Raw genomic sequence first — 971,675 nt, forward strand, 5'->3', positions numbered from 1 at the left:
TTAGTAGAGATTCGTGCTGCTGTAAAAAGAGCGATGCGCGAAGCATTCAACCACTACCACCGTCATACCGTAGCAAAAGATCTTGCTGAAAACCCAAGGAAATTCTGGTCTTACATAAAATCGATAAGCGGGTCGAAGGATTTCATCCAGTCACTCACTGATCAGTCTGGCCTGGCAACAGAAGACAGCAAAACAAAAGCTGAAATTTTAAATTTAGCATTTGAGAAATCTTCACACAGGAGGAGCGTACAAACATACCACTGTTTGAGTCTCGTACAGATTCCCGTATGGAGGACATAGTGATAGACATCCCTGGGGCCGTGAAGCAGCTGAATGGGTTGAAAATAAATAAATCGCCAGGTCCTGATGGGATTCCAATTCGGTTTTACAGAGAGTACTCTGCTGCATTGGCTCCTTACTTAGCTTGCATTTATCGCAAATCTCTTGCCCAACGTAAAGTCCTGAGCGACTGGAAAAAAGTGCAGGTGATGCCTGTATATAAGAAGGGTAGAAGGACGGATCCTCAAAATTACAGACAAATACCCTTAACATCAGTTTGATATTCTCAGTTCGAATATAATGAATTTCCTTGAGACAGAGAAGTTGCTGTCCATGCATCAGCATGGCTTTAGAAAGAATCGCTCCTGCGAAACACAACTCACCCTTTTTTCACATGATATCTTGCAAACCATTGATGAAGGGTATCAGACGGATGCCGTATTCCTTGACTTCCGGAAAGCGTTTGACTCGGTGCCCCACTGCAGACTCCTAACTAAGGTATGAGCATATGGGATTGGTTCCCAAGTATGTGAGTGGCTCAAAGACTTCTTAAGTAATAGAATCCAGTACGTTGTCCTCGATGGTGAGTGTTCATCGGAGGTGAGGGTATCATCTGGAGTGCCCCAGGGAAGTGTGGTAGGTCTGCTGTTGTTTTCTATCTACATAAATGATCTTTTGGATAGGGTGGATAGCGATGTGAGGCTGTTTGCTGATGATGCTGTGGTGTACGGGAAGGTGTCGTCGTTGAGTGACTGTAGGAGGATACAAGATGACTTAGACAGGATTTGTGATTGGTATAGAGAATGACAGCTAACTCTAAATATAAATAAATGTAAATTAATGCAGATGAATAGGACAAAGAATCCTGTAACGTTTGAATACTCAATTAGTATTGTAGCGCTTGACACAGTCACGTCGATTAAATATTTGGGCGTAACACTGCAGAGCGATATGAAGTGGGACAAGCATGTAATGGCAGTTGTGGGGAAGGCGGAGAGTCGTCTTCGGTTCATTGGTAGGATTTTGGGAAGATGTGGTTCATCTGTAAAGGAGACCGCTTATAAAATACTAATACGACCTATTCTTGAGTACTGCTCAAGCATTTGGGATCACTATCAGGTCGGATTGAAGGAGGACATAGAAGCAATTCAGAGGCGGGCTACTAGATTTGTTACTGGTAGGTTTTATCATCACGCGAGTGTTACAGAAATGCTTCAGGAACTAGGGTGGGAGTCTCTAGAGGAAAGGAGGCATCCTTTTCGTGAATCGCTACTGAGAAAATTTAGAGAACCAGCATTTGAGGCTCACTGCAGTACAATTTTACTGCCACCAACTTACATTTCGCGGAAAGACCACAAAGATAAGATAAGAGAGATTATGGCTTGTAAAGAGGCATATAGGCAGTCATTTTTCCCTCGTTCTGTTTGGAAGTGGAACAGGGAGAAAAGATGCTAGTTGTGGTACGAGGTACCCTCCGCCACGCACCGTATGGTGGATTGCGGAGTATGTATGTATGTAGATGTATATGTAGACATAAAAGCCACCATAGATTCTCCTACAAGAGTTACACCAACAACTAGCTCAACCATTGATCAGATATTAATAAACATACAAGTAAATCACAATTTCTGTGTCAGAAATCTTAATACTGGCTTTAGTAATCACTATGCACAGTTTATAGATTTACGCACCCCAAGTGAAACAAATGAGAAAGAGGAACTTGTAAAAGAAACAAGAAAATTCACTAACAAACAAATAAACATTTTTATACAGAGACTAAGTGAAGAAACCTGGTATGAAGTGTATACTTGTGAAAATACCAACAAAAAGTTTGAAAAATTCATGGAAATCTTCATGTCATACTTTGAAGTTGCATTTTCATTAAAAAAACAAAAATGTCAACCTAACTTCAAAAAGAACAAATGGATTACAACAGATGTTAGACTCTCTTGTGCAGAGAAAAGAAGATTACACAATATAGCAAAGACACAAAACAAGCCTCATGAATTTAATTTGTACCTGAAGAATTACAAGAGGGTCCTCAAAAATGTTGTAAGAAAAGCTAAAACAATGGAAAATGACAAATACATTGAAAATTCAAAAAACAAATCTAAAGCTATATGGGAAGTTATAAAAAATCAAACAACAAGTGAAACCAAACAATATAAAAATATAAACTTATGTTATGAAGGACAAATGATTTCTTGCCCAACAAAAATCGCAGGGACCTTCAACAAATATTTTGCAAACAAAAGTGAACAGTTGATGAGTGGACTGGAAGAATACAACAAAATATCACCTCCATCATCCAATAGCGTGAGAAATGTGTCTATGTCATTGTGCCTTTCACCCACAAACACTGAAGAAATTTTATCAGTTATAAAAACCTTGAAAACAGGGTACTTATGTGGAATTGATGGAATACCAGATGCAATTATTAAAAAATGCTATCTTGCCTTAGCTGAACCCTTGACACATTTGTGCAACAGCTCACTAGCATCAGGAACCTTCCCTTCATGCTTAAAAACAGCAAAAATGAAACCACTGCTCAAAAAAGGAAACCCCGAAGGTGTTTCAAGTTATAGAACAATAGCCCTACTGCCTGTATTTTCAAAAATTTTATAATTTGTTTTATAAGAGATTGTCTGATTTCCTAAATAAAAATAAAATTCTCTCTCCCTTACAGTATGGTTTCAGGAAAGGCTATCCAACTGAAAGTGCAATATTTGTATTTATTAATGAAATCTATACTAAACTGGATGCGAGTGAGTTTGTGACGGGCGTATGTCTTGATTTATCCAAAGCTTTTGACATCATTGACCATAATCCCCTACTGCAGAAGCGTGAACAATTAGGAATTAGAGGTATATCCAATGAGTGGCTCAGGACATACCTATTTGGTCGCAAACAGGTGGTTGAAGTGCAATATACTGACCATAACAAAATGAGCTACTACTATTCATAATGTGAAAATGTGAAATATGGTGTCCCTCAAAGATCACTATTATGACCCATTCTGCTTCTCCTCTATGTCAATGATCTTATGTACAACAAGTATTGCCAAAGTACCCTCCAATTTGCAGACGATACATGCTTTCTTATTAGTGATAAAACAGAAGAGAAACTAAAAGACTCCACTATCTAAACAATGAACAGAGTAGAACAGTGATTCAGGTATAAGAAGCTAATTATAAACAAAGAAAAGACAGTAGCACTGAATGTCTATAATCTAAAATGAAGACACCACCCAAACATACAAATAGAACTAAGGAAAAGAGTTCCTGAAAGTGTTGACAGCACAAAATTTCTGGGACTCTGGCTCCAGAATAACACAAAATGGGAGGTACACATTGAAAATTTGCAAAGAAAACTAAGCAAAACTTGCTACATGACAAGGATCTTAAAAACTTGTTGTAGCAAAGCCAGCCTGTTAAATGTATAGTACTCCTATGTGCATTATGTAATTAAATACGGCATAATCTTCTGGTGCAGTGCAACAACAAATATTAAACTTTTCAAGATGCAAAAGAGAATATTAAGAATTATAGAAGGGGTAAACAATACCAAATCATGCAGACCCATATTCAAAAAAACTGTCAGTTCTTCCTCTTCGTTGCATTTTTATCTACGAAACATCAGTTTTCATGAAACAATATATTGATAGACACCCAGATATCTTATTAAAAAATGAAGATATACATGCATAAAATACAAGACAAAAATCTGACCTTCATATGAAACAGGTGAGAACATCATTGGGCCAAAAAGGCACTCTACATACTGGGATAAAAATTTACAATAATCTGCCTAACCATATTAAATCAGTAAGTAAACTCAGTAGTTTTAAGGCTGAACTAAAGGCATATTTAATTGATCATTGCTTTCACAGTCTGACAGAGTACCTAGAAACCAAACAACAAAAATAAAGATGCATTATGAATATTCTACTTTGTATGTTGCCTCTAATGTTTGTTGTATATATGATTCTTTGCTAAATTACATCAATATCTAGTTCTTAGGAATGCAATACAAACTGTATTTTGTCTTGTAAAGACCTAACCATGTCAAATATCCTTGTATATATTCTATACATGTAGGATTTGAAGGACTAAATAAATAAATAAATGAATAAATCCACTACTGTATAGCTACACCATTGATGACAAACTACTGGAAACAGTATTTTCTGTAAAATAGCTAGGAGTAACTATCCAGAGTGACCTTAAGTGGAATAACCACATAAAACAATTAGAAGCAGATGCCAGACTCAGATTCATAGGAAGAATCTTCAGGAAATGTAACTCATGGGCTATAAGACACTTGTTTGAGGGATTCTTGAGTATTGTTCATCTGTCTGGGATCCCTCCCAGGTTCATTCCCTGGGATACCCACGACTTGGGACCCAAGGAAAGACAACTGAGCAGCCAGGGGCCAAGAGCATAGAAAAAGGCATGGATAGCAGACACCAAAGGGTGACGAGAGTACCATCGGTCAGTTGCCTGCAGGCTTCTCACCGAGTCGGTATATATAAAACACTGTGGAGGGAGGTCTAGTAACAAAATTGATGGTCCTGTTAATGGCTAGCAGCTCTGCTGTGAACATACTACATGATTCCGGCAATAAATTGAGTTCTTAGTCAGTGGGAGATGTGAAAATGTATACCCCTATAGCTATCAATGTTGAAATTAGTTATTTCGACCTTATTTATTATCAGGTCTTTTCTTTCGTATCTCTCCCTGCTTTTTCATGGTTTCTCTCACAACTGCTTCATGTTCTTGAGAATACATGACAGTACATGGTAGATAATATTTTCTGGTTTATTATGAAACATAATTTCAAAAGGTGAAAATACTGTGGAGCTGGTTGCAAGCTATTCATTACATCTTCAAAATCACTGATGAATTCATAGCACATAGGGTGTTTTTGGCTGCAGTATATGTGACATAGATGATTATTTCATGCATATTTCTCTCTGCTGGATTGGATGAAGGATTATAAACTGAAATTAAAATGTGTCTAATACCAGATTTTTCTATGAATGAATTCAACGATCCATTGACTGACAGTATTACTTTAGTTTTTCCTACATTTTTGAAGTAATCTTTTTCAATTTCAGCAATAATCATCTTACTTGTAGCTTTTCTGACAGGATATAATTTTATATATTTGGAGAAAACATCAACCATAACAAAAATATAACAATAACTATTTTTACCTTTTGGTAAACCTCCATAAAAATTCACAGCAACTAAATCACTAGGTTTCCCAGGTATTATATTTTACATCTCACCTTGACAAGTTCTGTTACTCACCTTGACACTCTGATACCTGTCACAAGTAGACAGTTCTTTTCTAACCTTTTTATCCATATCATAGAAATAAACATTTTCTTGTACCATTTGTATACATTTTTGAATATCACAGTGTCCATAACTCTCACGTATATACTTAATCAACTTTCTAGCTTCTTTCTCTGGCCAACATAACTTCCAGTCATCAGAATCCACTTCTGTTCTCCTAAAGAGTGTTTCTTTATATACTTTATAATACCTGTCCAATTTTTCATAAACTCTTTTGCCTAAACAACTCTTTACTAACTTCCAGTTTGAATCATGGTTTTGGTCCATCTAATTTTGTTGCACATTGCCCTGATAATTTTCTCGCATGGGCACCCTTCATTTATATGTTTTAAACTCTTTTCCCTCATTTTGATTAAAATTTTCATTGCTTCCACTCAATAGCATCCTTGACAAAGCATCTGCAACAATGTCGTCTGTACCTTTAATATATTTAATCCCATAATCAAAATGCTCCAAATACCTTCCTCATCTGTTAAGTCTATTATTATATAGTCTAGATTCCTGTAGGTAACTTAACGCTTTGTGGCCAGAATATACAATTACTTATGTCCCAACAAACAGGTTTTAAATTTTAGTAAATGGCCAGTAAACAGCTAATATTTCTTTTTCCATAACTTTCTAAGATTTCTCATGTTTTAACAGCATTCTACTTGCAAAGGCAATTGTGTCATGTATGATTTCCCCATTAACTTCCTTTTCCTAAAATAGCTCTGCTCCAAATGATAATCACTACTATCTGTGTGTACACAAAATGGCAGACTAAAATATGGTCTGTGTAACAAAATTTGATTATTCAATTTTTTCTTAAAATGTTCAAATGCTTCCTGACGTTCTTGGGTCCAAACTCAATTAGTGTTGTTTTTAAGCAAACTGCTTCAGCAGGATGCATTCAAACTTGCATCCACTCACAAACCTTTGATAAAATCCATGTAAATCATAGAATGACTTCAATTGTTATTTACTATGTGGTGCTGGAAAACCTGATACTGCTTTATTTTTATCAGGATCTGCCAAAATTCCTTCCATAAAAATTACACAACTTAAGAATTTTAGTTCAGGGACAGCAAATTTACATTTCTCGAGTTTCAGAGTCATAGCTCATCTAAATTTTTCACATGCCTGCTTCACCAATTCAGAATGCTCTTCCCAACTCTGTCCAGTTACCAAAATGTCATCCACATAAACAGCGAGTTTTCCTACCAAATCCTGGCCAAGTACATAATCTAATGCTCTTATAAATTCAGCTACAGATTAGTTCAAACTAAAAGGTACTACACAGTATTCGTAACATCTACCACTGTAAAGAACGGCCATAAATTTACGAGATTCGTGAGCTAAAGGTACCTGATGAAATTCAGAAGTTAAATCCAAACTAGACATAATCTGAATATTTTTAAATTTGTGTAAAAGTTGATCAATGTTTTCAGGATGATCTGTTTCTCTGTACATAACTTGTTCAATTGCCCAGAATCCAGAACCAATCTCACTCCTCCATCACTTTTTTAAACAATGACTAATGGGTTGTTATATAGGCTAACACTTCTCTCAATGATATCACACACTTCCATCTTGTGCAACCCTTTTTCAACTGCAGCTCTCTTAGTTACAGGTACACAATATGGCTCTGTGAAAAATTGCTTTTGAAATCTTAGTGTCTACTAGTTCTTTAAATTATGCTTCATCTGTATCTAATTCTGGTGTATCTTTGGCTACAAATCCACTAAAGATTGTATACTATTTATTTTATCCTCCTCATAAGATACAGTTGACTTATAAAATTAGTACAAATACAATCTCCATCAGGTGCACTGATAATAAACTTCTGCCCTCTCCAATCAAAACCTGCATTCAAGTAACTATTCATGTCATGCCGAGAATAAGATCTTCAAATGGTTCAAATGGCTCTGATCTCATCAGTCCCATAGAACTTAGAACTACTTAAACCTAACTAACCTAAGGACATCACACACATCCAAGCCCGAGGCAGGATTCGAACTTGCGACCATAGCTGTCGCGCGGTTCCAGACTGAAGTGCCTAGAACTGCTTGGCCACATGGACCAGCTAAGATCTTCACTGAGATCTTGAATTATTAAAGATCCATCTGAAAAAGTTACTCCCTCAATTGTAAAAGTTATTAAAGCCTAGCTTTTAATCACTGTACTATGTCTCCCAGTTGCACCTTTAATCCGTATCCCTATTCCAGATAATTCTACATAGTCCTTATTACGTTTTAAGTTTTTACTTAAGGAATCAGACACTCCTGAAACTTGGCTGTCTGTCAACAAGACATGTGCCTTTCCATGTCCTATTCTGACTTTAATGAACGGACAACAAATAGCAGTACATATATCTGTCTTAACATCCTCATATGACAGGTCATCTTCTATCTCGTCAACACTTAAGTCTCTAAAATCATTGTTGTTCTTACCATTTGCATTGCCGTGGTGCACTTTCATTATATTAACACAGACATGAAACTTCCTGACGGATTAAAACTGTGTGCCCGATCGAGACTTGAACTCGGGATCTTTGCCTTTCGCGGGCAAGTGCTCTACCATCTACCGAAGCATGACTCACGCCCGGTACTCACAGCTTTACTTCTGCCAGTATCTCGTCTCCTACCTTCCAAACTTTACAAAAGCTCTCCTGCGAACCTTTCAGAACTAGCTCTCCTGAAAGAAAGGATACTGCGGAGACGTGGCTTAGCCACAGCCTGGGAGATGTTTCCAGAATGAGATTTTCACTCTGCAGTGGAGTGTGCGCTGATATGAAACTTCTTGGCAGATTAAAACTGTGTGGCAGACCGAGACTCGAACTCGGGATCTTTGCCTTTCGCGGGCAAGTGCTCTACCATCTGAGCTACCAAAGCACGACTCACGCCCGGTACTCACAGCTTTACTTCTGCCAGTATCTCGTCTCCTACCTTCCAAACTTTACAGAAGCTCTCCTGCGAACCTTGCAGAATTAGGACTCCTGAAAGAAAGGATACTGCGGAGACATGGCTTAGCCACAGCCTGGGGGATGTTTCCAGAATGAGATGTTCACTCTGCAGCTTTCTTTCAGGAGTGCTAGTTCTGCAAGGTTCGCAGGAGAGCTTCTGTAAAATTTGGAAGGTAGGAGATGAGATACTGGCAGAAGTAAAGCTGTGAGTACCGGGCGTGAGTCGTGCTTCAGTAGCTCAGATGGTAGAGCACTTGCTGCAAAAGGCAAAGATCCCGAGTTAGAGTCTCGGTCGGGCACACAGTTTTAATCTGCCAGGAAGTTTCATATCGGCGCACACTCCGCTGCAGAGTGAAAATCTCATTCTAGTAACACAGACATCATTATCATTTCATGAATCCCTGTACACTTACTTGTTTCTACTGTACATGATCAGCAGAGTGGTACTTATCTTAAGCCGTTTTACAATAACATGTTTAATTTTATACCACCGGTCTGGATATAAAATTACACACAGATTTTTTATCATGACTCTCAATAGCATATACATATTATACAAAAAAAAGGAGTCATTCTCATTCATAACATTTAACAGCTTACTGTCACTGTCATAACTCATAACTGATTAATATGATCATAATATAATAGAGGAAAACATTCCACGTGGGAAAAATATATCTAAAAACAAAGATGATGAGACTTACCAAACAAAAGCACTGGCAGGTCGATAGACACACAAACAGACACAAACATACACACAAAATTCAAGCTTTCGCAACAAATGGTTGCTTCGTCAGGAAAGAGGGAAGGAGAGGGACAGACAAAAGGATGTGGGTTTTAAGGGAGAGGGTAAGGAGTCATTCCAATCCCGGGAGCGGAAAGACTTACCTTAGGGGGAAAAAAGGACAGGTATACACTCGCACAAACACACATATCCATCCGCATATACACAGACACAAGCAGACATATGCGGATGGATATGTGTGTGTGTGCGAGTGTATACCTGTCCTTTTTTCCCCCTAAGTAAGTCTTTCCGCTCCCGGGATTGGAATGACTCCTTACCCTCCCCCTTAAAACCCACATCCTTTCGTCTTTCCCTCTCCTTCCCTCTTTCCTGACGAAGCAACCGTTTGCTGCAAAAGCTTGAATTTTGTGTGTATGTTTGTGTTTGTTTGTGTGTCTATCGACCTGCCAGCATTTTTGTTTGGTAAGTCTCATCATCTTTGTTTTTTGATTAATATGATCATCTACACATGCCTCCTTAGTAGTAATTAAATCAAAAGTTTTGTTTGCTGTGATATCACCATTACATCCCTCAATCATTTAACACTGTCCTTGGGTACCTGTACAGCATCATAGAGCCACTACTAAACATTCATTACTCTTACCTCTTGCCTCCAATTCTTCTTTAAAACAAACAAAATACTTTTCTTCTTCATTACTATACTCACCATCGCTTTTGATTTATTAGATTCAATAACAGGTATAGAAATCTGAAAAATTAATTTCTTCTGTATCCTCTTTTCCAATTTCTGTTTGCTTACTTACCTTGTCTGCATATTTTGCATTGCCTGTGAACATACTTCTTTCTCAACAGGTATAAGATTAACAGGATAGTATATATCTTTAAGATAGCTACTGATCACTTCACTAGAGAGTTGTTCTTGTGTGTCAGTATTTGTGCAATTTCTGGTCCATTTGTTATTTGTTTCATGGGCCCCAAACTTGCGGACCGACAAGGGAGGCCAAGATATTTTTTTTGGTTCCTGAATTAATACCACATCCTGTTTCCTTGTGTTCCTATTACCATCACTGTTCCACTTACTGCCATGTTGCTTTCCAGAATGAAAACTATTACCATTTACTCTATTATCTTCCTTCTGGTGATAATTGTTACCATTGTGATTACTATGTTCCCTCCTGTTGTGATTATTACTGTGCCAATTTCGATTACTACCACTTTCAAAATGTCTGTGCCTATAGTGGTTGTATTTCCTTGTCTTTTTTTCCCAAAACTGTATCTAATTTATTTACATATTTCAAAAACTGGTCTATTGTGCCATCTGGCCCATAGACTAGGTCCCACCGTACCCCAGCTGGTAACCTCCTTTTTAAGGCCTCAATCTGTGCAAGTTCATCAAAAGGTTTGCTCAAATGAGCTAATTTTTTAAGTTGATTTTTGCAAAAATGTTTCATGCTAATATACCCTTCCCTATAATTTGGTCCCTTCAGAAATTCACTTTTTATTCTAGCTTGTTCAGCCTCTGACCAAAATATGTCTAAAAGCTTTCTCAAAATCTGCATAGTTGTGTCATCATTAGTGTGCTGATTAGCCCAAATTAATTCTTCATCTTCCATAAACTTCTTAACAAATTTCATTTTCATAATATCAGTCACATTAGACACAAAATTATCTCTGCAATGCTGCAGAAAATCCACAGGATGTAAACTACCTTCATCTGAAAAGTTTTTCACATAAATGATGCAAAACATTGCACCAACATTGTTAACAAGATTTCTATTAACTACATCATTGGACAGTTCTTCACCTATTTTGCTGGTGCTGGTTTTGTTATTAATTAATTTTCTATTTAGGTATTATCTACTGTATTCACCTGTTCAAAAAAATTGTTTTCAACAAGTGCCAGTTTGGTATTGACATTAGTTTGCAAAGTTGAAATTCTACCATTTACATTTTTGTCCACAGTACTTATTTCCTCGTGCACTTTTTTGATAGTCCCTTTTTTTTTTTTTTTTTTTTTTTTTTTTTCCCTAACTCCAGTGATCTCATCTTTGACATTTTTAATTTCAGTATTGAATTTAGGTTCAATTCCTTTCATTTTGGATTCAACAGATTCAACTCAGCCATCTAACCTCTTAATTTTTTGATTGATATCATTTAGTTGAGCTGTATTTTTACTGATACAGTCAAATAACACTCCTATTGAATGACCAATTTCTGTGAACTGGTTCTTACTTTCTTGTTTATGATTTTCAAGTTGGTCATTAATTTTTGGAAACTGGTCATTACTCACTTTTATTAACTGACCCTCATTATCATTGCTCATTTTTATTAACAATGCCAACTTGGTACTCATGTCATTATCATCATATTGTTCTACTAATTTACTTAAAAACAAAGATGATGTGACTTACCAAATGAAAGTGCTGGCAGGTCGACAGACACACAAACGAACACAAACATACACACAAAATTCAAGCTTTCGCAACAAACTGTTGCCTCATCAGGAAAGAGGGAAGGAGAGGAAAAGACGAAAGGATGTGGGTTTTAAGGGAGAGGGTAAGGAGTCATTCCAGTCCCGGGAGCGGAAAGACTTACCTTAGGGGGAAAAAAGGACGGATATATACTCGCACACACACACATATCCATCCACACATATACAGACACAAGCCGACATATTTAAAGACCTTTAAATATGTCGGCTTGTGTCTGTATATGTGTGGATGGATATGTGTGTGTGTGCGAGTGTATACCCGTCCTTTTTTCCCCCTAAGGTAAGTCTTTCCGCTCCCGGGACTGGAATGACTCCTTACCCTCTCCCTTAAAACCCACATCCTTTCGTCTTTTCCTCTCCTTCCCTCTTTCCTGATGAGGCAACAGTTTGTTGCGAAAGCTTGAATTTTGTGTGTATGTTTGTGTTCGTTTGTGTGTCTGTCGACCTGCCAGCACTTTCATTTGGTAAGTCACATCATCTTTGTTTTTAAGTATGTTCTACTAATTTACTTGATTTGTCGGTAACTTTTTTCTGATCAACTGCTTCATCAGTAGAGTTTTGCTGTTCTTGTTTCACAACACTACTTAAGTCTCCTATGTCTGTATTACCCCCATTACTTCAGATTCCTGTTCAGTGACTGTCATTATTAATGATTATTCAGCTAAACACGTCACCAAAAAAAGAAAAAAAATAAAGAAAATATTTCCAGTGCTTAACTTTATTGTTGGATGTCCGTGTCGTTAATTGTTAATCTCACTTTTTATTTTTCATCATTTTCTTCTTCTTGGTTGAGAACTACTCTTGCTGCTATTGTTGCTGTTTCATAGCTGTGGTTCTTACTTGGTTGATTATTCGTATAAAATTTTCACAGTATATCTACTTTTAATCTGCAACAAGAAAAATAGTGCAACACAGTATTCACCTTTCACATGCGTATATGCGTATTATTCTTATGGTGACGAGAATACTGCATGTGATTTACAATTTATAAAAGTTCCTCTTAGCAACCATCTCTTCTCACAGATAGGAAACAATTCAGGACGTAGAGTTGGCCATATTGACAAACATACCAAACATTCTTGCCAGTCGGATTTTCGTAGTACACTGAAATGCTGCTACATTCGAAGATGAACAATACGGAATTTATATTTACTTCGTTGGATAATGTATGAAAATGTAGTGGTCGAAACTCAGGAGTGGAGAAAATAGCCCGTCTTCCACCTTTTTTTTAAATTTATTTACTGACGCAGAGGTTTTGGCGCCAGTATTTATCTTTGTGCCAACAAAGCATGCCCGTGTAGCGCTACATATATTCGACGGCAGAAGTAAGTTGTGGCGGCACCCACCAACTTTTTTCAGAATTTCCACTTGCTTTACACTCGATTATAAGCCGCAGGTGGTTTAGAGGATTTCAAAAACCAGAAAAAAAGTGCGGCTTAGATTCGAGTAAATACGGTAAGCTCTAACATAAACAAGAGTACAACACAAAACAGGAAAGACAGACATCCACAGCACACTTGCTGCTCGAACAGACAATGAGAAAATGATCAGACCCAGACAAGACTACAGAACTTGGGGAACAGATGATATTTTAAATCTGGAAGGAAATATTTACCTTTTGAGGCTAGGAAACAGACACACCTTCCAAACAGCATTGCAACTTGTGACTAGAATTGTCAACTCAAAAGATGACACAATTTGCTCTCTGACAACCGAGCAGACACAAACAGACTTTTGCTGAAACCACTAATATATCGACAGACATTAAAGAATTGACTGTACTACTTCACAAAGCCTGCACTAGAAGGGGCAAAAGCTAATTGTAGAAAATGTATACAAAGAGTCTGCAAGGCCCAAGGACTAGTATAATTCGATTACAATGAAGAGGGATCTAAATGTTTTGTGTATACCTGACATCCATGAGACTCTTACAACTGAATACAAACAACCAAACACTAGTTAGTATGGGGCTAGTTAGTATGGGGCTATCTAAATTAACAGATGAAGTGCAAGCGGACGTGTTCTGCTTGCAGGAACCCTACACCAGAAACGGCAAACTAGTAGGTTTCGACCACGAACAAATCACTGTAACCGGTACATCCAATACGAAGGCTGTAATCGTTGTCACAAATCAAAACTTTACAGTTACACAGAGAGCTCATCTATGTACTGGACACTCTGCAACAATGGAAATAGTGCACAAAGGCAAGAAGTGTGTTATTGCATTGTTATACGTGCAGTATTCGTACGACATTTGACCGTATCTCAGTTACATCAGAGAAATTGTCGAATATGCCAATAACAGAAATTTACTAATAGATGCAGACATAAATGCTAGGCTGACTATTAGCACTCAGACAAAACGGATGACTGGGGGCACCAAATCCATGAGGTACTAACTGAACACAACCTCTACATCGTCAACAGTCCGAATCAGACATCCACCTACATGATGCCATCAGGGGCCAACAGCAGGATTGACATAACAATTGCAAACTCAAATGTACTGCCACTTATAATGGGATGGGAGGTCATGGATGCCACTACTCACAGCAACGAAACTGCTATCATCCTTAACATAGACACACAGATAAACACAACCACACATAACAGATATCAGTGATTGTTATTTCATAAGGCAGACTGGGGAAAAAAAAAAAAACTATGACAGATGACTGAGGCTTTCCCGTTACATACAGTTGAGGGTCAGTTGATTATAAAGCACACATTTTGACTGAATTACTACAAAAAGCACAGAGGGCTGCAATTCCAACTGCTGACACAGGGCAAAAGCTAAACATACAGTGGACTATAAGACTAACAGGGTTCCACAAAGAAGCAAGAATTAAACATAAATGGTATCAAAGAGTGAAAGCAGCAATGGACAAGGGTGTCAGACTCATACAGTTCAGGGAAGCAAAACAATGCTACAAATAAGAGTTACAAAACCAGTCTTCACAACACTGAGATGAGATGACAGTACCATTACAGAAGGATGGAGAAGTTCTGCAGAATTTGTCCTAAACAAACTCCTTCCCTATGACGAGCAACAATCGGATGAACAGAGTCATACTGGACAGTGAAAATTAATGAAAATTAACTCTTGCTATGAAAATGGTACTGTCATTATTCCCTTTGCATGTGGGTAGGTCATGCTTGTGACTGCCAAACTAAATAACAAAAAGCCCCCGGGCCAAATGGTACCCATTCCGAGACATTGAAAATTGTCGTTCCACGGATTGTTCCACACCTGACAGATCTACTTAGTGAAGCGCTACGGCTGGGATGGACACCTGCAGTCTGGAAAACAGCAAATGCCATCATAATTTAAAAATCAGAGGATAAGGATCCCTCAGATCCAAAAACGTATAGGCCTACTTGACTTAATTCCTTTGGCCCCTATGGGGGCATAGGGCATCCAGGACAACTCGCCATCCGTCTCTGTCTTTGGCCATTTGCCTCAATTCGGCCCAGGTTTTGCCAACTCTTTTTGCTTCCCCTTCCACTGTCCTCTTCCATGTGCCCCTTTGTCGTCCTCTCTTCCTTGTTCCCTGGGGATTCCATTCCAATGCATTTTTCTCGATGGCTCCATCTGGTTTTCTTAAGGTGTGCCCCAACCAGCCCCACTTTCTCTCTCTTATCTGGTCTTCTGTAGGTATCTGGTTTGTTATTCGCCAGAGCTCCTCATTACATACTTTTTCTGGCCACCAGATATTCATGATGCGTCGAAGACATCTATTTATGAAGCTTTGTAACTGGGATGTTATCTTTTTATCCATTTTCCAGCTTTCACTGGCCTATATGCTTAATTGACAACTTGGCCATGGTCCAGGAATAACTTCTGTGCAATCACTTGCAACTGTACAGGGAGCTCCTTGGCCTTGGTCCACACAATTTGGTTTCAGTGTGGGGAAATCTATAGAAGATGCACTAAATAAGGTACTAACCACTGTGAATAACACAGAAAGCAAATATGCATTTGCTACTCTTATAGACATTTCGGGTGCCTTTGATAATATCTGGTGGCTCACAATTTTTCCAAGCCTCAGACAGATGCAGGTACCTAAGGTTCTCTAAGATGGCCTCTCAGACTACTGTAGAAACAGGGTAGTTGAATGGCACGCGGGAAGTCAGAAGGTGATTAAAAGAGACACCAAAGGTTGTCCACAAGGTTGCGAACGGGACGATAGCATATGCAGATGACCTCCTGGTGGTGGTCTCCGCAGAATCAAGAGCGCATCTCGAACACCGGTCAACATAGCTACTCACAAGCATCAGTTAGTGGTGCAAACATAATGAACTTAAGATGGTTCTACAGAAAACAATTTATTTATTACTCAAAGGAACACTAAAAAGTAATCCAACCATAAAACAATAGACATCAGGATATGCAGTCAACAGAAAATATGATATCTTGGTGTGCAACTCGACGAATGACAGTCCTTTGACGAAAACATCAGAACGATGACTGATAGGGCTGCCGAGATCATGCACAATCTGGCCAGACTCAATGTAATACACTTCAAGATACCATTACACACACTGAGAACTCACCATTGTGCTCTCTTTGAGTCTGTGGTCTGTTTTGCAGCCAGTGCACGAGCCCACAAAGTATGTCAAGTGACGAATTGGAACATTGTATGGCGAGAGCAGAGGAGTGTCCTCGTAAGGCTGTCAGAAGCTCTCAACAGCACATCAGTGGAATTACTCTGTGTGGTGCTTGGAACCTTCCCTATCAACATAAACATTCAATTCTGAGTTGCAATGTACTGGCTGTGGAGGAGGAACAGAATAAGGTGATCAAGATTACTGGACATGACATCACCGGGAAGTGCTAGCTCATTAAATTGTGGGTGGATACCTGCCAAAGTGAATGGAAGTTACCGTAAGGACATCAGGGAATGTCTGAGGCTGAGCCATATCAATTCCAGCCAGGGTACGGTTCACTTTCTAACAGGTTATACCCATTACCCTGCAGACTTACATTGCGTATGCAGCAGCCAGAGTGCTTCTTGTAGGTGTGGGGAACATGGATCCTCAGAACACATACTTTTTCACTGTCACTGATACAGAGCAGCACACCAGACACCAATGCAGTACGACAATGACACGATATGGGCAATAAGAGACAAAGACGAGTGGGAGATAATAAATAAAATTGCTGATGATGTCTCAAGGACATCACACAACGAATTCAGATAGACACATCCATATAACAGAACACTGTAACACCCATGAAACACCTAAGACAGCAGTTCCAATTCGTACACCAACACAGGCAGCTGTACCGAAATACACACTCACTCAAACGGCAAAGACTTTCACCAACATGTACTGAAGACAACCTTACACAACATCTAGAATAATTAAACTTAATTAGAATAAACAGTGTAAGGCAATCAACCTTGTAAATCTGTTCTACCTTAAATGTAAACAGCAGGCCTATCCATCAAGCAACCATTATACCACTGTTGCGATGTAACACTGTAACTGAATACTTAGTGTGTAAGCAACATGGTAGCTAAAATTGAAGACACATAATATAGGAACTGAAGGTTAATTAATAAGCCCAAGAAATAACATACTTTACACTCACACACCACTGCACTTTCCACAATGTAGATAATAATTATTGCGTTTTTGTAAATAGTGTTTAGAAATATTAATCCATAAATGAAACTGTAGCAGACTGGGACTGCAAGGCTTGAAGTAGTTTCTAGGCTTTCAGATCATGCTGGCTCAGATAGGATAACATCTGTCTCTCTTTTTATCCAAGTCTTTCCTATCGTCTGTCATTATATCTTCTTAAAATTTGAATATTTTTGTGTGTGTGTTTTTTTCTTTATTTCAATTTCTACTGTATTTTTTATTTATTATTGCTGAAAACAATAATTGCTGTTTGTAATGTGGAATATGTTTTGTAACCTAAATGAAAAGCAGTAAAATGAACAACGTGTTATAAAACTTAACACAACAGGTCTCTAAATGAGCAATAAATCAAATCAAATGAAATCCCTGTATCCTCCCTCCCCTGTAGCCCCCTGACACTGTGTTTGGCAGTCCAGTCATGCCTCCATGTAGCCTCTGCACACACTACCAGACAGTGCCTTTTTCTCCCCCCTGTTGTATCCTGTTAGCCCTCCCCCATCCCTGCCTCACTCCGGATTGCTGCTTTCATTCAATGTGACAACTGCGATCGGGCCAGAGTGGTCAGAGATAGTGATCATGTGTGTGTTAGGTGTGCCTACTTGTCTGAATGTATACGTGTTTTCCTTTCTTTTCTGAAGAAGGCTCCAGCTGAAAACTCAATGTGTAACAGTCTTTCCATTGTGCCTGTCTGCTACTCAACAAGTCATTTTTACAGTGAGTAGCAATCTGTCCTTCTTATAATACTGTTGGAATTCCAATCTGGACTTTCCATTGTTTGACTTTACATAAATGATCTGATGGAGTGGGTGAGCAGCAATCTGTGACAGTTTGCTGATGTTGCTATGTACACAGGAAAGTATCAAAGTATCATGTAACTGTAGGAGGATACAAGATGACTTACACAAAATTTCTATTCAGCATGACGAATGGCAGCTTGTTGTAAATGTAGAAAAATGTAAGGTAACACATGTAAGTAGGAAAAACAATCCTGTAATGTTCGAATACAGCATTAGTAGTGTGTTGCTTGAGAACGTCAAGTGGATTAAATATCTACGTATAACGTTGCAAAGCAATATGAAATTGAAGAACATCATACGGTGCTAGGGAAGCCAAATGGTTGACAGCAATTTACTGGGATAGTTTCAGGAAAATGTAGTTCATCTACATAAAAGACTGCATGCACTAAACTTGAATGACCCATTCTCAAATACTGCTCGAGTGTTTATATCCCCACCAGATTGGATTAAAGGAAGACCTCAAAACAATTCAGAAGTGTGCAGCTAGATTTGTTACAGGTAGATTCAATCAACTCAAAAGTGTTACGGAGATGCTTTGTGAAACCAAATGGGAATTCCTGGTGGGAGGATGATGTTCTTTTCATGGAACACTGTTGAGAAAATTCACAGAACAGGTACTTGCAGCTGACTGCAGTACAATTCTGCTGTCACCAATGTACATTTTGTGTAAGAGTCGTGAAGATGAGATAAAATAAGTAGGGACTCGTGCAGAGGTATATAGACAATCGTTTCTCCCTTGCTCCATTTGTGAGTGGAGTAGGAATGGAAATAACTAGTGGTGGTACACGGCACCATCCATCATTCACCGCGACGCTCCACCATTCACCGTATGATGGTTGTGGACTATGTATGTAGACGTAGATGATTTGGCCAAAAGCACTGATATATGTATGATAATTTTTGGAACCATATCTTGCTACTTTTTTCTTGTGGAGTACCAAAGCTGTATATTTGTCAAAGGAAATTTTGAAGTTTTCTACCTTGGCTTTTTTGAGAAGTGTTCACTTATTACGTATTGCATGACTGGTCAAATATGTTATTATGGGCTATTTTCAAGTGCAATAGGCGTAAATATATAGATGAGTTATCCAATTATAAAATGGTGGAATAGCCGACCAGAAAGTGAGCACTTCATGTGCAAGCATCAGAATTAAAACAAGAAAGCTTACTGTGTGCTATAACAGTCATCTTCACCAACTGTTCAACAACAAAAGAGAGAACGTGTAGTATCCTATAACGTGGCACCAGTTATGAAGCTTACTATTACTGCGTGGAGCAAGCTTTCTTGTATTAATTCTGACACATGCATGTGCGTGTGATCCTCTATTCTGCCGTATTACAATCAGATAACTGTGGAATGTATTGACACATACTGCACTTGAGAAGTGGTTTTTAAAGGATTAAACTAGCCAATTGTGCAAGATGCAGTAAGTGAGTACTTGTCAAAAACAGCTGAGGTGGAAGACTTCAAAATGTTCTTTAACATACCTCGCTACTTTTGTCTAGACTGAATGGAGAGTCACTATGTCAAAGATGACAAGACTAAAATATCTCTGAATGCATTTCACACAAAGTAATCTATGTTAGTAGTCACTTATACAATGTTTTAAAGTGCTTCTGGAGCTCTTATGTCCATTTAAGAAGTCAAAAAAGTTAATCCAGAAATTCATCACTCTCTTCTTCATATCTTTAAATTAGCTAAAAGCCAATATGCTGTGGTCAGTTCTAAAGACAGTGCTACAGCACACAGGCTGTGGGCCTTCTCAAAAATCCAACAGGAAATCCAACTGACGGCATCCTATCAGTCATGCCAAAGGCAACTCGTACACCCCCCCCCCCCCCCCCCCACACACACACACACATTTTTAAAAATCCAATTCAATCTGCAAAAGAAATATGTACAAAGAGGAAAAGTTTGGAATAAATGGCATGATTCTTAAAATAAATAGTATATTCACTCAGGATTCTGGGCCAATGGGAATAAAAAAAAATATTTTTCTTTAATTCAGCATGTACTTGAAAAGTATTAGGTGATTATCCCAGTCACAGATAGCATAGAGTGAGTGAAAATAGTTAGGAGGTCACCATCCCTGAGTTCACAAGACGAGCTTGCAAGATACAGTAAAAAAATACAGGAAAATAAATTGGGTTTGTACATGTCACTGTTGTACTCAAAATTCTGAAAAGAATGAGCAGAGGCTGTTCCTACATGTCTGTTTTCTACTGTTCATGTGGCTGCAGTTTACAGAAAACTATTTAATATGATGACTGTACTCAAAATTCTGAAAATACAATGCCGGAAAAAAATAGTACACTTGAAAAGACAATGTTAATTTTGATCTGATCACAGCATATGCCACCTGGGTGATAGAACATGTACTCATAAGGGTTTCAACATCGTCTGTCAGCAGATAGCATAGTGTCATAGCTACCTGAGCGCCATCTGTGTCAACCCTTTAATAGGTAATTCTCACAGCCAGAAGGCTCAGTGTGGTGCAAATGTATCAAGCAAGCAGGCAACCGTGCCACGGAGACACACTAGTGCTTTCTACAACCAACTGAGAGAGCTTGAAAGAGGTCAAGTTGCGCAATGGTGCTAGTATCAGTAGTCACATGACCTTTCTTACACTTGTAGATGAGGTTCTGGTTGTCCACACTGCACAGATGTCCGCCATAATCATCGTATTGTAAGGGCAACAGTGGCAGATCATCCAGCTACCAAAGCACAGGTATGAGGGCCTGTCAGCTCAGACGTGTCAACATAAACTGTTGTGAATCAGTTATTGGCAGTAGGACTATAAGCACGCACACCTCTAGCCCGTATTTCAGTCATGCCACAGCATCAACACGCACAGCTTGACTGGTGCTGTCAGAGGATCACTCAGAAGATGGAATAACATGGCATGGTCTTCAGAAATGAAAGCAAATTATGCCTGCATGCAAGTGACAGTGGTTTGCACGTATAACATAGACCTGATGAGCAATGTCTTGTAGAGTGCATCTGTCTGAGACACACATGCCACACCCCAGGCCTTATGGTCTGGGCTGTGATAAGCTATAACTCTCGTTCACCTTTCGTGTTTCTGAGAGTACACTAACCAGCAATCGGTACAAGCAGAATGTTGTTAGATCCGTTCTTTTGCCATTCTTGCAGCAGGAAGATGTTTCTCTGTCCAACATAATCTCTGGACTGGTCTCCAATCAAACACATGTAGGAAATGATGGGACAAAAAGTGACTCGTGCAACATGACAACCACCAACTCTTACAGAACTAAGTGAACAGGTCGAGCAGGCATGGCATAGTGTATCCCAGGATAGTATTCACCCTTGTATGATCAACTGGATGCCAAAGTCAGTGCCTGCAGTGCTGCCTGGGAAGGCTACACTGCATACTAATATAGGTGTTTCAGTATGGGTCACTACCTGGTACCTCAGAACTGCTTGCGCTCTTGCTCTGCAAATATAATCATTTCATATACTCCATATGAATGTTGCAACAATGAATCTTGAGTGAATTGGAAACTTCTAAAAGGGTGTACCATTTTTTTTTCTGACAGTGTAATTATGCAGAGCTTTTAACTGCAATGAACACACCACCTCCAATAGCATCAGTCCTATCCTTCCTAAACATTGTACAATCAGAGTTCAAAATTTCACTGCTTTTTACGTCTGGTTTCAACCAGCTTTCAGTACCTAACACAATATTGGCATTGCTACTGTTTATTTTGGAGATTAACTCGGGGATCTTGCTACAGACACTTCGACAATTTACTAACATGAGATTACGCATACTTAAATCCTTTGGAATGACCTGTTTAGGCGAACTAACAATTTTTACAGTTGGCACACCCACATAATTGTCATGAACTTCTAATTTTTGGGCCAGCGGTTTATTTCCCATGGGGAGGAACCTAATCTAAAAAAAAAACCATGTGTATGCCACAAGTAATGTGCTACCCATGTAGCTGCTTCCTACGTGTAGTGCACGCCTGATCTATCGAGGGGTGTCCTACAACCTTCCACCCTTCTGCAACAGTTAAGATCCTTAGATGCCAGAATGGCATCTGGCCCAGACAGTATCCCTGTAAGATTTTATGTTGACTATGCTACAAATATAGCACCATTCTTATCCATCATCTATCAGAGATCAATGGAAAGGTGGAAAGTTCCACGGGACTGGAAGAAGGCCCAGGTCATAGCAATCTATAAAAAGGGTAGAAAATCAGATGCACATAATTACTGGCCAATTTCACTGATGTCAATTTGTTGTAGAATCATGGAATGTACTTTGTGTTCAGACATAATGACCTTTCTAGACTCTGAGAAGCTCATCTGCAGAAACCAGCACGGTTTTAGGAAACAGTGGTCATGCGAGACACAGCTGGCCCTCTTTGTGCATGATATACAGCAGGCTCTAGATACCGGCTCCCAGGTTGATTCCATATTTCTCGACTTTCGAAAGGCGTTCGACTCAGTTCCGCACTGTCACTTGCTACAAAAAGTGCGCGCTTACGGTCTATCCAATGACATATGCAGTTGGATAGAAAGTTTTCTAACAGACTGGGAGCAGTATGTCATCCTGAACGGGGTAACTTCAAAAAGAAACAAGAGAAACTTCAGGTGTGCCCCAGGGCAGCGTAAAAGGTCATCTGCTTTTTACAATTTACATAAACGATCTGGTTGATGGTATGGACAGCGACCTTAGACTGTTTCCCGATGATGCTGTAGTCTACAGGAAAGTAGTATCACACGAAAGTTGTGAACAAATCAATGAGGATTTACAGAAAATAAATATGTGGTGTAATGACTGGCAATTATCTCTCAATATTAGTAAGTGTAACCTACTGAGTATAACAAGGTGAAAATCCCCATTAATGTATGAGTACAAAACAAATGATCAGTCTTTGGAAGTGGTAACATCAGTCAAGTATCTGGGTGTGACTATTCAAAATGATCTCAAATGGAATGATCAGATTACACAAATAACAGGTAAGGCAAACTCTAGATTGTGGTTTATTGGTAGAATCCTGAAGCGATGCAGTCCTTCAACAAAAGAAATAGCATATAATACGTTAGTTTATCCAGTCTTAGAGTATTGTTCGTCTGTGTGGGATCCTTAGCAGTTGGGTCTGATTCAAGAGATTGTGAAGGTCCAAAGAAGAGCGGCAAGATTCGTGACTGGTACTTTTAGCCATCGTGAGAGCATTACAAATCTCACAGAAAGTTTGAAGTGGGGCATACTTGCAGATAGATGACGCGCTAAACAGAAGGGGTTGCTCACTAAATTCTGAAATCCAATCTTCACCGAGGATGTAGAGTATATATTATTACCACCAACTTTCAAATCACATAATGATCATCGTTCAAAGATAAGGAAAATATGAGCTCGTACTGAGACGTTCGGACAGTCGTTTTTCCCTCGCACGATCTGCGAGTGGAACAGAGGGGGGAAAATATGACTTTGATGCGAATTGTGCCCTCCGCCACACACCGCTTGGTGGCTAGTGGAATATATATGTAGATGTAGATGTAGACTATTCATAGGATCTAGGCTCTCACGTTTCATTGTTTATGTGATTGAAACTTGCTGAAAGATGATTCATTACTTATAATGGAACAGTTGTGAAGCTTAGGGAAAATGTGGTCACAACAGCACTTTTAAGCTGAGATTAATTACAAATGTTCACAAAAACATACAAGTAACAAATTTCAGAGTGTTTTGTGATCAAAAAACACACAGGTTAAAATTAATTTCATTATTTTATAAAAAGGGATAAAGATTTACTTCAAATTCACAGTTTTCAGAAGAAAAAAGATAGAATTAAGTCTGCATACAGATTGCTAGTAAAATCAGAGGATATGCAAATACATCTACATATAAAGAAGAATACGACTGATTTACAACATCCTACTTTTATTTTCTTATTCACTGTTGCCATGATTAGCTCTTAGAATGACAATGTTGCAGGGAACAGCTGCAAAAGATGATGACTAAAAATACATGAAGAACTAGACATGACTAACTGCATTCTGAACTATTCATAAATTTATGAATTGAATGCACTAATTTGTTTTTCTCATCTTCAGTAGTAAAAGTGTATGACACACTCCGGAGCATGGCTTCACACATCCACATTCTTGTCAGGGAGAAAGTTTCAGCTGCGATTCTACATTCTTCAGACAGAGTTGTTGCAAATACCCCTTTGTCATCAGTCTATAAAATAAAAGCAAAAGCATTGTACCAGTTATACAAAATACTTAAGGAACTGACTGTACATGCAGTGGTATTGTAGTATTGTAGACCACAATATTAATTTATTAATCATGCCCTTCTTCTTTACACAACTAAAGCATGCATGACTGTTCAATCATTTTACTTATGTACTTATTTACCTTTGGTCATAATTTTAAGGATATAATATGCATCTTATCAGTATCAAGGGAATTACAGAAAATAATAATGCCAACACCAATGAAAATTCAATTCAATTCAATTGTTGTTCTTTTTCATTGTTTATCAGGTAATAAAAAAATGTTGTTAATCCAGCTGGCAAGCCCTTTCTGACTCAGTCTCGCTCTCCTATCTCACAAGGAAAAGTTCTCAGCTGTGCAGTATGCAAGGTGAATTTAGTGTGCGTGCGTGGGTGGAGGGTGGGGGGGTGGGGGCGGATGTTCAGAGAGAGATCATGTTCTGCATTCTGCAGTGGAAGTCATTGAAAATCATCACTCATTTCATATAACAATGACATATGTCAGCAGTCTGTTTACAAGGGACAAGAGGGAGAATAGAGGGAAGGACATAGGGGTAAAAGGAGTACAATACCTGTGGGTAGAATTTAGACCAGATGAATTATGCTGGGGGAGGGTATTGAAATTGAAGCAATGGCAATGGTTATTAGAACAGCTGTTGAAGTAGGTCATTCATGTAGGATGTGGAAAGACAGTTGATTATTTGTTAAACCCACATACTGTAGAGTGATGTATCAATGAGGCTGCTTTCACACATAGCCCTGTCTTTGACAGAATAAGAAATACTTATGAATGGATTGCAGTAAGAGGTTGTCATTACATATACAAGACAAGTCTTGCACCTTCATCATACACATATGAGTAGGATTGGGAGCAGGGAAGGACTAAAATATTGCACGAGTTGGGTGGACAACAGTATACTAGAAACAAAGTACTACTTTGGATGATGAAGGAAGGATCTTGGGTGGCTAAACTAAGTGCATTTATGTGACAGAGGAGTGAGGGGGAGGGGGGGGGGCAGCAAAACATAGATAAGCTGAAAATGAAAGATACAGAAAACTAAATGCGAGTGAAGAAAGGAATAATTTCTGTGAAGAAACACTGAGACCGAAGAAATTAAATTAAGGCCAGGTGGGTGGCAAGGATCAAGGGCATGTTATAGCAGCAGTTCCCACCTGCGGAGATCTGAGCAACTGGTGTCTGGTGGAAGAATACAGAGGGCACATATTGTAAAACAGGCACCGAGGTCACAACTGTCATGTTGTAGAGCATGCTCTGCAACAGGATATTGAGTGTTGGCATTGCTATGTCCATTCACCTTAACTGATAACTCGGTGGCAGTCAAGACAATGTAAAAGGTCAAAAAGTGTTTACATAATAGGTAGTATACGACATGTGCCATTTCACAGGTGGTTCTCCCTTTGACAGTATATGTTTTGCCAGTTACAGGGCTGGTATTGATGGTGGTAAGAGGGTGCATAGAGCAAGTCTTACAGCAGGGACAATCACAAGGGTAGAAGCCATAGTGTAGGGAGATGGGTGCAGAAGGAGCTTACGGTCTGACAAGGATATTGTGAAGATTGGGAGGGCAATGAGTAGCTAATCTAGGTGCGGGGGGCAAAATCTGAGACAGAATGGATTTTAAGAAGTCATAGCCATTTTGAAAGTAGCTGATTAATACATTCAAGACCAGTGTAATACTGAGTGACAAGTGATGCACTTCTAAGTTGTGTTTTGGAGGGATCAGTACTAGGATTGGATGTGATGGCCCAGGAAATCTGCTTTATAACTAGGCTGGCGAAGTAATTACGTCCTGTGAATGGTGAGATGATAATGGTGGTGTACTGCTGTAAAGAGTCTGCATCTGAACAAATATGCTTGCCTCAAATGCCAAGGCTGTGTGCGAGGGATCCTCTGATGTGAAAAGAAGAGCAACTGTAACTATGTTGTTTGTTAGTAAATTTAATATCAATGGCAGTGTGTGGCTGACCTTCAGTGAGGATGAGACCAATGTCAAGGAAAGTGGCATGGAATTCAGAACAGGACCATATGAAATTTATTGGGAGAATGTATTTACAAATTCCAAGAATCTATTTGCAGATTCCGAGAATTTTAACTGGGCAGCCTCACCATGAGTCCACACAGGGCAAAGATGTCATCAATGTATCTAAATCAAAGCAGGGGCTGCAGGCTTGTGGATGCCAGAAAAGCCTACTCCAAGCAACCCATGAAAAGCTTGGCATAGGAAGGAGCCATCCTTGTTCCCATGACCTTGCACCTGAACTGTCTGTCTGTCTGTCTGTCCGTCCCTCATTAAGACAAGCAGGAAGAATGTCACAGGTTTGGAATCAGGTGGGTGCTAACTGATGAAATATTCAGCAGCAGACTGACCACGTGCATGGGAAAAGTTGGTACAGAGGGAGGTGGCATCAATGGTGACAAGCAAGGTACATGGTGGGAGTGGGATAGACACAGGTTTCATACAATTGAGGAAATGGTTGGCGTCTTTAATATAGGAAGGAAGTCTTTGTACTATGGCTTGCAGGTGTTGATCAACCAAGTAGATATACGTTCGGTGGGTGCCTTGAAGCCAGCAAATATTGGACAGCCAGGGTGATTGGATCTGTGGACCTTAGGAAGAAAGTAAAAGGTGGTGGTGCGTAGTTTGGCTGAGGTAAGAAGTTCCGTATATTGAAGCATTAGTCCTTTTGAGGAGCCTGATGTTTTAGAGAAGGACTGTAGGTCAGTTCAAATTACAGGGATGGACCTTATGGCAGATGCCAAACACAGAAGTGTCAGACAGCTGACATAGACCTTCACTTACATACTCTCGTTGGTCAAGTACGGCAGTGGTGGACCCCTTGTCCGCTGGGAGGATAATGATGAAGTAATCGGCTTTTAGGGAACAAAGAGCATGGAGTTTTGCAGAGGACAGCTAGAGTCATCTTGTAGGGATCTGAGGAAGGGTTCTAAAGCAATGCTGGATGTGAGGCATTATTGGAAGCCTTGTAAGGGATAATTATGGAGTAGTGGTGGTGAATCAAGTTAGGATCATGGTCAGATCCATTCAAGACAGGCACAATGTTTTGGCAGTAATCCCTGTCATGCATATTACACTATCTTCCATCTCTAAGCTCTCAGGTTTTCAAATCTCATTCGCTGCAGCCCTTTAACAATCAGTCTTTCATTCTCATCCCGTCCAGTAAGTTTTCCCTGATCTGAGGTTCTGGACAACTTTTCTGAATGCTAACCCTTTTCCTAAACCTCACCAGTCCTATTCCTTTGCCCCTCTTCCTTCCTCTTCATCCCTTCTGCCAGAAGAAGGAGCCACTGGCTCCGAAAGCTTGCAAACTCTAATACCTACATGGGTGTGTTGTCCTGCCTTCCGTAGAATTTTTATCTCTCCAATTATATTACCTTTTCAAAAACTTATTACTTTTGTTGAAAAAAAAGTAGTTTAAGAACTAGTGAAACTGTACTAAAAATGTGCCTATGTGAAAAGCTTTGATCAGCTGTACATGAGTGATTACCTTTCTCTTGCATTGACTTCAAAATCTTCTGAAATGATGGCATTATGACAATTACACTCTGAATCTACCTACAAGCATATTAGATGATGATGATGATGATAATGATAATAATACTTCAATCAGTGTAATTAATTTGTTATATGTAAAATAAGGGAAAATCAATTACTTGCCTACAGCAGATCAATGCATGGAGCACAGAAAAACATAACAGAAAACAGCATTAATGCTAGCTTCCTAGCACTAGCTCTTCTTGTAACAACAGCACACACATTCATGGGACCAAGTGCATGAAAGCTATCGTGAATGATGTTTTCTGTTGTGTGTTTCTATGCTCCACACATCAATCTGCTGTACATGAGTGGTAACCTTTCCCTCATTTTACATATTGCTAGAGCCAGGAATTTCCAAGATTGTAATAAATTTTGTTAAATTTCACAATACCTACCGACAGAACAACTGGAATATTCTGTTCCAACAAGGGTCCCAAATGACTTTTCTCGTAACCTTCAATGGTTTTAGTTTTCAGGTTTGAAGTAAGACAAACTTCTGTGAAATAAGTAAAAGAGCTCCTAAGATACAGATGATTGATAATGAATACTTTAAATTTATACATGCACAATACATTCACAGTAAGTAAATAAGCACATATGTCTCATTCATGTTTGTCTATAGGATTTTATTACTTTTATTAATCTGAACATTTTCTTTCATGATCTGAAAGATAACTAAAATTATAACCCGATTTCGTACAAATTTCTTTCTACATTATTTATAACCTTGTCTAGAGATGATAATTGTTCCATTGGCTTATTATTTACATACTTTGTCGATGCAAGCCTAATCATGGAGGAATAATAAGGGGAGTTGTCACGATGTCACAAACTCGAAGCCAACATCCGCCACGTTAATTTTGATAAAAAGTGCCAGCTTGCATCATTTACTGGTGTACTAGGAGTTCTGATTACAGACTAAAGCGTAACAGAATCAAATTTCATTCATAAGTGGACTCATTCAAGCAATATTTTCTTTTATACCTATGAATTTGAGTTGTGCTGGATACTTTAGCTATAGTGGTTTTATTTCTGTAATTTGACTTTAGATTTCCTATATGTTTGAATTGAATATTTAAATGTTTGAATGTAATTTAAGTGACATAATGACATTGTATTGTATATTCTGTAAATGTATAACAAGCTGCACAGGACATCAAAGAAATTAACAACATGCACTGTTACAGAAAAACCCTTAAACTATATTTTCAGGAACACTGTTTCTAAACAATAAGTGAATATTTAATTGTTTGAATGTAATTTAAGTGATAAATGTCATTGTATTTGTATACTCTGTAAATGCATATAAAAGTGTCAATGTATCTGCAAAAATCACTGTATCCAAACTGACAACATCCATAAATTGCAAAATGTCTACGGATGGCTAATCAAATAAATAAATAAATAAATAAATAAATAAATACAACTCAGAGAGCACTCCGACTGAACACTGTGAGGCAGAAATGTTGCAAACCTTCCAGCATTTTCCGGCTACCTCCATAAGCATAATAGTAATATTGGTATCTTGAAACATTCAAATCTTCTTGTAACTGTATAGCAGACATAAGCAACACTGAGTATGAAGCCTGGCACATTATAGGAACTACTTCAAATATGAATTTTCATAGCATAAATTATTAATGTCAAGGACAGTAGATTTTATTGTAAAATTATTACTGATTTACACGGAGGAACCTTTATAAGTGTTAGAACATGTACAAATGCTTGCTACTACAGAACATTCTAATGGCACATGGAGATGCTGTACCTCACTTAACCTCTGTTCATCAACACAAAGAACAGTGTTTTTTTTATTTCTACTAGCAGGAATATAATTATTTTTTATGGATATAATACATACAAATAAAAATTGCCAACCTTACATCCACACCTGCTAAAGATATTCTCATTAAAAAACTTTATTTCAGTTTAGACTATTTTTTTATTTGTAAATGGTTCTGATGAAGTTGAAATGAATTTTATATTCATCGTTAATCAAAGAAGCACATTCAAGCAAGGAGAAAAAATTCTTAAGTGTCAATTCACGTTTTTTCTTGCACTTGAATAATGAAATACTGCTGTACAACTGCTACTACTAACTGATAAAAGGAGAAAAATTAAGCTTTTCTCAACATGAATGGATGTGTACCTTAGGGGAATCTCTAATGGAAAATGCTGTTATGATGCCAAATCAAAATTCAACCAGTGTAAAGTGCACAAAACATAAGCGTTGGATGGTTTTATGTCAATCATCATCTGTAAGTATATTTAAGACTTTTCACTACTGGTATAGGACCATGGGTCACTGAGTCATACACCTGGAACCATTAACAAGAAAAACTAATTATTTACAACAATTTGATGCCAGAGATGAATTTTTATGGGAAAAAAAGCCAGCAAAATTTAGTGAATTTCTTTCCGTTTTTTACTTAAAAATGGTTCAAATGGCTCTGAGCACTATGGGACTTAACATCTGAGGTCATCAGTCTCCTAGAACTGAGAACTATTTAAACCTAACTAACCTAAGGACATCACACACATCCATACCCGAGGCAGGATTCGAACCTGCGATCGTAGCGGCCATGCAGTTCCAGACTGTAGTGCCTAGAACCGCTCGGCCACCCCGGCCCGCTTTTTTACTTAATAATGTATTTTTTATTTATTTGTTTTATTACTGTCACCTGTGTCAGCAAATTTTCCTTCTGTACAATGATAAGTCCCAGCCACTTTATGAGGAACTAATAATCTTATCTTTTTTTAGTATAATCAGGGCTTACATTTTCAAACATAGTATCAGAAACTGTGGATTCCTTCCACTAGAGAACAATTTTGGCAATACAGGTATAACATCAATAATTATCACTGTATGTAGTGGACTAGAGCAGCTGTTGGTGTAACTATTTGAGATTGTAGAAGCATTTTAAAACTTAATTGATTATAGTAGAGTAACATGTATGAATAATAATGATATATTATGATATTTATTATGAAGACTAAATGGTGATTATTTGTAAAATGATCATGAGTAAGTATCATACAAGTTGCTTAATACCCAAGTATAATTAAGTTCTGTATGGGCAAGACTGCCACCTTCAGTGTGTAATTGTTGACGAAAGGATGGGTATTCCACATTTAGCCATGAGAATGTGGGAATGCAATGAGGTTTTAACATGGAAAATAACTGCAATGGACAGTGATTTGATTATTTGTTGCTGCATGTCTGCAGATGGGAAATTATATTTAAGTACAATATTTATTTTTAGGACACAATGTCAGTCACAAAATTACAAACTGTGATCACTAGAAGAGAAAATTACGTTTGAAGCACGATATATTCAAACTATGTCAGTGCCAGCATCAAAGTACTGCAGATTGTGTGATGATCCAACTAGCCAGAACTAAATATTTCTATCCAATAATCTATTTTGTGTATTGTGTTTTTCTTGTGGTCTGCTCAAATACTGAAATATAAATAATTATTATAATATTTTAAGTGTCCCTAAATGAATGAACAATGATGTTTCTGCATGTTCTGCTCTTAACTGTCTGGAACTAGTTATGCAGATTTACTGTGTACTTTATTTATGTGTGTTTATTTACTGGATAAATTTTCTTAGGGACTGTAATAATTTATTTGAAAACCTCAATGTGATGGAGATCTATGAAGAAACAATATATCCAAAAGTTGATCGCCCTGTTGTGACACAGCTGGATGAAGGTAACTCATGATCTTTTATTATTACGAACATGAGAACTCTCATGTTGGTTCCGATTCCGATTACAGAAGAGAATTTGGATAAGTGAGGATTTCAAGACAGATCAGATCCCCTGGACACAAATGCTGAGGAAGTGAGTGCAGAAAAAAATGTTAAGTTGTTTGGGATTATTATTAAACACCAAGTGCTACATTAATATAAAAAATAATGGAGATGCTAAGTCGCAGACAGGCATAAATTTTTAACAAAAGCCTTGTTGGTTGAAAGCTTATTTGTGACAGTCTTTTTGTTGTGCCTATCTACGACTCAGCATATCCACTATATAGTGAGTAGCAACTAAATTTTATATGACATTTCTGAATTTAGAGTTGGTAATTCTAAGTGGCCTGTCACGTCAAAGTATCTTAGTGGATTGGGTTCAGACACAATTGTGATACCGAGTACACTAATCCACCAGTCCATGAAGTAGCAGAGTCACAGGGGAAGCGAGGGAAGAAGGAAGGAACATCCTGTTGATGATGAGGTTATTACAGACAAAACACAAACTCAGATTAAGGAAGGATGAGCAGGGAAATCAGCTTTGGCTAATTCAAAGAAAACATCTCCTGGTATTTGCCTGAAGAAATTTAGGAGAACCATGGAAAAACTAAATCTGGATGGTGGATGATATATGAACTGCAACCAATCTGAATGCAAGTCCAATGTCTTACGGCTGTGGTACCTCACTCAGCTGAATGTAAGTTCAATGTCTTATGGCTGTGGTACCTCACTCAGTGAAGTAGTGGAAGAGTCACTCATAGTGTTTACCTAGCTTAATCAGTTAGTGAAGTACACAATTGTTCTAATAGACACTGGTAAGTTTGGCATCATACCCTCTGCCTATATCTAACAGCTCCAAAGGCTTCAGTTAAGTAGTTCCTTTATTTTTTCAGGCATTTTCCCCTATTGTGAGATTCTACTGCTCATATCACAATCACATGATTATTACTAGAACCACTTTAATTCTTTTATTCCAACTCCCCTTTGTTCTTGATTTGTTATACTCCTAAAATTATGAACATTTTTAAATGGTGAAACAGCAGCATAACAGAAATATACTAGCCAAACTGCTTAAAGCACTCATACTTACCAACAGGGATACCAGATTTGCTTAACATATTCCATAACTTCTCAGATCCACCAAAATTTGGATGAATGCATGTTCCATGGCCAATGCGATTTGGTTTAAATTTTAGAATTTTTTCAACTTCATCCACATCAGGTACCTTGCATAATAAATAAATACATAAATGAAACGACTTCTAAATTCTTAGGAAATGCACACACACACACACACACACACACACACACACACACACACACACACACACACACACACTAGGGAGAACAAATTACGTAAAATCAGGGGGAAAATAATAAACAGCTAATTCAGCAACAGCAGTAAAACACTCATAGTTCACATGAAGAAACTATAAACAAAAACATGAGCAATTTTTATGTAAGTCATCATAGAGATTGAATAGCTATATATTACATTTTCATTGTGGTATCACTAACTCGGTTTTATAGGAAAGCATACACTGCCTATCTTCAAGTCAAATATTTATATCTGTAAATGAACATTTCTTTAGGATTTTCGTTGCCTCAACACCTTGACTTTCAAATCATTTCACTGTGGCAACCAAGACACCTTTGAAACTTCCTGGCAGATTAAAACTGTGTGCCGGATCATGACTAGAAACCTGCGACCTTTGTCTTTCATGGGCAAGTGCTCTGCTGGCTGTGATATCCAAGCACAACTCATGACCTGTCTTCACAGCCTCTTTTTCAACATACATCCCCTTCTACCTTTGGGACTTCACAGAAGTTCAGCTGGATACCTACTGGGACTAGCACTCCTGGAAGAATCGACATAGTGGAAACATGGCTTAACCACTGCCTGCAGATTGTTTCCAGAATGAATGTTCCCTTTGTAGCGGAGTGTGCACTGATTTGAAACTTCCCAGTAGATTAAAACTGTGTGCTGGACCAGGACTCGAAACTGGGATCTTTGCCTTTTGTGGGCAAGTGCAGCTAGACATGCCTCATAGAGTCACATTTCTGATACTAGGAAGTTGCAACAGTGTTTTCACAGTTCTTGTAGTGACTCTGAAGGTGTAAGTTTTCAAGAAATTTTGATTTCTTCTGCATACCAGTGTTGTGAAAAATATCTGTGGGGACTTCACCCATTGGAGATATGGAATACACCATAAATTACAACCTTTGACGCGACTAGCATCTCTGTTCTGCATGGTGTGAGGGCAAGTGTATTCCCTCTGGAGTTAGTTAGTCTGTTGATGACTTCCATGTTGCATGAATGTGTTTCCATTGTACTTGTGATATTAATGAAGTATGTATACCTGTATCCTGCAGCATTAGGGTTACATTCGGTACACTTCCTGCATGGAAGACCTACAATGGTGACGCCAAAAAGTGCAGCTAATTTTGTCTCCAATTTAGAAGTGTACTATGCAACACAGCACTAATACCAACAATGGAACATCTACAAGAACGTAATTTTTTCAGGCAAATTCTTCAGAACAGTGACTCCCACAGTGAACTGCACAACATATTTACATCCTCTAATCAACATACAATGGAAGTGAAATGTGAAGCTTGTGTTCCGACACATCATGCGGCCAACGCCAGTAATGGTGGACATGGACAATACTTACAACAACAGGACCTACTTGCTGATTTCACATTCAATGAACACAGAGCTACATATCATCAGGATCTCACTCAAACAACAAGTCTGTATAATGGCCACTTGTATGTGTTTGTGGTTCAACCATGCAGTCAAATACATTCGCTGTGCAATATACAGTCCAGCCTGCTCGGCTTTGCAAGGTGTGTTCTGGTTTTCCACCCACATTGTAATTGTACTTAGAGTGCTTGCCTGCCAAGCTCGGACTTATTACACCATCATAGTACGAACAAGACTTAAGTGGAGTTCTGTTAAGACCCGGCTCCATATCCAAGCTGTCGGCATTTTAACCAGAATATCCAGCCACCTGGTTTCAGGTTGCTGAGCTCATATTACAAAATCACAGCACTTTGGAAGATACACCTAATTTTCCGGCTTTACTGTGTAACACAGCTAACTGTGCTCACATAATGAGTGAAATCATCCATGTACCACAGACTACAGGAAAATTTGATACCACAAAGACAGCACTACTACAACACCCTGCCAAGACATCAGAACAGCAGTAGTGTCAGGTCATTTATGAAAAACAGACTGGTAGCAGAATGCCTTTGCATCTATGGCAGTATCTAAGATGCTGTTTGTTCTACCATTATGGCAGACAGTACACTTTGTTCCATCTGGTTGCTCAAACGCATCCTCTAATTCAATCTGCTTTGATTTTGTAGGAGCACAATTCGATGGAGACTCAATTATTTGTTTGGGTGACAAGCTGTATGTAGTTCCTCAGCTACAACGGGGATCAGAAGCATGGTACAACTATGCATCCCACTTCGAATCAACCGCCATATTCGGGCCACAGCAACTGTTCAAGGATGCCGAGTCCCGAGCGTTCACGGACACACCCAGCACCACATGACCAGGGTGTGCTGACCTGCAGCCTGCTGCAGTAACCGTGCCTGTGGTAAACGACAGTCCGTGCACCGGCAAGGAGGCATGACCACAAACATGCTGCTCACACACTTGCTTTGGCAAGAAAGCACACAACTGCTTGCAACCATACAACCACCTGAATTGCAGAAGAGGGGACGAACAGTCAAAACTAGTTTGGCCATGCCTACAGGAGTGGATGCGAGACTGTTTATATGCCTCTAACTGATGCTTTCTTGTAGTCACTGGCTCTGCAGTGGGCACTATACCAGGACAGTCATCTACGACAACAGGCAAGATGTCAGAGACACATCTGTTTGCCATCAATGACAGCCCCATCAGGCAACTGGTGACAGCTGAGTAGACAGCGGACCTCGGGCTAGAAGCATATGCACTTGGCACTTTGTCATCACTGACTTGTATGAACCAATTTTGGGGGCAGACTCCCACTGCAACTTCCACTTCTCAGTCCCTGTCAGACCTAGCAGCAGGGTTATCATGCCAGACTATTACAGGGGAGTCAGAACTCAGGCATCGACCCCTGCTCCATCTAGAACAAAAACCGGGTGTTCCCTTCAGGACAGTCACCCTCGAACACCCAGGGAACATGACCTCCACACAATGACCTAGATATAAGAAGAGACTAAACAGGAAAGGGTAGGAATGCTGAAAGAAAACTCTGACCTGAAACTTTAATTACATTTGTTACAAACGGAGCTGGACAACATGCAAGCTTACCTTGCACCCCTATGACAAGAGCAACAACACGGGACAACAAGCTCCAACTGACCAACACACACCACACCATATTCACAGGTCAGTATGGTGAACAACCTTCACAGTGTGTACACTACCCCCACATATGCTCCCATAGCCCCACCTCACTGCACACAAATTACACAGTGGAGGGTGAAACGCAACCAAATAAGAACCATGCCAGGACCATGGATCCAATTTAAAGTGCGGCACCTGGCACGCAACGGACTGCGTGCAACCAAAAATATCACAGAAGAATTGTTACGGGCAGATATACTCAGAGAGAAATACGATCAGAGAATTTTTGGCCACCAATCACTTGGTGCCCAAACAAGACTGATCATACAAACTGTGTGGCGATTACCATTCCTCAAATGCACATACAATAACTGATCGATACCCCAGTCCAAACATCCAGTATTTTATGCGTGGCTTAGCTGATTTTCTATGTTCAGTGTCATAGACTGCAAAAAAGTGTATCTCCAGATCCCTACAGTGAGTGACAATGTACCAAAAACTGTAGTAATAACACTGTTCCGGTCGTGTGATTTTTTATTTGTACCATACAGCTTAAAAATGCAGTTATTTTACTGACAAAATAATGTTAAAATTCTCTTTCTGTTTTTCACATTTAGATGACATTTTGGTTTTTTCACCTTCACAACAAAAACATGAGTAGCACCTCTGCATCATTTTTGAAACACTCAAACACTATGGTGTAGTGACAAATGATGAGGAATGTCAACTTGGCCAAGCATAATTAATTCCTCAGCCACTTCATCAGCCAATCCATGGTTCGACATATGTCAGAATGAACTGAACTAATACAATCACTTGCTTGACTGACCAACTATAAGAAATTACAGGGGTTTCTCAGAGCAATAAATTTCTATAGAAGTCCTCTGCCACAAGCTGTGGCAATGCAGGTCCCGCTCACAGACATGCTTGCAGGTAAAAACAAATGTGACAAGCAGCCTCTGACGTGGACAAAGGAAATGCAACAGGCGTTTGATAACATAAAACTCTCTCCGAACAGGCCTTCACACTGGCTCACCCCTTCACAAACACCCTCTTGTCTGCCACAGTTGATGCCAGTGAGATAGCAATTGGGGCACTCCCCAACAACTTGACAATGGGGAACAGCAACTACTGTGTATCCTTTTACGAATTACTCTTTCATAATGCAAATAGTCCACCTTCAACCGCAACCTGCTAGGCATGTAAAAGGCAGTTGTGGCATTTCAAAGCACATGTAGAAGGCAGGGCACAATTTATACTGACCGTCAACACCTCGCAAAAGCTATACATAACCTGGGTACAGACTGCCCTCTGAGACGTTTCCACCACCTCGGCTATGTCGGTCAGTTTACTGCCAATGTCCAACACACCGAGAGTACTGACAACATAGTGGTGGACTACCTGTAACACATCAATATGCAACCTATGAGCATTAACTACAAAGAGCTCGCCTTGGCAGATCCACAAATCTGCAAGTTTCTGAGGGATGAACTGGCTGGCCTGAAATTTGAAAGCCCCACTCTTCCCGGTTCTGACAAACAAATCTGGTGCAATGTGTTGTAAGGTAGAATTCACCCTTCAGTTCCACTTCTGGTGCAGAAATGTGCATTCAACAGCCTCCACCGCTTGTCACTCCTGGCGGTACAACCTCCTACCGAGCTAGTCACCGAATGTTTCGTCTGGGCAGATGTGAAACAAAATTGCAGACAGTGGACACAGGCTCACAAAGCATGCCAATGCTGCAAAAATAAGGACACAGTTGGTCTGCTGCCGGTGGCCATTGGTGACAGATACTAGTTTTATGTGACTGACCACATTATCAGGTAGGTCAAGGCCCCGTCCCCACTGGCTATTACTCCAAAGATCACAGCAAGGATATTCGTGCAATACGGATTTCGCACTACACATGTCAGGCTGCCATCACCTTGGACCAGTGTTGCTAGTCGGCCTCATCCGTGGAGCTTCACAACCTATGTGGTGTTAAACATTACCACACCACTGCCTACCTCCCACAGAGCAGCAAACTGGTAGAGTGATGGCACCACACTGAGTGACTGAAAAGGCACATCTTGCGCATTAGAATACAATCGCGACAGCCTCACGGACGTGCCGAGATCTTCGCATGTGAGGCCCTAGCGAATTTTGAGTTCATCGTGCCACACAATGACACTGCAAGGGCACCCCACCAGCCCCTCGAGGTCCTGCGGAGAGGAGAAACCACCTTTGACATACTTCCTCGCAAAAAACCCACAACACTGCACATACTCAAACCCGCCCGGGTCCTACACGATGCTACCTATGCTCAGGACGCTCACACTTCATCATCTATTGCTGACACATGGCAGCAAATTGACATCTGCACCAACCAAAGTTGCTGCAATGACACCTTTGGCCCATTCTTCTCACATCCCTCTGGACGCCACTTCGCAATCCCCTCGACCAGCACCTCACCTCGACGATTACATCCTTGACTATAAGAAAATGATATGCCTCCTCCCCCTGATGCTCGACACTATGAGTGGGGATGCTACATGGGGACTTAACCTGTAGGAGATGTGGAATATGTCATAAACTACGATCTCTGACACTACCAACATCTTTGTTCTTCTACAAGGTCCAAGGGCAAGTGTACTCCCCATGGAGTTAGTTGTGATACTAATAAAGCAAAGCACATATAACTGTATCCTACAGTATTAAGAATTCATTCAGTACACTTCCCACACGGAAGACCTACACATCTACATACTCACATTACCTAAAATAAGGGAAAGACAACCTCTCACCTATAGCAGATTAACGCATGAAACCCAGACATAAGACAGGAAACAGCACACACTGTAATAGGATGGCCGGAGTGGGTGACGTGGTCGGGGTTGTAGGGCATGGCTGGGTACAAGAAGGTGGCTGTTCTTAGCAATCTTCCTCTTTATTGTTGGTTCTCCCACGGCATTTTCTGGTAGCTCAGCCCCACTGCTCGTGTCATGGTGGAGACGTGCTGATGCATGCTGTCCGGGGAATGCAGTGCCGCACGCGGCAGCTCGTGATGACACCGGGAGTCGCCGATGCAGCAGCGGGCAACGCCCCCCACCGACCGGTCCTCGGAGACATGCGTCACGGGTGACGACGACGTGACAGCGACCGAACGCCCAGTCGGTCGAACTGAATGCCGATGCCCAACTCTCATGCCCTTAAATAGTGCAGATCGCTGCTGAATCCGCCGGTTATGCGGCGGCGTGTTTATTAGAAGGTTCTCGATGAGTTGGCTAGCACAACCGCACGACATGCGGCCCGCACCTGCGTAATTCTGCTAACGCTGCGTTCTGATGGCTGCCGCGCACGTACACACATACCGATGCTCGTTGAAAAACTGTGTCACCTGCATAACGTGCCGGCGAGCCTTCGTCCGCCGTTTGCCGTGAGGCTGGCGCATCATGCACTGGAAAACACTAAATCTCAATTTCGCATTGTATTTCCTAAAGATAACCCCTTGCTCTCTACAATTCCTCCCTCGTACGAAAAGAATTCATCCCCGAATTCAACCAAAAAGTCAAAACAACTACAGTTCACTTCACAAACACCACAAAATGTGATTGATTTACTATTTACACTGTGTTCATTCACTTCTATCCTCAGTCTAATCTTTGCCCATAAATATTACTCAGTGTTCTGCTGAAGTGCCTCACAACTGTTCAGTGATTTTGTCTGGACCCTTAGGTTAAAGGTTGGAAGGGGGTGGGATTTGGGCTACCTTCCTTTTGAGCTGATAGTACACTAATCCTACGACAAAGATAAAAATACAGGTGGCGGTGGTTGATGATCCAATAACCAGTAAGCGTTGCTTATGCTCATTATGGTACTCATGCACTCGTTGAAAAAGATGTTCCATAGTTATACGTCCATCCTGAGCTGCTAGCATCCAGTCCAAAGAGGCGAGCAAAGTCGGGTCTAATGTGCTATTCAAAACAGTGAGATTTTCTTTCGTGATGAACTGCACCGGTTGTTCGGGTACATAGATCAATGAGCGTGTTATGTTCACGATTGTAGCTCCAGTAATCACGGCTGGTAAACGGAAAGTTGGCCCTGAAATGTCACACTGTGCGCCGTTAATTAACATAATTAACAGTCCCTGCCCCTGCAGTTCTGTTCTTTGCATACTCCCTTGCTTACCCTCCTCGTAACAAACGCAAATAACAACTGTATTTTCCATTACTGAATATACCCAATGTGGACCCACTTGCTGAAAGAACTGCTCCGTGCCTTCTATAATTTCCTTAGGGCACTCCGCAACTGGTTCTTGAGAGCAGAATAGAAAATACTCACAAGATTTGGGAACAGTGTGTAACAATTTCACGGGGCAGATGGTAACTGGACCTGTTCGACAATGCAGCAAATCTTGTGCAGTGAGGAACGCATGAGCTTGTCTGTTACGTGCCACTAACAGTATTTCACATATGGTTAATTGTACGAATTTCTGCAAAATTTCCCACTTCACTGGATACGTATGCAAGGTGTAACATTCAAATTTGCAATCCTTACATGTTAATGGTATTATGATATGAATTCTCAGCAGGGTGCCCGTCCGCACACTGGTAACAGTGGCCATTTTGTAGTACAGAGATAAGTGTTCGTCTGTTAATGTCATCAGTAGCTCCAGGGATGCAGGCAATTCCGATTGAACTTTCCGTAATCCTTCCCGAAGTTGTTCCATAAGTAATAGTACCAGGGTTAGGTGCCCGCGCATTGTGTGCAAAAGCTGATTGTGGTAGCTGCTATTACCCCTGTGTGTCATTAAACCTTGAATGATTAGCCACCATGGAATGAAGTTCATTAAATGTATCCTCTAATTTACAGGTTTCATCTTCAACCGCCCAAATATTACAGTCCACCCTTAAGGTCCATTGATGTCCGGACATAATTACGTCCGCTTGTCGTGAGAACAAAACACCACTTGATATAGGATGTACCTTCAAGGCTTCAGCTAAGTTGCAACAGCAAAACAGAATAACTATACTGAGAGATAGCGTACACCTTCCCTCTTCAGCGCAACCCATGATGCTGGAACTGCTGGTCTTACCAGAACGTCACACCTTCTCAGAAACAAAAGAAAAACAACTCACATTAGCTCTTCCTTTTTACGCATGGCCTAAGAGCATAATATCATGTCTGATCACTTCCACAATTAACTTGGTTCTCTTGTTCATCTACTCCTTTCTTATTCTTTTTCTTAGATTCATTTTTCTCTCCACAAGAAGTTACTGCAGAAAGTGAAGGAAGTTCCTCAAAATTCCCCTTGAAAGGCCTAATTCAGCTCACATGCACAATAGTAGGGCAAGTTGGAAGCTGTAATTTTACATTCACCGGGGATGTCATCTCGATCACCTGAAAAGGACCTTGATAACGGGATACAAATTTTTTCATTTTGCCTTTTGGCACATACGGATTAGTCATCATCACCCATTGTCCTACATGATATTTGCATAAAGCCACTTTTCTATTGTGAACTTTGTCCTGTCTCTCTAACACTTTAGTGTTCATTTTTTTCACCTGCTGCCAGATTGTTTTCAACTTCGTGGATAAATCCTTAACAGCCGAAATATCGGTTCCTGGTGGGGTCTTGAGCAATTAAAATGGAGATGGCATCTTACGACCGAACAGTACTTCATACGGAGACAATCTTGTACTTTCATGCACTTTTGAGTAATACGCCGTGGTTACAAAAGCCAATAGGGTATCCCTATTGCTGTGTTGAGAATGTACATAATAACTTAACATCTTAGCTATTGTATGATGAACTCTCTCGTTGCGACCATTAGCCTGCGGGTGTAATGCACTTGTTCTCAATTTCTTTACATGCAACAAGTTGCATTACTGTTTCATCAAATTGGACATAAAGTTTGAACTTTGATCTGTAATTATGGTTTCAGGTGTTCCGAATTTCAATATCCATTGATGTACCATGGCGTGAGCCATTGTTTTGGCTCGCTGGTCTGGAATAGCTGTCATAGACACACAGTGCAAAAAATGATCTATTATTGTTAAAACACAGTGATTACCTGCTGGTGTTAGCACAAACGGTCCTAAGATGTCTACGCCAAGTAATTGGAGAGGTCTACCCGCTTCCGGTAGTTGTTGCAACACAATTTTCTGATGATTCAATTCCGCCCGTTGAGCACACTGAATGCAATTTAGGTGGCCCACCCAACGTCTGGGCATTTCCTTGCGACAGTAATGGTTTTCTGGCCACAGAACCTAGGTGAAATTGTATTCCGTCCAGTTCTACTGTATGCCATTCCAGGTTAACTTTTGCGTGATGCGCAACCAAGAAATCCAGTCTGAGTATGACATCATAGCTGCTGCCAACAACTGGAAGAACTTCTACCTTCACCTGGAAGTTCCTCATTTCCACTTGGAAGTTTAACACCGCTGAACCGAGTGACTTCACTTGTCCCCACCCACGCCACTTAACGCCCAGCGTGGTGGTTTTAATTCTACTTTACTGAATACATTTCTACTCGCCACGGATATCTGAGACCCAGTATCCAATAAAAATTTGCACAGTCTGCCCCTCACCAAGCTAGTCAGAAAATAGTCTGCCACTGATTCTGCACTAGCATTAATCCTTACCGGGGGTGTTGCACAGTGGACACACCACCCCCTGCCCCATTTAACTGAGGGGGGTAAGGCCCACCTTGCAGGTTCCTATCATGTTTCTGCCAGGATCCATTGCAATTAAGCTCCATATGACTCCAACGTCTGCATTTCCTGCACTGCACTTCCTTGCAATCGCGTCTAATGTGTCCCATCCAACCACATCTGAAACATTTTATTTCTGCATTAAATACTGCTTTCCTGTCCCGCGTCTTTGTTACTGCTTCAACTTCCTCTAACGCCACAGCGATTCCGACTGCCTCATTGAGAGTCTTATGGAATTCCATCCTAATCTAGTGGGAGGTTTCGGGTTGTATTCCCCACAAAAATGCATCTAGTGCCCTCTGCTCAGCTTCCTGCAGAATGGCTTCATTAACCCTATAGGAATCCGTTAGCTCATAGGTATTAACATTAATTTTTCGAATTCGATCTACAAAAGCTTCTACTGATTGCCCATTCCTTTGATACATTCTATTCAATTGTTCCCGATATCTAGATGTATTTTTCCTCCAATATCTTTCCAGCAACCCTCTTTTGAATACTTCAAATGTCCGAGCATCCCTTAATTCTTCATGGCATGTAACTTACGCTCTGGCATCATCAGTTACTTTCAACTTAGCCACATCCAAAAGTGTTTCTGCACCCCAATTTCCCAATTTAGCGGCCATGCTAAGGTTCTAAAAATAATAATAATAATAATAATAATAATAATAATAATAATAAAAAAATCATAACATCCTCCCCAGCTTTTCCCGAGAAAGAGGTGACCAAAGACACAGCATTAGTGTCAAGAATTACTGCATTAACAGGAAACCGTTCTTTGCTTGCTTCTTTAGACCGAGCAAGCTCTATCTCTAATTCCAACACTCGCTCAAGTAGCTGCTGAATAGCCACCTCGGCTGACACAGACGGCTCCATCACTACCAACTATCGAATCAAGACTACAGTAAGCCCAGAAAGAAGAACAGGAAGGGAGCCACATATCCTCGTCGATTACCAGGCACAATTTCCTCCAAATCCAGGGAGAAGACCACTATTGTCACCAATTGTAACAGGAGTGTGTGATGCGCAGGTTGCCCGACTGACACCACTTGTAATAGGATGGCCGGAGTGGGTGACGTGGTCGGGGTTGTAAGATGTGGCTGGGTAGAAGAAGGTGGCTGTTTTCAGCAATCTTCCTCTTTATTGTTGGTTCTCCCAAGTCATTTTCTGGTAGCTCAGCCCCACTGCTCGTGTCATGGTGGAGACGTGCTGATGCATGCTGTCCGGGGAATGCGGTGCCGCGCTCGGTCAGTGGCTGAGCAGGCGGTAGGAAGTTAGCAGCAAGAGGCGCGGCCCAGCTTGCAGATGCGGCAGCTCGTGACGACACCGGGAGTCACCGATGCAGCAGCGGGCAACGCCCCCCGCTGACCGGTCCTCGGAGACAGCGTCACGGGTGATGACGTGACAGTGACCGAACGCCCAGTCGGTTGAACCGAATGCCGATGCCCACCTCTCATGCCCTTAAATAGTGCAGATCGCTGCTGAATCCGCCGGTTCCGCGGCGACGTGTTTATTAGAAGGTTCTCGATGAGTTGGCTAACACAACCACACGACATGCGGCCCGCACCTGCGTAATTCTGCTAACGCTGCATTCTGATGGCTGCCGCGCATGTACAAACATACTGATGCTCGTTGCAAAACTGTGTCACCTGCATAATGCACCGGCCAGCCTTCGTCCGCCGTTTGCCGTGAGGCTGGCACATCGCGCACTGAAATACACCACACACACACACACACACACACACACACACACACACACACACACACACACACATGGCCACAGCAATACTAATTACTGATGCTTGACTACTGAAAGCATTTGCTTGAGCTGATGGAGGCGGGTAGGGAACAGGGAAGGACGAAAGGAGGGTGTAGCAGAAAAGAGGCAGGTCTTTGGACAGATGACACCATAGCTGCACAACAAGATGGAAAGAGTACAGAGGACAAAGCAAAAAGAGATGTAGGAAGTGGGAGGTAGACGGGGGGATAGGAAGGGAGAAAAAGGAAGCAGGGAAAAGGAAAGAAAGATGAAGATGGAGAAGGTTGAACGGGGAGGGGAAGGGAAAGGGAGGGGGGGGGAGGAGGAGGAGGAGGAGGAGGAGGAGGAGAGTCAGTAGGGGGATAGATGGAGAGAGGGGGGGGAAAGAGGGAGGGGGGGATTGCCACTTGGGTGGGGGGGGGGGGGGGGGGAGAGAAGTACAGCGTGTCCCAAAAAGAATGACCTGATTTTAACTTGTAATAACATTGAGACAAATGTCACTAGGTAACTGAAACAGCACTAGATGTAATGGGCATGGTCTAGAGTTTCAGAAAAAAATCAGCTATATGTCACTATGAGTGCTGACCTGGAGTGTGCAGCCAGTCTCGTGCAATATGGCATCTGCGCAACACAAGGTGTATTGTGTTATTGAATTTAGTCGTACTCAATCAGTGATTGCAGTGCAGCGTGCATTTCATATTCAATTTCGTGCTGAACCACCATCACCAAAGAACATTCAACGGTGGTATAAACAGTTTGAAGAAACAGCATGCCTCTATAAAGCTAAAACTCCTGGCCAGCCATGCATTCCTGAGCAAACAGTGGAACAAATCCAATGAGCATTGGAGTGGAGCCCCCGCAAGTCTACACGTCATGCTAGCCGAGAACTTGCGTTACCGCACATGACAGTGTGGCGTATGTTACGGCATCGTTTAGCCCTTAAAACCATACTGATTACAACTGATACAAGCTCTTCAAGATACTGACAAAGTGAAATGCGTGGAGTTTAGCAATGCTATTCTAGAAGACATGGAAGATGACACTTTTATGTCATGGTTGATATTCAGCAATGAGGCAACTTTCCATACTAGCGGTAAGTTTCACCGTTATAATGTGCATATATGGGGGCTCGAAAATCCTCAGGAAACAATTGAACAAAAACGTGATTCACCAAAAGTGAATGTTTTTTGTGCTGTTTCGCAAAGCAAGATTTATTGACCCTACTTTTTTTTAGGAAGAAACTGTAACTTGATTCATATCTTGCAATGCTACGGAACTGGTTATTCCCACAACTTGACTCTGACAATTTCATCTATCAGCAAGATGGAGTACCACCGTACTGGCACAACGTGTGCAGTTTCCTCAATGCCAATATGCCTCAACGTTGGATAGGGCGTACAGGAATGCATGACCAGGCTTTACACTCTTGGTCTCCTAGGTCCCCTGACTTAACACCATGTGATTTCTTCCTGTGGGGATATGTTAAACAATGTGTTTACATTCCTCCCTTATCTCATGACATTGATGAACTAAAAACCAGAATATCAGCTGCTGTAGCTTCAGTGACAGAAGACACCTTACACTCAGTTTGGGATGGATTCGGCTATCGGCTAGATGTCATCCGTGCAGCCAATGGAGGACATATTGAACATTTATGATGGATTTTTATAAACTTCTGTCTTTTCTGAGTAATTTAGCATGCAATTTGTTGGTGTTAAGCCCTTCTTCCTAATAAATAATTCTATTTAAAATTGGGTCATTCCTTTAGGGAAACCCTGTAATAGGACAAGGCAGTGCACAATGTGCATGGAGTGGAAGCGATGTGAACAAAAGAGAGAAGAGAAAAACTAAGGTGAGGTAACGGGAACAGCTTAACACAAGTTTAGGCCAGAGGGAATGCGAGAGCACAGGACATGTTGGAGACACAATGACCATCCGTGTAGTTTAAATAAGCATGTGCTGGAAGGGAGTATCTGAATGGCTCATGTGATGGAGCAGATGTTGAAGATGATGATGTTTGGTTTGTGGGGCACTCAACTGCGCAGTTATCAGGCCCATACAGATTCCCAACCTTTGCTCAGCCCAATCTTGCCACTTTTTATGAACGATGATGAAATGATGAGGACAACACGAACACCCAGTCATCTCGAAGCAGGTGAAAATCCCTGACCCCGCCGGGTATCAAACCCAGGACCCCGTGCTCGGGAAGCAAGAACGTGACCGCAAGACCATGAGTTGCAGACCAGATGTTGAAGTCATATATGTTCTGGTGTGCAGCATACTCGGCAACTGGATCGTCAAGTTTCTGGTTTGCCAGTCTGGTGGTGGCCATCTATGCAAGTATGTAATTGGTTTCTTGTCATGCACACACAGAACATTGCACAGTAATTGCAGCATAGCTGATGTATAACTTGGTTGCTTTCACATTTGTCCCTGCCTTTTATTGGGCGGGAAATCCCTGGGACTGGGCTGCAGCAGGAGGTGCTGGTGGGTGTGTGGAACACCACTGGAATGTAAAACCATGAACTCTTTAAGAGCTCACGGATGCCTTCCACAATCTATACAATAACACTGAGTTGTGTATGCTTGTGGGTCAGAGTGTGCCAGGCACATTTCAGTGGTGTATCAACAAGGAAGACAGTTTGAATATAAAAAGAGGAGATGTATACTGTAATTTGCTGGTAGGCTTGTACCACGTTCAGATCATTACAAATTAACGTAAGTTAAGTAAGTGTGTAGTGACTTTTGCACCACCCTTTGTAAGTGGGACTCAATATTTATAGGTAATTCATTTGAAAAACACTACTGAAATCAAGTGACTATTTATGCTAAACGATCATCCCAGAACCTGAAGCATAGCACCCAGACCAATTTGCAGGCTGCCATCTGACAGCTTCCATGGGGGCAACAAAAATATGATTTTCAATATTTTGCGTAATTATTGATGGAATTTAAAATACTTGAAATTCTGTCATAATCTACTCATTAAGAGATATAACTGGCACCTCCCACTAAACGGTGAAAGAAAAATAATTCATTGTTTACTACATGTTCACTGTTCATGGCAGCATCAGGTATGGCATTTTCATTTATTACTTATTTACTGTTAATTGTATATGCAACACAGTTTGCAGACAGTATCCACATATACCATTAATGTACTTGCACTATTATATCAGCGTATGACACATAGTTCACAGGGTATCAAGTGATAAACATTTTGCTGCGTGAAAAACTAACAATGGCATGCAGTAATGCTTCAACAACAGGCTTGGCATTTTAATTTATTACTTCTTTACTACTTATTCAATTTTCAACACACTTTGCAGAGAGTATATACACATATCACTGAATGTACCTGCAACATTATATCATTGTACGACACATAGGTCAGAAGATATGCGTGAAAAACTTGTGTTTGTTTGTGTGTCTATCGACCTGCCAGTGCTTTCGTTTGGTAAGTCACATCATCTTTGTTTTTAGATATAAAAACTAGGTTTTGTTTGAAATGGAGCACAAATTAACCAGTTTATATTCATTCAGTTTTCATAATGAGAGCACTTAGTGACTTGCAACAAACTTTAAGCATAAATTCAAACCTTTCCTAAACTTTTTCTCACTTACATGCTTAAAAGCAAACATTTAACACATTAACTCATTTGTAAAGTGCTCAGACATTTGAAACTGTTTCTACATGGGAGGCTGATTCTTTAAACAATCAGGGGGTTACCAGTTAACTATTAACAGCAGATAAGCAACAGCTCCACAGAAAAATTGAGGAGGCAGCATCTTTTCTCAGAACAGCAGTGTTCTTACTAAGCTACTCAAAATTAAATTTAGAAGGCATAAGAGTGAACAGCACTAAGAAGTATAGTGATAGTTTATTGTTATTACAGTATACAGATGAAGTTTCTTTGAGGTCTTTGTCTTATGTTAATGAACTCTGTAACTCATTCACCATCCATGAAATTTCTCCTTTTTTATGGGATCTACAGAATGTGATGAATGAATGAATCTTCCCAGGCTAGTGGTTATGGATGGAGGGGAAAGAACTGCAGGAACTGTGGGTGGGAAAGATATGGAGCAAGGGGCAGAATGATGAGGTAATGGGAGGTAGAAGAGCAGACAGTTGACAGTCAGTGGCAGCAGATGACAGGGACTTAATAACATAAGAACCACAAAGCTGAGGTGTGAAGCTAGAGAGACAGAGACAGGAAACTTTTCAAAATTTTTACATATGTACACATGCTATGCATCAATCAGCTGCAGGTGACTGGTTGCCTTTCCATCATGTAAACTACATCATCATAATATTCATACAATTTTATTTTTTCTGCTGTGTGTGTAATTCAAAATTGTTTGTAATCTGGAAAGGGGTTTGCAACAAGTAACAATCACAAAATAACAGAACATAACAAAAGATACATACTGTCTGACTGCTGCATCATTACCTCTGCACAATGAAGGGACAACTTCAACCCAGATGATCTAGCCTTCTCTAACAGAGGCAAAAAGTCTTCAATACGTCCTTTGCATGGATGGCCACTGAGGTCAATTCCCACCACAATGTCTGGATACTTAAAGTGCATATCCACTGCTAACAGAACATTTTCTTCTGCTTCTGTTAATCCTCTCTGGCGATCTACTGACACTATAAGCTTTGTTAATATGTTTCTTGATATATTTGCCTTTCTGAAAATAATACAGTGAGCAGCACTAATTTACCATTACTCACATAAAGGACCACAGCAATAAACAACAGAGGATAATATTTGTAGGTAAAGAAAAACCAGAATTAGCATGAAATGGAAAGAGAAGCAGAGAGGAAGAACAGATTCTTAATGATCACATCAAGTATTTATAAAAGGAAAAAATAGTCCAGAAATCGTGGTTGGCATAAAGACACACTTAAAAGATTAGACAATCACATTAGCATTTAAGCTTTTGCTCTTTTTCTAGTACTAATATGAAGTTGGTCTCTCTCTCTCTCTCTCTCTCTCTCTCTCTCTCTCTCTCACACACACACACACACACACACACACACACACACACACAAATGTACATAATCAAGACCATATACAAATAAAGTTAGGATATTATGAAATGATAGTTGCTATTCACCATATAGCAGAGATGCTGAGTCATTGATAGGCACAACAAGACTGCCACAAAATAAGCTTTTGGCCAACAAGGCCTTTGTCAAAAATAGACCACACCCACTCACTCACTCACCCCTCCCCCCCCCCCCCCCCACACACACACACACAGACACACACACCACACGCACATGACTACAGTCTGTGGCAACTGAAAAGTGGCTTCAGTTGCACAGACTTTGGTCATGTGTGTGAGTTGCACTTGTGTGTGTGTGTGTGTGTGTGTGTGTGTGTGTGTGTGTGTTTTTTGTCTACTTTTGACAAGATCCTTGTTTACAGAAAGCTTATTTTGTGACAGACTTTTTGTTGAGCCTATCTGTGACTCAGTATCGTCATAGGGTAAGTAATAACTATCCTTTTCATAATATTGTTACATTCCATCCTGGATTTTCCATTGTTTGAAAATAAAGTCACACAACTAATTTTGTTTGTTTGTTTGCAGGTACATGTCTGCAGTCACAGTACACATTGAAATCCCCATGAAGCAGTACCATAGCACATTGCTAGAGACGCCAAAACAAAAACAAAATGGCACAGCTCATGGGTAAAATGGAGTACTGTGCAGTAATTCATTTTCAGCTGCAGTGGAAATGTTGGACACCACGGCAGTTCAATCCAAATGAGTTCTGTCACTATGTGGTTTGGCCTGACGCAGCTGCAAACATTTCCACTGCAGCTGAAAATGTATTGCAGCACAGTACTCCACTTTACCCATAGGCTGTGCCATTTTGTTTTTGTTTTGGCTTCTCAAGCAACATGCTGCGGTACTGCTGCATAGGGTTTTCAAAGTGTACTATGACTGCAGACAAACAAAAAATTAGTTGTGTTAATTTTTTTATGTGATAATTAAAACTTTATGGCTGCCCCCCATGAGTAATGAGATTTCTTTTGAAACAATGTTCGATATAATTAACATAACTGTAACAGAAACGTGTTAGTGTATGATTTGCGAGATTTCTGAGCTGGTCAGCTTCACATAGCAGCAGCACATAATACGCTGTGTTGAGTTCTGCTTATGAAGAAGATGAGTACACGATGATGCAAGCAGAAAAAATCTGGTAATTTTTTTGGGATTCACAGGCTCCCATCATGACTGATTATTTTGGAGACATTCTTATTATTCATTGTTATCAAACCATTTACACAGTGAGCTGAGGTGGCCATGCAAAAAGTGATCTTGCACCACAACATTGTGCCCGCTCACATATTAGGCACTGCAACAGTACAGTTCTTTACCTGTGCTTCAAAATAGTTTTCTACCTAATCCTATTCTCTAGTTTTTATTTTCATAAAGCAGTAAACTTATCAATCCAAACTCCACTCAGTTCATCTGATGAAGTCTATAGAATAATCAGCGAATGAGTGAATGAATGAATCACTCTACTCAGTCTACATCTACATGGCAAATTTACAATTCTCACTTAAATTCCTGGCAGTGTGTTCACCATACCACTTTCACACTCTCTTTCCATCATTCCACTCACAAGCAATGCAAGGGAAAAATGAAAACTTAAATCTTCCTGTGCAAGCACTAATTTCTCTTATTTTATTGCAATTATAATTTATCTCACTATAGGTGGCTGTTAACAGAATATTTTTGCATTCCAAGGAGAAAGCTGGGGACTGAAATTTCACAAAAAGCTCCTTGCCACAAACAAAAAGCCTTTGTTTCAATGACTACCACCTGAAATCATTTATCATATGTGTGACACTCTCTCCCCATTTCGTGATAACACAAAATGGACGACCTTCTTCGAATCTTTTCATGTCCTCTTGTGATGAAGCAAGCTGGGATAATTTTTACTTCCTATCTTGTTTCATCTTCTGCCTCCTTTAGTTTGTTTCCACCTTTAATTACCATTAACATATATGAGTGTAATCTGCATTTTCATAAAAGAGAAAGGCTGGCCCTCAGTTTTAACACCAGATCTAATTTTGTGCTTGTTTTATGTATGTATTTAATTTTTGAATTTATTTCGACTATTTCTAGTTAGTATCTTTATACAGCAAAATGAGTAATTGTTTCGTCACTTAAATTCTATTGTTGACGTATAAACAAATATAAATTCTTTACTAATTATAATCATTTAGAAGACAAAATACTAGTAATCTTAAAGTGTTTATTTGGATCTATTCGAAAAAAATGTTAGCAAAACTAGCCCATAATTAATTCCAAAGTAAATGACAGTTTTGTCCAACGTATTGTTTGTAGAAACTGTTCAAAACAACCCATTTTTCGTGTATTCAGTTAATTTAATGAGTTAAGTTTTAATTGTAATTTCTGTAAATTAAGCATCGAACAACGTGTAGTTTCAGGGCCTATTATTGTGATGATATATAAGGGCCTTATTTTTGGTCACAAGACCGTCAGTCCACAGCTGAGTTTCAGACAAGGAACCAGTGTTGGTTAGAACAACAACAATGCATCAACTTAACAGAGAAATAAGTGTTAAACCAATAGGCTGTGTGTTAAATCAATGACAGCATCTGTTCAGTTTATTTGAAAGACTGTGAACTGTGTGGTTAGTCTTTTATTGCTCATAGATGTTTAACAGTAAACTACTGTAGCAGTATGTGGATGTTTGCCTGCTAATTATTAATGAGGCTTATGGGAAGTTAGAACAATAGTGCACTGGCCATATTAAATGTGTATATAGGGGGTTGTGAAAAGTGAAAGTAAACTGCTGTGAAACGCAACTGTGCCTCTGTCAGCTACATCATTTACAGTAGACTGTAATTGCACTTACACTCCCTAATTTTTCAGCCAGTACGTCGACACCGTGGACAATCAACGAACAAATAAAGCAGGCGAGCATCGTCACATTCTGTCAGTTCTATCTGGTAAGGATCCCATAGCACAGAGAAATATTCTGGCAAGGGACTGACAAGTGTACTACGGGCAGTCTCTTTAGTGGATTTATTGCATCTTATAAGTGATATACCAATGAAACACAGCCTTTGGTTCACCTTACTCACAACATTATCTACCTGGTTATTCCAATTTAAGCTGTCCATAATTGTAATACCTAGGTATTTAGCTGAATTGACAGCCTTTAAATTTGTGCAATTTATCACGTAACCAAACCTTAACAGATTCCTTTTAGTGCTCATGTGAATGACCTCACAGTTTACATTATTTAGGGTCAACTGGCACCTTTTGCACCATATAGACATCTTATCTAAATCAGTCTTTAATTGTTTTTGGTCTTGTGATGACTTTATAGATGGTAAATAACAACATCATCTGCAAACAATGTAATTGGGCTGCTCAGATTGTCTCCTGAATCACTTATACAGTTTAGGAACAGCAGAGGACCAGTAACACATCCTTGCCAAAAGCCAGATATCATTTCTGTTTTACTCAATGCCTTTCTATCAATTACTATAAACTGTAACCTTTCTGGTAGGTAATCAAGAATCCATTTGAACAACTGAGACAATACTCATAGGCATCTAACTTGATTAGAAGCCGCTTGTGAGGAACAGAATTAAAGCCCTTCTGGAAATCTAGAAACATGGGATCAATTTGAGATCAGCTGTGAATAGCACTCATTACTTCATGAGAAGAAAGAGCCAGTTTTGTTGCACAAAAGCAATATTTTCTGAACCTGTGCTGAATATGTGGCAACAGATTGTTTTGTTCGAGGTAACTCATAATGCTCGAAAACAGTATACATTATAAAATCTTATTGCAAATTGACATCATTGATATGGATCTGTAATTCATCAGATTACTTCTATTTCCTTTCTTGAATAATGGTGTGACCTGTGCCACTTTCCAGTCTTTAGGCATGGATCTTTCACTGAGTAAGCAGTTTTATATGATTGCTAAGTAAGAAGCTACAGATGGTTAGCTTGTGCACTTAACATCAATTAGTAATACTTTTGAGTGAAAGATTGATGATATTTATCAGCAAAAGTACAGCTTTAAGATAAAATTGAAGCTGCCAACAAAACAGTTATCAAAAGAGCTAATATTATACAGTCAGTTCTGGATGTGTGATTTAGGAGAAACAGAAACTACAATATATTTATGTATGAGGTTTTATGATGAAAATTAAAGTTTCCAGGAGCTTTGACAAATTAGTTTTAATGTTGGTGATGAGATCCAGATGGCAGACATTGTAAGTGAAGGTATTAATCCCTCCCTTTGCATTCATTGATCAATCAAGTACTGGTAGTAAACTAGTCTGCTCTAAGCATGATGGAACAACCAGCTCTGAGCAAATAAAAGACCTGTAGTCATCAGTGGTCATGTTGAAAATACAGTGGAATCAACTGAAATCAGGTGGAAAAGGCAATGTCTATGCAAAATTATTATGTGGAACTGATAATTCACCAAGGTGAGATTCTAGACACAAGTATTCCATACTAGGTTGAATGAGACGTTTAGTATGAGGATGGTACTGACAAGAGGAAAGTAAAATTTCTGTTTTAGACTATAAGAAAAAGAAGAAGAAGACCCTTAATATGAAAGTAATAAATTTATGTATAGTTTTAAGATATAGTTTTTGGTTAGTATGGATAATTAATTAGGAGAATGGACTGTGATGAGAATTTCCTGACACTGTAATGTTGGTGGCCTTCTGGTTCTGAATAGTTTAACATCTGAAGTGCATAGGTGTTGACAGAGGATGGTGAAGAAAATTAAAGAGGTCAGATTTGCATGAGAGCAGATGGGATAATTAGAGAATGTGTGTTTTAGAATTCGAGAGGGGAAACAAAGGACACAGAAAGAAAAAAAAATCAGATCAACATGATAAGTGAAGGAGGCAATAGGTTGAACAAGTTAGATGAATACAAAATACACAGCCGAGGAAGGACATTATCAAATGAAAACCAGGGGGAATCTTGAAACTAAAGACCAAAGATGGTGTGACTGCCTACAAAGATTTTGCCTCTGTTTAAACATCCATAAGACTAAGGATCTCAAAATGATTCCACCTCCTGGAACTATACAAATTAATGGAACTCCTCTTACCAGGGTGGACACATTATGATATGTTTTCGACTACAGTGAGATGGCTACATAAATGAGGGAGGTTTGAGTAAGAATCAAAGACACCTGGATCCAATTTAGAGATGTCACTAGTATTATTTGTGATAAGAAGCTGCCTATCCACCTAAAATTAAAGATATACTGCACAATGGTTACCGTATTTACTCGAATCTAAGCCGCACTCAAATCTAAGCCACATCTGAAAAATGAAACTCGAAATCAAGGGGAAAAAAAAAAAATTACCCGAATCTAAACCGCACCTGAAATTTGAGACTCTAAATTCAAGGGGATAGAAAAGTTTTAGGCCACACCTCCAAATCGAAACAAAGTTGTTCCATTATAATATGAGACAATTTAGGTAGAATGAATGACGATACAGCTACAGTAGTTTGGTTCGAGTCGTAAGCTTAGGAGTTAAGCTTTACCAGGTAGCCATTGCTATGTGTCAGGCGCTCCATCCGTATTTATACGGGTACCCTTCCTTTTTCACGTGCTTCGTCTGGTTTGAATTGATTGCTTATTTTTCTTTGATCTCACAAGTGCCGTTCTCTTTGTTATAGGTGTTTACGTCACTCTAAGCTGAAAATGCATTATTGTACTGTGTCATGCATTGTTTGTCGCTTGCTGACAATGAGTGTTTACGGCCTGTCGCTGCTCGCCGCATGGCTTGCTTTTGTGCACGGTACCGCCGCTTACAAAAAAAGAGTAATCGTCTCATTAGTGAAGCAATGGCAAGAGACTGCTATTTGTTGTTACTTAAACTGCTGCTTTCTTTGATAATGATAAACAAGAACCAAATAATAGACTGCGTATGATAGAACATGTTCTGAACGAGAGTTTAACGAAAATTTTTCTCCGTTTGAAAATCTTTGCAGACGCATCTTTAGTACATTACATTCTGCACAGAAATTAGAGTCATCTTAGATTTAAAAATCTAGTCAATTGCCGTGCTTCATTTCTGAACATCACTATTAGGCATAAGAATAATACGAATATAAACATGACACGTATTCTTCCGCGTTTGCTGCTGTCTCACTCTAGTTTCGTAGTTTATTAGGCAGACAGGATTTAAATGAGATAGCTGCAAACACGAAAGAATACATGACAAAATGTTTATATTCGTAATATTCTTATGGTGAAGAGAATACTGCATGTGATTCACAACTCATAAAAGTTTCTATTAGCAGCCAACTCTTCTCACAGGTAGGAAAAAATTCAGAATGTAGAGTTTCCCATGTTGACAAACATCCCTAACAGTCTTGCCAATCGGATTTTCGTAGTACACTGAAATGCTGCTACATTCGAAGATGAACAATACGAAATTTGTATTTACTTCGTTGGATAATGTATGAAAATGCAGTGGTCGAAACTCGGGGCGGAGAAAAAAGCTCGTCTTCGAACTTATTTTAAAATGTATTTACTGACGCAGAAGTTTTGGCGCCAGTATTTATCTTTGTGCCTGCAAAGCATGCCTGTGTAGCGTTACATATATTCGACGGCAGAAGTTAGTTGTGGCGGAATCTACGAACATTTTTCACAACTTCCGCTTACTTTGCACTCTTTTGATTCTAAGCCACAGGCGGTTTTTTGGATTACAAAAACCGGAAAAAAGTGCAGCTTAGATTCGGGTAAATACGGTAGATCAGTTGCATTACATGGAGCCAAGTGTTGGCACACACACAGAAGTGCTGAGCACTTCCTACAAGTCACGGAAATGCAGATACTGAGAAGATCATTAGGTATTTCCCTGCTTGAGGATATCAAAATACAATGACCTGACAACTAGCTGGTGTGGTTCCAATCAATGAGAAGATGCAAGAACAGAGTGTTCAGTAGTACGGACACATCATATGGCCATCACCTACTTCAGTCATCACTCAGCTTATTGTCTCACTTTCAAAGGCCAGAAGCAACATGGAAGACCTAAATTACGGTGGCTGGGCACTACAAACGCAGATCTAAGATCAAGGAGACTACATCCACAGGAAGGGTTAGACCATAAGAAATGGAGTTATTGATCCAAAAGGTGAACCCCACTCCAATGGCAAGGTGCTAAGAATATGTAGGAGGAGATGGAAATTAAAAATGAAGATACACAGAAATAAAAATAGAAAAAATGACTACTTAATAGAAAATTGAAGAGACACAATATATATGAAAGTTGACAGGCACAATAATTTTTAGAACCTGTGATTCTTCATGCAACAACAAAAAGAGAAAATAGTAGGAAGCAACAGGATTTTGTACAGGTTGGGCATAAAAGTAACAGGAAATAAGATCAAGTGCACTTGATGTGTATTAATTACAGAGATTCAAGAAAGTTTTCTCTCCAGTTTTTTGTTTGTTCTGAAAAAACACTGCTCCAGACACAATGCAGCCACACTGTGACTGTTGTCCTTGAGGGATCTTAAGCTACTGGGAATATTTATAACTGTTGCCAAGCAGTTTGAAGCTGCTGCAAATACGTGCAGGGCTTAGGAAGGCTAGCTTTGTACATGTACCAGAGATATCATAGGTAACTCAAGTTCTGTCCTTTCCTAAGGAAGCTGTCTTCTCTAAAGAAAGTACATGGTCTACCAACACTCCTCCTCTTCGCTGTGAGTGGCATGTTAGTGGTAGGTCTAAGAGGCCCTGCACAGGGGAGACACAGAACAGGGAGTGCTCTGGATCTGCCACTAACTGACAAGTTCGATGTGCCATCTTTCACTGAAACAGAGCCAGTTGGACTCACTTCACTCAGTGACAAACACGCTTTGTCCTGTGTCAAGAGGAGTCAAACATAAAATGATAGGGGTCTATTAATCACTGGCAGTTCAAACACACGAGAAATATTGGTATCCCTTCAGGAAACAGCAGCAAGCGATGGGAAGGATCACCTCATACGTTCTGCGTGTATGCCCAGCAGCCTCATTCAGTGTGTCAAAGAACTGTTTTGGAAACCATTAAGGTTACAGGATGTAGCCAATTGCAGATTGTGTTTATATTCAAACAAGTGATGGGTCATTCCAGTGACTGGCAGAGAAAGTTGAGAAAAACTGCCTTGCACATAGAATTTAAGTGAAGCTCACAACCACAGCATTCTTCCTAGAACTGATTGTGGCCTCCAGGTCTCAGTATAAGAGAACAACAGCTTTTATGTCTCACAGCAGAAGATATGATCGAAGATAACAAGAAACATTGAAGACATATGTTTCAATAAAAAATGTGTCTCCAATCACAAGATTATAACAAAATATCATTATTGGCATTTGCTAGAAAGGTATAAGGTTAGTCACATTATAATAATCATGTACACATAAAACACTACTATCCTTACACACTGTAAGTAATGTCTTATAAGAAATATATGTCTTTGGTAATGCAAGTACCACTGACGACGGGCAACACCCAAAGCTAGTCTGGTAAAATAAAACGTTAAAGAGCTGATTATTAATATCACAAATTTAAACAACAGACTGAAAAGCTATGCTGTGACTTCCTAGACTTGCACCATACAGTTGAGACTGTATCCAGTCCACATAGTGAAGGATGCAGGACACTCAGTGATGTAGCAGTGAAAGATCCACAGAAATGTCCCCCACATGTGAGAATATTCAAAACCTAGTGAGCAATAGCCAAATCATTTGCAATAAAGTGCCAGAGTTTGAAGCATTCTTAAAAAGTAGTGGAGATCACATAATCCTAGCACAGGAAGCTTTGCTAAAACTTGAAATTGACAGCAATGACACTTTGGGGGTAAGTCTCAGTGTATAGGCTAATTGAGAAATGGATATAGTGTACTTGTCATAGCAGACAAGAAACTTACACCCCTTGAGACAGAAATTAAAGCTACAAGCAAGATTTTTGTTTTGGCACGAATGTTTGGTATTGTATGGCAGATGTCTAAGATCTAACTACCCTCCTTACTGCTGCATGTTGCAAGTGGCTGCTCACTACACAGACCCAACATACAAATAAATGTGAGTGATTGTTTTCCCTCTGTCTCCAGCACTCACTGCATTTCCCGGAAGCACGAGGCTCACCACACGGAGTGCTACCAGCGCTGGCACTACACCATGCCTCCCCAGAGCTGATCCTCATATTCTTCTGTGGCTTGGCTACATAAGGTCGTCACTCGGTCGATCTACGCCAATTGCACACTGGTAGTCACTCTGTGGCCAAGCACCGATCATCTGGTACCCACATACGGGACTCCCAGTGCCGAGCACAGCAGAATCTCATTTGGAGTCGCTCTGTGGCTGAGTGCTGACCATCCTTAGACCCTGAAAATGGAGCTCCCTTTTGGAGCTTGCTTTCAGATTAATGTTCACCTGTATCCAAAGACCGAGGAGCACACCATCTGCTACACATCGGCCCAGTGGTCCATTAACAAGTGCTTCCTCTGCACCGAAGTGTGGAACATCACTTCTGACATCGTTTCTGAGCTACTGAAATGTTTCTACTCTTCCTATTTTGGTGAGAGTGTTGATAAGTAAAACAATTCATTAGTGGATCTGTAGTATTTTTGTAGGTTAATTATTCAAAGTACTTGCAATATATTTACCAGTCACAGTGTTCTCTCTGGTGTCAAACTCTGTTATGTTGTTTTTAGCATGTACAATTATGCATAGACACAAAGATTTATCACTGTCATTATTTTGGTCTTAGTGAATAAAGGATGACAGCATTCACTTGGACCGACTTTACGCATTGGCAGTCCCTAACAATCACTGTCATTATTTTGGTCTTAGTGAATAAAGGATGACAGTGTTCACTTGGACCGACTTTATGCATTGGCAGTCCCTAACAATCAGTCTTTCCTTCTCATCCTGTCCAGTAAGTCTCCCCTGACAGGGTGTTCTGGGTAACTTTTCTGGACTTTACCCCATTTTCTAACCTCTACAGTCCTTTTTTTTCATTCCTCTGTCTTCCCCTTCAGTCCTTCTGCCGGAAGAAGGATCCACTGGATCCAAAAGCTTGCATATGAAAAACCTTTTGTTTCGCATGTTCTCCTACTGCTGCTTGGTGAGTAGATTTTTTATCTATCCAATTACTTACATATTATTCATAGCATCTTTTCCTGAATCAGTAATACATCACTGACATGACATGAGTGACCCCATAACAACAACCCATAAGATTTGAGAGACTGAAAAAGTCCAAAGTAAGCTCTCTTAAGATACTGATTCCTCACTACATCAGATAATATCCATATAAAATAGGATGTGGTTGATTCTTCTGCAGACATGATTAATATGAGATTATCAGTTTAGTTTGGAATCAAATGTACTCCAAGCAGTTTTACAGATTTTCCATCTATGTCATTAGCTAGTCCCAGCAGCAGATGTCGAGTTTTCTCTGGATTGCATAGTGGTTTAAGAGATGAGAAACAGTTTAGCATTAAGGAGAGAGAGTCCTTTGATTTCTGGTGTAACCTTAACATATATCAATCTGTAGCAATTAAAAAAGTCATACAGAGTCCAACCTGCTAGGTCTGCAAAAAAAACCATGGCTCACTAAGGGCATCATAGCTTCCTGTCAGAGAAAAAGACAACTCTACATAGCATCAAAGACTTCTAACAACCCTGTTCAGCAAAAACATTATAAACTCTACTGTAAAATTCTTGCCAAAGTAATTAAAAACTCTAAAAGTATGTGTATAGCATCTGAAATTACTAATTCTGAAAATAAAATTAAAACAATCTGGAATGTGATAAAGAGAGAAACAGGGACTGTAAACTACACCAAAGACAAAAATATTGTTTTAACTGTTGACAACTCAGAGATAACTAATAGTGAGGAAATTGCTGAAATCTTTAACCAACATTCTTTAACTGTCCCAACACAGATAGGTTGCCATGGTTCTGTAGATACAGCTGCCTGTATAATGAAAAATAATTTTCCAGAACCTTTCAGTCAAATAAGTGTGCTTCCCATTACTGCCAATGAAATAAAAAAAAATCATACAGTCTTTGAAAACTAAACATTCTGCTGGTATCGACGATATTTCAAGCAAGCTGTTGAAGGCTTACTGTAGTGAAGTGACCGAAGTTTTGTCTCACATCTGCAACACATCCATGCAACAAGGAGTGTTTCCAGACAGAATGAAATACTCTGTTGTCAGGCCCCTGTACAAAGCAGGGGATGCTACAAATGTGTCAAACTATCGCCCTATCTCTCTATTAACAACATTTTCAAAAGTCCTAGAAAAAGCTCTGTACAACAGGATTGTGGCACACCTTGGTGACCTGAACATCATTAACAGTCAGCAGTTTGGTTTTCAAAAGGGAGTTTCAATATATAACACAATTTTCTCATTCACAAATGATGTTCTAGAGTCTATAAACAGCAAGAGGCTGCCAATTGGTGTCTTATGCGACCTATCAAAGGCGTTCGACTGTGTAGATCACCAGATACTCTTCAAGAAGGCCTGTCATTATGGAATTACACGACCTGTAGGGAGCTCGTTAAAATCGTACCTCGAAAATAGGAAGCAGAAGATTATTCTAGATGTTTCAGATAGTGTATCACAATATGTAGTGGACTCTGAGTGGGGAATTGTGCAGCATGGAGTGCCACAGGGATCAGAGCTTGGGCCCTTGCTGTTCCTCATATATGTTAATGACCTGCCTTTATCCATCAATAAGCAGTGTAAATTTACAATGTTCGCTGATGATACGAGCATTGTGGTGGATAATGATACTGACTTAGAATCCGAGGTCAATGATATCCTTAAAGAAGTTCTGGGTTGGTTTAGTATTAACTCCCTTTCAATAAACCTGAAAAAAACCAATTTTATCCAGTTCCAGACAACCCACAAAAACCCAAAAGAAATAGTTATCACACAGAATGATCAGATGATAAAGCAAGTGTACTTATCAAAATTCCTAGGCGTATACGTGGACAGTAGGCTGAACTGGGAACATCACATTCTACAAACACTAAAACGGCTGACGTCGGCAACATTTGCTTTACGAATTTTGTCACGTTTCAATGACATTACCATCTCAAAGTCAGCTTACTTTGGCTATTTTCATTCAGTCATGTGTTATGGCATCATCTTCTGGGGCAATACACCTGCCGCAAAGAAAATCCTCATAGCACAAAAAAGAGCAATAAGAATCATTTGTGGTGTACCCCCACGAACCTCATGTCAAAATCTTTTTAAACGACTTGAAATACTGACAGCAACATCTCAGTACATATATTCACTGATGTGCTTCATAACAAATAACCCCACTCTGTATGAAACGAATTGCCTACATCATGAACATAACACCAGAAGAAAAGAGGATTTCCACTGTGAGTTAAAGAACTTGACACTTATTCAGAAAGGGGTAAAGTACGCTGGAACGAAAATTTTCAATTCCCTACCCAACAGCATCAAAAGTATAAGGAGTAGTACATCAGTATTTACTTGAGACCTCACTTTATTCACTAGAGGAATTCTTTCAGAGAAATAAGTAAAACCCAGATTGGAAAGATGTTTTTAAATTTTTTGACACTGTTTACTGTTAAACTAACGTAATAATGCCCCAATCTAAAAATTCCTGTTTTTCTCATTTCCATTTTTGGGTCACTTTTAAACCCAAAGTGGGAAGTTTTGATTACTGTTCAAGGTTAAAATAGATGCAATAATGCCCTAAATATGAAACTGCTATCTTCACATTTATGTTGACTAGTTTTTAAGTTAATAAGTATGACTTTTGTGCACTGTTATTAATACTATAACAATGTCTTTATTCTATGTATTTTATTATGTACATTGACACGTTCCACATCTGAGTGACTTGCTCACATGTACAGATCTATGGAACAAGTATATAAATAAATAAATAAAATAAATAAATAAAGGTGTGTCAGCCACATAGCAAATAACTAACTTAGGGCCAATACAATGTGGCAAATCATTTATTGCAACAATGAAGAAGAAAGGTCCAAGGACAGAGCCCTGAGGCACAACAGAAGTGACTTTCTGCAGGGAAGAATGCCTATTCTGAACTGACACAAATACTGTCTGCTGTTATTTAGATATGAATTAATTATTTATAATGCCATATTATTTATTCCATACCATTGTAGTTTGGCTAGCAAGAAGTCACAGCAGATGCAGTCAAAAGCCTTAATGAAAATGCAGAACTCGAGAGAGAGAGAGAGAGAGAGAGAGAGAGAGAGAGAGAGAGAGAGAAGTGAGGGGGGGGGGGGGGGGGGGGGAGAGTGGGGGGGGCTGAAGATATAAAACTAAAACAGAGAAGACCAGAACAAGAAAGGCAAAAAAAGAAGAAAAGGGGGAAAAGGGATAATAGTGGGACAAATAAAGTACAAAATTGAGTAAGTAAGGAAATACTACCAATGGAAATACATATTTATATAAATTATAAATAAATAAATGACTGGAGTAGGAGGTTTGTTAACAAGTTCAGGAGAGTGGGTGGGATGCACGTGTGAATAGGTAATAAAGCAAGTTCCCAACTCTGGAGTTCAGGGTAACTGAGTGTGGGTGGAAGGATTCAAATGGCCCATGTGGTATAGCCAACCTTCAGGTCCCTTCAATTGTACTGTAGAGCATGCTCAGCCACTGGGTACTTAGTGTCCCATAGGCAGACTGTTCTGTGTCCACTCGTGCTCTCAGCTGCAGCAGGTAGTCCCTCTCAAGCTGTGGTCTGTGTGTCCTGCCCCTCTTCCCTAACTTATCAAATCTATACCTATTTCCTACCTGATACAAATCACAACCGTTACAAAAGCTAATTTTTAATGTGTCTATCAGCAGTACTGGGAACTCATTCTCTGAAGGTCTCCTTGTAATTTTAGTGTTTTCTCAAGTGAATTTTCCTTCTGATACTATTAGTGTGCTAATGTAGATTTGTTATTTCAGTCTCCCTGTTTTTATACACTATAACTTAAGTAGAACTGCTCATCCAGGCACTCGAGTGTAGGTAACTGCATTTTGGCAGACTGCCTGCAAAACTGACTCAGAATGAACTGGGGTTGCATGGTGACAGTTTTTGCCTCCACAATCTGACAGTCTTGGTATGTTGGAGTTTAAACACTTAAGCATGTCAAGCATTTTCTTATTGACTTGCTTCAGCAGTAGTTTTTCCTTGCTAAATGAACAGAGCTAATAAAAACAACCATGACAGTTAGTTTTAGTATCTTCACTAATGTTTATTACGTTTGTCAGATAACTGATCAAAAATCAAACTATATGGCAAATGTTGACACTTAAATTAGTAAAATAAAATGTTATTATACATAAACTTTTTATATTAAATGGAAATAAAATATGACAACAAATCACTGAATAGGGGCCCCATAGCTCATCAGAACTTTTACTACTGCTGCTATCAGAATAAATAATATTATTACTACATTCCTCAATCTGCTTCATAAAGATTACCTTATCGATTTTACAATTGCTTCCACATGCTCTTTAGTCATGATGCCATCAATACATCTGGGAGTACTCCTCAGCTCCAGATATATAACACCATCCTCTTCAAATTCTTCAATTACATCATCTGTTGCTTTACTCACAGCAGTCGGAGTTGAAGTGAGAGAATGCACAACAGAGAACAGCTGAAAACATCTCAAAACAGAAAAGTGGATATTAGAATAAAGTGCACATATTGCTGATAAGGATATATTTGAGGTTTTTATAGGTGAGTAACACTATTAAAATATGTACACAATTGTGCAGGTGGTGTTACCATTCTTTTTAATGCAGTACAGTTACAAAAATACCAGGCATAAAAAAGAGACTTCAGAAAATATCTGATGTAATCCATTAATCCATTCCAGAAGAATTTTGACATTTATTCCAGAACCATGGACCTTGCCATTGGTGGGGAGGCTTGCGTGCCTCAGCGATACAGATAGCTGTACCGTAGGTGCAACCACAACGGAGGGGTATCTGTTGAGAGGCCAGACAAATATGTGGAACCTGAAGAGGAGCAGCAGCCTTTTCAGTAGTTGCAGGGGCAACAGTCTGGATCATTGACTGATCTGGCCTTGTAACACTAACCAAAACGGCCTTGCTGTGCTGGTACTGCGAACGACTGAAAGAAAGGGGAAACTACAGCCGTAATTTTTCCCGAGGGCATGCAGCTTTACTGTATGGTTTAATGATGATGGCGTCCTCTCGGGTAAAATATTCTGGAGATAAAATAGTCCCCCATTCGGATCTCCGGGCAGGGACTACTCAAGAGGACATCGTTATCAGGAGAACGAAAACTGGCGTTCTACGGATCGGAGCGTGGAATGTCAGATCCCTTAATCGAGCAGGTATGTTAGAAAATTTAAAAAGGGAAATGGATAGGTTAAAGTTAGATATAGTAGGAATTTGCTGGCAGGAGGAACAAGACTTTTGGTCAAGTGAATACAGGGATATAAATACAAAATCAAATAGGGGTAATGCAGGAGTTGGTTTATTAATGAATAAAAAAAATACGAGTGTGGGTAAACTACTAAAAACAGCATAGTGAACGCGTTATTGTGGCCAAGATAGACACGAAGCCCATGTCTACTACAGTAGCACAAATTTATATGCCAACTAGCTCTGCAGATGACAAAGAAGTTGAAGAAATGTATGATGAAATAAAAGAAATTATTCAGATAGTGAAGGGAGACGAAAATTTAATAGTCATGGGTGACTGGAATTCGGTAGTAGGAAAAGGGAGAGAAGGAAACGTAGTAGGTGAATATGGATGCTAAGAAATGAAAGAGGAAGCCACCTGATAAAATTTTGCACAGAGCACAACTTACTCATAGCTAACACTTGGTTCAAGAATCATAAAAGAAGGTTGTATACATGGAAGAACCCTGGAGATACTGACAGGTTTCAGATAGATTACATAATGGTAAGACAGAGATTTAGGAACCAGGTTTTAAATTGTAAGACATTTCCAGGGGCAGATGTGGACTCTGATCACAATCTACTGGTTATGAACTGTAGATTAAAACTGAAGAAACTGAAAAAAGGTGGGAATTTAATGAGATGGGACCTGGATAAACTGAAAGAACCAGAGGTTGTACAGAGTTTCAGGGAGAGCATAAGGGAACAATTGAGAGGAATGGGGGAAAGAAATACAGTAGAAGAAGAATGGGTAGCTTTGAGAGATGAAGTAGTGAAGGCAGCAGAGGACCTAGTAGGTAAAAAGACGAGGGCTAGTAGAAATCCTTAGGTAACAGAAGAAATATTGAATTTAATTGACGGAAGGAGAAAATATAAAAATGCAGTAAATGAAGCAGGCAAAAAGGAATACAGACGTCTCAAAAATGAAATTGACAGGAAGTGCAAACTGGCTAAGCAGGGATGGCTAGAGGACAAATGTAAGGATGTAGAGGCTTATCTCACTAGGGGTAAGATAGATACTGCCTACAGGAAAATTAAAGAGACCTTTGGAGAAAAGAGAACCACTTGTATGAATATCAAGAGCTCAGATGGAAACCCAGTTCTAAGCAAAGAAGGGGAAGCAAAAAGGTGGAGGGAGTATATAGAGGGTCTATACAAGGGCAATGTACTTAAGGACAATATTATGGAAATGGAAGAGGATGTAGATGAAGATGAAATGGGAGATACGATACTACATGAAGAGTTTGACAGAACACTGAAAGACCTGAGTCGAAACAAGGCACCGGGAGTAGACAACAATCCATTAAAACTACTGACGGCCTTGGGAGAGCCAGTCCTGACAAAACTCTACCATCTGGTGAGCAAGATGTATGAGACAGGCGAAATACCCTCAGACTTCTAGAAGAATATAATAATTCCAATCCCAAAGAAAGCAGGTGCTGATAGATGTGAAAATTACCGAACAATCAGTTTAATAAGTCACGGATGCAAAATACTAATGCGAATTCTCTACAGACGAATGGAAAAACTGGTAGAAGCTGACCTTGGGGAAGATCAGTTTGGATTCCGTAGAAATATTGGAACACATGAGGCAATACTGACCCTACGACTTACCTTAGAAGCTAGATTAAGGAAAGGCAAACCTATGTTTCTAGTATTTGTAGACTTAGAGAAAGCTTTTGACAACGTTGACTGGAATACTCCCTTTCAAATTCTGAAGGTGGCGGGGGTAAAATACAGGGAGCGAAAGGCTATTTACCATTTGTATAGAAACCAGACGGCAGTTATAAGAGTCGAGGGGCATGAAAGAGAAGCAGTGGTTGGGAAGGGAGTGAGACAGGGTTGTAGCCTATCCCAGAAGTTATTCAATCTGTATATTGAGCAAGCAGTGAAGGAAACAAAAGAAAAATTCGGAGTAGGTATTAAAATCCATGGAGAAGAAATAAAAACTTTGAGGTTCGCTGATGACATTGTAATTCTCTCAGAGACACCAAAGGACTTGGAAGAGCAGTTGAACGGAATGGACAGTGTCATGAAAGGAGGGTGTAAGATGAACATCAACAAAATCAAAATGAGGATAATGGAATGTAGTCGAATTAAGTCGGGTGATGCTGAGGGAATTAGATTAGGAAATGAGACACTTGAAGTAGTAAAGGAGTTTTGCTATTTGGGGAGCAAAATAACTGATGATGGTCGAAGTAGAGAGGATATCAAATGTAGACTGGCAATAGCAAGGAAAGCGTTTCTGAAGAAGAGAAATTTGTTAACATTGAGTATAGATTTAAGTGGCAGGAAGTCGTTTCTGAAAGTATTTGTATGGAGTGTAGCCATGTATGGAATGAAACATGGATGATAACTAGTTTGGACAAGAAGAGAATAGAAGCTTTCGAAATGTGGTGCTACAGAAGAATGCTGAAGATTAGATGGGTAGATCACATAACTAATGAGGAGGTATTGAATAGGATTGTGGAGAAGAGAAGTTTGTGGCACAACTTGACAAGAAGAAGGGATTGGTTTGTAGGACATGTTCTGAGGCATCAAGGGATCACCAACGTAGTATTGGAGGGCAGCGTGGAGAGTAAAAATCGTAGAGGGAGACCAAGAGATGAATACACTTAACAGATTCAGAAGGATGTAGGTTGCAGTAGGTACTGGGAGATGATGAAGTTTGCACAGGATAGAGTAGCATGGAGAGCTGCATCAAACCAGTCTCAGGACTGAAGACCACAACAACAACAACATTCCAGATGGCAAGGACACCCATACGATTGTTCACTGGATGGGGGGGGGGGGGGACTAAACCTGTGGATATGAAGTATTTTTAATATTCTGGAAGACGGATAGCAACTTGTAACCATTAAAAAGTTCTGATCCTGTTAAAAACCTGTGTAATACCAACTTTTAAATCATTTTCTTGAAAGAAAAACACCCAACTATATTTTCCCTTTTCTAGGGGTTTGTGGGGGTGGGGTGGAGGGGGGGGGGCAGCTTGACACTGGGTATAGCTGCCATTTCTAGATGTGCACCACAGTCGTGATCAATTCAGTTAAATATATCATTTCCACTAGTCTGTCTGGTTAAATGAGTATTTTACTCAGCATAACTGGCCAGTTTCAATATTCAGCTCAGCTTCAAGTATGCCTACAACATAACAACACATCAAAATAGAACAAAAGCAAAAAATATAAAAGTCTCTGCCTTGAATCTGGATGTAGCATTTCAAGAATTATGGCCAACAGTCCTGAATAGAGAACTTACTTTAACCAGATAGGCAGGTGGAAACCATGGCATCTTCCTTTGAATTTATCAAGGCTGTAATGCTCACCAAGAAGAAATTAATCAGTTACAAATAGGCCCCCAACTTTTTATCTATTCATACTTTTATATGGTGATTCTTTCATAGACATTCTTGTTGAAGAGGAAAATAGAAGACTGTGTGTAACTTGTCTTGTATGTATAATAGCTTACCAAGTAAAACAAAAATTGCCATGAAAATATTATCACATTCAGTTACCATTGTTCATCATTTTAACCAGGTATTCCATCACTGCTGCTGCTCTTATACAGGACAATGCAAAGCTGTGAAAGGCACATCTTATATTTTGTTTATAGTATACCACATAGACATGTGTGAATGGAACAGGAAGAAACACTAATAACTGATACAATGGGACGTACCCTCTGCCATGATCTTCAGTGATCTGCAGAGCATAGATGTGGATGTGGATGTAGATGTATTAAAAGAAACTGTTCACGCAGTTATCTAAGAACACATAAGCATGTCTTAATGTGTAAGTCGTATGAGTATTTCTCGAACTCCATTATCAAGTGGAGAATGGTAGGACCCCACTTAACAGATCAGGCATGCACCATGTAGATGAAGTGGCTACTAGGGTAGCTGAGTATGTGTGCCTTGCACATTTGTGTTTTTTAGGATAGAGAAATCCCGCCACAGGCTAGATAAAATGGATTCTGATTCCAGAGAGGGAATCATTCATCAGAGCAGATCAGAGAAAGAAACTGTCAATACAGTATTAGTTAACCGCAGGAGCATCTGTAGAGACGTCCAGCATCCAGCCTCACTTTTAACGGTAACAATGCTCCCATAGTGCTAGGGACAAAATGCCAGTTGAAACCAGATGTTAACAGCAATGAAATTCTAAACTCTGACTAAAATGTATATCGCAAACATAGGTTGAATGCTGGTGGTGGAGGTGTCTTTATAGCTATAAAAAATACAACAATATCTACTGAAATTAGTACAGATTCCAAGTGCAAAATAATTTAGGTGCAGACAAGTGTTGAAGGTGGAACAAACATTGTCATTAGATGTTTTTATAGACTCCCTGCCTCAGGAACGATAGTGCTGGAACACTTGAGGGGAAATTTGGACAATATTTCAAGTAAATGTCCTGGTTGTATTATAGTATTACAAGGAGAATACAACTTAATAGCTATAGGCTGAAAGATTCAAATGACGGGGGCAGATAGCAGTGTTAGGGAATTGCTTTAAATGCCTTTTCTGAAAATTACTTTGAGCAGTGAATCGGAGAAACTAACAGTGAAGGTAACGTCTTAGATCTGCTCGTGACAAATAGACCTGAACTTTTTGACTCCGCACAAAATTCGTTTAGTTAGCAAGTCAGTCAGGTCCAGCTCTCGGGTGATACATATCTACAGAGTGATAAGTGTTTATCTTTTCCTGTATTTTCCTCCTAGTCTATTTCTAAAATTTCATGCATGTTTCCATTTAAGAGATGTAAGCACACATATTGTAAGTGTAAATTTGGGCAGTCTGTAGCACAGTTTTCATTGCTTCTGAACAGACAGCTACATAGCTCATTGAGGCAGCAGCATCCATTTGTGGCTCATCAGGAGGATAGCAAGTTGTGTATATAGGAGTTGTCTGCGTTTATAGTTTATTTTCAGTTAGTTCACTTTTTCAGTCTAGCTAGGATGAGTGGGATGTGTGCCTGCTGTACAGCAGGAGCTGGCCGCAGTTTACAAACAGTTGAATGCGGTTTTTGCTACGGTCAGACATCTTCAGGGTGCTGCCTCGGGGTGCAGTAGTGGCAGAGAATCTGGCATGTCACTTGGGACACCTCAGGTGTCGCTTGTTTCGCCATGTGCTTTGCTACTGAGGCACCTCCCAAGTGTACCCGAGGTGGTGGATCCACCTTCATATCAGAGTGAGTGGTGAGTGGTAGCGCATTTGCCTCACTTGAGGCAGAGGGCTAATGTGGAAACTGATTGTCTGGCCTTACATATTTACCCTGTGAGTGGACTGGTGGCCGCTCCTAGAGTAGGGTCTGAACAGGCACATGGAGGGAGAGGTTTACTAGTTACTGTTGTTGGGAGCTCCCACCTTAGGCAAGTTATTGAGCCCTTAGGCAGAAAGCATTCAGAGCAGGAAAGAAGGCCAGTGGTCACTCTGTATATCTGCTGGGGGCCTCATTCGAGATGTGGATGCAGCCTTGCCTGCAGCTGTCGAGTGTGCAGGGTGCAACTTGTGGCTCACGTCGGCACCAACGATGTCTGTTACACGAGTTCTGAGGCCATCCTCAGTTCATACAGGTGGCTGGCAGACGTGGTGAAGACTGCTGGCCTTCCACATGAGGTGCAAGCAGAGCTCATAATTTGCAGCATTGTTCCCAGAGTTAATCGGGGTCCTTTGGTTTGGAGTCGAGTGGAGGGTCTCAACCAAAGGATTCGTTGACTCTGTGATGGTGCTGGCTGCAGATTTCTAGACCTGTTTTACGAGTTGGGGATTTGTAGGACACCCCCTGATAGATCAGATGTGCATTACACAAAGAAGCAGCTACCCAGGTGGCACAGTACTTGTGGAGTGAAATGAAGGCTTTTTAGGCTAGGCAGAAGTTTGAGGTACCCTGATGAACACTCGCCAGTTGATACGCAGAAAGGGAAGTCAGACCATATCCAGAGTAAAGACACTTTGACTGTCAAAATTTTATCAGTAAATTGTTGAAGTATTCATAACGAAGTTTCCGAATTTACTTCTTCTTCTTCTTCTTCTTCTTCTTCTTCTTCTTCTTCGGCACTACAGCCCTTGGTGGACCTTGGCCTCCTCAACGATCTTCCTCCATATCTCTCTGTTCTCATCTTTTTTTTCCATCCACGGATCCCCATCTTGGCAAGGTCAGCCAGCACATTGTCGATCCATCTAGTTCTTGGTCGCCCTTCGTTCTGGTGGAATAAAGTCTGGCATTCATTATTCGTTTGGACATCCTGTCTTCTGTCATCCTCTCCACATGCCCTAACCAATGTATTCTTTGAGATTTGATAAATTTCACTATATCTTTTCCTTATATAAGATCCTGAATTTCATGGTTGTATCTCACTCTCTGACATTCCACCTTTCTCACAGGCCCATACATTTTTTGTAAGATTTTCCTTTCAAATGTCCTTATGCTGTTACTATCTGCTTCTGTCACTGTCCACATTTCTGACCCATATGTGGCAACAGGTCACACAAGGGAATAGTATACTTTCAATTTAGTTGTTCTTGTAATTAGAGAGTTCTTGAGTATCTTTAGGTTTGCATAACAGGCTTTGTTTCCTGCTTGTATCCTTTCTTTAATACATTTTCTCATACTATTATCATTGGTTAGGAGGACACTTAACCCTTTAATGCATACTGTAGCTGATAAGCTACAGACCTCATTTCTTCGATTTATTCCATATGGAGAAACATTTTCGATCAAATTCGTTATGTAGCTAAGTGTATACACTCCGCTGCAGTTTCTAGTAGTTCTTCATAGCGATCATAGATGGCAGGACGAGCTGAAGCAGTTCGACAGTGAGCTGTGTGGACATACTGCCAAGTGTGTGTTTTGGCGGAAGGTTGAGGTGTGTTTTTGGTGTTTTTGCACTGATTTCTGGGTTTGAAAAATACTTTTTCATTTTGAAAACGTAAGTAGATATGGTGTAAACAGTTAATTCGAGTGTCTTTGCGATAGATTTGAAATGAGGCCTGTTTTTGTGTATGTAGCTTATCAGCTACATTTTTCATTTACTGCATTTCAGGCGCTGACATAAAAATGTCTCGAAAGAGTCAAGAAGAAATGCTTATGGAATGGTTAGAGATTCCACTAAGCAGTGATGACGATCTTGAGTGTTTCTCTGACGATTCCATTCAAGATGAGACATATGTTGCTCCAGAATCTGTTGATTGTGATAGTGACAGTAGTGACGAAGAAAGTCAAGTACCAGTAATTAGGACTGAAGATGTTTCTGGAACAAGACAATCTGATGTTATAATGAAGGAATCGACGTCACAGTTGTCTGATAATGCTCTGAAACTGCCATGCAGCAGCAAAAATGTTACCAAAAACAGCAGGAGTGTGGTTTGGAAAGATAAACAGTTGATTATTCCCGAACTGCAGTCAAAATTTCATGGCAATACTTCGTTACCAGAAGAAGTAATAAACTTAAATACTCCATACCAATTCTTCAAACATATATTTCCATCTAAATTGTTTGATCTAATTGTCGAAGAGTCTCATAGATACAGTGTGCAGTGTAATCCTGATAGACCAATAGATTTATCCTGTGATGACATAAAAAAATTTATAGGCATCTGTCTCGTAATGTCAATAGTTCATGTACCTAATACGAGGGATTACTGGGGAGAAGTTACTGGTACTCATCTGATCAAGACAACAATGACAGTGAATCAGTATGAGCAAATACGTAAGTTTCTTCACTTCAATGACAACAGTGCAATGATACCCAGGGGTGAAAAAGGTCATGACAGACTCTTCAAGATAAGACCCATAATAGAATTGATGAGATCTCGGTTTCAAACAATACCTGTTGAGGAGTGTGTTTCTGTTGATGAACAGATATGTTCAACAAAGGCTAGAAGTTATTTGAAACAATACATGCCAAACAAGCCTCATAAATATGGATACAAATTATTTGTTATTAGTGGCATATCTGGTTATGCCTACGATTTTGAGATTTTCACTGGAGATGAAAATGAACCAGAAAAAAGAGTGACTGGGGAGGAAGACTTGGGAGCAAGTGCAAATGTTGTAGTTCGACTCAGTAGGATACTACCAAGAAATATGAACCACAAACTGTACTGTGACAATTATTACATAAGTCTGCCACTGCTTGTATGGTTACATAAACAAGGAATTTACTCACTTGGGACAGTCAGAAGAAACAAGAGTGCCAGACTGCAAGCTCCCTTCAGAAGCTGAGCTGAAGAAAATGGCACGAGGTGCATCAGTAGAGCGCGTCGCAACAGTGGATGGTGTCGACTTATCAAATGTAGTGTGGAAAGATAACAAGAGTGTGATGTTGCTTTCTACACTTGCTGGACAGCAGCCTATTCATGAAGCAGGGAGGTATGACAAAAAAACAAAGTCAAGAATAACAATACCTTGTCCACAAATAATTAAGCTCTACAATAAACATATGGGAGGTGTTGACCTTCTTGACAGCATAATGGGTCGACATAAAATTCTTGTGAAAAGTCGAAAATGGTATATAAGATTGTTTTACCATCTCCTGGACAAGGGAGTAGTCAATTCCTGGCTGTTGTATAGGAGAGTAGCAGAAACCAAAGGGATTAGGAGAACTATGAAACTCTCCAAATTTCGAATGGAAATTGCTCACTGTTTGTGTCGCTCAGGTCAAACTTCAGCAAAACATGGAAGGCCAAGTAATGAACTCGAAAACCAAATACAAGCTAAGAAGACAAAGGGGCCCACAGCACATGTACCTCCACAAGATGTAAGGCTGGATCAAGTAGGTCACCTGCCTTCGTACTTGCAAGTGAGACAGAGGTGCAAAATGCCAGGATGCAAGGGATTTTCCTAGGTTCAGTGTAATAAATGTGCAGTTGCATTGTGTTTGCACAAACAAAAGAACTGTTTTCAAACTTTTCATGTAAAGTGATTATCACATGCTTGGGTACAAACCTGTTGGAACTAGATACCTTATTGTTCATATATAAAAGTGTATAAAATATACAATAAATGCTCAATATTTACAACATTAATGTCCTATTTATTATTTTAGGATTTTTCCCTTCCTATACAAAGTATTTAATCATAATCAACAATTAAATTACGAGAGATTTGGTCAAAATTGAGGGAGCAAAATAAGCACATTTATTGTGGCTCGTAAGGTGTTAACTCAAAATGTAGCTGATCAGCTACAAAGCGATTTTCAACAATAGTGCTTTGTTAATTTAATTTAAAAAATTTTTCAATATTTTTTCGAAATGTAGGCACTATAAACTAAACATGGTAATTTTTACAGCTTGAAATAAAAAATCATGCATTTAAGGGTTAAATAATGGAAGCTTCTATCAGCTTTGAAGCATTTATCAGAGATCTTCAGGTCCTGTGGTGTTCATCTAGCTTCAGAATTGGACATAAGCATATATTTTGTCTTGCTTTCATTTACAGTAAGTCGAATTCTTGTTCCTTCTGTTTCCATTTGTCCACATATTTCTTTAAGCAATGTTACATCCTTTGTCATGATGGCAACATCATCTGCATATGCGCTTATCTGGCTGGACTTCATCATTATTGTTCCTCTTTTATCTACTTTTTGTATGATACTAACGACTGTTAAGTTAATCAGGACTGCAGAGAGGTCATCACCTTGTTTCACTCCATTCTCAAAGTCAAACTGCCTGCTCATTCTGTTATTCACTTTTACTTTTGCTTTTGTATCCTTCATTGTTAACTCAATTAACCTTCTCAGTTTATCACAGATGCCCAATTCTTTCAGCTCTTTATACAACGCTGGTCTAATAATACTATCAAAAGCTTGTTTGAAGTCAATGAACAGGAAGTGGAGATTTAGACCATATTCATAAAATTTTTCCATTATTTGTCTAACAACAAACAAATGGTCAGATGTACCTCTGTTTCGTCGGAATCTGCAGTGGTATTCTCCGAGTATCTTCTCGGCGCACTACTTAATTCTTTCATTCAGCACTCCAGAGAAGTTCTCGTGCTCAAATTAGTCTCGGGACCAACAGCTGGCTGAAACCCAATGTGGAAAGCTCTCAGATATTTAGTGAGTCAAGGAACATACATCGGGAAGACAGATTAGAGGCCACAGGAGGGAGAGTGTTCATTGAAGGTGACAAAAATATTGTCTCTACTGAGGTCGTAGTTGAGTGTGACAGTGAAGTTATCTTGTCACATATATCAGGTCCAGATGAAACCAAGTTAATTGTTGGATGTTTTTACCACCCACCCGATTCTGCTGTGACGGACCTAGAGTCATTCAAAGACTGTCTACGGTCAGTAGCATCTAAATACACAGATCAAGTATTGCTAGTTGTAGGTGACTTTAACCCAGTGAATATAGGCAGGGATGTCTATGGATTCATTGGAGGGTATGAAGTGCTTTTGAATACGTTTTCTGAAAACTGTCTTGAGCAGCAACTCCGGTACCCTACTTGCAATGGAAATATCTTGGACCTTGTAGCTACAAATAGGTTGGACCTTATCAACAATGTCAGTATAGAAATGGGGATTAGCAGTTATGATATCATTAAAGCAAGTATGATTACAAAAGGTAATAAATCTGTCACGAAGCCTAGGAGATTATTTCTGGCAGAAAGAGCAGATAAGTAGTTGTTAGCATCTCACTTAGGCAGTGAACTGACATCACTTAGTTCCGGTAAGATGAACATAGAGGAATTAGGGGTAAAGTTTAAGGAGACTGTAAATAATGGTTTTTTATTTATTTACACATCAAGTTCCATAGGACCAAATTGAGGAGCAAATCTCCTAGGTCATGTCAGTACATGAAATTACAACATAAAAGTAATAACAGATAAAAATAAAATGTTTATGAACCTGAAAAAAGTCAATCCATAAGTTTAAGTAAACACAGTCAACAATACAACAAGAATCAGCTTCATTTTTCAAGGAACTCCTCAACAGAATAGGAGTAGTGACCCATGAAGAAACTATTCAGTTCCGATTTGAAAGCACATGGACTACTGCTAAGATTTTTGAATTCGAGCAGTAGCTTATTGAAAATGGATGCAGCAGTACACTGCACACCTTTCTGCACAAGAGTTAAGGAAACCCGATCCAAATGCAGGTTTGATTTCTGCTGAGTATCAACCGAGTGAAAGCTGCTTATTCTTGGAAATAAGCTATATATTGAGAGGCCGATATCAAAATAACCAGATTCATGAACAGGAGTCGACTTATTGCCTGAACCGCCTGTTTCTGAGCCAAAAATATCCTTTTAGAATGGGATGAGTTACCCCAAAATATAATACCATATGACATAAGCAAATGAAAATAAGCAAAGTAGACTAATTTTCATGTCAAACAATCACTCACTTCAGGTACTGTTCAAATAGTCTTTGAACAAGATCCTAAAGGTAGACTTGGCATGACAGTTTACTATCTATCTGAACACCTAGAAATTTGAACTGCTCAGTTTCACTAATGAAATTAAAACGTCATGTTTTGTTGAATTGTGTGTTAGAAACTGTAAAAACTGAGTCTTACTGTGATTTAGCATTAGTTTATTTTCTACAAGCCATGAACTTAGGTCATGAAGTGCACTATTTGAAACTGGGCGAATGTTGTACACAACATCCTTTACTACCAAGCTCATGTCATCAGCAAACAGAAATATTTTAGAGTTACCCATAATATTAGAGGGCATATCATTTATATGAATAAGGAACAGGAGTGGCCCCAACACTGATCCCTGGGGCACCCCCCCCACTTGACTGTACCACACTCAGACCCCACATCACAGCCATTCTCAACATTGTGAATAATAACCTTTTTTTGTCTGTTGCTAAAGTAAGAGGTGAACCAGCTACTACAGGTCTAGAGAATTATGTGCCCAGAAATTGGGTCAAGGACAGAAAATACCCAACATGGTTTAGTAATGAGTTTCGAAACCGCTGATGAAGCAGAGGCGGTTGCACACTTGATTTAAAAGAGAATGGACAAATGACGAACAGAAAAGGTTAGTATAGATTCATGCATCTGTGAAAATTTCTATGCATGAATCATACAACTACTGCCACCATCATATCTTAGGAGATGATCTGACAGAGAACCCGAGAAAATTCTGGTCCTATATAAACTTGCTAAACAGGTCTAAGGCTTCCATCCAGTAACTTGTTGACGAGTCTAGTGTGGTATTTGAAGACAGCAAAGATGAAAGGCAAATTTTTAAATTTCACATTCAAGAAGTCATTCACACAGGAGACTAGAAAAAAATACTGTTTTTTGAGCATTGAACAGACTCCCATACAGATGACACAGTAATAAGCATCCCAGGCATAGAGAAACTGAGAAAGTTGAAAACAAGTAAGACCCCATCCCAGATGGCTTCCAAATTTTGTTTTTCAAAGGGTATTCTATGGCACTGCCCCCTTGCTTAGCTTGCATTTATCCTGAATATCTCCCAAGTGCCTGAAAAAAAATCACAAGTGACTCCTGTGCATAAGAAGGGCAAAACAACGGACCTACAAAATTACAGATCAATATCCCTTACATCAGTTTACTGCAGAATCCTTGAACAAATTTTCAGTTCCAATATGATAAATTTTCTGAGACTGAGAAGCTTATGTCCACAAATCAGCATGGTCTTAGAAAGCATTATTCGTGCAACACCCAGCTTGCCCTTTCCTCTCATTATGTACCGCGAACTATGGATGAAGGGCAACAGATAGATTCCATATTTCTATATTTCCAAAAGCATTTGGCATGGTGCCCCATTGCAAGCTGTTACAGAAGATACGAGAGTATGGAACAGTTTCACATATACGTACGTTGTTGGAAGACTTTGCATGTTGTCCTCAATGGCGAACGTTCATCAGAGACAAAGGTATCATCAGGAGTGCTCCAGGAAATTGTGAAAGCACCACTGTTATTCCCTATATACATGAACGATTTGGTGGACAGGGTGGGCAGCAATCTGCAGTTGTTTGCTGATGATCCTGTGGTCTACGGTAAGGTGTCATAGTTGAGTGACTAGGAGGATACAAGATGACTTTCTAGGTGGTGTGATGAATGGCAGCTAGCTCTAAATGTAGAAAAAGTCAGTTAATGTGAATGAGTAAGAAGAACAAACCCATAATGCTTGGATACAGCATTAGTAGTGCCCTGCAGTATGTTGGGCCGTGACATTGCAAAGCGATATGAAATGGAACAAGCATGTGAGGATTGTAGTAGGATAGATGGATGGTTGACTTTGCTTTACTGGGAGAACTCAAGGAAAGTGTAATTCATCTGTAAAGGACATTGCATACAAGATGGCAATGTGACCTATTCTTGAGTACTGCTTGGGTGTTTGGAATGCATATCAGATTGGATTAAAGGAAAGCATCGAAGCAATTCAGACGTGGATGATTAGATTTTTTACTGGTAGGTCTGAACAACAAGAAAGTGTTATGGATATGCTTTGGGAACTCAAATGGGAATCCCTTGGAGGCACGGTGACATTCTTTTTGAGGAACACTTTTGAGAAAATTTAGGGGACTGGCATTTGAAGCTGACTGCTGAATTATTTGTTGCCTCCACTGTACACTGTGTGTAAGGATCAGGAATGTAAGATACCAGAAATTAGGGCTCATACAGAGTCATAGAGGCAGCTGTTTTTCGCTCATTCTATTCGCAAGTGGAACGGGAAGGGAAATGAGCAGTAGTGGTATGTGGTTACCTAAGCCAAGCCGTAAGATGTAGATGTAGATGTAGATGTGACTCAGTGAGGGTAATGTCATTACAGCATTACTGAATATGGCTGTAAATAGTAATACAAAGAAAGCTAGTAAGATCTTTCTCCTTAGCAAGATTGACAAGAAACAGATTTTAGATTACCTCAGAAGTCAGCATGAAAATTTCATCTCCAGCATTAACAATGTTGAGTAGCAATAGACAAAATTCGAGAAAATTGTTCAATATGCTTGGTTAGGTATATGTTGAGAAAAGCTGCGAGGGATGGAAAAGACCCATCATGGTTCAATAGCAGCATTTGAAACCTGCTGGCCAAAGCCTTACAAACTACACTAAAATGAAGCCATTTCAGATGCAAAATTCTCTTCACTGATGTGACGGAAAATCCTAAGAAGTTTTAGTCTTACCCCAAATCAGTAAATGGACTGAGGCCCTCTGCCCACACAGTTTGTGACCATAATGGCACTGAAATGGAGGATTACACAGAAAAGGCTGAAATGCTAAATGTCTTTTTCCAAAACTGTTTCACAGGGAAGACTGCACTGTAGTACCTCCTTAAACTGTCAGACAAACAACACAGTGACATATCAAAGTAAGTGACCATGAGATAGAAAATCAACTGAAGTCACTCAGCAGAGGAACAGCTACTGGACCTGTACCAATATGATTATACATAAAGTATGTGAAAGAAAGTACCCCTTCTAGCAGCAGTGTACTGTGGGTCTCTGGAGGAGCGAAGAATTTCTAGTAATTGGAGAAAAGCACAGATAATTCTTGTTTTCAATAAGGATTGTCAAACAGACACAAAAAACTATAGGCCTGTATCTTTGACAATGGGCTATTGGAAGATGTTTTATGCACACTAGGTCTAATGTCCATACATACAAAACCAGGAACAGAGACCTGATAAACATCCCCTGAACTAGACTATCCAAGATTCAAAATAATTTTGAACACATTGGCATTGTTTTTCTGAACAAGATACCACAAAGTGTTAAGGAACTGCCACACAAGAAATTTAAAATGGTTATGGAATCTTGGCTAACAGAAAGGCCTTCCAAATTATGGAGAAATTCATAGACGGCAGTGTAAATGGTTCAGTGGTTCAAATGGCTCTGGGCACTATGGGACTTAACTTCTGAGGTCATCAGTCCCCTATAACTTAGAACTACTTAAACCTAACTAACCTAAGGACATCACACACATCCATGCCCGAGGCAGGATTCGAACCTAGGACCGTAGCGGTTGCGCAGTTCCAGACTGTAGCGCCTAGAACCGCTCGGCCACTCCGGCCGGTGCAGTGTAAATGTTTTAACAATTTAATTATAACATTAACTAAATGGTGTGTATTACAAGCTGTGTAATATACAAGTGTAAATTGGCAGTTATGTAAATTAAATACGTAATACTATATTCTGCAGACAGGGGCAAGCTTCCTTCAGCAAGCTTGCTTGCATGAATATATATGTGTGTGTGTGTTTTTTTTTTTCTTTGCTGAAGAAGACTTTGGCCAAAAGCTATTAACGTGTAACAGTCTTTTCATTGAGCCTGTCTGCAACTCAATGGGTCATCTTTTCAGTGAGTAGCAATCTACTGTTCTCCTAAAACTGTTGACATTTCAACCTGGAGTTCCCATTGACATTTCAACCTGGAGTTCCCATTGTTTAACCCCATATTCTGCAGTAAAATTATATTCTCTAAAGAAATAACTTGTACCACACAATGTCTCACGCAATAGCAATGTTGTCTTCAGACAAATAAAAGGATTTGATTTGATGTTTCTGGAGACTGCAAATTTTCTCTGGAGGAATTAAAGTGAGTTCCAATCCTGTGACATGCAGCTCACTCTGCCTTTTCAATAAGACAAAGAAATTAATAGATACAGTCAAACAGGAGATGTCATGGTTTCTTGATTTCTGGATGGCACTCGATACAGTTCCGTACTGCTGTCTAATGAGCAAAATGTGAGTGTACAGAATATCTGGTCAACTGTGTTACTAGATTGAAGAACTTCTAGCCTACAAAACACAGCATGTTATTCTCAATGGAGAAAAGTCTTCAGGCATAAAAGTAACTTGGGCGTTCTGCAAGGGAGTGTTATAGGACTCTCTCTCTCTCTCTCTCTCTCTCTCTCTCTCTCTCTCTCTCTCTCTCTCTTCACCCCCCTCCCCCTCTCTTTCCACAATATATATAAATAGCCTAACAGACAATTTTGGATGATCCACAACATTTTTCATGGATGATGCTACATACACAGAGGAGTCGCAATGCTAGAAAATCATAGTGAAATAAGGAAGACCTGCAGAGAATCAACTTTTGGTGCTGGATGTTGCCACGTTGACCCACAACATAAGCAAATGTAATGTACCGCATGTACATAGACAGAAAAACCCATTATTGTTTGATTACATGACTGCAGGACAATCACTGGAAGCAGTTGCTTTCTTGAAATATGCAGGTGTATGAGTACAGAGTGATTTTAAGTGGAACCACCATATAGAACTAATCACAGGTTAAGGCAGATGCCAGACTGACATTCTTTGGAAGAATCCTCAAGAAAAGTAGCCCATCATCAAAGGAGGTAGCTTACAAAACCCTCATTCGACCAATACCTGAATATTGCTTATCAGTATGGGTTCAGTACCAGATAGGACTGTTAGACTAAATAGAAAAGTTCCAAAGAAAATGAGCATGTTTCATTACAAGCTCATTTAGTTAACATGAAACATCATGGAAATGCTGCAACAGAAGCATTCTGCATAACAAGTGGTTCACTGTTAAAGTTCTTAGAATGTACGTTCCTATAAGAGTCAACTAATATATCGCTTCCTCCTATGTATACCTCATGACACTATGAAGATAGAATTAGAGATTTGGCTCACACGCAGGCTTTCCAGAAATTGTCCTTCCCGCAAACTATTTGCGACTGGAACAGGAAAAGAAGGAAGTGATAGTGGTACACAAAGTATACTCCACCACACACTGTAAGGTGGCTTGCAGAGAGTAGATGTAGAAAACAAAATTGTCACAAAAATGTTACCACATGTAAGGATGGGTCATGAGTCGTTCTTGGGAAGCTCACATGGTAGAACACTTGCCCACAAAAGGCAAAGATCCTGAGTTTGAGTCTCAGTACGGCACACAGTTTTAATCTGCCAGGAAGTTTCATAATTTTTTGCTTTAAAATTTTCGCATACTGGTGCTATATTTTCTGTATGTGTAAAGTAAAGTGTGCTCTACTGGAGTTTGAAGTTCTTTGCATTGTATGTGAGTAAGGTCTGTAAAATACTATGTAAATTGCTTATCACTTTAATTTTCTGATGACATTTTGTATTTAAAAATATTTGTGTGTATAAACTGTTCATAGTGATGTAAATTTGACAATTGTAAGAAATGGTCACACTTAGGAACAATGTAAGAAATAGGTGTTATGTAAAAGCCAGTGTGCTTTTGTTTGAAACAGAAGTGGCTCTGGGGAGTGGAAAAGGTGGCAAGGGCGAATTGGCATGTTAACTAGAACAAGCACGGGGAAGTAAGTCACACAGTCTGTAGGCAGCAGTGATTGAGGCAATACCCTTGTAGAGCAAGAGAAGCTTTGCCAGCAAATTTGCACAAAAATACCTCAGATGAGGACTGCAAATGGCTTACGGAATAGCTGCGAGTTGTTGGGCTACTGTATGTAAAATTGAACGATGCCAAGAAGAGAAACTGAGCCCACCCAGCAAGATACTTGCAGGCCATACTGTGAGTGGTGTAGACATCATAATTGTTCGCCACACTCAATCCTACAGCCAACATATACAGGGTGTTACAAAAAGGTACGGCCAAACTTTCAGGAAACATTCCTCACACACAAAGAAAGAAAATATGTTATGTGGACATGTGTCCGGAAACGCTTACTTTCCATGTTAGAGCTCATTTTATTACTTCTCCTCAAATCACATTAATCATGGAATGGAAATACACAGCAACAGAACGTACCAGCGTGACTTCAAACACTTTGTTACAGGAAATGTTCAAAATGTCCTCCGTTAGCGAGGATACATGCATCCACCCTCCGTCGCATGGAATCCCTGATGTGCTGATGTAGCCCTGGAGAATGGCGTATTGTATCACAGCCTTCCACAATACGAGCATGAAGAGTCTCTACATTTGGTACCGGGGGTGCGTAGACAAGAGCTTTCAAATGCCCCCATAAATGAAAGTCAAGAGGGTTGAGGTCAGGAGAGCACGGAGGCCATGAAATTGGTCCGCCTCTACCAATCCAACGGTCACCGAATCTGTTGTTGAGAAGCGTACAAACACTTTGACTGAAATGTGCAGGAGCTCCATCGTGCATGAACCACATGTTGTGTCGTACTTGTAAAAGCACATGTTCTAGCAGCACAGGTAGAGTATCCCGTATGAAATCATGATAACATGCTCCATTGAGCGTAGGTGCAAGAACATGGGGCCCAATCAAGACATCACCAACAATGCCTGCCCAAATGTTCACAGAAAATCTCTGTTGATGACGTGATTGCACAATTGCATGCGGATTCTCGTCAGCCCACACATGTTGATTGTGAAAATTTACAATTTGATCACCTTGGAATGAAGCCTCATCTGTAAAGATAACATTTGCACTGAAATAAGGATTGACACATTGTTGGGTGAACCACTCGCAGAAGTGTACCCGTGGAGGCCAATCAGCTGCTGATAGTGCCTGCACACACTGTACATGGTACGGAAACAACTGGTTCTCCCGTAGCACTCTCCATACAGTGACGTGGTCAACGTTACCTTGTACAGCAGCAACTTCTCTGACGCTGACATTAGGGTTATCGTAAACTGCACGAAGAATTGCCTCGTCCATTGCAAGTTCCTCATCGTTCTAGGTCTTCCCCAGTTGCGAGTCATAGGCTGGAATGTTCCGTGCTCCCTAAGACGCCGATCAATTGCTTCGAACGTCTTCCTGTCAGGACACATTCATTCTGGAAATCTGTCTCGATACAAACGTACTGCGCCCGTGCTAATCCATACATCAAATGGGCATCTGCCAACTCCGCATTTGTAAACACTGCACTGACTGCAAAACCACGTTCGTGATGAACACTAACCTGTTGATGCTACGTACTGATGTGCTTGATGCTAGTACTGTAGTGCAATGAGTCACATGTAAACACAAGCACTGAAGTCAACATACCTTCCTTCAATTGGGCCAACTGGCGGTGAATCGAGGAAGTACAGTACATACTGACGAAACAAAAATAAGCTCTAACATGGAAATTAAGCGTTTCCGGACACATGTCCACATAACATCTTTTCTTTATTTGTGTGTGAGGACTGTTTCCTGAAAGTTTGGCCGTACCTTTTTGTAACACCCTGTGTGTGTGTGTGTGTGTGTGTGTGTGTGTGTGTGTGTGTGTGTCAAACACACACGCAAAATTCAAGCTTTCGCAACCAACGGTTGCTTCATCAGGAAAGAGGGAAGGAGAGGGAAAGACGAAAGGATGTGGGTTTTAAGGGAGAGGGTAAGGAGTCATTCCAATCCCGGGAGCGGAAAGACTGACCTTAGGGGGAAAAAAGGACAGGTATACACTCGCGCCCCCCCCCCCCCCTCCCCCACAGACACACACACCCATCCGCACATATACAGACACAAGCAGACATTTGTAAAGGCAAAGAGTTTGGGCAGAGATATCAGTCGAGGCGGAAGTACAGAGGCAAAGATGTTGTTGAATGACAGGTGAGGTATGAGTGGCGGCAACTTGAAATTAGCGGAGATTGAGGCCTGGTGGGTAACGGGAAGAGAGGATATACTGAAGGGCAAGTTCCCATTTCCGGAGTTCTGACAGGTTGGTGTTAGTGGGAAGTATCCAGATAACCCGGACGGTGTAACACTGTGCCAAGATGTGCTGGCCATGCACCAAGGCATGTTTAGCCACAGGGTGATCCTCATTACCAACAAACACTGTCTGCCTGTGTCCATTCATGCGAATGGACAGTTTGTTGCTGGTCATTCCCACTTAGAAAGCTTCACAGTGTAGGCAGGTCAGTTGGTAAATCACGTGGGTACTTTCTTTCACACATGGCTCTGCCTTTGATCATGTACACCTTCCGGGTTACAGGACTGGAGTAGATGGTGGTGGGAGGGTGCATGGGACAGGTTTTACACTGTGGGCGGTTACAAGGGTAGGAGCCAGAGGGTAGGGAAGGTGGTTTGGGGATTTCATAGGGATGAACCAAGAGGTTACCAAGGTTAGGTGGACGGTGGAAAGACACTCTTGGTGGAGTGGGGAGGATTTCATGAAGAATGGATCTCATTTCAGGGCAGGATTTGAGGAAGTCGTATCCCTGCTGGAGAGCCACATTCAGAGTCTAATCCAGTCCCGGAAAGTATCCTGTCACAAGTGGGGCACTTTTGGGGTTCTTCTGTGGGAGGTTCTGGGTTTGAGGGGGTGAGGAAGTGGCTCTGGTAATTTGCTTCTGTACCAGGTCGGGAGGGTAGTTGCGGGATGCGAAAGCTGTTTTCAGGTTGTTGGTGTAATGGTTCAGGGATTCCGGACTGGAGCAGATTCGTTTGCCACGACAACCTAGGCTGTAGGGAAGGGACCGTTTGATGTGGAATGGGTGGCAGCTGTCATAGTGGAGGGACTGTTGCTTGTTGGTGGGTTTGATGTGGACGGATGTGTGAAGTGGCATGGGATTTGGAGTAGGACCAGGTGAATCTGATGGAACCAAAGGAGTTGAGGTTGAAGAGGAAATTCTGGAGTTCTTCTTCACTGTGAGTCCAGATCATGAAGATGTCATCAATAAATCTGTACCAAACTTTGGGTTGGCAGGCCTGGGTAACCAAGAAGGCTTCCTCTAAGTGACCCATAAATAGGCTGCTGTACAAGGGGGCCATCCTGGTACCCATGGCTGTTCCCTTTAATTGTTGGTATGTCTGGCCTTCGAAAGTGAATAAGTTGTGAGTCAGGATGAAGCTAGCTAAGGTAATGAGGAAAGAGGTTTTAGGTAGGGTGGCAGGTGATTGGCGTGAAAGGAAGTGCTCCATCGCAGCGAGGCCCTGGACGTGCAGAATATTTGTGTATAAGGAAGTGGCATCAATGGTTACAAGGATGGTTTCCGGGTATGCTTCACACATAGATCTTTCCACATACACATGAAGTTCTACTAACCATTGCCTGTCATCATTTGCTTGTCTTCTTTTGAACCAAGAGAACAACAGCCTTTGCTTTCTTTGCATTTTCCAAATTTATTTGTTAAACCGTGTTCGGTCTTTTCTGTCCTTAATCCACTCACTAGGCACTTAGTTCTCCAGACCATGATTTACAGCCTGTTTAAGCTGGTGCCCATAATTTCTCTATGTCCATCTACCTGGAAGTGATGTCAGTTCACTGTTTCTGTGAGATCTTAACAACAGCTTATCTGCTCTTTTTACAGAAACAATCTCCTGGCCTTCTCAACTAATTCATTAACTTTCATGACCATAGTCACCATTATGATACCGTTATCACTAATCACCATCTATGTACTTATACTGTTAATAAGGTCCAGACTGTTTGTAGCTACAAGATTTAAGATATTTCAATCATGTATGAGTTCCCAGACTAGATGCTTAAGACAGTTTTCAAAAACTTGTGTTCAAAAATACTTCGCAAGACTGTCTGTCTGTACCTCCACAATCAATCCATAAATGTCACAATCTATACTCAGTAGGTTAAAGTCTCCTTCAATGAGTATTACATGATCTTGGTATTTATGAGCTACTGACCTACACTTTCTTCAGATGGCTCTACACTGTCACAGTGGAATCTGTTGGCCAGTAAAAACATCCAGCAATTAACTTGGTTCCACCTAGACTTGTTATATACAATCAGATAACTTGACTGTCACCCCTCAACTTCAACCTCAACAGACAATACTTTTGTCGATTGCAATGAACACTCCTCCTCCTATGGTGTCTAATCTGTCTTTCCGATATATGTTCCATGACATGTTAAATATCTCAAAGCCTTCTGCTTCAGGTTTCAGCCAGCTCTTGGCCCCAAGAATAATATGAGAATGAGAACTTTCGGGGGACAGTAAATTCAGGAATTTCATTACGAATACTTTGACAGGTTACTAATAAAATTTTGACAGTCACAGTGCCTTTACTCTGAATGTGGTCTGCCTTCCCTTTCTGTGTGTCAACTGGCGAGTGTTCATCAGAGTACCTCAAACTATCACCTATCCTAAAAAGAGCCCATGTGCACTCTACAAGTACTCTGCTATCCGAGTAGCTGCAGCCCTGCCCCCCCTCCCCTTTCAAAGGGAGTCCTACAAATTCCTCTTCTCCTCCCCCCACCCCTACCCCCCGATAACACAGGTCTAGAAATCTGCAGCCAAGACTCACAGCGTAGATGAAGCCTTTGGTTGCAACACTCCACTCAGCTCCAAACCAAAGCACTCTGATCGGCTCTGAGAACAATGCTCCATATTTTGAGCTCTGCTTGCACCTTTTGCACAAGGCCGTTAGCCTTCACCACCTCCGCCAGTCAACTGTATGAACTGAGGAGGACCTCAGAACCCATGCAACAGGCGTCGTTGGTGCTGATGTGAACCACAATTTGCAGATGACTACACCCTACACACCTGAATGAGATTATCACTCTGCAGCGGAGTGTGCGCTGATATGAAACTTCCTGGCAGATTAAAACTGTGTGCCCGACCGAGACTCGAACTCGGGACCTTTGCCTTTCGCGGGCAAGTGCTCTACCATCTGAGCTACCGAGCTCTGCCAGGAAGTTTCATATCAGCGCACACTCTGCTGCAGAGTGATAATCTCATTCTGGGAACATCCCCCAGGCTGTGGCTAAGCCATGTCTCCGCTATATCCTTTCTTTCAGGAGTGCTAATTCTGCAAGGTTCGCAGCAGAGCTTCTGTAAAGTTTGGAAGGTAGGAGACGAGATACTGGCAGAAGTAAAGCTGTGAGTACCGGGCGTGAGTCGTGCTTCGGTAGCTCAGTTGGTAGAGCACTTGCCCGCGAAAGGCAAAGGTCCCGAGTTCAAGTCTCAGTCGGGCACACAGTTTTAGTCTGCCAGGAAGTTTCACCCTACACACCTGCCTGGCAGGCGTACCGAGTGTAAATTGGCTTTCTTTCAAGATGGGAATGCACTGAAGTCTGAGGCCGAAGCCAGAAAGATAGATGATAAGCAGCTGTACAAGATGAAAGGAAGTCTAAGAGGGCAGATCATATAAGATATGTAGAAAGAGGGAGAGGGGAGAAACGAAAGGAAGTTGGAGACAGAGGAAGAGAGAGTAATGAGAAGGGGAGAGGGGTGGAAAGAGGGGAGGGGACGAAAGAGAGAGAGAAGAGAGGGGGGAAGGGAGAGGAGGGAGAGGGAGGGGGAAAGAGAGAGAGAGAGAGAGAGAGAGAGAGAGAGAGAGAGAGAGAGAGAGAGATAATGTCCATAGGTAGTACATGATCTGGCTGGGGAAGGAGTGGTGTGGATATTGGCAGAAGAGAAAGGTAAGGTAAGGTAAGATAGTAGGAAACAGGATAGTAGAGGTTTAGGCCCAGGGGATTGAGAGAATGCAGGATATGTTGGAGAGACAATTCCTAACCGTTAATTCAGAGAAACTTGTGCTCGAAGGGAGCATCCAAGTGGAAAATGTGGTGTCACCGCCAGACACCACACTTGCTAGGTGGTAGCTTTAAATCGGCCGCGGTCCATTAGTACATGTCGGACCCGCGTGTCGCCACTGTCAGTAATTGCAGACCGAGCGCCACCACACGGCAGGTCTAGAGACGTACTAGGACTCGCCCCAGTTGTATGACGACTTTGCTAGCGACTACACTGATGAAGCCTTTCTCTCATTTGCCGAGAGACAGTTAGAATAGCCTTCAGCTAAGTCCATGGCTACGACCTAGCAAGGCGCCATTAGCCTTACAGTGCCTGTATTTAAAGAGTCTCATTTGTATCGTCAAGAGCGATGTACCACAATGATGGATTAAAGTTAAGTAGTACCGCAGCTCCGTACTTTTCTTTATAGCATTCATTAAGTATCCTGTTCCAGACTTCACGCCAGTCGGCGTGAGTTGACGCGTGCCCTTTCGGTTTCCTCGCCTTGTGTCTAGACTGTCTTGTCTAGACAAAACAGAAAACGTACTGCAGAAGCTGTTAAAGTCATTTGTGTTGTAGTGTACAGCATGTCCAGCAACTGGATGGTCAAGTATTCTGTTGGCTACAGTTTGGTGTTGGCCATTCGTGCAAGTACATAGTTGGTTACATATCATTCACACACAGAATACTGCACAGTAATTTTAGCACAGCTGGTATATTGGTTATGTGCCATCTGCACAGAGAATGCTGCACAGTAATTGCAACATAACTGATATATAACATGGCTGTTTTCATACACGGCCCTGCCTTTTATAGGACAGGAAATGCTTGAATGGACTGTAGTAAGAGGTAATGAGTGGGTTATGAAATCAGTCTGGCACCTGGGTTTACACAATGGAATGACCCATGGGTGCAGGATTGGAAAGGGATGGGCAAGGATATTCTGTAGCTTGGGTGGATGGCAGAACACTGCTTTGGGTGATGTGAGTAGGACGTTGGATAGGATGTTCCTCATCTCTAGGCATGGCGAGAGGTAGTCAGAGCCCTGTTGAAGAGTGTGGTTGAGCTTTTGAAGCCCACGGTGATACTGGATGCTTAGAAGCAGTGATATTCTGTGGCTGGTTAACAGGTTTACTTGTGTCAGAGGAGGAGATGGCACAGGAGATCTTGCCATGTATTAGCAGGATAAGGTATTGCCTGTTAATAAAGGCTCTGATAAAGTTATTGTTACAATTAAGTGCCTGGCAGAGGTTTATCAAACCACCTTCAAGCTGTTTCTCTACTGTTCCGCCCTCAAAACACTGTGTGGGAAAAATGAGCTTTGGTTTATCTTATTTTATGATGATTATCATTTCTCCCTATGTGGGTGGGTGCAAACAAAATATTTTCACACTCTCACAAAAAAGCTGGTGATTGAAATTTCACGAGAAGATCCTGATGCAACAAAAAATGCCTCTGTCTTAATTAATGCCACATCAATTCACGTATCAAGTTCAAGACGCTCTCTCTCCTATTTTGCAATAACACAAAATAAGCTGCCCTCCTTTAAACTTTTTTGATGTCTTCTGTCAGTCCCATCTGATGCAGATCCCACACCACACAGCAATACTTCAGAAGAGGGTAGGCAGGTATGGTGTAAGCTCTCTGTTTAGTGGATCTGTTGCACTTTCTAAATATTCTGTCAATAAATCACAGTTTTTGATTTGTTTTCATCACACCTTATCTATGTAATCATTCCAAGTTAAGATATTCATAATTGTAATCCCTATGTATTTATTTGAATTTACAGCCTTTATATTTACGTGACTCATTATGTACCGAAATTTAGCAGATTTCTTTCAGTACTCATGTGGATGACTTCACGCTCTTCATTATTTAAATTAAATTGCCATTTATCACATCATACAGACATCTTGTACAAATCATTTTACAATTGGTTTTGATCATCTGATGACTTTACAAGATGGTAAATGACAGCATCAGCTGCAGAAATTCTAAAAGAGCTGCTCAGATTGTCTCCTATGTTGTTCAAATAGATCAGGAATGGCAGAGGGCCTATAACACTTTCTTGGGGAATGCCATATATTACCTCTGTTTTACTGGATGACTTTCCATCAATTACTACAAACTGTGACTTTCCTGAGAGAAACTCACGAATCAAGTTGCACAACTGAGGCAATATTCCATTGGCATGCGATTTGATTAGAAGTTGCTTGTGAGGATCGGTGTCAAAAGCCTTCTGGAAATCTAAAAATATGGAATCAATTTGACATCCCCTATCAACATCACTCTTTACATTGAATGTCACCAGCATTGTTATTGCACATTGAAGTTATTGATTGCACCTTGCCACTGGTGTACTTTACATATGACCAGAACCTCTCTGAGCTTATTGCCAGATTTCAAGACAGTTTTGTTGTGGCAACTATTAAAAGCACCTCACACAGGAGTTCATGCTAGATTCTGAGCTTTAGTAAAACTTCACCAGTCTTGCATTTTGCGTCCTTTTAAATTTGGCGTGCTTTTTTCATTGCTTCTGCAACAGTTTTTTGACCCATTTTGTGTACTACGGGGGAATCAGTGCCATCTCTTATTAATTTATTTGGTAAGTATCTCTCAATTGTGGTCAATACTATTTCTTTGAGTTCAAACCACATCTGATCTATGCTTACGTAGTCAGATAAGAAGGAGTGGAGATGGTCTCTTAGAAAGGCATATAGTAATTTTTCTCTGCTTTTTTTTAAATAGATATACTTTGTGTTTATTTTTGGTGAGTTTGGATATTACAGTACTTTGTCTCGCTACAACAGTTTTGTGATCACTGGTCTCATTTCCACTTCAAGTGGACTTCTGAACTAACTGTTCAAAATAATTTTCTGAGAAACCATTTACTGCCAGCTTTAAACACGTATTTTTGCCAACACATTGAGGGAACATTGTGAAGTCACCAACAAGTTTATCTCTATGAGTGACTTACCTATTTGAAAAAAAGACTCAAGCTTTCTTTGAATTGTTCAGCAACTGAATCACCTGAGCATGGGGTCAGTAAAAGGAAACAATTATCAATTTATTCTGGTTGTCAAGTATAATCTCTACCCATACTAACTCACCGGAACTATCTACTACAATCTCACTACAAGGTAAAACATTTCTGACAGCAATAAACACTCACCACCAACTGTATTTAATCTATCCTTCCTGAAATTGGTTAGGTCCTTTGTACAAATTGTGACTGAACACGTTCCCACCTTTAGCTAGCTTTCCATATCTATAACGATTTGAGTTTTAGTGATTTCTATTAGTGCTTGGGGCTCTGATTCTTTCCCAACACAACTACAATTTATAATTGCAATACCAATTGTTGCTAGGTCTACCATCCTCTGTTTGCCCTGCACCCTTTTAGACTGACACCCTTACAGTAGTTTCCCAAGACCCATTCCATCAGCTCATGCTTTCCACTGCAAATGCAGCATTCATGGTGAGACTGTAAGGAGAAGACTTTTTGACGAGGAATGGGTGACAGCTGTCAAAGTGGAGGTACTATTGGTGGTTGGTTCACTTCTGCATCTATATCTACATCTACACTCTGTAAAGCACCGTGAGGTGAATGACACAAGATATGTCCCATTGTACCAGTTATTAGGGTTCCTTCTTGTTATATTTACATATGGAGCTCGAGAAGACTGATTGTTTTAATGCCTCTGTGCATGCAGTAATTATTCTAACCTTATCCCCATAATCCCTATGTGAGCAATACTTAAAGGGTTGTAGTATATTCTTAGAGTAATCATTTAAAGCCGGTTCTTGTAACTTTGTTAATAGACTTTCTCAGGATAGTTTATGTCTGTCTTCAAGAGTCTTCCAGTTCAGTTCCTTCAGTATCTCTGTGACACTCTCCCACAGATTAAACAAACCTGTGACCATTCGTACTGCACTTCTCTGTATAGGTTCAATATCTGCTGTTAGTCCCGTCTGGTATGTCTTCCACAAACTTGAGCAGTATTATAGAACTGGTTGCATGAGTGAATTGTAAGCAATCTCCTTTGTAGGTTGAATGTACTTCCCCAGTATTCCACCAATAAACCAAAACTTGCAATAAACAGATGTATTTATGGAGCCATCTGACAGGTGGAGATTAACATATACGTACAGGCCACAATGAGTTTAGTATTATTGGATTTTGACGTAGCTGTTGAGATTGACGAGGAAAGAGCAAATGATGTTCTTGTCATGATTCCAGATCATGAAAATGTCATTAATGAATGTGAAACAGACAAAGGGTTGTATGTTGGTATAGGTTAGTGCCATGGCAGTACCATGGATCTGTTTAGTACCATGGATCTGTTTATGGATTCCGCCTTCAAAAGTGAAATAATTGTGGATCAGGAGGTGATTGATAATTAGGATTAGGAAAGAGTGGTGGGTCTGTTATCAGGACGACGATGGGAAAGGTAGTGTTCCATGGGGATGTCACATCCACAGTTGCTAGTAATGGTTAACGGGGCAAGAAATGTGAAAAGCTGGTGAAGAAAGTGAGCAGTGTCTTGTATGTAGGATGGAAGGTTATGGACAATAGTTTGAAGTGTTGGTCAACAAAAGCAGAGGTTCATTCTGTGGGAGTATTATGAGCAGCCACAAAGGAGTCACCAGGAGAGAGGTCAGTGAGGTTGGGTTGGGTTTGTGAAGTTTAGGAAATAGGTAAAAGGTTAAGGGGGGGGGGGGGGGGGGGAAGGGGGAGTTGCTGGTGTGAGGAGGAAGGTGGATTCAAGTGTGAGGTTTTGGGATGGATCTAAGATCTTGAGGAGCTGCTGGAGGCCATGATGGACTTCTGTCTGTGTCAATGAGGCATACAAGCCACCACCCTACCATGGCACAGACCATGGTTGATGGAGAATACATTGGCGCATGTGAGTGTAAGAATTCCAAGGTCCAGTCCATGAAGAGGCTTCTGCAAGTAATTTAGTTGCCCCCTTACACAATCTCCTACTTGACACTTCTGTAGAATATACACATCTTTAATCTCAGCTGCATTGCTCCAAATCATAATGAAGAGAGGGCAGTATTGACTGGAAATGAGCAAAGAACACTAGCAATCCTGCTGCACATTAATACGGTGAGAGGCATTTCTAAGCACAAGTGTACAGATGTGTTTTAGTTAACTTATTCTTATGTCCATGCCAAATCAATTTGTTATTCATCTAGAGGCCAAGGAATTTCATACAATGAGTTTCATTGTTTATGAAACAGTGAAGAGTTTTCAGTACTGCTTGAAATGTACTTTGAAGTTTTCACTGGAGCTATTTCTCTCTATTATGTAACACCCTCTCTCTATGATATAAAATATTTTGATTCCAAATTTTAGCCAACATTCTCTCAGGTTCCCCTGTAACTGTCCCAAATCTGTTTGAATGAAAAGTGGAGCCACAGAAAAGAATTAAAATTATTATCTGGTAAATTTCTTGTCAATATTTGTCCTGTAAATTCTCTATGAATAGTGAGTCAGTGTCAGCATTTATCATTCTGTGAAATTGTATATTTTCCTTCTTAACTAAACCTAAATGATGTATATAAAATAACAATATACAATAATTTACAAATAGTACCACTTTACATAATACACTTCATATATTTGCCGGCCGGTATGGCCGTGCGGTTCTAGGCGCTTCAGTCTGGAACTGCGTGACCGCTACGGTCGCAGGTTCGAATCCTGCCTCGGGCATGGATATGTGTGATGTCCTTAGGTTAGTTAGGTTTAAGTAGTTCTAAGTTCTAGGGGACTGATGACCATAGATGTTAAGTCCCATAGTGCTCAGGGCCATTTGAACCATTTTTGAACTTCATATATTTAAATATTATTTAATCAAGTAAAAGCGTTGATGCTGTATATATGACTTTTAAAGATTTTCCAAGATTTTCCAAATGTTTTGACCTCACTATTTGCTTTTATGTGCTCAGGAAGCTTGTTACAAAGTTTCACTTCTATATGGATATTGCATTTCTGTGGGAGGAAACTGTAGATACAGGTCAGATGTACGTTACACTTGTGACTGGTTTAGTGATTATAAATAGCACAACTTTAAAAAAAAATTACTATCCTTACCCATTACATTTACTTTAAGAAATTTAAGTTTCCATAATGTAGACACATGTTAAAGGTCAGATACCACAGAGCTCAAACAGTGGTTTTTCGTGAGTCTATTTGTTTGCATCCAAACATAATTCTAATGCCCCTTTTTTGCACTCCAAACATGCTAATAATTCATTTTGAGTTTCTCCAATGGGCTCTTATTTACGGTGAGAAGGCAAGCATGCTTGATACACTCTCTCTGCTGTTTTCTAACTACAGGAGGATTTTAGTGAGCAAAGAAAATAGCAAGTTTTGCTTAATTCTGTTGCTGCTATTTTATTCTTATGATAGATAAACCACTTAAAAGGGTGCTCATGTCATAGACGAGAGTTGGATGTAGAAAAAAATTATCAATTGCTGTTGCATTATATCCATCTGTTCTTGGTGCTACTGTTATTGTAGAGAACACACCAAAGCTGGACCTCAGTATTTCTACAAGTCCTAGACCAATACTGCCCAAGTTTACATCATATCACATATAATGACCTGACAACCATTTTTATTACATTTTATTGGTACTCTCTCTCTCTCTCTCTCTCTCTCTCTCTCTCTCTCTCTCTCTCTCCCTCCCCTCCCTCTCTTTCTAACTGCCTGATGAAGTTTAAAATATTTCCCATTGGAGGCCGACAGCTGCTATTGTTAGTTTTCAGGTCTGTTATTGAAACTAAAGTACATGAAGAGCTGTTTGATACATCACTTGTTTAGATCTATGGCCAGATACTTTATTTAATTTCTTGTGTGTATAGCCACTACCTCTTTTCCTTCTTTCTGGCTAGAGTAATGTGACTCTAGCTTGTATCCGTTTTCCACTCAGAAATATTTCCCATTGTTCTGACTTCAAGGGCAGAATATTAGTTCACTGTGCATTCATCCTCTTCCTGTTGTCATAGAATTGTCTTCTGATAGCCATATGAGTAAAGTAAATTATTTATAGCTTTCAGCAAGAATGACCAACAAAAAGATTCCTTAATGCAAAAGAGACAGATGGACTGACCAATATTTACTCTAGGAGTTGCACCTGCCACACACACACACACACACAAAGAAAGCACAACTCATGCACACGTGACTGCAAACTCCAGCTTCTCGGACCGGAATGCAGCATCACATGGGATGCAAGCAACAATCTGGAGGGGGTGGGAAAGGGCAGGGATAGCAGTTTACGAGTAGGGAGGGAAACGAATGCTGTCTGGTGGTGTGTGCATGGACTAGACTGCCAACAGGTGCAGTGTCAGGAGGGTGTGGGCCAAGGATGTGGGGGGGAAAAAAAGAGCATGAAAGGAGAGGTGCAGGAAAATATAAACAGATGCATTGGCAGAGGGCTGCAAATAAACAGGGTATGTTACAAGAATGTGAAGGAGATGATAGGACAGAGGGGGTGGAAACTGTTGGGTGGAGGGTGTGGGGATAGTATGTTACCAAAGGCAGAAGCCGGTATAATTATGGGAGTGGAGAATGTGTTTTAAGGATAACTCCCATCTGTGCAATTTAGAAAAGCTAGTGGTGGAGGGAAGGATAAAAATGGCTCAGGTGGTGAAGCAGGCATTGAAATTAACGATGTAATGTTTAGCTGCATGTTGTGCCACAGTGCGGTCTACTTTGCTCTTTGCCACAGTTTGGCAGTGGCCGTTCATCCTGGTGGGCATCTGGTTGGTAGTCATACCAATATAAAAAGCTGTGCACTGATTGCAGCAGAGCTGGTAAATGACAGGGTCTCACCAAGGCCTTCACAGACAAGCACTACCCCCAGACCTAGTCTGCAAACAGGTCTCCCATGTCATTTCCCGTCACAACCCCAATCCTCCCACCAACCTCAGAAACGAGCCCCTTCGTCACCCAATACCCCCCCGGACTGAAACAACTGACCCACATCCTTCACTAGCTCTTTGATTACCTATCATCATGTCCTTGAAATGAGGGACATCCTACATGATATACTTTCCACCTGTCCTAAAGTAATGTTCCATCACCCACACAATATCCGCAACATCCTAGTCCATCCCTATGCCACTCCCAATCCTTACCCCTTGCCACAAGGATCATATCCCTGTGGAAGACCTAGGTTGCCCAATCCACCCACCCAGCGCTTCCTATTCCAGTCCTGTCACAGGTTTATCCTATCCCATCAGGGTCCAGGCCACCTGTGAAAGCAGCCATGTCATTTACCAGTTCTGCTGCAATCATTGCACAGCTTTTTATATTGGTATGACTACCAACCAGTTGTCTACCAGGATGAACGGCCACCACCAAGCTGTGAGCAAGAACAAAGTGACCTTCCTGTGGCACAACATGCAGCTGAACATCACACACTTGATTTCAATGGCTGGTTCACTATCTGAGCCACATGGATCCTCCCATTCACTACCAGCTTTTCTGAACTGTGCAGATGGGAATTATCCTTACAAAACATTCTCTGCTCCCGTAATTATCCTGGCCTCAACCTATGTAACATACTGTCCCCACACCCTCCACCCAAGAGTTTCCGCTTCCTCCAAGCAATAGTTTCCACCACCTCTCTCCTATTGTCTCCTCCCCATTATCGTAACCCACCCTGTTTTTTTTGCAGACCTATGCCAACGCATTTCCTTTTTTCCCCACCTCCCTGCGCAACAACAACCTGATGCTGTGCCTGTTGGCAGTCTAGTCCCTCAAGACTCCACCAGACAGCATTCGTCTCTCTCCCCATCTCCACACCCATACACTGCTATCCCTTCCTGTTCCCCACCCCCTCCAGATTGCTGCTTGCATCCCGGCCACTGACGTAGGCTGTGGCTGAAAGCTACATGTGAGGGTCTTTTAATCTGGCCTGCCTGCAACTTGACGTGTCTTCTTTGTGGTGAGTAACAAGTCATCTTTTCCTACATTCTTGATATTTCTAGCTGGATTTTCCATTGTTTAGCTGCAGACACCTAACTTACAATGCCACATTTCAACCCACATTTTATCAAATAGTATATGAAGGCTAACACTCCTGTAATTAGCGGGCAGGCAAGAACGATGGAACAACCCACCCCACTAAGTGATATACAGTCATAAAGTGTGCTATCTGCGCTGTGAATATGATCCAAGTGTACTGGAGTGTACAGAAAGGTCAGTGCTTCACTCACTAGGTTTGGTGCTGAGATGCATAACTTTGATTATCTATATTTACTGTTTAATTGTCTGTACAGTGATCTAATAGTACTGAAGATATTATCCACACTGATGGCTTTCTAACCAAAATGTCAGTCAGTCTAAACTGATATTCAAAGCTTAATTAAATATTTCAGTAAATGTTCTAAACCATTGGGGGACTGAACCAACAAATCATAAGCACACCCAGAATGGACAGGCATGAGACTGTTAGGCTAGCTCACTTGCCGGTCTTCGACAAGTATTCCAACAGGCAATACGAGTCTGCAATGCACAATTCCTAAAAGTGTAAAAGTGAATTAATGTTTGAATTTGACTCAGAAAATCTTTATGTACAATATCATAATGACATCAAAATCGTGTGAAGAAAGTGTCATGAACTTTCCTGTTGCTCGATAAGTGATAATTAGAATCCGTTACCTTTGATGCAAACATTGCTGAGAGACTGGCTTTCAAATAGTTTCTTTTTATGAAGGTTTATTCTCCTGATTTTGAGATTGAGAGCAATAAAACTCAGGTGACATCACTTTGTTTTGGTTTTCATTGTAGTGATGTAAAGATTTTCCCACTAGTCATTCCAATATTCACCATTAATTGAATACATTTTTGGAGATGTGACCAACAGAGAAGAAAGCCAATGGGGACAATGAGACAGCTTTAGAAGATATGAGGTAAGGAAACCTTCACCTGGTGAGCTAGGGAAGAAACAGGGGAAAACTGCTGGATCTCTTCATTACGATTTGGTCAATATAGCCCTGCACATGCAACAATTAGCAAAGAACAACTTCTGCTGTAAGCATGCCTGACACAGTAATGTGTCACGGAAGGAAGATTCCTTCTTTGGCCCTTATTTGCTAGTTAACTGGCTAGTTAGGAAGGAGTAGGAACCTCTACACCTTCTTTAAATAGTTGTACCTCCTGAAGATATATCCTTCCCGACCATCTGTCTCTTCGTGAATTTAATAAATTTATTAAACTTTTGTATATTTTTTTAACACACAATATTGTGTCAAATAGATAACTGCAAATCTAGTACAGGCCTTTCCTACGAGTATGGAATTCTGTTACTTGTTTTTCACTGTATTTGATCCTTTGGGGTGTTTTTTTCTAGCAAAAATGGAGAGTTTCATTTGAATTGTGATATACACAATCACAATAAAAGATGCAAAAATTATTTTCATGTAGATTTTGTGTCCTTGTCTAGGGTTTACAGTAGGGTTTTGTAATTTGCTGCAAAAGTCTTTAACATGTTGACGCCAGTGTATTGGAAATCGGGTACAATATTACTAAACAGAGTGGAGTGTGGGGCCACTGGTAGGCACAGTGGGTCAGACATAAACCTCTGTCGTGTCCACTGGTGGCCTCACAGCTGTCAACATGTTGACAAACTCATATCAGACCAAAAGGATGGAATACGGAAACTCAATAAACTTGACAGAAAATTCAAAAGATTCTAGATTAACTGTTCCTCTAAATCATCTACATTCAAGGTGTTGCATGACAAATAACAATACTAACTGCAAACTGCATACTACTGTTTAAAATGTAGCCTATATAACTTTGGTTCTATAACAAAGAATCAATGAGGCCATGCAGATGTTAACAGTACGAGACAAACAGTGGCTATTTAATAAACTGAGAAAAGCACTCAGCTGCTTCGAAGTAGTAACTCTCTTGCTAACTGTAATGTGTGAAACATAACCTGAGAAAGCACACACAGTTTACAGCAGACTGATTACACTCAATTTATGACATTCACTTCTCTCTGTTAATGTATAGCTTAACTTGCCTACATCCCTGAAGGCTCTCCTGCTAAATGTGATGAATGAATGAGTAAATGAATAGGACCATACAATTTTTTGTAATATCTTTATGACTGGAATATTTGACATCCCTGTCGATGTCATGTACTGTGACTTTTGCTCTAGGTCTAATGTATTTGCATTATACTGGCTGTTATTATTTGTTACTGGTTCCTTTCGTGGCTCAAAAGAGATCATAGAATGTTGTGGGTGAGTGAGAAGTGAAGATACAAAGGTTGCTCAGAATGTAATACGACCCTTTCTTTATCTTTAACAATTATTTATTCCACACTACGAAAATTACACACAATATTTACAATCCTATTTTCTAACATAATCTCTTTCCAGTTCTACAGTCTTCCTCCAGTCAGACAAGGATGTGAATGCCCTATCGATACCAGTCCTTATTCTGGTAATGAATCCATTTCTTCACTATACGAATCACCTCCTCATTGTTCTCAAAATGACGTCCACAAATGCTGTCCTTTAATGAGCCAAACAAGTAGAAGTCTGAGGGAACTAGGTTAGGGCTGTAAGGTCAATGGGGTACCAATCCTGTTTCATGATGTATTCATAAGTCCTTAAATTTGTGTGAGGCTGAGCGTTTGTGTGGTGAATTGCAACCTCACTTTCTTTGCCGACTGGTAGCTGCACCACTGACTGCCGAGTTGTAACGTGTGATCCTTGCGAACAAGAACATCGGCGCCCTGCTATGTGTGAAATATGACAGCTGCGGGTCTCATTACCGCTGAAAATCGTGGAGCTCCACTGAACTGCCTTCTAATGACCTCATCCCCTCTGTGTCATGACCAATTGTACTCCTGTTGACTGCACATGCTTCACACACATATTTGTGAATGTTTCTCTCCCTGCATTGACATATTTGATGACAACACACTGCCTGTAAAGTAAAATAAATTTTGAAACACAGCTGCAGCTGCACTATCTATCAGAGGAAATGGAAATTTTTGCCTGTGCACTTGGGAAACTTCAAAGAATTCATACCTAATGTTTCGCATTCACTACATTGTTGTCAGCCGAGGAAAAAAATGGGGCATTCCTTTCTTGGCAAACCTCATAGATTGCAGTATAAAAAGAGAAAGGGGGGGGGGGGTATGTTAATGGGAATTAAGTTCAAGAGTTTGTTTGAATGCAAGGATGTGTTTCAGGGCAAGTTCCCATCTCTGGAGTTGCGAGAAACTGTATAAAGTGGGAGACTCCTAACAGCCTGTGTGGTGTATCAAGCACTCAGGAACCATAGGTCAAGCTGTACGCGGCATGTTCAGTAAACGGGTGCTGTGTGTCCCCCAGGCGCACAACTCTTCTATGTGCAGTTGCACCCAGCCAGTTCAGTGATAAAATCCAGATCAAAGGTTCTTGAAAAATAGATTGGGAAAGGTAAACTTTCTAGCTTAGAATCTTCTAATGACCTGTGGGAAGGAAACGCCAATCACAAGTCTTTGTTTTGCTTTGGAAGAAAATCAAAAGTGATTGTGATAACTCAATTTTTTCCCAATCTGTTGGTCACATGTAACACACTGATGAAAATAAGTGATGAAGTGGAAGAAAGAACTGGCATTCCAAATGACAAACAAAGGAAATAAAGGAACTGAAAATAGAAAACTGGAAAATGTAATTTGAATGGCACACCAAAATTGAAATAAAGAAAGAGAAGGGAACAAACATAACATATCATTGTTTTACACTCAAGAATACAATGAAAAAATCTGATATTCCCCAGTATGCATCAGGTGGAAATACCACAAGCAAGTCAGATAATATACTAATCCTTACCATTTAAAAGTGCATTATTTTAGGCACAGAATACAGAAAAGCCAAGGGAAATAAAATCAATAGAAAAAATTCTAAGTGTTGTGATGTCCAATCAATGGCAGGAATATCATAAAGAGGATGACTAAAAATTGAGTGAGCACAAGCATGAAAATTAAAGAAAGAACAGTCTGAGACTGCTAATAAACTCAAACAGCAACCTAAATAGAGAATCACAGAAAGCTGAAGGTGCACAAGAAAAGAACAATTTCAGATCCCGAAGGTGAGGAAGAATGGATTGAGTCACACAGTAGTGTGGGTGACAATAGTATGGTCCCCAATAGTAATTCACAGACATCTAATGATGAAGAAGAAAAAGTCGATAAAACAATAATTGAAAACGATAAAAAAACAAATAACATGAAGAAATCATATAAGAATGGTAAATTTCTTCTAGTTTCTTTTCCTGCAAAGAATATTTCAAACATGTCTGTATTGCTCAATGTATGTTTGAGGATGGTGAAATAGACATAATGGTTCTAAAATCTTGTAATAGTAAAATTAAAAAAAATCTTTTTCAGGTTGATAAACACGATCTTAGTATTATTAGACCATCACAGATTATTGACACGCCTCCTTTACAACTATCAAATATCATTAATGAACTTTTGAAATATGAATTCCAAACCACTGTGATGCATAAAGTTCCACTTATTTTCCGAGTAACTCTGGTTTTGTTTAGTATCAACTAAGGAATATTTTGCATCTTTACTACTGAAAATTTTGAATTCCACTATTGTAAACGGCTGATGTCTGCACTAACAATTTTTTTTTTACCTTTCTATTTACTATTTAATGTTCCATAACATTGTTAAGTATACTATTATATACATCTCAAATGACTAAAGAACCTGAAGATTAAGTCTGCACCCAGTATTCATTTATATTGTATTCCTAAACATCAAATAAACGTAGTTTCATTCCTTAGGGTGTCCGCTATCAGTGCCTTTACCTTCTACGTTCCATTTAAGCTACCACATGACAATCTTTTCTGAATCTAAATACCTAGTGTCTGCATACGAAATGTATAATTTTGATGAGATTTTATAATGCAAGAACATGAATGGTACAACACTGGGGTTCGCAATTTTTGAGTTGACCGTAATACAATTCCTACTTAAATTTTACAACATGTAGGGTTAAGCGAAATAATACTCTGTTGTTACGGCCCTATAGTGCAATTTAAAAGTGAAGAACAAAATTGAATTTGAAATGTAAGAACTGATATCTTCAATTACTTCTATAGCACTGAAAGGACATTTGTTCGTCCTAGAAACTATCCAATATTTGATAAGGTTTCATTATGTTACTGCTTTGATATCAAACTTATCGATCATGTGACGGAAAACAAAAGTCCGCCGTCGTGAAATCTTACTCATCTAAAGTTCGTTCATTCCCATGGCTGATGATAGCTTCACATTTCTTCCATGAATCACCGCTAGCTTCTGAACTGTTCTGTAGTTGACGAAGGGCATTCAGGGTTCTACTACTTAACGATCCATTTAAGTGAGCATGAAGTTCCTGTGAAATACATATTTGAGTATAATTTCAAAACATATAACTGTCATTTAAAATTGGCTGCTACAAATGAAAGAAATACCAATTTGGGAAGTTCCCTGCAAAACGTTGCTACATCCATTGCTTCGAGTTGCAGCGATTCCCGCGCTCAGAAACACAAACGGCCACAAAAATGTAAACATTAGTACAGGATGGAAGTAGTTATGCCAAATTTACGCAAAAGACAGCATAGACGTATCATTAAAACAAGTTAAGGCGGATATAATGAAATACCGGTGCTCCTTGAGTTAGTGTAAACGAATGTTTCAAGACCGGAAAGAAAGGAACAGAACGCGATGGAGGTTACTATGAACTGCATTGTGAAGGTAGCCATACTGACTTTAAAATTTAATCTAGATTTTCCTGCTCAAAACCCAACATAGAATAGTAGTATTCCATCAGCATAATACACGCCCGAAGTTCTATTGGTGTTTTGTAAACGTCATGTAGTATTTTATGCTTGAATTTCTGAAAATTTTAGGTGTAAGACAGAACGTAACGAAGTAATGGTAACGATAAAAGTTTTGTACATCGCTAAACATCAACTGATGAGGCAGATTTTTAAATAGTTTACAGCCATTTCCATTTCATCGGTACTCCATGAGGGCAGGACACAACATAGCGCTTTGCTTTCATTGAATTCCTTATAACGAAAACAGCACGGCAGTACGGCACTATTCGTCCTCAACCTCAAATATGTTATGACTTATGATTGTTATCCTTTCAAGTTTCAACGTTTTTACCGTAGTAACACAGCCAGTGTTGCCAAATCTGAAGCACAATTTCCCCCTGCATTGCATTTGAAATTCCCCTAAATTGTGCCAAAATCCCCTAAACAATTTATCGAACAATGGCTATATTACTACATTTCTACTTTTTTTGGGGGGGGGGGGGGGAGGGTGGGAGGGAAGTTGGGTGGTTTGTACCCTTTAAACAACTTGTAACGCTTTAGACGGCACAAATGTGAATTGCAATTCTTTTAGTAAATGCCACGATCTGCCACAATGCTTAAATCTTTACAAAGATTTACAAAAGTAATTTTAGAAGCCATAGATAAAGGAGAAAAAGTAACATGCATTTTCCTAGATCTCAGTAAAGAATTTGATACAGTTGATCATGAAATGCTATAAGTTAAACTTGAGGCACTAGGGAAAAGAAGGTGTTTGCAATTAAATAGTTTAGATCTTATCTAGCAGACAGAGTGCAGAGGGCAGAGATATCCGAAATTTCAAGTGTCTCAAATTATAGGGTGAAACATCTTTCAGATCGTTACATTTGAATATTGGAGTCAATGAAGAGAATATGTTAGGCTCAATACTGTTTCTCAGTTACATTAATGACTTCCCATTGTGGGCCACACCAAGAGAAACTGTGTTATTTGCTGATGGTAGCAATATAATAATTAAGGACAGAACACCAGAAATGTTAGAAGTAAAAACCGAAAAAGCGCTTATGGCCGTCCACAAATAGTGAAATAGCAATAATGTAATGTATTAATGTGACCAAGATAGACACAAAGACCACACCCACCACAGAAGCACAAGTTTATGTCAACCGCCGCCAAAGATTATGAAGAGATTGAAGAAATGTATGTGTGATAAAAGAAATTATTGAAACAGTTAAGGGAGACGAAATTTAATAGACATTAGGGACAGGATTTTGATAGTAACGAAAAAAAAGTAGTAGATGAATATGGATTGGGGGAAAAATAATGAAAGAGGAAGCCGGCTGGTAGAATATTGCACAGAACATATTTTAATCATCGCTAACACTTGGTTTAAGGATCATGAAAGAAGGTTGTATATACGGAAGAGAGGTGGAGACACTGGAAGGTGTCAGATTGATTATATAATAGTAAGACAGAGATTTTGGAACAAGATTTTGAATTGTAAAACATTTTCAAGGGCAGATGTGGACTTTGACCATTATTTATTGGTTATGAACTATAGATTAAAGCTGAAGAAAGTGCAAAAGGGCAGGAATTTAAGGAGACGGGACATGGATAAACTGAAATAACCAGAGGTTGTTAAGAGTTTCAGAGAGTGCATTAGGGAACGATTGACAAGAACAGGGGAAAGGAATACAGTAAAAGAAGGAAGGGTAGCTTTGGGAGAGGAAATATTGAAGGCAGCAGAGTATCAAGTAGACAACTGTAGGTAAAGTAAGAAATATTGAATTTAACTGATGAAAGGAGAAAAAATAAAAATACAGTAAATAAGGCAGGAAAAAGGGAATTCAAACATCTAAAAAGTGAGAGTGACAGGAACTGCAAAATGACTAAGCAGGAATAGCTAGAGGACAAATGTAAGTATTTAGAAGCATATATCACTAGGTGATACCGCTGACAGGAAAGTTAAAGAGACCTTTGGAGAAAGTAGAACCATCTGCATGAATATCAAGATATCAGATGGAAAACCAGTCCTAAGCAAAGAAGGGGAAGCTGAAAGGTGGAAGGAGTATATATAGGTTCTGTACAAAGGAGATGTACTTGAGAGCAATATCATAGAAATGGAGATAAGATGGGAGATTTGATACTGCAAGAAGAATTTGACACACCACTGAAAGACCTAATTCAAATCAAGGTCCTGGGAGTAGACAACATTCTGTTAGAACTATTGCTAGTCTCGGGAGAGGCAGCTATGACTAAAGTCCTTCATCTGCCGATCAAGATGTATGAGACAGTCGAAAATCCCTCAAACTTCAAGAGTAATATAATAATCCCAATGCCAAAGAAAGCAGGTGCTGGCAGATGTGAAAATTACCAAACTATCAGTTTAATAAGTCATGAATGCAAAATACTGACACGAATTATTAACAGAAGAATGAAGAAACTGGTAGAAGCCAATGTCGCAGGAGATCGTGGAACATCCACAAAATAAATTTTAGCTACAGTGTGATGAGAGGAAATTATGCCTCTAACAGTTATAAACATTATTTATCTGACATATAGAAAAACAGTGAAATAAAACAAAACGATGATAAATATTAATTATTTATATAATATTTTATGATTTAATTGGACATATTGATGAGTATCATACAAAGACAATGATAATTGTAAATTCCTTTTATGATCTGCATTCGTCTTCTTTTGTTTTTATCTTTTGTTGGTTGGATTTTGTAGGTTGCGGACACAAGATGCATATCAAATTGAGGTCTGTTAAGAAATTGTAATTATTTGTTAATTATTACTTGAGAATAGAGTTCTTTATTATAATAAATATCTGTGAATAATTATTTGTAACTTTAATTCCTCTCCCAATAAGCATTGTCTGTATTAATTATTTCTTTCCACTGCAAGGACCACAGCCATTGATGATAGCGATTTGTATTGCATTTTTATCTGTGTTTCTTATGAAAGTAACAAAGGTTTGCTTGATGAAAATTAGTCTAAATAGTGCACAATATAAAAGTAAATTTTAATAAGCATTAATTGAAATACTTATCCTGTTAAAAGAAAATTAGCTCTAACAATAGAAAGTCTCTGGCAATTGTCTGCCGCCATCTTAACAAATATCTCAGTGGCAAATTCAAATTACACAACTCTGCAGACATAAATGCCAAAGGTAATAAAAATGTGTAAAAATAAATGTGCACTGGTGGTCCTGAACTGAAATAATTCGAATCAGATTGGTTCTTTAAAAACAGTGTTCATAGCACGATCCATATAACAAACTTTTTCTTGCTGACGTATGGAGCACGAGTTGCGAAGAATATTGTTTCAGATAACATACGTCAGTGTACGTCAGTGTTGTGGGCAGCTGATATTCGGTGGTTTTAATTATCATTTTGCTGAAGATAACTGTTTCCATCATAATCAATAGATGTATAGAATCTGTTGTATGAACTGTGGTTTAGTGACACTTACACAACTTACAGACAACACTTTAACAAGACGTTAACTTGGAGTTCTTTAGCAACTTGACCAAATCTTTAGCCAGGAGGAAAAATTATTTTGTAATTACTCACTGTAATGAAATAAGATTATCATTTTCATTTACAAATTAATTAAATACCAAACCACTGAATAACACAGCGAACATCACAATCGGTTTGGATTCTGGAGAAATGTGGGAACAAGTGAGGCAATCGTTGTTGTTGTTGTGGTCTTCAGTTCTGAGACTGGTTTGATGCAGCTCTCCAAGCTACTCTATCCTGTGCAAGCTCCAACATCTCCCAGTACCTACTGCAACCTACATCCTTCTGAATCTGCTTAGTGTATTCATTTCTTGGTCTCCCTCTACGATTTTTACCCTCCACGCTGCCCTCCAATGCAAAATTTGTGATCCCTTGAAGCCTCAGAACATGTCCTACCAACCGATCCCTTCTTCTAGTCAAGTTGTGCCACAAATTTCTCTTCTCCCCAATTCTCTTCAATACCTCTTCATTAGTTATGTGATCTACCCATCTAATCTTCAGCATTCTTCTGTAGCACCACATTTCAAAAGCTTCCATTCTCTTCTTGTCCTAACTATTTATCGTCCATGTTTCACTTCCATACATGGTTACACTCCATACAAATACTTTCAGAAACGACTTCCTGACATTTAAATCTATACTCGATGTTAACAAATTTCTCTTCTTCAGAAACGCTTTCCTTGCCATTGCCAGTCTACATTTTATATCCTCTCTACTTCGACCATCATCAGTTAATTTGCTCCCCAAATTGCAATACTCCTTTACTACTTTAAGTGTCTCATTTCCTATTCTAATTCCCTCAGCATCACCCGACTTAATTCGACTACATTCCATTATACTTGTTTGTCTTTTGTTGATGTTCATCTTATATCCTCCTTTCAAGACACTGTACATTCCGTTCAACTGCTCTTCCAAGTCCTTTGCTGTCTCTGACAGAATTACAATGTCATCGGCGAACCTCAAAGTTTTTATTTCTTCTCCATGGATTTTAATACCTATTCCGAATTTTTCTTTTGTTTCCTTCACTGCTTGCTCAATATACAGATTGAATAACATTGGGGAGAGGCTACAACCTTGCCTCACTCCCTTCCCAACCACGGCTTCTCTTTCATGCCCCTTGACTCTTATAACTGCCATCTGGTTTCTGTACAAATTGCAAATAGCCTTTTGCTCCCTGTATTTTACCCCTGCCACCTTTATAATTCGAAAAAGAGTAGTCCAGTCAACATTGTCAAAAGTTTTCTCTAAATCTACAAATTCTAGAAACGTAGGTTTGGCTTTCCTTAATCTTTCTTCTAAGATAAGTCGTAAGGTCAGTATTGCTCACGTGCTCTAACATTTCTACGGAATCCAAACTGATCTTCCCCGAGGTCAGCTTCTACCAGTTTTTCCATTCGTCTGTAAATAATTTGCGTTAGTATTTTGCATCCGTGACTTATTAAACTGATAGTTCGGTAATTTTCACATCTGTCAACACCTGCTTTCTTTGGGTTTGGAATTATTATATTCTTCTTGAAGTCTGAGGGAATTTCGCCTGTCTCATACATCTTGCTCACCAGATGGTAGAGTTTTGTCAGGACTGGCTCTCCCAAGACCGTCAGTAGTTCTAATGGAATGTTGTCTACTCCCGGGGCCTTGTATCGACTCAGGTCTTTCAGTGCTCTGTCAAACTCTTCACGCAGTATCATATCTCCCATTTCATCTTCATCTACATCCACTTCCATTTCCATAAGTAAGGCAATACGTACACTATTTCTTCACATTGAAGACAGATCAAGGAATGGCAGAACTATGTTTATAGCATTTGTAGACTTACAGAAAGCTTCTGAGAATGTTGACTGGAATACTCTCTTTAAAATTTTGAGTGTAGCAGGTGTACAATACAGGGAGCTAGAGGCTATTTACAACTTGTACAGTAACCAGATGGTAGTAATTAGAGTGGAAGGACGTGAAAGGGAAGCAGTGGTTGAAATGGGGGTGGGACAGGCTTGTAGTCTATCCATGATATTATTCAATCTGTGCATTACACAAGCAGTGAAGGAAACAAAAGAAATATTTGGAGTAGGAATTAAAGTCCAGGGAACAGAAATAAAAAATTTGAGGTTTACCAATGACTTTGTAATTCTGTCAGAGACAGAAAAGGGGCTGGAAGAGCAGTCGAATGGAATGGACAATGTCTTGAAAGAAAGATATAAAATGAACATCAACAAGAGCAAAACGACGATAATGGAATTTAGTCGAATTAAATTACGTGATTCTGAGGGAATTAGATTAGGAAATGAGACTTTAAAAGTAGTAGATGAGTTTTGTTATTTGGGAAGCAAAACAAATGATGATGGTCGAAGTAGAGGGGATATAAAATGTAGGCTTGCAAGGGCATGAAACGCTTTTCTGAAGGAGAGAAATTTGTTAACATTGAGCGCAGATTAAAGTGTCAGGAACTCTTTTCTGAAAATAATTGTAGGGAGTGTAGTGATGTATGGAAATAAAAAACGTGGTTGATAAACAGTTTATACAAGAAAGGTACAGAAGCTTTTGAAATGTGGTGCTACAGAAGACTGCTCAAGATTAGAGGAGTCGATCATGTAACTAATGAGGAAGTACTGAATAGAATTGCAGAGGAAAGAAATTTGTGACAGATCCTGACTATAAGAAGGAATCAGTTAGTAGGACACATTATGAGACGTCAAGGGGGCAGAGATTTAGTACCAGAGGGAAATATGGGTTATAAAAATCGTAGAGGGAGACCAAGAGATGAATACAGTAAGCAGAATCAGAGGGATGTAAGTTGCGGTAGTTACTTGGAGATGAAGAGGCTTGCACAGGATAGAATGGCATGGAGAGCTTCATCAAACCAGTCATTGAACTGAAGACTGCAACATGAACAACTCTTGATGAAAAAAACATAGCAAAACTTAAAGTACATAAAGAGGCCATAGAGTGTATAGCTGACAAAAAAATCTTATGTATGTATGTTGATCAACATTAAAATGGGGTGTGGTTTACAAACATTTGCCATGATGTTTGTCTTACATTTTACACAAACTCCATATCGTTAAAATAAGATTGCATTCACAAATTTTAAAGTTTCACTATTCAATCAAGATGGTTTTTCCGTGGGATGTATGGAGTTTAACACTTTTGAGTTGGATGTACACTCGCTCTCATAAGATGGAATAATTTATTTTTTATTTATTTATTTATTTTATCCATCTTTCAGCACTAACATGCAATCGATGTCGTCAGAAGAGTTACAGCTATTTGTACATTATGTTTTACATACCAAAATATTACATAGTAAAAATATAGCAATGTTGTAAACTATTAGCTTACAACAGCCTCTACACCTAGATCCATACATAACAGTAAGCCTTAATTTATCAGCATTAACATGCAATCAATGTTGTCAGAAGTGTTATAGCTATTTGTACATTATGTTTCATATAACAAAAATATTACATGGAAAAAAAGATAGTGTTGTACCCTATTAGCTTATAACTAGCTGCCTCTACATCCATAACTATACGTAACAGTAAGCCTTAGTTTATCAATAAATTAGATCATCTTTACAACTATTCTGAAATTCTTCTACACTGTAGAAAGTATTTTTCTTCATCCAAACTTTGGTTTTAGTTTTGAAAATATCCATTGAAACCAGTTGAGCTTGTACGGGTAAAGTGTTGAATAATTTTATGCCTATGTATTCATAGCTAGATTGGGGTTTCTTAAGCCTGGTTGTGGGTATATCAATCATATTTGTTTGTCGAGTATTGTGTTGATGAATTGATTTCCTTGTAGTGTAGTGGTTTAAGTTTTCTTTTATGTTTAATAGGCAACAATATATGTAAAGAGATGGGACTGTGAGAATTTTTAAGTCTCCAAAATAAGGTCTACATGAGGTCTTGTTGTCAGTGATTCCGTAAAAACGTCTAATTGCTTTCTTCTGCCAAGTGAAAATTTTTTTGACTCCTGGAGAGTTACCCCATAAAAGAATGCCATATTGTAGATGACAATGAAAGAAGGCATAGTATGACTGAAGCAATAAATCTTGTGTAACACATGTGTGTAGTTTGGCTAGTAGGTAGATAACTCGTGATAGCTTTCAACATACATAATCTGTATGTGTGTCCCAAGTTAATTTTGAGTCAATGTGTATTCCTAGTAGTTTAACAGATGGTAACTCCATGTTACTGTTTGATAAACTGAATATTATCTTGACAGTCTTTTCATGGTTCATAGATAAGTCATTAGCTTTAAACCAGATATTAGATATTTTGAGACACTCTTCACTTTCCTCCTTCAATATGTTTATATCCTTTCCAGAATTAGCTAATGTTGTGTCATCAGCATAGAGGATAGATTTACAGGGTAAGTTATTCGGAAAGTCATTTACAAACAATATAAATAGTAGAGGGCCAAGCACTGAGCCCTGAGGAACACCTCGTTTTATACTTAAAGTCTGTGACTGTTGGTCATTATGCTTTACTATTTGTTTTCTATTGCTGAGGTATGATTCAATTAGTGAGAGTTCCAAGTGTTTGATTCCATAGCAACACAGTTTATCTAGTAATAATTTGTGGTTAACTGAGTCAAAAGCCTTACTCAAGTCAATTAGAAGGCTTCAGCAGATAATTCTGACTCAAATGCGCTTAGTACAAAAGAGATAAGGTTTTCAACTGCTTTGACTGTTGATAAGTTTGACCTGAATCCATACTGAGAATCATTTAATATATTATTGTCTGATAGGTGTATGCATATTTGCTGCAGTATGCAATATTCTATTATTTTTGAGAGAATAGGCACAAGTGAAATTGGTCTATAATTATTGATACAGGACTTGTCACACTTTTTGTATAATGGTATGACAACTGTTTTTTTGAGACATTCTGGAAAGTGTCCACTCGAGAGCATCCAGTTTATCAGTATGCAAAGAGGATATGTTATGAGATCTACAACTTTTTTAATTACGTAGTTTGACAGGCCATACACATCTTCAGACCTAGAGTATCCTAATTTAGAGGTTGCTTTAATTATATCAGTTACTTGTACTTCTCTCCATTTACAAGCTGACACTATGTTTGTAATGTTTTGTTGAAAATTTCTGCCAGATATGGGGTGAGAAATATGTGTATGTGTTGAATTGGAATGCTGGTTGCTGTGGGTTGGAAGGCTAAGATTGGCAGAGTTGACAAAAAAGTGATTGAAATCATCAGCAGTGACGTTAGCAGCATTTGTGTTGTCTTTGTAGTTTATATCCATACCTAGCTCTGCTTTTATTACTTTCCATGCAGCCTTACATTTATTGTGTGATTTTTTAATGAAATCACCATTTTCCTTACACTTGGCTATTTTAATTTCAGATCTATATTTTCTTTTCAGGTTTTTGTAAGTTTCTTTATCTACTGCTCCCTTTCTGACCTTATCATGACAAGTAATTACCAATAGTCTCAGTTTTTGTAATTGGGGTGAAAACCACTTCTGTAAAGTTGAGTGGCTAGGTTTCCTAACTTTTTTGTTTTTTTTGTTTTTTAACCAGTGGACAGCATGTGTGGAAGATTTCAAAAATGATTTTGAGGAATGTACTGAAGGCTTCATCAACATTTCTGGAGGGATGTATAACAGTATTCCAATCTATAGACTTAAGTTCTTCTCTATACTTGCTAATATTTGTATCTGTAGATAGTCTGACACACTGAGTTTGTTCCTCGTCTTCTTTTGGTTTTTTAGTAATTAGTTTCACCCATATACCTCTGTGGTCTGACAGGTAATCGACATTAAATAAGCCTAGCTCAAAATCACATTTGTATACATTTGTTATTAGATTGTCAAGACAGGAGGAGTGCCTTGTAGGACTTTCATTAGCACAAAAGAGATTATAGGATCTTAACATGTTTACTAAATTAACATTTCTGGCTGTCATTTTCCTAATGTCTATGTTTAGATCCCCAAAGATTAAAATTTTGTATTTAGTATATTTTTGTATACTGATCACAAGTTTTTCTAAACGTTCTATAAATTGTTCTACATTACTTTCAGGAGTGTGATATAAAGACACAGTTATGAGCTGTATACTAGGTATAATAAAAGCAGCTGCTTCAAAAACACCTGTAATGCATAGGTCACTAACTTCAAGAACAGAAAACTTTAAGTCTAGATCATTGCTAATATACACTCCTGGAAATTGAAATAAGAACACCGTGAATTCATTGTCCCAGGAAGGGGAAACTTTATTGACACATTCCTGGGGTCAGATACATCACATGATCACACTGACAGAACCACAGGCACATAGACACAGGCAACAGAGCATGCACAACGTCGGCACTAGTACAATGTATATCCACCTTTCGCAGCAATGCAAGCTGCTATTCTCCCATGGAGACGATCGTAGAGATGCTGGATGTAGTCCTGTGGAACGGCTTGCCATACCATTTCCACCTGGCGCCTCAGTTGGACCAGCGTTCGTGCTGGACGTGCAGACCGCGTGAGACGACGCTTCATCCAGTCCCAAACATGCTCAATGGGGGACAGATCCGGAGATGTTGCTGGCCAGGGTAGTTGACTTACACCTTCTAGAGCACGTTGGGTGGCACGGGATACATGCGGACGTGCATTGTCCTGTTGGAACAGCAAGTTCCCTTGCCGGTCTAGGAATGGTAGAACGATGGGTTCGATGACGGTTTGGATGTACCGTGCACTATTCAGTGTCCCCTCGACGATCACCAGTGGTGTACGGCCAGTGTAGGAGATCGCTCCCCACACCATGATGCCGGGTGTTGGCCCTGTGTGCCTCGGTCGTATGAAGTCCTGATTGTGGCGCTCACCTGCACGGCGCCAAACATGCATACGACCATCATTGGCACCAAGGCAGAAGCGACTCTCATCGCTGAAGACGACACGTCTCCATTCGTCCCTCCATTCACGCCTGTCGCGACACCACTGGAGGCGGGCTGCACGATGTTGGGGCGTGAGCGGAAGACGGCCTAACGGTGTGTGGGACCGTAGACCAGCTTCATGGAGACGGTTGCGAATGGTCCTCGCCGATACCCCAGGAGTAACAGTGTCCCTAATTTGCTGGGTAGTGGCGGTGCGGTCCCCTACGGCACTGCGTAGGATCCTACGGTCTTGGCGTGCATCCGTGCGTCGCTGCGGTCCGGTCCCAGGTCGACGGGCACGTGCACCTTCCGCCGACCACTGGCGACAACATCGATGTCCTGTGGAGACCTCACGCCCCACGTGTTGAGCAATTCGGCGGTACGTCCACCCGGCCTCCCGCATGCCCACTATACGCCCTCGCTCAAAGTCCGTCAACTGCACATACGGTTCACGTCCACGCTGTCGCGGCATGCTACCAGTGTTAAAGACTGCGATGGAGCTCCGTATGCCACGGCAAACTGGCTGACACTGACGGCGGCGGTGCACAAATGCTGCGCAGCTAGCGCCATTCGACGGCCAACACCGCGGTTCCTGGTGTGTCCGCTGTGCCGTGCGTGTAATCATTGCTTGTACAGCCCTCTTGCAGTGTCCGGAGCAAGTATGGTGGGTCTGACACAGCGGTGTCAATGTGTTCTTTTTTCCATTTCCAGGAGTGTATATGGTTGAAACCCCAGAGGATTCACTGGGTCTGCAGAAGTATGTAGCTAATCTGAAACCTGATGGTACGTACAGTTTTATATCCTCTTCCTTTAATCAATGTTCGTTTATACATAAAATCATTCTTTTGTTACTTTTTAATAGTATACCAAGCTCATCAGCTTTATTTTTCAGAGACCTGACATTTAAGTGCAGAAATAAGATAGAGTTACTATCACAGGAGGGGAGGAGTACAGTATTTGGGGCAATGGAGAACATTTAATAGTTTTTTCAGCCCTGGAATCTATGTTAGGTGGCGGTTGGACTTCCTTGGGATAAACCATAAAAAATCTTCACTTCTCTTTGGTAATTTTTTGGGTCTGTTTGAAACACGGTTGGAAGTTTGTTTCACTTTACTGTCCACAAGTTTTATAGGAACATGTTTTCCCAAATCATTTGGTATCACTTCATCATGAGACAAAGATGATCCTTTACTTACTGTGACTGGTCTATTCTTTTCTGATACTCTTGAAGGTGATGGAGGAGGAGCTGGTACTGTTTCTGCTGTTGGTGAAGTTGGTTTAGTTGCTGCTGGTGGAGGAGTTGTTTCTGCTATTACTGGTAAAGGAGTTGGTTCTGCTACTGCTGGTGTGGGAGATGGTGCTGCTGCTATAGGAAGTGGTTCTACTGCTGGAGGAGTTGCTTCTGCTGTTGCTGATGGTGTTTCTTCTGCTATTGCTGGTGAAGTAGTTTGTGCTGCTACTGCTGGTGAGGGAGATGATGTTACAGCTGTAGGAGCTGGTTCTAATGCTGGAGGAGTTACTTCTGCTGTTACTGAATGTGGTTCTTCTGACGCTGCTGTTGATTCTACTTCTGTTAGTATTGCTTCTGTAGGTACTTCTGCTGCATTTTCTGTTACTGTATCTGATTCTGCATTAGTCACTCCTAGAGATACTTTCTGTGATGATGATACAGGTACCACTGATGATGTTGTTGGTAAGTATTGTAGTCTCTGAATAATTTCCATTAGCTTTAGTGTAACAAGTTGCTTCCCAAGGCCATTTAAGTGCAGCCCATGAGTAGTGTGGAATCTGCGTCCAATGGTATTAATATTAACAACAGAAACATTTCTATATTGTTTTTATATACTGGAAAAAAGTTCATTAGCGGCACTAATTTCCTTATTTTCACACGAACAGGACATCAAGTCGTACCTTTGCGGTATATTTACGAGGTTAACGTTTGTATGACTTAGTTCAGATAAACACTTGTTTAATTCGCAGCAGGCTTTAGATGTATCATTTTGATAAATGTCATTAGATCCACCAAAGAGGACAACAAAATCTTTCGAGGACAGCTTTTTTATTTCTTCAGAAAAAACTAGTTTTCTTATTTCTGAGAGGGGCGCCGCAGGCTTTACAAAGCTCATCGATTTCACATTTGAAGCTTTATTTATGCGTGAGACAATACCGCGGCTGTGGCTATCGCCTAAAATGTAAAGTTTTGGAACATGGTCGGGAGTTTTAGACTGATGTTTTCTTTCGCACTCGCAACAGGTTACACCACTGTTTGTGTTTTTCCCACACTTTCTACAAACATAAACAACAGAACTGTTATTAACAAAAGTTACAGTATCTTGAGGTAAAACACTAAGCCTCTTTGCTTCTTTTTCATACTGTTCGTGTTCGTGATGTTTTATAAATGAAAACTCTTCCAGTAGAGCACTGATAACTTCGTCTTTGGTGTTTCTCATATTAGGTTTTAGGCCTAAGTCGCCTTTGAAACAGCTATTGCAGGACAATAGTTTCCTTTTAGGACTGACATTAACACACAAATAATGAAAAACCGTTTTACAATTTAAGCACATTCTACCTTTTACAACACGTTTCTTGCAATGGCATGTTGTATCAGAGTTCACCATTTCCCACGAATGAGTCGAAGTATTTGCTGGATGAGATGCCTGATTATAACATTTGCCTGTTACCAGGTTTTTTTTTGGCGTCTACTTTTGCGATAATATAACATGGCATACATGTACTGTCATAATACACACAGATTGTTGCATATCGAACACTTTTCCTCGTTATTTTTAAACTTTTGTACGGAACTAACATACTCCCGATCTACACTAGGCGCCATCTTGGAACTGCGATAATACCCAAGGTATGCATGTATGAAATTATAACTCACTGGTACTCTAAGAGTATGATCATGTTAGAGTAGCAAGAAACTATACTATGGTAACTATGACACCAGTTGTTGTTGTTGTTGTCTTCAGTCCTGAGACTGGTTTGATGCAACTCTCCATGCTACTCTATCCTGTGCAAGGTTCTTCATCTCCCAGTACCTACTGCAACCTACATCCTTCTGAATCTGCTTAGTGTATTCATCTCTTGGTCTCCCTCTACGATTTTTACCCTCCACACTGCCCTCCAATACTAAATTGGTGATCCCTTGATGCCTCAGAACATGTCCTACCAACCGATCCCTTCTTCTAGTCAAGTTGTGCCACAAACTTCTCCCCAATTCTCTTCAATACCTCTTCATTAGTTATGTGATCTACGCATCTAAACTTCAGCATTCTTCTGTAGCACCACATTTCAAAAGCTTCTATTCTCTTCTTGTCCAAACTATTTATCGTCCATGTTTCACTTCCATACATGGTTACACTCCATACAAATGCTTTCAGAAACGATTTCCTGACACTTAAATCTATACTCGATGTTAACAAATTTCTCTTCTTCAGAAATGCTTTCCTTGCCATTGCCAGTCTACATTTTATATCCTCTTTACTTCGACCATCATCAGTCATTTTGCTCCCCAAGTAGCAAAACTCCTTTACTACTTTAAGTGTCTCATTCCCTAATCTAATTCCCTCAGCATCACCCGACTTAATTCAACTGCATTCCATTATCCTTGTTTTGCTCTTGTTGATGTTCATCCTATATCCTCCTTTCAAGACACTGTCCATTCCGTTCAACTGCTCTTCCAGGTCCTTTGCTGTCTCTGACAGAATTACAATGTCATCGGCAAACCTCAAAGTTTTTATTTCTTCTCCATGGATTTTAATACCTATTCCGAATTTTTCTTTTGTTTTCTTCACTGCTTGCTCAATATACAGATTGAATAACATTGGGGAGAGGCTACAACCTTGTCTCACTCCCTTCCCAACCACTGCTTCCCTTTGATGTCCCTCGACTCATAACTGCCATCTGGTTTCTGTACAAATTGTAAATAGTTTTTCGCTCCCTGTATTTTACCCCTGCCACCTTTATAATTCGAAAAAGAGTATTCCAGTCAACATTGTCAAAAGCTTTCTCTAAGTCTACAAATGCTAGAAACATAGGTTTGCCTTTCCTTAATCTAGCTTCTAAGATAAGTCGTAAGGTCAGTATTGTCTCACGTGTTCCAATATTTCTACAGAATCCAAACTGATCTTCCCCGAGGTCAGCTTCTACTAGTTTTTCCATTCGTCTCTAAAGAATTCACATTATTATTTTGCATCCGTGACTTATTAAACTGATAGTTCGGTAATTTTCACATCTGTCAACACCTGCTTTCTTTGGGATTGGAATTATTATATTCTTCTTGAAGTCTGAGGGTATTTCGCCTGTCTCATACATCTTGCTCACCAGATGGTAGAGTTTTGTCAGGACTGGCTCTCCCAAGGCTGTCAGTAGTTCTAATGGAATGTTGTCTACTCCCAGGGTCTTGTTTCGGATCCAGTAACACATAAATTTCCGTGAATCATTAAAATATAGTAGCGGAACTGACGTTGCTTTGTAATTGGCAAATATGTATTAGAAATTTATATCATCCTAATCTCTCTCTGTCCATCACCTCTTCCTCCTCTCTCAGTCCATGTCCTCCTCCTCACTCTCTATCTCCCCCTCTCCCCTCTCTGTCCATCACCTGTTCCCCCTCTCTATGTCCATTCCTTGCCCCCCTCTCTCCTCTTCCTCCCCCCTCTCTCTCTGACCTTGAGCCTTGTTTATCATTATTGAAAAGAAAATTTTCATTGGGAACTGAAGTCGTTTAAAAGGAGCTGGGGAAATTGGTGGGCTCATTGGTATATTGGGTATGAGCTTCATTCAGTGACAGTATTTTGCATAGTTTTAATTTGCGAATGGGCAGGGTTACAAAGTTTTGAACGATTCAGGTACAATAGTAGTATTCTAGACATAAACCGATAAACCGTAAGATAATTTACTGTTTTCTACTAACAAAGACTGTGAGAAAGAAAATAAAACAAATTCTTGGTGTGTATGAAAGTTTTGTTTCAAATAATTTATAAGGATGAAGAATATATATGGGAAGACAAATTTGTGTAATGGTTTAAATATCATACTATCACAATTAAAACTGTCTATGAGAAAGAACACTAAATCGCACATTTTCACAGTGTAACAAAGCATTCTCTTTGTCAAAGTTGGTTTTAACAGAATACCTGTATATTGTTGTTTAATAAATATGTTGCCTATGTCTATCTGAATGTTTATTGATGTGCTTTGTAGAAATCTGAAGTAAATCAGTGAAGCACTTTTCGAAATATTTGCAAACAATATGTCTATTTTATACTGGTATGTTATATATACCAGTATATTTATATGTCATAAATATTAAAAATATGTAGCCTATGTCTGTTCAAATGTTTATTAGCGTATTGTGTTTAAATCTGTAGTAAATCAGTCAAGAACCTTTCTAAATTTTTGGTAACAATATTTCACTTACTTATCCATTTCACTGTTTATTAGAATATTGTTAAAAATTTGAAGTAAATCAGTCAATAACTTGTGGGTTTTTATGGCTATAGTGACGGTCCACGCACCAAAAAATACCAACTTATTACGTTAAGGCACTTTTATTACGGTTCGTTTATTCCAGAAACACAAGAAAAACAATGCACAATTTCACTACATGTGTACACTCTCCAGACGCAGACAGGAATAATCCAAAGAACCTCGAGTCCCCAAAGACCTTTTACTCTGCGCTTTGCCGGTGAAGTTACTGGCGGTCGACTGTCGCCACAGAGCCCCCCCCCAGGAGTGCGGAGCACTGGTGGACGGACGTGGGTGTCTTCCTGTGTAGTGGCGTTGTGGGATGCTCGCTGGTTGATAGCAGCGTGCGCTAAGTGTCCATACTGTCTGTGCAGGGTGGACTAGCGCTCGTGTAGTCCGCCATCCAGTGGGGGGGTCGGACTGGTCGACCTGTGCGCGTGAACTGGACGGGCACAGGAGATGTTGTTGCAGTACCGGCGGAGAGAGGGATGCGAATCTTGAGCATCCCGTCGGTGCTGAACGTTGCGGTTATGGCAGCCGTATCCACTCCATTTGGGATAGGGACTGTGCGCAGGATGGTGATGTGTGACGTGGGTGTGGACCCACGTGAAGTGTCCCCTATGCGGAGAACGAAGATGGATCCCTCATGGAGCTGCAAGGAAAGCTCGTCGCGTTGGCACTCAGAGGCGTTGATTGCGATGCAAATTTCGTCGGCAGTGGATGTAGGGTGCACTAGGGGGGGTGGGGGCGAAAAGTAACGTAGTTCAGGAGAAACCTTGGAACACTCTGTGGAGGTATTGGGTATCAACACTTGGGACGGTGTAATGTCACACGCAACATGAGGTTGAGCCTGAGGTTGTGGATTGTCACACGCATTGCCTGTTTGGAACGAGGGTAGCATATCATCGTACGCAACCGCTGAGTTGCCCTCGGGTGTAGGCTCGGTGCCATTACGATCGTGGTGGGACGCAGGGGGGTGAGTGGTCTGTGTGGGGTCGGGGTCGTCACCATCTGATGAAAGAACACTAGACTCGGGGGGAGGTGTTACAGATTCTTCGATCGTCCAGGCTGGTTTCAAGCGTTGGAGGGAAACTGTCTGCTGGCGACCACTGACAAGAATGTCCATAGTATTGTCCCTGCGAGACACTACTCGATGTGGGCCAGAGTAGGGTGGTTGTAATGCCGGTTTGACCGTGTCATCCCGTAACATAACGAACTCACAAGAGTCCAGTGCCACATGCCTGAACACGCGAGGGCGGGTATGTGGCCGTGGAGGAGGCGTGCGGATTGCGGCTATGTGTGTCCGGACCCGTTCAACTAGCATGGGGAGGTCGGACAGGTCGGCGATTATTTCGTCGTTGACGAACTCTGCAGGGAGGACTAGGGTCTCGCCATACAGTAACTCTGCGAGCGAAGCCTGGAGGTCTGTCTTGTAAGCCGTGCGTATTCCTAGCATAACCCAGGGAAGGGCATCGCACCACTCACCACCGTGGCACATGAGTGCCGCTTTCAGCGTTATGTGCCACCGCTCGACCAGTCCATTGCTCTGTGGGTGGTAAGCCGTAGTGCGGAATCTATCCACCCCACAGAGGACGCAGAGTTTGTTAAACAGCAGGGATTCAAACTGTCTTCCCTGGTCGGTGGTGATGGATGTAGGACAGCCAAATCGAGCTATCCAGGAGGATACAAATGCGCGTGCTACGGAATCTGCTGTGATGTCCTGCAGGGGGATTGCCTCCACCCAACGTGTAACGCGATCAATGCCGGACAGGATGTACCTGAAACCATCCGACATGGGTAATGGTCCCACGAGGTCCACATGTACATGACGGAAGCGGCCTTTCGGGATGTCGAATTTACCTAGACTGGGTTGTGTGTGCCTGCCAACTTTGCTGCGCTGGCACTGTAAACAAGGACGGGCCCAAGTACGACAATCCCTCTTCACACCTGGCCACACAAAGCGTTCTGTAACCAGGCGAGTAGTAGCCTTAGCACCAGGGTGTGCCAGGTTATGTAAACTACTGAACACTTGGCGACGTAGCGCAGGGGGAACAATAGGCCGAGAGGTGCCCGTGGAAGTATCACACCACAGTGGCTTCGCCGAGCCCGGTAGGTTGCACGAAACGATCTGAAGGGAAGTATCTGGGTCCTGTCGGAGGTTGTGCAATTCGGTGTCACTGTCCTGTAAGTGGGCCAACTCGTCGAAATTAATGGGGGATGAAATTGCAGTGATACGCGATAGGTAATCAGCCACCACATTTTCTGACCCTCGAATGTAACGGATGTCTGTTGTGTATTGGCAAATTAAGTCCATTTGCCGGAACCTACGTGGGGGAAGGTCAGTAGCGGGGTTACGGATAGCCTCCGCGAGGGGGCGGTGGTCCGTGAAGATTGTTATATTCCTTCCTTCAATGTCTGTGCAGAAATATTTTACAGCTTCGTAAACTGCGAGCAATTCTCTGTCGAATGCTGACCATTTACGTTGGGCTGTAGATAATTTTTTGGAAAAAAAACGGAGCGGTTGAGTCTTGTCATTGACATGCTGTTGTAGGACTGCACCGATTGCAAAATCACTTGCATCCGCTGTAATTGAGATGCAGGCATCTGGCAAAGGATGGGCGAGAGTGACACCATGTGCTAACGCTGATTTAAGGTCTTCAAAAGCTCTCACCATGCTGTCAGACCACGGTACTCGGCGACTGCCTGAGGTTTGTTTTCCAGCCAATGCGTCAGTCAAAGGGGCTTGAATTGCTGCCGCCATCGGCAGGTTACGACGGTAGAAATTGACCGTTCCTAAAAACCGGCGTAATTCGCGAAACGACACTGGGAGAGGTAGCTTACGAATGCAGTCAACCCGCTCCTGCGGGGGGCATATACCATCCGCGGAGACTGTGTACCCCAGAAAAGTGACAGCGGTGCAGCGGAGTTGCGACTTGTCATTATTGATCTCGACTCCGTTACGTGTCAATAAGTCCTGTATCGTGGCCAGGTGGAGTTCATGTTCTCTGTCAGAGGGGGAGAAAATTAGTATGTCATCGAGGTATGCGTAGCAATACGTGCAGTTAAAAAGAAGTGAGTCTATAAAACGCTGCCAAGTTTGGGCCGCGTTTTTGAGACCATAAGGCATGTAACAAAATTCGTACAGGCCAAAAGGTGTGATTACTGCTGTCTTTGGAATGTCACTCTGTTCCATTGGTATCTGTAAATATGCCTTGCGGCAGTCCAAGACACTGAAGATGCATGCTCCGCTGAGTACTTGCGCAAAGTCTTGTATGTGAGGTATCGGGTAATTGTCTAATACCGTCCGTGCGTTGAGGCGACGATAGTCGCCGCACAGGCGCACAGTGCCGTCCTTTTTGGGAACTAAATGTATGGGGGAGGACCAGTTACTGTCCGATGGGCGGACAATGCCTGTCCTTAGAAGTTCCTCCACTGCGGCTTTAGCAAGGCGTAGTTTATGTGGTGGCAGTCGGCGCGCTTTATGGCGTACTGGAGGCCCATCTGTCGTGACAATTTTGTGAGTCGTGCCATTCGTAATAGCGTTCAGCTTGGCTGGCAGACTCATTTGGGGGCCGTCGTGAACGGGGATCGGTAGCACACGAGAGTCACTAACCTGATGTGCCAGGGAAGCAGTCTGCTTCGGTGTCGACGAGGTTCCACGAGGTGCATCTCCGGTGTCAGGTGATGGCGGCGTTGGCAGGCGTTGTATGAGGCGTCGTGCCTCGGTGAGGGCTTGCGTAGCCGATGAGCTGGCACGGTTCTGTTCGGCGTTGTGAGGACGAAGATCGTCGACTGCAGGTTGGGGATGGGCGGTAGAAATCGTGAGGCTGTCTGCCGATGAGGAGCACTTGATGGGATCTGTGCCAAGGTCGTCGGGCAGCCGAGGGGGAGGGGGGGCCGAAGAGGCGACTGAACATGCAATTTGCGTGGACGAGGCGTGGTGCAATAATGCGGCTGACTGAAGATCTGGAGACAGTCCGAAGTGAAAAAGAAAGTCGATGCCTAATACTGGATCTTCGACATCAGCCACGTAGAAGGACCAAGTGAACTGTTTACCAGGTATGAGTTCAATAGGTAGCTTTGCCAGGCCCTTGACTCGAAGTGTCGACTTATTTGCTGCTTGAAGGGACAGTTTGGTTGATGTCATGTCCTTTACGGAAAATGTGGGAGGTATGACACTAACGTCTGCTCCGGTATCGACGAGAAAATACCGGCGCGAACCTACATCCAAGGCGTACAGACGTCCTCGTGGGGTGGGGGATCTGACAGAATGCAATGTCTGTGGGCGCCCCTGCCTGTATCCGCGGGCCGTGGCGCCTACAGCGGCCCGCGTGCGGCGTTTGGGAACGCGCAGGGCGGACGACAGTTGCGAGCAGCGTCCCTGAAAGTGGTGTGAAACCAGCATATGCGTGAATCGGCTAAACTCGTCCCGCCAGCCGAAGCGTCAGGCGGGGGGAAGGCGGGGCGGGCAGGCGCTAGCCCTGTTGGGGTGGGGAGCGGCTGTTGCCGACCCGCTGGCGGTTCCCGGTCTTGGCCGCTAGGTGGCTGCTGTTCCGTGTGCTGTCCGCGATACGCACGCGCCCGGCCTCTACCGCCCGACGGTGGAAGTGTACACACAGGGTTACCAACCTCGGCGGTGTTAGACACTGTGCTGTGTCGAATAATAGCGTATGCCTGATCCGCCAGCCGTAGTTTATCCTCGAGTGACGCTGCGGTATGTGGGAGCAAATGTAACTGTAATTCTTGTGGTAGCTTCACCAACCACAATGCCCAGAGCGCTAAGTTCGGCAGAATCTCGGTACCGACCTGTGCACGCAAGCGTCGCCACAGCTGTGAGGGTGTTCTGTCGCCTAAGGTCTCGTCGTAAATTATATTGTGAATAGTATCGGCCGGCGGACGAGAGAGACGTTCGATAAGTAATGCGCGAGCAGAGGCATATTTGTTGCTCTTAGGAGGATTCAGCAATAAGTCACTGATGAGATCAGGGTGGTCGTGCAGATGGTTCACTAAACACACGAAACGGGTGCTGTCGTCCGCAATACCGTGTATGTCCAACATATTGTCCACCAAGGTAAACCACGTCACTGGGTTGTCCGGTTGTAACGGCGGCAGCTTCGGAAAACGGCCGGGGGTCAGTGTTTGCGGGGCTGTAGGAGGGGCACGAAACGCACAGGGATTCTGCAAGGTGTTCACTGGGTTGCGTTGAACGTCCGTTAACTGTGTAGGCGAGACGTGGTATCCAGTCCATGTAGGCACGGAATCTGTGCGCCCACACGACAAGCACGGCGCGGCAGGCGCGGGCGGAATCTCGAGCAGGGGCGCGAGATCGCGATTGAGCGCCGAGTGACGGGGCGGAACCACAGCAGGTGCATCGCCCGAGGTGTGCGCGGGGCGGCAGGACGGGTAGGCGTATAAATGGTCCGACGCGGTTGGCGCGAGTGTACCTTCGACCGGCGCGAAGCGGGGCACGTTAAACGGCAGCCGTGCATGTGGACCCAGAAACTGGCCGGCCGCGTGGTCCATGCTGTGCGGTAGAAACTCGGGGTTTCCGTGGTCCTGTGCTGGCGGGGCATTCTGTTGAGCGTAGAATGCCGCGGAAGGTGTCTGCGACGATGTGTACAGCGCCCGGTGTGGTATGCCGGCCGAGGTTAGAGTCGTCCGGCCAGGCGAGGCAAACACGGGAGATACGAACATTCCCGGTGTATTAGTGGCACACGGGGTGAAGCGTTGCGCTTCACAGTCGAATGTCCATTCTGTGGTCGCGGCGTCGTGCACTGCCGTAAAAACTGGAGGCTGCGACATTGTCTATTGGCGCGAAACCGGTGATACACAGCGAGCGACTGCAACGTATTTTCGCGACTCGGGGTCACCAATGTGGGTTTTTATGGCTATAGTGACGGTCCACGCACCAAAAAATACCAACTTATTACGTTAAGGCACTTTTATTACGGTTCGTTTATTCCAGAAACACAAGAAAAACAATGCACAATTTCACTACATGTGTACACTCTCCAGACGCAGACAGGAATAATCCAAAGAACCTCGAGTCCCCAAAGACCTTTTACTCTGCGCTTTGCCGGTGAAGTTACTGGCGGTCGACTGTCGCCACAAACTTTTGGAAATTTTTGTAAACAGCATTAAACGATGTCTTGTCTTTATATAGTAGTATGGATTATACTGTGGTGGACATCTCAAGAGATATATATGGTTGCAGTCCTTCTGAGAATCTGAGTTGTTTTTGAGAGTTGTTTCTCACTATTCCAAGTGTACACATCAAATTCCAGTCATGTAACAACGATTCTAATAATATTTTAAACTACTTACAAAGCATGTTCTCATTACATATGCCACAAAGGAAGTTGCTAGTCTCTAGAAGTCTCCAAGGTTTTCCAGAAGTTCTTCCTCTTTGCTTGATTCTGTTTGTTTGTGGTCTGCATGAGTATGTTGAACTACTTCAGCATTTTGGAAGATGGTTAGAAACGAGTGCATAATGTGTTTTCACTATCTAAATAGTATCTGACGCTTAACAAAGCATTTACAAACTCTAAAGAGAGTCTGTTCTTCAGTTTATTTTTTTATGCAAGAAAATACTCGAAATGCACATTCACCTGTAGCATTTTATAATGGCACCGTTTATAATTCAGTAGCAAAATTGCCAATGTTCTAAATATGGGCATTACCAGCTGCATCTGTAACTTCAAAACCTTTGTCCAGGAACCTACAGTGTTTGAAACGTTTTTTCATTCTTTATTTGACAGGGTGCTCCATTCTGAGATGATGCTATCTATTTTACCAGTTATCTTTGTACTTCCAAAGCTAGAGACAAGTGGAAGAATATCTGGTCTCTTCTGGGAAGTTGTAGTGGAAGGGTGAAGTATAGTCACCCAGTGTGAAGCTGCTATATTTTCCAGCAATCGCTTTTAAATTTCCTACAAAATCCTGCTATAAACATCTTGGACATCAGAACGTTTTTCTCCTTTATGAACTTGAACCATAGATTGAAAGTCATAATCCTAGGAACAAGGCTGAAGTATGCATTAGGTGACTGTCAAAGTGAAAATTTGCGAGATAGTCATATTTTCGTTTTCCTAAGTGAGTGAGAACAACAATCTTTCTGAGTAGAGGTCTGGAGAAGACAGAGACATCGTCCAAGACTTTCTCAATCTCAATGATCTAAAATCATTTCTGAGAAACATCAGTAGGACATAGTATACTGGTCAATCCAGTATGTTCTAAAGTTGTCCAGCCATGTAGCACTGATCGTCACTTTTAACAAGAGAAAAAACAACTTCAGTTCTTCACATTGCTTCAAAATTATATTAATAGCAGAATACCTAGCTAGCCAAAGTATGCCAGAGAGTCCTTGAATTTGTTATAACAGTGTTTGTGTTGATTCAACTTCTTAGGACTGCAATAAAACCAACTGCATATTTCTCTAATAAGGAATTCCAGTTGGTGTGGAAAGACTGCTGCAGCTCTTTCTGCACAAAGATGAAGAAAATGACAATCACACTTAACAACAAATAAGTCAGGGTCTATTTCTTTCAGAAGAGCAGTTACACATCTGTGGGCTCCTACCATTACACTTGCACAATCCACTCTAAAACCTACTAAATTTTCCACTTTGAAACCGCATCTTTCCAGTAAGGAATTTAGGAAAGTGTAAATGCTGTGAGCAGTTAATTGCAGAATGCAATAAAATGTAGTTACCATGTATTTCTTCAAAACAGAAAGATACATAAGCAAATGAATTTTTATGTCTGTGCTTTCAACAGTGATTAAAGAATACAGACAATTTCATATTTCTAGGATTAAATCCTCTTGCACACTAGCACTGATTACATTTTTATTGATCATGGTACATTTTGTGCAATGTATTTTTAGACCCTGCAAAGACGTTGAAGGTCCCAACATTGGCAACAGTTCTCATAGATGATTTACGCTGTTAATGGAGGAATGTTGGGCAATGTAAAAGACAACTTATAATTCTCCCCTTTTAATATGGGTGTTGATTTCTGGAGGCTTTATTTTTTGGAATGATTGTGCTGTTTTTTTCATTTTATGTTTACCTTCATGCTTTTAACTTTTTGCATTATGTAGCAGCTCCAGTATATGAGCTTTATTATTTAAATAACTGTCTAATGTCAACAGTGCCTCGCGCCATCTGTTGACCGAAGATCGTACTACGCTTTCCCGTCAACTCATCGGAGATCTGGCTAGGAACTAAGGAGAGGGTAGACCATTTGGAAGGCGTTCTATAGACCATGGGAATAACTGTGAGACTGCGCGCCATCTGTTGATAAGAACTGTGTACTATATCGTGCGCCTTCGTTACTTTTAGCACAAACAATTAAATAAGGTTAATGTCTGAGCGGTGGCTGATAGGAGCTGCAGTACAGGCATTAACAAGTACGGTCGTTCCCTTAAGCCACCGCCTCATATGTCAGTTTAGCTTGGACGGGTTGTATAAAGAGAGGTACCATAATGAATTCGAGCGACTATGGAAATAACTGTCAGAGATCGGTATTTTCCTCTGGCAGTTATCGTTATTGGCTCACAGTTCTCGCTCTCTGGCAGTTATTGGACTACCATTACAAGTAACCTGGAAGTTGGTAACGGAATAAATGTGTGTCTGTGTTCCTGATAAAGTGACTCCCGTCTTAGACCCCGGTGATATTACAGAGACGATAGTTACTGGAGCGAACAAATATTCACGTACTTCTTCGGAAATAGCCGCCGGCCATCGCGAATGACAAATAACATGTCAGAAAGTATAACATAATACAGTGGAATATAATAATTATTATCCTCATCATTTGTCAGGAGATTATCAAAATATGTGAATATATCACAGTAACTGCTAATATTTACAGAATTGATACACTGTCAGAATAAAACACAGTTACGCACTTTTAATAAATTTATCATACACAGAATACCCGATGTTGACTGTTGCAACCAAGTGCTGTCAAAACTGAAATATAGCAGAATTTTTACCTAAGCTGGTCTATCAGTCTCTGTTACGATATTCATCTACAGAGTAGAAGGAGGGGTCAATGGAAGCGTCTGATTCCACCCGTCTGCTTCGACGGAAAGGTGTTGTGGTGTGTGAATGTCATTACGGCGCGGTGTTTATGAGTTGGTTTTTGTGTGTGTGTGTGTGGGGGGGGGGGCTGTCAATCTAGGTTGCAGTGCCAGAATTTGCTGGTGGTAATTATTTTTTTTCTAGCTGTGATGTTTTGTGTATTTATGAAGTATTGAATGTGATTTAATTTATGTAGGGATGATTGATTTGTGGACTTTTGGGATTGAGGTTTTATTTTTCGCAGTTGTAGGTGTTGGTCTTTTGGCATCAGTAGCTGTGGTGGACCTATATAGGTCACCGGAAATGACCGATTCCCATTTTCTTAGTTGTATGTGCTGATGTTTTAGTATCGTGATCAGAGGTTGACCTATGTTGGTCAAGGGAAATGTCTGATTCCAATTTTCGTACTTTTAGTTGTGGGTATTGGTGTTTTGGTATGGTCACCTATGGTTGACCTACATTGTTCAAGGGAAGTGTCCGATTCCTGCAGATTTTTGTTGGTGCAGCAGAATGCTGTATTTTTTTTCTTTTTGTTCTTCATTTTTGTTTTGGGATGATGGTGTGTTTTTTTTACTAGCTTGTCGTCACCCTAAAACCCCCAACTTCCCGCAGTTGTCCCTTTGGTTTGATTGTATTTTTGGTGGGAAATGTTATTGTATTATTTATATGTATCTTCGTGTTTGTTGCCATGTGTATGTAGTAACATCATAGACAACTTAAAATAGCCATTTCCGGCATATTGATGACGGTTGGAATCAGACACTTCTGTATCAAATAGTCTTTCAAACACACTGTAAACCGTGCTTTATCTGAAACCAAGTTTTTAATGGTTTCTGACTTGCTGGCAGTTTATTGAAAATGCATGTTCCTGAATATTGGACCCCTTTTGGACCAAGGTATGTGATTTTAGGTCTTTATGTAGATTGCTGTTCCCATTTCTAGTACTGATATTATGTATTAAGCTATTGGTTGGAAATACTTGTAACAAATTTCATTAAGGAATAAATATACTAGGAAACAGTGGTTAGAATACAAAGTTCCTTGAACAGGTTCCTACATGATGTTCTTGAATTGATACCACAACCGACTTTTATCACACGCTTTTACATGCGAAAAACTTTTGCTATGTTTTATAAGTTACCACAGAACATGCTCCCTTATGAAATAATAGAATGAAAAAATGTGGTATGCCCTTCCCAATTGAATTTATTATCGAGTTGTAGTCCCAGAAATGTAACACTGTCAACCTTTTCGATCTGCATGTCTTCATGTTATAAACATGCTGTAGCTGGAGAAATCGAGCAGTTTCCAAATCTGACATAAAACTTGGATTAGCGTACTCACGCTTTCCCCAATAGGACTAGCTTTTACAGCACAAGAGTAAACGAATCTGTCACATTACGTAGATTTTTTGTTGTATTACAAGGCTGTACACTTTATTCTATTATGTGAGCAGCACAAGAAATTAAGCTTCGAATTTAACCTACAGTACTCAGTTTACATATTACTTCATACTTAAAAACGCACGTTGTTAACATTTTACTTAAACAGTGCTTTGGCGAAGTTCCGCGTACTTTCTGTCGCAGCTGCGAAGATATTTCTAATAGCGTCCGATAACCTACAAACATATAATATGAAACACTAATAATCGTTCTAACATCAACTAAAATGTACCCGGAGTTAATAACCTAAGGTTATGACACGATTCATACGCGACATTCCTGCTATTTCACACTACTCGCAGTTATACTGATAACTGTACTGAATACTAATGGATTCCAACTATGTCGTTATTTAACTGTCGGATATTCGGTATTCGCTAGCGAAAAATAACTTGGCAGTTATTAATAACCGTTAACGATAATGGTTATCAAAGGATAACTGGAACTGTGATAACGGTTACTCCAGAATAACCGTTTGGCCCACCTCTACTCTACTGCTCTCAGTCTCTGTCTCCCTTCCCTTACCTGGCTGTGTGCGCCTGCGCCCCCTCCACTTCCCCTCTTCCACGAAGGCCGGTGCGCTGCAATTGCTAGGAGGTATCGAGACTAGTCTCTGCCGCTTCTAAGCAGGATTTTAACACGGAAGAGAAAAGTCGCGCGGTTTGGGTTCATTGTCATTCTTGTGAGATTTTAGTGCATATTTTCGTTGTGTCGCCAACATGAGTGAGCGAGCACTGAACATCTTATAGAATTTTTATTAAAAACGTCTTTTTCTACATTAACATACCATACGAAAAAAAGTGCTAATTGAAGGACAAACGACCTACTCCTATAATCAGTGTAGTTTTAAGTGAAGCCAAACAAAAACTCACTTTTCAGACAGCCTGGTACGAAAACTATACTTGGCTGACTGCGAATGCAGTTGATAACAGATTATATTGTTATATATATCTTCTGTTTGGTGGTGAAAAGGAATGGTGCAATGAGGGCATTTGTACAATAAAGAACTTTGATAGGAAAGCACCAAAGCATCAGATATCAAAACGTCACCTGCAGAACAAAGAATCATTTCAGTTATTGGGCAAAAGTAAAATTGAGCACGCCCTTTCTGAAGCCGCTCGTCTGACAGCAATAAAATACAACGAACAAGTTGCATACAACAGGAGAGTATTGGCTTGTATTATTCAGGCAATTGTAGTTCTTTGTAAACAAGAACTAGCCTTTCGCGGCCATTGAGAGGATGAATCCTCCAGCTACAAAGATAACTATCTGGAATTGTTGGATTTACTAGCTCAAGGAGAGCAGTTAATCCAAGACCATCTGTTATCATCTTCAACCTTTAAAAGAACTTCTCCAGATATACAGAATGATGTAATAGAAATGATAACTCTGGCAGTTAATGAGAAAATAAGATCTGAAATTCAGAACTGCAATTTCATTTCGATTCAAGCTGATGAAATATTAGGCGTGTCATGCAAGAGTCAAATGAGTATAATATTCAGATACTGTATTGCAGACAAAATTGAGGAAAGATTCGTTGCATTTTACGATGTTTCTGGAGATAAAACTGCTGAAGGTTTGTCAAACATTATTCATGCAGTATTGAAAGAATGGAATGTGGAAAGAAAAGTAGTTAGTCAAACATATGATGGCGCTTCCGTAATGGCGGGCAGAGAAAAAGAGGATTACAACAATTGGTGAATCAGTTCTGTCCCTATGCGCTGTTTATTCATTGTTACGCACACCAACTGAATTTGGTACTGTTACATGCCTCCAAACTCATATGACAAGTACGCATGTTTGTAAGTGATTTTACTGCATTCCATTCGTTTTTCAGCAAATCATCAAAACGAACTGTATTGCTAAGAGAAAGGATTTAAACTGCCACATGCAAGAAACACTCACTGGAAATTTCATTCCAGGGCATTTTGAACAATATCCATCATTTCTCATAGCTATATAGTGTTTTTAATTGTACAATTGATGATACAGACTCACAGTGGGACCCAGAATCTTTGAGCTGTGCTGTGAGAATGAAACGACGGATGGATGATCCTACGTTTGTCTACTTGCTTTGTTTCTACCGAGGCTGCTTTGTTTATGTTGTTCAATTCTTTTATGTTCCTCAGTCAAAATCTGTCAGTATAACTGCTTGCCACGACGAAATAAGGTTTTCAGAAACTTACGGCAATTAAGAACGGAAACATTCATTGATGAATGCATTAAATGCAGTTTGTGTTTGAGTGGCAACTTATCATTCCGTGACAGTCAAAAGACATCTCGCAGGGCACTAACTTACGAGATACTGGATTTGCAAATTGTTCAGATGGAAAGAAGATTTCAGGAGTTTCCCCAAATTCAGTTTGTGAACTTTTGAACGAAAAGTGTTGAAGTTGAAACTGCTTCAGTTATTAGAACAGTACCCATTTTTCAAACAAGAACAACTTGAAAATGCACTGTGTAACATATACGCTGATGTGAAAAAACACTTATCTCCAAGAATACTCTTAAAGTACATTGTCAACAATGATTAAGACTCTGTTTATGAAGAAACAACGAAGTTCCTGCGTTTGGTTTTGACCTTACGTGCAACTACAGCAGGCAGTGAACGAAGCATGAGTACTCTTAAACGATTGAAGAATTATTTAAAGAATTCAATGTCCAACACCCGGCTGTCGTGTTTGAGCACTTTAGCAATAGAAAAGACACCACTTGGAGAGCTATCCAGTGATCAGATCTTTGTAGACCGAGTTATATACTCATTCGTGGAAAGAAAAGACAGGCGCATTGCACTTCTATACAAGAAAATATAAGTGCTTCTTCTCTACCAATTTGTCATCGTTTCTTGAACAAGTTAGTTATTATTATTATTATTAGTGGCGGTGGTAGTGGTGGTAGTAGTAGTAGTAGTAGTTGTTGTTGTTTTATTTGATGCATTTTGTTTCATTTGTTTAAATTATTGTTTATTGTACTATTTTGTCTACCTATAATAAATGTAGAGTCTCCCCAACCTTTACAACCACACTACGCCACTGATCTTTGGTAAACGTTCTTTGTTATTTGTTCTTATTATTTTTTGTTATCTGCTGCAGATTGAAAATAGTTGAGGACGTTCGTGCAATCTAAGATCACGTGACTTGAAATGACTTGTGACGTGACAGACACTCAGACCCTTTACACGGGGCTCCCACAACGGATTTCGTAACCCGGTCTCCCAAAACCGCTCCTGGGCTGTCAAGTGAACATTTCAAAATCGATTCTGGAAATCCGCTTCTGGTTACTGGTTTTCCAATTATGCAATCGATTTTCACTCCCATGTAAACGCAGCCGATTTTGGAACGTACTTAGCCTGTCAGGTTTCGTCTTGTTCTTAAAAATTTTCGGCTAATACGGTCGGAGCGGTGTTTGTACAGTGAAGGATAAGGAGAAATATTAGAGTGAAACTGATTACACCTCGTCTAACTAAAGAGAAACAGTGATTATCCTGACTAAATCATAAAGTATAAAGGCTGTTTTCCAGGCGCCATATTTAACTGGACTAGCAAATCCGCTTCAGACTTGCACATGTAAATACGACAGCGAAACACGGTTTCCGAAACTCGGTTTTTCGTCTTTGGGAAGATGTGTCACATGTAAACGTAGTGAACGTGACGGTGGCTGGGCCGTGCCGTGGCGGCCAGTGTGAATCGGACTTTACTTGCTGGCTGTTAAGCTAGCTGGCCTGACAGAAAAGGTAAAAGCGACGGATAACTGTATTTAGCAGCAGTGGCAGTTAACCTTCGTTTGTGTTGTCTACATTTTTATATCCGTATTTCGCAAATGCTTTCTAATGTCGTCAATTCCTCTTTCATTTTTTAATCTTTGAGTTTAACTTCAACTATTTACACAGTGGTCCTGAAATCTCGACATGCCTGTAGAAACGTTATCAAATGCTGCACTGCTTGTTTCTATGACTCTTGTTGTAGAGCGTGTGAGAGGAAGTTAGACTATGTGAAACGACATGGACTTAGATACAGCAGTAGAATAAGTATGCCGTAAACATTTAAATTAAAATGGCCTCTTAATATTATCTCATTCTGATTAGTACTTAAAACTTTAATAATGTATCTAATTTCATAAATAACCAGAAAGAGCCCTCTATATCACATCTATTATTATGAACTTCATAAATTCCTTCTTCTAGAGCACAAGGTTCAAAATGCTAATCACTTCAACTTTTCAGATTTATTTGTGCTTCCTGAGTAACTCTAAATTTTAATACGGAACTGTTACTCTATATGGCCATAGAGAAACGAAAAAAACTACATACTATCAAATGTCTCATATGATTCATCCGAATGTGTAGAAATTCGGTGTGATCAGCGATCAATCGCTATGATCTGCACACACACGTGCTATCTGAAGACAGAGTGCGCGACCTATCGATGGAATGCTGCAATCCATGGCTCGTGTGTAGGGCCTCAAATTTACAAAGTTCGCAATCATTGAAGAGCTTCAGCAACTGCCGTCAGGTGGCTCTGCTTTCGTTCGTTCGACAGCACTCGCCGTACCTTAATAGTTAGCGTCATGACAAGAAAACAGACACTGTCTTCAACTAAGTACATGTATAGGCTACTTTGTAAAGTGGCAACAATGCTGTTAAACCTTGTGTTACGAATCTCATTCTAGCTTTCAGCAATTCCTTATAATAGTGCATTTGTAATAAAGTTGTAGTGTAGACACAGGCAGAGATATTTCAGATGGAATGGAGGAGACTGTAAATACCAAATATCTACACTTTGTTAACTGATGGCGACACGTACAAAACACTTGTGTGCACAAGTCTAGAGGGGAGTAAGTCAGGGATTGCAACAGTGAAGGTGTAACACGTAACACTCGATTGCTGCTTGATCGCCATCCCCCCCCCCCCCCCCACACACACACACACGGGACTGCAGAACACAGAGAGAGAGGGTGGAGGATGCCTTCGCTCAGCTTCAAATAGGTGTGTGTACGACCACCCTTGCAATGGCTGGCTGCATATGCGGGGGCACGGGTAGACTGTTTCTTGCTTCAATAAGAAGGAGAAGCGGGCACGGCCGTTAGCAGTTAAAAGAGGTGGTACTGTATGAGACCAGGTGGTAGTCAATGAGGTCATCCATAACAAGAGCGAAGATTGGGGTTGCCGAGTGGTGTAGGCTGAAGTGAGGAGAGCGGTGTAGCCGATGCAGTGGATGTATCCTAGGATGTGTTTTACACTGATAACACAAGTTGGAGATGGAGGTATCTTTTAGTATCTGTGACTGAGAGAAAACCATCTGCTGAAAATGTGGAAGTGATGGAATCCAGATCGGCCTCCAATGAGAGTCAGTCTTGTTGGGAAAATGTTTCTGGTGGTGTGCCATCATGGACATGTTGCTTATCTTGTTACCCTTCCGTGACGAAAAGGTTATCGATTGGTTTGACTGAGATCTCCTCAGGTCGAAACCAGTAAATGTCCACTCCCGCTATAGTTACGTTGTCGTCTATGTTAACATACAGAATATCGTCTGTGTGATTGCTAACACTGTCAGGTGTGTCAGTATGTCATGCCGAGTCCAGGCTGGTTTAAGTCAGTTGACCTTACGAGTGATCAGTTTACCATGCAGCAAAATGTCAAAGGTATTGCCACACCATCTAATCACTCTGTAAGGTCCTGAGTAGGGTGGTTGTAATGTCAGTCGAACAGTATCATCGTGCTGCATAATGTGGTTGCAGTCCTCCAGAATTTTATTGAAGAGGATTTTCTGGGGTCCAGCTGTGCAATGTGCTGCTTGATTCTGAAGAGAAACTGCAGCAGTTCTTCGTCTGTAGGTAATTTAAACAGTTCCACGAAATCCGCCACAAGGGTGAAGGTTCTCCACAAAAGAGTACCACAAGACACACACCTAGAAGAAGCATGGAAAAGTGTTTGTCCATTCTCCTCCATGGTACATGAGAGGTGTTTTTAGGGTACAGTGCCAGCATTTTTTTTAATCACCAGTATTCTGACTGTTTTGATGTATCCCGCCATGAATTCCTCTCCTCTGCCAACTTTTTCATCTCATAGTAGCACTTGCACTCGATGTCATCAATTATTTGCTCGATATATTCCAATCTACACTCCTGGAAATTGAAATAAGAACACCGTGAATTCATTGTCCCAGGAAGGGGAAACTTTATTGACACATTCCTGGGGTCAGATACATCACATGATCACACTGACAGAACCACAGGCACATAGACACAGGCAACAGAGCATGCACAATGTCGGCACTAGTACAGTGTATATCCACCTTTCGCAGCAATGCAGGCTGCTATTCTCCCATGGAGACTATCGTAGAGATGCTGGATGTAGTCCTGTGGAACGGCTTGCCATGCCATTTCCACCTGGCGCCTCAGTTGGACCAGCGTTCGTGCTGGACGTGCAGACCGCGTGAGACGACGCTTCATCCAGTCCCAAACATGCTCAGTGGGGGACAGATCCGGAGATCTTGCTGGCCAGGGTAGTTGACTTACACCTTCTAGAGCACGTTGGGTGGCACGGGATACATGCGGACGTGCATTGTCCTGTTGGAACAGCAAGTTCCCTTGCCGGTCTAGGAATGGTAGAACGATGGGTTCGATGACGGTTTGGATGTACCGTGCACTATTCAGTGTCCCCTCGACGATCACCAGTGGTGTACAGCCAGTGTAGGAGATCGCTCCCCACACCATGATGCCGGGTGTTGGCCCTGTGTGCCTCGGTCGTATGCAGTCCTGATTGTGGCGCTCACCTGCACGGCGCCAAACACGCATACGACCATCATTGGCACCAAGGCAGAAGCGACTTTCATCGCTGAAGACGACACGTCTCCATTCGTCCCTCCATTCACGCCTGTCGCGACACCACTGGAGGCGGGCTGCACGATGTTGGGGCGTGAGCGGAAGATGGCCTAACGGTGTGCGGGACCGTAGCCCAGCTTCATGGAGACGGTTGCGAATGGTCCTCGCCGATACCCCAGGAGCAACAGTGTCCCAAATTTGCTGGGAAGTGGCGGTGCGGTCCCCTACGGCACTGCGTAGGATCCTACGGTCTTGGCGTGAATCCGTGCGTCGCTGCGGTCCGGTCCCAGGTCGACGGGCACGTGCACCTTCCGCCGACCACTGGCGACAACATCGATGTACTGTGGAGACCTCACGCCCCACGTGTTGAGCAATTCGGCGGTACGTCCACCCGGCCTCCTGCATGCCCACTCTACGCCCTCGCTCAAAGTCCGTCAACTGCACATACGGTTCACGTCCACGCTGTCGCGGCATGCTACCAGTGTTAAAGACTGCGATGGAGCTCCGTATGCCACGGCAAACTGGCTGACACTGACGGCGGCGGTGCACAAATGCTGCGCAGCTAGCGCCATTCGACGGCCAACACCGCGGTTCCTGGTGTGTCCGCTGTGCCGTGCGTGTGATCATTGCTTGTACAGCCCTCTCGCAGTGTCCGGAGCAAGTATGGTGGGTCTGACACACCGGTGTCAATGTGTTCTTTTTTCCATTTCCAGGAGTGTATGTCTGACTCTACAGGTCTTACTCTTCTCTACAGCTACCATGGAAGTTATTCTGTGATGTCTTAACAGATGTCCTACCATCCTCTCCATTCTTCTTATCTGTATTTTGCATACATTCCTTTCATCGCCGATTCTGCTGGGAACCTGTTCATTCGTTGCCTTATTAGGCTATTTAATTTTCAACATTCTTCTATAGCATCACATCTCAAATGCTTTGATTCTCTTCTGTTCTGGTTTTTGCTCAACCCATGTTTCACTACCATACAATGCTGTGCTCCAAACGTACATTTTCAGAAATTTCTTCCTCAAATTAAGGCCCACGTTACATAATAGTAGTCTTCTCTTGGCCAGGAACGTCCTTTTTGCCAGGGATTATCTCCTTTTTACGGCGTCCTTGCTCTGTCCGTCATGGATTGTTTTGGTGTTTAGGAAGCAGATTTCCTTAACTTCATCTGCTTCACGATCGCCAATTATCCTACTACTCATTACTTTCGTCTTTCATCGATTTATTCTCAATCCATATTCTTTACACATTAGAATGTTCACCCCATTCAGCAGATTCTGTAACTCTTCTTTCCTTTCACTGAAGATAGCAATGTCATCAGCGAATCTTATCTCTGACATCCTTTCACCTTGAATTTAAATTCCACTCTTGAACATTTCTTGTATTGGCGTCATTGCTTCTTCGGTGTATAGATTGAAAATTGGAGACGAAAGATTACATCACTGTCTTAACAGTTTTTTTAATCCTAGTATTTTGTTCTTGGTCCTCCACTCTTATAGTTCATTCTCGGTTCTTTCACATGTTGTATATTAACCATATTTCCCTGCAGCTTACCCCTATTTTTCTCAGAATTTCAAACATCTTACACCATTTAACATTGTCGAATCCTTTTTCCAGGTCAACAAATCCTATGATTTCTCTTTAGTCTTGCCTCCATTATCCGCCACAACATCAGAACTGTCTCTCTGGTTCCTTTACCTTCCCTAAAGCCGAACTGATGGTCATATAACACATCCTCAATTTTTCCCATTCTTATATATATTATTCTTGTCAGCATCTTGGATGCATGAGCTGTTAAGCTGATTGTACAATAATTGTCGCACTTCTACATCTACATCTACATGGATACTCTGCAAATCACATTTAATTTCCTGGCAGAGAGTTCATCGAACCACCTTCACAATTCTCTATTACTCCAATCTCGTATAGCGCGCGGAAAGAATTAACACCTATATCTTTCGGTGCGAGCTCTTGTCGGCTCTCGCAATCTTTGGAATTGTATGGATGGTGTTTTACCAAAACTCAGATGGTATTCGCCAGCCTCATACATTCTACACACCGACGTGAATAGTCATTTTGTTGCGATTTCCACCAAAGATTTTAGAAATTCTGATGGAATGTTATCTATCCCTTCTACCTTATAAAGCCCTTTTAAATTCTGATTCTAATACTGGATCCTACATCTATTTCCTATCAACTCCTGTGTCTTCTTCTATCATGTCATCAGATATGTCTTCCCCATCATAGAGGCCCTCAATATACTCTTTACACCTATCCACTCTCTCCTCTGCATTCTCGTAACAGTGGAATTACAACTGCGCTCTTGATATTACCGCTCTTGCTTTTAGTTTCACCGAAAGTTGTTTTCACTTTTCTAAGTGCTGAGAATGTCCTTCTGACTATCATTTCCTTTTCGATTTCTTCACATTTTTCATTCAGCCATTTAGCCTTAGCTTCCCTGCACTTCCTATTTATTTAATTACTAAGTGACTTATGTTTCTGTATATCTTATTTCCCTGAACATTTTTATACTTTCTTCTTTCATCGCTCAACTAAAATACTTCTTCTGTTACCCATGGTTTCTTCACAGTTACCTTCTTTGTACCTATGGTTTTCTTTCCAGCTTCTGTGATTGCCCTTTTCGGAGATTGCCATTCGTCTTCAACTGTACTGCCTACTGAGCTATTTCTTATCACAGTATCTATAGCCTCAATAACTTCAAGCGTACCTTTTCATTCCTTAATACTTCTGTATCCCACGTCTTTGTGCATTGTTTCTTCCTACCTAGTTTCTTAACCTTCAACCTACCCTTCATCACTACTAAATTCTGACCAGAATCTATATTTGCCCTGGGTACACATTACAATCTAGTATCTGATTTTGGTACCTCTGTCTGACCATGATGTAATCTAATTGAAGTTTCCCATAGCTCCCAGCTTTTTTCAATTATACCTCCTCCCCTTGTGATTCTTGAATAGAGTATTCCCTATTACTAGCTGATATTTACTGTACACCTCAATTAATCTTTCTCCTCTCTCATTCCTAGTAACAAACCCCTATTCTATCGTAACTTCTTCGCCTACAACCGCATTCCAGTCCCCCATGACTATTAGATTTTCATCTTCCTTCACAAACTGAATTATCTGTTCAGTATCTTCATATATTTTCTCTGTCTCTTGATCTTCGGTTTGCGACTTCGGCTTGTATACCTGAACTATGGTTGTCGGTGTTGGTTTGCTGTCGATTCTGTCACCTGAATTGTTCACAGTAACTCATTCTCGTACTTACCTTCCTATTGATAACCAATCCTACTCCCATTATACAATTTCCCCGGTTGTTGATATTACCCTGTACTCATCTGACAAGAAAGCCTTATCTTCTTTCCATTTCGCTTCACTGACCCTCGCTATTTCTAGACTGAGCCTTAGGATTTCCTTTCTAGCTCTCTTACTACGTTTGAACTTCTGAGATTCCATGCCCAACTCGCACAACGTTATGCTTTCGTTGATTATTCCATCTTTTTCTCATCGTCACCTCCCCCTTGGCAGTCCCCTCCCAGAGATCAGAATGGAAGACTTGTCTGGAATTTTTTGACAATGGAGAGATCATCATGACACTTTCTCAATTACAGGCCACATGTCCCGTGGATTCACGTTATGTGTCTTTAATGCAGTGGTTTCCATTGCCTTCTGCATTCTCATACCGGCGATCATTGCTGATTCTTCCGCATTTAAGGGCAGTTTCACTCCACAAGGACAAGAAAATGGCCTGAACCTCCGCTCTCTACTCTGCCCACTTTGACAAGGTCGTTGGCTGAATGAGGGGTGACTCCTTATGCTGAAAGTCTTCGATTGCCAGTGTTGATGATTTTTATTCAAAATTTAAGCGATGGCAGGACTCGAACTCAGGACCAAGGACATTTCCATAACCAATCAAAGACGCTACCCCTTCACCACGGTACCAACGTTCTATGACACAATTACTTTGTGGATGGTAAGGTGTTGTTCGAAAGTGCTGGACGCCGTGTACGTTATAAAGTTCACTAACATGCGCTGACTCAAATTTCCTGCCTTGGTCTGTTATTGTAGCAGGATAACAGAAATGAAAAAGTTATTGAAACTTGCTGGCAGATTAAAACTGTGTGCCGGACCGAGACTCGAACTCGGGACCTTTGCCTTTCGCGGGCAAGTGCTCTACCAACTGAGCTACCCAAGCACGACTTACGCCCCGTCCTCACAGCTTTACTTCTGCCAGTACCTCGTCTCCTACTTTCCAAACATTACAGAAGCTCTCCTGCGAACCTTGCAGAACTAGCACTCCTGAAAGAAAGGATATTGCGGAGACATGGCTTAACCGCAGCCTGGGGGATGTTTCCAGAATGAGATTTTCTGCAGTGCTGATATGAAACTTCCTGGCAGATTAAAACTGTGTGCCGGACCGAGACTCGAACTCAGGACCTTTGCCTTTCGCGGGCAAGTGCTCTACCAACTGAGCTATCCAAGCACGACTCACGCCCCGTCCTCACAGCTTTACTTCTGCCAGTAACTCGTTTGGATGGTAGGAGACGAGGTACTGGCAGAAGTAAAGCTATGAGGACGGAGCGTGAGTCGTGCTTGGGTAGTTCATTCGGTAGAGCACTTGCCCGCGAAAGGCAAAGGTCCCGAGTTCCAGCCTCGGTCCGGCACATAGTTTTAATCTGCCAGGAAGTTTCATATCAGCGCACACTCCGCTGCAGAGTGAAAATCTCATTCGAGAAAGTTATTGGCTGATAAATGCTTTTGCAAATGTTTCAGCAGTAATGTCAGCCACTGACCCAGTGTGTTACTCTGTCAGTCGCTGAAAGAATGTATTGATACTCACTTGGATCAGGAAGGAACCCAACTCGATCAAAGTGGATATGATGAAAACAGCCCTTAGGAATGGAGCAACAACTGAGTCAGGCAGCGCATGCTTGTGTTCAAGATTTAGAGTCTTCCTTGACATCTGATGAAATAAAGCGGTCAGTGACAAACTTCTTTGTTGGACGAATCCTAAGGTGTGAAAGTCGATGCAGTTTATCATGTTTTGAAGAACCACTAACTTCAGATTTTGATGTACAATCCCATTGTCATGTTGGGCAGAAGTACCCATAACTGTGGGTCTTCTACTTGCGCCACGGCAAGTTTATCAAAATCAGCATTTATTGACAGAGGAAATCAGCTACAACATTGTTTGCACCATGCAGATGTCAAATATCTGTTGTGAATTGTCCAATGAAGCCCAAATGGCGAGTGCTGAGGATAACAATCCTTTGCGGGATTTGGGATAGAACCGGCTAGGGGGCGATGAGCCACATAAACTGTGAAAGATCTGTCCTCAAAGTCATCGTTAAAGTAACCATATCGCTTCGTACATCGCCAACTCTGTGTGGCGGAGGGCAGTTTACGTGCCACTGTCATTACCTCCCTTTCCTGTTCCAGTCGCGTATGGTTCGCGGGAAGAATGACTGCCGGAAAGCCTCCGTGCGCGCTCGAATCTCTCTAATTTTACAGTTGTGATCTCCTCGGAAGGTATAATTAGGGGGAAGCAATATATTCGATACCTCATGCAGAAACGCACCCTCTCGAAACCTGGACAGCAAGCTACACCGCGATGCAGAGCGCCTCTCTTGCAGAGTCTGCCAGTTGAGTTTGCTAAACATCTCCGTAACGCCATCACGCTTACCAAATAACCCTGTGACGAAACGCGCCGCTCTTCTTTGGATCTTCTGTATCTACTCTGTCAACTCGACCTGGTACGGATCCCACACTGATGAGCAATACTCAAGTATAGGTCGAACGAGTGTCTTGTAAGCCACCTCCTTTGTTGATGGACTACATTTTCTAAGGACTCTCCCAATTAATCTCAACCTGGCACCCGCCTTACCAACAATTTTATATGATCATTTCACTTCAAATCGTTCCGTACGCATGCTCTCAGATATTTTACAGAAGTAACTGCTACCAGTATTTGTTCCGCTATCGTATAATCATACAATAAAGGATCCTACTTTCTATGTATTCGCAATACATTACATTTGTCTATGTTAAGGGTCAGTTGTCACTCCCTGAACCAAGTGCCTATCCGCTGCAGATGTTCCTGCATTTCGCTGCAAGTTTCTAATGCTGCAACTGCTCTGTATACTATAGCATCATCCGCGAAAAGCCGCATGGAACTTCCGACACTATCTACTAGGTCATTTATATATATTGTGAAAAGCAATGGTCCTATAACACGCCAGGGGTTACTTTAAAGTCTGTAGACGTCTCTCCATTGAGAAAAACTTGCTGTGTTCTGTTTGCTAAAAACTCTTCAATCCAGCCACACAGCTGGTCTGATATTCCGTAGGCTCTTACTTTGTTTATCAGGCGACACTGCGGAAATGTATCGAACGCCTTCCGGAAGTCAAGGAAAATGGCATCTACCTGGGAGCCTGTGTCTAATATTTTCTGGGTCTCATGAATAAATAAAGCGAGTTGGGTCTCACACGATTGCTTTTTCTGGAATCCATGTTGATTCCTACAGAGTAGATTCTGGGTTTCCTGAAGTGACATGATACGCGAGCAAAAAAACATGTTCTAAAATTGCCGGCCCGGGTGGCCGAGCGGTTCTAGGCGCCACAGTCTGGAACCACACGACCTCTGGGAGCCCATATCTAATATTTTCTGGGTCTCAAGAACAAATAAAGTAAGTTGGGTCTCACACGATTGCTGTTTCCTGAATCCATGTTGATTTCTACAGAGTAGATTCTGGGTTTCCAGAAATGACATGATACGCGAGCAAAAAAACATGTTCGAAAATTCTACAACAGATATATGTCAGAGATATAGGCCTATAGTTTTGCGCATCTGCTCGACGACCCTTCTTGAAAACTGGAACTATCTGTGCTCTTTTCCAATCATTTGGAATCTTCTGTTCCTCTAGAGACTTGTGGTACACGGCTGTTAGAAGGGGGGCAAGTTTAATGTGACATACTTCAATGTAAATGGATTGATAGAGGAAAAGTGTTTTGAGTTTTTTTAAGGATAAAAGGTGTAGAATAAGGTTCAAGGATATGCTCACATACTGGTTACACATACAGAAAAGAATGGATGACTGGAGTGAAGCAAATTAGAGATATGGTGGAGCTAATAGAAATCATCACTAATAAGGAGAAAGACGAGATTTGCAAGTTTCAGGGGCAGCTCAAGGATATCTTCTCCAACAAATGTTGCTGATTTTGAAAGCAGAACAAGCCAATACGTATAAAGCTGTACTGTCTCACAACTGCAGATAGGGAAGCAGTAAGGTGAGACTGAACCAGATGTTGAAATGGGATGTCATAGAACAATGTAGGAGTGACGAATGCAATCCAATAATCATAGAGAAGAAAAAGGACAGTTTGGTGAGGATAGTGCTGACACATATAAACTAAACAAAATAATGGATAGAGATCATAGTCAGCTGTATAACATGGCTGAATTGCTACAGAACTTCGAGAATGTTAAGCTGGTGTCAAGAATAGACTTAAACTAGGGATTGGCAAGTTGCACTGGTGGAAGAAAGTACGTGAAATACAGCATTTCTACTTGAAGGATAAATTACACATTTAAATAGGTACCTTTTGGACAATATCTGTGACAGCATTTGTGAGGGAGTTAAATCATGTTTTGGTCGCAGAATTGATGAGCAAACTGACAGTGTGTGTTGGTGACACATTGATTGCAACAAATTCTTGATACAAGCACTGTGAACTAATGGAAAGGGTACTGATAGCTTTAAGACGAGGTGGAATGACTTTTAAGACTAGGGAAAAATGAGTTTCTCAGGACTGAGACACAACTCTCGGGGCCCAAATTGGCACCGGAAGGAATCCTGCCAAGTAACGAGAATCTTAGGCAGTCGCTGAGTGCAATCTCGAAAAAGCAGCTTAAGGGATATCTAGGACTATGCGGATTCTATGGGAAGTATGAGTACATCAAACCTATGTAGGCTTTTGAAAAAAAAAAAAAAAACTCGGTGTGGAAGTGGAATGAGGAGTGTGAGTGAGAATTTATGAGAATAAAGGTAGTCTGAACATCAGTAGTTGGTTGTACTAGACCAACATAACGTTACAGTTTTGTCTAGCGATGGATAGCTTGGATTATAGAATCGAATGTAATGTGTTCCGGGATAAAATGGAGAATGGCGTATTAGAGAATCCAAATATGGGCTCTGCAAGTCATATAACAAACAAGCATGAGAGAGGTTATAATATTTTGGAAAAGGAGTATAGTGTGTGGCTTTCAGAAGTTTCACCTTTATCTGGAGGATCATGCAAGTCATATAACAAACAGGCATGAGAGAGGTTATAATACACTCCTGGAAATTGAAATAAGAACACCGTGAATTCATTGTCCCAGGAAGGGGAAACTTTATTGACACATTCCTGGGGTCAGATACATCACATGATCACACTGACAGAACCACAGGCACATAGACACAGGCAACAGAGCATGCACAATGTCGGCACTAGTACAGTGTATATCCACCTTTCGCAGCAATGCAGGCTGCTATTCTCCCATGGAGACGATCGTAGAGATGCTGGATGTAGTCCTGTGGAACGGCTTGCCATGCCATTTCCACCTGGCGCCTCAGTTGGACCAGCGTTCGTGCTGGACGTGCAGACCGCGTGAGACGACGCTTCATCCAGTCCCAAACATGCTCAATGGGGGACAGATCCGGAGATCTTGCTGGCCAGGGTAGTTGACTTACACCTTCTAGAGCACGTTGGGTGGCACGGGATACATGCGGACGTGCATTGTCCTGTTGGAACAGCAAGTTCCCTTGCCGGTCTAGGAATGGTAGAACGATGGGTTCGATGACGGTTTGGATGTACCGTGCACTATTCAGTGTCCCCTCGACGATCACCAGTGGTGTACGGCCAGTGTAGGAGATCGCTCCCCACACCATGATGCCGGGTGTTGGCCCTGTGTGCCTCGGTCGTATGCAGTCCTGATTGTGGCGCTCACCTGCACGGCGCCAAACACGCATACGACCATCATTGGCACCAAGGCAGAAGCGACTCTCATCGCTGAAGACGACACGTCTCCATTCGTCCCTCCATTCACGCCTGTCGCGACACCACTGGAGGCGGGCTGCACGATGTTGGGGCGTGAGCGGAAGACGGCCTAACGGTGTGCGGGACCGTAGCCCAGCTTCATGGAGACGGTTGCGAATGGTCCTCGCCGATACCCCTGGAGCAACAGTGTCCCTAATTTGCTGGGAAGTGGCGGTGCGGTCCCCTACGGCACTGCGTAGGATCCTACGGTCTTGGCGTGCATCCGTGCGTCGCTGCGGTCCGGTCCCAGGTCGACGGGCACGTGCACCTTCCGCCGACCACTGGCGACAACATCGATGTACTGTGCAGACCTCACGCCCCACGTGTTGAGCAATTCGGCGGTACGTCCACCCGGCCTCCCGCATGCCCACTATACGCCCTCGCTCAAAGTCCGTCAACTGCACATACGGTTCACGTCCACGCTGTCGCGGCATGCTACCAGTGTTAAAGACTGCGATGGAGCTCCGTATGCCACGGCAAACTGGCTGACACTGACGGCGGCGGTGCACAAATGCTGCGCAGCTAGCGCCATTCGACGGCCAACACCGCGGTTCCTGGTGTGTCCGCTGTGCCGTGCGTGTGATCATTGCTTGTACAGCCCTCTCGCAGTGTCCGGAGCAAGTATGGTGGGTCTGACACACCGGTGTCAATGTGTTCTTTTTTCCATTTCCAGGAGTGTATTTTGGAAAAGGAGTATAGTGTGTGGCTTCCAGAAGTTTCACCTTTATCTGGAGGATCATAAGGCTTTGAGCTATCTGCAGGATTGCTGACTGTTAAACGAGAGACTGGCGTGTTTGCTGATTTTTATTTGTTTATTTCTAACATGCTCCATTACTCACTATTTGTAACACTGCTTATGAGTGGGTGTGTGTGTGTGTGTGAGTGTGTGTGTGTGTGTGTGTGTGTGTTTGTGTATAGTGTAATGTTTGTGTTGTGTGATGGTGATGATGATGGTGATGACAGAAGGGAGATGGTGATATACAGAGCCAGTACATAGCCTATTCCTCACGAATGGCACCAAGGGGGCCTCCAAGCTTAACATCCCCATCCATCAGAGGGATCACCAACAACGGTGTCACGTGCTCTCACTTCATGAGACACTGCAGAGAGGTTTGGTATTTAAAGCAGGACGTTGGTGCACAGTCTGGTGACTAGGAACTTTACTCCACCACCTCGACTCCACCCTAATCTTTTAGGCTGGAGGTTTTAACGTGTTGCAGAGTAGCTGGCTCATCCTTTTATTTTCGTAATCAGCCAGCCACGGTCCTCTGCTGTACAGTTTTAATTCTTTCTTCCTTTCTTCTATATGTTGTTTTTGTGGCTGTGCTACATTTTTCATGTTGCCTTACCATTGACCTTGGGGCTTTTCTTCCCCCAGAATTTATTAGCCTGACTGGTGGATGGTTTCAATATGCTCTGTGTGTTTATGAAACAAGGGACCGATGACCTTTACAGTTTGGTCCCTTTAATCTTTAAACCAACCAACCACCACCTCTCCTCCTTTTGCAGGCGAGATACTAGAAGTGAAAATTTGTTCCACGACTAGGATTCAAACCAGCTTACCCCCAGGTCAAGTGCCACCACACAAGCGTGCATTAGAGACCTTGGCCAGAGAGGCGAGTATTTGTTTTGTGAAATTTCTTCAACAGTTTAATTATACAGTCAGCTTCATCAAGAGGAACGACAATTGCACCGCTGATGCAAAAGGATGTAAGGACTGTATGCAAACATATAGGGCACATGTATAAAGTGAGGTAAAGTGTCTCATGTGTTGAAATGGTAAATAGATGTAAGTGTATTTTGTGTTTGGGTAATACGATTTTGGTGGATAATTTGAAAATTCTTTTATGTTAAAATGTGCATTAAGGATAGAATTTAGGGATGAGGTATGGATGCACATTTATTGGTGCATGGAGGTTGAATTATGTGTACACAATTTAAATTGCAATGTATTAGGTTGGTGTGTAAGTTCCTAGCGTTCTTCCATAAGTTTAATAAACGCAACAGATACACATAACAGAGACTTCAGACATCAATAATATATTCTCCTTCACTATTTACAACAGTCTGCCAACGTTGGGTTGATTTTTCGATTTCATGACTGTAGAAATCATGTGTTTTTGAGGCGAGGAACTCATCGAGTCATGTTCAGAGTGCATTTTAAGATGGAAAGGAAGTTCCTTGAAGGTTGTTCGACAGAGACCGGAAATTGTGAAAATCTGAGGGCCCAAGATCAGGTGAATCTCCTGTATAATGTTTTTTGTCAGTCTAGCAGAATACTGGTGGGAATTATCATCGAGCAGCATCACTTTCCAAAATCTTCCTCATCGTTGTTCTTGGATTATGTCTGCAAGACATCTCAGTTGTTTACAATAAATGTTAACAATGAGGGTTACACATCAGGCAAGCGATTTGCCATGCACCACAGCCTCACTGTTTTGTTAGAGTATTCAGACCTTTTCAGAGAACGTTCAAATTAACCTGTTACTCACTTAGTTCAGCATCGCATACACGTTGTAAATGCAGCACCAATCACGCAGAAGCATTACCGAATTCCATTCAGTCAAAGAGAATTGGTCGAAGATATGGTCAGGGAACAACTAGAGGCCGGAATTATTAAACTAAGAGATCCGGCTTATCCACCATGGTCATCACCAGTAGTCCTAGTAAAGAAGAACTCTGTTTCGGGCGAACCACAGTTCCGATTTTGCGTTGTCAACAGAATGCAAAAATACAATGGAAAAACTGAAAACTGCTCTAACCACAGCTCCAGTTTTGGCCTATCTGGATTTCAGTAAGCCCTTCATCCCCTCCACAAATGCTTCAAATTTTGCAGTTGGTGCTATTTTATCCCAAAAATCTGATGGTCAAGAACGTCCAGTATCATTTGTTTCCCGGCAATTAAATAAGGCGGAATGTAACTACACTACCACTGAAAAGGAACTTTGTGCTCTGGTCTTTGGTATCAAACAAAACAGATGTTTCTTAACAGGAAGAGAGTTCACTGTAATCACAGACCATGCCGCACTTAAATGGCTGTTGAGCTTAAAGGATCCCAGTTCGAGACTAACAAGATGGGCATTAGAACTGAGCGCTTGAAAGGTCTCTGTTGGATTCCTTTCATGTTAATTTCTTAAATATGTTGTCATTTACGGCATAAATTCCTCTTCTAAATTTACTGTGATGTTTCTGACTATCTGGGATGGGAGGAGACTGAGCAGTGGAACGTGTTACTTTTACACATAAACAAGAACGATATGTCACACTACTACACTTTAAAACACAGTTTATGTGTAATTCATGTCACACAGTCTCATACGGAACCTACATCCGCTTTCTTTTATATACTGTATATGATAAGATACTGTCATCCCCCTTCCCTTCTGTGTGAGAGGATGAATGAGCAAATATATTTCTAGTTGCATGCTTGATGGTAGCAGACAAGCCTGTCTGCTAGAGAACAGTAGGACCAACGTCGGAACAGGTAGCTACGCTTTCTAAAAGCAGAGAGGTTTCTATTCTTAGTATGGTCCTGTCCGTCCCTTGTCATGTTGGTATAGGAAGCTGCCTCTCTGGTCACTTCCGTTTGTATCTGTTAAGCACGCTTGGTAGGGGCCCAGGGCAGTCTGTCCGCGGCGAGCGTCTAAAGTGGTAAGATCTCCGGCTAAGCGCGTGTCTGCTAAGTTCAGCCTAACTGAAAATTTAATCACCTTTATTTCAGGTTTAGCTCTAAAATATCTAATGTTGTCTTAAATTGCAACGCAGTGTAATTCGAGTGTGAAGTTCAGAATACCTTCCAGTAGTTGCTTTCTCACTACTTTGTGAATAAAGTGGAACCACGTGTTGATCAGTAACTCTAACTAAGATCATCAGTCTTAAATGTGAATGTGGTTGAGATTATAATGTCTCGTCTTGACAATATTTTTCAATATAGCAACTTTTCTTAATGTTAAACCCACGTGGGGTGTACTTTGTGAGACCAGTACCACATGCTTATACAATTGTTTGACCCATCAGGTTAATAGTAAGACGATAGTAACCAGTTCGAGGTTTTTCTTTTGTAAATTGCGTTTCGATGTAATTTAATTTAATTATCAAAATTATTGTGGAGTTGCACTCTTTGTGTAAACCAAGTTGACCACGTGAAGCATGTGGTGTAAGCATCAAAGTAGCCCTCAGCTATTCTTTTCGGGAAGATTTCACAGGGAGTTAGTATGAATTTAGTATACCAGTGTGTGGTAATTTCATGAGGGACAGGATTGCGCTACGAACGTAACTTCTTTGGGTAAAAAATTGAATCAGTTGGTTGTGGTTAATTTCCTCTTGCATATGTTTCAACGTTCTGCGTGTATTATTTTATGAATGCAGTGTTGTATGTAGTCTCCCAATCTTGGCTCCCTATTTGATGTGTTCCGTAAGATTACAAACTCACATTTACACAATCCTAAATAAGGCAACAGTTTAGTTATGAATCAAGTTTGATATGCTGAAATTTTAACGGAACAATGATCAATGTTAAAATAAATGTCCAAATATAAACTGATTTATTTCTTTTTATTTAAATTGTCTTTTTATATATATATCACCGGTTATCGTAAGATGAGTACTAAAAGATTATAATTAATGTTAGTCTGGTTGGGAATTTGGTAAGCTAGACTGGATAACTGGTGAAACAGTTGCGCAGTAATGCAAGGTTAACTTCCTCAGATAGCTCACAGCTTTTAACCCACTTTTATGGTCTTGAATATCAGCACCGCTTTCAGAACAAATTAATGTAATAACATTACACGCTTACCAATTCACAGTTATCCATCGTCCTGGGAAACAACATGTGAATGCTGATGCAATGAGTCGTAAGGTTCGTGTTTGTGTCACAATAAGCCATGAGGAGGAATTAAAAGCAGCCCAAGAAGAAGATCCACAATGCGAAATATGGAAAAATGATCAACAGTTCGTTGAAACAGATGGACTGCTGTACAAAGTTGCTAACAAAGGGCATCGCCTAGTTATTCCAGGAAGCATGAGAGAGCAAATCCTAACTGAACAATACGATTCCTTACTATCAGGACACTGCGGTAAAAAGGCAACGAATATCAAAGTAGCTGAAAAGTATTGGTGGCCAAGTCGTAAGGCTGACGTATTTGAGATTGTTTCACAATGTGATTCCTGCAACAGACGGAATAATTCGGGAAGAACTAAGGCACCATTACAAGAATTGCTGGAGACTAGTGAACCTTTTGAAAGAATTGGGTTAGATGTCGTCGGTCCCCTGCCGAAGACTAAGGATGGAAACAAGTACATATTGAAGATATTAGATCATTTCTCCAGATATCTTACGATGGTACCAATACCTGATCAAAGTGCTGAAACCATAGCTAAAGTTTTTGTGAAGGAATGATTCTAAAGTTTAGGTCTCCATTAAGCACTATCAGTGACCAAGGGACGAATTTTGTGAGTGATTTACTTAAACAAACATGTAAGCTGATGCAAATAACGCAGTTGAGAACGACACCAGCACACCCTGAAGGCAATGGTCGTGTCGAGAGGGTACACAGAACCATCATTAAAATGCTTAGCCACTATATAAACAGCAAACACGATAATTGGGACGTCTGTCTTCCATATGTTGTAAATGCCTACAACGCTAAAATGCACTCATCAACGGGCCTCAGTCCCTATGAAATTGTATATGGGCGGATTGGACTTTGCACGATCGACAGCTGGAATCAGCAATGAACACGTAAGGCAGTTAGCTCGCAAACTGAAGGACGCATGGAGGGGAGTGAAACAGCGGAATCATCAGTCCTTCCTTCAGTTATCCAAGCAACGTGATTGCCAAGCGGTCGCGCCGCAGTATCGAGTGGGAGACTTTGTCTACCTGAGCAATGTAGTGCTAAAGAAGACGCAGGTCAAAAAGTTTAAGAAGTTTTGGAAGGGACCATACCCGATATTGGAGGTGGTGTCCCTAAAGCTCCAATTGCCTTTTCGTTCGGTTGTCGTCCACGTCAACCGTGTAAAGCCCTACATGGGTAGATTCCCTGTAGCAACGCAGGACGACGACGAGGACCGACCGAGGGGCAGACCAGCTGCTCCAAAATCCAGGAGCCGAGCACCGCGAGTTCACAGTCCAGACTTCGAGCCCGAGGCGTCGCCGCCGCCAACCCAGCGATCCAGCCCGAGGCACACTTACAACCTCCGTAAGCGTGTGTAGTGTGAGTGAATGCAAGGTGTGTTGCGTTTAGCCGAGTGCATATGTGAATGTGCTGTACAACATAAAATCGCAGCTATTGCGCAAGGTGCTCGAGTGTAAATAATATCTGTTCCACAGGTCACCGAAGACGCATATTTCTTCATATTCATTGTTTAGTTCTAGTGTGTAGAACTTATTAACCATGTTTACTGTAATTCCATTCTTTGTTATGTTAGTGTGTTCCATTAATGCTGTAAACGTAGTATCACAGAATGCAGGTGTGTTGTTTGAACCACATTCAGACATGGCAGTCTCAACGCACAGTGCTACAATTGTGCTTAAATATAATTTGTCTGAGATTCACCAACAATTTCATTCTGTTAAAAAACAAATTGATTTGATCAGTTCAATTAAGAATAATGATACAGTCTTGGAAACTGGAACCTCTTGGTATAACAACTGGATTACTGCAAAAATGCAAGTAGAATCCACTTTCGCTAGCTATGAGCAAGAGATTAACTGTTTCTTAAAACTCTTGCCACGTAAAACCTAGATTAGGCTCAAACGTGCCTGGTTTGATTTTGGAGGTAAAGTTCTTCGTACTGTATTCGGTACCTTAACTAGCCAAGATCTATTGGACATAAAGGATAAAATACTAGCTCTATAGCAGCAGTCTAACACAAATTCAATTAACATTCCTAATGAAATAATTGTGTTAAGAAATTTTCAAAAGACCGTTACTAACCACACATTGTTTATTGAACAGGTTGTGAAAGAGTTCATTACACATTTTAACACAATTCGTGGTGAAATGAATGCAACCATCCTTGAAATATATGCAGTTCTTCAAGCTGTGAGTGCACATTTAGATTTAAACACCCTACTGTTAAGAATTACTGACAGTTTATCAAACGCTAAATTTGATGCTCACAATTTAAGAATAGCCTTAGAAAGTAGTTCAAATGATTGCTTGAATAGTGTTTTATTGCATCCAGACCAGTTTTTACAAATGTTGCTGTTGATTGAACGTAAGCTAGATGCATCATCTACCACGATTTACCCTGTCAATTCCTACAATTTATATGCTTATTACAGATTAACTATCACGTATTCTTTAATTATTGAAGATCAGTTAACTGTAATTGTTTCTATACCGATTGCCAGATCCAAGCATCATTTTGAATATATAAAATTCATACTTACCCTGTGAAATGGAATCAAGTAGGTATTCACGCAATCTGTCAGCTAAAGGATTATTTATTAATCAGTAAAGATAGAAGATATTTTGTATCTCTGAATGAACATGATGTTCATAAGTGTAAACGTAGTCATAAGCAAATTTGCACAGAGACGGCAGTATTCTTAGATGCTAGAGTGTACAGTTGTGAGAAAGATTTGTTTATGAACAATCCGCCTCGCGGTGATTGCCCTAGGATTTTAATGCATCTTTATCAACCATTCCTTAAAAGATATTCTGAAGGTATAATATATTCGTTTAACTCAACTCTCGAAATCAGATTTACCTGTAAAACGTTTGACACACCTGAACTACCGTTCACAATCAAATTAACTGGTAGTGGATTAATTGTGAATGTTACGCACTGTGATTTATCATGTGATTTGTTTGAAATTCCTTCTGTATTACCAACCACCTTTCATGCAGATGCAAAATTCCCTTTAACAAGGATGTTATCTGTTTATTACAATGAATCATACTTACTGACCAATGAAAATCAGCCGGCCGCAGTGGCCGAGCGGTTCTAGGCGCTACAGTCTGGAACCGCGCGACCGCAACGGTCGCAGGTTTGAATCCTGCCTCGGGCATGGGTGTGTGTGATGTCCTTAGTTTAATTAGGTTTAAGTAGTTCTAAGTCTAGGGGACTGATGACCACAGAAGTTAAGTCCCATAGTGCTCAGAGCCATTTGAACCATTTGTGCAAATCATTCTCTGTCCAGCTTACTTGAGAATGACAATTTAATTGCGGATATCCATGAAAGTGTAATAAATACTAATAATGAGTTAAATTTCTTAGAAGTAGCAACTAAAATTACTTACATTGACACAGTGATGACGAGTTACCAGAAGAGCGAATGCATTGTCGCACCGTCTTTATTAATAAATGCTAAAACTAAGTTTTCTGTGTTCCACATTCTGCACTACCCGGAACTACCACCCACGCATCCCATCCTAACAGTAAATGGATGCAATAACATTTTACTCGGCTGTCCAAAAGACCCCGTTAGAGTATTCTATATTTTTTTAATGGACGTAATCACTGAAATTCTCGAAAAAACACAATTTGTTTTTAGTGCTGTTGGACTGGTGTGGTTGCCTGTTTCATTTGCCACGATACCAAGACAGTGCTTCCACTAAAATAATCAGTGAAACCTTCTCTTACAGTAAATCCTCTAATGTTTCGAAAGTCACTCCTAGTCACTCTTGTATTAAAGTTAATATTAACAGTTTTCCTGAGTTTGAAACAACATAAAACGCATTTTATCTTTCAAGGAAGGCATCTTGGTGCATATTTGAAGGCAAGACCCGCCTATTATTAAAAAGTTGCAACTTCTGGATTAACAGCTTTTCGTGTAACGAATGTTAGAAAACGTTATTCAGGAGCATACGTGTTATTCTTCTGCCTCGTGAGTGTCTACAATTTAAAATAGGATTTTGTTGATCACATAAATGTTATCTCTTGAGGAAGGTTTCATCATGTCCGTCGACAGCCTGAATGCTTCATCTCCTTGCAAGTACTTACTGTAACTAAACATTGTCACCACATGTCTTGGGACAGTGTAAAACAGCTTATATTTAACCAGCTTTCCCCAATTAAATTATTGAATGACGTCACTCTCATTTTTGATTACATTATGCACTACAGATCTCAGACGTCACCTACAAACGCAAGTAAGATCATAGAGAAACGAAAACCTTTATAGCTGAAAAACAGAGGAAGACTTTTCCAAATTTTCTAAACACTGAACCACCCATCCGAAGACATCTCTCTATAAGAATGTATTGAAATCCTATAAGATTATCGCCAAGTACATCAGATAAGGACCAATTCGTGTTAATTGTGATGGCACAGTTGATAAATCTTCTTCCTTGTCTTTTTCATGAAGATTCGATACCAGCAGTTCAGTAACTGCAGTGAAATTATGTCGTCGACGTTGGGCTATGACTTAGAAACTGTGTTTATGGCATAAAGGAAAAATTCAAACTATCTGTGCCAGGCACTTTTATTTTCTTCAGTGGTGCGTTTTGAAGGCTCACACCCTGATCTTCAGGTGAATCAGTGGATTGCGTTTGAATTTCTTTTCCTGGATATAGCCTGTTGTCAGTCTTAACATTCAATACGAAGGTATTTCAATGGAAACACTGAGGACCATTATAAAAATACATTTGTATAATTGAACAGCACACAAAAGTGACACAAAAGCAATATCAGTCTCTGGGCTAGTTATTTATTTTTTCTGCTACCAGTTACATTTATTTATTTTATGCTAAATTTAACGTACTGCAACACGTTTCTAGCAAGTTTTGCTTATTGTCAGGCAGTACTAATTCCACGCACTCACGGTCCATAAACTCAGCCGGCATGGTCAAAATTAATTTTCTCTCTGGTCTCTTTTTGTTTCGTTATTCAGTAATAGAAGTGTGTATTTACGAGAGGATACACTAAAGAAGCCGAACTGATGATGGGTAGGCGGTACATTGTAAAGACTGTCGTACAACATGGGGTTCTGCAGCTTCGAGCTTATAATCTTTTGCCCTTGACCTTATCTGCTCAGTGGCAAATATTGCAACTCTGTCTGGATAACCAGCACCTAGAAAATGCACAACTAAATCAATCCGTTCTGGGTACCTGCTCTGAGTTGTGATTCACAATCTAACCTAACAAGAAAGATATCCTTTTGAAAGAATATAATAAAATCTGCAACAGTCAATAGCTGCCAGTTCATGAGGACATAACTGCTATCTGAATCAACAGACTCCATACCAGACATTCCCTACTCAGAACGACTAGAGACCTAGTGACCATAACTTCCATCTCCACAAAGTTTGGAAGCAAGAATGATAGAATAACACTCCACCACAACTTCACAGCTTTCTGTGAGCCAAGAATAGACCATTAGACCTTCGCCTGCCCTGTAGAACATGGAGCTCACTTAACAGAATATGGACTAACTACGGAAGGTACTGTGACTTATTACACAGAGAGGGGAAGATAACCACTTTGGGGTGCACCTGTGGCTTTCCAAGACAGACTGTCAGGCATATTGTTAAAGAGTGCTCTTGAAATTCGTGTCCTGGAAACTCTCGGACTTCAGTAGATTCGATTAAAAATTATGTAAATAATATGTTTGCAAATTTGTGACTTGTGTAATATTTTATTTGTATTTCTAAAGTGCTGTGTAAATTGCCATACAATTAATAATAATTCATCTAAACTAAAGAGAATTTGAAATGGTCAGTCTGTGCATTTCTGAGCATGAGGGACTATGGCTCAGACAAGGTCTTCACAGTAAAATAACTGACACTTCCACTGCACATAAAAGAATTATAATACTAATTAATGACTCAAAGCTGAACAATTTAATAAGTAAACTGAATTCAGTGAAGTGGGATAAAATAATAATCAATGCTGATGAACTGACTAATACATTTTTAGACCTATTAACTGAACGTTTTGTTCTGTAGGCTACATGAAAACATCTAGGCAGAGTCGCTGCACTAAACCAAAAAATCTATAAAATTGACACATCCCAAATATTAGTAGAATAAGAATCATGATGTTGCCATATCATGATAGGTCGAAGCATAATAATGCAGACTTGGAAAAGTATATGAAAGTGAAAAAGCTTTACATATCTGAAATAATGGCAGCACAGTGCAAAAGAAATAATACATGTACACCAAACTCAATTAATAAAGGCAAAGCTGCATTGGAAATTATTAGAACAGAAATAGATTTTGAAGATAAAGTACAGCAGACAGTGATTTCACCTAATAATCTAATTTCACATTTTTGTCAGTCCTAACTCGGATGTGAGGATGTGAGTGAGTCACAGGCACTACTGCCAGAAATAAGCAGTAAACCGAGTAACAGCTTTTGCTGGATCATGTAACAGAGAAGGTGGTCAACAGATCAGTAGCTAAGGTCAGTAATTCTAGAGCAGAGGATTACTATGGGCTCTCAAATTACATTTATAAATATATCAGAAATCAGGTTTCAATGTCATAGACTAGAATAACCAATAAAATGTTAAAAACAGGTAATAACCCAGAATGTTTGAAATTACTGGTAGTCAAACCAGTTCATAAGAAAGGAGATAAAGCAAATTCAGATAACTGTTGACCTATGTCACTTGTACCTATAATATAAAAAGTAGTAGACCACGGTATGCATAAACTGATGAGTCAATATTTTTATGGTAATGTTTAACTCCTCACGGGTTGTTTGAGGTGCAGCCTTTCTACAGCCAAAGCAGATCAAAGTATGGTTGGAAAAAATATGCAGTTGTTTTGAAAATAGAGAGATTATCTGTGCAACTCTGCTGGATCCCAGGAAAGCAATACTCTCATAAAAAACTCTGCCACTGCAGAGTGAGAGAGAATGCTCTATACTTAAAGCAGTCTTATTTGGACACTAGAAATCAGTTAGTTAAGATAAATAATGAAAAGTCCAGTTGTAAAAGATGGATATCAGGCACTTTTCTTAGACCTTCCCTTTTCATTCTTTATACTGTTTAACCATAGTTGGACCATATCCAGATGACACAAAACCTATCATATGTGATACCAACCTTGAAAATGTGCAACACAGCATAGCAGTAGCGATGGAGAGATGTACCGCTTGGTTAGAGACAAATGTACTGCAGAAATGATAGTAAAACTGAGGTCGTTGTATGTAGCCAGACTGCTAGCACTGCATACAGACCTAAAGCTCAGCTGGAATATCAACACAAGAAAATTATATAGCAGACTAACATGTGTCATCTGCCTGCTGTTCAAGCTGAGGAGCAGTGTTAGTGTAGAACTTCTATTATACTCATATTTTTCATTCTTCCGCAACCACCTAAGTTTGGGTTTCCATTATGGGGCAATTCTCTATGCTCTAAATTAGTGTTTAAATGGCGAAAGAAAGCTATGAGGTGCATTTTGGAAATTTGACCACGTGAATAATATAGAGACTATTGGAAACAATTAACTTTTTTTTTTTGACAGTATCTAGCCTTTATATCTAAAACTACGGTATTTTTGTTACAGAAAACCTATGTATGTTTTACTTCAGGACGACAATTCACGACCGTACAACAAAAAGTGGAATACAATTAATGTGCCATATGCAAGACTGGCGAAGACCTATAATTGCTACAAATATCTTGGTCTTGTCCACTTTAACAAATTACCTGAAAATGCCTATACAGTACCAATGAATAAATTTGAAACTGATTTTATATTACGGATGAAATATAAAAGATTTTACTCTGCTCAGGAGTTACTTGAGTGTGTAACAAATGACCTACATTTGTTATGAGAATAAGCAATAAATAAACACCAGAAGTTATTATATATCGATAAACGCCAGGTTGTGTAACTATGTTATTTCTGTTTCAAGCGCTTATTGTAATTTATCTGTGTAATTGGAAGGGTCATTCAGAAAGTACTGCACCACATTTTTTTTCTCAGTCAACAACAACTATACGAATGCAAAATGTTAGGTAATCATTATCTGAAGTTTCCGGAGAGCGCACGCCGATTTTCCGTTTCCTCCAACAGATAGTGCAGCTGCAACAGTGTTTCAAAATGGCACCAGTAAGCTATGTACGTTGCAAGCAGCATGCGTCATTGACTTTGTGACTGGGGAGAAAGTAACTGTTGGAAACAGTCACAAACGTTTGTGTGCAGTTTATGAAGAATCTGCAGTTGACACAAGTACTGGTTGTAGCGTAGCATAGACGGTGGGGGCCATCAGCAGGCGGTTCTGCGGAGCTCCCTGCAGGATGATGTGCTCATTCGGGTGGCCGGCGCATAACGATCTGGCAGTTGGCGCTGAAGCTGTAAATCGGCAAAGGAAATGTGGATGCAATCATCCGTGCTCCCGATCAGTCAAAAGTGTGTGCACTATGGGTTGGGTTGGGTTGTTTGGGGAAGGAGACCAGACAGCGAGGTCATCGGTCTCATCGGATTAGGGAAGGATGGGGAAGGAAGTCGGCCGTGCCCTTTCAGGGGAACCATCCCGGCATTTGCCTGGAGTGATTTAGGGAAATCACGGAAAACCTAAATCAGGATGTGCAATATGGTTCTGCCCTGCCTTCAGTGAAACACAAAACTCTCAGAAAAAAACATTTCTTCCGAGTTGCTGCTACGTGTTGGAGCTGAGAGGAAAGCCTTCTATTCCGGAATGTGATGGGTGATGAAACGTTGGTTCACTATTTTGAACCCGAAACAAAATGAGAATTGACGCAGTGATATCATCATCACTCTCCACAGAAAAAAATTCTAAGCAACTGCTTCTGCTGGTAAGATCACAGCCACTGTGTTTAGGGACTGTGAGGGTGTCACACTGTGTCATTGATGTGATGCAGTGAGGCAGCACCATTAATTCTGAAGCATATGTAAACACATTAACCGAACTCAAGAAGCACTTCCAGCGACAACCCGGGTGATTGATTCAACACGATAACGATCGGCCTCACTAAACAGGGTTGGACAGTGTTACCCCATCCACCCTACAGCCCTGATCTAGTTCCATCACACTTCCACTTTTTTGGGCCATTATGGCGAGGTTCCCATTCAAAATGGTTGAAAATACGATTTTTCATTGCATTTTTTGAAAGGTATATGTATCTAGCATGTTGGGAGGATAAGGTTTTTTTAAATTCGTGCGTTACAAAAGTCTCTACTGCCCATTGTTCAAGAATTCTCGCGGCCGCCGTGGGATACTCTCAGCCCATGACGCGCGTCCACAAAGTAATTTATACTGCAGTATGCGTGCAGACATATTCGCCGAAAAAGCTGACGAACAACGAGCGCAGGTTGCCGAACGCAGTATATCCAGCTGAACCACATCGGCTTTTCTCTCCAAGAAGAACGAGGGAATTGCTCTCCAGAAATAATTCGAGTTAAAGGAAAGGTTGATATACGGCAGGCAAAACGTAAGTAATGAAAACACATTTATTTTCGTCACAAATGGTCAAAACATAATTTCTGGTCCACCACATTGGATTAGCTATTCAGAATTTTAAAAATGTAACGTCAGATTTGTGTTCAGCGACATCAAAAATCTGTAACAACCTGTAGTTTTAATGCAGATTCAAAGAATAATACATATAAAAGTTTTTCCAAAACTTTAAGCAGGTTTTTGTCGAGAACCGATTGTTCGAAACTCCGCACAGCATAAAATAAAAACGGTCCAATCTATTAAAAAGGTCCCGAGTTCGAGTCTCGGTCGGGCACACAGTTTTAATCTGCCAGGAAGTTTCATATCAGCGCACACTCCGCTGCAGAGTGAAAATCTCATTCCGGGTCCAATCTATTAACTTCCACCTTTGACCACCAAGAAGTACACACTTTCTTGGAGCTTATACTTATAACGCATGAAATTTGTTAATATTAACTATTCTTTGTAGAGCCATAAAGAGTGGAAAAAAACAAAAAATCGAACTCAGAGTTCGAGTTAGCAACATATCGTTAAATTTAAGGTTATTTCATTATGGTTAGATATAAGCTCCCATACATTTAATGTAGTACTGATTGATGTTATCCATTTTGATTTCAGATAACTCCTGAGGGCTACGCTGCACACAGTCTGCGTCCTTCAAACTCGCAGGCCCTCGATCAAACCGTATTTATGAGCGACGTTTTGTTTTTTAATTGAAAATCTACAATAAAGTTCAAAGTTTGATCAGTCATAAGCCCCAAACAGATCTTTTGTATATATTTTCATTCTCTCAAAAATATTGCAAACTTTGCCTATTTTTTGGTCACTTGAATTAGAACCTGGTCTTAAAGTATGTCATTCGTGTAAGACATTTTGAGGATGACTAAGAGGTGTTGCGCACAGTGAACAAGCGGTTTCTTGGCCAGAACAAGTAGTAGTACCAACAGGGCATACACGCACTTTTGTCGCGCTGGAGGAGGGCCATAGAACAGGAAGGAAATTTCAAGGAAGTACAGGGCGTGTAAAAGAAACGTAATTCTTTCTTGTTTGTACGTTTCATTGTGTTCAATAAATAACTGCTGAAGAATATAAAATTTGGTGCATTACTTTCTGAGTGGCCCTTATATTTATTGTCTTTGTCATTCACTTAACTATGTGGTGCATTTATCTTGTAATTGCTCCATTATGTAATTATTTATTGTTACTGTAATTAACTTAATTAGTGTATCTATTTTGCATGAGTTTTCTGTTCTTGGTGACATTTGACCAGGTTTTTTTATTATTATTTCATTTAACTTTGGTGACACAGATTCCATGTAAAGATGCTCCAGGTGAGCAAAGCGTTTGTATTTGTATTTTTTTTCTATAGTACTGCTTTCTACCACTGAGAGTGTACAGAGTTATCCTTCCAGATAGAGCTTATGTACAACATGTAGGCTCTTCACCATTCCTGATTCCGTGAGGCAAGCACCGCCGCTGATTAGGTTCCATTCGGCTTGAATCACTTTTTTAGTGACATGTTATGTGCGCTTGTCATTTTTCTAGAGGCTGATCCTAGTGTCCAGCGTACGATTGTGGATCTGCCTGGATTGATTTTGAGCTCATTTAGTCGAACTTCGACGGAAGACGTAGGGATGAAAAGGGTGGCTGCCAGATTCGTGCTGAAGAAAAGCAACATTGCGTGGAATCGTGCTGCGCTTTAAAACGAGATTTCCGAAATGACAGAGACTTTTTTGCACAGCCATCTCAGGTGGAGAATCACAGTGCTGCGGTTACGACGCTGAAACGAAGCAAGAATCTAATCAGTGGAGGACAATTTCGTCTCGTCCCAATACAGCTCCTCGAGTGAAGGCGAACGTCAAAGAAGAGTTTGTTGCACTGAGTCAGGTAGTTAACCGGGCTTTCTAATTGAATGTTTTGAAAAGATTGCATAATAGTTTTCAGCGGAAGAGGCACCATTTACGGCAGTCGGGCGTCTGGTTTTACCGTGTCGATAACATAGTCCATCAGTTTTTGACCGAAAGTGCCACGACCCACGGGCCCCATATCCCCCGTGTCCAAATGAGCTCGGCGCTTGTGACCTTTTTTTCTTTCCACGAAAGCAACACGAAACGAGAGCGTTTTACTGACGGTGCTGAAGTGAAGAAAAAAACGACACAGATTGCCGTCGGGCACCACAGAAGACGAATTTAAAAAATGTTTCAGTGGAGAGTAGGTACTCCGAGGGGTGCTAAAGGCTTTTTCTAACTGAATAAATAAATCTTCAAAAATAAGTTCGGTTTGCTGTGGGTACCCCCATGCAAAACGACTGTAGTGATGTTCGCGAGAAAACTCGTGAAAGAAGACAGGAAGCGCAACTCCGATCGTGTGTCACGGATCACATTGGAATATCTGTTCCTCTCGTCGTATCGGAATGCGGAGATTATTGTGTGGAACGCTTGTAAACACTGACATTCGAATGCGTCGCTAGGTAGTTATATCCGACAGCGAGGGGTAGTGGCGTCGAGTTCATTGTGACGGTGCTTCGGAGTGTGGCGGGGGGCGGCGTGACGTCAGTGGGCGAGCAGCAGGCGCAGCAGAGCGGCGAGCAGCGCGCTGCAGACGCCGGCCGCCCCCAGCCGCTGCGCCAGGACGGAGGCGGCGCCCCACCACTCGGCGTCGGAGGCGGCGCCGGCGGCAGTGGCGGTGGCGACCAGCGCGTCGCTGCCTCCGTCGGTCGCGTCGCCTTCTCCGTCGCCGCCGCCAGTGCCGGCAGCCTCCACGTCGGCGTCGGGGGCGGGGGAGGCGGCGTCGACCTCCGGCGCCTCCGCCGGCTGGGGCACACCACACGATATGAGCTTCAGCTGCAGGTCGGGCTGAAACACGCGCGCTTCCGCAGGAAACTCGCCACGCTTGCTGATGGGGCCATTAGATGCATTAGATGAGCCACCTTGGTACAACAACCGAGTTAGAAAAGTGCTACGGAAGCAAAGGGAACTGCACAGCAAACATAAACATAGCCAAAGCCTTGCAGACAAACAAAAATTACAAGAAGTGAAATGTAGTGTGGGGAGGGCTATGCGAGAGGCGTTCAATGAATTCCAAAGTAAAGTTCTATGTACTGACTTGGCAGAAAATCTGAAGAAATTTTGGTCTTATGTCAAAGCGGTAGGTGGATCAAAACAAAATGTCCAGACACTCTATGACCAAAATGGTACTGAAACAGAGGATGACACACTTAAGGCCGAAATACTAAATGTCTTTTTCCAAAGCTGTTTCACAGAGGAAGACTGCACTGTAGTTCCTTCTCTAGATTGTCGCACAGATGACAAAATTGTGGATATCGAAATAGATGACAGAGGCATAGAAAAACAATTAAAATCGCTGAAAAGAGAAAAGGCCGCTGGACCTGATGGGATACCAGTTCGATTTCACACAGAGTACGCGAAGCAACTTGCCCCCCTTCTTGCAGCGGTGTACCGTAGGTCTCTAGAAGAGCGTAGCGTTCCAAAAGATTGGAAAAAGGCACAGGTCATCCCCGTTTTCAAGAACGGACGTCGAACAGATGTGCAGGACTATAGACCTATATCTCTAACGTCGATCAGTTGCAGAATTTTGGAACACGTATTATGTTCGAGTATAGTGACTTTTCTGGAGACTAGAAATCTACTCTGTAGGAATCAGCATGGGTTTCGAAAAAGACGATCGTGTGAAACCCAGCTCGCGCTATTCGTCCACGAGACTCAGAGGGCCATAGACACGGTTTCCCAAGTAGATGCCGTGTTTCTTGACTTCCGCAAGGCGTTTCATACAGTTCCCCACAGTCGTTAAATGAACAAAGTAAGAGCATATGGACTATCAGACCAATTGTGTGATTGGATCGAAGAGTTACTAGATAACAGAACGCAGCATGTCATTCTCAGTGGAGAGAAGTCTTCCGAAGTAAGAGTGATTTCAGGTGTGCCGCAGGTGAGTGTCGTAGGACCGTTGCTGTTCACAATATATATAAATGACCTTGTGGATAACATTGGAAGTTCACTTAGGCTTTTTGCAGATGATGCTGTAGTATATCGAGAGGTTGTAACAATGGAAAATTGTACTGAAATGCAGGAGGATCTGCAACGAATTGACGCATGGTGCAGGGAATGTAAATTGAATCTCAATGTAGACAAGTGTAATGTGTTGCGAATACATAGAAAGAAAGATCCTTTATCATTTAGCTACAATATAGCAGGTCAGCAACTGGAAGCAGTTAATTCCATGAATTATCTGGGAGTACGCATTAGGAGTGATTTAAAATGGATGCCAGACTGAGACTCATTAGAAGAATCCTAACGAAATGCAGTCCGAAAACAAAGGAAGTAGGTTACAGTACACTTGTTCGCCCTCTGCTTGAATACTGCTCACCCGTGTGGGATCCGTACGAGATACGGTTGATAGAAGAGATAGAGAAGCTCCAACGGAGAGCAGCGCGCTTTGTTACAGGATCATTTAGTAATCGCGAAAGCGTTACGGAGATGATAGATAAACTCCTGTGGAAGACTCTGTAGGAGAGCCGCTCAGTAGCTCGGTACGTGCTTTTGTTGAAGTTTCGAGAACATATCTTCACCGAGAGGAGTCAAGCAGTATATTCCTCCCTCCTACGTATATCTCGCGAAGAGACTGTGAGGATAAAATCAGAGAGATTGGAGCCCACAGAGAGGCGTACCGACAATCTTTCTTTCCACGAACAATACGAGACTGGAATAGAAGGGAGAACCGATAGAGGTACTCAAGGTACCCTCCGCCACACACTGTCAGGTGGCTTGCGGAGTATGGATATAGATGTAGAGTAGATCTCCAGCATAAAGTGTCCATTCTGAAACCGTCTGACTAATGAGAACAAACTTCATAAAGCACAGAGAGACGGCGTCGACAAAAAAAGACATTTTGTTTGTATGTGTCGGTACACATTACACGATAATGTAAGTTAAGCAAACGAAGTAATAACACGATCTGCAGAACAATTTTTATCCGTAATGGTTATTGTTGGAATTCTGATTTACATTAATACAATAAGAAAGAAAGAACACCAGCAAAAAGTCACGAACGTGGTTCTTATTTAAAGTACGGTGCAGTTCGAGCCCTGAAGGCCCATTTCAGACGTGTGATGTGGCAGTGCCCGCTGGTCCTACTTATCATTGTATTTATCGTCTATACTCTGTAAACAACTGTATAGTGCAAGGCAGAGGGTCCGTCCCATTGTAACAGTTATTAGAGTTTTTTCCTGTTCCATTCTCATACGGAACGTGGGGAGAATGATTGTGTAAATGCCTCTGTGTGTGTTGTAATTAATGTAATCCTGTCCTCACGATCCCTATGGGAGCGACAGGTAGCGGGTTGTAGTATATTCCTTCAGTCATCATGTAAAGCCGGTTCTCGAAAGCTTGTAAGTAGGCTTTCTCTGGATACGTTACATCTATATTCAAGAGCCTACCAGTTAGGGTCCTTCAGGATCTTTGTGAAAGTCTCCCACGGATCGAACAAAGGTGTGACCATTCGTGCAGCCCTTCTCTGTATACATTCAATATCTCCCATTAGTCCTATCTGGTACAGGTCCCATACATTTGAGCAATATTTTATGATGGATCGCGAGAGTGGTTAGTAAGCAATCTCCTTTCTAGATTAATTGTATTTGCCCAGCATTCTACCAATAAACCTAAGTCTACCACCTGATTTATCTGTTACAATGCCTAAGGACTAACTCCATTTATTTCACTAAAAAGTGTTACACCCAGCGATTTTTACGAGTCAACCTATTGTCCTGTGACTCACCGACATTGTACTCGTTGGATAATAGGTTTTTTTTTGTGACGTCCACAATTTTATTTTTTTGAAGATGTAAAGCATGTTCCGAATCTTGCGCCACTTTGAAATTATCGTGATACGGCTGGATATGCACCTTCTTTCAGAAAGTGCTTCATTACAGACAGCTGTACCATCTTATATCCTGCATAGTCTATCCCCTCCCCGTCCTCATTTACTATTCCTTCTCTTCCTCTAATTACCTTACGCACCACTGCCTCGTGGTTAGTCTCAGGGGGGAATGAAGGCAAAGAGAGAAAACCTCTGGAGTCGGGTCCCAAAGGCGGCTGGAAGGCGTACCACGTCGCCTCCCACGCTCCTGCAACCGAAGCGGCACCAGACGTACCTGCTTGCCTCTCCTCTGGACACTACCATTTAGGTCGAAAGGGAGACCCACATGTCTTTATCGCTCAGGTATGTGGCGTCCTGAAGAGGACACTTTAAGAGGCAGTTACCGGTTGTAAGCTCCACCTGATTGGCGTAAGACACTAGCACTACGGGCCACTTCCGACGGTGGGAGAGATGGTTGGTTGGTTGTTTGGGGAAGGAGACCAGACAGCGTGGTCATCGGTCTCATCGGATTAGGGAAGGATGGGGAAGGAAGGCGGCCGTGCCCTTTCAGAGGAACCATCCCGGCATTTGCCTGGAATGATTTAGGGAAATCACGGAAAACCTAAATCAGGATGGCCGGACGTGGGATTGAACCGTCGTCCTCCCGAATGTGAGTCCAGTGTCTAACCACTGCGCCACCTCGCTCGGTGGTGGGAGAGACTGTTGCCCATTACTGGACAGCTACTGCCCTCGTCGAGCTGAGCAGCCCCCAGCCAGTAAGTGGCTGTCCCGCCACTATCTGCCTGTTTCGTGAGGTGTGGAAGCTTAGGAGTAATCTTCGACAAGCGGGTTGACCCACAAAAAACAAAAAGGAAATAATGAAAGAATCACCATTTCGCACTGCCAGCTGGAATGTTAGGATCGTGTGTCCAAGATACAATGATACAATGACGATACCCGAAAGGTTGATTTCATTCGCGAGACTGCTGTAATTGACAGAGAGCTCCATCGCTCGAATTTGGACATTGCTGGACTGCGGGAGATGCGGCTTCCAGACAAGGGCTGCGTCACAGAAGCTAACTACAGATTGTTCTGGCAGGGGACGTCTCAAGACGAGCCAATGCTTCACGGCGTGGGATTCGCAGTTAAAAGCATCCTCCTGAACTGTCCTGTTCTGCCTTCTGGTGGAACAGAGCGGATTCTCACTGTACAGCAGTGTTCTTCAAGGGCACTGTCAACATCTTGAATCTGTATGCCCCCACTCCACCGTCGAGCACGGAAGACAAGTAGCTGTTTTATGATTTTCTCTGTGCGGCCGGTCCCGGCGGAGGTTCGAGTCCTCCCTCGGGCACGGGTGTATGTGTTTGTCCTTAGGATAATTTAGGTTAAGTAGTGTGTAAGCTTAGGGACTGATGACCTTAGCAGTTAAGTCCTAGGCGGTTCTCTCCAGTTAAAGCTGCTGACAGGAGACGCCCTGAGCCCTCTGCTTCAACTGCTAGCGAATTCACGCCATTGATTTTTTAGCCAATAGTGTGCGCGGGATACCGATCACGTGTGTGGACGCCGGAGCGTCCTGCGGAGCAGAACACACTTGCTTCTCTCTCTTGTAATCCAGACGTCGAGCGCAACCGACCTCTTTTTTGAAGGCAGAGCCCCCGGCTCTGCCTTTCGCGATCGGCCACCAACGTAAGTTAACATGAACCACTTCCCCTTCCGTTTTCCATTTTAATTAATTATTCGACCTCCTAGACTGGCCTAAACCTGCTAACTTCGACCCTAGGCGCGCTCTTTGCATTCCGTATATTGGAATGTATCTTCTTTATTGTACCTAATTTCCTGTTTTGTCATTTAACGGCAGCCCTGGATGCCCACTATCAAATCCTGACCGCTTGACCTACTGCACACTGCCGCCACGAGGCATATTTAACAGCCTTCTTTCCCCTTCCTTGCGAAGCTGTACATTAACATCGGTTGCAGAAGTCCCTCGTAAACTTACCCTAACTTTACAGGTACTAGCAACATTTGGAAGACATGCAGCCAGTGATTGAGGCTAAATGGAAGCCCTTGCTTGCTTACAAAAGGAACCCAAATGCAAGATCTCGGGATGACTTGTGAGAAGCGAACACCCAGAAGATCTGCAAATAACTACTCACTGAATTCATGAACAGGTATACAGAAAACGGGCGATTGAGGGGATACTAGGGCAATGTATGATGGAATTAGGGAAGCAATTTGTCCATTTGCCCGAAAAACAGCTCCTCTGAAGTCAAAGACAGGTGGAATCACTGATGGAAATGGAAATGAGCGTTTGGCGTCATTGGCCGGGAGGTCCCTTGCGGGGCAGGTCCGGCCGCCATGGTGCAGGTCTTATTACATTCGACGCCACATTGGGCGACCTGCGCGCCGGATGGGGATGAAATGATGATGAAGACAACACAACACCCAGTCCCTGAGCGAAGAAAATCCCCGACCCATCCGGGAATCGAACCCGGGCCCATAGGACGGCAATCTGTCACGCTGACCACTCAGCTATTGGGGCAGACAGGCATCACTGATGAAGCCAAGCAAGTGGAACACTGGGTTGAACACTACCTCGAGTTGTCTGCGGCTGAGAATGACGTTAGCAGGGATGCACTTGACGCCATCAAATAAATGCCAGTTATGGAAGAAGTAAATGCAATGCCTACTGTGGAAGAAAGTAGAGCAATAGATTCCTTTGCTAACGGAAAGGCTCCAGGAATCCCTCCAGAGGTTATTATGTATAACAATTCTGTACTTCTCAAACACCTACACTCACTTCTCGCGACCAACTGGGAAGAGTGTTATATCCCACTGAGTATGTGGAATTCTAAGATTGTTAGCTTGTATTAACAGAAAGGGAATAGAAGCGATTGCAACTATTATCAAGGCATTTCACTGCTCAATGTAGATGGGAAGGCATATGCAAGAGTCATCCCAATGGGATTACAAGTCACAGCTCCAAGAATCTACCCGGAATCTCAACGAGGGTTCAGACCCAGTCGATCAACCGTGGACGTCATCTTCTCTCCACGACACGAGCAGCAGAGGCCACTGTACATTGCATTTATTGACCTTCATAAGGCTCTCCAAGTTGCTGCAGGAGATGCAACTCTGGTAGCAAACACAGAAGATGAGCTGCAGTAGCTAATTAACAAATTTGGTATTACCATCAGCCCCCAAAAGACTAAGATCATGGCACAGGGCACCACCAAACCGCCATCCATCAGCACTAACAGCAGTTTTCTCCAGGTAGTTGATGACTTTACCTGCTTGGGATCTACAATATGTAGCAACCTGTCTTTAGACACTTAGATTACTAGCAGAATCGCAAAAGCATATTTGGCATGGCTAGATTGAAAAACAGAGTGTGGAACAACGGACTGCTTACGATAAAAACTAAATTGCAAGCATACAACGCTTGTGTTATCAGCACTCTTCTCTACATCTGTGAGTCATGGACAGCTCTTTCTAAGGATCCTTCAGATATCTTGAAGAGATAGAATAACCAACACCAAAGTCTTACAGCTCACAAGTGCAACCAGCGTTTGTGCACTCCTGAGCCACCGACGTCTAAGTTGGCTGGAATATGTCAGGCGCGTGCATGAATATCGAGAAAACTGCTGCACAGAGAACTTCAGGAGGATGTGAGGCCAGTGGAAAGACCGCTCTTTCGCTTCAAGGATGCCTGCAAGAGAGACCTGACCATGGCCAGTACCAATCCGAGTTACTGGGACTGTACCGTTGATGACCGTGTCAAGTGGCGACTAACAGTACAAAATGGGGTCAAGCTTGCAGTTAACGAAGACACACAATAATAAATCAGGAAGAGGACAAGGCGGAAAAGGGGAGTGGCTTCTGTTCCAAGTCCCTCACTTTTCACGAGCTCGAACTGCAGCAGGGACCTCTCAGCCACAGCAGATGTTGCTAGCACTGAACCAACTACGCTACATCATCGCCGTTCGAGGAAAGATAGATTCTAATAAAAAAAAGACTTGAAGCACAGGTAATTTATGTTCTAGAACGCACAGAAAATAACTTAGGCCCTAACTGTGCAGATGGAGTGGCGGGGTGACAGTGGGGGAGCGGACAGCACAGTACTGGTGGGGGCTCGTTTCTGAACGACGACGTGTAGTAGCGGAGGAGCAGATCAACAGCTGAAGCCGGTTAACGAGAGCACGGTGAGGCGTTCGGCGAGGCGTCTGTCAACAACGCAGTAAGGACATGCAAATCTGTCCAGTCTCCTTCATGCTGGCCAGGCAAACATAGCTATGACTCCTGCAATGTTGGAACGTGTGGACGCTCTCATTCGAGGTTATCGACAGATCACAATTCAAGACCTCCATGCCGATGCAAGGCCTCACACAAGCTCAGTAAACTTTATTAGACCATTCTTCCTTACCCACTAAAGCCCAGATCTCGCACATTCCGACTTCCATCTGTATGGCCCAATGAAGGATGCACTCTGTGCGAAGCAATACATGCATGTTGGGGAGGTTATCGATGCAGCAAGAAGTTGGCTCTGACTTTGACCTGTAGAGTGGCACCATGCGGGCGTAAAGCCCTCCCATTAAGGTTGCGTACAGCTGCTGTATTATGGTGTACATAACTACAATATAAGAATGAAAAGTGACATTCATTACTTCGCGTTAAGGTTGTCTTTAGCGCAAAAAGGGGTGCACAATGCTGCAACAAAAATTTTTGATAGCTTACCCAGGGATATAAATTGTCTGACAGAGAGCAAAGTAAAATTTGAAAACAAACTAAAAAAGTGTCTCCTTGACACATCCTTCTATTGTGTAAAAGAATTCTGTTGCTGCAATGTGTAAAGATGGTGGGTAGGATATACTAATTCACATCTGTATATCTTAGGACCACTATTGTTCCTCATATATGTGAACCATCTTCTGTCTTAATATACAACAAACAGAAATTGTTCTTTTTGCTGATAACACTAGTATTGTAATCAACCCAAACATACATACAGCAACAGAAGAAATAGTGAACAATGTTTTAGTATCATTCACTAGTTTTCTGTGAATAATCGCAATCTCAATTCTAAAAATTCACAACATATTGAGTTCTGAACATCTAGAGGTACTATGATTCGCGCAACACATAGTGGGGAAATAATAAAAAGGGGAGAAGCTTTAATATTCTTTGGTGTCCATATTGCCATGAACTTAAACTGGAAAAAGCCACAACTTAGTCCAGCCAGATTTGCACTTAGAATCATTGCAAATGTTGGGAAGAGACAAATCAGTAGTATTAAGACAAGGGCGGTGCTACCCCAAAGTAACATTATCCAAGATGGCACCGATGACGTCAATGCATGACGTAATCTAAGATGGCGGACGTGACATCATGTAAGATGGCGGCATTTGGCAGGAAGTTTGAATTTTGCAGGGAAGATAGGTCAATTGGGCTACCTCCACTAACTTACCCCCCTCCCCTCACTTCCCCCCAGAAAATGGCGGGAAGTTCAAATTCCATTAGGACAATGCTACCTCTACTAGCCTAAGAAAATGGAGGGAAGGAAAGGGCATTTGGACTACCTCCACTAACCTAAGTCATCCGACTGCCACCTCTTCCTAAGGATTGACGGAAAGTCTGAATTTTGGAGGAAAGATAGGCCAATCGGGCTATCTCTACTAACTTAAGAAAACAGTGGGAAAGAAAGGGCACTTGGGCTACATCCATTAACCTAAGTCACCTGACCACCACATCGTCCTAGGAAATGGTGGGGAGAGGACTCAACCTGTGATGGACATAAATCTTTATTATTTTGCTGCACTATTTATTTAAACAATTATAGGCACTACTACCATCCGGTGTAGTTACCACAAAGTCTGGAGTCCAATTGGTCTAGTACACAGTACCACCACCAGAACGCACACTCATCCATGATGTTATCCAAGATGGCTGCCATGTCGTCAGCTGATGAACGCAAGTACCGTTATCCAAGATGGCGGAAAACAGTGTGTTCACCACGAGGACTGGACCTAGTACACAGTACTGTCATCAGAGGGTGTTGTCATCCATTCTGTGACATAACCCAAGATGACTATCTGGAGGGGAAAATGACTCAGCCTGTGCTGGGCTGCTGGAGAGAGGAAGGAGGGTACTTAATTTATTTTGGAACAATTTATTTAGGGATGGATTTTGAAAGATAGTATATTTTTCACACTGATACAAGACAAATGCACTGACATTGCTAGGGGTCATGCCACACAGCCCACAGACCTGTAAACTACTCCTAAATAACACACTACAGACACGCAAACAACTCCTAAATTACCGAAATAATTTCAGTACAACCACGCAAACTCCTCCTAAATAATGCAGTACACTAATGTGCAGAAACGGAATCAACTCATAAACTGTCCAAAAAATGTATATCACAGCCTACAGACCTGCTAGCAAAATAATGCAACAGACCCGCAAACAATGTGCACAGCATAGGCACCATCTGCCGCCCCCTGTCCATTGGGTCCCACAGGAGCCTACCGCACTCACTCCCAGAAGTCGGGATGCACCGGCACACCTTGCAAAGTGATGCACAGATGCCCGTTCAGGTCCCCTACAAGCATGAGGTGGCGACATCCCCTTCATACTTGACACCTGAGAAATTCTTCTCGAAATACATGTTCACCCAGGCACAGTTGCTGACGCGACTGGACGGCAGCGAAGACCTATATGCAGAGGGCGTCAACATCGCGAGCCACCGCCGGACGCAAGCCAGTGCGAGCTAGCACTCTCACTGAACTGCTGACAACATGTGAAAATTCAAAAAAAAATGGCTCTGAGCACTATGGGACTTAACTTCTGAGGTCATCAGTCCCCTAGAACTTAGAACTAGTTAAACCTAACTAACCTAAGGACATCACACACATCCGTGCCCGAGGCAGGATTCGAACCTGCGACCATAGCGGTCGCGCGGTTCCAGACTGTAGCGCCTAGAACCGCTCGGCCACCCTGGCCAGCAGTGGAAATTCATCCATTGCTAAACGGACATCATATGTCTATCTAAATAAGTGCTAAGTCATCCTCTAGACTGTGCGTGCATGTGTTTACCATTGCTGATGCAATGACGCATAGCTGCAGTGCAGGGCCAATGGGAGCAGCGTTCGCCATTGTTTCCTGCGGACAGGACATTCAGCGGTAAAATTATTTTGCACACATCGCTAAATTGCACTGACAGTTAAAACTGTAAAAGTTGTCTACAAATCATCAAATACATACGAGACTCACAAGAATATTAGGAGCCAGGAACATATTTACTAATGCAACTACAATTAAATATTCTGATTGCTGCTACAGTCTGACTCCGATCAATGTACATCTACTCTTGACAGCTGTGGTTCTGGAACGAATCTCAGTATCTATAGCGCTCATAATTTCCACATAAATAATCTCTCTCATACCCTCGTGGTTATTAATATCTTGAATCTATACGTCCCTAACGATAGAACACACACTCATCTTCTCTCGACATGCCACAACATAAGCCACAGTAACTTTACACTACTATATATGTCCATTTTACACAAACAGTGCAGTTATCTTTTATATCTGTACAGCACCCAAAAAATTATGGACTACCTGCACTCAAACCAGCTATATGTCTCGATTCTCCTCAGTCCTAGGAAATTATCTGACAAAGTCTTACAATCAGCGCTTCTGGAAGGTGCTGCATCGTGCCACGACACAACTGACAAGGGTTGGTTTATTGTAGTCGTCATCACTATCGATAGGACAACAAGGAAAATGCGATTTCGTTCTTCCTCGCGATTCTAACGTGGCACACCGTCCATCACGTGTTACCCTTCTTGCTTTCAATATACACAAACCTTCTCACCGCTATGTAGACTCCTATATCTCAGCACAAAGGACGTCTTGTGATTGAATGGGGGATTATGATTAGTTCTTATCGAATTTACCCACCGAATTACTGATGCCGCCAGTGTGGAAGCACCGTCTGCCTTTTTCTTTCTTTCTGCAGATGTGACTTTCAGCGGCAAGAAAAAACTATTTTACACTGATCGCTATATTGCACCAACAACTAAACCTTCCAATGTGTGCTACATATTGTCAAACAATGAAAGACTTATTCAATTACACTGCTCTCCCACTGAGGACAAGAGCGTGAAACCGATCTCCAACCCAGGAGTATATCACTGCGTACATTGTCGATGTAGTTAACATGCAATTCGTATCCTGCGCCATCAAAACCAGCCCTCTCACATCATTTGTAGATATACTGCGAAGACAGACACCGCCGTATATACCCCTCGCAGCACTAGATATTTCCCTGAGAGGTGGGTGGTCATCCACTCCCGACAGGTGACCAGAGCACCCTCAGTGGACCGAAGTCACTCTCAGAACTGTCCTACAAATTTGGGCTCATTCCCCCTCGGCACAAATGTGTTACTGTTTCTGGTCCGAACCTGCTTCCTTGCTTGCTGTTCTACACCCATCTCCAGACTCTGAGATTAAAAGAACACATGTATTTTTGCATCGCTTGCCATAGTATTATACCATTTTCGCGGTACTTTTCGATATCAAGCACACAGCAGTATCCCAGTGATCACTCGTGCAACATAATTCCGAAGATGTAGACTGGAAATTATTTCTCTGCAAACTCAAACTTTAGCGAGGTGGAGTGTGCTCTAGACCACTGAGTAACTAGAAACTTATGTCATCTGCAAAGAGCTTTACGTGATAACTCGAAACAAATAGAGGAAAATGGTATTTCCACTCGCAAATACCGATGTCGGTGATGTAACAGATTCCAATTCATCCCTATAATTTACAAAGTCAACTAAGGTGTTTCTCATGTCTAGAGAACCAGCAAACGTGTCTTCCACCTGCTAGACACACACACCACAATCGATCTTCTCGTGAACCGAACAATTTACGTTGGAAGGAATAATGGCCAAGTGCAAACACATGTCCATATCTTGCCAAATTTCCACTTTATCACGAAAGCTGCCCAACACATACTAAGTATTAGTTAGCTTTTCAACTGTCTAGAGGACAACACAATTAATTCATCTAGATTCCTACACTCCAACAGGCCTCTCCCTTCTGACGGCTCCTAATGTTACAGAAAACGTGAATCATCCCCGCACAGGTCACCGACGCTGCATGCTGAGCACACACAGGTAGAATCATCCCCCTAAGAAATTTGTCACATATATACACTCCTGGAAATTGAAATAAGAACACCGTGAATTCATTGTCCCAGGAAGGGGAAACTTTAATGACAGATTCCTGGGGTCAGATACATCACATGATCACACTGACAGAACCACAGGCACATAGACACAGGCAACAGAGCACGCACAATGTCGGCACTAGTACAGTGTATATCTACCTTTCGCAGCAATGCAGGCTGCTATTCTCCCATGGAGACGATCGTAGAGATGCTGGATGTAGTCCTGTGGAACGGCTTGCCATGCCATTTCCACCAGCGTTCGTGCTGGACGTGCAGACCGCGTGAGATGACTCTTCATCCAGTCCCAAACATGCTCAATGGGGGACAGATCCGGAGATCTTGCTGGCCAGGGTAGTTGACTTACACCTTCTAGAGCACGTTGGGTGGCACGGGATACATGCGGACGTGCATTGTCCTGTTGGAACAGCAAGTTCCCTTGCCGGTCTAGGAATGGTAGAACGATGGGTTCGATGACGGTTTGGATGTACCGTGCACTATTCAGTGTCCCCTCGAAGATCACCAGTGGTGTACGGCCAGTGTAGGAGATCGCTCCCCACACCATGATGCCGGGTGTTGGCCCTGTGTGCCTCGGTCGTATGCAGTCCTGATTGTGGCGCTCACCTGCACGGCGCCAAACACGCATACGACCATCATTGGCACCAAGGCAGAAGCGACTCTCATCGCTGAAGACGACACGTCTCCATTCGTCCCTCCATTCACGCCTGTCGCGACACCACTGGAGGCGGGCTGCACGATGTTGGGGCGTGAGCGGAAGACGGCCTAACGGTGTGCGGGACCGTAGCCCAGCTTCATGGAGACGGTTGCGAATGGTCCTCGCCGATACCCCAGGAGCAACAGTGTCCCTAATTTGCTGGGAAGTGGCGGTGCGGTCCCCTACGGCACTGCGTAGGATCCTACGGTCTTGGCGTGCATCCGTGCGTCGCTGCGGTCCGGTCCCAGGTCGACGGGCACGTGCACCTTCCGCCGACCACTGGCGACAACATCGATGTACTGTGGAGACCTCACGCCCCACGTGTTGAGCAATTCGGCGGTACGTCCACCCGGCCTCCCGCATGCCCACTATACGCCCTCGCTCAAAGTCCGTCAACTGCACATACGGTTCACGTCCACGCTGTCGCGGCATGCTACCAGTGTTAAAGACTGCGATGGAGCTCCGTATGCCACGGCAAACTGGCTGACACTGACGGCGGCGGTGCACAAATGCTGCGCAGCTAGCGCCATTCGACGGCCAACACCGCGGTTCCTGGTGTGTCCGCTGTGCCGTGCGTGTGATCATTGCTTGTACAGCCCTCTCGCAGTGTCCGGAGCAAGTATGGTGGGTCTGACACACCAGTGTCAATGTGTTCTTTTTTCCATTTCCAGGAGTGTATTTTATCCCTGTACTTACAACTATGAGGGCAGTTCAATAAGTAATGCAACACAGTTTTTTCTGAAACAGGGGTTGTTTTATTCAGCATTGAAATACACCAGGTTATTCCCCAATCTTTTAGCTACACAACACTATTTTTCAACGTAATCTCCATTCAATGCTACGGCCTTACGCCACCTTGAAATGAGGGCCTGTATGCCTGTACGGTACCATTCCACTGGTCGATGTCGGAGCCAACGTCGTACTACATCAATAACTTCTTCATCATCCGCGTAGTGCCTCCCACAGATTGCGTCCTTCATTGGGCCAAACATATGGAAATCCGACGGTGCGAGATCGGGGCTGTAGGGTGCATGAGGAAGAACAGTCCACTGAAGTTTTGTGAGCTCCTCTCGGGTGCGAAGACTTGTGTGAGGTCTTGCGTTGTCATGAAGAAGGAGAAGTTCGTTCAGATTTTTGTGCCTACGAACACGCTGAAGTCGTTTCTTCAATTTCTGAAGAGTAGCACAATACACTTCAGAGTTGATCGTTTGACCATGGGGAAGGACATCGAACAGAATAACCCCTTCAGCGTCCCAGAAGACTGTAACCATGACTTTACCGGCTGAGGGTATGGCTTTAAACTTTATCTTGGTAGGGGAGTGGGTGTGGCGCCACTCCATTGATTGCCGTTTTGTTTCAGGTTCGAAGTGATGAACCCATGTTTCATCGCCTGTAACAATGTTTGACAAGAAATTGTCACCCTCAGCCACATGACGAGCAAGCAATTCCGCACAGATGGTTCTCCTTTGCTCTTCTTGGTGTTCGGTTAGACAACGAGGGACCCAGCGGGAACAAACCTTTGAATATCCCAACTGGTGAACAATTGTGACAGCACTACCAACAGAGATGTCAAGTTGAGCACTGAGTTGTTTGATGGTGATCCATCGATCATCTCGAACGAGTGTGTTCGCACGTTGCGCCATTGCAGGAGTCACAGCTGTGCATGGCCGGCCCGCATGCGGGAGATCAGACAGTCTTGCTTGACCTTGCGGTGATGATGACACACGCTTTGCCCAACGACTCACCGTGATTTGTCCATTGCCAGATCACCGTAGACATTCTGCAAGCGCCTATGAATATCTGAGATACCCTGGTTTTCCGCCAAAAGAAACTCGATCACTGCCCGTTGTTTGCAACGCACATCCGTTACAGACGCCATTTTAACAGCTCCGTACAGCGCTGCCACCTGTCGGAAGTCAATGAAACTATACGAGACGAAGCGGGAATGTTTGAAAATATTCCACAAGAAATTTCCGGTTTTTTCAACCAAAATTGGCCGAGAAAAAAAATGTGTTGCATTACTTATTGAACTGCCCTCGTAAATGGTACTATCGCGGTCTCAGTTGAACGACATTTGACAGTGAGCGAAGTAACGGAAATACACCCAGATGATGGCCACGGCTCTGGAAATAGAAATATCAGTACCATTCTTATGACTTGACATACTCTTCCCTTTGCTATCACAGTACTCAACGTCAAATCCATACCTTCCTTTGCACATGTCGGAACACAAACACATACTTTATAAGCCTGATGCTCAAGGCGAACCTATCACGCACCCCCTGCTACTAAGTATAATGCTTCGTCAATAACTAATCGCTGGCGATACGAAATAATACTGACCGAAAATCAACTATGGGTAGAAATGCCTCATAAGTTTTTCTTGTGAGTGATACCATTGTGTCTTAGAAAGAGAGGTGGAATCGTCGCATATGTTTAAAAAACCCGGCCGCAACGACTACTTAATGTTACTGTCACAAGCGCTCTTGGTTCTGTAGGTGCACACAAGTATCCATGTTAAAAGCTATACTTGCTTTATAAACCAATTTACGACATTACCTCTGAATGAGATGGTTTTTGTCCAGACAAGTACTGAGACGATGATCGCTGGAGTGTATAGTATCAGACCAGCAGTCTGATTACATGTAGCCCACAATGCAACCTCGTGATAAAATCGCTGAATTTTGAAAGTGATTCGGCTAAGGAACGTGGTATGTAAGCGCCCCAGCTAGATATTTATATAGTATTTGTAACGTATTCTGTCTCGATACCATGTCAGAGGTTCTGCGATTCAACCACTGAGCTATAGGCGATGACTGTTTGAGAAGGATCAAAAACAGTAGTAGTAGATGGTGTGCTGATTGAGCTCGCAAGAAATGTACACTAGATTTTCGGATCTCTAGTGTTTACGCTATCTGCTAGAAATGATGTCTATGATTTGGAATCAAGTCTTTCCATGGAGAAGTCCTCTAATGATTACAATTACTAGTGAATCATATTTCTGGCACTCTCATATCTCGAAACGAGCCACCTTTCTGGAACCTATCTTCTACAGTAAAATTCCAACATGGTTTTAGGTAGCCCCTATGCATCTTGCAACTACCCCTCAGACTCTGCACTACCGTCCCTGCAGCTTTGCGCATGTGATTGTTCCATTGTATGTCGGAACTGAGTAGAAGTCGGAGAAAGCTATATCTACCACCTTCTGCAACCCGTGTAGAAACAGGCGAAGCTGAGTTAATGCGACAGTATTGTATTTTGACCATTCGACGGAAATGAAGCCTGCTCCTACAACACGAGGTAGTATAAAAGACAGTACGGGAACTGGGGAAATGAAGTGGATTTTGCTACTGCATTGTGGTGCTTCTCCAAACTACAGGCAGGTACTGCAGATCCACATCCCTCAGGGCCCATTCCCATCTATCACCCCAACATCCTATCATCGTTGTTCTGGCCCATCCACCAGGAAAAAATTACGAACTATAAAAGATCCACTAACTTCATCTGATCTTTGGTGTGACGTCATAAGCGAGTGACTGCGTGTGAGATCGCTATCTAAGTTTTCATATATTTTTAGGTTTCAGATACATATTTTAACGGTTTTTGTGATAATATTTACTATATAAGTGACGTATTAGTGGTTTCTTCATTCACCTCTGCCTTTCTTGTGTTGTGACCTGATATTTGTGAGTGTTTCGTATCGAGCAACTTAACCTCTTGCCTGTGTTTACATTCCGCGCTGACCAGTTGCAGCTGTAGCGCCGCATCGAAAGCTAAGTACTAATTAATTGTTGGTGTATAGTGGTTTATTTAGGAACTTTAGTAGTTTTCAACCGGTGTTCTTGGTGTTTTCTGGTGAAATAATTTCAGAAGAACCTTTTGGGAACTGTTTTCAGCTTCGTTACTGTGTCATTAGACGTTTGATTCTCTTTCTGTATTAGTCTTTTGTTATATTCACATTTGTTGTTTATTAATACTGTTAATAATAGTAGTTACTTCCCTTATAGAGTAAGTTTGTGATTATTGTAGTCAGGTTTTTAACATCTTGTTATTGTAGCAGCGGAACTTAGAAAAAGTAAAATTTTACCATGAGTGAGAAGTGTGGGCTTTGCCGTAGGTTCGTGAGTAGTGGATTGCGGTGTGAGACTTGTTCGAAGTTTTTTCACTGGGGGGGGGGGGGGGGGGAATGCAGTGGGGAAGCCAGTGGGCATTCTGGTGAGATCCTCTCCTGGAACTGCAGGTTATGTAGCAAGAGTAAGTTGATAGAGGAGCAGGAGCGTAAGATCTGTGCCCTTCAGGTGCAGTTGAAAAACGCACAGGAGGAGCTAGATAGGATGAGGAGGGAGAAGGGGGTTGGGGAATGGGAGCTGGCTGTTGGCAAGAGATCTGCTAGGAGAAGAAGATTTTCAGATAGTTTTACCATTGGTGTTTACAATAGATATGACCAACTGTCAGAGTCTAGTGGAGAGGAATTTCTAGTAGCTGTAGATGTAGGAAGTATGCAGCAGACCTCAGTAGTTACTGTGCCTAGAACAGTTGCAAAGTTACTGTGCCTAGAACAGTTGCAAAGTCGAAGAGGAAGAAGAAGGTTCTGTTGTTAGCTAGTTCTCATGGCAGAGGTGTAGGCCAGCAGTTGCAGGAAGTGCTGGGGAGTGAGTACCAGGTCACCAGCATTGTGAAGCCTAATGCAGGGTTGGCTCAGGTGACTGTTAACATAAGCGGGTTATGTGGGGATTTTACTAAAGAGGATCAGGTAGTGATTGTGGGTGGGGCTGGTAATAGTATTGATAGGGATGGGGAGTATAACATAGATGGTGACCTGGAAAAGATAGCCACTCAGACTGGCAACACGAATGTGCATTTCGTGGAATTGTTTCAGCGTCACGATCGGCCTCATGTTAATACAGCCGTCAGGCGTAATAACATGAGACTTGGGGGTGCGCTGATGACAGAAGGCATGGGTCACATTTCAGTGGTGTCGGTGGAGTCTATCAGCAGGACGGGTTTCACTAGACATGGCCTGCAACTCAACAGATATGGGAAGGGGAGGTTGGCAAAGCTAATAGGTGACAGCATAGGTGGGGTTGGTGGGATCACTCATGGGAAAATTCCTGCAGTAGTGGGTGTTAGAGCTGCACCTTTTTTAGATTGAAGTCAGCTGATAGGTATTCCTGCTTAAGGGAAGTCTCTCTAACAAGGGAATCACTTTTGACAAAGCTTAGGTATCCGATAATGAGGGAATCAGTATATTTCATCAAAATATACAAGGTATTAGAGATAAAGTTAGTGAACTGCTTACAGATGTTGACTCTGAAATTATTGGCATATCTGAACACTTCTTAAATAGGGAGATAATTCAGAGGCTTCCTTTACCAGGATACAGGTTGGCTGGCAGCTTTTCGAGGAGCTCTTTGCGGTGTGGGGGAGTAGCCATGTATGTGAAAAACGGCATCCCATTTGAGTCAATTGATGTTTAAAAGTACTGCACTGAAAAGGTGTTTGAATGTTGTGCAGGTGTGGTTAAATTTAACGGAGCTAAACTTCTAACTGTTGTTATTTATAGATCCCCAGACTCCGATTTCACAACATTTTTGCTAAAGCTAGAGGAGGTTCTTGGTTCACTTTATAGGAAATACAAAAAGTTAGTTGTATGTGGTGACTTCAATATTAATTGTATAAGTGATTGTGCAAGGAAGCGGATACTGGTAGACCTCTTTAATTCATATAATCTTATGCAAACCGTATTCTTTCCAAGGAGAGTGCAAGGGAACAGTAGAACAACCATAGACAACATTTTTGTTCATTTCTCATTACTAGAAGGGCATTCTGTTAGCAAAAAGGTGAATGGCCTTTCAGATCATGATGCACAAATTTTAACTTTAAAAGATTTTTGTGCTGCAACACGTGTTAAATATAGTCATCAGCTGTTCAGGAAAGCTGATCCATTTGCTGTAGAGACCTTTGTAAACCTTATAAAGGAACAAGAGTGGCAAGATGTTTATAGCGCTGATACAATAGACGACAAAAAAAATGCTTTTCTCAAGACTTTTCTCATGCTCTTTGAAAGTTGCTTTCCGTTAGAACGTTTAAAACAGGGTACTAGCACAAACAGGCAGCCTGGGTGGCTGACTAGAGGGATAAGAATATCTTGTAGAACGAAGTGGCAATTATATCAAAACGTTAGAAACAGTCAGAATCTAAATGCAGCAGCCCATTACAAACAGTATTGTAAGGTACTTAAAAATGTTATCAGGAAGGCAAAAAGTATGTGGTATGCAGATAGAATAGCTAAGTCTCAGGATAAAATTAAAACCATATCAGTCATAAAGGAAGTTGCTGGTCTGCAGAGACAGGTCGAGTGCGTAGTGGGAATGTCCATGTTACTGATAAGTCGCATATATGTACAGTATTTAATAATCACTTTCTGAATATAGCAGGTGAACTAAATAGAAACCCAGTCCCAACAGGGAATCATATAGCGCTCTTAGAAAAAAGTTTTCCGAGACTGTTACCTGAAATGCTCCTCCATGATACTGACAAGAGGGAGATTGAGTTAATAATTAAATCACTAAAGACCAAGAACTCTCATGGATATGACGGGGTATCTAGCAGAATACTGAAGTATTGTTCTATGTATGTTAGCCCAGTTCTCAGCCATATCTGTAATTTTTCCTTTAGGAGTGGTCGGTTTCCTTACCGATTAAAGTACTCGGCAGTGAAGCCACTTTATAAAAAGGGAGACATTGATAATGTTGACAATTTTAGACCTATTTCTATGCCATCGGTGTTTGCTAAAGTTATCGAGAAGGTTGTATATACAAGGTTACTGGAGCATTTAAATTCACATAATTTGCTGTCAAATGTTCAGTTTGGTTTTAGAAATGGTTTAACAACTGAAAATGCTATATTCTCTTTTCTCTGTGAGGTTTTGGACGGATTAAATAGAAGGTTCCGAACGCTAGGTGTTTTCTTTGATTTAACGAAGGCTTTTACTGTGTTGACCACAAAATATTACTGCAGAAGTTGGACCATTATGGAGTAAGTGGAGCAGCTTTCAATTGGTTCGCCTCTTACTTTAAGAACAGAAAGCAGAGGGTAATTCTCCGCAATATTGAGAGTGGTAGTGATGTTCAGTCCCAATGGGGCACTGTTAAGTGGGGCGTTCCCCAAGGGTCGGTGCTGGGGCCACTGCTGTTTCTTATTTATATAAATGATATGTCTTTAGTATTACAGGTGATTCAAAAATATTTCTGTTTGCTGATGACACCAGCTTGATAGTGAAGGATCTTGTGTGTAATATTGAAACAGTAACAAATAATGTAATTCATGAAATAAGTTCGAGGCCTGTGGAAAATAATTTGATGCTAAATCACAGTAAGACTCAGTTTTTACAGTTTCTAACTCACAATTCAACAAGAACCGTTATTTTGATCAGACAGAATAGGCATATTATAAGCGAGACGGAACAGTTCAAGTTCCTAGGCGTTCGGATAGATAGTAAGCTGTTGTGGAAAGCCCATGTCCAGTATCTTGTTGAGAAGCTAAATGCTGCTTTATTTACCATTAGAACAGTATCTGAAATAAGTGACACTTCAACACGAAAAGTAGTCTACTTCCCATATTTTCATACGCTTATGTCGTATGGTATTATTTTTTGGGGTAATTCTTCTGATTCAAAAAGGGTATTTTTGGCTCAAAAACGGGCTGTTCTAGCTATATGTGGTGTAAGTTCGAGAACCTCTTGTCGACCCCTATTCAAAAATCTGGGAATTCTGACATTGCCCTCACAGTATATATTTTCTTTAATGTCGTTTGTTGTTAGCAATATTAGCCTATTCCCAAGAGTTAGCAGCTTTCACTCAGTTAATACTAGGCAGAAATCAAATCTGCATGTAGAATGCACTTCCTTGACTCTTGTGCAGAAAGGAGTGCAGTATTCTGCTGCATCCATTTTCAATAAGCTACCACAAGAACTCAAAAATCTTAGCAGTAGCCCAAACTCTTTTAAGTCTAAACTGAAGAGTTTCCTCATGGCTCACTCCTTCTATTCTGTCGAGGAGCTCCTGGAAGAGCTAAAAAATTAAGCAAATTGCAGTGTTACATTGTTGATTTTCTTCATTTAAACTTACGACTTGTCACCTGAATATGTTTTTTTATATTTCATTTTATTTGTTTCTAATATCGTGTTATAATTTCATGTATTGACTCGTTCCATGACCATGGAGACTTCTCCTTAATTTGGTCCCACGGAACAATAAATAAATAAATAAATAAATAGAGAACTCAATAACATTTTTACCGCATCATTCTCCTCCTATATATAGAAAACAAATACCACATGCGTGCCGGCCTCAAGCACATGTGACGATCCTATTAAGTATACAGGTATTGACCCACTGCACAGACCAGTTTAAAGTTTCATCACCTATACTGTAGGAGGATGACCGCTTTCCACAGACTGTATTGTAAGTCGCCAGAGACGCTCCCTGTGGCCCTGTGTCATTGTTTGAAACATTGTTTTCTTTTCTGCTGTAACACGCTTGGTACACTGCCATACATTATGTTTTACCGCCACGACTTCAAGGTCTGTGTCAGGTTCTAAACTGACTTAAACACGCTCTGATCCATTGCCTCTCACAGAAAACTAGACATCTCATGGTGTAAATCATGTTGTTGCTGCACCTACCATAACACGCCACACACGCTGGATGATTTTAAAATAAACGACCTTTACAGCATAAGGAAACTGGAAGAGTTTTACAGCGTTGGCGTGGGTTTCCATACTACATTTAAACTCATCTGTCACATTGACCAAATAGCTGATGGCTCTGCATTCCGTTTCGAGTGATTCCCCATATTGCAGTCGTGTATGCAATCCCTGTTTCGGTGCTATCTGTCCCCAGAAGGTGTTGTCCCTCCACCAAAACTCTTTCTCCAACTCAAACAGGCGACATCAGTCAATCATTATGTGGCAACCAACAGTGCACCAGTGGACGGATGGGATGGAAAAGACATACCTGATGTACTGGAATAATAAGCATTACAGTTGATTGTGTGAACAATTTTACAGTAAGTTCAACACCAACCATTGATGTGACACCATGTTTCTCAATTTCAGTATCATAGCTAAACCACCTCATCCCCCACTTTGCAATTATCATCACGAATGTGCATAGATGACTGCGCAGTACGTCCATGCGTTGCTAATTCTCGAACACATCCATCATCAAAGTATATCAGACAGTGCTCTAGGCGCCCCGGTCTGGAACCACGCGACCTCTACGGCTGCAGGTTCGAATCCTGCCTTGGGCATGGATGTGTGTGATGTCATTAGGTTAGTTAGGTTTAAGTAGTTCTAAGTTCTAGGGGACTGATGACCTCAGATGTTAAGTCCCTTAGTGCTCAGAGCCATTTGAACAATGCTCTACATATTTCTAACACTTCGAGCATAGCGCTTAATTTAAGATCTATCTCTATGCTGAAGGGAGTCACAGTGCATTCTCGCAGTCTTAGGGTAAAATTAGAGACTGAAAGACCCCCCTCACACTGTCATTGATCAATCTGCCCAGCAGCACCATTACCGATTTAATCTGCAATCGACCAGAAGCAGACCACTACATTCCACGGCTCATGAATGAATGGAGCTTGCCGAGTCATCGCCCATCCAAGTGCGCAAGATTTCTCGAGAACAGATTTGAAAGTGTTGTCATTTAATAGCAGACGGTGAAGAAGAACAAGAAACGGGCGATTTTTATGCGCGATGGAGCTCCAGATGGATGGAGCTCGAAGCATTTTTACGTAGTTCAGCCAAGGTATCAATTTTGAAGTATTATTCCAGAGTCAAGGATCAGTACCTGGAAGGTATTGGTAAAAGAGAACATAACCACATACACTCCTAAGGCTCCAACGTTCCACACTTAAAACGGGCTATTATGTTAGATCGCTTGCGTCCCCGACCTATCAGTCGTATGGAATGTGGAGCTGTTAGTATTCCAATGTAAGAAATATATTTCAAGCGCATGACATACACCCTTCTTCCAGGTTTCTCTACGATAATCTATGGTATCAAACAATAAAACATCGGCTCTGTGTGATACGAGCACAATATACACTCCTGGAAATGGAAAAAAGAACACATTGACACCGGTGTGTCAGACCCACCATACTTGCTCCGGACACTGCGAGAGGACTGTACAAGCAATGATCACACGCACGGCACAGCGGACACACCAGGAACCGCGGTGTTGGCCGTCGAATGGCGCTAGCTGCGCAGCATTTGTGCACCGCCGCCGTCAGTGTCAGCCAGTTTGCCGTGGCATACGGAGCTCCATCGCAGTCTTTAACACTGGTAGCATGCCGCGACAGCGTGGACGTGAACCGTATGTGCAGTTGACGGACTTTGAGCGAGGGCGTATAGTGGGCATGCGGGAGGCCGGGTGGACGTACCGCCGAATTGCTCAACACGTGGGGCGTGAGGTCTCCACAGTACATCGATGTTGTCGCCAGTGGTCGGCGGAAGGTGCACGTGCCCGTCGACCTGGGACCGGACCGCAGCGACGCACGGATGCACGCCAAGACCGTAGGATCCTACGCAGTGCCGTAGGGGACCGCACCGCCACTTCCCAGCAAATTAGGGACACTGTTGCTCCTGGAGTACCGGCGAGGACCATTCGCAACCGTCTCCATGAAGCTGGGCTACGGTCCCGCACGCCGTTAGGCCGTCTTCCGCTCACGCCCCAACATCGTGCAGCCCGCCTCCAGTGGTGTCGCGATAGGCGTGAATGGAGGGACGAATGGAGACGTGTCGTCTTCAGCGATGAGAGTCGCTTCTGCCTTGGTGCCAATGATGGTCGTATGCGTGTTTGGCGCCGTGCAGGTGAGCGCCACAATCAGGACTGCATACGACCGAGGCACACAGGGCCAACACCCGGCATCATGGTGTGGGGAGCGATCTCCTACACTGGCCGTACACCACTGGTGATCGTCGAGGGGACACTGAATAGTGCACGGTACATCCAAACCGTCATTGAACCCATCGTTCTACCATTCCTAGACCGGCAAGGGAACTTGCTGTTCCAACAGGACAATGCACGTCCGCATGTATCCCGTGCCACCCAACGTGCTCTAGAAGGTGTAAGTCAACTACCCTGGCCAGCAAGATCTCCGGATCTGTCTCCCATTGAGCATGTTTGGGACTGGATGAAGCGTCGTCTCACGCGGTCTGCACGTCCAGCACGAACGCTGGTCCAACTGAGGCGCCAGGTGGAAATGGCATGGCAAGCCGTTCCACAGGACTACATCCAGCATCTCTACGATCGTCTCCATGGGAGAATAGCAGCCTGCATTGCTGCGAAAGGTGGATATACACTGTACTAGTGCCGACATTGTGCATGCTCTGTTGCCTGTTTCTATGTGCCTGTGGTTCTGTCAGTGTGATCATGTGATGTATCTGACCCCAGGAATGTGTCAATAAAGTTTCCCCTTCCTGGGACAATGAATTCACGGTGTTCTTATTTCAATTTCCAGGGGTGTAGCTTTCTGGAGATATATAGCGTCCACTGTTCACATCCGATCATGGATCATTATACTATGCCTGCCTCAGCCCTATATAAAAAGATCGTTAGTAGAGGGGAATACATCTTACAAGGAAACAGATAAACGCATACCAGCAGCGTCCGACATGTGAAAATTACAAGTCGTTCCGCCACTAACTCTGTAAACAGCACATCTGTCAGGTAAATGTATACACGGGGATTCCAGTGCCTCACAAGCACCTATCGCTAACTTAGTTATGAAGCTGAAGTCTCGATTTTACATCCAAGATGCGACAGGGAGATGGAGTACATCACATAACTCATAGCTCGTTTAGAGGAATGTGTCACGTTTCATCACATGTGAGATGGAAGTCCTCTGATGACCGACATGTTTACCGTCAACGATCGCAAGTAGACAGTGTTTGAAACCACATACAGAACACATGGATATATACGAGTAGAACGCAGGCTATGTCACGCGACTGATGCATCCTGACAGAACAGTGTAAAAATTGACCTGCAGCAACTTCTCATTCTCTAGAACGCATCATCAGTCTACCATTAAATCGTACCTCGTTTCAGCTCCATCTCAATCGATCACCCCGTCCACTCTTTGTTATGATTTAACGCAGATGCATGTATGTTTAGAGGCGGATGGCTCTCTGTCTTCCTGAAAAGCGTCAAATACTGTAGTCAACTCGTGTGTATCACCGGTACCTCAATAGACATACAGTATAATGTTGCCTTGACGGAGAAAAATTGACTGCTTCGCTGATCCCCTTCGCTTCCATGTCGACGTTTTCCCGGATTCCTCTTGCTGCCGCATACTTGTTCCCATGTACAAATTGTTCTGCGCGAACCAGAAGACACGCAAGCACTTCCTCAATTTCCCCGCATTTCGGTGTATATTCGGTCATTGCCCCATCATTTTTCGCAATTCTATCTCTCGATTACGTCCCACAAATGTTGACTGGGATTAACGTTGATGATCTAGGTGGCCAAATCGGTCTGTCGAACTGTCCGATGTCTTCTTGAAACCAGTCGCAAAGAATTGTGGCCCGGTGAGACGGCGCATTGTAATCCATAAAATTTCCATCGTTGTTTGAGAGTATGAATCCCATGAATGCCTGCAAATGGCCTTAAAGTAGCCAAACATAACCATTCCCAGTCAATGATCGTTTCGGTTTGATCGAGGACCCAGTCCATTCCATGTTACGCAGCCCACACCAATATAGAGCCACCACCAGCTTGCACAGTGCCTTGTTGATGACTTTGGTCCATGGCTTCATGGGGTATGAGCCACATTCGAATCCTACCATCAGCTCTTAGCAACTGAAATCAGGACTCATCCGACCACGCCACGGTTTTTCAGTCATCTAGGGTCCAACCGATGTGATCACGAGCCTAGGAGAGGCACTGCAACCCATGACATGCTATTAGCAGAGGCACTCGCATCGGTCATCTGCTGCCATAGCCCATTAACGCCAAATTTCGCCCCACTGTCCCAAAGCATACGTTAGTCGTACGTCTCACATTGATTTTTGCGGTTATTGCATTCAGTGTTGCTTGTCTGTTAGCACTGATAACGCAAACTCCGCCGCTCTCTGTCGTTAGGTGTAGGCTGTTGACCACTGCGTTGTCTGTGATGAGATGTAATGCCTGACGTCTGGTATTCTCGGTACACTCCTCACGCTGTGGATGTCGGAATATTGAATGTCCTAACGACTTGCGAAATGGAATGTCCCACAAATCTAGCTCCAACTGCCATTCCACGTTCAAAGTCTGTTAATTCCTGTCATGTGAGCACAGTCATGTCGGAAACCTTTTCACACGAATCACCTTAGTACAAATGGCGGCTCCGCCAATGCACTGCCCATTTATACCTTGTGTACCCGGTACTACCGCCATCGGTATATGTTCGTATCGCTATCACATGACTTTTGTCACTTCAGGCTACATTGTTTAGGGTCTATTATATTTCATCATGACTCCTCTAAAGAGCAATATTTTACTTCACAATTTTAAAACTGTTGATATTATTCGTCTCTGGTGACTGAAGAAGTAGTATAACATTGAAATTGGTTTCGTGTGATAGAACAAGTGTGAATTATTGTTGTCTATTGCTCTGCACATTATGTGCTACGATTGGCAGTCATCGTCGCTGCAGTGTGGGACGTGAGTCTCGCAGCGACAATTACTTGCTAGCAGCACTCGCAACTCGAGCTGTTTGTTGGGCTCTGACAATCAGCAGGCAGAATCGTGTAACCCTAAAACCATCCTTTATGTTCATATTGTTAGGATGTATTAATATCTGAATGACCTCCCTGATATGCTTCACCATCCCTCGTTGCCTGGCAAGTACGCAAGTTTCGTTCAATATTATTTTCTTGCTGCAGTCTGTCTTGTGTTCGGCCATCACAGATTTGTCGTACTGCCCAAATCAAATATAGCTTTCGTGCTCTAAAACGCATACTGCTGATCAGTCCGCCTTACACAGCCCCACAATGAGCAGAGAATATGCCTTGTCCCTGGTGCAGTCTAACACATCCCGAATCTTTCGGATGCAGTAGAAGAGGTTAAAGGTTCATATGCCTTAGCATAAATAAATTCATTTGACAAATTCGGCCAACCTTTCTTAGCGTTACTCCGTCGTTTGGAGTCCACTGTTTTCGTGGTTAGTAAATTTATTTTAACTCAGTGACTGGGTGCTCTTCATCTCGCCTCAATTATCAGTTAACTTAAGTTGGAGGGGGAGGGGGGAGGGGAGTTGTGTACATATCTGTCTGTGAATCACATAAATTCTGTTCTGTGTTCTGTTGCATGTAACTGTTTGTGTATCGTAAATACCGTGGCTGACGTTGGAGGACAGCCCGGTATCTTTCTAAATGTGAATGGAAAACTGTCCAAAACTACAGTACATTCAAGCGGGCGGGTTTACTAGACCAAACATTAATCCGCCGCACGGATTCCACATTTTTAAGTTATACACATAAAAAAAAGTTTTGCATCACCTCAGTTCCCAGAACTCCTGAAGATAGACGTTAACTGTGGATATTGTATCACAGACACCGTCCCTTTGACTGTTCAGAGATGTCACTAAACCAGCCCAGAGATGTTAACAACCATGCATGAGCAGCGCCTATTACACGGAGGTGGTCCGACAGCCGATCCATTCCAGTCATTCCAACAGGAAGGAGGTACATGGCGCATGTTGTCTGTAGTTCAGCCATGCCCAGACGGTCAATACCGCGGTTCGATCGCGTCCACATTGTTACCTTGTGTCAGGAAGGGCTCTAAACAAGGGAACTGTCCAGGTGTCTCGAACTGAACCAAAGCGATGTTGTTCAGACATGGAGGAGATACAGAGAGACAGGAACTGTCGATGACATGCCTCGCTACTGCAATGGGTGACTGCTACCTACAAATTATGTCTCGGAGTAACCCTGACAGTAACGCCACCATGTTGAATAATGCTTTTCGTGTAGCCACAGGACGTCGTGTTACGACTCAAGCTGTGCGCAATAGGCTGCAAGACGCGCAACTTCACTCCTGACATCCATGCCGAGGTCCATCTTTGCAACCACGACACCATGCAGTGCGGTACATATGGGCGCCCAACAACATGCCGAATGGACTACTCAGGATTGGCATCACGCTCTCTTCACCGATGAATGGCGCATATACCTTCAACCAGACAATCGTCGGAGACGTGTTTAGAGGCAACCCGGTCAGGCTGAACACCTTAGACACACTGTCCAGTGAGTGCAGCAAGGTGGAGGTTATCTGCTATTTTGGGGTGGCTTTATGTGGGGCTGACGTAGGCCGCTGGTGGTCATGGAAGGCGCCGTAACGGCTGTACGATACTTGAATGCCATCCTGCGACCGATAGTGAAACCATATCGGCAGCATGTTGGCGAGGCATTCGTCTACACGGACGACAATTCGAGCCCCCATCGTGCACATCTTATGAATGACTTCCTTCATGATAATGACATCGCTCGACTAGAGTGGCCAGCATGTTCTCCAGACATGAACCCTATCGAATATGCCTGGGATAGATTGAAAAGGGCTTTTTATGGAGATGGGACCCACCAACCACTCTGAGGGATCTACGCCGAATCACCGTTGAGGAGTGGGACAATCTGGACCAACAGTGGCTTGATGAACTTGTGGATATTATGCCGTGACGAATACAGGCATGCATCAATGCAAGAGGACGTGCTACTGGGTATTAGAGGTACCGGTGTGTACAGCAATCTGGACCACCACCTCTGAACGTCTCGCTGCATGGTGGTACAACATGCAATGTGTGGTTTTCATAAGCAATAAAAATGATGTCTATATTGATCTCTCGGAACCGAGGTGATTCAAAACTTTTTTTGCTGTTTGTATTTGAGCAAATCGATAAACTCGCTCACATACATGAAGTAGTTGTAACTCCAATAATGCCACGACACTGTACAGCAGTACAAGTCCGAACTGCTTCAAAAATAGATCACAGTCTTTCGCTAACTCAGAATGTCGCCATGACATTGCCTAAGCCTCTCTGAAAAACAGAAACAGATCTGACGCCAGTATCTCTCTACTATCGGGAATTTCGTAACTATAACGCCTCATGCTCTTCCACATAGTTCCTTAAATAAACCAACACTCTCAGCAAAATTATAGAAATTGCCCATGACTCGAAATTAATCGACTAGAATTATAAATTATATCGGCCAGAAGATGTACATCTAAATGCCGGTCATTCTGGAACCTCACAACTGTGTGTGTATCTCTTGTAGAACTCATTAAGAGAAAAAAAAATGTGAATGGAAATTGCACAAGATATTATAAGGAGCAGTCAAATGAAAACGAGACAGATGGAAAAAGTAAGTAAACTGTTTACTGTTTCAAAAGTAACCATCATAACTACTAATTCATTTGAGCACTGTGAGACAAGTTGGTCATTGCCCCTATGCAAAAATGTTTGCGGTAGCCTACGGTAGTTTGATTGTACCCAGGCAGCACTTCTTCCTCTAAAGCAAATAGACGACGACGAAAGTCTTTCCTCAGGGCTCCAAAATGTGGAAAAAACATATGGGAAAGATTGGGAATGCACGGAAGATGCGTAAGAGCTCCTCAGCAAATCTTCTGCAGCGTAATCGAAACAAGCTTGGCATAATGTGGGCGGGCACTATTCTGCAACACGACGATGGCGTCCGTCAACATTCCTGAGCGCTTGGACTTGATGGTGGAAGAGCAGAAGTCGAACAGAAAACTGACGTCACTATAGCACCTGGAACGGTATCACGATGAAGAATATAATTTCACGTCTGGTACTGTAGAAGAGGTGAAATGTGTTTATTATTCTGAGGTGGAGAGCAACCGTCAGAGCCGACAATGGAAGCACACGGATTCATTCCCACTGGAAAAGTCCAAAGCTATAGAAGCCAAAGTCATGACGACCTTTTTCTTTGACTCCAAGGGCCCGCTTTTCATTGAGTTCCTGGAACACGTTGGCACAATTAATCCACAGCTGTACATGGACACACTGCAAAACTTGAAGCGAGCCATCAAGCCCAAACGCCCAGAATCTTTCCCCACACGATTTCCGCATTTTTGAAGCCCTCGAGAAAGACCTTTGAGACCGTCGATTTGCTTTGGACGAAGAGGTGCGCGCCTGGCTACAACCAGGGTTCCGTAGGCAGCCGAAAACGTTTTCCCATGAAAGAAATTGAAATTTGTGGTAAGGTCTTATGGGAACAAACTGCTGAGGTCAATGGTCCCTAAGCTTACACACTACTTAATCTAACTTAAACTAAATTACACTAAGGATGACACACACACACACACACACACACACACACACGCACGCACGCACACACACACACACACACACACACACATGCTCGAGGGAGGACTCGACCTCCCCAACGGGGGGAAGCCGCGTGGACTGTGACTAGACGCCTGAGACCGCGCGGCTACCCCTTGCGGCTGCCCATGAAGGCAGCGACCGCCTTATCTCACAGTGGGGTAAATGTATTTACAGTTATGGCGATTATTTTTGGAAGAATAAACATTTTACTTACTTTTTCGTCAGTATTAAGAGTGTGAAACTAGAGAGTTTCCAGTCACCTTCTATGATGGTGTCTTTAGCACATCAGGTATATCAATTTTCAGTGATACTTAATTTTTATTTTTCTCTTTTTAATGAACTTGTATTTATTTACTAAATACACGTTAACATTAATTATCTTACATATACAAGACAAGAAAATTGTTTGGTTTATTGCATACTGTCATTGTGTCTTGTGTAACGGTAATATAATCAGTGTTATAACCGTATTTGTGCAAATGCAGTCAACATACATTATTATTCTTGTAACGTTTGAAATGTTAGGTGACGTAATTTAAGTCAGTCATCGTTGTAAATATTATCATTAATTTACGCATTTTTTTATGTCTCTGTAGCTATCTGTGTTTGTGAGTATCTGAAATTTTTATAGTCCGTGAAAAAATCCCTGTTAAAGACAGTAGCACAGACTGTCTGAAAGAGTCGTCGAATTTGCCTCATCGAGATAAGTAAAATAGTGTTCTGGGACGTTTTATTCCATTGCGTGACAATGAAAGTTACACTGAATGCAGTGTGTTCCCCCAAGTCCCCCAGTCCAGAGCTTTTGGGTACGGCATACCTGCCTTTGGATTTTTCCTTCTTTCGCAGTAAACAGTAAGCAGTAAATCATGTAAACCGGTTCCATTTGTCGAAGCTCCGCTTCGTAGACTGATGATGATGTGTTCTGCCCATTAGGCAGGTCTTGTGGATGTCCATTTTAATTTGCACTGGTTTCCTCGAGCCGTGGAGACATGAAAAAGCGGCGATTTCGCGGTAAAATAAACTCACCAGGCAAATATTACTCACCCCCTTAAAAGACTGCGCCTGTACCTTTGGAGTGATCTGATGGTGGGGAACCGGAACCATATAACACTCCATCGCTGACAAAAGTCGTGGTAGTAACGTGGTGTGTACTAGGACGTGCGAGTCGGTTATGTGGAACAACTGCACTAAAGTGGGCTGATGCGGGGGGGGGGGGGGAGACAGTATGGTGGAAGGAAGCTATACCATTTCAATGGAAATCCAACGCAGTGGACGTTTGGAGTCGGCTACCTCGAAAAAGGACTTAACAGCTGCATATAAAGCTGCAGCGCCTTGAGTGGGCCAAATAACACACGAGTGTAATGATATTTGTTAGATATTTCCAAAGAAGTATAAGTAAGATAAAAAGGCGAAACGACGCGCTGCAGCAGATATACTGTTAAACGAGAGAGGTGTGACTGTCGCGTTTTTTCTTAAGTCGGCAGAAAGAGAGAAACCTATGGCGTGTCTCGATGAAGAGAGGACGCAGATACACTCTTGGAAATGGAAAAAAGAACACATTGACACCGGTGTGTCAGACCCACCATACTTGCTCCGGACACTGCGAGAGGGCTGTACAAGCAATGATCACACGCACGGCACAGCGGACACACCAGGAACCGCGGTGTTGGCCGTCGAATGGCGCTAGCTGCGCAGCATTTGTGCACCGCCGCCGTCAGTGTCAGCCAGTTTGCCGTGGCATACGGAGCTCCATCGCAGTCTTTAACACTGGTAGCATGCCGCGACAGCGTGGACGTGAACCGTATGTGCAGTTGACGGACTTTGAGCGAGGGCGTATAGTGGGCATGCGGGAGGCCGGGTGGACGTACCGCCGAATTGCTCAACACGTGGGGCGTGAGGTCTCCACAGTACATCGATCTTGTCGCCAGTGGTCGGCGGAAGGTGCACGTGCCCGTCGACCTGGGACCGGACCGCAGCGACGCACGGATGCACGCCAAGACCGTAGGATCCTACGCAGTGCCGTAGGGGACCGCACCGCCACTTCCCAGCAAATTAGGGACACTGTTGCTCCTGGGGTAACGGCGAGGACCACTCGCAACCGTCTCCATGAAGCTGGGCTACGGTCCCGCACACCGTTAGGCCGTCTTCCGCTCACGCCCCAACATCGTGCAGCCCGCCTCCAGTGGTGTCGCGACAGGCGTGAATGGAGGGACGAATGGAGACGTGTCGTCTTCAGCTATGAGAGTCGCTTCTGCCTTGGTGCCAATGATGGTCGTATGCGTGTTTGGCGCCGTGCAGGTGAGCGCCACAATCAGGACTGCATACGACCGAGGCACACAGGGCCAACACCCGGCATCATGGTGTGGGGAGCGATCTCCTACACTGGCCGTACACCACTGGTGATCGTCGAGGGGACACTGAATAGTGCACGGTACATCCAAACCGTCATCGAACCCATCGTTCTACTATTCCTAGACCGGCAAGGGAACTTGCTGTTCCAACAGGACAATGCACGTCCGCATGTATCCCGTGCCACCCAACGTGCTCTAGAAGGTGTAAGTCAACTACCCTGGCCAGCAAGATCTCCGGATCTGTCCCCCATTGAGCATGTTTGGGACTGGATGAAGCGTCGTCTCACGCGGTCTGCACGTCCAGCACGAACGCTGGTCCAACTGAGGCGCCAGGTGGAAATGGCATGGCAAGCCGTTCCACAGGACTACATCCAGCATCTCTACGATCGTCTCCATGGGAGAATAGCAGCCTGCATTGCTGCGAAAGGTGGATATACACTGTACTAGTGCCGACATTGTGCATGCTCTGTTGCCTGTGTCTATGTGCCTGTGGTTCTGTCAGTGTGATCATGTGATGTATCTGACCCCAGGAATGTGTCAATAAAGTTTCCCCTTCCTGGGACAATGAATTCACGGTGTTCTTATTTCAATTTCCAGGAGTGTATTTTACTGCTCCTCCTATTGTAACAGTTTTGTTAATAATATGTTGGGTTTTGAGTTAATATAAATAACGTCAAGTAAAATACGGTACCCGTATATTTATTTGACAAACAGTTCATCTCTCCAAATCGAAATATGAGTTTCTCACATCGGCGACACGGTCAACAATTAGCAACTTCTACGTCGGCTGCTTTCGGGACGACCATGGCAGCAGAAAGAAGAGGTAATGTTTCCCACTGAGAAGAGAATACAACTAGGAACGTTTACCATTAAATTTCCTAGAAAGTTTATTTCACATTTGTTTGCTGGTGCCTGTTCAGCAGCAGGCCATAAGAGCATTTCATTAACTTCCACTTGTGGCTTCACACTTAAATGTTACAAGACATTTCCAATTCAAAAACTCTAATTTATAATGGAGCCAGTAGTAAAAACAGAATATAATTCAGAAGCAGGACAGTAGTTGACAGGGGGTGTAAATTGTGGCCACACGAGTCGCATCTTTGTTGCTCAATGCGAGGCATCCATCCACCAGTGGAAAAGTGAGGCGAGATACCTACACCGAGTGGAGGGTGCAATTCAGTCCAGAAAAGATTAGTAAGTTTTTGGTATTGTTTTCTGTACCATAACTTGTGCACAGTTATTCAGGTCACTGTGGATCTGAATCAGGACGCTTATTTCAACATTGCCAGTGATCAAGTGTTGCCGTTTCTTCTATATGGACGCACTCACCTTGCAAGATGTGTAATTCCGACGCAGAGACATACAATACCTTAAAGTCTGCGCCAAAGATTAAATTGAGAGGAATTTAGAATATAATCTCTGTAATGTTCATATTGGATTCTCTTTTGTTTCATACTCCAAGAAGGAGTTAAGATATACTTTCGATTGTTACCTTGTAGGGGATGGACGTAATTTTTGGTGTGTGCGGAAAGGCAGTCATCTTGTTAGTATTTATGGTTTGTGCGATAAGCAAACCAAGTCTTATATTGTCTTGTGAATAAAAAATAGTGAGAAGTAGCTAAGTTTTACGAGAATTATTTAAAGCGACGTAGCATTGTATTCCTTGGTTTCCACCGTCTTCGTGAAGTATTCCGATGCCGACTTAGGAAGAGATACACGGTCAACAAAGAGAAGAACATCGATAGCGACTAATGAATTAATATTGTGGCAGAAGGACTAATTCTACGTCCAAGGTGAGAACTCTGATTAAATCAACAATGACGTAGAATTCAAAAATGTAATTAATCGGAATTGTAAACTATATTACAGGCAAATTTCACACAGCACTGAGTTTGTCCGCGGTCAATACAGTCCGTTAAAAATGCCTTTCAAAAGTTCTAAAGTTAACGTTCCATATCCATAATTTTTTCTCTTTTCAAAAAATCAATACATTTAATTAATTTATTTATTTCACCACAGATGACAACAACGGTATTCGCAGTGGTGCTCGCATACATTCCAGGTTTGACGAACACTACAACACCCTATCGACTGGCCCGCTTATCACCCTATCTTCTTCACACGAACGCTACCTCGAAGCCGGCCGAAGTGGCCGTGCGGTTAAAGGCGCTGCAGTCTGGAACCGCAAGACCGCTACGGTCGCAGGTTTGAATCCTGCCTCGGGCATGGATGTTTGTGATGTCCTTAGGTTAGTTAGGTTTAACTAGTTCTAAGTTCTAGGGGACTAATGACCTCAGCAGTTGAGTCCCATAGTGCTCAGAGCCATTTGAACCATTTTTGAGCTACCTCGAACTATTTGGGACGGTGGGTGAAACGTTGCCATCGACGTCCCTCCAGGCTGCTAGTTCTGCAGGATCTAGTCGGAAGTGAGTGACATACCCTGGATTTGAATTTCCTCGCCGAACTGAGGCATTGGGGGTAACTGACACTTCGTCTAGTGTACTCGTAAAGCAACTGCTGCAGAAAGCTTACAAGGGAACCTCCCCATCGCACACCCCTCAGATTTAGTTATAAGTATAACACAGATCAATCGAGAAAACAGGAAGAAGTTGTGTGAAACTATGAAAAAATAAGCAAAATATACAAACTGAGTAGTTGATGCGCAAGATAGGCAACATCAAGGACACTCTGAGGTCAGGAGCGCCGTGGTCCCGTGGTTGGCGTGAGCAACTGCTGAACGAGAGGTCCTGGGTTCAAGTCTTCCCTCGTGTAAAAAGTTTAATTTTTTATTTTCAGTTTATGTGTCAAACTCTTATGTTTTCATCACTTTTTTGGGAGTGATTATCACATCCACAAGAGAACCTAAATCGGGCAAGGTAGAAGAATCTTTTTACCCATTCGCCAAGTGTACAAGTTATGTGGGTCGACAACATATTCCTATCATGTAACGCACATGCCGTCACCAGTGTCGTATAGAATATATCAGACGTGTTTTCCTGGGGAGGAATCGGTTGACCTATGACCTTGCGATCAAATGTTTTCGGTTCCCATTGGAGAGGCGCGTCCTTTCGTCTATTAATCGCACGGTTTTGCGGTGCGGTCGCAAAACACAGACACTAAACTTATTACAGTGAACAGAGACGTCAATGAACGAACGTACAGATCATAACTTTGCGAAAATAAAGAAAGTAAAATTTTCACTCGAGGAAAGACTGGAACCAATGACCTCTCGTTCCACAGCTGCTCACGCTAACGACGGAACCGCGGCGTTCTTGATCTCAGACTATCCTTGATGTTGCATATCTTGCCCACGGACTACTCAGTTTGTATATTTTGCTTATTTTTTTCATAGTTCCACACAAGTTCTTCCTGTTTTCTCGACTGATCTGTGTTCAGTTTGTCAAGGCCTATCCACTGTGCCAGCTTATAACTAAATGTGAGGGGGGTGCGATGGGGAGGTTCCCTCGTTAGAAGAGAGTTGTGGGCGGTGCTTGTGGCTCACCTGGTGGGCGGCAGCGGGCAGCAGCAGCGGGCCGGCGGGCGACGCCCGGAGCCGCGCGAGGCCGGCCGACAGCCAGCTGGGGGCGGCGCGCCGGGACGCCTGCAGGCGGCGCGCCCCCACCAGCACCAGCAGCGCCGCCGCCGCCGCGCACAGCCCGTCCCGGTGGAACACCACTGCGGGCACACCACACTCCAGTCTCAGCTAAACTCCTCGTACACTATACATGATTATTGTACTAATGCCATTAACTATACTGCTAGATCAGTTATGCAATTTGGATAACAAAATAACTGACGATGACCAAAGCAGAGACGATATACACTCCTGGAAATGGAAAAAAGAACACATTGACACCGGTGTGTCAGACCCACCATACTTGCTCCGGACACTGCGAGAGGGCTGTACAAGTAATGATCACACGCACGGCACAGCGGACACACCAGGAACCGCGGTGTTGGCCGTCGAATGGCGCTAGCTGCGCAGCATTTGTGCACCGCCGCCGTCCGTGTCAGCCAGTTTGCCGTGGCATACGGAGCTCCATCGCAGTCTTTAACACTGGTAGCATGCCACGACAGCGTGGACGTGAACCGTATGTGTAGTTGACGGACTTTGAGCGAGGGCGTATTGCTCAACACGTGGGGCGTGAGGTCTCCACAGTACATCGATGTTGTCGCCAGTGGTCGGCGGAAGGTGCACGTGCCCGTCGACCTGGGACCGGACCGCAGCGACGCACGGATGCACGCCAAGACCGTAGGATCCTACGCAGTGCCGTAGGGGACCGCACCGCCACTTCCCAGCAAATTAGGGACACTGTTGCTCCTGGGGTATCGGCGAGGACCATTCGCAACCGTCTCCATGAAGCTGGGCTACGGTCCCGTACACCGTTAGGCCGTCTTCCGCTCACGCCCCAACATCGTGCAGCCCGCCTCCAGTGGTGTCGCGACAGGCGTGAATGGAGGGACGAATGGAGACATGTCGTCTTCAGCGATGAGAGTCGCTTCTGCCTTGGTGCCAATGATGGTCGTATGCGTGTTTGGCGCCGTGCAGGTGAGCGCCACAATCAGGACTGCATACGACCGAGGCACACAGGGCCAACACCCGGCATCATGGTGTGGGGAGCGATCTCCTACACTGGCCGTACACCACTGGTGATCGTCGAGGGGACACTGAATAGTGCACGGTACATCCAAACGGTCATCGAACCCATCGTTCTACCATTCCTAGACCGGCAAGGGAACTTGCTGTTCCAACAGGACAATGCACGTCCGCATGTATCCCGTGCCACCCAACGTGCTCTAGAAGGTGTAAGTCAACTACCCTGGCCAGCAAGATCTCCGGATCTGTCCCCCATTGAGCATGTTTGGGACTGGATGAAGCGTCGTCGCACGCGGTCTGCACGTCCAGCACGAACGCTGGTCCAACTGAGGCGCCAGGTGGAAATGGCATGGCAAGCCGTTCCACAGGACTACATCCAGCATCTCTACGATCGTCTCCATGGGAGAATAGCAGCCTGCATTGCTGCGAAAGGTGGATATACACTGTACTAGTGCCGACATTGTGCATGCTCTGTTGCCTGTGTCTATGTGCCTGTGGTTCTGTCAGTGTGATCATGTGATGTATCTGACCCCAGGAATGTGTCAATAAAGTTTCCCCTACCTGGGACAATGAATTCACGGTGTTCTTATTTCAATTTCCAGGAGTGTAAAATGAAGACTGGATACAGTGTGAAAAACATTTTTAAAAGAGGAATTCTTTAACATATAATGTAAATTTAAATGTTAAGAAGTCTTTTCTAAAGGTATTTGTCTGGCGTGTCAGAAGTGAAACCCAGACAATAAATAGTTCAGAAAAGAAGAGAATAGAATATTCTGAAAAGTGGTGCTACGGAAGAATACTAAAGACTGCATAGTAGTTCGTACTGGTGCACTTCTGATATCCAATTGATATGCTAATTAATCAAATTGATCAATTAAACCACCCATTCCCCTTCTCTTAACCTATTCTTCTTCTAAGTGGTTTCTGACGCCTTGGGGATACGTAACGTTATGCGAATTGATTTTGAGGTTCACCGATGACATTGTGATTCTGCGACAGCAAAGGACCTGGAAGAGCAGCTGAACAGAATGGACAATGTCTTGAAAGGAAGATAAAAGATGAACATCAACAAAAGCAAAACGAGAATAATGGAATGTAATCGAATTAAATCGGGCGATGCTGCGGGAATTAGATTAGGAAATGAGACGCTTAAAGTAGTAAATGAGTTTTGCTATCTGGGGAGCAAAATAACTGACGATGGTCGAAGTAGAGAGGATATAAAATGTAGACTGGCACTGGCAAGGAAAGCGTTTCTGAAGAAGAGAAATTTGTTAACATCGAGTATAGATTTAAGTGTCAGGAAGTCGTTTCTGAAACTATTTGTATGGAGTGTAGCTGTGGACGACAAATAGTTTATACAAGAAGAGAATAGAAGCTTTCGAAATGTGGTGCTACAGAAGATAAGATGGGTAGATCACATAACTAATGGGGAGGTATTGAACAAAACTGGAGAGAAGAGAAATTTGTGGCACAACTTGACTAGAAGAAGGGATCGGTTTGTAGGGCATATTCTGAGGCATCAAAGGATCACCAATATAGTATTGGAGGGCAACGTGGAGGGTAAAAATCTTAGAGGGAGACCAAGAGGTGAATACACTAAACAGATTCAGAAGGATGTAGGTTGCAGTAGGTACTGGGAAATGAAGAACCTTTCACAGGATAGAGTAGCAAGGAGAGGTGCATCAAACCAGTCTCTGGACAGAATTCCACAACAACAACAATTGATTTACGATCCCCCGGAGGTAATTCATACTTCTGAGAAACCCCCACCCCACTCCCCAACGCCTCCTGCTCCCACACCACTCTGGGAAAAGGGACATTTCTTCAATTCAGAGCCCTTCCGCCCTCCTGGGAAATCCCACAGCCACGAGACCTTTTTCCCTTCCATCAGTCGGATGATACATGCCAGGTAGTTGAAATGCCGGAGTGGAGTTGGTAGTATCCCATTGGGTACCCCCCCCCCCCTCCCCCAGGTTGTCGATAGAGGAATGTTCACCGTTTATGGTGGACAACAAGAAAATAAAATGCAAATGCACGAGGCGGACCAAAACTAGCAAACTACTGCCTTGGAGCTGGGAGTTGGGTCTTTAAGGGCTAAGGGAAGAAAACTCTGGAAAAAAAAATTGCCCATCCTCCAGTAGAGGTTAGTCGTTAGACGTACAGTTGATGCCCCACTCTGAAAGAAAAACCTGTTACGAAACTTCAGCAAAGAAAAGCCAGACGGATAAATGATGACAGACATGGAATGGACAAGGCTATGGAAGGCAGGCAATCAAACGACGGAGACAAGGAAAGTAAGAAAAGAAAGAAAAAATCGGATTTATTCATCAGTACTTAGAATGTGAGAACATTATACCGTCCAGGAGTTCTGAAAGTGAAGCTAGACCAAATAATGAACCTGATACAGAGCATCATAGTATAATACTAACGTGCCGTGAAACACGCTAATGCTACTCTCTGGGAGGGTTTTGAATATTGACGACGCGTGTGTCGAATGGACAAAGGTATCGGACTATAATTTTGAATTTGGTGAAGTTAACAGAAAAAACCAAGCAGACTTTAACCTTGGGAGTTAATGGAATTGATAACATCATAAGTGAAAAAAAAAGAAAACAACATACGGTCGCCAGCCCAATTAGGCACATTAATTTGGAAATATAGGCTTAAGAAAATTGAATATTGCTTATTGAAGTTACTTTCGTTGAGCTTTCCCTTTGAATAGCAAACAGGATACAATCTGACACAGTGCACTCTGAACTGTGTTTAGCAGCAGTTACCAATAACGCACACATCAGTAAATTATAAGAAGTAACTGCACCAAGCTCATACCAATGACAGCTACACTCAAGAGCATTACTTAATCAAAGACTGAAATGTTACTGCATGAAGTGCAGAATTAAATTTGGACATAAGGGGCTTTTATCTTCACTGACTCAAAAAATCAATAAGATGAATAATCTCATAAATACACTGTTTAAGCTCCTCTACATACATTAGTTTTCCCTAACAACTGTAGTAGTTGACATTTTTTTTTTCCTAATAAGTGGAGAATATGATGGAGACCCATCAACTAATATAGTTTCTCTGGTCAACTCTCTCTGATTATTACAGTAAAAAAGACTAATTCAAAAAGATAATCATTCACTTCACTTGGAGTAGTACATAATTTACTTTGTAAGAGAATAAAACCCAACACTTGGCTTAATTAACTTCAAAAAAGGAACCATTCATGATAGAAACCAAAACCACACTATTTTTGAAAATGAACTTAACTTATTTCCCTTTTTATCACCTGTGAAGAAGGTATTTTAGTCAATAATATTTACACAATCTTGCACTGTATTCCTACATAACTATACTTTATAATAAACTAAGCCTACTTTAGCAAAATCCTATCTAACTTCACTTTTGTGGTTTTAACTTTAACTTTTACTACTCCTTTTACATTAGGCAAAAATCGCTTTAAAACACTTGAATGCAAGAATTTTTCATTTAAATCAGGATACTCGGTTTTAGTATTACTTAGGTGCGGACCCTGCATAGGTTCATGATCAGGATAGAAAATATGGTTCTGGACACAAATTTGTTTTTGTGATTTTTATTCAAACCACACACAAATTAACTGGTCCATGCCCATATACATTACTGAATGTATGAAGTTAGTGAAGCAGTGGCGAAGATAGGTGGCAAGCGACATGGCGGCTAACTGTATTTACACCTCTTGATGTTCGAATTCCGAGTTAACGAACATTTCGCTCTCATTTAAGTATATGGTCGAAAGAGTCTGCCTTCAGGAATTGTGAAACGAACCCTGCCGTCCAGAACCGCGTGCCACAAAGAGCACAGATTCACCACGAGATGGGGAAATTCACAGGCGTCCATTGTCTATTGAGGGCTAAGTGTTGTAGTGTGTGAGTGAGACAGACGAGAACCTATGTCATACGGAAACCCAGTAGAAGCCGTTTGTGGCCAAGGAGATGTAGCAGTGTTAAATATGGCGGACCTAAGATCAGCCATAAAGGGAAATATTTATGAAAACTATTTAATACCGTAGTAATGCAGGGAATGAAGCCACAGTAATTTTAATCTACCATCCTTCATAAATTATCATGGTGATCCCAATAAAACTTGACTCTTGATCATATCTATAATAGTTTAGCATTTACTGTTAAAGTGAAATTCAGACGTTTTGTAACAAAGATCTCAATGCTAAAATCTGAACGCTTTAGTCAATCTTAACGATCGACATTTCATATAGAAGCACATCATTAAAATGACAAATTTTGTAAATATCAACACTGTAACTTCATTTGTTTAAAAGATTTCAGTTAAGCATGAGATCATCATTACCTCCACACAAAACACAATGAACGATGACAGCATGACACCTTATTGAATCATTAGGTAATAGAATATTTGCTGTAAAGTTTAGTGCATAATAGTTAACTTTTAAATGCGAACATTTTTAGGTTAGGCTTTACCGTGACTGTTACTGACATTAAATGAAACAACAAGTTTACTGTTACCAGTCACCGTTTTATTTTTCCCACGACGCGTTTCGAAGGTTTAAATCTCCATCATCGGGTGTATTTACATTAGTTAGTATTAGATATGTGTGTGTGTGTTCTGTTACGATTTTGGAGGAACTTGTGGCACTGCCTCCAGTGGTCACAGGTTCCTTTCGCTGCCGTAACACATCACATGTATATTGCCACATTTGTAAACAAATATGGCAAATTGTGTTACGACAGCAAAAGGAACCTGTGACCACTGGAGGTAGTGCCACAAGTTCCTCCAAAATCGTAACAGAACACACACACACATATGTAATACTAACTAACGTAAATACACCCGATGATGGAGGTTTAAACCTTCGAAACGCGTCGTGGGAAAAATAAAACGGTGACTGGTAACAGTAAACTTGTTTCACTTAAAGCATAATAGTTACTTTTGTTCTTTATTTATTTATCAGAAAGCACGTCGGTGCAAGGCTACTGGCCGTGACGTTCATTGTAAAGAAGGAAATTGTATTGGTTTTATGTAAAAGAATTTAACAATGGATATTACTGTTACTTTATCTAGCACGTGAAAGTGGTCAAGCTTAGATTATTTAAATACACTCCTGGAAATTGAAATAAGAACACCGTGAATTCATTGTCCCAGGAAGGGGAAACTTTATTGACACATTCTTGGGGTCAGATACATCACATGATCACACTGACAGAACCACAGGCACATAGACACAGGCAACAGAGCATGCACAATGTCGGCACTAGTACAGTGTATATCCACCTTTCGCAGCAATGCAGGCTGCTATTCTCCCATGGAGACGATCGTAGAGATGCTGGATGTAGTCCTGTGGAACGGCTTGCCATGCCATTTCCACCTGGCGCCTCAGTTGGACCAGCGTTCGTGCTGGACGTGCAGACCGCGTGAGACGACGCTTCATCCAGTCCCAAACATGCTCAATGGGGGACAGATCCGGAGATCTTGCTGGCCAGGGTAGTTGACTTACACCTTCTAGAGCACGTTGGGTGGCACGGGATACATGCGGACGTGCATTCTCCTGTTGGAACAGCAAGTTCCCTTGCCGGTCTAGGAATGGTAGAACGATGGGTTCGATGACGGTTTGGATGTACCGTGCACTATTCAGTGTCCCCTCGACGATCACCAGTGGTGTACGGCCAGTGTAGGAGATCGCTCCCCACACCATGATGCCGGGTGTTGGCCCTGTGTGCCTCGGTCGTATGCAGTCCTGATTGTGGCGCTCACCTGCACGGCGCCAAACACGCAGACGACCATCATTGGCACCAAGGCAGAAGCGACTCTCATCGCTGAAGACGACACGTCTCCATTCGTCCCTCCATTCACGCCTGTCGCGACACCACTGGAGGCGGGCTGCACGATGTTGGGGCGTGAGCGGAAGACGGCCTAACGGTGTACGGGACCGTAGCCCAGCTTCATGGAGACGGTTGCGAATGGTCCTCGCCGACACCCCAGGAGCAACAGTGTCCCTAATTTGCTGGGAAGTGGCGGTGCGGTCCCCTACGGCACTGCGTAGGATCCTACGGTCTTGGCGTGCATCCGTGCGTCGCTGCGGTCCGGTCCCAGGTCGACGGGCACGTGCACCTTCCGCCGACCACTGGCGACAACATCGATGTACTGTGGAGACCTCACGCCCCACGTGTTGAGCAATTCGGCGGTACGTCCACCCGGCCTCCCGCATGCCCACTATACGCCCTCGCTCAAAGTCCGTCAACTGCACATACGGTTCACGTCCACGCTGTCGTGGCATGCTGCCAGTGTTAAAGACTGCGATGGAGCTCCGTATGCCACGGCAAACTGGCTGACACTGACGGCGGCGGTGCACAAATGCTACGCAGCTAGTGCCATTCGACGGCCAACACCGCGGATCCTGGTGTGTCCGCTGTGCCGTGCGTGTGATCATTGCTTGTACAGCCCTCTCGCAGTGTCCGGAGCAAGTATGGTGGGTCTGACACACCGGTGTCAATGTGTTCTTTTTTCCATTTCCAGGAGTGTCTGTTAAAATGTAAAATAATGCAGAATAAGCTGTAGCCAATCAGATGGACGGCTTCAGGAGAGGGAAGTGCCCCAGTCAGTTGAGCGGGGATATTCGGGGCGTGGGAAACGCGACCGGGGACGGGCATAGGAACAGTGCTGGTGCAGACGCGAAAGCGAGCAGTTCGGCTGGAGACACCAAAGGGGACAGTTCGGACTGAGACGCGAAAGTGGACGGTCTGTCTTTAGGCAGCTGGGAAGTGAAACGACTTAGAAAATTTCGCGTTGTGTGGTCTCGCGGGACTTCGTCTCTGAGTGGTGAGCAGCCGCGCGCCTCGTGTGAACTCTTAACTTTTTGCGTAAATATCGACGTGGAGTACTGGACTTGTGTTTCGCGATGAGACTGTGAATGATCGAACTGTGTCAAATGGTTAAGTGCTCGAGTGTAGTAGCAATTCTAAATACGACCACTTCGCTCTTTGTTTGCTTTCTGAATAAACATTATTTTAACCAAATCGCAACTGTGTGGCCTACATCATTTATGGGTCGTTAGTTTAGTTCCCGATATAATTATTACTGTTATTATATGTTACATTAACTTTGTATTTCGCAAACTTGCCATAAGGCAGACAATTTAACCAAAGGGTCACAAGTGTCTAATTTAGGGCGTGTTATGCGACACGTGCCGATCAATCCCTAGACGAGTTTGAGCCAACACATTTCGACGAAGAGGAACCACATGTGAGCCCGAACACCTATGGGATCCTGCAACCCAGGGTGAATTCAAAGTTACAGCGACAGGCAACAAGCGGAAAGGTGACGAAGAGCGTAGCGGAAAAAGAAGTTCTAAGATCATCGCGTGGGCGAGTATCAGGCATCGGGAGTCGGAGTACGCAGGACCGATGACTCGTCCCCGGACTAGGACGACGTAACACCGCGACTCTGTTCTCTTAACGAGGGAGCACTGTCGGAGAAGAAGCTGAGTAGCACCGTTGTGTAGTCGTTGTGATACTAAAGTGTTGCATGGAGGGTCGTGAGTTCAAAACTCAACTAGACTAAACAATTTTAATTTCTATATTCGGTTCGAGTACATTCTAGCAGTATCCACAAATGCCGAGCATCATTGTACTGGAATGTTCTGTAGCTGTATGTATACTGTATTTGTTCTGGCGGGAGGCAGCTCGCTCCGCGCTCTTGTATGTGCAAGTGCTGAATAAACTTCCGTTAAGTGAAGTTAGTGTTCGTCATTCATCTAATTACACCTTCTTCTACGTGACAATATTCCGAGGTGTTAAGATTTTCCAGCGTTATTGCGAAGGCCCGTTTTTGCCACTGAAAAGCTCTTGTCTACGAGTAGCGTATTTCACATGTAGTGCAGTAAATTTTATATTGGCTCTACAGTTAGTATATTAGGTGCTTTTCAATATAGTAGTCACGCTGCCGATATTTAAGCCTCGCAAAACCGAGGGAGGGGAAGGGCGTTTTTTATGCGAATCTTTTGAAATATTATAATCCAGTCGCGTACTTTATATTTTAAAATGTTGAAAAATTATTTATTGGTTTTAATTATTTGTTACATCAGAAACCGTAGTTGTTTTGAATTAAAAAAAAAACGTAACCCAGAAACATAATTTTTAGTGATGTATGTGACTATACACAACTCATATTTTCATTTTCAGGACACTTCTTACACATCCATATAACATTAAGCAATATACTGTGTATAAAACTCAACGACAATGAACGAAATCTCTATTTTTTTTAATTTTTTGTGGTGTTCATAAACTATCCCTCCTCTCTGTTTATACCTTACAGAAAAGGCGTTGGTATTGATAAGATTGTGCTGTGATAAATTTTCAGACGCTACTTATACGTAAGTACTTGTTTCAAAAGATGTTATTAATGAAAGTTAACAAGTAACGAAATTTATGTTTTCTTTAATTTGTAAGTGGTGGTCACAAAGTACGCCCTTCTCCCCCACTCCCTCTCTTTCTTGGTAGTACACATTACAGAAAATGCGTTGTTACTGGAAGGGTCCAGTTCCATGTACACTTCGTTCTTAATCCCCATCGTGTTTACCTGTGCAACGTCCTTGTTGACGTAGGATCTACTATTACATATTTAGCATGGCTTACTTTTTTTACTTTGTGTTATTATTTTTTGTTAATAATAGACAATTAATTCGTTTACTTTGGGAAATTTAACCATCTTTCATTACCACGCAATGACTTCACGATATAGGCTTACTGTTCATATGTAACATCCTTCAACCTAACAGCCACACTTGCCTTATAATGCAAAAACGTGGCTTTATAAACGATTGTGGCGGCGCACTATTTCTCCCAACCCATAGTCGGCCCACCAATTAACCGGCACTTTACAGGCTTCCGACAATCTGACGAGTTGCTCTGAACATCGAGGGCACCTGTGGGCGGCCACACTCAGATTCCCCCCGTTCTTCTACCCAGTAGGCAGGAATGTTTCTGGACTTCACATTAAAAAAATCCAAGTTTTGTAGCAACAACGTCACTGTCCTTCCTCTTGTGGCTAGTAACAATAACGTTTTACATCACTTGGCGCCGGCCACAGACCCTTTGTGAGTGGGGACCGCTGTTGTAACATCCAACCTGTGGAAACCCACTGACGTTGCTGTTCTCATGGGCAAGTATCAAGCTCGCCTCGTTCTCTGAGATGTGCCTTTTTGTGACCATCTCGGCCGGCCGGTTCTAGGCGCTACAGACTGGAACCGCGCGACCGCTAAGGTCGCAGGTTCGAATCCTGCCTCGGGCATGGACGTGTGTAATGTCCTTAGGTTACTTAGGTTTAAGTAGTTCTAAGTTCTAGGGGACTGATGACCTCAGCAGTTAAGTCTAATAGTGCTCAGAGCCATTTGAACCATTTTTTGTGATGCCGTACAGTAGCATCGGGTCGGTTGGTGGAGTCACCAGTTAACTCAGTTAACTCTATGGAGTGAAACTTCCCTAGGACAGCTGCGCAGAGCCTCTGCATTTGGCGGGCATCTACCATTACTGTTTAAGTCCGGTGACCTAAACGCTGCCACTTTTGCCTGTTCTCTGCAGTGTGTCCCTCATTTACTATCTTTGAGTGCATTTACTGGCTTCTGTCAGCCTTAAGTCATTACATCATCAGTATGTGACAATGTTCAGGTTCACTACAGCTCATTGTTTACTAATTTTGAAGTGATAACTATAACAGATGACAAGCACATTTTCACTACACGAATCGGGCTTGTAAGGTAATTTTCATTATACATTTTGCCTTTGTTTAGCCAGCGAGTGTGCATCACATTCAATCTGTGCTAGTTAGAAATGCTGCATAGAAAACGAAAACATTGCGTTTGCGAAGGTTGTGCCATGTCAGTACCTAAGTTTTACAAGACAGATTGTTTTGTCCAGCGACTCATATTGGAAAATTTCGTATAAATTCAGAGTGAAATTTGTTCATAATTTGTTTGAAGTTGTACTTAAGGTTTTACAAGAGGTAGTAGGCTTCCAAGGTCACAGTAGAACTTCTCGTGTCGGTCACAACCCAAGTGTACGCACGGAGGGGCTCCATTACTCATGTACGTAAAAACACATGAAACACAATTCTTGAGGCCTCACAAGAATATGAAGGAAGTTCAGTATCTACCTGCTGCAGCACCTCACTCAGTAAAAATGTCTTCAGATCTGAGAACAATAAGCGAGATTTCAGAGATGAGAAGAAGGTCAGTGAGGAGTGGGGAAGGTGAACCACAATGGCTGGCTTGCTCGCTGCGACTCACCAATGTGGGCGCGCCAGCACCGAATTGGCCGACTTACCGATGCGAGGTGCGCGGGCGCCGCCCTCTAGCCACCAGCTGAGGTAGACCAGCACCGTGCAGTGCGCCAACACTGAGATGGCGACCAGTGCCAGCCGCTCGCCACAGGCCGAAGGCAGCCACAGTGACGACAGCGTCATCACCGTCAGTGCTGCAACAGCGGTGCCACCTCAATCTTTACCATTCTGGTGCTACAGCACCTAAATGAAACTGTCATACTGCTAGCACTCAGCCTCTTCTACACCTCCTGTAAACTCGAATCCCAACTGCCTACAGTCTCTCCCATCCTCGAGAACTTTGGCTCACTGCCACAGCCCTGTCAATGTGTCTTACCTTACCTTCATCTCCGAACACACCGTGACGATCTCCGGCAGCATTTAAACGGCCATCCTCTACACTACCAGACCACAAACACCCCCCCCCCCCCTGAACCAAAATGTAACCTACCCATCCAAAATGAAGGTTCCAATCCATCCTTTCCTTGCCCAAATGGCATTGCAACTCCTAACCCTTACATTACACTTATCAATTCCTGCTAACATAAATATCCCATACTAATCCTTACCCATAATTACCAAGAGCCCCAAGAACATCTTCCTCATAATGAAGGGAATGTACATCACATCACCACTGTCATGACTAAACATTTTTTAATTAGTGTCTCAATCTTTTTTAAATTAAAATTATAAAATGTACAATCCACTGGGTGAAGAAAAGCAATTTGCTGCTGTCATTCCATTCTTAGTACGGTGAATATAAATGAATGTGAAATTTAAAAAGTGCTATAGCTTTACCAACGGCCTTGCCGCAGTGGATACACCGGTTCCCATGAGATCACCGAAGTTAAGCGCTGTCGGGCGTGGTCGGCACTTGGATGGGTGACCATCCAGGCCGCCATGCGCTGTTGCCATTTTTCGGGGTGAACTCAGCCTCATGATGCCAATTGCGGAGCTACTCGACCGAATAGTAGCGGCTTCGGTCAAGAATATCATCACAACGACCAGGAGAGTAGTGTGCTGACCTCACACTACTCCTATCCGCATCCTCCACTAAGGATGACACGGCGGTCGGATGGTCCCGGTAGGCCACTCGTGGCCTGGAGACGGAGTGCTACAGTTTTACGAACCTCATTTCCATGCAGATTAAATAAAATGCTCAACCAATGACGTAACTTGTGGTTCACACTTGAATGTAATATTTGCGATTTACCCCATTTGAGATATTCCCGTAAAACAATCTGCCAAAGGACCTGAAATACCCATACATATCCCACTCCATCTGAACACCTCACTGCATCCTATCCCCACCACAGACGACATAATACGTTTCATAACAACTGTTCTCCATGGTTCGCATGGCACCTCCCATCGGAGGTTCGAGTCCTCCCTCTGGCATGGCTGCTTGTGTTATCCTTAGTGTAAGTTAATTTAAGTTAGATTAAGTAGTGTGTAAGTCTATGGATCGATGACCTCAGCCGTTTGATCCTGTAATACCTCACCACAAATTTCCAAAAAACTGTCCTCCAAAGTATCGATCCATTTGAGTGACCCTATATCCTTCATGATGTCACATTGGCGGCTCGGTCCATATTTCACTTAAATTTCTCCAGCACATGTACACAGACCCACTCCCACTTCTTTTCCTACCGTCTAGACACTCTTGTCTGATCCCTGTCTCACTTCCATATGCAACATATCTAATCCTGTTGTAGCAAATCCTATAACCTGTTCTTGTCCACTACCCTACCCCAGGGAATAAAAGCTGGAGATTTCCATCTCCAATCACCTGCGTTAGATCTCCATCCATTTTCTGTACTTTTGATCCTATTCCATAAGCCTGTCTACCAGGAATGGTTATCAAGTTTCCAAACACCATACACCAGCTGATATACAAAAGCACCAACTTCTATCATTCATCTAAAAATCAATGCAAAAGTGATCGCATAGGAATCCATCACCATCAGATCGGTTTTCAATAAAATCACTCTGTTTCATAATTATATATTTATTTTAACAATGTGTTTCAAGAAACTGCGCGAATGAAGAGCAATTTACGTGATTCTTCAATTACTCCAGGCGTATTTTATGACGAAATAAATATCGGGTGAACAGCCTGGTATGAGTGTGCATAGAACACAATATTTCGGCAATCGACCACGTTGCCATCATCAGGTGCGCTGATGTACTGACCGGCGCCATGTATATATTGTCCTATATACACTCCTGGAAATTGAAATAAGAACACCGTGAATTCATTGTCCCAGGAAGGGGAAACTTTATTGACACATTCCTGGGGTCAGATACATCACATGATCACACTGACAGAACCACAGGCACATAGACACAGGCAACAGAGCATGCACAATGTCGGCACTAGTACAGTGTATATCCACCTTTCGCAGCAATGCAGGCTGCTATTCTCCCATGGAGACGATCGTAGAGATGCTGGATGTAGTCCTGTGGAACGGCTTGCCATGCCATTTCCACCTGGCGCCTCAGTTGGACCAGCGTTCGTGCTGGACGTGCAGACCGCGTGAGACGACGCTTCATCCAGTCCCAAACATGCTCAATGGGGGACAGATCCGGAGATTTTGCTGGCCAGGGTAGTTGACTTACACCTTCTAGAGCACGTTGGGTGGCACGGGATATGTGCGGACGTGCATTGTCCTGTTGGAACAGCAAGTTCCCTTGCCGGTCTAGGAATGGTAGAACGATGGGTTCGATGACGGTTTGGATGTACCGTGCACTATTCAGTGTCCCCTCGACGATCACCAGTGGTGTACGGCCAGTGTAGGAGATCGCTCCCCACACCATGATGCCGGGTGTTGGCCCTGTGTGCCTCGGTCGTATGCAGTCCTGATTGTGGCGCTCACCTGCACGGCGCCAAACACGCATACGACCATCATTGGCACCAAGGCAGAAGCGACTCTCATCGCTGAAGACGACACGTCTCCATTCGTCCCTCCATTCACGCCTGTCGCGACACCACTGGAGGCGGCTGCACGATGTTGGGGCGTGAGCGGAAGACGGCCTAACGGTGTGCGGGACCGTAGCCCAGCTTCATGGAGACGGTTGCGAATGGTCCTCGCCGATACCCCTGGAGCAACAGTGTCCCTAATTTGCTGGGAAGTGGCGGTGCGGTCCCCTACGGCACTGCGTAGGATCCTACGGTCTTGGCGTGCATCCGTGCGTCGCTGCGGTCCGGTCCCAGGTCGACGGGCACGTGCACCTTCCGCCGACCACTGGCGACAACATCGATGTACTGTGGAGACCTCACGCCCCACGTGTTGAGCAATTCGGCGGTACGTCCACCCGGCCTCCCGCATGCCCACTATACGCCCTCGCTCAAAGTCCGTCAACTGCACATACGGTTCACGTCCACGCTGTCGCGGCATGCTACCAGTGTTAAAGACTGCGATGGAGCTCCGTATGCCACGGCAAACTGGCTGACACTGACGGCGGCGGTGCACAAATGCTGCGCAGCTAGCGCCATTCGACGGCCAACACCGCGGTTCCTGGTGTGTCCGCTGTGCCGTGCGTGTGATCATTGCTTGTACAGCCCTCTCGCAGTGTCCGGAGCAAGTATGGTGGGTCTGACACACCGGTGTCAATGTGTTCTTTTTTCCATTTCCAGTAGTGTATATATGGCGCCAGCCCACCGCCGGTCAGTACATCAGCGCACCTGATGATGGCAAACTGGGCGATTGCCGAAATATTGTGTCGTATGCACACTCATACCAGGCTGTTCACCCGAGATTTATTTCGTCAAGAGCAATTTACATTCTACTGAGAGCGCCCCTCCCCTTTTGCGCAAATGAAATGACATTTAAAAAAATCTGCAGTTCTACAATGTTTGTACATAAATAACCTATTCGATAATGTCATTTACACCACGCAGTTCTTTGCGGATGGTGATGAACCATGTAGAAAAGTAGCAATACTACAAATTTGTAGCAAAATTCTGGAAGACCTGCCAAGTTTGCCTGTTGACTCTCACCATAAACAGATGTCCGCCCCGATAGCTGAATGGTCAGTGTGACAGACTGCCGTCCTAAGGGGCCTGGATTCGATTCCCAGCTGGGTCGGGGATTTTCTCCGCTCAGGGACTGGGTGTTGTGTTGTCTTCATCATCACTTCATCCCCATCGGGCCCTCCGTTTCAGTCTCCATAGGAGGGTAAATTACCTTTCCTTGACGTCTTGGTGAAGAGAAGGGCTGACGGCACCCTAGGTCATGGGGTGTATCGGAAGACAACGCACACTGATCTGTATTTGCACGCAGATAGCTGCCACCACCCTTCACAGAGGAATGGGGTACTTAAAACTCTAGTACATAGGGCGCGCACTATATCTGACGCAGAGAGTCTACCCCGGGAATTGGAACATCTGAGAACTGTATTTCGAAAAAATGGGTACTCAGAGTGGCAGATTCAACGTGCTCTCCGCCCAACCACTACAGCACAACCTGTGGAGATGGATGAAATCACGAGGGAGGAGGTAGGCACTGAGTTTATTCCATATACATGCGCACTCTCGGGGAAAATCGCCCGCATTTTGAAGAAACACCGGGTCAGAATTGCGTTTTGTCCTCCGAATAAAACTCGTGCACTGGTGGGGAGCGCCAAAGACGACGTCGGTTGGAGGAAGGCCGGCGTGTACCAGATTCCGTGTCAATGTGGCAAGTCGTATATTGGTCAGACGATGCGTATCGTCGAGGATCGATGCCGTGAACACCAGAGGCACACTCGACTGATGTATCCGAGCAAGTCGGCGGTCGCTGTACATTGTTTGTCGGAAAATCACGCTATGTAGTATGAACGTACGAGGATTCTGGTACAGATGTCGAGATACTGGGACAGCGTTGTTAGAGAGGCCATCGAAATTCGCACCAATGACGACCTCATAAACCGTGACTGTGGCTATAATCTTAGCAAGGCTTGGGAACCAGCGATTGGGTTAATCAAGAATAAATCGAGCAAACGTATAGTTGTGACGACCATGGCGGACAGAGCCATCACACCGACGTCATCTCAGATGCCGTCGCAATCTGTTCCACCGCGCGACCGTGTCGCGGGGCGCGGACGGTGTAGGGAGCGTGCCGCGGGCGGAGGGTATTTAAATCGGCCGCCGCCGCGACCGAACCCAGTTCCCTCTGAGCAGCCATAGCGTACGGATCTCCGTGCCGGCACGTTCACAGGAGCTCAGTCCGTCAGTTCACCTGATGATGGCGACATGTATGATCGCCGAAATATTGTGCCCGTTGGACACTGTAGACCGGCAGTACACCCGTGGATATTTTGATTATCAAATACGCCGGGAGAAACTCAAGAATCACACTTGTTTGGATAATTCTTTACATGAAATAAAACTACTTGGACGATTTTTAGAAGAAGCATACCATGCTAAACCTCTACACCGAGTCTTCAGCTAATCGGAATTCTCAGCAGACCATACAGTTTCTCTTGTACTTAAGAGCAAACATGGTCATCCATCGAGAGCCTTCCTCTCTCGCGCCTCAGCTGCACTCAGGTCTGGGACATTAACACAATACCTCTCTCCAGAGATTTTCAGTCAGCTAAGCCACCGAAGACGGTATTACACCTACACGAGATAGATTCTTTAAATGTCTTTGTCATCAGCTCACCCTCCTTACTGTACAAATGTGCTCTCCAGGTGAACTTTATTGCGGTGGTTCTTGGTAGAGGGCAATGCTGTGAGACAACAGGTTCTTATAAGTGTTCATCTTCTATACAGCCTTCTCACTGTTTGCTACAAGCGAGCGTCGTGTTTGCTACTGTGGGTTGAACGAAGAAAGGAGGATGGACTTTGATGATAAATACCAAATTATTGAAATTTCTAAATGTTCACAGTTTGTTGTGACATTTCTGTTGTTGTTTTAATTGTTGAGCTCTTGAGTGCGGAAAGTGGTTTGACGGAGCCCTCCTCACTACTCTATCCCGTGCAGGTCCCCCTCATCTCCGAATAACTACTGCAGTTCACATCCATCTGAACCTGTTTACCGTATTCCTTTCTTGTTATTCCTCTGCAGTACCAGACTGGCGAATCCTTAGTCTAAGAATGAGTCTCATCAGAAAATAGCTTCTTTTTTAGGCGAGATGTACCACAAATTTCTTTTCTTTCTGTTTCCAATTCTACTCATTACCTCCACCTTAGTTATGTGAACTGCCATTCTAATCTTTACCACTCTTCTTTAGCACCACCTTGCAGTGTTTCTGTCGTCTTCTTGTCTGAACTGCTTATTGTCCACGCTTCACTTCCATAAAACGCTACACACCGGATTACATTCTACTCAAGATTATATTTGTGATATCTCACGATTTGTTCTTTTCTTTTGCCGGTTTTGATCTCACAATGGATGAAGTGAAGAATAAGATCATACGTTTTTATGAGAATAATGTCATCTCAAACATTTGTAGCAAGTTTATTTTTACGTAAACTAATGAGTCCACATAATGTTATAATTACATACGAATTAAGTTCGTAATTGGAAAATGCGTTTTCTATCTTTAATATTTATTGATTTTATGATGGCTAAGATGATGGAGGAGGAGGAGAATAATGCAATGTCGAATCATGTGTTATTGTTGTGGGAAGAATTAATTCGAATTAAGATCATTACTTGAAAATGCATTTCTTCATGATTTTGTACTTTCTTTAATCGTTATTGATCTTACAGAAGAAGTTAATGAAAGTAATGCTGATGGTTATAAGACAAGCAACTGACAGGTAGCTATATTGGCAGACATAACTGATTCGTTGCACGCCATTCATTAGATTGCTGATCACTGCAGTTCTCTATCTGCCTACACAACGCGCATTCTGTGAACAGACTGTGTGATCCATAGCTCGTGTGTAGAGCACTTTGTTGTATTGGTTCATGAAATAGCTCTACTCATGGCGTGGATCTAACATTTTCTTTGGAATGTAATCTTGTTTATAATAAAATTTATACTTAGAGCATTTTTATTTATTTTTTATTTCTTTACAGTCCACTCTGTCGTGTATTACATTTTTTGTGCCTCTTTCAAGTGACCATTACAGGGACAGGAACGAGATTTGACGGAAACATTTTTTAGCGAAGTATCAAACTGAGAGAGATGAAATTTACTAATGAGACAGTAAACCATTTGCCATAAACAGTTTTAGTTAGGCATAAGCCAGAGAGAGAGAAAGAGAAAGAGAGAGGTAAAATTTACTCACAAGACTGTACAATATTTCATGTAAAACATTTTTAGTGAAGTATAAAAACACTATATAATTCATTGCGATGGTTCTTGGTAGAGGGCAATGCTGTGATTTTTTTTTCTTTATTGTAATTTTAATCATCTCATACAGGCGGGCTGTCAGCAGCATAGTACGCTGATCTTCAGCCTTAAGTGGTACAATAATATGACATATAGGTGACACAGACAATACAATAAAAACGGCGGGCAAAAAAATGTAGATACGAAAAACGATAAACATGAAGCCGTTCACGCTGGACGAGAAAAAACACTAACACTTGTTGACACGGCGCACATAACACGATGACTGCGACGGCACACGTGAACAGTGGTGACGTGACGGCGAAAGAACACTAAACACAAAACGAAGGCACACACACGAGACACTGATGGCGATGATCTCCGGCGCGCCAATGTCCACTGAGCGTGTACGAGTCCGGGGACCTGCCAAGAGGGGAGGAGGGGGGTGGGAGAGGGAGAGGGGGAGCAGAGATGCCACAGGCAGGGGAGATAGGGGGAAGGGAGGAAGAGGGAGGGGAAATCTGGGGGAAGAGGGGTGGAGGAAGGGGGATGTGGGGAAAAGGAGAGAGAAGGGAGGGAGGGCGCCTAAAGGAAAAGACACAGGAAGTTGGGGGAGGGTCAAAGTTGATAGGAGGGGTAGATGGAGGGGAGGAGGACATCATCAGGGAGGGGGAGCTGGCGGAAGCCACCTTGGGAGAGGGTAAGGAGGGTGGAGAGATGGAGACCGGGTGGGACGTGGGAATACAGATGCGGCAGCGGGCGGGGGTGGGAGAGGATGTGCGAGACAAGCGGGTGAGGAGGGTCGAGTTTATGGGAGGTGTACAGGATCTGTATCCTTTCAAGGAAAAGGAGGAGGTGAGGGAATGGAATGAGATCGTACAGGATCCGCGTGGGGGAGGGGAGACGGATGCGATAGGCGAGGCAGAGAGCATGGCGTTCAAGGATTTGAAGGGATTTATAAAAACGTAGGGGGGGGGGGCGGAGATCCAGGCCGGATGGGCGTAACAAAGGAATGGGGCGGACGAGGGATTTATAGGTGTGGAGGATGGTGGAGGGGTCCTCTTGGCTTGGATTGTCCAGAGATGCGGGGTCCAGTAGAGGCAACGGTCGAGGGTGACGCCAAGGTACTTAAGGGTAGGGTGAGGGCGATAGGACGGCCATAGATGGTGAGATAGAAATCAAGGAGGCGGAAGGAAGTGGTGGTTTTGCCTACAATGATCGCCTGGGTTTTGGAGGGACTGACCTTGAGCAACCACTGGTTGCACCAAGCTGTGAACCGGTCAAGATGGGACTGGAGAAGGAGTTGGGAGCGCTGCAGGGTGGGGGCACGGGCAAGGAAGGCGGTGTCATCGGCAAACTGGAGAAGGTGGACGGGGGGGTGACGGCGGCAGCATGTCCGCCGTATACAAAAGGTACAGAAGGGGGGAGAGGACGGAGCCTTGGGGCACACCGGCGGAGGGAAAAAAGGCGTAGAAATCCGTGTTATGGATGGTGACGTAGGAAGGACGGTGGGAGAGAAAGGAGCCGAACAGACGGACATAGTTAATGGGAAGGGCGAAGGTTTGGAGCTTGAAGAGGAGACCGGAATGCCATACGCAGTCATAAGTACGTTCGAGGTCCAGGGGCGACGGGAATTAAGCTGTTCGGAAAGGAGGTGAAGGAGAAGGTCATCGGAAGAGAGCAATGCTGTGACAAAAACAGGTTCTTATAAGTGTTCGTCTTCTCTACAGCCTTCTGATTGTTATCTACAAGCGAGCATCGTGTTTGCTACTGTGGGCTGAACGAAGGAAGGAGGATAGACATTCCAAACTATAGGGTGGTCCATTGATCGTGACCGGGCCATCTCACGAAAGAAGCGTCAAACGAAAAAACTACAAAGAACGAAACTTGTCTAGCTTGAAGGGGGAAACCAGATGGCGCTGTGGTTGGCCTGCTAGATGGCTCTGTCATAGGTCAAACGGATATCAACTGCGTTTTTTTAAATAGGAACCCCCATTTTTTATTACATATTCGTGTAATACGTAAAGAAATATGAATGTTTTAGTTGGACCAGTTTTTCGCTTTATGATAGATGGCGCTGTAATAGTCATAAACATATGGCTCACAATTTTAGACGAACAGTTGGTAACAGGTAGGTTTTTTAAATTAAAATACAGAACGTAGGTACGTTTGAACATTTTATTTCGGTTGTTCCAATGTGATACATGTACCTTTGTGAACTTATCATTTCTGAGAACGCATGCTGTTACAGAGTGATTACCTGTAAATACCACGTTAATGCAATAAATGCTCAAAATGATGTCCGTCAACCTCAATGCATTTGGCAATTCGTGTAACGCCATTCCTCTCAACAGCGAGTAGTTCGCCTTCCGTAATGTTCGCACATGCATTGAAAATGCGCTGACGCATTTGTCAGCGTTGTCGGTGGATTACGATAGCAAATATCCTCCAACTTTCCCCACATAAAGAAATCCGGGGACGTCAGATCCGGTGAACGTGCGGGCCACGGTATGGTGCTTCGACGTCCAATCCATCTGTCATGAAATATGCTATTCAATACCGCTTCAACCGCACGTGAGCTATATGCCGGACATCCATCATGTTGGGAGTACATCGCCATTCTGTCATACAGTGAAACATCTTGTAGTAACATCGGTAGAACACTACGTAGGAAATCAGCATACATTGCACCATTTAGATTGCCATCGATAAAGTGGGGGCTAATTATCCTTCTTCCCATAACGCCGCACCATACATTAACCCGCCAAGGTCGCTGATGTTCCACTTGTCGCAGCCATCGTGGATTTTCCGTTGCCCAATAGTGCATATTATGCTGGTTTACGTTACCGCTGTTGGTGAATGACGCTTCGTCGCTAAATAGAACGCGTGCAAAAAATATGTCATCGTCCCGTAATTTCTCTTGTACCCAGTGGTAGAACTATACACGACGTTCAAAGTCGTCGCCATGCAATTCCTGGTGCATAGAAATATGGTACGGATGCAATCGATGTTGATGTAGCATTCTCAACACCGAAGTTTTTTAGCTTCCCGATTCTTGCGCAATTTGTCTGCTACTGACGCGCGCATTAGCCGCGACAGCAGCTAAAACACCTACTTGGGCATCATCAAAACAATAGCCATACATCAACACGATATCGACCTTTTCCGCAATTGGTAAATGGTCCATTTTAACACGGATAATGTATCACGAAGCAAATACGGTCCGCTTTGGCGGAATGTTAGGTGATACCACGTACTTATACGTCTGTGACTATTACAGCGCCATCTATCACAAAGCGAAAAAAGTGGTCCAATTATAACATTCATAATTTTTTACGTACTACACGAATATGTAATAAAAAATGGGGTTCCTATTAAAAAAAACGCAGTTGATATCCGTTTGACCTATGGCAGCGCCATCTAGCGGACCAACCATAGCGCCATCTGGTTTCCCTCTTCAAGCTAGACGAGTTTCGTTCTTTGTAGTTTTTTTTTTCCGAAGAACTGGGCATCACAGTCCATGGCCCACGAGAGCCCACACGGATTCCGTATGTCGATCGGCAAGAAGCAGACGTCCTAGATATTGCTATCATAAAAAAATATTGAGACGAACCTCCAGCTCCGCACCGTCGACGATCTTTCGTCTGACCACCGACCTGTTATCAGCATAGTGGAAAACGCAACGCCCAACCTTCCGCCCCCCACCTCACAAACTCTGAACTGGGGTCAATTTCGGACATATCTTGACAACAATATCTGCCCGACGCAGGACGTTTCAACACCGAAAGCCATCGACATCGCGGTACAAACTTTGACGCAGAAGATAAAGGTAGTCAAACGGAGGGCAACTACTCACACGGTCTACCCTGCATTAGCTTTCGACGAGTTTCCGCCTCTACTCCAAGAACTGAAGACACAGAGAAACAGGAGCAGGCGACTTTGGCTCCGCTATAGAAACCCGATCGATCGACGAGAAACACACGTCTTAACACGAGAACTGTACAGGAGAGTGGCCGAGTGGCGGCAGCAGGTCTGGGAAGATATGATGGATGAATTCTTACTTCGAACCAAGAACGAATGGCAGGTAGTTAAGAACATACGACACCAGCGGCCACCTAAACGAGCCATCAGCGGACCAGATGCCGTCCTCTACGACGAACTCGCCCAGGCGGAGCTGTATGCTACGACTTACCAGGAACAGATGTCTACACCAGCGACCCCCGTGAACGCCGTCCGCCTGCAGGAACAGGAAGCCGTCGTTACAGCAGAATGGACTGCTTTTCGTGCTGCGCCTCTGATGAGCCACCCACAACTCACCACACCACCAGAGATCCGTAAAATTATCCGGAAGACTCGGAATAACGCGCCGGGCAACGTCTCCATAAGCAACACCGATTTGAAACAGTTGCCCAGGAAGCCAACTGTGCTCCTTACCCGAATTCTCAACAGCTGTCTTCTGCAGGGATATTTTCCTACGGCATGGAAGACGGCTCGAGTAGTTCCAATACCCACGCCAGGTTAAAGACCCAGTAGAACCCAACAGTTACCGGTCAATTAGCCTCTTGCCAACCCTTGGCAAGGTACTCGAGAGAGTGCTGTTGAAGAGGCTCCATGACACGCTTACAGCGCATGATGTTATACGACCCGACCAATTCGGTTTCAAGGACAAGTTCTCTGCCGAACTTCAACTTCTACGGATCACCGCACGGATACAAGCAGCACTTCACGATTGCTGTCTTCCTTGACATCGAAAAAGCTTACGATAAGGTGTGGCGGCCCAACCTTATCGTCAAACTGCATCGCACTACTCCTATTGCAGATTGTTACATTGGACTCATAGACAGCTTTCTGCAGGACAGGAAACTGTATGTCCGAGTCGACGATAAAAACTCCGAAATGAAACTGATCTCCGCAGGAGTTCCGCAGGGCTTTGTCATTTCGCCTCTGCTTTTCAACTTATATATAAATGACATCCCAACAGTCCCCCTTGTTACGGCGAGGTTTTATGCGGACGATACGGCCTTTCTGACAACTGGACGACACTTGGACCAGCTAATCGCTAGGATGCAACGGCAACTTGCTGTAATGGAACGCTGGGCGCCACAAAATAAGATAACGATCAACCCGACGAAGACGGCAGCCGTTCTGTTCACACGGAGAAAACCAGTTCTGAACGACAGACTCCAAATAGCTGATCAATTTATCCCATGGTCGCCGGGAGTGAAGTATCTCGTTGTCTACCTTGACAAAAATTACTCTTTACGCAGCATATTGACGACAAGAAGACGGCAGCCCAGAAGATGGCCAGGTCATTGATTCCGTTCCTGAAGAGTAAGGATCTCAACACTAAGACTAAACTCCAATTGTATAAGGCAACGGTGGAACCCACAATATTATATGGCTCCACCTCGTGGGGAACTACGTGCGTCTCCAACTACAACAAACTCCAAGCGCTGCAAAACATTTGCTATCGATGGATCATAGGAGCTCCATGGTGGACAAGAAGCGTCGACATCCGCACCGCACTCCACGAGACCACTATACAAGAGAAGGTCCATGACAAGGCTCTCCGAGTTTTTGACAAAATCTATGTCCTTAGGGACGAAGTTCGACAATTAGAATCGGTAGGAGCGGTAAACCCTGCAATATGGCACAAGTATCGAGTACCGAAGTCAATAACGTTTCACCCCCCACAGGCAATCTGTCATAACACGACGAAGCAGTCACACGCAACAGCCTCGACACATTTCACCCTCCACAGGAGATAGACATGACCAATGACAGCAGGCTAAAGGACCCATTGCGTGCCCAACTGAATGTGTAATAAATAAAGTGTTTTGCTTTTATCCTTACATCCCATCCAGAAGAATAAGTAATCAAGGATGATCTCTTCAATCCACACTACATACTAAAAAAAAATAAAAGTAATTTTTTCGTTTGATGCTTATTTCGTGAGATATTTGGCCAGGTCACTATCAATGGACCACCCTGTATATACCTAGAGAGAGAGATGAAATTGCTGGAGGGTGTAAATTTACACAAGTCAGTTGAAGCCTTGATTTTGTTTTCGACGTGGAAATACCATAGAATTGGCAATACTTTTTTGAACATGGCGCCATTTTACGCAGTTCAGGTGAAGTTTATATATTTTATCGATGCCACATATGTGCGTGTGAGATAAGAGGTACAGTATTTGATAAACATTTTGAACATGCCGCATCTTGGATTGCAGCATCAGATTTGAGAGGATTACAAAGCACAAGTAGAGTAGTTCCGCCATAAAGGACTTTTTTCAGTTATGTCATCTTGCGTTTTTTTAAATTTCCCGCGACCGCCATCTTGGAGTTTTAAATTTTGGTGACCGTCATCTTGGATTATTTGGTGCCTGTATTGCCAACTAGTCGTGACCTGAGAACTGTGCACCAAAAAGCAGGTAGCTACACTACTAGAGGGTTCCCTCGAAAGTATCTCACATGCAAGAGAAGGGAGCAGGATGCTGGCTGTGGAGACTGCATTCCGAGTCAGGCAGCCACACACAGCGCATCACTGATGCTGAGCGCTCCACTGCTGCGAGAGAGAGGCCGTCGTGGCTTATCCAAGCTGCCCAGCGGAAGACACTGCTGTGTGCTTTTCTCACAGCACTAAGCAAAACTGTCGCGTGCACTGAGCAGTAGTACAAGGAGAAGAAGGTACCGAGGAAAATTTGGCAAGAAGTCCAGAAGTGCCTCAGGCAGAGACTGTGCTTCACCAACCAATATGGCGAATGATGATACAAATGACCTACTGACTTTCGACGTTTGACAAATATCAGAAAGTGAAGAGAACCTCACGTTCCAGAACTCTGGGGACGAACTGAGCCGCTTCCGAGAAGAGGACGACGATCAACCATTGTAGGTAAGGACAACGAATGGTCTGATGCGGATCGACGACCAACAGATGACTGCCCAGGATCACGAGGGCCTCGAAACTGAGACACTACCCCATGCATTAAGTACACAGGCGACTGCTAGGCAGACTTCCATGACAACCTATGCTGTGTTGTCACATTCGCTTTCGGCGTCAAGTCTGTGGACGATGGCAGCACACTAGAGATATGAGCCAGCTGCACATACAGCCAAGAGACCGTCAGAAATCGGGTGGAGCAGTCTAGTACATCCTACATCCTCTGATACCACTGGTAACCGATGTCCCAATGAGGAGCTTGCTGTGGATTTTGCACAAGAAGTCAGTCGAGATGGGTCCGGACGACATCGGACGAGGCAGTAGTACAGCTTCATAACAGCAACCGACAGGTAAACTCCGCCCCTTTTCGTCTAGGACGCCCACAGGAGGCTACAGCGAGATCTTCGAGGTCACGAAGTTTTCAGGCTTCCGAGTAACAGTGAACTCTCTCGCCTTTGACCTGGACACACGGCTACAGTGCTTCAGATGCCAGGAAACTGGCCACGTAGCAAAACGCGCCATAATATGCAGCAGTGAGCAGGAAACCGTGACTCGCGCACCTGCGACAAGAAAAACTCCCAGCCCGTGTGTATTTGTCGGCCACGGAGGACAGTGGATAGCGTAATGGTGAGGGTGTGAGGCGTTTAAAGACTGCACCCGCTTCTCAAAGGAATAAAAAGAAGCTGGAAAACCAGGGAAATACAGGGTGATTCAAAAAGAATACCACAACTTTAAAAATGTGTATTTAATGAAAGAAACATAATATAACCTTCTGTTATACATCATTACAAAGAGTATTTAAAAAGGTTTTTTTTTCACTCAAAAACAAGTTCAGAGATGTTCAATATGGCCCCCTCCAGACACTCGAGCAATATCAACCCGATACTCCAACTCGTTCCACACTCTCTGTAGCATATCAGGCGTACCAGTTTGGATAGCTGCTGTTATTTCTCGTTTCAAATCATCAATGGTGGCTGGGAGAGGTGGCCGAAACACCATATCCTTAACATACCCCCATAAGAAAAAATCGCAGGGGGTAAGATCAGGGCTTCTTGGAGGCCAGTGATGAAGTGCTCTGTCACGGGCTGCCTGGCGGCCGATCCATCGCCTCGGGTAGTTGACGTTCAGGTTTCATAACTAACCTTTTTCGTAGGACTCTCCATACAGTTGATTGTGGAATTTGCAGCTCTCTGCTAGCTCTGCGAGTCGGTTTTCCTGGGCTGCGAACAAATGCTTGCTGGATGCGTGCTACATTTTCATCACTCGTTCTCGGCCGTCCAGAACTTTTCCCTTTGCACAAACACCCATTCTCTGTAAACTGTTTATACCAACGTTTAATACACCACCTATCACGAGGTTTAACACCATACTTCGTTCGAAATGCACGCTGAACAACTGTCGTCGATTCACTTCTGCCGTACTCAATAACACAAAAAGCTTTCTGTTGAGCGGTCGCCATCTTAGCATCAACTGACGCTGACGCCTAGTCAACAGCGCCTCAAGCGAACAAATGTACAACTAAATGAAACTTTATAGCTCCCTTAATTCGCCAACAGATAGTGCTTAGCTCTGCCTTTTGTCGTTGCAGAGTTTTAAATTCCTAAAGTTGTGGTATTCTTTTTGAATCACCCTGTATAGTAAAAGGAGATGTGGCCAGTGAGCGGCGAGTGCAACAAACGAGCAACCACAGCCCAGCCGCCTGTGCCAAAGGAGCGCACGCCTCGACTGCGCAGCGCGAGCCTGTGGGGGAACCCGCCAAAAGGCTGGCCGCAAGATGAGACGCAGGTCTGTGAGGTGACGCAGGGTGACTTAGGATGAGTTTTTGCGAACCACACAACTGAATGGTCCTGCGCACGTTAGAGCGCAGAGTGGCGTGACGCGGTTCCTGCGCTTGGTGACCCTGCGGACCGCAGTCTCCTGTACGCACTTCACTGCGAGGCTCACGGTGGATCTGGCTGTTGGTAGTTCGAAATGGAGGAAAAGCTAATTGAAGCCGTACGTGTTCGCAAAGTTCTGTATGATGTAATATATGAATTTATTAAATTTTTTAACGGGGAAACATTGTTACGAAAAATCGTGAAAAATTACATGTACACTCCTGGAAATGGAAAAAAAAAAACACATTGACACCGGTGTGTCAGACCCACCATACTTGCTCCGGACACTGCGAGAGGGCTGTACAAGCAATGATCACACGCACGGCACAGCGGACACACCAGGAACCGCGGTGTTGGCCGTCGAATGGCGCTAGCTGCGCAGCATTTGTGCACCGCCGCCGTCAGTGTCAGCCAGTTTGCCGTGGCATACGGAGCTCCATCGCAGTCTTTAACACTGGTAGCGTGCAGCGACAGCGTGGACGTGAACCGTATGTGCAGTTGACGGACTTTGAGCGAGGGCGTATAGTGGGCATGCGGGAGGCCGGGTGGACGTACCGCCGAATTGCTCAACACGTGGGGCGTGAGGTCTCCACAGTACATCGATGTTGTCGCCAGTGGTCGGCGGAAGGTGCACGTGCCCGTCGACCTGGGACCGGACCGCAGCGACGCACGGATGCACGCCAAGACCGTAGGATCCTACGCAGTGCCGTAGGGGACCGCACCGCCACTTCCCAGCAAATTAGGGACACTGTTGCTCCTGGGGTATCGGCGAGGGCCATTCGCAACCGTCTCCATGAAGCTGGGCTACGGTCCCGCACACCGTTAGGCCGTCTTCCGCTCACGCCCCAACATCGTGCAGCCCGCCTCCAGTGGTATCGCGACAGGCGTGAATGGAGGGACGAATGGAGACGTGTCGTCTTCAGCGATGAGAGTCGCTTCTGCCTTGGTGCCAATGATGGTCGTATGCGTGTTTGGCGCCGTGCAGGTGAGCGCCACAATCAGGGCTGCATACGACTGAGGCACACAGGGCCAACACCCGGCATCATGGTGTGGGGAGCGATCTCCTACACTGGCCGTACACCACTGGTGATCGTCGAGGGGACACTGAATAGTGCACGGTACATCCAAACGGTCATCGAACCCATCGTTCTACCATTCCTAGACCGGCAAGGGAACTTGCTGTTCCAACAGGACAATGCACGTCCGCATGTATCCCGTGCCACCCAACGTGCTCTAGAAGGTGTAAGTCAACTACCCTGGCCAGCATAATCTCCGGATCTGTCCCCCATTGAGCATGTTTGGGACTGGATGAAGCGTCGTCTCACGCGGTCTGCACGTCCGGCACGAACGCTGGTCCAACTGAGGCGCCAGGTGGAAATGGCATGGCAAGCCGTTCCACAGGACTACATCCAGCATCTCTACGATCGTCTCCATGGGAGAATAGCAGCCTGCATTGCTGCGAAAGGTGGATATACACTGTACTAGTGCCGACATTGTGCATGCTCTGTTGCCTGTGTCTATGTGCCTGTGGTTCTGTCAGTGTGATCATGTGATGTATCTGACCCCAGGAATGTGTCAATAAAGTTCCCCCTTCCTGGGACAATGAATTCACGGTGTTCTTATTTCACTTTCCAGGAGTGTATGTAGGTTATACAGGGCTATTACAAATGGTTGAAGCGATTTCATAAATTCACTGTTGCTCCATTAATTGACATATGGTCACGACACACTACAGATACGTAGAAAAACTCATAAAGTTTTGTTCGGCTGAAGCCGCACTTCAGGTTTCTGCCGTCAGAGCGCTCGAGAGGGCAGTGAGACAAAATGGCGACAGGAGTCGAGAAAGCGTATGTCGTGCTTGAAATGCACTCACATCAGTCAGTCATAACAGACACTTTAGGACGAAGTTCAACAAAGATCCACCAACTGCTAACTCCATTCGGCGATGGTATGCGCAGTTTAAAGCTTCTGGATGCCTCTGTAAGGGGAAATCGACGGGTCGGCCTGCAGTGAGCGAAGAAACGGTTGAACGTGTGCGGTCAAGTTTCACGCGTAGCCCGTGGAAAATTGGCTCATGACACAACTGGAGACCGACAGTGCCGACTTCATCTTTCAACAGGATGGTGCTCCACCGCACTTCCATCATGATGTTCGGCATTTCTTAAACAGGAGATTGGAAGACCGATGGATCGGTCGTGGTGGAGATCATGATCAGAATTCATGTCATGGCCTCCACGCTCTCTCGACTTAACCCCATGCGATTTCTTTCTGTGGGGTTATGTGAAAGATTCAGTGTTTAAACCTCCTCTACCAAAGAAACGTGCCAGAACTGCGAGCTCGCATCAACGATGCTTTCGAACTCATTGATGGGGACATGCTGCGCCGAGTGTGGGAGGAACTTGATTATCGGCTTGATGTCTGCCGAATCACTAAAGGGGTACATATCGAACATTCGAGAATGCCTAAAAAAACTTTTTGAGTTTTTGTATGTGTGTGCAAAGCATTTTAAAAATATCTCAAATAATAAAGTTATTGTAGAGTTGTGAAATCGCTTCAATCATTTGTAATAACCCTGTATATAATATATTAATGAAATAGGTACCTAAAAACCATCCTGTATTAGAATGCAACGTTGTGTCAAAATATCAAAGCAATCGGTCAAGAGCTTTCGGAGGTTAGTGCCTATTCACAAACCAACAGAACATTTTTATATATAGAGATACATGTTAATCATAATAGCTTACCTCAAAAACACAGCTAGTTTCTCCCTGGTTCCAATCGGCCTCGTACCGTTGCATCCCTGTCTGTCAATTCCATTCTTGATGAGACCATGCACTTCTTGGAATTGATCACGGTTTAATCCAAAATAGTTCGTGAATTTTTCATCATCAAATTCCTTAGTTAAAGCGAATCAATCCCCCATGACTTAGTCTTCTTTTCATGTACGCACTTTTTTCTGCTTTTTGTTTCATCAAACCGATGTAACACACCGTTTCGAACTCAAACTCAGAATCGGAATCCGATTCTGAACTTATATCTATTAACATAGCACAAGTAGTCGCCATCTCTGCCAGAGCCAAAGTTCCTCAGCAAACTGCGATCCAACTTGTGATGATTGTCGCCGTGACTCACGCTGCCGTGAGGAATTTGGCGTGAGCCCCCCTGCGCCACCTCACGGGCCAGCGTCTCAGCTTGCGGCCCGCCCTCGAGAGGTGAGGGAAGCGACAGGCTGACGTGGCAGCAGTCGCCGATTCGCCGGCGAGACGACGACTCGGAGGCGTCCAGTCGAGCAGGTATACTACTCCACTCGGGACTCCGGAGGAGCGGCCGCGAGCAGAGAGTGCAGCATTCGCCTCCGGAACACAGACGAGCCGACACTCACTCGCCAAGCAATGAGGACGACCGCACGCACGGTCTCGAGCCACGAAACTCAGTCGCGACGCCGGTAGCTCACGGCGTGTCGAGGCCGACGGAACAGTTTGCGGCAGCAGAGTGCGACGCCACGGTAGCAGCACTGGCAGCTCCGACTGAGGTTCTTGCAGGTTTGCGTCTGTCTTAAGACGAACGCCGGAGCTGTCCCCATTATATCTCCCCCCCCCCCCCCCCCCCAATAGATCCCTAACGAGAAGATATAATCTACGAGATGCATTCATGTTCTAAGGCCTCTGATTTTTTTTCTCCGGACTGGAAAGAGATAGAAACATGCGCATTGTTTTAAAATGAGGCCGCGTTCATTGTCAATACGTCCCAGAGATGGCAGCACCGTACGGCAGATGGAATTTTACCGCCAGCGGCGAGAATGAGAACTATTTTAAATACTTAAAATGGCGACGTTTACCTTCCTTGAACAGCGTGCAATCATTCGTTTTCTGAATTTGCGTGGTGTGAAACCAATTGAAATTAATCGACAGTTGAAGGAGACATGTGGTGATGGAGTTATGGATGTGTCGAAAGTGCGTTCGTGGGTGCGACAGTTTAATGAAGGCAGAACATCGTGTGACAACAAACCGAAACAACCTCGGGCTCGCACAAGCCGGTCTGATGACATGATCGAGAAAGTGGAGAGAATTGTTTTGGGGGATCGCCGAATGACTGTTGAACAGATCGCCTCCAGAGTTGGCATTTCTGTGGGTTCTGTGCATACAATCCTGCATGACGACCTGAAAATGCGAAAAGTGTCATCCAGGTGGGTGCCACGAATGCTGACGGACGACCACGGCTGCCCGTGTGGCATGTTGCCAAGCAATGGTGACGCGCAACGACAGCACGAATGGGACTTTCTTTTCGTCGGTTGTGACAATGGATGAGACGTGGATGCCATTTTTCAATCCAGAAACAGAGCGCCAGTCAGCTCAATGGAAGCACACAGATTCACCGCCACCAAAAAAATTTCGGGTAACCGCCAGTGCTGAAAAAATGATGGTGTCCATGTTCTGGGACAGCGAGGGCGTAATCCTTACCCATTGCGTTCCAAAGGGCGCTACGGTAACAGGTGCATCCTACGAAAATGTTTTGAAGAACAAATTCCTTCCTGCACTGCAACAAAAACGTCCGGGAAGGGCTGCGCGAGTGCTGTTTCACCAAGACAGCGCACCCGCACATCGAGCTAACGTTACGCAACAGTTTCTTCGTGATAACAACTTTGAAGTGATTCCTCATGCTCCCTACTCCCCTGACTTGGCTCCTAGTGACTTTTGGCTTTTTCCAACAATGAAAGACACTCTCCGTGGCCGCACATTCACCAGCCGTGCTGCTATTGCCTCAGCGATTTTCCTGTGGTCAAAACAGACACCTAAAGAAGCCTTCGCCGTTGCCATGGAATCATGGCGTCAGCGTTGTGAAAAAATGTGTACCTCTGCAGGGCGATTACGTCGAGAAGTAACACCAGTTTCATCGATTTCGGGTGAGTAGTTAATTAGAAAAAAAATCGGAGGCCTTAGAACTTGAATGCACCTCGTATTATGTCTCACCCCAAGCCAGCAGGAAAAAAAAAAAAAAAAAAAAAAAAAAAAAAACGGAGTCACAACAGAATTAAAGAGACAGAGGCAAGAGAAGGCTGCAGGGAGTACTCACCGAGGGCGGGGGCGTAGGCGGCGACGGCCATGACGGCCTCGCGGTGGCGCAGCTGCAGCCAGATGTGTGTGCTGCTGCGGGCGCGCCCGTCCGGCCCCACGCTGGCGTTGGTCGTCGCGAAGCCGTGCTCCTGCACCTGCCACGAGGTGCCGGGCGCCGTCGCCAACCTGAGCTGCCGGCACACGAGACGGCGAAGGGCACAGTGACGGGACGACGTGGCAATAGCTCGGTGTAAATTTGTTAGCTTTACACTATGATGAAGCAGCTCCATTTTGGAAAGAGACACTGGACATGTGTGAAGATTAAAGTTTCAACAACTATCTCTTGATTATGGTAGAAACTTGCCAGCAGCCATAATAGCTTAGCTACTTACAAATTCCATTTTATGCAAAGCCTAGAGAAAGCATTTATTGGTCAACTCCTTCTACTTGTAACGGGGCATCCTTCTCTAGCATTACATTCCCCCGACAGTAGTTGTCGATACTTAGAAAGGTCAATGTTATCTCGTTGCTTTTCTGAAAACTTTTATATGGTTTTACACACAACACGTTATATTTCAAGCTGAAATTTATGAAAAGGAATTACTTTAAAAATATTTTAGTTCCGACGCTATAATCTATAACTACTAGTTCTGAATGAACAGTTAAAATTTTTTCCTTAGAAACATTTGAATTACGAAATATTTGCACACTTAAAATTCTTTTACTAATTACGCAGTCCTGTACTGTATACTATGTTTATTTTTGTATTCATTTATGAAATAATAATCGAACTTAATAATGTAACGAAGACTAGAAGGAATTCATTTATTAAGAAAAACTGTAAACCCTTTGGAATATTGTTTTTTCCGCAGAGTGTGGGGCTTGTAAGCTTCCCCTGATGTGATCAGACGTATTTCTCTATAATACATCTACATCTACATCTACATTTATACTCCGCAAGCCACTGTGTGGCGGAGGACACTTTACGTGCCACTGTCATTACCTCCCTTTCCTGTTCCAGTCGCGTATGGTTCGCGGGAAGAACGACTGCAGGAAAGCCTCCGTGCGCGCTCGAATCTCTCTAATTTTACATTCGTGATCTCCTCGGGGGATATAAGTAGGGGGGAAGCAATATATTCGATACCTCATCCACAAACGCACCCTCTCGAAACCTGGACGGCAAGCTACACCGCGATGCAGAGCGCCTCTCTTCCTCTCTTACAGAGTCTGCCACTTGAGTTTGCTAAACATCTCCGTAACGCTATCACGCTTACCAAATAACTCAGTGACGTTCTTTGGATCTTCTCTATCTCCTCCGTCAACCCGACCTGGTACGGATCCCACACTGATGAGCAATACTCAAGTATAGGTCGAACGAGTGTTTTGTAAGCCACCTCCTTTGTTGATGGATAGGTGTGAACAATGTAATTTCCGTTTTGTTAATGTGGAAAATCAAAAGACTGTATGATATACTAAAATGTGACAAAATATATTTACCTAAGAAAAACTGCAACAACGATCTTCAAATTCATTTATTTCAAACCAACCGTGAGGACCTGATGTGAGATTTTCAGCTTCAAGAATCAGACCCCTAGACAAGAAGAACTGGAGCCATCTCAACATGACAAGTTAAGTAAACTTGAAAGTTTATTGTAATCTTCGCTTCTCTCAAAATCTTCATAAAGACCTTGCTTACTAATTACTTGGACTGGCCATCGTTTAGTATGGACAATAGCTCGAAGAAGGAAGGACGGGGCAGATTATATATTCTACTGACCAATTTCCTAGCAGAACAAATTAATGTACACATCATTAACGGAAAAAAAATAGTTTGAGTGTTGTGGAAATCTAATTTTTGCAGATCTTCAATGCATTAGCGTTATCAATGGAAATACACACTGTAAACTGATTTGCTTCAATATCAAAAGAGTACTCTTATCACATGCACATCGGTGTATTGTACATTTAAGCTACATATTTTCTGCTAATTTGCTAATTTAAATAGAATTAATTATGGTGTCACTGTTGCCAACTTATTCTCCAGGAAATTTAACTGACATCTGAAGGTTGCACATAGTCCTGACACCCAAAGATTGTTTTTTTTTTTTTTTTTTTTTCTACTCTCGTGGCAAAACAAATATGCCATACACGGTGGGGGAAGTCAGCAGCACTGGTTGCACACAAATCTTTTTAGTTTTTGGTGGCTAAGTCGCTGTTATTATTATTATTTTAGTGTCCAGGGGAGTACAGTAAAGTCATTTAAAAATTCAAAATAATACAATACAATTCAGTATCTACAATATATACGTTAGAATTTGTACATGTCAAATTGATTTTGAGGCCCAAAATTCGGCAGGTCTGATCGCTGGTACATTTGCTCAAAGCAGATCCTCCGGCGTGCAGGCTTGAGGCATCTTCGGGCAGATCGAGAAGGCGTCCACTATAATGAAGTTCTCCACATTCGCAGGTTGCATCTGCAGTAATGTAGCCCCACTGCTTCAGGTTTTGTCTGAACCGCGTCGCTCCAGTTAACAGCCTGTTCAAAGTCTTCCACATCTCGCAGGGTTGATGCAAACCAGCGTTTGGTTCTTCCTTTGAGTTTCGTTTGTTACTTCCAGTTGCCTCGTTTCGCCACAGGTCTATTCGGCGAGCGGAAGCTGATGTAATAGCTTCAGTTGTTTGAAGAAAGCTCTTTCTCGACTTGATCTTAGGACATGGTGTTGTGCTTCCAAACAAGGGGTGTCTGGAATCATTTTCCTGTTTCTTCCTCTCAACTTCTGTCGCTGTTCTTCGTCTCATATCCGGGAATGCTAAGACTATAAGGTAACAGATTTTGTTATCTGGAGTCGGTCGTAGGCAACCGTTTATAATGCGGCCCGTCTCGTTAAGAGTGATGTCAACGTGCTTGGTGTGTCGCAATTCTGCCAGACAGCTGCAGCATATTCTGCCGCAGAGGAACATATAGATAGAGCAGAAATATGTAAGACGTTTGGTTGAGCCTCCCACACGCTGTTAGTGAGCTTGCGCATAGTATTATTTCTGTTAAAGACTTAAGCTTCACGTTCTCGTAATGGTATTTGAAAGTAAGTGTGCTGTCGAGCTTTACTCTGAGTTATATAGGGGCGTCACAGTGTTGTAACTGCTTTCCATTCCGAGTTACTTCCACTTTTCTCCTAGCTTGTCTCTTTCTCAAATGAAACGCACCGACCTGTGTTTGGGATTGATTGGGGATTGGTTGGTTATAGACGCAGTACTCTGCCAGATCTTCGAGTAAAGGGTGACGAAAATTTAATAGTCATGGGTGACTGGAATTCGGTAGAAGGAAAAGGAAGAGAAGGAAACGTAATAGGTGAATATGGAATGGGGGTAATAAATGAAAGAGGAAGCCACCGGGTAGAATTTTGCACAGAGCATAACTTAATCATAGCTAACACTTGGTTCAAGAGTCATAAAAGAAGGCTGTATACATGGAAGAGGCCTGGAGATACTCGAAGGTTTCAGATAGATTATATAATGGTAAGGCAGAGATTTAGGAACCAGATTTTAAACTGTAAGACATTTCCAAGGGCAGATGTGGACTCTGACCACAATTTATTGGTTATGAACTGTAGATTAAAATTGAAGAAACTGCAAAAAGGTGGAAATTTAATACGATGGGACCTGGGTAAACTGATTAAACCAGAGGTTGTACACAGTTTCAGGAAGAGCATAACGGAATAATTGAAAGGAATGGGGGAAATAAATACAGTAGAAGAGGAATGGGAAGCTCTCAGGGATGAAGTAGTGAAGGCAGCAGAGGATCAAGTAGGTAAAAAGACGAGAGCTAGTAGAAATCTTTGGGTAACAGAAGAAATATTGAATTTAATTGATGAAAGGAGAAAATATAAAAATGCAGTAAATGAAGCAGGCAAAAAGGAATACAAATGTCTCAAAAATGAGATCGACAGGAAGTGCAAAATGGCTAAGCAGGGATGGCTATAGGACAAATGTAAGGAAGTAGTGGCTTATCTCACTAAGGGTGAGATAGATACTGCCTACAGGAAAATTAAAGAGACCTTTGGATAAAAGAGAACCACTTGTATGAATATCAAGAGCTCAGATGGAAACCCAGTTCTAAGCAAAGAAGGGACAGTAGAAAGGTGGAAGGAGTATATAATAGAGGGCCTATACAAGGGTGATGTACTTGAGGACAATATTATGGAAATGGAAGAGGATGTAGATGAAGATGAAATGGGAGATATGATACTGCGTGAAGAGTTTAACAGAGCACTGAAAGACCTGAGTCGAAACAAGGCCCCGGGAGTAGACAACACTCCATTAGAACTACTGACGGCCTTAGGAGATCCAGTCCTGACAAAACTCTACCATCTGATGAGCAAGATATATGAGACAGGCGAAATACACTCAGACTTCAAGAAGAATATAATAATTCCAATCCCAAAGAAAGCAGGTGTTGACAGATGTGAAAATTACCTAACTATCACTTTAATAAGTCACGGCTGCAAAATACTAACACGAATTCTTTACAGACGAATGGAAAAACTGGTAGAAGCCGACCTCGGGGAAGATCAGTTTGGATTCCGTAGAAATATTGGAACACGTGAGGCAATACTGACCCTACGACATCTTAGAAGATAGATTAAGGAAAGGCAAACCTACGTTTCTAGCATTTGTAGACTTAGAGAAAGCTTTTGACAATGTGCACTGGAATACTCTCTTTCAAATTCTGAAGGTGGCAGGGGTAAAATACAGGGAGCGAAAGGCTATTTACAATTTTGTATAGAAACCAAATGGCAGTTATAAGAGTCGAGGGACATGAAAGGAAAGAAGTGGTTGGGAAGGGAGTGAGACAGGGTTGTAGCCTCTCCCTGATATTCAATCTGTATATTGAGCGAGCAGTGAAGGAAACAAAAGAAAAATTCGGAGTAGGTATTAAAATCCATGGAGAAGAAATAAAAACTTTGAGGTTTGCTGATAACATTGTAATTCCGTGAGAGACAGCAAAGGACTTGGAAGAGCAGTTGAATGGAATGGATAGTGTCTTGAAAGGAGGATATAAGATGAACATCAACAAAAGCAAAATGAAGATAGTGGAATGTAGTCAAATTAAGTTGGGTGATGCTGGGGGAATTAAATTAGGAAATGAGACACTTAAAGTAGTAAAGGAGTTTTGCTATTTTGGGAGCAAAGTAACTGACGATGGTCGAAGTGGAGAGGATATAAAATGTAGACTGACATTGGCAAGGAAAGCGTTTGTGAAGAAGAGAAATTTGTTAACATGGAGTATAGATTTAAGAGTCAGGACGTCGTTTCTGAAAGCATTTGTGTGGAATGTAGGTTTGTATGGAAGTGAAACATGGAGGATAAACAGTTTAAACAAGAAGAGAATAGAAGCTTTCGAAATGTGTTGCTACAGAAGAATGCTGAAGATTAGATGGGTAGATCACAGAACTAATGACAAGGTATTGAATAGAATTGGGTATAAGAGGAGTTTGTGTCATAACTTGACCAGAAGGAGGGATCAGATGGTAGGATATGTTCTTGGGCATCAAGGGATCAACAATTTAGTATTGGAGGGCAGCGTGGAGGGTAAAAATCGTAGAGGGAGACCAAGAGATGAATACACTAAGCAGATTGAGAAAGATGTAGGTTGCAGTAGGTACTGGAAGATGAAGAAGCTTGCACAGGATAGAGTAGCATGGAGAGCTGCATCAAATCAGTCTTAGGACTGAAGATCACAACAACAACATTCTACCAGATCTTCGAGGGCTGCAGTATAAGTTTCATTTCTACCATTTTAGACATTCTCGCTTGGGCTGCAATCGCTGTGCCGTCAGCACATATGAAAGATCTTGCTTGTGTTCAGACAGGTTGATCATTGGTGTAGATATTGTACCGCAGCGGTGTTAACACATTGCCTTGAAGAAGACCGCGCCGCTCTGCTGGATTCTCCATCGGCTTTTTTTGTTGTTCAGGCTGACAAGGAACCACCTGTTTTTAGTAGAGTTTGGATGAACTGAGTTAATCGGTAGTCCTTGTTGGCCGAATAAATCTCCCTTGCGAGATTGTTGTGATTTAATGGGATTTCCCTGGACGGAAACCTGCCTGTTGTTTAATAAGGGTCTGGTCTACATATCCGTATATGCTGTTCAGAATCATTCTTTCCAACAGTTTGTGTAGATGACAGAGAAGCGAGACTGGTCGAAAAACCTTTGCGTCTGTCGGATCTTTCCCATGTTTCGGTATGGCTACCACTTTAGCGTTATGCCATATTCTGGTTATCTGTCTCTCCGGAACACAGTTGTTAATTAGATTCAAAATCGAGCTTTCGGTACCTGGTCCGAATCTCTTTATTTGTTCAACTCTTAGGCCTGGAGCTTCCTTACTCTTCGTGCAGCGTATGGCATCCTCTAGTTCTGCTCAAGTGAAAGTCGTTTTCCGGAACTTGTCTTTGTAGCTTTGCCGTCTCAGATCGTCTTTTGGTTCTGACACTTAGCAGCAGATGATGATCTATCTGAGTAGGGGTTACACTGGACGATTCAGCAGAATCTCTTGTGTGGTGACCACTAAGGTTTTTCAAGAGTTTCAACGCTTTGCGACTGCTATGCTTCGTGTCTAACTGTGTTGCTACGTTACACCGCTTTTCTGTTCTAGAGGAAGATATGATAGACATCAGTTATTCGCCTGTTTCAATTGTTTCCCCAGAGAAAGGGTACTCATTGAATCGTTGTTAGTATTTCTCCAGTAGCGCTTTTGAAACTTTTTGAGTCCTGGGATGTAGGTAGTTCTAAGCCCCTAGGGACATGTTTCCGTGAGATAGTTTTCACTAGGTTGACAAACTGTGCATACTTTGCTAAATCAATGCATGAATTTCTTTCAAACGTGGGCATGTACACGTAGAGAATAGATCTATCGTCAAGTCAGAAACGAACCCCTAGCTTCTGAAACAAGAGACCATGTCTGGTTTGTTGATAGACATCGCTTCTTGATAAAACATCCTCTAACTTTTTATTCGACGCCGGCCGGGGTGCCGAGCGGTTCTAGGCGCTACAATCTGGAACCGCGCGACCGCTACGGTCGCAGGTTCGAATCCTGTCTCGGGCATGGATGTGTGTGATGTGCTTAGGTTAGTTAGGTTTAAGTAGTTCTAAGTTCTAGGGGACTGATGACCTTAGTAGTTAAGTCCCATAGTGCTCAGAGCCATTTTTTTATTCTACACTTATTCAAAATGAACTGTCTATGTCGCACTTTATTTACTCATATAGATTATGCGTTTCGGCAGACTGTCAGCATCGGATCTTTCTGTCTTCCACTACTAAAAAATAAATAAAAAAACATTTTATCTAGCAAAGGTTTAAAATTTTTATATGATTTTTTTCATTTTTTTCATGAAGTGTAGGCTGTAAGTAATTCAGTCCTTTCAGTACCTGAAATATTACGTTAGTTTCATGTATAGTAGTATAAATGTACCTTAAATCCGCACAAATTGTAAAAACGTACTTACATATATTTCTCATCGCCTCCTAAACCACTGGACCGATTTGAACTAAACTTGCTATGCACGTCATTTACTGCCTGGAAAGACTCACTGCGGGGGTAAGAACCAGAAAACTAGAAGAGGGGTGGAGGTGGGGGTGGAGGTGGAGAAGCCGTGTAGTCCACATCGCGAGAACACCCATAATTTAGTTATTCAGTACTTAAGACTGAGAGCGCTTTGAGTCTTGCAACAGACTTCGCCCATAATTTCAGAGCTTTACGAAAATTTCTCGCTGTCGACTCCCACAAAATAATAAAAGGAAAAGAGTTTGCCGCCTACTACATTTTCGCTGATCATGCAGTAAAACTGCCATATGAAGCGTGACGTTTTAATTCATTATTTATTTACTGGTATCTGTACTCTTGACACAGTTTGCAGACAGTATTCACATATGCCACTTAATGTACCAGAAATGTTAGATCATTGTATGATACTTAGTTGAGGACATACGACGTCTCACACACTGAATGCGTGAAAAACTGGCATGTCATGCATGACATTTTAATTTATTACATCTTTGTTACTAATTCTATTCGTAACACTTTTCAGACAGCATCCACGTGTGCCGCTTAATTTACATAGAAAAATATGTCTTTACGACGCATAGTTCAGGAGATATGACGTCATAAACACAGAGATGAAAAGGGAAACGTCGCATCACGCTTGACGTTTTAATTTATTACTTCTTTACTATTAATTCTAGTCGTAATAGATTTCGCAGACAGTAGGCACATATGCCACTGTATGTACCTGCAAAATTATGCCGTTGTACAGCACATAGTTCAGGATTACGACGTCATAAACATTAAGCTGCGTGAAAATGAAACTACAGGGCGAAACTCGCTAGACATGCGGGTGAATTAAGTGTACAAATACCCGTGAAATATGTTAAATATGTGTGAAATATGTTTGAGATGAGCGTATGCGAGAAAACCACATGGAAAAAGGTCACCCCAAAAACCTGGAACAATTAGAATCAAATTTGATACACATATTACTTACAATCTGGAAGGCTATACTGAAGGGGTAAGAACCACTAGTCTCTTGCTGGGGTGAGAGTGATAACAGGAGGAGGAGGATATTAGTGTTTAACGTCCCGTCGACAACGACGTCATTAGAGACGGAGCGCAAGCTCAGGGTAGGGAAGGATGGGGAAGGAAATCGGCCGTGCCCTTTCAAAGGAACCATCCCGGCATTTGCCTGAAGCGATTTAGGGAAATCACGGAAAACCTAAATCAGGATGGCCGGAGACGGGATTGAACCGTTGTCCTCCCGAATGCGAGTCCAGTGTGCTAACCACTGCGCCACCTCGCTCGGTGAGTGATAACATGAAGAGAGATGGGAGGGTGAGGAGATGGTCACACAGCGAGGGGGAAGAAGGGGATAGGCACAGACAGGATGGGGAGGAGAGAGATGGGGGGGGGAATGGATAGAGGGGAGAAGAGGAGATGGATAGAGAAAGGAAGAGGAGAAGATGGACGGAGATAGGGGGAAGAAGAGACAGGCAGAGAGATGGTGGAGGAGGAGTTGAACAGACAGAAGGGGAGGAGGAAATAGAGAAAGAGAAGAGTAGTAGATGGACAGAGAGAGAAGAGAGGAGGAAGACACAAAAAAGGAAGGGAAGGAGAAGAGGATGAGGAGATGAACAGGGACTGCAGAAGGAGGATACTGACAAATTGAGAGGGGAGGAGATGGTCAGAGAGAGGGGGGAGAGGAGATGGACAGAGAGAGAGGGGGGAGAGGAGATGGACAGAGAGAGAGAGGGGGGAGGAGATGGACAGAGAGAGGGGGGGGAGGAGATGGACAGAGAGAGAGGGGGGGAGGGGATATACAGAGACAGGGGGGAGGAGGAGATGAACTAGTACAAGCTTAGTGTAAACAAATACCTGGACTTATCAGCTGTGAGCTAGCAAAACCCCTCGTCTTCTGTGTTCCATCTGGTGAGAACATGGCCTTATAGCACAACAGAAGAAGGTGCTAGCAACTATGCATAGTCAATCGTTGACTAAGAACAACACTGATTCAATGGATTTGGTCGTATAATGGCCACTAGAAATTAGCGTTGCTTGATAGCAAAATTGCCAATCAAAAGGGATAAGCCGAGACAGAGTAGTCGCAAAATATTACCCCATACACTAAAAGCATGCAAAGTAAACCAAACTAATTGCAGACTCAGACGGTATGACATACCTTTCGTAAAGCCACACTGTTTGGACGAATATTCTACGGAGCCCCCTCACATCATTAGTAAAGCTTGTATCATGGTTTATCTGCAACACTCTGACACTGTCTTTTGTTTTCCCCTACCAAGCAACTGAAATATATAATGTGGCCAAATTTCTTCCAGATGCGAATCATTAAACCACTTGTGGAATTTAAGACCTTCCCTGCATACAGATTGTTCCATAAAATTTCGGGCGAGCTACCAGATGTCTACAACTTGCTGACACGATATTGCGCCGCACCCTCTGGCCATCTTCAGCTGAGTACTGACGAAAAAAGACTGAGGGCACGTATTTAAGACCCTACCGGCACATGCGTGGTGTATGCAGTTGGCGTTGCGCATACACGTCTCGAAGCGCATGCGCTTCTGCTTCACGTCTGTGCTCTGCGCCGCGCATCCTAGGTTATGGAAGCTCGCCTCATCGACATCAGACCTATTGTCTTCGTTCGGTAAAATAGTAGAACGACGCCGGCTGCGCAGAGCACGGATTTTTTCTGTGACAGGCTTCCATACAGAGTTTAACAGAAAGCCACCGTATCGATTAATAAGAGACTCAGACGGTCGTGATTCCACTGATTCATTGACGATGAAGCTCCAAAAATTTGACGTGTGTGCCACAATTTTTGTTTCATTGTATTTCACCAAATGACTGGTGGAAATACAGTGTTCGGCGACAGCGGACTTAATGGCTCGGAGGAGGCGAGCATGCCGCTGGTGTTCTACGTATAATACGTTTCTCCACAGTGCGCGTTGTTTGCCCTACATACGATTTGCTGCATTCGCACAGAATCCTGTAAACACCTGCGTTTCGCAACTCTAGCACAGCACAATAGAGCCGAGATTTCGAAGGAGGACGAAAGATTCAAAAATGGCTCTGAGCACTATGGGACTTAACATCTGTGGTCATCAGTCGCCTAGAACTTAGAACTACTTAAACCTAACTAACCTAAGGACATCACACACATCCATGCCCGAGGCAGGATTCGAACCTGCGACCGTAGCAGTCGCGCGGTTCCGGACTGCGCGCCTAGAACCGCTAGACCACCGCGGCCGGCTGGGACGAAAGATTACTTTTGCTTTACGTCATCTTTATATTCTGCTAATTCTCTATTAAATATTTCCATTATATGGTAGATAAGTTGGTGTTCTGAAGGCCTCATCCTCTTCCGCGTTCTGTCGTTTGGATGTCTGTACTTACTGACTCAAATATCCATTGTTCAGGAACACAGTCTGCGGGTGTCCCAGTTACGTTTGCAGATTATCCGCATCTGAGATGGTATGGTCTCGATGCCTCACGGTCTTTAGAACGCCCGTCATTTGTGCCGGATCGTGGCAAATAGCAGCTTGTAAACATAGGTCTGTGTGAGTGGGGTTTGAAAACACCGAACGCCCAAGTGTGCCACCGCTCTTACGTCACATCAAGACGTCTAAAAATGGCAAGCAACCATATTTCTCCATATCCATAGTATATTTTACGTTCTCGTATATGAAGGTCGGCAATGGCAAGGAAAGCGTTTCTCAAGAAGAGGAATTTGTTAACATCGAGTATAGATTTAAGTGTCAGGAAGTCGTTTCTGAAAGTATTTGTATGGAGTGTAGCCATGTATGGAAGTGAAACATGGACGATAACTAGTTTGGACAAGAAGAGAATAGAAGCTTTCGAAATGTGGTGCTACAGAAGAATGCTGAAGATAAGGTGGGTAGATCACGTAACTAATGAGGAGGTATTGAATAGGATTGGGGAGAAGAGAAGTTTGTGGCACAACTTGACTAGAAGAAGGGATCGGTTGGTAGGACATGTTTTGAGGCATCAAGGGATCACAAATTTAGCATTGGAGGGCAGTGTGGAGGGTAAAAATCGTAGAGGGAGACCAAGAGATGAATACACTAAGCAGATTCAGAAGGATGTAGGTTGCAGTAGATACTGGGAGATGAAGAAGCTTGCACAGGATAGAGTAGCATGGAGAGCTGCATCAAACCAGTCTCAGGACTGAAGATCACAACAACAACATATGAAGGTCAGATGCTGAAGAAACTCTGGGAGACTGTCGAAACCATGAGGCTTCACAAAAAAGTGTCATCGATGTATCACCAAAATACTGTTGGTTTTAAAATAGCTGAAGCGAATGCTCGCTCCTGAAAATAATCCATAAAAAGATTGGCCACCAGAAGAGACAAATGACTGCCAATGGCGACTCTTGTCATATTGTTCAAAAAACCGAGGAAAGCGTGTGCTATAACAACGCTGTAATGTGAGCTCCAAACCTACTGCCAATAAAATCTAGTGTGTGTACCACAGGCACATATGTAAAAAGCGAAACGGTGTCAAAGCTCAAGAAGTCATTGTTTTCCAGCTTAGGTGACTGAAGTCTGCTCATAAAATCACTAGAATTTGTTATATGATGCGGACACTTATCTACAATGGGTCTGAGCAAGGAGGTCAAGTACTTTGCCAAATCATAGGTGGCTGCACCAATGTTACCCACTACAGACATAGAGACGCACCCTCTCTGTGGACCTTGGGCAGGCCGTACAGCCCAGGTAGAACTGTACTGCCTTGTCTCGGTTTCTTGATGACCTCCTTCGGTAGAGAACTGGTAAGCAGAAGTTCTGCTGTTTCCAGGGCTCTCGGGTGTCCAGTCGGATGCAATCGTTGAAGTCCCACGACATTTCGGCGAATAACCTTTCCGCCATCATCAGGCGGTTCTGATGGAATGGTCTGTCTGCTCTCTCTCTCACCTTTTAGTTTCCCCTCCTTGAGGAAGTGTATGGAGGAGTTTATAGCCCGTTGGATTTTACTCCACAATGTGTGTTGTGTGTGTGTGTATGTGTGTGTGTGATTATGTTTGTTTTTGGCTGTCTGTGTATTGTGGTGGTGTTCTCGTGGTGCCTTGTACTTGCCTGAGGTTGGCGAAATGTTGGGGCATTCGTATTAGGACTTTGAGATTTTGGGATTTTTCTCTTCGGCTTAGTCGTCGAAGATCGTCATAGGGCGTTTATGCCCACCTGAAGGCGCGGTTCTGCAGCCTTTGGAGTTTGTCCTGATGCTGCTTCGCCACATATCCCCAGACCGAGCATGCATACTCCATTACTGGCCATATAATGGCCTGATAGACATTTACTCCTACAGAGCAGGTAAAGGAGCTGGTTGTGTTGAGGACTGGGTATAGGATGGACATTCTGGCACAGACCTTCTTGTGGACCTCACCTATGTGGGGCTTCAACATTAGTCTCGAGTCCAAGGTTATGCTGAGATACTTGGCGGATTTGTGCCAGGGGAGTCGGGATCCATGTAGGTGCAGGTGAATGGGGGAGGGGTGATGAGGGGGTCCAGATCTCCCGAGTCTCCATGTGATCAGCATAGCCTGTGACCTTTCAGGATTAATGGTGATGCGCCAGTGATGGGCCCAGGTTTCTGTGTTATCTAAAACCCTTTGTAGCCTACGAATGACCAGGTCCTTATTCGCATTACGAGTGGAAAAGGCTGTGTCATCAGCATACTGTGCAGTGTGCACCAGGGGGGCTGTGGGAGTGTCCGCAGTGTACAGACTGTACAAAACGGGCCCCAGGACCGATCCCTGTGGCAACCCTGCACGAATACGCCATTGGGTGGAGGTAGCAGTTTCTAGCTTGACAGAGAAAGTTCGGTTCGTGAGACAGCTTTGGATTAACCTGACTATGCTCCCGGGGAACCGCTGTGTGTATAACTTTTATAGTATTTCTTTATGCCATACTGAGTCGAAGGCTTTGGCTACATCAAGTAGCAGTATCCCACAGTAGCCTCAGTGGTTGAAGCCCTCTGGCTGCTTCCACCAATCTCAAGATCTGTTGTGGGGCGGAGTGCTTCTGTTGGAACCCGAATTGGAAATCCGGCAAAAGTCACTCGTAAGGGAATAAGCTGGAGGCGTTCATAGACCTTACTGAGAGTTGGCAAGAGGCTAACCGGCCTGTAGTACTGCGGGAATAAAGGGTCTTTCCCTGGTTTGTGTATCGCGACCACTTCAGCGTGTTTACAGTATGCTGGGAACTCGCAGGTACGAGTAATCTCGTTGAAGACGTTCGCGAGGTGTACGATAGCCGAGGGTGGGAGGTTTTTAACTAGCTGGTTGGTGACACTATCGTGCCCTGGCGTCTTTTTTGTAGGGAGGGGCCTAATTACTTTTGCCACGTCTTTGGGGGCAAAAGTGGGGGTTCGTCCTCTGGGTCCTCCTCAGCATTGAGGAAGACAGCCAGTTGACGACGGACTATCTCTTCGTGTTCTTCATCCTGAGGTTCTACCCCTTGAAAGTGCTTCTCAGAGGTGTCGGCGAGGTCGTTGGCCTTTTCAGAATGGCTGTAGGCCAGACCCCGCTGTCGGCTGCTGTGGCCGAGCGGTTCTTGGCGCTTCAGTCTGGAACCGCGCTACTGCTACAGTTGCAGGTTCGAATCCTGCCTTGGGCATGGAAGTGTGTGCTGTCCTTAGGTTAGTTAGGTTTAAGTAGTTCTAAGTCTAGGGGACTGATGACCTCAGATGTTAAGTCCCATAGTGCTGAGGGCCATTTGAACCATTTTTGAAGCAGAACCCGATCGCCGTGCAGTGGCGGCATCCTAACGCGTCTTTTGGTGAATTGCTTGGTTGCTTGCCATAGTGTGTGATCATCTACTTTGAGGGCTGTGAGGCGGTTTTGCCATTGCTGGTTTCTGTGCTCATTGAGCGCTGCCTTCAGCTCTCTCTGTAGACGATTGAGCCTGATTTCTAGTGATCTTCCACTCTTTTAACACTCTGTTCTTGTGTCGAATTTGAGCTAGTAAAGGTTCCAGAAGTTGCACTTGTGGGAGGCGGGCCGTTCCTTTGTGGGGAGTGGCATCTTCCGGTGCCTGCAATATGGTAGCTGTTCGGACTTGTAGCGCTTGTTCTACTGTTTCGGCAGTAGGTGACGGAGCGCGAGCGATATTAGAGGCTACACTTTCTCGGTATCGCTCCCAGTTTGTACGGTTGTAAGACGTCTGGTACCGTGGAACTGCTACCCATTCTCCCACATCGACCTCTAGAATCACTGGGTTGTGGTCAGAGGACATTCTGTTGATTGTCCTTGCGGCCACAAACACCGCGATCCCTCTAGTGAGGGCTACGTCTAACACGTCGGGCCTAGCTCTTTTTTTTTGGAAAATGTGTGGGCTCAACAGGACACCATGTTTCAAAGTGGTGGTTGCGCGCTAGTTGTCGCAGTTTGGTGCCTGCTCTGGAGGTTACTCTAGAGTTCCAATCGGGGTCTTTGGCACTGAAGTCGCCTCCTATATAAGTTCCCCTTCAATTTGCCCTAGAGCAGCTATGTCTCCCTCGTCTTATGGGGGTCGGTAGATTGCAACAATTGTTAGGGATCCAGTGCCAGTGGTTACTTCCACCGCCACTGCTTCGATTTTATTGGTAGCTGGTAAGAATATCTGGTGGTGGGGGATCCCTCTTTTGATGTACTGGCCACTCCCCGACTTTGGGTTGGCCTGTCTTTACGGTAGCTAACGTAGTTGGGAACTGTCGCTTTTATTCCCGGTTTTAGGTGGGTTTCCCCCATCATGCATATGTCGATGGAGAACAGTGCTGTCTGTGTTAAAAACGCACATTGTCAGGCCTTGGATATTTGGTCATTAATCCATGATGGGGTTTTGAAACTACTGAGGAAGTCGCAGAGGGGAGCGACTGCTGGACTGCTGCCTGAAGGGCAACAAGGATCTGAGTGTTCTGCTTCTGCCCTACCTGAATTCCTTCATTTCCATGATGAGGTTCATGGTCTGGACCATAATGCCTAACAATTTATCCGAGGGGTGGACTGAGTGTGGGGTTCCCTAAGGCTTCCTGTGTCTTGGTGGACCTGGTTGTTGTGTTTTTCCTGGTGTTGTTCTTGCACCTGTGTCTGGTGTTGGGCTTGCGTCGATTTCTTGACGTTTCCATCGGCGCTCTTTGGTGGAGAGACAACTTCTGCATATGTTGCCCTTGGTGTGTCAGGCCTTGGTTTTAGCCAAGTTTTGTCTGTGTGTGTTGTCCTGTTTTCTCTCTCTCTGTGGTTTGATGGGATGGTGGTGTCTTGTTTTCGTGTGTGGGGGTCAGCCTTCGCACCCTTTGCCTTCTGTGTGTGTTTTTTGTCGACCTCGCAGCCTTGTTACCCTGCCGTGTGGTTTTTCCCCACACAGTGCCCACCTTATCTGTGGTTTTTTTTGTTTTTTTTTTGTTATGGTTTTAGGGCGCAAAACTGCTACGGTCATTAGCGCCTGATCTGCGGGTCTATGTGTTTTATTGTGCATGTCCTGGTGTCGTGGAGTTCGGCGCATTTACTCCAGCGTACGGGCATCTGGCAATGGGCGGCTATGTGATCCAGTCCCTGACACCTGAGGCATTACACCACCTTGTTCTTGCAGCGGAATGGCTCCGTGGTGACAGGGACTGCCAGAACAGCTTTGATCTCACGCCTGTTCTGGGGTATGTCTGGCAGAGTGACTTAAAATAACGGCCACTTACTCAGTGCCCCATTTTTGCCCATCTGCTCGACAGACAAAAAATCCCTGGGCAGTCAGGTCTGCCTTAACTGCCTGGGCAGAGAGCCGTCTGGGAAGGTCCCTAATGATGATGTTTTTGTTTCTTGTCTTGGTGCTGGGGAACGTGTAGTGTGGTATACTTTTGTCTGTGAGGGCCTTTTTTATGGTGTTGTAGTCTTCTATGTTGTGCAGTGTGATCTTTATTTTGTCCCCCCCCCCCCCCCCCCCCCCTGTTGGTTTCGCTATGAAGTTATCACCCTTGAGTTGTGTTCTGATCATGTTGTAGAGTTCCTCTTAGTTTGCAGGGAAACTCCGTGACGATTGGTGGGAGGCGGTGTGATGTGTAATTCTGTGCTGTTTTGTGTGGTTCGTCTTCTGTATTGGCCACAGCCTGAAACCTGTTCGGGCTGGGTTCCACTCCCTGAGCAAGTGAAAGTCTTGGCTGGCGAAAGATTTTCCTCGCCAGCAGAAAGCCCTCCGAATCCCGCTCAGTTTCATGGTTCCTTTCCAGGGCAGCGGTTTCCTAGTTCCTTTCCAGGGCGACGACAGGTGCTGTCGATGGCTCAGGAACCGTTGGCTCCTCAGGGGTAGCGGGGGCGATTTGGGTTGGAGGAGTGGGTTTCCTGCTCTTCCTATGTCTGCCCTTTCTGTCCTCCGTTGCACGCCGCTGCTTCGTCTACGTGCACTTCAGTGAGGGGAGGGGGGAATATGGGGGAATATGAGGAATTGGGATAGAATGTGGGGTGTGGGGTTGGGTAGCACTTGTGGGTTTGGAGAGGATTTGGTTGACAGGACTTCCACTTGCCGTCATTTAGGTCGAGGAGGTGTTGGGCGTTGGCAATCAAGAGCAGACTCAGGAGAGGGAGGCAGGGAGGGGATCGTAAATACTGACAATGTAATTATTTGCCTGTGTTTTGTGTGTATTTGCATTTTGTGTAGACGTCATAATGTCCGGAGCGGAAAGGGGGCCTGCTGGCAGGGGATTGCCAGTTAAACTATGTTGGCACTGTTGTGTTCCGCGGGGTTCTGGACGGAGGAGGCGGAAAACCTGTCTTTGGTTACGCGGCCCGCTTCCAGGTCCTGGCCTACTTTTTCCCTATTCTTGGGAGGGCGGCAGCCGAGATGCTCGAAAAGGCAGGCGGCGCGGCCCGCGGCAACAAGAGAACGAGCCTTGTGTCGTCGGCGGAATGAGACCAACGCGACCCCGAGACACCATCCGAGCTCAACATCCCACCGATTTTGCGGAGAACCTCCTTATTCCTTACCTTATCCGTCCACCTAAGTCTCAACATGCTTCTGTAGCACCACCTCGGAAACGCTTCGATTCTTTTCAGTTCCGACCTTCCCTGTAGGCCAGGCTTCGCTGTCATAATGCGTCCTCCAAATGTACGTACTCAGAAATTTCTTCCTCAAAGTCTATGTTTAATATTAGTAGACTTCTTTTGACCAGGAATGCCCTTTTTGCCAGTTCTGGTCTACCTGTTATGTCCTTGCCTCATCTGCCATAGGTTATTTTGCTTCCAAGGTGGCAGAATTCCTTAACTTCGTCTACTTAGTAATCACCAATTTTGATGTTAAGTTGTTCTCATCTCTGCTACTTCTCATTACTTCCGACTTTTTTCGGTTTACTCTCAGTCTACATTCTGCAGCCATGAGACCGTTCATTCCATTCAATAGATCCTGTAATCCTTCATCTTCACTGATGATAGCAATATCATCAGCTAATCCTATCACTGCTGTCTTTTCAATCTGAATTTTAATCCCACCCTTTCTTTTACTTCCGTCATTGATTCTTCGATGTATAGGTTAAATAGCAGGGGCGAAAGGTGGCATCCCTGTCTTGGGCCTTTTCTGTTTATTTAATTAACCCGATCGCATGAAGGCCAAATGCCCCTCTACGACATTGGACCAGAGTTTCACGCAAACAGTAGCTTTTTTACATCATAGTTTAATCCGAGCACTTAGTTTCAGTCTTCCACTATTATTCTTCCTTGTTGGTTTTTGTATATACTGTATATCACCCATGTTCCCCTATAGTTTATTCCCATTTTTCTCAGAATGACGAACATCTAGCTCCATTTTACATCGTCGAACCATTTTTCCAGGGCGACAGATGCTATGAGCGTGTCTTGATTTTTCTTCAGTCGTGTTTCCATTATCAAGAGTCACGACAGGACTGAATCTTAGATGGCATGAACAAGTCCGAAAAAGGCAAGGCAAATCGCCGGGCCGTCCCCGTCGAACGCATCCGCCATAGTTAGTAATTTCGTTCTTGGCAAGATGGAGGATGACGGTTTTCTTCCACTCTTAGTGTTTAGTGACGAGGCAACATTCTATTTAAATGGAAAGGTGAACCGTTATAATGTGAGAACGTGGGACACGGAACGACCACATGAAGTTGAACAACATGAGAGGGACTCTCCGAAATGTAATGTGTTTTGTGCAGTTTCACGGGAAAAGATGTATGATCCATTTTTCTTTGTCGAGAACACTGTTACAGGGAGCACATATCTCGATATGCTTGAGAACTTTCTTTTCCCACAGTTGGAGACTGATTCGAAGGACTTCATTTACCAAAAGGATGGGGCACCGCCACACTGGCATCTGGAAGTGCAGGAGTTTTTAAATCAAAGCGTTACTAAACGTTTGATCGGTCGTAATGGACCAAATGCTTTAGCCTTACATTACTCGCCTGACTGTAAGTTATTATTTCTTTGGGGGGGGGGGGAGGTGTTATAAAAGACTATGTTTATGTGCCTACACTACCACCAACAATGAGTGATCCAGTAGCTGCATTTAACTTTGCTTTCAAAATTTAGTATTTCAAATTAACTAAGTACAAACTCAGTGCTTTCTGATTCATTTATTTTCTCGTGAACTGCTGTGTTGTTGAAAAGTGTAATAACGTTATATTGCCACGAAAGTGATTATTCGCTTAATTTCCTTTGTCATTACTTTTTTATGATCTCGGGATTCATTGCCCTACTGGGCTGGCGACCGTTTAATTATCCCTTTTTTGCTAATAAGTATTTTTTGTATTAAAAATATTACATGGTACCCTCCCTCCCCCCCCCCTCACCGATTGCACTATATTCCACCCATTTCAAAATTATTATCAGTATTTAGATTAGGTTTAGAATAGATTCTTCCTTCTGAAGGGTATGTTGTACACTTTCCTCCAACTAACCGGTACTATTTTCCTTTTGTAACGATAGCCTCTCTCGCTGTAACATTTCATTAGGCATACGCATCAACTATATCGAATCCAGTAAATCGATTAGGAAGGGATAGGTTACGCCGCGATGCAATCGATATGGAAACGTCCCATGTCTCTGGGGCTTTTCGATATATACCTCCTTCTCTTGTTATTCTTGAAGAGAGCATTCGCTGTTACTAGTTTATAACTGGATTCCAGTACCCATGACAATTAGAGTTTCATCTCCCTTAACGTAGTGAATTACTCAGTCAGTATCCTCATGTACTATCCATGTCTCTTTGTCTTATGCTTCTGATGTCGGCATGTATACCTGAACTATTGTTGGCGGCGTTTGTTTGCTGTAAATTACGTTGAGAAGAACCCTATCACTAAATTATTCACAGTAACCCACTCTCTGCCCCACCTTCCTATTCATAATGAATCCTACTCCAGTTTTACGATTTTATGCTGCTGTTGATACTACCCCTATATTCCTCGGCCCAGAAACACTTGTCATCTTTCCATTTCACCTCACTGTGTCTAGATGGAGCCTTTGTATTCCATTTTCACATTTCCTTGCTTTCCTACTACTTTCAAACTTCTGACATTCCATGCTGCAACCCGTAGAATAATATCCCGTCGTTGGTTATTACATTTTTTTCTCATCATCTACTCGCCCTCGGCAGTCCCCTCCCAGAGAGCCGAATGGGTAACTAATCCAGAATCTTTTGACAGTGGGGAGATCATCATGTTACTTTCTTCAATTACACGCCACATATCCTTTGGATATACATTACGTGTCTTTATTGCAGTGGTTTCCATTGTCTTCTGCATCCTCATACCGTTGATCATTGCTGCTTCTTCCGCCTTTTCGGGGCAGTTTCCCACCCCATGGACAAGAGAGTGCCCTGAAAGTCTGTCCACTCCTCTGCCCTCTACGCACTTCTTGTGCTGGAGCTCTTAGGCCGCTATTGCTGACGATTTTTGTTAATTTTTTTTAAAGTTATGCCAACATGCGAAAAGGGACCCAGGAACTTTTTCCAAAGACGCTACCCTCTTATTTGTGGCATTTGGTCTGGGCAAACATCACATGACAACCGTTCAAGTTCATCGTTGATTCCTTCACTCAGTTTTTTTATTGCAGAGGGCAGTCAATTCTGTGACCAAACAACCCCTAGACCCTGTACGTGTCCTGATCTACCTTATCTTTTTCTCGTGATCAATGATGAAATATACACTCATGTTCAGAACACCTTGAACGACTAGAGATAGGACGTTCATATTCACAAGGATAGTGACATCAGTATGCTCTGCAGAAATGATTAACATTTCAGTCGCCTCCGTTCAGCATGTGTCCTGTTGTCTAGTAGGCATAGGGTCCGCCATTGGCCCTCACAGCTTGTTCCATGCGTGATGGCATCGCCGCGTGTAAGGGGCAAATGGCGTCCTGTGGTATAGCCATTTATGCTGCACTCACCTCGTTCCAAAGTTCATTTGTGGTAGCTGGCAATGGGTCACAGCAGTGCACCGATTGCTTCACCATACCCCACATATTTTCGACTGGCGACAAGTCTCGTCATCTGGCGAGCCAGGACAGAAGGTTGACATCCTCCGACACCAAACAGGCAAGTGTTCATCCAGCAACAAGTGGTCAAGCATTGTCTTGCTGAAAAATGGCGTCTTGGACGTTGTGCAGAAAGAGGAATGGCTACAGGGCGCAGGTTGTCATTCACGAAGGTCACACTGGTCACAGTGCCTTGGACACGCACCAATTGTGATTTGTGGCTGTACACGGTAGCATCCCACACCACAAGGCCTTGAACTGGCACTGTGTGTCTTGTGCGAATGCAGTCACTGCGATGCAGCTCTCCCTGTTTGCGGCGAACCAAAATGCGGCCATCATCTTCAAACAAAGAGAACCTGGATTCGTCCGGAAACACTATCTGATGCTATTAATATCCTCAGTGACGTCGTTCCATACACCATTGCTGTCTAGTATGTTTCTGCACATTTGTCAAAGGTAGGCGGAGAAGTGGACGACGCGCACGTAATCTCTGCCGTAATAAAAGGGCGACGGACTGTCACCCCTGATAGGGTACGATGTGTTACACTGTTCCACTGTTGCGCGAGATCTGAGGAGGATGCAAATCTGTCCTGCAATGCCTTTCGGATGAGGTGTCGATCTTCTTGCGAGGTGGTCTGGGTGGTGCGAGGGACCCATTTCATCTTTCTACCGACCATCCTGCACACACCCGTTGCACTGCCGAAACACTTCGTCCAACACCAGCAGCGATTTCCTGGACGGATGCATCACATCCTCCCATGCCAATAATACGCCCTCTTTCAAACTCACTGATTTGATGGTAGGGTTCGCACATACATCTGTGAGGCATCCTGCACGTCTGCTCAAGTCACACTGATCCATTAACTTCTGTTTAATAGTGACAATGAGAGCCACAAGCACATTTTACCGGTAGATGATGTTGCGCCGCGATATTGATGTTGACCGTGTAACCGCGGGCCAACATGGTTCAAATGCTAATCATTTCTGTAGAACATACTAAGGTACATGTCCTGCAAATATGAACGTCCTCTCTCTAGTCATTAAAGGTGTTCTGTTATTCGTTAACAAGAGTGTGGATCGGTGGCAGCCTAATGGTAACACAGTCATCCTCAAATACAGGAGCTCTGAATTTAACTAACTGTATTCCACGAGACTGTATCGTCCTTGTTTCGAAGATTCGGATTTACACTACTGGCCATTAAAATTGCTACACCAAGAAGAAATGCAGATGATAAACGGGTGTTCATTGGACAAATATATTATACTAGACCTGACATGTGATTACATTTTCACGCAATTTGGGTGCATAGATCCGGAGAAATCAGTACCCAGAACAACCACCTCTGGCCGTAATAACGGCCTTGATATGCCTGGACATTGATTCAAACAGAGCTTGGATGGCGTGTACAGGTACAGTTGCCCATACAGCTTCAACACGATACCATAGCTCATCAAGAGGAGTGACTGGCGTATTGTGACGAGCCAGCTACCCGACCACCATTGACCAGACGTTTTCAATTGGTGAGAGATCTGGAGAATGTGCTGGCCAGGGCAGCAGTCGAACATTTTCTGTATCCAGAAAGGCCCGTACAGGACCTGCAACGTGCGGTCGTGCATTAGCCTGCTTAAATGTAGGGTTTCGCAGGGATCGAATGAAAGGTAGAGCCGCTGGTCGTAACACATCTAAAATGTAACGTCCACTGTTCAAAGTGCCGTCAATGCCAACAAGAGGTGACCGAGACGTGTAACCAATGGCACCCCATACCATCACGCCAGGTGATACGCCAGTATTGCGATGACGAATACACGCTTCCAATGTGCGTTCACTGCGATGTCGCCAAACACGGATGCAACCATCATGATGCTGTTAACAAAACCTAGATTCATCCGAAAAAATGACGTTTTGCCATTCGTGCACCCAGGATCGTCGTTGAGTACACCATCGAAGGCGCTCCTGTCTCTGATGCAGCGTCAAGGATAACCGCAGCCATGGTCTCCGAGCTGACAGCCCATGCTGCTGCAAACGACGTTGAACTGTTCGTGCAGATGGTTGTCGTCTTGCAAACGTCCCCGTCTGTTGACTCAGGGATCGAGACGTGGCTGCACGATCCGTTACAGCCATGCGCATAAGATGCCTGTTATCTCGACTGCTAGTCATACGAGGCCGTTGGAATCCAGCACCACGTTCCGTATTACCCTCCTGAATCCACCGATTCCATATTCTGCTAACAGTCATTGGATCTCGACCAACGCGAGCAGCAATGTCGCGATACGATAAACCGCAATCGCGATAGGCTACAATCTGACCTTTATCAAAGTCGGAAACGTGATGGTACGCATTTCTCCCCCTTACACGAGGCATCACAACAACGTTTCACCACGCAACGCCGGTCAACTGCTGTTTGTGTATGAGAAATCGGTTGTAAACTTTCTTCATGTCAGCACGTTGTAGGTGTCGCCACCGGCGCCAACCTTGTGTGAATGCTCTGAAAAGTTAATCATTTGCATATCACAGCATCTTCTTCCTGTCGGTTAAATTTCGCGGTCGTAGCACGTCATCTTCGTGGTGTAGCAATTTTAATGGCCAGTAGTGTTAGTGGGCCGATCATCTGTATTACACTTCCCTATGGGGCTGCGCCTTGCCACGGCTCGCGCGGCTCCTCCCATCAGAGGTTCGAGTTCTCCCTAGGGGATTGATGTCTGTGTTGTCCTCAGCATTGATTTAAGTTAGATTAAAAAGTTTATAAGCAAAGGGACCGATGCCCTCAATGTTTTGGTCCCATAGGAACTTACCACAAATTTCCAAAATATCCCATTAGGGTATACCGACTGGAGAAACTCTACAGCCGCTGATAAAGTTGCGTATTACTGTGATGCCGCTCTCCCTGTTTGCGGCGAACCATAATGCGGCCATCATCTTCAAACAGAGAGAACCTAGATTCGTTCGGAAACACTGTCTGATGCTATTAATATCCTCAGTGACGTCGTTCCATACACCATTGCTGTCTAGCATGTTTCTGCACATTTGCCAAAGGTAGGCGGAGAAGTGGACGACGCGCACGTAATCTGTGCCGTAGTAAAAGGGCGACGGACTGTCACCCCTGATAGGGTACGATGTGTTACACTGTTCCACTGTTGCGCCAGATCTGAGGAGGACGGAAATCTGTCCTGCAATGATAAAAAATTAATAGCCCATTGCTCTTCTCTAATCTGACAGGAGTGTAAAACCATGTCGACAATCATTTAGCGATAAGACAAACCGATACCCATTAGCCTGTTGTTAATTCTGAATGTTTGTGTGCCCTATCTTGGGTGGATGTCCATAGAATTGCGTTTGACACCTGTGGCTGCTTTCCCCTTTCCGCAGCCCACATATACTGTATGTGCAGCATTGTGAATGCACTTACAGCAGCTGTATACGTGTTGCCACAGAACATCTGGATTTGAGTGGTACTTACGTGGAGATCTTTGAGGAAGAGCCGCTCGCTGGTGAGCATCCAGGAGCCCACGTGGAAGGAGCAGTTGTGCTCGTCCTGGGGCCAGCCGCGGTAGTCGCTGAGGCAGTGCGCCGGCGCCGTCATGCCCAGCATGCACATCACCTCGCCAGGGCTCGTCACGGCGCACATGTGCTCCGTCAGGTCCACCCACTCGGGAACGTTGGTCGGGTGGCTGCGGACACGACCGCGGGTCACCGTCTCCAGCCGCTGACCACCCTAACACTTATTTCTCCACGTTATCTTAGTCATTCTCAGAGAAAATTTGATGCTGCATAGCTTATTTGTGTACCTTGGTTCTGCGATGGCATCTGATCCAAAGCTAGTGTATCGTCGAGTGTATCACTGAATATCGACAATAGTGTCCAAAAGTTAGACATAATCGGGAAAACAGGAACATAAAAGGTGAGCGATGACTGAATGAGAAAATTAGACTCTGCAATATGTAACTGAATGGAGCAGAAGATACCACGCTTTGAATAGGCATGCGATGCTCAGACACTGATAAACACTGTATTAGATATAATCTCTCAGTCGTGTTTGCGTGTTTTAAGAATAAACTAGAGGGGTGGTATGGGATGAGGTACATGTAGAAAGAGATACTAATCTTAAATCCAATTTATTTCCTACTAAATTTGTGTCATTTAAAATTTGCTTTCCTAAAAAAATTATATACTGTGTGAAGAGTTTGACAGAGCACTAAAAGACCTGAGTCGAAATAAGGCCCCAGGAGTAGACAACATTCCATTAGAACTACTGACGGCCCTGGGAGAGCAAGTCCTGACAAAACTCTACCATCTGGTGAGCAAGATGTATGAAACAGGCGAAATACCCTCAGACTTCAAGAAGAATATAATAATTCCAATCCCAAAGAAAGCAGGTGTTGACAGATGTCAAAATTACCGAACTATCAGTTTAATAAGCCACAGCTGCAAAATACTAACACGAATTCTTTACAGACGAATGGAAAAACTAGTAGAAGCCGACCTCGGGGAAGATCAGTTTGGATTCCGTAGAAACACTGGAACACGTGAGGCAATACTGACCTTACGACTTATCTTAGAAGAAAGATTAAGGAAAGGCAAACCTACGTTTCTAGGATTTGTAGTCTTAGAGAAAGCTTTTGACAATGTTGACTGGAATACTCTCTTTCAAATTCTAAAGGTGGCAGGGGTAAAATACAGGGAGCGAAAGGCTATTTACAATTTGTATAGAAACCAAATGGCAGTTATAAGAGTTGAGGGTCATGAAAGGGAAGCAGTGGATGGGAAGGGAGGTAGACAGGGTTGTAGCCTCTCCCCGATGTTATTCAATCTGTATATTGAGCAAGCAGTGAAGGAAACAAAAGAAAAATTCGGAGTAGGTATTAAAATCCATGGAGAAGAAATAAAAACTTTGAGGTTCACTGATGACATTGTAATTCTCTCAGAGACAGCAAAGGACTTGGAAGAGCAGTTGAATGGAATGGACAGTGTCGTGAAAGGAGGATATCAGATGAACATCAACAAAAGCAAAACGAGGATAATGGAATGTAGTCGAATTAAGTCAGGTGATGCTGAGGGAATTAGATTGGGAAATGAGACACTTAAAGTAGTAAAGGAGTTTTGCTATTTGGGGAGCAAAATAACTGATGATGGTCGAAGTAGAGAGGATATAAAATGTAGACTGACAATGGGAAGGAAAGCGTTTCTGAAGAAGAGCAATTTGTTAACATCGAGTATAGATTTAAGTGTCAGAAAGTCATTTCTGAAAGTATTTGTATGGAGTGTAGTCATGTATGGAAGTGAAACATGGACGATAAATAGTTTAGACAAGAAGAGAATAGAAGCTTTCGAAATGTGGTGCTACAGAAGAATGCTGAAGATTAGATGGGTAGATCACATAACTAATGAGGGGGTGTTGAATAGGATTGGGGATAAGAGAAGTTTGTGGCACAACTTGACTAGAAGAAGGGATCGGTTGGTAGGACATGTTCTGAGGCATCAAGGAATCACCAATTTAGTATTGGAGGGCAGTGTGGAGAGTAAAAATCGTAGAGGGAGACCAAGAGATGAATACACCAAGCAGATTCAGAAGGATGTAGGTTGCAGTAGGTACTGGGAGATGAAGAAGCTTGCGCAGGATAGAGTAGCATAGAGAGCTGCATCAAACCAGTCTCAGAACTGATGACCACAACAACAACAACAAAATTATCAAAAACATACATTTTAAAAAAGCAAAGAAGCTGCAGATAACTAAGGGAATTGGAATCTCAAGTAACAGAAAGAGGGAAATTTATGTAAAGGCCAAAGTAAGTCAAGAATTGATATTTCTTGCAGTCTACAAAGAATACTGTAGTAGTTTAAGGGAAGTCATTAGAATATCCAGAAGTACGCATGTGCTGACAAAAATAAATAATACAGATAATAAGATTAAAACTGTATGGGATATTGTCAAATTTGTGACACGACAGCCACTCAGCATACAAGATTCCATAACAATTAAACTAAATGACAATGTTATCTCATAATTAACAAGCTGCAAGTACTTTTAACAATTACTTTCTAAACGTAGCAGCAAATATAGGATTAAGTTGCTCAATTGAAGAAGCAAGAGAATATATTAAAAACGGTCATTCCACAAAACTTCAAGCAATTAGAACCAGCACTGGCATCCTTCACTGAAATTAATATAATTCTAAAAATTCTCAAAAGCAAAAGTTCTTGCAGTGTTGACGGAATTTCAAACAGAATCCTGTAAAGTTGTTCCAGTTTAGTAAGTGATGTCCTTAGTGATATATGCAATGCATTACTGGCACAGAGAATTTTTTCCAGACAGGTTAAAATATACAATTATAAAACCGCTCCATAAGAAAAGGAACAAGATAGGTTTAAGCAATTATTGTCCAATTTCCTTATTAATAGCTTTTCCAAAATATGCGAAAAAGTCATGTATTCAAGAGCAGTCACACACCTAAGTGGAAACAATTTACATAGAACATAACAGTTTGGATTCCAGGAAGGTTGCTCGACTGACAATGTTATTCATACATTCACTCATGAAATATTACAAACCTTCAATAAAATATTGGCAGTTGGTACTTTTTGGATTCTTTGACATCTTATTGTGCACATCGTGATAGTCTCTTAGAAAAAGTCAGGTTTTGTGGAACTGATGGCTTTGTACACAGCTGGTTTGAATCATACTTGACAAACAGAATGCAAAAGATAGTGCTGAATAAGTCAGTCAATGAAGAGTAGAAAATTTTGGTGACTGAGGGGGAAAAAAAAAATCCCAAATGGAGACCCACAGGTTTCAATTTCAGGTCCACTCCTGTTCCTTCTACATGTGGATTACTTTCCATATAACAGTCATGAAGGAAAATTGGTACATTTTGCGGACGATACTAGTGTTATAATAAATCCCATTCGAGAGAGAGCAACAGAAGAGTTAGGAAATAATATTTTCCAAGAAGCTATTAAGGAGAGTTAAGACAGAAATTTTTTTTCACTTTCAGATTTTTATCTCATTTTAAAATTTGCAATTTTGCGAATAATATATATATATATATATATATATATATATATATATATATATATATATATATATATATATATCACTCATAAACTTACATGGGAAGTATTTTTTTTATATATAATCTAAACCGGTTGAAAATGTTGAAGTTTCTACGTGCATTACTTCGAGATCTAATAAAATAGATAATTTTTATATAGAAGGTTGTGGATTGCTGTGTTATAAAGGTTAAATTACGTGTTTGTCTTGGTAGCACTGTCAAAAACCGTATCGTATCGTTTCATAGTACAAACACGCGTTGGATTGAAGAGTTGCTAGATAACAGAACGCAGCATGTCATTCTCAAGGGAGAGGTCTTCCGAAGTAAGAGTGATTTCAGGTGTGCCGCAGGGGAGTGTCGTAGGACCGTTGCTATTCACAATATATATAAATGACCTTGTGGATAACATCGGAAGCTCACTGAGGCTTTTTGCGGATGGTGCTGTAATATATCGAAAGGTTGTAACTGTGGAAAATTGTACTGAATGCAGGAGGATCTGCAACGAATTGACGCATGGTGCAGGGAATGGCAATTGAACTTCAATGTAGACAAGTGCAATGTGCTGCGAACACATAGCAAGAAAGATCCTTTACCATTTAGATACAGTATAGCAGGTCAGCAACTGGAAGCACTTAATCCCATAAATTATCTGGGAGTAGGCATTAGGAGTGATTTAAAATGGAATGACCATATAAAATTAATCGTCGGTAAAGCAGATGCCAGACAGACTCATTGGAAGAATCCTAACGAAACGCAGTCCGAAAACAAAGGAAGTAGGTTACAGTACACTTGTTCGCCCTCTGCTTGAATACTGTTCACTGGTGTGGGATCCGTACCAGATAGGGTTGAAAGGAGAGAGAGAGAAGATCCAACGGAGAGCAGTGCGCTTCGTTATAGGATCATTTGGTAATCGCGAAAGCGTTACTGAGATGAAAGATATAAACTCCACTGGAAGACTCTGCAGGAGAGACGCTCAGTAGCTCGGTACGGGCTTTTGTTGAAGCTTCGAGAACATACCTTCACTGAGGAGTCAAGCAGTATATTGCTCCCTCCTACGTATATCTCGTGAAGAGACCATGAGGATAAAATCAGAGAGATTAGAGCCAACGCGGAGGCATACCGACAATCCTTCTTTCCACGAGCAATGCGAGACTGGAATAGAAGGGAGAACCGATAGAGGTACTCATGGTACCCTCCACCACACGCGACAGTTGGCTTGCGGAATGTTGATGTAGATGTAGATGTTGTATGTCGAAGTGCTAACGTTTTTCTGAGGAAAAGTGACGAACAGATTGGTAAATCTCTCAAAAAAGTAAAGTATGACGCCAAAACGAAATGTTTTTAAGAAACGTGGGTTTCATGGTAATAGATTTCGAATAAAGGGAAATATTGTGTTCAATATGTGGCGTGTGAAGTTAAAGACAATGACATACAGGCAAACTCGTCAGTATCGAGAGAAACACCCATTAGTGCTTCGAAGATTAAAATAAAACGTTGTAATACACAGTTTTCCCAAAACGGAAGTTATGTAAATGGTAGGTTAGGTTATATTTTGATAGATTTACACATCCTAACAATGATGTTAGGTGAGTGTGTGTGTGTTGTAAAATATATGGAGGGCCAGTTATTTTACATGAAGACAGTGAGGTATCAAATGGACTAGCCAGGAAACTTATTAATTGTGCCAGATGTAAATATACTCATTCATTTTGGAATTCTGGTAAGTGTAAAGAGAGCTATTGGCAAAGGACACTACAGCAGAAACAATGTAAAATCGGCAAGTATGAGGATTTATTGGAGCTGCTGTGGAATCTGTTGCATGTGAGTCAATGAAGGGTGCTGCAAACGAAGCTGTTGAAATAAATGATGGTATGGCTGACATACCAGTAGCTTTTGATGGCACTTGATAGAAGCACGGCTACAGTTTTAAGAATTCTGTTCCTACGTTGGCAAGGGTGGATACTGGAAAGGTAATAGATTTCCAGATTTTAACCAAACATCGTTATAAGTTAGGGTGTCCATTCGTCCCGTTTTTCCGGACAGTCCCGTGTTTTACCTAAGTTTTTTTGGAGACGCTCAAATGTCCCGTTTTTTTTTATGATTCCGCTTGGCTAGAGTATTTTACGCTACTGGTTGTTTGACTTGCTATTAACTGTGCAATTATTTACGCTAGGGAGCGTGTGATGACTTTCAGCATACCCCAAACATGTACCGAACTGTCAAAAATCGCAAGTAATTTTAAACGCACTATAGATTACGAATAACAACGAACATTCTTCTCTTCTAAATCGATCCACTGAATCCGTCCTTTCGGTCCAGAGATACTCTACACCACTGATACTTGCTCGATTCATTTTTGTAATGACTGATACATCGAATCATCTGGATTTGAAGTTGGTTCCTCCCCTTATCAGGTACTTTCACCCTGAATGTGGCATCACGGTGAAAGTGCTCGAATTGGTTAATTTAGCTGGAGAAAATTTAGATTTATTTAATAATTATGTGCTGGAGGTCTTAAAGAAATATGATCTTGAGGGAAAGATGATTGCAGTTTCTGCAGACAACACTAACACCAATTTTGGTGGTAAGCAGAGGAACGGAAAAAACAATTTGTTCTATAAACTGCGACAGAACACAGTGAATAATGTACTAGGTGTTGGCTGTCCAGCAGCACATTTAGTGCACAATTCCATACAAACTGGCTCAGATTGCCTACCCATCGACTGCCAATTAATTGTAAACAAAATCTACCAGCATTTCCACATATATACAGTAAGGGTTGAATCTCTGAAGTCATTCTGTAAGTCTACTGAAACTTAATACAAAACTGTACTTGGGCACACCAATACAAGATGGCTATCTCTGCTACCAGCATTGGAAAGAATTGTAGAAATATTTCCTGCTTTGAAATCATATTTCATTTCCCTGGATAAGTGTCCTGTTATCCTTAAACAATTCTTTGATAACTCTGTGTCTACTGTTCTTCTACATTTTCTTGTTAGCCAACTAAAACCTTTCTCCACAACAATTAAATGTATTGAGAAACAAGAAATCACAGTAGTGCAAGTTTATCAAGAAATAAACAAATTATTGAGCAAATTACAATGTAGAAAATCTGAAAGATATCTCACATCCTTTGTACATGAGACTCTAAGGAAGCTGGAAGAACAGGGTGAAATTACTGTAGAACAATTTCATATTTATGCTGACATCTTCTATGACTCTTGCACTGAGTATATTAAAGATTGGTGTTTACCATTTCTCACACCTTTTAAAGCATTTGACTGGGTTATTACTGAAAAGGATCAGTGGAAAGATATTCAGGACTGTTGTGGTTTTGTTAAAAGTATTGTACCAACTTTTTCCTCTTGATGAAGACGAACTGTTAGATGAATTTTCATGTGCACAGAACTTCATAAAAAGTGAAGAAGACAAAGGAAGTGTTAGTGCAACGTGGTGTAAAATATTTGCTTATTTCAAAAGTAAAAACATTAACATGAAAAACACGATTCATTTGGTGGAGTTTTGTCCGGCAATTCCTGGGTCAAATGCTGTTGTCGAACGTGTGTTTTCATTAGTGAACTCTTTGTGGTCAGGTGAAAAAACGGAATGAATGTTGAAACATTGAGGGCCTTGCTCATTGGCGAAACACACTTTAATGGTGTATCGTGTACTGACTTTTATGATACAATTTCAAACGAAAATGCACTTCTTGATAAAGTACATAAAAGTGAAAAGTACAGTGGTAGTGTGGCAGAATAATTGTAAAAAGTGATTTGGGATCATCTGAGTGCACGTTGTAAAGGTAAACTTGTATGTGTATTAAATTTAGTCAATACAATATTTATGTCCCGTTTTTTTTTTCTTCATTGTCCCAGGTTTTTCTCTAATTTATTTTAAATGTCCCCTTTTCCAATGAAAATGAAGTGGACACCCTGTTATAAGTGTAAATCAGGGAAAGAAGAAGGGCATACCTGTGACAGAAATTATGCAGGAACAAGTGATGGTATGGAGGCCTCTTCTGAGGCCTCTGCAGCTATTGAAATTTTAGTCGATCTGTGAGCGAAAGGGGAGCATGTTACACTAAGTTCTTAGGTGATGGAGACTCAAAAGCATATAACAGTTGCCGCTCAGCCTTATGGTGAGAAGATTATCACAAAACTGGGATGTGTTGGGCATGTCCAGAATAGGATGGGGACCAGGTTGAGGAAGTTGAAACAAAGTTTGAGAGACAAGGAACTTTCTGATCGTAAAACAATAAGATGCAGGCTAACAGACAAAATGATTGATGAAGTACAGCAGTATTATGGGATGGCTGTTCGAAATAATACTGAGTATTTGTTGAAAATGAAGCAGGCAGTATTGGCTACCTTCTTCCACAGACTGTCAACTGATTAAAAACCAGTACACTACCTTTCCCCTCCTGGACCTGATTCATGGTGCAATTACCGCAATGCCCAGTTCTCAAACAGTTCATACAGCCATAAACATTCCATCTCAGCAGCAGTCATGGATATCATAAAACTTATTTACAGAGAACTGGCAAATCCTGAATTACTGAAGACGTTTCTGCGTGGTCAGACTCAAAATCACAATGAGTCTGTCAATCTTATATGGACTAGGTTACAAAAAACGTTTTGTTGGAATGAAGACACTAAATCGAGGGATCAGTGATGCTGTTATTGCTTTTAATGATGACAACATGGGTGAAAGTGCTACAGCATATGGGAATTAACCCTGGAGAAAACTGCATCAGACAACTTGAACGGATGGACAAGGTTCGCATTGATAAAGCAGAGTATGCAGCACACTTGGCCACTAAGGAGTCCAGAAAGAAGAAGAAAAAAACGTGGAAAAAGATAAAGAGGATGATATACAATATGGTGCAGGGTGCTATGAGTAACTAAAAATAAAAAAAATAAGCATATATAGAGTTACAGTCTTGAAACTTTAGAAGCCGTTCCTGAAAATTTACATTTTCTGATGCATTTTTCCCTAAATCTCAGAAACGTTCCGAGTAGAGTATTCAAATTTTCAGGGAGTAATAACATACATATCCTGATTCTACTGAACTAAAATGTTTATGTTATGTATAAAATGTTTATGTTATGTATAATTAAAATTATTTAGGATAACAGACAAAAGTACACATAATTTTAACCGTGTGATTAAAAAATTGTATTTCCGAAAGCAGTGGCTGAAATACAATTATTGTAGTTCAGTACTCAAAACAGAGTTTAATGTCCTGTAAGAGTTTAATGTCAATGGTTACAGTGCTACCTGAAGTAGAGGTAAGCCAAATCACTATATTTAACATTGTCGGGTTAGGGCGTTCCAAACCCCGTTAAGTGGTTCTCTTAAAATGAACGCTCCCTAAATTTTGAGAAAAACACACTACATTCAGATCTTTACAACAAATAGAATCATACTAAAAATTTATGTCGCACACGAGCCGGACCCAGCAAGTAGGGTAGAATGCTCCAAATTTTTGGGTGTACACACTGATTCAAACTTGAACTGGAAGAAGTATATTATGGACCTTCTCAAACAATGAAGTTCAGTTATTTTTACTCTTCGTATAATTGCTAATCTTGGAAACAAACGTATCAAACTCCTGACAAATTTTTAATATTTCCACTCAGTAATGTCATATGGAATTAATTTCTGGGCTAACTCAACACTCAGAAAGAAAGTATTGATCGCACAAAAGCGAGCAGTAAGAGTGTGGTGTTCACCCACGGACGTCATGAAGCTACCTCTTGAAGGAGTTAGACAATTTAACTTGACGTCACAACGCATATTTTCGCTAGTGAAATTCGTCATAATCCATCACAATTTGAGAAGAACAGTGATGTACATACCTGCAAAACTAGAGTGAAAAATGACCGTTATTACCCATTGTTAAAGGTGTCAGCGGCTGAGAAAGGAGTTCAATATGGAGCAATAAAAATGTTTGATCACTTGCCCAATACCATAAACTGTTTGACAGGTAGCGAAGCAATTTAAAATCTAATTTAAAATCATTTCTCCTGGATAGCTTCTCCTAGTCCACTGACGAATTTCTACTTAAAAACTGGTAGCCAGTAGCGAAAACATTGTTTTTACGTGGAGTTGCATGCGTGGTAATAAAATGACAGTGTGTAACGCTAACAGTAATCATGTATACATGTCCTGTAAACTGAGTCGATCCACAAAAGAATCGTTCAGATGACCTATGGAACGTGCAACAAACTAACTAGCTAACTCTTTCGCCGTGAGTGCTTTGGTTTATTCGGCTGGCGTGCACATCGGCTCAGACAGCCAGACAGAGGTAGGCGTATTGCCGCCCACTTAAGACAGCATAGTCCAACTTGTTTGGAGCGTTCTAAGCGAATGACTCGTGTATGGCCACAGACTTGCTGCTCAAGCGAAACGAGTGGCCAAAGGTCGCATTTGAAAACGTGTTGTGTACGATGCATGAATGTTGCAGTTCGCGGTGAACAGCGCAAGTGTAGCCAAAGTCCACAGTAATACGTTACAAGAAGGCTGTTGATCATGTGCTTAGCATCGATGAACGTTAAGAGAATGAAAAAGTAAATTCAACAATGTTATGTACTTTTATTTAACAACTGTGCATAACATTAAATAATCATAGGAGAACGTTGAAGATGAACCTCCAGGAGACTTCAGAAGCAGGTTGTTAATTTAAGAAATGGTGCCCCAGGTGGACGTTGCACAAGAAGTGTAAAAGTGACTCACGCGTCTTAAGTTAAAAGAGTGGTATCGAACTATATTCAACACTGTGTACAAAGTATTTGTAAATAGTGTCAACATATTAGACAAAAATACTTTAGTCATTTGTGATTTATTGATCAGTGAAGAACGAGAAAACACAGTATTTGGAAACGAAGTGGCCCACAAATAGGAAGGAATTGGAATCGATGCCTGGCAGACAAGTTGTACAAAACAACACTTTCAACTATTTTGCCAGAGAGGTTGCAGCCAGTAGAAAGCTGTGGGAGCGGCTGCCAGATTTGAAGAGCTATAGCCATTGGAAAGCCTGCCTGACGTAAACAAGTGTTTATATTATAGTTCAGGATAAAGAACAGGTGGGAATAGCTGTAATTAAGGTAAAATTGTTTACTCCAGTAAGTGTTTAATGAATATTTTCGAAATGGGTAACAAAGAAGTAGAAATTGGTGTATCTGGCAGTAGAGAGTAAGGACTAGACGTTAGCAACAAAAATGAAGTAGTAAAAAAGTGAGCTTTTTAATGCCAGTGACGTAAAACCTGGAGTAGACTCGCTTGTGTATGATGAAGTGAGAGATAATCAGGTGAGTGTAGAAACGGCGAGAATTTCACCGACAGGATTCTTTGCTTCTAGGAGTGAAGAAGATACGCAGATGACACTTTTTTATATGACCTCACGAAGAAAGATAACTCTCTAAAGTTTTAAAGCTTCTGACTAATATTAATTCTAATATAAAGTTCACTATTGAAAAAAGTAAAAGAGGACTTATTTTCATTTTTGTATATCCAGGTAATTAAGAAACCTGACGGAACTTTAGGGCACAAAATCTGCAAGAAGCATATTGACGCAGATAGATACCTTCAGAGATTCCAGTCATCATTCCAAGCAGGAAAAAGGAGTCATCAACACATTGGTGGGCCGGGCTAAAAGAGTCTTTGAACCTAAGAACGCCTTTAAAAGATATGTATACACTGACAAAGAGATAAATAGACCACTGCAGGCTAAAACGTCTAGAATTTCTAATGAAAATGAACCTAAAATGAAAGTTTCCTTTCCATTTGTGAGTTTCTCATGGATCGCATCTGCAAAGTACTCCGAATACGTGATACTGACACAGCGTATAAACTGACAAAAAAGTGAGCGAATATTTGAACACTGCGAAGGACTACGCCCGCTACTTTCCAGAACAGGAGTATAAAAACCCCTGCACTTGCGGCCAAGTGTACATGGTAACTACAAAAAGAAGCACTAACACCCACCTTAAAGAACACAGGAGCAATTGTCGCCTGGGCAAGACAGCAATAGCGGATCACACACTAGGAGTGGGAAGCCACCAGATTCGTTTGTCTGACACTGGGGTTTCAACAAGATCTAATAATTACTGCGCTAGGATGTACGGACAGCAATACAGAAGCCTCCAGAAAAGAAGGATAGAAGTTGGACAAGATGCGGGCCTCGGAGCTACGCAAAACAAACAGCGGCGACTCTTCCCCACAAGAAGCTCCATGATGTACGTCGACTTCACAGCGCCACGCCACCGACAGTGGTCGGCAGAGATCGCCCGATGACGTCGGTCGACAGCTTTGTTACACTGCCTCCGATCTCCTCCGCCTGTTTTTGGCGGGCTCTAGGAGGAAGGGTGAGGTTGGGTTAGGTTTGTTCCACCGAGAAGGTCAAAATCTATCTGAACCTCTGTGGGCTGGATGTAAGCCACGGCGCCTCTGTGCTTGGAGAAGAGTGCTGCGCTGCGGGTTTTGCTATTAAAAAGTCATCGAATAACTGTGAATTACTTATATCCGTCTCCTTTCCTTAGTTATTGGGATAACCAGACAAATTTAGGAATATATGAGATGAAGAGAGAAATGTTCTGTCACATACTAGAGATAATTCGTGGTGGTTGTTGTTGTTGTGGTCTTCAGTCCTGAGACTGGTTTGATGCAGCTCTCCATGCTACTCTATCCTGTGCAAGCTTCTTCATCTCCCAGTACTTACTGCAACCTACATCCTGAATCTGCTTAGTGTATTCATCTCTTGGACTCCCTCTACGATTTTTACCCTCCACGCTGTCCTCCAATTCTAAATTGATGATCCCTTAATGCCTCAGAGTATGCCGTACCAACCAATCCCTCCTAGTCAAGTTGTGCCACAAATTTCTCTGCTCTCCAATTCTATTCAATAACTCCTCTTTAGTTATTTGATCTACCCATCTAATCTTCAGTATTCTTCTGTAGCACCACATTTCGAAAGCTTCTACTCTCTTCCTGTCCAAACTATTTATCGTCCAAGTTTCACTTCCATACATGGCTACATTCCATACAAATACTTTCAGAAACGACTTCCTGACACTTAAATCTATACTCGATGTTAACAAATTTCTCTTCTTCAGAAACGCTTTCCTTGCCATAGCCAATCTACATTTTATATCCTCTCTACTTCGACCATCAGTTATTTTGCTCCCCAAATAGCAAAACTCCTTCACTACTTTAAGTGTCTCATTTCCTAATCTAATTCCTTCAACATCACCCGACTTAATTCGACTAGATTCCATTATCCTCGTTTTGCTTTTGTCTATGTTCATCTTATATCCTTCTTTCAAGATACTGTCCATTCCGTCCAAGTGGTCTTCCAAGTCCTTTGCTGTCTCTGACAGAATTACAATGTCATCGGCGAACCTCAAAGTTTTTATTTCTTCTCCGTGTATTTTAGCTCCTACTCCGAATTTTTCCTTTTGTTTGCTTTACTGCTTGCTCAATATACAGAGTCGTGGTAACATTCAAAATCAAGATTATAGCACTCTTCACACCTTCAAGTAAGTTCGACAAAACTGATTTAACTTTCCATGACTGTCATTCAGGGTATGCGTGGAAGGCAAACACAAATTTTGGAATAAGTTACTGTGAACACCAAAAGTACTGAAAAATGGAAACACGTAGAGAACATTTGCAAACCATCTCATGTAAGACAGTCACCAGCCTATTGTTATACAAGCATCATTAAGCAGCAATAATAATTTGTAGACTGCTAGTACCCACCTACCACAACTGAAAGAAGATCCCCTACACTAACTTCAAGCCTCAGATACATCACCCTTCTCAACCGAACAAATTATTTTTTAGTTGTAATTTACGGCAAAAATTTCCGATAATGATTATGCCGACTTTTGGTTTCCAATCAGACTGCGATTTCAGTCCGCAGATTCCGAGCTACGTCCTGATTACGACGCGCCTTTTCACCTGAGAATGCCTACTGTCCTTACTTCACAGGCCAGTATAAGCCACGCACGAGATGTATCCTCAAAACAACAACAGATTAGCTACGTTGTGAGGAATCGTTTACGCACGCCTACCCCGGAAATCCCGGCGGCCGGCTGGCTAGACTGGCTGTTCTCAGTCCGGCCTGCAGAGGATCGTCGTGACAGAGGGCGACGCCGTCGCACTGTACAAGCGACGCGTTTTCGGGTATTTCGTCCGACGCTCTGCTCAAGACGTAAACCCAGTGAAAGTTCTTGCCTAGTCCGCGAATGCGCAATGCCATTTCGCCGCCGCTGGATTTGAACAGCAGGGAGAAACACATTTCCAGGCTGAGAGCGAAGTTATGGCCCTTGTACTCGTGTGCGTCCGGAGAGTAGCGGAAAGATTAAAATCCAATTAAGATAGCAATAAAATAATTTTAAAAAAGAACCAGCAAACATATGCTAAGTGCAATACAAATGGCTGAGGGCCACAATTAAATTTCAAAATTTTAGAATATATTACCATAGACTTTTAAGGCGGAAGACCAGAATGTTTAACAACAAGAAATCTTAAAAATCAACAAGATTAAAATGCAATTAAAGAGGCAAATCAAATAAAATAAACACGTGGAAAGCCTTAAGGCTAAGCAGATAGAACATACATATGCAAGGTGCAATACCAATGGCTGAAGGCCACAATTAAGTTTCAAAATTTTGAAATATGTTATCATAATCTTTTAAAGGCAGAAGGCCGAAATGTTTAAGCTTGAAAGACAAGTTTAAAAATTTTGCAAAATTTTTAAGAAAATTAAAAAAATTATAAGACTTGAATTTAAAGTAGCTGCCAACAGATAACAAAACACCGGTGGCACTCAGAAGCCTCCAGGGAGGCCGGTTGGACCTCGCTCACTTAGGCGAGACAGGTGGTGAGCCCAACTACACTTGACCCGTCTGAATCCAACCAGGGGCAGCCATGGACCGACCGACACAACGACTTGCTTCCCATCAATCAGTACCTGAGAACTCAAACTGAAAATGTTACGGACGTAACTCTCCACAATCAAATAAGTACAAACACTCTGTGTTGGCCACAGGAAACCCCCCCCCCCCCCCAACAGCGAACCACCGAAACGAACCACATCATGAATGGACGAGGCTTGGGTACTTAAAACACAACTCAATTTTGACGTCCTGGGCCGGTGAGCCACCACGAAGCTCGTAGCGATCGGAGAGCTCCACACACGCTCCGACACTGCGCAGGGACCGGCAGCGGACCCAGCGACTGCACCACGCGGAGATATCTTCCCTGGTCCGCAGCAACCGACCGACTGCTCGCTGGTCCGACACGACTCCACTGCTGGTGCGACTCCCACTCACTTCCAGACACACGACGGCGGAAATGCTGGCTGGGACCCAACCATGCAGAGGAAACACGCCCACTGGCTAAACGACATCCCTGCACCAGGAAAGGACCGACCCAAGTTCCACAAGATGGTAATTGAAGGCGCCCAGAGGCGCTCTGGGAACCAGTTACACGTCGCCCTATGAGACGACCGACCTCTCAGAGGTAGTACGCCGACAACATTTAAGATAACTTGTCAAGGAAATAGCGCCAACTACACACACAACCTGACAAACGCTTGCACGAAGACTTCAACGACACCAAACAGTAACTAAGCACGCATGAAGACAAATCGGGAGTCGATGCGCGCACGCACACACACACACACACACACACACACACACACACACACACACAGCCGACTCATGAACGATTGGCGAGCCCAAACGCTTTTTCCGGTAGGACGACCGACCGACGATCCACCAAGACCGTGGCCCGACTCAAGTGATGCGTGGCAGCAACGGTCGTGCGAGCCATGTCGACGCAGACCTCCCTGCTGCTCCAACCGGGCTGCACTAGTGCCGCATTGCAACTCTCGACTGGCAGGCCCGGACTGCGTTCCAGACGCGTTCCAACTGACTGACCGACCGGCACTCGCGACCCGAACTCCTTACAACAGACAACGACCGGGAAGTGATAGCAGTCGAGCAAAGATACTGCGAGAGGGGATATATCGATACGGGCCGCTAGCGCCGCTCACGATCAAGCAAAGCAGCAACTCAGCGACAGTAGTAATTTAAATTAACGTAGTGTGTTGGAAGTACGTTAAAAACAGGGTGTAAAATACATGATGGCGGGCATATGAACCACGCATGGCTCAAGCTGACTACCTTCTCGCAAAATGTGTCGATTTGAACAACGGCAGCAGGGGTACGTCGCCACTTGAACACTAACGTCACGGACGCTACGCAGCGGTCCTATCGCATCGCGTGACGAGTCGACCCACAAGCCTAGGTATGTATGCACTGAGCGGCTGGATCATTACGACCACCTACCTGACAGCTGGTGTATCCACTTTTGGCACAGATAACAGCGACAGTGCGTGGTGGCATGGAACCAATGAGGCCTGGGTGCGTCGCTGGACGAAGTTGGTACCTCATCTGCACACACAAGTCAACTAAAACCTAGACTAAACCAAACCCCGTCCGAACAGGCCTCGGAAGGCCCAACGGCACTGACCAGCCGCCGCCTCATCCACAACCGAGAGGCGTCACTGGATGCGGATAAGCCGAGGTCAGTTTTCGTTACCAGAGCCACTACTCCTCAACTGAGGTGCTCCTCAAATGGCCTCATAAGGGCCGAGTGCACGCCACTTGCCGTCTGCCCGACAGAGCTTAACTTCGGTGATCCGACGGGAACGGTGTTACCACTGCGATAAGGCTGTTGGCTATACAAGTCACCGACTTCCCGGAAATTCCGGGGAAGGAGCGATGGACTTTGATGCCACGTTCAATCACATTCCAGATGTGTTCGATTGTGTTCAGATCTAGCGAGTCGGGGGACCAGCACATCAACTAGAATCCGCTGCTGTGTTCTTCTGAAAGGGTACAGTACTGCCCGACATAGAAAAGATGTATAACGACATACTTTGTTGTTCTTGTCAGAACAGCTTTTTTTTGTAGAATAACACCATTTTATTTAATACACCGAAGCCGGATACCAATGTAGGAAAGAAGGGCAATTTGTATGTTTAATTATTCAGATGTGCACTTCCTTAAAATAGATCCCTGAATCCAGTTTGGTAATGTTTGTGAATTGAATGAATGGCTGGTCGTCTGCTGATCACAGATAGTGAAGGTAGATTCTGTAATCATCTTTGAGACGGTTCTCTGGTCACCTTTGCCCGAAACAAAGAGAGGAAGTATACCAGAGCACCAGAGGGCCTCGAACGTGGCTGACCAATACGGTGGCAAGGTCCTCCCCCACTTCTGCGGAAGCGCGGGATGACCGGATGAACGGCCATGTTTCAGCACTTTATATCGCTGGTTCCTGATGTGCGAAGACGTGCTGTATGTGTGCTCCAGAAAAACAAATTTAAATGAAAATGGTATGCGCGTGGAATATTTAGAAGTATATGAACTAATAATTTCTCTTTTCAGAAACTTTTGGTGGGAGGCTCATATAAATTGTTCGGAAAAAGATAGACATGTAAAAAAATTCATGGGGAACAGAGGATTCTTCGGAAGTGACAAAGAAACCACGTGTTGTAATTATAAGACGAAAGACTAGCGTGTGGTAGTATTAAGATGAAATACTTGTGTATATAAATCTAAGTTGAAAATAATTAGGATTTCCGTGTGCAGAACTTGAATTAGAGACAAGCACTTCCACGTGGTGAGTACAAAGTGAGTCTCAACCTGACTATGAGACAATAAAAAGAATTAGAAGTGCTTATCCTAGCATTCAGTTGAGGATCCGTGCGTGAAATAAATAAGATACCAAAACTTCCATTATGAGATGCATTCGTGTGACAGCAGCTTGATATTCAGATACTCTGAGAGTGAATTAAGGTGAGACAGCCATCTACCTTCGCTCACAGCTGCAAGCAGCGCTGACTTCGGTCGCGCAGCTTGAGGCTGTTGCCAATGGGCACCACTGTGGGGAGCCGGACTTGGGTATCACGGGGATGTCAACCTCGTCCCGGCTGTCCCCAGATCGGTCTGCCGCTGTGGTTGCTCCGGTTGCTGCCCGCAGTGGGGCTGAGCCCTCGCCTGTGGTTGATTGGGAGGTATTTCCAAGGCGTGGCAGGCAGCGAAAGACGTCCCCGGAGGCTGATCAGAAAGCCTCCCCGGTGCGTCTGACAAACAGGTTTCAGGCACTGTCTCTGGCTGAGCCAGATGTAGCTGCCTGTCCTGTTTCAGAGGATGATTCTCAGTCTTCAAGGTCCGGGCAATCACAGAGGGTGGGCTTATTGGTAGTTGGGAGCTCCAATGTTAGGCGCGTAATGGGGCCCCTTAGGGATGTGGCGGCTAAGGAGGGGAAGAAATCCAGTGTGCACTCCGTGTGCATTCCGGGTGGAGTCATTCCTGATGTGGAAAGGGTCCTTCCGGATGCCATGAAGAGCACAGGGTGCAGCCAGCTGCAGGTGGTGGCACATGTCGGCACTAATGACGTGTGTCGCTTTGGATCTGTGGAAATTCTCTCTGGATTCCAGCGGCTATCTGATTTGGTGAAGGCTGCCGGTCTTGCTTACGAGATGAGGGCAAAGCTCACCATCTGCAGCATCGTTGACAGAAGCGACTGCGGACCTTTGGTGCACCGCCGGGTGGAGGGTCTGAATCAGAAGCTCAGACGGTTTTGCGACCGTGTTGGCTGCAGATTCCTTGACTTGCGCCATAGGGTGGTGGGGTTTCGGGTTCCGATGAATAGGTCAGGAGTTCACTACACTCAGCTGGCGGCTACACGGGTAGCGGAGGCTGTGTGGCGTGGACTGGGCGGTTTTTTAGGTTAGAAGGCCTCGAGAAAGTACGGGGTGGGCTGCAATCTCAAAGGGTGCATGGCAAATACAGGATGTGCTTGGATCAAGGAACAGTCTGAATTGTAGTTGTAAATTGTTGTAGTTGTGCTGGGAAAGTCCCTGAGCTACAAGTATTAATAGAAAGCACAGAAGCTGAAATCGTTATAGGTACAGAAAGCTGGCTAAAGCCTGAAATAAGTTCTGCAGAAATTTTTACAAAGTCTCAGACGGTGTTCAGGAAAGATAGAATAGGCAGAATTGGTGGTGGAGTGTTTGCGTCTGTCAGTAGTGGTTTATCTTGTAGTGAAGTCGAAGTAGATACTCCGTGCGAATTGGTATGGGTGGAGGTTATACTTAACAGCCGAACTAAGTTAATAATTGGCTCCTTCTACCGACCCCCAGACTCCGATGATATAGTTGCTGAACAGTTCAGAGAAAATTTGAGTCTCGTAACAAATAAATACCCCACTCATACGGTTATAGTTGGTGGGGACTTCAACCTTCCCTCGATATGTTGGCAAAAATACTTGTTCAAAACCGGTGGTAGGCAGAAAACATCTTCCAAGATTGTCCTAAATGCTTTCTCCGAAAATTATTTCGAGCAGTTAGTCCACGAACCCACGCGAATTGTAAATGGTTGCGAAAACACACTTGACCTCTTAGCCACAAACAATCCAGAGCTGATAGAGAGTATCATGACTGATACAGGGATTAGTGATCACAAGGTCGTTGTAGCTAGGCTCAATACCGTTTCTTCCAAATCCACCAGAAACAAACGCAAAATAATTTTATTTAAAAAAGCGGATAAAGTGTCACTAGAAGCCTTCCTAAGAGACAAGCTCCATTCCTTCCGAACTGGCTATACAAATGTAGACGAGATGTGGCTCAAATTCAAAGATATAGTAGCAACAGCAATTGAGAGATTCATACCTCATAAATTGGTAAGAGGTGGAACTGATCCCCCGTGGTACACAAAAAAGGTCCGAACTCTGTTGCAGAGGCAACGGAAAAAGCATGCGAAGTTCAGAAGAACGCGAAATCCCAAAGATTGGCTAAAATTTACAGACGCGCGAAATTTGGCACGGACTTCAAAGCGAGATGCCTTTAATAGGTTCCACAACGAAACATTGTCTCGAAATTTTGTAGAAAATCCGAAGAAATTCTGGTCGTATGTAAAGTACACAAGCGGCAAGACGCAGTCAATACCTTTGTTGCGCAGTGACGATGGTACTGTTACCGACGACTGTGCCGCTAAAGCTGAGTTATTGAACGCAGTTTTCCGAAATTCCTTCACCAAAGAAGACGAATGGAATATTCCAGAATTTGAAACACGAACAGCTGCTATCATGAGTTTCTTAGAAGTAGATACTTTAGGGGTTGCGAAGCAACTCAAATCGCTTGATACGGGCAAGTCTTCAGGTCCAGATTGTATACCGATTAGGTTCCTTTCAGATTACGCTGATACAATAGCTCCCTACGTAGCAATCATATACAACCGCTCGCTCACCGATGGATCTGTACCTGCAGATTGGAAAATTGCACAGGTCGCACCAGTGTTTAAGAAGGATAGTAGGAGCAATGCATCGAACTACAGACCTATATCATTGACATCGGTTTGCAGTAGGGTTTTGGAGCATATACTGTATTCAAACATTATGAATCACCTCGAAGGGAACGATCTATTGATACGTAATCAGTATGGTTTCAGAAAACATCGTTCTTGTGCAACGCAGCTAGCTCTTTATTCACACGAAGTAATGGCCGCTACCGACAGGGGATCTCAAGTTGAATGCGTATTTCTAGATTTCTGGAAAGCTTTTGACACCGTTCCTCACAAGGGACTTCTAATCAAGCTGCGGGCCTGTGGGGTATCGTCTCAGTTGTACGACTGGATTCGTGATTTCCTGTCAGGAAGGTCGCAGTTCGTAGTAATAGACGGCAAATCATCGAGTAAAACTGAAGTGATATCAGGTGTTCCCCAGGGAAACGTCCTGGGACCTCTGCTGTTCCTGATCTATATAAATGACCTGGGTGACAATCTGAGCAGCTCTCTTAGGTTGTTCGCAGATGATACTGTAATTTACCGTCTAGTAATGTCATCCGAAAACCAGTATCAGTTGCAAAGCGATTTAGAAAAGATTGCTGTGTGGTGTGGCAGGTGGCAGTTGACGCTAAATAACGAAAAGTGTGAGGTGATCCACATGAGTTCCAAAAGAAATCCGTTGGAATTCGATTACTCGATAAATAGTACAATTCTCAAGGCTGTCAATTCAACTAAGTACCTGGGTGTAAAAATTACGAACAACTTCAGTTGGAAAGAACACATAGATAATATTGTGGGGAAGGCGAGCCAAAGGTTGCGTTTCATTGGCAGGACACTTAGAAGATGCAACAAGTCCACTAAAGAGACAGCTTACACTACACTCGTTCGTCCTCTGTTAGAATATCGCTGTGCGGTGTGGGATCCTTACCAGGTGGGATTGACGGAGGACATCGAAAGGGTGCAAAAAAGGGCAGCTCGTTTTGTATTATCACGTAACAGGGGAGACATTGTGGCAGATATGATACGCGAGTTGGCATGGAAGTCATTAAAGCAAAGACGGTTTTCGTCACGACGAGATCTATTTACGAAATTTCAGTCACCAACTTTCTCTTTCGAATGCGAAAATATTTTGTTGAGCCCAACCTACATAGGTAGGAATGATCATCAAAATAAAATAAGAGAAATCAGAGCTCGAACAGAAAGGTTTGTGTGTTCGTTTTTCCCGCGCGCTGTTCGTGAGTGGAATGGTAGAGAGATAGTATGATTGTGGTTCGACGAACCCTCTGCCAAGCACTTAAATGTGAATTGCAGAGTAGTCATGTAGATGTAGATGTACCTGGCAACTCCATGAGGGTTGCATTGCACAGGGAGGTGTGCGTAAATCCTCCAGAGTTTGTGGCAAGAAAATTATTACGTGGGTCAGTGACGTGTGAATTGGGGTGACTATTGTTTGATGCGGGAAAGCAGAACGAGTATAAAACCAAACATTTTGTTTTTAGAGATGTGTTTTATACTGTAAGTGTCATTTATTATGTGTATTTAATCTGTGTGATTTGCATGAGACAGTTGCGAATTTAGTGGGTCAAGCATGATTTTTCCTAGTGCACCACGAAAGTCAGTAAATTTGTTATGTTGCTAATGAATGAGATTACGAGAGTGTGGGAGAGAATGAAGTAGCAAAAGATTCCTCACCAGTCCAGAATGCGCACAGTAGCAATAGACAGAAACATTACGAGACCATAGAACAGCAAAATGCTTATGTTATATCATGCTCATTGGGTGGAGAATCGCTTGTTTAACTATTGTGTTTAAGTGTAATGCTAGGAATTTTTCAACATTAGCGTGAAAGAATTTATTGTAATAAAAGAGGAGATATATGAGACAACTAGTGGTCTTGATTATTGAGTTGTGGGTAGCCATTTTGTTGAGGTATTTTAACATAACCTCCATTTTCTTGCTGGGTTGTCCATGCTGCATAAAATACATACGACAGGAAGGAAATGTGGCCTTCCCAGGGTGGAGTGAGTCCATCAGAAATGTGCACTAGCTATTAGTCACATGCGTTATCCATTCCGTTGCATTAAAAAGTAAGGACGAGAATAAATTATAGATTAACTGATAAGCACTAGGGCTCATTAGAATAGTTGCAATGGGTATGATAATCATGAAAATATTTCTGATGTACGAATAATAATTGCACTCGCTTGGCACGTCCCTCATCTAGTAGGCCCGACTACTAGATGAAACAGAATGGGGTAGGAACCTCCCACCTCAAACCGCTCCATGACACTCGTGGCCTTGCTGACATGGCGCATTATCTCGCTGAAAAATGCCACTGCCATCGGGAAAGACGATCGTCACGAAGAGGTGTACGTGGTCTGCAACCAGTTTACGATACTACCTCGCCGTCGTGGTGCTTTGCACGAGCTCGGCGGGTTCATGGATGCCCACGTGAAAGTTCCCCAGAGTATAATGGAGCCACAGCCAGCTTGTCTCCATCCCACAGTACAGGTGTCAAGGAGCTGTTCCCCTGGAAGACGACGGATTTGCGTTCTCCCACCGGCATGATGACGAAGGTAACAGGGCAACACTCTGCCACTGCGCCAACGTCCAGGGACGGTGGTCACGTGCCCATTTCAGTCGTACTTGCCGATGTCGTGATGTTAATATTGGCTCTTGCACGGATAGTCGGCTGTGGAGGCCCATCGTTAAGAATGTTCGGTGCTCTGTGTGTTTAGACACACTTATACTCTGCTCACCATTAAACTCTGATGTCAGCAGCGTCGCAGTTCGCCGCCTGTCCTGTTTTATCAGTATGCTCCGCCTACAACGTCCGACATCTGTAATGAGCGGTGGACGCCCAACCCCACGACATCCGGACGTGGTTTCATCTCGGTTTCGCCACGTGTCGAAGACACTCGTCACAGCACTCCTCGAACACCCGACAAGTCGTGCACTTTCAGAAATGCTAGCGCCGAGCCTCTGGGCCATCACAATCTGCTCTCGGTCAAACTCAGATAAATAGCGCGCCTTACCCACTCTACACAAATATACATGACACTGATTAGACCTCTGATGACGTACGCAGCTCCCGTCTGGGGGATATGCAGCTCCTACACGACTGCGCCGCCTGCAGATCATACAGAGCAAGGTGCTACGAATCATTAGCAACGCTCCACGCTACACACGCACCGTGGATCTTCACCATGAATACCGCCTTGATACCCTCAAGGAAGTATTCAAAAAACACGCCACACGACTATACAGGAACTCGAGACACTCGAACAATCCTTTCATCCTCACTCTGGGAAACTACGATCACAACCACAGGTGGAAGCACAAGCGGCCAAAGACACTGCTAGCTAGGGCATAGCCACCTATGGTAAACTAACATACGCAAACAGCGACAAACGTCGGTAAGCCCCTGCATGTCAGCAACACTGACTGGCAACTACCAGCTGCTATTAGAGCCGACCAACAGGCCACAGCAGGGACGCCGACGAGCTCGCCCACAGACGCACAAACAATCTGCCAACATTCCCTCACACTGTGCTTCCGGTATATGACCTATCGGACACAAGATCGATAACAAACCTAACTGTTGCAGGTTGCTGACGCTGAACGAGGACTCTGTACCAGCACCCAGCGCCAGCCGCCGAGCAGCACAAACGCACAACGTCAAGGTATCGACATGCATGATACCCACTACTATCAAAGCCTGCCCTTGCACAACCTATCGCAGGCAGCAAGACAACCGCTACTGCTCTTACCACCCGACCTAACTTTCGCAGATGTTTTTTTCCCTTGGCTCTTGCCTTGGCACTTTTTTTCCTCTGCCCTTCAAACCGCTACCCTTCGTCATATTTCGACCAATCTATCTCCAGATGAGCGCGTATTAATGGTTAATCCTAACCAGACGTACGCAAACATCGCAGTACCCACATCCTGCGACACCTCACTTTAGTGAATACTAACCCTTATGCAGAGATGGCAGTAGACATTTTGTGTTGGCCATCATGCCGGTATGGGCGTGGAGGTGCTCCACCTCTACCTAAAAAAAAACCTAAAAAGTCTACACAAGGACAGCACGCTCACTAATACTACATGCACCCCGCGTGTGTTTGACTAGGAGTTATTCCTCGCCAGGTAACGCTGCTATCGCCTGGACGGGACTACATATCGACAGTAGATCGGTGGTCATAATGTTCTGGCCGATCAGTGTATGTAAATCAGGCCCGCGGGTCACCAAAGGTTGCCCATCCCTGCTATAAATGTAAGAGAAAGAACAGTTGATGATGAAACAGACTACGTTATCAGCATGGAGGTAGCTATAGACACAGGTCCTGCTCTTGCTTACCTCTGAACGCCGATGAAAGGAACCCAGATACTCGTAGAATCTGCTAAGATAGTCCAGAGGAAATCGTACTGGGCGGGGTCCCATTCCAGTCTGGAGTCGTGCCAACTCTGCCATCACAGGCGACGACGAAGAGCAGCGAAAGAAATAAGAAAACATATGTTTTCAATGGACACTCAGCAAGGGCTTAGAAACGTTTCACGACTGAACATCTGAACGTCCGTGGTAAATAATTACTCATTTACTTGCAAATCAGAAAGAAACCAACAGTCACACTTACCAGAGCGACTGTAATCTGGACTTCGGCCAAGTTATTATAGATCCCCTGCAAAAGAACAACAGATATTTAGTTAAATGGTGGAGTGTGTCAGTTAATTACGGTGAACATGTTGACAAGATCTTAATATCCTCGACAGAAATTACGCTACCGAAATAATATATTCATTGTTCCAATAACTTATAGGAATGCAACAATTGGGGAACGTCGTCGACAACCGCCGACATTTCGACAGGTTCACACCCAGTCACTTTCAAGGCAAAACTGCAGGAAGGAAGCACTATGAAAGGGCATTTAAAACAACTTTTCGCTTGGGAAATCCAGAAAAATACCCCCCCTCCCCACACAAACACAGACACAGACACAGACACACACACACACACTGAACGTTGGACGCCTATAATTCCGCTGTATGCATACACCAACTCTAAGATATTATTATCGCAAGTAGTAGCGAGCGAGCCGTTGTCGAGGGGAGGCGGCAGTGATGGGACGCAGCGTACGGTGGAGAGATGCCGCGCGGCGCAAGGGGTCGCAGCCTGCCGTGATCATACTAGTGGCGCCAGAGGAGACTGCGGCATTAATAGACGAATTTTTGAAAATTTATCTTTTCGCTGCACGTGGTTGTTGGTTGCTTGCACACTGGAGGGATTTTGTCACATTTATGTACAGGGTGGTCCATTGATCGTGACCGGGCCAAATATCTCACGAAATAAACGTCAAACGAAAAAACTACAAAGAACGAAACTTGTCTATCATAAGGGGGGAACAAGATGGCGCTATGATTGGCCCGCTAGATGGCGCTGCTATCGGTCAAACGGATATCAACTGCGTTTTTTTTTAATAGGGACCCCATTTTCAATTACATATTCGTGTAGTACGTAAAGAAATATGAATGTTTTAGTTGGACCACTTTTTTCGCTTTGTGATAGATGGCGCTGTAATAGTCACAGACATATGGCTCACAATTTTAGACGAACAGTTGGTAACAGGTAGGTTTTTCAAATTAAAATACAGAACGTAGGTACGTTTGAACATCTTATTTCGGTTGTTCCAATGTGATACATGTACCTTTCTGAACTTATCATTTTTCAGAACGCATGCTGTTACAGCGTGATTACCTGTAAATACCACATTAATGCAATAAATGCTCAAAATGATGTCCGTCAACCTCAGTGCATTTGGCAATACGTGTAACGACATTCCTCTCAACAGCGAGTAGATCGCCTTCCGTAATGTTCGCACATGCATTGACAGTGCGCTGACGCATGTTGTCAGGCGTTGTCGGTGGATTACGATAGCAAATATCCTTCAACTTCCCCACAGAAAGAAATCCGGGGACGTCAAATCCGGTGAACGTGCGGGCCATGGTATGGTGCTTCGGCGACCAATCCACCTGTCATGAAATATGCCATGTGCCGGACATCCATGGTGTTGGAAGTACATTGCCATTCTGTCATGCAGTGAAACATCTTGTAGTAACATCGGTACAACATTACGTAGGAAATCAGCATACATTGCACCATTTAGATTGCCATCGATAAAATGGGGGCCAATTATCCTTCCTCCCATAAAACATTAACCTGCCAAGGTCGCTGATGTTCCACTTGTCGCAGCCATCGTGGATTTTCCGTTGCCCAATAGTGCATACTATGCCGGTTTACGTTACTGCTGTTGGTGCATGACGCTTCGTCGCAAAATAGAACGCGTGCAAAAAATCTGTCATCGTCCCGTAATTTCTCTTGTGCCCAGTGGCAGAACTGTACACGACGTTCAAAGTCGTCACCACGCAATTCCTGGTGCGTAGAAATATGGTACGGGTGTAGTCGATGTTGATGTAGCATTCTCAACACCGACGTTTTTGAGATTCCCAATTCTCGCGCAGTTTGTCTGCTACTGATGTGCGGATTAGCCGCGACAGCAACTAAAACACCTACTTCGGCATCACCATTTGTTGCAGGTCGTGGTTGACGTTTCACACGTGGCTGAACACTTTCTGTTTCCTTAAATAACGTAACTACCCGGCGAACGCTCCGGACACTTGGATGATGTCGTGCAGGATACCGATCAGCATTCGTAGCACACACCCGTTGGGCATTTTGATCACAATAGCCATACATCAACACGGTATCGACCTTTTCCGCAAATTGGTAAACGGTCCATTTTAACACGGGTAATGTATCACGAAGTAAATACGATCCGCACTGGCTAATTTTACGTGATAGCACGTACTTACACTTTTGTGACTATTACAGTGCCATCTATCACAAAGCGAAAAAGTGGTCCAACTAAAACATACATATTTCTTTACGTACTTTTTTTTCTTTTCTTTTTTTTCACTTGCTGCTCATTATTTTTTTTCTTTTTTTTTCACTTGCTGCTCATTATTTTCTTTACGTACTACACGAATATGTAATAAAAAATGGACGTTCCTATTTAAAAAAAGGCAGTTGATCCCGTTTGACCTATGGCAGCGCCATCTAGCGGGCCAACGATAGCGCCATCTGGTTTCCCCCTTCAAGCTACACAAGTTTCGTTCTTTGTAGTTTTTTCGTTTGACGCTTATTTCGTGAGATATTTGGCCCGGTCACGATCAATGGACCACCCTGTATACATTCATTCAGAGTAATATTTGTATCTTTGCTGTGGCCAGGAACGTGTTTATTGAGTATAGACTTTGTGGAATAATTAAAAGTCTGTGCAAAATTTGTCAGCAGTTAAGTCATCAATTTTCTGAATATAGTAAATTAAATTTTTTTTGTTTCTTTCATTATTCTTTACATCGTTTAAGGTTAGTTGACCAAACTCCTCCTGATCATTCAGTTTCTATGTATAAAAGTATGGCAGTAATTATTGCAATTAGTCCATGCATTCCACTCTGCATGGATCTCAGTAATGCTCTTTGAAATATTGTAGCATGTTGCTGATCACGAAATAGCAGCGGCATGACGAGGTAAGTTGTCTGTTCTGTACCGGAGCATTGCAGAACAGTTGTTAGGAGTCGTTAGAGGATATTTTAAAACTCGCAGTCAGATGGCTGAGAATTGATTTCTTTATAATTCGTGAGAGGGGTAGTTAATCTTTTGTTCATTTTCCTTTGTTTGTACTCAGTCAGAGATGAAACGTCACACACATATTTCCGTACATGCCTTTTAAAATAATTACGAACGCTTTACAAAACACACACACACACTTTAGCGCCAACGCGCTTCCAAAGACGACGGAAGTTATCGATAGACAAAGTTAAGAATCAACGTAGGGTGGGATAGCGGTAACTCTGTCCCTCTGCGCTCTTTTCTTTTCTCTCTCTCTTTTTTTTTTTTTTTCACAAGCGAAAGAGCAGCGCTCTACACAGAATTCAAGCAAAAACCTCCATCTCTGTTTATAAGGTTACTGGCTAATTTAATTTCAATTGCTGCCTAAATAACGCTATACCAATAGCTGGAAGTTCAAGCCAGAATCTGCGTGTTGTTATATTCCATAGGATGACCGGTTCCGTAGTATAGCAGGTTTGCTCGGCAGTTGTAGGCGTGTGTGCCGCTTATGCTCAGTACACCGGTCCACCACGGTTCTCATATCCTGATCAGTATGCGCCACGACACAGGTGCAAGCAATATACTAGATACCCATTTTACGAAAACCGAGACTATCCTTTACGGAACCTATAAGGACACTGATCTTAGATGGTGTTCCAAAAATACATTTCACATCATATTTCCGCAAAGTACGACTAATCCTATTGCAAATGCTCCTTGCGTAAGGCCGAAAGGACATTGACTTTTGTGCCACGTCGGTTTTATCATCACTCACCCGGTGCACGGTTGGTCGATGGAGCTGTGCATCTCTGGTCTGCCTTTGACTGTAACCACTCTGACGAAAGGTGACCTCAAGGCGGGCTAATTCGGTCTGAGAAGACGTGGGCCCTGTGATCCAAGGTACGAGTTACCTCTTCACGCAGAGCCACTTGGTGACAACTACCAGCCTGCAGACACAAGTCACTGTGTGTGAGCTTACTACAGACACACCGTACTGTCCCAACGTACCATCAGCTTTCCTCCTAACCAAGACATCAAGTAAGGGAAGGAAGCCATCCCTTTTCGCCTCCATCGTTGAACAAATTTTCGAGGAGAGTGAATTCCGATGTTCTAACAAGTCGCTCTAATTCTCGTCGTCACGAGATCAAACAATAAAATTATCGTCTACATATCTGAAAAAATACGCAGGTTTCAAAACCGCCGACTCCAAGGCACGTTCCTCGAAGTCTTCCATAAACAGATGGGGAGTAATAGATGACAATGGGCTTCCCATTGCAAATAACCTTATAAATAGGGATACATGTTTTTGGTTACATTCTGCGTGGAATCCTGCTCTCTCTCTCTCTCGTCAAAAAATAGACCCGCTGCAATACCTAACGCAGGCGAAGTCGGAGCGGACGAGGCTCTTGCAGTATTTAACCAGTTTACTCCAACCGGCCACTCTCGAAAGCCACCTAAAGGGAAGGATTTTTACAAAACAGCTTCCTGTTGACATACTGCAGGTCATTACGGAAAAGAACGGTTTAGTTCGAGAATGGCATCTCACACGGAATCCCGTGACGAAACGGTTAAAAACCCCCTTCGACGTGAAATCCAACTTGCCGTAGATAACCACAGGAATCGGGACAGGGAGCGGAGGATCGCGACCCTCAGAATCGATTACTGTATTGCCTGGCGCATAATAGAACAGTTTCTACGTAAAAAGCTGCGCAATCAGCCATAGTCGGGCGTGAGCTCATTCGCGAGGCCGACGCCGTGTAAGATTCCTTTGTAGAGAATTTCACGCCCATTGACAACGTAGTGGACGAAAATCACAGTCAACTTGTGGAGGCGCAGCTTCCCGTCTTCCTCGCAAATGCAGACGAAAACGATCTCACTGACGACGTCTCTGATGATGAGAACTAAAATCACCTGTCACACATCAACACTCGTAAGGCAGTAGGAGTGGACAATATCACAAACAAGATCGCCTAACAATTGCCGCCAGAAGAAGTCTGGACGTTAATCGCGGTATTTAACAACATCTTAAGGACTCCGTGTGGAAACATGCGAAGGTGGCAGCCATTACAAAACCGAGTAAGGACCCCAGACTTTCAAGCAGTTATAGGCCTATAATCCTTCTGCTGTCACTTTCGAAAGTATTCGAAAGCTTATATGCTAAATGGCTGCACAGACATGTTGCAGCGGAGCGCTTCTTACCGGACAAGCAGTTCAGTTTCCGGAGGGGCACTCCACACAATAACAATTACTGAGGTTAGTTGAGCAAGGCGTGGGGGCACTAGAACGTCGGGAATAGCTTGCAGCAGTACTACTAGGTGTGTCGAAGGCCTTCGACACCGTGTGGTATGACAGCCTCCTGTTCAAGCGTCTGGACGAGGGGGTACCGGTGTCTCACGTGGCCCTGCTCTAGTGGTTCTGAGCACTATGGGACTTAACATCTGAGGTCATCAGTCCCCTAGAACTTAGAACTACTTAAACCTAACTAACCTAAGGACATAACACACAACCATGCCCGAGGCAGGATTCGAACCTGCGACCGTAGTGGTCGCGCGGTTCCAGACTGAAGCGCCTAGAACCGCTCGGCCACACCGGCCGGCAGGCCCTGCTCAAATGATACCTCAGTAACAGAACATTTCATGTTAAAGTCGATGGAGGGATCTCGACAGCGTGACAAATGAGGGCGGGAGTGCCACAGGGCTCTGTACTTGGGCCCCTACTACACACCCTGCACCCTGCCGATACTCCGAAAACCACGAGAACTGAACTGGCGTTATATGCCGATGACACTGCACTGTCTGTGCGCAGTTTAGTACTACACGTAGTAAGACGTCGCCTTCAGCAAGCATGCGACACGGTCGGAGCTTGGGCCACCAAGAGGGGGCTCAAAATGAACGCAGAGAAGAGCCAGACCTTAATCATAACCAAGGAAAAGCTACCAGGAGACATAGAACCGATTCGCACCATAGGAGGCCCCATCTCTTGATCACAAACAGGGAAGTACCTAGGCGTGACCCATGACAGACATCTAATGTGAGCCTCACTTGTCAGAGAGGTCAGGGGAAAAGCACTAGGACGTATGAAAACGCTCTACCCCTTACTGAATTCCAGTTCGACTATACCCACACATAGTGGAGAAACATTGTATCTGACCCTTATCTACATCTACATCCATACTCCACAAGCCACCTGACGGTGTGTGGCGGAGGGTACCCTGAGTACCTCTATCGGTCTATTCTAGACCTCTACGGTCTATTCTAGAATGTACTACTGTCGTGTGAGGTAATGCAGACAATAAACAAATCGACCCAATACAGCGGGTTCAAACCAAAGCCTTACGCATTGCACTACATCTCCCAAGTCGAACATCGAGCACCAGAGAAGCACACGATATGGCAGGCTTACCATTCCTACGCTACAGATTTAAACAGACTGCTCGCCAACTTTACGCATTGGCACAGCAGTGGGAGAATAGGTACGCCGTCAACATGGGCAACAAGCCCACTGGCGACCGAGCCGGACATGCTACTTGAGCAGTAACCCTGTGGCAAGTAGTTAGAGAAGTTGCACAAAACTGGATGACAACGAGAGAAGAAAAACAAATAAACGCGAGGTCCAAATTTCCCAACTGTAAACTATATGTAGGCTAGGCCTTACCAATTCTCAAACTACGCCAAACAGGGTCCAGAGAGACCTTCAGTGTGTGTGTGCGACAGTGCGTCGCAGTGACAGTTGGCCAGGTAGTGGGTGTGCCAGTCAGTCAGTGCGAGGTCGCAGTATGTTCGCTGGTGACGGTAGGCGGAGCATTAAACTTTGCACTTTTAGGCGAGATAAATTATCTTTTTAGGACAGTCACCCGCCCCAACACAACCTGGCATTGCCAGAGTTGAAGGAGTCCGTTCGTGCATGCTGGAAATCATCGCATGTAACAGGAATCGTACGCAGGCTTTGGGCACAAGACAGCGTCGACCCACCGGATCACTGAAGCGCACTTTGGTTGCTCAAGACTTTGTTATAGCTAAGTTGCGCCACGCTGGATGAGAATTGTGACTCCCTGACTCGCTGGAAACGAATTCCAGCCAGTTACTACCTTTAATTTCGTGGCTGTGCTGTAATACTGTTAGATCTCATCGCCATCCATCAGCTGCCTTGTCTGCTTAATGCATACATTCAGCTTACTTTCATGAACTGGCAACAGTACAAGGAGCTGACGCTTCTACAGACAGTGTTGCCTTCTGCAATCAATTTGTTCCAAAACTTTTCTCTGTGCATTCGTTGAGTATCAGGAATTGCGAAAGGTGGTAATGAATGTTTTAATCATCAATTCCAAAAAAAGTAAACCTTTTCTTCTTTTTGCAACTACATGTCTGCAGTCCTGGTACACAATGAAATCCCCACGCAACACTAGCGTAACACGTCGCTATAGGATCCAAAACTAAATGATACAGCCCTTTCAAAAAGTGCAGTCTCGTTGGATAATTCATTTTCTGCCTTTGAAAGGAAACAGCTCAGCAAGAATTAATGATCAGTCGGCGGAAGTGAACGCCAAGAATGCACCGTATATGACTCTCCGAGTAGGAATCGTACAAAAAGCGGAGATCGGCAGCGGGTCATTTCCCAACATCTAAAACACGCCATTTTGAACATTATGGAGGTCGCTAACTCCTGGGTGCCGTGACTGCTCACAGACACTGAGAAAGCCCGAAGCGCCGGCCAGTGCGGTCACGCGGTTAAAGGCGCTTCAGTCTGGAACCGCGCGACCGCTACGGTCGCAGGTTCGAATCCTGCCTCGGGCATGGATGTGTGTGATGTCCTTAGGTTAGTTAGGTTTAAGTAGTTCTAAGTTCTAGGGGACTGATGACCTCAGATGTTAAGTCCCATAGTGCTCAGAGCCATTTGAACCAAAGCCCGAAGCGGCGGCGGAAACGTAGCAGATGTGTCAGACCAGTCTAGCCTACTTCTTCAGTCACCTGATCATCATGCACGAGTGACGGTTGTATCGCTATCACACCGAACGTAGGAACAAATCCAACAGTGGATTCCCCTCGGCCGAAAAAGGGGAAGACCGGACCATCATCGGACTAGCTGATGCTGTTGTTTCTTTTTTAGGACTGCCGTGGTGTGGCGCTATCAGATTATGCTCGAAAGCGCTACTCTCCTGGTGAGCTTACAAAGTGCTGTCAAGACGAAGCATTGCCGAAGGAGGAACTACATAGGATGAGGAGGGGGAGTGGCAGTTGGTAAGAAGGCAGCTAGGAGGACGAGATATTCGGACCATTGTCTTTTGTAGAATGAGATTTTCACTCTGCAGCGGAGTGTGCGCTGATATGAAACTTCCTGGCAGATTAAAACTGAGTGCCGGACCGAGACTCGAAGTCGGGACCTTTGCCTTTCGCGGGCAAGTGCTCTACCAACTGAGCACCAAGCACGACTCACGCCCTGTCCTCACAGCTGTACTTCTTCCAGTACTTCGTCTCCTCTCATTCTGGAAACATACCCCAGGCTGTGGCTAAGTCATGTCTCCGCAATATCCTTTCTTTCAGGAGTGCAAGTTCTGCAAGGTTCGCGGGAGAGCTTCTGTAAAGTTTGGAAGGTAGGAGACGAGGTACCGGCAGAAGTAAATCTGTGACGACGGGGCGTGAGTCTTGCTTGGGTAGCTCAGTTGGTAGAGCACATGCCCGCGAAAGGCAAAGGTCCGAGTTCGAGTCTCGGTTCGGCACACAGTTTTAATCTGCCAGGAAGTTTCATATCAGCACACACTCCGCTGCAGAGTGGAAATCTCATTCTGGAAACATTCCCAAGGCTGTGGCTAAGCCATGTCTCCGCAATATCCTTTCTTTCAGGAGTGCTGGTTCTGCAAGGTTCGCAGGAGAGCTTCTGTAAAGTTTGGAAAGCAGGAGACGAGGTACTGGCAGAAGCAAATCTGTGACGACGGTGCGTGAGTCGTGCTTGGGTAGCTCAGTTGGTAGAGCACTATCCCGCGAAAGGCAAAGGTCCCGAGTTCGAGTCTCGGTCCGGCACACAGTTTTAATCTGCCAGGAAGTTTCAGTTGTCTTTTGTGTATCACCTATAGATTTGACTAACTGTCAGAGTTCAGTGGAGAGGAGCCTCCTGTGGTGTAGGAAACATACAGCAGGTCTCAGTAGTTGCGAACACTAAGACAGTTGTAGTTTCAAACATAAAGAAAATATTCTGTTATGGTGTATTCTCATGGTAGATGAGTAGGCCAGCAGTTGCAGGAAGTGTTGGGAAGTGAGTACCAGGTCATGAGCATTGTGAATCCTAGTGCAGTGTCGGCTCAGGTGGTTGTTAAATTTTCAAATGTGTAGGAATTCCTTAAGGACCAAACTGCTGAGAACATCCGTCCCTAGACTTACACACTACTTAATTTAACTTATGCTACGAACTACACACACGGCCATGCCCGAGGGAGGACTCGAACCTCCGGTGGGAGGGACCGGGTAATCCGTGACACGGCGCCTCTAACCACGCGGCCACTCCGCACGCCAGGTGGCTGTTCATTTAGGGCAGCTACATAGGAATTTTACGAAAGAGGATCAGGTACTGATTGTGGGCGGGGCTGGGAATAGTCTCGATAAGGACGGAGCGTGTGATGTAGTTGTGACATGGGAAAGATAGCTACTCAGACTGGTGGGACAAATGTGTAATTCGTGCAACTGTTTCAGCGTCATGATCGGCCTCATCTTAACGCTGCTGTTAGAAGTGTTAACATGGGGCTTGAGAAGGCACTGATAACGGAGGACTTGGCTCACAATGCAGTGGTGGCAGTTGGGTCTATCAATAGATCAGGTTTCAATAGACATGGCCTGCACCTCAATAGGTATGGCAAGGGGACGCTGGCAAAGCTTATGGGTGACAGTGTAGTGGGCGGCGATGGGATCACTCATGGGAAAATTCCTGTAGTAGTTGGTTTTAGAGCCGCACCTTTTGTAGATTGAAGTCAGCTGATAGTGTCCTGCTCAAAGGAAGCCCCGCTGCCAAAGGAATCACCCTGAGAGGAGGTCAGGTATCCTAGTAGAGAAGGAAATAGTTACTTCATCAAAATATAAGAGATACTAGCGATAAAGTTAGTGACTGATGACAGAACTTGACTCAAATATTTTTGGTATGTGAGAGCACCATTTAAATAATGTGACAATTCAGAGGATTCCTTTATCAGGATACAGACTAGCTGGATGTTTTTCAAGGAGTTCTTTCCGGAGTGGAGGAGTGGTCATGTATGTGAAGAATACCTTTCCATTTCAGCCCATAGATGTATCAAAGCATTGCACAGGTATTCGAATGTTGCCCATGGGTAGGTGAATTCAGTGAAACCAAACTTCTAATCATCGTTGCATATAGGTCCTCTAAGTCTGACTTCGGAGCATTTCTGCTCAAGCTAGAGAGGGTTCTTGGTTCACTTTATAGGAAGCATCAATAATTTATTTTTATGTGGTGACTTCCATATTAATTTTGTATGTGATTGTGCAAGAAAAAAGATGTTGGAAGATGTCCTAAATTCATATGATCTGATTCATACTATTTTGTCCAATCAGGGTGCAGGGTAACAGTAGCACAAATACAGACAATATTTTTATTCATTCTCCATTACTAGATAGCCATTCTGTTAGTAAAAGGGTGTATTGGCCTTTGAGATCATGATGAATAAATTTTGATTCTAAAAGGCTTTTTACTCAATACTATTTCTCTGTCCTGTGTCTAATTCACTTTATAATCAGACTGTCAACAGATGTCCGTACGATTGCGTTCTGCACGGGAGATAACGTTCCGATCAACGGACAACCACAGCAACGATGATGTCAGGGCACCTACCAAATGGGGTAGAATTGGCTGGCTAGTCTCTCATCCACAATCGCTGTGTACACGGTCACAGACGGTGCAGCATGGCACAGAGAAGACATCTACCAGACACTCTACGGTGGATGGCCATAGGGAGAATGAAATCTGTTCCACGGATGTTGCGACAGTTTATACAGACTGAAACTGTATCCTAAAGACCAGGGAAGGGCCGACCATGTGTGATATCAGGAAGAGATGACCGTTATTTGGCTGTAAGAGCACGAGGGTACTGCCTCCATACTGCACCGAAACTGGCATCTGACCTCGCAGCATCCACTGGACGAGTTGTATCGAGACAAACGCTGTACAGAAGGCTTCGACAGAGTGGACTTTATTGTCAGTAGACCTGCTTTATGTGTATCTTTGGCACGTCGTCCCAGAAGGGGACGTCTAGAGTGGAGTTGTCAACATGCCACCTGGACGGTCGAACAGTGGACCAAGTCCTTTTCACAGATGAGTCCCGATTTAGTCTGGAGAGTGATTCTCGACGGATTCGCATCTGGAGGCAATGTGGAACACGGTTTCGGGACCCAAATATTTTGGGAAAGAGGCCGACATCAAGGTGTGGGCCGGGATTATGTTGACCACTCTTCATAAAACTATACGGGTGAATCGGCAAGGTTTAACTGCTGTCAGGTATCCTGACGAGACCTTGGGACCTCATGTGCTGCTGTTGCGAGTTGTTATGGGCCCAGACTTCATACTGATGGACGGTAATTCTCGATCTCATAGAGCACGGATGGTTGATGTTTTCTTGGAAACAGAAGACATTGCATGCATAACGTGGCCCGCTCGCTCTCCCAATTTGAATCCCATAGCGTACGTCTGGGATGGACTAAGGAGACGGGTTGCATCACGTCAGCATCCACCAATCACTCTCCAAGAGCTGCATGCACCTCTCCAGAAAGAATGGGATGGGCGTTATTGCCTCAGCGTGAGATTGAAGACATCATTCACAGCATGTCCCCTCGTTGTAAGATCTGTATTGCTGCCATAGGTGGTCATACCCCATACTGAGCACATTAAGCAATTGTTGGAATGTCTATGCAAATCCGCTGAGTTGAAAAAACGAAGTACACTTTTGTCTACAGTTATCCAAGTTGCAGTTTATTACGTTCTATATTCATTTCATTGTTTCTACTTTACTACCACTTGTTTACACTGTTTTGTAGCAAAATAACCGAACCTTGCAAAATTTCCGTGTATTGTCTTCATTTCGGACATCAGTGTATAATTGCAAACTATGTAGAAAAACTACTCCAACGGCCAAAGAGTTTTTTTAACCTCGTTTGGAACAAGAGGGACAGGATGTACATAGTACTGATAGCATAGATAACAAATATAATGCTTTCTTAAACACATTTATCATGCTGTTTGAAAATTTCCTTCCATTAGAACGTTCTAAACAGGATAGTGGCAGTAAAAGACAGCCTGGTGGCTGACTGGTGGGGTAAGGTTATCATGTAGAAGAAAGTGGGAATTATATTAAACTGTTAGAAGTAGTCAAATCGAGCTACAGCAGCCCGTTACAAAAAAGTACCGTAAGGTACTTAAAAATGTTATTAGGAAGGGAAAGAGTATGTAGTACGCAAATAGAATAGCTAATTAACAAGATAAAATTAAAACCATATGGTCAGTCGTGAGGGAAGCGTATGGTCAGCAGCACAAGGTCGACGATATAAAGTCAGTTCGTAGTAAAAATATTTCTGTTACTGATAAGTCAGATATACGTGCAGTATTTAACAGTTATTTTCTGAACATAGCTAGTGATGTTAATAAGAACCTATTTTCTACAGGGAATCAAATAACTCTCTTGTAAGATGCCTTTCCGAGACTGATATCTGAAATACTCTTCTGTGATACTGAAAAGGGGATGGGTGAGTCAATAATTAAATCACTGAAGACTAAGGACTCTCACGGGTATGATGGAATGCCTAGCAGAATATTAAAGTACTGTGCTGCACATGTTAGCCCTGTACTTAGCCATATTTGTAATTTTTTCTTTAGGAATGATCAGTTTCCTAAACGATTAAAGTACTCATTGGTAAAGTCGCATCATAAAAAGGGAGAAAGGGATAATATAGACAACTGTAGACATATCTCTATGCCATCAGTGTTTGCTAAAGTTATTGAAAGGGCTATATCTGTAAGAATAATTGATCATTTAATTCTACATAATTTGCTGTCAAATGCACTGTTTGTTTATAGAAGTCTTTTACCAACTGAAAACGCTGTATTGTCTTTTCTCTGTGAGGTACTGGATGGGTTAAAAGATTTCAAACGTAGGCATATTTTTTTGCTTTAACTATGGCGTTTGGTTGTGTTGATCACAAAATATTGCACCAGAAGTTGGACAAGTATGAAATACAGGGAGTATCTCGCAGTTGGCTCAGCTCTTACTTTAACAACAGACAGCAATAGGTCATTATTCACAATGTTGAGAGTGGCTATGATGCGGGGTCTAAGTGGGGCACAGTCCAATTGGTGTGTGTGTGTGGTGGGGGGGGGGGGGGTAGGGCGGGTGCACCAGGGGTCAGTGCTTATTTATATAAATGATATATCCTCTAGTATTACACGTGATTGTAAAATATTTCTGTTTGCTGACGGCGCTAGCTTCGTAGTAAAGGGTTTTGAGTGCAACGTTAGCACTGTTTCAAATAGTGTTGTTCAAGACATAGGTTGATGGCTTGTAGAAAATAAGGTAGCACTAAATTACAGTAAGATCAAGTTTTTACAGTTTCTAAGACACAGTTCAACAAAACCTTACGTCTTAATTACACAGGATGAGCATGTGATTCGTGAGACCGAACAGTTCAAATTTCAATGTTCAGATGGATAGGAAACTGTCGTGAAAAGCCAATGTCCTGGATCTTGCTCAAATACTTAATGCTGCCACTTTTTCTGTTGGAACAGCACCTGAAGTAAGTAATAGTTCGACACGAAAAGTAGGCTACTTTGCTTACTTTCATTCATTTATGACGTGCGGTATTATATTTTGGATGACTCTTTCCATTCTCAAAGGGTGTTTTTGGCTCAGAAACGGGCGGTTTGGGCAAAAAGTCGACCCCTGATCACTAGTCTGGCTATTCTGACATTGGCCTTTCTTGTTAACAACATTAGCGCATTCCCAAGAATTAACAGCTTTCACTCAGTTAATACTAGGCAGAAATCCAATCTACATTAGGATCGCACTTCCTTGACTCTAGTGCAGAAAGGTGTGTAGTATACTGCTGCACCCATTTTCAATAAGCTACCACAAGAATTCAAAAATCGTAGCAGCAATCCACGCGCTTTCAAATCAAAACTGAAGAGTTTCCTCATGGGCCACTCCTTCTATCCCGTTTAGGAGTTCTTTGAAAAATTAAGCTCATTCCTGTGTTATATTGTTGACTGCATTTAAATAAACTTATAGCTTGACGTCTTTTTAGGATTAATAAACATTTTGTTTTACCTGTTATTACTTTTCTGTTGTAATTTCACGTATTGAAACGTTCCATGGCCATGGAGATTTGCTCCTCAATTTGGCCCTATGGAACTGGACGTGTAAAATAGAAAATAAAAAAAAAACCTGTGTAAGGAGGTGGTTTTTCTCCGGGACAGCGTTACACCTCATTCGGCACCAGAAGACTTAGTCACATGTCCTGTTTCGTTGAACTGTCAGATTTTGCCTCGACACCGTGTACTCCTTACATGACTTCCTCGTCTTTTCTTTGAATGAAGAAACCATCTCAGAAAAGGCATTTCCAGAACGATGACAAACTGACTTTTGAGGTGGGAGGTGTCCTGAACAGCCAGCCTGTATACTTCTCCACAAAAAAATGGCTCAAATGGCTCTGAGCACTATGGGACTTAACAGCGGAGGTCATCAGTCCCCTAGAACTTAGAACTACTTAAACCTAACTAACCTAAGGACATCACACACGTCCATGCACGAGGCTGGATTCGAACCTGCGACCGTAGCAGTCCCGCGGTTCCGGACTGAAGCGCCTAGAACCGCTCGGCCACCGCGGTCGGCATACTTCTCCACAACCGAGGTCTCTGCCAAGACATCTATTGCAGAGGAAAATGTATTGCGTTGAAGGGTGAACATATTGTACAGAAGGACTAGCACCATCGTCACGTTTCATGGCTGCAGCACGATTGTTTTTATCGTGGTGATTAAAACTTGACTGCCCGTCATATGTATGATTGCAGCCCCCAGTCAGTCAGGACCTCACCTGAAATATCCACCCACCACCATTGGCTCCTTATCTTGAAATACTCAGTATAAGATCCACAGCCGTCTGTGTAATTTTGACTGCAAGGGTTATGCCTGCTTCATCAATGTAAACAATGTGACAGTTTGCTTGAGGTGGATACTGCAGTCCCAACCATCTACGAGGCGACCTCGACCACGTGACTCGACAGTGTAGTGTACTTGTCCGCTGAGTGAGAGGTACAGACCGGTATGTGCTTGATGAGGACCGCGTGCTCGACGGCCAGGGCCGCGCCGCCCTGTGTGGGCGGCATCTCCTCGGCGACGTAGTGGCTCAGCAGCTGGTCCTTGAGCCTCGCCACCGTCGACTGCGGCCCGGGGGTGCGCGGGCAGGGCTCCTCCCCTGCCGGCAAACAGGCACGCACACTCACACATACGTGAGCCCCGCACTGTAGACCTGCAGCCAACCTTCCAACAGTCCGACTCAGCAATCACTTTAACAATACAGGGTGATTCAAAAAGAATACCACAACTTTAGGAATTTAAAACTCTGCAACGACAAAAGGCAGAGCTAAGCACTATCTGTCGGCGAATTAAGGGAGCTATAAAGTTTCATTTAGTTGTACATTTGTTCGCTTGAGGCGCTGTTGACTAGGCGTCAGCGTCAGTTGATGCTAAGATGGCGACTGCTCAACAGAAAGCTTTTTGTGTTATTGAGTACGGCAGAAGTGAATCGACGACAGTTGTTCAGCGTGCGTTTCGAACGAAGTATGGTGTTAAACCTCCTGATAGGTGGTGTATTAAACGTTGGTATAAACAGTTTACAGAGAATGGGTGTTTGTGCAAAGGGAAAAGTTCTGGACGGCCGACAGTATCTGGAGGTGTTAGAGAATTGGCTGTTCCCTCAGCTCGAACAAGAAGCACAACAATTCATATTTCAGCAGGATGGAGCGCCACCACATTGGCACTTACCTGTCCGTAACTACCTGAACGTCAACTACCCGAGGCGATGGATCGGCCGCCAGGCAGCCCGTGACAGAGCACTTCATCACTGGCCTCCAAAAAGCCCTGATCTTACCCCCTGCGATTTTTTCTTATGGGGGTATGTTAAGGATATGGTGTTTCGGCCACCTCTCCCAGCCACCATTGATGATTTGAAACGAGAAATAACAGCAGCTATCCAAACTGTTACACCTGATATGCTACAGAGAGTGTGGAACGAGTTGGAGTATTGGGTTGATATTGCTTGAGTGTCTGGAGGGGGCCATATTGAACATCTCTGAACTTGTTTTTGAGTGAAAAAAAAAACCTTTTTAAATAGTCTTTGTAATGATGTATAACAGAAGGTTATATTATGTTTCTTTCATTAAATACACATTTTTAAAGTTGTGGTATTCTTTTTGAATCACCCTGTATTACGAAAAGGAAAGGACTTTGAAAATGAGTTAGAAAACCACATAGAGAGTGCTAATATAGTGATGGGAGATTTTAATGTACAGGTAGGCAAAGACAGAAAGGGATTTGAGCAAGTGTTGGGATGTTTTGGATATGGAGGCAAAAATGAAGGTGGGGAAAGACTCCTGGAATTGTGCCAGAGGAATGGAATGAAAATAGCAAACAGCTGGTTTATGAAGAGAGAAAGTCATTTTATCACCAGAAACAGTTGGGATGGAAGAACCAAGAGTGTAATTGGTTATATTCTAGTAGATAGGGAATGGGGAGAGAAAGTAACAAATGTGAAGGTAATTGCAAGTGTGTGTGCAGATGGAGACCATAGATTACTGGTGGGACAATGGAAAATGAATCAGTGTGTGAAAAATAGAAAACAGAAGAAAGTGATGAGGATACGGGATTGGAAACTGAAGGAGAGTGAAAGTACTGAGAAGTACAGAGAATTAATCACACAAAAATTTCCAAAAGAAGTTTTCTGTGATGTAGAAAAAGAATGGAGTTTATTCAAAGACAATTTAGTCGAAGCAGCACAAAAACTATCTGGAAAGGAAAAGTAAGACAGTCAAGTTGGTGGGATGATACCACAATCCAAGCAGTTAGAAGAAGAAATGGACCATGAAGAAAGTGGCGGAAAACTAAAAATGACGAAGACCATAAAAGATATATAGAGGAAAAGAAGAAGTGCAAAGAAATATTGGAAACAGCAAAGAAAAAGGCATAGGAACAGTTTACAAAAAACTTGAAGAAGATGTGAAGAACAATAAGAAAATGTTCTATAAAATGATGAAAAATAAAAGGAAGGCTTCTGAAGTATCAGTAAAGATGGAAACAGAGGACGGTACCGTGATTGAAGATCCAGGGAATATAAAAGATCTCTGGAAAGAACATTTTAAGAAACTGTTAAACGCTGAGAAGCAGGTACACGACGAAACAAATAATGGAGAAATTGAGAGAAGTTGGGAAGCAGAATTAGGACAAATTACATGGGAAGAAATGGAAAAAGCTGTGAAGAAGATGAATGGGGGGAAAGCCCCAGGACCTGATGAAGTATCAGTGGACATGATACGAGCAGCAGGTCCAGTGGGAATGCAGTGACGGTATAGAGTACTATCAAGTGTGTGGAGAAATAGTACAATACCTGACGACTGGAGAACAGGAGACATTGTTCCCATCTTCAAGAAAGGCAATAAAATACTTTGTAAAAACTACAGAGGAATAACCCTTATGAGTCATACAGCCAAGATTTTTGAAAGAATTTTACTAAATAGAATAAGTGAAAAGATAGAAAAGGAGCTGAGTGAAGAACAGCATGGGTTTAGGAAAGGAAGAAGCAAGATCGACCTGATATTTTCTATCCGTCAACTGATGGAAAAAAGTTGGGAGTATAACAAAAGGGTGATAATGGTTTTTATAGACATAGAAAATGCATATGACTCAGTTGACAGGGAAAGACTCTGGGAAGAAATGAAGAAGATGGCTACATTAATGCAATAAAGACAATGTACAGAGGACACAATTGTAGAATTAGAGCACCATTGGGGAACTCTGACTACTTAGAAATAAGACAAGGACTTAAGTAAGGAAGTATTCTATCTCCTGCACTTTTTAATGTTGTGATGGAGGAAATGAATAGGGCAGTTAAAGATATAGTAAAAGAAAAAGACAAAAAGATGATTTTTGCAGATGATATGGTAATATGGGGTGATAAAGAGGTAGATGTACAGTTACAGCTTGATGCGTGGAAGGAAATAATGAAAAGGTACGGATTAAAAATAAATAAAGATAAGAGTGAAGTAATGGTAATGGGAAGAGAGAAAGGGATCAACGGAAATATTACCTTGAATGGAGAACCTCTCAAAGTGGTAGAAAGTTTCACTTATCTATGGAGTGAAATATCTAGAGATGGAAGAATAACTAACGAAATTATTGGGAGGTTACAGAAGGGAGGCAATTTCTACCAAACAATAAAACACCTGATTTGGAATAAGGAAGTTTCAGAAAAAGCAAAACTCCTTATGTATAAGAATTATTACTTCCCTATTGTTACCTATGGTGGAGAAACATGGACAATGACAGAAAGGGACTGGAGCAGACTGCAAACAGGGGAAATGAAATTTCTCAGAGCAGTTAAGGGAAAAACAAGAATGGACAGAGTAAGGAATGTAAAGGTTAGAAAGGACCTTAAACAAGAAAGTATGAGAGAAGAAATTGAAAGAAAAGAGATTAAGATGGTATGGGCATGTTAAGAGGATGCATGGGCAGAGACTCCCCAAAATTATGGAAGAACTAAAGATGTATGGGTAAAGGCCTAGAGGGCGCCCCAGAACACGGTGGAAAATGGGAGTGAGAATATCTGTGGAAAGGAGAGGTGTGAACTGGCAGCAAGTGGAGGAAGAAAAGTGGTGGGAGGACCGAGCCAAATGGAGAGGACTCGTCAGTACTCAGACCTAGCAGTAGCTGGAGCGGGATCCGGATGTAGATAGATGAAATGGAAAGTTGCTACTCCCCATATAGCAGAGATGCTGAATCGCAGATAGGCGCAACAAAAAGACTGTTCCAAATAAACCTTTTGGCAACTGTAGCCACACTGTGAGCAGCAGCACCAGTGCATGATGGGAGTGGTGACTGGGTGGTGGTAAGGAGGAGGTTGGAGTGGGGAGGGGGAGGGATAGTAGCGTAGGTTCAATGGCTCTAAGCATTATAGGACTTAACATCTGAGGTCATCAGTCCACTAGACTTAGAATTACTTAAACCTAACTAACCTAAGGACATCACACACATCCATGTCCAAGGCAGGATTCGAACCTGCAGCCGTAGCAGCAGCGTGGTTCCGGACTGAAGCGTCTAAAACCGCTCGGCCACAGCGGCCGACAGTAGCATAGGGGTGGTAGACAGTGCAGTGCTGTTAGGGACCACGCAGGGATGAGGTGGGAGGGTAGGGCAGCTATGTGCAGTCAGGAATTTAGATGCAGGGCAAGGGAGGGGTGGGGGGAGGAGGTAGCGGAAAAGGAGAGAAGTAAAAAGACTGGGTGAGATAGTGCAATCAGGGCTGTACAGTGCTGAAATGGGAACAGGGAAGGAGCTGGATGGGTGAGGACAATGGCAAACAAAGGTTGAGGCCAGGAGGGTTGCGGGAAAAAATGGATGTACACTATGTGATCAAAAGTATGCGGACACCCCCCAAAACATACGTTTTTCACACCTACTGCCAGGTACTCCGTATCAGTGACCTCAGTAGTCGTTAGATATCGTGAGAGGGCAGAATGTGGTGCTCTGCTGAACTCATGGACTTCGAACGTGGTCAGGTGAGTGGGTGTCACTTGTGTCATACGTCTGTAGGCGAGATTTCCACACTCCTAAACATCCATAGGTCCACTGCTTCCGATGTGATAGTGAAGTGGAAACGAGAAGGGGCACGTGCAGCACAAAAGCGTACAGGCCGACCTCGTCTGTTGACTGACAGTGACAGCCAGCAGTTGAAGAGGGTCGTAATGTGTAATAGGCAGACATCTATCCAGCCCATCACACAGGAATTCCAAACTGCATCAGTATCCACTGCAAGTACTATGTGAGTTAGACGGGAGACGAGAAAACTTGGATTTCATGACTGAGCGGCTGCTCATAAGCCACACATCACGCCGGTAAATGGCAAACGACGCCTCGCTTGGTGTCAAGTGCGTAAACATTGGACGACTTAACAGTGGAAAACCGTTGTGTGAAGTGACGAATCACGGTACACAATGTGGCGATCCGATGGCAGGGTGTGGGTATAGCTAATGCCCGGTGAACGTCATCTGCCAACGTGTGTAGTGCCGATAGTAAAATTCGGAGGCGGTGGTGTTTTGGTGTGTTCGTGGTTTTCATGGAGGGGACTTGCACCCCTTGTTGTTTTGTGTGGCACTATCACAGCACAGACCTTCATTGATGTTTTAAGTGCCTTCTTGCTTCCCACTCTTGAAGAGCAATTCTAGGATGGCGACTGCATCTTGCAACACGATCGAGCACCTGGTCATTATGCACGACCTGTGGTAGAGTGCTTACACGGCAATAACATCTCTGTAATGGACTGGCCTGGACAGAGTCCTGACCTGAATCATACAGAACACCTTTGGGATTTTTTGGAACGCCGCCTCTGTGCCAGGCCTCACCGACCGACATCGATACCTCTCCTCAGTGCAGCACTCCGTGAAGAATGGGCTACCATTCCCCAAGAAGCCTTCCAGCACCTGATTGAACGTATGCCTGCGAGAATGGAAGCTGTCGTCAAGTCTAAGGGTGGGCCAACACCATACTGAATTCCAGAATTACCGATGGAGGACGCCACGAACTTGTAAGTAATTTTCAGCGAGGTGTCCAGATACTTTTGATCACATAGTGCGTTGCAGGAAAGTTCCCGCCTGCGCAATTCAGAACAGCTGGTGCTGGTGCGAAGGATCCATATCGCACAGGCTGCGAAGCAGTCATTGAAATGAAGGATGTCATGTCTGGCAGTGTGCTCACCAACCGGATGGTCAACTTGTTTCTTGGCCACAGTTTTTCAATGGCCTTTCATGCAGACAGACAGCTTGTTGTTTGTCATGCCATAGAATGCAGCACAGTGGTTGCGGCAGGTACTGTCGGACTCTGAAAAAACTCAAACGGGCAATTCAGAACCGGGGAAGGGGAATGTTGAGCAAGGACATACAGATTCTCCATGACAACGCTCCCACGTGTCGGCAAACCGTTACTCTCCTGCAACAGTTTCAGTGGAACGTAATCACCCACCCACCTTATAGTCCTGACTTGGCGCCCAGTGACTATCACCTGTTCCCTAGGTTAAAATAACATATGGCCGGAAAGCGTTTCAGTTCCGACGACGAGGTGAAAGAAGAGGTTCATAACTTTCTGAACAGCATGGCGGCGAGCTGGTATTACATGGGCATTCAAAAACTACCGCAGCATCTACAAAAACGCATCGACAGAAATGGTGATTATGTCAAAAAATAGCTAAATGTTCAAGTTGTAAACTGATGTAAACCATTATAGAAATAAACAGGTCTATGTACTTATTAAAAAATAGGAGACTTTACTTTTGGGATTACCCTCGTATTTTGCCAATAGAATAAATAACTCTTTTTGCTTTGCTATCCTGATTGTGAATGTGTCGATTGCACTAAGGAGGGCACCCAGTGCCTGATCTACGTGGGTTCGGGAAGTCATTTGGTTATCGGTAGTTAAACCACAATAGTATACCGATAGTCATCGTCCTCCAACACTAAGAGTGGCTACGGTGGCGGGGTATCTGGAAGACGCGTGGACGCTTAAGAGGATTGGCGGTTCACCAACATTGGCATAGTGCCAGGCAAGCTCAAAGATGGCATCTTACAGATCAACGAAATTCACAATAAATCACAGTTACATAAAGAAAGAGGAGTATTCAATGACACAAAGACACTTTCAGTATCGTTAAAACTAAAGAAGTTAATATTTTACAATGACTAAATATTTTCACAATGAACCTGTCACGTAACAGCTTTTAAATGCTTCATGCGATTTCAACAATCCATATCTCAGATGACAGAATTGCGCTAAAGCTATCATCGCTGAAAGCTACCTACCTGTACCTATTTCATTTCTCGATTACGACATTTTTCATATCTTTTTCTATTACACAAATGTCTGTCAGAATATCGTAGTCTCCACACTAACGCAGAAAGTAAATGCAGTATAAATATGTTGTCATACTTGGGAAGTTATTTAACGAACATTTTACTATTTTTGTCAGTAATTTTATTTGAATGTTGACTGCAAGTGCAGTTAAAAACTGTGGTAATTTAAAAGCTGATACCACCACTGAAAAGAGAACCAAAAGCCGTTTCTGTCAAGCAGACGTAAATAATTGTTTAAACAGTAATTAACGACAGTTGGTTGTCATTTAAATGGAGTGCACTTGCGCAACAATACTAGCTTACCTATTTACGAGCAGACCTTTACTGGTAATTATTATGAATAGTCTGAGTGTGACAATGTTTACAACATTTCTTTATTTAAATATTATTGTAATATATTAGTCAGTGCAGGAAATTGTCAAGTGCAATCAAATCAGTCTGTAAAACTTTTATAAGGTACACATGCTGGACTGTGCGGCGATATGTATGGCTGAAAATGAACACACTTCATACATCACGATTGCAGTGTAGACACTTTCTTATTGTTCCAAGGTGACCGGTTTCAACAGCCTTATGCAGTCACAATATGATCTAAGGCGAAACATAAAGAAAATAACGAGGGGGTGAAGAGAGAGTACAATTCATGTCACGGACTATGCAATATACAAAATTTCACGTACCTTTTGGAACTTGTTGTAAAATTGCAATGATACATTAAAAGAGGTCAAAGCATAAAAGGAACTCTCCACATATACAGGTCCTGATAAAAATTCAGTTGGTAAAATACACACAGTTGATAAAATCCTCGTATCGTCCATGCATGCTGGTGGCGAACACGATTCTTACGAGCTCATCGCACAGTATTGCGCTGTCAGGGGAGTATTAACATAGAGGGGGCGGCATACGTGCTACCATGTTACTCGTAGCCACGCGGGGTAGCCGCGCGGTCTCGGGCGTCTTGTCACGGATTCCCCCGTCGGAGGTTCGAGTCCTCCCTCGGGAATGTGTGTGTGTGTGTGTGTGTGTGTGTTGTCCATAGCGTAATTTAGTTTAAGTTAGATTAAGTAGTGTGTCAGCAAAGGGACCAATGACCTAAGCAGTTTGGTCCCATAAGTTCTTACCACAAATTTTTTTTAGAGTTACTCGTACTTACCTCGCCGCTGGGTGGCATGTTTAGTACGCGCTAAATGATCACATGCTGTGCTTGCAAGCAATGAATAGCGGAGCACCAGAGAGAAAGGTGGATTTTTCAGAGTGCCCAGTTTCGCGATTAGAGGTGTCACCTCGCCATACATATAAAAATACTATGGGCTAATGTTCCACATAAAATCTGTAATAACTGCATACTATGTGCTTATTGACAGTGAGAAAACAACTGTAATAATAAAAAATAAAAAAGCGACGTGACGTAAAAAGAAAAACACACTGGTGCGAGAGCGAGTGCTATTCGGCTACACCTGGAGGGGTCCCGCGAAGTATCACCCTGTGGAAAAAAGGGGGGGGGGGGAGTTGTGTACAGAGACTACGAGGCGATGAACTAACTCCAAAGGTCGTCTGACCCAGAGGTAGATGCAAGCCTTATTGGGTGCGTGCCGTCACACACAGAATTAATCGAAATGATGTTTACCACAAAAATAATGTAGATGACTTCAATAAAATTAAAAGTATGAATTGATTGTAAGAGTGCATATGTGAATACGTCGTACAGAGTGTAGAGGATGTCTGTACTCCACACTGCGTGTCAAAAACTACAGTAAATGGGGACATTGAATCACATAGCAATAAATAAAACCAAATGGATGGGACATTGAATAACATAGCAATAAAGAAAATCAAGTGGATGGCCGTAATTAGTCTCATGAAGCGGAATGAGACGGAACCTGTTACATCTGCAATCCCTGAGCGTATATGACAATCAGGTTTCAAATTAATGCAGTAAACGATGAAGTACTGACTGCCACATGAGATGCCCGCTAAGCGTTGGATGTAAACTGCAGATTCGTCATACAATGTGGGTTACGTTATCTATACGGTTTTGGTTGTAATGGAATGGTATCTACAGGCTGTTCTACTATAAGCGCCTAAGTGTCAGTACAAACACAGTTTATTTATAAACCAGCCAACTTAGTAACCTGCAGTCTCTTCTTCTGGCTTATCTAGACTTATAACACACCATCAAAAATGCTAAAAAAATATGGTCAGCTGACCCTAACTTGTCAGTCAGAAGGTGATATGGGTATATTTTTATTTCTGTAAAGTTGTATGTTTTCCAATACATTAAGCTTTTTACGTTTGGGAGCTTTATGAAGAGCTGTGGCATACTTTACTACTCTATTCTGTCTCGAAATCTGGCAGAAAATCCAAAGAGATTCTGGTCATACATAAAGCACACCAGTGGCAAGACGTAATAAGTACCTTCACTGCGCGATAACAACGGTGAAGTCACTGACGACAGTGCCACTAAAGCAGAGTTATTAAACACAGTTTTCCGAAACTCCTTCACCAAAGAAGACGAAGTAAATATTCCTGAATTCCAATCAAGAACAACTGCCAAGATAAGAAACATAGAAGTAGATATCCTCGGATTAACGAAGCAGCTTAAATCACTTAATAAAGGCAAGGCCTCCGGTCCAGATTGTATACTAGTCAGGTTCCTCTCAGAGTATGCTGACAAAATAGCTCCATATTTAGCAGTTATATACAACCACTCGCTCACAGAAAGATCCGTACCTAAAGACTGAAAAATCGCTCAAGTCACACCAATACCCAAAAAGGGAAGTAGGAGTAACCCGCTGAATTACAGGCCTATATCACTAACGTCGATTCGCAATAGGGTTTTGGAACATATACTGTATTCGAACATTATGAAGTACCTCGAAGAAAACGATTTATTGACACATAGTCAGCACGGTTTCAGAAAATATCGTTCTTGTGAAACACAACTAGCTCTTTGCACTCCTGAAGTAATAAGTGCTATCGATAGGGAATGTCAAATTGATTCCATATTTTTAGATTTCCTGAAGGCTTTCGACACCGTTCCTCTCAAGCGTCTTCTAACCAAACTGCGTGCCTACCGAGTATCGCCTCAGTTGTACGACTGGATTCGTGATTTCCCGTCAGAAAGGTTACAGTTCATAGTAATAGACGGAAAGTCATCGAGTAAAACAGAAGTAATATCTGGCGTTCCCCAAGGAAGTGTTATAGGCCCGCCCGCATCTCGTGGTCGTGCGGTAGCGTTCTCGCTTCCCACGCCCGGGATCCCAGGTTCGATTCACGGCGGGGTCAGGGATTTTCTCTGCCTCGTGATGGCTGGGTGTTGTGTGCTGTCCTTAGGTTAGTTAGGTTTAAGTAGTTCTAAGTTCTAGGGGACTGATGACCATAGATGTTAAGTCCCATAGTGCTCAGAGCCATTTGAACCATTTTTTTTGTTATAGGCCCTCTATTGTTCTTGATCTGTATTAACGGCGTAGGAGACAATCTGAGTAGTCGTCTTAGATTGTTTGCAGATGATGCTGTCATTTACCGTCTTGTAAAGTCATCAGATGATCAAAACGACTTGCAAAATGATTTAGATAAGATATCTGTACGGTGCGAAAAGTGGCAGTTGACCCTGAAGAAGGAAAAGTGTGAAGTTATTCACATGAGTATTAAAAGAAATCAGTTAAATTTCGATTACGCGATAAGTCACACAAATCTGAAGGTTGTAAACTCAACTAAATACTTAGGGATTACAATTACAAATAACCTAAATTGGAACGATCACATACAAAACGTTGTGGGTAGAGCAAACCAAAGACTGCGATTCTTTGGCAGAACACATAGAAGGTGCAACAGGTCTGCTAAAGACACTGCTTACACCACGCTTGTCCGCCCTATTCTGGAGTATTGCTGTGTGGTGTGGGATCCGCATCAGGTGGGACTGACGGATAACATCGAAAAAGTACAAAGAAGGGCAGCTCATTTTGTATTATCGCGAAATAGGGGAGATAGTGTCACAGACATGATACGTGAATTGGAGTGGCAATACGAGGTGCATTCAAGTTCTAAGGTGTCCGATTATTTTTCTCCGGACTGGAAAGAGATAGAAACATGCGCATTGTTTTAAAATGAGGCCGCGTTCATTATCAATACGTCCCAGAGATGGCAGCACCATACGGCAGATGGAATTTTACCGCCAGCGGCGAGAATAAGAACTGTTTTAAATACTTAAAATGGCGACGTTTTCCTTACTTGAACAGCGTGCAATCATTCGCTTTCTGAATTTGCGTAGTGTGAAACCAACTGAAATTCATCGACAGTTGAAGGAGACATGTGGCGATGGAGTTATGGATGTGTCGAAAGTGCGTTCGTGGGTGCGACAGTTTAATGAAGGTAGAAGATCGTGTGACAACAAACCGAAACAACCTCGGGCTCGCACAAGCCGGTCTGACGACATGATCGAGAAAGTGGAGAGAATTGTTTTGGGGGATCGCCGAATGACTGTTGAACAGATCGCCTCCAGAGTTGGCATTTCTGTGGGTTCTGTGCACACAATCCTGCATGACGACCTGAAAATGCGAAAAGTGTCATCCAGGTGGGTGCCATGAATTCTGACAGACGACCACATGGCTGCCCGTGTGGCATGTCGCCAAGCAATGTTGACGCGCAACGACAGCACGAATGGGACTTTCTTTTCGTCGGTTGTGACAATGGATGAAACGTGGATGCCATTTTTCAATCCAAAAACAAAGCGCCAGTCAGCTCAATGGAAGCACACAGATTCACCGCCACCAAAAAACTCTCGGGTAACCGCCAGTGCTGAAAAAATGACGGTGTCCATGTTCTGGGACAGCGAGGGCATAATCCTTACCCATTGCGTTCCAAAGGGCACTACGGTAACAGGTGCATCCTACGAAAATGTTTTGAAGAACAAATTCCTTCCTGCATTGCAACAAAAACGTCCGGGAAGTGCTGCGCGTGTGCTGTTTCACCAAGACAACGCACCCGCACATCGAGCTAACGTTACGCAACAGTTTCTTCGTGATAACAACTTTGAAGTGATTCCTCATGCTCCCTACTCACCTGGCCTGGCTCCTAGTGATTTTTGTCTTTTTCCAACAATGAAAGACACTCTCCGTGGCCGCACATTCACCAGCCGTGCTGCTATTTCCTCAGCGATTTTCCAGTGGTCAAAACAGACTCCTAAAGAAGCCTTCGCCGCTGCCATGGAATCATGGCGTCAGCGTTGTGAAAAAGTGTACGTCTGCAGGGCGATTACGTCGAGAAGTAACGCCAGTTTCATCGATTTCGGGTGAGTAGTTAATTAGAAAAAAAATCGGAGGCCTTAGAACTTGAATGCACTTCGTAATTAAAACAAAGGCGTTTTTCGTTGCGACTGGATCTTCTCATGAAATTTCAATCACCAATATTCTCCTCCGATTGCGAAAACATTCTGTTGGAACCCACCTACATAGGGAGAAATGATCATCACGATAAAATAAGGAAATCAGAGCTCGCACAGAAAAATTTAAGTGCTTGTTTTTCCCGTGTGCCGTTGGAGAGTGGAACGGTAGAGAGACAACTTGAAGGTGGTTCATTGAACCCTCTGCCAGGCACTTTATTGTGAATAGCAGAGTAATCACGTAGATGTAGATGTAGATGCTCAGATATGCGAAGGCGGTCCTCAAGGCAGTTCTGTTACATACACTTGCGTGTTCTCTGGAGTGGGTGAAAAAATATCTCCCCATTTGGCAAACAAGAAGGATACACAGGTCATCTTCTGAATGCCCAATTAGTTAGCTGACCAAACATTTTTTAGCATTTTTGATAGAGTTTTATAAGTCTAGATAAGCCAGAGGAGGAGACTGCAGCTTACTTACTTGGCTAATTTATAAGTAAAGTGTGTGTATACTGACATGTATACAGTCTGTAGGTACCATTCCTTTACCCCAAAACCTTATAGGTAACGTATGCCAGATTTACGACGAATCCACACTTTGCATCCAACGCTTAACGGGTATCTCATACGGCAGTCAGTATTTCATCGTTTACTGCATTAATTTGAAGCTCGTTATCATGTATGCTTGGGGATTGCAGATATAACAGGTTCTGTTTCATCCCTCAACCATATTACTAATTACGGCCATCTACTTGGAAATTGGAAATTTGTGGTAAGTTCTATGAGACCATACTGCTGAGGTCATCGGTCCCAAGGCTTACACGCTACTTAATCGAACTTCAACTAACTTACACTAAGGACAACACACACCCATGCCCCAAGGGAGGACTCGAAACTTCGACGGGGGGAGCCGCGCGAACCGTGGCAAGGCGTCAGAGACCACGCGGCTACTCAACGCGTCGCCATCTACTTGATTATCGTTATTGCCATGGGCTTCAACGTCCCCATTTACAGTAGTTCTTGACACACAGAGAGGAGTACAGACATCCTCTGCACGCTGTATGGCGTATTCACATACGCACTTTTACCAACAATTCATACCTTTAATTTTATTGAAGTCATCTGGCTGGTTCAAATGGCTCTGAGCACTATGCGACTTAGCTTCTGAGGTCATCAGTCGCCTAGAACTTAGAATTAATTAAACCTAACTAACCTAAGGACATCACACACATCCATGCCCGAGGCAGGTTTCGAACCTGCGACCGTAGCGGTCGCTCGGCTTCAGACTGTAGCGCCTAGAACCGCACCACCACTCCGGCGGCATTGAAGTCATCTACATTGTTTTTTACGGTATGTATCATTTCGATTGGTTCTGTGCGTGACACCTCGCGCCCAATAAAGCATGCATCTGCCTCTGGCTCAGACGACTTTTGAAGTACGTCCAGCGCAGCGTGTTTTCTGCGCACATCCCCCTCGCCCCTCTCCCGCAGTTGATACTTAGCGGGACGCCACCAGGTGTGGCCTAAAAGCATCGCCGCTTATCACCAGTCTGGTTTTCTTTTTACATCACGTCGCTCAGTTAGATAAAGATACAGGGTTTTTAAAAATTTTTGATTGTTACTGTTATTTTCTCACTGTCAACAAGCACATAGTAAGCAATTAGTACATATTTTATCTGGAACAGAAGCCCATGGTATTTTTATGTGTATGGCGAGGTGGCACTTCTAATCGTGAAACTGGGCACTCTGAAAATCCTCCTTTCTCTCTGGTGCTCCGCTATTCATTGCTTGCAACCGCAGCACGTGATCACCTAGCACACTGCTAGTGAGAATCATGCTCACCACCTAAATGCATGGCCGATACGACAAATTTATCAACTGTGTGCATTTTATCAACTGGTTTTCTATCAAGACATGTATATGTGGAGAGTGCCTTTTATGCTTTGACTTCATGTAACGTATCATTGCAATTTTATAACAAGTGCGAAAAGTTCATTGGAATTTTGTGTATTTTACATAATCTGTGACATGAATTGTAGTCTCTCTCTGCCCACCATTATCATCTTTACGTTTTCTCCTTAGATCAGATGATGGCAACAAGAGTGTTGAAACCGGTCATCTTAAAACAATAAAAAAGTGTCTACACTGCGATCGCGGCGTACGAAGTGAGTTCACTTTCTGTAAACTTTGTAAGGTGGCAAAATAAATAGTCAGATTCGCACCTTACAGGAGACCATTACAAATCGCAATGAGAAGGTGAAGATGACTCCTAATGTAAATCGAAAGTTATGAGAAGATTTGTCTATGAATATGTAATGAAGAAAGGGATGACAGTCAATCGACGGTAATTAACACACCATACGTATACAATTCATGTCTTTGAGTGGAAGGTAGAACAGGGAACGCGAGTCGAGTTACTTTTAGTTTTGAAAAGACAGCTCCACAACGGCATATCGAAACTGCGCTGCGGGAGTTATGCCGGCAACCACTTAAAGGAGTGTCAGGAAGGAGGACAGCGACCCTGGGCCAGGTGATTCAAGCTGGAGGGTGCCTGTAGCGAGGTCATCAGTACAAGAGCAGAAAAGAAGCTTTAGATAACTACGTTTCGAAATTCCAGCAGGAGACGAACAAACGCAAGTGACGCATTTTCGTCCAGCGAGTGCAACACACGGAAAGGTCGATGTACTTTAGGGGTCTAGAATGGGCACAAAACGTCCGATTGGCGGAAACTCACTAGAAAGGAGCTCCAACTGTGGAGGAACGAACCAGCCAAATTAGTTAATTGTTCTTGCAAGAACTGAGAGGGCACCATAATATGCATGCTGCTCCAACTGTGCGCATGTATATCGCCACATAATAACACTAGGGCTGAGTACATGTTTTCTCGCATAATGAGAAACATAGGGAAAGTTTCTGCTGGAAAGTTCAGCAAAGGCCAGATTAGCAGTGTGCTTCCTGCCGCCGTTGGATAAGCAGCTGCAGCAGCAAGTCGTATACTCCTAGCTCACTCATTTGTTACATAGTTTAATTCTTGCTTTATTTGCGTGTTTTTGGTATTTGCATTGTTTAATTCATAAATTTCGGGCGTATTATATTATTTGAGAGTTGTAGCATCGCGTTTTAGTACCTGAATAGTGTAATTTCGCGTAGTCGTCTGTCTTCTGTTTTTGTTTTGAACGGCCAGTGTCGGTTGGTCAGAGTCAGTGTGCTCCCTGCCGCTGTTGGATAAGCAGCTGCAGCAGCAAGTCGTATACTCCTAGCTCACTCATTTGTTACATAGTTTAATTCTTAATTTCTTTGCGTGTTTTTGGTATTTGCATTGTATAATTCATAAATTTCGGGCGTATTATAGTATTTGAGAGTTGTAGCATCGCGTTTTAATACCCGAATAGTGTAAAATCGCGTAGTCTCCTTCCGCTGCCGAGCAGTGTGTCAGCAGTGCGCAAGTAGCAGCATTAATGCATTTACTAGGCAAGCTTGTATTTTAATAACCGTTTAAATTTTGTGTCGATTTGTTTGCGCTCTCTGTAGATTAGTTCAGACGTTCTTTGCACAACAGTTTTTAGCATGGATAGGGACTGCAACTGCTGTGTTCGGATGCAGGCTGAGTTGGCATTCCTTCGCTCCCAGCTTCAGGCAGTGTTGGCTTCGGTCACACAGCTTGAGGCTGTTGCCAATGGGCATCACTGTGGGGGTCCGGATGGGGGTTTGTCAGGGACGGCCAGCTCGTCCCACGCATCCTCCGATCGGACTACGACTGTGGTTGCCCGGGATACTGCCCGCATTGAGGCTGATCCCTCACCTGTGGTAGAGTGGGAGGTCGTCTCAAGGTGTGGCAGGGGGCGAAAGACATTCCGGAGGGCTGAACGGAAGGCCTCTCCAGTTTGTCTGACGAACCAGTTTCAGGCTCTGTCTCAGGCTGATACTGATCTTCGGCCTGACATGGCTGCTTGTCCTGTTCCAGAGGTTGCCCCTCAGTCTGCAAGATCCGGAGTGTTCGTCGCTGTTAGTAGTAGTTTATCCTGTAGTGAAGTAGAAGTGGATAGTTCCTGTGAATTATTATGGGTGGAGGTTACACTCAACAACCGAGCTAGGTTAATAATTGGCTCCTTTTACCGACCTCCCGGCTCAGCAGCATTAGTGGCAGAACAACTGAGAGAAAATTTGGAATACATTTCACATAAATTTTCTCAGCATGTTATAGTCTTAGGTGGAGATTTCAATTTACCAGATATAGACTGGGACACTCAGATGTTTAGGACGGGTGGTAGGGACAGAGCATCGAGTAACATTATACTGAGTGCACTATCCGAAAATCACCTCGAGTAATTAAACAGAGAACCGACTCGTGGAGATAACATCTTGGACCTACTAATAACAAACAGACCCGAACTTTTCGACTCTGTAAGCGCAGAACAGGGAATCAGTGATCATAAGGCCGTTGCAGCATCCCTGAATATGGAAGTATATAGGAATATAAAAAAAAGGGAGGAAGGTTTATCTGTTTAGCAAGAGTAATAGAAGGCAGATTTCAGACTACCTAACAGATCAAAACGAAAATTTCTGTTCCGACACTGACAATGTTGAGTGTTTATGGAAAAAGTTCAAGGCAATCGTAAAATGCGTTTTAGACAGGTACGTGCCGAGTAAAACTGTGAGGGACGGGAAAAACCCACCATGGTACAACAACAAAGTTAGGAAACTACTGCGAAAGCAAAGAGAGCTTCACTCAAAGTTTAAACGCAGCCAAAACCTCTCAGACAAACAGGAGCTAAACGATGTCAAAGTTAGCGTAAGGGGGGCTATGCGTGAAGCGTTCAGTGAATTCGAAAGTAAAATTCTATGTACCGACTTGACAGAAAATCCTTGGAAGTTCTGGTCTTACGTTAAATCAGTAAGTGGATCGAAACAGCGTATCCAGACACTCCGGGATGATGAAGGCATTGAAACAGAGGATGACACGCGTAAAGCTGAAATACTAAACACCTTTTTCCAAAGCTGTTTCACAGAGGAAGACCGCACTGCAGTTCCTTCTCTAAATCCTCGCACAAACGAAAAAATGGCTGACATTGCAATAAGTGTTCAAGGAATAGAAAAGCAACTGGAATCACTCAACAGAGGAAAGTCCACTGGACCTGACGGGATGCCAATTCGATTCTACACAGAGTACGCGAAAGAACTTGCCCCCCTTCTAACAGCCGTGTACCACAAGTCTCTAGAGGAACGGAAGGTTCCAAATGATTGGAAAAGAGCACAGGTAGTCCGAGTCTTCAAGAAGGGTCGTCGAGCAGATGCGCAAAACTATAGACCTATATCTCTGACGTCGATCTGTTGTAGAATTTTAGGACATGTTTTTTGCTCGAGTATCATGTGGTTTTTGGAAACAGCGATCGTGTGAGACCCAACTCGCTTTATTTGTTCATGAGACCCAGAAAATATTAGATACAGGCTCCCAGGTAGATGCTATTTTCCTTGACTTCCGGAATGCGTTCGATACAGTTCCGCACTGTCGCCTGATAAACAAAGTAAGAGCCTACGGAATATCAGACCAGCTGTGTGGCTGGATTGAAGTGTTTTTAGCAAACAGAACACAGCATGTTGTTATCAATGGAGAGACGTCTACAGACGTTAAAGTAACGTCTGGCGTGCCACAGGGGAGTGTTATGGGACCATTGCTTTTCACAGTATATATAAATGACCTAGTAGATAGTGTCGGAAGTTCCATGCGGCTTTTCGCGGATGATGCTGTAATATACAGAGAAGTTGCAGCGTTACAAAATTGTAGCGAAATGCAGGAAGATCTGCAGCGGATAGGCACTTGGTGCAGGGAGTGGCAACTGACCCTTAACATAGACAAATGTAATGTATTGCGAATACATAGAAAGAATGATCCTTTATTGTATGATTATATGATAACGGAACAAACACTGGTAGCAGTTACTTCTGTAAAATATCTGGGAGTATGCGTGCGGAACGATTTGAAGTGGAATGATCATATAAAATTAATTGTTGGTAAGGCGGGTACCAGGTTGAGATTCATTGGGAGAGTCCTTAGAAAATGTAGTCCATCAACAAAGGAGGTGGCTTACAAAACACTCGTTCGACCTATACTTGAGTATTGCGCATCAGTGTGGGATCCGTACCAGATCGGGTTGACGGAGGAGATAGAGAAGATCCAAAGAAGAGCGGCGCGTTTCGTCACAGGGTTATTTGGTACCCGTGATAGCGTTACGGAGATGTTTAACAAACTCAAGTGGCCGACTCTGCAAGAGAGGCGCTCTGCATCGCGGTGTAGCTTGCTCGCCAGGTTTCGAGAGGGTGCGTTTCTGGATGAGGTATCGAATATATTGCTTCCCCCTACTTATACCTCCAGTGGAGATCACGAATGTAAAATTAGAGAGATTAGAGCGCGCACGGAGGCTTTCAGACAGTCGTTTTTCCCGCGAACCATACGCGACTGGAACAGGAAAGGGAGGTAATGACAGTGGCACGTAAAGTGCCCTCCGCCACACACCGTTGGGTGGCTTGCGGAGTATAAATGTAGATGTAGATGTAGTTTTGTAGGAATTTTAGTGGGAGAGTGCGGCCTGTTAGGCAGCAGCACGTCGCAGCTTAAGGTAAATACCGTGTACTGAGGCGTAACTTTGTTGGTTCACCAGCTTGCGTCCACTGTATACTCGAGCGGCCTTGGGTAATCTTCCACTCAAATTTGTCACTTGACTAACCATCCACCGTAGACTTGATTGTCATCCTAAATAGTACCGAATTTTGAACCGGAATCGGACGATTTTCGTAGTACTGACCAACATCATAATGTATGTGTAGGAGCAATATTGTAAAGAATCGTCCAATTAAACTTTCATATTATTGTTGTGAGGATTAATGTTCTTTCAGAGAGTTAATATTTAACATTGTTGTGTATAAACTTATTTCAATTTTTGATGTTGGCAAGATCCGTTATCCATTGCGCTTTTATTATGTTGGCGACTTTGAAAACTGTGTGAAAAGCTGTTATTTGCTGAGAAAGATTGCGACATTAAACTTGTAATTTCGCCTCACACAGTTGTTCTCAATTCAAGAATAAGCAAGCAACCATTACAGCTTGAGGATGACGTACTTTTGGTAGGGAAGACCTTCGGCCAATGGAGAAGCAGACAGTGGCGCCACACCACTGGGATAAAGTCGAGACCGGCACTTTTTTCGGGTGGTGTGCTGGAGGAACTTTTTGTTGAGTTTATGATGAAGGCAAATGCGCCTGTGCTATCGTGTGCTGTTCTATCGTGTAGGTGATAGATTCTGGGCGGTGAATGGCAGCTATAAGACTAACTTTTGAAGACGCTTTTAGTTTAAATCTACAAGGGATATTATTACGTTGCTGCCGGTAGAAGGCAGATCTGCTTGAGGTGACGTGAATTATTCGGACGTGTAGGTGGCTGATTCTGGGTATTGCACAGCCGCCACGGTACCCCAACATTTTATGATTGTATTACGGAATTGATTACAGTCAGAGTATAAGTTTCTAGTCGTTATATCGCGAGTTTTAATTCATAAATCATCATGTTGAAGTCTGAACTGTTTTGAGCTGGTGAATATTTAGTGTATTGTAATCTAGAAATGAAGTCAGTTTTCGCACGTCTTTAGCATGGGCCAATATGTAGACATTTTGACTGCGAGATCACAACCATAGATTATTAGTTGCAGCGAGTTAGCTGCTGGACATGAAAGCAGACGTGCACGGCTCGACCCTATGACTAAGTCGAGGTATTCCTTTTGACACACTCGTGTGTAGCCTAGTTACCTAAGGTGAGAGCAATATCAGGTAAAGTGGCAATTAGTTTGCTCTTATGGACGGACAGCTGGTCAGAGAGTCACTACTGAGTAGTAAACCGTTATGCACCGTCACAAGTGGGGCAGGACAGATCCTGGTGGTAGAGCGTTCTTCATTGTGTACGACTTCTTCGTTTTGTCATGAAGGCACACTCAGGAATACCGGTTTTCAACATGTTGGACAATAGTGCCGTTAGTCTTAAGCAAGGTAGAGTTTGCTTTAGCTTCAACATCAGTCCATCCAGCCAGACTGTTAGATCTACAAATGCTTGTGAAGTTTTTAATCCTGTCTAGAGATCAGCCACGATATAAAAAATTAATGCCGGCACTTGGTTCACGCAAGCTATAGTTTTGCCTGAAGCCTGGTTCGCTCTAAGGCACTTTACTCTGAACCGTTCGGTAAATCCTGTTGTAGGTAAGCCGTTCTAATAGTTTATTACAGACCTCGAGAAGGGCGATTGGACGATAGCGCGAGGCATCGTCTTTCGGTTTCCGCGGTTCGAGGACTGCAAGGGTTTTTTCTTTAAATGTGCTGGTACCTGACTCTTGCTCGAACAGCATGAGGAAAATCTCTTTAGCCATTTCGTTCCATGTTTGGCATGATACACGATACATTCTGGGAACACTCCGTCTAGGCCTGCAGCTTTCCTTCGTTTTAGACATCTTAGGCAGAAATGAAACTATTGGAAGCCTTTGAAAGACTTCGGGAGAGTGTCGAAGATCGGTCACTTCCAACAGGTATCACGCAAATACTGCGTAACACCACCTGTGTCCTTCATAATGGCCCGTAAGTTTCTTCAGGTGTGCCATATTCAGCTGAAGCAACTTGTTGCCGATCAGACACCGTAGAGCTACAAGATTTACGGGGATGCTATTTGTTGCTATTCCAAAGAGTGCCAGACGCTTCGTTTGGGATTACAGTCGGGAGAATTGGCAAGACATCTGGGACGCGGCAGGCTGCCCGGGTGTTGTGTCCGCCAATGCTGACTGGTGCGCCCCACGCCGCCATCTTGGCAGGTGATAGCGTCCACCACATGCTGGCCACCGAGATGAGAATGTCGAATAAAACATACCGGTTCGTGCAACGCGAAAGACTAGACCTGAGTCTCGGTACGAGAAGCACCCCCAGAAAGCTGCCCTCAGTCCCACGTCTGGCCGGAACTCTGTATAGTCTCCGCGGCCTCACGGAACTATCACTGCCCGGGCGCCTCGCCTCATCTGGTGAAGCGAAAAATCGCGACTCGTTGGGGCGTTCCGCCTCCTGTCGGCTGCTGCCATTTAGTGTCTCGTTTGGCCCACTGGAGACGTGGAGCTTTAGGGCGCAAGTGTCGCAGTGAGCGACGGTCGCTTCGTGATGCAGCTGGTTATACGAGGCGTACACTGCACGAGTTGCTGTCGCAGTACTCACTCAGAAACTGGTCGAGACAGGCTCGCACTGACAGATGGCAGCGGTTTCTGGCGGCTGTGAGACTAGTTCTCTCTGGCGAGGAGAACCACTCCTTGTAGACACGTGAGTCAGTGCACGCTGGTACAATGATAAACCTGACGACAGCATTCGCGGTGCAGTTGTGGGTACAAGGGCAAGACATGGTGGACAGTTCCTTCCCACCACTCTGTCACGTCTCTACGTCAAGCGCGCCTGACGGTGCTGACTGCAGGGAGCCGACTGGCACGTACGCACACACACACACACACACACACACACCAATTCTGTGCTGTGGCATACGTCGGAGGTGGAGGGTCACGTGATTCCCTGAAAATACTTCTACACCGTCTGCAGCACTACAAAGCGGCAAGCAGGTTCTTTTGAGGGGGTGCCTAACGTCTTGTACCGTAAGCTCTTAATTAACGATGTATCAAGGTCAATGAGATCTCCATCGACAGCATTCGCTATGCTGATGGTACAGTATTGACTGCTCATGTCAACAACTCGTAGACATAGTAGGAGGTTACTGAAGAAATCTACATCTAAATATGGATATCAAAAAGACACATTTTACGGCTGTCACACGACATCCCAACCCTCTTACAAATGCGGATCTGCAAGTCAGTCGCTCCTTGGTACAAAGAGTAGATAAGTTTAAGAACCTTGGATCCTGGCTCTTCAAGACATCAGACCAGGCGGGAGTAGTAGTGTAGTGGGGTTACAACTCCACTTTTGATATCAAATTGATATACAAATTAATTAAGTTGATCAATTAATCACCCCTGCCCCACCCACACCCGCTCCCGGCCACGCCCAGCTCCGCCCCAGATGACGTCACGTGTTTTCTCATCTGCACGTGTGCCCCAGCCCCCTGCTTTCCCTGCCCCCTCCCCATTTCTCCCGACCTACCCTATTGGTGGGAATTTCGAATTTTCGTGGGAATTTCTTTGTCCCATGGCTGTGCTGACAACTCACCCCACCCCCTCCCTCCACCCAGGAATTGACAGGAAATTAAAATTGGCGGTTCCCCTTCTGGGACTCGAACCCTGGTTCTCCTGGATGAAAAGCCCAAGAGCACCCTCCCTAACACAATTAAACCTCCAGAGGCGCTTGGAATTGACGAGAAATTAAAAATGACAGCGCCCTTTATGGGTATCGAACCCTGATTCTACTGGATGGAAAGCCCAAGTGCCCCCCCCCCCCTCCCCAAAACATGGAAACTGTCCAGATGCAGGAGAGGAAGGTTAGGTTAGTGTACTTTATTTATTTTTGTCGGGAAACTGATGTAAAGATCGATCCTAATTACGTAATTAATCACAAAGATCAGTCCTAATTACACAACTATATGCATAGCCCTACACACGGACGCCATAAAAGTGCAATACAGCTCAAAAACTGATGATACCATACAACTGGTGTTATCCTGCTGGGAAAAAAATTCGCAATACCAATCGAAACAAGCAACAGATACACTCAAACTCTACCCTATACCTACAAGCTGGTGGGAAATACGTTCAACTGACGAGATGCTGGTGATGGACAGAGAGGAGTTTAAAAAGTGTATTACCTGTAAGCATACAGTATCTATCGTTGTTTGACGTCAGAGTTCGCTACAGATGTCTGCTCATAAACCACCCTGCAGCCCAGCTAATCGATGCCAATACGTGCTACCACAACTGATGGAAAAAATGCGTCACACTTCTAATTACACTTCGAAATTCTCGTGAAAAAAACAGCACTCATAATGAACAGGTCATAATGGAGCACATGTACTGGAGAAAATCGTCATCCTAAAAGACTGCAGAGGAGACGTTAGTTGAATGGTCATTATTCTCGATAGGCGTCCACAAACTTCCGAAAATCGAAGCCCCCTCATACCCTCTTCCACCTCTCCCTCCCTCCCTCCCTCCATCCCCATATGGGGGGGGGGACACATGCTCCTTTAAATGGCCAGCTTGTAACGCCGGAAATGCATATCCTCCTATTTCCATCTATTGTACTATAAATTTTTCCTTATTTTGTTACCTGAATATATGACATTTCTGTGCCTTTATATATTGTAATTGTTTTACTATTTATATATATATATTTATGCATCTATGTCGATGTATAATTGGTTTGTTTTGTGAATATTATTTGTATTTTACGCTGGGTCCTGCCTAGGCAAAACTATGCTGTCGAACGAATACATCGATAGGTCGTGTGGAGAACCAAAGTGTGTAGGATCTTTGGTAGTGTTAACTCTGCCGTGTGGAGCGCGGGCAGAGCAGAGAGAGTCGGGCTGGAGGAGGCAGTGGAGCAGGTGTGTTGTGTGACGCTCCTGCGAGTTGCCGCGCTTTCGGGGTGTGGCAGCATGTAATTGCGCTCGACTTGCTATGATAGTTTCTGACACGACGTCGCGGACGGAAAGCGTTAGCTGGCACACATCAAGAGCCCGTTTCGGCTGGAGACCGTGTCGAGAAGAAGGCGCGCCAACATCCAGCTTCTGCAACAGCGACGGCCGACAATGAGTGACTGTCGCCACCTCCTCGATCGACGACTTCAAACCTTCAATCAACCAACAAGGAAGACTGGTAGCACGTAAAGTTTTAGAACTGTATGGCAGACTTCAGCTTTTCAAACTGTTAAATTTTTCTCACTAAATTACAGCAACGTAGCATGAACCTTTGTTGCTCATTGTCCCAATTGCATTACCAAGCAGGGTCCCTTCCTTTTCCGGAATAAACCCGAGTGTCGTTGAAATTCAAACACCAGCATTAAAGTAATATCATTCCATTTCGCTGCTTTAATTTCAAAATTCAGTTAAAGTATTCGTAGCTGGCTACAATATTTAGATTACACAAGTACAAATTAAGAGTGCGAGTTTTGTTACCATATTTTAGTTTACCTGTGACTGCAGCTCAGCTTGGTACGTACTAAATTTTAGTATTGTTAATTGTTCAGAATCATTTAATTCAAGTTCAAAGTTAAATCCCTTATTTCTAAATTGCGTAGATTCAAGTAGCTTTTGAAATGATTGTTGAGGTAGCCTAAGACTAACCTTATTTTATTGATTTCGTAGTGCTTCAGAAACAAAGTTCACTATTAATTTCAGTCACTAAATTAACTTTCAATTTTACGGTTTTATTAATTCTTTTGCTAAATTAAGTCAGAGTGTAGCGAAATTTATTACTTCTGACAAACATTCAGTTTTCACAACCTTCAGTTGCCACGCTTTTAGTGCTAATTATATGTGCATTAATCTTTCATTTTCAGTTATTATAGTAGTTGTCCATAGGACTGGCGTCCGTAATTTTCTCCAAATCTCAAATATCTAATTAACGCCAATTGGTTGTTAACGTAATGACCGCACATTTACATTCTTTATTAATTTTACCTTTTTCTCAAAATTAATTTTCACCAATTTCATCTGCACTTTTCCTTTCATTTAGATGTAACCCTTTCCTTCCTCTTTACCGACAGATTAACTTCGGTGACGATTGCTTTTCCCAGATTTCCATTAGGTACACGCGGTTTAATTTTTCACTGTCATTAAGGTCGATAAGTGAGGAGGAGGTTACAAGCTGCTCCGCCGACTGCCTCACGGCGTGGGCAGGTCGCGGTCCGCACTTTGCTGCCACCATCTGGCCACAGCCTTAAGGCGACGGTCCTAGACAACACAAAGGGGAAATTAAGTAACCTAACACCACCCATCTGGAGAATGGTCCAGATGATCCGCAAAACTCGGCTTTCCACCATCTTAGAGCGATGTTCCTACATCAACACAGTAGCGTGTTAGTCAACTAAACAATAGGAGATAAAAGGACGACCACCTCAAGTGCAACTTGTTCATCTAAAATTTAGCGACAGAGCCCGCACACGCCAACCCCCCCCCCCCCCCCTCCCAGACAGAGAGCGGCTGTGTCCAGCGACCACAATTGTAGACACGCCCCCCCCCCTCCCCCTCACCCACAGCAGCCTGCCGTTAGCGATGGAGAACAATTGTATCTGACCTCATCTATAATCAAGCATCTATTTAAAAAAGCAAAACACATTTGCGACCATAACAAATACCCTTTTTCCACGAAAATAGATAAAGTCCATTTTCTTTTAGTTTTATGAGCAAAATCGGTATAGTTTATACGTTCAACTGCAGTATTTTGTGGTGGCCAGAGAAGTGTACTGCCATCGATCACATATGATCAGCAGAGACCTGCGTAAAATCAGGAAAAAGAAAACTTCGACTATTTTGATGCGAGAATTACCAATCACCACAGAATGTACTCGTTATTTCGAAATCGTCATCAAAGTAAAGAAAAAACGAGTGTTTAAACTCCAAAGAAAAAAATTCTATATTAAGCAATTTCTTCCAGCTTTTTGAACATATTACACGACCTGAGAGCATCTCTCGCATTCATTGTCTGCAAATACACTCTCATTCACGTCTGTATTACAAACATTTCAGACAATCTTTTACGCCATTGGCTCACATGTCGGAAAAAAACACATTCATTTAACGTTTGACAACAAGAAGCTATATTTCAAGAGAATGTAGCTGATTTGTACACTATGACAGGTACCCTTTTACCAATGCGATGCTATATCATACTATCGTTTAGGAAACAAATCGTGGGAGCCTATCTCGCCCTGTATAAGTGGGAGATTGAAATTTCGCTAGAAGACACCGCCGCAACGAAAAGAAACTCTTGTCGAGAATCATGCCGTGATGCCCTAGCCATCGGTTTCACCTGCCAGGCGATACGTCATTGATATCAATTTGATAGGCTAATTAAATAAATTGATCATGAGAGTCACTTTGTATGGTGAGTAATTTTTTTCAGCAGTCGGATTACACCCGCCAAGTAGGACAACTGGGAGTCCATGGAGGGAACACGACGTTCTTTTCGAGGAACACTATTGAGAAAGGACATCTGAAGCTGCCCACAGAGGGATTCTACAACCCACAACATACATTTCGCGTAAGGACCGCGCTAATAGAAAAACACGATCATAGCGCCTATGTTACCATCATCCTGCATAAAAAGCGGTCTTGAGTCTACAGGCAGACACGGTCTTAGACGTAAGATGGTAGACTTGATCCGTACTTGCAGCCGGCCGGAGAGGCCGAGCGGTTCTAGGCGCTTCAGTCTGGAACCGCGCGACCGCTACGTCGCAGATTCGAATCCTGCCACGGGTTGGATGTGTGTGATGTCCTTAGGTTAGTTAGGTTTAAATAGTTCTAAGTTCTATGGGACTGATGACCTCAGCAGTTAAGCCCCATTGTGCTCAGAGCCATTTGAACCATTTGAACCGTACCTACATACCGTTCTGAATGACGGACGTTAAATAAGCCAACAGCGAGAAAGATCGAGGCCTTTGTAATGTGAATTTACCGCAGAACGCTTAAAATACCGTCGACAGCAACAATAAGTGACAGCAAAGTGTTGTGAAGTTTACATAATCGGCGAGAAATCTCAACAACGTTTAGAAAAAAGGCAAAAAAGTACGTACGAGCGACATATCTTACGGAGCATCAAATATATACCTCTAGAGTTGATCGTATAAAGCAAGATCGAGGGTAAAAGAAGAAAAGGGCGTAGAAGAATATCTCAGTTCGTTAACAAAAGGCAGTGGACACGGTACTACGGTCCATAAAATGAAGGCCCGTCCGGTCGCCAACATCCATTAATGTATAAGCAGAAGAAGAAGAACTGTCTGGCTGATGGTCGGCATGCTAATGCGGCCTGTGACTTACGTCTCGGCAGCAGACATGTTAGAATCAGTGCAGCGGGTGAATAGGAAGAGGTAGCTGCTCTGGGAATGGCAACGAGAATTGTACACTGTTAGGTAAACGCCAGCAGCGTGAAGAAGGGAAAAACGCCAACAGACGCGACGCAACAGCAGATTCGCTGGCGGACGCTGACGAGTGCTTACCATTTGTGACAGCAGCCGTTACGGCCAGCAGCAGCAGCAGCAGCAGCAGCGGCAGAGGCGGTGCGTGCGGCGCCATGTCGCAGAGTGTGAGGACCGCGACCGCCGCCCACGCCGCCCCCACCGCCTCTGGCCGCCGCCTGCCGTGGTGTCGCGTGTCCCTGATAGCCGCCGCCGCTACGCCCCCTGCCGCCGCCGCCGCCGCCGCCTTTCACAGGAACTCACAGGCGGCCTGCTGTGCCGCTCACTGGCGCGGGTCGCACGAAATACACTACTGGCCATTAATATTGCTACACCTAGAAGATGACGTGCCACAGACGCAAAATTTAACCGACAGGAAGAAGATGCTGTGATACGCAAATGAGTAGCTTTTCAGAGCATTCACACAAGATTGGCGCCGGTGGCGACACCTACAACATGCTGACCTGAGGAAAGTTTCCAACCGATTTCTCATACACACACAGCAGTTGACCGGCGTTGCCTGGTGAAACGTTGTTGTGATGCCTCGTGTAAGGAGCAGCAATGCGCACCATCACGTTTCCGACTTTGATGAAGGTCAGATTGTAGCCTATCGCGATTGCGGTTTATCGTATCGCGACATTGCTGCTCGCGTTGGTCGAGATCCAGTGACTGTTAACAGAATTTGGAATCGGTGGGTTCAGGAGGGTAATACGGAACGCCGTGCTGGATCCCAACGGCCTCGATTTACTAGCAGTTGAGATGATAGGCATCTTATCCGCATGGCTGTAACGGGTCGTCCAGCCACGTCTCGATCCTTGAGTCAACAGATGGGGACGTTTGCAAGACAACAACCATCTGCACGAACAGTTCGACGACGTTTACAGCAGCATAGACTATCAGCTCGGAGACCATGGCTGCGGTTACCCTTGACGCTGCATCACAGACAGGAACGCCTGCGATGGTGTACTCGACGATGAACCTTGGTGCATGAATGGCAAAACGTAATTTTTTTCGGATGAGTCCAGGTTCTGTTTACAGAATCATGATGGTCGCATCCGTGTTTGGCGACATCGCGGTGAACGCACACTGGAAGCGTCTATTCGTCATTGCCATTCTGGCGTATCATCCGGCGTGATGGTATGGGGTGCCATTGGTTACACGTCTCGGTCACTTCTTGTTCGCATTGACGGCTTGGACGTTACATTTCAGCTGTGTTACGACCCGTGGCTCTACCCTTCATTCGATCCCTGCGAAACCCTACATTTCAGCAAGATTATGCACGATCGCATGTTGTGAGTCCTGTACGGGCCTTTCTGGATACAGAAAATGTTCGACTGCTGTCCTGGCCAGCACATTCTCCAGACCTCTCAGCAATTGAAAACGTCTGGTCAATGGTGACCGGGCAACTGGCTCGTCACAATACGCCAGTCACTACTCTTGACGAGCTGTGGTATCGTGTTGAAACTGCATGGACAGCTGTACCTATACACTCCACCCAAGCTCTGTTTGACTCAATGCCCTGGCGTATCAAGGCCGTTATTATGGCCAGAGGTGGTTGTTCTGGGTATTGATTTCTCACGATCTATGCACCCAAATTGCGTAAAAATGTAATCACATGACAGCTCTAGTATAATATATTTGTCCAATGAATACCCGTTTATCATCTGCATTTCTTCTTGGTGTAGCAATTTTAATGGCCAGTAGTTTAAATTCACATTAGCTTCGACTGTACTCCCTTACGGCTGTTGCACATCGTAGACTATCCTTTACTGAGGAGCGAGTGTTCCACCAGACTCCGCGCACCGATTCGTTGCCGCCACAAACGGTTCGTTACTCGCGTGTCTCCTCCCCGAACGCAGTCCGGGCACGACTCGACAGTTTTCACACATCACCAGTTCGCTATCCTTCGCGGACCCGTTTCGTTATCCGCCTGTCGTCATCTCTGCACGTTTGTACCGATCCGTTGGTTTTCGTACTCTTTCAGTTCCTCATTTCTCAGCAAAACAAGTAGATAGTGACAAGGAGTACCGAATATACTGTGTCCTTCACCACGTTTTCCTTTCCTACGTACAGTGCGTGGTAGACTCGGCAGGAGTCAAATGGCTCTGAGCACTATGGGACCTAACTGCTGAGGTCATCAGTCGCCTAGAACTTGGAAGTAATTAAACCTAACTAACCTAAGGACATCACACACATCCATGCCCGAGGCAGGATTCGAACCTGCGACCGTAGCGGTCGCTCGGTTCCAGACTGTAGCGCCTAGAACCGCACGGCCACTTCGGCCGGCCTCGGCAGGAGCCGGCGGTAATTGTAATCCTCGAGAACCTTCGCTTCACAAGCTACTAGTTTCCACCGTACGGGAAATCACCGGTGTACTGACAGCCCACAGCGCTAGCATATTCTCAACGGGGCCCGAACAGGACTCGAGCAGCGGCAGCTGGTGAACCGGACGACGCCCGAGTCCTGCTCGTGCCGAGCGTAACAATTCGTAGCTGACATTCCGCCTTCCGCCCTGCGTCGGTAGCCACGCAGACGTCACAGGGAAGGCCCTGTATCATGAAAACGCACACTCTAAAGATGTCAGCAAAATTACGGTATATTAATAATTTTTACTTATGGACCGTCTGACAGCAACTGAATAAAACACAATTTTAGTGCCATACGCGTTTCGCCTTTATTTTCTGCAAGGCATCATCAGTGGCCTGGAATATGTATATATGTTAGCTATTTTATTTACATTTTTGTCATTGTGCCTATAGGTTATAAACAGTTCTGGTGGTTGGTATTTCCTATTAAGTAGTAATGTTTTGAACTGTACTTACAGGTTGCGTGGACAATTTCCTACATATTACGCTCCTGCAGCATTTTTGGTGTTGTTCTTCTTCTTACGAACGCCAATTTGCGGTTTTTTTCCCCACTCCACAACACTATGCACTGAACACTTGTTTTAAAGCAATGTTTTGGTTTCTGTTACCGACTGTCAAATGTTTTTGCCAAAGATCGAATGTTATTGCCAAACTTATGAGTGTAACTATTGAAGTATCTATGGTCTGTTCGTGTATGCATTTGGGTGTGCGTTTGTGTGTGTGTGTGTGAGTGTTTTTTGGTGTCATATACATTCTTTTGTGCTGTCTGTGTGTGTATGTGTATTTTGGTGTTTTTTTTTTGCTGTGTGTGTGTGTGTGTGTGTGTGTGTGTGTGTGTGTGTGTGTGTCTGCAGATGATATGGAGAAGAGTTTTTTTTTGTTATCATTTCCTTTACTAAGTGTAGTAGGGAGCCTGTGCTGATGTGTGTTTGTTCATTTATCACATGTTTGTTTTATGCTGTGGCTTTCTGGATGTGGAAGTTTTCTTGCATTTGTATAAGATGTTTGTCATGGTTGCTTATTCTCATTATTTTCATTTCTTGTTCCATGTTTGTAGGATGGTGGTTGTAGTGTTTTAAATGCTCTGCAAATGTGGAATGGTTTGTTTCATACTTCCAACATCTGATATATTCTTTGTATCTTGTTTGAAAATTCCTGCATGTCATGCCTATGTATACTGCATCACAACTTTGACATTCAAGTTTATACATTCCTGATTGTTGGAATTCGTCTCTCTTGGTAGCTGGCTGGCTTAGGTGTGATTGAAGGGTTTGCCCAGGCTTATATGCTGTTTTGAAGCCCTGACTCTTTAGGATGTTTGCAACTCTGTGTGTTAGTTTATGTGTGTAGGTCATGGTGTACCATCTGGATCTTTTCTGTGTGGTGTTGTCATTGTGTGTGTTTGTAAGTTTTCAGCTTGTGAGTTCTTTTGTATTGTGGAACTGTTGTGTTTGTTTTTTATTTGTGTTTTTATTTTTTGATTGAGCTTGTGTACCACATGTGTGTCATACCCGTTGTTCCTAGCTATTTGTATGATTGTACTCATTTCTTGTTCATTGTTTCTCTTGCTGAGTGGGATTCTGTTTAATCTATGTAACATGTGTCTTAGTGCTGCAAGTTTCTGGCTGTGGGGGTGGTTGGATGTGGAATGTATTATTGTGTCTGTGGCTGTTGGTTTTCTAAACCACACACACACACACACACACACACACACACACACACACACACACACACACACACACACATACACAAACACAAACGCACACACAAATGCATACACGAACAGACCACAGATACTTCAATAGTTACACTCATAAGTTTGGCAATAACATTCGATCTTTGGCAAAAACATTTGACAGTCGGTAACAGAAACCAAAACATTGCTTTAAAACAAGCGTTCAGTGCATAGTGTTGTGGAATGGGGAAAAAAACCGCAAATTGGCGTTCGTAAGAAGAAGAACAACACCAAAAATGCAACAGGAGCGTAATATGTAGGAAATTGTCCACGCAACCTGTAAGTACAGTTCAAAACATTACTACTTAATAGGAAATACCAACCACCAGAACTGTTTATAACCCATAGGCACAATGACAAAAATGTAAATAAAATAGCTAACATATGTACATATTCCAGGCCACTGAAGATGCCTTGCAGAAAATAAAGGCGAAACGCGTATGGCACTAAAATTGTGTTTTATTCAGTTGCTGTCAGACGGTCCATAAGTAAAAATTATTAATATACCGTAATATTACACGCAACTGAGGAAGACAGGACTATAAAAGTTGAAGATGTCAGCAAAAACTTGTCGAAAAAAAAAACTATCCTGGTGGGATACATTTTGTGATGTCACTCTTTCTAAGCCTGGATGTTTCAAACCACACCACACTTAGGCGAATTTAGTGTAAGACCTTGTGTACAAGTGTGTCTTCGGAATAAGAACCTGATTCAGTAAAACAGATTCAGTAAAACATTTCGCATGTCTGCTAGCTTAAATAACTCGTAATGAGATTTTTTGAAGATTAGATAAACCAACTGCCATCATTTCAAATGAAAATTCATATACATTTATTTTATTCGCAGTCACAAAATAATGATTTTCGAGAAAGGTGTTTAAGTTGCAGCCCACCTGTCCCATCCCCGATAACCGACCTCGAACGTGCTAAACAGCATTTCTAGCAGGGCTACGGGTAGCTGCCGGAGTCCCGCTGCTGTCTTCCGCACACCGCACACTGAGGTGACAAATGTGATGTCCTGTCACTGGTCCGTCTTCCTTTCGCCCAGCATCCTTCACCATCTCGACGTGGCACGGAGTCAGCTAGTCGTTGGAAGTCCCGTTTAGATATATTGAGCCATGCTGTCTCTGTACCCGACCACAACTGCGAAAGTGTCGTCGTTGCAGGATTTTGTGTTCGAATTGATGTCTCGATCCCGTCCCATAAATTATCGATGGGACTCATCGCGGGCGAACTGCGTGGCCATATCGTTCGCTCCGAGTGCTTTGAATGTTCTTCAAACCAATCACGAACAATACGCTATTTTCCTACGTTAAAAATATGATTCTGATTGTTGTTATTCGGAGTGATCATAACATTCTCGCGTCCGTTGGCCGTCTTTATTTAATTTATTATTTACTACAGAAATTGATTGGTAGTGCTGATTGTTGCCGACTTACGTGGTGGGCCTTAATCAAAATGATATTTCATTCAATTTTGATTTACAATATATTAATTTCCTCGGCTAGTCAGTTCACTTTAAAGCAAAAAATCTTTACGTATTAATTACAATTGCGGCCTACACACGCGCGAGAGTTAACCATTGCATTGTAGTCAGAGTCCTGGCTCTGGCTCTCGGCTGTTGGACTGAAAATAAGAATCTTAAAGCTACGTATTTTCTGCAACGTCGGGCGGCTGTGGAGAAAAATGTATATTATGTTAATAGCGGGCGGGTATTTCGCTTCCGCTAATTTTTATAAGTTAATATCGCCACGTAATGGCGTCGTTGGCTGCATCGGCCGCTGCGATTGTTGCACTGTAAATTACTCGAATGCAGGTTAATTCAAGGAAGGCGGACATGAAATGGGGGTCACCTCTTACAAATTAAAAGTGAACAATAATATTAAATCAATATATTATCTGCCTAAATAGTACAAATAAGCTAACATATGCCAGCACTCGCAAGATGTCTGTCTACACGCAACCAAGACAAGAGAAGGAGTGAAGACGACTAAAAAATTAACAAAAGAGCGTATCTTGTCGTCTTTTTAAATCATTTTGTTATTTTTGTTTGCCCTAGAAACCTACACAGAGAAATTATTATAATACGGATACACGAGAAAAATACACGTTCGCCTGAGCAGCTAGTGTCCGCTTATTATTCAGTTTTTAAACGTCTCTTCTTTATAAATAATGTTTTAAGTCTTTTTTTAGTATTTCACTGGGGACGGTATAGCATCCAGATCGCATTTACGGTTAATAGTCTCAACAAATATCTCTTTTTTATGTAATTAAAGTTGAAAAATTATTAAATGTCAAGATGTGGTCACGTGATCGAAAACGCTCTGTTATTTTGTGAATCTCTGGTGATGTCACAGACTAGGAGTAAGACGAAGCTATACGTGTGTTACAGGAGTGTTTACCGAAGTTACTAGGTTTTTACATACTTTTTCTGCAAGTAGTGATGGAAAATGATTTTACGACTGTTAAGTAACAATAGAAAGGAATTTTGTGAAAATCGATAGTGGAACCCTTACGAAAATAGATGCGTTTATGCTCCACCCGCTTAGAGCGGCGATATGTGCAAAGACTGACATTCTTTTTCCTGCTTCATGCGACATCGTTAAATTCGCTCAAAACTAAGGAACTGTGGAACTATTGCAAATGAGTCCGCATATTATAACTAGATTGTCGATTATCAGTCATGAAATACGACCAAAAGCACAATTAAATTATTCTTGGAAAATCTTAATCTTAATTTCCGTTTTACGAGGTACGCATCAGAGGTACCACACGCGGCAGCGCACTGTGCCGCAACGGATCGAGTATGTAACTACGGAAAAGAAGAAAACAGAGTCTAACACTGGAGGGTCAGTAATTTTTAAAAGTTTTACACGAAATATGAAAATAGCGTTAGGAAGAACTCATTGTAACAAAAGTTTCGATGGTGGGATGTATATACACTCCTGGAAATTGAAATAAGAACACCGTGAATTCATTGTCCCAGGAAGGGGAAACTTTATTGACACATTCCTGGGGTCAGATACATCACATGATCACACTGACAGAACCACAGGCACATAGACACAGGCAACAGAGCATGCACAATGTCGGCACTAGTACAGTGTATATCCACCTTTCGCAGCAATGCAGGCTGCTATTCTCCCATGGAGACGATCGTAGAGATGCTGGATGTAGTCCTGTGGAACGGCTTGCCATGCCATTTCCACCTGGCGCCTCAGTTGGACCAGCGTTCGCGCTGGACGTGCAGACCGCGTGAGACGACGCTTCATCCAGTCCCAAACATGCTCAATGGGGGACAGATCCGGAGATCTTGCTGGCCAGGGTAGTTGACTTACACCTTCTAGAGCACGTTGGGTGGCACGGGATACATGCGGACGTGCATTGTCCTGTTGGAACAGCAAGTTCCCTTGCCGGTCTAGGAATGGTAGAACGATGGGTTCGATGACGGTTTGGATGTACCGTGCACTATTCAGTGTCCCCTCGACGATCACCAGTGGTGTACGGCCAGTGTAGGAGATCGCTACCCACACCATGATGCCGGGTGTTGGCCCTGTGTGCCTCGGTCGTATGCAGTCCTGATTGTGGCGCTCACCTGCACGGCGCCAAACACGCATACGACCATCATTGGCACCAAGGCAGAAGCGACTCTCATCGCTGAAGACGACACGTCTCCATTCGTCCCTCCATTCACGCCTGTCGCGACACCACTGGAGGCGGGCTGCACGATGTTGGGGCGTGAGCGGAAGACGGCCTAACGGTGTGCGGGACCGTAGCCCAGCTTCATGGAGACGGTTGCGAATGGTCCTCGCCGATACCCCAGGAGCAACAGTGTCCCTAATTTGCTGGGAAGTGGCGGTGCGGTCCCCTACGGCACTGCGTAGGATCCTACGGTCTTGGCGTGCATCCGTGCGTCGCTGCGGTCCGGTCCCAGGTCGACGGGCACGTGCACCTTCCGCCGACCACTGGCGACAACATCGATGTACTGTGGAGACCTCACGCCCCACGTGTTGAGCAATTCGGCGGTACGTCCACCCGGCCTCCCGCATGCCCACTATATGCCCTCGCTCAAAGTCCGTCAACTGCACATACGGTTCACGTCCACGCTGTCGCGGCATGCTACCAGTGTTAAAGACTGCGATGGAGCTCCGTATGCCACGGCAAACTGGCTGACACTGACGGCGGCGGTGCACAAATGCTGCGCAGCTAGCGCCATTCGACGGCCAACACCGCGGTTCCTGGTGTGTCCGCTGTGCCGTGCGTGTGATCATTGCTTGTACAGCCCTCTCGCAGTGTCCGGAGCAAGTATGGTGGGTCTGACACACCGGTGTCAATGTGTTCTTTTTTCCATTTCCAGGAGTGTAGCTTCACATTAATCTAAGAAATGGACACCTGAGGATAAATGCATCTACTCTGCGTACAAACAATCACGCTTTTTGGAAAGAATTGCGACTAGTGAAGATACAATCGTAGTCCCACAGTACATCGAGGTGCAGGACGATGAGGTTCTGTATACGGAGAGATATGAAGCACGTACAACATGCCCGCAACACAAATGTAAGGGCTGTGCTGTCTGTGAGTGTAAACTAACAGTTCTAGGGAACTGATGACCTCAGCTGTTAAGTCCCATAGTGCTCAGAGCCATTTTTTTGTAAACTAACGTCATGCTGAAGCACACTTAACTTCATTTTATGTAAGATGATGAAGCTTCAGAAGCTGAAACAATAATGCTTCTGGCTCGATGGTACGAAGATTAAAAAGCACATGTAAAAAGTGTGTGGTCACATTAACTAGACAATATCTTTTAGAAACGCGACGTGTATGAACAGCTACTGCAAATATAAGCGCATGTAAACGCCAAGGAAAACACAATAATACTTTGTGTGTAATCGGCGTGGCGAAGTTATGTAATTGTGATTTAATTTTAATATGAAAGGACTGACGATTTGTATTATAAATAAGTTAAGATATTGTTGCAGGCTAGATTAGAACAAGCAACCAATAGATACGATCTTTTAACATCCCACAGCCCACCGCTCTAACAACCGGGCCACCAATGGTGTGCAAGCAAGCGCCTATAACGATCATCTTTAGGAAGCGCTGAATTTCGCCGACTGTCAGAGTGTAAGACATTTTTAATTAAGTAAGGGAACTTGGGCATCGAAGTGGTGGCATTTTGCCGGCACAGTGCAACCAATTTTTACGCACCTTCCCATTCTCTGAAACACTCAAAAACAATTTTTCAAGAGTTTATGGATGTATTCGCACAGTGTGGCACGGCACGCCGTTTTGAATTCATTTTCTGAAACGTAACTTCTAAAACAAGACAAGAATTAACCTTATGACAGTAAGAGCAGTGAGCTAGCCAATGACGTCACAGGCACCGCATGAATCCAACGGAGCGTTTTAGCAGGCTCTCAAATTATTTGAATTTCATTTCTGCTTTTATAAAAGACTACTGAAATTCAAGAAGGATAAAGCATGTTATGAGCATAAATAACATAATTAACCATTTAAAACGATTTCCAGATAACAGTGAAATACATTATTGTGGCCTGGTGACTTTGGGTCTCGTCATCCAATAAAAATTCTATCGTTGTTTGGAAACTTGAAGTCCATGAAAGACTTCAAAGGCGCTCCAAGTAGCCGAACATAACCATTTCCAATCGATGAGCGAATCAGTTGGACCAGAGGACTCAGTCCATTATGGACACATCATCAGCTTGCATAGTTCCTTGTTGACAATTTGGGTCCATGGCTTCGTGGGGTATGCACCACACTCGAAACCTACCATCAGTTCTTACCAACTGAAATTGGGACTCATCTGACCAGGCCACGGTTTCCCAGTCGTCTAGGGTCCAACCGATACGGTTACGAGCCTAGGAGAGGCACTGGAGGTACAGTAGTGCTGTTATCAAAGGCATTGCATCGATCTTCTACTGCCATAGCCCATTGACGCCAAATTGCGCCGCACTGCCATAACGGATATGTTCGTAGTACGTCCCACATTGATTTCTGCGGTTATTTCGCGCAGTGTCGCTTCTCTGTTAGTACTGACAAATCGACGCACGCACCGCTGCTCTCGGTCGTTAAGTGAAGGCCGTCGGCCACAGTGTTGTCCGTGGTGACGGGTAATGCCTGAAATCCGTTGCTCTCGGCATCATCTTGACACTGTGGATCTCGGAATAGTGAATTCCGAAATGGAATGTCCCATGCGTCTACTCTTACTACCGTTGAGCGTCCAAGGTCATAATTAGCGTGGTGTGACCATAATCACGTTGGAAACCTTTCCACACGAGCCGTCTGACTACAAATAACAGCTTCGTTTTTTTCCGTTATTGAATTTCGGTTCCCCCAGAAGGGGGCAGTCTGGCAGCAGCTTAGTATGCTGCTCTTCAGCCTACAGAGTTTTTAAAACATGAGAGGATAAGAAACAATAACAGCAGGCGACAAAACGGTGACTTAAATTGTGAAACGGCGGAAAATTGTGGAAAGTTAAAATATAAAACAAAGGGTTGGCGATGTTAATAAAATGAACAGGAAGCAGACAGGTAAAATACTAGAAAGACAATTAAAAAACACGGCGACAGTCTGGTTTCTTTCGCAAGAGATATAAAAATCACACCTAGCAACAGTATGGTGTCTGTTCGCAGCACTTCGTAAAAGACGCACAACACTTAACCCTCACTGGAAACACTGCACTAAAAAGTTGGCACAAAGATGACACACCACAGCCAAGGCAGATGGGGGACCACAGCCAAGGCAGGGCGGGGGGGGGGGGGGGACCTGGACAGATGAGGGGAAAAAAGGGGGGAGAGGAAAAACGAAGGGGGTTGAACCGACGGAGGGAGAGGAATCATAAGGGGGGGGGGCAGGGCAGATACGAGAGGGAATGGGGAAAGGCAGAGGAGGGAAATGCAAAAGGACTCAGGGGACAGAAGGAAGGCAGAGAGACAGTAGGCGGGGAAAAAACAGGATGGAAGGGTGGGGGGAGGGAGCCCAGGAAAAGGACAGAGGAAGGGAGGGGGAGGTGAGGATCAGAGTTGATAGGAGGGATAAATGGAGGGAGAGAGGCATCATCCTGGAGGAGGAGTCGACAGAAGCCACCTTGGGAGAGGAGATGAAGGGTGTAGAGATGGAGGGAGGGGGGACACAACGGTGAAGGCGTTGCAGAGGATGGGGGTTGGAGAGGAGAGGAGCACCCAGGGGATGAGAAGGATCAAGGCATGGGAGGTGTAGAATATGTGGATATGTTCGAGGAATAGGAGCAGATGGGGAAAAGGAATCAGGTCGTAGAGGATCCGCATGGGGGATGGGAGGCGTATACGGAAGGTGAGGGGGAGTGCATGGCGCATTAGGATCTGGAGGGACTTATAGAATTTGGGGGGCGGGGGGTGTATACCCAGGTGGGATTGGCATAACAGAGGATGGAACGGATTAAGGATTTGTAGGTGTGGAGGATGGTAGAGGGGTTCAACCCCCATGTCGAGCCATAAAGGAGTTTGAGGAGTCAGAGGCAGTTGTGGGCTTTGGACTGGATAAAGATGAGGGATCCAGGTGAGGTGACGATCAATAATGAGGCCAAGGTAGGTGAGGGTGGGAGAGAGGCGGACAGGACGGGCGCAGATAGAAAGGGAGAAATCAAGGAGTCGGAAAGAGCGAGTGGTACGACCTACGATGATTGCCTGGGTCTTGGAAGGATTGATTTTCAGGAGTCACTGGTTACACCATGTGGCAAAAAGATAAATGTGATTCTTGAAAAGACGTTGGGACCGTTGGAGGGTAGGAGCGAGGGCAAGACAGCTTCGTCTACCAGCTGCCCTTTTATACCTTGTGCACGCGACATTGCCGCCATCTGCATATGAGCACATCGGAACCGCAAGCCTTTTGTCACACCAGTGTATGTAGCCATGTCTTTACTTGTTGTTGCAGCGGCTCTATAAGACAGTAATGTTTCGGTTCACTGTAGGATTGAGTCCATCCCTTGTTATTTCAGCTGTTGTCAGTACCGCCGGTGCACGGCCATGCTGGCTGTTCATCAGAACATAGAAAATAAAAATCATATCAGGTAAGAGACCCCATTCAAACAGTGCGCTCAAGACTCCGTAATACCCACAAGTTGTTATGCTATGAAAAAAAGTATTTATGTGTAATAGTCACTAGTGATGTCAGATAAAGAACGCAAATAAAATGACCGTGGATTGTTTAGCTTCTGCAGACGGTAAAGTGTTAATTACTCACTCACTGGATAGCGCCAAAGAACAAATCAAAAACTGCAGAAACGAGCAGATAAAATAGGACTAAAAATATAATTTGAAAAAATACAGTGCATGACAGAATCAATGATGCTCCCCAAAATATAAAAATTTATAAACGTATAATACGTAAAACCGACTGTTTTAAATAGTTAGGAGAATCGATAACGAACAGTACAAAAGAAAAGATACAATAGAAAATAGAGTACATAGAATGGAAGGTAAAAACTTGTTATTCTAGTACTTTAGTACAAGTCTCGCAAAGAGCTTCAGATGTGTTCCTTTCTACGAGACTAGCCGAATGATAAGCGGTTCGACCGACTTTGTGCAGACAACACTGTAGGAGGGTCGATCCTTCAAGAAGAACTGTTAGTCGGAAAAGGCTCTGACTTCATTTCCTGTTTGAGAACACATTTTATACTTCATTTAGTGATTGCTTCTACACAATTTTTGTTTAGTTAACGATTTTTAAGATCAATAGTTAAGAACAAAAGTTTGAACATTTATCGTTATTGATTTTTCGTATTTCCTGTTAAAATGTAATATCGATGTTGCTATCGATTTGCAACATAAAGTATGATTTGTAATACAGGTTGTTACTGATACAATGAATTAAACTTAATAAAACTAATTTGATTAATTAAGTTAGCAGTGAATACTGCAGTTCGTATTGCATTAGATTTTTTAATGAATTTGTGAAAACTAATTATCGCAGTATTTCTCAGAGTGTTTGAAACAAACCTTGTTTCATCACAGTAGACAGAAAGTGAAGAGGATCTGTTACTGGAAACGACTTCACAGCACTTATCTGTCTCCATAAGACATCTCCAAGTCAAGTTCCGATATGAATGTCAAACAATTACGAAACCTTCTCTATGTTACGGGGTTCTTCAAAGAGTTCGCATTAGAACACGTCCTTTGCGCCATAGACAAGTGCTGTGTGTGGCGCCCTCGGAAAAAAAAAATTAAAAAAAGAACTTACTCTCCATAACATTATAATGTTGGTTAGATCTATCACGTAACAATTATAAAGAGTCACAAAATAGGTTATGAACAAAGAAACTTCTTAAAGAAACAGAAATTACCGCAGAATAAGTGTAAAACAAAGTTGAGGGCTGTAGAGGCAGAGATAATGAATGACACGCCTTTGGCTTTGAAGAAGCCTTCAGTGACTGCCACAGCAGATTCGTATGGGAAGACCTCTCATAATTGCTGGTCGTAAGTAAAGGCTGTAAGTGGCACCAAAGTTAGTGTTCCATCACTCGAGGATGACAGGAAACTGAGGGCAGCAAATCAAAACCAGAAATAATGAACTCGGTTTTCAAATGAGCTTTTATTTAGGGAAACACAGAAGGACTGCCCCAATTTACTCCTGACACCGCTGGTAACATGAGTGATATACAAGTATTAGCATCACTGGCGGTGAGAAATAGCTAACATCGGTAAAATTAAAAAATTATCCTTTTCAGATTGTACACAGAATTTTCAACTTTGTTAGCCCCCTTTTAACGAAAATATACTCTACATCTCTTGAACAAACAGCTGTCCCCAGTGGTTCGCATAAACCATAGGTCACGCCCAAGTACAAAACGGGTAGTAGATGAAATACACAAAACGACTCCCTACATCATCGACGTACAACGGTTGTACGATGTTAAAATATATTCTGAGCTGCAATTAAATGGAAAGGGCGATCAAAAAGTTTCCGTTTGAGGGCGTTGCTGAAGCGCATATGCAACGTATCGCGACTCCGGTGCGGGTATACAAGCACCAATGTGTATTCAGGGGGTTAGTGTGGCATTCGTGTCTTTCCGACGTGCGTGCGGTATATGCGGAAACGTGAATCACGGCGACATTATTACCAAAGGCTCCAAACTGGACCAACGTGCTGTTATTCTTTTCTTGGCTGCCGAAGGACCAACACCGGTAGACATCCATCGGAGAAAGAAGAATATGTATGGGACAGTATGTACGTCGAGAACCACCGCTGTGAAATGGTGCGCCAAGCCGTCCTGCCGCTTCATGATAAAGCGCGTTCCCACATCGCAAATGTAGTCAGGCAGAAGTTGCGGCAACTCGAGTAGGAAACACCCTAGCACCTGTCCTGTAGCCACGATCTCTCCTCATGCGATTATCGGGCCTCCGATACCTTACAAAGCGCCCTCGAAGAATCGCCGATTCCAGTCGGACGAGGATACGGGGAACGCCATCACGGACTTCTTCACACAGCAGGACAGGGTGTTTCACCAGACGGGCATTACCAACCCGGCGCGTCGGAAGGGTGATTGCCCCATGCTTACGGTCTTTTTGCCCAACTGACGTACCAGTTCTGGGCTGCACGGCACTCGAACATTTTTGGTCGCCCCTTAAAGGTATCTCGAAAGGAATGGCCCCCTGCAACATGGATTCGAAAGCGTCGCTCATAACGAGTCCCAGCTCGCACGTTTCTCACGCACATAAAGAAAGCCTTGGACTGAGTCAATTAGGTGGAAACATTATTTATTGACTTTCAAAAAGCATTCAAGTGACTACCAGACGAAAATTTACTAACGAAAGCACTCCCATATTTTGTGTCAAGTAGGGACGACGAGCATATTCTCTTGGACGGAGAGTCAGCGGGAGATGTGGAAGTAACTTAGGGGCACTTATTTGGATCCCTGATGTTCGTGTGGCGTACTCGTATTAAATACCTGGCAGACGCAGCGTCACGGAGTCTTCCGACGTTATCCACCACATCATTCATCTGTACTGTAAACACCAGCAATCCTCCTTGCAGTTCTGCTCAAATTACTTTCACACCTCTCGATTCTGTTTCATAAAGAGCGACGTGTTGAGCTGGAAGGAAGTTATGAATTCTAGGTGCACACCAGATGGTGCTTCTAGCGCGGACACATATTTCTGCCTTGGTGATGTCTCCAATCATGTTTGTTCTTTACTCTTTTCTGATAAGTGTCAGTTTCTGACATCCCATTGTTACTCTATTAATTCAGTCATGAAACATCGAAGCATACGTTAGTTACCTAACAGCTTCAGTTTTGTATTCACACACAATGGATCGATAAGTAATAATCAACTATGGTTCCATTTTAACTTATTATTTATGCACATAGCCCAGTGTGATTGCCAACCACACGTGTTAGAAGCACATGGCTTGGAATACAAAATGTTTCCTCGATCATTAGCGTATCAAGATACTTACCTGTTTCGTTTTCGCGCCAAGAGCGCACTAGGTGACGGACTTCGTAATTTGTACGCTAAAACCTATTTGTCCAGCTCTCGCCTGTTTTCCCATGGCCAAGTTCTCGATTGTACCCAACAGTGAACCTACGATTTCGTCGGCAACACAATCTAGCGTGCACATACCTGTAAATGCGGCCTGCGGCAGAACACCACTGGTCACAGTTCTGTTCTGCCTGTACACGATGTTCTACTTACAAGCAATCACACACGCGTGTTCACGTATACCTTTTATACTCTACATTTTTACACCCAGTACTGCACGCGGATGCTAAACCCTTGCAGTCCAGCTCTTGCACTTTTTCGTAATAACAACACTAGAAGTGTCACTCTTTGACTGAGTAAGAATCTTTGAACTAGGCGCGTATTTTTGGCCTGTTCATTATCATGTTAATTATACCACTATACTACCCCCTGAGGGAGCAGAGCCGGTGCACTTTCCTAACACAAACAAATAACACAACAACTAACCATTTCACATCTTCTATTAAACTTTTTCCTCTTACCGATTGTGTTGTTACTATCCCTTGAGCAAATGTAAGTGCACTATAGCAACTTCGTTCCGACACTACAGTGCATCTCCTTCTCACATAAAGAAACACAAACACATTTCAAAAAAATGTTCACATGAAACCACCTAGCATCAATACGTTCTGCGCGCCTTTATGTCCACACTTTACATTGAAACGTCCCCTTAGAACAATTTATACACGACTGTGCTTAACCTGACACACAATAACTTTTAGCGCAACGCAATCTGACTTTCAAAAATCCCTACAAAAGAATGGCCCTGACTAACATTAAACTATACCTTTCACAAATAACTTACCTCACAAAAATCTTCATTACTCGAACTACTGCAATACAGCGAGCGCCACTATTGCCAGCTAAATAAAAGATTCAAACTACAGAAGGCACTAACTACTGATAGGGATAGTTAGCAAATGAAAGATATTAATAGAGAACAAACAATGTATTTACCTTAATAGTCATAATATATATAGCAGTTCATGACAAATTACAAAACTCCGCCATCTCTCTCCCCACATCCACCACTGCTGGCGGCTCACCTCCAACTGCGCAACGCTACGCGCTGTTCACATCCAGCTGCCGCTGCCCAACACTACAATGGCAGACAACAATGCAAACTAGCCACAGACTGCACACAGCACAGCCAGTGATTTTCATATAGAGCGCTACGTAACTTTGCCAATAAAAAAACATAAACAGCCTACTTACATAGCCCCCATGCTCCCCACAAAAAAATTTTACAAAATTTGTTTTGGGCAGTGGCCAATAATGATTTGAAAAAATTTTTCATAATTACAATAACAAAGATATCAAATGCACACACTTATTAACACAATGTTGGTCAAAAGCTAAAATTTCCTCACAGTCCATAAAGATAGTCCTGATCATTCATCATAATAGTAATTACAGTTTTTTTTCACAAAGTCTCATTAGCAAAAGAAATTGCACACAGAAGTAGTGGATTTCCGTGCAGTCTTGAAGAAGTAGTGTTGTCCTTCCAATGGAAAGACAGTGCTGACACTTGACATGCTGACAGGTAATGGGCCACAACAGAGCAAACCCACAGCAGAGTCATTCGACATTTTAAAGAAGATTGGTAGGTAGGTCATCACAGAGTAGACCCACTGTAGTCCTGGTAGAGAGTATTGGTGGGCCACCAGAGGTGCAGACCCACTGCAGTCCTTGTAGAAATTGTGGACAGGCCCACTGTAGTCCTGGTAGAGATTGTGGTATTGGTGGGCCACCAGAGGTGCAGACCCACTGCAGTCCTTGTAGAAGTTGTGGACAGGCCCACTTTAGTCCTGGTAGAGAGTATGGTATTAGTGGGCCACCAGAGGTGCAGACTCACTGTAGTCCTTGTAGAGATGGCCAGCAGCCATCCGTTGTGACTGTGCGGGTGCACAATCATCATTGAAGAGTCTTGCAGTTAATATAGCAAGTCCATAACCACCACTTGTGCACTCACAAAGTTTTTGGAATTGTCCTTAGAACCAGCAATGCTGTTATCCAGTCCCTTGCTGAATTATCAACACACATGTAAACACTAAGAGCCCCAACTTCTCACATATTGTCCATACACTATGACCAACAGAAACGTGTGCAGTGAAATGTAACTTACAAGTTACTTAATTTGATGATCTGGTGTCAATTACAATTTTATAACATAAAAATACAATAACAAAGGTACAAAATACATCATTAAAGAACATAACAATACAGATAACGTTTGTAGTAATAGGGGCTTTACAAAAGAATAGAAATAAACATATACATGAGTGTTACAGGAATTATGACATAAGTACATACATAAAAGATCAGAAGAACGTTTGAAACATCACCTTCACATGTGAGCAACCAAACAGTATAAATAATGTCTAAACATCTTTACAAAGTAAATAACAGAGTATTAGAAAATGTCTACAACATAGCTCTCATCAGCTAAACACATAAAGACAGGAAAAACACAAATACACAAGGCTACACAACATATAGAGGGATGACACAAAAGGAAAGGACAGGGTTTGTTTTACTGCAGTATTTTGCATGGAGATCTCCCTTTGTTCATCATTATTCCCAAAAGTACTATCTAAGCCTTCTTTCTGTATTCTGTTCACATCCTCTTTCAAAATAGTTTTTCTCCACTGTACACTACTTTTTTTTTTGGCCAAACCATTTTCTTATAGCTTCTTAATGCATTTCGTCCAATTCATCATAGTTAGTTTCTTATATAGTCTACCCCCTCTTAAGCTAACTTAAATCTACTGAGCTCAGATGCTAAACTAAGGGACGAGGCAATGCAGCATCACATAAAACAATTAATACAAACATCAATTACAAAAAATAGAAATGGCAAAGCAAGCAGCATAAATTACAACTAATATAAGGCACTGTGCAGGAAACAAGAAAAACTAGCTTAGAAAAGTAACACAAAGTCAAATTCAGTAACACTATGCCTGGCAAACAGCAGCAGCACATATAAAAAATATAAAAAATATAAAACTTATATCTATACATGACAAAGCTCAAGCAGAAAAAATATTACACTAAAATGGCCATGTCTAATACCTATGTCACATCTTAACACTAGAGTGATGCATCACGAGAACTTACACTAGCAGATAAGTTAGCAAATCGTAAAGAAATTATTTATGCAATTCCTGTGAAGGGAAATGTCTATTTATGTGCCCTCGTTTTCTTGGAAGTAAATCATAAATTTCTTATTGACTGGATCTGTAGGCATAAAATAACTATATTAGTACATATATTAAATTTTATTTTAACCAATGCTGCAGTGCAGCTAGAAACTTGATATTAAACAAAATGTGTAAATAAATTCATAAAGCAAGCCATATGGCATTTTTCTCAACTAGCAAGACAATAGCCGTGAAATGTTTCTCATCGTTTAATTAGGCATTTCAGTAAATATCATAAATTACGAGCTCCACAGTATGCTTTCAACAAGGAAATGTCAGTAGCGCGGACAATGGCCTCCCCTTTCTTTTTTTTCTACCTGTGCTTCTGACGAGGCACTCACACTAATGGCTTGTTCTCCAGGCGTCTGACACACCTGGGTGCACACGACGCATTATGTGCAGGTGGTCACTTAACTTTCTTACGGAAATATTTACGACAGCAGTTACTGCTACAGTGACAGTCTCATATAAAAATATTTAACAGGTCAAGAATTTGCGTTGCAAATGTGTAGAAACAAAATCCTATAATATAACATTGTCCAAAAAATTTTCGCCTTAATTGTGATACATTCACGCATTTACACACATTTCATAACTCTTAAAGTATGACTCTCAGCTTATTGATCATAAACATACCTCAACAGCGTAATACGCATCATCATTGTAATAATAACATCATAACACCTCAGTCAGATCTTAAAATCGTCGTAGCTTCCTCCAATAATTTCAAAACCTAAACAAATTCTCTGCTCATGTCAAATGTGTCATCTGCCTCAAACATACTTTAAAATCATGCTCCCTTACCAAATACATCATTCAAAGCTCTCATAGTATCACAATGGTTCCGAAAAAATATGAACAGTTCACACAGTACAGACAAAATACAATTTCGTAAGTGTGAAGTTATCCAACGGTGTAATTACGTAAACATGTGTCACTGACGTAGTAAAAAAATGTTTATCTCTCAGTTAAAGGATCAGATAGCTGTGTAATTTGTGTTAGAGAAATATGGTACCGATGTGTAAAGTTGTATAAGCAAATACCATATTAGCTAGGGCTCCTTGTGCTTGCCAAACACATGGTACACAAAGTAAGCGTGTACCCCCCTGAGGATTAATGGTATTATACCCTCAGGTGTTACAGATTACAAGAATGGAATGAAATGTATTATGGAAAACCTTTGTATCATTGTACTTCAAATATCTTTAAAAATAAATGTTTTAAGTACAAAATTAATCACTCAAATACGTGTCCTGTAGCGCTAAATGTGCGTCTTGCTGTAAGATAATCTCTGTGGAAGTGTCGTAGTTATTGTCCTCCGAAAGCTAAGTTCTGCAGAAGCCAATGTACTTACCTCATGATAAATAAAAGTGAAATGCTTTTCGTATAGATATCTTAGTTATTACGCTTACTGTTGTGATGAAGAAATTACTGTGCTGTAACGTATTGTTGTGCTACGGAAAAGGCTGTCTCATTGTAGCTATACCACAAAAGTTACTATTAAAACATTTTTTACTTTCCAGAATAATACAGAAAAACTGTGCAGATATAAAACAGAAACACCGCAAAAGCAACATTGTAAATTGTCACTCATTAGTAGCGTCGTGATAAAATCGTGTAGCTGTCACATAAACTAACCACTGTGTCATCGTTAATCTCACCGAATGTACTACAAATAAAGAGTATCTTTTCAAGTAAACCAAAACGTTGCATTAAAATCTCATTAGCAGTATATGTTCTAAGTATGTAAGCCTTATAGTCGTTACGTAATCGTGCAACTAACAAGCAAGAATGTACACACACAATAACACTGTGTCGGCTGTTCGCAATAACAATGCATTCGTAATTTCTGTTTGAATAAGTTCTCTTGGTTCTTGACTGGATATTTAACTTTGAACATTGTTGCATGGTAACAGTTTCTAAAGCATACTAGTAACGTGAAGTGAAACGTTTTATGGCAAAGACAAAGTTAAAAAGCAGATTATCTTTCAATAAACGGTTTTACATGTGAAATGTGGTGTAAACCTTTTGCTCTTCTCAGTACGCAGAGTTTCACTTGAATGCAATTATCATGCGGTATTCGTCCGTAAAGAATACGTGAAGTTTGCTCAAGGTTAGCGTCAATGTTATTTTTCCCTGAGCCAGCCGGCGCACTCGGCAGCCTGCGGTGCGAGTCATTGTCTGTTCCTTTGTTGGCGCACGTCGTTATTGGGATTTGGAGACCTAACTTCCACAAATTCACCGTGACGAGAAGGCTCTGCCCTGTTTGAAGTTCGCCAGTTCTGATGGAATTCAGATCTGTCGTTTTGTCGGTAGTTTCCATAGTTTCTTTCTTGTCGGTCACGTGGTGGAGAATTTCTCCCTGAGTCGTAAACTGCATGCTGGACCGTTGCGTCTAAAGTTATTCTGTCTCCCTTGATAATAATTATTTTGGTTCCCATATTGTCTGTTTCTCTGATTGTCTCTGTGATAGTCATTACCGCGGAAAGGTGATCTTTCCCTGTAACTATTACTCTGCCAATGGTTGTCATATGGGTGGTGTCTGTTTTGGTCACGATTTACGTTAAGAATAGGTTTGTCGTAGCAATTTATTGTTTCTGTCGTCACGGAATTGTGACGGATGTGACCTGTAGTGATTGTTTTCTTGTTTTCGCATCCTGCGACTGTCTGTGTCAATTTCTAATTCTTGTAAGAGTCCCTGAAAAGCTTCAATGTCGTCTTTGCAACGTCCTGCCAAAATAATATGCCGCAAATGTTCAGGTAATTTGATTCAACAAATGCGGATGAGTTCTGAGGGGCTGTATGGGTTTGACAGGTACTGATTCCTGTGCAACATGTCTTCAAAATATTTGACAAGACTGGAAAATTCAGATTGTTCAAAGTGTTTCATCATCATGGTGCTATGTTTTACTCGGTCTTGTGTAGCTTGTAACCAATATGCTGAGAGGAATGCATGGTAAAATTCTCCTTCACTGTGACAATCGTGAATGACCGATCGCATTCTTACAGCTGGTTCATTCTCCAAGTAGCCACACGTAAATTCTAATCTGTGTTCTAATGACCAGTTGGGAGGAAAACAATGAGAATTGCTGGAGCCACGCTTGTGGATGAATGTCGTTGGCAGAATTCTTAAATGTTTTGAATTTACGTGTAGTAATGAACAGCTTATAGTCAAAGTCATCGTGTCGGCGAGTAGCATATCGGTCATTGTTACGTCGTGTCGGCGGTTCCATCTCAAAATTCGGTCCACCTTGCCAATTCCTTTCATAATTACCGAAATGCCCTGTGTTATTATTTTGTGGCTTTTCCATATTTCTAAGTTCCTCTTCCCGTGTTGGAGCGCGAGTGTCCTCTGAAATATGTAATTCTTGTATCACCTGCGTCAACTGATCTTGTACTTCCCGGATTTCTCTTTTGTACTGTGTATTGATTTGATTTTGATTTTGTTTGAATTTTCTTATTTGTTCATACTCTTCTGTGTCAGTGAAGGCTACGGGTCTTGTGTCATTCAGATCATCATCTACCTTTGTAGATAAGTTAGTGACCTGATCCGAAAGTTCGGCTACTTTCTCCGATAGTGAACACATTTCCTCAGTGTGTTTTTCTGAACCAAGTTTCAGAGTGTCCATTTGTGTTGAAATCGAATCTACTGTGTCCTTTAAGTTTTTTTGAGTTTTAGAAAGTTGCGTAACCAAATCGGTAGATGCAACTGAGTCAATTTTAGCTTGCAAGGTCTCATGATTTTCATGAACAATCGTTTGCAGCTCTTTTATGGCTGCTTCGTGATTCTGTAATGCATTTTCATGCCGAGAAAAAATAGGTTGAAAATGCTCACAAATTTGTGTTTTTACGTCGTTACAGACTTTTTGACATTTCGATTCAATGTTATGTAACTCAGTAGTTAAATCTTCATGTGTTTGTTCAAGTGTGGTGTCTAACTTTTTAAGATTTTGTTCCACTGTGTCTAACTTTTTAAGATTTTGTTCCCCTGTGTCTAACTTTTGAAGATTTTGTCCCATTGTGTCTAACTGTTGCTGTGTTTGTCTCTGATTTTGTTCCATTTGTTGCATTAGTTGTTTTAACTATGCATTAGTGTCTGGAATCTGTTCCTCTACGCTTTTCGGCAGTGCATTTGCACCGGCAACATTCACATTTTGACAAGCTGAAAATGTGTCTTGACTCATTTGAGAAAACGGTGAGGACCCAAAACCGAAGTCTACAGTATTTGCAGTATTGTGTTCTGTCATTTCGAATTCCTGAGGCGAGCTGTTGCCGACCGATCGATCGATAATGCTTCCCTGTTCACTAATTGTTTCACTGCCTACGCCATTGTTTGCCGCCCGCTCCATTTCCCTATGCACAGTTACCAAATTACTACTTCGAATGTCTGTTAATTCACTACACAGTGGTGCTGATAAGCTACGCTCGTCGTCACTATTATTTTTCAGTTTGCTTTGGAGCCTAGTGTTACGTTTTTCACCTGCCATTATTGTCACAATATTTCACACGATAACACAGAAAAGCACAATTTGAAGTGCAAAAATAAGAGAACACATTAACATAGCACTGAACATAATTTCTAGTTAATTGCAAGCGTAGCTGCGAAATACTTAGTGCAAATCTACACGCATGCCACAACTGTTTTACAGTAAAACAATGAAAGGCTGCAACTACAAAGGAGATTCTCTCTACAATAACGCGCTAGCAATAAACAAAATCTACACTAAATACACAAACTACAAGAAAAAATCAGAAGATTCCAGTGAGGTATCCTCGGCTCAGGGTCGCCATATGAAACGTCCCCTTAGAACAATTTATACACGACTGTGCTTAACCTGACACACAATAACTTTTAGCGCAACGCAATCTGACTTTCAAAAATCCCTACAAAAGAATGGCCCTGACTAACATTAAACTATACCTTTCACAAATAACTTACCTCACAAAAATCTTCATTACTCGAACTACTGCAATACAGCGAGCGCCACTATTGCCAGCTAAATAAAAGATTCAAACTACAGAAGGCACTAACTACTGATAGGGATAGTTAGCAAATGAAAGATATTAATAGAGAACAAACAATGTATTTACCTTAATAGTCATAATATATATAGCAGTTCATGACAAATTACAAAACTCCGCCATCTCTCTCCCCACATCCACCACTGCTGGCGGCTCACCTCCAACTACGCAACGCTACGCGCTGTTCACATCCAGCTGCCGCTGCCCAACACTACAATGGCAGACAACAATGCAAACTAGCCACAGACTGCACACAGCACAGCCAGTGATTTTCATAGAGCGCTACGTAACTTTGCCAATAAGAAAACACAAACAGCCTACTTACAACATGATTGCTACTGCTCGATGGATAACAAATCTTCAATCACCATGTTCAAGAAAATGCTGAGTGATGATTAATTTTAACAAAAACCCATCAAATCTACAACTACACACACTACACGGCACAACACTTTGCATTAACTTGTCTTTAGCCCCTTATTGGAACATAACATTCTTATAGCCGCAAGAGTCTGTCAAAGTATTAACTCGCTCTCTTCACTTCAGAGTCCCTTTCAGCCTTCCCTTACGGTATTCGTTCGTGTCAATCCTACAGTCACCTCCTACATGTTTTCTTAATGTCTCGTCGGATTTCCTTCATATGAGCATCCATAAGTCGTGGTAAATAAGGTAAACAACTCATCTCAAAATAATTAATTTACACTTGAATGTATGGGAATTATCTTCCCATCTAATACGTTACGAGTGATCTGGTCAACCCAGTTTACCAAATGAGTACGGTTCATTGTCTTCATTACTCTTCGGATATGCACTATCATGAAAACCTTTCCCCAGACGCTGACGAAGGCCCTGATGTTAAAATAACATTTGCTTAGCTTTCATCAGGCGCTTAATGATGCTAACAGAGGTAACTGGTTGCAACTGCCAATCATTTCCAATGGGCGAGTGGTAACTGCGCGAAAAACAAACGCTGTATAGAGTGAAAGCAAATGTTATAGAAATTATTATCCGTGACAAACTGTCTACTTTGCTTTGAGGAACAATACTAAGGGAAACACCGATACTTCGTTGCTCATAACAGAATGATGATGTACTTACACTTCAAATGATCCACTAATAAATTCTCATATCGTATCTTGACAACTTACACATGCACTTATTACACGTTGCTTTATTAACAAGGACACTATTATAACAACAGTGCTATGCATTTAACTATTATATGTGAGGAAGGGACACAATGTACCTTCTTCGTCACAAATTACCTACGCAATATGCAGCTTCATTTCCTGTCATCGTCGCCGCAGACCCGTAACGGCGCACACACAGCTGGTTTACAGGCGGAGCTATCCAGCCCCAGCAACCAATGTTCTGTCGTCAACTTACAATTCTGTTGTGTAGTTGTGGTCAGCATATCTTCGAAACCAAGGAATGCCTTTGTTCCCCCACTGCTGGAGCTGACTCGCTTATTTCCGCGGACGCTACGAATTCGGCTACTATCCTCTGATACTTTGCACCTTCTGAAACAATCGTCTTGCGACAAGAACTTCGTTTCACTGCTGTCCAGGACTTGAAACATTATTTTCGCCGGTGACGACAGGTCACATCGACGACATCAGTCATTATCTAGACTCTGCTCACTTTCCATCACCACAAGGTAACTACATACCAGCATCGTTCTCGGCTGCCATTTTACTTATGTGGAATATATATGTATAATATAACTACCATTTCAACTTTGTAGTAACTGGTATATTGAGGCGTTTTAGGTACCTGGTTGTCTAGCCAGTACTGCTGTTTTACAAAGCCTACCAGGATTACCGTGTTTGCCAAGAGACATTGTATTCGTACGTTTATTAATGCTGTGGGTGTCCCACCATTTCAGAATCATCCCTCATCGTCAGGCATATTCCGTATCAAGTGTCCATAGTGGCTGATCTGAATCTAATGGTTTTAAACGAGGAAGAAACAGCTTTGCAACAAATTGCTAAATGCTTAATCTCTTATGAATCTACGCTACGCAACCTAGGCCGTAACGAAACCATTCGTACTCTGTGGGACATTAAACGGATACTTTAATTAAGAAGCTTTGTAGATGCCATACCACTCCGTAGCGCAAAACGAGCCTGGTTTAATACAGGTGGCACCGTAACGAAAACAACATTCTGTATCCCTGACCAGACTGATGCTGATCGTTGGGACAACACTTTAAACCAAGCCACGTCTCTTTCCAAGGAAAATCACGATATTCTTGTTTGCCAACAGGTCCGTCTTAAACACACTGAAAATAATCGACCATTCAAAAAACCGTGTCATAGCCACTGTACTATTACAGCAATATGAAGAACTTGAGAATTCAGTATAGTACGGCTTAGTCAATGTACACCAAGATTTAATTAATATAACATCTTCTTTGGAATGTAGAATACTCACGCGCTTCAGCTGCAAATCAATACTCTATATACCATAGTCAGTGAGGCCTAAAACAAAAACTCAGTCCTAACTTACCATCCGCAAAGATATTATTGCACACACTTACTAATATCTCGTTCCACTTCATACCACCCGTGCACATGATTTGACTCATTTGGGAATCCACTTCATCTCACAATACCTCACAGCAGCTCACCAATAGGTGAGCTGCTGAAGTACACATGTTGCGTTCCACAAGCATATTGGATGCAGAGATATCATTACACAGTCACCTGTGCCAACTGCGACTTTGACTGGTCCAATTACATTCGCAGTTGCTTGGCCTACAGTTCAGAAACACGTATTCTGGCAAACTAGAGACATTCTGATACTCAGTAACGATCGTCAAACGCATGCCACCATGTATTTTAATGAATTCTAACCATATATACATACCATTTACTACATGTGTCCTATATTATCACTCAACAGGGGGGTGAGAAACTATGAACTTGCGTTATTCCTAGAGAAAACCCCTACTCCTCGTTGCCCACGTATTGTTCTGACAGTGTACGATCTCGGTTTTCCCTATCGGCAACAGCTTATTGTATTCCGTACAACAGCCGACTACTGTATTTTTGATTTGTTATCAATCCACTGCCATGTACCAGACCTTTCAAGTCGCTTTATTGGACAGCCGTCTTTTGTTCAATATTTCTTCGTGCGATATAATGACCCCTAGCGTTAACCTCTCAGCACATTTAGTTTATACCCCTAACGTTAGGCTTAGGCCTTTCCTGCTGTACCTATGTGACGTGCCAGTCCCGGCGCCAAGACCACAAAATTGACGTCATCCAGCACGTTTCGGAGTCATCTCTTAGAATCCACCAATAAACTCCTCGCCAAGGAGCACGGACAGATTTCTCTCGATCGTGCTACCGCACACCTTGCCGAATGGCACACTGAAAATTATTACAGTCGAGTGCTCATTGCGAGTGTTTCGTCTGTGCCTTTAGCTCTACTTTTCGTTGGCTTTATTGTACTGGTTTTACATAAATATGGCTAAGTTACAGGATCATATCATTAGCGACGTTATGCAGCAGGATTCTGGAACTCATATTGTGTTCGAACATTATGAATTATCTCACAGAAAACGGTCTATTGATACACAGTCAACACAGATTTAGAAAACATCGTTCTTGTGAAACACAACTAGCTCTTTACTCGTTATTGACAAGGGATCTCAAATTGATTCCGTATTTCTGGAGTTTCGGAAGGCTTTTGACACTGCACCACAGAAGCGGCTTGTAGTGTAATTGCATGCTTATGGAATATTGTCTGTTATGTGACTGGATTTTCCTGTCAGAGAGGTCACAATTCGTAGTAATTGGTGGAAAGTCATCTAGTAAAACACGAGTGATACCTTGTGTTCACCAAGGTAGTGTTATAGGCCCTTTGCTGTTCCTGATCCTGATAAACGATTTGGGAGACAATCCGAGCAGCCGTCTTAGGTTGTTTACAGATGACGCTCTCGTTTATCACCTAGTAAAGTCATCAGAAGATCAAAATAAATTGCACAATGATTTAGAAAAGATATCTGTATGGGTGAAAATTGGCAGTTCACCCTAAGTAACGAAAAGTATATGGTCATCCACATGAGTGCTAAAAGGAATCTGTTACACTTCGGTTACACAGTAAATCAGTCTTTCATTTATTATTTGGCTGTAGGTTTTGAAAGCAATATCCAGAATACGTATGCCTCTGTAGTTAGACATATTACTTCCCTCACCTTTCATATGTGCTAAAATGATCGTCGTTATTTTCCCTTCCTCTGATATGATGTTGTCTTTTTGCAGTAGATACTCTTACCTGTGGACTGACTTCAACCATGTGGATGACTGTTGATCGCCGTTTGGTCCAGTTTTGAAAAGAAGTTCCATCTCTGCTTCATACCTTGCAGCGGTCAACCGTTTTCACAGGTTGAGGTCTCATTCTTCTCCCAGGCAGGACTGATCTGTTAAAGATGTAGAGACTTGATGGAGTGCCAATAACGAGCGTCTTTTCTTGCGATTCTCATTGGTAGATATCTTGCTGGAAGCATGCTTATTTTCCGACTGAAGACATGTGGCATGCAAGGCTGGTTTAATGCAAAAGTGTCACCCAGAGAAGCCTAAGTGCAAGATTTGTACACAGTGTTTATCATAATCAGTCGCGAAAACAACCCATTTCCACGCTCTCTAGATGATTGATATTTAAAGGTCTTACCAAGAGCCCAAGAAATGGCAATTAAGGTATGATGGAGGGAGGGAAGGTGGCGAGTGGCAGTTCAAATGTCGCTAGTGTAGACGAGTCAGTGGGGGTGGTATGCCACGTACAAAATTGTTTGTGTGGAAAAATGTTCTCGAACTGGCCCTGGTGACGTGGCTTCACGATCCTGTACTACCGAAAAAATACTATATCTGTCCTCTCTGGCGCTAGTCGCATGGAACCATTGAGATGCTGCACTGCAGTCCCAACCGGCAAACATCCTGCCATTGTCGAATTCCAACCGGTTCTCGCAGGCGTTTCTTCTCCTTACACGAGGCATAACACGGTCTCCTAACAAACAAACGATACTGTGGCTGGGTGGGAGCTACGACTGAGGCGACGCAGTGCACCTGTAGGCACAGCAGTCCAGATCCCCACCCGGCCGCGCAGACTCATGTTTTTTGATGTTACCTTACGTGGAATTCTTAAAACAAATGACGGAATGGTTTGTTTGAAAGTAGCACACTGATTTCGTTGACCAGTCTGATCGTGTGCTCCCTTTCAAATGACCCCGTCTTCGACGAAACGTTGAACGATAGTTTTCCTTTTAATATGCCCTGCAATGTGTGAAGTGATATACTTACACAGATAGTTATTGAGGGATGTATAATAATCTGACGGAGTCCCTGACTACTCCAAGAGAATTCGTCCGTGTTTAATCAATTCGATTTTGATTCCATCTAGTCCTGGTGGTTTTCGGTTTTTCATTTTTTTTTACTGACTTCAATTCTGTCAGTTCAGTACATTCGTGATCTACTCCTTGCAGCTGTTCTTTCTTATCAGCTTCTTTGATTCCCGGTTTGTACCATAGTTCTTTAGAATATGTAATCCAGTCAGGCATTTAGATTTACGGTATGTCTTTCTTAATTGCTGAGATGTTTCATTAATAAAAATGCTATTTCTGGTTTCCCATGGATATCATGTTCAACTCTCCTTATACTCGCATTCCACGATGAACGATGTGCTGATTTTACCATCGTTTTTGCTTAATTTCTTTTTCGATGGTATTGCTCTTTAGCTTCTAATGAAGTTTTCTGAAAGTATTCATTATATGCTTTCTGTCTAACGTTTATGACTTTTTGCATATCTTCGTTCTATATTTTTTAACCTCTTTTCCGATTAGTCCTATGTTTTTCACCTAGCAGTTTACTTGCTACCTGTTTTATAGCGTTTTTAATATTAGACCAGTCTTCGTTAATGTCTTCGCTAGTTGGGAGTCTTTCTCTTCTACGACATTTAGACATGTCAACAAATATAGATTGGTAATGCAGAGAATCATCATATTTCGTTGTGTCAGAGATACATACATTACGCTTGATACAGATTTCATCTCTGTCTATAGAATTAATATCTTTTTCCGATTTTCAATTGCATCCCTTGCTACACTTGTTGTTCCGACCGCCGTGCTGTAAGGTCACCTATCTTTATGCTCTATATTACTGCTTGAATAATAATTGAAATGTGTTTAACTATGTTTTTATTCTCTAGTAATGTGATTTACCTTTTTACTATTAATGTATAAAACATGTGTTAATGTTTCAGCCTGTTAAAACGTCGAAGTGGTTGGTTTGTTGACGCAACGATCGCGCGCCACGAACAGCCCAATTTTCAAGCTTACAATGTAATGTTCTTTACAAAGTCCGATTGTTGTTGTTGTCTTCAGTCCTGAGACTGGTTTGATGCAGCTCTCCATGCTACTCTATCCTGTGCAAGCTTCTTCATCTCCCAGTACCTACTGCAACCTACATCTTTCTGAATCTGCTTAGTGCATTCATCTCTTGATCTCCCTCTACGATTTTTACCCTCCACGCTGCCCTCTAATGCTAAATTTGTGACCCCTTGATGCCTCAGAACATGTCCTACCAACCGGTCCCTTCTTCTTGCCAAGTTGTGCCACAAACTCCTCCCCAATTCTATTCAATACCTCCTCATTAGTTATGTGATCTACCCATCTAATCTTCAGCATTCTTCTGTAGCACCACATTTCGAAAGTTTCTTTTTCGTCTTGTCTAAACTATTCATCGTCCATGTTTCACTTCCATACATGCCTACACTCCGTACAAATACTTTCAGAAACGACTTCCTGACACTTAAATCTATACTCGATGTTAACAAATTTCTCTTCTTCAGAAACGCTTTCCTTGCCATTGCCAGTCTACATTTTATATCCTCCCTACTTCGACCATCATCAGTTATTTTGCTCCCCAAATAGCAAAACTCCTTTACTACTTTAAGTGTCTCATTTTCTAATCTAATTCCCTCAGCATCACCCGACTTAATTCGACTACATTCCATTATCCTCGTTTTGCTTTTGTTGATGTTCATCTTATACCCTCCTTTCAAGACACCGTCCATTCCGTTCAACTGTTCTTCCAAGTCCTTTGCTGCCTCTGACAGAATTACAATGTCATCGGCGAACCTCAAAGTTTTTTTCTCCATGGATTTTAATACCTACTCCGAATTTTTCTTTTGTTTCCTTCACTGCTTGCTCAATATACAGATTGAATAACATTGGGGAGAGACTACAATCCTGTCTCACTCCCTTCCCAACCACTGCTTCCCTTTCATGTCCCTCGACTCTTACAACTGCCATCTGGTTTCTGTACAAATTGTAAATAGCCTTTCGCTCCCTGTATTTTACTCCTGCCACCTACAGAATTTGAAAGAGAGTATTCCAGTCAACATTGTCAAAAGCTTTCTCTAAGTCTACAAATGCTAGAAATGTAGGTTTGCCTTTCCTTAATCTATTTTCTAAAATAAGTCGTAGGGTCAGTATTGCCTCACGTGTTCCAACATTTCTGTGGAATCCAAACTGATCTTCCCCGAGGTCGGCTTCTACCAGTTTTTCCATTCGTCTGTAAAGAATTCGCGTTAGTATTTTGCAGTTGTGACTTATTAAACTGATAGTTCGCTAATTTTCCCATCTGTCAACACCTGCTTTCTTTGGGTTTGGAATTATTATATTCTTCTTGAAGTCTGAAGGTATTTCACCTGCCTCATACATCTTCCTCACCAGATGGTAGAGTTTTGTCAGGACTGGCTCTCCCAAGGCCGTCAGTAGTTCCAATGGAATGTTGTCTACTCCCGGGGCCTTGTTTCGACTCAGGTCTTTCAGTGCTCTGTCAAACTCTTCACGCAGTATCATATCTCCCATTTCATCTTCATCTACATCCTCTTCCATTTCCATAATATTGTCCTCAAGTACATCGCCCTTGTCCACCTTTCTGCTTTCCCTTCTTTGCTTAGAACTGGGTTTCCATCTGAGCTCTTGATATTCATACAAGTGGCTCTCTTTTCTCCATAGGTCTCTTTAATTTTCCTGTAGGCAGTATCTATCTTACCGCTAGTGAGATAAGCCTCTACATCCTTACATTTGTTCTCTAGCCATCCCTGCTTAGCCATTTTGCACTTCCTGTCGATCTCATTTTTGAGACGTTTGTATTCCTTTTTGCCTGTTTCGTTTACTGCGTTTTTATATTTTCTCCTTTCATCAATTAAATTCAATATTTCTTCTGTTACCCAAGGATTTCTACTAGCCCTCGTCTTTTGTACCTTCTTGATCCTCTGCTGCCTTCAATACTTCATCTCTCAGAGCTACCCATTCTTCTTCTACTGTATTTCTTTCCCCCATTCCTGTCAATTGTTCCCTTACGCTCTCCCTGAAACTCTGTACAACCTCTGGTTTAGTCAGTTTATCCAGGTCCCATCTCCTTAAATTCCCACCTTTTTGCAATTTCTTCAGTTTTAATCTACAGTTCATAACCAATAGATTGTGGTCAGAGTCCACATCTGCCCCTGGAAATGTCTTACAATTTAAAACCTGGTTCCTAAATCTCTGTCTTACCATTATATAATTTATCTGATACCTTCTAGTATCTCCAGGATTCTTCCATGTATACAACCTTGTTTTATGATTCTTGAACCAAGTGTTAGCTATGATTAAGTTATGCTCTGTGCAAAATTCTACCAGAAGGCTTCCTCTTTCATTTCTCTCCCTCAATCCATATTCACCCACTATGTTTCCTTCTCTCCCTTTTCCTACTCTCGAGTTCCAGTCACCCATGACTATTAAATTTTCGTCTCCCTTCACTATCTGAATAATTTCTTTTATCTCATCATACATTTCATCAATTTCTTCATCATCTGCAGAGCTAGTTGGCATATAAACTTGTACTACTGTAGTAGGCATGGGCTTCGTGTCTATCTTGGCCACAATAATGCGTTCACTATGCTGGTTTTAGTAGCTTACCTGCACTCCTATTTTTTTATTCATTATTAAACCTACTGCTGCATTACCCCTATTTGATTTTGTGTTTATAACCCTGTATTCACCTGACCAAAAGTCTTGTTCCTCCTGCCAGCGCACTTCACTAATTTCCATTATATCTAACTTCAACCTATCCATTTCCCTTATTAAATTTTCTAACCTACCTGCCCGATTAAGGGATCTGAAATTCCACGCTCCGATCCGTAGAACGCCAGTTTTCTTTCTCCTGATAACGACGTCCTCTTGAGTAGTCCCCGCCCGGAGATCCGATTGGGGGACTATTTTACCTCCGGAATATTTTACCCAAGAGGACGCCATCATCATGTAACCATACAGTAGAGTAAAGTCCGATTATCACTGTTATTGTCGTGCGAATCATTTCGTTGTATTGAAACTAAATATTACGCTGGTGTCGCATCAACAAATTTTTCCGCTCTCCAACAACGATTTCAGTCTGATGTGTCATTTACATGAATATAACACGCATTTAACCAAGTAAAAACTTAGATTTTGATGACTAGTACTCTCTCGCTGGCGTCAATGTGATGCTGCCTTGCTTCTTAAACATTTAACTTCTAATTTTTAAAAACGTTTTTAAAAAAATGCCAAATCGAACGAAACAGTAATATAGAGTATAGTGAGTGTGGAAATAATGACAGTGTTCAAGTATTGAAAGATTTGTGTCTTATTTAGCGAATGTTTAAAGACGTTTTGATTTCTGCTTTGTATTGGTTCAGTATTTGGTTTCTGCTAAATAAGATAATTTTTTGTCCTGACATTAATCGTCTCTTTCCCAGCAAAGAATATGAAAAAATTGCCTGCCTGTGATTGAAGGTTAAGGACCATACTGCTGTAACCAAATGTGGAAGTGCTGAGACCTCGATCATATCAGCAAAGCTTGCACTGTGACCGACATAGTGTGTGAAAAGTGTCACAGAGACAGAAAGTGAGACTATAAAAATAAAGAAGTCAGAGAAGGCTGCATCACCTGCAAGAAAAGAAACAGGCAACGCTGCAATAAAGGTGGTGAACCAGACTGCACAACGCATCAGCAATTGTTGGACGGGCTGTTGGAATGGATTGCATTCGGCTAAATTAACAAATGGACAAATACAACAGTAACATGAGTGGTAGACGACCACTACACTGCCCCACATATGACATTGACGTGGGAAATAGGAGGACCCAGGAAACACCAGAGACTTACAGCATAAGTACACATCACCCTCAGCGAGGGCACGTATTGGCGCAGAGCCGTGTCATGGCGAAAGCAAATGGGTTTACACAATGCGAACCAACATAGCACAGATATTATTGCTCGGTTAGTGCATATTGAAGCAGTCCAGTTGAGCTTCATAGACGCTACTGAATGCATTGATGATATGGCTATGGCAAGCTCAGTTAATTATGAGGTGGTAATGCAGTTGAAACGCGTGCTCCTTCAGGGGGCCACCTATCGGACAAGTCTACTGCTACAGATTGAAGAACTGGAAGAAAGGATACTAAATACAAACTCAGAAGAAGTGCATCATAGCACACGCATAAGCAAATGTAGACTACAAATTCTGAGGACTGTAACAAATATCCCAGCACACTGTGCTGTACAACAAAGACAGATGAAAACACTCGTGCACGGAAACTGCAGGAATCAACAACGAAAAACCAAACAGCCAGTTGAAGCTACCATACGACTCGACTGTCACCGGTGGTGCTGCTAGCAGGCTGCTGCGGTTCTGCAGCTCCGCATTTCCCTTGCTGTGTTGAAATTGAGACTGGTTTGTAGGCCCTGGACTGGAGATCCGTCCACATGGGGAGAGCTTCTGTAAGAAGGAAGAAATATCTTCAAGGTGATCTTCAGATTTCACTCAGAATTAAGTTCCTTCATCTGAGACCTGAACGTCCACACAAAACATTCAGCAAACCCGTTGGACCCCAGGTGGGGTGTATTCCACCAGCTGTAGAGAATATCTAAAACTTCCTGAGCAGTAAATTAGGTGACATTAATTGTAAAAAGAGCAATTGGAAGTCCTTCCACTGCAAAGATCTGTTCGAGAGCGGTAACCGTTTGGGATGCCCCTGTACAATCCACCCCGAGAACCTAAGGAAATTTGGATCAAAATGGTTCAAATGGCTCTGAGCACTATGGGACTCAACTGCTGTGGTCATCAGTCCCGTAGAACTTAGAACTACTTAAACCTAACTAACCTAAGGACACCACACACATCCATGCCCGAGGCAGGATTCGAACCTGCGACCGTAGCAGTCGCGCAGTTCCGGACTGAGCGCCTAGAACCGCGAGACCACCGCGGCCGGCGGAAATTTGGAAATTTGTGGTAAGTTCCAGTGGGACCAAACTGCAGAGGTAATTGGTCCCTAGGCTTACACACTATTTAATCTAACTTATATTAACTTACGCTAAGGACAACACACACACATCCATGCCCGAGGGAGGACTCGAACCTCCGACGAGGGCGAGCCGCGCGAACCGTGGCAAGGTGCCTCGGACCACGCGGCTACCCCGCGCGGCGAGAAAGAAGCTAAGGAAAGACGGTGTGAGTGTCTGCCAGAATAAGCTAATGAACCTCCAGAAATTGTCTGGCTTAGTCTGTGTGGAGCCAACTCCAGTGTTCGAATGCCTTGAGCTGAGGAAAATACTAATATGGTGTCACGGTTTGATATTTTTTATAGAGCATGTAGCTATGCACAGCGAATTTATTCGCTTCCAATAGACCCCAATGGCATCTGTGTACAGCTTCAAATTAGCTGTATGAGGAGCATTTAGAATTACAACACACCCCTTTTCATCCACAGTATGGAGGACTATGACCCCCTGGCATAATGATAACGCATTTTTCAGATTCCAGAAATAGGCAAATTCAGGACGTAATTTTCGACACAGTGGCCCTCACTGTGTTTGCATAAAAAGTTTAACCTGAGCGAACATTCCATCTGCCGAGTCCGTGTCAACTACAACCTTAGCGTCGAACTGGAACCCGTCACCACCTGGGTGGATAGTATCGACCTAGAACACACCTACGGAGATGCATCAAATGTTGTATCACTGCCCCCTGGTGAATGGGAGGGCACCAGCGTTACTGTGTGCCGGGGATAAATGAAATACGGTGTCATACCTGTAAGATGACAAGAACAGCGATCACCTTTGCAAATGTTGTTGCATCTTGATGGGAACCTGAGCAGCCAGATGGAAGTAAGTCACCAAGGTTTTGTGGTCTGTCTGGACCAAAACCTTGTGCCCATACACATAGTGGTGATATGACTGATAATAGAAATAACAGCAAGGGCTTCCTTCTCGATCTGCGAGTAAGGCTGTTGCATCGCATTCAGCAGTTTGCAGTGGCACCCTACGGGACAACACCATCTCTATTCCAGCATCCAACATGTCGATTGCCACTATCAGAGATTTTCTAGGTTCAAATGGTTCAAATGGCTCTGAGCACTATGGGACTTAACATCTATGGCCATCAGTCCCCTAGAACTTAGAACTACTTAAACCTAACTAACCTAAGGACATCACACAACACCCAGTCATCACGAGGCAGAGAAAATCCCTGACCCCGCCGGGAATCGAACCCGGGCGTGGGAAGCGAGACCGCTACCGCACGACCACGAGCTGCGGACAGATTTTCTAGGAAGACGGGTGAATAAACACTTGGAATCCAACAGAGCGCCCTTTAATTTCTAAACATCTGCTGACACTCTAATGCCTAGCGGCAACGCTCTTCCTACTAGAGCAATTTATTGAGCAGTTCAGCTATTGTGGCTTCTGCTGCAATGAATTTTGTACAGTAGCCGATATGGCCCAGGACAGATTGCAATTGCTTGATGTTGGCAGGAACCATGAGCCCGGCAACAGCTTGTAGGTACTTGGCTGTGGGACATATTCCTTCTTCTGACAGAATATGTCCCAGTACTCTGCTTCGTGTTGAAAAACCGAACATTTGTCCATATTAACAGGAAGTCACACCTGGATTAAAGTGAAAACCAATTCTTAGAGTTGTGGGCATGTTCCTACATGGTGTGCCCAGAGACTATTATGCTGTCAAGGTAATTCGCTGTTCTTGAAATCTTCTGAAGCAGGTGTCCAGGTAACATTGGAACAATGCTGGGGACGAACCCCTTACAATCCCTTATACCAAATGTGTGTTCACCACTATCACTTGCTGAATCTCTTTGTCAAGAGGTAGTTGCAGGTAAACATCTGTCAAGTCAATGCAGGAATAATGTTGTCTGTGACCCAGTTCCCCACTGTCTCTTTGGCCATTGGAATGAGGTAGGTAGCCACGGCACACTGTGACCTGAAGTCCCTAAACAGCCATAGTTTCCCGTTTGGCTTTCTGAAAAAAAACAACAACCAAAGGCATTGCCCAGAGACTCTTGGAAACAGGTCTGATGAAGCTGCTTCAGTTTATCCTGTTCATACTTGACATTGTCCCACAAGGCATATGGAACAGGCTGAGGATCCCATTGGGTTTCAAGATGATGTCTACTTGGTAATCCTTAACGCTACCATGCGAGCCATGAAAAAGTTTATTGTACCATATTGCTTAGTTGCACATATTCCTCATTCTCATCCATTACCTGGGTTTGATTGGTACAAACCTGACCCATAGCCCCAGCTGCTGAAAGAGATCAAGTACCATGAGCCTGGCAGCCATTGGAGAATGCGTTACCAGGAGCAGCGTGTGCACAAGTTTAGTTTGGTATTGGAATGTACACTGACTTTTGGTCTGAATCGTCTGGTCGCTGTAACATGTCAGTGTGTCTTGAAGTCCGGTTAATCTTGGGAGCCAATAAAGTCATAAATAGCAATACTGATGATAAACCAGTCTGTGGACTGAAGACAACAACAACATGTTGGAGGCAGTACAATCATTCGGCAGTCAATTTCAAATGTTGGTTATTGAAATTTTCTCAATATTGTCTCTCGAAAAGAACATCACCTTCCCTCCACGTACCGTCCCTTGAGTTCCCGAGGCATCTTCATAACACTTACGTGTTGTTCGAACCTATCGGTAACAACTCTGAACTGCTTCAATGTCTTCCTTCTATCGACCTGATACGGATTCCAGACAGCGAGCAGTACTCAAGAAAGCTGGCACCAGCGCCCTATATCCGGTCTCCTTTACAGATGAACCACACTTTCCTAAAATTCTCCCAGCAAACTGAAGTTGACCATTCCCCTTCCCTACCACAGTCCTCACATTCTCGTTACATTTCATTTCGCTTTGCAATGTTACCCCCAGATTTTTAAATGACGAGTGTGTCAAGCAGTACACTAATAATGCTGTACCGAACATTGCAGGTTCTTCACACTCGTCCACATTAACTTACATTTTCACACATTTAGAGCTAGCGCCTTCCGTCACACCGACTGGAAATTTTGTCTAAGTCGTCTTGTATTTTCCTACAGTCACTCAACTTCGACACCTTACCGCAAGCCACAGCATCATCATCAAACAACCGCAGATTGCTGCCCACCCTGTCCAGCAAATCATTTATGTATATAGAGAATAGCAATACTGTCACACATCCCTGTGGCACTCCTGATGATACCCTCGTTCTAATGAATACTCGCTGTCGAGGACAACATACTGAGTTATGTTACTTAAGAAGTCTTAGAGCCACTCATATACCTGTGAACTTACCCCATATGCTCGTATCCTCGTTAATAGCCTGCAATGGGACACCGTGTCAAATGCTTTCTGGAAATATAGAAACATGGAATCTGCTTGTTGACCTTGAGAAAATGCCACTGACGTGTTCCTGCGTTCCCTCCCTCCATAACACCACAACAGAAATGACTAGCACAAAGTTCAACTAACATCCTTTAGTGCAAGGGATCTTAAACCATCAACTCCAGTTCTGGTGCAACACAAGTATAATACTGACCTGACCTGAGAACTAAGATCACTCTTCTGACGTGAACACTGTCTAGTGACATTGCGAAAGTAATTAGGACGTCAGGGCAGGGGCAGCTTCTATATGCATAGACCGTTGAATAACTATTCTCTGTAACTCCGACCGACGACTTCCGCTGAAGAACTGCCGTGCTGGCTTCACTTTGATGTTTAGACAACTGATCGCCACATGTGACTGAAGAACCGACTAGATGGCAATGGTTGTGGTGAGCGTCACAACAAACACTGGAAACGCAAGCCCCTCAGCATCAGAACCATCAATGAAGACTATCTGCAAGGAGAGAAACATCGTGTGGGCAATGGCACTGGATATCGGTTGGGTGGGCTAGGCTGGTGCGAGCCCATTATGTTAGTGCAGGTTGCCTACATCAGAGGCTGGTATGTGCTCAGGGCCATACCTATTGTTCTCCTTTGATTGACAGGTACTTAACCTATTGTTCTGTTAAGTGGTTTTCCATGTTACCCCACATCCTTTTGACTGACATGCACTTATCCTATTCACCCTCCAGCCCCCTCCCCCTCCCCAACCCCCAACCCCACTTCCTGCTACAGGTACACTTTCAGGTCTGAGTTATTGGAATAGCTCCTCTCACTCTTATCAATTTGATTGACTACTCAATTGAATTTATCAATTAATTAACCTCTCACCCACTGGTAAATCCCCTCCCCTCCCCCACTCCTCTCCTCCCTCAGAAAGTGGCAGGAAGTTCAAGTTCCATCAGGATAATCCAACATACCACAGCTAACTATACTAACCTAAGAAAATGGCGGGAAAAAAGGGCACTTGGGCTACCTCCACTAACCTAAGTCATCCGACCGCCACCTCTTCCTAGGAATTGGCTAGATAGGATGGACATAAGTCTTACTTAACCTATTGTTGTGTTAAGTGGTTTTCCATGTCACCTTCCTTAACCTATCGTTCACTGCCCCTCCCCCTCCCCCCCCCCAAACGCCCACCCCTCTTGCTGCTAAAAGTACACTTTCATGTCTGAGTTATTGGAATAGGCACTGTCACTACTATTAATTTGATTGACTACTTAATTAAGTTGATCAATTAATTAACCTCTGCTAATCTGGTAAACCCCCCTCCCCTCAAACCCTCTCCTCCCACCCAGACAATGGCGGGAAAAAGACTCAGTTGATCGGTCATTTGGGGGAAATCAATTCTCTGTATGGAATATTGTTTAAACAATTTAGGCATTGCATGGAATACATGGAATGGGTATAGTGTTTATTTATAAAAAATTCAGTTTGTGTGGGTTGGATTTCTCTTGCTTATCATTCTCTGCTGTTTGGAAACATGTATGTCTTGCAAGAAGCAATTACATGGGGCAAAGATGTTGCATAATCTAATGTTCAGCACTGTACTCTGGGTGTCTTAAGGTAATGTTTGGCCCTTTGTCGGCACTTAACCTATTGCTTGTTAAGTGGTTTTCATGTCACCGCACATAAACTATTGTACCACCTTTGATACGAAATTAAGTAATTAGTTATCTCCTCCTACCATTTACTGATACACTTTTCGAATTTCACATGCTTTTTGAACGCCATTTCTGAAGCAGTCTTCTCTCACCCACCCCCTTAAATTATTGTACTGCGTTTCACACAAAAATTATGCAAATTAACGTAGTGTTCTGCACATAACCTACTGTACTGCTAACACCACATTGATATAAAAAAATTATGCAAATTAATTAAATCGGTATTCTTCACATGCAGGGGGTAGTTTTTCTTAATTCCCAGCATCCTATTGGTTGGTGAAATCGATGGAATATAGTTTAAACAAAAGATTGCTAATAAAAAACACATCCCGTGGGTCAACGTCCGATGCCAACGCCGACGCCGCCCCCGCCGCAGCCCCCACCGCGAGTCACCGCAGGGCGCAAGCCACTACAAGCCGTCGCTATCACACCGCTGCAGGTGAAAGCTGGGTATGTTTTCGTGTGTACAGTTACAATTCTTCGAGTGTTATACTAACGTCACAGAACTCCAAGGCGCAGCACGCTGGCCCCATACGCGATGACGCATAGTTGCAATGCGGGTCCAGCGCCGAGAAATGTTGGAATGGTTTCCAGAATAGCACAGGTTCATTCTTCCTAGCGATTGTCACTGAGTTTACCAGTCAAACTGTGGCTGCTGCCGGTGTGGGAGCACTGTCTCAAATGACATTAGTGTTTGCTGAAGATGACTGCTATTAAGGAGGTGAAACTTAAGATGGATGATAACTAAATACGAGGGCAGTTCAATAAGTAATGCAACACATTTTTTTTCTCGGCCAATTTTGGTTGAAAAAACCGGAAATTTGTTGTGGAATATTTTCAAACATTCCCGCTTCGTCTCGTATAGTTTCATTGACTTCCGACAGGTGGCAGCGCTGTACGGAGCTGTTAAAATGGCGTCTGTAACGGATGTGCGCTGCAAACAACGGGCAGTGATCGAGTTTCTTTTGGCGGAAAACCAGGGCACCTCAGATATTCATAGGCGCTTGCAGAATGTCTACGGTGGTCTGGCAGTGGACAAAAGCACGGTGAGTCGTTGGGAAAAGCGTGTGTCATCATCGCCGCAAGGTCAAGCAAGACTGTCTGATCTCCCGCGTGCGGGCCAGCCGTGTACAGCTGTGACTCCTGCAATGGCGGAGCGTGCGAACACACTCGTTCGAGATGATCGACGGATCACCATCAAACAACTCAGTGCTCAGTTTGACATCTCTGTTGGTAGTGCTGTCACAATTGTTCACCAGTTGGGATATTCAAAGGTTTGTTCCCGCTGGGTCCCTCGTTGTCTAACCGAACACCATAAAGAGCAAAGGAGAACCATCTGTGCGGAATTGCTTGCTCGTCATGTGGCTGAGGGTGACAATTTCTTGTCAAAGATTGTTACAGGCGATGAAACATGGGTTCATCACTTCGAACCTGAAACAAAACGGCAATCAATGGAGTGGCGCCACACCCACTCCCCTACCAAGAAAAAGTTTAAAGCCATACCCTCAGCGGGTAAAGTCATGGTTACAGTCTTCTGGGACGCTGAAGGGGTTATTCTGTTCGATGTCCTTCCCCATGGTCAAACGATCAACTCTGAAGTGTATTGTGCTACTCTTCAGAAATTGAAGAAACGACTTCAGCGTGTTCGTAGGCACAAAAATCTGAACGAACTTCTCCTTTTTCATGACAACGCAAGACCTCACACAAGTCTTCGCACCCGAGAGGAGCTCACAAAATTTCAGTGGACTGTTCTTCCTCATGCACCCTACAGCCCCGATCTCGCACCGTCGGATTTCCGTATGTTTGGCCCAATGAAGGACGCAATCCGTGGGAGGCACTACGCGGATGATGAAGAAGTTATTGATGCAGTACGACGTTGGCTCCGACATCGACCAGTGGAATGGTACCGTGCAGGCATACAGGCCCTCATTTCAAGGTGGCGTAAGGCCGTAGCATTGAATGGAGATTACGTTGAAAAATAGTGTTGTGTAGCTAAAAGATTGGGGAATAACCTGGTGTATTTCAATGCTGAATAAAACAACCCCTGTTTCAGAAAAAAAATGTGTTGCATTACTTATTGAACTGCCCTCGTATATATAATGATTGCATAGAATTACACCTATCATGCAGCACGAATTGGGTTATGGGAGCACGAGGCATGTGACCGTGTCCACTTCCAAAGACAAGCCTCAGCATCAATGACATCAGATGGTGTGGATTGGGTGCCACTTCCACTGGCTACTACAGGATCCTGACAACACTGAAGGCACAGACAATACTGCGAAATCAATAACGTCATCAACGACGACCAACAGAAAAACTCCATCTGCCTGGCACCATCTAAACTGTCACACTAGACAGCCTTGAAAACAAACATATCTTTCAAACCACGCAACGAGTAATTGCACGACTAATACACCCCCTAGAGAATAGTATCTGTTACCCATCAACGTAATGGACTGGTCGTATGATGTTAGGATCAGAAAACATACTGACTGCCCCTAGAGAACTGTGTGACGCTCTAACTGAAGTGTGTGCAAAGAGGTCTGAAACACTGAATCTCGACCAGAGCTATAACGATTTAGTAGTAGCACAAGTGAGAACACATTTTGATGATACTAAGTCTACAATACCATGCTACATTTTTACTGAATGCCTTTAATTAAGAACTGTGAAAGAATGGCTACAGACAGAATGAATTTTCCTAGATTTACGAAAAGCATTTGACACAGTACCACACTGTGGAGTGTTAACGAGGGTATGAGCATACGGAATAGATTCCCAGATATGTATGTGGTTCGAATAGAACCCATTGTGTTGCCCTCGACGGCGAGTCTTCATCAGAGATAAGGGTATCGTCAGAAGTGCCCTAGCAAAGTGTGATAGGACCGCTATTACTTCCTGTATACATAAATGATATATTCCATAAAATTGCTCTCAAGTAAATCACCCTTGTATACACCCTCTATATACTCCTTCCACCTTACAGCTTTCCCTTCTTTGCTTGGGACTGGTTTTCCATCCGAGCTCTTGATATTCATGCAGGTGATTGTATTTTTTTTCCAAAGGTCTCTTTAACTTTCCTGTAGGCGGTATCTATCTTTCCCATAGTGATATATGCTTCTAAATCCTAACATTTGACCTCTAGCCATTACTCATTAGCCATTTTGCTGTTCCTGTCAGTCTCATTTTGTAGACGTTTGTATTCCATTTTGCCTGCTTCATTTACTGTATTTTTATATTTTCTCCTTTCATCAATTAAATTCAATATCTCTTGCGTTGCCCTCGGATTACTACTAGCCCTCGTTTTTTTACCTACTTGATCCTCTGCTGCCTTCAACATTTCCTCTGTCAAAGATACCCATTCTTCTTCTACTATATTCCTTGCCCCTGTTCTTGCCAGTCGTTCCCTAATGGCCCCTCTGAAACTCTGTACAACCTCTGGTTTTTTTCATTTTATCCAGTTCTCACCCCCTTAAATTCCTATCTTTTTGCAATTTCTTCATTTTTAATCTAGAGTTCATAACCAATAAATTGTGATCAGAGTCCACATCTGCCCCTGTAAATGTTTTACAGTTTAAAATCTGGTTCCTAAATCTCTGGCTTAGCGTGTCCACGTCTCCTCCACACATACAAGTTTCTTTCACGATTCTTAAGCCAAGTGTTAGCTATGATTAAACTATGCTCTGAGTAAGATTCTACCATGTGGCTTCCTCTTTCATCCCTTTTCTCCAGTCCATATTCACCTACTGTTTTCCGTTCTCTCCCTTTTCCTACTGTCGAATTCCAGTCCCCCATGACTATTAAATTTTCTTCCCCATTGACTATCTGAATAATTTCTTTTATTTCATCATACATTTTTTTATCTGTGGAGCTAGTTGGCATACAAACTTGTGCTGTTGTTGTGAGTGTGGGCTTCGTATGTATCTTGTCTACAATAATGCATTCACTATTCTGTTCATAGCAGCTTACCTGTGTTCGTGTTTTTTTTATTCATTATTAAACGTACTCCTGCATTACCCGCCCAATTCAGGGATCTGATATTCCGCGGTACGATCTGTGGAACGCCTTTGTTTCTCCTCATAACGACATCCTCCACAGTAGTTCCTCCCCATGAAATCCGGAAGGGTAACTATAGAAGATACCATCATCATTTAACTGTACAATAGAGCTGCATGTCCTCGGGAAAAATTACAGTATATTTTCCCCTTGCCTTTAGCTGTTCGCAGTACCAGCACAGCAAGGCCGTTTTGTTTGATGTTACAAGGCCAGATCAGTCAATCACCCAGACTGTTCTCCCTGCAACTACTGAAAAGGCTGCTGCCCCTCTTCAGGAACCACACATTTGTCTGGCCTCTCAACAGATACCCCTCCATTGTGGTTGCAACTACAGTACGGCTATCTGTATCGCTGAGGATCGCAAGCCTCTCCACCAATGACAAGGTCAACAGGATAATACAAGGTGATTTAGACAAAATTTATAGTTGATGTCATGAACAGCAGCTGTCTCTGATTGTGTTCCACAAAACTACCATCCAGTATCCTTGACATCAATTTGTTGTAGAACCTTAGAGCATATTCTGAGCTCAAACACAATGAGGTATCTTGAACAGTATGATATCCTCAGTGCCAACCAGCACAGATTTCGAAAACATCGATCATGTGAAACCCAACTGCTCTTTTCTCACATGACATTCTGAATGCTTTGGATCAAGGCAACCAGGTATATGCTGTATTCCTTGATTTCCGAAAAGCATTTGACTCAGTACCACACCTACGCTTATTGTAAAAAGTACGATCATATGGAGTATCAAGTGAAATTTGTGACTGGATTGAGGAGTTTTTGGTAGGGAGGACGCAGCATGTTATATTGGATGGAGAGTCATCGTCAGATGTAGAATAAAGTTCGTGTGTGCCCCAGGGAAGTATGTTGGGGGCCTTGCTTTTCATGATGCATATTAGAGACCCTCCAGACAATATTAACAGTACTATCAGACTTTTTACAGATGATGAAGTTATCTGTAATGAAGTACTATCTAAAGGAATCTGCATAAACATTGAGTCAGATCTTGATAACATTTGAGAGTGGTGCAAAGATTGGCAGCTTGCTTTAAGTGTTCAGAAATGTAAAATTGTGCACTTCACAAAACGAAAAAATGTAGTGTTCTATGACTGTAACATCAATGAGCGACTGTTGGAATCGGTCAACTCATACAAATACCTGGGTATAACAAATGGTTCAAATGGCTCTGAGCACTATAGGACTTAACATCTGAGGTCATCAGTCCCCTAGAACTTAGAACTACTTAAACCTAACTAACCTAAGGACGTCACACACATCCATGCCCGAGGCAGGATTCGAACCTGCGACCGTAGCGGTCGCGCGGTTTCAGACTGAAGCGCCTAGAACCGATCGGCCACAAGGGTCGGCTGGGTATAACACTTTGTAGGGATATGAAATGAAATGATCACATAGGTTCAGTCGTGGATAAAGCAGGTGGTACACTTCGGTTTATTGGTAGAATACTGGGGAAGTGCAATCACTGTACAAAGGAGGTTGCTGACAAATCACTCTTGCGACTGGTTCTAGACTATTGCTAAGTATGTGGTACCCATACCAGATAGGACAGGGGATGTTGAACTTCTACAGAGAATGGCAGCACGAATGGTCACAGGTTTTCTTAACCTTTGGGAGAGTGTCACAGAGATACCGAAGGAACTGAACTGGAAGACTTTTGAAGACAGACATAACCATCCCAAGAAAATCTATTAACAAAATTTCAAGATCTGGCTTTACATGACTACTCTAGCAAGATACTACAGACACTGAGTATCGCTCACATCGGGATCGTGAGGATAAGATTAGAATAATTTCAGCATGCACAGAGGCACTCAAACAATCATTGTTCCCCCGTTCCATACGTAAATAGAACAGGAGGAAACCCTAATAACCGGTTCAACGGGACGTACCCTGTGCCAAGCACCTGACCGTAGTTCGCAGAGTATAGATGGAGATGGAGATGCAGAAAAATGTAGGTTAATGCAGATGTGTAGGAAAACAAATCCGTATTGTTCGGATACAGCATTAGCAGTGACCTGCTTGACAGAGTCGCGTGTTTAAATATTAGTGTATAACGTCGCAAAGCGATGTGAAATGGATCAAGCACGTGAGGGCTGTGGTAAGGAAGGCGAATGGTCGACAACGGCTTACCGGGAAAATTTTAGGAAAGTGAGGTACATATATAAAGGAGGTTGCACATAGGACGCTCGTGCGACTTATTCTTGAGTAGCGCTTGTAATGTCCCCACAGAAAATACCCTCTACCACGCACCAATTAATCATTTTCAATCAAACCATTCACATTTATTCACTTTGGAAAAGTTATCTGATCTGATTTTCTCGTAATATATGCGGCGACAGCTCGACGAAGCCAAAGTATTTTCTAGTGCGTTTATTCTTTGAAATAACAGAGATGCATATACGCATTCTCCATGGTTGTTAAGAGTGGTAACTAGGACAGCTTCTTGAGTATCTGTTGAGGGATTGACGTGTTTCTTCTCGCTAAAGCGAGCCAATTAACATTTGTGCCGCTAGCGGTTTGTTTGAAGAGAAAGACTGTAAAAGGAAAATAATTAAGGCATGGAATCACCGGAGATCTGGATATGTAATGGAGATGGATTTAATACACAATTTCCTCCATAAATAAAGTTTGTGACTTTTTGTTCTGGAGTGAATGAACGAATGAGTTTTTTCTGAATCATTTGATGATCACGTTGGCCCTGTAATTAGTGGGGAAGTTTCAGCTGTGTCGAAGAGAGGCTGCAATCACTGAGTCTGTGTTAAATCGTCCAAAAAGGCTTCGTACACATCTGGAACTCGCAATCTTTCGTAAAAGGAACAAATTGTCCAAACGATTGATTCTCCCGACTGACTGCAGTATTTAACAGTAATAATAAATGTAAAGATCTCTTACAGCAAGCCAGCCGCTGATTACCAAGACGAAGGACTCCACCAAAGATCCTATTTGGCTGATTTCACGTAATGAAATATTATATTAAAAACTGTGCATAGATAAAGGAGAGAAAGAGAGAGAGCGAATGAAAATAGAGATAATACTAATAATCCTCTATTAGTCTAATTTTTCGCCTGTCTTATCACGGATCAGCCAAGAACTGGGAGGGCCTTACTTTACTGTATAGATTTATGTGTGAAGGTGTTCTTAAAAGGCAACAGGTACACGTCTATACAGACAAGACATTACACAGAGATAGCGGCTAGCTGCATTCATCATCTATTCTTAGATAAAGAGACGGCAACTTATTATCCGATCATTTAAAAATGGTAAATGCGCTAATGTTTGTGATCCGCACCAGCTCGAATTAGAGGAAGACATCCAAACAATTCAGAGGTGGGCTGTTAGATTTGTTACCGGTAGGTTCGAACGAGAGGAAACTGTTATAGAGATGCTTCAGGAAGTCAAATGGGAATCCCTGGAGGGAAGGCGACGTTCTTTTCGAGGAACACTATCGAGAAAATTTAGAGAACAGGTGTCTAAAGCTGACTGCAGATCTATCCTATTGCCGCCAACATACATTTCACATTAGGACCGCAAAGATACGAGAAATTGTGGCCCACACAGAGGAATTTAGATAGTTGTTTTCGCTCTGTCTGCGAGAGGCACAGGAAGGGAAACGACTAGTGGTGGTATGGAGTACCCTCCGCCAAGCACCGTAGGTGGCTTGCGGAGTACGTTTGTAGATAGATAATGCAATGAGTAGCAGTGATTTGGGCATAGCTTGTTGTGGACTTGGTATGTCTCCAAGAACATTATACAAAGGACTGGAAACTAATACTGAAACTAAGTCTGTAATTATTTTTATTATACGCTGACATACCTAAGTTTCCCTGACAAAGACAACTCAGACTTAACCTATTCATTTATTACCCAGAATATACAAGCCCAACGCAATCTGAATGCTATACATTGACAACATGACTTCCAATAACCAACACAAAAGAATGGCCCTGAATTGCAAGAAATCCTAACAATAATACAAATCCAAAAAAATATGAAGTTAAAGAAATATGAAAGTACCTCCAACTCTGTTAATTCCTTAAACTCATATCAGTCACGGATACCGATAGTGGAAACCCCCTTTTTTTATATAAAGTAACTTACCTCACAGAAAACTTCATAACACGAACTAAAGCAATTACAGCATACAGCAACTACAGCCAGCTAAATAAAAATATTCTAACTACTAAAGACTCTGCTAGGAGGCATATGGTTAGCAAAAGAAAGATTTTGTTGAAGAGCAAATAATGTATTTAGAAAATTTTGCCTTATTCATGTGACATCCAGTTCCAAAAATTATACAGTTGTCAGTAATTCCATTACCCAAACATTATCAAACATATATCCATTATCATGCATTTCCTTGCATCCTTTCTTATGAGAAATTTCGCCTCACTTCACATTGCGTGTCCTACCAACACAGAGTCTCCACTAAGAAAAAACATGTCCATCACTTCTTTATCCACTCGCTAACTGCTAGTCCGTCCAACCACAGAATCTCTTTCTGGGGTCGCAGAGCATTGTCATCGACATCAACACAGTCTAGCCGGCCGGAGTGGCCGAGCGGTTCTAGGCGCTACAGTCTGGAGCCGCGCGACCGCTACGATCGCAGGTTCGAATCCTGCCTCGGTTATGGATGTATGTGATGTCCTTAGATTAGTTAGGTTTAAGTAGTTCTTAGTTCTAGGGTACTGATTACCTCAGAAGTTAAGTCCCATAGTGCTCAGAGCCATTTTTTTCAACACAGTCTGTAGCGCTGCCAACATACAGACAGGCTACTTACAATATCTCTGACCCCCTCCACCCCCCCACCGCCCAGGTGAGAGACACCTGTAGACCTACAACGAGACAGCAGCTATCGCAGTGGTAAACACAGAAATGAAAGTGACAACTACTGCGCAATTTACCAGTAGCTATGCTGTGACAGCAGAAATTGGTGCAAGCACCGAGACATGGGTAGTAACAACCCTTTACGTAGAATACAGGGTTGAAATAGACCCTTATGCTCAACTAATACAAGATGTAGCTGGCTTCGCAACAAACAGACCGTTAATTATGTTAGCACGTTCCACGCTGTGGCATGCGACAACAAGAGACGAAAGGGACTAACTAATAAATGACATCGAATGAAAGCTGTACATTCTAAAGAGAGAGAGAGAGAGAGAGAGAGTCATTCTAAAGAGAGAGAGAGGCAGCTATCGACACATCAGAGAAGGCCTGGCCACACAAGCAACGCAGATAACACAGTGGTGAATGCCAGTGCCTTGTGATAGATAGCCAATCGGGCAGTTTTACAAAGGCTTACGCAGAGTGAGCATAATGCCATACTTACAGGGACTCCAATTAACAAACACATACGCTTCGATAAGAACAACAGAGTGCTTATGGGTAAGGCTGACTGACTTCGACTAAGGAGACGTATGGAGGATGTCTTGTTATTGATAAAGTAAGGAAGCATCGACTTTAAAATTCGTCAGTTAACAGAGCTAACTGGAAAAGAACAGACTGATGCAATGCCAACTTCAGACAGCACATAGACGAAACACCCGTGGAGCTGTGAGCTAACAATGCTACGAAAACCAACAGGAAAGACTCGAAAGGAGTATAAAAAAGCAAAACTAGCAAGAGACAGGTAAGCAAGAACCTGTAATGTAATAAAATAAAAAATTTTATTTGTTTTGTGACTATTAGTGTAATGTAATGAAATAAAATATGAGCGGCGACTTATACAAAAAAGAAACACACATTAATGCAATGGCTCAGTATAAAAGAGAAATAACTAATGTAGGGATATTATTAACAGTTAATATGTTGTTTAATTTAGCCCGACGTGTATAAGCACTCAGTAACTAGCTCAGTTCTCAGGATAGTTACGTAATCGTCGATAATTAATTGTCCTTTTCTTATTTCCAAACCCCAGAGATATTATTCCAGGCTCGTGAGAAGTCGTGTGCTTATTGCACCAGAGAATATTTGCCAAGTCTGTTCGATGAACACTACTGTAATTCGTAACTTGGTTTCGTCTCGATTCCCCAATATAAGATAACAAGAGTAGCATCTACAAATGAAATCCTATTATGGAACTGGTATCCTGTTCAAATGGTTCAAATTGCTCTGAGCACTATTGGACTTAAACTTCTGAGGTCATCAGTCCTCTAGAACTTAGAACTACTCAAACCTAACTAACCTAAGGACATCACTCACATCCATGCCCGAGGCAGGATTCGAACCTGCGACCGTAGCGGTCACGCGGTTCCAGACTGTAGCGCCTAGAACCGCTCGGCCACTACGGCCGGCTGGAATCCTGTGACCAGACCTTTTCTGCCTGGGATGTTATCTCGTTATATAAAGAAAATCTGTAAATAAAATTGTTAAATTATTAGTAGCTGCGTCCGGTCTCGTGAGATCTGAAATAATGTTAATTGTCCTAACCGACGGCACGTCTCGTAGGTGAGCTAAAAGAAAAATGTTATAGATTTTTCTAAGATGGCAATGACAATTCTTTGTTAAGGCCCGTATCTACTTAAGGCAGTCTAGTTATCAGACTGACAATAGAATGACCACATACACAAAATTCTTTTGACAAAATAGCCATTATATTTTTCGGTTTTTAAGTACAACTTACATTATCAGCTGGTACAGCAAGATGAGCTTTACACAAGAACGTCCTCTTAGGTCCGAATCCAAACAGAGAAGATAAGCGAATGACAAAGGAAAGATAGCTCATACATAGAAGCGCAAGAGTCCATGGAATAACATGTCCATTGTAGTTCTATTGCCGGCCGCGGTGGTCTCGCGGTTCTAGGCGCGCAGTCCGGAACCGCGCGACTGCTACGTCGCAGGTTCGAATCCTGCCTCGGGCATGGATGTGTGTGATGTCCTTAGGTTAGTTAGGTTTAAGTAGTTCTAAGTTCTAGGGGACTGATGACCACAGCTGTTAAGTCCCATAGTGCTCAGAGCCATTTTTTGTAGTTCTATCTCTTCTTCTTTGGCGTACTTGTCGATTATTTATAAAATTTATTGTAATATTTAGTTTACAATTTTTTTAAACCCAAGTCCACCCAGGAAAAACAGTAGAAAACCAACATAAATAATATAGGAGCACTGAGCTCAGATACACAGCACTTATCCTGGAGACAAGACGACGACACTCGACTACAGCGTGTACAAACACAGCTCCATTTAGAGAGTACCACACTGGCTGCTAGCACAGAGAGAGTGTAGACCCCACTAGTTTTGCCCACACTGAGGAAGTCAGCAGGTGTAGCGAGTCGAGGACGGAGCAGCAAGGCGCAACACCTGCGGCACAGACGCCTCCCGTACGCCGGGCTGCCAGCAGGTGGCCACACACGAGCGCGGCTGAGAAGAGCAGGGGCACAGTTGTACACGTCACATACCGCTGTTTGCCCTTTCACGCGAGAGACGGTCGCTCTGACGACAGTGAAACTGAAAAGAAAGAAATCCCCAGGTCCTGATGGCGTCCATCCAGAAGCAGTACAACATACTGCCACACAGATTACCCCAAGTGTTACAGCCTCGAAGTTAGGGACCCTTCAGATCCAAAATCACGGAGACCAGTGGTTATTAAACAATTTTGCTCAAGAGCCAATACTGACTTTGTGGGACGCCACCTCGACCCGGATGTGTGCCGGTCTTATTATTAATTAATAACTTAATACACTACTGGCCATTACAATTGCTACACCACGAAGATAACGTGCTACAAGCGTGAAATTTAACCGATAGGAAGAAGATGCTGTGAGATGCAAATGATTAGCTTTTCAGAGCATTCACACAAGGATGGCGCCGGTGGCGACACCTACAACGTGCTGACATGAGGAAAATTTCCAACCGATTTCTCATACACAAACGGCAGTTGACCGGTGTTGCATGGTGAAACGTTGTTGTGATGCCTCGTGTAAGGAGGAGAAATGCGTACCATCACGTTTCCGACTTTGATAAAGGTCGGATCGTAGCCTATCGCGATTGCGGTTTGTCATATCGCGACATTGCTGCTCGCGTTGGTCAAGATCCAATGACTGTTAGCAGAATATGGAATCGGTGGGTTCAGAAGGGTAATACGGAACGCCGTGCTGGATCCCAACGGCCTCGTATCACTAGCAGTCGAGATGACAGGCATCTTATCCGCGTGGCTGTAACGGATCGTGCAGACACGTATCGATCCCTGAGTCAACAGATAGGGACGTTTGCAAGACAACAACGATCTGCACGAACAGCTCGACGATGTTTGCAGCTAGGAGACCATGGCTGCGGTTACCCTTGACGCTGCATCACAGGCAGGAGCGCCTCCGATGGTGTACTCAATGACGAACCTGGGTGCAGGAATGGCAAAACGTCATTTTTCGGATGAATCCAGGTTCTGTTTACAGCATCATGATCGTCGCATTCGTGTTTGGCGACATCGCGGTGAGCGCACATTGGAAGCGTGTATTCGCCATCGCCATACTGGCATATCACCCGGGGTGATGGTACGGGGTGCCATTGGTTACACGTCTCGGTCACCTCTTCTTCGCATTGACGGCACTTTGAACAGTGGACGTTACATTTCAGACGTGTTACGACCCGTGGCTCTACCCTTCATTCGATCCCTGCGAAACCCTACATTTCAGCAGGATAATGCACGACCGCATGTTGCAGGTCCTGTACGGGCCTTTCTGGATACAGAAAATGTTCGACTGCTGCCCTGGCCAGCACATTTTCCAGATCTCTCACCAATTGAAAACGTCTGGTCAATGGTGGCCTAGCAACTGGTTCGTCACAATACGCCAGTCACTACTCTTGATGAACTGTGGTATCGTGTTCAAGCTGCATGGGCAACTGTACCTGTACACGCCATCCAAGATCTGTTTGACTCAATTACGGCCAGAGGTGGTTGTTCTGGGTACTGATTTCTCAGGATCTATGCACCCAAAATGCGTGAAAATGTAATCACATGTCAGTTCTAGTATAATATATTTGTCCAATAAATACCCGTTTATCATCTGCATTTCTTCTTGGTGTAGCAATTTTAATGGCCAGTAGTGTAAATCAATTCGTTGCGAACCCCCAAGAGACTAGCTATAACAAAGGCGCGGTAAGTTAGCAGGCGACGTCCGAGTACTGAGCGTTAAAAGTCGGCGCCATTCCGAACACTTTATGTCACCTGTTCTCCGTTTCAGATTGTTGCCATCCTCAGTGAGCCAGAAAATATGACACCGTCACTGTCTGACCAAGTGGTGTGCTGTCTGCGTGAGTGGGCACACTGATCAATACAGTAACTGTACTTGTATTTAAATGCATTATGGGACACGATGATAAATGTTTCCTACATGTTTTCAATGTCATTTGTCCTCTAATCACTCCTCTGTATCACAACACCCTTAATTTAATTTCATCCTCGTTGTTATAAATAGGTACGTCATTTGAAGATTACTGTCTCTACACTGCGCATTTACGAATCTATGTTACTTCTGTGTCAGAATTTATACCACTGGAGCTAACAGATACACGAGTCGCGCAGCCCCTGAGTTGTCAGTGCTGGAAGGCAGACCACAGGACACCCGACCAGCCCCTCCTCACGTCCTGTGCTCCAGCAGCAGCCGCGCCCCTCTGCCCCTCAGAGGCCAACCTTGCTCAGCTCACCGCCTAATTCACCAAAGTAAGTTAAAATAAAGCACGTCTTAAAATATTACTTTCTCCGTAAATACTTCTGTTTGTTATCAAGCTGGATAACTACACTCATGCTCATAAATTAAGGATAATGCTGATACATGGCGAAACAACGCTCTGGTGGGCGGTTTGCTGGTTAAATCACCTCGGGGTATGACCATGCGGTGCATTTGAGCTGCGGTCGTCGCATTGTGGCGCTGTCAGCAGTCCACATACGCAGAGGTGTGTTCGTGCATGTCAGAGTAAGGTGCAGCGAGTAAGGGTGCAGACGTTCTCAGAGGTGCTAATGGTGACTGTGTGTTGAAAACGCCTCAAAGGGCATATTGATGACGTTATGAGGGGTAGAATACTAGGGCGACTGGAGGCTGGTCAAAGACAGCAGGTCATAGCACAGGCTCTCCGTGTGTGATGTCAAGATTATGGCAACGATTCCAGCAGACAGAAAACATGTCCAGGCGCTACAGTACGGGGCGTCCACATTGTACAACACCACAAGAAGACCGATATCTCACCATCAGTGCCCGCAGACGGCCACGGAGTACTGCAGGTAGCCTCGCTCGGGACCTTACCGCAGCCACTGGAACAGTTGTCTCCAGACACACAGTCTACAGACGACTGAACAGACATGGTTTATTCGCGCGGAGACCTGCAAGGTGCATTCCACTGACCCCTGGTCACAGGAGAGCCCGTAAAGCCTGGTGTCAAGAACACAGTACATGGTCATTGGAACAGTGGTCCCAGGTTATATTCACGGACGAGTCCAGGTAAGTCTGAACAGTGATTCTCGACGGGTTTTCATCTGGCGTGAAACAAGAACCAGATACCAACCCCTTAATGTCCTTGAAAGGTACCTGTATGGAGGTCGTGGTTTGATGGTGTGGGGTGGGATTATGATTGGTGCACGTACACCACTGCATGTCTTTGATAGAGGAACTGTAACAGGTCAGGTGTATGGGAACGTCATTTTGCACCAGTATGTCCACCTTTTCGGGGGTGCAGTGGGTCCCACCTTCCTGCTGATGGATGATAACGCATGGCCCCACCGAGCTTCCATTGTGGAGGAGTACCTTGAAACAGAAGATGTCAGGCGAATCGAATGGCCTGCCTGTTCTCCAGGCATAAATCCCATCAAGCACATCTGATATGCACTCGGTCGACGTATCGCTGCACGTCTTCAAACCCTAAGACACTTCAGGAGCTCCGACAGGCACTGGTGCAAGAATGGGAGGCTATACCCCAGTTGCTGCTCGACTACCTGATCCAGAGTATGCCAACCCGTTGTGCGGCCTGTGAATGTGTGCACGGTGGTCATATCTCATATTGATGTCGGGGTACACGCGCAGGAAACAGTGGCGTTTTGTAGCACATGTGTTTCGGGACGGTTTTCTCAACTTATCACCAAGACCGTGGACTTACAGATCCGTATCGCGTCTGTTCCCTATGTTCCTATGCTATTAGCGCCAGTTTTGTGTAGTGTCACGTTGTGTGGCACCACATTCTGCAATTATCCTTAATTTATGAGCATGAGTGTACAATCGTCAGAAGCTCCTAATGTTTGTCGACTTTTTGGATGCGGCTGTTATTTTTTAGATGCATGTTGTTATAAAATACGGCTGATTTTATAAAGACAGAATAGCAGACTGGCGTGAGGGACATTGCAAGGTTGTGAACCAGATCACTAAGGGATGGGCGCAGGGCTCTATCTGTGGGGTAGTTTTTCGGGATATCGTTTTTGTACCACTTAGATTGCACCTGCTAGAGGAAGAAAAGCGTGGACATCACTGGAGTCTTCCTAATGCAGACGATCTCATAGCGATATCAGAGGCCGAGTCAGAAGCGTACGTAGAAAATAAATCAAACGACGCATTATAAGAAATAAACAATCGGTGTAAAACAATAAATTAAACGTTCAACCAACAAGGCAGGCCACATAACGTTAAATTGCGAACGACAAAGAGACGACATCATCAAACTATACAACGTTTCCATATCGCGCATTGTACGCGCACGCACATTGACTGACAACTAAATTTTCATAACCATCCGAACAGGTATCAGAAGACCCAACGGTACTGACCGACCGCCGTGTCATCCTCAGACTATAGACGTCACTGGATGCGGATGTGGAGTGGCGTGTGGTCAGCACACCGCTCAGTTTTCGTGACCGGAGCCGCTACTTCTCCGTCGAGTAGCTCCTCAATTTGCCTCAAGGGCTGAGTGCCAACACCGCTTGGCAGAGCTGGATGGTCACCCGCGCCTGTGTTAGCCAAACACGACAGCGCTTAACGTCGTTAGCCTACGGGAACCGGCGCTGCCACTGTGGCAACGCCGTCGACCAGAGTTTCGTAACCACATGCAGATAATTTCCGACAAGGCCGAACGTCTGTTACACAATCAAGTATGACTGAGCACTGAACACATTAGATTAGCACTTGTCACACTACGCACATATCACCGCGTGATCCTCGAGTCGATACTTTGCGGTCACTGCATGGACACGGCACCCGAGCATTGTTACTGACAGAACAGCTGTCAGGCGAAGTCAAAGACGTGGTGTTACTCAGACTGTCGGGGACTTTTCCCACCACTGGATAGATCTATACCGTCAGATTGGAGGTGGGAGTCCACAACTGGCCTCGGATACTTTCTCTCATCCTCAGACTTCCTTCACTTGCAAATTTAATTATTCTCTGTACCCCATTATTACTACTTCCATTTTTTTATTGTCAAAAACTTGCTTTCCATAAGGTACAATTTACGTTATCATATGAAAAGTTGTAAAATGCTTTTAAAATACTAGGCAACAGGTCTCTGAATATGCACTAACGACTTCTTCGTAGGTGGCAGCAGAGGGAGAGATGGTAGAGAGAGCAGCGGCGGCCACCCAGCACTGCGACTTCTCAAAGAGTCCGGACCTGCGTGCAGCGTCACGACGAAGACGAGTCCCCCTGCGCTGAGGCTGCGAGGATGATGATGATGATGATGATGTTTGGTTTGTGGGGCGCTCAACTGCGTGGTTATCAGCGCCCGTGCAATTACCCAATCTTTGCTCAGCCCAATTTCGCCACTTTCCGGGATGATGATGAAATGATGAGGACAACACAAACACCCAGTCATCTCGAGGCAGGTGAAAATCCCTGACCCCGCCGGGAATCGAACCCGGGACCCCGTGCTCGGGAAGCGAGAACGCTACCGCGAGACCACGAGCGGCGGACGCTGCGAGGAGAACGAACGTTTCGGAACTGCAGTCGTCATCGTCATACGGGCCGCCACCACGTGTGACGGTATGCGGTACCCTTCGATACACAACACAGTAGTCTCCGGTTCACGTAGCCGATAATTTGAACATTTGATTTTTTTTTTAATTTCATTTTTGGCTCATTTAGAGACCACTTGCCTCACGTTTTATAACAGGTCGTTTATTTAACAATTTTTCATGTAGATTAAAAAACGTATTCCATATTGCAAACAGCAATTATTCTCTTCAGCAATCACAGTGGAAGTAATAATAAATTAAAAATACAGTAGAAATTGAAAGGAAAAAAATTCAGATCTTAAGAAGATATAATGATAGGTAATAGGAAAGATTTGGATAGTAACAATACAAAGAAAGAGAGAGAGAGAGAGAGAGAGAGAGAGAGAGTGAGCCAGCCAGGTCTGAAAGCCTCAGAAACGCTTCGAGGCTTGGAGTCCCAGTTCGCTACAGTTCAGTTTACAGTCTACTATTTCTAAACACTATTTACCAAAACACTGCAACGATTATGTACAGTCATGCTCAAAACTATCCGAACGACCTGAACTGCATTCGCCTTATTCGCATGCAACCCACATAACGCAGCTGTCTAGCAGATCCTCTAATCGCTCCTCGATACAGTCGTTTGACTATTGAAAATGGTTCCAACAATTCACCACAAGAAAACACTGCTCTGCACCGCAATAAGAGGCAGAGATACCACGATATAAAAAATATCAGGGAACACCTTATCAAAGATAAGACTGTCCTTAAGGCTTGTAAGCTCACATTTATTACAATAAATGACAGACCTGAAATGTTACCACTCTCATTATCACGTCAGATAGGTAATGCACGTAGTAAGTTCGTCGTATTCATGATTTCCTCTTCAAAGTAACGTACCGTACTTATTATTTAACACAAAATGACATTAAAAAATTACGTTGTTCACGAGCAGCTAGTTGAGAATATGTATGAACTTCAAACGACATGACGAACCGTCTCGTTCTGCATATGGATTCAAACCCAGGTCATGCAGACTAAGCAAAGATTTCGTGACAGACGGACACTAACAGTCATTCCCGACTGTGCATACAGAGAGTCATATACCTCGATTTTAGACAGTATCAGTTAGCAAATATCAACTTTAAATTACATAACGTAAATATCTGCAACGGACACGAATTCCTACCCAGCTATTGCCCCTGTTAACGAACTACGAGAGATGTTAAATATTGCTTCTTCACAAGTAACTTACTCGAAATTCCGTGAGGTAAAGCTTTGTGTTGGACAGAGATTCGAACCCAGAACCTAATCGGATTGTTATCGAAGCACAATCAATTGTGACATATCGGATTTTCTCGGCGGTAGCTAGACGTATTAACTGAAATGACGAGATGAAACATTATTTTTTTCCTGCCCAGGACTCCAACCTGGCACATATCGCTGTCATATTCTTGAGAAAACGAACGTTAAATATGGGTCTGTTGCACCAGCAGCGACATTGAGCATGTATGAACTAGAAATAATATGACGAAGAGTTCAGTGCTGACTGGGAATAGATCCCCACACATATCGTTGTTGACTACACACAAAGAGACGTCAGCTACCCAATTTTTCTCCACCAGCAGCTCGGAATAACATCCTTGAACTTACAGTGATCTCGCAAATAGTTCAGTGTCTCACTGGGAGTCAAAAACGTCAGATATCGTCAGTGTTGACAACGAATGAAAATACATTAGAAATCAAAATTATTATCCATCAGCAGATAGGTGTTATCATGCTAGAGCTTGATAATACATAATGAAAACTTTAGTGTCGGGCCAGGATTCGAACCCATTCACGCACAATATGTGGAGATGTTGAGGAATCTGCAGTTTTGAACAAACAACAAATTGTAGTCGAGCTGTATTGTCACGAAGGGATCAAATTCCGCGTTAAGGGCGGTCTGAGTTGCATTCGCAGTTCAGAACCAATTTTATCGACACACTGAAGCTCAAATAAAAGATGGGATAAATGTCCTGTGATCCTACATAGCGTTTGTTTCGTCACTAGAAATAAATAACTAGTATAAGGAAGGTTACTGGTGATAGAGTTTCTACATGACGCCACTCTTGACTTTATTGTGGTTCAACCTAACGTCTACTTGGTAGAGAAGGAATATCATGTTTAATGTGAATTTCAGACCACAATGCCATTATACCTTCACACTTGGTGTAGCCAGATGAAAATAGAATCTGTCTCTCCCTATCAAAAATCATCAGCAGAAGTTGGAATCGAACCCAGACCATAAGTATATGAACCTATCATCAATCCAACAGACCACCAAATCCTCTTCTCTGTGCCTCATTTTTCTATTGTAACGCCGTTGCGCCACACTGGATGAGAATTCTGACACACAGGCTCCCTGTTGTGGTTTGCAGCATGTTCAGTACATTCATTTACTTGGTTGACCGAATCGCCATGAACTAGCTGCCTCGGCTACCCAGTGCTTACATTTAACTCTATTTTGTAATCACCGAAATAAAATCACGTACACTGCTACATTTTTTAAAACACAGTTCTGCTGTCTGCTGAAGTTACCAATCTAATGGAACTTTGAACATAATTCCCTTCACTTCTCAACCCAAAATAGTCGCAAGTGGAAAAAGGACTAACTTATGCGACATTTTGTTCTTTTCAAGTTTAATAGACGGCCAGGTAGCAGATGCATCTCGAAACTTTTGTACACTCCTGGAAATGGAAAAAAGAACACACTGACACCGGTGTGTCAGACCCACCATACTTGCTCCGGACACTGCGAGAGGGCTGTACAAGCAATGATCACACGCACGGCACAGCGGACACACCAGGAACCGCGGTGTTGGCCGTCGAATGGCGCTAGCTGCGCAGCATTTGTGCACCGCCGCCGTCAGTGTCAGCCAGTTTGCCGTGGCATACGGAGCTCCATCGCAGTCTTTAACACTGGTAGCATGCCGCGACAGCGTGGACGTGAACCGTATGTGCAGTTGACGGACTTTGAGCGAGGGCGTATAGTGGGCATGCGGGAGGCCGGGTGGACGTACCGCCGAATTGCTCAACACGTGGGGCGTGAGGTCTCCACAGTACATCGATGTTGTCGCCAGTGGTCGGCGGAAGGTGCACGTGCCCGTCGACCTGGGACCGGACCGCAGCGACGCACGGATGCACGCCAAGACCGTAGGATCCTACGCAGTGCCGTAGGGGACCGCACCGCCACTTCCCAGCAAATTAGGGACACTGTTGCTCCTGGGGTATCGGCGAGGACCATTCGCAACCGTCTCCATGAAGCTGGGCTACGGTCCCGCACACCGTTAGGCCGTCTTCCGCTCACGCCCCAACATCGTGCAGCCCGCCTCCAGTGGTGTCGCGACAGGCGTGAATGGAGGGACGAATGGAGACGTGTCGTCTTCAGCGATGAGAGTCGCTTCTGCCTTGGTGCCAATGATGGTCGTATGCGTGTTTGGCGCCGTGCAGGTGAGCGCCACAATCAGGACTGCATACGACCGAGGCACACAGGGCCAACACCCGGCATCATGGTGCGGGGAGCGATCTCCTACACTGGCCGTACACCACTGGTGATCGTCGAGGGGACACCGCATGCGACTGAGTTCTCTGGGACCCGTTTGCTGCCTACCTGCGGAGGCTGAGGCACTGCGCTGCCTCGCCTTCTGCCGACAACGTCTGCTCCACTCCTCGCTCTCGATGGTGTAAAATGCTGTAATGTTGTTGAGTGGTGACCCATAAAATCTATGATTTGTGTTTCACACTCGATAGCAACGGAGGCACAAAACCGTTTTTATTTTATGAGTATTTTATTACACTAGTATGCAATACATCAATGTGGCACAGACTTAATTTCATTGTTTCTGATCCAGGGTGCTATAATTAAAGCATCACATCCTGTTCTTTCTCCTTTCACAGGAGATTCTTCAAATTATTTTTGTCATGAATTCATATGTTTTAGTCAAGGCACATAGAGTAAATGCAATGTAATGTGTTTGGTTTCTTTCTTTGATTCCCTGTGGTAAATGGATGCGAAACATTGTGTCAATACCTTTCAGAACCTATTCTATAGCTACTCAGGCAAATTGCTTGTTTTGAGGTCCATACATTAATTAATGGAGAAGTGAACGCTGTTCAAAAGTGATATTCAAAATATTCAATTGGATTTAAGGCAACAAAATTGCCCATATTTGAAGCTACACAGAGAAAAAGTAAGTTGCTAGAGCCGCTGTTAGTAAATGTCTGCAGAGAGTTCCTAATTGCTACGGTGGAAATTTAGCATAGAGGCCCTATAGTAATCAAGAGGTTCATTTCCTTCATACTTATCACCCTGGCATGTGAGACTTAAGTGATGAACAATATTGAAATTCGTATCGTTGATGGTTGATTCGAATTTCTTCAGAGACAGTATTGTGAAGCAGCTTGGCAGTCAGAAAGCCGAGATCTATGACCATTAACACAACTTACTGAGTCGAACTACCAAGAGGACTTTATATGTAAAGGTTTTCTTCCGATTTCGTTAGAGAATTTTTCTGGAAATTCGCAGCTCCATAAAATAAATCACAAAAGAAAGCTCGCATACGCTGGCCCCTACCACATTAAAACTGACGACTCCTTGAACTGTTGTCATTTTGTGTTAAATAATAAGTACAGTACGTTACTTTGAAGAGGAAATCATGAATACGACGAACTTACTACGTGCATTACCTATCTGACGTGATAATGAGAGTGGTAACATTTCAAGTCTGTCGTTTATTGTAATAAACGTGAGCTTACAAGCCTTAAGGACAGTCTTATCTGTGATAAGGTGTTCCCTGATATTTTTAGTATCGTGGTATTACTTTACATCTTGAGTTATTGAGATGCAGGGCAGTGTTTTCTAGTGGTGACTTGTTGGAACCATTTTCAATAGTCAAACGACTGTATCGAGGAGCGATTAGAGGTCCTGCTAGACAGCTGCGGCATGCGGGTTGCATGCGAATCAGGCGAAATGCAGTTCAGGTCGTTTGGATACTTTTGAGTACGACTGTACATTGTGGAAAGCGCAGTGGTGTGTGAATGTAAAGTATGTTATTTCTTGGGGATATTTAATCAACCTTCAGTTATGTGTTTTGAATTTTACCTGTTAGTTGCTTACATGCTAAGTGTCCAGTTACAAATGTTACATGCCGGCAGCGATGTAATGACTGTGGCGTGGATATGGCTAGTGTTTATACTTAAGCTAGAACAGCTTTACTGGGTTGATTGCATTACACCATTTGTTCTGATACATTTTAATTATTTTAGGTATTTGGGCAGTAGACGGTACTTTTCTGATAGGTTTAGACGAGTGGCTGGCCCCTGTCTTCGAGGTCTCCGTACGACTGCAGTTAATTGTGCTGCAGATCACTTGTAAGGTGGCGTGGCTTTTACTCTACATCTATATCTACATCCATACTCCGCAAGCCACCTGACGGTGTGTGGCGGAGGGTACCTTGAGTACCTCTATCGGTTCTCCTTTCTATTCCAGTCTCGTATTGTTCGTGGAAAGAAGGATTGTCGGTATGCCTCTGTGTGGGCTCTAAACTCTCTGATTTTATCCTCATGGCCTCTTCGCGAGATATACGTAGGAGGGAGCAATATACTGCTTGACTCCTCGGTGAAGGAATGTTCTCGAAACTTCAACAAAAGCCTGTACCGAGTTACTGAGCGTCTCTCCTGCAGAGTCTTCCACTGGAGTTTATCTATCATTTCCGTAACGCTTTCGCGATTACTAAATGATCCTGTAACGAAGCGCGTTGCTCTCCATTGGATCTTCTCTATCTCTTCTATCAACCCTATGTGGTATGGATCCCACACTGCTGAGCAGTACTGCGGGACTGCTACGGTCGCAGGTTCGAATCCTGCCTCGGGCATGGATGTGTGTGATGTCCTTAGGTTAGTTAGGCTTAAGTAGTTCTAAGTTCTAGGGGACTGATGACCACAGATGTTAAGTCCCATAGTGCTCAGAGCCATTTCAACCATTATTTTGCTGAGCAGTATTCAAGCAGTGGACGAACAAGCGTACTGTAACCTACTTCCTTTGTTTTCGGATTGCATTTACTTAGGATTCTTCCAATGAATCTCAGTCTGGCATCTGCTTTACCGACGATCAACTTTATATGATCATTCAAAATGGCTCTGAGCACTATGGGACTTAACATCTATGGTCGTCAGTCCCCTAGAACTTAGAACTACTTAAACCTAACTAACCTAAGGACATCACACAACACCCAGCCATCAAGAGGCAGAGAAAATCCCTGACCCCGCCGGGAATCGAACCCGGGAACCCGGGCGTGGGAAGCGAGAACGCTACCGCACGACCACGAGATGCGGGATATGATCATTCCATTTTAAATCACTCCTAATGCGTACTCCCAGATAATTTCTGGAATTAACTGCTTCCAGTTGCTGACCTGCTATATTGTAACTAAATGATATGGGATCTTCCTTTCTATGTATTCGCACCACATTACACTTGTCTACATTGAGATTCAGTTGCCATTCCCTGCACCATGCGTCAATTCGCTGCAGATCCTCCTGCATTTCAGTACAATTTTCCATTGTTACGACCTCTCTATATACCACAACATCATCCGCAAAAAGCCTCAGTGAACTTCCGATGTCATCCACAAGGTCATTTATGTATAGTGTGAATAGCAACGGTCCTACGACACTCCCCTGCGGCACACCTGAAATCACTCTTTCTTCGGAAGAGTTCTCTCCATTGAGAATGACATGTTGCGTTCTGTTATCTAGGAACACTTCAATCCAATCACACAATTGGTCTGATAGTCCATATGCTCTTACTTTGTTCATTACACGACTGTGGGGAACTGTATCGAACGTCTTGCGGAAGTCAAGAAACACGGCATCTACCTGGGAACCCGTATCTATGGCCCTCTGAGTCTCGTGGACGAATAGCACGAGCTGGGTTTCACACGATCGTCTTTTTCGAAACCCATGCTGACTCCTACAGAGTAGATTTCTAGTTTCCAGAAAAGTCATTATACTCGAACATAATACGTGTTCCAAAATTCTACAACTGATCGACGTTAGAGATATAGGTCTATAGTTCCGCACATCTGTTCGATGTCCCTTCTTGAAAACGGGGATGACCTGTGCCCTTTTCCAATCCTTTAGAACGCTACGCTCTTCTAGAGACCTACGGTACACCGCTGCAAGAAGAGGGGCAAGTTCCTTCGCGTACTCTGTGTAAAATCGAACTGGTATCCCATCAGGTTCAGCGGCCTTTCCTCTTTTGAGAGATTTTAATTGTTTCTCTATCCCTCTGTCGTCTATTTCGATATCTACCATTTTGTCATCTGTGGGACAATCTAGAGAAGGAACTACAGTGCAGTCTTCCTCTGTGAAACAGCTTTGGAAAAAGACATTTAGTATTTCGGCCTTTAGTCTGTCATCCTCTGTTTCAGTACCATTTTGGTCACAGAGTGTAGGACATTTTGTTTTGATCCACCTACCGCTTTGACATGAGACCAAAATTTCTTAGGATTTTCTGTCAAGTCAGTACATAGAACTTTACCTTCGAACTCATTGAACGCCTCTCGCATGGCCGTCCTCACACTACATTTCGCTTCTTGTAATTTTTGTTTGTCTGCAAGGCGTTGGCTATGTTTATGTTTGCTGTGAAGTTCTCGCACTTCTATAATGCGTCTCTGAAATTATTTGTCGCGGGTGTGAGAATTTCCGGACTTACGACTTTCCAAAGTTTTTCGAACCACGGATTCGCTTGGAAATGCGGCTCTGGAAGGCGTCGTGGTGGTCGACGTCAATTTATTTGGTCGGAGGTGCGAATAAGCCGTCTAAGATTATTTGCCACCACGAGGCAAGACTTTTACATTATTTTACATACTTTTACGAGTATTTGTGAACAGAGTGCCACTCATCTCAGTGAAGTTCTGAAGAGAACAGAATTTGAACCCTGTAAATTCTATGTCCACAATATTTCAAAGCTTCATTTAACCTGCAATTTAAAATCACAGTCCTAGTTCCTTTGTCATATGTTCTAAGTAATGACTCGTGTTTAAAATATGGCTCTGAGCACTATGGGACTTAACTACTGAGGTCATCAGTCCCCTAGAACTTAGAACTACTTAAACCTAACTAACCTAAGGACATCACACACATCCATGCCCGAGGCAGGATTCGAACCTGCGACCGTAGCGGTCACGCGGTTCCAAACTGACGCGCTTAGAACCGCACGGCCACACCGGTCGGCTCGTGTTTAAATTACGACGTCAAAAGTCGTATTTCCACAATCCGAAAACCTTTCAGATTCCCGAGTATATCAAGTTCTAGTTCTGTTCGTTTAAACAGAACGGAACATGCAGTTAAGGGAGCGTTCGCTTTATTTCCATTTCTGACGTTAATTTTGCTCTAATGAAAGTGCAGTTTCTGAAGTGTAGGTTCTGATTAATAATTTTCAGTAATTGCTCGTGTGAAATTTTAAATACGGCTGCCTAATTGTTGTACCAGAAACAATAGTTCTGCAAGGTTCGCAGGAGAGCTTCTGTAAAGTTTGGAAGGTAGGAGACGAGATACTGGCAGAAGTAGAGCTGTGAGTACCGGGCGTGAGTCGTGCTTCGGTAGCTCAGATGGTAGAGCACTTGCCCGCGAAAGGCAAAGGTCCCGAGTTCGAGTCTCGGTCGGGCACACAGTTTTAATCTGCCAGGAAGTTTCAACAATATTTCTTGTTTCCATCTCGATTTTTTTAGTTCAAATTACACTGATAAAACTACTGCTTCACAGTAAATTTCAGTTAGCAATAAAGAAAATTAGAGCCTTCAGTTCTTGGCGACCGTAAATTCGCAGTTACAACATTTATTTTAGAGGGTTGACCGAAAGGGGAGTTACAAGCAGTTCTCATCGTGTTCCTACAGGGAACGACTGATTGACCGCCAGATATGATCACATTATCAACAAACGATAATTAAGGTAGGCAGAGATAAATGTAGTCAAGTGTTACATGTACGATCGGACCTCTATATCTACTAGTTACTTTGGGATTTAATGTTCGATAGCCCTTTTCTTTGACAATTGTCCGGTTTAGTGCAGCCTCGGTTTAAAATTGGTAAAATTTTTTACTAGTATTATGATTACGAACGTAGTAACGTTTCGTATACTCCACTGAGAGGGGGAACAAATCTTTTACATTTGCTAATGGCTGTTGCGAGAGCAAAAGTTACGATACATTTCGCCGTAAAAGTCGCGTGCTAGGTTCGCTTACTCGGCCGATGAAACGTGTGTATATAAGTTTTGGCATAGTTGGAATCTCCGAACAATAATAACAGATGAAACTAAAAATACATAGGATCGCATGGTCATGAAGTAACAGTATTCTAGCAAGTGTCGCACAATACGCTTATACGCGATTTGTTCCCTTATAAAAGAACAAATCTTTAACAAAAGTGCAGTCTTGAGAGTTTGCTTATAATTCGGCCTTCCATTTCGTGGAGGAAGACTTTATCGTCCTCACTGCTACATACGTGTTGCGTAGCATACATTTGTACAGTTGTCTTCACAGTATTTATTTTGGCTTTAATGATTCCAGATGACATCTGCAATCGCACCAATGTCCCCCGCCCCCTCCCTCCCCCCGAAGCACCAGATCCACTCCGTCTTTTTTTTTTTTTTTAATTTGCTCCTTTCCATTCTTTCTAACTTAATCAAAGTACATATAGCATTTTCCTTCTCTCCATGATGTCCACTACCTGTTCCATTTTCCCAGTTAGTGTTAAGATGTTCAGAGTTCCCATTCGCAAATCCATTGTCTATGTCAACTCCTTGCATAGGGGTCACATTTAGGATTCCTTCTCGTATTCCCGGAGTAAGTACCGGACTGCAGCAGATCATAATGCATTCCAGGGACATAAGAAGACGAGTCTACATTTGGTTTATTCGCTCCGAGATTTCTTCTAGCGTCGAACGCAATACATCCACACTCAACAGCTGACTCACTAGGCCTAACACGGGTGTGTATTTTCTGTTGGGATTTACTCCCTCAGCCCTGAAAGGTCCCATGCCAAGAGTGGCTCTACAAGTGATGTGCCGCCTTCGCAGGCTATTCGGCAGCGTTACGTTCTCCTGGCTGTCCACAACAGTTCATGTGATTGGCGCCTAGTCAGCAGAGCGCGGAATATTACGCCCAGGCGGTTTTGCAGCCTGGCAGACTTGATTGGTCCATTCTTTTCTAACGATAAGCTACTTATTTAATACTTTCAACTTGTGGATCATTTTATTTGAGCCTCCTGAACTATAAGATGTAACAACAGCGGATGAATTTGTGTTGTCTCTGATCTTTTTTTAATCATTTGCTAATGTTTCGTCTGAGAATACCGGCAGTCCCTATGTGGCAACGAGACTAATACAGGGCCGCTGCTAGGTGTTTTGCCGCCCTAGGCCAGAAGCGAAAAAATGACGACCCTCTGTTTTACTACCTCGACCACCCCAATAGCGCCTCCCCCTCCAACCCCCACCGCAGGGAACATCCAACGGCACAGAAATCCTAGTCTCCTGTTATACTTTTAATCATAAAAATAAGGTGACCAAATGCTCTCATTTCCTGGGGATAGTCGTCAATTTCTACATCTACATGGATACTCTGCAAATCACATTAAGTGCCTGGCAGAGGGTTCATAGAAGCACCTTCACAATTCTCTATTATTCCAATCTCGTATAGCGCGCGGAGAGAACGAATACCTATATCTTTCCGTACGAGCTCTGATTTCCCTTATTTTATGGTGGTGATCGTTTCTCCTTATATAGGTCGGTCTCAAAAAAATATTTTCACATTCGGAGGAGAAAGGTGGTGATTGGAATTTCGTGAGAACATTCCGTCGCAGCCCAAATCCTGTATCATTTCAGTGACACTCTCTCCCATATTTCGCGATAATACAAAACGTGCTGCCTTTCTTTGAACTTTTTCTATGTACTCCGTCAGTCCTATCTGGTAAGGATCCCACACCGCGCATCAATATTTTAAGAGAGAACGGACAAGCGTAGTGTAGGCAGTCTCCTTAGTAGATCTGTTACATTTTCTAAGTGTTCTGCCAATAAAAGGCAGTCTTTGGTTAGCCTTCCCCACAACATTTTCTATGTGTTCCTTCCAAGTTAAGTTGTTCGTAATTGTAATATCAAGGTATTTAGTTAAATTTACGGCTTTTAGATTAGACTAATTTATCGTGTAACCGAAGTTTAACGAATTCCTTTTAGCACTCATGTGGGTGACCTCACACTTTTCGATATTTAGGGCCAACTGCCAATTTTCGCACCATACAGGTACCTTTTTAAAATCGTTTTCCAATCGTTTTGATCTTCTGATGACTTTATTAGTCGATAAACGGCAGCGTCATCTGCAAACTACCTAAGGCGGTTGCTCAGATTGTCTACAAATCGTTTATGTAGATAAGGAACAGCAAAGGGCCTATAACACTACCTAGAGGAACGCCAGAAATCACTTCTGCTTTACTCGATGACTTTCCGTCAATTACTGCGAACTGTGATCTCTTTGACAGGAAATCACAAATCCAGTCACATAACTCAGACGATACTCCATAAGCACGCATTTTCACTGCAAGCCGCTTGTATGGTACAGTGTCAAAAGCCTTCCGGAAATCCAGAAATACGGAATCGATCTGAAATCCCTTGTCAACAGCACTCAACACTTCATGTGAATAAAGAGCTAGTTGTGATTCACAAGAACGACGTTTTGTAAACCCATGTTGGCTGTGTGTCAATAGACCGTTTTCTTCGAGGTAATTCATAATGTTCGAACACAATATATGTTCTACGATCCTTCTGCATATCGACGTTAACGATATGGGCCTGTAATTTAGTGGATTACTCCTACTGCCTTTGTTGAATATTGGTGTGACCTGTGCAACTTTCCAGTCTTTGGGTACAGATCTTTCGTCGAGCGAACGGTTGTATATGATTGTTAAGTATGGAGCTACTGCATCAGCGTACTCTGAAAGGAACCTAATTGGTATACAGTCTGGACCAGAAGACTTCCTTTTATTAAGTGAATTAAGGTGCTTCACTACTTCGATGATATACTTCTAAGTTATACTTCTAAGTTACTCATGTTGGCAGCTGTTCTCGATTCGAATTCTGGAATATTTACTTCGTCTTCTTTTGTGAAGGCATTTGAGAAGGCTGTGTTTAGTAGCTCTGCTTTAGCAGCACTGTCTTCGTGCAGCACTGTCTTCGATAGTATCTCCATTGTTATCGCGCAGAGAAGGCATTGATTGTTTCTTGCTGCTAATATACTTCACGTACGACCATAATCTCTTTGGATTTTCTGCCAGGTTTCGAGACAAAGTTTCGTTGGGGAAACCGTTATAAGCACTCGCATTGAACTCCACTCTAAACTTCGAGCTTCTGTAAAACATCGCCAATCTTGGGGATTTTGCGTCTGTTTAAATTTGATATGTTTGTTTCGTCGTTTCTGCAACAGTGTTCTAACCCGTTTTGTGTACCAAGGATGATCAGCTCCGTCGTTTGTTAATTTATTTTGTATAAATCTCTCAATTGCTGCCGATACTAATTCTTTGAATTCAAGCCACATCTGATCTACACTTATAGTATTAATTTGGAAGGCGTGAAGATTCTCTCTCAGGAAGGCGTCAAGTGAATTTTTATCTGCTTTTTTGAATAGGTATATTTTTCGCTTATTTTTGGAGGATTTAGGGATTACAATATTCAATCACGCTACGACAACCCTGTGTTCACTAATCCCTGTATCGGTTGTGATGCTCGTTATTAACTCAGGATTATTTGTTGCTAAGGGGTCAAGTGTGTTTTCACAACCGTTTACTGTTCGCGTGGGCTTATACTTTGTCCTCGATTCCTTTAATTTTAAATTCATTTCCTCCGCCATTTGCCGCCCTTAAAATTTTGTCATCCTAGACGCCCGCCATTTAAAGTGGATTTTAACTGTTTAATATGTGTCCAGCATAAGTAAACATACGTGCTACTGTGTACCGTATTTGTATCATGTAAGAAACATCTGTGAGCAATTCGTATAGCCTTTTTAAATATTTTAGCGATTCGTTTATAATGTGCTGAGTTTTATCCACTTCACTGTCTTCTGCTTGAGGTCAGCGTAAAATTAACATGCTTTACTACAAAACAATATTTAAGACCTGAAGATGACAGCTAAGACTGTTGAAACCAGTTGTCCTGAATAAAAAATATTTTGTGCGGTCTTCGCTTTTGAATAGTTATTAACAATTCTTACATAATTTTATTTTATCAAATAAATCTAATAAAAGCGGGCAGCTTAAAAAATTGAAAAACAGAAACGTAAAGAATTCTTTTTCTTTAAGACAATGCCGAGTCCGGCCTTCCAAAATGCAGTGAGCTGTCTAAAACAGATTATGATTAAGATCGGATGACACATGTGAGATGTCTGGCAAATGCCTAAAAAATGATAAAAGATGCTTTAAAATTAAATAAGGACGTATATCCTTTAGACTCTAAAAGAAAGAGGAACACTTTCTTAAGTAATGTGATCTGAAAGTCAAGTAACGGACCTAAAGAAGATTTTAAATAAAATTCTACTCTTAAGTACGACTTAAATAACAAGGTTCCACCAATAGTCGGACGTAATCCAGGGTTAAAGACTGGAACAGCTTTCCCGCAGTAAGATTTCAACGGCACCTCATCAGGTTAGCCAAAATCTCTCTCTGTCTCTTAGAAAAACAGATCAATACTCGTACCCAAGATCACAGCTGTAAAAATACATCTGGTTTTAAAACAATTCAAAGAACACTCAGCAAACATAAAGGTGCCTGCTCATATATAAGTTTTAAAAACAACGCACCAGTAAGCATCGACATGACTACGCAAAAGTTAACGGCTCTAAGCCAAAACAAAATACTGAAAGATCAGGGAACCGTCTGACCACACAGTGTGTCACCCACGGTGTAGACTTGAACATAATGCTCCCAAACACCGTGAGACTATTAAACAATATCAGTCGGCGGCATACATCAATACCAATCTTGACAAAGGTTTGCGTATCAAACTGTAAATCTTACCGTTTATTCTTTTACACTGTCCCTTCTCCTGCTACGAAAAATAATCCAAATTAATACGGCGAAATCCAACTAAATTACCAAATGACACGAGCCGTACGTTTTGCGTCTGTTGAAGTTTAGGGGAAAAAAAAGAGACAGCACACTGAACAGCGCATACACGACTCATAATCTAGACGGAGAAATCGCTGGCCAACAAGCATAACAGTTTCATGTGAGTGCTCAGTTTAAACTCCAAACATAACTCGAATTCCACTTCACGTGCATATGACGCCGCGAAAATATAGGCCCACTACAAATGCTGCCACAGAGCTTCCGTCCAAGATAACAGTGTTCGAACGCCGTGGCGTCAACTTCACGTGCGAACAGCTCCCCCTCTGCCCCACAAGTATTGATGGGGAGCTCGTGAATGAGTCGTTCAAATGACGCTTCACTCCAGTGAAATGTGAACTAACCACTCAATGTCAATGAACTGGTACTTCAAACTATTCACAGATAGCACACTCCACACTTTTTTCTAGTTCACTCACTCTCTTCCCCTCTCGCTCTCCCACTACATCGGCGCTACGTCACTCATCCTCCCTTCACTTCAGTCCTCCCTTTACTGCCTGTCGACTAGTGGTGGGCAGGAAATCGCGTATCTGTTAGAAATCACAGTGACTGAGAAGTCACAGATATCACAGTAACAACTTTACAGAATCTAACTGCGATTTCAGTCACAGTTAGCAGTCGCAAGTAGTATTTCATACTCAAAGACGTGAGCCATCTATTGGTCGAATTTAGCACTGCTTTCTGCGATTTCAGTGACAAGTCGCAACTAAGAGTCGCAAGTAGCAACTAAAAAGCGCGGTTAACAGTGGCATCTGTTGGCCAAAGTTCGTACTACGTCCATCTCTGCGGTACGCTATGGAGTCCAACTGCGATTTCCGTGACAAGTCGCAACTAAGAGTCGCAAGTAGCAACTAAAAAGCGCAGTTAACATACTTTTCCTAGTGTCATCTGTTGACCGACGTACATACTTCATTATGAGAGCCTTGTGCCTCACGAGATCGATGTGCTGTGTGTGCATATGAAGGGCTTATTTCAATAGTGGTACAAGTCCATTTTTGTTCATTTTGAGATACAGAGTCGTAAAGTTAAATGAGCGCTGACAAATCTGCATTTGAGATACCAGAAATATTCAAGCATATGGCTTCTTGCTAGAGATGAACCTTTATTTATGTTTGTTTGGATCACTAATTTCAGAAGCATTATAGACAGAAAAAAGGAGCTAATGGACTTGTATCACTATTGAAATAAGCCCTTCATATTATATGACGACATGCACATTCAGCATCAGTTATGGTTGGTCAAATACTGCTGTGACTCTGAATGTATTATATTAATAAGAATCAACATTGCCTTTTTCTCCTGAAAATATCAAGTAACGTAACAAATGTGTTTGATTCTGCTTCCAATATGACGGTTTTGGTTAATACTCCACATGCCTACAGGACTTTGCAATGTTAACACAGCAGAAGTCAGACATCTGTATAAGTGTAGAGAAATGAAAACAGTCATATGAATGCCTCACTTTTGTTCCGACACAGTTCAAGACTCGGGAGAAAAGTTTTACACCTGGTGTTCTACATGGCGACTTCACACACAAGAACTTTTTGCCGACACTACTACCACCTACATAAGTAAGCTTTTCCTATGTTACTTTCAAGTAATGCACTTAAGCTATTCCTGATTTAACTGGAAGATCTGTACTTCCCACTTTCATATCAACAGCCTCAAAATGCATATTGTAGACTTCGGGATAAGTTACAGGTCAGTGTCACACCAACATTGTGGAGAAAGGGGGGGGGGGGGCGGCATGTCACTCTCCAACAAGTGTTTACCAATAAGTAAGTGGTGGAAAATTATGGGTATAGGACGGCTTAAACATGTGGAAAATGAGATTTTTATTATTCACTCACTGTATTTGACATTTATTATTCCTTTAAAATCGCACAACAACTTCAATAAAACACAGTTTAATCATTCACACACTTATTTCACAATTATTTCACTTTTAAACTGCAAATCCTCTAAGAGCTGTCTTGAATCTTCACGAGTCTCTCTCAAAAACAGCCTTGATGTGGATAGATACGTACAGCAACCAGTAATCAGAGTCAGAACTGTGTCTGCAAAAACACAAGGATTATTAACAATTTTTGCTGTCATTAATTACTAGCAATATAATTGACAGAGTAGATTGCTAATATTTGATATAATGAATATCACATTTGCAAGAACGATCTCACTGAAGTAATTAAGTCCATCGAAACGCTTAGAAACTAACCTCTCGTCTGACGAAAACGGTCTAAAGACGCAGTGGCAATTTCTTCAGATCTGTTGACAATGATATTTTGAGTTATCACTTTACTGAGTGACTGAAATGTAGTTCAGGCACCTGTGAACATAACAATATGTTAGAATTCATTTTCTAAATACGAACTATTACGGTACTGTACGGCTACTTACATAATAATTACACTACTAATATTTTCACAGTTGTTTCTTTAATACAAAATTAAAGCCAACGGAAGAAAAAACGTAAAACATACTTGCCAATGACAGGTTTGTTGAGATGCAATTTTCTGTATTGACAGATGTAACTTTTTCATACGGTGGTAAGTCGCAGAAATCGCAGGAATCACAGAAATCGCAGAAGTAGCAGAAGTCACAGAAATCGCAGAAGTAGCAGAAGTCACAGAAATCGCAGAAGTAGCAGAAATCGCAGAAGTAGCAGAAGTCACAGAAATCGCAGAAGTAGCAGAAATCGCGGAAGTAGCAGTGGCGGAGGGATACACGACCTATGTTCCTTAACTGCGACTCTTAACTGCGACAAATCACAGTTAAGAATAACAGATACTGAAAAGTAGCATTCACAGAAATCACTGATATCGGAAAATCGCAGTTTAGCCCATCACTACAGTGTCGACGAATCGCGCAGTGTTTGTGGCGAACGATAGGTTTACGAGGGATTGTGGAGGTGAGGGGCGAGGGGAAAGCAGCGTCAGTTGCTTCCTGCAGTGCTGACATCATTACCCGTCACTGTTTGTGCAGTTAAACTTCGCGTCTACGGGTAGCCTACCGTTGGCAGCGCTTGCAGACAAATGAATATTAAAGATACAAACGAAGAGGCTGGCTGTGTGAGCACGCCCAGCCAACATGAAAATAAAAGGTTTGTTAATAACACTGAAAGAGGGATTTTACCTGAAATCATACCAATGACTGCAGGTGACAGTTTACGTTTTGAATCTGGAGGGTTATTATTCTCAACAAAAATAAAATCTGCAGAAAACTTCTGAATAATTACTTAACGTAGGTATATAGACTTTGTGACAGTGTTAAACATAATCATTCTATTTTGGATTAAATTTTAAAAGGAACATAAAATTGGACTGCATTTCGGTGGTAACCATAGTTTTCAGTCCATGAATACAACAAATAATGTTTCATTTGGCAGATTAAGACTTTTTTGGGCGCTTCATGAGAAAATATCGAGCAAGATTAAATGTAATACCTTCTTTATATGTGACAGACTTCTCTGTTTATCTTTCCTTTGTCCCCTTCGACCATGCTCTATTTAACTCAGACGCTGTAAGGGCGTATAACGTTGCGTGCACGTTACTGCATAGTTCGGCCATCTCTTCGTAAAATTAAGAAGTATTACGAAGCTTTCTTGTACGAGCGAGGTGAAGCGAGCGTAGCCGCAGCTGAGCGGCGAACTGGGCAACTTCGCCAGGCTTCCGTACTTCATGAATGAACTACTTCATTTGAACGCTTCACGGCAAAGAGTGAAATGAATGAAGCAGTTCACGGGAATGAACGAGTTCGACCCACCTCTACCCACAAGACTCAGGAGGCGACAAGATCCGAAGCCTCGACTCCACCGCCGCCTAGCGGGACGACAGGGAAACCGTTGCCAAGAGGTGTAACCTCGCTGTCGTTCACTGCACCGGCTCATCGGGCTGTAAGAGCTAAACAAATCGCTTCTACGGCAACCTCTTTGCTTTCCAAACTTTGACACGTGGTAGCATGGACCAATACAAAAAAAAAAAAATTCCAGTAAATATGGGCTTTAATGTACGTAACTTATGAGCTATGAACACTTGGCCATATTTGCTACTGTGAAACACATCTCTTCCAGTAAAGAAGTGCTCGTAGCTCTTAAGGTATTCACTTTAGAGCCCATGTTTACAGACAATTTTGTATTATTTTGGTCTGTACTACCTTCTCCCGAAATATGAAAGGAGTTATCACAAAGGGTGTCCCACAGGGTTCAATTTTAGGTCCTCTGCTGTTCCTTATTCACGTGAATGACCTCCCACTTAACGTTTAGCAAGGGGAATTAGTACTTTTTACAGATGACATGAGTGCTTTAATAAATCCCATTCCAGAAAAAGCAGCTGAAGATATTTTGAAGGATGTCTTTCAAAGAATTATTAAGTGGCTCTCAGAAAATGGACACTCCCTTAATTTTGAAAGAACTCACTATATTCAGTTCTGTACACCGAATAGAGTCATACTGACAATTGTTGTAGCATATAAACAGGGCTCAGTTAACAGGGTAGATTTCTCCAAATTTCTGGGATTCACATTGATGACAGCTTGAACTGGAAGAAGCATATTACGGAGCTTCTCAAACAACTAAGTTCAGCTTCTTTCGCTCTTCCTATAATCGCTAGTCTTGGTAATAAACAGATCAGCCTACTAACGTACTTTGCATATTTCCACTCAATAATGTCTTATGGAATAGTTTTTTGGGGTAACTCACCACTTAGACATAAAGTATTGGTTGCACAAAAGAGATCAGTGAGAATAACTAGTGGTGTTCACCCAAGGACGTTATGTAGGCACCTTTTCAAGGAGTTAGGTATTTTAACTGCACCATCAGAGTACATATATTCGCTAATGAAATTCGTTACAAATAATCCATCTCAATTCGCGAAGAACAGTGATGTTCATATGTACAACACTAGAGGGAAAAATGACCTTTCCTGTCCGTTACTGAAGCTGTCAGCTGCTCAAAAAGGAGTACATCATTCAGCAACAAAAATCTTTGATCATTTGCCCAACAACATAAAGTGTCTAGCAGGTAGCAGATCAAGTTTTAAATCTAGCTTAAAATCATTTCTTTTGGGCAACTCCTTCTACTCAATGGACGAGTTTCTGTTTCAGAAATGGTAAAAAAAAGATTGCTCCTCTAAATGTAGTTGCATGTATAGATCTAAAAATTTCAGTAATATTAATATTAGTACTATTCATGTGTGTATATATATCTTGTTTATGACGTATTCACATCATATCGATAAAAAATCGGGAAAATGATATACGGAACATGACATAACTAAAACTAAACTTCAAGCAGAAGAGATTTGTTTCACATTATCGAAGATAAAGTGCTCACAGCCCTTCCGGTATGCAGTTTAGGGCCCACGTTTACCAGAGTGTTTTCCTTCGATTGTTGTTCCTGTCACATCCCTGAACACTGACGATTCCTCTTAGGACACGGTGCATAGTTCTAACCGTGCAGCATACTCTTGTCATCTTGCATATCTTAAACTCCATGCCAAATTTTGTAGTTCGTTCTTCGCATTGTTCCGTCCAAGTACCACAATCAAAGTCCTGTGCGAACTACTTTTGTTATTAAAAAATATGAGTGTTAGTGGTGTACATAACATTTTTTAAGTTCCTCTACACACAAATTTCATCTTGCTTTTGTTGCTTTTCGGTCTTATTACGAAAGAAGAAAACGTTAAACTTGTTGAGTTGTGTAACGTGCAGATATACAGTTGCTTTAGATGTATTGTCGTTAACCTACAGATTGTTCACGAGCAACATTGGACACGAGCGATGTTTCGAATGAAGCACCCACCCGGGTTACGCGCAACAGATTCTGTCCGTCAGCAGCAACACAGCGCCGCACAGGTCAGCATTCAGACTCGGCGCGGTGTATCCAGTGGCGCAGACTGGCGTGCACGGCGATAGATTTGCGCGTCAGACGACGCAGCTCGTGACGTAGATCCGGTCCGCGAGCGACCGGCCTGTATCGGCGGCTGTCCACTGTTTATTCTGTTGTTGGGAGAGTCCGCCAGTAAGCCGCGAGGCCGCCGCTCGTGACGAAGGAGCCGCGAGTGCCGTTCACGCAGTAGCGCTGTGCGCTCACGAGATCGTAACTGAAACGCAGTTTGCGAGAAGTAGCGCCTGCCGATAAAGCGGGGAACGCCAGCTGCTAGCAAGGCCGACAGGAAAGATGCCAGCGGCTTCTGCGGACAAGGTCAGCGCGCCGGCGCCGGCAGAAACGTCAGCAGAGTTGGAACGCTTATGTAAGTCACGTTCCGTATCTTCCGCTAAGCCACTGTAAAAACGGCCCTGGGACCATCCGGCTGATCTAATGTACACACCTCTGTTGTAAACACTCACTCTTCAACACGGAACAATTTACATATTTTAAGACTTTCGTACAGCGTACGAGCAACATACCGCTAATCTTTTTGAATCTGAGAATAGTATCAAACCAGCATATCCAATCTCGTAACTTAAGAATCCGTTATGAAGCTCTGGGAAGATCGGGATAATCTAATATACGTTTCAGTTGTAGTACATTGACTATAGGGTAACAAACATGGAATAATTTGCACATTGTAACAGTCTTTCGAACAGCGTTAATTCAGGTGTATCGAGTGCAACAGTATAACTTAAGTGACTGTGATTTTCTGCATTAGATGCTAACAAATATGAACCATTCAGTCTGCGAAAGTCGTAGCTTGACATTAGTGTAAACTTTTACCACCTGCAGGCAACAACAAACAAAGAATATCGGTAATTGTTCTTAAACTTAAGAGTACTATCTAACCAATAAATTTAACGAATAGACTTCGTTTGCAGTTTAAGGGGAATCAGTGAAAGATCTCAAAGATTAATTTACATGTCGTTTATGCGGTAGTTTTGACGTACCGGTAATTAGTCTATTACCGTATGTGGTAATTTCTTTTTCAACATGACAATTCGCGAATGACAACAGTGAAAGAAAACTTATCGAGACAAGTGTTGATCATGCTAACGAGCAGTGAATTCGATTTATTTTCAGAATATTTGCTTTGAAAGACTTCATCCGATAATGAAGAGTTCGGAATCTAACACTTAATAGAGAAAATACAGTTTTCGTGGTTTTCTTCAATAACTGCTGGAATCGATGCTAACGTTACATCTCTGCGAAGAATTTTTGAGTAGCTGTGAACGTGAGTTAAACTAATGGAAACAGAGCAATCAAACTGGGATTCGTTTCCGAAACTCTCCAACAGAGTAAAATCAACAGTAAGCGGTGGGTCAGGAGTAGACTTTCTCCCAGTACAAAAGCAAATTGTAACATTACATATTAAAACCGGTAGCCAGCCTAATTAGGCATTCTTGTGTCAATCAGAATGATAAAGCAGAAGGCAGTGCTAAGGCTAAGCTAACCTTCCTTCACACACACACACACACACTAAACTCTTTCCATACATCTGTTCACAGTACAACACAGTAACCTAAACTTGCAGATAAATGCGTTGCTAACAAACAAATGGCCAATGAGACAGTGAACAGTAATATACGCTTCTTAACAACACTTACCTTAAATGAACTTGGTGTAACTGTTTATAAAACCTATTATCGACACACATGAAACAAGTGGCAATACTCAACAGGGAAAAGCTTGAAATGATTCTGAATTTAAATCAGGGTTCAAATGGCTCTGAGCACTATGGGACTTAACATCTGAGGTCATCAGTCCCCTAGAACTTAGAACTACTTAAACCTAACTAACCTAAGGACATCACACACAGCCATGCCCGAGGCAGGATTCGAACCTGCGACCGTAGCGGTCGCGCGGTTTCAGACTGAAGCGCCTAGAACCGCTCTGTCACAGCGGTCGGCAATCAGGGGGTCTGCTGATGATAACCGTCTGTAACTTCATTGCTTAGTACAGGATCTCTACGCCTGTGTGTTAAATAGCTTGCATAAGAATAGATAACACAGTAAATAGTTCTTACTTAAACACGGATTGAAGCACTAAACGGAATGCAAATCTAACTATCCTGGCTCTGAAGGAGCCTTTGCATTGTTTCATTAACTAACTAGCCTAGTACATGCGAACCCTTAAACTTTGTTTGAAGACCCATGCTCATTAACAAAACTACACCAGTATGTATGAGAAATGGTAAATACTCTTATCATTAATTATTAATTAATTTAAGCATAACAACCAATAACTCTTTAAATAACAAATATGCTTTCATAAGCAGTCTTTTGACCTTGGCTGTGCAACTGACAACACAACATTAAATTCAAGTTCAACCACTTTCTCATAATAAATTAGGACACTCGCAATTACATTCAATAGGCTGGGATTCCTGTCCAGGTTTGTGATTTGGGATAATCGCGGGTGTAAGACAGAGTTTTTAGCAACACCACGATTATTATTAAAATCAACCACATTTCACAGATACCTGGTCCATTTACAGAGTGCCAAATATAAACAATTTAGTGGAAGGCTGGCGGTACTGGTGGCGTAATTTGCAGTGGCTATCAACCAAGCGGTGACGCAATGATAGCAATACTGTTGGCCTCGCCCTGTTACATATCTTCTTCGCGTCGAAATTATATTTTTAGGGCCAAAAATCATGCCATGATAATGGTATCATCAAACGCAGCATCCAAGGCCCATAAGCTCTTCTGACCTCAAAACTCGAGGAATATGAGCCACAATTATCCGCTACTGTTAACGAGATGTTAACCACAGCACTGCTCAGCCCTGACTCCTCACCCGTCACAAAGGAAGAGTTGCCCCTTGCGCGCCTACCACACCATTACCACTCTGCCACGCTACTGCCGTAGCTGCGGGGTTTTCCCACATCTTCACATCATCTACATTCAACCCTATGTTCCCTAACTATAGACCAAGTCATTTACAGTACATTACATAGCAATCATTCTATTAGTTATCTGAATCCACAAGCATAATTTAAACAACATCGTACAAAAGTGTCACATAACTGAAACATGTATACATAGTCAAAGAATTTCCATGACAGACAACGTTATAGATAAGCAGTTCTACAAATTGACATAGAAATATCGATACAGATACAAAATAGGTCAAAAATAGGTGTTACAGTGGGAAGTCCTGAAAGTCGACGAGAACCAGAATTCAGTTAAGTCATACGTATCATGTAAATGTTTTTGTTACGTTTTTATGATTTCATGAGTAGGCGTGGAAGGAAACAAATATGGCGGTACAATGAGGCACGAAGAACGAAAGAAGGCGGATGTGTGTGTGTGTGTGTGTGTGTGTGTGTGTGTGTGTGTGTGTGTGTTGAGGGGGCTGAACAGAAAACGCAAATGATTTGGTGCAGAGCCATTACTCCAAGATATTTGTATTTTTCCGAGCTTCGCTCTCGTCATGGCACACCTCTCTTGTTTACAACCACAGAAATGCTGGTAATTTGACTTCTCTCGTTAGAGAATCTTTGGATGGGTAATGTCACTTGGTGAATAACATACTTGGTATGCTTAATTTTGATGACTTATAATGAGATCCATGCCTTTTGTTGAAAACTAAGTAACAGATGAAAATTAATTATTTTACTCTGCAAACACTACATTACTGCTGTGTGTAAGGGGTTAGAACTGTGGCTGTACCGGGATTCGAACGCAGATCCTGGCTGGTGTGATTAACAGTTTTAACTCGACACATTAAACTGATTGATCAACAGATGAAGACATTTCGAGAGACACTCTTCCATGCGAAATTTCGTGTGTAGGTGAGATCCTACTGCTGATAACGATTGCCCATTTCTGACACGACATGCTCTGAAAAAGTATTTCGGTATAAATCTGTTCACTGTCCGTCATTGTAAACTGGATTTTATCGTAAATTGCGTCGTGTACGTAGAGGCTAAAATAGAATTTACTGTGAGGTATCCAGAGGTTGTTAAACGTGGTGACACTGTTGCCAATCTACGAAGCCCATGTCCCACTGAAAAGGTCACGCGATCTTTCTCGGTTACTGGTATTCTGTCACGGAATTTTCCTCATGCTCATATGATGGGGCAAGCAGTCATTGAAACTCGAAATAAAAGAAAAAAATGTGCTAAACGCAGGAATATTCAAAGAGAGAAAAAGTCACGAAGAACAAATAATTACAGTAAATGAGTGACGATGTCTGAGAAGTGAATAGAACTTCTTAAGTAATAGAACCCAGTACGTTGTCCTCGTTGGTGAGTGTTCATCGGATGTGAGGGTATCATCTGGAGTGCCCCGGGAAGTGTGGTAGGTCTGCTATTGTTTTCTATCTACATAAATGATCTTTTGGATAGGGTGGATAGCAATGTGCGGCTGTTTGCTGATGATGCTGTGGCGTACGGGAAGGTGTCATCGTTGAGTGACTGTAGGAGGATACAAGATGACTTGGACAGGATTTGTGACGGGTGTAAAGAATGGCACCTAACTCTAAATATAGATAAATGTAAATTAATGCAGATGAATAGGAAAAAGAATCCTGTAATGTTTGAATACTCCATTGGTAGTGTAGCGCTTGACACAGTCACGTCGATTAAATATTTGGGCGTAACATTGCAGAGCGATATGAAGTGGGACAAGCGTGAAATGGCAGTTGTGGGGAAGGCGGATAGTCGTCTTCGGTTCATTGGTAGAATTTTGGGAAGATGTGGTTCATCTGTAAAGAAGACCGTTTATAAAACACTAATACGACCTATTCTTGAGTACTGCTCGAGCGTTCGGGATCCCTATCAGGTCGGATTGAGGGAGGACATAGAAGCAATTCAGAGGCGGGCTGCTAGATTTGTTACTGGTAGGTTTGATCATAACGCGAGTGTTACGGAAATGCTTCAGGAACGCGGGTGGGAGTCTCTGGAGGAAAGGAGCCGTTCTTTTCGTGAATCACTACTGAGGAAATTTAGAGAATCAGCATTTGAGGCTGACTGCAGTACAATTTTACTGCCGCCAAATTACATTTCGCGGAAAGACCACAAAGATAAGAGAGATTAGGGCTCGTACAGAGGCATATAGGCAGTCATTTTTTCCTCGTTCTGTTTGGGAGTGGAACAGGGAGAGAAGATGCTAGTTGTGGTACGAGGTACCCTCCGCCACGCACCGTATGGTGGATTACAGAGTATGTATGTGGATGTAGATGCAGCGCAGTACGTCGAAGGCGGAGGGTAAGCTTCTATAGGGCTGCTTAACGGAACCGTTCTACGGCGCGCGTGTGACAGAGTTGGCAGCACTTGTGCAGTACTTTCCTGCGGTACCATTTGAGACGCTAGGACGGTGTGCTGTGTCTGTGCACTGTCCGCAGCTGAGAAGCTGCGCCCAACAGGAACGCTGCAGCGGCGGCGACTGTGCAGACAAAATAGCTCGCGCCGTTCTAAAAATATTTTCAAGTAAGCAGTTACGTCAGCGTCATAACTGTGATGAAAAAGTTCTAGAAAAGTAAATATGTTAAAGTGTCTATCATCTTCAGTGCACCGGAACTGGCGAAATAACAAAGCCAAATTCTCGACTCGTGAGTATATGGTAGCACTACCACATGTATCAGTAATTAATGAATACTGGTACCGTTTATGTAACTACTGATTCGCGTTTTCTTGTCACGACACACATTTCGATTTATTCGGTTGAAACATTGCCAATAGTAGGGTTTTCTCATGCGTTTCTTGCTGAGAATGAGGATGTTGTTTCACTAGAACATTCTCTTCTCTCACTGATTTTATGCATAAAAATGAAAGGAACTGGGATACCATAAACGGCGAACTGTGAAACACGACAAGGCTGGCAATCGAGTGATAGGTAAGGCAATATCTTTCGGAACGACCATAACATAGAGCTCAGACGGACGCGCGAGGGGAAGGGGTGTTCCCACGCTCCATTCCTCATTTCATTCGTTTTTTTATTAATCCAATAATCATCTCACAATGATATAATACAAATTAATACCTAAGAATACGCAACACACAACACACAATACATAACTGGTTTACGGCGATAGGACACGTGCCTTCTGAGGATAAGACTTGTGGTCGACCACAGTGTTGATGAGCGAGCCATCCCAGCGCTTGTCTGAAGACATCGAGGAACATAGGAAAACCCAGATTGGCATGGCAAGACAGGAAAATTCCATCCTCCCGAATACGGGTCCGTTTTCTACAATGATCCTTGATTTATACAGAAATTATTCCAGGGAACTCATACTATAAAACACAGTTCCGTTCTTCATCGCCGAACAGTCTGAGAACCCTCTGGAGACTCTAGGGGCCCTATTTGGTATCGTTCATACCGATCGGTGTGGTAGGTTAGTCTCGGTAGTGACGTCATTTTCGGTTCTTTATCGAAATATCCTATTCAGTAAGCTTCTGAGACTTGTTACCGAACGGTCCTCCCACCGATTTTATGTCAATTGTACCGAGAGGTTTTGCATTTCGGTCTGGCCCTGTCGATCGGTGAGCTGTGGTTTATGTACACCTATAATTTGTTATTTTAAACATATTTAGCAGTTTTAGCTTTGCATTTAGTGATTGTATTACTAAAGAATCACCAGACGACGCATCCGGTTGGAAAGTGAGTTCATAATAGACTATTTTCCTTTGTTAGAAATATGGTTAGGTTAGATTGTTACTGTGCATGATTATATATAAAAAAAAGGTTTTCGGTCAATATTCTCTTAAAATGCGTGTTATTTTTATGCAAATAAGAGTTTAAAGATCATTAAATATCAAAACATCAGCTCAACATACGTATATTACATGAGTGTGAACTGACATTACTAGTGCCTTTGTGTACTTTTTCCCACAAATGGGTTAGTTAGTAACTGCCGAAACGTGTTTACAACCTTCAAATAACAATGGAAAGCAATTATGTGAAGTCTGATATTGGAAACCTTCCAAACTATCACGCATTTATGACTTATGCAGCACCATTTGGCAACGAAGTCAGCCTACGTTCCTCTCCACAATACTACAACAAATGAGCACTGGGTGTCTGTTGTTTGGTGTGGCCAAGTGGTTAGAGCGCGGGAATGCATTACGAAAGGTCACGGGTTCGCGCACTGGCGAATGCAAAAACTTTTTTTACCTCTCCATATATGCAACACGTTCTTAGACATTGTTATTCGTCTAAGTTAAGATTTTTCTGCAATATTCATCAATACTTACATGTAAGAGCGCACTTAATCAATAATGATTTCGTGATTTCTGTATATTTAAAAAACGAAATATAAAATTGCTGTAGATGAAATTGCTGTGAGTGAAGCAACTGACAGTGACCTTTATATTTTTTCTTGTCAGAAATAATTCACCATTTTTTCCGAATATGTAGCAATTTCCGAGTATGCGGTTAGACAGGAATCTAAGAGCACAACGTAAATTACTGGGAATGTAACTAGCAGCAGTCATCTTCATAATCTTGCTTGTCACAAGTATTTATCTGCGATCGAATCCTCAACCACAGTAGACAGAGATGAAACATCTCTGCCGTAATATTTTTAGACTGTAGCACCATATGCGAAACATTTTCATTCATAAGATGCATGCTATAAACTTCGACGAACTGCAGGAGCTTTCGAAAATGAGTATTTTTGTTTTTTCAGTGTAGGGAAGTGGGCTACATAATCATTTGGACCTCTAGGAGCGTGTTATAACCACATTCTGTTTATCTTCTTATTCTTTGAAACTCTCAGAATCATTTTTTCGGGTGTTTTTATAGATGTATTTGTACAATGTGGCACTACATACTATTCCTAACTCATTTTCCGAAACTTAAAGTCCAAAACACGATGTCAGTGTGAATGAGAATAAGATGACATAATGCGACATTTACGACAAACTGCAGAATACAGTCAAATATGCTACCGTTATTATGCATGCATGGAAACATGCAGTCAGAGAAACTGTAAAAATTTTTATGCATTTCAGCTGAGAATCATGGAAATGGATATACTGCGCCTGATACTGTTAAGGAGGAGGCAAGGGCGATGAAGGCGGGCACGTCAGCACGATGGAATGCGGCGTCATGCGTTATGGCAACGTAAACGCAATTTTAGGTACTTGGGAAAATAGCGCGCCTGTATCATCTGCTAGCCGCTTTGTTTGGGGCGCTGTGCGCGCTGCAGTGCGCATGCGCGGATCTGCGGCCGCTTGCTTTTGGTTGGCTTGTGCGACACGAACCGACAACAGCACTTCGGTATCGCTACCGAAATGCATACTGAATAACGCAGGGACTCTAATTCGAATACTAGACCGTTTGGTGCTCTTGAGGTCCGAAACGATTGGCACAGTGGCGGAAAGATACAGAATAGGCACGCTGGACTGTGAAGGTGCTGCTGTGCCCCTGGCGTCAACACAGTGTGTCCAGAAAGCAGATTCCATGCCCACACATTCCCATCTATGATGCTCCCCACTCCGCCTGAAAAACTGAGACAGCCTCACGCCTTGCAAACATTCTGCTTAGCTACCTACTTTCCTTTATTTTGGATAAAAGTCTCCACTGATGGCACTTTTTCCGATCAGCATTAGAAAAAGCGAGGCTCACAGAGATGTTAAAAGTTCACCAGTACTTCACATACTAATAAATGCATCTTTCAAACACAACCAAGTACAACATTCCATTAAGACGTTATTTGTCAATCTTCACAAAAGTCACACAACTGTAGCAATGTTGCATAAGTAGAAACGTAAATTACTAGTGTAGTAATTATCTCTGCTATTCATCAGGACCAACAGCATTGTTATTGTCAGTCACTTGAAAGCCATTGCTAGTTGAAGGTGTCTACTGTAGTGTTCCATGTATTAGGCTCATTCTCTTCAGCTCTCCACATGCAAGTTGCAAGTGAATAGTGGGGCAACCTGCGCATCACCCCACTCTGCATTGTTGCCAGATTTATTCGAGATGGCGGATCCAAGACGGTGGCAGTAGATATAGCAATGACGTCATGGCAGGAAGTTCAAACCAGAAGGTCAAACCAGAGCTCCAAGCCCTAATAGAAAGCACTGAAGCTCAAATAGTTATACGTACAGAAAGCTGGCTAAAGCAGGAAATAGGTTCAGCCGAATTTTTTTCAAACGATCTAACAGTGTTCAGAAAGGATAGATTAAATACAGTTGGTGGTGGAGTATTTATTGCTGTCAGAAGTAGTTTGCCTTGTAGTGAAATTGAAGTAAATACCTCCTGCGAAATAGTATGAGTAGAGGTTATACTTGACAATCGGACTAAACTATTAATTGAATCGTTTTACCGACCCCCCGACTCAGAAGATACTGTTGTTCAACAGTTCAAAGAAAACTTAAGTCTCATTTCAAATAGATACCCCACTCATACAGTTATGGTCGGTGGCGACTTCAATCTACCCTCGATATGCTGGAAAAAGTTCATTTAAAGACAGCGGCAGGCACGAAACGTCATCCGAAATTGTACTGAATGCTTTCTCAGAAAATTATTTTGAACTATTAGTTCATGAGCCCACTCGAAGAGTAAATGCGTTCGAAAGCATACTTGACCTCTTAGCAAAAAATAATCTGGGTCAAATAGGGAGTATCATGACGGTTACAGGGATTACCGGCCACAAGGCAGTTGCTGCTAGGCTGAATACCGTAACACCCACAACCATCAAAAAGAAACACAAAGTACATCTATTCGAAAAAGTTGATAAAAATTATCTTAAAGCCTTTTTAAGAGGCAGTCTCCACTCCTTCCGATCTGATCACGTAAGTGTAGACAAGATGTGGAATGATTTCAGAGAGATGGTATCGACGGCAATTGAGAGATATATATACCACATAAATTAATAAGTGATGGAACTGATCCCCCATGGCACACACAACGGGTCAGATCGCTGTTGCAAAAGCAACAAAAAAGTATGCCAAATTTAAAAGAACGCAAAATCCCCAAGATTGGCAAAGTTTTGCAGAAGTTCGAAATATAGCGAGTGTTTCAATGCGACATGCGTTTAATAATTTTCACAAAAAAACTCTGTCTCTGAATCTGGAAGAAAACCCAAAGAGATTCTGGTCATGTATAAAGCTCACCAGTGTCAAGACGCAATAGATACCTTCACTGCGTGATAACAACGGTGAAGTCACTGATGACAGTGCTACCAAAGCAGAGTTATTAAATACGGTTTTTCGAAACTTCTTCACCAAAGAAGACGAAGTAAATATTCCAGAATTCCAATCAAGAACAACTGCCAATATGAGAAACATAGTAGATATCCTCGGTGTAACAAAGCAGCTTAAATCACTTAATAAAGGCAACGCCTCCAGCCCATATTGTATACCAGTCAGGTCCCTCTCAGAGTATGCTGATAAAATATCTCCATATTTAGCAATTATATACAACCGCTCGCTCACAGAAAGTTCCGTACCTAATGACTGGAAAGTTGCTCAAGCCATACTAATACCCAAAAAGGGAAATAGGAGTAATCCGCTGAATTACAGGCCCATATCACTAACGTCGATTTGCAGGAGGGTTTTGGAACATATACTGTATTCGAACATTATGAAGTACCTCAAAGAAAACGATTTACTGACACATAGGCAGCGCGGATTCAGAAAATATCGTTCTTGCGGAACACAACTACCTCTTTACACTCATGAAGTAATGAGTGCTATCGACAGAGGATGTAAAATTGACTACATATTTTTAGACTTTCAGAAGGCTTTCGACAGCGTTCCTCTCAAGCGTCTTCTACCCAAACTGTTTACCTATGGAATATCGCCTCAGTTGTGCGAGTGGATTCGCGATTTCCTGTCAGAAAGATCACAGTTCGTAGTAATAGACGGAAAGTCATTGAGTGAAACAGAAGTAATATCCGGCGTTCCCCAAGGTAGTGTTATAGGCCGTCTATTGTTCCTGATCTACATTAACGACATAGGAGACAATCAGAGTAGCCCTCTTAGATTATTTGCAGATGATGGTGTCATTTACCATCTTGTAAGGTGATCAGATGACAAAAATGAATTGCAAAATGATTTAGATAAGATATTCGTGTGGTGCGAAAAGTGGCAATTGAGCCTGAATAAGGAAAAGTGTGAAGTTATTCACATGAGTACTCTAAGAATCCGCTAAATTTCGATTACGCGATAAGTCACACAAATATGAAGGCTAGAAATTCAACAAAATACTTAGGGATTACAATTACAAATAAGCTAAATTGGAACGATCACATAGATAATGTTATAGATAGATAGATAGATAGATAGATAGATAGATAGATAGTGTCAGAACACTTAGAAGGTGCAACAGATCTACTAAAGGGACTGCTTACACTACACTTGTCTGTCCTATCCTGCAGTATTACTGTGTGGTGTGGGATCCGTATCAGGTGGGACTGACGTATGATACTGAAAAAGTTCAAAGAAAGGCGGCTGGTTTTGTACTATCGCGAAATAGAGGAGATAGTGCCACAGACATGATACGTGAATTGCAGTGGCAATCATTAAAACAAAGGCGTTTTTCGTTGCGACAGGATCTTCTCATGAAATTTCAATCACCAATTTTCTCCTCCGACTGCGAAAACATTCTGTTGGCACCCACCTACATAGGTAGAAATGATCATCACAATAAAATAAGAGAAATCAGGTCTTGCACAGAAAAATTTAATTGCTCGCCTTTCCCTCGGGCCGTTCGAGAGTGGAACGGTAGAGATACAGCTTGAATGTGGTTCATTGAACCCTCTACCAGGCACTTAATTGTGAATAGCAGAGTAATCATGTAGATGTAGATGAAGACATCCTTTGTGCTGGGACGTAGGAGCCCCTACATAGTGGCGAGAATGTTTACCATTTCTGAGTCGTATGTTGAAAGCAGGACGTCGCGATTTCCAGGAAGGGTAACACGTGATGGATGGGGTGCCTCGTTAGGACCATTAGGAAGAGTACAATCGGTGGGCTATTTTCGTAAACAGCTCCTGTTAGGACAAGAATTTCCATACAGACAAGCTAAGACATCACGAAAGCTCGTACAAAAGCGACCGTTAACTATTTCTGCAGTACTTTACTATTTCCGACAGGTAGACTTGGCTTTTATTTACATAGACATGCGATATCAGTATAACAGTGAGAACCTTTTAGATGTGCCTGCACATGTGAGCCACTATAAAGACATCTCTTGCTTGACGCTGGACTTGCAGGTAGACGTCAATCACAGTAAACACTTGTGCGGCCAGAGGCATCTCACATGTCCCATTAGGATCACTAGGAGCAATGCACTCGGTGCTATTCTGGGAAGCATTGCAACAGATTTCTATAGAGCGACCCGTGACGGCAGTATAACATTGGGAACCTTTTACCTGTGCCTACAATCGTGAGTTGTGCAGCAATTAGGTCTTCGCTGGAACACAAGTAGAGAGGAATCGCGCCAGCAACGGTAAACACGTGCGCGCCCAGAGGGTGACTTCGTCACGTGGTGGGGGATCTGAGCTAACAATAGAACCGGTTCGCAGTCGCGTCAGAGCTCTGGTGCAGTGAGGGTCGAGCTTCGCGTATTACATTGTTTGTGTGCCCCTGACACTTGTGAAAACGCTGAAGATGGATCGCTCGATTTGCCGTGAGATGTTGAATGATTTGGAAAATAATCCACACTTTTTAGACAACGTAGTAACAGGCGACGAATCGTGGACATTCCAGTACGACCTGGAGACGAAAGCCCAGAGCTCGGAGTGGCACACACCGGCATCCCCGCGGCCGAAGAAAGCAAGAATGTCAAAGTCCTGCATCAAGACAATGCTGATTGTGTTTTTCGACAAGCGGGGGTTAATTCACAAAGAGTTTGTCCCTCAGGGGAAGACTGTCAATGCTGAATTCTACAAAGAAGTCCTTCAGCGATTGCACAGAGCCGTCAAACGGAAGCGACAGGACCTTGCTCAACGCTGGCGTCTCCACCACGACAACGCTCCGGCGCACACAGCGTTCCTCGTGACCTCCTACTTGACCCGAATTGGAGTTGAAGTTTTGCCACAGCCACCATACAGCCCTGACTTGAGTCCTCCTGATTTCTTCCTATTTCCGAAGGTCAAAAGATGCCTGAAGGGTCATCGTTTCGACGATATTCCGAACATCCAACGTGCTGTCACGAAGGCACTAACTGGGATAACTCAAACGGACTACAGTGGGGCCTATGAAGCTTGGAAAACGCGCTGGCAACGTTGTGTCGACGCCCAAGGCGAGTACTTTGAAGAATATTAACGTTTTGTACAAATTGGATCAATAAATTGGTTTTTCTAGACTGAGTCTCATTACTTATCTACCACACCCTGTACATAGACATATAACACTCGAACAATTATAGCTGTATACCCGAAAATAGACACGACTTTCACCTACCGGTTGTATGCGGTAGCAGCCTGAGAGCAATAGCTCGTGCCCCCTGCGTTCGTCTCTTTGGCGGCTGGCCCTGCACAGCATCTGTGTGGGGTTGGCGGCATTGGCATGTGCGCACATTGGAGCCTCTGATACGTTGCAGTTGACGATAGTTCGAAAGCGTACTTTACATGCAATGAGAGTTCGTGTACTGAATTACATTCGGCTGTTTAAGCGTTGTGAGTGTGTTTGCAGACTTTTACATGCATTATTTTTTGACAATTTAAGAGTTGTTTGCATGTTTGTACATCAGTGTACTGCATTATTTCGATGATTTACGAGTAGTTTGCAGGTCTGTAGGCAATGTACTGCATTATTTCGACAGTTTACAATTAACAAGCTTGTCTTCAGAGTGTTTCCATTGCATTATTTCGGTGATCTACGAGTAATTTGCAGTTCTGCAGGGTGGGCAATGCATTATTTCGGTAATTTACGAGTTGTTTGCATGTCTGTGCATCAGTGTGGCACATTATTTCGGTAATTTACAATCAGTTTGCAGATCTGTAGGCAATGTAGTGTGACCTTAAAAATGTCAGGGCGAGTGTTTTGTATCAGTGAAATAAATGAACTACTTGAAATTCATCCCTAAATAACTTGTTCCAAAATAAATAAAGTGCACTCCTTCCTCTCTGCAGCAGCCCAGTACAGGCTCTTTTCCCGCCATTTTCGCCTCCAGACCGCCATATTGGATTGTCACAGAATGGATGACAGCACTCAATGGTGGCAGTACTGTGTACTAGGTCAGTTGGACTCCAGACCTCATGGTGAACACACTGGATGGCGCTTCTGCCTCAAATTGTTTAAATAAACACTGCATGCAAAATAAAGACTTATGTCAATCTTGTCCAGCAGCCCAGCACAGGCTGAGTCCTTTCCCTGCCAATTCCTAGAAAGGGGTGGCGGTCGGATGACTTTGGTTAGTGAAGGTAGCCCAAATGGCCTTTTTTCCCCGCTATTTTCTTATGTTACTGGAGGTAGCCCAAGTGGCCTTTTTTCTCCACCAAAATTTGAACATCCTGCCATTTTCTTGGGAAGGGTGGGGGACGGGAGGGTATGGGTTATGTTAGTGGAGGTAGCCCAATTGACCTATCTTCCTGCCAAAATTTGAACTTCCCACCATGACATCATTGCGACATTGCCATATCTAACGCCGCCATATTGGATCCTCCATCTCGAATAAATTTGGTAGTAATGCAGAGTGGGGTGTCGCACAGGTTGTCCCACTACTCTCCTGTATGTTATATTATGTCACCAACCTGTCTTCCACCAGCGTACTGGTATTTTCATAGGATTCGGCAGAGGACAAAAGTAACTGGGTGGACCTTAGTTACATGTTCCACAGGTCATCTGAACGATTCTTCATCGAAATAGTGTGAAACGAATCAGTTTACAGAACTTGTATACATGATTAGTGTTAAGAAGTAGTTCTCCAGGAGAAATGATTGTAGGTTTGATTAAATTTTGTTCTGCTGCCTGTCAAAACGTTTAATGGTCTTCGACAAAGGGTCAAAGATTTTTTAACACCTTTCTGAGCAAGTGACAGCTACATTAGTGGGTAATAAAGGTCATTTTTTCCCTCTAGTGTTGTACGTATGGAGATCAGTGTTGGACTATTTATCACGAATTTCGTTAGCAAACATACTTACTATGACGGTGAAGTTAAAATGCCTAGAGCTCCTTGAAGAGGTACCTACATGACAACTGTCGGTAAACACCACATACTTTCTTACTGTTGGCTTTCGTGCAATCAATACTTCTTTTCTAAGTGGTGAATTAACCAATGAAGTTATTCCATAAGACATTATTGAGTTGAAATATGTCAGGAGTTTAATTCGTTCGTTTCCAAGGTTATCAATTACACAAGAAGCAAAAGTAAGAAAACTTAACTGTTTAAGAAGCTCCATCTTATGCTTCTTCGACTTCAAGTTTTCAAGAATATGTACATCCAAAATTAATAGCTTTCTACTCTATTTACTGACTTCTGTTCGTGTGCTATATCAATTGTTGGGATTACTCTGTCTGTTGTACAGAACTGAATATAGTATGGGTTTTCAAAATTTAGGGATCTTCATTTTTCAGAGCACAACTTAATGATTCTGTGAGAAACATCATTAACAATTTCCTCCATTGCTTTCTTTCTAATGGGATGTATTATAGTACTAGATTCGTTGAGTATGTTTCTTTTATCAACATCATTAGCCAAAATTCGCCAAAGGCTGTTGGTAGTTGATAAGGAAACTTTCACGTTTTGTCTTTTGAAAATCGATGCTATTTTGGTACTAGAGGTGCCATAGTATAGCTTTCACATGTATTTGTTATCTACATCTTCCATATTGTTGCTACATTCAATTTCTCTCACATTTTGGTATTTTTTACAATATTTTTGTAAATTTTATCTAGGCAGTGAGGAGGATAGTAGTTCGCCCTGGCAATGTGCTGAATAGTGCCTAATTCTTTTTCATGTTCAGCTGGAGAGAGTGGGAGCTTAGGAAGTCGGTTAATAGAAAAGTAAAAGAAGGCATTCTAATGTTGATTTGGGTGATTTTAATGGTAGTCAATAATAATATCAGTGTAAGTATTGTTTGTTAAAATTCTAAATCCGTGCTTCTCATCATCATTCCTGATGTTTAATAGGTTAATGGAACCATTGGTTTCCATTTTGCAAAAAAATGGTTCAAATGGCTCTGAGCACTATGGGACTTAACTTCTGAGGCCATCAGTCCCCTAGAACTTAGAACTACTTATACCTAACTAACCTAAAGACATCCCACACATCCATGCTCGAGGCAGGATTCGAACCTGCGACCGTAGCGGTCGCGCGGTTCCAGACTGTAGCGCCTAGAACCGCTCGGCCACCCCGGCCGGCTTCCATTTTGCAGCTGAACTTGATTTTTTGATGTAGTCCGTCGGACCTGTCCACAACTGTATGAATTACATCAGCATTGCTATTAACCAGCAGTATTTCATCAATGTACCTAAAGTAATACACTATCTTTATTGCTAGTTCTTGAGTTTCAACGAAAAACAATGTTTTCGTGATAGTTGCTAAATATGTCAGCCAGTTAGCCTGATATGGAGCTTCTCATACTAAGCCCATCATTTTGAAGATACATTTCTCCATTAAACAAAGTAATTGTACTTCAAAACTAGCGACAACAAATCAATAAAATAGTTAATTTCGTGATTCGACAGCCTACACTGATCGCATCGCACATATTTTCCTTGGTAATTACAATAGTACTGGTAACCGGTACATTCGTATAAAGGATTATTGTATCTATGACACAAATTTCATACCTTCTGCAATTTGCATGTTTCTAATATTCTTGGTCATTTCGTAACTATTTTTGATTGAAATTTGTGAACTGAAGTGGTAACCCTTCTTTAAGAAAGGAAGACATCTCCTACCGTCTTTACTGAATGGGCTGCCCTTTCCATCAACGATTAGTCTTATTGGTAATGTATCTTTATGGACCTTGATCTGCGCCCTAAGTGTAGGAGTGTGCGGGTTCATTACTTTCAGTTGTAAGATTTCCTGATTATGTTTTTAGCTTATTATTCAGTTTTTTACGAGCTTCTTATTTTAGATCTGTATCCATTATTACTATATTGTTTTCATCAAAAAACGTTTTAGTCTTAGTGACATACTCACCCCTTCTTAATATCACCAAAAAGTTACCTTTATCAGACCTCGTAGCAATACCGTGGGAAGACACCAAAAACGGCGTGGCTACCCCGCACGACGGCAAAGACATGAGACTTTCTTTCAGTCAAAAGTAATCCCCTCAGGCCTTAGTTGAAACGGCTAGTCGTGGCGCTGTGAAACCTCTAAAAATCCCCACGACTGCGTGTTGTTGCTGCTCCTGTTTCCTCCAGCTCGCCTTTAAGCCTATACTCTGAGTCACTATCCAGGCTGTTTCCTGCTCCCCCTCCTATGTGCACCTTATCCTCTGCTTTAATATCTCAGCATTCTCTGTCAGCTGGCGGAGCCTGCCACTGGACTAGAACTATTGCCAGAGTTTGCTCAGTCTTTCACCCAGGTCGGTGTAACGACATCCGAGAACCTGCACGTGTCATGTGGGACTCTGACAATCCTACCCCTGGCACATCAACCTTCCAGGGTCCGGAGAGTTGGGTACATACGTGAACAGTGCCAAACTTTCGCATTCCCCTTGCTCACTGCAGATTAAGCCTAGGCTTGAGTGATTCTAAAACACATAACAAGGGATCAACACGACCAATTCGGCACTTACGATATTTCAAGAGGAACCTGTAGTATTCCAGTTAAACACGGCGAACAAAATTAAGACCTAACCTGCTGTGTTATCTAGTACAGTTACGAATCAAGCCATATGTAGTGATCGTGACTCAGCCCTGCCACTAAATTTTCGCCAGTCTACCATAAAAAACTGAGTCAATCATACTCGTTTGCAAATCTGATGTGGTGTGGAAAAAACACTGATTCCTACTAACAAAAGTTTAATCAGTTTGGCTAGCATTTATCTCTGTATACACAGTTCAGTACGGTTCAATTGCATGCATTCCAAGTTCGGGTTCGATTCCCGGCGGGGTCAGGGATTTTCTCTGCCTCGTGATGGCTGGGTGTTGTGTGCTGTCCTTAGGTTAGTTAGGTTTAAGTAGTTCTAAGTTCTAGGGGACTTATGACCACAGCAGTTGAGTCCCATAGTGCTCAGAGCCAAGTGAACCAACAATGCTCATTCTGACACTTGTTATTATGTTTACTCGCTTCTGCGTATATTGCGCCAGTTGGGTGTAAGGAGCTCTGCTGTCATCGGCTGTTGCACTCAGTTTGATGGCGGACGCCACAGTTCGAACAAATGCAAAATACAAAAAGATGGCTCTGAGCACTATGGGACTTAACTGCTGAGGTCATCAGTCCCCTAGAACTTAGAACTACTTAAACCTAACTAACCTAAGGACATAACACACATCCATGCCCGAGGCAGGATTCGAACCTGCGACCGTAGCAGTCCCGCGGTTCCGAACAAATACAGTGCCTGACTAATTGCACGTTAAATTCTCTCACAGAAATTACGGTGCTCGCATGTTTCACACTCACAAAAAGAATCGTAAAGTAGCAGGCGGTGGCAGCAGCGCTAAAATTATAAATGAAAGAAATAGGCATATGATTGAAAACAACTACAATAATGAAGGTCAACAATGTTTATATTAATAACAAAAATTTCTAACATGGCATTTATTTTAAAGTAGAAGCAAATTAAAGATTAGTTTCTCTGAACAAGTTCCAAGTAGAAAGTTTGGAATTTTGATGGTTGTTTTAGTCTTTGACGAGAGCTCAGGTAGCTATCGTTATCTGTTACGATGCAGGCGGTGAGGTGCAATGTCGTCGGCAGCTTATCGTTGCAGACGGCGTGTTGAAATCAACTCCGTCATGTGTAGAGGCTGCAGATGACTTATCTCACGTGGAGGTTTACTTTCCACTCAGCGACGATTTCATCAGCGGCGAATTATAGGCCACTGGATAGTTGGACGTTGTTACAGTTGTTGCCAAGATGCGATTTATTATGTCTCTCACGCCCAACGCTGAAGTAATTACAGTACGTTTGTTTACCACGCGAATAACGCGACCGCGGGCTCGCCACTGTTGGCGAAACATGCACACTCATAATAAACAGTTTCTATTAACGGTTCATGCACACAGTAGTCAGAGACGGCGCGAATATGCATTGAAATTATAAAATGTTTAAAATACACACGGCACAGTCACGGGGAACACAGTTATTTCCAGAACACCGTAACTACAATGTCGTCTTTCCATAGGTGTACTGTCGTAGTTACGCGACACAGTTCGTTTGGTGGTTTTACACAGTCAAACTTCTGTGACCAATTTAACCTATCTCATCATTAATCAGTTTCGTCCGCACCGATTGTTTCACGACACGACATAGTCAGCACACTTTTTAACTTCCTTCCGCCTTTTCGGTACAAACATGAGTGCCACACACGCTCTACTAACATTTCATCACAATCGATATTCTGATCGCTCTCGCTCTGCTTGTACAATATCTCAGTATACATTTAACTTTACGAAGTAATTCGAATCATGATTAATGCAATAAATGATAAACGAAGAATCAAAATATTTTACATGTTCAATAAACAAGAAAACCTAATTACTAATGTTAAAAAGGGATATAATATCAGCTGCATATTATTGTTTCCAACAAACAGTTGCTCATTACATTATAGAAGAAAATAAACACCATGCTATATCACCAGAAATTCATGTACAACTACGAAACAGGAAAGAAAGCAAGAAAGAAAACAGAAAGAAAACTCTTACAGAGGTCGCAACCAGTGGTGTCTTCACAGACCCCAAGTCATCAGTTACAAGTCTCCTAAAATCCATACAGTGAAAAAGGTAGCAGACTTTAACTCACCACGCTGTGTAAGGCAAGAGTTGGCGAGCAACCCTTCCATACATTTTCCTCATAAGGCGATCCATGAAGAGTGTTATCATATACACTGTAATGTTCCCCCCTGTGGGTCCGGGGTAAGAATAGGCCCGAGGTATTCCTGCCTGTCGTAAGAGGCGACTAAAAGAAATTTCAACCGTTTCGGCCTTCCATATGATGGTCCCCCTTGGGGTTTGACCTCCTTTTTCAAAATTCTACAGAAGTACGAGCCTTTTGGGGAAGGACGCCTTACATGGTGTATCACTGGTCCTCAGTGCACTAAGACCTTGGCACTCAGCATTGTAACGGCGTTATAACCACACCCACTATTCCTCAAATTGGGCTTAAACGCCTGATGGGTTGCACAAGTTATGCCCATAGTGCGTTCCCATCCACACCTACGATCATGGACTTTCCATGGCACCCGAAATCCAGCACGGTAGCCAGCCTGTTGTGGTGGGGTCGTCATGTACCCTCTAGGCTGTAGCCCCCTGACAACACAGGGATCGTACTGCCGATACCTGAGCTGCACCCTCCCCACGTCGGCCAAGGAGTAGATGCCCGTCTCCTTGGGGCATCGGGACTCCCAGCAACGGTCATCCTGCCAGGTGGCCCTTGCTGAGGCTCGGTGGCGCCCGTGGGGAGAGCTCCTGGTCGGAGTGGGTGGTATCGGGGCAGACGTTTCGCAGATGAAACTTCAACATGTATCTGGTCGCTCTGCGGCCGAGTCTTTTAAAAAGAAAGGTACTGTCTCTGGTTCTGGTTCTCCTGCCCTTTCCCCCTTGGCCACTCCCTGGGAGGAAGGACAGGCTCACCGACTTGGGGCGAAGTACTTCCCCCGCTATTTAGTCTGTTCTTGGACTGATGGGGGGACGTTCGCCACCTCCAAGCCCATGTTCTTTGTCCAGCACATCGAGGACATCTTCGGGGAAATCGAGGCTCTCAGTAAAATGCGTTCGGGGTCCGTTTTTATAAAGACCGCCTCCGCCACACAGTCGGCGGCGCTCCAGGCGTGCGACCGACTAGGGGACATCCCAGTGTCTATTGTCCCGCATCTGGCACTGAATAGGACGCAGGGGGTTATTTTTCATCGGGACCTCCTGCTGCAATCTGATGAGGAGCTCAGGGCCAACCTGGAGTGCCGAGGCATGCATTTCGTCCGGCGATTTCACCGCGGCCCCAAAGACCGTCGCATCGACACCGGAGCCTTTATCCTCGCCTTCGAGGGGGACGTTCTCCCAGAGAAGGTAAAGGTGATGTAGTACTGGTGCGACGTGTGACCTTACGTCCCGCCTCCTATGCGCTGCTTTTGGTGTTTGCGCTTTGGGCACATGTCGTCACGGTGTGAGGCTGAGCCCCTTTCTGGCGGTTGCGGACGTCCTCTTCGTGAGGAACATACCTGCACCCCACCACCTCGGTGCGTCAATTGTCCTGGCATCCACTCGCCTCGATCTGTAGACTGCCCCGCATATCAGAAGGAGAAAAAGATTCAAGAATTAAAAACTTTGGATCGTCTCTCTTATTCTGAGGCCAGGAAGAAGTATGACCGCCTCCATCCCATTACGTTGACAACTTCGTTTCCCTCAGTCATGTCCACTCCTTCCACAGTATCCTCATCCCTATCCTGTCCCCCCTCCACCTCCTCATCCCATCCGGGGTCTACGCCTCCACCTCCCAAATACGTCCCTTCCAAATCCTCCTCCCTCGCGGCCCCTGCCCCCTCTGCCCCGGGGGCCACCCTTCCTCCCCCTCCCCCTCCGCCGCCTGAGAAGCGCTCCTGTTCTCAGGCGTCCATCGGGGAAACGTTCCGGACCCCGGCTTCCGAGGTCAGGCGTTCCAAAACGGACCCCGCGCCTGAGGACCTTCTTTGGGTCCAGCCCACCATCCCCGTGCCTCATCGGCCTTCCAAGAAGGCCTCCAAGAAGAAATCCTTATCCCCCTCTCCACCCCGGCGCGTTTTGTCTGACGCTCCATCCGTGAGTCGCTGCTCCCGGCCGCTGGGACGCTCTGCTGAAAGGCGCTCAGCTGGCCTCTCGTCGGCGAATGATGCTGCCCTCCCACGCAACCCAGGACAGCGGCCGCCGCTGGCGACGACACGATGGAACAGGATCCGCCTCCCGCCGGTTGTAGCGTTGTTCCCTCGTCCATCCGCGGCCATCGAGGTGACCAGCTCTTCACCCGTTTCGTTCCCCCTCTTTTCTGACTAGCGATGGCTTTGTTACATTGGAACATAAGAGGTATTCGATCTAATCGGGAGAAATTACAACTGCTGCTCCTCCGCCTGCACTGTCCGCTCGTCCTTGGTCTCCAGGAAACCAAGTTGCGCCCAACTGACCGTATTGCTTTTACCCACTATACCTCGGAGCGGTCTGACCTCCCCCCTGTGGACGGTATTCCAGCTCATGGTGGGGTCATGTTGCTCATTCAGGACGATGTCCATTACCATCCCCTCCCATTGACCACCCCACTCCAAGCAATAGCTGTCCGTATTACTCTTTCTGCCTTTACTTTCTCTGTTTGTACCGTCTACACTCCATCGTCATCCGCAGTTAGTCGGACTGACATGATGCACCTGATTGTTCAGCTTCCTCCGCCGTTTTTATTGTTTGGCGACTTCAATGCCCATCATCCCCTTTGGGGCTCTCCTGCATCCTGTCAGAGAGGCTCCCTCTTGGTGGATGTCTTCAAGCATCTCAGTCTTGTCTGCCTCAATACTGGCGCCCCGACTTTCCTCTTGGACTCTACTCATACCTACTCCCACTTGGACCTCTCGATCTGTTCTACCACTTTTGCTCGTCGGTTCGAGTGGTATGTCCTTTCTGACACCTATTCGAGCGACCACTTCCCCTGTGTCGTTCGTCTCCTGCACCACACCCCATCCCCACGTCCTTCGAGCTGGAACATACCGAAAGCTGACTGGGGACTTTACTTCTCCCTGGCGACCTTTCCGGACCACGATTTTCTCAGTTGTGACAGTCAGGTCGAATACCTCACGGCTGTTATCATCAATGCTGCCGAACGTTCCACTCCTCGTACTGCCTCTTCTTCACATTGCGTTTCCGTCCCCTGGTGGAATGAGGCTTGTCGAAACGCTATACGTGCTCGACGACGTGCTTTACGCACCTTTCGCCGCCATCCTACGTTGGCGAATTGTATTGTATACAAACGGCTCCGAGCGCAATGCCGTAGAGTCATCAAAGACAGCAAAAAAGCTTGTTGGGCCTCTTTCACCAGCTCCTTTAACAGTTTTACTCCCTCTTCTGTCGTCTGGGGTGGCCTGCGCTGGCTGTCGGGCATTAAGGACCACTCCTCGGTACCTGGCCTGACTTCAGGTGATGAGGTCCTTGTTGATCCTGTGGATATCTCCAACGCCTTCGGCCGCTTTTTCGCGGAGGTTTCAAGCTCCGCCCATTACCACCCTGCCTTCCTTCCCAAGAAAGAGGCAGAAGAGGCTCGGCGACCTTCCTTCCACTCGCTGAATCTGGAAAATTATAATGCCCCCTTTACTATGTGGGAACTCGAACGTGCACTTGCACTGTCCCGGTCCTTTGCTCCGGGGCCAGATGCCATTCACATTCAGATGCTGGCACACCTTTCTCCGGCAGGCAAAAGCTTCCTTCTTCTTACCTACAATCACGTCTGGACCGAAGGTCAAGTCCCCAGCGTTGGCGTGACGCCATCGTTGTTCCTATACCCAAAGCCGGGAAGGATAGACACCTTCCTTCTAGTTACCGCCCCATTTCTCTTACAAGCTGTGTCTGTAAGGTGATGGAGCGCATGGTTAATGCTCGGTTAGTTTGGATTCTTGAATCTCGACGGCTACTTACCAATGTTCAATGCGGCTTTCGTCGCCGTCGCTCCGCTGTTGACCACCTTGTGACCTTGTCGACATTCATCATGAACAACTTTTTGCGAAAGCGCCGAACGGTCGCCGTGTTCTTCGATTTGGAGGAATGATACCTGTTGGAGAGGAGGTATCCTCCGCACTATGCACAGGTGGGGTCTCCGCGGTCGCCTGCCCCTTTTTATTGATTCCTTTTTAACAGATCGAAAGTTTAGGGTACGTGTGGGTTCCGTATTGTCCGACGTCTTCCTCCAGGAGAACAGAGTGCCTCAGGGCTCCGTCTTGAGCGTATGCCTTTTTGCCATAGCGACCAATCCAATTATGGATTGCATTCCACCTAATGTCTCAGGCTCTCTTTTTGTCGATGACTTCGCGATCTACTGCAGTGCCCAGCGAACATGCCTCCTGGAGCGCTGCCTTCAGCGTTGTCTAGACAGCCTATAGTCATGGAGTGTGGCAAATGGCTTCCGGTTCTCTGAAGAGAAGACGGTTTGCATCAACTTTTGGCGATATAAAGCGTTCCTTCCGCCATCATTACATCTCGGTCCCGTCGTTCTCCCATTCGTGGAAACAACTAAGTTTCTAGGGCTCACACTGGACAGGAAACTTTGTTGGACTCCGCACGTCTCTTATTTGGCTGCTCGTTGTACACGTTCCCTTAATGTCCTCAGAGTTCTTAGTGGTTCATCTTGGGGAGCGGATCGCACTGTCCTGCTTCGCTTGTATCGGTCCATAGTCCGATCAAAGCTGGATTATGGGAGCCTCATCTACTCGTCTGCTCAGCGTCTACACTAGTCCCGTCGAGAGTCTTTATGCTGAAGCTGCCGAATTACCATTGACCTACCGGCGCGACGTACTGCTTTGTCGGTACGCCTGCCGGCTGTTGTCAATGCCCGACCACCTCTCTTATCAGTCCTTCTTCGCCGATTCTCTCGACCGTCAGTATGGGTTGTATGTGTCTGCCCTGCTGCCCCCTGGAGTCCCCTTTCGTCGCCTGCTTCGACAATTGGATTTTGCCATCCCTACCACCTTCAGAGAGGGTGAGAGCCCGACACCACCTTGGCTCCAGGCTCCGGTTCATATTTATCTCGACCTCAGCTCACTCCCGAAGGAGGGTACTCCGGCTGCAGTGTATTGCTCACGGTTCGTCGAACTTCGTGCGCGACTTGCCAGTCACACCTTTATTTACACTGATGGCTCCAAAACTGACGATGGTGTTGGCTGTGCCTTTGTCGTCGGGGCCGTCACCTTTAAATACCGGCTCCTCGACCAATGTTCCAGCTTTACGGCCGAGCTTTTTGCTCTCCATCAGGCCGTTCAGTATGCCTGCCGCCACCGCCATTCATCGTATGTGCTCACTCAGTGCTCTTCGGAGCCTTGGAGCTCCATATCCGGTCCATCCCTTGGTGCAATGGATCCGGCAGTCCCTCCATTCTTTCGCTGAGGGTGGCTCTCCTGTCAGCTTTCTGTGGGTTCCCGGCCATGTAGGAGTGCCTGGGAATGAGGCTGCTGATGCTGCAGCCAAGGCTGCAGTCCTCCTGCCTCGGCCAGCCTCCCATTGTGTCCCGTCAACTGACATTAGTGGGGTTGTTTGTAAGAGGCTTGTGTCCTTGTGGTGGGATACCTGGTCCTCACTTCAAGGAAACAAGCTCCGGGCAGTAAAACCGTTCCCAACTGCTTGGACAACCTCCTCCCGACCATCTCGGCGAGAAGAGGTCCTTCTGACCAGGTTGCGGATTGGGCATTGCCGGTTTAGCCACAGCTACCTGCTCTCCGGTGACCCAGCCCCGCAGTGCCCTTGTGGTCATGCATTAACAGTGCGCCATGTTTTATTGTTGTGTCTCCGTTTTAGTCAATCTCGTGTTGTCCTGTCTCTGCCATCTACTTTACAGGATATTTTAACGGATGACGCTCGAGCAGCTGCTCGTGTTCTTCGTTTCATTACTTTGACTGGATTGTCCAAAGACATCTAACTCTTTCACTTATTTTATCTGCCTCTTTGTAAGAACTTTCTGGTGTCCCCCCCCCCTTTAGTTTTACTAGATTCTATGTACTCTAACAATTGTGACTGGGCGCTAATGACCTCAGTAGTTGAGCGCCCTTAAACCCCAAACAAAAAAAAAAAACAAAAAAAAACAAAAAACTGTAATGTTGATGCATTAATTTGTTCTGAAAGCGGTGCTGATATTCAAGACAATAAAAGCGGGTTATAAGCTGTGAGCTATCTGGGGAAGTTAACCTTGCATTACTGAGCAACTGTTTCACTAGGTATTCCAGTCTAGCTTACCAAATTCCCAACCAGACTAACATTAATTATAATCTTTTAATAGTCATCTTACGACAACCGGATCTATATATAAGAAGAGAATTTAAATAAAAAGAAATAAATCAGTTTATATTTGGATATTTATTTTAACATTGATCATTGTTCCGTTAAAATTTCAGCATATTAAACTTGATTCATAACTAAACTGGTGCCTTATTTAGGATTGTGAAAATGAGAGTTTGTAATCTTACAGAACACATCAAATATGGAGCCAAGATTGGGAGATTGCCATACAACACTGCATTCATAAAATAACACACAAAGGAACGTTGAAACATATGCAAGAGGAAATTAACCACAACCAACCGATTCAATTTTCACCCAAAGAAGTTACGTTCGTAGCGCAATCCTGTCTGTTATGAAATTACCACACACTGGTATACTAAATTCGTACTAACTCTGTGAAATCTTCCCGAAAAGAATAGCTGAGGGCTCCTTTGATTACACCATATGCTTCTCATGGTCAACTTGGTTTACACAAAGAGTGTAACTCCATAATAATTTTGATAATTAAAATAAATTACATCGAAACGCAATTTACAAAAGAAAAACCTCGAATTGGTTACTATCGTCTTACTATTAACCTGATGGGTCAAACAATTGTAAAAGCACATTGTACTGGTCTCACAAAGTACACCCCACGTGTATTGAACATTAAGAAAAGTTGCTATATTGAAAAATATTGTCAAGACGAGACGTTATAATCTCATGCACATTCGCATTTAAGATTGATGATCTTGGTTAGAGTTACGTGTCATCAACACGTGGTTCCACTTTACTCACAAAGTAGTGACAAGGCAACTACTGGAAGATATTCTGAACTTCACACTCGAATTACACTGCATTGCAATTTAAGGTAACATTAGATATTTTAGATCTAAACCTGAAATAAAGGTGATTAAATTTTCAGTTAGGCTGAACTTAAGAAATCCATTGTCCTACGGACTTAGCAGATACGCGCTTAGCCGGAGATCTTACCACTTCAGACGCTCGCCGCGGACCGATGCCATGGGCCCCTACCGAGGCTGCTTCACAGATACAAGCAGAAGCGACCAGAGGGGCAGCTTCCTATACCAACATGACAAGGGACGGACAGGATCATACTAAGAATAGAAACCTCTTTGCTTTTAGAAAGCGTAGCTACCTGTTCTGACGCTGGTCCTACTGTTCTCTAGGAGACAGGCTTGTCTGCTACCAACAAGCATGCAACTAGAAATACATTTGCTCATTCATCCTTTCACACAGAAGGGAAGGGGTATGACAGTATCTTATCATATACAGTATATAAAAGAAAGCAGATGTAGGCTCTGTATGAGACTGTGTGACCTGAATTACATATAAACTGTGTTTTAAAGTGTAATAGTGTGACAGATCGTTCTTGTTTATGTGTAAAAGTAACACGTTCCACTGCTCAGTCTCCTCCCAGATAGTCAGAAACACCACAGTAAATTTAGAAGTGGAATGTATGCTGTAAATGACAACAGATTTAAGAAATTAACATGAAAGGAATCCAACAGAGACCTTTCAACACTATTGATCCAAAGTATCGGGGAACGCGTATGCAGTGCGGAATTGACCACTAGATGTTACTAGAGGCGGACCCGCCAGTATAAAAGCAGGTGGGGGAGTGCTGCGTTGCCGGTAGAGAAGCAGAGGCTCCAGAATGAGTCAGTCAGGGGAGTTCCGTGACTCTGACCGTGGACTGGTCATCGGATGTCACCTGAGTAACAGATCCATCAGGGACATTTCATCCTTCCCAAAGGCGCCCATATGGACTGCTAACGGTGTGATTATGAGTGGAAATGGGAAGGAACGACCATAGCTAAACGAAGACCAGCAAGACCTCATGTAGTGAGGGACAGCGAGCGTCGAGCGCTGCAGAGAGCGACTGTAAAAATCGCTGACGCTACCCACCACCGTGTCGAGAACCAACACTGAAGTACAGAGTAGGTGTTGTTAGAGTGTAGTTTTTTTTGTGATTTGGGTGTGTTTATCTTATAGCGCCTAAGAAAACGCTAAATGCGGAAGATATGAACACATTTCATAGCATTGTGTTCTGCATATAGTAGATTAATGGTTCAGAGACTACGATGAGAAATCTGCCAGGAAGTTTCATATCAGCGCACACCCCGCTGCAGAGTGAGAATCTCATTCTGGAAACATCCCCCAGGCTGTGGCTAAGCCATGTCTCCGCAATATCCTTTCTTTCAGGAGTGCTAGTTCTGCAAGGTTCGTAGGAGAGCTTCTGTAAAGTTTGGAAGGTGGGAGACGAGATGCTGGCGGAAGTAAAGCTGTGAGTACCGGGCGTGAGTCGTGCTTCGGTAGCTCAGATGGTAGAGCACTTGCCCGCGAAAGGCAAAGGTCCCGAGTTCGAGTCTCGGCCGGGCATACAGTTTTAATCTGCCAGGAAGTTTCATATCAGCGCACACCCTGCTGCAGAGTGAAAATCTCATTCTGAATAACATTCCTGACATGAACTGGCCTGCTCAGAGTCCCGACCTGAACCTGACTGAACACATCTCGTATGAGTTAGAAAGTCGACTTCGCTCCAAACCCCAGCTCACAATAACATTACCTTACCTGGTTTCGGCTCTCGGGGAAGAATGGGCTGGCGTTTCTCCACAGACGTTCGAACAGTTCATTGGGAGTGTCCCCAGCATTTTGTCAAAGGGGGGGGGGGGAGGGGGGATCCGATTTGTTAAAGAGGGCCCTTTTCATCTATAAAGAATATAAACCATTTAATTTGGCAATGATCTCGGAATTATCACCAAGCAGCGATACACTGAGGTGACGAAAGCTATGGGATAGAGATATGAACATATATAGATGGCGGTAGTATTATGCTTACAAGTTATAAAGTGGTAGTACAATGCCCAAGCTACTGTTTGTACTCAGATGATGAATGTGAAGAGATTTCCCCAGCTGCTGTAGGCGAAAGTTTCTAGCCGCTTCAATCCGGAACCGCGATGCTGCTACGGTCGCAGGTTCGAATCCTGCCTTGGGCATGGATGTGTGTGTTGTCCTTAGGTTAGTTAGGTTTAAGTATTTCTAAGTCTAAGGGACTGATGACCTCAGATGTTAAGTTCCATAGTGCTTGGAGCCATTTGAACCAGGAATTGTGAAACGAATCCTGTCATCCAGAACTGTGTGCCACAAAGTTTCATACAATTTCGCAAACTTGCCATCAGCCAGATAATTTAACCAAAGGGTCACAAGTGTCTAATTTAGGGCGTGTAATGCGACATGTGTGATTCAACCCCTAGACGAGTTTGAGCCAAGACATTTCGACGAAGAGGAACCGCATGTGAGTCCGAACATCTTTGGGATGTTAACTCGCAGTGTCTAGCTCTGACTGCCATCCCGCGTTCACAGTCTGTTAATTCCCATCGTGCGGCCATAATCACGCCGGAAAACGCTTCAAATGGTTCAAATTGCTCTAAGTACTATGGGACAATTCCTGGAAGGCTGTCTCTTTCGGCCATATACTTAAATGAGAGCGAAATGGTCGTTATCTCAGAAATTCCTCATCTCAATTTCATAGCATTGTGTTCTGCATATAGTAGATTAATGGTTCAGAGACTGCGATTGTTTATATAAGGATGACAATATACCCAGTTATACAACGACATCTTCGAGGCAATAGTTTGCTGACAATAACATTCCTGGCATGAACTGGCCTGCTCAGACTCCCGACCTGAACCTAACTGAACACATCTGTTGTGATTTACGTATCTCCTTTAGTTTCCATGCTATATCTCAATTTTGGAACATCTTGGTTATCACAAAATCTGCGCGAGAAGGGTCTCATGGAAGCTTACAGAAGAACAAAAAAACGCATCGAATGTAGATTTGTAGGGACCTGCTGCACCAATATGAAGATGAAGGCGGCAATTTTAGGAATAGCACCGTCACTGGAGGTGAGACGTGGTGTCACCACTACGAGCCGGAATCCAAAAGACAGTCCACGGAATGGCGACACGAGAATTTTCCGTCAAAGAAGAAATTCAAGACACAGCCGTCTGTAGGTAAACTCATTTGCAAAGTCTTCTGGGACAGACAGGGTGTGGTTCTTTTGGATGCCCTGGAGCCCGGAGAAACTGTAAGTTGAGCACACTATAAGACGACATTGACCAAGCTGAAAGCCCGAATTTACAGGATAAGGCCAGAGAAGAAGACCAACTTTCACCTGAAACATAACGCCAGGCCCCACACCAGTTTTACGACCACGCAACTCATTGCAAAATTTGGCTGGACTGTCTTACCACATCCACTGTACAGTCCCGATTTAGTGCCTTCAGACTTCCATCTGTTTGGGCCTCTGAAAGTTCGACTACATGGAGAGCATTTTCAAGACTCGAATGCTGCAGTCAAAGCTGTAAGGAAGTGGTTAGCCTCAGCTGGTCCCGATTTTTATAAGCGTGGCATGCAGGCTCTGGTTCATTGTTGGCAAAAGTGCATAGAGAATGGCGGTGACTGTATGAAAAAATAACGGTCTGTAGTTGAACTATTGCATTTTTTTGCTGCGCTGTTGTGATTTACGTATCTCCTTTAGTTTCCATGAATAAAAATAGGAGGTATTACTTTCGGAACAACCCTCGTGCATCTACAGAGCGTTACGTTAAGTGTTTATCTTTTTCTTCATAGTATATCTATTGATTTTCGTGCTTGTTTTTCTGTTTCACAGATTCAATCTCGCGTTTTTGTAAGGATGAGTTCATTCAGTCTGTAGCGCAGTAGCTGCTCATCAAGCAGCCAGCTACATAGCTCGTTAACACACCAGCGTCCATTCGTGACACGTCAGGAGAGTAGCAAGTTGCATAACTACGATTATAATTCACTTCTTCAATTAGTCTTGGTAGGATGGGCAATATGTGTGCGTGCTGTGTGCAGACGCAGGAGGAGCTGGCCACAGTTTGCGAACAACTGAATGTGCTCTTGGCTGCGGCCAGTCACCTTCAGGCTGCTGCCATGGGGAGCAGTGGAGGTGGAGAATTTAGTGCATCGCATGGGACATCTCAGGTGTCGCTTGTTTTGTCCACGGGCTCTGCTTCCGAGGCACGTCCAAGAGCACCCGATGCGGTGGATCCACCCTCACAAAAGGGTGAGTGGCAGGTGGTAAAGCGTCCGCGCCGCTCCAGGCGGGGGGCCATCTGGAGAATGGTCCCCCGGCCTCGCCCGTGCACCCTGGGAGTGTACAGGTGGCTGCTCCTTCAGCACGTTCCGAACAGGCACACAGGGAGGGGTTTACTAGTCAGCGGGAGCTCCAATATCAGGTGCGTTATGGCAGGTAGCGTTCAGGGCTGGTGTGTCCGCCGGGGGGCCTCATCTGAGATGCGGAGGCGGCCTTGCATGCGGCTATTGGGTGTGCATGTGCAGTCGCCTGCATGTTGTGGCTCAAGTTGGCACCAACGACACCTGTCGTGTGAGTTCTGAGGGGGTCGTCGGCTCGTAGAGGCGGCTGGCGGAGGTGATGAAGACTGCTGGCCTCGCGTGTGGGGTGCAAGCAGAGCTCGCAATTTGCAACATCGTTCCCAGAGTTGATCGGGGTCCTTTGGTTTGGAGCCGAGTGGAGGGTCTCAACCAAAGACTTCATTGACTCTGTGACGGTCTTGGCTGCAGATTTCTAGACCTGTGTTACAGGTTGGGGATTTGTAGGACTCCCCTTGATAATTCAGGGGTGCACTACGCAAAGAAAGCAGCTACTCAGCTTCTTAGGCGAGGCGGTAGTTTGAGGTGTACTGTCAGTCGATACGCAGCAAGGGAGTTAAGAGTAAAGACAATTCGCCAGTAAAAATTTTATCAGTACGTTGTCGAAGTGTTCGTAATAAAGCTTCCGAATTTACTGCCCTCGAGGAAAGTTCTCACGCTCAAATTATTCTTGGGACCAAGCGCTAGCTGAAACCTGAAGTGGAAAGCTCTGAGATATTTAGCGAGTCGGGGAACGTATATCAGAACGACAAAGTAGAGGCCATAGGACGGGAAGTGTTCATTGCAATGGACAAAAATATTGTCTCTATTGAGGTCGAAGTTGAGTGTGACAATGAACTTATCTGGTCGCCTATAACAGGTGTAGGTGATACCAAGTTAATTGTTGGATGTTTTTACCGTCCACCCGACTCTGCTGTGACAGTTATTGAGTCATTCAAAGAAAGTTTACGATCAGCAGATCATGCAATAGTAGTTGGAGGCGACTTTAACCTGTTCGACGGCGGAAGGGAAGGGGGGCGGGGGCATGGGGGGGGGGGGGATACTGACACAGTCATGCGAAATACTTTTGAATACGTTTTCTGAAAAGCGTTTGAGTAGCTAGCTCGACAGCCCACGCGCAATGGAAACGTCTTAGATCTGTAGATACAAATGCGAGGAACTCTTAGACAATGTCAGAATAGAAACAGGGATTAGCAACCATGACGTAATTACAGCAACTATGGTTACGAAAGGTAGTAAATCAGCCAAGAAGGCTAGGAGAGTATTTCTGATAAATCAGATAAGGAGTTGTAAGCATATTACTTAGACAGTCAATTGACATCACTTAATTTCAGTAAGAGGGACAAGGAGGAATTATAAGCAAAGATTACGGAGACTGTAAATCGTGGTCTGGAGAGTTATGTGCCTAGTAAATGGATAAAGATGGAAAGAGTTTAAAACGAAATGCGGAAGATGCTGAGGAGCAGAGGCTGTTGCACTCTAGATTCAAAAGAGAACGCACAAATGACGACAAGCGAAGGTTAGTAGAGATTCGTGCGTCTGTGAAAAGATGTTTGCGCGAAGCATACCTACCACCGTCACGCGTTAGCAAAAGGTCCAGCAGATAAGCCAAGAAAATTCTGATCCTATGTGAAATCGCTAAGCGGGTCTAAGGCTTCCATTCAATCTCCAGTTGACTAGTCTAGTTTGGCAGTTAAAAATAGCAAAACGAAAGTTGAAGTTTTAAACTTCACGTTCAAGAAACCGTTGAGACAGGAGAATCGTGCAAACATGTCGTCATTTGACCATCGGACACACTCCCGAATGGACGACGTAGTAATAAGCACCCCTGGCGTAGAGAAACAACTGAAAGATGTGAAAGCAAATAAATCACCGGGCCCGGATGGAATCCCAATTCGTTTTTACAACGACATTGACCCCTTAGTCAATGTCGTTGAATTTGTTCTCCATCTCAAAAGTAAGTCATGTAATGCATGAAAGAAAACGCAAGAAACTACTGACTTTTGTGCAGTTAGTCAGTACTAATTTTTCTAGGTTTTCATTGACATGTTGTTGCACACTCTTAGCTTTATTTGTCTTGACAGCAGCAAAATTACTTGATTTTTCAACCATTCAGAATTCACAAGCATTTTCACAGATTCGTGAAAATTTTTGACATAGGTGAAGGGGCGGTTTATGAATGCACCACGATGCCTGCCGGCCAGGGAAGTATACACAATATATGAAGTACACATTCAACTGCCTTCGAATAGACAGCCATGGTTATGACAGCCAGTCTCTCTATACCATCTATGTCAGTCTTGAAATTATAATTTTTGTTAAGCTGTCATGGATTCAATAAAATCTTATAATTTAGGGGTTTCCTCCAGACAGTCCATGTCTTCAGAACATTCTGTACTCAATGCCATATGTTATGGAATAACAACATTGTTTGCAACTTTTCAGAACACCAAAATGCCCTCATGCATAATGTATGTGCCAGATTAGTTTTCTTCAGAATCATAGGGGACACAGACTTGTCAAAATTCATAGTTCAGAATCCGCCTGTAGGACAAAACATGGCAATCTATCGCATTGTGAGGGGCAGAGATTTTCATTTGGGTTCTTAAGTACTTGATATTTGCCTGACACCAATGCTGACGTTGGTCTTGTAATTAACGTATTCTCAAATATGTTGAGGATGTAACTGAGGTAATTTTCTAGACACTTATCCATAATAATTTGCCAACAAGATCAGTATAAATCTGTAAAATATTTTACCATATGACATCGTTGAAGTTCTTCTTCTAAACCTTATGGTCTCCTTCTAACTGGGATGAACACCATATTAACTTTATGTACATCAAATACCAGTTGCACTATTCCATCAAGGCTAAAATGATTATTTTAATGTAAAATCTGATTTTTCATGAAAACTAAATCTGTTGGAATCAACGATCAGGGTGCAAATATGGTTTCTTCTGACAGCTGAAACGCGTACGTTTCATAGGCAGCGATGGCGAGCCGCAGAATCTCTGACCAGAGAGCATGTAGTCAGTTCAGTTGCAAGAGAGTAATAGCGCGCGAGAGTATGCAGTTTTGTTGCGAGTTTGCAGAGCTGTTGCATGTAAGCAGTCAGTGCTAGTAGTACGCGAGAGACAGTCGGTGTTGTGTGTGAGGAGTCGGCTGGCGTCGACATGGCTCTATGGTCGGGAATCAGGACGAGGTATATTTTTAAATAAGGTAATGAAGCAGCTTTGCGCTCAACTAATAATGTATTGTAATGGATCTTAAGTGTAATTAATTTGTTCAAGAATCGCCCCAATAATAATTTCGTTTTGAAACCAACCATTTTTAACAAAGAATCCTTTTTTTGAAATAATATTTCCCTTGCATTTCCTTAAAGAAAAGTTTCCCTTAAATTAAAAAAAAATATATATATTTGCGATGCATTTCCTCCAAGCTATGGCGAAGAATAAGAGCAGATGCAGTATTACTGAGGTAAGAATTTGAGTTTAATCAGGGCCTAAAGATCGACATTTCGGTCTATTTGCGTTTTCATTGTCACTGAGATTTCGTTTCATTTCTTATTAAATTGACTTTCATTTTTTGTGGGAGGTTACACCTGGGTCAGATTGCTAGTTCTCATTTAATTGTCATTGTCAATAAATTATTTTATTTGCTGGTAGGTTACAATAGGTTCTATTCTCGTTAACATTTAAAGAATTGTCTTCAAAATTCTCCCGGAAGGTTACACAGCTAACATTAATTTTACTATGAAAAGTTATAAACACACAACCGAAGCACGATATTAATGTGAACTCATTTTCAGAGTGTCCTAGATCATCCAAGCTTGTACTTACAAACTAAACAGTCCGTAGTCAAAAAGTCTTCCATCAGGAGGTATTAGAATCTATTGCCAGCTGCAGAAACCTCAGCAAAACCAAGGCCACAAAAATCGTACGCTTATAGCTTCGGATCCTCTGAAGAGGAGCACCTGTAGCCACTGGCCAACAGTGAGAGATGATGACCGGAGCCCACTATTAATGTAACGGAGGTGGCGCCAAACTTGCCCACTGTCGAGCCCACGTTTTACATTCAAAGCCAAGGTACATGCCCTAGACTACTTATGTTGACGATATCACTCCATATGATATCATGCCACCGTGAATATTTATGTGTTACCTTTACCACACATTTATGTTATCAACCTGTGCTCGCTAACCTCGTATGAGGGATTATACACTCCTGGAAATGGAAAAAGAACACATTGACACCGGTGTGTCAGACCCACCATACTTGCTCCGGACACTGCGAGAGGGCTGTACAAGCAATGATCACACGCACGGCACAGCGGACACACCAGGAACCGCGGTGTTGGCCGTCGAATGGCGCTAGCTGCGCAGCATTTGTGCACCGCCGACGTCAGTGTCAGCCAGTTTGCCGTGGCATACGGAGCTCCATCGCAGTCTTTAACACTGGTAGCATGCCGCGACAGCGTGGACGTGAACCGTATGTGCAGTTGACGGACTTTGAGCGAGGGCGTATAGTGGGCATGCGGGAGGCCGGGTGGACGTACCGCCGAATTGCTCAACACGTGGGGCGTGAGGTCTCCACAGTACATCGATGTTGTCGCCAGTGGTCGGCGGAAGGTGCACGTGCCCGTCGACCTGGGACCGGACCGCAGCGACGCACGGATGCACGCCAAGATCGTAGGATCCTACGCAGTGCCGTAGGGGACCGCACCGCCACTTCCCAGCAAATTAGGGACACTGTTGTTCCTGGGGTATCGGCGAGGACCATTCGCAACCGTCTCCATGAAGCTGGGCTACGGTCCCGCACACCGTTAGGCCGTCTTCCGCTCACGCCCCAACATCGTGCAGCCCGCCTCCAGTGGTGTCGCGACAGGCGTGAATGGAGGGACGAATGGAGACGTGTCGTCTTCAGCGATGAGAGTCGCTTCTGCCTTGGTGCCAATGATGGTCGTATGCGTGTTTGGCGCCGTGCAGGTGAGCGCCACAATCAGGACTGCATACGACCGAGGCACACAGGGCCAACACCCGGCATCATGGTGTGGGGAGCGATCTCCTACACTGGCCGTACACCACTGGTGATCGTCGAGGGGACACTGAATAGTGCACGGTACATCCAAACCGGCATCGAACCCATCGTTCTACCATTCCTAGACCGGCAAGGGAACTTGCTGTTCCAACAGGACAATGCACGTCCGCATGTATCCCGTGCCACCCAACGTGCTCTAGAAGGTGTAAGTCAACTACCCTGGCCAGCAAGATCTCCGGATCTGTCCCCCATTGAGCATGTTTGGGACTGGATGAAGCGTCGTCTCACGCGGTCTGCACGTCCAGCACGAACGCTGGTCCAACTGAGGCGCCAGGTGGAAATGGCATGGCAAGCCGTTCCACAGGACTACATCCAGCATCTCTACGATCGTCTCCATGGGAGAATAGCAGCCTGCATTGCTGCGAAAGGTGGATATACACTGTACTAGTGCCGACATTGTGCATGCTCTGTTGCCTGTGTCTATGTGCCTGTGGTTCTGTCAGTGTGATCATGTGATGTATCTGACCCCAGGAATGTGTCAATAAAGTTTCCCCTTCCTGGGACAATGAATTCACGGTGTTCTTATTTCAATTTCCAGGAGTGTATGTGAATACCTTACAGTAAACCGGAACCATTTAGACCAATGGTTTGCAATCTTTTTAGCAGTGCAGACCACCTATTTTGTACAAAATAGGTGTAAAAATCATAAGTACACAAAATAGACCCTTATATCAATATCTGGATTAAGACTCTTTACTTTTAGCCTTAAATCACTATCCACATTCAACCTATTCCTGTACTTACTTTTAAAAAAGTAAACTTGAATAGGGCTCATTCACACAGATAGGTTGCCGAAAAGCCCATCAAATGTCTCAGTGCAAATTTAGCAGTTTCTGTATACTTTTGCCGAAGTCTTACCCAGGACAGGATCAGTGGTGGCGGTCTAAAAAACAGATTTTTTGAATCTGACCACATGATAGTTCAATTAACGAGTCTTCTTCAGTTGATGACATTTTCAATTTTGTTTGAAAAATCTTCTTCAAAGGGATTTCTGATCGATTGGACTTCACTGTCAAGTTTAGGGAAGTAGTTCGTAAAAGAAACTTGAGGAGGCTTAGATACTGCTCTAGTAAATTTGCTGGTAGATTTCTCATTCATTGCAATGAAGAATAAAATGTACTGTATAATCGCAGTATAAGATAAGTAACGAAAATAAATTATTATTAGGTTTAATAATCGTAGAGTTTGAAAAACTGTTTTATATTAAGTTACTGTTTAAAGAAAACTGTTTACAATTAGGCTTATCAAAAATATCTTCGTAAATTTTAAGAAATATATAATTTTAAATAACCTGAGGCTTGAGGCGAAGGATTTGAAGCGATCTTTTATGTTTGTAGCTGCTGTTTTATCAATTTTGATTTCGTTAACTTCCAGAAAACCACGTAACACTGTAAATACGGGGGAAGAATCTTGTTCCACTTTTTGCGAACATCTTTGAAGTTTCATTATCATTGCTTCTGCTTTGTCTTGCACAGAAAACGTATGAATGTTCCTATCAAGCAGAGTAAAATTAAGAACGTTGAGGGCACCGAAAATATCCACCAGATGCGCCAACCGCGTCAGTCACTTTTCATCAACTACACTAAGTAGAAACTTCCAAGTTTTGCATCAGTTCCCATCCATAAGAAAAATCCTGAGTTTGTCACAGAGTTCGAATAATATTGATGGTACTTAACCTCTCGACAGCCACCGAACTTCGCAGTGAACCAGAAGCGGTATGTGTTAACTGCCCATTGCTTCACACAAAACATCAAACATTCTCGAGTTTTTAGACCTTGTATTAATAAAGTTTGCGATTTTTACTGCACTGTCAAGAGTTTTTTTGAGATACTTGTCCAAATCTGTAACTGGAAGAGCATCTCTAAGTATTCACTGAACCAAGAGAGCAACTGACCTAACTCTTGGTGGCTAACACAGTATGAATACGTGAATAGCACGTACCCCTTCAATTGTCAGACCTGCCTACTTTGATCAATGTACTTCATTCTCTTTCATAACTTTGTCAACAGACTTGATAATGCCTTCGCCAGTTATTTTTGTTGGCAACCACTGGCAAAACAAGTTATTCTCTTACATTGTCATTTAACTCAAAACGACCAGAAGCTAATAAATCAGCCAGGCCAGCATCGTATGTACACTCATCAAGCTGCAGCGAAAATTATTCGCTTTGGTTCAAAGCAGAAATGACAGCTTCGTTCACATTTTCTGTCATTTCATCAGTTTTTCCCTTCGCAGTTGTGCTTGACAGCGGAATTTCATTTATTTTTTTGTATACATTTTTCATTAGACAAAGCGTTACTATGTGAGCTAATCCCATCTTTGCAATTAACAAAAAAAGCTCGTAAGAAACTCTGGTTAGTATCTTCTGGTTTGAAGCCTTTTCCATGCCGGATTTAATCATAGAAAAAATTCTTTTCTTGATCTGAAAACAAATCGATAGACTTCCCTACACACAAGACTGGGAAGACTGGAAAGTTGCACAGGCCACACCAATATTCAAGAAAGGTAGTAGGAGTAATCCACTAAATTACAGGCCCATATCGTTAACGTCGATATGCAGCAGGATTTTAGAACATACATTGTGTTCGAACATTATGAATTACCTGGAAGAAAACGGTCTATTGACACACAGTCAACATGGGTATAGAAAACATCGTTCTATGAAACACAGCTAGCTCTTTATTCACATGAAGTAGTGAGTGCTATTGACAAGGGATTTCAGATCGATTCCGTATTTCTGGATTTCCGGAAGGCTTTTGACACTGTACCACACAAGCGGCTCGTAGTGAAATTGCGTACTTATGGAATATCGTCTCAGTTATGTGACTGGATTTGTGATTTCCTGTCAGAGAGGTCACAGTTCATAGTAACTGACGGAAAGTCATTGAGTAAAACAGAAGTGATTTCTGGAGTTCCCCAAGGTAGTGTTATAGGCCCTTTGCTGTTCCTTATCTATATTAACGATTTTGGAGACATTCTGAGCAGCTGTCTTCGGTTGTTTTCAGATGACACTGTCGTTTATCGACTAATAAAGTCATCAGAAGACCAAAACAAACTGCAAAACGATTTAGAAAAGATATCTGAATGGTGCAAAAAGTGGTAGTTGACATTAAATAACGAAAAGTGTGAGGTCATCCACATGATTGCTAAAAGGAACTCGTTAAACTTCGGTTACACGATAAATCAGTCTCATCTAAAAGCCGTAAATTCAACTAAGTACCTAGGTATTACAATTACGAACAACTTAAATTGGAAGGAACACACAGAAAATGTTGTGGGGAAGGCTAACCAAAGACTGCGTTGTATTGGCAGGACACTCAGAAAATTTAACAGACCTACTAAGGAGACTGCCTACACTAGGCTTGTCCGTCCTCTTTTAGAATACTGCTGCGCGGTGTGGGATCCTTACCAGATAGGACTGACGGAGTACATCGAAAAAGTTCAAAGAAAGGCAGCATGTTTCGTATTATCGCGAAATATGGGAGAGAGTGTCACAGAAATGATACAGGGCTGGAAATCGTTAACAGAAAGGCGTTTGTCGTTGCGACGGAATCTTCTCACGAAATTCCAATCACCAACTTTCTCCTCCGAATGCGAAAATATTTTGTTGACATCGATCTATATAGGGAGAAACGATCACCACGATAAAATAAGGGAAATCAGAGCTCGTACGGAAAGATACAGGTGTTCATTCTTTCCGCGCGCTAGACGAGATTGGAATAATAGAGAATTGTGAAGGTGGTTCGATGACCCCTCTGCCAGGCACTTAAATGTGATTTGCAGAGTATCGATGTAGATGTTTAGTTCATAGGTGCCTTTCAAGTTTTGATAGTTCCATACATCCGTTGGAAAGCATTCCGAAACAAATCACACACTGAGGCATGGTCTCTTCGTTGGCACCGGAATACACAAACCCAAGTTTTTTTTAAAATATGGGGGCTGTAAGTCTTACTCTTCGTCGTTATTTTGCTACTACTTGGACTAGACACTGACCTACTAACAATCCCATTACTTAATCAGACGTGAAGTTCCTTCATCACCTGACTGCTTCGTCTTACAACAAGTCCCCGCCCGAAACCAAGCATCCGTATTGACGTGAAGTAGTATTAACTGTATGACAGCAGAGACAGGCCTCCTATACGATACACTCGCACACTCTAAAGGTGGATTTAACACACACAGGGGACGCAACAGTGCCGTGAATGACCCGTGATTCCACAGACGTGGCTGGAAGTTCTGTTGTGGTATTTTAAGTGGGGATTTACAGTAACCCACTCGTCCGTGGCGTCACCGTGACACTGCAAGAAAGCATGCAATCGACGTCGCCGTACCAATGTATCGCTCGTTCTCTTCGGTTTCGTATTCCGCCCCGATAGCTGAGTGGTCGGCGTGACGGATTGCCGTCCTACGGGCCCGGGAAACAGACATGGTACAAAATAATTAACAGAACGGTACCAACCAACCAAAGACTGGCGGAGATAAAACTCGTCGCAAGTGACAAGTGTGACGTATGTGGCATGACCGACACCCTCGAGCACCGATTCACGTGCGGGAATGCCATGAACAACTGGGAAGCGTGCCAGCAGATGGTGGCCCACATCAACAGAACGGCGCCGGGAAGCATCACAGTGGAAGCAATCACCGCCCCAGACTGCATCCCACTTCCACGGCCCGAGCGACTGGCGACTCTCTGGATCCTCGCCATGACGGCACACACCATCGTAGCGCGGAGACAGACCGACCAGCTGGCCTTCCTGATGGACCTCTGGGAGGAGAACAAGACGGCCCAGCAGCACAGGCTATACCACGAGAACTTCAAAAACTTCCTGCAGATTCCACTGCAGACAGCAATCGCCAGAGTCCTTCCCAGCCGGTGACCCTCAGCACCGCCACCAGCCACCTCACCACACTCACCACAAGAATAACGTGTGCAGTGATAGTGAACAAGTGCAACAAAAGATAGTGCTTTTTCTTCTCGCATCAAATAGTGAAGTATAGTAGTATAAAGTGAAATCAGTGATACAAAGTGCTTCTCACCAAACATCTGTCATGCTCGCAGCCAAACAGTGTCGAAAGTATGCACAGTAGTACGACCAGTTTTTTTTTTAATTAACTTTTCTTCCATTATTTGTACTATACTGAATAGGAAACAAGCATTACTTAGTGGAAAGTGCCAACTACTCATTATTATTATTAGATATATTTTTTTCGTGATTTCCTTTACTTTGTGTCTATAAAATTCTATTGATTACTCACACTATCCTTTCTGCTTCTCTTATGTAATATGACAAAATTTTCTCTCTTCTTCAATTTAGGTATATTCTGTAGTATATGTAAAAAAAGTTTCTTCCACTTCTGCTCCACCTATCATGGTGACGTTTCCCTCATACTGTCCCACTTAACAGTGTAACTAGAGGAAGAGATCAAACCAGAATACACAATGTGCCTGTGGCATCACAAGTGCATCACATACAGAAACATAAACTCAAAATCAATGCATCGATGCCAAATATAAACTGTTATGCCTGTCCTGCAGTGTCTAACCCTTCAAAAAAAAAAAAAAAAAAAAAAAAAAAAAAAAAAAAAAAAAAAAAAAAAAAAAAAAAAAAAGAAAGACGACAAATGGCCATGTAAAAGGGTTTAAGGAACAATAAGAGAAAAACGAAAAAGGAAAATATAAAAACGAAAACATACAAAATGACAGTAATATTAACCAACACTAGGAATATAATAGATTAATAGAATAAAATGTCTTTTTTTTAAAAAATGTATCGTTGCTAATATATTTAAATAAATATATATGGTTACAAAAAAAAGGTTCGATTCCCTTCTGGGTCGGGTATTTTCTCCGCTCAGGGACTGGGTGTTGCGGTGTCTTCATCATCGTTTCATCCCCATCCGGTTCGCAGGTCGCCCAATGTGGCGTCGAATGTAATAAGACCTGCAGCAAGGCGGCCGGACCTGCTCCGCAAGGGGCCTCCCGGCCAATGACGCCAAACGCTCATTTCCATTTTTTCGGTTTCGTATTATCACAGCCCTTCCTTAACGAGTTTCTCTATATTGTCACAAAACAGCTGTGTCATTATAAGATACATTTTGACAGAATGGGAAAGTATAACGTTAAATTCTCATTGGACGACGAATGTGCCTCAGTATTTTCAGATTTCTTCAGCCTCTACCGTTAGAGACTCTTCCGTCGAAACTATACATTTTAACGAGATTGCGTTAATGCTTCCTCAGTTCCAGTTTTGTTCAAAACTGCCGTAGACAGTGGGCTATACACACAGACGTCTGACGTCGGCTGTAACAGTGCACATGTGGTATACAGATTGACTTTTCGATGTATTCGGAAATTTACCTGTCAGAATTAGAGGGAAGTTTCAGTAAGAATTTTCTCTTTTCTCACTTTCCGTCTTTATTTTGCAAAGATTTTCCTATAAAATTATTCTTTATGCCGAAATGCCAGTACCTCAGTATCAGTTCCTCAAACCTGGACATACACTAATTCTATCAGCAGCTAGATATGCAGAAAAGACAGTGAATACAATTCAGGATTGCCTCCACGGGGACTCAGCGAGTTGTGCAGAGGCTAACACGCTCTGCTCGCAAACGAGATGTCCGGGTTCAGTTCTCCAGTCGGCCATCTAGGTGTCGGTTTTCTGCAGTCACCCAGATAAGTCCTTGCAAGTGCCGGGATGGTTCCTTAAAACGGCCATGGTCGCTTCCCTGCCCTCCAGTGGTAAGAAATCAGACCAAAGCTCCGTCTTCAATAATCTCAGCTGTGGACGGGTCGTGAAACACCAATCTTCCTTCCTTCCTTCCTCTTGTGTCTGGATGTTAAATTCAGGCGAGTCATCGTTCTGAACAACTGCGCCCGAGAAACTGAATACTCGACAATTTACGATCGAATTGTGGCGTGTTCTGTGTTTACGCCAGGAACAGGCAGCCAAGGCCGCGCAGTATGTAGGGCTGTACACTTCCAGACGCCTGGCGGCAAACAATATTGGTAATTTTCAACATTAAAAAAAAGCTGGCAGTCCGTCTGAGGAGCTTATTTCGATGTTTTCTTCCTGTGTAAAAAAAGAAGGAAAAAACTGTACAGGTTTTGGCATTACACAATGGACCATTCCATTGTGAGTGTTGTAGGATAGCTACAGTGCATTTCAATTCTTACTTCACTCTGTACTCTCTAACGTGATGCCGGATGCGTGAAATTCCTGAAGCTCTTGATAATTTTTATCTTGTCTCCGACCAACGCTCACGGCCCACCACCACATGGTCTGGAGATGGAAATAGTTGGTTTAGGCCACAAGCTGTTGCGAGTGCCAAGCTACCGTATACAATCTGGAGCGCACACGTTCTGTTGGGTGCTACCCCGCACTCGGAATGCGTGGGCGTTTTCAGAGTATACGTGTTCCAACACTGTGCTGCGGCCACGGTGAACGAAATTCGCAAAGCGCAAAGAAAGCAGTCTTCGTTACGCGAGTTATTTAAGAGCTTGAAACTCTAGCGGGTCACGTTGTTAATCCTGTCTCAGGAATGCATCTCGTAACAGTTACTGTTCCGTCGCCTCTGCGCAGAAGTGTTTGCGGGATACTGCTGTTATAAAAAGTGAATTACTCGACGCGCTTTCAGCCAATGCAACGGCACCGTTCTTCAGTTCTGGGCTCGTGGTGGATATAATCTGCGTACCGCTGTCTTTCTCACTGCTCAAGTTTAATGTGGAAGATAACGTGGGACAATACATCCATTTAGTGCTGACTCACTGTATGGAGGCGAGCTGAAACTAAACAACAGTCGTAAAGTAACTTGATAACACTTTAAACTTGAGAAAAAGTACAACGTACATACGTTCAATATGTCTGGTACAATATTTCCTAATGGGCAGTGTACCAGGTCAATGTGTCATTATTTTACATAGTGAAGTAATAACAAGTTTTAAGCTTTCTTCGATTTATTTTAGTACGCTCTGTCGTTCCTTTGGACCCTTCTACCCAGATTTACACTTATACTCTCACTGGTCACAATATTAGTACCCCCGTTAAGCCTCTTTTGGACCACTGTAGACGTCCTAAAACTGGTCCCAGGAGGTCAAGTGACTCCCCTCCAGGGCTGATTCTACTCCCACCTACAAACCACGAGCCGTGACTCGTACTGGGATGCTCAACAGGATATATGTGAATGTAAGAGATGTGTCTTGGCTTTTGATAGGACGCAAATCGTCGATATTTTGGCGGTAAGCCTTCATTTGAAGTAGAATCTCGTTCCTGCAGCTTCATCCATTGGACATTGTATAGAATCTCCGACATGGTCTTGTACAGGTTCCACAAATGTTATGGAATCACGTTCGTCGTCGTCGTCGTCGTCGTCGTCGTCTCTCTCTCTCTCTCTCTCTCTCTCTCTCTCTCCCCGATAATCCAGCTCTCTCCATCCTTATTGTTATATTGTCGAATGCGTTACCAACACCTCTATTACATTTGTTGACGAAAATTCTAGTTTCCACTGCCTTCGTGTTCATGTAAGTCCCAATAGTTTGACGTGTGCGTCAGAATGCGAGTTTCCCAGACAATAAACGTTGCTTTTTCAAAAGGCTGTGTTCCGTCACCGCTGACTATTGAATGTTTGTATTTCACCTGTCGCCGATGTTTTCTACATTGTTGGGAAACGGCTTAAGTAGACTACCTGAGGTCGCTACCAACACATTTACACGGAAAGGTGGAAATATCAGGGAGCTTGAGACAATGACGCAACATCTATTCGATTTTCTTAAGCGGTCGAAAACCGTTTCAGTCTCTTGTCTGTTTGACAATCAGGCACGTACGATCGTAGGAGGAATCACTTAATCATTTACATGTCTAGATTAACGTCATCTCTTTCACAGTCATTTACTTTCCAGCTGAAGATAATGAGGGTGATGTAGAAGCACGGAAACTCGCATCAGATTCACCGAGAAAGTCTTACTCGCTATACTCCATCAGTTGCCCTACAGATTGGTATCTGTGTTGATTTACAATGTTGGCAAACTTTCGACGTCCACATTCATATGTGAAGCATTGTCATCAACTAGTGGTGGCGTCATTGATGTCATTTCAACAATTATTAATGATAATAGCACGTCAACGTTCGATGGCCACCTTCATGACACGTTCTTAGCCCCAACTCTTCCTAAAATTTACTCCCTTCAGCAGCTCTCCCTATGAATGCGTCCGAAATATATGGGCATTTTTCCGTTGTATAAACTGGAAACGCGCCGCTTTCGCTCCTTGTGACCTAGAAGTGATCACAGGCACGGTGGTCATATAAGGGCCGGGGTCGGAGGTACGGAGGGGAGGTGAGCTCCCTTGTAGTTTACCACCACACTCACACTAGCAGTACTATTCGGAAAGACTTGATACATGTTTTAAATAAATTTCTGGACATAGACTTCTCGATTACTAATCTCCCAATAAATAACTACTTATTGAGACCTAGAAAACAATCACTATTTTGAAATTAATTCGCTGACTGCCGAATTCATTGACATCAGCTGCATTAGGTATTGCTCCACTACCCAATAGTGACATACGAAAATTTGTGCCGGACCAGGACTCGACCCCAGATTTCCCGCTTATCGCCAGCAATCGCCTTAACCAGCGTGCACGGAAAGCTGAAGTGATTAATGCGACCGCTCGCGATAGTTAAGAAATCTGGGTTCGAATCCCAGTCAGCCACAAATTTTCTTACGTCACTGTTGGGTAGAGGAGCTATACCTAATGCAGCTGATGTCGAGGAATTCGCCGTCAGTTAATTAATTTGCAAAATGTTTCGTACAGCTGAGGATCGTCAACAGTGTCTGTTCTTTCAGTCATACTTTTAAATAAACAATCATTATTATTTAAGTCTGACGCAAAGCATTTAAGAAGTGTGAAATTATTTTTTCCTGTGGTGGTTTATATGTGAAGTGTTGACACTTAACGAAATAAATTTTTAAAGATCAGCTGGCATATGGGTAGTAGGCAGGAAAACAAATGGATTAGGTAACAAGCTGAAATGGGACTTCCTTGTTGGTGGCTGGGACACAGAGTGGGGTAAACTGAGAAAGTCCTCTGCTGTGTTCTGAGAGATAAGAAAATACCGAAACTACGGTCGAATAGAAGCTGGGCAAAGACACCATTGGAAGACTGCACGAGCAACATGTAATCATACGCCTGCAGATCCACCACTGGGTGGTAGAATTATATCTCGTCACGATGCTCCTTCATATAAAACTAGATGAGTACCTGCCGTTGCCCGAGTAAGTATTTGTTCCAACCATCTATTAGTTCTCCTCCTCCATCCCTGTCTCTTTGTGGGTCCCACCGCCACATTTCTCGGTCCTTCTCATCCCCCCTTATCTGTCCACCTCTCCACCTCTCTCTTTCCACCTCCTCCACCTCTCTCTTTCCACCTCCTCCACCTCTCTCTTTCCACCTCCTCCACCTCTCTCTTTCCACCTCCTCCACCTCTCTCTGTCCACCTCCTCCACCTCTCTCTGTCCACCTCCTCCACCTCTCTCTGTCCACCTCCTCCACCTCTCTCTGTCCACCTCTTCCACCTCTCTCTGTCCACCTCCTCCACCTCTCTCTGTCCACCTCCTCCACCTCTCTCTGTCCACCTCCTCCACCTCTCTCTGTCCACCTCCTCCACCTCTCTCTGTCCACCTCCTCCACCTCTCTCTGTCCACCTCCTCCCCCTCTCTCTTTGTCCACCTCCTCCCCCTCTCTCTTTGTCCACCTCCTCCCCCTCTCTCTTTGTCCCCCTCCTCCCCCTCTCTCTTTGTCCACCTCCTCCCCCTCTCTCTTTGTCCACCTCCTCCCCCTCTCTCTTTGTCCACCTCCTCCATCCCTATCTCTTTGTCCACCTCCTCCCCCTCTCTCTTTGTCCACCTCCTCCCCCTCTCTCTTTGTCCACCTCCTCCCCCTCTCTCTTTGTCCACCTCCTCCCCCTCTCTCTTTGTCCACCTCCTCCCCCTCTCTCTTTGTCCACCTCCTCCCCCTCTCTCTTTGTCCACCTCCTCCCCCTCTCTCTATGTCCACCTCCTCCCCCTCTCTCTTTGTCCACCTCCTCCATCCCTATCTCTTTGTCCACCTCCTCCATCCCTATCTCTTTGTCCACCTCCTCCATCCCAATCTCTTTGTCCACCTCCTCCATCCCTATCTCTTTGTCCACCTCCTCCATCCCAATCTCTTTGTCCACCTCCTCCATCCCAATCTCTTTGTCCACCTCCTCCATCCCAATCTCTTTGTCCACCTCCTCCATCCCTATCTCTTTGTCCACCTCCTCCCCCTATCTCTTTGTCCACCTCCTCCCCCTATCTCTTTGTCCACCTCCTCCCCCTCTCTCTTTGTCCACCTCCTCCCCCTCTCTCTTTGTCCACCTCCTCCCCCTCTCTCTTTGTCCACCTCCTCCATCCCTATCTCTTTGTCCACCTCCTCCTCCTCTCTCTTTGTCCACCTCCTCCCCCTCCTCCCCCTCTCTCTTTGTCCACCTCCTCCCCCTCTCTCTTTGTCCACCTCCTCCCCCTCTCTCTTTGTCCACCTCCTCCCCCTCTCTCTTTGTCCACCTCCTCCCCCTCTCTCTTTGTCCACCTCCTCCCCCTCTCTCTTTGTCCACCTCCTCCATCCCTATCTCTTTGTCCACCTCCTCCCCCTCTCTCTTTGTCCACCTCCTCCATCCCTATCTCTTTGTCCACCTCCTCCATCCCTATCTCTTTGTCCACCTCCTCCCCCTCTATCTCTTTGTCCACCTCCTCCATCCCTATCTCTCTGTCCACCTCCTCCATCCCTATCTCTCTGTCCACCTCCTCCATCCCTATCTCTCTGTCCACCTCCTCCATCCCTATCTCTCTGTCCACCTCCTCCATCCCTATCTCTCTGTCCACCTCCTCCATCCCTATCTCTCTGTCCACCTCTCCATCCCTATCTCTTTGTCCACCTCCTCCCCCTCTCTCTGTCCACCTCCTCCATCCCTATCTCTTTGTCCACCTCCTCCATCCCTATCTCTTTGTCCACCTCCTCCATCCCTATCTCTTTGTCCACCTCCTCCATCCCTATCTCTTTGTCCACCTCCTCCATCCCTATCTCTTTGTCCACCTCCTCCATCCCTATCTCTTTGTGCACCTCCTCCCCCTATCTCTTTGTCCACCTCCTCCCCCTATCTCTTTGTCCACCTCCTCCCCCTATCTCTTTGTCCACCTCCTCCACCCATATCTCTCTGTCCAACTCCTCCATCCCTATCTCTTTCCACCTCCTCCATCCCTATCTCTTTGTCCACCTCCTCCCCTTCTCTGACCCACTCCTGTTCCTGTCTCGTTGTCCATCGCACCACTCTCTCTCTCTCTCTCTCTCTCTCTCTCTCTCTCTCTCTCTCTCTCTCTCTCTCTTTTTCCCTCATCTCTCTGTCCATCCCACCACCCCACCTCACTGTCCATCTTCTACGCCCTCTCTATATCCACCTGCTTCATCCCCATCTCTTTGTCCATCTCCTCCCTGCTCTCTCTGCCCATCTCCACCTTTTTCAGAAGTGCATGCATCCTGCACATAGTGCACTCTACCGTCTGGCTTGTAGAGTCAGGGCCGGCCAGCCTCGCTCTGAGTCACGTGTAGACATTCAGCCTACATGTTTGAGACAAGTAGGGCAGCCATTCTGTGGCAAGTGATTTTGTGTACCAGTATTCTTGAAGAAATGAAGTTTGTCTTTGTTACTGTCTGTTTGTTCTTTTAGTCAGAACACACTGCTGACGACCAGGGTCGTCTCTCATGTGTTTGGTTGTGCGGTTGATTTTTGCATTCGGTTGTCATTTTTCTTGTTGTGACATTGAGGTTCTGTTTCGGATGTTAGTGCATCAATATATGAACTTCTTACGGTCACGCAACAGGGTGCATCGGCGTTGCTCTCTGTTCCTTCGTCTCCAGCTACGTTTCTTCTTCCGTTCTCTCCGTTTGACGAAGTGGCGGAGGATAGGGATGTGTACCAAGACTGCCTGCAGCAACATTTCCACGCCCTCCACATTACAGATGTGGAGGTATGTCGTGCGCTGTTTTCGACACAGATTTCTTACGCCTCGTTTCGGTTGTTGTGGCAGTTCTTTGTTGTCTTTTGACACTTTATGCTCATTGTTGTCTTCCTATTATCACTGCCACACGCAGGTCGTGGTCACTAGGCTTGACTTCTACCAGTACAAGAAACAGCTCCGCCAGTCTTATCGTCCTTGGGCTGCGGCTCTCCACGGCCTTAGCTGCAGTGTCATTAAGTCACACCCAAGTCCAAAGAGTTGTATGCAGACATGATGGTTCCCCTTGTTAGAATCTGCTCTGCCCTGGATAAGGAAGTCCAGTAATGGGCCCTCTGATTACAAAACCCTACCCTCGACAAAGATTTGACCACTGCCCAATCGTATCACGTGCGCTGGGAGCGTGGAGCGACAGGGTGGCCCCGCCATGACCATGGAGGGGGGGGGGGGGGGGTCGGCGGCGGTACCAGACGGCCGATCCGGCGGCTTTGTGCAGCGTATCAGCAGCGTTCCAGCTGCCGCTCACTGTTGCTGTCTTGTACGTCTCTCGTTTCTCCTGAGCTGGCAGATCAATGTCACCAGGCTGTCTGTCGCAAGTTTCGGAAAAAAGGCTATGTTGCTGTAATCTGCCACTCGTGGGCTCAGAACGCAGTATCGCAAAACGTGGATACGGATATCTGGGAACTGTCATCGTCAGGGCAATTCCTGACCACGAGTCCAAAAAGATTTCTATCGAGTTTTTCGTTCCATCGCTGCAGCTGTGCCTGCAGGTGGACGTTGGCGCGCAGTTCCCCTGCTTAATGTCCTGACAGATTGACCTTGGCTCTCCTCCACTGTCACCAGTAAACGGGCGCCTACGGGGATATGGTCAACAGCAATCCCCTTGCTTGGTCAACTCACAGCTGACATTGCCTACAGAACAGTAATTGGCTTTGTGACCTTTATTGTTGTTCATGATGCTAGTTCAGCAAACATTTTTGGTTTCAATGCCTTTCCAGCCTTTGGCTATTCAGTCACAGACTCCACACATTTGGTATCTGCCAACATCCCCATTTGGTCATTGGAATCCCTGTGTTCCGAATATCAGGATATTTTTGCTGAAGGCCTCAGCCGTGCCACAGATTTTGAAGACCACATAACCTTAAAGCAGTCGGCTTGTCCTAGATTTTGTCGTGCTCAGAAGATTACGAAAGCTCCACCTCGTCTTTGGGTTGTGGTTCCCATTTCCTCTAGTGAATGGCCCACTTCCCTTTTCATCATAATGAAACCATCTTGTAAACTGCGACTTCGCAGCTATTTTAATGTCGCCATGAATTCACATTCCATGGTCAACACACACCCATTGCCTTGTGTGGAAGAGCTGTTCACATGCTTAAGTAGGGGATCACTACTTCTCCAAACTTGATCTTACCCAAGCATATCACCAGTTACCCTTGGATGAGAAGTTCAAGAGTATCATAGTTCTCGATATGCGTTTTGGCCTGTATCTGTACCAACGGTTTATGTTTTGCATGACAAATGCCCCTGCAATTTTTCAACCTGGAACAAGTCATGTCTGCTATTCCAGCAGATACGTGGATGACACTGTCATTATCAGTGTGCTACGAGTGACTACCTGCACAACCTCTGGGCACTTTTCGAAAAACTTCAGACAAAGGGTCTGCTTTACAATTTCCAGAAATCAAAATTTTTCTTACCTTCTGTTGAGTACGTGGGCCACACCATAAAATGGTAGGGCGGCCAACCCCTAGTGAGTGTGGGAAATGCCATTATGGACCTGCTGCATCCCTCCTCATTGTGTGAATGGCAGGCTTTCTTGGATAAAATTACCCATTACCACCAATTCAATCCTGGGGCGTCCACCATTGTGCACACTCTCTGCCATCTTCTCTGCAAGGATGCTTCCTTTTTCTGGTATCCGACGTGAGACCAGGCCTCTTTCATACCGAGGGACCACCTCAGGTCGGCACCATATCCATCTACTTTTGATCCTAACAAACCAATGGTTTTGGATACAGACACCTCACACTATGGTGTGAGGTTAGACCTCCCCCATCAGAATCCTGATGCCTCAGAGTAGGTGCTGGCATTTGCATCCAAAACTCGGGTCCACTACTAACTAAATTTCAGCCCCCCCACCAGGTGTCTACAACCCTTTTGTTGATACGTGCATGGGACTCCGAGCTGGTGTGCCTCTCCTTCCTTTTCAGGCTGCATACCTTCCCTTTCCACATCCCACCTTGTCCCCAGTCCTTCCCACCCACCGCCCCTTCCCTTTCCCTTCTCCCTCTCTTTGGGAGTGTGTTTTGCGCCTATTTCTGGAGACAGGCGCTTGTGAATGTATGATGTGGTTTCTCTTCTTTAGTCTCTATAATGCCTTACTTTGTCCTTGTCTTTTCCTTGATTCTTCTCTTTACTTTCTTCTCCACTGCTGCGTTTGAGAATTCTTCTCTTCTTGCCTTTTCTTTGTTCCTCCCTTTCTCTTTCTTTCCTACTGCCTGGTAAAGGCCAGGCCCAGGGAGGGGTGATTACACGATCTGGTACCTTCTGAACGTGCCTATTGGTCCCTCCACCGTTTCTCTGGATGTGTGACCTGAGGTGTGGACAATCACCTAATGCCTGGAGTGCCCACAAAGATGGCCCCCACTAAGAAGGAGAGCGCCATCGGAGACGCTGGTAATCATAGGGGTACTTTGTCAATGGTTTCTTCTACTTCAACTTCTGCCCACATAGAAAGCTGGATGAGTCTCAGTCACAGAAAATTCTTCCCTCAGTGCCAAAGTTCCTAGTTGTTTCTTGGTCTGACGACTGTCAAGACTTCTCAACAGTAAACCCTTTCATTATTCAGAAAGATGTCGACGCAGTTGCAGGTCCTGTAAAGTCTTGTTCCCAGTTACAAAATGGCACCTTGTTGTTAGAAACAGACAGTGCCCTCCAGGCACATAAATTGCTTTGAACTACAATGCTACACACTTTCCCTGTCCAGGTGGAAGCGCACCATATGTTAAACTCTCTCTTACATCCCCATCCTTACACAATGCTATCGATGTCAGGTTTAATCATACAAGCCAGTCATGTTCCAATAAGGCCAAATTCGTTACCTGTGGCAGAGATGCCCATGAGGGTGATTGTTCACCCCTATCCCCTCGCTGCATCAACTGTATGGGCGATCACGCTGCTTCCTCTAGAGATTGACCAATTTTTAAAGATGAACGGGTTATTCAGGAAATCTGAGTGAAGGAAAAGGTATTTACCATTTCTGCTCGTAAGTTATTCGTCAGTAGAAAGCCCACTGTGCTCCCAGCGGGTAAATATAGCACTGTCCTCACCTCTCCTCGACTACTAAGCAAGGAGTTAGCCACACAGACGTGATCTCACCTTTAGCGCCACGGTCATCAGATCAGCCAGCCCAAAGATCGCCCATTCCTCCTCCCCACTATCACCCGCTCTCTCCAAGACTCGACCCTCATCAGCTCCTGATAAATCACGGGCCCTCAAAATTGGACACTCAGACTAACAAAAATGAGCCTACTTGCGAAACTTTTTTACGTATCCAGACCTCACAAACCTCCACTCCTCCTTCATCTCAACGTCCTGCTTCCAAGAAGGCTCATAAGGAACACAGTTCCTCTCCTCCTCCACCATAGTGTGTGTCTTCTACAGTGCCACCCAGTGGTAGCTGCCCTAGGCGGTCTCCCTGTCACCAAGATGCACCGCTGGCGGCCAATCAACCAGCTGATCACTGGCAGCAGGAGCTTCCCCAAACAACTTGTGTATCAGGATCTTCCTCCTCTGGCTGGGTGTCATTCCACGCCATCATCTCTCAATGGTCGCTGAGTTGACGGCAACCGTGGTGACTTTTTACTATTTTTGTCCACCCTATGTCAATTACCTATTGGAATATCTACGGAATTTGCTCCAATTGGGATGAACTGTCGATCCTCTTATGATCCTACTCCCCGGTCATCTTCTTCCTTCAGGAAACAAAGCTACATCCCCAAGATTGCTTTGTTTTCCCTCATTTCCAACCAGTCCAGTTTGATCTCCGCTCTGTTGCTGGCATTCCGACACATGGGGGAATTATGATTCTTCTCCACGATACTATCCCTTATCATCTAAGCCACTTACTCAATTCCTTCCAGGCTGAAATTGTACACCTTCTCATTTTGTACCATATACATTCCATCTTCCACACCAATGGCAAGAGCTGATCTCCTTCATCTCTTTGATCAACTCCTACCCCCCTATTTTCTGGTCGGTGACTTCAATGCCCACCACCCGCTTTGGGGATCTCTGCGTTCTTGTCGGAGAGGCTCCCTATTGATTGACCTCTTCCACCAAGCGGATCTTGTTTGCCTCAGCACTGGGGAACCTACTTTTTTGTCTGCCTCCGCGTCAACCTACTCTCATTTGGACCTTTCGGTCAATACTGTTCGGCTAGCTCGGCACTTTGAATGGTTCACTCTTGCTGATACATACTCGAGTGACCATTTTCCATGTGTCCTTCGACTACAGCTACGACTGCTATCCATGCGCCCAAGACGCTGGAAGTTTTCCCAAGCCAATTAGACACTTTTCTCCTCACAAGAAACTTTTGATGACAATCAATTTCCTAGCATTGGCGATCAGTTCATTCATGTTAAGAAAGTTATTCTTACAGCCGTGAAACGTTCCATACCTCAAACCTCCCCTTTGCCCAGGCGCCATCAAGTTCCATGGTGGAATGAGGCATGCCGTGACACAATAAGCGAGTGGAGACGCGCTCTTCGCGTCTTCCGTCATCATCCTACATTTGCCAATTGTATCTGCTATAAGCAGTTACGTGCGTGATGCGATCGCATCATACGCGATAGCAAGAAGGCAAGCTGGGACTTCTTTACCAGCTAATACCTTCTCTCCCTCGTCAGTTCTTTGGAGTCGAATCCGACAGATATCCAGTACGTCCAGTTATTCCCCGATCTCTGGGATAACTGTCGTGCAGCATACCTTAGTGGACCCAGTCGCAATCTCTAACTCATTGGGTCGACACTTTGCTGAGATTTCGAGCTCTTCTGATTACCCACCAGCCGTTCTCCCAAAGAAACAGGTAGCGGAAGAACGACCTCTTAAGTTTTCCTCTCAAAACCGCGAAAGCTATAATGTCGTTTTTTCTATGCAGTGTAAGTAGGCTGTTTATGTTTTCTTATTGGCAACGTTACGTAGCGCTCTGTACGAAAATCACTGGCTGTGCTGTGTGCAGTCTGTGGCTAGTTTGCATTGTTGTCTGCCATTGTAGTGTTGGGCAGCGGCAGCTGGATGTGAACAGCGCGTAGCGTTGCGCAGTTAGAGGTGAGCCGCCAGCAGTGATGGATGTGAGGAGAGAGATGGCGGAGTTTTGAAATTACATATATTATGACTTGTGATGATATTAAGGTAAATACATTGTTTGTTCTCTATTAATATCTTTCATTTGCTAACTATCCCTATCAGCAGTTAGTGCCTTCTGTACTTTGAATCTTTTATTTAGCTGGCAGTAGTGGCGCTCGCTGTTTTGCTGTAGCTTGAGTAACGAAGATTTTTGTGAGGTAAGTGATTTGTGAAACGTATAGGTTAATGTTAGTCGGGGCCATTCCTTTGTAGGGATTTCTGAAAGTCAGATTGCGTTGCGCTAAAAAATATTGTGTGTCAGGTTAAGCACAGTCTTGTGTAAATGTTCTAAGGGGACGTTTCATATGTCGACCCTTAGCCGAGGATACCTCACTGGAATCTTCTGATTTTTTCTTGTAGTTTGTGTAATTAGTGTAGATTTTGTTTATTGCTAGTGCGTAATTGTATTGAGAATCTGCTTTGTAGTTGCAGTCTTTTATTGTTGTACAGTAAAACAGTTGTGGCATGCATGTAGATTTGCACCAAGTATTTCGCAGCTGCGCTTGCAATTAACTAGATATTATTTTCAGTGCTATGTTAATGTATTCCCCTATTTTTGCTCTTCAAATTGTGTTTTTCTGTGTTGTTGTGTGAAATATTGTGACAATAATGGCGTGTGAAAAACGTAATACTAGGCTTCCAAGTAAACTGAGAAATGACAGTGAAGACGAAAGTAGTGTGTTAGCGCCACCATGTAATGAATTAATTAATGTTCAACATAGTAATTTGGTAACTGTGCATAGGGAAGTGGAGCGGGCAGCAAATAATGGTGTAGACAGTGAAACAGGTAGTGAACAGGGAAGCATTATCGATCGATCGGTCGGCAACAGCTCGCCTCAGGAATCCGAAATGACAGAACACAATACTGCAAATACTGTAGACTTAGGTTTTGGGTCCTCACCGTTTTCTCAAATGAGTCAAGACACATTTTCTGCTTGTCAAAATGTGAATGTTGCTGGTGCAAATACACTGCCGAAAAGTGTAGAGGAACAGATTCCAGACACTAATGCATTGTTATTACAATTAATGCAACAAATGGAACAAAATCAGAGACAAACACAGCAAAGGCTTCAAAAGTTAGACACAATGGAACAAAATCTTCAAAAGTTAGACACAATGGAACAACACCAGAAACAAACACAGCAACAGTTAGACACAATGGAACAAAATCAGAGACAAACACAGCAAAAGCTTCAAAAGTTAGACACAATGGAACAAAATCTTCGGAAGTTAGACACCACACTTGAACAAACACGTGAAGATTTAACCACTGAGTTACATAACATCGAATCGAAATGTCAAAAGGTCTGTAATGACGTAAAAACATAAATTTGTGAGCATTTCCAACCTATTTTTTCGCGTCATGAAAATGCATTACATAATCACGAAGCAGCCATAAAAGAATTGCAAACTATTGTTCATGAAAATCGTGAGACCTTGCAAGCTAAAATTGACTTAGTTGCATCTACCGATTCGGTTACGCAACTTGCAAAAACTCAGGAAAACTTAAAGGACACAGTAGATACCCTGAAAATTGGTTCAGAAAGACACATGGAGGAAATAAGTACACTATCGGAGAAAGTAGCCGAACTTTCGGATCAGGTCACTAACTTATCTACAAAGGTAGATGATGATCTGAATGACACAAGACCCGTAGCCTTCACTGACACAGAAGAGCATGAACAAATAAGAAAATTCAAACAAAATCAAAATCAAATCAATACACAGTACAAAAGAGAAATCCGGGAAGTACAAGATCAGTTGACGCAGGTAATACAAGAATTACATATTTCAGAGGACACTCGCGCTCCAACATGGGAAGAGGAACTTAGAAATACGGAAAAGCCACAAAATAATAACACAGGGCATTTCGGTAACTATGAAAGAAATTGGCAAGGTACACCGAATTTTGCGATAGAACCGCCGACACGACGTAACAATGACCGATATGCTACTCGCCGACACGATGATTTTGACTATAAGCTGTTCATTACTACACGAAAATGCAAAACGTTTAAGAATTCTGCCAACGACATTCATCCACAAGCGTGGCTCCATCAATTCTCTCATTGTTTCCCTCCTAACTGGTCATTGGAGCACAGATTAGAATTTATGTGTGGCTACTTAGAGAATGAACCAGCTGTAAGAATGCGATCGGTCATTCACGATTGCCACAGTGAAGGAGAATTTTACAATGCCTTCCTCTCAGCATATTGGTCTCAAGCCACACAAGACCGAGTAAAACATAGCATCATGATGATGAAACACTTTGAACAATCTGAATTTTCCAGTCTTGTCAAATATTTTGAAGACATGTTGCACAAGAATCAGTACCTGTCAAACCCATACAGCCCCTCAGAACTCATCCGCATTTGCTTAATCAAATTACCTGAACATTTACGGCATATTATTTTGGCAGGACGTTGCAAAGACGACATTGAAGCTTTTCAGGGACTCTTACAAGAATTAGAAATTGACACAGACAGTCGCGGGACATCCGTCGCAATTCCGCGATGAAAGAAATAATAACTGGACACAACAAGGTTATTCTCACAACGCAAATCGTGACCAAAACAGACACCACCTATATGACAATCACTGGAAGAGTAATAGTTACAGAGAAAGATCGCCTTTCTGTAGTAATGAATATGACAGAGATAACCATAGAAACAGACAATATGGTAATCAGAACTATTATTATCAAGGGAGACAGAATAATTTCAGACGCAACAGTTCAGCGCGCAGTTACGATTCAGGGCGAAATTCTCCACCAAGTGACCGACACGAAAGAAACTGTGTAAACTACCGACAAAACGACAGACCTGAATTCCATCAGAACTGGCGAGCTTTAAACAGAGCTGGGCCCTCTCGGCAAGGCGAATTTGTGGAAGTTAGGCCTCCTAATCCCAGTAACGACGCACGGCAACAAAGAGAGAGACAATGACTCGCACTGCAGGCATACACGTGCGCCGGCTGGCTCCGAGAAAAATAACATTATATCTGGTACTGCTAATGAGATTTTAATGCAACATTTTGGTTCACTTGAAAATACATTCTGGATTTAAAGAACTTTCTGTGAAATACCAGATGACACAGTGGTTGGTTTATGTGACAGCTACACGATCATATCACAACACTACTAATGAATGACAATTTAGAATGTTGCTTTTGCGTTGTTTCTGTTTCATATCTGCACAGTTTTTCTGTATTATTCTGGAAAGTAAAACATGTTTTAGTAGTAACTTTTGTGGTATAGCTACAATGAGACAGCCTTTTCCGTAGCACAACAATACGTTACAGCACAGTACTTTCACCATCACAACAATAAGCGTAATAAGTAAGATATCTATACGCAATGCATTTCACTTTTGTTTATCATGAGGTAAGTACATTGACTTCTGCAAAACTTAGCTTTCGGAGGACAATAACTACGACACTTCCACACAGATTATCTTACAACAAGATGCACATTTAGCGCTACAGGACACGCATTTCTGTGATTAATTTAGTACTTACACATTTATTTTTAAAGATCTTTGAATTACAAAGAAGGTTGTCTGTGATACATATCATTCCATTGCTGTAATCTGTAACACCTGAGGGTATAATTACAATAATCCTCAGGGGGGTACACGCTTACTTTGTGTACCATGTGTTTGGCAAGCACAAGGAGCCCTAGCTAATATGGTATTTGCTTATACAACTTTACACATCGGTACCATATTCCTCTAACACATAATTACACAGCTATCTGATCATTTAACTGAGAGATAAACTTTTTTTTACATCAGTGACACATGTTTACGCAATTACACCGTTGGATAACTTCACACTTACGAAATTGTATTTTGTCTGTACTGTGTGAACTCTTCATATTTTTTCAGACCCATTGTGATACTATGAGAGCTTTGAATGATGTATTTGGTATGAGATCATGATTTTTAAAGTACGTTTGAGGTAGATGACACTACTGAAATGAGCAGAGAATTTTCTTTAGGTTTTGAAATTATTGCAAAAAGCTACGACGTTTTTGAGATTTGACTGAGGTGTTATGATGTTATTTTTACGATGACGATGTGTATTATGCTGTTGAGGTATGTTTATGATCAATAAGCCGATGTTATATGAGGAATTTGATTATGCTACATACTTATTAAGATGAAATATTGAAAAAGTGTCGACGAATATGTATATGTGTAGTAAGGTACGGAGTAATGAATAGTGGTTAGGGACTCTGATTTATGAAAAGGATGTTGGAAACCAAGAAACGTACTTTGAGTTATGAAATGTATGTAAATGCGTAAATGTAGCACAAAGACGAAAATTTTTTGGACACTGTTATATCAATAGCATTTGGTTTCTACAGATTTGTAACGCAAATTCTTGACCTGTGAAATATTTTTATATGAGACTGTCACTGTAGCAGAAACTGCTGTCGTAAATATTTCCGTAAGAAAGTTAAGTGACCACCTGCACGTAATGCGCCATGGCACCCAGCTGTGCGACAGACGCCCGGAAAAAAAAGCCTCGTCAGAAGCACAGGTAGAAAAAAAGAAAGGGGAGGCCATTCTCCTCGCTATTGACATTTCCTTGTTGAAAGCATACTGTGGAGCTCGTAATTTATGATATTTACTGAAATGCCTAATGAAATGACGAGAAATATTTTTATGTCTATACACCTGATTATGACTACTGTCTCTCTAGTTGAGAGATTTTTCTACTAACTTATGAAATGCCTCATGACTACTGAATGATGTTCTTATGCTTTACTTTGTACATAGTTGCTTATTTCATTTGATATCTGGTTTCCAGCTGTCTTGCAGCATTGGTTTCATAAAATAAACTTAGATGCATTTGCTAATGTGAACACTTTCTGTCAACAGATCTATTAAATAATTATTTTATGATCCACATTCTTCGAAAAAGGAGCTTTTGGAACGGAAAGAACAATAAGAAGGGACTGATAACAATAACTGCATATATAATTTTCTTTTCAACTACTTGGTAATATCTTTTGTAGAATTAGTTTTTGTGGTGCACCACTTTAATTACATAGACATTAAGATGTGAATAGACATTTCCCTTTTCTGCATTGTTGTTTTTACTGTAATATTTTTTTCTGCTTGAGCTATGTCATGTTTAGGTATAAGTTACTGCTGTTTGCCAGGCATAGTGTTACTGAATTTGACTTTTTGTTACTCCTCTAAGCTAGTTTTACTACTGTTTTATTTTTCTTGTTTGCTGCACATTGCCTTATATTAGTTGTATTATTGCAATTGATTTGCTAATTTGCATTTTTTTCATTGCTGTTTGTATTAATTGTTCTGTGCTGCTGCATTGCCTCGTCCCTTAGTTTAGCATCTGAGCTCAGTAGATTTAAGTTAGCTTAAGAGGGGGTAGACTATATAAGAAGCTAACTATGATGAATTTATCAGAAATGCATTGAGAAGCTATCAGAAAATGGTTTGGCAAAAAAAAGGATACTGTACAATGGAGAAAAACTACACTCCTGGAAATGGAAAAAAGAACACATTGACACCGGTGTGTCAGACCCACCATACTTGCTCCGGACACTGCGAGAGGGCTGTAAAAGCAATGATCACACGCACGGCACAGCGGACACACCAGGAACCGCGGTGTTGGCCGTCGAATGGCGCTAGCTGCGCAGCATTTGTGCACCACCGCCGTCAGTGTCAGCCAGTTTGCCGTGGCATACGGAGCTCCATCGCAGTCTTTAACACTGGTAGCATGCCGCGACAGCGTGGACGTGAACCGTATGTGCAGTTGACGGACTTTGAGCGAGGGCGTATAGTGGGCATGCGGGAGGCCGGGTGGACGTACCGCCGAATTGCTCAACACGTGGGGCGTGAGGTCTCCACAGTACATCGATGTTGTCGCCAGTGGTCGGCGGAAGCTGCACGTGCCCGTCGACCTGGGACCGGACCGCAGCGACGCACGGATGCACGCCAAGACCGTAGGATCCTACACAGTGCCGTAGGGGACCGCACCGCCATCTCCCAGCAAATTAGGGACACTGTTGCTCCTGGGGTATCGGCGAGGACCATTCGCAACCGTCTCCATGAAGCTGGGCTACGGTCCCGCACACCGTTAGGCCGTCTTCCGCTCACGCCCCAACATCGTGCAGCCCGCCTCCAGTGGTGTCGCGACAGGCGTGAATGGAGGGACGAATGGAGACGTGTCGTCTTCAGCGATGAGTCGCTTCTGCCTTGGTGCCAATGATGGTCGTATGCGTGTTTGGCGCCGTGCAGGTGAGCGCCACAATCAGGACTGCATACGACCGAGGCACACAGGGCCAACACCCGGCATCATGGTGTGGGGAGCGATCTCCTACACTGGCCGTACACCACTGGTGATCGTCGAGGGGACACTGAATAGTGCACGGTACATCCAAACCGTCATCGAACCCATCGTTCTACCATTCCTAGACCGGCAAGGGAACTTGCTGTTCCAACAGGACAATGCACGTCCGCATGTATCCCGTGCCACCCAACGTGCTCTAGAAGGTGTAAGTCAACTACCCTGGCCAGCAAGATCTCCGGATCTGTCCCCCATTGAGCATGTTTGGGACTGGATGAAGCGTCGTCTCACGCGGTCTGCACGTCCAGCACGAACGCTGGTCCAACTGAGGCGCCAGGTGGAAATGGCATGGCAAGCCGTTCCACAGGACTACATCCAGCATCTCTACGATCGTCTCCATGGGAGAATATCAGCCTGCATTGCTGCGGAAGGTGGATATACACTGTACTAGTGCCGACATTGTGCATGCTCTGTTGCCTGTGTCTATGTGCCTGTGGTTCTGTCAGTGTGATCATGTGATGTATCTGACCCCAGGAATGTGTCAATAAAGTTTCCCCTTCCTGGGACAATGAATTCACGGTGTTCTTATTTCAATTTCCAGGAGTGTATTTTTGACAGAGGATGTGAGCAGAATACAGAAAGCAGGCTTACATAGAACTTTTGGGAATAATGATGAACCAAGGGAGATCTCCATGCAAAATACTGCAGTAAAACAAACCCTGTCCTTTCCTCTTTGCTGCTTTTTCCCAATTTGTAATTGTGTGTTGTCCTTTCCTTTTGGTGTTATCCCACTGTGTTTGTGTACCCTTGTGTATTTGTTTTCTTCCTGTCTCTGTGTAGTTTCATAGAATTAGTTTCATAGAATTTTTTCTTCTTCTAATACTAAGCTACATTCACTATGATGAGGAATACTGTTATCCTCAAATATAATTGGCATTAATAATATGTTATTTTCTTTGTAAAGATGCTTAGACATTATTTATCTGTTCTGTTTTGTTGCTCATATGTGAAGTTGATGTTTCGCAAGTTATTCTGATCTTTTATGTATGTACTCATGTAATAATTCCTGTAACACTGATGTATATGTTATTTCGATTCTTTTGTAAAGCCTGTACTAGAAATGTTATCTGAATTCTTATGTTCTTTAATGATGTATTTTGTACCTTTGTAATTGTATTCTCATGTTATAATATTGTAATTGACACCAGTTAATCAAATTAAGTAACTTGTAAGTTCCATTTCACTGCACACGTTTCTGTTGGTCATAGTATGTGGACAATATGTGAGAAGTAGGGACTGTTAGTGTTTGCACGTGTGTTAATAATTCAGCAAGGGACTGGATAACAGCATTGCTGGTTTTAAGGACAATTCCAAAAACTTTGTGAGTGCACAAGTGGTGGTTATGGACTTGCTATATTAACTGCAAGACTCTTCAATGGTGGTTGTGCACCTGCACAGTCACAACAGATGGCTGCTGGCCATCTCTACAAGGACTGCAGTGGGTCTGCATCTTTGATGACTCACCAATACCATTATTTCTACAAGGACTACAGTGGGTCTACACCTTTGCTGACTCACCAATTCCATTATTTCTACAAGGACTGCAGTGGGTCTGCACCTCTGGTGGCCCACCAATACCACAATCTCTACCAGGACTACAGTGGGTCTACTCTGTGATGACCTACCTACCAATATTCATCAACTTCGACTGACTCTGCTGTGGGTTTGCTCTGTTGTGGCCCATTACCTGTCAGCATGTCAAGAGTCAGCACTGTCTTTCTTTTGGAAGGACAACACTACTTCTTCAAGACTGCATGGACATCCACTACTTCCGTGTGCATTGTCTTTTACTGCTCAGACTTTGATAAAAGAAACGGCAGTTTTACTGTGATGAATGATCAGGACTGTCTTTATGGACTGTGAGAAAATTTTAGCTTTTGACCAACATTGTATAAATAAGTGTGTGCATTTGATATCTTTGTTATTGTAATTATGAAAAAATTTTTCAAATCATTATTGGCCACTGCCCAAAAATATTTTGTAAAATTTTTTGTGGGGAGCATGGGGGCTATGTAAGTAGGCTGTTTATGTTTTCTTATTGGCAACGTTAGGTAGCGCTCTGTACGAAAATTACTGGCTGTGCTGTGTGCAGTCTGTGGCTAGTTTGCATTGTTGTCTGCCATTGTAGTGTCGGGCAGCGGCAGCTGGATGTGAACAGCGCATAGCGTTGCGCAGTTAGAGGTGAGCCGCCAGCAGTGATGGATGTGAGGAGAGAGATGGCGGAGTTTTGAAATTACATATATTATGACTTGTGATGATATTAAGGTAAATACATTGTTTGTTCTCTATTAATATCTTTCATTTGCTAACTATCCCTATCAGCAGTTAGTGCCTTCCGTAGTTTGAATCTTTTATTTAGCTGGCAGTAGTGGCGCTCGCTGTTTTGCTGTAGCTTGAGTAACGAAGATTTTTGTGAGGTAAGTGATTTGTGAAACGTATAGGTTAATGTTAGTCGGGGCCATTCCTTTGTAGGGATTTCTGAAAGTCAGATTGCGTTGCGCTAAAAAATATTGTGTGTCAGGTTAAGCACAGTCGTGTATAAATTGTTCTAAGGGGACGTTTCAGCAGGAACTCAAATATGCACTCTCCTCCTCTCACTCTTCTACTCTGGGACCGGATGGTATCCACGTCCAAATGTTGCTGCATCTATCGTACCCTCGTCTGTGCTGCCTCCTTCGCCTTTACAACAAACTTTGTGTCGACAGTACCTTTCCCAGAAGATGGTGGGAAGCTATGGTCATTCCTGTTCCGAAACCTGGAAAGGAGAAACATCTACCTTCCAGCTATCGCCCAATTTCTCTCACGAGTATTGCTTGTAAAGTTTTGGAGTGTATGGTAAATTGCCATTTCGGCTGGTAGCTGGAGTCCCACAACCTTTTAACCACTGCTCAATGCACTTTTCGAAAGCATAGTTCTGCAGTTGACTGTCTTGTTCGTCTCTCCACTTATATCATGAACAACTTTCTCAGGAAACGCCAAATGGTAGCAATATTTTTTGGTATGGAGAGGATATACGATACCTGTTGGAGGATAGGCATCCTCCGCATACTGTTCTCTTGGGGCTTTCGGGGTCGGCTACCCATTTTCATCCATCAATTTATGACAGAGCGCACATTTAAGGTGCGGATGAGCACTACTCTATCCCATACTTCCTCCCAGGAAAATGGGGTGCCCCAGGGCTCCAAGCTAAGTGTTGTCCATTTGCCACCACCATAAATCTAATTATGGATTGTCTCCTGCACGATGTCTCGGGCTCCCTCTTTGTCGACGATTTTGCGATCTACTACAGCTCTCCACGGATCAGCCTTCTTGAACGACATCTTCAAGGATGTCTAGATCGCGTCCACTCGTGGATCATCATAACCGGCTTCCTATTTCCTGCAGTAAGACCGTCTGTGTAAATTTTTGGCGTCATATGGAGTTTTGTCCGCCTTCCCTACATCTCGACCCTGTCGCCCTTCTGTTTGCGGACGTCACCAAATTCTTGGGACTTATATTTGACAGAAAACTGTGTTGGTCTTCCCACGTTTCATATCTTTCGGCTCACTTTCTGCGACCCCTCAACGCCCTCCATGTTCTGAGTGGTACCTCCAGGGGAGCGGACAGAGAGGTCCTTCTCTGCCTATATTTCGCCTTAGTGTGCTCGAAATTGAACTATGGAAGCATAATATACTCCTCTACATGGCCCTCTGTTCTTCGGCGTCTAGACTGTCCATCACCATGGATTGCGTTTAGTGTCTGGAGCTGTTTTCACTAGCCCCATGGAGAGTCTTTACCCTGCGACTGCTGAACCTCCACTGTTCAATCGACGAGCTGTCCTTCTGAGTCATTACGCTAGTCATCTGTCTCCCATGTCTGCTCATCTGACCCATGCCCTTTTTTCAGGGTATGCAGGCCACTCTTCCTATCTACTATCATAGGGAGTCTGCTTCCATGAACTGCTACATTCCCGTTCCTTCCAATTTCATAAAACTTTCTTGACAAAGGGGGTACAACGCCATCTTGGTTTCTCCCCTGGACCTGCCTTCCCTGTGACCTTTGTCATCTTCCCAAGGACAGTCCCCCCACCCCCCTATAGTTTATCGCCGGGCATTTTCTGTTCTATGTGCACAAATGGAGGATGCCACATTTATTTACACTGACGGTTCCAAGACCACCTTTGGTGTCGGGAGTGTATATATTGTTGGCGACACCCTTATTAGATTTGGCTTGCCGACCAGTGTTCAGTTTTTACTGCAGAGTTTTACACTGTTCTCCAGGCTGTCCAATACATCCGTCGCGATCAGCCGGTACAGTATATTATATACTCGGATTCACTCAGCTCCCTTCTCAAAGTCCAAGCTCTTTACCCTATCCGTCCTCTGGTCCACCGGCTTCAGGACTGCCTCCACATACTCCACTTGGAGGGGGGGGGGCATCTCTGTGACATTCCTCTGGATCCCAGGGCATGTTGGTATAGGTGGAAACAAGCCAGCTGATATAGCGGCAAAGGCTGCAGACACTCTCCCTCGGCCCACTGTTCGCATCGTTCCCTTTGTCAGTCTACAGAGCGTTTTATGTCGTCGTGTTGCTCTTTCATGGCACATGCTCTGGTCTGCACTACAGGATAATAAATTATGGGACCTAAAACCTCTTCTCTGTGGTTGGACCTCTTCCTCCCGGTCTCGTTGTCAGGAGGAGGTAATTTTAACTAAACTCCGGATTGGGCACTATCTCTTTAGCCATCGACATCTTTTAAGTGGCGATCCTCTACCACTTTGTCCCCACTGCTCTCAATCGTGGACAGTGAGTTACTTCAGTGCCCCTATTTTAATCCGCTACGCACCCGTTTACAGCTGTCGGCTGATATATATATTCCCTTCTAGCAGATGACACACGCTCTGCGGATCGCGTACTTGGATTTATAAATGTTAGTGAGATGACATCGGTCATTTGAAGTTCTTTTCGGGGAAAACAGTGCCCCTTCAATACCAATTTTCTGAGATCTCCTTCCGATTTTAGTTTTCCTCCTTCTTGAGTTTCACTCCCATTGCTGCTGATTTAAATTTCAGTTTTTTATCCTTCTCTAAGCCACAGAATGGGCGCTTATGACCGTAGCAGTTTTGCACCCTGAAACCATAATTAAAGAAAAAACAATTTCAAATGTTCTTGCGTGGCACCAAATTCTAACTCATTGCAGACCACAACCAGTTAGTTTCATTATTCAGTCCGTCCACGGGGCCAGCTGTTTACGCTGCTCCACCTCCTCCATCTGGGTTCTCACCCAACGTCGTGTTCTTGCCCTATCCGCCACAGACGGCAGTCTGGGTGCGTGGTTTTTGTCGGCACCCAGACTCTGGGTGCTGCCTACCTACTGGTGTTCCAACCTCAATTTCCACCAACGTCAGCGCCGCCCGATGAGCCAGTGACGTCCCAGCCTCTGGCAGCAGCTACAGTGCCTCTCCAGCTTTTGGACATGCCCACTGCCTGTTCGATGTCTCACGTGTGGCATCAGCCTGCTCGGAGTCTCCTGCACCTGCCCCACTGCCACCAGATGTCGGCACGGGTCCTGGCTTGGACTAGCCGTCGCCAGTCCTGTTGTCTCGTGCTCCTTGCACCATCCACTTTCGCCCATATTCAGAGGTCGGGAATGCTCTTCCTTCTCGCCTCCGAGATCTCCACGGACGTGGGCACTATCTCCACATTGCGGCTGTCCATTCATTGCCTGGGGAACTGGCGACGGTCCGCCCCCGAGGGAGGACAGGTGTAGTGACCCACATAAGATTCCACACCCGTAATCTGGGCGCCCAGTGTACGGTGCGGCACAGAAGTCGCAAGGCGCCAGCAGAGCCCTCCCTGCAGTGCACTCTGCCAGACAGCCGACACAAGGCTCACTCTGTCGTATGTAGACATTCAGCCTATAACGAAATTAGAATTATATTAATACCTTCAGCTGCTAATAGGCATTGATATGTATCAACGGGGTTAGGTGAAAATGTGTGCCCCAACCGGGACTCGAACCCGGGATCTTCCGCTTACATGGCAGACGCTCTATCCATCTGAGCCAACGAGTGCACATAGGATAGCACGACTGCAGGGACTATCCCGCGCACGTCTCCCGCGAGAGCCACATTCTCACCTGGTATGTCCACACACAACATTCGTAGTGTCCCACCCCAACACACTCATTACTCGTGGGAGACATTCTTTCCAAGTCCCATAAGAGTGCAGGGAATATGTGTGCATCCGCACAGAAGGAGGAGGTCATGGCTGGTGTTGCCAGAACTATATACTTCTTTGGGTATGCCCGAAAGAACAGACACCATATCCATATATACATATCCATATAAGTATATAGTTCTGGCAACACCAGCCACGACCTTTTTCTTCTGTGCAGATCCACACATATTCCCCGAACTCTTAAGGGACTTGGAAAGAATGTCTTCCATGAGTAATGTGTGTTGGGGTGGGACACTACGAATGTAGTGTGTGGACATACAACGTGAAAATGTGGGTCTCACGGGAGGCGTGCGCGAGATAGTCCCTGCAGCTCCACTATCCTCTGGGCCCTCGGTGGCTCACACGGATAGTGTCTGTCGTATAAGCAGGAGCTCCCGGGTTCGAGTCCCGGTCGGGGCACAGATTTTCACCTGTCGCCATTGATATATATCAACGCCTGTTAGCAACTGAAGGTATTAATATAATTCTAAATTCGTTCTAGAGGGCTGCAGGTCATCAATGGTGTCTGTACTTTCGGACATGTCCAAAAGAACGGACACCATATCCATATAAGTATATTCAGCCTACATGTCTCACACAAGTTGGGCAGCCCTTCCGTGGCAAGTATATTCCTGTACTAGTATTTCTGAAATAATAAAGTGTTGTTTGTTATTATCTGTGTGTTTTTTTAGTCCGAACTGTTTCTTTTTTTTTTTTTTTTTTTCGCGTAGCGCAGTGTTTATGCAGTCGTGTCTTCTGAAATACGTGATGTACAATGATATATTTTTCTCGGTACATTCAGCAGCATAAACGTGTAACCTCCCCCTCACTTATCGACCTTAATGACCGTGAAAAATTAGACCGCATGTACCTAATGGAAATTTGGGAAAAGCAATCGTCACCTAAGTTAATCTGCCGGTAAAGAGGGAGGAAAGGGTTACATCTAAATGAAAGGAAAAATGCAAATGTAACTGGTGGAAATTAATTTTGAAAAGGGGTAAAGTTAATAAAGAAAGTAAATGTGCGGCCGTTACGTCAACCATTAACTAGCGGTAATTAGATATTTGAGATTTGGGCGAAATTACGGTCGCCAGTCCTAAGGACAATTACTATAGTAATTGAAAAAGAAAGGTTATTACACATATAATTAGCACTAGAAGCGTGGCAACTGAAGGTTGACACGTGTAGTGTGAAAACTGAAAGTTGTCAGAAGTAATAAATTTCGCTACACTCTGACTTAATTTAGCAAAAGAATTAATAAAACCGGAAAATCGAAAGTTAATTTAGTGGCTGAAGTTAATAGTGAGCTTTCTTTCTGAAGCACATCGAAATTCAGTAAAATACGGTTAGTCTTGGACTACCTCAACAATCATTTCAAAAGCTACTTGAATCTGCGCAATTTAGAAATAAGGGATTTAACTTCGAACTTGAATTAAATGATTCTGAACAATTAACAGTAGTAAAATTTAGTACGTACCAAGCTGAGCTGCAGTCACAGGTAAGCTAAAATACGGTAACAAAACTCGCACTCTTAATTTGTGCTTGTGTAATCTGAATATTGTAGCCAGCTATGAATACCTTAACTGAACTTTGAAATTAAAGCAGTGAAATGATGTTACTTTAATGCTGGCGTCTGAATTTCAACGACACTCGGGTTCATTCCGGAAAAGGAAGGGACCCTGCTTGGTAATGCAATTGGGACAATGAGCAACAAAGGTTCATGCTACTTTGCTGTAATTTCGTGACACAAATCTTAAAAGCTGAGGTCTGCCATACAGTTCTAAAACTTTACGTGCTTCCAGTCTCCCTTGTTGGTTGATTGAAGGTTTGCAGTCGTCGTTCGAGGAGGTGGCGACAGTCACTCATTGTCGGCCGTCGCTGTTGCAGAAGCTGGATGTTGGCGCGCCTTCTTCTCGACACGGTCACCAGGCGAAACGGGCTCTTGATGTGCGCCAGCTAATGCTTCCCGTCCGCGACACCATGTCAGAAATTATCATCGCGAGTCGAGCGCAATTACATGCTGCCAAACCCCGAAAGCGCGGCAACTCGCGGGAGCTTCACACAACACACCTCTCCACTCGCTACTCCAGCCAGACTCTCTCTGCTCAGCCCGCGCTCCACGCGGCAGAGTTAACACTACCAAAGATCCTAAACACTCTGGTTCTCCACACGACCTATCGACGTATTCGTTCGATAGCATAGTTTTCCCTAGGCAAGACCCAGCGTAAAAATACAAATAATATTTACAAAACAACCAATTATACATCGACATAAATGCATATATATATATATATATATATATATATATATATATATATATATATATATATATATATATATAAAAACAGTAAAACAATTACAATATATAAGGAGAAAGAAATGTCATATCTTGAGGTAACAAAACAAGGAAAACAAATTTATAGTACAATAAATGAAAATAGGAGGATATGCATTTCCGGCGTTACAAACGGATACCACCTGCGAAACATGTTGCGAGTAGAGTTGGTAGTGGAAAAGTAACGAATTCAAACGTCATGCATCATGCGGCAGTTTCCCGCGCATATCAGTGTTCGTGACGTCACATCTCCTGGTATGTGTGTCATACAGTGATGAATTTGTCTAGGTACTTTCAGCGGCATATGTCGATAATCTCTGCAAAATCTGTTGCGAATAGAGTTAGTAGTAAAGAAGTAATAAATTTAAACATCTTGCATGATACCGTAGTTCTTCTAGCATTTCAGTTTTTATGACGTCATATCACCTGAACTAAGTGTCGTACAATGATATAATTTTTCTGGTACATTCAGTGGTATATGTGAATCCTATCTGCAAGATGTATCACGAATACAGTTAGTAGTACAGAAGTATTACATTAAGACGTCATGCCTCATGCGGCAGTTTACAGTAGTCCAGTCAGTTGTTGACGAAACTAGCCGTTTTCGAAACAAAATTACAAAGCTTTCTTTCCTCGACGGTTGTATACGTTTTTGGTTGCTGAATCGAATTTCATGTTTGTTGACTTGTAGGAGGTCGGCTTCACAACCAAAAATGCAAAAAACATAAAAGTTTTCGCACTTTTTCAATATTTAGCTTATATTTCGAAAACCGGTGCTAGAGAGCGCTGAACAACAATTTTTTGGCCCTTCTGCGATAACGTCAAAACGCCTACTTTACCCCCTACAACTGGAAAAATATACTGCCATCAACAAAAGCCCGTACACCACGTGAAAGCACAGTAGATTTACCACAAGAGACGTCTGTAACACCCGATTTTCTCATTAGAGGGAAGGGAGCAAAGCGAAAATTAGCATATCGACCGTATTCGGTCAAAAATTATGGCAGAGTGGAAGTGGGCTGCAACAGAGCCAGCCACAGGTAGGCAGAGTGTTATGCGTTGCCAAGCAAATCAGTCGCCAGGCGTTGCGAAGCGGAGCCAGCATACCGCGGTGTAGCAGCAGCCGACACTGCAATACTCTAGCGGGAGGACGGAAGCCTTTCCTTACTTGCCACAACGGAAGTGCTTAGCGTTAAGTGCCTTGAGCCCCTAAATCAACATAGCCAGCAGCATATAAGTACTCAGCCATTCGTGCACTAAAATATCCTCATCTCAGTATCACAGCTTGTGACACCTAGAGCGATATCCGGCCGTATTGGCCGAACGGTTCTAGGCGCTTCAGTCTGGAACCGCGCCCCCGCTACGGTCGCAGGTTCGAATCCTGCCTCAGGCAAGGATGTGTGTGATGTCCACAGGTTAGTTTGGTTTACCTAGTTCTAAGGTCTAGGGGACTGATGACCTCAGATGTTAAGTCCCATAGTGCTCAGAGCCATTTGAGCCATTTTGAACCTGGAGCGATATTCTGGAATGCAGCACGGGGTCCGCTGTTCAACCAGAGGACGAGGCAACCTGCCCTGAGTCACGAAAGCAGCTGCTGCTGGAACAGGGAGCGGCCCACTTGTCGGAGGGAGGTCATTGTTGTGTCTGTAGAATTGTCAGTTGCACCGCCGCATTGTCAGCGTGGGTGCAGCCGGAAGGGCCGCTGACAGTGGTATTTGAGTGGTGAGTGCTTGGCCCTCCCTTTGTGCTCTCAGCAATGCTGGATGTATATTGTTTCACGTGAGAGCCAACAGGATGAGTCCACCAAGCTGTTCCTGATGTACCACGGCGAAGGCCGGAGTGGAGAAGCTAATTAAATCCACTGTCGTCCTGACGTCTCCACAACTGACAATCCATGTGTCATCTAACACCGGTGTCAGATCATTGACGTCGCCTTCTTGGAGCAACGTCTGAACCTAAAGTGTACGGTGTGGTGAGTCCAGAAACTTTGATTGTGTTTCGGTCATGAAGAAAAGGTTTGACAGTCATGCATTCTGTAAAGTAGATTTTATTGTGAATAGAGAACCAGTGGATTTGTCTAGTTTTAGAGGTAATAGAAGTCATGATTATTTACTGCCTATTAGATGTGCACAGTGTAACCTTGAGGGCCGCTCGGCACCATGTACAGAATCAGTTCCAGTAAAATGTTATGCCTGTAATCGTTGTGGGATATGGTTAGGCAACGCCAGCAGTCGAGATAGCTCATGATTAGACATAACAATTAAGTTAACGTATTTCGCTTTCTTGTCTTGTGAGTGTTAGTTCTCAAGATAAGTGTTGTCAAGGACAAAGCTTCGACAGAACCAGACACACAAGGTGTGTCAGAGCTGGATCAGTATGCATATTGTTAGAAAAGTCAGCACAATTAACAGCAGATAATACAGAAGTGCATGGGTCGGGAGAACCGTGATCGCCACACCAGGCTGTAGACTTGCCAATCGCTAGTTTAATTGATCCTTCCTCTGGTAAGGCAACCCAGGATGTGCACGCCTTTGGGGGGAGACCTTGGAAATATGGCTCAGATGGAAGGTTGGTCTGATAAGGTATTACTGAGTGTTGCTAGAGGGGGGGGCAGATATTTCAACGAGTTGTTCATTAAATAAGATCTCTCAAAACACAAATGAAATAAATTAATTCAGTTCATTACATGAACAACGATTCAGAGTTTTCCTTATTACAGTGGCATAGGGGACTGATGACCATAGATGTTAAGTCCCATAGTGCTCAGAGCCATTTGAACAGTGGCATAGTCATTTCACAGCATGTAGGGCATCATAACTTTTATTTCGGTCGCCTTAGGACCAGTCTCTCCTCTCACAAATCGATACATTTACTCTTGTCCATTATATGTAAAAAATAAAAAAAACCTGTACCTTGAAACTTCCTGGCAGATTATAACAGTGTGCCGGACCGAGACACGAACTCGGGACCTTTGTCTTTCGCGGACTAGTGCTCTACCGAATCAGCTACCCAAACACGACTCACGACCCCTCCTCACAGCTTTAATTCTGCCACTACCTCGTCTCCTACCTTCCAAACTTCACAGAAGCTCTCCTGCGAACCTTACAGAACTAGCAATCCTGAAAGAAAGGTGGAAGAAAGGATATTGCGGAGACATGGCCTAGCCACAGCCTGGTGGATGTTCAGGTGGGGGGGGGGGGTTCGAGTCTCGGTCCGGCACACAGTTTTAATCTGCCACGAGGTTACATATCATTGCACACTGCAGAGTGAAAATTTCATTCTTGAAATTGTACCTTCATTGCGGAATACTCCGTACAGTAACAGGTAGGGAGAACCTGAAACTTTCCTAAACCAACAAAGCGAATTTAATCCTTGGTGGTGTGCGCAGGGAGGTGCTCACTCGGATGGAGGCGAAGCGAGTAGCGAGGGCAACGGATGTCTGTCAGAGCCTAACCGGGTTCTGTTAGTCGTTATAATTTATTCGTTCCGGATTTGGACGTGAATACCGAAGTGATACGTACGGCTGTTTGAAAAATTAAAAGTAGTCTGACTTGTCTCCTTCCGTTTCTTCGCTAAATTCATCTGCCCGATGTCACGGCTGGTGATTGGTAGGACTGTTTAGTTCTATCGTGCCAAAAGAGTCATAACGTTAATTAATGCTGTGGAATGTGTTTTATAAAACTGCTGGGGTGGTCGGCCGAGGCTTATACGTAGTTCTGTTCCGAGAATGCGTGAGGAGCGCACAGCTGGCACAGAACTGGAGAGAGTGACGCGGGAGACAGCGCGGCATTCAGAGGCTTTGTGCCGGCTTACGCGAGTCGAGGAGCCAGCCGGTGGGACTCACGCAACTGCCCTGTCGATCGACCTAAGGCGGGGTTCGCGGTATTGGCCACTGTTCGCCGCTGTAGAAGGCTGAAGTGCTGGCTGCCACCTGTTAATTCATGGCGAGAATTCACAAATCTTGGAATGTCCGGACCTACACGGTGGAAAGGGATGGCTCGCGCAGTTCTGTTACATTGATAAGGCTTCTGGAAATTCAGGGTTGTATAAACAACGCTCTGATCCACCCATCGCATACTGGCATCAGACGGAGATTTCTAGAGTAGACTGGCGCGGAAGGTTTGCTCTGATTGGCTCGCATCTGGAGACATTCTGTGGTGGGAAAGTATTGAATGTAGCAATTTTCACGTACTGACAGAAACACCAACATATTACCTGGCTAGCGGCGCAACCAGCAGAGTCGGGAATAGGGGCACACGAAAACTGACACTATTGGTTTGGACGTGGAAGGTGAAAGGCCGCTGGTTCTAGTCGCGGACGTATCTGAGTTCAGATGATACGTGGGACTTAACGGTGTCTGAGTCCTGCGAGCGAGGTTCGGTTCTCCACGTGCCACCGTGCACCGAAAACTTACGCCACAGCTGACTGGTGGAAATATGTATCAGCAGCGATGGTAGGCGGGCGTTGATGTTTGCAAAGGGGACGTACCGCTGCCACAGTACCATTAGTCCCCGTTCCTGTGTCAGTATCGTTTCCATTTATTATTGAGTCAACCACTGGACTAACTAAGACGTTTTATGAGTCGCATTTGTATTGTATTAGCGATTGAATGCGCAGCTAGTAATACACTACTGGCCATTAAAATTGCTACACCAAGAAGATGACGTGCTACGACAGCGAAATTTAACCAACAGAAAGAAGATGCTGTGATATGCAAATGATTAACTTTTCAGAGCATTCACACAAGGATGGCGCCGGTAGCGACACCTACAACGTGCTGACATGGAGAAAGTTTCCAACCGATTTCTCATACACAAACAGCAGTTGACCGGCGTTGCCTGGTGAAACGTTGTTGGGATGCCTCGTGTAAGGAGGAGAAATGCGTACCATCACGTTTCCGACTTTGATAAAGGTCAGGTTGTAGCCTATCGCGATTGCGGTTTATCATATCGCGACATTGCTACTCGCGTTGGTCGAGATCCAATGACTGTTAGCACAATATGGAATCTGTGGGTTCAGGAGGATAATACGGAACGCCGTGCTGGATCCCAACGGCCTCGTATCACTAGCAGACGAGATGACAGGCATCTTATCCGCTTGGCTGTAACGGATCGTGCAGCCACGTCTCGATCCCTGGGTCAACAGATGGGGACGTTTGCAAGACAACCATCTGCACGAACAGTTCGACGACGTTTACAGCAGCATGGACTATCAGCTCGGAGACCATGGTTGCGGTTACCCTTGACGCTGCATCACTGACAGGAGCGCCTGCGATGGTGTACTCAACGACGAACTTGGGTGCACGAATGGCAAAACGTCATTTTTTCGGATGAATCCAGGTTCTGTTTACAGCATCATGATGGTCGCATCCGTGTTTGGCGACATCGCGGTGAACGTACATTGGAAGCGTGTATTCGTCATCGCCATACTGGCGTATCACCCGGCGTGATGGTATGGGGTGCCATTGGTTACACGTCTCGGTCACCTCTTATTCGCATTGACGGCACTCTGAACAGTGGACGTTACATTTCAGATGTGTTACGACCCGTGGCTCTACCCTTTATTCGATCCCTACGAAACCCTACATTTCAGCAGGATAATGCACGACCTCATGTTGCATGTCCTGTACGGGCCTTTCTGGATACAGAAAATGTTCGACTGCTGCCCTGGCCAGCACATTCTCCAGATCTCTCACTAATTGAAAACGTCTGGTCAATGGTGGCCGAGCAACTGGCTCGTCACAATACGCCAGTCACTACTCTTGGTGAACTGTGGTATCGTGTTGAATCTGCATGGGCAGCTGTACCTGTGCACGCCATCCACGCTCTGTTTGACTCAATGCCCAGGCGATCAAAGCCGTTATTACGGCAAGAGGTGGTTGTTCTGGGTATTGATTTCTCTGGATCTATGCACCCAAATTGCGTGAAAATATAATCACATGTCAGTTCTAGTATAATATATTTGTCCAATGAATACCCGTTTATCATCTGCATTTCTTCTTGGTGTAGCAATTTTAATGGCCAGTAGTGTATGTAGTTGTAACGACGGAACAGAAATTAAAACCAAAAGTTGTATTCCATTTCTTGAGGGTCAAGAAATGGAATACAACTCTTGTTTTTAATTTTAATGTACCATTAAAACATAAACTGATGTTTCGGTGTGAAACCGCTGTAGTGGTACCAGCTTCACTAGAATTACACATAAAAACTGACACCTTTTTATTAATCAAAAACGAAAATTTTTAATTACATCAGCCACTTTCAAACAGAAGTATTATTGCAAAATTCACACAACTGAGAATACATTCACGCAGTCAGAATCTATGGCACATAATTTTCGATGATCGTTCATTTCAAACACATTAAACGTCCTGTTGGTTCTTCACGTTTAGTCCTCACAAGCGAAAGCACTGCTAATGATACAGTTCAAAGCACCCTCTTCCCTTCGTCACACATAATCTAAATTTACACAAGAAACACACCCATCTTGTCCGTTTGGGATTTTGCTCGCTGCTGCAATAGGCACAGCTTTCAGAAGTGCTCTTCACAGGCCTGTGTGCTGTTTTCAGCACACGCTGCCTTTTGAGACGTATGGCTTGAAATGATTTCTTGGACTACCTGGCTTTCTCCTCCTCAAAGGGGGTGAAACTTGTGCCGGAATAAGTCCAGTTGTTACGTCACATCTTAAAGATTTCAATGACAACTTGCACAACTTATTGTAAAGTTTAAATAAAAGGTTAACTACGATAATGATAGCTGAAGAAATGCTCACGAGACTGACATCAGTGCGGAGGCAGAAGATTCTGTGCCACTCTTTTCCGCTTTTGCTGTCAGTGGCATATTTTGCCTTTAACATGTCTGCTTTATCAATGAATCCCAGGTTCTTATTACACTTCTTCACAATTTTTCGACAGTTGTCTGAAGTTATGCACCCATCTTTTTCTTTTGTGTTCACTCTGTTGTATTTATTGCCCTCGTGCAGTAAACATCACAATGATTTAAATAACACATTGTGTCTAAGAACAATTCACAGTAAGATCACCGATTTGCAAAGTTATTAAGTAATGTGATCTGTTTCCAAAGATTCACAACATACATACCTCAAAATCGAAAATGTAGCATGGCACGGTGGTTTCGATTGAAACCACTGGTATAAACATAAGAATTCGTTAGTGAAACTTTATGTAGTGTACATAATGTTATCTAATCTTTAACAAGTGTTACTATCGCTGTTTATATAAAATACAAAAAGTCTTACCTTAAGGACAAAAATACACGTTTTTTTTAAAAAAAAATCCCCGAATTGGAATACCACAGACTTTTCCTTGACTTCCCATTCGTTTCAATTGGCGCTGCTTCCGCCTAGAGCACGTCATGGATCCTGAATTCCCGCAAAATGGCTGCACCCAAACAATGATATCACGGCCTGGTTCACCGAATGAGAAACAATTTCAGTGGGCACAAAGTGAAAATATTACGGTGGTTTCCCTATAGGAAGCCATTTAGACTCTAAGAGTTAACCGTTTTTATTAGACACTGAACAATTACAAATACTGCAGTTACTTGATAAACGAGTATTAGTATAACACTTCCAATAAGTGAGGAAACGTTTCTTTTCTGATGGATGTACAGCGCGTATTAAGTCAGTGAATGACGTTGTATGTATTTTTGTACTTCCTGCTGCACACTGATTTTTTTTAGCTCGTTATTTACATACGACGAGTCTGGTTTCGGCTATTAAGCCATTTCAAGTGATAGTTTTAGGTATCACAAAATAGCATTCTGGAGTGTTTTGCTGAGAGCTTTTTCTCACATTTTGTGCTGTTGGAGTTTTACGTATGGTGCTGACTTTTTATTTGCACCTGTGTTCATTTGACAGGAAGCTTACTTCACTCAAGTGGAATGGACATTGACTGAAGTGAGTTTCCTATCAAATGCAGATAAGTGTAAATAAGAAGTGAGCACCACACCTAAAACTGCAACACCACAAAATCTGAGAGAAACTCTCAGCAGGACGCTCCAGGGCGCTATTTTGTGATTTCTAAATCGATCGTTTGAAAATGGCGTAATAGCTGAAATCAGACTCGTATACAGGGTGGTCCATTGATAGTGACCGGGCCAAATATCTCACGAAATAAGCATCAAACGAAAAAACTACAAAGAACGAAACTCGTCTAGCTTGAAGGCGGAAAACAGATGGCGCTATGGTTGGCCAGCTAGACGGCGCTGCCATAGATCAAACTGATATCAACTGCGTTTTTTTTAATAGGAACCCCCATTTCTATTACATATTCGTGTAGTACTTAAAGAAATATGTTTTAGTTGGACCACTTTTTTCGCTTTGTGATAGATGGCGCTGTAATAGTCACAAATGTATAAGTACGTGGTATCACGTGACATTCCGCCAGTGCGGACGGTATTTGACCCGTGATACATTACCCGTGTTAAAATGGCCCGTTTGCCAATTGCGGAAAAGGTCGATATTGTGTTGATGTATGGCTATTGTAATCAAAATGCCCAACGGGCGTGTGTTATGTATGCTGCTCGGTATCCTGGACGACATCATCCAAGTATCCGGACCGTTCGCCGGATAGTTAAGTTATTTAAGGAAACAGGAAGTGTTCAGCCACATGTGAAACGTCAACCACGACTTGCATCAAATGATGATGCCCAGGTAGGTGTGCTAATCCGCACATCAGTAGCAAACAAATTGCGCGAGAATCGGGAATCTCAATAACGTCGGTGTTGAAAATGCTACTTCAACATCGATTGCACCCGTACCATATTTCCAAGCTCCAGGAATTGCATGGCGACGACCTTGAACGTCGTGTACAGTTCTGCAACTGAGCACAAGAGAAATTACGGGACGATGACAGATTTCTTGCATGCGGTCTATTTAGCGACGAAGCGTCATTCACCAACAGCGGTCCCCCCTGCGGGTCCGGGGATTAGAATAGGCCCGAGGTATTCCTGCCTGTCGTAAGAGGCGACTAAAAGGAGTCCATCCCCCTCACGGGGGTAGTTAGCGCCTGCGTCCGGAGACGGACGGTTCCACGACCTATAATCGTGGTCCTTTTGGTTTTTCACTTCTCGTCTCTTCCTTCCTTTTGTTGGTTCCTTTCTTTGCTCTTCTCCACCTCACTGTCTTCCTTACTCTTTCCCTTGACTTCTCCTTGCCTTCTCATTGCCTTTTTCTCCTTGCCTTCTCATTGCCTTTTTCTCCTTGCCTTCTCATTGCCTTTTTCTCCTTGCCTTCTCATTGCCTTCTTCTCCTTGCCTTCTCATTGCCTTCTTCTCCTTGCTTTCTCATTGCCTTCTTCTCCTTGCCTTCTCTGGTCTCCGCCTCGGCGTTTGAGACAGTCTGTCCTCTTTCTCCCTCTCTCTCTTCTTTTTCCTCTTCTTCCTTCCTCCCTGTGCGTGCCTGAAGGCCGACCCACGCGTTCGCACGCGTAGCTGGTGACGGGGTAACGCGTAAGTCCCCGCCCTGGGTAGACATGTAAGGCACGCGCGTACCCCCTGGTAAAGGCCAGGCCCGGGGAGGGGTGATTGCCTGAGCTGATACCTTCTGACCATGCCGATTGGTCCCTCCGTCTGTTTCTTGGGAGGTGTGACCTGAGGTGTAAACATTCACCTAAGGCGGGAGTGCCCTCTGAGAGGGTCCCCACAAGGAAGGAGCGCGCCATCGGAGACGCTGGCAATCATGGGGGATTCCTCCGCAATGGATTCTACTCCATCTCTCTCGACTTCGACCCAAAAACGGAAACGTGACCAGCCAACAGTGACAAAAGTACTACCGCCTGCCCCACAGTTCCTCGTAGTTTCTCGATCTGAGGACGGAAAGGATTTTTCCTCTGTCAACCCTTTCGTTATTCAGAAGGGCGTAGATGCCATAGCCGGATCTGTCAAATCTTGTACCACGTTGCGTAACGGCATCTTATTACTAGAAACTGAGAGTGCCTTTCAGGCACAAAAACTGCTTCGGGCCACCCTCCTGTACACGTTCCCTGTCCGGGTGGAGGCCCACCGAACTTTGAATTCGTCTCGTGGTGTAGTCTATACTAGCTCCCTCGACGGATTGACTGACGAGGAGCTTCAATCTTTCCTCGCTGAGCAGGGCGTGACGGCTGTCCATAGGGTCATGAAAAAGGTCAACAATGACCTTGTACCGACCCGGACACTTTTCTTGACCTTCGATAGTGTTAAGCTGCCATCGCGCATCAAGGCGGGCTACGAGGTTATTTCTGTTCGCCCCTATGTCCCGACACCTACGCGCTGCTACCAGTGTCAGCGTTTCAATCACACTCGACAGTCTTGTTCCAATGCGGCTAAATGTGTCACTTGTGGCAGGGATGCCCATGAGGGTGACTGTCCACCTCCGTCTCCTCGTTGTGTGAACTGTCAGGGTGACCATGCCGCATCCTCCCGCGACTGTCCTGTCTATAAGGAAGAACGCTGTATCCAAGAAATTCGGGTCAAAGAGAAAGTGTCCACCTCGGCTGCTCGCAAGCTATTGGCTAGTAGGAAGCCCACGCTGCTCCCAGCGGGGAAATACAGTACTGTCCTCGCCTCTCCTCGGACTACCCGGGAGGTAGCAACCCAGACATGCGATCTGACCTTCAGCACCACGGTCGTCCGTTCGGCCAGTGCTAAGATCGCGCGGTCGACGTCTCCTCTTCCTCCCATCACCCCACAGACACCAGCCCCTTCCTCAACTTCTGCTAAGACGAAGACCCCGAAGTCAGATGCACGGGCCTTCAAGAAGGAACCATCCCGTGCAGACTTCCTCCGTACCTCGACCTCCCAGCCTTCGACCGGTACTTCCACCAAACGTCCTTCCAAAAAGGCGCATAGGAAGCACAGTTCTCCTTCTCCGCCACGGCGCATTTCTTCTCCTGCGCCACCCAGCGGTTGCCGCCCCAGGCCGTCATCCGTTTCGCCTGGCCGCACCGCTGGTAGCCGTACATCTGGCCGTTCACCGGCGGAGGAAGCTCCCCCTCCCGGCCATCCGCCCGAGATGGCCGATGACCCTATAGACCCAATGGACGATGACTGTCCGCCTACTGATAGCGGCGGCAGTGCTCGCTCGAAGCCAGGCCCTAAGCGGCCTTCGAGGTGACCCCTTCTCTCATCTTCCTTTTCTTACGGTGGCACTTACTCACTGGAATATTCGCAGCATTCGCTCCAACCGAGAGGACTTGAAGTTGCTGCTCCGCTTGCACCGTCCGCTCGTCGTAGCCCTCCAGGAAACGAAGCTACGCCCATGCGATCAAATTGCCTTGGCACACTACACCTCTGTGCGTTTTGACCTACCCCCTGTGGTAGGTATCCCAGCTCATGGAGGGGTTATGTTGCTGGTCCGGGATGATATTTACTACGATCCCATCACGTTGCACACCGGCCTGCAGGCAGTTGCCATCCGCATTACTCTCCCCACTTTTACGTTTTCCTTTTGTACCGTTTACACTCCATCGTCATCTGCCGTTACCAGGGCAGACATGATGCAACTTATTGCTCAGCTACCTGCACCATTTTTGTTAACTGGAGACTTCAATGCCCACCATCCCCTTTGGGGCTCTCCAGCATCCTGCCCGAGGGGCTCCTTGTTAGCAGACCTTTTCAACCAGCTCAATCTTGTCTGCCTCAATACTGGCGCCCCTACTTTTCTTTCGGACACATCTCACACCTATTCCCATTTAGACCTCTCTATATGTACTCCCCAACTTGCACGCCGGTTTGAATGGTATGCCCTTTCGGATACATATTCGAGCGACCACTTCCCGTGTGTTATCCATCTCCTGCAGCATACCCCCTCTCCATGCTCCTCTAGTTGGACCATCTCCAAGGCAGACTGGGGGTTCTTCTCTTCCAGGGCGAACTTTCAGGATCAAACCTTCACAAGCTGCGATCGTCAGGTCGCACACCTCACGGAAGTCATTCTCGCTGCTGCTGAATATTCCATCCCTCACCCTCCTTCTTCTCCACGTCGCGTACCGGTCCCCTGGTGGACCGCAGCATGTAGAGACGCTTTACGTGCTCGTCGACGTGGTTTACGCACATTTAAACGCCACCCTACAGTGGCGAATTGTATCAATTATAAACGATTACGTGCTCAGTGTCGTCGTATTATCAAAGACAGCAAGAAAGCCAGCTGGGCTGCTTTCACAAGCACCTTCAACAGTTTTACTCCTTCTTCTGTTGTCTGGGGTAGCCTGCGCCGGCTATCTGGCACTAAGGTCCACTCACCAGTTTCTGGCTTGAAGGTCGCGAATGACGTCCTTGTGGCCCCTGAGGCTGTCTCCAATGCCTTCGGCCGCTTTTTCGCAGAGGTTTCGGGCTCCGCTCATTACCACCCTGCCTTCCTCCCCCGCAAACAGGCAGAGGAGGCTAGGCCACCTAACTTCCGCTCCTCGAATTGTGAAAGTTATAATGCCCCATTCACCATGCGGGAACTCGAAAACGCACTTGGCCGCTCCAGGGCCTGATTCTATTCATATTCAGATGCTGAAGAACCTTTCTCCTGCGGGTAAAGGTTTTCTTCTTCGTACATACAATCGCATCTGGATTGAGGGACATGTTCCCGCATGCTGGCGCGAGTCTATTGTTGTCCCGATTCCTAAGCCGGGGAAGGACAAGCACTTGCCTTCCAGTTATCGACCTATCTCGCTTACCAGCTGTGTCTGTAAAGTGATGGAGCGAATGGTTAACTCTCGATTGGTTTGGCTGCTCGAGTCTCGACGCCTACTTACCAATGTACAATGTGGATTTCGTAGGCGCCGCTCTGCTGTTGACCATCTGGTTACCTTGTCGACCTTCATTATGAATAACTTCTTGCGGAAGCGCCCGACCGCGGCTGTGTTCTTTGATTTGGAGAAGGCTTACGACACCTGTTGGAGGGCGGGCATTCTCCGCACCACGCATACATGGGGCCTTCGCGGTCGCCTCCCTCTTTTTATTCGTTCCTTTTTAATGGATCGACAGTTCAGGGTACGTGTGGGTTCTGTCCTGTCCGACACCTTTCGCCAGGAGAATGGGGTGCCACAGGGCTCAGTTTTGAGCGTCGCTCTCTTCGCCATCGCGATCAATCCAATAATGGATTGCCTCCCAGCTGATGTATCAGGCTCCCTTTTCGTGGACGATTTTACCATCTATTGCAGCGCGCAGTGTACACGTGTCCTGGAGCGCTGTCTTCAGCGTTCTCTTGACCGTCTTTACTCCTGGAGTGTCGCCAATGGCTTCCGTTTTTCTGCCGAGAAGACGGTCTGTATTAACTTCTGGCGCTACAAAGAGTTTCTCCCACCGTCCTTACGACTCGGTCCCGTTGCTCTCCCAATCGTGGAGACAACCAAATTTTTAGGCCTTACATTTGACAGGAAACTTAGCTGGTCTCCACATGTGTCATATTTGGCCGCCCGTTGTACCCGTTCTTTAAATGTCCTCCGTGTTCTCAGTGGTATGTCGTGGGGAGCGGATCGAACCGTCCTACTTCGTCTATATCGGTCGATCGTTCGCTCCAAGCTGGATTATGGGAGCTTCGTATACTCCTCTGCACGGCCATCCATCTTACGCCGCCTCAACTCCATACAACATCGGGGCTTACGACTTGCGATCGGAGCATTTTATACCAGTCCCGTAGAGAGTCTTCATGCTGACGCTGGCGAATTGCCACTCACCTACCGGCGCGATATACTGCTTTGTCGGTATGCCTGTCGGCTACTGTCAGTGCCCGACCATCCATCTTATCGTTCCTTTTTTGACGACTCTCTTGACCGTCAATACGGGTTGTATGTCTCTGCCCTGCTACCCCCTGGAGTTCGCTTTCGTCGCCTCCTTCAACACCTTAATTTTTCACTCCCTGCAACCTTTCGAGTGGGCGAGAGCCGCACGCCACCTTGGCTCCAGGCTTAGGTCCGCGTTCACCTTGACCTCAGCTCGCTCCCAAAAGAGGTCACCCCCGTTTCGGTCTACCACTCCCGTTTTTTGGAACTTCGTTCGAAGTTCATCAACATGACTTTCATTTATACAGATGGCTCTAAGACCAATGACGGGGTCGGGTGTTCCTTTATTGTCGGGGCACAAAGTTTCAAATACCGGCTCCATGGCCATTGTTCGGTCTTCACAGCTGAGCTCTTTGCCCTCTACCAGGCTGTTCTTTACATCTGCCGCCACCGACATTCTGCTTATGTCATCTGCTCAGATTCCCTGAGCGCCATCCAGAGCCTCAGTGATCCGTACCCGGTTCACCCTTTCGTACACCGGATCCAACGCTCTCTTCAGCAGCTGGTGGACGTCGGTTCTCCGGTTAGCTTTATGTGGGTTCCTGGCCATGTCGGTATCCCTGGGAACGAAGCTGCAGATGCCGCGGCCAAGGCTGCGGTCCTCCAGCCTCGGACAGCTTCTTGTTGTGTCCCTTCGTCCGATTTTAGCGGGGTCATTTGTCGGCGCATCTTATCGCTGTGGCATGCCGATTGGGCTGCACTTACCGACAACAAGCTTCGGGCCTTAAAACCTTTTCCCGTGGCTTGGACGTCCTCCTCACGCCCTTCTCGGCGGGAGGAGGTCGTTTTAGCCCGGTTAAGAATTGGACACTGCCGGTTCAGCCATCGCCATCTGCTGACGGCTGCGCCGGCGCCGTTCTACCCATGTGGGCACTTGCTGACGGTTAGACACATTTTAATGTCCTGTCCAGATCTTAACAAACTGCGCCTCGATCTTAACCTGCCAAATACTTTCGATGCCATTTTAGCGGATGACCCACGAGCAGCTGCTCGTGTTCTTCGTTTTATCAATTTGACAAACCACGCTAAGGACATTTGATGATGTTGTTTTTTAATCCTATGCCTGTCAGTCTGTCTTTTATCGTGTTTTCCCTTTTAGTTGTTGTTGTCAACTTGTGCCTCGCGGTGCATTCTTAGAGTAGTCAGGGCGCTAATGACCATTGAAGTTGTGCGCCCTAAAACCACAAAAAAAAAAAACAACAGCGGTAATGTAAACCGGCATAATATGCACTGTTGGGCAACGGAAAATCCAGGATGGCTGCGACAAGTGGAACATTAGCGCTCTTGGCGAGTTAATGTATGGTGCGGCATTATGGGAGGAAGGATAATTGGCCCCCATTTTATCGATGGCAAACTAAATGGTGCAGTGTATGCTGATTTCCTACGTAATGTTCTACCGATGTTACTACAAGATGTTTCAGTGCATGACAGAATGGCGATGTACTTCCAACATAATGGATGTCCGGCACATAGCTCGCGTGCGGTTGAAGCGGTATTGAGTAGCACATTTCATGACAGGTGGATTGGTCGTCGAAGCACCGGATCTGACGTCCCTGGACTTCTTTCTGTGGGGAAAGTTGAAGGATATTTGCCATCGTGATCCACCGACAACGCCTGACAACATGCGTCAGCGCACTGTCAATGCGTGCGCGAACATTACGGAAGGCGAACTCCTCGCTGTTGAGAGGAATGTCGTTACACGTATTGCCAAATGCATTGAGGTTGGCGGACATCATTTTGAGCACTTATTGCATTAATGTGGTATTTACAGATAATCACACTGTAACAGCGTGCGTTCTCAGAAATGATAAATTCACAAAGGTACATGTATCACATTGGAACAACCGAAATATAATGTTCAAACGTACCTATGTTCTGTATTTTGATTTAAAAATCCTACCTGTTACCAACCGTTGGTCTAAAATTGTGAGCCATATGTTTGTGACTATTAAAGCGCCATCTATCACAAAGCGAAAAAAGTGGTCCAACTAAAACATTCATACTTCCTTACGTACTACACGAATATTTAATAAAAATGGGGGTTCCTATTTTAAAAAAACGCAGTTGATATCCGTTTGATCTATAGCAGCGCCATCTAGCGGGCCAATCATAACGCTATCTGGTTTCCCCCTTCAAGCTAGACGAGTTTCGTTCTTTGTAGTTTTTCGTTTGACGCTTATTTCGTGAGATATTTGGCCTGGTCACGATCAGTGGACCACCGTGTATATGTAAATAACGAGTTAAAAATTTTGTTTGCAGCAGAAACTGGGAAAATACGTACTGTATCATTCACGAGAGAAAAGTTGTACAGCAGTGTTGTCTTGGAGGACTTCAATGGGTTGTTCATCTCGTACAATAACAGCTTACCTTCGTCAATAATGAGTGTTGTCTTAACTGCATTTGTTCGCTGTAGGTGGTTGTGGTTATCACACGCAGAGTTTAGCGTGACGTTTGCGCTGTTGATGGTCGGAGGGGGCGGGAGACGGTGGAAGCCGCAGTGCCGTCACACGGACCGCTCCCCTCGAATGGCGTTAAGGGGCTCCGGAAAGGCTCAAAATCATGAAAAGTTCAATTTTTATTTTTTTGCGTTTTCTGAATCTGCAGACTATTACCTTTTAATAGATATATAATTTATTCAATTCCGAAGACTACAACTATTTTTAAATTTTTTTTGAAATGTGTTCTACATGGGCGTGACCCACTGTGGCGCTGCTAAACTGCTGTCAAATGGTGTTATTATTAACGTCCGTGTTCATCAGGTACATTTCAGTGATGTGAGATAAAGTATGTGTTGTGGCTAACCTATTTTCAGAGACTTAGCAGCACCTGAACTGTTGAAAAAGTGTATTCACGGAAAAACTCAAAACCCCAATGAAAGTGTAAACAGTGTTACATGGTCGAGAATCTCCAAGACTGTGTTTGTTGGAATAGAAACACTTCACTTTGGTGTGTATGATGCTGTTGCGACTTTCAATGATGGCAACATTGTAAGGTGCAAGGTATTTAGAAATATGGGAATGAAGATAGGTTCTAACATGGTACGAGCGATGCTTGCTTTAGACAAGGAACGCCTTCGGGCTGCAGACAGGGCTGTAAAGAGTCTAGAAATACAAGCAAGAGTAAACAGGAGGAGGAACAAGAGGAAGCTGGAGGAGGAGTTTGCAGAGGATGAAGATAATCCATCCTATGGACCTGGAATGCACTAAAAAGTTAATCCAATCTTTGTCGCTCGATTCCCAAAACTTTTATTTTCTCATACTAGTTACATGTTTTCTAAGGATCTTCCAAACATATTTGTTTCAAACTTTCAGTAAATGTTACACAGTACCTTCTGCATAATTTAACACAGCCTTTTTCCAAAAAAACTGTATATTTTTGAATATATAAATAAAAAATTGCAAAAAAATGTTGTGAATTTTCATTACAATTGAAAAAAAAATAATCTTTAATAACTGAACTAAAATTTTGTAAAATCCCTGTGTTAAGTTGTAGCCCATATTCCAATAAATAATCTGTAAAAAGTTCAACTTCCTACCTCAAATACTTTGTGAGGAAAGATGTAATTTATAAGCGTTATTTTAACATTGCAAGTATAGGGCGTTCCGGAGCCCCTTAAGGCGGCCACGGAGCCTAAATGCCTGCCATCCGGCGGACGGATTGCCGTCACGCCGCTGTCACACGCACACGCACACGCACACACACACACACACACACACACACACACACACACACACACACATATATATATATTCCCTCCTAGAGATACAGAGGAGAGCTTTAGAATTTCTCTCAGAATGTCGTCACAAAGTCTTGCGATCTGGAGCTGTACGCCGGCAACTCTCTCCGTCTTGTCGGACAAGTAATGGCGATCCCCAATTAGGATGTGAACCAGCAACTTCCGGGTCGAGCGCTACCGTACAAGCGTGCGTGCGTTGGTAACCTCGGATTCGGAAGCGCGATTAACTCAGATAGATCAATAAATAGCAAAAACAACAACGTTTGCAATCAGAACACTGATGACAATTTGAAGACTGAGCGCCATCCACTGGCGTTGCTCGACGCATTCACCGAATGTCCGTTTCCAGCTCCTCCACAGCATATATTAACGTTGACTGACACATTTTGTACCATGAAGCATCGTAGCGAAATACATTTGTGTTATACGACGGGTTGTAACAATGGAAAATTGTACTGGAATGCAGGAGGATCTGGGACGAATTGACGCATGGTGCAGGGAATGGCAATTGAATCTCGATGTAGACAAGTGTAATGTGCTGCGAATGCATAGAAAGAAAGATCCTTTATCATTTAGCTACCATATAGCATGTCAGCAACTGGAAGCAGTTAATTCCATAAATTATCTGGGAGTAGGCATTAGGAGTTATTTAAAATGGAATGATCAGATAAAGTTGTTCGTCGGTAAAGCAGATGCCAGACTGAGATTCATTGGAAGAATCCTAAGGAAATGCAATCTGAAAACAAAGGAAGTTGGTTACAGTACACTTGTTCGCACACTGCTTGAATATTGCTCACCAGCGTGGGATCCGTACCAGATAGGGTTGATAGAAGAGATAGAGAAGATCCAATGGAGAGCAGCGCGCTTCGTTACAGGTTCATTTAGTAATCGCGAAAGCATTACGGAGACGATAGATAAACTCCAGTGGAAGACTCTGCAGGAGAGACGCTCAGTAGCTCTGTACGGGCTTTTGTTGAAGTTTCGAGAGCATACCTTCACCGAGGAGTCAAGCAGTATATTGCTCCCTCCTACGTATATCTCGCGAAGAGACCACGAGGATAAAATCAGAGAGATTAGAGCCCACACAGAGGCATACCGACAACCTTTCTTTCCATGAACAATAAAAGACTGGAATAGAAGGGAGAACCGATAGAGGTAGTCAAAATACCCTCCGTCAGGTGGCTTGCGGAGTATGGATGTAGATGTAGATTGTAAAATATTTCATTTAAATGTTTCTGTTACAATTCGCACATATGTGTTTTTAACAGTAGATTTTGGTTTTCTAACATCTGAGTGTGACTTTGTGTGACGCGATGATTAATAAATAAAATTGTATAACATATGTCATAGACCGCCAGTAAATGAATAAAATTGCATCGGTAATTCGATTCATCTTTGTTAGCCTGCGCAGACGTTTCACGGAAACTAGATTGCGATGATGGCTATTTTCGAAGATCAAATCAGTCACATCTGCCGTAATTAGATTGGCAGTACGAGATGGGATGCCACATATCAGCCGTCAGGACTCCGTGGACAGAGTCAGTTGTTTTGCGGCCAGCCAACTAATGTCGGAATGACGGTCAAGTAACAGTTAACCTCTAGTGGCGCAGTGACATCTGATAATAGGGAGAGCGCTGGGAGTTCTGACCCGGGCAATTCGAGGCGCCGGTGGAAGGTCGTGTACGCAAATCCCAAACCAGCCAACACAAGGCTCGTAGTACGGCCGCTGCGTCGACTGGCACTGTGGCGAATGGAAAGATAGAACAGCCTCCCAGAGACCTGAGAGCGTGTTAACGATGTTAAAGAACAATAAACTATCTTTGCATACCAAACATTTTACTGATTATAAGGATTTTTTTTAAAAATGCATGAAAGAGTTACGTTAGATATGCTTAAATTTTACTATATGATTTACAAAAGTAAAAGTTTCGTAACGGTAAAAAAGTGCATTTGAACGCATGCTGATACTGTTCTGCTTCACGAAACTCACTTATCTCCTTGATTCGTAAACGTAACAAATAGTTCCAAAATTAATCTTACGCCTTCTGCAGACGTTTCCGTGAGGTTTTTTGATGAATCCTGTTCAAAGGTTAAAGCTTTTCATCTTAAGAGGATTCGAAACCGGACTATTTCCTCCCACTTAGAAACCTATGGCACTTGGCTCGTACTTTAATAATATATAATATTTGTTGTTGTTGTTTAATGGCTCTGTATTGGCTACAACTGCTAATTTTTATTTTATTGTTGTACTGTTGAACGGTTTCGACACTAGGTCATTTGAAGCACCCCGTTAAGTCTGTTAGAAAATTATTATATCTCCAGCACATCATTTTTAGTTACAGTTAAAAGCTGCGACTGTACATCAGTTACTCTGTACTTACTTACTTTCTATATGCATTTCTTACCTCACTGATCGCAATATATTTGAGATGGAAAATAATAATAATAATAATAATAATAATAATAATAATAATAATTTAGCGAAAAGTATTGTTACGAATAACGTATACCAGCAATACACTGTTTATTTTCAAAGACGATACATGTGTATTAGACTTCCTATATCTATCTGATAGCGTAACGTGTACTCTGCTGGCTCATTTCAGCTAGAATGTTGTGTACTAAAGATCTAATATTCTTCTATAAAAAGCATTTTTAAGAGAGTACTGCCGGCCGCGGTGGCCGAGCGGTTCTAGGCGCTCAGTCCGGAACCGCACGACTGCTACGGTCGCAGGTTCGAATCCTGCCTCGGGCATGGGTGTGTGTGATGTCCTTAGGTTACTTAGGTTTAAGTAGTTCTAAGTTGTAGGGGACTGATGACCACAGCAGTTAAGTCCCATAGTGCTCAGAGCCATAAGAGAGTACTTGCAAATGACAAAGGTCGAAATTGTACAATACTACGAAAATAAAATAAAGGTTAAACAGCTGCAGGCATCATGGAGTCATTCAAAAGTTCATAGAACTGCGAACTAAAGATAAAAGAGAATTATTGTTATTGCGACAGTTTGACAGAGAAAAATTATGCTTCCAAATTCACTGAACGCTTCTCGTACTGGTGGCCTTACATCAATTTTGACTTGATTCTGGTTTTTCGTTTGCGTTAAGATTTTGGCTTCATTTGAATTTAGTTAAAGCCCTGTCATCTCTCGCAGTAAACCGATAATCTTGGAGGCTCCATCGCATCCTTATCATCTTGAACAGTTTCCAGCCCCAAGCTGGGTCTGTTTGGAACATAAACCTCGCCATCTAGTCCTATTTTGCCACTATTTTTCTGTGTTCATTCTGGTCCAGTCCTCACCTCTTCTTCCAGCACACTCCTCCACACCTTTCAGCTATCTATCCCTCGGTCTTCCTCTTGCTCGATTTTATGCATCTTCTTGGAAATGCTCTCTTTAAGTGCCCATCCCATATTAGCCTTGATGTTTCTACCCTGTTGTGCAAGGGTTCCACTTTCACTACTTCCCTTTTTTCTTTCACTATTATCCTTTCATTTCTCATCCTGACCCTTCTTGTTACTGCTATCCTACTTCTGAGTAACTTCATTTCAAATGCCTGTAATCTGCATGTATCTCTCTTCTTCATTGCCAGTGTTTCAGTTGCATAAGTCAATATTGGGATGTAATAACTTCTGTATATCACTTTTTTTTTTGAGAGTCTTTGTTCCAAACAAGGCTTCTAACACTTTGCAGGAAATCTTCTGCCTGTCTGCCACGTTCGCCGATTTCTTTCTCATTTCTTCCATTTTTCTCTGTCGCACTTCATTAGTACTTGACACTTCCCGCCTTCTTCATTTGTTCACCTCCAATCCTTATTCTGCTAGTTGGCCTATCTTTCTTTCTAGTTGCAACCAGGATCCCACATTTGTTTGCATTAAATTTCATTCCATATTATCTCACAATTTCTTCCCAAGAGCTATTATTGAGTCTCCACCTCCCTGTTTCCGCAGATCATCAAGTCAACCGAACACCACTGCTTCTATCTTGCCTTCCCCACTTTTTTCTGCCACCTTGTCATTATCTCATCCAAGACGACAATGAAGAGGAGAGAAGACAATGAACTCCGCTGTTTGACACCATTCGTTTCCTGGAGCCAGTATGTCCTTCCATTTCCCATTTTCATACAAGTCAGACTTACACAGTGTGGTATCAGTTTGCCTCACTGCGAGTACCAGATCAAGAGCTGACCTCCCATGTCTGAAGCCCTGCTGTTCCTTTCCCAATTTCTCGACTCTTATTCGGTTTCTGCTCTCCAGGATCTTTTCATATACCTTGGCACAGTTTGGTATCAGCAGTGGAGAGACTTTGAGTCTTAATCTCCTTTGTATTCGTGCTTGGAAAAGATGCAACATTAATTCACAACAAAAATATAAACAACTTTCTGGTAAGAGCTCTAAATGTGCGAAGACATCAGTTTTGTACAGTTTTGTAGCCCGCGCCTCACCCTGAGTATTGGTATATTTGCCTGCTTGAGACTCGACTGCTCTCAGTCCCTGCCTCCCTTTCCTTAGCTGGCTGTGTACGCCTGCACTTCAGTGGCATTCTTGGCTCCCCTCCTCTTCCCCTCTTCTACGAAGGCCGGTGCACTGCATTTACTAGCAGGTATCGAGGCTAGTCTCTGCCACTTCTATGCTGACTTCTAACACGGAAGTGAACAGTAGCGTGGTTTGTGTTCATAGTCATTTTTTGTGAGATTTTAGTGCATATTTTCGTTGTGTCGCCAACATGAGTGAGCCAGCAACTGAACACCTTATAGATTTTTTTATTGAAAACGCCTTTTTTCTGCATTTGCGTACGAAAATAGTGTGAATTGAGGGACAAACGACCTAATCCTATATTTAGTGTTTTAAGTGAAGCCAAATAAAAACGCACTTTTCAGACAGCTTGGTACGAAAAGTATACTTGGCTGACTGCGAATGCAGTTAATAACAGATTATAATGTTATATATGTCTTCTGTTTGGTGGTGAAATGGAATGGTGCAATGAGGGCATTCGTACAATAAAGAACTTTGGCAGGAAAGCACAAAAGCATCAGATATCAAAACGTCACCTGCAAACAAAGATCGTTTCAGTTATTGGGCAGAAGTAGAATTGAGCACGCCCTTTCTGAAGTCGCTCGTCTGACAGCAATAAAATACAACGAACAAGTTGCATCCAACAGGAGAGTATTGGCTCGTCTTATTCAGGCAGATTGTATTTCTTTGTAAACAAGAACTAGCCTTTCGCGGCCATCGAGAAGACGAATCCTCCAGCAACAAAGGTAACTAACTATCTGGAATTGTTGGATTTGCTAGCTCAAGGAGAACAGTTAATCCGAGACCATCTGTCATCATCTTCAACCTTCAAAAGAACTTCTGCAGATATGCAGAATGATGTAATAGAAATGATAACTCTGGCAGTTAATCAGAAAATAAAAGTTGAAATTCAGAACTGCAATTTCACTTCGATTCAGGCTGATGAATCATTGGATGTGTCATGCAAGAGTCAAATGAGTATAACCTTCAGACATTGTATTGCAGACAAAATTGAGTAAAGATTCGTTGGATTTTACGATGTTTCTGGAGGTAAAACTGCTGAAGGATTGTCGAACATTATTCATGCGCTACTGAAAGAATGGAATGTGAAAGGAAAAGTGGTTAGTCAAACATATGATGACGCTTCAGTAACGGCGGGCAGAGAAAGAGGACTGCAACAACTGGTGAAGCATTTCTGTCCCTATGCGCTGTTTATTCATTGTCACGCACACCAACTGAATTTGGTAATGTTGCATGGCTCCAAAATCATACTACAAGTACGCATGTTTGTAAGTGATCTTACTGCATTCCATTATTTTTCAGCAAATCATCAAAACGAAATGTAGCCTAACTGAGAATGCAAGCAATACTCGCTGGAATCTTCGTTCCAGGGCAGTTTCAACAATATCTAGTCATTTCGCAGAGCTATATAGCGTTTTTAATTATATAATTGATGATACAGACACTCTGTGGGACCGAGAATCTTTGAGTTGTGTTGTGGGAATGAAACGATGGATGGATGGATGATCCTACGTTTGTCTACTTGCTTTGCTTCTACCGAGCATGCTTTGTTTATGTTGATCATCTCTTTAATGTTTTTCAATCAAAAGCCGTCAGTATAACTGCTTGCCACGACGAAATAGGAACTGTTTTGGGGAACTTGTGACAGTTAAGAAGGGAAACATTCGTTGATGAATGCATTAAATGCAGCTTGAGTTTGAATGGCAACTTACCATTCTATGTCAGTCAAAAGACATCTCCGAGGGCACTAACTTACGAGATACTGGATTTACAAATTGTTCAGATCGAGACTGAAAGAAGATTTCAAGACTTCCCCAAATTCAGTTTGTTTAACTTCTGAACGAAAAGTATTTCCCGAACTATCAAAAACAATTCCCAAAGTTGAAACTGATTCAATTATTAGAACAGTACCATTTTTTCAAACAAGAACAACTTGAAAATGAACTGTGTAACATATAAGCTGATGAGAAAAAAACGCTTATCTCCAACGATTCTCTTAAAGTACATTCTCAACAATGATTTGGACTCTGTTTATGAAGAAACAACGGAGTTCCTGCGTTTGGTTTTGACTCTACCCCCGACTACAGAAAGCAGTGAACGAAGCATGAGTACTCTTAAACGAGTGAAGAATTATTTAAGGAATTCAATGTCAAACGCCCAGCTGTCGTGTCTGAACACGTTATCAATAGAAAAGACACTACTAGCGAGCTACCTAGTGATCAGATCTTTGTAGACCGAGTTATAGACTTATTCGTGAAAAAAAAGACAGGCGCATTGCACTTGTGTACAAGAAAATATAAGTGCTTCTTCTCTTACTACTGGAGTTCTCCAAATTCGTCATAGTTTCTTGAACAAGTTAGTTATTATTATTATTATTTCTTTCCTTTCTCGGACGTTATGTCTGGTTATTATTATTATTTCTTTCTATTCTCAGACGTTATGTCTGGTCAAAAATGGACAGTGACACGGACCTTGATCAAGCGTCACTTCCTTTTAACTGTACGGTATATGTTATATTGCATTTAGGAACTTTCGGGTCATTGAACATGTATCAATAATTACAGATTTTTGTAGTTGTATATATATGTTTGGATGTAGCTGTATTGCATTGATGTACTGGTGGATATTGTGAGGTATGACTCCTGTAGTTGATAGTATAATTGGTATAATGTCAACTTTATCCTGATGCCACATGTCCTTGACTTCCTCAGCCAGCTGGATGTATTTTTCAATTTTTTCTCCTGTTTTCTTTTGTATATTTGTTGTGTTGGGTATGGATATTTCAATTAGTTGTGTTAATTTCTTCTTTTTATTGGTGAGTATGATGTCAGGTTTGTTATGTGGTGTTGTTTTATCTGTTATAATCGTTCTGTTCCAGTATAATTTGTATTCATCATTCTCCAGTACATTTTGTGGTGTGTACTTGTATGTGGTAACGTGTTGTTTTATTAGTTTATGTTTTATGGCAAGTTGTTGATGTATTGTTTTTGCTACATTGTCATGTCTTCTGGGGTATTCTGTATTTGCTAGTATTGTACATCCGCTTGTGATGTGATCTACTGTTTCTATTTGTTGTTTGCAAAGTCTGCATTTATCTGTTGTGGTATTGGGATCTTTAATAATATGCTTGCTGTAATATCTGGTGTTTATTGTTTGATCCTGTATTGCAATCATGAATCCTTCCGTCTCACTGTATATATTGCCTTTTCTTAGCCATGTGTTGGATGCGTCTTGATCTATGTGTGGCTGTGTTAGATGATATGGGTGCTTGCCATGTAGTGTTTTCTTTTTCCAATTTACTTTCTTTGTATCTGTTGACGTTATGTGATCTAAAGGGTTGTAGAAGTGGTTATGAAATTGCAATGGTGTAGCTGATGTATTTATATGAGTGATTGCTTTGTGTATTTTGCTAGTTTCTGCTCGTTCTAGAAAGAACTTTCTTAAATTGTCTACCTGTCCATAATGTAGGTTTTTTATATCTATAAATCCCCTTCCACCTTCCTTTCTGCTTAATGTGAATCTTTCTGTTGCTGAATGTATGTGATGTATTCTATATTTGTGGCATTGTGATCGTGTAAGTGTATTGAGTGCTTCTAGGTCTGTGTCACTCCATTTCACTACTCCAAATGAGTAGGTCAATACTGGTATAGCATAAGTATTTATAGCTTTTGTCTTGTTTCTTGCTGTCAATTCTGTTTTCAGTATTTTTGTTAGTCTTTGTCTATATTTTTCTTTTAGTTCTTCTTTAATATTTGTATTATCTATTCCTATTTTTTGTCTGTATCCTAGATATTTATAGGTATCTGTTTTTTCCATCGCTTCTATGCAGTCGCTGTGGTTATCCAATATGTAATCTTCTTGTTTAGTGTGTTTTCCCTTGACTATGCTATTTTTCTTACATTTGTCTGTTCCAAAAGCCATATTTATATCATTGCTGAATACTTCTGTTATCTTTAGTAATTGGTTGAGTTGTTGATTTGTTGCTGCCAGTAGTTTTAGATCATCCATGTATAGCAAATATGTGATTTTGTGTGGGTATGTTCCAGTAATATTGTATCCATAATTTGTATTATTTAGCATGTTGGATAGTGGGTTCAGAGCAAGACAGAACCAGAAAGGACTTAATGAGTCTCCTTGGTATATTCCACGCTTAATCTGTATTGGCTGTGATGTGATGTTATCTGAATTTGTTTGGATATTAAGTGTGGTTTTCCAGTTTTCCATTACTATGTTTAGAAACTGTATCAATTTAGGATCTACTTTGTATATTTCCAATATCTGTAGTAACCATGAGTGGGGTACACTATCAAAGGCTTTTTGGTAATCAATGTATGCGTAGTGTAGGGACCTTTGTTTAGTTTTAGCTTGATATGTCACTTCTGTATCTATTATCAGTTGCTCTTTACATCCTCGTGCTCCTTTGCAGCAGCCTTTTTGTTCTTCATTTATAATTTTGTTCTGTGTTGTATGTGTCATTAATTTCTGTGTGATGACTGAAGTTAATATTTTGTATATTGTTGGTAGGCATGTTATGGGGCGATATTTAGCTGGGTTTGCTGTGTCTGCTTGATCTTTAGGTTTCAGATAAGTTATTCCTTGTGTAAGCGTATCAGGGACTGTGTATGGGTCTGCAATGTAACTGTTAAATAATTTAGTTAGATGTGAATGCGTTGAGGTGAACTTCTTTAGCCAGTAATTTGCTATTTTATCATTTCCAGGGGCTTTCCAATTGTGTGTAGAATTAATTGCTCGGGTGACTTCATGTTGCAAAATTATCACTTCAGGCATTTGTGGTATCATCTTGTATGTGTCTGTTTCTGCTTGTATCCACCATGCATGCCTGTTATGTTGTACCGGGTTTGACCATATGTTGCTCCAGAAGTGTTCCATGTCTGTTATGTTTGGTGGATTGTCTATTTTAATGTGTGTGTTATCTATTGTCTGGTAAAATCTCTTTTGGTTTGTGTTGAATGTTTGGTTTTGTTTCCTTCTATTTTCACTTTTTTTGTATCTTCTAAGTCGTTTGACCAATGCTTGTAATTTCTGCTTCTTTTCGTCTAATTGCTCTATCGCTTCTTGTTGTGAGATTTTACCTAACTTTTTTTGTTTTTTTTCTGACATTTCATTTCTTATAAATTGTGTTAGCTGTCCGATGTCTTTTCTCAGTTTTTCTATTCTGATCTGTAGCCTGTGTTGCCATGCTGGTTTTGTGGGTTTCTTATGTGTGTTGGTTTGTTCTGATCTCTGCCTAGTGTGTATATTTAGTGTAGTGAGTGCTCCTATATAAACCAGTAGTTGTAACTCTTCCATAGTTGTGTTTTCATTTATTTTGTTGTGTATGATTGTGTTGATAGTCTTTATTGTTGTTTCGACTTGTGGGTTATTTGGCGGTCTATGCAAGAATGGTCTAATGTCTGTATTTGTGTCTTTGTATTCTATATATGTCAGCTGAAATTTATCTTCTATATCTAACATGTATGTCACTTCGTGTTCTATTTGTGCTTGTTCTGGTGGCTGTCTTAAGATTTCATTTTCCTCTGATTGTTTAATTGATACGTGTTGGTCTTTGTTTGTTTGCTCTGGGATGTTTGAGTCCATTACTGTATTTTCTTCTTCTACTGATTGCACATTATTTTGTTCCAGTATTTGTTGTACTTGTTGTTTGATGTTTTCTAATTATGACTGGGGTATCCTGTTATTTTTTATTATCACACGGATCTGATCAGCTAGTCGTTGTTCTGTTAAAAATTTTAATTCCGGGTATCTGGTAATAAATGTTGTGTATACTTGTGATCTGTATCCAGTTGTGTTGGTTCCTAGGTTTGTTGCTTGGTAATAACAGAACATGAGGTGTCGATTAACTTCATCTGACCATCTCATCCTCTGTCTTTGTTTTCCTTCTAGGGTGGTTGCAGGAAGCATATCCTGCAAAACACCTCTATTTGGATTTAAATCATTTTCCAGTTGGCTAGCAGTGTCGTTACCATTGTGGGCGGGCATAGGGTTCAAGCGTCGTCCCCGACCATGACGGCACTTGTCCGAGGCTTCTTTAGTTCTGTCCTGAACCAAGTAATCACACTAAAAGGGGGGTTAGCCCTATTAGTGGTTTGTTCTTTTCGTCGCCTTTTACGACTGGCAGAACATACCGGAGGCCTATTCTTTTCCCGGGCCTCCACGGGAATTATTATTATTATTATTATTATTATTATTATTACTATTAGTACTATTATTAGTCGTGGTGGTAGTAGTAGTATAGTAGTATAGTAGTTGTTGTTGTTCTTTTGTTTAATGCATTTTGTTTCGTTTGTTTAAATTATTGCTTATTGTCTTATTTTGTCTCCCTATAATAACTGTAGAGTCTCCCCAACCTTTAAAACGGCGCTACGCCACTGGGTATCAGTGTGACCTTCTGTAGTTTCTACAATACTTCCTACTTCCCATCTTGAATATCGCTTTTATACCATACTTTCTCCACCTTTAATACATGGAATAAAAGCAGCCACCAGTTGCGGAAGGTAGCAGTCAAAAAAGCTCTTGATCTAAGTTTCGACCCGTATAAATGGGCCTTCTTCAGAATCCATATTACCTAGAAGGGCGTGTATATAGATAAATGCAACATACATAAAAGTAGGATTACATAAAAAATACAACATACATGTAGTGGAGGTTATTACAATATGCAGTAAAGAAACGTCCACCTATTATCTTAAATTCAAGCTGAATGGTCACGTGCAAAACGCAGCCGATTGGCTGTCTGGCCAAGTACCTAATACATTTCAAAATTGCCAAAAGTTATTAATAATTAAAATAAGCCAAAACTTACGTATTATAGCTGATCATGATGTGCCGCCAATACACTTAATCCTAATCAAAACTGACAATCGTAAAAAACAGCCGTCTGGCTTAGTCATATTTAAAATAAGACACGTATTAGATATGATGTGTGTGACCAGTAACGGTTAAACATGCAACTGACGTAGCAACGTTCATGTGCGAGCAGAAATTAAGAAAACTGCGCCTAGATGGCTCCAATACACCCTGCGGCCTACAGCCGCAGCAGACAGCTGATATACCACGTACTAAAATCGAAACATTTTTAGAACACAAATTCTAAGGACATTGAGTGACAGAAAGCATCAAGAATTGTTACTAGGCTTATGAAAATTACATGAGAAGTTACGTGATTATACACACATGTACAGCATTTTATTGGGAACGTTTATGAAGAGTTTAGCATTCAAAAAGCAATATAGAGGCCCTATGTAACAATCATGTTAATTCGAACACAGGAAGAAAACCATCGAAGAAATTTTTATTTTTCAGTCGCAGTTGGTTGTTCGAAATCGAATCCTTATTTTTGAAACTGTCTTTACAAATTTGAAGTTCTTTCAATAAATCTAACGTTCATCCCTTCTCCTCTCTACGCAAAATAACAGTATCTTCCAAATTACTAGAGGAATGTCCGCTTTGGACGAGATGTTCAGAGTATGTGTAGCCATGAACATTAATGCCCCCTTTGCCCAATAAATGTACCTAGTTTGAATTGCTCTCCCCTTCTGACTTACCGAGTGAGGTGGCGCAGTGGTTAGCACACTGGACTCGCATTCGGGAGGACGACGGTTCGATCCCGCGTCCGGCCATCCTGATTGAGGTTTTCCGTGATTTCCCTAAATCGCTCCAGGCAAATGCCGGGATGGTTTCTTTGAAAGGGCACGGCCGGCTTCCTTCTCGGTCCTTCCCTAATCCGATGAGGCCGATGACCTCGCAGTTTGGTCTCTTCCCCCAAACAACCCAACTCTGTCTGACTAATATATATAAAAGAAGTGGGCATTCGTTACATTTTATATTCTGTACCTTCTAAGTTGTGTATTAGCTTCCCTCTCAAGTTCTTATTAGTTGAAAAAGACAGCTGTATTTCTTAGAAAGAAGTCGTCTAATCTTATGCGAAATATTACCTAGAAACGGGCGGAAATGAAGCATATTTTCCCATTAGCATCTTCCCGTTTACTGTTGCCTAATGTCGAACACTTTTTACAGGTTTTCTCATCTAAAATGCTGTCAACTACTCAGGGATTGTAGCCATTATTGGTGGCTATAGATTTAATTAATTTAATCTCATCTCGCAAGCTCTCAGGTGTTAATGGTATAATCAGTGCCCTGTAGATACTAGAATGGAAGGAGCCCAGTTTGTGCGCTTGGGGGTGTGCTGAGTCAAATGGAATATTATCAAAAAAAGTTTTCTTACTGAAAGTATTGAAATCTATTTTGTCGTCATGAAGTCGTGATCTAAGATCAAAGCAATTCATGTGTCTGCTATTGTTTTCCAATTCTTTTGTAAACACAATTTTTTCGTGATGCTGATTGGAGTTAAACAGTTGATCAAATTCATCGTTTTTGTCTTCAAAAAATCATTAGTATGTCATCGACGTATCGCGCATAGAAACTAACGGTATTGAATATTTCGACATTCCTTTAAAATAGTTCACTTCGAAAGAATTTAGAAAAATATCAGCTAACAGGCCGGCCATGGGGCTACCCATGGCTAAACCAAAGGGCTGTGTGTACAATTTAGTGTTAAAGCTGAAATATTTATATTTGAGTACGATCCGAAGCAGAGCCATGAGTTCTGCAATTTCAGTTATTTTCTTGGGGGTTAGCAAATTATTCTCTACTATTTCCAGAGTTGTCTACTGGGACGTTAGTGTATAAGCTAACTACATCGAAGTTAACTAATTTCGTCTGAGGAGAGCATTTAATACTAGTTAATCTACTGATCAGGTCAGAATTTTTCACCGAAACGATTTTCTAAGAAACATAATATTCCTTAAGCGGGATAACTTGCAGTGAGCATTGTGGCTACTGGCTAGGATAGGACGGATCGGATGCCCCTGCTTGTTGTTGTTGTTGTGGTCTTCAGTCCTGAGACTGGTTTGATGCAGCTCTCCATGCTACTCTATCCTGTGCAAGCTTCTTCATCTCCCAGTACCTACTGCAACCTACATCCTTCTGAACCTGCTTAGTGTATTGATCTCTTGGTCTCCCTCTACGATTTTTACCCTCCACGCTGCCCTCCAATGCTAAATTTGTGATCCCTCGATGCCTCAGAACATGTCCTACCAACCGATCCCTTCTTCTAGTCAAGTTGTGCCACAAACTTCTCTTCTCCCCAATCCTATTCAATACCTCCTCATTAGTTACGTGATCTACCCACCTTATCTTCAGCATTCTTCTGTAGCACCACATTTCGAAAGCTTCTATTCTCTTCTTGTCCAAACTAGTTATCGTCCATGTCTCACTTCCATACATGGCTACACTCCATACAAATACTTTCAGAAACGACTTCCTGACACCTAAATCTATATTCGATGTTAACAAATTTCTCTTCTTGAGAAACGCTTTCCTTGCCATTGCCAGTCTACATTTTATATCCTCTCTACTTCGACCATCATCGGTTATTTTACTCCCTAAATAGCAAAACTCCTTTACTACTTTAAGTGTCTCATTTCCTAATCTAATTCCCTCAGCATCACCCGACTTAATTTGACTACATTCCATTATCCTCGTTTTGCTTTTGTTGATGTTCATCTTATATCCTCCTTTCAAGACACTGTCCATTCCGTTCAACTGCTCTTCCAAGTCCTTTGCTTTCTCTGACAGAATTACAATGTCATCGGCGAACCTCAAAGTTTTTACTTCTTCTCCATGAATTTTAATGCCTACTCCGAATTTTTCTTTTGTTTCCTTTACTGCTTGCTCAATATACAGATTGAATAACATCGGGGAGAGGCTACAACCCTGTCTCACTCCTTTCCCAACCACTGCTTCCCTTTCATGCCCCTCGACTCTTATAACTGCCATCTGGTTTCTGTACAAATTGTAAATAGCCTTTCGCTCCCTGTATTTTACCCCTGACACCTTCAGAATTTGAAAGAGAGTATTCCAGTCAACATTGTCAAAAGCTTTCTCTAAGTCTACAAATGCTAGAAACGTAGGTTTGCCTTTTCTTAATCTTTCTTCCAAGATAAGTCGTAAGGTCAGTATTGCCTCACGTGTTCCAACATTTCTACGGAATCCAAACTGATCCTCCCCGAGGTCGGCTTCTACCAGTTTTTCCATTCGTCTGTAAAGAATTCGCGTTAGTATTTTGCAGCTGTGACTTATTAAACTGATAGTTCGGTAACTTTCACATCTGTCAACACCTGCTTTCTTTGGGATTGGAATTATTATATTCTTCTTAAAGTCTGAGGGTATTTCGCCTGTCTCATACATCTTGCTCACCAGATGGTAGAGTTTTGTCATGACTGGCTCTCCTGAGGCCATCAGTAGTTCTAATGGAATGTTGTCTACTCCCGGGGCCTTGTTTTGACTCAGGTCTTTTAGTGCTCTGTCAAACTCTTCACGCAGTATCTTATCTCCCATTTCATCTTCATCTACATCCTCTTCCATTTCCATAATATTGTCCTCAAGTACATCGCCCTTGTATAAACCCTCTATATACTCCTTCCACCTTTCTGCTTTCCCTTCTTTGCTTAGAACTGGGTTGCCATCTGAGCTCTTGATATTCATACAAGTGGTTCTCTTCTCTCCAAAGGTCTCTTTAATTTTCCTGTAGGCAGTATCTATCTTACCCCTAGTGAGACAAGCCTCTACATCCTTACATTTGTCCTCTAGCCATCCCTGCTTAGCCATTTTGCACTTCCTGTCGATTTCATTTTTGAGACGTTTATATTCCTTTTTGCCTGCTTCATTTACTGCATTTTTATATTTTCTCCTTTCATCAATTAAATTCAATATTTCTTCTGTTACCCAAAGATTTCTATTAGCCCGCGTCTTTTTACCTACTTGATCGTCTGCTGCCTTCACCACCCCTGCTTATGGATTTTAAATTGGCTGCTGTGGTTTAGGATTCATATTTATTAACCATTCTTTATGAAACTTGCCGACCAATTTTTCAATATTATTCAGACCAGTTCTAATTTTTTTTAGTTTATCCGTCAGGTCTGCCTCTGTCTCTACAGTGCCATTTTTTCTGTACATTCATTTCTATAAGCCACAATTACTGTATTACCTTTGTCAGCCTCAGTTATAAGAGCATCATTCTGTTTAAGTTTACGGTTTATGCTGCTGACTACTTCATGCTCAACTGAGAGTTTGTTTACTCTTTGACATCAACTTTTTCTTCTGCTAACATTTTGCTAACTTGCCCATTTATATGGGCTGAAATCTAGGTCAAAAGCCTGTGAGTACTACCTTCGGAAGCTGGTGGCTGTTTTTATTCCACGTATTACATTTGCACAGTTGCTGCTGCAGCTATGCTTAAGATTCCCCACGTTTTCTAAGACCTGAGAAGTCAGCAGTGAAATGTTACAGGTTTCAAATTATAGTGACGCCTTACTAAAACAATAGTAACGGTCCTAATATTTAAAGTCCGCAGCTCGTGGTCGTGCGGTAGCGTTCTCGCTTCCCACACCCGGGTTCCCGGGTTCGATTCCCGGCGGGGTCAGGGATTTTCTCTCCCTCGTGATGACTGGGTGTTGTGTGCTGTCCTTAGGTTAGTTAGGTTTAAGTAGTTCTAAGTTCTAGGGGACTGATGACCTTAGATGTTAAGTCCCATAGTGCTCAGAGCCATTTGAACATTTGAACCTAATATTTAAAATTTTCTTTCAGCTCTGATATTTAATTAAACTATGTGTAAGTGCTAGGTAGGTACTACCAAAGTTAATTATCTTAAAGAATAAAATTATGAGAAATAATATAATAATAGTAGCGCATACAATAACGTACATTTACAGCAAACTAATGTTTCGAGGCCAGATCTGTTGATGACAGCATCACTGAAAGTTTTTGTGGGTTTCTCGTCCACCTCTATTGATACTTCACACAATCTTCAAACGTATCCTGATGCATCCTATTTCTTAATTTTATTATAACTCTATTCATTGTACTGAGCGATCTTCTACATTGGCAGTGGAAACAGTAATGCACAGCACGTATTCTGCGAGTGTCCTTAATGTTTCATAGCCAATGTCGGCCTTTAAAACAAAAGAAGCAGTACCAGAATACGAATCCTCTGATTTATTAGAGCAACATAGGTAAAAGAACGCAAGTTTACAATAACAGCTTCAAGATTTTTATGTCAGATCATCGTGCACAGTGCTTTACAATCATTATCACTGAATTCTTGTAATGTTTTATAACTTTCAAAGTGTGCACCATCACGGCGTTGTCATTAAACCGTTGCTCAGATTAATTCGTTTCTTAAATTTCCTTACGTTTTTCGTAGTTTATTTCTTGTCTTTCGTCAATAACACACTTTTAACTTCTGTTGCGTCCAATTGTTGTTTTTTAATTTTATTTAGTGTTTCATTTTCACACTATTTCCATAGCAATTGCAGAGGCAGTCGATGTGTTTTAGATGGTGCAGAATTCCAGAAACAATTAGACACTGGTGAAATTTTGAGTGCTTGTGTTTGCTAAACTTTACTTATGTTTCAGACAGCATTTACTGTATGTCCAGAATCACTAAATCTACAATGTAGTTGTAACTCATGAATTGTATCACGATTACTCCTGCCAGACTTGCTAAATCCGCATCTTCCTTGTGTGTATGTTCACACGCCATCATAATGGACTGGTAGCGTAGGAATATAGCATGAACTGTGCAATAGATGTTCAACCAGAGGGTGTCAACAGTTTTGAGTATTTTTAAAACAGGTGGTTCTAAACCACAATGAATTTCATGCAACATTTTTTCTCTTTTAGGTGAAGCGTGAAAAAGTTTATAAATGTCCTTAACAATATGCAATGCGCGTTTTGAAATAGGGCATTTATTCCTATAGTTCGTGGCATCAACTGACAAAACTTGTGCTCTGCAGTGAATGTATGGTAACCCATGCACCCTTTTCTCTGATAGCTGCGCGCGGATTCCAGTGACAGAACCACTAAAATTAGCAGCACAATCGAAGGACCATGGTACTAATTTACCATAAGAAAGTTTTCGTTCCCTTAGTTAACTATCAGTTGGTGGAAATCTAGGACCTGATGTAGTACTCCTCAGTTCAACCAGACATTAAAAGACGTAGACGGCGCAACACAACGGACTATCAAAGACTGTTCAGTGTGGATAGAAACAATGCCAGATTCGTCTGCTATTAAGGGAACAAATTTATCCTTCAGAGTTGCTTCATCTTGATTGTCTATAACCTCACCGATGCAGTTTAATAATTCTTAAGCACTATATTTGCTAACCTGTAGTGGACCTTTCTTTCACTCTGAAATTTAACCCGCTTTTCAAGATTAATGTCGTTTTTTAGTAGTATCTTCCGAATAAGAGGTTCGTATTTTGTTATGTAAGGGATTTATTCCTTGCTAAGGAAATACACACTTCGAATTAAAGAAAACACTTCTTGACGATTTAAAACTTTTTCATTTTCATTTTGTTTCATTATCTGCGTATGAATTGGAGCATTTAATCTCTGTAATTTACAAATTTGCATTTTTTTTGAGTTGGCGTGCTTTTCTAGTATTCCCATTCCTTCAGTAGCTTTTCTAAATTTAGAGAAATGAACACAAATGAACACTCCTCGTGATTTTTGTAGAGCCTCTGATATCTTTTTTAAATGCATTTCACACAATTTTCAAAAAGCCCCACACCGACCACGTTCAAACTGCAACCAGTCGTACCTGGACTCCCATTTTTACTGCTACAGAATCTCAGGTTCAACACTTTGTTTAGGATGACGACTTAAGGATGGCTCAAAAACATAAAATTTTACGTTCGAAGACTGTGGAAGGCTACCTGAATATCCAAAAAGCAATTCTCATCTACTCACCCTCATCTACGTCTTCTGCAATACGTTGTTTTTTTATTATTAGAAAAGTACCCAAATATAGTTTGTTGTTTCGATATTGCATTTCGGAACTAACAATCCTTTTTATACAACGAATTGACAACCGCATGCGCACTGCATAATCACACCGCTCTTCCGTAGTAGGCTGTTAACTAACTAACCGTTGAGATTAGATTAGATTAAATTAGATTCAGTTTTCGTTCCATAGACCCAAAAATGAGATGATTCTCGTGGCTGTTAATATGTCAGAAAGTGTAACATATAAAACATAGATCATTTGAATATAAAAATCACTTCCCTCATCATTTGTCAGGAAATCGTCAAAATATGTGAATACCTTACTGTAAACCGGAACTGCTAATATTTGCAGAAGTAATACACTGTCTGAATGAAATATATCACGCACTTTTAATAAATTTATCATACACAAAATACTTAATCTTGACTATTGTGACAAAGTGCTGTCAAAACTGAAGTCTAAAGATATTTTTACTTAAGCTGGTCTAGCAGTCCCTGCTAAGATATTCATCTATAGAATAGGAGTTGCCAATCAAAAAGTCTTTCGAACTCTGTTTAAACTGCGCTTTATCTGAAACCAAGTGATTCAGTTCTATTATTTTTACTACTTGCTGGTTGGACAATGTATCAGAATTTTTGAATTGGAAATGTTTTGTGACTTATAACTGTGAAGTCATAAGAGGAAGTTAATGAAATGGTTTCAGTGCTGGCTGCCGAACAGACACCATTAAATATATCTGAAATAAACGCTCTAGGAAATTTAATAATAAATGTTCTTAGTCGTATTTTCTTCTCAGTGGGAAACTTTACCTCTTCTTTCTGCTGCAATGGTCGTCTCGAACACAGCGCTGCACAAGTTGCTAATTGTTTACCGTGTCGCCTAGTGCAAGAAACTTCTATTTCGATGCGGTGAGATGAACTGTTTGTCAAGTAAATAGACAGGCACTGTGTTTCCCTTCACTTTATTAACCCAAAATAAATCTGTTGCAGCAGGAAGAGCGAAAGAATGTTAGCGTCCTCTCTTCATCAAGTCACACCACAGACTCCTCTCTTTCTGTCGACTTAACAAAAATTGACAGTCACATCTCTCTCATCGAGCAGCATCTCTGCTGCAGCTCCTCGCTTCCTTTTTTATCTTGCTTATACCTCCTTGGAAACATTTGTTGTTGTTGTTGTTGTTGTCTTCAGTCCTGAGACTGGTTTGATGCAGCTCTCCATGCTACTCTATCCTGTGCAAGCTTCTTCATCTCCCAGTACCTACTGCAACCTACATCCTTCTGAATCTGCTTAGTGTATTCATCTCTTGGTCTCCCCCTACGATTTTTACCCTCCACGCTGCCTTCCAATACTAAATTGGTGATCCCTGGATGCCTCAGAACATGTCCTACCAACCGATCCCTTCTTCTGGTCAAGTTGTGCCACAAACTTCTCTTCTCCCCAATCCTATTCAATACTTCCTCATTAGTTATGTGATCTACCCATCTAATCTTCAGCATTCTTCTGTAGCACCACATTTCGAAAGCTTCTATTCTCTTCTTGTCCAAACTATTTACTGTCCATGTTTCACTTCCATACATGGCTACACTCCATACAAATACTTTCAGAAATGACTTCCGGACACTTAAATCTATACTCGATGTTAACAAATTTCTCTTCTTCAGAAACGCTTTCCTTGCCATTGCCAGTCTACATTTTATATCCTCTCTACTTCGACCATCATCAGTTATTTTGCTCCCCAAATAGCAAAACTCCTTTACTACTTTAAGTGTCTCATTTCCTAATCTAATACTCTCAGCATCACCCGACTTAATTCGACTACATTCCATTATCCTCGTTTTGCTTTTGTTGATGTTCATCTTATATCCTCCCTTCAAGACACCATCCATTCCGTTCAACTGCTCTTCCAAGTCCTTTGCTGTCTCTGACAGAATTACAATGTCATCGGCGAACCTCAAAGTTTTTATTACTTCTCCATGGATTTTAATACCTACTCCAAATTTTTCTTTTGTTTCCTTTACTGCTTGCTCAATATACAGATTGAATAACATTGGGGAGAGGCTATAACCCTGTCTCACTCCCTTCCCAACCGCTGCTTCCCTCTCATGCCCCTCGACTCTTATAACTGCCATCTGGTTTCTGTACAAATTGTAAATAGCCTTTCGCTCCCTGTATTTTACCCCTGCCACCTTTAGAATTTGAAAGAGAGTATTCCAATCAACATTGTCAAAAGCTTTCTCTAAGTCTACAAATGCTAGAAACGTAGGTTTGCCTTTCCTTAATCTTTCTTCTAAGATAAGTCGTAAGGTCAGTATTGCCTCACGTGTTCCAGTATTTCTACGGAATCCAAACTGATCTTCCTCGAGGTCAGCTTCTACTAGTTTTTCCATTCGTCTGTAAAGAATTCGTGTTAGTATTTTGCAGCTGTGGCTTATTAAACTGATTGTTCGGTAATTTTCGCATGTGTCAACACCTGCTTTCTTTGGGATTGGAATGATTATATTCTTCTTGAAGTCTGAGGGTATTTCGCCTGTTTCATACATCTTGCTCACCAGATGGTAGAGTTTTGTCAGGACTGGCTCTCTCAAGGCCGTCAGTAGTTCTACTGGAATGTTGTCTACTCCGGGGGCCTTGTTTCGACTCAGGTCTTTCAGTGCTCTGTCAAACTCTTCACGCAGTATCGTATCTCCCATTTCATCTTCATCTACATCCTCTTCCATTTCCATAATATTGTCCTCAAGTACATCGCCCTTGTATAGACCCTCTATATACTCCTTCCACCTTTCTGCTTTCCCTTCTTTGCTTAGAACTGGATTTCTATCTGAGCTCTTGATGTTCATACAAGTGGTTCTCTTATCTCCAAAGGTCTCTTTAATTTTCCTGTAGGCAGTATCTATCTTACCCCTAGTGAGATAAGCCTCTACATCCTTACATTTAGCAAGTGCCATTACGCAAGTTTCAATGGTTGTTGGCAATTCCTGAATTTTAGACCCGTTTTTTAACCAAGGTAAGTGATTTTAGGTCTTTATGTAGATTGTTCATGCGAACGTAAACAGATGTACAAATGTGCATTTTACTTTATATCGTGCGTTTTAAGAATTAACAAGTCTCTGTGAGTGCTACGTGTGCGAACATGCCCAGGTACGTTCAACCAGCAAATTGTTTTATTTACGGCAAACTCATTGTCGCGTCCCAGCGCAGTTTCCCTATCCCAGTCCTTTTGACTTCGGTGTTATCTGCGTAGCGCAGTCAGCTTGTTAACGACAGTACGGGTTTAGTTAGCTCGTTTGTCAGTCTTTATTGCGGAGATGAGAGGGACGAACTCTCCTTGGTTGGAATGGGCGTTTAGTTACAACAGGTTAGTGATTCTCGTGGAGTCGGCTGGATTGATCTGCCGAAGTAGCAAAGTATTACTTTTAGTCGGTTCCTTTATTGTTCTAACCAACACATTTGTTTAATGAGGTGTCAGACCAAAACTCCTTAACAGAATGTCAGATTCTTTCAATAATAACTGGGAATGTCTTTTATTAGAGACTGTGCTTTCCCTGCCACTCGTTCTGCTAAATAGTAAATCAACATCATTTTGAAGTAGCTCATACTCGGTCAAGGGCCGCTTGTCCTGCAGTACAAGAGACAAGTACCAGCCAGTAACTTGTTCCTGCCGTTCACTGAAATTCCATCTTCGAGACAGAGACAGGCTATTCCAATGAATACAGAGAATTGCTACTTAGCTTGCAGCTTCTTGTAGCTGAAGTGCCCGTTGCTCCATCAGGTGCTGCTCTGGAGCGCCACAGCACGCCGCGTCCTCTTGATTGCTCGCTGAATCTCTACTCTCCTTTCATCTGCACCTCTTTTGTTCCTTTCTACGTTGATTCTGTGTGCACACGGCCCTCTGCAGTATCTGTCGGGATTATTCCTTTGGAAGCTTTCCTCGACATGTGATTATTTTAATGTTTGACTGTCATTCTGACTTCCACTATACATTCCTCCATTACACGCATCGGAAGGTTACCACTAACGCCTGTGTCCTCGATCCTCGTGGCCTTGGCGAACTGCAAAGGATAACCTCTACTGTCACGTTGGGTCAGTCGTTGAGAAGCAAATAGTTTTCAGTTGCTTCTGTTCCGTGATCCTGAAAGCATAAGTCCACTTCTAGTTACGATCTAACGTGTGATTACGATTATTAACACTTTCTGATTTGACAAGTAATTAAAGTTATTAACATTGTCTACGATTATGACACCATGTATAAGCTGCTGTATTTTATCCACCACAATAACAATATGGCATGAAGCACTAAGCCACAGTGGAGCACATAACAAAAAAATTTTTGAAGACCAGAAGATGACAGTTTCAACTGTCGAAACCGGTTGTGGTTGTCATGAATAAAGACTAATGTATGCGGTCTTCACTATTGAAAGTTTTTGCCCAGGTAAAACATAGATCGGTCCTTCTGAGTCCTCAACATGAGAAAATTCAGTCATATCCCATTCCATAGAAAAGAAGCATAGTTCGACATATTCCTGAGATCGGAAACCCGCGGTCGCCTTATGATTACGTAGCAATCAACATTACCTGATGTTTCCAAAGCCCTGGAATATATTGCTCTCTACCAAATTTCTAAAGACTTGTGCGAATTCAGTTTCAAATGGTTCAAATGGCTCTGAGCACTATGAGACTCAACATCTTAGGTCATAAGTCCCCTAGAACTTAGAACTACTTAAACCTAACTAACCTAAGGACATCACGCACACCCATGCCCCAGGCAGGATTCGAACCTGCGACCGTAGCAGTCCCGCGGCTCCGGACTGGAGCGCCAGAACCGCACGGCCACCGCGGCCGGCGAATTCAGTTTGTTTGACAAATATCTGTCTAGCTTCCGTAAACACAATAGCACAAACACTGCACGTGTTAAGGTAACTGATGGCCTGAAATATGACATGGACAACCGTGAGGCTATAGTTCTGGCACTACTAGACTTCTTCCTAAGCTTTTGATACTGTCAACGACACTACTCAGTAAAATGTGACAGCTAAATTTCTCATATAGCCCACTTAAGTCGTTCGAAAACTGCTTGAAACTCAGATAGTAATGTCTTCGTGGGAATGAAAAATCGCCCGCGTAACATGTTCCGTCGGAAGTGCTACGGGGGGTCAGTCATAGGCGCACTTCTGTTTCCCTTATATGCCAATGATATTTCGTCAGTTTTGTCTTCTTGTAAATATCATATCTATGCCGACGACCTCCAGCTCTGCCTATGTTCCAGAGCTGGAGATATAAATACTGCGAATATCCAGAAGAATGACGATATGTATTCAGTGCTAATACTGACGAGAAATGTGGGCCGTAAACTAAATGACAAAAAAAGTAGCAGGTAATATTAGCAGACTGTCATACATTAGTAAGTTCAGATTTCAGTTGCCTCCCATTCAACTTGGTGGCATCCCATCACTGTATCAGAAAGCAGAGAAGAACTTGGGAGTAACTTTGGATGAGTATTTAAACTGGGCAGAGAATGTGCCGGAAAACTTCCGCATCCATGTATACGCTCAAAAAGTTTCGGAACATATTTTCATAGGTGTAAAGTGCAAATTCGTGCAAGCACTCATTCTACCGAACTTTCCCTATTGCGACGTAATTCAGCATGGTACAAGTAACGAAAACACAAAACGGTCAGAGCTAACCACGAATGCTTGTACGTGTAACATCTGCAACATCCGTACAAATGATCATGTCAGGGCTTCATACGCTCAGTTAGGGTGCTTGCCGCCAGACAGTGAAAGTTCTCTTTAAATTATAAAGTGAAAGTTTTCTTTAAATAAAAAAAAATATTACAGAAGTACTGTTTCTGATTGTAGGCTCTGAGCTGTAATAATAAACGAACGGTCGTAATGAAACTTGTACTGTCGTAGTGTGAAAGAAAGCTGCACTGTAATAGTAATTAACTGGCGTAATGGAAAGGGAAGTCTTTCATACTGTAAAAGATAGCAATCTAATTGCAATAATTTTGAACAGTATAAACTGCCTGAATAATGAACTTTGACATGAAACCTACAAGTAATTGGTTTTGCAAAACTGATCACAAAAACTGTCTCTGAATGACAAGTTGGCCCTGGCTGAATAAATAAAAACATCAAAATATTTATTCCTTACCTCTATTCCGCGCAAATCTGGATAACGCGTTGCAGTACTGCTCTGTCTTGCGCGACGCTATGCTAAAGCTGAAAATAACTGTATCTACACAGAGAAACTCGAGAGTTGCAATGAGTTCTCTGTTAGTTACAAATCGAACTATTATCTGATCACACTTGGTTCCATAATCCATTAAAAATTGTGAGAGAAAGGTTGGTAAAAGAAAAATTTGCGCATAAATGACAACACTAAGGTTTTTGTTTTGTATGCTGTGAAAAAGTGCTCATGGCTGATTTTAAATTTAATGAACGTCTTAACATCCAAACAATACGCTTTCCTATCTCTGAAATCTAGCGGCTCTCAGTAAAATAACCAAGTTAGTTCGATGGCGCAGCAATAGTGAAAAAAAGTAACATCATTATAATATTTACCTCTGACATTCCAACAGGCTTCGTCCTTCACAAATAAGTTTCCGTTACAATCTTGATATAATAATGTTGATTAAACGCATTGGTAAATTGAGACTTCACATTTGAAAAATAATATTGCCATTGCTTCGTCACTCTAATGCAGCTTAACTTTGTCTGCACCTTGCGCACAACAGACATGCTAACTACTTCGATAGAGCTTTACCACATCGCTGCTCGCTCACAATCGATTCAGATACCAAAATTATGTATGACACCTTATCAACAGCACCAGTGTAACCTTCCCACAGAAATTTCGTAAGACAATTATTTAATATAAATGGAGCCAAATGTAACCTCCCACAATAATGTAAGAGAAGAAAGACAATAGTGTAACCTCCCAGAGAAATTTTCTAAAAATGACAATAATTTGAAATGACAATTATAATCATGCTAAGTGTAATCTCCCCAAAAATGCAAGTCAATTTAATAAGGAATGAAATCTCAGTGACAATGAAAACACAAATAGACCGAAATGTCGATCTTTAGGCCCTGATTAAACTCAAATTCTTACCTCAATAAAACTGCATCTGCTCTTATTTTTCGCCATAGCTTGGAGGAAATGCATCGCAAATTTTTTTATTTTTTTTTTTTTTTTGAATTTAAAGGAAACTTTTCTTTAAGGAAATGCAAGGGAAATATTATTGCAAAAGAGGATTGTTTGTTAAAAATGCTTAGTTTGAAAACAAATTATTATTGGGGCAATTCTTGAACAAAGTAATTACACTTAAGATCCATTACAATACATTATTAGCTGAGCGCAAAGCTGCTTCATTACCTTATTTAAAAATATACCTCGTCCTGAATCTTGACCAGAGCCATGTCCGCGCCCGCCGACTCGTCACACAACTCGACTATCTCTCGCGCCCTACTAGCACTGACGGCTTACATGCAACTGCACTGCAAACTCGCAACCGACTGCCTACTCTCGCGGCTCGCTACTAACTCTCTCGCAGCAGAACTGAACTCTATGCTCTCTGGTCAGAGATTGTGCAATGCCTCACCATCGCTGCGTACGCGTTTCATAACCCTCCACTGGGGGGGGGGGGGGGGGGGCAAAAATTTGGCAGCTATGGTGAGTCATTTGGACTTGCCAATCGCGGCAAAATTTTTCTAACTAATCAGCTTTACAATTTACAGAATATTCAGATGTAGTACAGGAATTAAATGTGGTGCACAAGCACCGTGTACAAAACATTTCAGACAAAGGCAAAATATAAGTACAAAACATATCAGGAATATGTATATACAAATTATTTGATAGATAACAATGTGCACACGCACTGAAAAATTCTTTAGCATTTTCACAACAAATAAACAATGGCAAAAAATCATGTTGACAAGTGCACATGCACTGCAGTTTAAAACATATCATCAAATCACAAAATGTATTAATAAATGGTAAAAGTGCATACATACTGTAGTACAGAAGATGTTTTTCTACAACAAACAAACAAATCAAGAAGTGTAATAAAGTGCACATGCACTATAGAAGTCTTTAGTAATTTCAGGATAACTGATCTCATTAACAAAAGAAAAGAAGTGCACACGCACTGTATATGACTTTTTCATTTTACAATAATTAGGGAAGGAATAGGAAGGATTGCGTCATGGTTGTAGCACTTAGGTTGCACGCAGCTGCACTGAAAGTCCATATCTTTCCACAGAAATACAACACCAAGTGAGACAAATTGCAGTTCTTTTCCCAGAAGTATTTATCAGCGTAGCCAAGACACTGAAATGTCGTAGTATTATTCCATGTTATCATTTTAGTAGTACATCAGGTACACCAAACAGTGGGACCATAATAACATCTCCATCGCTCACGGTGGTGGACAGCATGTCGTGTCAACACCACACTCTTACAAGGCACACCAACGTAGAATTAGTGCAAAAACCAAATATAGTGCTTCATGATCATGAGGATGGACAGGACAATGAATATTGCAATAATTCAGGGTAGTTAGGTCAGTAGGTGAAGGACATTAAGTCACATACAAGTCGTCATTAGTAATTACCTTGGTAGTTTGCGGAATTCATAGCCCAACTATTGAACATTTCTGTACCATGAATGTAGTATTACAGAAAAATGTTCATAAAATCAAATTATTGGCATCATGGGTAATCGTATTACAATAAACAGTGGCAGTCCTTGGCCAGTTACAAAGCATATTTAGTATGACAGAATAATGTTCATCAGAACTCTTCATTGAAAAGGAGAGTCAATTATTGGCCTAGCATAATACATTGAGTTATACAAATTATTGGCACTCATTGGCCAGTGACCAAAACATGAAAAGTCATAATTGAAAACAAGAGCTAATTCATTTAGTTACATTAATTATCGGCACTCAGTGGCCAGCAAGTATTGAATAGTACAAAACATTACACTAATTATTGGCAGTCATTGGCCAGTTACAAAACATGAGAAGTCATCATTGAAAACAGGAGCTAATTAATGGCATAATTGCTAACAAATCATTTAGTTACATTAATTATTGGCACTCAGTGTCCAGCAAGTATTAAATAGTACAACATTTTTCATCATTCAGTATTATCATGAGAAGTCATCATTGAAAACAGGAGCTAATTAATGGCATAACTACTAACAATTCATTTAGTTACATTAATTATTGGCACTCAGTGCCCAGCAAGTATTAAATAGTACAACATTCTTCATCATTCAGTATTATCATCAGAAGTCATCATTGAAAACAGGAGCTAATTAATGGCATAATTGCTAACAATTCATTTAGTTACATTAATTATCGGCACTCAGTGGCCAGTTATTAAAACATGAAAAGTCATAATTGAAAACAGAAGCTAATTAATGGCATAATTATTAATCAGAAATCTCTTAATTCACTATAAAAAATCAGTTAATTACAGTCATAGCATTAATAATCTGTATTACTCAGAAATCTCTTAAGTCATTATTAAAAATCAGTTAATTACAGTCATAGCATTAATAATCAGTATTACTCAGAAATCTCTTAAGTCATTATTCGGGGGGTAATTATAAGAGAAAGCAAGAAGAGAAAAAAGAAAGAAAAAAAATTGGTTCTGGGTTGTTCCTGTAAATGAAATGTGTGTAACGTCATTCATCATGAGTCAGCTGTAGCAAGGTTGTGAAACAAGGCAGTATATGTGATCACATTTATAAATGATAGACACAAATGGGTAAAAAAAATGTAAGTGCTAGTACAGGTATAATAAGTAACAGGTTTAGTAAGTATCATGAAAAGCTTCTGCTGGAAAAAAATACAAATGGATTATTGAGCTGAAAGAAGAAACGCATACTATGCTGAAAAGTAGTGAACTTCGAATTAACAGGTATTGAAATGTGTATAAAATGTGTTCCATAGCTGTCCTTTCCAAAACCTTCATTCATCCTACTATGCAATATAACACCTGCTGTCAAAGCAAACTGCAACAAATACTTAAATAACTACATAGCATAAATACATAATCTTCAGCATCATCCTCATCTGTAAAGAAAATCTTCATTATCCATCACTTCATTATCCAAAACTCCATCATTATCAACACCTGTAAAGAAAAACTTCATTATTCATAGTAGCATATTATTCATCATTATTCATCAGCATTCATTATCATCTGAAAAAATATCACTTCATTATTCATTATACAATTATTCCTTATCTCTATCATATTTCATCACTAAAACTAAGATGTGTAGTTCTGTCTGACAGCCTGCATCAATCGCCTCGTATTCTGAAAAAAAAATTAGTTAAGACTGCTATTCTGCGATGTGTATTGTATATTCTTGTTAATGCTTGTTAATTCTGATCCATTTACTCTTCTTCATAAGGTTTTTGTATCCTCTTTCGTCTATTCAGTAGTTGAAATCCCCATTTCTGTTTATTTCCTTTACACGTTATTTCTTTCTGAAAATGATGAACAAAGATTAATGTCTTGCATTCAAATCATATGCCCACTAAATAATTACTGATTAACGGTAACAGAATTAAGCATACAGCTTAACATGACAGAAAACGTAATATGTCAAAAGCATAGACAGTGTTCAAAGGCAAAAAATGTACACGGAATATCACAATGCAGCAGCAAAAAAATGTAAAAAATAGTCACGATGTTGAGATATCTTAAAGCAAAAATGTCAAAGTCAACTGGTGTTTGCTATGTCTTAGCTATTTCATAATGCATACAAACAAAACAGGAAAATAATCGTACATACATAAAAAATGAAAAATGTGCACAGTCTGATGTGTAACGACAAGAAAAGCGACCTGCTAACCTTATCTTGCCGAGCACTTGCCAAGAAAAATACGACAGTCATCAGTAGGTAATCACATAAATATAATTGCATAAGTGGTCATAAAATGTGTAAGTTCGTCTGGAAAAATATGCACGGTCTGATGTGTAATCGACAAGAGGAGCGACCTGCTAACCATACCTTGCCAGGCACTTGCCAAGAAAAAATACGATAATCATCAGTAAGTAGTCATGTGAGTATAATTGCATAAGTGGTCATAAAAAAAATTAGGAAATGGCATTACTGTGCGATAAATCATGAAGTATGTTTATTCAATAAACGGTTTGATGTTGGAGACGTGGTGATTGCCTTTACTTTTTTTCGTTCTCAAAGTTTCGACGTGTACAACATTGGGGTGAGGAATGCTGCGAATCCGATATGGACCTGCGTATAGAAGTTCAAATTTACTGCACCTACCTGTTATTTTGTTGGATAAATAGTGTGTACGTACTAATATCTTCTGTCCAACGTGAAAGTCTCGACGTGTACAAACCTGTTTTTGCTGTCTTCTCCGGCGCTCTGCGGCACGTTTGATGTTGTTCAGCGCAATGTCAATTATTTCACGGTGTCGTAGTCTATGATATCTAGGAAAGTTTATTAATTCTTTAATTTTGTTTGGTGGTTCAACGTTTTTCAGTATAACAGACGGAGATAGCGTAGTGGATTCATTTGGAATGGAGTTAATTACATCCTGGAATGAGTGTATGTGTCTGTCCCAATCAATATGTCTTTTATGGCAGTAAATTCTACAGTTTACCAATTTCTTTCATTAATCGTTCACAAGGATTCGAAGAAGCATGGTACTTGGATATATAGATCGGAGAAATGTTTCTAGCTCGTAACATACGTGTCCATATTGCAGATCGAAACTGTGGTCCATTGTCGGAAATTACTTTCATCACATGCCCTACATGAAATAGAAAATGCTTTACAAATGCTTTTGAAACAGTTTTAGCAGTAGCTTTGCGTAACGGAGTGAAGGTAACAAATTTTGAAGTGAGTTCAACAGCGACAAAAATGTAGCAAAAACCTCTATTAGTTCTCGGAATTGGACCAAAAATGTCTACTGCGGCCATATGTCTTAATTTAACAGGTATAATGGGATATAATGGAGGAATATGTGAAGTTGTGTCTGACTTAGCTTTCTGACAAATTTTACATGACGCTAAAACTCGTCGAATACGTTTCTCCATGTTGTTAAAATAACAGTTCTGTCTCAGTATAAGAAAACATTTTCTGGCTCCGTAATGCGCATAACTTAAATGAGTGTACCAGATTAATTTGTTAACCAGTTCGTCAGGAATACATAATAACCAATTGTTGCTGTCAGGATGAGAACGGCGAAATAGAATGTTATTGCGTACAGTGTAATGGTGTCTAATCGTAACATTATTCTTATCTTGCCAAAGGTGTTTAATTTCTTTCCACACATTGTCTTTATTCTGCTCTTTTGCTATGTCCTGTAATGACGACGAAATAAAATTTTCAAATGCAACTTGTTGAATGTACATTACGCTGAAATTTGCTTTACAGAAGTTGGTTGCGGCGTCTTGCTGATTGTTGCTGAGAGAACGAGATAGTGCGTCTGCTACAACATTTTGTGTGCCGGGAATATGAACAATTGTAAAAATAAATTCCTGCAAGTAAAGTTTCCATCTGCTTAACCTGTCGTGAGTGAATCTAGCTGAAAGTAAAAACTGTATCGCTCTGTGGTCTGTGTAAACGCTGGTATGTCTGCCATAAAGAAAATGTCTAAATCTCGTAAAAGCCCATACAACATATGTTTCCAGTTCTGTAACGGAATAATTTCGATCAGCAGGTGATAGAATGCGGCTTGCAAATGCGATGTTTTTAATTACTGTAGAACCATCTTCTTCAATTTCCTGAAAAATATGTACGCCTAAAGCTGTGTTGGAACTGTCGGTGGCAATGGAAAAATTTCTGGTAAGATCTGGGTGCGATAAAAGTGGAGCATTCAACAAGGTTTCTCTCAGGTTCACAAATTCAGAATGTGCTTGCTTATCCCAAGACCAAATACTGTTTTTACCTGTCAGTTGACATAATCTAGGTGTGTCTAAAGCAGAGTGATGAATAAATTTACGAAAAAAGTTAATTAAGCCCAAAAAGCTGCGTAATTGTTTCTTTGTCGTAGGAACCGTAATGTCGCGTAGAGCTTGAAGTTTTTCCGGATCAGGCGCAATGCCTTCTGCTGAAATTACGTGTCCAAGAAATTTTATAGAAGTTTTGCCAAAGTGCGATTTACTAAGATTAACTGTAAGTCCTTGTGCATGAAAAGTTTGCAACAGTCGTTCTAAAATCATATTGTGTTCAGACCAGGTAGCTTCTGCGATAAGAATGTCATCTACGTACGTCGTAATTCTGTCCTTAAGTTCTGTCGGAAGTATTGTGTTCAAACCGCGAATAAAAGCTGCAGATGAAATAGTTAAGCCGAATGGTAATTTGCAAAATTGATAACAGTCGCCAAAACAGAGAAAAGCTGTATACTTTCTGCAATTCGGATGAAGCTGAATTTGCCAAAACCCCGATTTTAGATCTAGTGTTGAATAAATAGCAGTACCGTGAAATTTCTGTAGTAGTTCTACTAGTGTCTGTGGTCGATCTGTTTCATTAATAATTATGTCATTGATGTGACGCGAATCAAGTACAAGGTGAAGTGAGCCATCTTTTTTCTTAACAATATGCAGCGGGTTTATGTATGGACTAACTGCTGGTTCAATAATTCCTTGGTCAAGCATATCCTGCAATTCTTTTTTAACTTGTTCTCTGTGAATATACGGAATGGGATAATGCTTTGCTTTAAATGTATCATGCGGTTTGACTTGAAATTCATACATAAAACCGGACATAGTACCAGGAATGTTGTCAAAAACTGGAGCTTGCTGTAAAAGAATTTTGTGTAATTGCGTGCGTTCGTCATCTGTATTTGCACTGCTTTGTTTAACTTTATCGGAGATCATCTGTACTACGTCGTAGTCAGCTTCGTCTGGAGTGTTATAGTTATGTACGTACGTATCTGTGAACAATGTCGAATTACAGTCTATGCCACGTGATACGGAAATGACTTCTGTGCAATTAATTGTTTGTTCTTCCGCAGATAGTGAGTGCTGAAATTCTAAAGCCAATTGTACATCTTCATCCTTTAGCATTAAATAGGAATTCTGAAAATCAACCACTGCGTCGTGTTGTACGAGAAAATTAGTACCTAAAATAACGTCTGTTGTCAATAAAGGAACAATCCAAAAATTAGAGTGAAATGTGTGACCTGCAATACAAAATGATAAATGTGTCTGTAATTTAACGTCTACTCCTTTACTCGATACTGCTCCTTTTACTTTCGTTTTACCTAGTGGTAATGTAGGATACGTATTCTCTTTATTACACTCGTTGAAAGTTTCCTCATTTATTACTGACATAGGTGATCCGGAATCGATTACTGCTGAGAATTTCGATGAACCAATTTTAATTTCAATGACAGGGTGTGAAATAGTTTTCTGAACAACTGGTCTTTCCTGTAAAAGAGTGTCTCTGATGTCGTCAAAAGTAATAACATTTTCGTGAACAACATTTTGCGTGTCAAAGGTAGTGCTTGTGTTACTGGAAGATGCGACCTGTACAGTATCTAGTCATATTCTATCTGACGTGTTATTATTTTCAGGACGATTCTGTGGCATTTCGACTATTTGAACTGTTCTATTATTTCTTCCAGACGTGTTACGCTCTGGATGATACCTACTGTCGGGTTCATTCATGAGAATGTGTTCTTGTTGATTACTTTGTTGCTGGTAAGACTGACTGATATTAAACGTATGTTGGAAATTATGCTCATTGTTTTTACGTCTGTCGTGAAAGTCATTCCTATACGGTGCATTGTGATAGGAATTGAAATACTGTCTTCTCTGTACGTAGTTGTTTCCTTGCTGCCGTGCGTTACTATTTGTTGGATCTGGGACTATACGTGCACGCGGCGGAACATTAAAGCCTGGTTGACCTTGTGCATTACATTGTTGGTGATGTATTCCAACCGGCTGACTTTCATGCTGTTGTGGTGGAAAACGTCTATTGTTACCAAAATGTGCTTCCTGTTGCTGAAAATTTTGACGATATTGATAATCTGAATTTTGTCTGTGATCTAAGTTCTGGTAGTTGTCGTTCCTAAAGCGTCTGTTACTTTTCCTATTGAAATTACGTCCCTGATCATAATTACTGTAAGTTTGTTGACCTTGATTATTATACGAAAAGTTTTTGTTTACAAAAGAATAATCAGATTGCTGCACTTCTAAAAGCTGCAACAGATCCCTGAACGCCGAAATATTTTCTTTTTGTTGACCCGTCAGAAGTGACACTCTTAATGACCTTGGTAATTTAGAGATGCATAATTGAATAAGTGCTGATTCACTGTACGGTTCACTTAGGTACTGGTTTTGTTGCACCATGTGTTCAAAAAATTGAGTGACACTGGGAAAGTTTGAGTTCTCATAATTCGGTAAGCTAATTAGTTGATCTTTAATTCCGCGCTGTGTCGTCTTCGACCAATACGCTGACAAAAAAGCATTCTGAAATTCTTCTACTGAATAACATTGTCTCGCGATCGGTCTCATACGAGTTGCCGGTTCGCCTTCCAAAAAACTGCAAATAAATTCAAGTTTATGCGTAACGGGCCAAGTCGGTGGAAAAGCAAAGCTAAATTGTTGAATCCAATCCAGTGGATGAATCTGTGTTCTGTCATTTTTGAACACATTAAATTTTCTCACTGACAGAAAATGTTTGTAATCAAAATTATCGTTTCTGTATGTTGGAACAGGTTCATGATTGTATGAGAATCTATTTGTCTGTGTCTGTTCGAAATCTACGTTGTGTACTCTCTGTTGATTACCTAAATTACACGCGCTGCGCGAGTCTGACAAATGTTCGCAAAGTGGCGTCTGTTGTGATGTGTTATTAACTGAAGTGTTTTTCATCTCTGTTACTTCTTGTTGTAAACTTGACAATTTTCTACGCAACGTGTTATTAGACGAATCGATCTCATTAATTGTCTGCTGTAAATTTTGAAATTCAGGTGTTTGGTTAAATGAAATCGGTGCAGTATCGTCTGATTTATTGTCATTATTACTTTCAATAGCGTCAATACGACTGGCTAATTCATCATATTTTTCAGTCAGTATTTTTGCCTGATCATCGGTTTTAGAATCGGACGCATTAATCTGTTTTTGCAGCTTACGTATAGTTTCGCTCAGTTTTTTAACATCAGCTTTGATGACATCGCAATCCTGTGTTAGTTCTAATTGTTCGAATCTGTCTGTCACTGTTTGAATATTTACTGTGAGTGTATCTGTTTTTGATTTAAGCTCAGAAATTTCATCACGTAATTCCGCGTTCAACTGTTCGATGGTATTAATTTTGTCGGACACTAGTAATATTATTGTCTACACACGTTTTTGCCTTCGCAAACATTTTACGTTTGTCTTCTTGTCTTTGAGCAGTGATTGTTTCCATGACTTGGACGTTTGACTTTATTTTGATCTTGAATAAATTTGCGGAAACGCGTATTACTGTTTTCTATGTGAAGATTAAAACGTTCGTCAATTTGAGTGTTCTGTTGTTCGAATTTCGCGTCTATCTTTTCATCCATTGTGCGCGAAAGTTCTGTTGTCATTGCTTTAAACTCATCGCGTAATTGTGTAGCTTTGTCAGATCATTGTTTAGCGACTCCGGTAATTTCCTCTCTGAGTGTTTCTGTTGCAGCAGTCTGCATTTCCCTTAATTCCTGAGCAACAGATCTAATTTCTTCGCTACTTTTCTTTGAACAAGCCTCAATTTCCTCGCGTAACTGTTCCTTAGTGTCATGACACTGCGCGGCAACGGCTGCAATCTGCTCGCTAAGCTGTCTGGAATTGTTGTCTAATTTTTCATTTAACTGTCTGTTCTGTTCACTAAGTTGTTTGAGATCTTCATTATTATTGTCTTGTTTTTCATTAATTTGATTAACCCGTTGTAGTAATAGTGCCATAATTTGATCCAAGCCTAAATTACCTGCTGCATTCTCTGTACTGTTTGATGGTGTATCTGCGATTGTCGCGTTTTGTTTGACCATTTGGTCATTCTGTAATTTACAAAAAGGTTTATCAGTCGGATGTACACTGTGAGACACTATTTCGGAATTAAATAGATCAGTCGTACTTTGAGTATCCTGTTCATTTTCATTGGAAAAATTTATCTGTTCATCACGTAAATCCAGCAAACCGGGTGTGTTAATCTGGGCAGCACTCATTGCAACAGAGCGCCCCGTGTCATCAATTGTCGTCAGATTGACAGAGGACACAATTGAGTTCGCTTGTTCATCAATAGGATGATTGTCAATATACAGTGAATTGTCATCATTACACTGCGTGTCACAATTACTATCGGTCACGTTGTTTAAGTCGGTAATTTCATTCATAATACCTCGCGATACACTATTCAGTCTTTCGCGGCATTTTTCACAATGCAAAAGCAACACACAAACACAACAGAGCAACGAATTGCCGTTGACCTGTAGAAAGAAAGTCACAAGATTAGCAAAAGCGTTGCGCCAAATCCTAATTATACCTAAGCAAATAAGAGCAGAATCTGACTACTTTTCAGAAGATTCTCAACGAAATACGATCCTGGACTGGGTGTCGCCAAGTGTAACCTTCCCACAGAAATTTCGTAAGACAATTATTTAATATAAATGGAGCCAAATGTAACCTCCCACAATAATGTAAGAGAAGAAAGACAATAGTGTAACCTCCCAGAGAAATTTTCTAAAAATGACAGTAATTTGAAATGACAATTATAATCATGCTAAGTGTAATCTCCCCAAAAATGCAAGTCAATTTAATAAGGAATGAAATCTCAGTGACAATGAAAACACAAATAGACCGAAATGTCGATCTTTAGGCCCTGATTAAACTCAAATTCTTACCTCAATAAAACTGCATCTGCTCTTATTTTTCGCCATAGCTTGGAGGAAATGCATCGCAATTTTTTTTTTTTTTAATTTAAAGGAAACTTTTCTTTAAGGAAATGCAAGGGAAATATTATTGCAAAAGAGGATTGTTTGTTAAAAATGCTTAGTTTGAAAACAAATTATTATTGGGGCAATTCTTGAACAAAGTAATTACACTTAAGATCCATTACAATACATTATTAGCTGAGCGCAAAGCTGCTTCATTACCTTATTTAAAAATATACCTCGTCCTGAATCTTGACCAGAGCCATGTCCGCGCCCGCCGACTCGTCACACAACTCGACTATCTCTCGCGCCCTACTAGCACTGACGGCTTACATGCAACTGCACTGCAAACTCGCAACCGACTGCCTACTCTCGCGGCTCGCTACTAACTCTCTCGCAGCAGAACTGAACTCTATGCTCTCTGGTCAGAGATTGTGCAGTGCCTCACCATCGCTGCGTACGCGTTTCACCAGTACCTGCTCACCGGCTGCTCAGTGCGCACGCACCCCATTACCTCATATCAGAGATTATACACCTTTCGTGGCATCATAATCGATTCCTCTCCAACAAATACCTACTCATGCACACCCTCTCCCACCACCAGGTCGACACCTTCCTCTTGAACGAAACCTTTCTCCAGCCCCACCATTCTATCCGCACCTCTCCCTATATCCTCCACCGCACTGACGCTCCTGGTCCTCGTGCGCAGGGTGGAGTCGCGATTGGCCACCTTAAGCATATCCCCGTCCGGCCACAACCTCTCCTCAATGACCCCACTGAACACCTTATCCTCAGCGTCTCCTTCCCCTCCCTCACCATTACCTGTGCCACCACCTATGTCCGCTCCACTGCTCCTCTTCCTTATGACTTCATCTCGTACAGTGACCGCACCTTCTCCACCTATGTGATTGCCGCCGACCTCAACATCCATAGCCGCACTCCTGCCACCCTTCGGCGTGGCATCAGTTCCTCTCCACGATCCAAAGTGACATTGTTCCCCTTCCCCAGCACACCCGACCCGAAAGTGACACCACCCCAGATGTTGTCATTGCCTCCGCCAACCTCCTTGGGCATATCGCTGTTGCCGTCCTTGACCCCATAGGTAGCAATCACCTCCCCGTCCTTCTCTCCATAACGTCTGCTCACCACCCCCCTCCAGCTCCCTGTCCTGCACCCCCTCCCAAGGTCGTCCATGACTACCACTGTGCCAACTGGGATGCCTACTGGGAATCCATCACCACCCAGGTCGAAAGCCACCCTCTTACCTATCGCCATCCTGACATCATCCACGCCTCATCCTTCCTGCAGAAGGTAATTACTGACGCCGTGGAGGCCCATGTTCCTACTAAAACCATCCACCCCCACCATCTCATTCTCCCTCCGTGGGCTGTTCTCCTCCTCCGTGAATCCCGCCGCCTCTATCGCTCCTTCCTGCGAACTCGTGACAGGGATACACTCCAACGCCACCGGCAAATACAGCGACACGTACGGAACCTTATTACAGCAACGAAACGCCAAGACTGGCGCCAGACCTGCACATGACTCAACGCTACCCTCCCTATCAACTCCTCCAAGTACTGGTCTGCCTTCCATCGCCTTACTGGTTCCCTTTCCGCTCCCCACTACTCCCTACTCCATAACGATCGCCCCCTTCCTGACAACCTCAGTAAGGCCAACCACTTCGCTTCCCACCTTTCCGAGGTCTTCTCCATTCCAGATGATCCCCACTTTGATTATTCTTTTTTCCCCACTGTCATGGAACGTGCCGATACCTCCGTCACTCCACTTGCTCCTAATCTCCAGTACGTGGAGCAGTTGCCCCCCTCCGACATAAACACTCCCATCACAGCACAAGACATTAAACTTATCCTCTGGTCTAAACGCAACACCCCTGGTCACAACTGTGTCACCTACCGCCACCTTCGAGAAAGCCCCTATTCCTTCCTGACTGTCCTCGCCCATCTCTGTAACGTTGTCCTCTCAACTGGCTTCTACCCTGACCTGTGGAAGACCTCCTGCGTCCTCTTATTCCTCAAACCCAACAAACCCCCTTCTGCCGCCTCCTCCTATCGTCCCATCTGCCTCACCTCCGTCTTCAGTAAGGTCTTCGAATCCATCCTCTCCCACCGTATCCATCAGCACCTTACTCAACACCACCTCCTCCCCTGTACCCAGTGTGGCTTCCGACCCTCCTTCTCCGCTGAAGACCAACTCCTTAACCTCGTTCACCTTCTGTCCCTTCAGCTCAACTCCCGTCGCTCCACCATTTTTGTTTCCCTTGACCTCCAAAATGCCTATGACCGTGTATGGCATCCCGGTCTCTTCTTCAAACTCCAAACCTACGCCCTGCCTATCAATTTTGTCTGTCTGGCCGCCTCCTTCCTCTCGCACTGTCCTTCCTATGTCACCCTCCACAACACCAACTCCCATATCTTTTATCCCACTGCTGGCGTCCCCCAGGGCTCTGTCCTCTCCCCTCTCCTTTAACTCTTGTATACGGCTGATATGCCCAAGCCACCCCCACCTGCCCACCTTCTCCAGTATGCTGATGACACCGCCTTTCTGGCTCTCTATCCTACTGTTCAACGGTCCCAAAGTACCCTCCAAACACACCTTAACCAGTTCACCTCTTGGTGTAACCAGTGGTTCTTCCGTTTCAACCCCTCCAAAACCCAGGCAATCATCATAGGCTGCACCACCCACTCCTTTCGTCTCCATGATTTCTACCTCACCCTTTATGGTTGTCCCATCTAGCTCACCCCCACCCTGAGATACTTTGGTCTCACCCTTGACCGACACCTTACCTGGACCCCTCACCTCCAGACCATCCTGCAGAAAGCCCATTCCCGCCTCCGCCTTCTGAAACTCCTGTCTGGCCGGACATGGGAATTGCATCCTTCTACCATCCTCCACACCTACAAACCCCTCATCCGTCCTATCCTCTTTTATGCCAGCGTTGCCTGGATCTCCGCACCCACCCGCTTTTACAAGGCCCTCCAAATCCTCGAACACCATGCGCTCTGCCTTGCCTTCCGTATCCGCCTTCCTTCCCCCACACAGCTCCTGTATAACTCATCCCCTTCCCCCACCTCCTCCTGTTCCTCCAACATCTCCGCATCCTTTACATTGTTCGCAAGCTTGATCCCCCCCACCCTCTGGTTTCCTCCTTCCTCTCCAACCCCTGCCCATTGCTGCGCCTCTATTGCTGTATCCCTCGCTCTCCACCACCAGACCCTCCATCTACTTCATCAGGGCAATTTCCAGCACCTCCCCCTCCCGGATGATGAACTTCTTCTTGACATCTACCCTTCCTTCCAACTATAACCTGGCCTTGTTCCCCCCCCCCTCCACAGGGCCCCCTTTCTCCTCTCCCCTCCTTCTCCCAGAGCGGATTTTCCTCCTGCCCACCTGAGACGCTGCACCCCATCCTTGCCTCTTTCCTTCCCATATCCCTCCCTACCTGGTCCTCTTCAGCGCGCCCCCCGCCCATCTCCCCCCTCTCTTCCCCTCCCCCCTCCCACCCCTCTTCAGGTCGGCCTCCTCTCCTTGCGCCTGGCAGATCCTCCGTTTTGACCATTGTCAGTGTGCCATGTCACTGTTGTGTTTAGTGCTGTTTCTCCTGTGCGTCAAGAGGTGTGATTTTAATTGTGTGCTGCCTTGAGGTTCACTGTCAGTGACGCCATACGTCGATACTTTTATGCTCCGGTCATACTGTGCCTTGTGTTCTTTTAATTGTCCCAGTGCGTGGTTTTTTGTGTGCACTACCGTTTTACGGTTTTTATCTCCATTTTACAGTCGCCCCTTTTTTTTGTCTATTGCCTTCCATGATGTTCCCCCTTTTTTATATCTATGTTCACCATATTTTCTCCTTTGTATATTTTTAAATGTCTTCTATTGTTTGTTCTATGTCTTTCGGCTGAAGAGCAGCACATATGCTGCTGCCAGCCCGCCCCGATGGGGAAGTGAAATACAATAAAGGAAAAAAAAGTCATAATCGAAACAGAGGTCCGGTTTATCTAGTATCCTGGCTGCGACTACTCACGAAACCAAAACATTGGCAAACTCCTTCGCTGCCGCTGCTGTCCGCCTCTGGAACAAACTTCCCTGCACTCCATGTACATTTAAGTGCCCTGTTGCTTTTAAGAGGAAGCTGGAGCACTTCCTTCTACCACCATTCTAACCTATTTCCTCGAGAATTAAAGTATATGGCCAACTTTCTCTCTGTCAAGCACTACAGCCAATGCCCCATTTTCTCCCAGCTATGCTCCTCTCTCTCTCTCTCTCTCTCTCTCTCTCTCTCTCTCTTTCTTTCCTTTCCTTTCCTCTAAGAGTCACGCCACCTTCTCTTCCCATACATTCATTAGCTGTGTGTTATCACATTCCTCTTTCCCTCCCACCTCCTGCTCTTTCCCCGAAGCCCACTGTTGCTAGCTCTCATAAGCGGAATTGTAACGTACCATCAGGGGCGACCTTAACCATCCATGCGCCATGGTCGAGTCACTCATTCGGCGCTTTTTTGTTGTACACTCCTGGAAATTGAAATAAGAACACCGTGAATTCATTGTCCCAGGAAGGGGAAACTTTATTGACACATTCCTGGGGTCACATACATCACATGATCACACTGACAGAACCACAGGCACATAGACACAGGCAACAGAGCATGCACAATGTCGCCACTAGTACAGTGTATATCCACCTTTCGCAGCAATGCAGGCTGCTATTCTCCCATGGAGACGATCGTAGAGATGCTGGATGTAGTCCTGTGGAACGGCTTGCCATGCCATTTCCACCTGGCGCCTCAGTTGGACCAGCGTTCGTGCTGGACGTGCAGACCGCGTGAGACGACGCTTCATCCAGTCCCAAACATGCTCAATGGGGGACAGATCCGGAGATCTTGCTGGCGAGGGTAGTTGACTTACACCTTCTAGAGCACGTTGGGTGGCACGGGATACATGCGGACGTGCACTGTCCTGTTGGAACAGCAAGTTCCCTTGCCGGTCTAGGAATGGTAGAACGATGGGTTCGATGACGGTTTGGATGTACCGTGCACTATTCAGTGTCCCCTCGACGATCACCAGTGGTGTACGGCCAGTGTAGGAGATCGCTCCCCACACCATGATGCCGGGTGTTGGCCCTGTGTGCCTCGGTCGTATGCAGTCCTGATTGTGGCGCTCACCTGCACGGCGCCAAACACGCATACGACCATCATTGGCACCAAGGCAGAAGCGACTCTCATCGCTGAAGACGACACGTCTCCATTCGTCCCTCCATTCACGCCTGTCGCGACACCACTGGAGGCGGGCTGCACGATGTTGGGGCGTGAGCGGAAGACGGCCTAACGGTGTGCGGGACCGTAGCCCAGCTTCATGGAGACGGTTGCGAATGGTCCTCGCCGATACCCCAGGAGCAACAGTGTCCCTAATTTGCTGGGAAGTGGCGGTGCGGTCCCCTACGGCACTGCGTAGGATCCTACGGTCTTGGCGTGCATCCGTGCGTCGCTGCGGTCCGGTCCCAGGTCGACAGGCACGTGCACCTTCCGCCGACCACTGGCGACAACATCGATGTACTGTGGAGACCTCACGCCCCACGTGTTGAGCAATTCGGCGGTACGTCCACCCGGCCTCCCGCATGCCCACTATACGCCCTCGCTCAAAGTCCGTCAACTGCACATACGGTTCACGTCCACGCTGTCGCGGCATGCTACCAGTGTTAAAGACTGCGATGGAGCTCCGTATGCCACGGCAAACTGGCTGACACTGACGGCGGCGGTGCACAAATGCTGCGCAGCTAGCGCCATTCGACGGCCAACACCGCGGTTCCTGGTGTGTCCGCTGTGCCGTGCGTGTGATCATTGCTTGTACAGCCCTCTCGCAGTGTCCGGAGCAAGTATGGTGGGTCTGACACACCGGTGTCAATGTGTTCTTTTTTCCATTTCAAGGAGTGTATAATAATATGTATAATGAAAAAAACTAGTTTTGAATTGAATACCAAATTTTATTGAATTTATTATAACTCTAAGCAATGAGGCTACATTGTCTGTCAGTTGTCTGAACACAAAACATTTAATGAAAAACAAATACAAACAAGCAACTAAAACTTTAGGTGTCTAACTTTTTTTATCAGCAAACACTCTGATAAGATTAGCCGTATCTAGGTCTTCAGCAACTTCATTTTCAGTGGACAATGAGGCCAAACTGATCCATCTTATTTGAGACATTGTAGTTTGCAAGTACGTTTTTATCAATTTCAGTTTGGAAAAACTGCTTTCGTCGCGTGTAACAGTCACTGCTATTGTTAACAGAATACGCAACGTTATCCAGGTGTTGGGATATAGCTCTTGGAGTTATGCTTTTTGACGGAGTTTAAGGGTTCAGTAGGCGTTGCCCTGCTGTTATGTTCGTAGCCCTGTCCTCTGCAGTCATTAATGTTAAGGCCTAGATCACTCAATGTTTTTGAAATGCTTTTTGTGAAAACCGTATCGGGTGAATCATTTATTTTCAAAAATAAAATGAAATATTGTTTTACACTTACGCCCTCCTCTGTTGTGTCGGCGCATCTTAAAGTTATTGGGAATTGCTCTTTATGGCTTATAGCGGGAGTACAATAAGCTATGATTGCATAATGCTTTGAACCCTTTATGCGCGATACTACTGTAGGCATAACTTTTGATGCCATGAATTCTATTAATTCTTTTTGTATATTTTTGTTGCAATAATAGTCAGTCACATCACCTTCCACTGCCAAGCTGACATGCTTTTCCACGATGGGATCAAACTTCACCAATAATTGTACAAGGCCTAAGAATTTTCCATTATTTGGAGTAAATAATTTATCGAAAAACCCTCTGAATGCCATATTATTTTCAACCAAATAGAAAGTTACGCCCATCAATCACTGAAGCACATTTTTCCATCGGAAACTTCCTTTAAAAATTAGCTTTTGTTCTTCCTTGTCAGTAGTTAATCCAGCCTTAAACCTGATATCAGCTTCAGTTCAATGAGTAAACTCTTTTTTGTGGTTAGGACTATTTTAATGCATTTTCAAAGCTTCACTTAAATATTTCCAGTTTTTAAAACCCTCAGTGGTAGTCAAATTAGCAGTTGACTTTAAGTCAAACACTGCCATTTGATACCGAATAAACTAGCCATCGTTGTCTGACAGTTTCTTCATTTGATAGATTTCTTGTGTAGGCTAATGTGTTGAAGAAAAATTACTTCTATTTCCATCTTTTTGAAAATTATTTAGATATACTTGTGAGGCGCCACATAGTACAATGTGATCTCTATCTCTCGCATTAAGTACTTTGCCCATGTGTCTACATCAGAAACATTATATTTTTTATTCCATGTTCGTCGAAATTTCATCAACCACAGAAGTCATATATTAATTTTGATTTGGAGAAATCTCTGAGGGGTTCCTTCAAGGATTTACTGGGCTGGTCAATTTGATCACCTTGAATAGAGGATTGCATATTTTTAGTGCCTAATTGTTCAGAATCTAAAGAAATATTGGCTGATATATGGACTTGTGATTCAATATCTGAAGTACTTTCCTCAGACTTTGATTTAGGGTGTTGAATATTCATGTGTTTTTTAGTTTCTTCAAAAACTTTTCCATTTTCAGATTTTCTTTCCGATTTTCTGAAGCAGAAAGCTTTTTTTAAATTATTTCCCTCCCTTCTGCCATGACCTAATAATTTGGAAAATTACTTCGTAGACACTGCTCTATTCCGCGACTACAGATTTACATCCACGAAAAAGAAAAATACCTATCAGTAGGCGTAACTAGAAAAAAATTAACTAAAAGATAAAAATATTGTTCGAATTTACCAAAAAATTAAAACAGTGTCACAGTTACGACACTCGTTTCAGACACTGTTACTCAACCACGAAAACATGACCCCTGCCTCCGACGCTTATGGACAATTTCTGAGTGTAAAGAGTCGTATGAAGTTTTTTGCTGATGTCATCTGTGGCCTTTGTCAAATAAGTGCCGTATATTTTTGGGTATTTTCAAAGATATGAAAGTTTTATAAAACCAATGTCTTTAAGGTACTTTTAAATACTACAAACATTGAAGTACTGTGGTTAATTTTAGACTCAACACTATTCACCTGTTTATTTTTTTTTTACATGCGTTGGCACCGTGCCCCCCCCCCCCCCCAAGAAAAAAAATCCCCTGAAAGCCGGCGCTGCGTACCGCAACATCAAATTATTGTTTTATTTCTCATGTACGAATATAAACAGTGCGTACGTGGATTTTTATGCACGCTGTTGTACTTTATATTTTTCAGAATTTAATATAACGTGCTTACTTTAATGTATGCACGTAGAATGCGTGGTTAGGTGTGAGAGAGTGTGTGGTGGCCCTAATCTTGCCAGGTTAAATAAATAAAATAAAAAATATCTGTTTACGTTCTAATCGAGTTTTGGGTACTATATCAAAGACGTCTTCAGTTGATTTTTTTTCTAGAATAATAGAAATTTGATTTTATTTGTACTTGTTGGTTCGATGCAGTTCACATCTTCCGCTGCATTTATCAAACATGGGCACATATTCACGTCGATACCTTCCTAGGCTTTGCAGTTCCCATATTTAATTTTTCCTTAGCTAAATGATGTGAAACACTTCACTGCGGATCTAGCGAGAAATTCGGATTTAACTTACAACAACTGTTAATTATTTTTGACGTATGTGTACGTTTTAACAAACGAAGTGTGGCTTGATGGCATGTACATTACAACGATGTTGACATAATTTGAGACCCTTGAAGAGTAGGGCTGTGGTTGTTCGGGGAGGGTGGTTGCAGAATGTTGAATGTGGATAGAAGAGCTGTCAGGTAGTGATCAAACGGTGGGGTGGTACATGCTCAGATGGTGGTTTTTTGGTTTAGAGGTTATTTCGAGGAGATCCGGAAGAGTAAGGGACAGAGACTCTGTAAGTCCCCCTTTATACAGATGGTTGAGGGACCTTGAGAGGTGGCATGAGCCCCCTCTCATATTTCTATCTTACGATTTTCCTCTCTAATTGCATGAGGTGAAAAGTTGCTATTCCTTCACACGTAGACTTCCCACGCAGCATCTCTCGTCACCCGGGTGGTCCGGTGACAGGCGGGCTCTGTTGATCTTGAAAGGGTAAGCCGACAGGTGTGAGGGAGTCGAGTGAATGCTTTCCAGACGCTGACATTGTACAATAGCGACAGACACGCTCGCGGGGGCCTGAAGTAGTGGTTGGGCTAGAGGTTCTGTTACTTCGCAGAAACTTAGCGAAAACACTTTCTGGTGGGCTACCAGCGAGGCGTAGGAATGACTTGTGTACCCAGGCAGTTGTGGCGGGCAAATTCCCGCGCTTTCTGCAAAATCGTAACTGTGATTGGCTTGCTCAGGGCATAGCTCCGTGACGTAGCAAAATCGGCGCAGAAATTGGCGCCAAGAATCTCCATTGGTGGAATGGTGGTGCTCCGGCAATAGAGTGGAATTTTCCGCGGTTTTCGAGTTGCTGATTGGAACGGTTAACCACGGCTACTGTCGTGGGGGCAGGAATGTTCTGTGTTCGGTTTTGTACGGGTGCTCTTGTGGGGTATTCGGCTCTCGCCTTTCAGTTGGAGTAGGTTACAACACTGAGCTATCGCTGCTCTGGACAGCCTGCCTTCCGTTGGCTGTCTAATATACTTTTATTTGATTGTAACTGTTTAACGAAGTTGCTGAAGTTTCAACTTCAACGTAACTTTCCGAGTACAGTTGGCAATTGAGCATTCTGCGTACAAGCGGCCTATGCTGTCTGTCTTGGGCAGTTTTGGCTAAAGTTGACTGTATCGGAGTTACTGTGTGACTTCGCTTGTGAAAATCAATCACTGTACCATCAGTGATTGTGTGGCGAGCCTTCTTCGTCTCCCTCAGAGGCGCATTTGTATTGATAGGAAGTCTTTAGTCTGGAACAACCAGCCCAGGACAATTTGTTTCGGGCTATACTCGCGACATTATCATCACCACGACGGGATGTCGAAGCAACAAGCCATCGCTTCCAGTACGCCAGATCGTGTCCTTGCAGCTAAGAAGACAGCTTGGTAATGTACGTCCGCAGAACCGGCAAAGCAGGCATTTTTGCTAGGCGATAATCAGAGCTCAGCAGAGCGTGCCTGTTCGTCTTTTCTAACTTTGTTCTATCTTGGGTGTTCATTGTCTGAGTTCTCACTAATGTAGCAGCAATTAATGTTGGGTTAGCTGTGTGTCTCTCTTAAGATTTGAGTTGCAAGGAATTGGCTCCACATACCACTTCGTCATAAACGTCATAATCTAGTTTAGGGACAACTTCACCTTCACAGCGTTTATTTGAGTATCCAATTTGAGCCAATTTGATGTATTGTAAATGTTTCATGTGTTTTTGTTTATTATTTTGTGTTTAGTCTTAATAAATCACATTGATATTTTGGACAGAACTTTCATTCTGTTAATCGGTAGAGCAACCCTATCATTTCTCACTTATTTATCAAATTAAATTATTGCAGGTGCCAAACTCTTTTCTACTCCACTTGCAGGGTTGATTACAGTCAGTTTGCGTATCTTTTTAATCCATGTGCAACAGCAAAAGTCGGAGTTAGAATAGGGGGGGGGGCCTCAGAGCATCATTTACATAGGTAGATTCTAGAAGAATTTAGTGTTAAATACACTGCTAGCTCCGGCACCTCGCAACCTGGCTGTTCAGTATAAAATATCGAATAAAAACACCTTCAGACGCCTAAATTACTAGTCGTTATTGCACATTTGGACAACCAGTTTCAGAGCTACGTTACTCCATCTTCAGGCCCCGTGACCGGCGTGTAGGAAGAATTCCATCTTTCGTCCGGTCAAAATAGGTGCCAGTATAGTTTTTTGGCACAGCAATCCTTTAGATCATCACTTGCCGACTTACGGAAAAAGGGTTGTGTGGCATATGCTGATCATCAGTTGGTATGTTGCACTGCTATTTTTTCTGTTAATGTAAACAGCGAGTTGTTTGTCACGCTCAGTTGACAAATTGTTAAAAATTTCAGTTGGATCTAAATTTATTCGGTGCAGTTCTCTTTTAAGGGCGGCAAGAAAAAGCATCTGTGCTTTGTCTTTGAAAGCCTTTGGCATATGCCTCTGAAACAGACCGCCATGTGCGGGACATTAACTTTGGGTGACACTTCATAAATCATTCACAGCCGAAAATTCATGGACCAAACTGTTTCTGACTGCCAACTGATAAACGCCCACTCTCGTGTCTCATGAATGTACAGGGCTATTACAAATGATTGAAGCGATTTCATAAATTCACTGTAGCTCCATTCATTGACATATGGTCACGACATACTACAGATACCTAGAAAAACTCAAAGTTTTGTTCGGCTGAAGCCGCACTTCAGGTTTCTGCCGCCAGAGCGCTCGAGAACGCAGTGAGACAAAATGACGACAGGAGCCGAGAAAGCGTATGTCGTGCTTGAAATGCACTCACATCAGTCAGTCATAACAGTGCAACGACGCTTCAGGACGACGTTCAACAAAGATCCACCAATTGCTAACTCCATTCGGCGATGGTATGCGCAGTTTAAAGCTTCTGGATGCCTCTGTAAGGGGAAATCAACGGGTCGGCCTGCAGTGAGCGAAGAAACGGTTGAACGCGTGCGGGCAAATTTCACGTGTAGCCCGCGGAAGTCGACGAATAAAGCAAGCAGGGAGCTAAACGTACCACAGCCGACGGTTTGGAAAATCTTACGGAAAAGGCTAAAGCAGAAGCCTTACCGTTTACAATTGCTACAAACCCTGACACCCGATGACAAAGTCAAACGCTTTGAATTTTCGGCGCGGTTTGCAACAGCTCATGGAAGAGGATGCGTTCAGTGCGAAACTTGTTTTCAGTGATGAAGCAACATTTTTTATTGATGGTGAAGTGAACAGACACAATGTGCGAATCTGGGCGGTAGAGAATCCTCACGCATTCGTGCAGCAAATTCGCAATTCACCAAAAGTTAACGTGTTTTGTGCAATCTCACGGTTTAAAGTTTACGGCCCCTTTTTCTTCTGCGAAAAAAACGTTACAGGACACGTGTATCTGGACATGCTGGAAAATTGGCTCATGCCACAATTGGAGACCGACAGCGCCGACTTCATCTTTCAACGGGATGGTGCTCCACCGCACTTCCATCATGATGTTTGGCATTTCTTAAACAGGAGATTGGAAAACCGATGGATCGGTCGTGGTGGAGATCATGATTAGCAATTCATGTCATGGCCTCCACACTCTCCCGACTTAACCCCATGCGATTTCTTTCTGTGGGGTTATGTGAAAGATTCAGTGTTTAAACCTCCTCTACCAAGAAACGTGCCAGAACTGCGAGCTCGCATCAACGATGCTTTCGAACTCATTGATGGGGACATGCTGCGCCTAGTGTGGGAGGAACTTGATTATCGGCTTGATGTCAGCCGAATCACTAAAGGGGCACATACGGAACATTTGTGAATGCCTAAAAAAACTTTGAGTTTTTGTATGTGTGTGCAAAGCATTGTGAAAATATCTCAAATAATAAAGTTATTGTAGAGCTGTGAAATCGCTTCAATCATTTGTAATAACCCTGTATATTCTTTGACATTTGTAGCGCACGTAGTTTTCCGGCTCAAATCGATAAACAGCTGGAAACTTGACCTATGTTCAGAAACACCATATGTTTATTCCTAAACCCTTTTAAGGTTTCCTTCCGCTCCAGGCATCGTCTGCAAGAAATGAGTAGTTCCATAAGATACTGCTTCCAAATTTCGGATATCCGAAATAAGGAATTTCCATTGCTTCTTCAACAGCGTGACGTAACTTGGATTAGGCACTCGAAAATGAAGTAACACATTTATGTTTGTAATATCGACCTAGATAGCTGCAACGCAGAAAAATTGCTGCCAGGCAGACACACATATTTTTTCAGCTCTGTGTTGTGACTGTGGTATCATGGCGTTACCTCCTACACCACAGATTTCGCGCGAGACCTACCGCACTTCAACGTTTCTTACAATATTCGTTATTAGGAACGTATCTGAAAATCGGTCAGTTTACGTTGAAGGGGATAGATCACTTCGCACAGAAACAGCTGCAATGTTGCAATGGGGGCGGCTGAGGCTGCACTTTGTAATGCTTTGCAGGTGGATATTGGTGTAATTTATGCGAGCCCCCCCCCCCCCCCCCCGCCCACCCGATTAATCTGCATGCGGAACGAAGATTTTGCTGTGCAAAAACATTCTCCCGCTTCACCAACAGTAAAACGCAGTTCAGCCGCCAAATACAGTCTAGTACTCCAAGGAATATTTATTATAGTGGCGCATGTCTTCTCGCCGATGATACGAGTTCTAAATGCAGGTATTGTTGTCACCTTCCTTCCATGCTACGTAGCTGTCATTATAATATGCCACGTTGACAAACTCTGTTTGTACTTAGTAGGAACACTATTGGGACATAAGCGTTAAAAGTTTAAGGACTTATCGTAGTAATCACACATTATAATATTGTCATTCAAAAAAGATGTTTAATTTTTTTAACATTTATTTCGATCTAATAGACCAGTCATGTCCAATACCTGAATTATCTTTTTTTTTTCTCTTTCACCCCGTACGTTCCTTCTTTGTAAATACATAGGTCGGCATACTAGAACATTTCAACAACAAATTCCTCGTTAACTTAATCATTTGACGCTTGTTGAGAGAACAGACCTACATCGTATAGTAATAATGGTGAAGAAGAAACACTGTTGAAGTACTGCAATGACTTGTATCCACAAAAGCTGCGGTATTAGAATTCTTAGGCTGTCGTCTGGTAACAACTGACTGTCGCAGGCACAGATAAAAATAACTTTATGATAGAAACGTGTTATGAAACAAAGACGCTACAATATTTGAAATCTTTATCTTCAACAAATATTTTATGCGAAAATAAATTGTAGAATTTAAAATACGTTATTTTTACTCTTATAATTATTTAGTCCCCTCTATGAACCATGGACCTTGCCGTTGGTGGGGAGGCTTGCGTGCCTCAGCGATACAGATGGCGGTACCGTAGGTGCAACCACAACGGAGGGGTATATCTGTTGAGAGGCCAGACAAAAAACGTGTGGTTCCTGAAGAGGGGCAGCAGCCTTTTCAGTAGTTGCACGGGCAACAGTCTGGATGATTGACTGATCTGGCCTTGCAACACTAACCAAAACGGCCTTGCTGTGCTGGTACTGCGAACGGCTGAAAGCAAGGGGAAACTACAGCCGTAATTTATCCCGAGGTCATGCAGCTTTACTGTACGCATGGAGAGCTGCATCAAACCAGTCTCAGGACTGAAGACAACAACAACGACAACAACAACAATTATTTAGTTCTTCAATACATACAGAAGTTAAACTTAATTCAACAGGAGCAAATTAGGAAAACACGTTTGTTCTTTTAAAGAAACCACTCCACTTATTAAACACTCCTTTTGCTATTTCTCAGAACAGTAGTAATTGGGAATTTTAATTAATTGTTCAGATCAGACAGGTTTCAACTATTCCAGATGATAGAGAGATGATAGAGTTCATGCTTACTATCAGGCAGCAGATAAACTTAGCAGGTGTATACCATAAGAGAAAGAAAGAGATAGTAATGTAGAAGTAATTACCGTGGTTGCCAATGTGAGCATATTAACCCTAGCAGCAGTTGGCTGTAGTATGCTTTACAGAAAGTGCACGCAGAGCTTGCTTCTGCCAGTTTATGTGGAACACAACTCGTTTGTCCGTACATTCTCTCGTTCGTGATGGGGTTTGCAGCACGATGAACGAATGAATGAATGGATGAATGAATGATACAAGGAAGATTAGTGTTGAAAAGTCGTTACAGACGAGAAAAAAGCTCGTAATTAACAAGGGTGGTTAAGGAAATAGATTGCTTCATTTTTCAAAGGAACCAACATGGCATTTGCTTTAGCAGTTTAGAAAAACCACAGAAAAAAGACGAGTCGACTCGCCTATTCGCTCTGTGTTTATTTTCTGTCATTCTGTATCATGCGCTTCTTATATCTGCAGTAATTTCGTCTTTGTACTTTTCATAGATGTAGTATACACCATAGCATGGTCATGTCTCCTATAACACTTCGTCACTCGGTGCAACCTTACTTTTTATGCACTTGAAGATGCGCCTAGAAGCCGAACTGCAAGGAAGTGTTTCCCTTTCGATCTAAGTAGTTGTTTTTCGTGTGACTGTACTGTTGTGTAGCCATCCGTTCTAAACAGAACAGTTTTTGCCTTTTTTTTTTCTTTACTCAACTTAAGAGCTAGTGAAAAACATGTAAGTCAATTCTAAAACTTCAGTTGTACTTCATGAGAACAGTGAGACATTCATAGCTGAAAGACGAGTAAGACAAGGAAGGTCTGTAGCGCCAAAACTGTTCCCGGCAGTGGATGAAGAAGTGTCCAGCACTCAAATTAGAAAAACGAAGAAGATATTCACGTTAGTGGATCATATCTGAACAACCTCGGTTTTTAGGATGACCTAATTTTTGCCTGTAGTGGAGAAGCTTCAACACCGTGTAGAAGCACTTTATTTAGCAAATTTGATTGTGGAACCATACACAATCATTAACCTGCCTCCAGGGAGGTAGAGTGCCCTTCACTATTCCTCCACTGGGGTAATTCCTGTCTGGCGCCTCCACGTCGCGGGGGTGGGCATCCTACACTTCAGTAGGCCTGGGTGCTAGGATGGCTGAGTTCAGGCAGGGACCCAATCCCGTGGGGTATAACACAGAACCCATGCCCAGGGTTGCGGGTGAAGACCTTAAAGGCAGCGACGGCGGAGAAGGAAGACTTCGGAACGGCGTAGCTGACAGATGAGGCAACCCTCCTTTCTGAGGATTAAATGAGAAGGGAACCACTGCCTTGTGGTAGAGGAGAAACTCCAAAGGCTAAGGGAGACAATCCCAACAGAAAATCCTTTCTTGCGTTAGGTCTAGCAAGCCAGTAGGAAAGTCTTCATATATTGCTTTCAAAACACAGACGAGCCTCGGAACGAACCACTCAGGATTTGACCCCACTGCTTCTTCAAGTACTGGAGCAAATGATGGGAGACCTGATGATATTCATGAGTACAAGAAGATGAAACCAACTGGACTAAAAAATAACCTAAATATTGGCACCCTTAATATATTAACTCTCAATGGAAAAATGGAAGAAATGACAGATGTACTAACAGAGAGGAAGTTAGATATATTGGGATTAAGCGAAACAAAGTGGAAGGGAAAAGGTGAGAAGAATTTGAGAGGAGGAGGAAAACTGAACTGGAGTGGGAATAACAGGTCTGGAAGAAATGGTGTGGCAGTGATGGTGAATAGGAATGCACAAAGCTGTATTGAAAATGTGAGATATATATCAGACAGGATCATAATCTTAAACCTGAGATTCCAAAAGAAAACACTAAAAGTAATCCAGATTTATGCACCTCAAGTGGGATGTAGCGAAGAAGAGAAGATGTGTTAGAAAACCATATAGAGTGTGCTAATGTAGTGATGGGAGATTTTAATGCACAGGTAGGCAAAGACAGAAAGGGATTTGAGCAAGTATTGGGATGTTTTGGATATGGAGATGAAGAAGGGGAAAGACTCCTGGATTTGTGCCAGAGAAATTGAATGAAAATAGCAAACAGCTGGTTTATGAAGTGAGAAAGTCATGTTATCACCAGATACAGTTGGGATGGAAGAACCAAGAGTGTAATTGATTATATTCTAGTAGATAGGGAATGGGGAGAGAAAGTAACAAATGTGAAGGTAATTCCAAGTGTGAGTGCAGGTGGAGACCATAGATTACTGGTGGGACAATGGAAAATGAACCAGTGTGTGAAAAATAGAAAACAGAAGAAAGTGATGAGGATACGGGATTGGAAACTGAAGGAGAGTGAATGTGCTGAGAAGTACAGAGAATTAATCACACAAAAATTTCCAAAAGAAGTTTTCTGTGATGTAAAAAAAAAGAATGGAGTTTATTCAAAGACAATTTAATCGAAGCAGCACAAAAAGTATGTGGCAGAACATCTGGAAAGGAAAAAATAAGACAAACAAGTTGGTGGGATGATACCACACTCCAAGCAGTTAGAAGAAAAAATGGAGCATGGAGAAAGTGGGGGAAAACTAAAAATGACGAAGACCATAAAAGATATATAGAGGAAAAGAAGTAGTGCAAAGAAATAGTGGAAACAGCAAAGAAAAAGGCATGGGAACAGTTTACAAAAAAACTTGAAGATGTGAAGAGCTATCAGAAAATGTTCTTTAAAATGATGAAAAATAAAAGGAAGGCTTCTGAAGTACCAGTAAAGATGGAAACAGAGGACGGTACCATTATTGAAGATCCAGAGAATGTAAAAGATCTCTGGAAAGAACATTTTAAGAAGCTGTTAAACGCTGAGCAGCAGGTACATGAGGAAACAACAAATAATGGAGAAATTGAGAGAAGTTGGGAAGCAGAATTAAGACAAATTACATGGGAAGAAAGGGAAAAGCTGTGAAGAAGATGAATGGGGGGAAAGCCCCAGGACCTGATGAAGTATCAGTGGACATGATAAGAGCAGCAGGTCCAGTGGGAATGCAGTGGCTGTATAGAGTACTATCAAGTGTGAGAACAAGAGACATTGTTCCCATCTTCAAGAAAGGCAATAAAATACTTTGTAAAAACTACAGAGGAATAACCCTTATGAGTCATACAGCCAAGATTTTTCAAAGAATTTTACTAAATAGAATAAGTGTAAAGATAGAAAAGGAGCTGAGTGAAGAACAGCATGGATTTAGGAAAGGAAGAAGCACGATCGACCTGATATTTTCTATCTGTCAACTGATGGAAAAAAGTTGGGAGTATAACAAAAGGGTGATAATGGTTTTTATAGACATAGAAAAGGCATATGACTCAGTTGACAGGGAAAGACTCTGAGAAGAAATGAAGAAGATGGCTACATTAATGCAATAAAGACAATGTACAGAGGACACAATTGTAGAATTATGTAGAATTAAAACACCATTGGGGAACTCTGACTACTTAGAAATAAGACAAGGACTTAAGTAAGGAAGCATTCTATCTCCTGCACTTTTTAATGTTGTGATGGAGGAAATGAAGAGGGCAGTTAAAGATACAGTAAAAGAAAAAGACAAAAAGATGATTTTTGCAGATATGGTAATATGTACAGTTACAGCTTGATGCGTGGAAGGAAATAATGAAAAGGTATGGATTAAAAATAAAGATAAGAGTGAAGTAATGGTATTTGGAAGAGAGAAAGGGATCAACGGAAATATTACCTTGAATGGAGAACCCCTCAAAGTGGTAGAAAGTTTCACTTATTTAGGAAGTGAAATATCTAGGGATGGAAGAATAACTAACGAAATTAATAGGAGGTTACAGAAGGGAGGCAATTTCTACCAAACAAAAAAACGCCTGATTTAGAATGATGAAGGTCCAGAAAGAGCAATATTCCTTATGTATAAGAATTATTACATCCCTATTGTCACCTATGGTGGAGAAACATGGACAACGACAGAAAGGGACTGGAGCAGACTGCAAGCAGGGGAAATGAAATTTCTCAGAGCAGCTAAGGGAAAAACAAGAATGGACAGAGTAAGGAATGTGGAGATTAGAAAGGACCTTAAACAAGAAAGTATGAGAGAAGAAATTGGAAGAAAGAGATTAAGATGGTATGGGCATGTTAAGAGGATGCATGGGCAGAGACTCCCCAAAATTATGGAAGAACTAAAGATGGATGGGAAAAGACCTAGAGGGCGCCCAAGAACACGGTGTGTAACCTCCCCCTCACTTATCGACCTTAATGACAGTGAAAAATTAAACCGTGTGTACCTAATGGAAATTTGGGAAAAGCAATCGTCACCGAAGTTAATCTGTCAGTAAAGAGGGAGGAAAGGGTTACATCTAAATGAAAGGAAAAATGCAAATGAAACTGGTGGAAATTAATTTTGAAAAGGGGTAGAGATAATAAAGAAAGTAAATGTGCGGCCGTTACGTTAACAATTAACTAGCGGTAATTAGGTATTTGAGATTTGGGGGAAATTACGGTCGCCAGTCCTAAGGACAATTACTATAGTAACTGAAAAAGAAAGGTTTATTACACATAGAATTAGCACTAGAAGCGTGGCAACTGAAGGTTGACACGTGTAGTGTGAAAACTGAAAGTTTGTCAGAAGTAATAAATTTCGCTACACTCTGACTTAATTTAGCAAAAGAATTAATAAAACTGGAAAATCGAAAGTTAATTTAGTGACTGAAGTTAATAGTGAGCTTTCTTTCTGAAGCACATCGAAATTCAGTAAAATACGTTTAGTCTTGGACTACCTCAACAATCATTTCAAAAGCTACTTCAATCTACGCAATTTAGAAATAAGAGATTTAACTTTGAACTTGAATTAAATGATTCTGAACAATTAACAATAGTAAAATTTAGTACGTACCAAGCTGAGCTGCAGTCACAGGTAAGCTAGAATACGGTAACAAAATTCGCACTCTTAATTTGTGCTTGTGTAATCTAAATATTGTAGCCAGCTATGAATACCTTAACTGAACTTTGAAATTAAAGCAGTGAAATAAAATGATGCTGGCGTTTGAATTTCAACGACACTCAGGTTCATTCCGGAAAAGGAAGGGACCCTGCTTGGTAATGCAACTGGGACAATGAGCAACAAAGGTTCATGCTAAGTTGCTGTAATTTCGCGAGGCAAATGGAACCATTTTAAAAGCTGAGGTCTGCCATACAGTTCTAAAACTTTACGTGCTTCCAGTCTTTCTTGTTGGTTGATTGAAGGTTTGAAGCCGTCGATCGAGGAGGTGGCGACAGTCACTCATTGTCGGCCGTCGCTGTTGCAGAAGCTGGATGTTGGCGCGTCTTCTTCTCGACACGGTCACCAGACGAAACGGGCTCTTGACGTGCGCCAGCTAATGCTTCCCGTCCGCGACACCATGTCAGAAACTATCATCGCAAGTCGAGCGCAATTACATGCTGCCAAACCCCGAAAGCGCGGCAACTCGCGGGAGCTTCAAACAACACACCTGCTCCACCCGCTAGTCCCGCCAGACCCCCTCTGCCCGCGCTCCACGCGGCAGAGTTAACACTACCAAAGATCCTACACACTTTGATTCTTCACACGACCTATCGATGTAATCGTTCGATAGCAGTTTTCCCTAGGCAAGACCCAGCGTAAAAATACAAATAATATTTACGAAACAAACCAATTATACATCGACATAAAAGCATAAATATATATATATACAAATAGTAAAACAATTACAATATGTAAAGACACAGAAACGTCATATATTCAGGTAACAAAAAATAAGGAAAACAAATTTATAGTGCAATAGATGGAAATAGGAGGATATGCATTTCCGGCGTTACAGGTGGAAAAAATGGGAGTGAGAATATCTGTAGAAAGGAGAAGTGTGACCTGACAGCAAGTGGAGGAAGAAAAGTGGTGGGAGGCCCGAGCCAAATGGGGAGGACTCATCAGCACCCAGACCCGGCAGTAGCTGGAGCGGAATTCGGATATAGATAGATAGATAGATAGATAGAAAGTACACTTGAAAATCCGTCAGAACGAAACCAAAATGGCGTGTAATCAGCGCATGGAGAACAAAAAAGAAAACTGCTAACTAATTCTGAAGTCATAGTTAACCAACTGACGAGGGTTTTTGTAACGCTTGGGACAGATGTACACGCCGAGTGGATGGAGATCAAATGAAGTTAATAGAAGACCAAAAATGACGTGGAGTGCTTTTGGTTAACTGAATACGATTTTCAAAACTAAGTTCGAACGTATGTGGAAGAAAAGTTAGTAATCGCTTTATTACCGGGGACATGGCTTTGAAAAACCAACTTTAATGCGAAAACTATCCAAAATGTGAGGGCTGATGAACGAGTAAAGCAGAGATGCGTATCGGGAATTACTACACAGACAGGAAAATGGACCGTCGAACAGACTATACTGAAATTACGAGCGCAAAGAAAATGAAATGTAGGTGTAGGCGAAATGTAGCCAGCCGAATGAGTCAAGGAAGCTCTTTGCTGGTTTCGAGGAGAGAAGGAAAGACGGAGACAGCGTCGTAATGGGAAGTGGCTGGAAGACAGAAGACATGCGCACACAACAACACGGGAAGGCCGTAATAATTGATCTGTCCAGCACTGGGTGCAATTGAGACGATGCTGTTGCTGCTGTTGTTGTTGATGATGTTGTTGATGATGATGATGATGATGATGATGATTACTCAGGCTTCTGTTCGCTACATGATGTCAGTGGGATTATGCGTGTTTATTTTGCTATTCAAGTAGACATAGGTATCCGCTCACGGGAGACGTTTTGCACTGGGTGCTCGCTACCCGTGTGGACAGCTGGCTGGCTGGCCCATCTGTGCTGTCCTGGAAAAGCTGCAGACGGCGCTATCAGCAGTGGGAGGGTTAAAGCATCTTGGTGTTTATGACAATCCTAATTTCATTGTTCTTGTTAAATGTGGTTGTTACAAAAGGCTTATGCGAGAAGTATTCATGGCGTGTAATACACTCGTCATATTCCACCGGGATAGTTATATTGAACGACATCACTGCGTAGCTTCAGACCCACTGATTTATCAACTCATAGTCTGCATGTATTATCACCTACCTGTTCTGTTGTGAAGTGCAGCGCTGCGCATTGCGTATGTTGGTTTTGCACCTTACCCCGTCGTCTCTTCGTTGGCAACATGAGGCTGTTGTGATCCCTGACGGGTTTTGAAGCTTGCTGCCGATGCTACTGGTCCAGCAAGTTAAAGGTCGCCGAGTTTGCCTCCAACAGGTCCCGGCTGGTTAAAGGCAGCCAATGCTTCTGGATCTCTGAACGTTCAAGGTCACTGCTCACTACTGGTTTCTTCTTTAGACGTAGCTGAACAGCGACTTTTCTCGACGCGAAAATAAATAAGTTGATTATCTTGGTCCACAACTGGCAGCTCCAGATAGTCCAAAGCCTGAACTATTACTGGGAGATAAATAGCTTTGGCAGGAGTCTAAACGATCTTATACCCTGTTCCTACAGAGGGGAAGAATCCGTAAATTGTATGAATCAATCTGTTGTTGCAATGTTAAACTTGACATGGATTGTACTGACTGGGAGTATACCCACTCACAGGTCGGACCTGTATAGAGTTTATTATGATCCTTCTTCACAACCTGCCTTTTGTGAAACCCTGTAGCCGTCCTATTGTTTCTTTCTGGTTAAAGTCAATCGATGCATTTGTTGTGCTTACTTCAGAATTAAGTGTATAGATGTTTGCACGTAACACACTCCCTCTTCCAGACCATTTTAAAACTTCGTTTAAATCGTCAATATTGTATGCACCAGGTTCTATTTCCACGATTTCCACAATTTCTTTTCCACCATTAATTTCCAGATGAAGTTTATTGTGAATCTCTGTAATGTTCGGAATGCTGTTTTAAGTCTCAAGTCCATCACTGAAGTACTGCACTCCCCATTGCATAAACAAATTGGTGGGAAGCAATTCGCGTGTAATAATGACGATCGATCCTTTAAAGTCGGAGTATACGACATTGCATCTGGACCTCAACTGATGGGTGGATGCTTAATGCATCTGCTTGTACACAGGGTGTTACGAAAAGGTACGGCCAAACTTTCAGGAAACATTCCTCACACACAAAAGAAGAAAGTATGATATGTGGACATGTGTCCGGAAACGCTTACTTTCCATGTTAGAGCTCATTTTATTACTTCTCTTCAAATCACATTAATCATGGAATGGAAACACACAGCAACAGAACGTACCAGCGTGACTTCAAACACTTTGTTACAGGAAATGTTCAAAATGTCCTCCGTTAGCGAGGATACGTGCATCCACCCTCCGTCGCATGGAATCTCTGATGCGCTGATACAGCCCTGGAGAATGGCGTATTGTATCACAGCCGTCCACAATACGAGCACGAAGAGTCTCTACATTTGGTACCGGGGTTGCGTAGACAAGAGCTTTCAAATGCCCCCAAAAATGAAAGTCAAGAGGGTTGAGGTCAGGAGAGCGTGGAGGCCATGGAATTGGTCCGCCTCTACCAATCCATCGGTCACCGAATCTGTTGTTGAGAAGGGTACGAACACTAACCTGTTGATGCTACGTACTGATGTGCTTGATGCTAGTACTGTAGAGCAATGAGTCGCATGTCAACACAAGCACCGAAGTCAACATCACCTTCCTTCAATTGGGCCAATTGGCGGTGAATCGAGGAAGTACAGTACGTACTGACGAAACTAAAATGAGCTCTAACATGGAAATTAAGCGTTTCCGGACACATGTCCACATAACATCTTTTCTTTATTTGTGTGTGAAGAATGTTTCCTGAAAGTTTGGCCGTACCTTTTTGTAACACCCTGTATATGCTTCCTCATAAACGTCAGGTGGAACATGATGCATAAATGCCAGCATAAGTTGGTATTAGCGATGAAAATTTGTAGAACACACGTCTTCTGTCGGTGAAGTATCGTAACTCTTCTGGCAACTGCAAGTCTCCAAATGAGTCAAAATAGTAGACGTTTGTATTTTTCTTAACATACACCATCCACTGAGTTTCTGATCGTCCAGCAATATTTAAATTCACAATTCCACATTCTCCGGGTTTCCACAGAGACTTTGGTAATGTATCACGCATAAGTACACCGCGGAATCTTGGAATGCTGAATTTTTTCCTAAGAAACTTGAGCAGATATTCATTTGCAGGCAGTTTTATCGAGCAGTATAGCTAAGGGGCTTTTTTTTTTATTTATGAAGATACCTGTTCCTTTCTTGTATGGTTCCAGGTATAGTCATTTTCTGATGGCTGCTGCTTCCATCGTACAGATGTCTTGTTGCTTCTTCTAGCTGGTTCCGGGAGTTCTGTACATTCTTCAGTGTTCTGGCAACAGCCGCGCTACCACCAGCCAGTGAACCCATCGCTGAGAGCCTGCGAGTGCAGGAATGAGGAAGGGATCATTCCACCTGAAGTCTTGGTTATCAGCAGAACCCTGGGTGCTTTAACTGGTCCTTTATCCTGCAGGCCTCTTGCCCTGGCTTCTTCTTCTTTTTGATCATTGTCTTTTTCTTCCGTGCGCGACGTGCAGCATTCATAACTTGCTTCAAATTAATCACTCCTAACCCAACCTAGTTTTACAATGTGTGGTTTTATCAACTACAAATACTGCTGCGTATTGTCCTATACCAGTCTCCTTTCTTGCGTGTATTGCCTTGGGTTTATCAGCTAAAATTCGATCTACACTGTGACTTCGTGGGAGATCTTTGTTTTTTGTATGCAATGTCGTGTTTGAAACATGCTTCATCGAGCACCTTATCACCATAAGCCAAACGTTTTTGAACCTTTGTACCAGGTCCGCAGTAATTATACCCCGGAACGTGCAGTTAGACAGGAATGCTTCTCCTGTCGCGCATGTTACGCTAGAGTGCTGGTTGTGCTCTGTGCACCCCATTACATAGCAAATTCTCAGCATCGGTCCAGCTGTTTTGTGTTGCAGGAAAACCAAGCCGTTTAACTAGCGCTCTATTCTCTTTACATCTTATGACACGCTTTACGAGAAACACGTATGGTTCTGAGCTCTACTGCATTGCCTCAGTAGAAAAGCATCCTGAAATTTCAATGCCACTGCTATCCTTTAAGATAGTTCTGGGATATGTTCTCTGCACTTTGGAAACTGTGAATATCTAATTCGACCAGTTTGGGAGGTACGACTTCCCATGTGCTGTTTTGTGTTTTGAGATTTGTGCCAAATCACTTACATTAAATTTTGTTTGCGTGGATTCAGCACTTTAATACAATAGTACCCGATATCCTTGAGTCCATTCTCACGAACATCGATTGGTCTCATTTTTCTTTGTGCTATGTTTTGTTCGATTATACTATGCAATTATTTCTGGGAGGATATCTGTCCATTTTAAGAGCCGTGAAGATTAAAACGCATCCACATTTGACCTTTTATTGGTCTGTTCAAACGTTTCACGATACTGTGAATGTAATTACGTCCAGTGAGTTATGCTGACGGTATTCGTTGAGCGATCGGAAAAAATAAGCGATCGATTTAATTTTTTGTTTTTGATGTGTTTCACAACACCTGCATCTTTCCAAACAGCAGAGAAAGATGAGCAAGAGAGATCCAACATCTGGATATTAAATTTAAAAAAAAAAAAAACACTATATGCTTCGCTGTGTAATTGAATATCCTGTCGTGAGGACTGAGGGACTTGCCACAGGGAGAGAGGTTAATTAATTGATCGATTTAATTGATTAGTCAATCAAATTGATTGATTGGGAGAGAGCAATTCGAATAAAAGAACCTGAAAGTGTACTTGTATTTATGATGGGGTGGGGGACGGTTGGAGGAGGGGGAGGTGTGGGGTGTTCCTCAGAAGGACAGATTACAGTAGTCTGCATTTTTTTAAATTTTCTCATATGATTTGTTACTATTAAGTGTTATTGAATCATTTGTTAATGCTGATTCCAGAAATGACTTCCGTTTTGTTCCATCACGTCATGTTTTTACACATAATAAGAAGTTACATTTCAAAGAATTGAACTAATTTATTCAAACGAATTTGTTACAGAATGGCCAATTTTTCCCAAGAAACGTTACTGAGGCAATCTTAAAGCACAGTACTTACATATTAGTATTTGGTATAACAAAGTGCAAAGAGAAGAAGTTCATTAATTTTCAAATTGTCTCTTTTTTGACTTCCTTGCATACCCGCCGTCTTCTCTGCCTAAAACCGTCCCTCTTTAACATCCAGCATTAATCAGCCATTATATTTTCATCGCACATTCCCTGGTATCTTTCCTCCGTCTAAGCGTTCACCTTGCTCTTCACTGTAATGTCCAAGATTTTCCGGAAAATAGTCGATATGAGTGTGCAGAAAGTGAAACTTAACACTCATATTGCAGCCCAACTTCTGGAAATTTTGTAACGTGGTTTCAACAATATTCTTGTAATTTGAACCTTTCTTATTTCCTAGAAAATTTACAGTGACAGATCTGAAGCAAGTCCATGTGCATTCTTTTCTCTCTGATTCGTTGTCTTCTAAAATTCTTCATCCCTCATCAATTTACGAATTTGAGAACCAACAAAACTTCCAACGGTTACTTTTTCTCGTGCGATGAAGGGGAATTTCATTAAAATATACTTGAAGCAGGGTCCATCTTGTGGTAGAGCCTTTAAAAACTGCTTCATCAAACCTAATTTGATATGTAGTGGTGGAAACAAAACTGTCTTGGGATCCACAAGCGGTCTGCGTAGGATATTTTTAGTTCCAGGAGTGAAATGCCGCCGCTCTGCCCAGTGTCTCGTACTCCACTGCCTGTGTTTCGCTCGGCTGTCCCACACATAAAAAGCAACGCATTTTCGTATATCCCGCCTGTTGTCCTAGTTCAATTCTTTTATTTTGGCGGCTCGCGCATGCGCGCCCAGACGCGGGAGATTGCTGCGTTGTCAGTTGCACACGACGCACGCGCCAAGAGAAGCAGCGCCATAGTATAGTATAGTTCGCAAACTTACGTTTAGGGGAGAGCGCGCAGTTTATGATGTAAAGCCACCACGGCCGCATTAACCCTTTCGCAGCTACAGAGACGTGCTCCCCGCATTCCGCGCTGGGCGCGATTTTGTCATCACTGCACTGTTCGCCTATGCAGACACATGGTGTTCCGACTGCTTTGACACACTTATCATTCGATTTCACAAAAACTATTTGGCCCAAAAATTTGATTTTTATACATCTTCTTGACTGATACCTTTCCCCATAAATGACTTAATTTTGTTTCGATGTTCAACGCAGTTATTGTGCAGCATTAAATGTAGTAAACCATTGCACGAAATTCTGAAGAGTTTACAGAGGTAAAAGTCCATAGCGTATACTTTCCGTAAGTCGATTTTAGTTGCCACAATGTTGAGAATGAAATGTGGACAAGATATCTAAATTTCGTATAAAATTTACTGTATAACAATATCTCGTTTAATTTAAGTACCAGATAGGTGTCGTATGTAATATTGAGAAATATTCCATCTTTTGCAGCTGTAATAAAAGTTTTATTTACACTGGGCGCGTTTGGCTTTATTTTAAAGCACTTCAATCAATCAAAAGGAAGTAGACAAAATACATTAAACAAAACTGTGGACTTACAAAAACATTAGGACTTGAATATACTGTGTGTCAATGAAGTGCTCTGAGCTATATCAAATATATTTTTTGTGTGTGGCACACACAAGCACCATTTATTTGTTAAAACACTGATCAGGCGACACAAACGTTGAATATTGTGTTACCGCAGCACAAAACTACGAAAGATGACTTGGCAATGGAGGAGACAGAATACTGCCCTCTGAAGATGCTTCAAAAGAGAAAAACGCGTCTGGTCTAAATGAAGTAAGACACATTGATATTGTTTTTAAATAAAGAAAATATAAGCACCGCTCAAGGTTTGAATACAGAACCTTTCGCTTAGCAGTCAAACACCTTAAGCATTGCGCTAACGCAACCCATCATTTAACAGACATCCTGGAGGAGTCTAAGACATCTCGCGAAATACTGACAAACACTGTTGGTATGACTATGAATTACTCACGTTTCGTCGATGTACAATAGGAAATAAACAATTACCAATGTTCTTCATTGCGAAAAAGCGGTTCGTGAGATTGGTACAAACACCTTTCCTTGCTATCGCCTGAATTAGGAGGCTTATTGCTTGTTTGGTTTAATTAATTAATAGAATATGAAGCAACTGGTGTAAAGAATGCTTTTTCCAAACTTTCTATAAAAGAAAGTCTGCTATCAAGACATTGCTTTTGTTCAAGTACTTTATTTATGACTGAACGTTTCTAAAACTGAAGACACTCGTCCGTGCTCTGCACTGCAGTCGAGCTCTGGCAACGTCGTTCTCTGTTCATTGGCTGTGTTTTGTGACGTCAGATGCGCAGAACGAACCTAATCTCGGCCGCCGTCGTAAATGACGCGCACTTTAATAGTACTCCTATAACTCTGAAATCACCACAGATAAACTGCTCGTGTTCCTCGTATTTGATACTTATTAACATTACCTCAAGGTTCTCAAACGTCTCTTTCATTAGAACTGAATGAGCCACAGGAAGGGATCCATAAATATTCCAATTATGAAGTAACGCACCCTTGAGGCTCCTCTTTGATGAGTCTAAAAAAAAGTATCCACTGATTAGAATCATGTTCAATTCCTTAGAACTGCATTAACTTGCATTACTGCAACACACAAAAGAATTTTTATGTGAGAATAAGGAACTAGTTCTTTTTCCCTGTGTCTGTACCGTGAAAACTTTGTTTCTGGTGTCAGAAGGTCCGTACTTTTTAGCGGAGACCCCTGTAATTCGGCATATTCCTTAGGCAGATTCAGATCTCGTACTAGATCATTAAGTTTACACTGGGAGAACTGTTGCGGCGTTACGTCGTGTGGAGGTGTGCAGTCATGATCATTACTACCGATATCACCTTCGGCAGCATCACTTTCAGGACCATCTAGACCCCTGTTTTCAAAATGAACTGGAGGGAGAAGGGCAGGCTGGTCCTCTCCATGTGGAATTGGTCTAATGGCATAAGGAATATATGCGTACCCGATGTGTTTCTTATTTTTCGCACTGCATCCCTCAACGTTGACTAAACCGAAGTAGCAGTCATTAAGGTGGTCTTTCGGCTTCCTCCAAACCATAGCAGTTGCAAATGACATGCATGATTTCTTTCCCTTAGTCCATAACCTCAAACTTTCAACACAATAACGGCAAACCTTCTTTGGTGCCCATACCTTGTCCTGGTCTCCAAGTTTAACTTTAAAATAAGCGTAATAAGCTTTCTTCACAAAGACTCTTATGTCTGTTCATTGCTTAAGCACTGCGACGTTTCCACAAATGTAACAGAAAATATCATGTATTTCCATACATTTGCGAGTCGACATTATCGGACATAGAAGAAATATTTCATAAAAGTAAAATAAAATTAAGAACATCTCTCGAAGAAAAGTTATGTATCACTGCCATCCCACATGAAAAACGCACCAATCACTGCTCTGCAAGATATACTAGTGCATTCGTTTAACTTGCAAACAACAGAAAAACAAACAGCTGCTCCAGTTGTGCCAACAGAATGGCTTACAAGTCTGTAGAGTGAAATTTCCCTATCCAAGTCCTTAAAATGCACCCGCTTCCATAGCGAAAAAACAGTACATTTTAGAAAATAACTAAGGAGAGTTCTGGAATCAGGATAAGAAATGGAGTTAAAAACACACATTAAATTTCAGTCATCTGATAACATGCAGACTAGTGTTATGCCCAGGGAGTTATATATCAACCCCAGGTGGTTATAAATTAATTAGCAGAACAATAGGTTAGGGGGAAGGGGAGAGGGCCATGAATCAATCAAATTTGCTCCAGATTGTATGCAACCCACACTAACAATATGCGATCATACTGGCTTTACCCTACCATTCACGAAAACTGACCAAAGGCTGGGAGAGCAGTGTGCTGACTGCACGCCCCCACCTACAGCATCCAGTGTCGCCGTTGTCGGGGGATGGCGCGGCGGCCGGTCGGTACCGATGGCCCTGCCTCGGCCTTTGGACTGAGTTTACTTTTAAATACAAAACAGATAAGACAAATAAAAAATGACTACTGCAGTTAACTGAACGTTATAATCGGCGGTAATCTTTTATCACAACTAAAATATATGAATGGCAGATGGAAACGTTATTTTTGAGTACTTTTAGATAGTATTTGTAACATCGACACCAACAACAATAGTGGTTGTAGTTCCAAACTGCTGAAGTAGTAGTTGACATGCTCTCTGTACATCAGCTGACGTTTGCAAAGTAATTTACCTAAATTTGGAAAACGTTGTGATCGAAATAGGAGGAAGAGAAAGTTCCAGAAGTCTCAAGCAATTTGTAATTTACTCAATATATAGGAACTAACTGTATTTGAATTACGTTGCTTAGTTGTACATGAAAAATAATTTAAACATAGTTTTACCTAGGCGGCAGCGATACCTGGGAGAAATTATTGATCTTGGACAAGCTGGATCTAGAAGAAAAAGGTCAATAATCGCTAATATTTCCGTTTTATCGGTCGTACTGGAAAGAAATTTAAGTATGTTCCAGAGGTGTGCATGCGTGTGGACGACAGTACTAGAATCTGGCATACCATAAAAATTAATGCAGTAAGTAATAACGTACACTTAATAAGTAAAATTAAAAAGTTCAAAGTACAAGATACTGGTGCAAAAAATGACTTAGAAATATTGTTTTTTTTTTGTTCTGGAGTCAGATAAGGAAGTGCTATGAAAACTGCGATTTTTTAACCTCGTTATGGAGCAGACTGCCAAGAAAAAACGTTTTCACACTCTGGCTCGAAACTAAACACAGTTTTTTTCTAAATGATGCGGTAATTACTAGAGCCCGGGCCGGGCTTCACACGTGTAGCACTAAGTATGCCATAGAAGTAATACGTTATATTTTCCTGTTAAGCGGTCTACGTGTTCTTAAAAACCGTATGAAAATCCCTGCAGCATTTCTGAGATTAGCCTTTACATACAGACAGAAAAACTCGGCGGGTGACTTTATAACATATATAGATAGTAGAAAATGAATAAGACATTATTTTATTTACGTAAATATTATGGATAGCTTGCTATAAACAGAACAGGAACTTAATACCAATAAAACCAAATAGTTATTTCAGTTACAGAAAGTTTCTGCTGCGTGAGGACTAACCACACCTGAAGTTTCCAGAGTCGTGCTTCGACTGTTGAGTCAGAAGAGCAGTTGCACGCGGCGTAAGTCAGAAGTCCCAGGTTCGAATCACGGTCTGGCACAGAGTATTAGTCTGTCAGGTAGTTTCTCCTCTGACGTTTGCTATCGCCTTACTTTCAAGCTATTCCCATTACGTGCAGTCACTCCGTCACGACAGGATTAACGCCATCAACTACCGACGCGTCTGGAAATTCGTAGCAAGGAGATACTAATGTAAGCCAGATGCATTAGAAGGGCAGTAAAGAATGTTTTCACTTCCGTGTAGCACAAATACTCTCAGAAAAGTCTTCTTAGCACTTGAATGTAACTGCTTTTATCTTTCAGAAAGGGATTATTCTGGCGGCTACATTTTAGTATTCTCTGTACTTCTGTCATCGCCAGACATTTTGCTGCTCAAACAACATTATTGATTTAAGTGTCTTGATTTCCTAATGTAATTCCCTTAATTCGACTGCAGTTCATTTTCCTTGTTTTTCTTTCGTCGCTGTTCAAATGGTTCAAATGGCTCAAATGGCTCTGAGCACTATGGGACTTAACATCTATGGTCATCAGTCCCCTCGAACTTAGAACTACTTAAACCTAACTAACCTAAGGACAGTACACAACACCCAGCCATCACGAGGCAGAGAAAATCTCTGACCCCGCCGGGAATCGAACAACCCGGGAACCCGGGCGTGGGAAGCGAGAACGCTACCGCACGACCACGAGATGCGGGCTCGTCGCTGTTCATCATATAACTCTTTTAATTGAACGAAATGATAATTTATGAACGGTTAGATGTTAATATGTATTATTTGACACTACTTAGGGTATCCTTGACTAGAGTATGTGCCTGTCTGCTTAAACGTATGCAATAGTTTTGTTGTGTATAAAAATAAACGTACTCGTTTTTGCTTCAGACTCGCTCCTGACACTTTATTCAAAATTTTGTGACAAGGTAGGAAAACCACAGTAATAAATATGGGCTTATTTCATGTAGGTCTTAGCTGAGGAATGCTTCTGTCCTTCCTGCCTTCTGGCCGGGGGGTTTCTGCATCAAGATGCGTGTAACCTTTATGACTGCGCAGTGTGATGTAACGAGTCCTGTTTTTTAGCTAACAGTAAGTCTGGCTGTATGGGGCCTTGCGCGTAATCTTCAGAGTGTGACACGCTGATAATGCTGCAGCGGCAGCTCCCGCGTAACGGAAGAAACGCCGCCAGAGCTGAGAGCGGCTGCCAGCGATGGAGAACCGGAAAGCGAGGAGCGCATCTCAAGGTGGGTCACGCAGACGAATGCTGTGGTGTCTTCATTCGCAGCAGCCTGGCGCAAGGTGCGGTTCTGGCGTTAGTCAGATCGTCAAACACACTGACACCTTTCGTTGGAGAACTTAGACTCCTGGTCTTACAGTCTTCCAACAACTCGATTACATTTAGGTTCTGTTTTTGCCTTTTAGTCTCGCATTATCACACTTACACTCCCTCTACGCCCTCACGAGGACCATGACGAGGCAGAATTGTTTTAAAAAATGGCGATTAAAACTCTTATATTTTTCCTGAATCTCAGGCGAAGCTGGTGTATCTATTGTTAAGTGCGGTGGCAGAATCAGCGGACAGTCGAATTCTTATCTGACAAACGAAGGTGATGATTATTCAGAGGGCTGTCGATCTCTGTACTGCAAAATAATTATCTAGCAACAGCCCATGGTGCCAGTAGATAATTTCCTCTTATGGCGATTTACTGAAGTTGGTTTGTGGCTAGTATTCCCATTTTAATATTCAAAACTTTGTTAACAATATACCTGCCATATACAACCCGCAAGGTTCAGCTCGTCTTCTGTGCCTAAATTCAATCTTTGAACTCACCTTTCTGCACATCTCTCTCTCTCTCTCTCTCTCTCTCTCTCTCTCTCTCTCTGTGTGTGTGTGTGTGTGTGTGTGTGTGTGTGTGGGGGGGGGGGGGGGTATGTGTGTCCTTCCAGCTCAACGCTGTTCCTCTAGCAGCAATAACAGCCGTCAGACTCCTCTCTGTTGTCTCTATTCACTTAGTTTCAAGTTGAAACCTGCCCTTAGAAAAATTTATGAATGATTGTGCTGATAAACCTCTTACGTTATTTGATTTTCGAACAGCTGAGCAAAACTGAACGTACTCAGACATTACTCTCTTTACTTATTCTGATCAACACTAAACTGACACACAATATTTTTAGCACAACGCAATCTGACTTTCAATAATCCCTACAAAAGAATGGCCCTTAATAACAATAACCTATACCTTTCATGAATCACTTACCTCACAAAAATCTTCGTTACTCGAACTACTGCAATACAGCGACCGCCAATACTGCCAGCTAAATAAAGGATTCTAACTACTGAAGGCACTAACTACTGATAGGCATAGTAAGCAAATGAAAGATTTTGATAGAGAACAAACAATGTAATTACCTTAATAGTGTTCAAAAGTCGTTATAAACATATATAATCAGTTCATGACGTCCAGTCTTACAAATTTACTCTTTCTGGCGGACATACGTCCAGGTCGTCCGCTCTTAAAATTCTGCCATCTCTCTCCCCACATCCACCACTGCTGGCGGCTCACCTCCAACGGCGCAACGCTATACGCTGTTCACATCCAACTGCCCACCACTACAATAGAGAATATTTCATCAATGCTAACTAGCCACAGACTGCACACAGCACAGTCAGCGATTTTGATACACTACGTGGCGTTACCAACATAAAAACCTAAACAGCCTACTTACAAAGTCATTACCATCTTTGTACGACAACGTTAGTGTGGCACTAACTTACCGCTTCCGTATCACGGATTTAGTTCTAGCTACACGTACAAGTTCTACGTCTTCGTATGTCTTGATCCTGTTTTCAGTCATTATTTAGCGGACGATCTGCAGAAGGCTAAGTGCTATAAAGCATAAAATATACTCTCCGGTGTTGATTCTGGGGAACTCTCTGGCTGTTTTGAAATTCTTTAACATACAGAAATAATAGCCAACAGTCACTTTTTCGATACATTAGATTTATTGAAGACATTACCGGACACTTATTTCTGTGCTCGACAGGGATGTGACGTAGCAGCTAATGCTTTGGCCTTTCAGTCTTTCTCGGCGAGATTACAAAAATGGCTCTGAGCACTATGGGACTTAACATCTGAGGTCATCAGTCCCCTATAACTTAGAACTACTTAAACCTAACTAACCTAAGGACATCACACAACACCCAGTCATCACGAGGCAGAGAAAATCCCTGACCCCGCCGGGAATCGAACCCGGGAACCCGGGCGTGGGAAACGAGAACGCTACCGCACGACCATGAGCTGCGGGCTCGGCGAGATTACCATGTACAGATTTTTGTTCTTGCCTCGCTTTTCTTGACGCTCTTCGCTGTGCTCGATCACTTTAGCACAACTTACGTGCGCAGAAAGGTAATGTGATCACCTTTCTTCTTTCCAGTTGTATTTATCTAACGATTTTTCCCGCCGGAGAATGCCGTATCGAATTTCTTTACACTCATAATTGTGTAGTAGAATAGATAAGAGTGCGACCTATCGAAGATGAATAACATCCTCTGAAATTGGTAACGCATTTACACAGCAACATATGCTGGTTACATCAGGAAGTTATGAAATGTCGATTGTTGAGCCAAAAAAAAAGCTCCCTCATAATTTTATAGCAGCTTCAGATTGGCTACTTAAATCAGTACGTATAATAAACTTTAAAAGTTGCTGTATGCGCTACGTGTAGCGTTTGTAGCTGTTGCTACATTTGCCCCAAGTCCACAGTTCTAAGTTGTTTCGAGCTCTAGCTAGTCCAGGCACTGCCTATTTTAATCGTTACCGCTCCTAACAAAGGGCGACGTGATTGGTGATTCCCCGTGGCCGAAATACTTGTGTTTAGTTGCCCTTTGTCACCAGGAGTTTCTGTCAGTTCGTACGAGTAACTCATTTCCTCCTCCAAATTGGGCACATTAAAATTTCAGCAGTTGAGGAAGCTACTACGTCTCACTAACACAGTATGCTCGCTCGTTAAAAAAAAAAAATCGCAGACTTTTCTGCGGGGCGCGTCTGCATATGACAGCTTTAGGACATTGTGGATAATCGAGAAAGAAAACGTGGTCACAGTGCTGATACCATACGAATGAATGTCAGCACGCAAATCCTTCACGGCCTACTCGTACTGTAATTGTTAGCGGAAAGCGTACACTGTGTGAGGTTTGTGACACTTCGTATCTGTTTCCCACTGTCTGTTTCTGTGAACTGGAGGAAGAAAATTCTACTAGATATGTAACTGGATTGTAATCTGTACGACAGAGCGTAACTTTCGTATCCATTGTGTATACAAAAAAAATATAGCAGAACAAATGTACAGTGCTCGAAGGATATCTGCTGCAATCGTTCGATGAACAGCTGTTTCGACTACAAGAAGTTAGCAGAGGCATAGAATTTTCCGACAGAAGTAGTTTAGGCCCAATTCAAACCCTCCATCGTCCTTCCTAACATAAGTTTTGTATAGCTTTCCTAAATCAGCTTTTGTAGTACGGTTACTTCTGAGCAACGTGGGAGGTTGCGATATCGTTACAGAAACAGCCGGAAGGCAATGGAAAGGTGGCTCTCGACGACAGACAGATGCGGAGCAGCGGGGCTCGCGCAGTGCGGTCTGCGCAGCTCCTCCTGCGCGTTCACCTACACCCACGTCCGCCCCGATAGCTGAATGGTCAACGTGACGGACTGCCGTCCTAAGGGGCCCCGGTTCGATTCCCGGCTGGGTCGGCGATTTTCTCCGCACAGGGACTGGGCGTTGTGTTGTTCTCATCATCATTTCATCCCCATCCGGCGCGCAGGTCGCCCAATGTTGCGTCGAGTGTAATAAGACCTGCACCAAGGGGGCCGGACCTGCTCCGAAAGGGGCCTCCCGGCCAATGACGCCAAACGCTCATTTCCATTTACCTACACCCACTACCCGCCCGTAACCAGAGGGCGGTCTCGCCGTGCTTAAAGCTGGGAGTAGGAGACTGCTGAGCATGTGCAAAAGAAATGCACACTATTTTTTTTAATATCCTGCTTTTATTCTACATGTTTGAAAGTTTTACAATGTGTAAATACATCCTTTAGGAACAATATTTTAATTTCTCCACATAATTTCCATCCCTCTCAACTGCCTTACTCCATCTTGGAACCAGCGCCTGTATACTCGCACTGTAAAATTCTGGACCAACCTGTCGGAGCCACTGTTTGGCAGCGTGCACAAGGAAATCATCATCTTCAAACGTTATTCCACGAAGAGAGTCAGTTTCCCAAAGAGATGATAGTCACATGGAGCCAGGTCAGGACTGTAAGGCGGGTGTTTCAGTGTTGTCCATCCGAGTTTTGTGATCGCTTCCATAGTTTTTTGACTGACATGTGGCCGTGCATTGTCCTGCAACAGCAAAACATCCTGCTTTTGCCTATGTGGTCAAACACGACTCAGATGAGCTTGAAGTTTCTTCAGTGTCATTACATATGCATCAGAATTTATGGTGGTTCCACTTGGCATGATGTCCACAAGCAAGAGTCCTTCGGAATCGAAAAACACCGTACCCATAACTTTTCCAGCAGAAGGTGTGGTTTTGAATTTTTTTTTCCTCGGGTGAATTTGCATGATGCCACTCTATTGATTGCCTCTTCGTCTCTGGTGAAAAATGATGGAGCCATGTTTCATCACCTGTCACAATTCTTCCAAGAAATTCATCTCCACCATTCTCGACTGTTCGAACAGTTGACTGCATACCATTTTTCTTGTTTCTTTGTGAGCCACTGTCAACATCCTGGGAACCCACCCGTCACAAACCTTTTTTAATGCCAACACTTTCAGTATTCTGCATACACTTGCTTCCCCTATCGCAACGTAGCGAGACAATTCGTTCACTGTGTTGCGTCTGTCAGCAGTCACCAATTCGTCAACTCTCTGCACATTGTCTGGAGTGTGTGCAGTACGAGGCATGCCACTGTGAGGACAATCCTTAATATTGCCGTCCCCGCTTTCATCACGTAACCTGCTTGTCCGCCGACTAACTGTACTGCGATCAACAGCAGCATCTCCATACACCTTTTTCAACCTCTTGTGGATGTTTCCCACTGTCTCGTTTTCACAGCACAGGCGATCTGTGACAGCACGTTGCTTCTGACGAACGTCAAGTGTAGCAGCCATCTTGAAGACATGCTGTGACGGCACCACCCACGGGAATAGATAGAACTAAGTTTGAAAACAAGCGGGAAGGATTTATCTACGCACTGTAAAACTTTCACACATGCAGAATGAAAACTATATTTTTAAAAAAATAGTGTGCATATCTTTTGGAGTAACCCTCGTAGATCTATACTGGACAAGTCGCCATATGGTGTGTGGCGGAGTGTACATTGTGTATCACTGTGACCTCCCGCCTTTCCAGCTCCAGTCGCGAATAGTTATCGGGGAGAACGAATGTTGACGATCTTCGGTGTGGGCTCGAATCTCTCCGATTTTACCTTCACTGTATTTTCGCGAGGTATTCTTTGACTCTTCTAGCAAAGTACACTCACGGTATTTTGACAGCAAACCACATCCTCATACACAACGTCTCTCTCGTACTGTCTGCCACTGGAACGACTGACTTCCGCTACATACAGATTCAGCCTTTGTATTTCCCTTTTCGGATTTTGTATAGCTTTCCTTCCATTTTCGAGCTTCTTACAACTACGCTCCGACTCGTTGTTTTCTATACTGTGTGGCGTAGGTAGATTGTTTATCTTCACTCGCTCGGGACCACAGGGAAACGAACACACGTTCCTGTAAGTCCGTGATACGCTGAGTTCACGACCTAAGAAGTCCAAGACGTAGCGAAATCGGCGCAGAAATACACTGAAGAGGCAAAGAAACTGGTACACCTGCCTAATACGGTGTAGGTCCCCCGCGAGCACGCAGAAGGGCCGCAACACGACGCGGCATGGACTCGAGTAATGTCTGAAGTAGTGCTGGAGGGAACTGACACCACGAACCCTGCATGAATATCCACAAATCCGTAAGAGTACGAGGGGGTGTAACAGCACGTTGCAGGGCATCCCAGATATGCTCAATAATGTTGATGTCTAGGGAGTTTGGTGGCCAGCGGAAGTGTTTAAACTCAGAAGAGTCTTCCTGGAGCCAATCTGTAGCAATTCTGGACGTGTGGGGTGTGGCATTGTCCTACTGGAATTGCCCAAGTCCGTCGGAATGCGCAATGGACATGAATGGATGCAGGTGATCAGACAGGATGCTTACATACCCTGTCACCTGTCAGCGTCGTGTCTAGACACAATTACAGAGCCTGTAACGCCGGAAATGCATATCCTCCTATTTCCATCTATTGTACTATAAATTTGTTTTCCTTGTTTTGTTACCTCAAGATATAACATTTCTGTCTCTTCGTATATTGTAATTGTTTTACTATTTGTATATACACTCCTGGAAATTGAAATAAGAACACCGTGAATTCATTGTCCCAGGAAGGGGAAACTTTATTGACACATTCCTGGGGTCAGATACATCACATGATCACACTGACAGAACCACAGGCACATAGTCACAGGCAACAGAGCATGCACAATGTCGGCACTAGTACAGTGTATATCCACCTTTCGCAGCAATGCAGGCTGCTATTCTCCCATGGAGACGATCGTAGAGATGCTGGATGTAGTCCTGTGGAACGGCTTGCCATGCCATTTCCACCTGGCGCCTCAGTTGGACCAGCGTTCGTGCTGGACGTGCAGACCGCGTGAGACGACGCTTCATCCAGTCCCAAACATGCTCAATGGGGGACAGATCCGGAGATCTTGCTGGCCAGGGTAGTTGACTTACACCTTGTAGAGCACGTTGGGTGGCACGGGATACATGCGGACGTGCATTGTCCTGTTGGAACAGCAAGTTCCCTTGCCGGTATAGGAATGGTAGAACGATGGGTTCGATGACGGTTTGGATGTACCGTGCACTATTCAGTGTCCCCTCGACGATCACCAGTGGTGTACGGCCAGTGTAGGAGATCGCTCCCCACACCATGATGCCGGGTGTTGGCCTTGTGTGCCTCGGTCGTATGCAGTCCTGATTGTGGCGCTCACCTACACGGCGCCAAACACGCATACGACCATCATTGGCACCAAGGCAGAAGCGACTCTCATCGCTGAAGACGACACGTCTCCATTCGTCCCTCCATTCACGCCTGTCGCGACACCACTGGAGGCGGGCTGCACGATGTTGGGGCGTGAGCGGAAGACGGCCTAACAGTGTGCGGGACCGTAGCCCAGCTTCATGGAGACGGTTGCGAATGGTCCTCGCCGATACCCCAGGAGCAACAGTGTCCCTAATTTGCTGGGAAGTGGCGGTGCGGTCCCCTACGGCACTGCGTAGGATCCTACGGTCTTGGCGTGCATCCGTGCGTCGCTGCGGTCCGGTCCCAGGTCGACGGGCACGTGCACCTTCCGCCGACCACTGGCGACAACATCGATGTACTGTGGAGACCTCACGCCCCACGTGTTGAGCAATTCGGCGGTACCTCCCACATGCCCACTATACGCCCTCGCTCAAAGTCCGTCAACTGCACATACGGTTCACGTCCACGCTGTCGCGGCATGCTACCAGTGTTAAAGACTGCGATGGAGCTCCGTATGCCACGGCAAACTGGCTGACACTGACGGCGGCGGTGCACAAATGCTGCGCAGCTAGCGCCATTCGACGGCCAACACCGCGGTTCCTGGTGTGTCCGCTGTGCCGTGCGTGTGATCATTGCTTGTACAGCCCTCTCGCAGTGTCCGGAGCAAGTATGGTGGGTCTGACACACCGGTGTCAATGTGTTCTTTTTTCCATTTCCAGGAGTGTATATATTTATGCATTTATGTCGATGTATAATTGGTTTGTTTCGTAAATATTATTTGTATTTTTACGCTGGGTCTTGCCTAGGGAAAACTGCTATCGAACGATTACGTCGATAGGTCGTGTGGAGAATCAAAGTGTGTAGGATCTTTGGTAGTGTTAACTCTGCCGCGTGGAGCGCGGGCAGAGAGAGTCTGGCTGGGGTAGTGAGTGGAGCAGGTGTTTTATGTGACGCTTCCGCGAGTTGCCGCGCTTTCGGGGTATGGCAGCGTGTAATTGCGCTCGACTTGCGATGATAGTTTCTGACATGGTGTCGCGGACGGGAAGCATTAGCTGGCGCACATCAAGAGCCCGTTTCGCCTGGTGACCGTGTCGAGAAGAAGGCGCGCCAACATCCAGCTTCTGCAACAGCGACGGCCGACAATGAGTGACTGTCGCCACCTTCTCGATCGACGGCTACAAACCTTCAATCAACCAACAAGGAAGACTGGAAGCACGTAAAGTTTTAGAACTGTATGGCAGACCTCAGCTTTTCAAACTGTTAAATTTTTCTCACTAAATTACAGCAACGTAGCATGATCCTTTGTTGCTCATTGTCCCAATTGCATTACCAAGCAGGGTCCCTTCCTTTTCCGGAATGAACCCGAGTGTCGTTGAAATTCAAACGCCAGCATTAAAATAATAATATAGCATTTCACTGCCTTAATTTCAAAGTTCAGTTAAAGTATTCATAGCTGGCTACAATATTTAGATTACACAAGCACGAATTAAGAGTGCGAGTTTTGTTACCGTATTTTAGCTTACCTGTGACTGCAGCTCAGCTTGGTACATACTAAATTTTACTATTGTTAATTGTTCAGAATCATTTAATTCAAGTTCAAAGTTAAATCTCTTATTTCTAAATTGCGTAGATTCAAGTAGCTTTTGAAATGATTGTTGAGGTAGTCCAAGACTAACCGTGTTTTACTGAATTTCGATGTACTTCAGAAAGAAAGCTCACTATTAACTTCAGTCACTAAATTAACTTTCGATTTTCCGGTTTTATTAATTCTTTTGCTAAATTAAGTCAGAGTGTAGCGAAATTTATTACTTCTGACAAACTTTCAGTTTTCACACTACACTTGTCAACCTTCAGTTGCCATGCTTCTAGTGCTGAATATATGTGTAATAATCTTTCTTTTTCAGTTACTATAGTATCTAATTACCGCTAGTTGATTGTTAACGTAACGGCCGCACATTTACTTTCTTTATTAACTTTACCCCTATTTCAAAATTAATTTCCACCTGTTTCATTAGCATTTTTCCTTTCATTTAGATGTAATCCTTTCCTCCCTCTTTACCGACAGATTAACTTCGGTGACGATTGCTTTTCCCAAATTTCCATTAGGTACACGCGGTTTCATTTTTCACTGTCATTAAGGTCGATAAGTGAGGGGGAGGTTACAAGCCTCCAGCAGCTTGAACAGTCTCCTGCAAACATGCAGGGTCCATTGATTCATGAAGTTGTCTCCATACCCGTACACGTCCATCCGCTCGATACAATTTGAAACGAGACTCGCCCGACCAGGCAACACGTTTCCAGTCATCAACAGTCCAATGTCGGTGTCGACGGCCGCAGCGAGGCGTAAAGCTTTGCGTCGTGCATTCATCAACGGTAAACGAGTGTCTTTGGCTCCAAAATCCCATATCGATGTTTCGTTGAATGGTTCGCTCGCAGGCACTTGTTGATGGCCCAGCATTGAAATCCGCAGCAATTTGCGGAATGGCTGCACTTGTGTCACACTGAATTATCCTCTTCAGTCGTCGTTGGTCCCATTCTTGCAGGATCTTTTTCCGGCCGCAGTTATATCGAAGATTTGATGTTTTACTGGATTCCTGATATTCGCGGTACACTCGTGAAATGGTCGTGCAGGAAAATCCCCACTTCATCGCTACCTCGGAGATGCTGCGTCCCATCGCTCGTGCGCCGACTGTAACACCACGTTCAAACTCACTTAAATCTTGATAACCTGCCAATGTATCAGCAGTAACCGATCTAACAAGTGCGCCAGACACTTCTTGTCTTGTATATGTGTTGGCGACCGGAGCGTCGTATTCTGCCTGTTTACATATCTCTGTATTTGAATATGCATGCCTATTCCAGTTTCTTTGGCGGTTCAGTGTACAACAGTTCCAGATCAGTAGCCACTCGCGACCGGAGAACAGTCCATTTGGCTCTGCAGATGTGCGACGCGAGCAGCTGGAGAGTACAGTGATCCGCCAGGGGCCCTATTCTGTATCTTTCATACCGATCGATGTAGTAGGTTTGTCTCGGTAGTGACGTCATTTCCGGTTCTTTATCGAAATGTCCTATTCAGTAAGCTTCTGAGACCTGTTACCGAACGGTCCTCCCACCGATTTTACGACAATTGTACCGAGAGGTTTTGGATTTCGGTCTGGCCCTGTCGATCGGTTCAAAAAATGGCTCGGAGCACTATGGGACTCAACTGCTGTGGTCATAAGTCCCCTAGAACTTAGAACTACTTAAACCTAACTAACCTAAGGACAGCACACAACACCCAGCCATCACGAGGCAGAGAAAATCCCTGACCCCGCCGGGAATTGAACCCGGGAACCCGGGCGTGGGAAGCGAGAACGCTACCGCACGACCACGAGATGCGGGCTGTCGATCGGTGAGCTGTGGTTTATGTACACCTATAATTTGTTATTTAAACATATTTAGTGGTTTTAGCTTTGGATTTAGTGATTGTGTTACTAAAAAAATCACCAGAGGACGCATCTGGTTGGAAAGTGAGTTCATAATAGACTATTTTCCTTTGTTAGAAATATGGTTAGGTTAGGTTGTTACTATGAATGATTACATCAAAAAAAAAGTTAAAAACGTTTTAGGTCAATATTCTCTCAAAATACGTGTTATTTTTATGCAAATAAGAGTTTAAATATCAAGACATCGGCTCTGCTTACGTATATTACATGAGTGTGAACTAACGTTACTAGTGACTTTGTGTACTTCTTCCCACAAATGGCTTAGTTAGGAATTATAGAAACGTGTTTACAACTTCCAAGTAACAATGGAAAGCAATTATGTGAAGCCTGATATTGGAAACCTTCCAAACTACCACGCATTTATGACTTACGCAGCACTGTTTGGCAACGAAGTCAGCCTACGTTCCTCTGCACAATACTACAAGAATTGAGCACTAAGTTTCCGATGTTTGGCGTGGCCAAGTGGTTAGCGTGCGGGAATTCTATTCAAAAGGACATGGGTTCGCGCACAGATGGATAAAAAAATCTTTTGTTCCTCTTCATATTTGTATCACGTTCTGAGACATTGTTATTTTTGGAAGTTAAGATTTTTCTGCAATATTCTATTCGTTATTACTTACATGTAAGAGCGTATTCCTCAGTAATGATTTCGTGATTTCTGTGTGTTTAAAAAACGAAATATGAAATTGCTGGAGATGAAATTGCTGTGAGTGAAACAGCCGACAGCGACCTTTACATTTTTTCTTGGCAGAAATAATTCACCATATTTTCCGAATATGTAGCGATTTCCGAGGTGCGGTTACACAGGAATCTAAGAGCACAACTTAAATTACTCGGAATGTAACTAGCAGCGGTCATCTTCATAATCTTGCTTGTCACAACTGTTTATGTGCGATCGAATCCTCAACAACAGTTGACAGAGATGAAAGATCTCCGCCGTAATATTTTTAGACTATAGCACCATACAGGAAAGATTTTCATTCGTGAGATGCATGTTATAAACTTCGACGAACTGCAGGAGCTCTCGAAAACACGCTTTTTCAGCTTTGTTTTTAAGACACAAATCGTTGACGTATCATATAGGGAAGTGGGCTACTTAATCATTTGGATCTCTAGGAGCAAGTTATTAACACCATCTTTTTATTTTCTTATTCTTTGAAAGTCTCAATCAATTTTTCGGGTGTTTTTATAGATGTTTTAGTACAATGTGATACTTCACACTATTCCTAACTCATTTTCCGAAACGTGGAATCCAAAACACGATGTCAGTGTGAATGAGAATAAGACGACATAATACGGCATTTACGACAATATGCAGAATACAGCCAAATACGCTATCGTCATTATGCATGCATGGAAACGTGGTCAGAGAAACTGTAAAAATTTTTATGTTTTTCGGCTGAGAATCATAGAAATGGCTATACTGCGCCTGATACTGTTAAGGAGGAGGCAAGGGCGATGAAAGCGGGCACGTCAGCTCGATGGAATGCGGCGTCATGTGTTATGGCAACGTAAACGCAATTTTCTGTACTTCGAAGAGCAGCGCGCCTGTGTCGTCTGCTAGCCGCTTTGTGTTCGTGGCGCTGTGAGCGCTGCAGTGCGCATGCGCGGATCTGCGGCCGCTTGCTTTTGATTGGCTTGCGCGACACTAACCGACAACAGCGCTTCGGTTCTCTAGAACCGAACGGTATCGCTACCGAAATGCGTACTGAATAATGCAGGGGCTCTAATTCGAGTACTAGACCATTCGGTGCTCTTGAGTACCGAAACGATCGGCGCAATGGCGGAAAGATACAGAATAGGCAGCCAGCTCGGGCCACACACGCGCGTGCGCCCGCACCCACCCACCCGCACACACGCACGCAGAGTAGGCTCAGCCAGCGGCGGGCAGCCTGCCCCGCGCCCCTCTCGCCGGTGGCTGCCCTTAGGACGGCGGCCCATAGCCTCAGCAAATGTGGCGTGTCCACGTCCGTCCTAGGCTGTGAATGCGGATCACTGTCGGTTACAAAACGTAGAACGTTCCCTTTCTCCTGTGCGTTACCTCCTGCTGGGCAGTACTTCCGGAGATCTGAATGGGGGAATAATGCGGAACCATTTGCCAATGGAGAGATCATCGTGACATTTTTTCTGTTACTGGCCAAATGTACTGTGGCTACACATTCTACTTTATTGCATGCGTTTCCATCATTGTAGACCGAGCGGTATTTCGCATCAATCCTTCGCATGTAGCCGATTTACTGTTGTCATATTAGCCCCAATTTTTATCATTGCATAGGCAGTGGGGCTTCTGCGCAAAGTCAGTCACGTACGACGTGAAAGATGACGTTATCGGATTCTTCCACCCCTGCCCCGTTTGACAAGGATCAATTGCTATGTGCAAAATGGCGGGAAATTCAAAAAATGAGGGGAAACTAGAAGTAAACCAACTCTCCTGTGACGTCGCCATTCAAACAACTGGCACCCTGAGTTTTAGTTTGGTGGGAAGTTCAAACTGACAAGGGCAAATGTCACACAGCATCGTGTTACTGCATTCAAAAACCGTAAGCCTACTCATTCCCCCAGGATGAAGTCCATACTTTGGGAACTGTGTGCCGTGTGGTAGGAACAGCTGCTCCTCTGCTTAAACAAACACTGTCGTGAGCGGCAACTGACGCTGAGATCGTGTGCCGTGGCTGGGCAGCCACCCGGTGCTTGGTGTGAGCGCAGGACCCACGTGGGACCGGCCAGACCGTCTGCGGCTGCGTCCACTCACACGTGGTTTGCCTCAACAGTTCGGTGAGTGGTGTCATATCTGGATGGCAACTTGGTACATGCGCATGGGTCTTCAGGGACCTGAGGAGAATCGATACACGGCATGCACTGCATGTAACTGGCTGTGTAAACAGACATCGCTGCTGTTTCTATTTTATAAATCTTTTAGGGATATCCATAACTGTAGCCACTGTGTTATACTTACTAGAGACATATCCAAGTTATTTTCATTTAGGTTGAATATTCGATGTCCTGTATCCCGTTTTTTGGTTTAGTACTGTACCTAATGTCTTTCAGATGTGAATAAGTCTCTCTGTTTATTAACAGATGTACTGTGTTTCACCCAAACGATGTCTGCTAGTTCTATGTTCCCATTGTTTTACATTGCATACATGCAGTGTTGTTTAGTGCTCTTTGCAGTTACGAGAACCGACCACTGCATCTGAGATTCGTCGTAAATGTGATACAATCTGACACGTTTTGAACAGGTATCTGTGTTGGAGTTTACTAATAGAGTAAAATTCGTGGCGGAGTTCAGTACACAGCCAATGTAGCGCGTGCTCGTGTGTGTGTGTGTGTGTGTGTGTGTGTGTGTGTGTGTGTGTGTGTGTGTGTGTGTGTTTCCATGAAATATGCACTGATGCATCATGGTTTTTACTCTCGTATAAACTTCCAATGATTACCAACACATAACTACGCCGATAGTAAAAAAAGCGGTCATGGTTCCAGACCATTTTCAGTTTGGGGGCGTTCAAAGTTAGAGTCCGTGAATAAATTCTCATGCATGTAGCTTGTAACCTCCCCACAGAATTATTTTAAATTAAAAACCATGAACCATGTGTAACCAGTATAACCTCCCCACAAAAATATTTAAATTAAATGATGAACCATGAACCAAGTGTAACCTCCGCACAATAATAATAATTAAATGAATTTTATATATTGTAACCTCTGAACAAAATTGACTCCCATTTATAATCTCTGTGCAGAAATGCATTCACATTTAATGTAACCACAAAATTCAATTCCTAAACCCGGAAATAATAAAAAAATTCAGTATCCTGGTAAATTTTATGACGACAGCAGCGCTGCGCCTCGGCCCTGTATTCTGAATTAAAAAAAAGGAAAAATTCTTACCTCAATAAAAACTGCGAATATATCTGCTCTTACGTAAAAAATTTTTGGCACAGCTTCGTGCAATGCTGGCCTATATTTTTTCTGATTCTTGGAAGGAATGATCATGCATTGGAAATTTTCTTTAAATTGAAATGAATGCTTTTCTTTAAAAAAAATCACTTTATATTATAAAAATTATTATTTGGGGCATTTTTTTAAAAGAAATTAATGACAGTTAATATACATTACTAGATATGCGCAAGGCTGCTTCTTTACCTTCTACAATAATACTCATCCTCCAGAGTCCCGACCAGAGCAGACTGCCGACACGCGCGGGCACGCGCCGACTACTGTCGACTACTGCAGACTACTGAAGACTACTGCCGACTAGCGACAAGCAACAACTAACTACATACTACTCTCTGGTCAGAGACTCTGCCATGCCTCGCCCATCGCCGGCAACGTATACGTCTTACAAGCTGTTACATGTGTCTGAGATGCATGAAATATCAACACAGAAGAGCGTCGCCAGCTGCGGCATAGTCGCGAATATGAACAGTGAACCAATACTGTCAGATGTTTTTTTTTTTTTTTTTTTTATTCCAGTCTTTGATCTCAATATAAATTCCTTTGACGAGACCGGTTTCAGTCAGTAATTACAATCTTCAGATCTGTTCTACACCATGTTCTAATGTGTTGTGCTGTGCTGAGTGTATTTATATGTTTTGACGATGCCATTACGGCCTTCTCACATTAGGACATGGTGTAGATCAGATCTGAAGATGGTCATTACTGACTGAAACCGGTCATCGTCAAAGATTGGAATAAAAAAAACATTTGACAGAAAAGTGTCTTTATAATATATAGGCGAAAACTCGCAATTTTTATATTCGATGGCGAGCTGTGACTGAACAAGCACTTATTGGAACATGGGAGCAAGTCGTTTCCATAGACCTGTTGTACTGGGAGAGCCCACATTGAAACTGAAAGTTACACGTCACAAGATCAACCGCTCTCTCATCACGAGACAGAGGCGCATTTCATACTGAAAAAAATGTGGAAGTTGGAGGCCCGATGAGTTTGGATCGTTTCCGAAGGAAATGAGCTCAGTATTTGATCAGATATTTTGTTTTCGAGGAGACATCATTTGACTGCTTACAATAGTTCGGTGACTCGATGCAATTTCTGCTGTCACGGTATGGATGTCTCCAAAAATACTGATGCTACCCACACCTACAAGAGGACACTGGAACAGAAATATCGCTAGTCTCCACTAGAATCATTTAAATGTGATTAAATCAGGTGTCTGTGAAGAAAGCAATGTTATCCGCTTCACTGTGCTGAGTGATTCAGGAACGGTATTAGTTAGTGCGGAGATTACTGCCGCTTATCATTGTACGGCGATATTATTCTGGGTGATGTCACGTGTTTAGGTCGTGGCTTTCTGTTTAGAGACCGTGAGGTGTTGGTCGCACACTGGAAAGTGAAGATATTTTTTAGTGCAAGCAATTAAAGGTCTTTACATGGATAGTCAGGCAGCAGTTAGTTGACTGTAAATTGAGTTCATGGTTCAGAGTAGTTTCAGGGGTAAGACAAGGCTGCAACCTGTCTCCACTGTTGTTCATATTATTTATGGATCATATGTTGAAAACAATAGACTGGCTGGGTGAGATTAAGATATGTGAACACAAAATAAGCAGTCTTGCATATGCGGATGACTTAGTTGTGATGGCAGATTCGATTGAAAGTTTGCAAAGTAATATTTCATAGCTAGATCAGAAATGTAAGGACTATGGTGTGAAGATTAGCATCTCCAAAACGAAAGTAATGTCAGTGGGAAAGAAATATAAACGGATTGAGTGCCAAATAGGAGGAACAAAGTTAGAACAGGCGGACGGTTTCAAGTACTTAGGATGCATATTCTCACAGGATGGCAACATAGTGAAAGAACTGGAAGCGAGGTGTAGCAAAGCTAATGCAGTGAGCGCTCAGCTGCGATCTACTCTCTTCTGCAAGAAGGAAGTCAGTACCAAGACTAAGTTATCTGTGTACCGTTCTTTTTATCTTTCGACCAACTTTGTTGTATGGGAGCGAAAGCTGGGTGGATTCAGGTTACCTTATCAACAAGGTTGAGGTTACGGATATGAAAGTAGCTAGGATGATTGCAGGTACTAGTAGATGGGAACAATGGCAGGAGGGTGTCCACAATGAGGAAATCAAATAACAACTGGGAATGAACTCTATAGATGTAGCAGTCATGGCGAATAGGCTTAGATGGTGGGGTCATGTTACACGCATGGGAGAAGCAAGGTTACCCAAGAGACTCATGGGTTCAGCAGTAGAGGGTAGGAGGAGTTGGGGTAGACCAAAGAGAAGGTACCTGGATTTGGTTAAGAATAATTTTGAAGTAATAGGTTTAACATCAGAAGAGGCACCAATGTTAGCACTGAATGGAGGAATTTTATAAGGGGGGCTATGCTCCAGACTGAACGCTGAAAGGCATAATCAGTCTTAAATGATGATGATGATGATGATGATGATGATGAACGGTCTGCGTGTTCACAGATGCCGGAAGGCACCGTTTCTCACTGACAGCAGGACGCACTCCCCGAAGATGTGCTCAGAAAGCTCGACGTCGCGTGGTGTAAGATCAGCTGTGGGGGCAGTAGAAAAGACGATCTTCGCTAATAATAAAAAAACGAGGAAACTTGATTAGTGTACAGCAGTGTGAACTGCTTCCTCTCACAGGGTGCTATACTGTTCTCCTATTTATTTCGATGGTGTATTCAAACCAGGAGCTTAGAATGCACAATGCAATCGATATGGAGTGTAGAGTTTGATGGCATTCCGAACGTTCACACAGCCGGATGTTATGAAATAACACAGACAGAGTAGCGTAGTGTTTTCAGATACACAATGTGTGTGTGTGTGTGTGTGTGTGTGTGTGTGTGTGTGTGTGTAGGCGCGCGCGCCTATATTTACATTAAATACCAACGTAAATTTCGTGTACATGAATACTATGCCTTTTGACGAGACTTGGTAATTAAATACCTGGTTCTATCGAAAACGTTAAAGTTTTGATGGTATTCCAAAAATTTTACCCCACTGGATGTTACGAAATAACTCGTTTTCGAACCACATTTTCGTTTACTATAGTGAACTGTTTACGCGATGGGGGGAAGTGTCGTAGTGTTTGGAAGAGACCGTACTTTCACAACGTGTTGACGTTTGAGCTAAATAGCGATGTATATATCCGAGTGCTTGGAGGGATGTAAGAATTGAGGAGGGGTGTCTCATGATAGTTAGCAACTAACTTCCAGTACTGTTAATAGTTTGGTGCCACGTACGCCTGGTTGTGATCTCTCCGCACGCTCTCCTCGTGCGACACAGGTGTCGGTCGCTGCAGCCTGGTGTGGTTACCGTCCACCGGTGTCCGTGTGGTGGTTGGGTGGGGGGGTGGGGGGAGGAGGGGAGACCGATCAGACAACGTGGAGACGCGCCATGCAGCCAGCCGCATCTCATCGTCTTTCTTTGAGAAATTTGATATGTGGAAAGAGGAATATGAGATCGAAGCGACGCAGAGACGTTTTTGTTGACGTGGGAAGTCGTCGAGAGCGGTGATTTTGTACTCGAGTGATTGGGTAAAACGGGTTGACATGACGGAAAAATATGGTAAAATAGCGAAATTTATCGAAAATACCTGAAACAGAGTACAATACAGTGAAACTGCAAAAGCCGATGGAAAATATGTAAAATTGAGGAAAATACGATAAACGTGTGGATGAAGTAGGGTAGTTACATGTTCGTTTGGGTATACGTAAAATCATTCCATTCCATTCCTCTGTGTTGTGGTGGCTCTGAGTAACGGAACTGCACCGAGGGTTTAAAACAGCATGGTGCAAGTCAGTACTGGACTCAGACAATGCAGCATCCATTGAACAGTGGACCATTCCACAGATATCACGTGGACAGAATATATGGTAATGTATCAATAGCCACTATCTATCACATCAATGTATGATTACGCAAAAGTCATCGTAAAATCTGGAGATCGGTCCATTTATTTATGATGTCCCAAGAGCACAACACCTGCTGTCTGTTTGTGATTCTGATTGGCTAGAGCTATATGTTAAAACATTTCGTCCAAGTGGCGGAAAATGGCTCTGAGCACTATGGGACTTAACTTCTGAGGTCATCAGTCCCCTAGAACTTAGAACTACTTAAACCTAACTAACCTAAGGACATCACACACATCCATGCCCGAGGCAGGATTCGAACCTGCGACCGTAGCGGTCGCGCGATTCCAGACTGTAGCGCCTGGAACCGCTCGGCCACCTCGGCCGGCCACCAAGTGGCGGAATCGAGACATCTCTAATCAGTCGAAAATGTGAAAAAGCCAGTTCGCAGTACAGGGATTGAGGAACTAACAACGACGAAATTTATTATTGGCCAAAGTAAACTACATAATGTGTGTTCTTGATCAGTTTTGACTGGTAAAGCGCCGAGAAGTGAAACAACATTTAAAACTTCTACATTTGTTTACTAGGGAAAATGTATACATACACACTCATCAAACAATAATTATAGATGAATAAATGGATCTTGTTTACCCTATCCAGTATAATTTTGCTTGTGTAACTTATAACATCATAAAAATAGCTGTATTTTTCTCGTTCATTAAAGCTGACCTTTTCACTTAAAATATTATGTGATGGAAAGTGCTTCGTAAATTTATGTTCTTATTTATATACGCTGTGGACGTCAACACTGTTCTGTCATTGCAAAACCTAAGTAATTTTTCGCTTTCTGGTATCTGACCTCGCTTGTGTAAGAACACTCAGTGGAAGAATATTCAAGATGTCACAGAACATTTGCAATTTGCCAAGAAAATAAAGCATTGTAAGAAAGTAAAGATTTCTAGGACACAAAAGCACAAAATTCGCTCTAATGCACGAGTGAGCGAGGCGAAAATAGCTTCATTTACAGTGTTAGCAGACGACGATACCGTCAAAACATCCTGCCCGAGAAAACTTGATGTGACGTGGCCGTTCGTTGACGACTTCTGTGAATGCCGTCATTTGAAATGCATTTTGGAATGTTTTCACGTGACATGACGTGACGGCCAATGTGAATTGGCCCTTAAATAAACAGCGTCTTCTCGATGTTACGTGACAATTCCAGCTTGATGTCGTCAACATTCGCAAAACGCAATGCTTTCTCTAGGGTTTCTGCAACGCATTTTCCACCCGATTAACCACAGAATTTCTCCCATTTTGGAGCTTGGTTGCACCCTAAGCTGTATCTCTATCAAATAACGAACAGGTCAAGTGCTGACTTACGAACTAAATTTCAACTGACGCAATAATCACTCTGTTACAAGCCGTAGACCACTTTGTGGCGCAGTTAAGACCGTGCACAAACCACCAGGTAATAAATTATGCAACTGTTAGACGCGCAGAAATATCAACATATTGAAGTGTGTACATGTTAAGGTACCAGCTATCACAAAATCCGTGCCTATACCCTTAATACCTTTGTGTTGGTGTTTTGCGTCGTCGCCTCTGGATCGCGGGGTCTTTGGTTTGGGTCTTGGCAGGGTTGGAGATCTTATGCGCTCGAGGTATGGGTGTTTGTGTTGTTCTAGTCATTTCATCTCCTTTTCTATCACAAAGACGCGCAAGTCACCTACGTCGCGTCGAATAGAAAGACTTGTACCTGGTAGCTGCACAATCACAGAGGGGGTCTTCCTAGACAGGAACGCCATACGATCACTTCATATGTTTATAATTTATAAAAAAACAGCTACCAGCCACATGTATGGTTTAAAAAGGTTTATTATCTTCAGACCATGACCGGTTTCGGAATTTTTCTTTACAAATCCATCTTCAGATGGCAGTTACAAGCATTCTAAGTTGGACCTAGTTTTGTTTTTGTTATTCGTTTGATGCAGAGCTATGTAGTTCTGCCTGACGAAATATTCGTGCGTTTATGTTTTCGAGCGCAAGCTTGATACGCTTTTCAATATGCACTATGTGAGTGCTATTCCAGTCAATGGACGTCACTTCCAAACAAAACTAGGTCCAACTTAGAATGCTTGTAACTGCCATCTGAAGATGGATTTGTAAAGAAAAAAATCCGAAACCGGTCATGGTCTGAAGATAATAAACCTTTTTAAACCATACATGTGGCTGGTAGCTGTTTTTTATAAATTATAAATCTTAGTACAACAGCCACGTTTCTCAACATGTCGACTTTCGACAAAATAGCACTTCATATGTGTTCCAAAAGTCGGCCAAAACAGTCATTCGCAGGAGAGCTTCTGTAAAGTTTGGAAGGTAGGAGACGAGATACTGGCAGAAGTAAAGCTGTGAGTACCGGGCGTGAGTCGTGCTTCGGTAGCTCAGTTGGTAGAGCACTTGCCCGCGAAAGGCAAAGGTCCCGAGTTTGAGTTTCGGTCTGACACACAGTTTCAATCTGCCAGGAAGTTTCATATCAGCGCACACTCCGCTGCAGAGTGAAAATCTCATTCTGGAGTCATTCCATCGTTCAGACTTCCGACGAGCGAGGTGGTGCAGTAGTTAAGCCACAGAGCTCACACTGTATTCCGGAAGAGATCGGGACTGAAATTCCAAATATAAATTTTCCGCCGCTGGTCCTTCAGATGGCTAAGGCGACTGCTGGAGGGAGGGGGAGTCGTTTGAAGAGGTTCCTCCCATTCATCCAAATTAGAGCTTTTCCCTATCATTAACGACCTCATCGTCGATGCCATGTTGAACTCTAGTTATCCTTCCTCCCTTGTGTTCTGCTGTACGAATCTCATGTATAGCAATTGATGAAGCTTTTTGTCTGTATCTGTATTACGCTATAACTTATTTGGTTTCCTGAAAACTTAAAACTGTTAACTTGTTCAGTTATTTGTTATTGTTAACAATTTTGATATGACTGCCTCAACTCCTTTACATGTCATTCCCTTCGTCTTATTAACTGAGGCTTCCATACTGTACTCTTCGTTCAGCAGGTGAATCTTATGTATCGCATATTGTAAGTTGTTAAATTGTCAAATGCGATAAATTATCGTCCGTCGAAAGGCAGTTGTTTATGCTCCGATACTGTGATATCAGTTCTTATCTATAACCAAAAAGAAAGTAAAAGCTCCGTTCCGTGTTTGCAGAAAATAATATGAATTACAGATGTTCTACCTTATTGCAAGAACACAATTTTTGCTTAGTCTCCAAACATATTTCACAGTAGATCACACGTAATGTTCAAAACTGTAGAGTACATATGTAATTTAAAGAAGAAAATCCGATGTCAACAGGTTCATAAAAGCAAAAAAACCTTTGTCAGATACGGATTTCCAATGTCATGAAAGTGTGGTGAAGACAAGCTACACGGCTTTGTTTGAAAGTACGCTCACAGGCTTTCTTCTAGTATCTGGAAACCTAGAGGAGTTTGAACTTGTTTTTTTATGGGCGAAGTATGGCAAACAAAGTAAGGAACGCAGAAACGACTGCTCAGTGGCGACTGTAGTACTGAGAAACAGGTCGTCGGAAAGCTGAAGAACAATGGAAAAGTATTGTGTACAGTGACACTGCATGTTGCGCCAGTCGGATGAGGGAGTAAACAGACGTGGCGAAAGAGTAGGGCACTTGCTTGCCGGAATGCGATGTTCTTGTTGCAAAAATTTAAAGCGGCCAACCGAAGGGTTTAGTGCTTCCCAAGCTGTAGCAGTTATTTGTATTTATATTAACAGGAAGACTATGCTCAATTAATAAACCATGAGCCGTAAGTGGGTGGCCTGGCGAAGTAATATTGAATGAAACCTAATAGCAGGCCCTGAAATTTGACGTCAAACCCGATGACGAATGTCTGGGCTCCGTAGACGTTTGTTGTCTCTCAGAACTCAACGAGGTTGACTATCGTACATGGTGTTTATTTAACTGAATAACCTTTCGAAATTTGAGACTTTACAAATGAAACTCAAATCGCCTTCTGAAGGACCTGTGTACAAGATGTAAAGTCACTGGTGGCAAGGAACGTCAAGCTACCTCGATGCGCTGTTTGAAGGTGTAGGCAACAAATTAAACCCACAACAGCTTTGCACAAAAAACTTTATTTTTCCAACTCGTAAAAGAAAACTAAGTGAACTAACAAAAAAATGCCCAAATGGCTCTGAGTACTATGGGACTTAACATCTATGGTCATCAGTCCCCTAGAACTTAGAACTACTTAAACCTAACTAACCTAAGGACATCACACAACACCCAGTCATCACGAGGCAGAGAAAATCCCTGACCCCGCCGGGAATCAAACCCGGAAAGTGAATTAACAGTCAAAGGGTAAAAACTTATATCTAACTTCCACTGCACTTGCAGGGAGTAAAGGAAGCACGCACCACTGACTACTCCCACGTTCTCACACAGCTCCCCCCCCCCCCTGCCCCCTTGAAGTCAGAGCACCAGTGATAAATGGGTACTTAAACTTGACTTGTCTGCCCGCTCTCGTACGGACGACTTGTTACTGCGTGGGCTGTTGCTTTGTGGTTCCATGTCTTCTTGCCATGGGTTCTTCTGCCATATCACGCTTAGTGAGTTCCAAACTTGGGTGCTTCTCATCCTGTTGAGTGTAATTATACTCCAGTTCTGGTAAGACTCATGCTGGCTTTTACCCTCTCTGTGGACACTCTAGTAGCTTTGTCGTTCTGTTAGATGTCCATAGTATGGGTGTTGCGACGTACTATTTGATAAGGTCCAGTATATGGAGGTTGTAGTGGCGCTTTGAATGAATCTGTGCAGAGCATGACTTGTACGGTCTGCCAACGCCTTATGCACGAAAACTGGTCGCTCACCCTGTCTAGATACCGTAGACTTTCTCATTGTTTCCACATTCTCACGGATTTCACGTATCAGCCATGAGAGCTTTGTTGGCATTGGTGATGCGGCGGCGGTTAAGTATACTGCCGGTATTCTCAATGGTTTCCCATAAACCAATTCCGTCACTGAGGCACCGACGTCCGTCTTGTATGCGGTCCGTAATCCAAAGAGAACCAATGGTAATGCTTCTATTCAGCTTCTCTGATGACACATGAAACCTACCTTCAATGTCCTGTGCCACATCTCCACCATACCATTGATCGCTGGATGGTAGCTTGTTGTGTGGTGGTGCTGGAACCCACATAAATTAGCTAGCTCGTTTAACAGGCTAGACTCGAACTGGCGGCCTTGATCTGTTTGGGGGCACCCAAAGCGAATAGCCATTGAGAGACAAACGTCTTAGCAACCGTTTCTGCAGCTATGCCAGCTATCGGAATGGCCTCCACCCATCTCGTGCATCTGTCTACCACTGTTAACAAGTATTTATAGCCATCCGAAACTGGAAGTGGACCCACTAAGTCCAGATGGTTCAAATGGCTCTGAGCACAATGGGACTTAACTTCTGAGGGCATCAGTCCCCTAAACTTAGAACTACTTAGACCTAACTAAGCTAAGGACATCACACACATCCATGCCCGAGGCAGGATTCGAACCTGCGATCGTAGCAGTCGCGCTGTTCCAGACTGTAGCGCCCAGAACCGCTTGGCCACCTCGGCCGGCGAAGTCCAGATGGACGTGGGCAAATCTTGCTGGTGATCCTGTGAGATTCCCAATTTCCGCGTGAACGTCTTGTCCTACTTTGCAGCGCTGACATTGTAGGCATGCACGAGTCCATTCCCTGGCGTCCTTTTTAATTGATGGCCAGATGAAACGTGCAGTCAGTAACTTGATCGTGGCATTTGCCCCTGGGTGTGCCAGGCCATGAACACTGTCAAATGCCGCCTTACGAAATTGTTGTGGAATGTATGGGCGCGGCTTCTGTCGTGATACATCGCACCATAACTTAAGCATTCTTCTTAGCATGAGTATCGGCTGTAAGTGTAACCCTGTTGTCGTACCTCCTGAATATGCCCATCATGTGATTACATATCCTCTGAGAATTCCAAAATATCATCCAGATATGCATAACAGAAGGTAATCTCTGGAGGGCTTCATTAATGAATGTTTGCCACAATTGAGCCGCATTTTTGAGTCCGAATGGCATAAACAGAAATTCGAATAGCCCAAAGGGTGTGATCACCGCCGTCTTTTCCACGCCAGTCGGAGCCACAGGAATCTGATAGTACTGAGAATACTTTCGAACCCGCTAGGGCGTAGGTAGATTCTTGAATGTTTGGTATGGAGTACTTATCCGGGATTGTTCTCGTGTTCAGTCGGCGGTAGTCACCACAGGAATGCCATGTGCCGTCTTTCTTGCGTACTGGGTGAGAGGGGACGCCCAAGAACTGTCAGACCTTCTAATTACTCCAGCCTGGAGCATCTCCTCAAATATCGTTTTTGTCTCCGATAATCACTCTGGGGCTAATCTGTGGGCGCGTCTTGATACTGGCGGATCTGGGGTGGTGCGTATATAATGCACTATATTATGTTTAACTATTGGAGTCTTTATGGCTTTAATAAGCCACAGCTGCAAAATACTAACGCGAATTTTTTACAGACGAATGGAAAAACTAGTAGAAGCCGACCTCGGGGAAGATCAGTTTGGATTCCGTATAAATGTTGGAACACGTGAGGCAATACTGACCCTACGACTTATCTTAGAAGCTAGATTAAGGAAAGGCAAACCAACGATTCTAGCATTTGTAGACTTAGAGAAAGCTTTTGACAATGTTGACTGGAATACTCACTTTCAAATTCTGAAGGTGGCAGGGGTAAAATACAGGGAGCGAAAGGCTATTTACAACTTTTACAGGAACCAAATGGCAGTTATAAGAGTCGAGGGGCATGAAAGAGAAGCAGTGGTTGGGAAGGGAGTAAGACAGGGTTGTAGCCTCTCCCCGATGTTATTCAATCTGTATATTGAGCAAGCAGTGAAGGAAACAAAAGAAAAATTCGGAGTAGGTATTAAAATCCATGGAGAAGAAATAAAATCTTTGAGGTTTGCCGATGACATTGAAATTCTGTCAGAGACAGCAAAGGACTTGGAAGAGCAGTTGAATGGAATGGATAGTGTCTTGAAAGGAGGATATAAGATGAACATCAACAAAAGCAAAACGAGGATAATGGAATGTAGTCGAACTAAGTCAGGTGATGCTGAGGGAATTAGATTAGGAAATGAGACACTTAAAGTAGTAGATGAGTTTTGCTATTTGGGGAGCAAAATAACTGATGATGGTCAAAGTAGAGAGGATATAAAATGTAGACTGGCAATAGCAAGGAAAGCGTTTCTGAAGAAGAGAAATTTGTTAACATCGAGTATAGATTTAAGTGTCAGGAAGTCATTTCTGAAAGTGTTTGTATGGTGTGTAGCCATGTATGGAAGTGAAACATGGACGATAAATAGTTTCGACAAGAAGAGAATAGAAGCTTTCGAAATGTGGTGCTACAGAAGAATGCTGAAGATTAGATGGGTAGATCACATAACTAATGAGGAGGTATTGAATAGGATTGGGGAGAAGAGGTTTGTGGCTCAACTTGACCAGAAGAAGGGATCGGTTGGTAGGACATGTTCTGAGGCATCAAGGGATCACCAATTCAGTATTGGAGGGCAGCGTGGAGGGTAGAAATCGTAGAGGGAGACCAAGAGATGAATACACTAAGCAGATTCAAAAGGATGTAGGTTGCAGTAGGTACCGGGAGATGAAGCTTGCACAGGATAGAGTAGCATGGAGAGCTGCATCAAACCAGTCTCAGGACTTGTTGGGAAGATCGTACAGTTGAGCTACTGGCTGCTCCTAAAACAGCCTCTGCCGCACTGCACCGAAAACTTTTTAACATGCCCCTATTTGACCCCGTAGTAAGAGAGTTATTTGCCCAGTGAGTGCAAAATGAGACAAGAAATCTACGCCTAAGATAGGCTGTAAAATATCTGCCACTTGCAACGGGTACATAAATCAATTTCTATCGTGAGCTCTTTATAACCGTACGTGTTTTTACCTGATTTGTTAACTGCTATCAATTGCAAAGGCTCCAACGCGCCCTTCTTAACAAAGCTCGGCCGGCAAGGTACTTACTCCCGAGCCGGTGTCTATCAGGAAGTTGCGGCCTGAGACTCCATCAACCACCTGTAATCTGTGCGATGGGTGAAGCAGACTGGCATGAAGGTATAGCCTACAGGAAGCCTTCAATGCCTTACCTTGACTGTGCGTGTTGCTGCCTGCAACTGTCACCTGGTTCCTCGTCCGTATATGGCGCCGATTGTGAGTTCCGCAGTCAGTGGCGCCTAGAGCGTGCTGCCCTCGTCATTTGGGTATGACAAGGTTTTGTGCATCTCGTCGCTTGTGACCCGAATCGTCTGTGATACCAGCAAAAATTGTCAGTGTGAGCTTGATCCTGTTTGGAGTGTGACCTCTTCTTGTTACTGGTGGACCTCTGCAGCTCCAAGTTGTGTAGCCGAGTCCCATCGCGTCTTAAAGTCTCCTGATCCTCTCAGCGATGCCTGGTTTTTATCTGTAACCAGTGCCTGCACAGCTTAACTTCGATTCTTCCAACCATTTCGATGAGTCATCATTGGCTTCCGTTGCAGAGGTGGCAGATGACGTTGCTACGGACGCTGCGACGTCGACTGTACAGTAGCGAAAGCTCTGTCAGCTATTTGTAGTTGTTTGTCGAAAGACTGTCCTTTCCTACGCAAACAACGCCATTCGAACTTGATGAGGAAGCTACTGTCGCCAACAATGCAGTAACAATTCATTAGATATCTTGCTTGCATCTGCTGTAGTGCGTAAATGTCTCCAAAATTCTCCCGATACATCACCTGGGAATGCAACGAGCGATCAACGCCGTTTTAAGTGTGGAGTATGATTATTGGAGCGGCGAATGTATGATCATATCAGAGACTACAGCTGTTGCGCTCTGAACCAGGTTGCTAATTGCGAGAGTGAATTTTTCGCGGTCTTCGGTTATGCGTTGTTGCTCGAGGATATTCTCTGTTATCGCAAACCCAACGTCTGGTTGCGTAGGCGTGAATAGAGGCGCTCTTAACTACAACCGTGGCGCGGTTGATAACGGCGCGTTCGTGCGTGAAAAATATTCGGCATGTGAATATGCTCGTGGTGTGGCTGCTACTCCCGGAGTTTGCAAATTCACGGATTCCGCTTTGCTATCATTCTTCGGCGTTGCAAGCTCCAAAAGCACAATATCTTGCTTCAGCCGTCGTATCTCGTCGTTTGTTGCTTGCAGAATTTTTTTAGCTTCGTCCATCTTTGGCGAAACTGCCGCACAATATTAAGTTGCAAGAGCTTTTCTTATTTTTCCCAGGGTCACCAATTATGTAGGCAACAAATTAAACCCACATACAGCTTTGCGCAAAAAAACTTTATTTTTCCTACTCGGAAAAGAAAACTGAACTGTCAAAGAGTAAAAACTTATATCTAATGTCCGGTGCACTTGCATGGAGTAAACGAAGCACGCATCACTGGCTACTCCCACGTCCCCACAAAGTCATCTGGGTGTACCGTATTTATTCCTCTTTAATATCCAAGGCAGACCGAACTTCTTTTGTTTATGCTTGGCACCTGCCTTGTATAGGGTAGTTTAAGGACACATTCTGCAATGTAGCCAAAGATTTCCAAGCTGAGCGTCGCGGCTCCCAGGGGCGCCACGATGTTTTCATAAATAGTAATTTGTTTCCTGAGCACCGGAACAACGTCTGCGCCAGTAGTGATATCTAGCGGCCTTACAGGTAAGTGTTGCCAACCTCATTGAGTGTTGTCACTATGGCAGTCGTACCACGCGACTCATTTGTTTTTATTCAGTAACAACCAATCTGAAGGTTAGTTTTATCGGCTAAGTTTTACTTACCGCAGCGGCGGTTTAGTGTACTGATGTTTGCAACGATCGTTGAATTAGAGGAATGATATGACGCTGATATTAACGCAAGCGTTTTGTTATGAAATGTTCGCTTTACAAGGATAATTAATTTAGTGAACGGACAAAAATGCTTTCAAGAAGCTGTCAACCATAGAACACGACCAGCATTAATTATTTACTTCGTGACCGATCGTTGCCAACACACCACACTGCCCCGCGGCTGCTGCAAGTAAATTTTGACCGTTTTGTCGAATCGAATGCAGATCATACGAGAATCTGCCAACCATAGAGCACGAACAGCATTAATTATTTACTGCGTGGCCGATGGTTACTAGTACACCACACTACGCCGCCGTTGCCGTAAGTAAAATTCTGCTGTTTCGTCGAATGCAAATCGTTTTTAATTGTTGTTTGCCTTCTGTGATTCGTGTTTCTCTATCAGCATTGATAAATTTTTAAATGTACGTGCAAAGCAAGCCATTTCGAATATATCGTGCAGGTTTAGAGACATGGCTGAATGAAAATGCAGAAGTAGGACGACGGTTACTTGAATTTCGGTTTTACGTGTCGAAATAAAGAACGACCACTGTGTGGCATTGTTCCTGAGCCATAGCTACTGAGAACACGCTTTCTAATGGCATTCAGTGTCAAATCCGTTAGTTTGATGAACCACGCGAATACGCTTTCTACAAGTTAAGAGGTGACAAACTTCCTACAAAGGTTCCTCCTTCATCTTATTAAGACGCCTGCCGTGCAGTAAAGAGCGAAAAGCCCTACACCATAGCGAACGACTTTATTTTACCAGCTGCTCTGGACATAGTATACATTATGGTACGATAGGTGAGTCAGCTACAAAGTAAATGGGAAGTGTCCCTTTTGTCAATTCGTTACGTGCTGTTAATACACGACAGATTTCTTAAGATGATCTTTTCGTCAGGAAAATAAATCTTGTAGTAACACAACTCTATGAAATATTTCACTCTTCTGTGAAAGAAAAAAAACGTTGATTGGAACAACTGTGTACGCTTGTGTAGCTTTCAGATGGAGGCCGCAGTACGGCTAGCTGTTACGCCGGATTACAAGCTCTGTTCCATAAAGAGACTTGTCATGCTACTTGGACACACTGATTTATTCATCGAGAATTGGCCCAAAAAGCATGACCCCTGTCCTTCATGAAGTTTTGTAGTCATTTATCGCAGTGGTAAAGTTCATTAAAAGTCGGTCACCTAGGTCGGGGTGTTATTAACAAATGTGTGTCGATATGGGAGCTGAGCACATTCTCTAATTATGACAGTAAATCTCGCTGGCTTGCACGTAGGAGCATCTTGAAAGCGTATACGAATTCAGGAGAGAAACGTTTGAATCTCGAAAGTCCGTAGACAGTGATCTTATTTTGAAACTGGCGTATCTTTGTAACTCATTTCCGTGAATTTATCGTGTCAGGGCAATAAAGCCAACATTCGGCAACTGTCAGACAAAATTCTAGTCGTCAGAAAGAAACTATTGTTGTGGAAGAACACGTTTGGTGATACAGATATGTTTTCTCTGTTGTTGACACGGATTTAGAAGACAGTGACTTTCAGCTACGTTTGTGGATCATTAAACTGAACTCACTGGGGTCTAGTGCAGCAGGGGATACAACCCGTCGGCTTTGAACAATGACGTCATTCCTTAGTCATAGATCGTAATGTCTTCACTTCGAGGCATAGATAATAAAGCAGTTCTGTGTTCTAATAAGCACTATCATTAAAATAATTGAATGTAAATCTAAAAGCGATCGCTTGATATTGGGTGCATCATTTTACTGATTGCTTAAATGAAGTAGGATCAGTTTATTCTATCTCGTAAGATTTTTAAAAAAAAAAAAAGCCAAAAAACTCTTATTACGTACTGGAGGGAGCTAGAACACTAAGAAGAATAGCTTCTCGGCTTTTGACAAGATATTGCTTAATAAAGTAGGATCAGTTTATTCTATCTCGTGAGATTTTTTTTTTTTTAAAGCCAAAAAACACTTATTAGGTACCGAAGGGAGCTGCTTAATAAAGTAGGATCAGTTCATTCTATCTCGTGAGGATTTTTTTTTAAGTCAAAAAATCGTTTCTTTACTGATTGCTTAATGAAGTAGGATCAGTTTATTCTATCTCGTGAGATTTTTTTTAAAAAAGCCAAAAAACTCTTATTACGTACTGAAGGGAGCTAGAACACTAAGAAGAATCGCTTCTCGGCTTTTGACAAGATATTGCTTAATAAAGTAGGATCAGTTTATTCTATCTCGTGAGATTTTTTTTTAAAAAGCCAAAAAACACTTATTAGGTACTGATGGGAGCTGCTTAATAAAGTAGGATCAGTTATTCTATCTCGTGAGATTTTTTTTAAAGTCAAAAAACACTTATTACGTACCGAAGGGAGCTAGAACATTAAGAACAATCGCTTCTCGGCTTTTGACAAGACATTGCTTAATAAAGTAGGATCAGTTTATTCTATCTCGTGAGATTTTTTTTTTTTAAGTCAAAAAACACTTAAACATTGATCTTGTCAAAAGCATATCTCTCTCGCATTCCTTTGTTTCTCAACATTCTCCTCAGCTCTTTCATCTCTGTAATACATGCTCTCTGGCGACTTGTGACGTCATTGTTCAAAGCCGACGGGTTGTATCCCCTGCTGCACTAGTCCCACTCACTGATTGCTTACTTTCTGAAGTAACTACCGTGCAAAAGTAGGAGCCGAGTTAATCAGCGCATACGATATCGCCTGTAGTCAGTCGCTCGCCTCGACATCCCATACACTAGTGATTTGCCAAGCAATTTCGATCAGTGTTGTGAACGTCACTGTGTCGAGAAGTTATGCTATGGAAAATTGACTGCTATGTCCAGCAGCAGCTGCAACTGATTTCCATAACCCCCTGAATACCTGCAAAATATAAATTTAAAATAAACGAGAATTTTTAAACTTGTTTCGAAACACTTTTGTTGGGACTGTAGATTACTTCACAGTATATTTAACATTTTTCACTGACGCCAAATGGGTAGTTTACATCTTTCCAGTGTGCCAATACAATTCGTTTTACGTTTATTATCCGCAGTTTCAATTTATTCTTCAGTCTTATAATGTAACTTCATATATTTACACAATTTACTCGATGTGTGTATAGATATGTTGTCAGTAGCAGCACTAGTGATTATCGTAATTCTTGTTATAAACTGTATGAAGCGGAGTTTAATGGCAAGCGACTTGAGTATAACAGTAATCTCCTGAACACTGAAATTAAAATGCCCTCTTAACATTACAGTAGGTACATATATCATTTTGTTTCAAAGTTAAAAATTTTGATAGCGGCTATTATCGTTTCATAAATAACTCAAAATCTTAAGAGGGAGCCCATTGTATCACGTCTATTACTGTGAACTGCCAATCAGTTCTATAGCTCAAGTTTCAAAACGCTAATCACTGCAAAATCGGAGGGTGTATTTTGTATTACTTCTTAATATTAAGTGGCAACTCCAGCTTCCATCTCACTTCCCAGAGTAGTTCGTAGTCCCTGGATAATTATAAAGTGTAACGTGAAGTTTTCACTCAACATGGGCAAAGCGAAACTTAAAAAAACTGTACAACCACACTTAATAGATAGAAAAAAGAGTCGCAGCCATATTGCCACATACCGTTGCTGAACTGCCAGGCAGCCCAATTGCGTGAGCGAATCGCTTGCGATTCATCAGATTGCCTGGGATTTCCATGCGGCCAACGATCAGCGACCGATCTCTTCGATTTTCCCACACGTGCGAGCTACGAAGCGATCGGTCGCCCATACAACGGATCGCTGCGTAGGGTGTAGGGTCCTTAAGACGCCTCCAGTACAGAACTATTATCAACTCTTACCACTGAAGACCAAGATTAATTTACTGATATTTCATCAGACTCCACATTGAAATCGATGTTGGTTTCCTCATCACTGCTTGAGTTTTGGTACTTGGTGAAGCGTAAGGTTGCGTTCACAGTGGCACCTACAATTGTCGTCAGACACCGTCGCCAGAGGTTGCCCGATAACATCGGCCGACAGCTTGTTCACTATGCGTCCGATCTCATTCGTCAGTTTTTGACGGGATCGATGAGGTTAGTTTGGTTAGAATCTATTTTATCTATGAAGTAGGTTATATTTTAACCTCCAAGGACGGTATGGATATCACGATACCTCTGTCCTTGGAGACGAGTGCTGCAGTGTGGCTTTTGTTATTAAAAGATGGGTGTAAATCAGCTGTGTCAGGGAAAAACACCATGGCACCAAAGTTAAAAACGCTTTAACTTCGAGACACCACTTCCTTCTCACCAGCATTTACCGTCAGAAGGGACCACCACCTTAGAAACTAAATGTTTTTCATATTTATTCGCGTGTATTACGAAAATATCTATTTTCAGAAATACACTGCACTCGTGATCTCTCCCAAACACATGGTACAGACTGTGATTCATTATGCTACAGGGGTTGGATGCTTGCCCATGAGATTATGAGTACACAATGGTTAATTTACGTGATGAAAGTACATGTTTCTATTGCATGACGCATGACTAAAATATGTGCATAAGTAAGCAAATATTGTCTAATTAATGAAAAGTAGATTTGTGTTTTCACAGCTCACTTTATTCTAAAAAGTTGAAAATTAATGCAGTACTGGCAGGATATTCCGATAATCAGATTCTAGAACACTTCACAGCTCTCTAAACACTTACCGAGTGGATTTAAGAAAGGAAATAACGATATTCCGGGGGGGCTGTATTATTTCAGGTTGAGTATTGCTTTTAATAAAGAAAATCAACAATATTACAGCGTGTTTTCGTGCACTTCCACAGTTCCAAAATTTGATGTAGAGTCAATTAAAAATTTCGTAGTAGCCTACTGGTATTTGATGCGCTAGGGCGAAAATATTAGATTTTAAATTAGAAATTAGTATTTAGAGCAACATATCACACAAAACTTTTAAACTATACTTTCCAGAACATGGTATCGGCCTAATTATTAGAAAGATCTAATCGCCATATGTCCAACATCAGAGTGTCACTTCTAGTTTTACTTGAACCAGAAATGCATCTTTAATGTGACAATCGGATTTTTTTTTTTTTTTTTGCCGCGCCGGGGTGGCCGTGCGGTTCTAGGCGCTACAGTCTGGAACCGCGTGACCCCTACGGTCGCAGGTTCGAATCCTGCTTCGGGCATGGATGTGTGTGATGTCCTTAGGTTAGTTAGGTTTAAGTAGTTCTAAGTCCTAGGGGACTAATGACCTTAGAAGTTGTCCCATAGTGCTCAGAGCCCTTTTAACCCCCCCCCCCCCCCCCTTTGAATCGGATTTTTTTAATAGAACTCAAGTCACACCTTTACAAGTAGGGGTCTACTCGAAATATGTTTTGCTGAATTTGTTTAACATTGTGCAGGAATACATCAATAAACCATCAATAACTGCCATTCAGTATACAGGTGAAAGTTTAGTATAAGATACTCTGAACGCCTAAAGCGCTAAAAGCGTAAACACACACGTACACCACATTTACAAACCACTTCATTTAACAGAATCACCACCCTATAACAGAATCACGACTCTACTGCCATAAAAACAACGCCAGTAAGCAGTAATAATAATTTGTAGACAGCTTATGTCCACCAACCACAACCAAACAAGATCCACTACTGTAACTTCAAGCAAAAGACAAGCTATCCTTGTCACTTGAACACCTTATTTTTCCAGGTTATAATCCACAACTAAAATTTCAGATAAAGATTTTACCCACTTGTGGTTTCCAGTAAACCTGCGATTTCAGTCCATAGATTCCGAACTCTATCCCGGTTATGATATTTCATATGTTCAAGGTGCCACAAACTCCGCCTGTGGCTAAACTTTCCAGTTTCTCACAATTCATGTTTGTGTCGTGTCGGCCATTAATACCCAAAAAAACAAACTGATCTGAATTTCATCGGTTGTCGTCCGAAATATACACGTTCGGAGATGAGGTCGGCTACATTGTGACCGCGCAGGTAGTGGCATACCGATTTGAAATGATCGACCGTCTTCGGCCAATGTTGATCGTCGGTGGAATCCACCGATATCGGGAGGCCACCGCAGCCGAAGTATCCGCCAGTAGGTAAGGCCCTACGATTTCTGATAAGTTTTGCAGCATCCTTCTTACAACGTGAGCTAAGTTTTGCGGTAATGGCAGTCATCAACACGAAATACAGGACGCGAATGAATATGGAGGAAGGAATACGAGCCACAATTTCCAAACTTGTGCCGAGTCTTTAAGAACTGATGGTGGTGATGATGATGATGAAGCAAACTCATCCTTCCCATTCATTTTGTTGCAACAATAAGATACAGTAACATTGAAATCTGATTAAAAAATGTTACAGCATGTCAAACTTAATGAAACAGTAACTTATTAATTATATATATATATATATATATATATATATATATATATATATATATATATATTTCAGTTTATTTATCCCACATTTCTAATCGGATGTGTTGGGGGGGAAAGGACTGCGGGCATTTGGGGTAAAAGGAGCCGCGGGCATTTGTGTTCACATCAAGGGGGCCGTGACCCAGTAAACTTCAAAGCCAATGATTTAGCCGAATGTGGTTTCCAACAGCGCATCGAGGAAGCTGTCGCACTGTGACACCAGCAACCTTCAGGGTCTATATCATGTCTGCAATTTATTTTGAAGCTAGATTGGTTCGTTTGTCCAGGAAAATGGGCACTCGTTTGAGCACACAACTTCAATGAACATTCCGCTACCAGAACAGATGAACACAGCCAGTTGCAGCACGTTGCATCCACCCTCAAAACTTTAAATGTTGTTAGCTCACTAACTAAAATATATAGAAATTATTTAAGCTGATCTGTACACAGCTGGTTTAGACGCATAAACTACATTATAGAGAAGATAATGTTATATTTAAAAAATTATAACTCGATGCCGTAATTCTCAGAAAAATAATTAGACATTGTTTATACCCCCCCATGAACCATGGACCTTGCCGTTGGTGGGGAGGCTTGCGTGCCTCAGCGATACAGATAGCCGTACCGTAGGTACAACCACAACGGAGGGGTATCTGCTGAGAGGCCAGACAAACGTGTGGTTCCTGAAGAGGGGCAGCAGCCTTTTCAGTAGTTGCAAGGGCAACAGTCTGGATGATTGACTGATCTGGCCTTGTAACAATAACCAAAACGGCCTTGCTGTGCTGGTACTGCGAACGGCTGAAAGCAAGGGGAAACTACAGCCATAATTTTTCCCGAGGGCATGCAGCTTTACTGTATGATTAAATGATGATGGCGTCCTCTTGGGTAAAATATTCCGGAGGTAAAATAGTCCCCCATTCGGATCTCCGGGCGGGGACTACTCAAGAGGATGTCGTTATCAGGAGAAAGAAAACTGGTGTTCTACGGATCGGAGCGTGGAATGTCAGATCCCTTAATCGGGCAGGTAGGTTAGAAAATTTAAAAAGGGAAATGGATAGGTTAAAGTTAGATATAGTGGGAATTAGTGAAGTTCGGTGGCAGTAGGAACAAGACTTCTGGTCAGGTGACTACAGGGTTATAAACACAAAATCAAATAGGGGTAATGCAGGAGTAGGTTTAATAATGAATAGGAAAATAGGAATGCGGGTAAGCTACTACAAACAGCACGGTGATCGCATTGTTGTGGCCAAGATAGATACGAAGCCCACACCTACTACAGTAGTACAAGTTTATAAGCCAACTAGCTCTGCAGATGACGAAGAAATTGAAGAAATGTATGATGAAATAAAAGAAATTATTCAGATAGTGAAGGGAGACGAAAATTTAATAGTCATGGGTGACTGGAATTCGAGTGTAGGAAAAAGGAGAGAAGGAAATGTAGTAGGTGAATATGGATTGGGGCTAAGAAATGAAAGAGGAACCGCCTGGTAGAATTTTGCACAGAGCACAACATAATCATAGCTAACACTTGGTTTAAGAACCATGAAAGAAGGTTGTATACATGGAAGAACCCTGGAGATACTAAAAGGTATCAGATAGATTATATAATGGTAAGACAGAGATTTAGGAACCAGGTTTTAAATTGTAAGACATTTCCAGGGGCAGATGTGGACTCTGACCACAATCTATTGGTTATGACCTGTAGATTAAAACTGAAGAAACTGCAAAAAGGTGGGAATTTAAGGAGATGGGACCTGGATAAACTGAAAGAACCAGAGGTTGTACAGAGTTTCAGGGAGAGCATAAGGGAACAATTAACAGGAATGGGGGAAAGAAATACAGTAGAAGAAGAATGGGTAGCTTTGAGGGATGAAGTAGTGAAGGCAGCAGAGGATCAAGTAGGTAAAAAGACGAGAGCTAGTAGAAATCCTTGGGCAACAGAAGAAATATTGAATTTAATTGATGAAAGGAGAAAATACAAAAATGCAGTAAATGAAGCAGGCAAAAAGGAATACAAACGTCTCAAATATAAGATCGACAGGAAGTGCAAAATGGCTAAGCAGGGATGGCAAGAGGACAAATGTAAGGACGTAGAGGCTTATCTCACTAGGGGTAAGATAGATACTGCCTACAGGAAAATTATAGAGACCTTTGGAGATAAGAGAACCACTTGTATGAACATCAAGAGCTCAGATGGAAACCCAGTTCTAAGCAAATAAGGGAAAGCAGAAAGGTGGATGGAGTATATAGAGGGTCTATACAAGGGCGATGTACTTGAGGACAATATTATGGAAATGGGAGAGGATGTAGATGAAGATGAAATCGGAGATATGATACTGCGTGAAGAGTTTGACAGAGCACTGAAAGACCTGAGTCGGAACAAGGCCCCCGGAGTAGACAACATTCCATTGGAACTACTGACGGCCTTGGGAGAGCCAGTCCTGTCAAAACTCTACCATCTGGTGAGCAAGATGTATGAAACAGGCGAAATACCCTCAGACTTCAAGAAGAATATAATAATTCCAATCCCAAAGAAAGCAGGTGTTGACAGATGTGAAAATTACCGAACTATCAGTTTAATAAGCCACAGCTGCAAGATACTAACACGAATTCTTTACAGACGAATGGAAAAACTTGTAGAAGCCGACCTCGGGGAAGATGAGTGTGGATTCCGTAGAAACACTGGAACACGTGAGGCAATACTGACCTTACGACTTATCTTAGAAGAAAGATTAAGGAAAGGCAAACCTACGTTTCTAGCATTTGTAGACTTAGAGAAAGCTTTTGACAATGTTGACTGGAATACTCTTTCAAATTCTAAAGGTGGCAGGGGTAAAATACAGGGAGCGAAAGGCTCTTTACAATTTGTACAGAAACCAGATGGCAGTTATAAGAGTCGAGGGGCATGAAAGGGAAGCAGTGGTTGGGAAGGGAGTGAGACAGGGTTGTAGCCTCCCCCCGATGTTATTCAATCTGTATATTGAGCAAGCAGTAAAGGAAACAAAAGAAAAATTTGGAGTAGGTATTAAAATCCAGGGAGAAGAAATAAAAACTTTGAGGTTTGCCGATGACATTGTAATTCTGTCAGAGACAGCAAAGGACTTGGAAGAGCAGTTGAATGGAATGGACAGTGTCGTGAAAGGAGGATATAAGACGAAGATCAACAAAAGCAAAACGAGGATAATGGAATGTAGTCGAATTAAGTCGGGTGATGCTGAAGGAATTAGATTAGGAAATGAGACACTTAAAGTAGTAGATGAGTTTTGCTATTTGGGGAGCAAAATAACTGATGATGGTCGAAGTAGAGAAGATATAAAATGTAGACTGGCAATGGCAAGGAAGCGTTTCTGAAGAAGAGAAATTTGTTAACATCGAGTATAGATTTAAGTGTCAGGAAGTCATTTCTGAAAGTATTTGTATGGAGTGTAGCAATGTATGGAAGTGAAACATGGGCGATAAATAGTTTGGACAAGAAGAGAATAGAAGCTTTCGAAATGTGATGCTACAGAAGAATGCTGAAGAATAGATGGGTAGACCACATAACTAATGAGGAGGTATTGAATAGGATTGGGGAGAAGTTTGTGGCACAACTTGACCAGAAGAAGGGATCGGTTGGTAGGACATGTTCTGAGGCATCGAGGGATCACCAATTTAGCATTGGAGGGCATCGTGGAGGGTAAAAATCGTAGAGGGAGATCAAGAGATGAATACACTAAGCAGATTCAGAAGGATGTAGGTTGCAGTAGGTACCGGGAGATGAAGAAGCTTGCACAGGATAGAGTAGCATGGAGAGCTGCATCAAACCAGTCTCAGGACTGAAGACTACAACAACAACAACAACAACATTGTTCATAATTCCGCAGGAAGACTAACTTTTTATATTTTACTGTATCTTCGTAAATAAACGTTCCACACATCTCTGATTTTGTAGGTTACAATTAAAGCACGTTATCTGTAGCATTCTGTGTACAGGTGTAAACGATAATTGTCTACATCGAACCACACTAGTGTACACGAAGTCGAGAAGAATAATTTTATGTAGATTAAAGCAGATGATGGAGTTCGATTTATTGGTAGAATTCTAGGGAAGTACAGTCAGTCTACAAAAGAGATTGCTTAAAAACCACTCGTGCTACTGATTCTAGAACACTGCTGAAGCGTGTGGAAACCGAACTAATTGGGACCGAACACTGTTCAGTTAAGCGGGAATTCGGAATAGCTGGATTTCATTAATAATATCAACTTACTGACTTAAGGGGTAAATTAAATGCGGGGTCATCTGCTCGTGACCTTCGACAACTCATGGCGCAGACGCCATTCCTATCTCTCTTCCTTCCATTATTGGAAACTTATTGTTAAGCTTTGTTCAGTGAGTGCTGAGTTACTTTAGGCCGTGTTACACTATCATATTTCTTTGTCAAAGTTGATATGTCAAAGAAATTTCATGGTGTAATAGGGAACTTTGTCAAATCTCGCCTGTCGTTAAATAAATAAAAGTTTAAGCCTTGGCGTAGATTTGATCATAAATGTTGTTCGCCTTCTGTTCACCGCAATGTGAAATGTAACCACTTGGAGCGCTGGCGTCCCTAGTGTGTTTGTAAGCATGGCTTCAAAGTTGGCGTGTTTCTTCGACTTTTTTTCTTTTTTTTTCAGTAAACTTGCTTTGACTAGGGTGGGGTGTGAGCAAGAGACACATTGCATGCTGCTAATTATGTGTTGATGGGCAGGTGGAATATGCTCCAGGCGACTTCATGTCCACAATCACAGCTACAATCATCCACTTCTACATGTGGGAACAACCGCGCAGCTTTTCAGCAAGCCGGAATAGACGATGTGGTCACACTCTAAAATAAAAAAAATCTTGCTTAGCTTTCCACTCTACTTTGTTTATTTTTGAACTCCGAGTGCCACATATTATAAAGCGCCTCATCTGTGTGGTACTTTTTATTAATTTTGAAGTTGTTGGAACACTAATTCCATTAATTAAAATTATTCAAAAATAAAAATACTTCTTATTGGCCATATAGTGTACTAAACATTTATTTAGATTCACGTATCCCCCCTTCAGTGCTTTATAAATCGCTTCACACGTTTCTAGAATTATTTGGTTATTATGTAATGTGACATTAGAGTGCTGGGTTGTAAACTATAAATTACAGTAGCTCTTTACTGTACCAAGAAATCGCAGTGTCACAGTTTGCCTGTATTCTGCTTGTATAGCATTTCTCAAGAGAGTATTCTGTTTTGTGACATGAGAAGCCACTTTACTGAGCAAATACTGAGACACACACTCATCCATTCGTAAGTAATTTATAGGGGTATAAGACTTGACGTCCTCCACTAGCAGCCCTCGTAACAAATTTTGCTGAATGCATTACTATTTCGACGTAATAACTATGGTTTCATCAAAGTATGTTTCCTTTTTTCCGCTTCTTTTCTTCCAAACACACACACAGTGATACTGTGGTACTAGCAACTGCAGCGCATAATAAGTTATTGTATGCCATCTTCAAATTTGATGAAAAATATGACGACAGTGTAATATCCCTTTTTTAGCGCCACGTCAAAGACCTTTGACAAAGAACTTTGACGAATATTTTAATACCGGCATTACCGAGTAACTCTGCCTTTTGTATTTATGTTGGTAATCCTTGACGTCATCTGTGACTAATTAAACATGGCAAGTAAATGAAGTCGTTCTTCGTGTACTTTAAAACAAAAAACTGCAAGTGTTAAAAAGACTAGACAAGAGAGAAAGTGCTACCAAATTAACATTCAATATGATGTCGGAAAAGCAAAGATTAGTGACTGGGAAAAAAAAATCGCGTTAAAATTGAGCAGCTTTGTTTCGCTTCAAGTGAAATAACTCTTGAAAGCGGCAAGGAACGACTGTGTCTTCATATGAAAAACCTGACGAGGCCTTATTCTTGTGGTTCACCCAATATAGACAGAAAGAACCCCTTCTGGTCCTTTTGCAAAAGAAAAGGCGCTTCAACTGAGCAATCTTACGGATGGAGACCCATCATTTTCAGCTGGTTGTGGTTTTTTGGATCGCTGGTAGAAGAGACACGTTATTAGACGGTTCACGATTGCTGGGGAGAAACTGTCAGCTGAAAACGAAGCAGGTGTCAATTACCTAAAATAACTTAAAGATTTTGTGTCTTCTCAAAAACTGCTCATCGCAGTAGGTTTACAATGGGGATGAATCCAGACTGAATTTTAAGACTTTTCTTACCAAAATACTTGCTTCATAAGAAATCAGCACCAGGGTTTAAAATTGACACACAACGTCTTCACTGTCTTAGCTTGCAGCAACGCCTCGGCAACAAACTTCCGGTGATGGCATCAGGCAAATCGGTGAAACCGCGAGCATTCAGAAACATTAACATCAACTCAACTCCTGTGTATTATAAGAATAAAAAAAAAGAAAAAAAAAATGCTTGGATGGAGCGCGACTTGTACGAGGAATGGTTCGAGCACCAATCATCAACAAAGTGACTCCGTTCAATAGAGAAAATGGATGGCCTAATCGGGCTCCACTGTTTATAGACAATGCTCAGTCCCACACAGAAGAAACTAAATTTGTTTGTGGAGACATCAAAGCGATTTTTCTGTCACTGAATGTAACTTCATCACATCAGTCCATCAGCCTTGTGTTGCAGGCCATTAAACAAAAATACAGAAAAATGCTGCTTCGCACTTTACTTAAAGAGGATGAAAATGAAATCTCAATTCTCCAATAACTTCAGAAAATTACAATAAAAGATGTGATTTATTGGTTGGCTGAAGCATGGGATAACGCCATTAAGGGAGCATTACAAAAATCGTGGAAAAACCTCTGTCCTACATTGGACTTTGTTGAAAAAACTTTTATGCCAGTGAAAGATTGTGATCTTCTTCCACTAACCAAGAAAATCCCCGGCTGTGAAGACAGAAGAAAGCGGTGTTGAGTTGACGACAATGGCCACCGGGATTACGGAGACGAAGACATCATAGCAGTGGTACAGAGCTCATCAACTCAGATCGTCTCGGTGGAAAGCGAGGAGGAGGTGAAGGCTCAAACTAAACTCATTATCACGCACAGACGCGGCAAATGATCTCGGCCTCGCGTTAAGCAAGCGAACAGCAAATGGTATGTTCTCGCGGCTATGCCGGAGCATTGCATCCTCGCGTCGATTCAGTGCTCTTCCTCAGAAAAAATGACCATCTTTACTTCTTAAATGTTTGTAAATTGGTTATTTCTTGTGTTTAGCAATGATTAAAAATGATTCTACAGAACTGTATAAATGAAGTCGACATGTACCGTACTGTAACTAACCAGCTATCACTCCAGTATGGTTTCAGGCGTTTTTACCAAGCTTAGGCTCTATATACGTCTCTATTTAACTACTTTGTATAATCATAAAGGTACGGTTTCTTTTTTTCCTGTTCTTAAATTTAAAAAAGTCAGCATTTTCCAGAACTCTGTCTGGAATAGGCGGATTTTCGGAATAGCGGGATTCTACTGTAGGATAAACAAGGGAGGTTGAACGTATAAAGGCGAAGGGCAGCACGAATGGTCCCAGGTTTGAATGATCCGTGGGAGTGAGTCACAGAGACATTGAAGGAACTGGACTGGAAGACTTTTGAAGATAGACGTAAACCATCCCGAGAAAGTCTGTTAATAAAGTTTCCATAACCAGTTTTAAATGTCTGCAGGAATATTCTATAACCTACTACGTATCGCTCACATATGTATCTTGAGGATAAGATTAGAATAATTGCTGCACGCTCAGAGACTTTCAGTGTAATCAGAATAATTGCTGGAGCCTACCCACGGTCATCCTGCAGACATCTATTTAAGGATCTAGGGATCCTCACAGTGTATATATTCACTTATGAAATTTGTTGTTAATAATCCAACCCAGTTCAAAAGTAATAGCAGTGTGCCTAGTTGTAACACCAGGAGAAAGGATGATCTTCACTATGCAGGGTTAAATCTGACTTTGGCACAGAAAGGGGTAAATTATGCTGCCACAAAAGTTTTTGGTCACCTACCAAACAGCATCAAAAGCCTGACAGATAGCCAACCAACATTTAAAAATAAATTAAAAGAATTTCTAGATGACAACTCTTTCTACTCATTGGCTGAATTTTTAGATATAAATTAAGGGAAAAAACTTAAACATTAGTCATGCAATATTTTGTGTAATGTAATACCTTGTACAGACATCTTTTATTAACCTGACACGTTCCACATCATTACGAAGTGTCGTATTCATGATCTATGGAACAAGTATTAATCTAATCTAATCTACAATCGTTTTCCCGCACTCCATACGTGGATGGAACAGGAGGAAACCCTGGTACAGTGGGATGTACTCTGTCATGCACTTGAATGTGGTTTGCAAATTGCAAGTATGGATGTAGAAGCTTGTGGTCTGTCGAAGTCGGGGAAGTACCTCAGGTTGACCTGCAAAAACCACCAAAGCTACAGCGCATGCGCGTAGCGCGAGATTTTCCGCACTCGGCCCTTAAACTCAGCGCATGCGCGTAGCGCGAGATTTTCTGCACTCGACCCGTAAACTATTATTAGTCCTAGAGAAAAAATGAATTGGGTCATTTTTGTAGCAAATTTAATGTAGTTCAATTTTGTATGCAGTTTTTCGCTAGAGGCTATGGCCTTCAAGAACAACATACAAAAGTGACCTTCAAACGTATCCCACACAGTCACCTCCCACAGATCAGGTTGTTTTAATGATTGATTGATCCGTAGAACAATATACATTGTATGCATGCCGTCAAATGTTTGCACAGTATTTCCTACTAAAATCAACTTCCCTCTTACAGTATTTATAGTTCCTATAATTCTATTTTCCTAATCATATCACAAAATTGTTACTTAGTACGATGTTTAAAAAACATTAGGCCCTAAGTTACAATCTGTAGTTATTTTGAATGTTCATTTATAGTGTAGTAGCTATTATTTAGTAAATAATTTTTTGGGCTTTGGCAAAAAGTGGATAATTTGGATCTTTTATTTCTTGTGTAAGTATATTGTACAATTTTATCCCATAGTATTTTGAATGTCCGACTTGACTTGTTCCCTTGTGTTTAGATGCCAACCCTTTCTGGAATTTGGTTCCATGGTCATATATTTTGCTGTTTGTGGTGTACAGATTAAGATTTTTATGTTGCCCGTGAGTCGTGACACCTCCTGCTACAACTGTACTGAAATTTGCGAATGCGCCAATTATTTCCCATATTCGACCCGTTTTGGTTATTATTGACTGGGCCTATTACGCCTCCGTCATTGATTGAAGTTTAATAAAAAAGAAAGTACTTTATTCAAACAATCTGAGCTGAAACTATATTGTATTGTTGCAAATCAGCTGCGTAATGCACCGCAATAAACTGGTTTTGCGGATGCAACGCCGTCTGTAAGTACATTTCTAACTATCGTAACAAATCCACTAATTGTTGATATTACGGGTTTAGGAAAGTTATAGTTCCTGAAATTAATTAAAAATCCAGTAGGTAGCACCATGGAGTACATAATGTAGTACAAATACAGGTTGGCGACGCAGGAGAACAAGAACTATAACATTTTAATTTCAGATTTACACTATGAATATTTTTAACAATCTGAGGTATTAAATTTTAATGAATATTTTTAACAACCTGAGTTATTAAATTTTAATTAATTTATAATTACTTCTTTAAATTATTGACTAACATTTCTGGCATAGTACAATATTAGATATTTTCGTGTGGTATGTGTGTGTCTTTATGTGAAATTACGCATAGTTTGGTAATATGATAAATGTTTGCAACTTAACTTTCAGATATCCGACTAATAATAGCGTTGCTTGCATTCACGCATAAAATATTGCTCAGCAGTTAACACAAATAAACAAAGTCGTCAAAGCGCCCAGAAACGGGACAAAATATAGACCCGACATTGGCATGGAATACTTTATAATAGAGTTACCTCCCGCTCTCTCTCTCTCTCTCTCTCTCTCTCTCTCTCTCTCTCTCTCTCTCATTTATTTTATTTATTTATTTATTTATCTCTTGTTCCGGTGATCCATGTTGTGACAGTATCACAGGATATGGAACGTGTCAATTTTACAAGCTTTTGGCCAGAATTTATGGTAATACATAAAACAAAACAAAAACAGTAACTTAGGTCCCACTACAAAAAAAAAAAAAAATACATTTTAGAAATAGATAGAGATTACAAAACAAAAAACAGTAAACAGTAACTTAGGTCCCACTACAAAAATACAGTTTAGAGAGAGATAAAGATAACAAAATAATAAGTGTTACAGAGAAATAAATATTGCAAAATATATGTTTACAATAAAAATATTCGGTATTACAAATACAAATTTGGGCATACATTTGCAATTTACAATAGAAGAGATGTTGAACACTGTAGTTCAGGAACTCTTCTAACGTATAAAATGATCCTTGCAATAGGAACTGCCTTAAGGTTTTTTTTTTTAAACAGGAGATCATCATCTACCAAACACTTAATTCTTGAAGGGAGGGCATTAAAAATCTTACAGCCACTGAAATGGACTCCTTTCACAGTAGCAAAGTCTAGAGGACACCTTTACCAAGTAGTGGATGTCAACTAAGATGATGATGATGACATACAACTTAAAATATGGTAGACAGTATGATAAGTTGGCATTAAATATGGGGGAATGCAAAGATGAAATAAGTGAGACCTGTAGGTAATAAATTATGCTGCATCTTTAGAGATTCAATCAGGAAAGTGCCCTATGATACACAGCAACTGTTGGAGCATAACTGTTATCAAAGTGAAAGCCCCTTTAAATTGCATTTCTTACTTCAAAGAAGTATTTTACACCTGTGTTTCCTGTGTACTGTCTAGAATTAACACAAGTTTTTTTTTTTTTTTTTAGGTGCTGTGGATCAGCCACCTCCTGCTGACTTTGAAACAGCAGCCTCTCTGACAGGTAAGAAACGTGAGATTGTCACTGGAATAATTCGGATTTAAACCCCATTGACTTTCTGATGTTCTGCCAACCTTATACTGTTTTCCATCTGATGCTCGTAGCATGAATAGTCTTTCTAAAACTTGAACATTCAGCATGTTTTATCTCTTACTTCAAAACTGCTCTAACTAATCATCAATTTAATGATTTATAATTCATTGTTTATGTAATTTTTGCAGTAGAAGGAGCAGTTTCAAAAATTTGTCACAAATGTCACCAAGATTAAGACATAAACATGAAATCAAATGAAGAATTTGACTTGCTACTCTGATGGAAATGGAAAATGTGAAGTACCGGCCCAATATTTATCAAACTTAGTGAAGATATACATGAAATAATGGGTATTAAATTGTTAAACTTTCATACCATTCACAACTGGTGTACATCATCATCAGAATGAGGTGTGATCTCCGCAAGTACTAATATGATGATTTATTCCTTGTGACATGCCTGAAACGAGTGCTGTGTCAGTTCACAAACATCACTTGCTAGGAGCTGGTACGAAAGTACACATCTTCCCATCATGTCTGTAGTTAAATTAGAGGATTGGGCAGACCAGGCAAGGATCTGTACATACCTCAAGACATTTGTGGTGTGACCATAGTGTGGGGTCTTAAATTATAGTGGTGTAATATGCTATTTGGCATCCTGGTCATGCAGGGTACGAAAAAATTGTATTGATGGAGTGTGCTACTTTTTACCCTGGTTGTGCAGGATATGACAACAGGCTTATCTATTTTTGTCACATTCTGGCACGTATTTAGCCTCCTTCCAACAATTGTGGTCACATCCAATGGCACTCCACACCACAGTTCCAGCAGTTGGAGAGGTACAGGTCCTGAAAATCAGGCCGCCTACAGACACCCTGGTGTCGATCCGATCACAACAAACAGAAGGGAGACACATTGCTTATCAGCCAGAATGACAATTAGTATACCAGTTGGCTCTGGCTCTACACCATAGGTAAATGATGTGTGGAAGCTCAGTATTTATACCCTGCCTCCAGTAATCTGTCCCCTACAGTTTGTGGTAACACACTGTCTGTAAACTCTGAACAGATTTCAGCTGTTGTGATTCACATATTCATCAGAGCTAGTTGGGCTATCCCATAATCTTCTAGTGGTGGCAACAAGAGCAGGTACAGGTCCCTCTGATATGAGACCAATCAGTCTGTCCTCCTTCATTCTCAAAACACTGGAAAAACTGGTTAATGTATATATTGGGGAGAGGAGGCTATGTAGGGTCCCTCTACACCTGAACCAACACGCATACCAACCAGGTAAATCATGTGAAACAGTTCTCCACCAACTCGCTGGGAAGGTGGAAAAAGCAATTCACTTCCAAGAAATAGCCCTCTGCATCTTCCTGGATATCGAGGGGGGCCTTTAGCAACACGACCTTCATTTCCATGGTAAGGGCAGCAGAGGTGCATGATCTGTGGAACACTATATGTAGGTGGACCAGAGCCATGCTTAGTGGAAGGAAGGTAGAGGCTACCGTGATGAATAAAAAGATGGTAATTAAGACCACTAGAGGTTGCCCACAAAGAGGAGTTTTGTCCTCTCTATTGTGGAATCTAGTGGTGAACAAACTCATTGAGGAACTAAATTCCAGACAATGCTTCTGCCAAGGATATGCAGATGACCTTGTCATAGTAATACTTGGCAAATTCACTGACACAGTTAGGAATATGGCACAAGGAGGGTTGGACATTGTGCAAAAATGGTGCATTAAACAGGATTTGAGAGTTAATCCTAAGAAGACTGTTGTGGTGCCATTTACGAAGAGACATATTCAGCATGCAAGTTGGAATCTAAAGCTCTTTGATGAAACTCTTACCTGTGAAGGGGACAGTGAAATATCTAGGGGTAATCTTGGATGAGAAGCTAACTTGGACCCCTCATATTAAGAGTATCTGCTCCAAGGCAAAAACCACTTTAGTGAGTACTAGGAGGGCTTGTGGCAAAAACTGAGGCTTAATCCCCAGGGATATGCACTGGATATACACCACAGTGGTTAGATCTAGGATTTCCTATGGGCTGTAGTGTGGTGGAAGAAGGTAGAACAGCAGGTTGCTACCAAAGAGCTTGCTAAGGTGCAGAGATTGGCCTGCTTAGCCATAATGGGCGGAATTAGCAGCACACCAACCGCTGGAATGGAAGCCATGCTGGACATGCCTCCACTTCACCTTTGGGTTAAGATGGAGGCAGCAGCTGGGGCATACAGACTTAAAACTTGCCAAAACTGGGTCTCATTTGGATATCCAGAATCACACACCAACATAGGTAATATAGGTATGGCTGGAGAAATGCCCGCTGACTATATAATACCTCCTAACTGCTTCGACAAGCCTTACAATATAATAATTGGAAGTAGGGAGCAGTGGGAGAAAACAGTTCAACACTATACGGGGGACATCGTTTGGTTCACTGATGGGTCGAAAACAGATCAAGGCATTGGGGCAGGGTTGTACTGGGTTCAGCTAAGACTGGAGAGCAGCATCTCTCTAGGGGAACTGGCAAATTACTGCAATCAGGGCATGTGTGGAGGAGAATGAGTAGGTGCTACAATGATCGTAGCATCTACATCTATTCAGACAGCCAGGCAGCCCTGAAACATTGGCAGCTCCTGCAACAAGATCTAGGATTGTTGCAGATTGCCGCAGGGCTCTGGTGGAACTAGGGGGAAGCAATAGGGTGTACCTAGTGTGGGTCCCTGGCCACTCAGGGATCTGTGGCAATGAACAAGCCAATAGATTGGCTAGGGTGGGGGCAACAACTCCATTTATTGGACTGGAACCTGTCTTGACAATCACCAAGGCTATGATCAAATTAGAACTATGGAACTGGCTTAGGAAACAGCACGTAGGATATTGGACCAAGGTCCATGAACAAAAACAGGTAATGATGCCAAAGCCACGTTTTAAAAGAAGCTCTGCAATCCTGGGATTGAACAGGAAAGAGGTCAAACTCATGACTGGACTGATGACCTGCCATGGGAACTTCAAAAAACACCTACACACAATGGGTATTATGGAAGAGGACCCTAAGTGTGGGATCTGTGATGTGGGTGAAGAAACTGCATCACACCTAATCTTTGAATGTATGGCATTGGAGAGTAAAAGATACAGAATCTTTGGGACAGCTAGACCTGAAGAATTTGTGTCTAACAAAAAACTGGTAGAGGGACTCCTTGCACTATTTAAGGGCACTGGTTGGCTTTACTATATATACAGGGAGCAATACCGCACAATAAACCTAGTTTCAGTGCGGGCAGTGGCGGGTTAGACCTAAGCTGTTTTAGCTCTCCTGTTAAAATCAAATCAAATCAAAAAATCAACAGGTCCCTCCAGGAGGACTGGGCACTCCTGTCCCCAGGACTCTGTCTCGCCACTGCTCGATCTGCAGTCACCACACTACACCCTACTGTGTCTGATTCATGTGTTAGCCATACCGTTGGCTCAGTTTTTCACAAAATCTGAAAGATGGTGGCAGCTGTCCTTGCACAGCCTCAGGGCATGTTGTGTGGGAACCTTCCCACAATGAGTTCCAGTAACATTAGACAATTCTGCAAGCTGCTATGAACTCACACCATTCTTCACCTAAAGGAACGGCTTTATTTTTTCTGTGCTTAAAATAAGCTCGCATAAGGATAAAACTTTAATAAACCCATCTCACAAATCTGGAAATACTGGAGTATTAATTTGGCAGCATGCAGTCAAGGTGTTCATGGTATAACACTTTCTGTTCCTGTCAGTGTATTTTTCAAGAAACATGTAGAGAGTAATGTTACAGTTAGTGTCAGAACAAATCAGTAATCAAAATTTGAACCTCCACGTTTATAACGTGACACTGATGCGAGTAAAATATGCTTTCTGTAAAATCAGTCCAGTCTCTTGTAATGGAAAAAAAGTAATCCACCATTTTCAGGGAAGTATGTTATTTAACTGGTAGAAATTGATCCTTTGCATCAACAGCTTCAGCATGGGAATGGAAAGAGCTCAGTAAACTCTCACATATTGTGCGTACTAACAATGAATTAACCTGTGAATAAAGTAGTTTTGGGTATTAGGCTACGTATTATAAAACACTAAAGCAACTAAACTGCTGATATTTCGAATGACTTGCTGTGCTCCTAATACCCAGAATTATTTTATTCAAAATGACACTGGTCACAGAAGCCCATGAACTTATATCTATCAGTAAAATATCTCTCAAATGTACTCAGTTGCGAGAAATTGGTAGTAAGAGCTATAAACAACTTGCAAATATACTTGTACATATGTAAATATACTTATGCAAGGTATGCCACAGTGACACTGAGTGGACTGAACTTGGTTCAGTGGGGGTGGGAAGCTGACATATTTAACAGCCGACAGTAGTCTGTGTGAACAGTGGTATAAGGTGTAGTGGTTCTGATGGTGTGTTTTGTGTGTGTGCGTGTGGCACACAGTTGGGTATCATCAGCTCAGAGAGGTCAATCCATATGCTTGGCGACCCATAAGATGTGTTCTGCCAATACAGTTTCTCCGTGTGGCTCAGCATATGTAGAGAGGACAAATTTTTCGGAAGTGTTAATACATTGATATTTTGGAAAATTTCTTGAGTAGTAATGATTCTGCAGATATGTCAGATGCAAAATACAAATATTTGTGATATTTCAGATTTTACGTATATCGGAGAGAATGACACTCATTCGAAAAAAGTTGCTAGAGGCACCTGTAATTTTTTTAAATTTGTTATAAGAGTGGTATTTCATTGTTGATTTATACAAGAGTTTTCTCAATAAACTGTTATAAAAAGAAACCTTACTCAGATTTCAATTAATTTTAAATGAAATAAAATTAGTAGATCTAATTAATTACCTTAAATTTATGTAAGAGAAAAACAATATTACGAAAAGGAAAGTTGCTACTCACCATAAAGTTTAAAAGGCCTGAAGCGATGTAGAAGACAGCGAGACAAGTAATTTAATATTAGACACATGGGGGCTGCAAATGTTGGGAAATACTGTAAAAATGGATAAGAAATGTTGAACATATGACTTCACCAGATGACATACCTCACTGCCCTTATAGTGGTCAGGCATGTCAGTCGTACCCTCTGTGGTAGATGGAAGTGCTACGAATCTGCTAGGGTACTCTGTTTTCTTTTTTTGCATTATCTGATGGCATAGCCCATATCAATTCAGGTAGTCTAGGGAAAAAACTTACCTTCATAGTGTTGGATGTTGTTGAATTTAGCATATGTTAAAATGAAGGACTAAGTAAGGAACACACATTTTTTTGTTTTCTCCAAAAAAATTTCTGCTCCGAGGTACAGCCCTCCAAAGATGACACTGCACGTTCCATTTTGAAGACGCACAAATTTTAAAATGCTGTATCTCCAGAACTTTTTGATTACAAAGAAATCCTCCATTTGGACTTTAAGTTCTTTTACTATAGTGATCTGAACTTTATAATTTATGGATTTTTTTTGTTTCAAAAATGTCAATCCATAAAATTTTGATCGTTTTTTTACTGTTTGTTAGTACCATATAGTTGCACATTCCCTGAAAAGGAGATCTTCCACTTTTAGGTTGAGCAGGTTTTATAAACAATTGTAATTTTTGCCATACATAAAAGCTGTTTTATTGCCACATCATTACATAACGGGCTCATAAAAATCAAAACCTAACCTTATTTAACGTAATTTTGGTTGTGAAAGAGGAGTAAGAGGCTCATTTTTTCAAGCATTTTAAATGGTTCCAAAATGTATGTGAAAGTTCTTTGGACTTAAAGGCTTCAATTTGTACAACTTCTGTGCACTCTGTTTTGTACTGAAATTAGCCAGTAAATGAACTAAAAATGTGTTCCACTGCTTTAGTATCTTCCTTTAATTTAGAGTGATGCCTTCCTGTTGAACCAATAGGAACTGGAGCACTTATAATCTTCAAAACATTGTGCACAGGAATTGACCATTGATGGCGTTGTTGCTGTCCTTCAGTTGGAAACCTATATCCAGCAGCTGGTCCATGTGGTAGCATGAAGTTCACCACAGTTTTGTTTATCTCATAATTGGTGTCTATAAATCTTGGCAATCCACCAGTCACGGTCATACACTCACTCCACAAACATCCCCCTTCTCAGGTTGTGAATATGAATATTATCCTGCTGTTTCTGAGGTGTTGGACAAACAAATGAAATTTCTTCTTTCTTGCTCTTTAAAGTGCATGCAATAAGAGTTCACTCATCTCTTTGAGCCCATAAATTTAGTAATTTCTCTGCACTTTCTTGATTCATAGAGCTTATGACTTGATTTCACTGACAACATTTTCTTAACAGGACTAACACCTATCTCTGTAGTTGATTGATTCATGGTATTTAATTCTTCCTCTGTTGATGCAAAATCTGCATAATCTGCATCATGGGAGGCTTCACCTTCATTGTTGTTATTCTGTCAAAACATTTAGAACACAGTCATCACTGGAAACATCTTCACTTTGAAACAGGAAACATCTTCACTTTGAAACAGAGTCTTCAAATGAGAACACTTAACCCAATCTAAACAGAGTCTGTTTTTATGTTTGTCTTATATATCACTCTTTTTATGTCTTATATATCACTCTTTTACGGATATGCAAATAGTCAGCACACACCACTCTCTTGTGGCCCCAGTCAGAAGACATTTCAAACAGTGCTTTTCACAAAACGCACTGCAACTGTGTCAACTGGCAAGTGTCAACTGGCAAATTTCTCACGAAAACATAGAACTCACTCAATGGTCTCAGATTTCTTAGAAGCTTCTTCAGTTAACAAATTAGCACTGAACAACTACAATACAGCAACCTGCAATCACAATTCATCTAACAGCATTATCTTAGGCAATCAATATGGTTTCAGAAAAGGCCGCAGCACAATCCATACAATAAATGAATTAGTCACAAAAGTCAGCAGATGTCTTGATGATAGAATGTGTGTGTCAGGCATCTTTTGTGACCTGTCCAAAGCCTTCGACACAGTAAATAATGACCTGCTTCTCCAAAAATTGGCACGCTATGGTTTTCAAGGCAAATCTCTTAGCTGGATGTCATCATACTTGGCAAACAGAAAACAAAGAGTACTTATTAACATCAACGGCAAGAAATTTCTCTCTGGCTGGAAAAACACTCAGGTGTTCCACAAGGCTCAATATTAGGACCACTGCTTTTTCTATATTATATTAATGATATGCCATGTCAGGTCCAGTCTGATACTATCCTCTATGCAGATGACTCAACAGCTGTAGTATGTTGTAAAAATGAGGTAGACCTAATTCGTTATATTGAACAAACACTTGGGGAAGTGGAGGCATGTGTCAAAAACAATAACTTGACATTAAATATTACAAAAACAGAAATTGTTCATTTTACCACAAAACAATCTGCACAGTCTATAAGTGAAATAAGGTATATGGACAAAAAATTAGAGACTGCAGACTGTGTCAAATTCCTTGGCGTGTTAGTCAATAAAAACCTGTTATGGAGTCGCCATGTGGACAACATACTGGGTCGACTGAATAGCCTTGTATATATTATGAATATCTTGTATAGTATTACTGATTTAGCTGTAAGAAAAACTGTATATAATGCATATTTTGTTTCAGTCATTAGGTATAGTATAATTTTCTGGGGGTCTGAAAAAACAAATTTACTTAGAGCTTTTAGACTACAAAAAAGAATCATCCGAGCAATGGTGGGAGCAAAACCAAAGCAACACTGCAAACCTTTATTTGTAAAACTGGATCTAATGAGCATTCCAAGCATATACATCTATGAAACTCTCACTTTCACGAAAAGGAACCCACAACTTTTTGAGGGCAACTTCTTCTTGCATCAATATGATACAAGACATAGAACGAGCTACATGTTACCTACCCACCGTTTAAAATCATATGAAAAAACCCCATACTATATGGGCATGAAATTTGTAAATAAAATATGGAAAGATATGGATGACCCAAATGTAAAAGGCACCAAAAGAGACCTGGAAAAATATCTGAAAGATAAATGTTACTATAGTGTAGAAGATTTCATGAATGGTAACAATGCATTATAATTGTAATTAAAATACCTCTTTGAAGATGTTACACCATGTATATTATTAGTTTATTGTCTATTTTTAGTATTGTTATATATAGTGTAAAAACTGACAAGTCATCTATGTCACAATCTTTGATTGTATAAGGCATGTTATGTGATAATAAAAATTGAATTGAATTGAATTGAATGAACAACCACGACAACTGAGAAACTACAACAAAGTGTAAGAAATAACTGCAACAATGAAAGTGAAAAGAAATAACTGCAACAAAGAAAGTGATAAGAAATAACTGCAACAATGATAATACAAAAAACATTGTAACAAAGAAATTAGTAAGAAACAATTTCACTGAAGACATACATTACCCTTGAAAGTTAAAAAAATGATTTTTTTAAAATAAAATCTGTTCAACTTAAAAGTGGAAGCTCTCCTTTACAGAGAGTGTAGTACTACATGGTGCAAATCAACAGAAAATAAATCTAACTTTTCTGGATTGGCATTTTTGAAAAAAAAAATTTCTTTAAATTATAAAAAAAATTCAAAACATGACAGTAAAAGAACTTTGATGGATATGTCCAAATGGAGGATACCATTGTAATCATAAAACAATTAGCTTTCAAATAAAAAACTCTAACAAAATATCTAAAACTGTTATAAACAGACAGCATTTGAAAATATTTTCTGAAATCCGCATCTTCGAAATGGTGTTCACAGTATCATCTTTGGAGGCCTGAAGGTAACCCCCACCTGCCTGAAGTGATGCGGGTTATGCCTGATGTGATATGGTAGTGCACATGGTAGTGGTAATGCAAGACTATGCTGAAAACAAAGTGGTTTACATTTACAAAAATAGAGTAGCCTGGCAGAGCAGTGAGTAGCACTGCCCCGTGCCAGTGAGAGAAGGATTAAGAAGCCCAGTCACTGCACATGCAGTGAGGTACGCCGTCTGGTGACATCACACTTTCGACATATGTCATCCTCTTTTGCGGTGTTTCCTGACATTTGTGGCATCTTGGGTTTCATATTAAATTATTTGCCTCAGCATTGTCTACGTTGATTCGGGAGGTTTTACACATTAATGGGAATCGCCCCATATGATAAACAATAATGGAATTAAGATTGAGCCCTGGGGAACCCCATAAGTGATTTCTCCCCAATCAGAATTACATCCACAGACTGTTGTTGTTGTGGTCTTCAGTCCTGAGACTGGTTTGATGGAGCTCTCCATGCTACTCTATCCTGTGCAAGCTGCTTCATCTCCCAGTACATACTGCAGCCTACATCCTTCTGAATCTGCTTAGTGTATTCATCTCTTGGTCTCCCTCTACGATTTTTACCCTCCATGTTGCCCTCCAATTCTAAATTGGTGATCCCTCGATGCCTCAGAACATGTCCTACCAACCGATCTCTTCTTCTAGTCCAGTTGTGCCACAAATTTCTCTTCTCCCCAATTCTATTCAGTACCTCCTCATTAATAATGTGATCTACCCATCTAATCTTCAGCATTCTTCTGTAACACCATATTTCAAAAGCTTCTATTCTCTTCTTGTCTAAACTATTTATCGTCCATGTTTCACTTCCATACATGGCAACAATCCATAGAAATACTTTCAGAAATGACTTCCTGACACTTAAATTCATACTCGACGTTAACAAATTCCTCTTCTTCGGAAACGCTTTCCTTGCCTTTTCCAGTCTACATTTGATATCCTCTCTACTTTGACCATCATCAGTTATTTTGCTCCCCAAATAGAAAAACTACTTTAAGTGTCTACTTTAAGTGTCTCATTTCCTAATCTAATTACCTCAGCATCACCCGACTTAATTCGACTACATTCCATTATCGTCGTTTTGCTTTTGTTGATGTTCATCTTATATCCTCCTTTCAAGACACTGTCCAATCCGTTCAACTGCTCTTCCAACTCCTTTGCTGTCTCTGACAGAATTACAATGTCATTGGCGAACCCTAAAGTTTTTATTTCTTCTCCATGGATTTTAATACCTACTCCAAATTTTTCGTTTGTTTCCTTTAGTGCTTGCTCAATATACAGATTGAATAACATCGGGGAGAGGCTACACCCCTGTCTCACTCCCTTCCCAATCACTGCTTCTCTTTCATGCCCCTCGACTCTTATAACTGCCATCTGGTTTCTGTACAAATTGTAAATAGCCTTTTGCTCCCTGTATTTTACCCCTGCCACCTTCAGAATTTGAAAGAGAGTATTCCAGTCAACATTGTCAAAAGCTTTCTCTAAGTCTACAAATGCTAGAAATGTAGGTTTGCCTTTTCTTAATCTAGCTTCTAAAATAAGCCGTTGGGTCAGTATTGCCTCATGTGTTCCAACATTTCTACGGAATCCAAACCAATCTTCTCCGAGGTCGGCTTCTACTAGTTTTTCCATTCGTCTGTAAAGAATTCGTGTTAGTATTTTGCAGCCGTGGCTTATTAAACTGATAGTTTGGTAATTTTCACATCTGCTAACACCTGCTTTCTTTGGGATTGCAATTGTTATATTCTTCTTGAAGTCTGAGGGTACTTTGCCTGTCTCATACATTTTGCTCACCAGATGCTAGAGATTTGCCAGGACTGGCTCTCCCAAGCCTGTCAGTAGTTCTAATGGAATGTTGTCTTCTCCCGGGGCCTTGTTTCCACTAAGGTCTTTCAGTGTTCTGTCAAACTCTTCACGCAGTATCATATCTCCCATTTCATCTTCATCTACATCCTCTTCCATTTCCATAATATTGCCCTCAAGTACATTGCCCTTGTATAGACCCTCTATATACTCCTTCCACCTTTCTGCTTTCCCTCTTTGCTTAGAATTGGGTTTCCATCTCAGCTCTTGATGTTCATACAAGTGGTCCTCTTCTCTCCAAAGGTCTCTTTAATCTTCCTGTAGGCAGTATCTATCTTACCCCTAGTGAGATAAGCCTCTACATCCTTACATTTGTCCTCTAGCCATCCCTGCTTAGCCATTTTGCACTTCCTGTTGACCTCATTTTTGAGATGTTTTTGCCTGCTTCATTTAATGCACTTTTATATTTTCTCCTTTCATCAATTAAAGTCAATATTTCTTCTGTTACCCAAGGATTGCTACTAGCCCTCGTCTTTTTACCTAAGTGATCCTCTGCTGCCTTCAGTACTTCATCCCTCAAAGCTACCCATTCTTCTTCTACTGTATTTCTTTCACCCATTCCAGTCAATTGTTCCCTTATGCTTTCCCCGATACTCTGTACAACCTCTGGTTTAGTCAGTTTATCCAGGTCCCATCTCCTTAGATTCCCACCTTTTTGCAGTTTCTTCAGTTTTAATCTACAGGTCATAACCAATAGATTGTGGTCAGAGCCCACATCTGTCCGTGGAAATGTCTTACAATTTAAAACCTGGTTCCTAAATCTCTGTCTTACCATTATATAATCTATCTGAAACCTGTCAGTATCTCCAGGTTTCTTCCATGTATATAACCTTCTTTTATGATTCTTGAACCAAGTGTTAGCTATGATTAAGTTATGCTCTGTTCAAAATTCTACTAGGCGGCTTCCTCTTTCATTTCTTGCCCCCAGTCTATATTCACCTACTATGTTTTCTTCTCTCCCTTTTCCTACTCTCGAATTCCAGTCGCCCATGACTATTAAATTTTCGTCTCCCTTCACTATCTGAATAATTTCTTTTATCTCGTCATACATTTCTTCAATTTCTTCATCATCTGCAGAGCTAGTTGGCATTTAAACTTGTACTACTGTAGTAGGTGTGAGCTTCGTGTCTATCTTGGCCACAATAAGGCGTTCACTATGGTGTTTTTAGTAGCTCACCCGCACTCCTATTTTTTTATTCATTATTAAACCTACTCCTGCATTACCCCTATTTGATTTTATATTTATAACCCTGTATTCACCTGACCAGAAGTCTTGTTCCTCCTGCCACTGAACTTTGCTAATTCCCACTATATCTAAGTTTAACCTATCCATTTCCCTTTTTAAATTTTCTAACCTACCTGCCTGATTGAGGGATTTGACATTCCACGCTCCGATCCGTAGAATGCCAGTTTTCTTTCTCCTGATAGTGATGTCCTGTTGAGTAGTCCCCTCCCGGAGATCCGAATGGGGGACTATTTTACCTCCGGAATATTTTACCCAAGAGGACGCCATCATCATTTAACCTACAGTAAAGCTCGGGAAAAATTACAGCCATTGTTTCCCCTTGCTTTCAGCCATTTGCAGTACCAGCACAGCAAGGCCGTTTTGGTTAGTCTTACAAGGCCAGATCAGTCAATCATCCAGACTGTTGCCCCTGCAACTACTGTAAAGGCTGCTGTCCCTCTTCAGGAACCACACATTTGTCTGGCCTCTCAACAGATACCCCTCCATTGTGGTTGCACCTACAGTACGGCTATCTGTATTGCTGTGGCACGCAAGCCTCCCCACCAACGGCAAGGTCTATGGTTCATGGGGGGGGGATCCACAGACTATTTAGTAATTCAGTCGATCCACAGACTATTTAGTAATTCAGTCGATCCGCAGACTATTTAGTAATTCAGTCTATCCAGACTATTTAGTAATTCAGTCGATCCACAGACTATATCGACTGAATTACTACAACTCTCTGCATGCTTTTGGGTACATATGACATTATCCAATGGTTGGCTGTATCATCAGTTCCTTGATTATGCATAAATGAAGAGACTTGTGGAGGACAGATTAATTTTAAGATGTGCATCAAACCAACCACTGGTCTGGTGACTAAAACTCTTATAGAACACGTGAAAAAGAGTGATTACTTCCATGCAGTTTGTAGTAATAGTATGTACAAAATAGAATTGTGAAAGCTAGATATGAGGGAACTCTATCAATATTGTTGATGAAGCTATCAAACAAAATGAGTATTATTTATATAAAATATTGATGTTTCTGATGTATCGATATGTCATTGCAACATCTAAGTGTGTATGTCCTCGTTCATTATGGGGGACCTAGGAAAGGTGGGGTACTGTCCTGTTCATGGATGAGTTGTGGTTCAGTGCAAATTGTTATAAATGCCCTCCATTCTCCTGATATGCCTTTGTGATGCACTACAACCCTGTCAAATCTGAGAAAGTGACTGCTGTGATGGCTCCAGTGTTCTTGTCTGTGGCAGCTTTGTGACAGGAGTACGGATCTGCCTGTATGTGTTGTCTCAATAACAGACCGTAGACCACTATTTATTTATTTTCAATGACTGGTTTTAGCCTGTTTAGATCATCTTCAGTACTGAAAACCCATTGCAGTAACTGTTGTTTGTCGTCAAGCTGTGAGCTGGTGACATTCGACAGTTGGCTGCGATGAGTTTTGATGTCTGGAGATGGCCTATACTGGTTGAAACAGGAGATTGAAAATAAACAATTTGTGGCCTAGAATGTGTTATTCAGACAATTTGAATATACAGATCACTACAGTGTCTCCATGGCAGTGTAATTCCAACACTTAGAGTGCACGTGTTTTCTAGGGTGCTGTGATGACTGTGGTCTATGGAAATGGCACCGTGTAGTGGTATCTAGGCCTTTTTTTGTGTTGTGTACTGATCTGAATTCCAACTGATGAACAGTAATGTCAACCAGATGTGACTAGCCTGGTGGGCAAGTATCTGCAATGAAACATCGTAAGTCCAGAGTGCTGTACTCGCTCTCTGAGTTTAAATCCTATTGAGTGTGTGTGCGCGATGCTGTACACATTGAGGGACAGTACCACAAACCCCATCAGCAGTTTGGAGATTTTGGTGTATCTGTGTGAGATCATCACACCCTATACTTACTCTGTATGTCACATTTGAAGAAACTCTACACGTAAGTACCCGCCACAGTCAGTAGCCAGTTTTCCGGTATACCTTTATTGGTCCCATTGTATCAAATGGGATACTGTTACTAGGTGTAAGATTCCATCTCCCCTGCAGTTTGTATTTCAATTGCAACTTAAATTAAAGGCAGTTGGAAATTATGTCGTTGTTGAGGTGAGGCAGTAAAGGTGGTTATGGGTGAGAAGAAAAAGTCACATACAGATAAGTATAAGAAGATTAAAGCTGTGTCCAACTGCCTGGTAACCATTCTGTATCCTGTTTGATTTAAATACAACTTGAGAAATATTCACATTCATTTCAAACATGTGGAGTGCCTCGGGGCTCAATTCTTGGGCCACAATTATTCCTGATTTTTATAAATTGTCTACCATTATGTCAAGCCTGCCACGTAAATTTACATTATTTGCTGATGATACCACAATTTTTATAAGCAGTAGAACACACAGTAATCTTGAGGAACCCATTAATCACATACTCTCAGATGTGGTTAATTGGTTCAAGGTGAATGGTCTCTCATTAAATTCCAGTAAGACCAGCTTTATTCAGTTCTGTACAAAAGCAGAAAAAGAGAGAGAAATAAGTGTGACATGTGGTAATTAGCCAGTAGAAAGAATGGAAACAACAAAATTTCTTGGAGTGCACATTGACAAGAAAATGAACTGGTCTTCACATATTATAGATCTCTGCAAGAGGTTTAGCTCTCTCACATATACTTTACAGGTTGTCACTACATGTGTTGAACCAAACACTGCTAAAGTGACATACTATGGCTGTTTTCAGTCACTCCCTGAATACGCCATTATCTTTTGGAGCAACCAGCCATTAGCAAGGAAAGTGTTCATTGCACAGAAGTGAGCTTTAAGAATTATATGTGGATTGCGCACAAGAGACTCGTGTAGAAATAGCTTTCATAAACTTAAAATATACACAACTACATACCAATATATTTTTTCTCTTATGTGTTTTGTTTTTAAAACTATAGAGATATTTCAACCAAACAGTAATTACCATGAGCATAACACATGGAGGAATAATGACATACACAGCGAGCATAGAAATTTGAGCTTGGTGCAAAAGGGTGTCCACTACACTGGAACAAAACTCTTCAATGCTCTTCAAAGACAGAGATTCATAACAAGAGTAAGTTTAGGAAAGCACTAAAAATATTTATGATAGAAAAAGCTTTTAACAGTCTAGATGAATTTTTAACTAAATAAATTGTAAAACTTTAATATTATATAATACAAGTTGACATAATGCCACTAAGAATGTAATTTAACTTGAGCTCTGTATCTGTCTGTACTCTGTATCTGTTTTCTGTAGTGCTTTAATGTTTCTAAGAAAATATGTATTTTTCTCTTTTCTGTATTGCTGCTCAAAGAATTTACTGTATAAATTTTTATATAATTATGTACTCAAATGTCTGCATATGCTATAAGATTATCATATTGTATTTGTAAAAAAACTGACTCATCCCAAGTCCTCGTGAACATAACACAGTTGAACCTATGGAACACAAAATAAAAGAAAATAAAATAAAATCATGTAACAAAATGTGCACTGTTTGCATTCAATAACTCAAGCAAACAAAGTTTTGTTGTAGGCCCTGTTTATAAGACATTCATATCAACACTAACAGCTTCAGTTCAAATTCACCACTACTTTTATTATAATATTTTCACCCTAGTTAATGTCATTCTGGAACTTTCCCATGTAAGATATAAAAAATAAATTAATATATTGTAGAATGGATGGACAACTAACCACTCGTTCACTTGTTCTGGTAATTCTTGTGTAGATTGTGGAAGGTTATTAAATAATTTGTGCCACACAAGTTCATAGCTGTTATGTGATTTTTACAGTCTCTGGCATGGGGTATAAATGCCTATATTGCTTACTGTGTTGTAACAATGTGCATTTTCTCACCGTTTTGCTTCCAGTAACTTCTTGTACAAATTAAACAGAATATACAAATGTTTACAATGTGCCTTCTATGAAGAACCAGTAATTACTAGTGCATGTCTTCTATAGTATTAAAATGTCATGGTCACAACTAGTCTTCCTTAAAATAGTACCATATGATGATAAGCTTCGTAAAAGTGAAAAATAAGAAGTTGCAACTTTCAGGTACACAGTCTATAAGTTGCCTTCACAAATATATTGCTCTTGACAACTAACCACTAATAAAATTGAAACAAATGAGCCCTGTGTCACAATTTTTTAGTCTTATTAACCAGCTTTCAACACTTCTAAGAGTGCCTTCATCAGATTTTAGACATTTAAAGTGGTCTATAACATAATTATAAACTTATGGGAAGAAATAAAATTTTTTATATAAAAAAGTGTAAGCGCTGACTAACAATACAAGACAGAGACAGTACTTACATGTCATGTGTAAAATAAATAACAGTTCAGAATGGCTTTAGACACAAAATATTTAAAAGGAATGTGTGAAGGCGAGCCTTAAGGGCTGCTCATACCTGCAAAGTCAGTAGCAACCTGTGGCTGTACAGGTATGAGCAGCCATTAGAGGCTTGCCTTCACACATTTCTCTGTCTTTCCGTCTATCTTCAAGAGTCCTCCAGTTCAGTTCTTTCTTTATCTCTTTGACACTCTCCCACAGATTAAACAAACCTGTGACCATTCATGCTGCCCTTCTCTGTATACATTCAATATCCCCTGTTAGTCCTGTCTGGAATGGGTCCCACACACATGAACAGTTTTCTAGAACTGGTTGCACAATGATCTGTAAGCAATCTCCTTCGTAGACTGATTGCACTTCCCCAGTATTCTACCAATAAACGGAAGCTACCACCTATTTTACCCATGGCTGAACCTATGTGATCATTCCATTTCATATCTCTACAAGTATTACACCCAGGTATTTTTATTAGTTGGCTGATTCCAATAATGACTCATTGATATTATAGTCATGGGATACTACATTTTTTCTTTGTGAAGTGCAAAATTTTATGTTTCTGAACATTTAGAGCAAGTACCACTTTGAAATCTTTTCAAGAGCTGACTCAGTATTTATGCAGCTTCTTTCAGATAGTGCTTCATCATAGGCAACAGCATCATTTGCAAAAAGCTTGATTTTACTATTAATATTGTCTGCGAGGTCATTAATATGCAATATGAACAGCAAAGGTCCCAACACACTTCCCTGGAGCACACTCGAAGTTACTTCTATCTCTGACAATGACACTCAATTCAAGATAACACTTTTGACAATAAACATAGGCGTGGTACTGAGTCAAACACTTTTCAGAAATCAAGAAATACCACATCTACCTGGTTGCCTTGATCCAAAACTTTCAGTATGTCATTAGAGAAAAAATGCGAGTTGGGTTTCACATGATTGATGTTCTAAATTCATGCTAGTTGGCACTGAGGAGGTCTTTCTGTTCAAGATACCTCATTATGTTTGAGCTCAGAATATGCCCTAAGATTCTGCAACAAATCAGTGTTAAGAATATTGAACAGTAATATTGTGGATCACTTCTATTACCCTTCTTGTAGACAGGTGTGACCTGTGCCATTTTCTAAGTACTGGGTACAGTTTTTTGTTTCAGGGATGACAGACTATAGTTTAAAAGAAGGGCTAACTCAGCCACGCGCTCAACATAGAATTTGATAGGAATTCCATCAGGCCCTGGAGCTTTCTTCAATTTCAACAATTTCAGCTGTTTCTCAACACCACTGATACTAATACTTATTTCATTCATCTTTTCAGTGGTACGAAGATTAAATTGGGGCAATTCTCTTTGTTTTTTCTTTGTAAAGGAACATTCATAGACAGAGTTAAGCATTTCAGCTTTTGCTTTGCTACCCTCAGTTTCAGTTCCTGTCTCATTTGCTAGGGACTGAATATTAACTTCAGGTGCCACTAAAAAGCCTTTATACACAACCTGAGTTTCTTCGGGGTCTGTGAAAGATCACTTGACAGTGTTCTGCTATGGTAGTCATCGAAGGCATCATGCATTGCTGTCTTGAAAGCCAAACATGTATCATCAGCATCTCTCTACCTATAACCCTACGGTTTGTTTTATTCCTATTATACAGTAATCGCTGGTCTTAGAAATTCTTTTACAGTGAATGTATACCATGGAGATACCCTCCCATTATGAACTGTTCTACTGGGTACATACACTCCTGGAAATTGAAATAAGAACACCGTGAATTCATTGTCCCAGGAAGGGGAAACTTTATTGACACATTCCTGGGGTCAGCTACATCACATGATCACACTGACAGAACCACAGGCACATAGACACAGGCAACAGAGCATGCACAATGTCGGCACTAGTACAGTGTATATCCACCTTTCGCAGCAATGCAGGCTGCTATTCTCCCATGGAGACGATCGTAGAGATGCTGGAGGTAGTCCTGTGGAACGGCTTGCCATGCCATTTCCACCTGGCACCTCAGTTGGACCAGCGTTCGTGCTGGATGTGGAGACCGCGTGAGACGACGCTTCATCCAGTCCCAAACATGCTCAATGGGGGACAGATCCGGAGATCTTGCTGGCCAGGGTAGTTGACTTACACCTTCTAGAGCACGTTGGGTGGCACGGGATACATGCGGACGTGCATTGTCCTGTTGGAACAGCAAGTTCCCTTGCCGGTCTAGGAATGGTAGAACGATGGGTTCGATGACGGTTTGGATGCACCGTGCACTATTCAGTGTCCCCTCGACGATCACCAGTGGTGTACGGCCAGTGTAGGAGATCGCTCCCCACACCATGATGCTGGGTGTTGGCCCTGTGTGCCTCGGTCGTACGCAGTCCTGATTGTGGCGCTCACCTGCACGGCGCCAAACACGCATACGACCATCATTGGCACCAAGGCAGAAGCGACTCTCATCGCTGAAGACGACACGTCTCCATTCGTCCCTCCATTCACGCCTGTCGCGACACCACTGGAGGCGGGCTGCACGATGTTGGGGCGTGAGCGGAAGACGGCCTAACGGTGTGCGGGACCGTAGCCCAGCTTCATGGAGACGGTTGCGAATGGTCCTCGCCGATACCCCAGGAGCAACAGTGTCGCTAATTTGCTGGGATGTGGCGGTGCGGTCCCCTACGGCACTGCGTAGGATCCTACGGTCTTGGCGTGCATCCGTGCGTCGCTGCGGTCCGGTCCCAGGTCGACGGGCACGTGCACCTTCCGCCGACCACTGGCGACATCGATGTACTGTGGAGACCTCACGCCCCACGTGTTGAGCAATTCGGCGGTACGTCCACCCGGCCTCCAGCATGCCCACTATACGCCCTCGCTCAAAGTCCGTCAACTGCACATACGGTTCACGTCCACGCTGTCGCGGCGTGCTACCAGTGTTAAAGACTGCGATGGAGCTCCGTATGCCACGGCAAACTGGCTGACACTGACGGCGGCGGTGCACAAATGCTGCGCAGCTAGCGCCATTCAACAGCCAACACCGCGGTTCCTGGTGTGTCCGCTGTGCCGTGCGTGTGATCATTGCTTGTACAGCCCTCTCGCAGTGTCCGGAGCAAGTATGGTGGGTCTGACACACCGGTGTCAATGTGTTCTTTTTCCCATTTGCAGGAGTGTATCTATCCATTGCATGGTCAACTATTCTTTTAAACTTGAGCCAGATTTTCTCTCCATGCTCCTTCCCTTTGCTGAAAGTTTCAAATTTCTAATTGTGATATGACACTACTAACTATTTATCTAGTTTACTGAACGTATGTGTCTTTCTGCTTGTTTTAGTTCTCCTTTGTTTTTTGGTAATCATTGTTGCCACAACTGTGTCATGGTCACTGATACCAGTTTCAGTGTGGACATCCTCAAGAGGTCAGGTCTGTTTGTTGCCATTAGATCCAATATATTTTTGTCATGAGTGGGGTTCCTAACTATCTATTCTAGGCAGTTTTCAGAGAAGGCATTTAGTAAAGTGTCACAGGATGTCTTATCATGACCACCACTTTCAAAACTATAATTATACCAGTTAATTGTTGGATGATTAAAGTCTCCACCAGTGGTTGCAGTATGATTGGGGAACTTGGGTACATGTGAACTGAGGTTTTCTCTAAAGTTATCAGTTAGATCAGGAGGTGAGTCTGGTGGGTGATAGAAATCCCAATCCCCAATTATCATTTTATGCCCACCCCTGCTACTAAATCTTGCCCAAACAATCTCACATGAAGCTTCAATTTCTACCTCTGTGGATTTCAGTTTCTTGTCTACTATGAGAAATGCACCACCTACATTTCCCATTTGCCTATCTTTTCAATATACATTTAAATTTTCCCCAAAAATTTCACTGCTGTCAATTTCATGTTTCAACCAGCTCCATTTGTATTATGTATTTGCTGTAGAAAATGGAATCCAGTAACATTCGTGTTCAGTTAGTGAATGCCTGTAATGGCAGCAATTACACTGTGAATGACAGTAATCCATGTGGATGTTACTGTGAAATAATAAGAGACATATAAATATTCTTTGTGCATTCATCTGCATGTAACAGTTGTTCTCCATGGCCTGGCCCGTATCGTGCCATGCCGGGTTGTGAAGCATCGGAGTTCAGGCCAAGTGGAACACAGCAACATCAGCAGCGACACTGGCACTGATTGTTACACTGCTGGCCACCAGGGGCATCGTTTTCAGTGGCAGAAGAGGTATGTGACATCAGTGACTGTGGAGATATCAGAGTCGTCAGTAACAGCAGTGTCTGTACATATATGTAAATACCAACACAGCAAGGCCTAGGTATCTCGTCCACACATTATGCAATTTGGATGGAGGGAAAAATGATACAGAGTATGCAGCAAAACTGTCTACAAAAACCTCAAAGCACTTGGAAACATGTAAGCGAGCCACCTAGGAAGAGTAGACCAAAAATGATAATGTGTGAATTATCAGTTAAGATTCCAGAAAGTGACTTGAGGCACTATATGAACAGAAGTTGGAGGGAACAACAGATATGAAGCAATTCTTAGAAGAAACAAAAGTCGAGTTTAAAACAGGTCCACAGGAGAAGCTGGCATTACATTATGTGTTGCATATAAATCCAAAAGTCAGAGCACACTTTCTTACATGAAAAAAAAAAAAATACTTTGAATTTCAAGCAGCCACTGTGAAGGACTATGTTGCAGTCATTGAATACTATAAGTACTGTAAGGAAACAAACCCATGTGCTCCCAATGTGGAGATTGTGACCATCTAAAAATGAACTATAAAAATACCACGCAAACTCCAGTGTGCATTACATGTGTGAAAACGCAGAAATCAAGCTACCAATGAGGTAAAGACTGTGCAATGTACTATATGTTCTTAGAGCAGGAAATTCAAAAGAATTGAATATGTATTCTTAACCATTGGGTAATCTTCTGGCAAGCATCACAGGAAATCACAGAGTAAATGCAAACACAAAACATATCAGGTCGACAGTCAAAGAATATGAAACACTGTCTAGAAAGAAAACTGTTAAGCCCATGGATCAAATGGATTATAAAATTACATGTCATCTTTGTAAGAAATGGAAACATCCATCAAAAAGAAAGCAAAGTGCAGAAAAAAGCAAAATATTCTGGTCCAGTGTGAAGAGTAGAACAAGAAGAGACGTACCAAACCAAACCAAACTCACCGTATAGACAAGGGCAATAACGCAATGGATAATGAAAAGGCCAATAATAAGAATAATGGAGAAAAGAATTGGAGTTAATGTAAGTAACTAAGAAGAAATGGAAACAAGGAGTGGACAATGTGTCTACCTCTAGACAAGGAAGCGTTAAAGGAGGACATACTCTCAAATTCAGAAAAAGCTGAAGGTGCAATTGCAATGAGTGCAAGGTGTGACAGTACATAACACTTTACAGTAGCAGTGTTATAGCACACAAAACCTAATAGAGGAAGATTATGAAAATATCATACACAGATCATACAACTTACAGATGGCACCTGGAATTACACAAAGAATACAAACAGCGATGTTCATGATATGAAAAATGGAAGTAGTTTATGACTGAACCCACAACCTGTTTCCAAAATGTGCAGAATTCAATGAGACTAGCTAGACTGGAGGATATACATGTGTTAACTGAAGCAGTAAGATGCCTGGTTAGGCTGTATCATAGGCTGTACCATCAATTTTCCTGTTGTGGAGGAAGCTGATCATTTTCAGCTCAGTGTGAACAACTTGCTCACAAATACAAAGAAACTGCAGACCCTACTTGATGTTGTCTTTAAGAGGAGGCAGAAGACACTTGATATTGAGCATCTGTACAGGCTGAATTGTATATGATTACAGATTAGAGTGGCCCCATAGCTATATACTATAATAGGTTCTGTAGCATTTGCTTACATTCAAATCTCACCTCAACTAAAATGGAACAGAGACAGATGATTAAAATCAGCGAGATAAATGTGATGCACAGTGCCATGGCAATGCAAGAACACAGGGAAGTGTTAGAGGAGCAGGATCTATACATACTATGAATACAGGAGTCATATCCCAGAAACGAGGGAATTAGCCCACATGCCAGTTACAGCACAGATCATAACATCAGGTCATCATTCAATTGCAGCCATTGTGATGCCAGATAAAGACATAACAATGACAAAGACACATCATCTTTGCACCGAACATATGGAGTCATTAAAAATGATTGACTTAAGAAAATTTTACGTAACTAAACAATAGTTTCATTACAGTCAGGCAGTACAGCCATGTATAGAAAATTTAACAACAACAGTAATACTGGGTACACACGACAGACACATTTTCGTAATGGACATAAACGTGAAATCAGCTATGTGATATCGCTGAGTAATGGATGAAAGAGGACTCTGCCTTCAGGATGCTGTACAAGAACTTGGCCTTCACATCATTGATAGGTCTCTCAACCCACCTATTATCCAAAACAGCACAGATGCGGCAACAAATATAGGTATCACCCTCGCAAACTCGAAAGTCAGTATCCACATTGCTGACTGGAAGATCTGTGATGGACTTAAAACAGGTGACCATAGTCTCATTTATTTAACAGTTAAAAATGCAGATAATGACTTACATGCCAGAATCCAACCTGAGCAACTATACAATCTATGCAAAGTGAACTGGGAACTTTTAAAGCCAGGATTCAAAATACAACCACTGCAGGGAGTGAATTTGATTGTGATGCCAAAGCAGCTGACAAATTGATGAGAGTTTTGCAGATGGCACAAGACAAGGTGATCCTAACTTTTGTTAGGAAAAAAGGGATCAAAATTTCCTGGAGTCCTGCCCTACAGTCCTTAAGATGAAGAGCAAGGCAGGTGAGGAGATACCACTGAAGATCCATAGTGGACACAGAAAGACAGAGAAGGCTCTGTTCCTATTTAACAGTCAGACAACAGTATAAAGAACTACCACACCAAATCAGAGTAGAAAAATGGTAGGCATACATCAAGCACCAAATAGAAAGAGATTTTTGGGGTTTTCCATACACACTTTCAACAAACAAGGTTCAATCACCTACTGTATTATCAACACTGAGATGATCTGACATCACGGTGGTGCTGACAGACTGGGAGACATCAGAGCAGTACCTATTCAGAACTTTGTTGCCAAATGATACAGTGACGGAAGACACACAATACCATTAGCATCTTCACTAGAACAGCATCTGAATAATTGTGTTGTGATTCTATTTGCATATGAGGAAGTGAGGCTGGGAGTATGGAGTTGAAAAAGAAGAAAGTATCAGGGCCTGATAGAATTCTGGCAGAAGTGTTGCATCAGCTAGTGGCCCAAATTGTACCATATATAACAGTGTCATTAAATGAATGTCTTTTGCAGGTCAGGTGCCCAGAATCTGGAAAATATCATTATACTAAAAATGGGAGGGCAAAGACCCACGAAAACTGAAATCTTACAGGCTGATTTGTTTGGCAAATGATTTACCCAAAGTACAGGAAAAGCTTCTGTACTGCCACCTGAGGGACCACCGACAGGTAGTAGGCATGAGCCCCCTGCAGGAAAGGGAAATCCACTTAGAATGCAGGAAATCATGTAATGAATATTGTGAACACCTCAGATAAGTATGTTATATGCATAATGATTGATATAACTAGGGCATTTGATAATTTGTGGTGGTGTGGCCTGTTCAAAAGACTGAAACAGATGGACAGTCCCAGGTGTGTTGATAACAGTCTGTAAGATTGCATAGACAGACAGGTACTGTTTGAATGTTCTGGAAAGAAGACACCAAAGACTGCCCACAGGGCTCTCTTTGTGGTCCAGAGTTCTTGGATGTTGGCATAGAGCCATTACTGAAGCCACTTCAGTGTGTAACAAACACTAGAGTCTGCATCGCCTGTGATGATGATCTGCTAATTATAGTATCTGCCACACAAGAGCTAAAGTTGGACAGGCTAAGTAACTGGCGCATAGAAAACAAACTAACTATAGCAGCACTCAAAAGAGTTTATATGTTACTAAAAGGAACATAATCAAGAAAGAGAAATACAACAATTAGAATAAATGACCACCCTTCGATTCACAAGGACATGGAATGAGTCAGTTTTTTACAAATACAATATGATAATCTTATAGCATATGCAGAAATTTGAGTACATAACTATATAAAAATGTATACAGTAAATTCTTTGAACAGCAATACAGAAAAAAGAAAATACTTATTTTCTTAGAATCACTAAAGCACTACAGAAAACAGATACAGAGTACAGACAGATACAGAGCTCAAGTTAAATTACATTCTTAGTGGCATTATGTCAACTTGTATTATATAACATTAAAGTTTTACAATTTATTTAGTTAAAAATTCATCTAGACTGTTAAAAGCTTTTTCTAGCATAAATATTTTTAGTGCTTTCCTAAACTTACTCTTGTTTGAATCTCTGTCTTTGAAGAGCATTGAAGAGTTTTGTTCCAGTGTTGTGGACACCCTTTTGCGCCAAGCTCAAATTTCTATGATCGCTGTGTATGTCATTCTTCCTCTGTGTGCTATGTTCGTGATAATTACTGTTTGGTTGAAATATCTCTAATTTTTACCGAGAAAACACATGAGAGAAAAAATATGTTGGCATGTAGTTGTGTATATTTTAAGTTTATGAAAGCTATTTCTGCATGAGTCTCTTGGGGGTAACCCACATTTGCCTCTTCAAGCTCACTTCTGAGCAATGAACTCTTTCCTTGCTAATGGCTGGTTGTCTCAAAAATTGTCCATATTCAATGAGTGAGTGAAAATAGCCATAGTATGCCACTTTAGCAGTGTTACATTCAACACGTGTAGCGACAACCTGTAACACATACGTAGCAGAGCTAAGCCTCTTACAGAGATCTACAATATGCAAAGACCAGTTCATTTTCTTGTCAATGTGCACTCCAAGAAATTTTGTTGTTTTCATTCTTTCTATTGGCTGATTACCACATGCCACACTTATCTCTCTCTCTTTTTCTGTTTTTGTAGAGAACTGAATAAAGCTGGTCTTACTGGAATTTAATAAGAGACCATTCATCTTGAACCAATTAACCACATCTGAGAGTATGTGATTAATGGATTCCTCAAGATTACTATCTGTTCTACTGCTCATAAAAATTGTGGTATCATGAGCAAATAATGTAAATTTACACAGCAGGCTTGTACATGATTGTAGATCATTTATAAAAATCAGGAATAATAGTGGCCTAAGAATTGAGCACTAAGGCACTCCACATGTAATGGAACTCCATTCAGAATGTGAGGAATCGTCACACACTCCACCTGAGCTATTCAAGAAAACTTTTTGTTTTCTGTCTTAGAGATACACCTGTAACCAATTGCCTGCAGCACCAGTTATTCCTACTAAATTTGCTTTTTGCAAGAGAATCTGGTGATCAACACAGTTAAATGCTTTAGGCAAAGCACAGAAGACACCAAATGCTAGCATTTTTCTCATTAAGGGTTTCTAGGACTTCATTTGCAAGTGCATAGATTGTGTCTTCTGTTGAACAGCCCTTTTGAAAGCCAAATTGGCTCTTGCTGAGAACTCCATTCTTCATGGGATGGTCAGTAATTCTTACATGTATTAGCTTTTCTAGAATTGTAGAGAAAGCTGTCAGCAAAGAGAGAGGTCAATAGTTAGTTAATTCAGTTTTATTGCCCTTTTTGTACAGGGGCTTCACAGTGGCATACTTAAGTCTACTGGGAACAACACCTTCCTGAAGGGAAGCATTGAAACTATGACAGAGAATTCTCTTAACCACATACACGAATATTTCAATAAATTACTAGAAATATTATCAACCCCTGCAGAGTTCTTACTTTTAAGAGACATGATGGTTTTTTAAATTTCATCTACAGTGACAGGATTGAGGTGCATTTGTGGAATTGTGTTTGAATATACAGCTTGACAAAGAGTTCAGGCTTCATCAACGTTGGGCCTGCAACCAATCTGTTGAGTTACTGATAGGAAGTGTTCATTAAAAATCTCAGCCATACTTTTGGGGTTATCCACTAGGGTAACTTATCTTCTTTGCTTGTTGTATCTTTTCCTGTTTCTTTTTTTACAATGCTCCAAATTGTTTTTATTTTATCATTAGAATTATCTATTTTCTTCTCATAAGAAGGGGCTTTTGATTTCTGTATTAGTTTCTTTAAAATTTTACAGTGTAATCTTTACATAATCTTATTGCAGCATAAGTTTCCCTTTTGGTTTTACATGGCTGTTTTATACTTGTTGTAATCCAAGGCTTACTTACAGAATTAGAAGCACTGTTTCTGACATCTACGTAAAGCAAAACTTTCATGCAAGTGTAGAAATCATCTGCCAGAGAGCCATTTAAATCTTAAATATTATAGCAACAATTGACCAAAGAAGTTTTCAGCTGCCACTAAGTGCAATAAGAACATATCACAATGCAATCTTACTCAGTATTACCATGGCTACATTATTCCCCAGCCAAGACTTGATAGACTGCATCAGTGTTACAAGATTAAGATTACACAAGCATTATAATACAAGAAATAATTAGCATAAATATACATGATAATACAGAAAAAAATTTGCAAAAGTGTAGCATAACGTGTAGTGACACATAGTGAGAATATTTTATCAAGTACATTTCATATGGCAGAGCATTGTTTAGAGTGTCCAGTTTGCTGTTTCACTGTCAGAGAACACATTTAAACTGTATAGTAGTTTTCGGCATAAATTTTGTGACAGCTTTCCTCAAAATTTCACCAAATCCAAGAGCCGCATTGTAATATTTAGGTGGGTAAAGATATTAATAGCTAAAAACTGTCACTTGTCATGGAGAGTAAACAGCATAGTATGTCTATGTTTTCCTTATTGTGTGTGTTATACTTGTTGTCATCATTCCTGTTAGCAAATGTTTTATGACTTTTTCACACCCGTGAGACAGGTGAAGACATATTGACTCAAAATTGTCATCAAATGACTTTTTTTTTAGTGGTAGTAGTAGCAGTATTGTGGGCTGTGGGTGAGCGTTTGGCCTCATAGAGCCAGAAACATAAGGACAGCACAGGTTCTGTGGTGAGCAAGAGAAATGTTCTCCTGTGCCTAATAGGCACCTACAGAACAACACCAACTGATGCGCTGCTGGTGGTATTAGACTTGCTATCTCTAGGCCTAGCAATAAGAAAGAGAGGTGCACAGTATTGGCTCAAAAGCGTGAAATGAGAAGGTAAAGCAGGTACTGGGCAGAAGAACCATATTCAGTAAGGAAATAAAGGCATGCATTGATAGAGAATGGCAAAAAATCTGGGACAGGGGAGGAAAATGGAGGAGAACCTACCAGTTCCTTCCTAACATAAAAGAAAGAACAAGAATGACATACTTCCTTCTGACCAAGGAATCTATACACTACATGTTGGTACATGGCCTGTAACGCAGCTATTTAATAAAAAATTGACAGCACACCACAGACTCTTGTGAATGTCGAGCAGTCTGCAGTCCAGATCACGTCATCTGGGAATGTGCCATTAGGCAAGCTGCTACAGACCAGGACAGGGATGCATGTGGTAATGCAATAGGTTATAATATAATAAGGAATGAGGAACTGTGGCATAAGCTGAACTTGCTGATAACTAAAATAACAGCTTACGAATGCAGGCCTACATGGCTGAGAGATAACCGAAAAGATGTCACAACTCATGGTAATGAGACGTGAAGCAGTGAGGAAATTATCCTTGGGGAGGGCCAGGTAGGATTTCCCAGTTTCTACATTTTGGGTGGAATACCAACACAGTCCCTGTGAATCCTGAGTTGCACCTCAGCTTGCTGGGGGCTAACAATCCAGACAAAGAAGTCCAGCTTGGTTCTGATACCAAATACAGTAGTACAGTGTAGTGTTGTGTTATGTAGTGTAGTGTAGTGTAATGCAGTGTTGCATAGCAGTTCAGTCCAGAATTCAAAATTATAAAATTTGTGATTTACCAGTGCTGCATAGTGTAACAAACTAAATTTTCTTTTTATCTAGATATTCTAGCAAATTTCCTCCCTTTTACTGCATAATGCTTAGTTATTACTAACAGAATGGAAATTATGTTAAAATATTATGTGTTATCTTCATGCCAGTTCATGTGCAACATTTGGTCTGTTCTTTTATATAAATAACAAACTAAAAGAAAATAGCAAATAAATAAGTAACTCTTAATAGTTTACATGCAGCTTTGCACTTACAATTGGAGTTCTCAAAAATAATGAAATTAAGTGTTTTTTGGCATCCATGATGGCTTTTTCATACTGGTTACTACATTTAACATAGGCTAATCTGGCATAGTCAGTCTTCAGACTATTACATGCACTGTGAAACAGCATTACTTGGTTTCTCAAACTTATCAGTCGTTTATTTAATTAGATATATAAAAAAATCTACTCACCAAGTGGTGGCAGAACACACACATAAAATAGGGTTGTAATTGGCAAGCTTTCAGAGTCAGTGGCTCCTTCTTCAGGCGTAAGGGTTGAAGGGGAAAGAAGAAGCGTGAAGGAAAAGGACTGGAGAGGTCTAGAAAAAGGGGTAGATATCGAGAAAGTCACCCAGAACAGTGGATCAGGGGAGGCTTACCGTAGAGGATGAGCAGGAAAGACTGATAGTTGAGGATAGCTTCGGACGTGATTTGAAAACCTGAGAGCCATATACAATGTTTCATTTATTAATTGGAGTTCTCCTTTGATCAGTTGCTCATTCTTCAAGACTTATATGACTTTCAGCAATGCTGGATCTTCCCTCTCTTCAGCAGCAATGTCATTTAATGCAGTGATGTTGCACAAGTCACACCAATATTAAAGAAAGCTAATAGGAGTAATCCACTAAATTACAGGCCCATGTCATTAACATCCATATGCAGCAGGATTTTGAAACGTATATTGTATTCGAACATTATGAATTAAATCGATGAGAACAGTCTATTGACACACAGTCAACACGATTTAGGAAACATTGTTCTTGAGAAACGTAACTAGGCCTAGCTCTTTACTCACATGAAGTGTTGAGTGCTATTGACAAGGGATTTCAAATTGATTCCATACTTCTAGATTTCCAGAAGGCTTTTGACACTGTACCACACAAGTTGCTTGTAGTGAAATTGCGTGCTAATGGAATATTGTCTCAGTTATGTGACTGGATTTTCCTGTCAGGGAGGGCACAGTTAGTAGTAATTTACAGAAAGTCATTGAGTAAAACAGAAGTGATTTCTGGTGTTCCCCAAGGTAGTGTTATAGGCCATTTGCTGTTCCTCATCTATATAAATGGTTTAGGAGACAATCTTAGTAGCTGTCTTAAGTTGCTTGCAGATGACACTGTCCTTTATCGACTAATGAAGTTATCAGAAGATAAAAACAAATTACAAAATGATTTATATGGTGCAAAAATTGACAATTGACCCTGAATAATGAAAAGTGTGACTTCATCCTTATGAGGTTAAAAGAAATCCATTAAACTTCAGTTACACGATAAATCAGTCAAATCTAAGGACCATAAATTCAATTAAATTCCTAGGAATTACAATTACAAACAACTTAAATTGGAAGTAACACGTAGAAAATGTTGTGGGGGAGGCTAACCAAAGACTGCATTTCATTGGCAGGACACTTAGAAAATGTAACAGATCTACTAAAGAGACTGCCTATACTACACTTGTCCACCCTCTTTTAGTTAACTGCTGCACAGTGTGAGATCATTACCAGATGGGATTGATGGTTTACATCAAGAATTGTCAAAGAAGGGCAGCACATTTTGTATTATTGCGAAATAGGGGAGAGAGTGTCACTGAAATGATACAGGATTTGGGGTAGACATAATTAAAACAAAAGCATTTTTTGTTGTGGCGAAATCTCATGAAATTTCAATCACCAACTTTCTCCTCTGAATGTGAAAATATTTTGTTGATACTGACCTACATAGGGAGATATGATCACCATACTACAATAAGGGAAAACAGATCTCACGCGAAAGATAAAAGTGTTCATTTTTTCCACTGTACGAGATTGGAATAATAGAGAATTGTTGTGAAGGTGGTTCACTGAACCTATGTTGAGTATCCATGTAGATGTAGAGTCCAAAGATTGCATAGATACAGGTATATTAACAATGTTGTAAGAAAGAGTTATCGAAAATGAAAATGGAAAAATGGAAGCAATTCGTGAAGACTGGGGTGAACCATATAAAATATCGTGAGGAAATATGAGCACCAACAATTTTATCCATGTTCAGAAGGAATGATGGGATGGTAACAGAAAATTGGGAATGGTTGGCTGCTCTACAAGTGGAAATACTACTTCCTGACAATGGAGAAGAAGGCAAGATAGATAGATATTGCAGGTTATGAAAAATGTTAGGGGTAGACTATAGAAACAATAAACCTGTATACCCCTTCACACAAGAGAAATTCAGCAACTAATTTTGAGACTGAAATAGAAAAAATCTCCCTGCCAAAGTAATACAAGCCCTGTGTGACCAATTAAATAGTTACAACAACAAAACTAATCAATTATTGATAATAAAATGTAAATGAACAGATAAAAGAATCAAGCGGTGGCAGGAGAACACACAGCCAGTGGCTCCTTCTTCTGGCAGAAGAGTTAAAGGGAAAGGAAGAGGGATGAAGGAAAAAGACTGGAGAGGCTTAGGGAAAGGGGTACTGTTTAGAAAAGTCACCCAGAACCCTGGGTCAGGGGAGACTTACCAGACAGGACGAGAAGGAAAGGCTGATTGTTGGGGACGCACCAGATGAGATTTGAAAACCTGAGAGCTTAAAGGTGGATGACAGGGTAGTATGCAAGACAGAGATTACTACTAAAACATCGTGCATGAGTTAATAAGAGTGAAAAGCTGACTGCATAGTATGTAACAGAGGTAGGAGGGGGGGACAGCAAAAAATAGACAAGTCAGAAAATGAAAGATGTAGAAAAGTGAAATGGAGTGAGAAAGGAGTAGTTACTGTGAATAATGAATAAATGCTGAGATGGAAGGAATTAATGTAAATTAAGGCCAGGTGGGTGGCGACAACCAAGGACGTGTTGTAGTGCTAGTTCCCAACTGCGGAGTTCTGAGAAACTGGTATCTGGGGGAAGCATCAATACAGTGCGTGTGGTGAAACAGGCACCTCGATGTCATGACTGTCATGTTGTAGAGCATGCTCTGCGACAGGGTATTGTTTGTTGCCTGTATACACATTCTGCCTATGCCTATTCATGCTGACTGATAACTGGGTGGTAGTCATGCTGATGTAAAATGCTGAATGGTGTTTACGTAAAGCCTGGTGTATAAAGTGTCATTTTGCAGGTGTGTCTCCCTTTGATGGTATACGTTTTGCCAGTTACAGGGCTGGAATAGGTGGTGGTAGGACGGTGCATAGTGCAAACCTTGCAGTGGGGATGTGGGGATAGTCATGGGGATAGGAGCCATAACATAGGGAGATGGGTGCAGAAGAAGCATAGGGTCTGACAAGGATATTGCGGTGATTGGGAGGTGACAAAAAGCTATTCTAGGTGTGGTGGGCAAAATCTCAGACAGAATGGATCTCATTTCAGGGCATGAGTTTAGGAAGTCATGACCTTGTTAAAGAAGCTGATTGATACATTCAAGACCAGGATAGTGCTGGGTGACAGGTGGTGTGCTCCAAAGTTGTTTTTTGGAGGGATTAGCAGTACCAGGATTGGATGTGATGGCCCAGGAATTCTGCTTTTGGACTAGGCTGTTCGGGTAATTACATCCAGTGAAGGTTGAATAGTCTGCATCTGAATAAATATGTTTGCCTCAAATGCCAAGGCTGTATGGGAGGGAACGTTTGACATGGAAAGGATGGCGGCTGTCAAAATGTAAGTACTGTTGTTAGTGCATTTAATGGGGACTTAGGTGTGTAGCTGGCCTTCGATGAGGATGAGATCAACATCAATGAAAGTGGCAAGGGATTCAGAATAGGGCCATGTGAAATTTAATTGGTAGAAGGTATTTAGAGATTCCAGGAATTTTACAGATCAGCTTCACCATGAATCCATATGTCAGAGATGTCATCAGTGTATTTAAACCAAACCAGGGGCTGAAGAAGCCCCCTTTAAGCGAACCATGAAAAGGTTGGCATAGGAAGGTGGGAACTAGCAATACAATACATCCATGGTTCTTGCCACCCACCTGGCCTTAATTTAACTCCTTCTGTCTCTGTATTTATTCACAATAACTGTTTCTTTCTTCACTCCATTTCAGGTTTTTACAACTATCATTTTCTGACTTTTATTATTTTTCTCACCCCCCCCCCCCCCCCACCTCTGTTACTTATAATGCACTTAGCTTTTCACCCTTATTAACTCATGCACGATGTTTTAGTAGTAATTCTGTCTCGTATATTATCCTGTTTTCCAACATTAATGTCTCAGGTTTTCAAATCTCATCCGGTGCAGTCCCCAACAATCAGTCTTTCCTTCTCATTCTGTCTGGTAAGTGTCCCCTGACCCAGGATTCTGGGCGACTTTTCTAAACAGTACCCCTTTCCCTAAACCTCTCCAATCCTTTTCGTTCACCCCTCTTCCTTCCCCTTCAACTCTTCTGCCAGAGGAAGGAGCCACTGGCTCCAAAAGGTTGTGAAAACTAAATTCTTTTGTGTGTATGTTCGTGTCCCTGCACTGCTTGGTGAGTGGAATTTTTTATCTGTCCATTTACATTATATTATCAGTTAGATAGATACTTGTGTGAAATGTACAACAAGTGCCCTTGCAAGGAAAGGTCCTTGCACTGTGGAAGAATATGTTGAAGTTGTAATAATTAGTTAACGGAAAAGTAAGGATCCTGTGGTACACAAATCCTATAGACCAATTTGTCTTCTGAACATCCTTGTCAAAATATTTGAAAAACTATTATGCAAAAGATTACAAGATCATCGACTGCACCATGAGGTGAGCCCTTACCAGTATGGTTTTAGAAGAGGCAAGTCAACTGAAGATGCGGTTAATAAGGCACTCTTCCTAGTGGCAAATGCTCATTCTATGTATGCTCTAGTAATGATGATTGATATTGCTGGTGCTTTCGATAACCTATGGTGGCCGTCTTTCTTTGGTCGCCTTGGGGATTTGGAGTGTTTAGAAGCGCTGTAGAACTGCCTAAGAGATTATTGCCATGGGCAATATGCTTCTTTAACACCCCAGGGAAGAAAATAATGAAGACAACAACAAAATGCTGTCAGAAAGGATCAATGTGTGGTCCAGAGTTTTGTGATGTTGCACTGGAGCCCATGCTACAGACGTTCCATGACTTCAGTAACATAAACAGACTGGCAGCATTTGCAGATGATGTGCTGTTCGTTGTAAGTGGTGGTTCCAGAAGGATTGTAGAAGAAAAATGTAATGTGGCACCCCATGAACTAGAGGGCTAGGGTTGAAGTGTTAAATTGTCACTAACTCCTCATAAAACAACGTACCTCCTGCTGAAAGAGAACCTAACAAGAAGCCTTAAAATAAAATTAAATATGTAACAATTAGGAGCAGTGCAATAACAAGATATCTGGGGTAATTCTGGACAAATGTCATAACTTTGCATATCACATAGAGGAAGGTGGCAGGAAAGGTACAAATGTGATGAAGAAAATTAAAACCATTGCAAATAGGCAATTTCAGCTTCTCTTGAAAACAATCAGAGTATACCACCAACCTATATTAGCATCAGTTGTAGGATATGGCACAAGCATCTGGGCTCATAGATTGCAGCTAGTAAAGCCAGCCTCATTAGTGAGAAGAGTTCAACGAGAAGTGCTAATGTGATTAATGGACACCTACTACACTACCCTGAATGATATTTTGTTAGTAATTCTAGGAATATGCCCATTGGACTTTGAAATTAGGGAAAGGGAAACCTTTACTGGTTAAAGAAAGGCAATCAAATGGAAGTACAAAGGGTGCTTGGAACTGAGGCCAGTTCAACAAATGCAAAGAAACGTCACATGTTACAACCGTGGAAAAATGAATGGGGCACTTCAGGCACAGGTAGGAGAACATACGAATTTCTCCCTAACAGCAGGGAGAGATTAAGAATGAAATTTTGTAACCGTTTGAGTGGATTGATGCATTACCTGACTGGCCATGGCCCGTGTGCTCCATATATATACAAAATCATGACAGGTGACGGGTAGCACTGCCTGCAACAATGAGATATGGCAGGTAATGGACATCAGATATTAAAGATGTTGGACCCAAAACAGCACTAAGGAACAAGTCAACCTGGCGCATCGTGGATGATACTAAGACTTAACAAGGCATTCAGTTATAAGTCAGTGTGCTTCCATCAATGCTAGACAACATACTCTGCAGATGGAGAGAAGGTAACTGACGTCAGCAGCCACTGAATGAAATAGTCCCCCAAGAATCTACATTGCATTACTGCAAGTGATCATGGAAGTGTGGACTTCGGCGTAACAGTGATGGGTGGGATTGCTTGCTATAGTGGAAACGCTGCTCACACTCTGCCCAATGCCCAAGGAATCCAACAGACAGTGGCTATTGACTGGGATAGTATGAGGGCAGATCCAGTAGTGGAAAGTTAAATGCACCAAAATAAATGAACAAACAGAACAGATTCTGTAGTGCTTGTACTAGTATTAGTAGTTGGGTAACTGGTTGTGGGTTTTATTGTAGTTTTGTAGTAGCAGAAGTAGTATTTTAAACATTAAGTATCGGAAATAAATAGTTAATACATAATTTGTTATTACCCAAGGATTTGTGATTTGTGTGGCCTATTTTTGCTTTCCAGATAATAGGCTGTAGTTATGAAGCATAAATAAATTAAAAAAGCTCCTTTTGGTCTCTATCAATATTTGCATTTTCCATTTGGTATGGCTAGTGCCCCTGATATTTTCCAATGATTTTTAGAGCAATTGACTTTGTGCCTGTTCCTGGTTGCATTAATTATTTGGATGGTATTGCTATCACAGGCTCCTCCATGGCCGATCACTTGAAAAATTTGCAAGTTTTGTTTTCTTTCTTACAGTTCACAAGCTTACAGTGGTTTAACCTCATGAAATCTGTTTTTTCAATCTTCTGTTGTTTATTTGGGGTTCAAGGTCTTGCAGGATGGGGTTTGCTCTCTGCCATACCACATATCTGCTGTTATGTCTGTGCCTCATCCATGAAGGAGCTTCAGGCCTTCCTAGGGAAGAAATTCCTGCAGGGAGCAGCCACATTGTACCAGCTGTTGCATGCTTTGTTACGCAAGAATGTACCTTTTTGCTGGAGACCAGATTGCAAGTGTGCTGTTCAAATCTTGTAATCCAAACTACTCTCAGCCCCTTGTTTGGCTACCTGCTCTCTGGACTAGCACATAGTTTTGGTGACAGATGCCTCACACTATGGCCTTGGCAGGTTCCTAGTGCACACTGTGAATGACCTGTTTTTTTCTCCCTCTAAATCTCTCACTCCAGCCTAGTTGCATTACTCTCAGGTGCAAAAGGAGGCTCTTGCTGTAGTCTGTATTCTCCAGAAATTTCATTTTTTTATCACTCTAAGTTTCATGTAATTATTGACCATAAAGTGTTGGTTTCCCCGTTTAACCATCACACTTCCCTGCCTGACAAGGCAGCATGCCGCCTACAATGCTAGACTCTGTTCTTGTCTCGCTATGATTATGAAATCCTTTTTCAACCTTCATTTAAACATGCCAATGCGAACGCCTTGTCCTACCTTCCTGTGGATACTGATCCTGACTTTGTTTGTGAAGAATTGCTTTGCTTCCATTTTGACATGCAGGCTGCAGTCGAGGGTTTCCCAATTACGAGCTTACACAGAAAAGCTGCCATTGCTGCCAACTAGGTTTCTTGCCAGGTTGGACATCGGGCCCTCTGCTGCAACTATTTTTCCTAATGGAATTGCCTGTCTGTTTTTGATGGTGTTTCGCTGTTGTCCACAGAAGACCTTTCTTACAAAGTAGCCATTCCTGCCACGTTACAGCACGAGGTTCTGTGTATTCTCCACCAGGGCCATTGGGGAGTTCTGCACTCTAAACTGTTAGCTAGGAGACACGTTTTTTGGCCAGGGCTTGATGATGGCATTGTCCATTTTGTTGTGGCTTGTGAACAGTGGGCCTGGCGAAAGGCAGTGCCCAGGGCATCTCTGTCCCCCTGGCCAGCTCCATGCCAGACATGGGAACAAATTTGTGTAGACTTTGTGGATCCCTTCTTTAATTCATATTGGCTCTTGATTGTGGTTGCATTTTCCCTTGTTAGTTACATTCTCCGGTGTGCACCGACTTCTACTGAGGACACAATTCATACGCTTTTGAGATTTTTTCTGTTGAGGGTTTGCCTTGTACCTTAGTTTCCAATAACGGGCCCACTTCATTTCCCACACTTTTCAATTGTTTTGTTCCTGTCACTGCATTTGATATTTTATGGCTCCACCATACCACCATCAATCAAATGACGAGGCAGAACGACTGTTATGTGCGTTGGAAGTACAAAATGAAAAAGTTGGTTGTGAATTCTTTGCCGGACAATGTACTCCTCCATTCTCTGAGCACCTATCGCTTCACGTCAATGGGGAAGCAGAGCCTGGCTGAGCTGCTCGGTGGCCAGCAGCCACACATACTCCTCCACCTTCAGCGACCCATGCCGCACATGCCGAGGTCAGGTTCGTCTGGCCTCTTCGTGCTGGAATTGCCAGTGTGGACGTGAGGTTCAGTTGCTGGCTTAAGTGGATACTGGCTGCTGTTGTCCACCACAAGGGACACTGTCTTGTGGCATCTATACAGCCCACAGGCTGGTGGTGCGCCACTTTGACAAGTTGCACCCCTGATCGACGCCGGAAGCTACCGGTTCATAAGTACAACCCCCATTGCTGGTGGATTTGTTCCTGTCTCCTCAGCACAGTGACCTGCCTGCTGCTGACGACGATGCAGAGACAGCAATGGTACCTTCGTCCCCAGTGCTGTTGTCGGGTGCCGTGCGGGCCCACTGCCCGTGGGTGTGCCCGTGCCATGTCTGTGCATGTTCTGGCCCTATGCCCCAGTGCCCACTCAGCACATTGTCCTGCTCCTGCCATCAGCACCAGCTGCCACCACTCTGGATCTGATGGATGTGCCTGTCATCGGGCACCCTCTTCATGTGAGGGAGAGGTGTGCTGTACCCTGCTTTGAGTGTGTTTAATGTTGCTACGAGTGTGTACTTAAACAGGCATGCCACTAGAGGCATGCCTGTAGGAAGCATGTGTACAGCACAGTTTCCGCTGTGCCACCATGGCGACTTGCACCTATACACACATGGAGCAGCGATCAGGGGCGCAACTGATCAAAGTGGCACACCCCAACTAAATTCTTATAGAGTATACCGGACACACCAGTTGTCTGTGTATTTCTTATGTTGCCCCTTCTATTTGATTTCTCTCTCCTTGCTGTGTTTGGAATCATGAGAGGCATATTTCCATTATTGCTCAGAGATTTATCAATAAAGCAGTGTTTGTGATACTTGGCTTGGTTTCGTGTATTACTTGGTTACTACAATTGGGAATATAAAAGTTGATCAAAAGTCAGTGTTTACAAAATACTCACAATTTTATTGCTCTTCTGTTCCGTATCCTGACAACCTGTTATGAAACCACATCACACCCCCACCCACATGCCTCACTCTCCAAAACCCACATTGTCATTCCGAGCCATGACAGTGCCCGTAACCTCTCTAGCTATGTGGCAGCCCAAAGCGAATACCGGTGGAAAGAGAAGGTATACTGACCCAGGTAAGCAAGTGCGTGTATGGTTAGTTGAATTGTTAATTTATTTGTTTCATGTTCCATGAATTGGAATGATGTGAATGAGTCATTTTACATTCACATCACAAATTAATTTGTAATCTCTCTCTCTCTCTCTCTCTCTCTCTGTCTGTCTGTCTCTGTCTCTGTCTCTGTCTCTGTCTCTCTCTCTCTCTCTCTCTCTCTCTCTCTCTCTCTCTCTCTGTGTGTGTGTGTGTGTGTGTGTGTGTGTGTGTGTGTGTGTGTGTGTGTGGTTTTTTTTGGGGAGGAGGGAGAGAGAGATAGAGAGAGAGAGAGAGAGAGAGAGAGAGAGAGAGAGAGCAGGCTGGTGATTCTTCTGGAAAACCTGGAATTCTCAGGGAATTACATTTTCTGTAAAAATCAGGAAAATCTAAGGAAATATCAGCAATTTCATAAAACCATAGGGAATTTTGAATTGGAGTTTAATTTTATTGACCTTTATAAACCACAAATTTTAAAATACTTGATATTTCAAAGTGTGGTAGTTATGTTAATTTTTTCCATATAAATTATCAATATTTAAAAACTGTGATAGTGTGGCTCAGCTGAGGAAAGATAAGCCATTATTGTGGTATGACATCCCTCTCCCTCCCGTCCAACTGCTCACCATTAATTTATCAGGTCTTCTTGCCACCATCTTCATCATCACACTGGAATTCTCAGAGATTTCTTTTCTGTCAAATTTGAGTACCCAACCTGGAATTAGTAATTCGTGTGCCTCACCTTTTACACATTACAGTAACAGAATTTCTTCTGCAGAATAAGAGGAGTTATCTGGAAGGAACTTTTTTAGTTTGTTTTCAAATTTTACTCTACTTTCTGCCAGACAGTTAGTTTTATATTCCTATGCCATTCGCCTATAAATATGGAATTATTCTCTCATAAAATTTTGGAAGAACTCTTTAAAATGAACTTAATTTTTAGGGCGGTATCAGTGAACTTCGTGTATTTTCATTTGCTCATGATTACAAATCGTCACTGCCAAAAGGTTCATGTACTGATGCCACATATAGACACAATGTGATTTCTTTTTCCTATTTTAGAGTCTTCTTACCTTACTGGTGGTATTGAATCATATACTCTGCTGACAATTAAAACTGCAGCACCGTGCAGACTGCGTGGAACAGAAAGCCAAACTGGCATGAAGTGAAGTGTGCTGCGTGCAAGCATTTCAGCCCAACCACAAAAAAGTATGGAAGAGTAACAGCATCTATATTTAGTGTATAAGGGAAGATTAGACAATGGGTTTATCATATGTCAATCACATCTGACGATTGCTTGTTTGTAACAAGACCATGTTATGCCTCACGAAAGGAGGAAAACGTCTACCAGCATTTGTTGGAATCCGATAGAAGCAGGATCGTCCCATATGGAGAGTCTGGTTTATTGTTCTGTGCTGTGACTCCCTTGATGTGGTGCCACAGAGGGATGTGCCAATGTTGGTTCACCAGGGAATGACACAGGTTGCGGGACTGCGGCCTCGTCAGCATTTTAGATGAGTTCTGATTCTGCGTACACCATCACAATGGACATATCCACATTTAGAGGCTCTGAGTTGTATAAACATTGCCAGATTGCATTCCTCATCATAATAATTTGGGCCTATCACCTGCTGTGATGTTATGGGGTGTCATCTCTGGTTTGGGCTGCCAGTAACTTGGCATTTCTGACATGTAAGTGCCTGTAGCAGTATTCTAGGTTGCCAAGACATTAACTTTCAGGCTGTGCTGGACTATATCAATACAGAGGGGGGTGTGCATGTTGCCGTGGCCAGCACATTGTAGAGACCTCTCACCCCTTGAAAAAATCTGGTCATGTGTTGCCAAGAGGCTGTCACATCACCCTTCTCCACCCACTACAGTTGATGAACTCTGGTATAGAGTTAAAGGAGCATGAAATGATTTATCTGTACTTGTTGTCCAAACTCAGCACGACAAGCTGACCTAGTGAGGCAGTCTCTGTAGCTGCCAGTGGTGGCAACTCTATCTTTTTAATTTTGCACCTAAAACATTTAACTGTGCATTCTCCCTGTTGTGCACTATATTCACAATAAGTAAATTTCGTCTTTGGTATCATTCCTGGTGTTGCGATTTTAGTGGTCTGCAGTTTATCTTGTAACAATAACATAACTCAGTACTATATTTTAAAAATTAACATTGTTGTTGTTGTTGTTGTTGTTGTGGTCTTCAGTCCTGAGACTGATTTGATGCAGTTCTCCATGCTACTCTATCCTGTGCAAGCTTCTCCATCTCCCAGTACTTACTGCAACCTACATCCTTCTGAATCTGCTTAGTGTATTCATCTCTTGGTCTCCCTCTACGATTTTTACCCTCCACACTGCACTCCAATGCTAAATTAGTGATCCCTTGACACCTCAGAACATGTCCTACCAACCGGTCCCTTCTTCTTGTCAAGTTGTGCCACAAACTCCTCTTCTCTCCAATTCTGTTCAGTACCTCCTCATTAGTTATGTGATCTACCTATCTAATCTTCAGCATTCTTCTGTAGCACCACATTTCGAAAGTTTCTATTCTCTTCTTGTCCAAACTATTTATCGTCCATGTTTCATTTCCATACATGGCTACACTCCATACAAATACTTTCAGAAACGACTTCCTGACACTTAAATCTATACTCGATGTTAACAAATTTCTCTTCTTCAGAAACGCTTTCCTTGCCATTGCCAGTTTACATTTTATATCCTCTCTACTTCGACCATCATCAGTTATTTTGCTCCCCAAATAGCAAAACTCCTTTACTACTTTAAGTGTCTCATTTCCTAATCTAATTCCTTCAGCATCACCCGACTTTATTCAACCACATTCCATTATCCTCATTTTGCTTTCGTTGATGTTCATCTTATATCCTCCTTTCAAGACACTATCCCTTCCGTTCAACTGCTCTTCCAAGTCCTTTGCTGTCTCTGACAGAATTACAGCATCATCGGCGAACCACAAAGTTTTTATTTCTTCTCCATGGATTTTAATACCTATTCCGAATTTTTCTTTTGTTTCTTTTACTGCTTCCTCAATATAAAGATTGAATAACATCGGGGAGAGGCTACAACACTGTCTCACTCCCTTCCCAACCACTGCTTCTTTCATGCCCCTCGACACTGATAACTGCCATCTGGTTTCTGGGCAAATTGTAAATAGCCTTTCACTCCCTGTATTTTACCCCTGCCAACTTTAGAGTCTGAAAGAGAGTATTCCAGTCAACATTGTCAAAAGCTTTCTCTAAGTCTACAAATGCTAGAAACATAGGTTTGCCTTTCCTTAATCTTTCTTCTAATATAATTCATAAGGTCAGTATTGCCTCACGTGTTCTAATATTTCTATGGAATCCAAACTGATCTTGCCCCAGGTGGGCTTCTACCAGTTTTTCCTTTCGTCTGTAAAGAATTCGCGTTAGTATTTTGCAGCTGTGACTTATTAAACTGATAGTTTGGTAATTTTCACATCTGTCAACACCTGCTTTCTCTGGGATTGGAATTATTATATTCTTCTTGAAGTCTGAGGGTATTTCACATGTCTCATGCAACTTGCTCACCAGATGGTAGAGTTTTGTCAGAACTGGATCTCCCAAGGCCATACGTAGTTCTAATGGAATGTTCTCTACTCCCGAGGCCTTGTTTTGACTCAGGTCTTTCAGTGCTCTGTCAAACTCTTCAGACAATATTGTATCTCCCATTTCATCTTCATCCTTTTCCATTTCCATAATATCGTCCTCAAGTACATTGCCCTTGTATAGACCCTCTATATACTCCTTCCACCTTTCTGCTTTCCCTTATTTGCTTAGAACTGGGTTTCCATCTCAGCTCTTGATATTTATACAAGTGGTTCTCTTTTCTCCAAAGGTCTCTTTAATTTTCCTGTAGGCAGTATCTATCTTACCCCTAGTGAGATAAGCCTCTACATCCTTACATTTGTCCTCTAGCCATCCCTGCTTAGCCATTTTGCACTTCCTGTCGATCTCATTTTTGAGACGTTTGTATTCCTTTTTGCCTGCTTCATTTACTGCATTTTTATATTTTCTCCTTTCATCAATTAAATTCAATATTTCTTCTGTTACCCAAGGATTGCTACTAGCCCTCGTCTTTTTACCTACTTGATCCTCTGCTGCCTTCACTACTTCATCCCTCAGAGCTACCCATTCCTCTTCTACTGTATTTCTTTCCCCCATTCCTGTCAATTGTTCCCTTATGCTCTCCCTGAAACTCTGTACAACCTCTGGTTTAGTCAGTTTATCCAGGTCCCATCTCCTTAGATTCCCACCTTTTTGCAGTTTCTTCAGTTTTAATCTATAATTCATAACCAATAGATTGTGGTCAGAGTCCACATCTGCCCCTGGTAATGTCTTACAATTTAAAACCTGGTTCCTAAATCCCTGTCTTACCATTATATAATCTATCTGAAACCTGTCAGTATCTCCAGGCTTCTTCCATGTATACAGCCTACTTTCATGATTCTTGAACCAAGTGTTAGCTATGATTAGGTTGTGCTCCGTGAAAAATTCTGCCAGGCGGCTTCCTATTTCATTTCTTAGCCCCAATCCATATTCACGTACTAAGTTTCCTTCTCTCACTTTTCCTACTCTCGAATTCCAGTCACCCACGACTATTAAATTTTCGTCTCCCTTCACTACCTGAATAATTTCTTTTGTTTCATCATACATTTCATCAATTTCTTCATCATCTGCAGAGCTAGTTGGCATATAAACTTGTACTATTGTAGTAGGCATAGGCTTCGTGTCTATCTTGGCCACAATAATGCGTTCACTATGCTGTTCTTAGTAGCTTACCCACACTCCTATTTTTTTTTTAATTTTTTTTTTTTTATTCATCATTAAACCTACTGCATTACCCCTATCTGATTTTGTGTTTATAACCCTGTATTCACCTGACCAAAAGTCTTGTTCCTCCTGCCACCGAACTTCACTAATTCCCACTATATCTTACTTTAACCTATCCATTTCCCTTTTTAAATTTTCTAACCTACCTGCCCGATTAAGGGATCTGACATTCCATGCTCCGATCCGTAGAATGCCAGTTTTCTTTCTCCTGATAACGACGTCCCCTTGAGTAGTCCCTGCCTGGAGATCCGAATGGGGGGCTATTTTACCTCCGGAATATTTTACCCAAGGGGACGCCATCATCATTTAACCATACAGTAAAGCTGCATCCCCTCGGGAAAAATTACAGCTGTAGTTTCGCCTTGCTTTCAGCCGTTCGTAGTACCACCACAGCAAGGCCGTTTTGGTTAGTGTTACAAGGCCAGATCAGTCAATCATCCAGACTGTTGTCTGAAAAGGCTGTTGCCCCTCTTCAGGAACCACTCATTTGTCTGGCCTCTCGACAGATACCCCTCCATTGTGGTTGCACCTACGGTACGGCCATGTGTATCGCTGAGGCACGCAAGCCTCCCCACCAACAGCAAGGTCCATGGTTCATAACGTAACTCAGTACTATATTTAAAATATGAACATTACAAAACTTAAATGCTGAATCTACTCACAAGCAACTGAGTAACGGATACTTACCAACTAACAAGTAGGATGGCCTTTCCCCAGGTGAAAGTATCATTGCATTGTGATGCGAACTCATTACACACCAAAAGCATTGGGAAACCGTCATGATTAGAGATCACTCAGATCGAAAGTGCTCATATGTTGCTCAACGAGGTGAATGGTGGGACTGATGTTGAGGGAACTAGAAGGTCACATAGGTAACCTCGTGTGCACTAAATAGTTCTCAAATCAATGTGGCAGAATTCATTGTCTTGTTAAAGGTACAGTGCCTGAAATTAGTTGTAGGCAAACAAAAAACTGGTGCACATTATCTGGTTTGGGTAGTGAGTTGCTGTATCATTTGTTGGTGAGAAATTAGTGAACATGTATCAGGGGCTCCACTCTGGTGCATTTAAATATCTCTGATAGAATATTTCCATCATCTATCTGAACAGCACTCTGTTGGGATGTATGACCTCCAGTGCTTTCTAATGTACTTGTACCTTGCCGTCAATGTGTACCAATGTTTGCTGTGACTTACTAGTTGCTTTATATGTCTGATGGCATTGATCATGGAAATCTCTCTGCCCAGTGTCTTGTACCTTCTCTATCCCATATGTACAATATAATGAAAAGGATAAAATCCTGCTTGCCATATAGCAGAGATGTTGAGTCACAGACAGAGGTCAATCCGTATGAAGTGAAGTGGTCCAGTGATGGTGACTTTACCATTTTTAAATATTTTAATTTTTTTATATGTGATTGCCCTATATTTTAGAAGTTCAAAATAATTTATCTCGTACTTTTACTGGATGGCAGCCATTTTCATTTGTAGGCACGCGATGATTTTTCAGTCTGGAGACATTAGCAAAAATTTTAATATCACTGCACTGTGCTAAGTTACAACAACATTGCAATTAACATGATTGTTTTTAGAAAAGTGCTCTCTGTACAATGTTGTCTATTACAAACAATACCCTAAATTCAAAAATAACCATTCAAAATGACCTCCAAAGTTTGGTATCAAAATTTTCAAAAGTCCACTTTTTAGGCCCAAAAATAACAAACAAGGAGTGATTTATGAGTGTCTATTTTTTCCTATAGTTAGATATCATACACTACTAGCCTCAAATGTTTCTGTTGTGACTCTCCGATCTTTCAAAGTGCCGCCGCGCAGTTACGTGCGTCCTTTACATGCGGCGCTATCTGCCAGCGATGCAACAGCCGTGCCACTTAAGCAGCCAGCAAGCCAGTGCCCGCTAGACTTGGACTCAGTGCTGATTTGAATGTTACCATGTACACATGTCTTACTTTGTCTACTTACTATGTGACTTACATGTGTTGTGTCATTTTTTGAAATGTATGTGTTCAACTTGACATTATAAAAATTGGCGACAAGGATGGGATCAGAAACTGCCGGGAAACAGCGTCGAGAGGAAGTTGATGATAAGCTTCCGACAGGTCAATTTTAGAAAAATACTGGCCTCCAGCAAGTTTAGTGAACAATTTTTCAGTGTCGATGAGGCATTGAGCATTTACAGTGGCTTTGAAATCGCCACAGAGACGAATATCACCATTGGGCTTAGCAACGACAATGACAGGAGAGAAACACTCACTTGAAGTTCTAGGAAGCAAGACCCCTGTAGCAGTGAGACAATCCAGCTCCCGTTTGACCTGATCACGAAGGGCCACAGGAATGGGCTGAGCCCGAAAAAACTTAGGCCGAGCAGTGGGTTTGAGCGTGATATGAGCTTCAAAGTCATTTGCACGGCCTACCCAGGAGAAAAAAGGGACGAAAATGTCGTCGACAAGGAATCCAATTGAGCATAAGGAATGGGATCAGAGACGATATTGACAGAGTAAACTATGGAGAACCCAAAAACCGCGAAAGGCATCGAAACCAAAAAGATTTTCCGCATTACTGTGGTCGACCACAAATATGGGAAAAGTGCGAACGATGGATTTGTAAGATACCTCAGCATTAAATTGTCCCAAGAGAGAAATCTTCTGTTTATTGTACGTCCGTAATTGCCGAGTGACAGGTGATATGGTTGGAGAACCCAACTGAAGATACGTCTGAGAATTGATTATAGTGGCAGCAGAACCAGTATCCACCTGCATGCGAACATCCTGACCAAGGATTTGGACAGTGAGGAATAACTTCCCTGAAAGGAAAGAAGTACCATTGACAGACAACACCGAAGCAGAATCAGCGTCATGGTCATGAACATCAGGCATGCGGTCAGGTTTGAAAACGGATGACACATGACCCTTTTTTTTGCAATTGTGACACATGGCCCCTCTGTTCCATCCACAGTCAAACACTGAGGCTGAACGACTGGTCCGCACATTTAAGGCTCAGATGAGGAAACTCCTGACTTGTTCTGCTGCTGATGATGCGCTTCTCCAATTTCTGGCTTCTTACCGTTTCAACCCCATGGGCGACCACAGCCTGGCTGAGCTCTTACATGGCCGACAGCCCCACACCCTACCTCATCTTCTGCAGCCTTCCACCTCACGGCCGCGGGTGCCTTCGCTTGGCCGGTTCACCGCTGGCGACCTTGTATGGGTACGGGGATATGGCAGGCGGCCAAAATGGAGTCCTGGCTGCATCTTATGACACCTTGGCTGACGCCTGTATGAAATCCAGATGGACACGGGTGTTGCAGTGCGTCATTCGGACCAGCTTCGGCCTCATGTGCTGGCAACGCCTGTTCCGAATGCCGCTACATCACCTTCGGCTCTACCTGACGCTCGGGATCTTAGCATCTCTCATTACTCACAACGCAGCCCTCTCACCATTATCTCGGTGCCAGCACAAGAACAGACACCACCAGGAGACGTGCCCATGCAAGGAACCGAATGACAATCATCTGTCAGAACAACTCTATTCGCCTCCTTCTCCTATGACGCCGACACATCACCCATGTCTCCTGTTATAACAACCGGACTTGCCGCAGCAGGCAGATCGGTGCATGGGGCCCCAGGAGATTCGACCCCTACGTCTCCTGTCATCTCAACCTGTTATCATCGGGTCACTTCCATCCATACGGCAAGATGCCTCCTCAAGACTTAAAGTCCAGTCAAACAACACCTATGGACGTTAGCAATCTACAGCAATCTCCATCAAGACCAGTGCAAAAAATTCAAAGGGGGGAAAAGTGTTGTGACTCGCCGATCTTTCAAAGTGCTGCCGCGCAGTTACGCGCGTCCTCTACATGCAGTGTTGTCTGCCAGCGATGCAGCAGCCGCGCCACTTAAGCGGCCAGCCAGCCAGCAGCCGCTAGACTTGCACTCGGTGCTGATTTGAATGTTACCATGTACACATTCTTACTTTGTCTACTTGCTCTGTGACTTACATGTGTTGTGTCGTTTTTTGAAATATATGTGTTCAACTTGATGTTATAAAAGTTTCCTTATTTTTTTATAAATTTTTGAAATTTGAAAATTTTAATTTTTTGTAAAGTTTGAGGTTAGTTATCTCAGGTGGGACTGAATATAAAACTATGATTTTCACACAGTTTGTACACCTATATGATAGCAACGTACTGTAAATATTTCAACATTGATATCTGACTGTGAACAAAGGCATGAATTTTTGAAAATGAGGAAATAATTCACATTACTCTACAACTGATCTTAGGCTGTTACGTATTAAATGGTTTATTATTTCATTGTAATAAAATTTAATTGTGACATATATTTAGTTAAAACTATCACCCAATATTCATTTAGTTTATACCCATTTACGTTTAGGTTTATTGTCAATAAAGAAGTACATTATTGCTGGGTGTAGCATTGTAGAAGTACATTATTGCTGGGTACATTATTGTAGTCAGTCTGTTCTGAAATCTCTGTTAGAGTGGATGTATATACTTCATTGAGAGTGTAGAATGTGTTATGTGCTTTGTCCTGTGTGTAATTTGTAGTTAATTTTGAGAGATTAACTGGAATGCGATAACATGGATGAACAGTGCTCTGTTGGACAGATAGCAAGTGAAGTGTGTCACAAAACAGTTTACGGTTCAGTTTCAAAAAACTTGAAAAACATCAATGACTTTGATGAAGTTAAAAAACTTTGTTTAAATTTCGAGTAAGTTCTTCAGTAACATCAGTGTGTGAGTATCATGAGAAGAAATATATCCTGAAGTACAACCACATTTTTGGAAGAAAGTGCTGTGATCCACTTAAAGTTCATAAAAAGCCTATTACTAGAGGTTTGAGGGAAATAAACCTTGAGAATTTTTAACATCGTGCAGCCCTATCAGCAAATGTAATAATTAAACATATAACACATCAGCCTCAGTTGCAAATGGAAACCAGTCTTTACGTAGGTTTCAGCCAAAATAAATTTTGACCTTGTTCAGAAGCTGTTGACACTAAACTATTGCATGTCAAAGTTTGGCCATGTCAAATACAAAACAACAGCACTGCAGTACCCAGTCATAAATCTACATTACTTAGCTGAAGAGAAACAGCAGGCCCCACTGTGCGGACGAGGTTGGTAGGTCGTGAGAACTGCGCCGGAACTAATCGCAGCAAGCAGCTATGTACCGAGAACTGCTGATGGTCATGCGCATGTGCGTGTGGAAATATAGATGCATAAACACTAGCTACCTTTATGTTAGGAATTGGATTAATATAACCATTAAAACTGTTAATGGTGTAATCTGTAACCGAACATACTTCTGAGGAGAACGAGAACCCTATAAACGGATTCGGAACCCGTAAGAAACACAGGCTATTACTCGGCAAAATTATTCATCAATTTTGAATACATTACTATTCGACTAAAGAAAGTGGAGTCAGGCGTCGGGTGACTACAAGGCACCGTAACATCAGTTCTTATTTCTCAATTCTCCTCAAGGATGTCAAGCCTAGTGCCTTTAACCTCACAATTTAATAGCTCTGTGTTATTTGGTGGATTGGGAGCTTTTTTGAAAATTTTCAACCATTGCTTCACCGGCCCTGACGTTACGGTGCCTTGTACTCACCGACACCTGACTCCACTTTCTTTAGTCGAATAGTAATGTGTTCAAAATTGGGGAATAATTTTTCTGAGTAATAGCCTGTCTTTCTTATGGGCTCCGAATCCGTTTATCGGGTTCTTGTTCCCCTCAGAAGTGATTTCGGTTACAGATTACGCCATTAACAGTTTTAATGGTTGTATTAATCCAATTCCTAATGTAAAGGTAGCTACTGTTTATGCATCTATATTTCCACACGCGCATGGGCATGACCGTCAGCAGTTCTCGGTAAATAGCTGCTCGCTGCAGTTAGTTCCGGCGCAGCCCTCACGGCCTACCGACCTCGTCCGCACAGTGGGGCCTGCTGTTTCTCTTCAGCTAAGTAATGTAGATTTATGACTGGGTACTGCGGTGCTGTAGTTTTATATTTGACATGGCCAAACTTTGACATGCAACAGTTTAGTGTCAATAGCTTCTGAAGGGGGGCAAATTATTTTGGCTGAAACCTAGGTAAAGAATGGTTTCTATTTGCAACTGAGGCTGATGTGTTATATGTTTAAATAAAACTGGAACATTTGTCCTTATTATGTGAAAGTGAAACAGCTTCCCAAGGGAAATGTAATGTGATTCCTGGAAATTCCCTGTGCCCAAATTGTTACTCAAAAATATTTGTTGTGAATCCAGAACCAGAATCATGTAACCTTGTTAATGATATTTATATCCCTAACGAGGAAGCTGTTAGCATATTGGATTTTGCTTGTTCTAAGTTAGACATATCTCCTGCTTTGAAAGTGATAAAATTAAGTAGCAGAAAAAGGAAAGCATCTATTGAAAATAAGATACAACAAATTTCAGACAAAGTTGGAAAAGACTTGGAAATATGCTTTAATAATACAGATAGCAACATTATTTCTAAAGAAGAAGAAAACCTACCACCAGCACCATCTGATACTGAATATCTGAGCTTTATAGAGAAATTAAAAATTAAATGTTCAGTGATATCTAAAGAGGAAAAAGTTAAAATTTTAGGTTTGCTCCCTGACTCATGGTTAACACAAAAATTAGTGAAAGAGCATGGCATTCTTCCAGTTTTATGAAAGAAGAAGGGAGTAGGTATAAGTGAAGAAACAATTTAAAAGATCTAGCAGTTTTTTGAAGATGATGAAAACAGTAGAATGTGCCCAGGTTGAAAAGATAGCAAAAGAGTTGTTATAAATGGAGTTAAAGTAACAAAGCAGAAACGACAAGTGCTGTCAAATCCAAATGAACTTTATGTAGCTTTAAAAAATTCTCATCCTGAAAGCAAAATTGGAAGGTCAAAATTTTGTGATCTCCGCCCTAAGTGGTGTATTTTGGCTGGATCCTCAGGGACACACTGCGTATGTGTTTGTTTATATCATCAAAATGTCAAACTGATGATTGCAGGTGCAAACCTCAGTGATCTTAAGAACAAAGTGACACTGTGACACTAACAGTTATGGCTGCATGATGACTTTGTGTAATAAATGCCCTGGTAAGGAAACTGTTATTGAATTGTTTCACGAATATGCTGAGGAAATGCCAGACAGTATTACCTTCAAACAGAGGGTCACAACTGATAGGGCAGAAATGATAAGTGGTTAAATCTCAGGAAGAGTACTTGGAATCTTTAATTGATAACTTACAAAAACTCGAAAGTCACCACTATGTTTCTAAAATCCAAAGTAAGTTTTTGAAGGGCAAAAAAGCTCAACTTCATGAAAGTGAATGCACAGTGCTAGCTGATTTAGCAGAAAATTTTACATTTGTGATTCAGAATGCAATACAAGGGTACCACTGGGTCAGGGACCAGGCAATGGTGCATCCATTTATTCTCTACTTTAAAAATGAGAAAGATGAAGTTTGCAGGTCTTCAATTTGCATTCTAAGTGACTACTTGAAGCACAACACTTTGGCTGCATGTGTGTTTCAAAAGTATGTAATAAATTACATAAAAGAAAATTTTTCCAAGGTTGAGAAGCTGATATACTTTTCAGATGGAAGTGGTAGTCAATATAAGAACAAAAAGAATTTTTCAAATCTGTGCAACCACAAAGTAGACTTTGGGTTGGAGACTGCATGGCACCTTTTTGCACCTTGCCATGGTAAAATGCATGTGATGGAGTAGGAGGTACAACAAACCATGAAGTAAGTAAAGCCAGCCTACAAAGACCAAACACAGACCAAATTCTCACAGTACAGGACATGTATGTCTTTTGCAAGGATTATATTAAAGGCATTACCTATTTGCTGATCAAGAAAGAAGTGGTTCTGCATATGAAAACAACACTTCAAACCAGACTTGAAAACTGTATAGCAATAAAAGGAACAAGGTATTTCCACAAATTCCTTGGCATCACAGAAAACTTAGTTTGATGCTATGTAACATCAGAAAGCAAAATTTATGAGGATCATTGTGTCAGTAAAATTACGTCTCTGTCTTTAACGTTGAATGGCATAGTGGCATGTGTGTATGATGGACAGTGGTGGCTTGCAGAGGTTGAAAAAAATAAGTTTGGAAAACAATTATGTTTTTGTGCATTTTTACCATCCTGCTGGCCCAAGAACATTATTCAAGAAATCTGCTAGTGACAAAATTTGGATACCAATGAAAACTATTTTAAGGAAACTTTCAGTGCTTGAACTTACCACAGAAACTGGGAGGTCTTATTCTATATCACAGAAGGAAGCTGTCTGAAGTGTTCTTAACATTCACCACCAGGCTTAGGAACAGTCGCATCTCGAAGGATGTTAATTGAAAATGTTTATTTTAAGTATGTCAAAATAATATAAATGTTAATTTCAATTATTTTTCCACTTTTTGTGAATAATTCAGTACCTTACATCAATAATAATTCATTATATCCCACCAATATCACACATGAAAGGCAACACTCATAAGATCAGTTGTAGAGTAATGTGAATTATCTCCTCATTTTCAAAAATTCATATCTTTGTTCACAGTCAGATATCAATGTTGAAGTTTTTGCAGTATGTTGCTATCATATAGGTGTAAAAACTGTGCAAAAATCATATTTTTATATTCAGTCCCACCTGAGATAACTAACGCCAAACTTTACAAAAAATGAAAATTTTAAAAAATTCATTAAAAATTAAGGAAACATTTGTAAGTGTTCTTGCTCTGTATGAGGCTAGTACTATATGATATCTAACTATAGGAAAAATATACTCTCATAAATCACTCCTTGTCTGTTATTTTTGGGCCTAAAAAGAGGAGTTTTGAAAATTTGGATACCAAACTTTGGAGGTAATGTTGACTGGTTATTTTTGAATTTAGGGTATTTTTTGTAATAGACATTGTAGAGGACACTTTTCTAAAAACAATCATGTTAATTGCAATATTGTTGTAACTTACTCCAGTGCAGAGATATTAATATTTTTGTTAACATCTCTAAACTGAAACATTGTCGTGAGCTTACAAATGAAAATGGCCGCCATTCAGTAAAGGTGAAAGGTAAATTTTTTTGAAAAATCACATATAAAAAAAGTAAAGTATTTAAAAATGCTCAAGCAACCCACTTAATTTTTATTAGACCACTTCACTTGTATTGACCCACAGGTGCCACAAAAAGACTACTAAATGCATAAGCTTTTGGCCAGAAGGCCTTACAAAATCTACCAAAACACACACACACACACACACACACACACACACACACACACACACACACACACACAAACAACAACCCCTGTCCCTGGTTGCTGGGGCCAGACTGTGAGCAACTGTGTAAGATGGGAGAAGCAATCTGGGTGGCGGGGGTAAGGAGGAGGCTGGGGTGGGGATGGAGAGGAAGAGCACAATACAGATATTGTGGGAGCATGCAGGGATGAGGTGGAGAGAGGGCAGGGCAGCTAGGTGCAGTTGGGAGGTTTGATGGGGGAGGGGGATGGTGGGAAGGAAAGGAGGGAAGTATAAAGACACTGTGAGTGTGCATTTGGAATAGAAGGATGTGGAATTGGAACCTGGGAAGGGGGTAGCTGGTTGAAGGACAACAACTAATGAAGGTTGAGGTCAGGAGGGCTACAGGAACATCAGATATATTGCAGGGAGTGTTCCCACCTGCACAGTTTAGAAAAGCTGATGTTGCTAGGAAGGATGTGAAGCAGTCATTAAAATGAGGAATGTTACGTTGGGCAACATGATCAGCAACTGGGCGATTCAGCTGTTCCTTGGCCACAGTTTGTTGGTGGCCATTCATGATGACAGCAGCATGTTGGTTGTCATGCCCATATAGAACAAAGCATATTGGTTGCAGCTTAGCTTGTTGATCACATGACTGCTTTCACATGTTGCCCTGCCTCTGATGGGATAGGTGATGCTTATGACCAGACTAGAGTAGGTGGTGGTGGGAGGATATATGAGACAGGTCTTGCATCTAGGTCTGTTACAGGGATATGAGCCGTGAGGCGAGTTCGCAAGGAGGGGTTGTGCAGGGATTGTCAGGGATATTGTGCAGGTTTGGTGGGTGCAGAATACCACTATGGGAGCAGTGAGGAGGATAGTGGGTAGGAGTGGTAGGACATTTCTCATTTCAGGGCATGATGAGAGGTAGTTGAAACCCTGTCGGAGAATATGATTCAATTTCTCTATTCCTGGTTGGTTCAGAGTCATGAGGGAATGCTCCTCTTTGGCCAGATGGTGGGGCTTTGGAACGTGGTGGGTGGCTGGAGAGATAAGGCAAGAGAGATCTGTTTCTGTAAAAGGTTAGAAGGGTAATTATCGTCTGTGAAGTCCTCATGAGACCCTTGGCTTATTTCAAGAGGGACTGCTTGTCACTATAGATGCCATGGCCAGGGGTGGCTAGGCTGTATGGAAGGGGTGGCAGTGGTGAAAATGGAGGCATTGCTGCTGATTGGTAGATATGATATGGACGGAAGTACTGATGTAACCGTGTTTGAGGTGGAGTTCAACGAAGGTGGCTTGTTGGTTTGATGAGGACGAGGTGAAGCAAATGGGGGAGAAGGTGTTTAAGTTATGGAGGAATGTGTATAGCCTGTCCTCACCTTCAATCCAGATCACAGAGATGTCATCAGTGAATCTGGACCAGGTGGGGGATTTGAGATTCTGGATGGTTGGGAAGGATTCCTCTAAATGGCCTATGAATAGGTGCCACATCTTGGATTTGTTTGTGAGTGATGCGAAAAAGGAGTAGTAACTGTAGGCGAGGATGTAGCTAGTCATGGGGACCAGGAAAGGGGTTGTATGTTTGGAATCTATAAGGCACTGGGAGGGGGTGTGTTCAATAGCAGCTAGGTCATGGGCATTACGAATGTTAGGTAAAGCGAAGTGGCATCAATAGTGATGAGCAGGGCACTGTGTGGTGAACAAACAAGAACTGTGGAGAGTCACTGGAGGAAATAATTGGTATCTTTTATACAGGAGAGTAGGTTGCGGGTAATAGGCTGAAGGCGTTGGTCTGCGAGAGCAGAGATTCACTTAGTGGGGGCACAGTAACTGGCCACAATGGGGCATCCTGGGTGGTTGGGTCTATGGACTTTACGAAGCATGTAGAGAAGGTAGGAGTGCAGAGACTGGTAGGGGTGAGGAGAGAGGTGGAATCTGGGGATATGCTCTGGGATGGATCTAGGGATTTGAGGGGAGACTGGAGTTCCTGCTGGATTTCTGGAATGGGGTCGGTGTAGGAGGGTTTGTAGCTGGGTGAATCTGATAGCTGGTGCAGTTCTTCTACCAGGTAATCCTTGTGGTCCAAAGAACAGTGGTGGAGCATTTGTCAGCAGACAGGATAATAAGGTCAGTATCAGATTTTAGGTGGTGGATTGCGGTTCTTTCTGTGGGTGTAAGGTTAGCTTGCATGTTGAGGGATTTGGGGAATGATGATGAGGCGAGGTCTTAGGTTAAGAAATTCTGGAAAGTTAATGGGGGTGATTTGGGGGCAGTGGGGGTACACCGCAGTTGGAAGGAGGAGTGAAATGAGTCAGGCATGGTTCATCATTGGTCTTTGGTTGAGTCTGATTGGTAGGGTTGGTGGCCAAAAAAAAAAAAAAAAAAAAAAAAAAAAAAAAAAAAAAAAAAAAAAAAAAAAAAGTTTCCACTGTAGGGACTGGGAGATGGAAAGAAGGTGTTTATGAAGTCCAGCTTGACTGAGTTCAGGAGTAGGGCAAAAAGGGACTGATACTTCTGTGGGGCTAAGGCTTTTGGAGGAAAGGTTCATTAGAGTGTTTTGGGTCTTTTTGGGTTCTGGATTCAGTATGGTGGTAGAAGGGAGATGTTGCAGGTCTGCGAGACAGGGTTTGTCAGCTATGGGGGGATGTGAGAAAGGTTTGGAGGTTGTTGCAGAGGTGGTGGATAGTGGTCGGCCAGATGGGATTAGGAGGTGAAGAGGTTGGAGAGTTTTTTGAGGTGGCCTTGTGCATGCTGCTCTAGTTTCTGGAAGGCAAGAGTATCTGTGTGTCAGATGGGATCCAGAATTTGGGATTGACCAGTAGGAGAATTTTATGGATTAAGAGGAGGTATTGCAAGTAGGTTTGAACCTTATTGACATGGTTTTGCAGGACTATGTTGGTGAGGGCTGAGGACTGGCAGAATCTGAACAGATGGATATCATAATGGAAAGAGGTGTTGCAGTGGTTTGCAGCTGGAGATTGGTAATTTGATGGTAAGGCCATTTGGGGGGGGGGGGGGGGGTACTCTGTGAGCCAAGCAACAGCACAGGAAGAGTACGTGTGACTGGATTCTGTCTAGGGGTAAGGAAACTTTCCTTATTGGTGCAGATGGAAGAAGCATGGGTCCATGGTGGAGGATAAAAACACAAAAATATGTAAATAACGTAGCAAAATGTGTGAAAAAATTCATCCTAAATGAAGCAAAATACTGAATTTGGATAAAATGAACAATGGAATATTGAAGTTGATGCCATACTAACGGTCATAGTAATGCGTGTTGTTGATTGAATACTTACAAATTATTTTATGGAAGGGGAAGAACCCAGAGGAAGCTGGCATCTCTCACCTGACTTTATTGCATCTCTACTAATAATTAATCTTTTTCCTGTTTCCATGATGCCATTTTGATACAGTTACCTATGAAGTGTACATGTAACATACTCATAAATAATTGGAGTAGTTTCACTTGGATTTATTGTTTGCTGATTCAAAAATGTGGATAGTCAGACTTCTTAATACAGCACACTAGAGTAAATTTGTGGTGAGCTAATCAGCAGCTCTGATCATACTGACATCTTGGCTTTTCAGTAACATCTTGGCTTTTCAGTAACATATTTTAATTTATCTTTTGGCCTGATTATTATATACAAAATGATGTATTTCACTAATAGATTAAGCCATGAATTAAGATTTTTTCTTAATTTACCACAATTTCCAATATGGTACTTGAACTCATAAATGAGACATTCCCAATATGGTTCCATAAAATATTTAATTGGATAGTTGAAAAATCTACTCACCAAGTGGCGGCAGAACATGCACATAAAAGTTGGTTGCGATTGGGAAGCTTTCAGAGCCAGTGGCTCCTCCTTCAGGCAGAAGGGTTGAAGAGGAAGGAGGAAGGGTAAAGGAAAAGGACTGGAGAGGTCTAGGAAAAGGGGTAGATTTCAGGAAAGTCGCCCAGAACCGTGGATCAGGGGAGACTTACCGTATGGGATGGGAAGGAAAGACTGATTGTTGATTCTTTTCATTGTTGCTCAAAATATTTGTCATAAACTTTTCTTTTTGTCAACTCACAATATATTTCATAAATTATTAACATGTATAAGTCCATCCTAATTAGCAAAATATAACCTATCATTTTTAAATGATTTTGTAGTTCCCAAGATCGCAATATGCCCATATACCAGTCTGGAAATAGTTGGGCATCACCTGAAATTTTAAGTGTGGACCAGCTAGCACTTGTACAACATTTATGGAAGATCTTGATAAACCACAGCTAGCTTGTGTTGTGTTAAAGTTGATTCTTGAGTTTTCAGCATCTCTTTACAGTGCTGACTTCTGTATAGAAAAGTTGCAGCTTACTATTACTATGTTGACACCTATACAACTACTCATTGTTTGTGAAGTTCACGTTAAAATTTCTGAAAAAATCTTTTTAACTCTGAGTATATGACCAGCATGCTTGCATGGAGTATCTGATATACTTTTATCAAGCAGTGGATGTAGATTAATTCTTTTGAGCTGATGGAGATGTTGTTTAATCTGGACTTTTATTGTGTTTTATGCAGTTGATATTTAATCATCTTGGTGACTATCTCGAAACCTCAAATGTGTGCACTGTTTGCATAATCTACAGCTCCTGTGTTCTGCTAATACTTGTATTGTGTCTAAAATGGACTGTGACTTCATGTAGTGATTATGTTGTTAGTGCCTTGTCTAGGATGTAGTGAGGTAGAGGTACCAACTTGCATAAAACATGTAATATGAAAGTTTTGCATAAAACGTGTATTATGAAACTCGATCTGGTCATCACAGTATTTGTGGTGGTAATAAATGTGGGAGAAAGCCATGTTACTTGGAAATCTGTATAGTGCATTTTCACAGTTTCTAGAAATCAATTTACAGATACTCTACAAGACTTTGATCATCAAAGCTCAGGGGGCTTAATGGACAATGCAGATAGGCAGTGTTGCAAAGTGGAAGAAAATTAGTCTTTGAGAAGTTTTCTGCCTTCTGGCATACATATGAACCTAAAAGAATAAAAAGGAAAAAAACTACACACATTATAGTAATAACTTGGCTATGGAAAAAAAAAGAAAACATTTATTTGGTTTTAGGAGTTTCCTTTCATTTCTTTGAAGTCTGATAAAGTTACTCTTATAATTTTCAGATACTGGATATTGAAACTAATATTAAACTTCATTCTGAGTAAAGCTAAAAATAGAGGGAACAGCATAAACATCTCATACTGGTAGTCGGTACAAAATTTGATGACTTCCAAGTCTAGGTGACACATTGAAGTATTCCAATTGCCATAGAGACAGGAGCATTCATTCTCTCCAGCACAGTAGCTACCTCTAATTATGTTGATCTGTTTCTCATGAGTATATGTAGATTGCATCAGACATATAAATTTTTAATTCCCAATGTTTATAAAGAATATGCATTTCTTGTTACTTCATCTAATAAGTCTGCAGCTGTGTTTTACTTCCAGTAATGAATGATTGTGATTTATTGCATGTGCTGAAGGAATTTGATGTGAATTCTTGAAGTAAACATATAATTTTTGTCTCATTTAAATGTCAGCATAATATACTTGTTTCTACTCATACAAATGAATGAAACAATTGCACAGTATGGTTAATTTCTAGAAAATTTAAGATGAGTTTACTGTTGACTTTGTTTTTCAGGATTTGGCAAATACAACTACCTCATACTTCTGTCAGCTATTTGCTGTTCACTTTCTCATCAGTTCAGCACAACTGCAATGTCTTACCTGCTTCCGGCGGCACATTGTGATTTAAATCTTAAACCATCAGACAAAGGTCTTCTGAACGCCATTGGTTATGGAGGTACGTACTTTTGTTTCTTGTGTTACTTAATGTTTAAAGCTTTTTGACAATGAATTTGCATTTTTGTGTCCTTATGCAATAGCTTATTAACACATTCATCATATTTTTTGGACCAATTACGAAGTTGAAGTTTAGTTGGAACATCATATTGTTTTACAAGGAATGATTCTGTTAAAGAACGGTACATCATGGTATATCTTTTCTCTATTATGATAAGAAATTGACTTCATTAAGGCAATTGTTGAATGTTCTGCCATGTAAAATGTGAACTATAGTATAACCTGGAAATTTTCACAAACACATAGTATTGAATTAAGTCGGGCGATGTTGAGGGTATTAGATTAGGAAATGAGACACTTAAAGTAGTAAAGGAGTTTTGCTATTTGGGGAGCAAAATAACTGATGATGGTCGAAGTAGAGAGGATATAAAATGTAGACTGGCAATGGCAAGGAAAGCGTTTCTGAAGAAGAGAAATTTGTTAACATCGAGTATAGGTTTAAGTGTCAGGAATTCGTTTCTGAAAGTATTTGTTGTGACAGTGCCACGAGATTTAAAAGTGCCGCTACGTCAGTACGCAAACACGGCGATAGAGGCGCTCCGCAGCTCGGCTGAGCGCGGGAGCGCCACCTGGCTATAAACGGCGCCGGCCGGATGTCACGGCACGGCAGTGTAGTGACAGCTACGGAGTTGGCAGCAAGAAACCCACTATTGTTTCTATGTTTGTGTATCCACGCAGTTTATTAGTTCATTAAAGGTTATAACACTTTTTGGCGACGAGGTCGGATATTTTTTTTCCAGCGTTGGAGTATTACGCGTTCGTGTCCGGGCAGACATGGAACAGCTTATGCAAGCACTCATTGAACAACAAACACAGCTGACGGCTGCTATTCAGGCACAACAAACACAGCTGACGGCTGCTATTCAGGCGTTGTCGACGTCGCTTACTCATCGTCTGTCGTCCTCTTCTCCGCCTCCGTTCCCTCCTTACGACGAGGCCGCTGAAGACTGGGAAGATTATGAGAAGCGTTTGCGGCAACACTTCTTGGCTTTCGGCGTTGTCGACGCCCCGATGTGTAAGTCGTTATTTCTATCTTGGATTTCCCCCCGGATCTATCAGCTGCTATCTCAGTTAGCCCCTCTGCGGGAACCTGCCTCTCTGTCCTTCCAAGAAATGTGTGACTTATTGTCTAACTATTACCGAAAAAACACCCACGTCGTTGCCGCCCGCGTGGCGTTCTACCGGTGTCGTAAACAGCCCCATCAATCTTACCGGGCTTGGGCAGCGGAACTACACGGTCTGAGTAGGAAATGTCAGTTCGTCACGGACACTCATCATGAGTCTTATGCTGATTCAATGGTTAGGGATGCTATCCTACGGCTTGCTCCTGATAAAGAAGTTCGGCAACGTGCCCTACAACTGCCAAACCCGTCGTTGTCGGAAGTTCTAAGCATCGCTCAATCCTTTGAAGTGTCTCACGCTGCTGGCGCGCAAATAGACGCGTGGTGTGATGTGGGCGCTGTACAGTCAACTTTCGACACGGACAATTTGCCTGTTTCCCAGGAGGACGATGATGTGGCGGCGGTTCACTCGCGTAAACAACGTCGCGTTGGGCCGCAACGCTCGCAGCGAAAACAGCACCCACTCGCTATCATTTATGCGCTAAAAAAGTTCAGCATTTTTTTGTATGATTCTAAGTTTCACCTCATCACCGACCACAAGCCGCTGGTCTCTCTGTTCAGCCTTTCGGCGTCGCTTCCGGATAAGGCGGCTCACCGCCTGCAACGTTGGGCCTTATACTTGTCTCGTTTCCACTATGAGATTCACTATCGCCCCACGGCCCAGCACGCCAACGCTGACGCGTTGTCGCGTTTGCCGATGGGCCCCGACCCGGTTTCCGATCGAGATGAACTGCTCTGTTTCCACATTGATGAGGAAGAACGTCGTGCGGTTGAGGGTTTTCCGCTTACAGGTTCGCAGGTCGCGTCGGCTACTGCGCGGGACCCGGTCCTGCGTCGGGTGATCGGTTTTGTTCAACAGGGTTGGCCGGACAGGACCAAGGGCCGGGCATCGGATCCCCTTCGCAACTACCATGCCTTGCGCCTTCGTCTGTCTGTTCGTGAGGGTGTTGTTCTTCTGGCCACGGATGGCGCATCTCCACGGGTCATGGTGCCAGCTTCTCTTCGCAAAGATGTTCTCAAACTATTGCATGAAGGCCATTGGGGGATTTCTCGGACTAAGTCCTTGGCCCGCCGGCATGTTTATTGGCCTGGTATCGATTCGGACATCTCCCATATGGTCGCTGCGTGTGGTCAGTGTGCTCAACAACTGGCTGCACCCCGTACAATGCCCTCTCCGTGGCCTGATCCGGCGCAGCCATGGGAACGGGTGCACGCTGACTTTGCCGGCCCCTTCCTAGGCACTTATTGGCTCCTGTTGATTGACGCCTTCTCGAAGTTTCCGTTTGTGGTTCGATGTCCGTCGCCCACCACGGCGGCGACGACGCTGGCTTTGTCCAAACTCTTTGCGCTAGAAGGCCTTCCCTTCACGATCGTCACGGACAACGGCCCTCAGTTCTCTTCGCAGGCCTTCCGTGATTTTTGTACTGGACAAGGGATTCATCATGTTACAGCACCGCCTTTCCATCCCCAATCGAATGGGGAGGTCGAGCGCCTTGTCCGCACTTTCAAAAGCCAGATGAAAAAATTCCTTACTGATTTTTCTACCGATGACGCTCTGTTGCAATTTCTGAGTTCTTATCGCTTCACGCCTATGGGTGATCGCAGCCCTGCTGAACTCTTGCATGGCCGCCAACCGCGCACTCTACTGCACCTGCTTCACCCTGTCAGGCCTAGTCCTGTGTCCCCTAGTGCGGGAAAATACTCGGTAGGCGCCGACTTGTGGGCACGAGGGTATGGATCTCGCCCTAAACGGATTCCAGAGGTGGTCAAGGCTCTTCGCGGCCGCCGGCTTTGTGAAATACGTACGGACGACGGCACGGTTGTTCGTCATTACGACCAGATGCGCCCACGAGTGGTGGCCACGCCGGTGCCACCGCCCCTTCTTTCGCCTCCACCAACCCGAGACGCCAGTCCTGTCGCTGCTGCCGGTCTCCCGTGCGTGTCGCTGCAGCCAACGTCGCCGCCGCTTCTGAGTACGCCGGAACCGGCCCCAGTCGCGACGCCGCCTTCTCCGGGACCCATCTCGCTGGAGCACACCCCCAGGTCCACGACACCTATGGATGCTGCTCCGGAGTTTTCGCCCATCATCTCGTCCAGGAGGCACGTTCCATGCACAAGCTTCCGTCCTGGACATTTTCGACCATATTCTCGTGTTTCTCCGCGGGATCTTCTCGGGGTCTCCCAAGAGGCCATGGATGTCTCCGCACTGTCCGTGTCTCCAAGGAAGTGAGTGTCTTTTTTTTCCAGGGGGGAAAAGTGTTGTGACAGTGCCACGAGATTTAAAAGTGCCGCTACGTCAGTACGCAAACACGGCGATAGAGGCGCTCCGCAGCTCGGCTGAGCGCGGGAGCGCCACCTGGCTATGAACGGCGCCGGCCGGATGTCACGGCACGGCAGTGTAGTGACAGCTACGGAGTTGGTAGCAAGAAACCCACTATTGTTTCTATGTTTGTGTATCCACGCAGTTTATTAGTGCATTAAAGGTTATAACAGTATTTGTATGGAGTGTAGCCATGTATGGAAGTGAAACATGGACGATAAATAATTTAGACAAGAAGAGAATAGAAGCTTTCGAAATGTGGTGCTACAGAAGAATGCTGAAGATTAGATGGGTAGATCACATAACTAATGAGGAAGTATTGAATAGGATTGGGGAGAAGAGAGGTTTGTGGCACAACTTGACCAGAAGAAGGGATCGGTTGGTAGGACATGTTCTGAGGCATCAAGGGATCACCAATTTAGTATTGGAGGGCAGCGTGGAGGGTAAAAATCGTAGGGGGAGACCAAGAGATGAATACACTAAGCAGATTCAGAAGGATGTAGGTTGCAGTAGGTACTGGGAGATGAAGAAGCTTGCACAGGATAGAGTGGCATGGAGAGCTGCATCAAACCAGTCTCAGGACTGAAGACCACAACAACAACAACAACAACAACAACAACATAGTATTGCCAATTGTTAAAGTCCTTGCACGTACTGGAGGGGGCAGGGGGTGCATCTGTTAAGGTGAAGTGGACATCAACTGCTCTTCTTCGAGTGACTTTACCGATTGAGCTACTGGGTCACATTTCTTACATCTGAATTTATCTCAGTCTGCCCCTCTTGTAGGAGTCAGTCTTAAGACTAAGTACAGGTGGATCTATTTAGGAATATTAAAATGGTCTGTTGGCCCAAGTGATTCTTTAATTTGTGTTCAATATATCTACAGTCGCATAATAATGTGGTATACACCACTTCTAACAAACACCGAACAACGCGCTCCAGTACGCGGCCGCCAAATACATCGCTGGCCGCACTTCTCTGGGTGGCCCGCTGCTTCCATCGCTGGCCGTTTTCACACGCACGCTCCCTTACATGGCCGAGAAATACATCGCTGGCCGCACTTCTCCGGGCGGCTCGCGGCTACCATCGCTGGCAGCCTTCGTGCGCGCACACGTTTGTCAGCACACAGCAATTGGCTACACCAGGAAACATTGCGATTGGTTTTCCCTGGAAAACAGCGACCCCAGCCGACGGCTCCATTAACTAGCAAGCCTTATATAAACCCGGCCGCCGCCGCAAACGACAGTTCTCATCGGGAAGTGCAGTACGCCGTGTTCCAGCTGCTTGTGGATGACTCGCTGCACCACTCAAGGTTACCTGGCTGCTTGGCGGAAAGTCTTACAACTTCACTTGGAGAGACTGAACTTCACTGGACTTGGGAATAATTACGGAACGTGCACCCCACCATGCACATTCGGACATTGGTATAAACAAACTTTAATTCTGCATTACTTCTGAGTGTGAGCCTGGGTAGACGCTTGGCTAACATAAGTGATTTGTGATTTAATAAACCAGACTGAAGAGGTTATTGTGTTATTCCTGGTTATAACAAATAACAACTAAATATGCCATTTTAACAGGAGTTAAATCTTTGTTTATTAATAAGTAAATGTAATTACACCTGATGTGAAGAGAAGTTGCATCTAAATGCAGCGGCCAGAGAGTGACCATGTATATGAGAGTTGTGCTTGTGTGTGTATTTTATACTTCAGAAGAAGGCCTCTTGGCTGAAAGCTCCAGTGTATAGCAGTCTTCTTCTTGCATCTGTTTGCGACTCATTGTGTCCTCTACACAGTGAATAGCAATCCTTTCTTCTTCTTCTTCTTCTTCTTCTTCTTCTTTCTTTTCCCTCCTAATATTGTTGTTATTTCATCCTGGATTTTCCATTGTTTGATCTTAATATATAAACAATTTAAAGATCACTGTTACACCTCATCATCATGCATGGTAACCTTTGTGGAAAATTTATGCAGTAGAACAAAACATTTAAAATATGCCCTGATAATATGTTATTAATGATGCTGTCAAAATTCTTGGAGAACTGTTTTCAATGATAAATTATTTTTCAGACTTTTATAAAAATACAGTCATGTTTGATTTTACATGTGTGAAGCAGTTTATTCACCGTATAAAGACAAAGTCACTAGGTGATGCGATAAAGTTGATTCTTATTAAGGAAGAGAGGGTTCAGTCCGTGTCTGTTGACCCTAACGTAAGTTTCCTGTGCTTACATGTGATTGTTTCACAGAAGGAACATCTAATTATTGAATTGCTGCTACAATTCACTAAATTAATAGTTAAGATACTGTTGTTTATAATTTCATCATTACATAAATTTAATTGCTGTATATTTACAACTGTATCAATATTATCACAACTGTACCTCAGAGATCTTGTGTCTTGCAGTGAGCAAATATGTAGCGAAAACTTAGTCCAGAAAAGCTAAAATTTACTTTTAACATTTTACAACAATCTTAGGATATTTGCACGATTACTTGTATTTTGTCTCTTCAGTGTTCATAAAACTTTTAGCTGAATGTAATCTGACACATTGTTATGATTTACTTTGATGTATCACTACTAATCAGTGCTGTAGATAAAATGAACTGACAGTATAAATAATGTGGATACTACTTTTTGTGAGTAATTTAAATTTTGTTTTATAAGTAAAGTTACCTTTTATTGAGTATTTTGTTGGCACTTGGAGGGACATAGACATATTAACCTATGTTTGTAATAAAGTTATTACTCAAATCATATTTTGTGATGGATTTAAATATTCTGTAGTAACACTCTTTTATGAAAATGGAGATATATTTATTTAAAATTTAAAATCTGTCTATTATTCCTAATTGAAAGAGAGTTCAAGTAGGAGTACAATAGCTTCTGTATTGCCCTTCTGAAAACCAAAAAATCTGTCCATCTTAATTTACAATTGCAATTTAACTGCATAAGCAGTTCCAACTGAAATACAATTCTGAGGATTTTGCCTCAACTATTTCCCAGGAGCTGAAACTAAACACTGAAATGACCAACAGTCAAAAGCTGTTTCTCAACACAGAAGTCTACCTCTCGACATTACACTTTCTTCATCAGTATCACATGGATGAGAACTTAACTGAGAAACTGCAAGCAGTCGGTGTATGAATCAGCCAGCTCTCATAGACAGGAACTGTCTGCAGTGGTCCCTGGGTTTCCATTTAACTATTCTCTTGGAAGAGATGTGGTGCCTCCCAGTAACTCATGATCAGATGTAGGTATGGTCATTGATGCGGCTTGCGAGCACATGCTGTTGCCTGGCAAGGTACCTGGTGGGCTGTAAGTTTCTCGATGCACCTCCTGATGGTCTGAGGATATACTTGAAAATCCCACATACCTGCTATGGACCACATGAGCATAGCTTTCCATGACTCGCCATTATACCCATTATGTGTGTTGTAACTGGTGCCCCTGGATGTCATAGCATAAACAATGGAAAATTCAGGATGGAATAATCACATTATTATGAAAAGAATAGATTGCTTCTCGCCATACAGAGGAGATGTTGAGTCGGAGACAGGCACACCAAAAAAATGCTAAACACGTGAGCTTTTTTTCAAAAGGCCTTCTTCTAAAGTAGACAACACAGACACATTCTCATAAGCACAACTCACTCACACGTGATTACTGTCTCTAGCCACTGATGCCAGACTGCAAGCGACTGTGCATGATGAGAGAAGCGATCTGGGTGTTGGGGTTAAGGTGGAGGTTGGGACGGGAAGGGGGAGGGATAGCAGGATAGGGATGGAGGACAATAAAGTGCTGCTTGTGGGAGAATACGGGGAAATTGTGGGGACAGGAGTGGGTGGATAGGTAGAGTTGTGCAGTTAGATTTGGGGGTAGCAACGGAGAGAATTAGAGGAGAAGGAGAGGGGAGAAAGAGAGAGAGAGAGAGAGAGAGAGAGAGAGAGAGAGAGAGAGAGAGAGAGAGAGGCTACTGGGTGCATTGGTGAAATAGAAGGCTGGATTGAGATTGGGAAGGAGATGGATGGTTACAGGAACTAATGAAGGTCATAGTTGGCGGGGGGGGGGGGGGGGGGGTTATGGGAACATGGATATATTGTGGGGAGAGTTCCCAGTTCACATCTGCACAATTCAGAAAAGCTGGTGTCGGTAGGAAGGATGAAGAAGTCATTAAGGTGTTGGGCAGCGTGCCCAGCAACTGGGTCATCCAGCTGTCTCTTCACCACAGTTTGTCGGAGGCTATTCATACAGACATACATGTTATTAACTGAAACAGCAGCCTAACTTTACTTTTGATGTGACAGTAGCCTAATAGATAAATGTTAATCAGATTTACTGCTTTGGGAAGTCATTTCTAATCAGTATGCAGCTGCTAAACAATGTTCGTACAGTGGTAACTGGTTTTGCAGTAACCAGTGCCAAAGTGTTTTACACAGTGTAGCATTACAAAACATTTGTCAGTGAATATCATTTGTTAGGAATCAGTAATGTTTTGACGAGGTGTCAATTCACAGTGGTGGGGACTCACTCAGCCGGTACGACATGATGCATAGCCCACAGCTCCACCTTGACTCGACAGACTCCAAACTTGACCTCCACTAACACTTTAGTTGATTAGCACTAGCGACAGTCGATTTTGCCTGTCATTGATCTGTGTGAGACAAAAATGTTGTTTTACCATGAGGTAAGGGATTGTGGACCACTTACATCCCCATCCTAAAAGAGCTTGTATCCACAGGTGAAAAAAGAAAAATATAAAAAGGTGTTACAGATTACAAAAAAGACTGTAGAACATTAAACCTAAGGGCAAAAAATGACATTACAGTAATCTTACATAAATTCCATTGACTCCGGTAGTGCACTGTGTAACCCCTCTGATACATAAAAAGTAGTAGATTGCTAGTTAGCTCTTCTGACATTGATGACGGTGCATTTTTTTATGTGTTAGGGCTTGTAGTTATGTGACAAGAGGAATATATTCAGCTTAAGAATTTGAATTCTGATACTTGGCTGCTTGGCACGCCTATCTTATTCTGCTTTCTCCAGCTGTTTTAAAAAGTTGGACAATGGGTCATTTAATTATTAAACTGGTCAGAAGTTGTTTCCCATTTGTTTATTTCCAAAAACAAATCTCATAACTGGTGTGTATCATTCAAACCAGAGTTTGTTGTGCATGATTACCAAGCATCAAAGCATAACAAGCTACTAGCTTTCACCACTGACATTTCTCTTTGACCGACTGGCAAAGTGCTTTCCCTTTCTTTGTACACGCTTGCCGATATGTGGGTGATGCCTCATTTATTAGTCAATTCAGCAATTTTGTTTTAATAACTTTTATTCTTGGAATTTTCTGATTTTTTTGGTTAGTTGTATTTTGTTTTTATAACAAAGCAGATAACTGAAAACATAAGAAGAACTGGCATTTTTATGTCTTTAATTAAGGTAGGTAAATTTTGTCATTAATTATTCATTGAATCGATGTGTAATAGATGTGATTTAGAAACATAAATGCAGTTGTCCAAAAATTCCTGTAGTTCGCATGCAACAATAAGCATTTAAATAAAGTTATAACCCATTGTACTTTCTCTGTGTCTTGAAAGGAGGATATAAGATGAACATCAGCAAAAGCAAAACGAGGATAATGGAATGTAGTCGAATTAAGTTGGATGATGCTGTTGGAATTAGATTAGGAAATGAGACACTTAAAGTAGTAAAGGAGTTTTGCTATTTGGGGAGCAAAATAACTGATGATGGTCGAAGTAGAGAGGATATAAAATGTAGACTGGCAATGGCAAGGAAAGCGTTTCTGAAGAAGATAAATTTGTTAACATCGAGTATAGATTTAAGTGTCAGGAAGTCGTTTCTGAAAGTATTTGTATGGAGTGTAGCCATGTGTGGAAGTGAAACATGGACGATAAATAGTTTGGACAAAAAGAGAATAGAAGCTTTTTAATGTGGTGTTACAGAAGAATGCTGAAGATTAGATGGGTAGATCACATAACTAATGAGGAGGTACTGAACAGAATTGGAGAGAAGAGGAGTTTGTGGCACAACTTGACAAGAAGAAGGGACCGGTTGGTAGGACATGTTCTGAGGTGTCAAGGGATCACCAATTTAGCACTGGAGGGCAGCGTGGAGGGAAAAATCGCAGAGGGAGACCAAGAGATGAATACACTAAGCAGATTCAGAAGGATGTAGGTTGCAGTAAGTACTGGGAGATGAAGAAGCGTGCACAGGATAGAGTAGCATGGAGAGCTGCATCAAACCAGTCTCAGGACTGAAGACAACAACAACAACAACAACTTTCGCTGAACATAAATATGAAAATGGTTGAGAAATTGTTTTACAAGATTTGACATTTTTCTATTATGTGATAAAATTGGTTTAATTACAGTGTGGCTTATATCTCCTTGCACTGTCAAAGTTGCCAGTGTCCGTTTGTATACCTGATTTGGCCTAAATTTGGAAATTTAGTTGTAATGTGAAGAACTATTATACATCCCCCACACGACCTTGGACAAACACATTGTTTTAGACTGTGTGATATAACAGGTCCTGTCTGAGAAATAAATTTTCTAACTAAAATTGTATTATGTTAACAAGATTCATAGAAGTAATAAGTTACAGTCCCAAAGAAAATTCTTCTGGATAAGATAAAAGGCATATGCAATCTAGAAACAATTTGTACAAGAAACCATATGCAACATACCTGTGAGTATTCACTGACGGAGAGAACAAGTGTATTAATCCTCAGTTATATAATACATATAACTTAATAATATTTTTCTGTCACATAGTAGTATGTACAGGCTAGTAACATCTCTGGTCATAGGATCTGTACTTGGTTAACATTATTTCTTTTAAATTAAGAGCTAGCTCAGCTTTTAAAGAAAGAATAGTGTGTATATGTAACAATATAGTGAGAGTATATGTATACACAAGATTATGAAATAATGTTTTTCATGTCGACACTTCTGCTGCACTTGTACCTGGTTACCAGGCAGCGGATGCACTGATGAATGGCAATAGTAGTATTTCATGTTAATGAGGCCATAAAAAGTTTTCATCTGCTGCATTTAAGTTTCTAACAAGGAATTTAATCCAGGTGATTCAGTTGTTAAGAGGTAATATTTACTAATTAAGAGAATTATTTTTCATTTTCTTAGGAGCATGACAGTTTTAAATACTTGTACATTTTACAAGGCATATCATTCGTAATTACATTCATGGTGTTCCAATCCAAGCCTCATCTCTGAATAACTACTACAACCTACATCCTTTTGAATCTGCTCACTGTATTCATCTCTTAAGTCTCCCTCTGTGATTTTTACCCTCCACACTTTCCTTCAATACTAAATTTGTGTTCCTTTAATGTCTCACAATGTGTCCTATCAACTGATCCCTTCTTCTGGTCAAGTTGTGCCACAAATTTCTTGTCTCCCCTGTTCTATTCAGCAGCTCCTCATTAGTTAAATGATCGACCCATCTGATATCACCGAGCAAGGTGGCGCAGTGGTTAGCACACTGGACTCGCATTCGGGAGGACGATGGTTCAACCCCGCATCCGGCCATCCTGATTTAGGTTTTCCGTGATTTCCCTAAATCGCTTCATGCAAATGCCGGGATGGTTCCTTAGAAAGGGCACGGCCAATTTCCTTCCCCATCCTTCCTTAATCCGAGCTTGTGCTCCGTCTCTTATGACCTCATTGTCGACGGGACATTAAACAGTAATCTCTTCCTCATCTGATATCCAACATTCTTTTGTAGTGCCACATTGTGAAAGCCTGTAATCTCTTTCTTTCTAAACAGTTTGTCGTCCATGTTTCACTTCCCTACATGGCTACCCTCCAGATTAGTATCTTTGAAAATACTACCTAATACTTAAATCTATATTCAATGTTAACAAATTTCGCTTCTTCAGAAATGCTTTTCTTGCCATTGCCAGTCTACATTTTATATTGTCTCTACTTCAGCCATCGACAGTTACTTTGCTGCCCAAATAGAAAACTCATCTACTACTTCAAGTGTCTTGTTTCCTAATCTAGTTCCATTAGCAGCCCATGATTTAATTTTGCTCCATTCCATTAGCCTTGTTTTGCTTTTGTTGATATTCATCTTGTATTATCCTTTCAAGACACTGTCCGTTCCTTTCAACTACTCTTCCAAGTCCTTTGCTGTGTCTGACAGAATTACATCATCATCAGTAAACCTTAAAGTTTTTATTTCGTCTCCCTGGACATTAATTCCTATTCTAAATTTTTCTTCATTTCCTGTACTGCTTGTTCAATGCACAGAGTGACTAACATCGGGGATAGGCTACAATTCTGTCACACTCCCTTCCCAACCATTGCTTCCCATTCATGCCCCTCGACTCGTATAATTGCCATTTGGTTACTGTGCAAGTTGTAAATAGCCTTTTTCTCCCTTTATTTTATCTCTGCCACCTTCAGAATTTCAAAGAGAGTATTCCAGTCGACATGGTCAAAATCTTTCGCTAAGTCTACAAATGCTAAAAACGTAGTTTTGTCTTTCCTTAACCTATATTCTAAGATAAGTCGTAGGATCAGCACTGCCTAGTGTTAAGCTACATTTCTACAGAATCTAAACTGATCTTCCTCAAGGACAGATTCTACCAGTTTTTCCATTCTTCTTCTTCTGTAAAGAATTCGTGTTAGAATTTTGAAACCATGACTTATTAAACTGATAGTTCAGTAATTTTCACACCTGTGAGCAACTGCTTTCTTTGGAATTGCTATTGCTGCATTCTTCTTGAAATTTGAGGGTATTTTGCCTGTCTCATTCATCTTGTACACCAGATGGAAAGTCTTCTCATGTCTCTCTCTCTCTCCCAAGGCTCAGTAGCTCTGACAGAATGTCATCTACCCCCGGGGCCTTATTTCGACTTAAATATTTCAGAGCTCTGTCAAATCCTTCTTGCAGTATCTTGTCCCCCTCTCATCTTCATCTACATTTGCTTCCTTTTCTATAATATTGCCTTCAAGGTCATCTCCCATGAATAGATCCTCTATGTACCTCTTCCACCTTTCAGCTTTCGTTCTTTGCTTAGCACTGGTTTTCTATCGGAGCTCTTGATATTCATACAGCTGCTTCTCTTTTTCCCAAAGGCCTCTTTAATTTTCCTGTAGGCTATATCTATATTTCCCCAATGAAATTTGTTTCTAAATCCTTCCATTTGTTCTCTAGCCGATCCTGCTTAGCCATTTTGCACTTTCTGTCAATCCCAGCTTTTAAATGTTCCCTTTTACCTGCGTCATTTGCTGCATTTTTAAATTTTCACCTTTCATTAATTAAATTCAGTATTGTGTTACTCAAGGATCTCTAGTTGACCTTGACTTTTTACCAATTTGATCCTCTGCTGGCATTACTATTTCATCTCTTGAAGCTAGCCATTCGCCTTCTACTGTATTCCTTTCCCCTGTTCTAGTCAACTGTTCCCTTATACTCACTCTGAAACTCTCGCCAACTTCTGGTTCTTTCCACTTATCCAGGTCTCATCTGTTTAACTTCCTACCTTTATGCAATTTCGTCAGTTTTAATCTACAGTTCATAATCAATAAATTGTTGTCAGAGTCCACATCTGCCCCTGGAAATATCTTACAATTTAAAAAGCTGGTTGCTAAATCTCTGTCTAAGCTTTATGTAATCGATCTGAAACCTCCCTGTTTCTACAGGTCTCTTCTAGTGTTAGTGATGATTAAATTATGCTCCGTGCAAAATTCTACCAGGTGGCTTCCTCTTTCATTCTTTTCCTGCAGTCCATATTCACCTATACTATTTTTCCTTCTTTTCCTTCTCCAACTGTCGAATTCCAGGCCCCCATCTCATTAAATTTTCATATACTTTAATTCTTTAAATAATTTCTTTTATCTTACCATACACTTCTTCAATCTCTTCATCATTTGAGGAGCTAGTTAGCATGCAAACTTGTACTATGCTGATAGTCGTGGGCTTCATGTCTGTTTTGGCTATGATAATGTGTTCACTATACTGTTCATAATAGCTTACCCACATTCCTATTTTCTTTTTAATTATTAAACCTACTCCTGCATTACCCTTATTTTACTTTGAATTTATAATCCTGTATTCATCTAACTAGAAGCCCTGTTCCTTCTGCCACCAAATGTCACCAATTCTCACTGTATCTAACTTCAGCCTATCCATTTCCATTTTTAAATTTTCTAACCTACCTGACTGACTAAGGGATCTAACATTCCACACTCCAATCCGTGGAATGCCAGTTTCGTTTCTGCTGATGACGACATCCTCCTGAGTAGTCCCTGCCCAGAGATTGACTGGGGGACTTTGTTACCTCCTGAATATTTTATTCAAGAGGTCATCATCTTCATGTAGACATACAGTAGAGTTGTATGCCTTCGGCTGTAGTTCTCCTTGCTTTCAGCCATTCATGGTACCAGCACAGCAAGGCTGTTTTGGTTGATGTTACAAGGCCAGATCAATCAATCATCCAGACTGTTGCACCCTGCAAAAACTGAAAAGGCTGCTGCCCCACTTCAGGAAACACACATTTGTCTGGCATTTCAATGGATACCCCCTCCATTGTGGCCACATCTATGGTACAACTGTCTCTATCGCTGAGGCACACAAGTCACCCCATCAACAGCAAGGTCCACGGTTCATGGGGTACTGTGTGATGTAAACAAATGTTTAAGTGTAGATGTGTGATGTATCTACATTTAAACATTTGTTTATGTGGTTATAAATAAAGTATTTTATAACTATTTTTGTCATCATTACACTCTTCTCACAATCGTAGAGCATTGTCCATGAGTGTAGAGTGTGATTCATATGTTTTGTTTCTCTCTCTCTCTACTAGCAATATTGCAAGTGTATAGGTTTTCTTGTATTTTCTGTGTACATTTAGTGGTTTCACAGTGCCTAAAGAATTCGTGAATGTAACTTATGAGTGAGTGTGTCAATATACTGTACTGGACAGCATAGCTTCCAGTCATCTAAGTCAGGTTTGCACCTTCTAAATTACATCCCCTTATTAACAACCTAATACTAGTAGTTTTCATAGAAAACTTGTAATTAATCTCCAGTTGTCATCATGATTTTGATTTCTCCTAATATCTTTGCAGATTTTCAAATTTTCTTTTTCCTCCTTTATTCCATTCAGACACATAATTTAAACTGATCTTCTTCATCCCCTCTATTGTCCTGTCATTTCCTATTTGTAACCTTGAGAGAGCATCAGCGATTACATTTTCTTTTCCCTAAATGTATTTTACATTGTAATCAAACTGCTGTAAAAACAATGCCCACTGTTGAAATCCGCTGTGATAAAGTTTACATTCCTGAATATAACATAATGCTTTGTGGTCATTATATATGATTACTTTGTGACCCAATAAGTAGTTTTTAAACTTATTAAAAGGCCCAATGTATGGTTAATAATTTTTCTCTGTTACTATAGGATTTCTCCATGTTTTTGTAAGACTCAGCTGGCAAAAGGTGTTGGCTTGTGTTGTATCTTTCCCCCTTCTACCTTTTGTTGAAAAAGATGTGCTCCAGTCCAGTGTTACTGATGTCAGTCATATGCAAAAGGGCACAAACATATCAGGTCTTGACAAAATTGATCTTAGACATAACTGTTTTCTTTACTTTATTTCCTTGAATGCAGTGTGGCAGTCTTGATTCGAATTTCATATGGTTTTCTTTTTGAGTAAATTAAATAAACAAGTGGCATTGAGGGTTTGATTATTTATGAATTTTCTGTAAAATCTAGTTAATGCAAAACAGAATTTAGTTGTTTATATTCTTAGGTACAGGAAACTTAGCGGTGGCTTCAATTTTACTTCCATCTGGTGCAATTCATTTTCCTGAAATAATGTTCCCTAGAATCTTCAACTCATTCCCCCCAAATCTGCATTTTTCTAACTTTATTGTCTTCCCCCCTTCCTTAGCTGTAGACACACTTCCTTCAATAAGCCAAGACGTTCTTCCCAAGTTTTATCAGTTATTAAAATGTCATCCACATAGATTATCAACTTAGAGTTTACCTTGTCCCCCAACACAAAAGCTAAGGCAGTGATAAGCTCAGCCATGGACGCATTAGTCCAAAAGGCACAACAGAATATTGGAAACACTTCCCACTCTACAAAAAAGCAGTGTGTTTCCTGGAATCAGGATTCAGGTACACTTGGTGAAAATCTAAGGTTAAATCTAAGCTACTCGTATATTTAACACATTGAAATTTATGAAGGATTTCATCATTGTTCTCAGGGTGGTCATTCTCTCTTTTTAGATGTTTATTAAGCTATCTAGAAACCAATGCAATTCTGAATCCTCCATCTCATTCTTGTACAAGTACCAATGGATTGTTCCTCACTCCTACTCCTTCCTAAAATCCCCCATGTCTCCATTATTTGAATTTCCTTTTCTACAGCTTTTCTTTGTGCAATAGGTATCCCATAAGGTTTTAAGAAAAATGGTTCAAATGGTGTAAGACTTAATTTACATTGATAATTCTTCACCCTTCCTGGTCTGTCACAGTACACATCGTGAAGTATTTGTAAGACTTTCTTTAACTGTTTTTTTCTGACTGGAATCTAAAGATGTTGCTGCATCTACTTTTCTGTTTATGAGTTCCTCCAAGTTCTGATTATCTGTTGGATCACTATGAACTTCTTCTAAAATGTGTCTATTATCCCCCAAACTTCTACATTCTGTGAGATGGTGACATTCATTCCCGCAATTCGCAAGGCACATATCTGTTTTGGCAGTTACTCCAGCTTTGTGACCTGTTACCATTATACTTTCTCCACCCCAATCAAAACTTACACCAATTTTAGGTATCCAGCCCACACCAAGCACAAAATTTTCTGTCAACCCTGATATCACAAAACAATCATGCTCACACTATTTATTTTCAATCTCAAAAGTGAAAAGTACGTGACTTTTTACCAGTTTGCTATGTCTCCATGTAGCCTGCAAAATAGTTGTCAACTCCAGCTATCAATTCTTCGTACGAAGTGAATCTTGATCCACCAAGAAAAATTTTCAGTTTGGGAAGAGATGGAAGTCTGATAGATCCATATCAGGTGAATACAGCAGGTGTGGCAATAATACATACCTTAGTTTGTGTAATTTTGCCATGGCGACGGCATGTGTGCGGGCCCACATTGTCTTGATGGAATATGACTTTCTTACTTGCTAAACCTGTATTTCACGTATTTTTTGTTGCAGTTCGTCCAGGAGGTTAGCATAGTGTTCTCCAGTAATTGTTTGCCCAGTGGGGAGATAATCTACAAACAGAATCCACTTCGCATCCCAGAACACTGATGCCATGACCTTTCCTGCCAAAGGAATTGTCCTTGTTTTCTTTCTTGGTGGAGATTCAGCATGTTTCCACTGGTTTGACTGTAGTTTTGTCTCTGGGGTATAGTAGTGCATCCCAGTTTCATCTGTGGTCACAAACCGGCACAAAAAATCTTGTTCATTTATCCTAAAATGGGCTAAACATTGTTCTGATATATCCATCCTCATGAATTTTTGATCCAGCATCAAGAGTTGTGGCACCAGTTTTGCAGGTAATTTTTTCATTTCTATTTCCTCAGTTAAAATGTGATACACTCTTTCAGATGACATCTGGCAAGTGTGAGCAGTTTCATACACTTTCAATCAGCGATCCTCCATGACAGTTTTGAGCACTTTTGCAATGATTTCTGGTGTAGTGACAGATGTTGGCTGACCACTGCGCAGATCATCATCAAAGACCTGCCAACCAAATTTAAATTCATTCATACACTTGGCAGCAGTTAAATATGAAGAAGCAGAGTCCCTCGGTTTTAGATTAGATTAGATTAGATTAGATTTATTTTCATTCCAATTGATCCGTAGTGAGGAGGTCCTCCAGGATGTGGAACATGTCAGAAAAACAAAAACACATGACAAATATTTACAACTAAAACAAATAAGCTAATGTACCATTCCACAGGTCCCAAGTGGAATGATCGTCATTTTTTAATGAACACTAAGAGTCATTTTACAAATACTAATGCACTGAATTTAAAATAAAAAAGTTTTTTATTTATTTATAAGGTAATAAACATGTAATACAACTACTGTAATACTTATTTACAATGAACACATTACTGCACTGAAATGGTGCAGAAGTTAGATTATACTTACTCGAAATCGGCATGAATGTACTTTGCTTTCATACCTTTCTTTACAAAGTAGTTAATCACTGCTTGAATGTCTATTTTATTTTATTTTATTTATTTATTTATTTATTCCATCTTCGTAAATCACTACGTGGGAATACCAACAGAGCTACATCACCAGCAGAGCTCTCTTCAAAGAGCACTGACATGGCACGTGTCTACAAGCAACTGTACAATGAATATCATATGAAAAACTTGTTGCGCTAGCACTGACCTCTTGTGGTGATTCTGAGGACTTCTCAAACCACCCTCGTATGACTGCTCTCCTCCCCCCCCCCCCCCCCACCCCCACCCCCCATGAAACATGGACCTTGCCCTTGGTGGAATGGTTTGCATGCTGAGCGATATAGGTAGCGATATAGATTGCAACCACAATGGAGGGATTCTGTGCTGAGAGGCCAAACAAATGTGTGGTTCCTGAAGGGGGGCAGCAGCCTTTTCAGTAGTTGCAGGGGCAACAGTCTGGATGATTGACTGATCTGGCCTTTTAACATTAACTTGTTGTGCTGGTACTGCTAACAGCTGAAAGCAAGGGGAGACTACATCCATAACTTTCCCCAAGGGCATGCAGCTTTATTGTGTAGTTAAATGATGATGGCGTCCTCGTGGGTAAAATATTCTGGAGGTAAAATAGTCCCTTATTCAGATCTCCCAGTAGGGACTACTCAGGAGGACATCATTATCAGGAGAAAGAAAACTGGCATTCTACGGATCGGATTGTGGAATGTCAGATACCTTAATCGGACAGGAAGGTTAGAACATTTAAAAAAGGGAAATGGGTAGGTTAAAGTTAGATACAGTGAGAATTAGTGAAGTTCAGTGGCAGGATGAACAAGACTTCCAGTCAGGTGAATACAGGATAACAAATACAAAATCAAATGGGATTAAAGCAGGAGTAGGTTTAATAACGAATAAAAAAAATAGGAATGTGGGTAAGCTACTACGAACAGCATAGTGAATGCATTAGTGTAGCAAAGATAGACACGAAGCCCATGCCTAGCTCTGCAGATGATGAAGACATTGAAGAAATGTATGATGCAATAAAGGAAATTATTCAGATAGTTAACGGAGATGAAAAATAGTCATGGGAGACTGGAATTCGATAGTAGGGAAAGGAAGAGAAGGAAAGTACTAGGTGAATGTGGACTGGGGGTAAGGAATGAAAGAGGAAGTCGCCTGGTAGAATTTTGCACAGAGCATAACCTAATCATAACTAACACTTAGTTTAAGAATCATGATAGAAGGTTGCCTGGTAGAATTTTGCACAGAGCATAACCTAATCATAGCTAACACTTAGTTTAAGAATCATGAAAGAAGGTTGTATATGTGGAAGAGGCCTGGAGACACAGGAAGATTTCAGATAGATTATATAATGCTAAGACAGAGATTTAGGAACCAGGTTTTAAATAGTAAGAAATTTCCAGGGGCATATGTGGACTCTGACCACAATTTATTGGTTATGAACTGTAGATTTAAACTGAAGAAACTGCAAAAAGGTAGGAATTTAAGGAGATGGGACATGGGTAAACTGAAAGAACCAGAGACTGTAGAGTGTTTCTGAGAGAGCATTAGGGAAAGATTGACAAATACAGGAGAAAGAAATACAGTAGAAGAAGAATGGGTAGCTTTGAGAGATGAAATAGTGAACGCAGTGGAGGATCAAGCAGTAAAAAGAAAGGGCTAGTAGAAATCCTTGGTTAACAGAAGAGACATTGAATTTAATTGATGAAAGGAGGAAATATAAAAATGCAATAAATGAAGCAGGTGAAAAGGAATTCAAATGTCTCAAAAATGAGGTCGACAGGAAGTGCAAAATGGCTAAGCAAGGATGGATAGGGGACAAATGTAAGGATGTAGAGGCATATGTCACCAGGGTTAAAGTAGATACTGCCTACAGGAAACCTGAAGAGACCTTTGGTGAAAAGAATATGTATGAATATCAAGAGCTCAGATGGAAAACCAGTCCTAAGCAAAGAAGGGAAAGCAGAAAGCTGGAAGGAGTATATAGAGGGTCTATACAAGGGCGATGTACTTGAGGGCAATATTACAGAAATAGAAGAGGACGTACATGAAATGGGAGATACGATACTGTGTGAAGAATATGACAGAGCATTGAAAGATCTAAGTCGAAACAAGGCCTCAAGAGTAGACAACATTCCATTAGGACTAATGATAGCCTTGGGAGAGCTAGCCATGACAAAACTCTTCCATTTAGTGAGCAAGATGTGTGAGACAGGTGGAACACCTTCAGACTTCAAGAAGAATATAATAATTCCCATCCTAAAGAAATCAGGTGTTGACAGGTGTGAAAATTACCAAACTATCAGTGTAATAAATCATGGTTGTGAAGTACTAACATGAATTCTTTACAAACAAATGGAAAAACTGGTAGAAGCCAACCTCGGGGAAGTTAAGTTTGGATTCCGTAGAAACGTTGGAACACGCTAGGCAATACTGACCCTACGACTTATCTTAGAAGATAGGTTAAGGAAACGAAAACTTACATTTGTTGAGTTAAAAAAAGCTTTTGAAAATGTTGACTGGAATACTCTCTTTCAAATTCTGAATGTGGAAGATGTAAAATACAGGGAGCGAAAGTCAATTTACAACTTATACAGAAATCAGACTGCAGTTACAAGAGTTGAGCAGCGTGAAAGGGAAGCAGTGTTTGATAAGGGAGTAAAACAGGGTTGTAGCCTTTGCCCGATATTATTTAATCTGTATATTGAGCAAGCAGTAAAGGAAAGAAAAGAATTTTTATTTATTTATTTATTTATTGCAGGAATTAAAATCCTTAGAGAAGAAATAAAGACTTTGAGGTTTGCCAATGACATTGTAATTCTGTCAGAGACATCAAAGGACCTGGAAGAGCAGTTGAACAGAATGGACAGTGTCTTGAAAGGAGGGTATATAATGAACATCAACAAAAGCAAAATGAGGATAATGGAATGCAGTCAAACTAAATCAGGTGATGCTGAGGGTTTTAGATATGGAAATGAGATACATAAAGCAGTAGTAGAGTTTTGCTATTTGAGGAGCAAAATAACTGATGATGGTCGAAATAGAGAGGATATAAAATATTGACTAGCGTTTCTCAAGAAGAAAAATTTATTAACATCGAGTATAGATTTAAGTGTCACGAAGTCTTTTCTGAAAGTATGTGTGTGGAGTGTTGCCTTGTATGGAAGTGAAACATGGGTGATAAATAGTTTAGACAGGAAGAGATTAGAAGCTTTCGAAATGTTGTGCTACAGAAGAATGCTGAAGATTAGAGGGGTAGATCACACAACTAATGAGGAGGTACTGAATAGAATTGGGGAGAAGAGGAATTTGTGGCAAAAGAAGAGATCGGTTGGTAGGACATGCATCTAGGGATCACCAATTCAGTACTGGAGGGAAGTAGTGAGGGTAAAAATTGTAGAGGGAGACCAAGAGATGAATATCCTAAGCAGATTCAGAAGAATGTAGGTTGCATTAGTTACTCAGATATGAAGAGGCTTGTACAGGACAGGGAAGCATGGAGAGGTGCTTCAAACCAGTCTCTGGACTGAAGACAACAACAACAACAACAACAACATCTTCATCATGACTACCCTTCCTCTGCACCCTCTTTAACTCTACATTCTCCACAAAAATTACCTTTAGCTTCCTCTCTTTCAGTATCATCATCATCCCTGCATACTACCTGTTCCTTCTTTTGCATCATTGCCACAGATAACTGCTTTTCAGAATCATCGTTTACATAACCCTCTACTTGCATTGTAAAGAATCTCCTAAGACCAGCGTTATCATGTTCAGTATCCTCATTTGTTGTTTTCCTTTCTTCCCAACTATAAAGTTCAGGTAAAAGTACTGTATCCTCTTCACTATCCACCCCCTACTACTCGTACTTTTACTTGTTGAACAATCCTTGGCTCTTACACTGCTTATTTGTTAGGTAGTGTGTCTGTTTCTCACAGTTGCTGTTATTGAACCGTCTCTCCTATTCCAGTTCCAGTTACTGGTCATGTTATACCTTGGGCTAGACCCAAAATGTGGCGACCTGGAGTTTTTCTGTCTAGTATTCATGCCATTGTGTCTCCAATTCTGGTGACCATAGTTAGTCAAATTTCTGATGACTATAGGATCTACCCCCATAATTATCTCCACTATCATAGTTTCATTTTTCAGTATAGTTAAAATTCTGATTGGTATTCTGTTCAATGTTCCTCTCCAAAACTCTACCCTACTTGTTGACGTATTTCAAAAATGCATCAATTGAATCATCAGGACAACTGAGTAGTTCCCTCTATAATTTGTGTGGCAACCTTCTCTTAAGCATGTCTTTCTGGGTCTTGACGTTAAAAGCTTTCTCTAAATATACTAACTATACTAATTTTTTCAATTGAGCTTTACAGAAGTCTTTCAGAGAGAGATTTTTGTTCCTATAGACAAGTCCATTCAGAAATTTACCCTTTATTCTGGCCAGCTCTTGATTCAGTCCATCATTCAAGTTTGTCCAGGAGAGTGCTCCTTCTTCCAACAACTTATATACAAACTTTATTTTTAAATTGTCTGTCATAACAAAAACAAAACTGTCCTTAAAGTGCTGAATAAAACCCACCAGATGTAAATTGTTGCTGGGGAGACGGATTACTGGTAAGTTGGACCACACACTGCCACTGCTATTAAACAAGCTTTTGGATGCACACAGTTCTTGAATTTCTGTCACTCTCCTGTTTACGTCTACTATATCACCACCTACTTTCTCAAACTTACTATTTAGCTTAGTTATTTGGCCAGGTGTTTTTGTGCCTATGTTGTTGACTTTAGCAGATACAACATCGTGGCTACTCATTAGGTCTTCAGTCAATTTCTTATGATTATCAAAGTCTTTAACAAATTGATTTTCAAAAACCACTACTTTCCCCTCGTGCACTAGACTCCTTTACCAAATGCACATACATCCTTTGCTGCCTGAGTTTTGAATTCTGTGAATTGTTTATTAACAAATTTTATGTGTTCCTCAGAACGCTCCTATACCTCTGTTTTGTCACTTGACATTTGGGTTTGGACATCTGAAATTTTAAATTCCACGTCTGTTTTCACACTCAAGATACCTGTATTTAGTTCTCCTAGTTTAGCAAACGTAGAAGTCATCAGTTTGTGCAAGTCTGGCTTCTTCTCTACTCTTTCATGTGGTATTTGGACGTCTCTCCCCCTACAGCCCCTCTATCATCACCGCTTCCCTTTTTGGTACCCATTTTTATCCTTATTAATGTTTCATCCCAAAATTGAACTATTCATTTTACTCCATGTCACTTTGCTGCAGTGATGGCTTTATTCCTGTGACACTGGTCCTGCAGGCTTGTTTTCTTTAATTTCATTCAATATAGCTTCCACGTAGCGTCTTATTGTGCAGCTTGCTTGCTCTCTTTGCCAATCTGTCTTTTCACTCACTTTTTTCCGATAACATGTCATAATTGTCCATAGGCAATAATTTGCTGCTTCTCTGTAAATAGAACATCATTACCGTGTAACATAATAACAAGACATAGAGTTACCTAGTTTCATAACTGTTTTATAAAACATCCAGCCTTATATTCGGAAGCCACACGTAAACCCCTCTCATATATAAAAAGAGTTAGATTGCTCTTCTGACAATGATGTCGGTACATCTGTTTATGTGTTAGTGCTTGTAGTTATGTGGCAGGAGGAATACATTCAGGTTAAGAATTTGAATTCTGGTACTTGCCTGGTTGGTAAGCCAATCTTTTTCTGCTTTCTCCAGCTGTTTTCAAAAGTTGCACATAGGGCCATTTTATTATCAAACTGGATACAAGATGTTTTCCATTTGTTTGTTTCCAAAACCTGTGTCAACTCCTCATTACTATTGTGTGTATCAGTCACAGTTTACAAAAACACAGTTTGATGTGCAACATTGCCAAGCGTCAAAGCATAACAAGCTACTAGGTTCCACCATTGACGTCTCTCTCTCTGACCATCCAACAAAGCACTTCCTCTTCCTTTGTACACAGAAACAGGCATTTCCCAATATGTGGGTCAACTCAACAATTTTGTTTTAATAACTTAGATTCTTGGAATTATATGATTTTTGGTTAGTGGTATTTAGTTTTTGTAACAAAGCAGATAACTGAAAACATGAGGAGAATTTGCGTTTTTATGTCTTTAATGAATCTAGTCAAATTTGGTCAGTCTTTGAATTGATGTGCAAAAATGCCTTTATTTGAGTGCACTAATAAACATTTAAATAATATTATAACCCATTCTACATTTCCTCTAAAGATGTATACGAAATTTGCAGAGAAATTGTTTTACAGAGATATGACATTGTTCTATTATGTGGTAAAATTAGATTATATCTTCTTGCACTGACAAAGTTGTTAGTGTTTAGTTACAGGCTGTATGTATCGCCACCTCAGTTGCACAAAATTATTGTCAAGTTGACCATGGTTTTGACTACACTAAGGCAGTCTTCACCAGGATAAAAATTACCTAGAAATTATAATGACATGGCATGAAATACAATATACTTATAGGATTACTTCCATAAATTGTACAAACAGAGTGTACTTACATGTAATCACACCATGTATGAAAAAAACGTCTGAACAAAAGTGCTCGTTAAATAGAAAATATCACAACAATAAAAACTAAAATGTAAAAATGTAACTTGTTTGTCAACTGTATAAAATATTCCGGGGAAATACAATGGCAGCCGCGAGGTCGCTTAGGGCCAAGAACTGCAGCAACCTAGTCGCCACTGTCAGACTAAACAGTTGACAGGCCAAGGCAGCCACAAGGTGGACATGAAAACAGATTCACACCATCTAGCAAGAAGTAATCGAATTACAGACAACAGCAAATGAGGCATTGCAAAGACAATTTTAAACATAACAGGTAACAAACAGGAACCAGTGTATAAAGTTACAACAAAATGTGTCAGTCTTTTTTACAAAAGAAAGTATGGCTCAAATAATGTACAGAGAATACATGAAAATGGAAGGGAAAACGATGTTCAAGAGACTACATTGAGGAGAGTATTGCCATTCAGACCATTTTTAATTAGCAGCTCTATACCTTGAAAAAAGTAATTGCAACTGTTCATTAGGAATGAGAAACAGAATGAGATTTTTACTCTGTAGCAGTGTGTGCACTGATATGAAACTTCCTGTCAGATTAAAACTGTGTGCCAGACCAAGACTCAAACTCGGGACCTTTGCCTTTCGTGGGCAAGTGCTCTACCATCTGAGCTACCCAGATACTGGCAGAATTGAAACTGTGAGGACGGGTTGTCAGTCGTGCTTGGGTAGCTCAGTTCGTAGAGCACTTGACCATGAAAGGCAAAGGTCCTGAGTTCGAGTCTTGGTCCGGCACACAGTTTTAATCTTCCAGGAAGTTTCAAGAATGAAACTGTCCTTCAGAGATAAGTGTTTAAAAATTTCTAGCTCTTCTAAGATGTTAAGCCTAAAGCCTTTTTTTCTCTGAGTGCAGCATCTGGATGTCTTTTACATCAGAAGGATTATGTCCTGTGATTAACAAATGGTCAGCTGTCAATAATGGATATGGCCCTTCTATAGTAGATAATATTTTTAGTAGGAAAACCAATAAGAGATCACCACCCTAGACCTTTCTAATAATGAACCTAATGAAAACAAAAAAATTTTATCTATACCATTTCTGGGTCCAGTTTCTTACAGGATACAACATCTGTTTCAAAATAAATACAACTGTAGAGTTGCCTTCTCCACTAATAATTCTTTAAAAAAGTAACATCATACATAACTTGAAACCTATGCTTTCCACTTTGCAAAATTCTGGTGTTTATAAAATTATTTGTGGCAATTGTCCCGCCTATTACATGGGGCAAACAGGCTGAGCTATTTTGATAAGATTTAAGGAACACCTTCTAGGCAAAAACGGCACCAATATTCACAATTCAACTTTCGCTGATCATTTGTTAATCACAGGATCTAAACCTATTAGATGTAAAAGACATCCAGATCTTGCACTCTGAGAAAAAAAGGCTTTAGGCTTAACCTCTTAGAAAAGCTAGAAATTTTTAAACACACATCTTTGAAGGATGGTCTCATTCTTAACGAACAGTTGCAATTACGCAACAAAAACTTTTTTAGAGGTATAGAGGTGCTAATTAAAAATGGTCTGAATGGCAATACTCTCCTCAATGTAGTCTCTTGAACTTTGTTTTCCCTTCCATTTTCATGTATTCTCTGTACATTATTTGAGCCATACTTTCTTTTGTAAAAAAGACTGTCACATTCTGTTGTAACTTTATACACTGGTTCCTGTTTGTTACCTATTATGTTTAAAATTGTCTTTGCAATGCCTCATTTGCTGTTTTCTGTAATTCGATTACTTCTTGCTAGATGGTGTGAATCTGTTTTCATGTCCACCTTGTGGCTGCCTTGGCCTGTCAACTGTTTAGTCTGACAGTGGCGACTAGGTTGCTGCAGTTCTTGGCCCTAAGCAACCGCGCAGCTGCCATTGTATTTCCCTGGAATTTTTTATACAGTTGACAAACATGTTACATCTTTACATTTTAGTTTTTATTTTTGTGACATTTTCTATTTGACGAGCACTTTTGCTCAGACGTTTTTCACACATGGTGCGATTGGATGTAAGTACACTCTGTTTGTACAATTCATGGAAGTACTCCTATTAAGTATATTGTATTTCAAGCCATGTCATTATATTTTCTAGGTAATCCTACGTAATTTCTATCCTGGTGAAGACTGCCTTAGTGTAGTCGAAACCATGGTCAACTAGACAATAATTTTGTGCAACTGAATAACGCAACTAAATAACGCACAGTTACTGGGTCTCAGCCAACAAAAATTTTTAAAATTGTTATTGTTTGTTTGTATACCTGATTTGGTCTAAATTTGTAACCGTAGACATAATGTGAAGAAAATGATGTGATATTTATCTCTTTGTTAATAGTAAAAGAAAGTGTTCTAAAGGTTTGTTTCATTACAACTGTCTCTACAAACATATTATACAAAATTTAACATATGGTAGTGAAAATTAGTAAAAGTTTTACACAAATTTGTTGTACATTAAAAGAAATAAAAACCTCTCTTAGCAAAAAGTAATAATTATTTTACACAGGTTTGTTCTGCAATTAATTATATAAATCTGTAACTAATGTGGTTGAGCAGAAATAAGTTCAGAAGGAATGAGTGCTCATTCTATAATAGTTTGTTTCTGTATTTGAACAGTTGTTGTTAATATTGCAAGTAAGTTAGTTAGTTGTGTGTTCTGGAGGTCATTTGAACAATTCTTTTATCAAAATGATGGGGAATGTGTCAGTTTACAGGATATGTCATAATTACTGTTGACATCAGTGAACACACAATCATTTTCTTCCTATTCATGCAACTACACTTAAAAGCAAGTTTTTTTCTGGCTATCAGCTTTTAAATAGAAATTTATTAAGAAAATAGGAGTTGTCGAGGAGAAATGATTTTAAATTAGATTTAAACCTCACTTAGCTGCCTGACAGACTTTTTATGTTATTGGGCAAATGATCAGAAATTTTTGTTGTTGCATATTGAACCCCTTTCTCAGCCTCTGACATATTTAACAATGGATAATAAAGGCCATTTTTCACCTCTAGTGTTGTATGTAAGTGTGTACATCACTGTTCTTCTCAAATTGATTATGATGAATTTCACTAGCAAAAATGTGTGTTGTGAAGGCACAGTTAAAATTCCTAGCTCCTTGAAGAGGCTCCTAGATGACTTCTCTGGGTGAATACCCATATTATTTTTACTGCCCCCTTGTGTGCGAGCAGTACTTTCTTTCTAAATTATGAGTATTCCAGAAAATTATTCTGTATGACATTACTGAGTGATAATATGAAAAATATGTCAGGAGACTGATGTGTTTGTTAGAGCAAAAGTAACTGAACATAATTGTTTGAGAAGCTAAGTAACATGCTTCTTCCAAGTTTTCATCAATATGTACATCCAAAAGTTTCAAGCATTCTACCCTACTTACTGACTCCTACACGTGTGCTACATCAATTATTGGTATGACTATATTTGTTGTACAGAAATGAGTGTAGTGTGTTTTTTCAAAATTTATGGAAAGTCCATTTTCAGAGAAAGTTTAATAAATCTTTGGAAACTATCGTTTACTAAATCTTCTGTTACTTTCTCTCTAATGGTATTTATTACAACACTAGTATCACCTTCAAAAACTACCAGTTTTGCTTGTTGAATGTTATACGGAAGGTCATTCACATATATAAGGAACAGGAGTGGACACACAATTGAACCCTGTGGGTCTTCCTTTGTGATTTCACACCAATCACTAAAATTTTCTACCCATCTTATGTTGTCTGAATTATTCAGCACAACCTTTTGCATTCTGTTCATCAAGTATGGTTCAGACCAGATGTATGTTAAGCCATCAATTCCATAAAACTTGAATTTGATAGTATCATGATCTACACATTTTGGATACAAGATGGCCACGAGTGTGGAAGTCGCTAATTTTAACACGAGAAATAGTTATAGTTATGTAGTAAAAAAGAAAACCTGTGAAAATTGTAAAGCTGAAATTACAACCCTAAACGAACGAATTTCAAGCCTACAATTCATAGTCAATAATTTAAAAAGGGAAATAAGTGGACTGAAGAAAGAAATTGGCGAAGTACAAACAGTGGAAAATTCGTGTGAAGTGAAACAAGATACACGTGATAAATCATCCGAGTGGATAGCAGTGTCGCAAAAAGTTTGGTCTCAAATCACAAAAACTGTTAAAAGTGTTACTTTCTTAGGAAGGAAGGAAAAAAAAAAAAAAAAAAAAAAAATTATGTCTTGTGTCATAACGAGTGTACAACTGATCGTGATGTTGTAAATATCTGCAATCCGGACACCAACAGTAAACTTGGAAACAGTGGTAAGGGCAAACACGTATCATTAAGGAAAAAGTGTGGTATTCTCTTGCTTGCCAACAGCCACGGCAGAAAGCTATCAAGCATGCTCCGAGAGAAAAATTGAGAAACGGCAGTGACTAGCATAGTGAAACCTGGAGCGGGAATACACCATGTCGTAGACACTGATCTTCAGATGAACACAATACAGGATAATGACTTTATAGTATGTATAGCGGGTTCGAATGACATAGCTAAAAAGGAAGCCGATGCCTGCATTAAAACGCTACAGATCTTTCTAGTAGTGAATAAATCTAGGAACACAATAGTAGCCACTGTGCCTCATAGACATGACCTAATTTACAGATCATGTGTTAATAAAGAAATTAGGAAAACTAACATCAAAATTAAGAAATTTTGTGCAGAATACGCAAAGTGCGATGCACTGGACGTAAGTAAACTACATCGAAACCTACACACCAAACACGGAATGCACCTTAATTACGATGGAAAAAGTGTTATGTGCGATCACATCAGTGAAATAATTAAAGAAAGACTATTACGAAATAGATCAGTCTATCAGCTTCCTGAAAGACTTACAAGCAAAAATGAGGAAAGCAAATTTGACAAGAACGAAGAAAGCAGAAAAGAGGAGACATCAGAAGATCCACAAAAGACTGCAGCAGCTACACCTGTAAGAGTTAATTTAAGATTAAGGTGAAATATACCCAAGAAGGAGGATTTTTTCTATCCTCCTCTGAGAAAAGAAAAAACTTAGCATCACTAAACAAGTTAAAGATAGCATCATCAAACAAGTTAAAGATACACGATAAAACTTGCAAGGGACTCCATTAGCAAATTGTAGTAAATAAGGTAAAGTCTGAACCTCCTCACCAATGGGTAAAAAAATTAAACAAAAATCTTGATCTAAAAGTATACATCCATAATGTACAAGGGCTCAAAACCAAACTTAATGAATTAGAAATTTTGTTATCAAGTGCAAGTGAACTGTCAGATACACAGATATTATGTATTAATGAACATTTCATGAGGTCTTTTGAAATAGAAAGTGTTTTTATACCAAATTTTAAACTCGTAGGTCACTTCTCAAGAACATCTTACAAAGGTGGAGGTAGTTGCATATTTGTAAAAGACAACATTACTGCTACACCTCTTGATATTTGCAATTTGTATAGTATTGAAAAAGATGTAGAACTGTCAGGTGTAGAGCTTACAGATCTAAATGTTTATATAATAGCACTTTACAGGTCACTCTCTGGTAACATAGGGACTTTCTACAAAAATCTAGCACCAGTAATAGAAAATCTAAGTAAAAGAAAATCATATAGTGTTCTAATATGTGGTGACTATAATATAGATTTTCTCTCAGAAAACTCTAGCCATCTGAGCATTAAAAATTTTATGAACAGCCACAACCTAGACCTAATGGTTAACACTCCAACCAGGATAACAAATCACAGTACCACTTGTCTGGATCAAGTAGCAAGCAATATAAATTGTACTGTATCCTCCGTCAAACTAGGATTTTCAGACCACAATGCATTAATTATGCAGGTCTGGTTGCAAAATAACAGTCACAAACACAATAAAATCACTGTACAGAGGAGAAACTTCAATAAAACCCACATGCATACTTTCCTCTTTGATATACAAAATGAAAACTGGCAAAATGTATATGAGGCTCAAACAGTAGACAGCAAATATGAAGCATTCTTGGATATTTTCTGTTATTATTTTAATTGCCACTTTCCCTTACAAACAAAATGTATCAACAAAGTTAGAAAACTCTCCAGCTGGATCACCCCGGGAATCATTAGATCATCACAAAGAAAAAGAGAACTTTTTTACATGAGCAAATCCAAACTAGGCAGTAGTGAAGCATTTAAGTCATACTTTACTCTATATAAAAAGATATTAAGGAACGTAGTAAATGCAGCCAAAAAGCTACAGAATGATAACTACCTCAAATTGTCATCAAATAAGAGCAAAAGCATGTGGCAACTTATTAATATGAATACTAATAGAGGAAAACAGCTACAAAGTGATATTAGCTTAAAAATAAATGGAAAATTAGTCTCCAGTGGGAAAGAAACAGCAGAGGAATTCAATAACTACTTTACAGAAACAGTAAATCTTAAAAATAGCTGTCCCTTACAACTAGAACCAAACTTATGCTCTGAGACTCTATTTTTAAGGCCTACATCTGAAATTGAAATAGAAAATACACTTCATAGCAAAATTTAAAAAAAATCATCTGCTGGACAAGATCAAATCCCATGCTTCCTCCTTCATAATTGCAGTAACTTTATCAGTAAACCCCTAGCCCCATAATAAACTTCTCATTCCTGAATCGTACATTTCCTGGTATGCTCAAAATTGCAAAAATTATACCTGTCCACAAAAAAGGAAGCAAAGAGGATCCCAGTAATTATCGACCCATTGCACTGCTTTCAACTTTTAGTAAAGTATTTGAATATATAATGGCCACCAGAATCATGTCCTTTCTAGACAAAGAAAATATCCTGTCACCTGCTCAGTTCGGCTTCCAAAGTAAGAAAGCTACAACTGATGCAATACAAGAATTTCTAGATCATGCACTGGAGCTTGTGGACAAAAAACTCCCAGCCATAGGTATCTTCCTAGATCTAACAAAGGCATTTGACATGGTTAATCATAGTATACTTCTGCAAAAGATGCATTCCTATGGAATAAGAGGAAATGCCTATGATTGGTTTAAAAGCTATCTGGAAGATCGACAGCAGTATGTCGAATTAAATGAAACTAAGCTCTCAGGTACAGCTAGCACTGTACATTCCTCCATACATACCATAAAGCAAGGCGTTCCCCAAGGCTCCGTCCTGGGCCCCTTGCTGTTCTTACTTTACATAAATGACCTTCCTCACAGCCTACCAAACACAAAAACCCTTTTATTTGCTGACGACACCTCTATACTCATATCTGCACCCGAACAAATTCTCCAATCTAATATAGATAGGACCACAGATCAAATAAGTTGATGGCTTCAAAGTAACAGACTGCTGCTTAATGCAAAAAAGACAATTGGAATAACCTTTCACACTGCCCAAAACAGAAATCCATTACTATATCACTGGAAAAAAAATGTTAAACTTGAAAATGAAATAAAATTTTTGGGGGTCACTATTACTGATACGCTCACATGGAAAAGGCACATTGACATTACCAAACTTAGTAAAGTATGCTTCATGATTAGATCAATAAGGAACATCACTAACACAAGTACCCTAACCACAATGTACCATGCACTCTTTCACTCTGTACTTAACTATGGAATCATCTTCTGGGGCCAAAATTCTGAATCAATTAAGATATTCAAACTGCAAAAGAAGATAGTCAGAACAATTATGTTCAAAAAACAAAGAGACACTAGTAAACCATTATTTAAGAAACTAAATATTTTGCCCCTCCCATGCCAATACATACTAGAATTATTATTCTTTACCAAAAAAAGTATCAACAAAATTAGCAAAAATATGGATTACCACGATTATGACACAAGATCAAAAACCTCTAAGAATACTTCCCCACTCAACAAAACTGTACAGTGATGGTGTCAAGTGCACGGGAATAAAATTATATAATCATCTTCCAACTTTTATACAAGACATAAATAAATTCAAACAGACAGTGAAATCTCTTTTAATAAAAGACTGTTTTTATACCATCCAGGAATATTTGGAATCAAAATTGTCTTAGTGCATGATAATGTATCAAAGCTGAATGCTGTTAAGTCAGTTTTGTCACATCATGAAACAATTCTCTGTAAAGCTGTAACTTTAAGTAACATAATTTTGTAGGTAATGTAAAATAATCGTTCTTCTGTGTTCTTGTTTACTATTTTAGCTCCTGTAAACTGTATATTAGTATTGACTTATCCCATATCAGTTGTACAAGCCATTGAACTGATTTGATCTACGAGACAAATAATAAATAAATAAATAAATAAACACAATCAAATATGTCAATCAATGGAAACATTTCATTAGGATGAATCACATTTTTTTTCTACACTAGGTCGATAGTCGTCTCCACAAATGCTGACAATGAGGTGAATGGCGGCTCACAACGTGCAGCGCGCCACGGAATCAGGTTGCTGGGAGCAGTATTATGCTATGGGAGACATTCTCCTGTGCTTGCATGAGACCTGTGGTACTAATCAAAGACACGCTGACAACTGCGAACCACCTGCACCTCTTCCTGCTTGATAGCTTCCCTGACGCCAATGTCAACTTTCAGCAGTACAATTGTCTATGTCTTGGAGCCAGAACCGTGCCACAGTTGTTTGAGGAACACTATACTGAACTAACATTGATGTCTCAGTGTAAATCTTACGGAACCCACCTGGGTCACTATCATGCGCCATCACCTTGTATAATAACGGCCTATTATGTACACACATTACATGACCTTTGCATAGGCATCTAATGCCACATACATCCACAATCCTACCAACAAACTGTCAGAAGTTTGTGACTATTACAACGCTATCTATCACAAAGCGAAAAAAGTGGTCCAACTAAAACATTCATATTTCTTTACATACTAAACAATATGAAATAAAAAATGGGGGTTCCTATTTAAAAAAACACAGTTGATATGTTTGACCTGTGACAGTGCCATCTAGCAAGCCAACCATAGCGGTATCTGGTTTCCCCCTTCAAGCTAGACGAGTTTCGTTCTTTCTAGTTTTTTTGATTGATGCTTATTTTGTGAGATATTTGGCCCAGTCACTATCAATGGACCACCCTGTATATATATAAATAGCACAGCATTCCATACTCAGCGAACAAAAAGAACACACACACACAAAGGCATGTGAATCATATGGGTACAAACCTCTACAACATACTGCCAGCCAACATTAGAAAGTTAGAAGATGAAAACAGATTGAAAGTAGAATTTAAAGAATTTCTACTTGAGCAGTGAATGACTATTTAGGCCAATACATAATTCCGATAGTGTTTCTTCATCCCCTAAAGTTTCTGTTAATTTTTGAAATCTGATGGACAGCTGTTGAGTGTGGTAAAATCTTTACTGAATTATTGTAGTGAATATAAGGGCTTCCTGTTCAGGGAAGACAAAAGTAAAGCCTTAGGGCAAACAGACTACGCAGTTACAGTACTGTTAGTATATAAGTATAAAAAGTTGTATTACTGTGTCTGGTATGACCAAGTATTATTCTTTGCACAATTTTGTATGTATTATTCTTTGTACTACTTAATGTAAAATTTTGTATGTTCCTTTTGCACAGATTGTTTCCCATAAATTTACATGTACTTTTGGACAACATCCATCAATATTTATTGTCTACAAATGAATAAATAAAGAAATAAAATAAATTATAATTAAAATAAATGGAACTGGTTTGTTTTGTAGCTCATCATTTATGAACCCTATAGAAAAATCTAGACTGCCAAGCTCATGATACTAGAAACAAAGCTCAGGTAAAAATTATAGCTTACAGCAGCAAATTATATGCTGACCTTGTTAAATATATGGGCATAAAAATTTACAACTGTCTCCAATCATAAATCAAGACAATTAATAATCTGAATGTAATGAGAACAAAACTGGAACAAATTTTATTAAATCACTGTTTTTATTCCCTTGCTGCAGTTCTTAACACAAAATTCTAATTTCTACTTAAAAGCTCATCATCTTATACACAATATAACTCTGTTTAAATTATTACTTTTCTGTCCATGCTCTACGCATTTGTATGCAAACCTAAACTTCATAATATAGAAGCGGGTTTACTCCTCATTTTTAATGTCTACTTTTAAATTTCCATGTTATTCATTCTGTCCATGTTATGTACTTTGCATGTAAACACCATAATACAGAAGTGTGTCACTTTTAGTGTCTTACTTTAGTAATGAATAGTAAATGTATATAGTACTTTTGTATTTCCATTTTTTATGTATACTTTTGAATTTTCATGTTACTTGTTCTGTCCATGTTCTGTACTTCGTATGTAAACCCGAACACTTCAATGCAGACGTTTGTGTCATATTCATTTTAACCATGTATCACCACCTCTTCATTTTTGACTTGTCCTATATCACCATGTGCATCTCTGTACACAATGTATGATCTACAGGATAAATAAAATTACAAATTATCTGTTATCTTAATGACACTGTCTTCCTCTGCTATCAAAGTTTCATTGTTAATCTTCCCATCAGTTTCTTTAGTTTCATTCTCCTGTTCATGTGTACCTTCTTGCAAATGCTGATCTTTTGCTTGATTTATTGATCATCATCCTGCCTCTGTGCTGCTATTTCTTCCTCTAAATCCAAATTCAATTCAAATTCCTCAGTTACTAGTTTTGTAATAGTGATTTTGCATTCTTGTGGCATCTCTGTTATATCTTCAATCTGTTGGTCATAACATGTCTTGACTTCTTGAATCTTCATTTGTATTTCAGTCTTCCACAACATGTTCCTTAGATTTTCCTGTTGTCTGCATTCTCATCCTAGAATTATCTTCTCAGAGTTGGTCTGTGTTCTGCTGTGTTTGCTATCTCTTTCATCCAAGTGTCTCTTCATTTGTTCCTGGAACCCCTTCAGATTTTCTTGTAATGCCTTCTCTATACTTTCTTTGGTTTCTTTCTTTTTACCTTTAACATTTCTTTTGCTCTTTTTTTCATTCTTCTGGTTCATTTGATGTAAGCTCTGTTGGGTTTTACGCCATCTTTCTTTATTTTTCTCACGACTTCTTTTACATGTTTTCTTTTGATATTTCTTGCATTGTCTTTACCATCACTGCCAACATTATTTGTGACTGACCCCCGTAAGTGTCTGGTTTGTCTCTCGCCGATTTCATTGGTGTCTTGGGGGTATTGGTAGAACAACCTAATGGACTGTCAGCTAATAGACTGCAAACACTGACTTCTGAATCATCCTTACCTTCCAGCTACAATGTCTTTCACCTCTTGCTCTGGCTCATAAGACTTGTGATTAATTATAACTTACTAGGAGTTACTATTAAAGAACCCGTGGTAACCCAAACTCTTCCTGAGCAACAATTAATTAAATAAGCTTTCACCGTTCCATTCCAATTAATCCAAATTGACAAAACAATTATCATGATTAAATACAGGCTATCAAAATAAATCACTGACTTCAACATTCACAGTTTGACATTAAACATTGAGATGTGGCGGCATAACATCTATGAGTCTATAAATGAGGATTGCTGCTGTGCGAGGCTGTGGGAGTTAGTATGTTCTGTACGCTCATAATGCTTGCGTGTGTTAGGTATTTATGCTTACTAATAAATAGTGTGGAAATGTATCTCTATGTTGAGTCACTATTCTGCTATTACACTGCTGGAACCCCATTTCCCACCGTGGTGATGCCAAATTTCTGCATCACACCACAATTTTGCTCGTAAGTTGAAAATCTACCACATTGGTTATTCAACCAAGGATGCTGCCTTTACAAACAGTACAACCTTACCATTTCTTTGGCAGTGTCGATGATATCTCTCAACAAGTGCTCATGAATTCCATAAACATCCTGTTTGCAAAATTGCAAAATATCTGCCAATGCTTAGACGATGCCACGAACGACGTAACGACAATGCCTTCATTTTTTGCTACGTCTTTGGTCCAACCCCGAATTCCACTGAAGCCAAGCAGCAAACTGTACCACGATACTTGTCAAATTTACAGAGTTCATCTTGATAAACGTTCCATGTTTGACACTAAGTGAATCTTTTCCTGGTATTTCAGACAAAAATGCAGCAGGTAGTCACAATAAACTATGGCTGCTCGCCTCCACAACAAATGTTAATTTAAGTGCCTTCAATTTGTGAAGAGCACAAAACATCGCATGTCACAGTGCTAATGATTATGAGTGCTGTGACCCTCGCATTAACTATTTGAACCACATGGACACCTCCCACAGTGCCTTTATGGTTGAACAATAATGGCCTGCGCCTTATCAGTCCATAATTCCATACTGTCATCCAAATGCCAATGGACCATAGAATCAAGGTTCACGTCACCTTTCTGTATCTGCGCATTCTGATTTTCCAAATCCTGTTCCATCCATTGCGACCAAATGCAAGTTCTGCGAGACAGACTATGATGTCACTCATATCCAAGCCATGCAGGACATCACAACCATCTCACTTCCGGCCTGGCACTGTCTTCATATTTGAATTGCCTGCACTCAGCAGCAAAACCAACAATGGACTCTGAGAATATGTTTTACTTCCTCCCGGTTCGAATGATGTCACATCAGTGTCAACTGCACTGTGAACAACTGCATGTCCACACAAACTTCGTGAGACACAAACAGTGCTTCTGGGTAATGAATGGACTATGCCTTTCTTCAGTACAGTGCCGAGACCTTGTGCGTACTCTGACATGCATTTTCTGCTGTCTTGGACATCTTACATTTGGAAAGTCGTACCCACTGCATCAGCCCCAGAACTTCACTCACACATGCAGCCATTCTTCAGTCATCTGAGTTCTACACACATTGCCACATGACAGTGACACCACCCATGCTGCGACATGACCTGCTTCATCATGCACTGCCCTTTGTCAAGCTGCATTTCCTGCCCATCTCACACACAGACACTCCCACGCAGTGCCAGGCCCACCTCGTGATGGTACCTTTCAATTAGACCACTGATGACCATCGTACCATCCACCAATGTCTGCCCATTGTTCCATGTGAATTCTCCCACAATGTAGTCTGCTCTCATTGAGTTTTGATGTGAGTTGTGGCATCATTGAGGACAATGAGAAGTTCACCACTCTTTTTAACCACTTCAGAAACAGTGCCACATGCTTTTGGACATTCTGGCTTCTCACAAATATGAAACTGCCAAGACACTACTGCTGCAATGACTAACATGCACACCTGAACAACAGCTACATCTTGTCGTCAACGAGACTACTTGGGGATCAGCATGCTGTCTTTGCTCTGGCGCCACCTGCAAATTTTATTGACCCAGTGCTCCTGCCTGATCATGCACTATGGACACTTTGGCTCAAAAAACTGCCAGAGAACATCCATACAGCAATGCTAGTGCATCTGCAGGCATCACTAGAGTTTAAACTTTGACTCACTGACAGAATGCAGGCACTATCACAACACCGCATTCTAATCAATAACCAGCAGCACTTAGCTGCAGTCAACACCCAGTACACAAGCACCGAAACCGATTTTGCACAATCATGGCTGAGCTGCCTTGACATTCCGCACAGTTGCAGTCCTCCCAACGATGGTCAGAGTGACCCATACTGGGCCATGTCCCCTGCCTCTACCACCCCGAGCGCCTTTCACAGCCCTGACAGACAATATTCACCTGCCGCGACAGGCAAGGTTTTCGACCTCCCAGGTGGCCACCTCCCCTACTGTTTATAAACAAAAGCCGCGCCAGCCAAATGCATTGCTTGCTTTCACACCCAGCACATGATGACGCTATTGCTGGTTTCACAGCTGATTTGGGCAGGATGCACAGCACTGCTGGCAATGCTGCACCTATCCCAGACTAGTACAGTGTCATGATGTAGGTGCATGAGGCCACTCTTCATTAACAAGACACCTCTGCACATCACAGCAAAACAGCACTGACGTAGTGTTTCAATGGGCAGATGGTCCGTGACTATTCATCCTTGACAGGCGCCTGCCCACGTATTTCCTCATTGATACCAGGGCTGATGTGATCATTCTACCACCCGCTCTCATGCACTGTCACTGTCACCTCTACAGCTGTGCATGACCAATGACACTATAATCGCAGCCAGTGACACTGTAATCTCAGTTGCTGGAACTGTACACATCATGTTCGACCTTGGCACAGATATGCATGTACCTTGAATGTTCCTAGTGGCAGAAACATCTGTTACATGCCATGACCTTCATGCACCCATTGCCCAACGCACACTTAATTATCATGTCTGATGCAAGCGATGATGCAATCAGGGCTACTTTACGGTAAGAGATTGGTGGAATCACTGAGCTGTTCAGGCTTTTAGTGCACAAACTTACTTACACCCAGAAAATATCGTGCAAATTTGTGTGCAAAGTGTAGCCATATACGAAGCAGTTCGTCACTTTCAAGATGGTGTTGAGCGGGGATCAAGATGATGTTGAGTGGAGACCCCATACCACACACACACACACACACACACACACACACACACACACACACACACACATGCAATCACAGATCTCCACACCTTGTTTAACAAACCAGACACCAGACTCCAATTGCAACAGCACATTCTACCAAGCGTGAATCATGGGTGGAGGCCCTTCCATAGGTTGTCCTGGGCATTTGCACAGCACATAAAGATGACCTCGAAGCATCGTACTGTTGCAAAGTATGTTTCATTTGGTATTCATTTCCTGGTGCATTTTGTACATAAAATACCATCTATACTAATAGCAGAAGAGGTGCAGGATATCCACGCCTCTCCCATTCATGACATGAATGAGATTATTTTAAATTTTCACCAAGAAAGCTGATCTAAATAGTATTTACTAGTGAAAGACATAAGAATTGCTCACACTTCAAAGTACATGTTTCTGCAAGTGAAATTATGTGCTTCCAGAGACCTCTTCAAGACTCAAACATCTGTGATGTTTACATGCAGACTGAGGCGATGAAAGAAAATTGCTGCCAAGGCTGAGATCCAAACCCCAGTCTCCTGCTAACTATGCATGTGCACTTACCACCTTGCCACCCTGGCACAGTGGCTTTGTACAAAGATCTGTGGAACCATACAGTTTCATTTGATTAAAGCACCTATGCTTGCATTTCAGGCAGGATCCTCCATTTCATTCGATGTTGAGGTGCTATTCCAGTATGGTTCGAAAGGCTCTGCAGCACCTTTCATGTTTTGGGGGAATACCAAGTGGGCTGAGGTGTGAATGGGAATTTGGATAGAGGAGGGAGGTGTGATGGGTAGTCTGTGCGGATGTGCAAAGCCACTGTGTCACTTAAGTTTGCATATCATATCATGCATATCATACATAATTCTTCAGACCAAAAGCAGAGAAAGTAGCTGGCATAATCTTGAAAGGAGAAGTAGTTCAAACAAATTACTATCAGTAAGATAACTACTTTCACTTCCACCAGTGTTTGTTAATATGAAAAATGCCAAGTTGCATTGCATTTTGGAGCCCTTGTAGGTCCTTGTATAAACAGTCTTTGGCAAGGGCATGCTTCCTTCAGTAGAACCAATCCTAGTAAAGTGATGTGGTGTATGGAGCAGTTTAAAACAGAACAATGACATAAAATGAATCGCACATAAGGCTGATGCCAAATAAAAGTAATTTCAGATAAGGCTGATGCGACACTGATATTTGTTGAAGAATACACAGTAAGTGTAGTTAGTCCACAAAGGAGGCAGATTACAAGACCCTCATTGGACCAATACTTGACTCTTGCTCATCAGCTTGGGAGCCATACCAGATAGGATTGATAGAGGCAGATCCCAAGAGGAGCAGTACATTTCATTAGGGGCTCATCTAGTAAGTGCAGAAGGGTCTCAGAGATGCTCAACAAGCTATAGTGGCGGATGCTACTGAAGAGGTGTTCTGCATCACAGTCTGGTTTATCATTAAGATTCCCAGAGCATACATTCCCAACTCAATCAGTTTATTACCTCCTCCTGTGTACATTTCGCAAAAAGGCCACAAAGGTAAAATTAGAGACTCAGGCTCACATAAAAGCTTACCGACAATCATTCTTTCTGTGAACCATTCACATCTGGAATAGGAAAGAGGTGAAATGACAGTGTTACACATGGTAACCCACACCATGAGGTGATTGTGGAATGTAGATGTAAAACCTTTAGGTTAATGACAGTTTTTCTTGACATTTCTGTCAGATGGGTAAAATTTTAATATTTTTCAGGCATGATTACAAGTGCTTTTGCTTGGGGTTTCATGTCGGACATCCTTGGAAGAAGGAAGCTTTTAATAATTGCATACACTCTTGATGGAATTTTGAGTTTCATTGGAAGTTTTACTCAAAGTTTGCTGTTCCTGGTGTTAATGAAATTTCTAGGTGGCATAATGTAAGTACAACTGAACTATGATTTTACACACCTTTCATGTACATATATTTTCATTTATGCAAGGACTGGAACTTCAATAGTGTCTACTATTTATTTACAACTTATACAAAATAGATTCATGTTTCAAAGTTCTACTGCCCTTCAGAGTAGTCATCAGCAGTGCGTGTAACCTATTGCCAGCACTGTGGAAGTTGTAGGGTACCCTTAACAGCACCAATAGTGGTGATAGTTTGACTGGAATGGCCTGTTGCCCAATAAATCTCTGCAACAGTTCTGAAGCGAATTCTATGAAGTGTTCCCTTCAATTTAGGTACTGAGCTGAATTCACATGGGCGTAAATCCAAGGAGTGTGATGGGTGGTGCAATGCTTTACAGCCCCATCGATCAGTCAGAACTTGCACCATGCCCACCTGATCACTGTCCTGCAAAATGATGGGCAAGTCATGCAAAAAGTGTTGCTACATCTTTCTCTGAGCTGTTCATTTTAGGAACCTAGCCTGCAGCCAGATTAGAGAAAGAAGCAGTGGCACTTTCTGCAGGACCCACCCATCAAAAAGTGCTGTACCACCCACTGCACTCCCAGGACTAAATCCCATGTCACTTCAAGTTGATTCTGAAGATGAAGGAGGCACCTCATGGCATTCGCTTCATACCTGATATGGGGATTTGTCAGACAGTGGAGTGCTCCACTCAAACTATCAACACAACTTACACTGCTAATGGTATCCTACAACTTCCACATCACTGGCAATGTGATATACATGATGATAGTGACTACTCTGAAGGACAGTAAAACTTTGACTACTCTGAAGGACAGTAAAACTTCAAAACATGCATCTGTTTTGTATAAGTTGTAAATAAATAGTTGTCACTATTAAAGTCCCAACCCACATAATTACATATCGTTTTCTACATGCATTATAGAAACATATAAATTACTAAAACCATAATATAAGCATCTTCACTCATCTTAGAACTTTGATATTTTAATGTTTTAACTGAACTAGATTAAAATATATGTGGTTCTGATGTCTTCATTATGACATAAGAAAAATAATAAGTGGAAAAAATCTGAACAATGCTACACATTTCAGTGTTTTCAAAGTTATTGACACTCTTAAAAAAATATTCAAGTGGTTATGACGAAGTCAACAGTAAAAGAACCAAATTATTTTCAAGGTGAGCTTTGTACCATACCAGTACTTCGTTAATTACACAGTGTGTCTTTTCATTGGGGAATGTTCCTGTACATACTTAATACGCTCTTGTCAAGTCTCTACACAAAAGAGGAGATGAAATGATAGTAACAAATTATCTGTATTTCACATAAGCAGAATTCTAAAGTTTTCTGGATGTATGATAATTTTTATTAATACACACTTTCAAGGTGTGGTATTTGAGGAGAATGTTGAATATTTCATGGACTGATTGAGTCAAATGAACAGATACTAAGAAGAGCAAGAGATACAAGGTGCCTACTCAAATAGATCACAGTCAGGAGGAACATCATGAGTAGCCACATGCTCCACCATGAATCCCAGATGGCTCTGTTGGAGGGAATAGGATGAAAATGGCAACCAAAACAAGAGTATATCTATGAAATTAATGCTTTTTTGGGAAAGTGCAAAGTTCTCTGCCTTGAATTTTCTTAAATTTTATTTAGTCACCACAATCTTGGTTTCGGCTTACATTGATGTTTGCACGTGACATATTGATGGATGCTCATTGTAAATGATGTGCACAGAAGACATGGATGTGATGGAACTTATTGCATGGAGTGCCACATTATACGTTCTTCTATAAGTGACTGCAGTGATCAAGTAATACACAAAACCAATCCAAGTAACACAAATATGCTTTATTCATAAACCTCTGAACAATAACGGAAATAAGCCTCTCTTGACTCCACATGCAACAAGACGAAAGAATCGTGAAGTAGGTGCAACATAAGTGATACACAGAACAGTGGATGTGAGTGGTACAAGCTGAAAGAACATAGAGCGAATCAGTGCTGCTCCGCACATATATAGGCGTGACTCGCCAGTAGACAGCGCAGCGGAGACCGTGCCGTGTACATGCTTTCTACAGCCAGCCTCTAGTGGCTGACTCACACTGATACATTTGACAGTTGCTTTAAGTACACATGCATGGTGATACTACACTTAGCGTACTCACTCTCACTTGCACTAGTTGCAGGATAAGGCAGTGATGAAGGCTTCCCTGCTATTATACGCATACAACATTGAAACGTGTATGGCACAAAGAAATTTTCCTCTTAAAAGGAATGATAAATACAAAGTCAAATAGGATAATGCAGGAGTGGGTTTAATAATGAATAAGAAAATAGGAAGAGCAGCTAAGGTTCTATGAACAGCATATTGAACACATTTTCACAGCCAAGACAGACAAGAAGCTCATGTGTATCGCTGTAGTGCAAGTTTATATGCCAACTATGTCTGCAGGTGACGAGAAGATTTAAGAAATGTATCGTGAGATAAAAGAAATTATTCAGATAGTTAAAGGGGATGAAAATTTAATTGTTATGGGGGACTAGAATTCGGTAGTGTGAAAAGGAAGAGACAGAGAAATTATAAGTGAATGTGGAATGGGGGAAAGGAATAAAAGAGGAAGTCACCTGGTAGAATTTTACACAAAATATAGTTCAATATTCGCTAGCACTTGGTTTAAGAATCATGCAAGAAGGTTTTATACATGGAAGAGATCTGGAGATATGGGAAGGTTTCAGATCGATTATATAATGCTCAGACAGAGATTAAGTAACAAGATTTTAAACTGTAAGACATTTCCAGGTGCAGATATGGACTCTGAATTCAATTTATTGTTTATGAACCGTATGTTAAAACTGAAGAAATTGTATAAAGGCAGGAAGTTAAGGGGATGGGACATGGAGAAGTTGAAATAACCAGAAGTTGGTCAGAGTTTCAGAGGTAGCATTAGGCAACAGTTGACTAAAACAGGGAAAAGTTATACAGTAGATGATGAATGGCTAGCTTGAAGATATGAAATAGTGAAGGCAACAGAGGATCAAATTGGTAAAAAGATAAGGCCAGCTAGAAATCCTTGAGTAACACAAGAGATATTGAATTTCATTGGTGAAAGGCATAAACTTAAAAATGCAGCAAACAAAGCAGGTAAAAGGGAATGTTTAAAAACTGGGATTGACAGAAAGTACAAAATGGCTAAGCAGGATCTGCTGGTGAACACATGGAAGGATTTAGAAGCACATTTCATCAGGGGAAAGATAGATACTGCCCACAGGAAAATTAAAGAGGCCTTTGGGAAAAAGAGAAGCAGCTGTATGAATATCAAGGGCTCCGATGGAAAACCAGTGCCAAGCAAAGAAGGAAAGCTGAAAGGTGGAAGGGGTACGTAGAGGGTCTATACATGGGAGATGAACTTGAAAGCAATATTATAGAAATGGAAGTGAACGTAAGTGAATATGAGATGGGAGATGTGATAGTGTGAGAAGAATTTGACAGAGCTGTGAAATATCTAATTCGAAATAAGGCCCTGGGGGTAGATGACATTCTGTAAGAACTACTGATAGCCTTGGGAGAGCCAGCCATGACAAAACTTTCCATCTGGTGTGCAAAATGTTTGAGACAGGCAAAATACCCTCAGACTTCAAGAAGAATGCAGCAAATACCAATTCCAAAGAAAGCAGTCGCTCACAGGTGTGAAAATTATTGAACTATCAGCTTAATAAGTCATGGTTTCAAAATACTAACATGAATTCTTTACAGAAGAATGAAAAAACGAATAGAATCTGACCTTGGGGAAGATCACTTTAGATTCTGTAGAAATGTAGGAAAAAATGAGGCAGTACTGATCCTACGACTTATCTTAGAAGATAGGTTAAGGAAAGACAAACCTACGTTTTTAGCATTTATAGGCTTAGAGAAAGCTTTTGACAATGTTGACTGGAATACTCTTTATGAAATTTTGAAGGTTGCATGTGTAAAATACAGGGAGCTAGAGGCTATTTACAACTTTCATAGAAATCAAACGACACCTATACGAACCAAGGGGCATGAAAGGGATCAGTAGCTGAGAAGGGAGTGAGACAGGGTAGTACCCTGTCCCCAATGTTATTCAATCTGTAGTGTGAAGAAGGATTAAAGGAAACCCAAGAAAAATTTGAGGTTGGAATTAACATTCAGGGAGCAGAAATAAAAACTTGAAGGTTTGCCGATGACATTATAATTCTGGCAGACACAGCAAAGGACTTGGAAGAGTAGTTGAAAGGATGACACAAGATGAATATCAACAAAAGCAAAACAAGACTAATGGAATGTAGTCGAATTAAATCTGGTGATGCTAAGGGAATTAGGTTAGAAAACAAAGACACTTAAAGTAGTAGATGAGGTTTGCTATTTGGGGAGCAAAATAACTGATGATGGTGGAAGTAGAGAGGATATAAAAGGTAGACTGGCAATGACAAAAAAAGCATTTCTGAAAAAGGGAAATTTGCTACCATCAAATAAAGATTTAAGTTTTAGGAATTATTTTCTGAAGGAATTTGTCTGGAGAATAGCCATGTATGGAAGTGAAACACGGATGATAAACTTTATATATACTTTTTTCATTGGGACGATTGTAGTGGCGTGGGAATTGGGAAAATGAGCGAGACTCATCAGTGGTTCTGTAGGCTATGCAGTAGAGATAGAAAGATTGTGGAACAGGAGGGGAAAATTGCTGCCCTTCAGGCTGAGTTAGATGAGGCTAGGCGAGAACTGGGCAGGTTAAGGGAGGAGAAGGGTTGTCATGAATCACAGTAGAGCAGCGATTAACAGTCCAACAACACTTTATTACATAGTCACAGAACATACAATACAACAAGTCAAAGATACATTGTCCTAAGAGTAAACAAACAGTCTCTCACTTGCCCGAAGTACATCACTCTGTGACATCCTCCCCACCCTGGTCGACCTCCAAAGGTACGGCCAGCTGCACAGGATGACTAGTGATGTGACCTTCTTCCACATATGTCGCGGACAAAGGTCCTCTTGGATCAGCACGATGTCGCCAGGGCGAAAGGGGATGACTCGTCCCGATGGGCGTTTAACTTCATGGTAGTTCCGGAGCTCCAATAGGTATTCTTTAATCCAACGGTTCCAAAACTGTCACAGAGTTGCTGTCTCAGTCGGAATTCCTTTGTTAAATTTGTGTTCACTGAAGGCTCTGGTCCCGTCAGAATAGTCGTAAGTTTTTCTCCCGTCAAAAAATGGAAAGGTGTGAGTGCATCTCAATCATCTCCTGGTGTGATGGGCCTGGAGTTCACCGCGGCTTCAATACTGATCATGGTGGTGTTCAGTTGTTCCTCAGTGAGCTTTGCGAGTCCCAATACCTTCCGTAGGCAACGCTTTATAGTGCCCGCTATCCTCCCCACCAAGCCGTCCGAGAGACAATGAATTTACAGGTAATACCGTGGTGGACGAGGAGCTGATAAGTTTTTGTGGTGGTTAATGCCTTCCAAAGTTGGGCTAGTTCCTTTTTTGTGGCATGGAATGTTTTCGCCTTATCTATATATATCGTGTGGGGTAGTCCGCGTCTTCCGGCGAATCGCTGAAGTGCCATAAGAAACTTGTCCGTTGACAAAACTGTACAGAGTTCGAGGTGTACAGCTCATGTGGTAGCACATGTGAAAAGAGTGATATATGACTTGTGCTTTTCCTTCCCCACTTTGATGAATAGTGGGCCAGCAAAGTCTATTCTGGTTACAGCAAATGGTTTGGCAGGTGAAACTCGTTCAGGTGGCAGCACAGTGCTTCGATCTGTTGCCCTCGTGGATTCTTCAAGATTTTGCGTGCGTGGCATGAGTGTAGGATTCTTTTGGTGGCCTGACGAGCTCTAAGGATCCCAAATTCGGTTCGCAGTTGGGATAGTACAGAATGAACACCAAAGTGATGAAGGCGGATGTGTGTCTCTCGAATAACCAATTGTGTGAAGTGGTGGGAACCGTCAAGGAGTACAGGATGTTTTTGTTCCCTATTTAGGCTAGTGCACTGCAATCGACCTTCCAGACGTATCAGTCCATCTTCTAAGAAAGGATTGTATCGTGCGATTTTTGACTTTTTTGGCAATGGTAAGTTATTCTGAAGTGCATGTAATTCGCTGGGGAAGGACTCTCTCTGGCCCACTCGAATCCAATACATTTTGGCAGTTGATAATTCTGTGGATGTAAGTTCTCCTGAAGATTTATTCTTCTGACTAATGTTGTGTAGGAAGCGGAGAGTCCATGCTGTGATACGAATACGCTTCCAGTATGAGCTGAATTTAAGTAAGTTCAAAAGGCTGGTTGGCGTAGATATCGACAAGACTTGGCTCTGGGTTTTCTTCCTCTTTTCTTCAGGAGGAAGTCGTACCATCGTTGGAGTATCGTTTGGCCAGCATTCAGGAGGGCGTGTAAGCCAAGGCGGCCCATGCCACCAAATATCCAGAGAATTCATTTGGTAGCCGAGGAGTCCACGTGAGAGGTGGTCAGCAGGATTGTCTGGTCCTGGGCAGTGTTTCCATTGCGTGGGAGTCGTGTGTGTTTGTATCTCAGTTACCCAATTACAAACGAAGGTCTTCCATCTGTTAGGATCACAGCGAATGCAACTTAGTGTTATTGTAGAATCCGTCCACAATATCGAATGGGCAATTTTAAAGTCTGTTGTACGGCAAAAGTAACACAATAGTCTGGTCCCAACTACTGCCGCTAAAAGTTCGAGTCGAGGCAATGTCACCTTCTTAATAGGAGAAAGTCTGTTCTTGCTGCAGACTAAATGGGTTACGACGTCATCATCTAAGACAGTACGAATGTACAAAGCTGCTCCATATGCCTTTTCCGAGGCGTCACAGAATACGTGCAGCTGAGAGTCTCTTCCATGAGCTGTAGCTATCCATCTAGGCACACGTATATGTGACGATGAAGGTAAGCTAGATATCCAAGTGCGCCATCGTGCCCCTAAGTCCCAGGGCATAAGTTCATCCCAGCCAATTCCCCGGCACCATGTGTCCTGGAATAGCAGTTTCCCAACAAGAGAAACAGGGGAAAACAGTCCGAGTGGGTCATAGAATTTAGCCGTACATTGTAAAAGAAGTCATTTGGTGGCTGGCTCTTCTGACGACCTTCTGATGATTTCGCTAGGATCGATACAGAAGTAGTCACCTGCGGTGTTCCAGTCTACACCTAAAACTTGAGTCTGGGTGTGGAGTTCTCGCCCTTCTGCCCTCCAGATAGTGTGGAGTTGTTCACAGTTGGTAGCCCATTTTGATAAGGGGAGACTGATCAATTTCATTAGGGTTACAAGTTCATAGTATATAGTTATCACCAAATTATCACCTTCTACTGAAATCACAAAGTCGTCCATGTATGCAGTCTTGTTTATAAGTGGCGCTATGGTGGGAAATGCTATCATACACTTGTCGACAAGTTCTCTTAGTGTTGCAGAAAGTAAAAATGGGCTGCAGGTCAGGCCGAATGGGAGTCTGTTAAAACGGTATTCTGTTAGTTCGTCCGTCGTTTGAAGATTTCCTGTTTGATCCTGGCTAATCTTGAACCAGAAGAATCTGGTCAAGTCTTTGTCCTTTTCGTTCAAGGTTAATTGAAGGAAAGCTTGTGTTATGTCTGCGACGATATCCGTAGAATATAGTCTGAAACGCAGTAAAATTTCCAGAATCTCTGGTAATAGGTTCGGTCCTACTTCTAATACCTCATTCAGAGAAGGTGCATTGTTTTCGTGAGATGAAGCGTCAAAGACTATTCTCCACTTAGTGGTTCAGTATTTCTCCTTCCTCATTGCATGATGAGGGAGATAAAATAGCTCCTTTGCTGAGAGTGGGGTGGGAGCGACCTCTACTTGCCCCTTCGTAATGTAGTCTAGCATAAGATCGAAATACATTTGCTTAAAGGTCTCTTGACGTTGAAATCTTTCCCTAAGGTGCTTGAATCGTTTTTCCACGATCAGTCTGTTACTCAAAAGCACTGTATGTTGTCTTTTAGGAAGTGTAACCACTGCCCGATGATCCTTTATAGAGAGAGACGCTCTAAACTCTTCAAGAAGTTTAGTATCCTTGTTGTTCACAGGTAGATCCTGATCGGCAGTAATCCCTATAGTTTCCAAGTCCCAAAAGCGTCTGAAATCATTGTGCGAGTGCAGATAAGATCGGTCAGTCTGAGCAAAATTTACCACGGTTGCATGCACACAGGCTTGTGACTTGTTACCACTAAGTATCCAGCCAAACAGAGAAGGAACTAACACTAAGGTTTCAGAGATGCATATGGGCGGATTGTGCTTCACTATCTTCCAATAAAAATCTCCTCCTGCAAGAATCTCCACAGTAAGATCTTCCGTTGAATCGGTTTTCGGATCTGCTAGCTTGATCTTATGGGCATCTGCTAAACTCTTTATATGTTGTGGAACTGAAGGCTGGCGAGAAATAACGTGAGTACTTTCGAAGGCAGTAAGTGGCACTGAAGAATTCTGCCGAAGTCCCTTCATATTAAACTGAACAAGCCTGCGGTGGCGTGGGCGTGCAGGGTTTGATTCAAAGGAACAAACGGTTAGTTCTTGTCGGTCTACCGTTTGCAGTTTCAGATCATCAATCAGTGATTTTGCTATGAAGCTGGACTGACTACCTGCGTCCAGTAGACATTGCGTTGTCCTGCTCAATCCTGTGCGTCCTGAGACGCATACTTGGGCTGTCTGAAGGTACGTGTATCCGTGGGGAGCGACAGATACCTTTCCCACGGAGGTAACGTTTGTCTGACCCGCAGGACCCCTAATATCCTTTCGTTCCTCACAAATGGACTTATGATGCAGTCTTTTACAGTTAACACACCGAGCCTTTTCTTTCTTTTTGCAATTTGACACTTTGTGCCCACGTTGAAGACAAAGAAAGCCTCTGTTTGCTAGTTTCAATTTATCTATTCGATCATTAACGCGTACGATCTTCTTACAGTCTTGCGCCCAATGACCGCAAGAGTCGCAAAAGACACAGAATGGTTCCTTTACGCTGGTATCCTTCGGAGTCAATCTTTTAGATTTCGCGTGTACGTGAAGTGTAGGCGCTGTGGGAAGATTACTAGAAGTGCTGGAAAATTCACTGCGTATTTTCTGCATGGTAAGCACCACGTCGACTTCCTTGTTCAGAAACTCCATCAGTTGCAAAATGTTTCCTTCGGATATTCCCGTATGCTTGGCGTGAATTATCCAACGGCGGCATATGTCATCCGGAAAAGCACGTAAAATTTTCGGCGCGAGGACTCGGCCGTATCCATTCAAGTCTTCGCCAAGTGCCCGGAGAGCTTGAATACGTCGCTGGCGTTCAATGAATGTTGAATTAAGCTCCTCTGGGGTGGACAGCTTAATTGGTTTTATGGCTTCGAGATAATCTAAGTGGGCTTGAATTATTCGATCCTTGTTGCCATAACGCGCTCGGAGAATCCTCTTCATTTCTGCATACATCTCGACCGTCACCGCAATACCGTCCACTGAATGCTTTCGTTCTCCCGAGAAATAGCCGCGAAGAAAAATGTGTTTATTAATTGTAGTTACCGTCGGATCGTTGTCAACCGACTGCTCAAACTGCTCCCAGAATCGTGCCCATGTCTCGATATCGCCTGAAAAAGGCTCAAGTTTGATCGGCGGAAGTTTTACTGAAGCTGTGGGAACACCCATTGTTACAGATTGTACCGGCAGATTGTCGTGAATCTTTGTCTGCTACCGATTTCACAAGCTGTTTCTCTATTTCATGAGACAATTGAGAAATTGTGAGTTTCGCGGTGTCTACATAATCTTTGCATTTAAGAACATCATCTTCATATTCGTCATCATCCAACAACTCGTGAATATCCTCATCTAATTTAACGAGGCGGTCCAGAATGCTTCCCAATCTGTCATTGTAATATTTATAATCTGCGATTTCCGATGTGTCTGACAACCTTGCAACTTCCGCTACGAGTCGTGTAATGTTTGCTCTTTCTCTCATACGTTTTCTCTTTAGAGAGTGTAACTGTGCTTCTGGTTTGTGGTCTGGCACGTCCATTCCGTCTGATTACTCTAAAGTTTAAAGCGTGTCGGTGAGCGATCAGCTGGTCCTAGTAAGGCATTATCTTTGGTTCGCTAGTCGAAGTAGTTCAATTGATGGTCGCTAGATGGCAGCACAAGTCATAAACAATCTACAGGCGTAGCATAGTATCTGATAATTCGTTAAAGCACTAATCGAACAGCTACAATAGCAGTACACAGCGACAATAATGTAATCAGTTGCCTTCACAAATGGCACTACAAAACATGTTGGGTGATAATTCAATCGAACTTAGCTGTGTATGCAGGCGGTTGTCGTTGAAGAGCTTGTTGCATGGTGTGACAAATCGCTGCAGTAAGCCCCCTCGTAGTATTGCCACATGACGTGCATCCAGAATTCGGTTCACTACGGCAATCGTGGAAATTGTCTCGGGCAAAGTCTATCCCGGGTTTCGGCACCAAAATTTTTATGTCGTGAATCACAGTAGAGCAGCGATTAGCAGTCCAACAACACTTTATTACATAGTCACAGAACATACAATACAACAAGTCAAAGATACATTGTCCTAAGAGTAACCAGTCTCTCACTTGCCCGAAGTACATCACTCTGTGAGAAGGGTAAACAGGGGTGGGAAGTGGCAACAGGCATAAGGAACAGGCCAAGAAATTCTTCTGACAGCTTTGTTATTAATGTACAAAATAGGTTTGACCTGTTGCCTCAGTCAGAAACTGATGAGCCTCTCACAGAAGTATATGTAGACAGGGCTCAACAAGCTTTCAGCAGCAAATTGAATAAGAATGTAGGGAACTCTGCAAAGAGAAATAAAGTCTTGTTGCTAGGTAGTTCACATGCTAGGGGTGTGGGCCAACTTCTGCAGGACGAATTTGGGTCAGAATACCAGGTCACAAGTTTTTTCAAACCTAGTGCTGGACTGGGGCAGGTTACAGAGGATTTAGGTTCACTATGTAGAGGCTTTACTAAGGAAGATACCGTGGTTATTGTGGGTGGGCCGGGCAACAGTATTGACAGAGATCCGGGGTACAGCATAGAGTGTGACCTGACAAAGATTGCATCAACGTCGAGTCATACCAGTGTTGGGTTTGTGTCGGTTCTGGAGTGCCACGACCGACCTCATTTGAGCTCTTCTGTCAGGAGAGTTAATTTGGAGTTGGAACAGCTACTTGGATCTGGTACAGGGTCACACATTGGTGTGGTTCCTGGTGATTCACTCTGTAGGTGGGACTATACTAGACATGGCCTACACCTCAACAAGAAAGGGAAGGGTAAACTGGCTAGGCTGATAGCAGGAAATTTAAAGGGGGGAGGAACTACATCTCATGGTGGAAACTCTTTTTTAGTGTAAGATCAGTGTTCAGTGGGAAACTCTGCCAGGCAAGTACTAAAGATGATAAAAACGTTCAAGATACTCACAAAAGTAAAGTGAAAAATAATGTTAGCATATTTCATCAAAATATTGGGGGACTGAAGAATAAAATTGATGAGCTTCTGCTTTGTTTAGAAGATATAGAACAGACACAAGCAGACATATTTAAAGACAAAGAGTCTGCCCAAACTCTTTGTCTTTAAATATGTCTGCTTGTGTCTGTGTATGTGTGGATGGATATGTGTGTGGGTGCGAGTGTATACCCGTCCCCTTTTCCCCCTAGGGTAAGTCTTTCCGTTCCCGGGACTGGAATGAGTCCTTACCCTCTCCCTTAAAACCCACATCCTTTCGTCTTTCCCTCTCCTTCCCTCTTTCCTGATGAGGCAACAGTTTGTTGCGAAAGCTTGAATTTTGTGTGTATCTTTGTGTTCGTTTGTGTGTCTGTCGACCTGCCAGCACTTTCATTTGGTAAGTCACAACATCTTTGTTTTTAGGTATATTTTTCCTACGTGGAATCTTTCCTTCTAATATATATGAATATAATAGAGGGAAACATTCCACGTGGGAAAAATATATTTAAAAAGAAAGATGATGAGACTTACCAAACAAAAGCGCTGGCAGGTCGATAGACACACAAACAAACACAAACATACACACAAAATTCTAGCTTTCGCAACCAACGGTTGCCTCGTCAGGAAAGAAGGAAGGAGAAGGAAAGACAAAAGGATATGGGTTTTAAGGGAGAGGGTAAGGAGTCATTCCAATCCCGGGAGCGGAAAGACTTACCCTAGGGGGAAAAGGGGACGGGTATACACTCGCACACACACACATATCCATCCGCATATACACAGACACAAGCAGACATTTGTAAAGGCACAAACTCTTTGCCTTTACAAATGTCTGCTTGTGTCTGTGTATATGCGGATGGATATGGGTGTGTGTGCGAGTGTATACCTGTCCTTTTTTCCCCCTAAGGTAAGTCTTTCCGCTCCCGGGATTGGAATGACTCCTTACCCTCTCCCTTAAAACCCAAATCCTTTCGTCTTTCCCTCTCCTTCCCTCTTTCCTGATGAGGCAACCGTTGGTTGCGAAAGCTTGAATTTTATGTGTATGTTTGTGTTTGTTTGTATATATATATATATATATATATATATATATATATATATATATATAGTTATAATAGAAGGAAACATTCCACGAAGGAAAAATATACCTAAAAACAAAGATGATGTGACTTACCAAATGAAAGTGCTGGCAGGTCGACAGACACACAAACAAACACAAACATACACACAAAATTCAAGCTTTCACAACAAACTGTTGCCTCATCAGGAAGGAGGGAAGGAGAGGGAAAGACGAAAGGATGTGGGTTTTAAGGGAGAGGGTAAGGAGTCATTCCAGTCCCGGGAGCGGAAAGACTTACCTTAGGGGGAAAAAAGGACGGGTATACACTCGCGCACACACTAACACCAACCTATCCGAACTCCGGAGATGGGAACTTGCTCTTCAATATATCCTCTCTTCCCGTTATCCACCAGGCCTCAATCTCCGCTAATCTCAAATTTCCGCCACTCATACCTCACCTGTCATTCATCAACATCTTTGCCTCTGCACTTCTGCCTCGACTGACATCTCTGCCCAAACTCTTTGTCTTTAAATATGTCTGCTTGTGTCTGTATATGTGTGGATGGATATGTGTGTGTGTGCGCGAGTGTATACCCGTCCTTTTTTCCCCCTAAGGTAAGTCTTTCCGCTCCCGGGACTGGAATGACTCCTTACCCTCTCCCTTAAAACCCACATCCTTTCGTCTTTCCCTCTCCTTCCCTCCTTCCTGATGAGGCAACAGTTTGTTGCGAAAGCTTGAATTTTGTGTGTATGTTTGTGTTTGTTTGTGTGTCTGTCGACCTGCCAGCACTTTCATTTGGTAAGTCACATCATCTTTGTTTTTAGGTATATATATATATATATATATATATATATATATATATATATATATATTAGAAGGAAACATTCCACGTGGAAAAAATATATCTAACAAACAAAAGCGCTGGCAGGTCGATAGACACACAAACAAACACACAAAATTCTAGCTTTCGCAACCAACGGTAGCCTCGTCAGGAAAGAGGGAAGGGGAGGGAAAGACGAAAGGATTTGGGTTTTAAGGGAGAGGGTAAGGAGTCATTCCAATCCCGGGAGCGGAAAGACTTACCTTAGTGGGAAAAAAAGGACAGGTATACACTCGCGCGCACACACACACACACACACACACACACACACACACACACACACATATCCATCCGCATATACACAGACACAAGCAGACATTTGTAAAGGCTAAGAGTTTGGGCAGAGATGTCAGTCGGGGCGGAAGTACAGAGGCAAAGATGATGTTGAAAGACAGGTGAGGTATGAGCAGCGGCAAATTGAAATTAGAAATTAGCGGAGATTGAGGCCTGGCGGATAGTGAGAAGAGAGGATATGCTGAAGGGCAAGTTCCCATCTTCGGGGTTCTGACAGGTTGGTGTTAGTGGGAAGTATCCAGATAACCCGGATGGTGTATCACTGTGCCAAGAATTGCTGGCGTGCACCAAGGCATGTTTAGCCACAGGGTGATCCTCATTACCAACAAACACTGTCTGCCTGTGTCCATTCATGCGAATGGACAGTTGGTTGCTGGTCATTCCCACATAGAAGGCTTCACAGTGTAGGCAGGTCAGTTGGTAAATCACGTGGGTGCTTTCACACGTGGCTCTGCCTTTGATCGTGTACACCTTCCGGGTTATAGGACTGGAGTAGGTGGTGGTGGGAGGGTGCATGGGACAGGTTTTACACCGGGGGCGGTTGCAAGGGTAGGAGCCAGAGGGTAGGGAAGGTGGTTTGGGGATTTCATAGGGATGAACTAAGAGGTTATGAAGGTTAGGTGGACGGCGGAAAGACACACTAGGTGGAGTGGGGAGGATTTCATGAAGGATGGATCTCATTTCAGTGCAGGATTTGAGGAAGTGGTATCCCTGCTGGAGAGCCACATTCAGAATCTGATCCAGTCCCGGAAAGTATCCTGTCACAAGTGGGGCACTTTTGGGGTTCTTCTGTGGGAGGTTCCGGGTTTGAGGAGATGAGGAAGTGGCTCTGGTTATTCCTTCTGTACCAGGTCGGGAGGGTAGTTACGGGATGCGAAAGCTGTTTTCAGGTTGTTGGTGTAATGGTTCAAGGATACCGGACTGGAGCAGATTTGTTTGCCACGAAGATCTAGGCTGTAGGGAAGAGACCGTTTGATGTGGAATGGGTGGCAGCTGTCATAATGGAGATACTGTTGCTTGTTGGTTGGTTTGATGTGGACGGACGTGTGAAGCTGGCCATTGGACAGGTGGAGGTCAACATCAAGGAAAGTGGCATGGGATTTAGAGTAGGACCGGGTGAATCTGATGGAACCAAAGGAGTTGAGGTTGGAGAGGAAATTCTGGAGTTCTTCTTCACTGTGAGTCCATATCATGAAAGTGTCATCAATAAATCTGTACCAAACTTTGGGTTGGCAGGCCTGGGTAACCAAGAAGGCTTCCTCTAAGTGACCCATGAATAGGTTAACGTATGAGGGGGCCATCCTGGTACCCATGGCTGTTCCCTTTAATTGTTGGTATGTCTGGCCTTCGAAAGTGAAGAAGTTGTGGGTCAGGATGAAGCTGGCTAAGGTAATGAGGAAAGAGGTTTTAGGTAGGGTGGCAGGTGATCGGCGTGAAGGGAAGTGCTCCATCACAGCGAGGCCCTGGACATGCGGAATATTTGTGTATAAGGAAGTGGCATCAATGGTTACAAGGATGGTTTCCGGGGGTAACAGACTTGGTAGGGATTCCAGACGTTCGAGAAAGTGGTTGGTGTCTTTGATGAAGGATGGGAGACTGCATGTAATGGGTTGAAGGTATTGATCTACGTAGGCAGAGATGCGTTCCTTGGGGGGTTGGTAACCAGCTAAATGGGACGGCCGGGATGATTGGGTTTGTGAATTTTAGGAAGAAGGTAGAAGGTAGGGGTGCAGGGTGTTGGTGGGGTCAGGAGGTTGATGGAGTCAGGTGAAAGGTTTTGTAGGGGGCCTAAGGTACTGAGGATTCCTTGAAGCTCTGCCTGGACATCAGGAATGGGATTACCTTGGCAAACTTTGTAAGTAGTGTTGTCTGAAAGCTGACACAGTCCCTCAGCCACATACTCCCGACGATCAAGTACCATAGTCGTGGAACCCTTGTCCGCCGGAAGAGTGACGATGGATTGGTCAGCCTTCAGATCACGGATAGCCTGGGCTTCAGCAGTGGTGATGTTGGGAGTAGGATTAAGGTTTTTTAAGAAGGATTGAGAGGCAAGGCTGGAAGTCAGAAATTCCTGGAGGGTTAGGAGAGGGTGATTTTGAGGAAGAGGAGGTGGGTCCCGCTGTGACGGAGGACGGAACTGTTCCAGGCAGGGTACAATTTGGATAGTGTCTTGGGGAGTTGGATCATTAGGAGTAGGATTAGGATCATTTTTTTTCGTGGGAATGTGATATTTCCAGCAGAGAGTACGGGTGTAGGACAGTAAATCTTTGACGAGGGCTGCTTGGTTGAATCTGGGAGTGGGGCTGAAGGTGAGGCCTTTGGATAGGACAGAGGTTTCGGATTGGGATAGAGGTTTGGAGGAAAGGTTAACTACTGAATTGGGGTGTTGTGGTTCCAGATTGTGTTGATTGGAATTTTGAGGTTTTGGAGGGAGTGGAGCTGGAAGTGGGAGATTGAGTAGATGGGAGAGACTGGGTTTGTGTGCAATGAGAGGAGGTTGAGGTTTGCTGGAAAGGTTGTGAAGGGTGAGTGAGTTGCCTTTCCGGAGGTGGGAAACCAGGAGATTGGATAGTTTTTTGAGGTGGAGGGTGGCATGCTGTTCTAATTTGCGGTTGGCCTGTAGGAGGATGCTCTGAACAGCCGGTGTGGATGTGGGAGAGGAAAGATTGAGGACTTTTATTAAGGATAGGAGTTGACGGGTGTGTTGATTGGTTGAGTGGATGTGTAGGTGAAGGATTAGGTGGGTGAGGGCAATGGATTGTTCAGTGTGGAACTGGTATAGGGACTGATGGAAAGAAGGGTTGCAGCCAGAGATGGGAACTTTAAGTGTGACGCCTTTGGGGGTGATGCCAAATGTCAGACAAGCCTGAGAAAATAAAATATGGGAGTGTAATCTGCCTAGGGCGAAGACATGTTTGCGGAGGGTATCCTCTCTTCTCGCTATCCGCCAGGCCTCAATCTCCGCTAATTTCTAATTTCCATTTGCCGCCGTTCATAGCTCACCTGTCTTTCAACAACATCTTTGCCTCTGTACTTCCGCCTCGACTGACATCTCTGCCCAAACTCTGTGCCTTTACAAATGTCCGCTTGTGTCTGTGTATATGCGGATGGATATGTGTGTGTGCGCGAGTGTATACCTGTCCTTTTTTCCCCCTAAGGTAAGTCTTTCCGCTCCCGGGATTGGAATGACTCCTTACCCTCTCCCCTAAAACCCACATCCTTTCATCTTTCCCTTTCCTTCCCTCTTTCCTGACGAAGCAACCGTATGTTGCGAAAGCTTGAATTTTGTGTGTATGTTTGTGTTTGTTTGTGTGTCTGTCGACCTGCCAGTGTTTGATTGGTAAGTCTCATCATCTTTCTTTTTAGATATATTTTTCCGATATGGAATGTTTCCCTCTATTATATTCATAATACGTAACCCACTTCCAAACCATAACCAAAAAAAAAAAATTTTTTTTTTTTCCGCTTTCAACACTACCGCTGCTATAAAATCCACCGTTTCTAGTTCACAAACAGTTCCTTTCAGCTATTAAACAACCTTTTCAGCTAGTTTTAATAACTTTTGCTTTATTTCCATTTCCGTTTTTCTCACATCACAGATCATTTTTAGCCGCTTCCCACAGGTTTTAACGTCATTATTTCTTCATCAGACAATTGTTAGCCTCATTTCCATAATCTGCCACCACCAAACCACTCCTTTTAATACATCCTCACGTAGTTTTTCGAAATTTTCCCGAATTTCTCCACCCTTTAACGTGTTTTGGCGGCAACACATCCACCTCACCTTTATGCACATCGTTGTCTACCTACACAAGTTCACCACAGGATCAACATAGCCCAGCTCTAACCAACACTTTTTCACCTTTTTTCACACCAGATCTTCATTTGCTTTCTAGTTCACTTTTATCTCTCCCCATATATTTTTATATTTATTTTCATTTTCATTTCAGCCTCATGTTACACTTTCCACCTTCTAGTACCATGTCACCCTCACAACACATCCACAACGACCCCATTAAGTTTTATTTACACTCCCTCCGCAAACATGCCTTCGCCCTAGCCAGATTACACTCCCATATTTTATTTTCTCAGGCTTGTCTGACATTTGGCATCACCCCCAAAGGCGTCACACTTAAAGTTCCCATCTCTGGCTGCAACCCTTCTTTCCATCAGTCCCTATACCAGTTCCACACTGAACAATCCATTGCCCTCACCCACCTAATCCTTCACCTACACATCCACTCAGCCAATCAACACACCCGTCAACTCCTATCCTTAATAAAAGTCCTCAATCTTTCCTCTCCCACATCCACACCGGCTGTTCAGAGCATCCTCCTACAGGCCAACCGCAAATTAGAACAGCATGCCACCCTCCACCTTAAAAAACTATCCAATCTCCTGGTTTCCCACCTCCGGAAAGGCAACTCACTCACCCTTCACAACCTTTCCAGCAAACCTCAACCTCCTCTCATTGCACACAAACCCAGTCTCTCCCATCTACTCAATCTCCCACTTCCAGCTCCACTCCCTCCAAAACCTCAAAATTCCAATCAACACAATCTGGAACCACAACACCCCAATTCAGTAGTTAACCTTTCCTCCAAACCTCTATCCCAATCCGAAACCTCTGTCCTATCCAAAGGCCTCACCTTCAGCCCCACTCCCAGATTCAACCAAGCAGCCCTCGTCAAAGATTTACTGTCCTACACCCGTACTCTCTGCTGGAAATATCACATTCCCACGAAAAAAAATGATCCTAATCCTACTCCTAATGATCCAACTCCCCAAGACACTATCCAAATTGTACCCTGCCTGGAACAGTTCCGTCCTCCGTCACAGCGGGACCCACCTCCTCTTCCTCAAAATCACCCTCTCCTAACCCTCCAGGAATTTCTGACTTCCAGCCTTGCCTCTCAATCCTTCTTAAAAAACCTTAATCCTACTCCCAACATCACCACTGCTGAAGCCCAGGCTATCCGTGATCTGAAGGCTGACCAATCCATCGTCATTCTTCCGGCGGACAAGGGTTCCACGAATATGGTACTTGATCGTCGGGAGTATGTGGCTGAGGGACTGTGTCAGCTTTCAGACAACACTACTTACAAAGTTTGCCAAGGTAATCCCATTTCTGATGTCCAGGCAGAGCTTCAAGGAATCCTCAGTACCTTAGGCCCCCTACAAAACCTTTCACCTGACTCCATCAACCTCCTGACCCCACCAACACCCTGCACCCCTACCTTCTACCTTCTTCCTAAAATTCACAAACCCAATCATCCCGGCCGTCCCATTTAGCTGGTTACCAACCCCCCAAGGAACGCATCTCTGCCTACGTAGATCAATACCTTCAACCCATTACATGCAGTCTCCCATCCTTCATCAAAGACACCAACCACTTTCTTGAACGTCTGGAATCCCTACCAAGTCTGTTACCCCCGGAAACCATCCTTGTAACCATTGATGCCACTTCCTTATACACAAATATTCCGCATGTCCATGGCCTCGCTGCGATGGACCACTTCCTTTCACGCCGATCACCTGCCACCCTACCTAAAACCTCTTTCCTCATTACCTTAGCCAGCTTCATCCTGACCCACAACTTCTTCACTTTCGAAGGCCAGACATACCAACAATTAAAGGGAACAGCCATGGGTACCAGAATGGCCCCCTCATATGCCAACCTATTCATGGGTCGCTTAGAGGAAGCCTTCTTGGTTACCCAGGCCTGCCAACCCAAAGTTTGGTACAGATTTATTGATGACATTTTCATGATATGGACTCACAGTGAACAAGAACTCCAGAACTTCCTCTCCAACCTCAACTCCTTTGGTTCCATCAGATTCACCCGGTCCTACTCTAAATCCCATGCCACTTTCCTTGATGTTGACTTCCACCTGTCCAATGGCCAGCTTCACACGTCCGTCCACATCAAACCCACCAACAAGCAACAGTACCTCCATTATGACAGCTGCCACCCATTCCACATCAAACGGTCCCTTCCCTACAGCCTAGGTCTTCATGGCAAACGAATCTGCTCCAGTCCGGTAACCTTGAACCATTACACCAACAACCTGAAAACAGCTTTCGCATCCCGTAACTACCCTCCTGACCTGGTACAGAAGGAAATAACCAGAGCCACTTCCTCATCTCCTCAAACCCGGAACCTCCCACAGAACAACCCCAAAAGTGCCCCACTTGTGACAGGATACTTTCCGGGACTGGATCAGATTCTGAATGTGGCTCTCCAGCAGGGATACCACTTCCTCAAATCCTGCCCTGAAATGAGATCCATCCTTCATGAAATCCTCCCCACTCCACCTAGTGTGTCTTTCCGCCGTCCACCTAACCTTCATAACCTCTTAGTTCATCCCTATGAAATCCCCAAACCACCTTCCCTACTCTCTGGCTTCTACCCTTGTAACCGCCCCCAGTGTAAAACCTGTCCCATGCACCCTCCCACCACCACCTACTCCAGTCCTGTAACCCGGAAGGTGTACACGATCAAAGGCAGAGCCACGTGTAAAAGCACCCACGTGATTTACCAACTGACCTGCCTACACTGTGAAGCCTTCTATGTGGGAATGACCAGCAACAAACTGTCCATTCGCATGAATGGACACAGGCAGACAGTGTTTGTTGGTAATGAGGATCACCCTGTGGCTAAACATGCCTTGGTGCACGGCCAGTACTTCTTGGCACAGTGATACACCGTCCGGGTTATCTGGATACTTCCCACTAACACCAACCTGTCAGAACTCCGGAGATGGGAACTTGCCCTTCAGCATATCCTCTCTTCTCACTATCCGCCAGGCCTCAATCTCCGCTAATTTCTAATTTCAATTTGCCTCCGCTCATACCTCACCTGTATTTGAACAACATCTTTGCCTCTGTACTTTCGCCTTGACTGACATCTCTGCCCAAACTCTTTGCCTTTACGAATGTCTGCTTGTGTCTGTGTATATGCGGATGGATATGTGTGTGTGTGCGAGTGAGTGTATACCTGTCCTTTTTTCCCCCTAAGGTAAGTCTTTCCGCTCCCGGGATTGGTATGACTTCTTACCCTCTCCCTTAAAACCCACATCCTTTCGTCTTTCCCTCTCCTTCCCTCTTTCCTGATGAGGCAACAGTTTGTTGCGAAAGCTTGAATTTTGTGTGTATGTTTGTGTTCGTTTGTGTGTCTGTCGACCTGCCAGCACTTTCATCTTTGTTTTTTAGGTATATATATATATATATATATATATATATATATGACTATAATAGAGGGAAACGTTCCACGTGGGAAAAAGCATATATATATATATATATATATTATTATTCACGTTTGGGCCCTACTGGACCACGCGAAGTACAATCATGGGGCATTCAGTTATTTTCTTTTAGACTTTCTCTCTGCCCAAATTGTTTTCATTCTCTCGGAATGAGCACTTTTCCTTTCATCAGACCATGTGGTTCCAGTTTTCTTTGGTTTTTCAGCTTGACCAACTACCCAGTCATATATATATATATATATAAAGAAAGATGATGAGACTTACCAAACAAAAGCGCTGGCAGGTCGATAGACACACAAAAAAAAAATAAACACAAACATACACACAAAATTCTAGCTTTCGCAACCAACGGTTGCCTCGTCAGGAAAGAGGGAAGGAGAGGGAAAGACAAAAGGATTTGGGTTTTAAGGGAGAGGGTAAGGAGTCATTCCAATCTTACCCTCTCCCTTAAAACCCAAATCTTTTTGTCTTTCCCTCACCTTCCCTCTTTCCTGACGAGGCAACCGTTGGTTGCGAAAGCTAGAATTTTGTGTGTATGTTTGTGTTTTTTTTTGTGTGTCTATCGACCTGCCAGCACTTTTGTTTGGTAAGTCTCATCATCTTTCTTTTTAGATATATTTTTCCTACGTGGAATGTTTCCCTATATATATATATATATATATATATATATATATATATATACCTAAAAGCAAAGATGATGTGACTTACCAAATGAAAGTGCTGGCAGGTCGACAGACACACAAACGAACACAAACAGACACACAAAATTCAAGCTTTCGCAACAAACTGTTGCCTCATCAGGAAAGAGGGAAGGAGAGGGAAAGACGAAAGGATGTGGGTTTTAAGGGAGAGGGTAAGGACTCATTCCAGTCCCGGGAGCGGAAAGACTTACCCTAGGGGGAAAAAGGGACGGGTATACACTCGCACCCACACACATATCCATCCACACATATACAGACACAAGCAGACATATTTAAAGACAAAGAGTCTGCCCAAACTCCAGTCCTCATCCCGGGACTGGAATGAGTCCTTACCCTCTCCCTTAAAACCCACATCCTTTCGTCTTTCCCTCTCCTTCCCTCTTTCCTGATGAGGCAACAGTTTGTTGCGAAAGCTTGAATTTTGTGTGTATGTTTGTGTTCGTTTGTGTGTCTGTCGACCTGCCAGCACTTTCATTTGGTAAGTCACATCATCTTTGTTTTTAGGTATATTTTTCCTTCGTGGAATGTTTCCTTCTATTATATATTTTCCCCAGTTGCTAATCTGTCCAGGTGACGATTTCCCTGAAGTCTTAGTGCATTTACTTAACATTCGTGTGCATCAGTGGCATTGAAAAGAGAACCAAAAAGGACCTTAATGGGAAGCTGATATCTTTTGTTGTTATTATTATTATTATTATTCACATTTGGGCCGAATAGGATCGCACAATGTACAACCAGTCAATGTTGCTTTTGATGGTTGGCCTTCTTTTGTGTCCAAATTTGTTTCATCATTTCAGAATGAAATATCTTTCTTTCATCAGACCACAGTGTTCCAGTCTGTTTTCTAATTTACCTGTGACCAACTTTCCAATCACATATCTTTTGTCGGAGTATTTTTCTATTTGTAATGTCTGCCTCAGTTATATCAGCTACTTTACGATCCTCCTTAATTGCAGCGATGATTTAATTGGCTCAGTTTTGGTCTTTCTTCTGTTTTTGCAGAATTCTACTATTTGTTTTGTCAACCTAGTGGGTGCCATTTATTTAATGTGGTCATAAAATTTAAGTCTTCATCTTCTCATGTCCCCATGTATGTGTGTATTGTTCTGTTTCCTTATTCCTTCTCAGCCTATAAGTTTCTTCAGCAGTAATTGTAGGGCCTAATATTTTCCTAATAATCTTTCTTTCTTTCTTCCTTTCGAATTTCTTCAGTATTCATCTTTCTATTTAATATTAAAGTTTCTGCTCCATAAAGACACTCAAGTTTGATTACAGTGCTGTAATGTCTAAGTTTACTAAAATTAGAAAGTGATTTTTTTATTATAAATATTTTGTGTTAATCTGAATGCAGTTGCCATTTTTTGACAGCGAACTTCATTTGTAACTTCTTGAAGACCGTTTTATTGTATGATTTCCCCAAAGTATTTAAATTGAGAAACACTTTTTATTTTTCCATGTTCTGTGTTCAAAAACTTTGGTGCTTTTTTGTTGCATGTTAGATATTTGTAGTATTACTTTTTCTGCAACTTCTTTAAGAATTTCAATTTGTTTTCGAGCTGTGGTAATATCCCTAGTTAAGTGTCAGATCATCAGCAAAGGCGAGGCAATCTACTCTAATATTACTTCTACCTAACTCGATTGATTGATCTATATTTTGATTCGACTTTTTGCTCTTGCCATTCTGTAATTACCTTTTCCAAAACATAATTAAACACTAATGGGGAGAATCCATCTTCCTGTCTAATACCAGTCTTTATATCAAATGGTTCAGAAATTTCCCCCATGAATTTAACTTTAGATCTAGTGTCAGTTAACATTACCTTAATCAGTGTTAGAGTTTTATTATCTAGTAAGTGTTCCTTTAAAATTTGGAAAAGTTTTAAATTAAGAATTTGTTCCAGACAGGATCTGTTTGGTCTAAAGCCTGCTTGGCATTCACCAATTTTAGGATCTAACAGTTCTTGGGCTCAATCAAGTAAACATTGCAAGAGAATTTTGTATGTGACCAGGACAAGAGAAATTCCTTGGTAATTATTAACATCAGTTCTATCCCTTTTTTATGCAATGGATTAATTAGGGCAGTTTTCCTGTCCTCAGCTATTTTCTCAATTTGCCAGATATGTCTATATTATAGTGTCAGAGCCAGTCGATTTTATTAGTTTGCCAATTATACCATCTTCTCCAGATGCTATAATGTTTTTAAGTCTCTCAACTTGTTTAGTTATTTTGATTTCATCAGGTTCTTTAGAGTTAGGGTTGGCGTTACTAGTTTGCTGTGGTTAGAATTTATTTGCTGGTTGTGGACAGTTTATTCGTTTTTCAAAATAATCAGCAAGTACCTTACAATTTATCTTGTTGTTAAAAGCCAAACTGCTGTTCTCATTTTTGAAGTAAAGACTTTGAGGTTGGTAATCTATTAGTTTCATTTTGAATGTTTTATAAAAGTTTCTTGTATTGTTCTTTTGGAAGTCTCTTTCAATTTCTAAAAGTTGGGCATTTTCATAGTTTCTTTTAGTCTCTCAGATTAATTTAGAAGTTTGTTTACTTACAGTTAGAATGGTATTGTACACATTTTCAGTTTTATTACTATTCCAGTTTTTGAATGCCTCATGCCTAGACTCAACTGCTGTTTCACAATCCACATTCCACCAATGGTGTTTTTGTTTCTTAAGGTGGAATTAAATTTTGAGCTGTTTTGATGAACTTTCCTTTCAGGCTTTGCGAATTGTTGGGTTGTTTTTCATCAAGTTCACTTTTTAGAGTTGGGTTTATTTTAGCAGTGTCTAATTTTGGGATAACATTTTTTGTTTTGAAGAGTTTTTGAGGTTGAAGCTTTACTTTTATACGCATCAAATAATGGTCAGAATCAGATCAGCCCCTTTCCTAACTTGGACATTTAAAATTTCTTTGTAGTTAGGGTATGAAATTGCTAAGATTGATTTGAAATTCCCCATATGTGTTGATATTATTTTAAGGTTAAAATTTTTGCATGTTTCAACAAGCATTAGGCCATTTTGGTTTGTCCATTTATGTGCAGGAAATCCAACTACTGTTTTCTTATATTTTTTTCTCTGTACCTAATTGAACATTAAAATCAGCCATTATGTAACTACTTCAGGGTTTTTTTAGGGTTATCCTCATTGACTGGCATATGGGGGTTAATTAAGGTGTATGCTTTATTGGTGCATTTAAAAGAAATTGTCATTGGTCTATTGTTAATGGATTTTATCTCAGTTATTGAATTTAAAATATTTTTGGAGACTGCAAAAGCAGCTCACAGATGTGGTGTACTATTAAGTATTCTTTTATTAGTTTTACTTTTAAAAAGATGATAATTGCCAAAATCCATGGTGTTATTGTCTGTCATGTGTTTCTTAAAGTACTAAAATTTAAATCTTCTGTTCTTTTATTTTATGTCCCAGTTTATGAAGTACATTTGGTTGCAAAAGTGTTTGTGTGTTAAGTGCTGCAAAAAAGTATTTGTTTTGGTTTTAAGTTGGTCAGAGGACTCCAACTTCCTCTGTTGAATCACATTTTAACTTGGCCACCCCAAAATCTGAAAGACCAGTTGCGCTGGTGATACTGGCAGTGGACTGATCACTTTGGATAATATTGTGGTTATCAAAATGCTCCACAATGATGGTACCTGAAATCAGGTGGGGGAGAGTAGACTCATTGAGTGAACTCATAGTGTTAATACTGGAAGGGTTAATTCCAAATATACTCGTAAATTTCAGCCATGCCACTGGTGAACAGACGCTGACCACTTTGCTGCTCATCCAGACTAGAATAATTTCTACATCCTTCCCCAGGTCTGTGACTACCAATTAGCATCCTTGGGACTGAATAATGTGGTGCCCACAACGTCCCCACCATTCCCGAAGTAGTATTCCACTGGCGACACAATAAATGAAATATCTTTGTCCATCCGTAGGCCATATCTACTCCCAACCTCTTGCAGCATCTGTCATATCCCCACGGAAGGCCCAGGTATGAGACTTGTCATATGCAGCCAACCAATGCATCCTATTTCAGTTCAGTCACAGGTGCATCTTTCCCTATTAGAGGTAGGACCTCCTATGAAAGCAGTGCACAGTCTTTTACATGGGCATTGCCATCAAGCAGTTGTCAACCTGAATGAATATTGACCTTGAAACTGAGACTAGGTGCAGAGCTGACCACACTGTGGCTGAAGATGTTGCTGAGCACAAGATCCATAACGTCATTGTGGTTGCATCCAAAATTGTGTCACCTGGACCCTCTAAAAACACTCCCTTTGCTGCCCCCTCCTCTTCTGGAGTACCAGCTTCTGTGAACTAACCCCTATGCCACAGCCACCTTCAGCCCTGTCCCCACTTCCTCCAGCTCTCTGATTCTGTACTCACATCATTCTGTACTCAGTCTCTCTTCCTCAGTTATATCTACCTCACTCAACCCACCCCTCTATAACATCATGTGCCTGCACCATGGCGAGCTTGCCAGTGGGACATTCATATATCATCCCTTGCTGCCTCTCCTTCCCAGTCCACAGCCAACCTCCCCTCCTCCATGTCCCCACCTCCTTTCTTCTCTTACCAAAATCAGCTGACACAACCCATAAACCCAATCAGTTTTCTACTATTTAGCACAGTAACACTATGATATTACTGAGAGTGAGTGAGTGAGTGAGTGAGTGAGTTTGCGTGTGTGCGCGTGTGTGCGCGTGTGTGCACGCGCGTGTGTGGACATGCGCACGCTTTATGCTTTAGCACAGTAAAAATGTGATATTACATAATTTTAAGTAATCCAGTTGTATTGCATTTATATGTAATGTACAACCTTGACTGCTTTCCACATCCTGCAGACACCTCTTCAAGGGATCCATGGAATATGAGTGATGTAATGTTACCTTATCTTTCTTTACAGAATTTGTGGTCCTATTTCTATACAGAAAACATTTATATCAGAATTTCATTGTGCGAAATACAGAACAAGGGTACTGATGGCGTCTGGACTCTTTGTAGCTCTTTCTACAATCGTCATTCCAGGTGAAAGAAACACTTAATATGGTACTAGAAATAGATAGGTGACTATATTAAATTATCATCGTTTTTACACTAAAACAGTTTTCTTGTACATGTGGTCTGATTTTCTTTCTTTTTTCGCAATTTTTTTACAAGGCTGCTACTCATTTTAAAGATGCACTGACAAGCCAGAAAAATTAACACTGAGGCCAGTTAAATGTAACAGGAGTGTCATTAATAATTTAATTAATGAATTGAATTTCATAGATAGAATTGAGGAGAACATTCAGGAATTTGGAATGAGTAAAAAACAGAATTGTAGCAACTTAAGTCATAAACTGTGTTAACAATAAACTTCAGTATACTATGTAGTGCTGTTTGTGCTCACGCCATCAAAATTGTTTAACACAGTAAACTACAAGAAAGCCTCTACACTAAAAAATGCTGCAGTTTCCTCTGTTATATTATTGATTTTTTGGTGGTCCAGCTTTATCACACACCACAAATTGTACAAGTGATGTTGGACAGGCCAAAATGAGGATACAGTTACATTTAATTTCAGAAAAATGAAATGAAAGTAAGTAGGTACGTATTTTTATAATTTAAGTCTATCAGTAATTGTTTAAGGACAGGTTGAAATAAGGACACACTAATACGTAGCATCAAATAAATAACCACACAAACTAACATTATGTAGCTATTCTTTCAATCTAAGTTTATCAGTAATTAATTCTAAATTTACTCTCTGACTCCAAATTCTTTGACACCAGCTGTATTAGCCAATTAGTAACATATGAAAAATTGTGCCAGACCAGGACTCAAACCCAAATTTCCCACTTATGGTGAGTGGTTGTCTTAACCAGTTCGGCTATTTGTGCACTCTCTTTGAACTTAACCAAACCTCCACATGTCACATTGTATACATCTTCATTCAGTAGCCCACTTTATTCATCACCTAATGCTTGCCTACATTATTTATTGGATTCCTACTCAGGGGGAATGATATTACAAGGAATCGAGACCAGTGTTGTCATCATCACTAATAGGTAGGAGATCCATACCTAATTCAGCTGATGTGAAAGAATCGCTGTCAGTGAATGAATTTCAAATTATTTCGTACAGTTTTGGATCATCAACAATGTCTGTTCTTTCAGGCATGCAAGTAAGTATTAGTAACATTTATTTCTACAAATTCAGAAATTCCCATGCAGAATAGAAACAGTGATTTACTAGAAGTATTATTTCAGTCATAGCTATTACTTTTAAACAACTGTAGTATACATGTATTTCAGAATAAAATTCATTCATCAGTTGCAATACAACTAAATTTTATTCTAAAATATTAGAAATATCTTTAGTTTCATTTTAAATATTTGATATATAGAAACACCAACAACAATAGCTGAGGTATACATGCTGACATCGCAAACAGAAAATGGAAGGGAAAAAAGAGAGAGAGTATATGAGGGTACTGAACAGGTAATTCAGTATGTAAAGGGAGATGATAATCTAATAGCAATTGGGGATTGGAATGCAGTTTGCAGTCATAGGGGAAGGAATAGAAGATAGGGATATTAGGGAATAGGGGCTTGGTAGCAGCAGTGAGAGGGGAGAAAGATTAATTGAGTTCTGCAATAAATATCAGCTAGTAATAATGAATACTCTGTTCAGGAATCACAACAGGATGAGGTATACGTGGAAAAGGCCAGGAGGTATGGGAAAGTTCCAGTTAGATGTATCATGGTCAGACAGAGTTTCTGAAATCAGATATTAGATTATGGGCATACCCAGGGGCAGATATGGACTCAGATCACAATTTAGTAATGATGAAGAGTAGGCTGAAGTTTGACACTAATCAGGAAAAATTGGTGCATGAGATACAGAAATATTAAGAAATGAAGAGAGAAGTTTGTGGTTCTCTGCGAGCATACTGCAATAATGAATAGCTCTGTATGCAGTTCAGTTGAAGAGGAATGGGTATCTCTAAAAAGGGCAGTTTCAGAAGTTGGAAAGAAAAACTGATGTACAAGTAAGGTAACTGTGAAGAAATCACAGGTGACAGAACAAATACTTCAGCTGATCGATGATAGAAGGAAGTAGAAAAATGTTCAGGGAAATACAGGAAAATGGAAATACAAGTCACTTAGGAATGAAATAAATAAGAAGTACAGGGAAGCTAAGATGAAATGGCTGCATGAGAAATAAAAAAAAAAGTGGTTGTCAGGACTGACTCAGCATATATAAAAAAACAGAACAACCTTCGGTGATACTAAAAACAAAGGTGGTACACTGAGAGTGCAATGAGAATTCCTCCATTAAATGCAGCAGAGGGAGTGGGTAGATGGATTAAGTCAAATGAGGCAGAAGGTATAGATGACATTCCATTGGAATTTCTGAAATCATTGGTATAAATGGCAGCAAAACAAATTTTCATGTTGGCATGTAGGAGACTGGCAATATGCCATCAGACTTTCAGAGACTGAGCAATGTGGCACAGGGATTAGCACACTGGACTCGCGTTCAGGAGGATGTGATTTAGGTTTTCTGTGATTTCCCTAAATTGCTCCAGGCAAATGTTGGGATGGTTCCTTTCAAAGGCTACTGCTGACTTCCTTCCCCATCCTTCCCTAATCTGATGAGACCAGTGACCACGCTATTTGGTCTCCTCCCACAAAAAAGCCAACAGACTTTCAAAATAACATAATCCATACAATTCAGAAGATTGCAAGAGGTGACAAGTGCGAGAATTATTGCACAATCAGCCTAACAGCCCATGTGTCCACGTTACTAACAAAAATAATATACAGAAGAATGGAAAAGAAAGTTGAGAGTCTGTTATTTGATGATCAGTTCGGCTTTAGAGAAGGTAAAGCCAACAGAGATGCAATCCTGATGTTGCAGTCGATAATGGAAGTGTGACTGGAGAAAAATCAAGACACGTTCATAGGATTTGTTGACCTGAAAATAGTGTTCGACAATGTGAAAAGGTGTAATATGTTAGAAATTCTGAGAAAAATAGGGGTAAACCATAGGGAAATATACAATGTGTACAAAAACCAAGAGGAAACAATAAGAGTGGAAGACCAAGAACAAAATGCTCAGATTAGCAGTGGTGTAATACAGGGATGTAGCCTTTCGCCTTGACTGTTCAAACTATACATTGAAGAAGAAATGATGGAATTAAAAGAAATGTTCAAGAGCTGGATTAATATTCAAGGTGAAAGGATATCATGGTAAGTTTGACTGATGACATTTCTATCCTCAGTGAAAGTGAAGAAGAATTATAGTATCTATTGAATGGAATGAACAGTGTAGTGAGTGCATAACATGGATAGAGAGTAAATTGAAGGAAGACGAAAGTAATGAGATGTAGCAGAAATGGGAACAGTGAGAAACTTAACATTATGAATGGTTATCACATAGTAGATGAATTTAAGGCATTCTGTTATCTAGGCCGTAAAATAACCAATGATGGATGGAGCAAGGAGGACATCAAAAGCAGACTAGCATGGCAAAAAGAGGATTCCTGGCCAAAAGAAGTCTTCTAGTATCAAACATAGACCTTAATTTGAGGAAGAAATGTCTGAGTATGTACATTTGGAGCACAGTATTGTATGGTAGTGAAACATGGACAGTGGGAAAACTGTAACAGAACAGAATCGAAGGATTTGAGATGTGGTGCTACAGAAAAAATGTTGAAAATAAGGTGGACTGATAGGACAAGGAATGAGAAAGTTCTCCACAGAATCAGTGAGGAAAGGAGTATGTGCAAACAATGACAAGAAGAAGGGATAGGATGTTAGGACATCTGTTAAGACAACAGGGAATAACTTCCATGATACTAGAGGGAGCTGTAGAGGGCAAAAACTGTAGAGGAAGATGAAGGTTGGAATACATCCAGCAAATAATTGAGGATGTAGGTTACAAGTGCTACTCTGAGATGAAAAGGTTGGCTTAGAAGATAGAAATGTTTGGCTAGGAATTCATGGCGGGCTGCATCTGACCAGTCAGCACACCGATGACAAAAACAAAAAAGCAATTTTTATTTCCTCATGTATCTTATTGTGCAATACAACAACAGTGTTAACTATGCACACCCGATGGCAAGATGATCTGGAATATATTTGTCTGCTACTGTTGACTTAATATTTACTGGAATACATAGCTGTTTTAATAGAAATTAGTTTTCTAACCTGTAAATACAGTGGCCTACTTTCAGTGCATTATTATTTATCATGCAGCTTTACAATTAATACTGGTAGTTGTAATTTGTCTAACAGAGTTTTCAGTCCTGGATTCTAGATATTCAGATAATTTGTAGAAATATCAGCTACTTAGGTCCATTTTTGATTGTCTTTTGAACTGTTAGAGGTTTCCAATGTCTCCCTGTACATTAGATGGGACTCTAGACAACGAGGCAAACCGTACATCAAAATTATTTCTGCATCTTCGATTGCGACTATTAATATCACAGTTAAGCAGAAACTATTTTTTTTATCATCAATCACAAGAATCATAAAGGGGGGAATGTAGTGAAAAAGAGTATAAGAATTGTAGAAGCATTGAAAAAGTCTGTACAGGACATGCATTTACCTACTTTACACAACATTCTTACTGCTTGTTTCTGATGAATAAATATTTTATTAACACTGGCCCTGAAGATTATTTCACAAGACAAAAAGGGAACGAACATATGCAAAAACAAGCCAATGTTTTTGTCTTCAGATCAACACACTGAAAAACAGCCTGAACTCTGATCTTTTTCATTTTAACCTGTTGTTCAGTTAACCCCAAAGAATGTTACATACAGTCCTTCATTTAGTGTATGACCACCATTAACGTCTACATCTGCCGGTAGCAGAAATTTTCAAACTACAGTATAACTGCACTTTTATGTTCCCAGAATTAGCATTTTCCCTCCATTTATGACATTTTTTATCACTAACTTCAAATTTCCTATGTTCACTATGTTAATTCTCACCTGTTTTTATTTTAACGTATCAGTAATTTTGCCGCAGTTTACGTTTTATGGAACACTGTTCGTGGAGGAAAAAAACTGGCATGATTGACATAAAATGACGGAACATGCAACTTCTGAGAAACATTCATTTGTTTTGAGTCGATACCAACTTTGTCTGTCAGTGCTGTGTGCTACAATAAGTAGTACCCTTACTTTATAGTATCCGCATCGTTATGGCATCAACTTGCACCCTATAATAATGATCACATACAGAGGATATCCATTTTCTAGTATTTGTAACTTGCTAATATACGGTAGTTTTCTTCATGGTTTGTATACACATTGTACAGTGTTGTTTGCTATCTAAGGTTGACATCATGACAAGCCTGTTCCTACAACCGAAGTGAGTCAATTTCAGTCGACACAGCCACTCTCGACAACTGCCTTGTGAAGTGTTTGTGTTTGTTACTTTGTTTGTGTGACTGTGTGTACTGTTCGTAGCCTTGTGTAAAGTGATCGAAGTCTGTGGTTAGTTGTTTCTTTCACGTTGTTGTTTTCTGCCGCAGTTTAAGATGGAAAACCCTTTCTATGGAAGAAAAAGTAAAAATTCTGGAAAGAGGTGAAGCTCACCGTGGAACACTTGTTGCATTAGTACAGAGTTTAGGAATACCCATATCTACATTGAACACTATCGTGAAAAACTGAGAGACCATTTTGGAAAATGAAGCAACAGAGGCCCAAATTTCAAAAAAAATGAAATATGCTAGCTATTTGAAATACGCAGAAATGGAAGAAATTACAAAGAACTGGTTTCAGTCAGCACTTGCGTAGAATTTTCCACTAAACCATATGATGTTGCACAAAAAGGTGCTGAAAGTCACCAATTTACTTCGGATCGAGGACCTCACAGCATCAAATGGGTGGATAGATAGATTCAAGAAGCGGTACAATGTAGTGTATAAAACTGTATGTGGTGAAGAAAGCATTGTGGACATGAAATCTGTTATGGAATGGCAGAGTGGCAGGTTACAAGAACTTTTGGAACAGTATAAACTGAAGGATATCTTCAATATTGACGGAACAGGTCTCTTTTTACAGCATATTGCCAGATAAAACGCTTGCCTTTAAAGGCATAAACTCCCAGTAAGAAACCATGGTGTTTTAAAAACATAAAAACACTACTAACGAACTACAGTGCCAACGAAAAAGCGTGGATGATGTCGAAATTATTCAAGAAACAATTACATTGTCTTGACGCAAGAATAGGTACTCACAACAGAAAAATTCTCCTGTTAGTGGATTGTTGCCCTGCGCATCCCACTAAACTGCACAAGAAAATTACAGTATTTGGATTTGGGTATCATCTATGCCTTCAAAACACACTATAGGAAGGTGATTGTGCAGAAGGGATTAACTTTTTAAAGTGTCAATTTTAGATGATTTGCATTATATTGGGAAGGCATGGACAGAAATTACGGCGGCCACCATCTCCAATTGCTTCCTAAAAGTGGGATTCATCAAAGCTGACGACAGAAATGTATCTGACGCACCAGACGTGAGTGTTAGTGACAATGGTGAAAAACTGCTTGCTTCATCATGGGAAAAACTGCAGCTTTAGTATCCGGTTCATGATTTCTTACACGTTGACGACAACGTTGTCACTGTAGAATGTGTTTCTGTTGATGACGTTATCAACTTTCTGCATTTTTTTGTGTGAAAGTGACTGACAGTGATAGTGATGAGGACAATGAGGTTCCCTCATTTGCAGTGGAAACAATTAAAAAATATACTTCAGCTGCAGATGTTAATGACAAAGTTTCCTATTGTGTTTACGAACTCCAAAACCACATTGAAAAAATGGGAATACAGAAGCATCTGATTCCACCTGTCTGCTTTGACCCATGATGTCACCAATATGGCGGAAATGACCATTCTTAACGTCTCCAATATGGCGCCTATGACGTCATTACATAAACACGACAACAAACACGAAAATACATATAAAACTAACAAACACATGTCCATCCAAAACTATAATCAAACTAATGGGACCAGTGCGGGAAATTCGGGGTTTTTGGGTGGGGACAAATTAATATAAACACATACAGACACACACCACGATCCCAAACCACAAAAAATGATGACATAAAAACACCACAAAATTCCCAAATTCCGTTACACTAACAGTATCGACAGAAATCGATCACTTCCCTTCACCTACATAGCTCAACCACAATTGTCGATACCACTAACTAGAAACCAACTATTCCAAAAATTATAATCACATCGCAACTGTTGATACCACAAAACCAACACCTAAAACAACAAAAATTGGAATTGGACACTTCCCTTGACCTATATAGGTCAACAGCAGCTCACGATACCAAAACATACGTAGCTACGACACATTGGAATCGAACACTTCCCTTGACGTATATGGGTCAACAACAACTCATGATACCAATACATTTCCTTGAGGGACCCCAATATTGATATACTGTGGATCAGATATTTGTTTCTCAATGTACTTTGACCCACTGGAGATGTGTGATCTCTACTGACTGTACTCTGTTTTCTAGATATGAACGAAACCATTTGAGAACCACTCCCCTTACTCCTAGTGCCTCTAATTTATGCGACAGCTTCTGGTGGTCAACTGTATCAAATGCCTTAGACAGGTCTAGGAAAAGGCCAGTTACATAGCTGTTCTCATCTAGCGCTTCTAAAACTGTTTTTGTAAATTGTGCTATTGCAGATTCTGTACCTCTACCAGCCCTGAAACCATGCTGGTCATTGCAGAGGAGGTTGAATTTACTTAGATAGCTCAAAAGCCTGTTTTTCATTATTGTTTCTATCACTTTGGAAAAGCAAGACAATAAGAGGTATTGGTCTGTAGTTCTCAATGTTTTCTACGTCACCTTTCTTGGGAACTGGTAAAATTTTGGCATGCTTCAGATAGTCAGGGAAGCAACCAGTTTTGAATGATTCATTTATGATTTCTGTTCTTGGAGCTTTGATACCGTTTATCATTTTTTCAGCACACACATTGGGATTTCATCTAAACCTGCTGAGTTTTTGTTCTTTAATTCTTTACAACATTGCATACTTCCTCATCAGTAGTTGGAAGCAATACCATTGAGTTTGCTATATGCTTCTGTATTTGTTGATTAGCACCTTTTGAAAAAGATTTCTGTAAGTTCGTTGCAATGCTGCTAAAGTAGGTATTCACATAATTTGCTAATTCTTTTGGGTTACTTTCTAAGTTTTCCTTGTTCCTTCCTGATTTGTGTGTTTGTACCTCTCTGCTTCACAGTTCCTGTTTCTTGTTTCACTACTGCCCATGTAGCTTTACTTTTATTATTGGCTAAATTTATGAACCTATCGTTGACTGATTTTTTTTGCAGTGTTGAGTACCTTCCTGTAGATCCTTTTGTAGTTTTGTAGTAGTGCAAAAAAACTGGATCACTATTGTCCTTTTTAATGGAATTGAGGTATTTACAAGTTTGAGCACTTTTTCTAATTCCTTTAGTAATCCATTTATTGTTGGTGGGTGTTCCAATGGGAAATAATGCTTTGGGGAATGTTTCTTCAAATTTTAATTTAAACTCAGACATAAAATTGGAGAACTTGCTATTCACTTTAGTTTCTATGTATACTCCTTCCCAACTTTCATGTGCTAACTTTAAGGAAAACTCTTGCAAAGCTGATGGAGAGTAGACTCTTTTATATACATGCAGTTTTGATTCTTTTTTACACAAGCTTTTATTTGTATAAGCTGACATAGATGGTCTGACAGTCCCAGATTTTTGACAAGTACATCACAGTTTTCTCTGCCTACATCTGTAGCTACATGGTCAATGGTAGATGATGAATGTGTGGTTATTCTTGTTGCACAGTTGACTATTGATGATAGACCAAAACTATGTAGGATATTCATAAATGTGTTACTGGTGTCATCTGTTTTAGTTGTATTTATGTTAAAGTCCCCAAACAAAAGGATATTATGTTTCAGAGTCAACGCTAGTTCTAGGCTTTGTATAAGTTTTGAAAATAATATCTCTAAATTATCACTGGGAGAACGATATTCACATAATATAGTTAGTTTCTTAGTCATATTTATAGCAACTATCTCTATTGCTGACACTTCAAACTCTTTGTCTACACTTAGCATGATAATATCATTTTTGACTTTAAATTCAATGTCGTTCTTAACATAAATACATGTTCCTCCACCTTTCATTGTGTTTCTGCAATAAGAACATGCTTGGACATATGAGGGTAAAGTAATATATAAGATTTCACTTTCTTTACACCAGTGCTCTGTAATACAGATAACAGTGCTGTCTGAGATTTGTAACTCAACTTCCAGCTGTTGCACTTAGTTTTTTTACACACTGAATATTTTGGTGGAGTACTGTTAGACATATAATGTTACTTATCTTGTTGGCTTCTTTTTCGTTGTATCCGCAATTAAAAAATCCTTCAGGTGGAAAGGAGGTGTCCTCCTCTGTCTGCTGCTGCTCCTGCTGTTGCTGGGATTTCTGTTGTTACTGCTGTCTGTGATGCTGCTGTTGATGGTGATGCTGTTGTTGGCATTTTTGCTTCAATTATTGTTTGTACTGCTGCATTTTGTGTAACTGCTATTGGTTGTGTTTGTTCTGCTGCTTTTTTTGTTGCTGGTATCATTTGTGATGAGATGGCTTCTTTGTTTTGAGTTGACACAATAGTAGGCATGATGTTGTTTCTTGTGTACATCATCTCAGCCATCTCATTTATTCTAGAACCTATGAACTTTTTCCCATGAATATTTAAATGCCTACCATGCCTGGTGAAGTGTTTCCTTTCCAAGAATTTCACATCTAGGAAGTTTGTGTTTCTGCATGCTTTGCATATTTTGCGAAATTGCTTGTTGGCCTTAATAATTTCCTGGTTGACAAATGACGTTTCTATTAGGTCATATCTGTGTGGTATTCCAGTCTCTATTACACTTTCATTTTTCACTGTATCTACTTGCCTTAGATTTTCCAGAAATTCTACATATTTTCTAGCTGCATTTATATCACAGTAAAGCTCATGTAACACATTTAGTTCAATTCCGGCACTGCAAATTTCCGTTGCTACTTGGAGACCGTTACACAGTTGACCACAATTGTATAAGATTTTATCAGAGTTTAATTTCACAAAACAACTTGAGTGGTACCATTTATGCGTTAGTGAGCATGCTCTAACACCTTTTTTCACTATAATATCACATGAACAACACTTTACTCATGATAATAACTCAAAATTTATGGAGCAATTTACCACAGTTTGTCAGCTAATAATAAGGATGCTGATGAGTTTGTAAGCTAGATATAGAAGATAATAGAGAAAGAAGATTTATATATACACACACCACAGGTGTGATGTCAACCAGACTTGGTACACATACCACTTATTGTCTGGAAAGAAGTACTGAAGGGCAAGAACCACCTTCCATTGGTCTGGGGGTGGGGGTGAAATAGGAGATGGACAGAGAGAGCACAAGACAGGAAATGGAGAGAGAGAGAGAGAGGAGATGGAGGAAATGGGGGAGAGGCGGGTAAGGAGGTGGAGAGAGGGGGGAGGAGATAGCCAGAGAAGGGATGAGGAGATGGACAGAGAGGGAGGGGGGAGGTGGATTGGGGAGGGAGGCGATCAGAGAGAGGGAGAAGATGATGAATACAGAGGGGGAGGTGGTGGTGGTGGTGGTGGTGGTGGTGGTGGTGGTGGTGATGGTAGACAAAGAGGAGGAGGGAAAAGAAGATGAATGGAGAGTTGGTGGAGGAGATGATGAACTGAGAGAAAGGGAAGGAGGAGGTGGACAGAAGGAGAGGAGGAGGTGATTTTGTGTGTGCGCGTGGGTGGGTGCTGAAATACGGCTAAGACACAAGTTGAAAATATGATCACTATTTTTTCTTATTTACTTAAATTTGCCATATTTCGTGACAGTACCTTTTCCATTAGACGTTTATACGGCGATATAGTCTTGGCTTCAGTTGTCTGAGTATGATTCCACAATGCGTCTTTGTTGGTTGCAGAATTAACGTGGTTCAACGTGTTTCTCTCATTTTGGTGTTTCAAATACAGTTTCTTCAAATGTGGTTTCTTCTTTTTAATTAATACAAAAATAATAGTAACATACTTCAAATTGTTCTTCCGTCAACACCACGGTCAACACACACCAAGAGTTAGCTGCCGACTAAGTACAGTCAAAGACGACTCCAACGTCAAAGATGTTTTACACCACACACAATCTTCCAGTTGTAATCAGTCTCTCTGCTAATCTTCGATACAATCAATATGCTTTTACTCTCAAAAACAGAAGTAAATTAACATATAATAAGACAAATTATAATAAATCCTGACAAAAATATAAGAAAACATTTAAATTCGGTATCAACAAATACGGTAAAAAAAAATAACGTCTCCCAGATCCATTACAACTGCTCCCCAGGGCTTTTGTTGTTATGGATATATACAACAAAATCCCGACCACACTCAGTAATGGATCTGTATTACACAATTAGTACATTAATGATGCAGTCTGACAACCTCTACCAAATTTGGACTCTTTGAATCTGTGGACTTGTTACTGGCTGTTGTTGCAATGATACTTCCCCATCAATCTCATACACAAAAATTCAAGTAAAGAAATTATTTGACATGACAAATATACATGGTATAAAACATACATGAGAAATATTCTAACATACAGCATACAGATTGAAAATAATAGAAAGGCAAAACTCATTTCCTAGATTAAGATTTAAATTTTTTTTTATAAATATTAATGTTAGTTTCATTATTCTTACATATTGTACAGTAAAAATGATACTGGACATATATAGTGTAATGTGTTTTTCTCTATATTTGCCTTTTATATATATATATTTTTTTTAACTTCTGATTTTTTTTATTTTTTTTTATTAGTCATGTTTTTTTTTGTTTTTTGTATATTTTTCTTTTGCTTATGATTTTCTTTTTAATTTTTTTTTACTCATGTTTTTTTTATTTTGTATTTATTTTTTTTTCATATGATTTTCTTCTTTTAGTACAGCTAAAGATACATCAGTACTATCTAATTTTTTTTTTTTTTTGCAATCATTTATGTACACTTGCCTCTCTACTACAATATTACTACAAATCACATTCTTGTGAAGAGTACTTTTGCTCCCCACAACATCAGTATAAACAACAATAAACTGCTCATATATCATGAGGCTTTATCTAAAATTGGTTTTGAAACTTATACCTTTGCATGCATGTCCTCACATGCATGCCTTCACCCACAGGGAAGACTTAGCTTCCAAAAATTAGAAAAATTCAGAAATGCTCACTATGGAGACTTTTTTTTTGTAAAAATGTTAAAATAAATATTTCTCTCATTCTTTGTTACAACTGTTTTTTTCATCAGTTTCAATTAACATGTGACTTCAAATTATTAATTTATACATGCAAATATACATACTTGGTTGTACAGGCAGTTTTGTTCTAACAAGCGTATTCCAGTGGAGGACTTTTGTTTTAGATGATAATAGGTTATTTAAATTTTGATTTTTTTTTTTTTTTCGAAACCACTACTAGAGGACTATTATATGCACTGATACTCCTTTCTATTATATTACATCCTTCCATCTTTTTCAGCTCTTTCTCAACAGCAGGTCTTTTTGATATTGCAATACTGTATGGTTTTATGAAAAATGGTTCATGAGATTTTACCTGAAGCTCACACTGATAACCCTTTACCCTACCAGGTATGTCACTGAAAACATCACTGTATTCCCACAGCAGATTTTCTAACTGTTGTTTTTGCTCCCCAGATAAATTTTGTGTTTCTGAAATTTTCAAATTTACTAAATTCCCAAATTCAACTTCATCAGTATCAAATCTATGAGTTTCAATATTCTCCAATCTATTTTCTTTTAGTAAATTGATACTGTCAAAATTTCCATTACTCTGATCACCAAGTGTGTTCACAAAATTTGTCTGAATGTATTCCCTTTCACTAGTTTCTATCAAAAGTTTTCTTCCAACCCAATCAAATGCTGTATTTACTTTTACTATCCAATTCATACCCAAAAGAAAATCCTCATTAAATTCCTGAATTACAAAACATCCATGTGTGAACAACTTGCCTTCAATTAAAAATGTCACTAAAGCCTGGCTTTTTACCAATTTACTGCTCTTCCCAGTAGCACCTTTTATCTTTACCCCAACAACTGGCATTTCAACAAAATCTTTCCCCACCTTCAATTTCTTGCTTAACCTTTCAGATATTCCCGAGATCTCACTTCCTGTATCAATTAAACATTTACCAATCCATGACCCAATTTGAACTTTTATATAAGGACTGCAAAATTGATCACTTTTCTCAGAACCTGTATCCTCATGTAACAAATCACTTTCAATTTCCCCAAACCTATACTTATCAGAATCATATGGTATATCATTACATGTATTATTTGTCACAGTTATAAAATTTGCACAAGACACAAAATTATCATTAGTACTCTCTATTATCTCAAATAGCCAAGAATTTTCATCCAAATCACATTGTATACTATTGAAGTACTTATCCTTCAGCTTTTCAAAAATAAAATATCTCATCTTTTTCCACCACTCAGGACATACAGTTTCACATACATTAATAAGCATCTTTCTAAAGTTCTTGTCAAAAGAAATAGTTTCACTGTTCAGCCATATATTCATAAGAAATGTGTGTGTGTCATTAGTATCTGTAAAAGTTTCACTTAGGCTACAAGTTATACATGTGGCACCGTTATTTGTGTAGTCAGATTCTTTACCAACAACATCAAAATTCACACTTTCACATACATCCATCTTGTGAGCTTTATTCATCCTGGTAACATCCCTGGGAATTTCTATAATATTCTCACTATTTAATCCATTTTCAACCATGTGTATACCCAACTCCCTATTTAAACTAATGAAATACCTTTCCTCAACATCATCATCAATACCATTACCATCATTATCAACTTTATCAACAACATCATTATCATTATACATATTCAAGTCATACACATTCAAATTATTCCCCAAAATATAATTTCCCCTTTCTAAAGGTACCAGATCCCTTTCACCAATATTTTCATTCTCACAGCATGCATTCTCTCTTTCATTCACACACATCTCTGAACTACTACAAATCACATCATCTGACAAAATGTTGTTCTTTTCTGCCCAAGTGTAAAATTCTGTTAAATTAAATGGATCACAATTACTTTTATCTACTGTATGTTCTTGTGTACTGAAAATTTTATTTTTATCAATATTATTTTCCTCTTGAAATTTCTTCAATAAGTAACAACTAATGACCTCATGTGATTGCTTAGGTTTGGAACTGTCATGTTTGGGTTTATGATAGTCACATCCATTGGTCCTTTCAACATGCTCACCTTCTGCCTCAACCTTGCGGACCTTCAAGGGGGCGTCTACTCGTTTTTTGTTTCCTGAATTACAACTGGTTCCTGATTGAACTGCTGATTGTGGTTCTGCCAATGCCTCTGATCCACATTTCTATTCCCTTTCCTTTGCCAAACATTACCTGATTGTCGATAGTTTCTATCGTATTGACCTCTATCAAAATTTCTGTGATTTTGATCCCTAAAGTGTTCTCTACTTTGTTGACTATTACCGCGAAAATCATGTTCTTGTTTTGGATAAAAATTATGGTCCTTCTTCTGAAAATTGTTATATCCCCCTGAATTTTGACTAACACCATGATAATTGTTTTGTTCCCTTTTTTGAAAGTTATCATTTCCCCAATTTTGACCGTTACCTTTCTGAGTAAACCCACTGTGTGTTCATGTTGTTACCCTATCCAACTTATCAATATAATTGAGAAACTGCTCTACATTACTATCAGGACATTGAACTAAATTCAACTGCATTGCTGATGGCAATCTTCTCTTTAAGGTATCAATTTTGATCAAGTCATCCAAAGGTTTTGTTAAATGAATAAGTTTTTGAAGTTCACTTTTGCAAAATTGTTTCATGCTCCCATCTGATTCTCTATAGTTTCGCCCATTCAAAAATTCACTTTTGATTCTAGTTTGTTTAAGATCATCCCAAAAATTTTCCAGAAATTTTGATTCAAATTCTGAAAATGTCATCCCCATAGTTACAATCTGGTTTGCCCAAGTCAAAGCTTCCCCTTCCAAGAATTTTTTCACAAATTTAATTTTTATTTCATCTGGTGAGTGAGGTAAAAAGCAATCCTTACAATACTGTATAAAATCAACGGGATGTAAGGGTCCATCTACCGAAAAGTGCTTCACTGGAATATTAGATACAAGATTACATGTGTTGAAATTGTAATTTTTGCTTTGAAATTCAATGTTAAAACTTTCAATTTTTTCGCTAAGTTCTTTGACAGATTTTTTGTTTTCTAAATCATTGCATTCTACTTTTTCTTCTAAAGTAACCAAACGATTGTCAGTTTTTTGTTCTACATTTTTTACTAAAACTTTCGTGTTCTCATCCAAATTTTTAATTTCCCCTTTGATGTCATTAAAATCAATTAAATTTATTTCCCTATCTGCCAGTAACTCATTTTTTACAGTATTAATTTCACCGCTCAATTTAGCATCAATTTCATTTACTTTTGCTTCCACAGATTCAATTTTTTCCTCAGCATTGCCAACTCTGTTCGAAAGATCACCCACTTGGGTATTGACTGCTTGGACTTGCAACAAAATGTTATCAATTTTTTCATCCCAGTAAGTCTTATTGTCGTCAAGTGTTTGTTTAATTTCTTTCGTGAAATTTACAAGAAAATCAAACTTATCGGTTCTTTCACTTTCATTTGACCTGTCCTGATGTTCGAAGTCTATTAAATTACTACTTTCTACTTTAGGCACAATACTCTCGAAAATCTCATAAGTCATTGTGAAGAACAAAAATTTATACACAACAATACAGAACAAGATAAAAAGATTGTTTTTAACAAAATACGATGGTTTCGTGACTTATCTGGAACACTCTTCTACTGTTGCAAAACCACGTTTTCCATCCATGTGATTGTTGACCAAAATTCTTGAAGTATTTTCTTCAGTCGAAAATTATATTTCTTGCCGAAACATTTCTTCTCCAAAACTTTTACTTCCCGATGAACACAAACACTGTAACACACATTCTGAAGAAACTGGTATTAACACACAAAAATTTTCTGCCTCGTAGCACTGTTGAAAATCTCGTGAACACAATATCCCGGCTGCTGAGCCCCCAGTTGAAATACGGCAAATGATATCCCGGACGAGCCCCCAGTTGAAATACGGCTAAGACACAAGTTGAAAATATGATCACTATTTTTTCTTATTTACTTAAATTTGCCATATTTCGTGACAGTACCTTTTCCATTAGACGTTTATACGGCGATATAGTCTTGGCCTCAGTTGTCTGAGTATGATTCCACAATGCGTCTTTGTTGGTTGCAGAATTAACGTGGTTCAACGTGTTTCTCTCATTTTGGTGTTTCAAATACAGTTTCTTCAAATGTGGTTTCTTCTTTTTAATTAATACAAAAATAATAGAAACATACTTCAAATTGTTCTTCCGTCAACACCACGGTCAACACACACCAAGAGTTAGCTGTCGACTAAGTACAGTCAAAGACGACTCCAACGTCAAAGATGTTTTACACCACACACAATCTTCCAGTTGTAATCAGTCTCTCTGCTAATCTTCGATACAATCAATATGCTTTTACTCTCAAAAACAGAAGTAAATTAACATATAATAAGACAAATTATAATAAATCCTGACAAAAATATAAGAAAACATTTAAATTCGGTATCAACAAATACGGTAAAAAAAAATAACGTCTCCCAGATCCATTACAGTGCGCACACAGCAATTTCATCAAAATTTGGTACAGGGTGGCAATTATTGAACTACACTAGACTGTTACTGTTCCTGGCATGTATGGGTGCCGGATTAGTGGAAGTGCTGGATTATTGAGTGTCTGAAATTTATTTTATTCATTTGTTTTGTTTTTTAATTATTTTGAAAACATAGGGGATATAGTGTACCATGCTTTATTAAACCAAAGGATATAATTTTTAAACATAGAGGATATACCATATTAAATCCAAAAATACATTAATTTTCAAAGAAAACTTAGTCCCTGAGTGTATACTGTACATAATTATACAGTTGTATCACACACTATGAAACATGTCCCTAATTTTTAACTGTCACAGTGACGCTGGCATGCTTTATCATGCAACCACTTAACCGCTTTACAAGCATTACATCGGTACTGCCTGTATCTGGTTGTTGCCTAATGTACTCCAGGAAGACCTTGGTAGCTTCAGCACCAGCAGGGTGAGAAATCTGCATGCTCTCTCCTCCTGTGTCCTCTTCTTCATCACTTTCATCATTACTTTCTTCCATGCTTCTTTTGATTATGTCTTCTTCTGTTAAAGTTTGGTCTGTATCACAGTTTTTCTTATTCAGCCACTCATTAACATCTTTTTCATCATCAATTTCTTCTCCTCCTGGAAGGTTGTGGAACATGTCAGTGTGCAAAGTAATTGATAATTCCAAATTGACTGGCTCATCGTTGTCTCTCACTCCTGGATCCAACTCGGCACCAATGGAAGGGCCACAATTTGGCATTCAGCAGCTGATAGTCACGGGGGAAAGTCACTCAGCTAATAATAAGGATGCTGATGAGTTTGTAAGCTAGATATGGAAGATAATAGAGGAAGAAGATTTAATTGCTGACGCTGTGTATAATGCTGATGAAACAGAACTTGTTTACAAAATGCTCCCTCCAAAACCATTAGCTGCCAAGAACGAGAAGGAAGCTCATGATTACAAGCAACACAAACAGCGCGTAACATTAATGGTGTGTTGTAATGCAAATGGGAGTCATAAATTACTGCTAATTGTGATTGGAAAATCCCAACACCCACATGTCTTAAATGCAGTTGACAACCACAGAAAAATCTCAGGTTAGTTCTTGGTCCTAACAAAAGCTTTTGATAAATGAAATGAAATGATCATATGGCATTGTTGGCCGGGAGGCCCCATGCGGGGAAGTTCGGCCGTCGTATTGCAAGTCCTTTTTAGTTGACGCCACTTCGGCGACTTGCGACTCAATGATGATGAATTTATGATGATGAACACACAACACCCAGTCATCACGGGGCAGAGAAAATCCCTGACCCCACCGGGAATCGAACCCGGGACCCCATGCGCAGGAAGCGAGAACGCTACCGCAAGACCACGAGCTGCGGAAAAGCTTTTGATGTTATTGATTATTCTGTGACTCTGATGAAGCTTGAACGAAATGGTGTAAGAGGTGTGCCAAATCAGTGAATTAAATCATATTTGGAATATTGCTCTCACATAACTGAAATTAAGTATATGGAAGGAAATGAACTCCAGGTATATCTTACAAAACTATGTGTACTAAGTCATGATGTTCCTTTCTTTTTTTGGTATACTTTAATGATTTCCCATCATACGTTAGTGATTCTGAACCACTACTGTTTGCAGTTGATACCAGTCTATTGATAGAAGGAAATGAAGAAGAAAATATTACTGCATCTGCAAAAGATATTACAAAAGTAGTGTCTGAATGGTTTACCAGAAACAGGCTAATAGTTAATGCCGAAAAAAACAGTACTCATGAATTTCCACACAGATCAAAATAAAAATACAGCACAACCCATAATATGTATAGATAACCATAACATTATAGTGCTGTCACTGAAACTAAATTTCTTGGAATCATATCCAGGAAAATCTTAAATGGAGCACTAATATCACGTTCCTAAATTCAATACTACCATAGATGAGCTGAGTAGTAAGAATTCTTTGCAACAATACTAGTGCAGAAACAGTTAGAGCTGTATGCTTTGCTCCTGTACATTCAGTACTGAAGTACGGTATCATTTTCTAGGGAAATATACACCAGGCCATAACAGTTTTCAGGAAACAAAAAGCAATTATAGAAAACCATGCAAACCTTTCTTTAAAGATCTAAAGATCCTACCCCCTTCCCTGCATTTATATACTGGAAGTAGTCATGCATGCCAAAAAAAGTATATTGAGAAAAGAAAACCTTTTTCCTCAAAACAAAAGTGTCCATGAATACAGCACCAGGTCAAACAGTGGCTACATGTTAGTCATTGTACCACGACGTTATGCCAAAAAGGTGTATATCATGCACGAACAAAACTGTACAACAGACTACCAATACATAAAAAATCTCTTCCTGAACTACAGAGCTTTAAAAAGTCTGTGACAGCCTACCTTCTGAAAAACTGCTACTATTCAAACTCACAGTATCTTATCCAAGAAAAAATGTTAATTTGTATATTTAATTGTAGAAATAAGCTATAAATAAACAGTATTTTTAAGAAATTGTCGTTATTGACTGCGTAGATCCAATTTGTTAGAAATATTTAAATAATGTATGTTTGATGTTTGAAAAACCAATAGATAAAAAGGTTTTCTGTCCAATATCCTGTGTACAATACATGTACTGAAAAAGAGATTTGGTACAATAATACAGGGCTATTACAAATGATTGAAGCGATTTCATAAATTCACTGTAGCTCCATTCATTGACATGTGGTCACGACACACTACAGATACGTAGAAAAACTCATAAAGTTTTGTTCGGCTGAAGCCACACTTCAGGTTTCTACCGCCAGAGCGCTCGAGAGCGCAGTGAGACAAAATGGCGACAGGAGCCGAGAAAGCGTATGTCGTGCTTGAAATGCACTCACATCAGTCAGTCATAACAGTGCAACAACACTTCAGGACGAAGATCAACAAAGATCCACCAACTGCTAACTCCATTCGGCGATGGTATGCGCAGTTTAAAGCTTCTGGATGCTTCTGTAAGGGGAAATCAACGGGTCGGCCTGCAGTAAGCGAAGAAACGGTTGAACGCGTGCGGGCAAGTTTCACGCGTAGCCCGCGGAAGTCGACGAATAAACCAAGCAGGGAGCTAAACGTACCACAGCCGACGGTTTGGAAAATCTTACGGAAAAGGCTAAAGCAGAAGCCGTACCGTTTACAATTGCTACAAGCCCTGACACCCAATGACAAAGTCAAACGCTTTGAATTTTTGGCACGGTTGCAACAGCTCATGGAAGAGGATGCGTTCAGTGCGAAACTTGTTTTCAGTGATGAAGCAACATTTTTTCTTAATGGTGAAGTGAACAGACACAATGTGCGAATCTGGGCGGTAGAGAATCCTCACGCATTCGTGCAGCAAATTCGCAATTCAACAAAAGTTAACGTGTTTTGTGGAATCTCACGGTTTAAAGTTTACAGCCCCTTTTTCTTCTGCGAAAAAAACGTTACAGGACACGTGTATCTGGACATGCTGGAAAATTGGTTTGTGCCACAACTGGAGACCGACAGCGCCGACTTGACTTCATCTTTCAACAGGATGGTGCTCCACCGCACTTCCATCATGATGTTTGGCATTTCTTAAACAGGAGATTGGAAAACCGATGGATCGGTCATGGTGGAGATCATGATCACCAATTCATATCATGGCCTCCACGCTCTCCCGACTTAACCCCATGCGATTTCTTTCTGTGGGTTTATGTGAAAGATTCAGTGTTTAAACCTCCTCTACCAAGAAACGTGCCAGAACTGCGAGCTCGCATCAACGATGCTTTCGAACTCATTGATGGGGACATGCTGCGCCGAGTGTGGGAGGAACTTGATTATCGGCTTGATGTCTGCCGAATCACTAAAGGGGCACATATCAAACATTTGTGAACGCCTAAAAAAACGTTTTGAGTTTTTGTATGTGTGTGCAAAGCATTGTGAAAATATCTCAAATAATAAAGTTATTGTAGAGCTGTGAAATCGCTTCAATCATTTGTAATAACCCTGTAGTGTGGGAATAAGATCACGTACTACCCATAGGGAAAGGGATGAGAAGGGGAAGCTGTAAAAATATTCAAAAATAATCTGTTGGTGTTTCTTTTCTGTATTTAGTTGACTTGGAATACTTTTTGTCTCATACTTACACAGTACAGTTTGTGAACCAGGTCTCAAGAATGAGCACTGCAGCTAGACAACATTTTTGTCCACATGTTTTGGAGGAAAGATCATGTCACATGGTTGAATATCACAGATAAATATAACATCCTCTGTGGAGGTCTGTGGAATAAAACAGCAGAGATTTAGATATATTTATGTGTGCAATATATATGTGACATACATTTACAAAATAAAATGCAACTCTCTTGCATGGTAATAGTTCCACCTTTCCAAAAGAAATCAGAAATATTGACAAATTCAGAATAGAGGGGGGGAAAATGTTGAAATCCCACAAGCTTCAGTATTGTGTCCACTCCCACTCCTACAAAAATGAATGACTTTCCAATGATCCCATATGACAGTTGAACATCTCAACATCTGACTAGAGTAAATAGTTCAAGTCTTTAATCTTGCAAAAACTCATAATATGCAATTTTAGAAAAGCAGAGATAACCTCGTGGCATTCAGATTAGACAATATTGAATATTCACTAATGAAAAGCTTCATGTAAAATTCTTTTGTGTCCAGATATGCGACAAACTAAACTAATTTCAGTTCATAGACACATGCTACTACTCAAGAATTCAGTTCAGGATGTTTTGCAGTCTGAAGTGCACTGATAAATGAAAACGTTATGACCACTGTCCACCGTGACGTTGGATACCACCTGGTGGTGTTGTGGGCACGTGACAGTCACAAAAGTATATAAGTAGAGCATACACAAATGGGGGATCACCATAGTGAAGATATGGGTTGCAAATGGGGAAATCCTTTGAGATAAGCAACTTAGGCAAAGCGAAAGTTTACAGTGTGACACTTTTTCTGCAGCTTGGAATTTATTAATCAATTTCAGGTAATTTTTGTGTGCTGAATACGAAAATAATAATATTTTTATTGAATTGGCTCTACTTTTTTTAAGATAAAGGCAATCCATTTATACTGGAAATTAAATTATAAAAAAGATGAGAATATTTTTAAAACATTTATTTTAAAATATATTAGATCATTTCAAACAAACAAAGAGCTGTTATTGACACAAAGAATAATAAAATCGATCATAACATAAGAAACATGTTAATAAGAATCAAGAAAAACATTTTGTGCTGGGTTTTCTTTCATATTTTTGGTCCGGACAGTCTATCTGCAAGTTCCAGCAGTAGTCTGCCATCGTATGGCAGTCCTGGTGGCCTTGATATCGTTCCTCCATAATCTTGATGTGCTGGTGGAACTGTCCCCCTTGTTCTTTGCTGTAATCACCCAAGTTGTAAGGAAATTTATCTAAATGCCTGTGCAAAAAATGCAGTTTGTCACACATATTAACTCATAGTTTTTGGAAAATATGGAGCATTTTGTCTACTATTTAGGAATACTCTTCAGGTTTGTGATTTCCCCCCAAAATTTTTGATAACTGATACAAAGCTGTCCCATGCTTCCAATTCAAATTGTTATGTGGTTTGTGAAATCATCATTGTTTATAAGAGTATGGGTTTGTGGCCAATGAAAAATTCTTGCTTTTAACTTTTCCATACTGAGACCTATATCACTAGAGGTAAGACAGGTATTGCCTACAGGAAAATTAGAGACCTTTGGAGAAAAATAGAACCACTTGTTTGAATATTAATAGCTCAGATGGAAAACCAGTCCTCAGCAAGGAAGGGAAAGCAGAAAGGTGGAAGGAGTACATAGAGGGTCTACACTAGTGTGATGTACTTGAGGGCAATATTATGGACATGGCAGAGGACATAGATCTGATTCAATTCAATTCAATTTATTGTCATCCATTTTATCATATACATGATATAGGAATAGTCATATAGAAAGAGAGAGAGAGCGCATGATATATATTTTTAACAATTAAGGGAAATAAAATTTTCTTACTTACACTTTAACATTTTCTTAATTACACTTTACATATTTAGTCTTTTACATGCATGTTGAAAGAAATGAAGGTTTATACAGAAAAATCAAAATATAAGCACTATCTGTTTAGATTGCAAAGAAATTCATTTAATTCTTTCTTACACATATGTAAGTTTTGTATTCTTTTTATTCCTTTTGGTAACACATTGAACATTATTCTGCATAGGTACCTCACACTGTTTTAGTACAGGTCTTTTGAATGTATGTTTCTATGGAAATCATGGCTGTTTCTGGTTTGTTACAACTATCAAATCAGAAACAGGCACTGTTTAGACAAGAGAATTCTTGATCTGACTTCAGGAAACATACTGATTCATAGATGAATAAACTAGGGAGGATCAAATTTTTCAGCTCCTTAAAGAGTCCTCTGCATAGATCTCTGTTGGCAACACCTTTCAGAATATGAATAGCTCTTTTCTGGAGCTTATAACAACTTTTTGTGAAACCTGTATTCCCCCAAAATATAATACCATGTCTTAGATTACTGTGTATGTAAGAGTAGTAGGCAAATAGTACTGTTCCAAAATTACAGTTTTCTTTCAGTTTTCTTAATATATAAGAGTATTTAGTAAGTTTTTTAATCAATAGTTCAACACATTTTTCCCATCTTAAGGTATTATCCAGCCATACACCTAAAAGTTTTGTAAAAGGCGTTTGTTCAATTAGATGTTTCCCCAATCTCTACTCTTATGTTAATTTTTCTTTGTTATTTATGTGCCTAAAATTCATCCCAGTGTTTTTTTTTTTTTTTTGTCATTTATAATTAAGTAATTGTCCTTGAACCATTCAGCTACCTCATTCATTGTTGAAGTTATTTTTTCTTGTAGGTCAGCTTCACCAACTCCCTTGATAAAAAGGCTTGTATCATCTGCAAAAAGTACTGATTCTGCTCTTTGTAGATGATTAGGAAAATCATTAATAAAAACTAAGAAGAGCAGAGGGCCTAGAACAGAACCCTGGGGTACACCATAGTTGACTTTCTGATGTTGTTGTTGTTGTTGTTGTCTTCTTCAGTCCTGAGACTGGTTTGATGCAGCTCTCCATGCTACTCTATCCTGTGCAAGCTTCTTCATCTCCCAGTACCTACTGCAACCTACATCCTTCTGAATCTGCTTAGTGTATTCATCTCTTGGTCTCCCCCTACGATTTTTACCCTCCACGCTGCCTTCCAATACTAAATTGGTGATCCCTTGATGCCTCAGAACATGTCCTACCAACCGATCCCTTCTTCTGGTCAAGTCGTGCCACTAACTTCTCTTCTCCCCAATCCTATTTAATACTTCCTTATTAGTTATGTGATCTACCCATCTGATCTTCAGCATTCTTCTGTAGCACCACATTTCAAAAGCTTCTATTCTCTTCTTGTCCAAACTATTTACCGTCCATGTTTCACTTCCATACATGGCTACACTCCATACAAATACTTTCAGAAATGACTTCCTGACACTTAAATCTATACTCGATGTTAACAAATTTCTCTTCTTCAGAAACGCTTTCCTTGCCATTGCCAGTCTACATTTTATATCCTCTCTACTTTGACCATAATCAGTTATTTTGCTCCCCAAATAGCAAAACTCCTTTACTACTTTAAGTGTCTCATTTCCTAATCTAATACCCTCAGCATCACCCGACTTAATTTGACTACATTCCATTATCCTCGTTTTGCTTTTGTTGATGTTCATCTTATATCCTCCCTTCAAGACACCATCCATTCCGTTCAACTGCTCTTCCAAGTCCTTTGCTGTCTCTGACAGAATTACAATGTCATCGGCGCACCTCAAAGTTTTTATTTCTTCTCCATGCATTTTAATACCTACTCCAAATTTTTCTTTTGTTTCCTTTACTGCTTGCTCAATATACAGATTGAATAACATTGGGGGGAGGCTACAACCCTGTCTCACTCCCTTCCCAACCGCTGCTTCCCTCTCATGCCCCTTGACTCTTATAACTGCCATCTGGTTTCTGTACAAATTGTAAATAGCCTTTCGCTCCCTGTATTTTACCCCTGCCACCTTTAGAATTTGAAAGAGAGTATTTCAGTCAACATTGTCAAAAGCTTTCTCTAAGTCTACAAATGCTAGAAACGTAGGTTTGCCTTTCCTTAATCTTTCTTCTAAGATAAGTCGTAAGGTCAGTATTGCCTCACGTGTTCCAGTATTTCTACGGAATCCAAACTGATCTTCCCCGAGGTCGGCTTCTACTAGTTTTTCCATTCGTCTGTAAAGAATTCGTGTTAGTATTTTGCAGCTGTGGCTTATTAAACTGATTGTTTGGTAATTTTCACATCTGTCAACACCTGCTTTCTTTGGGATTGGAATGATTATATTCTTCTTGCAGTCTGAGGGTATTTCGCCTGTTTCATACATCTTGCTCACCAGATGGTAGAGTTTCGTCAGGACTGGCTCTCCCAAGGCCGTCAGTAGTTCTACTGGAATGTTGTCTACTCCGGGGGCCTTGTTTCGACTCAGGTCTTTCAGTGCTCTGTCAAACTCTTCACGCAGTATCGTATCTCCCTTTTCATCTTCATCTACATCCTCTTCCATTTCCATAATATTGTCCTCAAGTACATCGCCCTTGTATAGACCCTCTATATACTCCTTCCACCTTTCTGCTTTCCCTTCTTTGCTTAGAACTGGGTTTCCATCTGAGCTCTTGATGTTCATACAAGTGGTTCTCTTATCTCCAAAGGTCTCTTTAATTCTCCTGTAGGCAGTATCTACCTTACCCCTAGTGAGATAAGCCTCTACATCCTTACAGTTGTCCTCTAGCCATCCCTGCTTAGCCATTCTGCACTTCCTGTCAATCTCATTTTTGAGACGTTTGTATTCCTTTTTGCCTGCTTCATTTACTGCATTTTTATATTTTCTCCTTTCATCAATTAAATTCAATATTTCTTCTGTTACCCAAGGATTTCTACTAGCCCTCGTCTTTTTACCTACTTGATCCTCTGCTGCCTTTCTGATACGTTGAGTTATATTTTGTGGCATTACGTATTATTTAAACACTTTGATATCTGTTACACAGATACAATTGAAACCAGCTGTATGCTTTCCCACGGACTCCATAGCAATACAGTTTCTCTAGCAAAATGTCATGGCTGATGAGGTCAAATGCCTGGGATAGATCTAAAAATATTCCTCAGTTTACTATCCATTGCAGTTAAAACCTTTTCCGAGAAGTGATATACTGCTGTTTCTGTAGACCTGTTTTTCCTGAACCCATTCTGTGCATTGGTTAGAACTTTGCTTTTGCTTAGGAAACTCGACAGCCTCTCATACATAGTCCTCTCAAGTACTTTATCAAACCTGGCAGTTGTGACAATGGTCTATAATTTTGTGTGGTATATGGACACTCTTTTTTATAAATTGGCCTTATTATTTTTTCAGGTGCAGAAGGGAATTAACCAGTTTTAAATGAAGTATTAATGATATCATCTAATTGAGTTATTATTTTGTTTTCACTATATTTTATGACCTTATCAGGAATACCATCACATCCACAGGACATTTTATTTTTCAGCTTATTTATTGCATTTCTTACTTCTGATTGGGTAACTGGATACAAAAATATTGTCTTTTCATTTGTGGGAACTTTGGACTTACTACCTTTTGAGTTCCCCAGGTTCTTGATAAGATTTTCAGCAATGCTAATGTAGTAGTTATTCAACATATTGGTAACACATAGAGGGTCTTCAACAACTTTTCCTCCCTTTTTATGATAAGATTATTGTTTGTTACTTTGGATTTATCAATGTTATTGTTTGTGACCTTCCAAACTGACTTGGTTTTATTGCTGCCTTTTCTGATAATTAAATCATTGTTCAGTTTTTTTGCTGCATGAATAACTTTTCTGTAGCATCCAAGAGACGGCTTTAATGCTGCGTTAGACTTTGCATGCCAACCCAGATTTCTAAGAGTACCTGCAGATTTCTTAATTCCCATAGTTAACCATGAATTAAATTTGAGAAAGATTTTTACTTTTCTAAGGGAGGAAGCAACATCAAAGCAGTATTGTAATCAGAGAAAAATGACTCATATTTAGAGTCTACAGCATTGATGGGGTCTCTGTCCCAGTCAATACTGGGTAACATGTTATGAAAATTTCAAAGGCTACTTTCATTAATGTATCTTGTTTCTATATAGTTTCCACTGCTAAGTTTTTTCCTAACCATATTTTTTAGTAAGAGCTTGATTGCCATGTTGTCAGAGAAACCAGTACCTGTTACTTCAACCTCATAACTACAGGTCTCTTTGTTAGTAAACACCTTATCAATTGTTGTCACACACCCATCTCCATACCTGGTGATATCAGTTAATGTGGCTTCTACATTATATGAGGTGAAGAGATTTAGCAATTGATCCTTGTGTGCATTATTGTCAACTGACATTGAAATCGCCCAATACAACTTTTGATTTTGACCTAAGTCTCAATTCATTCATTAGATCCTCAAGATTTAAAAAAAAATAAAGGACTATTTCCAGAAGGTGAACTATATACAGGGTGGTCCGTTGATGGTGAGCGGGCCAAATACCTCACGAAATAAGCATCACATGAAAATACTACAAAGAACGAAACTTGTCTAGCTTGGAGGGGGAAACCAGATGGTGCTATGATTGGCTCACTAGATGGCGCTGCCATAGGTCAAATGGATATCAACTGCATTTTTTTAAAATAGAAACCCACATTTTTTATTACTTATTCATTGTAGTACGTAAAGAAATATGAATGTTTTAGTTGGACCACTTTTTTCGCCTTGTGGTAGATGACGCTGTAATAGTCACAAACATATGGCTCAACTTGACCAGAAGAAGGGATCAGTTAGTGGGACATGGTCTGAGGCACCAAGGGATCACCAGTTTAGTATAGGAGGGAAGCATGGAGGGTAAAAATCGTAGAGGGAGACCAAGAGATGAATACGCTAAGCAGATTCAGAAGCATGTAGGTTGCAGTAGTTATTCGGAGATGAAGAAGCTTGCACAGGATAGAGTAGCATGGAGAGCTGCATCATGCCAGTCTTTGGACTGAAGCCCACCGCAGCAGCAGCAGCAGCAACAACAACAACAACAACAACGACAACAACAGAAACCACAAAAACAACAACAGCAACAACATACTGAGACCAGGAAATGATTGTCAAATATATTTGAAGCAATCAACATTTTATCTAAAGGTTTAACAAACTGTTTTAGAAGCCTTAATTTAATATGTAGTGGCAGAAGAATGATTTTTTCCTGACTGACTAACAGTTCATGAACAATGTTATCTTTTCTTATAGTTAGGGTCTTTCTCGGCAGCATGTATTTCCTGCTCCTATATTCATTTTTCACATGACTGTCCCACAGGCAATGAAAACAGGAATATTTAGTGTATCCACTTTGTTTTCCACATAAAAAATTCACCATTTTTAAATCTACACATAGTGGCCAGTGATGTTGGTGAAATGAAATTGTCTCTAAAACAAGATTAACATTTTGATAATCTTCCCTAAGAGTGATTGAATGACCTATTAGGATCACAGCTAATTTTTTTCATTATGCAGAAACGTACATTTAAAAAAAATTTTTTTTTCTCGTTTCGTTAAAATATGGAAGAATGTTGTGCTCTGTATTTCAATAGGGTGTTATTGATATGCCAGGCTGAAGGCAATGTTTTTCTTTTAGTCTTGATGCAAGAACCTCAGCTGATTTCTTAGATAAATTTAAATCCCAAATCAAGTCATTTAGCTCACCCTGAGAAAGGCCTTGTAGTGTGGGACTGCATTCTTCGAATTCATTTTCACTATTGCTTTTACTCTGACTGTCTAACATTATGACAAAAAATGGCTCTGAGCACTATGGGACTTAACATCTATGGTCATCAGTCCCCTAGAACTTAGAACTACTTAAACCTAACTAACCTAAGGACAGCACACAACACCCAGCCATCACGAGGCAGAGAAAATCCCTGACCCCGCCGAGAATTGAACCCGGGAACCCGGACGTGGGAAGCGAGAACGCTACCGCACGACCACGAGATGCGGGCTAACATTATGACATCATCACAGTAATCACCTGATAAGGAAGCAAATGCTGGTATTCGCAAACCTTCACTATGCAAGATTGGTGGAATAGCACTTTGTACATTTGGGTAAACCACACAGTGCTTTTTGTATCAATTCATACCTTTTATATTCACCGTGCAAAAGTAGCAATTGTCGAGGTGGTTTCTTGGCTCTGTCCATGTCATTGGTATTGCAAATAGAAGCCCTTTTCATCCTTCACGACTCCAATATCAAAGTGACTCCATGCAAGTTTTACAAGCATTGTATGGGGCCTAACATTTATCTTGTTGTCCAAGTTGTTTTCCAAAATATTCCCAATAGCTTTGTTTTACAAAATCATTTACATTGCATCCTTGATTTTCTTGATAATATTTACCACATGTGCAGCAGAAATGGTCTGGATTATTAACACAAGACTTCCATGAAGAACTCATACTGTGTGTAACAAAACCGCCCAAATGGGACAGTTGCATGAAGTAACTGACACAGTATCACGTTTGTAGAAAAATTTTAATGAATGATTAATGCAAGAAGCTTACCTGCACAAAATAATTATGACTGAATGGCAAACAACAGAAGCACCCCTGTGAAATGGCAGATACTCAGGGTGCTCTCTGTGAGAAACAGAGATAGTTAACATAAGTTTCCCAAATGCAAGTGAAGTTCAATCTCTCAGATTCCTGTTATAGTTACAAAGACAAAAGACTCTGGACCATATTGAGTCACAGGCCATATTGAGTACAGGTATCTTACTTCGAAAAAGACACATTAATGAAGGTAGATTAGTAAAAAGCATGTATTGTTTATAAATTGCTCATAATGAGATCCAGAGTCTGTTCAAATGAAATAATTTATGGGCTAAGTACTTCAACATACATATCAAATCAGACTCTGTAAACTTATGCTGCAGAAACTTTTTTTGTTCCCCTGTGTTATCTCCTGTGAAAGAGTATCTTGGAAACAGTGAAGTTGGTCAAATGTTTACATGCTACTTCATGAGCATCTATGGCAAAAAATAGGAGTATAGTGAAACTACCACTAAGCATTAAATAGTTGCACATCCATGACTCCTCACAGAATGTCTACTCTGTAAAGAAAGATATATGGTGAACTGTAGCACCTCTGCTGAAAGAGCACAATGGTGGTGGAGCATACAATTCATTATACATTGTTGAAAATGGAGCTCTACGTCCTGTGTGTTCACATCTTGGCCCCGTGACATGATCATTTACAATTGCAATGGGCATGGTACCATTGGGATTTGACCATCGATCAGTGGAAACATGTTGGCTCTTTGTATAAAACACATTTTTGGTACACACTAAGTCAATGGTCGTCTCCACAAATGCCAGTATGAAGGTGAACAGCAGCTCAAAAGGTTCAGTGCACCATGGACACAGGATGGTGGGAGTGTATTATGCTTTGTGAGACATTCTCCTGCGCTTGTATGGGACTTGTGGTAGTAATCCAAGACATACTGACAGCTGTGAACCACTTGCATCCCTTCATGCTTGATGTCTTCCCTGATGGAGCTGTCATTTTTCAGGAGCATTATAGTGAACTCACATTGATGTCTCAGTGACTAAATTCACCTGATGTAAATCCTGTGAAACCCGGCTGGGTCTCTCTCACATGCCATTACCATATATGCAAATCAGTGGCCCATTATTTACACGAATTTCATGACCTGTGCATAGACATCTAATGCCACATGCCTCCACAAACCTACCAACAAACTGTCAGGTATTTGATATGCAGAGTCAGTGATGTATTTCGTTCCAAAGGCAGACAAACCAGATATTAAGCAGATGGTTGCAATGTTTTGGCTTATCAATGTTCTCTCTCATGGTGTTAACTTGAAATTTAAGATGTTGACATATTTTTCTTTCTTTCACCTACTTCCATGACAGGTAATTTGTGACCAAGTTGCCTGCCCTATACACATGATGGATGTTGGTAATAAATTGTACAATGTAGTCAAATTGTCTGAAACAGTTGCACTAATTGCACTTCAGTTAAAAGAACTACAGGGGCTGTTGAATTCCGTCGACAGTCTGTTGCAAAACTGCACCATAGTGGTCTCACTTGCATCTGCCATAATAGATAAATGTGCCTGTTTGTGAGGGGTGGGCCACGATAAAGGCAGTTTACATGTAGTGTTTAATAGTGTTGAAAGTGTGTAGGATTTCCGCTGTCGATAGTAAAGTTTGTGTACCCTTAGTATTTTTGCCAGTGAGGGAATTGGTTAAGGGCTCCTGGATTCTAGGATCTTGTGGGGTATGTCACCTATAAAAAATTAATCATCCCCAGAAACCTTAAGAGTTCTTGGAATGTGGTTGGCCAAGACATGTATTTCATTAGTTCTGTTCTCTCATCCACTGGTCTGATCCCCACGTGCGACACTGAATATCCCAAAGTGTCACTGATTGGTGACATATTTGACATTGGTCCTTGTTCACAACAACCAATTTGTCCAGTTCACTAAAGACTTCCTGGAAGTGGTCCATGTGTTGTTGAGGAGATGAAGCAAAAATTAACACATCATTGATGATATGGAAACAGAAGAGAAGCTTGCCAAGAGCTGAAACAGTAAAGCACTGCCGTGTCTCACTGAATTTTTCTAACCAAACAGCATGTACAAAACCTCAAACAATTCAGAGGGTGTAATTATAACCATCTTTGCAATGTCCTCTTTAGCCATGTATCTGTAAATGAGCTTTTTATCACACTGGGGCACCTGCTAATAAATGAAAGACGCCCTGTGTATTTGGAAAGGGATGTCAATTGGGTATAGTACATGTATTCAGAGCCCTGTAATCCCCACACATTTTATATGTACCTTCTTTCTTGGGGACTAAGTGTATCAGGGAAGCTCTTGCCATGTTTTAAGCATATACTATGACATTTTTAATAATTAATCTACTACACTTTTTGTGACCAGTGATTTAGCAGGGGTTAGCCACCATGCTTTGTGGAAGAAGGGTGGTCCTTCTGTAGTATCTATCCTGTATTCAGTATCTCCCTTAATGCCACACTTGCTGTGGATTTTAGAAGAACTAATCACTTTCACATGGGGGATCACGTCACAGAGTGGACTGTCACTAACCTATAAGTATTCTGTTAATCCTGGAAGAATGTTGTTAAAAAGAGTAATTGGTGTCGCCAGTGATGATTTCAGTTGTTTGATACAACTTTGTGTATTCATTGCTTCTAGTCCTCAATGCATCTAAATCCAATAGTTTGGGTAAGCAACTGATCCAAGTATTTGAATTATTTATTGTCCTTTGGAATGTCTTTGAAGTTACGCATCCTATTCTGTAAACTCTCCTCTATTTGCAATATGCCTTTGATATTGGAGTCAGGAGATGAGTGATGATTAAATCTGATAACCAAGCAGATCTTCAACAATGATAGCTGACATTTTGCCTCAACCAGTTTGCTGCACCGGTCGTGCAAAGTCTCACACAGCAACAAATTTCCACCCTGAAATGCCAGCTGATCTCTTGTGGTGCTTATTTACAACTAATCTGTCATAGTCAGCTGTCTGGCTAGTGAGGATTTGAACTGTTGAACTCGTGTGCCAAAAGCCTTAAGAACTCTGCTTGCCATGATGACCATACCTTGAATGCAGTTTCAGGGTGGTCTATTGGAAAGTACGAGGGTTGTAGCAAAAGTAAGGTTCCCAATGAGGTACAGCCTCGAGGGGAGGTGCTAGGCTAAATCCGACAACAGTGCCGTGTGCTGTGGTTCCCTCACTCTCAAGCCCATCCATCTGCGATTCGATACGTCTCTCAGTGTTGCCTTGGCAGCCGTCACAGGTGGAAGTGATGACCACCATTCCCGCCAAGGGCGAGGTTTGAGCGGTACTCCGGTTTCTCCATGCAAGGAATTTACCGCCCATGAAGATTCGTTGGCAGCTGACTGAGGTTTATGGTGAAGAGTGCATGTCTGTTCAGCATGTCCGCAAATGGTGCAGAGCATTTGCTAAGGGTTGCACGGAAGTTCACGGTGAAGAACAGAGTGGAAGACTGCCGGTTTCGGATGCGATTGTCGAGAAGATCAACAGTAGGCTGCTCAAAGATCCGAGGGTCACTGCCTGTGAACTTGTTGAGTGCATTCCTGAAGCTTCCCACAGCACAATTGAAAGAACTTTAACAGAAACATTGAGTTATCACAAGGTGTGTGCTTGCTGGGTCCCCCAGATGCTGACTGACAGACACAAGGAGCAACGCATTGCCTGTGCTCACAAGTTTCTTCAACAATGTGAGGGGGGAGACAACAAGGAGAAGTTGTTGGACTCTATCATCATGGGATATGAAACGTGGATATTTCATTACACCCCCAAAACAAAACAACAATGTCGTCAGTGGCGTCACTCTGGTTCACCACTGGCAAAGAAATTCAGACAAACCCAGTCAACAGGAAAGGTTATGGTGACTGTGTTTATGGATCAGAAGGGGGTTCTCCTCATCGATTTCATGCAACCTGCGACTCACAAACTCAGACAGATATTGTTAAACGTTGACCAAACTCTGGTGAGCAATGCAGAATCGCCGGAGAGGACAACTGGCAGAGGGAGTAGTGCTTCTTCACAACAACGCTCAACCCCACATCGCTTGTCAAACACAGGAGCTTTTGAAGAAATTTGGGTGGACTGTTATGCCCCATCCCCTCGTACAGCCCGGACTTAGCCCCCAGCAATTATCATCTCTTCCCCAAGCTAAAGGAACACTTAGGTGGCAAATGCTTCTAGAGTGATGATGAAGGCATTTCTAATAAAGCACTGTTTCTATTCTGTCAGAGAATTTCTGAATAAGTAACAAAATTAATTGTAGTAGGTACCTAATTTTAATTGCTAATACAATGTATTATTGTAACATATCTTTGACCTGTCCAATATCAATTGTACAATTTGTGCTATATGTTGAAACTGGACCAATAAAAAATCAAATCAAATCAAATCAAAGTCAGATCAGAGGTCACATGCTTCCTCAATGGGTTGGCGGGAGACTTCTTTGACTTCGGAGTACAAAAGCTGGAGCACCGTCTTCAAAAGAATGTCGAAAAAAAATGGAGACTATGTTGAAAAACAGACAAAAGTGTAAGCTTTTCAACGATGTATCAATTAATAATAATAAACAATGTCTTCTATTTGTAAAAAATATGGGAACCTTACTTTTGGTACAAGCCTCATAGTTCCTTTCCTATGGCAGGGCACAGTGATAATGATAGAGAAAGTCAGCCCCTAACAGAGATTCATTAACGTCATCTAACATAAAAGTCCACATAAATATTTTGCCATGATCTAAGTCAGCAGTGCAGGAATTGGAATGGTACATCATTATAGGTGAAGCAGTCACAGTCCTTAGCCTTAGCAAGGCTTCTGTAGTGTCTGCAGCAAGGCTTCTGTGGTGTGAGGACTGACAGTTTTGCTGGGGATCATGTTTATCTCAGAACATGAGTCGACTAGAAAATATTGGTCGGTTGTCATCTTGAGAATGTAGAGGTGGCCATTGTGGCTGGATGTGTGAAGAAAAGTAGTATGATTTATGTGCATAGTGCCTCGGCGTACTTTCTTAATTCTGTGAGCTCTTACGCTTACTGAAGATTGCAGGTGACGTTTGGGTGCTTGCACGAAGAGGTCCACTCGAGTGGGGCAGCACCGAAATGAACACGGAACTAGCACCCAAGTGCTGTTTGTCTGTTGCTGTCAGAACTCTGAGTAGCATGCAGTGTTAGACGGTTATTGTCAGACTATTGCATTGCACCTCAGGAGCTGCAAGACATCAGCTTGTGGAGGGGGTGCCATGATTCATCGGAAGCATTTGGCCTTCATTTGTTATCAAGGGCACTTTAATAACATGAGGCAATTTGTTTACCCATGTCACCCACCAGTGTCTTGTATTAACTTAGGAGGACCTACCAAAGTTTGTGGATGGTGTCAAAGCTGTGAAGGAGCCTGTCTACTCAACTGCTCTGAGAAAATTGCCTGGCAGATTTGTTGTTTGCATAACCCTTGCAATAAGGCCACTTAGCCATCTCGAACCTGAAAAAATCAGGTTTGTGACAGGATTTTGTAGCTGATAATAAATGATAGAAGTGTGCCCCCTGATGTTATACAGTAATGAAAAATATTTTGCTTTGTCCTCAATGACACTGTGAGTTGAAAATGCAGATTTTACAGTTGTGAACCAAGTTTGTGGTTGCTTTGGCAGAAACTATGGCAGTTTAGGTAACACATGCTGCTTGATGTGAACATCTCTGAAAATGTGTCTGTGGGGCACTAAATGAGTCGATCCAGGGATATCATGAAATGTAACACCATTGATCAGTGTGGCGCAGTAGATAACCTGGATATTTTCATGCAGAACCCAGCTGGCCTTGTTACACAAAAAGGCAGAAATGGATTCGTTGCCTCAATAACTGGCATGGAATCTAGAGTTATAAGAATACAATGCAGATTTTACAGTTGTGAACCAAGTTTGTGGTTGCTTTGGCAGAAGCTGTGGCAGTTTACTTGGGCACAAAAATCTGATGTAGGTCCAGTAACACCTGCTAGTATCAATTGCTTTTGCTCCTCTGTTGGAAAGAAGTCTAGAAGTTCCATGAAAAATAACATAGAACTGTGATGTGTGCTGTCCATGAGTTGGAAGGGGGTTGTAATCCCTTTCACATGCAACGTCAGGCTTGTATTGTCCCATATTGTTCATTGCATCACACAAACCACTACAAGCACAATCAACATAGGCAAAAGGTCGCAATACCGTATGTTAATTCACAATGTCCATTGTTTGATGGGAAGATAGGGCTCTGCATTTCACAAGTCCATAGAAATTGCACAGGTATCATGTCACCAGTGTGGTTTTATCTGTGGTGGTGTGTGGGCAGAATAAGATGTTCTCACTAACACCAAGAAATGCGACCAACTGTTTTAATATAAATAATTACACAACTCGAAACATATGTGCTATCATAAAAAGTCCGCAAGTTCACAGTGCACTGGACAGAGACAACGAAGAATACAAAGACATTACACATGGATAGTGTTGTTAGTATTTGTTTTAACTTGTTCATATTGACCTCTGGGATCAATGTCACTACAAAATCACTTATTCAGAAAAAGCAGAAAATAGGAATATTGTGAAAATACATATTTACAATGATCAATCCTGCAGTGTCCTGTTCAAAGACCATGTAATTATTACTCACTTACTCCTATATTTATTATGTAATCATGTTTGTGACTAATAATAAAAAAATTGTTTTCTGATGAACAGTGATTTACATTACCAAAATTCTTGCATCACTACAAACGTGAGTGATATAATATATATGTGTCAGCAGAAATTCTCAAAACTAAATGAAGCTCCAGAGCCCATTGGCATCCCGATTAGATTCTACATCTAATTTGTGGCTGAGACAGCACTTCTTTAATCCTAGTGTACCATAAATTCCTTAAACACACAACTTTTCCAGGTAGTTTGAAGTAAACACAAGTCATGCTATCTTACTAGAAGGGTAGCAAAGTAGGTGTACAAAGCAAAAAACTATTGTGCAATATCTTCGGCATCTATCTTTATAGAATCTTAGAACATATTCTGAACTCAGATGTGATAATGTAATGAGTTATCTTGAACAAAATAACCTCTTCCCTACCAGTCAGCATGGATTTTGAAAACATCAGTCATGGAAAATGTAATCTGAGCTTCTCTCGCATGACATCCTGAAATCCATATATATTATTGCAGTTATTCGGACTACTGAAAAGTGTTTGACACTAACACTTACTAACAAAAATATAATCATTTTTACCCATTAAGGTAGTTTCTGCTGATGTTGAGGTAGGGCATATTGGATTCGTACGCTGCTTGAGGGCTGGAAGGGTGCCCCATTGCCTGCTCTGACCCCGGGGACCAACGGCACCCCTTGCTCAGTGGTCTGGCCTTGCTCCTGCCCTGTCCACCTTTTAAATTCTTCTTGTTCTTTTACATTTGTTATTGATTTATTGTCTCATTGTCATTGTTCTCTTTCCTGAGATTTTATCACCTTATCCGCATTGCTAGTTCTCTTGTGGTAATGAAGGATAAGAACACAGGGGTCGGATGCACCTCCCATCACGTAACATGACCTGGGGGCCTCCAGCTGCTTTCTGGCTGGAGCAACTCGCCCACCTTTACCCTGTTACCCCCTCACTTCTACTTACTTCTGTCTCTTGGTGTTATTGATTATCAGTTACAATGAGGTTCATCAGGATGTGCCTGCTGTTTCTGTTCTCTCCAGACTGTTTTCGGCTTGACACATATGGGATGGGGGGACTGATGAACTCATAGTTTGGTCTCTTTAACCCCATCAATCCAATCTAATCCATACCAAAAGAAATGTGTGATTCTTAGCTTGGAAGGATGCAGCATGCTATCGTGGATGGAGAATCCTCAAAAGATGTGGAAGTAACTTCATTTGTGTTGGGACCTTGTTGTTCATGTTGTACATTAATGATGTGGCAGACAATATTAACAGTAACCTTATTTTCTGGCAGATAATGCAGTTATCTGTAATAAATGCTTCACAAATATTCAGTCAAATCTGGATTAGATTTCAAAGTTTTGAAAAGATTGACAATTTGCTTTACTTGTTCAGAAATGTAAAATTGTGAACTTCAAAAAATGAGAAATGTAATATTCATTCACTACAATATCAGTGTGTCCCTAATGGAATCAGTCCACTTGTACAAGTACAGGGGTGTAACAGTTTATATAATTATGAAATTTAACAGGCTCAGTCATAGGCAAAGCAAGTGGCAGACTTCATTTCATTGGTAGGATACTGGGAAAATGAAATCAGTCTACGTAGGAGATTGCTTGTAGAATGCTTGTCAGATCTATTCTAGAATATTTGCTCCTGTGTGTGAGACCCATACCAAATATGACAAATGGAATATTGAATGTATACAGGAGAGAGCACCATAAATGGTTTTGTTTCTGCCAGTCTTGTTGTGAAATACCGAGCGGGGTAGCGCAGTGGATAGACACTGGACTCGCATTCGGGAGGACGACGGTTCAATCCCGCGTCCGGACATCCTGATTTAGGTTTTCCGTGATTTCCCTAAAATCGCTCCAGGCAAATGCAGGGATGGTTCCTTTCAAAGGGCACGGCCGACTTCCTTCCCCATTCTTCCCTAATTCGATGAGACCAATGACCTCGCTGTCTGGTCTCCTTCCCCAAAACAACCAACCAACTTTGTTGTGAAAACCATAGCTTCTTGAGGTTAGTTGACATGATGCTTTTCAAGGCATACACTGATAGCCAAAACATTATGACTACCTACTTAATAGCTTGTTCATCCATCTTTGGAATGAAATACATCACTGATTCTGCATATCACGTATCTGACAGTTTGTTGGTAGGTTTGTGGAGGCATGTGGCATTAAGATCTCTACGCACAGCTCATATAATTCATGTAAGTAACAAGCCATTGATTTACTTACATGATGATTGCTCCTGATAGTGACCCAAATGGTCTCCATAGTATTTATGTAAGGCAAATTTAGTCACCGAGACATCAGTGTGAGTTCACTATAGTGCTCCTCAAACTGTGGTAGCACAGTTATTACTCCAAGACATGAATGGTTATACTGCTGAAAGATGACATTGCTGTTGGGGAAGACATCAAGCATTAAAGGATGCAGGTGATTTGCAGCTGTCAGAATGTGTTTGATTAGTACCGCAGGTCTCATGCAAGTGCTGGAGAATGCCACGCAAAGCGTAATACTGCTCCCACCACCCTGTATCCATAGCATGCTGCATGTTTCAAGCCACCATTCACCTTGATGATGGCGTTTGTAGACATGACCATTGACCTAGTGTAGCAAAAATCTGTTTTACCCGTTGAGCTGACTCATTTACACTGATCAATGGTTTAATCCCAATGGAACCATGCCCAATGCAATTGTAATTGATGACATTGTTGGGTCAGCATGTGAACTTGTTGGTGTGGTCTGCTGTGGAGCTCCACATTCAACAATGTACGATGAGCAGTGTGCTCTGAAACACTTGTGTGTTGACCAGCATTATGAACTTTCGGTAGAGATGCCACAGTTTATCATCTATCCTACTTTATGGAACAGACAATCCTCTGAACCCCACGTTCTCTATAGATTTATGGAAGTCCAACCATTTAGTGCCTATTGATAGTTTCACTGTTCTTCTACCTCTTGCCATAGATTACCAAGATGGTAGCACATGAACATTCGATCAGCTTTGCCATTTTTGAGATACTCGTTCATGAGCTATGTGTAAAAAGTCACTTATCTCAATGGATTTTCCTGTGTGCAGCCCATATCTTCAATAGGGTGCTTTTGTGATTGCTTCAGGTGCCCGCATTTTCTGTGCTTTCTGGAGATATAGGCATTAATGGACACACTCTGGGGGCACTTCCTGCTTCTCTGTAGTATTTGCGTTGTCCATGCATGGTGGGGTCCTTTACTAAGCCCTATTTTCGCAGTTGCTGGTAGGAAATCAGTGGAAGGTCATTATTTGTTACAAAAAGTACTCCAGCAGCATGGTCAGTCAAATGGTCAGTAATGACACCCAACCAAGTGATTTTTTTAAAAAAGCCGTGAACTATAACGGAGTACTGATTGTATCACATGGATGTCATTATTGGCTTATTTAAAACAGTTTCATAATTCTGCTATGAATCACAGTCATAGGAACACCTACTACTGTGCAAGAGCATATTGAACTACATTCAGAAGGACGATGTTTCAAATCCATGTCCAGCTGTCCTTAATCAGGTGTTCCGTGATTTTCCTATATCGCTACAGGGAAATGCCAGGATGATTCCTTTAAAAGGGAATAGCTGATTTCCTTCTCCATCCTTGAAATAATCCAAGCTTGTGCTTTGTCTGTAATGACCTTGATGTTGACAGGATGGTAACCCCTAATCTCCCTTCTATTATGCAAGCTAAGCTGAAATAAAATACAAAATTGCTTGGTGATTACCCCATTGTAAGTAAACTTCACAGCACCCCAAATTACAGAAAGGAAAAATCCTGAAGGTATTTGATGACACAAACTAAAGGAAGAATGAGCGAAAGAAATTACAGCTGACTTGAAACAATATAGTGAAAGGGGGTAAGTGGCAAACAGGGGAAGCAGCCTCATTTGCAGTAATTTTTATTTCACTTGTGTTAAAACATATAAAAACTTATTTTTAAAGTGTAAAGCACAATCCTAAATGCCCAATCTCATTGAGTGCTTTAAAATATCAGCATTATGGGCATATCTCTAGTATAAATTTAGAGTGAAATGTGAAATGCAAGATGATGTTAATAGATATTTCCTTGTGAAATGCAAATCCCTATGTGTGGTCTAGAAAGTGATTTTATATTCTGATGCAAAGTTCTCAACAGGTTGCCAGCAATCATCAGTCAGGAAATTGGAAGTCTTAAAATATTAGAAACTAAAGTAAAAGTGTCTTTTGTTAGCCACTCCTTGCATAATTAATCAGAATATTGGGATTTACAGGTGTAAATATCAGTTAACATTAATTTCCACAATAAACAGTTTTAAACTTTACCACAGTTTAAATAAATAAACCAATACTATAAGTGTGAGGGAAGTAACCTCTTTGTTTAGTCTCTTTTTTTCCCAAACTAGTTAATTTTAAACAATGGATAGTCCAGGTTGGAATATTAACAGTGTAAGGAAAACATAGATTCCTACTTATTGTAAAGATGACATGTGAAGTTGCACATGGGCACTCAAAAGACACTTACACATCAGCTTTTGGTCACAGCCTTCGCCAACGAGAAAAAGATAGAGAAATACACACACGCATTCATTCACACAAGCATGCACGCACACACACACACACACACACACACACACACACACACACACACACACGCACACACAGAGCTCGGACCAGCTACTAGAGATGGCATCATGTGTGTGTGTTTCTTTTTCTGGTGAAGGCTGTGGCTGAGAGCTAATGTGTAAGTGTCTTTTAATTGTGACTATGTGCAACTTCACTTGTCATCTTTACACTAAATAGCAGTCTGTCTTTCCCTTACATTTACCTATTTTTTAAAGAGTCATTGGGTGTATTTTATTTTGTGTTTTGGCATGTATCTGAAATTTTCAGTTGCACAATCTGTATAAGGAGTCAGTCCAAAAGTGTACTACTCATCACATTTCATGGGATTCCCCGAATTTATGGAAAACTTCAGTTGGTTTCTCATTACAAACAAAATGTTTCTAAAGTGGAATTTAACTTGTGTATTTGAGGAAGCAGTTTCATATTATTCTGGTATGATATTGTTTAATTATAAGCATTAGCAAGGACATCAAAGCATGAAGAATAACCAGTATACCAAAAATGATGGATTAATGCTGCAGTATGGTGGTTTAGCAGGAAGGCAGCTTAGCACAAATCAGTCCTGAGACTTTCTGGTTGGTCAAAAAAGGAAATTATAGTAGACTCCACCACTCATCTTATTAATAAACATTTATTTGTCACATCGTTCTTGTGTGACTTACCCAATTTGTCTCCCATCCACGGCTGCACTGTCCCATTGCAACCAGCATGCAGTAGCACTACTCTCTCGGTGCTTAAGCCCTGATTATTTTTTAAGTTTTGCTACACCTGTTAATTCATCACGTTGAACTTAATATTTTTGATCCTTTCAACCAAATGTGCACTTGAAATTCAAATTTAAAAGCATTTGGTGTGTAATGAGAAACATACTGGCATTTTCCATTGATGCTAGGCGATACATAAACCATGTAATGAGCAGTATTTGTTCCATCTGATTCCATGCATGCACAGCAAAAATGAATTTGCAAGGACCTTTCAAAACACCAGAGGAAATGAGCATAACAAATCATAGAAGAGACCGGTGGTGGTTTTGTGGTTCTGTGTGTGTGTGTGTGTGTGTGTGTGTGTGTGTGTGTGTGTGTAGAGTAACAAAGTAATCTAAAATTAATATTTTAGTGTTCAAACTGAGATTTATGGAATACAGAGAGTGAATGAATTAATGAATGAAGCTTGCAAGGAGCTAGTGTCATTCAGTAAATGTGGCTAAGTTGCTTGGGAATGTGGCACACTGTGTTCATCATCACTAGTCCTTGTAAACTATTCTGAAAATCATGCACTTTGTAACTGTAAAGGAGAAACAAAAGATTCAGAAAATAATTTCATGAAGCATTTCTTATATTCAGTCTAAAATAAATGCACTTTAAACTATTAACTCCACATTTGCATCAGCACCTAAAACAGTAGTGAATACACAACTTTGTTAATCACAGACTGAGACATGTGCATGCAGCCACAAGTTCTTTATTTCCTGTAGCTGCATGTGACATAATTATCTTGGAATGCCAAGTTTAATACTTTCAAATAGTTCCCTGTATCATTAAAATTTTGATTTAACTTGTCGATTATTAATAGGAAATGGTTATTAAATTTTTACTCTATTCTGAATAGATCACCAGTAGCATCATTGTGCCACAGATGTTGTGGTCACCTGTTATTTGGTGCTACTGCATATATTGATCCCTCCTTTTATAATCAGCCAGTTGTTTCCTTTCCCTGGGGTAAACTGAATTTAATAATTTAGTTAAAGCATCCACTCTCATTGTGGCACTGAACACTAGTACTCTCAAGGAAAAAAATTGTAAGATTCATCCGCTGTAACATCAGTGATGAGTTGATTTGGCAACATGTCAGTGACATGTAAAGGGAAGGTAAACTGTGTGAATAGCAACAAATCTATTCGCAATGAAATTACTTGATCACCTCAACAATAACGTTTTGGAAATCACCCTGTCCCTAGTGCAGTTTTAAAATCCCAGAGCAGCCACAAGTTACACGTAATTTTTTCTTTATTTTGACATGTGTCACTCATTCAATGCACAAGCATCTTCCGAAATTATGTACCTGAAGGCCATGTATTAAAAGTATCAGCCTGTGTGTGCTAAAAACTTACAGTAAAATGGCTAGTACTTTACATTAAAATAGTATAACCCTCATGTGAGACCAACCTTACATTTTAGCTTTTCAAAAAAATCCATCCAGGATTGCATCAACAACAACAACAACAACAACAACAAAACCGTCTATGACACAAAAAACTTCACTCTCCCCAAGAGAGCCAACGAAGGCCATTTACAGTTGTAGTTATAACAGTGTTGCTCCAAGAGGCAGAGGCAGCTTGCGTTATGCTGTCTGTCTGCTGTTGCAACTTCTGCTAATGTGTCTGAGCCCATCCAAAACATTGTATAATTATATTAAACACAATTTTATCACTCAAACAATGGAAATTCTGACAAGCTTCAGCTGGTGCCCCTGGGCAAAAACAATTAAAAATCCAGGGTGCAATAATGACAATATCATGATAAGGATAGATCGCTACTCACCATACAGAGGAGATCTTGAGTCACAGACAGGCACAACAAAAAATAGCTAAATGAGTGAGCTTTTGGTGAAAAGGCACCACTCACATATTCATGCAAACACAACTTGCACACATATGACCACTGTCTCAATCCACTGAGACCAGACTGCATGTGACTGCACGTGATGGTAGATTCAGTCTGGGTGGTGGGAGTAAGGCTGAGGCTGAGGCGGGGTGGGGAGAGGTAGCAGGTTAGGGGTGAGCGACAGTAAAGTGCTGCTTGTGGAAGCATGCTGGTATGTGGCAGGTATAGGATAGGGCAGTTAGGTGCAGTTGTGAGGTTAGACAGGGGGGAGCAGTAGAAGAGCGGAAATAGAGGAGCGGGGGAGAAATAGTAGAGTAAGGGTGGGAGAGGGAGATGGGGGGAGGGGGGAGGCTTTAGGTGCATTGATGGAATAGAAGGCGGTGTTGTGCTGGAGTGGGGCCAGGAAAGGGGATAGATGGCTGAAGGATAGGAACTAATGAAGGTTGTGGCCAGGGAGGTTATGAGAACATAGGATATATTACAAGGGGAGTTTCCACCTGTGCAGATCATAAATGCTGGTGTTTCTAAGAAGAATACAAATAGCACAGGATGTGAAACAGTCATTGAAGTGAAGTACATTGTGTTGAGCGACATGCTTAGTAACTGGGTGGTCCAGCTGTCTCTTGGCCACAGTTTATCGGTGGCCATTCATGTGGACAGACAGCTTGTTGTTTGGCGTGCCCATGCGGAATGTAGCACAGTGGTTGCAGCTTGGCTCATAGATCACATGTCTGCTTTCACAGGTAGCCCTGCCTATGATGGGATAGGTGATGCTTGTGACTGCACTGGTGTAGATGTTGGTGGGAGTGTGTATGGGACCTGTACAGAAACAGATTTCCTGTACCTTATCTCGTCAGTCACGCACAACCACATAGTGTCCCATCATCCAGCCGCATAGGAGCATTCCCCTTGTGACCCAGTACTACCTGTTAATGGAGCAACTGAATCACATTTTCTGTTAGGTTTCTGACAACCTCTTGACATGTCCTGAAATGAGGAATATGCTAACCACTATCCTTGCCACACCTCCCACAGTGGTATTCTGCTGCCACTGAACCTATGCACTATTCTCATCCATCCCTGCTCCACCCTTGTTTCCAAGGGTGCCTCATGGCTCATAACCCAGTAATAGACCAAGATGCGAGACCTGTCCCATACATTCTCCCACAACCACGTACTCCAGTCCAGTCTCATGGCTCATGGCTCATAACCCAGTAATAGACCAAGATGTGAGACCTGTCCCATACATTCTCCCACAACCACGTAATCCAGTCCAGTCTCAACTGTTATTTACCCCATCAAAGGCAGGGTTATATGTGGAAGCAGTAGTGTTGAAGCCACAACCTCTGTGCTACATTATTTTGTCCACATTAATGCCCAACTATCACTGTCCCTGCTCCCACTTCAGCATTAGACAGTCTTCTGTTCCACCAATGCATCCAATAGTCTCTCTCTCTCTCTCTCTCTCTCTCTCTCTCTCTCTCTCTCCCCCCCCCCTCTATTCCCCCTATTCCCCCCCCCCTTCTCTACTTCTCTTTCTCTCTTCACCCATCCTGTATTTCTCTCTCTCTCTTTCCCGCTCCTCTACTTCTCTCCTTTACCACCCTCACACAATCTGGCGTACCATCTGCACCTAGTTGCCCTATCACATCCCTGCATGCTCACACAAGCAGCATTTTACTGTCCTCCACCTCTACCCTGATACCGCTCCCCCTCCCCACCCAGCCTCCTCCTAACCCCTACCACCCAGATTGCTTCTCCTGTCATGTGCAGTCCCTCACAGTCTGGTGACAGTGGCTAGAGACAATGGTCATGTGTGAGTGAGTTGTGCTTACGTGAATGTGTATGTATTGTATGCTTTAGAAGATGTCCTTTTGGCCAAAATCTCACATGTTTAGCAATCTTTTTGGTGTACCTGTCGGCGACTTAACATCTCCTCCGTATGGTGATTAGCAATCTATCCTTCTCATTATATTGTCGTTATTCCATCCTGGATTTTCCTTTTTATAGTTTTACCACTCCTTTATTACATGAACCCCCTACTCTCTCTCTCTCTCTCTCTCTCTCTCTCTCTCTCTCTCTGTGTGTGTGTGTGTGTGTGTGTGTGTGTGTGTGTGTGTGTGTGTGTGTGTGGCCACAGAAACACTCCTTACAAGTAGTTACCTAGGTAGTTGCGTGTGCTGGGAGAGTAAAGGTTGGGGCTGCAGAAGGGATACATGAATGGAGAAGATATGATGTAATTTGTGGTGGAAATGACAAAGGATTAATTGAGGCTACAAACAGAAGACTGAGGGGATAGAGTGTTTTAAAGAGCAAAAGGATAGAGATGCGATCAGAGTGTTTTGAAGAGAGAAAGCAGGGGCGGGGGGAGATAAGGTTTTAAACAAAGTGGCAGAGGAGTTTAGAGAGATAGAGAGAGAGAGAGAGAGAGAGAGAGAGAGAGCGTGTGCGTGTGCGAGTGTGTGTGTGTGTGTGTGTGTGTGTGTGGCCACAGAAACACTCCTTACAAGTAGTTACCTAGGTAGTTGCGTGTGCTGGGAGAGTAAAGGTTGAGGCTGCAGAAGGGATACATGAATGGAGAAGATATGATGTAATTTGTGGTGGAAATGACAAAGGATTAATTGAGGCTACAAACAGAAGACTGAGGGGATAGAGTGTTTTAAAGAGCAAAAGGATAGAGATGGGAACAGAGTGTTTTGAAGTGAGAAAGCAGGGGCGGGGGGAGATAAGGTTTTAAACAAAGTGGCAGAGGAGTTTAGAGAGATAGAGAGAGAGAGAGAGAGAGAGAGAGAGAGAGCGCGTGTGCGTGTGCGTGTGCGTGTGCGAGTGTGTGTGTGTGTGTGTGTGTGTGTGTGAATGCACACACTTGCACACTTTCTCCTTCTTTGTATGTGCTAGGCATCTAGGGAACATTCTTTTTGTAACTAAAGTGAAATCTGTATCTTCTGACAACACACAATTTTTAATTTACAGCATTAATTTTCCAGACCTTTATTACATTATTCACCTTTATGTTTGATACTTGGCAGGTATTGCGTGGGGAATAATTCCTCTTCCCTGGTCATGGTCTTTCTTTGGTGGTTATGTGACTTACAACTCTTGGAGAGTATTTGTAGCTGTAGGCTCTATACCGAGCTTCTTATCAGCACTTATAATATACGGATGTGCTGAAACTCCAAAATTTCTTATGACAAAAGGTCGGCTGGATGAAGCTCTTAAAGTATTCCGCATGATTTACAAGTACAACACAGGAAATGATCCAAAAACTTTCCCTGTGAGTATGACAACTTTTTTTAGCATTTCATTTTGTAAAAAGACATATCTTCAGAAAAAGTATAAATAACATTGTAAGAAGCAAAATTAGAGATTATATATGATATGTTATTTATTGAGCAGCTCTAAAAGGAAGCCAGAGAGAAGTTTAAGGTCTCAACTAAATATGTTGTCCCCTTCAATTTATGGCCCTTGATATTTAATGCTGGTAGTATGTAAGGAGCCACTTATGGCATTCTAATTCCATATTTTAATGTTTATTTGCCTTCTTCAATTATTCTGAGATGTCCAGACAAACCCAGCCTTTGTTTTTCCAGTCTGCCTGTGACATGTTTGGATATTTCTTTTCTTTCTCCTATGAAGTTGTTTAAGTCTTTTTTAAATATGACACACTGGAGCTTGTTCTTGTTACCTCTTATTCTAAATTTCACGGGTTATTCTATTTATTCTAACTGCTTATAATTTAGTGGTATATGGAAAAAATATTCTTGGAAACTGGTTTTAATAATTGCCACAGTTCAAAACAGTGAATTTCTTTCTTTCAGATTTTATTTATAAGCCCTAGCTCTTTCCAGGTACCTGGTTGAAATTGCCAAAATGTAGTGAATTCCTCGACAAATTAATCAAAAACCTTAGTTCAGATTGTTTTAAACTTTAGTCATATGATCTGTTGATTTGCAGGTTGTATTCATTCTCCAAAAATAATCATTAATAAAACTGTAAAATGTTGAGATAGTCTGTTGGCAAACTGAAGAGTGAGCAGGTGAGGCAGCTGTGTCAGAAGAAACACCAGTAGGCTGTTTCAAGATTATTTCCACTCTTCCAAAGATTATTTCCACTCTTCCATTAGCATGCCTTTGAAACTAGAGGAGATATGGTGTTGCAGGCACACTGGAGAAGCTTTTGCACTAAATGCTTTACACTACATGGAATTCATAAATTAGTAACTAATATAACAAATCAAAGAAATGTACATGAACAGAATCTCTCTAAATAACCACATGCTACACTTGATGGTTAGTCAGGAGTCTTAGTATGCCTGTAGTAGCATTCTTCCACATGTAACAGAGTGGATGTAGAGGCCACACATCTGGAGCCAATTCTAAATGTGTATTTAGGATGGCTTAGTGTGGGCTAGGATCCTCTGCTGAGGAAAGGTGTGTTCTGTAGGTGAAAAAGCACCAGTGACAGTTACAATGGATTTTTCATCAAGGCTTGTTCATGATCATTGATTGGCAGTGCAGAGAATATCAGAGCATTTCCCCAGTGTAGTGGTCTCCATTTGCTGACTTGCATTCTACTGTTGCTGTGGCTGCTTATGCTTCACCAAGTTCCTGCATTTCCTGGCCACAGGAAGTGTGGCTGGCAGCCAGGGATATGAAGACATCTAGCTGCATCACACTTCAGGGCCAGGATGTAATGGTCTTCTGTTGATTGTTGATATCCAGGTGAGGATAAATATGGCTGGACCCTCACCTTGTACTCTCAGGACATTGGCAAAGTGCAAGGCTGCCCCAGATGCCCAAATGCTTAGGTGGCAGGCAGCATATCACATTCCAGTGGAGGTAGAGGTGTCTGTGTCATAGCCGCATTGCCGAACGGCATACCTTTAGGAGGCAAAATACTGATACCTGCACATAAAAGGAAGTTAAGTGACACTATCCTAGGTTTCAGAACTAATAGTTATAAAAAATAGTGTAATGCTGTATTCTTTTATATGTATCTGTAGGCAGTGCTAAATATTTTGCCTCTTGGAGATAAGCACTTATCAGTTATCTAAATGTGTTTCAGTGAAAAAACTGTTGGCATTTGAATGTTGCTGGTTATGATTCAGATAACACGCACTTCATCCCTGTGATTTTGATAGCTGGATGATTCATAAAATGAATGACTAATTCCCATCTACAGCCATAATCTACAAAATGCTATGAAGTACTTAGCAGAGGGTACTTCCTGTTTTACCAGTTATTATGGCTTTTTCCTATTCTGTTCACTTACAAAGTATGGGAAGAATGTTGCAGAAACATATCTGTGCACTGTAAAGTTAGTCTTAAATTGACCTTGTGATCCTTGGGGGAATGATATATAGGGAATTATAGTATATTCTGAGATTCATCATTTAAAGCTAGTTCTTGAAAATTTATAACCAGACTTTCTCGAGGTAGCCTGCATCTGTCTTCAGGTGTCTGCCAGTTCAGTTTCTCCAGCATCTCCAGGGACATCTTCTATGGTTCAAACAAATCTGTGACTGTTTTTGCTTCCCTCATTAGTATACCTTTGGTATCCCATAAGTTCTATTTGGTGTGTATTCCACACAGTTGAGCAGTATTCTAGATGGCTCACATGAGTGTTTTGTAAGCAATCTCCGTTGCAGACTGATTGCATTTCTACATCTACGTCTATATACATACTCCGCAAACCACTGTATGGTGCTTGGCAGAGGTTACCCTATACCACTAAAAGTCATTTCCTTCTCTGTTCCACTTGCAAACAGAGCAAGGGAAAAACGACTGTATATACCAGGTGATCAAAAAGTCAGTATAAATTTGAAAACTGAATAAATCATGGAATAATGTAGATAGAGGGGGTACAAAGTGGCAAACATGCTTGGAATGACATGGGGTTTCATAGAACCAAAAAAATACAAAAGTGCATCATCTGATCAGAATAGCAATAATTAGCATAACAAAGTAATTAGCATAACAAAGTAAGACAAAGCAAAGATGATGTTCTTTACAGGAAATGCTCAATATGTCCACCATCATTCCTAAACAATAGCTGTAGTCGAGGAATAATGTTGTGAATAGCACTGTAAAGCATGTCCATAGTTATGGTGAGGCATTGGCGTCGGATGTTGTCTTTCAGCATCCCTAGAGATGTTGGTCGGTCACGATACACGCACGGACTGAGGTCTGGGGACCTGGGAGGCCAAGCAAGATGAAAGTGGCGGCTGAGCACACAATCATCACCACACAATGCGCTCAAGAGATCTTTCTCGCGTCTACCAGGCGGGGGATGATGCGATTCTGTAACATATCGACATATCTCTCACCCGTCACGGTAGCACTGACGTTTTGCTGTCCAGCGCCATCTGTCGGACATTTTGTGAACTTTTGTTTTTAATAAAACCCCATGTCATTCCAAGCATGTGTGTCAATTTTTACCTCTCTATCTACATTATTCCATGGTTTATTAAGTTTTCAAATCTATATGACTTTTCGATCACCCTGTATATGCTGTGAGGCGGCAGCACCATCTGTTAGAAGAGCCTGGCAACTATTTTTGTGGTCAGCCAGAAGCAATGGAGAACATACAGACCACAGTTTCCAGTCTGCAAGCCCACATTACTTTTTTGTTCACTGAAATAAATGTTTCTACTCTCTGTTTACTCAATGGGATCAGCAACTATAATTACAAATAAAATTTTTGAGTTCTAACTGATTCAATTTATATTTAAGAAAAGTTCACATGCAAAACATAGTAAAATTCCTGATGAAAATAATAATAATGTCGTAAACAGCACTATGAGCAGTTCTGAGGCGACCTCTATGGCAAGTTCCCATTAAATGATCTTTCGCCAAGACTTTTAATAATCAGAGTTAATTGCTCACCACAAAAGTGGAAATTAATCTCACCACTTGCCACACAGTTTTGTTAACATTACGGGCAGCACACACACACACCTCCTCGAAATCTAAGTGTTTGAGGACAGTGTACGGTGCTCACGAGTTCACTTCTTGTTTGTGCAAAGATGTGTGAGTGGATTAAAGTTGGATTTAATTACAGAAAAAGTTTTAACTTGCCAGCATATAAATTTTCCCGTTTAGAATTTTTAGAATGGAGAATACAGTAGAACATGACCTCTGAACTACATCTTTAAGAGAGCATGTATTGATTGGTATTTCCATCAAAGTGTTGAAGCTTGTTATTACTCTATTATTTAATGGGTTTTGTCAGGTGCTGTGATCAAAACTTTCTATCATTAATATAAAAGATACTTAATCTATAACAAATAAGGATGTTTCTGTTCGGGGTCACAGTCAAGCTTTTCATATCAAACTGATGCTTCATACTAATTTTCATCTTTCTAAATCTAATATTTGGCGCCTTCCATTTTTCGTAAAAATTCTGATTTTTAACAAAATATTGCTTTGATCATGATGAGACTTGTCGCAGTTAAATTTGACATACATTTGCACGTTCTGACCAGTTTCTGGCTTTAACTTTTTTATTTAGCGCCACTTGTTTTTTTTATACACTCCTGGAAATTGAAATAAGAACACCGTGAATTCATTGTCACAGGAAGAGGAAACTTTATTGACACATTCCTGGGGTCAGATACATCACATGATCACACTGACAGAACCACAGGCACATAGACACAGGCAACAGAGCATGCACAATGTCGGCACTAGTACAGTGTATATCCACCTTTCGCAGCAATGCAGGCTGCTATTCTCCCATGGAGACGATCGTAGAGATGCTGGATGTAGTCCTGTGGAACGGCTTGCCATGCCATTTCCACCTGGTGCCTCAGTTGGACCAGCGTTCGTGCTGGACATGCAGACCGCGTGAGACGACGCTTCATCCAGTCCCAAACATGCTCAATGGGGGACAGATCCGGAGATCTTGCTGGCCAGGGTAGTTGACTTACACCTTCTAGAGCACGTTGGGTGGCACGGGATACATGCGGATGTGCATTGTCCTGTTGGAACAGCAAGTTCCCTTGCCGGTCTAGGAATGGTAGAACGATGGGTTCGATGACGGTTTGGATGTACCGTGCACTATTCAGTGTCCCCTCGACGATCACCAGTGGTGTACGGCCAGTGTAGGAGATCGCTCCCCACACCATGATGCCAGGTGTTGGCCCTGTGTGCCTCGGTCGTATGCAGTCCTGATTGTGGCGCTCACCTGCACGGCGCCAAACACGCATACGACCATCATTGGCACCAAGGCCAATCTAATATTTGGCGCCTTCCATTTTTCGTAAAAATTCTGATTTTTAACAAAATATTGCTTTGATCATGATGAGACTTGTCGCAGTTAAATTTGACATACATTTGCACGTTCTGACCAGTTTCTGGCTTTAACTTTTTTATTTAGCGCCACTTGTTTTTTTTATACACTCCTGGAAATTGAAATAAGAACACCGTGAATTCATTGTCACAGGAAGAGGAAACTTTATTGACACATTCCTGGGGTCAGATACATCACATGATCACACTGACAGAACCACAGGCACATAGACACAGGCAACAGAGCATGCACAATGTCGGCACTAGTACAGTGTATATCCACCTTTCGCAGCAATGCAGGCTGCTATTCTCCCATGGAGACGATCGTAGAGATGCTGGATGTAGTCCTGTGGAACGGCTTGCCATGCCATTTCCACCTGGTGCCTCAGTTGGACCAGCGTTCGTGCTGGACATGCAGACCGCGTGAGACGACGCTTCATCCAGTCCCAAACATGCTCAATGGGGGACAGATCCGGAGATCTTGCTGGCCAGGGTAGTTGACTTACACCTTCTAGAGCACGTTGGGTGGCACGGGATACATGCGGATGTGCATTGTCCTGTTGGAACAGCAAGTTCCCTTGCCGGTCTAGGAATGGTAGAACGATGGGTTCGATGACGGTTTGGATGTACCGTGCACTATTCAGTGTCCCCTCGACGATCACCAGTGGTGTACGGCCAGTGTAGGAGATCGCTCCCCACACCATGATGCCAGGTGTTGGCCCTGTGTGCCTCGGTCGTATGCAGTCCTGATTGTGGCGCTCACCTGCACGGCGCCAAACACGCATACGACCATCATTGGCACCAAGGCAGAAGCGACTCTCATCGCTGAAGACGACACGTCTCCATTCGTCCCTCCATTCACGCCTGTCGCGACACCACTGGAGGCGGGCTGCACGATGTTGGGGCGTGAGCGGAAGACGGCCTAACGGTGTGCGGGACTGTAGCCCAGCTTCATTGAGACGGTTGCGAATGGTCCTCGCCGATACCCCAGGAGCAACAGTGTCCCTAATTTGCTGCGAAGTGGCGGTGCGGTCCCCTACGGCACTGCGTAGGATCCTACGGTCTTGGCGTGCATCCGTGCGTCGCTGCGGTCCGGTCCCAGGTCGACGGGCACGTGCACCTTCCGCCGACCACTGGCGGCAACATCGATGTACTGTGGAGACCTCACGCCCCACGTGTTGAGCAATTCGGCGGTACGTCCACCCGGCCTCCCGCATGCCCACTATACGCCCTCGCTCAAAGTCCGTCAACTGCACATACGGTTCACGTCCACGCTGTCGCGGCATGCTACCAGTGTTAAAGACTGCGATGGAGCTCCGTATGCCACGGCAAACTGGCTGACACTGACGGCGGCGGTGCACAAATGCTGCGCAGCTAGCGCCATTCGACGGCCAACACCGCGGTTCCTGGTGAGTCCGCTGTGCCGTGCGTGTGATCATTGCTTGTACAGCCCTCTCGCAGTGTCCGGAGCAAGTATGGTGGGTCTGACACACCGGTGTCAATGTGTTCTTTTTTCCATTTCCAGGAGTGTATTTAAAATGATGTATTTATGGAAACATAGGTATCTGATTGTTTTGAGATTAAACAATTTAAACATTGACATACAAAGTTTGGAAAAGCAACTTTAATTTTTAATTTATCCTTAGATTATGGCGCAATACTTTGTATGCTATGCACAGGTGCCTTGTGACGGCGTGGCACTAGTAACTGTGAACTGGGGTAGGTCCCGCCACACTTGCTCACCTCTGTTTGTCTCAAATGATTCAGTGCTTGTTTCATGTCCCCCCCCCCCCCCCCCCCCCACACACACACACACACACACACTATTTATTTTTGTGAAAAAAAAAATTATTTTTGAACAAAATTAAATATTTAGAAACAAGCTGACCTCTTTCAAAATGAAATAAATTTTTAAAAAATTCTTAATACAACACATACAAAATAATCATGCTTATATACATGTGGCATCGATCCACGGATCGATAGGCCAGAACATCATATGTGTATTATGTCTTCGAGTTCATCTTTGTTTTGTATACTTCCGGGACTTCAGTTATGGCCTAGTCTTCGACCTGTACGTTTGTCATGTAATAAAAGTATTAATGATTAGAAGAGAGAACCGTGGTCATTACCTTACCACCTTGATACCTTGATATCTCCTTCAGTGGTGACCCTGAAGTTCGAGTAATCCGTCAAACCAAGTACAAAGTGACTACCGCGCCGGCTTCCATGTTCCAGTGGACCTTTGCCCGCTAGACAATGGCCTTCTACAAAACGCTGCCGCCGCCCGGTTTTCACCAGCAACTGCAACTAAATTCAAACACACCAGCTGTAGTCGTTGCCCGACGTGAATTTCCGCAGTCCTATAGCCTCGAGAATCCAGGGACCTCGTCAGGTGCAGTGGTTTTGAAAATGACGCCAGCGGTCTCCGACTCTGGCTTTGTTAGCCCCAAAGTGCTTCAGTTTTTGCCGCACAGCAGTACAAGAAACCACTACACACTGATACCGAACTTTAATGCAAGTACTGTAAATAGTGGGGAGCATAGTTTTCATAATGTGCCACAACAAGACGCCTTTTTGAATGTGCAAGCTCCACATGTGTATCACTCCGCACTGGTTGCACACTACGTGAATGACATTCGCCAGCCTGTTACTTCGAGTGTTCATCAGTGCAGTAATTTGAGCGTGTCAGGTTCCACCAAGCTCATCAGTGACTCTGTGATGGATAATTTCGCTGCAGATGAGGAGAACCAAGTGCATATTAACCTGTTGAGCAACCGCCGTGACCACTTTGACCTTCCACCGCAACAACCGGTCCCGCTTCGCTCCACGCCGGGCTTCCTGCTAATGGATTTCGCTTCCCCTCCAGCTACTACGAACACAGCCGGCACGTCTGCTTCCTCTCTACCGCCCTAATGAGAGCTAACTTTGCAGAGCTAACTTTGACTTGCCTACTCATGCGTCCGGGAGCGGCTGCCCGCATTCTTCGACTGCCAGTTTGTCGAATCTATCGAAACTTCTGGCACTCAAACCTGCCCAACCGGAATTCTGGTTCAACCTAGTCGAGCAAACTTTCAGTGTCTGTGCACTTGATGACAATGCCCGTTTCACATGCCTCATGCACCACCTCCACGACCAGGTTGACTTAATTCATGACCTGGTTAAGTCACCTCCTCCGAACAAGAAGTACGCTATGGCTAAACAAGCAATACTGGAACATGTCTCCAAGACAAGAAGAGAAAACGTTCGACTGCTTGTCTATGAAGAACGGCTCGGTGACAGATCTCCGTCCCAGCTGTGGCGATGCCTTCAACTTCTCGTCGGTGAATGCGACATGCCAAATGCCATACTCACAGAGATTTGGATGGAAAAGCTGCGTCTGTCTGTCCAAACGTCCATCTCCGCCTACAAAGATAGACCAAATAGCGAACACTTGCGTGCCACTGATCGAGCTTATTCCACTCTTAATACGTGAACGCCATGCCCAGCAGTCCGGCAGCTATGCCAGTTTCCAACCACAACCAGGGCCCCAACTTGGACGCCCCACTAAACCTAAGTCTGTCAAGCTCGCTGCGCTACCGGCACCTTTACATCCTCACAACAGCACATCTGACTCCACAGAAGATTCTGGGCCGCCACCGTCTAACCACTCGCAGGAGCAGACATCCGCCCATAAATACTGTTTCTTTGGGTAACAAGCACGCAATTGCAAACTGCCGTGCTCCTACACAAACTTCAACCGCAGGTAGGCAGCGGCGCCACTTCCTGCGACGTAAACAACAGGTGCCGTCCCATGCTCCATTCTGTGTCCAACACTAATGCTTTGAATGGATGAGCCTATGTCCGCAACTTGAACTCTGGCACAAACTTTCTCATTGACATGGTTGCAGATGTTTCCCTACTTCCATCTCGTCTTGCTACCGAAAAGATCCGACTACACAAAACTGTCCTACGTACTGTAAACTCATCTAGTTTGTCGTGCTTAGGTTCTACTTCATATGCAGTGTCCCTCTCGCCTGCGCCGGCCAGAGTGGCTGTGCGGTTCTAGGTGCTACAGTCTGGAACTGAGTGACCACTACGGTCGCAGGTTCGAATCCTGCCTCGGGCATGGATGTGTGTGATGTCCTTAGGTTAGTTAGGTTTAAGTAGTTCTAAGTTCTAGGCGACTGATGACCTCCGAAGTAAAGTCGCATAGTGCTCAGAGCCATTTGAACATCTCGCCTGAGTGCAACCTGAAGTGGTCCTACCTGGTGGCTGACATCGATGATCCCATTTTGGGCATCGACTTTCTATGACACCACAAACTATGGCCTGACCTCGTCAAGAATATAGTGTACTACCACCCTATGCAGGAACACATCCCGTGTGCTTCGTCGAGTGTCAATAGTACTGCTAAACAGGTCCACCTGGCTAGGAAGTGTAATAACCCCTCCTCCAAGCTCTTGTCATGGGCAAATAAGTGGCTCACAGTGTGTGTTGAGTCTACACACCTGCACTTGGAACAACTTGAGCTACACCGTCGCTTCAACGACCTATGTAACAAGTTATCTTTGGCACGGCAGCAGCTTGCAGCAGAGAATGCCTTGGCAACATGCAAGGTTAGTCGGTGCCACTACAGTGTTCTCGCACCCGAGTGCATTTGTGACCGTGTGCGACATAAACTGTACAGTGTCCGCGCTTCCGCCAGCTCTAACTGTGTTAATTCGAGCGCACATTCATCCCCCTCCTCGCTTGGGCAGCTAACTTCCCAAGTGCAGGTTAATGTTTTTGATTTACTGCCATCAACTGTTCATTTGCGCCCGCTACCACCACCAAGCTGGACGGCGGCACCTTCATTTACTAATAAACTGTGTACCAACCTTGTTTCACGTAGCTGACTTGTTTGTCACTCCCAGCCACCCAGCAGTTGGCACTTATGCAAACTTTCGCTGTCTGCGCCACAACCCAACCTAGCTGCCGCCGCGCACACTATACCATAGACAGTCGCCTTGTGTATCGCGTCGCGCGTTTCCGTGGTTACAGACGGCACCGCCCACAAACTTTGCTTCCAAGACGGACTGCCTATCTCTTGCCGACCACGCCATCTCAAGCCAGAACTCATAAAAGTGGCTCGCGAACAAACAGATGATCTCTTTAACAGCCGGCATCATCGAACCATCTGCCAGATGTTGGGCCTTGCCTATCCACTTTGTCACAGAAAGCGACGACACCTGGCGTTTGGTTGGCGACTATACTAAGTTGAACTCTCGTACTGTCATAGACAAGTACCCGGTTCCTAACATCGCGGATTTTAACCATGCTCTTGCAGGTAGTGGACTCTAGGAGGGCCTATCATCAAATTCCGATGGCACCAGAGGATAATGAAAAGACAGCTGTTAACAACACCTTTTGGCCTTTTCCAGTACCGGTTCATGCCCTTTGGCCTCCGCAACGCTGCACAAACTTGGCAGAGATTCATAAACAAGGTGTTGTTTCATCTGGATTTTTGTTTCATTTACTTGAATGACATTCTTATTTTCAGTCCTACTTTGCAAAAGATCAAGGAACATTCGCAGACAGTTAAAGACACTCTTACCGCTACCGATGTTGAACTGAATAATAAGAAGCTCCAGTTGCACCAGACTTTGGTAAGATTCTTAGGCTACATCGTGTCAGCTAAGGGCCTCACTCCTCCTGAGGATAAAATCAAACCTGTTTTGGATTTGCCACACCCTCTCTCGTTAAAGGAGCTGCACAGGTTCATCGGAACAGTTAACTATTATAGGAAGCACTTGCCTGCTGCAGCCGAGTTTCAGGCCCCCCTAACAGATGCCCTTGCTGGCAAAAATACGACCGGTATCCGCCCGGTCCCCTGGACCCCTGCCACGGAACAAGCTTTTGACAAACTGAAGCACCTACTAGCAAACGCAGTAACTGTTGCCCACTCGCATTCGGACGCTATATTTTTTATTACTGCAGATGCCAGTGATACCGCAGTAGGTGCTGTCCTCAAACCGTCAGAGATACTACCTCTCCTTTGCAGTTCTTTTCTAAGAAGCTCAACGGTGCTCAAAAAAAGTACTCAGCCTTTGATAGGGAGCTCTTGGCAGTTTACGAGGCTGTGAAACACTTTCGCGCTGAGGTTGAGGGTAGAGACTTCTACATTTTAACTGACCATAAACCTTTGGTTGCTGCTGTAAAGAACCCCATGACTGACCCTCCACCTAGATGCTTCCATCATTTGGACTTTATGTTGCAATTTACCTCTGACATACGATACGTGAAGGGTGCAAATAATATGGTCACAGATTTTTTGTCTCGTGTCGGCGCTCTCACGACTCTGATTGACCTCTCTAACTTGCCTCAGCTGCAGTCTGCCGACACGGACACTACGGACCTTATTTCCAAGCACAGCTCGTCACTCAAACCTGTGCGATCCACCTTTCCTAGTGTCATAGGCGAGGTTTGGTGTGAAGAATCAACTGGTATGCTGTGTCCCTTCATACCCAAACCTCTACAGAGACAAGTGTTCAACAAATTACACAACCTAGCTCATCCAGGTGTGAGAGCCTCTACCAGGCTTATTTCAGAGTGCTTCGTCTGGTGCGACATGGGTCGCGACTGCCAAGCCTGGGCTCGTGCCTGCATTCCGTGCTAACAAAATAAAGTTTCGTGGCACACATTGCCCCCACTAGGCAGCTTCTCCGCTCCTCCCAGTCACTTCCAGCACGTTCACATCAACTTGATGGGCCCCCTCATCCCCTCCGAGGGTTACAGATACGTGCTGTCTATTATAGACAGAACCACTGGTTGGGTGGAAGCTGCCCCCCTACCCAGTATTACATCCGAATCAGTGGCATGATCCTTCATAGACACTTGGATTTTACACTTTGACTGCCCTGTTTACTTGACGACCGACCAAGGCCGTCAATTTGAGTCTGCCTTGTTTTCTGAACTATGTAGGCTGTGCGGCATCAAGAAAATTCATTGAACAGCATACCACCCCCAAAGCAACGGCCTCATGGAACATTGGCATAGGACGCTTAAGACGGCCCTATGTTGCCATTGCCTCCTTTGGACAGAAGCCCTGCCATTTGTCTTACTCGGTTTGCGGACCACTTTCAAGGAAGACCTGAAAGGCTCAGTGGCCGAGTTCGTCTACAGCCAGTCCCTTACACTCCCGGGCGAATTTGTTGCTCCTACTCCAGTCGCCAAAATGTCCGAACCGTTGTCCTTGATAGAACGGGCGAAGTTACACTGTAACAAGCTTCAACCCCCGCCCCCTTCCAGCCACACTCCGCCACCCACATATGTTCCCAAGTCACTCGACACTTACGAATTTGTGTCCCTTCGCGACGACACTGTAAAAGCCCTGTTAAGCCCCCTTACATAGGCCCGTACAGAGTTGTCAAACGAACCAATAACACAATGGACATCATAATTAAGGGCTCTGTAACTACTGTCTCCCTCAACAGGGTTAAACCTGCTTGCATCGAGTTTTCCCCTACCTCACCCACCGTTGAAGAGACCACGCTCTCTGGCCACCCTCGGCCTTCTTCCTCTGCTCATGATTCTAGTAAACTCACGCCTACACCGGCCCCGTCAATGAGCCCACACTCATTCTGGGGTTTTCTGCCTCCCGGCTCCCATAGCAGAGGCCCCAGCTCCCAGGGCTCTAATATAACAGTTCCATCTTCATGTGACAGCACACCGCGCCACTCTTCTAACCAATGCAGCCCGCAGGTTCCTGCCACACCCACTCAGACCTCACCCTCTGAAACTCACCCCTCTACTCGCAGCACACCACCCTCACTGTGCTACGGTTTCCTCACCCCACCGGCTCAGCATACCTCTCCGTTAGCAGGCGCCACTTATGAGCTCTCTACCCATGTTCATCCTAATGACATTTGTGGTTTATCTGTCGTCGTTAGTGGTGATACCGCATTAGTGCTGCTTGCGTGTGACGATTCGTGTGACTCGTTTGGTGGTGTGTCACAGCGTGTAGTGAAGCGTTTCAAAATCTCTCGAAGTGCTACGTGTGGCAACCTACATGCGTACGTTAGGTCAAGTGGCAAGGTGATCATTAGGTTCCCTGTCGACGACACCCTTCCACACCAGCGCTCCCACACTGGTTGACGACTACGACCGCCAACGTCGCTTCAAGATTTCAGCATCAGCATTCCAGGATTTGCTCCATGCTCTCCTCCCACACGGCCCGTCCCGTTATATGCAGAGGAACTCACTGTAACCCACTTAAACTTTCGCCAACCCCCCCCCCCTCACCTTCGGGTATGTACTCCATACTGCAGGGGGGGGGGGGGGGGGGGGGGGGCGGCTATGTGGCGTCAATCCGATCGATAGGCCAGAACATCATATGAGTATTATGTCTTTAAGTTGATCTTACCCACTTACTACATCCAAAAATTCATCTAATGAGTCGAAGGAGTTGCCATTAAGAATTTCTTTTAATTTCCTTTTAAATACTATATGGCTATCTGTCAGACTTTTGATGCTATTAGGTAAGTGACCAAAGACTTTTGTGGCAGCATAATTTACCCCCTTCTGAGCCAAAGTTAGATTTAACCTTGAGTAGAGAAGATCATCCTTTCTCCTAGTGTTGTAGCCATGTACACTGCTATTACTTTTGAATTCGTTCGAATTATTAATAACAAATTTCATAAGTAAATATAAATATTGTGATGATACAGTGAAGATCCATAGCTCTTTAAATAAGTGTCTGCAGAATGATCCTGGATGAGCTCCAGCAATTATTCTGATTACACGCTTTTGTACAATGAACACGCTTTTACTCAATGATGAGTTACCCCAGAATATGATGCCATACGAAAGCAGAGAATGAAAATATGCGTGGTAAGCTAATTTACTCAGATGTATATCGCCAAAATTTGCAATGACCCTAATAGCATAAGTAGCTGAACTCAAACATTTCAGCAGATCCTCAGTGTGTTTTTTCCAGTTCAACCCCTCATCAATGCAGACACCTAGAAATTTTGAATATTCTACCTTAGCTACCGATTTCTGATCGAAGTCTATATTTATTAATGGTGTCATTCCATTTACTGTGTGGATCTGTATATACTGTTTTTGTCAAAGTTTAATGAGAACCCATTTGCAGAGAACCACTTAATGATTTTCTGAAAAACATTGTTTACAATGTCACTAGTTAATTCTTGTCTGTTGGGTGTGATAGCTATACTTGTATCATCGGCAAAAAGTACCAGCTTTGCATCTTCGTGAATATAGAATGGCAAATAGTATATTTTAAGAACAGCAGAGGACCCAAGACCGAACCTTGCGGCACTCCATTCTTGATTGTTCCCCAGTTTGAGAAATCACCAGTTTTTTGCATATTATGTGAACTGCTTTCTTCAACTTTCTGCGCTCTTCCAGTTACGTATGATTTAAACCATTTGAGCATTTTCCCGTTCATACCACAGTACTTGAGCTTATCTAGAAGTATTCCATGATTTACACAATCAAAAGCCTTTGATAGATCACAAAAAATCCCAACGGGTGACTTCCGGTTACTCAGAGCATTTAATATTTCATTAGTGAAAGTATATATAGCATTTTCTGTTGAAAAACCCTTATGGAAACCAAACTGACATTTTGTTAAAACTTTATTTTTACAAAGGTGTGAAGCTACTCTACAATACATTACTTTTTCAAGAATTTTGGATAAGGCAGTCAGATTGGGCAATAGTTGTTGACATCAGACGTATCCACTTTTTTATGAAGTGGTTTAACAATGCCATACTTCAGTCTATCTGGGAAAATACCCTGCTTCAGAGAGCTATTACATATGTGGCTAAGAATACCACTTATTTCTTGGGAACAAGCTTTTATTATCCTGCTGGAAATACCATCAATTCCATGTGAGCTTTTATTCTTGAGAGAGTTTATTATCTTCCTAATTTCAGAAGGAGAGGTGGGTGGAATTTCAATTGTGTCAAATGGTGTGGGTAAGGCCTCTTCCATTAAGTGCCTTTCTTCTTCTAATGAACATTTAGATCCTATTTTCTCTACATTTAAAAAATGATTATTCAAAATGTTTTTGACTTCCGGCTTGTTGTTTATCAAGTTTCCATTTGCTTTGATGGTGGTGCCGTCATCCTGTACTCTTGGTTGCTCTGTCTCCCTTGTAATAATATTCCAAATTGTTTTGATTTTGTTATCAGAGGTATTAATCTCAGACATGATGCACATGCTTCTGGACTTTTTAATAACCTTTCTTAATGTAGCACAGAAGTTTTTATAATATTTGGCTGTTTCTGGGTCATTACTCTTTCTTGTTGCTGGATACAGTTCCCTTTTGTGGTTACAAGATATTTTTATTCCTTTAGTAAGCCAAGGTTTTTTGCATGGTTTCTTATAATTAGATTTAACTACTTTCTTGGGGAAACAGTTTTCAAATTCTCTTACAAGTGTATCATGAAGTAAGTTATATTTTAAATTAGCATTGGTTTCCTTGTACACCTCATCCCAGTCCAACTGCTGAAGATTTCCTCTGAAATTTCTAATTGTTGAGTCATTAATTGAACACACAACTTTGGAGGGTAGTTTTGAATTACTGAATGGAGCTATGTCATATACTGGCTACCTGCAGTACTCTATGGCTGTCTGCTGGCACTGATGGTGAGATATCAGTCTGCTTGTGGTGTTGTACAATGTGGATGTCCCGTACTGTAGTGCCTGGACACATTTCCTGTCTTCTGAAATCGTTGCCATAATCTTGAGATCACACTTTGTGGCACACGGAGGGCCCGTGCTACGACCTGCTTTGTTTGACGAGCCTCCAGTCGCCCAAGTATTCTACCCTTCATAACGTCATCAATGTGTGTTCTTTGAGCAATTTTCAACACACAGTCACCATTAGCAAGTCTGAAAACGTCTGCACACTTACTTGCTGCACCATACTCTGACATGCACCAACACACGCTGTGTATGTGGACTGCTGCCAGCGCCACCGTGCTACAACTGCAGGTCAAATGCACTGTATGGTCATACCCTGAGGTGATTTAAACCCACAAACCGCCCACCAGAGTGTTGTTTCGCCATGTATCAGCATTATCTTTAATTTATGAGCATGAGTGCAATAGGGGATTTTGTGCCATGCCTTCTTTTTCTATCCAAGGCTCTTTTATCAGAAAATTGATTTGTTGGCGGAGCCTTTACCTGTCTCTTCCTTCTAGGATATAGTTCCCTTCCATATTAGCATGTTGCTTCGTATTACTGAATTCAGTAACTTCCTACAAGTATCCCTTATTCCTAATTACTGTAGTAGGGGGCTCCCATGATTTATTATTACTGCCTCTCTGTTTATCAGAAATTTGATCTGTTGTTATGTTACCTATACCAACTGGTATCAAAGCCTCATGTTGTACTGGTCTAGAAACTTTTTGAGTAGCATCTGTTGTCTTTAAACCACTTTCTTTCATGTCAGCTAGTCCGTTCTCATTAGGAATAGCATCAAAGAGTGCCTGGGACAAGGCACTTGCTTCACTGCCATTATCAGGAACACAATGCTGTGTTACTTCTGGGATGTGAGTTTTTATAAGAGGGTGAGTTATTCTAGTTTGAACAGGTTCCTCATAAAAGTCTTCTAATAAATCCTTTTCAATCTGTTTCCAGCTAAAGTAGTTTTGTTCAGTTGCAAGTACATTTACACTCAGATTCAAGGGGTTATCAGTCTCGACATTCTCAGCTGCCTTTTGCGACCAGTCCTCCAATTTTTAATCAGAGGGCTTGATGACTTTCTCAACTTCCATTTGCTGCACATCAGCTAAACTATTCTCTACCTCTGAGCATCCCTGCACAACATTGCTATCTATAACACTTTTGTCGGCTTTTACAGTTTGTGGCAAGTCAATACAGCTAACGGGTTCCTTGACTTCAGTATTATTGCTACCCCCTCCTTCCATCAATTCCTCCTCTTCAAAACCTTGCAAAACTGACTCTACTTCCTCTACCACAACCTTGGCCTTTATATTGCCATTATCATTGAATATGTAAGCCTTTATTTAATCTTTGTCCCTGTCAGATTCAAACCTGTTAATAACTTCCTGCCTATTATCTATAGATTAGATTAGATTAATACTTGTTCCATAGATCATGAATACGACACTTCGTAATGATGCGGAACATGACAGGTTAATAAAAGATGTCCGTCCAAGATATTACATTACACAAAATATCGCATGACACTAATGTTTAAGTTGGTTTTTTTCCCCTTAATTTATATCTAAAAATTCAGCCAATGAGTAGAAGGAGTTGTCATCTAGAAATTCTTTTAATTTATTTTTAAATGTTGGTTGGCTATCTGTCAGGCTTTTGATGCTGTTTGGTAGGTGACCAAAGACTTGTGGCAGCATAATTTACCCCTTTCTGTGCCAAAGTCAGATTTAACCCTGCATAGTGAAGATCATCCTTTCTCCTGGTGTTATAGCTATGCACACTGCTATTACTTTTGAACTGGGTTGGATTACTAACAACAAATTTCATAAGTGAATATATATACTGTGAGGATCCCTAGATCCTTAAATAGATGTCTGCAGGATGACCGTGGGTGGGCTCCAGCAATTATTCTGATTACACGTTTTTGAGCAATGAATACTTTTCTACTCAATGATAAATTACCCCAGAATATGATGCCCTACGAACGTAGTGAATGAAAGTAGGCATAGTAAGCTAATTTACTGAGATTCTTGTCACCAAAATTTGCAATAGCGTTTCCTTTCTCTTACTTGACCCACTTTCTAAAGTGTCCAAAAGGCTGTCACCTATATTGTGCTGGCTATGTTACTATTTCTGCCTTGTGAGCACCAGTTTCCTCATAGACAGGACTTAGTTTCCCATACGCAGCCTGTTGTGTTTATTTGATACAAAATCAGATAGGGTAGCATTCTGCTCTCGGTCCTGTGTCTACGGAACATTATTTACCTTTCTACTTTTGTCATAATAACTGTTGCGAAAGTGTGGTGGCTGTCTGCCCCCCTCTTCCTCTGCCACAACCTTGACTGCAATAGTTAGATCTTGTATTCTGAACCTCTACACTTCTAACATTCACGTTCCCACTGTCATTATTTCTGTTCTTTACGTGATTGTTAGAAGACCTGTTATTATTTTGCACCTGCTCCTCAGCAGCAGCTACTCTTTCTACTCACTCCAGGTATCCAATGAAACTATCCACATTATCTCTAGGTTGTAACGGAACTGAAATGATGGTGGGCTGACAGTAATTTGGAGCCCGCGCGTCGGAAACGGGCGCGCTTGTGTGAGACTGCCAGGGAGTGCACCCTGATGCCATCTATTGGCGAAACTGGGAATTAGCGCTGCCTGTCAGACAATGCACTAAGCTCTCAGAGGCAAATGTATTCTTTTTCTTGGTAATTATAAGTTATTACTGTATAATTTAATGTTGTAAAGCGCTAGTAGTAAATTATTATGACTGGTATGGACTCCAGGGTAGTAAATATAAATATTCTTAAATACTAAATGATTTCGGTAAAAAGGTGGTAGGGGAACGCCCCCACTCTTGGTGATACGAGCGTAGCTAGGGGTAGCTGGAGACACAGGGACTGAACAATGAGATGGCCTGGGGAGTGTTGACGTGATCGGACGTGCATAACTGTGCTCACGCAAAAGTGATTGTGCAACAGCGAAGAGGCGAATATCGTCGCCGTTTTTGGAGTAAAATGCGACGAATGGTTGTTGAAGCCGCCTCTATGCCACTGGGGCTGATTGTAAGAGTTCCTGTGCCCAGATTTTATGGCGGACGTGCAGTAGCTTATACGAGTGCTACAGCTCATAGTTCCAGCCGCCATTAAGGGCATGAGGCGTGAAGAGCTGCGTTAGTCACATGCATCTCACCACCAGCACCGACACGTCTACCCAAGGCAAGACTGCTTGCAATTGTTAAGTCAAACTTTGTATACATGTAAAAGGAGAATACCAGTTTTCTTTTATGCAAGTGCAGAGGACAGAATATAGTAATGAGTAAAATTACGACGCATGTTGTTCATTGTAAAGTGTAGTAACCTCAAACATAGTATAGTGAAATCAGACTGAGGTCACCATCGCCTCTTTCATTTACAATTCTTTTGGTTGTAGAATACTTTAGCGTATAAGAATGTTGAAAAGAGCAATGGTCACACCAGAATGAGTCGCCTATTTACAGTTACTTAAATTTTTCTGAGCAACCTTTCAAGTAAAGTCACTTAACTAATTCTGTATCAATGGTCCAAAGAGTAATATCCAAAATCATTAAATAAGTTGAAGGATAGAATTTTGTTAACCGAAGTTGCATAACCTGTCTTGGTAGTAATTACCAAGCCAACTCACAGAAATGGAGAGAGTATTTGCTTTGTAGAATCATCTAGAATGATCAGAAATAGTAATATTCAGAATTAAGTTTAAATTCAACTCAAGCCATTTCACTTTGAAACGAGCCCAAAAATTGATTTATTCTTTTGCTCCTTCAGAGCTGGCGACCGTAGTTATAAGTATTTTCAGGAGGATTCGACGGTAAGTCTGCTGCTCTCGTCGTGCTGATAGGATTATCCACTGCTGCTAGCAGTGGTGATTGGATACATAAGCTCACTACCAAGTTAAGTGGGTCAGGTAGGCGGTGTTACCGTGTGAACTGTAGGGCACTGTAGGCCGTGGATCGAACCCGTTCAATCATCACAGCTCTTAGGGAAATAGTCCGGTTAGGAGTGTACTAATCATTAGGTAAATACTGGCGAGTAACGGTCAAAAATGTATACGCAAGTGAATTTAGCAAGGTCCACGTAGCACCTAGTTAATGTGGTGCAATGGCGAGGGTAGGAGTGGAGTAAAAGTGAGCTGAGCTTGTGGCAGCTGTGCTGGATTCAAATATTAACTACGTGAATTCACTACTGCCTCTTACCATTGGGACTGAGCTATTTACAGTTAAAATACGTAGCAGTAAGCGCAAAGGCGTGACAGCTACAAGTCCGTATTGGTTTTATACATACGGAATTGGGAAGTGGGTCATTCCGTCAGTGGAGGGGGTTAAAACAACTGAGTCAGTGGAGGGGGTTAAAACAACTGAGTCAGTTGAGAACATACCCCATTTACTGATGGAAAGATTCAGCGGTTCGGTCGCAAGGTGCAGAGATGATTCTTTACTGCCAGTACCAAGGCAGCTTACCTTCTAGTCCCATGATGATCATTTCTTGTTTCATCCATTCTTTCAGATGTGACAGCTGTGAAACCCAATTTCTAGAGAACTCTTTTACTGGCTCATGTCCTAGAGCAAACTTTTTAACACTCCAAAACTCTCTTAAGACATCATTTTGTTTGCTGCGTGACCATTACTCATTAAGAAATGCAGATTTAAACTCGGAAAGAGTTTCGTATGTAATCATTATGTCAGCTGACCATCACAAACCATCTCCCTGACAAATGACTTTCTATAAAAGAGATTTACTCTCATTCTGACCTTGTATTGGGTAAAATCATTCCAGAACTCTAATAGGTGAATTTGTGTGTCTGGATCAAAATGTGAACATCGATGACATACGATGAAAGTGGCATCAACTGAAGCCACATGTTGAACAATAGTATTACTAGCACTACCAGAGGTTACTCTGTTCTCTGTGTTAGTGATACTAGTACTTAAGTAGTTTCTGTGCTTGCAGTTTTATTCCTTCCACTCTGTCAGAACATCTTTTATTCATATCCTCACATAATTTCACACAGTCAAATTTTACTTCCTTAATATTGTTTGGACAAGCATTTACTCTAGTAGTTACTTCTTCAAACTGATTAGAGCAAAGTTTGGATTCCGTGCCTGTTCTTTCTGACAACCTCCCTGCCATAAGTTCATCTACGTCTTTGAAATCTTTGCGAACTTCGCCAGTTTCACTTTTGAAAGTACTATGGAATTTTTTAGCTGCTGCCCTACTTTGACTTGGAGATCATGGTGGTTAGCATCAATTTTATAATTTAATCTATTCAGTTTTGAGGTCATTTCATCCTTTAATGTGTTATAACTAGACTCAACTTTACTTTTCAGTTCCTTATTACTATTGTTTATTTCTGTACTACTAGACTCAATCTTACTGTTGAGTTCTTTATTACTATCTCTCAGTCTTTTATGATGTGATTCGAGTTTAGCAAACAGTAATTGTTACATTCCCACGTGTCATTTCCACCAGCTTTAAAGGAATTTTTAGCATTCCTTGATTTGGCTGAATTTCAGTTTCATTATCTGATAACCCTACTAATTCCTTTTCCTTTTTGACCTCAACTTCAATGGTTCTAACTTGGTAGTAACAGTGAGATTCATTTCATGTTCTACTTTTGACAAACCACCCGCCAATTTTGGATTTATTACTTTGATGGAACTGTCCTCATTAATTTCAGTTTCTGATTCTAAGTATTCATTGTCAGAGACTGGTTCCGTCTTAATTTTTGAATTATTCTTATCAATACATTCCATCTTGATTTCTTGACTGCAATGAACAATGCTGGCATTCCATGCAGGTACCAGCAAATCTTATGCGATGCATTGTGATGTAATGCAGGCAGCAGGAGCAGCTGTGGCGGTGAGTATGATGGCGACTATTGCCTGCTGCAGTAGCTCCAGTGGAGGCTGAGCACCAGTGAGTGATCGCAGTAGCTTGTAGGTGGCTCGCAGGTCCATGCAGATCTGTGATGATGCACTGTCTTTCTTTAACCTCAGTGCTGATGGTGGCCACGATCTAGTGTCATCTTCTTCCTTCATGGTTGAGGTCACCGTGGCTAACATTCACAGCTTAGTTTCCACACATGTGAGAAAATCTAAGCACTATCCTCACACTGGTTTCTGTACATTTCACTTCGGTATCCTGTTAGTGCCTACAGAGTTCACTGTTTCAGACCGACCACTTTCACTGTTCAATTTCCCGGCTGATGCACCACAGGTGGGGCGGCGGTATCATCTCTTACATGAGCCTGAAAACTATTTTTGTGGTCAGCCAGAAAGCTATGGAGAACATACTAACCACAGTTTCCAGTGTATAAGTCTACATTCTTCTTTTGTTCACTGAAAGAATTGTTTCTACTCTCAGGTTATTCAGTCGGTTCAGGAACTATAATTATAAATAAAAGTTTTGAGTTCTAACTGAGGCAATTATATTTAAGAAAAGTTCACCTGCAAAACATAGTAAAATTCCTAATGAAGATAATAATAATAATAATAATAATAATGTCTGCATCGTAAACAGCACTATGAGCAGTTCAGAGGCTTCATCTATGCCAAGTTCCCATTAAATGGTCTTTCGCCCTGACTTTTAATAATCAAAGTTAATTGCTCGCCACAAAAGTGGAAATTAATCTCACCACTTGCCACACAGTTTTGTTAACATTACGGATGTCAAACAAACACTTACCTCCTCGAAACCTAAGTGATCCAGGACAGTGTACAGTGCTCACAAGTTCACTTCCTGTTTGTGCCAAAGACAGGTGCTTAGCAGCAGCATAGCTGTGATGTCATCTGAGGCAGCACGTAAGCAGGCGTTTGACTGACATGGACAGAGTGATAGCTTGGTGCAAAGTGAAGTCTTTTCAGAAATCTAAACAATCCAGGATGGTGTACAATCCTCATGAGTTCTCTTTCTACTCTTACCGAATGTGCTTTCAGTTGCAGCCTGGCTGTGACATCACCCAAGGCAGTGCATAAGCCAGCATTTGACTGATGCTGACCGATTGATAGCTGGGTGCAAAGTGTGTGTCTCTGCTTCTCAGGCTGTATTTATATATGGATGCAGTTGACAGCCAAAGAGAACACCTGCCATCATTCGCTCTATGCCCCAGTAGCAGCCAGTAAATGGCCGCTTTCTCGGATACATATTATTTTATAATGCTGTCATGAATCAATTTAGAATCTTGTAATTTTTGTATGAATAAAGTTAATTTGGCTTTAATCACAGAAAAAGTTTTAGCTCTTCTGCATATAAACTTTGCCGTCTAGAATTTTTAGAATGGAACTGACTGTAGAACATGACCTCTGAACTACATCTTTAAGAGACCTTCTATTGATTGGTATTTGTTACGGCTCTATTATTTAATGGGTTTCATCAAGTGCTGTAATCAAAACTTTTTATCATTAATGTAAATGATGCTTAATCTATTACCAATGAGGTCATTTCTGTTCCAAATTGTTGTCAGTACATTACTTGAAAACTATTAAAGGTAGCATAATGGGACCACATAGTTAAGGGCTTCATATCAGACTGACACTTCATACTAATTTTCATCTTTCTAAGTCTGCTCTTCTCTTATTAACTCTTGCATGATGTTTTGTCAGTAATCTCTTTCGTGCACATTACCACATCTTCCACATTAGCTCTCAGGTTTTCAAATCTCATCCATTGCAGTCGCCAACAATCGGTCTTTCCTTCTCATTCCATCTGGTAAGTCTCCCCTGACTTGGTTGTTGTTGGCAACTGTTCCACACTGTCCCCATTTCCAAACCTCACCAGTCCTTTCTCTTCATCCCTCTTCCTTCCACTTCCACCCTTCTACCAGAAGGAACCACTGGCTTTGAAATCTTGCATACGTAAAACCTTTTTTTATTTGTGTGTTCTCCTGCTGCCACTTGGTTAGCACAATTTTTATCTTTGTACTAATCAAATATTTTCTAATTTGTTTGCTACTTTTCAGATGGTTACAGAGTCCCAATTACATGATTTCAATTTTTTTCAATGTTTGCTGTAGGAATATAGTCACACTTGGGAAAAAATGGACAATTTAGTAATAGTGTTATGATGTTATCAAAATAGTTGCAAGTTTTTTAATAAAAGCTCATATGGGATAGATGACAACAAAGATAATCTGATAGTAAGTAAATATATTACAGGGTGGTTCACAATTCGTATTACAGGCTTCTAGGGCATGGGACATAGTTGGTAAAGTTTGAAAAGGAACCCATACCTGGGAATGAATATAAAATAATTATGAAGATCAGATCACTTTCAAATCTCGCACTTCAGGTATGTACATAAATAGAAGCACTGTTGGAATTATGACGTCACATACTATTTTTGTCTGACTACAACAGCAGCAGTGAGAAACTGGTACATTTGTAATGAGGAGGGTTGACTGTGGCACTCCACGGATGCACTGCACTCTTGAAGCTGAAAAGTATGTCCTTCGTCATTTAGGAGAAAACTCGAAGACAAGTACACAAAACATTGCCCATACGGTGGGCTCGTGTAGAGCACACAGGTCAGAGCTCATTGTTTTACTGTATGCGTACCATGAAGCAGGAGATTTGAAAGTTCATTTATTTAGCCTGATCTGATTAGGACCATCAGGCCCTTTCTCATACTGGACCAGGGATTCACACATTCAGCAAATATTACGTCATAGTTAGCTAGGAATAAAAACAGTTTTAGTGTGACAACTAGTATTAAAATGAATTGAACGAAAAATCAGTCCAAGTTGCAAATATTTTATTTTTCATTTGATGACTAGTTTTGCACTGAGACCCAGTTTCAAATCAACATAACAAAGTTGAAAATGGCATTTCCGAAGATGTCAACAAATGTGTAATGTACATTTACTGTGCATACAGATAACTGTTGAAAGTGGCATTTCCGAATATGTCAACAAAATGTGTACCACACATTCAGATAACTGTATGCACAGTGAATGTACATTACACATTTGTTGACATCTTCAGAAATACCCACATTACTCCAGCATACTGAAACTTCGTAAAGTATTGAAATGATTTGAGCAGCTGCTGTGGTGATGTGAGTAACTGTGAACTAACAATTAATACTAGCACTACTTGTACTACTGTCGCCACAGACACTAATAGTAATAATAATAACCTAATAATAATAATAACAATAACAATAATAATAATGACAATAATTCTGGTGTTAATAACAGTATTGACAGTGGCAGATAAAAGAAGAATTTATAGGTCTACAAAATAGATGGAAAGAGGGATGTGCAAGGGTAACAAGTGTGTTCAGGGACAATGTAATCTTATTGTTGCTTTAGTATGTATGTCATTACTTGTCTTCTGAAGCTGGAGATGTTATTTAGTTCCCTAGTGTAATGTGGGAGGTTGTTGCAGAATTGGGTTCTTGCTTCTCGGAAGGATTTCAAGAAGGCAGCTGAACAATGGAGTTGGACAGAAAAGATTTTTCTCTGATGGGAACGGATGTTCCTGCTGTGTTGTTCATATATTTGCCTTGAAGTCAAGGGGAGAGATGAGATATGGTGTTCATTGATAAGAAAGTAGAGAAAACAGAGGGTCTGGAAATCTCTGTGCTTGTCTACACGCAGCCAGCTGTGCATATGATGGTGAAATGTGATGAAAGAGTCGAACATGCAGGTATCTGTAGCCAGTTTCAGGTGCTGTGAGCTTTCCTGCTAAAAGTCTTGAATGGTAACGTCACTGTAATCAAAAATTGGAACTATAAGTGTTTGTACATGTTTCTTTTTCAGATCGAGAGGGAAGAGTTTTTTTATATATTTTATGTGATGGAGAGATGCTGATGCCTTCTTTCACATTACAGTTACAAGCTCAGTCGAATTTAGTTTTTCATTTGTTATTACTCCTAGGCTGTTTGCTGAAGGTAGAAAATCCGAAGAAATTCTGGTCGTATTTCTGCGGCAAGACGTAGTCAATACCTTTGCTGCGCAGTGCCGATGGTACTGTTACCGATTACTGTACCGCTAAAGCGGAGTTATTGAACGCAGTTTTCTGAAATCCCTTCACTAGGGAAGATGAATGGAATATTCCAGAATTTGAAACACGAACAGCTGCTAGCATGAGTTTCTTAGAAGTAGATACCTTAGGGGTTGTGAAGCAACTCAAATTGCTTGATACGGTCAAGTCTTCAGGTCCAGATTTTATACCGATTAGGTTCCTTTCAGATTACGCTGATACAATAGCTCCCTACTTAGCAATCATACAACCGCTCGCTCACCGATAGATCTGTACCTACAGATTGGAAAATTGCGCAGGTCGCACCAGTGTTTAAGAAGGATAGTAGGAGTAATCCATCGAACTACAGACCTATATCATTGACGTCAGTTTGCAGTAGGGTTTTGGGGCATATACTGTATTCAAACATCATGAATCACCTCGAAGGGAACGATCTATTGATACGTAATCAGCATGGTTTCAGAAAACATCGTTCTTGTGCAACGAAGCTAGCTCTTTATTCGCATGAAGTAATGGCCGCTATCAACAGGGGATCTCAAGTTGATTCTGTGTTTCTAGATTTTCGGAAAGCTTTTGACACCGTTCCTCACAAGCGACTTCTAATCAAGCTGTGGGCCTATGTGGGCCTATGGGGTATCATATCAGTTGTGCGACTGGATTCGTGATTTCCTGTCAGGAAGGTCGCAGATCGTAGTAATAGACGGCAAATCATCGAGTAAAACTGAAGTGATATCAGGTGTTCCCCAGGGAAATGTCCTGGGACCTCTGCTGTTCTTGATCTATATAAATGACCTGGGTGACAATCTGAGCAGTTCTGTTAGGTTGTTCGCAGATGATGCTGTAATTTACCATCTAGTAAGGTCATCCAAAGACCAGTATCAGTTGCAAAGCGATTTAGAAAAGATTGCTGTATGGTGTGGCAGGTGGCAGTTGACACTAAATATCTAAAAGTGTGAGGTGATCCACATGAGTTCCAAAAGAAATCCGTTGGAATTCGATTACTCGATAAATAGTACAATTCTCAAGGCTGTCAATTCAACTAAGTACCTGGGTGTTAAAATTACGAACAACTTCAGTTGGAAAGACCCCGTAGATAATATTGTGGGGAAGGTGAGCCAAAGGTTGCGTTTCATTGGCAGGACACTTAGAAGATGCAACAAGTCCACTAAAGAGACAGCTTACACTACACTCGTTCGTCCTCTGTTAGAATATCACTGCGCGATGTGGGATCCTTACCAGGTGGGATTGACGGAGGACATCAAAAGGGTGCAAAAAAGGGCAGCTCGTTTTGTATTATCACGTAATAGGGGAGACATTGTGGCAGATATGATATGCGAGTTGGGATGGAAGTCATTAAAGCAAAGACGTTTTTCGTCGCGGCGAGATCTATTTACGAAATTTCAGTCACCAACATTCTCTTCCGAATGTGAAAATGTTTTGTTGAGCCCAACCTACATAGGTAGGAATGATCATCAAAATAAAATAAGAGAAATCAGAGCTCGAACAGAAAGGTTTAGGTGTTCGTTTTTGCCGCGCGCTGTTCAGGAGTGGAATGCTAGAGAGATAGTATGATTGTGGTTCGATGAACCCTCTGCCAAGTACTTAAATGTGAATTGCAGAGTAGTCATGTAGATGTAGATGTAGAAGGGGATGAGCTTATATTTATCACATTTAGGGTTAAAGATGGTAGGGATTCCCAATTTTTGAACTAATGAGCCTAGGATGACCAACCAGTACCGCTTGGGTTTTGGATAGATTGAATTTTAACCTTGTATTCTACACCCATTTTGATAGTGCACATGGGTCGGTATTGAGATTCTCGACAGTTGTCTTCATGTTTATAGGTTTCGCACGTAGATACAACAGGAGATCATCAACGTACATGTGGTATTTGCAATAGGACAAGATTGATGACACGTCATTTACATATGGTGAAATAGTACAGGACCTAATACCGAACTATGGTAGATGCCTGATGCAACCTGCCTCCATTGTGGCTTTAATGTGCTGGACATAATGCATTGCTGGTGAGATGTCAGGTTTGAGTGAAACAATTGCACTGCACTTGGTGAGAAATTTATGCTGCTATCATTGGCAAGTAAAATGTCATAGTCAGAGGTGTCGAAGACTTTCCTGAAATCTGAGAAGCATCTCATAGTTGTCTCTTATGCATCCCTAGCAGCTTCAGGTCATGTGTTATCTTTATTAAGGCAGTTGCCATGCTGCAGTGGTTACAGAGGCCTGATTAGTATTTTTTTAGTAGGTTGTTTGTAGTTAGGAACTTTGTTAATTGGTTGTTGACTATATATTCGAAGGAGTTAGACAGTGCAGGAAGAATGCAAATAGGCTGATAATCAGAGGGTACTGTATCATTGTCCTTTTTAGGTAATGGCTTAACTAGTCTGTGTTTATAGACCTCAGGGAAAATAATCATCATTAAGGAGTAGTTGAAGATATGTTATAGTGGGCAGTAGTGAGTCAGTAATAAGCTTTATCATTTGGACTGTGATGCCATTGTGTCCAGTGGATGCTGACCTGGTATGCATGATGGCTTTTTTTATGGTGTTGCAAGTAGTATGATTTAGAGAAAATTTTTTGTGTCTACTCCCATGAAGTAATCACTGAGTCTCTGTTTAGTTTGTGGTTCAATTGTTGTTGTTGGGAATGTGAAGTACCAGTTCAGTTCATCAGGTGGGACAGTGGATACTTCTGCAGCTTTTACATTGCGTATACCAAGACCACATAGTTTTTTTCATAGGACAGCTGGTCTATTTCTGTTGTTGGTTAATGTATGGGCATGCCTGAATTTTGCATTTCTCACAGCTTGCCTGGCTCTGTTGCACTTTGGCTTATGAGTAATATGATTTTCAAGAGTGGGGTGCTGTTCATGTGCCCAGTGTGCAGCGTCTGTAAGATTCATGAGCTGTTTTAGTTCTTCAGTTACCCAGGGTGCAGTTAGCCAGTCTTTAAGTAGGCATATTTGTTATATAGTTGAGTAAGTTTGTTAGTAAATCCATGAAGTTTTTCGTTTATGTCTGGGAAAGGAATCGAAGATGTCCCCCAAACTATTTTCTGCACCACATTTTCAAAGTCAGATAAATTAATATATTTGAAGTCTCAGTTTATAATCAGTTGCGGTTTCTTTCTGGTCATTGTAGCAAGTACTGATGATAATTATGTAATGGGCAGACATGCCAGGTGCAGATATTTGAGAAGTATGATTGATTGGTTGGTTGATTTGGGGGAAGGGAGCAAACAGTGAGGACGTCGGTCCCATCAAATGAGGGAAGGTTGGGGAAGTAAGTCGGCCATGCTGAAAATAGCCATCCTGGCATTTGCCTGAAGCGATTTAGGGAAACCAAGGGAAACCTAAAAGAGAATGGCCGTACGCAGGTTTGAACCCGAATGCAAGTCCAGTGTGCTAACCACTGTGCCTCCTTGCTCAGTGAGAAGTATGAATTATTCTATTAGGGGATTTCATTGCAAATATATCTAAGAGAGTGTGACTACTTTTCATATGATGGGTAAGTTTCACTTTAGTAGTGACACAGTGATGAAGAAAACATCTGCTTAAATTTTGCACGGAGTGGACTACTGTATATAAAATTTATATTAGTGTCATCAGCTATAATTATATGCTAGTATGTCAATTGAGACTTGAAAGAGCAATTTCGAAGCAGGCAAACCTGCCTGCTTTTGGTGGTTTGTAGAGGACACATACCAGGCACTTTCTGTTAAGGGACTGGATCTCTATGAACACACATTCCACTCATTTATCTCCATTATTGGTGGGCTTGTGTAGCAAAGTTTGTGATAAATCAGAGCATAGGAGGAGGAATTTGCTAAAGAGGGCTAGAAAAATCTGTGCCAACACTATTGAAAGTAAGATAAATGGAAGAAAAACATAGTGTACTATTAAATTTTTTAATGATGAGCATCTGCATGAATATGATAATAAACAGTGGTGGCTCATGAATGTACATGTTGTGACTCGCCGATCATTCAAAGCGCCGCCGCGCAATTACGCTCGTCCTCTACGTGCGGCGATGTCTGCCAGCCATGCAGCAGCTGCGCCACCTAAGCGGCCAGCCGAGCAGCGGTCGCTAGACAGGGACTCAGTGCTCATTCGAATGCTAACGTGTACACATGTCTTGCTTGTCAACTTACTCTGTGACTTACATGTGTTGTGTCGTTCTGAAATATATGTGTTAAACTTGACGTTATAACAATTGGCGACAAGGTAGTGGATTTTTCCTTTTCACCATTGACCCACAGGATTCCGTGGCTACTGTTGAGCAACTATTGCAAAATCTCCTTGAACAGCAAACGCTTCTAACAGCGGCGTTTCGCGATTTTGTCGCGGCGTCAAATGCGGGGCGTTTCTCATCATTGGCTATACCTCCTTTTCCTCCTTACGACAAGACGGCGGAAGACTGGTCTGATTATGAAAAACATCTTCGACAGCACTTCTTGGCATTTCATGTCACGGACAAACAACCATGTAAGTCTCTGTTCCTTTCCTGGATTTCACCTCAAATGTATCGGTTGTTGTCACAATTGGCTCCTCTGAAGGATCCTGCGTCTTTGTCCTTTGCTGAAATGTGCTCACTTCTGTCTGTCTATTTTCAAAAGCAAACACATGTGGTAGCCTCTTGTGTTGCCTTTTATCGTTGTCAAAAACAGCCACATCAATCCTATCGCGCTTGGGCTGCTGAACTTCACGGCCTCAGTCGAAAGTGTCAGTTTGTTACTGACGTTCACAAAGAATCCTATGCCGATTCCATGGTACGGGATGCTATTATCCGGTCGGCACCAGACAAAGAAGTTCCGCAACGTGCCCTTCAGTTGGCGAATCCGACTGTAGATGAAGTTCTCTCCATTGCACAGTCTTTTGAAATTTCTCGTGCCGCTGGGGCGCAAATAGAGGCGTGGGGTGATGTCGGGGAAATACAACCTCCGTGCGCTGTTGACGACGCGTGCGGTGCGTCCCCCCCGGCTGACGTGGCCGCAGTGCGCTCCCACGCGCAGCCTCAGCCTAGCCGTAAACAACCCGCTAAGAAACTGCAGCAAAACCCCCGGCAACTTCCTTCATGTCCGTGGTGTTTTACGAAACATTCACGCGAGGATTGTCCCCAACGTTGGGCTGTGTGTCACAATCTTCCGTTTGCAAATCCAACCGCATACATGATGTCCATGAACATGACGCTGATTCTGATTCTGTGTTGTCTGTCAATTGCACTTCTTCCCTTTCAGGGAAGTTATTCTTCACTGTCCAAATCCTTGGTCGAGATGTTCACATGCAAGTGGATACCGGTTCTGCTGCCACTATAATTAATTCTCAGATGTATCTTCAGTCAGGTTCTCCACTCCTGTCACCTGTCACTTGGCAATCATGGACGTACAATAAACAGAAGATTTCTCTCTTGGGACAGTTTAATGCTGAGGTATCTTACAAATCCGTCGTTCGCACTGTCGACCAGAGCAGCGCAGAAAATCTTTTTGGTTTCGATGCCTTTCGCGTTTTTGGGTTCTCCATAGATGACTCTGTCAATATTGTCTCTGATGCTATTCCTTATGCTCAACTGGATTCCTTGTCGACGACATTTTCGTCCCTTTTTTTCTCCTGGGTTAGGCCGTGCAAACGACTTTGAAGCTCATATCACGCTCCAACCCACTGCTCGGCCTAAGTTTTTTCAGGCTCGGCCCATTCCTGTGGCCCTTCGTGATCGGGTAAAACGGGAGTTGGATCGTCTCACTACTTCAGGGGTCTTGCTTCCTGTCACTTCCAGTGAGTGGTCCTCTCCTGTCGTTGTCGTTGCTAAGCCAAATGGTGATATTCGTCTCTGTGGCGATTTCAAAGCCACTGTAAATGCTCAATGCCTCATCGACAGTTACCCTATACCCCATCCTGAAGAACTGTTCACTAAACTTGCTGGAGGCCAGTATTTTTGTAAAATTGACCTGTCAGAAGCTTATCATCAACTTCCTCTCAACGCTGCTTCCCGGCAGTTTCTGGTCCTTAACACGCCTTTCGGCCTCTATCAATACCAACGCTTGCCATTCGGGGTTGCTAGCACCCCTGCTCTCTTTCAGCAATTCTTGGAACAATTATTGCTCCCTGTCCCTGGGTGTATCAATTACATGAACGATATTGTTGTCACTGGCTCCACCACTGACGAACATCTTCAAAATCTCCGCACACTTTTTCATGTCTTACAGACTCCCAGTCTTAAGTGTAATCTTCAGAAATCACAATTTTTTCAGGCATCTATCACGTACTTGGGGTTTCAACTCTCTCGGGATGGTATTCGTCCGCTTCAGCAAACTGTTGCTGCAATCGATGCCCTTCCTCACCCTACATCTGTTAAGGAACTGCAGGCCTTCTTGGGAAAAATCGCATACTATCACAAGTTTTTACCGTCTGCGGCTTCGGTGGCTCAGCCGTTGCATCGCCTGTTGCATAAAAACGTGCCTTTTCACTGGTCCGCGTCATGCGAAGCGGCTTTCCAGAAATTGAAGATTATGCTGAAACAGGCCCTGTGCCTGGCTACTTATCGACCTGGCCAACATCTTGTTCTTGCAGCAGACGTCTCTCAATACAGGGTCGGTGCAGTCCTTGCGCACCGTTTTTCTGACGGTTCAGAACAACCCATTGCTTATGCCTCCAAAACGCTCACGGATGCCCAACAAAAGTATTCTCAAATTGAGAAAGAAGCTTTGGCCATTATTTATGCTCTTCATAAGTTTGGTGTTTTTCTCTATGGCTCAAAATTTCATCTCATTACGGATCACAAACCACTTGTTTCCTTGTTTCATCCATCAACCTCATTTCCCGACAAGGCTGCACACCGCCTCCAGCGTTGGGCTCTTTATTTGTCTCGTTTCAATTATGAGATTCATTTCCGGCCAACGGCTCAACATGCAAATGCTGATGCTCTGTCTCGCCTTCCCATGGGTCCTGATCAGGCATTTGATAGCGACAAACTTTTGTGTTTCCACCTGGATGTTGCCGAGCAGCGGGTTCTGGATGGGTTCCCCATCACTGGGGACAGGCTGGCGGCTGCTACGGGTTCTGACCCAGGCTGGCGGCTGCTATGGGTTCTGACCCTACCCTCTCCCAGGTTTTACGCTGTATTCAGAAGGGTTGGCCAGATCGCCCGTCCGCTAAGACTTCTGATCCATTGCAGAACTACTATGCTTTGCGCTACCACCTCACAGCTAGGGATGGTGTTATCCTCCTCTCCACTGACAATGCTTCACCGCGTGTTGTGGTACCTGCATCTTTGCGTGCTTTGGTCTTGTGCCTCCTTCACCAAGGGCACTGGGGTGTGTCTCAAACAAAATCTCTGGCGTGCCGTCATGTGTACTGGCCTGGCATCGACTCTGAAATAGCACACATGGTCGCTGCGTGCGGCCCTTGTGCGTCACAGGCCGCTGCCCCAAAGTCATCTTTGTCACAGTGGCCTTCACCTGAGAAGCCCTGGGAGCGCATTCATGCTGACTTTGCGGGACCCTTTTTAGGTACTTATTGGCTCCTCGTAATTGACGCCTACTCTAACTTTCCTTTCATTGTCCGTTGCACGTCGCCTACCGCCGCGGCAACCACCAGTGCTCTCGCCCGCATTTTTTCTTTGGAAGGCCTCCCCTCTAATCTTGTTACTGATAATGGTCCGCAATTTGCCTCTTCTGAATTTGTGGATTTTTGTGCTCGTCACGGCGTTATGCATGTCACGGCCCCGCCGTTTTATCCACAATCCAACGGTGAGGCTGAACGACTGGTCCGCACATTTAAGGCAGATGCGGAAACTTCTGACTTCTTCTGCTGCTGATGATGCGCTTCTCCAGTTTCTGGCGTCTTAACCATTTCACCCCCATGGGCGATCACAGCCCGGCTGAGCTCTTAGATGGCCGACAGCCCTGTACGCTACTTAATCTTCTGCAGCCTTCCACCTCACAGCCGCGGGTGCTTTAACTTGGCCGGTTCACCACCGAGGACCTCGTCTGGATACAGGGATATGGCAGGCGGCCAAAATGGAGCCCAGGCCACATCTTAAGACACCGTGACAGACGCCTGTATGAAATCCAGATGGACACGGGTGTTGCAGTGCGTCATTCGGACCAGCTTCGGCCTCGTGTGCCAGCAACGCCTGTTTCGAATGCCGCTAGACCACCTTTGGCTCTACCTGACGCTTGGGATCTTGGCATCTCTCAATACTCACAACGCAGCCCTCTCACTGTCAATGCGATGCCAGCACAAGAACGGACGCCACCAGGAGACGTGCCCGTGCAGGAACCGGATGACCATCCTCTGTCAGAGCAAATCTACTCGCCTCCTCCTCCAATGGACGCCGACACATCGCCCAGGTCTCCTATCATATCAACTGGACTTGCTGCAACTGGCAGATTGGTGCATGGGGCCCCAGCAGTTTCGACCCCTACGTCTCCTGTCATCTCGACCCGTTATCATCGGGGACACTTCCGTCCGTACGGGAAGCCTTCTCCTCGAGACTTTACGGCGAGTCAAACAACGCCTATGGACGTTAGCCATCTCCAGGACACCTCCATCAAGACCAGTGCAACAATTTCAAAGGGGGCAAAAGTGTTGTGACTCACCGATCATTCAAAGCGCCGCCACGCAATTATGCGCATCCTCTACGTGCGGCGCTGTATGCCAGCCATGCAGCAGCTGCGCCATCTAAGCGGCCAGCCGAGCAGCGGCTGCTAGACTGGGACTCAGTGCTCATTCGAATGCTAACGTGTACACATGTCTTGCTTGTCAACTTACTCTGTGACTTATATGTGTTGTGTCGTTCTGAAATATATGTGTTAAACTTGACGTTATAACAGTACATTCTGGGTGTTCACAAATTTTTAGATTCTGAGAAATTTTAGTGTGAAATTAATACCATATGCTGTATAACAGTTATGCTTATAAACAAGTTTATCCTACTGCAACCACTGCCAATAATAATAATAATAATAATAAGACAGAGGATCAGATGGTCAGATGAAGTTAATCGACACCTCATGTTCTGTTATTACCAAGCAACAAACCTAGGAACCAACACAACTGGATACAGATCACAAGTATACGCAACATTTATTACCAGATACCCAGAATTAAAATTTTTAACAGAACAACGACTAGCTGATCAGATCCATGTAATAATAAAAAATAACAGGATACCCCAGTCAGAATTAGAAAACATCAAACAACAAGTACAACAAATACTGGAACAAAATAATGTGCTATCAGAAGAAGAAGAAAATACAGTAATGGACTCAAACATCCCAGAGCAAACAAACAAAGAACAACACGCATCAATTAAACAATCAGAGGAAAACGAAATCTTAAGACAGCCACCAGAACAAGCACAAATAGAACACGAAGTGACACACATGTTATATATAGAAGAAACATTTCAGCTGACATATATAGAATACAAAAACACAAATACAGACATTAGACCATTCTTGCATAGACCACCAAATAACCCACAAGTTGAAACAACAATAAAAACTATCAACACAATCATACACAACAAAATAAATGAAAACACAACTATGGAAGAGTTACAACTACTGGTTTATATAGGAGCACTCACTAAACTAAATATACACTCTAGGCAGGGGTCAGAACCAACCAACATACAGAAGAAGCCCACAAAACCAGCATGGCAACACAGGCTACAGATCAGAATAGAAAAACTGAGAAAAGACATCGGACAGCTAACACAATTTATAAGAAATGAAATGTCAGGAAAAAAAACGAAAAAGGTTAGGTAAAATCTCACAACAAGAAGCGATAGAGCAATTAGATGAAAAGAAGCAGAAATTACAAGCATTGGCCAAACGACTTAGAAGATACAAAAAAAGTGAAAATAGAAGGAAACAAACCCAAACATTCAACACAAACCAAAAGAAATTTTACCAGACAATAGATAACACACACATTAAAATAGACAATCCACCAAGCATAACAGACATGGAACACTTCTGGAGCAACATATAGTCAAACCCGGTACAACATAACAGGCATGCACGGTGGATACAAGCAGAAACAGATACATACAAGATGATACCACAAATGCCTGAAGTGATAATTTTGCAACATGAAGTCACCCAAGCAATTAATTCTACTCACAATTGGAAACCCCTGGAAAAGATAAAATAGCAAATTTCTGGCTAAAGAAGTTCACCTCAACACATTCACATCTAACTAAATTATTTAACAGTTACATTGCAGAACCATACACATTATTCCCTGATACACTTACACATGGAATAACTTATCTGAAACCTAAAGATCAAGCAGACACAGCAAACCCAGCTAAATATCGCCCCATAACATGCCTACCAACAATATACAAAATATTAACTTCAGTCATTACACAGAAATTAATAACACATACAACACAGAACAAAATTATAAATGAAGAACAAAAAGGCTGTTGCAAAAGGAGCACGCGGATGTAAAGAGCAACTGATAATAGATGCAGAGGTGACATATCAAGCTCAAACTAAGCAAAGGTCACTACACATACATTGATTACCAAAAAGCTTTTGATAGTGTACCCCACTCATGGTTACTACAAATACTGGAAATATACAAAGTAGATCCTAAATTGATACAGTTCCTAAACATAGTAATGAAAAATTGGAAAACCACACTTAATATCCAAACAAATTCAAATAATATCACATCACAGCCAAAACAGATTAAGCGTGGAATATATCAAGGAGACTCATTAAGTCCTTTCTGGTTCTGCCTTGCCCTGAACCCACTATCCAACATGCTAAATAATACGAATTATGGATACAATATTACTGGAACATACCCACACAAAATCACATATTTGCTATACATCGATGATCTAAAACTACTGGCAGCAACAAATCAACAACTCAACCAATTACTAAAGATAACAGAAGTATTCAGCAATGATATAAATATGGCTTTTGGAACAGACAAATGTAAGAAAAATAGCATAGTCAAGGGAAAACACACTAAGCAAGAAGATTACACATTGGATATCCACAGCGACTGCATAGAAGCGATGGAAAAAACAGATGCCTATAAATATCTAGGATACAGACAAAAAATAGGAATAGATAATACAAATATTAAAGAAGAACTAAAAGAAAAATATAGACAAAGACTAACAAAAATACTGAAAACAGAATTGACAGCAAGAAACAAGACAAAAGCTATAAATACTTATGCTATACCAATATTGACCTACTCATTTGGAGTACTGAAATGGAGTAACACAGACCTAGAAGTACTCAATACACTTACACGATCACTATGCCACAAATATAGAATACATCACATACATTCAGCAACAGAAAGATTCACATTAAGCAGAAAGGAAGTAGGAAGGGGATTTATCGACATAAAGAACCTACATTATGGACAGGTAGACAATTTAAGAAATTTCTTTCTAGAACGAGCAGAAACTAGCAAAATACACAAAGCAATCACTCATATAAATACATCGGCTACACCACTGCAATTTCATAACCACTTCTACAACCCTCTAGATCACATAACATCAACAGATACGAAGAAAGTAAATTGGAAAAAGAAAACACTATATGGCAAGCACCCATATCATCTAACACAGCCACACATCAATCAAGACGAATCCAACACATGGCTAAGAAAAGGCAATATATACAGTGAGACGGAAGGATTCATGATTGCAATACAGGATCAAACAATAAACACCAGATATTACAGCAAGCATATTATTAAAGATCCCAATACCACAACAGATAAATGCAGACTTTGCAAACAACAAATAGAAACAGTAGATCACATCACAAGCGGATGTACAATACTAGCAAATACAGAATACCCCAGAAGACATGACAATGTAGCAAAAATAATACACCAACAGCTTGCCTTACAACATAAACTTATAAAACAACACGTTCCCACATACAAGTATGCACCATAAAATGTACTGGAGAGTGATGAATACAAATTATACTGGAACAGAACCATTATAACAGATAAAACAACACCACATAACAAACCTGTCATCATACTCACCAATAAAAAGAAGAAATTAACACAACTAATCGAAATATCCATACCCAATACAACAAATATACGAAAGAAAACAGGAGAAAAAATTGAAAAATACATCTAACTGGCTGAGGAAGTCAAGGACATGTGGCATCAGGATAAAGTTGACATTATACCAATTATACTATCAACTACAGGAGTCATACCACACAATATCCACCAGTACATCAATACAATACAGCTACATCCAAACTTATATATACAACTACAGAAATCCGTAATTATTGATACATGTTCAATCACCCGAAAGTTCCTAAATGCAATATAACATATACCGTACAGTTAAAAGGAAGTCACGCTTGATGAAGGTCCACGTCACTTTCCATCTTTGACCAGACATAATGTCTCAGACGTCTCAGTAGTAGTACCTCTCCCACCTACTCAATCTCCCACTTCCAGCTCCACTCCCCCCAAAACCTCAAAATTCGAATCAACACAATCTGAAACCACAACACCCTAATTCAGTAGTTAACCTTTCCTCCAAACCTCTCTCCCAATCTGAAACCTATGTCCTATCCAAAGGCCTCACCTTCAGCCCCACTCCCAGATTAAACCAAACAGCCCTCGTCAAAGATTTACTGTCCTACACTCGTACTCTCTGCTGGAAATATCACTTTGCCACGAAGAAAAATGATCCTAATCCTACTCCTAATTATCCAACTCCCCAAGACACTATCCAAATTGAACCCTGTCTGGAACAGTTCCATCCTCCGTCACAGCGGGACCCACCTCCTCTTCCTCAAAATCACCCTCTCCAAACCTTCCAGGAATTTCTTACTTCCAGCCTTGCCTCTCAATCCTTCTTAAAAAACCTTAATCCTACTCCCAACATCACCACTGCGGAAGCCCAGGCTATCCGTGATCTGAAAGCTGACCGATCCATCATCATTCTTCCGGTGGACAAGGGTTCCACGACCGTGGTAATTGATTGTCGTGAGTATGTGGCTGAGGGACTGCGTCAGCTTTCAGACAACACTACATACAAAGTTTGCCAAGGTAATCCCATTCCTGATGTCCAGGCGGAGCTTCAAGGAATCCTCAGAATCTCAGGCCTCCTACAAAACCTTTCAACTGACTCCATCAACCTCCTGACTCCACCGACACCCCGCACCCCTACCTTCTACCTTCTTCCTAAAATTCACAAACCCAATCATCCCGGCCGCCCCATTGTAGCTGGTTACCAAGCCCCCACAGAACGTATCTCTGCCTATGTAGATCAACACCTTCAACCCATTACATGCAGTCTCCCATCCTTCATCAAAGACACCAACCACTTTCTCGAACGCCTGGAATCCTTACCTAATCTGTTACCCCCAGAAACCATCCTTGTAACCATGGATGCCACTTCCTTATACACAAATATTCTGCATGTCCAGGGCCTCGCTGCGATAGAGCACTTCCTTTCACGCCGATCACCTGCCACCCTACCTAAAACCTCTTTCCTCATTACCTTAGCCAGCTTCATCCTGACCCACAACTTCTTCGCTTTTGAAAACCAGACATACCAACAATTAAAGGGAACAGCCATGGGTACCAGGATGGCCCCCTCGTACGCCAACCTATTTATGGGTCGCTTAGAGGAAGCCTTCTTGGTTACCCAGGCCTGCCAGGCCAAAGTTTGGTACAGATTTATTGATGACATCTTCATGACCTGGACTCACAGTGAAGAAGAACTCCAGAATTTCCTCTCCAACCTCAACTCCTTTGGTTCCATCAGATTCACCTGGTCCTACTCCAAATCCTATGCCACTTTCCTTGACATTGACCTCCATCTGTCCAATGGCCAGCTTCACACATCCATCCACATCAAACCCACCAACAAGCAACAGTACCTCCATTATGACAGCTGCCACCCATTCCATATCAAACAGTCCCTTCCCTACAGCCTATGTCTTCGTGGCAAATGAATCTGCTCCAGTCCTGAATCCCTAAACCATTACACCAACAACCTGACAACAGCTTTCGCATCCCGCAACTACCCTCCCAACCTGGTACAGAAGCAAATAACCAGAGCCACTTCCTCATCCCCTCAAAGCCAGAACCTCCCACAGAAGAACCCCAAAAGTGCCCCATTTGTGACAGGATATTTTCTGGGACTGGATCAGACTCTGAATGTGGCTCTCCACAGGGATACGACTTCCTCACATCCTGCCCTGAAATGAGATCCATCCTTCATGCAATCCTCCCCACTCCACCAAGAGTGTCTTTCCGCCGTCCACCTAACCTTCGTAACCTCTTAGTTCATCCCTATGAAATCCCCAAACCACCTCCCCTACCCTCTGGCTCCTACCCTTGTAACCGCCCCCGGTGTAAAACCTGTCCCATGGAGCCTCCCACCACCACCTACTCCAGTCCTGTAACCCGGAAGGTCTACACGATCAAAGGGAGAGCCACGTGTGAAAGCACCCACGTGATTTACCAACTGACCTGCCTACACTGTGAAGCTTTCTATGTGGGAATGACCAGCAACAAACTGTCCATTCGCATGAATGGACACAGGCAGACAGTGTTTGTTGGTAATGAGGATAACCCTGTGGCTAAACATGCTGCAGGGGACGTCAAGCTTCCGTTCGTACCCCACCATCCGGCCTGCGCTCTGGCAGAAATGTCTCCCAGAAAATGACCAGAAGAGTATGCATCCACCTCCTGCTGCCATGGACCAGATGAAGAAGGCAGTGACTGCTGTGGTGTGGGCAGGTCCAGCTCCATCAGTAGGACGAGAGGAAGCAGAGGAGGCAAAGGCTCCATTTCCATGTCTCCATCTCCATGTCATGATGACACCCTCTGGTGGCTGTTGTGGCTGTGCTGCCCTCTGGACCTGTGAATCTGGGGGAAGAGGGACTGAAAGATCATCGTGGATATGACAGAGGCAAAGCTGATTTTGATGGTGGTGCTGCAAACCAACTGGATATGAAAAAAGATACATGCAAGCACCAAGTCCACGGATGATCTCACCTTGCACCCACCGTCTGCTGCTGCTAAAAACCCTGTAAAAGACAATATGTGGCGCAAAGCGATACTTGTGGCCTTTCTTCAGTGCCGGATGGTGAGGAGGATGGAGCAGTGTCCAATGGCAGTGGCCTTGAAGCAATTCAGCTGGCGATGGTCAATCTCATGGGTGTGAATCATAGGGGCGAGAAACTGTTGCAATGCTTGATCCCTGGTGTGTGCGGAGTGAATTTTAGCCATCTGCTGCTGGAAGGTTCTGAAAGAATGTCCCATTTCACCTTTTGACTGTGGATGGAACGGTGCACTAGTTAGAGCCATTGTATTCACAGAATGTTTCAAATTCATTTGACTTGAACTGAGGGCCATTTTCAGACACTATTATTTCAGGTAAACATTCAAGGTAAAAAGTCAATAACAACACCTGAATATTGTTATGTGACATTCTCGAGTTCGTAGGCACCACAAAAGAAACTGGCTGTATGAGTCAACCACAATCAACCAGTTGGTGTTCCAAAAGGGTCCTGCAAACTCTATGTGCACACATTGCTATGGGTATTGCGACTTAGGCAGAGCAGAGAATTTTTGTGGTGGAACGGACTGATTTTCTGGCATGCGTGACACTGTGATGTCATCTCTTCTATTTGGGCATCCATAAGCTGCCAGGTACAGTGTCAATGTGCTGACATTTCCATATGAACAATCCTCCAGTGTCCTTGGTGAAGTAATGGCAACACTTCTTTTTGCAAAACTTTAGGGATCAACACACTTGACTGGCCACTGTCATTCTGAACAAGAGTCACACCTTTATGTACAGCGAGGCTATGCCGACGTGCAAAGTATCAGCACACTACAGAGTTCTTTATGCAATGAAAAGAATGAGGCCAAGATGTGCGAATGTAGTTGAGCAAAACATTCAATTCTGGATCAGCATCTGTGGCCTGTGCAAGTTTCTTATAGTTCAGCACAAAAGATTGAAGCAATTCAGAATGCTGAGCATTGATGTGACAACAAGATGTAGCAGAAGTGTCAAAAGTCTGTATCAGGCCCAATCAGAAGACGTGAAAGTGCGCCCAAATTACCATGTTGAGCCGTCAGATGATACACAATCTTGTGCTCTGGTATTGAGACAACAACAAAGCCCATCTTTGAATTTTTGGGCAGTTTGTACAGGAATCGGTTTTCTCGGATGAAACAAGGACTGCAAAGGCTTGTGATCCATTACTAAGTAGAGTCTTCTGCCATAAAAATAGTGGCGGAATTTGGTGATACCATACACAATACCCAAAACCTCTTTCTCAGTTTGTGAATAGTTACACTGAACTTTGGATAACACTTTTGATGCAGAAGCGATAGGTCTGTCTTGATCACCAATTCTGTGTGAAAGCACTGCACCGATTCCATAAGAGGAAGCGTCAACTTCCAGTATAACTGGTTTGGCAGGATCAAAGTGAATTAAGCATCGATCACTGAGCAATGCATCTTAAATTTTTTGAAAAGCTGCTTGGCACTCACCTATCCAGATAAGTGGGACATTCTTGCGAGGCAAGCGATGCAATGGAGCCATGATTTGTGCAGCGTTTGGTATGAACTGAATATAATAGTTTATTTTCCATAAGACTGACTCCGATTCGGTGATGTTGCAAGGAACTGGCAAGTCTCATATGCCTAACAAATACGAGTGAAGAGGATGTACACCTTGACTGTTTATGATACGACCAAGATACTGCAATTCAGGTTTAAAAAAATCACACTTGTCCAGTCCACACTTTAGTCCTGCATCAGATAACACACGAAACAAGGCACGTAAATTTGCAATATGTTCTTCAGGTATATGACCTGCTACAATAATGTCGCCCAAATAGTTTGAACAGTTTGGCACTTGTACAGTCAGCTATTCCAAATACCGTTGGAAAATGGTGGGTGTGGAGACACTGGCAAAAGGCAAACGCAAATATTTAAACAAGCCCAAGTGAGTATTCACTACACACACTTTGAGATTCTTCATTGAGCAGTATTTGAAGATATGCATTGCGCAAATCAATTTTTAAAAAGTAGTGTCCAGTGCCTAATTTGTCCGTAAAATCCTCTGGGCGTGGCAATGGATAAGAATCAATGACAGTTTGTGGGTTGACTGTAGACTAAGTCAACACAGAGGCTAATGCGACCTGAAGGTTTGGGGAGCAAAACCAGTTGACTTTCCCATTGACTAGCTGATACGGGCGCAATGACTCCACTATCTTGCAATTCCTTAGGTTCAGCAGCGACTTTGTCCCGTAATGCAATGGGAACAGTTCTGGCACGGCAAACTTTTGGCTGAGCATTGTCTTTCAGACTAACAAGTGTGCAAAAAAATTATTAGCTTTTGCTGAACCTTCAGAAGAGTTCCAGGAATTCTTTTAGCAAGCTAGCTGCACTGTCTTTTGCATTGAATGCAGACACTGACAATACATTGTCCTGAATGTTAAAGCCAAACAAATCAAAAGAATCAAGACCAAATATGTTCTCACACTCGCATGATTTGAGCAGTCTGAAAGTCAGTGTTCACGTATGCAAACGACACATAGCAGGCAAAGTACATGTTCTGAGAACTGGAGTGTCTTGCCCATCATAAGCCGTCATTTGTGTGCTAGTTTTAGACAGGCGTGGAGAGCCTAACACTTCATGTGTGTAATGATTTAGCAATGTGATACTGACATATCACTGACTAAACTGCATGCATGCTTGCTAGTTGCATACTTGGAATATGCTGCATTAATGACATGGGCCGTGTGACGAGAATCCCATCCTCGATACCAGTTGTTGGGTCATACCCACTCTTCTCGTATAGGGTGTCTAAGAGATGCTGCATTCTTGGAATGCTATACAACAATTCAAGCAAATAAGATTAGTAGATTTATATCTATAAAGCAGAATGACAATACTTAACCTATATTTACAAAGGTGTTGCAAATGAAGGGTGACATGCAACCAAGTCGAGTTCATGCAAGTTTGTCACATAGTTTGTGGATCATCAATACTGAATTCATAGTACTCTCTCCTAGGCCTTGCTATACTCCGTGAATACATTCCACTAATGTCTGGCCTAAGCTGGAGCAGCGCTTCACTTCAGTTTGAGGATGCTCCTATTCCGCGCACCATTGGCCGACGATTCACCGCCTTCTCTGGTCTTTCATTCTTCGTGTTTATCCCAGTGCTTGTGGTAATGCCAGAACAAATGTAATGAAATGTCATCTGTGGCCCTATTATCAAGCCCAGAAGATTGTTAGTAGTAAATTTACAAGTTTCTCAGTCTTATTAGCAGCCTTCATTTTCTGTTCTGTTCCTAGTCTGGTACTCTGTTGCTTCTGCCATTTCAACAGGATCTAAATGATTAAATTATTCCCTTCTTGAAATACTTTGGTAAAGATACATAACTGTCAATAAAACTTCGGGTTTGGGACCGCATTGTCAACTACAAAATTCCGATGTTTCAGCAGTTTAGCAATACACCCTGAGGAAGGCATCTTGCAGTAGTCGCTGAAACGTTGGAATTTTATAGCTGACAATGCAGTCGCAAACCCAGAAGAATTTTATTGACTGTGACAACGCCTGCGGAAGCTTATTTTTACATGGGTTTCACTGTTCAGAAGTGTGTGCAATATGTGAACAGCATATTGTTTGGTCACCATGTAAAACTACAAACATATGAAGAAGGACAGTAGTCAAGCTTTAATTAAGTGACTGAATGATATCAGCCACTCATTAAACTATCATTGAAATTGAATAATAGTTAGTTGTTATCACATAAGTATAAATTTATAAATTACCAGATAGTTTTTAGTGTAGGAATGAAGTAAGAAATTATTTTATTATCATTCCAATGTGTGTATTTTTATTATGTTATAGGTGCACCAACTGAAGAAGGAAACACCATATGAAACTGAATCATTAGCTAGATCCACTTCAGCAAATGGAAGTCCAGGCTCAGCACTGGGTGGTGGGCTGAAAGAAGCCAAACGCCTATTCATCAAGCCACTTCTACCAAGAGCTCTGATGATCTTTGTCATTCAGTATTCTACTTTATTTGGGCAAGTTAAAGATTTTTAATTGTTTTTTCACTAATGCAATAAGATTTTTGAGCAGATTCATTTGCACCATTACGCAAAGACTTTGTCGTGCACTGAGTGAGAAAATGAATGAAACCTCCCACTCTATAGCTGAGACATTGAACAGTGGATAAATATAGAAATATGAAGTTGAACATTGTCGCTCTTTTTCATCAGTCTGTACATACCCAGCACAATAAGTGTGAGCGTCTTGAAAAGCTGATCTATAATGTTCAGCTTGTTATTTACATGCCTAAAGGCCGTTGGTTGTGTATATCAAAAAATTCTAGATGGAAAACTAAAATATGGCATTAAAGGGATTTCGCTTGCATGCATGGAGTCATATCTTAACAATAGAAAAAAAGGTCATCTTATTAACTAATTATACCAGAGGAATAAGTCTAAATTCACAATTGGTTCAAAACAAAAGGTGTAACACTTAATCTTGCAATGAGTTCTATTATGAACTCCAAAAAGTAAAAATGACTTATGGTATGAGAAGTAGAGATCAGTAAGCAAAAGAGAGATCAGTAAGCAAAAGAAGAAGAAGAAGAAGAAGAAGAAGAAGAGGATAGGCAACTGCTCACCTGTAGCTGTCTGATGTGTAGCACGTAGAAACACTGATCTGCATACGGCATTTACACTAGCTTTGGAGCTCTTGCTCTTTCTGTAGCAAAAGTGCACACATTTGCACACACAACAACGTAGACTCCCATGGGTACAGTGAGACTGACTGTTGATTATCTTATCTTCATCTACATCCTCTGCAGTAGGTGGAGGTGGCAAGGGAGTAGGGAAGGAGATAGAGAGGTGATAGCAAGGTAGTGTGAGGCAGGTTTTTCAACAGATGAATCAGTGGCTATACAAGAAGACAAAAGGAGTTCAGAGGGAAGAGCACATATATCTTGCCCCTAGTGATATATGATTCTGCATTCTTACATTTTTTCTCTAGTCATTCATGCTTAGACATTTTGCAGTTCCTGTCAAACTCATTTTTGAGACGTTTGTATTCCCCTTTGCCTGCTTCATTTTCTCCTGTTGTTGTTGTTGTGGTCTTCAGTCCTGAGACTGGTTTGATGCAGCTCTTCATGCTACTCTATCCTGTGCAAACTTCTTCATCTCCCAGTACCTACTGCAACCTACATCCTTTTGAATCTGCTTAGTGTATTCATCTCTTGGTCTCCCTCTGCGATTTTTACCCTCCACGCTGCCCTCAATACTAAATTGGTGATCCCTTGATGCCTCGGAACATGTCCTACCAACCCATCCCTTCTTCTAGTCAAGTTGTGCCACAAACTTCTCTTCTCCCCAGTTCTCTTCAATACCTCCTCATTAGTTATGTGATCTACCCATCTAATCTTCAGCATTCTTCTGTAGCACCACATTTCAAAAGCTTCTATTCTCTTCTTGTCCAAACTATTTATCGTCCATGTTTCACTTCCATACATGGCAACAATCCATAGAAATACTTTCAGAAATAACTTCCTGACCCTTAAATCTATATTCGAAGTTAACAAATTTTTCTTCTTCAGAAATGCTTTCCTTGCCATTGCCAGTCTACATTTGATATCCTCTCTACTTCAACCATCATCAGTTATTTTGCTCCTCAAATAGCAAAAATTCTTTACTACTTTAAGTGTCTCATTTCCTAATCTAATTCCCTCAGCATAACCTGACTTCATTCGACTACATTCAATTATCTTAGTTTTGCTTTTGTTGATGTTCATCTTATATCCTCCTTTCAAGACACTATCCATTCCATTCAACTGCTCTTCCAAGTCCTTTGCTGTCTCTGACAGAATTACAATGTCATCAGCAAACCTCAAAGTTTTTATTACTTCTCCATGGATTTTAATACCTACTCTGAATTTTTCTTTTGCTTCCTTCACTGCTTGCTCAATATAAAGATTGAATAACATCAGGGAAAGGCTACAACCCTGTCCTACTCCCTTCCCAACCACTGCTTCCCTTTCATACCCCTCGACTCTTATAACTGCCATCTGGTTTCTGTACAAATTGTAAATAGCCTTTCGCTCCCTGTATTTTACCCCTGCCACCTTCAGAATTTGAAAGAGAGTTTTCCAGTCAACATTGCCAAATGCTTTCTCTAAGTCTACAAATGCTAGAAACGTAGGTTTGCCTTTCCTTAATCTAGCTTCTAAGATAAGTTGTATGGTCAGTATTGCCTCATGTGTTCCAGTATTTCTACAGAATCCAAACTGATCTCCCCCGAAGTCAGCTTCTACTAGTTTTTCCATTCATCTGTAAAGAATTCGCATTAGTATTTTGCAGCTGTGGCTTGTTAAACTGATAGTTCGGTAATTTTCACATCTGTCAACACCTGCTTTCTTTGGGATTGGAATTATTATATTCTTTTGGAAGTCTGAGGGTATTTCGCCTGTCTCATACATCTTGCTCACCAGATGGTAGAGGTTTCTCATGACTGGCTCTCCCAAGGCCGTCAGTTGTTCTAATGGAATGTTGTCTACTCCCAGGGCTATGTTTCAACTTAGGTGTTTCAGTGCTCTGTCAAACTCTTCACGCAGTATCGTATCTCCCATTTCATCGTCATCTACATCCTCTTCCATTTCCATAATATTGTCCTCAAGTACATCGCCCTTGTATAGACCCCCTATATACTCCTTCCACCTTTCTGCTTCCCCTTCGTTGCTTAGAACTGGGTTTCCATCTGAGCTCTTGATATTCATACAACTGGTTCTCTTATCTCCAAAGGTCTCTTTAATTTTCCTGTAGGCAGTATCTATCTTACCCCTAGTGAGATAAGCCTCTACATCCTTACATTTGTCCTCTAGCCATCCCTGCTTAGCCATTTTGCACTTCCTGTCGATCTCATTTTTGAGACGTTTGTATTCCTTTTTGCCTGCTTCATTTACTGCATTTTTATATTTTCTCCTTTCATCAATTAAATTCATTATTTCTTCTGTTACCCAAGGAGTTCTACTAGCCCTCATCTTTTTCTGCTGCCTTCACTATTTCATCCCACAAAGCTACCCAGTCTTCTTCTACTGTTGTATTTCTTTCCCCCATTCCTGTCAATTGTTCCCTTATGCTCTCCCTGAAACTCTGTACAACCTCTGGTTCTTTCAGTTTATCCAGGTCCCATCTCCTTAAATTCCCACCTTTTTGCAGTTTCTTCAGTTTTAATCTACAGTTCATAACCAATAGATTGTGGTCAGAGTCCACATCTGCCCCTGGAAATGTCTTACAATTTAAAACCTCGTTCCTAAATTTCTGTCTTACCATTACATAATCTATCTGAAACCTGTCAGTATCTCCAGGCTTCTTTCATTTATACAGCCTTCTTTTATGATTCTTGAACCAAGTGTTAGCTATGATTAAGTTTTGCTCTGTACAAAATTCTACCAGGCAGCTTCCTCTTTCATTTCTTACCCCCAATCCATATTCACCTACTATGTTTCCTTCTCTCCTTTTTCCTACTCTTGAATTCCAGGCACCCATGACTATTAAATTTTCGTGTCCCTTCACTACCTGAATAATTTCTTTTATCTCATCATACATTTCATCAATTACTTCATCTGCAGAGCTAGTCGGCATATAAACTTGTAGTACTGTAGTAGGCATGGGCTTCGTGTCTATCTTGGCCACAATAATGCGTTCACTATGCTGTTTGTAGTAGCTTACCTACAAACCTATTTTTTTTTGTTCATTATTAAACCTACTCCTGCATTACTCCTATTTGATTTTGTATTTATAATGCTGTATTCGCCTGACCAAAAGTCTTGTTCCTCCTGCCACCGAACTTCACTAATTCCCACTATATCTAACTTTAACCTGTCCATTTCCCTTTTTAAATTTTCTAACCTACCTGCCCGATTAAGGGATCTGACATTCCATGCTCCGGCCCGTAGAACGCCAGTTTTCTTTCTCCTGATAACGACGTCCTCTTGAGTAGTCCCCACCCGGAGATCCGAATGGGGGACTATTTTACCTCCGGAATATTTTACCCAAGAGGACGCCATCATCATTTAACCATACAGTAAAGCTGTATGCCCTCGGGAAAAATTATGGCTGTAGTTTCCCCTTGCTTTCAGCCGTTCGCAGTACCAGCACAGCAAGGCCGTTTCGGTTAGTGTTACAAGGCCAGATCAGTCAATCATCCAGACTGTTGCCCCTGAAACGACTGAAAAGGCTGCTGCCCCTCTTCAGGAACCACACATTTGTCTGGCCTCTCAACAGATACCCCTCCGTTGTGGTTGCACCTATGGTACGGCTATCTGTATCGCTGAGGCACGCAAGCCTCCCCACCAACAGCAAGGTCCATGGTTCTCGTATCATCAATTAAATTCAATATCTTTTGTGTTACCCATGTATTTCTACTAGCCCTCATCTTTTTACCTACTTGATCCTCTGCTGCCTTCTGTATTTCATCTCTCAAAGCTACCCATTCTCCTTCTACTGTCTTCCTTTCCCTTGTTCCTTTCCCTAATGCTCCCTCTGAAACTCTCAGCAACCTCTGGTTCTTTCAGTTTATCAAGGTCTCATCTCTCTCATAAACTTGTACTACTGTGGTGAGTGTGGGTTTCGTGTCTACCTCAGCTGCAATAATGCACCACTATGCTGTTTGTAGTAGTTTATCCACATTCCTATTTTTTTATTCATTATTGAATCTATTCCTGCATTCCACTATTTGATTTTGTATTTACAACCCTCTGTTCACCTGACCAGAAGTCCTGTTCCTCCTGCCAACAAACGTCACCAGTTCCCACTACATCTAACTTTAATGTATCCATTTTCCTTTTTAAATTTTCTAGCCTACTTGCCCGATTAAAGGATCTGACATTTCACACTCTGATCCATAGATTGCCAATTTTGTTTTTGCTGATAACAATGTCCTCCTGAGTAGTCCCTGCCCAGATATCCAAATGGGGGACTATTGTACCTCTGGAATATTTTACCCAAGAGGATGGTATTGTCATTTAAAACCATACAGTAGAGTTGCATACCCTCGGGAAAAATTACAGCTGTAATGTTCCCTTACTTTTAGTGATTCACAGTAACAGCACAGCAAGGCTGTATTGGTTGATGTTACAAGGCCAGTTCTGTCAATGATGTTACAAGGTCAGTTCAGTCAATCATCCAGACTGTCACCCATGTAACTACTGAAAAGGCTACTGCCTCTCTTTAAGAACCACACATTTATCTGGCCTCTCAACAGATAGCTCTCCATTGTGGTTGCACCTACGGTAAAGCTATCTGTATCACTGAGGCAAGCAAGCCTCCCCACCTACAGTAAGGTCCATGGTTGCTTATTAGCCACACCTATTATAATTTGTCAGAATGTCTTGCCTCAAGGATGTAAAATGTAAAATGCGCACCGGTTGTCACTTGCTCTACCCCACTGCAGCTACCTAATGCTCGAGAGTGAAAGAACTGTACAATGAAGTGAATAAGAAGTTTTTGTTCATAATGTCGGTGAACCAACACACGATAGTGCTTTGTTCACTATGTCAATGTGTGCAGTTTTTAACCTGAAACTGTTGCCAGAAATCTCTTTTCTTGGAAAACTTTTATGTTATGATTCACAAACACAATGTAGATCAACAAACTGTATATCCATAAGAGAATATTCTTAAGATAATAAAAATACACTCCTGGAAATTGAAATAAGAACACCGTGAATTCATTGTCCCAGGAAGGGGAAACTTTATTGACACATTCCTGGGGTCAGATACATCACATGATCACACTGACAGAACCACAGGCACATAGACACAGGCAACAGAGCATGCACAATGTCGGCACTAGTACAGTGTATATCCACCTTTCGCAGCAATGCAGGCTGCTATTCTCCCATGGAGACGATCGTAGAGATGCTGGATGTAGTCCTGTGGAACGGCTTGCCATGCCATTTCCACCTGGCGCCTCAGTTGGACCAGCGTTCGTGCTGGACGTGCAGACCGCGTGAGACGACGCTTCATCCAGTCCCAAACATGCTCAATGGGGGACAGATCCGGAGATCTTGCTGGCCAGGGTAGTTGACTTACACCTTCTAGAGCACGTTGGGTGGCACGGGATACATGCGGACGTGCATTGTCCTGTTGGAACAGCAAGTTCCCTTGCTGGTCTAGGAATGGTAGAACGATGGGTTCGATGACGGTTTGGATGTACCGTGCACTATTCAGTGTCCCCTCGACGATCACCAGTGGTGTACGGCCAGTGTATGAGATCACTCCCCACACCATGATGCCGGGTGTTGGCCCTGTGTGCCTCGGTCATATGCAGTCCTGATTGTGGCGCTCACCTGCACGGCGCCAAACACGCATACGACCATCATTGGCACCAAGGCAGAAGCGACTCTCATCGCTGAAGACGACACGTCTCCATTCGTCCCTCCATTCATGCCTGTCGCGACACCACTGGAGGCGGGCTGCACGATGTTGGGGCATGAGTGGAAGACGGCCTAACGGTGTGCGGGACCGTAGCCCAGCTTCATGGAGACGGTTGCGAATGGTCCTCGCCAATACCCCAGGAGCAACAGTGTCCCTAATTTGCTGGGAAGTGGCGGTGCGGTCCCCTACGGCACTGCGTAGGATCCTACGGTCTTGGCGTGCATCTGTGCGTCGCTGCGGTCTGGTCCCAGGTCGACGGGCACGTGCACCTTCCGCCGACCACTGGTGACAACATCGATGTACTGTGGAGACCTCACGCCCCACGTGTTGAGCAATTCGGCGGTACGTCCACCCGGCCTCCCGCATGCCCACTATGCGCCCTCGCTCAAAGTCCGTCAACTGCACATACGGTTCACGTCCACGCTGTCGCGGCATGCTACCAGTGTTAAAGACTGCGATGGAGCTCCGTATGCCACGGCAAACTGGCTGACACTGACGGCGGCGGTGCACAAATGCTGCGCAGCTAGCGCCATTCGACGGCCAACACCGCTGTTCCTGGTGTGTCCGCTGTGCCGTGCGTGTGATCATTGCTTGTACAGCCCTCTTGCAGTGTCTGGAGCAAGTATGGTGGTTCTGACACACCGGTGTCAATGTGTTCTTTTTTTCATTTCCAGGAGTGTATTTGTGCTGGTGGTTTACATGCTATGTACTCATATTACTTACTTCTTTTTCTCATAAAGTAGCATGTGTTCTCGAACATTTCAAAACACAATGGGCAGACATGACCTCCTCCTCCTTTAATTTTCCTCCGCCATCAACGTCTTGCAAATAGGAGGGCACTGGCAGTCACTCCACTATACAATACATCACACTTGGCTATTAGGTGGCTGCAGTTGGATGGAGTGAGTGACAAACAACCAGTATGCACAAATATTTAAAAGCTGTACATTCAGAAGAACATAACTGAATGTGGCCTGTATTTTCGCTTGTGGTCAGTCGCTGGGGCTGATATCATGCTAGTGTGCTTCGTTCTCCTTTAAAATATGTTATTAAGTTGGTGATGTCTCCTTGTGAATTAAAATCTCATATACTGCTTTCTGCCATGGTGTTGTAATACCATCATAAGCCTAAAAAAAATTTAAGCATACTATAAAAAAAGTTAAGAGAGTACTATTCAACCATTACACCAAATGAGCAACCTGGCAGAGCACAGTTATAGTGAATATAGAGGAATGTGTTGTTGCAACAAACAGTTCATATCTTGGTTTTTGTGACACTAGTTGTGAAGTGTCATAAAAATATAAAATGAGTTACAAAATAAAATACAAATATGAGGAGACTCTCACAATGCTTATAAATATTGACCCGAATATTTCCTCTGTTGACAAAGTTGATGAATGTTTTGCAATCATGAGACTCCCTCATGTTATTGAAGGAGAGGATTCTAATTGTATAATTTCTAGCCATTCTTATCTAGGGTGTTTGAAGAACTCATCTTGTTCACATGAAAAGGGAGAGACTGGCTGAAACCCAAAATTGACAATAAGAGATTTTTGGGTTAAATCTGGGGTTTACGAGGGCAGTTCAATAAGTAATGCAACACATTTTTTTTCTCGACCAATTTTGGTTGAAAAAACCGGAAATTTCTTGTGGAATATTTTCAAACATTCCCGCTTCGTCTCGTGTAGTTTCATTGACTTCCGACAGGTGGCAGCGCTGTACGGAGCTGTTAAAATGGCGTCTGTAATGGATGTGCGTTGCAAACAACGGGCAGTGATCGAGTTTCTTTTGGCGGAAAACCAGGGCATCTCAGATATTCATAGGCGCTTGCAGAATGTCTACGGTGATCTGGCAGTGGACAAAAGCATGGTGAGTCATTGGGCAAAGCGTGTGTCATCATCGCCGCAAGGTCAAGCAAGACTGTCTGATCTCCCGCGTGCGGGCCGGCCGTGCACAGCTGTGACTCCTGCAATGGCGGAGCGTGCGAACACACTCGTTCGAAATGATCGACGGATCACCATCAAACAACTCAGTGCTCAACTTGACATCTCTGTTGGTAGTGCTGTCACAATTGTTCATCAGTTGGGATATTCAAAGGTTTGTTCCCGCTGGGTCCCTCATTGTCTAACCGAACACCATAAAGAGCAAAGGAGAACCATCTGTGCGGAATTGCTTGCTCGTCATGTGGCTGAGGGTGACAATTTCTTGTCAAAGATTGTTACAGGCGATGAAACATGGGTTCATCACTTCGAACCTGAAACAAAACGGCAATCAATGGAGTGGCGCCACACCCACTCCCCTACCAAGAAAAAGTTTAAAGCCATACCCTCAGCCGGTAAAGTCGTGGTTACAGTCTTCTGGGATGCTGAAGGGGTTATTTTGTTCGATGTCCTTCCCCATGGTCAAACGATCAACTCTGAAGTGTATTGTGCTACTCTTCATAAATTGAAGAAACGACTTCAGCGTGTTTGTAGGCACAAAAATCTGAACGAACTTCTCCTTCTTCATGACAACGCAAGACCTCACACAAGTCTTCGCACCCGAGAGGAGCTCACGAAACTTCAGTGGACTGTTCCTCATGCACCCTACAGCCCCGATCTCGTACCATCGGATTTCCATATGTTTGGCCCAATGAAGGACACAATCCGTGGGAGGCACTACGCGGATGATGAAGAAGTTATTGATGCAGTACGACGTTGGCTCCGACATCGACCAGTGGAATGGTACCGTGCAGGCATACAGGCCCTCATTTCAAGGTGGCGTAAGGCCGTAGCATTGAATGGAGATTACGTTGAAAAATAGTGTTGTGTAGCTAAAAGATTGGGGAATAACCTGGTGTATTTCAATGCTGAATAAAGCAACCCCTGTTTCAGAAAAAAATGTGTTGCATTACTTATTGAACTGCCCTCGAATATCAAACATTTTGGCGATGGAAGATGGATGTGGTGTATTCATCACAGTAGACAAGAGACTCAACTGAACTGAGATAGAAACTGAAGCCATATGCAAGATTGTTTGAGTAAGGCTCAGTATTTAGAGTGGGTACAAATCTATAATTAGATCCACTGACTACCAACCTGCTTCCAGATGTAACCACAAACTTTAGAGAAAACCTCAGCACTATAGTAAATATGTTTCCCAATCATATTGTCATCATAGGATGCTACTTTAATCATACAGTAATTGATTGTAGTAGTTAGTGTTATAAGTGGTAGGTATTACAAGACATCCTGCAAAAGAATATTAAATACCTTTTCTGTAAGCTACCTTAGAGCAGATAGATCAGAAGCCCAGTTGTGTAGGAAATACATTCTAGGAGAGAAAGACACTCCGTGAAGGAATTATCTGAATGGGATGAAAATCAGTAGATGTGATGTACATGTACAGACAAGGAAATCTTTGCAATTTTAGAAAAGTTAATTGATTTATTCAAGAAAAGTAGCTTCACAAATTAAGCAAGTCAATAACATGTTGAGCTCCCTCTGGTCCTTACGCAAGCAGTTGTTTGGCTTGACATCGATTGATAGATATGTTGCATGTCCTCCTGAGGGATATCGTGCCAAATTCTGTTGAACTGGCAGGTTGATCGTCATAATACCGAACTGGTAGGAGGGCCCTACCCATAATGCTCCAAGTATTCTCAATTGGGGAGACATCTTGTGACCTTGCTGACCAAGGTCGGGATTAGCAAGCACAAAGAGATGCAGTGGAAACTCTCACCATGTGCGGGCGGGCATTATCTTGCTGAAATGTAAATCCAGGATGGCTTGCTGAGGAGGGCAACAAAACGGAGCTTAGAATATCATTGACATACCACTGTGTTGTAATGGTGTCATGGATGGCAACCAAAATGATCCAGCTATGAAAAGAAATGGCAACCTGGCAATCACTCCTGATTGTCAGGCCTTATGGCTGGTGATGGTCAGGTTGGTCTCCGACTGCTGTTTGGGGCATCTCCAGACATGTCTTTGCTAGTCATCAGAGCTCAGTTTGACAATTCTACTCCAGTCAGTGCCTCCAATGACCAGCAAAGACATGCCAGGAGATGCCCCAGATAGTGGTGGGATACGAACCTGTATAGCCTGACAACCAAGAGTGATTGGCTGGGGTGCCATTTCTGTTCATAGCTGGACCCCTTTGGTTGTCATCAGTGGCACACTAGCAGCACAGCAATACATCAACAATATTCTATGCTCTGTTTTGTTGCCCTCCATGGCAAGCCATCCTGGGCTTACATTTCAGCAGGCTAATGCCTGTCTACACACTGTGAGTTTCTGTTGCTTGTCTTCATGCTTACCAATCCCTGCCTTGGCCAGCGAGGTCACCAGGTATCTCCTCAGTTGAGAACATTTGTAGCATTATGGGCAGGGTCCTCCAATCAGCTAGGGATCTTGATTATTACACCTATTCAATAGAATTTGGCACTATATCCCTCAGGAGGACATTCAACAACTCTGTTAATCAATACCAAGCCAAATAACTGCTTTCATAAGAGCCAGAGGTGGACCAAAACATCATTGACTTTTTCGGTTTGTGAAGCTTTTCCTCTGGAGTAAATCATTTAATTTTTCTGAATTTGTAGTGATTTGTTTCTCTATCTAATGGCAGCAAATAGACCTGAGCTTTTTGAGGATATTCACATTGAAACTGGTATCAGTCAGTTACCATTATACAATTTAGCAACAATAATTACCAAGTATAAATGGTGATTAAAACAAGTAGAAAGATTTCTATGTTCAATAAACTAAAGAGAGGCAGTCATGTGTGACAAGGTTTTAGTAATTTGCTTGTTTGCCTACTTAAAATTCACACATCAACTTTCCTTTAAGATGGCCCTACAATTAACAGATGAAATATTGAAAGATGAAGTTTTGCTGTCTTGTATGCAAAATTATGGAATGAGAAATTAATTTATTTCTGCTCTCGTTTCCACTGCTATGACAACAGTTTTTAGTTTGATTGTTTCACTTGTCCATTTATACTTACATGTTGGTTTTATATCTTCAGTTTAATACCTTTCTAAATGATTGTATCATATGTGCCACACCTCATGTTTCTGCAATTACACTGGTTTAGATTTAGCACTTTATCACTTTAGTTTCCTTGCAGATATAATTTTTTTCACGTTTAAGGTCTACAGTTTCTTTCTTTAGCACTAATACATCCACTTTTAGAATATTAATATAACTTCACAGAATTTTTGCTTTTGAATTCAATGTGGACATTAATATCCTGTTTTGTTATGTAAATTTCAGATTTCCTTTAGTGCATTTTTCATGTAACCAATAGTTCAGTGTAAGACATAGAACTCCTCTTACCATGTACCTTAAAAGCTTTTTACAAAGTGCACTGTTAAGATTTTGCTTTTTAATTATTGTCAAATCACTGCTCTGTTCTACAGGTGTCACTGTCATCAAGTACATTGCGTTAACATACCACCGTTGTGAACACCTTTAGTGACATTTTCAAATGGTTATGCGTGTTTTGTTACTTTGCAGTATGAACACCATGAGACTTTGGGCACCTCAGCTGTTTGCCTCAATAGAAGAATATAATGAGTATCACAAGACTGATAATGGCAGTTTAACATCGGCCTCTATCTGTGACATGATAACATTCACCCCACCTGAGGATGAACTACACGACGTAGAGGAAGGAACTTGTGGCGTGGTAAAAATACTTGCTTAACATTGGTTAACTTAATTCTTGTTTTCCACTTTCTGCATTCAGATTACTCTCATAGACAACAGAATGGTTTGCCACAAATTTGTGTACAGTAAGATATTGTAGAGAAAGGTCCTTTTCATACTTGAGAAGAACATACAAATGGAATATACAAATGAATTGGCTGTGACTTCAGTTAAATAGCCAGCCTGGTACTGACACGGACTAATATAAAATGTAGAGAATTTGTAGCAGAATAGCAAAAGTAGCAATTATTCTTTGGGGCTGTGTATGAAGAGTGTATTCATGACGAGTGAATACAATTATACTATGCTACCGCAGGGAAAACACATTCTCAGGGTAGATAATACAGTGATTCTAAAGTGTAAAAAAGTAGATATAAAGGACAACGTTGTTAATGGATGTTACAATTTTCTGCCTTAATGGTAGCACCATATGAGGCTGTATATCTAGAAATGCAATATAAATAGAGATCATAGCCTCAAAGACAGTTAAGTTAATGGCCAAGACACTGATTGAATTTATCATGCTAGATGAATCAAATTGTACTCTATATTCTGTGTGGCCCATCCTTTTGATTTAAGAAGGCTGTTACTTATAGGAATTCTCTGAGGTGCATCATTTTGTGTGTGTGTGTGTGTGTGTGTGTGTGTGTGTGTGTGTTGGTGGAGCTGTCATTCATACTCAGGTGATTCAAGTGAAAAAGTTTGACATGATTATGACCACACAACAAGAATTAACAGACTTTGAATGCAAAATGGAGCTAAACACATAGAACATTCCATTTCAGAAATCATTAGGGGATTCAATATTCAGCGATCCACAGTGTCAAGAGTGTGCTGAGAAAGCCACATTTCAGGCATTACCTCTTGCTACGGACAACACAGTGGCTGACAGGTTTCATGACTGAGAGCAGCAGCATTTGCTTGGATTTGTCAGTGATAAGAGTTTGCATAGAATTGTCAGTGCTAACAGATAAGCAACACTGTAAAATCAATGTGGGTTGTACAACAAACTTGTGGGTTAGGACAGTGCAGCAAAATTTGGCGTTAATGAGCTATGGCAACAGACGACTGATGTGTGTGCATTTGCTAACAGCACATCACCACCTGCAGTGCCTCTCCTGGGCTCGTGACCATATTGGTTGGACTCTAGATGACTGGAAAACTGTGGCAGGTCAAGTTAGGCCAAATTTCAGTTGGTAAGAGCTCATGGAAGGGTTAGAGTGTGACGCAGACCCCCATGAAGCCGTGAACCAAAGTTGTCAACAAGGCACTGTGCAAGCTAGTGGTGGCTCCATGTGGTGTGGGCCTTGTTTACATTGAGTGACCTGGGTCCTCTGGTCCAACTGAACCAATCATTGATTGGAAATAGTTATGTTTGTCTACTTGGAGACCATTTTCAGCCATTCACGAACTTCATGTTCCAAAACAACGATGGAATTTTTATGAGTGACAATACACCGTGTCACAAAGAACATTCTGGACAATTCAAGTGAATGATTTGGCCACCCAGTTGCCCGACATGAATCCCATTGAACATTTACAAGACATTATTGAGAGATCAGTTCAAGCACAAAATCTGCACTGGCAACACTTTTGCAATTATCAATGGCTGTAGAAGCAGCATGGCCCAATAATTCTTCAGGAGGCTTCCAATGACTTGGATCCATGCCATGTTGAATTGCTGCACTATGCCAGGTGCAAGGAGGTCCACACAATATTAGGTGGTATACATGGTATATCAAGACTTCCATCACCTCACTGTATTGTTAATGACGTGTTTCATGCTGTTGACACATCTTTAAATTATTTACAAATTTTTGTTGCATGAAAATACGCAAACCTATCTGGCACCAACAGTCATTGATGTTAGCAGTAAAAACTTTTGCAACAGAGACTGTTTCTTCTTTTTGGAATAATCAGTTACTGTTACTGCACCAGGATCATATTGTGGACTGAATAAAGTAATAGTTTTATGTGTAGACATTACAAACATTGACATTTATTTAAGAAGGGTAATAATAAAACTGTGTAATGCCAAAGAACAGACAGTTTACTGCGTACAAAAATACTGTGTGTACCGAAGTCACAATTCAGCCTGACCACAAAGTCATCTGGACGCAAGTAGCAGACCTAGGTGAACTCAAGTTAGTCATCAGATGTTTCTGCTGGCCACCTGTTTCTGCCATAACAGTTGTAGAATCATTTCAGGGTAAGCCAACATTCAGTAGCACAGAATTAACAGATCATGCGGTGTTAGTTGGAGGCGACTTATATCTAATGAGTATAGACTGGGACATCTGTGGATTCACTGCAGGTTACAAGTCTTCTAAAGTACATCTTAACACATTTTCTGAAAACTGTCATGAATAACCAGTTAGACAACTGGCAAGTAATAGAAACATTTTAGACCTTTTGACAGTGTCAGTATAGAGATGGGGATTAATAAATTATTATCATGTCATCATAGTAACGATGGGTACTGAAATTAATAAATCCATCAAAAGGCTAGGAGAGTAATTACGCTAGGGGGGGAAAAACAGATAAATAGTTGTTAGCACCCCAGATAAATGGTCGTTAGCGTCCCACTTAGGCAATGGATGGGCATCATTTAGTTCCAATATGACAGATGTAGAGGCATTACAGACAAGGTTTAAACTGATTGTATATTGTACTCTGGAGATGTATGTACCAAGTAAATGGATTAACGATGGAAAAGACTCTCCGTAGTTTAATTTGGAAAATTCTAAGGAAGCAGAGAGTGTTGCACTCTTGGTTCAGAAAAGAACATGCAAATGTCAACAGGCAAAATTTAGCAGAAATTTGTGTGTCCATAATATGATCAATGCTTGAAGCACTCAAAAACTTTCATTGTCATACTTTTATGAAAGATCTTTAGGAGAATTTTAGAAAATTTTGGTCACAGCTACAAAGTGGATCAGAGGCTTTTATCCAGTCACTTGTCAGTCAGTCAAGGGTGACAGTAGAAGAAAGCAAAAGGAAAGCTAGAGTTTTAAATTTCACTTTTATGAAATCATTCATGGAGGATCATACCAGTGTACTGTCATTTGACTGTCGCACTGACTCCTGCATGGAGACGTAGAAATAGGCAACCATGGCATAGAGAGGCAAAACAAGTGAGACACCAGGTCCAGATGGAATCCCAGCTTAGTCTTACAGAGAGTACTCTGCAGCATTGCCCTCCAACTTAGCTTCTATGTATCACGAATATCTCCCCCAGCGCAAAGTGCCAAGTGACTAGAAAAAAGTGCAGGTTATTCCTGTATATATGGAAGGTAAAAGAATGGACTCGCATAATTACATACCAATGTCCTTAACATTGGTTTGCTGCAGAATCCTTGAACACATTCTGAGTTTGAGTATGATCAATTTCCTGAGTGTAATAAATTTCCTTGAGGCAGAATAGCTTCTATCTACAAATCAACACAGATTTAGAAAAAATCCCTCATGCAAAACTGGGCTTGCCATTTCTCACATGAAACAGTTTGAACTATGGATGAAGGGCAGCAGGCAGATTCCATATTTCTAGATTTCCAGAAAGCATTTGTCATGGTGCCACATCGCAGGCTGTTAATGAAGGTCTGAGCATATGGATTAGGTTCCCAGATATGTGACTCGCTTGAAGACTTTTTAAGTAATAGGGCCCAGTACATTGTCCTGATGGCAAGTGTTCAACGTAGACAAAGGTATTGTCAGGCTTGTTTGCTGATGATGCTGTGGTGTTCAAAAAGGTGTCATCATTGAGTGACTGTAGGAGAATACAAGATGACTTAGACAGAATTTCTAGTTGGTGTGATGAATGGCAGCTTGCTCTAAATGTAGAAAAATATAAGTTAATGCAGGTGAGTAGGAAAAACAATCCTGTAATGTTTGAATACAACATTATTAGTGTGGAGCGTGACACATTCACATCGATTAAATACCTAGGAGTAATGTTGCAAAGTGATATGAAATGTAATGAGCACATCAGACGGATAGTATGGAAGACAAATGCTCAAAGCTGAATAATTGGCAGAATTTTAAGGAAGTGTATCTCATCTGCAAAGGAGATGCATATAGAATGTTTGTGCGACCCATTCTTGAGTACTGTTTGATTGTTTTGGATCCCCACCAGGTCAGATTAAAAGAAGACATCAAATTCAGATATGTGTTGCTCGATTTGTAATAGGTAAGTTCAGTCAGGATGATAGTATTATGGAGTGTCTTCCTGAACTCAAATACCGATGACTGGAGGGAAGACGACGCTCTCTTCATGAAGCAGGATTGCAGAAGTTTAGAGAACTGGCATTTGAGGCCAACTGTAGACCAATTCTACTGCAACTAATGTATATTCTGTGTATAAGGAGGCTTATAGACGGTAATTTTTGCCTCACTCTATTTGCAAGTGGAACAAGAAAGGAAATGACTAGTAGTGGTACATGGACCCCACCACCATGCAGTGTACTTTGCTTTGTAGAGTATGCATGTAGATGTAGATGTAGATGTACAAAGGGAACGTGCTATTAGAGGCTCAAAGCACACAAACAGGGTATCTAGATGCTTATGTTGATGCATGCTGATTGTAAGCTATGTGTGTATTAAGAAGTTTATGAGGCAATGAATTCTTCTTTCCAGTCAACTACATTTCAGGCTGGGGATGGGAATTTTATATGGTGAATATATGTAGGTAAGATCAAGTGAGTTCCTTTGCATGTTTACCATTGTTACGCATAGATGAAAATGCAGAGACCTGCTGGCAGCTTATGTGCTTACCATAAGATATCTCAATGGAGGCTGTACACTTGTGACTTTCACCTGCTTTATTTCTTTGTTGGTAGTCTTTGGTGTCGTCGTATTGCATTGTTATACTGGCTGAAAAATGGGGGTGGAAGTTAAACACTGACTACCGTAAATGATGTAGCCGACAGTTGCACAGTTACGTTTCACAATTATTTACTTTCACTGTTCACAGCCGCCCAATATTGCACAGTTAATATGGCCAGTTCACTGTTGGTTAACTTTTGATAGGCCTCTTAATAGTTTGTAGGCAAACATCAGCATACTGCTGCTGTTGTGACTCGCCGATCATTCAATGTGCCGCCGCGCAATTACGCACGTCCTCTACGTGCGGCGCTGTCTGCCAGCCATGCAGCAGCTGCGCCACCTAAGCGGCCAGCTGAGCAGCGGCCGCTAGACTGGGACTCGGTGCTTATTCGAACGCTAACGTGTACACATGTCAACTTACTCTGTGACTTATATGTGTTGTTGTGTCGTTCCTAAATATGTGTGTTAAACTTGAAGTTCTAACAATTGGTGACGAGGCAGTGGATTTTTCCTTTTCACCGTTGACTCACAGGGTTCCATGGCTACTGTCGAGCAACTCTTGCAAAATCTCCTTGAACAGCAAACGCTTCTAACAGCGGCGATTCGCGATTTCGTCGCGGCTTCAAATGCAGGGCATTTCTCATCGTTGGCTATACCTCCTTTTCCTCCTTACGACGAGACGGCGGAAGACTGGTCTGATTATGAAAAACGTCTTCGACAGCACTTCTTGGCATTTCATGTCACGGATGAACAACCATGTAAGTCTCTGTTCCTTTCCTGGATTTCACCTCAAATGTATCGGTTGTTGTCGCAATTGACTCCTTTGAAGGACTCTGCGTCTTTGTCCTTTGCTGAAATGTGCTCATTTCTGTCAAACGCATGTGGTAGCCTCTCGTGTTGCCTTTTATCGTTGTCAAAAACAACCAAATCAATCCTATCGCGCTTGGGCTGCTGAACCACAAAGAATCCTATGCCAATTCCATAGTATGGGATGCTATTATCCGGTCGGTGCCCGACAAAGAAGTTCGGCAACGTGCCCTTCAGTTGGCGAATCCGACTCTAGATGAAGTTCTCTCCATTGTGCAGTCTTTTGAAATTTCTCGCGCCGCTGGGGCGCAAATAGAAGCGTGGGGTGATGTCGGGGAAATACAACCTCTGTGCGCTGTTGACAACGTGTGCGGCACGTCCCCGCCAGTCGACGTGGCCAAAGTGCACTCCCACGTGCAGCCTCGGCCTAGCCGTAACCCACTAAGAAACTGCAGCAAAATCCCCGGAAACTTCTTTCATGTCCGCGGTGTTTTACGAAACATTCACGCGAGGATTGTCCCCAACGTTGGGCTGTATGTCACAATTGCAAAAAGAAAGGTCATGTGTCTTCCGTTTGTAAATCCGACCGCATACATGATGTTCATGAACATGACGCTGATTCTGATTCTGTATTGTCTGTCAATTGCACTTCTTCGCTTTCAGGGAAGTTATTCCTCACTGTCCAAATCCTTGGTCGAGATGTTTGCATGCAAGTGGATACCGTTTCTGCTGCCACTATAATTAATTCTCAGGCGTATCTTCAGCTGGGTTCTCCACTCCTGTCCCCTGTCACTCGGCAATTACGGACGTACAATAAACAGAAGATTTCTCTCTTGGGACAGTTTAATGCTGAGGTATCTTACAAATCCGTCTACAACATTTTCGTCCCTTTTTTCTCCTGGGTTAGGCCGTGCAAACGACTTTGAAGCTCATATCACACTCAAACCCACTGCTCGGCCTAAGTTTTTTCGGGCTTGGCCCATTCCTGTGGCCCTTCGTGATTGGGTAAAACGGGAGTTGGATCGTCTCACTGTGTCAGGGGTCTTGCTTCCTGTCACTTCCAGTGAGTGGTCCTCTCCTGTCGTTGTAGTTGCTAAGCCAAATGGTGATATTCGTCTCTGTGGCGATTTCAGAGCCACTGTAAATGCTCAATGCCTCATCGACACTTACCCTATGCCCCGTCCTGAAGAACTGTTCACTAAACTCGCTGGAGGCCAGTATTTTTCTAAAATTGACCTGTCAGAAGCTTATCATCAACTTCCTCTCAACGCTGCTTCCCCGCAGTTTCTGGTCCTTAACACGCCTTTCGGCCTCTATCAATACCAACGCTTGCCATTCGGGGTTGCTAGCGCCCCCGCTCTCATTCAGCGATTCTTGGAACAATTATTGCTCCCTGTCCCTGGGTGTATCAATTACATGGACGACATTGTTGTCACTGGCTCCACCACTGAAGAACATCTTCAAAATCTCCGCACACTTTTTCATGTCTTACAGACTGCCGGTCATAAGTGTAATCTTCAGAAATCACAATTTTTTCAGGCCTCTATCACGTACTTGGGGTTTCAACTCTCTCAGGATGGTATTCGTCCGCTTCAACAAACTGTCGCTGCGATCGATGCCCTTCCTCGCCCTACATCTGTTAAGGAACTGCAGGCCTTCTTGGGGAAAATCGCATACTATCACAAGTTTTTACCGTCTGTGGCTTCGGTAGCTCAGCCGTTGCATCGCCTGTTGCATAAAAACGTGCCTTTTCACTGGTCCGCGTCATGTGAAGCGGCTTTCCAGAAATTAAAGACTATGCTGAAACAGGCCCCATGCCTGGCTACTTATCGACCTGGCCAACATCTTGTTCTTGCCACAGACACCTCTCAATATGAGGTTGGGGCAGTCCTTGCGCACCGTTTTTCTGACGGTTCGGAACAACCCATTGCTTATGCCTCCAAAACGCTCACGGATGCCCAACAAAAGTATTCTCAAATTGAGAAAGAAGCTTTGGCCATCATTTATGCTCTTCATAAGTTTGGTGTTTTTCTCTATGGCTCAAAATTTCATCTTGTTACGGATCACAAACCACTTGTTTCCTTGTTTCACCCATCAACGTCACTTCCCGACAAGGCTGCACACCGCCTCCAGCGTTGGGCTCTTTACTTGTCCCGTTTCAATTATGAGATTCATTTCCGGCCAACGGCCCAACATGTGAATGCCGGTGCTCTGTCTCGCCTTCCCATGGGTCCTGATCAGGCATTCGATAGGGACAAACTTTTGTGTTTCCACCTGGATGTTGCCGAGCAGCGGGTTGTGGACAGGTTCCCCATCACTGGGGACAGGCTGGCGGCTGCTACGGGTTCTGACCCAGGCTGGCGGCTGCTACGGGTTCTGACCCTACCCTCTCCCGGGTTTTATGCTGTATTCAGAAGGGTTGGCCAGATCGCCCGTCTGCTAAGACTTCTGATCCGTTGCGGAACTACTACACTTTGCGCTACCGCCTCACGGCTAGGGATGGTGTTATCCTCCTCTCCACTGACAATGCTTCGCCGCAATTTGTGGTACGTGCGTCTTTGCGTGCTTCGGTCTTGCGCCTCCTTCACCAGGGGCACTGGGGTGTTGTTGTTGTTGTGGTCTTCAGTCCTGAGACTGGTTTGATGCAGCTCTCCATGCTACTCTATCCTGTGCAAGCTTCTTCATCTCCCAGTATCTACTGCAACCTACATCCTTCTGAATCTGCTTAGTGTATTCATCTCTTGGTCTCCCTCTACGATTTTTACCCTCCACACTGCCCTCCAATGCTAAATTTGTGATCCCTTGATGCCTCAAAACATGTCCTACCAACCGATCCCTTCTTCTAGTCAAGTTGTGCCACAAACTTCTCTTCTCCCCAATCCTATTCAATACCTCCTCATTAGTTACGTGATCTACCCACCTTATCTTCAGCATTCTTCTGTAGCACCACATTTCGAAAGCTTCTATTCTCTTCTTGTCCAAACTAGTTATCGTCCATGTTTCACTTCCATACATGGCTACACTCCATACAAATACTTTCAGAAACGACTTCCTGACACTTAAATCTATACTCGATGTTAACAAATTCCTCTTCTTGAGAAACGCTTTCCTTGCCATTGCCAGTCTACATTTTATATCCTCTCTACTTCGACCATCATCGGTTATTTTACTCCTCAAATAGCAAAACTCCTTTACTACTTTAAGTGTCTCATTTCCTAATCTAATTCCCTCAGCATCACCCGACTTAATTTGACTACATTCCATTATCCTCGATTTGCTTTTGTTGATGTTCATCTTATATCCTCCTTTCAAGACACTGTCCATTCCGTTCAACTGCTCTTCCAAGTCCTTTGCTGTCTCTGACAGAATTACAATGTCATCGGCGAACCTCAAAGTTTTTACATCTTCTCCATGAATTTTAATACCTACTCCGAATTTCTCTTTTGTTTCCTTTACTGCTTGCTCAATATACAGATTGAATAACATCGGGGAGAGGCTACAACCCTGTCTTACTCCTTTCCCAACCACTGCTTCCCTTTCATGCCCCTCGACTCTTATAATTGCCGTCTGGTTTCTGTACAAACTGTAAATAGCCTTTCGCTCCCTGTATTTTACCCCTGCCACCTTCAGAATTTGAAAGAGAGTATTCCAGTTAACATTGTCAAAAGCTTTCTCTAAGTCTACAAATGCTAGAAACGTAGGTTTGCCTTTTCTTAATCTTTCTTCTAAGATAAGTCGTAAGGTCAGTATTGCCTCACGTGTTCCAACATTTCTACGGAATCCAAACTGATCTTCCCCGAGGTTGGCTTCTACCAGTTTTTCCATTCGTCTGTAAAGAATTCGCGTTAGTATTTTGCAGCTGTGACTTATTAAACTGATAGTTCGGTAATTTTCACATCTGTCAACACCTGCTTTCTTTGGGATTGGAATTATTATATTCTTCTTGAAGTCTGATCTACATCCTCTTCCATTTCCATAATATTGTCCTCAAGTACATCGCCCTTGTATAAACCCTCTATATGCTCCTTCCACCTTTCTACCTTCCCTTCTTTGCTTAGAACTGGGTTGCCATCTGCGCTCTTGATATTCATACAAGTGGTTCTCTTCTCTCCAAAGGTCTCTTTAATTTTCCTGTAGGCAGTATCTATCTTACCCCTAGTGAAACAAGCCTCCACATCCATACATTTGTCCTCTAGCCATCCCTGCTTAGCCATTTTGCACTTCCTGTCGATATCATTTTTGAGACGTTTGTATTCCTTTTTGCCTGCTTCATTTACTGCATTTTTATATTTTCTCCTTTCATCAATTAAATTCAATATTTCTTCTGTTACCCAAGGATTTCTATTAGCCCTCGTCTTTTTACCTACTTGATCCTCTGCTGCCTTCACTACTTCATCCCTCAGAGCTACCCATTCTTCTTCTACTGTATTTCTTTCCCCCATTCCTGTCAATCATTCCCTTATGCTCTCCCTGAAACTCTCTACAACCTCTGGTTCTTTCAGTTTATCCAGGTCCCATCTCCTTAAATTCCCACCTTTTTGCAGTTTCTTCAGTTTCAATCTGCAGTTCATAACCAATAGACTGTGGTCAGAATCCACATCTGCCCCAGGAAATGTCTTACAATTTAAAACCTGGTTCCTAAATCTCTGTCTTACCATTATATAATCTATCTGATACCTTTTAGTATCTCCAGGATTCTTCCAGGTATACAACCTTCTTTTATGATTCTTGAACCAAGTGTTGGCTATGATTAAGTTATGCTCTGTGCAAAATTCTACAAGGCGGCTTCCTCTTTCATTCCTTCCCCCCAATCCATATTCACCTACTACGTTTCTTTCTCTCCCTTTTCCTACTGACGAATTCCAGTCACCCATGACTATTAAATTTTCGTCTCCCTTCACTACCTGAATAATTTCTTTTATCTCGTCATACATTTCATCTATTTCTTCATCATCTGCAGAGGTAGTAGGCATATAAACTTGACTACTGGGGTGTGTCTTGCACAAAATCTCTGGCGCGCCGTCGTGTGTACTGGCCTGGCATCGACTCTGAAATAGCACACATGGTCGCTGCCTGCGGCCCTTGTGCATCACAGGCCGCTGCCCCGAAGTCATCTTTGTCACCGTGGCCTTCACCTGAGAAGCCCTGGGAGCGCATTCATGCTGACTTTGCGGGACCCTTTTTAGGTACTTATTGGCTCCTCGTAATTGACGCCTACTCTAACTTTCCTTTCATTGTCCGTTGCACGTCACCTACCACCGCGGCAACCACCAGTGCTCTCGCCCGCATTTTTTCTTTGGAAGGTCTCCCCTCTACTGTTGTTACTGATAATGGTCCGCAATTTGCCTCTTCCGACTTTGCGGATTTTTGTGCTCGTCACGGCGTTACGCATGTCACGGCCCCGCCGTTCCATCCACAATCCAACGCAGAGGCTGAACGACTGGTCCGCACGTTTAAGGCTCAGATGCGGAAACTTCTGACTTCTTCTGCTGCTGATGATGCGCTTCTCCAGTTCCTGGCGTCTTACCGTTTCACCCCCATGGGCGATCACAGCCCGGCTGAGCTCTTACATGGCCGACAGCCCCGCACGCTACTTCATCTTCTGCGGCCTCCCACCTCATGGCCGCGGGTGCCTTCACTTGGCCGGTTCACCGCCGACGACCTCGTCTGGGTACGGGGATACGGCAGGCGGCCAAAATGGAGCCCGGGCCGCATCTTAAGACACCGTGGCAGACACCTGTATGAAATCCAGATGGACACGGGTGTTGCAGTGCGTCATTTGGACCAGCTTCGGCCTCAGGTGCCTGCAACGCCTGTTCCGAATGCCGCCACACCACCTTTGGCTCTACCTGATGCTCGGGATCTCGGCAACTCTCAATACTCACAACGCAGCCCTCTCACCGTCATCGCGATGCCAGCACCAGAACGGAAGCCACCAGGAGACGTGCCCATGCAGGAACCAGAGGACCATCCTCTGTCAGAGTACATCTACTTGCCTCCTCCTCCAACAGACGCCGACACATCGCCCATGTCTCCTGTCATATCAACTGGACTAGCCGCAACGGGCATGGGGCCCCAGTAGTGCATGGGGCCCCAGCAGATTCGACCCCTACGTCTCCTGTCATCTCGACCCGTTATCATCGGGGACACTTCCGTCCGTATGGGAAGCCTCCTCCTCGAGACTTTAAGGCGAGTCAAACAATGCCTATGGACGTTAGCCATCTCTACATCTACATCTACATCCATACTCCGCAAGCCACCTGACGGTGTGTGGCGGAGGGTACCTTCAGTACCTCTATCGGTTCTCCCTTCTATTCCAGTCTCGTATTGTTCGTGGAAAGAAGGATTGTCGGTATGCCTCTGTGTGGGCTCTAATCTCTCTGATTTTATCCTCATGGTCTCTTCGCGAGATATACGTAGGAGGGAGCAATATACTGCTTGACTCTTCGGTGAAGGTATGTTCTCGAAACTTTGACAAAAGCCCGTACCGAGCTACTGAGCGTCTCTCCTGCAGAGTCTTCCACTGGAGTTTATCTATCATCTCCGTAACGCTTTCGCGATTACTAAATGATCCTGTAATGAAGCGCGCTGCTCTCCGTTGGATCTTCTCTATGTCTTGTATCAACCCTATCTGGTACGGATCCCACACTGCTGAGCAGTATTCAAGCAGTGGGCGAACAAGCGTACTGTAACCTACTTCCTTTGTTTTCGGATTTCATTTCCTTAGGATTCTTCCAATGAATCTCAGTCTGGCATCTGCTTTACCGACAATCAACATTATATGATCATTCCATTTTAAATCACTCCTAATGCGTACTCCCAGATAATTTATGGTATTAACTGCTTCCAGTTGCTGACCTGCTATTTTGTAGCTAAATGATAAAGGATCTATCTTTCTGTGTATCCGCAGCACATTACACTTGTCTACATTGAGATTCAGTTGCCATTCCCTGCACCATGCGTCAATTCGCTGCAGATCCTCCTGCATTTCAGTACACTTTTCCATTGTTACAACCTCTCAATACACCACAGCATCATCTGCAAAAAGCCTCAGTGAACTTCCGATGTCATCCACCAGGTCATTTATGTATATTGTGAACAGCAACGGTCCTATGACACTCCCCTGCGGCACACCTGAAATTACTCTTACTTCGGAAGACTTCTCTCCATTGAGAATAACATGCTGCGTCCTGTTATCTAGGAACTCCTCAATCCAATCACACAATTGGTCTGATAGTCCATATGCTCTTACTTTGTTCAATAAACGACTGTGGGGAACTGTATCGAACGCCTTGCGAAAGTCAAGAATCACGGCATCTACCTGTGAACCCGTGTCTATGGCCCTCTGAGTCTCGTGGACGAATAGCGCGAGCTGGGTTTCACATGACCGTCTTTTTTGAAACCCATGCTGATTCCTACAGAGTAGATTTCTAGTCTCCAGAAAAGTCATTATACTCGAACACAATACGTGTTCCAAAATTCTACAACTGATCGACGTTAGAGATATAGGTCTATAGTTCTGCACATCTGTTCGACGTCCCTTCTTGAAAATGGGGATGACCTGTGCCCTTTTCCAATCCTTTGGAATGCTACGCTCTTCTAGAGACCTACGGTACACCGCTGCAAGAAGGGGGGCAAGTTCCTTCGCGTACTCTGTGTAAAATTGAACTGGTATCCCATCAGGTCCAGAGGCCTTTCCTCTTTTGAGCGATTTTAATTGCTTCTCTATCCCTCTGTCGTCTATTTCGATATCTACCATTTTGTCATCTGTGCGACAATCTAGAGAAGGAACTACAGTGCAATCTTCCTCTGTGAAACAACTTTGGAAAAAGACATTTAGTATCTCGGCCTTTAGTCTGTCATCCTCTGTTTCAGTACCATTTTGGTCACAGAGTGTCTGGACATTTTGTTTTGATCCGCCTACCGCTTTGACATAAGACCAAAATTTCTTAGGATTTTCTGCCAAGTCAGTACATAGAACTTTACTTTCGAATTCATTGAACGCCTCTCGCATAGCTCTCTTCACACTACATTTCGCTTCGCGTAATTTTTGTTTGTCTGCAAGGCTTTGGCTATGTTTATGTTTGCTGTGGAGTTCCCTTTGCTTCCGCAGCAGTTTTCTAACTCGGTTGTTGAACCACGGTGGCTCTTTTCCATCTCTTACGATCTTGCTTGGCACATACTCATCTAACGCATATTGTACGATGGTTTTGAACTTTGTCCACTGATCCTCAACACTATCAGTACTTGAGACAAAACTTTTGTGTTGAGCCAACAGGTACTCTGAAATCTGCTTTTTGTCACTTTTTCTAAACAGAAAAATCTTCCTACCCTTTTTAATATTCCTATTTACGGCTGAAATCATCGATGCCGTAACCGCTTTATGATCACTGATTCCCTGTTCTGCGTTAACTTTTTCAAATAGTTCGGGTCTGTTTGTCACCAGAAGGTCTAATATGTTATCGCCACGAGTCGGTTCTCTGTTTAACTGCTCAAGGTAGTTTTCCGATAAAGCACTTAAAAAAATTTCACTGGATTCTTTGTCCCTGCCACCCGTTATGAACGTCTGAGTCTCCCAGTCTATATCCGGCAAATTAAAATCTCCACCCAGAACTATAACATGGTGGGGAAATCTACTCGAAATATTTTCCAAATTATCCTTCAGGTGCTCAGCCACAACAGCTGCTGAGCCAGGGGGCCTATAGAGACATCCAATTACCATGTCTGAGCCTGCTTTAACCGCGACCTTCACCCAAATCATTTCACATTTCGGATCTCCGTCAATTTCCTTCGATACTATTGCACTTCTTACCGCTATAAACACGCCTCCCCCTTCACTGTTCAGCCTGTCTCTGCGGTATACATTCCAATCTGAGTTTAGGATTTCGTTACTGTTTACGTCTGGTTTCAGCCAACTTTCTGTCCCTAGTACTATATGGGCGTTGTGATCGTTTATTAATGAGAGCAGTTCTGGGACCTTTCTATAGACGCTCCTGCAGTTTACTATTAGCACATTAATATTGTTATTCCCTGTTGCATTTTGCCTACTCCTATCTTGCCGCGTCTCAGGAGGCGTCTTGTCGGGCCTAGGGAGGGGATTCTCTAACCTAAAAAACCCCCATGTGCACTCCACACGTACTCCGCTACCCTTGTAGCCGCTTCCGGCGTGTAGTGCACGCCTGACCTATTCAGGGGGACCCTACATTTCTCCACCCGATAGCGGAGGTCGAGAAATTTGCACCCCAGATCTCCGCAGAATCGTCTGAGCCTCTGGTTTAAGCCTTCCACTCGGCTCCAAACCAGAGGACCGCGATCGGTTCTGGGAACGATACTACAAATAGTTAGCTCTGATTCCACCCCGCGAGCGAGGCTTTCCGCCTTCACCAATTCCGCCAACCGCCTGTACGAACTGAGGATGACCTCTGAACCCAGACGGCAGGAGTCATTGGTGCCGACATGAGCAACAATTTGCAGTCGGGTGCACCCAGTGCTCTCTATCGCCGCTGGTAGGGCCTCCTCCACATCTCGGATGAGACCCCCCGGCAAGCAGACAGAGTGAACACTGGCCTTCTTCCCCGACCTTCTCGCTATTTCCCTAAGGGGCTCCATCACCCGCCTAACGTTGGAGCTCCCAATAACTAATAAACCCCTCCCCCCGTGTGCCTGCTCGGACCTTGCTGAAGGAGCAGCCACATGTCCCCTCACAGGCAGAGCGGGCGATGCCACACGGCCAGCCTTCACATTGACCTTCCGCCTCGTGCGCCGCGAACGCCGCTGAACCCGCCACTCCCCTTGGGGAGAGGGTGGCCCAACCGCGCCCGGTACCCGCGAAGATGTCTCGACAGCAGGGACAGTGGGTGAAGCATGTAAGACCTGGGGTGTACCTTGCGACGCACCAGACTCCCCACTGCCGCTACACTCCGAGGCAGCAGCCTGAAGACGGCTGACTGCGGCCATCAACACGCTCAGCTGTTCGCGAACAGTGGCCACCTCCTCCTGCGTCCGTACACAGCAGTCACACATCCTATCCATCCTAAGGAAACAATTTACTGAAGGGAGTTAATCAACCTTTAACTAGACTGCTAATTCACTAAAGGCGGCTGCTTATTCACTAAACTGTGGTTGCTAGCCCCTTCTTGTAGAAAACAATGAAAATAGCACTACCTGTCTCTGGACTGTATTGAAAACAAACTCTAGCACTACCGGCACTATGGTTAACTACAGGGACTCTCTCTTACTGTATTCAAAACAAACACGAAATCTATGGAACACTTAAGAGCACTCGAAAAATAAAGCTTCCTAAAAGCAAATACACACGGAAGAAGAAGTGACAAGTAAGAAAAATACAGTTAATACTTAAATTAAGGTAGCTCGCTGCACAGCAGACGTGAAGCAGGCGGCAGTTACGACGACACTGACACTACTGGCACTATGGCTGACTAAAGGGACTCTCTCTGACTGTATTCAAAACAAACACGAAATCTATGGAACACTAATAAGAGCACTCGAAAATTAAAGCTTCCTAAAAGCAAATACACACGGAAGAAGAAGTGACAAGTAAGAAAAATACAGTTAATACTTAAATTAAGGTAGCTCGCTGCACAGCAGACGTGAAGCAGGCGGCAGTTACGACGACACTGACACTACTGGCACTATGGCTGACTAAAGGGACTCTCTCTGACTGTATTCAAAACAAACACGAAATCTATGGAACACTATTAAGAGCACTCGAAAATTAAAGCTTCCTAAAAGCAAATACACACGGAAGAAGAAGTGACAGGTAAGAAAAATACAGTTAATACTTAAATTAAGGTAGCTCGCTGCACAGCAGACTTGAAGCAGGCGGCAGTTACGACGACACCTACATCAAGACCAGTGCAACAATTTCAAAGAGGGGAAAAGTGTTGTGACTCGCCGATCATTCAAAGTGCCGCTGAGCAATTACGCACGTCCTCTACGTGCGGCGCTGTCTGCCAGCCATGCAGCAGCTGCGCCACCTAAGCGGCCAGCTGAGCAGCGGCCGCTAGACTGGGACTCAGTGCTTATTCGAACGCTAACGTGTACACATGTCAACTTACTCTGTGACTTATATGTGTTGTTGTGTTGTTCCTAAATATATGTGTTAAACTTGAAGTTCTAACAGCTGCTACAGTAGTTTACTGTTGAGCATCTGTGAGCAGTAAAGACCTAACCACAAAGTTCTTGCAGAATAATACAGTACTTGTGGAACTATTGAACAGACACTGTCATTATTTTAACATATGGCCTATTTGTGTGACACTTATTTCATGGTTAAGTTGATGCATTTTTGTTGACCCAACCAATATGGGTTTCCTGTCTGAAAATCAGTTGTGGAATGACTGTCTCGGGACCAAAATCAGGCCTTTATATATCCTCACAAGAATAGGTACTGAGACTATACATTGTTCAATGTTTAATTTACAGAAATTACAATTCAAACATAACTCATTCAATTAACTGTATACATTGAAAAATGCCTTCTTTCTAACAGTTTCTTCTACCACAAAGGTTAGGCCAAATTATTTGTTTAAATAATGAAATTAACAGATATAGTTTCGCAAACAATGTTTTTGACAAACCTGGTAATTATTTTGGATTTAATTAAGGGCTGGCTTTGCTACCATGTTTTTGAATAGAGCCACATAAATATTTAAAGAATCCTAGCAGTGGTCCTTCCAAATGTTCATAACGGGGTCCCGGGTTGGATTACCGGCCGGGTTAAGGATTTTTCTCTGCGTGGGGACTGGATGTTTGTGTTGTCTGGATGTTTGTGTTGTCCTCATCATTTCATCATCATCTTCATTCACAACAGCGACTACACTGGACTGGGAAAAAAGCTGGGCTGTGTAAAAATTGGGACTTGGTACAGGCATTGATGACCGCGCAGTTGAGCGACCCACAATACAAACATCATCATCATCGTCGTTGTCATCCAAATGTTTATAATTAGTACAGAATTTATACTTGTTCACAGATCAACAACAGAATTTAAGTTACAAAACAGTTATTGATTTCACCCTATAACAAAAGATATTAACTAGGAATAGTCAAAATAAATTAGGAAATTGAGTACATACATAAAACTAAGCACAAAATTAGATCTAGTACTATATTTCTTAAGACTGAGGGCGTACCTTTATGTTTTATGAAAATGCAGATTATACTCATGTATGTTAATTGTAATTAGTCAAAAATGAAAAAATGAATGTAAGGAGGCAGATGGCAAAACAAGAGAGGAAGTAAAGAGATCCCAGTTTGCTTCGTCACACACTCAGCAATACAGTGCACCACCATATCACTCATGAATGGAGTCAGAATGATGTTATGAGCAGTCCACAGGCATGAAAGTATGTTATAATTTAACACATCCAGCATACTACTGAAAGGAATTCGCAAGCCTACAATCATAACTTATTAATCAGTGCAATAGTGAACACCAGCTTTCCATCATACTGACTGAATGTTCTCACTAGGGATGTGTCTCTGATTCAGCAACTTCAAAGTAAATGTCCCCAATAAAGTTTTGAGATCTACAGAATCTAAGAGCATGTATAAGTCCCATAAAATGCAAACATGTTCGATTTTTGCATCCTGCACCATTCAGTTCTTATTTAGTTACAGTATGTGTTACTTGATCTGTGTAAAGCTTAGGCACAATCCTAAGTGAGAGTTTTGAACAACTGTCTCATGCTTTTTTTTTTAAATAATAAAGACTCCTCTAATCGTCTCATATTTTACAGGCTATGATTAACAGCACTGTGTATGTGAACAACATGACCATTGCTGCAATATCTGGATTGTTCTACATTTTTGCTGGTTTTCTCGTAAACCTTGTCGGAAAGAAAGCTATAATGTGTAAGTCTACTTGATCTCTCAAAATAAAATTAGTTTCAAAGGAAATTTATGTTTGAACTCTTTAAGTAGTGTATTTTATGCTTCATTCTTGAGTAAATAAACAATAAAAGCAAATAAAATTGTAAACCCAAGTATTGAAATATTCCTGTTCACAACTAGGATGTAAACCGGTTGTATGAGGGCTATTCAGAAAATAACAGATATTTTGGTCCAGGACAGTGGTGGGTGGGCTATAGCTGCCGCCTTGGTGTCATAATGTTCCTACACTCAGTACGGATCCAGCATTGGTAGTGTGTGGTCTGCATCTCTGTTACTTTGTTTTCTGTGATGTATTAAAATAAGTGCTGCAATAGAAAACTCCACCACTTGTGAGGTGCATTCTGTAATTTGGTTTATGTTAGCAAAAAAGTGCAAACCAATTGAAATTTTTTGCAATCTTTGTGATGTGTATGGAAAAGGAATAACGAGTGAAAACCGAGTGAGGCAGTGTTGCATTGATTTTAAAAATGGCCATATCGCAGTTATAAGCAAGACTTGTAACAGACAAACTGTTGATGAACATCAATGACAAAATTCATGAAAATTGTCATTTGATGATTATAGAACTTTTGCAACAGTTTCTCCAAATTTCACGGAGTTTGGTACATAAAATTGTGACAGAGAAGCTTGTTTACCACAAATTTTGGGCAAAGTGGGTTCCCAAAAGCCTATCACAGACAGCAGATTTCTACAGAGACAGTACGGAAGGTATAAGGGTCTCAATTTGAATGGCGATTATGTAGAAAAATAGCTTAAGAGTGTACCTTTAATGTGTGTATAGTAAAATTTGGTTTTTCCATATTGTTAATTTTTTATTACAAAATGTTTGTTGCTTTCTGGGCAGTCAAAAATTTAAGTTTATAAATTGCAGTTTTCTCATTAATACAGAGTTTGTTGCAAAAGGTGCCTGTCTTTCACTATCTATTTCAGATAGGGGTGAAACCTCTGTGAATAGCTTTATATATTGACCTTGGCATCCTAGTCTGGAGATTATTAAGAAAATGATGCTTATTTAAATCAAACAATGGAAAGTCCAGGATGGAATGTAACAATATTACGAAAATGAGGTTGCCACTCATCACTTAGCAGAGATGCTGAGTCGCAGAAAGGCACAAAAAAAGAATGTCACAAATAAAGGTTTCAGCCCGTAAGGCTTTCATCAAAAATAGATGATACACACACACACACACACACACACACACACACACACACACACGACTGCAGCCTCAGGCAATTGTAGCCACTGTGTGTGTGTGTGTGTGTGTGTGTGTGTGTGTGTCTGTCTATTTTTGATGAAGGCCTTACAGGCCAAAAGCTTTGTGACAGTCTTTTTGTTGTGCCGATCCGTGTCTCAGCATGTCCACTATATGGTGAGACACTTGTTTAAAATTGGCAATATGGCAAATTACAGACTGCTCAAAACAGTTTTAGACTCATTGCATATCTGAAAATGGGTGTGAACTTGGATCCAGAGGGTGTAGGCTATCAAGTAATTAGCCTTACGAAACTAAAAATATAATACTTTGCCCTGAGATAACCACAGTTAAACCAATCTTTTCAAAAGTGCTTATCTGTATAAACAAAATCTGCTGGGTCGTTCCATACTGTGTTCTTGCAGTCTGTGGATTGCAACACACACTCACGCACACACACACACACACATACACACACACACACACCTTACATGCCTTCCACAAGATGACTGGTGCATTGCAGCTCAAGCCTATACCATTTGCAGGCAGTGGCCCTTATGTAACCTGATACCAAAGACCATTCCATACACACTGCATGACAAAAAATATGAATCTCTCAAAAGACGTGGTCGGATGTCACAGTAAGTTTGTACACTTACGCACCACTGGCGAGTGTGTAAATGAGTTGTAATTCTGTGCTACAGGTACAATGGCCACTAGAGTATATTAGTGTTGTTTGAGTTGAGTGTTGTTAAAAGGCCTATTAGGCTATGTAAGGGGCATGAACTCCATTAGATGTTGAGTGATCATTGTGTGCCACATACTCTTGTGAGACAGCATTGCCAGCACCTCGCAGAGTTTGAATGGGGCTTCATTGTGACTCTCCAATTGGCCAGCTGGTTGAATTGTGCAATAGACAGGTTTCTGGGACATTTGGATGTGACTGTGACCCAGTGTTGGACTGCATGGGAATGAGGGGGTAGGCATTTTTGTTGCCGAGATTCCAGTTGACCACATTTGACCACCATGAAGGAGGATCCTATTGTGCACCAAGGACATCATAACCCTTTCACATCTGCACCTGCCATCTGAGCACAAGTAGTGGACTCCCTCCAGTACTCTGTGTACTCCCCCACCACAGACCAGAGACTAGAAGGGACGAGGGAAATACCATCCCGTGCGTACGCCGCCATCAGCACTGCAATACGTACGGCTGCATTTGGAGTGGTATTTTGACTGGGAAGCATTGACTGTTGATGAATGATGTCGCATTAGGTTCAGTGATGAATCATGGTTCTACTCTACCCTGAATTACCATGATCAACAGGTACGGAGGTGACTTCAGGAGATGTCCCGTTCTTCCAACTTTTTCGAGAGGTAGAGTAATGTTACTCCTTGTATCACATTGTGGGGAGCCACATGCATATGATATATGATATCTGGTTGCAGAAGGTTGTAATTGAACGAGATCTGATGGCATAGCAGTAGATCACAGGCATCCTGTGTCCTCACGTGTTTCCTCTCATATGACAGTATTGTGGTACCATTTTCCAACAGGATAATGCTCATTGTCACATGGCACATGGCTCTGTATTGCATCCGTGTGATGTTGAAGTACTCTGATGGCAGATCTCTCCCTAATAGAAAATGTGTGGGACCATCTCGGATTTCAAGTCTGTACTGTTGCCAGTATCGATGTTTTCAGTGACCAGTTACAAGAGCTGTGGACCAGCTTGCATCAAAAGAGGATGCAGTAGCTTTGTGACACCATTCCCAACTGAATCAGTGCCCACACCCAGGCCGGAGGGCATGCAGTGTCATACTGATAAATGGGCTTATACTGCCCTGCATCTTGTACGTCAGTGTTCAAGAGGTGGGCACTGCACACTCCTATATAATGATCTTGAAATACAAATCCAGTGTCAAAATGCCGACTTAGGGCTGGACTACAGGCTGGAGGATCTTATCCTGATATTACACAGCCCTCAAATTACCCTTAATATTGATAAACTTTGTCTGACATACATTCATCATCTGGTCCAAAATATGACTGACTCTTCACTCTGCTAAACCTATAGGACAGCTTGTCTGAAATGGTATGCAGTCACCTCCACACTCTTCTCTGGCAGTTATCAGGTATCAGACAAACCCTGCACTCATTGGTGAAGATAACCTAGCACTGTTGATTCAAGTTACATTCTAGATGCATCCTGACCACCCTCTATGCACACCACGGTGCTAGGGATTTGTACCGTTGTTAATAATGGATGCCCAGAACCCAAATTGATTTTGTGAAGTCAGTGGTATACTGTCTGGGTCATACAGATTACAAACTGACTGTGCACAGTTCTATTGTACTCTCATCCAGGTAACTATGTGCTATAATTTTTAGACATGGTTGTCGGATGGTGTTATTGGGTGATCACCAAGGAATATCTTCAATGTTTTGTGTCTCACTGCACTGAGAACAGATTTAATTTTACCTCTGTAACATAGGTTTTCCTCTAATGAAAAGAATATTGGGAATGTATTTTCCAGTTCAAGAAAAAAACTTGAAAAAGCTAGAATATAATATGCCAGTCATGAGGACATGCAAAACTTTGTTTTGAACCATTTAAAAAATCTGAACTTTATTTCTCTCTATTTTTATATAGTATTATAATTGCAGTAAATAATTGATATTTGTATGCTACAGTAACTGAAATTATAAGAAAAATGTATTGAACAATTATACGTATTGTAAAATGTGGAGTTCTGTACATTGAATTAACATTAATGTATAACTCTTTATATATTGTCTTTCAGTGACAGGATATGCTGTTGCTGCTAGCTGTTCACTGGCCATTTACTGGTCATATACATCTGGAGCAGCTTTAGCATTCATATCCATTTATGTTTCCCTCGTTGGAGTCTGCCACATAACAAGTTTGGCCTTTGTTGTTGATATATTTCCAACAAGTCTCAGGTACAGTATAACATTTTAAGCTTGGAGAACCAGTTCTCTTCTCACAAAAATACTATTTTCATATCCGTACCTGTTTTCAAATGTTAAATAATAGTCAAATACAGTTATTACTCATCTAACTCACAAATAAATGAAAGAAAGCTCCAAAATGTTCTGCTAATTTGTATTTCATTTCATTATCATTTTTCACTTACATCATGTTCATAATTATGAGGCTTGTACATGTGTTTCAGGAATGTCAGTGTAGGCTGCAAAATGTTACTCCAATAAGAGCTGAGATGAGGGAGGAAGGAGGTTGGGGGGATTATGAGGATCCATAGTTAAATCTGAATGTGGATTATGGATACTAACCAGAATAAATCCCAGTACCCAATTGAAACATTCGTATCTACTCGACAGGCTACTGTACAGTGCATTGTGGAGCATACTGTGTGTGAAGGTTATGAATTATCTGGTCTACAAGAAAGGCTGCTGCCTGTTCAGAAACCATAGATTAGTCTGGCCTCTCTGCATATATCCCTACATTGTGGTCGCATCTACATTGTGGCTATCTGCATAATTGAGGCGCAAAAACCATCCCACCACGGAAAGGTCCGTGATTCGTAGCATGTTGTGTATGAATGACCTGGCAGATAATATTAAGTGGAACCTCAGACTTTATGTGGATTATGCAGTTATCTACAATCAAGAAATATAAAAAGAAGCTGCTCAAATTTTCCATCAGATCGTGATAAGATTTCACAGTTGTGCAAAGATTGGCAACTTGCTTTAAATGTTTAGAAATGTATAACTGTGCACTTCACTGTACACATATACGTAGAGTACTATGACTACAATATCAGTGTTTCTTGGAATAAGTTAATTTGTAGACATACTAGGGTGGAACAATTTGTAGATATAAGAAATGGAGTGATCCCATGTGCTCAGTTATAGATGCTGTAAGTGGAGACTATAGTTCATTTGTAGGAGACTGGAAAACAGCAGTCAGTCAGCAAAGGAAATCACTTACAAGCCTCTCATGTAACTGATCTGTAATACTGCTCAAGTATGTGGGACACACACCAACTAGAACTAAGAGGATGTAATGAACATGTATAAAGAAGAGCAGCACAGATGGTGCCAGGTTTGTTAGATGCACGGGATAGTGTCGGGCGATTGCTGAAGAACCCAATCTGGCTGGTGCTAGAAGACAGATGCCGTCTGGTGCACAAAAGCATACCTGCAAAGTTGCAAGAATCACAATAAATGGGGAATCCAGGAATATACTACTGTCCCCTATGCATTGCTCCCATAGGCATTAGACTATAGTCCGATTAAAATTACTTGGTTGTTGATACTTCATGTGTTGGAGCTGGTTTCCTCCAATCAGAGAACTCCCACAACTATTGGTCAGCTCACTTCAAATTCCATATCCGGCATTCTTTCTTGTTGTGTTTGTATCCTGAATTGTGTGTCTAGCACTTTTATTTTGTATTTTATCACACATGGTAACCACACCAAAAACAATACACACAAACAATTATAATGAAATACACATTTCATACAGAATACTAACTGAACACTACTGGATTCTTCTGCACAAGACACTATTCAGTGTTGCATATACAGTTATCATAATCACAGAGATTGGCTGTCATGTAGAAGGTTTAAAGCTCATTGGAAGCAGTGAAATTTTGTTTGTTTCTAAATGTAACCAAAAGAGTTTGATAATTTTTTTATTCAACTAATTGATTTAAATGCTTTTTTTATTTTGTAATACTGTGTCACATCTTTTTTCATGTCATTCTTTTTTCATTTAGAGTGAACCTGTTTCGCGTATAATTTACAACCAAGTGACAACAAGGACTGTTCATTGGTTGGTAACATGGCAGCTTGTGTAGCTAGCATGAGAAAAGTTTCAGGGAGCACATGATTGCGAGAAATTGCAGTTTGCTTTTAGCACTGAAACTTGGTTTTTGCTGTCTTGAGTTTGCCCATAAAGGTTAGCTTTAATTGCCATGAACAAAGTGACCGTGATTTAGTTCTACCACAGGTTGTTGACCACCGTGTTCTCGGATATATTGCTCATCATGAGGTTATGGTTTGTTTGTGAGGACATGAGTTTAAATTCAGGGCCACAAAACGAGCCACTGCTGCAGTTTAAGTTATTGGTCACTTAAAATCAACAGTTGACAGAGCATCTCGCATTTCCAACATACCTCGCGACAGCCACTTACAACACTGTTCTGTGTTACACATTAAAAGAATTTGTGAAGTGACCCACCATGTTTTTGTGTCACCTGTAACCAAGCGGTAGCCAGCTAGTGATGTGGCAACACTGTTGTAGCAAGTGACTGATGGCAGCTATCGAGTAATTTTAGTTGGACTTTAATGCCAGTGTGCACAGAAGCATTTAAGCAGTCACTCTTCTCACACCCCATATGTGAATGAAATGCAAAGAAACCCAAATGGGTGGTACTACAGAAAGTGTCTTCCGCTGTGCATTTCACAATGGTTTGAAGAGTAAGGGGGTAAAAAACCTTACTAAAAATAATCCAGAATTAATCCCTGTAACATATTGGGACTAGTTGTAATAAAATGTCAAAACGCTTTACGGAAGCAGCTTCTAAATGGCTTCTTCTGCCTATTAATGTATAACCTAATTTATTCCAAGGCCCTGAAGGCTCTTCATCATCATGAGTTTTACATGACCCAGTGTGTTAGAATGAACAAAGAAATTAATGTTGGGCAGTCTACTGTGCAATCTTATAGGAAAGGACCAAGATATTTATTTTTCAGCTCCAAAGGATAATTTTGTTTCCACTTTCCAACATCAGTGTTCCAGTGTCTGTATACATAATTGCTTCTCAAATACATTTCTTGTCTCCCACCATGTACTTGTTAATTTATGTTAATCAGTTTTCATTTCATTTCTCCTTTTTCTTCCATAGCATCATTTTCACCTCTCTTGCATTTTATTCTCATATTATATACTTCTTGTTGCTCCAAAAGTGCTCTCTTTTTTTGTCCTTGTATTTGGTTTTATTAATTTTTGTGTGAAGTTTTATTATACTTATACACAATTACCCATTACTGAAAAGCTATTTATGCGTACCAGTCTTGTATTACAAAGGTAAAGGGTAAAGCAATAAAAACAACCTATAGTGTAAAAACAACTGTAGGATTATTTATAGCAAGATAGGGAGGACCTATTGTTACTCACCACATAGACAAGGCTTTACAGACAGGCATTGCGAAAATGGCAGCTAAAATATTAAGCTTTCATCCAAAACAGAAAACACACATTCACACAACACAACTCACCCACACAGCCACTGTCTCAGGTGTTGGAGTCGAAGTGTTACTGCATCTGACGTGAGCAGCAGTTTGCTGGAGTGGGTTATGGGGTTAAGGAAGCACCATGGGACAGGCAGGGGGGAGGCATAACAGAGCAGGGTTGAGAGGAGACAGGGTGGGGTGCTAGGTGCAGCAGTGTTGGGAGGCTGTGCCGAAGGAGATGTGGGGAGGGGGAGGGGGGGAAGACTAATAGGAATGTTTGTGGGATAGAAGTTGTGTGTAGTGCTGAAATGGGAGCAGGGAAGAGAATAGGCAGGTAGAGGACAGGGACTAGCTGAGTTTGAGGGCAGGGGCCAAACTGTGTCCAAGAAATAGCTGCACCACCCAGTTGCTGAACATGCTGCCCCAACACAATGTGCTTTACTTCAAGCTTGTGTCATCGGGATTCTTCCCACCAACACCAGTATTTATAATTGTGCAGATGGAAACTCACTCTACAACATATCCTTGATTCCCATAACTCTGCTGGCTAGTCCAAGTTCTCTACCCACCTACTCCTTTCCTGCTCCCACTCCAGCACTACACATGCCTTCTGTTCCAGTAATGCTTCTATTACTATTCTCCCCTTCTCCTCTCCTCTTTCTTTGCCCCCTCCTGCCCCATCGCAATGTGCTTTACTTCAAGCTTGTGTCATCTGGATTCTTCCCACCAACACCAGCTTTTATAATTGTGCAGATGGAAACTTTCCCTACAACATATCCTTCATTCTTGTAACTCCCCTGGCCTCAAACATTGCTAGTCCATGTTCTCTACCAACCTACTCCTTCCCCGCTCCCACTCCAGCACTACACATGCCTTGTATCCCAGTAACGCTCCTATTACTGTTCTTCCCTTCTCCTCTCCTCTTCCCCCCCCCCCCCTCCCCAACAACACTGCACCTAGCAGCTCTATCTCATCACACTCCTACAGGCAGCAAAGCATCCTCTATCACACCTGCCCTGTCATCCCTCCACCTCCTGCCCCTCCCTCAGGTGCTCAGCATTTGTTTGCTGGTTACTGGCTCGATGACTACAGACTTTCTGAGCTGTAGCTATTAAGTGCCACCAGTCCCCCATCACCATAAGCTCTGGCCACACTTAAGCTACCACAGTGCCGCACGGGGATGGAACATCATGTGTCAAGAGGAACAGGGATCTCAGTGCGACCACCAGGATTGCGAGGGGGTAAAAACCTCTGTAAATCGTATCAGTCTCAAGGTGCGCTGCATGACAATGAGATGCGTGCCTGTTGAGGTGGAACAGTCACTAGCAGGCTACCTCTGAGGAACCTGCCGCACACAGTTCTATAAGGTGTACCTTGTAACGGAACATATTAAAGGCTTTACTGTACCGAAGTATGCGATACCCTCCAAATTCAACCAGTTTAATGAGTATTTATGATTATAGCAAAGGTATTGTGTATGTTAACAATGATTGCATAACATGTCTCCATAAACAGTCAACCCATTAAATTATACTGAATAACTGACCCACACAAAAGTTAATATCACTTGATCACTGATACAGCAAATTTCATCATGTAAAAACACTGAGTTCATCTTAAATAATTAATATGAAGTACGAAAAATAGTGGACAACTTAGGTATTTTGGATCTCCTTAAATAAAAATCACCCAGTGAAACCTATTTGTTCACTAGGAGCGTTTTCACTCAGTATTCACGAAATCAATCCTATTTTAGACGAAAACCAATGTAATTCTTAATAATTCATGTTATTTACTTATTTATGCAAATTAGAGAAGTCAATTGACAAACTTCTAAAAAACGGCCTTTTTGTAACAAAGAATTATTCTGTCAAGTCAACAAATCTGTCTGTCATTTTAATAACATGTTAAATTATGTCACTCGATGCAAATTAATAACTTTTCTGCACAAATTATGATAACAGATGTACATGTGACTTATAAACTATATCTCTTTTTAGTATTTCTTTGACAATGTTATAAATACAAGCAACAAGAAGGGTTGGGAGGCAGTCGGAATGTCACTTTGGTAAAGTGTGTTTGTGTGTTATTGTTTGAGGTGGATAAACAATGCAAAGAACATGTAAAGGAAGTACTACTTGGTGTTATGTCATGGTCTTTGGTGGACAGTGGAATTAAGATGGCCACCAGAGTAATAAATATTTGAAGTTTACATATTTGTTGGTTTCGCTCGTTCTTTATCATCAAAAGCATATAAACAACACAGGACCTCATGTTTTTAACCCTAGACAACCAGATTTAGAGCCAGCATCAGCATCAAGACACAGCAGCGATCCAGCAAATAGCAGCGATTACCACAACACAATGCATTTTAATGGCGCCAACCTAACATCAAGTGCTAACAAGCTCCGTAAATGGGAGTGTAATAGTGCGATTATAGCAATTAGCAATATCTACGACCAGGTGACCATTACAACCTACACACGAAGGGCTCTGTCTAGGTGGACTTTTATTTCCCTAGCTCCTTGTGGGACCAAGACAGAACCCTCAAAATTGCCTTCTCCTCCCAGCGGAAAGGTGGGCCGCTGGTAGGTACTGAAACCCAGTCAAACGAGAGAGTTTTTGTAACCAGTCCTCCTGTTTCAGAACCTAATTCCAAAAGTTTTGGATCTAGTAATGGAATGCATGCTGGACATTAGAAAGTGATTCAATAGTGAAAAGGAAGACAGCACCTTCAAAAAGTTTTTCCTTTCTGTATTCAAAAAGGCTTAGACAGCATTACTATCACTTTGAAATCAGTTAAGTGACTGCCTAATGGGATACTGTTGGTAGGAAGTTCTACTTCCCAACAATTTAGGAACCTCTAGAAAGCTCAGTGCCTCAGGGAATATGCCACTGAAACAGCTGCACACCACCTTGAATTATGGCACAGGTGTTGTGACATGCAGGAATCTGGTGGACATTCCCAGTTTAGTGGTACATGTTGCCATGAAGCATAGCAAAACATCTCACTTTCCGTTTACTAGACTAAAGAAAGATGTGCTTGTGACAAATGTGGCTTTAATTAGCAGTAGAGTAAAGAGCATCTACTGTGCCTGGAACTGTTGGAATTTATTTGCAGATATGAGAAAGAAAAATGCAGGCACAGTGTAGAAAGTGATGAATACAGAGAAGAAAGGGGCCTGATGACAATGGTCAAGCACTAAGAAAAAGAAAGAATGTTGTTATATATCTAAAAAAAAAAAAGATGATGTGACTTACCAAACGAAAGCACTGGCAGGTTGATAGACACACAAACAAACACAAACATACACACAAAATTCAAGCTTTCGCAACCAACAGTTGCTTCATCAGGAAAGAGGGAAGGAGAGGGAAAGACGAAAGGATGTGGGGTTTTAAGGGAGAGGGCAAGGAGTCATTCCAATCCCGGGAGCGGAAAGACTTACCTTAGGGGGAAAAAGGACAGGTATACACTCGCGAGCACACACACACACACACACACACACACACACATCCATCCGCACATGCACAGACACAAGCAGACATTTGTAAAGGCAAAGAGTTTTGCTTTTGCCTTTACAAATGTCTGCTTGTGTCTGTGTATGTGCGGATGGATATGTGTGTGTGTGCGCGCGCGAGTGTATACCTGTCCTTCTTTCCCCCTAAGATAAGTCTTTCCGCTCCTGGGATTGGAATGACTCCTTACACTCTCCCTTAAAACCCACATCCTTTCGTCTTTCCCTCTCCTGAATTAAAATACTTTCGCATAATTACGGAAGGCAAATATGTTATTAGTTTCAGATTTTATTTCCACCTTTCTGACCGTCGAGCATTAATCCCCTTGCAGAACAATGAAGTTATTTTTGTCAATTTGCTAAAGAGATTTGGCTTTTATTAAATCTTTTCTGCTGATGCAGTCAATTTATTTGAAACAAAGTGTTTAATTTCACACTGTTGGCTAGTTTCAGCTGTTCGCTGCATTTCAAGTGCACATATGGCATTATGCCATAATAAAGAGTCAAACATGAGATAATACAGTACTGGTACTCCAAGAAAATATGCATCCGAATCTGGACATACGAATGTGCACTTTAAGTCGAATTATGCATTTTAGTATGGTTCACGAAATTCCGATGCTCTTTAAGTACATCGTAGCTGCGCAAGCGCAGTGATGCCTGTTATCTGGCGCTCTCTGGCAACTGCTGAAATGAACCTATTTCTAACAGGTCGCGGGAAAATTGTTGCGATTGGTGGTTTGAAAAGCATTACATTCAAAGTAAATTTCCGATTATGCAAGATGAACTATGAGCGACAGTGTACGATGAATTTCTTAAATCACAAAGTGTTTGACTCTCATTTAAAAATCAACTCTTTGAGGATGACCATTTAGAAGAATTTCGAGCCCAGAAGACATTTACATCGCTGTTAAAAATTTACTGCCACATTTGTGTGATGTATCTTAAAGTGTAACATGTCCAAAAAAGATCAACATTATATGTGGAAGCTTAGCTTCTCTTCCAGCTTATTAATCTTCTTATGTGGACGCTATGTATATTAATTTAAACCAATAACTGGCCTTATTTGTATGTTCGCGCCACTTAAGAGTGATCTTGCTATTGACTGACTGCATCACGTGTCTTATGCTGTCATCAGCTGGCGAGATCACGACATAAGCTATGACTTCAGATGTTGGAATTCAGATCTATACCTTTGTAATATGAAAATATGCAGCGTACATGTTGCTGCACATCAAACGTGTTTTCCCCCCTGAGTTTCGTTTTCTGAAGTGCCGGAAACTTCTACATTGGTATATAAAACCATAAACATTCAAAAGATTGATGAGTTTTACAGTGCCGAGGAAGAGTATACTGTCACTTAACACAGAAAAAGTGTATTTTCACCTGGGGAAAAAGTGTATTTTTAACCAGGAAATCCGGGAATTTTTTTCCCTTGTCCACGTATACACCCTGCAGGAGACTGTCACATGTTATAAAATAAGCTTGTAAAACAAAGTTATAGGCACGAAAAAATACAGGCAAAACTCCAGAAAAGATAATTAAAACGTGTATCCACAGTGACAAAACACCTAACAATATCCTTGTCCTATTCATAAAACTTCACATAAAAGAAAGGAAAGAATACAATGAGTTTATAATCAGTTCATTAAATATGAAAAGATTCACAGCTACAATGTGTTTCTGCGTGACAAGTGCAAGCACTATTTGTAAAAAAACTTGCGACTGATGGGAGAAGGCCACATAGGTTTGCACGGAGGGTAAGGAGAGATATGCTTGTGTGATATAGCCAAACTTTAGTGGTGCTTCTCTCTAGTAGGGTGCCGGCCACTGTGGCCGAGCGGTTCTTGGTGCTTCAGTCCGGAACTGCACTGCTGCTACGGTCGCAAGTTTGAATCCTGCCTTGGGCATGGATATGTGTGATTTCCTTAGGTAAGTTAGGTTCAAGTAGTTCTAAGTCTAGGGGACCGATGACCTCAGATGTTAAGTACCATAGTGCTTAGAGCCATTTGAACCATCTCGTAGGGTGATGGTGGGGAGGGGGACGGGGGGAGGGGTGGCGGGTAATTATCTGCGGCATAATGCACGTTTTGCGTGAGGGGAGAGAGTGAGATAGGTGCAAGGGTGAGGGAAGGGCGAGAGGAGTGAGGGTGAGGTGACACTTTCAGCACTCGGCACAGCGCACATATGCTTACTAAAATGATCTTAAAATGTTTTTTGAAGCATGGCTGGTGTTGTGTACTGGCAGTATAACACTAAGTATGTGCAAAAACTGATTAAGACAACGCTCTCTGACAGCAGGCTAAACTTCAAGTACAGAGCGACACCAAATTTGTACATGAAAGGATCGTAACTTGTGTATGACAAAAAAGGGTTAACATGGGTTAGTTCAGACCATTGGTACAGTACTTGTTTTAAATTTAAAACTGAAATAGGGTGAAAGAGTGCATCTCTGCGTTGAATTTCAGCAAACACAAAATTCAGAAAATGCTGGCCAGTCGTTTTAGGGATTTGTTGTCTGCATAAAAACTACAACAGAGTCGCCTCAAGGTGACGAAAATTCTGATATGTAAGGGTCGGAGCGTGTGATAAAATTCTGCAGGACTTAATAGGCAGTATAAACATGTAGGTAAGAAAAAAGTAAATGTTAATTTCACTGAAGACAGGTCGGGAAAGTTTTGTAAAGAGAGCTGAAGGGAAACAGTCAGTTCGGCAGACATGAGAACTAAAAAAGCTCTTATTATTTTTTACCGCTGTGAGTGGCGCCTTGAAAGACCCAAAAATGGACTTAGCTCATATGAAAAGCTGTGGAACATTAGTTGCAAAACTCAGATGAAGATTCAAAGCATAACAATCTATTGAACAATAAAAGACAGACAGTATAGACACCGCAAAGAGGGCCTCCACATTCTATGTTTGACTACGAAACAAAACATTCAAAGGTGTAGGCTTGTAAAAAGTAGCATTGTTGAAAAACTTTAGTATGGTAAACTTAATGCATTCTTTCGAAAGACAACACAAAACTTTGTCAGTAAAAGAGATCTGCAAGTGAAATACAGTACAACTCTGAAACTCTAGAACAGAGCTGGATAATGCAAATAGCTTAATTCGTCACATGACTAAGACCTATACAGTAGTTGGGAAAGGGTACTTTAAATACCTCAAAATCTTCAAACTACCTGAACTTTCCGTATAATACAAATAGGCATGCACCTGGGTCATCCTTATCACTCAAAATATTGACTGTTACTTACAACAACTTAATATTTATACTCCATATAATACTCTCAGTACATTGTCACTCAAAACCAATGCAGTAAATGACTTATAAAGCATATAAAAATATGAAAACTAGACTTAATTATGGCAGAGCAGGTGAAGAAGAGGGAGAAAAATGGTTGCGTGTGGGGCATGGCTGGTTCATTGCAAGGCAACAGCAGCACCAATTCACGTGTTTGCATCTACATCTACATCTACATCTACATTTATACTCCGCAAGCCACCCAACGGTGTGCGGCGGAGGGCACTTTAAGTGCCACTGTCATTACCTCCCTTTCCTGTTCCAGTCGCGTATGGTTTGCGGGAAGAACGACTGTCTGAAAGCCTCTGTGCGCACTCTAATCTCTCTAATTTTACATTCGTGATCTCCTCGGGAGGTATAAGTAGGGGGAAGCAATATATTCGATACCTCATCCAGAAACGCACCCTCTCGAAACCTGGCGAGCAAGCTACACCGCGATGCAGAGCACCTCTCTTGCAGAGTCTGCCACTTGAGTTTGTTAAACATCTCCGTAACGCTATCACGGTTACCAAATAACCCTGTGATGAAACGCGCCGCTCTTCTTTGAATCTTCTCTATCTCCTCCGTCAACCCGATCTGGTACGGATCCCACACTGATGAGCAATACTCAAGTATAGGTCGAACGAGTGTTTTGTAAGCCACCTCCTTTGTTGATGGACTACATTTTCTAAGGACTCTCCCAATGAATCTCAACCTGGTACCCGCCTTACCAACAATTAATTTTATATGATCATTCCACTTCAAATCGTTCCGCACGCATACTCCCAGATATTTTACAGAAGTAACTGCTACCAGTGTTTGTTCCGCTATCATATAATCATACAATAAAGGATCCTTCTTTCTATGTATTGGCAATACATTACATTTGTCTATGTTAAGGGTCAGTTGCCACTCCCTGCACCAAGTGCCTATCCGCTGCAGATCTTCCTGCTTTTCGCTACAATTTTCTAATGCTGCAACTTCTCTGTATACTACAGCATCATCCGCGAAAAGCCGCATGGAACTTCCGACACTATCTACTAGGTCATTTATATATATTGTGAAAAGCAATGGTCCCATAACACTCCCCTGTGGCACACCAGAGGTTACTTTAACGTCTGTAGACGTCTCTCCGTTGATAACAACATGCTGCGTTCTGTTTGCTAAAAACTCTTCAATCCAGCCACACAGCTGGTCTGATATTCCGTAGGCTCTTACTTTGTTTATCAGGCGACAGTGCGGAACTGTATCGAACGCCTTCCGGAAGTCAAGAAAAATAGCATCTACCTGGGAGCCTGTATCTAATATTTTCTGGGTCTCATGAACAAATAAAGCGAGTTGGGTCTCACACGATCGCTGTTTCCGGAATCCATGTTGATTCCTACATAGTAGATTCTGAGTTTCCAAAAACGACATGATATTCGAGCAAAAAACATGTTCTAAAATTCTACAACAGATCGACGTCAGAGATATAGGTCTATAGTTTTGCGCATCTGCTCGACGACCCTTCTTGAAGACTGGGACTACCTGTGCTCTTTTCCAATCATTTGGAACCTTCCGTTCCTCTAGAGACTTGCGGTACACGGCTGTTAAAAGGGGGGCAAGTTCTTTCGCGTACTCTGTGTAGAATCGAATTGGTATCCCGTCAGATCCAGTGGACTTTCCTCTGTTGAGTGATTCCAGTTGCTTTTCTATTCCTTGGACACTTATTTCGATGTCAGCCATTTTTTCGTTTGTGCGAGGATTTAGAGAAGGAACTGCAGTGCGGTCTTCCTCTGTGAAACAGCTTTGGAAAAAGGTGTTTAGTATTTCAGCTTTACGCTTGTCATCCTCTGTTTCAATGCCATCATCATCCCGGAGTGTCTGGATATGCTGTTTCGAGCCACTTACTGATTTAACGTAAGACCAGAACTTCCTAGGATTTTCTGTCAAGTCGGTACATAGAATTTTACTTTCGAATTCACCGAACGCTTCACGCATAGCCCTCCTTACGCTAACTTTGACATCGTTTAGCTTCTGTTTGTCTGAGAGGTTTTGGCTGCGTTTAAACTTGCAGTGAAGCTCTCTTTGCTTTCGCAGTAGTTTCCTAACTTTGTTGTTGTACCACGCTGGGTTTTTCCCGTCCCTCACAGTTTTACTCGGCACGTACCTGTCTAAAACGCATTTTACGATTGCCTTGAACTTTTTCCATAAACACTCAACATTGTCAGTGTCGGAACAGAAATTTTTGTTTTGATCTGTTAGGTAGTCTGAAATCTGCCTTCTATTACTCTTGCTAAACAGATAAACCTTCCGCCCTTTTTTTATATTCCTATTAACTTCCAAATTCAGGGATGCTGCAACGGCCTTATGATCACTGATTCCCTGTTCTGCACTTACAGAGTCGAAAAGTTCGGGTCTGTTTGTTACCAGTAGGTCCAAGATGTTATCTCCACGAGTCGGTTCTCTGTTTAATTGCTCGAGGTAATTTTCGGATAGTGCACTCAGTATAATGTCACTCGATGCTCTGTCCCTACCACCCGTCCTAAACATCTGAGTGTCCCAGTCTATATCTGGTAAATTGAAATCTCCACCTAAGACTATAACATGCTGAGAAAATTTATGTGAAATGTATTCCAAATTTTCTCTCAGTTGTTCTGCCACTAATGCTGCTGAGTCGGGGGGTCGGTAAAAGGAGCCAATTATTAACCTAGCTCGGTTGTTGAGTGTAACCTCCACCCATAATAATTCACAGGAACTATCCACTTCTACTTCACTACAGGATAAACTACTACTAACAGCGACGAACACTCCACCACCGGCTGCATGCAATCTATCCTTTCTAAACACCGTCTGTACCTTTGTAAAAATTTCGGCAGAATTTATCTCTGGCTTCAGCCAGCTTTCTGTACCTATAACGATTTCAGCTTCAGTGCTTTCTATCAGCGCTTGAAGTTCCGGTACTTTACCAACGCAGCTTCGACAGTTTACAACTACAATACCGATTGCTGCTTGGTCCCCGCATGTTCTGACTTTGCCCCGCACCCGTTGAGGCTGTTGCCCTTTCTGTACTTGCCCGAGGCCATCTAACCTAAAAAACCGCCCAGCCCACGCCACACAACCCCTGCTACCCGTGTAGCCGCTTGTTGCGTGTAGTGGACTCCTGACCTATCCAGCGTAACCCGAAACCCCACCACCCTATGGCGTGACCACCATGTGGTCTCTGCTTAAGTGTTCACTGGTAACATAGCCTGCAATTTAAATGAGTCCAAAAACACTGTCTCAACTGGAAACTTGCTGCATGGTAAAATGAATCATGATTAACTGTTCTGAGGCAACCTCTGGGGCAGCAGCATAAAATAGACCATTTAACATCACTGAATCATCTTGTCTCATACAATTAGCAACTTAATTAGCATTCATTGTGTCCTCCTCAGCTTCCAAAACAAAACAGTATCTGTACAACAGAAGTAACATCACTTAAAACAACTGACACACGAACTATTGCCTGCACATAATTACCTTTAGCCATATGAATGACAGGACCTCTTGCCTGCTCACAAATAGTCTCAGTAAAACAGTGTCTTACACCACACTATATCAACAAAACTTCGCTGCCCTCTGGGGGTTAACAGCTGGAAGTCGTCATACCCTCAATTAACAACTTTCAGGGTACAACAGATCAATTCTCTTTCATCATTCATTATAACTCTTTATTACCATACATAACTTAATACATCTCAGAGTCTTTCATTGAGTTAACCAGTTAAGCAACTAACACTTACAAAAAACAGAAGTCATGGACTGAAAAAGAATAAAAGGTCAGAAAAGAGAATGTAAAGAGATGAGAAAGAGAAGGCAGAAAAAGTTCATTCCTTTCATTCCACAATCTGGCATGCCAAACAGCATCCTATTGGTTTCGGCAACACAAGTGCTAATTGTGCAATTACAACTGTGTATGCGCTTGCTTAGTACCTATAGTAAACTGATAGACAATACCAGGATCATCAGACTCTATGGTTTGTCATTTTTATTACAAGGCCTAGATGCTGATTTCGCATCTGTGCCTGGTCTTGCAATAAAAAAAAACCTCCCACCAAGATAAAAAGATTTAGTGCACCAACGATTTCAGAAACCATGCAGACATGATTTGGAGGCATAGGGGGTTACATAGCCCTTAAAAGCACTCACATCTGTGCAACAAAGAGTAGAAACATACTTTCATAGAGGGCACAGAAATTATGCTTATAGGAAAAATGAAAGAAAATAGAATGGATCATGACACAAAAAGGAAATGGAAGAAAATGTCATGAAAGGCTGGGAGACTCTTTGGTTGCCAAACACATTGTGCAAGCTGCAAATCCCTGGAGATTAACTGAAAACTCTCAAAGATACACTTAAGAAACTTCTCATCACAACTTTGAGGACAAAAGAGGTTAAAACAAATATAAGAAATTAATAGTAATTAGACTCACAAAAATTTAAAGTTCAAATCATCCCAGGACAAGACACATCCAAAAAAACAGGTAATAACTGTGTAAGATGCAAAATTTAGCTGTGTACTATAATTTACTGATTTCTACATTCTCTGAACAAATCAATGCAAGTGCCTCAGTACATACCAACACTCACAGTACAGTCATTTCGTCATGACACACAGAAGCGGTGGCAATGAGAGAGGGGGCCAGGGCAGTGGCTGAGTACTCGCATAGCAGCGACATGTGAGGCAACTGAAAACTGGCTGGCTGCATGGAGGAGAAAGTATGCACCCTGGGCATTGAGGCCAGGACCCCCATGGAGACGGCAGCGGGGGGCTGGCCAGTGGCAAATGTGGGGTGGCACAGTGGCAAATGTGGGGTGGCACAGTGGTAGGTGAACTGTGTAGCTAGTTAGCAGCAACAGCAATGCCCGCTATGTGGACATCTCGGCCGGTGCTACCTCCTTTGCTTCGGTTCTTAAACAACTGTTGCAGAAAGCTGATACTGCTACACAAATAGAAGTTGTTTGTGTCAGTGTTAGTACCTGAGTTTGTCAACACACTTGTGCTGCTGCAGTTATTTTGACATCTGTACCTCCCCCCAGAATCTCAGAAAAGGCCACTGTTGCCGAGCTCCGTGCCCCTCCAAAGATTCAGTCTTGTATGCTGTCCATTGCTGCCACTACCACAGCCTCAGTTGTGGCTCCATAGCCTACCCAGGGCAAAAGATCAAAGGCAAATCATCCACAACTGATGGTGTCAGGAAGTAAACAGTCTGACAGTCTCAATGTCATCTTCTCTGGCAACTGTCTCCATTCTTCAGACGCGACGGACCTTGATGTCAGACGGATGCAATCTTTGCTCCCCAAGACTGAGACCCTATCCATTCCGGGCTCCCCTCCCTGGCAGAAGGTCAGGATGAAAGTGCTACCCCCATGACAGATGGTTCCTATCCTAAATTAAAAGACTCAAGATACATGTGGAGGAACTGAAACTCCTAGCACTGGCACAGCCCCTGTGCTTGTGTTTGCAGGAAATGCATTTTAAAGCAACAGGGCTATACACTCTATTGCAAGGATGATCTGATGGGAAAGGGCAAAGGGTGGGTCACTTTGTTTGTCAACAATGTTTACTGCTCCTCTGCTCTAACCCTAGCTATTGAACTCCAAACGGTTTCATTTCATGTATGTCGGAGGATCACAGTTTGTTCACTATATTTACCTCCAAATGATGTGAATGACTGTGGCTCTAACAGTTCTCCTACTGGGAGACTTCAATTCCCAACATATATTGTAAGGTTCGAGCTCTACTTGCCCTTGCGATCGAGATTTGGAGTGTCTCGTGATGACTCTCAAGCTGTGCATCCTTGATCCAAGCACTCCCACTCATTTTTGTGCTGCTACTGGGCTATCCTCAGCCATCGTCCTCTCTCTTTGCTCTCCGGACCTCAGTGTCTCCGTTAAGTGGGAAGTCACTGACAACCTTCATTCCAGTGACCATTTCCCTTTCTGTATTCATTTCCTGGATGGAGATCTCCCTGAAAGAACACAACCATTATGGATGATCAAAAGAGCCAACTGGATGGCGTTTGACAAGCCGACTGTGTCTGAGTGCCTCAACAGCATCCAGGAGTGGATGGACCACATCAGTGAGTAATCTATCATGCTGCTGATGTCCCCACCCCAAAGTTCTCTCGTCATACTACTGGGAGGTGACCTGTTCCTTGGTGGACTGATGAGTGCCGTTCTGTCATTCAGTCAGGTGTGCAGCAGTTTAAGAGCTGCCCAATGGTGGAAAACATCACAGCCATCGATTAGGAAGGGCAAAGCTCTGACACATCATTAAGGAGAGCAATAAAAGGTCATGGCAAGTGTTCCTGGACTCTCTCAGCCATTCCACTTGTCATCCTAGAATACAGGAAGCCATCAGGAGGATTTCCAGTAAAGGAAGTTGGTTACCTGTAGAAGTGTTATTTAATCATGTGTGTCTCCAAACAACACCTGGAAACATAGGACAGGCAATGGGAGAGCATTTTGCACTGACAACTGCCACTGCCAGTGTCACTGTGGAGAGGGATGAGTTGGACTTCAGGTCTAACAGTTCGGTATCCTACAACTGCCCAGTCTCCATATGGCAGCTGGATTTGGCACTGTCTGTGGCTCGTGGTTCTGCACCTGGTCATGACCAACTCTGATACAATATGCTGTGGAACTTGAAACCAGTGTCAAAGGAAGTTCTCCTAAGATATTTCAATTTTGATATGAGAGGAAGGCAATTTTCCAAGCTCGTGGAGGAGGCGATTTTGATAACTCTTATCAAACTGGAAAAAGACTGAATGTGTCCCAGTAGTTACTGGAGTGTCACCTTAATGAGCTGTGTGGGAAAGACCTTGGAGTGAATTGTTAACCATCGTCTGCTCTGGATGTTAGAGACCAGGCAGCTCCTAAGTTGCTCCCAGTGTGGATTCAGGAGATTTCGATCCACTGTCGACAACCTGCCCTGCTAGAGGTGGCTTTCAGCAAGCTTTCATATATAAACAGCATTGTGTAAGTATATTTTTTAATGTCAGTAAGGTGTACACTACTGCTTGGTGACACGATATTCCAAGGCAGCTCCACCAATCGAGCTCCCATGGCCATTTCCCCCATTTTCATTGGGTCCTTTTTATCAAAGCACTTTCTTCAGTACCAAGTTGGTCATGCACTGTCAAGAGTTTCCAAGCAGGAGAATGGTGTTCCTCGGGGCAGTGTTTTAAGTACTACTCTCTTTCCATAGCCATAAACAGTATGACGTTTACAGTAAGGAATCCAGTATAGTGCTCCTTATTGTTGGATGCTTTGCATTTTTCTGTACCTCCTCCATTACTGCAACAGCAACTCATCAGTTGCAACTCACAGTAAAGAGGCTGGAGGAGTGGGCTGAAAAGACTGGTTTTAGATTTTCTGTAGAGAATTGTGTGTGGGTGTTCATTGTAATTGCACTTGTGATATTTTTAATTTAACTGTATTGCGTATATGGAACACCATTCTCCCTTTGAAGACTCTGTGTCATTTTTGGGCCTCGTTTCTTACTCCAAACTGTCATGGTTATCACACCTTAAGCACCTGAAGGCAAGGTCCCAGGAGGCACTGAACAGTTTGAAGTGTCTTAACCACAGGTCTTGGGGAGCAGACAGGATGCACCTGCTTCCATTTTACCAGGCTTATGTGCGAACACAGCTGGACTATGGGTTCACAGTGTACAGGTCAGTGAGGCCTTCATACCTGAAGATCATTGATGCTATGCACCATGAAGGGATCAGGCTGGCCATGAGAGCTTGCAGGACCAGCCCCCTACCCAGTCTCTGTGCTGAGGCTGAGAAACTGCCATCTACCATCTGGTGGCAGCTACTCATGGTGGATCAGGTCCATCAGTTCCTCACTACCAGTATGCCCAATTCCACAGCATACCGTACATTGCTCGTCTCAGTGTGGAATTTCGCTTTACCTATTGTCTGCAGGCAATGAGGCCATTTGGGATCCGTGTGAAGTGTGTGTGATGGAGCCCTTTGGTGTGGAGCACTTATGGGCTCAAATCTAAGGTTTTAACCAACTGCAACCCTAGTTACTGCAGAGGCCCAGAATAATTTTAGATTTAATGCAGCACAGGAAAGATTGCATTCCGACTTCTGTTTTTAGTAACCTATTTTCTAACATTTTAAATGAGCGCCCTGTGTATGTAGTTGTATTCACCAACTGGTCTAAATGGGGGACTCCATTGGTTGCTATGTTGTTTTCACAAATCATGTCCTCAAAATTCAATTGCCACTGTAGTTCACTATATATGATACTGAACTATATCGGCAGTGTTGAGGGCGCTGGAGCAGATGAGATGTGTTGTGCCTGCTACATTCTTCATCTACTTCGACTCCCTGAATGCCCTTCAGTCTCCGCAATGCTTGTATCCACCTGATAAAGTAGTATAGGATATCCAGGATGCAATCCTCTAGCTACAAAGGCTGAGGAACAAGGTGTCCTTCTGCTGGGTGCCAGGGCACATGGGTATTACAGGGAGTGAAAGGGCTGATGTAGCAGCCAAGGAGATGTGTCATGTTCCTCAGTTGGTTCAGTGTGTCATCCCCCCTGCATGTCGTTGTCTCCCTGTTGAGGTACAGAGTCATGTGTCGGTGGGAAGAGTAGTGGCTGGAAGTGAGGATGAGGATGATGATTGGTTTGTGAGGTGCTCAACTGCGCAGTCATCAGCACCCGTACAAAGTCTAAGTTTTTACACAGTCCAATGTTTAACTCAGTCCAATCTAGCAACTGTCATGAACGATGACAATGTTGAAATGATGAGGACAACACAAGCACCCAGTTCCCAGGCAGAGAAAATCCCCAACCCAACTGGGAATCGAACCCGGGACCCCATGATCCATAGGCAGCAATGCTAGCCACTAGACCACAAGCTGCGGTCATGGCTGGAAGTGACAGATAAGAAGCTCTGTGTGGTGCTTGAGATGTGTTGATCTCTGTGTGCCTCATTTTACTAGGCTGTGTTTTATTTTGCATCCTGTGGGCAGCAGCAGATTTTCCAACAGATGTGCCCACTATTTTAAGTGATGTTCATATGAATGTGGCGAGAGTTTTAAGGTTCTGCAATTTGTTCAAGTTGTTTCCAAAAATTTTAGGGTAACATTCTTAATGTGTTAACACATTTACTGGCTCACCAAATTTCTTCTGTAAATGATCAGCCAGTCACATTTCCCTGTGCCTTTCCTTCAGCTCTTCTGTGGTTTTACTACTGTTTTGATCCCACATATAGCACCTTTCACACTTTGTCTTGTCTTAAGGTGCGTGAGATACTGGTTGTGTGAATCAACACAAGTAAGTTGGGAGTGAGTGAGTGAGTGAGTGTCATTTTACAGGTTTCCTCCTCATTCTGTGACAACAATTTTAGTAGTCATTTACTCCACCTTTTTTTTTCCGTAGTTGTAAGGGCACTGATAACTTTGGTGTTGAGCACCTGTAAGCTACACACACACACACACACACACACACACACACACACACACTTGTGTCCTGTGCCGCCTCCTTTCTTCAACCAGCCATCTCATGTCATGCAATTGCTGTTGGGCTCGAGCACCCAGAGACAGTGGGCATGTGCGGGATTTGCTTGTACGAATGTGTGTTTTCTATTTAGGAAAAAAACAGGGTATATGCACTCTCGGACAACTGGGAAATCCAGGAAAAACCTGGGAATTTTTTTATCTGGGGAAAAACAGAGGAAAAAAACAGGAATTTTTTAGAATTCCAAGAATTTTTCGTTGCTTTAGTCTTGAGTTAAATTTTTGTAATTTTGACTTATAACAACTGCTAGGCTAACAATGAATTTTACTGTATCCCACTATTGCTGAATAATACTGCAGAAATAAAACGTAAACAGCAGAATAAAAACAAAATAAAATTTAAGTTGCAAAGGAAATGCATCATTTACAACACACAGTGCACACACAAGTGCTTGCCTAAAGCAAAATGTGTCAAAGGCTTTAGGATGAAGACAGTAGAATTTTTCATAACAGCAAACTACTTCCATTGAATATGATGTCATAAGTGTGTACATTAAGTTCATTTTCAACAGTTGCCAGTGGGCTCCTGCACATGCACAGTTGAGTTGCATACGAGCAGTACCTTCCGCTTGAGGCTACTTGAAGAGTGGCTGCAAGAGTAGCAAGAAGCAGTCATGCTAGCCAGAAAAAATTTTCTGGTGTGTCTAAGCTGTCAGATTCGTGCATGCGCAGAGCAGTCTGAGTTGTAGTGGGGAGGGGATAGTGACCTGTGTTTACATTTAGTGATTTTACTGCTCTCCCTTCACTTACAGTTCACACATCAAATGAAAACAAAATGGACTTCTGTCGCCTGGAGTGATAAAGTAAATTAAAATACATTCACATAATTATGGAAGGCTAAAATATTAGTTTAAGTTTTCTGATTTTATTTTATTTCCAAATATTTGGCAGTCAAGCATTAATCACCTTGTGCAACAACAAAGTTATTTTTGTTGGTTTGCTAAATAAATGTGGCTTTTATTAATCTTTTCCACAGATGCAGTCAGCTTATAAGAAACGAAATGTACCATTCCACAATATTGGCTAGTTTCAACTGTTCACTGAATTTCAAGGGTACATTTTCTTCTGGCATGTATGGCATTTTGCCATAATAAAGAACAAAACATGAGATGATACAGTGTTGGTACTACAAGAAAATTTGCATCCCAAAAAGCACATTGAAAAGCCTATTAGGTTGGGGCCTATTTCATTGTAAATCTGGATGTACGAATGTGTCGTTTAAGCCACATTATGCATATTAGTATGGTTTAGAAAATTCCTATGATCTTGGAGTATCCTCTGATGTCCTATTTCTTTTATGATGTCATGTAAAAACTCTTAATGCTATGTGTGTGTAAACATATGGGGTTCCTGCATCAACACAGCTGCCCACGCACAATAACACCTGTTTTCTGACGAACTCTGGCACCTGCTGAAAGGAACCCATGTCATAGAGATCACAGGAAAATATTGCGAATGGTTCTTTGAAAAGCGTTATTTTCAAAGGAAATTTCCTTTTACGTAAGATTGATTATGTTACGTGTCAGAATGTGCAATGAATTTCTTAAATCACAGAGCATTTGAATCTCATTTAAAATTTAACAATTTGAGTACCAACTACTTGGAATAATTTTGAGCCTAGAAAACTAGACATTAATGTCACTGTTTAAAATTTTACTGGCACATTTGTGTGATGTATCTTAACGTGTAACAAACGCTAAAAAAGACCAGTATTATATGTGAAAGCTTAGCTTTTCTTGTAAGTACACTAAGTACATTAATTTAAATCATTAACTTTTCCTTTTTGTATGATCATGGTACTTAAGTGATACTGCTATTGGCTGACTACATCACATGAATATGCTCTTAATATCTGCTGTCATTGGCTGGCAAGATCATGTGACATCAGCTGTGATTGGCTTACAAAAGCACATTGCAATCTCTATTTCAATGCTTTGGATATTTATGTGCTTTGTTTGGTGGAATTTGAATTTATACTTTCTTAATACGAAAATATGCAGCATATCTTAATATGAAAATATGCAGCATACATGTTGCTTCACATCAAAGATCTATCCAAAATGCATCCCCCCCTCCTGCCGAGCTCCATTTTCTAAAGTGCCGGGAAGTTCTGCACTGGTGTATAAAACTTTTACCATTCAACGGATTGATGTTTTTACTGCTCTGAGGGAAACTACACTGTTGCTTATCATGGAAAAATTGTATTTTCACCTTAGAATAAGTGTATTTTCATGTGAGGAAAGAGTGTGTGTTTAACTGGGAGATCCTTGGAAAATCTGGAAATTCTTTTTTCTTGTCTGCGTATGTACCCTGAAGAAAGCTTAATATTTTAGCAGTATTTTTCATTGTAACTGTCTCCAACTTTATGCCGCCTCTATGTGGTGATTAGTAATCTGTCCTTTCCATATTGTTGTTATTCCACTGAAGACTTTTAGTTTATTTACATGGTTTTTGATAGCAATAAATGCAGTATACAGATTGTGTTTTTTTCACATCATCCCTTTAATATTCTGAGTCCATTCCCAACACCCCTAGGACTGAACAGTGCTCAGATCTGTCACTAAGAAGACATCCCTTTCCAACTCTTGTCAAAGTTCTGGAGGTGAAATATCAGTGGCACTGTCACCAGTCAGCATAGAAAACCAAAAACTATTCATTCGGTACTCTTATTGGTTATTTCTACAGTTGCCTCCTATCCATCCCCACCCTTACAACTAGCAGGGCTGGGGTGTTGTAACCCCCCCCCCCCCCCCCCCCCCAATAGCATTATTTCCAAGAAGATAGTTCAAAGTTTGATTGAAATTTCTCCAAGCTTTTCAGAGCTATGTGTTGCCTTTCATCTCTTGCTATGACCACCACCCCCACTGTTGGTTGTTAAATGCCATCAAGACAGGACTGTCATGAATGAACCAAGTAAACTTGATAACTACAGTTGCAACACTAATGTAGTTTATCTTTACACATCACTCTAGGATGAGAGAGACTCATGTATAGTTTATCTTTCACTTTACCCCGGGCTGAGAGGGACACATCTGTTATCAGAACAAGGGCAAGGAATGATAAAGAGATAGGCGTCAGAGAGAATAGGAAATAAGATAGTACATTGGTGAGCAGTGTATTGTCTTCAATCTAGAGATACCAGAAAAACAGACTGAGAAAAAAAGATGACTAGAGTAAGAGAAATGAAAAGTGCAATTAAAAACTGAAAATGAGACACAGAAGAAACAAAGAAGAGTGACAAAGGTTGGTTAGTGGTGCATGGGTTTTGAGGGAATGGAACTAAAAAGCAAGTAATTGAGTAAATAAATGAAATATATAATGACAATGAAAGAGAGAGTGCTGTTTAACAGATGTTAAATCCAGGAGGGAGGCAGGGTGTGAAGATACATTGGAGAGCAGTTCCTTATCTTCGGAGTTCAGGCAAACATGTATCAGATGCAAGGATCCAAGTATGCAGGTTGCTCATGTGGTATAGCAGACAGTGTGTGTCCATCTCATGATACAGCAAGTCTTTGGTTGCCCCGAGACAATCTGTTTATCTGTGGCCATTGATGTGCTCAGCCAGTTTGATGGAGCCTTTCCTACGTGGAACACCATGCATTAAAAGCATGCATGGTTTTACATGTTGATTAATGTTTTATATTGTAGGATATAGAGGAGCATATTTTGTAGTGGGAATGATTGTGTGGGTAGGAATAAGGGACTGATTATATTATATGTTTTAACAAGGATATTAAACAGCTTAGAAAGGAGTAAATTTTGGTTTGAAATGGTTATTAAAAACTCTGTCCCACATTTAGTGCCACAGAGAACTAATCAACAATGCAGGTGGCATTGTAGTCCCATCGCAGGAAATATTTACATTGCAATGAACATAAGTAATGAGTTGCAATGAAACAAGGTAATCAATTATTTAAATTGGTAAAGAATGTTGTTCATAAAGAATTATTATAAAAACTGCAACATACAACATGATACTTAATAAAGTACGGAAGTACATGATCATGTATGCATACCTTTGTCCATTTCACATTCTACTGAACCTCCTTCCTCCTGGTCAGAAGATTTTCACCATCTGATACATAGTCAGGCAGAATGAGACACAGAGCACTTAACAGATGAGGTGTTCAGTAAATTAATAATTTCCTAATTTTTATGCTTATGTCTCACTGACTAATTGACTGAATGTGATGCTACACAAATACAAGCTCCTTCTCTTACTGTGTATACATGATACATTATACAGTATTATTCAACCAGTCAATTCCCATTTGTTACTCTGTCTTAATTTGATGCTTTTTCCCAATCAAGGGGCTGTAAATTAACTATGTATTAACCTTTTTTGTGTCTACACTGTTTCTTTTTTTCTATCTTCAATCAAGAGGATGTCAGTATTGTCAGTGGAATTAAGGCTTGCAGATATCACTGGTCACTACATTGTTTCATTTTAAGAAATGTGTTGCAGACATTTTTACTGTTGCAAATGCAATAATAATGCAACTTGATTTTTACACTGTATCAGAAAAAGGTAAAAATCTTAAATACATAATAATTCGCGTACCACACAGTTTAAATTTTGATTCTGAATTTTCATAAATGTTTTATGTTTCACATACAGATGTAACCTCAAAGTTATTAGTGTTATTTGTTTTGTAGTCCTACATGTTTTAATATTATGACATTTCAGAAACATGGCTATGAGCCTAAATATAATGTTTGGACAACTAGGCACATTCTCAGGCAACATGGCATTTCCCTATTTACTGTCTGCCAGTTGTGTAGCACCTTTTGCAGTCCTTGGAGGTATTATTTTGGGTAAGTACAACTATTTCCATACAACAAGAAATTGTATTGTAGGATTCTTACTCATCTATGAATCGGTAACTTAAGTATTATCATGACAGGATTGGAGCATTGTAAAATTTGATGCATTTACATAATCGTCAATAATTTGTCAGTTGATGATGTTCTATGAAAAGTCATGTAAATAACTATTCTTTTAATTTTATGATAATTTTCAGTAAGTGCTGCTGTTGTCCTACTGCTTCCTAATACCGATAAGGCAGCTCTTCAGTAATGCAGAGTCTGTGTGCCCAACAACTATGCTCTTAAAAGATGTCTCCGGAGCTTCCCAGGATTGACAAAAGTTAACTATGTGAAGAGAGGTGGTATACAAATACTTAATTCAGCAGATGTACAATTTTATGAGTCCTTGAGTATTACTGTGACACTGTAAGAAAATGTCCAGATTTGTTATTATGGTACTTATTTAAATGGGATTCAAAAAATTGTGTACAATCTCTGGAAGAACACAACAGCAGCTTCAAGATCTGCAGAATATTTCTAAGATATACCGACAAGAAGTTATAAAATAGAATAAAATGCTGTCTCATTTTCCAATGACTGTGAAAATCATTAATAATTTTTCCAATAAATATATTTTTTATTTATTGCTATGACAGTTTTTCCTTATTCTGCAGTGTCTTTACTCCTGTCTGATGCTCCGATGGTTCATTGCTGCCAATTCCTGCCTCTCCCTACCTCAACATTCAGATATGGAGGAACTGGTGTGCTATTAGTATTATTCTTCTCTGGAGTCCTCATTGAGATTGACAATTTTAACTACAGCCCTCTATTCTGACAACTAATCTCGTGTAAGCCCTGAAAAATAGATCACCGTGTAAGACAATGTCATTGGAAAATCATTTTTTCCCACTTTTTACTGACCTTGTTATTTGTCTCAGGATTGCAGTGTCAAAAAATCTACTAAGCTGTTTCTCTATAAGTATCATACAAGAAAACACCCTTCATTATTGAGGAGAAAATGACACACAGCAGTTTGTTACAGGTTTGGTGCAATATCATTAGGCATTCTGCTGATCATCAACAATTTAGGAGACAGCCCTCTTACATTGTTTGTAGATGATGTTGTCATTTAGTATCTTGTAAATTCATTGTGTGATCAAAACCAATGGAAAAATGGTTTAGACAAGATATCTGCTATATTTGTTGGGAAAATGGCCAGTTGACTCTAAATAATGATAAGTGTGAATTCATCCACACAGGTGTTAAAAGGTATCTATTAAATTTCAATTATATGATAAATCACACAAATCTAATGGCTGTTATTTCAAGTAAATAATTAGGGATTACAGTTACGAATAACTTATACTGGAATGACCACATAGATAATGTTGTGGGGGAAGGCTAACCAAAGACTGTGATTTATTGACAGAACACTTAAGGTGCAACAGATCTACTAAAGAGACTGCTTGCAATACACTTGTTCATCAATTTTTGGAGTGAAACTTCCTGGCTGATTAAAACTGTGTGCCGGACCGAGACTCGAACTTGGGACCTTTGCCTTGTGCAGGCTAGTGCTCTACCAACTGAGCTACCCAAGCATGACTCCCAGCTTCAGTTCTGCCCAGTACCTCACCTCCTACTTTCCAAACTTTGTGCTTGGGTAGCTCAGTTGGTAGAGCACTTGCCCACAAAAGGCAAAGATCCCGAGTTCGAGTCTCTGTCTTGCACACAGTTTAAAGCTGCCAGAAAGTTTTATATCAGCACGCACTCTGCTGCAGAGTGAAAATCTCATTCTGTAATTTTTGGGGTACTGCTATGCAGTGTGGCATCTGCATCAGAGAGAACTGACATAGGACATCGAAAAAGTTCAAAGAAGGGAAGCTCATTTTGTGTTGTTGCAAAATAGGGAGAGTGTGTTACCAATATGATATGAAAATTGGTGTGGAAATAATTAAAACAAAGGTGTTTTTCATTGTGGTAAAATCTCTTCACAAAATTTCAATCACTGGCTTTCTCCCCCAAATGCAAAAACATTTGTTTGGTGCTCACTTACACAAGGAGAAATAATCATCATAATAAAATAAGAGAAATCAGATCTAACACAGAGAGCTTTAAGTGTTCGTTTTTCCTGTGCACTGTTGAAGAGTGGAATTGTAGAGACATATAGCTTGAAGGTGGTTTTATGAACCTATTGCCGGGCATTGTGAAATGCAGAGTAGTCATGTAGGTATAGACTTCTTTTCCAGCAGTGAAATTACAACAGCCCAGTCATTCTCAGCTGACTTTTATCTGTTTTTATCACTGCCATGATCTCTCAGACTTTGTACTGCACAGAAATGTAATTTCTTCATTATATATGTCATGCTGCTAGACACTAGACTGAGGTCACCTCACGAGAACAGTATCAAGCCCAATTTCCCAAGTGTACTAGCAACATAATAAAACTCGCTATTCACTAAGCACAGAAAAGGAAAAGGCAACTGAATGTTTCCTTTGTTCATAGGACAATAAAAAGGCCAACTCCCTCAACTCTATAAATTAATCTAATATAATATTCAGTTTGATTATATGTAGTAACAGGAGCAGCAAAACATGAAGAACAACCAATACTCCAGCAGCAACTGATAAGTGCTTATAAACTTCCAATTCACTTTGGCCCAATAAACATAGAGTAATGAGATGTGTTATTTCAAAAAGAGAAGAATTTTCTTTTCAATTAACCTAAATTTGTCAGAAGAAACACAAATAAATTTTAGTTTATAATATTTCTGACCTGAGCACTTACATCACATACCCTCAGCCGCCACCTCCATACGCACGCCGGACATAGTCTTACTGCAACAGCACCGTGTTTTGAGCATTCAGTGAAAATGCACGCAATGTGGTGCATACCCAAACTAGATACAAGTACTACAGATCCCCAACATGCTATCGTCATTATTCTATACCCACCCCATCATAGAAAAATTACAAACTATAAAAGCTCATCCTATTTTCAAGTCACCTAGGCGTTGATGCAGGCACAATGATGGTGGGCCTCCAGCGTGAAGAAAGACATTTCACAATACTTCTCCAGGACAGCGTAGTGTGCAGCCACCCCGGGATTCCTAAACGTTCACCAAGTCAGTCACATCAAAACGCAACAGCCTATGTGAAGACGATCATATTAAATATACTAACATTGCATAGACCACTTTAAACTTTCATCACCTATACTCTAAACGAATTATTGTATGAGACACACCCTCTGTTTCAAACAATGTTTTATAACACGCTTTTGTACATTACCAAACATTTCATTTTCTGCCACGACTTCACGGTCTGTGTCATATTCTAAACTGACATTAAGACGCTCTGATCCATGACCTCTCACAGAAAACTACACATCACATAATTTACATTATATTCTTACAGTGGATAGCATAACACTGAATGATTTTTAAATATAACACACTTACAACATAAGGACACTAGAAGAGTTTGGCAGTGTTGTGGAGAGTTTCTAAACTACCATCCGAAAGTGATTCATGACCTCTACATTTAAATTATATGTCACCGTGACGGAATATATGATGGCTCGGCGTTCCATTTCGAGTTATTCATGTACGCGTTTTTCCACCATTTTCCCCTCACCATCTTGGTTTACGTCACGAAAGGGGCGACAGCATCCTCTGCTGCTGGTACTGAGTATTAGACCTCGTGGAAAACACATGATTTGCAGCCATCGCGGATAACTATACTTGCTTCATCAGCTGGTGTCACGGAGGCGTCCTCTGGCGCGACGAAATATACTAAGACAGTTGGGGTCTGGAGCTTGTGGTGAACCCACTAGGTGGCGTCATCTTAGATTACGGTACTTGTGTCATCACCTGACATCACTACAGCGTCCTCTAGTGGCATGGATATGAACTAAATCAGTTGGGCTGTGGACTCAGTGGTGAATACACTTGGTGGTGGTGCTGCCTCTAATTTTTTAAATAAAGGCTGGTGTATGATTTCGACAGTTGACAATTAGCAAGCAGAGTCTTTTAGATGGATTATTATTTTGACAATTTACGGGTTGTTTGGCTATCTGGACGAAAATACTTTGCATTATTTACGAGTAGTTCACATGTCTGTAGGTTGTGAAGTGTGTTATTTTTGACGGTTTACAATTAGCAAGTGTGTGTGTAGAGCGTTATAGATGAGTTATGTAGTAGTTTGCAGGTCTGTATGATGTGGGGCATGTCTGAGCGTGTGTTCTGTGATACATATACTCCACCCCTAAATAAATTGCTCCCAAATAAATAAAGCACATTCCTTCCTCTCTCCATCAGCCTAGTGCGGGCCGAGCCATTTTACCAGCAACCCTTGCGAAGAGGTTGTACCCTGGAGGCTTAGGTTAGTGGTGGTGAGCTTTGTTTGCAACAATTTTCTTAAGTTGGTGGCGAAAGTGCAAGTGACCTTTCTTTACTGCCAGAATTCAAACTCGGCGGCATTTCCTAGGAAGAGGTGGCACTCTGGACCTTGAAAAGTAGTTCAAACTAGGTAGTTGAAAGTATAGTGAACACCTTTTCTTACCTATATGAAGTCGAATCACATGGCCAATAGGAGTGCAGCATTCTAGGGGTGGGGGGGGGGGGGGGGGGGCTGGGGGTGCTAGGTCATGAATGAACACTGCGCTGATAGTGGGAAAATGTGGAACTTCTCATTTGATCATTGAATATTGAAATTGTAAATTGACTTATTAAATATGATTAAAATTGAAATGGAATTAAGTGCTTAGGTAATTGATAGGTTATATGCGCGATGTGGGTGTTACTTTAGTTAGCATATTTACAGAAGACTATGTCTGGCGTGTGTATGGAGGTGGTGGCCGAGGGTGTGTGACGTAAGCGGTCGGACGCCTGCAGGCTGGTGGCGCAGCGTGTGTCCGGTTATAACTCGCACGCACGAGAGAGATCAGACGATCTTGTGTCAACATGCGACTTCATGGTAGCGCCCTCTGGTGGGCAAAATATGAACTAAGTCAGTTGGGCTATGGAGCTCGTAGTGAATACACTGGGTGCCGTCATCTTGAATACCGGTACTTGCATCATCATCTGATGTCAGGAGAGCACCCTCCGGTGGCACCCATATGAACTAAGCCAGCTGCAGTCCAGACTCAGTGGTGAACACATCTGTTTGAAATTGGTTAAATAATAAAGACAAGTCACCTTTTCTCACCATTATCATACTGGAATTTGAACTTCCCGCCATTTTCTGTGGGGGGAGAGGGGGGTAGGTTAGTGGTGGTAGCCCAAGTGTCGTATCTTCCAGACAAAATCAACCATCTTGAATGACGTCACAGTGGTGCTCTCTGGTGGCGACGATATGAACTAAGCCTGTTGGACTCTAGCGCTTGTGGAGGACACATGTGCTTGAAATTGGTTAAATAATAAAGACAAGTCCTTTTTTCCCGCCATTTTCTTTGCTTAGTAGAGATAACTGGGGAGTGCCATTTTTCTGCGGGAGTGGATCCGTGGCACTTTCCCGTCAAAATTCAAACTTCCTGCCAAAATCCCCAACCTTGGATGACGTCATCACCGCCATCTTGAATGACGTCATCGCCGCCATATTGGATAACGGTACTTTGGACTGGTGCCCCCTTGGTCCCATACTCATGAGGCAAGACATTCATAAACATGACACCAACGACAAGAGGAACATCGAAGTACCAAATTGTCGACTGAGTGGAATGCAAGACTGTTTTTGAGCGGTAGTCCTACAAATGTTCAATACACTGGACTTAAAATTGCAATCTATGCTGCTAGGACTATTCAAACGGACAATTGCAAAGGACTTGAAAGAACACCCATTATATTCTATCGGAGAATTTTTCAATATTGACCAAAGTGAATGGACAAAATAATATTGTCTTAATATGTTGTATCTGTCCTTATTATTGATACTTTTCTGTATGTTGTATAAAATTGTAACCAAATCTTATATATGTAACCCTGATGTGGTCTGTCCAGTCATGACTGGTAAATGACGCAGACCTAGTAATAAAGTAATAAAGACTTGCAAAAGATTGATGCCTGGTGCTGGAACTGGCAATTGACCTTGCATGTAAATAAAAATGTCATTTATAAGAGTGTAAATAAATAGAAAGAAAAACCTTAAAATATGGAGTGTAGCAGAGGAAATGCATGTTTTTTAAACCGTTATTGCCCGCGTCACATAGGACGACATTTCCAGGCATAGAGGTGGAGCCATAAGGAAGCGTGGAGGGACGAGAACAGCTCATGCGCATCAGCAGAGAGCAGGCAAATGTTGCCACGTCACCGAACTGTGTTACTGTGAACAACAGTCAGGCTTATTTGCCTACTGTACATCATATTATATGTTCGAATCTATGAGGGGAAGAGTACATATTAAAACCAATTTTGATCAATCATCATGAGAGAAATACATGACATCGGGAGGCGAGAACAGCCGACACAGCTTTGTGAAAACATGAAGTACAATTTTTCTCAAAATGACGGTTGTCTAATTGGTTGTAATAATTATCATTTACTGTGAGTTGAACTGTATTCTAAGTACAAATTTACAAAATTAACTTCAAGCACAAACTGAAATTACTATATTTGCTTGTACAACTGCTTCTACTCAATACAATTTGTGTGTGTGTGTGAGTGTGAGTGTGAGTGTGTGAGTGTGAGTGTGTGAGTGTGAGTGTGTGTGTGTGTGAGAGTGTGTGAGAGTGTGAGAGTGTGTGAGTGTGAGTGAGAGTGTGTGAGAGAGTTAGTTCTCTTTGCTGATGATACAAGTATAGTAATCACACCTGAGAAACAAGAATTATCTGATGAAATTGTCAATACTGTCTTTCAGAAAATTACTAAGTGGTTCCTTGTAAACGGACTCTCACTGAATTTTGATAAGACACAGTACATACAGTTCCGTACAGTGAATGGTATGACGCCATTAATAAATATAGACCTTAATCAGAAGCATATAGCTAAGGTAGAATATTCCAAATTTTTAGGTATGTCCATTGATGAGAGATTAAACTGGAAGAAACACATTGATGATCTGCTGAAACGTTTGAGTTCAGCTACTTATGCAATAAGGGTCATTGCAAATTTTGGTGATAAACATCTTAGTAAATTAGCTTACTACGCCTATTTTCACTCATTGCTTTCATATGGCATCATATTTTGGGGTAATTCATCACTGAGGAATAAAGTATTTATTGCACAAAAGCGTGTAATCAGAATAATAGCTGGAGTCCACCCAAGATCATCCTGCAGACATTTATTTAAGGATCTAGGGATATTCACAGTAGCTTCTCAGTATATATACTCTCTTATGAAATTTGTGATTAACAACCAAACCCAATTCAAAAGTAATAGCAGTGTGCATAACTACAATACTAGGAGAAAGGACGATCTCCACTATTCAAGATTAAATCTAACTTTGGCACAGAAAGGGGTGAATTATACTGGCACTAAAGTCTTCGGTCACTTACCAAATAGTATCAAACGTCTGACAGATAACCAACAAGTATTTAAGAAGAAATTAAAAGAATTTCTGAATGACAACTCCTTCTACTCCATAGAGGAATTTTTAGATATAAATTAAGAAAAAAAATATTAAAAAATAAAAAAAAATATAAAAAAATATAAAAATAAAAAAAAATAAAAATAAAAAATAAAGAAAAATAAAAAAACACACAAAAGAATAAAGTTGTTATATTAACTTAAGTATGTTGTTAAATTAACCTAATTATGTCATGTATTGGAAAATTTGACTCGTTCCACATCATTACGAAATATCGTATTCATGATCCATGGAACTAGGATTAATCTAATCTAATCTAATCTAATCTGTGAGAGTGTGTGAGAGAGTGTGAGAGTGTGAGAGTGTGTGTGAGTGTGAGATCACTGAGCATAAAAAAGAATTAGTGGTAGAAATGGTCAGTAAGTTATCGTATTCTTCACTGTTAATGGGCATTATGAGCGTAAACTAACTTGTCTGACATTACAGTGAGAGACCGCATTTATAATTCATTGAACAAGCAAAAAATTATCCAACATCTGCCGATAACTCCAGGGAACGCTGATCGATAACATCGAAAACCACCGATATCTCAACAAGTAACAGTTACTGTCATTTTCGGGTCTTATCCAGTTCGTACATTGAAAATGACAGGGATTTACATGTGGAAATATCAGACTGTTGACAAATTTATCCAGCTGTGTTCTCAGTTGTTATCAGAGCATACAATATAGTGAGAAAAGCTTAACTTTTCCTTGGTCAATATGTTGAACACTATAGTCTGCATAGTTAAAAGGATGCAATGTCCTAATCAAAAAGGCAACTAAATTCGTGAGAAACACATTTTTTAAATCATGAGTCTTTAAAACTACGATATATTATTATTTTGTTCCAAAGTATACATCGTAATACCATCGTCACATCTATTTCAGTCTGTTTCCAAACAATCTGATTATAAATTTATGGTGATGGGTTCAACACTTATACCCATCATCGCTTTCCTGTCTAACTCTTCTTTCTGAATCTTTTCAGCAAGCCGCACAGCTGTGCCCAGGCTACAGGTGGGATATTGTCTATTGCCTCATGCACAAGCGATTCAGTGTAAAATATGTTATCTTGAATGTTTTGTTTGTGTCTCCCACATATCCTTCACCCTTGTCAAAATTAGTGCCATGGGGCTACACTGACGGTGACATATGCATAAACGTAAAACTGTGCGACTCCATTCACATGCAAGGAAGTCAAGTTTGTACGTTGTCACGTGTCTTGTGTAAAGTAACGAGTTGCAGGAGATCAGCTTGAGTCTGGTTTATTCTGTGCTTTTTACTTTTAAGCCAGGGAAAAATATTCACTTTTATCATGTTTGTGTTTTGTGTTTTCTCTGCAACAGTTGAATTATAACGGGCAATGGCCGACTTCAAAGCAAGGTATGACAAGAACTGTGAATCACATCATGAAACTGACGTGTCTGGAATCACTGTCTTTTAGAATTCATTACATTGACGAAGCACTTACCATCGAAGCCAAATTTCTCCTGCGTAACTGTAACACGTTTTTGTTTTGTCAAATGGTAGTCACTGCTGTTTTCCTTACACACAAATACAAGTTTATTCTCAGAAACAAAACCAGAAGAAGAGTCAGCATGCAGAATAATTATCCGAGAACCTATTCCTATGAGAACTTTAAAATCGCCAGTACCATCACTCATTTTCCATCATATCTTCCTGGAATAATTGTAACTGACCCTTGTTTCATCAAGGTAATAGATGTTGACCTACATCCTTCCCTTGTATCATGAATCTGTGTATGGGATATAAGTCATGCTGCACCAATGTCACTTCTTTGAACTAATGACTCTCATCTTAACATGTTTAGAACCACCGTCTTTTAAAATTCTTTACATAGACGAAGCGCTTACCATCGAAGCAATTTTGTCCTGCATAACTGTAACATGTTTTTGTTTTGTCGGGAATTCATCATTCACATGGAGCACTTTAAAACATCATTGTTAAAACCATCCATTTGTGTTACAGATGACTTGCGATTTTGATGCTTTCCAGGCAACATGAAACTAACTTTTTCTACAGTCCCTACTGTTCTGACAATTTCGTTTACAGTTCTCTTTGCAGTTCTCTTGCTGACACCACGTGGTTCTCGAACCCATTCTTGTGTCTTCAATTGTCAACAGTAGGAGACCTGCTTTCAAATTAACATTTGAAGAAGTTATAAATGCGGTAAATAATCCCTCTTGCCAGCTTATGAAGCACTTCATATTTATTGCCCAGCTTATGAAGCACTTCACGTTTATTGCCATCACCTGACTCTCTTACTTATAGATACACATTCACAGCTATACTGGTACAAGAAAAAAAGAAAGAAAAAATGACAACTGGATGAGTAATTCAGTTGTTTCAAAGTACGGCAACAGTGCAGCATGTAGGAGCGAGATTCTCGCTGTCTACCTATAGCTCACTGCTAGCCATTCGGAAAGAGAATGAATATTATTGGGTGCCAGTGGCTAGTGGAGGGGGATATGCAGAACGGCTGATAATTGGCCCACCTTGCTACGTGATGCGGACTTTAGTACTGGGTGACGACTGGGGGTACTGACCTTGAGCAACCACTGGGTGACAGCTCAGACGATGTAGTTTCTGTCGCTATGGAGTGTCGGAGACCAGAGCACTGTGTGTTTGGGGTTGAGCAGTTCTTTAGAAACAACACTTCTGTGGTCATGGTTCAAAGCCTTTTCCATTGAAAGCTTAATGTCGGATGTCAATATGCAGTCCCAGATCGAAATTCCATTCATTGATGGATTCAGCGTTGAGATGTACTGGATCTGTAATGAAAAAGAAACCACCTGGTCCTCCCTGTTCAGTTTGAGCTCCAGAAAACGTAGACAGAGTGAGAAAGGCAACATGACTCGCTAAGCGACAGGCTGTATAGCTGGTTATGTCACGAAATTTCGTGGAAGATTAAAACTGTGTGCCAGACTGAGACTCAAACTTGGTACCTTTGCCTCTTGCGGTCAAGTGCTCTACCAACTGAGCTATCCAAGCATGACTCACGCCCTTTCCTCACAGCTTTAATTCCATCAGTATCTCATCTCCTACTTTCCAAACTTCACAGAAGCTCTCCTGCGTACCTTGCAGATCTAACACTCCTGGAAGAAAGGATATTGCAGAGACATGGCTTAGCCACAGCCTGGGGGATGTTTCCAGAATGAGATTTTCACTCTGCAGCAGAGTGCGCGCTGATATGAAACTTTCATATCAGCGCACAATAATCAAGTTTTTGTTGCCACTGGAAGCCATTAGACAGCCAGTGGGACTGTGCACCATGCAATGGGTTAGCTGTTTAGTACAGTGGTGAAGATCTGTTGTTGTTGTCTCACACACTTACCAGACAGAGTTAATGCACCAGGCAGAGAAGATGCAAAGAACAATAACTCATTTCGTCACAGATCTGTTCAGTAAGCGCAAGAGTGTTACTAAGATGTTTGTCAGACTCCAGGACAGACAAATGTGTTCGGTATTATGCATCATGGAGAGGTTTATTGTTAAAACTTTGGGAGGATATGTTTGAACAAGAGTGAGGTAATGTCTTACTTCTTCCTACACACATAACGCAAAATAACCAAGATGGGAAAATCAGAGAAGTTAGCGCTTTCATGGACGTCTACAGACGGTTGTTCTTAAAAGTGTCATAAGCAAATGGTGCAGGAAAGTGAGGAAATCCTGTGGTATCAGAATTATGCTCTGTCACACACCACTAGGTTCCTCGCAGAGTACAATTGTAGATGTAAACGAAATTTTTTCCCTCATAACCCACATACAGCCAAAGGCCTTGCTGCAGTGCTAAGACCAGTTCCCATCACATCACCAATGTTAAGCACTGTCAGGATTGGCTAGCACTTGGATGGGTCACCGTCCAGATCTGCTGGGTGCTGCTGGCAAGCAGAGTGCTCTCAGCCTTCATGAGGCCGATCGTGGAGCTACTTGACTGAGAAGTAGCAGCAGCAGTCACGAAAACTGACAGTGGACGGGAGAGCGGTGGGCAGCCAAGTGTCTGTCCACATCCACATCTAGTGACACCTAAGGGCTCAGGACGACACAGTGGCTGGTTGGTACTGTTGGGCCTTCAATGCCTGTTCAGATGGTGTTTGTTTCTTTGTATAGCACACGTACAGGGTGTCCCATCTAACTCTGGCCTCTGCAACAATTATGTCAATTGTCATGTAGTACCAGGTCAATGAGCATACACGAACTGATAATTATCTTAGCTCAAGGTCATTGTGTTACCTGATACCCAACACACACCGCTTGGGCAATTGTGTGACACAAAAATGGTGGGAAAATGAAGGTCACCCATCAATTGTGCTGGTTCTGACCCAGATTATGATCTAAGACAAGGTCACCATACCCCTCCCCCTTCCCCTGCCGTTTCCCTCTCTTTAAGCCTATAGGGTGAGTTAAAATAAAGTTCCCCCTCCCTTCCCTCTTTTCCCGCTATTCCTTTTATGCGTTTCTAGTCATTTGAAGTCTGTGTAACATAGTGAAAGATCATCAGAGAGAACAGCAAATGTCCCTGAGGCATAATAAAAAGAGACTGTACAGGCAAATGTAAGTATAAATACACCAAATCCCTAGTTAAACAATTAGCACAGTGTGATATTTTAACAAGTACATTGATATCCCAAGTTAAACAGATACGACACCGCAATAAACACACTCTTGCTCATACCAAGTCTACAAGGAACTAATTTCTACATTGTTAGTGGGTTAAAAACAATGATGTCACTATAGAACTGCCATAGAGGAGTCTGACATTATAAGCTTACAGAAGACTTGTAAATAATGGTGTCATTAAATTATAGTAATTCAGCTGATAGAACAATGGACCCCTTCAAATTTCCCAGTCACACGCTGTAATTTCAATGTTTCTAATGTTATAAGTTACGGTAATATTTACCGCCATTTTAAAGTAGGATAACTCTGCAGCTGATGAATGATCCTTCCACCACGGTATACAAACCCTGAGACTCACATAGTTGGATTTGAGAGAATATGAAGCGGGAGAGGGGTGGGGGGGAGGGGGGGGGGGGGGAGGCAGAGGAAGACTAGACTTCTCGCCTATTGGGCTCGATGAAAGGTCAAAAGGTCACCCAGCTTTTTGCACAACAGCTGCGTAACTCACAAAATGACGAGTGTGATTTGGATCAATATTCTATACAAAATTTGTAAGCCAGAACGAAAGGTCTGGGAAAAAGATGGAAAACTAAGTTTAACATTCCTCGTTCAAAAGAAAGACGACCAACATATTTATTTACTAAAGGCCATTAGCAAAAAGTTAGTTACATTAGACTGTGTCTGACTCTTACTCTCAGAAATTAAGTAGCAAAAAAGAACAGCGAAATTTATGGAACTGAGGTTTGGCTTTCGAGATATCATCAAAGTTGATTCGGAATTGCTGCATCCAATCAAGAAAATTTCTTTTAAATGTTCATCAGTCAATCTCGTTCGATGTGCTGACATCACATATTCCATTTTTGGAAATGTAACTTCTTCCAAATACTGTCGCCATACCAATGGTAAATTTTCTCAGTTTCAGAAATTCAACGTCAGTTAAGTAGCTGTAAATTGCTAAATCAAGTTTTCCTTCTGTACGCTTCCCGTTCAACATGTTGTTCGCTTGCAAATCAGTGTGGTCCAACTGTAATTAAACTGGCACATCATCAAGGTTACAATCCAATGGATCCTGGGACAGATCTGCAAATTTCTACAAAAATGCTCCCTGAAGTCACGAATAATTCTTTTTGGAAAATCAAGGCTGACATATTTGTGAACTATAGACAAAACTCTTTGAACCAGTGTGAATCAGAAACGTTTTCTCTAGCTAGTTGTGTTTCAAACAATGACAATTTTCTCTGAATCTTTTGATGCTTTAGTAGAGACCAAGAATGACGTTAATTTTTCGATGAAAGTTCATTTCATTCATATCGGATGTGACGTCGGCCAAAAGTGACAGTTTTGAAGTCGGGCAGGATCTGACAGCTGTGCATCGACTCTACCTTTTCAGTGAAGAAAACATCTTATTTCGTTTTGGATCTTGTAAAAATGAAACATGACGTTACCACAGCTGAGTCACTTCACTGCTGTGTGATTAGGCAAGTCACAAAATTCAGAATCAATTTCTTCAAGGAAAGCCTGGAACTGATAGTGATTGACTGCATGTTCCTGACTGAAGTTCACATCAGAAGCGATTGATATCAGTACACAAGAAATATCTAAGCCTTTACCACAGAGATGTGTATGATGCAGTAAGTGAACATGTGATGAAGCAAGCTGGGATATTTTTACTTCCCCTCTAGTTTTGCCATCTGCCTCATTAAAATTCATTTTTTCATGTCTGACTAATTATCATTAACAAATGTGAGTATAATCTGCATTTCCATAAAAGAGAAAGGCTGGCCTTCAGTTTTAAAGAATATAACACCAGATCTAATTTTGTGCTTAGTTTTATGTATGTAATTCATTTTCTAATTTATTTTGACTATTCCTACTTAATATCTTTTGTTATAGGGTGAAATCAGTAATTGTTTCACAACTTAAATTCTATTGTTGACTTATAAACAAATTTCAATTCTGTACTAATTATAAACATTTGGAGGAGCAACTAATAGCATTCTTTAAGTATTTATTTGATTCTATTCAAAAATATGTTAACATAGCCAGCCCTTAATTAATTCCAAACCAATACTTTTGTCAAAAGTATTATTTGTGTAACGATATCTGTTAATTCCATCACTTAAACAAATAATTCGACCTAACTATTGTAGTAGAAGAAACTGTTAAAAAAGACAGAATTTTTCTATGTATTCAGTTAATTTAATGAGTTATGTTTTAATAGTGATTTCTGTAAATTAAACCTCTAACAGTGTATAGTTTCAGTGCCTATTATTGTGAGGATATATAAGGGCCCAATTTTTTGTCCCAAGACAGTCAGCCCACAGCCGAGTTTCAGATGTGGATCCCATATTGGTTAGATCAACAACAATGCATCAACTTAACTGTGAAATAAGTGTTACAGCAATAGGCCATGTGTTAAAGTAATGACAGTGTCTGGTCAATATATTTGAAAGACTGTGAAATGTGTGGTTAGGTTTTTAGTGCTCGTAGATGTTCAACAGTATAACTATTGTAGCAGTATGTGGATGTTTGCCTGCAGCCTATTAATGAGGCTTATCAAAAGTTAAACGATAGTTAAGTGGCCATATTAAATGTTTATACTGGGAGCTTATGAACAGTGGAAGTAAGGAACTGTGAAACCCAAATATGCAACTGTCGGCTACATCATTTAAAGAAGTCAGTGCGGAACCTCCACCCCCGTTTTTCAGTCAGTATAGCAACGGATTATGTCGACGCTGAGGACAATCATCGAGGAAATAAATCAGGTGAACATGAGGATTACTGTATGTGGGCACAATAAACTAGTACTCACGAACTTTGACAGTGAACTCGAGTGGTTTACAGTGATTTAAATGGAGGAGATACTACAGCCAATCAGTGCTGGGGTTTCATGGCGACAGTATGACAGCAGCTAATCAGCGAGCGTGTTCTATGGGAGCAGCCATTGAGTACAGGAGCAGCCAATCAGCACACAGGTGGACACATCCAAACAAGATGCCTCATTGAGAGAATTACAACTTGTAGCAGCCATGCAGCCGACGGATCGATATGACAAACATAGCAGCAGCGTAAAAAGAGTGAATAAAGATAAGGTAATTTCATTGAAAAAGCCGTTGTCTATTAAGTGGTACATAATGAGTTGCATTAATGAACAAGACAGTGTGAAGGGGCAAGAGGGGACTGGTTCTGTAGACGACAGTGTTTATAAATCAGACATGAATGATGGGGACAAAAGTCCTAGTGTAGATGAAATGATAAAAGCGTCACCTACAGTGTATGATGAGGCGAGTGAAATGGACGAAAAGAGTACTGAAGTGGATGAAATCATTAAGGTTAAGAGGGAGGAACCTAATAGTTTAAGTCAGCAAGGGCAAAAGTTCATGGCAGACAAAAAATTGGAAGGGATGTTAAGGCAAATTATGAGTTGTATGAATAGTATGTGTATGAAGGAAGACATTAATAGGGTGGAAAATAGTATGAAAGAAGACCTTAGAAGGGTGGAAAACAGGTTGAAAGAAGACATTAGTAGTATTAAAACTGCCATGAATAACTTAAAGGATGAACTGGAGAAATAAATTAAAAAGGAAATTAAGGTGGTCAGCTCTTATCTTTCAGAACTGAATAAGAAGGTTGAGGTGGTAGTTAAGGATTGGGATGAAAAGATAAAGAGAATAGAGCAGAATACTAATGAGAAATTAACATTGACTCGTAAATGTGTAGAAAAGAGAGAGACTCTTTGTGATGACTATAGCAGGAGGTTGGAGGCTTCCAATAAATTTTGTGCTGAAAGTAGAGTTTAAATTGAGAATCAAATCGATCAGATTAAAAATGATTTAGAAACTGAGGCAGAAACCAAGTGGGCAGTAGTGCTAGAGGAAAAACTGGTAAAAGTAAATGAAAATGTAGATTCAAAATTGAATGAAATGAAGAAAATGGTCAAAGAGGTACAAAAACTAAAGCATACAAAAAGTGACAGTGTGTCTGATAATCATTTTGGTAAGCAGGATGATAGTTTTTCCAGGGAAAAGATTAATGAGGGTTTGTTTTATGGAGAAGATCATGTGGTAAGTAAAAAGGAAGTGTGGCACCCTGAAATAACAGCAAGTTTACAAGGTATACATGTTAAGTGTTTACTGGACAGTGGTAGTGGTTTGAATGGCATTTCACAGGCATTTTTTTAAATATAAAAAGAACACAGAGGGTGTAGTAGTGATGTATGTTTCTGGAATAAAAATTATTGGTGCTACAGGTAAGCCATCAAAGAGTGTGAAACAAGAGGTACTATTAACTGCAGATTTGGCAGGACAGCTGTTGGAGTGCAGTATCTCAGTATTCAAAATCTCAGCATTGATGTAATATTTGGATCTAATTTCTTGTGCAAATAGCAAGTAGGGGGTTCAACACTCTGTGTTGGATTCATTATGTGGCGGTAATGCTTACTCCAGCTGTCTGTCTCATTTTTCATGTTTCCTGAGACACTCAAACTCTTCTCCTATCCTATCTGTAGTTTTTAAGTGAACTGGAAACAATCTATTTTCGACTTTCATGTGATTTTGTACTGCAGCATACTTCAGTATAGGAATATGTTAGAAAAAGTTTCTCCTGTGTTGTACATACATATGTTATGTTGTGTTAGTTATAAGTAATGGAATCATAAGAGGATGTAAGAAAGTAAATTGGTACCAGGGTAAAAGAATTTCTGTCAAAGAGGTAAGATAAACAGGAAATGAAAGGTATCAGCATATGTGGGGAGAAGGTGCAGGTTATCTAAAAACTATAATTGACATCTGAAGTAATCAGCTCATTATTGCAGCAGCAGAGGCAATATACAGTTAAAACCATCTTGAATATTAGATCTTGATATTAATTGCGGTATAGTGGAAGTGTTTGTGGTTGGTGCAATCAGTATATGGAGATAAGTATCTATCTGTTTCATGGTACAGCCTTTTCTAACATTAAGGAAAGTACAACTTTAGAAATAGTTGCCTGGAGTAATGTGTGGAATGTATAAGCAAGATTTATATGTATATCACCCTTCAGGCTAGAATCTCATGCAGTTTAATGGAATACAGTGAAATAATAGTTTTTCTAAGTGATAATTTTGTGTGACTGGTAATTAGAGTTAAGTTTGCCTTAGCATAAGGATCTGTTACTGTGGAGTGTTTTCCAGTAGAATCAATTTTGTATTGGATAAGCAGAGCAGGTCTTTATTTATTAGATAATGAAACAATAATGAAATAATGAAACAATGAATAATGTTAGAGTCTTAATGGTTAGGGAGCTTGTCTCTGCAGCAGGGATATTTTTTGAGAATGCACTCTACTAGCTAACTATGTAAGAAAGATAAATGAAATAATGGAGCTGACGGACATGTGTAATGAAAAAGATAACTGTATACAAACAAATGTGGTGTAACTTAATTGAGGATCTAAATTTTGGAACTAGGTAACTTCAGATACTGTGTATAATGTGCAGTTCACGACACTGCAGCTGGGAATGAGAGCTTAACAAAAAGAGCAATCCTTTAGTGAGATACCCGGCATATAATGCTGCATTATTGGATCTATAGCTTATCTGAAAACTTCTATTAGTGTTTTGAGAAATTATGAGCTTAAAGTGGTAATACTGGAATGAAGAAAAGTAATTTTGCTGATTAATTGACAACTGCGATGCTAGACTGATGTGAATATTCTGACAGGTCAACTATTTGGTAACATTTTGTGGTTTTGCGAGGATTTAATTTTCTGGTTGTATGAGAGTAATATTCAGAGTTGAGTATTTGTATTGTATTTGTATTTATTTATTTATCCTGTGGATCACATATTGTACAAAGTACACATGATATAGGACAAGTCATTTTTCTTAACAAATATCATTTAAAAAAATGTACACAAAATTGTTCATTGATGGATATAGTAACTTCACACACAGAGAATACAAACAATTTACATGGGGAACTAAGAAACATGTAGGCAATGTAGTGCTACTTTAAATTTACACAAATAATCACTGAGATTACAGAATAGTGAAAATGTCAACTGGAAACACAACAGAAGGACAATGTCATTTAAAAACTACATTACACATGAAATAAACATTGAGATTTCACAGACAATTAAGTTTTAATACTAATAGAATGTGTACTTGTACATTCAAAAAGCGAGTTGAAAAATTTTGGGAAGTGAAACTGAAACATAGTGTGTATAGTAGAAATTAGGTTATTATTTTGCCTACAGAATGTTTTACTCTAATCACAGTATTTTACAAAGGAACTTTATAATTTTTCATTTCCAGGAATTCTTGTACTGAATAGAAACAGTGCTTTGTCAGAAATGCCTTTAGTTTATTTTTAAATATTGGATCTGGAGCAGTTTTTATTTGTTCTGGAATTTTATTGTGTAATACGACACCCAGAGTAGAGAAGTGGGGCAATGATTTGGTACAACTTCCACCCCCTTAATTTTGATTTGAGTAGTAATTAAGTCATGTGATGATGACTAATTTTTTTATAATGTAAAAATTAGTAAATCTATGTAACTGCACATTTTGATTTTTTACTACAGGTAATGTACATATTTTAAACACTAAGTTGATATTTTGCAAATAGGGAAGACCCAAATCTTTCAAGTTTAACCAGTTTCAGACAGTTATGACTTAGAGTAATGTTTTGTAGTGTAATGTGTACTTGATTTTAAAATTTCTTCGGGTCACCACCTTCCTTACTATAGTCAATTTTAGAGCTAGTTATTAGGATGTTATGAGAACTGTGTAATGTATCTATTTTGATGTAATGACTATCAATTTTAGTGTGAAACATTTTGTCTTGGACTAATTTAGAAGTAAAAGTAAGTGTACTAAAGTAGGTTATTTTGTCTAATTTTTTAAGTACTGTGGTGCAGGAGAACCACTGCCAAGGGAACTGATAGCAGGGAATTTCATTTCTAATTGCCACTTGCACCAGACGAAGGTGTGGACAATTTGGCGAGAAAGTGTATTAAAGCTCGTTAAAAGAGTGAAAGTACTTGTGAAAAATACTAAACATTCAGCAAGTGAAATTTTCTGTCTAAAACGTGAACTGCAACGCGCAGTGTGATTTAACTTATTGCAACCCATGAGGATTTATCATTTGAAGTAGTAAAGGACTTGTCTCAAGTGATATGTATCTTAGAATATAATCTTTGCTTACCCAAAAAGTATGTCACTTATGACGAAGATGCCTACGTTTCTGTTAAAAGTATAACTTGTGAATATTTTGTGATATTTTACAATAAACTGTATGTAAATATTTTGTATGGGGATTTTCATATGACCAGTTCATGTAAGTATAAATTTGAAAAAAACATATGTACTGTGGTTTTGATACAATTTCATATGTAATATTTTTTGTGTGTAGATTGTTTAACCCACTTTCTGAGGTCACTTGTAGTCACAGAATTGCCCAGTTAGCTATTTGTAATATCTATCTGGTGAAGGGATGATGTAACAAAGTAAAGTGGGATGTTTTTACTTCCCCTCTTGTTTTGCCATCTGCCTCATTAAAATTCATTTTTTCATATCTGACTAATTATCATTAACAAACGTGAGTATAATCTGCATTTCCATAAAAGAGATAGGCTGGCCCTCAGTTTTAAAGAATATAACACCAGATCTAATTTTGTGCTTAGTTTTATGTATGTAATTCATTTTCTAATTTATTTTGACTATTCCTATTTAATATCTTTTGTTATAGGGTGAAATCAGTAATTGTTTCACAACTTAAATTCTATTGTTGACTTATAAACAAATTTCAATTCTGTACTAATTATAAACATTTAGAGGAGCAACTAATAGCATTCTTTAAGTACCATATTTATTTGGCTCTCTTCAAAAACATGTTAGCATATCCAGCCCTTAATTAATTCCAAACTAATTAACAGTTTTGTCAAAAGTATTGTTTGCATAACGATATCTGTTAATTTCTAACAAAGAGATAGAGGGGCTGGCCAGTACTTACCTCAGCTCAGTATAGCCAATAGATACAAAAAAAGAACAGAAAATTTACATTCCTAGCTTTTGGAACTTTGTTCCTTCGTCAGGGAGGAGAGAGGGGAAAGAAAGGGAAGAAGGGAAAGTGGATTCAGTTACTCACAACCCAGGTTATGAAGCAACAGGGAAAGGTAAACAGGGAGGTTAGCAAGGATGGAGGCATGGTTGTCAGGGGGAAGCCAAAGATATTCTACTGTAAGTACTGTGCCAGCTTCAAACCAAAGAGGATGCATACAGAAGTAAAGAGGTATGTAGTATAAAGATAAACACAACTATGTAGAATGAAAAGATGTGTGAATGGCTAAAGAGGAAAGGGAAAGAGGAGAAGACTGAAGAGTAAATGAGAGTGAGGTGGTTTAACGTAGGTTCAGTCCAGGGGGATGGTGGGATGAAAGGATGTGTTGGAGTGCAAGTTCCCATCTCCGCAGTTCCGAGGGACTGGTGTTGGGTGGGAGAAGCCAAATGGCACGTACGATGTAACAGGTTCCTAGGTCCCTAGAATTATGCTGGAGGGCATGCTCTGCTACTGGGTATTGGACATCTCCTAGGCGGACAGTTCATCTGTGTCCGTTCATGCGCTCAGCAAGTTTAGATGTTGTCATACCAATGTAAAAGGCTGTGCAGTGCAGGCCTGATAAATGACACGTGTTGTTTCATATGTGGCCCTGCCTTGAATTGTATATGTTTTACCAGTAGCGGGGCTGGAGTAGGTGGTTTTGGGGGGGATGCATGGGGCAGGTTTTGCAGCGGGGTCGGTTACAGGGGTAGGAACCACTGGGTAGAGAAGGTAGTCTGGGAATATTGTAGGGTTTGACAAGGATGTTACGGAGGTTGGGGGAGGGGGGGGGGGTGACGAAAGACAACTCTGGGTGGTGTGGGGAGAATTTTGTCAAGGGATGATCTCATTTCAGGGCTTGATTTGAGAAAGTCATAACCCTGGCGGAGTAATTTGTTGTTGTATTCGAGGCCAGGATAATATTGGGTGACAAGGGGGATGCTTCTGTGTGGTCTGGGGGTAGGAACATTGTTGTTGGACGGGCAGGAATGTATTGCTCGGGAGATCTGTTTGTGGACAAGGTCTGCAGGATAGTTGCGGGAGAGGAAAGCACTGGTCAGGTTATTGGTGTAATTGTTGAGGGATTCATCACTGGAGCAGATACATTTGCCACAAATACCTAGGCTGTAGGGAAGGGAGCATTTGATGTGGAATGGATGGCAGCTATCAAAGGGAAGGTACTGTTGTTTGTTTGTGGGTTTGATATGGACAGAGGTGTGGATATGAGCTTCAACAAGATGAAGGTCAACATCCAGGAAGGTGGCTTGGGTTTTGGAGAAGGACCAGGTGAAATTCAGATTCGAAAAGGAGTTGAGGTTATGGAGGAAAATAAGGAGTGTTTCTTCACGATGAGTCCAGACCACAAAGACGTCATCTATAAACCTATACCAGGCCAGGGGAAGCAGCTGTTGGGTCTTCAGGAAAGCCTCCTCCATGCGTCCCATGAAGAGGTTGGCATAGGACGGAGCCATCCTGGTTCCCATGGCCGTTCCCCAGATTTGTTTGTAGGTCTGGCCTTCAAAAGTGAAGTAATTATGGGTGAGGATGAAGTTGGTAAGTGTGATAAGGAACGAGGCTTTTGGAAGATCTTTGGCTGGGCTTTGGGAGAGGTAGTGTTCAAGGGCAGAGAGACCATGGGTATGTGGGATGTTTGTGTAAAGAGGTGTAGCATCTATGGTGACCAGAAAGGTTTCAGATGGGAGAGGAGTGGGAATGGATTTGAGGCATTCTAGGAAGTGGTTTGTGTTTTTGATGTAGGATAGGAGTCTGCGGGTGATAGGTTGGAGGTGTTGGTCTACCAGAGCTGAGATATGTTCTGTTGGGGGTTTGAAGCCAGCTACAATGGGACGGCCAGGATGGTTCTCTTTGTGGATTTTGGGTAATAGGTAGAAGGTAGGGGTACTTGGCTCAGGTGGAGTGAATAGGTCTATGGAAGCCGTTGTGAGGCCTTGTGAGGGACCTTGGATTTTTAGGATTTCCTGCAGCTCAGTCTGGATGGAGGGAATGGGATCCTGGGTAACAGCTTTGTAGGTTGAGGTGTTGGAGAGTTGACGCAGTCCTTCTGCCACATACTCCACACGGTCAAGTACCACAGTTGTGGAGCCTTTATCCGCTGGGAGGATGACAATAGAGCAGTCTGTTTTCAGCTCCTTAATGGCATGGGATTCAGCTGGGGTGATGTTGGGGGTTGTCGGGATGTTCTTCATGGAGGACTGGGAGGCAACACTAGATGTGAGGAATTCTGTTCTGTTTTGTGTATCTATCGGCTGTACTGAGCTGAGGTAAGTACTGGCCAGCCCCTCTATCTCTTTGTTAGTATTTGTTTCACATCTTTATATGAGATTTTCCATTAATCATTTAAATATCTGTTAATTTCATCACTTAAACAAATAATTTGGCCTAACTATTGTAGAAGAAGCAACTGTTGAAAAGGCAGAATTTTTTGATATATTCAGTTAATTTAATGAGTTATTTTTTACTTGAAATTTCTGTAAATTAAACATTGAACAATGTATTGTTTCAATGCCTATTATTGTGAGGATATATAAGGGCCCAATTTTTGGTCCCAAGACAATCAGTCCTTGGCCGAGTTTCAGACGTGGTGCCCGTATTTGTTAGATCACCAACAGTGCCTCAACTTAACTGTGAAATAAGTGTTACAACAATAGGTGATGTGTTACAGCAGTGACAGTGTCTGTTCAACTTATTTGAAAGACTATGAAATGTGTGGTTGGTTTTTAGTGCTCGTAGATGTTCAACAGTGTAAACTATTGTAGCAGTATGTGGATTTGCCTGCAACCTATTAATGAGGCTTATCAACAGTTAAACAATAGTTAACTGGCCATACTAAATGTGTACATTGGGAGGTCACAAACAGTGAAAGTAAGGAACTGTGAAACACAAATGTGCACCTGTCGACTACATAATTTAAAGTAGTCAGTGTTGAGCTTCCACCCCCATTTTTCAGCCAGTATATTAGTGCAGTATGCCGACACCGAGGACAATCAAAGAGGAAATAAAGCAGGCGAACATCACAAACAGAGTGACCAGAGTTTCCAAATCAATCAATCTCTTTATTCATCTGTTAACAATATACATTGTATGGCTGTAGTCCAGGGCTTCACAACATACGTGCTCGCGGAGCAAGCTGTGAGCAGCCAGGCGCGAGCACGGAGCAGCGCGAGAACGCTACCCCCACTACCGGACCAGAGCGGAGAGTGGGGCACACAACAGCTGCCGCCAGTCAATGTAAATCCGCGGCCACCTGCAGGGATATCACTCACGAATTATTACTGCGACAAATGAAACAAATAAAGGAGAATGTACACGTGCCACATAATTTTATTAGCTTAGTGTATGCCTCTACATTCGCATTAATTTGTGAACTGTTACACAATGAAAGGTGTCACTGAAGTGTGGGATTCTTGGTTATCTTGTACTTTTTGCCCTTTACAATTGCGTCTATGTTCAGAGTAATTGTTCTTGTGCACTGTAGGCGCAGCGTGCAGTTTAAATTTTGATCAGACAATGCGTTTCTCAGGCACGTCTTGTTACATTTCATTCCAGAGAACAGTTGTTCATAAACATACGTGGAACCGAACATTGATATTATTGTAGCTGCCAGTTTGTGCAAACGAGGAAATCTATCCTGAGGGTAGTGTCTGCAGAATTCCAAAATGTTTTTCTTGTTCTGAAATTTGCCTCTGTATTCTCTGTCACACTGCAGGTCAATAAGTTATAGTTGCAGCTCAGGGTGAATCTCTTCAATATTAGCTGAATATGGAGAGGAGAACAGATCAAAATCACTGTCTAGTGCTGTCAGATCTTGAAAGCATTGATCAAATTCTTCCTTAAGGGCAACTAAACTATGTGAATAACGTTCACAGTCTTTGTGAACATCTTGCATGGATGATAATTTAGGAAAATGAGTTAGATTTCCTGTTTCCAGCTGATTCACCCAAAGTGTCAATTTCATTGTAAAAGCTCGTATTTGATCTATGAAATGAGTAATTAGCAGATTTTTACCTTGCAGTGAAATGTTCAAAGCATTCAGATGGCTAGTTAAATCAACTAAGAACGCGAGATCACATTTCCATGAAGGCTCTTTCAATTCAGGAACACACATGTTATTTATTTCCATGAACATATTTATCTCATCTAATAGGGAAAAAAATCAATTTAATAATTCGCCACGACTAAGCCAGCGGACCTCACTGTAATAAGGCAGGCTACCATACTGGCTTTCTACATCCTCAAGAAAGCTTTTAAATTGCCTGTGTTGTAGCCCATGCTTCCTTACATAATTGGTTGTACGAATAACAACACTCATCACATTTTTTAGGGTGATACTCTTTGCACATAAGTTTTCCTGGTGGATCACACAGTGAACGCCCCTTATTTCATTCGGCATGGTCAGTTTTTTCATTTTCTCCTTCGACAGGGCAATGAAACCTGATTTTTTCCCTGTCATTGCTGGTGCACCATCTGTAGACACTGAAACTAAAGAATTCCAAAACAATCCTATATTTTCAACACGTTCTTCAACACTACTTAAAATATCACCTCCGGTTGTAGTGTTCTTCATGGCTACTACATCGAGGAGCTCCTCCCTCACCTGAAGATCTCTATTAACACCTCTAATAAATATGGCAAGCTGCACTGTTCCAGTGATATCAACACTTTCGTCCAGAGCTAGAGAATACGCCATAAAATCTTTACAGATATTTGCAAGCTGGCTCTGGACGTCATCTGCCATGTCCTGTATGCGACGCATAATGGTCATGTTAGATAATGGCACAATTCGAAACTGCTCAAATTGAAATAGACACAAATGTTCCACTGCAACTACCAAACATTCTTTCATTAAATCGCCATCAGTGAAGGGGCGCAGGGATTTTGCTAAAAGCAAAGCATTTTGTAACTCACTCTGAGAGCTGCCTCAGTTGATTTTTCTTCATCATCCAAATCTTCTTCGGATAGCTTCCTTTTAAGTTTAATAACTTCCTGTGCACGATCTGGTCCATCACATTTTCCACTTCCGTTGTCTTTCGGGTGGTACGAATATAATGTCACTGCAAATTAAATTTCCTAAAAGAATTAAGTGTTTTGTGATGTACTAAACATTTTGCAACACCATCTTTTACTGTAAACAGATAAAACTCCTCCCAATGGGGGTTGAACTGTGAAAACATGGTTGGGGTTACACAACGGTGACTTGACATGATTCTTAACCTGCAAAGTGACTGTTAGAGCTGATCGTAGTACTTTGAACGTTACACAGCCGGTGCGAATTCAATAGGCACGCTGCGGCCCTGTTCAAACGTGCGCGCGCATTTCCCCTCCCTCCCTACTCCGCGACCTTGCACCTGCTTGCGAGCATGTGCCTGAGCAGACGCGAGTACTCGTGCTCAAAACCGGCCAGTTGTTAAGCCCTGCTGTAGTCAATTACAATACAGTTTCTTATCTTTAATTTGTTTCAAAAACTTGGATAATAAATACAAATATTTTTATCAGTATATATAAAAAATATTACTTTTCCATATTCAGATATTCTTCAATGCTATAAAAATGATGTGTTAGTAAAAATTGTTTAAGATCTACCTTGAATTTATGAAATTCTTTAATTTTCTTTATTGTAGAAGGCAATGCTCTAAAAAGTATTTTGGGCTGGTAGTTTACACTTTTTTTGGTAGAGTGCTCCTTTGTGAGTCTCTCTGTGATAATCATCCCTGTTCCTTGTATCATGGTTATGAACCTGATTATTTAATGTTGAAAATTCCTGGTGAGTTTTCAGAAAGCATACACATTCATAGATGTATAAGCTAGGAAGAGTCATTATTTTAAATTCTTTAAATATTTCCCTGCATGACACTCTGCTGGGAACCCCATTCACTATTCGAATAGCCCTTTTTTGAAGTCTCAAAGCTTGTTTTGCCATACTTGTATTTCCCCAGAAGATCACACCATATCTAAGCAAACTGTTCATGTAAGCATAATAGGCACACAGCAAAGATTCAGTGTTGCAGCATTCCCGAAGCATTCTTAGCACATAGCAGCATTTACTTAGTTTTTTACTCAAAACTTCTAGACGCTTTTCCCATCTCAAGTGCTCATCCACCCATATACTTAGGAATTTTATGTATGGAGCTTGTGCAATAACATACACTCCTGGAAATTGAAATAAGAACACCGTGAATTCATTGTCCCAGGAAGGGGAAACTTTATTGACACATTCCTGGGGTCAGATACATCACATGATCACACTGACAGAACCACAGGCACATAGACACAGGCAACAGAGCATGCACAATGTCGGCACTAGTACAGTGTATATCCACCTTTCGCAGCAATGCAGGCTGCTATTCTCCCATGGAGACGATCGTAGAGATGCTGGATGTAGTCCTGTGGAACGGCTTGCCATGCCATTTCCACCTGGCGCCTCAGTTGGACCAGCGTTCGTGCTGGACGTGCAGACCGCGTGAGACGACGCTTCATCCAGTCCCAAACATGCTCAATGGGGGACAGATCCGTAGATCTTGCTGGCCAGGGTAGTTGACTTACACCTTCTAGAGCACGTTGGGTGGCACGGGATACATGCAGACGTGCATTGTCCTGTTGGAACAGCAAGTTCCCTTGCCGGTCTAGGAATGGTAGAACGATGGGTTCGATGACGGTTTGGATGTACCGTGCACTATTCAGTGTCCCCTCGACGATCACCAGTGGTGTACGGCCAGTGTAGGAGATCGCTCCCCACACCATGATGCCGGGTGTTGGCCCTGTGTGCCTCGGTCGTATGCAGTCCTGATTGTGGCACTCACCTGCACGGCATCAAACACGCATACGACCATCATTGGCACCAAGGCAGAAGCGACTCTCATCGCTGAAGACGACACGTCTCCATTCGTCCCTCCATTCACGCCTGTCGCGACACCACTGGAGGCGGGCTGCACGATGTTGGGGTGTGAGCGGAAGACGGCCTAACGGTGTGCGGGACCGTAGCCCAGCTTCATGGAGACGGTTGCGAATGGTCCTCGCCGATACCCCAGATGCAACAGTGTCCCTAATTTGCTGGGAAGTGGCGGTGCGGTCCCCTACGGCACTGCGTAGGATCCTACGGTCTTGGCGTGCATCCGTGCGTCGCTGCGGTCCGGTCCCAGGTCGACGGGCACGTGCACCTTCCGCCGACCACTGGCGACAACATCGATGTACTGTGGAGACCTCACGCCTCACGTGTTGAGCAATTCGGTGGTACGTCCACCCGGCCTCCCGCATGCCCACTATACGCCCTCGCTCAAAGTCCGTCAACTGCACATACGGTTCACGTCCACGCTGTCGCGGCATGCTACCAGTGTTAAAGACTGCGATGGAGCTCCGTATGCCACGGCAAACTGGCTGACACTGACGGCGGCGGTGCACAAATGCTGCACAGCTAGCGCCATTCGACGGCCAACACCGCGGTTCCTGGTGTGTCCGCTGTGCCATGCGTGTGATCATTGCTTGTACAGCCCTCTCGCAGTGTCCGGAGCAAGTATAGTGGGTCTGACACACCGGTGTCAATGTGTTCTTTTTTCCATTTCCAGGAGTGTAGTTCCCTAACTCAGCTTTTACTTTTCTTCTAGCTTTACTTTTAATATTACTGAAATTCAACAATGCCGTTTTATCCTTATTTATGATCAATGCATTATCACTAAACCATTTTCCTGTCTCATTTATTGTCCTAGAGACACTCTGCCTTAGATCATCCTCAGTGTATCCTTTTATAAAAATGCTAGTGTCATCAGCGAACTGTTAGAACTTCAAGTTTAACACATATATTTTGGAACGACACAACACACATAAGTCACAGAGTAAGTTGACAAGTAAGACATGTGTACACGTTAGCATTCGAATGAGCACCAAGTCCCAGTCTAGCAGCCGCTGCTCGACTGGCCGCTTAGGTGGCGCAGCTGCTGCATGGCTGGCAGACAGCGCCGCACGTAGAGGATGTGCGTAATTGTGCGGTGGCACTTTGAATGATCGGCAAGTCACAACACTTTTCCCCACTTTGAAATTGTTGCACTGGTCTTGATGGAGGTGTCCTGGAGATGGCTAACGTCCATAGGCGTTGTCTGACTCGCCGTAAAGTCTCGAGGAGGAGGCTTGCCATATGGACGGAAGTGTCCCCGATGATAACGGGTCGAGATGACAGGAGACGTAGGGGTCGAATCTGCTGGGGCCCCATGCATCAATCTGCCCGTTGCGGCAAGTCCAGTTGATATGACAGGAGGCATGGGCGATGTGTCGGCGTCCATTGGAGGAGGAGGTGAGTAGATTTGCTCTGACAGAGGATGGTCCCCCGGTTCCTGCATGGGCACGTCTCCTGGTGGCATCCGTTCTGGTGCTGGCATCGTGATGACGGTGAGAGGGCTGCGTTGTGAGTATTGAGAGATGCCAAGATCCTGAGCGTCAGGTAGAGCAAAAGGTGGTGTGGCGGCATTCGGAACAGGCGTTGCTGGCACACGAGGCCAAAGCTGGTCCGAATGACTCACTGCAGCACCCTTGTCCATCTGGATTTCATACAGGCATCTGCCATGGTGTCTTAAGATGCGGCCCGGGCTCCATTTTGGCCGCCTGCCATATCCCCGTACCCAGACGAGGTCGGCGGCGGTGAGTCGGCCAAATGAAGGCACCCGCGGCCGGGAGGTGGAAGGCCGCAGAAGATGAAGTAGCGTGCGGGGCTGTCAGCCATGTAAGAGCTCAGCCGGGCTGTGGTCGCCCATGGGGGTGAAACGGTAAGACGCCAGAAACTGGAGAAGCGCATCATCAGCAGCAGAAGAAGTCAGAAGTTTCCGCATCTGTGCCTTAAATGTGCGGACCAGTCTTTCAGCCTCACCGTTGGATTGTGGATGGAACGGCGGGGCCGTGACGTGTGTAACGCCGTGACAAGCACAAAAATCCACAAATTCGGAAGAGGCAAATTGCGGACCATTATCAGTAACAAGAGTAGAGGGGAGGCCTTCCAAAGAAAAAATGCGGGCGAGAGCACTGGTGGTTGCCGCGGTGGTATGTGACGTGCAACGGACAATGAAAGGAAAGTTAGAGTAGGCGTCAATTACGAGGAGCCAATAAGTACCTAAAAAGGGTCCCGCCAAGTCAGCATGAATGTGCTCCCAGGGCTTCTCAGGCGAAGGCCACGGTGACAAAGATGACTTCGTGGCAGCGGCCTCTGACGCACAAGGGCCACAGGCAGCGACCATGTGTGCTATTTCAGAGTAGATGCCAGGCCAGTACACATGACAGTGTGCAGTGTAGTAGTTCTGCAACGGATCAGAAGTCTTAGCAGACAGCCAACCCTTCTGAATACAGCGTAAAACCCTGGAGAGGGTAGGGTCAGAACCCGTAGCAGCCGCCAGCCTGTCCCCAGTGATGGGGAACCCGTCCACAACCTGCTGCTCGGCAACATCCAGGTGGAAACACTAAAGTTTGTCCCTATCGAATGCCTGATCAGGACCCATGGGAAGGCGAGACAGAGCATCAGCATTTGCATGTTGAGCTGTTGGCCGGAAATGAATCTCATAATTGAAACGAGACAAGTAAAGAGCCCAATGCTGAAGGCGGTGTGCAGCCTTGTCGGGAAGTGACGTTGATGGATGAAACAAGGAAACAAGTGGTTTGTGATCCGTAAAAAGATGAAATTTTGAGCCATAGAGAAAAACACCAAACTTATGAAGAGCATAAATGATGGCCAAAGCTTCTTTCTCAATTTGAGAATACTTTTGTTGGGCATCTGTGAGCGTTTTGGAGGCACAAGCAATGGGTTGTTCCGAACCGTCAGAAAAACTGTGCGCAAGGACTGCACCGACCCCGTATTGAGAGGCATCTGTGGCAAGAACAAGATGTTGGCCAGGTCGATAAGTAGCCAGGCACGGGGCCTGTTTCAGCATAGTCTTCAATTTCTGGAAAGCCGCTTCGCATGACGTGGACCAGTGAAAAGGCACGTTTTTATGCAACAGGCAATGCAACGGCTGAGCCATCAAAGCCGCAGACGGTAAAAACTTGTTGTAGTATGCTATTTTCCCCAAGAAGGCCTACAGTTCCTTAACAGATGTAGGGCGAGGAAGGGCATCGATCGCAGTGACTGTTTGTTGAAGTGGACGAATACCATCCCGAGAGAGTTGAAACCCCAAGTACGTGATAGATACCTGAAAAAATTGTGATTTCTGAAGATTACACTTAAGACCGGCAGTCTGTAAGACATGAAAAAGTGTGTGGAGATTTTGAGGATGTTCTTCAGTGGTGGAGCCAGTGACAACAATGTCGCCCATGTAATTGATACACCCAGGGACAGGGAGCAATAATTGTTCCAAGAATCGCTGAAAGAGAGCAGGGGCGCTAGCAACCCCGAATGGCAAGCGTTGGTATTGATGGAGACCGAAAGGCGTGTTAAGGACCAGAAACTGCCGGGAGCAGCGTCGAGAGGAAGTTGATGATAAGCTTCTGACAGGTCAATTTTAGAAAGATACTGGCCTCCAGCAAGTTTGGTGAACAGTTCTTCAGGACGGGGCATAGGGTAAGAGTCGATGAGGCATTGAGCATTTACAGTGGCTTTGAAATCACCACAGAGACGAATATCACCATTTCGCATAGCAACGACAACGACAGGAGAGGACCACTCACTGGAAGTGACAGGAAGCAAGACCCCTGAAGTAGTTAGACGATCCAACTCCCGTTTTACCCGATCACGAAGGGCCACAGGAATGGGCCGAGCCCGAAAAAACTTAGGTGGAGCAGTGGGTTTGAGTGTGATATGAGCTTCAAAGCCGTTTGCACGGCCTAACCCAGGAGAAAAAAGGGACGAAAATGTCGTCGACAAGGAATCCAGTTGAGTATAAGGAATAGCATCAGAGACAATATTGACAGAGTCATCTATGGAGAACCCAAAAACACGAAAGGCATTGAAACCAAATACATTTTCTGCGTTGCTCTGGTTGACCACAAATATGGGAACAGTGCGAACGACGGATTTGTAAGATACCTCAGCATTAAATTGTCCCAAGAGAGAAGTCTTCTGTTTATTGTATGTCCGTAATTGCCGAGTGACAGGTGACAGGAGTGGAGAACCCAACTGAAGATACGTCTGAGAATTAATTATAGTGGCAGCAGAACCGGTATCCACTTGCATGCGAACATCTCGACCAAAGTTTGAAATTATGGGTCTTGGTTTTACAATTTCCTATGCTATTGTTTATAACCTTCCAAACCGATTTTGATTTATTGCTTCCATTATTCATGTATGAATCATTGCTTAGCCTTTTTTCTGCCTGTAAAACTTTCCTATAGACCCTTCTATATTTCCTATAGTATGGTTTCATTGCTGTATTTATTTTAGCGTGTTTGCTTAGGTTTCGAAGGGTGGTTGCTGATTTTTTAATCCCTCATGTTCCCAGTGTATTTGTCTTCTCACTGACTTTAATTCTTTTTAACGAGAATACTACATCGTAGCAATATTTATAATCAATGAGAAAACTGCCATACTTTTTGTCTGCATCATCAGTTTGTTCTATGCCCCACTGCACCCTTTTTAGCATACTATTAAATACCCTTATGTTGTTTGCATTAATAAGTCTTCTTTGTACATATTTTTCAGTGACTGTATTTCTTATTAGTTCTCATTCCTTATCATCTAAATGTTCCATTTGAGTTCTGATCTGCCCCGCCAACCCCTTCCTCATTTCAGCCATATCTTTTCCTCCATCAACTCTGACACACCAAAACAGATTCCACTGAAGATTATTGTCTTACAATTTTTTTGCATTTTCATGAAAATGTATTTTGCAGTTGTTCCATGCTTGCTGCTGCTGCTGAAAATCTACATTGGCAACCCGAATGAACGCAATAGACCCACCCAGCGTCAGAGAATACAACAAGAAGTTCCCAGCTTCCTCGTGTATATGCAGCACTACAATTACTCCAATTTCCTCTCTTGTCCGCACAAATGAACTTGTCAAAATACCGATACTTCCAAACAAGTTGACTTTCTTAGACCAAAAGCCATTTCCATCATATATTCTTTGATGTAGCAGCCACTGGTAAACAGTTTTCAGAATTTCCTCATTCATCCATCATGGGCACTGTTTTGTAACTTGCACGAGAGTATATTACGTTTCATCAACTCATATTTCTCAGTGTGTAACTTTCCAGAATACTTTGACTAAGTTGATGGACATTTTGTGACATAACTAATTGAAGATTGTACTCTTTCAAAACGGCAATATTTTTGGTGCATATTATGCCAGTTTTCTGGCCCTTTGTTTCCACAAAGAAGTACTTCATTCCCCATTCCTCACTGAAAATGCGACACTCAGCATCCACTTTTCTTTGTAGCTGTAAAGAAGAGTGAAGTAAACAGGATATGGACATGAAAAGGACATTAAGTTATAGTCATAATTAAAGTCTTGAGATACACTAAAGTGGCAAAGAAACTGGTACACCTGCCTAATGTCGTGTAGTTCCCCTGCGAGCATGCAGAATTACCTCAACATGACATAGCATGGACTCGACTAATGTCTGATGTAGTGCTGAAGGGTGTCAATAAATCCATACAGTACAAGGGGGTGGACATCTCTTCTGCAGCACATACCAAATATGCTCAATAAAGTTAATGTCTGGGGAGTTTGGTGGCCAGCTGAAGTGTTTAAACTCAGAAGAGTGTTCCTGGAGCCACTCTGTAGCAATTCTGGACGTGTGGGGTGTCGCATTGTCCTGCTGGAATTGCCCAAGTCTTTCGGAATACACAATAGACATGAATGGATGCAGGTGATCAGACAAGATGCTTATGTATGCGTCACCTGTCAGAGTCATATCTAGATGTATCAGGGGTCCCATATCACTCCAACTGCATACATCTCACACCATTACAGAGCCTCCATCAGCTTGGACAGTCCCCTATTGACATGCAGGATCCACGGATTCGTGAGGTTGTCTCCATACCTGTACACGTCCATGCACCCAAAACAATTTGAAACGTGACTCGTCCAAACAGGCAACATGTTTCTAGTCATCACAGTCCAATGTTGGTGTTGACAGGACCAGGTGAGGTGTAAAGCTTTGTGTCATGTAATCATCAAGGACACACGAGTGCGCCTTCAGCTCCGAAAGCCCATATCGATGAAGTTTCGTTGAATGGTTTGCACACTGACACTTTTTGATGGTCAAGTATTGAAATCTGCAATAATTTGCTTAAGGGTTGCACTTCTGTCACATTGAACGGTTCTCTTCAGTTGTCATTGGTCCCATTCTTCTAGGATCTTTTTCTGGTCGCAGTGAAGTTGGAGATTTCATGTTTTACCAGATTCCTGATATTCTCAGTACACTCTTGAAATGGTTGTAGAGGAAAACTGCACTTCATCGCTACCTTGGAGATGCTGCGTCCCATCACTCATGCACTGACTATAATATGATGTCCAAAATCACTTAAATCTTGATAACATACCATTGTAGCAGCAGTAAGCGATCTAACAACTGCACCAGACACTTGTTGTCTTACATAGTCATTGCTGACCATAGTGCCATATTCTGCCTGTTTACATATATGCCTATACCAGTTTATTTGGCCCTTTAGTGTTTAAATAAGTGAACAATACTATGAAGAAGAAAATGTAGGTACAATAATTTAAAACTGAACTTAGTAAAAGGCAAATAGCAGCCAGCAGACCTCTGTACATGTGAAGATCTCCTAGTATTCTAAGTATAATATTTATATTTAAATTGTATCACAACATCTCATTTCATCCGGCCCACCGATGGTTTTTGAATTTACTTAATAAAACGTTTGATTACATTTTATTAAGTAAATTTAAAAAACATTAGTGGGCCGGATGAACTGATGTCGTGGGTCTGATCCAATCCACAGACCATAGTTTGGTGAGCTGTGGCCTAGAACAATGGATGAGTCAGCTTGACTTTGTTGCTTGAATGCCCTTCGTAGGTGAGTGACCTTCATTTCCCTGCCATTTTTGTCACACACTTGCCCGAGAGTCATGTGTGACTTTGTATAGCTCTTATCTTAATGTAATAGGTATCAGATTACATCCTAACTTTGAATGTACCATATGGAATTACCCTAAAGCTGTGGTTGATGACCTTGGGAAAGATCGTTATGTGTTCCCATATGCATATTGACCAGTACTTTATGTTAAAAAAAATGATTTGGACAAAGGCTGTTTGTTTCTTAACGCCCTATCTGGCTTCACTACTGAGACTCATCTGAATGACATTTTCTAGAAAACAAAACATTCGTTAACTTTCTTTCTGAAATGTGTAAGGTATTTTTGCACAGGCACATATGAGTCAAATTCAGCGACAGACACTGATGAGCCAAAACACTGTGACCACCTTCTTTACAGAGTGATGGTCCATATGTAAACGCAATACAGTACAGTGACTCTGCATGGATTTTACTCGACAAGTCCTTTGTAGGCTTCTGGAAATATGTGGCACCAGGTGCCCAGGCACACATCACTTAATTCCTGTAAAATACGTTGCAGTCCAGAATGAGATTTTCACTCTGCAGCAGAATGTGCGCTGACATGAAACTTCCTGGCAGATTAAAACTGTGTGCTGGACCGAGACTTGAACTCAGGACCTTTGCCTTTCGCGGGCAAGTGCTCTACCAACTGAGCTACTCAAGTACGACCCACGCCCCATCCTCACAGCTTTACTTCTGCCAGTACCTCATCTCCTACCTTCCAAACTTTACAGAAGCTCTCCTGTGAACCTTGCCACAGCCTGGGGGATGTTTCCAGAATGAGATTTTCACTCTGCAGCAGAGTGTGCACTGATATGAAACTTCCTGGCAGATTAAAACTGTGTGCCAGACTGAGACTTAAACTGAGGACCTTTATCTTTCGCGGGCAAGTACTCAACCATCTGGAAGGTAGGAGATGAGGTACTGGCAGAAATGAAGCTGTGAGGGTGGGTTGGGTAGCTCAGATGGTAGAGCACTTGCCCGTGAAAGGCAAAGGTCCTTAGTTCAAGTCTTGGTCTGGCACACAGTTTTAATCTGCCAGGAGGTTTCGTTTTACATTGCAGTCATTTGTGAGCAGAATAGACACCTGATAACATCTCAGATGTGTTGTACAGTGTTCAGATTAGGGGCATTTGGTGGTCAAATTTTGAATGGCATTCACTACCATGCTCCTGAGAAAAGTAGCATGATTCTGGCCTTGAGACACAGACTGTTATCCTTCTGGAAGATACCAAAACCATTGGGGAATATATCAAGCATGAAGAGATGCAAGTGATCCTCTATAACATTCACATTGTTCAATTGTCACGGTGCCTTCTATTACTGCCACAGGTCTCATGGAAGACCAGGTGGAAGATCCACATACCATAACATTGCCTCCCTCAGCCTACATCCATGGTGTGGTGCATGTTTTGAGCAGTGTTTCTCATGAATGACTGTGTATTTGGACACCACACGAATCTGCTGTGTCATGAAATGTAATTCATCTGAGCATGTGACACATTTCTTTTAATCAACAGTCCAACCTCGATGATCCCGTACCCACTAGAGTAGTAACTGATGATGTTGTTGGGTCAGTATGCTAACACATAGGGATCATCTGCTGTGCACTGAACAGTGTACTCTGGAGCGTTTGTACCTGCACCAGCATTGCACTCTGTTATCAGGTCTATCACAGATTGGTGCTTATTGTCCTCTACGGAATGAGTAAGCCTCCAGTTTCTACAGTCTTGTGATTCATCCAGGATGCCCAACACCTTGTCCTATACTCGTGGCTTCATCGTCCTCCAACCACTCTCTACAGATGCTTACTGCAATAGGACCTGAGGAGCTGACCAGTTTCGCCATTTCTGGAATCTCATCTCCAAGTTCTGAGCCATAAAAATCGGTTCTTTCTGAAAGTCTCTTATGGCAGAGGATTCCTCCTTTTGTGGCCTCATATCTTCGCCAGAATGATTCGCCACTTGTTCTGCTTCACTTATATTCCTTTCTTAAAGCATCAAGTGCATGGAACAGAGTAGAGGACTGGGCATTGACGGTAGCCTTAAAAGTGACCGAAATACGTGTAGATCTTATAGGTGAAGATGGCGTCGCGTGTAGAAGTATGTATAAATAGTTCCACAGTAAACAGCTACATATCGAATATAAATTGTATAAAGTGCAATAACTACATCACGAAAGGTATCAGGTTATGTGCAGTGTCACAAAAATGGATTCATGCAAAGTGTTTCGCGGGAATGGAAGAATGGGACGCGAAATGTGACTGTGGCATGGAATGCTGCGATCTACTAATGGTAGCTTTGTCAAGATATGATAACTGCATAGAAGAAAATGTTACTGCATCACTTCAGCAAGACCTTGTGCTTGCAAATTGTTACATAAATAAGTTAGAGGAACTGATAAAGCAACGGAAATATGACGATTTGAAAAATGAGTGTAATGAAAACATACCGGCAATTTTCATTTCAAACAAAACTTCTGCTAGTGGTAAACGAAATCTTTCTGACAGTATGAAATCATCAGTAAATAGAGTGCAAAGAAAAACGGGTAATAAAGACACGACAGGACAAAATGTGAACTCAAAAAATAAGACAATAAAGTGTATTATAAAACTGACGGAACGAGGACACCTGGAGGACAACAAATATCAAGTCTGTATATTAGGTGATAGTCATGCAAAGAGTGTGGCACAAATAATAAATGATCGGCAGTCCCAATTTAGAGTAACAGGCATTGCCAAACCTGGTGCTCCCCTTATTGAAATAGTAAATAATTGTGAAAACTTAGTTAAGACTGGAACATGCTGTGTGCTAATAGGTGGAGCAAATGACATATACAAAAATGAAAGCCAACTAGCAACAAGGGTACTTCAAACAACTCTAAAAAAGCTGTCAGATCTAAATTTAAAGGTTCTCGTTGTAAGTGTGCCACATAGACATGATCTAATTGAGGAATCATGTGTAAACAAAGTTATAAATTCAACAAATAATAAATTCAGGAAGATCTGCTGTGCTTTCAAGTGTGCAACTTTTGTGGATGCAAACAGCTCAGTGATAAATCATTTCACGAGGCATGGACAGCACAGGAACTATTACGTAAAAAAGATGATGGGTGAAAAGCTACTAGAAGAAATAAGCCGTATAACAGAAGAAAAGTTCCCTAAAATTCCACTCCAAATGAGGGCAGAAGCAGAAGAAATGAAAACCTTAACAAGAGCAACATTTGCTGAAGCACTGAAAACGTCAACATCTGCTATAGTGGATATTAAAATGTCATCAGCTGCCACAGTTAGTATAAACAATCAATCAGCATCATCCACTTCAAGTAGGAAAAGCAACAGAAACAAGAAACCTGTGGTACAACAGGATTTTTGGTATCCAGCCATATTGAAAATTCCAAGATAACAGTGTTAAACGAAAGGAGAAATACCATCGGTGCTCACTCCCCTGTTCTAAAGATTATGACTCTAAATGTGCAGTTCCTCAAGAACAAATATTGTGAACTTGAAATTGCAGTAAGTAACACCCAACCTGATGTCTTGTGTATTACTGAACATTGGTGTAAGGACCAAGAAATAAGTAGTATTCATATCAATCCATTTAAACTGGCAAATCATTATAGTAGGCAAATTGCAAAAGGTGGTGGAGTCGGTATTTACCTTAGACAAGAGTTAGAATTTAAAAAGAGATGTGAAGCAGAGAACTTAAGTATTGAAAAGTTTTTTGAAGCAGGTGCTGTCCAGCTATATGGCCCGATGCAAAAAGTCATAGTCATAACAGTGTATAGGTCACCATGTGGAAACATAGAAGTCTTTTGATAAATTAGAATTGTTGCTAAATACTTTTTACAAAAAAGAAACTGTGATTATTCTTTGTGGTGATTTCAATATTAATCTTCTAGTCGAAATTCAACAAAAAAGGCATATTAAAGAGTTTAAACATGTCACCACACACAAACAATTCAACTAGAATAACAAACACCTCCAATAGCCTCATAGATAACATTTTCTCAAATACGTCAGCAACTGACATAGAGGTAACAAACATAGATTTAGGATTATCTGGCCACAATGCTCTCACCATTGAAATCCTTTTAAGGTCAAAGGAAGATAAAGGTGTAAACAATATTTACAACAGAATCTTCTCTGTGGACAGCTGTCATCAGTTCATAAGTACCTTAGAAAATGAAAATTGGTTAGATGTTATGAAACAATCAAGTATAGATGAGGCATATAGTGTAATTGCATCGATTTATATGATGAACTTTGAGATGTGTTTTCCAAAGAAACTGACCAGAATCAAGTCTACTGGACACACAAAGTCAAGTTCTTGGATGACTCTTAAATCATGTGAAAACATGAACAAACTGAATTCAGAGTTGAGGGAGTGTACAGATACTGATTTTATAGAATATGTAAAAAGGTATAGGAAAATATACTGCAGAGTAATTGCAAATGCCAAGGTTTTAAGTAATAATATGGAAATAAAACAGTCCAGAAATAAAACTAAAATAGCATGGGAAGTTGTGAGAAAAGAAACCGGGGTATCTATCAAAGACAAGGAAATTATACTAAAAGATGAGGAGAATAAAATGGTAGATAAATATTCCATGCCTAATTATATAAATAATTACTTTTTAAATGTACCCCAGACATTAAGCAAGAATTTGGGGAGCAGATTAAGATGGAAGCACCCAAGGCAGCCAGCAGTATGATGGCAGTTCCAACAAACGAAAAGGAAGTTTTAAAAATGATTAAAAGTCTCAAGTCCAAGATGTCAGCTGGAGTAGATGAGGTGCCAATAATATTAGTAAAGAAAACAGCTAATCAAATAGCGAAACCATTGGCGCACATAGCAAACTTGTCAATGGCTGAGTGCGTGTTTCCACAAAAACTGAAAATTTCTAAGCCATTCCCCTGTTGAAAAAGGGTGATAAACTTAAAATAGAAAACTACAGACCTGTCTCACTTCTCCCAACTTTCTCTAAGGTTTTAGAGATACTAATGAAATATAGAGTCACACATTATCTTAATATGCGCAATCTGATGAACAGTAATCAGCACGTATTTCAAGCTGGGAGAAGTACCGAAACAGCTGTACTGGAATACACAAAAGAAATAATCACTAAATTGGAAGAGGGAAAAAGTGTAGTTGGGATAGATCTAGATTTGTCAAAAGCCTTTGAGACTGTTGACCACAGCATACGTTTGGAAAAGCTTGAAGCTATAGGTATCAGAGGACCGGTAAAAAAGTGATTTGAGTCTTATCTGGAAAAGAGGATGCAGGTGGTTGAAATTACAGCACCAAATATTAATCAAAAAATTAAACTAAGATCAGATCCAAGGGAGGTCACAGTAGGAATACCCCAAGGAAGTATATTAGGCCCCTTGCTGTTCCTCATTTACATTAATGATATTCAGGTGTCAGAGAGAAAAGCTAGAATCATGTTATTTGCTGATGATACTAGTTTAATAGTTAGTGATATGAAGCAGCCATTGCACAGTACTGTGGACCATGTCCTACAAGATATACAAAAATGGATTAGTGCTAACAAGCTAACACTGAATGCAAAAAAAAAAACTAATTATATGCAATATGGAAAAATAAGTGAACACAGTGTGCAAAATTCCTGGGTATGCACATTGATGAGAAGATTAACTGGAAGGACCATGTGGTGAGCTTAGCACTAAAACTAAATTCAGCATGTTTTGTACTTAGAATAATTTCAAGAGTTTGTAGTAATGACTGTACCAGATTAGTATATTTTGGCTGTTTTCAGTCCATTGCATCCTATGGGATAGTATTCTGGGGAAAAACAGATTGAAAATTTTAACAATTCTATCATTATACATTCTGAAATGTCTGTTGGTGATCAAAAGAAATCAGGACAAAATGAAAACCAATACAGACTTCCATAATTACCATACACGGCAATGTAAAGATCTCCACATACGAGCTGTAACAAGGACCCGAAGTCAGAAACATGTATGTAATCAAGGCATCAAACTTTTTAATGCACTACCAAAACATATCAAAGAGCTGGAAAATGAGGATAGATTTAAAACTGTTATAAAGAACCACATGCTTGACAAATGTTATTACAGCATAAGTGAATATCTCTGCACAACTGTATAACAATATATGTTTAAGTTAATGTGACAAATGAAATTACGTCAGTGCATGAGAAATTATGTTATAAAAAAAGAAAGGAAACAAAGATGATGTTTCCAACTACAGACCCCTGGCACTTCTTTCTGTTTTCTCAAAAATATTAGAAAGACTTTTCAATAAGAGGCTAACAGACTTCTTAGAGGTAAATAGCATTCTGTCAGAATCTCAACATGGGTTAAGAGCAAACCGCTCAACCGAATCTGCAGTTCACTCCTTTCTATTAGAGGCACTGATAGCTTTAGACAACAAAAAACTTATCATGGGCATATTTTTAGATTTGTGAAAGGCATTTGACACCATAAATCATGACAAATTGCTACACAAGCTAGAAAATCTTGGTATTAGGGGAACAGCTAACAACTGGCTCAGCTCTTATCTTAAAAACAGGGAACAATATGTGGAAATAGATCAAGAAAGGGACAATGTCATTAGGAAATATAATTCCAAGCTACTGACTGTTAAATATGGAGTGCCACAAGGATCAGTAATGGGTCCTGTTCTGTTCTTACTCTATGTAAATGACCTAAACATAAGCAATGACAGCAGTAAAATATTTCAATTTGCTGATGATACAAGTGTTCTAATTACAGGAAATTCAGAAGAAACTCTTGTAAAAAACATAAAAGAAACCACTGACAGGCTAACATGTTACTTTGATGATGATGACTTAATAATAAACACTGAAAAAACTGTAGCTATGGATATACACACAGCACAAACAAAAAATCTGATATCACCCAATCTAGAGCTATACGGACAGACAATTGCCAAAACAGCCTGTACTAAATTTCTTGGACTTCATCTACAAAACGACTTGAAATGGAAAGCACATATTGCGCAAATGAACAAAAAGTTAAGTACTTCTTGTTTTGTGCTGCGTACATTAAAAAATTGTACCAGCTACAACACCCTTCAGTGTGTATATTATGCAGTTGTACACTCTCACCTCCGGTATGGGATTATGTTCTGGGGAAATTCTGGAGATGTCATCAAAACATTCAAAATTTAAAAAAAAATTATAAGAATAATGGAAGGGGTAGATAATCGCAAATCATGTAGACCATTGTTTCAAAAAAGGATGATCCTGCCACTTCCTTGCATATATATACTTGAAAATATGATGTATTGAAAGTAAAACTTATATACAAAAAGACCACTCATCACTCAAAATCACACAATACACAGCTATGATATGAGACAAAAATTGGATGTACATGTTCAAAGCGCCAACACAAAGTTATTTCAAAACAGCCTTATCCATCCTAGTATCAAACTATACAATGCCTTACCAGATACCATTAAACACTTACAAAACATTGGTCACTTCAAATCTAAACTGAAGTCGTACTTGGTTGATCACTGCTTTTACACAGTAAATGAATACCTACAAAAATAAATTTTTGTGTGTTTGCCCAATGTGGTCTCATTCAGAAGAACATTTGTATTTAATCTCTCTGTATATAGCATAACAACATTTATTTAAGTATTCATCATTCATTGATATATTAATGTATGTTATTATGTACAAAGGTATATTATATGTAAAACTGTTAATATTAACAAAACATCCAAATATCTCTTGTACATTGTGAAGCTGTAGATGAAATGGATCAATAAATCACACTTATTAGTTGTATACTGTATTAAACATAAGATAGATTAATATGAATTCAGCACAGATAAAAATTTTTGTAAAGATATTATATAGTTGTTAAAATGTACCCTGACAAATCCTATATCACAAATGTGATCATTGGGATGATAATAAATAAATAAATAAACAACACCAGCAGCTGACATTCACTGTCATGGTGAACAGTGGGTGTAATGTTTTGACTCGGCAGTGATAGATAGAACTACACTCCTGGAAATTGAAATAAGAACACCGTGAATTCATTGTCCCAGGAAGGGGAAACTTTATTGACACATTCCTGGGGTCAGATACATCACATGATCACACTGACAGAACCACAGGCACATAGACACAGGCAACAGAGCATGCACAATGTCGGCACTAGTACAGTGTATATCCACCTTTCGCAGCAATGCAGGCTGCTATTCTCCCATGGAGACGATCGTAGAGATGCTGGATGTAGTCCTGTGGAACGGCTTGCCATGCCATTTCCACCTGGCGCCTCAGTTGGACCAGCGATCGTGCTGGACGTGCAGACCGCGTGAGACGACGCTTCATCCAGTCCCAAACATGCTCAATGGGGGACAGATCCGTAGATGTTGCTGGCCAGGGTAGTTGACTTACACCTTCTAGAGCACGTTGGGTGGCACGGGATACATGCGGACGTGCATTGTCCTGTTGGAACAGCAAGTTCCCTTGCCGGTCTAGGAATGGTAGAACGATGGGTTCGATGACGGTTTGGATGTACTGTGCACTATTCAGTGTCCCCTCGACGATCACCAGTGGTGTACGGCCAATGTAGGAGATCGCTCCCCACACCATGATGCCGGGTGTTGGGCCTGTGTGCCTCGGTCGTATGCAGTCCTGATTGTGGCGCTCACCTGCACGGCGCCAAACACGCATACGACCATCATTGGCACCAAGGCAGAAGCGACTCTCATCGCTGAAGACGACACGTCTCCATTCGTCCCTCCATTCACGCCTGTCGCGACACCACTGGAGGTGGGCTGCACGATGTTGGGGCGTGAGCGGAAGACGGCCTAACGGTGTGCGGGACCGTAGCCCAGCTTCATGGAGATGGTTGCGAATGGTCCTCGCCGATACCCCAGGAGCAACAGTGTCCCTAATTTGCTGGGAGGTGGCGGTGTGGTCCCCTACGGCACTGCGTAGGATCCTACGGTCTTGGCGTGCATCCGTGCGTCGCTGCGGTCCGGTCCCAGGTCGACGGGCACGTGCACCTTCCGCCGACCACTGGTGACAACATCGATGTACTGTGGAGACCTCACGCCCCACGTGTTGAGCAATTCGGCGGTACGTCCACCCGGCCTCCCGCATGCCCACTATACGCCCTCGCTCAAAGTCCATCAACTGCACATACCGTTCACGTCCACGCTGTCGCGGCATGCTACCAGTGTTAAAGACTGCGATGGAGCTCCGTATGCCACGGCAAACTGGCTGACACTGACGGCGGTGGTGCACAAATGCTGCGCAGCTAGCGCCATTCGACGGCCAACACCGCGGTTCCTGGTGTGTCTGCTGTGCCGTGCGTGTGATCATTGCTTGTACAGCCCTCTCGCAGTGTCCGGAGCAAGTATGGTGGGTCTGACACACCGGTGTCAATGTGTTCTTTTTTCCATTTCCAGGAGTGTATTTCGTAGACCTGACAAGGAATTATGGAATAAAATGCATTTATTGTGGAGATTTTTTAGTTGTTGTTGTGGCTGTTTGACTGACAAACCATCCATAAGTTTAATGCATTTTTCACTCTCCATCGAGAGTGACATAATCATCACGTACTGATTGTCTCGGTTGGGTTAGTTTCCAAGGCTGGTGGTGTAAATGTCCGATAAGGGCGCCATTGAAATGGAGGCAAGAACAGAACAAACTCTCTAGCTATTCAGTACAGTTTTGTTCCATTTTTCTTGTCAGATTTGCGAAAGAATTATGTAACTGAGTTTTTTGGTGTCCTACCTCACTCCTATGCACCGACATGATACAGAAAAAAAACAAGCCCAATAACATATAAGAACAGGTTGGTTTACTACAAAAATTAAAAATAATAGTTATACCTGTTGTCCTTAACGGCGGCATAACATTAGTGTACAAGTCACGATTTTTACAATACTACAGCATCAATTCTGTCTATTACTTCCCTGGACTACAATAAGGGTACTATGTCCCATATTTTCAAATGTGACTTTGCCACTAGTGTTCTACCTTAATAGTATTTAAAATAGGAATCTCATATTTCTCGAAGGTTCGCTGTTTGAGTGATTCTGGGTCTGTGTTACGAAGGTCTTTCACTGATTATGAGATTGGATCATATCCACCACTGACTTAGCAAAGAGCAGGTCCTGTTTAATTTGCAGATCACTTTTTGACTGATGGTGATAAGTAAGGTACAGTGTTGGCCATTAAAATTACACCATCACGAAGGCTGTTAGCAAACAGTGAAATTTCAGTTATTAGGCATATACAGCAAAGTATGAAGAATACATGTTTACAATTGTGGGTGGTGTACTGGTATATGGTGCAGAAAATACAGTACATACAGCTATTGTCACCTCTGCTAGAGTTAGTGACTTAAACGTAGCTGGATGCAGAGTCAAACTGAGCTTTGCTGACAGCCACTGGTACGCCATAATGTGCCAGAAATCATCGACCATAGGGGCTTCAGAGCGCTGGTCTGCCCGTGTCTCAGTGTCCCATGACTTGACACTGTAAATGGGTGACATATTTGGGGAACATGCTGGCCAGAGCAACAGTCAAGCAACGTATCGATGTAGGTCAGGACAGCACAGGCAAAATGTGATCTTGCGTTAAGATGCTGAAAGAAAACATCACGGAGACCTCATAGATGGGGCACTACCTCTGGTCTTAACATATCATATACGTAATGTCTCCTGTATGTGCAAACCAGAGGTGGTTGTGTTGCATATCCAGTGGCATCCCCTACTATGCACCAGGTGTTGGGCCCATATGAGGATGACATGCACTGTGGCAACATTCATTCTCCTCGAGCCGCCACACTTACTGGTGTCCAGCGTCATGGTGTATGCAGAACTGGCAATGTGGTGCCACGCCTGTGTCGGGCAGGATCACTTGGAGGCATTTCCATCGGCGTGTCCATCTCTGCTGCTATGCCAAGGAAAGCTGACATCGGTAGTTCATGCTGCTCTGCACGCCATTGCGCTGTCCCTGTGGACTCACTTGTCACTCTGTAGGTAAATCCACTTGCTAACACAAGGTACGTGGCAGGGCTGTGCGACCTTGTGTGGGCGAGCCATGGTTCTATTAGTTGTATAGTGTGTTGTTCATGTGGTGCTGATGAGACACTGAACATATGTTCACCAGACAAAAAAATAGTCACCCCTCGACAGATCATTAGAAGCATGATTTAATACATCTACATCTACATTTATACTCCGCAAGCCACCCAACGGTGTGTGCCACTGTCATTACCTCCCTTTCCTGTTCCAGTCGTGTATGGTTCGCGGGAAGAACGACTGTCTGAAAGCCTCTGTGCGCGCTCTAATCTCTCTAATTTTACATTCGTGATCTCCTTGGGAGGTATAAGTAGGGGGAAGCAATATATTCGATACCTCATCCAGAAACGCACCCTCTCGAAACCTGGCGAGCAAGCTACACCGTGATGCAGAGCGCCTCTCTTGCAGAGTCTGCCACTTGAGTTTGTTAAACATCTCCGTAACGCTATCACGGTTACCAAATAACCCTGTGACGAAACGCGCCGCTCTTCTTTGGATCATCTCTATCTCCTCCGTCAACCCGATCTGGTGCGGATCCCACACTGATGAGCAATACTCAAGTATAGGTCGAACGAGTGTCTTGTAAGCCACCTCCTTTGTTGATGGACTACATTTTCTAAGGACTCTCCCAATAAATCTCAACCTGGTACCCGCCTTATCAACAATTAATTGTATATGATCATTCCACTTCAAATCGTTCCGCACGCATACTCCCAGATATTTTACAGAAGTAACTGCTACCAGTGTTTGTTCTGCTATCATATACTCATACAATAAAGGATCCTTCTTTCTATGTATTCGCAATACATTACATTTGTCTATGTTAAGGGTCAGTTGCCACTCCCTGCACCAAGGGCCTATCCGCTGCAGATCTTCCTGCATTTCGCTACAATTTTCTAATGCTGCAACGTCTCTGTATACTACAGCATCATCCGCGGAAAGCCGCATGGAACTTCCGACACTATCTACTAGGTCATTTATATATATTGTGAAAAGCAATGGTCCCATAACACTCCCCTGTGGCACGCCAGAGGTTACTTAACGTCTGTAGACATCTCTCCGTTGATAACAACATGCTGTGTTCTGTTTGCTAAAACCTCTTCAATCCAGCCACACAGCTGGGCTGATATTCCGTAGGCTCTTACTTTGTTTATCAGGCGACAGTGCGGAACTGTATCGAACGCCTTCCGGAAGTCAAGAAAAATAGCATCTACCTGGGAGCCTGTATCTAATATTTTCTGGGTCTCATGAACAAATAGAGCGTGTAGTTCCGCCCCTGGATTTCATAACCTTCTGGATTCGGTTAAGAAATGAATCCACACGGTTGTGCACATGCGTAGCATCCATGTTCAGCCAGTTGCCGAAGATTTGTTCACACAGTTCCACCAAATTGCAGGGATGCTGATTTTGGCATTTTACCCACTCTTCTAACATGTCCCACGGATTTCCTATGGGATTCAAATCAGATGATTTTCGTAGGCCGATCGAGATGTAATAGGGTGGCGAGTGTTCAGAGAACCAGTCACACATTCTTCCAGCATGATGAATTCTGCCGTTGTCATCTTCAAGTGCCCGTGTGAGCATGAGCCAGCCCCAGATCTACGGTATTTCCATACTGGAGCAGAAACTTGATAGTGCCCCCCCCCCCCCCCCCCCCCCCCCGCCCCCTCTCATTCGAGAGTTTGAGATAGGACGTTAAAAAAAAACTTTTTAAAAAAATATGTTCATTTTGTAGCGCACATCGTTCTTAAGAGTTCGATATGTAAAACATATTTGTTCAAGGAAATGTAAGACATGTTATTTGATCTTAAATGTTTAAATGTGACAAAGTGCCATGCCACACATCTTCACACAGCACTCTTCTATTGCACGTCACAATATTGCTGTGTGGGATTCAAATGTGTATATTTTGTAATGGAAGATATGAAACCTGTATACAGGACAGTGGAAATAAAAATGTCCTGTAGTGACTCTCCTACTCCCAGTCGATCAGTTTGACATTCTATCCCCGTTTAAAAAACTCACAATTAATACTGGATGGAATTATTTGTGACTGGGAGAATAAGAACTCGTCAGAAAATTTGCACTTGTAGCAACACTGCTGCGCGCTAATTCAAGCTCGCTAGTGTGTGTGTAGTGGTGGGCAGGAAATCGCGTATCTGTTAGAAATCACAGTGACTGAGAAGTCACAGATATCACAATAGCAACTTTACAGAATCTAACTGCGATTTCAGTCACAGTTAGCAGTCGCAAGTAGTATTTCATATTCAAAGACGTGAGCCATCTATTGGTCGAATTTAGCACTGCTTTCTGCGATTTCAGTGACAAGTCGCAACTAAGAGTCACAAGTAGCAACTAGAAAGCGCGGTTAACAGTGCCATCTGTTGGCCAAAGTTCGTACTACGTCCATTGACAAGTCGCAACTAAGAGTCGCAAGTAGCAACTAAAAAGTGCAGTTAGCACTGCCATCTGTTGAGCAAAGTTCATACTACGCTATTCGCTACCGAGTCAAACTGCGATTTCTGTGACAAATCGCGCAGTGGTTCGACACTGGACTCGCATTCGGGAGGACAACGGTTCAATCCCGCGTCCGGCCATCCTGATTTAGGTTTTCCGTGATTTCCCTAAATCGCTCCAGGCAAATGCCGGGATGGTTCCCTTCAAAGGGCACGGCCGACTTCCTTCTCCGTCCTTCCCTAATCCGATGAGACCGATGACCTCGCTGTCTGGTCTCCTTCCCCGAAACAACCAACCAACCATCTGTGACAAATCGCAACTAAGAGTCGCAAGTAGCAACTAAAAAGCGCAGTTAACATACTTTTCCTAGTGTCATCTGTTGACCGACGTACGTACTTCGTTATGAGAGCCTTGTGCCTCACGAGTTCGATGTGCTGTGTGTGCATATGAAGGGCTTATTTCAATAGTGGTACAAGTCCATTTTTGTTCATTTTGAGATACAGAGTCGTAAAGTTAAATGAGCGCTGACAAATCTGCATTTGAGATACCAGAAATATTCAAGCATATGGCTTCTTGCTAGAGATGAACCTTTATTTATGTTTGTTTGGATCACTAATTTCAGAAGCATTATAGACAGAAAAGTGGAGCTAATGGACTTGTACCACTATTGAAATAAGCCCTTCATATTATATGACGACATGCACATTCAGCATCAGTTATGATTGGTCAAATACTGCTGTGACTCTGAATGTATTATATTAATAAGAAGCAACATTGCCTTTTTCTCCTGAAAATATCAAGTAACGTAACAAATGTGTTTGATTCTGCTTCCAGTATGACAGTTTTGGTTAATACTCCACATGCCTACAGGTCTTTGCAATGTTAACACAGCACAACTCAGACATCTGTATAAGTGTAGAGAAATGAAAACAGTCATATGAATGCCTCACTTTTGTTCCGATACAGTTCAAGACTCGGGAGAAAAGTTTTACACCTGGTGTTCTACATGGCAACTTCACACACAAGAACTTTTTGCCGACACTACTACCACCTACATAAGTAAGCTCTTCCTGTGTTACTTTCAAGTAATGCACTTAAGCTATTCCCGATTTAACTGGAAGATCTGTACTTCCCACTTTCATATCAACAGCCTCAAAATGCATATTGTAGACTTTGGGATATGTTACAGGTCAGTGTCACACCAAGATTGTGAAGAAAGGGGGGGGGGGGGGCGGCATGTCACTCTCCAACAAGTGTTTACCAATAAATAAGTGGCGGAAAATTATGGGTATAGGACGGCTTAAACATGTGGAAAATGAGATTTTTATAATTCACTCACTGTATTTGACATTTATTATTCCTTTAAAATCGCACAACAACTTCAATAAAACACAGTTTAATCATTCACACACTTATTTCACAATTATTTCACTTTTAAACTGCAAATCGTCTAAGAGCTGTCTTGAATCTTCAAGAGTCTTCCTCAAAAACAGCCTTGATGTGGATAGATACGTACAGCAACCAGTAATCAGAGTCAGAACTGTGTCTGCAAAAACACAAGGATTATTAAACAATTTTTGCTGTCATTAATTACTAGCAATATAATTGACAGAGTAGATTGCTAATATTTGCTACAATGAATATCACATTTGCAAGAACGATCTCACTGAAGTAATTAAGTCCATCGAAACGCTTAGAAACTAACCTCTCGTCTGACGAAAACGATCTAAAGACGCTGTGGCAATTTCTTCAGATCTGTTGACAATGATATTTTGAGTTATCACTTTACTGAGTGACTGAAATGTAGTTCAGGTACCTGTGAACATAACAATATGTTAGAATTCATTTTCTAAATACGAACTATTACGGTACTGTACGCTACTTACATATTAATTACACTATTAATATTTTCACAGTTGTTTCTTTAATACAAAATTAAAGCCAACGGAAGAAAAAACGTAAAACATACTTGCCAATGACAGGTTTGTTGAGATGCAATTTTCTGTGTTGACAGATGTAACTTTTTCATACGGTGGTAAGTCGCAGGAATCACAGAAATCGCAGAAGTAGCAGAAGTCACAGAAATCGCAGAAGTAGCAGAAATCGCAGAAGTAGCAGAAGTCATAGAAATCGCAGAAGTAGCAGAAATCGCGGAAGTAGCAAAAATCGCAGAAATAGCAGTGGCGGAGGGATACACGAACTATGTTCCTTAACTGCGACTCTTAACTGCGACAAATCACAGTTAAGAATAACAGATACTGAAAAGTAGCATTCACAGAAATCACTGATATCGGAAAATCGCAGTTTAGCCCATCACTATGTGTGTGTGTGTGTGTGTGTGTGTGTGTGTGTGTGTGTGTGTGTGTGCGTGTGCGTGTGTCAGTGCAGTGCTGTGCTGTCATAATTACTGTACAAGACGTCTGTGTAGTTCCGCGCCCAACCTCTAGAGGCGCTGTGTTCTCTAGCTTTTATATATGTTCTGTTTATTATTATTATTATTCCTTGTTTTTGAGTTAATTGGTAGTTCCGTGCCTCCTGGCTTGTGTGCATGAGTTCTGTTTCTCTCCAATAACTACAGAAGTTTTCCCAGGATTAAGGATCCTTCTGTAGAGGCCGGAAGCAAATTTTGTAACTCCGATCAGTCCATGCATGCTGGGCGTCGTCAGATACTCGCTCGCAATAAAGTTATTGTTGCTGAACTGAAGGTCTTTATTCTTCTGAATCACATTAAGCAAAGGTCGGACAACCAACAATTTAGCTGAACCCGACTAGTGGTGACCCCGACGTAATCCAAGCAGAAACCGACGTGATTAAGAAGAAGCAGGCGTCAGCTACGTAAGTAACGAGTACATAATGAACGAAAAGCAGGCCGACTCCAGGATTGCAGTCCGTTTGCCGCCGTTCTGGCCCGACAACCCGGTACTCTGGTTTGCGCAGGCAGAGGCAAGTTTTGGCTGCGCTGGAATAACGGTTGAAGCAACTAAATTTGCGCTGATTGTGAGCCAACTTGACCAACGTTACGCAGCAGAGGTGGAGGACATAATCACAGCACCGTCCGAGACTGGAGCTTATTCCAGGCTAAAATCAGAGTTGATTCGACAGGTGGCCGTGTCACAAGAGGACCAGATACGTCAGGTTCTGACACAGGAAGTCTTCTCAATACCTGAGACATCTACGCAGCAAAGTTGACATCGTTACTGTGCCAGACAGTCTGCTCAGAACGCTGTGGAGCAGTAGGTTGCCGCCGCAAATAAAAGCCGTAACCGCCTCACAAACGGACATGCCATTGGATGACATGGCGCAGCTGGCAGACCAGATTCAGGACGCAATAACACCAGCTCACGTCAGCAGAGTCGCGCCACTGGACAACAGTGCAAACAGTACCGCGTCTGTAGCACGGGCCGACCATGATTCACTTGCGGCCAAGGTTGTGCGCCCAGGTCAGTGCGCTGCTGGCACGTGACGATGACAACAATAGAAGAGGCCGATACAGACAGCGGCATTCGAGGAGCAGATCTTCCGGTGGTACTACCATTCCGCAAGACGAGGTACTGTTGTGCTGGTACCACTGACAATTCGGCAATCAGGCAAGGAAGTGCACATCGCCATGCTCGCACCTGAACACCACCGGCGGTCGAAAATAGGCGCAACCGACTGCCACTTATCCTCCAAGCGCCTGTTTGTTACCGATAGGAGATCCGGCGTAAAGTTTTTAATCGACACTGGGTTGGATCTGAGTATCATACCACGAACAGCCATACATCATTGCCGGCCACCAACTGCCTTCCGTCTGATGGCTGACAACAATTCTTCCATCGCAACATATGGCACACAGAGGATGGAGCTTAATCTCGGCCTATGTCACCTGTACGAGTGGTGTTTTACAGTGGCTGACGTCACGGAGGCAATCGTCGGGGCTGACCTCCTGGCGCACTACCACCTGCTGCTGGACGTTGCGAACGCACGCTTGGTAGACAGCGTCACTAGCTTAGCAGTCACGGGTTCCCATCGCAACACCGCAATGCACAGTGCCGAGTTGGTCCATGCCATGGAGGGTGAGTACACTGAATTACTGCTTAACTATCCGAACTTGACCAGGCCACCTGGCGCTCCCAGGATCATATCACATGACACGGTGCATCACATTCAATCGACTGATGGTCCCCCAGTAGCATGCCGACCTAGGCGTCTTGCTCCGGACCGATTGTCAATAGCAAAGGCAGAATTTGACGCCATGATTCACGAGGGCATAATGCGGCCATCTAAGAGCCCGTGGTCCTCCGCATTACATCTTGTTCCGAAGAAGGTTGGAGCTTGGCGCCCATGCGGTGACTACCGTGCGCTTAACGCGCGAACAATGCCGGACAGATATCCCGTTCCGTTACTGAGGGATGATAATCACGTTTTACATGGTGCCACGGTGTTCACAGTTCTGGACTGCACTAAAGCATATACACAGATTCCAGTGGCCAATGAAAACATTCCTCTGCAATAATAACGCCTTTCGGTTTATTTGAAAGCAAATTTATGACTTTTGGTTTACGCAATGCCACTCGAACCTGGCAAAGGTTTATAGACTCGGTTCTCCAGGGGCTGCTGTTTTGTTTCGCCTACCTGGACGATGTGTTAGTGTTCTCTGCTGACCATGAACAACACCAACAACATCTGCGAGAGATTTTCGAGCGATTGGAGCGTTACGATGTCGTCTTGAACGTGGACAAGTGTGTTTTTTGGCAGTCAGAGGTGACATTTCTTGGCCATACGATTTCTGCTGAAGTCTCTCTTCCTCTGTGCGAGAAGGTGGACCCCAACCAACTATGATCAAAGAATTACATCGTGTTTTTGGGATGCTCAGTTTTTATCGACAACACCTTAAACATGCTGTGGAGCTGCAGGAACCTTCGATGGTGGCATTATCAGGCCCTAAAGTAAATAGCAAGTCTCTGATACAGTGGACAGAGGACATGAGTTCTGCGTTCAAGGCAACAAAGAAGAGCATGGCCGACACAGTGTTTCTCGCACATCCAAGGCTCAATGCGCCATTAGCAATAGTTGTAGACATGAGCCAGACAGCGATCGGAGCCGCGTTACAACAGTGGTTGGACAACGCATGGCAGCCACTGGCGTATTATTCCCACAAGCTTTCGTCTGCACAGCGAAAATGGAGCACATATGACCATGAGCTCCTGGCAGTATACCAAGCAGTGAAATATTTCCATCCCCAAGTGGAAGCGCGAACTTTCACGATATATACAGACCACAAGCCAATCACATTCGCCTTCCATTGGAATTGTGTCAACTGCTCCCCCCGTCAATTTCATCACCTTGAGTTCGTGGCCCAGTTTACTACTGACATTAGACATATTTATGGGATCGACAACATTGTTGCGGATTGCCTATCACGGATCAGCAGTGTTTCCACTACCACAGACTTTCCTGCACTGGCACAGACACAGAGAGACAACGAAGAACTCCTTGCCTATGTTAAAGATTCGGCTTCTGCATTGCAACTGAAACTCCTTGTTGTTCCGGGGGAAGATACACAGCTATACTGCGATTTTTCTCACGGCCGACCTCGTCCCTTTCTGATGCTATATTTTATAAGACAATTCTTTGATACACTACATGGATTGTGCCATCCAGGGGTACGCCCGACATTCCGCCTAGTATCGCAACGTTTTGTGTAGCTGGGCATACAAAAAGACTGCTGCGAGTGGGTCTGATCTTGTCTTCAGTGCCCACACTGCAAGTTTAACTGCCATGTACACGCACCGATCGGCGATCTTCCTGATACCACCGCCTGCTTTGCCCATGTTCATTTGGATGTAGTCGGACCACTTCCACCTTCGAACAGACAAAGATATCTGTTTACAATGATCGACCGTTTTACACGTTGGCCAGAGGCAGTGCCAGTGGATAATATCACAGCAGACACATTAGCTTCCGCTTTTGCAATGACTTGGTTGGCAAGATCTGGGTGCCCACTACATATTACCACTGACCGCGGATGGCAAATTGAAACAGACCTGTTCTCATAACTGGCCAAGTTCTGTAGTTACACACACCATAAGACCACAAGTTATCACCCAGCAAGCAACGGAATGATCGAACGCTGGCACCGTTGTTTGAAGGCCGCGCTGATGTGCCACGAAGAAACCTGGACAACCGCACTACCAGTGGTCTTGTTAGGCTTACGGACTACTTTCAAACCAGACCTGGGGTCGTCAGCGGCAGAACTGGTTTATGGAGAAACACTGCGCCTTCCTAGTGACTTTGTAGACGCTGATGCCATATAGACAGTTGCTACTGGCCAGCCGGAATTCTTGCGACACTTGAGGGACCATGTATCAAAGATTCACCCTCTGAAAGCCACACATCATGGCAAGCCGCCTACTTTTGGGCACCAGGACCTGGTACAATGTCGTCACGTCATGCTCCGCACTGAGGGCATTAAACCGCCTCTACAAGCTCCTTATTCTGGTCCATATGAAGTGCTACGGTGCAGTGCCCACACGATGGATATCCTAGCGAATGGCAAAACCACGACTGTTGCATTGAATCGGGTTAAACCTGCGTATGTTTTTCCTGACAACCCACTAGCGGCACCTCGTCGTAGCCATCCACCTACCGCTGTTCCAGACACTGACGCCACATCTCCGGCGCCGGCTCTTCAACATCCGCCGCCCAACACAGCACCACATCCGCCTCCTGACGCTGTTCCTCCTCCTCCGACGAGGACGACCCGTTCTGGACGTCGGGTACACTTTCCGACGCGGTATCTTGACACCGACGCTCCACTTCTGCCCGGGGGGCTGGTGTAGCGACGCTGCCACGCGCTAATTCCAGCTCGCCGGTGTGTGTGGTGTGTGCGCGTGTGTCAGTGCTGTGCTGTGCGGGCGTAATTACTGTACATGACACGACGTCTGTGTAGTTCCGGCAACCGCTAGAGGCGCTGTGTTCTCTAGCTTTTATATACGTTCTGTTTATTATTATTATTCCTTGTTTTTGAGTTAATTGGTAGTTCTGTGCCTCCTGGCTTGTGTGGATGAGTACTGTTTTCTCTCCAATAACTACGGAATTTTTCCCAGGATTAAGGATCCTTCTGTAGAGACCGGAAGCAAATTTTGTAACTCTGATCAGTCCATGCATGCCGGGCGTCATCAGATACTCGCTCGCAATAAAGTTATTGTTGCTGAACTGAAGGTCTTTATTCTTCTGAATCACGTTAAGCAAAGGTCAGACTGTACCAGTTTAGCTGAACCCGACACACTATTTATTAGCTAGTACCTTTCTCTTTTGTCTGATATAAAATTAAATATCGGAAACATGAAATCAACAAAGACAAGAGACAAAAAAGACAGTACACATTTCTTCACTCCTTAGGTCCCAGCATTTTTTTCACTCCAATCTTGCTACAGTTTTACACGGCATGCTTTCCTTTCTGCGAGAGAATCTATTACCTCATCAAAGATCGTCGAACGTTTTGTTACTTGAAAAATCAAAGTGTCACTACCTAATACTGAAAAAGCTGTTAAAACGAATAGTATCCAAGAGTGGTGTGGTTTCTCAATCTGATTACATCTATTTTGTCACTGCCTGCTAGATAAAACAAAACAGGCGTTTCTAGTACCACAGCAATTGTAACACACGTCAAATAAGTGAGACTGTTTTGTCACCAGTTGTCATTTTTATCTACCTCATTTACATAAATAACAAGACGGAATATACACTGAAGCGCCATAGAAACTAATATAGGCATGCTGTTCAAATAGAGACACATGTGAACAGGCAGAATACGGTACTGTGATCGGCAATGTCTATATAAGACGAGTGTCTGGCGCAAATGTTAGATCGGTTACTGCTGCTACAATGGCGGGTTATCAAGATTTAAGTGAGTTCGAACATTGTGTTATAGTCGGTGCATGATCGATGGGACACAGCATCTCTGAGGTATCGATGGACTGGGTATTTTCACTTACGACCAATTCACGTGCATACCATGAATATCAGGAATCAGGTAAAACATCAAATCTCCGACATCGATACGGCCAGTAAAAGGTCCCGGAAGAGCGGGACGAGAGACGACTGAAGAGAATCGATTAACGTGACAGAAGTGCAACCCTTCCCCAAATTGCTGCAGATTTCAATGCTGGGTCATCAACAGGCGTCAGTGTGCGAACCATTATAATATTACTGATTTTAAAAAAATATAATATAGTACTGGATTTATCACTTCTGCTGGTGGCAAAGCTTCTGAAATGGTAAAATGGTGCATTGAAAATTTTTATTTGCTTAATAATGAATTTTCATTCCGCCACCCAGTATCACATTCCCTTCAGACCGCCGAGAACGTTGACCGACGGCATTGTTTAAAGGCCAGTGACCAAACTCAGCCTTACGCAATTTACGTAATTACCTCGCCTGAAGACTGATAGAAAAGATTGGTAAAAGAAATTTCAGGGACGCTGAAATAAATGTTTGATAAAGCAAATGTCAATTGAACACTAGTAGCGTTCGGCTGTGGCCACCAAACAATTCTTCAGCAACACTCCTTCGCTGCAGCCTGAAAAAGTTCTAAAATGCAACATATTAAATTGAGAGGTGACATAAATGGAAGAGGAAAGTAGGTTTTTAAATCAAACACAGCTTTTATAATAAAATTAACATAATTATGATAGAGCGACACATTTTATGAAACAGCCCATCAAGAACAAACGAGACAGAGAGAATGCTCACAGCTCCTGCTTTTATATAAGGCAGTCCAAAACAAATTACAGCGAGTGCCTTCAACTTTCTTTACAGAGCATAAACTTTCGATATATAAACATTTCTCTGGAACATTCTTTGTCGGAACATTAAAAAAAGGCACATCCCCTGTATTAAATCAAGGCCTTTTCTCCTTACTTTACATATTTATTTATACAGGGAAAATTTATTCTTAATGTAGTTTAGCCTTAATTTAACGTTTGGGGCATATTCTATTTATTATTAAAAAGCAGCATTTCATTGCCCCATTGAACACTTCTTCCTTTTTTTTTGTCTCTAGAAATACAGGTCAAGGGTTCAACTTTGGTAAGATTGTGATCTATTTGTCATAAGAATAAACCTGATGTAAACATTGCACTATGTATTCTTCTGTGTTTGCTGGAACCTCATTGGATGTCCGTTTAACGTGGGACTGCGGCCAAGCTGTCTCGAGTACTGTCAAGTACGATAATAAGGGTACGTTTTGTGCTGTGCGTTACGCTTACATCGACATAAGCGATAATACAGGACAACTTGACTGGCGCATTGAACTTGGACAGCACTGACCGGTCAGCTGGTACAGCTAGCTTGCAGTGACGTGACCAGCTGCAGTTCACACGTAAAAAAAACATGAGCAGAGGAGCAATACAGCTTCGAATGTCATTTAATTTTTAAGCAGAATGAAATAATACGCTGAAAATCCCCCACAATACGCTCCTTAAACGACTAGACAAAAATCGCAACATGTTATCGTTTTTAACTAATGTTCTATTGTAATGAAAAACAAGAATAATGAAAATTCCTGACTTAACCACAGGGTAATTTTTCTGCGTAAGCTGTGTGTAACGTAAGAGAGTGTTGTGTAGTTAAATATTGAAGCCACCGAACATATTACTTACAGTCAGTCAGTCTGGTGATCTCTTAGCTGCATCCTTATCCGAATCCGAGAAATACATTTCAGTTCTGTAAGTGTCACCTGCTACGATGATAACGAGCCTATCAACAACAGAATCCACAAAGCCAAACAGGCACAGCATTTTGTCTTCTTTTATGACAAGCCATTCTAGATATATACTGGGGAGTGATGTGTGAAAAGGCTGCATACGTTAGTTCCAGTACGTCTGGCAGTTCAACTTCTTGGGCCAAATCCCACAGCTTGGCTCCAGATCAGTCCTGTTGGGTTCATATTGTAATGGTACAGTAGCAAATGTAAAAATGCAGCATTTGCATGATATGCCTGATGCTGTGAAAATTATTGTTTTTTCATGTTTCTATGGTACTTATATATGGTATAAAACGATGGACATAATCCAAATAAAGAGTATTTGGTTTTTTATTTTTGCCTTAAAAAATTAAATTGTTATGTTTTCTTAAACTGAACGAGAAAAAAAATGCATACAGTGGAGTATAGAACCAGTGCATAAATAAATGCAGTTGGTTTGCTTTCTAATACACTACCAACTGTGCTACACATTGAAAGAGGATTTCTTTGCCAACTGCAGTATAAACAACCCTGGGAAAACTTCAAAGCCGATTATCTCCGTAAATTTATGAAAAACGTTAAGAACAGCCTATTTCTCGGCACTTTTTACCCGTGTTTCACTACGGAACAGAATGCAGCCTCGGCTATTTTTATATTGGGCATTAACAGTGTAACAATCTGAGCACAACGCTGCAGAGGCAGTTACTGTACACGATTTTTTAAATAAAAACTACTTAGCTAAAGCGTGACTGAGAAAAATGTTGATGGATGTTAATACATTTGAATATCTCAATGTTTCATTTAACGCATCTTAGTAATAAGACATCTAATACATAAGTAGGACCTACTTCGAAGAGCGTAACAACACCAGTGTACGTGTGCTACAGCTTCTGACCAATCATTGCGTTTGTTTTTGTTTACATCAGGTGTATTCTTATGATAAACGGATTATAGTATACATTGTAGTATACATCGTGTTACAGAGGAGTAACTAAAAACCATATTCCAATAGGACCATTAACAAAATACACTGTCCACTTGGTAGTTCTTTTAGAGAAGATGTTCAGTACATACACTTTGCTGTCTTTGTGCACCTGTTTCTTAAAGTTTGTTCAAATACATTTATCTTTATAGAAAATGTTCATAAACTTTTGGTAAATATACAGAAATACAATACTACAGACATAAGTTCTGTATGAGTTTGTTATCTTTTTTCTTTTTTACTGATTTTTTTTTTTCAATAAGAATCTTGACGCATTTGTCTGTAACTACGAAACAAGCGCGCCAGACGAAACACGCGCGGCGCGTCCGATTGACACATCACAACACTTTCTCAATTTGGCGCGCTCTGTTGAGGAGGCGGGACTGTCGGCTCGCGCGGTGACCTCTGTCGGCGGTTCTAGGAAACCCATTGCCCAGCTAGATGCTCATTGCAGCTGGAACGCATGGAAAGACTGGCGGCTAGCCAGACCCCACTCCTGCCTGCTCCATAAGCGCGACGACTGGCTGCGGCCGTTGATGCATGAAAATCAAAGCAAAGCAGTATCAGCTCTACAAAAATTAGTTCAATATCGCAGAGCAGCCCTATGGAAAATTTTGATTAGTACAACAGAGTTCACTTTCATTATTGTCTTGCAATCCAGGTCTGTCTTTGGAAAACTTCATTTCTCACTAGTTTGTAGTTGGCACCACTGTCTACAGATCATGGCGTATTTTCAAACTGAGTGAGTCGAGTTCTTGTCAGCTGAGTTTGTCGACAAACACTACTCATTTATGCGTTTTACTGTTCACCACAGGCAGTTTCAAGAACGTATCTGCAGAGTCACTGCTTAGAGTTGTTACATAAAAAAAAGTTTACTCAGTGTCTAACTGCACAGTTTGTATGCGGCGGCAATTAGTCACGATTTCACATTGTTTTCGTTCATTGATGAGGCTGTTTTTTTACTTGTCCATTACCTCGTCCATACAATAATATCTCTTACAAGTTCACTGAGTCACTTTTGTGTGCCGACATACATGTACACATCAAAGACAAGTCATGTGCACAGGACTTCTCACTGTGTTGGATGGCGTGCAGTTCACATCGGTGAGTTTGATATATGAACTGCTCGCTTCATGTAACGCTTATTTACTTTATACATTTTGGATTCACAACATCACTCGCTCGCGTGTCCTATTGCGACCATTGTCCAGCAGTTCATGTCACAAATAAATAAGTCCCCTTTTGTTATCCACACAAGTCTGTTTGTTCCCTGGATCACATTTACTTCTTGTACAAATTATTTAACATAAATTTTAGATTTATCTTTCCTACGAGTCACGTACTTTACATGACTAATGTACCTCTCATGTGTTTTTGGTATGTTAGCCATGTTTGTTACAATGCATTGCTCGTGGTCTTCTTTTTCTTCTTCGGCACCACAGCCCTTGCTGGGCCTTGGCCTCCTCAACAATCTTCCTCCATATCTCTCTGTTCTCAGCTTTTTTTCTTCAATTCATGGACCCCTGTCCTGGCAAGGTCAGCCAGCACATTGTCCATCCATCTAGCTCTCGAACTGCCCTTCCTTGCTTGTGGCCTGATGTTCACAAAATTCTTTACTTCCCTCGTTTTATATTTCACAGAATATCATTACCTATCTTATTGTCATGCTACCATGTACTCATGAAGTAATCCTATTCTAGATACAAATCGGCAAAGGGAAAAACGCAAACAAAATTCAAAACAACACAGACTGCGATCATGAAATTAACACGTCTCCAAAATCGCACGTGGCAAACATCTGAACTCCTCCCCTCATAAACTCACATAACTCATGGTCTCACATCATTTAACATATAATTGATCTTGCTGATGAAATTATTCCAGTATACCTGTGAGTAGCAATTATCTAATTCAAAATAGAATTCATATCACCTCACATGAAACAGATAAGTAAGAGACTAGCATACACATAAATATTCACATACAAAATAAAATATCCGTCCAATAGCCCCTTGTAGTAGCTTCTGTTTGACTTATCAACTAGAAATGCCATCTTTCATGGTGCTTACATACTAATATTGACAGGTTGACTATATTTATTGCATGTCAGTAGTTTTATGCATCTTTTAGTGTTCCCTATATATCATTGGTAATATTTGTGTCAATTAGTTTTGGTATACTAATACACATGCTTCATTGTGCACTAGACCTTCATAGTATGATGGGTTCAGCGTAAAACTTCAAAAAGTGTACACAGTCACAATACAGAGTGGTAGATAAAATACAAAAGACAAACTACTTTCGTATCTGTGCAAACATCTTTACTGAACATAATGCTTCAGATCCTTTTGGCAATAATAAAACTTCCTGCCTGGTTCTTACTGGAATAGTTATATTGTTAATAGATTGTGTATCAAGAACAAGGTGCACCTCTCCACCTGCCTTGCCCAAAGCTAATAATGAGCTGCTGAATAGTGAAAGGGAAAGCTCTGTAATACGCCATTGTATCATTCTCTGGAACTCCTCTTTGACAGCCTCCCTTTTGAACCATGGGACAGAATAGATGGCTTAGCAGTAAGTTTTATGCAGTATGACTTCCATATGGTGCCAGCCGGGGTGGCCGAGCGGTTCTAGGTGTTACAGTCTGGAACCGCGCAACCGCTGTGGTCGTGGGTTTGAATCCTGCCTCGGGCATGGATGTGTGTGATGTCCTTAGGTTAGTTAGGTTTAAGTAGTTCTAAGTTCTAGAGGACTGATGACCTCAGAAGTTAAGTCCCATAGTGCTCAGAGCCATTTGAACCAACTTCCATCTGGTAAACACAATCCTTAATCACACCGGGCTTTAATGAAAATACCTCGACATATTCCTGCAGTAACATACGTAATTCCGTTTTCTGTTCATTCGATAAGCCTTTCTCCTCATCGGATTTGCATTGTATGAGCGAAGAGTCTATTTCGTTATCCTTACTGTTCTTTAGTTCAGGAGCAAGCTTCAGGATTCTGTGAATGATCTTGCACCCACAGCACTCTACTCTTAATATTTTTAACTTGTATTCCTTGGCACAGTCTGATGTGTTTTGCTTTTGTCTTTATCAGATTCAAAACAAAATCCTCACCTCCTAAGTTTATATGGCATTTCCCTTGTGGGAGGTCAATCTTTATGTCCCATTCCCGCATGATTCCATGCCTACAAGATACGATATGGTCAAATTTTTTATGACGGGAAACATGCATTGATCATGTGAAGAAAACGGTTCCTGGAGATTCACTATGACTGTGAATTTGTAATCAGAACATGGTTAAACAAAAAAAAATGACGTAAATTAATATTGTGTAAACCTCACAAACCTATGTCACTTCCAGAAACTTCAAAAGCACAACTCTGTATGAGAAGTTTCCCAAATCCTGTTAAAATCCTGATAATAAAATCCTTTGATAGTGGAAAACAGTAAAATAATGTGATGCTAATTTGATAAATAATGACGCAGTGTACTGTAATTTTGATAACCAGTAACAGTTAAACCCAGATAAATCTGCATCTAACATGAATGAAAGGGAATATGACATTAAGTGGCATGTAAACAAAGATCGCGTACTTTGACATTTGTCATGTTCAAAGTTCCCTCTAATATGCCAACTTGAACCAATGGGGAATAAGCTACTTCTTTGTAATTGGTCAGCATAAATAACTTCAATGGCAGATGCCTCAACTTACACGTTTGGCCACATTTTGCAGTGCAACACATAAATTCTCCTGTCTAAATTACTGTATATACACATCGAAGCACACCCTTCCCAAAAGACACACAGAACGCATGCAACGACTACTGGAAGTACAGTGAAAAGCAAAAACAAATAAATGATGGCTGTAACTACTGTTAGTGGTGGGGTCAACAATCACTGGAGGTGAACAGTCTTTACAATACTCTTATTTACAGAGAGAAAAAGTAAGAGATATACTATTACAAAGCAGAAAAAAATTGAATTGGTTATAATTGTTTCTTGAAGAGAGGAATGGCTTTGAGTCTTATCTGTTCTGTGTCGGCGCAATGTGGCGATGGCGGTAGCAGTAGTTTGAAGTTGCTGATATGAATCCTGTAATTTCATCCAGTCGTGTCTTTGGCGTTAAAGTATCTTCTTTCCTTACATCCTGTTTCGGCTGGTGGTGGTAATAAGCAGCGTAGCATCCATTTGTCGTAGGATGGAACAAAGTAACTGCTTATGATGCACCTGAAGGTCGTGTTCGTTCAACTGCAACTTTCACACACGATAGTTTGGCACAGTCGACATCGTGTTTAAATTAACATTCCACTTGCTATTCTTTGCCAATTGCGAAGCTAGACAGTCCATCTAATGTTAATATTCATGGTTCATAATAAAACTGTTCCCGCGAAAACAGTCACATATCAAAACAGTTCACAATTTCCTCGTGGGTAGTTAGTGTTCCAGCACACGTCATATATTGTACTAAGGAAAATGAGCACTATTAAATTCACAGTTATTGTAATGCAGCTCAATTCTAAACTGACAACAATACTGTCTGTTCACGAATGCATTGTCACTGCCACAAGCATCGTTCTGCAAAAACCAACAGCGTTTGCGCAATACAATTTCCTTTTAGAATATCCATCATTAAGTCAAACTTCAAATCGGTCTAACACAACGAAGTCCAGTATTAATATCGCGTTAAACGAGCTCCATCATTACACACAGTATTTGCTTACAGGCCATCTGCCACTGATTGCTCCACCCTGTTCAGCCCGACAACTATCGATACCTCTCTCGCTCCACAGTTCTCACAACACTTTTGCCTATTGCATTCTGTTTCACACAATACATTTAATAAAACTATCTGGAAGATCACCAGAAAAAAAATCCAAGTCTTTACACAAGGAACTCGTATAGAAAATAGCTCAGTAAACATAGTCATACAAACTTAATGTTCTACACTATACAAGCAAATGAAAAATATTCTACGTCATCAGAAATATATCTATGAAGTACAAGGTAGTAAAAGAAAGGAAAATAATTATGTCTCGTTATTAGCCACGCATCACAATCCGCTCCGTTCTCGAATTCTATACTTATACGTGCCTGTAACGTAACAGTATGGCTTCTGGCACCAGTGGCTCGAGATGCCACGCAGTTTTGAACTGGCAAGGCGTAATTGTTACAGACTGTGCTGTTTTCTTACAGAAATTAGTTTCTATCAACGTTTACTCTTGCGCCGGTATCTAAAATCAATGTCGTGGGAATGCCTGTCACAACTGCTTGAACAGTGGCTTGTACGTACTCCGAGGGACCTTCAATATTGTTGTCTACCTTTTTAAATGACACTCGATGGTTGCCACTCTCATTGTTATATCGGAGCATGTTTATCTGTCCATTCAAACTATTGCCCCCGTTCCGTCCCGCGACTGGCATCAGGGAGCTTGATACAGTCGCGTTTAGTTTGACGCTCCGGACGTTGTCGTCGGTGGCGCTTCGACCACTTCGACTATCCGGATGTCCTAATTGTAGTTATTCCTACTTTGATTTACAGGCGTACCTTGCTCTTGATTATTTTGCGACCACTGATTATTGTGGCTTTGATTCCTATTGTTGTTTTGTTGGTTGCCATTTCGGTTATTTGATAACCGGGATGGCACCAATTATTATTCCATCTCTGCCTTCGAAAGAATGCCTGTCCGCTTTGTGGACCACCATTGTTGTCATTCTGATTTGCATGTCCGGTTTGCGACGTGCCGCCATTACTCAGCGACCCGCCGTTACGGCTATTACTGTGGGCATGTCCGTCCGTATCCGCTAACTGCGAGCCTTTATTGCCAGTGCTGCTTTTCGCATCTTCTAGTATTAAGTCCATGTGTCGGGCACTGACAAAAAGTGTTAAAGGTCAAAATCAGGGACTGTTGTTAACTTTTCCCTTATGTGCACAGGAAACTTTGCCTTCAAGATGCATAATACATCTTCGTGCGCTACCAGCTCAGCCAAATATTTCACGTAGTTTTTGAAATACTTCCTAAGTCCACCCTGCTTTGGGTTGTAAATTTCTGGGCTGAAGACTTGTTTCCTAAGGCGTTCTTGCATGCCCACTGACCAGTACTTAGCATGACAAGCCTTTTCAAGTTGTTCAAGCACGGTCTCCTTGTATGTGCGAGACAGGGAATTGTATTCTCTGCCTCTCATCTCATGACCTTGTAACACGCCCGGGTTTACGATTGGGGGAGGGGGACCCTTAAACTGTTTGTCGCTTCTGCTTTTCTAGACCGTTGCTTGACCGAGCGTCCTGTCCACACCACGTACCTGATAATCCCACGGCGGTCGTACTGTTCTGCTCCACACTGCTGCTGGCTTGCCTGGAATTATCTATTGAAATATGCAAGCGAGTTAGGGGAGCCACTCAACGTCAAAACACAACACTGTTCTACGTCTGGTATGAACATCTGTATTCTGGGACGATAAGAAATCACAGGTTGCACTGTTTACATTCTAAGTCGTAAATGTTTATCCCAATTGACAATCTTGATGATTATCAAAAATGGTTCAAATGGCTCTGAGCACTATGGGACTTAACATCTATGGTCATCAGTCCCCTAGAACTTAGAACTACTTAAACCTAACTAACCTAAGGACGTCACACAACACCCAGTCATCACGAGGCAGAGATGATGATTATCTGTCCACAATATCACTCAAGCCGAGCATACGCGTAACCGACACGACGCAGGTGATTGTTGATGATGCGGAAGCCGAATGATCGAACGAAAGTTCTTACGCTCGTCACACATACAGATATCTGGTAATAGTGCTCCTTGACACTAGTAATGATATAACACTGTTCGTAAAGTTATTTTTTCAGTTTCTTAGTTCTCACTTGTACGAGCGTGCGTGTAACCGTCGCGGCGCAGCTGATTGTTGATAAATGCACAACGCAATGACCGAACGCACGTCCTCACGCTCGCTACAAGGCACTGGCACTTGACTGCACTCTTTTATGGTAACTAATTTTTGCTGATTCACATTAGTTCATACCAGGAGACCGAACACGGCGCGGATGATCGGTGCTGTGCGACATGCAACGAGAGGATACATAAATACGTTATTGACGGCACTGCTCATTTTCAATTACTTCTTGACGCACTTTCCTCTGAACCATCTCCATATATCATCACTTTACTATAATAGCTCTTGTAGCAACACTTCAACTTCCATACTAACAATGCCTCTCACATGCAGAGCTACACACTACACAACATATCAGTTCCGTGTCCCGCGCTCGACTCTATAGACGCGGCTGCAGAAGCGTCTAAAGCTAGCGAAATGAGGGATGCTCAACTACCGGCCCTACCGATAGATGGCTCTAGCGCGTGCCGGCCAAAAATCATATCGTTGAGTGTCGGAGGATGCTAAGTCCACCCATTCTGGATATGATGTGACGTCATTATGACGACTATACGCTTTAGTCGATTAACACACCTATCGACTTTTACGAACGTCCGAGATTCTAAACTGTCGTCAGCTAGTGGTTTGTTTTGACACGTGCGATTCTGATAACAGCTCAGTGTGGCAGCGTATATGTATTTCGCCAAAATAAAAGAGCTGGATATTAATAGAAATATTCCTGACCGTGGCCTTGAAAACACCACGGACAACACGTTTCGTAAAAAAGTGAAGTCTTCTTATGTCCCGACCAGATTAGATTGTGTGATTGTTGTATTGAACGCTTACGCCAAAAATAATATTTATTTATTATCAATATTTTAGTATGGTTTCATACAATTGGTCTTGTCAGTACATATTAGATTGTAGCAGCATACTCTTGCTGACTTTTTTTTCTTAATTTATATAGCTGAAAGAGAACACGTGCAAGTTTGTTAGCTAAGTAATTTATATATCCATCCCAAGATAGTCTTTTATCAACCATAATACCAAGTAATTTTACACTCGGACCGCAGAGACAGGTATCTTAGTGTCCAGTAATGACTGGTGTGTAGAATGATTGAATTTCGAACTTAAAAAGAAAAATATGAGGCATTGTTGAAGAAAAATCGTCGACCGGAGATGAAATACGAGGGGAAGTGGATTTCTCAATGTAATCTTAACCAAAGGTCAGTGTCTTGACGCATCTAAAGATTTTGGCTGCTGAGTGCTTCTTCTCACCGAGTACGAATAACCGACGCACTTCAGCTGGGTCAGAAGTACATCAATTTCTGCTTGAGATTCACAATAACCACGCAATTGCCCGTCGTCATCGATGCTGAACTCTTTCAGCTTTCCTCTCATTAGTCTCTCGAATTCTGAACACATAATTAGAGACGAGCAAACGAAAACCAACGCACAGGACACAAACACAGTACAATACACGATTTAAACGCAAGGAACGCAAAACACATTTAAACGAATGGCGCAGAGCACAGTGCTACCCTGTCACAACCTCTCGAAAGTTCACAAAAGTCGAATAGTCGATATACATTTTCTATCGTTTTCGATGTAGCGTGTATACGTGATAATGACGTCACATCGTATCGAAGTCCGGTGAACTTAGCATCCTCCCGCGGCTGCCCGCAAAGATACTCCACAACTAAACCAGCGATATGACAGTACACTTACAACCGGGGCAATAAGTTGCGGATGAACGTATAAAAACTACGGTATGGACTTGTCTCTTGTCTGGGATAAAGACCTGAAATACTATTTTAACAGGATTTCTTCCTGAAAGATCTCTTTCAAGGTTGCACCTGCCCCCATCTCATCATGCGACTGTTGTACAGCAAGGTATACAGGCTGATACGCTTCAAAGTATGTCCCTGAGCTTTGTGGACCTGCAATGTATGCGTCCTTCATTTGCGTATCGATAGTCGGCGTGTTTCGCATGACGGCTGTGGTATTGTTTCCACCGCATGGCGCACTTCTTTCACCTGTGACGAAACTTCATCTCGCCACTGTTAAAGGTCGTGATGTATCATGTGCTTTCTGTGGTCTATTTCCGAGCGACCGTTTGTTTTGTCGTGTCGAGTTCGGCCATCGGTTCGCTCCCAGCGCTTCGTATTGCGACTTTCCACTCTGAATGTATTTTATCTGTGGGCATTTTGGCTTTCTGCTTAATCCACTTGGCGAATTTGGTATTTAACTTTTCACTTCGCTCATCTAGGCTGCTTTTTAACACTTCTTCTTCTGTTTCTATGGACAGGCTGTTGACACGTTGTGTTAATTCGCGCATCGTATCTTCCATCGCCTTCTCAGCTGATTGTATTGTTTCCACATATTTAAACAGTCTGGAAACGGTTTCTGGTAAACCTTTATACCCCTCCTTTAGGCTGGTAAATTCGGATGCAATTGTTCCTACACCAGCGTTTAATTTTTTTAGTAGTTCCTTATTTACTTGAGTGGAAATCTAAGTGACCAACTGTTTGTCACGTTCAGTTAAAGTATTATTTATTTGAGATGTCAGCGCTATATCTCTTTCAGCAAGAGTAGTATTTATGCGTGAAGCAAGCACTTCATCGGTTCATTTAATGTGGTATTTATGCGTGAAGCAAGTGCTTCATAGGGTGCGTTAATTGTCTTTACCACTTCTTTATCGCGAGCATTAATCATCTCAGCAATTTTATTAAATAATACAGAAAAGGGATCTACAACGGGAGGAGGTATTTGCTCGGCACTTTCAGTTGCTTGTACCTGCGTATTAGCTTCTGCATCCACATTCTGAGCATTTGAATCTGCCACCGTCGGATCGGTTGTAGTACTACCGTCATCGACGTTATATTCAGAAACACTATCATTTACATAATCCATGTTTTCAAATTTACGCATCTTTGTCATACACAAATTGAAAATAAACTTCAAAATAAAATCGCCTGGCGACACACTGAATAATTAGAGTATATTAACCAGAACCTACAAGGTGTACAACTTTGATTCTGCCGTTTTTTCCCCAAAATTTGAGACGTTAATGAAACAAATTGGTTACACATGTATCATTCAAAGTATTTTCCATCGCTAGCCACTACTTTCTCCCGTCTTTCGGGCAGTTTACGAATCCCGGGTCAAAAAAATTGTCACCTTTTGAAGCGATCCATGAATCGATCCATTTGTGACTTCTTCATGAGATCGAAGTGTTGGTCAGCCAGGCCATGCGCCATTGCTCTAAACAGGTGATAGTCAGAGGGATCAATGTCTGGAGAATGCGGCGGGTGGGGTAGGACTTCCCATTTTAACGTTTCCAAGTACGTTCTGACCTCTTTTGCAACCTGGGGTCGATCGTTGTCGTGCTGCAAAATCACTTTGTCGTGCCTCTCGCTGTATTGCGGCCATTTGTCTTTTAATGCTCTGCTCAAAAGCATTAATTGCGTTCAATAACGAGCACCTGTGATTGTTTCACTTCGTTTTAATACCTCGTAGTACACGACACCGAGCTGGTCCCACCAAATGCAGACCATGATCTTGAAGCCGTGAATATTCGGTTGGGCCGTCGACGTGTAAGCATGTCCGGGATATCAACATGATTTTTTGCGTTTGGGATTATCGTAATGGACCCATTTTTCGTCCCCGGTCACAATGCGATGGTGCCGGCCGGAGTGGCCGAGCGGTTAAAGGCGCTACAGTCTGGAACCGCACGACCGCTACGGTCGCAAGTTCGAATCCTGCCTCGGGCATGGATGTGTGTGATGTCCTTAGGTTAGTTAGGTTTAAGTAGTTCTAAGTTCTAGGGGACTTGTGACCACAGCAGTTGAGTCCCATAGTGCTCAGAGCCATTTAGAGCCACAATGCGATGCAGAAATCCCTTCCGTTTCTGCCTCTGAACCAACTGTTCACAAACACACAAATGCCGTTCAACGTCTCTTAATTTCAGCTCACACGGGACCCAAGTTCCTTTTTTCTGAATCATGCCCATAGCCTTAAGACGTTTTGAAATGGCCTGCTGTGTCACTCCCACTAATCGTGCCAATTCTTCTTCAGTTTGAAGCGAGTCTTCACTCAGCAATGTCTCCAATTCTGAATCTTCGGAAACATTCTCTCTTCCACCACTATGCCGGTCTACGACGTTAAAATCACCGTTCTTGAAGCGTTGAAACCACTCTCGACGCGACCTTATGTCCTTGAGAGCATTCGAGGAGACTCAGCCGCTGTTTTCTTCATGTTGAAATAAAACAGTAACACCTCCCGCAAATGACGAAAATTAGGCTCGTAAACTGACATTTTCAATCAAGAACAACTTTATGACGCAGGCATAAATCGACTAATTTTTGAATGAGGTTACGTTGACCGAGGTCCAAGCTAACTGCCTGACGTCTGCGACCTGTTTCATTCGACCGCTACTTACGGTTGGCCGGCCTTTGTGACCGAGCGGTTCTAGGCGCTTCAGTCCGGAACCGCGCTTCTGCTACGGTAGCAGGTTCTAATCATGCCTCGGGCATGGATGTGTGTGATGTCCTTAGGTTAGTTAGGTTTAAGTAGTTCTAAGTTCTAGGGGACTGATGACCTCAGATGTTAAATCCCATAGTGCTTAGAGCCATTTGAACCATCTGAATTTACCGTTGTCGCCACCTATCGGCAAAAGGCGGAAGCAAAGTTGTACACCTTATAGTTGTTTTACTAAAATGACAATATGGAAGCTTCAAACTAAAACAATCCACTATCCCTCGTTTTTATCTCGCTTGCGCACAGGGCAAAAGACGTCCTATTTAATCGTGAATTAAATGAGCTATACGCGTTGCAGACCACAAAAGCAGAGGCAACTGGTAACGTGTTGATAACCATACCTTCTTTTTTCGTGTTGCTGCTTCGAGTCTGCTTTAATTCCATTAAATCAGTTAATTTCATTTACTTTCCGTGTAGCCGTCCTCAGTTTTTTCTTGTCTCAAACAATACAGTCGATTCTTGAGAAACAGAACAAACAAGCATCAGTTAACCGCGCGAGATGGCGCAGTGGCTAGCACACTGGACTCGCATTCGGGAGGACGACGGTTCAATCCCGCGATCGGCCATCCTGATTCAAGTTTTCCGTGATTTCCCGAAATCGCTCCAGGCAAATGCCGGGATGGTTCCTTTGAAAGGGCACGGTCGCCTTCCTCCCCCGTCCTACACTAATCCGATGTGACCGATGACCTCGCCGTCTGGTCTCCTTCCCCAAACAACCCAATCCCCAAGCATCAGTTAACATAACACAACGTTTCTTGTTCGAGCCCCACATTGGGCGTCAATATAATGCTACTGATATGTAAAAAAAAAAAAATAGTATTAGATTTATCACTTCTGCTGGTGCTAAAGCTTCTGAAATGCTAAAACGGCGCATAGAAAATTTTTAGTTGCTTCTTAATGAATTTTCATTCCACCAGCCAGCATCAGATTCCCTTCAGACCGACGAGAACATTGATCGACGGCATAGTTTAGAGGCCAGTGACCGACCTTATAATTACGAAGTTTGCGTAATTACCTAAGCCGGATACTGATAGAAAACATCGGCAAGAGAGATATCAGGGACGCTGAAATGAAAGTGTGATGAAGTTAATGAAGACTGAACACTAGTAGCGTTCGGCTGTGGCCACCAAAAAATTCGTCGGCAACTCTCCTTCGCTGCAGCCTGAAAAAAGTTCTAAAATGCAACATAATAAATTGAGAGATGACATCAATGGAAGAGGAAAGTAGGTTTTTAAATCAAACACAGCCTTTATAATAAAATTAACGTAATTATGATAGAGTTACACATTTTATGAAACAGCCACCGAAAACAAACGAGAGAGAGCGCTCACAGCTCCTGCTTTTATATAGTCCAAAACAAATTACGGCGAGTGCCTTCAACTTTCTTTACAGAGCGTAAACTTTTGATATATAAACATTTCTCTGGAACATTCTTTATCGGAACATTAAAAATGATTACCCCCACTATATTAAATCAAGGCCTTTTCTCCTTACTTTACATATTTATTTACACAGGGAAAATTTATTCTTAATGTATTTTAGCCTTAATTAAACGCTTGGGGCACATTCTATTTATTATTCAAAAAGCAACATTTCACCATTCAGCGATACATCATCGATATGGGCTTTCCAAGCCCTTGATGCCGGCCGCTGGGGCCGAGCGGTTCTAGGCGCTTTAGTCCGGAAGCACGCTGCTGCTACGGTCGCAGATTCGTATCCTGCCTCGGGCATGGAAGCGTGTGATGTCCTTAGATTAATTAGGTTTAAGTAGTTCTACGTCTAGGGGACTGATGACCTCCGATGTTAAGTCCCATAGTGCTTATAGCCATTTGATCCATTTTTTTGTACCCTTGATGACACAAAGCTTTACGGCTCGCCTGGGCCCCTAACACCGACATTGGACTCTTCAAGACTGGTAGCATGTTGCCTGGTCGGACGAGTCTTGTTTCAAATTGTATCGAGCGGATGGACGTGTACGGGTAGGGAGACAACTAGATGAATCCATGGACCCTGCATGTCAGCGGGGGACTGTTCAAACTGGTGGAGGCTCTGTAATGGTGTGGGGCGTGTGCAGTTGGAGTGATATGGGACTCCTGATATGGCCAGATAAGACTCTGATAGGTGACACGTACGTAAGCATCCTGTCTGATATCCTGAATCCATTCATGTCCATTGTGCATTACGACGGACTTGGGCATTTCCAGCGGGATAATGCGACACCCCACACGTCCAGAATTGCAACAGAATGGATCCAGGAACACTCTTCTGAGTTTAAACACTTGCGCTGCCCACCAGACTCCTCCCACATGAACATTATTGAGCATATCTTGGATGCCTTGCAGTGTGTTGTACAGAAGAAATCTCCAGCACCTCGTACACTTACGGATTTGTGGACAACCCTCCAGGATTCATGGTGTGAATTCCCTCCAATACTACTTCAGACATTAGTCGAGCCCACGCCACATCCTGTTGCGGCAGCACTTCTAAATGCTCGCAGGGGCCCTACACGATATTAGGCAGGTGTACCAGTTTCTTTGGCCCTAGGGTGTAATTCACGAAGTACCAGTATCAAATGCCTATTAGGCTTGCTACAAGAAAAAAGTTTGATTTTAGGATATAGTTTCGTGTTTCATTCATATGCTCCAGTTTCTCAAGCATGAGATCAAAAAGTAGTAGTAGTAGGAAATTTTTTTTATAATTTTGGAATCGTCATATTCTTCCATATAATTTGTGTGATGTCCCCGTTTCTATTCCTTCCTCGTTCTAACAAACAATCTTGTCATCACTAGTTCTGTAACTATTCTTGCCATTGTCAAAACTTATTCTCCAGTTAATTTCACTAACCCTGCCAGAATTACCGGTTCAATTGTCCCGCATTTATTCTCCGGTTAGGCGTTATTACGTTTACGTACCACTCGTTTTCCGCGCTATTCCGAGAACAAAACTTGGCGGCTGCTAACAGGGGACTGTACAACTGGCCCTTAGTAGTGTAGCGATCTGATAAAAATTTTCTGTCAAAACTTCATTTGGATACACCGAGAAGATTGATATGTAATCTGTTATTCCTGTTAGTCATTTATTTCCACTCTGGAAGTCTGAATTTATGGATTTCGCTAATAATTATAACAACGCAGATCATTCGCACACCCAATCAACCACATCAACAAACAGCAATTGCCCTTCACTCGTTCGGGTTTATTCAGCTCAACTAAAGTGCGCGTCGTTTATGTTGGCGGCCGAGTTTAGGTTCGTTCTGCGCATCTGACGTCACAAAACACAGTCAGCCAATGAATAGAGAACGACGTTGCCACATCTCGACTGTAGTGCAGAGCATGGACGAGTGTCTTCAGTTTTAGAAACGTTCAGTCATAAAAAAAGTAATAGAACAAAAGCAATGTCTTGATAGCAGACATTGTTTTATACAAAGTTTGGAAAAAGCATTCTTTATACCAATTGCTTCATATTCTATTAATTGATTAAACCAAACAAGCAACAAGACTCCTAATTCAGGCGATAGCAAGGAAAGGTGTTTGTATCACTCTCACGAACCGCTTTTTCGCAATAAAGAACAGCGGTAATTGTTTATTTCCTATTGTACTTCGACGAAGCGTGAGTAATTCATAGTCATACCAACAGTGTTTGTCAGTATTTTGCGTGACGTGTTATAGTCCTCATGGTGTAATGTAGTCAGACGAGGTGCGTTAGCGTAATGGTTAAGGTGTTGGGCAAAAACTTGCGCGGTTCTTAATATTTTCATTATTTAAAAACCATATCGAAGTGCCTTACTTCACGAATTATATTAGTTTGAATGCAATTTTTTTTAATTTCTAGTGCTTTGTCTCTTCATTAACCCTTACGCTGCTGCAGACACGTGGTCCCCACATTCCGCGCTGTGCGCGATTTTGTCATCACTGCACTGCTCGCCTGTGCAGACACATGGTGTTCCCACTGCTTTGACACACTTATCATTCGATTTCACAAAAACTATTTGGCCCAAAAATTTGATTTTTACACGTCTTCTTGACTGATACCTTTTCCCCCATAAATGACTTAATTTTGTTTCGAGGTTCAACGCAGTTATTATGCAGCATTAAATGTAAATTAATTGAAGCCGGCCGCGGTGGTCTAGCGGTTCTGGCGCTGCAGTCTGGAACCGCGGGACTGCTACGGTTGCAGGTTCGAATCCTGCCTCGGGCATGGGTGTGTGTGATGTCCTTAGGTTAGTTAGGTTTAAGTAGTTCTAAGTTCTAGGGGACTTATGACCTAAGATGTTGAGTCCCATAGTGCTCAGAACCATTTGAAATTTTGAAGAGTTTGCAGAGGTAGAAGTCCATAGCATATACTTTCCATATGGTCGATTTTAGTTGCCACAATGTTGAGAATGAAATGTGGACAAGATACCTAAATTTCATATAAAATTTACTGTATAACAATATCTCATTTAATTTAAGTACGACATAGGTGTCGTTTGTAATATTGAGAAATATTCCGTCTTTCGCGACTGTAATAAAAGTATTATTTACACTGGACGCGTTTGGCTTTATTTTAAAGCACTTCAATCAAGGGAAGGTATGGCACATACACAATGGTACTCATCTTCTATTTCTTGTTTTTGTTCCACAGTCGCAGTTTTACCAATGGTACTGAAATATATTCCTCTTCTGCAACTATAAAAAGGGACTTATTTAGACCAGACGCGTTTCTCTCTTTTGAAGCATCTTCAGTGGACAGTATTTTGTCTCCTCCATTGCCAAGTCACCTTTCGTAGTTTTGTGCTGCGGTAACACAATATTCAACGTTTGTGTTGGCAGATCAGTGTTTTAGCAAATAAATGATGTTTGTGTGTGCCACACACAAAAATTATATTTGACATAGCTCAGAGCACTTCACTGTAGACAGTATATTCAAGTCCTAATGTTTTTGTAAGTCCACAGTTTTGTTTAATGTATTTTGTCTACTTCCTTTTGATTGATTGAAGTGCTTTAAAATAAAGCCAAACGTGCTCAGTGTAAATAAAACTTTTGTTACAGTCGCGAAAGACGGAATATTTCTCAATATTACATACGACACCTATGTGGTACTTAAACGAGCTATTGTTATACAGTAAATTTTATATGAAATTTAGGTATCTTGTCCACATTTCATTCTCAACATTGTGGCACCTAAAATCGACCATACGGAAAGTATACTCTATGGACTTTTACCTCTGCAAACTCTTCAAAATTTCGTGCAATGGTTTACTATATTTAATGCTGCATAATAACTGCGTTGAACAGCGAAACAAAATTAAGTCATTTATGGGGGGAAGGTATCAGTCAAGAAGATGTGTAAAAATCTAATTTTTGGGCCAAATAGTTTTTGTGGAATCTATTGATAAGAGTGTCAAAGCAGTCGGAACACGATGTGTCTGCACAGGTGAGCAATGCAGTGACAAAATCGCGCATAGCGCGGAATGCAGGGAGCACGTCTTTGTAGCAGCGAAAGGGTTAATGCGGCCGTGGTGGCTTTACTTCATGAACTGCGCGTTGCCCCCTACACGTAAGCTTGCGAACTATGCTATACTATGGCGCTGCTTCTATTGGCGCGTGCGTCGTGTGCAACTGGCAACGCAGCAATCTCCCGCGTCTGGGCAGGCATGCGCGAGCCGCCAAGATAAAAGATTGAACTATAGTATAACACCATTCCTTTTTGTTTGCGGGAAGGTTTTTTTTTTATTTGTTGGTGTGACGAGGATTCCCCTGCCAAAGGCATCCTGTACACTATGCACATCAAAAATGAAAAAAAGTAGCAGGGATTCGTTTCAAAATCACACGAATAATCCATAGACCAAAGTACGCTGGATGCTAGGCGCTTTGTCAAACAAGGTTTTTTCTTCAAGAATACGGATTTGGGCCCTCTGAAATTGCCGCCCTGGGCAGATACGCCGCCCTCCTCCCCCCCCCCCCCCCCTCCCAACTCCTAGATCCGGGCCAGATGTGAACAAAGGTCTCTTGCGAGGTGATCGACTTCTAATGATCGTTGGTTGCAATTCCGATTGCAATGTTCTCTCGCTAACAGGTTGGAACAGACCTCCATTCACTGCCTGCAGCAATTCCTGTTGGTTTGGAAGCGATTTTGATTCTCAAGCTGTGAAATGCACCTCTGATCCCTCTCAGTCAGGGCCTTTCTTACGGTACTGCTTCCAGACACGTTGCACAGTCCACCGCGTAACACCAACAAATGCAGCAACTCCACACAACGAATACGATAGCCTCTTTCTACCACTCTGTCACGTCCTTACATTTGCCTAAGGATACGAACATCTACGTTTACACCTACATGGGTACTCTGCAAATCACATTTAAGTGCCTGGCAGAGAGCTCATCGAACCGCGTTCACAAATCTCTATTATTACAATCTTGTACAGTGCGTCGAAAGAACGCACACATATCTCTTTCTGTGCTAGCTCTGATTTCCCGTATTTTATCATGGTGACCGTTTATCCCTATGTAGATCGGCGTCAACAAAATACTTTCGCATTCCGAGGAGATTGAAATTTCGTGAGAAGATTTCTCCGCAACGAAAAACGCCTTTGTTGTAATGATGTCTATCCCAAATTCTGTATCACTTCAGTGACACTCTCTCCCCTATTTCTGGATAATACAGAACGTGCTGCCCTTCTTTGAACTTCTTCGATGTACTCCGACAATCCCATCTGGTAAGGATCGCACACCACGCAGCAGTATTCTAAAAGAGGACAGACAAGCGTAGTGTAGGCCGTCTCTTTAGTAGATCTGTTACATTTTCTAAGTGTCCTGCCAATGAAATGCAGTCTTTGGTTAGCCTTCCCCACAACGTTTTCTATATGTTCATTCTACATCTTCATCTATATCCATACTGTGCAAGCCACCTGACGGTGTGTGGCGAAGGGTGCCTTGAATACCTCTATCGGTTCTCCCTTCTCCCTTCTATTCCAGTCTCGTATTGTTCGTGGAAAGAAAGATTGTCGGTATGCCTCAGTGTGGGCTCTACTCTCTCTGCTGATTTTATCCTCATGGTCTCTTCGCGAGATATAAGTAGGAGGGAGCAATATACTGCTTGACTCCTCGGTGAAAGTATGTTCTCGAAACTTCAACAAAAGCCCGTACTGAGCTACTGAGTGTCTCTCTTGCAGAGTCTTCCACTGGAGTTTATCTATCATCTCTGTAATGCTTTCGCGATTACTAAATGATCCTGTAACGAAGCGCACTGCTCTCCGCTGGATCTTCTCCATCTCTTCAATCAACCCTATTTGGTACGGAATCCACACCGGTGAGCAGTATTCAAGCAGTGGGCGAACAAGTGTACTGTAACCTACTTCCTTTGTTTTCGGATTGCATTTCCTTAGGATTCTTCCAATGAATCTCAGTCTGGCAACTGCTTTACCGACGATTAATATTATATGGTCATTCCATTTTAAATCACTCCTAATGCCTACTCCCAGATAATTTATGGAATTAACTGCTTCCAGTTGGTGACCTGCTATATTGTAGCTAAATGATAAGGGATCTTTCTTTCTATGTATTCGCAGCACATTACACTTGTCTACATTGTGATTCAATTGCCATTCCCTGCACCATGCGTCAATTCGTTGCAGATCCTCCTGCATTTCAGTACAATTTTCCATTGTTACAACATCTCGATATACTACAGCATCATCCGCAAAAAGCCTCAGTGAACTTCCGCTGTTATCCACAAGGTCATATATATATCCCGGAAGGATATATATATATATATCCTTCCGATTTAAGTTGTTCGTAATTTTAATTCCTAGGCATGTATTATGTTGAATTTACGGCCTTCAGATTTGCCTGATTTATCGTGTAACCGAAGTTTAACGGATTCCTTTTAGCACTCATCCGGATGACCTCACACTTCTCGTTATTTAGCGTCAATTGCCAATTTTCGCACCATCCAGATATTTTTAAAATGGTTTTGTAATCTGTTTTGATCTTCTGATGACTTTACTGGTTGGTAAACGAGAGTATCTTCTGTAAAAAACCCGAGACGACTGCTCAGATTGTCTCGCAAATCGTTTGTATAGATAAGGAACAGCAAAGGGCCTATAGCGCTACCTTGGGGAACGTCAGAAATCACTTCTGTTTTACTCGATGATTTTCCGCCAATTACTACAAACTGTGACCTCTCTGACAGGAAATCACGAATCCAGTCACATAACTGAGCCGATATTCCATAGGCATTCAGTTTCACTACAAGTTGCTTTTGTGGTACAGTGTCGAAAGTTTTCCGGAAATCCAGAAATACGGAATCAATTTGAGATCCCTTGTCAATAGCACTCCGCACTTCCTACATTGTCCGCTTGAAAAATAAATGTGCTACTAAGCGGTTCTGCCTCATGCTAAGGCAGTGGATGCAGGGAATGAGAACGTGACTCTCTCGCTGCGCCATCTGCAAAGGCTGAACGATTCACCTGCGCGCTCTGGGGCGATTATCGCCTGGTGAGCTTACCTGCGCTATACAGTATACCCCGTGAGAGCCGCGGGTTCGCGACCAACGCATGCACGGAACGGTGAGCTGCACACTCGACAGGCCGTGCTGCAGACACTGTCGAATTTCGACACGATGGGAGATGTTTTGCCATCTTACACGAAGCTTAACACGATGTTTTCAAGAACAACCGTAATTAATATGGGATTTCTGAAGAAGAAACTCGTCACGTAATCTTCCGTTCTGTACAGAACTGCGCTCCCGCTACCCAGTTTGTGCAGCAGGGATGATATGCACTTGGCTATCCTGGCTTGTGGTGCATTTCTCACGCCAGTATGACGCACGTAGCACGCCGCCATCCTAATGTTGCACTTCTAATGACCAGCACGGTACATGTGCTTTTCGATATCTTCGGGCTTGATGCGGCACTCTCACGACCAACCAATCTGAGGGTTCCGTGCAAACTTAATTGTGTCGGCTACAACTTTTCATGAGTGAATTTGCGAGTATCAAAATATGCGACGCAAATGGCCGTATCTTTTGATTGTATTGCTCAAAAAGCTTGCCGCGTGGGGTAGCCGCGCGGTCTTTGCGTCCTGACACAGTTCGCGCGGCTGCCCCCGTTGGAGGTTCGAGTCCTCCCTCGGGCATGGGTGTGTGTGTTGTCCTTAGCGTAAGTTAGTTTAAGTTAGATTAAGTAGTGTGTAAGGTTAGGGACCGATGACCTCAGAAGTTTGGTTGCATAAAACCTTCCCACAAATTTCCATTTTCAAAAAGCTTAATTCGTTTACACGCCCAGGGACTGTAGATGAGTCACAAATTTCAGCTTGATGTCTCTACCAGTTCCTGAGGATAAGGGGTGTTAACAGACGAACAGACAGCTGTGATCCTATACAGGGTGTTGTTTTTACTGACTGAGGCTTGCAACCCTAAAAAGAGTTTACAAAATGAATTACGTGTTGTAATGTTTCATACATACCACGCACACAGCCAAAGGGGGAGGGGGGGAGGGATCCCGACCGCCCCCCCTCCCCCCCCTCTAATGAATTCTCTTACTGTAATTGATTTTGATGAAAGTCTATGTGTGTGTGTTAATGCAGCTAGCCGCTAACTTGGTGTAATGTTTTGTCTGTACAGAAGTGTATCTGTCGCCTTTATCGCTCTCTCACACTCATACACAATTCTGTACAATAAAGTCAAGGGCTTAGGTTTTCTTATCAGGCTTATCCGTGCAAAGACAGACAAAAAAATTATACTAATGGGAGGATTCTGAGTAACTTCTAGAATTCCATTCGCTCTCTCTTTCTCTCTCTGTCCTTTATCTGTGTACAGTTCAAATATAAGTTACATGAAATCAGCCTAGTAGAATCTCTGGTGGAGCCCTTCGTCTTAATATTCAGCGGCTGGCTTGCTAGAAAAGATCTTTACATACGTTATTATTATTAAGCGCTGCATTCAGTTGGGAAAAATCGATCGTTTGAACACTTCGTTCAGTTTACGACAGATCTAAAATTTCAGATGTGGACGAAGCCTTTTTGGACGATTTCAATAAAACTCAGAGATTGCAGGCTCTCTTCGTCACAGCTGAAACTTCCCAATTAAGTACAGGGCCCAGACAATCATCAATGATCCAGACAGAGAACGCATTCGTCATTCACTCTAGAATAAAATGGTCACAAACCTTATTTCTGAGGAAAATTGTATATTGAATCCATTTCCGTACATGTTCCGTTTCCGTGGATTTTAAGTCTCATGCAATTTACTTTTACAAGTCCTTCTTTCTCTTTATCTACCACGCTAGCGGCACAAACTTTCCTGTCTCGCTTTAGCGCGAAGAAGAGTAAATAAATCTCCTTTAGCAATCCGAAAATCTTCCAACCGATACTTTCCGAAGCTGTTCCTTTCTCTCTCCCTCTCTATATAATGACCATGGAGCATACATCTCTGTACCTCTGTTGTTCCAAAGAATAAACGTACTAGAAAAATACCTTGGCGTCGACGAGCTGTCGGCGCATATATTACTAGAAAATCTGCTCAGATACTTTTCAAACGTAAATAAATGTGGATGATTTGATTGACCATTATTAATTATTGCGTGGTAGAGGGTAATTTTCCGTGGGGATATTACAATGCCCCTCGCAGCGAGCGAAGTTTGTGAGGTCAATTTTTATTCACCGAACACACTTCGCGAGCTATCTATTAGCGTGGATAACCCGGAAGTGATGATTGTCAGTCCTCCGACTGAAAAAGAATATTATGTTTGAACTAGACGAAGAAAAGAAATGTTGAAGACAGAAGAAATGAAGAGACCGGTACCGCGGCTGTATTACTTTTACGTGCATCTAGGTGTTATGTTTGCTGTGCACAACCAAGGAAGATGATCTTTCATGAACTTATGTCAGGGTCTACCCATTCGGGAACTTTCTTAAGCAGGGAAACCTTGGAAAACCTCTTAAGCTTAGACCCCCAGCCTACGGTACATAGAAGATAGGAAAGCCTATAGAAGAACAAAAATAATTTTGAAATTTATCTCTAAAGGAAAGATAGGGCTTAATTTGTATCACGATTTGAAGAAGAGTAGTTTGTGCCTCTAGCAAAAAAAAACGTTTTACAATAAACCACATGAATTTGCGTTTTACAATCTTGCTCCTAGGACAATATCTTGCGGTGCTAAACTCCCCCGGGTCTTGCATGTCCCCGACGTCCACGTTTGTAGTCGGTCTTCTATGCGGCCCCCTCTGTCGTTGATCTTCTACGCGGCCCACAATGGGAAGAGTAGAAGGGACAGGGATACTCGAATACACATGCAACATTCATTCCAAAAGAATTAGCAATGACCAAAATGGAAACTCTTCCTGTAAGAGAACTGATTAGGTTGCACCGTCCAAGATTCTCCTTTTTGAAAGCAAAATCCTTGTGGCTTCATGGATCCTTTTTGTTACGACGTACTTCAAGGAATTCAACTCTTAATTAATGATGTTGCCAAAAGCATCAACCGATTTACTCCCGTTTGAATACTCCTTTTGACTTTGCCTCCCCACTTGTGCTTATAAGTCCAAAAGTTTAAACAGATTTTCTATGACTGATTTGTTCTTCGTAATTTAAAGGATTCATGTAACTGACTATAGATTTTGGATTCAAATCATCGAATAATGGAAAGTGTAGTTCATTTTATTCCAAGACATCATCCATATTTCCTTGATAAGTCATATAATTTAGCTATACTCAAAAAAAAACTTTTTATTCTAAATACATATATTTCTACGCTTGAGTGCTGAAATGTAGAAGTTATTAGCATTGAGGAAGGCGGATTCACTTCTTTCATTTACTCTCTGATTCATACGGCGTTCATCCATGCTCATATATGGAAATGGATTTTTCACACAAAATTCCCAAACGAACACGAACCATTAAATTACTACTGAATCTATGAATACTACTTTCTTTAATCATTCATTAATAAATTAAAACTCTTAACTTCGAATTATACCACCTATTCCTTTTAAAGTTCAACATGAATCAGTTTATCCTCGCGTTTGGTGCGAGTCTCTTACAAAGGATATCTGTATCGTCTATATCGATTTTAATTCTCGCGCCGACGTCAACTGTTTTGCGCGGGAAATAATCTTTGCGGCGTTAACCGTCACTCACGATTCGCTACCACAACACATCCCTTCACATATTTACACATTTAAGCGTTCACGTGAGATTATATATGAATCTTCACTCGAACCTCTTTAGATTATTCAGCGTCATTTGCGGGGAAACATTTCATTCTTCTTGAAGGTCAGTCAGATCCTTTATACATCTTGATAACATTAGCAATGCTAAAGTTCTATGTTCACCCAAACCACAGGTGAAGCCTATCTCCACTATCTTTTTTACAACACTCAATAGTACTAATTAGTCACTATTTCTATACTCTATGTCACTGACTAACTATTTCAATTTAAAGGCTTTTAACACTACACACACACAGTTTATTGTTATATTTTTTACGAGCGTTCATCTCTGTCACTCGGAACACCATTCCTCCCTATCTTCTAATCTTCATTATATCTTTTTAAGTCGTTATGAGGAAATAACCCTTTTATTTTGTTCGATCCCGGATAGCGATCTATTTCCTTTTGAACTTGAGCCTTTAACCTCCAGGGAACAGGATAGAAAGTTCTACAATACGTTTCGTGCGGCTTAACGTAGAGATGGCATATGTATCCTTTAATCACTCCTGGCCTTTCATCAAACACGTTTTCATACGCTGATAATAATTCTTTGAGCTGCGTCTTCTGATCTTCAGTGATGCATTCGGATTCATTTAACTTCTCATACACTAATTGACCGAAATCTCCTTTGACTTTGAACTCATTATTCACGTGTTGTTTAGAATTTTGTGCAGTCCTGATTATTTGCACACTGATCCCACTATTATATTTTCTGGTAAGGCTTTCTTTTTTCAACAAGTCCAACTCAATTTCTTGTTTATTTACATTTAACCAAATTTTTCCTGTTTTAAAATCTATTCTGCATCCGTATTGACGTAGGCTGTCGACTCCGATAATGCAGTCTACCACCAAATTTTTCACAACAAGGAATGTGCTTAATATTGCTACCTTTCCTACTTCTACACTAAGTAGTGACTGCACTTTTACATTCGCCGATCGAGCCCCAACGGCGCCTATTATTTTGCAATTTTGAACTGGAAAAATTGGTACTCGTCTTATATTTCTGATCTTGTTGAATAGAGCCTCCGAAATAACATTTGTGGTTGCAGCTGTGTCTAAAACCGCCACTATAGGTACAGTTTCCAAAATGACTTGCACTTCGGCTACTGCCACCTGTTCCTTATTCTCATCTTGGAGTTCTAAGTCCTCGGTCAATTCATCTGCCAGTAATCGTCCATCATTATACGTTAGCATGGGTACACATATCCTGTTGCCCCTCAAGCTATTGTTGACCGCTCCTCCGGGGCACGAGTGGGTCCTTACAAGTTTGTTGGATTTTGATTCCCCTGGTGGTTGACCTCATCCGTCACTTCGGTAATTACCGGTTGATTCGCGGATGTCCGTCCCCACTGATGTTGGTTATTTGAGTTTATTCCCCCCGGTTGGTTCCACTTTCTATTACTGTTATTGTTCCAAGCTTGTGGTCTGAAATTCCTTTCGTTCCCCCATACGGGATTATATCGTTTCCCATTCCTGTTGTTCCTTGGATAGCCCCTCGCAAGACTATTGCCGGTATTATTATTGAGATTTTGAGGGTTTTCTCCACTATTTATCGATCTCTGTGCGTTCCCTTGCCTACCATTTGGCGGAGGTTCTATCTCCCTATATTGGAATCTGTTGTTACGGGCTTTCTGGTTGTTCTCTTCTATAATGTCTATATGATCTAACGTCGTGAGGAACGACTCCAGGTCTTTATCGTTGCCGTAAATTAATTGATTCCGGATGCTAGTTGGTAATCTTGCCTTAAGTATGTTTATTATGTCTGGCAAAGGCATAGGTCTGTCCCAATATCTAGTTTTATTTATATATTTTTCAAAATACTTCCTAAGGCTTCCTTTCGAAAAAGAGAAAGGCTCTGGGTAGAGCACCTCCTGCCTTAGGCGTTCCTGTACTCCTTCTGACCAGAACTTTGCTAAAAACGCTTTCTCAAAATCGTCATATGTCGAGCAAACAGAAGTCATGTCCGAGGCCCAGATCGCCCCCGAACCTTGTATATACCCAGTAACGAAACTGATCTTCTGCCACTCCGACCAATTTCTGGGTAGAGCTCCTCTAAAACTTCGAATAAAAACAATCGGATGGACCCCCCTTTTGTCAGTGTTAAAAATCTGAAATTGCCGATGCTTTATCATTTTTTCTTCGGCATGGCAAAGGCTTTCGTAATCTCCGTCAGATAAAACTTCACGCGAACAACTAGCTCGTGGCAATTTAATATTTGAGTTACTCACACAAGTCGGTATTGTGTGCGAATGTGCAGTAACTGGCTCTATAGTCGCTGGCAACTTCTGCTGCTGGCCTGTATTCATTTGTTCTGAGCCTTGTTGTGAAACGCGTATCGACTCTGCTATCGTTTGTTTCCAATGCTCGAGATCAGCACCTAACTGCTGTCGCACTTCCTCTAGTCCTTTCGCAAACAAATTCTCTTCCTGTTTGCCGCACAGACTCTGGAATGCTTCTTTAACATTTTGCTCAACGTTTTCACACATTAGCCTTTTGTTTTCTAATGTGATTTCGGATAATTTACCCGTTAATACATTAATCTGGTGGTCTATGACGTCTTGACGTTCTGTCAGATGTTCCACACTTTCCTTTAGGTTCGTCTGCGTACGTGCCAATTCAGGAAGTTGCGCAATTGCACATGACATGGCATCTTGCTTTTGTACTAATTGCGGAACCATTTCCACCTGTTCGCGTACGGTATCTATCTTAATAGCCACGTACTCCTTCATTTCTACACGTACGCGTTTAGTAGATTCCTCACATTGAGCTTTAACCAATTCGATTTGTGCAGTTAATTTTCGTTCCGTCTCTTCGGCCTGATCTTTAAGTTCCTTTGTCTTCGCCTCTATCCGTTGTTCTAATTCGGAAAAACTGTCATGTAACTGCTGCTTAATCTCAGCTTTCAGCTTTTCCTGCCCTTCCGTAACTGAGGCTAACTTCGTATTCAAATCATTTTGCCCCTCAGTAACTGAGGCTAACTTCGCATTCAAATCATTTTGCCCTTCATTCACTGCGGCGTACTTCGCGTTAATGTCGGTTTTCAAATTTTCTTGCCCTTCAGTAACTGAGGCTAATTTTGTATTCAAATGGTTTTGCCCTTCAGTAACTGAGGCTAATTTCGCGTTAATGTCGGTTTTCATATTTTCTTGCCCTTCAGTAACTGAGGCTAATTTTGTATTCATATTATTCACGGTCTCCGTTAACATCTGCATCTGCCTCATGATAATGACCAATGGGTCTAATCCATGTTGCATACTGGCTGTTACATCTCCAGCCGTGTCTACCGGGCGTTCTATTGCGCTATCTGTAGCGATCGGTTCTACAACACTTCTTACTACATCATTATCATCAGTGCTCACAGCTGAAGGCTGTTGCGTGTTGCTCTGCTCTGCTTGACTCATCTTAAACATTGCCCTAGTTAAAACCATATAAATGTTCTACAGTCAAGATGTATATATATATCCCTTCACAAGAATACTTCTGTGGCTACTTTGTTATAGTACTTATACAGGTAAATGCAACTAGTGCAGGTCAGTCAAACTACTTCTGTTATGAACACAATTAGTAAATGTTCAAATCTACGTCTACTTCCTCAATACTAGCAAGTTTAATAAAAAAGTATAGATCTGGCCTTTTACCTGCTGACTTGTAGTCCGGGGTGATATGTGTCCTTCACTTCACTTCGCACAGGGCTGAGGGATGGACCCTCTTCAGTAAACGAAGTTCTAGCGCTAATGCGCTTCTCCTTCTGAAATGGTGTGGTGGTATAAGGGGTTACATGGTGGGTGGGTTTTTGGTCTTGGCTTTTGTGCTGGTTTTTTTTTTTTTTTTTTTTAAAGTTGAAAGGATAGTTAGAGTGATAGTGGAAGAAGTGGGAAAACGAATGGCCCAATTGACTGGCCGTGGATTACTACTAGGTTACAGATTAAAGGAGAGGAGGAGGGATAGTGAGAGATAGTGAAAGCGAAAGGCCATTATCCTGGCCTCTTCTTCTTCTTCTTCGTAGCGGCGTCTTGATGGTGGTGGTAATCGGTCTTGATGTGGCGGGTTGGGTAAAGAGAAAGAAGTCAGAGAGTGACAGATGGAGAGGGGAAAAGGGAAGGGCCTGTCATGATTAGGCCAGCATTTGTGATGGTGTGGGTGTGGGGGGATGGCGTGATAGGGAGTGAATGATTTGACATATTGGGGGAGAGTTCTATGGTGTGAGGGTGAATGATTGTCATGGGGTGGGACGGCTATTGCGTGTGAAGTCATGTGGTGCGAAATAAAGGGTCAGGCCATCGAGTGGTGGCTAGTCGGTGGATACGGGTACCCAGGGATAGGATTAGCAGCGTGCTGCTTTTATTTGTAGATCAAATAATACGACTGCGAGTATTTCTTCTCTTTTCCACGTTAAGTTGTCTCGTCGTAGTTCACATGAAACAAAGAACAAAATTATTTTAACAACGTCCAAAAACGTGTCCTGTCACGGATTGGCCGTTCTAATGAATTCTCTTACTGTAATTGATTTTGATGAAAGTCTGTGTGTGTGTGTTAATGCAGCTAGCCGCTAACTTGGTGTAATGTTTTGTCTGTACAGAAGTGTATCTGTCGCCTTTATCGCTCTCTCACACTCATACACAATTCTGTACAATAAAGTCAAGGGCTTAGGTTTTCTTATCAGGCTTATCCGTGCAAAGACAGACAAAAAAATTATACTAATGGGAGGATTCTGAGTAACTTCTAGAATTCCATTCGCTCTCTCTTTCTCTCTCTGTCCTTTATCTGTGTACAGTTCAAATATAAGTTACATGAAATCAGCCTAGTAGAATCTCTGGTGGAGCCCTTCGTCTTAATATTCAGCGGCTGGCTTGCTAGAAAAGATCTTTACATACGTTATTATTATTAAGCGCTGCATTCAGTTGGGAAAAATCGATCGTTTGAACACTTCGTTCAGTTTACGACAGATCTAAAATTTCAGATGTGGACGAAGCCTTTTTGGACGATTTCAATAAAACTCAGAGATTGCAGGCTCTCTTCGTCACAGCTGAAACTTCCCAATTAAGTACAGGGCCCAGACAATCATCAATGATCCAGACAGAGAACGCATTCGTCATTCACTCTAGAATAAAATGGTCACAAACCCTATTTCTGAGGAAAATTGTATATTGAATCCATTTCCGTACATGTTCCGTTTCCGTGGATTTTAAGTCTCATGCAATTTACTTTTACAAGTCCTTCTTTCTCTTTATCTACCACGCTAGCGGCACAAACTTTCCTGTCTCGCTTTAGCGCGAAGAAGAGTAAATAAATCTCCTTTAGCAATCCGAAAATCTTCCAACCGATGCTTTCCGAAGCTGTTCCTTTCTCTCTCCCTCTCTATATAATGACCATGGAGCATACATCTCTGTACCTCTGTTGTTCCAAAGAATAAACGTACTAGAAAAATACCTTGGCGTCGACGAGCTGTCGGCGCATATATTACTAGAAAATCTGCTCAGATACTTTTCAAACGTAAATAAATGTGGATGATTTGATTGACCATTATTAATTATTGCGTGGTAGAGGGTAATTTTCCGTGGGGAGATTACACCCCCCAATCAGCCAAATAAAGTTACAAACGACCTACACTACTGGCCATTAGACTGCTACACCACGAAGATGACGTGCTACAGACGCGAAATGTAACCGACAGGAAGAAGATGCTGTGATATGCAAATGATTAGCTTTTCAGAGCATTCACACAAGGTTGGCGCCGGTGGCGACATCTACAACGTGCTGACATGAGGAAAGTTTCCAGCCGATTTCTCATACACAAACAGCAGTTAACCGGCGTTGCCTGGTGAAACGTTGTTGTGATGCCTCATGTAAGGGGGAGAAATGCGTACCATCACGTTTCCGACTTTGATAAAGGTCGGATTGTAGCCTATCGCGATTGCGGTTTATCGTATCACGACATTGCTCCTCGCGCTGGTCGAGATCCAATGACTGTTAGCAGAATATGGATCGGTGGGTCCAGGAGGGTAATACGGAACGCCGTGCTGGATCCTAACGGCCTCGTATCACTAGCAGTCGAGATGACAGGCACCTTATCCGCGTGGCTGTAACGGATCGTGCAGCCACGTCTCGATCCCTGAGTCAACAGATGGGGACTTTTGCAAGACAAAAACCATCTGCACGAACAGTTCGACGACGTTTGCAGCAGTACGGCCTATCAGCTCGGAGACCATGGCTGCGGTTACCCTTGACGCTGCATCACAGACAGCAGCGCATGTGATGGTGTACTCAACGACGAACCTGGGTGCACGAATGGCAAAACGTCATTTTTTCGGATGAATCCAGGTTCTGTTTACAGCATCATGATGGTCGCACCCGTGTTTGGCAATTTTAATGTAGCAATTTTAATGGCCAGTAGTGTAGTTCCCCCGCAGTGAAATTGAAATATATTTTGACATTCGATCATATGAGAAAAACAGGATATGCACTATCAATAGTCAATAACCCCATTGATCAGTCCAGATTTACTTTATTGTTTTTGTGCTGTGTGCTGTTGTCATAATTCCTACTTATCGATAATATTGTAACAAGAAAGAGGAAGAAAACCGACCTCGATTCGTACACCAGCCTTACAGAAAGTGAAAAATACGTATGCATGTTCCCGAGCATGGAGTCCCGGGTTCGATTCCCGGCGGGGTAAGGGATTTTCTCTGCCTCGTGATGACTGGGTGTTGTGTGTTGTCCTTAGGTTAGTTAGGTTTAAGTAGTTCTAAGTTCTAGGGGACTGATGACCATAGCTGTTAAGTCCCATAGTGCTCAGAGCCATTTGAACCATTTGAACGTATGCATGACAACAGCCTAGCTGTCTGTAGCAGAGTAATGTTAGCACTGGAGTCTTTATTTGGAGACTGAAGTCCGCGTCATGTAGCAAGGCGGTCCAATTTTCAGCCATTCTGCGCATCCCCCTCCACTAGCCACTGTCAGCCAATAATATTCGTTCTCTTTCCGAGCGGCTAGCAGCGAGTTACGGCTAGACAACGAAAATCTCGCTCCTACATGCTGCACTGTTGCTGTACTTCGCGGCAACCGAATTACTCATCCAGCCGTCAGGTTTTTTTTCCTTTTCTTTTTCTTTTAGCAGTATAGCTGTGACTGTGTACCCATAAATGTTTAAGAGTGCTTAAAGAGAGTCAGGTGGCGGCAAAAGATGTGGTGACACACAAGCTTGCAAGAGGGATTATTTACGCATTTATAACTTTTTCAAATGTGAATTTGAAAGCAGATCTCCTACTGTTGACATCTGAAGACACAAGAACGGACTCAAGAACCTTGTGGTGTCGGCAAGAGAACTGTAAAGAGAATTGTAAACGAAAGTGTCAGAACAGTTTCGTGTTGCCTGGAAAGCATCGAAATCACAAGGAACCTGTAACGCAAATGGATGGTTTTAACAACGATGTTTTAAAGTGCTCCATGTCAGTGATGAATGCCCGACAAAACAAGAACGTGGTACAGCTCTCCAGGAGAAAATTGGTAAGCGCTTCGTCAATGTAAAGAATTTTAAAAGACGGTATTTCTAGACATGTTAAGAAGAGTGTTTTTAGTTCAAAGAAGTAACGTAGATGCAGTATGAACTATATCCCATATAAAGATTCACAATACAAGAGAAGGAGGTAGGTCAACATCTGTTACCTTGATGAAACATGGGTCAATTACAATCACTCCAGGAAGATATGATGGAAAATGAGTTATGGTACTGGCGGTTTTAAAGTTCTGATAGGAATAGGTTCTTGGATAATTATTTTGCTTGCTGACTCTTCTTCTGGTTTTTTTTCTGAGAATAAACTTGTATTTGTGTGTAAGGTAAACAGCAGTGCCGACCGGTGTGGCCGAGTGGTTCTAGGCGCTTCAGTCTGGAACCGAGCGGCTGCTACAGTCGCAGGTTCGAATCCTGCCTTGGGCATGGATGTGAGTGATGTCCTTAGGTTAGTTAGGTTTAAGTAGTTCTAAGTTCTAGGGAACTGATAACCTCAGATGTTAAGTCCTATAGTGCTCAGAGCCATTTGAACCAAAACAGCAGTGACTACCATTTGACAAAACAAAAATGTGTTACAGTTACGCAGGAGAAAATTGGCTTCCATGGTAAGCGCTTCGTTAATGTAATGAATTTTAAAAGACAGTGATTCGAGACACTGTCAGTTTCGTGACGTGATTCACAATTCTTGCCATACCTTGCTTCGAAGTCGGCCATTGGTAGTTATAATTCAACTGTTGCAGAGAAAACACAAAGCACAAACACAAGAAAAGTGGATATTTTTCCCTGGCTTAAAAAAAAAAAAATATAAAGCACAGAATAAACCAGACTCTAGCCGATCTCCTGCAACTCGTTAGTTTATACAAGTCACGTGACAATGTACAAGCTTGACTTCCTTGCATGTGAATGAGGTTACACAGTTTTATGTTTATGCCTATGTTACCGTCAGTGTAGCCCCATGGCACTAATTTAGGCAGGGGTGAAGGATGTGTGTGAGACACACACAAAACATTCAAAATAACCTATTTTACACTGAATCGCTTGTGCATGAGGCAATAGACAACATCCCACCTGTAGCTTGGGCACAGTCTGTGCGGCTTGCTGAAAAGCTTCAGAAAGAAGAGTTAGACAGGGAAGCGATGATGGATATAAGTGTTGAACCGATCATCATAAATTTACAATCAGATTGTTTGGAAACAGACTCAAATAGATGTGACAATGGTGTTAAGATGTATACTTTGGAACAAAATAATAATATTTCTTAGTTTTAAAGACATATGATTTTAAAAATGCATTTGTCAACATATCAGTTGCCTTTTTGATTAGGACTTTGTCTCCTTTGAGCTATGCAGATTATACTGTTCAACATATTGACCAAGGAGAAGCTAAGCTTTTCTCACTATATTGTATGCTCTGATAACTGAGAATACAGCTGGATAAATTCGTCAGCAGTCTGATATATCCTCATGTAAATCCCTGTCATTTTCAAGGCACGAACTGGATAAGGCCCTAAAATGACAGTAACTTGTCGAGATAAGGTGGTTTTCGATGTTATCGGTCAGTGTTCCCTGGAGTTATTGGCAGATGTTGGATAATTGTTTGCTTGTTCAATGGATTATAAATGCAGTCTCTCACTGTAATGCCAAACGAGTTAGTTTACACTCATAATGCCCATTAATAGCAAACAATATGACAACTTACTGATCATTTTTACGATATTCTTTTACATCAGTCTTTTCTACCACTGATTTTTTTTTACATTCAGTGACTACACTTAACTATAGTCAAACACACACACACACACACACACACACACACATACATTATTAAAAACTGTATTGAGTGGAAGCAGTTGTACAAGCAAATACAGTGATGCCGGATTGTGCTTGGAGTTAATTTTGTTGTAAATTTGTACTTATAATACAGTTCAACTCGCAATAAATGATAATTATTGCAAACAATTAGACAACTGTCATTTTGAGAAAAATTGTACTTCACGTCTTCACAAAGCTGTGGCAGCTGTTCTCGCTTCCCGATGTCACTCAGAGTAAATCTGTGGAGCAGTGGACGCAAGGCCAAGACGTGAATTAGTATTTCCGTCATGACGATTGATCGAAAGTGGTTTTACTATGTACTCTTCCCCTCATAGATTCGAACGTATAATTGAATGTACCGTAAGCAGAAGAGCCTAAGTGTTGCTCGCAGTTCGGCAACGTGGCAGCGTTTGCCCTCTCTCTGCTGATGCGCATGCGCCGATCTCATCCCTCCACGCTTCCTTACGGTTCCGCATCTATGCGCCGAAATGCCGTTCTATGTGACGCGGGCAACAGTAGAACTTTGGGGTTGCAATATTTCAGTATTTCACAAGGCAGCGGAGCGGCATACATCGTTAGAAACAACATTAAATTAAAATCAGTGCGTCAAAATAGATTCTGATTTGTCTCTTTCACCCAAAAATTGCGTCGATCAATATCTTATCGCCCCAACGGCGATGGTTGCATTTCTTTACAAAATTGCTCAAAATTCTATCATTAGTAGCACAAATGGCAAAATATCGCCCAATGTGGTCACGTGGGTGGTACTCAATTATGAAAACCATTTCTGATACGGAACGATGGAGAAAGATTTGTGCAGAGCGAAAGGAGTATGTGATGACAGCATGTTCTGTATTTCATTCGTTTGCAAAGATTTTTTCAGCGGGCTGCTCGAATTCGTCAGAGTCGACTGCGCCCTGTATGCAACAGCGCCCCCGCTACGTCGCCCCCACTGGTCTAAAATCTAATAACTCCCTTGTAATGCTGTAATAACTGAATGTGGAAACACACGCACAATTAAATTGTAAAATATGCTTACATTCCAGCAGAATAAAATGACTAAACAGGCGCAGTTAAAGGAAAAGGGCATGGAATAACAGAATTCCATCTTTTGTTGTGATTTATTTTATTTTATTCTAAGGAAATATATAGGTACCAGTTTTCCCAATTCTTCGCCCATCGGGGTAGTTCTGCACATTGAGGTGCTGAGTTGAGTTGAGGCGAATCCGTGGTTTCGAGAGGCGAGACCGTTCGAATCTATCCGCCGACAACCTTGACAATTAATAAAACATTCTCGGGTTTCAAGCCGCGTCAAGTGGTTTGCTGCCCACGAGATTTCCTCTGCCATTGTCAAGTGGATGACTGTCGTGTGGTTGTCATTGCCGTGCTTATATAGCCGCGCCGTCGCCCGTGACGTCACTGGTGCTCGGTCCCGCACCATATAGGGTAATATTTTGGCCGTGCGACTGCCGGGCCCGCTTAACTACCTCAACACCGGATCCAACGCTGTACTCAGCTGCAGTCCACCGTCTCTATAGAAGGTGATGTCAGAAATTCTAATCTCTATGGCCTCGTTTATCACGCTATCCCAGAAGCCATTAGTCCGTTTAATAATAGACGTCTCGTCGAATGCAGTTCGGTGTCCGTTTTCCATAGCATGTTCTGCTACAGCTGACTTTTCGGGATAGCGCAGTCGGTAACACCTTTCATGTTCTATGGGGCGCTGTTCAGTAGTGCGAACAGTCTGGGCGACGTAAAACTGCCCACGTCCACACGGTATCTTGTAAATTCCTGGCGTTCTGAGGCCTACGTCGTCTTTCACAGATTTCATTAGTTGCCGGATCTTTGCCGTAGGCCTGAAGATTGTGTCTATTTTATGCCTCTTCAGGAGCCGACTAATCTTCCCTGCTGTCGTACCACAAAACGGTAAGAATGCAACCTGCTTGGTGTCTTCTTCAGAGGTCTTCTTCCTTTGAGGCTTGGATGACACTGCTTGTGAGATCTGTTTGTTGTTGTAACCGTTTTCCTTAAAAACTGTTACGGATATAGCTCTGTAATTTTGCTCTTTTACTCTTTTTATATACAGGAGCACTTTAGCTTTTTTCCAGACGTTGGCACTTTGCGCTGATCGAGAGATGCGCGATAAATGCTAACTAAGTAAGGGGCTAGTGATGTAGAACACTCTTAGCAAAACCAAACTGGGATAC

The 971,675-nt window shown here is 42.2% G+C and overlaps 3 protein-coding genes and 1 pseudogene across 4 annotated transcripts; 2 read left to right on the forward strand and 2 right to left on the reverse strand.

Moving 5' to 3' along the window:
• Window positions 1-24,017: 24,017 nt before the first annotated feature.
• LOC126088502 (adenosine deaminase-like protein) lies at window positions 24,018-103,532 on the reverse strand. Its single transcript, XM_049906645.1, has 7 exons — window positions 102,921-103,532; window positions 102,696-102,841; window positions 64,179-64,367; window positions 49,099-49,339; window positions 32,938-33,073; window positions 28,488-28,588; window positions 24,018-24,477 (listed from the first exon to the last, which is right to left on the reverse strand). The coding sequence occupies exons 1-7, from the start codon at window positions 102,957-102,959 to the stop codon at window positions 24,283-24,285; spliced, it is 1,047 nt and encodes a 348-aa protein (XP_049762602.1). The 5' UTR covers window positions 102,960-103,532; the 3' UTR covers window positions 24,018-24,282.
• A 58,972-nt stretch (window positions 103,533-162,504) lies between these two features.
• Window positions 162,505-323,501, reverse strand: LOC126088461 (neuronal acetylcholine receptor subunit alpha-4-like). Its single transcript, XM_049906603.1, has 9 exons — window positions 323,389-323,501; window positions 295,995-296,149; window positions 280,663-280,707; window positions 280,386-280,492; window positions 256,076-256,286; window positions 231,606-231,777; window positions 210,453-210,602; window positions 199,018-199,190; window positions 162,505-162,807 (listed from the first exon to the last, which is right to left on the reverse strand). Exons 1-9 carry the CDS (start codon window positions 323,462-323,464, stop codon window positions 162,505-162,507), a joined length of 1,392 nt encoding a protein of 463 aa, XP_049762560.1. The 5' UTR covers window positions 323,465-323,501.
• Window positions 211,244-211,361, forward strand: LOC126089783 (5S ribosomal RNA; annotated as a pseudogene).
• Window positions 323,502-400,893: 77,392 nt separating the features above from the next.
• Window positions 400,894-878,659, forward strand: LOC126190907 (synaptic vesicle glycoprotein 2C-like). Of its 2 annotated transcripts, none has more exons than XM_049931535.1 (12): window positions 400,894-401,024; window positions 601,682-601,735; window positions 659,698-659,859; window positions 700,413-700,575; window positions 727,166-727,287; window positions 773,756-774,000; window positions 818,635-818,816; window positions 830,704-830,875; window positions 849,285-849,399; window positions 853,437-853,596; window positions 877,897-878,024; window positions 878,231-878,659. In XM_049931535.1, the coding sequence occupies exons 1-12, from the start codon at window positions 400,952-400,954 to the stop codon at window positions 878,284-878,286; spliced, it is 1,632 nt and encodes a 543-aa protein (XP_049787492.1). In that variant the 5' UTR covers window positions 400,894-400,951; the 3' UTR covers window positions 878,287-878,659. The 2 variants fall into 2 exon arrangements, with proteins under 2 accessions (XP_049787492.1, XP_049787493.1); XM_049931536.1 differs by lacking the exon at window positions 400,894-401,024 and adding an exon at window positions 556,198-556,244.
• Window positions 878,660-971,675: the final 93,016 nt, after the last annotated feature.

Source organism: Schistocerca cancellata, chromosome 6 (genome assembly GCF_023864275.1).
Source record: "Schistocerca cancellata isolate TAMUIC-IGC-003103 chromosome 6, iqSchCanc2.1, whole genome shotgun sequence".
NCBI lineage: Eukaryota > Metazoa > Arthropoda > Insecta > Orthoptera > Acrididae > Schistocerca > Schistocerca cancellata.

Excerpts from the sequence above, each read along its gene's own strand:
- LOC126088502 (XM_049906645.1), bottom strand. The coding sequence starts at position 102,959 with ATGGATGTAGCAACGTTTTGCAGGGAACTTCCCAAATTG. Across the intron at positions 102,842-102,920 it reads GCAGGGAACTTCCCAAATTG|GAACTTCATGCTCACTTAAA; the intron begins GTATTTCTTTCA and ends TGTATTTCACAG. Across the intron at positions 64,368-102,695 it reads AATGAACGAACTTTAGATGA|ATGTTTTCAGCTGTTCTCTG; the intron begins GTAAGATTTCAC and ends TTCTGTTTTGAG.
- LOC126088461 (XM_049906603.1), bottom strand. The coding sequence starts at position 323,464 with ATGGCGCCGCACGCACCGCCTCTGCCGCTGCTGCTGCTGCTGCTGCTG. Across the intron at positions 210,603-231,605 it reads CGCCTACGCCCCCGCCCTCG|CACTGACGGTGATGACGCTG; the intron begins GTGAGTACTCCC and ends CCGCTGTTGCAG. Across the intron at positions 162,808-199,017 it reads TGCCCGCTGCCGCCCACCAG|CCCGACCTGCAGCTGAAGCT; the intron begins GTGAGCCACAAG and ends CGCGTGTTTCAG.
- LOC126190907 (XM_049931535.1), top strand. The coding sequence starts at position 400,952 with ATGCCAGCGGCTTCTGCGGACAAGGTCAGCGCGCCGGCGCCGGCAGAA. Across the intron at positions 401,025-601,681 it reads AGCAGAGTTGGAACGCTTAT|GTGCTGTGGATCAGCCACCT; the intron begins GTAAGTCACGTT and ends TTTTTTTTTTAG. Across the intron at positions 659,860-700,412 it reads GAACGCCATTGGTTATGGAG|GCATGATTACAAGTGCTTTT; the intron begins GTACGTACTTTT and ends AATATTTTTCAG.